Source organism: Tenrec ecaudatus, chromosome 8, assembly GCF_050624435.1.
Source record: "Tenrec ecaudatus isolate mTenEca1 chromosome 8, mTenEca1.hap1, whole genome shotgun sequence".
Classification (NCBI taxonomy): Eukaryota; Metazoa; Chordata; class Mammalia; order Afrosoricida; family Tenrecidae; genus Tenrec; species Tenrec ecaudatus.
Window position 1 is genome coordinate 81,596,443 of NC_134537.1, and position 1,089,711 is coordinate 82,686,153.

Below are 1,089,711 nucleotides of genomic sequence, written 5' to 3' on the forward strand. Positions count from 1 at the left end.
TAGTTCCCCAAAGATTTGGGTACATACCTCTTCAGGGGGGAAATGTTAGGTAGCCAGAACGGGGACCAGGTTGTCTACTGGGCATGCTCCAAATTCAGGCTCTGAGCTAGGAATGGGCGGTACACCTATGTATGTGGTACACCTGGGATGGCCCCATCTAGGCCAGGTGAGCTTAATTCAGCCAATGGCGTCAACCAGTACCATCAACCACACCTCCCAGTAGAAGGCCCTAAATAGCCAGAAAGAGCGACACCAAAAAGGTAGAGGGGAAGGGGGGAGATTAGGGGAGGGAGGGGCTACTGATCGCAATGAATGGCACATGATCACACACACCCCTCCAGGGGGAGAACAACAGAAACCAGAGGGAAGGAGACAGCGGTCGGTGTGAGCTTTGAAGAGAATAACAATCTGTGCTCTATCAAGGGGTCATGAGGGTGGTGGGGAGGAGAGAGGGAGGAAAAAGAGAGGCTGATCCCAAGGGCTCAGTAGAAAGTCAAGGTCTAGAAAAGAACGATGGAAATACATGGGTATTTTTAACCCGAGACACCTAACAGAAACATTTAGTCCAATGGCTAGTGGACCACATGGACATCAGCCTCCATGACTCTGAGAGCAGAAGAATTCGGTGGCGCCTGCCCACCACTCTCAGCTGCTCCGAAAGGGATCCGATGAGCAAGTTCTCTACAGAGTAGTGGAATCCAACTAAAAGTTATTTCTTTTTATTTTAAGGCACTGAATACAATTTACATTGTTATGAACAAAAGTTATTTAAAATGCCAGGCTTACTTGTTGGGTAGAGACTGGTGGCCCTCTGTCTCATTTCAGGTGTGGAACTGAACACACCCTTGGCTCAAGTTTCAGCCACACGATAGACAGGTCTATGTGAGAGACAGTGACACTTGAGAAGTATGTACTCCTTAGGATAATCAGCATTTGAGATCCCAAGGGTAGTATTTACCCAGGACAAAGTTCAGAAGGATTATTAGAAAAGAAGGGATGGGAACAGGAAACCCAGCGAGGGATATAAGATGGGTGCCATGTCATGTGCCCTCATCAGACTTGCGATTCATGAGATAAAATAGAATGTGTCTGGATTGTTGGCAAAGTGGGAAAGTGGGAAAGTGATTTGCTCTACAACTTTTATCCAATTCACAATAAAAATTTTAAAAGTAAATAATTTTTTACAAACTAAAAATGTAAGAGTATAGGATTCTGGACAGCATGGGTATGAAAAAAATGCATAAATAACACCCCAAAGATCCAACGTTTCTTGGGTAATTTTTCATTAAAAAAATTAAAGGGCTTTATAACCTAGTAGGAGAAAGACAAGGGGTTCTATTTTTGTCAAGAGTTACAGTTGCAGAAACCGTTCTACTCTGTCCTCCAGGATTGGTATGAGTCAGAACTGACTCAGTGACAGGGGGTTGGTTTTGTATTTTATAACCTGGGCTGGAAGTGCATCTAACCAGTGACGTTCGGCCTAGTTGCAAAACTGCTGCTGTCATTTAGAGTTATTCTGGAAACCAAGAGTCCAACCATGAGTAAATATTTGTTCTAGAAAATCAGAAACTTGCAGCTAGTTCTATGTCATGGACTTGGTTGCTCGAAGGGAGCCACTATAACATTGTCAGTTTGTAATTGTAAACTGTTCAGTAGCAATTACAGGGAACACTCGTGGGACTGCATAAAATGGTATTAAACAATCTGTTACTATTTTTAGTATTTTCATGCAGAGTATAGTTCTACTCTGATACACGTGGGCTGCCACGAGTTGGAGCTTCCTCAACAGCAACTAGTGGTGTGTGTGTGTGTGTGTGTTTTATGATTATTACTGCCTGTCTTCTGAGAGATGAGGAAGTTGTTTCCCTTTGGCTAAGACTTAGCCTACATTGCTAGACCCTTCACCTTTTAATCTTACCACTAACTACTCTATTGCTTGCAAAGCATCCATTCCCTTAACTCCTAAGTTCATATTCGCAGACTTAATTGAAGTCCAAGCCCCATTTGTGTGCTAAATGATAGTTGTATACTTCCAGGTTGATGGTTGTCATTATCTCAGACTCAAAGAGCCTCAAACTATTCCTCTTCTCAGGCCAACCGATTCCCCCCTTTGGTTCACTCCTTCTTCCAGTGTCATTTTCTCACAACCTAAGCTTGAAGTCTGAAAGTACTAAGGAAGGGAGGCTAAATTCTCGAGCACCCTGCTCTAGAATGGCTATCACTATATAGACCCTCATAGCTGAGACTCTTTGAGGAAAGTAAGACTCGGAGTGACACAAACCAGGTGCCTTGGGGTCTTAGCAGCACAGGAAAAGCCCTAAGAATAAGTGCCTCCTTAACTGTTGTCACTTAGGGACCTTGCTTGTCTAACCTTAGTTTGTCCTGTGTCCTGTTGTCCCTTTCTTTCCATTGCACCTTATTCCTCCTTTGACTTTTCTTCTTCTTGAGGTCCAAGGAGCAACTCTCCACTTGTCTTCTTGTATCTTCTTTAGAGTCCTTTGGGAGTAGGTAGAGTTAATCATACCTCATTTGTGTTCACATAACACTAGTATTGAAACTTATCATCTCGTATTATGGTTATTTCTTGACACATCTCTCTCTCTCTCTCTCTCTTACAGGAAAGAACACAAATCCATCCCTGTGTCCCCACAGGTAATACAGTATCGGGAGCAGTAACTCTTCAGGAAAGAAGATGGCTATGAATGGGAACTTGGCAGTTACACTACCTGCATTCAATTCTTGACTCCATTCCTTCCTCCCCTATGACTTTGGTCAAGTCACATACCCACTCCTATATTAAATAAGGAGAGCACAACCTCACGGGACCGTTGGCAGGACTGAATAGATTGTCACGGTGCTTGCCTTGATAAATAGCAGTTATCCTTATTAATAAATGTTTGCTAAATGAAATGGGCTCAACTGGCTATGCCAGTAATCAGCAACTGATTAGTCTCCCTACATTACTGCTTTTCTCTTATCACTGCCCTGATCAGAATTCTTCAGAGCCTTGCTTAGTTTGTATTAAGCCTATATCCCATAACCTTACAAGGTATATTCTTATCTCTCTTTTAAGGGCATATTTAATTTAGGGGACATCCAGGTCAATTGGCAAAAGACAATGTTTTACCTCCTAATGTATAAGTTGTGTCTAGGGCCTTGAAAGTTTGGTCTCTTTCTGCCTGTAGTAAAAGAGAATGAAGAAAAATGAAAACTAAGGAAGCAGTTAATCAAAAAAATTAATGACCCACAGCAACCAAGGGTCTCTTCTAACTTGAGACCAGAAGAACTAGATAGTGCCCGGCTACCCCTATTGCTCTCACTGACCAGGCTCCCCAATAGAAGGTCTTGGTTAGAATTAATTAAAGAATAGAAAAAACATTAAAAACAAGAAGAAGACCAAGCTTACTATGTCCTAAAGAAGACAGAGGAACCACTAAGGCTGTTGGTGTGAGACAACTGTCTAACTTGACACTCAAGAAACTCCTGGAGACCACCTCTTATGAAATGGTCACATTCCAGAAGAATGTGCTCCTTCGAGAAATCAAATATACATGATCAAAAGGGTAACTGTGTTAATCCAGGTAGAGAAACAAATTCATAATCACACATATGCCTGTAAGAGAGAGTTTTATATAAAAGGTAATTGTAGCTTACGAAAGTATCCCAACCCATTTCAGTCCAAGCCCATAAATCCAATATTAGCCCTTATGTCCAATACCAATCTATAAAGTCCTCTTCAGACTCACAAAACACATGCAAGGATGCTGAATGCAGGATGATCACAGGCCAGTGGGTAGAAAGTCTTTGGATCCACTGGCATTGTAAGCCTCTCAGGGCTCGCAGGGGCTCCATGTGGCTTCCCAGGGCCAGGGTTCAGGCTCATCAGGGTCGGACCATGTAGCTTTTCCAGCTTCCAGAGCATAGCGTCATGTCTCCTGTCAGTAGAGTATCTCTAAGGGAGTGAGCTGAGAGTCTCTCCCACGTCCAAGGAAGGAAAAACAAGATTTCCCAGAATCCTCAGGAGAAAGCCATACCCAAACAGAGGCCTCATTGGCTATGATCCGGTAGACAGACTAGACTCCACCCCTTCACTCTTAATCCTCTCAAGTCCCACATTGACACCAGATTATGTAACTGTTTAGGGGACATTTGCTCAAACCCATGAATGAGGAAGCAGGGAGAGACAGGGAAACTATAGAAATGGGGAACCAGGGAGGAAATAAAGTGCTAACACATCGTGGGAACTACAGCCAGTGTCACAGAACAAGTTATGTATGAAGTATTGATTGGACGATTACTTTGCTGTATGGACTTCCACCTGGGGCACAATAAAATAGTCACCCCAAAAGTATTCTTGCTTAAATGTTATCTAAACATTTTAAATGTAAAGTATGCTTTAAATTTCCTTTAATTGTTTGTGTCATTTTATAGTTACTAGCTGCTCTCAAGAAAATTTATCAGAAAGAACCTTTGAGTTCATTCTAAGCTTAACTTGGGTCTCTCAGAACCCACGTGAAGCCCAGGGCTTACAGGTCTAGCTGCATATTAAGTTCACCTGGGGAGCTTTTAAACCTACCAACCCCTGGGCCCAAGCACAAGAAATTCCTATTTAATTGGTCTGCAGTGTGGCTGGAAACTGGGATTTTTTTTAAAAAGCTCCCCAGGTGAGTCTAGAGTTCAGTCAGCAGTGAGAGGCACTGCTGTCACTTCTGGTTTCTCACCAGGGAGAGTTTTGTGCCAACTCACCTGCAGCCCCAGCATGTTGGGCTTGTTCCCAGCCAGCTTCTCCTGTTCAAAGGTTGACTCAGGTAAGCTCAACTCAGCCCAGTTGCTGCCCTTAAGGACTTATAAAGAAGTGTCTCCTGATGCAAACAGGCCTTGTCTCAAAATCAGGTCACAAACACACCTTGACTCGCCCTCCTAATTTCCTGGAATCCTGACCCGAGTTATGTTTTACTGATAACATCTTGAACGGAGAACCAGTTTCTGACTTGCTGTGTGACCTGGTCAACCCTTGGCTGTGATTGTAATTTCACATCCTCCAAACTCCTTCATGATCCCAGACAGGCACTGATAGATTACTTCTTTGCCTTTTGGTTCTTGCCACCATCAGTTCTATTCTGAGATTTTGCATCCTTTTGGCCTCTGTCTTGCCATCTGAGCCTGCATCTCGTCGGACCATTAATGCCGAGTGGGTCACCCCGTGCCCACTTTCCACTTACTCTTCTGAGAGAGAGAGAGCCTGAGTGATAAACTGAGCATCAAACAGAAAAGGGAGATTTGGAATAACCTCATCAGGGGGAAGTCTTTGGGAGTAGTTTTGGGGTTGGTCCAACAGAACTCCCCTTTCCTTTTGTGTCTTAGGAACTTAAGGTCGAGTTAGAGGGTATCCCAATAGACTCTGCAAGACCAAAAGTTTCTTCAATAGCATGATCTTTGTTCTGTATTTACTTTCTCCTCCTAGCTTTCCCTTGTATTACACATGCCATATCACACCCTAAGAAGGCAATTGGATTACTCTTATTATCAGAGCAAGAGTGAAATGCCAAAGTTAAATTGGCAGAGATTGGACTATGGAGTGGGAAAGTTACATGAGACAAAGATTCAATATTTACCTAAGCTTGATAAAATAGAACACGGAGAGCTGGAACCTGCATAGGCTGCCGTCAGGCTTTCCTCTCGGAGAGGAAAACTCAGAGTGTCTTCCACTAAAATGAGTGATTGAAGAGCAGTGAGATCTCATGCACATTGTCAAAGGCCCAAGCTTGTCAGACACCTGCTCCCACCCAAAAGAAACAGGCAATTCTGTGGAGTTCTGGCTCTCACAGCTTCCACTGCCCAGGTAGTCCCACCTTTTAGAACAGAGTTATTTTCTCTTATTCTGTCTTATGTCAGCTCTGATTTGAGATTTGAATAGTTCGTAAATTGAGGATTACCAATATCAGGTGATCATACAGATCACTTATATTGGGGCTTAACGCTTTCATTGAAGTCCTTGCCACATACCTGAGATTTGTGTTTTCTCCATCCTTCCTCTGGGTCATATTAATAAAATAGTCTCAGGCCAAAGCCAAATGTTATCAGATCAGCTTACTTCAAAACAAAACAAAACCCACTGCCACTGTGTCCATTCTGATTCATAGTGCCCCTGAAGGGCAGAGTAGAACTGCCCCTGTCGGTTTTGAAGACTATAAATCTTTATGGTAATCAAAAGCCTCATCTTTCTCCCACAGAGAAGCTGCCAGCTTCGAACTGCTAACTTTGTGGTTAACAGTCCACCTTATAACCCACTACGCCACTGCGCTCCTTCTCAGATCACTCAGACACCTAAATTACATCTGCGATTGTTGGCTGAAATCCACCTAGTTCATACTCTCTCTACGGTGGCACCTAAAGGGATTCTTTAACTCAAAATGTTAAAGTTAACTTCAAGATTCATTAAGAATGAGTAAATCCACACTATAGAGTGAGAACTGTATATACATTTTAGTCTATAGTTGGCATAAACACAAGTATATAAATAATAAATATAAATATAATAGATTAATATTTATTAATATAGGTATTAATTTAAGACCTGTTATGAATTACCATATATACTCATGTATAAGCCGAGTTTTTCAGCACAAAAAATGTGCTGAAAAATGGGTTCGGCTTATACACGGGTCAGTGGCATGAATGGATGTCATCTGGTCAAGCCCGACTAACAAAAGGAGGAAATCTCATGAAGCCTGACGTAGAGTTAATAGTAAAGTGGATTCGAGATGCATGGGAAGACATTCCAGAGACATGGTGCGACGTGCCTTCCAGAAATATAGTATTAGTAATGCTATGGATGGCAGTGAAGACTGCGCTTTGTATGAAAATGATGACGGCGATCTCAGTGAGGACAACGTCTATGGTGACTTCACATCAGCTGAATCTCTGCATTGAGATATGGGTGATGATGAGGAATCCAGTTTTGAAGGGTTATAACTCTTTACATTTTAGCTTGGTTGCTGATTGAAATCAGGGAACAGTACTCTTAAGGTATCATTGTTGATATCTCATTGTTTTTGTTGAACCTATTTTCCACTTACTGCACTGGTTTACTAATGTTAAATGACCTGTTGTCCTTTTATTTACATTTTTTATTTAAAATATATATTTAAATGCATTACCCCACTGATGTCTCAATTTTTAGTAATTTTATTTTCATTTGTTTTGATTATTGAAACTCGCCAATAGCTTCTGCATTTCCCACCCTAGGCTTATACTCGAGTCAACCAGTTTTTCTGGTTTCCGAGGTAATAATTAGGTACCTCGGCTTATACTTGGGTCGGCTTATATTCAAGTATATATAGTAAATTATGTTCCCCACCCCCAAATATGTGTTGTAAATCCTAGCCTTTTTTGCCTGTGGCTACCATGTCATTTAGGAAAAGGTCATCTTTGCTATGTTAAGGAGGAAGGATTAGTGTAGGGTTTTCTTCACTCAATCTCTTTTAAGATATAATAGAGATTCAACAAGCAAAGAGTGAGCATAGATGGGGTAAGATAGTTACCAAGACACATGGAGATTTCCAAGAAACCAGAAAGCAGAAGCTGCAAGAAACAAAGACCTTCTTCCACAGTCAACAGAGAGGGAGAGACAAGAACTTTCTCTTAAATTCAGACTTGTAATCTCTTAAATTGTGAGAAAAATTGGTTTCTGTTCAAGCTAAAGGCATCCACTTGAGGCATTTCTATTACAGTGACACTAGGTAACTAAGAATTTGGTACCAAGAAGTGAGTCTTGCTCTACTGAAATGTGGAAGAGGTTTTGGAATTGGGCATTTGGTAAAAGCTGGAAGAGTTTGAAGATGCTTAATCTTAAAAACCTAAATTGCCTGGAAGAGACTGTTGGCAGGGTCATGGATGCAAAGGCAATTCTGATGAGGTCTCAGAAGGAAGTGAAGAGTCTTGAAGTCTCTACCATTTTAGAAAATCCATAAAGCACCAGAAACAGAATGGTGCTAGAAGTGTGGATGTTCCATGTGCTTCTCGTCTGACTTTAAAGGAAAACGATGAACATGGGACTGGACAATGGAGGAGGGGCAGTGACTTTTTATACAGTGAAAAGTAACTGGTCTGACTCACCTTCCAATGTTTGGAGGAAGGTGGAACTGGTAAGTGATTAACTTGGCTACCTGACTGATTAGATTTTTTCGTAATATCTTAAAGCAGCCACGTGGTTTCTCCTTGCCACTTACAGTGAAAATGCAAGAGAAAAGAGATGGACTTTAAAAATGAACTGTAAATGTAATGATTTAAAAAAATTCTGTTAGAGAAATCAGGGACAGAGGCCACTGAGTTTTCCCAGGCTACATAATCATTTTATTAAGGAAATTAAGCCTCTCACTGATGAGTTGGACACAACTAACCAGCAGTCAACCTAGCAGGGAAGAGTGGTGTTGGCCTCTTTGAATTCTATGGGCAGGAAACAAACCAAAGGGATCCCATCTGTTGTCTTCCAAGGAAAGGAAAGATCGACCCTAGAGCAATCTGGAGGTCAGTGCAAGGGCTGGAAGGAGAGAAAAACACAGGGTGTTCCTGCTTTCAAGGGTGGAGTCCCCATTTCCTTGATCGTAAAGAGCGGGGCCCCTACCTCCTAGGTTTCAAAGACTCAGATCTCTTCTAACTCAGTTGTGTTCCAGAGTGTGGGCTGCCATGTGTGCTGAGGGATGGGGCCACAGCTCCAAGCTGAGAGGGTGGGACTGCACTGCCTAAGAAGCAGAAGAATGGAGCCTGCTATTCAAATGGACTGGGAGAACAGGGCTGCCCAGAGCTGAGAGAGCAGAGTTGCTGACCTGTTGGGCCTGGAAGTTAGAGCTGAAGTCCAGGGTTGAAGGGCCTCCACCCAGAATTGAGAGGGCAAGACCAACACCCGGAGTCTGGAGGACAGGGTCATCATCCATAAGGTCTCTGAGAAGAAATGATTATTTTCATGTCTTGAGTGTTAATGTAGTTTTTTCCTGCTGCATTTTGGATTTGCTTGGTGTCTGGATTCCCCCTTTCCCTCTAGTTTCTCTCGTTTGTAATGGAAATGTCTACTTTTTGTCTGTTCCACCGTTGTGCTCTGAAAACGGGTAACTTGTATTCTGGATTTCACAGGTTTACAGATTTTAATAGTTAGGTTTTGTGTCAACTGGGTTGGATCAGGATGTTCAATAATTTGGCAGTGGGGTTTCATAATTCCCCATGATATTACCTAACACAATGTAATCAAATCCATAATGGAATCTGTCCTGAGCAGTCCATCATTTGCAAGAACATTAGGGCAGAGTGTAGCCCCTTACTATCCCTGAGGCAATTGAAAGGAAGTTACCTTGGGGGTGGCCTAATCCCTATGTAAGTGGATGCCATGCGGAAGCGAGTTTGCCTTTTTGCTGGGTCTGGATCTGGCATCTGGCTCAATGATCTCTGTCCAGTTCTTTCAACTCACGCCAACAGCCTGCTTATCCTGGAAGCCCTCAGCAGCCTGCCATCTGACCTGCCACCTGACCTGTTGACCTTATATTCATCTGCCTCTGCAGCCTGTGGTCTTCCTGCCATTCCTGGTTTCAGTAGCCCCTAGAGCTATGAGAGGAGAGACCTCTAGATTAGCATCTGTCCCACAGACTTGCTTCCACAACTGTGTGAACCATTTCCCTGATATTGATTTCTTTCTGTATATGCATACAAAAGTACCATGGGGTTTTGCTTCTCTAGAAAACCCTGCCTAACACACAGAAGAAGAGGAATTTTGCTTTAGGAAGGAATATGCCTAAATTCTTAGCCTTGTTTGATTTACATAGATCAGAAGATGAGATTTTGGATGTGGAACTGATTTAAGAGTGTTTGGATTTCAGATGATTGGGTGAATGTGCTTTGCACATTGCAAATATATTAATTTTGGGGGGTGGAGTTAAAGGGTAGTAGGTTATGAATTGAATTGTGCCCCATGTGTTAAGCCAGTTTGACGAGAGAAACAAATCCAGTGACATTCATATGTGTGACAGAGAGCTTTATATCAAGAAGTAATTATATATGAAGCAAATATCCCAGCCCAGTCCAGATCAAGTCCATAAGTCTGATCCTAGTCCATAAATCCCTCCTCAGACTCAAGCAGCTACATGCAATGATACAGAATGTAGGAGGATCACAAACCAGTGGGTGCCACGTCACGTAGATCCAAGGGTGGTAGAAGCATCACAGGGCGCTGGCAAGTTTCTGGGTGGCTCGCTGGTATGAAGGTGAAGAGTGGGGTGGACAGAAGGTAAAGGTTGGGGTGGGCAGGGTCCTCTATAAGACAAGGCCATGCCCACAAGGGGAGGTATGATCTGATTGACAGGCTAGAATCCACCCCTACGCTTTTATACCTTCAAGTTGGAATAAAATTATGTAACTACTACACACTCCCCAAAATACGTGCTGTTAAATTCGAACCTCTGTGCTTGTGGCTATAATCCCATTTAGGAATGGATTCTTTTATGTGTATGGTGCATGATTAATATAGAGTATGTCTTGAATCAAGTCCTTTTGAAATATAAAAGGGATTCAACAAGCAGAAATGGGATAAGTTTACATGCCAAGACGTAGTAGGATCTCCAAGGAACTGGGAAGCAGAAGTGGTGTGAGATAAGGACTTTCGGGAGGCTTCAGACTCTAGAGTGACTTTTCCGAAACCCTCCTAAATGGGGACAATATAAATTCAAGTTTGTTAAAGCCACCTCTTTGTGGCACTTCTGCTGTAGCAACACTAGGGAAGTAAGATGTAGATACTGCACAGACCTGGTGGTACAGCGGTTAACCAAGCACTCGGCTTCTATCCAAAAAGTCCATGGTTCAAAGATACCAGTAGCTGTGTGGGCAGAAGATGTGGCAATCTGCTTCTATAAAGATCACACCCTTGGAAGTCCCACAAGGCTCTTCTACTCTGTCTAGTAGAGTCACTATGAGTCAGCAACATGGTTTTTTGGTCTAGAATCATACATTCCCAAACTATTTGGCCTACTGCCCCCTTTTCAGGAAAAATTACTCCGTGCTCCCACACCCTGGAAATTAATTGTCTTTTTGTACTCCAGCCCATAATCCAAGATAAAGTATAAGTATATGCTTTTGCAGACCCCCCTACATCATTCCAGTGCACACTGGAGGCCAGTATCATCCACTTTGGGAAACACTGATCTAGATCTACAAGGTCCTGGGTAGTATACATGGGCTTTGCTCAGGTACAGTTTGACAATTTGAACCCATCCAGATGCACTGCAGAAGAAAGATCTGGAAATTACATGGGTTTTTTTTCTTTTTTCTTACATGTTTTTGTAATGATTGATAGACAAGAAAATACTATGGAACTTAGTTTTACTCTGTAACACCTCGGGCTGCTACAAATAAATCAGATTTATTTGATTGATGGCAACCGGTCCAGTTTTGGTTTGTTTGACTTTTCTGTAGCTATTAGACATGTTTCTTTAAGTCTCCTTTTCCCCCTAGTTTACTTCAACATCAGCATCCCATCATAGTCTACAGTGACCGAGTCACTTCCTTAGGCCATGACTCATGCTAATTCACCAAAACTCACATTCCTGGTTGGCAATTGTACAACCTTCAGTTTAATATATTGCATCTATTTTTTTAATCACAGAAAAACATTTGTTGGCTACAGAAACTTGGAAAATATAGAAAGAATAAAACATTTAAATATGCCATAATCCTCACTCAAATGTAACATTCTAGCATATTACTTTCCAGTCTTTCATTTGCTACATACATGTTTGAGTTACGGTCAATTAACATGGTCCTTCTGGCCATGGTTCCTTATATGATACATTATGGTTCCGGACTTTATATGCATGTGGCCACAGTCCTATTTAAGAAGTCCTTCTCGACAGTGGGCCTCCACTCAAGTACTCCCTCAATGCAAGAATACTTTCTTCTATTAAATTGGCATTCTATGATGCTCACCTTCCCGACACAACCGCTGAAGAAAAAGCGGGTGAATAAGCAAACGTGGTGAAGAAAGCTGATGGTGCCCAGCTATCAAAAGATATAGTGTCTGGGGTCTTAAAGGCTTGAAGATAAACAAGAGGCCATCTAGCTCAGAAGCAACAAAACCCACATGGAAGAAGCACACTAGCCTGTGTGACCACGAGGTGTTGAAGGGATCAGGTATCATCAGGACAAAAAAGTCATATCATTGTGAATGAGGGGGGTAGTGCAGAGTGCAGACCCAAAGCCCATTTGTAGGCCACTGGACATCCCCTTACAGAAGGGTCTCAGGGAGGAGACGAGCCAGTCCGTGTGTGATGTAGCAATGATGAAACATACAACTTTTCTCTAGTTCCTAAATGCTTCCTTCCCACCCACTATTATGACCCCAATTCTACCTTACAAATCTGGCTAGATCAGAGGATGTACACTAGTACAGATAGGAGCTGGAAATACAGGGAATCCAGGAGGGATGATCCTTCAGGACCAGTTGTGGGAGTGGCGATACTGGGAAGTTGGAGGAAGGGGGAGTTGGAAAGAAGGAACTAATTACAAGGATCTGCATATAACCTCCTCCCTGGGGGACGGACAACAGAAAAGGGGGTGAAGGGAGACATCAAACAGGGCAAGATATGACAAAATAATAATTTATAAATTATCAAGGGTTCCTGAGGGAGGGGAAACGGGGAGAGAGGGTGATAAAACGAGGAGCTGATGCCAGGGGCTTAGGTGGAGAGCAAATGTTTTGAGAATGATGAGGGAAATGAATGTACAAATGTGCTTTACACAATTGCTGTTTGTATGGATTGTGATAAGAGTTTTATGAGCCCCTAATAAAATGATAAAAACAACAACAACAACAACAAAAAAGAAGTCCTTCTCTGCTCTGCTGATGGACTGGATTGGGTGGGACTGAGACCTGACCGTGGGGGAGGGTGTGGGCTGAGCCACAGCCTTTGTTTCCTGGAAGGCATCTTTAAGATTTTCCTTTCTTTTTTATCTCTTAAAGAAGGTTATTTAATTTTTTAAAATTTTATATAACTAAAATTAATTTGTATATATTCTTTGTGATGGGCTTTTATGGTTTTAAACTTTTTTAAATTAATAAACCATTTTATTGGGACTCTTATAGCACTTATAACAATCCATACACCAATTGTTAGCAAGCACATTTGTACATACGTTGTCATCATCATTTTCAAAACATTTTCTTTCTGCTTGAGCCCTTGGTATCAGCGCCTCTTTTTATCCCTCCCTCCCCCACTCTCATGGACTCCAGTTAAATTATAAATAATTATTCTTTTCTTTTTTAAAAAATATTTTATTAGGGACTCTTACAACTCTTATCACAATCCATACATACATCAATTGTGTAAAGCACATCTGTACATTCTTTGCCCTCATCATTTTAAAAGCATTTGCTCTCCACTTAAGCCCTTTGCATCAGGTCCTCTTTTTTTCCCCTCCCTCCCCACTCCCCCTTCCCTCATGAGCCCTTGATAATTTATAAATATTGTCATAGCTTTCCCTGTCCAGCGTCTCCCTTCATCCCCTTTTCTGTTGTCTGTCCCCCAGGAAGGTCACTTGTAGATCCTTGTAATCAGTTCCATTTATCCAACCCACTCTCCCTCTACCTTCCCAGTATCCCCATTCACACCCCTGGTCCTGAAGGTATCATCCTCCCTGGATTCCCTGTGTCTCCAGCTCCTATCTGCACCAGTGTACATCCTCTGCTCTGTCCAGACTTGCGAGGTAGAATTCGGATCATGATAGTTGGGTGGGGGGAGCATTTAGGAACTGGAGGAAAGCTGTATTCCATCCACTGTCTCCCCTTGTTGTTCGTCCCCCTGGGCTGGGGGTGTTATATGTCAATCATTGTAGTAGGTTCCCCGTTTCTCATCCTTCTCCCCCCACCTTCCCCCTACCCTCAGGGTATGTCTACTCCCATTACTGTTTCTGAGGGGTTATCTGTCCTGGATTCTGTGTTTCGAGAGCTCTTCTCTGTACCAGTGTACATGTTCTGGTCTAGTGGATCTGTAAGGTAGAATTGGAGTCATGATAGTGGGGGCGGGGGAAAGAAAGCATGAAGGATTTCACTTTCATGTTGGGTGTGAATGAAGCCACAATCTTTGTTACCTTGGACAGACAGTGGTGCCACCAGACAGCTCTACACACATCGCCTCACCTGCAAACCTGTTTTCTATGTCCCGACTGAGCTTTGGTGGAAGTAAGACCTGCTTTGGCTTCTGGCTCTGGGCCCTGCGTTTGGCTCACCTCTGCCTGTATTTTGTTGGAAACAGTACCACCACCACGTGAGACATTGCCTCGAAGTGTCGCGAGTTTCTGTGGGGCAGTTATAGCACAAGTGCAGAAGCGAGTGGCACGAGGAGTGGAGGAAAACGGAGCAGAGTAGCGTCCTGGAAATGTTGGACGTTTGGAGCGTCTTTAATCTCACACTTCTTGGAACTAGTCTGGTTTTAATTCTGACAAGGGAAATTATTACAATTGTCACCAGAGGCGGGATTCCTTGCAACGGCCCCAGGCTGGTGGGAGTTTGTAAGAGAGAAACTTAAAGCGCAAAGGGAGTGAAACTTCCTGATGGGAACAAGGTTTTCTTTGCTTATTCTCACCTGAAATGGCTAAAAGTAATGTAAGGGATCTTAAAGTGCAGCTGGCAATTCAGGGGCAAAAATCTTGGCTGTTTCAACAAACCGCCTAACAGCAGGTCTGGACTTGTTGCAGACACTGTGCCTGAGTGGAAAGGCCATTTGCATCTGTATGGAACAGTCTAGATGAGAGAAGAGAGCACAACTGAGGACCTGGGAACGTGCTTTTTAAGATCTCTGTCTGAAGTGCTAGAGGCACCGAGACCAGAAGCACCATAGACTGTGGCCCGGAAGCAATGGGATGCTTCTCCTGATCTGACCTGAGCCTGGAATGTTGGACAGATGACAGGCGGCCTGGCTTCCTGGCCCATAGAGCCAAAAGCCAAGGGAGCATGCAGCTGGGATCCTAAGAACAGGAGAGAGACTTGACTGAGGACATCATTGACAATCCTTACTGTTTGCTGATCCTGAGGCGTGGTAATCTATTAGCTTTCCTAATAACCCCCTGAGCCAGGGATATTGTCAGTCAGGGTTCGGTGTGGCCTTTATACTGAATTCTTGGGGAGTTGGTGTCAGAATAGACCAAGACGGACAGAGCGTGGAGCATGTCTGGCCCCTGCCTCATGGCAGTAGAGGAGCCTTAGAGGAGGTCAGATACGCACACCTTCCTGCTGCTTACCTCCATGTTTATGTGTGCATGTTGTAGGCTACAAAGGGGAGATTAGAAACATTATAAATGTTAGATTAGAAACATAAAAGCTACTATTAGGTTGGATTTTTAATTCCATGAAATATTCTTCAAAAACCTGAATTTACCGTCTATCAAAAGAGATAGTGTCTGGGGTCTTAAAGGCTTGAAGGTGAACAAGCGGCCATCAAGCTCAGAAGCAAAAAAGCCCACATGGAAGAAGCACACCGGCCAGTGCGATCACAAGGTGCCAAGGGACCAGGTATAAGGCATCATGCAAAAAAACAAAAACAACGATATAAGTGTGTATGTATGTGTATATATGTGTATATGTATATATATACCATATTAAATGAAGGGGGAAGTGCAGAGTGGAGACCCAAGGCCCAAGTGTCGGCCAATGGAGATCCCCTCATAGAGGCGTTTAGGAGAGGAGATGGGTTAATTAGGGTACGAGGTAGTACCGATGAAGAACACAGCTTTCCCCCAGATCCTGGATGCTTCCTCTCCCCAACTACCATGATCCGAATTCTACCTTGCAGGCCTGGATAGGACAGAGGCTGTACACTGGTACATATGAGGGCTGGAGGTACAGGGAATCCAGGGTGGATGATACCTTCAGGACCAAGGGTGTGAGGGACGATGCTGGGAGAGTGGAGGGTGAGTGGGTTGGAAAGGGGGAACTGATTACAAGGATCCACATGTGACCTCTTCCCTGGGAGAGGGACAGCAGAGAAGGGGGGAAGGGAGACTCCGGATAGGGCAAGATATGACAAAATAACGAGGTATAAATTACCAAGGGCACATGAGGGAGGGGGGTAAGGGGAGGGAGGGGGAAAAAAAAGAGGACCTGATGCAAGGGGCTTAAGTGGAGAGCAAATGCCTTGAGAATGATTGGGGCAGGGAATGTATGGATGTGCTTTATATAATTGATGTATGTATATGTATGGATGGTGATAAGAGTTGTATGAGTCCCTAATAAAATGTAAAAAAAGAAAAGAGGAGAAAAAATGATTAGGGCAAAGACTGTACAGATGTGCTTTATACAATTGATGTATGTATATGTATGAACTGTGATAAGAATTGTATGAGCCCCTAATAAAAAAAAACGAAAAAAACAAACCTGAATTTACTACAGACATGGCTTATAGAAGGTTTGGTTCCAGACCATTGCAATAAAACGAATGGAAGAAAAAAGCAAGTACTGTGTATATTTTGGTTTCCTAGGGCATATAAGAACTATGCTTACGCTGTATGGCTGGAGGAAGACTCATGACCAATCTGCAATGTGCAAATGACACACCTGTGCTTGCTGAAAGTCAAGAGGACTTGGTGCGCTTACTAGTGAAGATCAAAAACTACAGCCTTCAGCATGGATCACACCTCTATGTAAAGAAAGCTAGTCTCTTCACAGCTGGGTTAATAAGCAATATCATGAAAAGCAGGAAAAGATGAAAGCTGTCGAAGATTCTATTTTCCTGGACTCCACAACCATCTGTCACGGAAGCAGCGATCAGGAAATTGAACAACCTAATGCACTGGGCTAATAGCAGCTAAAGACCTCCTTGCAGTGTTCCAAAGCACAGATGTCCTTTAAAGCACTAAGGTGTGCCTGACCCATTCTCGAGCACCCCATAGGCATGCGAAGGTTGAACAATGAATGCCTGTAAATAATGGTGTTCGTGAAAATATTAAACCTACCATGGATTGCTAGAGGAATGCACAAATCTGCCCCGGAAGAAGTGCAGCTAGAATATTCTTTACAAGCCTTCTTCACACATCCTTTGGGCATGTTTATGTTTTTTACATTTTATTAGGGGCTCATACAACTCATCACAATCCATACATATACATACATCAATTGTATAAAGCACATCTGTACATTCTTTGCCCTAATCAATTTCAAAGCATTTGCTCTCCACTTAAGCCCTTTGCATCAGGTCCTCTTTCCCCCCCCTCCTTCCCCTCTCCCCCCTCCTTCATGAGCCCTTGATAATTTATAGATTTTTATTTTGTCATATCTTGCCTTATCCGGACTCTCCCTGCCCCCCCTTCTCTGACGTCCGTCTCCCAGGGAGGAGGTTACATGTGGATCCTTGTAATGGGTTCCCCCTTTCCAACCCACTCACCCTCTACTCTCCCAGTATGGCCCCTCACACCCCTGGTCCTGAAGGTATCATCCACCCTGGATTCCCTGTGCCTCCAGCTCCCATATGCACCAGTGTACAACCTCTGCCCTATCCAGTCCTGCAAGGTAGAATTCGGATCATGGTAGTTGGGAGGAGGAAGCATCCAGGATCTGGGGGAAAGCTGTGTTCTTCATCGGTACTATATCGCACCCTGACTGACCCATCTCCTCTCCTAAACCCCTCTGTGAGGGGATCTCCTTTGGGCATGTTTTCAGGAGGGACCAGTTCTTGGCAAAAGAAATAATATTTGGTAGAGGGTCATTAAAAAAAGAGGAAGCTGCTCCGGGAGAAAGAATGGCGCGGTGGCTGCAACAGGGATTTCCATTACAGGAATGGTTGCCGGGTAGAGCAGGACTGGGCAGTGTTTCGGTCTATTGACCCTGTGTTAGGCTTCTGGAGTGGGATAAACCTCGGTTCTTGCTGAAAGAATTCAGGTCTCAGAAGCACTTTTGTAATCCAAGTGAATTTTTATGAAGGAAAGGAAAAGTTTGAGGTTTTACAGTCTCCAAAGGGTACACGCTGTTTCTGGAAAGCGTGCCAAGCCATGCTGGGGTTCACGACTGGGCATGAAAAACCATGTGGAAAAGAACACCCACACGTGCGTCCTGGAGAATCCCCGGGATCCAAGAGGCCAGGAGCCCAAGCACACGTGGGCCCCCAAGCAGGCTTGGAGAAGACTTGTGCACGTCCCTGCCTGCCTGCCTGAGGGAGGGGTCCCCCACGGGAGGGATCCCCCACCCCGGGAGGGATCCCCCACCCATCCATTGGCTGCTGAACCAGAGCAGAGCAAAAGAGAGACTTGGCCTTCCCAAAGCCTGGGAATTTAACACCTCTGGCTCAGAAGTCATGGTTGAAGGTATTGGCTGACCCCATTGGCTGAGTTACGCCCACCTAAGTGATGTCATTTGCTGGTACCTAAACTAAGGGGGGTGTGCCCAGATGGACCTCCTACCTGGGCCTAGGGGGGCTTGTGTCTGAGACTGCTCAGTTCTAGATTTTCCCACAGGTGTCCAATGCTGCCTGATTTCTTTCCAACCTCCTCTATGGGGGCCTTTGTAGGCTTTGGAGAGACCACCTAAATCTGTCACATGGAGTCAAACCAACTAGAGGCACCTGACAACATAGTTCTTAGGTACTTACATTTGAAAGTGGAAATTCTAATTTATCCTCTTGATGTCTATGAAGATTTTAGGAAACATTAAAAAAAAAGATTTCTAATCTTATCCAAATACAACCATTGGATATTTGGCACACAATACAAATATAAATTTTGGCAAATTCAATTACAAAAAGGAAAAAAAGCCAAACTCACTGCATTGAGTCAATTCCAACTCATATCCTACAGAACAAAGTAGAACTGCATCTGCGGGTTTCCCAAGCTGTAAATCTCTAAGCCTCATCCTCTACCTGCAGAGCGGCTGGGTAGTTTCAGATTGCTCACCTTGAAGTTAGTAGCACATTATTGCCCCGGGTCTCCTACCATTACCAAAGCCAATGAAAAGATCTTAACTGCTGAGTATTCTCCATACTTTGTATATCTACTTGCTAAAAAAGGTGTATGGTTTGTTTATAATATTGAGGACTCATAATAAACATTTTGATCACTTTTAAGTTTCCTCAAAACAGCAGAATCAGTAGCTAAATAAAGCCAAGGAACAGACAGATTAAAAATCTGCAGACTCACTTAAGGAGATGTTTGATAGAAATGAAAGGAGATAGGCTTCTTTGATATGTGACTGCAAGTTGGCTGTCATTATCTCTAACCTTAGAAAAAATGTGAATATGTTGTTTGTAGGCTGTATTTTCTAGTTGTGGGACAAGAAGGATATTATAATATTTAAATAAGCACCCATTAATTGAAGATAAGAATGAAGAAATTATATGCTATTTTTTTCAAAAGTGATGATTTCTGAAGAGGCCGTAAGAATCCAAGAAAGTATGAACTGAATGCACTAGAGTTGCTTGATGTAACTTGTTGGTTTTGTTCAAAAACTCATGTAGCATTTTCTGAGAATGAGACTGCTTCAGAAGTCAATACTACTCCTACAACTACTATCATCACCAGATAGAAAAGGGTAATCAGGGAGCCAAGCCAATCCTCATAGCCCCTAAAGAGCCCCCAAAATAGACTTCAGGCTGGGAGGGGCAGCCTCCTGAACTCCCCAGGACCAGAGGGGAAAGATTCATAAAGGCCAGTGCACAGACCTGGAACTATGTATGATTTCCCCCTCCTTTTCTTTCGTCAACCTTTTGTTTTCTTATTGTTTGGGCTAGGACATTGATGGTTTGCCTACTTTTATAAGACAGACATGGGAAGCAAGCTCTGGAAGAAAGTAATGGGGCCAATGGCCCTGGAGGGTCTTAGTGGGAGAAGGTGGTGTTGGGGTGGGGGAGGGGCGGGAGGGTGTGACGAGCAAACAACGCCACAGGCAGGGGAACAACTAGGGAATTAAAACTAGCATCTAGGAGGTTGTAGAGATCCTGTGGCTATTAGAGCAACACCAATCTAGCTGAGAGGAAGTACTGAGAGGTGGAAGAAGGGGGAATGCGATGTTGGGGCAAGAGGAGATGAAAGGAAACAGAGGAAATTTCTAGGAAGCAAAGCTATAGGTATAGGCAAGAGATAAAACTCAGGAAACACAGAACTCAGGAGCAGGAATTGGAAGAGCGATACCAAAAGGACAGGGGAAAGGCAGGGAGAGGAGGGGATGAAGGGGGTACAGATCACAATGAATGGCACATAACCACTCATCCCCTCCAGGGGAAGAACAACAGAAACCAGAGGGGAAGGGAGACAGCGGTCGGTGTGAGATTTGAAAATAATAACAATCTATAATCGATCAAGGGGTCATGAAGGTGGGATGGATTGAGGGAGAGAAAGAGGAGCTGATCTCAAGGGCTCAACAGAAAATAAATGTCTAGAAAAGAACAATGGCAGCATAAGTACAAATATGTCTGATACAATTGATGTATGGATTGTAACAAGAGTTGTAAGAGCCCCCAATAAAATGATCCTTAAAAAAAAAAAAAAGAAAGAAAAGGGCAGTCAAGTTAAACAGAACTTTTCCTTCTTTACTAAAACTGAAACTCACTTGGAATCCAACTTCAATTTTACAAGTTGAGATTACATCTATGCTTTAAGGACATTTTAACAGAGCTATTTAATGTAAGATGATATCCAATGTGTTCTGGAGTATTTCCAAATGGGGGAGATGTTAGATAGACACAGGTTATATGAAGGATTTATTGATGGGAAAGATCTGATTTTAAATAGCTGGTCAACCAAAACAAACCAAGAAGTTTTTTTGTTGTTGTTGTTTTGAGAAGAGATTTATTTTGACAACCTTAGACTGAACTGATACCAGGAGTCAGTGTAATATAGGCTTGCTCAGAGCCGAGTTGCAAGTTGAACTAAATTTTACACTTGACTGCATTCAATTTTACCACCACATCAGAAAAAAAGTTTACTTGTGGACTGTGGACATTCCAGAAAAAGATTATTGGAAAAGAAAGCAGTAAAAATATTATATCATGAGAGAAACATACTATTATTTCCATTAAATATAGATTAGCATCTGTTTAACTGCATCTATCTGTTTTCCTTTCTAAAAATATTACATTTGTGTATCTTAAGCATATATAATAATATGGTTTGGAAGTTTAAATACATAATAGAGTTAAATATGAGTTCAAATGAATTGTAATGTCAGAGAACTAAAATAAACATATAAACGTTGTCTTATTTGGGGGACATTTTTTTAATTAGTCTTATTAATTAAGGCTTTTTGGTGGCATTGGGCCCGATAACCTCAAGTTTGGAGGGTCAAGCCCACCAACTGCTCCATGGGATAAAGATGAGACTATCTACTGTAGTAAAGATTGAGAGTTTGGGAAAGCCTGTAGTGCAGCTCTGCTTTGTCCTATAGGGTCACCAGAAGTCAGAATGGGTTTTATTTGGGGGATATTAGTAGTAGTAGTTGTAATTGCTCCTGTTAACTACTCTTATTGTTTTATTGAAATAATAGCATTTATGTAACATAAAATGAACAATACAGAGTAACTGTGATTTAAAATAAACCTACTTTTTATGTTTATGTTAAAGTAATAACATGCATAATTTTTACATATTATATTTTCGCTATTCTGTAGTTTCTTTTTTCTGGTATGCCTGTGATTGGGTTTTTGTTTTGTTTTGTCTTCAAGATCATTTTATTGGGGGCTCTTACAACTCTTGTTACAATCCATACATCAATTGTATCAGACATATTTGTACTTATGCTGCCATTGTTCTTTTCTAGACATTTATTTTCTGTTGAGCCCTTGAGATCAGCTCCTCTTTCTCTCCCTCAATCCATCCCACCTTTATGGCCCCTTGATAGATTATAGATTTCTATTATTTTCATATTTCACCCGATTGCTGTCTCCTTTCCCTGTGGTATCTATTGTTCTTCCCCCTGGAGGGAGGTATGTGCCATTCATTGTGATCTGTACCCCTTCATCCCCTCCTCTCCCTGCCTTTCCCCTGCCCTTTTGGTATGGCTATTCCCATTCCTGTTCCTGAGTTCTGTGTGTCGTGATCTATATCTGTGTACTATGCTCCAGTCTAGTCTGAATTGAGAAGCAGCACTGGGGTCATGATAGTTGGGAGTGAGGAAGCCTGAAGGAACCAGAGGAATATTGTGTGATTCATTGATCCTTTACTGTACCCTGTTGACTCATCCCCTCCCTGTGTCCCCTCTGTTGGGGGTGGAGGGATTGTTCCATTGTTTGCAACTACATTTTGGGTCTCTGCTCCAACCCACCTCATTCTCTGCAATATGTTTTTGTTTGTTGTTATGTGTCTTCTGGCGCCTATTACCTGGTCCCTATGACTCCTCATGATCGCACTGGTGGTATGCTTCTTCCATGTGGACTTGTTGCTTCTCTGCTGAATGGCCACTTGTTTAACTTCAAGTCTTTAAGACCCCAGATACTATATCTTTTAATAGCCAGGCACCATCCACCTTCTTCACATTTGCTTATGCACCCATTTTGTCTTCAGCAATTGTGTTGGGAGGGTGAGCATCTCAGACTGCTGAGTTGTAAGAACATAGTGTTCTTGTATTGAGGGACGGGATGAGCAGAGGCCTGATGTTTACTACCTCAGTGTACTGTCATATAAATATATGTACGTAGGTCAATACCTCTATTTTTATGGATTAATGTATTTACATAAATACATACCTCTGTTAATACCTCTATCCATAGCTTTGCTGTCTAAAACCTTCTTCTGTTTCCTTTTGCCTCCTCCTGCCCCTCACATTCCCCCTTCTTCCACCTCTTAGTACTTCCTCTGAGCTCAATTGGTGTTGCTCTAATACAGGATCTCTAAAACCTCCTAGATGTTGGTTTTAATTCCCTACTTGTTCCACTTTCTATGGCATTGTTTGTAAACCACACCCTTCCCCCTATCTCCCCCCCGCCACCGTCTTCTCCCTAGACCATCTGGGGCCCCCTTGCTTTCTTTTTGAGCTTGCTCCCCATGTCTGTATTATATAAGTAGGCAAACCATCAATGTCCTAGTACAAACAATTAAAGAAAAAAAATTGGGAAAAAAAAGTGGTGGGGGGAAAAAACCCCAAATGTACATAGTTTCAAGTCTGTCTGCTGGCCTTTATGAATTTCTTTCTCCTGGTCCTGGGGGAGTTCCGGAAGCTGCTGGGTTGGTTTTTTTAAAAGGTTGGGCACCAATCTTTCTGGAGCCATAGAGGTTGGATGAACTCCCAAATCTATTTCCCTGAAATGTTCTTTAAATCTTAAATCAAAAATATCCCCAACGTCTTCTTAAAACCAAACAATAATTTAGTTTCACTCATAAAGAATGTCTGTTCTGAGCAATGTGCTCTCTAGAAAAGTCAACCTCCCCCACCCCCTATCAAGACCAAACCAAAAAACTGCCATCAAATTGGTTCTGACTCATAGAACACTAAGGGAACAAATTGACAATAGCAACTTGAAATACCAGATGGGAAACTTAGGGGGCAGTCATGAAGGGGGCCCTGATGGGGCAGCAGTAAAGTCTTCGGTGGCTAACCAGAGGGTCTGCAGTTTGAGCACACCAGCTGCTCCACAATGGGAAGATATGGCCATCGGCTTAAGTAAAGACGTGCTGCCTTGGCAACCCCGGAGGTTCCTACATTCACGGCAGAATAATACTGCAGAACAAGAGCATGAAAATGTCTGCAGAACGCGAACCATGTCTCTGAACTGCACAGGTAGAACCTGTTGAATTGGTGCCTTTTCTGCTGTGTCTAGTCACAACCACAAGAACAAATTTTGAAAATCAGGAAAAGTCATCATCAGGCATGAACTTTTTGTTAGAATTTTTGTTAAATAAAAAAATCTTTATTTGCTAACATGTTTTGCCTATTTGTTAGATGGAAAACACCATGTTTCCATTAAATAGCATTTCTTACTAAGGTGACTGTTTTTCACATAAAAATTAAATAAAATAAATAAACGTTTTTCACCTGTTCCTTTTTTTAATCTTTCAGTGCTTTATTTTACAAATGTTGATATTTTTCTAACATCACATAATTATCTCAGAATATTTGTTTCTATGAATCAAGAAAAATCTACATCACCTTAATTTTTCAAATAAGAAAGAAAGAACATTTTTAACTAGTCAGCGATCTCCAACTTTTTGGAAAAAAACTTTTCTTTTTTTTCTTGAATAAAGATGTCATCATAAATGATGTCTTGCTTTTATAAGAGAGTGATATTAATGCTATTGACCTACACTCACAGCATGTTAAGAAAAATAGGATGATGTCGGGAAGAGAGACAAATGGGAGGTGAGAGTAGCTAAAGCCATCAAAGATAGAATAACTTTTAATAATTTTCTAACTAAAAACTTCTATATTCATCCAGGAAATAGAAGGTTGTGGTAGTGGAGAAGGAGGAACAAACAAAGAAAAAATAAAAACTAACCAACCACTGCCATCAAGTCTATTCCAATTAATAGCAACTCTACAGAGCAGAGCAGAACTACTCCCTGGGTTTCTGGGGCTGTAATTCTTTATGAGAACAAAAATCCCCATATTTCTTCCCTGCAGTGACTGGAGAGTTCAACAGGCTGATTTGCGATTAACAGCCCCACACATAGCCCCTTATACCAACAGGCCTCCGCAGAGAGGATTTTTCAAAGGCTGCAGAGGCAGGCATGGTTAGGATGAAGCTCTGTGTCATCACTTTCCAAGGACTTTATGAGATCAAGTAAATACCATGTCAAGTGTCCAGCATGGGCTTTCAACTTTTAAGGGGTCGTGGTCTAGGGCAGACATATAAACAGGTAAGGGATTTGATCTATCCACTGTCCACTCTGCAACTTAGAGCTGCCGTTCATACTTAGCAGACCCAGATTCAATCCCTGGAGAAAGCACTCGTGCACAACCACCGCCTGTCTGTCATTAGAGACCAACATGTTGCCATGATGCTAGATCGATTCCACAGAACTTCCAGACTGAAATCGAATAGGAAGAAAGACCTGGCTCTCTACTTCTTACCATTATCCTATGAAAACCCTTTGAATCACAGTGTTGAGCTCCCCAGTCGATGTTGGGGTTGGCACGGGACTGAGCAGTGTTTCATTCTACTGGACACGGGATTATCATAAAATAGAGGCCAACTCCATAGCAAACAATATCTTAAATGCTTGTTATCTTATTTATTCTTTTTTCAACCAACTCTATTAGATGCTATTCATGATCCCCATTTAACAGATGAAGACATTAAGACTCAAAGAGATTACTGTAGTTGCTCAAGGTCACACAATTAGTTAATAAGTTTCACCTGTTTCTTAACAGTATTTTTACATTTGGTCCTTTGTAAATGACATGTCTGTAACCTTTGCCAAAATGTCTACTTGCCTATTTTATCTTTTCGATTTATAAGACTTCTTTAGGATTTTAGCTGGTGTTTTAGCATATGTGAATATTGCAAAGACTTCCCAGTGCTGGCTCTATTTCACGTATTAGAAACTTTGCTTTCTGAGCCACTTCTATTTATTTTTTCTTGAAAGGGGCAGGATCACACAGGCCTCCAGCTCCACAGCCCCAGGTTGGAGGCGTGGCTTCACGTCAGTGAGTTTCTCAGCACTGCTGCTCCCCTTGATGACTTCTTTCCTTGCATGGGAGCAGCTAAGGCTCTCTTTGTGGGGTTGTTTGTAATGAAAGCCTTTAATGTGTCCAGCATTTATATTGGTGAATGATGGCTAAGTCCTTCTATATGGACTGGGAGGTTTTCCCTTTCTCCCATAGAATATGCAAAGTGTGAGACTCCCTACAGCTGTCCCTCCCGTTCCGGGTCCTTCTCAGCTGCGTCTGAGTCACGCTGTGGCTTTGGGAGGGTTTTATAGCTGCTGGCATGCTAGTGGGTAGAATAGTTTCCACTTAGGGGCCCAGCTGAAGAAGAGAAGGAAAAACACTCTCCCTTCGTTGACACAGAAAATGAACCTTGTGACATGACTTGCATGCTGTTGTTAAACAGCCTCTGGGGACAGTGTCTTGGGTTTCCCTTTAACCACTTCATGTCTAGTGTCTAGGTTATAATCACATACGACATCCACCCTAGCCAGAGCCATTTCTTTTTTTTTCCAATAGCTTTATTGGCATATAACTCACATATCATACAAATCAAGAGTTTGATCATTTCAGTAGCCATTTCTTAAGTCTTTCTGTTTCCTCCAGAATCAGGATTTTGGCAGCCCCACCCTTAGACTTCCTGGTTAAGTGACACCTTCTCGATCTGAATCTGAGGTGACTCAGAAGGCTCCTTTCTCCCTCCTGGACTCAGGCCTCCACCTCCACCCATCTGCAGCTGCAGTATGTGACAACTTCCTTGGAAAAACAGGAACCTAATTACCTACCCAGTCTCAATGTTGGAATCCTATAGGGATTTTCTTCCATATCAGCAGCTTAAATTATCGTAGGGATATTCTAACTTTCAGAAAATAGGGAATATGTCATATTCACTTTTGGATTGCGAGTTGTGTTGGACAGGGTTCTCTAGAGAGACAAAACCAGATTGCTAGTAATTATATATAAATATATTTATAAAGATATATAACACAAGAAATGAACCGTTAAATTATATACAGATAGCTAATACAAGAAATTAACAGTTAAATGATAAATTATCGCACCAGTCAAGCAAATACCTTGCATTGATAGCATTTTAAATACAATGTTGGCTATATGGTGGAATATTTAATATAAAATATCCAAAAACCCTTATTGCTATCAAGTTGATTCTGACTCATAGAGACTCTATAGGACAGGGTAGAACTGCCTCCATGAGTTTCTGAGATTAACCCTTTAGAGGAGTAGAAAATCTCATCACATACGTAAGCAAAACAGGAGGAAGGGTATCTTTCTCTGGAGACATACCTGATCCTGCCAGGTTTCCTTTTTGTTTTTCAGTTGTATCCAATATTTCTCAAAGGTTTGTCATCATTCTCAAGAAAATCGTGTGTGTGTGTGTGTGTGTGTGTGTGTGTGTGTGTGTGCAGGTTCTGTGTGGGGGGAGCGGGTGTGGAAGGGGATTCAGATGCTTCTTAGGTTGAGAGACCTACCTGAAAGGGAGAGTTTACCTCCAGTTCACCCCCCCCCTTTCTACTGTGGTTTCAAAAAAATCCCCTTTAAGTTCTAATTCCAACTGGGTGATGAGCTACAGAAACCTCTGAGCTTAAGGGAGTAGACTCCAACCACAAATTATTCCCACTAATAGGATCCCGCAGGCAGTGGGTCCCCAAGCAACGTACCACGGCCTATGAATACTTTATGGGTGTCCTTTTGTGCTCACTAATGGGGCTTGAACTGTACAATCTGCCTTGAATGATGCCAAAAGAATACCCTCTCCTGACCCCTGTCCCTGAATGATTTATGGAGACGAACTAGGCCTAGCTGAGATTCATTATTGATGTTCTTGTTTCGAGACACTTTTGAACAAAGGTGGAGATAAATTTATGTTTGGCCAAATAGTGAACATTTTGGGGAAATTCAGTGTGAGATTGGTGTGCTTGGGAGCATTAAAATTTTTTTCTGACTGGAATGGAGTTCTAAATCTAGATAAGAAAGGGCTCAGTCAAGCCCAGCGAAGAGGATGAAGGGAGGGTTTTTCAGAGCTTTGCCTTCCCTCTCCTGTCCATGCTTACATTCATTCTCTAAACTCCTGTCACTCTAGAATATCAGTCAAAATAGTTCACCTTTAGCCCTTCTCTTAACTCCTAACTTTTCCACCTGTGTGCTTTTTTTTCATTCGACTATCACAGTTCACCTAGCATGTCGTACGTCTACTGTGTTCTCTTGTCTTTGAGCAATGTCAAGGAGGGGAAGGCAGCGTCCCTGCTTTTGAGAAGTTCTCAATCTAGTTGGAGAAAATGTATACGCATTTTGTAAGTCAGCTGGCCACCAAAGGTTAGTATGGTACAGTGCTAAAACAAACGAATCTCCTTGGGAAACATTCATCTTTACAGGATGAGTGAAGAATGGCTTTGTGGAGAAAATGGTTAGATTTTAATTGCCAGGGAGAGGATATTCTACGGTAGGACAGCAATTTAAGCAAGAATAGCCGTGGAAAGAAGGGGATATAATACACTTGAAGAGAAAGGGAGGGCAAAGAGGGCTAATATAAAGAAATACCACCTCCCATTACAAAGCAAAGGCCCAGATCTCTAAGACTCTCCTGCAACATTACCCAGTGGCCTCAAGTCTATACTTCTGATGTGACTCTTCTGTGGTCTCTCCCCAGTTCCCACTGCCTTTGCCACACTGACCTGAGAGGTGAACTCCTTCCTTTTTAAAGCTCTGTCCCAGATGTCAACAAAAGTCCCTTCCTTTGGTTCCTCATAGCAGAGGTCAAACCAGCCATAATTTTGAGCTCAATATATGAAACGCAAAGAGAGAACAAAAATAAAATCAGTACAGAAAGAACCTAGTTCCCAAAGTCCACCTTGCTACTTGGTGCTTGGTGTCCCTTGGAATTCCAAATGAGAATGGGAAATTAGCCAGGGAAAGAAGGCATTGCCTGGATCTATTCTGTGTACCACATTTCAGGGACAGCTTTATTCTCTTAACACACAGAGGACCTTTCTAAACATCTGAATCTCTTGAAATCCAGGTCACGTTGTCATCCCGAGGGACCAGACCCTTAAGAAAAATGATGCTTGCTTAAAAGGTCAGTGAAAGAGAAGACTCTCAACACAGTGGCTACAACAGAGGGCTCGACCTAGGCACCCTTATGAGGATGGCGCAGGTGTCTTGTCCTGTTACTTTAACATCTAGATAGCTCCTTCCAATGACCGCAAAGCCTTACCTTCTTCCCACAGAATGGCTTTTCCTTTCAGGTGATTACATCCTCACCCCCTTTACCCCACCAGAGAGCCCACTGCCAGCTAATCAATGTCAGCTTCCAAAAACCCTGTCAAGGATTTCCAGGGCTGTCAATCTTTATGGGAGCACATTGCCCCATCTTTCTCCCAGTGGAGTAGCTAGTGGGTTTGAATTGCCTCATATCCACAGGGATGTGGCATTATCCTTTCAGAAGGGACACAATCCCAAACCACAATATGAAACCCATGTTGAATGAGACAGATGCTTTCTCCTCAGGATATTCTCTGGGGAGTTTTCATGCAGGGTTTTGCAAACAAGAGCTGTTGAAGGCTTCGAATAAGGTGGTGGCAGTGGAGACAGAACAAAATGAAAGAAGATAAAAGTGACTTTTGATGTTAAGGAACTCACATGAGCTTTTGGGCAAGTATGCCCATGAGACCATGTTGCTATGCAGACTGGTGTCTTTGTCGCCTGTCTTCTTTCTTTGGTGACTGCTTACTCTTTCTTCCTCCCTTTCTTTCTTTCTTTCTTTCTAAAATCATTTTATTGGGGGCTCGTACAACTCTTATCACAATACATTTGTTGCCATCATCATTCTCAAAACATTTGCTTTCTATTTGAGCCCTTGGTATCAGCTCATTTTCCCCCTCTCTCCCCACCTCCCTCATGAACCCTTGATAACTTATAAATCATTATTATTCTGTCATGTCTTACACTGTGCGACGTCTCCCTTCACCCACTTTTCTATTGTCCGTACCCCAGGGAGGAGGTTATATGTAGATCCTTGTGATCAGTTCCCTTTCTACCCCACCTTCCCTTCACCCTCCCAACACTGGTCCTGAAGGGATCATCTGTCCTGGATTCCCTGTGTTTCCAGTTCCTATCTGTACCACTGTGTATATTCTCTAAGGAGAAAGATGGGGCTTTCTATTCCCCTACAGAGTTACAGTCTCGGAAACCCACAGGGGCAGTTCTGACCTGACATATGGGCTGAATTGGAATCGATTCGATAGCAGTGAGGTTTGCTTTGTTTTGTATTCACTCTTTCTCTCAGCCACCTGTGCCATTTCTTGTCTTTCTTGCCTGGTATGATGCAAAATTGGGTGGAGCATCTCCCAGACCAAGTACATGGCACCTCCTCCACGTTGGAAGATACTGTCTTTCAAGGGTATTCCCACCCAGTGTTGAGAAATAAGTCAAGCGGTGGGCCAAACAACCAGCAGAAGTTACAAACTTTCCAGAAATGTGACCAAGCTTCTTACTTCTCAGTGGCCACATCTCTTCCGCCTTTGGACCCCAGTCACCAGACATGGTGTCAAGCTCATGGTGGCGGGGGTGGGTGGGGGTGGAGTAGCACTCAGTTTGTGGATGGAAAGCATAGACAAAAAGGAGGTGAAGAAAGTGATGTGATAGAAGCCCAGGAAATAAAGAGCTTCAAGAAGGGGAATGGTCAGAGGGCAGCCCAGTAAAAATGAAGCCCCAACGACACCCTGCTGGATTTGCAGTGAGAGGGTTGATGGTGTACTTTGCTGGGGCACTTTCATTGGAACCATGAGGGTGAAAGCATGATTGAATTATAGCCAGCTAATGACAGGTAAGGCAGGAAAAAAATCACAATTATTTAGGGAACTTGGCTGTGGAGGAGGCAGACTGGTAACTAGAAGTGGGCCAAGAAAGGGTGAAGGGGAGGTTGTCCTTTCGTCCCAGTTTTGTTTTGTTGTTGTTGATCCACGGGGGATGCTCAGCTCAGTTCATGGGGGGTTGGGGGTGGAGTTGAATTCACTAGTTAGGGGTGGGTCAACAGAATGACAGTGTTGAGGAGACTGCATGGAAGAGCCAGGGTACAAATGAACTCTCCTCATCCGGGCTCAGTTTCCAATGTGGGAAAGGCTGTAGTAACAGCACTAAGCTCATGGGGTGGTTGTGAAGGGTTCATGACAGCGCTTCGTATAATAAGCATCTCACAAATAACAGCCATCAAATAATGATTGCTTTAGGACAGACGATGCTAACATGAAACTATGTAAGAGGTCACAGATGAAGAGGCCGAGCATAGGTTTTTGGAATCAGACAAGTTTGTGCTTGAATTTCAACCTTGCCCTGATGTAACTTGAGGCATGTCACTTCATCTGTCTTAATTTATATCACTGGGTTGTAAGTATCTTCATCCCTAAAGTGTACTAAGTGCTAAGTAAGTAATAGATGGCATTTTAGGAATTGGAGAGAAAAAGATTTTAAAAAGACACTCTCTTTATGCTCACAGGGTAGCTGGGGAGACTGGTGAAGAGACTATTATAATTGGGAAAACGCAGAGCTCTGGAAAAGGCGAGGCTAACAAGAAGTCTGAAGCCAGCAGGCATTCCCTGACCTGATATAGCATAGTCCCTACTGTTTCAAGACAAGAAATACAATTCAGGACACACTTTCCAGTTTTCCAAACCCTTCACACAATGTCAGAAGCCATTTTGGAAAGTAGCATGGTGACAGTGACAAAAGCCGAGCCAAACCATCGGGGTCCAGGCAGTTCTGACTCACAGTGATCTGATCCAGAGCAAGCATGTGATCATTATAGAAGCAGACTGCCGCTTCTTTCCCCGCAGAGCAGCTGGTGAGTTCAAGCCACCCAACCCTTTGTTGACAAGTGTTAACCACGGCACCAGTGGTTATCTTGCTAATTCCCATGGACTGAACCATCTGCTTTACACACTTTCCATTGTGAAAAGATCGCATAGTGGGGAGGTCACAGCACACAGTAGCCCAATCGCACCCAGAATAAGTTGTTTAGGTACCTAGTTTCTCCACCTGTTCCGTAGAGACAATAATGACAGCTTCACAGAATCGCTGTAAGGATTCAATGAATCAATGCATGTCAAATGTTAAGGACAGCAGCGCCTGGCCGATAGCAAATGTCCAATATGTGAGCAATCATTATTAGTCAGTGGTGACGATATGAAAAACCAAACCGGACCCATTGCCATCAAGTCGATTCCACCTTGTAGCCACCACACATAGGGTTTCGGAGGCAGTCGATGTTTATGGCAGCAAGGAGATCACCTGGACATTCTCCCATGCAGTGGCTGCCCTTGCAGTTAGCAGTTCAATGCTTACCAGACAGTAATACCGAGTCTCCCTATAATGATCATATGCAGACAGGCAGGGCAACAAGTCAATCTGACTTGTAGTGATCCTTAGCCTACAGAGGGACCACCAGAAATGGTTGAATGGGTGGATTGAAGCAACAAAAAGTAAGTTAGAAACAAAGTATTAGAAAGAGTAGATTTAAAAAATGCCAGGGAGAAAACAATGAGAACCTCTTTACTGACACAGCTAAATTAGAACATGAACCAGAACAATGACATGTCTTGAACACAATACCCACAATTATAACTATTTGCTGATATCTTAAATACGCACTATGTAATACAAAAGTACTACTTGAGTCATTAAAAAAAGAAAAAGAGCCACACATGAGTCAGTGACATGACTAAGGTGTCATCAAGGGTAGTGACTCATGGGGTCAGTCCCTGTTCCCCAAATCCCCCCTCCCCCACAGACCTCTTCCTACACCAGATGATTCAGAATTTTTAGTGATGTATATCATTCTACAATTTTAATCACTGAAAAATATTTGGTAAGCATAGTTGTACATTATTAAATGCAATATTTTGTAGAATATATGAGTAAATCTTGCTGTTACAGCTTGCTGTTAGGATTCATAGATTGATGGAACACTAACTTTCCTCACTGAGTTACACCAGAGGTTCTCAACCTGTGGGTCGCGACCCCTTTGGGGGTTGAGCGACCCTTTCACAGGCGTCATCTGATTCATAACAGTAGCATAATGACAGTTATGAATTAGCAGCAAAAAATAATTGTATGGTTGGGGGATCACCACAACATGAGGAACTCTATTAAAGGGTTATGGCATTAGGAAGGCTGAAAACACTATTTGTATCTGAGAAGAAACCCCTTTTAGATGTTTCTCTTTTTCCTTAATTAAAAAAAGTTATTTAAAAAGGTTTATAAATATTAATTTGTAAATTACAAATTACAATGGACTACTTTACAAATGACTAATGGACTGCTTTACAAATTACAATGTTGTAGCTGGAACACCAGACAACTTGACAAAATCAATAACTACAAGAATACCCAAACCCAAAAAGCAACATGACTGCCAGCAAGTCAGCCCCGACTCGCAGTGACCCTTTGGACAGTAGAACAGCTCCGTAGAAAGCAGCCAGCCTCATCTTTCTCCCCGCAGAGCAGCGATGTGTTTAAACCACCCACCTCGCGGCCAGCAGCCTGGTGCCCCAGCAGCAATAAAAGACTCAAAAAGTAATTTAGTATAGAGTTTTAGCCGTGCATGTATATTGATACATACAAACTGAACTTTCAAACATGTTTTTGCCACTCTAATAATGCACATTTGAACAAAAAGTCGTACATTTCTGAGGAAACAGTGCGCAAAACTTTACCCATTTTGGCGTCACCCCCTCTGCCCAACAGAGTCACTTCATGCAACCAACAACCCTCCTGCACCCAATGCCACTGCTGTGAGTGCCACGTTTACAAGTTATTTTCTCTTTTTCCTTTGGTATTGAAAAGAGAGACGCCCTTGATTAAATTTCCCTCTCGCTTGCTACAGCCTGTATCAAAACCCCCAGGTTGCTGACAGTGCAGTTCTCCAGTCTCCAGTCTCATTTGGTGAGAAAGCCCCCAAGCTCCCAGGACTGCAGGCTGTAACTTGTACCCCAATCCTTCCCCATCTAGCTGAGGTGGATTTTTCCATGGGAAGACAACATTTCTAGTTGCTTCTCTAAGAGCCTTCTCTCCTCACCTTCATAGTAGGAATCAAAAGAGAGAGCTTAATATGAGTAGAACTTAAAAGGGAGAAGAGCTGCAGGGTTTTCCAGTCCAGCTCCTTGGGAAGCTATGGCTTCTCTACAATCTCGCAGGGGGCCTCAGACGTTTTAAACTGGGGGCCAGTTCACTGTCCCTCAGACCCGTTGGAGGGCCGGACTATAGTTTAAAAAATAACTATGAACAAATTCCTATGCACACTGCACATATCTTATTTTGAAGTAAAAGAAATAAACGGGGCAAAAACACCTGGCAGGTGGGAAAAATGCCCTCTGCGGGCTGCATGTGGCCCGCGGGTGAGCCATACTTTGAGGACGCCTGACGTCAGGACAATTTATAAGGTTCTGGAACTTTGGAGCGAAATCACTCCACTTTCCTATTATATCTCCTTTCCTGAAATGCTTGGGTTAGGGGTTTTCTCCTTTCTTAACACTGGGCTTAAATTGAAATACAATGGTTTCTATAAAAACACCAGGATCCTTCACTTTGTCTGCTTGACTAACTTCTGTTTACTAAATTCAAGCCATTATCAGAACAAATCTTTTAGATACAAAATTCACCAGGTTCTAAACATGAAGAAATCTAGTATGGGAATCTAGGAATCTTGGCACATTCCCAAACTGTATTTGTTATAACCCAAAGTCGCGAGGTGGTAATTAGGAAAAAAGTTTCAAGCCAGAGTATCCAACTCTAGCAACCAGTTCTGGGACAGCATTAGAAATTCCAGTGTATGTCTTTACAGTTCTTTGTGAATGGAATGCTAGCAACACCGACCAGCAACTGTGTGCATCTCTACTCTGTCCTATTGGGATGCCATGAGTCAGAATCAACTTGATGGAAGTGCGTTTTCAGAAGTAGGCTTTGTGTTGTTGTCTGGTAAGCATGGGGCTACTAAATGCATGGTCAGCAATTCAGGCCCTACAGCCATTCTGCAAGAGAACATAAATGTTTACAGACTCAGAAATCCTATAAAGCAGTGGTTCTCAACCTTCCTAATGCCGCGACCCTTTAATACAGTTCCTCATGTTGTGGAGACCCCCCCAACCCTAAAATTATTTTTGTTGCTACTTCATCACTGTCATTATTTTGCTCCTGTTATGAATGATAATGTAAATATCTGATCTGCAGGATCTATTTTCATTGTTACAAATTGAACATAATGAAAGCAAAGTGATTAATTACAAAAACAATATGCAATTATATATTGTGAAATATTTATTTCTAACGACAAATAAATGAAATGTGGCCTTGAAGCGTGTTGTAGCATTGGGAACAGTCTTCACGCCAGTTACTCGTAGGTGGGCGTATCTGCATGTGGGCGGACCACCTGGAGAAGGATAGTGGAGCGGTTTGTCAGTTCCTAAGACCACCGGAAAGATGTGTTTTCTCATGGTCTTAGGCGACCCCTGTGAAAGCGTCGTTCAACCCCAGGTTGAGAACTGATGCTAAAGGTTCTGTCTCTTTGAGTCGGAAGTAACTCAATGGGAGTGGATTACATTGCATTAAGTAGCAGTTACATCCGTAGGGTTGAGTGGTAAGGCAGGCCAGGTGGGACTGTGATAAAATGGAAACACGTGTCTCTTCTAAAGCCTGGTATTCTGTTCCCATCTCACTATTACCAATTTGTAAGGTAGGCCCAGTATCGCATGTACAAATCTCCTGATGTGTTGGCCATTACTACCCCAACTAGAACATGTTTGCTGGTTAGACACATCCCACAGTGCCCCAGGGCTTAATCAAGAGCTGTTATAAGAGTGTCTTTCTGTCTTATTCGTTCATCAATTCACTCATGTAATCAATGCTCTATTACATGCTAATAATGCAACTGTTAGAAAAATAAAATGTTTTCAAGAACACATGATAGTAGAGCCATGTAAACAGGTGTAAAAATGCTATAACAGAACAAAAGCAGTAATCATGACTAGCATTTATTGAATACTTTCTACGGGCCAGGCAGTTTTATCAGAGTTGTATGAATTCTTTCTACATGTCATAATCATCTGACAAAGTAGGCGTTTTTCTTGTCTTCAGGCTCCCGGGTGGCACAACGCTTACATGCTCAGCTGCTAACGGAGAGGGGATTCAAATCCTTCTGCATGGGAGAAGGATTTACTGTCTCTGAAACCTTGGGAGTAGTCCTAAGCTGTGTACTTGGGCTGCAATGAGTTACAATGGACATCGTGGCTTTTTCCAATTAAAAAAAAAAGTATTGCTACGCGTGGAATCGACTCAAAGGCAACGGATCTGATTTATTACTGTCTCTATTGTGTGTTTGAAAAGACACATGCAGAGCAGCAAATAACTTGCCAGTTGTCATGAACTGAGGTGAGATTTGAGCTGAAACCAGTTCCATAGCCCAAGGTCTATGGCTCAAGAGTGGATCCGTTGTTTACATAACCTGTGCTTTATGAATTCTTCCAGAAGAAGTGATTCTGATTTGTCTTGAGAGATGATTTTAGCACACAAGATTTCTCACCAGGGAATTCAGGCAGAAGAAAAAGCTTGGACTAGGATTAGCAGAAAATGAATATGTAACAACACCTCCAACGTCATTATTAGGTCAAAGTCAGTTTATAGCTCAACAGTGAGGCTTAAGAATAGTGCGGACAAGCTTGGATATATAGCCCAATCCCCAGGGAGACGAATAACAGAAATGTGTGTGAAGGGATGAAGGGAGACAACCGACAGTGTAAAACACGAAATAACAACAATAATACATATAATTGATCAAGGATTCGCGAGGGTGGGGGAGGGAGAGGGAAAAAGAGGAGCTTAAACCCAGGGCTCAAGTAGAAAGAAAATGCTTTGGAAATGTTTCTGGCAACATATGTACAAATGTGCTTGATACAACTGATGTATGGATTGTTATGAGAGGTGTAAGAACCCCCCAATAAAATGATTAATTAAAAAAGAAGAAAAACGGTGTGGAAAGAGAGACATTTACAAAAGCTCAAACTTGACTACAAGTTCCAGGAAGCGAAGCGCGCTGTGTTTTCCCGCCTGAGCGGCTCGGTTTCAGCGCAGCTCAGGGACTACAAGTCCCGGCATGCAACAGGGCAGTCCAGCGACCGGCCCCGCCCCACCCCGCCCCCAGCACGACAGGCCCCGCCTCCTGCCGGCCCCGCCTTCCTCGCCCCTCCCGCCCGCCCGCAGCCCCCTCCCGCCGGCCGGGTCAGCCCAGAAGAGTTGCCTGGTGGCCGCGGCAGACCGTAGCCGAGCCAGACCCTCTGCGGCGGCGAGGATGGGAGATTCCAAAGTGAAAGTGGCGGTCCGGATCCGGCCCATGAACCGACGAGGTGAGAGTCGAGCCCTCCCGGGACCGGCCGTGCCTGAGGCGGCAGGTGCCTGGCGCGCCCTTCCCCTCTGCCACCGTGTGGGGTCCGCCCGGCTCCGCCCCTCGAGTCCGCGCCGGGGCGGGTGGACGGCCTGGGGACCCCGAAACTTGGCCCCCAGTTTCTCCTCAGCTCTCCGCGCCCGCACGGGCCCCATCCCGGGACGCCCCTCCCCTCGCCTGCCACCCGGTCCCGGCCGCCCTGCTCGCTGCCCCTTCCGCCGGCCGGCCCCGCCTCTGGCGACCTTTCGCCCCCCGCCTCCCCCGGCCCTTCGCGGAGGGCGCCCTTGTCCTTCGCCCCAGGCTCGCTTCCTCTTCCCTCACCCGCGCGCCCCTCGCCTGCTCCCTCTCGCCCTGCTCCGTCCTCGCCAGCTGTCAGAGCGGCCTCCGCCCCTTGGGTCCTCTCCTTCCTGCGAGCGCGGGACGCTCCGGGACCCCGAGCCCCCCCAACCCCCCAAGCAATGCAGTTTCGTGGCAGGAAGAAGGGAATTATTTGGTCTACCCTTCCCAAGAAAGCTTCCAGCCCCAGAGTGCCTCTGCTGGGTTTCCCTTTTATATTCTTTTAACCTGAACTGCGATAAGGAGTTGTAAATACTTTGGATTAGGGGTGGAGGGGAGTGGTGATGGTGCAGGGATGCCTTCTTCACCGTGTGTGTGTGTGTGTGTGTGTGTGTGTGTGTGTGTGTGATTTAAGACTTTTTTGATTGTGTCTTACTCTTAAGTCATCATACTCGGCATTTCTCAACAATAAATAGACTTACTGCCAGATTCTTGTGAAACTGTATCTTTCGAACATTCTCATAGTTCTGAAAGGGAGGGCAGAGAAAGCTGATAAGCCTGGTACAGTTTAGGTCATCGCCAGACAGTCAAATGCCATAGTCAGAACCCCAACTGGATGTCAGAAGAGGAGGTAGACTTGGTCTTGGCTTTGATACTTAGTATGAGTGAGCCTGTGGGCAAGGCACTTTAAATGAGATAATATATTGGAAAGCCCTTACATAATTGTGTTACAATTAGGTTACTGGGAGCACTAGGATGATCCCAGGAGTTGACGTTGCAGTTGACAATCTTAACTAACTAGATTCTTTTGCAAGTACGTGAATCATCTTCTAAGTTGTTTATGAAGTTTCTTTGTTCCCATCAAGTGTTTTTAGGTACATGTAGAAATTATAGGTAGTTTTCCAGTTTTCCTCTGTTCTGCTGTCTTGTTTGTTATTCTTTGATCTACCTTCTCTTACTGGAGTTGGCTTGTGCCCCTGTCCCTGCTGTTTCCACAGGGCTAGATCCACATAAGGGTGGTTGGTGGTGTGGAAGAGCTTTATGCTAAATTCCCAAAGAACTGAACATCTAACTGCTTAGCTAGTACATGTTTGGAGGCTCCATCCTTTATCTCCCCAGTCCTATGCTCTGATGAGACAGAGTAACTGAGTGAACTCTGAAACTCTCCAAAGGCTTTTTGCTAAATATTCAGGCATCTTTATGATTTTACTAAACCTCAAGTTGATTACTTCAACATCACAGTGATGCAGGGAAAAAAAGCCAAATAAAGCACAACGTGTCTGGGAATTGGTTCTGAAAGAGCTATTTCAGCACATTCTTAAATTTTCTTTTCACAGAAAGCGCAGAAAGGTCAGTGCTAAAAAGAGACCACTAACTACCCGCCATGAAATGATGTCTTAGATCATTCGAATCCTTCCTTCTCTTCCCCTTTCTCTCTGTCCCTTTCATCTTTGAGAGGAAATGCTATACCATTTTATTTATTTAAAAGATCCTGTTGATAGGATTATAATATTGTCACTATTAGAGTTTCAAGGGATGCTCGGAGTAATTTAGCTATGGAAGGGATGTTATTTCTTGAGGCGAGCTCAGTTTAAAAGTAAGGTTTGTATATCGATTCCAGGACTTCTTAAATAAGCCTGTTGCTATTGAGTCATTTCTAACGCAGAGTGACATCCTGTGTGTCAGGTGAGAACTTGCGCCATCGAGTTGTCAGGGGGTGGCTTTCAGGATTGGATCACCAGGCCTTTCTTTCAGGGCAACTGTGGATGGACTTGACCCTTCTGTTTTTTGGTTCGCAATCAAAACACTTAAACTACCCAGGAATTTTGTCTTATAAATGGAAGTACATTATTTGTGGTCAAAACTGCTTCCTCAATTCCTTGAGTGACATATCTAACCTAATGTAAGGTTTCTTGACGTGCATGTGTTTGTTTGTTTGTTTTTCTGAAAAATACTTTGAAAATGACTAGCATGGATAATTAAAATTAGTCTGTAATTTTACAGTTTTAATATCATGACATCTTTTCCTTCATCTGAAATATGAACTTAAAAGAAAAAGGGGAAACTTCTTTTGTCATGAGATCTTGAGATTCTACTTACAGATTTTGTTTGTCTTTTAATTTTTTCTTTTTGCCTTGTACAACTTAGTAGATAATTCTTGTGTGTTCTTCCAAGGACTGTAAAGAATACCTAGTCATACATTATTAACGAATCTAATTATTAAATGAAGTTTTACAAGCACAATTGACTGTATTAGTAAGGTCAGGTCATTCTCCTCTTCAGGAATTGACATTTCGTAACTGTAAAAACTAAATGAATATTTATTGAGCACCTAGTTTATATTAGATGCTATGGGATCTTGCTGTCTGCTCAAGGATCTTTGTAGTTTAAATTATGTGTACGTTCAGCTACTAAAATAAATAAATTTACATAAGAAAGGTTTAGAAAATACCTTTGCTACCTACCTAGCCCAACATGAGGGGACCAGAAATTATACTAGGAATTAGTTTCATTCCCTCAGTGCCTTTGAGTTGATTCTGACTCTATAAGTCTCATAGCACTATCCCTGTGGTTTTCCAAAACTGCTACTCTTTAAGGGTGTGTAACGCCCCATTTTTGTCTCCTTTAAGGCAGCTGGTGGTTTTGAACTGGTGACCATAACTCTTTAAGGGATTAGAAAAGTTCATCTTTCTTCCTCATAGCAGATGGCGGTTTTGAATTGCTGACTTTGCGATTAGCAGCCCAACCTGTTATCACTGTTGACACCAGGGCTCCCAGGAATTTAGCAAGGTAGGAAGAAATAGTGAGTTCTGTTATTCAAGTTTATTTGGGAGCATGTAAAATAAGTTTATTTTAACAAGTATTTATTAACAATATTTTTTGTGTATTTTACAATACTTGATGCAGTGAAAGATGTAAAATGTGATCATGTCTTAGAGAGTGAATCATGGTCTATCTCCGAGGAAAGACTATTATGTAGCTATTTATAATGATGAAGATCAAAACCATCTAATAGTAAAGGAGACATTTTTATGGTAATGGAAAAAGCAGAATGTAAAACTATGTAACTGTATAATGCATTTATACAGCTTGTAAACAATTATAAAGTGAATGAATTTGCCATTAGGATTATTACTATGGAAAAGTGTATACCAGAATTGACAAGGACTAGACAAAAATGAAAAAATGAAGGTGATTCTTCTTGTTAGGAGAACTTTATTTCTGAAAACTTTCCCCTAGTGCTATCTAGTGTTGTGATACTTAATTTCTAAGGGAGTACTCTATGGTTCATGCTCATGAGGAAATGACTGTCATGTAAAAGATTAGAAGGTAAACAACTATAACACAATGCTAGTTACTAAGTGTCAGATGAGTGGTAGGCAAATATAGGAATTTAGAGGAATGAAGGATCCCAGGAAGCCTGGTGATTTGGGACTACTTCATTGGGGAGGGAGACTTCGAAGGAAGAAGCCTATGATTTGTTTTTTGGGTTTTTTGAATGAGTGGATGGTGGTAGGAGAGAGGAGAGCATTTATTCTTTAAGGAAGAAGTAATGGCCTGAGAGCAAAGGCACAGAGACAAGAATGAGCAAGGCAAGTTTAGGCAACAGAGATAAGATTTGCCTGCCAGAAAAAAAAGGATTTTGTGAGCTCTACTAGAGCTTAAGAGTGGAAAGGTAGGGCTGAAGCTTAGGGAACCCAGAATGCTAACAAGGTGCAGACTTGTATCAGAGTGTGACTGGTCCATGTGGGCTGTTTAGCTTTTAGAGCATTGTGGGTCTTGGGAAACTTGAAGAGGAAAAATTACTAGTTCTCAAGTTTAGATGATTCCTTTAGGCATAGGGGCTCTCAACCTGTGGGTCGAGGCCTCTTCATAACAGTAGCAAAATTGCAGTTGTAAAGTAAGCAACAAAAATAAATTTATGGTTGGGGTGGTGGTCACCACAGCATGAGGAACTATATTAAAGGGTCGTAGTATTAGGAAGGTTGAGAACCACTGCTTTAGGGTATAATTTGGCATGGTGCATGGTAAGAATAAAGCCATGTGAATAGAACAGAACTAAGGAGGCCTGTCAAAATCAGGTAAGCAGCAGCAAATCAAAGAGCGGGGGAAAACTTGGGAAGTGAGGAAGCTTAGCAGATTCTGGCAGCCAGTGAAGAAATAAGCAATCCTTGGGAAATGATGAGATAGAGAACAGGACAGTGTTTTTGACCGGAAGGCCATTGGTGATTCTTCTCAAAGAGATGACTGACAGATGTTGGAGCTGGGGATGGAAATTTCTGCTACGGTTTTCTGAAACAGAAGATACTTGTTTCACTAGCATCTACTTGATATGCCAGAGAATGAGGCACCTATCTTTTACAGCATTCCTTTGTTTTTCTTGTCAACTCAGTGACTGGAATTGGAATTATGCACATGGGAACACGGGGTTTTGGAGAGGAGGGAACATGGTTATGAATATAAAATAAAAATGTGTTTCATTTGACATTAATTCCTCACACTCCTATCAGAAATGATTAATGCCTGAGCTACGAGGACAGAAGAAACCACTGACAAAACTATTAGTTATACAGATTAATTGAGCTGTTTATTCAGTGAAAATGGATGTCTTATTTATATTTCTGTACTTGTTAGTCATCAGGTTTCTCTTGTGTTTGAGAGAGCATGTTAATGGGAAAAGGCAAAGAATAAGAGTACTTATATAATGTATTACTGTGTAGTATGCAAAATTAACTGATCCATGGGACATAAATACATAATTGATATTGGGTTTTAGCTCTCAGAAGTTGTAGCTATCTTTTAAAATGAAATTAGTTTGTTCTGTTCAATAAGTATTTATTGATGAGAAAAATAAACAGCTATTGTTTGAGACCTTTCTACTTCTGAGTTATAGAGTTCCATACTTAAATAAAAAGCAACTTATGTTTCAAACAAAACTGAGAGTGTAGGACTTCTACACATGGTTAGCAGAGTCTCAGAGAAATTAAAGAATTTCCCTAGAATTTTAAGACTAATCATCTGGAGCTGGATTTCACTTGATTTTGTCTAACTTAAAATTATGTTATTTTATACTGTATTGGACAGAGTGCTCTTTGAGGGAGACCTTGCTGTCCTGAGATTACATAACTTTTGAAGATGTGCAGGATACACTAGAACAGTGGTTCTGAACCTTCCTAATGCTATGACCCTTTAATACAGTTCCTCATGTTGTGCTGACCCCAGCCATGAAATTATTTTTGTTGCTACTTCATAACTAATTTTGCTACTGTTATGAATTGTAATGCAAATATCTGATATGCAGGATGTATTTTCATTGTTACAAATTGAACATGATTAAACATAATTAAAGCATAGTGATTAATCACAAAACAATATATAATTACATATTGTGAAATATTTGTGTTTTCCGATGGTCTTAGGCGTCCCCTGTGAAAGGGTCGTTTGACCCCCAAAGGGGTTGCGACCCACAAGTTGAGAATCGCTGCATTAGAAGCATAAATCATGGTCTTTGATCAGTTTTGCTGGTAATAAGAAGTGCCCACATTATTAACTAACCTTATAACCGAGTCAGTTATAAGAACTTATGTAAACAGCACAGTGGTGACACCTGTATTATTACAGAAGGAATAGAACATTGTGGGTCAGAGTCATCACAGGACTATGTGAATCAGAAGTATAGAAGGAGGTTTTAGGATGGAGGTATGAGAAATGAGTTTCATTCTTGGACAGTCAGCAAAGATTGTTCAAAATATTAGTGAATTAGTCATTGTTATGTCACGTACTGTGCTGCGACTAACTGTTCCTACAATCATGCATACGATATCGTGCATATCCAAAAGAAACCCAAAGACCTTGTTGAGTTTGAGGTATGTGGGATGCAGCCAGGTGGATGGATCTAAAAGGCTGAGTGTGAAGGAAGATTTGGCTGCTATTTGTAGAGGTAGAAGGGAGTTAAGACTGTGAGTATTGATGAGATTTGTACAGTAAGGAGAGCAAAGGGGAAGAAGTGAATCCTGGAGTACACTGGTTAATGGGTACTCGGAGGAAAGGTCACAGAGGCCCAAATGAGAAACAGAAGAATTGGTTTAGCAATGTTGTGGACGTTCAGATAGCAAAAATGTCAAAGAGCGAATACTCAGTCTTTAGGTATCACAGGAATAGCCAAAAAACAAAAACCCACTGCCCCTAAGTTGGCTCATAGTGACCATATGGGATAGTGCTTTGTGACTTTCTGAGACTAACTCATTATGAGAGTAGAAAGCCCCATGTTTCGTCCTTAGAGGCTAGTGGTTTCAAACTGTGGACCTCTGGAATCGCAGCCCACACTATGCCACCAGGGCTCCACAGGAATACCTTGTGTGATAATACTGATTGTATTGTATAGATTTGTCCTCACGGTAGTCAATGATAATTTTCAGAAGAATAATTTCAATTGAGTTTATGATGAATGAATGAGTTTGGGAGTGAAGGCAGTGGAATGTGGAGTAAGTGATGAGTATACATAAATAATCATTCAAGAAGCTCTATGAAGAGGGAAAGGTAAATGATGGTGTCTAGTGGTGTTTAGTTACTTCCACACAGTGACTGATGGGTTCCAACTGCTCACCTTTTGTTCAGCAAGTGAGGACTTTAAACATTGTGTCACAAAGTTTATTTTGTGGTTGAAGGACACTAACCTATAAAACACACACACATATATATATTCAAAATACTTCTATTAAGGGCTCTTACATCTTTTATCACAATCCATACATTCATCCATTGTGTCAAGCACATTTGCACATATGCTGCCATCATCATTTTTAAAGCATTCTCTTCCTATTTGAGCCCCTGATATCAGCTCCCCATTTCTTCTCCTCCCTCCCTGCCTGCCCTCCCTCATGAACCCTTGATAAGTTATAGATTATTATTTCCATATCTTACATCATCCTCACCCACTCTTCCATTATTCTTTCCCCTGGGAGGGGTTATAGAGTGATCCTTGTGATCGATTCCCTCTTTCATCCCCCACCCACCCCTAATCCTTCTGGTACCTCTACTCTCATTGTTGGCCCTCAGGGGTTTATCCCTCCTGGATTTCCTGTGTTGTGGGCTCTATCTGTAGCAGTGTGCATGCTCTGGTCTAATTTTTAAGGTAGAATTAAGGTTACAATAGTGGGGAGAAGGAAGCACCAAAGAACTAGAAGAAACTTGTGTATTTCATTGGTTCAATATTGCACCCTGACTAGCTCATCTCTTCTCTGTGACCTCTCTGTGAGGGGATGTCCACTTGTCTACAGATGGGCATTGGGTCTCCACTCCATGACCCACCACCCACCCCATTCACATTGGGTATGATTTGTTCAGGGTCTTAGATACCTGATACCTGATCCCATCTACACCTCATGATTACACAAGCTGGAGTGCTTCTTCCATGTGGGCTTTGTTGCTTCTGAGCTAGATGGCCGCTTGTTTATCTTCAAGCCTTTAAGACACCAGATGCTATATCTTTTGATAGCCGCCTTTCTTCCCCACATTTGTGTATGCACCCATTTTGTCTTCAGCAATCGTGTAGGGAAGATGAGCATCACAGAATGCCAGATTATTATAACAAAGTGTTCTTGTGTTGAGGGGGTACTTTAGTCGAGGCCCAACGTCCATCTGCAGGCTTAACTCTTAACATATAGATATGGGTACATAGTTCTATTCCTCTCTCATTTTATGTATATTATAAATTATATATATAATTTACATATGTACATGCCTGTATTTAGACCCTGTAAATGTCCTTTGCCTCCTGGTTCTTTCCTCTATTTTCTTTTACTTCCCTCTTGTCCCATTATCATGTTCAGCCTTCATTTAGGTTTAGTAATTCCTTGCTGCTACATTGCCCTTGATTAAGCCCTACTAGGCATCCTATGACCTTTCTTCCACTGATTTCAGTTCATTTGTTGTTCCCTTTCCTCTGGGTTGTTAAAACACTAATATTATACATTTATTTGAGGGAAGTAACTTGACCATTCCTTTTAAGCTATTTATTTATTTTTAGATATATTTCATATATCAAATGTGTATAATGGTTTTTAGTAAAATACAAAGTAGCTTCAAAAAGTTAATTGAAAAATGGAGTTAAAAGATAGTGGGATTTTTCCATGAACTCTTTGAGGCCCGCTTGTATTCATTCACAACTAAGCAGTCACCCCCACTATCTAATTCCAGAATATTTTTTTACCCTGAAGAGAAACTGGTGCCTATTAGCAGAGTCACTCTGTTTCTCCACCCCCTCTGCCCCACCAACCACTGCTCTGTGTCTGACTTTGTACCTTCTGGACATTTCATATAAGAATAAGTATCCTCAGCTTTTCTCAAAGTTCATTTAGCACCTATTTGCCTTGATGAAAGAACTACATTAGTACCCATTCGCAATAACGAAAAATATTTGAAGAGGATTTTCATTTTTGTGTAAAGAAGATGAATTATGAAGTAAGCATTTCAATGTTTTTTTGTGTCATGCCATTAAAAAGACAACTCCTAGCCAAGGCAGCAAGAATGGCTTTTGTCAAACTCGTTTTCTGGTTATTATTCCTGTATATAATTTCTGCTGTATAGAAGCTGTGTGTGAGGGGGCTTCAAACGTTTGTGGAAAAATTCCATTGTCTTTGAACTACATTTTCCCACTAACTTTTTGAAGCCCCTTCCTATTTGTCATATCATTCCTGCTTTTAGGATCTGTTAGAGTTTCTTTAGGTTTTATGTAGTATTTGGTATGATTTGGTAGTGTGTATGTGTGTGCACACCTGGGGATACTGAAATTGTTTTCCTCTGTTAATGTTAATTGCTTTTTCACATAATACCATTTTGTTGTACAAAGGTTTTCATAGGAATGTTTTGCTTTTAGATAGTGAGAGAAACCTGCATTTATATAAATAGAATCATATGTGGCCCTTTGTGTTTGGAGTCTTTCACTGAGCAAAAAGTGTTTAGAGCTTCATCCATGTTATTGCTTAGATCAATATTGCATTCATTTTTATACCTGAATTGTTTAGCTTTGCGATATTTTGTTCATATTCACCAATTGACAGACATTTGTGTGACTTTCTACTCTTTGACTATCATGAATAATCCTAATATAAATGTGTTTTTATGAGTTTTTGTGTGAACATCGGTTTATTTCTACTGAGTCAAAAAGTAGAGGTGGAATTGCTGGCAACTGTTGATCTTTTGAGGAACTACTTTGACTGGTTTCCAAAGTGATGTCACCATTTTACTTCCCCACTAGCACTATATGAAGGTTTGAATTTCTCCATATCCTTGTCCCACATGCTGTCTTCCCCGCCTTCCAGTAATTTTTACGTGACCATTCCTGTGGCACTGATTATAGTGACCATTTTCAACAGCCATTCCAGTACGCATTTCCATTCTGTGTTACCGCTCTTAACTAAAACTATGTGTCAATAGTGCAAAAAGTTCTGCTCTCCCGCTTGTGCCTCTGATAGCCCCTATTAAGCATTGGTCTCCCTGTACTTGTCTATTTTGGATGTTTCTGTGTAAATGGAGTCATGCAATATATGTCCTTTTCTAATTTAGAACGTGGCTTATAAATAAATAAGCCAATTGTAAATGTTTATGTATTGTGGATGCCAGTCCCTTACCTAGATAATATGATTTACAAATATTTCTCCCATTCTGTGAATTGCATTTTAATTTTCCAGAAGTTCAGTTTTTCTTGATTTAATTTTATTGTTTGTGTGGTTAGTGTTATATTTAGGAATTCATTGCCTAACAAGATTACACAGATTTAGGCCTTAGAAAGATGTATAGTATTATTAGCTCTTACACTCTGCTTTTTAACCTAATTTTTGTTTGTTTGTCGGATGCTTTATTTTATATTAAAATATCATTTTATTTGTTTTTATAGCTCTTATAATAATTCCATATATCAATTGTATCAAGCATATTTGTACATACGTTATCATCAATATTTACTAGACGTTTACTTTTTATTGAGGCCTTAGTATCAGCTCCTCTTCCCCATCTTGTGACCCTTGATAAATTATAAAGTATTATTATTTTCATGTTTTACACCAATCGCTGTCCCCTTCCTCATGGTTTCGGTTGTTCATCCCCCTGGAGGGGTGTGTGTGTGGAGTTACGTGTCAATCATTGCCATCAGGTGTCCCCCCCCCCCCCTGCTTTTTACCCTATTTTGAGTTAATTTTTCTATGTAGTTCAAAGTAAGCCCAGGTTCATTCTATTCCAGGTGCTTATTAATTACTTCAAGCCCATTTGCTGGAAAGATATTCCCTTCCCCCTTACACTGTCTTGATATCCTTGCTGAAAATCAATTGGCTGCTGGCGTAAGAATTTCTTTCTGGGCTCTCAGTTCAGTTCCATCAGTCTATATTTTATCCTTATGCTTGTGCCACAATTTTAGGCTTATTTAACATTTTTTTTTGTGGTTTAGGTGAAAGTTTACAAGACAAATTAGTTTCCTGTTCAACAATTTATACACATTTTACTTTGTGACATTGGTTGCAATCCCAACGATGTAGTAGCCCACTTCTCCTGTTTCCATTAGCCCGTCTTTCCTGCCCCTTCCTGCCCAGTGAAGGGTAGCTAATGCTGCTGCCCTTTTGGTTTCTCCTATGGTTGATTGTTCTGAGGAGCGTATTCTTCATGAGTGTTACTGTTCACTTTATAGTCCTGTGTATTGTTTGACTGAAACACACTGTCTTGATTACTGAAGTTTTGCATTGAGTTTTGAAATCATGATGTGTGAGTCCTTTGTTTTTCTGCATTCGATGTATTATAATTTTAAATATCTATTTCTAGTCTTCTGTGATTGATTAAGTAAATATTTTCTTTTTAAAAAATTGTGGTTTAGTTGACAGTGTACAGAGATTAGTTTGCATTCACAGCTTCTATACATTTTGTTTTGTTACTTTTGTTGCACTTCCTACAACATAACAATACACTTCCTACCTGTATTTTCCATTTCTCTTTGCCCTTCCTTACGATATATACCTCTTGTCTTTTGAGTCCTATCCTTAGAAACATACTGTCCTTCTGCTCCCATGTGGCTGATTGTTCCAATGACTGCATACCTCCCTGGTGCTTCTGTTCACCTTTTAGGCCTTATCTATCTCTTGTCAGCAAGTTGAGTCACGGAGGTGTTAGGCTGGGTTCTCTAGAGAAGCAAAACTAATGATTCTATATAAAAACATAACTTATATCAAGGAAGAGATACACACGGTTATAGAAGCAGCTAAATTCAGTCTGGTTCAAGTCCATGGATCAGATGTTAAGCTGGAAGCTTTTCCTGACATCTGTGGTGGCTGGGGCTGACAAACCAGGAAAAGGAAGACAGAGAAGGAAGATTAAGCAAGAAAACCACAGCTCATGATGTAGGGGGGGGATTGCTCCAAGGATGGCAGGTCAGATGGTTCCCAGAGTTAGTCAGCAGGCAATATGGCAGACCATTGACTCAGTTCCTAAGAACCAGAGGCCAATCATCCAGAACAGCAAGAATTGAGGAAGCATTCCACAGCAGCATCTACTTATATTCAAAGTAGGCCACCTCCGGAGGAAACATCATTAGGGCTGTGACCTGAGTACTGGGTTGCATTCCATCTTAATCTTCCCACAACTGGTTGTGGGGAATATTCTCATAGCACGTCCCATCATGGAGTTGATTACATTATGTTGGACCACATTATGGAGGAGGCCTTAATTGCCAAGTTGACACAAAACCTAATTAATTCAGCTCTAGCCTTAAAAAATGTGAAAAGTAAATATTTCTTTTCTTTTTAAAAATATATATATACGCACAGCAAAATCTCCCATTGCACAATATCTAGGTATAGTGATCAGTGAGATTGAATGAATTTGTTATATTATGTTGACATTTTTGTACTTCCTGTGCTATTGTCTCACTTCCATTTACTTTGTATCCTTGTTCCCCAACTTTCTCATCTACTTTGTAGTTGCTGTTAACCCCTGGGTTTTATATGGATAATGTTCTTTTTAAAAATAATGCAATACTCAGGATGATAATATTTACTATTCAGGTTAACTGTTACTTAGCTTAAGGGTAACTTCAGGGTATTCTAATTCAAAGTTTGAAGAGCAATTCAGGGCCAAAATCTCAGGGACTTCTCCAGAATCCATAGGTCCAGAACTCTGTATTCTACATTAATGTAAAGTTCTTAAACACTTTATCAAGCCACATCAAAGCTGTTTTAGTGATTGATTACAAAAATGATGAGCTAATATGTACATTCCCACCTAATATACAATAAACAGTTAAAAAATTAAAATTCTGTTCCATATTTTTCTCCTTTTCCCCCCAGAACTTTTGGATCAGAGCATTCAGTAGTGGTGGCAGGGCATCATCTAGTTCTTCTGGTCTCAAGGTAGAGGAAGCAGTGATTCATGTAGACAGTTTTGTAGTCCAGTTCTTTCTTTCTTGAGTTTCCATGTGTTTGCTCCAGAAAAATAAAGACTGATAATTGTATTTTTGATGACTGCTTCTAAACTTTAAGACTCCAGGTGCTACTTACCATATTGTATATAAACTTCAAGAACTATATTATGCCAGTTGACTGGATTATCCTGCAAAGCCATGACCTTAATTAAAATAAATTCTGCAAGGATACAGAAGAGAAGATCCACTTCAAAAATTAATTGTGTTGCTATACATTTATAATGCATAATCCAAAAATGAAATTAAGAACTCATCTCATTAGGTGACTTGGTTAGATCTAATTAATATCAGCATATGTAGCCCCTCACCTTTTTTGGTGTTTGTAAATGTAAAAGCAAATATATCTTGATGATGTATATTTTGCACTTAGGTCACATGAAATTATTTTAAGGCTTTCATACTCTGACCTTCCCCTTCTTTGGCACTCTTTCTTGTACTTTCTGTCATTCCTTCCTTTAGTATTAAATCATATTAAAGCTCAGCTATCTTTTATATTTATTAAGAATATTTTCATATTCACAAGTAAGTGTGAAATAAATCATTAGGACTTTCATAGATCTTTTTTCAGAAAGCAAAAAAATCACTCTTCTTTTTATCTATGTGTTATTACCTAATTTTTCTTAGTCAGTCATATTTCTTGCCCCGATAGTAAGAATATTACTTTCCTTATAAGATAGATATAGTGCTGATTGTATAATTTCCCTTGATTTGATTGAACATTTGAGCTGTCCAGTTGTATGATAGGTAAATTGTGGGCCAATAAAGCTGCTGGAAAAAATATTATTTTCTAATTAAGAATACAAGTTCTACATATAAAGGACTTTAAATTAATCTTACAAATATTTACTATCTCCTTTTTAACAATGGACTGTAGTGCATTTATGAATGAAGGTAGGTAGCTTTTCACAACTGTGTTTTAGATTAAATGAGATGCATCTATGTTTCTTTGGAAATAATTGTTTTCTTGGGGATAGCCATGTAAATTATGAAATGGGCAACTGAATTTGTTCATTCCAAGAATGATGCATCTCCCCAGACGGAACATAAATTAAGTATCGGGAGCCACCCAGGCCCTGCCCAGATTTCACCATGATGTCATTATGGAGAGACTCACAGCCGATTTGTAAATTGAAGAAAGACTTGTTTTAAATTCATGTTCACTTTTACGAGGTGACTAATAAACTGGCTGAATAAGCTGAGCTGTCAGCTGTTGATGTTTTAATATTTATCTTGAGGAAATTGATCCAGAAAAAACCCTGTTCGGGAAATATTATAGAATTTTAGTGTCAGTTCAGTAAATACCTTTTTATCTATTTGTATTTTAGAATTCATGGATATATCAAAGTCAAGGTTCTAGGAAATGAGATTCCAGATACATTCATGATTTTGAGTACTATAAAGCTGGATTAGTCATTGCCATAAACTTATAGTGCTATTAACTTTAAGATCACTTTTTAAAAAATTGGTTTTCACGTACAACATTGATAAAATATCAATCATTATTTAGGTTTCACTGAGAATAAACTTGCCCATATGTTACTTATGATAATAATAATATTTAATGCTACTTTTACACAAAGCCTGTTATAACTAAGTTCAGATGTATATTTTTTTACTAGAAGTATTCATTGAAGCTAAAGAGAAGGTATTAACCTTAAAATTTTTTTTTTGGTGTGGGGAGAGGGAATGGTGTGAGGGCTTGGTGTTTGTTTTACAGATTTAATATAAGGCTTAAATTTATTACTACTTGGTTTTCTGAGTTGAATATAGCAGAGATGTTGAGTTTTATTTTTAAGGAAGAATATGCCCTATTTAGAATTATACAGCAATTTAATTTTGTTGAACCAACTGGTAACATTAGCTGGTACACTAGCTATAAGTTTTATATGAAAATGCTTTTCATAGATCTGACCCTTAAACTCTCTTCTGTTCTCAGCTGCCTTTATTTGCTTGAGTGTGCTTCATAGATGTTCCACCCATATTCTAAACGGTCTCATGGAAAGCCTTCTTTTAATATTTGTCTACCAGCTAACAGGGGGGTGGGTGGGAAGTTTGTTGATTAAATATGAGTTAATAAGTGAAGATAGTATATTTTTTAACTCTAACTCTCACTGCTATTGAGTCATTGCTGACTCCTCATGACCCCTCATGGGTTTCCGAGATGGGAATAGTCTACGGGATAGAAAGCCTAGTTTTTCTGCCTTGGAGCTGTTGGTGGTTTTGAACTGCTGCCCATGTGGGTCATAGCCCAAGACTTAACTACAGTAACAGCAAGGCTCCATATTTTGTAAAGACCATTTTTAATGGCTGCTAGATATAAGGGCCTTGGTGGCACTGTGGGGTAAACATTGGCTTGCTAACCACAAGGTCAGTGGTTCAAACCCACCAGATGCTTCAAGGAAGAAAGATAAGGCTATTTTATCCCTGTAAAGATTTACAGCCTCAGAGTTTATGTAGAATCATTATGAACTGGAATGGATTCAGTGGCAGTTGGTAGAAAGTAAAAGACATTTGTAAGTATTGCAATCTGTAGGACAAAAAGAGTTTAGATTGCGTTTGCTGTTAGGTGAGTCTTTGTCTTTTATAGGATTGATTTTCCAAGGATTGATTCCTTAATCATGCCTTTTTAACACTTTAGTATGATCTGGTGAAGTCACATAGAGGTGGGAGCTTGAAGATATAGGAGAGAAGCCTATAGATGTTGAAGGGAAATATCGAATCCCTTCCCTGATATTCCAGATCATTTAAGATGAAGGAAAAATACTCTTGCCGGGGCAGTAGTTGACTAACAGGCAGCTGTTCTAGATGTGGCTAACAGACAGGCATTCTAGATGTGTACTAGACTGAGACTGCAAAGGTAGCGCGGCTGCCCAGATCAGACGCTCTTACAGAAAACTAGTAACTAACTTAGTCTTGGGTGGTGAGATTCTGAGTTACAGTAGAATGTCCAGAAACATGATGATGATACAGGATTGACTATAAGGATCAGCCTGTGAATGCCCTTTGGACAGATGATAGCATTAAGGAGCAATATGAACAAGGTTTAATGATGTCAAACTTTACTGTGGTCTGGGCCTAAGGAAGGGAAAAAGTAGAATTTCATGTTTTGTTTTTTTTTTTGGTAAGGTGGCTGAGGTTTTCTAATAGCATTTCTGTTATATTCTTAGATAGATATTAATCATAGTAGAACATTGCTTTTTTGGTGGGGAGGGGTTAAGGAACCCTGGTGGCATACTCGGCTGTTAAGCACAAGGTTGACAGTTGGAATCCATCAGTTGCCCTGCAGGAGAACAATGTGACACCGTCTACTTCTGTGAAGATTATAACTCTGGAATCCCAAGATGCAGTTCTGCATCCTATAAGGCTGCTGCAAGTTGGAATCTACTCGATGGCAAATAGGTTTGGTTTTGTCATTTTCTTGGGGACTCATATAACTCTTATCACAATCCATCCATCCATCCATCCATTGTGTCAAGCACCTTTGTACATTTGTTGCCCTAACCATTCTAAAAACATTTGCTTTCTACTTGAGCCCTTGGTATTAACTCCTCATTTTCTCCTCTCCCTCCCCGTTACCCCCTCCCCCATGAACCCTTGATAATTTATAAACTATTATTTTGTAATATCTTACACTGTCCGATGTCTCCCTTCACCCACTTTTCTATTGTCTGTCCCCCACGGAGGAGGCTATATGTAGATCTTTGTAATTGGTTCCCCCTTTCTACCCCACCTCCCCTCCACCCTCCTGTTATCACCACTCTCACCACTGGGCTTGAAGGGATCATCTGCCCTGGATTCCCTGTGTTACCAGTACCTATCTACCAGTGTACGTCCTTTGGTCTAGCCAGATTTGTAAGGTAGACTTGGGATCATGATAGTGAGGTGGGGGGCGTGAGGGGAGGAGGAAGCATTTAAGAATTAGAGGACTGGCTCATCTCCTCCCCACGACCCTTCTGTAAGGGGATGTCCAGTTGCCTGCAGATGGGCTTTGGGCCCCCAATCTGCACTCCTTCTCATTCACAATGATATGATTTTTTTTTGTTCTTTGATGCCTGATACCTCATCCCTTTGACACCTTGTCATCACACAGGCTGGTGTGCTTCTTCCATGTGGGCTTTGTTGCTTCTGAGCTAGATGGCTGCTTGTTTTACCTTCAAGCCTTTAAGACCCCAGATGCTATATCTTTGGATAGCTGGCCACCATCAGCTTTCTTCCCCACCTTTGCTTATGCACCCATTTGTCTTCATTGATTGTGTCAGGAAGGTGAGCATCTTGGAATGCCAATTTAGAAGAACAAGAACAGAGTGTTCTTGCATTGAGGGAGTACTTGAGTGGTGACCCAATGTCCATCTGCTACCTTAATACTAAACCTGTAAATATATGCTCATAGATATATTTCCCCATCATCATATATAAAATATTTATATATGTAGAGGTCTAAATATAGGCATGTACATATCAAAACATTTTCTTTCTACTTGAGCCCTTGGTATCAGCTCCTCAATTTTTACCCCTTCTTCGTAAGGGCAGTTTTGTTTTTTTTAAGTTGCTACTTTGTTTTCTTAAGTTTCTTGAAGTAATATGAGTTACACAGAAAAGAAAAATTACCTTTCCTGGTGGTAGAGCTTGCCAAATCTGTTTTGGAAAATATTAAGTGACTCAAACATAGTACAGCTTCTGTACTACAGAGGTTATATTTTAGAGAGATTTTTTTAAGCAGTGGAGATAAGGCAAATAATGTTTCATTCTTTGGGCTAGAAAAATAGAAAAGAATAAAAATAGGGGGACATAAACATGCTAAAGCCCATTGCCCTTGAGTCAACTCTAACACAGTGAGAGCCCTAGAGTTTTTAAGGCTATTCTCTCTCTCTCTCTCTCTTTTTTTTCCACATTTAGCTATTCATCCACATTTCTTTTTAATCATTTTATTGGGGACTCATACAATTCTTATCACAATCCATCCATCCATCCATTGTGTACATTTGTGCCATCATCATTTTCAAAACATTTGCCTTCTACTTGAGCCCTTAATATCTGCTGCTCATTTTCCCCCTCCCTCCCCACTCCCCCCTATCGCATGAACCCCTCATCATTCATAAATTATTATTATTTTGTCATGTTACACTGTCCGACATCTCCTCCTGCCTTCTTCTCTGCTGTCCATCCCCCAGGGAGGATGCTATACGTAGATTCTTGTAATCAGTCCCCCCTTTCTACCCCACATTCTCTCCACCTTCCAGGCATCGCCACTCTCACCACTGGTCCTGAAGGAGTCATCTGTCCTGGATTCCCTGTGTTTCCAGTTGCTCTCTGTACCAATGTACATCCTCTGGTCTAGCCAGATTTATAAGGTAGAATTCGGATCATGATAGTTGGTGGGGGGGGGGGAAGGAAGCATTTAAGAACTAGAGGAAAGTAATATGTTTCATCGTTGCTACCCTGCACCCTGACTAGCTCATCACCTCCCCACAACTCTTCAGTAAGGGGGTGTCCGGTTGGTTACCAATGGGCTTTGTGTCTCCACTCTGCACTCACCCACATTTACAATGATATGATTTTTTTGTTCCTTGATGCTTGATACCTGATCTCTTCGACAGCTCGTGGTCACACAGGCTGATGTATTTCTTCCATGTGGGCTTTGTTGTTTCCGAGCTAGATGGCCACTTGTTTATCTTTGAGTTCAAGGCTGTAATCTTTATGGAAACTGACTGCTTCTTTTTTCTCCAACAGTGGGGCTGGTGAATTTAAACTGCTGACCTTTTGGTTAGCACCCAGACATTGTTTAACTGTTGTGCCACCAGGGTACCTATAAACATATGACCTATAGTTTTTTTAACAACCTTATTGAGAAATAATTTAATTGATTTACAGTGTACTCAATTTATTCACTTTAATGTGTTTACAAAGTTGTATATTTTTAGCACGTTAGTTATAGAACACCTTGTTGCCCCCAAAAGAACCCTATGTCCATTATCAGTCATTTCCCATTTCCCATGCTCAGTCAGCCCTAGACAACCACTAATCTATTCTAAACTATTTTCTATCCCTCTGGGTTTGTCTGTTTTGATAATTCCAAATAAATGAAATTATACAATGTGTGACTTATTTAATATGTTTTATTGGATTATTTGTCTTTTTAATTGTTGGACTGTAAATTCTTTACATATTCTGAAGACAGGTCCTGATTAGATTTATGACATACAAACCTTTTCTTCCATTTTATAGCTTTCTTTTCACTCCCTTGATTGTATCATTGGAAGAACAAACAATTTAATTTTTATGAAAAGCAATTTATCTATTTTTCCTTTTATTGGTTGTACTTTTGGTGTTCTATTTACATAACTTTGTCTAACTCCAAATCACCCAGAGTTGTGCTTATGGTTTATTCTAATAGTTTTAGCTCTTATATTTCTATATATGATCCATTTTTTGATAATTTTTTATGGATGATATTAGGAAGGAAGGGCTCCAGCTTCATTCCTGCATGGAGACGTGTATGTAGACACTTTTGTCCCCATTCAACTGTCTCATTAGCATTTTAAAAATTTACCATAAAAATGACAGTTTGTTTCTGGACTCTCAGTTCTAGTCCATTGATCTGTAAGTGTATGCTTAGGTTTGGATCACATTGTCTTCATTGCTGTAGCTTTCCAGTAGTCTGTTTAGCGATCAAGAAGGGTATGTTTTCCTACTTTGTGCTTCTTTTTAAAGATTGTTTTGGGGATTTTGGCTCTCCTATTTTCATATGGATTTTAGAATCCGCATGTCAGTCGGTGTTTGCAAAATAGCCATCTGGGTTTCTTATAGGAATTGTGTGTTGAATCTTACAGATCAATTTTGGGGAGTATTACATCTTAACAATAGTCATCTTTTCCACTTATGAACATGTTCTTTCTGTACTTTAAGTCCTTAATTTATTTCAGCAACATGTTTTGTGAGTTATAAATCATGAAGTCATTTTGTTAAATGCATAACTAAATATTTTATTCATTTTGATGTTGTTATACATGTAATTATTTTTGTAATTTCATTTTTGGATTATATATTATAAGTGTATAGAAATACAGTTGATTTTTTTGCGTGAAGAACTAGAGTTTATTTTAGGCTTTTGGTTTGTATTAAATTTGTGTGCCTGTGCGTGTGTACATGTGTGCACATGTGTCCAATGTGTGCGTGCCGTGCAGTTTGTCACTCTGAACTGTCTCTACTGTGACGCAGACATTCGCAGTTGACAGATGACCTTCTGCTGTCGGGACCCAGGCTGGATGTGACTATGCCACGTGGCCAGAGCTGTCCGGTTGTGCTCGGCTGGCAGCCTGTGTCCGTGAACCACAGGGAGTGTCGTGGTGAGACTCCACGGCTTCTCTGGACTTTGACCTGGCTGAAGTTTCTAGCTCAGAAACTTCTACAAGAGCCCCCACAAGCTGGGCTGGGTTGGGCGGTGTTGGCCATACAGTTGATTTTTATACTGGTCGTGTATCTTGCTTCCTAGCAGAATTTGTATATTCTCATTGTTTTTTAGTGGATTTCATATGATTTTTTCTATATAAAAGGTAGTATCACCTGTAAATAGAGACAATTTACTTCTTCTTTTCCTGTGTAAATACTTTAAATTTATTTTGCATTCCTAACTGATAGAAACTCCAGTACAGCGTCTAGTAGGAGTGGGAGAGTAGACATCCTTGCCTTATTCCTGATCTTTGGGGCAGGGGAAGATGTCCCATATTTGACCATTATATAGATGTTAGCTGAGGGGTTTTGTGAAAGCCTTTTTTTTTTTTAATCAGATTGAGGATTTACCCTTATATTCCTAATTTGTTGATAGTTTTTACCTGGAAAAGTATTGGATTTTTGTCTAATGTCTTTTCTGAAGTGAATTACTTTTTAAAATAACTATTTTTCTTTCTTTTTTTTTAATCTGCAGAAATTGACTTGCACACCAAATGTGTGGTGGATGTAGATGCAAACAAGGTTATCATTCATCCTGTAAATACTAATCTTTCCAAAGGAGATGCCCGGTAAGTTAAGAAACAATGTTTTGATCAATGCCTTTGTAAACGGCTAGAAGCAACGACGACTCCTTTATTGAGTTCAGTTTAACAAATGTTTAGTCAGTGCTTAATATTTTGGAGAGTTCCAAAAAAACATAGGCATACTGCTGTCATCAGTCAGTACTTAGATTGAAGAGGTCAAGTTGAATAAGGCCTATTACATGTAATGATTAAGTACCAGAATGAGTGTTAAACATGGTAATTGTACAAGAAGCTGAGAGAAGGAAGTAGGCAGTAGACTATGAAGCAATTGAGGAAGGCTTCTTGCAGGAGATGAGTAGGTAAGATGTAAATAGGGAGTAGAGGTTTAGAGAGGAAGGTGTTTAGGTTGTTCTTTAGCATGGGAGCTTTTCCATTTGCTAATTGAGATCCTACTTGGCAGTTAGAGGCCATTGAAGTACTACCTTTCCCAGGAAGGGATTTCTGCAGCCCTCAGTGATTTCAATAAATACCAATATAACTATAACTTAAACTAGTGTAATTACTATCCCTGGGCAGTACAAATGGTTAATGTGCGCCACTGCTAACCATAAGGTTAGAAGTTCTTGTCTACCCAGATTTGTCGTGGAAGACTGGCTTAGTGCTCTACTTCAGAAAAATCAGCCATTTGAAAACTCCATGGAGCCATAGTTGTATTCTGACATGCATGGGGTCACCATGAGGCAGAAAAAACTTGTTGGTGACTGATGTTTAGTGTGTACATGTGTGTAAATTTATTTATTTTGATTGACTAATATTACACCTGTTATTTTTAAGTGTATAACTCAATGGTATTTATCCCATTTAACACATTATGCAACCATCATCACTTACCTCCACAATTTTTCATTATCCCAAATAAAAACCAATCAAGGAGTAATAATGTTTTTTCATTTCCTTTTAGTCCTTGGTAACTTCTCACCTCTTTGCCTCTAAAAGTTTGCTTACGTAGATATTTCTTATGAATAGAATCATACACCCCCCCCCCCAATTTTTTTTTTTTGGCTTTCTTATTTTACTTGTAAAGTGCTTAGCTGCTGACCAAAAGGTTGGCATTTTTACCAGGGGAGAAAGATGTGGCCATCTGCTTCCATAAAGATTATAGCCTGGAAATCATTGGAGGCAGTTCTACTGTCCTTTATGGTCACTGTGAATCAGAATTGTCTTGAGTAATGGGTTTGATTTTTTTTTTCAGTTTAACTTAGGATAATGTTTTTACAGTACATGGTATATATACTATGTATCAGAACATCTTTTATGGCTGAATAATATTCTGATTATGGACAGACTAAATTTTGTTCATTCATGTGTTATGAAAACTTTAGATTTTTCAATTTTTGGCTGTTGTGAATAAATATGCTGTTATCATGGTTGAGTCCCTGCTTTCAGTTGTTTTGAGAATACACCCAGGAGTGGAATTGCTGGGTCATACGGTTTTATATTTAATTTTTTGAGGTATCACCAAGCTGTTTTCTACATTGGCCACACTACTTAAAATTCTCAGGAGCAATGCAATAGGGCAGGTTTCTCTTTCTCCAAATCTTTTTCATTACTTGGTATTTTCCTTTTTAAAATAATAGCCATTCTAATGAATATGAGGTAGAATTTCTTTGTGAATTTGATTTGCACATGACTAACAGTGTTGAGCATCTTGTCATGTGCTTATTGGGATTGCTTATTGCCCCATGGCATAGTGGTTATGAGTTGTATTGCTAACTACAAGGTCAGCAGTTTAAAACCACCATGCTCCAAGGGAGAAAGACAGGACTTTGTTTTTTCGTAAAGAGTTTTGGGGTAGGGTATGGATAGGGGTGGGGGTTGAGTTACAATCTCTCAAACTCACAGGGGCAGTTCTACCCTGTCCTACAGGGTTGCTATGTGTCAGCATAGACTCAATGACAGAAGGGTATTGGTGATTTTTTGTGCTTTGTAAAGTATTCTATAAATGCTTACACTTTTTATAATTATTTCAATGTGGCAACTATTGGATATGCTATTATCGGGGGGAACTGGATGTTGTTGTTTGGTTTGTCAAGTCTATTTCAATTCATTATGACCTGCTGTCAATTCATTTTGGCGAAAAGCTTCTCCAGGCTGTGATTTCTATGGAAGCAGACCAATGTATTTCTCTGGAGACGCCTCATGGGCTGAAATCGCCACCTTTGTTTAGCAACTGAGCTCTTAATTATTGTGCCACCAGAATTTAAAGGTTATGTAGGTGTCAAAAAATGTGGTTGGGATTTTGATTTTATTTCCCCCATCTCTATTCTCTCATTTGCTTTTGTTTTTGAGTCACTTTTGCCTCATACTGACCCTGCTTAGCCGAGTGAAACTGACCTCCCTGTACGATTTCCTAGGCTGTGATCTTCATGGGAGTAAATCATCAGGCCTTTCTCCTGTGGAGCTGCTAGTGGGCTCAAGCTGGTGACCTATTGGTTAATAGCCAAGTGTTTAGCAATTGCTTCACCAGGTATCTTTGGTGTTGTGATTTTTGAACCTGGGTGAACTTGCCCTGAGTATTAAATATATTATTCAATAAGTATTATTGAAGATTTATTGTCTTTTGAACTTTGAATATGCAGAGTATCATTGTACTATGTGTGAAGGTGGGTAATGGAGCAAAGCTGGTGGCTGGACCATACAATCTATGGTAGAAAGAGTGCCGCCATGAGTGGGACTTTATAACAACTTATAATAACAAAAATGGCTATTTTCTTAATTTTTTATTATTAATAATTTTATTGGGAGCTCTTACAGATATTATAAAAATCTATAATTCTGGTAGGTCAGCATAATTTTGCAGTTGCCATCACTATCAGTTTCAAAACATTTCCTTTCTTCTTGAACTCTTTGATATCAGCTCCCTTTTGTCCCCTCCCTCCCCCAGGCTACCCCCCAGAAATCTTCATTATTATATATTGTTATTATTATTATTTAGCATATCTATTTTCTTGTCTTATTTATAAAGTGCTTTAGTTATTACTGCATACCAAATTATTTCAAAAGCGTAGTGGCATACTATAGAAATATTCACTTGTTATATCCTGGGTTTTGTGGGTCAAGAATGGAGGACACAATGGAGGTGGCTTGTCTCTGATTGATGATGATATCTAGGACCTAACTGGAAGACTTGATGTCTGGGGCTGGAATCATCTAAAGGCTCATTCACTCAGATCTGGTAGTTGATGCTGCCAATTGGCAAGAAGCATAGTTGGGATTATCCTCAGTCTGGTGGCAGGATTCCAGGGGCATGCATCCTGGAGGGAAAGAGAGAGGGAGAGAGGAGAGGAGGAGAGAAACACTGACCAAAGTAGTATTGCTTTTGTACCCTAAAAAGCCACCTCTTTCTCTCCTGGAGAGGATGGTGGTTTTAAACTGCTGACTTTTTAGTTAGCAGCTCAATGTGTAACCTGCTATACCACCAGGTCTCCTATTGAAGTAATTAATATACAGAAAATATTATGACTAGATGAATCATTATAAATTTAATGCCCTTCTATCACTGTCAGCCAGGTAGAGAAATAGAACATTACAAGCATGGCAGAAGACTCTTCCTTAGAATAAAATTTTCATTTAATATTGAACTGTAGAAGTCCAATCGTATACTATATTGACTTCATTAACTTTGAGAAAAAATAGGAGGGAAAGCACAAATTAAAAACCATGTTGTAAGATGTGAAGTTAATTACCTTCTATCTTGTAGTAGAAAACAAATGGATCCATCAAATAAGTGATTATATTAGAGGAGGTGAGGTATTTTTTGTACTAAGATAAATGTAACAAAACACTTTGTATTTCAGGTATATTTGGTGTACTGTGTTGTGAAAAATTCACCATAATCCATTTCCAAATTTAAGCTAAACTCACACACTCACTACTTACTCATTTACTCACTCACTGCTATCGAACCAATACCAACTCATAGAAACGCTGTAGGACAGGGTAGAACAGCCCTGCGCATTTCTGAGACCAACTATGGGAGTAGAAAGCTCTGGAGTAACTTGTGGTTTCGAACTATGGGCCTTGCTGTTAGCATCCTAACTGGTAACTACTACATAACCTTAATATTAAGTGCTCTTTCTTAACTTTTTCTTCCTCTGACTTGCTCCTGGTAGCCACTAATAAACTTTGATCTTTTAATTTTCATAGTCTAGCTATTTCGAGTAAATGAGATAGTATATTTGTCCTTTTGTTGCGGGTTTATTTTACTCAGTGTAATGTTTTTAAGGGTCATCGATGTGGTAACATGTCTGAACTTCTTTTGTCATGATGGTTCAAAGGTTAAGATGTAATTAATAATTTTAACTGCTTCTTGAGTATATTTTTAACTGAAGACAGCCTTTTCCTTGAGCTTCTTTTCTCTTGTCATTGTGTTTCAGTGAAGGTTTCAATGAGCACTACTAATATACTTTGTTATCACCATGCTGAGGCACCAGCTGTGTTACCCATGGGACTAGTTGAAGTATTTCAAAAAGCTAAAGAATTATTTGAAGTATTCAATTGTCTGTGCCAAGAAATTTGGAAGACAAGATACCTGGCCAACTGACTAGAAGAGATCCATATTTTTTCCCATTCCCAAGAAAGGTGATCCAACAAAATTTAGAAATTATCAAACATCATTCATATCACATGCAAGTAAAATTTTGCTAAAGATTTTAAAAAACAATATTCGCAGGAAGCTGCCAGAAAATAAAACTGATTGAGAAGAGGATGTGGAACACAGAGGGTGCCATTGCTGACAACAGATGAATCTGAGAATACCAGAATGCTGTTTACTTATGTTTTATTTACTTTGCAAAAGTCACTTTATAGTGTGGATTATAACAAACTATGGATAGCATTGCAGTGAATGGGAATTTCACAACATTTAATTGAGGTCATGCAGACCCTGTACACGGGCCAAGAAGCAATCCTAACAGAACAAGGGAATACTGCATAATTTAAAATCAGTAAAGGTATGTGTCAGAGTTTATTTTTTTCACTTTGTTTATTCAATCTGTATGCTGAGCAAATAATCCAAGAAGCTGGACTATATGAAGAAGAATAGGGGCATCAGGATTGGAGGAAGGCTTCTTAACAGTCTTTCGCATATAGCCAACATAATCTTACTTTCTGAAAGCAAGGAGGATTTGAAGCACTTGCTAGTGAAAATCGAAGACTACAGCCCTAAGTATGAACTGTGACTCAATGTAAAAAGAACTAAAACCTTCACAACTGAACCAATAAACAAAATCACGATAAACTGAGGAAAAATGAAAGTGTCGAGGATGCATTTTCATGATCCACAATCAGTGCTCATGAATGCAACAGTCAAAAAAATCAAACACCTTATTGCATGAGGCAACTCTGCTACACAAAGGCATCTTTAAAGTGTTGAAGAGCAAGGGAGTGACTTTGAAGACTAAGATGTGGCTGACCCAAGCCATGGTGTTTTCAGTCTCCTCTTATGCATAGAAAAGCTGGACAGTGAATAAGGAAGACTGTAGAAGAATTATGCTTTTGAATTATGGTGTTGGTGAAGTATATTGAAAGTATTGTTGATTCTCAGAAGAACAATTTTCTACCTTGGAAGAAATACAGCCAGATGCTCTTTAGAAGTAATCATGGCAGATTTTCTTTGAGAAATTTCTTCTTATATTCTTTGCACATGTTGTCAGGAAAGAACAGTTCCTGGAAAAGGACATCATGGTTGATAAAGCAGAGGGTCAGTGAGAAAGAAGAAGGTCATCATAGAGATGGATTCACACTGGCTGCAATGGTGGGCTCTTACAGAACAGTTGTTAGGTTGCTCAGGAATAGGCAATGTTTTGTTCTGTTGTAGTTAGGGTCACTATGAGTCAGAACCAACTGGATAGAACCTGACAACAACATTAGTTTCCTTGGGGCTATGAAAAAGAATCATAAACTTGGTCGTTTAAAATAACAGAACTGCATTGCTCTTGTAGTTCTGGAGGTCTGAAGTCTGCATTCAAGATGTCATCGGAACTACCCTCTCTCTGAAGACTATAGGGGAAGAACCCTTTCTTGCTGCCTTTAGCTTCTGGTTCGCTCATAGGTTCCTTGGCTTTGGGCAGCATAACTTTCATATTTGTCTCTGTCCTCACATGGGTATTTTTCCACTACGTGTCTCTTTTTCTTTTCTCCTGTTCTTACAAGAACATCAGTTTGGATTGGGTTCACTGCTCTCTACTAACCCCAGATTTGTTAAACTAATAACTATGTCTGCCAGGACACTATTTCCAAGTAAGGTTATATTCACAGGTACTGGGAGTTAGTCTTTTGGGGGAACACAAGTCAACCTTCGTGACTTTGACTTCAAATCCCCTAATACATAATGTGAGGGACCAGGATTTCAGAACCTACTGTGTTAGGCATATAATACAATTTGCAAGCTCTAAGAACCAAATGAATGTCTTTGGTTTGTTTGGTTTGGTTTGTAAACAGTTCACTCCTTTAGAATATTCTCTGAGTTGTGCAACCATTACAATAATCTAATTTTAGAAGATTTCATCACCCAATTAATCTGCTTTCTGTCTCCGTAGATTTGATAGTTGCCTATTCTGAACATTTCATACGAATAAAATCATGCTGTTTGTGACCTTCTTTGCATTCTTACACTTAGTATTTTATATATATATAAATTATATATATTATATATATTTTGCTTCTTACCTATAATATACGGTATATCAGTATTTAATTCATTTTTGGAGCCCTGTTGATGTAGTGGTTACACATTGGGTTGCAATCTACAAGGTTCACAGTTCGAAATCACTGGCTGCTGTGAGTTATGAAAATTAAATTAGCTTATAAATGATCAAGGGTTCACAAGGATGGGAGGGTAGGGGAGGAAGGGGAAAGAGAGGACCTGATACCAAGGGCTTAAGTAGAAAGAAAATGTTTTCGAAATGATGATGACAACTTATGTACAAATGTGCTTGATATATTAATGTATGGATTGTTATAAGAGCCCCCAATAAAATGATTTATTTCTTAAAACAAAAAAATTCATGGAAAAATAGAATTAAAAGATAATAACTTTCTATGAAAAAAAATAGAAAAGTTGCTCTAAGGGAGAAAGATGGGTTTTTTTACTGTTTACTCCGGAAACTTATAGTCTTGGAAACTCACAGGGCAATTTTACCCTGTCCTATAGGGTTGCTTTGAGTCGGTATCAACTCATAGCAGTGAGAATCCCTTTTTAAGATCAAATAATATTCCATTTTGTATATTCAGTCATCATTTGATGGACATTTGGGTTGATCCTACTTTGCTGTTAATAAATAATGCTGCTGTGGACATTTGTATACAGTTTCTTTAGCTTGTTCTTAAAAGAACTCTTGGGAAATGGTGGTGATTCTAAGTAATTTAGAGAGTGCATTTCCTGCTTAAAGATATTCACATTACAGTAACAAAGCAAAACAAAATACTGTATTGTCCTAATATAACCAATCTTGGCTAGATCCTTGACTTTGGATTTGGATCCTTAGGTTCTTACATACTAGATTTTAATATAGTCTTCTATTAGCAATACTTCCATTTATTTATTTATTTTTTGTGGTGGACTAACATTTCTTTTTTTCCCAACAGTTTTATTGGCAAGTAACTTACACATCATATAATTCAATAGTTCAATCATTTAATCATATCACAGAGAATTATACAATCACCCCCACATATATTGTAGAGCATCCCCCCATGGTTAACTCTCCTTTGTGCAATCACAATCTGTGCTAGTGCTCCCTCCCACTCCTGTTTTCATTACTTCTGATCTCCCTTTTCCCTACCTATCTTCCCCTATCCCCACCCCTGTATTCCTCATATCCCCTTGTGTCTGTTATTATTACTGTGCATCTCCTGTGCTTCACAGCTGGGAGACCCAACAGAAAACAATAAAAAAAAACTGTTAAGTGGTGAGGGTAAAAACATAATAGTCTACAGACAAAAGTTCTAATACTGTATAAAAAGGAAAAGATTCCCAACAATAATAAAAAAGCCAGAGAAGAAATTTCTGTCATGGAACCAGTAAGACATGTTTGCACCCAGAACAAATTCTAGTTTATAGGTGGTCAACTGGCTAAGTGTCGAGTTTGATCCAGCACAATCAAGATTATGATCGTAAGGCTGATCAAGACTCTTGCCTGTGGCTAAAGTTGATCTGTCGGTGCCTTAGTCTGACCAGATACTCTGCAGATAACTTTTGGACTCTCGTCATCTCCCATAGCCCTCCGCAATTTGGGTGTTCATCCTTTTTGCTCTGATGCTTTTATCTTCTCCATATTTGAGTTTTGTAATTGTCATCTTTGGATCACCCAAGCTGGTGTGCATCCACTCTGTGGACTTAGTTGTCCTCACTTAGATGGCTGCTTGTTTGAATACAAACCTCTAAGACCCCAGACACTATTCTGATTGATAGCTGAGCATCATCTACTTTCTTCACCACTCTTTGCTATAGCATCCTTCAGTGATCATTTCATGAAGGTAAGTGTCGAGCAGGGATATGATGTAAGAACTGATTGTTCTTAAGTTAGAGCTAGGATTTAGTGTGAGCTAAAAACCCATTCCTGTATCTATTCCCTTTATTTTATTTATTCATTTAAAAACATTAATTTGCAAGCCAATACATATGTCATATTTATTTTAAATAATTTAATTTCCATAAACCTTATATATCTTTTAATCATTCAGTTGTATTAGGATAATTTTGTAATCATCACCACAATCAATTTCAGAACATTTTCTTTTCATATTCATTGTTTTTAGCTCCATATTTCCCCCATCCTCCCCTGCCATGCTACAGGTAATTATCAATCCAGTTACCATCTCAATAGATCTTATACTGGATTTCATGTACAGGAAATCATACAAAACACAAGTAGGAAGCATGCAAATAAGGAAAACTACGACTAGAAAAACAGAAAAATCCCCATAAAAAATAAAGCAGTAGAGTTACTTTTTAAGCTAGCGTGGAGCTCAGTGTGGTCCTTCTGAGCTTCCACAATGGCACTCCTTGGCCAGGGCCAGAAAGTACAGGTGAATGTGCAGCCCATCAGCCTCTTCTTCGATACTTGCAAAACAGAGCGCAGATTCAGGTGTGACTCTATGAGCAAGTGACTATGCGGATAGAGGGCTGTATCATAGACTTTGATGAGTAATGAACCTTGTATCAGATGATGCAGAAGAGATTCATTCTAAAACAAAGTCAGGAAAACAACTGGGACGGATCATGCTGAAAGGAGGTCACGTTATTTTGCTACTAAGTGTGTCCAACTAGAAATGATCATTGAGGTGAGAAGCTGAGGGCAAGAGCTCCGCCACTTCCCCCCTTTTAGGTGTTCTTTGTTATGAATATAGTTCGAAACATGCGCTCATATTGTTTTCATTACTCTTATATTCTTACAGAACCACAATAAATGGCCTTAGTGGGATTGTTTTTATTTAAAAAATAAAGCAGAAAATATTGAAATTAAATCAACTTTAAAATGGGTCCCTGGGAGAGGGACAGCAGAGAAGGGGGGAAGGGAGACTCCGGATAGGGCAAGATATGACAAAATAACGATGTATAAATTACCAAGGGCACATGAGGGAGAGGGGAAAGGAGAGGGAGGGGAAAAAAAAAGAGGACCTGATGCAAGGGGCTTAAGTGGAGAGCAAATGCCTTGAGAATGATTGGGGCAGGGAATGTATGGATGTGCTTTATACAATTGATGTATGTATATGTATGGATTGTGATAAGAGTTGTATGAGTCCCTAATAAAATGTAAAAAAAGAAAAGAGGAGAAAAAAATGATTAGGGCAAAGACTGTACAGATGTGCTTTATACAATTGATGTATGTATATGTATGAACTGTGATAAGAATTGTATGCGCCCCAATAAATTGTTAAAAAAATGGGTCAACGGGGAGATCAAATGATAAAGCATTACATTTTAACTTAACTACATCTGCCATAATTCACTTTACAATGCTGTGTGTGAGATCAAAACTATTCACAACCCTGGGCTATGTCCAGAAGGAATTCACTGGAGACTTAATCCTTGTGGGAACACTGCAAATGGATTTTGAGTTTTCTGTCATCCATAGGCTTCTCAGAACCAGGTTTTACAATTTAAGCTCTGAAATTATTATTTCCTTCAGATTTGGATTTTATTATTTATAATCCTTGGATCACACGGGCTGGTGTGCTTCTTTTTTTATGTGGACTTAGTTGATGCCTCATTTAGATGGCTGCTTGTTTTAAAGCAAGCTTTTAAGACCTTAGTCACTATTCTTTCTGATAGCCAGCAACCATCTTGTTTCTTTTTTAAGGATGCCTAGAATTCTATGTGTATATGTACCAGAGTTTTTAAAATCCATTTTTTTATTGATGAGCATTTGGGCTGCTTTTTGTTTCTTGTTATTGTGGATTGTGCTGCAGTGAACATGAGAGAGCATACGTCTCTTTGTGTTGTTTCTCTTATTTCTTCAGGGAATATGCCCAGTTTATTTCTTCAGGGAATATGCCCAGTAAAGGTACTGCTATATCCTATGTGATCTCAATACCAGTTGTTTTAGGTAGCACCATATGGCTTTCCACATGGATGTACAAGTATTTCCTTTTAAAGCAGGCTTAAAATTTTTTTGAGGATAAAATTTATATATACATGAACACACAATAAGGTCTAAAACAGTGGTTTTCAACCTTCTTAATGCTGCGACCCTTTAACAGAGTTCCTCATGTTGTGGTGACCCCGGACCATAAAATTATTTTTGTTACTACTTCATAGCTATAATTTTGCTACTATTATGAATTGGGTGACTCCTGTGAAAGGGTCGTTTGACCCCCAAAGGTGGTCAGACCCACAGGTTGAGAATTGCTGGTCTAAAAGAATAAAAGGGTACTTTTATGTACCTTTGAGGAGCCTTGGTGGTATAGTGGTTATATGTTGGGCTGCTAACTACAAGGTCAGCAATTCAAAACCACCAGCCGCTTGGTGGGAAAAGGCAGGGATTTCTACGCTTGTAAAGAGTTACAGTCTTGGAAACCCACAAGGGATGCTCTACCCTATCCTATAGGCTCACCGAGTGGGCCTTGACTCTATGGCAGTGACTTTGATATTTTGGTTTTTATTTATCTTTATTCAATTTATCAAACTAATTGTCAATTCAATGAAAGACTTTTGTGAACCTCCTCCCAATTTTAGCTCCTTTCCTTTCTACCTCAGTTACTGTATATACTCAAATATAAGCCAACCCGAATATCAGCTGAGGCACCTAATTTTACCACAAAAACTGCATTAAAAGTGTGCTGAGAAAATTCGGCTTATACATGAGTATATACAGTAATTATGTTACATTTACACTGTGTGTATTTGTAAATTGTTTGCACAATGTTATATGTACATAAATGGCTTTTACTTATGAGTCAAATAAGCATGTGACTCAAGAAGTCTGTTTAGTTTTATAAAGGTTAATGTTTTTTTAAGGGCAAAAACAACTATTAAAGGGAACCCAAAATCATATGATGCATTTACCTCAAAGAGGAACATTTAAAGAGCATTGTCATGAATTCTAAACTTGAGTGGCAGTGACCAGGGTCTCAGTGTAGCTCCAACTCTGTGACGAGACTGCTAAACAATGAGCTACAGCTGGGCAGGGGTGCTGCTTTAACTACTGAAACAGAAACTTGAAAAGGAAAGATATCCTACATGTAAATTGTATTTTTAATCCCTTGGCCAGTTAATCCATTTTTTGCTTTATCCCTCTTTTCTGTTCCCTGAGGGAATATTTGTGTAAATTCATGTGCACTTGGTGGGTTAATATATTAACTTGTTGGACTCTATACTTCTGGAGTGGTGAAGGCTGGATGAATCCTTGAAACTATTGTCCTGAGTTAATCTTTAAACCTTAAACCCAAACTGTCACTTGAAGTCATCTTAAAATTAAACAATAATTTAGCTTAACTAATGAAAGAGATCTGCCTTGAGCATTCCACTGTTTAAGAACTATCTCTTTGGGATCAAGTTAATAACAGCAACATGAAAGATGAGAGAAACTTTATGGCGCAGTGGGGTTATGCTAATAGGGGAGTGACAACTAAGGAAAGGACGGTGAAATTGAAGAATGTAATCAGTGTCACTGAATTGTGCATGTAGAAAAGGCTGTATTTTGTGTTTGTTTTGCTGTGCATATTCTCAACAGCAGCAACTACAACAGAAAACCCCACCCACCTTCCAAAACACATTAGTTTGTAGTTTCTATTATAACACCCCCTTCCCTACTTCAAGTGTAAGATTTTAAGAACATGATTTTCTGAAGTAGAAAGCATTTGGAGATTGAACTTTCAGATGGATCTTAATTAACCTGAACTCAGATTTCTTTGGCCTGCTGTTTAGTACATGCAGGGGAGTTCTCGCTCCCCGATCCCAGTGTGTGAAGAAGCCAGAGGCAGCATACACAGTGCAGAGGCATTTCTTGTTTTGTAGTATAGCTGTGATACTTCATCCTTGGCATCTCCTTTGGTCATGTTTAACCTGATGATTACTTGTTAGGATGAATGTGCTAGCTCCTAATCTAATGAATGTTATGAAGTCATTAAATGCGTTTTTATTATTTTTTCTGACTTTTTACAAGATATCCTTTTTAAAAAACCATTTTATTGGAGGCTCGGACAACTCTTATCACAATCATGCATCCATTGTATCGAGCAGATTTGTACATTTGTTGGCATCATCATTCTCAAAACATTTGCTTTCTACTTGGCCCCTTGGTATCAGCTCCTCATTTTTTCCCCTGCCTCCCCCCAACGAACCCTTGATATAAATTATTGTTATTTTGTCATGTCTTACACTGGCCAACAGCTCTCTTCACCAACTTTTCTGTTGTGCATCCCCCAGAGAGGGGGTTATACGTAGATCCTTGTGATCGGTTCTCCCTTTGTACCTGATTTAACCCTTCCCCTCCTGGTATCACTACTCTCATTATTGATCCTGAGGGGTTTATCTGTCCTGGATTCCCTGCATTTCCAGTTCTTATCTGTACCAGTGTACATGCTCTGGTTTAGCTGATTTTGAAAGGTAGAATTGGGATCATGGTAGTGATGGGGAGGAAGCATTAAAGAACTAGAGGAAAGTTAGTTGTATGTTTCATTGTTGCTATACTTCACCCTGACTGGCTTGAGAGTCTCCTCTCAATGACTCTTTATCCAGTTGCCTATAGATGAACTTTGGGTCCCCACTCCGCACTCCCTCTCATTCACAATGATATGAATTTTTTGTTCTTTGATGCCTGATAACTGATCCCATTGACACCTTATGATCACACAGGCTGGTGTGCTTCCATGTGGGCTTTGTTGCTTCTCAGTTAGATAGACACTTGTTTATCTTCAAGCCTCTAATAACCCAGATGCTATATCTTTTGATAGTCGGGCACCATCAGCTTTCTTCACCACATTTGCTTATGCACCCGTTGTGTCTTCAGCAATCATGCTGGGAAGGTGAGCATCATGGAATGCCAGGTTAATAGAACAAAGTGTTCTTGCATTGAGGGAGTACTTGAGTAGAGGCCCAATGTCCATCTGCTACCTTAATACTAAACCTATAAATAAGTACACATAGATCCATTTCCCCATCATCATATATAAATATATTTACATATGTACATGCTTGTATTTAGACATCTATCAATGCCCTTTGCCTCTAGTTCTTTCCTCTATTTCCTTTTACTTTCCTCTTGTCCCACTATCATGCTAAGTCTTCATTTGGGTTTCAGTAATTCATCTCAGTTACATTGCCCTTGATCAAGCCCTACCAGGCCTCCTATACACCCTCCTCACCATCAATTTTGGATCACTTGTTCCCTTGTCCCTGGGCTTGTTAACACCTATTTTCTTTCCCCTACTTCCCCCTCTCCTATAGCTCCTATATCCACCCCGCCAACTGTCCAGTTGTTTTCTCCTTCAGATTGTGTATCCTACCTATCGTATCTAGATAGACCTGCAGAGATAATAATATGCAGGAAAAACAAGACAGAGCAAAACAAAGCAACAAAAGAAAGCAAAACAACAACAAAAAAAACCAATCACTAAAAAAAGAGAAAAGCCTGTAAATAGTTCAAGGTCTGTTTGTTGACCTTTAGGAGTATTTTCTGGTGGAGTCTGATGGGGTGCCACAGCCTGGCCCCAAAGTCGGTTTTTGGTATTCCTTTGGGACTTCCTTGTTCTGCTCCCCTTGCTGTTCTGTTACACGCCCTTAATGTTTTACCTCTGTGTGTTGTGGTCAGATTGGACACAATTCTCTCACTGTGTCTCTAGTTTTGTCCCCTGTAGGGCTTTAGTCCAGTGAGGGATGTTGTGTCTTGTAGTGGGCCAGCCATCATCTTGTAGTGGGCCAGTCCTCTCTGTGCATTGGCTGCTCTGAGCAGGGATAGCATCCTCAAGGCTTGGTGGGACAGGATGTGCCCTACTCTTTCTTTCTCCCCCTTCATTTGCTCCTGTGTGTTCTGATCAGACATGTCCATCTCCCTGACCTGTAGCTTCAGTGCTGTCCTCTGAAGTAAATTCTTCTGGGGACAGGGTACACTGTCCACATAGTTGGGATTGGGACTGGCTCCTCAGACCTCTTTATTGGTTCCCTGCTTCGTGCCAGTATACTGTATTCACATCTTCAAGCACTGGGTTGAAATCTTGTCCCTCTTTCCTTGTGGAAATATAAATAATACCCTCCCCGTGAGAGAGTTAGTGCCCTGTTCCCCCACTACCAATGGCTTTTTATTTAAATAAAAAAATTTCCCCTTCTTTTTAGTTGGCTACCATATGTATCCTTGGACTTGGTCTGGCCCCTGCCATACTACCTGGACCTCACCCTAGGAATGTTTGTCTACAGTAGCTTTTTCCCTATGCGCTTTTTGCATTTTTTATTTTTAAGCTTGTGTCAGTGGACTCTTGTTGTATTTGCCCTTTTGTGCTTGACTTACTTCGCTTAACATAATTTCCTCTAGTTCTTCTCTGCTGCTATGTGCTTCATGCATTCATCAATGCTTTTTAAGGGTCCGTAGTACTCTATTGTATGTATATACCACAGTTTTTTAATCCATTCATCTGTTGATGGAAACTTGGGTTGTTTCCAACTTCTTTCAATTGTGAACTGTGCCACAATGAACATTGGAGTACAGATGTTTGGCCTTGGTTTGTTTCTTGCCACTTCTGGGTATATGCCCAGTAGGGAGATTGCTGGGTCGTATGGTAGCTCAATTTCTGTTTTAGATATCGCCAAATTGATTTCCATAGTGGCCATACATATCTACAGGTCCACCAGCAGTGGATGAGAGTTCCTGTCTCACCACTCATGTTGCTCTTCAACACTTGTTGCTTTCTGATTTTTTGAATTGGGCTATCTTTGAGGGTGTTAGATGGTATCTCATTGTTGTTTTAATTTGCATTTCTCTATGGCTAATGATCAGGAACATTTTCTTATATGGTTATGGGTCATTCAGATTTCTGCTCTTGTGAACATTCTGTTCAGGTCCTTTGCCCACCTCCTCAGTGGGCAATTAGTTTTTTCCTTTTTGGAAGCTAGCAGAGTATTGTAGATTTTAGTAATAAGGCCTTTGTCTGATGTATCATTGCTAAAGATGTTTCCCAGTAGGTGGGCTCTCTTATTACTCTCTTTCAATGTACACAGGTGTTTTATCTTCAGTATATCCCACTTGCCAATTTGTGACTTATCTGTATTTGTATCCTTCCCTATTTCTGATAGACTGTGTATTCCCTGAGCCAAAGTTCTTAGGTTAGTCCCAATTCCCTCATTGATAGCCCTAATAGTTTGGGGTTTTACCTTGAGGTCTTTGATCCACCTTGAGTTTGTTTATTCTTGTGCATGGAGTCTTGCTTCATTTAAGATATTCATTTATTAAAGATAATTTGCTAATTAATTTGTCACTAATATGAGCAATTGAGTAAGTAAAAGAGCCCTGGTGGCTGCTATCTGCAAGGTCAATAGTTCAAAACTACCAGCCACTCCTTGGGAGAAAATAAGCCCTTCTGTTCTTGTAGAGCTGTGGGTCTGAACCTTCTTAATGCCATGACCCTTTAATATAGTTCCTCATGTTGTGGTGACCCCCCCCCCCCAACCATAAATTTTTTTTCATTGCTACTTCATAACTGTAATTTTGCTACTGTTATGAATCAAGTGACCCCTGTGAAAGGGTCGTTTGCTCTCCAAAGGGGTCGCGACCCACAGATTGAGAACTGCTGGTATAGAGCATTATAGTTTGGAACCCCACAGGGGCATTTCTACTGTATCTTGTAGGGTTGCTATGATGTTGAATCAACTTGATAGCAATGAGTTTAAGGTTTTTTAAATATGAGTAAAACACATCCACCCCATTTTGGGTGTGGGGGGGCAAATATACTCATCCTAGTTGATGCATAAATTGAAGCTCTTACAATATGCGACAGCTTCAGAAGTTTGTGGAAAAATGGACTTGAAAGATAATGAAATACTTCCTGGACTTTTTTATACCCCATTGTATATACAGAAATAGATGAGGTTGGCCAACAAACATAAATTTCTCTTCTAGAATGTATTGAGTAATGCTATTTAAGGAAGGGCCTAAGAACAGTATTTGCTTTGAAATATATAAAGTCATTTTCAGACTAATTCCTTGTTAGTGGAAGTCCTCATTAGGGATATTAGATAATGACTTTTCACATTTCTCCGCTTCTATATGAATACTAATTTAAATAAAGATTTTAATGGAAGGAAGTCATATAAAATGTAATTATGGTCTACACAATAGACTGTTTGTTCTCTCTGCTATGAAATGACTTGAGTGAGGCTAATAATTCTGCCCAAATAGAATCTACTCTTCTGGGGAATAGTACATGGAATGTTGTAATTTCATAAAGAAGTTACTCCTAGGGGATCCTGCTAATCCGGATAATGTCAGAATAAGATGGGAGAACATTGTCCTTTGTCCTGCAGGTTTCAGTGGCCTCCTCCCTTTAAAAAACAAACAAACAAACAAACAAAACAGCTATGACTCTCAAATGTTATAAATAACTTACTACTTTAAAATACTTATAATCATGGAAGTGAATCAGGGATACCCTTAAAAATGACAAAGATAGCAAGATATATTTGGTTAAAAGCATATCACTGCATAGTTAATAATAGAAGACAATAAAATATCAATAAATATAGATTTTATAGTTTTACCCCCAAAGCTAGCAGGTTGCTGAAATGAATGAACTGTTTAATAGCTTTATTAGTAAACTTGTATGAACAAAAATTACATAGATTGTACTGTAGAATTTATGGTATTTTAGTGTTTTGTCACTGGGTGTATAAATATTACCTTGTTCCTCCTGTTTTGCTTTTATAGCTACAGCAATAGTGAGGAATAAAATTTTTTCTGTCTTTGTTTTTTTAATACAAGAGGGTTAATGGTTAGTAACTAGGACAAATTAAAGTTAATAGGAACTAGATGCTTTGGGATTTCCCTGGACTTTTGAACTCAGCATAAATTTTTCGGATAGTTTATGATTTGCTAGAGTAAGATACCTAGTTATAAAAATGGAGCCCTGGAGTCATAGTAGTTACACGTTGGTTACGTGTTGAGCTGCTGACTAGTATAAGATCAATAAACCTCGAGCGAAAATAAAGAATTACATCTTGGAAACCCATAGGAGCACTTCTACCCTAATCTATCGGGTCTCTATATGAATTGGGTTTGACGTGATGGCAGTGAGTGTGAATTATGAAAATAGTTCTGGTAAATATCAAGTCCTGCTATTGAAATATTTTAAAATTTCTAATTATTAAGCATTAGTTTTTTTATTCAGGGTCTTTGTCTCAATCTCTAAGGTAGGAGTTGTTGGTAATATACCACATAAGAACCTAGATATTTATTTTGAGTATTGAGATAGCAGTACACTGTGGGATCACATAACATGTGAAAGTAATCTAACCCAAGGAGTTGATATTACAATACCTTAGGGAATTGATTCTCAACACTCCTAATGCCTCAACCTTTTAATACAGCTCCTAATGTTGTGGTGACCCCCAACCATAAAATTATTTTCATTGCTACTTCATAACTAATTTTGCTACTGTTATGAATCATCATGTAAATATCTGATATGCAGGTATATTTTCATTGCTACAAATTGAACATAATTAAAGTGTAGTGATTAGTTACGAAATAATATGTAATTATATATTGTGAAATATTTATTTTTAATGACAAATAAATGAAATTTTGTCTTGACACTAGGTACTCGTATGTGGGCATATCTGCATGTGGGTGGACCCACCTGGAGACAGATAGAGGAGCGGTGTCTCAGTTCCTAAGACCATAGGAAAGATGTGTTTTCCAATGGTCTTTGGTGACCCTTGTGAAAGGGTCATTTGATCCCCAAAGGAGTTGGGACCCACAGGTTGAGAACTGCTCCCTTAGGGAGCTTTTATAATCTATTCAACAATGGAACATCAACGGTGTATCAAGTATCATTAAGCTAATAATTAGAAGAATATTAATTCTGATCCGCATTTTTAGCTTAATGTGTATAGGCTTAACAAAAATTAGAGACTTGGAATTCTCTTGGGGGCTTTGTCAAGTTAGGCTTTGCAGATGCAAATTTGCAACGATTCTATTGAATTGAACACTGTAAAGAAAAAAAAACCATGGTTTCTTGGAGATTGGATGGTGGTGAAATAGTTTAACTTCTTCACTTTGAGGGGTGGACAGTCTGGAGAAGGTGTGCATGGACTCTTGAAGCCTCGCTTTCTTAATTTCATTGTCCTAATCAAAGGAGCTAGGAGGGAATTTTTTTCTTTCATTCACCATTTTATTTAAAAATATTTTATTATGTTCTAGGTGAAAGTTTACACAATACAATAGGTTCCATGTAGCGGTTTTTATATCAATTGTTTGGTGGCAATTTTTACATCTGTGTCAGTATCCCATTATTTCCTTTGCTTTCGCTTCTGTCTTTCCTTGCCCTCTTGTCTTTACGTTTGGGTTAATGTGGACTATTTGGTCTCATATAGTTGATTATTTTAAGGGGGCACATTCCTCATGGGATATAATTTATTTCCAAGTTCAAGGGGTATTTTAGCATGATAGTTGAAGAGTTTTTCTAGTCTCTGTCAGTCCTCTAAGTCTGGCCCTCTTTAGAAATGTGAGTTTTAGTCTACATTTTTCTCCTGTTTTTTTTCTGGGACCATCTATTATGTCATTGTCAATAGTGGTTGCCCAGCAACATGTGGTTCTAGACTGGTCCATAGGCTGTTAGTCGGGTGGGCTAGTTTCTTTTTTAAGAATTGGTGTTCTTGACCATCTTTGTTTCAGACAAAAGACAAATAGTTGTGTCTTGAATAGGTACTTGCAAGTTTTTAAGATTCCCAGATGCTACTCACCAAATTAGTATGTGGAACTTTATCTTTATGAGCTATGTCATGTTAGTTGACTAAATTGTCTTACAAGATTGTGGATCTAAGCCTTTTAACTTATTAAGCCAATCTCTGAGGTGTTTTAAGTCTCCATATCTGTACCCTCCAACTTCTTTATTATATATATGACTATATGTGCAACTCATATGAATATGCAAATACATATGCCCACGTGTACAATAATAAACATGCACATACATGCACTTGCATGTATATTACTGTATAGACATGCTTTCATAAATATCGATGTAACTTACTCATCTTTTTTTAATGACTGTTGCAAAATTGTGTAAATTATAGCATTTAGCAAAGTTGTCTCTTGTGTTTTTGTGTGCTTTGGTCAAGTTGTATAGACTTCAGCCATATTTTGTATTTATTGCCTTTCCCATTACCAGAAATAAATGTCTAGTATCAGAAGGTGGGTCTTCCTCTCTCTCTCTTATCCATCCCTGGTAACCATCAAATGATGTTTCTTTCTGTGGCTGTATTAATTTTGGCTTTATGAAATGAGATCAAACAATATTGGTTTATGTGATTGACTTATTTTACTCAGCATAATGCCTTCCAGATTTATCCACGGTATAAGATATTTTGCAGACTTCTCCCTACTCTTTATAGTAGTGTAATATCCTCTTTGTATCTAGCATAAGTTGTTCAGATGTTCAAGTAGTACTTTTGAATTGAAAAAAAGTGGTATATATTATTCTGTTACTGAAGAAGAGAGAAGAAAATCCTGTGTGTATCACATAAAATTTTCTCCTGGCCTAGAAAAAATGTCCTTATAGGCTATAAACGTAATGAGAGAGTATATAGGGAAAAGACAAGACAAGATTAGACATTATTTTAACTAAGCTATTGATTATTGGTAGGACTTTATAGTTTTCACTGTTTAAGGAAAAAGTAGATTCAGTCGTTGTTTTTTGGTTCCTGTTGTACCTTTCAGGAAGGTACTCTTGTGTGTAAGACTCTCAGTCTTACCATAGGATGAAGTTCTATGTCTCTGAGATTATTAGAGAGGAAGGACAGAGAAGGCAAGAATTGAGCAAATATTGAAATTGATCCTAAAAAACAAGAGACCTTTAACATGTCAAAACTGCCCACTCTCAACATGGTGGGATTATTTGATTGTAAATTTGTGTGTCAAAAATGTAGATTAATTTGACAAAAGTTTAAAAAATATTTCCATGTAAAAAGACAACTATCATAAGAGTCTGTGCATAGTAGCTCCTATGTTTTATAATTTTTAAAAATTGCACTTACATATTCCTCTATATAGACAACAGGGTTTTTGGTTATGCTTAGCAAGTAATTTTCTATGCTCAATTTTATTCTCATCAAATATTACCACAACTGAAGCTTTTGTGTGTAAGCAGAATATGTACCTGTTTAGTTTCCTCCCAATTTATCACTAGTCCAGTCATGGCCACTCTTATGTGTTCTTTGGGGGATTATAAATTGCAGTACTATTGGAGGAACCAGACAGTGTATGCATATGTGATACTATTTTGTATTATTCACTTTTAATTACATGATTTAGGTAGTAAAGGTGAACTGTATTGTTTGAAAATCTCATCTATCAAAGCTATATTTAGTATATTGAGAGCAAATGTTTTGAGAATGATGAGGGTAACGAATGTACAAATGTGTTTATACAATTGATGTATGTATGGATTGTGATAAGAGTTGTATGGGCCCCCAACAAAATGATTTTAAAAAGTGATATTTAGTATATCTAAGCCCATAGACTAGTCTTTCTCTACTTACATCAGAAGGAATGGGTAAAAGACAGATACTAAAACAGAGACTGGTCTGTGATTAAGTCATGTCCTGGCAATAAACTAAGGTTTTGTGCCTTGCCTTTTGCAAAACTTCACTTAAGTTTGCAGACTTTGATTTTATCGTTATCCCCTTTATCAGACACCTCTTTTGTACTAATTCAGAGCCTCTTAGCCTTACCTCTTCCCAGAACCTTTATTCACTTTTCAATCCTGGCTGTCGCCATAGTGATCTGCTTAACCTGGACTCCAACCAGCTTCATGTGGACACAGTCCAAGACTTTTTTCTTGCCTCACTCTCCTTTCCTTCCTCTCTAGTACTGTACTCCTTAGTAGTCCCTGATATCCTCTCATAATTAGGTTTTGTTGTGAAGAGTCTATGCTCAGCCATCCTTTTTCATGCCCCCGTGGTCTATATACTAATGAATTCTCTTGCTTATGTACTGAACCGTCAGTTGATCTGACTTATTTTGTCACATATAACCTTGGTACTGTGCCCAACAAGGGAAACAGATAAGACATGATCTTTTTTTTTTTTTTGAAAAGGGCTCACCTTCTAAAGTTAAAGAGATTCATAGAAATTCACCAGTTTATTCGACGACTTGTTTACTCTCCTTTGTGTGTGTAAGGATAGTGTGGGCACTTGGAAAACAACGACGGAGAATGACAAAATCAGTCTTGGGCTTCATGGAACTGATTTGTCTAGCAGAAGTGTTACATTTTAATCTAAACTATTTGTCATTTATAATGTTCTAGTTTCTTTCAAACTAGGTATTAGTAACAATGCAGACGGTTGTCTTTGACTATTTATCTAAACGTTGGTGGTTTAAAATGCCAGAGGAAAGGCCAGTCAGCTTGCATTAACAGCCACGAAAATATTGTGGAGCAACTCCACTCTGTAACATGTGGGGTCGGCATGAGTCTGAAATATGACTCACAGGTTAACTGCCTGTGATTAGGTCTTTCCCCTGACAACCACCTTTTAAGAGTATATGTTATAGGGAAAGCTATGACAGCAGGAACTTGAGGGGATTGCCTTGTTTTTCCAGAGCTCATGAGAGTGCAGCTTACCAAGTTTCTGTTGCTTGTTTTAGTGGGAAATATTTGTGTTTTCATTCCTGACAGTTTTCTGTGTTATACAGTTTCTGGCTTTTGACGGTTTTACTGTAAGTGAAAGTTGGTTTTAAAGGATACTCTGTCACTTACTAGCAAATTATACAACAGAATCGGAATTCAGGTCTGGATAGAGCTCTAGGCCCAGAACACTAATCCTAAGATCATAGGATTCAGATTTGTTTGAAGTTCACCCAAGATTCAAGGTGCTTGGGGTATCGGTTGCACTACTAACCCCAAGGTCAGTAGTTTGAAATCACTAGCTTCAAAGGAGAATGATGAGGCTATCTATTCATAAATAAAAACAGTCTTGGAAATCCATAGGGGCAGGCCTGCTGTGTCCTGTGTGATCTCTATGAGTTGGAATTGACTCTGTTGGCAGTAAGTTTATTTTTTTTAGAGTGAGTGCTAGTCACTCTAACAGTACTCAGTTCACCAGTGAAAAATTACTTCCTACATTGCTTCTGCTAATTGACAAACCTTTTAGGGTGATCCAATAAAACAAAAATTAGATAGCTGATGACATGTAAAAACTACTTTGAGCAGGAATTCGTAATCTACCTTATTTTATGCTGTAAACTTATTTGACAGATTGATAAACCCTGTGGATACAGCCTTAGAATAATGTGAAACATTGTATGCATAAGATTACCAAGGAAATGAATTATATTGAAATATACTTATCAAAAATATTTTAAAAAGATATTATTTACTAATACTTGCTTCTTTATTACTGTGTTAGCAAGATCTCATGTTGGGAAAATTGCTTTACTTTCAATGTTGTCATGAATGGAAATGATATTTTAAGATATTTGCAACCATTAGTAATGTGATATGAAAATTTGTGATGTCTATTGTTGGCAAAGCCTCAGGCACTACTAATGTGGTGACTTATTAAGTATGTTGGTAATTGGAAGAGTTACAAAAGTTTGTGAGAAATAAAAGTATAAAATTAAAAATAGATATTTATATTCACAAATACCCCCACCCCCATGAATTCTAGTCAGGTAAGAGTATTTGCTGTAGTGCATTTATTACTGATTAGAGTCTTTCATGTGGTACCTAATCAAGCCTGCAGAGTGTATTTGTGATTAGGCAATCCAATAACTAATTACTCCTGCATGTATATTAACTGTTCATTTATGTTTGGTTTTTCTTTTTTTATCCCAGTGGTAAGGATAATGAGATTGTACAAGTGATGATTACAAACTGTGAGGAGCTTCATAGGAGAGCTAAGAAGCACTTTTAAGATCCGCTGGGCCTCCTGCTTGGTAAAGTGTGGGGTCAGCAAAAAAGAAGATACTCAAGGAGATAGATCAACTCAATGACTGCAACAGTGGGCTCACAATTGTAAAGATGATGCCCGACATGGCAGTGTTTCATTCTGTTGTAGCAATGTTGTGTGTGAAATTGCTATGAGTCAGAACCCACTGGCGACACCTAACAACAAAGCAATGACAACATTTAAAAACAACAACACTTACAAAGAATTTAGACAAACAAATATAGTGGAGTGGCTGTTAGAAAAAATTGGGGAGAAAAATAAAAGTTTCAATGACTAATTGTTTAATGTTGAAAGAACAGAGAAGAAAATATATGAGAAGGGGCTTCAAAACATTTGTGGACAAATGTTATCATTTAATTCCATTTTTTCCCTTGCCCTTTTGTAAACCTACTTGTTTGATTAGGGTTTTGGTCTCTGGTTCAGAAACCAAGATTTCAGATGTAGAGCATGACTGGGGCTGGAAGATAGAAAGGCAGAATGGAGCCCTACCTGAAGGCTTGGAAGACATAGAAGATATTCAGCACGTGACTGACATCATTATGCAGCCACTGCCATCTATATTTTACATGTATTAATTCCCACATCAACTCTCTTACTGTTTGCATTTTACAGATGGAGAAACAGGCATAGACAGATTAAGTAGGTTACCCAGAGTTAAGCTAGGCCTGTTGGACTCCTATGCTCAAAAGTGCTTAATGCAAGATTATTCTGATGGCAATTTGGAATATAGATTATGTAAAAGTTACACTAGAGACAGGCAAGTCACATCAGAGACTGTTAATAACGATTGTACTACTAAGAGATGGTAAAGGTGGCCCAGATGCTGACTTTTTATTTTCCAGCTTGGAAACGTGCAAGTTTTTGTTCTCAAGTTTGACAGCCTCTACAAAATAGGAAATGAAAATCTATTGTTCTGTGTAAAAAAACGTGACCAGGAAGCTTTACATGTCTTTGGACTTGGCTAATTAATTCCTGTCTTACAATATCAACCATGACTGAAGACTTCATTATGGCCAGGGTTTTGTTTCTTATTTATTTATTTTCCCCAATAGATTTAGTGAGAGATAATGCACATCTCATACACTTCCATAGTTCCATTGTATTTAAAAAGAATTGTATATACATCACCACATTCAGTCCTAGTGTATCCTCCCTATCTCATATTCACTGTTCGTTCTCCATTTCCCCTTAACCTCCTCCCACCCTTTCCATACGCTATTACATCGATTATTGTCTCTATACATCTTCCCCTCTGTGCTTCATGAAGTGGGACATACACACATATATTAAAAAGAAGAAGAAGAAGGAAAGACTACTGACAATATTTTTTAAAGCCAGAAAGAAAACCTATGTTGAGAAACTAGCAAGAATGGGTCAAAGGGGAGATCAAATGACCAGGCATCATTTACTGTAGTTCCATCCCGCATTAGCAAATTTACAATAATCTCCACTTAATAGGCTATTCTTATCCCTACACTGTGATCAGAGGGAATCTGCCAGAGGCTCTATCTTGATAGGTACTCTGTAGATGGATTTTGGGCTCCCATTGTCATCCACAGCTGTCTGAAAATTGGGTGCTCACAATTTAAGCTCTGATACCTTTCCCTCCTTTGTATGTGGGTTTTGTTATTTGTCATCTTTGGATAATTCAGTGTGCTTCTTCCATGTGGATTTAGTTGATGCTACCCTTAGATGGCTGCTTGTTTGAATACACACCTTTAAAACCCCAGATGCTATTATTTTTGATAGCCAGGTGCCATCTTTCTTCACCATGAGCAGGGTTTTATTGTAATAACTAGTTAATATTTGTGTTACCCACTACCTTACTCACTTGACTGGATAGTAACATCAGTGGCACAGTTTTTAACTATTAAATTGTATGAATAAACCTATAGCCTTTATATGTTGTGCTTGATGTTATAGCACAACAGAGGGGAAAAAAAATAAAAATCTGGCTTAAAAAAAAAACAATTTGAGAGAATTTATGACCAAATTGGAAAGTAAAGTTTTAGGTCAAGGATAAATTTACAATGCATTCAGGATCTATAGCAGGATTAATTTATCTTTTTAAAATCATTTTATTAGGGGCTCATACAACTCATCACGGTCCATATATATACATCAATTGTGTAAAGCACAGTTGTACCTTCATTGCCCTCATTATTCTCAAAACATTTGCTCTCCACTTAAGCCTCTGGCATCAGCTCCTTATTTTTCCCTCTCCCTCTCCACTCCCTCCTCCCTCCCCCTCACGAACCCTTGATAATTTATAAATTATTATTTTGTCATATCTTTCACTGTCTGATGTCTTTCTTCACCCACTTTTCTGTTTTCCGTCCCCCAGGGAGGAGGTTATATGTAGATCCTTGTAATCGGTTTTCTCTTTCCATCCCACCCTTTCTCTACCCTTCTGGTATCACCACTCTCACCACTGGTCCTGAAGGGATCATCCACCCTGGATTCCCTGTGTTTCCAGTTCCTATCTGTACCAGTGTACATCCTCTGGTTTAGCCATATTCGTAAGGTAGAATTGGGATCATGATCGTGGGGTGGGGAAGGGAGGAAGCATTTAGGAACTAGAGGAAAGTTATGTTTCATCATTGCTATACTGCACCCTGACGGGTTCGTCTCCTCCCTGTGACCCTTCCATAAGGGGATGTCCCATTGCCTACAGATAGGCATTGGGTCTCCACTCCACACTTTCCCTCATTTACAATGATATGATTTTTTTGTTCTGAGGATACCTGATCCCGTCGACACCTTGTGATCACACAGGCTGGAGTGCTTCTTCCATGTGGACTTTGTTGCTTCTGAGCTAGACGGCCGCTCGTGTACCTTAAAGCCTTTAAGACCCTAGACACTATATCTTTTGATAGCTGGGCACCATCAGCTTTCTTCACCACATTTGCTTATGCACCTGATTTGTCTTCAGTGATTGTGTCGGGAAGGTGAGCATCATGGAATGCCAGTGTAATAGAACAAAGTATTCTTGCAGTGAGGGAGTTCTTGAGTGGAGGCCCAATGTTCATCTGCTACCTTAATACTAAACCTATACATATATGCACATAGATCTATTTCCACATCCTTGTATATAAATATATTTACATACGCACATGCCTTTATTTAGACCTCTATAAATGTACTGTGCCTCCTAGGCTCTTTCCTCTATTTCCTTTTACTTTCCTCTTGTCCCACTATTATGTTCAGCCTTCATTAAGTGTCCAATAATTTCTCTTGGTTACATTACCCTTGGTCACGCCCTACCAGGCCTCCTACACCCTCCTCACCACTGATTTGCATCACTTGTTCTCTTGTCCCTGGGTTTGTTAACACCACTTCCTTTTCCCCCACCTCCCCCTCTCCCCTGTCCCCCCCCCCCGGAACTGTCGGTCAGGTTATTTTCTCCTCCAGATTGTTCATCCAGCCTGTCTTATTTAGAAAGACTGCGGAGATAATAACATTGCAAAAAAAACAAGACAGAGCAAAACCAAGCAACAAAAGAAAACAAAACAATAAGTCAATGACAAAAAGCAAAACAAAACACAACAATAAGAAAGAAAAGCTTGTAGTTAGTTCAAGGACTGTTGGTTGGCCTTTAGGAGTGTTTTCCAGTCGAGTCTGTTGGGGCGCCAAGCCCTGGCCCCAAAGTCTATTTTTGGTATTTCCTGGTGACTGCGTTGCTCTGTTCCCCTTGCTGTTCCATGCCCTTAGTGTTTTGCCTCAGTGTGGTGGGATCAGATCAGGCGGACTAGCCGGATTAATTTCTTTGATGTGAAAATACAGCTACCACTGTGCTAAATCCTACTTTTCCAGGTACAGGAAAAGAGGCCTGAACCAGACATTTCAGAAAGCTTAAAAATAATTTGAACTTACACTACTGTCTGGAAGAGAAATAATGAGCTTCCATTGCTCTCCAAGGAGCTTTGGTGGTGCAATGGTTAACTCCTCGGCTGCTGACCTGAAGGTTGTTGGTCCTTGGGAGAAAGACCTAGGAATCTGCTTCCTTAAAGATAATACCACGTAGAGTCTCAGTGAATCAAAATGAACTCAATAGCACCTAACAACCACAATGAGAGTTGTCCATGTTAGAGGTGGATTGTAGTGTCTCTGAACTAAATGGGAGTTTATAACAGTGTATCTAATCCAAATCCCATATTATAGAGAATGCTAGTGCTTTGTTGGGTGATCACAAAGCTTGCTATTGGCAGAGTCTGCGTTACACACGTAGCCAGGCATTTGCTGGTAATCATTGTATCCTAAAATGAAAATCTCCAGTTCTCTTGCATTGACTGTTGGAATTGGCTTTCCTTCTGATTAATAACTTGTCCTAGGGTGAGAATTAAGAGCAAGAGAAAATACTTATTTTTATTTTTCCAGCCTGGAAATCTATAATTTGATAAGTACAATTGACAGCCCAAAGCTAAATAAAAGATATTTATGAAGAATTCATTGTTTAGATCAGAGCATTAGTCTAACAGTATGACTGAAAAATAAAACTGTGACAGAAAAAATGGAAATGGGGACAAGAACCTGTTTTTAGAGAGTGTGAAGATGATAACAGTTTTAACAGGCTTCAAAATCTTCGTTGTCTTATAGTGGGTTAAAAACAAATACAGAAGAAAAGACTGACCAGAAATATCAGAAAGTTTGAAATAAATAAATGTGGTGGGAGAGTTGGACTGATAAAAGTGTTTGTATGTGTATTTGTTCCTAACGTAAGTTTATACAAATTGTCTTTATTAAATTTCTTAAACTGATTCAGGCTGTGCAACATTTTTGTTTTCTGTATGTGTTAGGACATTACTATTATAGCCTTTTGTTTTTCTTTCAGTTTTATTTACCATATATACTCATGTATAAGCCGAGTTTTTCAGTACAAAAAAAGTGCTGAAAAACTGGGGTTCGGTTTATACACGGGTCAGTGGTACCCCAGTGAAGTGTAACATCTCACAGGTGATTGCCGTTTCTCCACTGTTCACTCAAAGCCCTGCTGATACTGCAAGGCTTTGAATGTTTGTTTACTCACACCTAACAATCAGAACCATCCTATGACGTGGACGGCTCCAATTCACAGAAGCACCTGTAGTGATTCACTTACGCTGGCGGCTGAACTGGTAGGGATGTATCTGTGGCTGCGCTGCGTCTCTCCCCTCTGGTCTCTGTGTTAATTCACATGCTGCATTTCCCACCCTAGGCTTATACTCAAGTCAATCAGTTTTTCTGGTTTCCCAGGTAATAATTAGGTACCTCGGCTTATACTTGGGTCAGCTTATATTCGAGTATATATGCTATTTTGTTCTGTCTTTGCATATTCTTAAATTTTTACCTCAAATTCTTAGTCATACATTTCTATTAATCTCCTTCAAAATTATTTGTCTCAGAGGTGACTTACTATCTTTTTGTTTTCTAGACATGCTGCTATAGCTGTTAAATGGGGTTGCTGGAGGAAGAATTTTAAGTGAACATTTGTTGGTTTTTAAAAAGTTTCAGATCATGATTTGTTAAGGAAACTAGTAGCGCAGGGTCTACTACATAGCAAAATGAGAGCAATAAGATGCTGACCAAAAATACATAAGAGAAGTGGTGTCTGGAGATCTGGGGAAACTCTTATAATGAAAGGTATATTTTTAGACAGGATGTAGTCATGGTTAACCTAATTCCTAGTCTCTTATTTTAATAAACATTCACTGAATGGCTACAATTTGCAGACACTGGGCTAAGTTTAGAGTCTGAGGATATGAAGATGAAGACACTGATGAAGCCTGAGTATTCAGCAGCAGCATGCAAACAGTTCATAGAGTATGATACATGTTAGAGGAAATGTATTCCAGGTCTTCTGCAAACTTTATATTCTGCCCTGTAATTTTTGTTATGTTATTTTTGGGTGGGGGGGAATAATGCTTTCTTTTTTTCCCCTCAACATTTTATTAGGGACTCATACAACTCTTATCACAATCCATACATACATCAATTAAATAAAGCACATCTGTATATTCTTTGTCCTCATCACTTGCAAAGCATTTGTTCTCCACTTAAGTCCTTTGCATCAAGTCCTCTTAGTTTCCCCTCCCTCCCCCCATCTCTCATGAGCCCTTGATAATTTATAAATTATTATTTTGTCATATCTTGCCCTGTCCGGCGTCTCCCTTCACCCACTTTTCTGTTGTCCTTTCCCCAAGGAGGAGGTCACATGTAGTTCCTTGTAATTGGTTCCCTCTTTCCAACCCACTCACCCTCTACCCTCCCAGTATCGCCCCTCACACCCCTGGTCCTGAAGGTATCATCTACCCTGGATTCCCTGTGCCTCCAGCTCCTATCTGTACCAGTGTACATCCTTTGCTCTATCCAGACTTCCAAGGTAGAATTCGGATCATGATAGTTGCGGGGAAGGAAGCATTTAAGAACTGGAGGAAAGCTGTATTCTTCATCGATGCTATATCGCACCCTGACTGACTCAACCCCTCCCCTAGACCCTTTTGAGAGGGGATCTCCAGCGGCCTACAAATGGGCTTTGGGTCTCCACTCTGCACTTCCCCCTTCATTCACTATGGTAAGATTTTTTTTTTCTGATGATGCCTTATCCCTGATCCCTTTGGCACCTCGTGATCGCACAGGCTGGTGTGCTTCTTCCATGTGGGCTTTGTTGCTTCTGAGCTAGATGGCCCCTTGTTTACCTTCAAGCCTTTAAGACCCCAGACACTATCTCTTTTGATAGCCGGGCACCATCAACTTTCTTCGCCACATTTGATTATGCACCCATTTGTCCTCAGCGATTGTATCATGGAAGTGTGCACTCAATGATAGGATTTTTTTGTTCTTTGATACCTGATAATTGCCTTTAAAACCTCAGACACTATCTCTTTTGATAGTTGGGCACCAGCAGCTTTCTTCACCACATTTGCTTGTTCACCCGCTTTGGCTTCAGTGGTTGTGTCAGGAGGGTGAGCTTCATCGAATCCCAATTTAATCGAAGAAAGTATTCATTATTTGAGTAGAGTCCCAAGGTCCTTCTGCCACCTTAATACTAACCCTATAAATATAGACACAAAGATCTATTTCCCCATCCTCATATATATATTTGCATATGTACGTGTCTTTGTCTAGACCTCTATAAATGGCCTTTGCCTCCTAGCTCTTTCCTCTATTTCCCTGACTTTCCTCCTGTCCCACTATCATGCTCCGTCATTACCTGGGTTACAGCTATACCTCTTCATTACCTTACCCTTGATCATTCCCTACCAGGCCTGCCACTCCCACCTCACCACCAATTTGGATCCCTTGTTGCTTGTTCCCTTGTCCCTGGGTTTGTTAACACCACTTCCTTACCCCCCAGCTCCCCCTATCCCATGTCCCCCCGGAACTGTTGGCCCCATTGTTTTTCCTGCAGATAGTTCATCCAGCCTATCTTATTTAGACAGACCCGTGGAGATAATAACATGCACAAAAACAAGACAGAGGAAAACAGAGCAATAGTATACAACGAAACAACAACAATAAACCACTGACAAAGAACAAAATAAAGCACATCAAGAAAGAAAAGCTTGTAGTTAGTTCAAGGATCATTTGTTGGCCTTTAGGAGTGTTTTCCAGTTCAGTCTGTTGGGGCACCGCCCTGGCCCCAAAGTCCACCTTCAGCATTCTCTGGGGGCCTTGCCACTCCTTTCCCTTGCTGTTCCGCTGCATTCCTCCAGTGCTTTGCCTCGGTGTGGTGGGATCAGTTCGGGCAAAATTCCCATACTGTGTCTCCGGTGCTGTCCCCTGCAGGGCCATGGGTCGGTGAGGGGCGTCATGCCTCATAGTGGATCCAGCCATGTTGTCCTCTCTGTGGACTGGCTGCTCTACTCAGGAACATCATCTTCACGGCCTGGTGGGCCAGGAATTTTTGTTATATTCTTATCTCACTCCATATCCATGGAGTACCTGGTTCCTAATGTCTCAAGGCAGATGTGGTATTTCACGTAGTAAACAGGTTTAAGAAGTTCGAGAATGATGAGGGCAACAAATGTACAAATGTGCTTGACACGATGTATGTATGTATGGATTGTGATAAGAGTTGTACGAATCCCCAATAAAAGGCTTTTTAAAATAAATAAATAAAAGTGGTTCAGGAGGGAATCAGTGGATATAGCCATAATAAATATTGATATAGGGCAAAATGGTATTAGAAAAAAACCCCATCAAATGCTGGCATTTATTATAAGCGAGTGATAGATCTGATGAATACAGTATGCTTTTTTGAGAGGGAGAGCTATTATTTATTATTATATTAGCCTTGATTTTTGAAAGTATATACATATATAAATTTTATAAAAGTAACAAATTTAACTCATATGGTAGCCTTTCAAATGTTTGACAACATGTTTTAAAAGTTATCAAGCCTAAAGATTTATACTATCTTTAACAAGCACTTAGAATTGATAAATGATTTGCTTAAGCCACACAGTACCCATCTCATTGCCGTTAAGTTGAATGAGCAAAGCTGTCGTAGTTTCTTAAGTTGGAAACTTTCTAGAAAATCTCTAATCTTTCTGATTGCCTTAATAGCTGGGTACAGTTTAAATTGTTGTTGTTATAAGCCATTGACATGGATGTGGAGTAGTAATTCATTGCAGTTTTGATCTATTTTTCTAATGTGTGTTTCTTCTAAAAATGGGTTTATACTTCATTTTATAGAACAGAAAAATCTCACAAGGTAGTTTCTATTCATGTTGTTAGGCTATTAAAAGTTTTGACGAACACCTGGCCAAACCTAGAGCTCTTCCTTATTCTCATTCATACAGATTCTGTGCAATTTCTTCCTATCTGTTCTTTCCTTCACTCCCTTTGCCTTGTCAACCACATTCGTTCTTCTTTGAGGTCTTTGTTTAGATGTTTATTTTCCTTGGATGTCTAAAAGTAGAACTGGTGGCTCACAAGTAATATTTAATTTCACATTCAATACTTGTTTTATCAACCATATGTGCAAAACTGCCCATTTGAAAATCAAGCCAACTATTTTTTTTACCAAGTTCAGTCTGTATAAGCTATTTTAGTAAATTATATTTGAAAAACAACATTTACATAAGGTGACTCAACATGCACACCTGAAGCATTGTGATAAAGTAATTTCTGTTCCTTTAAGCTTCAAGTTTATAGCAATTTAAATACCTATAACAGATGGCATCATAGTTATAGCATCTGAGTCCTCAAGAAGGTCACAATTTATTTGATGAGATAAAGAAATAGATAATTTTAAGATACTGTCTTCAAGGCACAACAATATAAAGAAAAGTAGATTGCATTTGCAGTTTGAAAACATTGATTCTAATTTCTATTCTGCTTTGCATTACCTTTGTAAGCATACAGAGTCATTTAACCTCGTCAAACCATACCACTACTTCAACTGTTAAAGGAGGATTACTATCTACCTATTCTGGTGATAGAGTAGGTTATGTGTTTGGCTGCTAACCAAATGGTTGAAACTATCAGTCACTTCTCAGAAGAAAGATGAGCCTTTCTACTCCCCTAAAAATTTAAAGTCTTGGAAACCCACATGAGTAGTTCTGCTCAGTCTTATAAGGTCAAAAATGAGTTTGAATTGATTCCATGAGGTGGGTACAGAGGGAGGGAGCGAGGGAGGAAAGGAGGCAGGGGAGAGAGAACATGCATGAGAGTATGCACAGTGTAGCGTGGTGAATAAACAAACCATGGCTTGGGAGCTAGACAAACTTAGGTACCAAATCTAGAACCTAGCTCACCGCCATTGAGTCAGTTCTGACTGTAGTGATCTGGTACATCAGGAGTTTATAATCCGTACAACAATCATAAACAATGGGGAAACTGAGACTCAAAAAGATAAAGTAACTTGCTCAGGGTCAATACATAATGGAATAGGGATTCAAACGAAGACAGAAGGTATATTTACCCTAGTGGCTCTGTTGGTTAGGCATTAAATTGCTAACCACAAGGTCAGTGGTTCAAACCTACCATCTACTCCTGGTGAAAAATATGAGACTGTCTACTACCACAAAGATATATGGTTTTGGAAAACAGCTCTGAGAATCAGAATCAATTCCATGGCTCAGAAACTCATTACCATTGAGTGGATTGGCCCTGCTGAAGGAACAAAATAAAAAATGTGTAGGTCTTATGATCAATATTGCATTTGCTTTCCAGCACCAGGTTGCTTAAGTTAACTTTGTATAATGGCTCTTCCTTAATTTTTACTGTTTTTCTTTCACTCCTTCCTTGGTTTATGAAGCCTTGTTTCTGGAGTAAGTAAACTAATCTCCAGGAAGTATATTGATCTCCAAGGATAGGTTGGGTAGAGGATGTAAGGGGAGTGGCAAAGGGAGGTGATAAGGATACTGGTAGGACAGACTTTTCTAACCTAGCTAACCCTCAAGCAAAATTCTTGCAATGCTTAGAGGGGGAAAGAGGACAGGTATGGGAAATGTCCTAGGGAGGAAAAGGAAAACAATCAAATAGAAAAGCCTAAATCATCTGATTATATCATATCTTAAGACTTTAATCAACCATTGAAAAAATAATAGGCTTTCTGATTTGAATTACTCTTCAACTAAACTAAAAAATATCCTAGAGGATATATATACACAGGAATTTAAAAAGTGCCTCATAATTTAAAATTTGAATTTAGAAGTTCAGAAATATTAAGTAAATGAAGATATGAATTTTAATTTAAAATTAAGGTTAATCCTTACCTGTTCCTTCTCTTGGAGAACAGAGATAAAATGATGATAGGAGCTCTCATGATACGTGATTAGCGTCTCCTTGTGAGCAGGACTCGCAACATCCTGTTTGCTCCTGACTGATTTAAAAAAAGAAAAAAACTGTTTGAATATAACATAGGTACTCCTAAAGATAAGAAGCATGCTTGCAAATTAGTTTTGTATACTCCCCCTTCTACATGAGTGTTCTTGCAGAGTAGCAGAGAAACACCTACCTTTTAACCAGTTTCTCAGCAGTGTTATAGTTAGACTTGCCTAAAATACTGCCTACATGCTTTTTAAAAGTTGATCAGTTATGCTGTAAGCAGTCACCAAATCTGCATTTTTCTTCCTTTGTTAATAATAGAAGTTACCTTTTGTTACTGGTAAATGACAATACCTCACATCCTTTAACTCTAATCCTCATACCAGTCCTACATGACAGGTCTGTCCTATTTCATAGAGCAGTCAAGCAATCAGCAAGGGTGAATAACTTGTTCAGGAGAAAGCCGGGATTCAAACCCAGGTTTTACATTCTGAAATGATACTTTTCTCCTTTAATATGTTGGCTCTTTCTTTTTGTTTGCCTCTGGTAAACAATGTGGGAGAACTAACTAAAAGACTGCTTACTTCAGAAAACTACGAGGAGAGGATGCTTGCTCAAATGATCTGATTTGAGGATTTCATAATTGCTTACATATTCACTTTTTCCTTTGCCTTCAAATAAACTGGGAGACAAAGGAAAGAAGGCTAAAATTTAGGGACTCTACAGAGGTACAGAGCTGAAGCGAAGTGGTCTTCAGATTCTTACTTTAAATCCTCTGGACTATGTGGAAGCCCAACCTTCCTTTCTTATGTACTCAAAAAAAAGTCTTTCTTTTAAACAAAACTAGAAATATTAAGGAGAGAATTCTTACTCGAAATACCCCACCCCAACACCCCATCCTACTCAGAACCGGAAGAGTGAATTATCAAATCAGTGGTGTTCACTAGAAAGAACTGGCTCCACAGATGGCCACCTCAGTGTTGCAAGGGCAGCCTGGGACTGGCCAGCTTGCCTGGGACTGAGCAAGTCTATATAATCAGGGATGAGGTAATAAGAAAATCCACTTGGCAAGCAAACCCAAAGTCAGTTTCTACAAACAGCTTTATCAGTAACAGCGGTAAAATGAGAAGTAAGAAAATACAGTGGTAAATAGACTGGGTTCTGGAATCACATTACCTGGTTTTGAATCCCAGTTTCACCCCTTAGTATGTGATGTCGGAACTATCCTAACCTCCCGTATGCTTCACGGTCTGTATCTGTAAACAGTAGCTAAGGGAGCCTACTTCACAGTTTTGCTATCAAGATTCGGACGGTGCCTGGCACATGATAAGTGCTGCTGCTGCTGTTCTTAGGTGCACTAGAGTTGGTTTTGGCTCATAGTGACCTTGTGTACAACAAAAGCAAGCATTGGTGGTTATTATTCTCATAATTGCTTCTATGTTTATGTCCGTTGTTGCTGCCAGTGTGGCAGTCTATCTTGTGAATTTGTTTTCTCTAACAGTATTTCCTAGAACTTTCTCCTTGGGGAATTGGGTTGGCAAGAAAAGGGTATTGTTGTTAGGTGCTATCCAACACATAGAGACCCTTCCTATATGATGTAACAAAACACTGCCTTGTTGGGCGACATCTGCACAATTATTGTATGGTTGAGTCCACCATTGTAGCCACTGTGTCAATCCTTTTCAGGAGAGTCTTCCTCTTTTTCACTGAGTGGTCCCATCTGATAACATGTCCAAAGTACATAAGAGAAAGTCACATACAGCTTTCTAAAAAGTATTCTGGCTGTGCTTTCTCCAAGACAGATATGTTTGTTCTCCTGGCAGTCCATGATTTATGCATACTCTTCACCAACACCATAATTCAAATGAATCAAGTCTTCTGTGTTCTTCCTTATTCATTGTTCAGCTTTTGCATATGTATGAAGTGACGTGGCGTGGGGCAGGTGTACCTTAGTCTCCAAGTTGACATCTTTACCTTTAGACTTTAAAAAGGTCTTTACAGCAGATTTGCCTAATGGAATCTATCATTTGATTTATTGACTGCTGTTTCCATGAATATGGACATGGATCCAAGTAAATGAAATCCTTGATTATTTCAAACTTTTCTCAGTTTATCATGGTGTTATTTATTGGTCAAGTTGTGAGGATTTTTGTTTTCTTATATGGTACCCCCATATAAGAAAAATCTGAATTTTTTCTGAAAGCTAAATATTTAAATTTTATACAAAACAACCTTATCACCTTCCAAGTACTTACTATTACACTTACCGTATTACACTTGCTATTACACTTACACTTGCTATTATGCTCGTGTATAAGCTGAGTTTTTCAGCACAAAAAATGTACTGAAAAACTGGGGTTCGACTTATAAAGGGGTCAGTGGTACCCCAGCGAAGTGTAACATCTCGCGGGTGATTGCTGTTCCTCCGCTGTTCATTCAAAGCCCCACTGACACTGCAGGGCTTTGAATGTTTGTTTACTCACATCTAACCAGTCAGAGCCGTCCTATGACATGGACGGCTCTAATTCACAGAAGCACCTGTAGTGATTCACTTACTCCGGCAGCTGAACTGGTAAGGTTGTGCCTATGGCTGCGCTGCTTCTCTCCCCTCTGGTCTCTGTGTTAATTCACATCCTGCATTTCTCACCCTAGGCGTATACTCGAGTCAATCAGTTTTTCTGGTTTCCCAGGTAATAATTGCCGTATAAACTCAAATATAAGCTGACTGAGTATAAGCCGAGGTACCTAATTATTACATGGGAAACCAGAAAAACTGATTGACTCAAGTATAAGCCTAGGGTGGAAAATACAGAAGCTATTGGTGAGTTTCAATAATCAAAACAAATGAAAATAAAATTACTAAAAATTGAGACATCAGTGGGGCAATGTATTTAAATATTTATTTTAAATAAAAAACATAAATAAAAGGACAAGTCAGTTAATATTAGTAAACCAGCACAGTAAGTGGAAAATAGGTTCAACAAAAACAATAAGGTATCAACAATGATACCTTAAGAGTACTACTATTCCCTGAGTTCCATCAGCAACCAAGCTAAAGTGTAAAGAGTTAAAATCCTTCAAAACTGGATTCCTCATCATCATCCGTATCCCAATGCAGAGCTTCAGCTAGTATGAGGTCATCATAGACGCTGTCCTCACAGGGGTACCACTGACCTGTGTATTTTTTGTTCTGAAAAACTCGACTTATATACGAGTATATACAGTAGGTACCTTGGCTTATATTTGGGTCGGCTTATATTCGAGTACATACGGTAATACATTTGCGAAATCTGTGATTCCATTCTTGGAAACAGTTTTTCAAACTCAACTATTTAGATGACTGACAGCACTGCCCTAATTTTCTTCTTTACCCCTGCTATGTCATCAAATCGCTATCCTTTCATGTTCCTCTTCATTCGCAGAAACAAAAAGAAGTTTGACGGAGCAAAGTCAGGTGAGTAAGGTGCATGGGGCAAGAGAGGCATGCTGTTTTTGCTAAAAACTGGCTCACTGAGATGGCTGCGTGAGCAGGTGCATTGTTGTGGCAAAACTAGTCCCCTGCCACAAATCAGGCCTTTTTTGTTGCATACTGTTACGCAATCTTTTCAGAACCTCTAAATAGAAAGCTTGATTAACAGTCAGACCTGGTGGAATGAACTCCAAATGCACTACGAATTGACATTTTCGTGAATTCGGGAAATTGATGGAAGTCCAGAATGAGTTTATTATCAATCAACATTTCACCATTTTTGAAATGAGTGAACCACTTGAGTTTTTCCCATAGTGCTGACCTTGTAAACTGTGTTCAGTATCACAACAGTTTCTGTGGCATTTTTCCTGAGCAGGAAACAAAATTTCACATCTCGACACTGCTCTCTTAAATTGACCATCTTAGCCCTTTTGCTCCACATGGCATCAGTGCGATGCCCAAATCCAAGCATAACAAAAAAAGTCTCCTTAACCAAAACTGTTAAGAAAGGCTTGGAATGGAGACAGAACCTAATATAAGAGCTTCGGAAATGTGTGGACAGGTACAAGGACCTCTTCATCTTCTCCATGACCAACATGAGGAACAGCAAGCTGAAGGACATCTGGAACACCTAGAAACACAGCCAGAACAAAGTGATGACGGTGGTCTTGGGTCCAAGTCCCTCTGATGAGTTCAAAGATAATCTGCACCAGGTCAGGTGAAGTTGGTCTTCTTTTCACCAATAGCACTAAGGAGGAAGTCAATGAGTGGTTTACCAAGTTCACTGAAATGGATTATGCCCGAGCTGGTAACAAAGCAGCCTTCACTGTGAGCCTGGATCCTGGGCTCCTGGAGCAGTTCCCATGGAGCTGCAGCTGAGGCAGCTGGGCCTGCCCGCCACCCTCAAGAAAGGTGTGGTCACACTGTTGTCTATGACTACGAGGTGTGCAAGGAGGGTGACGTGTTGAACCCTGAGCAGGCCCGCGTCCTGAAGCTTTTTGGCTATGAGATGGTTGAGTTCAAGGCGACCATCAAGTACTTGTGGGATGCAGTCTGGAAGGTTTGTGCAGATGGGTCACAACCTGCCAGAGAGCGTGGGAGAGTCGGCAGAAGACAGTGATGACGACTAACAGGGTGCTCATACGCCTCTCCCAAGCAGCAGGACGGCCCCCAAACCCACCCTGTGAGGGAGCAGCTATTTATTGTGCAACGAGAGCGGGAAAGGACTGTATTTTTATATAAGAATAAAAGTTCATTTACAGGCTTCCTCCCTGTGGGCAGCAAAAGAAACTCTTAATTAGGAAAAAAAATGGGCCATCATAAAAACAAGAGGTTCAAATGAAACTGCTTTTATGGAAAATTCACTGTGACCAGAGAGAATCTCTCCAGGCGACTCCACTTGGTGCACGAACTTGGAGTTAGTTGCTGGATGCTCACTTAGTGGGAAAAATGTATACTAAAAAAGCTCTGCCCAGCTGAACTTTTTGCTGGATTTTTTGGGGTATCCCCTCTCATTAGGCAGTAGTGTTTGATCTTCATCAGTAAGTACTTTAGCACCTGGCTTTCAGCAAGCAAGTTTGTGTCTTTTGCATACCATAGGCTGCTAATCAGCCTCTCTCTTATCCTGATGCCACATTCTTTTTCATATAGATAAACTTCTCAGATTATTTGCTCAGCATATATTATGCATAAGTATGGTGAAAGGATACAACCCTGACTCACACCTTACCTGATTTTAAATCATTCAATATTAATCCCTTGTGCTATTCTAGAACGACTACCCCTTGGTTTCCTGAAATTCCAACAGAGAAAGATCTATTTCAATAATATATCATGACTAATGTCTTGGATTGTTGTAGCAGGATGATGCAAATATCTTATGTTACTCTCTGAATGAAAACTCTATGGATCACAAGGACACACATGCAACTGACCATGGATGGAGAAGGGTGCAAGACTAAGCAATTTTAATCCATTGTGCATGATTACCATGATTTGTGGGCCAACTCAACAGCAGCTAATAAAGACAGACTAGTTCAGAGAAAACATCAGAATAAAAGCTGGTCCATGGAAGGCAAGGCACTAAATTTCAAAATCTCCCCAATAATATTCCACCTAAAAGTGAAGGCCCCAAGGTAGTGCATTAAAATTGTTGTATGAACCATCCACCACTTGTCTGTCAGTTTTTCTAACTCTGGTGGCCTGTGTGTTTCTCTGATCCTGGAACCTATATCACTGATGTTTCATATACCAACAGGATCAGCCAAAGTGAACAAGTTTCAGCAGGGTTTCCAGGCTAAGAACAGATTACGAATAGGCTATCCACTTTGGAGAAGTTGCCACTGAAAACCATATGGATAACATCGGAACATTGTTAGTAAATATTTCATGAATAGAAGCAGAACATTGTCAGAGATAGTGCCAGAAGATAAGTTCCAGGTCGGAAGGCACTCAAACTATGACTGACGAAGAGTTCCTTTCTTAGAGTCTACCAAAATGTCGCAGATGGAATAAAGCCTATGGGAGTTGAGCCTTCAGGATGTACATTTGCTTAAAATGACAAGAAACAGCAGCCAACATCAGTTAACAATTAGAGCGTGTAATATACAAAGTATGAAACTTGGAAAATTAGAAGTCATTAAAAGATGAAATGGAATGCATAGAGGTTGGTATTCTGAGTGTTACTGAGCTGACACAGACTGGTATTGGCCATTTTGAACCAGAACAATCATATGACTTACTGTGCTGGGTATGATCCAATCTAGAGGAATGATACTGCATTCATTGTTAAAAGGACATTTCAAGGTTTATCTTGAAGTACAGTGCTGCCTGTGATAGGATCATGTCTAGATGCATGCAAAGAAATTGGACTAATAGGCTATTATTATTCAAATATATGCACCAATCAGTGAAGCTAGTGAAGAACAATTCTAGCAATGCCTTCAATATGAAACGGATCAAGCATGCAATGAAGATGCAATAATAATTATTGGCAATTGCAAAGGCAAAAGTTGAAAGCCAAGAGGAAGGACTTATAGTTGGAAAATAAAGTCTTGATGATAAGCAAAACTGGAGATTGCATGATAGAATTTTGCAAGATGAACTACTTCTTCATTGCAAATACCTTTTCTCAATAACACAATGTGAAAATGCACATGAACTCCAGATGGAATAAACAGAAATCAAATTGACTACATCTATAGGATGAGACAGTGGAACAGCTCAGTATCTGCAGCTAAAACTATGCTAGATCATCAAACTGTGGAAAAGATCATCAATTGCTCATATGTAGGTTCAGGTTGTAGTTGACAACAAATGAAAATAAGGTGAGTAGGACTTGGAGCACTTGAAGGTCAATGAGTGTAACCTGTAGTGTGGATTACAACTCAATGTAAAGAAGATCAAAACCCTCACAACTGGACCAATAGGTACCATCTGATAAATGGAGCAAAGATTGAAGGATTATGTCTTGCTTGGAGCCATAATCAATGCTCATGGAAGCAGTAGTCAGGAGATTAAAAGATGAGTTGCATTAGGTAAATCTGCTGTATAACACCTCTTTAGAATGTTGAAAAGCAAGGATGCTACTTGAGGACTAAGGTGCACCTGATCCAAGCCATGCTATTTTCTTTTTTTTTTTAATTTTAACAATTTATTAGGGGCTCATACAATTCTTATCACAGTTCATACATATACATACATCAGTTGTATAAAGCACATCTGTACAGTCTTTGCCCTAATCATTTTTTTCTCCTCTTTTCTTTTTTTACATTTTATTAGGGACTCATACAACTCTTATCACCATCCATACATATACATACATCAATTGTATAAAGCACATCCATACATTCCCTGCCCCAAGCCATGCTATTTTCAAGGCCTCAGATGCATATGAAAGTTCATCATTGAGTAAGGAAGGCCAAAGAACAATGGAAATGTTTTTTTTTAACATTTTATTGGGGCTCATACAACTCTTATCACAATTCATACATATACATACATCAATTGTATAAAGCACATCTATACATTCTTTGCCCTAATCATTTTTTTTTACATTTTATTAGGGACTCATACAACTCTTATCACCATCCATACATATACATACATCAATTGTATAAAGCACATCCATACATTCCCTGCCCCAAGCCATGCTATTTTCAAGGCCTCAGATGCATATGAAAGTTCATCATTGAGTAAGGAAGGCCAAAGAACAATGGAAATGTTTTTTTTTAACATTTTATTGGGGCTCATACAACTCTTATCACAATTCATACATATACATACATCAATTGTATAAAGCACATCCATACATTCCCTGTACCAATCATTCTCAAAGCATTTGCTCTCCACTTAAGCCCTTTGCATCAGGTCCTCTTTTGGAAATGTTTTAATTTTCGTGCTGGTGAATATTGAAAGTACCATGGACTATCTAGATTAAATAAGTCTGTCTTAGAAAAAGCACAACTAGAATGCTCTTGAGAATCAAGGATGGCGAGACTTTATCTCACATACTTTGGACATGTTGGCAGGAGAAACCATCCCAGGAGAAGGACATCATACTTGGTAAAGTGGAGGGGCAGTGAAAACGAAGGCACTCAACAAGGTGGTTTGATACTGTGGCTGCAACAATGGGCTCAAGCATAGCAGATATTATTAGATTGAACAGTTCATACACATTTTGTTTTGACTCTTCCATTGCAACCTCCTCCAAGTACCTGTAGGGGCAGTGAATTATTCAATAAGATTCTTCTAGCTAAAGTCTCTAACTCCCACGAAATTGCTTAGGTAAGAAGGTGGGGGAAATAAAATGATAGGATTCACCTGTGAGTAATTGCAAACTGGATTCCCTGGAGGAGAATCCTGCTGTGTATAAAATGAGCCCTTGAGAAACAGGAGGAGGGATCTAATTTACCAGCAGTGCCAGGAGTGGAGTGAGTCTTCTGGACCTGAGGTTCCTGCATAGTGAGGCTCCTGGATGCAGAAAACAGCTATACCATCAGAGGAGCAGCAGCAGAACTAGGAGCATGGAACAGTGACCGCTTTCCCAGCCCACGGAGCAAGTAAAGCTAAATGCTTTTGTGCAAGAGACTGGCTTTGAGAGAGAATGTTTCTGGGCACTCAATTTGGGGGAGTTGGACTCGTTAACCCACAGAAATGGAGTTGGGTGCCTTTGGGCTGAGATTAACTGGAGTGAGGTACCTCTGGGCGCTTAATTTAGGGAGCTGTGTTGCTGACCCATGAGCTTTTGTTGAATGCTTTTGGGTTGAGGCTTATAGCAGAGGAGTATGCCTGTTGTTAGCAGACTTGACAGAACTTCGTAAAGTGTCTTGCTAAACAATTCAACCCTGAGCATTTCTCGCTGGCATTACGACTTACTGACTCCCTTAATAAACCCTTTAATCACGAATGTGTGCATTTTGCATAGCCATTACTATAGTTTTTACAACCTAGAGGTAAATTATAGAACATTAAATTAGCATTGTACCATCACTTACCTACTTCCTTCTTTTCTTTTTCAATTCCCCCCTCATTCCTAACCCTCTGTGTGCTATTCTTGGGTAAATGCTGCCATTTGTATCATAAGTGGTTGAGCATTCTAACACAGGAGTGAATTTCAGACTTGAAGGATGACTAAGGCCATGGTTTCAAGGGGCCCACCAGCCTACCTCACAGTACTCCTGGTCTCTCTTTTTTTCGCATGAATTTTAAATTACTTTTAAAATTTTAAAATTAAATTTTACACTCTTTCCTGACCTTAGAAGTTGTTGCTCATATGTATATGTGCAAATGATGTGTTTAAACAGCACTACTTTCTTTGCAGTATCTGGGAAGGTGATATGCTATATGACTCGATATTCTTTGATACCAGTGAGTAAATTCATTAAACACCAAAAAGAGTTAATGTTTTGTTGTTGTGATTTGAACGGAACTTTGCTACAAAATTTTCTAAGCTATATCTTATTTCCCTGCCCTCCTCCAAAAACCATTAATGACAAATAATGGTCTTTTATGATGAAATACAAGTGGAGGTTTTTCTAATAGTGTGAAGTTTTGTGCTAGATTGTCATCCTCCTGGAGACAAAGATTGCTGTCTTATTTTGTCTTTAGTCTTCATTCTCTCTATAAATGTTGCAGTGAATGCTTGCCCAGGTTGTTTGCCTAGCTCCTCAATGACCACAGCCAACCATACTTTTCTCGCTGACATTTCTCTTGTTTTCTTATTTCAATAACCATTGGCTTCTGGTAAACCTTTAACTTAAATGCTCCTAAAACTGTAAGCCTGTTACAGGGAAACAGATGGCCAAACTCATTTGGTTTATAAGCTTAAATTGCAATTGCTAGTAAGTCTCTTTTGTAAAGCATGGCTGTTTTTCTCCATCACATGCTCTGTATTCATAAAGGGCTCAACATATGTCGAAAGTGATAGTGTTGTCTTAGAAAAGAAGACCTGAGAGTGATCTAAAAATGGACTGAGAAGCTATTTTTTTTTAAAGACCAGTAAGCTGTCACTAAGCGTAGGAATAAGAGAAGTACATAGGTAATAGAAAGCATGAAGCAGCAAACCATGACAGGGCATGGCAAGTTTTTAGAGTAGTCCAAATATTTTTAAAGCAAAAGTATTTGGGGAAGAGTGGTAGGGGGTTGTGACTGAAAGGTGGAGATCTTGTGAAGAGCCTCTCGCTTTTGGAGTTTGAATTTGAACTTGTAGGGAATGAAAAACCCTTCACCCTCAAGTCAACTCTGACTTAATAGTGACACTATAGAACAGAGTACAACTGCCCCTATAGCATTTCCAAGATTGTAATTTGTACAGAAGCATATGATATTGTCACATCTTTCGCCAAAGAAACCAGACCGACTGGTGGGTTTGAACCACAGACCTTTCACTTAGCAGCCTGATGCTTAACAACTGCATCTTTAGGGCTCTTTTCTTGTGGGCAATAAAAAGCCTTTGAAGGACTGCAGGCAGAATTATGACTTGATTAATGACAGATTGTAGAGAAGAGAGGAGACGGCAGTGAGACCATAAATGGGAACTGAAAGTAAGGCAGCCCTATGTCCACTGCCTACCCATGTAGCTGGCTTCCTTACTGCCACGAGGTCTCTGTGCACATAGCAGTTCAAATGAAGCTTTTCATGGCCCCTCTACCTCCATTCCTGTGCCCCTGATACCCTTCTCTGCTTAAATTTTCTCTTAGAATCTAGCATTTTATTGCATATTCATTCTTTCTGTTGAGATAGAATTTACATCTTTAACCAGAAGTTTTATCTGAGTTTTTCAATGGAGTAGCCTAGGCTTGTGCATTTGCCTAGTGGATACATCGTAAAGATTTACTGAAAGAATGGATGAATGTGAAAAATAATGAGAGGATCGGTGTGAAGGACATTTCAAAGATGAAAACTGTATTTTAGGAAAGGGATAAACAGGAATCTCAGTTAACCAAGCATTTCATTCACATGTAAACTATGGGAATACTTGGAAATTGAACTTCTGTTCAAGGAAACCAGGTGAGGATTTGTTAAACAATGGGTTTGGGGAGTGTTTTCATACAATTAAAATAATGCACGAAATATTTTCAGTTTTTCTCAACCTGCTAGCTTGGAGTTTACTAAGACAGAAGTGCCTTGTAAAACAAAGTCACAGTAATGATACCTAACATTTATTGAGCATGCATAAACATGCTGTGAGCCTGAAGTGTCCAAACATAAAATAACCTCTATCAAGTTGATTGCAACTTATAGGACCTCATGTGTGTTAAGCAGAACTGTCTCCATAGGGTTTTTGATGACTGATTTTTTAGAAGTAAATTGCCAGGCTTTCCTCCCAAGGTCCCTGAGCTTCCAAACTTTCAGTTAGTAGCTATGCAGGTTAACTGTTTCCACCATCCAGGGGCTCCATAGATAATAAAGACTAAATCGAGACATGCAGATGCTATTGATAAAGAAGAGGGCTGTTACTGATATTTGTACTTCTTACAGAAATTATATAAGAAAACAAAGATTGATAAGCTTCCATTTTAAGTCCAGGTAGTCTAAATATAATTTTTAGTAAGGTCAGCTTTATTTCTTATGTAGAAAGTACATTGGGGAAAGAGTAAAAGAGTAAAACAAAGCTTATTATACGATCATTGTTTGGTTGCTGGTACTGCCGGCTCAGTCAGACAAAGCAGCAATACAATTACTTAGTGTGACTATCAGAATAAGTTCTTTGTGATGCATAGAGCGAATTTTTGTAAGATCTTGTTAAAACAGTCCAAATGATTCCAAAAGAAAATCAAGCAGGAACGTGAAAAAAATCTTTAAAATTAGAAGAGGGAATAGTTAGATTTAGTGTTTGAATTTGGTAGTTGACAGTAGTAATTGATTTATCATTCTGCTTATGTTGGTTTTTCTTCCTACTTACCTGAAGCTGAGTGGCTTACTTTTGCATTCCATATAGATTTCATTTATTTATTTTTGTCATTGTCTGAAGTATTAATAGCATTGCTTAAGATGATCAACTTATATAAAATCATCACTAAGACCACATGGAAGAAGCATGCCAGCCTGTGCGATCACAAGGTGTTGAAGGGATCAGGTATCATCAGAACAAAAAATCTTACCATAGTGAATGAGGGCGGGAGTGCGGAGTGGAGACCCAAAGCCCATGTGTAGGCCACTGGACATCCTCTTACAGAAGGGTGTTGGGAGGAGAGGAGCCAGTCAGGGTCTGCTGTAGCAACAATGAAAAATACAACTTTCCCCTAGTTCCTAAATGCTTCCTCCGCTCCCCCTCCCCCCCTTCACTGTCATGATCCGAATCCTACCTTGCAAGTCAGGTTAGACCAGAGGATGTACACTGGTACAGATAGGACCTGGAAACACAGGGAATCCAGGGCAGATGATCCCTTCAGGACCAGTGCTGACTGGTGATACTGGAAGGGTGGAAGGAGGGGGTAGTGAGGGGGAACCAATTACGATGATAAGGATCTACATATAACCTCCTCCCTGCGGGATGGACAGTAGAAAAGTGGGTAAAGGGAGACATTGGACAGTGTAAGATCTGACAAAATAATAATTTATAAATTATCAAGGGTTCATGAGGAAGGGGGGAACGGGGAGGGAAAGGGAAAAATGAGCTAATGCCATGGGCTTACATGAAGAGCAAATATTTTGAGAATGATGAGGGCATAGAATGTACAAATGTGCTTTACACAATTGATGTATGTATGAATTATGATAAGAGTTGTATGTGCCCCTAATAAAATGATTTTAAAAACACCAACAACTGTGAGTGTTTGTTAATAGGATATTTTGAGAGTGCTATTTTGCTGCAAATAAAATGGACCATGTTAGGAGCAGGAGAGAAAACCAGCAAAAACCAGAAGTGGAACGTATCCTTTGGACTCCTAGAACCCTGGACAGTGATTCTCCATAGTCTTGAAGACAGCTTGGACATTTGAAGAGGGGCAGAGCAGCAGCAGAACCAGAAGCCAGAACAGTGGATTTCTCAGCCTGCAGAGCACATAAAGCTGAGTGCTTTTTTGCAAGAGGCTGGCGTGTGGGGTGGGGTGCCTTTGTGAATTTACCAGTAATTCAGGAAGTGGGGCTTACTGACCCAGGGAGCTGGAGCTGAGGTTTACTGGACACGGTGCACCTGGACACTTAATTTAGGAAGCTGGCTTCGTGGAATTAAGAAACTTGAACTGAATGGTTTGGGATTGAGACTTACAGCAGAGTGACATGCCCTTTGGACCTTTATTAGTAAAGGAAGTTTATAACATGGTTTGACTGAACAATCTATCTTGAGCCTTTGTACCTAACTTGTAACCTTAACACCCACACTAAACCTTATGATAATGAGCACTGTCTGAGTTCTGTGTAGCCATTGCAATGAATTATGGAACCTAGATGAAGAGTAGTAAAAACATGATTGAAAATTCGGTGGGTCACCTTTCTAATCTGACAAACATGGAGTCAACATGAATTAGGATCTACTTGACCGCAAGTATCAGTAAAAGGTCATGAGAGACTAAAGAAAGACTGAGGCTTCCCCTCATGGAAGGAACCATGACAACTCCATGCATCCTGTGATCTTTCATCGAATCCTCAGACATAGAAAGACAGTGAGAAAATGGTGAAATTTCAATGAGCTCTTCTGTAGATTAACATATTTGTGTTGGTGTTAGTTTTCTGGTTTTGATCCTTGTCATTGTAGTTATAGAAGATGTTAACATTTGAGAAAAATGAGTGAAGGATATACAAGAGTTCTTTGTGCTATCTTTAGAACATTTTTAAAATCTGAAATATTTTTAGAATGCAAAGTTAAATACAACAAAATAGTGGTTCAGCTCATCTGAGAAAGGAAGGCTTCTGTGCTTGTGGCTTCTCTCTTGAATCTTCCTGAATCTGCTGAGATCTGGATAGCTGAAATTTCTAAGTAAGGGATCTTGGGATAAGTGAGACATTTCCATATTGAATTGCAACTACATTTTGAAAAAGTTTTATTTAATTAATTAATTAACTTTTGTACAGAGCTGTAATTACATCTTTGGGTTTCTCATGACTGTGCTGGTTATTCGAGCTTTACTTTTGTAGCCACTGACATCCCTACCTGGAAACTTAACCCTGTAATTAATTTACTGGTTTGTCTCTATTTTTATTATTAGGTTCTGAATTTGTTAGTCCCTAGAGTCTTCTGCTATGTGTCATATATTATGGAATTTCATATTTGTTGCTTTTTTTCTTAGGAAGAGTCGATTTTTACTTTGTGTAAAGATCTTTTATTTAAACTTGAAATATCATACTAGGTATCTTAGTTTTCCTCTCATAAAAGGTAATCTGCATTTTGATAAATATAGCAAATAGTAAGCTTACCAATAGCAAATAGAAGCACCAAACATTACCTTTTTATTGAAGAAACTATTACTTTTGGAAGTGATTCTGTTAGCAAGAGTTATTAATATATTAGTCATAGATTCTGAAGTGTAGAGGAAACTTGAAGAGGTTGTTTTGGCTCATGTAGAACAAGAACACAACATGAACTTCGGAGTCAGAGACCTGGCTTTGAGTTCCAGATACATCATTGCCTGATGTTGTTTCTTGGACAGGTCATGTAATTTTCATGAATTGTGAGTTTTTAATTTGTAAAATTGGCATCAGAGCATGCAATTCACCTAGCCTCTTGTGGGTGTTTTATACATGCTAGTTCTTTTCTTAACTCCAGCTTGGTTTATAATTAAGCTATCTATAATTGCCCAGAATCTGTTTTGCTTATAAAGGCCTATAAAAAGATGATAGTTTATGTCAGTAACCTCAACCTATATGACACAACTCCTTTGGTCAGGAAGTTTTCCCATATGTCTTGTTCCAAAGAAATTATTTTCTTTAGTAGGTTAGCTATTTTAGATATTGCTCTAAAATCTATTAGACAAGCGTATCTCATTTGGAAGACTTTCCTTGAAGTTTTAGAGTTCTAACCTGAAATACTTTGTTAAATTAACTTTAGTGGAAAATCTTATGTCACAAGGCAGATGTACAGATGATTGATGGTGTTAGGTGCCATTGTATCAGTTCCGACCCATGGATGATTAGATGGAAGCAATTCTATGTGTAGTTTCAAGTGCAGACTTGGCATAGGATTTTGACTTAATCCTCTGAAAAAGACCATTTATTCCTACAGCTGCAGTTATTGTTTCCATTTTATTCCAATTTTAGAAGTACTTTCCTTGTTTTCTTTTTTTTAAATGTAAGAATATAAAATACTAACTTTATTAATCAATATAAGCTCCATCAAGATTAAGACACATTTGTAAGCAATGATACCAGCCATTTAGTCTATCCCTAAAGAACCGAGAATCCTGTGCTTTAACCATGTCCAGGCTTCATCACATTCATAGATATATTCACAGAAAAGATAATCACCTGTGTACAGATATTCTCTTTCAGGCTTATAAAGATTTTTGATAATATGTGTTTTCTCTTCCCATACCTATTTAGCCCACCTATCTGCTCACATAGCTACTCGTAGATCTCTGTTATAGCAGGATAGTATATATTACAAAAGTTAACTCTGTGGCTTTTAACGCTTGCTCTCTCTCCATCCAGTGTCTTCCCCTACTTCCATCATGTCTTGCAAATCTTCCTTTTATTGTCTGTTACCTTCTTTTTCTATCCAAGTTAAACATGTCTACCTGCTAGCGATTTCTCTCAACCTTTTGAAGCTCATGTGTGTGTGTGTGTCTAGGGAGAGAGAGGGGGACAGAAAAGGTAAGGGGAGGGAAGTGTGGAGCGAGAAGAGAGAAAAGAGAGAGGGAAGGGGATGAGGTTGATAGAGCATCTGTGGCCTTTTAACAGTTGTTGGATTAGCAGGAAGGGTCTATGGGAGTTCTTGGTACTTTCCCTAAAATTTGAAACCACATGTAATTGTGACAGTTCAGAGAGAAGAAGGGACATGAGCAGCAAGCTTAACAAATGAAATGGAATATGTTGTAATTCACTGGCAAGAAATTAGTTGTTCCTATCAGTTGGTCCGTTTTTGTTTTTTAAACCCTAATAGAATTTAATTTTTATAGTAGGGTGTAGAAGAGGCAGAGTAAGCTGCTGATTTATCAAAGCAGAGAAAACTACTTGGAAATAAAATCAGTTTTTTTTATGTTTTCAAAATGTTTGCTTATTTCAAAGAATAAGCAAAATGTGTGAGGGAGAAATATCAGGACTTAGCATTATTCAGTGTTCGGATAGTCTCTCCTCTGTCTGAGTCACATCAGTCAGATTTCCGTAATTACTAGGTAAAAAAATATATTCTTTATTTTAATAGCCACTTAGTTTTACAGGTAATATTTTGTATTCTTAATGTGAATATACATAATATTATCATTTTAGCCTTTTAAATGAATTGTCTAAATATTTCTCTCCCCACCTCTTTTATTTTTCATGTGAATGATGACACTTGGGAATTCAGGAGCCAGCCAAAGGTAAGAGATTTGGATTATTGTGTGATGCTTTTAATATTTTTGAAGTACTGGTGTTTTTCTTCTCCAAAATGAAGACATTTTCTCTTTGTTAGTTTCTAAAAGAAATCTGGAAGCTGTCTGGTTATTCATAAGCCCAGGACCTTTTATTGGCATATGAGGAACTGGCGGTTTTTGGAAAAGCTGTATTTGTACTTGACGAGTACTGACTAGTCTCTTAGCAACAGCGACACAGATTCCTCTTGTGCTCTGCTGTCCTCCATGGATTGGCTCCAAACTGGCAGTTCCAAAACAGTGGTCACAATGGTGCTGGCAGATTCATCCACATGGCTCCAGAGACAGCTGGGAATGCATTCCTCGGCCAACAGAAACCTGCTCTGGTCCACAGCTTCCTCCTGGGAATGTACTTTGATCTTAAATTTGAGCCTTGATTTTAGAGAAACTAATGTGAGTGGGTCAGTTTCTGTGTCTCTTTGGAATTTATAGGTGTGCTGAAATGAGCACAGTTTTTAGATTGAGTATTTTTTGAAGTTACTTGGAACTTTGCAGGAAACTCATTATTTTTATCTACATTCTTGTTTGTTTTTAAGTCTGTGGTTGAATTATTTGTTCATTATTGTTATTGCTGAAATAGGTATAAGTATAGCTGGTTGAGATTTTTGAAATGTTTTAAAACAGTTGAATTAGCACTGCTTTCTTTATATATGTGTATATTAAAGTTTTATTTTTGTTTGTGGTATATATATATATATATATATATATATATATATACAGTTGCCGTTTCAGCATTCTTTACTTGCTCTGTTTGGTGGCAGCAAGTTTTGTCCATCATGTTGTTCAGCTATTGCTTACTCATTCCCAGACTTTTCCATCACCTGAAATAGGACCTTAGGATGTCTTAAGTGCTGAGTCTTCCTTTTACATCCCCATCCGGCCTGCCTTGACAACCACTAATGTACATGTTCTTGTTCCTTTTTCATATTTTTGGTAGAACAAATTCTAGATTATATAAGTCTAGATAGAAAGCTATCATATGACTATTTTAAAGTTATCCATGTTTTATTTAATTAAACTGTGTCTTAATATGTATAGAAAATGTGTTGACATAAATATGAAGACTAAATACCACATTGTTAACACACTGGTTATGGCAGGGGAGTGGTATGCTTGGTGAAAGGAGAGACTGTCATTTTTAACTTTATGATTCTTTTTTTTTTAAATTAATCTTATGATTCTATGTTTGGATTTTTTACATAAAATATGTACTTTCTGATAATTGAAAACAGTTTTAAAAATTTTAAAGGGCAAATGCATATTTTGAAAGAAAAGGACATGTTTTTTATACTTTTAATAACATGTATAGCTTGGATGAGTACTCTAATAATTTATAAAATTCTAGAACTTGAAGTGGATCATTCAGTAGTGTTGACATATTTAGAGAATAGAGATATTATAGCACAGTGATGAGAAGCATGAACTTTTGAGCCTGAGTCCCTGAGTCCCCATCCCAGCTGTATCTCAGTTTCCTCCCAACAGTACTTAGCATATAGCTCTTGCTATGGTTATTTTAGTGATAGCTTGTCTACTGAAATTAGGAATGTGAAATGTTGTTAAAGAAATCCTTAAATTGTGAAAAGAATGTGGAGAAGAATACAATTTCGAGCAAATTAAGTGTACACATATGGTTATTGGTCCTTTGAGGGGACAGTTGCAATTGTATATTCGGAAAGAATTACCGTATATACTTGTGTATAAACCGAGTTTTTCAGCACAAAAAATGTGCTGAAAAACTGGGGTTCGGCTTATACATGGGTCAGTGGTACCCCAGCGAGGTGTAACATCTTGCTCCCCCCGCCCCTCCCCCCCAGGTAACGGGATGAGCGCCCGTTATCTCGCGGGTGATTGCCGTTTTTCCTCTGTTCATTCAAAGCCCCGCCGACACTGCAGGGATTTGAATGTTTGTTTACTTGCATCTAACCAATCAGAGCCGTCCTATGACATGGATGGCTCCAATTCACAGAAGCATCCATAGTAATTCACTTACGCTGGCAGCTGAACTGGTAAGATGTGTCTGTAGCTGTGTTCCCTCTCTCCCCTCTGGTCTCTGTGTTAATTCACATCCTGCATCCCCCACCCACACGGACTCCCCCCCACCCTCCTCCCGGCTAACACGTCGCGGGGTGGGGTGTTCTTTTTCAAAGTCTTGTTTTTTTATCCTATTAGAAATGGATACTCTTGAACCAAAGCAAAAATGCTGGTCATATGAGGCTGGTTTCAAAATGAAGGTTGTGTCAAGAGCAGAAGAGAGCAATAACAGTATTGCAAGTAGGGAATTCTGTGTTTACGAAAAGCAAGTGAGGGGGTGGCGGAAAATGAAGACTGACTTGGACCAGATACCAAAAGCCAGGAAAGCTCAGTCGTGGCTTAACGTCTTTTTATGGGGCTCTAGAGAGTGAATTGCATAAATGGGTTATGGAGTGTCGTCAAAATGGTTACTGCGTAACACGCATGGGGATCCACATACGTGTTCTACAAATGGCTAAGGATGACAAATATAAAGCACCAGGCATTGAAAAATTTGCTGTGTCAGCAGGATGGTGTTCCCGCTTCATGAATAGGTTTAGCCTACTATGTTTGAAACAAAGAACAAAGATTTCCCAGAAATTGCCACAAGACCTTGAAGAAAAAATTACTGTATGCCACGCCAGTCATTTATTATAAAACAAAGAAGGATTTATAATTATGACCTGGCAGATATTTGGAATATGGATGAAACTGCCATGACTTTTGATCTTCCAAGCAACAGAACTGTGGCAAGTTTAGGAGAAAAAAAACATTTTTCTCAAAACCACAGGAAATGAAAACCCCCCCCCCCACCACTTTACACTTGTTCTATCATGTTTTGCTAATGAAACTAAGCTGCGTCCTGTCATTATTTTTAAAAGAAAGACCTTGCCTAAAAATATCAATTTCCCACCAAGAATTACTGTGCGTGCACATGTTAAAGGCTGGATGGATGAGGACGGAACCAAAAAATGGCTGGAAGAAATTTGGAACAGACGATCAGGAGCAGCCTTAAAGAAAAAGCCATCGTTACTTGTTTGGGATATGTTCAGAGCCCACCTATCGGATGACATAAAAAAATTGGCAAAATCTAGTAAAGTTACTTTAGCCGTTATTCCAGGTGGGCTTTCATCTGTACTTCAGCCTCTGGATGTATCTTTGAATAAGCCTTTTAAAGACTGTGTGCGAAGGATGTGGCATGAATGGATGTCATATGGGCAAGCCCGAGTAACCAAAGGAGGAAATCTTATGAAACATGACATAGAGTTAACAGCAAAGTGCATTCGAGATGCATGGGAAGACATTCCAGAAGACATGGTGCGACGTGCCTTCCAGAAATGTAGTATTAGTAATGCTGTGGATGGCAGTGAAGACTGCGCTTTGTATGAAAATGACAGCAGTGATGGTGATCTCAGTGAGGACAGCGTCTATGATGACCTCACACCAGCTGAAGCTCTGCGTTGGGATACGGATGATGATGAGGAAACCAGTTTTGAAGGATTTTAACTGTTTACATTTTAGCTTGGTTGCTGATTGAGCTCAGGGAATAGTAGTACTCTTAAGGTATCATTGTTGATACCTTATAGTTTTTGTTGAACCTATTTTCCACTTATACTGTGCTGGTTTACTAATGTTAAATGACTTGTCCTTTTATTTATGTTTTTTATTTAAAATAAATATTTAAATACATTGCCCCACTGATGTCTCAATTTTTAGTAATTTTATTTTCATTTGTTTTGATTATAGAAACTCACCAATAGCTTCTGCATTTTCCACCCTAGGCTTATACTTGAGTCAATCAGTTTTTCTGGTTTCCCATGTAATAATTAGGCACCTCGGCTTATACTCGGGTCAGCTTATACTCGAGTATATATGGTAGGATGATTTCTACTGAGCCACGTTTGGAACAGAATGAAATATAACTATGAGATGAGAGTTCAAAGCTCTCAGGAGAAATGTAATCTGAACTTCATTTTATTTAATCTTACCCTGCTTTATTGATTCTCACTCTGGTGACAACAAATGTGGTTTGAAGTATAGCTCCTCATAAATTTTGATATTAGGTTCTTTGGGGAGATCTAGTTTCTTTTGCTCATCTACATGTTTGAGAATTGCTAGCACCCACTTTGTAAGCCACCACTTCGAAGTTTTATGCATTGTTATTGAGAAGTAGACACAGTAAAATATACACGAGCTCAGCAGTAGATGTTCCAGTTAGTGACACTGATCACATTTTTCAGGTGGTGCAACCATTCTGACCCTGTTTTTCTGAATTGTTCTTTCCTCGTTAACATACACTCACAGCACATTAAACTTGCTAGCCAATCTTTCAGATTGTTGTCAGATTGGTCTCCTATACTTAGTTCTTAAAGAGCGCAATGCTTAAGGCAGATCTTTTTACTAGTTAAGCCAAACTATTATTCTGACATACTTCAGTGGATACTTTTGGTTTAAGTTTTAAAGATTACCTCTGGGTAGTAGTGTCAGGAGTTTATCCACTATCCATGGCTCCAGGAAACCTAGAGAGTCTAGATTTGAAATTCTGTTCTATTTCCCCTCTTCTCATCAAGATTCTTTGGAATCTTTGCTCAAAGTGTTCTGCAATGGTAACTGAACACCATCCAGTTCTTCTGGTCTCATGGCAAAGAAGGCAGTCATTCTTGGAGGCAATTAGCCCCCCACTCTGCATCTTCTTCACATTCCTGATTCTTTTTTGTTGTTGTTGTTGCTTCTGGTGATAGAGACTAATCGATGACTGCTAGATGTTGTAGGATTTGCTAATCTCAAGGTCATCAATTCATAACCACCTCAAAATTCCAGTCTTGGAAACCCGTAAAGGCATTTCTGCCCTGTAGCATCATTATGAGTCAGACTCAACCCAGTGGCAATGAGTGAAAGTTTGAGAAAACTTGTGGGGTCCAAGCATGATGCAATGAACTAGGTGGTAGAACAGAAGCACTAAGCATGTTAATTAGTTGGAATGTCCTCTGAAACTATGACCCCCAAACCTCTAAGCCAGTGGTTCTCAACCTTCCTCATGTTTAAACCCTTTAATTCAGTTTTTCATGTTGTGGTGACCCCCCCATCATAAAATTATTTTCATTGCTACTTCATAACTGTAATTTTGCTACTGTTAATGAATCAGGCAACCCTTGTGAAAGGGTCGTTCAACTCACAAAGGGGTCACGCTGAGAACCACTGCCCTAAACCAATGAACCAAAAACTTGAGATTTTTTGAATGTACATAAACAATCTCAGAAGTTGTTCTTCTTTCTTTTAAAATTGATAGTCTTAAATCACTCATCTTTTGCCTATTCAGTTTTTATCAATCATTTCATCCCACCCTTCATGAGAGTTTTTAATAACTCATACGTGTCATTTTCCTCTGCCGTTCTGCCCCTGGTAACCCCTAATAAACTTTGCCTTTTGTCTTTTTATGTATGTACTTTTATGTAAATAGGCCCAATATTTATCCTTTGTGATTAGCTTATTTAGGTAAGCATAATGTCTTCCAATGCTCTCTACTTTATAGCATATATCAAGACTTTATTTCTCTTACTGGTTGAATACTAAATGGGGGGGGGGGTGTTTAAAAAGTTTTGCACATGCTGAATGCAAAATTAGTGCATAAGCAAATGTCATGAATAAAGCGGATGGTGCCCAGCTATAAAAAAATATAGCATCTGGTGTCTTAAAGGCTTGAAGATAAACAAGTGGCCATTTAGCTCAGAAGCAACAAAGCCCACATGGGAGAAGCACACCAGCCTGTGTGATCATGAGGTGTAGATGAAATCAGGTATCAGGCATCTAAGACCCAGAACAAAACCATACCCAATGTGAATGAGGAGGGGTGGGGGCAGCATGGAGTGGAAACCCAATGCCCATCTGTAGACAATTGGACATATCCTCACAGAGGGGTAGCAGGGAAGAGATGAGCCCATCAGGGTGCACTAGAGCACCAATGAAACACACAACTTTCCTCTCGTTCTTTGGTGCTTCCTCCCCCAAACTATCATGACCTCAATTCTACCTTACAAGTCGAATTAGACCAGAAGATGCACACTGCTACAGATAAGAGCCCTCAACACAGGGATTCCAGGATAGAAAAACCCCTTGGGGCCAACAATGAGAGTAGAGATAGCAGGAGGATTAGGAGAGGGTAGAGGGAGAAAGGGGAAATCAATCACAAAAAAATCAATTTATAACCCCCTCCCAGGGGGAAGAACAACAGAAAAGTGGGGGAAGGGTGATGGATGATGATGTAAGATATGAAAATAATCTATAACTTATCAAGGGTTCATGAGGGAGGGGGCTGGCGAGGGAGGAGGAAGAAATGGGGAGCTGATATCAGAGGTTCAAGTGGAAAGAGAATGCTTTGAAAATGATGATGGCAGCATATGTGCAGATGTGCTTGACACAATGGATAAATGTATGAATTGTGATAAGAGTTGTAAGAGCCCCCAGTAAAAGTACTTAAATAAATAGAATATAACAGTAATGACAAAAAAGAGTTGTACAATCATCACCAAAATCAATTCTAGAACATTTTCTTCTTCCTTGTACACATTGTTATTTGTGTAATTAATTTTTTATTAATTGTGGCAAAAAATATACAACAAAACAATCTCCACTTCTACATGTATAATTCATTGTCACTGATTATACACTTTGTGTTATACAGCTATTCCAAATTTTTCTACTACCATTAATATAAACTCATTGCCCCCTACGCAGCAACTCCTTTTTCACCCGTAGTCAGCATTGATCAAGTTGGGTTTCTTTTCTTTTTTATTTTAGTAGTTTTTTTGATAGAGTATTCATATGTGATATACTTCCATAGTTAAATCACTTTTTAAAAGAGTTGTATATACATCACCACAGTTAGTTCTAATGTTCCCTCCCCTCTCCTGCTTTCATTGTTTGCTCCCGCATGTCCCTGATAAATCATTGCATCTCCTCCCCATGTCCCTCCCCATGTCCCTGATAAATCATTGCATCAGTTATTGTCTCGATGTACCTACTCCTTCTGTGCTTCACAAATGGGAAACCCAACAGAAACAATAAAAAAGAAAATGGCAAGGAGAAAAAATAATAATATTAGTATAAGGATAAAAAATACAAATAAAGAGTAAGAAAGAAAAGACCACCTCAATTCTTAGACAGACAGAGCAGAAATTTCTGTCGTGGAACAAGTGAGAAATACTTGAGCCTTGAGCAAATTCAGGTTGGGTCAAGAGGGAGATCAACTGACCAAGTATCATATTATACCATGATTTGATACACCATAATCAAGTTTACAATAATCTCTGTCTTCTAGTAAAGCTGTCTGAATCCCTCGCCTGTGGCCAGAGGCGATTAGCCAGAGGTTTAATTTGACTATAAACTCCACAGATGGATTTTGGGCTCCCACTGTCCATCCAGATTACGTGTTCACTATTTAACTCTGATATTTTCCCCTTCATCATATTTGGATTTTGTTATCATCTTTAGATCACACAGGCTGGTATACTCCTTCGATGTGAACTTAGTTGAACGCTCACTTAGATGACTGCTTGTTTAAAAACAAGTCTGTAAGATCCCTGACATTATTCCAATTGATAGCTGGGCACTATCTGCTTTTGTCACCAAACTTTACTATAGCACCCTTATCTCCAGTGATTTTTTTCATGAAAGTGAATATTGAGCAGGGCCATTATATAAGAACTAACTGCTCTTGGATTAGGGCTAGAATTATGGGGTGCGGGGGCTAGAATCCATCTGCTTTCCCTTGAGTTATGAACGACTCTGGTTTATTTTGGTGGTTATGTGATGACCAAACCCCCCCCCACAAAAACCTAACAAGAACAACAACAACAAAACTGAACAAACAAAAGGCAGAAAAATAACAGAAAAGAAAAACATTGTCAGTCATTCCTCTAGGGTATAAGGTGAATACATTGATAACATCAATAATTTATCCAATGACATAGCCTTGATACTGTTGATATGAGTTTATGTGAGTATAATCCAACTGCAAGCTGCAATCCATGTGTTGTTGTTTTATACAGATTGAATTCTTAATTGATCAAACTGTTTACAGTGAGCATGGAGGTTGGTGCTAGGGGAAATTTTTCCTGTATAATTTCTTACAAGTGCAGATCCTTGCCTATCAGACTAAAAAATGTCATCTAAATACAGGGGAGCATTGAGGTATTAAACATATGGTGGTTCTGGTGCCCTTTCATTGGATACCACTAAGCCAGGGGTCACACCTGTGTCCAATAGCCACCATTTCAACAGTATTGGGGTAGCCACTCTTTGTTTCCTGTACCATCAGTCTTTCAGCACTAAGTTCAAGGGTAGAGGTAGTTTTGAGGTAGGACCCAGTTCATTCAGTCAGGCTTCTATGATGGGTCCTTCTGGTGTACCCCTATGAGGCTGCTATGTTGTCTGTCAGGCGAGCACCTAAGGTCATCATAGTCACTATGACATAGTGCTTAGTCCGTGGTAGGGTTAAGGAGAGTTGGGTAGAACCATATTCATAGTGTCTTCCCAGGAACAGAAAATCAGGGTTATTCTCCCCTTAGGTTCTCCACATTTATTATTTATTTACTTGCAGCCCCCCCCCCTTACAATTATTGTTTGTCATCTCTTCCCGATGTGATGTTGCTCTTCCGCATTTACCCCACCATACCCACCAACAGAAATATCAGTGCCTCCTCTGAACTGTAGAAGCTCCCCTATCCTGGTCTGGACTTGATTTCCCGGTAAGGTTCTCCTCTCATTCCTGGGAGGGCCTGTTGACTTGTTGCAGCCTTGTCTCAGTGTTGTATAGCCTCAAGTGGGTGGTTTTTCCCTTCCTCCTCTTCTTGAGGGAGTGAACCTAATCAATGTGAGGTCTTTTCTTTCGAGGAGATTCTTATGAATGACACATAAGAGGGACTTTCTACCTTTTTGTTTGGGAATTAGTCTCTAAGATTTGTTTAATTGGGGTTTCTCCTTATAGTAGTGAATTCATACAATACTTGTCCTTTTGTAATTGACTAACTTCACTCAGCATAATGGTTTCCAGGTCTTTCCATGTCCTGCGGTGTTTCATGTTTCCATTACTATTTTTTTGGGATGCATAGTATTCCATCGTGTGTATGTATGTACCATAGTTTCTTTATCCATTCTCCCACTTTTGGGCTTTTGGGTTGTTTCGTTTCTTGCTGTTATGAACTGTGCTGCTATAAACATGTGGGAGCATACATACACTTGTGTTTCTTTGGCATGTATGTTTAATAGTGGTATTGCTAGATCATGAGGTTTCAATTCCCACTTGCTTTAAGTATCACCATATTAATTTCCCTCAGCACCATTTTGAAGTTTTCTTTCCCCCACTGAATATAAGTAGTATCCTTATCAAAGATCAGTTGACCATAGACATACGGGTTCATTTCTAGACTCTCAATTCTAATCCACTGATCTTTGTGCCTGTTATACCAGAGTCAGCCTGTTTTGATTACATTAGCTGTGTAAAACGTAATCACTGCCATCAAGGTGATTCCATGTTTGGTGAATAAGAACATGTTTAGTGCTTCATTATCAACCCTAGATAGGGTTTCTGAGACAATGAATCTTCATGGGAGCAATCAGCTTCACCTTTCTGCCAAAGAACAGCAGGTGGGTTTAAACTACTAATTTATGGTTAGCAGCCTAACAACCCACAATGCCACCAATGCCCCTTTTGCAGCTGAACGAACAGTATATTTTAAAATCAGGAAGTGGGTATCTTCTTACTTTGGTCTATATTAGCATTGTTTTAGCTATTAGAGAGTCTCGTCATTTTGTATAAAGCTGGGTTATTTTTCTTTCAAACTTCTGTAAAAAATGGTTTTGGATCTGAGTTCTGGTGGCACAGTAGTTAAATAATTTGATTACTAACCAAATAATAGATGATTCAAACAGTCATTTTCCTGTAGAAAGATGTGACTTTCTCTGCCTCTGCAAAGATTTCCTATGGGCAGGTCTGGCTTGTTCTCTATTAAAATCAACCTGATGACAATGAGTTTGGTTTGGGTTTTGATTTTGAATCCATAGATTGCTTTGGGTATATTGACCCCATACAATAAAAACATTTCCAGTACAGGATCCAAGGAATGCCTTTTCATTTATATAAATTTTCTCTAATGTCTATAAGCAAGATTTTATCATTTTCATTGTATAAGCCTTTTATGTCTCTGGGAAGGTTTATTCTTAGGAATTTTGTTCTCTTAGTTACTACTCTACAAAGAATTCTCTTCCTAAGTTTCACGTTTCTCATCACTAGTGTACAGAAAGAAGCTCAGTAGGTTTTTGTTTGTTGACCTTGTACATTTTTTAATAAGCCCTAGAAGTTTTCTTGTGGACTTTTAGAGATTTTTCTCTATATAAGATCATATCACCCACAAGTAGAGGTATTTTATTTCTTATTTTCCAATGTGGATACCTTTTATTTCCTTCTTATTCTGATTAGGACTTCTAGTAAGTACTGAATCAAAGTTGTGAGAACAGACCCCTTTTTTTGTTTCTAATTTCAAGGAAGGAAACTTTTTTCTCCATTAACTATAATGTTGGATTTTGACTTTTTATATATTCCCTTAATCATATTAAAGACTTTATTTCTATTTCCATTTTCTTGAATATTTTGATCAAGAAAGGGTGTTGAATTTTATGGTCTAGAGATCATCTTCGTTTCCTTTGTTCTATTGGTGTGATGTGTTGTGCTTATTGAATTTCTAATATTGAATCATCCCTGGAATAGATCTTACATGGCCATGGTGTATAACACTTATTAACATGCCTTGGATTCTGTTATTAATATTTTGTTGAGGGTGTTTTCATCTATATTTAAAAGAGATAATAGCTTGTAGTTTTCTTTCTTTTTTTAATATGTGGTGGCCTATGTGGTTTGGATATCAGGATAATATTTGCTTCATAGAATTAATTAGGGAGTATTTCTACTTTCTCTTTCTTTCAGAAGAGTTTAAACAATGTCGGTGTCAATTCTTGTCATAAATGTTTTATAGAATTCCCCAGTGAAGTCTTCTGGCCCAGGACTTGTTTAGGTTAGAGGCGTTTTGATTATTCATTCAGTTCTTGGTTTGTTATGGATCTATTGAGACTTTCTATTTCCTCTTAAGCCAGTTTGAGTAGGCTGTGTGGTTCTAAGAATTTTAAAATTTCATCTAGGTTATCCAGTTTGTTGACATACAGTTATTCATAATGTCATAATTCTGTTGGATCAGTTGTAATGTTGGCTCTTTAATTTTAAATTTTGGTTATTAACCTTTCTTCCTTTTATTTGTTACACTAGGTAAATTTCTGACAACATATCAATCTTTTCAAAGAACCAACTTTTGGTTTTATTGATTCTCACAACTTTTTAATTTTATTTATTTCCACACTGATCTTTTTTATTTGCTTTCTTCTGGTAGGTTTTGGCCTGGTTTGTGGAGTTGTTAAGTTATGCTCCCAATTTGAGATCTTTATTCTTGTTTCATATAGGCACTAAGTTTTTTTTAAAAAACATTTTATTATGGGCTCATACAACTCTTATCACAATCTATATATATACATACATCAATTGTATAAAGCACATCTGTACATTCTTTGCCCTAATCATTTTCTTTTTTTGTTTTTTACATTTTATAGGGACTCACACAACTCTTATTACAATCCATACATGTACATACATCAATTGTATAAAGCACATCTATACATTCCCCGCCCCAATCATTCTCAAAGCATTTGCTCTCCACTTAAGCCCTTTGCATCAGGTCCTCTTTTTTTCCCCCTCCCTCCCTGTTCCCCCCTCCCAATGTGCCCTTGTTAATTTATACATAGTTATTTTGTCATATCTTGCCCTATCCAGAGTCTCCCTCCCCCCCTTCTCTGCTGTCCATCTCCCAGTCAGGAGGTCACACGTGGACCCCTGTAATCAGTTCCCCCTTTCCAACCCACTCGCCCTCCACTCTCCCAGCATCGCCCCTCACACCCCTGGTCCTGAAGGTATCATCCACCCTGGATTCCCTGTGCCTCCAGCCCCCATATGCACCAGTGTACAACTTCTGCCCTATCCAGCCCTGCAAGGTAGAATTCGGATCATGGTAGTTGGGGGAGGAAGCATCCAGGACCCGGGGGAAAGCTGTGTTCTTCATCGGTACTACCTTGCACCCTCATTGACCCATCCCCTCTCCTGAACCTCTCTGTGAGGGGATCTCCATTGGCCGACACTTGGGCCTTGGGTCTCCACTCTGCACGTCCCCCTTCATTCAATATGGTATATATATATATATATATATATATATATATACACACACACACATATATATCTTTTTTTTTTTGCATGATGTCTTTATACCTGGTCCCTTTGGCACCTCGTGATTGCACTGGCCGGTGTGCTTCTTCCATATGGGCTCTTTTGCTTCTGAGCTAGATGGCCGCTTGTTCACCTTTAAGCCTTTAAGACCCCAGACACTATCTCTTTTGATAGCCGGGCACCATCAGCTTTCTTCACCACATTTGCTTATGCACCCATTTGTCTTCAGCGATCCTATCATGGAGGTGTGCAGTCTATGATATGATTTTTTGTTCTTTGATGCCTGATAACTGATCCCTTTGGGACCACGCGATCACACAGGCTAACTGATCCCTTTGGGACCACGCGATCACACAGGCTGGTGTGTTCTTCCATGTGGACTTTGTTGCTTCTGAGCTAGATGGCCGCTTGTTTATCTTCAAGCCTTTAAGACCCCAGTCACTATCTCTTTTGATAGCCGGGCACCATCAGCTTTCTTCACCACATTTACTTGTTCACCCACTTTGGCTCCAGCCGTTGTGTCGGGAGAGTGAGCATCATAGAGTTCCAATTTAATAAAAGAAAGTATTCATGCATTGAGGGTGTGTTTGAGTAGAGGCCCAAGGTCTTTCCGCCACCTTAATACTTAACCTATAAATATAGACACATCGATCTATTTCCCCATCCTCCTATGTATATTTGCATGTACATGTCTTTGTCTAGACCTCCATAAATTAGGCACTAAGTTTTTTACCCTAAGTTTCTGTCTGAATACTGTTGCTGCAGCCCAGAAGTATTGGTGTGTTGTGCTTCATTTTTTAGACTGTAAAAAATTTGTCATTTTGCTTTCAATATTTTTCTGTGACCCATTTGTAGTTTAATAGCGCATCAATTAATTTCCATGTGTTTGTGATTTTAAGTTTTATTTCTTCATGTCTAGCTTCACTCTTTTAGGGCCTGAGAAAATTCTTTGATTTCTTTTTTAACCTGTGAAAATTTATCAAGACTTGCTATATGACCACCTAGTGTGTGTTCTATCCTGGAAAATAATCTATGTGCTCTCAGTCGATCTATGTGCTGTTTTTTTTTGGTGGAATATAATATATATGTTTTCTAAGTCTAGTTTATTTATGCTGTGATTGGGTCTTCTCTTTCTCTGTTGACCTTTTTCTAGATGTTCTGTCCAATATTGAAAGTGATGCACTGAAGTCTCCAACTATTACAATAGTTCTCTTTCTCTCTTCAAGTCTGTCAGTGTTTGCTTTATATATTTCAGTGCCACGAAGTTTGGTGCATATATTTATGATTATAAAACCTGTAATTCTTAATGGAAGTAGAAAGTCCAATTTTATTTCTGTGGAGCAGCTAGTGGTTTCGAACTGCTTACCTTGAGGTTAGCAGCCCAATGCATAACCATGCCATCAGGGCTCTTACATAATGATAAGGGCCCCCCTGGCTGCCCCCTCCCCCCCCAAAAATCAAGATGAAACCACATACGCAGTTCTTCTGTGTCCTATAGGGTCATGATAAGTCAGAATTGATTCGATTGCAGTGAGTTTGGTTTTATGGCTATATAATGTTCATCTTTATCTCCTGTGACATATTTTATCTTAGAGTCCATGTTGGTATCAAGATTACCACTCCAACTCCCTTTTGATTATGATTTGCATGGAATTCTTCTCCTCCCCCACCAGTCTTTCACTTTCAACCTATTAGTGCTTAAGGTTTAAGAGATGTCTCTTGTAAATGATATACAGTAGCATCATGTTATTTTTATTCATGTACCATTCTCTCCTTTTAATTGGTGCTTATAATCCATTTAAATTCATTGTAATTACTGATAAGTGACTTTAGCCATTATTTAGTTTTTCTTTTGCATACTGCAAGCCTTCCTTCTCTTTGTCTTCTAGTACTTTTTGTTTAGTACTTGCTAATTTCTTAGTATTTACTACTTGCTTTGCTGTAGTACTGCAAATTTTTTGTAGCGAGACTTTTGGGTTTCTTCTTCCTTCCATTTTCTGGTATGCTTTCAAGTGTATTTCCTCAGTAGTTACCTTGGATATTAAATTTAGCAGCTTATATTTACAATATTCTAGGGTAGGTAGCTACCAACTTAACTTAAGCGGTTACAGGTAATTCCAGATCTATATCATTCATCTCTGCCTTTTATTGTTATCACTATGTCTTAATATTTTATGTGCCCTGTACTATAAGTTTATCCTTGTCTTTTATATATCTGTTACTAAAAATTATGAAGAATAAAACATTTAGAAATATCAAACATCAATACCTTATTATTAGCCCTTATATTGCCCATGCATTTCTTTTCATTAGGGATCTTTCTTTTTATGTATACCTTTGAATTACTTAAAAGGGAATAGAACTTTTATTTTTAACTTCTATATTTATTCACATTTTTAATGATCATGTATTACTAATATATATTTATAAATCATTTTATTAGGGTTCTTACAGTTCTTAGAACAATCCATATATCAATTGTGTAAAGCACATTTGTACATATGTTGATACCATCATTTTCAAAACCTTTTCTTCCTACTTAAACCCTTGGTATCAGTTACACTTTCCCCACCCTTACCCACCCTCCCTCATGAACTTTTGGTACATTATAGATTACTATTATTTTCATATCTTACACCATTCACTGTCTCATTTCACCCACATTTCTGTTGTTCATCCCCTTTTGGGGGAGGGATGGCATTAAATGTTGATCATTGCCAACATCTCTCCCTTTCTTCCCTTTTTCTCCCACCCTCATGGTATCCCTACTCCCATTACTGTTACTGGGGAGTTTATCTGTCCTGGATTCCATGTGCTGAGAGCTCTTATCTCTACCAATGTACATGTTTCAGTTTAGCCCGATAGTGGGTAATATTTTTTACTGTTCTTTTAAGTATGAGACTACTGATGTGGTGGATAGTTAGAGCCACTTTTTTTTGCCTTGTCTATACATTTCTGAATTAAAATAAAATACATATTCTATATCAAAGTGAGGTGATACTGGGGACATCTAATATTTTCTACGGTCACAAGGAGAAGGAGAGAAAATCAAGATCAAAACAACCCAAAGTTGAATCCTCTGAGGGTGGAAGTCAGTCATGGCTCCTTTCTTTAACCTTCTTACCAGCTCTTAACAACAGCTGTCATGCTTGTGACCTTTCCTTCTTGGGTGAGTTCAAGAATTTGCTTTAATGGCTACATGAAGTTTATAGTCCATATTTACAACAGTGGAGTTAATTAAGGAAGCAACACATTCAAAATCAGGAATGACTTCTGATACAGGGCAGCTTCATTCCATTGCTTATGCCTGCAGACAGCTACTCTTCTTGGCCCCTGGGCCTCTAGGCCTCTCTTGCTGGCCTCTGATTTTGAAAAGGTGCAAAGCTCTTTTGCTCCACTGAAAAGTTCCCAGAGGTACCAAACTCTAGTCAGAAGGTTTCTGCCTGAAGATACCCAGCTCTCTCATTTCTTTGGTCAACAAACCTGCTGTAGCCGAATTGCTCCATGGTCTGGGAAGCCCATTGCACCGTCTCATGTCAGTTTGCTAATTCTGCTGCTGCTTTTTCTCTGCCATTTTGCACTGTCTAGAGTTTTATAGCTGTTTATCTCCCAAGTTAGGAGTTGAAGGTTCTCAGCACAGGGACCCCACCCCCAGAGGATAGACACTAGCTCCATGTCTTCTTGATGGTAACGAGGTCCTCATACTATTTTTTAACATGCTTTTGTTTAGTTAGTTATTATTGAGAATATACACAGCAAAACATATGCCAATAAAACCTTTCCCACATGTACAATTCATTGACATTGGCTACATTCTCTAATTGGTACAGCCACTCTCCTTCTCTTCTGAGTTGATCCTTCCCTTTTAAAGTAAACTCACTACTCCCTGAGGTTCCTATTTAATTTTTTGGGTTTTGATTGTCATTCTCATCCCTTAAATTTTTTTCCTAAAAGAGCATCCGGTAGCTAGTTTATTGTGCCAACCTGACCGATAAACACATGTGGGGTTAATTGAAGGACAGAAGGATAATTGCCTGGCCTTTCTAGTTCTTGGGTCTCTTGTTTTCTGATGGTCAGACCAGGGTGCAGCTGCCTTAATAGTTCCCTGCTTCAGCTGGCAAGGCTCACTTCCTGTGAGACATCCCCAAGGAGAAGCCACATGGACCTACCCTGATGCAGCCCTGGGTGCTGGAGCAGCCATTTGGAGACCTCTGCCAGCGCTGAGATGCTTACACATTCACTGACTCGGCTTCCCCCTGCAGTCGGCATCATTGCATCTGTTTTGTGAGATGGAGGAGGACTTTGTATATTGGTGTTGAACATATGGGTTAATGTTGGACTTTGGGGCTTGGGCAGCACTGGGTTGGGATGTTTTCTTGAATGCACACTTGGCCTTATATAAAACTCTCTCTTATACATGAGTGTTTTTGTGAATTTGTTTCTTTAAAGTACCCAGACTAACACAGAGCATAATGCTTTTAAGTAGACTAAGCTACCATTTTTGGTAGACATATGTTTAACTTTGAGAAACTGTTGAACTTTAGTGATACATACCATGTAATCTAACTGAATTATTTTCTGCCTCAAAGATTCCTGTCTCTTCTTGAGTGTGCTTCTGCTTTGAATCTTTTGCCCAGGGTCCACACTCACTCCCCTCTGCCTATGGTGTTCAGATGATTATTCACATTTTAAAAGTTTTTAACCAGTCACCCTGTTGGTGGCCCCCTCAGTCTTCTCTTGGTGTGACCCATACATAAATGGTCTTTTTCTTTGTAGCACTCTCCTTCTTCCAACACCTCTTAGACCCCTACCCACCTACCTGCCCACTCATCAACTCTCCTCCCTGCCATCCCACCAATTTCATCACAACTATTTTTCAGGAATCTTCTCAGCTTTTGATTCAGCTATGCTTGCTTCCAAACACTCGCTTATTTTTGTCTTTTCTGTCTTCCCTCTCCTCCTGTGGTTCTAACTTTATTTAAAGTGGGGAGGGGATATAGGCATGTATACTTAATTTACCATCTTAATCTAATTTCCTTTCTTTCAAACGTGAACTTTTAGAATTCTAGGCCAGGCGGCCTTATGAGTTCACACGTAAACATTCCTCTTTCAATTCCAAATTCATTGTAGGGACAGAGAAAATATCTTAAGATACTAAAATCATGTCATCATTCTCAAGAATACACAGTTTCTGAGGCCAGCGGTGGCTTGAGTTAAATTAGCATACTTACCGAACTTTGAGGCTAGATGCAGCTCTGAAGTGATTAGAATCAACTCTTGCAGATTAGAGGGTATTTTTTGTGAATGGTTGAGTGCTGGAGCCAAACTCCTATTTGAAAATGATTTCAGATGGGACTCTTCCGTCATGGAGATCGGTGTGTGTGTGTGTGTGTGTGTGTGTGTGTGTGTGTGTGTGTGTGTGTGTGGCCAATAGGAGGGAATGAAGATACTGGACTGTTGTTGTCGGGTGGTTCTGATCCATAGCTTCCCTATGCATAAAAGAACAAACACTGCCTATTTCTTTGTCATCCTCACAAGTCTTCTTATGCTTGAGCCCATTGTTTCAGCCACTTTGTCATTAGAAAACCTAATTATAGACTTTAGTAACTGGAAACATAACTTTTCCTCTAACAGAGGCTTTGGGGGAGGGAGAAATAAGAAAGCTCACAAACCATAAAATAAGCTCTCAATTCAGATGGACTTGCACACTAATATACAGCAGCACAGAAGAAAAACTCATCAGAAAGCATCATAACAAATGCCTAAAGTTGTAGAGTTGGATGAAATTTGAAACAGATGAATTTTAAAGCTATTAAAATATAATTTAAAGGTGATTTAAAATCTTTAAAGATAAGAAACAAAGTAGTGTCATCCATGGAAAAACAAATATTATAAAATTATAAAGCATCAACTGAAAAAATAAAAACACAACCCAAACCCACAAGTGTCGAGTCTAATTCATATTGACCCTATAAAGGGGTTCTGAGGCTGTAAATCTTTACAAGAGCAGATAGCTTCATCTTTCTCCCATGAAGTGGCTGGTGGGCTTGAACTGTTGACCTTGTGGTTAATAGTACTAATGCTTATCCAACAGCACTAAATAGTTAAAACTCAAAAATTAAAAAAAATTTAAAAACGCGATGTGTGAAATACTTTTCATAGCTTGTAAAAGAAGTATGTACATGTTTTAGAAAGTGGTGATGATGTAGAAGATTAAAATAGAAGTCATTGTAGTATCCCACTAATAACATTAACCACTATCAACATTTTAAATGTATATTCTTCTTACTTTCTAAGGTGCAAATAAAGGCTCATACTCTAGACCTGCATAATTTTTTCATTAATATGCATCTTTTCTTATTGAGTTTTCTACCCACTTAAAAATGCACATTACTATATGTATAGATAAGTTATGATTTATTGAAACAATATGTTTTCAACATTGCTGTACCGAGTATCTTACTTTTTTTTTCTTTTTAAAAAATGCTCTCTCTCTAAATATAAAAGTAAACCAAGGCATCCCTGTGTGGTGCCAGTGGCTACGTGCTCTACTCTTTACCTAAAGGTTAGAGGTTCAGACCTACCTAGAGGCTCCTTGGATAGCAGCCATAGCCTTGAAAGCCCTATGAAGTTGTTCTACTCTGTACACAGGGGACCACCATGAATTGGAATTTACTCAATGACAATGAACAACACCAAAACGACATCATAATAATAAATAGATTACACATAAACAAAATAATCAGGCAAATATCACTAATTGACTCATAGCCATGAAGTTAGTTCCAACTCAGAATGAGACCCTATAGGACAAGGTAGAACTATCCCCATGAGTTTCTGAGACTAACTCGTGTGTATGTGTGTGGCCAACAATTTTATTGGCATATAATTCACATACCATACAATTCAATAGTTCAATCACATCAAGAATATTTCTTCAATCATCACAATCAGTTTTAGAACATTTTCTTTAATCTTGTACTCATCATTTTTAGCTCCCCAGAGATTATAACTCCTTAAGGGAGTAGCAAGCTTCCTCTTTCTCCTTTGAAGTGCATGGTGGTTTCTAAATGCTGACCCAGTGGTTAGCAGCCCAATGCATAACCCACTATGCCTCAGAGGCTCCTATCACTAATTATAGTCATCATATTAAACATCTTATTATATAATCTCTTCTTTCCATTTATGAGTAGTTTTTCATATAAAATAAGGATCTTAATCCTGTATAGAACACTTACTTGGCTACAGTGATTGCTCGCATAAATCACTTTACTACCCACCATTGTATGACAGTAAATTTTGTTTTATTTCACTCTTATGAACATTTCTCTCAATGTTAGGACATTGTTATAATAATAGCATTATTCATAATATTAAGACTTTATTAATATATGGTTATTTTGATTTTTCAACAGGTGTTTGCTTATGACCACTGTTTCTGGTCTATGGATGAATCTGTCAGAGAAAAATATGCAGGTAATTGAGGGCTGTATCTATTAACTACTGATAATATAGAAGAAGCATTGTAATTTTTTCCATAAAATATGTATTTTTATAACCTTAAACACTAGAGATACCTTTCTTTAATCCTTGCTGTTACAGTTTTACATGGATTGGGAAATGGGAGCTCCCAGTGTGCTATTCTTGGTGTAAGATGACAAAGTTAGATTAGTGGATTAATAGAATAGAATACAGAAGTTGATTGGACATTTTTTAGTTTAAAAGATTTTATGTGGGATAGGGGGATGTAGGGAGTAAGGAAGTGGTGTTAACTAACTCAGGGACAAGGGAACAACATGGGATCCAAATTGGTGGTGAGGGAGGAGTGGCAGGCCTGGTAGGGAATGATCAAGGGTAAGGTAACGTAAAGAAGAGGTATAGCTATAACCCAGGTGGGGACAGAGCATGATAGTGGGGCAGGAAGAAAGTCAAGGGAAGTAGAGGAAAGAGCTAGGAGGCAAAGGGAACTTATATAGGTCTAGACAAAGACATGTACATGCAAATATATATATGAGGATGGGGAAATAGATCTATGTGTCTGTATTTATAGGTTTAGTATTAAGGTGGCGGAAGGACCTTGGGCCTCTACTCAAGCACTCCCTCAATGCATGAATACTTTCTTTTGTTAAATTGGCATTCTATGATGCTCACCCTCGCGACACAACTGCTGAAGCCAAAGGGGGTGAACAAGTAAATGTGGTGAAGAAAGCTGATGGTGCCCGGCTATCAAAAGAGATAGCGTCTGGGGTCTTAAAGGCTTGAAGATAAACAAGCGGCCATCTAGTTCAGAAGCAACAAAACCCACATGGAAGAACACACTAGCCTGTGTGATCACATGGTTCCGAAGGGATCAGTTATCAGGTATCAAAGAGCAAAAAATCATATCATTGGCTGCACACCTCCAAGATACGATCGCCGAGGACAAATGGGTGCATAAGCAAATGTGGTGAAGAAAGCTGATGGTGCCTGGCTATAGTGTCTGGGGTCTTAAAGGCTTGAAGGTGAACAAGTGGTCATCTAGCTCAGAAGCAACATATCCTACATGGAAGAAGCACACCAGCCTGTGTGATCATGAGGTGTCAAAGCGATCAGGTATAAGGTATCAAAAACAAACAAACAAGCAAAAACCTTACCATAGTGAATGAAGGGAGAAATGCAGAGTGGAGACCCAAAGCCCATTTGTCGGCCACTGGAGATCCCCCTACATAGGGGTCTAGGGGAGGAGTCAGTCAGGGTGCCATGTAGCACCGATGAAGAATACAGCTTTCCTCCAGTTCCTAAATGTTTCCTTCCCCGCAACTATCATGATCCGAATTCTACCTTGCAAGTCTGGATAGAGCAAAAGATGTACACTGGTGCAGATAGGAGCTGGAGGCACAGGGAATCCAGGGTGGATGATACCTTCAGGACCAGGGGTGTGAGGGGCGATACTGTGGGAGAGTGAATGGGTTGGAAAGGGGGAACCCATTACAAGGACCTAATGTGACCTCCTTCTTGGGGATGGACACAGAAAAGGGGGTGAAGGTAGATGCCAGATAGGGCAAGATATGACAAAATAATAATTTATAAATTATCAAGGGCTCATGAGGAAGGAAGGAGCGGGGAGGAGGGCGAAAAAAGAGGACCTGATGCAAAGGGCTTAAGTGGAGAGCAAATGCTTTGAAAATGATTAGGGCAAATGATGTACAGATGTGCTTTATACAATTGATGTATGTGTATGTATGGATTGTGATAGGAGTTGTATGAGTTCCTCATAAAATTATATGTAATTTTGGCTAAAAGTATATTTTCTTTTGTCTCTCTCTTGCCTTCCTTTCTTCCATCTATGATTTTTAGGTCAAGATGATGTTTTTAACTGCCTTGGGGAGAATATCCTTCAGAATGCTTTTGATGGCTACAATGCTTGTATCTTTGCCTATGGACAGACTGGTAATGTTTAATTAAGTAGAATAACATAAGCCAATAACTTACTTATTTTTTATAAATTACTTTCAATGAAGATAAATGAAATCATGTTTTCTGAATTAAATGATACAGATTTTTTATTTTGATTTTTAGAAAGTCATTACAGGTGAGATGGAATTAGACAATAAGTTTTAAAGATACGTATATTAAAATTAGGATTAGGTTCCCTTTTTTAATGTAACATTTTCAGAAGACATTGATAAGCCTTTTTATTTTTTCCCCTTCCTATGCATTACAGAGTTATGACTATTGAACATATTACTCACCCTACCCAATATATGTTTCATTTAAGAGTAAAGATCACAACTGAAAAAATACTAAAAGGAACATATTTATTAGCATCTTAATAGTTGTCATGGAGAAGGAACATTTTGACTTCTGTAATTTTGTGGTTAAAAGAAAAATTTTTAATGTCAATTAGATACTTTTTAAGAGTATATCAAGCTTTTTCATGTAGATGCTTATGGTATTTTCTAAAGACAATATTGCATCATGGTTATAGATCATGGACTTTAGCACTAGCACATTCTAGTTTCTGCCCTTTTTTGACACTGTCTAGCTATGAAACTAGAACAAATGACTTAACCTGCTTGCATCTCAATATCCTTATCTGTGCAAGGAGGAGGAGAATCACTATCAAGTTGATTCTGACTCATGCAACTTTATAGGTATCAGAATACAATCATTCTTCAAAGATTTCCAAGGGTTTATATTTCTTCTCTCTTTTAAAGAAACATTTTAGTATTAATTAGGTATGGGGATTTTACATGTCAGTTAATTTTTTGAATTTATTGCTTTAAATGCCTTATTAAACTAAGGCCTAATTTTTCAGAATAAAATTGTCAGGGCTTTCTTCTAAGGAGAGTCAGGATGAATTTGAATCTCCAACCTTTTGATTAGCAGCTGAGCACATTAATGATTTTTATCAACCAGTGACATTGTGGATAATTAAAGCCTTTTTGTTTAGAGTCATTACAATGAATTAATGTTTGACTACTTTTAAAAGGCCTGGTAAATAGCAAGTTGTGAATACTTGTTAACTGTATTTTGAATATTTCATTAATTGCTACTGATTTATTATCAGCAAGGAATGTGTAGTTATGTGCTTAAACTTTCAGGGAGTTAATAATAACTATAATTTTCATATTTTAGGATCTGGAAAATCTTATACCATGATGGGCACAGGTGACCAACCTGGATTAATCCCAAGACTTTGCAGTGGCCTCTTTGAACGAACTCAGAAAGAGGAAAATGAAGAGCAGAGTTTTAAAGTAGAAGTTTCCTACATGGAAATTTATAATGAAAAAGTTAGAGACCTTCTTGATCCCAAAGGGTAAAATATTTTGAAACTTAATGTATTAACATTATAGACCAGAACCAATTTATCTAATTGATTTAAGTGAATCTTTTATATTGAATCTAATTATTCTCTGGGCTTTTGAAATTAAAGCTCAGAAGAGAGAGAAGCTTAGGGCCCTGAGAGTGGCTGAGCAGCCTGTATTTGTGTTGTACCGCCTGTCTCATGTTTCGTTCCAGAGCTACAAACAAAAAGTACAAGTATGTAATGGAAAGGAAGTTATTTAATATCAGAGTAATGGGTTGCCTTACACAATTAGTTGTTTGTTTTTTCTTGTTTTTGACCCAAGAAATTTTAGGTAGAATTTAGGTGCTTGTTTGTAGGCTTTGAAACAAGGGGTGGGTGGTGGGTGAGACACAAGCAGGATATGAAAACAACTTTAGCATAGTCCATTTAACAATTTTCCAGAAAATACACATCCACAAATTTCATGACTTAGCCTTTGAAAGAGAAGATAGCTCAGTAGGAGTATTGGAAAGCTTTCAGAAAGGCTGTTTGAATCTTCAGTCATTAATTAACCCAATGAGGAAGATGAGGGGTTCTGTGAGTTCAGATTTTGTGAAAGTGCATTGATGTTGACAAAGAAGCAGGGATAATAACCATAGGAGACTGGCATATGGATATTTAAATATTACAGAAGTTAAAGAAACAAGTGAACTGACACTTATAAAAACCATTGAAGACAACAAGAGAATGGTTGTATTTGGATGAAGAAGATGACCAAGGAAAGATAATTTTAGAGACTGAATCATAATGACTCTCAAGAAGAGACTTCTCAAGTCCTAGTTGGCATTTATTTCTTTGATAAAGAATAATCTTTAGCCATTTCATAAATAATTTGAATTAACAGTCATTTATTGAGTGATTATTACATGCCAGATACTTCAAGGCACTGAAAGCTCACAATAAAGGTAAAATGAGAATTTGGAGGATAGTATGCATGGAGGTTAAAATAGGGAATAAAAGGAATCCAAAAGAAAGTAGATTATGACTTAGGTAGTCACATCTTACTATTTTGCCATTGTATTTTTGCCCCCTCTACCTAAAAGTCCTTTTTTAAAAATTTGGTCAGGGGAGGCAGGAGGGAGTACCTTTACTTCTGTAAAAACCATCATTTTCTTTGAGATCCATCCCTCACTTACTCTTTCCTCCAAAATTTGCTCTCTTTGGTATGCAAGTTTTTATCTTGGTTTTTATCTGCATAGTAGGTAGTGGTCTCATACAGTCTTTGTTTGTTTGTGATTGACTTAACCTCACTCAACATAATATTCTCCAGGTCCATCCACATTTTTTTTTGGTAGCGATGCATACATAGTATGCCATTATGTATATGTATCATAGTTTCTTCATCTACTCTTCTCCTTATGGGCAGTTGGCTGTTTCCAACTTCTTGCTATTGTGAACAGTACTGTGATGAACATGGACATGTGTATGTCTGTTTAACTTATGGGCTCTTCTTTAAAATTCCTCACACATTTACTCACTGCCATTGAATTGATGCTGACTGCTAGCAACCATGTAAGACAGGATAGAACTGTCCCTATGGGTTTTCCGAGATTGTGACTGTTTATGGGAGAAGAAAGCCCTGTCTTTCTCCCTAAGGTATATGCCAACAGAAATATTGCTGGCTTAGATGGAATTCCTGCTTCCAGTTGTTTAAGGTGGCCTTTTCCACAATGGTTGTATTTATTTACAGACCTACTAGCATTGTATGAGAGCTCAATCTCTTTGCACCCTCTCCAGCATTGGTTATTTTCCTATTTTTAAATTGTGCTGCCATTGTTGGTGTAAGGTGATAACTCATCGTTGTTTTGGTTAGCATCTCCTGGATGGCTAATGATCGTGATTATATTTTCATGTTTCTTAGCCATTTGGATGTTATTTTTGGTGAACTGTCTGTTCATGTCCTTTGCCCACTTTTTAATTAGGTTACTTTTTCTTATTGTGGTATTGCAATTGTCTTCAGATTTTAGAGATTAATCCCCAGTCTGTTTATGACCTTGCTAAATATTTTTGTTCCGAAACCGTAAGTTCTGTTTTGCCCTTTGGATATGTCTTTTAATATACTTAACATGCTTTATTTTTAGTAGATCCCAGTCATATATTTTGTCTTCTAGTACATATACTTCTTTTGTTTTATTTGATTTATGTCTATACCCTTCACTAAGGCCCTTAAGTTTGTTCATATATTTTCACTGATGATCGTTATAACTCTGGGATTTAGCCCTTGGATCCATCTTTAGTTTGTTTTGTGCATGAGATGTGGTATGGGACCTGTTTCATTTTGAGGCAGATGGAGATCCAATATTGCCAGTACCATTTGTTGAAGAGACTATCTCTGTCCTATTTAATGATTTTTGGCCCTTTGTCTAAGTTCAGTTATCTGTAAAGTAGATAGAATTATTTCTGAGTTTTTTATTCTGTTCCATTGGTCTGTGTGACTATCTTTATACCAGTACCAGGCTGTTTTGATTTCTGTGGCTATGTACTTGATTTGAGTTGCTTTTTACCTTTTGAGCAAGTTCCTTATGCTTAAGTTTCAGAGGGAAATAATAATGTTACATGATATCTCAGAGAATTGTTGTGAAGGCAGACTGAGACAATATGCTTGAGGATGTAGCACACTGGAATACAACGGGCTTCAAAAAGTTCAGGGGCTTCAAAATTCCATTAGCTTTGAATTCCATTTTCCCATGAACTTTCTCAAGTCCTCTCGTAAGTGTACAAAAATCTGAGCTATTGCTATTGTTAGCTCTCCTATTAAGATTCCTTGAAAATAAATGGAAAACTGTTTAAGGTGATCTTTTTTTTTTTTAGCCAAGAACTATTAGAGAGAACTTAATCTTTTTATTCAATTATTAATTTTATAATTCAGTATAACAATGTAGTTACGTTTTGTCACTCAGGAGATAATAAGTACAGTACATCTTATCTTTGGGAAAAGAGGAAAATGAAAGGAAGAATTTTAATGCAGTAGAGCTTAGAGTCAGAACTGATTCACATATTTGCTCAGTGTCAACTTCATCTACAACTATATAATAAATAAAACTTCAGTTGTTTCTACAATACTGTAAGATTCCAAATTATAAGACAACATTAAGACATAACTAGGATACTGGAGGGAACCATGGTGTCATTTGGTTATGCATTGGGCTGCTAACTGCTAAGTCAGCAGTTTGAAATGATCAGTGACTCCTTGGGAGAAAGGGCTTTCTACTCCCTTAAGAAATGTGTTAGTCTGGGTTGACTAGCGAAACAAAGCCAGAGACATCCATATGTGTATAAGAAAGAGCTTTATATACAAGAGCAATTGAATATTGAGAAAACATCCCAGCCCAGTCTAGATCAAGTCCATAAGTCTAATATTAGCCCTTATGTCTATAAATTTCTCTTTAGACTCATACAGCTATGCAATATGCCAAGTGCAGGAAGATCACAGGCCAGTGGGTGGAAAGTTTTGTGGATTCAGTTAGAAGCATGCCAGTGCTGGCAGGGGTCTCCACGCGGCTTCTATAGCTCCCAGGGCTCTGGCTACAGTAGTGTAGCTCCATGTGGCTTTTTGTCTCACAGGGAATGAGTCTCTGTCTATCTCTTTAGCACTTCCAAATGAGGTCATCAAGCTGCAACCTGATTGACAGGCTAAACTTCACTCCTTCACATTTAAGTCTCAAATTGACAACAGATTATGTAACTACCACAAGGAGATACAGTCTTGGAAACTCAGAGGGGCAGTTTTACCCTGTTCTATTATAGGGTCATTATGAGTTAGCATCGGCTTAATGGTTGTGAGTATACTGGATTTAGAAATCATTCTCTCCCTTTCTAACTTTGCTGATTACATGAAAAATTATTCTATAAGTGTTCTTCCTTTTTCTCATCATCATTGTCTCTACTTGATTTTGTGGAGAATACAGATACAATCTGGTTTCAGTTTCTCATTTATATATATATTTGTCATTATTTCTTCCTTTCCCTTCCTTTATTTGGTCACTGGCATTATCTCTCCACTTTGCATAGACTGTGTATATTAGAGACCTCTTCATCATCTTATTCTCCCCCTTTCCCATTTGAGGCCAAATTTGGTCATTGAGTGACTTGTATATGCCAAGAATTTTGTTGAGAACTGCAGATCTAAAAATTCATAAGACATTGTTCTTGATCTTACGGTGCTCAAAGTCTGTTAAAGAACACACACGTGTGTGTATATATGTCTGTGTATATGACATATATACATATTATATAAATCATTGTGACTGGTGGTGAGGAAGTGGAGAGGTACGCAGGAGCAGGTCATAAAGGAGCAAGTGTATCAAGCAGAAGAAAGAGTTTGGATCTAATTTTGTCAGCAAAAAAGAAGAATTTTAAGGATTACAATTTATTATTCATGATTTAAAAAATAAGATGACCAAACATCCATAGTAGAAAATGTGAATAAACAAGAATATAAAGTGAGAATCCCTTGTAATCTTACCATCAATAAGTAGTTCTGAAAATGTTATAATTTATATTATGTATGCTATGTGTCCGAGGTTTGTGGCAGATGCCCTTTATTGAGTTTATCAGTTGCTTATAAATAATTGCTTTTTAAAAATTATAGGTGTTTATTAAATTTTTAATCTTGTTCTGCCTTTATTGAAATGATCATGCACTTTTGTTTTTATGTGTTTTATGCATTTCCTCTTTTGTCTGTCAGTGTGGTAAAGTGCATGAATCTTTTTGTCCAGTGTTACACTAGACCTTTTAAATAATTTCATTTATTTATTTTAAATGACTAGTAGATTCACTCTGCTGTGTTTTGTTTAGGAGTTTGCATCTTTAAACATGATTAAAATTGGTCCATAGTTTTTCCTTCTTGTACAGTTTGTACCACATTCTCTGTATGACAATTAGATTGTTTGTATTTATTTGACTGCATTCTTTGTGATTCTAAAGACATCCCACAGCGTACCCTTTCGAGAGATGTGATGCTTTACCACACTATGAAGTTCTCGTTACCAGTCGAGATATATACATTGCTGGTTTAAATTCTTCTGGGATCGAGTTAGTTTTACTTAACTGAGAGTTTTGTTGAATTCAGTGTGTATATATTTATGAAGTGTAATTGAGTCCTTTTAAAAACTCTTTTTTGTTACAAAATTGCTTCTTTGTTTCTAATGAACAGAAGCCGCCAAACTTTAAAAGTCAGAGAACATAATGTGCTGGGACCTTATGTGGATGGACTTTCTAAATTGGCTGTTACAAGCTACAAGGTAAAAACACCCTTTATGTGAACTATTTAAATTTAGTGGTAAATATTTTGTTGTTTAGTTTATGATGGTTTTCTTGAATTAAAAAAATTATAGCCTCATACTTAATGAATTACTAAAAATTTTCTACTTAAAAAGCCATATATTGCTCTAAGAATAGTTTAATTTTGAGAGTGGATGGATATATTTGCTAGGCATACCTATATATCAATTATAAGTCTGACTTAAGCAAGTTTTTATGGTATTTCTGAAATTGTGATGTGTGTGTCTTACAATTGTGTTGGCCTTTAGTTAGTGTTCTGCTTTTTCCAACTCCTCTTTTGTGCTTTGTGTATTGGGGAAAGGGAATGTGGTGGGATGCGGCACTGTGATGTCCTGTATGTTCCCTTAAGAGTCAGAGATTGTGTATTTAGTGATGGTCCTCTTTTTCCTACATGACTCTAGATCATTTACCATCCCGCTCATCTAACTTCTTGACCCTAATTCTTAAAACAGACAGGAAGTTTATTGTTGTTTTAGCTGTCTCATAAGTTACATTCATTTGTTCTTGGTTCAATGATTCTTTTATTGCATAGACAATAATTGAATATTGTAGCTGTTGGCGACATAAAAAATGAACAAAGTGGTCCATTTCTCTAAAATGCTTAGATGCTTTAAAGGTATTGTAAAACATGGCAAGTACAGTGATCTATGTTGAAGATCATAGTAGTTTGGAGGAATGCTATTATATTCTATGGGGCTTTGGAGTCTTTCAGAAGCGAAATATAAACTGCAAATATGATTGAGCAGTGAACCTTTTAATGTTTTCTCATAATATAGCAAGCTGTGTTGCTTATTAGACAAATAATGGAATCTCTATCTATGAATTGTTTCTGGTAGGATATTGAGTCTTTGATGTCTGAGGGTAACAAATCTCGTACAGTTGCTGCAACCAACATGAATGAGGAGAGTAGCCGGTCCCATGCTGTCTTCAAAATCACCCTAACACATACTTTATACGATGTGAAGTCTGGGGTGAGTGTTCAAATGCATGATTTTATTTGCTCCTCTTTTCTTTGGGGGTATGATGAATTAAAATTCTGCCTAGACATGACTGTACTAGTCAGGACTCAATAGGTGTTTCACACAGGAATTAGGTGATTACAGGACTGACTGAACACCAGCAGAAGATTGAGTTCTCAACTGAATCCCTTGGAATCATCTCAGAATAACAGATCTGATCTCGCAGGGATGCTATTACTTACTTAGTCTTTCACTGGAGCTAATCAGTTCAAGACATAGCTGTGATCTGGAACAGGAATCAATAAATGATTCTGCCAGTGAAACTGCCTGTTAGTGTTATAGATGCTGGAGAATGTATGCTGGAACACTCCCGTTGGAAAAACCTCATGTTTTGATCTAGCTTGCCAACAGGATAAAAGGTTAAAAAGGAATAGGAGGGTCGGGTCTGCTTTCAAAATCTTATGTACTAGGACCCTAAGTTATTTTGTGAGCCCAGACTTCAAGAAATCTAAGACATCTAGGTTTGGGCTCTCAATGTCTTTAGCTAGAAGATTGTGGAACAGAAGTAGAGTAAGCTGTTAAGCCAGCCACGGCTTGTACTGCCATTGCAGTTCAACCTTCACAGAAGCACTCCTCACCTCTTCTTCATCCTGTCTCCCCACCAAACTGGAGCTGTGTTCTTCTAGCATCACTAGTGCCTGTTATGGCATCCTCCCCCAGATGACTGCTCCTTGTAGGCTTATGTTAATGCTGCCCCAGCTTCCATGGTGGTTCTTTTGAAATGCTACCTTCTAAACTGCTTAGTATTAGGATGGCTAAAGTGCACTGGGAAATGGCAATATAAAATTTTAGATTGGATTTGGTTTTATTAAGAGTAAGCAGTCAGAGATGTGTGTGCTTCTACCACATTGAAAATATTTGCATTGACTCATCCATTTGTTTTCCTTTGCTTTCTATAGTAATTTTTGAATTTTTAATTTTGGTACTTTCTTCTCAGTGGATCAATTTCAGATACTAGAAGCTAAAACCATAACCCTGACTAAAGTACTTTATTTTAACATAAGATTTTCATTTGCTGAAAGCATATTTTTCTTTTTACCATCATGACAAAATTAGTTTAACAACAAAAGGTTCTTTGTTTCCTACTTCCTTTTCAGCACACACACAAAAAACATACTGAAGACTTACTTTTATTTATTTAAACCAAAAGTACTTCTGGTTCAGGATGCTGAATATCCTTTTGTTAGCAACATGTTTACTTCACACATTTTAAAGGAAAGTTCTAAAACATGATCCTGTTTATAGATTTTGGCATTGGTTTCCCACATTTCTTGTTTTGGCTGATGAAGTACAAAGTGTCTGTTATTCGTGTGGTTATGTGTGTGTGTCTATGTGTGTGACACAACTGTTGAATTAACACTATGGTTTGATTCAGGAGTCTTCAAACTATGGCCCACGGGCCACATGCGACCCGCCGAGGACATTTATCCAGGCCACCGGGTGTTTTTGCCCCGTTTTGTTTTTTATTCAAAATAAGATATGTGCTGTGTGCATAGGAATTTGTTCATAGTTTTTTTTTAAACTATAGTCTGGCCCTCCAACAGGTCTGAGGGACAGTGAACTGGCCCCCTGTGTAAAAAGTTTGAGGACCCCTGGTTTAATTCATTGTATTGTGTTTACAGATTCTTTCCTCAAAGATATGCAGTCTTTGTGTTTATGGTGACCTCAGATTGACAGTTCACACGTCTATCTGCATCGTAGAAATTTTATTCACAAGAAGAATTTATATTTGTCCAATCTAAGAAAACAATGTACATTTAATATGGAAATTATAAAATAAGGCAATTATATATGAATAATATGTAAAACTTCAGAACGCATTTTTTATTTATTGAAGGATTGTTTTATTGTATAAAAGTCAGAATCATTTTTAATAGAATTTTAAATATTTTGCCTTGGGTAACTATTCATGAAAAATTTAAAGTCATCATTCCAAATTACTAAAATTTATGTCTTATAAATAATTTTGTATACTTCTGTATGATAATTTTATTGTATTCCCTTCAAAATGTCCCATTTTGGAAGAGGTTATTTCTTTTTTTTTTTTAGATTAACTGTCATTCTTTCTAGACAGCAGAGATTTATGTAATATTGTTATGTTTTTCTGTTACTAGATTTTATAATTTTTATACTAGTTTGTAATAGCATAAAAACATTTAGGAGTAAGGTAAATAGATTTTTTTTTTGTAAATAGATCTTTTATTAAAGGATAATAAACTCATTGAGTTGACAGGGAATCACTTTCTGCCTTCTTTGTTTACTGGTGTTTAACAATTTGTTTTCTAGACATCTGGAGAGAAAGTGGGCAAACTGAGCTTGGTTGATTTAGCTGGCAGTGAAAGAGCAACAAAAACTGGAGCTGCAGGTGACAGACTGAAGGAAGGGAGCAACATTAACAAGTAAAATTTTCAGTAACTTACTTTTATTTATTGATCTAATTTCCAAATAGGGAACTTAACTCTATTTTTAAAAAAACAAAGGTTATACTGCATTAATAGTTTAGAATTTTTCCCTAGTGATTTTTAGGGGCATGAGCCCATTTTGTTTTATTGAAGTGTCTAGGGGGCTTTGTTGTTGTTGTTGTCCGGTGCTACTGATTCATTGCAACACCACGTTCAACAGAAAGAAACACTGTCCAGTCCTTCACCATCTTCACAATTGTTCTTATGCTTGAGCCCATTGTTACAGCCACTGTGTCCATCCATGAGGGTCTCGAAGGTCGTCTTCTTTTCCGCTGCTCTTCCACTTTACCAAGCATGAGATCCTCCAGGGACTGGTTTATACAACTTTTGTCAATTCAAGACTTCTCAATAACCACATTTTTGAGATTGTAGGCCAGAAATTCTTTGTCTTACCACAGGGCTACAAGTGATGAAGAAAGGAGCAGCTTTCCTGTGCATTTTAGGATGTTTAAGTTAACAAGCATCCTGGTTTCTAGCCGTTAGATGCCAGTCGTAGCCAGCACAGTCCCTGCTCTTCAGAAACTAAATCTTTAGACATTGCCCACTGCGAGCCATTCCCTGTGAGACATAGTTGATCTCTAGTTGAGAATCACTGACCTAAGAATAGAAAGTAAAAATAATGATTTGCCTACAAGAGTCCAGCATAGGGTACTGACTTGTATTTTACTGTTTAAGCAAACAACACATATGCTGCTTACCTGGGTCAGGGGTTCAAACCAAAAGATAAGACTGTCTGCTTCTCTAAGGGTTTACAACCTTGGATACCCTATGTGTGGTCTGTATGAGTCAGAATCTACTTGATGCCAGTGGGTTTAGTGGGATCTATACCAAGAAAATAGAGCATAAAATTGTTCTCCAATTCCTTTTTATGGCTATATTTTCCCCCTGAGGTTCAGTTGTCAGCTTTTTGTGGGCAGAAATCTTTTCTTTCCTCATGGCCTGCACAAAGACATTATAGTCAAAACTGATTATAGAATACCATCATCCAGATGCTATGCTACTAATGAATGAAGAGATAGATAGATATGTATATATGCTTAAACACATGCACAAATATGCACAAATACACATAAATACTTACATACATATGTGCATTTTTATTAGAAGAGCACAAAGCAAAAAATACAAACCAAAAACATACTCATGTTGTTTTTTGCTATTTTCCCCCGTTGTATTGTTTTAATTTATGGTATTATGTTTGTGACTTCCTTTCTTGATGCTGAGTAGTAGTTGTATACTTGACCTAAAGATTTAAGCTCACATTTTTATTTACAGAAAGAAAAAAAAATTGAGCTAAGCAATTTTAAGCATTTCTTGAAGTAATGTTAACGAGAGAACAGCTGCTTACAGGTTATGTGTCTTTAAACTGAGCAATAAAATGCTGATGACAGTACTGCTCACATGCAGGTACAAAGGCATCTTGATGTCCAGTCTTTGTGCTGAAATGTGATATTTGATATGTTCTGTTTGTGTAACTGTCATGGTTTGTTGTATCATACAGATCTCTCACAACACTCGGTCTGGTTATCTCAGCCCTGGCTGATCAGGGTGCCGGCAAAAACAAGAATAAATTTGTTCCTTATCGTGACTCTGTTCTCACTTGGCTGCTCAAAGTAAGTATATCCCAATCTCCCTCCCCTCATCTGCTCAGCATGTTTTTAATGGTTGGCAAAAAGGAAGAAATCAGTGTCTAGATTTGTAATCACCAAGTTATACTGTGATAATCACAATCTTTATGGATTGAACAAAGGATTCTTCCTAGTGATTAGCATCCTGAGTCATGAGACCCTGAAAGTCAAGGGGTTGTTAGGCACCCTGTTTCACAAAATTGCTTGTGGGTATTTTGGGGACCTAGTGCTAATCTTGACAGTTGAGTTGAGTCATTGAAAAAAAGGAGATTCTACTGTTGGCAAAGTAAATCAGACTTCTGTCTTTCTCACAGACTTTCTTTGTGTGACTGAAGTTTGGGACCTTGTCTGTTCAACTTCAAGATGACTCATGACAATTTTAGTTATAATTGGCTTAATCATCCTAAAAGTGCTGCTTAAGGGTAGAGAATTGAATGCACAGTTTATTAATTAGTTCACTCAATATGAATGAAGTGAAACAAAGAAAAGCTATTTAAAGTACTTTGGTCAGTGGTTCTAACTGTGACATTAATAACAGTAACAGCATGAAGTGCTGTGAGGAGAATATAAAGAAATCTAAGACACTTCTAGGCCTCTTGTAGCTCTTAGTCTAGTAAGAGAGGTAAAATGTGTATACAAAATTTTTTCCACAAGAATCCTTATAATTCCTACCATTGCTTTCAGTTTTCCAGTCTGATTTACTTTTCTTTTTTTTAAAATCATTTTATTGGGGGCTTGTACAAATTTTATCACAATCCATGCATATATCCATTGTGTCCAGCTCATATGTACATTTGTTGCCATCATCATTCTCAAAACATTTGCCTTCTACTTGAGTCCTTAATATTGGCTCCTCATTTTCCCCGTCCCTCTTCACTCCCCCCTCCCTCATGAGCCCTTCATAATTGATAAATTATTATTATTTTGTCATATGTTACACTGTCCAGCATATCGCCCACACTCTTCTCTGCTGTCCATCCCCCAGGGAGGAGACTATACGTAGATTCTTGTAATCAGTCCCCCCTTTCTACCCCACATTCCCTTCACCCTCCAGGCATTGCCACTCTCACCACTGGTCCTGAAGGAGTCATCTGTCCTGGATTCCTTGTGTTTCCAGTTCCTATCTGTACCAATGTACATCCTCTAGTCTAGCCAGATTTGTAAGGTAGAATGGGGATCATGATAGTAGTGGGGAAGAAGCATTTAAGAACTAGAGGAAAATTATGTTTCATCCTTGCTACCCTGCACCCTGACTGGCTCATCTCCTCCCCACAACCCTTCAGTAAGGGGATGTCCAGTTGCCTGCCGATGGGCTTTGAGTCTCCACTCTTCACTCACCCTCATTTACAATGATATGATTTTTTTTTGTTCTTTGATACTTGATTCCTGATCCCTTCGACAGCTGGTGGTCACACAGTCTGGTGTGCTTCTTCCATGTGGGCTTTGTTGCTTCTAAGCTAGATGGCCGCTTGTTTACCTGCAAACCTTTAGGACCCCAGATGCTATATCTTTGATAGCCCGGCACCATCAGCTTTCTTTACCACATTTGCTTATGCACCCAGTTTGTCTTCAGCAGTCGTGTTGGGAAGGTGTGCATCATGGAATGCCAATTTAATATAACAACATGTTCTTGCATTGATTGAGTACTTGCTTGGAGATCCAATGTCCATTTGCTGCCTTAATACTAAACCTATAAGTATATATACATAGATCTATTTCCCACCCTTCTATATAAATGTATTTACATATGTACATGCCAGTATTTAGACCTGTATAAATACCCTTTGTTACCTAGTTCTTTCCTCTATTTCCTTTTACTTTCCTCTTGTTCCACTATCATGCTCAGCCTTCATTTGGGTTTCAGTAATTTCATTTGGTTACATTGCCCTTGCTGAATCCCTACCAGGCCTCTCACACCCTCCTTGCCACTGAGTTTGGATCATTTGTTGCTCCCCTGTCCCTGGGTTGGTCAGCACCACTTCCTTACCCCCACCTCTCCCTTTCTTGTGTCCTCCCAGAACCTTTGGTCCCATTGTTTTATCCTCCAGACTATTCATCCAGCCTATCTTATGTAGATAGATCTGTAGAGATAATAATATGCTCCAGAAATCAAGCCATAGCAAGATAAGCGATGAATGAGAATACAACAATGACAACAAAAAAGAAAACCAATGACCCATAAAAGAATAAATTAATTAAAGGAAAAAAATTTAAAAAGAAAGAAAACCCTGTAAATAGATCAAGGTCTGATTTTTGATTGCTAGGCATGTTCTTCAGTCAGATCCGATGGGATATCACGCTTTGGCCCCAGAGTCTGTCCTTTGTACTCCCTCGTGGCCTCCTTACTCTGCTCCCACAGTTGCTCTGCTGCACGCCTTTAGTGATTTGCCTCAGTGCCGCGGGGTCAATCTGGGCCAGTCCCGAGACTGAGTCTCCAGTGTTGTCCCTCTTAGAGCCCTGGGCCAGCAAGAGAGGGCGTGTCTCATATTTGGATCAGCCATATGGTCCACTCTGTACACTGGCTGTTCAGAGGGGGGATATTGTTCTCCAGGCTTGGTGGTACAGGATGTACTCCACTCTCTCTTCCTCCCCCTTCATTTGCTCCCATGTGCTCTGATCAGACATGCCCCTCTCCCCAAGCTGCAGCTTCAGTGGTATCCTCTAAAGTCAATTCTTCTGTGGGGAGGGGTACAAATTGTTATCTAACAGTGATAGGTGAATGTTGTGTCATTCTATTGTACATAGGGTTGCTATTAGTAGCTTTCTATTTGACCATATCTAGAGAGCAACAACAGTCATAGAGGCCACAAGAGAAATAGTAATGACATATAGAAGCTACTTCTTGAAAATAAGTTCATTATTTCCAAGCTTCTTCTAGTCTTTGAGGTCCGCATTCAGTTTTATACAGGTGGTGTGGTGAATTGGCAAATAAAGGATATAATGGCTTATTTATCAAGAGGTTTTCAAATTTTTATGTGAGGGATTGAGACTGTGAAGGCGGACTAATCACAGGCCTCCAACTAACTTAACAGTGGATATGACTTTTGACTTAGTCTGCGAAATGTTAAGCGAACAGTATTTTTCAAGGGAAAGGGGCTTTTTCTTTAGTCCCCATAACTTCTCAATTGTGCTTTCTGTGACAATAAAATTAGAAATTTAAAAGTAAATATAAATACAAATAATTTGTTAATGAGTAACCCCTTTGTAAATAATTTGGTATTACAAAACATGACAATATTTTACTCCCTTCGGAATAATTGTACTGGTCTTTATATGCTAGTAACTAACCTTAGAAACACTTGGTTAATTTCCTGGAGAAATCCCAATAAGGTGCTAATTTCTTCCTCAGCTTTTCCATAGAAAGATTTCCTAACTGTGCATGACTATGGACTTTGATGTACCTGATTTAAAGCATAAAATATTAATTGTTCTTATTAATTCAATACTATTACGTAAGTCCATTTAAAGTAGCGATGGGAAAAGCTTTTGTTAAATTCATTTACAGTTAAAAAATGGACTAGGTAATTAGCGTAGTGGCCAGTCTATAGGCTGGAGCCAGGAGAAACCATTTCAGGATATTAGGTACCATGCTACAGAAACTTCATATATTATCTCATTTAATCCATAGAATGTAAGTAGTGGGGGGAAAAAAGACTGTAAGTAGTGGTACTCCCACTTTGCGATGAGATAAGGAGCCCAGAACTAGTGGCGGAATCAATATTAGAATCTTGGGTTGAAGTCATTGCCCATCTATCTTTGCCTAGGCGGTGCTCTTCTTACAAAAGCACATTTTCATTAGGAGAAACACTTGAATTTTTATCAAACTTTGATAGAAAATAGCTCATCAAAAATGTTATTAAATATTTAAACTTGAAGAATAAATTAAAACCTTTTTTAAAAAGCTAATTTTTACTTCTCTTGGTAAAATTTATTCCAGATGTGCTAATTTTTAGGTTATAACAATGAATTAAGTGTAAGATTTTTAATCATTTTTTTCTTAAGGACTTGATTTTCTTTGTCTCACATGTGACTCTTGTAGTAAGATTATAAATAGGGACATTTTTGCAAGACAGCTTCAAAGACTAAAACAATTTTCTCAACTGCTTTTCTTAATCCTTTGGTATAAAAGTTGTTCTCCTTTGAAGTGGCTTGAATGTCCTTGTTTTTTCCTTTCATTCTGAAGTAGGCTCTTACTGTGATCCTCACTCGTCTGGGGAGATTCTCGTATTTTTCAGTGGACCGTCTATGGAACTCATGAAATTGTCTAACTTGTATAAGACAAAGTTGTTTTACAGTTAGTTTGCATTGTGTTTGTGTCTTGTTTCTGTTGCACTCCTATTGTTTTAACTGCTTTGGGTAATGCGGTCAGGAGTAGGCACGAGTGCTCTTCTCTCATGGAGGGTTGTATAGTTTACGCTTTAGTCAGTGGTTAGTAGAGAACATTTCTATTAGGATGATTTTTTGCTTCTCTGGGTAATCTTCTAAATGTGGACTTTTAAATGTCAAGCAATTTTGGTAATGAATACTTAGATAATGAATATCTTTTGAATTCATCCACTTTTTCCTATTTTTACTACCACTTCCCCAAGGAAAGCCAATCTTACCTTTCTTGGATGACAGTCCAGTTCATTCACCACAGTTGTTTGTACCATTCTTAGAAGTTTATATGCTTAAGCTTATATTTTTTTCAATAATGTTTCCTAGGACTGTTAGGTAGGGTAAAGTACAAATTCTTTAATGACTTGTGATCTATAAGTCCCTTTAATCCAGTCTCTCTTTGCTTCCCATTCATCGTTTGCTTCTCAATTAGAGATTCTGCATAAATGATGGGGTTCTCTTACACACAGGGCTTTATTTTTCTGATTCTGTTTGGAATATTCTTTTCATTTTTATCAGACTCTTCAGCCTCTTCACCCCACCTTTTTTCCTGGATAATGTTTTTTCATTATTAAATCTTAACCATCACTTTCTGTACGACTCTTCCTTAACTGACTGGGCTATTTTTCCTGTGTTACCCCAGACCTTATTGTATTCATCTCTATTGTAGGGCTATTATCCTGTAGCACTGCAATTTTCTATTAGTTCATACCATCTCCCACTAGGTGGAAAACTTCATGAAGATGTGAATAAATAAGTGAATCATTTCAGCTCTGCTTTAAACTAGCATTGTGACTTTTGGTAAATTGACAATTTCCTTCTATCTCAGTGTCTTATCTGTAAAATGAAATAATTTGACTAGATAGAAGAGTTCCTGTAGCTTTAAAAAATTTGGACTTCCAGAATGAAATTTCTTTCCTATTCCATTTAACTTGTAGTTGTTGTATCTGAAACAAAACTTGTCTAATTTGCCTAATTAAACTATTAAACAGTAAACAAAAAGCATTATACTTTCCCCTTGAATGCGTGCCAGTCCTTTTGTTGCCATTTCCTTTTTGCTAATGGCATGGGGCCACTTTTGAATATAAGCATGTTGTTGCTCCATGAACAAGGGCTTTAAAAAAAAATCAAGGATTTGTTGTTTGCCAGGTTTCCTTTTCTCAGCATAAATTGAAGCACAATATGTGCGCATTTCTCCTTTGCTAGTTGTTGTTACAAATCCCCTTTTACCCAATAGCATTTGTTGTTAATGTGGGCTAACAGAATGCTGTCGTTCTTTGAAGGGCAACACTCCCCCACGGTGCCATTAGCGAACAGAATTGCAATCTGAGTTGATTTAATTCCTACAATCTTTATAAATAACATTTGAATTTCATTAATGTGTGTGGGACTCTTGACATTTTTCTGGATGTTGCCAAAGCTAGGGTACCAACAATGCAAGATCAGTGTCAAGAAATAAAGGGTGAAGCAAGCGATCAGAAGGGCAGGCTTCACAGAAATGGCTTTTGCTTGCTAAGGCCCCAGTTACTTATGTTTCCCTTCCATTTTATGCATTAAAGAGCATTTTCTTCACAGAAATCGTGATGCTGCTGGGGACAAAATTGTAAGCCCTTGGTGGCAAACACAGATATTGGGGATTCGAACCAACCAGCAGCTTCACAGAAGAAGAAACCTGGTGATTTGCTCCTGTAAAGACTGAACCTAGAAAACCCTACTAGGTTGTTCTGCTCTGTCATATAGGGCTTGTTAGGAGTTGAAATTTACCTGATGGCACCCAACATTTTAAGTTTTCAGCAATGGATGAGTAAGTGGAAATGCTGCCTCTGATGATATGGAATGCTTAGCAGTACCCAGGGAATTACTTTGTTTCTGGAAGCCAGGACAAAACTGATGCGAAAAGTATCAAGCCACCTAAATTATAAGACAGGCCTGAACTTTCTCTGTATCAAGTATGCTATTGTGGAGTAGTGGAAAAACTTTTGGACTGAAGGTGGAACAAATTGGCTTCAAATATTGTTCACTTTACTAGTTTGGGAAACTTAGGCAAAGCTGTAAACCTTATCTACCAGAGGAACCCCATTTTCTCTTTGGTATAATGGAAATACCAGTAATTCAAAAAGGCTGAGGACTGAATAACGTGTATGTACAAAGGTTGGATAAGTGACAGATTGTTCTAACAAATTCTAGATATATCCTAAAAAGGAAGACTTTTGTAAAGGTTAAAGTTACTCAGGAATGTGCTTTCTTCCAATTTTGTGAACTTCCCATTATTGGCTTAATGTGTACTGGAGGGGATTGATAACCATTCTGTTTCTTCTAATACTGAAAATCTATAACTAATGCTAGTGATTTTTCTATTACCGAAAGAGGATATTTAACCTATTCTTTTAGGCAATTCTTAGCCTAGGAACAATATTACTATTGTAGTAATAGTTAATGTACATGGGGCCACAGAACTGAACAGCCAGAAAGAGCAATCATTTATTATCTCTTAGGTTTTGGGGTCTACATTCTGAATGTAGCTGAACTAGGTAGTCTGTCAGGAATCTTACCCATACTGCACTGCAAGTGCTAGCTGGAGATACAGTTGTTTCAGGCTTCTTTGAGGATGGATTTACTTACTCAAGTGATTGCAGGCTTTAGAACAGATGTCCCTAAACTACGGACCACAGGCCACACGCACCCCACCTAGGACATTTATCCGGCCCTCTAGGTGTTTTTGTTTTTTTACTTCAAAATAAGATACTTGCAGGGTGCATAGGAATTTGTTCATAGTTGTTTTGTTTTTTTAAACTATAGTCTGGCCTTCAAACGGGTTGGAGGGACAGTGAGCTGGTTCCCTGTTTAAAAAGTTTGAGGACCCCTGCTTTAGACGATCTACTCCTGAGCTGACTCTCTTGGGTGTCTTGATAGTCACTTCACCACATAGTCCTTACTTTTCCTCCAAAGTGAGTGAAAACATCCAACAAAGAAGGCAGGAGTTTTATATTATCCAATCTCAGAAGTAGCATACAATTCCTTCTGCTGATTTTGATTCGTTAGAAAGGAATCAGTAAGTCCTGCCTACAACTCAAGGAAAGGGAAAGGATATGAGCCAGGAAGTGTGGGTCGTTGGGGCAATGTTAGATGGGTTACATGTAGTCTTCCCTTGTAGATGATTTCCCAAGGCATCCATAAATCTATGTTTATAACTGAGCTATACCTAGTTATGTTAATATTTTCAAATGAAAAGTTTTGGGGTTTTTTCCCTTTAATTTGTTGGGATTCCGATCTTCACTATAATGAAGATACCTTCTTTCTCCCTTCCCCCCCTTAAATCCACAATAGTCAATTTTTCTTTAAATCATTTTATAGGGGGCTTGCATAACTCTTATCACAATCCATATATACATCCATTGTGTCAAGCACATTTGTACATTGTTGCCATCATCAGTCTCAAAACATTTGCTTTCTATTTGAGCCCTGGATATCAGCTCCTTATTTTCCCCCTTCCTTCCTGCTTCCCTCTTCCTCATGTACCCTTGATAATTTATAAATTATTATTATTTTGTCATATTGTACACTGCCTGAGCAACAAGTGATCAAAAATTAGTGGCAAAGAAGGTATGAGAGACCTGGTAGGGATTAATCAAGGGCAATGAAACTGAGAGAAATTATTGAAACCCAAACGAAGGCTGAGCATGATAGTGGGACAAGAGGAAAGTAAAAGAAATAGAAGAAAGAACTAGGAGGCAAAGGGCATTTATAGAGGTCTAAATAAAGGCATGTACATATGTAAATGTATTTATATAGGAGGGTGGGAAAATAGAGCTATATGCATATATTTATAGGTTTAGTATTAAGGCAGCAGATGGACATTGGACCTCCACTCAAGTACTTACTCAATGCAAGAACATGTTGTTCTATTAAATTGGCATTGCATGATGCACACCTTCCCGACACGATTGCTGAATACAAATGGGTGCATAAGCAAATGTGGTGAATGAAGAAAGCTGATGGTGCCCGGCTATCAAAAGATATAGCGTCTGGGGTCTTAAAGGCTTGCAGGTAAATAAGCAGCCATCTAACTCAAAAGCAACAAAGCCCACATGGAAGAAGTACACCAGCCTTTGTGACCATGAGGTGTAGAAGGGGCCAGGTATCAGACATCAAAGAACAAAAAATCCTATCAGTGTGTGCCCACCATCCCAATATGATCACTGAAGACAAATGTATACAAAAGATGCCTTCTTTCAAAGTGTGAACTTTAGCAGCAATTTTTCTCAGGAAACCTGTTTAGTTTTTGAAATACTGTCAGAAGGAATAAAATAAAATAGAGTCTGTCTGATTTTTGACAGGGCTTGGTTCCTATGACTAACTTGTAAGTGGGTTCTGATGTAAGTTGAATACTGCATCTCCCCTCTTTGCATTATTAATATCTTTTATTTTCAATATGTCTGTAAATCCAGTCTTTATATTTGGGGGGTTAAAAATAGTACATACAAACCTAGGAAGGGCTTTTGAAGTTCATGGAAATATTCTACTATTTTTTACTTACATTTTTTCATGACCTTTTTGAAGCTACTCCTACAGATATAGTTTCTACATACATAAAATATACACACTTCATAAAAATTTGCTCTAAAGATTAACAAGAGTTAGACCACATAGGCATTTTTTTCAATTTCAGTAGTAAATTCACTTTGGAATATTGTGGATTATCCCTGGCAGTGGAGATGGTATTTCTAGTTAGAAAATTAGTGAAAGTTGTCTGAATCTTGTGGTAAAGAGCACCAGTGGTATAGTGTTTACAAGTTGGGCTGCTAACCACAAGTCCAACAGTTTGAAACTACCAGCCGCTCCAAGGTAGAAAGATGGAGGTTTCTACTCTTATAAAGTGTTACAGGGCCAGTTCTACCCTGTCCTATGGGGTCACCATGAGTTGGCATTGACTTGATGGCTGTGAGTTTGGAGTTGTGGTAGCATCTCACTTTTCTTTGAATTTGCCTGTCAACTTTAACAAAAGGATCAGTATTTGGAGCCATGTTTTTAAGTAACAGAAGCTAGTAATTTAGTTCAGAAGAAACAATCTATACGACAGTGTTTGAACATAAAATTTTACATCTGTGAGTGAACATCTATATCTTCAACATACCTGTTTTTAATATACTTTTTCTATTTATAAGACTATCATTGTACCTTAAGCTTTAAAAATTCACAAGGTGCCTGATACATTTTAACATCAGTGCTTTCTGTGCCATTACTTAGATTTCATAGAGACTTTAAGTGCAGTGTTGTGGAAGAGATTGCAGATATTAAATACCTTTATCAGATATTAAATACCTTATATACTCGTGTATAAGCCAAGTTTTTCAGCACATTTTTAATGCAGTTTTTGTGCCTCTGCTGATATTCAGGTCAGCTTATACTCGTGTATATATGGTAAATCACAATTGTTCGATTCTTCTAAGAAATATTTTGGAGGCAATTAAAATATCATCCTTTTATAAGAATTGGAAACACAGGGAAACCAGGACAGATAAGCCCTTCAGGACCAATAATGCGAGTAGTGATACCAGGAGGGTAAGGGGGAAGGTGGAGGAGAAAGGGGGAACTGATCACAAGGATCTAAGTAATGCCCACTCCCCGTGGGATGGACAACTGAAAAGTGGGTGAAGGGAGACGTCAGACAGTGTAAGACATGACAGAATAATAATTTATAAATTATCAAGGGTTCTTGAGGGAGGGTAAAAAGTGAACTGATACCAAGGGCTCAAGTAGAAGGCAAATGTTTTGAAAATTATGGCAACAAATGTACAAATGTGCTTGACACAATGGATGTATGTATGGATTGTGATAAGAGTTGTGCGAGCCCCCAATAAAATGATTTTAAAAAGAAAAATATATCATCCTTGTTCATTCTGAGCAGTATACTGACTCACGATATCATATTTCCTATCAGAAGAAGGCAAATTGACTTAGAATTAATTTTACTAAACTGAGATCAATATAAATTTAATTTTACTTCCTTGTTCATTCTCAGAAACTCAAAATATCCCTTTTTTAATTTTAGAAAAGGAGCTTACTGCCGAGTAGATACAAAACTGGTCATTGATACTTATCTCTCTTACTCGAGCTTTGTCATTAGATGTAAGTTTCACTTTGGAAAGCTATCAGAGTCTCTTTTTTTTTTTACCATGTCCTCTTCTTTTTCTTTTCTTCAACAGTTTTATTGACATATAATTCACTATCATAATTTCACTTGTTTAATCACATCAAGAAGAGTTGTAGAATATCATCACAATCAGTTTTAGAACATTCTTTTTAAAAAAATTAAATCATTTTATTGGGAGCTCTTACAAGTATCTTAACAATCCATAGTTCAATCACATCAAGTAGTATTGTACAATTACTAACATAATCGGTTTCAATATATTTTCTTTCTTCTTGAACTCCTTGATATCAGCTCCCCTTTAGCCCTCCCTCCCCCACCTACCCCCCAGGAACCCTTATTATTTTTTTCCTCTATAATAGTTTTTTTGGGCCATATCTTATATAATATAACATATCCGTTCACATACAATTCTGTTGTTTAATCTCATCGAGTGAGGTTATACAGTCATCAATGCTATCAGCTCCTTATTCCCTCCTTCCCTTCCCCTCTTCTTCCCATACCTCCAGGGAACCATTACTTCTGTTACTGTTTTTGAAGGCTTATCCATCTTGGCTTTCATGTACCCAGTGATCTTAAAGATACAAATGAACATATGCAAATCTAACATGATTAATGAGGTAAAACAAATAACCATAATAGTAAGGAGAGAAAATATTAAAGAACTACAGGTTATGGTTTGTCAGTACTCTACCGCACCCTGGATTTATCATCCCTTCCAGGTGGCCCTTCTGAAAGGGACTGTCCAATTATCTTACAGGAGGGTTTTAGGTCTCCATTACATCCATGCCCCTTCACTTCAATTTGTTTTCTTGTTTTTGAATTTCTGATACCTCTTCCTGTCGACACTTCATGATCACATAGGCTGGTGTGCTTCTTCCATGTGGGCTTTGTTGTTTCCCTGCTAGATGGCTGCTTGCTTAATTATAAGCCTTTACCTACAAGACTCCAGATGCTATATCTTTTAATAGCCAGGCACCATGAGCTTACTATTTCTGAGTTCAATTTTCTAACTCTAAAATCTACTCAATTTTCCCCCTCCTCCTGTAGGACAGTCTTGGTGGAAACAGCAAGACAGCCATGGTAGCAACTGTGAGTCCAGCTGCTGATAACTATGATGAAACCCTTTCAACTCTGAGATATGCTGATCGAGCCAAGAATATTGTTAACCATGCTGTGGTGAATGAGGACCCTAATGCGCGTATTATCCGGGATCTTCGGGAAGAAGTGGAAAAACTCCGAGAACAGCTAACCAAAGCAGAGGTATAAGAACAATAAGTGGTTATAGTGGAAAAATCTGGTGTAGTTTCTCCTTAACCTCAAGTGATCACGAATACTCCACTTAGATTTTTTTTACTTCCTCTATTGAGAGTAATTTGAGAATGGTAATAAATGAAGGAGAATAGATGAGCTGGTACATAAAATACAAGGAGGTTTTATAGGTGCTAGAGGCTCGCCGGAGGAGGAGGAAAGAATGGAGAGATTCTTTTTGTCTACCGTATAGGCAGCAAGCAAGAGAGAAGAGGTATTTAAGATAAGGGAGACAATAAGAGAGAAGTTTGACACAGTGTCTGTAATTGAATTTTAGTGCAGAAAATGGTGGGGAATGGCTATGGAATAAATGAAACAGAAATCAAACATATTTTTGTTTTACTTTTAATTTGTTCATCTGTAGAACCAGAAAGGAAAGTTTAAGAGAGGCCTTACAAACCTTATTATTTCAAGTTGTTCATGTGAGTTAATTATTTTGGGGGGAAGTAGGAGGGGAAAAAAGTAGTACCGGAGTGAGGTCAATTAACCCACAAGCAACTTTAATTAAAGTTAGTAAGTCTTTATTAGACGGTGGTCAAGGGTGGCTAGAGCCTACGTTATTCTCCTCTGACCCTGAATGCTTAAAGAGGGGAGTTTTTATACTGTGGAATAAACAAGGCAAAAGGGCAGGTGGTGTCATGATATATGAAAAAAATGAGAACTTATAAAAATAAAATGAGGGCTTATAAGCAAACTCAGAAATTTCAGAACTAAATGGCAATGTGTCAGCAGTTACAGAAAACAGCAGTTACAGAAGGAATTACAGTCGTTGCAAAGTAGCCACACTTGGGTCAATGCAAAGTGGTTACACTCAGGGTAATTAACACAATATGGTTACACCAACAGAACATCTACATTAACTAATACATTTTGGTTACATTGGGGTTAATTTGGTAGGTTACTACATATATATAATATAAATATATATATATATTTATATATAGTAGAACTACATGTCTATTTAGTGGTACTCTTTCAATTATATTCTGTATATTCTATAATGTATGGGATTTATGTTCTGACACTGAGATTGAAAACTTAAAGAATGTTCTGACCAACAACTAAGTACTCATTTTCTTGCCAAAAGTGGAATAAAACATCAGATTCAAGATTCCTGTGCTAATTAGCATTTCTACTCCTAGAGTTACCCAGGACTAAGGGACTCATTTCTTGAACTGAGATTGTAGTCTTGTCTTCCTTGTAATTCTGTTTCTGATAGTAAGTCATCTTCAGTATTGGGTTCAGTCAATCACAGATAAAACAGTCAAGAAATTTAGTTGATCATGTGACCAGAGGCTCTTTTGCTAAAGATGTGAGAATGTGTATTTGTATACTTCACTCCGATGTCACTTGGAGGACTAAGGTGCTCCTGACCTAACCCATGATATTTTTAGTAGCCTTGTATGCATTCAAAAGCTGTGCAAGGACTAAGAACGACCAAAGAAGAGTTGGTGCTTCTGAATTATGGTGTTGATGAAAAAATATTGAACATACCATGAATTATCAAAAGAACTAATAAATCTGTCTTGGAACAAACACAGCCAGAATGCTCCACGATGAGACATTGTTCTTACTTTGGACATGCTGTCAGAAGGGATGAGTCTCTGGAGAAAGACATCATGCCTGGTAAAGAAGAGGGTCAGCAAAAAAAGAGGAAGACCCTCCATGAGGTGGACCCTCAGTGTTTACAAGGAGCTAAAGTACAGCAATGAGTATAGCATGGGGCTGGCAGTGTTTCCTGCTTTTGTAAGGTCAGACACTTTTGACTACCTACAATTGAGCAATTACAGGAATGGTCCTGAAGCAGTTACAATTTTTTTTAGTTTATTTCTTTTTTAACATTTTATTAGGGACTCATGCAACTCTTATCACAATCCATACATCCATCCATTGTGTAAAGCACATCTGTACATTCTTTGCCCTCATCAATGCAAAGCATTTGCTTTCCACGTAACCCCTTTGCATCAGGTCCTCTTTTTCCCCCCTCCCTCCTCGTTCCCCTCTCTCTCATGAGCCCTTGATAATTTATAAATGATTATTTTGTCATATCTTGCCTTGTCCAACATCTCCCTTCACCCCCTTTTCTGTTGTCCGTCCCCCAGGGAGGAGGTCACATGTAGATCCTTGTAATCGGTTCCCTCTTTCCAACCCACTCACCCTCTACCCTCCCAGTATCACCACACACACCCCTGGTCCGAAGCAGTTACAATTTAATAGAACAAAAGTTTTGTGTAAAACAAAATAAAAGTTCACTATAGAAATAAAATCACCAATATACAAAAGTAGAGAAAACGATGTGACAAAGAAGGTGAAGAATGCGCTCCGCAAGCACTCTGGCTTCATCACTGTCTCTCTACACCTTATTACCTCTCTACACCATTCCCATGCAGCCTCTTACCCCCATCCCGGGATTCTTTCTGACAAATAATAGACTTCTTCAGATGCCATATTTCTGAATATTATTTTTCCTGGTCTCTCAAGTATAGTTTCCAGCCAAACGTTTTTCTCCCAGGTTTTCAGAGAAGTTTAGATTTCCAAAGCACAGTAAGTAAGAGCACACGGGCTTTGAATCCAAGTTGTTATTCTTGCTAGTTGCTGCCTGGTCTGCTCTGACTCATGGTAACCTTATAGATACAGAAGGAAATGTTGCCTAATCCTGTGCCTTCATCATAATCAGAGAATTTAGTTTTAATTCCAGCTCTACTCCTAATGTGAGCAGGTTTTTAATCTCCAGAACTTCATTTGAGTATAGTAATTGTATTTTTCTAATAGTTAAGAAATAAATGGGAGAAATGTGCCTAAGCCAAAATTATTGTATCCTTTGCTGTTTAGTTAGATTCTACTCAGCAACCCAATAAGACCAAATAGAACTGCTTAATGATGTATTCAGTGCTGTAAATCTTAAAGGGAATAGACTGCTGGATTTTTCTCCCATGGTGGAACCTCTAAGTGATTTGAACTGTTCACCTTTCAGTTAGCAGCCAAGCACCTAACCACTATGCCACCAACCAGTTCACTGCCATTGAATCTATTTCTGCTCATCCAGATTCCATCAGACTGGGTACAACTGCCCTGAGGTCATTCAAGGCTGTAGTCTTCATGGCAGCAGCCCTTGTATCACTCTGGATTAGGTGTTGGGTAAGGTTGGTGGTTTAAACCCACCAGCTGCCGAGGGAGAAAGATGAGGTTGCCTGCCCCTGCCAAGAGTTTTAATCTTGTAAAACATGTATAACTTAGCCACATCTTATTTCAAATAACAAAATTATTTTCATGTTTATGATAGCATTTCAATATTTCTTATGGAATAGTTTCTTTTTATATAGAATCACTATGAATTGCAATTGATTTGATAGCAGTGGACTTGGTTGTTTGGGTTGGAATCTTTACAGAAACAGATGGCTACATCTTTCTCCTGAGGACTGGCTGGGCAGTTGAGCACCTAACCACGGCACCACCAAGGCTCCTTCACTGTTCTACCAAGGCCTCTTAAATCAGATGCCTAATAAAGCAAACACTGTGGTCTAGTTGCTATATTTTAGTTATTTTTATTTTGTGTTATTGATACCAAGAGAAATCATTGCAGTATTTAAGCTTAGTAATATTCTTCATCCTTATGAATGACTGACATTCTTTTAAAAAATCATTTTATTGGGGGCTCATACAACTCTTATTACAATACATACTTACATAAATTGTATCAAGCTTATTTATACATTTGTTACTCTCATCATTCTCAAAACATTTGCTCTTCATGTAAGCCCTGGCATCGCTCCTCATTTTTCCTCCTCCCTCCCTCATGAACCCTTGATAATTTATAAATTATTATTTTGTCATATCTTACACTGTCCAATGTCTCCCGTTACCCACTTTTCTGTTGTCTGTACTCCAGGAAAGAGATTATATGTAGATCCTTATAATCAGGTCCCCCTCACTACTCCATCCTCCCTCCACCCTACCGGTATCGCTACTCTCAGCACTGGGCCCGAAAGGATCATCCATCCTGGATTCCCTGTGTTTCCAGTTCCTATCTGTACCAGTGTACATCCTCTGATCTAGCCAGATTTGTAAGGTAGAATTGGGATCATGATAGTAGGGGGCGGGGGGTGCAGAGGAGGAAGCATTTAGGAACTAGAGGAAAGTTGTATGTTTCATCGTTGTTACACTGCACCCTGACTGGCTCGTCTCCTCCCTGCGACCCTCCCATAAGGGTATGTCCAGTTGCCTACAGTTGGGCTTTGGGTCCCCACTTCTCACTCCCTCTCATTCACAATGATATGATTTTTTGTTCTTTGATGCCTGTTACCTGATCCCTTCGACACCTTGTTATCACACAGACTGGTGTGCCTTTTCCTTATGGGCTTTGTGGACTGACATTCTTTTTTTATGTGAACCCTTTTTCATTTTTGTATTTCCTTATTTACTCTGAAGCAGCTTTTAACAATTAAATAAAAGGCCTAAGGGAGGATTTGTGGTCATCATACCCCTAAATCACATTGGTTTTTACTTATGACTTAGTTTATATGTGATAATTTCAAAGGTTAGAAGGATGTTTATCTTTCCAGATTTTTTTCTATTTTTATAACAAAACAGGATTATTATATTTATAAGTTGGTAGTTTTTTTTTAAGTTGGTAGTTTTCATGAACAACTTTTTATGTCCCTAAATCGGCATCTGCATAGCTTTTTGAGTAGTTATAGATGTACATCATTGATTTATACTTTTTAAAAATTATTAGCTAGTTTGCTTTTTGTTTTAATGTAAATCAAGAATTTTTAATGAAAATTCTTGTGGATATAGTTTTTAACATAGATTTTTAAGGCATGCAGTGTACAAGGTATCTTATCAGTGCAAAAGATGTAGTATAACTTCTAATGTGATATTCTATTTATTGAGATAAGCTTCTACCTAGTTAATAAAGCCTTGTCCATGTTCTTAAATAAAATAGATGAACATTTAAAATCCAGTTTACATCTTTGGTTATACTATACTATACCAACAACAATTATAAGTGTGTTTTAGTAAATATAATAATTAATTAAAAGTAAAGAACAAGGCGACCTTAAATGGATTTTCATTCAAACCACTTATAAGGCAACCACTACACAAGCCTCAAATCAATAGCAAATGTCAGGGTGTCCTGTGGTAAATTTTGAGTTAACACTTTGCGGACACTAATATATAAAATAGTCAAGTAATGAAAGCCAAGATCTTCCTCTCACTCTATAATTATAATCATGTAGTTAGAATTGGCACATTATAAGACTACAATTTTGCATGTAGTTAAAATGCTGTTTTCTTTGGTCATAATACAGATCTAGATTTATGTTTCTGGATATAAACAATTTGGCTGTTTGTTTTCAACTTTCAAGTCACTTTGTTGTTAAAATATAGCAAAAGGGTAAGAGATCTTTGGCAGAATCTCCTTGTAGACCTTGTGTGTTTATTAATTCTCTGATGCATTCTTCCATCTCTTTGGTCTTTGTCTCACAAAAACCACTATAAGTGAATATTTTGTTTCCCCACTCTCTAGTTTATTTTATGGATTTGATGTGTTCATTCCTCATGGAATAAGGTTTCTCTTTTTCTTTACTTCAGATGTATTTAAAAAATAATACGTATACATCAGTTTAAAAGCTCTATTGGCAAAGTACTTTGTGACCAAGGAATTAAGTTTTTCGCACAGGCAGTTATTATGCTGCTGACATAAATTGCCATGCAGGGTAACCAGTATTTATACAGTTTTGAACCAATGTTAAAATTATTGCAACCCCAAAGCAAATATTTTGTTCTTATCTTCCGATCTACTAGAATGCGTTTAAATTAGCCATTCAGTTTCAAAAGCACTGAGATTCGATTTCTAGAAGATTTGATGTTTAATTGTCATTAACACAGAAGAGAATGATACGTTATAATAAAAAAAATTTAATCTGACTCATAGGTTCGTGTGTGTGTGTGTGTGTGTGTGTGTGTGTGTGTGTGTGTGTGTAAAATCTTTATTACCAGAAGTCCTGGTGGCATAGTGGCTCTACATTGAGCTTGCTAACCACAAGGTCAGCAGTTGGAACCACCAGCTGCTCCAGGGGAGAAAGATGAGACTTTCTTGCGGTTCTACCTTGTCTTACAGGGTCTTTATGAGTCAGAATTGACTGGATGACAGTGAGTTTGAGTTTTATATTTTTATTAATAGTATTTTTCGACTAGTTTCAGGTTTAGGGAAATATTGAGCTGATAGTACAGAGATATATCTTATCTCTATCCACACACACCCCACACGCACACACCTAGTCCCCCCTATTCACATCTTGGATAATTTGTAATAAATATATTTATTACAACCGATTAACCAATCTTGATGTGTTAATATGTTCTGTAGTGCACAGTTTACACACAGGTTTACTTTTTGTATTATATTCAACTGTAGTATACTTGTTAATTCCTATTCAGTCAATGGCAACTCATAGTGACCCTGTAGAACAGAGTAGAAATGCCCCTGGGAACTTCCAATACTGTAACTGTTTTTTATTTTTTTATAAATAATTCTATTAGGGGCTTTTACAACTCTTATTATAATCCATACATACATCCATGTGTCAAACACATTTGTACATAGTACATATGTTGTACATTGTGTCAAGCACATTTGTACATCATTTTCAAAACATTTTCTTTCTATTTGAGCCCTTGGTATCAGCTCCTCATTTTATTCCCTCCTCCTCACCCTCCTTCCCTCATGAACCCTTGATAATTTATTTTTTCATGTCTTCCACTGACTGTTATCTGCCACCACCTACTTTTCTGAGAGGTGGTTATATGTAGAGAGCTCTTCCTGTCTCCCACCACCTTCCCTTTCCCCTCCTGGTATCGCAACTCTCATTATTGGTCCTGAGGAGTTTATCTGTCCTGGATTCCCTGTGTTTCCAGCTCTTATCTACACCCATGTACATACTGTGGTCTAGTCAGATTTGTAAGGTAGAATTGGGATCATGATGTGGGGTAGGGTATGTGTGGGGAAGCATTAAAGAACTAGAGCAGTGGTTCTCAACCTTCCTAATGCTGTGCCCCTTTAATATAGTTCCTTGTGTTATGGTGACCCCCCAACCATAAAATTATTTTCATTACTACTTCATAACTGTAATATTGCTACTGTTATGAATCAGGCGACCTCTGTGAAAGGGTCTTTCCACCCCCAAAGGTGTTGCAACCCACAGGTTGAGAACCACTGAACTAGAAGAAAGTTGTATGTTTCATTGTTGCTACTCTGCATCCTGACTGGCTCATCTTTTCCTTGTGACCCTTCTGTAAGGGGATGTCCAATTGTCTACAGATGGGCTTTGGGTCTCCTATCCGCACTTCCCCTCATTCACATTGATAGGATTTTTTGTTCTGGGTCTTTGATGTCTGATACCTGATCGCGTTGACACCTCATGATCACACAGACTGGTGTGCTTCATCCATGTGGACTTTGTCGCTTTTCAGGTAGATGACTTATTTATCTTCAAGCCTTTAGGACTCCATGGTAGTATGGCAGGAGGAGTGTCAAGGGAGATGAACGAAAGAGCTAGGAGTCAAAGGGCATTTATAGAGGTCTAGGCAAAGACATGTACATGCAAATATATATAGGAGGATGGGGAAATATATCTATGTGTCTATATCTATAGGTTTAGTATTAAGGTGGCGGAAGGACCTTGGGCCTCTACTCAAGCACTCCCTCAATGCATGAATACTTTCTTTTATTAAATTGGCACTTATGATGCTCACCCTCCCGACACAACTGCTGAAGCCAAAGCGGGTGAACAAGTAAATGTGGTGAAGAAAGCTGATGGTGCTCGGCTATCAAAAGAGATAGTGTCTGGGGTCTTAAAGGCTTGAAGATAAACAAGCGGCCATCTAGCTCAGAAGCAATAAAGTCCACATGGATGAAGCACACCAGCCTGTGCCATCACGAGTTGCCAAAGGGACCAGGTATAAGGCATAGTCCAATATATATATACCATAGTGAATGAAGGGGGAAGTTCAGAGTGGAGACCCAAAGCCCATTTGTTGGCCACTGGAGATCCCCTCATAGAGGGGTTTAGGAGAGGAGATGGGTCAGTCAGGGTGCGATGTAGTACCGATGAAGAACACAGCTTTCCCCCAGATCCTGGATGCTTCCTCCCCCCAACTACCATGATCCGAATTCTACCTTGCGGGACTGGATGGGGCAGAGGTTGTGCACTGGTGCCTGTGGGAGCTGTAGGCATGGGGAGTTGGCGGTGGATGATACCTTCAGGACCAGGGGTGTGAGCGGCGATACTGGGAGGGTAGTGGGTGAGTGGGTTGGAAAGGGGGAACCGACTACAAGGATCCACATGTGACCTCCTCCCTGGGAGACGGACGGCAGAGAAGTGGGTGAAGGGAGACTCCGGATAGGGCAAGATATGACAAAATAACAATCTATAAATTATCAAAGGCTCATGAGGGAGAGGGGAGCAGGGAGGGAGGGGGAAAAAAGGAGGACCTTATGCAAAGGGCTTAAGTGGAGAGCAAATGCTTTGAAAATGATTAGGGCAAGGAATGTGAGGATGTGCTTTATACAATTGATGTATGTATATGTATGTATGGATTGTGATAAGAGTTGTATGAGCCCCTAATAAAATGTGAAGAAAAAAAAAAAGACTCCAGATGCTATATCTTTTGTTAGCTGGGCACCATCAGTTTTCTTCACCACATTTGCTTACACACCCATTTTTTCTGCAGCGATCATGCCATGAAGGTGAGCATCATGGAATGCTGGATTATTATAACAAAGTATTCTTGTGTTGAGGGAGTCCTTGAGTCGAGGCCCAATGTCCATCTGCTCCCTCAATACGTAACATATAAATATATGGACATAGACTGTAACTATTTAGAGGAGTAATAAGTCCCATCTTTCTCCTTTGGAAAGGCTTGTGATTTTATACAGTTCTATGGATTTTAACAAATGCATAATATCTTGTGTTCACCAGTACGCTACCATGCAGTATAGTTTCTTGCCTTAAATATCTTTCTGTGTTTTACATAATTCCTCCCCCTCATCCCTTCCCTACCATGAAACCATGACAACCACTGATACTACTATATAGTTTGTCCATTTAAAAATGTCATGTAGCTTAGTATATAACCTTTTCAGACTGGCTTTGACTCCATCGCAATGAGTTTGTCTTTACTTTAGCGATATGTGTTTAAGGCTCCTCCATGTTTTCTCATGGATTGATAACTTAAAAAATAAAATCTCTGAATAATATTTCATTTCATGGATTTCTCACAGTTTATCCACCTATTGAAGGATCTCTTGGTTGTTTCTTGTTTTTAGCAATCTTAAGTCTATTGAAATGAACTGCTCTATAGTCTGTTTATGTAAAACTTTCAGTGTTCTTGCCCTAGTTCAATCCATTCCCAGAACTCAAGTGTCTTAGACCACTTTTTGTTTCTTTTAGCACTGTCTACTCCATTACTTCATTAGCTTCCCAAATAAATGAGAGTTCCAGGAATATAATAGTTGTTTTTTGTGGCTTCTATGGAAGACTTTTCTAAGTACAGTCAAGCTTCCATTCTAATACTGAATATTAATAAAATACTATTTTCATTGTTTCCCCCCCTGTTCTTTAGGACTGCTGTGTGACTCTACTGCCTGTTTTCTTTATAACTTTTCTTTATCTGACTTCCAAATATTTACCTACAGTTCTTTGTGTTCCATTTAGGCATAGCTTTATGTATTTTTTTTTCATCTAAATTCTTTTTCTTTTACTAGACATGCATAAAACTGTGTTTGTGGTTTTCTCCAGTCACCTGGTCCATATTTTTTTTCAGATTTTCCCTAATTAAGCACATTAATGCTCAAAATTGTAATCATTGAATTTTATTATAATGATTAAAATTTGAATAACTACCTAGAGTAAGCAAAATTATTTTCATGTTTATTTTATCATTTTATTCTCATATCTAATTCCTTGAAATACATAGTATTTTCTCTAGCTTACACTTGATCTTAACCAAAAGGCTGAGAAATGATAGTATTTTCTGTTTTATAGAGAAAAAAAATTGAGGTCCTGAGAGACTAATAAATTTTACAAAGTGCTCCTGATTTTAAAATTTCTGGTATTCTACAATGATCCTTTATTTTAGTAGAATTATTTTACTCTCTTCTTTTTCTTCTTATTTACTGTGACATTTTACGTTTTATACCACTTATTTTGGAACAGTTGTGCAATAAATGTGTTGCTTCTGCATCAGTGACTTTTGATGACTTTTTACTCCCAGAGTCCTCTCCTTCCACTGTCTTTCTTTAATGCCCTATGTTTTACCCTGTGTCTTCTCCGTATGCCAGCAACTGTAGCTATCAAATTGTCTTTACTCTTTGTTTCTTTGAAGTTCTATTGAACTGGTCTGTTTAATGCTTCCTTATATTATCTGTATGGTATATATTTTTGGCTAATATAATAAAGTCAAGTTGCTCACTTATGCTTGTGAATTTCTCATTGGATTTATCTATTTTATGAGAATCATTTTAATTCATTGAAGTTCTTTGCAGTTTGTGTTTGTTTTCCTAATATTAACAAATTTAGTCTGTATACTTGAATATCCAAAGTCATCCCTAAAGAGAATGAGCAAGGCATGGAAGAATTGATCCAGGAAGTTTTTCTGTCACCAAACCTTTAAACAGAGCACAATATAATGGGAGATCAAACTGTACAGGGCAGCAAGTCATGGGCTGTGGTCCAAGGTGGATGTGTACTCACATAGACTCCTCACACTGACAATGTCTGAGTGCTATGTCATTGGGAAAATTGATGTTATCAGTGCAATTGCCTTATCCCCAGGGGGATGATTGACGGTGTTGTACTTTTTAATTTATATGGGTTTTTGTTTTCTTGCCTTTAGTTTGTTTGTCTCTGTTTGTTTGATTATTTGATGGTTGGCTTGCTGCTGGTGCTAATGTAGTGGGTCACATGGAAGTGGAAGTTTGTCCTAAGATGAACACCAAAGAAATCTCCAGTCATACGCATTCCACGGGCAAGCAGGTGGATTTTGGGCACCTGCTTAACTCTAGCCCTAATCCAAGAACATTAGTTCTGATAATGTGGCCTAGTTCGATTCTTGCCTTCATGAAATGGTCAGTGAAGAATAAGAGTGCTACAGCAAAGTATGGTGGAGAGAGCAGATGGTGCTTGGCTATCTAGCGGAATAGTGTCTGGGGTCTTAAAGGCTTGTATTCAAATAATTAGCCATCTAAGTGAACTAAGTCCACTTGGAAGAAGCACACCAGCTTGTGTGACCCAAAGGTGAGAAGTACATAATTCAAATATGGCGAAGGGCAAAGTATCAGAGCTTAAATTGTGAATACCCACTTTGTGGAAGGCTGGGAGGGAGTAGGAGCCCCAAGCCCATTTGCAGAGTATCTAGTCAGATGAAGCCACTGGCAGATACCCTCTCTAGCCAGAGGCAAAGGTCTGAAAAAACCTTACTAGCAAACATAGATCTTTGTAATCCTGGTAAGACTGGATAAAATTTGATGTGTGATCAGTAGACCTCCATCTACAACCTGAATTTGTTCTAGGGACAAAGATCTCTTGCTTGATCCTGGCTTTTAAAATATTTTTGGAGGTCTTTTCTGTTCATTGTGGTATTTTTATCTTTATATTACTATTGTGTTATCCTTATCACTTCATTTTTGTTTTGTTTTTTATTGTTTCTGTTGGGTGTAACAGTTTATGAAGCACAGAAGGAGTGGATGCATAGAGATTATAACTGATGCAAGGGTTTGTAAGGGATGTAGGGGGAAGGGGAGGGTATTTCAGGAGTAAAAGGTGAAGGCAGGAGGAGAAGGAGCATTAGAATGGAATGCAATTGCACAGCTCATTTTAAAGGTGATTTAGTCATGGAGGGGAAAAATGAAAATGTTCTGAAATTGTGATAAGGATTGTACAATTCTTGACATAATTGTATGATTGACAGTTGGATTATGTGCCAATAAAACTGAAAAAAGAGAAGAGAATGAGCAAGGTATAATAGTGTAGACATGTCAGCTATTGGAATTAAAAAAACTATGCTCTTAATAGCTTTATATTTTTATCTCTATAAACCCAAGTTGGGCCTCACAATAGGTTGGAGGAAAAGGAAAAACTTAAGTCTTCCTTTCATGCATATGTTGGATAGCTTAAAATGAGTTTGTAGTTCTCAACAGTCTAGGTGTGATGAATCAGTTAGAGTGCTTTTTTCTGTCTTAGGTAGATCAAACATCTTAGTGTGCTGGAGAGCTGACACAAGGCAGATTGTTACTTGCGTCCTTTTAGATTTAGCTAATTCTTAAAAAAAAATTTTAAGGATATCATACAGATATTTCATGAAGTAAATCTTTTGTCTGTAGGCAATGAAGTCTCCTGAACTAAAAGACCGGCTGGAAGAATCAGAGAAGCTGATACAGGAAATGACCGTGACCTGGGAGGAGAAATTAAGGAAAACAGAGGAGATCGCACAGGTTTGTGTTTCCTGATTTAGAAGCAGTTTGCACAATGGACTCAGATGACATTTCTGGTTCCTTTTTGAATTTGAGTTTTGCAGATGGTGAGTATTAATAGGGGTCTAGACCCAAGAGGAAGTACTTGGGTGGTGCAGACAGTTCAGTGGTCTGAGCCTACCCAAAAGTGCTTTGGAAGACAGGTCTGCTGATCTAGTTCCAAAAGGTTATGCCCTTGAAATGCACTGACACCTGGAGTTGGCTTGAGACAGGATTGACTTGATGGACACTGGCAAACAACATCAATAACAGATCCAAGAGAGTCACTGCTTAACATAATTATTTCGAAGGATAAGAAAGGCATTAATCTACTTTTGTAATGTTTCAATAATCGACCTATTGTGAAATACATCCCCTATGGTGGCCTACCAGACCCAGAATGATTGTGACCTCTGTCTGTTTTCATACACATAAATTAGTATTTTGTTTAATCCTCTGAAAAGCCTTATGAGATAGATAACAATTATCACCCAGTATAGCTTCTTCCTCTTCCTTTTCAAAGTTAAAAATTTCTATTGCTGTCAACTAGGGATATGTAGAACAGAGAGGCCGTGATGTATGCGGAGATTCTGGTACTATGTTGATTGTCTGAAGTTGATTCTGATGTAAGTTGAATGCCCTTTACAAAAAAAAAATTCACTATTATTGCCTTTTATTAATATACCTATTCATTATATCATTGAATGCTATAAGTGAACATTTGAGAATCATATCAACCAATTACATGCTATACCATTGTATAAGGGGCCTTCCAATTTCTCTGAAAAAAGGAATTAAAACACAATGGAATTTTTCCACTAACATTTTGAAGTCCTCTGTGTATAGTATGTATTACTAATGATAAGGCAAATGATAAATGATAACAAACAAAACCGAAAACAAAACAGAAGGTTGTGAGTGCAGTTTGACATAACAGGCACATCCTATAACTCAAGGATTGACTACACATCTTGTGTCACGCAGTAGGTTCTATCTTTAAATGTTCTTATTCGGAATTAAGCATAATTATTGTAAGGCAGTTCTCTTAGCATAACTGAACATTATATTTATAGAAGTACAAATTAGGATTTAATTTTATTTTTAAAACTCTTTTATTTATAGAGTTTTTCTAATATGAATAAAAGTTAGAAAGTAACGTAGTAAAACTCTATGTACATATCACCCAGTTTAATTCAATAGTAACATATGGCCAATCTCATTTTTTTCTGTATCCCTACCCTGGATTATTTTAAAGTAAATTCTGTACCAATTCCTTGTATTTTTTCATTTAGCATTATTCATGAGCATTTCCCCCATATCATATGTAAAGAAATGCTACTTCTTATGGGAATAATTCTTTTCATGATTTCCCAAAAATCTCCATGTAAAAGAACCTGTCTCTCTGAAGGAGCTATAGAAAGTCTAATAATTGCTTTCTTCATTGTATGAGCATGGTTTGGGGATCAAGAATAGAAATATCGTAGCATTGAGTGCTGAAAATTCTTAACATCTCTTTTTTAAACTGTTGAAAATTTCTGAAAAAATCCTGTAATTCATTTTGCTAGGAGACAGCCTTGACACATGATCTCAGGACCAAATACCCGTTTTATTTTGGGGGGAGATCGGGTATTTGTAAGTAACATGTATAGACCGAGTTGCAGTATCCGTAAGTTAGGGTAGCAACATTCTGAGGCGTTATTTTAGTTGTACCAGAAGCTACATGATTGGGCCACATTAATCTGTTGGCTTTCCTCAGAATCAAAGGTCCTTTGTGCCTGTGACTCATCACTACTTGCTGCTCATACATACTCAAAGACACCAGACATTGCCCTGATTCACACAACGTAGCCATAGGGCTTTGGATTATAGGGTTTACATATTTGTAACATTCCCATATTATATGGGTTAAGGGGAAGGTAAGCATAAAGGATCACAATGTTATGAAAATAGTCATTGAATGCATATGTAAGTTTTATTTTGGTAAATCCTTACTGCATAATTCTTTGGGTGTTCGCTGTGTACCATGCATTGTACTGTGTGCTAGGATTAGAACATAACATAGGTTCCATGTCCTCCGTGAACTTGAAGTCTGTGTGGGAGAAATGAGTAAGTATACTATTGTGATACAAAGTGTAGTAACATGTATGCTTCAGATAGAATAATATATGTACACTCTCAAGCTAAAGAAAGAATTCTTGACTATTTAAGGGACCTTACAGATCTTCTGTATGACTGCAGTACAGAATTTAAAAGTAAGGGTGACAAGACATGAAGATAGAGAGGAGAGCAACTGGGCCAGATTGCAGGACCTGCTGAATGTTGTTACTGGAGCTTGGCCTTTGTCCTGATCAAGGAGTCACTGAAAATACCTAGAAAGAGTGTCTTAAAAACTTTGCTCTTTAGATAGAGCAAAATTGAGTAACAGATATTTACATTTTCTTACATATACTGAATTAAATGAGAAAGATGAATTTAAGTGGTTTGATATTTTCAAGAATGAAATTTCAGAACTCAGTATACTTGGTTACCATTTGTAATGGTTTTTATTTTTAGAAATAAAACTACTTTAAAAATTTTTGTATTTCCGTGACTCAATAGCTGTGACATTAATACTTCCCTAATATATTTATAGGAGCGACAGAAACAGCTTGAGAGTCTAGGAATATCTCTTCAGTCTTCTGGAATCAAAGTTGGAGATGATAAATGTTTCCTTGTTAATCTGAATGCTGATCCTGCCCTTAATGAACTTCTGGTTTACTACTTAAAGGTGAAACAATATATTTTGCTAATAGTTTTCTGCTGTGAAATATAATACTTTGCACTACATATACTTTTGTGAGCACCATGTTTGCTAAAAAATAATTAGCCCATTATTTCGTTTGAATAAACTGATACATAGAAAATCTTGGGTTTCTGAGTTAGATTGTTTCTTTTATTTCCTTTTTAGTCTTTGAGAGATGTCTTTAAGCCTAATTATATAAAAGTTGATATTCTGATATTATTTCTAAAAAAGTTAATTAGCCATTAGAACCTTCTTTTGATGTGGCTTATATGAGAATGAAATTGATAATGTCAACGTTTAAAGGATAGCATATAAAAAATGATTTATATAAGCTTTATAGCTTACAGGAAATATCTGTGTATGTTTTTTACTCAATGTTGTTGTTTTTGAAAATGCACAGCAAACTACACACCAATTCAACAGGTTTAGATGCAGCTTAATGACAGTGATGAAGCTGTCTAGGAATTCTAACCTACCTTTTATGAATTATTTCTCCACCATTAACATGAACTTACTGTCCCATTAATTTACTTTTTTGAAGCACATCTTATGTAGAAGGGTTTGTTGATTACAAGAGGCAATGTTAAAAAAAAAGAAAGAAAAAGCTTCTTAGAATAATTTGATACAAAATTTATATTTCTAGTGAGTCTCAGAGAGGATAAAAAGGGTTAGCAACCTGTTACTTAAAATTTTTTTTTTTAAAGAATATAGGTGGGTCACTTAGAGCCTGGCAGTGTCAGAATACAGAACAGATAAAAGCAAAACTAAATTATGGACCATTTCAGGAAATAGAGACAGCTATAGAATGAACATGAAGTCTGAGTCCATACATAAAAATATGAGCACTACTCCAAAATTGCCTTTGAAATGCTCAGAGCATAAATTATGAGGATTAAACAAAGTTACATAGAATATAAATGGAGTTATATCGAAGCTATAAAAAGAAGTAGTATAAAAATATTTAGAAGTTTATATACCTCTTATTTTATTAACTTACATGTGCATTGTCCTTGTCTATTAAAACTGATGTATTATGCTATCACTGACTACATCAAAATAATGTTTGTAGCTTTCTGTGATAGAATATAAGTTGTACATATTCATGTTTTAGGAGAGGCCATGACTCAAATATTTTGCCCTTTTAATTTTTATAAAGTGTGATCTTTTTTTCTTCCTTATGTCATGGTAGTTCAAATCCAAATCCAAAACACACAAAACCAAAAAAAAAAAAAACACTGATGTATATCTGTTCCTTAACATAAAAACTAAACAAAGAAACTGTTTGAAGACTTTTGGAGAGTAGTCAAAGTATTTCTGGTCCTCTTATGTGGAGGTGTTTGGATTTTGTTTCAGACTGTGTGGTCAGCCCTATTTTGGCAGAGTTTGAGGCAGTCTTGATTTCTGGACTGCCCAAACTAGCCCCATGACAAGAGTATATTCATGACAAAGCACATTCAAATGGCTGATCTCAGTCCAAGAATACTTCTTGCTTCAGTAAAATGATACCATGATGTGGGATGGAGGAATTTGGAGGCAGAGCACTTTTTATTTCCTTGCTTCAAATTCTCAAGTCAATTTAGATGCTGGGCAGATGACTTAACATCTCCGGATGCCCTTAACCAGCCTATCTGTCAAATCAGAGCCCTAGATTAATGTATCTCTGAAGTTCTTCCTATCTCCAGAGGCCTCATGGCACTGTGGGCTAGGTATTTCACTGCTAACCATAAGGTTAGATGAGACTGTCTGTTCCTGTAAGGATTTACAGCCTCAGAAACTCTTTTTAGGATTACCCCGTCAAAGGTGGGAAACTTGTGAGACCCGCTATGTATCTGAATCGAAGCAATGGTGATGGGTTTGGTTTTTGGTTATTATCCTTCTAAAAAAATTCTTTCACTAACTTATTCTGTCTGGAACTGGTCATAGAAAAGTATGGTGGCCAAGCCATTGACAGAATATAATTCATAAAATAATTTTGCATCTTAATTGTATATAAAGATAATCCTTGCTTTGTATGGTTCGGATAGCCCCAAATTTCAGCTAGTAGGGTAACAACTTCGTTGATAGATCTTCAGTCTACAACTTGCTACATAGGTTACTCTCACTGACAAGGATTTGATTTTACTTATAGTGACCTTGTAGGACAGGGTCAAACTGCTCCTGGGTTTCTGAGACTGTAACTGTTTACGGGAGCAGAAAGCCTCATCTTCTTCCCTGAGAGTGACTGGTGGATTCAAACTGCTGACCAGTCCAATGTGTAACCCACTATACCACCAGGGATCCTATTAGATAGGTAACGGATGTGCTTTATAATCAAGTAGCCATTTACACCATTAAAAAACAAATTAAAAACTGTAGGGATTGGTCACTATGTATCTGTTATTCAGATTACTCATAGACAGATTACTGTAAGTCTGAGAGTGCCAGAACATTTGTAAAGTGGAACCCTGTCAGAAAAAGAAAACTCAAATATTTTCCACTAAAAAGAGTGATTAAAAGGTGGTAAGACTGTATCCTGTCCAAGGTGGAAAACATGTGAGACCCGGAAAAACATGGCAGTCCCATCAAGTACTGACATGGGACTCTCAGAGGTTGCACTGTGTGTTGTATTGTCTCCCAGTGATAAACCTACGTGACCCGGTAAAGGTAACAAAGAATGATTGAGTTAGCAAAAAGGAAAGTGCAATAAAGAAACAACAAGTGATGATTCTGGAAATAAGATTTGAATAGAGTATATTGTAGTATTAAATAGTACATGAAGTTGGGGCTAACTGATCATTCCTGAACTTCTTGATAGAAGCTAGAGGACCTTGGTGAAAGTGAACTTATCCAAATAACTGAGGAAAGTGGTTGCCATGAAAAGGAAGAAAATACTTAAAAGCATAAGACAACGGGAACAATCGTACATTAAAGATCTTCACAACATCAAAAGCAGAAAGGATAAAATAATAGAAACTTGGAAAGGAGCATGAGAGTTTGCAAAGGTGTGGAAAGAATATTCACTTCATATTGTAAGTTATTAGTGAAGAAGAGGGCAAACACCATTAATTGACACAAAAATAAGGCTTTAGTATAAATGTTTCTAGGATACTATTTTACTATTTTTCATTTCTGTATGCATTTATAATAGTATGAGAGTTCTTAATGTTTTGCTACATTTTTAGAGGGCCTAAAAAATCAGAATTCTTCCCATTGATTATTAAGATAGCATTACTTGCTTCGAGCCCATTTAGTCCTTGTACAGTTTCATACTCTCCAGCAAAGCAAGGACTCTTTAGTTCTAAGAATGTAGGGACATTTATTCTAGCAAGAGCTAACAGTGCCTTAAAAACATTGAGTTGATCACATGCTTTTATAAAAAAAAATTCTATAAAACAGATAAGGAAGAAATTGAGGTTTTAACCACTAAATTCTAACACCACCATACATGTTTTTTAGTCTATTCATATCTCTATATAAATAGATCTATCTACAGATATCTATCTACATATAGATACATGCAAGTATATATGTGCAAATATATACACATGTATATGAAGATTTACATTGATAGTTACTTTTCATTATAGAAATCAGATTATAGTGTGATTGTTTTGAATGGCTTACTTGGTTCATCCACCAAATCTCCTTCCCCCTCCACCCCTCACACATTTTTTTGGGAGAGCTATCTTGCTTATGCATTTCTGGATCTGTTCTTTGTATAATGTAGCTCCTCATAGCAATGTGATTCTGAAGGATTTGGGTATTTTATGCACTTATATAAGGAGCCCTGGTGGCACGATTACTGTTGGGTAAGTGTTGGGCTACTAGCCACATGGTCTGGGGTTCAAATCCACCAGCTGCTCCTTGGGAGATTTACAGCCTTGGAAACCCAGGGTCACTATAAGTCAAGATCAGCTTGATGGTCTGGGTATATACATATCCTTGCTAGATAAGGATTTGTGCCAGTGATTCAATTCAGCTGCAGCTTCTAATGAACAGCTATCTGGACCGTAACTCCAATTGAAAGAGCAGAAATTGCCTTTTGAGTCATTGCCAGTATTCACAGTTACTGATTGAGATGGACGTGAATGGCATGGGCAGCAGCCATTCAGGGTTTATGGAGTGTTGGGCTAGGCTTCAAGGAACCAAAGATGAGTAAGCCTGACTCGTGGCTCTGTAGAAGCTCTTTATTGACAGCAGTCCATGTGGTATTCGAGTTTCTTGAAAGGCCATAGCTAGCATACCTTTCTTTTTCCATCTTCAGCTCTAAAATACCGCCCCAGAGTTTCCGTTCCATTATTCTTCAGATATGCAAAGAGTAACAAATACTTTTCTTGTTTGAGCTGGTACTTGCTTCCCTTTTCCCTCAGAGATGAAATATCTGAGAATCCGAGAACGCAGAGGAATGGCAAAGGCTGCACTAATATGTGAAGGAAGAGCACCTGTGAATCATGTAACTAGTGAATCAGTCCTTGCTCCAACTCCCCCCTCAAAGGAGTTATTTGATCAGAGAGAAGAGAGAAGTGCTTAAAAGAACTACACAAACAATTGGCTTATAAAGGAGGCAAGGCACAATAAATCCAATAGGCACAGTAAGGCACAAGGGACAATAACTATTCATCTGCAGTTCAGTAAAATCTGAATTGATGAACAAAAGTGAAAAACCATTCCTTTGATCATTTCTGAGATTTTAATATAGTTTTTTTAATTTGGTAATTCCACCCCAAATGAATATATTTTAGGATCATTATCCCCTTCTATTAAATAGACTGGCTTGTTGTCTCTGATTAACTTTATCTTGTTTTGATTACCTTATTCCATTAATGGCATGCAGGTACTTATTAGATTATCTTCCACCAACCTGTGCCCTATTCCCTCTCCTGCCCCACTTTGGTATTTTTAGTGCAGTCTTAGATGCAATAGGAACAACTCACCAGAAGCTTATTGTCGAACTTTTTCAAACATCAGTTATGGAGGCCTCGAGAGAAAATCTTAATATTTGAGATTCAAGTGAAATTTTATCCAAATCAAGATAGATTACAACTTCAAATGTGGGGAATTTAAATGGTTATTTATAATATAATCTCAGTGGATTGGAATTGTCCATGTCTTAAGTCTCTTAGCATTGCCTGAGTACCCAGTCCATAATATGTACTCTCTGTAATATTTGCTGAATATATGACATTTTTTCTTTAGAACTTGTGGTAGATTTTTCCATCTGTGTTGATAAATTGTATCTGAGTCTATTGACACATTTAGCATCCACCATGTAGCATGGAGGACCTCTGGTGGCATAGGGTTATGCGTTTGGCTTCTAACCACAAGGTCCGCAGCTCAAAACCACCATCCGTTCTATGGGAAAAAGGGTGGGTTTCTAGTCTAATAAAGAGGTACAGTCTCAGAAACACACAAGGGCAGTTCTGCCCTGCCCTTTACTCTGAGTCCAACTTGACTTGATGGCAGTTAGTTAGCTATCATGTACTCTGCTAGTTGCTGTAGAAGATGCAAGAGTACTGCAGAGGTTGCTTTCAAAGGAAATACAAATGAAATAGTGAGTTGTGGTCCTGATCCTTAAAGGTAGGTGGGGTTCAGAGAAGGGAGAACTCACTATTGACTCATGATCCGAGAACTGTTTGTATAGAAGATGAAATTCACACAGAGGTGCTGAAAGATTCTCTGCATGAAGAGAAAGGGAATAAAAGTATTTCAAGCAATAATGGAGAAAGATGTGGAGATGGAGTTGTATCTGTTCTGGGAGTGTGATATTAAGAGTTTGTTAAATACTCAAACTCTAGACTAGACTAAGAATTTGGATTTTATTAAATGTACAAAGCGGAGCTCAGGAGTTTTCTCTCCCTCCGTCCTTCTAGGGTACAAGGATTCCAAGGATGCAGGTACAGGCACAGGTGCAGGTGCTGAAATTTCTCATGGGCGGAGGAAAGGAAATTACGAATGTTTTCTAATAAGTACCTTTGGAGTTTTTTTTCTTTCTTTTAAAATTCTATCTTGGACAAAAACCTCTTTATGGAACTTTCCTCCACTTTACTGTTGGTGCTATAAGACAGAGAGCAAAGCAAGCTCTTTTCTATACACTGCAACTTGATGGGATTAATCGGAAAACCTCAGCTAATGGAGAGGGACAGCTATTTGCCTGTATTATGAGAGGGCTTCAAAAAGTTTGTGGGAAAATAGAATTACAAGAGTGCAAATTTCCCACAAACTTTTGAAGCTCCCATGTAAGTATATCCTTTGAAGACCTAATAGGATACCATGGGACAGTTTGGAATCCCAGCTTTCTCCCTTGAAAACACCACTGCATTCAAACCAAGAGGAGGGAGAGAGAGAGAGAGTATGTTTAAAGGCAGAGGAGAAAACAATCCCAGAAAAGGGAAAACACTAGAGAGGAAAAGGCCTTTTTGGGAATTGAAATTCCAGGAAAGGTGGAAAAAATTAGAACCCATAATATAATTAAAAGGTCATCTGCAAAGAAGAGGAGAGAATCAACTTCCTTTCAGTGTGAAGAGAATGCTAAGGAAATGATTATTTACTTTTTTCTTATATTTATTTAATGTCTACAGTGCACTAGCCTGGTTTTACATATGTGGTATACAGTAGGAGCAAGACATACCAGTTCTCTGCTCTTGTGACATTTACCTTGTAGTTGTAGAGATGAACTTTAAACTCATAGACAGTGTTACCTAAAAATTCACATAGGAGAATTCAGGATGGCTATTTGAAATTGTGAGTTCAGTAAACACACCTCAGTGAATATGACATGAAAGTTGGGATGTACAAGGAGGTACCCCCCAAAATGGAATTTTTTTTCAAAGATATGTATTTAATTTTTTTACAAAACAACCTTATCACCTTCAAAGTCTTCTCCATTACTTAATATATTTGTCAAATCTGCGATTCCATTCTTGGAACCATTTTTCAAACTCCTGTGTTTGGATGGCTGACAGCACCTCCCTCGTTTTCCTCTTCACCTTCTCTATGTCATCAAATTGCTGTCCTTTCATGTCCCTCTTCATTCTCAGAAACAAAAAGAAGTTGCACAGAGCAAGGTCAGGTGAGTCAGGTGAATGGAGGCACTGTTTTTTGCCAAAAGCTGATGAATCAAGATGGCTGCATGAGCAGGTGCATTGTCATGGTGACAAAACCAGTCTCCCGTCTGCTGCAAATCAGTCATTTTTTTGTCACACACTGTTAAGCAATTTTTCAGAACTTCTAAATAGAAAGCTTGATTAATAGTCTGACCTCGTGAAACGAACTCCAAATGGATTATGAGTTGATATTTTTCTCTGTTCTGGAAGTTGAAAGTTTGTCATCAGTTGACATTTCACCCTTTTTTGAAATGAGAAAACCGCTCATACACTTTAGTTTTTCCCATATGGCTGCCCTTGTAAGCTGTGTTCTACATCACAATGGTTTCTGCGACATGTTTCCTGAGCAGGAAGCAAAACTTCACAACTGCTCAATGTTCTCTTAAATTGGCCATCCCAAAAGCATGAGGTTCGAGCAAGACTACTTTTACAAAAAAATTCACTGTGACCAGAGAGAATCTTCCCAGGCAACACCACTGGGTGCACTAACTCAGCCCAGATTGCTCAATGCTTGCCTAGTGGGAAAAATGTGTACTGTGAAAGCTCCATTCTGCCCAGAGCAATTCTGTTTTCTTGAGGGGGGATACCCCCCTCATATAAATGATGAGAAACTACCTACATCTATATCAAGATTAAGGGAAGAACACTTCAGACAGAGGAAACAGCCAGTAAAAGGCACTGGATGGAAATGTGCTCAGTATGCATAAAGAACGGATCAAATTCCCAGGTGACTGAAGCATGTGGTTCACTAGGGTGTAGAGAGCAGTAAGAGGTAAGGGGAGAGTGGTAGGCAGGAGTTAGACAGAAAGGGTGTGATAAACCTAGGTAAGAAGTTAGATTTTATTAGAAGTGCAAAGGAAGCCACTAGACCAGTGGTTTTCAACCTTCCTAATGCCGCTCACCTTTCATACAGTTCCTCATGTTGTGGTGACCCCCAGCCATAAAATTATTTTTGTTGCTACTTCATAACTATAACTTTGCTACTGTTATGAATTGGGTGACCCCTGTAAAGGGGTCACAACCCACAGGTTGAGAACTGCTTCACTAGAGGGATATAAATAGAGGTATCAGATAATCTGGTTTGTTTCCCTATCTAAAAAAAAGATCACAGACTACTGTGGTGGAAATAGATCTTGAGGAATTGGGAATGGATGGAAGTGGAGAGATAGCAGGAGATTCCTACATTCATTCAGGTGATGAGTTAATGGTAACTGAGACCAGGATATAGTAATGGGGTATGGGTGGAGGTGAGTTTATTCTAGATATGCTTTGGCGTCTTTTGGGATTTCCTGAATTTTAGTTAAGGAACTAGGTGCTGGTAGTGCCATGATTACCAGGGAGAGGGGTTAACTTTTATTAGGACTGGGTTAGATGGGAGGAGGAATTGTGCTTCATTCCTGTTCTGTTTGAAATATCGTAAGCAATTCAAAGAGTGCTGAGTGGGCTAAGTAGTCAAGATTTCATAGGTGGCTGAGACTAAGGTAGTGGTGGAGGATGAGAAAGTGGACCTGAAGTTGGTAATTCCTGGTAGGTGATAGAGTTTGAGTTTATACATGCCAGTTGCTATGGAGTCCACTCCGACTCCTGGGCACCCCATGTGTATCAGAGTAGATGTGCTCAATAGAGTCTTCTAATTACTGATTTTGGCAGGGAAGTAGTTTGCCTGGTCCTTCTTCTGGGGTACTTCTAGGTGGACTCAACTGCCAACCTTTCAGTTAGCAGCAGAGCATGGGAGCCATTTACACAACTTAGGGTTTGCAGTTTATGTGAACAGGGGGACTTTAAAACATTATGGGAAAATTCCAATATCTGTTCATCCTATTTCCCACATACATTTTGAAGTCCTCTCATAAATGGGGCTGGATGAGGTCATCTAGGTTAAGGATCAATGAACTAGGTCCCAAAGACTGACTCCTGTGTGACCCAGAAGTGAACCATTTTCACATGTTCCAGTGATTGAAAAAATGCCAAAAGCAGAATAATATTTTAGATATGGCATAATTGTAGGACATTCAAATTTCATTGTGCATAAAGTTTTAATGGGAAAAACCCACTCATTTATGAAATAGCTGTCTGCTTTCTTGCTACAGTGGCAGAGTTGAGTAGTTCCGTAGGACCTGCAAAGCCTGAAATATTTAACATCCACCTCCTGGTCTAGATAAGTAGAAAGAGGAGATGACCTACGAATGCATTTGACTGGCATATCAACTTTCAAAAAGTCAATTATGGGCAGGAATTTTTATTAGTGCATAGGAATGAACTCAATCACTGCCTCTAGTAATTTCTATTCATAACAGCTCTAGAGGACAGTGTAGAGCGCTGCTGTGGGTTCCAGGTGCTGAAAAGTTTTACAGGAACAGACAGCCTCATCTTTCTCCTGTAGAGCAATAAGTGGGGCCAAACTGCTGACCTTCAATTGCAGCCCAGTACGAATCCACTATGCTACCGGGGCTCCTCCTTAAAGTGAGGGTGGTGATTGGGATTTAGTGAGTTGAATAGCTAGGGGTCTTAAGAAAGAAGAACATACCAATAGATCCTGTGTGAGACATTTAAGGGAGATTATACAATTTATTAACTGATTTTAGACTTTTTAAAACTCTCATTCCTATAAATAGATTTTATCTTCGTAGTTTTTATTTGACCAAGACCATTTAAGTGATGAACAATTTTTAGTAACTAATTACACACTAATATTTCTGGTACATTATTGAAACAAGGTTCATGCTCTAAAAGTTTAAAAGACTTGGAATCACGATTAGCATGAAAATATAATTATTAAAGTGTACATATGAATATCAGGTTGTTTCTTATAAGAAAACATAACTTTATGGAAATAATAATCTATAACTTATCAAGGATTCATGAAGGAGGGGGGAAAATGGGGAGCTGATATCAAGGGCTCAAGTGGGAAGAAAATTCTTTGAAAATGATGATGGCAGCATATGTGCAAATGTGCTTGACACACTGGATGAATATATGGATTGTGATAAGAGATGTAAGAGCCCCCATTAAAGGAATTTGGGTAAAAAAGCATAACTTTTTTGAATGAATTTCAGAGTAAGCCCAAGAGTTTGCCCTACCACTCGATTTGCTTTTAAAATATTTTTAGCTAAAGCGTTGGCTTACTAGAAAAGAGCTTAAAGTAGATGTTTTCAGTTTTTGTACATGTCAGAATATACTATTAATCAGTGAATTTGATTTTTTCTTAGGAACACACATTAATAGGATCAGCAAATTCCCAAGATATCCAACTGTGTGGAATGGGAATTCTTCCTGAGCATTGCATTGTAGACATCACATCAGAAGGCCAGGTCATGCTGACTCCTCAGAAGAACACCAGGTAATGTACTTTGTTTAATGGTGCTGTTAGGTTCTAATTCACAGTGACTGGGTGTACAATAACATGAAGCACTGCCACTGACAATTAAGTGCCATCCTCATAGTTGTCACTCGTTTTAAGCCCGTTGTTGGAGCCACTGTGTCAGTCCATCTCATTGAGGATCTTTCACTTTTTTGCTCCCCCTCTACCAGGCATGCTTACCTTCTCCAGGATCTGTTTTCTGCCAATATCCAAAGTACATGAAGCAAAGTCTAGCCATCCTTACTGCTCAGGAGCCCCCTGACTGTACCTCTTCAAGACAGATTTGTTTGTTTTTCTAGCAGTCCAGTATTCTTGGCCAACTCCACTATTCAAAGGCATCAATTCTTCCTCAGTCTTCCTTTTTTGTTGTCCAGTTTTCACATACTTTCAAGGTGATTGAAAATGCAACGGTTTAGGTGAGGCACACCTTAGTCTTCAGTGACATCTGTGCTCTTGAACACTTTAAAGAGGTTTTGCAACACATACAGCAAACTGACAAAGAATAGTGGGAATGTACTTTGGTTTGTGTTAATGTCATAATTTTACAAAGAAGAAAGTATACCCCTTCAAGCAGCCTAAGGGACTTTTAGCTCACTGTCTTTTATGTTTAAGTTCACATAATTAGTTACCGTCCTTTACAATGAACTTTTTAATACCTCCTAAGCTTATCCCTTTCTCTCTGTACTCACTTCCATGGCCTTAGCTAGGCTTTCGTCAAGTCTTGATTGGAATTCTGCCAGTACCCCAATCTTCCTACTGATCTACTCTTTCTTTTCCTCTGCTGCTTTTGCCAGCCCTGTGACATGCTAACTGCTCTTTGAGCTTCAAGGTTAAGCTGTGACATTATGTACTTTGGGGAGTTCCCCGCTCAGTCTAAGTTAAATAACTTTAGTTGGCACTGTGACTGCCCCTTATGCGTCCTGTTAGCTTTTAGTGTTGTATTTTCCATTCACCCAAATGAGGACTACCTAGAAAACGATCTCTTTCAACACCTCCCTCCCCTCTACTCACCAGTGAATGTTAGTTTCAGTGTGCGTACCTATTCGTCTTTTTTGGTGGAGGGGCGGGGGGTTCTGACTGAAAATCCTTTTTAAAAAAATAATTTTATTGGGGGTTCTTATAGCAATCCATACATCGGTTATATCAATCACATTCAAGCATGTTGCCATTAACATTTTCAAAGCATTTTCTTTCTTTTAAATCATTTTATTGGGGGATCATACAACTCTTATCACAATTCATACATACATCCATTGTGTCAAGCGCATTTGTACATTTGTTGCCATCATCATTCTCAAAACATTTGCTTTCAGCTTGAGCCCTTGGTATCAGCTCCTCTTTTTTCCCCTCTCCTTCACTTTCCTACCCTCATAAACCCTTGATAAATTAAAATTATTGTTATCTTCATATCTTACACCATCCCCTGTCTCCCTTCACCCACGTTTTTGTTGTTTGTCCCCCTCGGGGTGGGGAATATTCTTGTCTTTTTGTAACAGAGATCATACACTATTTGTCCATTTATGATTGACTTAACTTTACTCCACATAACATCTGGTTTCATCCGTGTTCTGTGTATTTGTGAGCACCCAGCATTATTATGTTTAATCATTTTAAGGGATATCTTGTCTCCTCACCCATGTTTCTGTTGTTCGTCACCCTGGGTGGGTGGTGCGGGTGGTGATATTTGTCGATCATTGCAATCAGTTCCCTCTTTCTCCCCGCATCTTCCTTTCCCGTACCCTCATGATAACCCTACTCTCATTATTGTTCCTGGTGGTGGTGGTGGTATTAATCTGTCTTGGATTCCATGTGTCAAGAGCTTATCTGTATCAGTGTACATGCTCTGGTCTAGCCAGATATGTAAGGTAGAACTGGGGTCATGATAATGTGGAGGAAGGGATCATTAAAGAACTAGAGAAACATTGTGCTTTGTCAGTGCTATACTTTACCCTAGCTGGCTTGTCCCTTCCTTATGACCCTTCTGTGAGGGGATGTCCAATTTTCTAAAAATGAGCTTTGGGTCCCCACTCTGCCCCCACCCTCATTTGCATCCATATGATTGTTTGCTTTGGGTCTCCTGATACCTGATCCTGTTGACACCTCTTGATCACTGTGTTAGTCTGCGTACTTTAGAGAAACAAATCCACAGAAACTCATGTATAAGAGAGAGTTTTATATAAAGGTTAAGTGTTCATCAAGAAAACATCCCAACCCAGTGCTGCCCAAACCCACAAGTCCAACATTAACCCATATGTCCGACACCAATCTATAAAGTCCTCCTCCTTCTCACAAAACACACACTACAACGCCAACTGCAGGAGGAATCAGTGAATGTGTAAGCATCTCAGTGCTGACAGCGGTCTCCTCATGGCTGCTCCAGCACTCAGGGCGGCGTTGGGGTAGGTCCATGCAGCTTCTCCTTGGGGATGTCTTGTAGGAAGTGAACCTTGTCAGCTGAAGCCGGGAACTGGCTAACGCAGCTGCACTCTGGTCTGACCATCAGAAAGCAAGAGACCTGAGAACCAGAAAGGCAATTAACCCCACATGTGTTTATCAGCTAGGTTGGCACAATAAACTTTAACTAACTCAATCACACAGCTCAGCATTATTTTTTATGGCTGCAATGTTTCATTGTATTCATGTTTCACAATTTGCTTATTCATTGATCCATGGATGGACATTTAGATTGTTTTCATCTTTTTGATATTGTGAGTATTGCTCCAATAAACAGAGGTGTGTGTATAGTCTTTAGATTTGATCTCTCAGAAGCAAACAACAAAAGGTAAAATGAAAGGTTAAAAGTAACAGGGAACAAACCTGACCCTTGTACATGTCAAAATACACGTCACTTGACTCCATGATCTGGTTTTAGCAAGATGGAAATCAAGTTGGGTGGTGTGCTGTGGTCTCCAGTGTGGGTCCCCCGTGGGGCTGCAGCATCCTAGGCATGACTTTGGTCTCTTCAGACCCAATTGGAGACTCATTGGGGAATTGTCATGATTTCTCTGCCTCCAGAATCCAATTTGATCACTAACACAGCAGGACAACAGTTTCTCTGAGAATTCCCGAAGCTATCACACTCTGATGAAGCACAAAAGACAATCAAGAGCTGCCCCTATTATCAAGAAACTGGCCTGGCACTAGAGCTAGGTCGTGTTATTCTCCTCTTAGTTAGAAACTGTCTCACAGAATGTCAGCTTTGTACCAGACTGCTCAGAGGTGATGATTGTGCAACTCTTTTTAAATATATCTGAGCTATTGGGTTGTATGACATGTGGATTATATGCCAATAAAACTAAAAAAAATATGACAAAGGCTGTTTAGTAATTTTAAGTACAGACAAAACCAAAACAAAGCCACTTAACTACTTTAAAAGTAACAAACATGTCTCATTTTAGCAGCTATTTCTCCATCATTTACAGCTGTGTCCTTGTTCTTGTTTCTCCTCGCTATAAGTAAGATTTACCGAGAACCCAGTCCTATAATGATCTCTGCATTCTGGAAGTATCTATTCTGCAGCAAACTAAACCACCTCTTCCCCCAAATTGTCCGACCAAAGCCCAAGTCCCATAGTATGTTCTTTTACTCCCTTACTGAGACACTTGCTGCTTTCCCACAGTGAGTCTTTTCTCTCCATGCAACAGGTAATAAATACAGCATTTGCAAATATAAGTATGTTCCTGGTAGATTCTGGCCAGAGGACACTGACATAGGCTTACCCACATTTTAATTTTTACTCAAAAGTGTGAATTTTATCATTGGCAACATTGATAAGCTGTCAACTCTTATTTCAAGTAGCATGCTTACTTTGTTCACTTTCAAGAAAATATAAGTCTGAAAACCCAGTTTGTACATATCCTTTACAATTGGTGTACTTTTATTTACTTTTTACTTTATCGCATAAAGCATTCTAAGTAATGTCTATTCCAGCAGCCCAATGCTCAACCATTAGCCTGTCAGGGTTAGTATGAAAATAGTTTTGATTTTGGAGACTCTCATAGAACACATCTTCCTATTAGAGTCATGCTGTTACTTACTAGAGTCTAAATGCTGTGGATTAAAAAAGTTAATACGTATAGATTTTTGCCTTTATTAATCTCTTCACATATGTTTAAAGAATTAGTGGCCATAAAGGCTAAATTATGTTAATTTTAGTTATGTACTCTATCTACTTAATTAATCACAGTGTAGGTTTTTTTCGCATCTGTGCTTTGAATCATCAAACTACAGGCGTCTAAAGATCAGTTAGTTTTAGTGTTTAAAATTCTACATGGTGAGTGAAAGCTAGATAAAGATTTTGTATTTTGTAAATAAATGAAAAATAATGAGCACTATAAAACCAGGTAAGTGCTTAAGAAGTTTAAAGAAAATAGACTGGTTGACCGCTTTAAAGCGGAAAGAGTAGCAAAACTGCCATTGAAAGATGAGTAAGGTTATGGGGGGTGAGAGTGGAAGGCGGTGAGGAGGAACGAGAGAACTTTATTCCAGTTTGTAGAACTGAGTAGTTTGAATTTGGAGAGAGTCATGCTTGTTTTGTATTCAGAAAATAAGCTTTTTTTTTAACCTGTTCCCTTCCCTCAGGATTTGAAAAAGTTAACTAGAGGAAGAAAATGAACTGTCTCTTTTATTCTATTGTTAGTAATATATACTACATACAATGTTAAAATACATCTATAAGTTTATATGTTGTGATTCCAATCACCAGAGACAAATAAAGATCAGATTAAAAAATCTTTATAATGAAAAAGCAATAATAAAACTGAAAGGAAAATAAAAGGTATTCAACTGTCAAAACCCTGGTGTAAGGCAGATACTGCCTGTGTAACAGATTTAGGATTTTGAAAAGATAGAGGATAATAATTTTTATACTTATTACGATGAGCATTTTAGGTAAGTCATCAAAGAAGAAAATATATACCAAAAAAATTCACCCAAATCTGGTTTTGTTTTGGGAAATTTATCATTTTTCCTTCAGTAGAAGACAAGATAATCATTATTTACATGTGCTTGACCTCTTTTCCCCACAGAACATTTGTAAATGGCTCTTGTGTCTCCAGTCCTATACAACTACACCATGGGGACAGGATATTATGGGGAAACAACCACTTCTTCAGGTAAGACATTGTTCATGGCCCTGTAAGGGAGAAAATATTGAAAATTATACTCAATATTAGAACAAAATATATATACAAATGAAACAACTGCATAACAATTGTATTCTATTTATATTTATTTATTGCATATATGTGTATGTGTATGTGTATTGTCAACATTAGGTGGTGTCCAGTTGGTTCTAATGACCCTATGTAAAAACACCACTATATATATGTATATATAAGTATATATACCTATATACCACTGTTATATAGATATGGATATTAAAACTATATATATATAAAACTTTATATATAAAAGTATACATACACACAAATACACTTTAACTCATACATGTATGGTTTAAACTCACCTATTTATATAAGTAGAGGAGCCCTGGTGGTGTAGAGGTTGTGAGTTGGACTGGTAGTTCAAAACCACCAGCAGCTCCACAAGAGAAAGACTGAGCTTTCTACTCTCATAAACAGTTACCGTCTTGAAAACTCACAGGGGGTTGCTATGAGTCAGCATTAACTCGATGGTGGTACATTAAAAAAAAAAAGTATATATGTGTGTGTGTGTGTGTGTGTGTGTGCACACACAACACACCTTTAACACACATAAATGGTTTAAACTCTAGGAACATAAAGGATGAATAACGAATTTGCTTGGATAATTTTTCTTTGTTTCTTTCCATGTGGAAGAAGATTGGTATGCTACATGGTACAGTAATCTTTCATTAACTTTAATTTATCTTTCCATTAATTCTTTTCTGACATGCTAATTTTATTTATTTTAAAAAGTAGTCATGTCTTTAGTTTCCTTAGCAATAAAATAAGGTTCATCTTTCGCTTAGCAATGCTTTCAGCTGCAAGTAATGGCAAACTTGATTGTAATAGCTTATATACCAGGAAATCTGAAGGGTTGTTGGCAATGGCTAATCGCCCTTGCTGAACTCACAAATGCCCTTGCTGAACTTTTGTGATTTTCTTTATGACTACTTCATGTCAGCCACCAAACCTCACTCAAGGAAATGGTAAGAAAAAGAGGGTGTAGCAGTGCTAGCCTTGACTGTACATTAATTTGAAAGCAGAAGTCTTCCCAGAGTCTCCAACAGACCTCCACTTATGTGTTATTTACCAGAATTTTCCTCTTGGTTGAAAAAGAAAGTATCTTACCTTCAACATTGGACCAAACTAGCCTTTAAGGTGAACCGTAGTAACAGAGAGATAGCACTCTTTACTTCAGTTAGCCAGATGAGATCAAAAGGACAGCATTTATCCAGTGAAATAGCTCTGAATACAAGAAGTGATATGGGGGGAAAGCTGAAAGGGGGAGCGGGGAAGGAAAAAGGGAAGGAGTGAATTCAGGTCCAGATTTGAGGGATGACTAGGGGCCCTTTTGTTGGGGGTTCTAACAATCCTATCAGACCTGTGAATGTGGTCTGGTCCTCAGCTTTTCTTTACCACGTACCTTGTAACAGTAGTGTGTGTGACCTAGTGTATTAGACTACATGTATTCTTGTTTCTGCTCCTGGAATATAGTCTTCTTGACTTCAGTAATTGCCTTGTACTTACATGGTAATCCCACATGGCACCTTAGCAAATACCAATATTTAATGAATATAATGGAGTAAGCATCTTTGTTTACAGGAGAATATTCTTTCTCTACTTCCCCCAGACTTAATTTGCCTAAGAAGAAAAAGAAAATCGAAAAAGAGGATGATGACCATGGCAACTCTATGAAGAATGATAGCAGTTCTGAGCAGCTAGATGTAGATGGCGATTCCTCCAGTGAGGTGTCCAGTGAAATTAACTTCAATTATGAATATGCACAGATGGAAGTCACCATGAAGGCTCTTGGGAATAATGGTGAGCGAATCTGTTGTATCCTTTAGAATCCCTTAAAATTGGCAAAGTGTTCAAATGTTTAAGAAAGAACCCTTTTAAATGTTATTAAGAAAGGAAGTATATTTCTGTTCTTTAGATTCCATTGGCTTTAATAATTTATTGTATGTGTGTATATATATATATATACACTTTAAATTGTTTTATTAGGGGCTCATACAAATCTTATCACAATCCATATATACATCAATTGTGTAAAGCACATCTGTATATTCATTGTCTTCATCATTCTCAAAACATTTGCTCTCCACTTAAGCCCCTGGCATCAGGTCCTCATTTTTTTCCCCTCCCTTTACGCTCCCCTCTCCCTCATGAGCTCTTGATAATTTATAAATTATTATTTGTCATATCTTGCCCTGTCCGACGTCTCCCTTCACCTACTTTTCTGTTGTTCATCCCCCAGGGAGGAGGTCACATGTAGATCCTTGTAATTGGTTCCCTCTTTCCAACCCACTCTCCCTTAACCCTCCCAGTATCGCCACTCACACCCCTGGTCCTGAAGGGATCATCCGCCCTGGATTCCCTAATTTATTATATTTTATAAAGTCTTTAATTCTTTTCATGTATAGTCAAGTCACTGCAATGCTTCTTCTTAGTGATAAAATTTTCCAGGCGTGAACCTCGACTGGTACTTTATTATTATTATTTCTGGATTATTTGCCATATCTCAGGTTATATGTAGAACATAGAATAGACCAGCTTTTTAATATAGAAATTAGCTTGGCAAAAAAAAAAAGAAAATATCTTGGCATATAACCAATTTAGATGAACTTGAGAATATGGAAAACTTAACTTATTCCAAGTTGAATCTTGTGATATTAATTAGGTTGGTACTTTAAAACAGAAAACAAGGGTTAAAACCATTTGGCTAATTTCTAGATTTCAAAGGATATTACCCATATGATCTGCTTTTTAATTCTTAAATTTATTTTTAATATGGCATTGCATAGCATGGTTAAACGTTTGGTAGTTTGCAGCCTTATGTTCTACTTATATAAAATATCTTGAAATAAGATATGAAGAACTATAAGCTTTCTTGCTGTTTTTATGAATATTTCATGTTTGTGTAATTTTGAACTAGTCAAATAATTTCCTTAAAATGGGAAGTTCTAACTTTTTAAGGACTGAGAATGTGTCTTATTCTATATTGTTTACTTAACATCTAGAATAATGCTTGGAACATATTAAGTGCTTAGTAAATGTTTGTGGAGTTAATGAAACAAGCAAGTGTATGTGACCCTAGCATAAACTAATTCAATTTTCCTTTCCATTTGCTACATTTCTATATTGTTTATGTCACTATTACCTGTTTTCTTACTTCCTTATTTTCTCCAAGGAGTATAACTTCAAATTTTGTTATACATTGTAAACCCTTGTCATGAAAAAGATAAAGTGACTTAAGGTTTTTATTATGTTAAACTCCATTAATGTAGTATGGAATTTTTATATTGTTTTATTCTGAAAATTCTCAAATATATAAAATTGTTAATACTTATATGTTTACCAGTTAGATTCAATAATTGTTAACATATTTCTATTCTTATCTTTATACTTATTTTTGGAAAATGATTTGAAAATAGGTTGTAGGTATCATGTGAGGGGGTACCCAAAAAAACTGGAATTGTGCTGGGAGAGTGGAGCTTTCAGAGTATGCTTTTTCCTGCTAGGTGAGCATGGAGCAAATGGCTCTGAGTTAGTGCAGAAGGTTCTCTCTGGTCACCGTGAATTTTCTTGTAAAAGCAGTTTCTCTGAAACCTCATTTTTTGTGGGAAAATTTAAGAGAACAGCATGTGGCTGTGAAATTTTGTTTCCTGCTTGGGGAAAATGCCACAGAAACTGCTGTGATGTTGAACACAGTTTACAAGGACAGCGCTATGGGAGAAACCCAAGTGTATGAGTGTTTTTCTCATTTCAAAAAAAGGTGAAACATCGACTGATAACAAACCTTGTTCTAGACATCTGCCAACTTCCCAAAGGGACAAAAATGTGGACTTCTAGTGCATTTGTAGTTCATTTCACCAAGTCAGACTGTTAATCAAGCTTTCTATTTAGAGTTTCGGAAAAAATTGTATAACAGTTTGTGACAACCAGGCTTGATCTGTAGCAGACAGAGACTGGTTTTGCCACCATGACAATGCACCTGCTTATGCAGCCATCTCAGTGCACCAATTTTTGGGAAAAAACAGCATGCCTCTCTTGTCCCACGCACCTTACTCACCTGACCTTGCTCCGTGTGACTTCTTTTTGTCTCCGCGAATGAAGAGGAACATGAAAGGACAGCTATTTGATGAGATAGAAGAGGTGTAGAAAAAATAGGGGCGGTACTGGCAGCCATCCAAACAGAGGAGTTTGAAAAATGTTTCCAAGAATGGAATTGCAGATTTAACAAATATATTAAGTGTAATGGAGAGGACTTTGAAGCTGGTATGGTTAACTTGCCAAAAAATTTAAATACATACCATATATATTTGTATATAAGACAAGTTTTTCAGCACATTTTTTTCCAGCACCTTTTTGATGCAGTTTTTGTGGTAAAATTAGATGCCTCTGCTGAATTCGGGTCGACTAATAACTTGAGTATATACGGTAGCTTTGAAAAAAATAATTCCATTTTTTTGGGATATTCGCTCATATACGTCATCTCTTAACACTTTAACATACATCTTATAAGAATAAGCACATTCATCTACATAAGCTTTGCATAAGGATTGTCTTTTATATAAGCATAATCATATCTAATATAGTTAATTATAATTCCCTAATATTTTTATTATCTAACCCATATTATAATTTCTACAATGTAATATGAAAATTTTAGAATCCAGATATTATTTCATGTTTTTAACCAACATAATAATATAGGGCAACATTGGGGGGAAAATATATATTATATATATTGTTTACCTTAAAAAACAAAACTCTTTTAGATCCAATGCAGTCACTGTTGAGTAGCCTGGAACAACAGCATGAAGAAGAAAAACGATCAGCTTTAGAACGCCAGAGGATCATGTATGAACATGAACTGGAGCAGTTACGAAGAAGACTATCTCCTGAGAAGCAAAACTATCGTAGTAGCATGGACAGGTTCTCTTTCCACTCACCCAATGCCCAACAGCGCTTAAGACAGTGGGCTGAGGAAAGGTAGGTGATGCATGGAAGAATGTTACGTACATTACATACATCCTCATTACCTTGACCCATCTTGACAAGATTTGAATAGAAAGATTGAATCAGATAACACTTAAGCATTTAATATAACATAATGTCATAATATTTTGGTGCCCACTATAGCATTGTCCATTATTGCAAATCATTGAATGTACATAAAAATTTTCATATAATAGAGTTTAAGGGAGTTGATTTCATAGCTATTCGTATGAAAATTGGATGTTAGTAACCTGGGACTGTCTGTATTATCCTTTAGGCTATGAAGCCTGGTTAGATGCCTTAAAAAAAAGAGAATATGGGGGGGGGGGGCTTGGGAAGAACGTTGCTTATCTGGATAGGTTAGCCTTATGTAGGCAAAATGTGATGAGGTTTGGATTGGATGAGGTTTGGATGGCAAGTTTGATCTGTACATAGGCTAATTTGCACTGCATTGAAATGTTTTATTGCAGGCCTGCAGCTTTAGAGTTTGGTCTGCAGGCAGGTGGCACTCGATGACCTGGAGAATAGAGAAAAACAGAATCTCTGATACTCATCCCCGTTACCTGCCCCCTGAGACCTACTAAGTCAGAATCTTCGGGCAATTTGTATTCACAGCTAAGTCCCAAAAGCACTGCTGCCCAACAGAAGATCGGTTTATTGCAGTGTATACACTAGTATTTATCAGGTAGTCCAGATACAAGTATGTGCATGGGTTGGTGTCAGTAATATAGTCCCTGTACAAAATGTAATTTTAAAGTGGGGTTTGTATGTTGGCATTATAATGTGCTGCTTTGCATATTTTCTTTTTCTTACTCCTTGCCACCTCTTTTTTAGAGAAGCAACACTGAACAATAGCCTGATGAAGTTGAGGGAACAAATTGTTAAAGCCAATCTCTTGGTGAGAGAAGCTAGTTATATTGCAGAAGAACTGGATAAAAGAACAGAATATAAAGTTACCCTACAGATTCCAGCTTCTAGCCTTGATGCCAACAGGAAGGTGAGGTTGCCATTAATTGAGAGAAAGGGGAGTGCATATTAATGACTAAATTTGCTTTATTTAATTAAGTAGCACTGCTATCGGTGTTAATACCAGTGGGTATGCCATAATATCCCTATCCATGTCTTCCTTAATGTAGTCTCACTTTCTGTGTCTCCCCAACCTCCCTCCCTCCCTTCACTGCCTCTCCCTCTCCCACTCACTCCTTCTTTCTCAAGTTATTCAGTAATTTTTATTTCTCTGTTTTTGTGCATATCTTTTCTTTATTCACTAGGAATATACTCTTAACCATTCTTAGCATCTCCTACCCTGCCAGTTTAGTCTCAACTCTTTGTCTTCAAATGTGCTGAAATTATGTTTGAGAATTCTTCCCTGATTAATCACCCCCAGTTTAAAAAAATTTTTTCCCTTTAGTCTGTAATTACCCTACAACATCTCCCCCCTCCAACAAAGTTAGGTATTCATTTTACCTATAGCATTGTTCTTTCTACTTGATAGTGAAGTACTCTATAAAGCCATTTATCACTGCATATGCATCTTCAAGATCACAAATTTCTTTTTGTATAAAGCAATAAGCATCATAAATGTAGAAGGCAAGCTCTATGACATCTTGCCTTCTGTACCATTTAGTTGTTTTAATTTGGGGGGGGGAGATTGTTTTCTAGCTATTGCTCATGTTCACATATCATTTCCCAGTGCATTAGGTAGAATTTTGCATTCAGATGACTGAGTTTTTGAGGGACCGTTTATTTTATTTTTCCTGATAATTGCACAAGGCCAAACTTTCATCAGTTTTTCTTGGATGTTTTATTCTAATTTGAGAGCAAGAAACACATCTTTTTTTCTTTTATGACAGCACAGCATCTAGGTCAATGTTTTTCCCAGTATAAGTATTTGTGAATATGATATTATTACTTTATGATATATATTGATAGATTCTTTTGATATATGTTATCTTTTGATATATATTTTATAATGTGGATGATCTTATCCACTTAGAAGTTTATTCATTTGCTTCTTGTAAGTAGTGAAAATTCTAGATAGGAGTCATAGACATAAATAATGGAATACATTTAATTATGGGTAGTAGGTATAGAGCCAGAGGTGTATCCTAAGGTGTAGCAGATAATGGCACATGACACAACCATTTCTGTTCACATAGTACTGCCAAGACTTATGTGCACCGTGAACACACTGTGTTTAAACATCTCTCTGTGTTAAACTGCACTGGGGGGGTGCAGCTAAGTTCTCTCAGCAATAACACTTGCCTTAGTGTGGTTAGTGTGCCTTCAAAGAAAGCCCAGCTAAACCAGTGGCTTCGGAGCAGATTTGCTAGGCCATTTAAATGCAAAAGGTTATGACTATTTTTTATTTCAAAGGAGTAATCTTGATATATTTTTTGAAGGGCAGAGCTGATTATGAAGGTCTCAGAACATTGAAACCTGCATTGGTGGTGAAAAGGCCAGGGAAGTTATGTCAAGAATGTTTTTCCCCCATCACGAAAGTGTACCTGCTCAGTTTTGGAAGGTAGCAAGTGTCAGCCATTGAGAATTCCATTGGCAAACCTTACCCCATCCATCCTACAACACTTATCTTGCCCCTTCATACATCTTTTTTGTTTCCCAAATGGAAAGAACATTGTAAAGGAAAATAATTTGTGCCCCTCAAGGATGCCAAAACTGCTGTTTTGATGTGTGGATAGAAGGATACAGAATTCTTTGGGAAAGGGTTAGCAAGATGGAAACACTGCATTCAGTACCGGTTTCTATAACTTTATCACAATACTTTTTGACTGACCCTTGTAGGTAAGTGTCCTCAAATTTCAACCAGAGTGAGGAGCTGAATAAGGAAGTTATTTCTTAAAGAGTTCATTTTCAGTCCAATTAAAACTTTTTTCTTGGTGTTTGGAAATTCTTATTCATTTAACATCTGATAATGCTGTGAGCATAGCCTTTCATTCTGCTTCTTTGTCCTTGGTAGTCACCTCTTCCTGGGCATATTTTTGGCAAGGAGTAAACCTTTATTTTTTCTGTTTTTCATTCACTGTTGTTAATTGCAGACGGTCAATTCCTGATAGCCAAACCATATTGTCCTTTGGTTCTAGTCCTAGCATCCTGCCTGAGAAAAGTGCTACTCACAGATTAGTAATGAAATGCTCATGCTTATTCCCTAGCCGACAATGTATGATAGAGGGGCATTTAAAATATATGAAATAATTTTACTTTTTGACCAGAATAATTTTTTTAATCATTTTATTCGTGGCTCATACAACTCATCACAATCCATACATACATCTATTGTGTAAAGCACATTTGTACATTCATTGCCCTCATCATTCTCAAAACATTTGCTCTCCACCTAACCCCCTGGCACCAGCTCCTGATTTTTTCCCCTCCCTCCCTGTTCCCCTCTCCCTCATGAATTCTTGATAATTGATAGATTATTATTTTGTCATATCTTGCACTGTCTTCACTCACTTTTCTGTTTTCCGTCTCCCAGGAAGGAGGTTATATGTAGATCCTTGTAATTGGTTCCCCCTGTACAACTCACCCTCCCTCCACCCTCCCTTTATCACCACTCTTACCACAGGTCCTGAAAGGATCATCCGTCCTGGATTCCCTGTGTTTCTAGTTCCTATCTGTACCAGTGTAAATAATCTGTTCTAACCATATTTGTAAGGTAGAATTGGGATCATGATAGTGGGTGGGGTGGAAGCATTTAGGAACTAGAGGAAAGTTGCATTATTCATCATTGATACATCGCACCCTGACTGGCTCGTCTCCTCCCCACTACCCTTCTGTAAGGGGATGTCCAGTGGCCTACAAATGGGCTTTAGGTCTCTACTCCGCACTCCCCCCCTCATTCACAATGATGTGATTTTTTGTTCTGATGATGCCTGAAACCTGATCCCTTTGACACCTCGTGATCGCACAGCCTGGTGTGCTTCTTCCCTGTGGGCTTTGTTGCTTCTGAGCTAGATGACCACTTATTTGCCTTTAAGACCCCAGATACTATATCTTTTGATAGCTGGGCTCCAGACCAGGATAATTTTTCAAATCTTTGTTTAATTATGAGATTCTCTTTGCGGGAAGTGATTACAAGGAAGTAGTTAAGGAAAGAATCATGTATTCCACACCACTTCTCCAAAATTCTACGTAGACATATCTGAATAGTAGATAAATTGGGAGAGTAAATCTAAATTGAATAAAGAACTGAAGAATAATCTCTAGGGGAGCAATAAAGTGAACAGTTACACTCCCCATATTGCACAACAAACACTATCTAGTTCCATTCTGTTGTCATAATAAACTCTAGCTCTGTGTATGTATAAGTTAACTTTGGAAACTGACATAATGTGTTGCGTCCAAATGGCTGTGACTTTTTAGTTTACTAGTTTAAACATTTTGTATTTTGTACCACATTAGGATATAACATATCCAAAAAAAAATTTCACTTTTGTGTGGTAAAAGATAGTTTCTAAACCATACACCCCAGGAAGCTATCTCTTGTCAGTTACTCCAAATAGTGCTTTTTTTTAATCCATTAAAAATGGGGGGTAATACAAATACTTAAATCAGATGCTGTCATTTTTAACTTCTCCTTAAATGTAATCTAGTCTTTTGGGTTTTCAATGAAAATGTACGGCCATCTGCAATCAAAATTTAATTTTATGTAACAAGTGTACAAATGTGCTTTATACAATTGATGTATTTATGGATTGTGATGAGTTGTATGAGCCATGAATAAAATGATTAAAAATTTAATTTTATATGTAAACTTGAAACTTAAATTTTGGTTTCAGGTAGATTAAAAAGCCATTTATTATATTGAGTTTGTAACCTTTTTGGTAAGCTTTGTGATTAACAAAGTTGGTAATCTCTGTTTTGGCCTGATAACATTGACCGGCAGATCTCAGGATGTTCAGGTTTACTTCCATGACGGATAATGTTTCTGTTTCATCTGGGCACTTTCATTGTCTTTACAGAGAGGCTCTCTTCTTAGTGAACCTGCAATCCAAGTGAGAAGAAAAGGAAAAGGGAAACAGATTTGGTCACTGGAAAAGTTGGACAACAGGTTATTGGACATGAGAGACCTGTATCAGGAATGGAAAGAGTGTGAAGAAGATTCTCCAGTAAGTTATTTGAGAAAAATTGCCTAAGTGATAATCATGGAAGGAATCAAGTAGGAACAGGCCTACCCACTTCAGGGGGAAAATTGTTTATCTTAACAAAATACCTGTTTCTAGAATAAAATATATTTTAAACCTCTAAATCTAATAGGCTAAACTAATTTTAAGAGCCTAGTTCTCTGGGCATCTTTTTGCTTCTAGGTTATATGTGGTTTGAGATGAACTTGTCACTAAAGACTCCGTCTATTTCCATTCTACTTTTCCTCTTTTTTTAAAAATCCACTCAAACCACAATTTACATTTGCGAGATAAGGAATCTGTAGTGATTTAAAAATGTTGGGGTTTGTTTTTAAAGAAACATACTATATGTATGTATTATGTATGTATGTGTGTGTATATAACACAGCCCATCTCAAAAAATGAAATCAGTAGCAGTATATTGTTAAACCCTCCATTTATTCTTCATCCCTCCCCGTGACTCCTCTTCCTGTTCCTATCTCTGTTCTTGACCTCCTTATAGTCATCAAATCTTATCTATTGGTGTATAAACATGTTACTTCTTAGTCTTTCCTTATAACAATGGTGATATTAAATATTTATATTTGAAAGATTGAATTTATTAAGCATAATGTTTCTGTAGTTTTGTCTATGTCTTATGTTGTTTAAGAGAGCTTTTATTGTTTTTTTATTGATGCATAAAATTCCATAGTATAAATGTTGCAGAGATTCTTTATCCGTTCCTCTGTAGTTGAGATTTTTGGCTGTTTCCATGTTTTTGCTATTGTGGAATAGCTACACTAAACATTGGTGTACATATATCTGTTCATCTTATATTCTTAATTTCTTTAGGGTATATACCCGGTAAAGAGATTGCTGAATCATAAGAGACTTATATTTGCATTTGTGTAAGGATTTAAATCCACTTTAAGATAGTTAGAAACTTTTCTTTTTTTTTTTTTAAACATTTTATTAGGGGCTCATACAACTCTTATCACAATCCATACATATACATACATCAATTGTATAAAGCACATGTGTACATTCTTTGCCCTAATCATTTTCTTTTTTTTCCCTTTTCTTTTTTTACATTTTATTAGGGGCTCGTACAACTCATATCACACAACTTTTCTTTTTAACCTATTCTGATTTCTGCGTGCATTTGTCTTTTGTACTGGACTGTGAATTTCTTTTTTGTTTTAGCACTTTTTTTTAGTAAGTCATTTTATTGGGGGCTCTTACATTCTCTTATAACAATCCATACATCCATTGTATTAAGCACATTTGTACATATGTTGCCATCATCCTTTTTTTTGTCAATAGCATTTGTACATTTATTGCCGTCATCATTCTTAAAACATTTGCTTTCTACTTAAGCCCTTGGTATCACCTCCTCATTTAAAATTTCTAAATTATTATTATTTTGTCATATCTTACACTGCCTGAGGTTTCCCTTCACCCACTTTTCTGTTGTGGACTGTGAATTTCTTTAGGACATATCTTTTTCTACTTATCAACACAAAATATAACCTTGCAAAATATTTTTTTAATTAGAAGTATGTGGCATCTTGATATTTACACTATCAGGAACATTTTTGGTAGTTTTGTTCCGAAAGTAGATGCTGTGGAACTGTACTTTGGTGTTCCCTCTTCAAGGAGAAAATTTCTCTATTTAGGTTTAAAATAGGTATATATCATATGTCTGGTTTTATATATTTTCAATACTGCTAGACCTGTTATCTTATAGAGTTGATTATTTCCTTTGCCTCTTGCTTTGAAAAATGCTCATTTACCATACCTTCCTTAACAACAATGACTTCTTCTAGCTATATAACATGTTTGCTAATGCATTTTCTACAATCTCTTCTGTATCCCTTTCCTATTTCAATTTAGAAACAAAACAAGACTAAATGTACAGAAAGTCAACCACTTTTTTATAAAGAGGTTTCTTCTCATTAGCAATGTGTCTTATGATTTGGTAAGATGGAATAAATATAATGAATCTCTTTCCTAAAAGAAAAATGAAGAGTACTTTAGTGCACTCTACTTCTTGTCTAGTCCATGTATGTTATTTCTCATTTGTTTGCTTTCTGGTGAAATTGGTACATAAGAAGAATACATGATAAATATAAATGGCATTATTTTGTTTGCTCTATGGTGGCTGAAGGATGCTGACCTCCATTCTAAATGTGAACAAGAAATTGTGTGTAGATCAAATATGCTATACTTCCACAAGTACTTTGTTTTACTCTAAAGAATACAAGGGCCAGGTGACCGAATGGAAAGTTAAGTTTAATAATGTAATGTAGAACCTACCAAAAAAGTGTTAGGTTGGATCCATTCATTTTAAGTAATTTTCTAAAGTTGTTTTGAATTTCTTTGAAGGTCATACGGTCATACTTCAAGCGTGCTGATCCATTTTATGATGAACAGGAAAATCACAGTCTCATTGGGGTGGCCAATGTCTTCCTTGAGTCCCTTTTCTATGATGTGAAGTTACAGTATGCTGTTCCAATCGTCAACCAAAAGGGAGAGGTTGGTTCATTCTTCAGCCCTTGATTTTTTTGTGGGGGGTGGGGAGGGGAGAGATCTGCCCTGCCTGCCCCCCCTCAGCCCTTGTTTTTTTGTAGAGAAGAGCTCAAGAAACAGTAGGGTGGTGGTGATACTATAATTGCTAACAATTCTTATTAGTAGTGACATATTATATGTGTGTGTGCTATTAATACCTTGTGTTTCTTTAGTGTTTTGTGGTGGTTATGCCATGAACTATGAGAGAAAGAAAATGTTAGAACCTAGATGTCTAATTTCTCATACCATTAACCTAATGATTTGAGTCTAAAACACAATGCAGATTTCAAGGAACAGACAACCAAACTTTGTTTAAAAGTTTCTGAACTCATTTTTATAGGTGGCAGGTCGGCTGCATGTAGAAGTGATGCGAATCAGTGGTGAAATTGGAGAAAGAATTGCAGGAGGTGAGGAGGCTGCAGACATCTCCTTTGATAAAGAAACCCAGGAGAACAAACTTGTGTGCATGGTAAGTCCCAGTTTCATTTTAGAGGTACAGAAGTATAATTGATTTTGAGGATTGTATTTGAGGCTTGTAAATATATTATTTTCTTTTACTTTCATATTTTCAAAGTATCTGTCTTCTAAAAACGAATATTTAGCCTTTTTAGAGATCACATGTCACTATATATCCTGAACTATGGGGCAGTCAGGTTTCTGCTTACTAAGAACTTAACTCTGCTCTTGTTGTAAGGCACCTCTTTTCTTTAGACCATTGAGCTCCAATATTGAGTGATTCTATAATTATCAGGGCTTTTCTTTTCTTTTTTATAAATCTTTTTATTGGGGCTCATACAACTCTTATCACAATCCATACATACATCAGTTGAGTAAAGCACCCTTATGCATTCGTTGCCCTCGTCATTCTCAAAATTCGCCTTCCACTTGGGTTCCTGGAATCAGCTCAGTTTCCTTTTTTTCTCCTCCCCTCCCTCTCTGCTCACCCCTTCCCCCTGCACCCTTAATAGTTTATAAATAATTATTTTATCTTATCTTACACTGTGTAAGGGCTTGTCTATAGAGAAAACTAAATTTTTCCACATAAGTTTTATCCTGTAATTGGGTGTCTTCCTAGCTACTGATGATTTAGATTTGCCCAGCTCTGGTCCTGTTCTAAGTCATATGTCTTTCTTGACACTGCTTCCAAATGTTGTATTTCTCTTTACCCATGTGCTAAACATGTCCCAATCCCAAATTGTTTTCTTCTTTGTCTTTCCATGCATTTCTTTCTTGAAATATGTGTTGAGTATTATCTGTCAAACATGTTTCAGATGCTGGAAATATTGAGATGATTAAAACTGGGTTCCTGCTTTCAAGGTGCTCTCTCTATAGCACACAGGGGTGCGTGGAAAGGCATGCAACCGAACAAAAGACTCCAATATTATGTCAGCCAAGTGTCCTGATGGAGGTAGCCAATTCTATGGAACACAAAGAAAATAATTAACTCAGAAAGCACAGTCTAAGGAAAACGTTGGGAAAAGAAGACTTGGGCTGAACTTGGAGGAGAGGCTGTTAACTAATAAAGCTTTTTCTCCATAGGGTGCTATTGGTATTGTCATGGGTAAGTTGTTCAGCTGGGAAGACGTTAGAAAAGCTATTACATGCCTGAACTCTCAAGTGTAGGTAGTGCCCCATTCTCACTCCCAGTTTATTATGTAAATGAAGGAAGTATTCTTAATACATTTCTGAATACCCATTATTGGGACAGTATGGCTTTTGTTTAAGAATTTTTGTAGGAACCAGTTAAAAGAAAGACTTGTACAGAAGAGGAGTCAGCAAGAGGCATAGGGACAATAGTACAATTGAGGAGGCCACTAAAAGGTGAAGAGGAAGAAGTGTAAATTCTTATTTCATAATTTACCCTAAGGTCAGTACTGTTTTGCAGTAGATATCTCTAGAATCCAACTTGATGTTGAAAGGATTAGCTTATACATTAATTGCAGGGTACAGGAAAGCTAAAATTATTCAGTTTTGGATTTTGTATAGGCCTTTGCATATAGTAACCAGAACCCTGGTAGCACAGCTGTTAGGTGTTGGCCTGCTAACCACACTGGTAGTTTGAAATCACCAGTTTCTCCATGGGAGCAAAACCAGGCTTTCTTCTCCTGTAAAGAGTTACAGTCTTGTGCCTGACACAGAGGATGCATGTACATATTGTGATAATAGCTGTATGAGCCCCCAATAAAATGATCCAAAAAAAAAAGTTACAGTCTCAGAAATCCACAGTGTCAGTCCTACCCTATTCTGTAGGGTCACTGTGAGTTGGAATCGAGTTAATGGCAGTGGGTTTGTTGATTGCATATAGTAAGAAGGCCTTCGATGCTAAGGTCATTGACTCTAGTTTGAGAGAGAAAAAAAATCTAAATTCAGTAAAGGTTAATCTGATTGTATTATACTTAATTTAAGCCACTGAAAAGAAGTATATATTCCCGGGGAAATGAGACACTTTTTTTTTTTAACCAAGTTAGAATATCCTAAAATTATTTGGGGGGAAGCTATCAAATATACATGTATAAATAGTGAGAATAATGTTATCATTCCCCATTCACCAGTCTCTGTGGTTATGTGCTGGTAGTCAGTTGTGTTCTATTCAGACATCCAAGCCATTTCTGTGCCACCTCGTCCCCTAGATTACTTTGAAACAAAGCCCAGATGCCATTTTATATCATTGTATATCACCTAGAAATACATCAGCCAATGTTTTGAAATGATGAGTTCTTTTTTAAAAGTAGCTATAATGGTGTCATATGTAAAAATTCCTCAATTATTATTATTTTTAGTTCTTCAATTATTATGGACTATAGTAGTCTGTCTACTTCCCATTATTCTCTATGTCAGCCGTTCTCAACCTGTGGGTAGCGACCCCTTTGGGGGTCGAACAACCCTTTCACAGAGGTCGCCTGATTCATAATGGTAGCAAAATTAGTTATGAAGTCACAATAAAAATAATTTTATGGTTGGGGGGGTCACTACAACATGAGGAAATGTTTTAAAGGATCGCAGCATAAGGAAGGTTGAGGACCATTGCTCTACATTGATATTTTTCAGAACTCCCTTTTAATCTATGGGCACTCTCTTATTTGTGCATATATATTCTATTCAGGATATTTATTGTAGGAAGGGGCCTATTACACTGTGGAATTCATGTAGTGTGGGTTGTGTTAGTGTTGCCTAACAGGTGTGACAATATTCAAAATAAAGAATTTATTTTTTTACTGATGTCTAAAAGTGACCAGCAAGATGTTTATATGTTTTGTCTTAATATCACCCTGAACATACATGCTTATAAACTTACATCTCGTTTATTGTATATGTTAAAGGTCAAATCAGACTATATTTGATCACGGAGAGCCTCCATGGTTCTAACACTCACAGACTTTGGCAGTTTTTCAATTTTTTTTCCATTTTCTAATATGATTCTGAGGACCCATTGTGACACAGTGATCATGTTTGCTAATTGAAAAAATGGTTAATGATTTAAACCCACCAGCCACTCCGAGAGACAAAGATGTGACAGTTGGTTTCTGTGAAGGTTATCTAGAGCCTTGGAAGCTTCTGATACTACTGTCTCCTACAGGGTTCCTATGAGTCAGGATCGACTGCATGACATTGAGCGTAGGTGGTTTTTGTTGGATTTTGTTTTAAAATATGATTCTAGTTTCATCATGTGCATTTCTTGTCCTAGTCCTGAAATGAGACACTTCTTGAACCCTGATTGCTTTCATGGGAAATGGTATCTTGAGAGTGTGCATAGGATAGCTTTTTGGGTAAACCAAAAGAGCATACATAAACTCTTTACATGAAGCAAAGTAGAGATGGAAGAAGTATCAAATCTGGGGACATTTAAATTATCACAAATAATGAGGATCATGGGCCCATAAAAGAAATTTATATGTATTTTCTGTAATGAATAATTCATAATTTTCCATTGCACATTTTAATTTACATTAAGTATGATCTGTACATTTGCAAACCCCATACAATATGAATGTGTACTGATATTTCTGGGCTCCGGGATCATGAGCTGCTTCAAGTTGATTTCCTACGGTAGTCTGACACCTTGTGGTGATTTTAGTTTCAGCATGCAAAAAGCTTTAAACACCCTCACAACTTAGGTCCTAGATATTTCCTCATTCCTGAGATGTTACTTGTATTGGAGAGTTAATCATAGTAAATCTTGCTTTCTTGTTTGTTTTAACTGAAAGATTGAGATGAATTGCTACAGGAAAAATTTTGGTATGTGTTAAACATCTTCTCAATGCCTGATAACATTTTTATTAATTTCATTTCATTAGTGTGGTCAGTTCTCACACCAGTAGCTATTAAAGGAGAACACTTGTTATTACTGATATCGACTTGGTCCCTGAATTTTGATGACCCTGTGCACACTGGAACGAAGGGCACCCAGTCATGTACTATTTCCATTTGTGGTTGTGGATCAGTCTATTATGGACCATGAGGTTTTCCTGAGCTGATTTTCAAAAGTAGACTTCCATGCCTCCTTTCTTCCTAGCCTTAGTGTAAGGCCCTGCTGTAACTATGCAAATGAACCCCACAGAAATGAATTACCTGGTTTGTGAATAGAAGCTAATAAATGACAAGTGTTTTCATTTAGCTGTGTGTAACTCCAAAATCTTTGAGTCTTCTCAAATACTATATTGCTTTACATTAAAGAATATAATAAACATTCAAAAACACAATAAAAATAATGGTTTTCTAAATATAATAATTGACTTCAGATACTGATTGCTCTATTTGGTTTGGAAGAATACATTGTATGTCATCCTGTCTTTCATAAGTCATCTGGGAATTAATATATAGATGTTCCAAACATTTGTTGACATTGAGGGGAAAAATGAATAATAATAGGAATTCTCATTTATTGCATGTATTTTTCCACCTCATATGGGAGAAAGTAAACTCATTTATTTTCATGTTTGTTTGTATTTTCTCATTATTAATGCTTCCTGAAATGTTTACTCACTGCCATCAAGTTGATTTGGACTATTAATGATCCTATAGGACAGGGTAGATCTTCCCCTGGTGAGTTTCTGAGACTGTACCTCTTTACAGAAATAGAAAGCCTCATCTTTCTCCTGTGGAGCAGCTGGTGGATTTGAACTACTGACCTTGCAGTTAGCAACCCAGTGCATAACCACTACACCACCAGGGACCCTCCTATTATATTTATCATTGTTTAAAGATTTTTAAACCTATCTTAGTATCAAGCTTCTAATGATTCCTTGTGGTAGCTGAACTCCATCAATTTCTGCTATATCTTCAAGTGTATTTTTGTGAAGTTTTTTCACTGAATCACATACAATGCAGGGAAGTAGTTTGCTAAGGAATGTTAATAAATAAATAATGCTTGAGCATGTAAGCCTGTTTAATCAATTATAAGATCACAAGTACATTTAACTTCATAACTGAAGAAGTTTTAGAATATGACAACAGCAAAAACTCCAACACAAATATCAACCTGATGTTTCCTGCCTAAAGAAGTATTAACTATATATGGCCACTTTAACTCCTGATATGAGCATTTTTTTCTTCTTATCACATAAAATACATATGCTTTCTAATCACACTTTGTTATCATAAAACCCTACACTCCATATCCAGAGCACATTTCCTCTCCTACGTATATATAGTGAACACACCCAGTAAGTGTTAGTGCTCACCGCCATCAAGTCAATGCTGACCCACAGCGGCCTTGTAAGCTGTATGTTCTCAATGCCTTTAAACCGCTCCCCCCAAATCTAACATATCTACTTGAGAAATTTGCTCACCTTTCTATTTAAAATTATTAAATAATGTTTTGCTCTTTCCTGAATATTTATTTGGTTATAAATCGATGCATGCATGACTTTAATCTTTACTCATTGTACATGAATGTCTTGGTCTATTCTTATGATGTTAGTCATATTTGTATCATTAAATTGTATTGATGCCTAAGAACTTTATTCTTCTGTCTTTATTATTGTTATAAGAATCTATAAATGTTCTTCATCAGCTTCTACATGCTTTCAAATACCCATCTTCTAGGCAAAGGAGTTTGTCCCCTATGAAAGCCTCTTAATAAATATGGTAGGTTTTTGTTCCCACCTAACAGTTGAAGAATGCAGCCCTGGAGTGTATGTGGTTTGCTCATCTTAAATGCACATTTCATGACAGAATTGGGAGTGGAATCCATACCTCTTGAATTATAGTACTTTTTGGAACTTTCTAATTAAGAAGTAACAACAAATCCTTCTTTTCCCCTCAGGTTAAAATATTACAAGCTACTGGATTGCCACAGCATCTGTGCCACTTTGTATTTTGCAAATACAACTTCTGGGACCAACAGGAACCAGTCATTGTTGCACCTGAAGTAGATACTTCCTCCTCTCCAGTCAGCAAGGAACCTCAGTGCATGGTTGTCTTTGATCACTGTAATGTAAGTTGCTTTTAAGTTTGCTCCTCAGACTTAATCACCAGGGGTTCCATAAAGGCACCCGAATCAGTTTGATGATTTGATACAGTGGCACAGGTCTTTCTCAATCCTATGTCTGTAATACATACACAGTTCAGGGGACAGTTTTAGATGGCTGAGGTTGCCACACAGTATGGAGTTGTATTTTTTTCCAACATAATAAATATTTACCAATTCAAAGTCTCAAAGATAGGCCTTGACAGATGATTTAAATGTTAGAAACCATCCTGGTGGGATTTGGTCAACTATAACGTAGCTAAGAGAAAGTACTGAGAGCTGAAAGATCAAGTGGGAGAGGAGGAAAGTTAAAAAAATATATAGAGGAAAAAACCTAGGAGGCCAAAGACATTTATAGAGTTATAAATATAGGCATGCACATATGTACATATATTAATATATAACAATAGGGATATAGGTCTTTGTATATATATTTAAATGTTAAATATTAAGGTAGCAGGTGGGCATTGGGTCTCTATACAAGTACTCTCTCCCTCAATGCAGGAACAGTTGGGAATAAAAGAAAAAAAGAAAGCTTTAGTTACAGAACAGAACTACCATCTAGCATCTATAATAAAAGCTAAGAAAGTCTTAGGTTCCCAAATTTTCTTTTTTAAATAAATCACTTTATTGAGAGTTCTTACAGCTCTTATAACAATCCATACAACAATCATATCAAGCACACTTGTACATATGTTGCCATCATCATTTCTAAAACATTTTCTTTCTACTTGAGCCCTTGGTATCAGCTACTCTTTTCCCCCTCCCTCCCCCACCTCTCACCCTCGTGAACCCTTGATAATTTATAAATTATTTTTATTTTCATATCTTACACTATCCACTGTCTTAAAGCTTTCTATTTCTTTCCTTCACGATTAAGTGTGTAAATCTGGGAATAAGTTACCATTTAGTTTCCAGAAACTATCAATTTCTGCAATTAACTGTTTCCTTTTCAGGAGTTTTCTGTTAATATCAGTGAAGATTTCATTGAGCATCTTTCTGAAGGTGCACTTGCAATTGAAGTGTATGGCCATAAAATGACTGATCCTCGAAAAAACCCTACCCTGTGGGATTTGGGAATTATACAAGCAAAAACACGTAGTCTCCGGGATAGGTGAGTTTTAGATATCCATCTGATTTAATTTGTAGTTTTTAAAAATTGAATATTGCCATTTAAAATGAATTGTTATGTTGGGACATTGCTAGAATTCCAGATATGGGAGATGGCATTTTTATTCTCTATTTTTAAAAATAAATCTTTTTATTGGGACTCATACAACTCTTTTTTTCTTATTTCCAATTTTTTTTTACATTTTATTAGGGGCTCATACAACTCTTATCACAATCCATACATATACATACATCAATTGTATAAAGCACATCCGCACATTCTTTGCCCTAATCATTTTCAAAGCATTTGCTCTCCACTTAAGCCCTCTGCATCAGGTCCTCTTTTTTTTCCCCTCCCTCCCCGCTCCCCCCTCCCTCATGAGCCCTTGATAATTTATAGATTGTTATTTTGTCATATTTGCCCTATCCGGAGTCTCCCTTCCCCCCCTTCTCTGCCGTCCGTCTCCCAGGGAGGAGGTCACATGTAGATCCTTGTAGTCGGTTCCCCCTTTCCAACCCACTCACCTTCTACTCTCCCAGTATCGCCCCTCACACCCCAGGTCCAGAAGGTATCATCCACCCTGGAGTCCCTGTGCCTCCAGCTCCCATATGCACCAGTGTACAACCTCTGCCTTATCCAGTCCTGCAAGGTAGAATTCGGATCATGGTAGTTGTGGGGAGGAAGCATCCTGATCCTGGGTGAAAGCTGTGTTCTTCATCGGTACTACATCGCACCCAGACTGACCCATCTCCTCTCCTAAACCCCTCTGTGAGGGGATCTCCAGTGGCCGACAAATGGGCTTTGGGTCTCCACTCTGCACTTTCCCCTTCATTCACTATGGTATATATATTTTTATTTTTTTGTATGATGCCTTATACCTGGTCCCTTTGGCACCTCATGATGGCACAGACTGGTGTGCTTCATACAACTCTTATCACAATCCATACATACATCAATTGAGTAAAGCACCCATATACATTCGTTGCCCTCGTCATTCACAAAATTCGCCTTCCACTTGGGTTCCTGGAATCAGCTCAGTTTCCTTTTTTTCCCCTCCCCCTCCCTCTCTGCTCCCCCCTTCCCCCTGCATCCTTAATAGTTTATAAATAATTATTTTATCTTTTGGGAGATGGCATCTTTAGAGTGATAATAGCATGACTAAACTTCTTTAGAGACGTGAATTTTGAAGGGTGATGGAAGCAAGTTAAATATGTATTTAGGAAGACACAGAAAATAAATTTGTAAAAGAATAGATAGCTAATCATTTTGAATTACTTCTAATTGAGTATCTGTGCAGAAAATTGATCAAGGTCTATTCCTGGAATTCTGGTTTACTTAACTATGTCTGTTGTTCACAGCTCTTTTCAAGTAGCATCCCTGAACAAGGGAAATAGTCTTAGTTGATGAGCAGGATTTTGTTAGAATTGAAAGGAGTAGACAAATATATCCTATTTTAAGATTTTGTTATTAAATCATAAGATAAAACCCAATATTATTGTGCATTTAGAGCATGTTTTAGCAAATACTGAACTAAAAGGTGAGGCTTTTCTTGATTCTCATTTTGATCTAAGAGATACTTGTAAAGTCATAAAAGCTTGCAGTACTTAATACCTTAGTTTATCATTGGCAAAATATTTATTTTATTCTGTGTATGTAATTTAAATGTTTAGATTTTTGAGTAAATGCTTTGAAATCTATGATTGTCATATCCTTTTGGGAAAAAACCCCAACAAAACAGTAAGCCAGTCCTAGTTAGGATATTGTGGTTAACTTTGGTTTTTACTAAATTTGCCAATATGTATATGATTATTGATCATTGAACTATCCCAAATTCTACTGAGTTATTTTGTTCAGAATCTCTATTACTGTCAATTCTCATTTGCAGTGTGCTAAGCTGCCTTTATTTCAAGCAGTTTTTACTCTTTGAATTATGGTTATCATTAGCTTGTAATGAGGTTCTAATAATACCTAATACGTAAACATAGTGCATATTGAAATAGAAATAAACAATGTGTGATTTTCTAAGAACTCCAACTGCTTTCTAGATGGAGTGAAGTTACCAGGAAAGTAGAATTCTGGGTCCAGGTTCTGGAACAGAATGAAAATGGTGAATACTGCCCTGTAGAAGTGATATCTGCCAAGGATGTACCAACAGGAGGTGTTTTCCAGCTTCGGCAGGTAACAAAAATGTGAATATTATCTATGTATATTCCCTTCATTAATACTAGAAAGCATAATAGTAGATTTCCTTTAGCAGAAAGCACCATGCTTGAGACATGTTGTTTGGGGCTGAAGAGTTAACTCTGCAGGTCGATTGTCTGAGCCTATTGTTGCAGGCACTGTCTCAGTATGTGTCCTTGAGGGCCTTCCTCTTTTTAGCTGACGCTCTACTTTACCAAGCATGATGTCCTTTTCCAGGCATGGATCTCTCCTGAAACATATCCAAAATGTGTGATTTGAAACCTTACCATTCTTGTTTCTAAGGAATATTCTGGCTGGCTGTTCTTCCTCCAAGACATTTTTTTGTTGTCTGACAGTTCACCGTATTTTCAGTGTTCTTTGCTAACATCATACGTTAAGCCCATCAGTTCTTCTCCAATCTTCTTTGTTCATTGTCCAGCTTTCATATCCATATGAGGTGATTGAAAAAGTAACATTGTTTTTCTTTAACACTTTAAAGAGTTCTTGTGCAACAGATTCATCACATGAAACAAGTTGCATAATTTCGTGACTACTCCCATGAGAATTGATTATGGATCCAAGTAATGAAAATCTTGACAATGTCAGTATTTTCTGTTTGCATGATGCTTTCTGGTGGTCCACTTTATTTTCTTTACTTAGAGTTGTTACCCATATTGACAGTTATGGTCTTGGATCTTCAACAATAAGTGTTTCAGATCCTTTTCAACAAACAGCATTGTAGCAGCTGGGTAGCCTTCCTCCAATCTGATTTCATTTTCTTCTTTTTATAGTCCAGCTTTAGCGCTTAGTAACTCAACAGACAGGCTGAATAAGCAAGGGAAATGATACAACCCTGGCTCGCACCTTTCCTGATTTTCAACCCCGAAAATCTGCTTGTTGTATGTATGTATGTTTGAGTTCCTCAGGAGCAAAATTACATGTTGTGGGATTCCATTCTTTGCAGTTTATTTATAGTTTGTTATGATCTATGTAATCAAATGCCTTTTCATAGTCACTAAAACAAACACACACCTTTCCTGGTATCATCTGCTTTTAGCCAAGATCTAGCTGACGTGCTATCAACAATGATATCTCTGAATTTGACTTGAATTTCTGGCTGCTCCCTGTCAATGTACTTCTTTCTCATCAGCAGAATTTTACTTGTCCATGGTGTTAATGATGTTGTTCAATAATTTCCACATTCTGCTGGGCCACCTTTCTTTGGAATGGTGCACAACTAGTGTGATCCCTTCTAGTCCTTTGACCAGGTAACTCCCCTCCACATCTCTTGGCACAGATAAGTGAGTGCTTCTAAAACGGAATTGTTTTTCTTTTTAAAACATCTCAATTGACATTCCTTCGAGTCCTGGAACCTTGCTTTTCACCCGTGCCTTCATTGCTGCTTGGACGTCTTCCTTCAATACCATTGGTACTTTGTCATATAGGACTCTGAAATGGTTAAATAGCAATCCATTCTTTTGGTAGAGTGACTCAGTGTATCCCTCCCATCTTCTTTTACTGAGTCCAGTCCAAGGCCATAAGTCTGATATTAGCCCATATGTTCAATACCAATCTATAAAGTCCTCTTCAAATTCATGAAACACATGCAATGAAGCCAAAGACAGGACGATCACAAGCCAGTGGGTAGAAAGTCTTTGGGTCCAGTGGTGTTGTAAATATCTCAATGCTGGCAGGGGTCTCTGTGTGGCTTCTCTGGCTTCCGAGGTCTGGTTGCATCTATGTGCCTTATCTTCTGCAATGTCTCCCAGAGTGGCAGAGAGAGAGAGGTGTCTTCCACCTCCAAGGAGGAAGTACCAGATTTCCCAGAATTCTCAGGAGAAGGCCATGCCCACTCAGATGTCTCATTGGCTATCTCGATTGACAGCCTAGACTCCACCCCTACACTCTTAATCCTTAAATTAACACCAGATTAGGTGACTACCACAGTATCTTTCAGCATTACAATGAAGGCTTAAATTATTTCTTCCAGATTGTGATATGCTGAGCATGTTCTTCCTATTTAGCATGGTTTTAACTTGTGATCTCTGCATGTTTCACTAGAATGCTTGAGCTACCTTTTGAAGAATTCTTCTGTTTAGCTCATTTGTTGTTGTTGTTTTTTTTATCATTTTATTGGAGGTTTATACAGCTCTTATAATATTCCATTTACTTCAATTGTATCAAGCATAGTTGTACATATGTTGCCATCATTTTCTAAACATTTACTTTCTATTTGAGCCGTTGGTATCAGCTCCTCTTTTTACCCTTGTGACCCCTTGATAATTATAAATTATTATTTTCATATCTTACATTGACCACTATCATGCACATTCCTGTCGTTTATCTCCCTGATGTGTGTGTGTTTGGGGGGGGGTTGTTTAGCTCTTTTATGCTATCGTTTCCTCCAGTTGCTTCAGCAACTGTATAGTCATGAGCTCATTTCAGAATCTGACATCCACTGGGTCTTTTCTTTCTTTGCTGTCTTTTAATGACCTTTTGCTTTTCTTCATGTAGAATGTACTTGATAATGTACCACTCATCTGGTCTTCAGTCAGTAGTGTTTGATTTGTCAAATCTGTTATTGAGGTGGTCCCTAAATTCAGGTGAGATATAGCCAGGGTCATATTTTTTGTTCTCATGGGCTTTCATTTTAATTTTCTTCAACTTCAATGTAAATTTGCAAAGGAACATTTGATGGGTTGTTCTGTAGTTGGCCTTGACCTTGATTTGGCTAGTAACTTTGAGCTTGTCCTTTATCTTTTCCCACAGGGACAATCAGTTCAATTCTCTTTCATTCCATCTGCTGAGGTCCATGAGCATAGTCACTGTGTTGTTGAAAAAGGTATTTGTTATGAAGAAAACACTGGTCTTACAAAATTCTGTCATGCAGTCTTGTTTCTATCATTTCTATAACCAGTCATATTTTCCAACTACCGATCCTTCCTCTTTGTATCCAGTTTTCACATTCTAACCACCAGTAATCATTGATATATCTTGATAGCATGTTTCATCAATTCCAGATTGTAGATGTTGGTAGAATTCCTTCGTTTTTTCACTATTGACTTTGGTGGTTGATATATAAATTTGAGTAATAGTTGTAGGCATATAGATATTATCACATGCTGCATTGTTACCTTGAATGGTTTGTGCTTTTTAATGGTATATGTAATGTCCTTCCTTGTGAATCTGTCATTCCACATAGAAAACAAAGTCTTTCCAATTCAGAATAACCAATACCAGTCCATTTCAACTCATACTGTCTAGGATATAAACCTTTGTGTGTTCCATTGTACTTTTGATGACTTCCAGTTTTCTTAGATTCATACTCAGTATATTTCATGTTCAAAGATATTTGCAGTTTTTTCATCTTACTTTGAGAAATGCCCCAATAGCAAGATCTAAAAGCTTTGCTACATCTATGTCATTAAGATAGACTCAATTGCGGGGTGGCAGCTTTTGCATGCATTCCAACATGAGGAGCTCATCTTTGGGCACTCTAGCATATACGGTTCTGCTCAGAAGTAGACAGTTTATTTCTTTTTCCTAGTCTCTTCTTAGCCTAGAATCTCTACTGAAATCTGTTCACCTTAGTAAAACCTGCTAGTGCTTGAAAACACAATTGCATAGCTTCCAGCATCACAACAACTTACAAACTACCACAGTGATAAACTGGCAGATGAGTTGGGGCTTGAGACATGTTAAGTTCCATTGAGTTGGTTCCCACCCAGAACAAGCTTGTGTATAACAGCAAAAACTCTGCCGAGTCCTGTACCATCTTCACAGCTGTTCTTATTTGGGGCCCATTATTGTAACCACTCTGTCAATCCACCTTGTCGAGGCCTTCCTTTTTTTATTTTTCACTGCACCTTCACTTTACCAATGCCCTGTCCTCCTTCAGGGACTAGTCTTTCATCTGACAACATGTCCAAAGTATGTGAGATGAAGCCTCGCCATCCTTGCCTCTGAAGAGCATTCTGGCTGTGCTTCTTCTAAGACAGATCTGTGTGTTCTTTTGGCAGTCCATGCTACTTTCAGTATTCTTGCCTGCACCATGCATCACTTTTATTCAGTTGTTCTTAATCAGCGTCCAACTTCCCCAGGCTTGTGAACCAATTGCACATACCATGGCTTGGGTCAGGCACATCTTGGTTCTCAAAGAAACACTCTTGCCCTTCAACATACAGGAGGTCTGTGTGGCAGATCTGCCCAGTGCAAAGTCATTTGAGTTCTTGATTGCTGCTTCCATGAGCATTGTCTATGGCTCCAAGCAAGACAAAATCCTCGACAGCTTTAATCTTTTCCCCACTTACAATCTTACCTTTTGGTCCAGGTGTGAAGATTTTGATTGTCTTTACAATGAGGCACAATTCATATATATTAAACAGATATAAGTTTGTTAGATGTGTATATATTCCAGACAAATATCTGGGAATCATAACCCAAAGAAGATTTTGATCTGTCAGTATAGCTAGCAGAGGAGGGAATCGTGGTTACCACTACCTATTGAATTTTATACATTTGATTTGGAAGCATTATTTTATCTATTGCAGTGAACAGCATGGGAGGCCATATCTGGCCAACTCTGGCTTCCCTATTGCCAGGAAGCAAGACTTAGATCTTCTTTACCTATTCTGACAGTAGCCATTTTTCCCCTGTTCCTGTACGCGTATGCTCGGTTTGACAGTTTTGTTGGTCACACAAAACTCACAGTGAGGAGTTTTATTAGGGAAGTTATCAGTTACCTAAGTCAGGATTAACAAACAGTAAGAATACAGTCAGTAGTCCACAGCATCACCTTTCCTAACCAGCAGCCAAGTCTCTATCTCATCTTCAGCTTCTCAGTCATATGGTCTATTGGCATCTGCCTCTGGACTAGGAACCCAGCTCACCTATTGCTTTGTCTCACAGTCCATCTCAGGTACCATGAGGAAAAGGTACCTCATAGTCTCAGCACTGTTCTTCTAAGCCTGAATGCCTCATCCTCTGGTGCGTCTCATCTCAGCAGCCTGTGCCACTTTAGTCAGAGCTTTTCCAATGGTCCTGAGATTCCCCTCTGGGTCTCAGGTGTCTCTTAAACACTGAGGAATGGCTTTGAGGAAGGTATGGTTTTCATCTTTTAGCTGACCAAAATACCTACCCAAGGAAAACAGTGGATTATGTCTTAGAGATGGCCCGAAGAAAACAAAGGGTGTGATTTGGTTCATATTCTCTGTTAAGGTCAGGACTTTACCCCACCTTAATACTGTAATAGAACTCCCTCCAAAATGGGATCTTAGCCACAGACAGAGAGTCCAGAATTATAATACATCACAGAAGGAATTATGCCTAGAAGGTCCGTATTAATTGATTATATCTCAGCTATACTTCGTTTTATCCAACCATTAGTAGAATACTGTAGCCAGTGGGTTTTCATCCTTTAAGACAATATTGCAATAGTAGATGAGTTTTAGAAAAGGAATGTTGAAGGCAGTCAAAGCAAAATGAAGGAAGAGTGAATTTTTTAAAATTGCCTGTAGTTTTTAAGTTTCTGAATGCTTTAGGAGGAAGATAATAAACATTTTCCCTGAAAGTATAAATGGAAGAAAATTAATTTTAGCATATTCATTTATGTATCTGGGCAAGGAACTAAAGCTAGAGGAAATTTGCTTAAATTGAAGCACATGATAAAATGGCATTCTTAAAGGCGTGAAGAACATCTTTTTCTGAGCATCTGTTAAATTTATATATCATCGGGAATGACATAGAAATCCATCTAATTGAAGGGAAGCATAAATTAATCTGTGGTTTAGTGTCAAAGGTTGGTGAACATTAAAGTAGTTATCATACTTGTAGTCTACATTCAAGGTGTTCCAGCTTATCAGGAAAGACTTGTTCTGGACAATGTAAATTTTGACCTGGATTTGGAAAAGAATCAGTTTAAGGGCTGACGAGGTATTTCATATACAGATGGAAATTGGAAAGATGCAGGGGCTGGAATTAGGTAAGATTAGGTAGAAAATAACATGTAAGAAGGGCTGGAACACAGAAAGAGAAGAGATGAAGCGTATGGCAGCTAGTTAATGAAGGCCTTGAATGCTACACTCATTTGAATTTAATATGCTTGAAAATTAGGCCTACTGTTTTTGTATGGGAAACTGGGAGAATAAAATTGATTTGTTTATTGCACAAGTATTTATTGAGTCTTGTGTAATGTGATAGTCACTAAGCTTTAGGCTTATTATGGATAAGACAAACAGATTCTTTATCTTGGATCATGGAGGCTAGTGAGCGAGAATGACTTTTACTAAATAATTTCATAAATAGGTATAAAAATTCAGTTGTGATAAGTTTTACTAATTACCTGAAGTATGAAAATTTTCCAATGAGGATATTTAACCTACTCTGAAGTAATCGGGAAGACTTTCTTGAGGGACCAACAGGGAATTAAATTCTGAGAGATGACTGAGTTAACTGGGCAAATTTGGAAGTATCTCTGCAGAGAGAAGGCCATGTGCACAGGTTTACTTGGGGAGACAAAGAATGCCTTTGTGGCTGGCTAACAGCACAGCAAAGGGGTAAGGTATGAGGCAAAGCTGAGAGGCAGGTAAATATGAGGGCCTTTCAACGGTTGTGGGAAAATTCCATTATCTTGTGCTTCCATTTTTTTATGAAGTCCGTTGAGTGTAGGGCCTTGCAGGTCTTGTAGACATTTGTATTTCTCAAAAGGCACTTGGCTTCTTAGTAGAGAGCATGTTGAATGGGACAAAAATAGATGTGGAGGAACTAGTAAAAAGCTAACATGGCACACAACTCTGATAGGACTATAAACTCACTGCCATTGAGTCAGTTTTGACCCACAGGAACCCTATGTGGGATTTCTGAGACTGGGAACTTTTAAGGGAGCAAAAGCCTTATCTTTCTCTTTCTGAGCAGCTGGTGGATTGGAACTGCCAGTGTTGCATAGCACACCATCATGTAACCCACTATGCCACCATGACTTAGTTTGGACTATAGAGGTAGTTTAGAAAGAGATCGAGTAATATAAATGTTGAAAGCTATTTGAGTGGTAAAATCTCTTAAGCTGGTAATTAGGGAGGCACTATGACTGCACTCTTCATTGAAAATGCAACCCTGGGAAAGATTGGATCTGAAAAGAACATGAATTCAGTTTTGAGTATGTTGAATTTAGATAGTGCAGTGTAGACCTCAGAGACAAGATCTGGGTTAGAAATAAGCATGGTTGGCTTACCTATATAACTGTAATTGAAACGAGCCTGAAGGTCAGATTATTGAGAGGGAAAGTATGCAGTATGAGAAGAAATCAGATCTTAGAACTGAACCATGAGTCAGTAAACCCAGAAATACTGACTGAGTAGAGGTAACAACCTGCAAAAGAATACTTGAGCATAAGCAGGTCAGGTATGCATGAAAATCAGGAACTAGTTTATGTCAAAGGAGTCATTGTTTGATGGGGTCAAGCAAAATAATTTCCCTAAATTTGAACACTTATTTGAACACCTGTATATTTAACGTTAGAAACATTTGACATCACTGTGGTATGTGCATGTGATACTTCAGGAAACAGCCATGTACTTTTTAGAGGTCATCTCGATCTACTACCTGGAATGATAAAACTATGGTTGAGTGATCTGCCCAAGGTCAAACAAGTTGTTAGTGATAACCTTTGAGTTACACTCAATGGACCATAACTCTTATTAGGTTGAACCATATGAAATTTGTATTTGTGTGGGGGAAAATTGACCTGAATGTAATAATTATAAGAAGTCTAATATAACAGTTACAGTATATTTTCCAAAATTTTATGGAACATTAAGCTAGTCCAAGATTTTTCTCTTTTCCTCTCCTTATCCAGAGTCTTCCCCAAAGTCCATATTTCACTTATCACACATAAGCACATATCTAAAATAAGTCACTTTTGTTTTTACTCAACTTCTTTAGAAAACTAAAATACCTTCTGATTAAAATATCTTCATACCATCTATCTGATGTATAGTCCTTAAGAAATATTAAAATATTAAATGTAATATTAATGTATTAAATCAATAGGCATCATTAGTTTATCTATTCAAACCTAGCTTGATAGGACCAGTCATTTTCTTAGTTGATTTTCTTGGTAACACAAAGAAAGTTCTTAGAACACACAACATTCTTCTATCTCTTTAATGGGGCATCCACCCCACCCCCCCGCCACTATCGTGACCCCAGTTCTACCTTACAAATCCCACTAGACCAGAGCATGTACACTGGTACAGATACGAGCTCTTGACACACGGAATCCAGGACAGATAAACCCCTCGGGAGCAGTAATGGTAGTAGCGACACCATGAGGGTAGGGGATGGTGGGGGAGAAGGAGGAGAAACTGGGAACCAAGTGCAGGGATTGATGTATTAGCACCCCCCTCCCCCAGGGGTATGAACAACAGAAACGTGGGTGAAGGGAGACAACGGATATCATAAGATATGAAAATAATGATATTTATAATTTATGAAGGGTACATGAGGATGGGAGGGTGGGGGAAAGGGGAAAGAGGAGCTGATACCAAGGGCTCAAGCAGAATGAAAATGTTTTGAAAATGATGATGGCACCATGTATAAATAAATGTGTTTGATATAATTGATGTACGGATTGTTATAAGGGCAGTAAGAGTTCCTAAATAAAAAGATTTATTAATAAAAAAGGAAGTTCTTGGAAACTAAAAGTGATAGAAAAGAGGAAAAGTAGTTGACTTGAAATTATAGATTCAAATTTCACTTTTTAATTCTGTTTTAGGTTCTTAAAATTTATAAATGAATTTTGTGGGCAGTAATTTGAGAATACCTGAACTTATCTTTAAAATATTATTTAATTAAAAATATATGCAGTGTCCCATAGTATTTATTTGGTAAATGTGCTGAATAAGAAACTTTTTTTTAATTAAAGGATCATTTTATTGGGGGGGCTCTTACAACTCATTGCAATCCATACATTAATTTTATCAGGCTTTTGCCATCATTCCTTTCTAGACTTTGACTTTTTTATTGAGCCCTTGTTATCAGCTCCTCTTTTTTCCCATCGCCCCATGGCCCCTTGATAGATTATAAATTATTATTATTTCATATCTCACACAAACCACTGTCTCCCTTCCCCCATGGTTTCTGTTGTTCTTCCCCCCTGGAGGGGTGTGTGTGGCTATGTATCAATCATTGCAATCAGGACCTCCTTCCTCCCCCTTCCCCCTACCCTTTTGGTATTGCTGTTCCCATTTCTGTTCCTGGATTCTGTGTGTCGTGAGCTTTTATCTCGTATCTATACCTATGTATATGTTCCAGTCCAGTCCAGAGTGAGAAGCATCACTGGGGTCATGACAGTGGGGGGTGAGAAAGCCTCAAGAACCAGAGGAATATTGTGTGTTTCATCGGTGCTTTACTGCTCTCCAAGTTGTCTCATCCCTTCCCTGTGACCCCTCTGTGGGGGGATGATCCATTGTCTACAGATGGGCACTGGGTTTCTGCCCCGATCCTCCTCATTCTCAACATTATGTTTTTGTTTGTTTGTTTGTTACGGATCTTCTGATGCCTGTTACCAGATCCTAATGACACCTCATGATCTCACCGGCTGGTGTGCTTCTTCCATGTGGGCTTGGTGATTCACTGCTGCATGGCACTTGTTTAACTTCAAGCCTTTAAGACCCCAGGCAGTATATCTTTTGATAGCTGGGCACCAACTGCTTTCTTCACTACATTTGCTTATGTACCCATTTTGTCTTCAGCAACTGGGGGATAGGGGCTATGGCATCACAAAATGCCATTTTCTTAGAACAAAGTGTTCTTGTATTGAGGGAGGATATGAACTGAGGCCCAAGGTCCGGCCAATACCTCTATTTTTTATGGACTAATGTATTTATATATATACACACACCTATGCTTATACCTCTATCCATGGCTTTGCTGCCCAGACCATTCCTCTGTTTCCTTTTGCCTTCCTCCTACCCCACTATTATGTTCCCCCCTTAGTACTTTCTCTTAGCTAGGTTGCTGTTGCTCCAACACCCCCAGGATATCTACAACTTACTTGGTTTTAATTCCTTAGGTGTTCCCCTGTCTGTAGTATTGTTTGCTCACCACCCCCTCCCCTTCTCCCCCCAAGGCCACTGCCCCCCATTGCTTTCTCCCTAAGCTTGCTTCCCATGCCTGCCTTATGTAAGTGGGAAATCCAACAATGACATAGACCAAACAATAAGAAAACAGAAGATTGAAAAAGGAAAAGGAAAAAAGAGAAATAACATACATAATTCCAGGTCTGTCTGCTGACCTTTATAACTATCTTCCCCTGGTCCTGGGGGACTTTCAGGTGCTGCCCCTCCTAGCCTGAATTCTATTTTGGGGCTCTTTAGAGGTTTTGTGGTTTGCCTTTGCAGCAGTTGCTGATCTGTTATTCTCCCTTCTTGGTTTGCCCTAAGGGACACCTTATTTTCTATTCATCTTGAATTTGTAATTTGGCTTAAAATTATTTTCACTTTGAACATAAGACAGTGATTTGAAGGCAGTAGTCTTTCTTATTCCTGTGATTATTAAAAAAATAATCATGCTACATACTCTGGAATATTCTCTTTAACATATTATACCATGCGTTTTTATAACATTTTGATTATTTGATTGTATATATCAGTTTATTTCAACAGTTACCAATATTGTGCGTTTAATTTATACCTAATTTTTATTATTCTTAGGAGAGCATTTTAGTAGCCCTAGTTGGCATAGTGTTTACGTTGGGTTACTAACTGCAAGGTCATCCGTTCAAAACCACCAATCACTCCTTGGCAGAAAGCTGTGACTTTTCCACTCCTGTAAAGAGTTACAGTCTTGAAAACTCACAGGGGTAGCTCTCCCTGCCCTATAGGTCAGCAATGACTCAATGGAAGTGAGGCTTTCTGTTTTTAGGAGACCTGTAGGATTTCCTATTTCTCTATGGGTATGTGTGTATGTATGTATATGTATATATATCTATATACACACACATATATATATGATTGCGTACTTAAGATATATTCCTAGAAACTGACTTTCTGGTTCAGTGGATACTTAGATTTTTGAGACAAATTACCCTGAAGATAAATTATAGCAATTTATATTATTGCCAACATTGTATGATTTTGCCTCTTTTCTGGGGAAAAATTTCTAGTTTAATAAATGAAAAGCAAGTTTATCAGAATTATTTAATATATATTTTATTATCAGTAGATTGGTTGGCCAGCTTTTGTATTGACTTTGTTATAATACTTTCTTTAATAATTTTACTGAAAAATGTATAAATCAAAAATAAATATATATATATAGTGTCATAATAACTTGCTTAAAATGTAAATAATTTTTCCTAATTAATATTTTCATTTGTGTGTTAGTAGTTGAAGTTTATTGTTTATGAATAAATCGTCTCCAGATTTAAATGTTCTCACAACATCAGCCAGTAGAGGTCTCTCTCAACCAAAATTTTTCAAGACACTGATTTATTTATTTAAAGAAACTCTTAAAAATTGTCTGATACAGGGGCAATCCCGGCGGATTCAAGTTGAAGTGAAGTCTGTACAGGAATCTGGTACTTTACCACTAATGGAAGAATGTATATTGTCAGTTGGCATTGGATGTATAAAAGTTAGACCACTCCGATCCCCCAAAACTCATGAGACTTTCCATGTAAGTATCTATGCCAGTTTTGCTCTTAAAGGAAGGTAAAGCCAGGAGAGAGAGTCCAGAGAGTCTTTGGGACCTCTCAGAAAACTGCCCTCCATGAACAATTCTTTCAGTATATTTCTCTCTCTCTCTCTCTCTCTCTCTCTCTATTGCATTTTCACAAACTCACTGTGACAGATGGTTGGGTTTTGCTCTGGCTCTTGGCAACCTGAGAGTTAAAACATTTCAGCCTCTAGAAAGAGTGTCTAATAGTGATTAACTTCCTCAGCTTCTCTCCCCCCTCAACACAAACCCCCTACTGGCTTATAAAGACTATTTGCCAGCAGGTGTTTGATTTCCCCTGGTGAGTGGGAGTATAAACCCAGCAGGGGAAGTATTGTACTGGTTCCTGAAAAGGTCAAATGAGTATAGTTCACTCTCCTATGAGAAACTCAAGGTTTCATTTCATGCCCTGAGGACTATAAAACCAAAAGTGAGGGCGAAGGTAGGTGGGACATGACATGGCATACTAATTAAATTCAAAAACATAATATGGAGAAAGATTCCACTTGTTTAGCGTAGGCTAATTCTTAGATAATTTTTTTGTTGTTCTGCTTTTTTTTTCTTTAGGAAGAAGAGGATGACATGGACAGTTACCAGGTAATTTTGCACCTGCTTGCCTCATCAAATAAGTTTGATTAGCATCAACATTCTTGGAGCTTGCTGCACTGTTACTTAACAAGTATGCAGTTAAATTTGATCCAAACATTGTTTTTTTTCTTTAATTAAAATGCACTAGAGATCAATGAGTATGGCTTCATACAGTACAATCTTTTAGACTCAAGTAGTTTAATGTGTTACCCCAAAGAAATTATGTGGGACTGTGGCTCTTTTATTCAGGAGTCCCACAGAACCACAGCCACTTCCTTGTTCTTTTTCTCTCCTTGAATGGAGTCACCACCACCCTCTTTACCATTGCACGTGGCTTAGACTGTACTTCAGTCAATCTAAGACCCCTGAGGTATTTTTCATACTTTGAAGCACACGTCTCTTTCCCATACTTGCTTTTTGCTTTCCTTTCATAATCTCCTGCAAGAATTTGTTTTTGTGTGTTAAATTTTTATCATGTTAGTCTTGGCTCATCCTTCGGGGCCATCAGAGTTCTTTGGATCCTGATTATGTCATCCAGTGTAGTCACTCTTCTGTTTTTTTTATCATCCTAATTTGATAAAAAGTCTGCCATCCTGTAAGTCACTGATAAAAATATTGTGTCAGATGGAGTTAAATGCAGAGTCCTATGGCACAATAATAGAGACTTCGTTTTAAGCTGGTATTTTTCCATTCATTACTGTTGTTTGCATGTGGTATTTCGGTTAGGAATGATTTCATGTAAGTACATCCTTTGTGCTTTTCTCCATCTTGTCTATGAGAACGTCATAAGCTATTTGGTCAAGTGCTTTAGTGAAATCCAGATATACTACATCTACAGCATTCCACTGACCTATCCAGTCTTGTAACTCTATTAAAAAAAGGAAATGAGGTAACATTGGCATTTATTCAGGCGTTGACTGGTAGAGCTGCTAGACTGTCAGTAACAAACACACAGGCACGTACACTGGGCAGGAGAGGGAGAGGAGAGAGAGAGAGAGAGAGAGAGAGAGAGAGAGAGAGAGAGAGAACGAACACATGTTGGAGAGAATAATGAAGCTTGTCGAACACACTAGGGAAGACATGTGAAGAATGTTTCTGAGGGTTCTGAAGGATAAAGATTAGATTCTTGTTTACTATTTGAGTTTTATCCAGCAAAGAAACCTCTTAGAAGATTTTACTTGCAAGTAATTGGAACCATTAGAAAGAAAACTGATTCTGGGTACCAGAGAATATCCCTTGAGGCTGTCCTTTGAGTCATGCTATAACTTCTGAGGATTTCTGTTCTGAAGCATGGTTAGCGTCAACCATAATTTAGTAGTAGTGTAGAAATTAAGGATGTACTTTATCATACTTTACTTTTCTGAAGCACTGTAGAGTAGGCTGCACTATCAGTTTCTTTTTTAATATTTTACTAACCCTAACCCTAAACTTGAACCTAAGTCTAACACTAACCCTAACCCCACACTATCAGTCTCAAAGGAACTGTTTTGGCATTCTGTTTATTTATTTTTCCTTTCTCTTGCAGGACAGGGATTTAGAGAGACTACGTAGAAAATGGCTGAATGCATTAACAAAACGTCAGGAGTACTTAGATCAACAACTACAAAAGCTTGTCAGCAAACGTGGTAGGAAACGCAAGATGAATATTTTCCTCCCTACCAAATCAGTAGATAATTAATCTCGATTTGCAGCCACATAAATTAAAAAGCCAGATGAACAAATGAACAGCAAATTGGCAAGAGCATATAAAGGTTACTCCTATTTTCTTTGTTTTGCTTCCTTTCATAGGAATTTTTATTTATCCATTTGCTCTAAAAATTTCAAGCACTCATGTAACAGCAAAGAAGAGAAAAGGCAAGGTTGTTCCTCAAAAACAGCTTTTAAATGAATATTTATTAGTCAACCTACTTGGGTTTTCTAATTCCAGAGCAAATAATTCCTTAACTTCAGACTTTTCATGAACTGAAGATGACCTCTTAGAGCATAAGCCCCCAGCTGACAGTTACTGGAGCTCTCCCCCACCCGCTGCCTTTGATCACTAATTATTGGTAATAGAGAAGTGTATTAATTTTCCAGTGATTCTTTATCAATCAAAAACCTATAGTGTTTACTTAGAATGGACATATAAAGAGCAAGTTAACTCAACGTGATTCCTGTGCCTCATGTTCCAGATAAGACAGAGGATGATGCTGACCGAGAAGCCCAGCTTCTGGAGATGAGGTTGACTCTCACCGAGGAAAGGAATGCAGTGATGGTCCCCTCTGCTGGCAGTGGGATCCCCGGGGCCCCAGCAGAATGGTATGAACGTTACAATATGCCATTTGAAATCTAAATAAATTGCCTGCTTTCCATATGAATTTTCCGGTGCTTCAATTTATGGGCGATTCATAATAGCACATGGGGAAAAGTGATTTGAATTAAAGGAACTATTGAATTATTTTCATGAGTTGAATAACTGTGGCCTAAAATGGCGTTTGTGAAATAATGTTGTTATTGGCCAAAGGTATTAAGATTTCTGAGAATCTAAATCAATATTTAGTGCCACTGCACTTACATTAAAAGAAAAGTTAATATGTTAATTACTTGGGGTCAATCCCTTAAAAGACTGTTCTGCCCCAATAAAATTACATCTCCAGAAGTTCTTGGGTTTTGTGCTGATTTAAACTGTACTGTCAGCAAATGTTCTATGCCATTTTATAGATATTAAAAATAGTAAATTAAACCACATGGGTCCCTCAAGTATATAATGTTATTAGAAAATGTTTAAATGAGGGACTTGAATTATAAACAGGTATATGCATCTTAGAAGACTAACTTCTGGTGTCAGAGACTATGATAATTACACATAAACAGCACTGGTGAAAAGAAGTAGCTACAGTTAAGTCTTTGTTGCATTTATAATGTTAGATTTGAGTAAAACCCGTAACTAGCATATTTGATAAACATGCTCCTGTAAAAGCGTGCTTTGTTGGAGATGCTATTTGTTCTTTGTTTTAGGACTCCAGTGCCTGGGATGGAGACGCACATTCCTGTAATATTTCTCGACCTAAATGGTAAGTTATGAGGTGTTTTCTGAAGGTGTACGTCTTCTGATAAATTACTGTCCAAATAACATGTCGGTTTTAACAGAGTATATAATTAAGTAATTCTCTAATCTTAAAGTCATTTTATTGTGTATAGTCAATAATTCTGGAATCTAAAAGTAAAGTCATTTTATTGTCTACCCCTTTACAAAGAATGGACTTTTTATGAGTAATATTGCTATAATAGTAATAGGTATGTTTCATTGTGATGCTGTCTCATTCCGTTGCCATAGTGGCAGTGCTGTGTATATGCTTTGTTCTTCCATCAACTTAGGATGATACTAATATTTTATATACTTGTAAATATAAAATAAAGTCTTTCCTGCTTTCTTTATTTAAGGAAAGACCCATATTGGGGTGGGACTCTCTTAAATATTTTTTACTGTTTTTTTTGTTAGTAATTTTCTAATAAATTTCTCACTCTTTATCTGAGGTCTTCTGGCATTCATTTGTTGTTGAATACCTGGTATTTTCTGTCTTTATTCCACCATGAAAACTCCTTTTGTTCTAGCTTTCTGGAGGAGAGGGAATGAATATAAAAAAGGTAGATTATGAAAGAAGTGAAAATGAGTGAAAACATATCAGTTAAACTCCTGAAGTATCTAAAGATAGGAACTGTGAATTAAAATTATCCAACTAGACGTGCTTGCATGTCCTTGGTGTTATTCTCCTCCTGATCTAAAAGTGAGTTATAATAACAGATGTTTAGGATCTTGTGACATTTAACTTCTTTGTACATATGGAAGATTTTTATATATACACAGAAGTAGAGATTCATACTTAGCCACTCCATCGTCTATCCACTTGCTCACATACATTTTCAAAAAATTTAGTGCCACAAGGTTATATCCTACTTTATCCTCTTGAGCCAAGGATACTGAAATTTACTTCAGTCTAGTCTTAAGTTAGGGTTCTGAGGTGGGGAAGGGGACAACTAGATAAGAACGTGGACAAGGACAAACTTAAAAGTCCTGATTAAAGGAGAATATCAGGACTTTGCTCACTAAGAAGATCATGACTTTGAACATTCTGGTATACCCAAAGCTATACACTAGAAAAGGTGCTGTTTTTCCTTACTCACAAGCTTAAAATGGTTAGAGAGTTGGGAAATTACACTGGAATAGAAGAATCAGAGTGCCATAGGGAAGCCTTCTAGTGTTTAGCTCATGTTTCATGTTGCCTGCCAATTGATTGATCTTTTTCTTGTACTTTAGCTGTCCGAAAACAAAAACTAACTCCCCCCACACCCCCTCAAAAGAAAACACTTTCCCGTATTTTTCATTTCTTACCATACCTTGTAACTGCAACTATAAAAGCAATGACTGACGGGTAGAAAAATGTGGGTTCTAATCCTATCTTTAACATTTATGAGCTGTGACCTTGGGTAAAAAGTCCAAGATGTCTTGACTTCAGTTACGTTCCATGTAAAATAAGTCTTAAAGACCAGAGATTTCATCAAAATGATTTCTTAGAGGTACATTTTATCTCTAAGATAAGATAATGTGGACTGTTTAATGATCACCAGAAGTGTTGCTGGAGACTTCAGAGCAAAAAGCAAAAGAAATTGAAAGCAGAAGACTTTAAATAATCACACTGAAATTTAGCTGATAAAAGTTATCTTATAACATGATCTCAGTGTTTAATGGAGCTCTTGCTTTTAGCTGATGATTTCAGCTCTCAGGATAATCTTGATGACCCAGAAGCTGGTGGATGGGATGCTACCCTCACTGGGGAAGAAGAAGAAGAGTTCTTTGAGCTGCAGATTGTAAAACAGCATGATGGAGAGGTAAAGAAAGAATAACTTTAGATCAGACTCAAAATAGTTTCATTAACCTTTCCATGAGCATGAGAGTAATTTCAGTGCTTACATTTCTCAAAACATACCAATGAAAGCTTCTCACTGTGATTTCCAGAACGAGTGGGACTTGAACACCAGAGTACACACATTCAATTTTTAAACTCCTCTCTTGGAAATGAATCTTTATTTGTATTCATAGTTCATATCAGCAGTGGGCCACTCCCTCAATCCGGTGCTTGATTTTGTTCCTCAGCATATGAGAGTTGGAAGTAAATGCCAGTAAGGTCTATAGAGGTAAAATGACATTATCTTTGTGATTTGCTTCGAAATTCTTCAGAAAAGAAATTATTATTTTATTTTTTATACTTTATTGTGAAGGGGTAAAGTTTTACAGAGATAACTGTTTTCCATTCCAATTCATACACATTTTGTTTCATCTCATTGATTACAATCCACACAATGTAAATAATTTATCCTACTTTTTTCCTGTTTCCCATTTCTAACCCTTCCTGTCTTCTGACTTTGTCCTCCGGCAAATGCTGCCCTTTTGATCTCAAATGGCTGGCTATTTAGAAGAGTTCATATTGTTCTAGTGTTACTGGTCACCTTACAGAGCTCTCTATTGTTTGACTGAAAATTAAGTCGTAGATGTCTGCCCCCAAGCTATTACGGCCTCCAGTTGTTACTCACCGAAGATGGATGTAGAACATTTTCTTTGTGAACTAAGCTGTGCCAGTTGACCTTGGTATCCCCCCATGAATGTGGTCCCAAATTTATAGGCCCAGCAACGTACTCCTCAAGGTTTTTGATGAAGACTAAGAAGTCGTCATAACTTTGTCCTCTGTGTATTCCACTCCATTCAAGGATATATTTGCAGCAGATGTAAATCTCTAGGTAGAAATATCTGTGTTCAAGCCTTTTTAAAGTCATGGCCATAGTTTTGTTCTTCTTCCCACACCTGTTCATCTTGCATGTTTGTGTATGTACCAATGGATCACTGCTGTTATTTTTACTACAGGATCGTATGTGTAATTACTGTCGGCTTTAACTCTTTCACTTCTCTGAGTGTCTTCCTTTGCTTTCGTACTTCTTTGCTGACCTCCCATTCATCATTATTAGGCTTCCTTTAGCTCTTCCTCCCTCTCCTATCCAGGGTCATCATCAAAGGCAGCTAGCTTCTTTTTGTGTGAAAGCTTTTCTGGACTTTTTATAATAGTGATCTCATATAATTCTTGTCCTTTTGCGATTGACATATTTCAGTCAGCATTGTGTCCTACAGGTTCATCCATGCTGTGGATGTAAGTTTTGCTGTTACTCTTGAGTGTTGAGTAGTATTTCATTGTGTGTATATACTACTGTTTGTTTATCCATCTAGTTCTGAAATCTTATAGGTATCTATTTAATGTTTTTATATGAATTCTAATTTTTCATTTGTCAGTTTGTTCTTGTAGTGTCTTCCTGATCTTGTCCAGACTTTTGTCTGTGGTTTTATTGTTTGTTTTTGTTTTCGGTCCGTGTTTTCCTGAATCTTCCTCTCTCTGTTGAAAGTACCTAAAACCTTTCTTTTTTAATTTCTAATCAGGAATTTCCAGTGCCATTTCTTCTTCAGGAAGGTCTTCTGGCTTTATATTTTGCACAATTTTTTGAGTCACTCTGTTTTGTTTCTTTGTGTAAATTGAAGTTGTTGTCTATCTCTAAAGCTTTGTATTTGTATTTAATTGATGTGTTTTCCCCGGGATTCTTCCCTTTATTTTATTTTATATGTCTGAGTGAGTGGGGTGGATGTGCTACTGTAATTGTTACTTCAAAAACATTTAGCCTACTCAGTACCTGTTTCCTGAGAAAGGATGAGAGTTGTTTGTCTAATGAGTTTGTTCAGAATTGGGCTGATATTGGTCACTATCTTATGTATCATCAGGTGGTATGAAAGTGGGTTAGTGTACATACAATGAGAGCTGAATTCTATAGTTTCAAGAATGTTTGACAAAGAACATTACAAAATTTGAAGGAAAGAAAGTTGCTGTAATGCACTGAGAACACAACATTACTTAATGGTATTTCTCACTAAAAGACAAAATTTGGGTTTAATAATGAGGAAACAAAAACCTAATTGAGAAACATTCTATAAAACAGTAGGCCTGTACCCTTTCCAAAAGTAAATGTCATGAAGGATAACGAATGAGGAACTATTCCAGAATATAGTGATATAAAGGAAATGAAAACTAAATGCAATTTGTGATCACATTTTGGGACAATTGGAAAGATTTGAATATGTGCTGTATATTAGATAATGTTGTATTGAGGTTAAATTTCCTGAGTATGCTAATTGTTCTATGGTTAAATGAGAGGATGTTTTTGCTCTTAGGAGAGATACTTGCTGAACTATTTAGGATGAAGAGTAAAAAGCCTGCACTTTAATGTAATTCAGCAGAAGTAATAAATATGTTTGCATGTGTGTATGGAAAAATGGTTACAGTTGATGCACTTAAAAGAAAGGCATATGGTAGTTCATTGAAGTAAATTTGCACTTTTTCTTCATATTTGAAAAGTTTTCAGAATAAAAAGAGTGAAAGCTAGCAAGTCATAAACATGATGCTGTGTACTTCCCAGAGAAAGCTGAGTGAACTGTATATCCCAGTTGTGTAAGGGCTCTTCTCAAAGTAGAACTTGCTTGTGATTGACATAAGCCACCTGAGCTCAGGTGCCATTATTTCATTGAGAGAGCTTTTGTTTTTTATAGATGAGGGAAACATACATTCTTTGTCTTCTCTGCAGGTGAAAGCAGAAGCTTCCTGGGACTCTGCAGTACATAACTGCCCTCAGCTCAGTAAAGGCACCCCCTCAGATGAGCGACTGTTTCTCATCGTGCGGGTGACAGTCCAGCTCAGCCATCCAGCTGACATGCAGCTGGTATTACGCAAACGCATCTGTGTCAGTGTTCATGGGCGGCAGGTAAGTCACTTATCCTAGGAGAAATGACTATAACCCCAGATCCAACAGGAGGGCAGGGCCACAGAATGATTGCGCTGATTTAACTGCCCAAACACGGTCTCTGGAGCGCCGAGCTCTTCTTTTCAATGTGACTATAATTGTCCCGGAACTACATTTGCTTCAGTCTCCTAACATCCCCCTGGCTGCACATATATGTTTTTCTTCTGTCAAACACAAGTGTAGTTTTTGCCTTTTGACCTGAGTCCTGCAAGATGAGCAGGTGCCCTAGCAGATTGGCTGTCCATTAGCATTGTACTTCTTGCCCTGTTCCCTTTTCTCTGCTTCCTTCCTTTTTTTTTGGCATCACTGCTAATTCTTAGATTTTTATTTTTAGAGAATGAACTCTATCAGTGAGTTCAAGATAAAAAGATGAAAAAGAGCTAATTCTGGTTTTTATAGAACCTAAATCTACATGCATTGATAGGTATATGAAGGCGCCCTAGTAGTGTTGGGAATGTGCTTTGGGCTGTGATCCACATTGTTGGTAGGTTGAAACCCCCAGCAACTCCTCAGGGGAAAGACTGGGCTTTCTACCCTCATCGTAAACAGTTATAGTCTTGGAAACACACAAGGGCGTCGCTGTAAGTCAGCAGTGACTTGATGGCAGTGAGAGATATAAGTGTATAAGCAGGCAACTACTCTACAGCAATGTACGCAAACCGTGAGGCCGTTTCATTCTGTTGAACATAGATTTTGTCTTAATCAGGCTGATTGGATCCTTAACAACAATGATACTCTGTATGTGATAAGTGCTATCAATTTAAGCAACAAAAAGAACAGTTAAATGACAGGTGAGAGAATGGTGAATTCAGTACATGAAGTCGGGAAAGCTTTTGTAGTAAAGGATAGTGTGTAAGCTGGGAGTTTAAAGCCAAGGGATGTTTGCTATGCAAGCAGGGGGAAAGGTATTCCATGGAGAGAAGAAAATAATATGCAGAGCTAGTACAGAAGATACAGAAATGGTCAGTGTGGGGAATAGTTAGATGTGCAGTGTGATGGGGGTACTGCACATGCCACAGAACATGGCTATAAATAGATTATATAGGACCTCAACTTATAAGAAGTTTGGTAGAAAAATCTTAGAAGTAAGGATTTACCATGAAATTGGTTTTAGAAATATATTAAGATTTAGGAGGTTTATTCTAGAAATTCTTTTTAGCTGTCCACACTTCTTTGAAACATTCTCAGCACATGGACTAAAAGATGTATAGATTAATATGTTCATTCATGGCTGATGTAGCAACATTAGAACTAATAAATTTATTTTTTTAAAAAGAGGGTACATCAGAATAATAACTGGACTGGGAAAAATTAGGAGTTGAAGCCCTTGTAATAGGAAATCAGGAAAAGGGGTAGTGAGCCCTGTCAAGAGCCTACTGCAGTGGATTAGATAGTTGCCCGGCCTATGGAGAGTGACATACATCGAAGCTGCCCTATTTGAGCTGGGCAGTATTGTTTCCATCTCTACTAGTGAAGAGATTTTTGTGCTATAAATGAATCCCCGTCCCTGTATTTAAAAGGTAAATTAAGGTTCTAGAAGAGCATTGACCATAATTTTTCTCGTTCCACTTACCATTCCAGTACACCCACATTTTATAAATCCAGATCTGTTCTGGTTTTGCTTCATTGGCCCTGACTGAACTGGGAAGAACTGGTTTGAAGCCCTGGACAAAAATAAATCTTTTCATTTAAAAGAGCACAGTCATGGCTGACAGACTCCTAGATGTAATCTCCACCCCTAAAAATTAATCTTTAGTTCTAAATGTCACACTGATATCTATCTTTGAAATGAAGACTGGCATTAACACTGTTAAAATTGCAGCTCTTTAGCTTGGCAATCCAACATCAATAAAACCTAGGTCATAGGGTTATTTATAGATGTATATGCTGTATCTCCCATTCACTCTCTCTGTTTCTCTTTCTTGTGCATCTGGAAGAAATAGCAAAAGACACAGCTCATGGGGAGTATTGTAAGAGATTTTTCCATTTTAGCATTATAGAGGCTGGTAGCTAGACACTGGGACTTGACTGGAAAAACTGCCATTCCAAAGAACTATTAGCATAGAGGTTGGGTTGTTGAGGCACCAAGTGTGTACTTTATTAATTTGTTATTTTTTGATTGGGGTGGGGGGGGAGTTGTCAGATTTTGTTCTGGTAGAAATGATTTGCAAGTATTTGGGGGCATACCATTTCCCTTCCCAGTTTCTAAAAATTGCTTCCTTATAGCAAGAGGAGGGACTTTCTCATTATCCTAATACTTCAAATTCGCCTTCGTTCATACTATACGAATAAAAAGCAATATAATAATAATAATAATTATCCACACTTCCTCTCATCACCCACATAAAAAAACCTATAGTCACATTTCAGCCAGTGTAATTGTCAGTAACTCTGCATTGCTCTACTAGAGTTAAGAGACTAAAGGGATAAAGTAAATGGGAAATTTGCATCTTTGAGTGTAAAACCTTTTTTAAAATTCAGAATAGGAAAGAGACTGTTATTAAGTACATTTGTCAAGTTACCTATTTTTTAGATCAAAGACCTTGATGTTTCCTTTTGGGTTTTCATATATTTCTTACGTTTCTTTCATCTGGGGAAGAAGATTCAGTGCCCGTTAAATATTCTTTTCTTATCTTTATTCACCAACTGTAGTCTGCCCTCATCCCTGCTCTCTTCAACCTCTACAGGATGTTCAGTCTTAGCAGCGTCTTCCAATGAGTCATCTATGCATTAATTCAGCAGTTCAATTCTTAACTCTGCAAAGAGCACAGTCAGCATAAACAATGACCATGCACTCTTAAATCATTCTTCATAACGATCCTGCTTCGGTCGAGAATTTAATGCCTGAACTTGTCAATATTCATGGTACAAGATGTCCATTGTGCTATAAAAAAAGAAAGAAAGGAAACTGTAAGACTCGCCAGCCCTTGTTTTTGCTTGTGTCTTCGTTAGAAGGTCATTTTATTGTACAGAGTCAACCATTTTATTTCTCTGGTGTTTAAGCAGAGTTTAACTAACTGCCTAGTGACAATGTCCAGAAAATTCTGGAACTTTTCATGTATACTGTGTGCGTTTCATGTACTGGGCATAGGACTTAACCCCACTCTGCAGGGAAACTGTACGTGGTGATTGGAATCCCCTTGCTTATATTGGAAGGATGTTCTTATTTTTCTTTTGGATAGAATGGATGCATTATGTTTTACACTGAGGTCTTTGTGTGTGCGTGTGTGCATGCATGCATATGCGTTTGTGTGTGTGTGTGTGTGTGTGTGTGTATAAATGTAAACACAATTTGGAAAAGTATTTCCTGTTTCATTTTTCTTTAGGGTTTTGCTCAGAGTCTTCTAAAAAAGATGTCTCATCGAAGTGCTATTCCTGGCTGTGGAGTCACTTTTGAAATTGTTTCCAATATTCCAGAGGTAAAGGATCATAGAAATTTGAGTATTATGAAAATAGTGCTCACTTACAAAGAGCTAACTCCCTGAAAAGTCACTTACCCAGGAAACGTTGATTAAATTAAAATATATATTGAAAAAAATGCTGTAGGTTTTCAGAATAACATTCTCCTGCTCTTAATTCCATTGATAGCAGAACCCACTTGTGAAGTTAAAGCTCTGGTTTTAGTATTTTTCACAATTAGGGGGTGGGGGCACGATAGTTTTGTGACCCAAGAAGGGAGGCTTTATAGAGCTTAAATGTATCACTTTGAAGTCAAACTTATTAGCGAAGTAAATGTGCTTATGTGACTTAGAGCCTAATTTTATTTGTCAAATGGGGTTGATAAGAACTTCTTCACAAGAATGTTTTAAGAAAAAAGTTGTATATGAATTATTTTATTCATACTGGGTAATAAATTTTAGTTGCCCTGATTATTCCTATTTTATTATTATTGTTTTATTGCTCTTTTTAAAGTAGTAGAGCTAATTAGAGGAGTCACAAAATGAGTCCAAAATAGCTCTGGTTGAAGCTTGTTGGAGAATATGGCCTAGATGTGCTTACTGATGTTTGACCCGTGGCTTAGGCAGATGTCATTATGCAGTCCTGGCCTTGCTGGGCAGTGGTGAGGGAGACATATGAGGGTTGTAAGGGAGGGGTCCAAAGAAGGGGAAGAAGAGGAGTGAGTGAAGAGGCAGGGACTACATTTTGCTGTGAGAGGCAAAACTATGAGACGTGGAAGACCCTGCCCACCACACCATCTCTTCATTTAAGGGCTTAATATTTGTTGATTGATTCAATTAAGCACGTGAATTATAGATGGATAATGCATGTTTTTAATAGATTCCATTTTAGAAAAGTTAAACAGATAGTGCTTAGGTTTTGTTTTATATCTTTCATATTTCAAAACACTTTTGCTCTTAAGTAATGTCAAATAAATAAATAGATTTTTCCCAGATCTTCAAAGTATTAGACTTTAAGTGTAAAAATGAGTTATTTACATATTTAATTTAGTGCTTACTGAACATCTAAAAAATAAATCTATTTCCAGAGTTAGAAAAGTTGTAAAATCTTGCATGCGTAATAGATTACTCCGTGTTGTTCATTCCCTCCTGTTTATAAGTATTACACATGTTATTTTCTGTATCTAAACATTCTCTATGTTTTTCCAGTTGTTTCAGATTATAACTCTATAGTTGGTTTAAATGCAATTAAGAAACAGTGATAACTATAAGTACATTATTTTTTCTTTTCTATCTTTTCCTTCTGTCCTCTCCTCCCTTCTCCTTCCTCTCTACCTCCTTCTCTCCCTTCCTACTTATAATTTTCTTATATTTGAAAAGGTGTTTTTATTCTTTTTTCACATTACCAAATTCTACTGATAAGAGAAAACAGGAAACTGAAAGTTTATAGTGTAAGGACTACACTTGGTTACTTCTTTTTTAAAAAAAATAAAAAATTTTTAAACAGAAAGGCCCCTTAATAAATAAGCTCGGCTTCATCATGAAAAATTCACAAACATTTTTAAAGTATGAAGGAGCCTTGGTGGGCACAGTGTTAAGAATTGGGCTGCTAACCTAAAGGTTGGCAGTTGGAACTCACCAATTATTCTATTAGAAAAGAATGTGGCAGTCAGCTTCATAAAGGCTTGTAGTTTTGGAAACTCAGGGCAGGACCACTCTATCCGCCCTACAGGGATTACTGTAAATTGGAACCCAGTAGATTTGGGCTTGTTTTCTGTATTAGGGTCTGATGAACAGCAAGAAGTGGTCCTAACCAAGAGTAGCAAGAGACAGATTAATCTCTCCTTAAAAACAAAGATAATGCCCGGTTATTCTGTTCGAACATCCAATCTGTAGTAAAAGAGTGCTTCTCTTGGGAGTCAGGAGAGTTTGAGTCTGGCCATTTTTGCTAATTATGTGGCTGCCTTCTTTCATCCACCATCCACCATATAATGGAGGCCCAGTCCTCCACTTCAGGATTGGACAAAAACTCCAAAGATTTACTATGGATGATAAAGTTTTCTGAGCTCTTAACCTTTTGACAAATTCTGTCATGTTTAACTGCTGCTAAGATGGGTTTAAATTTTTTAAAATAATTTTGAAGTTGGGATGTTTCTTATAATTGATGATATATAAAATAGTGATTCATCGTGCAGTTGATGTCATCTTTAAAAGCAGTGGAATATAGATACATATGTTATTATTTTTGGCATGATAGCAAATTCACTAATAAATAAAATACTGGTTTTTCTCTGAGAAGAATAATTTATTATGAATCAAGTTTGCTTGAAACAATTAAACACAGTCTTAAAGACCCTCTCTGGCTTGTGAGTGTCCCGCATGCCTACATTTATATGCTTGGCCAGCCCATGACAGAGGAGAAAGGATGGATTCTGCCAGAAACGCAGTGAACTTACCCAGGTACCTCTCTCTTGGATCTGCTCTGGATCTTCAGCCATTGCTACTCCAGAGTTGAGGGTGGGGACCAGTTTTAGAAGCTGCCACACTTTGCATCTGTAGTTTAGGATAGGCTGCTTAATAGCTGGGATGGAAATCTAGCCTCTATTCTCATTCCTATTATCCATACCTGTATCTGCTTTCTACTAGGATTGCGGGTATTCCGCCCTTATCAGGTTGGTCACCCTAGCTCCTTATCCCTGTCTTTTGTCCTTCCCAGAGTTCCAGTGAGGAGATAATGTTCCTGAATCATTGTTATTCTGGTGATTATGTTGCTGGCTAGGTCACAAAAGCTTTTCTACCAAGTAACATTTGCTTGCAATGAAAATGTTTTTTTTTTGCAGTGAAAATTTAGCAGAAAACACGTTTGTGGTGAATTCTTGTCTTTTACATTAACCTAGAAACCTAACCCTCATTTCTTAGGGGAAATACATGTGCATTCCAAAGATGACTTTAAAATAGAATTTTAGGAATACGTTTTGTTAGTTTCAGAACTCCGTGAGTGTGTGTTATATTGTTTACAAGGCTTTTAGACTGTTTTTCTTTTATAAAATACTGAGTTTTAATGCCAAACTTTCCATTCTTCAGGATGCCCAGGGTGTAGAGGAGCGAGAAGCATTAGCAAGAATGGCAGCCAACGTTGAAAACCCAGCCTCTGCTGACTCAGAGGCTTATATTGAAAAGTACCTCAGAAGCGTGCTGGCTGTGGAAAACCTCCTTACTTTAGATCGTCTTCGCCAGGTCTGCCAATAGAACTGGTAGCTGCAGTCGTAACCCAGCTGATTCTCCTTGGCTTTGGATAATCTGCAGTATGGTTACACCTGAATTTCAAGGTGTTTGTTTAAATGGAACACATTTAGATTAAATTTCTGGCCTGTTAGATCTCAAAAGACACAAATCTACTTTTTACACAAAATGTTACTTTTTTTCAAGATGCTATAAATGTTAAAAGGCATTCTGGTGTCATAGTGTTAGCCTGCTAAATAAAAGGCCAGAAGTTCCAACCTACCAGCAGGCCCAGGGGAGAAAATGAGGCTTGAGGCTTGCTCCCACAAAGATGAACAGTCTCAGAAACCCACATTGGCAGTTCTACTCTATCCTATGGGGTCTCTGAGTTAGAATCAACTCAGTAGTAATCAGCGTGATTTCTTTTTCCTTTTTTTTTGTTATTGCCTTAAAGTAATGGAAGAACATTTCATTCTTGATAATTAAATAATTATTTTTAAAATCCCTTGATATTGGCTAGTGGTGATGCTGAAGAAATATATAGCAATGAGGCAGAATGAGCCCTTCTTAGCCTCACCCGAGCATACCTTCTGTGGCCTTCAAGTGGATTTTTGGAAGGGATAGTTAAATGTTAACATTAAACAAAATACTTAGAGAAATATTAAAGTTTAACTTACCTAGCAATATTGAGACTTTTCCCTAAAACTATTAGTAACAAATTAAAGTGAATGATCTAAATTCCAATATTTTCTTCTTGGCTCCTGAGGCAAACTTTTGGCCAGCTATAAGGAGGCAGGTAGTAGGTAGCAAAATTTAAAGAAAAAGATAATCTCCTTAACCTGCCACTTATATAATTAACTTTGATTAACCAAATGTTCATACTGGGTTATTTGTTCATGTGAAGTAATGATCATTATTTAAACAACTAACATGTATTGCATAGATGGCAGATCAAAGCCTGCTTTAGATAGTATTGCTTGTGGAGTGTGTCTCTAATATGTTTTTCCTCTGTATGTTACCTGATTCATAGGAAGTTGCAGTAAAGGAACAGTTAACTGGAAAAGGGAAGTTGAGTAGGAGGAGTATTAGCTCTCCAAATGTCAACAGAGTGAGTACAAAGAATCACAGTTCTGTGCCCTGCCTTGTGTCTAATTTGTCCCTTCTTTACTTGAGCAGCTCGGTCCTTTAAAGCTCATCTTAGAAGTAATTTCTTCCTTGAACTTAGGCCATCCCCCCATTCTTTAACCATGCTGTATATGCCTATGTCACCGTTCTTACTAATATTATAACGACTATCTATTTAAGTACTTCTCACATATTTCTTGAGTATCTTTACCTCACTGGTGCCTAACACAGACTAGGTGCTCCATGGATATTGACTGAACCTAAGCAAAACTAGCCAATTGCTTGCGGCAGGCCATGTAAATATTCTGCACTTCATTTAATCACTTTATATTGAGGAAAAGTCTCAACTAGGTTTGCAAGCTCAAATACTTACAGGCCTGCCAGGTAGCATAAATGAGTGAAATAGAGCAGTGTTTTCCAAAGTGGGTGATACAGGCCCTTGGGGGATAATGGAATGATGGAGGGAGGGGCTCTGTGATACAAAAGTTTTTAATTGTTAGGGGGCCACTGAGTGATTGTTTTCCCAAAAAATGGGCAATAGGCCAAATAAGTTTAAGAACCTACAAAACAGGTTTATTTGCATAATTGTGTCATACGTTTGCAATAAAAAAACACAGTTATATCTTATGTGCATATTAAACATAAGAATAATTCTTTTAAAAGAAATATGTTCCTGGTTCTCTTAATTTTTTTCTCCTCTCATTGATTTTGATAATGATGTTGATAGGAGAAATATTATGCCTTTGACTGGACTTTGCACTAAGAAGAATCATAGTGTAAACATTGTACTACAGAGCAGCTGCCCTTTAGCATTGGTACTTGACAATAGTGACAGGAAGTACCTCAAACTGGAGAGCATGTCACCTATGAATGAAACTATTGAGTTATCATATCACTCATGATGTCAAGGTGAATGATTTGGGAATATTCTGAGACATTAAGAATGGATACTTTTCTTGAAGGTAAAATAGCTCAGTTTATCCTCCAGGAAATTACATGTTAAAATGTACTAGCATATGCATAAATTGTGATTTAAAATACTTCATGAATATATTTATTTTCTGATCCACAGGAATCTTAAGACCAGGATATACCAGTAACCTGGGGTTCTTCCAATAGAAGGGAATAAACAAATAAAATATCTCTTCGTTCCAGCTAGTTGTCTCTTTACAGATATCTTGTAAACTGGATATCTACATTTTCTATCATTTCTATTTAAAAGTTATTGATAAACTGTTTAATTTTTGAAAGTTCTTTTAAAGTGTCCCAAAGGCCACTATTGTGCAGCTTTCCTCTAGACAACCTTTCTGCCATCGTCCAACTTTCCATACTCACGAGTCCATTTCCCAAGCTTGCATTTCCATGGATTTATTCATGTGCCATTATACTTAAAGGAATAATCCTTTTTATTTCTTTAGTTATCTGGAAGCCGACAAGATCTTACTCCATCATACAGTCTAGGCAGCAACAAGGTAAGTATTTATAACTATTTCCTACCAGGTTTTATATATTTTTCACATTTGATTCCTTTTTAAAAAATACCATACATTATGCTGATATATAAAAATTTCTCTGACATTTTGGGGCAATGTGAATTACTGAGATATATATATATATAATCTACCATTTAACATAATAAGGATTTACTAGACATTTTTACGATTAAGATTGAAAAAGAAAACTATTTTGTTACTAAAGTTACTATTTTTGTCAAAGATATTCTTCATGTTTCTTTTAAGAATAAGGGAACAAAGATTATGTGAGCAAGTGTGGTAGGCTGCATTGACTAGAGAAATAAATCCAGAAACACTTATATATGTGTAGAGAGAGCTTTATATCAAGAAGTAGTTATATATTAGGAGAACAGCCAAGCCCAGTCCTTGTCAAGTCTCTTATGTCCAATACTAGTCCATAAAACCCTCTTCAGAGTCACGCAGCCACAAGCAGTGATGCAAAATGCAGTAAGATCACAGGCCAGTGGGTGCAAAGTCTTGTGGATCCAATGGTGGTGGATGCACCTCCCAAGCTCCCAAAGGCCTCAACAGCAGAGAGAGTCATGGCACCTTCATATGAGGTCATCAAGCTGCCACCTGCTTGACAGGCTAACCTCCACTCAGATCTTCTTACAGGTGCCATGTTGGCACAAGAAAACTATCACAGCAAGAATTTTTTATTAGCTTGTTGAGGAAATGATGTGGAGGCCAGGTCTGATACCCTCTGGCAAAGGTAAGGAGAACCCAGTTCCACGCCAGCCGAAGGCTGACCACAAGGTGGCAGTCAGACATGCCTCCAAACTCATCCTACTTTACCCTATTCTGACTCCAATTACCTTCTGTGGCATTTGCTTCTCAGTTAGGTTCAATAATTCATTGTGGTCGTCACACAGAAAATACTCACGAATATGTGGGTTTATTAAGGATGTTAACAGGTTACACAAAATGTTAAGGAGAGAGTCCTTTTGTCCATGGTTACTCTTTTTAAAAATATATTTTATTGGATTTTTTAGTTTAGTTTTGTTTTTAAATCATTTTATTGGGGGCTCGTACAACTCTTATCACAATCCATGCATGCATCCATTGTGTCAAGCACATTTAAACATATGTTGCCATCATCGTTTTCAAAGCATTTTCTTTCCACTTGAGCCCTTGGTATCGGCTCCTCATTTTTCCCCTCCTCCTCCCTCTCTCCCTCATGAACCCTTGATAATTTATAAATTATTATTATTTGTTATGTCATGCATTGTCCAATGTTGCCCTTTATCCTCTTGTCTGCTGTCCGTCCCCCTGGGAGGGGGTTATACGTAGGTCATTGTGGGAACAGACAGCCTCACCTTTCTGTTGTGGTGCAGCTAGAGAGTCAAAATGGCACCAAAGCCAATACCAGTTAGTAGCCCGATGCCTAACCTATAACACCACCAGCATTCCTAGAGTATCTGTAATAAGGTTGGCATATCATTTGTGATCCAAATATTCTGTTGTATTGGTTTTATAACCCTGAAGGACGTTAATAGTGAATATTTGCTTCAAAATATCTGCATTGGAGAGGAATGGGAGTCTAAATAAATCAAAATATGCCCCTATATTGGCTATTTAATGTTATTATTAAAGCTGAAGAAGTTTATTTTACATATTACATATATATATTATATACATGATTTGTTAGTTTTCTATTCTGATTTTACATGTGTTTGAATTTTGATCAGTATAAAAACTTCAAACAATGCAGTGAAAGTGATTGTGAGTATATATGTGTGTGTGCATATACATATATATACATATATGTACATTTTTGAGAACATATAACTGATCACCCATCTTGTCTATAAATGTGTATTTAAGCTCTGGTACAATGATAGTATATCATGGGTTATTAATATCTGAGTTTTTAGAAAACTGATTGCATTGTTCTAAGTGTAAAGAAACAAAATTTGAGGGAAATATATTTATAAAACAGATTTTCTGTTTATGAAAACAGAAATCATAATCTCATTTAAGTTCTAAGTTCCTTTGAAAGAAGAGGTCAAGATACCTTATGCTTTTTCTGTCTTTCCCTGTTTTCTCAGAAAATAATAGGATGCACCTCATAGAAAATTAATTTGCTTCATTTACATTAAATAAATAGAACAAAGAAACAAAATAGGTCTATATGTATGAGGGGGTCTTTAAAATCCCATTATCTTTTCATTCTATTTTCCCACAAACTTTTTGAAGCTCCTGTAATATGTAGATAAAGAGTACAAAGTAGGGAGGAGACACCTTTATAGGTATATGAGGATCAAGGAAGACTTCAGATAGGAGATAATCCTTGTGTTAATGCTGAAAGATGATTGAGCTCACAAAAGACAAGGAAGGAGTAGGAGAAACAACATTCTAGATAGAAAGAGCAGTGTGAACTAAGGCATATGGGGGGAAAGGCTAATGTGTTCAGTAATCCACATGCCGACGTGTCTAGTAGATGGAGCACTGTGGGCTAGGACCCAGAGGTGAGGAGCCTCATTTTAGAAGTGCCTCCCAGTTGTACCATGAACAATGGAGAACTGAGATGCCTGTGAAGGGCTTTAAAACAAGGGAGTCAAAACAAACAACAAAGAAACAAGCCCAGGACTACTGCCATGGAGTCAAATTGATTCATAGGGACTCTATATAGGGTTTCTGAGGTGGTAAATATTTACAGAAACAAACAGCTTCTTTTCCCTCCTGCAGAGTGCCTGGTGGATTTGAACCATCAGTATTGCAGTTAGTAGCGCAATGCTTACCTGATAGCACCGCCAGGACTCCTAAACTGGGTGGGTAATTTAATTTAATCGAAAATTTAAGGGTTTTTTAGTAGTTCACTTAAAACATAACTCTTCTTCCTGGCTATGGTGTGTACAGTCACATTTTAAAAACCCGCTGCTGTTTATTTTGATTCAGAGCAATTCTGAAAGACAGAGTAGAACTGCTCCTTTGGGATTTTTAAGGCTGTAAATCTTTATAGAAGCTGACTGCCACATGTCTCCAACAGAGTGGCTGGTGGGTTTGAACCACATACCTGTTAGCAGCCAAGTACTTCACCACTATACCACCAGGGTTCCTAGAATTACCTCAGTACAGCATGAATGTATACAGGGACCCATGGAAGAAGTTACTTAGTGAATTTTTAAAAATATAAATATTTTTCTTTTATTTGGCAAGTAGGAGGATGGAGAGACCCTACCCCAACTATAGCAATTTCCACCATATAACAAGCAGAGGAAGAATTATTAGGAATAACCAGGTGCTGGTTTGCTAGTGGAGTTCTGGTAGGGCAGTGGTTACTCATTGGTCTGCTAACTGCAAGGTCAGCAGTTTGAAACCACCAGCTGCTTCTCGGGAAAAAGATGAACCTTTCTACTCCCACAAAGAGTTACATCTTAGAAACCTACATGGGCAGTTATACCCTGCCCTATAGGTTTTCTGTGAGTCAGAATCAACTCAATGGCAGTGAATTTTTTGAGGATCTTCTTTTAGTTTGTTAATCCTAAATTTGGTCTCATTTCATACTTAGAAACAGACCTTATCCATTTAAAGGCTACGAAATATGTGGATTTTAGTCAACGTCTCATTACCAAGGTATCACTAACTTTCCCTTGTGTACAGATTAGTAGTTTAAATGAATATTAAAATAATAATATGATAGATTGTAATTGCCTGGTGCTAGATTAAAAAGGGGGGGGGCGTTGGTGGATGCTTACTGAAGAGAATATGTTTGACTTTCACTTAATGTGACTTCGTGTGTCAGAGAGCACTGTGCTCTTCTGAGTTTTCAAGGGTGGTTTTTCTAGAGTTGATTGCCAGGTTCCTTCTTGAATCTACAATCCTCTGGTTAATGGATATACAAGTTAATGATTTACAGTACCCCAAATGCATGAACTATTTGGCTACCCACGGGCTCCAGAGTACAAAATAGCCGCCGCCACCACCACCACCACCCCATTCCTCTAACAAATCTCGCTCCCCTCCGTTTTCAGGAGTTTGAAGCAGCTTACTCAAGACTGTTAGAGAAAATTAAGTGTTTATAAATAATTACAGTGTCTGAAACCCATAGGAGCAGTTCTGCTCTGTCCTGTAGGGTTGCAGTGAGTTAGAACTGGCTCAATGACAGGGAGTGCGAGTATTAGAAAAGAAACATCTGCTCTTCCCCCAGTAGTAGCAAGGAACAGAGTCCTTTTTCTATAGTGGGAAACATTTTCAAATATATTTAAATAAAACTGCCTAATCATGTTCTTCTAGACTGAGTAGTTTTTAAAACTAATTAGCACACAAATACTACTTTTGACTAATTGACTTAAAAACTAATTTAAATTACTTGACATACAGTTATCAAACTCATACAAACCTCGTTAGCATTGTAGTGTCAATGGCTTTCCTAGTAAAATGCCATGGCAAGTGCAAGGATATTCATGTTGCTTGTAATGGCAGAAAATTGAAAGCAAGCTGAATGTTTGATTGTATGGTGTGGTTAAATAAAGTGCACACCTATACGAACAGTTCTTTATATACACACTCAAGAAATAAATGCATGAAATACTATGCAACTATAAAAAATTGGTAAGTTCTCCATGTTCTACTATAGATATATTTAGTAATTAAACACCTCTGTTATGAAAGGAGGGGGAGAGGAAAGAAGAAACTTGCTTACAAATACATGAGAAACTACAAAGGATACAAAAAACTGATAACATTGTTATGTATTTAGGGGAAGTGGTGGAATGGGTCAGATAGGAATAGTGATAGGAAGAAGGTGTTTTAAATTATTTTACTTTTGCACCATTTGAGCAAAGGATGATGACAATGGACACACGGGCAAATGTGGTGAAGAAAGCTGATGGTGCCCGACTATCAAAAGATATAGCACCTGAAGTCTTAAAGACCTGAAGATAAACAAGCAGCCATCTAACTGAGAGACAACAAATCCCACATGGAAGAAGCACACCGGCCTGTCCCAACTAGATCACTGAGGACAAAGTGGGTACATAAGCAAAAGTTGCGAACAAAGCTGACGGTGTCTGGCTATCGAATGATACAGCATCAGGGATCTTAAAGACTCGAAGACAATCAGGTGGCCATCTAGCTAAGAAACAACAAAGCCCACAAGGAAGACGCACACCAGCCTACCCCAACGCAAACACTGAAGACAAAGTGGGTGCATGGGCAAATACAGTGAAGAAAGCTGATGGTGCCCAGTTGTCAAAATATATAGAATCTGGGGTCCCAAAGGCTGGAAGATAAACAAGGGGCCATCTAACTGAAAAACAACAAAGCCCACATGGAATATGCACACCAGCCTATGAAGTGACAAGGCATCGAAGGGATCAGGTATCAGGCATCAAAGACAAACAAAAACCATAGCATTGTGAATGAGAGGGAGTGCAGAGTGGGGACCCAGGGCCCATCTGGGGGAAATTGCACATCCCCTTGCAGAAGAGCTGTGGAGAGGTGACAAACCAGTCAGAGTGTAGTGTAGCAAGGATGAAACATACAATTTTCCTCTATTTCTTGAATGCTTTCTCCCTCCACCCCTCCTATCATGATCCCAATTCTACCTTACATAACCGGCTGGACTGGGGGATGTACACTGGCATGGATGGGAACTGGAAATACGGGGAATCCAGGACAGATGAGCCCCTCAGGAACAGTGGTGAGAGTGGCAATATTGGGAAGGTGGAGGGAGGGTGAGGGAGAAAGGGGAAACAGATGACAAGGTCTACATGTAACCTCCTCCCTGGAGGACGGACAGCAGAGAACTGGGTGAGGGAGACGTCGGATGGTGTAAGATATGATAAAATAATAATTTTTTATAAATTATCAAGGGTTCAGCGGGGAGGGAGGGGAAAAATGAGGAGCTGATACCAAGGGCTCAAGTAGAAAGCAGGTGTTTTGAGAATGATGATGGCAACATATGTACGAATGTGCTGGACACGAATGATGTATGTATGGATTGTAAAAAGAGTTGTATGAGCCCCTAATAAAATGATTAAAATTTTTTTATCAAGGTTTCACAAGGTTGGGAAGGTGGGAGGTAGAGGGATGAAAGAGGAGCTGATACCAAGGGCTCATGTAGAAAGAAAATGTTTTGAAATTGATGATGGTAACATGTACAAATGTGCTTGATGCAATTGATGTATGGATTGTTATAAGGGTCCGTAATAAAATTATTTATAAAAGAAAAAAATTAAATCAACAAAAAAGTTAAATCTACTCATTGAAGCAGTCCTTTATTCATCTACTTAGTGAGTGAAGAAAGTTTCTCCTTGCTTTATAACCAATTATGTAGAAAATTCCATGGAATCTATTAATAAAAGATATTGTTTTAGAAATATACTAGGCTCAAATTCTGATTTGGGTTTTGTTTTCTTTCTTTTCTTTGGGGGGTTTCCTGCATCCCTCAGTGTTCAGATATCCAGGGAAAGGTCGTGGAACCATTAAGTTTTCCTAATGAATGGGATACAAGCACAATCTAACTATGTAAACTGCTTCATGCTCACTTGTACTTTTAGAATCAGAGTACACTTTTAAATGTTGATTTTATACAGTTAGGAAATTTGACATGTTTAGATGTTTGCTCTTTTGTGAAAAAAAATTCCATCACTTGATCCATAATAAGTTTTGGAAGTCAGAATAAATTAGTCCTTTCAAGTTTTCCCTCTTACCCCAAGTCCAAGTTTCCTATCACAGTATTTCTTTTTCAAAGGGACTGGGAAGAAGGCTTTCTGAGTTTAGAAGGGTCAGCAATGTGAGGAGTTGCAGTTAACTTGTATCAAGCAAATAATGTAGATATTGTCAGGCCTTGTCTGAAACGGCAAAAGGTAACGATGGCAAACAAAATGACAGAGGTATTCTGGGCATTCCTTTGACTTCACAGAATTTTCCTGCCTGAGCATCTTGGTCCATTTGCACTAGGGTAGTTCATATGCAGTAGAATTGAGTCAGAAAGTCAGTTTTAATATGAAATGGGAGATACCAGAAATAATAGAAATTTCGTGTTGAATGTTTTAATTATTGTAACAAAAATATGATGAACATTTTCTGGAGGACATGGCATACATGAGGGGGTAGCCACGCCCAAAATTGAATTTTTTTCAGAACTATGCATTTAATTTTTTTTTACAAAACAACCTTATCACTTTTAAAATATTCTCCATTACACTTAATTCATTTGTCAAATCTGTGATTCCATTCTTGGAAACATTTTTCAAACTCTTCTGGATGGCTGACAGCAGCTCCCTCGACTTTTTTTTCCCTTCACCTCTTCTGTGTCCTCAAATCGCTGCCCTTTCATGTCCCTCTTCATTCCCAAACAAAAAGAAGTTGCACCAAGTGAGGTCAGGTGAGGAAGGTGCATGGGGCAACAGAGGCGTGCTGGTGTTTGCCCAAAACTGGCTCACTGAGATGGTTGTGGGAGCAGGTGCATTGTTGTGGTGGCAAAACCAGTCCCCTGTCTGCTAAAAATCAGGCCTTTTTTTGGTTACATACTATTACAGAATATTTTCAGAACGTCTAAATCAGTGGTTCTCACCCTTCCTAATACTATGATTCTTTAATACAGTTCCTTATGTTGTGGTGACCCCCCAACCATAAAATTATTATCCTTGCTACTTCATAACTGTCATTTTGCTGCTGTTTTGAATTAGGCAACCCCTGTGAAAGGGTCGTCTGACTGCTGCTCTAAATAGAAAGCTTGACTAACAACAGTCGGACCTGGTGGAACAAACTAAATGCACATCTAAAAAACTATTGAGCATCATCTTAATCTTTGACTTCACTTGATGAGCTTTTGGTCACCAATAATGACCTTGGGGAAAAAGTCTGATCACTTTGGAGCTGTTCTTTCAAAGAACGGCATGTTTGCATTCAACACTTTTTCCTAATCAATGAGAACCGAAGGCATAAATTTCTTAGCGACCCTTCTCATTCCCAAATCTTCCCTTAAAATTCTCTGAACAGAGCTCAAAGGTAGTCCAGATAACTTCCCCATCTCTTCAGTGGTCCATCGTCAGTCTTCCAGCACAAGTGCACAGATTTTTTTCGACATTTTCATCCATTTGGAAAGTGGTTTGTCATCAATCAATAGTTCACCTTTTTTTAAATGAGAAAACCACTCATACACTTCAGTTTTTCCCATAGCACAGCCCTTGTAAGCTGTGTTCAACATCCCCAAAAGTTTCTGTGAAATTTTCCTCAAGCAGAAAACAAAATTTCACAGCCAAACACTGTTCTCTTAAATTGACCATCATAAAAAGCAAGGTTTGAGTGAAACAGCTTTTACGAAAAATTGCCTTGTGACCTGGGAGAACTTTCCCTGGTACACTTTTCCCATTTTGGGGGTAGTGCCCCTTCATATAGATATTCTTTAAAGCTTATTTTTGATTTAGTTTCCCTCTTTCAACTAGATATGTACACACCATCTGTATGTCTGGAATTTTTAATAATCAGCAGTGTACATTAAAAAATTTTTTGGTTAACAGCATTATTGAGATAAAATTTACATGCCACACAATTCACCCATTTAAAGTGTCTTTAATTCGTTGGTTTTTAATATATTCACAGAGTTGTGCAACCGTCACCACCATCAATCTTAGAACATTTTTATCACCACAGAAAGAAATCCCACAGCCATTAGCAGTCAGTCCTCATTTTCTGTCTCTCTGGTCTATTCAGGACATTTCCTGTAAATAGAATCATACATGTGTTTTTCATGACAGGCTTTTCTCATCATTTATCGTCAGGTATTAAAGGTTTATTCTTTCTGTGGCATGTGTCTGGATATCATTTCTTTTTTTTCTATGTCACTCCTTTTTATTACCAAATGATATTCCATTGTATGAGCACGCTGTACTTTATGTGTTTATCAATTGATGGACAGTTGGGCTGTTTTCACTTTTTTGACTAAAGTGTGTGAATGAAGCTAGTAGATAGTAAATTCATGTGCAAGTTTATGTATGCACATATGTTTTCTTTTTTATTATTTGCCTAAAGAAGAATTGCTAAGAATTATATTGATTTTAATTTGTACTCTATATCAATGGATTGAGTTTGGTAAGATGACCATTAAAAACCAGTCTGAGTTCATGTGTAGAGATTGGCTGTATTTGGTTCATTCTTCTTAGAGAATAAGAATTTTGACTTAAGGCAGACATTTTGCTTTATGTTTTCAGTAATAGATAATATCTTATCAATATTCAGGGATAGCTTTCTACCTTACAAATGTGTCTAGAATTCATATGAACCCCCAATAAAATGACTTAATAATAATAAAAAAGAATGTTTCTAGATTTGATCTTTCTTCTTGCTTAACCCTTGTGAATAAATTAAGGATTTAGAATAATTATCCCCAAACACTGTGTAAATTTGCTTTAAAAAACTTAGTATCATCTGGTAACTCATGCATTTTTTACTCATTTTGAGATAATTCTGGAGTCACAAGAAGTTGCAAAGACAGGAAAGTAGTCCTGTGCATGCTTAGTTTAATTTCCTACAGTGTTTACATCTTACATACTTATAGAATAGTACCCAAACCAGGAACTTGGCATTGGCACAAATTGTTTGTAATCATTTTAATCACATGATGTGCATATCTGTGTAATCACCGCTGCGCTTCCATCATACAAACAACTTCCTCTTGCTTCCCCTTTGTAGCAGTACTCTCATTCCCTCTTGTTCATGGTACCTTAGTGTCTGTTCCTGATTTTGTCATTTTGGTAATGGCACCATACAATATGCAGCTTTGGGGATTGGCCTTTTCATTTTGACACAGTGCCTTTGACATGCATCCAAGTTGTTAGGTGTGCCAGCAGTTTGCTCCTTTTTATTAGTGAGTATTCAGTACTTACTCAAGGTACTTACTGGAAGCACTTACTTGTCTGTGTCAGGAAATTTGTACCCATTCCAAAGAAAGGTGACCCAAAAGAATACTCTAATTATGAAACAATATCATTGACATCACATGCATATAAAATTTTGCTGAAGATCATCCAGCAATGGTTGCAGCGGAACCTTGAGTGGGAGCTGCCAGAGGTTCAAGCCAGGTTCAGAAGAGGATATGGAACAAGGGATATCATTGCTAAAATCAGAGTGTATCAGAAAGATATTTACTTGTGTTTTATTGGCAATACTGAATTGGCTATATTGGATTGTTTGGATCATAACAAACTATGAATAGCTTTGAGAAAAATGGGAATTCCAAAACACTTCATTGTACTCCTGGGGAATTTCTACTTGGATCAAGAGGCAGTTGTGTGAATAGAGCAAGAGAATACTGCATGGTTTGAAATCAGAAAAGTACGCATCGGGGGTGTATCCTTTCACCATACTGATGCAATCTGTATGCTGAGCAACTAATCAGAGAAGTGGGATTATACGGAAAAGAATGTGGCATCAGCATTGAAGAATGGCTTATTAATAACCTGAGATAAGCAGATGACACCGCCTTATTTGCTGAAAGTGAGAGCTTGAAGCACTTGCTGATGAAGATCAAGGATTTTAGCATTCAGTATTTATTACAACTTCATGTAAGGAAGACCGAAATCCTCACCATTGGATTAATAGATAACATCAAGATAAATGGAGAAAAGATTGAAGTTGTCAAGGATTTTGCCTTGCTTGGATCCATGATTGATGCTCATGGAAGCATTACTCAAGAGATAAAAAGACACTGCATGGAATAATTCTGCTGCCCAAGACCTCTTTAGAGTATTTAAAAGCAATGCTATTTTAAGGACTAAGGTACACCTGACCCAAGCCATGGTATTCTCTGTTGCTTTATATGCATGTGAAAGTTGGACATTGAATAAGGAAGAATCAGTGCATTTGAATGGTGGTGCTGGAGAAGAATGTTGAAAGTACCAGGGACTGCCAAAAAGACAAGCAAATCTTGGAAGAAGTACAGCCACAGTGCTCCTTAGACACAGGATGGCGCGACTTTGAATTACATAATTTAAACATGTTGTCAGGAGAGATCGGTGCCTGGAGAAGGACATCATGCTTTGTAAAGTAGCAGGGCGGCAAAAAAGAGAAAGACCCTCAAAGAGATGGATGGACATAGTGGCTTCAACAATTGGCTCAAACATAGGAACAACTGTGAGGCTGGCTGGCACCAGGTCCAGACAGTGTCTCATTCTGTTGTGCATAAGGTTATTGTGGGTTGGAACCAACTTATTGGCACCTGATGACAACAACCACGATATGCTTTTATCACAGTTTAACCATTTCTTTACCTGTTGAAAGGCATTTGTATTGTTTCTGGTTTGGAGTTATTATAAGTAAATCTGTATAAATTCATGTGGAAGTTTTTATATGAAATGTTGTCAACCCTCCCCTTTGCCTAGGACATTATGCTAGTTGCTATGTTTAGTTTTTGAAGAAACTTCCAAACTGTTTCCCAGGGTGCCTGTACCACTCACTTCACATTCCCACAGACAGCAGTGTGTGAAAGAGTTAGTTCCTATGCATTTATGCAGCTACCATTTTTATTGTCACTATTTTTATTTGAGCCATTCTGATAGGTGTATCTTGGTAGCTTATTGTGGTCTTAATTTGCATTTTCCTAATGTTGAACACCTTTTCCTGCCATCTGTATGTCCTCATTGAAGGCATGTCATTCATGTCTTTTGCACATTTTCTCATTGATTTGCTGGTTGTTGTGTTTTTAAATGTTGAGATTTGAGAGCTCTTTAAATATTTCGGACATGAATTCTTTGTCAGATTTATGGTATACAGATGTTTTCTCCCATTCAGTATCATGAGTTTCTGCAAAGCAAGCTTCTAAAGTTTGATGAAATCCAGTCTATCAATTTATTTCTTTTATAAATTATGGTGTTGATGTCATGTCTAAGAGCTCCTCACCAAACCCGTTTCCACAGATTTTCTCCAATGTTATCTTCTGAGCATTTTACATTTAAATCTATGATCTATCTTGAATTGCTTTCTGTATACAAGGTGAGATTTTAGTACAGATTCGTTTTCTTGCTTTTTTTTTTTTGTAGGCTGTGTCAGCTTTATTTTTTTAAAAATCATTTTATTGGGGGCTCATATAACTCTTATTACAATCCATAATGCATCCATTGTGTCAAACACATTTGTACATTTGTTGCCATCATCATTTTCTTTCTTTTTTAAAAAAACTTTATTGGGGGCTCATACAACTCTTTTCACAATCCATACATGCATCAACTGTATAAAGCACATTTGTACATTCGTTACCCTCATCATTCTCAAAACATTTGCTCTCCACGTAAGCCCCTGGCATCATTAGCTCATTTTCCCCTCCCTCCCCACTCCTCTCTTCCTCATGAATCCTTGATAATTTATAAATTATTATTTTTGCCATATCTTACACTGTCTGACATCTCCCTTCACCCGCTTTTCTGTTGTCCATCCCCCAGGGAGCAGGTTATATGTAAATCCTTATAATCAGTTCCCCCTCTCCACCTCACCCTTCCTCTACCTCCCGGTATCGCCACTCTCACCTCTGATCCTGAAGGGATCATCCATCCTGGATTCCCTGTGTTTCCAGTTCCTATCTGTACCAGTGTACATCTTCTGGTCTAGCTAGATTTGTAAGGTAGAATTGGGATCATGATAATGGGTGGGGAGGAAGCATTTAGGAACTAGAAGAAAGTTGTATGTTTCATCGTTGCTACACTGCACCCTGACTGGCTAATCTCCTCTCCCACGACCCTTCCATAAGGGGGTGTCCAATTGCCTACAGATGGCTTTGGGTCCCCACTCCTCACTCCTCCTCATTCACAACCATCATAATTTTTCAAAACATTTCTTTTACTTGAGCCCTTGGTATCAGTTTCTCATTTTCCCCCTCCCTTCTCTACCCTCCCTTCTTCCTGAACCCTTGATAATTTATAAATTATAATTATTTTTCATGTCTTTCACTGACTGATGTCCCTTCACCCGCTTTTCTGTTGTCCTTCCCCCTAGGAGGGGGTTATAGGTAGATCATTGTGATCGGTTCTTTCTATCTACTCCCACCTTCCCCTTAACTTCCTGGTATGGCTACTCTGCATCATGGTCCTGAGGAGTTTATCTGTCCTGGATTCCCTTTGTTTCCAGCTCTTATCTGTGCCCTTGTACATGCTCTTGTCTAGCTAGATCTTTAAGGTAGAATTGGGGTTGGTCATGATAGTTTCGGGGAGTAAGCATTAAAAGTTGTATGTTTTGTCGGTGCTATACTGCACCCTGACTGGCTTGTCTCCTCCCCAAGACCCTACTGTAAAGTGATGTCCAGTTGCCTTAGATGGACTTTGAGTCTCCACTTTCCACTCCCCCTCATTCACAGTGATAGGATTTTTTTGTTCTGGGTCTTTGATGCATAATATCTGATCCTATCAACACCTCATGATCACACAGGCTGGTGAGCTTCTTCCATGTGGAATTTGTTGCTTCTCAACTAGATGGCCGCTTGTTTATCTTCAAGCCTTCAAGACCCCAGATGCGATATCTTTTGATAGCCGGTCACCATCAACTTTCTTCACCACATTTGCTTATACACTCTGAAGGAGGAAACAACGGAACCGACAATTCTGGGGGGACATGGGAATGGAGTGGCAGGAGGAAGTGGGTGTTAACAAACCAAGGGACAAGAGATTCATTTTCTTATTGCTGCTTAACTTCGGCATAATCTATTGCTCTACCACTGTTTGTTGAGAAGACTGTACTTCCTCCATGCATTACTTGGCACATTTGTCAAAAAGCATTTAGTTGTGCTTAGTATGAGGGTGTTTCTTGGCTTTCTCTTCATTCCCATGAATTCTTTTCCAAAACAGATAGATGTATGTCTAGCCCTCTACCAGTACAATAAAACAATGATTACAGAATTAGGATTAGAAAATACAGAATTTGATGTGCTATTATCTTCTCCCTGTGTAATATGAGAACATTCAGGTTAATTGAATTAACATTTGGAAGAAGGGAGGGGTCACAACTCATCTTTTTCAGTTAATATTAAAGCAAAATTAGTCAGATGGGAGCAGAATTCATTTAAAGCATATGGCAGGGAGATGGGGGCGCAACAGTGAAAATTTGATGAGGAGTAGACTTATGGAGTAAGAGCAAAGAGTAAAGTCCTGAAGAAAAACTCACAATTTGGCCTAATAACACCTGAATTAATAGGCTAGTCATATTTTACAAACTCATTTTTTTATTTTCGCTACATATTTAAAATGGAATTATTTTACTGAGTGCCAACAAATTGAACTTACAGACTAATTAATCTTACCCCCCCAAAAAAGGTTTTATTAACTACTCCAACTGACTGTACTTTAGGACCTAAAGAAAATAATATTGAGGATAAATCTTCAATTAGAAGTATAAAATATTACCATAATAATAATGTTATTGCTATTGTTGCATCATTATTATAAGATTTTTTTGTAGCTCTCATGAGAACTTAGCAACTTTTGATGTTATATCTAACAAGATGTACTTAATCTTAGGTTGAGGGTTAATTTCTTCCCTCGTTTACTTATCTTTCCCATTCAAAAGTGCCCATGTATTCAGAGCTTTTGCGACACAAAGAACACTGTCAACTTAAAAATACTGCTGTTTCTAAAGCCATTTTAGAGGAAATCATAGCTTTTGTTAACGAGTAGTGATGTTTGTCTTCCTTTTATTGAAAAGGCGTTTTGATGAAGTTAAAATGAGTAAAAATATTTAAACAAATATTCAGTTAACAAAACTGATTTCTGTATCTGGCTACATCATCTTCCTGAAAACTGTAATTATGCACATTTAGTATGTCACTGGTAAAAGTTGGTGCCAAATGTGAGTCATTTCTTCTTCAGCTGAATTAAGAAGTCACCTTTGGACCTGAAATGTCATAGACACTTCTCTTTATTTACCTCTGTGTCATTTTCCTAATCAAAAGCAGACTCCTGTATTGGAAAAACCTTAGACCATGGATATGGCAGAGAAGTCGTCACTGTGTAAGGGGGACCAAATCGTGTCCTCAAATCTGCCCAGAGCCACTGGTGGTTTTTGGCATTTTGACTTTGACTCTATATTTGGTGTCTAACTACAAATAATTGCTGTTTCAAATAAGATTTTATTACTTTGAATGTTTCCTGGTAGATCACATGGTCCCTGGTGATTCTGAAGGCACTTTAGGAAATCAAAATGAAGCCAGGGTCTTCTCTTGTGTCTCTTCACCATGGCTGATTTTAAAGTTTTATAGTCATCGAGAAAGTTAGAAGCATTCCAGCATTTTAGGGTCCAGATTGTCGGGGCAGAGATTGTTGTTTTTAGGTGCTGTCAGGGTGGTTCTGACACACAGTGACCCTGTGGACAACAGAAGCAGATGCTGCCCATTCCTGCGCCATCCTCACTGTGTGCCTATGTTTCTGATACGTTGTTTGCAGTCACTTGTCTGTCCATCTTAGTGAGAGTCTTACTCTTTTTTGTTGACCCTCTTACTTTACCAAGCATGATAATCTTCTCCAGGCACTGGCCCTTCCTGATAATATCCAAAGTGGATGAGGTAAAGGCTTGCCATCCTGACTTCTGAGGAACATTCGTTCTGCTGGCACTCTGTCCATGGTATTCCATATTCTTTGCCTACACAGAAGTTGAAGCCATCAGTTTTTATGGTAGAGATTATGGAAACAAAAATCATCCTCTTTCACTGGTAGTAAATGGAGCTTATAAGTCTCTTGTGAGAATTTGTTTTATTCATTGTCCTAAGTTCATCTCCCTCTGTTGTGCATTGCAGTGGGATACAATCCTCCTCCTCCCATTTGAGTAAATGGACAATAGTTCTAGAACAGTCAAGCATATTAAATGTATAGGAAAAAAACAATCTTTGCCCTTGTGGGGAAAGGTGTGTAACCAGACCATGAATTATACATTTCATTGTTGGCATTAGAATGAATATGTAGTGTAGGAGAAGTGGATTGTAGTGAACAACTGAAGTGATGTTTCAACTGAAACACATGCCATTCTAGCCCAAAACTATTTGGGATCCTCTAAGCATCATCTCTAGGAGCCCTGGTGGTGTAGTGGTTACCACTTGGGCTGCTAATTGCAAGGTCAGCAGTTCAAAACCGCCATCCGCTCTGTGGGAGAAAGTCAAGGCTTTCTAGTCCTGTAAAGAGCAGTTTTACTCTGTCCTGTAGGATCACCATGAGCCGCTATTGAGTTGATGGCTGTGAGATGTGCCATCTCTGGGTAGTAACAGCTAGTGTGCAGCTCCCCAAGGTTAAGATGGCTATGAGAATGTATAGATGAAAGTAAAATGATTTCTCTATTATCTGTGACTGTATCGAAGTACTATGTACATCCTTTCAAGTGTTCTTATTTGAGGTACTATGTGAGACATTAAGAGCTATTGCTCCTATCCTGATGCAATAGTGCTATTGTGTAGGAGTGCTAGCTGGGAAAAATTACCCGTGAAGCTAGAACAGCCCAGAGTGGGCCTTGGGGAAGAAGTGACACCCGTGTTATTTGTCACAGTGTCTTTGTACCCCAAACATCAGAGGTGCTGACCCCTCATTAGCTACTCAGTTTTCCCCCAGAAACAGAGTGCCCCATGTCAGCTGGCAAATCAGGAAGAAAAATCTAGAATATGAAGATAATTTATTCCTGAATTTAGTAAGTTGTTTTCAAAACAACCTTTGTGAGCTTGATACTTCACATAAAGCATGAGGCTTTCAGTCTGCTGAGATACTAAGGACTGTTGACCCTAGCATTCACCTGAATGTGCTATCCTGAAGTCCACAGAACTGTCGCTTCTCAGACAGGTAATCAACTTGAAATGCATAAAAAACATGAACGGAACTGAAATATGTAAATCAGTGTGTGACTCAGAGTAAAATGAAAGGCTCCTATGGTGAACTATTTCAGGGTTCATAGTTTTCCTAATCACACGTTCATGTCTATTTTGTCTCCTTCTTTATGCTAGACATCATATTCTTTTTTAAAAATGGTATCTAATACTGAGAGAATTCCTAGGCAAAAGTATATTCTCTGAGGTAAATAGGATCCAGATCACTTAGGGCTTATTGATTTTATGATCAGTACTTAGGTTGCTGCTAAAAGCAGATAGCTTTCCAATACATATCTGAAACCTAAGAGGCCGCTCCACCTCGATCCATCTTCAAGAGCAGCAAAGAACTGACTGTTCCCCATATGGCTTCTCAGACAATTAGGAATGAAAACTCCTGCTAATCGTGATGGTCATTCATCTGTGGAATGCTAGCTTAGACTCATATTAAATACTCTTCTTCACCTCTAGTGGAAAGTCATAATGACTGTCAGAGAGGAAGAAAAGAAAACTGAAATCACTTTAAAGATTCCCGTCTCGACTGTATTATTGCTTTTTTGTACAAGTAACAATTGATTGAGGTTTATTTCTTTACTAGAGAGGCCTAATGTTAAAAGTACAATGATGGTGTCATCGAGAACAGGAGTCTTAGACTGATAGCTTAATCCATTAACTGACTTTCATTTTCTTATATTAAGCAATGACCTCTTTAATGGGCATTTACAAAATAAATTTAGAGTACAATGAAACTTGTAAATTCAGAGACTTTATAATAGAGAACCTGTGGTTATTTGATTTGGATTTAACTGGAATTTAATATTTACAAAAATAAAGACTGGTTCTTTAGCATTTATTTTTCTTTAGTTGTGTGCTTTATTATTTTTTTCATCATTTTATTAGGGGCTCATACAGCTCATCACAATCCATACATACATCAATTGTGTCAAGCACATTTGTACATATGTTGCCATCATTATTCTCATAACACCTACTTGAGCCCTTGGTATCAGCTCCTCATTTTTCCCCTCTTCCTCCCCTCTCCCCCCGGAACTCTTGATAATTTATAAATTATTATTATTTTGTCATATCTTACACTATCTGATGCCTCCTTCACCTACTTCACCATCCATCCCCCAGACCTTGTAATCTGTTCCCCTTTACTCCCTCACCTTCCATCTACCCTCCCGATATTGCCACTCTCACCACTGATCCTGAGCGGTTCAACTGTCCTGGATTCCCTGTATTTCCATTTCCTGTCTATGCCAATGTACATCCTCCTGTCCAGCGGGATATGTAAGGTAGAATTGGATCATGATAATGGAGGGGGAGGAAGCATTCAAGAACTAGAGGGAAATTGTATATTTTATCATTGCTATACTACACCCTAACTGGCTCGTCTCCTCCCCGCAGCCCTTCTGCCATGGATGTAAATTTCCCACAGATGGGCCCTGGGACCCCACTCCGCACTCCCCCTCATTCACAATGCTATGGTTTTTGGTTGTTGGTAGGGTTTTTTGGTTTTTTTTTGGTCTTTGTTGCCTGATATCTGATCCCTTTGACACTTTGTGTGCTTCTTCCATGTGGGCTTTGTTGTTTTTTAGTTAGATGCCCCCTTGTTTATCTTCCAGCCTGTAGCAATTTTTAATTTATGAACTACACATGGAAATACTTTATAGAGTGTAAGGAAACATGCACTCCTAGAATGGAAAGAGCTACATTAGCGCCATGGAGCTCTGACTGAATTTCTGTTGAGAAACTGAACGGGCAAATGTGGTGGAACAACGTTGGGAAGGACTCGAAAGCCATGTTTTCATATGCTCTGTATTTTGTGGAGAAGAGGCATTATGTAGTAGAAAGTCTTAGACTGGAATTTGGAAGATTGTAAGTTATAAGCTGGAGGACATACCTGAATGGAAGGATTTTATGAGGGAAAATACTATTGTGGTCAAATGATAAATCAAGCAAAATACTTAAGTAATCAAATAATGTGTCATATAAAAGAAATAATAAATAACAGTAATATATAGCCACTTTAAAATATTATCTTTAATAATATGATATATTTATTAAAACTTTAATAAAATATTATCTTTAATAAGAACAATTTTTTGTTAATTAATTTGAAACAAGATTACTGGTTTTGTCCTCAATAGGGTCGGTGGGAAAGTCAACAAGATGTATCCCAAACAGTACTTTCCAGAGGACAAGCTCCAGGCTCCCCATCCCCTTCTACTTGTCCCCCAAATAATAATTCTCCTGATCCAGGTAAGCTACACTTTCATTTGCCTGCCAATATCTTTAATTTGAGCGTATTTCAGAAATTGTTTGAATTAGAGTTCCCTGCCAGGTAACCACTATCCTACTAATTAATTTACATATAAGTCATCCTTTTTATTGTTTTAGCATGTTGAAAAGCATTAATTTTTGAATTTGAACATATTTGCATTTCTGTATAACTACCACTTGATACCATTTAAAAATGGTGCACTATTTGTTTCTTTTTCCATTTGTTAATATTTTGTCAAGGCATTTTGTAAATCTCAGTAATGCATATCTACATGTAGTTTTCTTTTTATGCAGCAATGAGGTAGTTAGGATTTGTTGGCATGATTGGGTGGACCTCATAAAATGACTTGGGTAGTGTTTCCTGCTGCTGTTTGTTTCAGATTGGATAGTTTCTTCCATTTCCAGTATTAAGCACATCCATGGAATTTTCACTCCAGTTATTGTTGTTTTTAGCTCTCGAAATTCCATTTGGTGCTATGTTTTTTTAAAGTTTCATTCCATGCTACTATTCCTTATCAGTTCATCTATTAAGATCTCTTTATGTCCTTAAACATGTTTATAAAACTGCTTTCAGGTCTTTGCTAAATCTCAGCCATCTGATGGTCTGTTTCTATATGCTTTTTTACCTTATCATGGGTCATATTTTCTTTTCCATTTGTTGTCTACTAGTTTTTGTTTTGTACTGAACCTTGTGGATATTACATTGTAGAGACTTTCAGTTTTATTGTCTTCCTATGAATATTGTTGACATTTGATATTACAAAAACTTTATGTAGTTTAGTGACTGTTTATTGGTCTTTTAAAATAGCTATATATAAAACTCAAACTATATGCCCAGTCTCCTTAATTGATGGGAATCAAATTCCAAACTCTGTCTCTATATACTTTATAAAGTTTTTATTTCAAGGGTTATTAGGGTGTGTCTAGATTTGTTCTTATTTCTAAGGTATAATCTTTTGTGGTTCAGCTTATCCAACTTTGGATGACCCAAAATTCTAATGTGTCTATGATAACTAGCCACCAAGATGACTCCAGTGATATTTGGAATTCTCCCTTTTCTGTGGTCTGCTCTCACATTGACTCAGTCTGCTCTCTGTGGTAAACAGGATGACCATTGACAGTATGAAACTTCTTAGATAGGTCACACAAAGCTGTGCATCTTTTATGTTTTTCTCTTGGATCTCTCTACATATAAGAAAATTGGGAAATTAAAGTTATTTATCTTGAACACATTTGAGGAAAGTATGGGGACCATAACTGAGCTCCAACTCCCAAGGCTAAATTACGAGGCAGAAGTCAGACAAGCCTCTACTCTCATTCTTTTTCCCCCAGCCTGACATCAACCCTCTCCCGCGACATTCTGCTTCTGTGGCTGGGTTCCATAATTTCTTTACAGTAGACTCCCAGAACTCAGAGGGAAGACTCATGATTATCCATTTTATTGGAGGAGTTTACAGGTTGCAATTCAGCTGATAAATGCTCAAGGTAGAGTTGGTCAGTTATCGCAGTTTCTTTCCTTCCATGCCTTCAGCCCTCTGTCCTGCTTGGAAAATGCCACAGAGCTCTTTTAGGAATGCTAATAAATGCCCAAAGGTTGTACCAATGTATGCTAAGCCTTAGCTTGAAGGCATTCTGCTCCACGGGTCAGGAAACCCGTTCTCCCCAATGAAGTGCCCAGAGGTACCCCACCCCACAAGCCAGCTTCCTACCCCAAAGCATTCAACTTTACTTGCTCTGTGAGCTGGGAAGTCCACCACTCTCTCATGCTCTGACTCCTGGTCCTGTTGTTGCTACTTCTCTGGTGTCAAAGCTGCTCCTGGATCAGAAGGGTTCAGAGCACAGGGATTGTGGGGTCTAAAGGATTCACTTGCCTCCTGACTCTACTCTCTTGTTGGTAGTGAGACTCCCTCTTCCTGTTTCTAAGGGGGCTCATATCATACCCAGGGGGGATGGTAATCTCAATTTCTGTTAGCAATTATTCACAAATTAATCATAATGTGACCAATATCTTCTCCATCTACGTATGCAGACCCATTAGGAAAACTAAGGTCTTTTGGTGAGAGTAACAAAGACTTTTAACTAGAAGAGTCATATTGCTAATTCCCTCATTGCAGCCCATATGGAGAGGAACCTGGGTTTCTAAATTGACACCCATGTGAATGTGCCACCTTGAAAATGGATGCTCCAACCCAAGGCAGGTGTAAAATGACCATACCCTAACTGATAGTATATTCTAAGTTTCTGGGTCTCCTCTGCCCAGATCATTCAGCTAAGCTGGTCTCAAATTCATGATTCATAAAAACAGTGACAGAGTAAAATTTTAATATTGTTTAAAACCACTGGTGTTTGGATGTGATATTTTACACAGCATTAGCTAATGAATACAATTAAATAATACTGCTCAATCACTATTGTTTATTTATTTAATAACTTCTTATTAGAAGCTCATACAACTCTTATCACAATCTATACATCCGTCCATTGTGTAAAGCACATTTGTACATTCATTGCCCTCATCATTCTCAGAACATTTGCTCTCCACTTAAGCCCCTGGCATCAGCTCCTCATTTTTACCCCTCCCTTCCTGCTCCCCCCTCTCTCATGAACCCTTGATAATTTATAAATTATTATTTTGTCATATCTTGCTTTGTTTGATGTCTCCCTTTACCCACTTTTCTGTTGTCCGTCCCCTAGGGAGGAGGTCACATGTAGATCCTTATAATCGGTTCCCCCTTTCCAACCCATCCTCCCTCCACCCTCCCAGTATTGCCACTCACACCACTGGTCCTGAAGGGATCCTCCGCCCTGGATTCCCTGTATTTCCAGTTCCTATCTGTACGAGTGCACATTGTCTGCTCTAGCCAGACTTGCAAGGGAGAATTCAGATCATGATAGTGGGTGGGAAACATTTAGGAACTAGAGGAAAGTTGTATTTTTCATCGTTGCTGCATCGCACCCTGACTGGCTCGTCTCCTCCCCGAGACCCTCCTGTAAGGGGATGTCCAGTGGCCTACAAATAGGTTTTGGGTCTCCACTCCGCACTCCCCACCTTCATTAGCAATGATATGATTTTTTGTTCCGATGGTGCCTGATACCTGATACCTTCAACACCTTGTGATCGCACAGGCTGGCGTGCTTCTTCCATGTGGGCTTTGTTACTTCTGAGCTAGTTGGCTGCTTGTTTATCTTCAAGCCTTTAAGACCCCAGATGCTATATCTTTTGATAGCTGGGCACCATCAGCTTTCTTCACCACGTTTGCTTATTCACCCGCTTTGTCTTCAGTGGTGTGTCGGGAAGGTGATCATCATAGAATGCCAATTTAATAGAAAGTATTCTTGCATTGAGGGAGTACTTGAGTGGAGGCCCAATGTCCTTCTGCTACCTTAATACTAAACCTATAAATATATGCACATAGATCTATTTCCCTATTCTCATATATAAATATATTTACATATGTACATGCCTGTATTTAGACCTCTATAAATGCCCCTTGCCTCCTATCTCTTTCCTCTATTTCCTTTGACTTTCCTCTTTTCCCACTATCATGTTCAGTCTTCATTTGGGTTTCAGTAGTTCCTCTTGGTTACATTACTCTTGATCATGCCCTACCAGGCCCCCTACGCCCTCCTCACCACCGATTTGGATCACTTGTTGTTTCCTTGTCCCTGGGTTTGTTAACACCACTACCTTTCCCCCCACCTCCCCATCTCATGCCCCCCTGGAACTGTCGCTCCCGTTGTTTTCGCCTCCAGATTGTTCATCCAGCCTATCTTATTTAGACAGACCTGCAGAGATAATAACATGCACAAAAACAAGACAGAGCAAAACCAGGCAACAATATGCAACAACACAACAACAACAAACCAATGACAAAAAAAAAAAACCAGGAAAGAAAAGCTTGTAGTTAGTTCAAGGATTGTTTGTTGCCTTTAGGAGTGTTTTCCAGTCCAGTCTGTTGGGGCACCACGCCCTGGCCCCAAAGTCCACTTTCGACATTCCCTGGAGACCTCGCCGCTCCATTCCCTTGCTGTTCTGTTGCACACCCCTTTAGTGTTTTGCCACTGTGTGGCAGGACCAGATCAGGCACAATTCCCACATGTGTCTCCGGTGTTGACCCCTGTAGGGCCATGGGTCAGTAAGGGACGTCGTGTCTCATAGTGGGTCTGGCCATGTGGTCCTCTCTGTGGACTGGCTGCTCTAATTGGGAACATCGTCCTCAAGGCCTGGTGGGCCAGGATGTGCTCCACTCTCTCCTCCTCCCCCTTCAACTGCTCCCGTGTGCTCTGATTAGATATGTCCCTCTCCTGGAGCTGCATATTCAGTGCCATCCTTTGAAATAAATTCTTCTCAGGGGAGGGGAATCACTATTATATTTATTCACTTCTCAACTCTGTAGCATCCAGTTTCAGGTAACCCTTGTGCTGTTTCATCATGTGCATACATGCTTAAGCCAAGCCTCAGCCAATACAGTGAGAGAGAATTCCCACATTAACTTCAGGGACTTTCTCTTGTATAGCTCCTGACTTTACAGTAGCTTATCTCACAGTTTTCAGATGTGTTAAAAGTTTAATTCAGCAGAATTTCTGTGTTCTCCTTGAGCTCTACTTCCTTATACTGTTTGACAAATCATCTTCAGGAAAAGAGCTGGTCCCAGCATGGGGATTATCTCTTGAATTTTCATTCTCTATGGAATTGTATCCTTGCATTATTTGTTATTCGATGTCTGAAAATAATTGCCATGTGTTTTCAGTTATATATTTGCTTCTAGAACGAATGATAATCAGGAACTAGTTTCTCTGTCATACTTTGAAGCCTACATAATTCCTTTTGCCTTAGAGACTATTTTGTCCAAAATTACTCTTCTTATGTTTACTTTCCTTCAATTATTATTAGCATGGCAGATCTACTTTATCCTTTTACATTTAACTTCTCTGTTTCTTAAAAAATCGTATATAGCTGGATTTGTTTACTTTCCAAACTGATATGCTATAAATGTAACTCATGTATAGTTATTAATTTGTGACACATTTGCATTTAGGTATCAACCTAATTTACTTTTTCTGTCATATAATTTATTTACATATTTTTATGTTTGCCTCCATTTTATTGAGTTGATCAAATTCACTTTATTTGCTTTCTTAATTTTTACTGTTTTGAAAATTATATTTATGTTGTTCTTTTAGTCTTTATCAGTACATTTTTAACTTGGTTACTTGACAGTGAATTTTAATATAATCAGTTAATCTACTTTCTTCCCAAAGAATACAAGAACCTTTGAATTAATTCTACTCATCTCTTTCTGTCTTCCATTTTATCATGGTTAGCTGTATTAGAATCATTATTTTTAACGAGGTAACCATTTCCAATAGTGAAATACACACATCTTTAGGGGTTTGGTAAATCTGTATATATTCAGGTAACTAGCATCTAGCCATAATATTGAATATTTGTGATGCTCCAGTTAATACTCACACCCCATAGTCAACTACTGTTCTGCTTAGTTTTTTTTAATTTAAGCTTTATTTACATATAATTCAGACATTATAATATTAAATGATTTAACTATATTAAAAGAGTTATGCAGTCAATACCCTAATCAATTTTAAGACATTTTCTTCATTATTATTTGATCCCCATTTCCCTTCAACCTCCCCTGCCATAACCCTAAGAAACGACTTTTTTTTTTAAACTGGAGAGAAGATTGAAGCCAAGTATTTTATTTTGGATTCAGTTTGGATACATAATGAATAACCATGAAAATAAGCAATCAAAATCAAATGGTATATTGCATTGGATAAATCTGCTGTACAAAACCTCTTTAAAGTCTTGAAGAGCAACCATGCCACTTTAAGGACTAAGATGATGTGCCTTACCCAAGCCATGGTATTTTTTTTTCTTACTTTTATTGTGGGCGCTTATATCTCATCACAATCCATGCATTCATCCAGTTTGTTGAGCACATTTGCACATATGCCACCATCATCATTTTCAAAGCATTCTCTTCCCACTTGAGCCCCTGTTATCAGCTCCCCATTTCTTCCCCCTTCCCCCGCCTGCCCTCCCTCACGAACCCTTAATAAGTTATAGATTATTATTTTCATATCTTACATTATCCTTTATTGCCCCTCCCCCACTTTTCCATCATTTGTCCCCTTGGGAAGGGGTTCTAGGCTGATCATTGTGATCACTTCCCCCTTTCTCCCGCAGCCCTCCCCTAATCCTCCTGGTATCTCTACTCTCCTTGTTGCCCTGAGGGGTTTATCTATGCTGGATTCCCTGTGTTGCAGGCTCTCTCTGTAGCAGTGCATGCTCTGGTCTAATACAATTTGTAAAGTAGAATTGAGGTCATGATAGTGGTGGGAAGGAAACACCAAAGACCTGTAGAAAAGTTGAGTGTTTCATCGATGCTATACTGCACCCTGACTGGCTTGTCTCTTTCCTGTGACCCTTCTGTGAGGGGATGGGCATTGGGTCTCCATGTCCCGTCCCCCCCCCCATTCACATTGGGTATGATTTTGTTCTGTGCCTTAGATGCCTGACACCTGCTCCATCGACACCTCATGATCACACAGGCTGTTGTGCTTCTTCCATGTGGGCTTTGTTACTTCTAAGCTAGATGGCCGCTTGTTTATCTTCAAGCCTTTAAGATTCCAGATGCTATAACTTTTGATAGCCCTGCACCATCAGCTTTCTTCACCACATTTGCTTATGCACACATTGTATTTTAAGTGGTCAAGTTGGGAAGGTGAGCATCACAGAATGCCGGATTGTTAGAACAAAGTGTTCTTGCATTGAGGGAGTACTTGATTCGAAGCCCAATTCCCATCTGCAATCTTAATTTTTAACATATAGATATGAGTACATAGTTCTATTCCCGTCTCATTTTATATGTTTACATATGTACATGCCTGTATTTAGACCTGCATAAATGTCCTTTACCTCCTGGTTCCTTCCTCTATTTCCTTTTACTTTTCTCTTGTTCCACCATCATGTTCAGCCTTCATTGGGGTTTAGTAATTCCTCACTGCTACATTACCCTTGATTAAGCCCCACTAACCCTAAGAAACTATTAATCTCAGTTACTGTGTCTATAGATTTACCTACCCTGGATTTCATATAAAGAAAAACATATAAAACCAAAAAACCCTCAACAACAATAATAGAATAAAACCAAAAACCTCAACAGGAAAGTATACAAAAGATAATAGAAACCAGATTCAATTTAAAATGGGTCAAAAAGGAGATTTTAAAAGGCGTTACATTTTAACCTGCCTACATCTGTCATAATCCACTTTCCAGTGCACTCTGTCTGATAGCAGGGCTATTCACATCCCTGACAGTGGTCAGAGGGATTTTCCAGAGGCTTCATCCATGTGGGGACCCTGACAATGGGCTTTGGGCTTTCTTGTCATGCATATGTCTCTGCAAATCTGATGCTCAGAATATTTAATCTATAGTTTCTTCTTCTGGTCTTGGATTCCCATTGGCTGGTGTGCTTCTGTATGGCCTTTGCTAATACTTCACTTAGGAGGCTGCTTATTTTAAGACAAGCCTTTAAGACCCTGGATACTATTCTTTCTGATAGCCAGGCACCATCAGATTTCTTCACCACACTTTGCTGTAGCACCCATACCTTCAATGATTTCTTCATTTGGGTAAGTATTGAGGAGGACCATGATATACAAAGTAATTTTTCTTAGATTAGGGCTACGATTAAGTGTGAGTTCAAAATCCATTCTTATATCTATGATTTATATATGTCCCTGGCCCAATTAGAAACATTATCATTTCATTTTTGAACATTATAAATCATCCCCACAGGGCATATGGTAATTTTATTGTTAGCATTCATTCAGCCAGTGATAAGGAAAATATACACATACAGGACAGCTGTTTAGAATAGATTGTTTACTTATACTGGTTAAAAACATGAGTAACTAGATACTGTTTACACAAATGTGAATTGGAGATAGGATAAAACTTTCAATAGCATTCTTATAGGTAGAACTCTGCCTACTAGACTAAGACATGTCATAAAAAACACAAAGTATGAAAATAGCAAATATATGGTTAGTCTTAAATTGCCATTTATTGGGCACCCTCAAAGCTAGAGATTTGAACCAAAGTCCAATTACTTCCAAATCCACAACCTTGGGATAGTAGTCCTCTCCCTTTTCTCACACCAGGGCATTTCAGCCCTAGGACCAAGGAGTTTTTTCAGTTTCTTTAATCTGCTACATGAGTGTTTGAGGTCAAGTCCGGTTGTTTGGTGGGGTTTCCAAATCAGAGCCTTCTGGTGTGGTCTATGAAGGATGTTGTGCACTTCAAAAGGACAGAATCCAAAGTCATAATTATCCATAGCACATGGCCTGGATCACCAAGGGCTGGATAGAAACTAGGTCAAAAGTACCCAATTAGGAGCATAATTAAGGAGTTATATAAGTAATGTTAGGCGTTTTTTTCCCAATGGCAGGTTGCCCCTCCTTGTTTACCTTATCAAGGGAAGTGAAATCACCTTCCCAGTCTCTCCCCAACCCCAGTATCCTCTCTGATTGTGAATTTCCATTAAGGTTTACTGAGTACCCTTATTGGTATATATGTTAATTTGAGGTGGCTGAGCATGGAACAGTGCTATAATGGCAGGAACTAATTGATCTTCACCATTCTGAGTTTTTAAAAATCATTTTATTGGGGGCTCGTACAATTCTTATCAATCCATACATACATTTTGTCAAGCACATCTGTATATTTGTTGCCATTATCATTCTCAAAACATTTTCTTTCTACTTGAGCCCTTGATATCAGCTCATTTCCCCTTTCCCTTCCCACTCCCCCCTCCCTCATGAACCCTTGATAATTTATACATTATTGTTTTGTCATATCTTACACTGTCCGATATCTCCCTTCACCTACATTTCTGTTGTCCATCCTCCAGGGAGGAGGTGATATGTAGATCCTTGTTATCGGTTCCCCCTTTCTACCCTACCTTCCCTCCACCAGCCACTCACACCACTGGTCTTGAAGGGATCATCTGTCCTGGATTCCCTGTGTTTCCAGTTCCTATCTGTACCAATGTACATCCTCTGGTCTAGCCAGATTTGTAAGGTAGAATTGGGATCATGATAGTGGGGGAGGAGGAAGCATTTAAGAACTAGAGGAAAAGTATATGTTTTATCATTGATACCCTGACCCTGACTGACTCCTCTCCTCCCCACTACCCTTCTGTAAGGGTGTGTCCAGTTGACTATAGATGGGCTTAGGGTCTCCACTCTGCACTCACCCTCATTTATAATAATATGATTTTTTGTTCTTTGATGACTGACACCTGATCCCTTTAACACCTCGTGGTCACACAGGCTGGTGTGCTTCTTCCATGTGGGCTTTGTTGCTTCTGAACTAGATGGCCACTTGTTAATCTTCAAGCCTTTAAGGATCCAGACACTATATCTTTTGATAACTAGGCACCATCAGCTTTCTTCACCACATTTACTTATGCACACATTTGTCTTCACACCATTTCCATTTTTATCATTACAGATTAGTTTGACATGTTTCATGTAAGTAGAAACATGAACCGTGTACTCTTGTTTTATTTCTGGCTTCTTTTGCTTATTATAGTATGTGTGCAAATTGCCTGTGCTGTTATGGGTAACAATACTTCATTTGTTTTTATTCCTGACAACTGTTTCACTGTATGAATTTACCACAGTTTTAGTCAGTTCTTCTATATGGAGATTTGAGTTCTTTCCAGTTTTTAGCTATTATGAATAAAGTAGCTATAAACATTCTTGCCTTCTTTTGTGGGCATTTTTCTTGAGTCAACACATAAAAATGAAATTGCTGGTTCACAGGGTACCACTTTCCTTAAATCTCCTAAATTTTGTTAGTTTTTCTTTTTTTTTAAATGTATAACTAACATTTGCTTCATTTAAATCTCACTATATTTTGGTCATCATTGCTTCTTGAATTCTTCTGGATTTTTCTTCTTAAATTGTAGGTTAGATGAAAGTTTACAGAGCATATCAGTTTTCCATGGAAATAATGTATACCTATTTTGTTCCATAGTTTATTGTCTTTATAATGAATTATATTTATTATTAGTTCTTTTAGCAATTACTATGGCTTAAGTCATGTGAATTTTAGTCCACAAAGTGACAATTTTGCTCTTTAACACTTTAAAAGAGATCTTGTACAACAGATTAGCCTACTGCAATGCATTCTTGACGGACATTGATTGTGGGCCAAGCAAAATGAAATCCTAGACAATTTTAATATTTTCTCTGTTTTTCATGATGTTTATTGGTTTGGTTAGGTAATTTTTCCCCCTCTTTAATCCAAACTGAAGGCTACATTCTTTAATCTTTATCAGTAAATGGTTCAGGTTCTCTTGGTTTCACCAAGCACAGTTGGGTTATCTGCATTTTTACAGGATGTAAAAAGGCTTCTTCCAATCCTGATCGCCCAGTCTTCTTCGTGTAGGCCAGTTTCAGGAATTATTTTCTCAGTGTACAGGTTACATAAGTATGATGAGAAGGTCCAAGCCTCGTTTTAACCACTTAGATTCCCTGTGTTCAGTAGTAGTCAAGGAAAATTAATTAAATATAACACATAGTCCATGATTTCGAGTTTAAAGTCTAGAGGGAGACCTACATAATGCGTGTCTTCAGCTATGTGGTTTAAACTTGAGAATCCACTTTGACTCTAGGGCAGAAATTACTGCTTTCCTAATTAGTGTCAAGGACGCAGAGTGGGTTATCCATTGAACACTGATAGGAACACTGAGTGGTACAGTGCTTTAGATGTACCTCAGTTATATTTTTCAGTTGGAAAAGAAAAATAATTATTACAAAGAAAATAATGTGTTTCCCCATATTATCTATATGTATTTTTCTGATTTTATTTTATTAAAAGATAATTTTATTGGGGGTTCTTACAGCTCTTATAACATTCCATACATCAATTGTGCCAAATCGTGCCAAGCATATTTGTACATATACTGCCATCATTATTTTCTAAACATTTACTTTCTATTGAGCCTTGAGTATCAACTCTTCTTTTTCCCTTCCCCCCACACTCGTGACCCTTTGATAAATTATTATTTTTAAATTTTACTCTGACCGCTGTCTCCCTTCCCCCATGATTTCTGTTGTTGGTCCTGGGTGGGGGTGAGGGGGTGTGTGTGATTATGTGTCGATTATTGTAGTCAGTTCCCTGTTCCATAAATTTGTTTTTTGTGGATATCGTTTTTAACTTATATTGATAGATTTGCTTACAAATGGTACATGGCAAATGTACAGAAAAAAAGATGCTTAAGTAATTGTTTTTGTTTTATCATATTTTTTCTTTTAATATTTTTTGACAGGCCTTAGTGGCTTATCAGCCTCCTACTTGAATCCAGTAAAATCCTTTGTGCCACAGATGCCAAAGCTGCTTAAGTCTCTCTTTCCTGTCCGAGATGAGAAAAGGGCCAAACAGCTATCTCCTCTTGCACATCAGGTAAAAAAAAATTTTTTTTAAAGACACCAGCAATGAACTGTTTTCTAATATAAGTCTGGCAAAATGATGCTCTGTGTTGCGCTCAAGCTTGAGGGTGAGGGACAGCATAGGTTGGGGGCATTCAAACCGGGCTCCTAGACGTGGTAAAAGCTTGTGATAATTCCTCTTCCACTCTCTTCAGAGATAGCAGAGCTGTTTAAACTTATTGACATTCTCAATCCTTTTTGCTTTTAAAAAATGCCAAGTACACTGCTAATGTGATTTATGGTAATATCACTTGGAGCAACAATAGTAAAATTTATGAAGTGCACTTAGCGTTGTTTGGGTATTGCCAACTAGAAAATGTAATTCTATTTTTAATTTTTTATTTTACTTCTCAAACAACTTGATGTCACAACTCTCCTTCCTTCACAAGTTCTTTTTCTTTTACATGTTACCGGTTGGCTCACTTAAGGTATGAAAAGTGGTCACTTGTCTTGTTTCTCTCGTTTTCTTAAACTCACTATCCAGCCCTAGAAAGCTAGAGAGAGTACCCAAGGACTTTCCAGATAATTGGAAGCTGCTCTTATGCAGTGGCAAATGGGGGCTCTGTTGAAAATGTCATTTCCAGTCTTGCATAGGTGTAAACTCAGCAGAAAATGATAAATGAGGATTTATTTATACTCATTCAAAGATACATACAGTACAACTTCAGTTGTTGAAATAGGTCTTTTTGACATCAGCTTCTCTCAAACACCTTCTTTTAAACATTTGTGGTGCAGAAATGCAGGTGAATAGTTGTGACTTTAACGACTAGCTTAAAAGAATTCTTGTAAGCTTTTGTTTGCATATCTGAAGATGACAGCATTTGTTTCGTAAGGTTAATTTTTTTCAATCTAGCATTAATATAAGGCTACAGAATCATACACCTATACACAGTCAATGAAAAAACAAAACCCAGAATTTTGAGATATGCACCATTTTTAGGTGTTTTGGAATTTGAAAATGAATCTATGACTGTGAGAGCTACCATAAATTCCGTCGGTGGACCTTTTATCCAGTGTCGTCAGGAAGCAGTACCTCACCTACTCCAAATGTGCCCTCATCTTGCTTTACCTCTCACCGGCCATCTTGGACCACAGTGTCTGTAAGCGTCCATGCTTTGAGATGTGCCTGGTTTCCTTCTGTTCCCGTCTCATTTCTCCTTAGTGGTCTTTGTTTTGGTTCTATATTCTGTCAAGCCTTTAATATTCACATGTCTCAGAGCTGAATCCTGGCTCTTACTTAATCTACTCAATACTTTGCATGGATCAACCCATTCGGTGCCGTGACTAACTATATATTGAAATTTATATCTCCAGCCTAGACCTGCCCCTGAGCATGGCCGCATGTCTCTTCATTGCTTTTCAACTTCTCCACTTTGATATCTCATAGTCACATAAGGCAAGCCCAAAACATTGCAGGGGGCCTTCTGCCTCCAACACACACAGACATCCACACCCTGTATCAAGTGTACAGCACAAAAATCACTCTGTTGCTTGTGCCTCTCAAACAGTCCATCAATAAAATTTTGTAGGTAGTGCTTCCATTCAATTTGTCACTATCTTCATTTCTCAACTCAGCATTATATGAGCCATTCTCTTATCTTGATTCTTACAATAGCCTTCCATTTGGTCTAGCTGATGCTGGCTTTCCCTCATTATAGTCCATCATTCATAAAATAACCTCAGCAGTCTTTCAAAGTGTTATTCTGGGGTGCATGACTTTCTAATGCTGATAAGTGAAACAGAATGAAATCTGAATTCTGACCTTGGCTGACAGAGTCATATAATCGGATTCTGGCCCTTTTATCTCTCACCCTCACTGTATTACCATACTAAGCAATATGGACCTTCTTTTTATTTCCTGAACACATCAAGCTTATTTTAGTCTCATGAGGTTTTTTTAAAAAAAATCATTTTATTAGGGACTCATACAACTCTTATCACAAGCCATACATACATCAATTGTGTAAAGCACATTTGTACATTCATTGCCCTCATCATTCTCAGAGCATTTGCTCTCCAGTTAAGCCCCTGGCATCAGCTCCTCATTTTTTCCCTTCCCTCCTCACTCCCTCATGAACCCTTGATAATTGATAAATTATTATTTTGTGATATCTTGCCCTGTCTGACATCTCTCTTCACCCACTTTTCTATTTTCCATCCCCCAAGGAGGAGATTATATGTAGATCCTTGTAATCAGTTCACCCTTTCCATCCCACCCTCCCTCCATCCTCCCAGTATCACCACTCTCACCTCTGGTCCTGAAGGGATCATCCACCCTGTATTTCCTGTGTTTCCAGTTCCTATCTGTACCCGATTTCTAAGATAGAATTGGGATCATAATGGGGGGGGGGGCGGGGAGAGGAAGCATTTAGGAACTAGAGAAAAGTTGTATGTTTCATTGTTGCTACACTGCATCCTCACTGACTCGAGCGCTCCCTGGTACCCTTCCATAAGGGATGATCAATTGCCTACAGATAGGTTTTAGGTCTCCACTACACACTCCCCGTCATTCACAATGATATGATTTTTTGTTCTGATGATGCCTGATACCTCATCCCTTCAACACCTCATAATTGCACAGGCTAGTGTGCTTCTTCCATGTGGGCTGTGTTGCTTCTGAGCTAGATGACTGCTTGTGTACCTTCAAGCCTTTAAGACCCCAGATGATAGATCTTTTGATAGCCGGGCACCATCAGCTTTTGTTGCCACATTTGCTAATGCACCCATTTGTCTTCAGTGATCCTGTCGGGGAGGTGAGCACACGATGATATGACTTTTTGTTCTGATGATGCCTGATACCTCATCCCTTCAACACCTCATTATTGCACAGACTGGTGTGTTTCTTCCATGTGGGCTTTGTTGCTTCCCAGCTAGGTGGCCACTTGTTTTCCTTCAAGCATTTAAGACCCCAGACACAATACCTTTGGATAGCCACGCACCATCTGCTTTCTTCACCACATTTGCTTTTGTACCCATTTTGACTTCAGCAATCATGTCCGGAAGGTAAGCATCATGGAATGCCAGTTTAATAGAACAAAGTAATCTTGCTTTGAGGCAGGACTTGAGTGGAGGCCCAATGTCCATCTGCTACCTTAATACTAAATCTATACATATGTGCACATAGATCTATTTCCACATCCTGTATTTAGACCTCTATAAATGCCCTTTACCTCCTAACTCTTTCCTCTATTTCCTTTGACTTTCCTCTTGTCCCACGCTCATGTTCAGCCTTCATTAGGGTTTCAGTAATTTCTCTTGGTTACATTGCCCTTGATCACACCCTACCAGGCCTCCTACACCCTCCTCACCACCGATTTGGATCACTTGTTATTCCCTTGTCCCTGGGTTTGTTAACACCACTACCTTTCCCCCAACCTTCCCCTTTCCCATGTCCCCCCAGAACTGTTGGCCCCGTTGTTTTCTCCTCCAGATTGTTCATCCAGTCTATCTTACTTATAGTGGCCTTTCTTCTATTTTCCACCCAAATCTTTGCATGATTATTAGTTCTCAACTCAAATGGACTACTTCCTTAGAAAAACCTCTATTGGCCATCCACATTAAAATGATGTTTCATGACATATAGTTACATCACATCATTATAGTTAATCTTATTGGGAGGTTGGTTTTTTTAAACTATTGCTAGTGTCTATTGTTGATATCCCTCTGAAATGTAATAAAAACTCTATATTGATTGATTGATTGGCCTATGAACAGATACAAATACTATGTACTTTGTATTTACCATGTATTAGCCAAATGGTATAAAAAAACCTTAAAAAACTGGTTGCTCTCAGATCAATGCCAACTCATAGCGACTCTATAGGACAGGGTAGACCTACCCCTGTGAGTTCCAAGACTGTAAGTCTTTACAAGAGTAGAAAGTCCTGTCTTTCTCCTGTGGAGTGACTGGTGGTTTAAAATTGCTGACCTTGAGATTAGCAGCCCAATTCCTTAACCACTATGACACCAGGGCTCCTAAATGGTATAAAGGACTATGTTCATAGTGTGAAGGTAAGAGGAACACAGCAGACTGAGGACTTCAAAGCATCAAGTCATGTTTGTGAACCTTAATTTCCTAGTGTAACAAGGATTCTATTTAAGAATTATTTGTAAAGAAGTGAAAAACTTCAGCTTATCAAATTAGATTTGACTGATCAGAGATTCATGTGTTCATCTCACTTTTACTGTCTTTGTTAATGTTGAAGTAGAAGTAAGTGATATTTCTCTTGGGCCTCTTAAAATATTCTCTAAGTTGTTACAACTTTAAGATATTTTACCATCGAAAGTAGAGCTCATTAGTGTTGATGAAATGTCAAGAAGACTGCTATATTGGCTATACTCCTTTAATATCCCCCAACCCCCAATTCTTCTAAATAGTAAACCTAGCTGGGATGTAACTCATTGCATTTTACACACCCTTGTAAATCAGATGTGGTATTATGTCTGTGGTCCTCAAGACTACCCTCAGGCTGTGTGATTTGCTAGAAGATTAAAGTCACAGGAGACAGAATTCCAGGAGAGATCCATGCACAAGCTTCCACTTGTCCTTTCCCAGTGGATTTTTATCAACAAGTACTTAATTCTCCCTGTAAGAATGTGTGACAAATATGTGAAGTATTGCCAATCAAGGAAGCTCACCCAAGTCTTGGTGTCCATGTTTTCTTTGGGGGTCAGTTTCATAGGCATGGGGTGCCCAGATGACTGACTTTACTTATTCAACCTCCAGGAGGTCACACAAGACACACTGTGCCCAAACCTTTTAGTGGAAATCACGTCATTAATTCAAATCATCTGGCCTGGCCCAAGATGCAAAATATTCAGAGACACTCTTATCAAGCAGGCCATTCCAAAGACATAGGATTTTCTCTCAGGAAGCAAGTTAAGGGCCAGCTCTTTCTTTGGAATATACAGGGTTGGAACAACCTATAGCTGCCGAGTGAGTATTAGCCCATTGTGCTTCTGGTCAATTAGCTTTCCCAGATTCTTTTCCCCCCTCATATGTTTATTTATATTCTTGTCAATATAGTTCTTCTCTTTTATTGTCATGCTATATAATTGATGTTTAAAAATACTTAAAGAATTTTCTGAGAACATTTATCTTGATTTTGATTTAAGGATGTCAGGTTATTATTTTAAAATAGTTTCTGCCATATATTTATCAATTTAATCATTTAGTCGTATTAAGAAGAATTGTGCGATTGTCATCACAGGCAATTTCAGAACAGTTTCTTCTTGGACTCATTGTTAGTGCCTCATTCCCTCCCCCTCCCCCAACCTCTCCTGTTACGCCCCTAGGTAATTGTTAATCCAATTACTGTCTAAATAGATTTACCTGTCCTAGATTTCATATACAGGAAATCATACAAAATACAAACAGGAATGGAACAATGACAATAACAATAGCCCAACAAAAATACCTAGACAAAACAGAAAAATTTTAATTGAAAAGAAAACATAAAATGCTAAAAACTGAAACAACTTTACATGTTCCATTGGTCAAACAACAAGTTGCGTTGGGTAAAGCTGCTGCACAAGACTTCTTTATACTTCAGCTTCCCTACAATTGCTGAAGACAAAGCAGATGCATAAGCACATGTGGGGAAGAAAGATGATGGTGCCTGACTATCAAAAGATATAGCACCTGGGGTCTTAATGGTTTGAGGATAAACAAGCAGCCATCTAGCTGAGAAGCAACAAAGTCCACATGGAAGAAGCACACCAGCCTGTGTGATCATGAGGTGTCCATGGGATCAGGTATCAGGCATCAAAGACCCAGAACAAAAAATCATATCAATGTGAATGAGAGGGAGGGCGGAGTGGAGGCCCAAAGCCCATCTTTAGACAATTGGATATCCCCTCACAGAAGGGTTACAAGGAAGCAACAAGCCAGTCAGGGTGCAGTATAGCATCGAGGAAGCATACAACTTTCCTCTAGTTCTTTAATGCTTCCTCCCCTCCACTCTCATGACCCCAATTCTACCTTACAAATCCAGCTAGACCAGAGCATGTACATGGGTACAGATAAGAGCTGGAAACACAGGGAATCCAGGACAGATAAACCCCTCAGGACCGGGGGAAGGTGGGCGGGGGGAGAGGAAGCCGATCACAATAATCTACATATAACCCCCTCTCTCTGAATGGACAATAGAAAATTTGGTGAAGGGAGATATCGGTAAGACATGAAAAAATAACAATAATTTATAAAGTATCAAGGGTTCATGAGGGAGAAAGGGTGGGAGAGGGAGGGAGGGGAGAAATGAGCAGATACCAAGTGCTCAAGTAAAGAAACTGTTTTGAAAATATGATGGCAACAAATGTGCTTGACACATGGATGGATATGTGTATGGATTGTGCTAAGAGCTGTACAAGCCCCCAAAAAATGATTTAAAAAAAAAGACTTCTTTATAGTGTTGAAAAGAAGGGTGGTTACTCTGAGGGCTAAATTGTGCCTGACCCATGCCATGGTATTTTCAGTTGCCTCGTATGCATGTGAAAGTTGGATGTTTGAATAAGGAATAAGGAAGTCTGAAGAATTGATGCATTTGAATTAAGGTGCTGGCAAAAAGAGATCGAAAGTACTATGGACCGCTAAAAGGACCGCTAAGTGCTCCTTAGAAGCAAGGACAATGAGAATTCGTCTTACATACTTTGGACATGTCATTAGAGACCAGTCCCTGAAGAAGGACATCATGCTTGCTAAAGGAGAAGGGCGGGCAGGCGCTAAATGCGATGGATTGATCCAATAGCTGCAACAATGGGCTCAAGCACAGGAAACATTGTGAGGATGGCGCAGGACCTGGCAGTGCTTCCTTTTGTTGTGCATGTGGTCATTATGGGTTGATACCAACTCAGTGGCACCTGTAGAACATCTACCATAATTGAGTTTACAATATTTTCTTTCTGAGAGCAGGGCTATTCACATCCCTGGTGTGTTAGGCAGGGTTCTCTAGAGAAATGAAACCAGGGCACTTGTGATTTTATATATATATATATATATATATATATATATATATATATATATATATATATATATATATATATATATATATATATATATATATAGGTTTATACAGCGAGAAGGAATATGACAGCTAATTAGTCCATACAGCAGTACAGAGGGTTCAATTCAGTTCACTTACGTGGAAGAGTTAATATACTGGAAGTCCTTCAATTCAGGTGGTCTGCCTGGTCCAAGGTCAAGGAAGCTGACAGCAGAGTCCTCCCTGGGACAAGGCAAGCAGTCTGCCCACAGGCAGCAAGTAGCAGGATGGGTCACCAACAGTCTGTAGCTTGGGAACTGAGCAAAGCGGGCCTGGATATGATATTGAATGCAAGCCAGAATCCACCAGCCTCAAGCCCAAGTGATGTAAGCACCAACAGCATGGTGAAGCAGGTCTTGAAGGGGCTTCAAGCTCTAGTGATACTCCATGGATTGACCGGGCCCACAGGTAGGGTAGCTTGCAGGTTGAGGCAGAGAAGTAGCTACTACAGCAGCATGCACCTCCAGCACGCTCCTCTCACCAGAGATCAAGAGAGGGTGTGGGTGGGTATTGCAGAGCCATTTATCTCTTTGGCCTCCAATCAAACTGTGACCTGATTAACCCCTCATGTTCCTATTGACTAGTTTGGCACAATAAACCTACCTAACACACCTGGGCTATGGTCAGAGGAGGTTCACTGGAGGCTTGACCCATGTGAGGACCCTGTAAATGGATTTTGGGCTTCCACACTGTCATCCACAGCCTTCTGCAAATCAAGTGTTCACAATTTAAGCTCTGATATTACTTCTTTCTTCAGGTTTGGGCTTCTTCCATGTGGACTTATTTGATGCTTCACTTAGAAGTCTGCTGCTTGTTTTAAGATAAGCCTTTAAGACCCCAGATGCTGTTTTTTTTCTGGGAGCTGGGCAATATTTGGTTTCACCACACTTTGCTAAAGCAGCCATATCTTCAGTGATCCCCTTTTGAGGGCAAGTATCGAGTTGTGCCATGCCATAAGAATGAATTCTTCGTAGATGGGCTTTCATTACAATTAAGCACAAACCCACAGTCCATTTATATATGTCCCTGATTCACTTTAGAGACATCATAGTTTTATGATCCAGGCTATGTGCTGCATACTACTGGGACTTTAGTCTGTTTCCTTTCAAGATACACAGCGTCCTTCATAGACAGCACCAGAAGTATTCAATGTGGAAAACCCACTAAGCAAATTGGATTTTATTTCAAACTCCCTGTAGCAGATTTAAGGAACGTACATGCACCCTTGGATTTAAAAGACTGAAATGCCTAGTCTGAGACAAAGCAGATGACTGTTATCACAAGGTGATGGAATTGGAAGTCACTGGTCTTTAGTTCAGATCTCTTGCTTTGTGGGTGTCCACTGAAAGTGTTGTGCAGGGCTACCATATATTTACTAGATTAATGATCTCCTGGCTTTCTTATAAGGAACCACTATACCTGGTGTTGTAGTGGTTACTCATTGGACTACTAACTGCAAGGTCAGTGGTTTGAAACCACCTGCCATCCCACAGGAGAAAGACGGGTTTTCTACTCCTTAAGAGTGACAGCCTCAGAAACTCACAGAGGCAGTTCTATTCTGATATAATAAATCTTTTTAATGATAGAGATATTAAAAAAATACATACATTCCAGCTATCCTCTGTATACTTTCTAAGGGCCGCCTGCAATTGAATCTTTTTTTTTTTTTAAAGGAACATTATGGGCTGAACCCTGGACCCTGTCTTATACAATCAGAAATCACCCTCAAGTTACAGTTGTAAATCAACACGTTCAGCTTTATGTGTCTGATAACTTATCTCCAACCTTCATTTCTTCCTTCCAAAAAGATTATAGAAGACTTTCTTAGGTACATTATATAAATAAAATTACACTGTGTTCTTTTTCTATATTCCCACCCTACCAAGCCATAAACAAACGAAAACACTGATAAACATTTCTAGATAACCCTGTTCATTGACTGACTGTGCCATAGCTTATGTGAGTTATCTAGTAGTCGGGCTTATCAGTAACTTGAAGCAATATAAAAATACCTTGAGCCTTGCTTTCTTTTTTATTCTTTTTTGTTGTTGTTGCTGTTAGAGCCTGCTAGTACACTGATTTCTGTGGCTTTTAGAAATAATCATTCAGTATATCACAAGCCCTCTCAGAATAGAAAACATGTAGGTTTTAGAACAGTGTCAAAGACAGAACCCCCCTAAAGGCAAATCAGTACATGTTTGTTCCTAAAAGAGACTTGAGTCAACTCTTCTCTATAGGAAGGAATGGATATCGATGTTAATACTGCTTAAGACTTAAGAGAAAAGGACTGGACAGTAACCCTGCCAAAGGTTTCAATTGTGAAACAGGATCCTCCCCTCAAAAACGGAAGGGTCTCTGGGAGGAGCCGAGCCAGTCAGGGTGCAGGGAAGCAATGATGAAACATACAACTTTCCTCTAGTTCCTAAATGCTTCCTCCTCCCTCCCCACCACTATCATGATCCCAATTCTACCTTACAAATCTGGCTAGACCAGAGGATGTACACTTGTACAGATAGGAACTGGAAACACAGGGAATCCAGGGCGTCGGATCCCTTCAGGACCAGTGGTATGAGTGGCGATACTGGGAGGGTAGGTTGGAAAGGGGAAACTGATTACAAGGATCTACATGTGACCTCCTCCCTGGGGGATGGACAACTGAAAAGTGGGTGAAGGGAGACATCAGACAGGGCAAGCTATGACAAAATAATACTTTATAGATAATGAAGGGTTCATGAGGAAGGCGGGAGTGGGGAGGGAGGGGAAAAATGAGGAGCTGATGCCAGGGACTTAGGTGGAGAGCACATGTTTTGAGAATGATGAGGGCAATGAATGTACAAATGTGCTTTTACATAATTGATCTCTGTATGGATTGTGATAAGAGTTGTATGAGCCCCTAATAAAATGATTTTTTTAAAAAGATGCATTTTAAAAAAACAAAACAAAGAAAACTCAAAAAGGGTTTCAGATTGACAGAGACAGTACATGGAAGACAAACATTCTTGGTTTGCTCGACTCTCTGCAGTTTTTTTTTTCATCAATTAAAATTTTTTTCCTCTCTTCATTCCCTACCTCACCATAATAAAAGTGATTAAAACTGCAACCTTTTTAAGTTTCTGAAACAAAGAGCAGTCTGGAAGAAACATACACAGACCACACCCCACCCTTCCCTGTATCTCTGTGGCAGTCCTAGACTGCACTTATATTCCTGCAATTGGCTCTGCATATATTACTAGTAGGAATACATTGACCACTTGGAATTATTTCAGTGAGGAACATCAGAGTGATTTATGAGGAAAGATTAAAGGAGTTATTTATAGCTTGACCAAACAATGACAGGAGAGCTAACTTATGTATAAGCATTCAAGGGACATAAGCACCAAGAGGGTGAAAAATGGTTTAAGGATGGTTTTGCAAAAGCTGGGGGATGAAAGTCATAGAGTGACAGAAACGAACAAAGAGAACGCTAACAGCTGTGAATACGTAAAATGATTTAGATAGCTAAGCACGCTGGGCTAGTAATAAGCGGGATGTCTATCGCTTTGTTTTTCTAAACAGGAAATTCTTGAGAATATAAAAATAGTCCAGGTCTGAACAGATGAGTAGAATAGATTGTGTTTCTACTAGTCATTCTCCATATTTTCAGCCTTAGATTGGGTGGAAACTAGGTGGAAGTTGTATAATGAATGGTTCTTATTTTTAAAAGGAAAAGGAATTTTACATCAGAGTTATGACATTTGTTTTAAGTTTTCAGTTTCCTCCCTCATGCAAACCTGCACAAACACATCCACAGTGAAACTCTAATGAAGAAGTTAATGTTTGTTAATCCCTACTTTAGAATCTTCAGCGTTCAGCTCTAGATGCCTTCGTGTTCATGGCACTACACTGGAGTCTTCTATACCCAATGCATTTGGAAGGGTTCATGGTATTGTGCAAGATGATAATAGTACATTGGGAGGACTTTAGAACCCACATTTTTATTTTTCACTAAAACCTTTGTTTGAACATTATTCCTAAAGCCGCATGGCTCTAGTTTTATGGTGACTTGTTTTTGTTTGTAATGTTTCTGTCTAGGTTCCAGAAATGCAAAGTTACAGCACTGAAGGAGGTAGCAGCTGACAAAATTGCTGTTTTTGACCTTCTGATGCAAGTTTAGTAACTAATCTGGAAAATAATGAACTGCAATTAATGAAATCTGTACTCATATTCAAGTGTGTTTCTCAGACAGCACATAAAGTAATTGAAGGAACTTCCTGCTCTCTAATTAGTTAGATTGAATTAATTTGGCATAATAGCTTTTTCATGTATCTAGAAGTTTGTCTTCGACTAGAGCTATTTATGTACTTGAAACTTTGGGACTCCAAATTATCTCTTCGATTAATCTCAACCCTAAACCTAAACCTAATGGTCAGACTTAATTTATAGATTAAACACAGTCACATTTCCAATTCATCCTTATTTCAGTGTTTGCTCCTTTTCTGTAACCTGAGTTTTTTTTAGGACTACATTTTCAACCACTTGGATATTTTTCTCCTACTTAGCATTGCTTCCACTGTGCTAGGTAGATTAAGAGTACTATGTCCTGTGTATGTCCAGAAGTCACTGAAAGATACTTCTAAAGTTAGTTCATCTTTCATTGCACTGAGTCTTCTATATATAAAATGAGGACAGTGAAACTACTACTGGTTCTATTCTTTTACACAGGGTGTTTTTTAAGTAAGGCACACAAGACCTTCCTTGATGAAAGGAAATAGACACACACACATACACACACCCTTGGTTTCTTCATCTTAACTAAATAAAGTATAAAAGGATACATGCTTTATTTTCCAGTGTTTAAATTTTTTCTTCACCTCAAGAATTTTAAATTTAATGTGAATGAGCATTTTTACCTCTAATTCATAAGTTCCTAAACTTATTTTTGCCTACTGACCCCTTTTCAGAAGAAAAATTACTCAGTGCCCTTTGGGCACTGAAAGACTTTTGTATTATAGTTCATAAATCCAGGTTAAAGCATAGGTATCTGCTTTTTCAGCCACCACCCCCCCCCGCCGCCCTTGGTAGATCTAATGCCTCCCAGGGGGCCAGTATCACCCACTTTGGGGAACATTGTATGTAACACATAGTAACTAAATACATGTCTAAAATGTGTGCATAAGCAAATGTGCCCGGCTATCAAAAGATAGTGTCTGGGGTCCTAAAGGCTTAAAGGTAAACAAGCTGTCATGTAGCTCAGAAGCAACAAAGCCCACATGGAAGAAGCACACCAGCCTGTGTGATCACGAGGTGTCAAAGGGATCAGGGATCAGGCATCAAAGAATAGAAAATCAAATCATTGAATGAGGGAGAGTGCAGAGAGGGGACCCAATACCCATCTGTAGGCAACAGGACATCCCTTATAGAAGGATCCCAGGGAGGAGATGAGCCAGTCAAGGTGCAGTGTAGCAATGATGAAACATATACTTTTCTCTAGTTCCTAAATGCTTCTTCCCTCTTCCTACCCCCACTATCATGATCGCAGTACTACCTTACAAATCTGGCTAGACCAGGGGATGTACACTGGTACAGATAGGAACTGGAAACACAGGGATCCAGGACAATGATCCCTTCAGGACCAGTGCCGAGAGTGGCAACACTGGGAGGGTAGAGGGAGGATGGGGTGGAAAGGGGGAACTGATTACAAGGATCTACATATAACCTCCTCCCTGGGGGCTGGGCAACAGAAAAATGGGTGAAGGGTGACGTCGGACAGTGTAAGATATGACAAAATAATAATTTATAAATTATCAAGAGTTCATGAGGGAGGGGGAGTGGGGAGGGAAGGGAAATAATGAGGAGCTAATACCAAGGGCTCAAGCAGAAAGCAAATGTTTTGGGAATGATTATGGCAACAAATGTGCTTAACACAATGGATGCATATATGGATTGTGATAAGAGTTGTACTAGGCCCCAATAAAATGGTTTAAAAAACATTTTTTAAATACATATCTACATGGTATGCCTCAAGAAAGGAAAATTGAAAGAGACCGTTTAGAGCACACAGATTTTTCTCTTTAATTCAATACAAATGATTTAAATTACTTAAGTAGTGATTTCTAAGGTATTTTACTACTACAATACTTTTATATGTATATTTTAGTTTTCAAAAGTTATTTTATGCAAACCATTTTATGCTCTTAGCTTTGACCCCAAAATGTAAAGATCCTGTGTTGACTTACTAGAAAAATTAAGTTGGCAATGTTTTCTTAGGAATCAAGTGTAGTAACCAATCTATAAAACAATGGTTTGTTGAAATTCACTCCAACAAATAAGAGCGTTTCAGCTGCAGAGTAGAGAGTAATTGAAGATACCTCTTCCGCCCTTTCTAGTTATTTATGTTTAGGAGTTGGCATAGTATGCTTTCTCTAAACTTGGGCTGCAAACCTTTTTGTACAGGTCTAGACCACAGGTTCCCAGGCTTATTTAGTTTACTGCCCGTTTTCAGGGAAAATGAAAACACCCATCTGTAAATGAAAACCTTTTGTGCTGTAGCTTATAATCCAGGATGCAGTATAAGTGCCCACTCTCTCCCTGGGTCATTCCATCCCCACCCAGGGGGCAGTGTCACCCACTTTGAGAAGCACTGGTCTAGATCTTCACTGTGCTAGTCCTGGTAGGCTAGGCATTCTTTGCTGGCACCACTCAGCTCTGCTGCGACCACGTGAAAGCAGACAGAACAATACAAAAATGACAGTGTGGCTGGCTTCCAATTAAGCTTTTGTTATGGACCCTGAATTTTTAATTTTATGCCATGTTTATGTCCCCGAATCCCTAACATTTTGAAGAAATCTTTGCCAGATTTTCCCAATGCAGTATGTAATTTGATTTTTTGACTGCTGCTCCTTGGTTGTTGCTTGTGAATACAAGTAAAATTAAATCCTTGACACTTTTAGTTTTTCTGTTTATCATGATGTTGCTTCTTGGTTCAGTTTTAAGGACTTGTTTTCTTTATGCTGAGGTCTGCAATCCACATTGAAGGCTAGTCTTTGATCATCATCAGTAGGTACTTTCAAGACCTCTTCACTTTCAACAAGCTGAAGAAGAGGAAGTAAAATATTATGATGAAAGTTGCAAATTCTTGGAGTGAAAAAACTAAAAGGGGAGAACACACTCAGGATGTTTCAAGCTGAAGGATTTGAAGAAAAAACTCAATCCTCAATGTGCATTCATTCTATGGTAGTATCCAAAGGAGACGAAAGATACAGAGTCACTGTACCTCCCCAAATTGTTCAATGCTTAACCAATAGTAATGGAGCCTGGCGGTGGAGCAGGCCCATAGGCTTGGGAGATAACAAGGTCAGTTTGGCACAGCTATTCATGATTGAATAATTGTCTGAGATGAGCAGTTATTTGAATTTCCCTGAACAGAGGAAAGAAGAATGAGAAAAATTTAAAAATATATGGAGATTTTGAATTCACTGGACTAATGAATCAAGCAAATATCAGTTTCCACAGCCCAGAGAGACTGGAAGAACCAGATGATTCCTGATTGCTACTACCAACTGTACCAAAACGAAGCACATTAGAAGGGCCTGGATTGAGTGGGAGCAAAATGGGGAACAGAACTCAAAGTCATAAAAGAGACCAGGCTTACTAGTCATATAAAGACAGGTGGGACCCCCAAGAGTAGGGCCTTAGTCACCCCTCGGGTCTGGAAATAAATTCACCTGATCTCAGAATAATCAACAATTTGAGATGAAAAGCTTAGCATTTCCTCACGGAGAAAGTTCAGAGGGCTTAGGAGAGGAGTAGGAATGGGCACAGGAAACACAAGAAGGAAATAGGATATGTGAAGGTATATTGAGGGAATTGCAATAGATGGATCGAAACCAATTTTGTATGGATTTTTTATGTAAAATTGATCTCTGTAGACCTTCCCCTAATTTACAAAAAAAAAGCTTTTTTTAAATGCCAAAAGAAACCCCAAAAAACAACGGTGTTGAAGGAAGAAGTATAAATGGCAATGAAAGCATTGGGGAAAACCTCGAAATAAGGAATTGACACTATGCCAATCGAGATGTTTCAGCAAGCAGATGAAATGTTGCACATGCTCACTGATCTATGATAAGATATTTTAAAGACATGGCCAACTGAATGGAAGAGATGCATATTTGTGCTCATTGGTAGGAAAAGTGATCCACCAGAATACAAAAATTATCACACTGTCATTAATATCACAAGCAAAATTTTGCTGAAAATAATTTTAAAACAGCTATAATAGTACACAGAGAACTGTTAGAAATTCAAGCTGAATTCAGAAAAGACCATGGAAAGAGTATTATTGTTGGGGTCAGATGGACCTTGGCTGGAAAAATACCAAAAAGATGTTCACCTGTGTTGTATTGACTACACAGGACATTTTCTTGTGTAGATCACAATAAATTATGGATAGCATTTTCAAAGAATGAGAATTCCAGATCACTCGTGTTCATGCAAAACCTGTATGTAGGCCAAGAGGTCAGTGAAGCAGAACAGGGGGCTAGGATACTACATTGTTTAATATCAGGAACAAGGTGCGTCGGGGTGGGGTGATGTCCACCATGTTTCTTCAATCTGAGGGTTTGATAGAACAGGACATCAGGATTGGAGAGAGACTAATTAGCAACCTGCGGTATGTAGATGACACAGCAATCTTTGACCTGAGAGTTAAACTCTATAAAGCAAAAGTGTACATACAAATGTGATCTTGAGATTTTCATTGACTTTGATTAAAATAATCAAATTATTATACAATATATGGATCAATCAGTACAGTATCTGAAGGAGGGAGTGGGTAGGTTGTGGAAATACAGAGCTGCACCAATCCATGTTTCCTTTGGTAGCCCATTCTTAAAAAAAAAAAAATCAAAACAGACAATGGAGAATCATTGCGTTCTTTAAGCAAGGGAGTGATGCAATCAGATTCCCATTTTGGAATGCTCACTCCGGCTGCAATTTGTAGGGTAGATTTGAGGAGGATAAAACTGAAAGACTCTTCAATGCATAAAACCTCATGGGATATTTTAGAATTGGCCATAAATATTCAGTCACCTTCCCTTGCCTGAAACACATTGATACATAATGTTTGGTTTGATTCTGGTTAGCTTTCTTTTTATAACTCTCCACTTTCTATCTTCCACTTTAACTCCTCTTTTTTTTTTTTTTTTAATATAACTGTGTTATCGCTGGGCTTGATCTTTAGGAAACCACACTTTACGCAGGGGCTCCTGGGTGGTTCAACCGCTAATTGAAATGTTGGAGGTTCTGGACCAACTACAGGTGGCATTGAAGAAAGGCCTGACTGAAAAACCAGCCAGTGAAACCCGGTGACGCTCTGCTCTGAAGCGGTCACCATGAGTTGAAATCAATTTGATGGCGACTAGTTTAGATTTTATATATTAGAGAGCTTCAAAAAGTTTGTGGGAAAGTGAATTTAAAGGATAATGGAATTTCCCCATGAACTTTTTGAACCCCCCACCACCCCAATATTGTGTTACTGTATATTCCTTTACGAAGTACTTTCCTATGCTTGGATTTTAAATCATTGGTCAAAGTTCTTAACCAAAATAAACTTGGAAGATTATATTAACTTAGCCTTCATGAGAAAATGACTTTTTAAGAATTTATTTTTTTATCTTTAAAATTTTGTCAAATCAAAATAAGGGGTAATTATTAGAAGGGATTTATATTTCAAACAATGAAATATACATCAGAAAATCTAATATTGTAGAGATTTAAACAAAATGTTGGATTTTTAAATTTCCACCTCTGCCTACATATTTCTTAACTATCTCCATCTGTGCGTTTCTATGTCCAAATGTCTGAGTGTCTCCCTTTGCAAGTCTGTGGAGCTGTGGCTGTTCAGCCTTCTTTGCATCACGTTTTAAGCAATTTATTGCTTAATTGATTACAAGCATTGTTAGTGTCCTGTATATGGGAATACAGAGACAAATAGGATGCTGACCCTACCTTCGCAAGCTTGCTGTTCAGAGACATTCCTTATGGAAACAAGCAATTGAATAGTCACAGGAAGATGCTGAGACGTGTGTCTAGGGTGAAACTATCAAAAGAGTGGGCATTTCTGCCTGCAGTTCCAGGAGCATTAGATTATTTTTTTTATTTAAAAAATATTTTTATTGTGAATTGGGTGCAGGTTTGCAGAGTCTATCTGTTTTCTGTTCAGCGATTCATATACCTTTTGTTTCATGCTGTTGATTGCTGTCTCCACAATGTACCATCACATAGCCTACTTCCTCCCTGTGTTTCCTGTTTCCATTTCTCCTTTCCTATCCCTTTTGAACATTGGCTTGGGTAAATCCTGCTGTTCTGATCTAAAATGGTTGATATTTTAAGAGTCTGTTCCTTACTAGGGTTATTTTTCTCCTTATGCACCCATCATCAATTTGACTGCAAATTGAGCAACAGGAATGAGTTCCAGACATGAAGGGAGGCTGAGGACTGAAGGGTGGTCTTGGGGGTTCCACCAGTCTTTGGCTGACAAGGAAGCCTGGTCTTTTGCTGATTTTGTGATGTCCCCCCCGCCTTTTTTTTTCTTTCTTTCACTTTAGGAATGTTGTTAGTGGTACCTGGGCACCAGTTCTTCTGTTCTTAGGGTTGCGTAGACTGATGTTTGGTCCATTGGCCCATTGTACTAATTGCTTCCATGTGTCTCCAGTTTTCTTAACACTTCCTCTGGGTGGAGAGACCAAATGTTGCATTCTTCATTCTTTGAATACAAATAGGTCTTCACCAGACAGGATGTGATTGCTTAAGGGGAGGGAGCAACACTAGGCAGGGTCTAGAAGAGCAGTGTGCTCAAGGAATTCAAGGGGATAGCATGACATCTTATGTAGGGGGAGGGCCTTGTATGTTACATGAAGCAGTTTAAGCTTTATTCTTACAGGCAAAAGGGTTTCCACACTACTTGTGTGTGCAGTATTATAAAAATTTGAACAATTATAACTTATACTTACATGGTATGAGAAAGGCAGAGGTATGGAAAAAATCACTAGCTTTGATGTGAAAAATGGCCATTGCTTTGTCCCTGGACTATTTCTAGGTACTTCTGTTGCCTGTAACTTACTCATGAATTAGGGTTTTAGCAGTCTCAGTGGGCAGCATGACCCAGAAGACTGCAGGGCTAGCTGGCACTTGGGAACACATTCCTTTTCCGTCTCCGTCACTAAGTCATTGGGCAACCCAGATACATTTAACCATCAGGTAAATTTTCTCTTAGCCTTGGTTTCTGTAGTGTGAAATGTAGATAATTATACTTACTCACGTGCCTCATGGGACTTCTCCTTAGCATTTATAGCTGCAAAATACTTTGCAGTCATTTTTATTAATAGTTACCAGATGTGTCGTAAGGATTAATGAACTTAGGATCTGAAATGTTTTGAGCTCCTGAAATAGAAGGCAACTGCCAGCTCAGGGGATATGTAAAAGAGCATTAAAATGCAAACAATACACATTTGGATATTCGAGCCATTATGTGTGAAGGACAAATGGCACCCTTCTGATTTAAGTATACTTTGTAGGTATTTTTGGTACCCTTCATAAGGTTGCTGAATTCATCATAACCCTGGCCAAATATAGTAAGCTCTCTATTCCCCACCCCTGCAGGCACGTACACGCACACACATGCACAGGTGCACACACAGGCGCCTTAAGCATCGTCTGCCCTTCTTATCTTCATCCCCATTTCCTGGGAGTCACCTTTGACTCTTGGTATTTCCCCAGCCTCCACAGCCAGTTGTTTCCAAGTAACAAATGACATCCTTTATGTTGCTCAGCTTTAATTTGTTTCCTTTCCCTCTTCTTATCCAAGTTCATATGTTTGTTAACCCTCCACGGAATCGTTGAAGTTCTTAATAGATCATCCTATATTTAATATCTCCTCTACCTAAGGAATAATATCTTCTGCATAGGTTTATTGATGGTTGTATTCAGCTGATTACTCACTCTTCGGTGTCTGTGAAAATCAACCCTAAGCTCACATGACCTCCTTCCATGGTCCTAACCTTTCTTACCTCTACCCAGTGCTGGTCAGGCTACTTCAGTGTTTCCCAAAGTGGGATGATCCAGAGGGAGATACCTACTTTTCCCTGGATTATGGACTGTGGTATGAAATGTTTTCATTGCTGGGGGTGAGGGGAAGTAGGCTATAAATAAGTTTGGGGACCTGTGGTTAGCGCATTCTCCGTGAAGGCCTAGAAGGTGTTGCTCTCTCCAGGGTAGAAATGTAAGTAGAGAGAACTCTTCCCATACAAAAAATGGTTCTTTGGCTGTCCTGCTGGCCACAAACCACACTTTATACCAAAGCGCCCCCGTTACTAGCAGTGTCTCTGCCATGGGAAATCTCTTCCTCCAAGGCCTGCCTCAAAAACAAAATGACCCTCACAAAGGCTTTCTAGATCTTTTCTACTTGTGAGCCTTTCCTCATTTGAATTCTCTTTGCTTTGGAAACTTCATTCTAAGATCGTCCATATTTTTTATTATATTAGTGATTTTCATACATCCAAACTAAATTATCGATCTGTCAAGACCAAAGCCTTTGTCTTTCTGTGTGCTCCCCACAGTCAAAGCCTTGTACATTGTGGGGCTTGATAAATCTGTCAATGGATTTGTCCATGAGACTCCGAACTCGACTTTTCTTTCTTCTTACGTAGGTAGAGAGCTGCAGTTGAGTTCACTATAGCTCACGTCAGCATTGTGTACCACAGCATAGGATACTGCCCAGTCCCCTGCCATCCTCCAGATCGAGGTTATCAGTGCACTTACTGGGCCAGTACATCTCACCAAGGAACAAAAGACATGTTCTGCAGTGATTGATCTTGCCTGATGACATGTCCAAAGCAAGTGAGTTGGACAGTGTTCTGCTGTGATCTATAAGGGTTTCATTGGTTAGTTTTCAGAGTTACATCACCAGACCTTTCTTCCCAGTGTTAGTCTGGAAGTGCCACTGAAACCTGCCAGCCATGGTATTTGAAATCCTGGTGACATAGCTTCCAGCTTCTCAGAAGCTTGCAAAGTCTCAGTGATACAAATAGACCCATATTAGTACTTATTGTAATGAGTAATTTGATTTGAGCAGCATACATTTAAAATTGTTGATTACGTAAAAATTTTGAAATATTCAAAAGTAGAGAGAGAATAGTATACCACATGGATATGCAATCTCAGCAACTAGCTTCAGCGAAAACGAATGCACGGCCAGTCTGTGTCATCTCTACGGCCGCTCCCTCTAGCACGCACTTTTCAAGGTCCTCTGTTGTAGAAGTAGCTACCTCACCTCCACTGAGCCTGTTAAAGGTTACCCCCCTTCACCAGAGGCATGTCTGTCAGCCACCATTTCCCGGGAGGAAGCGTGAAGAGACTGGCTTGAGCCATCAAGCAGCTGTGGTCAGAGTACCTGACACTGTGCCGGAGCTGTGCAGAGCTGATCTCTGCTTATTTAAACACAGTGGCTTGGTTTGGTTTGGTTTTGAGGGGTGAGTCAGAGGGCAGTTTTGAATATGTTTAATCAACTTATTTTCCAATTCGCAATTCAGTTGACTGGTTGGGGGTGCAGTGGGCATTTTCATCTTGCCTGATTAAGAAGGGGTCACTGTCGGTGAGAGAAGAGTGGTTGCTGATAGGGAGGAGACAAAGCTTACGCCAGTGACATTGGGAAGCCCTGTGGGCTGCCCTGGATGCCAGCTGAGTGTAGCAGTCAGTTTTTTTAATGGTATTTCAGCAAATATGTTTTAAGGAGCTATTGGATTTCTCTGCTTATTCTGAGTCATAAATTGTGTTTCTAGGCCCTCTATAGGAGGGCAAGAACCAGCTCCTTTTAGAGGCGGTTCCATCCCCGGTCATTACAGTCTCATCCTTGGTGGGGCTTTTACATTTTTGTTTTTTCATGGGGTAAGTTTCATCTTAGTGGGGAAATTAGTCTCCCATTTTATCTGTTGTAAAGGAGACTTACCCAAAGAATATAAATATTTTGGAGCTTGGTGGCGTAATAGCTACAAGTTTGAATGCTAACCTCATTGTCTGCTGTTAAGAAACTTCCAGCTGCTCCGAGGGAGAAAAAGGAGGCTTTCTGCTCCTGGGAAGAGTTGCATTCCTGTTCCTGAAATGGGAGTAGCCATACCAGGAGGGGAGGGGGAAGGTGGGAGGGGGAACTGATTGCAATGATCCACACATAATCACCCCCACCCCAGGGGGATGAACAACAGAAACTGTGGGGGAAGGGAGACAGTAGTTGGTGTAAGATATGAAAATAATAATAATGTGTAATTTAGCAAGGAATCATGAAGCGTGGGGGGGGGGAAGAGCTGATACCAAGGGCTCAAATAGAAAGTACATGTTTAGAAAATGATGATGACAACGTGCGTACAAATATGCTTCATACAATTGATTGTTATAAGAGCAGTAAGAGTCCCCAATAAAATGATCTTTTAATTTAAAAAAAAGTTACAGTCTTGAAAACCTACAGGAGCAGGTTCTACCATGTCTTATAACATCACCATGCACTGGAATCGACTCAATGGCAGTGAGTGTAACCTCCCCTCTCCTCCATGCCTCACATAAAGTCCTATTAGTATTCTCTTACCTTCGCTCAGATTAATCACCTGCAGAACTTTTTCCCCCGAAAGCAGTCCCCACACCATAGTTGGTTTTGAGTTGCAATTGACTGTTGTTATTTTAGATGCTGTTCTTGTTAGGTGCCGTCCAGCTGGTTCCGACTAATGACCCAATGTACAACAGAACAAAATACTGCTGTAACGCACACCATACCTTATTTTAAATCATGTAGTATTTCCTGAGAGCTGCCTCTTGACCTGCCTCTTATCCATGTAGGGATCATTCACTCAAGGCTATTTGGTGCTCACATTCCACTAAGGTTAACTCCCAGCTATGTGGGCTCCCTTATTCCCAGTGAGCTTACTTCCCTTAAATTAAGATTTGTACTCCCCCTCCCTCCAGTCGGACATAAGACGTCAGGGGTCCAGCTTAGTGCCTATAGACTCTGGGGAGTCTTCATAGACTCAGGCACTCAAGACACACCACAGGAACCAGAAGGAATGGGTGTGTCCAGGACAGAAGGGAAAACGTGGTCATTATGGGTCTTTAGGAATTTTTAATTAGATGATATAAGAGCAACTAGGTCTTGATCCCTTGGGCTGAACAAGAGGGAAGACCCTCGCCCTGGGCCGGAAGCAAACTCAATGTACTCAGTGTGGTGGAGCATAAGGAGGATTTGCTCTACTGGAACGGGCCCTGGTGGAAGGAGAACAGCTAGAACATACCATTTCCCTACGGCAGCCACGGAGTCTTCAGAAATGTACTCTCTCTCCTCTGTGCATGTTAGAAGTTGAATTCAGCCTTCATCAGGGCTGCGCTCCCTCCAGAGTCTCAGGGAAGAATCCTTCTCGACCTCTTCTCTGTGTCTGGTGGCAGTTTTTGGCTTTGCTTGGTTTTCCGATTCCTCAGCCATAGTTTGCCTCCATCATCCCCTGGCTATATTCCTCCTGTACAAGGAGACTGGTGATAGATGTAGGTCACAGTCATGGAGTATGTCCTCACCGTAACTAGTTATATCTGCAAAGACCCTATTTCCGAACAATGCCACAGTTCCTGATGGATGAGAATTTGAGGGACACCCAGTTACCCAGCAGACAGAGATTTGGCCCAGACCCTGTGCTGGAGAAGGAAGAGCTGGAGTTGGGGACTGAGGTAGATTCTTGTTTTCTTCTGTGGATGACTATGTGTCCAACTGCCATTGGACACTCCACAGCTGCAGCGTGAATTTCTCCCCTCACAGCTGCAAGCCCGATGCTCTGCCTTGTCCCTGCCCCAGCTCTCATTACATAAACATACATGTTTCTTGGTCTATATCCATATTTATACTTGTATCTAATTATTTACAGACATATCTGTTAATTTCATACATATTCACACATATCTAACTATATGTACATATATTTATTAATGATAACATGTTAATGTTCTGTGGATCACATGTCCATAAGTAACAGTCTTCTTCCTTCATTCTTGTGTTATTGCTTGCCTCCATAATTCAGCTCTAATCACTTGCATCTGTTTGGTTGGTTGCTGGTATCTCTTCAACAATTTGTCTACCATCCAAAACCAAACTCACTGCCATCAAGTTAATACTGACTCCGATCGACCCCTGTGGGTTTCTGAGACTCTATGTATTGGAGCTGAAAGCCCAGTCTTTCTCCCACCAAGCTGTTGGTGATTTCAAAGAACTCTTGCTTAAAGTCTTTCCTGACCCTGTCACTTTGCTTGAGAAATCCCTACACAACCCTTGGTTGGTGTGTTTGTGAATATGATTGTAGAACTAGAGAGGGCCTGTGAATGTGTGTGAGGGCATCCTCTGTGCTCCTGTCTCCCCTCGCTGGCGCTGTCTTTCCCGTGTCTCAGCCTGGGCAGTATGCAGCTGCCCCGCAGACTGGTACAGCTAACTGGTAGTGTCTTGTTAGAATTCCTAACACTTGTAAAAGGTCATGTCTGGTGGGCCCTCTGACTGACCCTGAAGCCTGCCCACTGACGGCATTTGCTGCTGATCCTGCTGCTGCTGCTCTTGGTCCCGCATTTCCACCGAGCTGCTGGGTGACTTGCCCCTTTGCTTTTTTCTCAGCCCATTCCCCGAATCATGGTGCAGTCTACCCTCCCAGATGTCGGGGTGGCCCAGATGGAGGAGGTAAGTCAGCCTGCCCGCCGGTGGCAGTTGCTGGTGGCTGCTCCATATACAATGGGTGGCCCTGATGCTATAATTACTTGGTCCACACGCACAGTTGTTGTTGTTGTTTTTAAACGCTCCCACTTTGATAATTAACTATAATGTAGGTCACTGTCGTCTCCCTCTATATTTTCCTTGTTACACTTTTCTATTTTCAACTTGTTAATCATATGATTGCTAAACTTTTAGGTGCTTGACTGCTAATGCAGTCTGCTGCTGTAATAGCCCACTGCTAGGCAAAGGTGATTTCTATAAACAGAACAATCTCCTTATTCTAAGTGTTTTGCTTAATTCTCAGTTTTACATTTCATTCTGATTCATGATATCAGCGTGAAAAGACTAATGCTGAACTGGGGAGAAAAGAGTCTCTTATGCTCTCCCGCAGATCAACAGCACTTCTAATCTTATGAATAGCAGCTCTATTTTCTCCCACTGTGCTTTCATGCTCCCAGGACATGCTGTATCTTCACAGGAGAATTTAGTTAGTAAGACAACAGGAAAGAAAAAAAACACCCCAGCGGCCCCTTTCTTGCCACTCATGACTAAAAAGACCCCTTCGAGTCCTTCGTGTGTGTGGTAGACAGGACCAGTTAACCATCGTCCAGCAGCCCTTCCCGGCTCCGCGAGGCCCATGTGCCATTTAGCTGAGGAAGGGCTTTGGACTTGAGCTGCAAGACCAGTGGGTCAGAGTGAGAGCAAGGTCCTGACCCGGCACAACCCCTGTAGCCCAGGGTGCCCTGGCTGCTCATCTGTCTGTGTCCACAATCCTGGGCTTTCCCTGAAGTCTCTGGAAGTGTTCCTGAATGATGAGGGTGTACTCTAACAATGGCAGATTTTTCACCTCACAGTGCACTGCAGGCCCTGGGGCAGCGGCTGCCTGGTCTGCAGTAATGGGAGGATCTGGGCTGCCCTGGGGCTCCTCAGGAAGGACGCTGCAGCCAGTGAAGGAGGTTGCCATCTTTGATCTGTCCCTTACTGTCACTGTGGGACAGACAGAGTTCTCATCTCTTCTTCTTAACCATTGGGTGTCTAGGATAAACCCTCTCACTGCTCTGGGCCGTTTTGTACAATACATCTGATATGAGGGACATTCTTTCCACGAACTTGCTGAAGCCCCTTGTATTGCTTCTGGGCCTCCATCAAAAGAAGCAATGGGATCACTGATCACCGCATGTAAATAAAAGGCGTTTTTCTTGATTGATTTCTCCTCAGGACAGGACCCAGCTGGATAAGTTGTTGATGTGTTGGCGACAGTGACCGGGTCTCACCGGGTGCGGGTTATGGGCATGTCCTATTGCAGTACTGTTCTGATTCTAGTCTCTTACCAGTGTGGTTTGCGTATTCTTTGCTGCATGGCTAGTGATATCTAAAATAGAAAAGAATAAAAAAATGTACAAGTTACAGAAGAAAAATGATTGAAGGATCACCTAATCGTTTAGAGTATATATGCTAGTGACAGTTATTGATCTATTGGATTTAGTAAATTTTGCAGCCTAGAGATCCATCACAAAAATGGGCTGTTAATCTCAAAAGGTGCAGTTCATTTCATACCCTGAAAGTGTGCCTTGTGGAGAGAGGAGGCCTCTGGAAACGAACAGGAATATAAATGACAATTCACGTGAGGATGCATGATTTATCAAACTGCTGAGTTAAGCCAAGTGACTGTAAGAGACTTATAGATCACAGCTGTTTCCCAGTTCAAATAAATCCTGTGTTTCAAATGGAAAATGACCATTCCTGTAATATAAATTATCTTTCTGTAAATATTCGAAAACATATTTCTTTTTCTAAATGGCACCCTACTCTACCCTAACACCCTCATTTGCTGTCCCTGGCTCCTTAACCCTCCCCTCGTCATTGCGAATCAGGAATAGAAAGATAATTTGCCAGCTTCTGAAATGGGCTTAGGTTCTAAACAAATAGACCACGTTCCCAGCACCACAGACACAGTGGGATTTGGATAAACGGTAGCTGTCATCTTCCCTGATGAAAAAGGGGTTTAGTGTGTGTGCGCCCTGTCAGAGTGTCTCCGAGATAGACTGATGTGCAAGGGGCAGCATCCCCAGGCTGCCGGGCCTGTCCCGCACTCTGCGCCTCACCAGGAGGCTGTCTGCTGTTTGCCCTGTCTCCCAGGTGTCTGAGATACCCCTGACCCAAGACATGGAATCAGTCTTCAAAAGCAGGGCAGAGCCACAAGGAGCCTCCTCCTGGTCTTTCTGTGTGACCCCTGGCCAGGCACAGCCCATAGTCATTTGCATGCATGTATGTGAGCTGATGAAGCAAGTCCTTGATGAGATAGATCATCATTTAAATTTTTCCACAGAAAAGAACTCTTCTGGGCTTTCAAATGATACTCAGAATTTCCTTGAGAAGTCTGTGGTGGGCAGGTCTTCTGTGTTTCCAAGGGAGCAGGCTTGAAGCCCGAGGCAGGAGGGTGGTGCTGGGTGACGAGGGAGTACTCGGGTCTGCACCGTATTCTGGAGTAAGAGTTTTGCCTCTTGTTCTGTCACAGGAAGCCTGTGTGGTAGAGATCAGGGTTTGTATGCACAAGTGAAGAAACACGCGGGGACTCTGTTCATTTTGTCTGGGGACTCTACCACCAGCACCTAGCAGTCAGTGTTGAGTAGCTGAAAGCCAAAGTCACACCAAAATACCTGGCAGAACTGCGACAGAGGCAGGTCTGTCTTACTCCACTCTATCCACGGTGGAAGCCATGCTTCTGCTAGCAGCATACTCATTTCCAGGTCTTTGGAAAGCGAATCCCTAACTTTAAATTCTAAATAGTTATGCTGCCCACTTTTCTGTCTCAGGTTCCCCGGGAGAGTGTGGGAGTGAGCGAGACACCTGGAGTGACTGTGCACATTGCTTCTGTGGTGAAGATCTGTGACAAGCCAGCTCACGTGCCTTCCCAGCACTCACTTCTCTCAAACATGCAGGCCCAGGAAGCTCCAGAAGGTCCACCCAGCCCCCTGAGTGAAGCCTCCAGTGGTTACTTCTCCCACAGCGTTTCCACAGCAACTCTCTCGGATGCACTCACAAGTGGTCTTGATGGCACTGCCCAAACCACGCCCAGCTCCCCGCCAACTCCCATCTGCCAGGCCCCCCTTGAGTCTGACCTTCCATTTCTATCGCCCGGGTCATGCACAGAGAGCCACCTTCCTTCTCCTTTGGAGAATCAGACCAGCCTGCCATCACTGCCAGTCCAACCAAAGCTTGCTGCTCAGTGCAATAGTAATGGAGCACTGACAGCCAAGGTGTCGCATTCCTCCGAGAAGCAGAGTGAAGATCTGGCAGGAGCCTCCCTCACTATTGGTGTACCACCGTGTCTTCCCAGTTCTGCCCCCCAAAAGGAATCACCCAGCCAGCAGACTGTAGGGACAGTTTCCTCTGCCACCACGTCGCCGGGGAGCCCAGAGGAACCGGTGAAGCCAGACATCTCCAAGCCACATGTGTCTCCTGATTTCCGATCTCAGTTGCCTGCACCAGCATCTCCTTTCAGAATCCAGAAGGTGCGAACCTCTGAGCTGAAGTCATTCTCTCGCATGCTTGGCGGGGACTCCAGTTGCTCCTCAGGCACTGAGGAGGAGCACCTCGCCTCAGGAGGGTTAGGTGACAACTCCGGGGATCAGGCTTTAGAAAAACTGGAAGTTACGTCAGACTCTGAAGAAGCCAGTGAAGTCCCGGAGTGGCTCAAAGAGGGAGAATATGTTACTGTTGGCACGAACAAAATGGGCATCGTGAGATACATTGGGCCGACTGACTTTAAGGAGGGAACATGGATTGGAGTAGAGCTCGACTTACCTTCAGGTGAGTGATACTTGTTTGGAGCAGATGCTTGGTGTTGCCGGCGATGTCGCCTGTCCATGGGGTTTATGGAGAAAGTGCAGGGCTGGGATCAGGAGAGCTGGCCTTCATGTCAGGCTCTGCCAGTAAGTTTGGTGACTTCTCAGTGCCTCAGTGTCCCCACTTTTCAAAACTAAGGATTTTCACCAGACAAATTTAAGACTAAGTCTCCTTTTAAACCACTAGGCACATGTCAGAAACCTAAGCCAGTGATTAAAGGCAAGCATAAATTCCATGATGATGAAGTTCAATGTACTTTTTAGTCACAGAAGCACCTACATTTGAGCTCAGCTGTATTTGACTTTGAAGATCAGGTTGCAAACACAGAAGCGCACATGGTGCTCACTTCCCTAGAGGCAGACTGGGTCCCTTGACCCAGCACTGGGATCCTCTGGATACGATGCTCTAGGAGCCATTGCAGTTGGTCACTCTCCATTTCCCACTATGGAGTAGTGGATTTGAAATGCAACAGACCACCAGCATCATAAAAACTGAGGGACGGGGCTTCAGGAAATATGTTGTCCTTCACGAGTTCAAAAACAGTTGTTTTTTTCATGGTTTTATGAACATATCCCATAAAACTTTCCCACTTTCAGTAGCTTTTTGTACACATGGAGAGAGTTGGACAGCTTTCACCATATTTTACATTTGGACCATGTTCACCCCCCACAAAAGACACCTCCTGCCCATTCGCAGTCACTGCTCACTCAGCATTACCCAAACTCCAAACCCAACCCACTGCATTGCGTTCATTCTGACCCCCAGGGACCTTACGTGAGGTCTCTTTTGTCAGTCTCTACTGCAGCAGACAGCCTCAGCTGTCTCCTGCAGAGTGACTGCTGGCTTTGAACTGCCAGCCTTGTGGTTATCAGCCCAATGCCTAACCCACCACACACCAAGGCTCCTTTCACCCAGTCTTCCAAACTAAACCAAGCCAAACCAAACTTACTGCCATTGAGTCAACTCTGACTCAGAACAAGCCTGTAAGACAGGTTGAGTTACTGTGGATTTCTGAGAGTGTAACTCTGTAATAGAGTAGAAAGCCTCGTCTTTCTCCCATGGAGCAGCTGGTGGTTTCAAACTGCTGATCTTGTGGTCAGCAGACTAATGTATAATCACTATATGACCAGGGCCCCTTTTACCCAGTCTTAGGCAAACATTAATCTATCTTCTATGGCTCTAATTTTCCTGTAAGGTCTTTTTTTTTTTTTAAAAAGAGCCACACAACACGTGGTCTGTTGTGACTGGCTTCTTTGATGGTAGCTGATGTTTGTGAGGTTCATCTGTGCTGCGGTGTAAGTAACACTGCTGTGAATGCTCCGTACACAGTTTTATGTGCCTGTATGTTTCGCTTCTCTTCAGTATATCCCTAGGAGTTAAATCGATGGTTGTGTTCTGAGGCATTTCCAAACTGTTGTGAATGGCACCACCATCTCACATTCCCACCAGCACTGTGTGGGGAATCCACTTTCTCCACATCTTCGAGGACATCTCCTACTGCCTGTGGTTTTGATTAGTAGATGGTGAGGTGGTATCTCACTTGGTTTTGATTTGCATTTCCCTGATGAGGTGAGCATCTTTTCATGTGCTTACTGGCCATCCTCTGTCTCCTTTGGAGAATGTGTGTTCAAAACATTTGCCCATTTTTATTTTTTAATCATTTTATTAGGAGCTCATACAACTCTTATCACAATCCATACATACATCAATTGTGTAAAGCACATCTGTACATTCATTGCCCTCGTCATTCTCAAAACATTTGCTCTCCACTTAAGCCTCTGGCATCAGGTTCCCATTTTTCCCCTCCCTCCCCGCTCCTCCCTCCCTCATGAACCCTTGATAATTGATAAATTATTATTTTGTCATTTCTTGCCCTGCCCAGCGTCTCCCTTCACTGACTTTTCTGTTGTCCATCCCCTGGGGAGGAGGTTACATGTAGATCCTTGTAATCGGTTCCCCCTTTCCAACCCACCCTCCCTCCACCCTTCTGGTATTGCCAGTCTCACCACAGGTCCTGAAGGAATCATCCACCCTGGATTCCCTGTGTTTATGGTTCCTGTCTGCACCAGTCTACATCCTCTGCTCTAGCCACACTTGTGAGGTAGAATTTGGATCATGATAGTGGGGTGGGGTTGGGGGAGAAAGCATTTAGGAACTAGAGGAAAGCTGTGTTCTTCATTGTTGCTACATCGCACCCCGACTGACTCGTCTCCTCCCCGAGACCCCTCTGCAAGGGGATCTCCAGTACATTTGCTCATTTTTAAGTGGTGTATATTTCTTTTTATTATTTACTCTGAAGAGTGTTTTAAAATCTAGCTAGAAGTTCCTTAGGAAATATGTGACTGCAAATGTTTCCTCCCATTTTGTGGGTGGCTATTTCACCAGCTGGTATCATCTGAAGCACACAGAAACTTTTTATTTTGATAAAAAATGTATCAAGTTTTGAACATGAAGTTGAATACTTTTCATGTGACCATTGTTATGTCTTCTTTGAAGAGTTGTCTCCCCAAGTTCTTCATCTTTCTTTACTACGTGTTTATCTTTGTGTTCCATCATCAGAACAAAAAAATCTTACCATAGAGAATTAGGTGGGGAGTGCAGAGTGGAGACCCAAAGCCCGTTTGTCGGCCACTGGAGATCCCCTTGCAGAGCGGTCTAGGGGAAGAGACAAGCCAGTCAAGGTGCAATGTAGCATCGATGAAAAATACAGCTTTGCTCTAGTTCCTAAATGCTTCCTCTCCCCACCGCCTCATCATGATCTGAATTCTCCCTTGCAAATCTGGCTAGACCAGACGATATGCACTGGTACAGATAGGAACTGGAAACACAGGGAATCCAGGGTGGATGATCCCTTTAGGACCAGGAGTGTGAGGGGCGATACTGATAGGGTAGAGGGAGAGTGGGTTGGAAAGAGGGAACCGATGACAAGGATCTACATGTGACCTCCTCCCTGGGGGACGGACAACAGAAAAGTCAGTGAAGGGAGACACTGGGTAGGGCAAGATATGACAAAATAATAATTTATTAATTATCAAGGGTTCATGAAGGAGGGAGGAGCAGGGAGGGAGGGTAAAAAAAAAAATGAGGACCTGACGCCAGGGGCTTAAGTGGAGAGCAAATGTTTTGAGAATGATGAGGGCAATGAATGTATAGATGTGCTTTACACAATTGATGTATGTATGGATTGTGGTAAGAGTTGTATGAACCCCTAATAAAACGATTTTTTAAAAAAGTCATAGCCTTTCTCTATCTCTGCAGGCTATTAAACCCACCTAAGATATATACCACACCCACTGGCATTGAGTGTACCTCTGCGCACAGCAACCTCATAGGGTCAGTCACCTAGAGCTTCCAAGACTGTGAATCTTTACGGGAACAAGTTACCACTGCTTTGTGCTCTGGAGCTGCCTGGTAGCTTTGAACCTCTGGCCTTTTGGTTCGCAGCCAAGCACTGTACCACTGCACCACCAGAAATCCTTATAAGATTTATATGCTAACCTAGCTTAACCTACTGCTATCAAGCTGCTCTGACTCACAGTGACCCTACATTTTTAGTGAGCGAAGTTGTCCATGGTAGCAGGCAGCCGTACCCTTGGAGTCCTCAATTATTTCCCCCCAGTGTGTAGGCTGTCTTTTCACTTTGCTAATAAAAGCCTTCTGGGGGCTATAAGTTGTTGATTTTGATAACTTCTGTTTATCTATTGTTTTTTTTGTTCGTGCCCTTAATATAAGCTCTAAGAATTGCTAAATACTAAGTCCCAAAACATCACCCCTATATATTCTTCTAAGGTTTGTGTGGTCACAGTCTTTTAAGTTCTTGATCCATTTTTGTTTATAGTGAGGTATGGGTCCAAGTTTATGTTTTTGCCTACAGAAATCTGGTTGTCCCAGCACAGTCATTCACGAGACAATTGCTTCTCCACTGAGTGGACTTAGTGCTCTTGTTGGAAATCAAGATGTGTGGAAGATGTGCGAGTGCATTTCTGAACTCTTGGCGATATGGTCCTCGGTCTGTCCTTACACAGTGTATGTGTTAAGATCCGGAGATGGAGTCTTCTTGCTTTCTCCTCCTTTTTCAAGGTGGCCTTGCTTATGAAGGCTCACTTGCAGTTCCACATAAACCCAAGGGTTAGCTTTTCTGTTTGTGTAAAGAAAGCTACTCGAATCTTGAAGGAGAAGGCACTGAATGAACAGATCGCTGTGGCATTACTTGCATTTGGACAATATGAGGTTATCCAACCCGTGTACACAGAATGGCTCTCCTTTTATTTACGTCTTATTTAATTTACTTCCTTTCTGTTTAATTTTTTTCAGGAATGATATATAATTTTCATTATTGCTAGGTATTTTATTCATTTAGATGTTATTATAACTGGAATTTTTACCTATTACCATCGTCAGACTGGTCATTGCTTCTGTATAATGAAACTTGCTTGGTCTGTGTGTGTTGACCTCCTCTTTGAAGGACTGTTTTTAAGTCCATTTGACTTATTTAACCGGTAACACCATCCTCAATTCTGACCACACTCAATTTTGCTTATTCATTATAGATTTTTATCTTGCATTTAATCCATCTTGACCACCTTAGTATCCTCCTCCTCAAGAGGAGATGTAAGGGAAGGTGACGCGTCAGCACCCAGTATGTGACTAGGACAGTAAACAACGTCTCATCTCGGGCATCTTGTGATCCAGGGCACCAGTAGCCTCCCTTGTATCTGGGGCTTGGCGGCTGGGGAACTGGGTTTTAAGGGAGGGTGTGAGTGGCCTGGCATGCAGGGGGGGGGGGCGGGGCGAGTGTTAATTGGTGAGAACAGAGTGGGAGGGAGGGAGAGAGCAGGCTGTAGCCAGCAAAAGCTGCCTGAGTGCCTAGGGACATGGAGGCCACAGCACTGGGTGCACCATGCCCTGGGAGAAGTGACCTGGAGGAAAACCCCACCATGTGAGGGCGAAGATTGGTTCAGTGGCTGTCCCTCGGGCTGAGCTTTCCGGAATGGCTTCTTCCCATTGCGGAGTCGACCGAAACCTCCCTTCTCTGGCTCAGGGCTGCAGAGGCTGGGTCATGGGCAACTGACTCCCTTGTGTCTGGAGTCAGACGCATAGCAGCGAAGTCACTGCCATTAGGCATGATTTTGGCCAAGACTATCTAGAAGATTATTGTGCACAAGCTAGAATTTGAAAAAAAAAATTCATTTCTCCTAAAATGCTAATGGGAGTTGGGAAAACGATTTTCATCTGCAGTTGTACTCAAGAATTTTTAAGGGGAATAAATAAATAAACCAGTTAGTCAAACAGATAGCTATGAAGCACCCACTATGTACCTGTCACTTCATGAATCTGGTGAGCAGAATAGAGACGGGGTCACCGTGTTTCTTTTAGGGGGAAGGGGATCACCGAGTAAGCAAGTGCAGCTCAGACACCAGTAAGTGCTGGGAAGGAGACCCATGGGTGGAGGCAGGCAAGAGGTGACAGGTTGGAAGCAGGAGAAGCTGGAGGGAGTTGGCCCGGGGCCCACCAGGATGTATTTGAGGCGAGGTGAGGTGAGCAGTGGCCAGCCCACCGAGGGCTTCAGTGTGTGCCAGGTGCCAAGGGGCGCCCGCTCCTGTGGGAGGGAGTTCCTATTAGTGTTACCGAGAGGTAGAATGAGATGTCCGGCTGTTGGCTTGCAGAGCTGACCCCAAGGATGTGGTGTCTCCAGGGAAGCAGACTGGGGGCTCTAGCCCACCCACCTTTGAGTTCACAGGTGAACCCTTTACTGTTGCGCCACTGGGGCTCATTGAGGAGAATCCAGTATGGTCATTGGCTCTGGTTGACAGGCAGAGATGTGGGTGGGGCAGTTGGGCCACATTCTTTGAGGAGAGGATTTAGACCTTGAGCTTGGAATACTGGGTGGTTGTAGCTGTCAAGAGCAGGCTCCCCACCCAGCACACACTGCCTGTGCTGTGTCCATCTCCGTTTGGTTTCCAGGAGGCAGCCTGGCCTGGCACATTAGCAAAAGACACCAGGCACCACGTGACCATTTGAATCCACCTGCTAACACCATCCTCCCTGCGCAGCATTTCAGCCTCCTCTGTTTGGGACCTGGTGCCAGCCCTGCTCTGGGAGCTCCCCTGCCCCTGGTGCTTCGGAAACGGCCGGGTAGAATACTGGCCTCACAGGCTTCAGAAGGCCCCAGAACAGGGGAGCTGGGCGTGTTTCCTGGTAACCACGCTGCTGGGTGGGGGTGCTGGGCCTCATTGACCCACCTCTAAGTGACCATCTCTTCCTCCCCCGCCAGGTAAGAATGACGGCTCCATCGGCGGGAAGCAGTACTTCAAGTGCAACCCGGGCTACGGGCTCCTGGTGAAGCCGGGTCGCGTGCGGAGGGCCCTGGGCGCGGCCCGGCGGTGCAGCGCAGGGCTCAGGCTGCAGGGCGTCGTCCCGGAGGCCCGCAGGAGCGCCACCTTCTCTGGCTCTGCCACCAACCTGGCCTCGCTGACAGCGCTGGCCAAAGCGGAGGGTGGTGCAACCCTGCGGGCAGAGAGGAGCCCGCGGAGTGCAGAGAACCGGAAGTCCTGGGCCAGCTAGGCCACCTCCGGGACCCCACAGCCCGCTGCCTGTCCAGGGCCTCTTCCAGTCCCTGAGGCCTGCCTGCAACACTAACCAAGATGCCCCCTCTGAGACCCTCCCGTGAGGACCAGGCAGCGTGTGGGGCTGGATAGGCGGCCCAAGGAGGGCTTCAGCAGGAGGGCTTCCACCTGAGGCAGGGTCAGCGATGCTCCTGCTCCTCCCAGGAGTCCCGAGGGGGTCTGTCTCTCCCGCATGTTTGGGAAGGGCTGCCTCTGCGCAGGGCAGCAAGCAGGTGTTGTAGGAGCCCGGAGGTTCTGGATGGTGTGGAGCGGAGGTCTTGGGGACACTATACCCTGCGCCTCTCATGCCTCCCTGGATGCCTTGCCCAAAGAGGCCTTTTTACCCCTTGACAACTCTTACCTTACAAAAGAATCATGGCTAGTGCCTCCTTTGCCTAAAAGCAGGACTTCAACCTGAGGCGGGGACCCTCATTCACATGGTCCTCAGGCATCTTCTAACCCTCTCCCCAAACCTCCCGCCCTAAGTAACAACTGCCTGCAAGTGCCTCTGCCTTCCTGTGCCCCAGACGGGGGCCTGCAGGGCCAAGCCCTCTTCCTGGCCCCATAGCCTTTAACAGGGTCTATAAAGTTTTTTGTGAGTGTTTGATGGTCTTTAAACCTGGAACGCTTCTTTATGTTTCCCACGTATTCCCTTGGCCAGAATGCTCAAGAGTATATTTATTTATGTTAATTTTTTCAAAATCTGAAATCATTTGCGAGCCACAATCGTTCTGCCGGAGGACCTGCCTTTCAGGCGGGCTCCGTGGTGGCCACGTGGAGCTGAGCCGGCAGGGGATTTGGCCCTTCCTTTATTGCCCCCTAATGCAGACACACAAGTGCCCTTACTTTACAATGAAAGCAGAAACGGGGTTTGTGTGGTTGTGTTCCTGTAGTCAGTGCTGGTGTAATGTAGAGGCGGTTCCTTTACTTTATTTCGTGCACTTTGGCTTTCTGGTAAGGTCCTTGGCACCGAGGCTGACTCGCCCGACTGATGCTCGGGCCTGGTGGGTTGGCACATGGCCTCGCGGAGGCTGGGACTGATCCACTGTCCCCATGGCTACCCTCACAATGCAGCCTGGCCCTGAACAACGGGCCAGCCATTAGGGACAAGGAGGACAAGACTCAAGGTACCTGTTCCTGGTGGTGTCCCCGGGGTCAGAGGGCTGACCCGTGGCGACAGGCGTGGTGGGGCTCAGTGTCATGGACAGGATGGAAGCCCCACGTCTGCAGCCGGGCCCATGTCCTGGGGCAACGCAGTACTACCGTTTGTGTTCCAAAAGAAAGGGCAACCAGCATCTCAGTGTGGGCCCTGCCCATCTCCCTTTGGGCCCTTGGACCTGCCTGCATGCCATGCGCTTGCGCTCAGCAGGGGATGCATGGCACCTTGCTTTTAGTTTTGTGTAGGGCTGAGACACCCTAAAAATATGCCCCTAGGAAATCCCAGTTCTTGAGGGAGTTGATGACCCTCACAGACTCCACGCCCAGTGATCTGCCTCCCCAGGAGGTCCAAGGTCTGCCCTGGTGCCCTCCGTCCCCACAGTGCCCCGGCCTGCCTGGGTTGGGTGGCAGACTCCGCCCTTGTGGGTTTTATGGGAGTTGTTCTTCATGTGTGCTGATCCAGATAGGATGGTCTGATCTTGGGGTTTACTGGCCTTTCTTTGGGTTTGGCCCGGGCTACTGTGTTCTCCGGATCATGTGTATTTTCAGATGATTGTGCCCCTGTGGAGTCAGGACACACTCAGAAGCTGTGTTTTCCCACACCCACAGCAGTAGAGAGAAGGGATCTTCTCACAATGAAGAAGCCAGCCAAGAAAAGTTACATACGTACAGTGCGGGCTCTGCCTCTCCTGTGGGACTCCAAACACTCTGCCCTCTTCCGGCCCCATCAGCCTCTCCTCTAGAGGCGCTCTCTGTGAAGTTGGCTTTCAGTGCGGGAATTTCTGCTGTCCGTCTGCACTCATCAGGGCCGTGGGGCCATCACTGCCCCCTTCCCGTGGTGCACTGCCTGGCCCCTCCCACTTCCCATTGTCGCCTGCTCGCCCTGTGACCTGGCTCCTTCCCACTTCCCTGGCCAGGTGGGGTGGGAGGGTGTCCGGCTCTATGGTTTCACCATCCACTTTCATGGACAGGGAGCAGGCTGTTAGCTAGCCGTGGCCATGTTGTCCGGGCCAGCCCCTGGTGGTTGAGGTGTTGGGGAACAGCCCTCCGCAGCCCTGCTTGCCCTCCCAAGGCCCGTTCCTTACCTCAGATGCCCGGCACCCCCTCTGCCCCCCCCCCCCCGACCATGGGAGCCTTGGCTCCTGGTGTCCATGTGCCCCTCGGCCTTGCGCTCAGAGACCCGACTGTGTGCACAGCAACAGGCTCTGGTTTCTCCAGGGTAACAGTCCACCCCTGTGCCCCGGGGTGAGGCGAGCGTCCTGCCCGCCCAGAGCTCTCCTGAGCTGGCTTGTTTCTGCATGCCCCTGAGCAAGAGCTCCCCCTCCTCCTGCGGCCCCAGAGCCCTCCTGCCCCACCTGGCCTGCTGGGTGCAGGGCCGCCTGGCAAGTGCAGGATGCTTTGCAGGCAGTGTTTGGCCCTGGCCCTCCTGCCTCCTGTGGCTAGAGCCCCTCGGGCCTCCCAGGGTTTGGGATGAAGCTGCTGCGGGCCTGGGCCCCCTCTCCCTCCTGCTCCAGCTGCGTGTGGGGGCTGCAGCGAGGGGGTGATGGATGGAGGCCCTTGTGCGTTTCAGCGGCAGCCTTTGAAAGGTAGAGGTGGTGCGCCTTCTTCCCAGCCTTCTCCTTGGTTAAAGCCCCTGGGTGTGAAGCCCCATTTCCCGGGGAGGGAGCTGCCACAGAGTCTCCTCCCAGGCGGAGGCCTTATGGGCAGGGGAGACAGTCAGGCGGTGCCCCCGGGCTGTTTCCTGAGTCCACCGTGCCTTCCTTCCCAGGGGCTGCAGGTATCTTGCCGTGCGGAGAGCCCTGTAACAGCTACATGTGGGTTTTTGTAAATATGATGGGTTCCTATTTAAGAAGCGATTTGGATGTGGGGATGATAATGATTTGGTACATAATAAATGGGAGTTTAAATGCCCAAAGATTCTCTAATGCATTGTAAAGATGTTTTGTGTCGTCTAATGAACTAAACTGCTGTAATTTTGTACCATATAGGACTTTCATCATATAACCAGCAGCTAATAAAGCCGGATGATTCCATCCTTGCTCTCGCGTGTTGTTAATCCTGCTGCCAGTCTTGGCCTGGCTGATTGGGGCTCATTCTAGGGCACCCTGGGCACTCAGGCTCACAGCCAGGCCTTGTTCTGAGTGATGAGGAAGACGGGTGGGGAGTGTGGAAGCCACACTGGCGTGAAGGGAGGAACTTAGGGAGGCCACTCTCCCCTGGACAGACTTCCACTCTTTAGTTCAAATCTGCCCCGTAGAGAAGCCAGGAGCTGATCGACCCTTTCTGGTGACCCTGGCTCTTTACTTGGCGCTCTGGCCCAGCCAGATGGCTAGGGGCCACCACCTGCCCAGCCCCACCAGCTTGCAGGCAGAGGGCTTCCCGGCCCCACAATGCAGAGCTGCTTGGACTCCTGTTTGTTAGAAGGTGCTTCTTAAAGGGATTGGGTGACATCCGGGCCAGAGCTTGCTGCTGGGGAGGGAAGCCCCTTTTGCAGCCCTGTCTTGTAAGCACCAAGACAGGGTGGCAGGTACCACCGGATGTTGCCTGTGGACCCTCATGGTCCCTAGGTGGGCGCCAGTACCACCTGCAACTCTGGTCCTTACTGCCTGCCTCTTCGTAGGCACGGAGGCCATGGTGGCCCAGGGCGGCATTCCCCTCAGCTCACTCAGTTGGGCTTGTCCCTGCCTTCGTGGACTGCGTCACTCCTGTCTGATAAGAACCCACACTTGCAGATTCAGAGCTGCAACGCGGAGGTCTGCTGGGAGGCGGTCATCAGTCAGCGCAGCCCGTGCACGACAATGGTTCGCAGAGTTAAGCACTTCCCAGTGATGAGATGCACATGGAGGCACAGCGCTGCGCTGCTCTGAGTGAAGCGGGGGGGTGGGGGGGGTGTCGGAATGAGCTCCAGTGGATGTCACATTGAATTCATTCATTCAGTCCATGAATATGTGAGTGCCCGAGAATCCCGGGAGCCACAGGTGGTTCACGTACTCAGCTACTATCATCACAAGGCTGGAGGTTCGAGCCCACCCAGAGGCCTGAGAAGACAGGCTGGGAGGAAAGCAATGTACTTCCAGAACAGCAGCCATTGTAATATTGGTAGCTGTGCGTTAATGATGACTGGAATTAGGTGGCTGGCCTTGTGGAGCAGAAAATAGCCACACTGTTTGATACACTCTAACCTTTAGGCACAGCCATGGGTGCGGCAGGGCACCAGGAGGGCGGGCCCAGCCTATGGGGAGTGGCCTTAGCCAGGATTGGAGGAGCTGGTGAAGGGGGAGTAAGTGGTCTCCTGGACAGGTGAAGCTTGACTTCAGCAGACAGTAGACTGGCAAGTGGGTGGCAGGGCAGGGAGTCGGCCCTTGAAAATGCATCAGCCCCAATAGCAGAGGGGCATGGGGGAGCGTGGGGATCTTCAGTACTACACCCCACCTGACCCACCTCTACTTGACAACTCAGTTTGGGAGCATCTGCCTTTCCTAATTCTTACACTACCTAAAGGAAATGTCATTTACTTGATCATTTTGTACTGAAGGGAATTTTATGGAGGGACCTTGAGCATTCCACCCTGCCTGAATCCTCAAAAACTTAGTCCCAGCTTTAGAGAAAAAAACAAAACAAAAAAGAACCAAAGCTTTAGTTTTTTGTGCACTGCTACTATTAAAGGAGAAGCCCCCCCCCCCCCCCTGCAGATGGCTCTTAAGGAGGCTCTGGGAGGGGCCAGGGCAGGAATAAGGGAGGGAGAATAGAGCCTCTCTAGGCTGCGGGACTCATTGTCCACAGGCGGGGCCTAGGGGCAGCTCCATAGCCTCAGGCCGCAGGGCAGTGGGGATGGAGGGTTAAGGGGAACCGGTGGGCTCTGAGCCACAGCAAGGGCAGGGGTAGTGTAGGCCAAAGAAGCTACCTACATGCAGCGTCTCTTCTGGAGACAGGGTGTGCAGGGAGGAACCCTGAGCAACACATGTCACTTACACACTCACTCTCTCTGTCAGAAGGAGCACAGTTGGGTCTGTCTCCCAGCAGCCAGGTGGGGTGACTTGGCCCTTGGCCTGGCCTCCCAGTGCTGGGTGACAGCTCCACAGCTGTGAGCTTCTTCCCAGGGCCGTTTTAACATAGAGCCAGCCAGGCAGTCTTTGTTCAGTTATACATTTTATTTTCTAATAGGTACAATACTAAAATAAACACAAATTAAAAAAAAGTTTTATTAAAACAAAACTGTACAAAAAAGCAGTATACTACATTTTAATTACAGAACAGTCTACTGTCCAAAAGGCACTAATCCAGAATAGGAGATACAATGATACAGGACCCATTTGAACTATTTTAATCAATACAATAGAGCGCTTGTTTCTTTGACCATTTACATCTAGAAACAAGGGCTTTTTGCTACAGTCATTACACATTGTTATAAATATGAGTCCTACGGGTGAAGGTGCAGTATCCCTCTCCCTAGAGAAGGGGGGCAGGGGGCAGGGCTGGCAGCAGTGGGGAGGGCCTGGGGAAGGGATGGCTACTGCTGGGCCCGGGGCTGTCTTTAAGCCTGGCCTCCCGGTTTGGTGGTTTCCCGGCTGCTGTCGTATTGCTGGCAGCTGCGGGAGCCCCCTCCTGGGTTTTAGCACCGGGAAAGTGGGCTCTGAGATGGGCCAGGAACCGGGCAGGAGGTTGGAGGTTGGGGTGACCGGGCATCACAGCAGAGGGAGGCCTTTTGGTAACCTGATCTGAGAAGAGGCAGGGACTCTGGGGAGCCCTGCGCTGAGGCGCCAGGCCGCAGCCGCCTGCTGCTTGCCAGCACAGAAAACATGGTCCTAGGTCCTCTGGGGAAGAGAGCTCAAGCCCCTTCCTTCACTGGCAGGCAGGCAGGCAGGCAGGCGAGCCACAGGGGAGTGCATATTAGAGAGGTGCGGCATTCCACTGGCTTCCTCAGAAGCCGATTCTAGAAGTGGGACTGGCCTCCCAGAGGTCGGCTGGCCAGCCCCCACCCCACCCCACCCCGGAGCTGCGGGCCAAGCTGAGCACTTGGGGTTTGTGACCATGATGTAACCCTGATCTCGTTCTCGAATGGACTCTGGCCCCAGGAAGGGAGATACTGCAGCTTTCAGAACAGTGTCAGACACAGAGAAGACAAAGACGGGCATCTGGATGTTAACAAAAATAGTAACAAAGAAATATGATTAAACCAAATCTCTCCTCACAGCATTCTATACTACATCCTCCTTCTGCTTAGCAGAAAATTGTACGTACACAAAAATACAAATACACAATTTTGTAGAACAGTCTGATTTTAATATATTTATATATATTTATATTTATACGAGTGGCAGGTTAGTTCATTATATAGAGCTTTTTGCACTTTTGGCTCATATGCAACAAGGCTTATAAATTTAGCTTTAGCTTTCATTCAGGTTTTATAGCTTTTGAACAATTGTTTCACATTTAAAGCAGCATCCAATTTGCACTAGGAGTTGGAAGTGATGGCAGGAAGATGGGGTCGGGGTTCCTCACGGACCGGGAGGATACATTCCAGTGTGTGCGGCAATGAGAACAGGACTGTCATGTGGACACGAGTAAACCATGGTGACCCTTGAGGTAGACCGGACACCTTACAGCAGACTCAGACACAGGTGTGACTCGCCCTCAGGGACACATGGTGCACAGGATGGAGAAGGGAGACTCCAAATGGAAACACACACGTAGACACGCAGCGGCCAGCTGGGCGGCCCCCGTCCCTCCCCGCCTTACCCTCCCTCCCGCTTGGGCCTGCTGGGCACTGAGCATGGCGTTTGCGAAACGCTCTTGGGGAGCCCGGGGCGCTGGCTGGCCGTGTTAACTAGAAGCTGCCCGGGGTCGGGCGGGGGCGCGGCCCCGTCTCTGCTCTAGCTGGGAGTTCGAGTCCAGCTGAGGGAAAAGCAGCCTGCCTCTCACTGTGGCTCACCCCCGGAGCCCGGAGGAGCCCCCGCCGTCCGCGCAGCGAGGCCCTGCTCGAGGCACGTGGGGAGAATTCCACTAGCAAACCTGCCCTTACGTGTTGAGTGCGAACGCCCAGTGCGTGGGTCAGGCCACCGCCGGAACAGAAACGCTGGATCAGTCATGAACATAAAGTGCTTGGGCATGGATGGTTCCATGGCAGGCCCGTGGGGGAGCAGTCCGCGGGCGCAGCGCCCAGTCCCCAAGGACGCCACGCACCCCTCTCGGGAGGAAGGCGCGTACTAAGAGCCGACTTGCACGACTTTCGAAAAGAAGCAAAGCACAGCACCCCACACTCACTTTCAGAGACACACTTTGGATCTCAACAACGGACGGCCCGGCCTCTCCGCGTCCCTGTGAGCAGACACCCTGGTCCCTGAAATCGCGGGGGCCCAGGGAGGGTCACGGTGACCCCTCCACTTCGCCCTTGGGCTCTGGGTGCATCTCCCGGCGGCTCCCAGCCCTCTTGCTCGCCCCTCCTCTTCCCTTGACCGTGCTGGACGGGAATGCAACAGAAGACGCCAGAAAGGTTGTCTGGGAACCAAGGCTGTAAGCACAACAACAAGCCCCCGAAAGCAATACAGAAAACAGCGACAAAGCCAGCTCGGCGGTCTCCCCCTTGCCTGTGTGCTGCCAGCAGAACGCAGGGTGGGAGGGCGGCCCCCTGTGCCCCCGGGCCGCGTGCCCAGGCGGAGGGGCACAGGCCCACCCGCGGGCGGGTTCCAAACTTGCTTAGGCACTTAAAAAACACAAATGGAAACGTATCCTCCGACGGCCCGGGCGGGTGGTCTATAGCAGGGAGAGGGCCCTTTGGCTTTGGTTGAGGGGCGCCGCCCTCGGAGGGGAGCCCCTCCAGCGGCCAGCGAGTCGGGAACAGCCCCAGCGCAGTTTTAAGGAGCCTGGTGGCGCAGTGGCTAAAGTGCTCAGCCGCGATGGACTCCGGCAGCCCACAGACCGCAGCCTCGGAGCCCGAATGGAGTCGTCAGGTCGGGTGAGGGCGCTGGTCCCTATTTAACAGCTTCAACGAATGCGAAGTGGAAAACTGACCCTCAGGGACGTGGACGCTAGGTCAGGTCCAGCAAACCGAAAACAACACGGGAGGATCCGTGATCACGGGCGCCAACACACAGGCCGCCTCCTCCTCGCCAGTTTCCCCGCACCCGTCCGGCGCACGGGGACCTGCCTCCCTCAGACCAATGTCCTGCGCACCCCACTCCCAGGAGCTGCCGCCACGGCGAACCACGGGGTTCCCTCTGAAGGGAGCGCCAGACTGGCGGAGCCCGCAGCCCTTGTTCAGGGTCCCATGCCGACAGCCACCAAGCCCCCACCCCTGGCCTCGCTGTGCAGGGGGACTCCGAGTCCCCCGAGGCTGAGCCCATCCCTGCATCTGTCTGCTGGCCACACCCGGCTCCAGCGGGACCACGGCGCCTGCGGGCCACCAGCACCCAGCCCACGGCCCCAGAACGCGCCCGAATGGGTCAGCAGCCGCCACAGGCACGCCGGGAGAGCTTGCCGTCTCACCCTCTGCCTCCCGGAGGCCACTCCGGGCGCTCACACGCCCGTGTGCAGGGGCGGCACGGTGGGTCAGTTGCACTGCAGTGGCACCTGAGCCACAGCAAGGGACGGCTGAGGACGGGGCTGGGATGACGACGGCAGGCCCGGGCGGGCCACTTTCTGAGGCACATCTGCCCTGAAAGACCGGCATGTCATTTCGTGGGGTGGCCCGGTGGCTGGGGCTGCAGGGGAGAGGGGTCTGCACAGGCTCAGGCACCCTGGGGAAATGATTGGTCCTTTTCCACATGATGATTGACAGCGACAGCACTTCCACTCTAGTTTCCGGTAAGGATAGCTTACGTTTGACGTTTTCTTCCAGAAAGCGTGTATTTCTTGAGCAGGCGCTCATGTTTTCACTGAGGGCTGGAGCTGTGACTCTCTCACCCGGAAGGAAGTCCGTCCAGCTCCCGCTCGTGCTGGACAGCCCCAGGCCACAAGCAGCTCGCTGCGGCAGGAGGGCAAGTTGGGGGGTTTCCGTGCAGACCCCATGATATGCGTTCTGCTGGCCGCTCCTGGGCATGTCTCACTGTCCCCAGAGCCGAGGCCACTTCGTTAGCCCCGCACAGCCTCGACGTTCTGACAGGCAGACGTGGCATCTTCCAGCAGCTCCCGCAATGGGGTCACAGTCATGCAGCCGAGGAGGAGCCCCAGTCAGAGAGGGGAGGGCGGTGTCCGGAATGCAGGTGTGAAGGGGCTGGGCACAGAACGGCTTTCAGGTCTTAGACGAGACATCCTAAGCAAAAACCTTTCACAGGAGTTTCTTCCTGGCCTGGCACAATTGCTTGACATTTGCTTGCTATTGTGTTTGGGGAGGCAAAAGCAACAGAAACATAAACCACCGCCACAGTATGAAGACCCTCTCCTTAACTAGAGTAGGGTGCGTTTACAGGTGGGGCAGAGAAAGCAACTTAAACTCGCCGCCCCCTCAGGCTCTTGTGACACTGGTCTTTTAAGCGGAGACTTACTAGGTCAGGATTCCCTCCAGAGTGGAGGGTAAAGATTTGCGTGAGGGGATTAAGCAAAACATTTTCTAAAAAGAAAAAAGCATGCGCGCTCTATTTTCTTCAATGTGTGCCTAACCAACCCTGGAAGGTCCAGACCTGGGAGAGGCCTCCTGGGCCTGGGCGGCCAGCTGTGTGTCCTGGGCACCAGCACCCGCAGAGGCCTTGAGCACAGTATGCTGGGTGCTGGTGTGCTGCAGGCCTGCACCGGGGGAAACAACTGAAGAAAGGCTGCAGGGACGGGAACGACCTGGAAATCCTAGTGAAGGGCTGGTGAGTGGTCTGGGGTTCTGCGGGGATGGAGAGCCCTGTGGGATGGGTGGTTGGGAGGACAGTCTGGAAGTGCTGGGCACAGTAGGGAACACACAGAGAAGCAGAGGTGGCCCTGGCAGGGGAGAGCTGGAGGCTGTGACCTGAGGAAAGCTGGAGAAACTCACGAGTCCTTTTGTTCCAGGCACTACAGGGCACAGCAAGCCCCAGTGTCCCGTAGGAGCACCCGGCTCTTCAAAGGCGGTGTGTGCACACGGATCGTTGTGTTCCTGTTGTGTTGCGCATCTTGGCGCATAGGGTTCAATGAGGAGAACCCTATTTAATCCATGTGCAAGCTGCTGTTGGATAAACACTTTCGAATCTGACGGCCATGAATGGATGCATCAGAAGGGACAGGGGAACGTTCTAGGACGTGTGCTAGCATGGTGCCTTCGCGAGTGGGACGCCCTCTACCTGACTGCGGCTTCTGCCCCAAGGTGGCCGGCTTGAGTGGGTGTGCGAGGCAGCTTCTTGGGAAGCAAGCAGCCCAGGCTTCCATTTTGAAGTTGAAATCCATCCAAAGCTTTGTCTCCACTTGAAAGAACATGAGCACCCTGTCATTATTTCCCTTCACTGCCGCTGCTCCCAATGTCCGTGGGAGCAACTGTGCTAGGAAGGGAAAGGACAGAAAGCCTGCTAATTACGGCCACGCTGGTCCACGTCTTGCTCAAACAGCTAATTACATGTCAGGAGGACACTCAGAGCAATTGTCATTAGATTTTTATATATTCATTCTCTGCCACCCCCCTCAATCACCATGGTTACAATTTGAAAAGATCCAACCAAACCTTCATTTGATTGCCATGTACCAGTGTGCACCCCAGTGATGATGGCTGTACAAAGCCACTCTCATTGGAGTCCAGGGAACCCGCAGGCCCAGACCTTTCCCTCTTTGCACCGCCTCTGGGCACCCACACACTACCAGGCAGTGCTGGCAGGGAGGGCTGATCCTGGCTGTGGCTGTCGGTTGTTTGTGAGGGAGCTAGCTAATGAGATAATGGGTGTGAGATGTGCGTGCTAAACTGTCAAGTGGTGTGAAAAAATACTAGTTAGATTTCACTTGCATAAAATCAACTATATTTAGCTCTGCTCCATTCCTGGCCCCAAGGGTCATATGAAGAGTGAGAAAAATGCAGGTCAGGCCTCTAAGCATTTGGGAGTCCAACGGACCTACAGTGGCTGTGGGTCCTTGGGCGGTGAGAAGCCAGCACAGGGTGCCTGGGTGCTCCCCTCTCTCACCTATCAATAGAGTGGAGAGACGCAAATAAACAGAAACCCCCAATCTGATAAGAAACCGGATTTCTCAGATGGTTCCTTTTCTGTGGCTGCGACTGCTCGTCCCCAGCAGGAAAGAAGAAGCCCGCACAGAGACGTCTAGCCTGAGAGTGCGCAGGGGCAGTCTCTCCAGAGAAAAGCGAGCTGAGGCAATGCTGGGCCGCTAACGTAGCCAGCGCAGCAGTTAGCACTGGCGGCTAATACATAAAGGGAATTAAGAATAGGCTTTCTGTGGCAGAGAGGTTTCTGTAACCAGAAGACTGGTGTGTTGGTTTCATGCATTTTAAAAAGCCATTTCTACCACCTCAGTACTGGAATTCTCTCGTGAGTGGCCAGGAAATCTTCCCTCCTAAGTGAGAGTCATCTCTAGAAAGAGAAGGCAGTGAAGGAGACCACTTTACAGGACCGCTCACAGGCCGGCACCCCCACCGGGTCACCCCATCTCCTGGGAGGATAACCGCCTTAGCAAAGGCCCGCCTTTCCTGTTGTCTCCTGGGCGCCTCCCACCTTCCCTACCTTTACACTGGCACTGACTTAGGCATCACGTGGTAACATAAATCAGAATATACAGAAAGTGAGAAACGGGGGGGGGGACAGGGGAAAGGGCGTGGTGGGTGTTGAGGGCATGCAGCTCAGTCTCCCAAATTCAATATGGCTGCCAACTGATCCCAAATCCTGAGTAAAGGTCCTTGTCATTTAAAGAGAACACAGAAAATGAATGCTTTATGTGTGTAAGCCCCGCCCTCTCCCCAGAGCATCTCCCCCCGACCCCCTCCCCAGATGCCAGCAGCGGGAGCTGCTCAGTGCACCCAACTTTCACTCAGGAAGTCTGGACAACAAATCCGGCTCAGTAAAGCTATAAATGGGTCCGTGCAGCCAATGTCTCCGTGAGCCCAATGACAACAGCAGGAACACATGAGCGGTGACCCCCCAGCACAAGGACACATGCTCTCCACTGACACGGGTGGAAAGCGCACACGCGCACAGACAACACACAATGTCGAGCAGGACTACACAATGGACGGTGTCACTGAAAACAAAATCATCCACAGCAGGGAAAATTATTGCCTAAGAATATGCTGAGACTCAATGGGGTAGGGGTGGGGTGGGGGAATATTCTGGTTGTTCTCTAGACAACCGACAACAAGCAATTTTAGAAGGCCGAGTGAAGTGGGAAGACTGCTTCTAACCGAACCCTTCTTAAGACCAGAGAGAGTGAGGGCTATAGTTCACATTTTTAGGTCACAGAAAGGGGGCACATTTATGGGGGGGGGGAGGACAATTTCGGCTGCTAATAAGAGATATCCTGTACATGGTCAAAAAGGGTGGGTGGGAGGGGTGTGGGTGTGAGAGGTGGGCCCCGCTGCCGGGGCCCAGGGTCCCTGGTCAGCTCAACTCCAGGAGCTGGCACGAGCACAGGTGCACAGACGAGCACGGACCAGGGTCGTTCAGACCGAGAGCATGTGACTGGAGAGTCCTGATAAATGACAGTCTGCGGAATACCTAAGTGTGTGATGGCTGGAATTCTAGGGAAATACTTTAAAAAGCAATGTTTCTTCAAGACAAAGACCAAACAGGGAGAACAGAAACAACTGTTGACAGTGAAGTCTTCATGATTCTTTTCTTCCGAGGTAAAAATATACCTGATGGCCGAGACCCAAAGCAGGAGTTGGTGAACGATGGACTAGCAGTGGCTTCTCGCTCACTCTCCGCCTGGCTCCCCACGGAGCACAGGCACAAGGAGCCTCTGAGGGGCCCTGTGCCTCTCTGCGCGGGCCCTTTCTTCCTGTGGAGGGTCGTGGGAACGTAGGAGAGGGCTGGGGCCTGGAACAGAGGCGCGGGCAGGTGGGGTGGGGAAAAGGAACTGCCTTCAGCGCCTCTCCATCAGTACAAGCTTTGCTGTAACCAACCAAGATGTCTGCCTGGTCCTGGATGGGCGCGTAAGGTCTCAGGTGGGAGTGCACTGCACTGTTCTCCCCGCGGTCATCAACAGACAGGCAGACACTGTGCTGGGCTGGGCCATCTTTAAAAGGTTCTTCTGTAAAGTTGTGATGTGAAAAAGGTAGGAAATTTACCCACATGACCAAGTCAATGAAAGTAATTCAATGAAAGTCTGAGACCAGCCCAAGAGAGACAAAGCAAATCAAAGGGGGTAAGCTACATAAATGAGTGGGCGCTGTGCCCTTCCCTGCTCCAACAGGAAGGGACAACCCAGAGAGAGAGCCTCTAGGGCCAGGCGGAGGGAAGAAGAGGCAAGAGGTGGGCAGAGCCACCCAAGGGCACAGCAGGGAAACTCTAAAGAATCTGGCTGTTTTTCTTTCACTTGCAGAGTCGTTTCCAATTCAAGACCACGCCTAAAATCTGAACAATCTTACAAAATCAAGATGAAAAAAGATCTCCACCACCCCAAAATAATACAGATTAAACAAAAGTCACATCCCAGGACATCCTCCATGTGCTGTGATGGGTAGGGAGTGGCCTGGACAAGGAGTGACACCGAACCTGAGGACAGACAGAAACCAGCTGGGGATTTCTCTCTGGCTCCAAAAGAAGTAAACGCGGAATCTTGGTTAAAAAGCAAGAGTTCTAAGTAAGGCAGTGTGGGTCTTCAGAGGAGGCTAGGCCAGCACTCTTCTTGCCCGAGAACTGTGGGTGAAGCCTTCCCGCACCTATTCCTAGACGCTGTCCATCCCAGGAGGAAGTCTCTCGGACACGAACTCTCCTTTCTTCCCAGAGCACTCCTCCTCCTGCTCCTCCTCCTCCTCCTCCAGAGGTCTTCTCAGAATGCAGCCTCTGAGCTCTTCTGCGGCAGTCGCTGTATTTCTTAGAAACTGCAGCTGTCTTAACCATTTGAGTCTGTTCCGTTAAAAAGATCAGCAAGAACAAATGAAGGTAGCGATCTTATCATAACGAAGCTATCCATTTTAATAATCTCCTTACAATAGATCATGGATGTGGCTTGTCAACAAGTGTGTTTTTTCCTCTCTCCGTTTCTCTCTGATTCGACCACGAATAAGCAGACACAATTCCATCAAAATGAGAAGATGCAATATGCTACATTCCTTACAAATAAAATAGAGAGAGAATACAACTTCCTAATTGAAATTAAAAAGTCACACAAAACAAGAAAGAACAAGAGTGAGGGGATCATTCCTGAGATTAACAAATGCTACTCGTGAATGGGTTACCTCAAGCCACGCAGTGAAACAGAAATGACGGCCTCCCTTGGAAAGTGGAAAAAGCTACACACCTTTCCCCTGAAGCCCACGGGGCGAATGCAGGCCCTGGCCTGCCGGGAGGCCTCCCCAAGTCACAGACACACGCCAGGTGGCACTTTCAAGCCCTCGGCCCGACCTCTCCCCACTCTCACCAGCCAGACAGAAAAAAAGATTTCAAGTCAGGGTGAGCCTAAGCAGATGGCTATGGGCCGCTAATGAGAAAGGGGCATGGAGGAAGGTCAGAGGTCTGCCTCAGTGGCTTTAACTTGAATACACTTGGGGGTGGGTTGGGCTGGCGTGAAGAGGTAAGGACATAGCACTTTCCTTAGACCTTAGAATCTGTTTTCCCTGGGCAGACAAGAGGGCGGCAGGAATCTGTCGGCTCAGGCAGCCCCTTCCCCGCCCTCCCCGCCACCACGCGTGAGCACGCCTGGACGGAGGCAGAGAACACACAGCACCGTGTCTCCGTGCTGCGCCAAGCACTGCGTCCTCATCCCCGTGCACGTCCCTGCAGGGACAGCGTGTCATTTAATCGGGATGCCAAGACACTGTTCGCATACATGGCCGGTAGATGTAATTTTCTCTGATGCATGAGTAGTTCATCATTTTGCTACTAGATGACAAGGTGATCACAGGGTGACTCTATAACACAAGTTCACTGTTTGGTATTTTGAGTTCTCAAATGAAAAAAGGATTTATCAAATATAAATATCTTTAAAAAGTAACAAAAGTGCTACATATGTGATCAAGGAAAAAATCCCATTAGTTACTGCCGTTTAAAGAAGATCAAAACTTTACAAATATTACCACATCCATTATCAATATGGCTTCCAATTATTAGATAAATTGCCTGTAGCAATCGAGCTTTTCACCTCTACAAGGACAGAGTAGAGACCACCAAAGCAGCCCCGTCCCAGGGGTCTGGCATGACCGCAGGACGTGGTGAATCCCCATCCCTTCGCTCCTGTTTAGGTAGGAATTTGCATTGTGACAGTCAGCACGGACCCACCCAACCTCTCACAGCGAGATGGCTTCAGTCAGTGGACACAGAGACTAGAAGTTCACTCACGGATATCTGACCTTGACTTTTTTTTGGTAGCAGGGAAAAGGGACAGAGACAGGAGGCAAAGTACCCTCTGTGCCGAGACATCGGGACTTTCCAGGCAGGCACTGGAGACCGCGCGCGCCATGGCATGGACAGTGGTTCTGAGAACTGGACTTCAGCATCCATTAGATCTGCGGCTCACGTTTTTTTCCACTGCTCTCAAGCTAGGTTCTTTTTCAATGACTTTTTTTTTTAAAATCATGGTCCCAAGGCAGAAGGCAGTATTTTATAGACTAAGTCACACAGCTTGTGAGAGGAAGGGATGTCTGTGTCAGGCATGTTAATACCAACCAAAATCTGAGACCAGGTTGTTCTGTTGACATTCTTAGCACGGCACCCAAAGGAGGATAATCTAGCCACCGGGTGGCTCTAGTGAGGCACGGCTTATTGCAGCGGGGGACCCGGGACGCTCGCTGAGGGGGGGTCTAGTGCTCCTTGGACTGTGTGAGTGCTCCCCAGGGGTGCCTGTCAATCCCGTGCCACACCATCTCAGCTTGCAGCCTTGTTAGTCTTGGGGAGGGAAGAGGGAGTTACAGACTAGTGTTCGTTACATGAATCTAAAGGTCTCTGAGACTTTATATGTTGCCTAACATTCGAGAACGGAGGGCTATCTAAACACCTGGAAGCACTTTCTTGGAATGCTAAGACGGAGCAGCAAGATTTTGTAGCCTCAGGGGCTGGGAGAGAGAAGTTTGGTTGGTTGGTTGGTTGGTGGTTATTTACTGGGAATTAATACTGAGAGTATATGCAAAGGCTGAGGGCACCATGCCATCTTCACAGAACAAGACCCTAATGGCTAACTGACATACAAGAAACTGCGAAGTTATACTGTAAGAACACATGGTAAGGACCGAGGAAAGTCTGCTAAGGTGCTACATCTAAAACTAAGTTAACGTCTTGTGTTTAACCCTCCCTGGTCAGTCATCATCCAGGGCCTCTGTCTTGATTTCGTTGGCACCTTGCCGGGCCAATGCCAAGATCGTGTGGTTGACCGCCGCCATTTCCACAGCTAACGAGATGGGGTCTTGGTGGTCACTGTGGCTAGTGCTGTCATCCTAGAGGCGCAGACACAGGAAACAGAAGGTTATTAATGGGAGAGCACCGCTCACCAACTCAGAGAAGACATGCTGGGACGAGGGGCGCAGGGAGGCACTCCGCTCATGGAATGAAATGGTGTAGGGGAGGTGTCTTGTGAGAGGGTGGAGGTGACTTGTATTTAAGTAGACACTGAATGGAGAGAGGACCAGGGACCCAGAGTTGGCATTTTTAGGATCCAGCTACTGCTCTTTTCTTACTGGGAATTTGATTATTTCTATCAGCAAGATTGCTGGTGATGATCAAACCTGGAGTGGCTGAAATAAAGCCAACACTTTGGATCTTTTTGTTTGGAACAAATACAGAGTAGTTCTTGAAGGCCAGACAGGCATGCTACTAACTTCTTTGCATCTGACGGCTAGCATTCCGGTATCTCTCTCCGAACTGAAAAAAAAAATCAAACGAAGCAGAATCCCGCAGACCAACAGCTTGAAGTCCAAATGTTCATTGTTTTATGGATAAAAATGCATTTTTGGGGAAAGAAAACATTTCCAACAACAGCAGGACCCAAGCGTAATCCCCTGAAAGGGTGGAGAAGCAGCGTGGCACTCACGTGCTGCAGGGCAGCTGTGCACTCAAGGTGGCAGGATTTATTTAGCAGGGAGTGTCAAGTTCTCCTTCCACATAGGAGCTCAGAGTGTTAAAAAAGAAAACTGTGAAAGGAAACTGGCATTTCGGGCTGTATGTCAGGGACTGAAGACGGTGTAACACAAAAGGGGTGAGTTTCTCACCTGTCACATCTGCAGGGGAACTCTGTGTTAAGGATCTTGAAAGGGTAAGCCCCTTAGGGAAAAAAGCTGGGGATGTGCTACTCTTAGGGCATCTGTAAGACAGAAGGGAAGACGCCATCTATGGAGGTGACTGTAAGTCACGGGAGTGTCTCCAACTAGCCAGACACACAGGGCATGCTCTTGAGCTGGGCTAGCGCACCCCAAAGGGGAAAAGTTAACTCCTGGGACGCACAGGCACCCCTGCTTCAGTCTATTTTCAGAGCAGCTTTTAGAATGTACAGCGGCTCTGCACAGAACTGCAGCTGGCAGGCAGAGGCTGCAGAAATACGGGGAACTACAGGGTGGAACATAGTGGACGACATTTGTGACTGGCAGAGGGGAAAGAGAAACAGTTTTGTTGGGTGAGGTGACCTAGAGGATGACACCATTCCAAATGGAAGTGGATTTTAAGCCCTATAAATATCCTAATGCAATCTGGTCATAGAGGTGTGGGAGGTTTGGGGTGGGAAGGACTCCCACATTCTCAGCTAAATGGAACGGTTCCATCCAGTGGCTACAAATAAATACGTGTCTTCCAAGCAATGAGGTGACATGGGAAGACATGCAGGTGATCGACAAAGGGGGGGGGGGTTGTGTCAACGTGCCAGGGAGATTCTGAAAGAACCACTCATCTCGGTACGAGGGTTCCTAATGCAATGGGGCCGTGGTGGGTGGGACTTGCCATTGGGTCCTGTATTGGCACATGTTTAGGCATGGATTACAGCTACCCAGTTGCCCCTAGTATTTCTCAAACATTGAGTGTGTGTGTGGTGAATGGTGTAACTTGCTTGTTTGGATCAGATCCTCCTCTCTTCTTCTACCTTCTCTGCTTCTCTGCCTCCCTCTGAACTTCTTCCCTCCTCCTCCTCCCCATTGCGTACTTGCCAAGTATCCTGTTGTATGACAATAAATCCATGTGGGTGAGTAGCGATTTCTCACAAATTCAACAGGACAACTGAATCGTACCACATTCCTCTCAAATGACATGACAATCTAAGTAGACACACAAACAGAGTGGAGGGACATTCGACTGTCTCCCCCAAAACCCCACACTAAGCACACCCACAGACCTGAGTTGTTACACTGTCCCATCCACTCTGCAACCAAGAACCTCTCTCCAGCGGCTCACCTGCTCGGAATAGTCATTCCCATCGACGTCGTCACTGTTGGAATGGCCTCCTGGACTCTGTACATCTATCCCATGACTCTCCAGGATTGCTGCTTCTTCGAAAAAAGCATAGAGATCCCTAAATTATCTGTTACATTATTATAATGGTGGATATACTGAATTAATTTTTGTACTCAGGAAATCAGAGTTAATTAAATAAGAACCTAGATTCCTCTACTTCGTATTTCTTTAAAACTTAACCAGAAATCAAACCAAACTCACTACCACACAGTTGATTCTGACTCCTGGCGACCCTGTAGGGCAAGGCACAACCGCCCCTGTGGGGTTCTGAGACGAACTCTTGATGGGAACAGAAAGCCTTGTTGTTCTCGCACAAAGATGCTGGTTGTTTCAAACAGCTGATCTTCAGGTTAGCAGCCTAACGTGTAACCACTACACCACGAGGGAGACCTAAGGTGGATAACGTTCAAATGCACACCCAGGTCAGGCTTGATACCCATCTGCCATCTGGAGCCCCTGTTGCTCAATGCATGTAAAGCTCAAGACCCTTACTGTCAGGTGCTTGACAAACACTAGTTAACAAACCAACTAGCTTTCCAGTCTTAGAGCAGGGGGGCGGGGGGGGGGGGAGCTAGAAAGCATTTGCAAGTTGTCACGATGAAAAGGAAGTATGTTTATAAGTAAAATGTAATTCAAAAAGTTCAAAAACAATCCTTCGGCTAAATTGTTTCAATTCCAACTTCCAATTCCTCAAATGCTGTTTATCTCCTGCCTCTTGTTGTGTCCCTGTCCATAAAGCCTCTGTCATTCACTTCTAACAATCAGATATGTCCTGCTGATCAGTTCCCTCTTTTAACCGTATACACATCTTTAATGGGTACCACAGAAATCATCAGCCAGGTATGGCTGACATGATATTTTAACACACGAAGGGCATTGAGCTTTATAAATAATCATGTCATCGGTACAACACAGAGAATAAATCATACTAATTTTAGTGAATCACCATGAAGGAATACCATGAAGGAAAACACAAGGACAACCTTCTTAGGCGTAGATCCTAGGATCATTTAGCCCTACAGTTCCTTCAAACAAACAGAGCGTTTGCAAGAGAAAGCAGCCCTCGGATACAGTACCGATATTGGCTCTCCTCTTGATCTCCTTCCGTCTGTTAGCAAACCAGTTATAGACTTTCAGGGAGGTGACGCGCTCCAGGTCCGACAGCTTTTTACCTGTGAACGCACAGGCCACAATTCTCATCATTTACAGCTGGGGCCTCAAAGCCTCAAAGACTTACTACTTGCTCTCTTACTTTTTCTTTCTTACTACTTTTCTCTCTTTTTGAAAGATGCTTTAGTTGACACTTATTGCTAAAACCGTTCTTTTTAGCGTTGCCTAGTATAATGCACAACTTCAGTTGTTAACACACCGGTCATACACATGAAGGGAATTCGACAAGCCAGGTCTAGTTGAATATGGTATTCGTGACCAAGTTTCCAGATAACTGAGGCTCACTTCATTGTCAGGCTTTGTACTAAACGTTCCCGTGTTGCCTCAGACAGAGAGTATCACACGCATATTTTCTGGAAGACTACAGGTCACTACAATCACCCATCCTCCCTCATCATGACGCCGGAGGGCAGAACTCAGTCTGAATGTCAGACTGATGGTCCTCTGTTCTCAGATGTCTCATCCCACTGACCGCACTATGTTGCCCATTTATACTTCAGCATGTCCTTGTTTACTTTTCAGCTTTTCACCTACAGGGCTGGGAAACCAAGACAGGTTTGCCAGGGCCTGGCTTGAGGACACTCCCTTATATGTACTTGGAGCTGAGTTTGTAGGGTCTAGATGGCTACAAATCTGGCTTATCACTAAAGGAGATAATTACTGTTTGCCCATAAAAATAACCAGACAAATGGAGATCAATCATATCCACTTAACTGAGGATGGTTTCTAGTAATTAAAACTGTAGAATGTGGCATACTGTAGCACGGGGTGGGGAGGGGGTGGGAGGGGGAGACACACAGTAACAATACGTGAATTCAGGGCTCTGTTGAATTGCACAGAAACACAGGAAAGACCCAGAAAAGCTGAACACCAAAACAATTCTTCCCCAAAACAGCAATACTGAATCGTGTAATTTATAACAAATGCAAACAAACTAGATCAATCTTGCTTAAATATTTTAAACCTTACTATTATTGTGGATTTGATATTATCATATGAAATTTCTGAAAAGTAAATCTACGCATACTTAGATGAGAATCCTATGCAGGGTCCCTCCTAAGGCGAGCATTTGATTTTGAATGCTGAGAAGTGCTGAGTGAACAGAATTGGGCAGTAACTGCCTGCAGCAGGCTGGCAGAGTGGCAGAGAGCAGTGAGAGGGGAATGGAAGGGGAGATTTCGGGTCCTAACTGCTGATGAGCGTCTGTGGGCTGCACCACAGCCAGAGCTGTGCTCGAGACTTACCTGGCTTCTGTATCACTGCATTGCAAGCATTTGCGATTTCTTCTCGCTTTGCTTCATCTGGGTACTGATTTTCATTGAAGTAACTGCAGAGGTAACCAATAAAGATACGGTGTTTTAATTTTATTTTTTGTTATACATTATCATTAAGACATCAACCTGCCTGTGTGATCACGAGGTGCTGAAGGGATCAGGTATCAGGCATCATCAAAACAAAAAAATCCTATCATTGTGAATGAGGGAGAGTGCGGGGTGGAGACCAAAGCTCATCTGTACGCAGCTGGACGGCCCCTTACAGAAGAGTCACAGGGAGGAGACGAGCCAATCAGGGTGCAGGGTAGCAATGATGAAACATACAACTTTCCTCTAGTTCCTAAATGCTTCCTCCCCACCCCATTCTCCCACTATCATGATCCCAATTCTACCTTACACATCTGGCTAGACCAGAGGATGGACACTGGTACAGATAGGACCTGGAAACACAGGGAATCCAGGACGGGTGATCCCTTCCGGACCAGTGGCGAGAGTGGTGATACGGGGAGGTAGGAGAGTGGGTGGAATGGGAAGGGGAACCGATTACAAGGATCTACATATAACCTCCTCTCTGGGGGATGGACAACAGAAAAGTGGGTGAAGGGAGACGTCAGACAGTGCAAGATATGGCAAAAGAATGATTTATAAATTATCAAGAGTTCATGACGGAGGCGGGAGCAGGGAGGGGAAAAATGAAGAGCTGATGCCAGGGGCTTAAGTGGAGAGCAAATGTTTTGAGAATCAAGAGGGCAATGAATATACAGATGTGCTTTACACAACTGATGTATGGATGGATTGTGATAAGAGTTGTATGAGCCCCTAATAAAATTATTAAAATAAAAGACACCAACCCACTGAAAAATATGTTCATTTGTAGGATGTGACAGTGGTGTGTCCAGGCTAGATTGCCCCACAGAACTTCCTGTGATGATAGAAGTGATCTATTTCGCACTGTCCACTACTAACATTTGGCTAAGAACTAAATTTTTTATTGTACCGAATTCAAATTTAAATAGTTACATGTGACTAGTTAGTGGCTGTTGCATTGGACAACACTGATCTAGACATCGGTGCTCTTCCTTAAAAGGCGTCAGTGGCAGGACATTTATTTTCCACACATGGGGATAACTGCAGTCACAAGAGTTGTGTTAATCTGAAGTGCTGTCATCTTTGAGTTAAAAAAAAAAAAGAAAAAAGATTTTTATCCTTAGGCGCTGGATACTTAAGTTCAGGAAACAATCACTTGTCAAATTCTATTCCTACCATCTCTTCAGGGGTTTCCCAGGCCCTGTAATCTAGACTTTTCTATTCTCTCCATCACTCTTGCCTCAACACAGGTGGGAATGCTTTCTTATTGTAACTAAACACTGGAGGCTCCTGACCCTTCTCATAACCCACCATCACCACCCTCCTCCCCACAGCCTCCGGTGGCAGGTGTGCCTCAGTCAATAATATTTTATTATTCTAGTCTTGCCAACCACCACCTTCCAGATGGTCTCCTGCTTTATTTCATGATGAAGTATCTAAATTTTTTAATTCATTTATCACTTTGGGTACAGCAACATTTTCTGTGTCAGTGTCCTGATAACTTGCCTATTCCTAAAAACCTTCTTTGGACTCTACTTCTCCTTACTAGGCCACAGGCACTTTGGACCCACTCCATAACCTAGCAGCACTGGCAGCACCTAGGAGGAGCCTAAAGTACAGAATCTCAAAGCCCATCTCAGACCTACTGAATCAGAACCTGAATTTTACTATGAGCACCAGATGACTTAAATGTATATTAAATTCTAAGATGTATCAAATGAGTTCAATTCATTTAAACCCAATAATAAATACAGATATTAATAATTTAATATTACCTATTTGGCACTGTGGATAAAGAAGGGAAATACAGCTCCTGACTTCAGGAGTTTACAGTCAACTGGAAATTCATATATGCTTCTGGTAAAACGCAATACATGTACGAACAGACTGCTATGAGAGCACAGAAAAAGATGGGCTCTGTCCAGTGCTATCTTCAGGAGCGTGGGAAGCCTTCAAGAGAGAGTGCTATCTGAGTAGGTCTTGTAGGTGTGAAGGATATGGCAAGGCAGAAAGGAACAGGAAAAGCATTCCATGTAACAGGAGCAACATGTGCAAAGGTAAAAATGTAGGGAGAATCTTGAAGATTCTGAGACTACATGAGAGTTCTGGGTTAGGACACAGGGTTCAGAAGACATGAGGATGAGCCAAGTGTGAGGAATGGTGCCTGTTCTGACGGACACCTGAAAGAAATGTGGACCCCTAGAGGTTTTCAAGACAGGAGAAGGATACGCTCATCAGTCATTTAAAAAGCTAACAGATCTAAGGCTCAACTCCTAGAACTCCACCTCCGTAATCTCAAATCCTCAAATCTCCCAACTTTCTACTTACTTATTGCTCCTCTTCAAAAGAATTTGTTCTTTACCTTGAAAAAAGATCTCCAATTCCTTCTCTACCATACTATATAAAAAAAAATTTTTTTTAACCTATCGGTTTACCTATCGGTTTTCTGGCCTCAGCTCTCTTTGGTAGCCTGAACTCCACAGCAAGGCAAATCCACAGTACTCTTTAGAAGAGGAAACATGCGTTATTTCACCTTTCTGGCCTCCTACCACACCAGGCCAGCCAATCTCCTGCCCAGCAGAAATGCCTCAGGAACACCAAGTGTTCCTGGATAAAGTCATAAACAGGGCCAACTGGTTTCTTTACTAAGGCGTGATCTTCAGCCTTCACCGGGCACTCCTTTCTGCCGGAATTCCTTCCCTCCTGGCTAAGCAGTTGCTTTCAGGCTCCTCCTTTTCACCCCACCTCCCTCCACTCTCAAGTCACAAGGCCTCACGCTCACCACTGTCACTTTTGCAGACGCCCTGCCTTCTCTGCTAGCAAAGTGGACATTATTTAAAAGGAGTGTGCTTAATTTTTAGCTTCTCAACTTCTAATCTTCTCAGAATCACAGCTCTTCTTTCCCGCAGAGGAAGAGAATTCTATTCCCAATAAAGGCCCACTTCTCCATTTGCAGCAGGAGCATTACATGGTTACGCTCGTTTTTGTAGGGCTAAAGCGAGTTTGGCAGTTGTGACAACAGCTGAGGGTTTAAAGTAAACGGAAATCCGGATGGGGAAGGCGATGGAAAGGACATCCAGGAAGGTAGTAATAAAGCCCATCCAAGACAGGCTCCGGAACAGCACACACTGCTTATCATTCACCTTCAAACATGTTAACCTTCAGACTGTTTCAGATAAATAGATGTTTTGACTGTTACAAGGTGCATACATTATTATAAACATGGCTCTGCCCAAGACTATAAAAGGGACCTGTTTCTGAAGTGGAACTTCGAAGTTAAAACACACCATCTACACATTTTTTTAAGCCAAGAGTAAGCAATACAGCCTAAGCAGAAATCTTCAGGTAGCAATAAGAAGAGCAATACAAATAAACCGTGGGGCGCTACACTGTCACAGACAAAGGGCACTGTCAGCTCAGTGATCAGTGAGTAGTGTCACAGAACGAAACCAAATGATCATTTTGCCAGACAATGACAGCAAAGAATTAAAATGGAAAGTGGAAAAATAATTTGCATGAGGTGAGCGAATCCATACGCTATAACAAATGGAAATGGCCTTGAAGTACCTTCCTTTCAAGAACACTGAAGTCTATACAAATTGCAGCTAGAAAATTCCTCCTTTTGTGTCTCGTTGTGCATACAGAAAAGCAAGCCTGATTCCCAAGCCAGGGGTAATAATGGCACACAAATAAACATTTTCTTCTGTGTGCGTACGTGAACTATTTCAGCTGGAGAGATTTGGGATGTCTCCATTTTAGATATTCAAAATAATGGTTGCAGACTTGTCAGGCATCACCCACTACCTACGATTCAGTGTGCTTCTCTCCACCACCAAGCAAAATTCCCATGCAGGTGACGTCATTTTTTGAAGAAAGAAAACTCATTGAGAAGAAGAACAAAGGACACCATTTTCGGACACATTTGGAACATAACTGATCTGTTCCATCTCCTGTTGGAGAGCTGCTGGGTGTTAACGGGCCCTGGAGATGGGGGAGGGGGTGGTGGTGTGGAAGAACAAGGATGAACGGGGCTCAATAATTTAAATTTCCCATTTGAAAACTTACTTCTATTTTAAACAACAGGGTAGAGGTAGAAGTGACAAAATTGGCAAACATCTTATCCAAATAGAACAGCAATCTTTTATTTTATTTATTTATTTTTTTGAGTGAGTGAGTGAGAGAGTGAGTTAGTGAGTTAGTGGGAGGGTGAGTGAGTGAGAGAGTGAGTGAGTTAGTGAGTTAGTGGGAGGGTGAGTGAATGAGTGAGCGAGTGAGTTAGTGGGAGGGTGAGTGAGTGAGAGAGTGAGTGAGTCTAGAACAGCTATCTTTTCATCAATAGGAACATTTTCAACTCACCTAAAGGCCAAAAAAGTGATGTTCTATTACATTTTATTTTTTTAATCATTTTATTGGGGGCTCACACAGCTTATCAAATACATCTATTATGTCAAGCACATTTTTATATTTGTTGCCATCATCATTTTCAAAACATTGAGCCTTTGTAATTGGCTCCTCATTCCCCCTCCCTCTCATGAACCCTTGATCATTTATAAATTATTATTATTATTATTTTCTATTATATTTTATCCAAAGTTGTCAAAGTTCCTTTTAAAACTAATCGCTCTATCTTAACACATCCCTGAGAAACAATCAAGGGACTGAGGAAACAGACTGGACAGAGTTAGAAATCCACTATGTACCTGGACTCTTCAATATTTAATGTGGACTTTTATAACCGTCTCTTGCCTCCCAGTGCCACCCTCATCCCCCTACTGCGTTAGGAAGGTGCAGGAAGTGTGAGGGTGTACAGTGTTCCTCCCAAATTCCTGTCCACGATGGCAGGGCAGGCTGGCAGGAACTGGGGAGCTAACAACAAGCACAAGAGAGAAGAAATGTCCCGGATTGGCTGTGGTGAAGGTTGCAACCCTCTGATGAATATGGCTGAACTACTGAAATGTATGATGCGTGCATTATGTCTGCGACACTGTAAAAATACACAAGCTCATTTTCAAAGTCAACTCAGAACTTTAGAATGTGACTTTATCGGGAATCAGGGTCTTTGCCCTGGTGGCACTGTGGTTAGGTGTTGAGCTGCCATCTACTTGCTCGGCAATTTGAAACAACCAGCAGATAGAGCCACAGAAAAAAACTGGGCTTGTTACTCCCACACAGAGTTACAGTCTCAGAAGCCCACAGGTGTTGCTGTGAATCAGCACCGACTCCGTGGCAGTGACTGACTCAGCATCTTTGCAGATGCAACCAAGGCAGCACTGAGATGAGATCACACTAGATCTGAAACTAGACCTACAGTTCTTCACTTAAATGTCCAGCCACCGAGGACTGGGACGTAAATGATAGCATATTCTGAAAATACATTCTATCATTACAAATCATGCTTCAAAGATCATGTAAATGATATTAGATAGTATAAAATTATAAAACAGCATAATTCTCTTTAAAAAATATACATAACAGAAAAAACTGTGAGGAAATCTATCAATATGATCAGAGTGATTATCTCCGATTATTTAAATTTTCTTTTCACATTTTCTTACATTTCCCCACATTTTCTCTAAGAATGTGCAATTTTTATACCATATATATGTGTGTATGTCATTTTCCAGCACATTTTAAAATGCAGTTTCTGTGGTAAAATTCGGAGCCAAGGCTGTTATTCGGGTCGGCTTATACTTGAGTATATACGGTAATTGAAAAAACAAAAAAAGTAACCCTTGAAGATAAAGCTTGCTGATTCAAAATGTAAGCAACATGGAACTGTATGTATTTATTGGCGCGCAGTGTAGCTGTGCTTGGGGTGAATGCTAACCACTTGTAGACACTTTGCTCTCCGACATAGCTGCCCTCACCTTCAATCTTCCCATTTCCTCCCTGGAGTCCCCGTTTCCTTGTGCCCATCTTTCCTGCCCCTCCTGCCTTCTGAACTGTGCTTTAGGTCAAATGCTGTCCCGTGGTCTCCCATGACTAGCTGTTCTGAAGAGCATGTTTCTTACGAACGCTACACACAGTACAGGCCTACTATATGACTGAAAGATTATCTCCATGAGTTGGGGACATTCTAGGTTTGGAAGGTATCTACGGGCCATAGTTTTGAGGATTCCTCCAGCCTCGCCCACACCAGTAAGGCTGGTCTTTGCCTGGTCTTTGATTGTTCCACGTTTTCCTCATACTCTGTCCCAGACTTTATATTGTGGTCTCAGTCTGAATAATAAGTAGTGGTAACCAAACACCATCCCTGATATAAATCCCTTTTAGTTTTACAAATAAGAGTAATTTGTAAATTTTATAGACAAGAAAAGGCTAAAATATATGTCATTAGTTTGATTACTAAAGAAGCTGTAAGTTTTTATGGATCCACAGTTTCTGAAGGTTCTAAAATAGAAAAGCTGATGAAAACAGAGGGGTTAAAAGTTGAAAATGATTGCTGGCCTACGAACAAGTTAGAGCAAACAGACCCAAGAAGTTAAATTGTTTCATCCAAATTTATAAATGTAACAGAATCCTACAATAGAATTCATTACATAGAAACTTAGCTACACCACACATTAGATGCAGACAAAGATTCAAGAACTTGAAGTAGGATAGATAGATGTCACCAGGCTGACGTCTTCATTTTGCAGGTTGAGGACCTGGAGTTTACAGAGAAGCAGCCAGAGGACTGACTTTCTCCTGACTTTCTCACAGTCAGACAACCTAGAATGCAGGTTTCTTGAATGATTTCTTGGCTCAAAGGAATAGTCATTACTCAGCTAAGACATGTTACTGTTTTAGACTTCGTTATACCTATGTAAAGCAAATTTCTATGTACCACTGAATCATCTAATCTGAAGTCACGTAAATTTTAAAGAGTTCCTGGAAGCAAAATTATATAGCGTCAGTACGAAGCCCCTGATAGCCCTAGGACCGCAGTCCTTTCTCTTCCAGGGGTTTTGTCTTCCCCTGAAAGGAAATCGAATTGCTTTGGAGATAACCAATATCTGACCATACCTTTATTTTTTAAGTAAATCATTTTATTGGGGGGACCCTACCTTTTTATCCTGGGCAGAGGAGAATTTAATAAACCCTAGGACTTCTCAACTTAAACAATTATCAGTATACATCAATATTTATGCCTTTATAAATTAAATCCATAAACTATGGTCAATTGGTTTTCAACAAAAGTACTTCAATGAGGAAAGAATAGTCTCTTTAAAGCAGGAGAATGAAGCTGGGCCCATACCTCACACTATCTATGGAAATTAACTCAAAATGGATCAGCAATCTGAAAAGAAGATTTAAAACGCATAAGACTCTTAGAAGAAAAAGGAGTAATGCTGTATGACTTAGACTTTGACCATGGATTCTTAGATGTGACACCAAAGACAAAACAAATGAAAATGAACTTAATTACAAGCTTTTGTGTATCAGAGGACTTTATCAACAAAGTGAAGAGACAAATATTTTAGGAACCATCTGTCAGACAAGGGTTTACCATCCAGGACACACACACATACACATACATGAGAAGATTCCTTATCTTTAACTCTAATTCCTTATCAACTAACTCCATAAACTTCCGAAGCTCCTTCATATGTAAACACATGCATGTATGCATATAACTTACCAAGAAACAATCTAATAAAAACTTTGGCAAAAGATATGGTATAGTCAGTGAGGAAAACAGCTGGGAATTATGCCAAAAAGCTATACATAAAATGACTGTATGATCAAGCAATCCCATTCCCAGGTACTCACTCAAAAGGAACACACAGACTACTATTCACAACAATCCAAAGATGGAAGCCACCTAATGCCTACCAACAGGTAAAGGGGTTAACAACCTGTGGCATATAGTAAGCCTCCAGGTTAAGACTGTCCTGCATATGGAAAAGAAAGGATGGCCATAGGTCTACTGAATTAAAACTTGAGCTAAATACAGTGGCTTGTAATAAAAACAACCAAATAAAAACATACATTTCGGGAGTAAGCAATGAAGGCAGGAGAGGGGAGAGAGTCCTAGAACTGATTGTGATTACACAACTCATTTTAAAGGCAAGTTAACCATGGGGGTGGGGGGGGAGGGTGTTGGAAATGTCCTAAAATTGATAGTAGTAATAATTGTACAATTCTTCTTGATATTGAACTACTAAATCGTATGATATGTGGAATAGGTGCCAATAAAATGTTAAAAAAAGTAACACATACTCTACTTTGTGATGCTCATGAGAAAAGCAATATGCAGCTTCAGTGGGTCATTGCCTTGGAGAAAGAATGACAACTGCCTTTCACAGTTGAATCACATAGCTGTTAACACTGTGCTAACTGTATCCGGACTTCAGTCACCCTTGTATCATTGCCTCCAAACTGTAAATCTGATGCAAGGGCTGGTGATGCATCAAGGAAAAGGAAAACAACCACGACAAAATACAGAGGAAATGATAACAAATCAGAGAGGTGAAACACCGTTTGCCATAGACAAAGCATTAGGCTGCAGCTGGTCAACAACAGGAACAATTTTAAAGGGCTGAGGATAACAGAACATGGGAGAGGCTCTGCTTCAATGAAAACTACAATTATTTCTAAGCAATACAGTGGTCTAATTATCGAAATGGAAAGACTACTGATAATTTGTTTAGATGATCAACATCACTGTAAACGGGCCTTATTTAGTGCACGAAAAAGTTCCAAGTCTTTTAAATTATTTAAAATTTGCAGGCGCAGCAAGAGCAGGTGATAGTGATGAAGAGTTTGTTGAGAGGTGGGGTGGGTACAATTACTTCAAAGCAATGACAAATCGACACAATTTAAGATTGTAAGATGAAGCAGCAAGTGCAGACAGAAGTGCTGTGATTTTCCTGAAACGTTGAAAAAAACGTTTTGAGGAGGGTAGTCCTTGTCAGAGCAAATATTCAATGTAGATGAGCCTGGCTTATTTTGGGGGGAAGAAACCGCCTACATTCTGAAAGAGAGAAATAAACTCAGGCATAAGACACTGAAAGATAGGCTAATTTTATTGCTTGGCTGTTCCACATTCCAGAATTCCAAGTTCAAGCCTTTGCTTGTGTCTCACTCCTTACATCTGATGGCTCTTCATAGTACGGTGCAGACATGCCCTTTTGTTACAGGAAAGGCAAATGCAAAGGTTTGAGGTCTAAGTATCACCTCTGAAGGTGGTTCCTGGGCCATTTTGAAGCCCTGATGCTGCTGTGGGAGAAAGATCAGGAGATGAGCCCCTCTATAGGTTTACACACTCAAAACCCTACGGCGTGGTTACACTAGTCTAGAGTTGCTATGATTTGAAATCAACTCAATGGCAGTGAGATTGGTTTGCTTTAGATTCAGCTCAACTCTTTAGCCAAGAAAATTCCTTTCAGGATACTCGTTATGCTTGAAAAGGCACCTGAATATCCACACATTTTTTAAAATAATCTTTGCCCCGATATAAAGATCATATTCTCACTCCCAATACCACATTGCTCCTTCAGTCCATGCATCAGGGAATCATAGCCTCTCATAAGGGCCATTTTTCAGGGTGGACTTTCTCATAAGCAGTCAGGGCAACCAGAGATGATGTGATGAGCTTAGGAGTGTTCTGAGGAATTATAACATCCATGGGTGTAAAAAAAAACAAAACATTGCTGTTTCCTGGAATGAAAGGAAGCATTCAAATATGAAAAGATATTGGATTTTGTAAGATGTCAATAAAACTATCATAAAAATACTAATAATTGAAAAAAGAGAAAGGAATGAGAAATTAATTGTGCCAATCTGAGCAGGTTTTTTAGGGTTCTACAACTATTCTATCTATTGTTGTTGTTAGGTGCCACCAATTCGGTTTCAATTCAGATTGACCCTGTGTATGACAGAATGTGACAGTGCCCAGTCCTGGGCCATCCCCACATCTGTTATGTGCAAGGCCACTGTTGTCGCCACTGCTGGCAATCCCCCCCGAAGGGTCTTTCTCTTTTCATCACCCTTCTACTTCCAGGGACGAGAACTCCTGATAACATGTCCAAAAGTACACTTTTGCTTCTAAGGACATTTTGGTTGTACTTCTTCCAATATACATTTTTTGTTCTTTTGGCAGTCCATGGTACTTTCCATATTCCTTGCCAACACCATAATCTAAATGCATGAATTATGCTGCAGACTTCTTTATTCATTGTCTAATTTCCACACACATAAAACATACTTCAAAATCCAAATCCCAAACTCCCGGCTGTCGAGTCATTTCTGATGCACAGCAATTCCACAGGACATGGCAGGTCTGCCGCTGGGTTCCTGGGACTGTAACTCTTTATGGGAGTAGAAAGTCTTGGGCTTTCCCTTGGGGAAGCTGGTCGTTTTGAACAGCTGACATTGTGGTTAGCAGCAGAATGGTTAACCATTATACAACCAGGACTCTTGCAGACGCACAAGAGGCAATTATACACATAACTGGCGTCAGGTGCACTTTAATCCTCAAAGCTACATCCTTGTTCTCTGATACTTTAAAGACGTCTCACACAGACTTAATGCAACTCATCGGGGAACTGCTCTTTCCATGCACTCTGCTTACAGGTGCAAACAAGACGAACTCCTAGACAACTGCAAGCTTTCTCCCATTTATCATGATGCTGGCTATTGGTTCAATTGTGAGGGCTTTGGCTTTCTTTACATTGAGTTACAATCTACTAAAGTCTGTGGTCCTTGGCATTAAGGGAACTATACGTATTCAATCTGTATGCTGAGACGATAATCTGAGAAACTGAAATGTATGAAGGAGAATACAGCATCAGGATAGGAGGATGGAGTATTGACAACCTGCGTTCTGTGTATGACAGCCTTGCTTGCTGAAAATGACAACAAATAAATAACTACCTGAAAACATACACACACTCACACACAACCAAACACCAACATTTCTCCTATAACATCTCTCAAACGAATGAATATCCACACTGAATTCATCAAATATTTGCTCAACTCTCAATTCTATTCCAACAGAAAAAAAAGAATAGGCACAAGGGGGCAGTGTTTTGTTTGCTGGTCCATTGCCTTTCTACTGTCCCCATGAAGTGCAGGTCACTCCAGTGGGAACTGTGGGCCCTTGGAAAGTGAACTGTATCTATCAGATTCACTAGCAATTAAAGCACTGATGTTAGTGTGGGCCTTGCTGCACTGACTTCACCCACCTCTGGCTATGTATCAACTACATCTTCCTCCTCCCTGTTTTGTGAGCCTTTGATGGTAGGAAGTAGGGTGGAGGGTGGTGTGTCAGTAGCTGCTTTGTAAGATTATATTATGTTTAATGCACAAATTGTACTGTGGAAAAGAACCTATTTTAAAAACAGGCTCTGAATTATAAACTGACTATGAAACAGACACTACTCATAACAATTTACTACAGCACGAAGACTGACAGAATGGGATTAATTTGGATCCATCATCTTCTGTTTGGTTTTTCTTACATGCTCAGACTTGGTAAGCGTTTATTTGTTTATTCTTATTTTACAGGATGACTAACTATTGCTAAAAGAATATAGTCTGTATCTAAAATGAGATCTTCCAAAAGATCAACCCAAAATTCTGGTCTCAACAAATTGCAAACAAACCAACTACATACAACAGCATCGATTAAAAAAAAACAAACCAAAGAAACAGGGGTACACTGGCTTGGATTATCCCAATGACTTTCATCAAGGCAGAAGGAGGAACATAATAGTGTGCACATATATAGGGGTGCTTACTACTTTCCTTGAAACCTACCGTATATACTCGAATATAAGCCGACCCGAGTATAACCCGTGGTACCTAATTATAACCTGGGAAACCGGAAAACTGATTGACTCGAGTATAAGCCTAGGGTGGGAAATGCAGGATGTGAATTAACACAGAGACCAGACGGGAGAGATGGAGTGCAGCCACACATCCTTATCAGTTCAGCTGCCGGCATAAGTGAATCACTACGGTGCTTCTGCGAATTGGAGCCGTCCACGTCATAGGATGGCTCTGACTGGTTAGATGTGAGTAAACAAACATTCAAAGCCCTGCAGTGTCAGCGGGGCTTTGAATGAACAGTGGAGGAACGGCAATCACCCGTGAGATGTTATACCTCGCTGGGGTACCACTGATCTGTGTATAAGCCAAACCCGTTTTTCAGCACAAAAAATGTGCTGAAAACTCGGCTTATACACGAGTATATACGGTAGATTCTTCTTTCTGTATCTTGAGTTTCCTATAGTTTTGGGGGTTTTTTGGTTTTTAAAAATCATTTTATTGGGGGCTCTTACAACTCTTATAAAATCCATACATCCATGTGTCAAGCACATTGGTACATATGTTGCTATCATCATTTTTAAAACATACTCTTTCAACTTGAGCTCTTGTTATAAGCTCATTATTCCCCTCCCTCCCTCATGAACCCTTGATAATTTATAAACTATTATTATTTTCATATCTAAGACTTACACTGACTGCTGTCTCCCTTCACCCACGTTTCTGTTGTTTGTCCCCCTTGGGGGCATGTTACACATCTATCATTGTGATTGGTTCCCCCTTTTTCCCCATGACCTGCCCTCTACCCTCATGGTATCACTACTCTTATTATTGTTCCTGAGGGGTTTATCTGTCCTAGATTCCCTGTGTTAACAACTCCAGCCAGACCAGTGTACATCCTTTGGTCTAGCTGGATTTGTAAGATAGAACTGGGGTCAAGATACTGGGGTAAGGAAGCATTAAAGAAATATAAGAATGTTCTAGATTTCATTGGTGCTATACTGCACCCTGACTGGATCATCCCTTCCTTGTGACTCTTCTATGACAGAATGTCCAACTGTCTACAGATGGGCTTTGGGTCTCCACTCTGTCCCCTCCAGCCCCCCCCCCCACCATGCCGCATCAATATGATTGTCTGTTCTGGGTCTTCTAGGCCTGATACTTGGTCCCATTGATACCTCATGATCACACAGGCTGGTGTGCTCCAAAATTTTTTTTGGAAGGGGGGTTATTGTTTGTTCCCGATAGTTCTTTTTTTTAATCGTTTTATTAGGGGCTCGTACAACTCTTATCACAATCCATACATACATCAATTGTGTAAAGCACATCTGTAAATTCATTGCCCTCATCATTCTCAAAACACTTGCTCTCCACTTAAGCCCCTGGCATCAGCTCATTTTTTTCCCCTCACTCTCCGCTCCTCCATCGCTCATGAGCCCTTGATAATTTATAAATTATTATTTTGTCATATCTTGCCCTGTCCAACGTCTCCTTTCACCCACTTTTCTGTTGTCTGTCCCCCAGGGAGGCGGTCACATGTAGATCCTTGTAATCAGTTCCCTGTTTCCAACCCACTTTCCCTCTAGCCTCCCAGTACTGCCACTTACACCACTGGTCCTGAAGGGATCATCTGTCCTGGATTCCCTGTGTTTCCAGTTCCTATCTGTACCAGTGTACATCCTCTGGTACAGCCAGACTTGCAAGGTAGAATTTCGATCATGATAGTTTGGGTGGGTGGGGAAGGGGAAGGGGAGGAAAGCATTTAGGAACTAGAGGAAAGTTGTGTTATTCATTGTTGCTACATTGCACCTTGACTGGCTCGTCTCCTACACTAGACCTCTCTGCAAGGGGATCTCCAGTGGCTGACAAATGGGCTTTGGGTCTCCACTCTGCACTTCCCCCTTCATTCACTATGGTAAGATTGCTTTGCTCTGATGATGCCTTATAGCTGATCCCTTCGACACCTCATGATCTCACAGGCTGGTGTGCTTCTTCCATGTGGGCTTTGTTGCTTCTGAGCTAGATGGCCACTTGTTTACCTTCAAGTCTTTAAGGCCCAGACACTCTATCTTGTGATAGCCGGGCACCATCAGCTTTCTTCACCACATTTGCTATTCACCTGCTTTGTCTTCAGTGGAAGGTGAGCATCTTAGAATGCCAATTTAATAGAAGAAAGTATTCTCGCACTGAGGGAGTACTTGAGTGGCGGCCCAATGTCCTACTGCTACCTTAATACTAAACCTATAAATATATGCACATAGATCTACCATATATACTCATGTATAAGCCGAGTTTTACAGCACAAAAAATGTGCTGAAAAACTGGGGTTCGGCTTATACATGGGTCAGTGGCATGAATTGATGCCATCTGGTCAAGCCCGACTAACAAAAGGAGCCCGACTATGAAACCTGACATGGAGTCAATAGCAAAGTGGGTTCAAGATGCATGGGAACACATTCCAGAAGACATGGTGCGACGTGCCTTCCAGAAATGTAGTATTAGTAATGCTATGGATGGCAGTGAAGACTGCGCTTTGTATGAAAATGACAGCAGTGATGATGATGACGGCGATCTCAGTGAGGACAGCGTCTATGATGCCCTCACACCAGCTGAAGCTCTGCATTGGGATACGGATGCTGATGAGGAATCCAGTTTTGAAGAATTTTAACTCTTTACATTTTAGCTTGGTTGCTGATTGAGCTCAGGGAATAGTAGTACTCTTAAGGTATCATTGTTGATACTTATTGTTTTTGTTGAACCTGTTTTCCACTTACTGTGCTGGTTTACTAATGTTAAATGACTTGTCCTTTTATTTATATATATTTTAAAAATAAATATTTAAATACATTACCCCACTGATGTCTCAATTTTTAGTAATTTTATTTTCATTTGTTTTGATTATTGAAACTCACCAATAGCTTCTGCATTTTCCACTCTAGGTTTATACTCGAGTCAATCAATTTTTCTGGTTTCCCAGGTAATAATTAAGTACCTCGGCTTATACTCGGGTCAGCTTATATTCAAGTATATACAGTATTTCCCCAACCTCATATAAAAATATATTTACATATGTACATGTCTTTATCTAGACCTCTACAAATGCCCTTTGCCTCCCAGCTCTTTCCTCTATTTCCCTTGACTTTCCTCCTATCCCACTATCATGCTAAGTCCCCACCAGGGTTTCAGCAATTCCTCTTGGTTACATTACCCTTGATCATGCCCTACCAGGCCTCCCACACCCACCTCACCACCAATTTGGATCACTTGTTGTTCCCTTGTCCCTGGGTTTGTTAACATCACTTCCTTTCCCCCTACTTCCCCTTATCCCATGTCCCCCTGGAACTGTCCGTCCCGTTGTTTCTTCCTCCAGATTGTTCATCCTAACTTATTTAGACAGACCTGCAGAGATAAAAAACATGTACAAAAAGAAGACAGAGCAAAACCAAGCAACAACATACAACAAAACAACAACAACAAACCGGAGACACAGTGTGGGAATTGTGCCCGATCTGATCCCTCCACACCAAGGCAAAGCACTGGGGGAGTGCAGTGGAACAGCAAGGGAATGGAGCAGCAAGGTCCCCAGGGAATGCTGAAGGTGGACTTTGGGGCCAGGGCGTGGTGCCCCAACAGACTGGACTGGAAAATACTCCTAAAGGCCAACAAATGATCCTTGAACTAACTACAAGCTTTTCTTTCTTGTTGTATTTTGTTTTGTTCTGTGTCAGTGGTTTGTTGTTTCTGATAGTTTTTAAGAGTTGATCAAACGACCTTTGTTATAAAACAGGTAACTCTTCAAATTGCCTTTCAAAAAGAAAAATTAGGAGTGGGGGTGGGGTGGGAGGAAGGAAAAAAATTAAAAGAAAAATTATTTCTGATTAAAAGGACAACTGCCAGAGTTGGAAGGTTATCTTACTTGTCACATGCAAGTTAAACACAGTCCTTCAGAAGAAATCTGGGAAGCAGTAGTGTTCCAAATGAAACCTTTTGATGATAAACCAAGTCTTCTAATCCCAGTAAAATGTTAAGTATATGATAGTCTCAAGAGGGTTAGCATCACAGGTTAGTCTGGCCTGCTACTGGACGACATGTCAAAGTTGGATCCAATAAAATATTTACATGTTGCACTATTATGATTGGGGTTTCTATGATGCCCAGGTTTTCAAAGTACAGTCTGATGGCTACATTCTTAGACATCTTACATCATTGCAAATGCACAGTCCGCCAAGTTTTCCAATACCCCGAATTTCAAAATATGTGAAATTCACTCACAAGTCCATATTCTACCAACTTCAAACTTTTAAACATGAAGGACATACATATTCTTTTGGATATACTGTGAATGTTTAGTCTAATAATTATACCTTAGTGCATTACTGTAAATTGCATAAAAGACAACATCTGTCTTGTTAATTATTGTATCTTGTCCTCACCCAGAAATTTGTAAAAGTATTTGTTAAATTTAAAGTAGGAAAAAATCACCAATTTTCCCATGAAGATTTACCTTAAGGTTGACTTTATTATTTTTATATATTAATATTTATAATAGTTGAATCTATGATGAATCATATACTTGATTGGTGAGTCAGTAAAAACAATACTAACACCAACATTTACTTAATTATATTTCATTTCCTTGCAAACTGGGGCAAAGAATCTATATAAAGATGGGAAGAACTTTTAATCTGCCTTCAAAAAACACTGTGATAATTTCTCTTTTGGCTATTTCTGTTTGACCAAAAAGGAACCAGGAAGTATAATTTGCCAATTTTAAAATGCATTTAAGGTCAGTTCATCTTCTTACTGGCTATGAGAAATGGATTGGGATAACTTTACCTGTCAATAAGTGGGAAAGTTTTGTTGTTTTTTTCCTCAAATAGTCTAATGGATTGAAATGAGGTCATGCTCAGGCTGCTGCTGTCTCTTATAAATGTTAAGCACTTCCTTCTATTTGCTAATACGGGAGGTGTAGTTCATTCTGTTCCACCTGAGTCATTCCACAAGGAGTAAGAAAAAGGGTAAACTTCTTTTAAAATTCAACTTCCAGCATCCATTAATTCCAAAATGTACAGTGCATTCCTCCAGAATTTTCTATCCTAGAATAGCTATGACATCAGAAGAGAGGGAAGGCAAGACAAGCTCACCATAGGGTGCAGTGATAGCCAAACACCCTCAGGGAGCGTGAGCAGAGAGCCTCAGTCCTCACGCAGTTCAGAGCAAGATGAGCAGTAGGTTTTAGAGGGCCCCACTTGGCTTCTGTAGTGACTGCTCTCAGAAAAATATGCTTGCAGCTAAGAGGGAAAAAGGATGAGGCAGTTGAAAGTCACTTTTCTGCTAATTTTGAGTGGATGTTTTTTATTATTCAATCACTGAATTATTATTTATCACTGAGCTGAATCAAGGCATTACAACTTTAACAAAAATTTTAAAATATTTTTTTCTTCTACCCATGTAGCAGAAAGGGGAGAATAAATCCTAATTTTGTAAAAGCTGTAGGATCTTCCTAAATTTTTAATTCAGGCAAGCTCAAAGGTGGTGTGCTATATTGTGGGCTGATTGAATACAACTAAACCAAAACCCCAGCCTGCAGGAGCTCAGACGCTACACCTTTAAAACACATGGTTAAAAAAAATTTTTTTCAGGGAAAATTATTTAACAGTGAAGAAATTACTATCCATTCTGTCAAGACTGTTGCGCAAATGTTCTTCCTAACAATGCATCTCTAAAATAAAAGCCAATAGGAAAAATTTCTTCATAATTTTAAAACAATATTCTTTTAAAATACAAGTCAGCAAGGGAAAATGAATCAAATACCATTTTGTCAACTGAAAAGTACTAGAACTTTATTAGATGTTTGCTAGAAAAGGGACTATAATTTAGTTTCTGTCTTACAAAAGGAATGGTGGGAATAGTTTTCAAAACATTTTCAACTTTTTAATATCCAGAATGTTTTCACAAATTTTAACCCCAAAATCGACATGTACAAAAAGAATTAACACACGAAATTTGGGAAACAGTGGCACAAATTCTGAAAAATTAGTTACTGGTAAGATATTCAAAAATATTACAGTAATAAATTCTATGTAGGCAAAATGAGAAGCTTTGAGAAAAGCAAACACTTCCAAGATGACAGCATCAAGTTTTCTACATCTTGCTATCAACTTATCCGTCCTCCTTTCCTGCTCGACTGAGGAGCATACACTCAAGGTTTTTACTTTCTCAGGTGGCTTTGCACAAATTGTTTGCATGCCAAGCATGTTTTCTCCACCCTATCTCTTGTCCCACTATCAGAATGGAGGAATCACAGAAGCGGCTGTGGGGTTTATTAGGGAAATACAGGGTTACAACTTGGAATCAGAATCAAAAAGCATGTGGGCAATATCCTTTTCTCCAGTACAGGGCAGCCCCACGGGGGTGGGGGGTGGGGGAGCAGGGGTTGCGGGTGAAGCAGACACAACACAGCACACACCCCCAGATTCTTCTGGCCATGTGGGGTTCCCATCTGCCCTTAAGGGCATGCTCCTCCAGGCATACCCAGGGCAAGTCTCTACTTCCTTGACCTGGCCTCCATCCTGCTTGGGCAAATGTTACAAAACTTTTAAGCCTGTTGCTAAGTACCTGGAGGCACCTCACAAGAAAGCTTCTAACCTAAAGGTGCTCAGATCTCTTGTTTAGAGTGTTGACACACCCACTCCTCCTTGTCATTTCATGCTGTTGCTGGTGTTAATTGTTCCCTTTCTGTCTCTTGGGTCTTGGTAATTCTCATCATAGTCTCCTCAGTTCGAAAAGACACACTCCACCCGGGTTCTTCTTTCTTGGTGACCATGAATGAGGTCTTCCCTTTGCTTCTGTGAATGGTTTCCATTAAGCTTCACACTCCCACTCTTACATTCACTGCCACGGAGTCAGCGCTGACTCACAGAGATCCTATACGACAAGGCAGAACCACCTCTACAGGTTTCTGAGACTGTAACTCTTTCCAGTTAGGAGAAAGTCCTATCTTTCTTCCACTTTAAGCCAACCAGAATACAAAACTGACCAATCCTCTCTTTAGGGTTTGTATACACCTTATTTGCAAAGTGTTACCTCTGGAAAGGTTCCATACTAGTTATTTGCATTATGAGCAGTGTGTTCAATCCCCTCCTTGGGTCACAAGCACCTTATTCATAGTGTAATCCAATTATTGTGTGGCACCGTTCTAAGGCTAAAAGGACACTATTTAGTATTACACCAGATATGGGTACTATGTATTATTGCTTAGCACTTGCTATGCATGTCCTTGGTATTAAACCACAACAATCCTTTAAGATAGGTACAATTAGTATAGTCATGTTACAAGTAATTTTCAAAGGATAGCTAAGAGTTGAGACTAAAATCAGAGCCTATATTCTTAACCACCATGTCATTAGAAACAGACAAAAAGTAGCATAGAGTTTATAACTTTTCAACACTTAACGCAATTAACTTATTGAAACCGTATTATCTCTTTCAATTTTTATCTGTGTTTTTATAGTATTACTCTCTTTTGCTTAACATGATTTCACTTACATTATTCCTAAATCCATAGATCACACCTGTCATTTTATCAAACTTCCCTTTTAATAAGTCTATTCTCATTGGCTTGGCCACTTGTTAAAAATCTATCATACTTAAAGACAAAGAAACTTTAAAATGTTATAATGGATTTCCTATCTAAATAAAATAACTACTTTGGCCAGACATGGCTGATCACGATTCTGGATGTGAACAATACATTTTCTTCAGCTAATTTACTCAACTGAGCGGCAACATAAGAAATAAGAAACGGCTACCAAAAGATATAGCACCTTAAGTCGCTGAAGACAATGGGTGCACAAGCAAATGTGGTGAAGGAAGCAGATAGTGTCTAGCTACTAAAAGATATAGCACCTGAAGATAAACAAGCAGCCATCTAGCTGAGAGACAACAAAACCCACATGAAAGAAGCACACTAGCCTGTCCCGACTAGATCACTGAGGACAAACAGGGTGCATAAGCAAAAGTTGCGAACAAAGCTGATGGTGTCCGGCTATCAAATGATATAGCATCAGGGGTCTTAAAGGCTTGAAGACAATCAGGTGGCCATCTAACTAAGAAACAACAAAGCCCACAAGGAAGAAGCACACCAGCCTACCCTGAAGCAAACACTGAAGACAAAGCGGGTGCATGGCAAGTGAGGTAAAGAAAGCTGATGATGCCCAGTTGTCAAAATATAGAATCTGGGGTCCCATAGGCTGGAAGATAAACAAGGGGCCATCTAACTGAAGAACAACAAAGCCCACATGGAATATGCACACCAGCCTGTGAGATGACAAGATATTGAAGGGATCAGGTATCAGGCATTAAAGATAAAAAAAAATCATAGGATTGTGAATGAGGGAGAGTGCAGAGTGGGGACCCAGGGCCCATCTGGGGGAAATTGGACATCCCTTGCAGAAGGGCTGTGGGGAGGAGATGAGCCAGTTAGATTGTAGTGTAGCAAGGATGAAACATAAAATTTTCCTCTAGTTCTTGAATGCTTCCTCCACTCCCCACCCCCCACCCACTTATCATGATCCCAATTCTACCTTACATAACCGGCTGGACTGGGAGATGTACACTGGCAGGGATAGGAACTGGAAATACGGGGAATCCAGGACAGATGAGCCCCTCAGGAACAGTGGTGAGAATGGCAATATCAGGAAGGTGGAGAGAGGGTGAGGGAGAAAGGGGAAACAGATGACAAGGTCTACATGTAACCTCCTCCCTGGAGGATGGACAGCAGAGAATTGGGTGAGGAAGACATTGGATGGTATAAGATATGATAAAATAATAATTATTTACAAATTATTGAGGGTTCAGGGGGAGGGGGATGGGGAGGGAGGGGAAAATGAGGAGCTGATGCCAGGGGCTCGGGTGGAGAGTGGGTGTTTTGAGAATGAGGATGGCAACATATGTACAAATGTGCTGGACACAAATGATGTATGTACAGATTTCAAAGAGTTGTATGAGCCCCTAATAAAATGATTAAAAATAAATAAATACGAAAATAAAATCTATATTTATTTACAACTATAAAGCAGTGCACAAAGTTTTAATCTAAGAGATAAACTGAAAAATAAGAGAAGACAATTTCTTCTAAATAGTGAAAACATGCTTTTTGGAGTATTCATAGGTGTCCAATGGTTGCCTGATTTTTTTCTAACCAAAAAAAGGGAAAACATGAGTATTTAGTTCTCTCATTTTATAGGGAAGAACAGAATTCTAATTTCCTAGGCTTATAAATGAGATGGAGTAACACAGTGGCTGCAACACTAGTTTCAAACATGACAATTGTGAGAGATGGCACAGGTCTGGGTAGTGTTTCCTTGAGTCAAAGAAACAACAGAGTTAGAAAATGCAGGTGAATCATTGCTTTCTTTGCATCCTCAGATTGCAGTACCCTCAGAGTATCTCATTATTCTAATATACTAACACAGGAGTTGAGAGAACCAGAATATAAACAGATTTTACTGAGATTATGTTCATATACATTAAACATGGTCTACAGAACGTGGTGATCGTGGAGATGATGTTATTCGCTGAGGTTAACCTGTTGGTGCTACTATGCTTCTTGTTGTTCGGTGATGTCAAGTAGCTTCTGACTCATATGCTTGTGTATTCAGAACAAAGCACTGTCTAGTTCCATGCCGTGTTCACAACCACGGCTATGCTTGGCTTAGTCTTTCAGCCACTATGTCAATCCATCAAATAAAAATTTAGAAAGATAAAATTCAGTAAGCTTTTTATTATTTTTTAAAGCACATTAAGTGGTTCAAATGCTGTGTGGTTCTCATTTCTTCTACACATTTAATCATTTAGTTGATCTCTTTGAACTAAACCTTCTGAGCTGAAAGTGTAAAACGAGAGCAGGATAAATGTGACAATCTTTAAGTTTCCTCCCTTATTCTGAGAAGGAATGATGACCAAATGTAGGTAAAAGAAACCAAAGCCAAGTTCTTACACTGAATCAGTGGCCAGGAAATGCAGTTTACATATTTTTGTACAATGAGGGCAAATCAGTACTCTTTATTACTCAAATTCTAAAGGCTAACTTCCAAAGGAAAGGCCGGATAGGCCTCAATCTCTCAGACAAAAACATTGTAAGGATTTTGACTCTCAGCTTTTTCAGATATGGTGTAATGTTAGTAGACAGCATCCGACACAGATTTCTATATAGAAGGAATGAAATCAAAAACCTTTGAGACATGATACAATACAAAACAATGATACTGCTATGAAAGAAAAAAGCAGCATTATCCTTTAAGATTTTTTTGCCTTTTTTTTAATCCTTTAAAATTTAAAAAAGGTTTTTAGAAAGGGGGTAAAACTCATTACAAGTATACAGTTATCTTTCCATTTTTATAGTAACTAAGAAAATCTCAAAACTACATAAAGCAAAACAAGAAAAGTTGTTTTTCTAAAGGTTTCAGTGTCATGAAAGAGGAGCTGGAATGGAGACAACTTCCCGGGCAATATCTCTTAGCTTCGGAGGGTAACTAAAGGCAATAAAGGGATCACTGGACGTAGCACCATAAACAGGGCGAGTTAATATCAATAGCAGGCTACCAAAAGAATAAAAAGGAAACTCATCTTCCAAAGCTACTTCAACTGACCCACACGGCCCCTTTGTCTTTATTTAATTTACGTAGATGACAGTGTTCTACATACAGCCTTGCTGCCAAGTTGTTGTTGTCCTTAAGTGTAGCTGAGTCAGTTCTGACAGTGATTTTTTTGTCTATTCATTACTTTATTGATTAACATTCTTTGTCATTTTAAAATATCATTTTATTGGGGGCTCTTACAGCTATTATCACAATCTATACATCCACCCCTTGTGTCAAGCACATTTCTACATGCGTTGCCCTCACAGTGATCTTATGCACCTCGGAATGGAACACTGCCTGGCCCTGCGCCACCCTCAGAATCGTCCTTTGGCTTGAGACCATGGTTGTAGCCACTGTGTCCATCCAGCGCATGGAGGACCTTCCTTCCTCTTTTTGGCTGCTGCTCCATGTTACAAACATGATGTCTTTCCCCACTGACTGGTCTCTCCTGACAACATGTTCAAAATGCACGAGATGAAGTCTTGCCGACTTTGCTTCTAAGGAGCGTGCTGGCTGCACTTCTTCCCAGACAGACTGGTTTGTTTTGGCAGTCTTTTCAATATTCTTTGCCAGCACCACAGTTCAAACACATCCGTTTTCCTTCAGTCTGTCTTGTTCAAGGTTCAACTTCCATGTGCATCTGAGGCAACTGAAAATACTATGACTTGAGTCAGGCTCAATTTAGTCCTCAAAGTAACATCCTTGCTTTTCAACACATTAACGAGGTCTGCTGCGACAGTTTTACCTAATGCAATGTGTCATTTGATCTCTTGATTGCTGCTTCCAAGAGCATTGATTATTGAATCAATGCTCATGAAAAATGAAATCCTTGATAATTTCCATCTTTTTGTCCATTTACCATGTGTTACCTCTTGTTCCAGTTGTGAGGATTTTGGTTTTCTTTATATTGAATTGTAATCCATACTGAAGGATGGAATCCTTGATCTTCATCAGCAAATGTTTCAAATTCTCCTCACTTTTAGTAAACAAGACTGTCACCCACCAAAATCCAGTACATTATAGAGTTAGGAAACTAAGAAAATAAAACTGCATGCAGGCCAAGGTTTTGATTACTGGCAAAGCAGATTGGGCAAGCTTGCATTACTGTAGTCTAAACCACACCCAGTCTATAGCTAAATATAGAATTCAGTTTCTGGAATGATTGGTCTTCTTAACCTTCACAGCCCAAGTATTCACTAAAAAATTAAAAGTATAAAGGAGGAAGGAAAGAGACTGAAACCAAAGTGCAAGTACTAATAAACTGTGCTGGGAAGAATTCCAAAAGCAGAAAAGACCAATACAATTAAATTACAGAGGCCTCAGGCAACATTCTAGAAACACACTTTACAAACCATCTAATTCTCCCAATATGTATAACATACTCGTATAAAATGCATTTGTTTACTAGGCTATGTCTCTAATTCAGATTATAAAGAGTTGGACATACAGAAGTGAGACAACATTTAGAGTTATAATTTAATTTTGGTTTATTATAGTATTATGGCTATGATTCTATTATTGTTCATGAAGCTCTCCTTTTATTTAAAAAAACTTTTTTTAGATGCTTAAAATTTCTGGGAAGATATATTCTCAAACTGAATTTTTTAATGTGGATTCCTTGCCTGGTGGGAGATCCCTAGGGATTAATTTTTGTAAGATGTTCTGGGCAATGATGAAACCTGAAACAACAAAAATGCTATCTTCATGATTTCGGAGAGTTGGGGGTTGCTAATGATTGTGCTTTATGTTCTAAGATGCTCTTATTTGTTAAAGAGGAAAAATGAAAAGATTCCAAAAAGAACCACCTCCCCCCAAATTATGGATAAATTATTTCCATAAAAATATAAAACAGGAAATATTATAATAACACATTCATACAGAAGTATTTGGTACTTTGCATTCACTTGTCCAGAAACCCTCAGATACAGAATTGTCATTATGCCATGTTTATTAACAATAATAAAAAAGTGGTCCAGACAAATCTAGTTCTCAAGCTGGTGCTTTTAGTACTCTACCTGAGTACTTTCACGTGAATTCCTGTATATAGTCAATATTTCCCCTAAGATTTTTCCATTTTTTTCCATCTTTTTAAATTGGGCCGACTAACTGATAAAGAAATAGGAAAGCACCCTCCGCCTACCTTCCTTCAGACCCAAATTGGCACAATAGCCATCTTTGTTTCTAAGGAGCATTTTGGATGTACTTCTTAGAGGACAAATCTCTTTGTTCTTTTGGCAGTTAATGGTACTTTCAACATTCTTCACCAGCACCATGATTTAAATACATCCATTCTTCCTCAGTCGAAATTTCTTATTCAATGACCAACTTTCCCATGCCTATGAGGTAAATGAAAATACCGTGGCTTGAGAGTGACATCCTTGCTCTTCAACTCGTAAAAGAGGTCTGTGCAGCAGATTTGCCCAATGCAAAATAACTGCTGCTGTCATGAGCACTGAAACTAAGGCAGATCTACTACAACAAACTAAAAGAGGTCCACATAAATGGAAGGTGTAATATTGTGAGCATATCGATTATAATATGAATAATCTATGTCATTCCAATCTAGATGCCAGCATCATTTTTAAAAGTGTTAAAACTAATCACTGACTTTATATGGAAAGGAAAGAGACCCATGATGAGCAAAGCTACTAGAGATGAAGAACAAAGAAGTCTCCTGTTTCATGACCTCAAAACCTCCTCCACAGGCACGGTTGTAAAAGAACCTGGTCCTAGTATAATGAAAGATAAATAGTCGAAAGGACAGAATAGAGAACCTAGAAACAAGCTCACTCAGCTACAGACCACTGGTTTTTGACCAAGGAGTGAAATGCATTAAATAAAGAAGAGCTAGTCTCTATCACAAATGGTGCTGGCAAACCTGGCTTTCCATTTGAAGCAGAGTAAAATAACTCCCACACCTTATGCCACATACATTAATGAACGAAACATGGATTCAAGACCTACATGTAAATCCTGGAAAGATCATCAATGTAAAAATAAGGACAAATGCAAGGGCCCTAATATGGCATAAATACACTACCCAACATAATGAACACACAAAACAGAAGACAAAATCGACGACTTAAGCCTTCTAAAAACAAGACACTTATGTACTTCAAAAGCCTTAATCAAAAGAGTATAATGAGCATCCACAGACTGGGGGTGGGGGAGTGAGGAGGGAGAGGACTGGCAATGATATATTGGATAAAGGGCTAATTTCTAAATCTATATAAAAGTGTAATACTTCTACAAGAAAAATAAGAAAAATCTAATTAAAAAATGAGCAGAGGACATGAATAGTTCACTAAAGAAGACATCCAGGCAGCCAATAAAGATGTGAGAACTGCTCATAATCATTAGTTACTGAAGAGATGCAATGATCAAAATACTGGCGTTGGTAACACAAAGTTAACACAGAAAACAAATGCACAGAAATTGCGACTCTAGCCCACGGCTAGTGGGACTGCAAAAAACTACCACCAATCTGGAAAGCAGTACGGCACTTTCTCAAAAAAACTGGGACTCGAAATACCATCGGACCCAGCAATTACTCTACTTGGTTTTACCTAAAATAAACAGTGAGCACACCCATGTTCATGGCAGTATTCACAATAGCAAGAAGATGAAAACAAAACAATCTAGATGTCCATCGGTGGAGAGACTTCGATGGTTATCCTGGGGTAAGGAGCGGGAGGGAGAGGCAAGGAGAAGCAAGCAGCAGGCTAGAAAACAGACAGATGTAATCTGCATAATGGGAAAGATAATATTCTACAAGATGAAGAAGGCAAAAAAAAGGTGGGGGAAGGGGCAGGGCAAGTACTGTGAAGTTTGATAAGTTGTTGACTACAAAACAGATGATCTGAAATATTTATGTTTTTGTCATGGTCTTAGAGAAAAATGGTCTAAAATATTTCAATGGTATTAATGTTTGATTTCTATTTCAAATTTTTTAATGTGCTGTAACATTTTGCCTAAGAAACAAAAATTTTCAGTAATTTTTTCCTACTGTATTAGTGCTGTGAAGCAAATTTTCTGTATGTAATGACATAAAGGCTCTGGTTCCATATTGGTACAGGCCAAAATATAGCTACTATCCATCTGTATGTGACTACTTGGCACTTGAAATGTGTCTGAGAAACTAAATTTAAAATTTTATTTAACTTTAAATAATATAAAACAAATAACTTTAAATAATATCAATAGCTCCATGTGCTAAGGAGCTACCACAATGGACTGCAGTCCTAGAGGATTATAGGTCTCTCCTATCAGCAGAATTTGACAAGCTTACCCTACAACGAATATGGAAATTCAAGGAACCTAGAATAACCAAAAGGAGCCCTAGCAGCGTAATATTGATGATCTGGGCTGCTAAGTGTGAGGTCGCCAGTTCAAAACTACCAGCACTCCACAGGAAAAAGATGAGACTTTCTCCTTCCATAAAGAGTTAGTTTTGGAAAACAACAAGGGCAGTTCTACCTTGTCCTGTAGGGTCACTGTGACTTGATGGCAGAGAGAGTTTAAGAGTAACCAAAACAAAGTTGAAAAAGAAGGGAAGCACTTATATTTTCAGGTTCTAAAACTTATTACGAAGCTACCAAGACTGTGTGATAGTGGCACATGGCTAGAAATATAGAGTAATAGGATAGTATTAATAGTTCAGGAACAACCACCTATAAAAACTTACTCCAAATGTATCTCAGATCTAATCTTCAGACCTAAACACATACAACTCTTAGAAGAAAACAGAGAGATAAATGGGTGAGAAATGGATAAAATGTGGTACTGCCACAAAATGGGATACTTTGGGGCAATAAAAGTGACAGTAGTATTAATACAATCACTAATGCAGAAGATTTTTGAAAATCCTATGCTGAGTGAAAGCAAGCTATAAAAAACCCACATGTTGTATGATTCCATTTATGTGAAATGTCCAGAATATGCAAAACTGCATACAGAGCAAACAGACTAGCGGTTGCATAGGGCAGGGTGAGGGATGGGGAAATGGGAATGATTGCCAGTGGATATGAAAGGAGTCTTGTGTGGAGGGTGCAATACAGAAGCCTACTATTAATATTTGCATAACTCTGTGAATATACTAGAATACATTACGGATTTTAAATAAGTTCATGGAATTGCAAGTGAATTAGGCTGTTACTACATTTTTTTCTTTTGAGCTAAATCCCAATCTTTATGTAAACACAAAAGTTACAGGGTTTTCTTTAATTATTTTATTTACATAGTTATAAAGTCAAAACAAGTCCAGCTTTTATCCTATCCCCTCTAACCTAATTTTTCTCTTTTTAGTAACCATTTTGTTTATGAATCAGTCACTTATCTTAAAATAAATTATAAGCACATATGTAAATGATGACAAATTAAACAGTTGAATCTGCTCTTTAAAAACCACATCCCGGAGAGACATTCTTTATTCCCCTACATGCTGAGTAGTGTTCTATTGTATATGTACCATATTTTGTTTATTCATCCATCTGTTTATGGATGTTTACATTGTTTCTACTTCCTGGTTATTATGAAAAGTGCTTGCATGAACACTGGCTTACAGATGTGTTCACTGCCAATTGTGGGGGGGAGATTGAAGGACTTTCTTCCCATCTTTGTGTGCTTCGATCGCATAGCCGTGCTTACGTTAAAATCACCAGTCAGTAAGCCTGGGTATCCTGCATGGAAGGCAAAAATTCTACCACTGAACCTCTGCTGCTCTCCTTTACATGTGAGGGGGAATAGCAAACTGCAGATATTTTGTCTAATTTGTAGCTTTACTTTGATCACAATATTTCTCTCCTAAACTTTTCCATTTAATTCTGTAGAATCATATTTATAAATCCCTCCCATTACTGCTCTTGAGTTGTTACCATCATCGAGAAATCTCCTCTATTTCCAGGTAGAAAGGACTCATTACTGTATATACTGGAGTATAAGCCTACCTGAATATAAGCCGAGGCACCTAGTTTTACCACAAAAACGGCATTGAGAATGTGCGGAGAACCTCGGCTTGCACACGAGACAGATACGGCACATCTCTTTATTTCCATGTATTCAGTATTTTCATTCACTTGGAAGTTATCTGGTATACACTGTGAGGAACAACACCTTTTTTACTTTATTTTATATTACCATATCTGAGTGAGACTCACACTGTTAGATTACAAACTGTGCATATGCATTCATTCACAAAAGATGTTTACATTTTTATAAACATTGGAATTAGTCACAGGTAAGATAGCTATACAAAAGATAACTAATTTCTATATTATGTAAAACATTTATTACTTGAAATTAAAGTTAAAAAGGAAAAATTAGGACTAAATATGAGCCTTATACATGGTGAGTTCTCAATATCTTTTTAAGTGAATTTAATCATACAGTGATTCTGTAGCTTATTCTACTTTCTAGCTGTTGAGATTAAATTCTGAGTTCCAGTAGTAATATCACCATTAGTAATGCCATCTGTTTTTTAATTAAGTCTTTTTCACAATGACATTATATGACAAATATATACTGACATCTTCATGGAAAAAATGTGGACAGTTATAATAACACAATTAGAACTTATGACCATTACAAATGAATACCAAGGGTTGTTTAAAACCTGAAGGAAAATACACAATAGTATGAATAATTCAGATCATGTATTAATTTAATTTTCCTCTGTTGTATGATGAAGGGATGCTTTAATGTGCTCTTAAGAAATTTTCAAATAAATCACAATTTCCAGATGAGAAAAGTAGAGCAGATTTTAAATGTCAGGTCACTAGGACAATAAAGTCTCACTCTGTCACTTTAACTACTCAAGCATATAATCATTCATTATCTAATAAATGATTTCCACTCTTATCTATAATACAGACTATATAAGGAAGGGAAGAGATGATTAACCTCAATGGAAAACTTATATAGTCTCATTGAGACCACTGGATCAAACCTTCTCCTCAAGCAAAGTTTTGCATTTTAATTCAATCAAAAGAACAAAACATAGTCTGAATTCCAACATTTAAAATATCCTTCTCTAACTTTCAGGTAGAGATGGTAATGAGCTGGCAAATAAGTTGGGAAGAGAAATGGCAAAAGTCCTACCTAACATACAAGGGACCTTCAACAAGTTTGTGAAAAATTGCCATAATCTTTTAGTTCCATTTTATCCATGAATTTTTTTAAGTCCCCCTGAACACTTCAATACTAGCTACAGAAATACTAGCTACAATACTAGCTACTAACACTTCAATACTAGCAACACTTCAATACTAGCCATTTAGAGATATGGCAGCTATAGTTGAGAGTTTGAGAAATACACAATGCTGATGAATGGCAAAGCTAAGACTAGGTTTCAGGTCTTTTGAGTCAAACGCTCATCCATATACCATTCTGTTAGTCAAACAAGTAGAATAATATAAAGTTGGCTCAATGTAAATATGTATTTCAGTTTGGTGGTTAATCCTAGTTTTAAACTTTCTATTCTATGAGTTCATAAGAACACTTGTGAGGATGACACAGTACCAGGCAGTGCATCGTTCTGTAGTACACAGGGTCATTATGAGTTAGAAGCACCCACCTCACCTAACAACAACAACATTCTACTAGTTAAATTACTGAGACATTTCAGTATGGAAATTTTATTTCACCTCTAGCTATTCCCCCCACCTCTGCATTTAATCTTAAGAAACAAAAATGTTTCTAATGAAAAACTGTCCACTAAGATAAAATTCTATGACATCACTTATAGTTTGACTAAAAGGGTAATTAAACTACAGAATCTACACTAAATATATTTAGCACTTTACAATCATACGCAATTCATTGTATGCCATTTCAGCTGGGAAGACTGAAGCTAAGGTTAAATTTTAATTGAAAAATCATGGAGTATTTATAGGTCTACTGTTCTACTATGCTGAATTCATTGGAATATTTATCAAGTCAAAGTCAAAACAAGTACAGTATATCCTCAAGTATAACCTGACCTGAATATCAGCCGAGGCACCTAATTTTGCCACAAAAACTGCATTAAAAATGTGCTGCTGAAAAAACAGCTTATACTCGAGGATATACGGTATTTCTAAATCTAACATTATGGATGTAAGCTAATTGAGACCAAATTCCTTTACTGAAGAAAGCTGTCTTAGTGAATTCCTATATAAATAATTTCTCTAAAACTTAATACAAATATATAAACTAAAAATATTTCTTCCACATCAATCACTAAACAACAAATACTGTATGATTTCAAAAACATGACGAGAACAGCCTACTGCAGAGAGACTAGAGTTGAACAGTTACTAGGGGTGGAAACAAGAGGGTGAAAAAGATAAGCACTACGTTTCTGTTTATAGTGTGATCAGAAATTAGCAATAGAGATTTGTCATAGTTACAATTTGTTTTATTGAATAACATACATGAAAAATTATTGAATTGGTAAGCACAAATTTTATCTGTATTTTTAAAACAAAAATTTAAATAATCTTATATAGCTCTTAAATTCCTAAGGCCACGATGACAAATTATCTTGATGGAAGACTTTCCCACAAAGTTTTCTAAGCTTCATGGGGAGCAAATAAACAGCTCTTTCCCCTGGAGCTGTGGGACAGGTTTGAGTGGCTGTGCCACCGGGGCTCTTTAGAGATTAGCTTCTGATTTCGTGTGCTGTTGAATTAATCCGGACCCATGGCAACACTGTAAAACAGAGTAGATTTGCCCCATAGGATTTCCAAGGCCTTAATCTTTACAGGATAAGATCACCAGGTCATTTCTTTCATGGAGCGATTGGTGGGTTTGAACTATCGATCTTTTGGTTAGCAGCTGGGTGCTTAACGACTTTACATAAGAAGCCCTTAACTGCAGTTTTAAAAATAGTGAACACTGAGATCACCTTTACTTCAGTCATATAAGAAGGCTTCAAAGAGTTCATGAGAAAATGGAAATAAGAGATAATGGAATTGTGCAAGATTCACAGGCTCTCAACAAAGACATGAGAAACTAGATGAAAACAGATATGGGATGATACTCCTGCTTCAAAGGAAAGGTTGAGAGCAAAGAAGTGAAGACCACTAGAAGAGAAGAAGCTGAACAGAAACAGGCAGAAAGAAGACAGCTCAGAGACGTGCTGGCAGTGCAGCTCTCCGGAACCTGTGCAAGCAGGAAGGGAGGTAGCAGTCTATCCTTCACCAGTGTTCCTCCCTTGGGCCCCACACCCCCTGATGACCAGAAGTAAAGCCAGGCTCACCCTCCCTAACCCAGTGGTGGGTGACATCCCTGCCCCTGCTTCTAGCTCTGCCTCAGGGCCAAGCTGCGCCTTTGTGGAACGGGCACTGAGTACATCCCCTTGAGTCTGCAGGTACATGAACTCCCGTCATCAGACCAGGAAAACACAATGCTAGAAGCCTGGTCATCTGTAGGTAGACAAGAACTCTTTTTAGCACCAGCCACTGTGTCCCAGCTGCCTTCTGGGCGCCCCGCCAAAAATCCCATCTGGGAACAAGCACCATAATCAGCCATCATCTGAGTAGAAACAAAGGACTTTCTAGATCAGATACCCTGGTCTCAGACAACAAACAGTCGGCCAGGAGCTCCACCTAGGACAGAGAACTCCCCTGCTCTCCCACCTGGGGAACTCTTCTGGCCGACAGAGGGCGCTAACCAATACTGAGTGCGCGGCCCTTCCCTACAATTTTCCTTGTTTTTTTTTTTCTTTCCTTTCTTTTTGATTCTTTCTCAGCTTTCGGCTGCTTCTCTTTTCTTCTTTCTTTTTGCTCAGTTTATTATTATTATTTTAATAATTCACTTTTCTTTTTCTAAGTATATATTTTCTTTCTTTCCCTTCATTTTAATTTTCCTTTCTCTTTTATTATTAGTTTTTCCTTGATGCTTTCCTGTTTAGGTTTTTCCTTTATTATTATTAGTATTTTTGGCTGTTGTTTGTTTTTGGTTTTTCTTGTACCACTGGCCCAGTCACACCTGTAACACCTGCAGTCCCATATACTGAGTTAAGGGCCACAACCTGATCCTGTACAGCAGCCAACACCTGACAAAACCACCCTCAACTACACACACTCATTCTTTATCACACACACTAGATATAAGTCATGAGTGCCTAACCACACACCGGCATACAATATCAACATACCACACTTTGAAACAAGAGACCATTTCAGTTAATATGAATAAGCAAGAAAAGGTGGCACAAACAAGTAGCCAAAGCAGAAATCCAAAAGAGCTTTTTTTAGAAATATATGCATTGCAATTTGATTAATCCTACTTGATTAGGAATTTAAAAGAAGGGTATTTAGATTCCTTCAACAGACTGAGAGTAAGATCGATGAAAAGTAAGGAAAACGCAGAAAAATCTTTTTAAAAATTCAGGAAAGTACTAAAGGAACAAACTGAAAATTAATTAATTAAGAAAAGATGGCATGCATTCAAAATGAACGAACTCCCAACAGGACAGGCCCCAAAAGAAAATCACCAAGACACAATCACACCTTCTGAAACAAATGCAAGGAAAGAATCCTGAGAGCAGCTCAAGAAAAATACAAAAGTTACTTACAAAGAAGAACCAATAATATTGAGCTCTGATTTCTCAGAAGAAACCATACAAACATGAAAGAAAAAAAATTGCCAATCAAGAACTGTATACCCAGCAATACTGTCCCACACATATGACAGAGAGTTTACGACATTTTCAGAAAACTAAAATTAAAGGAATTTTGTAAATACCAGACAAATCTCACAAGAAATACTAAAAGAAGTGCTCACACATAACACCACTAATAGCAGACAGCAATGTGAATTCAATATATATGACAACACTACCCAAAAGTCAACCCAGACACAAGTCTCCAGGGTAAAACATACCTCCAAGGCTGAAAATAGGGATCCGTAAATTTTAATTATTAATGAAGACAATTATAGAGTAAACAGAGGGAACAGTGTAGTTATAGAACTTTCAAATGGAGAGGAAGTCAAATGGATTTCAAGAACTTGGAGGAGAGGGAGGGCAGCATGCAACAGGAGGGAGGTAGGCAAAGAGTGATGGAGGCACAGGAGGGCCCTGGGAGGAGTGCCAGAGTTAATGGCAACAGAGGCAAATACATTTATATACACAATCCTGCAAAAATGTGGTCTCTGAGTATAAGTGGAAGGACACACTGCCCCCGTTCCCCTGAGAGGACTGCTTGGGTGCAAAGACCATGAGTAAACCTTGAGTGTGTAACTGCATGTTCCAGGAACTTGGTGCAAACGCTGAAGGATAAGAAGATTCCGTGCTGAAAACAAAAAGAACTCGGTCAGGTCAAAATGTGCTTGCATACAAGAATGTTGGTTAGCCATACGAAAATGCATGTTAGTTAGAGCACGTTTGTTAATTACGAACCATCTTGAGGTTGAAGTATTGTGCCCTGCATAGGAACATCTGTGAATTTTCTCCTTTGGTGCGCTAATAAAAACAGGTCAGAAGAGAAACTCGCTGGAGGGTCCCTTCTCCCTTTCCCTCATGACTCAATCTGGAGGCCTGAGCGGTTCTTCAGCACATCTCAGCCACCTCCCAACTGAGATGAGTGATTTAGGGGAAAAAAAGCATTAAGAGACTCAAAGAGATGACAAACACAGCAAACAAGCAATGGCTCCATGAAAGGGGGAGAAAACCAGCTGGGCTGGGGAAACAACTCAGGGGGTTGGGAAGTAATGCAATGTTCATTTTTCACGCTGGGTGGGTTTAATACCACTATTCTTTTATCTTACATGTGTTCTATAGACAATTTTGTATATTCTCAGTATTTAATTAAAGCACTTAAAAGAACACACACATACCCACAATATCTGTTTATTTACTGAATGAGAGTGACATGGGTGAGTTCGATGTTCACACTACATTGAGAGTCTGTGTCGACTTTGTATGAAACGGGGCACAGAAGCTATGGAAATCAAAAAGGCAATGGAAATGATGCCTCAATTACATTTCGTTTGTGTTTCAGGAAATTATATAATCTCTAATGATTCCATGAGTCGTTGAGTAGCATACATGGTAAAGCTCCTGTCTACTAACCAAAAGGTTGGTGGTTCAAAACCTACAGGCATTTCATGCATGGCAATTGACTTCCACATACATGTCACAGCTTTGAAAACACTGTGAAACAGTTCTTTTGTGCACACGTGAGGTTGCCAGAAGTCAGAATCAATTGGACAGCAACTAAGAGCAACAACAATTCAAAAACAGCAGACTGCAAAAGGGTAATTATTCTATCCAATCTCTCATAGCAAGTATATGGCAGAATCATGGTGTAAATCGAATTGATGTGTCTGTTCCAGTTACTCCACCTAGCTCTTTGAGAATTCTCCTCATTGCTTCTCAGACCCTGTCAGCAGGAATCTCATCATTTCTTTACTGCTGAAGTCCCAACATTCAGGTAGTGCTTGGTATACAGTAGGTGCTAGGTATAATCTTTGGTCTCAGGTTGTTCCTTCTATAAATCAGCATGAGTATAACTCTTCGATGGATTATTGAATTGTACCTTCTAAAGCAAAATGTACAGAAATGGCAATAGAGGGTTTGCTATACAGATGTTTAATTTACCCCAAATATTTTTACATATTGTAATAATGTATTGCAATCATGGCTGCACTGTGTATGTGATACTGTTACAGTTATCTTCCTACCAATGTCATGTAAACTTTCAAGTGAAATATGCTCTCACTATACATATTATACATGTAATATACAAATATAAATATGAGGTACCCTAAAAAAAAATCCGGAATTGTGCTGGACAAAGCAGAGCTTTTGTAGTATTTTTTGCACTGGGTGAGCATCAAGCAACTCACTCTGAGTTAGTGCACCCAGGGGCATCACCTGGGAAGGTTCTCTCTGGTCACAGTGAATGTTTTTGTAAAAGCAGTTTCACTAGAACCTTGTTTTTGTTTTGTTTTTCCACACCTGCGTCAGTGGTTCCTTTGAAGATAGAACCTCATTTTTTTTTTGTGATAGTTAATTTAAGAGAACAGTGTGCAGCTGTGAAATTTTGTTTCCTGCATGGGTAAAAAAGCTGCAGAAACAGATGCGATGTTGAACATACCTTACAAGGATAGCACTATGGGAAAAAAGCAAGTGTTTTCTACATTTCAAAAAGGGTGAAATGTCAACTGATGACAAACCTTGTTCTGGATGTCCATCAACTTCCTGAATGCATGAAAATGTCGACTTGTAGTACATTTGGAGTTCATTCCACCAGGTCAGACTGTTAATTAAGCTTTCTATTTAGAGGTTCCTAAAAGACTGTGTAACAGTGTATGAAAAAAAAGCTCTGATTTGTGGCAAATGGGAGACTGGTTTTGCCACCACGACAAATGTACCTGCTCATGCAGCCATCTCAGTGTGCCAGTTTTTGGCAAAAATCAACCTGACTCTCTTGTCCCACATACCTTACTCCATGCAACTTTGTTTCCACAAATGAAGGACATGAAAGGACAGAGATTTGAGGACATCAAAGAGGTGAAGAAAAAAGCAAGACAGGTACTGTCAGCCATTCTAGCAATGAGTTTGAAAAATGTTTCCAAGAATACAATAGCTGATTTGACAAATGTATTAAGTGTAATGGAGAGTACATTGAAGGTGTTAGGATTACTTGGTAAAAAAAATTTAAATACATAACTTTGAAAAAAACCTTCCTTTTTTGGGGGGCTGGGTACCCCCTTAGATGTGTTTCTGAGTCAGAATCAAACCAATGGCAGTGATTATGAGTACTATGTACATTTACGTCTCTGTGGACATGTAGTAATTATATTTGTCTATCAACAATGCTATGAACACATAAATAGATATAATTTATAAGATAAATATGATCGCCATTTTATACCAACAAAAATTTTACATGACCTTTTTGAAGTCCTTTTATATAGTGTTAATAACAGTCTAAGATGCTTTACAGATGAAATCTACACCCCAAATTATTAAAAATTAAGCCTGTCTAAAACAATTCAAAGTTTATCTCTTTTCTATGTTTGAGAAATTTACTTTTATTTGGGGGGTAGAAATTTCTTATAGAAAAAGAAGAAAAATGTACCTTTCCATGACAGCCAGGCATTCCTTTCGCCAGGTAAATCGACTGCCCCGCCTTAGTCGGAAGGTTCCGGATGTGGCAGAGACAGGGGGAGGTGTTTGTCTCCACTCTGGGTCCTCCATTGGAATAGGAGCAGGTCTCATACTTAGTGTCGCCCCTGAAATAAAAAAGGAAATTTTTAGCAAATAGTTCAAAATTTCTTAAAACCAATATTATGAAATGTATGAAGACCAATATGCTTATGTCCTTCCATTGAAACTTGCAGGTTTAGTACATTTGATATTTATATATTTTTAAATTATTTGGCTAAAATAGACACTAAAGTTATTTCACAGATTCTTCCTTAAAAATCTTTCATTTATAACATATTTAAAAGATGTTATTTTATTTCAACAATGTCAGTTATCTTTTATATTTACTTTTTGAATCTTTGAAATCACAAAATCTGTCTCCTTATATAAACGGGGAGTATGGTCTTTGGCTTATTGACAACTTAATGAATGTACCTTCCTTTGAAAAAGCTTCTCTTGAAATTCCTTTATGACAGTTTTAATCATTTTGAACAATAGCTTCCTCTGTTCAGAACCTTTCTTTATTACTGAAAGGACTTTGTGTTCCTGTGCACAGGAATCTCTTAAAGACTACGTGGGGGTAGGAGAGCAACAAAATACCTCAGTTACAAGGTCTTTAAAAAGTCTCGATTGCAGGACCAAAGGTAAGAACTGGCATGCATTTAGTCTTCTAGCTAAACCTGTGGATACAATACTGTTTTCTATTACTTCTTTAATGCAACAAATTTCAATAAAAAATTCTGCAATTTGGGCTAAAATTTTACTAATTCACCCTTGCCTTTTCTCAGATAGCTTGAACGAATCATGCAATTATCCATTCACTTTACATTACTAAACCTCTAGGAATAAAATGGATAAAGTAATGCTGTTTTTGACCACGAGAGGCTTGTCGCAAAGAACTTTCCTAAAACTTGGTAAGCCTTCAGAGTTTGATCCCTGACTCCTCACTCTTCTTTTATTCCATACATGGTTATATCCACCATGTATGGAATGCTTTCCAAAGCACAACTTTTATTACCATACATACTTGAGCATAAGCTGATCCAGCTATCAGCCAAGGCACCTAATTTACCACAAAAACTGCATTAAAAATGTCCTGAAAAACTCGTCATATACACGAGTATATACGGTATGTCACTTCAGTGATAAAAAGCCTCTTAAAAATTCGCATACCCTGTGGAATAAAATGGAAACTCTTAACAGCCTTAGAAAGATAGGTTAGGAAGTTGGGTATTTTATGTATATATTAATACAGATTTCTTCATAATTGGAATCAAATGTTATTGTACCTTGCAATAAATAACACCAAGAGTTTGGCTTCTCCAATATAGGCAAATCTATTTAAATATCCTCTCCCTTTACCCAATATTTTTACTAATTCTAATTTTCTCATCAAAACCACCTATTTGGCCAGTTTTTCTCATCCAGGTAAATGGCATCCTTATTCTTCAAACTGTTCATCCCCAGATGTGATTCATCTTAGACTTCTGTTTTTCCCAATACTAGATGTACAATCCACACACAAATCTTGTCAGTTTTATTTTCAATACTAGCAGTCCCTATATTACGAACATAGGATTTTTAAGGACAATGACTACATGCCTCTTGTTATGAAATTTAAACCCCCACTTTGAAATGACTGGGTGAACCTCAATTCACTTTTTTTTTTTTAATCACAAGCACCTTTGGGTGGTGCTCATTCAGCTTTTAAATAATTACAAAAGCATCAAGACATTTCTAACATTAAAGCAATAAGGCTAAATAAGAACCATATGTACATGCTCTAACTTGCCTACAAATCCTTAAAGAAACAGTAAAGAATTGAACTCATTCAAACTCAAGGATGAGCTGTGCTGTAGATCTAGCATCAGACCAATTTTTATTACGTTCACTGACACCACTTTAGAACAAGTCAACATCAATTCTCGTGATCATAACTTCCTGCGATAGGTTCCAAAGTTGGCTGTTCATAGGAAGTCATACCTCCTTGTAAAGTCTGGGCTGTTCCTGTGACATGTTTTTGGTTAGGGAAAAGTGACGTGTAACTTTCGAGGTTAGCTAGTAAGATGTTCTGAATCTTTGCTAGCGATTGAACACAATCTCTGGAGAAAGCTGAAGATAATTCTGACAAGCCTAAGACTATAATGTTGTATACAACCCCAATGAAATAACAGATGCTCTGCCAGCACGCAACTGCTCTGGAGCCAGACATTTGCTCGCGTGAAAATGCCTGCCAGCCTCACAGATAGACGCGGAGAACTGTGGCACCAAGCCAGCAAAGAACTACCCGTAGACCAGCGGTTCTCCACCTTCCTCATGCCGCAACCTTTCAACACAGGTCCGCATGGTGTGGTGACCCCCCAACCATAAAATTATTTTATTGCTACTTCATAACTGTCATTTTGCTACTGTTATGAATCAGGCGACCTCTATGAAAGGATCGTTTGACCCCCAAAGAGGTCACGACCCACAGGTTGAGAACTGCTGCTATGAGACATACAGTCCTAGTAAAGCTACATGGTAGCCGGTCTCCAAGGAGTTCCCCTCACCATCCCTGTATGCCAGTGGTTCTCAACCTGCTAAGGCCACAACCCTTTAATATATTCTCCTCATGTTGTGGTGACCCCACAACCATAATATTATTTTCATTGCTACTTGATAACTGTAATTTTGCTACTGTTATGAATTGTAATGTAAATATCTGATGTGCAGGATATATTTTCATTGTAACCAACTGAACATAATTAAACATAATTAAAGCATAGTGATTAATCACAAAACAATATATAATTATATTGTGACTTACGTGTTTTCCAATGGTCTTAGGTGACCCCTGTGAAAAGATCGTGCAACCCCATAGAGGTCGTGACCTACAGGTTGAGAGCCTGTGCTATCTGTCCTAGTAGTCCCACCCTGGCTGGTTTTGTTTTCCCATGCTGTATCAGGATCAGTCTGTGTGGCCAATGGCATACGGCAGAAGAGATGGCGTGTCACTTCTAGGATTAGGTTTAAAATGAGACTGTGGAGGTCTATTTGGATTGCTTTCTTTCTTTTGGGTCGCATGTGGGGAAAACCAGCTGCCATGTTGTGAGAACATTCAAGCTAGGCCCCAATGCTGAGCAACTGATTCTGTCTGCCAGTACTCATGTGAGTGAGCCTGCACTTGGACCAGCCAGCCCCACTAAGGGTCATCTTGGTCGACAGTTTGACTACCCCAGGAAGAGATTGGATCCAGAATTATCAGACTAAGGCACTTCTGGATTCCAGACTCACATAACCTGTAAGAATAAATGTCATTTTAGGTTATTAAATTGTGAGATAATTTGTTATATGACTATACTCATATAAGCCTACCTTGTTTTACTGTACTTGGCTTTATATTATACGCCAAATGCAATGTCATAGAGGGGATGCCAATTCATAGAGACCCTATAGGTCAGGGTAGAACTGCCTCTTTCGGTTTCTGAGACTATCACTCTTTATGGACATAGAAAGCCCCATCTTTCTACAAAATAAAGTCTATTGGAGATATTTTCCAACAACATGTGCTCATTTTGTGTTTCTGTGGTGCACTTTGGTAACTTCCACAATACTTCAAACTTTCATAATGCTAGTCCACAATTAGTAGACTATACTTTAGTATAAACATAACTACTATATGCTCTGCGGGGAAAAACATGTAACTCACTTTATTGTGATATTTTCTCTATTGTGAATAAGATAAGTTGCCATATCTCCAATTTATACCAGAACTTCACTAAATGAGCCATCGAGACTATGTCCAGTTGTTTATTTCTTTACACCCCTGCCTACACTAGTATGAGTGTCATTATTTATAGTGAGCATCTCTCCCTGTTTACTGGCCATTATATGTTCCTGAGAATTCATATTCCTGAGAATAATACTGTTAGTATTCTTGATTATGTGTAGAAACCACACTAACAGCTAGCCATTTGGATTGTAATTAAGTTTTTTCATTTGTCAATTTGTTTTTCATATTTATGGTGTTTTGTAAGTAGTCAACGATGCTAGCCATTATTTTATGATCTATGGGTTTAGAATATTTTTACACCTTTTTTGGGACAACTTTCATTTTTTACATTAAGCCCCATTATATATACATATTCATTCCTGTTGGGTGATGTAAAGTATATAGTTTGCTTTTTTTCCTCACTGGACAACTGTGCATTATCATATAATTCTTTCAAGATTAAGGGTGTGAAAGAGGATCAGAAAACTAGGGCCCACTGCCAGTTTTCACAAAGAGTTCTGCTGAAACAGCTGTGTTCACTCATTTGCATTCAGTCTACATCTAGGGTGGCCTCTATACTACAGTGGGAGAGATGAGGGTATGACAGATCATGTAGCCAACAGGGCCCACAGTGCTGTCTGGCCTTTTTGTTGATTCCTGGCTTTAAAACATTCCTGGTCTAAATCGTAATGAAATTCTCAACTGAAACCCTTTTCCAGATGGATCAAGAAAGAAGGCCTCATTCTGCCAAAATAAGCTGGGAATTTGGTCTAGGTCTAATTCAAAATTAACCAGTTCAGTTGTAAGTAGGAATGAGGTAGCTAGAGGGGTTTAAAGTCTTGGTTTTAGTACTTTCATGGAAGCAAGCAGAGATTACAGCTTAGTGAGCACTCTGGAACCTACCTATTCAAGATATGAATTTGTTTTACAGCCAGGATAAGAAGGTCCTAAACCCAGCCAAGCTGCTACAGTAGTAATCGAGATGGAGGTGACAATAAATTTGGGTAAGGGAACTAGACTTTTCATTCAAAGCCTAGTTCTGGTAAAAGGACAGAGTTTCAGTGCTCTAGTGGATGAAGAGTGGGAAAGGTCACTGAAAGTCCACCAATAAACCTTATTGATGACTACTGCATATATTATTGGAATGTAAGAATGATAAATTGGCACAAATAGGATACACAATACAAAGAATCTGAACAGAGTCATCTATTTTTCTTTCTTTTGTTCCTCTACTCTGATGGAAATCTTTATTTGGCTTGTCAATTCTCATGTGCTAGATATCAATAATAAATGGACTGTGGTAATTTAGAGCCTTTTCTAAGATAATCTTTTTTTTCTCTCGCTAAAGTTAAACTGTATACAAATTCCTGGATACTATTTAAAAAAAGAGCAGGAAAAGCAATTGAGAGGTTGAAGAAAATAAGCCAACTAGTAACAATGATTGTTTCTTGATACTGAAGATTTTGACTAGTTTTATTATGCTTCTTTATAACAGTTTGCATTTTTCATATTTTCTATAAGGAAGATAATTTACATGAAATAAAATTGGTGAAAAAGAAAAAGGTATGAGAACATGAAAGAGAACAGTGGCCTGGTTATTTTGAAAGAAATATATTAACACAAAAAGTAAAACTGACTTATTTCAAACATGTAAACATTAATTTAAAATGGTTTCAATAACGTTGCTTCTAAGAGTTCTCCCCCCCCCCCTTTTCAATCCAGCAATTGCTAAAAATAGTACAAGAAACACTGTGGAACCTCAAACCTGTAGGATAATTGGACAGTCCCTCACAGAAGGGCCACATGGAAGGGATGATATGTCCAGGGTGCAGCATAGCACTGATGAAACACATAACTATCCTCTAGTTCTTTAATACTTCCTCCCCTTACTATTATGGTCTTAGTTTTACCTCATTAATCTTGTTAGACCTGCGTATGTTCATTTGTATAATTAAGATCCTTCGATGCATGGAATCCAAGATAGATAAACGCTTCAAAAATAGTAACGGGAATAATGATTCCCTGAAGGGAAGGGAAGAGGTAGGGAGGGGGGATTGATAGCCATGATGACTATATAAGCCCACTTGAGGGAAACAAACAAGAGAATTGTAGGTGAATGGATACACTAGAAGGAGTAAGATATGGCAAATATATATATAACTATTAAAGTATCGTGGGACGTGGGGTAGGGGAGGGAGGGGATAAAGGGGAGCAGATATCAAAGAGCTCAAGAAGAAAATGTTTTGAAACTGATGGTGACAGCAATTGTACAATAATGCTTGTTTTAGCTGAATTATGGATTGTTATAATATCTCTAAGAGGTCCCAGTAAAATGATTAAAAGTCTAGTTCTTGAACGCTTCCTCCCCTCCCAATTATCATGATCCCAATTCTACCTTGTGGGCCTAGTTAGACCAGAGGATGCACAGCCATGCAGTAGGGGTCTGGAAACACAGGGAATCTAGGACGGATGAACCCCTCAGGACCAGCGGTGAGAGTGGCGACACCGGGAGGAAAGGGGGTGTTGAAAGGGAGAACCGATCTCGGGGATCTATGTGTAACCTCCTCTCTGGGGGATGGGCAATGGGAAGGTGGGTGAGGGGAGATGCCGGGCAGTGTAAGATAAGACAAAATAATAATTTATAAGCTATTAAGGGTTCATAGCAGAGGGGGCAGTGGGGAGGGAGGGGGAGGGAAAAAAAGGAAAAGGAGCTGATTCCAGGAACCCAAGGGGAAGGCGAATTTTGAGAATGACGAGGGCAGCAAATGTATAAGGGTGCTTTACTCAATTGATGTATGTGTGGATTGTGATAAGAGTTGTATGAGCCCCAATAAAAAGATTTATTAAATTAAAAAAAAGAAAATGATGATGGCAGCATATGTACAAATATGCCTGATGCAACTGATGTATGGCATGTTATAAGAGCTGTAATAACCTCCCATTAAAATGGTTCAAAAAATAAAAATTAAGAAGGAAAAAGAAACTAGCTTTTCTAAGAGAGATTCTTCATCTGCCATGTTACACACAAAATTTCCTTGAGGCTTGACACTGCAAGAGTGAGGGATAGGAATTACCGTTTATACTTGAATATAAGCTGACCCGAGCATAAGCCAAGGTACCTAATTATTACCTGGGCAACCAGAAAAACTGATTGACTCGAGTATAAGCCTAGGGTGGGAAATGCAGGATGTGAATTAACACAGAAACCAGAGGGGAGAGATGGAGCACAGCCACAGACACATCCTTACCAGTTCAGCTGCCAGAGTAAGTGAATCACTACAGGTGCTTCTGCGAATTGCAGCCGTCCATGTCATAGGATGGCTCTGATTGGTTAGATGTGAGTACACAAACATTCAAAGCCCTGCAGTGTCAGCGGGGCTTTGAATGAACAGCGGAGAAAAGGCAACCGCCCGCGAGATGTTATACCTCGCTGGGGTACCACTGACCTGTACATAAGTCAAACCCCAGTGTTTCAGCACTTTTTTGTGTGTGCTGAGAAACTCGGCTTATACGTGAGTATATATGGTACTTCTGATTTCCAAATTTACTTTATGTGCTTGCTGTATAAGCCTCTTGGAACACTTTGTTTCACTTAGAACTATGCTGACAAGGTGCCGTAAGCCAAAAGGAATTCAGCAAACCCTGTCTGCTGTAGTAATGCTTAAATTAGACAAGGAAAAAGACTGTTGGGCTTAATTTAATCAAATAAAGGGGCTCGGGTGTTAATCATGCTTAGGTTACGATGGAATCCTTACAAAATGTAGGCCAATTCCAGCCAATGTTTTCATAGAAAAAGAGATTAAATTTATTTGATCATATTCCTCGGCAGGCTTTGGATTATATTGGGAAGACCTACTGATGAGCTGTTAAATTAGAGGACTATCCTGCTGGATTATCAGTGAAAATAACTTTTAAATATCCATGTTATCATTATGCTGTTGAATCCACTTAAAAAGAAACTCCAGAGTCCACACTGAAATGGATCCTGAGCAGAGAAATTTCAAAACAGAACTTAAATCAAGGTAGACAGTAAGAAAAACTTGAGGTGCAAGAATAGAGGTATAGAATGTACACACCTTTTCTGTTTGCTCTCTAAAGGTTTAAGTTTACAATGAAAGAGAAATTGTGCTGTTTCATTTTGTGATTTTCTTTTATTTAAAATTTTGTCTCAGAAAATATGAAAAAGGATGAGATTATTTACATTTCCTTAGATAAGCTTTCCTAGACAGAGAAAAATATGAAATAAAAGAAATAATAAAATCCTAGAGTCTAATTTACTTAAAATCATTTTATTTGGAGCTCAAAAATTCATATCACAATCATCCATACACCCATCCATTGCATCAAGCACATTTTGTATATTTGTTGTCATCAGCATTTTCAAAACATTTTCTTTCTACTTGAGCCCTTATTATCAGCTTCATTTTTCTCCTCCCACACCATCCCTCCCCCAGGAACCCTTGATCATTTATAAATTATCATTATTTTTTTCATGTCTTACACTAACCAATGTCTCCCTCCACCCACTTTTCTGTCTTCCATGCCCCTGGGAGGGGGTTATAAGTAGATCATTGTGATCAGTTACCCCTTCCTCCCCCCAACTTCCCTTTCCCCTCCTGGTATAGCAACCGTCAATATTGGTCTTGAGGAGTTTATCTGTCCTGGATTTCCTGTGTTTCCAGCTCTTATCTGTATCCGCGTACATACTATGGTCTAGCCAGATTTTTAAGACAGAATTGAATTGAGGTCATGACAGTGGGGGGGGGGGACATTAAAGCACTAGAGGAAAGTTGTATGTTTTGTTGGTGCTATACTGCTTCCTGACTATCACACCGGTTAGTGTGCTTCTTCCATTTGGGCTTTGTTGCTTCTCAGCTAGATGGCTGCTTGCTTACCTTCAAGTCTTTAGGACCCCAGACGTTATACCTTTTGATAGCCCGGCACCAACAGTTTGAGTATAATTTTCTATGTAATTGTGAAAAGCAGTTCTACAATATATCAAACTAAGTTCTTCAGTTTTTTAAAAGTCATTAACAAGGCAAAAGAGCCCTGGTGATGCAGTGGTTAAAGCCCTGGGCTGAAGGAGAAAGATAAGCCGCCTGCTTTAACGTTCAGCCTTGGAAAAGCTCTGGGGAAATAGTTCTAGTCCATCCTACAGGGTGGCTAGGAATCCAAATCAATGTGTGTTTGCTTTGGGATGGTTATTTACAAGGCAGACTGATTTTGTTATGACTTAAATTATATTTTGTTCACTTTTTTTAACATGTAAAAGTAGTACATGGTACAAAATTTGGGCAGACGCAAAGGATTCAACAGTGAACAATCTCGTTCTCAATCCCACACTATTACCCACTTGCCTTTCACAGAGCCACCTCACCAGTTCCTAATATAGGCTTCTGGAGATGACTATGGACATTGTGCAGTCCCCTATGTAAATGGTAATATAACATATATACTGTTTCGTGCCTTACCTCTTTCATTTATGGTATCTATATTAATAAATATAAAACCAATTCATATCGCTGCCATGAAAAAAAGGAATAGTTATTTGGCCTTAGTTTGAACCTACCAGCCACTTCATAGGAGAAAGAAGAAACTATCTGGTCCAGTAAAGTATTCACAGTTCAGTCTGAGAAACACAAAGGGGCAACTAGTACTCACCTACAGGTCACTGACAGTCAGCATTCACGAAGAGCAGATATAATATAACCAACTTAACCCATTTTCTACTAAGTTACCTTTAGGTAGCTTCTAATCAGTTCTGCAATCAACATTGCAAATAAACTCTTATGTACTCTAAGCTGCTAATGACTGGAGTATATAAGCCATTCTTAGATGACAATATAATTTTGGTCCATTTTATCCAAACATAATAGTAGCCCACAATGTGATCATGGACTAAGAAGAAACAATACATTCTTTAACTAAAACCAAAGTTTCTTTTAAAGTCAACATGAGTTAAGCTACCTGTTATCTGCAGAGAGAGATGTCATATTAGTTCTTATAATAAATGGGTAAATGAAAAAAATCTTTTAAAAATAGATTATTTCAGTTGTTGGAAAGTGTTGTAAACATTGACCTCTTGTACAAGAGAACAAAGCACTGCTCAGTCTTACATTTGCTATTTTTGAGCCTATTATTCCATCTAGTTGAGGGTTTTCCTCTCTTTTGCTTGTAATGTGATGCTAAAGATCATGTTTGATAATTCCCGCAGTCCATTAGATCATTTTTTTAAAATTGGTACAAATATAGACCTCTTTTAGCCGGATGGTAAAATAGCTGTCTTCCAGATTTCGTGTCATGGGCACGTAAAGGCTTGCAGTGTTGCCATCTGTTTGAGGATTTCAGTTGGTATTTTGTCAATTCCTGGTTCCTAGTTTTCAGCCAATGCCTTCTTTGCAGCTCATACCATCTCAGCACCATCAGCTCCTGACCATATGCTGCAGAGTTGGATGTTGAGCAATCCTTGCGGTACAGTGACTCTGGGCTTTCTTTCCATTTTCTGTCCATGCTTGATACATCATTTAACATTTTGTTCCTAAAATCTGTCCATATAGGAGCTGGAGGCTTACATTTTCCCCTCAGTTATTTCAACTGGGAAAATGTAGAGCATGTTCTCCTGATTCTAAATCTTTGACCATTTACTTCATTTTGAATTTTACCTTTTCAAGGTTCTCTTTATTTTTCTGTTCAGTTCTCTCTTCACAATGCTTTCCATTTGCTTTGGCTACAAAATCTCATTTTTTTGGACATCAATATTGGTCTTTACTTCCTTTCCTTTTAATGATGGTTTACTCTCTTCATGTATGATATCCTTGATATCATTCCACCACTCATCTTTTTCCAACGATGCAATCGATTTGATTTCTGTGTAGTCCATCCTCCAAGGGCACCCGAATAGCCATCATTTCTTTAGTTGAGCAAAGCTTTTTCCAGCATAAGTCATTGGCCTTGCAAAATTCTATCACGTGATTCCTGGCTTGGATTCAGTGGCTAATATCAAATTATCATATATATACTCAAACATACGCCGACCTGAATATCAGCCGAGGTACCTACTTTTAGCACAAAAAATGCATTAAAAAATGTGCTGAAAAACTCAGCTTATATATGAGTATATATGGTATTTTTACAATAAAAATTACTAATTGCTAATTAAGGACTTATTGATTTCTCTCCAGGTATCTTTAAATTAAATCCTACATAAAATATGACTGAAGAACTCAGAACCGATATGGATTTGGTTTTTGGAAACATGGCAGTTAATAGTTCAATATCACTGCAAAGTAAATGCATGTAATTATGGAAGCTTTTAAAAGGCAGTACTATCTCCCCGTTAGGAATTAAAAAAAAGGGGGGGGAGCTCTTAACCAACAGCTAAATGAAGGCTATTAGACCTTTCTCATTTTTCCTGTTCTGATGTGCTAATTCCACATTTCTCCAGCTTCCCAATGATGGTAAGCCCAGCTTTGGTCCCTAGATGAATTCAAGTAAGAAATAAGATTAAAAATAAAAAGAAAACTTAACTACAACAAAACCAGCTTTCAAGACAGACTAATACTTAAGGTCTGCAATTCAGAACAGACACTATCGCAGGGCAATGCAGCCATCTGCACTGGTCCCAAGTACTAGTCATCAGCTACTACAGTGTTGTCCGAGCCTGACAGGCACAAACTTAGTCTTCCTTGTATTTCCTGTCAATAGATATTCTTGCTACTCTAGTCTGTTTGGGATTAGAGCAGTCCTGAAATCTCAGTATGAAATTTACTACCGGTATTAGACGATCTGGTGTAGCAGATTACATGTTGGACTGTTAACCACAAAACAAGATTCGAAACTATCCGGAGAAAGATGAGGCTGTCTACTCCTGTTGATTTACAGCAGTCTACTCTGACCTATGGGGTTGACAGGAGTTAGAACAGACTTGATTGCAGTAAGTTTAATATTTTAAGTACACTAACCTGCAAACCACTCTTCTAAATGCCAAATCCAAGAGATAAAAACTTATTTTATGAAGTTCACAGTTAACTCTTCAGTTCGGGCTTGTGACCAGTTGAAGCCTAAACTCTTCTATTACGGCAGATCTGTATCCCTCTCCATCTAAGTATATATAAGTGTATTCATAAACGGTGCTTTCTCATATGGCAGCTGCTAGCCCCAAGTGGCTATTGAACACTTGAAATGCAACTGATTGGAATTAATATGAGCTTTAACTGTTAAACATATATTGAATTTAAAAGATTCAGGACAAAAAAGAGAAAAGAGATATCACAATAATTTTCAAAATGTATATATATATTTAAAGATAATTTTATTGGAAATTCTAACAGTTCTTATAACAATCCATATATCTATGTATCGACACAAAATATTAACTTTTGAAGTGACAGTACATATTTGCTAAATGAAATATACTTAAAATTAATTTGGGGCATTTGTTTTTACTTTTAAATATGTGGTTACTATCAAATTTTAAATTTTACCTAACATTAACATTAGATTTCTACTGGCTTCTGCTGCCTTAGACTACTGAACCAATAGAAGCAATAAAAGAATCATTTTTTGAGAGTCTGCTTGTATATAGTTATCATATCTGAAAAGAAAGACCTTCTTTACAGAAAAATTCCCAGCTAATAAATGCTGAAGCAATAGCAGAATGGAAAATGACCATTTTGCAATCACTATGGGAATAACTGATTCATGTAAGGATCATTAATGGTGACAGGCTGTTGGGAAAGAGGATATCATCCAGTGACAATGTATCATCCCACATATTATTAACAAACTGCAAAGAGATTTGGTGGTTACCACTTCAACAAAATGATCAAACTTAGCATATAAATAAAGCTACATACAGCCTGACTAGTGGCCAGTCTTATGTGCTAATATAAAATAGGAGGAGTTTTCAGAGCACACATTTTTACCACTTGGCGAGCATCCAGCAACTCGTTCTGAGTTAGTGCACCCAGTTGGTATCACCTGGGAAGGTTCTCTCTGGTCACAGTGAATATGTTTGTAAAAACACTTCATGTGGACTTCAGTTTTTGTGATCTGGCCTATTTAAGAGAACAGCGTACAGCTGTGAAATTTCGTTTCCTACTGGAGAAAAATGCCACAGAAACTGTTGGGATGTCGAACACAGCTTACATGGACAGTACAATGGGAAAAACTCAAGTGTACGAATGGTTTCCTCATTTCAAAAAATGGTGAAACGCTGATTGATGACAAACATTGTTCTGGACATCTGTCAACTTCCCAAATGCATGAAAATGTCAACAAATTTTGTCCACTTGGGCCCAAAGACCAACAATTGACCACTGAGGAGATGGGGAAGTTATCTGGACTATGTTGGAGATCAGTTCAGTGAATTTTAATGGAAGCGTTGGGAATGAGAAGGGTTGCTGAAAAATTTGTGTCTCTGGTTATGAATGACCAGGAAACATGAGCTTTCAAAGAACATCTCCAAGCGACCCAGACTTTTCTGTCAAGGTCATTACTGGTGATGAGACATGGGACTATTCATATAACCCCAAAACCAAACATCAATCAAGCCAGTGGAAGGTGCCATTAGTCACCTCACCCACAAAAAGATCTTCAAGTGAAATCAAAGTTAAGATGATGCCGATTTATATTTCTTATGTGAGGGGGATAGTGCATTTGGAGTTCTTTCCACCAGGTCAGACTGTTAATCAAGCTTTCTATTTAGAGGTTCTGAAAAGACTGTATAAGAGTATGCGATAACATAGGCTGGATTTGTGGCAGATGGGGGACTGATTTTGGGACCACAACAATGCACTTGCTCACGCAGCCATCTCAGTATACCAGTTTTTGGCAAAAGAAATCCAGCATGCTTCTCTTGCCCCACACACCTTACTCACCGGACCTTGCTCCGTGTTACTTCTTTTTATTCCCTCAAATGAAGAGGAATATGAAAGGACAGTGTATGAGGACATAGAAGAGGTGAAAGAAAAAACAAGGGAAGTGCTATCAGCCATTCCAACAGATGAGATTGAAAAATGTTTCCAAGAATGGAGTCATAGATGTGACAGACGTATTAAGTAGAATGGAGAGTACTTTGAAGGTGATAAGGTTGTTTTGAAAAAGATATTGTTTTCATGGGGCCTACCCCCTGGTAGGCAGAGAAGTATGATTAGTTTTAAATTTCTCTAAGCTGTGATAACAAGACTTTAATGACACAGACAAGTGTCCTAATTTTTAAGAGACGAGTGCCAAAGCAAAACCCATGATGATGTAGATTTTACTTTATTTTTAAAACATTTTATTAGGGGCTCATACAACTCTTATCACAATCCATACACATACATACATCAATTGTATAAAGCACATCTGTACATTCTTTGCCCTAATCATTTTCAAAGCATCTGCTCTCCACTTAAGCCTTTTGCATCAGGTCCTCTTTTTTTTCCCCTCCCTCCCCGCTCCCTCCTCCCTCATGAGCCCTTGATAATTTATAGATTATTATTTTGTCATATCTTGCCCTATCCAGCGTCTCCCTTTACCCCCTTCTCTGTTGTCCGTCCCCCAGGGAAGAGTTCACATTTAGATCCTTGTAATTGGTTCCCCCTTTCCAACCCATTCACCCTCTACTCTCCCAGTATTGCCCCTCATACCCCTGGTCCTGGTCTTACTTTTAAAAGTTAGACATAACAGATGTATGTATAGATTGTGATAAGAGCTGTAAGAACACCCAATAAAGTGATTTTTTAAATAAAAAAAATTTAACATTTATTTTATAGACAAAAAGCTAATTTAAGAAAATGTTATTTATCATTATATCTAAGAAGAGAATAATTAGGTTTCATTGCATTAATCTTTCAGCTTTTCAATATATCTGCAAATTTTAAAAAGTGGGATGGAGAATATCTGAAAATTTTCAAAATAAAAATACTCTCTGCAGAAAGGTGGAAACCATTTATTGGTCATTAGTTCCCCCCCACACCCACCTATGCTTTTCAAACTGAGAATGTAATCTTTGGAGGGTGGGGTCGGGGATCTCTTCAGACAATAAAACAAAAAAGTAGTCTTTATAACATTTTCCCCAAGAGACAATAATATTAAGTAATAATATTAGTAATATTTATTCAAAATAAATTCATCTGTAAGCAAAGGTTTCCATCATGTTTTAAGCAAGCCCCCACCCTTGCCTTGTATTATAAGATTAAAACTTGAGGTCAGGCTCATTGCAACCAATCTGTGCATTGCATAATTATAATAATTTACTTCTGATATTCTTTTATGTACCAATAAAGCCATCTCACATGGAGCACATCCTGGCCGACCAAGCCTTGAGGAAAATATCCCTGCACAGAGCAGCCAATGCACAGAGAGGACCATATGGCTGACACCACTAGAAGATACAACATCCCTCACTGACCCACAGCCATACAGGGGACAACACTGGAGACACAGTGTGGGAACTGCACCTGATCTGACTCCACCACACCGAGGCAAAACACTAAGGGTGTACAACAGAACAGCAAGAGAAACAGAGCAACAAAGTCCTGAGGGAGTACCAAAAATAAACTTTGGGGCCAGGGTGTGGTACCCCATCAGACTTGACTAGAAAACACACCTAAAGGTTAACAAACAGATCTGGAACTATTTACAGGCTTTTCTTTTTTGTCATTGTTTTTTGGTTGTTGTTTTCTTTTGTTACTTTGTTTTACTCTGTCTTGTTTTTTGCATATTATTAACTCTGCAGGTCTATCTACATAAGATAAGTGGGATAAACAATCTGGAGGAGAAAGCAATGGGATCTACGATTCCGGGGGACATGGAAGAGGGATAGGTGGGGGAAAGGAAGTGGTATTAACAAACCTAGAGACAAGGGACGAACGAGTGATCCAAAATCGGTGGAGAAGAGGGTGTAAAAGGCCTGGCAGGGCTTGATCAAGGGCAATGTAACTGAGAGAAATAACTGAACAAATGAAGGCTGAGCATGACAGTGGAACAAGAGGAAAATAAAAGGAAATAGAGGAAAGAACTAGGAGAGAAAGAGTATTTATAGAGGTCTAAATACAGGCATGTACATGTAGAAATAGATGTACATGTGCATATATGTATAGGTTTAGTATTACGGTAGCAGATGGACATTGGGCCTCCACTCAAGTACTCCCTCAGTGCAAGAACACTTTGTTCTCTTACACTGGCATTCCATGATACTCACCTTCCTGACATGATCACTGAAGACAAAGCGGGTGCATAAGCAAATGGGTGAAGAAAACTAATGGTGCCTGGCTATCAAAAGATATATCATCTGGGGTCTTAAAGTTTTGAAGATAAACCAGTGGCCATCTAGCTGAGAAGCAACAAAACCCACATGGAAGCACACCAGCCTGTGTGATCATGAGATGTCAATGGGCTCAGGTATCAGGCATCAAAGAACAAAAAATCATTATCATTGTGAATGAGGGGAAGTGTGGCGTGGGGTCCCAAAGCCCATCTGTAGGCAACTGGACATCTCCTTTACAGGAGGGGTCGTGGGGAGGAGAAGAGAGTAACAATGATGAAACATACAACTAGTTCTTTAACGCTTCCTCCCCTCCACTATCATGACCCCAATTCTATCTTACAAATCCGCTAGACCAGAGGATGTACACTGGTACGGATAGGAACTGGAAACACAGGGAATTCAGGACAGATGAATCCCTCAGGACCAGTGGTGAGAGTGGTGATACCGGGAGGAAGGAAGGAAGATGAATTAGAAAGGGGAAACCGATTACAAGGATCTACATATAACCCTCTCTTTGGGGGATGGACAATAGAAAAATGGGTAAAGGGAGACTTTGGATAGTTTAAGACATAATAAAATAATAATAATTTACATATTATCAAGGGTTTGTGAGGGAGGGGGGTAGGGAGGTAGGGGAAAAAATGAGGAGCTGATACCAAGGGCTCAAGTATAAAGAAATTGCTTTGAGAATAATGATGGCAATAAGTGAACAAATGTGCTAAAAACAATGTATGCATATATGGATTGTCATTAAGAGTTGTAAGAGCCCCCAATAAAATGATTTCTTAAGAGAGAAAATAAAACCATCTGACAATAAATCTTGTCTACTTCTGATAACTTTAAACACTTAAGTTTTCATGATCTTCTTTTTTATTTCAGATCTCATTCTATTATCCAATCTACTCTTCCTGAACGTCATCATGGCAGCTTTACCTTAAGGTCTAAGACACATTCAATTGAGTAAGAAAATCATTAGCAGATATTAAGAGATATCATAGAGCACGAGTTAAGTAAAAATCTTACATTTCTATTTCTAATTAAAGCCAAGAATTACAAACAAAAAGATTTGGCATGAGCCTAGAATTGTAGAAATTAACCACTGACACCTATGATCTTTCTCACAAACTATGGTTAGAAATAAAACAAAGCCTGAAAGCAAAGAGGTTTCCTGGAGGGAAGTATAAAAATGACAAGAGAACATCAATCACTAGGATAAACATTACTATAACCAGGGATTAGACATTTATAGTAGTAATGTTCTGCATAAGAGAACGGTACAGTGTATAAAACTACAGCAGAAGAATTCAATAAAATAATTATACGTGTCTTGTTTGCAATGAAATTTTTTATTTTTTAAAAAGAACCAGAAAGAGGTGGTGTTTACCTGGGTTTGTCTTCTCAAGTTGATACCATCGGTAAAATGCTCTCTTCTTCTGTTCACTCAAGTCTGATCCCTGCTGCAATAGCCAGTGTGAAATCCGACTCTGGCTAATACCTGTGTAGAAAGAGAAAGAGCGGTTGGGAAGCACAGGACTCAAAGTGAAGTGAAAATCAGTTCTGTTGGTACTGGATACAGGGTGCTTTATTATTCTGTGCTGCAACTTGAGTAAACTTCTAACACTGGGTTTCTTTGTAAAGGTTGGCTTCAATGGCCAAGATATACTCAGAAATACATTTATTAGAGATTAAACTCTTTTATTAGCCAAGGCTTGACAATGATCTTGAAAATTAATCTCCCAATCAGGCCCATGAATTTGAGATAAACAAAAGACCCCTAGATAATATTTACTTGTCAGAAGTTGATTATGTGTTTGTACCTCCAAAACTTTTTTTACCTTTTTAGCATGTTAGAACTTTTATCCTCAGAAACTGAAAAGAAACAAAATGAACTTAGCAAGTTTTGCTATGTAGTACTGAGAATTATAACAAATTTATGGATTCGGACTGAAGAGGTCATTGAAAATGTCTCCCATAGGGAATAAGCAAATGTGAAGAAAGCCAATGGTGTCCAGCTATTAAAAGATAGAGCATCTGGGGTCCTAAAGGCTTAAAGGTAAACAAGTGGCCTTCTAGCTCAGAAGCAACAAAACCCATATAGAAGAAGCATACCAGGTTGTGTGATCATGAGGTGTCAACAGGAATAGGTAACAGAAGTTCAAAAGCAAGCAATCAAATTGATGTGAAGGAGCACAAAGTGGAGACCCAAAACCCACCTGTAAGATAATTAGATAGTCCCTCACTGAAAGGCGACATGGAAAGGATCCAGGGTACAGTAAGGCACTGATGAAACATATAACTATCCTCTAATTCTTTTATATTTCCTCCCCTTACTATTATGGTCTTAGTTTTACTTCATTAATTTTTTTTAGATCTGTGTATGTGCAGTTATTTAATTAAGTTACTTTGGTGCATGAAATCCATGATAGATAAGCCCTTCAGAAATAGTAATGGGTATAATGAGGGCATGGGAAGTAGGGGGGGATGAGAGCAATGATTACTGTATAACCTCACTTGAGGGGCATGAAAAACTGAATGGTAGGTGAATGGATACATGGACGGTGTAAGATACAGCAAAAAATATATATATTATATAAGGGTTCCTGGTGGTAGGATGGTGAAGGGAGGGGACAAAAGGGAGCTGATATCAAAGAGTGCAAGAAGAAAGAACATGTTTTGAAACTCATGGTGGCAGCAATTGTACATACTGCTTGATCTAATTGAATTATGGCTTGCTATATATAATACCTGTAAGAACTCCAAATAAAATGATTTAAAAGAAAGAATTTCCACTAAGGTTTCCACTAAGGTTTTTGGCTTATTTAACTCATTTGGACATTTTTAGATGCATTATCCTTAATACATATAATTAAAAATTGGGATATTTTTAGAGTTATTCGGAAATATGATCACTTAAGAAATCTCAAGGACTAAAGAAAGACTTTTAAAAAATGAGTAGACTCATCAAAGAACAAAAAATCATATCATTGGTTGCACACCTCCATGATACAAATGCCGAGGACAAACGGATACATAAGCAAATGTGGCAAAGAAAGCTGATGATGCCCGGCTATCAAAAGAGATAGTGTCTGGGGTCTTAAAGGCTTGAAGGTGAACAAGCGGCCATCTAGGTCAGAAGCAACAAAGCCCACATGGAAGAAACATACCAGCCTGTGCGATTACGAGGTGCCAAAGGGATCAGGTATAAGGCATCATCCAAAAAAAAAATACCATAGTGAATGAAGGGGGAAGAGCAGAGTGGAGACCCAAAGCCCATTTGTCGGGCACTGGAGATCCCCTCACAGAGGGGTCTAGGGGAGGAGATGAGTCAGTCAGGGTGCGATGTAGCACCAATGAGGAACACAGCTTTCCCCCAGATCCTGGATGCTTCCTCCCCCCCAACTACCATGATCCGAATTCTACCTTGCAAGACTGGATAGAGAAGAGGTTGTACACTGGTGCAGATAGGAGCTGGAGGCACAGGGAATCCAGGGTGGATGATACCTTCAGGACCAGGGTTGTGAGGGGCAATACTGGGAGAGTAGAGGGTGAGTGGGTTGGAAAGGGGGAACCCATTACAAGGATCTAAATGTGACCTCCTCCCTGGGAGATGGACAACAGAGAAGGGGGTGAAGGGAGACACCGGATAGGGCAAGATATGACAAAATAATAATCTATAAATTATCAAGGGCTCATGAGGGAGGGGGGAGCGAGAAGGGAGGGGGAAAAAAGAGGACCTGATGCAAAGGGCTTAAGTGGAGAGCAAATGCTTTGCAAATGATTAGGGCAAAGAATGTACAGATGTGCTTTATACAATTGGTATATGTATGGATTGTGATAAGAGTTGTACGAGCCCCTAATAAAATGCTTAAAAAATAAATAAATAAAAAATGAGTAGAATATAAAGCACATTTTCCTTTCATGAAGTTCTTGACACCAAAGAACTGGAAATGTGAGGAACCTCCACATCTAAGAGTAAAACCCTATCTTAAACTTACTAGTACATACATCACCTGCTCATTCTGGTCATTATAGTTATTCCAAAAATGAGTAATTCAACATACAGCTAGTAAAGGCAAAGAATAACAGGAAAGTCAAAACTGTCTTTTAAGCCCAAGAGGAACTTTCAAAAAGACCGTTCAGTTATCATAGAGGTTTAATCACATCTAAACACTCTCAAGGAATTACTTCTGGTAATTGGATAATACTGAATGCCACCTGTGCCAACACCTGTTTAAAGTTATAATACACAACAGGAAGCATGGTGATCATGAAGAGGCTTAAAAGTAAACCCTTTGATTTTCACACATTTAAAAGACAAAAATAAGTTTTACAAAAATTTGAAGAAGTGGAGGAGGATGTTAAAAGTAAAGCTGACCTGGGTAGCAATATTCTCTGAGTGGAATCCTCTCGATCAAAGGGTAAATAACAAACAGTTTTCCAAAATCTAAGTGATTAAATGTTCAAGTAGTTTACACAGCAGCTTTCCAATGAACCGAAGATCTATGCGTTCCAGGTGCTGGCGGTGAGCACTGTGCGCCAGCACTGAGACAGAATGCAAACTGTTCTGGAGAATTAGGTCGGCTGTGCTTAGTACTGTATTTACCAACATCTAGTTCCAGACATTATGCTAGGTTTTATATTTGTTTTAAGCAAGAGTGAAGAAAAGAACGATATATAAAGAAATCAAAATAGATTTTCATGCCAACAGAATAAAACTATTTTATATGAATTCTCGTACTGGTACCATACTGCTCAAAGAAATGACTCAGAGAAAAAACATGTTAAAAAATAAAATATATTCGCTCTAATTTCAACATTATATTTTCTTCATTCAGCCTGATCAAACACACACAACCCAGAGTCCATTAAATATCAGAGATGCCTAGATTTAGGCTCTACTACAGAGGGGAAAGAAAGAAAAAAGCTAAATGGCCATGGGTTGAATCACGATCTATTCATATGATAAGATACCAGATAGATTTTATAAACCGACATTTTTTAAAAGCCACGGATAGGCACCAATTGCTGATAAGGACACAGAGTACACAGCACTCTGATACTGCTGACATGAGAGATACATTGTCTTCTGAGCCTGCAACCACTTCGTTAAACTGTTGGGCAGTATTTACTAAAGTTGAACACACACAAAACCTCGGACGTAGCAATTTCTCTCCTACATCTATAGACAACAGATATGTATATACACCCAATAAAAATATATTCAAAAGGGAGGACAGAGCAACACTCATGCCAGTATTACTCACAATAGTACCCATTGCTACACAACTCAAATGTATAAATCAAGAGACTCATGCATTTTACCATAGAATATTATACCCAATGGAAAAAGAGCTACTATATGCAGCTGCATAGATGAATCTCATGAAAGTAATGTTAACTGGAAGAAACCAGACACGAACGAGTAGTTTAATGTAATATAAACTTTAAAGACATGCGCAACAATCTACACAGATGAGAATCAGAATAATGATTATCCATGGTTCAGGAGGAGGTTAATGGCTGAAAGGCAGTATGACTGAGGGTTATGGGTGATCTGCATCATTCTTCATCTTGATATCTTGATATGCTTTTCTAAGTTTGCTTATTTGGAAACAATGATGGCTATTTTCCTAGGTATATGTTAGGTTTCAATTTAAAAAGTTTACTAAAAGTTCTAAAAATACTATATAGTTTTGAAAAATAAAGTGAATAAAACTGAATGTGGAAAGATGCCCATGAAATAAATGGAAAGTATATATTTTACATCTATATATTTTCACATAATATATATATATATATCTTTGTGTATATGTAACAGAATTTATACATATAACCAAGGAGTAACAAAGGATTTATAGTGGCAGACTTATCCTACATTGTATATCTCCTATTTTCTCAACCTTTCTACAAATATGTAGTTACGATTTATTTTTTATTTATTTATTTTTTTTTTTATTTTAACAATTTATTGGGGCTCATACAATTCTTTTCACAGTTCATATATATACATATATCAATTGTATAAAGCACATCTGTACAGTCTTTGCCCTAATCATTTTTTTCTTCTTTTACATTTTATTAGGGACTCATACAACTCTTACCACAATCCATACATATACATACATCAATTGTATAAAGCACATCCATACATTCCCTGCCCCAATCATTCTCAAGGCATTTGCTCTCCACTTAAGCCCCTTGCATCAGGTCCTCTTTTTTTTTCCCCTCCTCCCTCCCCATTCCCCCCTCCCTCATATGCCCTTGGTAATTTATACATCGTTGTTTTGTCATATCTTTCAGTGAAAAATATATCATGATACTAAGTCACACAAAACAGAGGTCCAAAATAATTAATTTCTGCATCCTCATTTCAATTGTCTGAGTTAAACAATGCTAACTAGCTGCTTGACAGTTTTATCTATGCTCAATTGTTAAGTTCATAAAACAAAGGGAAAGGAAGATGACAGAATACTCTTCTGTCTGGTCATTTTGTATGAAGAGAATCTATGAAAGTTTATTACAAATCTAAGCTTAGTTTCCAAACAATAAGTGGAAAAACCAAATTAATGAAGCACGTGGTCTTTCTAGAAGATGTACGATAACGCTTCTTCGATGAACTTTCTTAGTGAGCAGCTTCCTTTCCGATAGGTCAGGTTCCTTTAGCTCAAACTGCATTCCTACCTTATAGACAGACTCCTTCTGGATTAACAATGTCCCTGGAACTTCAGCTGAGTTTAAAATAATCTCTGCAGCCTTTCCCTATTATCAATTTTGGTACGTATCCTTGAGAAGAAAGAAAAAAACAATCTTTAACTTCCTCTTCTTTCCCCCTGTGAAAGAAAATGTCATTTTCACTATTGTTAGCTCTTCACAAACCTCTTTTCACCTTTCACAGGGAAGAAGAAAAGAGTAATTTACACATAATCACCACACATTGAAAGAGTAAACCCACAACTAATACTAAAAAATCACATGTAATTCAAAGATGCAAAAGGTCCTTATGCCAGCTTTATTTAAATTGTTTGACGGGCATGTTATTTTTTGGCTCCTTAAAAAAAAAAATCAAGCAAATCCCCTTCCACTAGAGGGCCCTCTATCATAGCCCATTCTATAAATGAAAATGCTTCATCTTCCTCCACATGTAGAGCGAGACACCAATAGCCAGTCACATCATCTCCATCCTTGCAATGCTGCACACAACTTCTCATCAGTTTCAGACGTTGCTTTGCTAGCTCCTGCTTATGTTCACTTCCCCAAGGCTCCATGTTTAAGCATCTTCTCTAATTTTATGCACTCTTTCCTTTGGTCATCTTAATTATTACAATTGTGACTTACGTTTCATCTAACTTCTAGAGCAGAGCACCATGTTTTCTTTCAACCACCTGCTGGAAGGCTTCATAAGAATTCCCAAAAGTATACAGCAAACGCTTATCTCTTCTTCACATCTGCCCTTCTCCCCGTGTCCGCCTCAATTTTACCTTCTGCTCAACTCAACCTTAACTCCCACATGCTTCCTAAATTCAATTAATTTTTCTCCCTAAAAGTCTCATGTTCTCTCCAATCCTCAATCCTGTGGATCTGATTCTCAGTCTCCCTTGCCGGATCTCAAAGTTATTCCTATAATAACTTTGGTGGGAGTAGGATACCTAAGATACAAAAGCACAAAACTCCTCATGATTAGGTCAGTAATAATTCAATTACTTCAAGGTCAAAAAGAGTGAAATATCCTTCTTAACTCAATTTTATATCTGGGAAATGCTCTCATCTTTGTTCTTTGTGAATTGTCATGATTTGAACTACCATGTGGTTCTATGGAAATGCCCAGTTCAAACGCAGTAAGTATTCCCTTGATCTAATGCAGATCTCATTCTGTATAAAGAACCTTTCTCCAGTTAGAGGAACTGGGGGTGATGTATGTCAAAACCCATCAGTGACAATCCATTGACATTAGAGGGCCTAGGCAACTATAATAGCTGGGGTACTCAAGATAATCAAAACAATTAAAAGAAAAATTAGAAAAGTAACATATCCACACAGTATTTTCAAAGACCCTACAAATCTGAGTCTGTCACTTCTGGCTGGCCTTGGGATTTTCTCAAGCTGAAAAATGCGAAGCTTGAATGCTGTGTGAATACTGAAGGAATGTCCCCAATGCCTCTCAGCATAGCTGGAAGACATATGCTTTCAGGCATTCAAGGAAATTTCTGTCTAACAATTAGCTGTCCATTAACCTTCAGGGTCACTATAAGTTGCAATGAACTCTATGGCAGTGGGCTAAGCTAATTTTAGTAGTCACGCTCGACAAGAATGCAGAAGCGTGTTCAGTTGAACCGCACCAACTTCCATGTGGAGTAAATACCAAGTAATCTAGTCCCTCAAAGACTACAGCTTAGGAAACTCTACTGGGCATTAACTTTGCCCTACGACATTGGTATGGGTAGGACTCAACTTGACATAACACAACATAGTCTAACCAAGTCGACACATGAACTAGCCTTAAGTTATCTTATGGGAAATATATCTGTTTAAAAGAAAACTCCTCTAGACTTCACTATACTACCTTATGAGGAGAGAGATGAAGCTTTCTATTCTTGTAAAGATTTATAGTCTTGAGAACCCAAAGGAGTGGTTCTAGCCTCTTTTTAAAAAATCATTTTATTGGTGGCTTGTACAACTCTTATCACAATCCATACATCCATCGTGTGTCAAGCACATTTGTACATTTGTTGTCATCATCATTCTCAAAACATTTGCTTTCTACTTGAGCCCTTGGTATCAGCTCCTCACTTTCCCTCTTCCTTCCCCACTACCCCCTCTCTCATGAACCCTTGATAATTTATAAATTATTTTGTCATATCTTACACTGTCCAAAATCTCCCTTCACCTACTTTTCTGTTGTCCATCCCCCAGGGAGGAGGTTATATGTAGATCCTTGTAATCGGTTCTCCCTATTCAGCCCACCTTTCCTCCACCTTCCTGGTATCGCCACTTTAACCACTGGTCCTGAGGGGTTCATCCGTCCTGGATTCCCTGTGTTTTCAATTCCTATCTGTACCAGTGTACATCCTCTGGTTTAGCCAGATTTGTAAGGTATAATTGGGATCATGATAGTTGTAGGGAGGAGACGAGCCAGTCAGGGTTGCAGTGAAGCAATGATGAAACATACAACTTTCCTCAATTCTATCCTGTTCTTTAGGGTCACTATGAGTCAGAATCAACTTGATGGCAGTGGCTTTGGTAATATCTTCCAGGAGCTCTGGTGATACAGTGGGCTACACATTGAACTGCTAACTACAAGTTCTGTTGTTCAAACCTATCAACTGCTCCTTGAGAGAAAGATGAGGCTCTCCACTCCTGTACTGATTTAAAATCTCACAAATCCAAAGGGTCACTATGAGTCAGAATCAAATCAATAGTAATAAAAATCTAGTATACTTCCTTCTTAGCATTCACTTTGGAGAAATCTATGGTAAACCTGCTCTCTCTTTCCGGCCATCTGCTCTCCCCTGCCTTTTTTTTTTTGGTGGGGGCAACCATACTATTTATATTTGAAGTTCATTAAAATGTCCAGATATGTCCAGCTATTAATTAGTTTTAGGGAAACAATGAATTTTAACTGCACAGTCAAGTTTTTTAACTGTCTTTCATTATGTGTATGCTTTTTTTCTTGTTGAATAAACATCGCTTTTCTATACCTTTTAATCCACCAAAATATTAAACATTCTCTTCTGTGACTTCCTCTAGTGTTGCCAGGTATCATCAAGTTTGTTCTGTGTACATTCAACAGAAGAAAGCACTACCAGGTCTTACTGTCTTCAGAATCATTGCTATTCTAGAGCCCATTGTTGCAGCCACTGTGTCAAGCGAGGGTCTCTTTTTCATTGACCTTCCACTTTGGGAAGCATGTCCTTTTCCAAAGATCGCTCCAGATAACATGTCCAAAGTAAGCAATACAAAGTTTCACTGTCCTCACTTTTAAGGAACATTCTTGTTGTAGTCTGAGACAAACTCACTCATTCTTCTGGCAATGGACAATATTCAATATTCATCACAAACACCATAATACAAGGGTCTTATGCCTTCTCTGATCTTCCAGCGTGCATATATATATATATACACACACACACGCACACACACACACACACACACACACACACACGCACGATCGCTTGGGGTAAGGAGCACCTTAAGCCTCGGTGCCATCTTTATTCTTCACTATTTCAAGTAGGTCTTATGCAGCAGATGTGCCCAATGAAATATGTCACTTGATTTCTTGACCGTTATGTTGATGGGTGATGATCGTAGAGTCAAGTAAAATGAATTCCTTGATAACTCTATTATCTTCGATTTATCACAATATTATCTATTGGTTCAGTTCTGAGGGTTTTGTTTTGGGGTTTTATTGCATGCTGTTTAATGTTGAGGTATTGTAATCTGCATTGAAGATTGTGGTCTTTGACCTTCATCAGTGACTGCTTCAAGCTCCTTTCAAGCAAGGTTGGATCATTTGTGTAGAACAGTTGTTAATAAAATCTTCCTCCAATCCTAATTCTATGCTGTTTAAAAAGTTTTGAACAGACATGGGGCTATTGTGTTTTTAAACCAGGAAAACTGTCAGAATTGTATCCTTTTATCGTACTTATTTAATTTGTATTCTGAACAGATAATCCAAGAAAGTAGACTATATTTTGCCCTTAGAATCCTTCAATATTGATACTCACTCCTTGAATTTTTTGAGTTTTTGTAGGTTTAGAAATGCCAACTGTGAACTTCTGATTTGGTATTCTACCTAGCCTTTTGCAAATTTCATTATTAAAATTTTATCTTTTTGAACAACCCCTAGAATCCATTGGATTTTTAACATCGTTTTTTTACATTTGCTTTGGTTACACTACATTTAAGAGCAAATCTTCAGAGTGATTTTCTCTAAGTAGTTCAAAATAAAAGTGAATGCTTTCATCTGAATTTATTCTACTTTTGGTTGCTTTTAATGTGACTTCCTTTTCTGTTATTTCGTTCCTTTCACTTTTGCCAGTATATATTATTTATATCCTTTGGTCTTCTTATAATCTTTATGACCATTTTCATATCTTTTGTGAACTTATTTGTATAGTAATAGATTTCACTGAGGATTAGGAATTTTTTTTTACACTTTCCCATTTAATTCAGGGAATTCTTTTCTATTTGTATTCTTCATGTGCTATAAGCCCTTTTAAAATTTTATTCTTCAAAACCACTTTTTGGGAGTTAATAAAGATTTATCACTCCATACTTGAATCACATCATGCAGTATTGTACAATTGTTGCCACAATCAGTTTCAAAACATTCTTTTCTTTCCTGAACTGCTTGACATCAGCTCCCTTTTACACTGCCCTTCACCTCCCACCACCACTGTACTCCCCAGAAACCTTAATTCTACTTGCTGTCCTTATAGGTTCATTAATTCTAGCTTTCATTTACTGGAAAACAAATAAATATGTAACAAAAATCCAAGAGGGCTTCCCCCACCCCCATGACATAACACATCTGAGATAAACCCCAATATGAACAAACAGAAAAATACAGATAATGTTGAAAACCAGATCAGGCTCAATGTTCAACAGAAGGGGGATCAAGTGATAAACTTTTAACCATTCAAGTCAGGTTTATTACATTTTGATCTACTACAGTCATCTCTCCAGTGTACTCTATTTGGTAATCGCTTTCCTCCCATCCCTCTACTACGGATAGAGGGAAATCACTGGAGGCTTATTTCCAATGTTGATCTCACAAATATATCTTGGGCTCCCACTGTCATCCATAGCCTTCTGCAAAACAGATTCTTACAATTTAGGCTCTGATACTATTCCCTCCTTCAACTTTGGATTATATGGTTACAGTTATGTAGTCACTGATGTCGGTGCGCTTCTTCCATGTGGACTTAGTTGACATCTCACTTATTAGATGGCTGCTTGTTTAAAAACAAGTCTTTTAGATGCCAGGTACTATTTTATCTGATAGCCGGGCACCATCTAATTTCTTCACCACACTTTGCTGAAGAACTTTTAAAAAATTCCCAAATTCAACTTCATTTATGTATTTATTGTTATGTCTAACTTTTAATTTTAGCTAGCTTTTAAAATTTTGATTATCATTCACCTTTGAAAGGAGCTAGCCACAGAAATACAGGTAATTCCAAAAGGATAGACCTTGATATCCATGAAGAATGTGCCTTATTTTAATGGAAAACAAGCTCTCAGTGCAACTTTACTGGCTTATCTCTTTACCAATCCAGTGTTCAATTTTCTTACAACTACTTCATAATAGGCCCCTGTGATTGTCCTTCGCCATTCAAGAAAATTTATTAAGCTTATCCATTTAGAATCTCAAAGTATATTTGCTTAACTTTCTGAGTTTGAATTTAACTTGACCAGGAGACCCCTTAGGAAGCCACTGTTTTGATTGGATGTTTTAAGGCATCCTAAGGAGATTCGAGTATATAATGAAGAAAACTTGTCTGTAGTCACCTACCGGTCACAGAGACATAGTTAAACACTTTTATTTGGAATAAATCTGCACATATTTGAACTGGAATCTTATAGCAATATATTTTTACTTACCCATTTATTTTTTAACTATTTATATCCCTCTACCTTCTGAAGTTTGCTGATCTCATGGGCAAAAAACCTGTTAACTCTCATTTAATTGTTCTTGCTTCATCTTCCATGAAATCATGCTATATGTACAGTTATTGCTCACAGCAATAGATGTTTTAGGTCTGTTCCTGGGGTGCTGGAGAGCTGTTGTGGAAAACTGCATTGGATAGACCATATCAGCTTTATTTACTTAGATACTATATTTTAAGTTATACAGTTATACTATTATCATCCAAGTTTTAAATATGAGAAGAATTCAGTAGAGTTTCTGTGCACGGTTAAAGAGGTTACACCATCTAATAACAAGATTGGAACATTTTAATTTTAATATAGGAGCTTGAACTCTTGACAGATCCACTTTGCATTTAATCCATAAATTACAGGAGAAGACAAACAAATTTTAAAATATCCGAAAAAGAATAAGGTATTAAGCAACATTTAAGGGAAGCTGTAAATGGATCCACAGTAGTTAGTTGGTTATACAGTGAGCTACCAATCATTAAGGTCAATGGTTTGAACACAGCAGACATTCTTCCGCCTTTAAAAGAGTGAAAGCTTTGGAAACCCAGAGAGGCAGTTCTTCTCTGTTCTATTTGGTAAGTAGGAATTAGAATTGATAAGATGACAGTCGGTTTTTCATTTAGGTATAGGGGTCTGTGCAATCTATACAGAAACTATAAGCTGGACACTGCAAAGCCAGAACGCAGCTTGTAAGAGCAGAGAATAAAAATATATTTGAAACGGCATATATATGGAAGGTTTTGGGCAATTTGGAGTGTCAAAAATGTAAGACTCAGCAATTTTCCGAATATTTTGAAATTTAAATTGTTCCTCTTCAAATTCTACAGTAAACATTTCAGGACATTTTAACATCTAGAAGTAAAAATGTTTCAAAGGTGACGTTGACTCCAAGCTTCTGTATAAGGCAAATTCTAATTTTTCATTTCAGAGTTTCTGTGTACAGGTAACGAAGCTGTACCATCTAATAACAAGATTGGAACATTCTAATTTTAATATAGGAGTTTGAATTCTTGACAGATCCACTTTAGTTCTCAGAAAATTTGAATCTCTATTTCACCAGTCAGTTGATGATAATTCATAGTGACCCTAATAGGACAGAATGAAACTTCTCCCTGGGGTTCTTAGGCTGTAAATCTTTCTGGGAACAGAAAATTTCATCTTTCTCTTGCACAGTGGCTGGTGAGCTCAAATAACTGACCTTGTGGTTAGCAGTCAAACACATAATCCACTACACCATCAGGGCTCCTTATTTATTGCACACTAACTCTGATTTCTGGCCCTTTTAAACAATAACATATTGGAACTTTCTACTCTTTATCTTCAATAAAGATAAGGTTAACACTTCAGGAAAACTCCAAATTCAAGTAATTCGCACTGTTCACGTGCATCTTTGGATCAAAGGACATGATGTGAAATTTACCTTACCTAATATTTAGTACAACACACACTACTTTAAATAAACAAGTGTGCAATTCCTCTATTTCAGGCTAGCTAACATTGCATTAAAATATTCTGATTTGTTATGGGTGAGTAAATTAAAGAGTGGTATATGGCATTATGTTCTGTTGCTCAAAATCCAGAGCTGGTGGTGGAAAATTGGTGCCATTTTTGAATAAGAATCAAATATACCCAGTAACAACTCTACCATGTGAAGCACCAAAATCTGTGTTGGTCAGTATATTTCTGCTTTTGTAAATTACATACAGATATCCTGTGCAAATTTTTCTCTTGGGATATCTGAGCTTTCATAATAACCTGTAAGGGCTCTGTGATATACCACAGATGTCAATTCTTTGCTTTTATGTGCCACAAATATTTTTCAATGGGAATCTTACTTACAATCCCCTTTATAGAAAATATACTTAAACATTTTATACAGTCAAATCCAATCAATTCTACCTTTTAGGTTTATGTACTGTTTAGGTATATCTTATTTCGAAACACTAAAATTTTCAATATTTTCTTCGAATAGTAGTATAGGGTTTTATTTTCTATTTTTAAAATTTAAACGTTATTTCATTCCTTAATCCATCTGGAGCTGACTTTTGGTGTCTAGTGTGATGTTGGGACCTATTTTTATTTCCATAAAGACATCTTAGGGAAAAATACCATTTTTATGAATTTAAAATGCTAACTACCCATATATCAATATTCTATTTTTGGACTCAGTTCTAAACAATTGATATATTTATCTATCTCCAATATGATAGTATATTTTGATTCTGTCCATAAAAACAACATGGGCAGAAAACTTATAGATGAAGTACTAAGTTGAAGAAATAAAAAGGTAAATTATTTCTTCTTTCATTTTATATATATCTGCATATATATATATATATATATATATATATATATATATATATATACCTATTCCCCTCCTCATTTTACTCTAAGACATTACAGAACTGCATTATTTTAATACATGAACAGTATTCCATGATATAGTTGTGTCATAATTTATCTAACTAGACTGCTACTGATGGACACTTAAGTTATTTACTGTTTTTTGCTATCATATAACATGCTGCAATATTCTTGTATATTCATCATCCTAGACATGAGGAAATAATTCTATAAGGCAAATTCATAGAAGATAATTTACAAGAGTATGCACACATGCAAAAAAAGAACTACGCTACACATACACATCTTAAAGAATAATAAAATTATCAACATACTTAAAAAGCAAGCTGTTTTGCAGGGGTATGTGACTTTATTTTATCTTGGCAGGTATTCTACTAAATTAACTGCCACTTTTAAATTTCTGGCTATCTCATACACAAAAAACAACTTTGCGGTTTTAATGTAGATTTATATTTTTAGGAGTGAGGATGAATATCTTCCTCAAGGTTAACATGCAGTTTTCTCTGGATCATCAGTTCATATCTTTTGCCTATTAAACCGACAACAACAATAGCCAAACCAGATTGTTTTTCTCATTTTTATGCGCTCTTTGAATATAAGGAACCTGTGGTTATGCTTGCTCTGTTATGTGCAGTTGGTTTTTGACTCACAGTGGCCCCCTTGTGAAAGAGTGAAACTGCCCGCAGAGCTAGCTCTCTAGCTGTTATCTTCACAAGGGCAGATCATCAGGTCTTTCTAGAGCTGCACTTTAAGTTGAAACCACCAGCCTTTTGGTTGGCAGCCCAATTAAGAACCTTCACTTCAGCAACTGGTGTTTGCTGTGTGTTATTCACTGTGTTCCGATGATTTTCTCCCTCAAGCACAATTTTGCCTAAAATATAGCCCAATCTTTATGTCATAGTCTGCGTACCTACCTATATAGGTTAAGCATGTGACACACGTCCAAGGAGAGAGCAGCAGGACTAACAGTCCCAGGGAGACCTGGGAGGTGAGGGCTGGTGGGAGAAGGAGGTGGTGAGCTGGCTGCACCATAGACAGGGAAACAACTGGGGTGTTGGAGTCAATAACAAGGAGACAGGGATTTGAGGAGGGGGTGAAGGGAGTGTTGGAGCAACAGAACACTACATAAGAGGAGGTACCAAGAAGTGAAAATAAGGGAAAAGTGACAGTGGAGCAGGAGGAAGATAAAAGGAAACAGAGAAAGGACAAAGGAAGCAAAGCAATGGATAAAGGTATAAACACAGCACTGTACATATGTAAATATATTAATCGACAAAAATATATTGTCACATGTACCTATATTTATACGAAAATACACTGAGGTAGGGGATGGACTTTGGGCCTCTGCTCATACTCTCCCTCAATACAAGAAAACTTAGTTTTAACCAATCGGCACTCTGAGATGTTCACCCTCCCAATAAAATCGCTGAAGACAAAATGGGTGCATAAGCAAATGTGGTAAAGAAGGTAGATGGTGGCACATATTAAAAGATATAGAGTCTAGGGTCTTAAAAACTTGAAGTTTTTAAGCCGCCATTCAGCAGTGAAACAACAAGTCCACATGGAAGAAGCACACCGCTGGTGTGATCCTGAGGAGTCATAGGGACCAGGTAATAGGCATCAGCAGACACATAACAAGCAAAGCATATTGTTAAGAATGAGGGGGCTGAGTGGATATCCAAAGCCCATCTGTAGACAATGGAACCAATGCCCCACAGAGGGCCCAGGGGAGGGGATGAGTCACCAAAGTGCAGTAAAACATCAATGAAATGCACTATATTACTCTGGTTCGTTGAGGCTTCCTCACCTTCCACTACCATAACCCCAGTGCTGCTTCACACTAGATGGAAATATGTACACAGGAACAGTAAGGGACACGTATGTACAAACATGCCTGATTCAACTGAAGTATGGATTTTTTTTTGAAGTATGGATTTTTATAAGAGCTGTATGAGCCCCAATAAAATGATTTTTTAAATATATATAGCCAAATGTTATCCAGTTTTAAACTCACTGGAATCTTTTGTTCAAAATGGAATGCATTTTGCTATAAAATGTAAAGGGGAGAACTTCCAGGAAAACAGCGAAAGAGTGACACACACCAGAGGGACCCCACAGAATTCAGCCCAGGAGAGTTGCTTAGAGGGAAATTCAACAATGCTGGGACGCATGAGGAGCATCATAAAGATAAGTAGGCACAGATCCACAAGGTTTTGAGGGGCTGGGGGGCTTTTGGCTTACCACAGTGGAGGCCGGCTAGGGCTTGACCTTAGCCCCGAAACCGTCTCTGCTAGAATGGGGACCTTTTGGAGCCCTAAGGGGGCTTAATCTCAACACAGCAATAGCTTGTCGCTGCTGCCTTGGGCAGGGACTAAACCCTTGCAGCTTCACAGGCAGGGACTGAGACTTTTGTTTCCCCTTCTTTATATCCGTGCAGTCTCAGTGGGCTTACTTTTAAATTTTCTTTTCTACTCTTTGTCTCTTTGCTGTTCTGTCACACTTCACTGCTGACCTCCAAACCACTAGGGCGTTTACGCCTGTAACACACCCTCAGCCTAGGGCGTTTACGCCTGTAACACACCCATCTAGGTGAGCTCCAACCTGTGCAGCTAGACCGAGGCTGGGGAAAGCCCTGCCAATGACCTTCACCAGGGGATACTCTGCCCAACCTCTTACCTGGAATTACTGCCTGTGTGCTTGGGGGCCCAAGGCACCTCGGCCAATACTCAACATTCCAAGATGTTGCAGGAACCTCTACCCAACCTCCACAACACCAAAACAGGCAACGCACCAGCCTTCTGGGGCACTCCTCTGAGAGGGAAGCCACAGGAGGATAAAGTGGTAGGTTAATTCCACAGTGAAATTAGCTGTAGGCAGTTCGAAGAAGCATTCCTACAAGTCTCCCAGAGAGAGCCAGTGCTCTTCAACTGCCTGAAAAATGGCACCTGGCTAGTATAAAACAACGCAATGCAAACAGCCATCAGCCCCAACGACCTCAACCAAAAAAAAAATGGGAGAAACAAAAGGCAATGGCAGAAGACATCCCGAACATAACCACATGCAAGAAGCAGACATTGAGCTGCCACAGAAAGAAATTTTCAGAATGCTGCTTGGAGTCATATGAAGGAAACAATACAGAAAAAGGATGAAATGATAGAGGAGATAAAGGCCGCACACCAAAGGGAAATACAGCAGCTTAGGAAGGAGATAATAAAAACCAGTAGCAGAAACACAGACCTCAAGAATCGACTGGGGGAAGCAGAGAAACGCATCAACGACTTGGAAGACAGCCAAGCAGACTTTAACAAATGCAAACAAAAATCTAATAAGATTATCAGAGAATCTGAAGAAAACCTAAGAGCTATGCCTGATGCTATGAAGATGAACAACATCAGAATGATTGGATTACCGGAGGAAGACAAAACATAGAAGTCAACTGGAACAATAGTGAGAAAATTCTTGAAGAGAAACTTCCCAGCTTAATAAATGAAAGCCAGGGAACCATTCAGGAGGTTTAAAGAACACCAGCTAGACTGAATTCCAAGAAGAAGTGATCAAAGCACATAACAGTTAAACTATCTAACTTCAAGGAAAAGGGAAAAAACGTGAGAGCAGCTAGGGAAAAACAAGAAATCACATATAAAAGTTCCCAAATAAGAATATGCTCAGACCTATAAAGAAGAGGAGAAAGTGGAGTAACATATTCCAAAAATTGAAGGAAAAACAACGCAAACTCTAGAATACTCTATCTAGCCAAATTATCGCTGGAGAAATAAGAGTCTTCCCTGACAAGGAAAAACTCAAAGATTACATTAGAAGAAACCCAGTCCTACAAAAGATCCTTGTTGAACCTGTATGGGCAGAAGAACAACACTCACCAAGCACAAACAAGAGACCGCCACATAGAACAACCTCACCCAGAGGGCAGCAAAGATAAAATAGACCCCAAGATAGCATTGGCTTAAGGATGGAAAGAAGTCATAAATGATACACGCACATACATATGCACAACACACTAGTGAATAAGGAAAGTAGGAAAACACCCAACACAAAAGGTATAAGATGACACCACAGAGTCTACAGATGGCGATAATAATCCTGAATACCAATGGTTGGAACTCAGGTATTAAAAGACTGAGATTAGCAGACTAGCTTAGAAAACACAACCCATCAATCTGCTGCCTACAGGAGACACATCTCAAGGCAACAGACAAAAACAGGCTGTGAATCAACAGCTGAAGAAAGGTATTCCAAGCAAACAGCAATTCAAAAAAAGCAGGGGTTGCAATCCTAATCTCGATAAAATTGACCTGAAAGTGCAAACGATGAAAAGAGATAAGGAGGGACACTATATAATGCTCAAGGGAATGGGAGACCAAGAACCACTAAGCCTTGTAAATAAATATTCCCTGAATAAGAGACCTGCTGAATACGACAACCAAACACTTCAAAAGATGATAAAAGAAATCACAGTCTAAACAATTATACTGGGTGACTTCAATACACCCCTCTCTGAGAAAGACAGATCACAGGAAAAGTGCAACAAAGAGGCAAGAGATCTAAATACGACAATTAGACAATTTGACCAGATACATATTTACATTTTTTCTACATAAATTTAAACGTATCGATATCATGCAGACCTCTCTCTCTGACCATTGTGCAATAAGACTGAAAATCAATAAAAGGAAGATAAAGAAAACAAGAGCAAACAATTGGAGGATGAATAATTCTCTACTGCAAAAGTAGTACATACTGGCACAGATAAGAGATGAAATTAGGTAATTTCTAGAAACCAACAACAATGAGCGCACGACATACCAAAACTTATGGGACACAACAAAGGTAGTTATCAGAGGAAGTTTCATAGTAATACATACATACCTGAGAAAGGAGATTCATGATTGATATGCTAGCACAAAATTTACAACAAATAGAGCAGACCAAGCAGGACAATTCTATAAATAGCAAAAGAAAAGAATAAAAATCAGGGCTGAGATTCAAGAGAGGGAAAATAAGAAAACTGCAGAAAAAGTTAATGCTGCTAAAAGTTAGTTCTTTGAAAGGATAAACAGAATTGCCAGACCACTGGCAAACTTAACCAAAGAAAGGAGGGAACAAATTTCAATAGCAAGAATAAGGGATGAAAAAGGGGATATTACAACAAACCCTGATGAAATCAAAAGGATATGAATTCAACAATTTGGAAGACAGACAAATTCTTGGAAAAACAATCTCTCCCTAGACTATTCTCAATGGACGTCAAGAATCTCAACAAACCCATAGCAAAGAAGAAAGAGACGGGTTATCAAGGGATTACCAACTAAAAATTCCCCTGGACCAGATGGTTTCACTGGAGAATTCTACCAAGCATTTAGGGAAGAAATAACAACAATTCTACACAAACTCTTCCAGAACAAAGAAAAAGTAGGCAAACTCCCGAACTCATTCTATGAAGCTAGTATAACTCTGATACCAAAACTGGGCAAGGATGCCACAAGAATCAAGAAGTACAGACCAATATCCCTAATGAACATCGATGCAAAAATCCTTATCAAAATACTAGCCAATAGAATTGAAAAGTATATAAAACAAATAATTCACCATGACCAACTGGGATTCATACCAGGGATTCAGGGATGGTTCAATATACGAAAGACCATTAGTATTATTCATCACATTCACATGAAAAACAGTAAGAACTATATGATAATATCGATAGACGCAGAAAAAGTATTCGACAACATCCAACACCAATTCCTGTTAAAGACACTTGAGAAGATAGGAATGGAAGGAAAGTTCCTCAAGACAATACAAGCTATATATGAAAAACCAACAGCCAACGAGGTCGTCAATGGAGAAAAGACTAACACATCCCACTGAAAAAGGGAACCAGACAAGGATGCCCCTTGTCCCCACACTTATTTAATATCATGCTGGAGGTTTTAACTAACAGCATAAAGCAAAGAAAAACCATCAAAGGTATTTGTCTGGTGAAGGAAGAAGTGAAATTATAGTTATTTGCAGATGATATGATTTTATATATCGAAAATCCCAAAAGTTCCACAAGGGGTGTACTGGAGGCAATAGAGGAGTTTGGCAGAGTGGCAGGATACAAGATCAACAAACAGAAGTCCATGGGACTGTTATACATATCAGATAAGACCACTGAAGAGAAGATAAAAAAGGTGGTACCCTTCACAATAGGCAAACACAAATTGAAATATCTAGGAATATACCTGAGGAGAAGAACAAATGATCTATATGGGGAAAACTACAGAACATTACCTAAGTAAACAAGAGTGACCTCAACAAATAGAAGAATATCCCATGCTTGTGGATTGGAAGTCTCAATATAGTGGAGATGTCAGTTCTGTCAAAGGCACTATATAAACTTAATGTAATCCAGATATAATTACCCTCATCTTTCTTCAAAGAAATGGAAAAACTGATTATCAACTTCATATGGAGAGGGAAGAAGCCCAGAATTTGCAGAGAACTCCTCAAGAAGAAGGACACAGTGGAAGGGCTTACATTACCTGACCTCAGCACATACTATAGAGCAACAGATGTCAAAACCACATGGTATTGGTGTAATGACAGATACTCAGACCAATGGAAAAGAACTGAGAACTCAGAAATAAAATCATCAACACACAGAAAACTAATCTTTGATAAGGGTCCCAAAAATATCCAATGGGAAGCAGATGCCCTCTTTAACAAGTGGTGCTGGGAAAAAAATGGATATTTACCTGCAGAAAAATGAAGCAAGACCCTTATCTCACTCCATGCACAAGAATAAACTCAAGGTGGATCAGAGACCTTGAAGTTATACCCCAAACTATTAGGGCCATCAATGAGGGAATTGGGACCAACTTGAGAACTTTGGCACAGGGAATACACAGGCTATCAGAAATAGGGATGGACACAAACAGAGGAGGCACAAATTGACAAATGGGATATACTGAAGATAAAACACCTGTGTACATCGAAATAACTCACCAAGAGAGTAATAAGAGAGTCCACGTACTGGGAAAACATATTTACCAATGAGACGTCAAACAAAGGCCTTATTACTAAAGTCTACAATATTCTGCTAGCTTCCAAAAAGAAAAAAAACCTAATTACCCACTGAGTAGGTGGGCAAAGGACCTGAAGAGAAGTTTCACAGGGGAAGAAATCTGAATGGCCAAAAAAATATATGAGAAAATGTTCCCGATCTTTAGCCATCAGAGAAATGCATATTAAAACAATAATGAGCTACCACCTGACACCCTCAAAGATAGCCCAATTCAAAAAATCAGAAAGCAACAAGTGTTGGAGGGGCTGTGAGGAGACAGGAACTCTCAACCACTGCTGGTGAACCTCTAAGTACGTACAGCCACTATGGAAATCGATCTGGCAATATCTAAAACAGATGGAAATCAAGTTACCATACAACCCAGCAATCCCCCTACTGGGCATATACCCAGAAGAGGCAAGAAACAGACCAAGACGGAACGTCTGTGCTCCAATGTTCATTGCAACACAGTTCACAATTGCAAGGAGTTGGAAACAACCCAAATTTCCATCAACTGACAATTGTTTTTAAAAAGCTGTGTGGTATATATATACAATGGAGTACTACGCATCGCTAAAAAAGTGATGAATATATGAAGCACATCGCTGCATGGGAAGAACTTGAGGAAATCATGCTAAGCGAAGTAAGGCAAACACAAACGGACAAGTACAAAATGAATACGCTCACGTAAACTTTAAAAAACTTGCAAAAGGGGCATAGGGGAAAAGCTACTATATACAAACATTCCTTGGGTGAGGACCATGTAATACTGCAGGGACCAGATCAAACACAGGGATACATATGGTAGACATATAAAAAGGAGGTGGGAAAAGGAAAAAAATAAAATTAAAAAGGAAATGGGTAGCGAGGGCACAGGGCACTAACCCACCCAAGGGTAGAGCATTGTTTATATCTCCACAGGGAAAGAGGGACCAGACTTCAACCCAGTGCTCCAAGATGTGAATGCAACATGCCAATGGTGTAGGGAACCAGTGGAGAGGTCTGGGGGGCCGGCCCCACTCCCAACTACTATGTGGACATCTGCCCCTCCCCCCAGAAGAATTTATTTCAAAGGCCAGCATTGAATCTGTAGCTCCAGGAGAGGGACATAACTGATCCAAGTAAATGGGAGCTGATGAAGGGGGAGGAGGAGAGTGTGGAGCACATCCTGGCCCACCAGGCCTTGAGGACGATGTTCCCAATTAGAGCAGCCAGTTCAGGGAGAGGACCACATGGCTGGCCCCACAATGAGACATGATGTCCCTTACTGACCCATACCCCTACAGGGGACAACACTGGAGATACCGTGGAAATTGTGCCCAATCTGATCCCACCACACTGAGGCAAAACATTAAGGGGGTGCAACAGAACAGCAAGAGAATGGAGCGGGGAGTTCCCTAGGGAATGTTGAAGCTGGATGTTGGCACCAGGGCATGGTGCCCCAACAGACTGGACTGGAAAATACTCCTAAAGGCCAACAAACAGGCCTTGAACTAACTACAAGCTTTTCTTTCTTGTGTTTTTTTTTGGTCATTGGTTTGTTGTTGTTTTGTTATAATTGTTTGGTTTTGCTCTGTCTTGTTCTCGTGCATGTTATTATCTCTGCAGCTCTGTCTAAGTAAGATAGACTGGATGAACAATAAGGCGGAGAAAGCAAAGGGACCGACAGTTCCGGGGAACATGGGAGTGGGGGAGGTGGGGGGAAAGGTTGTGGTGTTAACAAGCCCAGGGACAAGGAAAAGAACAAGTGATACAAATCGGTGGTGAGGAGGGTGTGGGAGGGCCGGTAGGGGATGATCAAGGGTAATGTAACCAAGAGGAATTGCTGACAACCAGGTGGGGACTGAGCATGATAGTGGGACAAGAGGAAAGTCAAAGGAAATAGAGGAAAGAGCTGGGAGGCAAAGGGCATTTATAGGTCTAGATAAAGGCATGTACATATATAAATATATTTATATATGAGGATGGTGAAATAGATCTATGTGCATATATTTATAGGTTTAATATTAAGGTAGCAGAAGGACATTGGGCCTCCACTCAAGTACTCCCTCAATGCAAGAATACTTTCTTCTATTAAATTGGCATTCTGTGATACTCACCTTCCCGACACAACTGCTGAAGACAAAGCGGGTGAATAAACAAATGTGATGAAGAAAGCTGATGGTGCCCGGCTATCAAAAGATGCAGCGCCTGGGGTCTCAAAGGCTTCAAGGTAAACAAGCAGCCATCTAGCTGAGAATCAACAAAGCCCACATGGAAGAAGCACCCCAGCCTGTGTGACCACGAGGTGTCGAAGGGATCAGTTAACAGGCATCAAAGAACAAAAATTCTTATCATTGTGTGCTCACCTCCATGATACAATTGCTGAAGACAAATAAGTGCATGAGCAAATGTGGCTAAGAAAGCTGATGGTGTCCGGCTATCAAAAGATATAGCGTCTGGGGTCTTAAAGGCTTGAAGGTAAACAAGCGGCCATCTAGCTGAGAATCAACAAAGCCCACATGGAAGAAGCACACCAGCCTGGCCAATCACGAGGTGTCGAAGGGATCAGGTATCAGGCATCATCAGAACAAAAAAATCTTATCATAGTGAATGGAGAATGTGAAGTGGAGACCCAAAGCCCATTTGTAGGCCACTGGACATCCCCTTACAGAAGGGTGTTGGGGAGGAGAAGAGCCAGTCAGGGTGCGATGTAGCAACCATGAAACATGCAACTTCCCTTGAGGTCCTAAATGCTTCCTCCCCGCCCCTGCCACTATCATGATCCCAATTCTACCTTGCAAGTCTGGCTAAACCAGAGGATCTATACAGTGGTACAGATAGGAACTGGAAACACAGGGAATCCAGGGTGGATGATCCCTTCAGGACCAGTATTGAGAGTGGCAATACAGAGAGGGTGGAGGAAGGGTGGGGTGGAAAGGTAGAACCGATTAAAAGGATCTACATGGGTGAAGGGAGACATTGCACAGGGCAAGATAGACAAAATAATAATTTATAAATTATCAAGGGTTCATGAGGGAGGGGGGAATGGGAAGGGCAGTGAAAAAATGAGGAGCTGATGCCAGGCACTTAGGTGAAGAGTAAATGTTTTGAGGATGAGGGCAATGAATGTACAAATGTGCTTTTCACAATTGATGTCTGTATGGATTGTCTTAAGAAGTGTATGAGTCCCTAATAAAATTATTAAAAATAAAAATTTAAATTAAAAAAAACTCAACAGGAAAAAACAAACAAACAAAAAATGTTAAGGGTATCTTCTTTATCTAGTGAGCATTCTATTGTATAGAATAGAGCATCTCTAGTCTGCAAAAAGCTTGTCTTTCAGGCAAGCAAATCCATTCAGGCTATATTGTACCATTCCCAATTGCAGGTTTTGATCTCACCCTACCATTTTTCTAGGGTCAGCTTAAATACCATCTTAAACATCTTAAACATTAAGGTTTTCCATATAGTCTACCCATATTAACTTTGTTCTTCCTTTGGAATGATAACTCTATTTGCAGCATTTGAGTTAATTTACATTGTGCAGTCTTCTTCTATGATTATAACTTGCATAGTTCTCATACAACTCCCTACCCCAAACTCAAAGTATAGAATTGGAAAACATACACAATGAATTATAATCACAGGCTATTTTAAGTACTCAATATTTGCTTATATGGTGATTGAAATTAGTGGACTAGTAGGGTTTGCTTGATTGAAAAATGCTTGATTGTCACATAAAAGAATTCATATTTGACAAGGTAGCCATTACTGAACAAAAAATTGTTGTTCAAGAGGAAGAGGGACAAGATAAAACATTTAGGCAGTAAGATACTGAATAAAGAGAATACATACATTGGTGGGAGCATTAATATAGAGACAAAAGAGAGATTATGGAAAAAAGATGGGATGTGAAGTTGTTTACAGTGGAAATGGCAAGGAAAATTCTAGATAATTTCTTTTTCCATGTATTAAGCAAGAATTGTAAGTGCTTACTGGACACAGGGTCATTATGAGTGGGAATCAACTTGATGGCAGTGACTTCAGTTTTGGTACTATGTATGTAATAAAGATAAAAATTGGTTTCAAATAGTACTATTTGGCTAAATGCTAATAGTTTATTGAGAACTACAGTATCAATAAGATGGAATACTCTACTTTTCAAAACACAGTAACAATCTTCATGTACTGATATGGGACAATTTCCAAGTTAAAAAAAAATCTAGGTGTAGAATAATGTATACACCATAACATCATTTAGCAAAAAAAAAAAAAAAAAAAGCAAGGGTCTACAGATGTACAAATGAGTACACGTGTACTCATTTGCTTATAAAGAGCATTAATTGGTGTGTACAGTTTAAGCCCCATACTACCCTAAAGCTCAGTAATCTAATCCCACCCAACAGCAGCACAGAAGGCAAGCCTGCGTACATATTACAGGCCAGAAAACTCTATGGAACTGTTATATTCTGTAAAATAAGGGTCTGTAAAGTATCCGAACTCAATAGCAAGAGATTTAGTTTTGTTTTTTGGTATCTGTCTATAAATGTATACAATATCTTTGAAGAAACTAGTACCATTTGCTGAGGGGAAAGAAAGGGGAAAGGGAAATATGGCTGAAGGACAGAAATAGTCAAGCTACTTAGTACTGTGTGTTTTTAGATGCTTCTCAAGTTTGACCCACTATAAAGTAAATATATTTACTTTTTTAAAAGTAGAGTATTAATGCTATGTGGCTTGAAAAAACACAGAAACTAATATATGCAGTCTTAAGAAGTTTAGCCTCAGTGAAGTCAACTTGGAGAACAATAAATAGGGAATGATAGCTGATTGCAAATAAAGCCATATGGTGTCATGATTAGTAAGGATAATATAAGAAAACAGCCGAGACTTACTTTGTTGCAGAAATTTTATAAAAAACAAACTCATTTAATACACTTAAGAACGGTTTTTAAGTGGCTATTATTCCTGTCTTCCCAAAGAGGAGGGCTGGGCGGTATAAATGGTCAACGTGCTAAGCTGCTAACCAAAAGGATGGGAGGCTGAATCCACCCAGAGATGCCTTGGAAGAAAAGACCTGTCAGTACACCTCTGAAAAATGCCAATCATTAAAAATCCACAGAAAACAGTTCTACTCTGACACGTATGGATTCTTCATGAACCAGAATAGTTAATGGCACTTAGTTTTGTTTTGTCCATCAGAAGAAACTGAGGCTCAGTAACTTTTCGAAAATGCTATAACAAATCAGTGATACAATTAAGATACTGAACCCACAAAGTAATGTTCTTGGCTATTTCATTGTATGGTTCCCATATAGTGAACTTTGATGTTAAAAATTTTGGCTTTACCGTTTATAACAACATTTCATAAAGTGAACTATGTATAAATAAGAAAACCTACTTTAAACTCTGTAGTCTCATCTGTAGCTGGATAAATTAACACCTGAATTACAGCACCCATGGAGTGTTAAATTTACTATAATGACAAAGTGAAGTTCAAGACTGCAAAAGGTATTATTAATCATCTAAGAGCTATTATTCTTACTATTACTAAGTACAATAATTATTTGAACACACAACACTCAAATATTTCAAGACATTCTCTATGTCCTAGAAAAATCATGACAAACTGGCAAAAGCCCTACAAAAATTGTTCAGTAATAGTAGGGATATGTGCTACAGGCAATTATATTAAAAGTGCTAAAGAATATGCACATCTAAAAAAAGAGAATAATCTACTTCTTAAAATGGCTCAAAACATTAAGTGAAATATTAAGAATGTGGATTTATCTGTACCAATGCAAATGCTCTGGTCTAGCTGGATTTGTAAGGTAGAATTGGGGTCATGATAGTGGGGAGGAGGAAGCATTCAAGAACTAGAGGAAAGTTGTATGTTTCATCGGTGCTATACTGCACCCTCACTGGCTTGTCTCTTCCTTGTGACCCTTCTGTGAGGGGCTGTCCAATTGTCTACAGATGGGCTTTGGGTCTCCACTCAGCCTTCCCCTCATTCACAGTGATATGCTTTTTTATTCTGGGTCTTTGGTGCCTGATATCTAATCCTATTTGGAAACAGGGAATCCAGGACAGAAATCCCCTCAGGACCAATAATGAGAGTAGTAAGACCAGGAAGGGAAGGGAAAGGGGGGGAGAAAAGGGGAACAGATCACATGATGTACATATAACCCCCTCCTAGGGGTGTGGACAACAGAAAAGTGAGTGAAGGGAGATATTGGTCAGTGTAAGACATGAAAAAATAATAGTAATTTATAAACTCTGAAGGGTTCTTGAGGTAGGGAGGGTGGGGGAGGAAGGGGAAAAAAATGAGGAGCTGATACCAAAGGCTCAAGTAAAAAGAAATTGTTTGTAAAATGATGATGGCAACATATTATACAAGTGTGCTTGACACAATGGATGGATGGATGGATGGATGGATGAATGGATGGATTGTGATAAGCGTGGTACAAGCCCCCAATAAGATGATTAAAAAAAGAAAAGTGTGGATTTTAAAATACCCTTTCAAAAACCTTGGCAGTGTTATAATGGGCATGTACCTAAGTCAGTGTTTAAACTACAGACCTACTTGAGAGCAGATCTAGAAGACAGGTCACTCAATCTTCTTAAAAGGACTATTGCTGCTGTTAGATGCTGGTGAGTTGGCCTCTTTATTATTCTTGGTGACCCGAAGTGCAATTGGATCAAACTACTGTGACTCATAGGGTTTTCACTGGGCCTTTCTACCAAATCCATGCCACTCTGAAACATGAAATTCTCCAAAGACACATGAGTGGTGGCTGAGTATGAGATGCATTGGCTGAGAACTGACCCTGAGTTCCCTGAATGGATGGTGAGCGTTCTATTACTGTGCATGGCAACCCCAAGTAAAGTAGAACGAAACAACACCTGGCTCCTGCACCAGCATCACAATTGTTCATATGTTTGAACCTATTGTTGTGGCCACTATGTCAACCATCTTGTCCAGGGCCTTCCTCTTTTTTGCTGCCCCTCCACCTTCCAAGCATGATATCCTTCTTCAGGGGCTGTCCCACCTGACAACAAGTCCAAGGTATGTGAGACAAAGTTTCACCATTCTTGACACTAAGGAACATTCTTGCTTTACTTCTTTCAAGACAGAGCTATGTTCTTTTGGCAGTCCATGGTATTTTTAATATTCTTCACCAGTACTACACTTCAAATATATCGATTTTTCTTCTGTCTTCTTTTTTCAATGTCAACTTTCACAAGTATATGAGGTTATTGTAAATACCTTGCTTTGGGTCAGGCCCACCTTAGTCCACAAAGTAACATCCCTTGCTTTTCAACACTTTAAAGAGATCTTGTGAAACAGATTTACCTAGTACCAAACAATAATCTCTAGTGGTCTATTTGTATTTTGTTGACATGCGTATGTGGTATAAGTGAAATAGGATTAGACCCCTGTTATATATTCAATATAATTTAAAATAAAGACATGTAAGGGAAAATATTAATTCTACACTAACTTCCACAAAATAGAAGAGTAAGCTCCAAAGTTGGAGATGAAGCTATGCTCGGGGATCACCTTTTAGCCAATCAACAGACAACTGATGGGTCTACAAGGTGAACAATAACATTCCCTGGGAAGATAGACCTTTCCTAGCAAAGTAGGTTGACATTTACCCATGAGCTAAGTTCACAGGGGAAGAAGGGACAGGAGACAAGGAAAGAAGTGGGCAGAGTGCTGGTATATTGAGGGGATTGCAACTAATGTCATGAAACTAACTGTGTATAAATCATTAAACGTGAAAATAATGTACTCTGTAAACATTTATCTAAATTACAATAAAATGTTCACAAAGGAAGAAAATAGAAGATAAGGGAATACTTCTAAACTCACTTTATGAGGTCAGCATGATCATGATAAAAAAATGACAATAACAAAATTAGGAGTGGGGAAGGGGTAGCCACATCATATAGGTGGCTACTATAACCCTCATGAAAACAAATGCAAAAATTCTTAGTAACATATTGAAAATTTTAATCGACTAATATAAGGTAATTCACCATGAATAGGGTTTTACAAAGAATTAAAAGTTGACTTATTATGTAAAAATAATTCATCATATTAATAAAATTCAAAAATAAAAACCATGCCATCTCAATAGATGGTAAAAAAAGAATTAGGTAAAAAACAACATCCATCCATAATTAACAAGAGGAAACTAAAAAAAAAAAACCAACCCTCAGAAATTAGAAACAGAAGTGGACTTCCTTTAAAGAGCATTTTGATAAGGTGCATGTATGAAAAATCTATGCCTAAATGATGAAGACTGAAAGTTCCATATCTTACTTGGGTCAGTAGCATCTAGGTTTTTACAACGCTCGTGAGTGTTCACATAAGGTACAACCACGGATCAGTCTCCTCATCCAAAGGAAAGAATGATGAAAACAGAAAGGCTTATACAAAAAGTTCATCCAGTAGACTAATGGACCATGCAAACATTAGTCTCCACAACCCTGAGACCAGAAGAACTAGATGGAACCCAGTTATCACTATCAATTTCAAAAGGATCACATTAGAAGGTACTGGATAAAGTAGAAAAAAATGTGGAACAATATTCAAAGTCATAAAAGAAGTCAGGCTCGATGGTTGGACCATTAAGATAGGAAGGACTCCCCTAAGACCATTGTTCTTCATGTGACCAGATACCTCCACCTCCTTTATCGGTGCTTGCTTTATCCGCTTTTTTTATATATGAAAAATTATTAGCTTAAAATATACCCTTCCTTTAGAATGGCCTCGTACCATGACAAAGAAAACCATATTCTCAAGAGGGATTATACCTACAGGTATAGGAATTAGGATTGACAACACATATTTGGGGGAAACACATCAATCTAACAGGCTAAGAAATTTCGATGGAAAAAGAAATACCAGTAGTCACTGATAAGTTAATAAATAAAAATTACTTCCCATTTGAAATTATAAAAAGCCTTAGTAAGACACTGAATTTCAAGAATTGTAAAGAATTAAGTTTTAAAATAAATATCCTTTGCAATTTTTACTCTTGTTATAAAGCCATCACTAAAGTGAGAAAATGCAGATACATAGAGAAGAGGGATATATTTAGAAAGAAGTAATTTACAAGCAACTTAAAAAATGGTCAAAAACTACATTAAATAGAATTTTTAAAAGGAAAAGAATTTGTTGGACTACAGGATAACATCCATTCTGATTCTCGGAGTCTACAGCACAAGAAAATATTCTAAATGCACTCTAAAATTATTTCTGATGTTGGTCAGTGAAAAAGCTTGAAAAGAAGTTTTCTCTAAACAGAAAAAAAAGTCTCTAAATTATTTCAATCTGAAAACACATCTCACATGCAGAAAATTGTCTGCTTTCTAGATAGATATTAATTTTCAAATTGAAAAACTATATAAATATACTGCTACAATTAGGTAGATATTCAGATAAAATACGATTAAAAATATGATTATTGTATCTAGTTGCTTTATGCAAGGACAATCAAATAGCATATAATTTAGAGCTTACACTGTTTTTCTATTATAGATATGATTATGAGATATCCTGCTAATACATGTATTTATTAAGTCTCTGTCTATTAAGAAATAATATATTTTTTAATTCTTGTGGTAACTTTGCCACTCTAGTTATTTTAAGTGTACAATTTAATTACATTAATTACATTCACAATGTGTATAGCCACCACCACTACCCAATTTTTTCATCACCCAAAATAGAAATTCAGTATCTAATAAGCAATTCCTCCCCCAGCCCCTGCTAACCATCATTTGACTTTTGTTAGATACATTTGCTTATTTTAAATACATCATAAATACAATACTTGTCCTCTGTGTCTGGATTATTTTACTAAATTTAGACAGGCCAATATATTTTTCTTCAAGGCTGAATAATGTGCCATTATACATAAACACATTTTGCATAGTACATATTCATTTGTTGATGGACATGAGTTGTTTTGAGTGTTATGAATAATGCCGTAACTTACACAGCTGTGGAAGCAGCTGTTTGAATGCCTGCTTTCAAATTTTTTGACTATATAGATATTCTCCATGCCAGGTACAAACTCCCTCAGGGTTTTCTATCTTTAGACCATCTCTACCATGTAGATGATTCACTAAGGTAGCATGTCAACAGGAAAACACTGTCTTATCATTTTACACAGTGCATTATGCATGTCTTGAAATTAGATGAATTTCTGTGGTCCTCCAAGTTTGTTACCCAGGTAGCATATCCCTTTGGGCATAAATTAAAAAGTAGTAGGAACCCTGAATTGTAGAAGAAGGTAAATGGAGAGATGAGTTTAAGATTTGGTAACTTATAATATTTAAACTACCTAAGTCAAGCTTGTACAAGTCAGGGCTCACATGCAGTATACATCTCAAGAATTTCAGGTACCTGAGAATTTAGAAGTATATGGAATCGCAAATATTAGTTTTCCCCAATAACACACCTAGCATACTTGTATCTTTTCACTTATGATCACTGTGGCAGTGGATTATGATCCTGAGCCATATGGGAACAAGAAACAATCAGAAAATAGGGTTTCACAAGGAAGAGATACAATTGTGTCTTAATTATAATTGCATTCATTACCTGTCTCCATTTTAACACATAAATTACTTAAAGTCCCTAAACATGAATTCATAAAACCTTTTTAAACTTACACAATCCTTCTCTCACCCCAACAAATAAATATACTCTCATAAATTTTCCAAGGTTCTTGCTCCAATTCTGACCGATGCTCTCCCTCCCGCCCCTTTAAACATAGTTGCCACAGCACAGTACCTGCCAGAGGATATCAGGTATTAGAGAAGAATCTGTGGAAATCCATTATCATTAACATCCTTAACCACTTACAAAACTGCATTGTTTTATTTAACAGTTTCTAAAGAAGCATTTTTTGACTGACATTATGTTTTTCCTTTTAATTAGTGAAGACTAAACTTATCAGGAAGATAACATACCCATAAATCTCAGGGGTCTCCCAAATTAATTGTTTGAAATAAACAAATTAGGGGTAAACTTGCAGTTACAGTATCAAAAACCTTTAAGAGTACTGACACTTTCCTTGGTTTATAATATCTGGTCTGAAGTTCTATGATTAAGAAGAGGATCAATTCATCTTTGTAAAAATTATTATTAGACATAATATTTTTATCCTTCATTTTAAAGGTAAATTAAAATGATAGGCAAATTTAAAATGGTAAATAGGTAGGTAAATTAAAAATGGTACAGTCGGAACAATTATAAAACTGGCTCAGAACTTCTTTTTAGACAAATTCTTAAATTTTGGGAATGAAAATCACCGAACACAGCACAGGTAAACTGCATGCTTGTTAAATACATGTTTAGTTTAAAAACCTATGAAGATTACACTCAAAATTCACTGCCATCAAATCAACTCTCCTCATAGCGACAGGGTGGAATTGCCCCTGTGGCTTTCTTAGAGCAGAAGTCTTCATGAGCGTGGAAAACTTCATCTTCCATGGAAGCGACTGGTGGTTTTGAAATGCTGAACTTAAGGTTAAGAACCCAATGCACAATCACTACACTACCAGGGTCCCCTCTGAAAATTCCACTAGGAAAGATTATTTAGAAAATATTTGGTCAGAGCCTCTTTTTTTGTAAATAAAAAACTTGAGGTTCAGAGAAGCTGAAGGCCCTCCCCGAGGGTCACAAGCCTGTTCAGTGGGATTAAAGCCTAACATTTAGGTATTCTGCTGCTCTGCTAATTTACCATGATTCAAGAAAACAGTAACATTTTCAATTTCTTCAATTTCGGAGATGTTGTTTTTCTTCTTCCATATTAATATTTAAGAGAACACAAACCCAGTTGGTATAACTCTTTACCTGACACACACCTACTCAAGCACTAGCGATTCTTTACTTGTATTTTTCTGTCCTCTTGCTTTTTCCCAGAGATCACTTATAAAAACAGGAAAGTGCTATGATATTTTAGAATTCTAAAAGAGCCTAATATATTGGGAACAGACACACTTGTTATGAAGAGAAATTAGCTGCTGGAAGAAGGAGGAAAATGGGTTACCTTGAAACTGAATACAGAACACACATAATTATTACTGAAACAAAGTGCTATTCGCTTCACTCTTGCCATTGTTAGTGAGAATTTAGACTCCTGTTTGACCTTACGGAGGTGAACTGTCCACCCGAGTGGGAGCAGCTGAGACGCTGTTAAAGAAGCTACAAATAACCTGCTGGGAAATTCAGCAAGCACTATTATTATATCCTGTTTACACTGTCATTTTTCCTATCAGTAGGATATTATTTATACAGACCCCACCCATGAACTTCTTGTTTATTATAGAAACCCTCCAAATCTATAAAAAGAAGCCTCTGCATTTGTTTCTGGAACAAGCACATGTGTTATAGTTTTACATCTCAGTACACTTTTTTTTAGCACTCTCTTCTGCTATGCATCACTTGTTCTCATTTTTATCTTCAGGTTGGTTTATTTCATTATTTCTCATATTAAAGGTGAACTCAAGTAACTTTACAAGAATTCATTACAAGGCAATGTTCTGGGAACACCACATCGTAAACTTTATACTTTAGGGTAACTTTGCACAGGTGGACATTTCTCTAATTTACACTTGACTAATTTGTTTAAACAGAAAACTAATCTATACTGATCAGGCTTGGAGTCGTGGTGACATAGTGGGCTAGGTGCTGGGCTGCTAACTGCAAGCTCAGCAGTTCGAATCCACCAGCTCCCATGTGAGAAAGCTTTCTACTCCCATAAAGAGTTGGTCTTGGAAACCCAAAGGGGCAGTTTTGTCTTACTGGCGCCCCATGAGTAGGAATGGACTGGATGGCTGTGAGGTCAGACTAATCACATGCCCTACCAACCGACTTCTGGATGCCTTCATGATCCCTTACCCAGGTATGTCGATTAGGAGGGCTAAGCTTTATTTTTGTTCTCATCCACTCACTATTCTTTAGCTGGATCTCATCTTACCTGATTTTAGCAGAATAACTAGATAGGCTGGTAGAAAAATGCAACAATCAAGAATATTAAAGAAACACATAACAGAGTGCATTGGAGAGATAAGTACAGAATTGCAAAGACATAAATCTAACTTGACCAGTTAATACTGACTTTGTCAGTTGACACCTACTCTAATGCATGCTGGACCTAATCTGTTTTACAAGTTTCTGGATTTTTGTTTTGTTTTGTTTTGTTCATTCATTTTAGGGTGTGCCCCAGAGGTGTATGTTATCGGGGTCACCCTCTTGAAGTTGTGTTATGTTTTTCTGTTTTTTTGGTATATGAAAATCAGGATTGATGAACCTATAAGGACAGCAAGTAGAATAAGGGTTGGGGGTACAGTGGTGGAGGCGGGAAGTGCGAGGGAGGGTCAAAAAGGAGGTGTCAAGGAGTCCAGGAAGAAAAAGAATGCTTGGAAACTGATTGTGGTAGCAATTGTACAATTCTGCTTGACATGAATGAACTACGGAATGATATAATATATGTATTATATCATATCAATAAAAATTTATATAATAAAAATCATAGAAGGCATTAAGTTAGGTAAATCTGCAAAAGAAGTGTAACTGTACACTTTAAAAAATTAAAGTGTAAACGCGAAGGTGTTCCTTGAGGATAAAGGTGCATGTGTCCTAAGACATGGTATTTTCAATGGTCTCTTATCAGGGGTGGGATTCAAATAATTTAATAACCACTTCACTACACTAATGATAATTTTAAGTATAAAAAAATACACCAAAAAGTCATTTATTATTCCATAGAGAACAATAAAAGAGGTACACATACTAGATTATAAGAGCTTTACAATATTAGTGAAAAAGTATTAATATCTGACAAAAAACAATGAAAATGCTATTTAAGATATTTAAAACATACACATGAATTCAGTAAGGTGTCCAATTGAACAATGAACCAATCTGGTTATCCAGCATCATTCTCTTCTCATATAAACAATTGAATTTATAGTACATAAAAGAAAAATATTATTGTTGTCAGGGTAGCAATTCATGTAGCATATGTTGCATAAAGCAATAATTTTGGAGGGATAAGGAGTACCACTGGACCAAGTTATAGTGGACAACTACTCATATATGAAATTTGTTATGGGCATTACTAACAGTCCCTTTATTTTACAAAGTAGCTAGGTAAACATGAAGTGTTCAGGGTACATGTACAACATGTTTAACTGGCAGGAATACTGAACCTCAAGGTAGTGAATTAAATGTAGCTAATTAAAACTGGGGAAAAAAGAGATCAAAGAAGTCAGAATGAATATAAAAGCAGAGATAATCATGATAAATAGAGATTGATAAAGCTGACATTAGGAGGAGAAAGACAACAACAGTGAAACATCCCAGTGAGAAGAATCTTGGAAATAGTAAGCAATTGAATTTACCTAGGAAGTTTACCAAAAACAAGATGTCAATATAAAAAGAGTGGAAAGCAAGTGTCAATGAAAAAAGAAGTTTCATTGTTTTGACAATAAAGTACCAAATCAAATATTTCTGACCATCAGAGGATAATATTTTTCAGGCCAATTTAACTTGATAAATACATATAACATATAAAAACATAATGCATTGATTTTATATTTTATTTGATCATTTAATGGTAAATATTATTTTTAAATTCCCAAAAGAAGGCAATATAAAATGTATCATGCTTAAACTGATTGTATAAGGGATATTTTAATATTCACTTGAAAAATTATACAACAAAATTAATTTACTTCAATTGAAAATAGTTAAATTATTTGCAATTTTATTGACCCCCAACATTACTTGCTTTGGTAATTTGTAAATTTATAAAACATTAGTTATGCTGATACCTTATGTATCATCAAGTACTTCTGTATTATAATTATAAAATGCAATATAGAAGCAATACTAGATGAGCACTCAAGAGAAGTGTGCTGTGAATCTAAGTCTACCACAGTCTCACAGCTTAACTTTGAGCAGATCACTTATAAAATTTAGACAACTGTTTCTTTACCTACAAAATGAAAAAAAAAAGATTCAAGTTCAAAGAAATCTTTTTGACTTAATGTTAGAGGGGGTTGGTTTTATAAAATGCCATAGATGAGCTTTGAAAATGCAGAATTTTGTCTAGATTGTGATAATAATTGTACAAGCCCCAATAAAATGATTTTTAAAATGCCGTTTCCAACACTAGTGGGGCAGGAAGAAGTCCAATTTTAAAAGGAGTCAATGAAAGATGGGAAAAAAGGGGAAGAGGATCTTAACAGCATAGATTTCTTTCTTGGTAATTTTAGCAAAAGGGTTAATTATAGGTAAGGAGAATGACCATAGAAAAGTTGATCCAATGTAAGAAATATTCAGGCCAGGAAAACAAGCATGTTTACAGGTCAAGAGAAGGATAAGTGAAGAGTGAGAAAATTAAAATATAAAGGGTAGAAAGGCTACTAGAAATAGAAGATAATACTATGACTGTAAATCTTGGTGGGAGTGGGGGTTAGCAATTTAAAGAAGATTAAGTAGATGACTTAAAGTTAAAGGGAAAAAAGACTTCCCAAGAGAAAAAAACAAGAAGATAAAGCTGTTTGCTAAGAGCAAGAAAGGTAGAGTTTGGTTCAGATTCCTAAGTGATGAAGGAAAGCTATATGGAGATAGGAAAATAGGGAGAAAATGAATAAAATTCAATACTGAAAACAGACAGCATTAATCTTTTTTCTAGAAGCTAGAAGAATATTTGTAGCACTGACAAAAAGCAACATAGGTATGAAGTGAAATCAGTTTGAGGAACAAAATAATAATGTTCAGTTTTAAATATATAGTCTTTGAAAAGATAGGTAGCCTAAGTAAAAATGTCTTTAAAAAGGGAAAATATACATATCACACTAACATGCAAGAAAGTTATGCGTTTGAAAGTACTCTGGCTCAAATATGCAACTTTAAGAGTTATCAAAACAGATATAACCGTTGGAAGTTTTAATGATGGTAATGACAAATTTCTATAGGTCTAAAATTGCATTTTATAAAGCACTTTCAGAAAGGAGCTGAAACGTTCACAAAATGAATGAAAGGAACTCTTTTCTCCAAGGACTGAGGTCACAGCTTTTGGAGGCACTTAAAACTACATAAGAAGCAAACATGAACTGGCCCAAAGGAAAAGATAAGAATCATAAAAAAGCAAATGGAGAATATATGGAGTAGAAAGATAGGGAGTTAGGGGTGTTGTGTGTTGATAAAATGGTACGCACCTAAAGACAATAAACGTAACAGCAAAAGAACAAGATACCCCCAAAACTGTAACAGGAAATAATTAAAGGAATATAGAAGTTTTAATGGACAATGAACATTTTAATAGACAATGAAAGTAGAGAAAGATCAAAATGAAAAGGCTTTAAAAATCTAAATATTACATTGCAGAGATAACTTTAGTGTAGCAAAAGTAAGGACCATGTAATAAAACAGATATTACACATGTAAATACTTTTTCAAATCTTATTTTCTAAAATAACATAATGCATCACATTGACTATTATTGACAGAGACATTGCTAAACTTTGTCTACCAATGGAGTTAATGTCAGGAAGACAAACCACAGGTTCCCAGAACAGTACATCTCAAACCTAAATCAAGGGGTGGGGGCGGGGGGAGGTGTGGAGGGTTAGTGAGGATATGGTTAAAAAAGTTACTCAGTTAAAAAAAAAGTTACTCAGTAGCAGTTAAGTTTAGAGTGCTACTACGTATTTTTACGATTCTAAGAGGCTCCTAGGTGATGCCCAACTGTTGTTCCATGGAAAACATGTCTTGAGTTTCCCTTTTCAATAAGGTAGTATTATGAAATGCTGAAGAAATCCTTTTCTACAGTACTTCAGAATAATTTACATCAATATTGAAAGGGCTTCAAAAGTGAATTATTTTAAAAGTCCATGATGATTTAAGATTTAGGGTATTCATGATATTCACACATGTTCTTTCCTGCCCTCTCCGGACAAAAAGAATTTTGTAATGCTACTGTTCCTTAACACTAAAATTTTTTTTAATTTATGTTTGCAAACTAGAAAATATGATTACTTCTAATCTTAAGGCTGAAGCCAAAGTGGTAAATGACAACACTGTATATTTTCACACTCCCTATCAGCAGACTTCAGTAAAACCTGTTTACTTGCTCTCACAGTGTCCTTAACACAATAACTTACAATATACACTCGAGTATAAGCCACCCTGAATATCAGCCGAGGCACCTAATTTTACCATAAAACTACATTAAAAATGTGCTGGAAAAGACACGAATATATACGATAGTCCTTGAAAATAAAGGTAACAATTTGTATAAAAATATCCCCTTGAAGAATGCCTAACAACTCAACAATGAAATTCACACCATCTACTGCACAAGGTTTCTGTAACGAAAGGCACACATTAAAGCTTTTACATAGGAACAAAGTTGGCATTTACAAAAATGTTACTTGTATGTGTATGTGCCTAGCTGCATTTATATGTGCAAAGACACGCAATACACACAATACAGACCTTATACTGTCAAGATAAAATTTAAGATGCACAATGCATTTTTAACCAAATGGTCAATAACAATTGTCTTGGGAGAAGCACAGTACACTCCTTGGAAGTGAGAATGGCAAGACATCATCTTACAGATTTTGAGGAGGGACCTGTCCCTGAGGAAGGACACCATGTGTGGTAAGGCAGAGGGTCAACGAAAGAGAAGAAGGCCCCCAACAAGATGGTAGTGACACCATGACTGCAACAATGGGCAAAACATAGTGTTGGTGAAGATGCCACAGGACTGGGCAGTGCTTCATTTCATTGTGCATAAGGTTGCTATGAGTTGGGACCAACTTGGTGGCATCTAACAACACCACAAAAATAGCCTATTAGGAAAATTAGCTTTCATACATAGTGATGTCTGGATAGCAGAAAAAAATATCTTAACACTAGAAGGTACTGCTGAATATCAACTCCAACTATTTCACGCATTGACGAAACATAGCTTGACAGTGGTATTAAAAAAAGGAGGAGGAATGGAGTAAATAATTTTTCATAATTATCTCTGTATCTTAAGTCTACAAAAAATCATTGAAAGTGTTTCAGATTCTTCTCATGCAAAGCATAGTTTTTTTTAAAGGGTCCATCCTATATGGTGGCACCTTCGGGTAAGCATTAAACTGCTGACTGCAAGGTCCATCGTTCAAACCTACCAGTTCCTCCACAAGAGAAAGATGAGGCTATCTGCACCAATAAAGATTTACAGCCTTGGCCACCCTACACAGCAGTGTTTCCCAAAGTGGTGATGATGTCCCCTGAGGTGGCTGGAACAATCCAGGGGACTGCAAAAGCAGATACCTGTATCATGGAGTAGGCTATAAGACGAACATTTTTTAATGACCGGGGAGAGCGGAGTAAAATTTTCTTCTGAAAAGGTGGTGGTAGGCCAAATAAGTTTGAGAACCTATGCCATACAGGGTCCCTATAATCACGGGGATCCAAGAAAGGAAAGCTGTATGTAAACAGAAAAGACATATAAGTCCCAACTGAAGAATTCTATAAAAATGTAAATTGACACATGTACTAGGAGTGGCCACATGCTAGGGATGGGACTGAAGTGGAGGTAGGGTGTCGAGGGGAATGAGATGGGAACAAATAACTAAGAGAAGAAAATGTTAATGACATTAAACTCTGATCTTCTCAGTAATGTTTGAGGAAAGCTTTCACCTATAGGAAAGTGGTTTAGAAGCGATTTCCCTCATCCTCGTAAGTTACTTTTTAATTGGTAATATCAGGATTAAATCAGGGATTACATTAAAAGTTTAAAAAGGGTAAATAGAAGTTGGATGTGTATGTGTCACAGCTATGTGACAATTAAAAGAAACATGGATAAACCCTTTTAAATCACAAAGTAGGGAAATCTGTATCAGAAAAGAGCTTTAAAGTGTACCAGCACAAGCTTAGGGTGAAAAAAAGACTACAGAAGTTCCATGGTATCAGACACAATGAGTTTTAAATCACAGGCATAAATTATTATGCCCAAGTTGACAGATCTGCACTGCAATGCAGAAATGAAAGTAATACTCCAACATCTGCAGCAGTGGGCAGAGACTAGACATGATTCCAGAATAAAGGGCTCTTAAGCTCTTACCTGTTACCTGTGCAACAACTGCTTGGGAAATCCTCCGATTGGCAAGAAAGGCTTTGATTTCCTCTTTTATCACACTGCTGTCCCTCCTAACAAAACAGAAGACAAGACCAACAATGTATGTTGACAGTAGAAATCCTCATCTTTGCAAAAATTGGTGAAACAGAAAGGCAGGGAGAACACAGAAAAAAAGGACACAAAAATAAAAGGTAAAAAGACCAAATGTATGAAAATATGAAATCAAAACAAATCAAGAAACACCAAATATTCAAGTCCTAATACATCACATCATCAGCCAGATGCTTTAGTAAATGCCACAGTAGATAATAAGTCTCATACCAGAAGGCTGGGTAATCGCATGCTGGGTATAATTCACATTAAGAACAAGGCTGCCATATGGTATAAACTAAGTTTCATTAGTGGGGAATGGATATATTTTACACAGACAGAAACCCTAGAAAAATAAAAGCAACAAAAACAATCAAATGTGAGTAGCATGTTAATTAAGCCACAGCATAGATGTTTATTTTTATAATCTTTGATAAGAACATAGAAATCTCATCCTCATAACTGCTAACATTATTACCCATTAGAAGAAAGGTTGTCCTTAATCTGCCTGTTTTTTTACCCTGTATAAATTAAAATATACATAAAGTGGGAAGGGTTAAACACAAAATTTTAATATTAAAAAGGTTCTTAGTTGTTTTCTGTTACATGTACATCAGAATATTTAGACTTTAAAGACTATACTATATTTTGTGTCCTCTGGATTAATTACTACATTCTTCCTGTAGTAAGATAACTGTTAGAAAATTTAATTTAATTTTTTTAAAAAAAACAACTTCTAAGAAGACTAGAAATCCTTTGGATTGACCACTTACTCTTTCAATGCTTTATTTTAAAAAGATTTATATAAATAAAGCACTGATTTTTGTTCAACTTTAAAAGTCACAGAATAATAGTAATTTATTTCCTAATGCAGAAGGGCTAAATCGAGTGTGTATGCTGTTTTTGTACAACCTGCAAGAATTGCTTTCACAGACGAACATTTACAATCGATTTCACAGTAACAGCAAAAAACTCCCTAAACCCACTGCCATCGAGTCAACTGTCTCACAGAGACTTAAGCAAACTATAATCACATCTAAAATTATTCCATTCATTAGTACAGTTGTGATACAAAATAATGGACAAAATTATGCCTATGATATTTTAAATCTTGTCAATAAAATCTTGTAGAAATTTATGCTATCCTATAAATATTTACATACTGTTGTGTCTTAATTTTGCCCCTTGGCCACAAAATCTAAAATGTTTACTACCTAGCCTTTTACAGAAAAAGTTTGCAAACCTTGACATAATGTAACACAAGGGTTCAAACCTTTATAAATAATTTTGTGACTAGAAACCAAACTCTTTCTAGGGGCTCATATTTCTCTGTTGATTATTTGAAGAAACAAATGAAAAATGTTCTATCCCAAAACCATCAGTTGTGATATAGTCTGGACCGGGTTTCTGACTTCTCCGTGAGAAGAGGCTGTAATATTCAGCATGTGGCCTCCATGCTCCATTTTTGGAAATTCTCGGGGAGAGGAGAAAGGCAGTGTGCTAGCAGCTTCCAAGTTGGAACATTGCAGGAGTTTTCCTGATCCACCGGTTGGAAATCTTAATTAAGAAGATACAGAAAGGCTGACTCATAGAGACCTTACAGGATACGGCAGAATTGCCTCTGTGCATTTCCAAGACAGTAACCCTTTATGGGAGGTATGCAGCCTCATCTTTCTCCCATGTGCCTACTGGAGGTTGTTTAGTGGTCAAGAACTAGCCACCACACCACCAGTGCTCCTTAATACTATCTGAAATTTCTCTAAAAGTACATTTCCATTTGAAATCTTTATTTGAAAAATATGCATTGTTATTTTATTTTAAAATTGTATGCTGGAAATTAAAGGCAAAAATCAATAATGCTTTTAAAAGCCAAGCAAAATAACTAACTGTTGATTAAAATACAGAAAATGTGGAACAATCCTCAAATGTCCATTCTAAACAGTTGAGCAAGAAATGTCTTTACTAGTATCTAGCTATTCCAATTGGCTTATGAAAATAAAATAACCAAAGCAGCTGTTTTTGATAGATGCAAAATTAATGACAGAAAATTTAAGCAAAACATATTTCAATGTATAGAATATTGTTAGGAAAAAAGAACAGCGTTTAAGAGTATTATGGTTAAATACAAAAATGTGTTATGTGGGTAAAAATGATTAAATGGTGCTTTCTTGATTGTTGATTTAAATGTAACTAAAATTATTTTATTTTAAATCAAATATACCTACAGGAGACATTAATAAATAATACAGAAAAGATAACACTCAATTATTCCATAGGAAATTATCCAGTTTCTGATTTTGTCACAATTTTGCAATATGGTATTTAGCAAATAAAAGGAAGCCCGAATGTCTGCAAGATAGGAGTAATTTACTTAAAATTCATCAATAATTTATCCTTTCAGAGCCTATAGACTTAGAACCCATAATGAGTAAATAGGACAAAATAACATACTAGTTATTCAACAGATTTTTCAGAGAAGCTTTTTCATATCGAAGGAAAAAAAACAACTGCAACCTAAGAAATAATGGTATACCTGGGCAAGTCATTTAGTCAAGATGAGTTTTGATTTCATTATCTAGTAATTCAGGGTATGAATACCCCTCACCAGGCTTAATACTTTGATCTTCAAGAACTGAACTGAAATCATAATAAATGTTTATAATATATAAATTTTTAATGTAATGCTAATTTTGGAAGTATAAAAGCTATAATATATATTGACCATTACTTTATAAAGCCTAAGAAAAGACTGCATGGAAAGCAGAAACAATTGATCCTCTCTAACAGTGGTTCTCAGCCTTCCTAATGTTGTAACCCTTTAAGAGTTAGTTCCTCATGTAGTGCTGACCCCCAACCATAAAGTTATTTCCGATGCTACTTCATAACTATAATTTTGCTACTGTTATGAATTAGGCAACCTCTGTGAAGGAGTCGTTTGACACCCAACCCCCCCCAGGGGTCGCGACCCACAGGCTGAGAACCGCTGCCCTATAACCTTATAAGACTACCTCAGAGCCAGATAACTTGAAGTAACAACGAGATTTCTGAAAGGTCAATTTAGCATAAAAGCAGTTATGTGTCACTTAGTTGATTCTAAAAGGCTTTCTCCTTTATTAAATTTCTATTGTAGTTTAGATAAAATTTACTAATCAGATCATCAAACCTCCCAATAGCTTATCCTGTGTAAGGTATTTTCAAAGGCGAAACAGTATTTGATTTTCATGGTTGTATTTTACAGACGTACATTCCATTGGGTTATCAAATAAATGGCAATGGGTTTTCTTGGTAGAGTGGGTTAACTTATTCAAACGTTCACAAGCTGTTAACTTTTCTAGTTCCAGTGGACTAGGCTTCTGACTCGGAATCCTCATTCACAATGGAAGTGGTTCTCAACCTTCCTAATGCCACGACCCTTTAATACAGTTCTTCATGTTGTGGTGGCCCCCGTAACCATAAAATTACTTTTGCTGCTACCTCATAACTATAATTTTGCTATTGTTATGAATCGGATGACCCCTGTGAAAGGGTCATTTGATCCCCAAAGGGGTCAAGACCCACAGGTTGTGTGTGAATCAATAGAATAGAACCATTTTAATCCACAGGGTCTTAAAAGACTGATTTCTCCTAAGTAAATCAGTAGGCCTTTCTTTCTAGTCTGTCTTAGTCTAGAAGCAATGCTGAAGCCTAATTAGCACTATAAGAATATACAGGTATCCACTGACAGAGAAACAATGGCTGCCCATGAGGTGTATGACCCAGGAATCAAACCCAGGTATGAATCTTCCCACTGTTCTTATTTGTATAGCTTGCTAAACTTACCATAAGAAGCCCTAGTGTCTTAGTGGTTGGTTTCTTGTTGGGCTGTGATCCCCAAGGTCTACAATTGGAAACCAACAGGCATGCTGGGTGTAAAAAAGAGGCCTTTCTATGTAAAGATTGACAGTCTCAGAAACCCAAAAAGAAACCTTATAGAAACCTTAATAGAAACCCTTATAGAAACCTTCTAGAAACCCTGTTCTATAAGGTCACTAAGAGTCACTTTCAGCTCAATGGTTGTAAATTTGGTTTTGGAAACTTACATTATTCACACTCAGATCTTTCCCAATATCTACATGAACTTAATAATGATGTCTCTTTATGGAAACACTCCCTTTTAAAGATACAAAGTAGCTGTTACCTATTCCGAGCAGTCCTCCCTGCTTTCCCCAGCTAAAAAAGATATTTTCTTCCAACACCTAATTCAGTGTTTCAATTATATGGCTTACGTAATAATGCAGAACATGCTATTCTATACTATAATCATTTCTGATCTTGTCATATCTCTGTAAGAGCCTGTAAAGATTGTAATTTATCAGGGACTTTGTATATATAAAAACAGAAGAATTTAATTTGTTCATTGAATGAAAAAACCTGTAATTTAAGATAAAAGGTTACATAAAATGGAAAACCTGATATAGATGTTTTTAAAAAGCTCTAAATTCCTAATTCTATTCTCATATATGTTTAAGCTCCCGAAGTCAAAATGGAAAATAGCTATTAAGACTAGTTCAAAAAGATATCGTTTCTCCTTTTCGGGACTAAAGGAGGAAGCTGCCCATTAAAAAAAAAGAGGCACATTTAAGATATTCCATTCAATTATAGATAATATATATAATACATACTTTAGGAACCTTTAAAGCTACTCATCTAGGCATCTAGACTTTTAGAATGGAGCATTACTTACCAAGAGACTATTGCACAGTTGAAAAATATATTGAAAAATTCTTTCATGTTTAAATAAAAATTTGCAGCTTTTAACTTCTAGCTATGGAGATAAAGAAAACAATTTAAAAATTTTTAAAGATAACTCTAAAAGAAAACATACTCAAACTATAAAAATGATGAGAGTATATATTGTGAACATATCATACCCTACCTACAGAAGTAAATACTCTATTGTTAGGTCGTAGGTGACCTACTTAGAAGAAAGCCTAACAATTTGTTACAAAATACTAATACCAGAAAACTCACTGCCATCAAGTCAATGCCAACCCCGTGGGATAGAGTAGAACTGCCCCTGTGAGTTCCCAAGACTGGAACTGTTTATGGGAGTAGAAAGCCCTGCCTTTCTCCCAAGAAGTGGCTGTTGGTTTCAAACTGTTGACCTTTCAGATTACAGCCCAACTAATAACCACTATGCTACCAGGGGTCCCTACGAGATACTCAAAATTTAATATACAGATGGTTAAGAATAATATCTTTAATGTGTAGCATTCATTAGTTCTGATAGGCTATATTTAGATTATTTTATAATACTTGGACAATAGCTATACATCAGTAAATGTTTTTATCAGATCTGTGTAGATGTGCATATTTGTGTACATAGATACATCCATATGCAGCATAGTAGGAGATAGTTTAAAAACATTAACATGTAAAATGGATCTTCATTCTAGCAATTAACTACCTTAAAATTCTCTTTAAAATGCAATAATCAACAATTTGTTGAGAGTTTGCATGAGTTTAGCTTTCATTTTTTTACAAAATGTGGAAAAGTAGTTTCTTTCGGATTCTTTCTTAAATTAATCAACCATACAATTATAACTTGACTGGGTCCTAAAAAAAAATGTACCTTGAAATGGTTAGCAGTTGTGGATACTTGGGGTATTGAATTTAAAATAAATGTTTTATTGTTAAGTGCCTTAGAAATTGGAGGATGTGAGCAGCAAAAGGTGAATTATGTAAGAAGAAAATGAAGCAAGGAGGCTTTCAGGTACCCATTCTCCCCAACTAGACAGCACCAAGTCCATTTTGTTAATATCACCATGGTGTTGAATGAATAGCAAGAGAGAAGAGTCTTAAGTGGTCATGGGACTCTCAGATCAATGCTTAAAATTTTCTCTAATGTTCCATCACATATAAATTCACTTCATTAATAAATGATTGATATGAAGTAGCAAATACCATTTGGGATGATAAGCTGATTAAAGCATTCACACTTTCTATAGACATGAACATTTACTTACAGAGACAATAGCTATCTGTGACATACTAGTAATAAACACATGAGCTAAAATTCAGCCTGCCACTTAATATTTAAATTTTCTTAGGCAAATTATTTCATTTTTATGAATTTCAATCTTTCTCTACCAACCTTGTAAGATGGCTGTAAGAATTAAAAGTAAAAGCAGACATTCAATAAATGTTCCCCTCTGACCTGAGAAGAGTAACTAACATCTGTATTCTATAATACTGCTGAGGGAAATGAGAGGTAGGGAGCAGTGCAGGAGTGACGCAGTGCAACTGTGAGCAAGGGTACAGTGGCAGATGATAAAAGAAAACCAAAGGCCCAATGAGAACCCTACATGTTTAAAGAATAGCAAAGCAGAAATAGAAGAAAGAATCAGAGAAAAGTAAAGAAGATAAAGTTTCCAAGTTAGGAACAATAGGCAGCCTTTATGTAAATAACTAAGTGCAAAGAATATGTGTAACAGAAACTTGAGTGTGTGAAACATGGGGATTCAACTACAAATCCTAGTACCAGCTGAGTGGGTTCTCTATTTTGAGGAATATCAACTACTAACAGTAAGATTTTATTAGATTCTTATTAAACCAACCAATCTTCTAGACCCTTTTGTTAAAAATAAAGTTCTACCAAACTTCTTAGTCTAACGCATTTGAAAATTAACAGTTATGCCAAAAGTTTATCAAAATACTAATAGCAAAGTAAAAACCAGACTAACAACCTAAGAAACAAATTTTATAATGAATTTCCTCTCAACTCAGGATTAGAAGCTAATTTTGTTAATTTTCAAAAACAGAAATAACTTTCATTTCCCCAACTGTTCCACCCTTTCATTTATGTTAAGTTCAAAAGCAACATCTGATTTTTAATCAAGTGCTTTAACGTGGAAAAAAGGAATCAGAGTCAAATTGAACTCCTACATTTTCAAATTTTAGAAGATTAATAACTTATGAAATTATCTGTTATAGGAACTACATTGGAATCTACAATCGTCTATTTTACCCAATAGTCCATATTTCTTTGAATTATTTCACTTTTTTCTTTGAATTATTTCACGTAGCAATATTAAGTCACTATTACACTTTTTATGTTGTAAAATAATTTGAAAGAACTAAATTCAGAACATTATAAGTCTTACTGTAACTGTCATATTCCTTCCATATCTTTCATCATCTACTGTACCTTAATTGAATGCAGATCTCCCTACTCCTGTACTTATATAGTACTGATAATCTTCTGAATATGGCCTCTCTTCTTAGGAGTAGGAGTGGTATAGTAGGCTATGCACTGAGTTGTTAACCCAAAGGTCAGTTGTTCAAAACCACCAAGCACTCTGAGGAAGAAAGATGTTTCCTGTTCTTGTAAAGATTTAAAATCTTAGAAACCCAAATGGCAGTGATTTTTTGTTTTGTTTTTACTGTTAGAACCTGTATAACTTGATTCTAACCAAAGTAAACATAACTGATTTACAATGGAATTTAAAGCCTTCTAAACTGGCACGATCTCCTAAGACATTATTATTACAGTCTAACTCATAAGTAATCATTAGACCGCATGTGCCATGATTTCTTTACTCTGAGTACTTACTACCATCAAGTCAGTGCCAACTCAAGTGACTCTATAGTACAGGATAGAACTGCTCTTTTGAATAAGAGACTGTAACTTTTTTTTAAGAAGTTGTTAAAAAAAAGTTGTTAATTTTTAATCAATACATATATATCATTCTACAGTTCAATCATGTTGAACAGAATTGTACATTTGCTACCCAAATCAGTTTCCAAACATTCCTTTTCTACAGACTCCTTGCCATCATCTCCCTTTCACCACCACCACTGTCCCCCTCCCCCCAAGCCCTTATTCTATTTGATATCTCTTTAGGTTCATCAGTCCTGGGTTTCACACACCAAAAACTGAAAAAAATATAACACAACTTCAAGAGGGTGACCCCCATGACCTAACAGCTCTGAGACACATCCTGTTGGAAACTGTAACTCACTATGAGTGTAGAAAGCCCCATCTTTCTCCCTCAGCTGGTGGTTTCAAATTGCTGACCTTGCAGATTACAGCCCAATGTACACCAATAAGGCACTAGGGTTCTACATTTGAGTAATAGTAACTTCAAATTAAAGTTCTCACATTTTATAGTTGTGGCTATTCTTTAAGGTTTGGCTAAATTCATTAATCATACCGAGCCCTCATGTGCCAGGGGCAGTTCCAGATAGTGGAATCATAGCAATGAATAAGACAGTTCCTGCATTCAAATGCTTTGGGTCCAGTGTGAAGCCTATTCTAACACCACTGTTGAAAATGGACACCTTTTCTAAGTGATGAAACTCCTATGTGTTTAGCACTTACCTGGTAATAATTATATTAAAATATAAACAAAGAATCTATTGCAAAAATTAGAACTTTATATTTTTAAGGGGCAAAAAGATGCCAATTTTTCTTCTAAGAACATTTCTTTTTATGTAATAGATGCTCAAATTATTCTGTTGACTTAAATGCTGGCAGGAAAAATTAAGCGTGTACAAATTCTGCATTATGATACAATTATCTTATTGCTCAGGTGAAGTATACACAATGGGTTTAGGGACTAGAATATAACCGATAGCCAGAAGTGAGCAACTAGAGCCACAAAGAGAAGACTAATCTTTGATAAATAGATAATGAAAGACTTCTCAAACAGCAGAGAGAAAGGATTAACGTGAAAGAAGATAAAACCTTAAAATCAGAAATTTTTCTTTCAATTCCAAAAGGAGGGAAGGTAAGAAATCACAGTTGTTATAAATAAGTAGCGGAAATGTAATTTATTATCCAAAAGCTGTCTAAGGATACACACACTTGTTGAGGACTCTGAAAAAGCAAAGCCACTGACCTCATTAATTCCTCCACTTTATCATCTACATCTAGGTCCTCTTCTGAGGCTTCAAAACTGTAAGACCTCGGACCCATGCTGTTTGCATGATAGCGAGTTGGTGACATCTTTCCATTGGAGGTGGATAATCGCTCGCTATTCTCCCTCCCATTCTGATTGGTAGTGCAAGGCTGTGGGGAGGTATCATAACTGTTGCTGGGTGATGGGGACATTCCCGAATGCTGGGTCTGTGTGGAAGCTGTAGCTGTAGAGGAAGATGCTGGAACATTACTGGTACTATTTCCATACGAACTTCCTCCATAGCTGGACCTTCTTCCAAACTTGTCACTATGTTCTTGATCAAGACGTTCCAAAGTTTCCAAAGCATGAAGGATTTCATGTTTAGTCATTCCAGTACGCCGAAGGCGCTGAAGCAGATCTATCTGCTCTATGGTAAATCTGGGTTCATCTGTATAGTGAGACATGGTTTCCAGCAAACTAAAGGGAAAAAATGAATAAAAAAGAAGTCCCTTTATTCACAATAATCTACCATAGAACATTATATAAAAATGCTAAGAATTAATAGTTTTACATACAAAACTGTATCAACTTCTTTACTGACAATAATAAGGTATGTAGCAGAGTAGAATTATATTGCCACAGCAAATGGACTGGTGCAGATATTGCATTTACTAGCTAATGCACACTGCTGTTATGGCTATCAAGTGGTTCCGACTCAGAGGAAGGAACAGAATGAAATTCTGTCCAGACATGGGTCATGTTCACAACCATTGCAATGTTTGAGACCATTGTTGCAGCCAAAGTGTCAATCCATCCCACTGATTTCATCCACTTTTTCACTAACACTGGGGATAACATAAAACTCAATTTCTTAAGATATACAATTTGTCTTTTTCTCAATTTTAGTAAGTACGTATCTGAACCAAAATTTCTGTTAGGGCAATAATATCAAAACAACTGATAACTGGCAGGTGTTTTTTCTACCTCAAATTTATTATTCTACATTAGCGTGGTTATAAAAAAAATTGAAGTAGCACATAGTATCTCCCATTATCCAACTAATATCAGCAAAACCTGAATTTAAAACTGTATAATTTCATTTATTAAAAACAAATGATTTGCTAAACTAAGCCCAAGCAAACACTGAAGTGAGATAGGTCCATAAGTAACTTATTAAGTACCATTTCATCCACTACTTAGAAATTTCATGCGTATTTCATCTTTGTAATACATTCTCTCTTAATAGTTATCCTGAGAAATGGATATTTCATGGTTTTAGCAAAATTGAGCAATTTGTTTTCCTGAGGAAAATACTTCTAAAACATGTCTCTTTAAACCAGCACCAGATACTACAGCATATCTGAAAATGTCTGTTTTACAGTAAATAACAATGTTTAGAGATTTTTTTTGAGTATAAAACATCTCACCAATCAAAATCTTTTCTTACAAAACCTGACTTTCAAAAAAGAGAAATAATACCTTAACATTTTGATATTTTTGTTTAGTTAATAATTTTATGATTTCATAGCAATACCTTTTGACTTAAAGACACATAAAAATAATTTGGACACATCCACATACAAATGTGACTAGCAGTATAGTAGTTATTGCTGGATGATAAATAGTGAATCTTCTTATATTTTTCCTTTTCATCTTCTTTATTTTTATATATTTTAATAGTAAACATTTGCCAATGTTATCATAAATAAAATATTCACAGATATATATATATATAAAACCTGTCTTTCCCTTTGAGTTTTAAAAGTGCTAATCTATTATTATTATTAATTCTAGTATCAAATAAGATTATAATTATTTGATACAAGGCATGCAGTAAGTGCTAAAAATAATGTTTGCTGATGAAAAGAGATTCCAAAGAATTATCTCATCCTTTACTATATGGGCCAGCTAAAGACTTCACTGTTTCTTCATCTGGTTTGATAAAAATGTATTAAATGTTAAGTTTTAGTCAGCCATTTATAAGCATTTCAATAATGTAACCTCATCTAATCCTCTAAAATAATCCTTTGTGGTAAATATTATTATTCCTTTTATATGGATTGAAATGGAGACTCAAAGTGGTTTATCCTTTGCAGAAAGTCTGAGTAAGAAGTAGAATCAGAATTTAAATCTACTTCTTAATGATTCTAACAGCCTGTGTCATACTGCCTTCAATAAATGTATGGGACTTCTTGGAACCCTATGATTTGAGCTGAGCGCTCTCCACTTTATGAGGTCTACAGTTTAAGCCACCTGGATAAATAAATGCACACTAATAGCTGATTAAACAGAGGTTCTAGTCACAGTTCTGAATATTTAAAATCTTTACTCCAACCAGAACTTATATTTACTTAATGAGTGGAAAAAGCATTTGAGATTTCATTTTTCCCATATGAGCAGCTAATTGTTCAAAATAATTCATTGAATAACATATCTCTTGTTCTCTCATCCGTAATATATGAAATCACCATACAGATCTAGATTTACTTTTGGACTGTCCATTCTAATCCACTGAGTATTTTGTCTTGTAAATTCTTTCAAAAGTAAGCCAGAGATAAGACTTAATGGAATCAAGTACACATAGAAATACTAATAAGCAAGCATCTTTTAGTGAATATACTCAGAATTAATCAGGTCAATTTTGGCCAATGGTACAAAATAGAAAAATAGCTATCTATATAAAGTGATCCCATGGGTCTTTTAAAAGCTCTTATATATAAGTCTCATGGTTGTTGGCTTAAGAATTACATAGCCTTTGCTAAAATACCAAATATTAAACGAGAATGGGCCGTTGATGAGTGCAAAATACACTGTATCTAGTGTAATTCTGAGAGCTATAATGAATCTTCTAATTTTTCAATTAAAGTAAGGGAGAAAATTACACAAAAGTTTCCAAATTGCTTTCCAATACTTATAAGATAAGTTATTCTTTTACTGAGGTGATTAGAAAAACATGAGTAGCATATAATAGAGACTTGCCAAAATTCAATATCAAGCTGGATTCAGAAGAGAATATAAGTGACATGAGGGATATCATTACTGAGGCTAGATGAATATTGGCTAAAAGCAGTAACACCAGAAAGATGTTTACTTGTGTTTTATCAACTAGGCAAAGGCATTTGACTATATAGATCATAATAATTTGTGGATAACACTGTGAAAAATGGAATTACAGAATACTTAGTTGTGCTCATGTAGAAACTTTACATACATTGGGTTTTAAATTTTTTTAGTAAATATATTTTGATCTTTTATTTGCATGATTATAAATACGACAATCAATAAATATTACAAAACTTCAACAACAAAAAGAAACTGTACATAGACCAAGAGACGGCATTTGAACATAAAAAGGGAATGTTACATCATTTAAAATTTTTAAAAAGCTAATATTGTGTGTCAGGGTTGTATCATTTTACCATACTTATTCGATTTGTATGCTGAGCAAATAATCCTAGAAGTTCAAGTATATAAAGAAAACGGCAGCATGAAGATTGGATGATGACTCATGAATAATCTGCAATATGCAGGTGATGCATGCTTCACTATAGATTACACCTCAATTTAAAGAAAACACAAACCATACAAATGAACCAACACATAACATCGTAAGTGCAGAAAATATTGATTATGTCTAGGATCTCATTTTACTTTAGATCGTCAATCAACACAGTGACTTTGCAGTGTCTTATTTAATGTGACTCTTCTAGCCAAAGCCTGTAACTGCAACTTAAAGACCTTTCACTGCACGGGCCTGTTAAGAAGGTAGGGAAAGATACTGATAGGATTCAGCTGTAATTGCAAACAGGATTCTATGGAATGCCATCCTGCTGTGTATAAAATGAGCCTTCTGAGAAGGATCCCATTACCAGCAAAAGCCAAGATTGGAGTATGTCCTCTGAAGCGAAGATTTCTACACAGTGAACCTCCGTATCAGAGGAGCAGCAGCAGAACCAGGAGTCAGAGCATGGACTGAACTGATGGTTTCCCAGCCCACAGAGTAAGTGAAGCGGAGCGCTTTTGTGCAGGATGTTGTGCCTCTGGGCTCTTAATTTGGGGAGCTGGGTATGCTGACTCACAGAGTTTGAAGTGAATGCCTTCAAGTTGAGGCTTATGGTGCAGTGGTATGCTCCTTTGGGCATTTATTAGCAACTCTGAAAGAACTCTGTAACATGCACTCATAAAAAACTCAACCCTAGCATTTCTTACTAGCATTACAACTTGTTGGCTTCCTTAATAAACCCTTTAATCATGAATTTTGTCTCTGACCTGGGTAGCCATTGCAATAGATATTAAAACCTATAGATGAAATAGGAAATACTAGTGAAAATTACACAGTATTGCATTGCACAAATTTATTGCTAAAGATCTCTTTAAAGATGTTAAAAAGCAGAGGTGTCACATCTTGAGACTACACTTGATCCAAGTAATGGTATTTTTAGTGGCTTCAAAAGCATTAGAAAACTAGACAACAAATAGTGGGAAACTGGAGAAGAAATTATGCCTTTAATTTATGGTACTGGTGACAAACATTAAATACAGCATAAGCTGCCAAAAGAATGAAGAAATCTGTGTTGGAAGAAGTAATCTTATCCATAAATCATTATGATCTGTGAACAGATAGTTCACCAAAGATGACACTCAAATGTCTAAAAACCAAATGAAGTAGTCCACAAAAGGGAGAAGAAAAATTAAGGAGTGGGTTAAAGACAAACTATTGAGGGTGGAGTAGGGTTGATTATTAGTTTAAACTGTGTAATACTAAGTTGACTATCTGAAATTTAAACTCCCACTTAATTTATAATAAAAAAATTGAAAAGAACACCCAGGCAGAACACCCCTCAGAAGCAAGAATGCTAAGGCTTCATCTCAGGTATTACGGACATGTTATCAGGAGACTGGTTCCTGGAAAAGGACATTGCGCTTGGTGAAGTGAAAGGGCAGCATACAAAGAGTAAGACTGTCACTGAGGTGGGCTGACACGGTGGCTGCAATAAGATCAGTTGTGATGGCTAAATACAGGGCAGTGTGTCCTTCTGTTGTACGCAGGGGCATTGTGGGTTCGAATCAACTTGAGGGCACCTAACAACCACCACAAGAGCATCGAGAGAGACCAGCCCCTGAAGGAAGGCAACATTTTGGTGAAGGAGAAGGTTCATATCAAAATGTAAGATGCTCACATGATGAACTGATAGGGTGGTTACATCAATGGGTTCAGGCATGGCAATGAATTACGAGGATGGAGCAGGGCTGTTAAACAGTGTTTCAGTTGAGTGTTGCTTTGAGTGGGAATTCACTTACAAACACACCACGTTTCTAATTCAAACAGGAAAGAAAATCACCATAAGTTTCTGGAGTGTTTTCCAATAGTGATAAGGTGAATTATTCTCCTGAAACATAGAAACATTTTTAAATTGATTCTTCCATAAGAGTTATATCCTGAGGACCTGATGCAAAGGGCTTAAGGGTGGAGCAAATGCTTTGAAAATGATGAGGGCAAAGAATGTACAGATGTGCTTTATACAATTGATGTATGTATATGTATGGATTGTGATAAAAGTTGTCTGAGCCCTTAATAAAATGTTTTTAAAAAGTTATATCCTGTCCTGTACTTTGACAGCAATGGCTATGCTGACAAAGTATTATATATGATGGAAATTTTAAAGGTTCACAGAAAAATGGAAGTAAAAGATAACAGTCATTATTTAAAAGTTATATTTCTTTTCAAGAGCTGAAAAGTAGAATATCAGTAGTAAAAATGCTTTCATTAAGAGAGTACTAAGCAAAATTCAGAAATAGAACAATATTAAATACTTTTAATGAGACTTAAGAGGTTTTCAATGATTTACATTTAACATAAAAAATGAACATCTCACAATGAAATTTGTAACTTATGTTGGCTTTTCATCATTTATAATTTAAGTGGCTCTTTAATCAATGAAAATTTAAAAATGAACTAATGAAGGCAAAAGGGAAAACATTTTCTATATTAAAACACTTGAAAGAGCATGATTATTATTACCTGTGGAACAACTGACTTGGTTTGAGTTAGGAGTGCTCAACTCACTGCCTATCCCCAGGACTATTTGTCCATGTGGCTGAACTAGGTACCTTTTAGGTCTCCTTCGTTTTGGTGCTCATGGGCAGCATGTGTAGCAAAAGCTTTCAACTCATTTAACTGAGCCCACTGAGTCAGAGGTAATAGCTTCCTTTTGCACACCTTGTTTATGATCCAGGGGGTGGCATCACTGAAGAGTTCTCTAACTCCACTAGAGCACTGGCTTTGCCATATAACTGTCATTTCAAGTTACTTATCTATAGTGCATAGCATGCTTGTCAATATCCATCCTGACACCTTTTGAGCCAGCACATTCTGGGCCACATCATTTGTTTCCTTAAGGGCAGCTTTTTTTTTTTTACCTTGATTGATGTGACTTAAGACATCATTTTTGGTAAGGCATAAAATGTTGGTTCTAACATTTATTGCCTCACCTGAAAAGCTAGATCTCTTCCTCCTGACTGAGGCTTGGTAGAAGCAAGAGTACATGCTATGACTTTTGGACACCTTTGGCTTCTAGCTCTGGGCCTTGCATTTAGCTGACCTCTGTCCAAACTTCGAATTTTGGACTGAATAGCACCCACCACCACATAAGACATTTCCTCAAATGTAAGGAAATATACTAAAATTGGGGGGGGGGGAGAAAGAGGTGAGCAGCAGTTTGGAAAAGTTGGACATTTGGGAAATCATTAATCTCCAACTCCTAAACTAATTTAGTATTAATTCTACTAAATGACATTATTACCACAATATCTAAAGCAAAGAGCTCCACAATTGTTTGAATGGAGTTTGTGATGATTTTAGAAGAGGATGATGAGAGAGGGTATACATAACAAGTAGGAACAAATCACACATGTGTACAATATTTTACTGAGAAAACATCAGGATTAGAAGCTCTTTGACACATGTAATATTATTCCAGTATGCCTTACCATACACAAAGACATCCAATTTGTCATTTCCACATTTTAATTCTCATAATGTTCTAGTTCAAGCACATATTTGTGGAGTTCTGGTAGCAAATGACCTACTACAGGTCATCTAAGCACATGATACCAGTATTCTTTTATAACAGAAGAAGACAGGACGTAAAAACAGAATTAATTTTCTTTATGTAGCACAGGGGTGGTTCATAGGATAGGAAATATCTTTCACTTTAAATTACTGATCTGAATGCAGACTCAGGCCAACAATTATTGGAAATGATGTGAGAAGAATTTTGGCACTGCATTAACATAGGCAATGTTTAAAGCATAAAAGAACAATTAAATTCAGAAATCATGGTTTAGTACCTAAAATGGTGTTTCAAAAGATCATCCGAGGAGAAGGCAAGTAAACCTATTGTAGCACAAATGCTGTCATTACTTAAATATGTACATAAGCCCATCTTTGACAAGGCATTGGTTCAAGCATACTTTTTAAACAAAATCCCACAAACTTGTGAAGCAAGGAAGGTTGACACATTCACAAATTATTAATCTTGAAATCAAGTGGGAGGAAGAGACACCATTACCTCCATGTAAAGCATAAACACTTAATAAGATTTTTCTTCAACTTGCTTCTGATGTTTTTATCTTTTTATCTACAGTGACTAGGCAAAATAAACTAGTTTTATGTGCATATGTGTTATTTACTGTATGGTGATCCTGGAGTCAATCTTAATATTCATCAACCAAATTGTACTGAGTCCCTTATACTATTTATAGCACACTGCCCCCTTTTCCAATTATTACTACTTGGGGAAGAGTGGCAGCTTAAACTAAGATAATGACAAATATCGAGATTAAATGAGAAATGAAGATTTACTGGGGATTAAACTTGACAATGTAGGGAAAAAAAGATTCTTTAATTCAAACCAATGGGAAAATCGGATAACACATGAAACAGGTTATGACGGTACACTGTGGTATAAAGATGTTCTTTTCATAATAAAAACTTCAAGAAAAATATTATTGTGCTCTAATAATGTCAATAGCAATGTGGATATTTTTAAATTATGCATTGGTAGTCACTTTATGCACACGTGGGGGGAAAATAATCCATTTAAAATATGTAAATTTATCATGGAAAATATACATTACAATTGGAGTCAGAGAAATGGAGAGCACTAAGAAAAATAAAGCCATCCGTTCAACTAATTGAGTATCTATTATGTACCTTACACTGTACAAGGCACTTTAAAGAAGCAACAGGAACAAATCAGGTACAATTTCCTGGTCTCACTTACTTTCTGATGGATATCGGGACAAGCAATTAGTAAGCAATGGGAAAAGGAAAAACTATGACTATGTATAGTTCACATATTTGGGATTTATTCCAGAAATTCACTGGAGTCATTGAGAGGGAAAGAAACACTTTAATGGGAAAACCTAAATAATAAGGAAAACTTACTTTTATGTCTACTTACTGGATTACATAACTGTCAACCATTACGGAAGAAATTTAATCAAAACTTAGACTGCATCAAAATTTAGAAAATACTCATACTAAAGGCACTCTGCAGTAGATTTTAAAGATGCACTTAATGAGCTAATAGATACTTTATCTTCTCTAATATCTGAAATTCCCGGAATACTTTTATTCATAGGCCTATTTAATATGAACTGGTGGTTGCAGTTCATATCCTAGCACAAAAACATTTTCAACATAATACCGCCATTGCAATTTGTATTTGTTTGCCTGGCTCCCAAGAAAGGCTAGCAAATACATTAGCTAATAGGCATAACTACATTACTATCCCCCGTGGTTAAAGGGCAATTGCGAAGGTGCCAGGAGTTTGCACACAGAAAGCAGCATTAGGGTAACACATTCCAATATTCTACTTTTCACAAAAAAAATCAAACACTAGCTCTCTTGAATGATTAACATCTATTTCTCAACCTTCTATCTAGGCTATTCACCAGTTTTTAATAATACAGTACTTTTATGTTCAATTGAAAATCAATGTCAGATTGTAAAGTTGAACACAATATAAAAAGGTAAGAGTTGAGAATCCATTCCTCACAATTACACTCACTCACTTTAATGTCAACTATGTGCACCATTTAATTCCATTCTAAAATTTATTTCCAGTCTAAAAGTGTCTGCTGTCAAACTTGGATCTTAATCATAGTTATTTCTTACCTTAATAAAATAACAAAGAAGATAAAAATTAAGAGAAAGACTAGATACTTACACCACTGGAAAGGAACTGAGCATACTTTACATGAGGTGAATCAATAAGCTTTACAGAGATGAACAGCCTTATTTAACATTCTGTAGAAGACAAAGTTTAGAAATATTTGTGTTAATCATATTGAATGAAATTTAAGTCAGATAAGTTAAGGCCATTAATAGTTAATATAAGCTAACCATGTTTTAAATATTACTAAACATGTAAATCTTATAATTTAGAAACATAAAAGGGCTTAAAGGGCTTACCCGCTCTTTACTTGGAAAAGTAATTAAAATCACACCTTGAATTTTAATCTGTTATTGACTACTTGTAGAAAAATAGACTTAAACATATAAAACTTAAAACTACAGTGACATTCAAGATAACATTTGATAATATTTATGACCTCTGGGCATACATTTGAACAACATTCTAAAGTTGTTATCCCACTTTTATTACATGCTGCCATCTGGTGGTGGCCTGCATAATTGTGTGAATTGGAAGAAACAGCATTTATTTATTTTACCAATCCCAGCACCAGATACCTCTTGGGACATATATGTCCCACTTCAAAATTTCTTATCCCAAAGTTTACTCCATTTCATTCAAATCATCACCATTATTACGAAAATACATATTTTCCATAAAAAAATTCAAAGCAGAAAAAAACGAAAACTACGTCAAAACTACTACATCGCGTTTCTTTAAAAATGTTTTAATGGGGGTAATAAAGCACTTAGCAAATTATGAAATGATGAGGAGCTATTACTACCAATAAAAAACACAGGCATATTCATGTTGCATTCAGATAACTGAGCACAGAAAAAGAAAATAATCGAGTGAGTCTGGTACTCCAATCTTCTGATTTGCATTTTACTGCTTTACGCAGATTCAGGTGCATTAACCCCTTCACTTCAGACAGATCTTAATAACAACAACTGTTATCTACTACTGACTGTTTAGGAACTAAGGATCATGTATTAGTGGCTGAACTTATTAGCAATTTCAAACTAGAGATGACTAATCTTAATATAAATTAGGCACAATTTGCAATATTGATGTAAAAACTTCACATTAAAACAGACATTCAGTACTAACTCAAATAGGCCAAAGTATCTTAAAATGACTAATAATATATGCAAAGTCAACAGGGTAAAGTTAGAAATCTATCATATTTGTATATCCTAACTCATAACTTTAACAAAGTTCCTATTGTGGTTAATTTTCTTAGGGAGTTAAATATTCCTGAAAGAGATGTAAAATACAAATGAAATCTACTATAAATGTTTCTGATTGCATATTCTAGGCAAAGGAGGAATACCAGCCATAGACAATTATTGGTCAATAGACGTTTAAAATAATCAACCCTTATGTTCAAATTTAGTTGAAATATACTAAGCACTTATTTGTCCTGACCTAAATACATAGTCATATGAGTAAGATATGTCCCAGTATTTCAGGAGCTCCTAATATTAAACTGGGGGATGGAAATTACAGACCACGATTACGAGAACTGCCATTTGGACATTAATTTAGGCTAGGGAGATCTGGAAAGAATTTCTAAGGGTGAGTTCAGAGCTGTGATCTGAAGTTTAGAATAGGACCTTGTCAAGCCATGTCGAGGGAGGTGAGAAAGTGTGGAGGAATGATTCTAGGGAGGGAAATTGAGGAGATTATGAGGTATGTTCAGACAGTGTTGCTGGAAATCTACATTTTTACAGATGGCCTTTAAATGCCTAGCAGTGGATGCTGACTTTATTCTATATGCATGACAATCATGCTATAACTGAATCAAAGAATCTAAGAAGTAATCATGAAAAGCCTTCATCATACAATCTGAGAAACTGAGATTGAATAAGTATTAAGGATTTGTATCACTAAAGATCATAGGATAGCTGTCATTAATATTTCATATATAAATGAGTGTAAATATATTTTATAAAATAAAATGTCCTTTTGAAAAGAAGACAAAATAATCAAAGGACTATGATTCTCTATTCTCAGGCTTAATTTCAGAAAGCTCTCACAGTTAACAGATTTTATTTTAACTTAAAATAGTTAAGAACTAAATAAAAATATACAAAAAAGAGGGTATTAGTAATGAAAGTCTACTGGTGCTGAATCACATTCAAATATTCAACTAGAAAAAATAAATACTTACAAAAAAAGAATTGGATTTTTCATTTGTACTCAAGAGAATTGAATACTGTTGACAGAATAATTCTATATCAACGAATAATACATCTTATATGAAAATATGCAGATATGCAAAATTTAGAGAGTGTATTCTTTCAGGTAGTGTAATAGAAAAAGAAAGGGCTCTAAGTGAAGAAAAAATAAACTGGAACACTAAACTGGTGATAAAGATTAAGAAAATTGTATGACACATGGAAGAAGTGCTAACAAAACTGTTGCAAAAAGAAAGATTAAGAGAAAGACTATTACAAGTGATGAAGCTTATAGTTTATATCATACAGTACATTTATATGATAGTTTAGGAATGTGTAACTTAAGACTTTTGAGAGTGGATTCTACCTCCAAAAAAATCTTAATTTTTAATTTGGGATGTACAAAACTATCCAACATAAAAACATTAGTAGGCTGGAGGTATGTAGAAGTAAAAATATTGCCAAGTTCTTACTGGGAAGAAGGGGGAAAAGTAAGAGGCAGAAAATAAACGTACTTAAGAGATCCAATCTTATCAAGGGGGGGAGGGCATTTTTTGGAGAAAAGATTTTTGTTTTCAAGCATGTGCAGAAATATATGTACAAGGAGCCCTGGTGGCACAGTGGAATAAGCACTGAGCTGCTCACTGCAAGGTGAGGGGTTCAAACCCACTAGCCACTCCTCTGGAGAAAGGTGAGGCTGTTGGGTCAATGAAGACTTAGTCTCAGAAACTCTGTACAGGGTTTCTAGGAGATGGAATCGACTCAATGCTGTGGTTATTTTGAATACGTAGGTAAGAACTCGATGGAATAGGAATGTTGTGGGAAGTCGACTCTTCATAAGAAACTTTAAAAATCTTATTTTAAGGGGGAAAATTGAGCTGATACCAAGGGCTCAAGTAGAAAGAAAATGTTTTGAAAATGATGACGGCAACATATGTACAAATATGCTGGACACAATAGATGTAGGTATAGATTGTGATAAGAGCTGTATGAGCCCCCAATAAAATATAAATTTTAACCAAATTGAATTATATTACTCATTAAATAAGTCAGATTTTAAAAATCAGGAAGTAGAATGGGAATCCCACAAAAATCTTTATAGTTCTATACAGATTCAAAGACTATATAGCAAACATAAGAAAATAAGTGAGTTATGTCATTGGAGGTCACCTTCATGAAGATGTTATATGGTTTTCTGTGTTTCGGTATATGAAACCCAAGATTGATGAACCTCTCGGGGAAGGTAGTAGAATACGGGGGCTTTTTTGTTTGTTTTCTTTGGGGGTAATACTACAGTGATAGGGGGATAAAAGAGAGACAATGGTAGAATCCAGGAAGAAAGAGAATGTTTGGAAAATGATTGTAGTAGCAATTGTACAATTCCGCTTGATGTGATTGAACTATGGCATTATATAAGTATTAACTCCCAATTACTGATAAATTTTTTAATGGAAAAAAAGAAAATTACTTGATGTACATATTAGAAGGAAAAAATCTTGTTAATAGTCTGCTAAAATAAACAGAAACCCATATCAAAACATAACTAAAAACTAAAATGAATTTTTTAAATTAAAAAAGTATGACACAACAGTAACTTCAAACCCACCATTGATGCCTTTGAGCTGTGGTGCTGGCAAAGAATACTGAAAGTATCGTGGAATGCAAAAGGACAAACAAATCTGCAGCCAGAGTGCTCCTTAGAGGTAAGGGTGGTGAGCGTTCTTCTCGTTTACTTTGGACCTGTTGTCCCTGGAAAAGGGCATCATGCTTGGTAAAGCAGAGGGGCAGCAAAAGTTAGAAAGGCCCTTAGGAGATGAACTGATACAGTGGCTGCAACAATGGAGTCAGGGACAGACAAAATCACAAGGATAGCACACTGTTTAGTTCTGTTGTGCACAGGGTTGCTATGGATTGGAACTGGCTCTATAGCACCTGACAACATGATATATGATATAGCTTAAATTAATAAAAGGTTCTCTAGTTAAGCAGGAAATCCTAGGGAAAATGGGAAAGATATTCCATTCACAGTGGTAAATTTTCTAATATTGAATAACTTTATACATTAAAAAAAAAACCTCACTGTGATCAGGTAGATTCTGACTCATAGTGACCCTGTAGGACAGGCTAGAATAAGCCCCTTTGGCTTTCTGAGACTTCTAATCTTTGCAGGAGCAGAAAGATTCATCTTTTACCTGCAGAGTGGTTGATGAGCTCCGTTCAAACTGCTGACCTCTGTGGTTAGCAGTTCAGTGTGTAGCCCACTATGCCAGTCCAAAAATATGATCTTTATGTTTAGAAGGTAGAAAGAGCCCAAGAACCACAAATAAGATAGTACAAAAGAAAAAAGCAAAAGTGGAATTCCTTGAATAGATATAAGAGTTTATGGAAAACCCACTATAATCCCATCAATGCAACTGACATAGGAATAGACACACAAAATAACTTAAATATAGATCCCAGTACATATGAGAAAACATGCAAGTAAAAGGTTAAATTTTTATCCCAAAAGAAAAGATAAATTAATTTTTAAGTGGTTAATACAAAACTGGCATCAATCAAGGGGAAAACACATTTGCTCTTTTTGATGTACACAGAATAAAACATATACCATTTCAACAATTTCTACCTGGAAGACTCAGTGACACTGATAATTCTTCAAGTTGTATACCCACTGTCCTTACTCCTTTGAAAATCAGTCCACCATGAATAAAATAAACTCATGCCCCCACTACGCAAAAATTTCCCCTTTCCCATCCCTCCCATTCCAGTACCTACTAAAAATATACCGTGTTTATATATCTTCTTATTTCACAAATATAAAGCCAGGCCACCTTTATCCTTTTGTGACTTAATTCACACAGCATGATGACTTCAAGTTTCATCCATATTGTGGCATGCACAGGACGTTACTTTATCACTGAGCAGCATTCCATTGAGTTTGTCATTTTTGGCTTATTTGTTGATGTGGGATTACGCGGTCACACGGTAGGAGTGGATTACGCGGTCACACGGTGGGAGTGGGATTACGCGGTCACACGGTAGGAGTGGATTACGCGGTCACACGGTAGGAGTGGATTACGCGGTCACACGATAGTTCTATGTGCAATCATCTGAGGGGCAGGGAAGTAGGTTTCCACAGTGGCTACATTACTTTACATTCTCAAGAAGATGGATGAGTTCCAGTTTTTCCACAACCTCGCAAATATCTAATGTCTAATGCTTTTTGGGTCCCTGCCATTCAAACAAGTGTGAACAGGTATCTCGTTGTAGTTTTGATTCTAGCGGCTAATAGAGAAATAAGGGTAGTGCAGTGATGAAAGATCAGGAGGTCAAACTTGCCAGTTGATTCCTGGGAGAAAAATATTGTAGTCTGCTTACAAAAGGATCTATAACCTTGGAAACCCTGTGAGAGAGATCTATTCTGTCCTGTAGTCTTGTCATGTGTCAGAATGAACATGATAATGAGTTTGATTTGGACTCAAATCACTAATGCCAATGAGCATCATTTCATGTGTTAGTTGGTCATATGAATATCCTCTTTGTTAAAATGTTCATTTCCTTTGCCCAATTTTGGATTGGATTGTCGATCTTTTTGTAGCTAAATGATAGAACTTAGAAAATATATTTAAATACACAAACTTATTGAATATGTAACTTGAAAAACAACCCCAAACTCACTGCCATTGAGTCAATTCCAACTTATAGTGACCCTACATGGCTCCCCCAATCTCTCCCCTTCTACAGCCTGTCTTCTAATTTTTTGATAAACTGTGGCATCCCTTAGCTGTGGCTACCAGGAATTCTGCTGCGAGTGTCTTGCCCAACTACCCCAGGTTGAAAGCCCATCGCTCTGCTAGCTCCTTGTCTAGGAGCTTCAGATTCCAACAAGGATCCTGGGGACCAAAGGCAGCCAACTTCCAGTTTATAAAAGCCAGAGCAATTTGCGTGAGGGTTATCTCAATTCATGTGTGTTGAATATATACAATTATAATACAGTGTTTCCACAATACCCAAATCACATAATGTCCTATTTCACAGAATGTATGGCAGCTATTAAGTGACGTATATGATTATGGCCACATTTATATAAAATTATGTGTGTATAGATGCAGTATGCACAAATTTAAATGAAATTATAATAGGTTCTACCATCAGAAATTGATTCTTACTGATCAAATAATAGATTCAGAAATGTCAAAGAGTCAACTCCATAAAAAGTCAGGTTTAGCCAGCAAATATATCCACTGTCAGCTTCATTGACCTTTGAATAAACACAAAATCAAGTAAATTCATTAAGAATAAGAACCTGTTAGTGCTTTATTACAGGTGGTAAGAAGGTAATCTTACATTAGCTTTACTCTTTACTATAAAAAACAGTAACTGAAAAAAAAAAACCAAAAAAAAAAAAAAACAGTAACTGTATAAGGTTTTTTAAAAAGTGAATTTCAAAAGACATATCCCGTATAAACTGTGTAGAAGCTGAGTTTTCAGCACATTTTTAATGCAGTTTTTGTGGTAAGATTAGGTGCCTGGGTGTATATTTGGGTCATCTCATACTCAAGTATATACAGTAATAAGAAAATAAGTCTGTGTCCAACCCCAAACTCTTTTATCTTTTGTACTAATACATCAGGCAGTTTCTGTACACTTTCCCTTCTTCTGTCATGTGTACCTTTGCACACATGTGAGAATATATATGTAGGATAAATTTCTAGCAGAGGAATTGGTGTAACAAAGATTAAATGCATTCTAAATTATAATAGATTTTGTATAACTTAGGAGTCAGAATTGACTCAGTGGCAATGAGCTTGGTTTGGTTAGACCTCCCAAAGAGGCACCGATGTGCACTCCCAGCTTGGGGAAATGCTTAATTGTGAATTCAGTATGTCTGGGGTGATTTACAATTGGGTTTACATTATACATTTTGTATGTATGTATCTCCTTCACACAATACTCAATACTTTGTTCACTGAGTACACAGAGAAGGTGCACAAGGTTCAAATGAAAACCAGAACTACAGAGTGCAAGAGTGTAAGGAAGAAACAAACCGACCAGAGAGTGTGGGAGAAGCCTTGCAGTGCTGGCAGAGGTGACAGGGGCACTCCAAAGACCACTTTGTAAGATCTTTAAACCCAGCTACCAAAAAAGATTTCTCTGAAGTATGATATATCTATAACAGAGACCTCAAACAAGGCTCTTTTAGTCCTTCAAAAAGAACCCAGTTTTAAAATCCTAAGTAAAGATGTGTTAACATATAGAGATGTGCATGACTCTCACAGTGGTAAGGCAGGTAACACGGGTACTTCCAATTTACAAATGAGGACATGTATCTTCTCCCTGATAAGGAACACATCAAGAGAAACAAATGTATATCACATACACATATTTTAAAAATAAAACACAATACAAGTAGGTTTTAAAAGGTAATAAAACACAAAGACAATACAAAGTATCTCCCAATCTTTCTGCCCAATGATAAATACTATCAAGTTTTTGTTAATCTTAACAAACAAACAAAACCCAAAGAAGTGAAAATGTAATTATGTAGGGGTGCTTCAGAAAGATTGTGGAAAGCAGGATCTAAAGATAATGAAATTTTTCCATGAAGTTTTTGAGGCCCTTTTCTACCTCACATATTGTAGCTAAGTGCCATCAAATTGGTTTTGTTTCAGTGACTTCATGTGACAGAACTGCTGTCCTGGGTTTCCTAGGTTGCTACCGTCCCTTGCGCTGACTGCCAGATCTTTCGCCTGTGGAGCTACTGAGTAGGTTCAAACGGCCACTCTTTTAGTTGTCAGCTGAGCACTGTTGTGTCACCTGGGATCATGTATCTTAAAACTATTTTTATTTTTCCTTTTATATGTTTTACTCTTGAAAATTTCAAAAATGTACAAAAGCAGAAAGAACAGATTAACATAACAAACACTTTTATATCCATCACTCAGTTTCAACAATGAACAACTCAGGGACGATCTTATATCCTCTTCTTTACCTGCTAAACTGCTCTAGCAGGTGTTTTCAAGCAAATTCCAGAGATATTACCATTTTCACATAATTTTTTTTAGCAAGCTACAATATTTCCAAGCCACAGTTTATTAGATATAGAAAATTAGAAAGTGGATGGACAGTACAATAATGCTTAACCATTGGTGGGAGTTGACTACCAGAGGAGAATAGGAAGAACGGAACAACTATTTAATTAGAGATACACATCAACAATGAAGCATCAAGAAGCTTATATTTTAATGTGTGTTTCCAAAATGCTTGTGCATGATATATTTTACAAAAGTGTTTTGAAAAAGGAAAAGTGTATTGATACTATTTAAGAAGTTAATCAGAAGGTGTTTAACATTTTATTTTCCCTGAATGATGCCAGACAAGTGAGGTCTTACTACATAGAACTTTGGTTTGAGAAACACATGGAGAGTTTGGGGTGAAGAATGATCAATGATATACAAGTAAAACACAAACTATAGTTATTAGGAATTGAACACTCATCTAGGTTAGAATACGTGTTTAATTGAACTTCTACAAATCACCAAACTAAAAAGTCACTGCTGACACATAGTGACAAAGTAGTACTGCCCCTTTGAGTTCCCAAGACTGTTTATAGGAATAAAAAGTCCTCTCTCTCTCCCCCATGGAGCTGCTGTGGTTTCAAAGTACTGGCCTTGCAGATCGCCACCCAACATGAAACCACTAGGTAGTCAGGGCGCCTCCTCAATTTAAGGTAACTTAAAAAGATAACTGTGGTAATTATATAATCTGGTGTCAATTTGTGAGGATTACTAGTGAAGGGGGGTGTGGAGACTGGCCTGTCAATCAAGATATAATCTATGAGGCCTCTGTGTGGGCATGATCTTTTCCTGAGAATTCTGGGAACCCTGGTATTTCCTCCTTGGAGTCAGGAAAGATTTTCTCTTTCTCTATTCACTTCCTGTGAGATTGAAGAAAAGCCACATGGACCTACCCTGATACAGCCCTGGGTGCTGGAGAAGCCACATGGAGACCCCTGTCAGCACTGAGAAGCTCATAACACAACTGGATCCAAAGACTTTCTACCCACTGGCCTTTGATTGTCCTGCACTCGGCATCACTGCATGTGTTTCGTGAGTCTGAAGAGGACTTTACAGACTGGTATTGGACATATGGGATAATATCATACTTACGGGCTTGGACTGGACTGGACTGGGCTGGGATGTTTCCTCAATATTTAACTGCTCTTGTATATAAACCTCTTCCTTGTTTACATGAGTTTCGATTAATTTGTTTCTTTAGTCTACCCAGACTAACACAGTAACTAAACCTGCTAATATTGTTTATGGAACCCTAGTGATGTAGTGAGTTGCATAATAGTGGTTTCACTAACACAGTTAGAGATCCGAATTATCAGCTGATTGACCTTAGGCAAGTAGTAGTAGTAGTATCCCTGGTCTGTAGTTACCTACCTTTAGGGGCTTGTAAAGGAGCCCTGGTCTAACTGTGGGTTATGTGTTAGGCTGCTAATGGAAAGGTCTACAGTGAAAACTACCTAGCGGTCTGCAAAAGATGAGGCATTCTACTCATATATATCTATAGTCTCAGAAACCCACAGGGACAGACTACCCTAAACAAAATCCCTGCTCATATACAGTCACATATTTCTTAAAAACAGAAACAAAAAACTAAACCACTCTTGCCAATCATGCACAAAAACAGCTCAGGGTCCCTCACTCTCCTGGGAACATGGTGCCCAGATATTCCAAAATGACAGACAGCAACATACCTCAACATTCTCACCAAGAAAACAAGGAAAACAAAATGTAACAGCAGAAGAATCCTAGAAGAAACAGATAAAAAAAGAAATCTTCAGAATGCTGCTTAAAGTAATACAGGATATGAGGGAAGCAATGCAGAATAAGGACACAAAGAGAGAGGAGTTGAAGTCCACAATAGAGGGCATGAAGTTCACGGACCAAAAGGAAATACAAGAACAAATAGATGAGGTAACAGAAGCAAAACACAAGATCATGGACCTCACCAACAGGCTAGAAGAGGCAGAGATCTAAAGGATAAACTCTGTACCAGAGATCTCAAGGATAATCAGGCAGACTTCAACAAACAGGAAAGGCAGTCAAACAAGATAATCAAAGAGGCAGAAGAAAACCTGTTAGCAATGCAGATGCTATGAAGAGGAACAATTGGTCGCATAATTGGTCTTTCAGAACAAGACACAACATAGAAGACTCTAGCTAAATTAGTGAGGGAATTCCTAGAAGCAACTTCCCCACCTTAATGGATGAGAATCAGATCTTCATGCAGGAAGCAGAAAAAACACCAATTAAGAGACTAAACCCCAAGAAGAACTCACCAGGCACATAATAGTTAAATCATCCAACTTTGAGGAAAAAGAAAAAATATATTTAAGAGCAACAAGAGAAAAAAATAAGCAGTTACATACAATTGTGCTCAAGTGAGAATATACTCAGACCTATTATTAGCAGATACATGAAGAGGACCTGAGAATCTTCTACCCTGTCAAATTATCTACTAAAACAGATGGTGAAGTAAGAGTGTTCCCAGACAAGGAAAAACTCAAAGAACATACCATCAGAAACCCAATCCAGTGGAAAATCCTTGCCAACTCACTGTGTTCAGAAGACCAATACCAACTAAGCACAAGCAGAAGACCACCATACAGCCCAACTCCATCCAGAAGCCAATGCGCTGAAAATAATTACAAAGATAACTTTGTCTCTATTTGATCAGGGCACACGGGAGCAGATGAAGGGGCAGGAGGAGAGAGTGGAGCACAGCCTGGCCCACCAGGCCGTGATGATGATGTTCCTGAGTAGAGCAGCCAGTCCACAGAGAGAACAACATGGCTGGCCCTACTATGAGACATGATGCCCCTCAATGACTAAGGGCGATACAGGGGACAGCACCGGAGACACAGTGTGGGAATTGCACCTGACCTGATCCCACCACACCGAGGCAAATCACTGGGGGAGTGCAGCGGAACAGCAAGGGAATGGAGTGGCAAGGTCCCCAGGGAATGCTGAAAGTGGACTTTGGGGCCAGGGCGTGGTGCCCCAACAGACTGGACTGGAAAACGCTCCTAAGGGCCAGCAAATGATCCCTGAACTAACTACAAGCTTTTCTCTTGTGAACTGTTTTGTTCTGTTCTTTTTCAGTGGTTTATTTTGGTTGTTTTGTTGTCTGGTTGTATACTGTTGCTTTGTTTTCCTCTGTCTAGTTTTCGTGCATGTTAGTGACTCCACAGGTCTGTCTGAATAGGACAGACTGGATGAACTATCTGGATGAAAAACAACGGGACCGACAGTTCCAGGGGGACTTGGGGTGGGGGGGTAGGGAGGGTAAGGAAGTGGTGTTAACAAACCCAGGGACAAGGGAAAAACATGGGACCCCAAATGGTAGAGAAGGGCGAGTGGCAGGCCTGGTGGGAAATGATCAAGGGTAAGGTTGCTTAGAGAAGAGGTATACTCTAGCCCAGGTGGTGATGAAGCATGGTAGTAGGGCAGGAGGAAGGTCAAGGGAGATGGAGGAAAGAGCTAGGAGTCAAAGGGCATTCATGGAGGTCTAGACAAAGACATGTACATGCAAATATATATAGGAGGATGGGGAAATAGATCTATGTGTCTATATTTATAGGTCAAGTATTAAGGTGGCGGAAGGACCTTGGGCCTCTACTCAAACACTCCCTCAATGCATGAATACCTTCTTTTATTAAATTGGAACTCTATGATGCTCACTCTCCCGACACAATGGCTGGAGCCAAAGTGGGTGAACAAGTAAATGTGGTGAAGAAAGCTGATGGTGCCCGGCTATCAAAAGAGATAGTGACTGGGGTCTTAAAGGCTTGAAGATAAACAAGCGGCCATTTAGCTCAGAAGCAACAAAGTCCACATGGAAGAACACACCAGCCTGTGTGATCGAGTGGTCCCAAAGGGATCAGTTACCAGGCATCAAAGAACAAAAAATCATATCATTGACTGCACACCTCCATGATAGGATCGCTGAAGACAAATGGGTGCATAAGCAAATGTGGTGAAGAAAGCTGATGGTGCCCGGCTATCAAAAGAGATAGTGTCTGGGGTCTTAAAGGCTTGAAGGTGAACAAGCGGCCATCTAGCTCAGAAGCAAATAAGCCCACATGGAAGAAGCACACCAGCCAGTGCGATCACGAGGTGCCCAAGGGACCAGGTATAAGGCATCATGCAAAAAAAAAAAAGATATAAGTGTGTGTATGTATGTGTATATATGTGTATATGTATATATGTATGTGTATTGTATATATGTATATATATATCATATTAAATGAAGGGGGAAGTGCAGAGTGGAGACCCAAGGCCCAAGTGTTGGCCAATGGAGATCCCCTCATAGAGGGGTTTAGGAGAGGAGATGGGTTAATTAGGGTGTGAGGTAGTATCGATGAAGAACACAGCTTTCCCCCAGATCCTGGATGCTTCCTCCCCCCAACTACCATGATCCGAATTCTACCTTGCAGGGCTGGATAGGACAGAGGCTGTACACTGGTACATATGAGGGTTGGAGGTACAGGGAATCCAGGGTGGATGATACCTTCAGGACCAAAGGTGTGAGGGACGATGCTGGGAGAGTGGAGGATGAGTGGGTTGGAAAGGGGGAACTGATTACAAGGATCCACATGTGACCTCTTCCCTGGGAGAGGGACAGCAGAGAAGGGGGGAAGGGAGACTCCGTATAGGGCAAGATATGACAAAATAACGAGGTATAAATTACCAAGGGCATATGAGGGAGGGGGGAATGGGGGGGGGGAAGAGGACCTGATGCAAGGGGCTTAAGTGGAGAGCAAATGCCTTGAGAATGATTGGGGCAGGGAATGTATGGATGTGCTTTATACAATTGATGTATGTATATGTATGGATTGTGGTAAGAGTTGTTTGAGTCCCTAATAAAATGTAAAAGAAGAAAAGAGAAAAAATGATTAGGGCAAAGACTGTACAGATGTGCTTTATACAATTGATGTATGTATATGTATGAACTGTGAAAAGAATTGTATCAGCCCCAATAAATTGTTAAAATAAAAAAATTTTTAAAAAAAATAACTTTGTCTCAGAGGGAAAAAAAGGCAAGAATGAAGCCCCTACAGAAACAAATCACACTGATATGATAGGAAAACCCACAATACAAAAGGAAAAGAGAGGAATAAATGAACAGATGGTGGTAATAACTGGATGTCAATGGCCTGAACTCACCCATTAAGACAAAGGTAGCAGACTGGCTCAGAAAACATAACCCCCTTAATCTTTTGCCTGCAAGAGACATGTTTGTTTACTTGTTTTTAAATAAATAATTTCATTGGGTGCACTTACAGCTCTTATAACAAGCCACACATCGATTGTATCAGGCACATTTGTATATATGTTGCCATCATCATTTCCAAAACATTTTCTTTCTACTTGAACCCTTGGTATCAGCTCTTTTTTTACCCCTCCTCCCCCAACCTATGACCCTAGAGAACCCTTAATAATTTATAAATTATTTTTATTTTCATATTTTATATTATCTGGTGTCTCGCTTCTTCCACATTTCTGTTGTTTGCCCCGCCGCATGGATGGTAGGGTGCTGTATGTCAATCTTTGCAACTGGTTCCCCATTTCTCCCCTTCTGTCCACACCTTTCCCCTACCCTCATGTTATCGCTAATCTCATTATTGGTCCTGAGAGGTTTATCTGTTCTGGATTCTGTGTATCAAGAGTTCTTATCTTTACCAGTGCACATGCGTGGGTCTAGTCAGATTTGTAAGATAGAACTGGGGTCATGATAGTGAGGGGGAAGAAGCATTACAGAACTAGAGGAATGTTGAGTGTTTTGTACCCTGGATGACTCATTCCTTCCTCTTGACCTGTGAGAGGATATCCAATTGTCTACAGATGGATCTGGGGCATCCATTACTATGCCCCCTCGTTCCCATCAAAATAGTTGCTTATTTTGCCCCACTATCATGTTCAACCTTCATTAGGCTCTCTGTACTTCCTCTTGGCTACATTGCACTTGATCAAACCCCACCAGGGATTCTATGCACACCTCGCCATCAATTTTAGATCTCTTGCTGTTAACTTCTACTGTATTTGTTGGCTACCCCCTCCCTTCCTCAAACTCCTCCTCTCCCCTGGCACCCCAAACCATCGGTCCCATTGTTTTCTCCTCAGGAATTGTTTATCCTGTTTATCAGACCAGAGGGTTTCACAGAAGAATTCTACCAAGTATTCAGGGATGAACTGACACTGATCCTCTACAAATTATTCCAGAGCATAGAAAAAGATGGCAAACTCCCAAACTCATACTACAAAGCTTGTATAACTTTGATACCCAAACAGGGCAAGGATCCCATGGAAAAAGAGAATTACAGAGCAACCTCTCTAATGAACATAGCTGTAAAAATCCTTAACAAAAAAAATATATGGGCAATAGAATACAAAAGCTTTTAAAACGTATCATCCATCATGATCAGGTGGGATTCATTCCAGGGATGCAGGAATGGTTGAACAACCAAAAGTCCATCAATATTATTCGCCACTTTGTTAAGAACATATGATGATATTAATAGAGGCAGAAAAACATTTGGTAACATCCAACACCCATTCCTAATTAAGATTCGCAAGAAGATAGGAATGAAAGGGGAATTTGCCAGTTAATACAAGCTATTCATGAAAAGCCAATAAGCCAACATCATAGTCAACAGAAAAAACATGAAAACATCCTACTGAAAAAGGGACCACGCAAGGATGCCCCCTCCCCCCACTTCTTTTCAACATTGTACTGGAGGTCCTAGCTAACAACATAAGGCAGCAGAAGGACATTAAAGGTATCTGTCTAGGAAAGGAGGAGGTGAAACTATTGATGCTTGCAGACAACATGGCTCTATACGTTGATGATCACATGAAGCATAATGTTTCATGGGAAGAGTTGGAGGAAATTATACTAAGCAAAGTTAGCCAATCACAGAATGACAAGTCCAACATGAGTCCACTGAGGTAAGTATAATCAGCACAGTATGTACAGAAGAAAAGCCACTTATCTCACACTTTACAGATGAGGTTCAGGCAATCAAGCAGGAGACAGTCGAAACCCAAAGATGTACATGTCATCCCAACACAAAGAAGGGAAAAGGTGGGGGTGGGGGGAGTACAGAAACGGGAGGGGAAGAGACAATGACACTGGGGGAGTAGGGCACTAATCCACCCAGGGAGAGGGTATTATTTATGTCTCCACAGAAATGGGAGTGTGCGTGCAGACCCCACCATGCTGCACCAAACCTTGAGGGCAATGTTAACACTTGGAGCGACTCGAGTAGCATGGTCTACAGGGCCAGCCCCAAGCCCAGTGAAACTGACACTGCCCCCCAGAAAGTTTGTGCTACAGAGGACAACAGTAAATCTATAGGCTGGGGAGAGGGGCCTGGGTGCCATGCCCATACAGAAGAGAAAGAGAGCAAGAGACAGACCCCAAACTGGCGCATCAAGCCCTGAAGATGATGTCCTTGCATGAAGGTGCAAAGTACAGAGAGGACTACAGGACCAACAACAGCTTGAGACATGATGGCCCCTTGCTGAGGCATACAAGAACAAAGGCCAATATTGGGGGCACACGTGTGAAGTGAACCAAGAAGGGAACATAACAGATCAGCAATGGGAGCAAAGCAAAGCCACAACTTCTGAAGAGCCCCCAAAATAGACTTCAGGCTAGGAGGGGCAATTCCTAGAATACCCCCAAGACCAGTAGGGAGATAAAGGTCAGCGGACAGACCTGGAATCATGTATACTTTTTCTTTTGTTAGGTTTTCCCCTTTCTTTCTCTTTTTATTCAATCTTTTGTTTTTGTTTCGTTTCTGTATTGTTTTGCCTACCAATGTTTAAGACAGGCATGGGAAGCAAGTCTGAGGAAAAAGCAAGGGGACTGAAGGTTCCAGAGGGACCTGGTGGGGAGGAGGAGGCAGGGGAAAGGAGCGGTGAGCAAACAATGCCATGGATAGAGGCACAACTAGAGAAGTAAAAGCAACAAGAAGGACATAGAGATTCTGGTGCGGTTGGAGGAACAGCAATCTAGCTGAAACTACTACTACTAAGAGGTAGAAGAAGGGCAAGCATGATGTTGAGGCAGGATGAAAGACCTAGGAAGCAAAACTAGGGAAAGAGGTATAAACATAGGTATGCACTTATATAAATATGTTAATTCATAAAAATTAGAGGTACTGGTCTATGTACATATATTTATATGGAAAAAAATTGAGAAAGTAGACGGACTTTGGGACTGCTCACACCCTCTCTTGACATAAGAACACTTTGTTCTAACTTGGCATTCTGTGGTGCTCACCCTCCTGACAGGATTGCTGAAGACAAAATGGGTACATAAGCAAATGTAGTGAAAAAAGCTGAGGGTGCCAGCTATCAAAAGATATAGCATCTGGGGTCTTAAAGGATTAAAGTTAAACAAGTGGCCAGGTAGCCAAGAGGCAAGAAGCCCATAAGAAAGAAGTACAGCAACCTGTGGGATCATGAGATGCTGATGGAATCAGGTAACGGGCACCATAAAACCCAAAACAAGCAAATAAAAAACCATATTGTTGAAAATGAGGAGGGTAGGAGCAGAGACACAAAACCCATCTGTAGACAATAGGACATCCAGTCACAGAATTGTCACAAGAAAGAGATGAGTCCACCAGGGCGTGGTATAGCACTGATGAAACACACAATATTTGTCTGGTTCTTTGAGGCTTCCTCACCCCCCACTATTATGAACGCAGTCCTGCTTTTTACTTCTGGTTAGACCAGAGCATGTACACTATTGCAGATAAAGGCTCATGACTCACAGAATCCAGGTCAGATAAATAGGAGTAGCGATACCAGGAGGGGAGGGAAGAGGTAGGGGGAGGATGGAAGGGGGCAGACAGGGAGAAGAGGGGAGGAAGGGGGAACCTATCACAATGATCTACGCATAATCCCCCCAAAAGGGGGGGATGAACAACAGAAACACGGGTGAAGGAAGAAAGTGGTTGGTGTAAGCTATGAAACAATAATTTATAATTTATCAAAGAGTCATGAGGGGTGGGGTGAGTGGAGTTGATACGAAAGGCTCAAATAGAAAGTCAATGTTAGAAAATGATGATGGCAACATACACACTAATATGCTTGATACAATTGATATATGGAATGTTCTAAGAGTTGTAAGAGCATCAATAAAATGATTTTTTTAAAAACAGTATGAAGATCATAAGTGCAATAAAGAAAAACACAGCTGGAAAAGAAGATAAGGAAAGTAGGGCTGGAGTTATAATTTTAAGGTGCTCAGTTACAACTAAGTTAAAACCTAAATGAAATTAGGAAATAAGTCATGTAGGTAGGGAGAGAACACTGAGGCAAGAATGGCCTATGGACAATGTAGCTGGAGTTGCATAAGTAAGAGGGGAAGTATTGGAATTTGAGATGAAAGAAGTATTGGGGGTGAGGTCAGACCAAGGAGGAACCTATAGTTAATTTCTATTAAACTAATACACAACAAGTTAGCTAAATAGGTATTAAATCAACAGTGTTCTTTTGTTTTTGTTTTACTGTATAACCCAATTTAATAAGAAAGCTAACATGAATCACTAATGGTAGAATTTCTGCTCTCAACAAGTCACTAGAGAAGTTATTTTTGGCCATTCCCAGAATCCATTAAATTGCACTTCTGAAAGCATCCTCATCTACTCTTAAACCTAGCTTTGAAGTAGCCTCTGTCAATTTACTAGGAGATGAGTGCTAAATACAGGCTAAGAAGGCAGATGATGAGGGAATTCTTATGCACTCCATCGCAAGAGAAGTAGAAAAGTGTTTTAGCTCCCACATCTCAGGAGACATACTTATACATAATTCAAAATAAGGAGGTGGCCAATCAGATAATATTAAACAACCAATGTCAAAGTCAAACAAATTCAAGATACTCATTCTGTACCCAATTCTCAAAGCATCACAAGCTTCCCAAGGACAGTAATGGTTTCTTTCACATCTCTACAATTTGTCAGAGTCTACTATCGTGATTTAAGGTTCTCGTATTTCTTACTAAAGAGACCTTAGAAATATTTCAAGTTATGAGAAAATGATGTCCACTAGCTTGAGGGATCATTCACCTTTCTCACACTCCAATTTTTTTAAAACCAGAGCTTGTGGTAACCGTCACATTTCCCTTTATCTGGTTTTTGTGTTTCAAATGTTGTACTGTGGATTACATAGGTGTTCATCAAATCATCATTTTTGCCTTCAATAATTCAAACAACTTGCCCGGTCATTCTGCTACCTCCTCCCTCCCCGCCCATTTCCCTCTTGTAATAAATTAATTTCTCCTTCACACAAGTTAACAATTGTCTGTCTCTAGCCTTCCCTTCCTTTCTCTCCCACTCCTACGCCTGATTTAGTATAAAAACCTCAGGATTTTTGTTGTCCTTTTAGTAACAAGGGTCTCATATAATATTTACCCTTTTGTATTTTTCATTTTCTCTATTTTTTAAATTCCCTGTAACCTGACCATTTCCAGCCAAATTACGTCTTCCATTTCAGAATTATAGGGCTTTTCCCAATTACATCTGAAAAGTTTCCATATATTTCAGATTCCTTATTCCAAATTATTTCCTTCAGCATCTACTGAAAAGCACACATTGTTAGGTTGTTGTAGGTGCTGCTGAGTCAGTTCCAAGTCATAATGACCCTGTGTACAACAGAACAAAAACATCGCCTGGTCCTCTGCTAGCCTCACAACTGTGGTTATGTTTGAGCCCACTGTTGTAGACGCTGAGTTAACAACCCATCTTACTGAGAGCTTCCTCTTTTTTGCTGATGACTCTACCAAGTATGATGTCCTTCTCTAGGCACTATTCTCTCCTAATAACATGTCCAAAGTATGTGAGATGAAACCTCATCCTCACTTCTAAGAAGCAATCTGGCTGTAATTCGTCCCAAACAGTTATGGTGGCTCCTCTGGGAGGCCATAGTACTTTCAGCATTCTTTGACAACACCATAATTCAAATGTATCAATTCTTCTGTTGCTTTCCTTATTCAATGTCCAACCCAAGCAATTGAAAATATCACGACTTGGATCAGATGCACCTTCAACCTTCAATAGTTCAAAGAGGTCTTGTGTAACTGATTTGGCCAATTAAATGTCATTTGCATAGGGAAAGTTCATGGGCTCTCAAACTATAGAGGCAATTATAAACTATAATGCACCATACAAGTATATAGTATTAATATCTTAAATTATTTATTTTATGCTACCAAATATAAGCTCTCATAAAAGCATTCCTTGCACTATGGATTTACATCTAATTATGGGTTACAAGGCTTCTTCAATCTTTGGAATAATTTCCAGACTCAAAGTCAGTTTTGAATTCTTTTTGTATCATCTCTAACCAGCAAAAATAAAATGCTAAATCTGCATTCAATGCTGTGTACCTTTTATCTAATCTATAAATTAAGTACAAGTTTAAAACATACCTATCGAGCATATTTGTATTAAAGATACCCCTTATTAAAGGCAAGGAATGATTCATTCTTTAAATTCTGATTTTATACCCAAAGCTACATCTCAAAATAATAATGTTGGGTAGTTCTAGCATATGAGGGCAAGGTCTTAACTCTAAATTCAAATTTACAATGCAGAAAATATATTCTTTTATATTTTTTTAGAAAATATATTCTTTACTAAAACCAACAATGAAGCATTCTCCGGCTTTCAACCTACAGCTATATACTACTAGAAGACTTGCCTATCCAGTTCATATTGAAACCCAGCAAGTGCAGGGTGATATGTCAATAATCATTGTGAGGATCTCCCACAATCTACTATCTAACTTCTATTACCAGACCTTTAGAAGTAGATCATATTGTCAATAACTTGTAGCAATTCATTTCTTTGGGTAAATTAACCTATAAACCAGATGATGTTAGGGGCACCTAGTGCTCAGATTCTTCCCAAATATTCAGATTTTCCATCCAGCAAAACAATGGTCTTGCTATATTTAGCACAACCTGCTTGGATTCAAATGGTGAAAGGAAAGAAAACTGATCACCCTTATCCACTAGTTTCCCTTGGGGTGATCCTCAAAGAGAAGCTCTGTAATATGGCAGTCCTGGATGTATCAACAACTGTCTGCTTGGATCAAAAGAAACAGCTCCTCTTATTGTATTTTATATGTTTTTGAGATTATTTGCACATTACCAAACTGTCAATCCAATTTCAGAAGGGGAGATTCAGAAGCGAAGATGATATAACCTGAAAAACTGGGCCATAAATTGTCCTTTCCTAAGACATTCCTGAAGAAGTTACATCTCAAATCACCACCAATTCTACCCAAGGAGCATTCTAAGGCACTTGGTATTTATGAGTTTTATTCACGGAAGCACTGAAAAATTAATTTTTAATCTCATGAACTGAAATATCCTTCTTTAGATTTTAGAATCATTTGTTAGCTTGGTAACATCATCTTCTCTGCTGTTATCTCCATCTGACATAGTATACATTCATTGCCTATTTGCTTGTCATGTATCCCTACAAAATAAATCTCTAAGAGGACAGGGATTTTTGCCTCTTTTGTTCACTGAAGTATCCCCAGTGGTTTGGTACACAGTACAAGTCTATAAGTATTACTGAATCACCAAATGAAATAAATTAGCTAAAAATTATTCCTATATAAATGTTATATATATTTTATCTTAGATATCTGCATTACTGAATTAGAAATTCCTTTTAGAAAATAAAAAGCTAATAAATGTAAATAATATACTCATTTCCTTAATGAACCAGGAACTGTGTATAAATTTCTTAGTACTAATAATCTATTAAAAATGTGTCATTTCAATGGTTGGATGGATGGATTGTGATGAGTTGTACGAACCCCCAATAAAATGATTGGGGAAAAAAAGATAGACAATAAAGCCTTCAGGTTGGGCAGCACTCAAAATAAAAGTTGGGATGGACACAGGGGCTGCAACAACGGGCTAAAGAAAAAAAGCGTTATTTACAACCCAATAATATTACCTATTATTGGTAATATTACTCTTTATAGTATATTATATACATTATATAATATATTGGACACTTGGTGGTGCTATCAGGTAAGCATTGGGCCTGCTAACCACAAGGCTGGTGGTTGAAACCCACTTACCTCTCTACAGGACAAAGATGAGGCTATATGCTCCCATAAATATTTATAGCCTCATAAACCCTATATAGGGCTGCTGTGAGACAAGACCAGAAGGCAGTGGGGTGTTGGTTGTATTATTTATTAGTATTTTATTTGCTATCTGTGATTTAAATATTAATTTGATAAAGATACGCTTTAGTACTACAGAGTTAGGCAGACGGCGCTCGTAGAGTTTCCTCTAAGCTGTCTGACTTTAGCTCTGTATCGCATGCCATACACAATTCCTTCTACTGGTTTCTCTGTTATAAACAAGTGGTATGTGCTGAGCCAACTGGTACCAATTACCCCTCTGTTGAACATGTTCTTTTATCTGTGACCTTCTTTCCCATTCCACTACTTCCTTTTACTTATAGACCATCTCTTTCCCTTGTTCTACTGCAGTAACTTCAAACTTCCCTCTCTCACTCCATTTTTGCACTTGTTGCACACAGTTACAGAAGTAATAGCACTGCTATTATGTCTATTCCAACTCTTAACGACCTTACAGAACTGAGAAGAACTGTGTCATAGTTTCTGGCTGAAATTTTAATGAAAGCAAGCTAGTGGGTTCTAAAACATCTTAATACTATTTTGCTTCTTTAGGTTCTAATATCCATAGCAATGGCTACACAGAAATTCACAGACAAAATTAATGATTAAAGGGATTATTGAGGAATTTAACAGGTTGAACGACAGTGAGAAATGCTCAGAGTAGTTGTTTACCAGGACATGTTACAAAGTTTCAGGTCTACTAATAAATGTCCCAAAAGGGCATACCATTCTACTGTAGGCATCAACCCTAAGGCCAGCATAAGCTACTTTGGCCAGCAAACCGAGGTTCCTAAATTAAGTGTCCAGAGGTACCCCACTCTAGTAAGCCTCATTCCAAAGGTACTACTCAGTTCCATTTCCATAGGTCAGCATGTCCAACTTCCCCAACTAAGTACCCAGAGGTCAAGTCAGCCTCCTACACAAAAACACTCATCATAAGTTGCTCTGTGGGTGGGGAAGTTCATCACTCTGTTCGATATTCTCCCTTGATTCTGCTGGTGCTCATCTGATGGGATAGCTGTCTTCCGGATACAGGAGGTTCACTGTGCAGGGATCTCAGGTCCAAAGGAGGCACTGCACCACTGGCTTTTGCTGGTAATGAGATCCTTCTTTATGCTTCTCAGAAGGTTCATTTTATAGACAGCAGGATGGCAATCCAGGGAATCCTGCTTCTAATTATTCACAGGTGAACACTATTAGTATATTGCCTCCCCCCATCCCATCCCCGCACACACCTTCTTACCAGACTCATGCAGGGAAAGGTCCTTTGGTGGGAGTTTGAGTGTTGGCTAGAAGAGCCCCAATCAATAATTCACTGTCCCTGTGGGTTCTTTCTAAGCACAGACCTGTCCATAAACAGCCAAGCACTTAATCACTGCACTACCAGGGCTCCTTAGTTAACAAAGCAGGCTTTCTAAAATGTAAAACTCTAAGTAGAATGGAGTAGAAAGCATAAGACTTGAAGCAAGATAGCTTTGTATTTGAAACCTCAAGTTCTCTCGATTATCTGATCTTTTGTACAAATGTCTTAATCTGGCTAAGTCTTGTTTTCTTCTTCTTTAAATTGTGGGTAAGGGTCTCAAATGATCACTCAAACCAGGGGTGAGGAAAATCCAGCTCCAGGGCCATATAAAAAAACTTGCTATCATTGAATCAATGATGATTTATAGTGCCCCCATTTTGGATCTCTGAGACTGGAACTGTTTACAGGAGTAGAAAGCCCAGTCATTCTCCCAAGGAGCTGCTGGTGATTTCAAATCACCAACCATGGGGATCACAGCCCAACACATAACCACTTCAAACCACTATACCAGGGCTCCTGGTCACATAAATCCATGAAATCATCAAAACCAGCTAACATTGCATACCTCACCAAAGAGAAGCAGTTCCATCCATCACATTTAGGGTGAGTTTATCAAATGTTTGACCAAATATAGGCTAAGTTTTAAGTTGATAATTTGTATGGTTCTTACACATAGTAATAAATATTCAAATAGCCCTTGGCAGAGAAAAAGGTTCCTCAGTCCTGACTTACACAAAACTCATTGCCCTTGAGTTGATTATACCTCGTGGGAGACCCTATGCAAGGTTCTCGAGACTTTGTAAACCCTTAAGGGAGCAGGCAGTCTCATCATTCTGCCACTGAACAGCTGGTGGGTTTAAACTATTGACCCTGCAGTCAGTTGTCCAATGATCACCCAATAGCACCAGCAACAGAAAACCAAAACTCACTATCACTGAATTGATTCGTACTCATGGCAGCCCTTTAGTGGGTTTCTGAGGCTGTAAGTCTTTACAGGATCACAAAGCCTCATCTTTTTGCCTTTGAGTCGCTGTTGGGTTCACACCATCAACCATGCAATTAGAAGACCTGGGTCAATTATTTCCAAAAGAATATAAGCAGTCCTTGGCTTATGAATATTTGACTTACATACACAACCAACCTTTAGTTACAGAACCTGCCTCACACCCTACATAAAAACAAATGGATGCTATACTGTAAGGTATATCAAAATATCATTATGACTATACTATTACATTAAAGATTTTGGGTATTTAGGAGGGTTTCTTTAATTTTTTATGCATAGAAAGGTATGCTCCATATTACATACAAAAGCAACATTTGACTAATATAAACTGTACCTATTTGTTGCAACTTACTTACAAATTCAAATTAATGGCAGACTTTGCACTGGAAGGCATTTATAATCCAAGGGTGTCTATTCAGAATACTAAGGAAAACTGATTTAAAGAGGGTAAAATCACCAAAGGCAGTATTTGTATAAGAAAACCAATAAAGTGGTTGGTGTGAAAAGACTTGCTTTCCAGTGAGGGGAATTTATTTTGAAAAATCAACCTATGAGTATAACATTGTTCGGTGCGTATGCAGAAATACAGATCTAGGGAGGTAACTTTCAGTCAAGAACTGCCTATACAATACCTTCAAAATAAAAAATGCTTGTTGAATAGAAATATGATGATTAAAGAAGTTAAAGGGGGAACCAATCTTACTGCCACATAGTTGATTCTGACTCAGACACACCCTATGGAACAGAGCAAAACTGCTTCTGTGGGTTTCTGAGACTGGAAATCTTGACAGGTACAGAAAGCTTCCACTTTCCCCCTTACAGAACAGCTAGTAGATTAGAATTGTTGACCTTATAGTTAGTAGCCCAACTCACAACCCACTAAGCAAGCTACCAGGGCTCCCAGAGAGGGCGTAGAATATTTCAAATGAAGATTTAAGACAGACAGACTATGACCACATGCAGAACTGAGTATTATAAAATCAATGGAAAATCTAGAGGCAATATTCTCCCTCAAGGAGATAAGGAACTAGACTACATGGGAGTCAGGACTAGAAAACAAGGCGTTGTCTCTCTGTGTACAACAGATGTGGGCAGACACTGACAGCTTAGAGGGTTGCACTGGTCCTATGGATCGATTTCATTTGGCTTATACATGAAAATTGCATAGAAATATCCAGGTTTTTGCTTTACTAGGGGGAAAAAAAAGGAATCCGAGGATGCGTCGCTAATGAGCTTGTAACTCATGTGCCACAAACAAGTGGTTGGCACTAAATTGCAATGGCCCCTTACAGGAACTAGGAGCCCTCCACTTCAACAAAGCCCCACCATGTCTTAGCTTATACTGGTAAGTCCCATGACAGAGAAGTAATTCTTTATAGTCAGGCCTCGAAGAGAAGTCTGAAAATACTACAGGCACCTTTAGTTCACTGGAAGGTCCCACGTTGCTAAGATGCTGAACAAGTTTCAGGAGAGGTTTCAGACTAGAACAAATTCAGATGGTCTGGTGATTGACTTCCAAAAATTAGCCACAGAAAACTCTATGACTCATGATGACCTTATCCACAATCAATCATGGAGATGGCACAGAACTGAACAGTATTTTTGTACACAAAGTTGCCATGAGCTCAGGGTCAGCATGATGGCAAGTAAGAACAATGCCAAACCACTGCCACTGAGTTCATTTATAAGAATTTCTGAGGCTGTAAACGCCAATGAGAGCAAATTACTTCTTCTCCCATAGAGCAACTAGTAGGTTTGAACTGCCAGCCTTGTGGTTAGCAGTCCAAAATTCACCCAACAGCACCACCAAAACAATAAGATAAAATAAATTTAAGAGTTTAAGAGGGAAAAAACATCTCTATTTAGGAAGTGAAATTTAGGGAGGATCCAAATTACATAGCATGCAACCTTTAATGTAGCATTCCCAGTTCTGAGAAATCTTTGAACTGATTTTAAGCCCAGAAGAAAGAAAAGGATAGATCCAAAAGCTAAGAAATCTGTTCAAGAAACATTAAAACTAAGAACATTGACAGCTATGCTGGGCGGTGGGGACCAGGTGTGGCACAGAAATGGGAGAAAGTGGTCCCTGATTTGGTGCCGGACCTCCCCCATGCCTTGAGGACTGGAAGCTTTGAAAGCACTCCAAGACCACACTCCTGGCCCTGCAACTCTCCTGCCTGGATGGCCCACAAGCAATGGCAGTGATGAGGCACCACTTTTGGGGGGCCTGACAAGGTGGGCTTCTGTAAGACTGTATGGAAAGACAATCTGCCTTCTCCTCCTGAATATATGTTACAGGGCATTCAAGGACTTCCAGATACACTTAAGGGAGCACGAGGGAGGGTCAGGGATTTATGTAAACAGGAGGAAACAAAATTTATGTTCCATCTTTATATGGTAAAACCTAGAAACATCTAGGCAACAAAAGTAGAATATTATGTAGAGGAGTAAAGAAATAGGAAGTGATATTCTGGCAAGAGAGGAAACGTCTTACTGTGTTTTTCTTTCTTTTTTTTTAAACTTCAGCACTTGCTCACTAAAAAGGGAGTGGGAGAGATAAGCCTAAGGACAGCAGGAAAGAGGTTCCTCGAGGCTCTGCTCGGAACTACACACTTCGCTATGCAGTGCCTACGTCCAAACTGAAATATTGCAACTACTTTAAAATGCTTCTTTCCTAAGCCATTGAAAACAATGAGATCATGTTCTTGATTAAGTGCCAAGTTCTTTTGTGGTGTGTTTGTTTTTTTTTTCTTCTCATCCTTGCAACCCAGATTGGAGAAGTTAAAACAAAAAATTAAAGGGGAACAAAAAACTGGGGGGTGGACAGAGATGATGTATTTTAATAAGTGGTAGATGATTGTTGTATAATCAAATATAGGGAGGTGTGTCTTTTTAACCTAAAATTAAGGACATCTTGCCCTGTTCCAAAAATACAATGGATTTCTTATTCCATTCTACCCAGCATTAAAGTCATATATACAATGTCTCTGTGCCCATAGTACAAGAGTAAGCTATACAGAGATAAGCCATTTTTCCAATACAGAGTTCCCACCAATACCTAAGAGTTTTGCTGGATCATGAAAAGAAGGAATTTGAAGGTCACTCTTAGGTAACTTTGTTTCATGTTTTCCTAAGTGCTGAATAAATAGTATTTACTTCCCTAAACAATGGGCAGCAAAAAGTGCCAGTTCTAAGATAAGCAAGCACTCAAACATACAATGTCAACTAGATATTATACCCTAACTCAAAATGCAATTTCTGGTTTAGACTCTAAAATTCAGAGAATAAAAAAAAGGTTCCTGTGTCATACTTTGTAACCAACCTTACTTCTGTCCACCTGTACCAATAGCTATTCAATTTAATTTTATATTTGAGTATAGTTTCATACTCCTCACAGTAGCCTTACATTTTCATGTGATTTTTCACAACACCTTGAAGTAGGTCAGACAAGTTTGATTCTATTGTATACATATTAAGACATACATTACAAAGTTAGGAGAGAAATTATAAATCCGTTGTAAACTAGGGTTAATATGTGGAGGAATGCATGAAAAGACTGGACTACACAATCAGCCTGACACCCCACCCCCTCCACCCTGGAAGTGTGTATGGCAGAGAATGATACTAGATCTGTTGGGGGAAAGGCACCGACCTACCATAACCAGACAGAAGCAAACCGAGAAGGACAAAGAGAAAAGGGCAGTCGGCCTGGACTCCACAGAGGCACCGCAAACCTGCAGAGGGTCCTGCATGGAGCCGCTAAGGCACAGAAGACTATGGGACTACCAACAACTCAAGATATGATGTCCCCCAGCTGGAGCATACAGAGACGGGGGACAATAATGGGACACATGGAAGGGAGACAATGTGGGAATGGAGCACAACAGATCAGCAAATAGAGTAAAACTGAGCCACACAGCCCCTGAGGAACCCCAAGAATGGTCTTCTGGCTAGGAGGGGCAGCTCCCGGATCTCCCTCTGGACCAGCGGAGTGGGTCTCATGAGGACCAGCAAACAGACCTGGACCTATGCAGGGCTTGGGGTGTTTTTTTTTCCTTTCTTTTTCCCCCCCTCTCTCGTCTTTTTCTCATTCCTTTTCTTTCTTCAACCATATGTCTTCTTATTGTTAAGGCTAGGACACTGATGGTTTGCCTAATTATATGGGTTGGACATGGGAGGGAAGCCTGGGGAGAAGGCAATGGGGCCAATGGCCCCGGAAGGTAGAGGGGGTAGAAGGAGGTGGGGAGAAGGGTGTGGTGAGCGGACAGCGGCATGGACAGGGGAACAACTAGGGAAGTGGAACCAGCATCTAGGAGAGGGTAGAGATCCTGTATTAGAGCAACACCAAGCTAGTGAAGAGGAAGCACTAAGAGGTAGAAGAAGAGGGAAAGTGATGTCATTGCAGGAGGAGGTAAAGGAAACAGAGGCAAGCTCTAGGAAGCAAAGGCATAGATAGAGAGATAAACAGAGGTGTCCACTTTTGCAAATACCTTAATAAATAACAATAGTGGTATTTGCCTATTAACACATATTTATAAGGCGATACACTGAAGCTGCAGACGGGCCTTGGGCCTTGGCTCATACCTTCCCTCAATACAAGAACACATTATTCTAACAAATTGGCATTTTGTGATGCTCACCCCACCCTCCTCACACAATCGCTGAAGACAAAATGGGTGCATAAGCAGATGCGGTTAAGACAGAGGATGGTGTCCAGCTATTAAAAGATATATAGTGTCTGGGTCCTTAAAGGCTTGAAGTTAAACAAGCGGCCATCCAACAGTGAAGCAACAAGTCCACATAGAAGAAGCACACCAGCCGGTGTGATCATGAGGTGTCATTGAGATCAGGCTAGGGGCATCAGAAGAGTCACAACAAACAGTAAACAAACAAAAATGCATTGGTGAGAATGGAAGGGGGTTAGAGAGGAGACCCAAAGCCCATCTATGGACAATAAAACATCCCCCTACAGAGGAGTCACAGGGAGGGGATGAGTCAATCAGGATACAGTAGAGCACTAACGGGTCATGCAGTATACCTCTGATCCCCTGCCCCACTGCTAACATGACTCCAGTACCACTTCCCAATCTAGACTAGAGGGGCGCATGTACATAGGTATAGGCAAGGGATAAAGCTCACAACACATGGACCCCAGGAACATGTATGGGAATAGGGATATCAAAAGGGTAGGGTGAATGGTGGGGAGAGGTGGGGAAGGAGGGGGGCACTGATCGTAATGAATTACACATAACCACACACCCCTCCAGGGGGAAGATCAACAGAAACCAGAGGGGAAGGGAGACAGTGGTCAGTGTGAGATTTGAAAATAATTAACAATCTACAATCTATCGAGGGGACGAGGGTTGGGAAGGATGGGGGAAGGGAGGGATAAAAAGGAGCTGATCCCAAGGACTCAATGGAAAGTAAATGTCTAGAAAAGAACGATGGAATATATGTATGAATATGTTGGATACAATTGATGTGTGGATTGTAACAAGAGTTGTAAGAGCCCCAATAACATGATTAATAATAATAATGTAGGATTCAGAACTCCTGGCTCCATATTTGTCAAATAAGTTTTGTGGATCATTATCCATCCTCCATTTAATATTTATGAAGTGAATATCCTACGGAACACTTTGTTTTTTAGATTTCATTTTGTTGCACTTAAATGAGACCATGTTTTGTTTTTTTTAACAAATTGAAGATTCATGACAACCCTATGTGAAACAAGTTTATTACCTCATTTTCCCAATAGCACATGCTCACTTCGTGTTTTTGTAATACAATTTGGTAATTCTCACAATATTTCAAACTTTTCCAAAATACTATTGGGTGTAGGCTATAGTATAGTGTAAACATAAACTGTTTAGGCACTGGAAATAAAAATAAATAAGTGTAACTTGTTTTACTGTAAGATTCACTTTATTTTCATGATCTGGATATGAATCAGCATTATCTCTATGGTATGCCTGTATTTCAAAATCAACCATGAGGCAGAATTGACTTGATGGCAGTGGTAAAGTAAAAGGTAAGGCTACCTGTGGTCGCCTGCTTGATAATGGAAATTAACTTAATAGTATTTTAAATACCAGCAGGGTCACCTAGGTGAACAGGTAGCAGTGGAGCTTCCGGACTAAGGTAGACTAGTAAGAAAGGCCTAGTAATCTATTTGGGGAAATTAGCCGGTAAGAGTGAGTCTTGAAAACCCACAGATGTAGTTCTATCCTGTCCTATAGGGTCGCTCTGAGTTGGAATGAACTCATGGGCAGTGAGTTTAGTCTGAGTTTGAAATCAGGAGGGGTCAACTGCTAGAGGAGGAAACTGTTTAGTAAAGCGAAGGATCAGAGAGGGAGAGGGAGACTCATGGTGAGATAGACACAGTAACTGCAATGTTGAATTCAAACATGCTGGCAATTACTAACATAAGACCAGATGACATTTTGTTTTTGTTGTCCATTTATTTAGGTTAGGGTCAACACTGATAGAAGCTAGTTAGCTAACTTGGAAAAGGGTAATAATAAAGGAACTGTTCTATCCATTAAACAAATGACAAAATATCTACATTAAAGGAGTGATATCACTTTTAATTTACGGTAAAAAGATTTCATGAAGATTGCTACATCTACCCTAAACTTTTTGAGGTACATTAAATTTCCACAGATTCAAGATGGAAGGAGGCTACTCTAGATAAAGAAATGAAGAGATTGAAATGTTTTACCTTCTTACAGCCTTTTCTAAGCTCCTACGCAACACTTCAGTTGCAGAGGATCTCATAGCTACAAAGCTTTGATTTTATGCACACACAACAAATTCAATTTGGTTGCAAGGGAGATATAATAATTTTCTCAATTTTGTGGATAGAGAAAGCCAGCGGAGGTAGGTTAACTTGGACAAGGTCGCTGAAAGTAGAGGTGTTTTCTTTTAAAATATATATTCCTGACCACAACGTGCAACTAAAGGCAAAGTTTATTATCTGAAACATGGGGGGCTGACTAAATCTGGTGTTCTAGTCACCTGAGAAATCTACTATGATAATCTTAGACAAAATCCAAGCCCGTTGTCCTTACTTTAATTAAATGATAGTAGGCAGGTATTCGAGGCAATGAGAGAAAAGAGAACCGGAGTACAGACTGTAAGTAAGGTATCCATCTAGCAATGTAACAGAAGAAAGGCTGAGAGATGATCTTCAAAGATTGCAGCCAAGAAACACTACAGAGCTTAGTTCTACTCTGTAATAGGCGAGTAGAAATTTGGCTTGGTTTTGGTTCAAGACTAATAGATGAAGTGTAACGACAGAAAAACAAAAAGACCATTTTTCAACAACACTTCCTTTTTTGTGGAGGGGGAAGTGTGGGACTAAACCCACCCATGGAATAGTTTTTATTTTAAAAATCATTTCATTGGGGGCTCATACAACTCTTATCACAATCCATACATCCATCCATTGTGCCAAGCACATTTGTACATTTATTGCCCTCATCATTCTCCAAACATTGGCTATCTACTTGGTATCAGCTCCTCATTTTCCCCTCCCTCCCCACCCCCCCTCATGAAACCTTGATAATTTATAAATAATTATTATTTTGTCATGTCTTACTTTCTAATATTTTATTGAGGCTTTTGTTTTCTCCCAGAAGTTGCCTCCCAGAAAACTGATGACGACAGCATAAAAACCTATGTTATTCTTAGCCGTCAAATAGGGTGGATCATTTCCTTCATTTGATTTTGAACTTTTTATTGTAGGTGAAGTTTACAGATCATCAGTTTTACATTCAACAATTCAATCACAATTCTTATCATTGATTGTAATCTCCTCAATGCCCCACCATGTATCCCACTTCCTTCCTGTTTTCTGTTTCTATTCTTCCTCCATTCTTAACACTCTGAACTTTGGGTAAAATGCTGCCTTTTCTATCTTAACTCAGTTCCAGACTGAAGGGTGACTAACAGGGTCCTACCAGTCTCTATCCAACCAGTAAACCTGGTCTCTCGAATGATTTGGGGGTTCTTTTCCACATTCTCCACACACTTTCATGATCTTTTCAGAGAAGCCTTTGCTGTGGATTCTGACTCATAATGCCTTTACGAACATGGTGTTTCCAAAGCTACTATCTTTACAGAAGCTGACCACCTCTTTCTCCTACAGGGTGAATGATGGGTTCCAAACACCAGCCTTTCCGCTTCCAGCCAAGCACTTAACCACTGCACTACTAGGATGGCATTTTCCTAACTCAAAGGGTTCACAATAATTTGAGAAGTAACTTACTTTTAATAAATACTGAGCCTTAACTTTGTATAATAACGTAAGGTAGAAAGAAAAAAGTTCCTAGCCACAAAGGTGTGTACTTTGTCAACACCAGTAGGTACTAGTAAGACCTCTTAAGACTGAATTATATCCCAGAATATCTGTTAGGCTTTACTCAATTTTCATACACGGAACAGGCTTTTTCTAAGTAAGAATAAAATTTTTTCAAAGCCAAACATTTCAAAACCTACAGAAGCAGCTTCTGATTCTGGTTTCCCCATCAGCCTTCTTCAGTCATCTCTCTCATCAGTCCCAGTGAGATAGTTTGAATGACTGAAATGAATTAAAACATAAAGGAGGTAGACAGACTACCTTCTTCAATTGAACTCTCTTATATCTGACTTTATCTACCTTAATAGAGAGAAAAATGCTGTACTTTAATTGTATTAACTGAGTAACATTTCATGAGACCTGTTTTTATATTAGAAATACAATAAAATTAATGTTTCCCATTTTTCTTGTCCTAATCTTTAATTTGCCTGTTTGCTATTTGTTATTTTTAACACTCTGGCTCAGAGCCCTTGATAGAAAAAAATTTCTTTACCAGTATGATAAAGTTTAAATTTCTATGAATAAATATGGACGAGTCTCTACAATCTTTCAGATATTCAAAATTTCATTTTATCTGTATCAAAGACAAGTGGAATTGTGAAGCAATAGGGTTTGTCTCATTCAATATACAATCATTCTCTTTTTAGTTCAGTGTCTAATGTGTACTTGGGAACCACTTAATTATCTTTCATTCCTCAGTGTATAATTACACGTTTTAGAGTACAGCAATCTCACAACTAAAAAAGTACAGGAGGAAAAAGTACACAGAATAAGTTTCCAAGTAAAATTACGCTGATGTCATTATTATTTTTAAATTATAACTATTAGTAGTATATTATATAACACAGTACCTATTTACAATGTTATAATAATATAACAAAAGTACAGATCTGATTGTTACTGTTAAGCCACTAGCAAATGATTTTTAAATTGCTCATACAAATAATGTTGGAAAAAAGAACTGACCTGGCATAAAACCATAAAACATATACCAAGGTAGTACGGGTCCTTTCCTTAAAAATTAAAGGAAAAAAATGTGATTAGAAAAACAGTACCTAATACTCATTTTTGACTTCTTCAGTTAGCAAGAATAAGAAAGTTAAACTGAAGTCCACTCATTTAGCAAACCATTAAATACATTTAGGATCTCAATGAAAGCTAATTATAGCTGGTTATACTGAGAGAGAGAGAGAGAGAGAGATCCTTTCGTGGCATTTTTAAGAAAAAGAAGTATTAAGGACCAACTATGTATTATAATTGGGGCTGTTGTATGGGGCCACTGAGTTGGCTCCAACTCGCAGAGTGACCCTAAAAGAAAACACTGCCCAGCCCCATGCGGATGGGCATATACCATGATAGTAATACTTAACGAAGAATAGCAGTTTCTACATATGTTTTTATATTTTTATTCACTCCTCACAATAATCATGTAAAAGTCACTGCCAGTGAGTTGCTTATGATGCACAGCAACCCTGTATCCAGGCTTTCTGAGACTGTCACTCTTATGGGAGTAGAAAACCTCGTCTTCCTTCAACACAGGGGCTGGCCTTGTGGTGGCATGTATAACCACTGTACCACCAGGGCTCCATATAATCAAGTAAAGAAGGCATTAATTCTTACAATTTCTCTCTTTTAATTAAATAAATCACTTTATTTGGGCTTTTACAGTTCATAACAATCCATACACATCAATTTTATCAAGCACATTTGTACATATGTTGTCATCATCATTTTCAAGATATTTTCTTTCTACTTGAGTCCTTGAATTCTTTTTAAATTTTAGTCCTTGTATTCTTACCATTTCATACACACCAAAAACGTTTTAGAAATTAAGATAATAGAATATAACAAAGCACTGACTGGGTTACTTAGTAAACAAGATCACTGACAAGAGTGGTCGGATTTTATCTATTCAGAGGCCATTGACTTTATGCTTAGGAACCTCTTCACCATACTGAAATGTAGTTGCTCGGTGCCACGAGTCAGTGCCTACACACGGATACCTATGCACAGCCGAAAAAACCAAATGAATCACTGCTGGTCCTGCGTCACAATCACAATCTTTTCCTGTGTTGGTTCCAATCCATCTTGTTGAGGGTTACCCTCTTTTCCAAGCATAGGTATCAATCAAAATAAGTCATAAATTCCACGAAGATATGTATATGTCAATAAAACTGTTTTTTTAAAAAGATGCACGTGTTTGCAATGTGTCTTTCTTGCTCCTTAACCATATCTTTTAAGGAAACCCATTCATTCATTCAATGCTATCAAGCCAATTTCGATCCAGAGAGCACCTATATAGGGTTCCTGAGGCTATCTTTTTTTTAATGAGTCATTTTGGGGAGGCTCTTACAGCTCTTATAACAACCCATGTATCAATTGTATCAAGCACAGTTGTACATATGTTGAGGCTATCAATACTTATGAGAGTAGATAGCCTCAACTTTCTCCCTCCAAGTGGCTGGTCGTTTCTGAACTACTGACCTTGTGGTTAGCAGTTCAACACTTGCCCAACAGTACCACCATGAATATTTTGAGGAAGAAAAATCCAGAATTTTTATGAACTGAAAGTTACCAGTGTTGTTTCATGGTTCATGTTTTTGGTTCCTCTCTTAGCAAAAAGTCCATTCCATGTTTCTTCTAGAAGTTTTACAGATTCAGCTGTAGTTTAGGGTTATAATCCATGTAAAGTTAATGCCAGTATAGAAGTCAAAATTTTGTATTCTCCTCTAATCTGGATATTCAGTTCCTCCAGAATCATTTGCTGAAATAACTTCCCTTGGCTCACTGAATTATCTTGGCATCTTTGTCAAAAATTAACTGAACATAAATACGTGGATCATTCTAGACTCTAGATTCTGTTTCATGGTACTACCCATATAATAACACTACATGGTCTTGATTTATAAATTTATAATAATTCCCAATAAGTAATATACTTCATTTTATTCTTCATTTGAAAAAATGTTTAGGTTTACTAGTCTTTTGAAATTTTATTTACTGTTTATCAAGTTCTACAGAAGAGCTTCCCGGGATTTTATTTGGATGCTGTTGAGTCTATACATCAATTCAGGAATAAATAAAATTACAAAAGAACTTCACACTTTAGTTAACGAGCATAGTACATTTATTTACCTATTTAAGACTTTTAATTTACATTAAGAAACCCTGATGGTGTAATGGTTTGTATGTTGGTCTGCTAATTACAAAAGTTAGCAGTTCAAACACACCATCTGCTATGCTGGAGAACGAGGCTTATTTGCTCCTGTGAAGATTTATGGCACTGGAAACCCTTAGTCACTATGATTTTTTTTTTTTTAGTCACTATGATTTTTAATCTACTGAATGGCAAGGTTTGGGAAAAGTTGATGATAACTTACATCAGCATTGTTTTGTGATTATCAATTTTTGGTCTTACACACTTGACATATCTGTTACTGTGTATTATTTTAAAATATTGTTAATGATATTTTTCCATTTCCACCTCCCATTTGCATATTATAGTATGAATAGAGAGCAAACAGTTTTGTCTGCATGTTGACTATCCATTCATTGACTTTGCTAAACATGCTTAAGAGTTAATGCTGGTATCTTTTTTAGGATTCCTTCAAATTATCTAAACTCAAGTTCATTATTTCTCTAAATATTTTTTTGGTGTTTCCTCCTCCTGTGTATCTCAAATCTAACTAAACAAACAAGAGAGCTTCAAAAAGATCATGGACAATCAGAATAAGAGTTTTTAAAGAGAATAAAATTCTTCCATGAAGTTTGTCAACAGCTCTCTCCTATGTAAGACCTCTAGATACCATCTCCCAGGACAGGATGGCTCTGTTCATTTTCTTTCAGTCTTTTCTTTCTGTGCTGTATTGCCGGTAGTTTCTATTGCTGTATTTCCTAGTTCAATGACACATTCTTTTGGAGTATCTTTTTCATTTTACTTGACAGACTTCACTTTTCTTCTGTAGAATTTGTATATATATCTTTATATTTTTAATTTCTATCTTCATTGAGTTTGCTTTATTTATCCCCATAAGCACAGGGAGCACTTAAGAAAAACAACAAAACTTTACTGTGAACTGGGTGAAGATGTACAAAGAAAAAGTGTTCCATTTAACAATTCATATAATTATAACTCTTATAATGTAGCATTAATTATCCCTCTTCTTCCATTTCCCAGTTCCCATTCCCTTCCTAGCCATGCATGCCTTCTACACGATATCCTGAGCAAATGCAGATTTTTTTACCTCAATCAACCATTTACCAACCTCCTTATTGTTACTGCTCACCTTACAGACCTGTCTATTGCTTGGCTAAAAACTGAGCCAAGGAGAAAGTTCAATTCCAGGCCTGAAGAGTTGCTGAAGGCAATATTGACAGCCATATACCAGTCTCGATCCAATGAATAAACTTGGTTGTTTTTATGACTCTTGAGTTTTGTTTGGTATTTATCTCCACTCTATCCAGGACCTTCTAAATTTAATACCGGTCAAAGCAGTCAGTGTTAGTAGCTGGGCACCATCATGTTCTTCTGGATGCAGGGTTGTGGAGGCTGCTATTCATGTGGTCTATTAGTCCACTGCACTAATTATTTCCATGGTTCCTTTATTTTCTTCAGTCTTCTTTCTGAACAGAGAGAGACCAATACCTGCACCTTACATTCCCATTAACAAGCTTTTAAGATACCAGTTACTACTCATCTGTTGCTTTTCATGGGCTATGTTAAGCCAGTTGATTTGGTGTCCCCTGAGACTATGACTCTGAACTCAAAATCTCTGAACTCTAAATATCTACTATATTCATGTATATAATTTTGCAGAATTTGTAAATATGTATGTAGACATATCCTGTCATGTCTGTCTGTATTCATGCATACAGTCTCAGTATCTCTACCACATCAATTCAGTTTGCTTGATTATCTAGGGTAGCACATTTTAAAACCAGTTTAACTCTTTTCCTGTTAATTTTGAATACCCTTATCATTTCTGGAGTCTGCTGTCACATTGCATTTTCTTGAGTAACAGATCACATTTTATTGTCTTGTCATGTGTATAGTAATTTTTATTTTATTTTGCCATACCTTGTAATCGTTATGATGTTGAATACTGAATTCTGTCATATTCTCTTAAATGGTTTTAGACTTATCTAATGACAACACATTACACATTCTTTTCCAATGCATATGGATCATTATGCAAATGAGGCCATATTTTAGGCCATAAGAAAGCCTCAAGAAATTAAAAAACATCAAAACAATACAAAGCATCTTTTCTGACCAAAATGCCACAAAATTAGAAATGAACAATAGGCAAAACAATAGGGGGTGGGGAAGCAAATACATGGAAAATCAATAACATCTTGCTTAAGAGCAATTGTGCAATACAATAAATTAAAGATGAAATTTAAAAATTCCTAAATGAGGATGAAAATACAAAATACCAAGATCTTTGGAAAACAACAAAAGCAATGCACAGAGCATTCTTCTAACAACTGTAACAAGATGAAACATGTCAGTACAATCTTGAAGACAAAACACAATCAAAGCAATGGCTACCACGCGGTGAAAACAATTCAAAGCAAAAATGGGCCTGTTAAGGGCAAAGGGATGGTAACAGGAGGTTTGGGGGATGCAAAGGGCATTTTGCTTACTGACTTACCGGAGGGCCAAAAAACAGTATGATCTCTTGCTATCAGAGTATTTTGAGAAAGACAGCTTACGTTTTAGCAGAAAAACACCTGGGGAAACGTCACAAGGGACTTCTTTTTCCCATTCCCCTCCCCTACCTCGGCTCCGTGCCCCCAACAATGCTCCGTCGGGCTCAGTTCTCTCTTTTAACAAGGGCAATTTTGTGAGAATTTCTATGATAACTCACTAGGCATCCCCTGCCAGCCCTGATTAGACTCTTCTGATTTCTTTTTATTCTCTTTGTTTTCTTTTTAATTTATTAATTGGGAGTTAATACATACATCACATCATGTCACTCCACAGATCAATCACGTCAAGCAGAATTGTACAATTGCTCCACAATCAGTTTCCAAACATCATTCTTTTCTTCCTGGATTCTTTGACATTGTCTCCCTTTACAACTTCCCCCCAGCCCCCAATGAAACCATTCTTCTATTTGCTGCTCCTATAGGTTAATCAATCCTGGGTTTCATAGACTGAAAAACATGTAACACAACTTCCTGAAGGTGACCACCAATGACATAACACCTCTGAAATACCCTCAAATTAGAACAAACAAAAACAAAACGTTTCCTAATCTTAGGAAATCTTTAAAGGACACTCATCTTTCTTCAGTTAATCATACAATAATGTAAAAAGACTGCACTATTCTATTTTTATCTATTCATTATATATTTTTAAAGACTCCCATATTCAATACTGTGCAGGAAGTCCTAGAGAGGGTGATAAGGGAAATACGGGGCATCCAAATTACTAAGGAAAAAGTACAACTATCCCTGTTTACAGATGACATGAACCTTTACATAGAAAACTTCTACATGGAGTTTCAAAGACTACAAGTAAATGAAACTAATAAAAGCCTTCAGCAAAGTGTTAGGCTACAAAATCAACGTACAAAAATAATTTGAACTGCTCTACATGAACAGAGAGAACTCCAAAAAGGAAATCAGGAAGATAAATTTATTTGCAAAAGCTGCCCAAAGTATAAAACATCAAATAAATCAAACTAAGGATATATATCATCACTCATATATCATTTTGTCATTGTCATACTGTGGTAGCTTGCATGTTGAAAGGTATGGTACCAGTATTTCAAATACTAGAAGGGTTATCCATGGTGGACAAGTGTCAACGGAATTTTCAGACTAAGACAGACTAGGAAGAAGGGCCTAGTGGCTTACATGTAAAAACATGTGCCAGTGAAAACCTATGAATAACACTGGGACATAGTCTGATATAGTGCCAGAAGATGAGCATTTCAGGTTGAAAACCAAAAATCAGGCTGACCTTTGTAGAGGTGATCCTGCCTCATAGCAACCCTATGAGGGCAGCACAATGGTTCCTCTGGGTTTCAAGACTATTAATGTTTATGGAGCAGATAGCCTCCTCGTCGTTCTCCTGGGGAGCAGGTGGGATGTTTGAACAGGCGGCCCTGACGTTTGCAGACCAAAGCTTAACTCGGCGAGCCAAGAAAGCTCATTTGAAGCTGGAACACATTCAAAATACAGCTAGGGGAAGAACTGCCTCTTCAAAGTAAAATCAACCTTAATGAATGGGATTAGCTTCAGAAAACTTCATTAGGGGATGCAGCACAACTCAAAAGGATTTAAGTATCAGCTAATTGAATATTTTGGATACTTGAGAATTAATTTTAAAACAGAATAAAAAATATTCTGTGTTTGCAACAGTGGTAACTATCTTTATAAAATGGCAATATACTTTCATTTAGTCAGAAATATCATAATGTAGATGTTCCAGTTAATTAGGTATGTGGTATTGTACATACTTCCAGAAATATGCAACATGGTCATCAGCATCTGGATGCACTTAAAAATTCTTATTTTCAGTTTCTTTCCCTTTCCCCAATGATTCCTAGTTCATCTGAATTGTTCTCCAGGACTACAGTTTTATAATAACCCACAAAACTTTTTGTCACCTCAATGTCAACTATAACCTTAGTACTTCCTCTAGGTGGTGTGTTTGATTGCATCATTCTGTCTTCCTTTCCTGACCCTGAATTCACCGCCATGTTGCCCAGTCCAACTCCGACAGCACAGAACAGAGGGTTTCTGAGGCTGTCAACCGGAATTTAAACTGCTTGCTGTTAAACAGCCCAACATGTAGTCCACAATGCCGCCAGGACTCCTCTTCTTGGTTGGTTTCTTTTTCTGCAGTTCATAGAAGTTGGTTTGCAGTCAATTACAAAATTGCCTCGAATTCTAGTTTTTAATTGGAGCATCAACACAAAACAAAAAGCTTAGGTATGCTCTTCTCCACGTTTTGTCCACTAAGATCCTGTCATTCAAAACAAGATTTACTGGAAGGTTTCAATTTCTTGGGTAGTCAGTACATTTTGTTTATTAGGAGTTTCTCACGACTGAACTAAAACCAATTTCCTACAGTGATCCAAGTGAGACTCCATTTAAAATGACTCCCCCCCCAAATTTGTTTCTTTTCACTACAAAAACAGAAAACCATATTTTAGAGATGTCAGATTCAAACATCTTTATTACTGTTGTTAATGTCTGAAAATAAACACCTCTACAATGTTATGTTTTGCAGGTATTCGGTGCGCATGGTCTTGTTTCATTCAAATCTGATGGTCATAGTTCTTCCTTTCCTGGTAGTCCTTCAGTTATAGTTCCTCTAAATAATTAAAAGCACAATTACAAAAGAATGCGCTATCTTCGTCCTGTCAAATCATAATGCAATGAACAAGAGAGGACTGCTGAAGTAAACCTCAGTGCACCTACACAATGGAAGGCTTTAACAAAAGTAAGGAAGAATGAGGATTTGAGAACATTTCTATTACATAATAGCACCCCAAAAAGAAACAGAAAAGCCTACATAATGTGCTCTCTTTCTCTAAAAAGGAAGTGAAAATAATACAGATTTGTATAAAAATTCTGGAAAGATACACAATAACCTAAAGACAGTGTTACGTAAGAGGGACTACAGGAAGGAACTAGAAGGGGGCAAAGAGAAATTCTCACTGTCTCAACACAACCTTCTACATTTGCTACTTATTTCAATCATATGGAATATACTCGGTATTGAAAACTAATTGACTACCTTTGAATTTCTCCATTTGAAAGTGATCCATAAATTAGTATTGATACAAAAACAAAGTCAGACCATCTTTATTTTTTATTAAAATGTTAGCTGAAAACCAATGTCCTAAATTAAGAGCTGACAAGTATGTCCTAAAAGGATTTTTGGTGTCTCTCTCAGTACCATATTATATCATGATCATAAATCACTGTAATAGTTTATATTCAGAATACCCCGTTAAGTGCTGGGTGATATGTTCCTTTTCTCAAACGTTTTATAACCTAATTGTCAAAATAAGAAAAAATTTAAATGCTATCTAAAATAAAATTTTAAAAGCAAACAATTTAAAGCAGAATATGCTAAATGACAAATGACTGATACAAACTGTTACATGTGATTCAGAGAAAGGAATGGTATCTCTGCCTCTAATAAATGAAGACTTCAAAAGGAAACAGGAATTAGGTAAGTAAAAAGAAATACAAAAAGCATTCCGGGAAAGTTGAATTGTTCTAACAAAGACTCTGGGGAAGGAGAACTAAACTCAAGAATACTGACCAGACGGTTTAACTGGAATAGGAGGCTGGAAGTCAGTGAAGAAAACAATGAAATCTATAACCTACAACCACACTTGATGTCTATGAAACATCTAACTTACCTTATCTGATCAACAAACCAATCACAGGAAAGAGACCTGAGTTTCAGGGTTCAAGTATCTATTGGCTACAAATAGCTAAGTATCAAAAAGAGATTGTTCCTTCATTAAAGGATGAAACACTGAAGGTGTTTTGAAACACTAGTTATGGAAATTCTAATAAAAACTAATTCAGGCTGAGGTTAAAGTAATAGCAGTGGGAATAGAGGAAAAAACTTATCAATGTTCATAGTAGCCATTTTCGTGAAAGTCAAAAGGTAGAAACAAATCAAATGTCAAGTAATTAATGAAAGGAGATAAAATACAGCACATCCGTGAAATGGTTTGCATTGGGTAAATCTGCTGCACAACAACTCTTTAAAGGACTGGAAAGCACTGTGGCCCAAGTCATGGTATTTTCAATCGTCTCATATGCATGTGAAAGTTGGACACTGAATAAGGAAGACGATAGAAGAACTGATCCATATGAATTAAGGTGCTGGAAAAAAACATTGAAAGTACCACGGACTGCCAAAAGAATGCTATCTGTCTTGGAAGAGGAACTTCCAGAATGCTCCTTAGAGGCAAGGATGGTGAAACTTCATCTCACATACTTTGGACATATTGCCATGAAAGACTAGTCTCTGGAGAAGGACATCAAGTTTGGTAAAGTAGCAGGGCAATGAAAAAGAGGAAGACCAGTGGCAAAAGGGATTGATACAGCGGGTGAATGGATAGGCTCAAACATAAGAATTCTGAGGATGTCGCAGGGCTGGCAGTGTTTCATGGGGTGGTTATGAGTCGGAAAGGACTCGACAGAACCTAACAATAACAATGCAAAGAAGCACTGATTCATGCCACAACATGAAAGCATTATTCTAAGTAAAAGCCAGACACAAAAGGCCCATATTGCATGAGTCCACTTATATAAATTATCCAGAATATGCTTATTTATAAAGACAGAAAGATTAGTGGTTGTCAGCAGACAGGGAAGGGAGGAGTAAGGAAAAAAAACTGCTTAATGGATATGGGTAATGAAAAGGTTTAGGAAGTAGTAACGATAATTATATAATACTGCAAAAATATTTAATGCCATGGAATTAAATGTACTTGGACTTGGAATGGGTCAAAATGATCAATTTTATGTTATGGATGTTTTACCACAATAACGTTTTTTAAAAAATCAAAAGAAAGAGAGATAGGCCAAGGGGGAAAATGCCTTCCTATCTGCGGACCTTTGGACAGTACCGTATCAAAAGTACAAAATGAAATCCAGCACACAGCATTACTCTAAAAACTACAAATCATTATTATTCCAAGAACAGCTGTTATGCCAGAAATGAGAAGATGCTAACAAACTACACTTTTGATAAACAAGTCTGTAGATTACCAGAAATAATAGATTGCCACTCCTTTTCAAAACCAAATGTTAAAGCCTCCATTATAGATTAAGAACACTTTTAAGAAAACTATGGAATGTCAGGTGAGTTCTTAACAACTGTCTGGAATTACAAGGAAATTGGTGTATGTGCCTACTGCTATGGGTAGAGAATTCTTCATTTTCACTGAATTCAGGGTCATCTACTCTCTAGGACAGAATAGCTGTCAGTCTTTGTTTATAATAGTGCTGTAATTTAAAAGGTAAATAAATATAGTTATAGCATATGGATATACGTATAAAATTGTTACTAAATTATTTTTAACACTCTTCATTTGTGTCAATGATTTCTTGTTTTGCTCAGATTGGAAATTCCTATGAGCCATAAAGGTATGAGAAAGAAAAATTACGGAAAGTAACGCTATAAATTACATGCTAATATTTTTTTCTTTTGTGCCTTACAAACTGAAAATTTTTTTGGAATATGCATTGCCAAATTCTTAAGAGTAAGAGGGGTCATATAATATAGTTTTGACCTAAGTGAGGAGGTAAAAGGAGTTGTCAAGCCAGAATTAGAAAAGAAATTCAATTAAAGATAATGATAACAGTAGGGCAGCAAACATGAGATAATTTATAGCAAATTCAAATCTCACAGGCTGTATTCAAAATTTTTTAATTAAAAAAAGAGAGAGAACAACACTTACTTTGCTGCAAAATAATAGGTATTAGTCAACAAAGTAACAGTTAATGCTAATCAAGTCCTACTATTTAACAGGCACAACACTAATCAAGTCCTAAGTATTTAACAATAAATCTATGTGCTTTATACCAAATAACTAATTTAATCCAGTCATTTGAGGCAGGTACAGTATTAACTCATTAAATATTATAAAAGGTAAAGTAGCAGATCCAGAAGTAAAACTCATATAACTTAATTCCATTATATTCTGTTGCAAATTATGTTCCAACCATGACAGCACCTGTTGTGGCAGCTACAAAATTTCACCTCAACTTAATGAATAAATGTAGGGGTAGAGTCTAGCCTGTCAATCAAGTAAAAGCCTCAGGATGCCTCTCTGAGGCCTTCTCAAGAGGATTCTGGGATTTCCTCTTTCTCTCTGGAAGGAAGCCACTCTGCTTGACCACCCTGTTGATGCACCATGTGGAGCCACGCTGAGAACTGCGCCAGCCCTGTGATGATTCCACCACCATTGTATCTACACCCACCAACCTGTGATCTTCCTGCATTCTGTATCAGTACATGTGGCTGCCCGAGTCTGAAGAGAGATTTATGAACTAGTATCGGACTTAGCAGCTAGTATCAGACTTAAAGAGACTTGGTCTGGACTGGGATGTTTTGTTGATATACAATTATTGTTATAAAGCTTTTACATATACATATGAGTGTTTCTGGATTTGTTTCTCTAGTCAACATGGCTTAACACACATGTATATATGCCTGTGAGTAAATATGTGAGTATAAACAAACATACAACATATGTGAAAACCAAACTCTGCTATGGAGTCGATGCTGCTCATAGAACTATAGGACAGAGTAGAACTGCCTGTGTGGGTTTCCCAGACTCTGACCTCTTTACAGGAGAAAAAGCCTTGTTTTGCTCTCCTGGAGTGGCTGGTGGTTTCGAATAACTGACCTTCATATTGCAGCCTAGCAGGTAACCACTATGCCACCAGAGCTCTACAACATTTATGCGGAATATTAAAAAAATTCATGGAAAAATTCCATTATCTTTTATTTTGAGATTCCCCTAAACTTTTTAAAGCTTTCTATATGTATAAATCACTTATCATAATAATGGAGAACACAAAAAATTCCTCCCAACAATCATGACAGTACATACAAACCTTAAGCAAATATTCTCTAGACTTATATTACAAGTAAATATGAAGAGCTTAATGATTTGCTTTGACTAAATCAGTCATGTTCACAATTGTGCTTGGTATATAACAGGAGTATAATAGAAATTTGTTGACTGATTGAAGTAAGCATTAGCTTTGTCTTCTCATCTTTTTCTATTTCAGTTTTGAAGGGCAGTACAAAAGGCTTCAAAGCTTTTACTTACACATACTAAGTTTGAAAGTTTAATATTTTAAATACAGTTAACTTCAGATCTAAAGAAGGTAAGAACTAAACAAAGGGGCAAGCTTACAACAAAACTGTATGAAAAGCACAAAGAATATGCACAAACAGACAAGAAAACAAATGTACACTTATGTCTTTATGTGTAGATTATGGCTATAAGCAGCAAATATTTTGAGTGATTTCCTTTTAATAAATTGGCTCAACAAACTTCTAACTAAAACAAAACCCACGATATTGAGACCTTTCCAATTCCTAATAATTCTATATAGGGTTTCTGAGACTTTGTAATTCTTTACCAAAGCAGAGTCTCCTCTTCTCCAGCAGTATGACGGTGAATTTGAACTGCTGATCATAGGTTAGCAGTAACTCTGCCAGGGCTCCACCAAACTTCTAATACCTGATAAAACTGGCACTGATGTCCGAAGTTTGAGTTATTAAAAATGAAAAGATAAAGAAATGTGACAGGAAAATTATAATAAAAATAAATGGATTTTTCACATATAGTAAATATAAACCCTTTAAAAAATAGTAACTACAATCTTGTTGAAGATTATATCACCAGTCACTTGTAGATAGCATTTTTCTACCTAATAGATTAAATAAAGTTAATAAGAAATACTAGAATCTTGTAAGATTTGATTTCTAAGCTATACCTATTATAAGAAAATCTACTAAAGATTAAGAATGAACATAAATTCGATACAGAAAGGTATGTTAGGAATGTGTACTCATATATAATAAATATATGTTAGTTAGACATAAAACTAGAGCTGATAATAATTTTACTTAGCTAATGTTAAATTCTAGAAGAAACAAAAAATGCTCTTATTTATCACAATAAACAATTATTAACTCATAATTCACTTTGTATTCAATATATCTGGAGATCTATCTACATACAAAAATAAACACTTTGTTCTTTACAAATAATTAACCTTTGAAAAACCTTTTTGATTAGGTCTTTCATTTTTTAATTCTTAACTTTCACTTAAAAGTAAAACTTAAAAAAGTAATAAATCTTAAACATTGGTCTGTAAGCATTTGTTTACCAAAGAATTTAAAACACTATGTTTTTTATATTGTCTATTTCTCTTTGAGCATTTGCAACAAAATATGATTTATAAAAATTCAAATAATAATTATCTTTCAGGGAAACCATTAAGGTATGTGTGCTTTTCCTTTGGCATCCAATGTTTTGACATGTCTTTGAGGTACAATCCTTCATCTTCCTTGGGTCTCTATCTGCTTATCAGGTGATCATTTATCCTTAAAGAAAGGCTGTATCTAAACACTCAGTAACCAATATTCTGTCACTTTCTTTTTCTGACATATTCTTTGCTTTTTAATTTCCTAATTTAGAACTAATAATATAAAAAAATTGAAAAGATGCCACCATGTCTGGGTAAAGCTCCTACTGTTTAAAACTGGATTATAACTTTAGTATGTCTTTACTGAATCCAGGTGCTCAAATGACTTTAATCACCCATGTCATCAGATCTTTATTTTTAAAAACCTTCACTCCTGGCCCAGATAATGACTATGCCTTTGCATTACCTTGATTCTAGTACTTTAAGACACACTAAACCAACGGTTAGAAACACTTAAGTTTCATGTGATGGTAAAATGTTATTTATGTACTTAAAGGAAGCACAAATGAAGTTACCAGTTTTTGGAAATGAAAGAGCGGATATCATTAGAGACCCCACAGAGATTAAAAAGATAAGGCAAAACAACAAACTATAAGCCTGTACTGAAAGTAATTTAGAAGAAATGGGCCAACTCCTTGAAATTCATAATCTACCAAAGAAATAATCTGGTAGCCCATTGAGTATTTTAAAAATTGAGTCCCTGGAGAGCAAATGCTTTGAAAATGATTAGGGCAAAGAATGTACAGATGTGCTTTATACAGTTGATGTATGTATATGTATGGATTGTGATAAGAGTTGTATGAGTCCCTAATAAAATGTTTTTAAAAAGAGTAAGTAAATAATTGGAAACTGGAAAAAAAATTGAGTCCCTATTTAAAAATATTTGAAAAAGAAAACTCCAGTCCCAGTTGGTTTCACTGGCAAATATTCTATGACAAAATAATGGCAATTCTACTAAATCTTTTCTAGAAAACATATTGGAAGGAAACATTTCCCAAAGCATTTTATAAAGTCAGAATAACCTAATACAAAAGCCAGAAAAATAAATTACATGAAAAGTAAACTATAGGCTAACATCTGTCATAATCACAAATACAATTCCACAAATGAACAGTCAAATAAATACCGTGATACATATTCTAAACAAGTGGGGTTTAACCTGATCCAGCATTATGATGGCAAATTCAATGTAATTCGGTGTAACAAACTAACAAAGAATCTCAGTAACTGCAGAAGAGGCACTTGTCAAAATTTAACATTTATTCGTGGCCAAAATTTAAAGCAAACTTGAAATACAGAACTTCCTTAAAGTGATAAAGAGTATTTAAAGCAACAACTACCGTTAACATCATGCTTAAGAGTTAAAGATTAAATGCTTTGCCTTTGCATCTCTCTTGTGATATACCATATATAAGAGGGAACTTTAAAAAGCTGGTAGAAAAACTTTCAATTCCCTTTTTCTAAGAGCTTACTGAAGAGTGCTTTCGAATGAATACACACACAATGGAGAAGTTCTATGTCTTCCCTCAGAAGAAGACTGGGATGTACTACTACTACTAGCAGAACAGACCATCAACTGCTCACATTAAAGTCAAGCTGAAGCAAAAGAAAATTAAAACAAGCTCATGAGAGCCAAAGTATAATTTTGAGTATATTCTGTCTGAATTTAGAGACCATCCCAAGAATAGAAATTTAATGACTCATGACTGGGAGAGGTCTGAGACGACTCCAAGAATATCATATATGAAGGAAAAGGTCATTAAGGGCAGGAAAGAAAACATAATACACAGTCCCACAATACATATCCCATAGGCTTTAAAACAGAATTTGGCTCAGTCTGACACTGGAACTGCTCTTAGCTGACTTGAACTGCAAAGTGGGAGTGCTGGGGGAAGCTACATGCTCCTATAGCAAAAGCGGGTGAGTAGTTTGCAAATCTGTTTGCTCAGGTGCCAGGCATCGAGGGCATTTATTGCCCTCCCTGAGCCCTAGGGTCATTCCTCCTCTTGGCTTGCTTCCTGCTTCCTGGGTCATTCTTCTCAAACCCTGAAGGCTGGCAATCCCAGATGATGCCACAACAGAAGCCACCTGGAGACAAACGTGTGTTGTCAGGAATAAACTGTCTCTTTCAGGGCTTCAAGCACCAGTGGAGATGTCTCTTTGAGTGCCCTGTCCTCTGAGGGATAAACTGGGGAGCAAACTAAAGTCTGGGTCATTTTACTCATATATTGTCTTGAGTTGCTGCAGCCTGCCAAACACTATATTAGGTTCTGGGGCTAAATGATGAACAGAAAAGAGTGAGAATTGTTCTTCAGTTTCATCCCCCGAGGACCTTAGTGTTCACAGCCCCATCAGTTTACCAGGGGCAGTTCTTGCACCCACTCCAACATCCTTTTGATTCTAGCTCTCCTGATCCCGTGAGCTAGAAAACACCCTGTATAATATTTGTTAGATGCTGGATTTTGATTTCCAGATAGACAACATCCCAAATCTGGAACTTTCAGGGATAATTGCCTTCAGACTGGCATCTTTGGGAGACCACTTTTAGGAGTTTGAGGTTATGCCTATAGTAGTAAGGAGACTAGGGCTCGCTACCAAATATAACTCTTTCTTAAAGACATTGCCCCATTTGTGACAACATACGCTCCCCCCCTTTTTAAACGTTTTTTTGGGGTTCATACAACTCTTATCACAATCCATACATATACATACATCGATTGTGTAAAGCACATCTGTACATTCATTGCCCTCATCATTTTCAAAGCATTTGCTCTCTACTTAAGCCCTTGACATCAGGTCCTCTTTTTTTTCCCTCCCTCCCCAGTCCCCAATGAACACTTGATAATTTAGAAATTATTGTCATATCTTGCCCTGTCCAACATCTCCCTTCACCCCCTTTTCAGTTGTCCGTTCCCCAGGAGGTCACATGTAGATCCTTGTAATCGGTTCCCTCTTTCCAACCCACTCTCCCTCTACCCTCCCATTATTGCCACTCACACCCCTGGTTCTGAAGGTATCATCCGCCCTGGATTCCCTGTGCCTCCAGCACCTATATGCACCAGTGTACATCCTCTGCTCTATCCAGACTTGCAAAGTAGAATTCGGATCATGATAGTGGGAGGGGAAGCATTTAGCTCAGACGCTCCCCTTTTAATATAGAAGTCATTCCTCTATCGTCTGTCTCTCTCTAGCAGTAAACCGAGGAGAGCTGGGTGAAGGTTGGCAAGGTTAACCAGATGCCCACTTTGTACTAAATCACGGCTTTGGTAGCTGCTTCCAAAGCAGATACCACATGATTCACTTGGAGTGAGTGTTGAGCTCTAGACTCTGCTCTCGTCCTACACCCAGTGTTGTAACCAGATCATCAATTTCTGGCTGGCAGTTCAAAGAACTAAACCCTAGGCCCAGGTATACTCAAGGCTTCAGTTGGGACTCTGCATCAGATAGAAGAGTTAACCAGGGTGTTTCTGCTATTCTGGACAACACAGTTTGCTGTCTTTAAAACATCGAGGTCATTTGAGTTAGAGGTGTCAGTACCTTCTGATCATAGCTCTTGTTCTTACCTGCTCAGCAGATACCGAGTACTTTCCAGAAAGGCACTCCTTACAAGAAAGCCTTGTAGATTGTATTTAACTCTTGTTACTTGTCGCTTGGGGAAAACCTGCTTTCCCTCAGGACACATAAGAACAAAGAGCATATGGTCAGTGGGATACTCCATAGAAGTGGCCCTTGTCTTTAACAGAAGCTGGAGCCCTCTCCTCCACATCCCTATTGGCCAGGTAGCCTGCTTCCCACAGGCATTGCAAGTGCCATGGTGTGCAAAGGACAAGCTCTGCCATGCAGGAAACGCCTGCAGACCCCCAACCCTGCACAACAATTCCCCAGAGCAGAACCACTGATGTACAAAGAGGACTTAACAAAAATGTACTTTAATGTAAAAAGGCAGAAAATCCTGTATATTGTATAAGCAGAATTGTATAAACATGACAATTTTGAGAGTTTAATATTTTAAACTTAAAAAAATTCCTTGCAGATCATTGATTTTATATTGAATTAACTTCCAAGTCACCCCTCGCTTGTGGGGTGAATCTCGTGTCAAAGACTGTGTTTCAACAATATCCCAAAGGGGTTTGTCTCAGAGTTGCTTCTAGTTGCCAAAGCCTGTGAAGGAATTTGCTATTAAAAGTTTGTAATTGAAAAAAAAAGTTAATTGAAACAAAAAGCCCACATGGAAGCACACCAGCCTGTGGGATCACAAGGCATCAAAGTGATCAGGTATCAGGCATCATAGACCACCCCCCCCCAAAAAAAATAAAACACAGCATTGTGAATGAGGGAGAGTACGGAATGGGGACCCAGGGCCCATCTATGGCCAATTGCACATCCCTTTGCAGAGGGCTGAGGGGAGGAGACGAGCCAGTCAGGGTGCAGTGTAGGAATGATGAAATATATATTTTCCTCTAGTTCTTGACTGCTTCCTCCCCCTCATAATGATCCCAATTCTACCTTACATATCCCGCTGGACCGGAGGGTGTACACTGGCACAGATAGGAACTGGAAATACAGGGAATCCAGGGCAGATGAACCCCTCAGGATCAGTGGTGAGAGTGGCAATATCGGGAGGGTGGAGGGAAGGTGAGGGAGAAAGGGGGAACAGATTACAAGGTCTACATATAACCTCCTCCCTGGGGGACGGACAGAGAAGTGAGTGAGGGGAGATGTCGGATGGGGTAAGATATGACAAAATAATAATAATTTACAAATTACCAAGGGGGAGGGGGGGGGGAAGCGGGGAAGGAGGGAGAAAATGAGGAGCTGATACCAAGGGCTCAAGTAGAAAGCAGGTATTTTGAGAATGATGGCAACATGTATACAGGTGTGCTTCACCCAATTGATGTATTTATGGACTGTGATGAGTTGTATGAGCCCCTAATAAAATAAATAAAACTAAAAACAAAAATATGAAATTCCTTTAATAACACAAAAAAATAAAATTAAAGTCAAAATGATTATGAAACTTCCTCTTGGAATATAGTAGCTAAAATGAAAGGAAGAAATGATGGAGTAAAAGGGTTCAACAGAAGAGCTCAAAGGACAGCTCGAGAAGATAAATGTAGTATTATAAAGAAATGTGCAGACGAGGGCTTTGAAAGTCAAAAGGAAAGAATGCATTGAGCACACTCAAGCTCAAGAAAACTTTATATCTCAAGTTACAATACTGAAAGATCTTATGGAAAAAATATTGAAGGTTGCAGCAAGTATCAAGCAAAGATTGAAGGAAAAGTAGTCACTGTACCATAAAGAATTGGTCACTGTTCAATTATTTCAGGAGGCAGTATATGATCTTGAACCATGGTACTGAAGGAAGAAGTCAAAACTGCACTTCAGTCACTGGAGAAAAACAATGCTCCAGGAATTGATAGAATGCCAGCAAATGCCAAGAACTACGGAACACAGCTAGCTAGCTAAATGACTAGAAGAGATCCATATTTGCGCCGATTACAAAGAAAGACAATCCAATGGGATGGAAATTTATCAATATGACTAGTATCACATGTAAATAAAAATTGATGATGATAGTTCAAAAACATTTGCAGCAGTATGTTAACCAGAAGCTGCCAGAAATTCCAAGTCAGATTTGGAAGTGAACATAAAACAAGAAGTATCATTTCTGACATCAAGTGACTTTTGGCTAAAAGCCGAGACTATCAGAAAGATGTTTACTTGTGTTTTATTGACTATGCAAAGGTATTCCAAAGTGTGGGTCACAACAAACTACGGGTAATTTGTGAGGAATGGGAATTCTAGGACAGTTCACTGTGCTTGTGCGAAACCTGTACAGAGAGATATTCAAATGCAAAAAGGGAATACTTCACGGTTTAAAATGACGAAAGGTGTGCATTAGAGTTGTATCCTTTCTGCCATACTGTTCTAGCTGTATGCTGAGCAAATTAATTGGAAAGAAGCTGGATGACATGAAAAATGCAGTTTCAGGATGGAAGACAATAACTGATGCCTTTGAATTACGATGTTGGCAAAGGATATGAACTATATCAAAGAATACCAGAAAAACAAATCAGTCTGTCAAAGAGTACAACCTGAGACGGTCCTCAGATGCAAGGATAATGAAGCTTTGTCTCACATACTAGCAGTTGTTGGTCCTTGAAAAAAGAAACCACACTTGGTAGCGAGTCAGTTAAAAAGGGAAGACCCTCAGTGAGATGGATTGACACAGTGGCTCAAACAGAGCAAGGGTGGTCAGTCTGGCACAGGTCCCATTGTTTCTTCTTGTACAGAGGGTTGCTATGAGTCAGAACCAACTGAATAACACCTAACAACAATAATAGATAGCCAAGACAGTGTATATTAAAAATTAAAAGGAATAGAAAAGTCCAGAAATAGGCCTATATGAAAATGGTAAAAAGAAATGTGAAAAAGATGAAAAAGCAATTCAATGTAGGAAAAAAATAACCTTTTCACAAAATGGTGTTAGAACAATCAGAAATCTACATCTGGAAAATTGACCTAAGCCTCAAATATTTTATAAGGGTTAATTCAAAACGTATCATAGACTTACAAGCAAAACCTAAAACTACTTATATAAAAGCCCTAGAAAATCTTTTGTGATTTTGTAGAGATCTTCTGTATAATACCAAAAGCATTATCCTTAAAAGGAAAATATATATACACAATAAGTAAATAAGAGCTTGTGCTCTAAACAAAACGCTAAGACAATGAAGATGTTTGTCAGGGTCAGAAAAATATTTGTATATTACATATTTTTGATAAGCTGAGTGCAAGAAGCCAATCTCTAATTGCATGTGCTGTACATTTTTATGGCATTCTAAAAGAAAAAAAAACCAACTATGAACATGAAGAACAAATGTCAAGGGTTGGGGACCATAAAGGTGCAGCAAGAAGGAATTTTGGGGGGTAAGTTGACTGTTTTATCAAAACTCACAACTGGTATACTAAAAAGGATGGCTAAATATGTAATATACATATTAATTTTAAATATATATAAACTAGGTTAACATGTAATTTCACTCATAAATAAATTTTAGGATCACATAAAGGAACTAAATTTTGAAACAAGAAATAATTTGGGGACAAAAGATCTTCATATGCTGACATTTCTACCTAATAAGCGGCACTGTCATAGGCATGGGCAATTAGCTGCAGTCACATATATTTGGGGTCGGGGTTGAGGAAGGTGATAAGGGAACAGTGCCTAGCTTAAGGTAAAGAACTCTACCACACAGCTTGGTCTAAGAAGGAGAAGAGACTGCAATGGAGAAGTGATCTTTCATTTCCTTTGATTCTAAACTAATAAAATCAGTATCAATTTTAATGAACAAAATGAATTTTTACACCCCTTTATCCAATGGCTTCTAACTGTTGACCCAGAGTATTCTGAAAACATTCAAGGATTACTACACACTATTTTCATTATTCCTCACCAAACTCCACTGCTTTCTTGATTAATGCAGCCCACTAAATCTCAGGGCCCTTCTGTGCTTTGCAACCAACTGAGGTGGTTCTTAAGTTCACAAGTGTATTTTCTTGTGGGTGCTTATTTTTAAAGATATTTAAATAATATAATCAGTTATAACTACACAGAAAAGCTGTATCATACTATTTTAACCAATAGAAGTATAATCTTAATATTTATTTTTTAACTTTTTGCCACTTCATAATAGTTTACTTTATTCTTCAAATATAGCAGCTGTTAAAACTGTATACTCCATTTAAAACCCTGTTCAAAGTGAGAGTAATCTGAGTTCAATCAGTGTTATTAAAACATTTTAATGAGCCACCTTAGTTTTGCTTTACCTCTTCCCTACTATTATTTCAAAACATTTCTGCCCTTACTCCCTAGCTGATTGTAGTTATAGACGTCATCTACATGCTTTATTTCCATGCCCAGTGATGTAATTTTTTTGCACAGCAAATGACATCCAATTGAAAAACAAACCCATGAACGGGTAAGTAAAAATGTTTTGCTACAGAGTCATAAAAATATAAAATGTCAAGCTATTATTTCTTGGCACTTAGACCTACACACTTCTAAAGGCAGTATATTCATCCTTCTAACTCTCCACTGAAGAATCCCACTCTTCAATTTATACCACATCAAAACCAGAGTTTTAGCATACAGAAAAACTCAAAGAGTGTTCCTTTTAAGCATCCTTTGAGTTTGGGACAAAAAGGAGTCTCAGGGGTAAGATTGGGCTGTAGGCTGAGCAGGGAAAGGTTCCTCAGAGAAGTTCTCACAGGACAGCCTGTGCTGCCCGAAAAACGAGCAAATGTATTGTCATGATGGAAAACATTCTTCCATGTTACTTTCCTGGCCTTTTGCTCACCAACGCAATTTTCAATTTTCTTAAAATTTCTTCAAAATAAGCCCCTGTGAGCCTGTGTCCTTCAGGAAAAATCTATCAAAATTACCTCTATGGTGTCTCAAAAGTAACTGTCATGAACTTCTGAGCCGCCCTCTCTCCCTTGAATCTATCTGGTCTAGCAGTTTCACTTGGAAGCCAATGTTTTGTGTGAGCCTTGCTGACTGAATTTTATTGATAAACATAAGACTTGTTCCCAGTTATGATTCATTACATAACATTGTCTTCATTAGCTTGAATGGTGCTTAAAAAACTGATAGAAAGATGAGTTTGCTAACTAGTTCATCTTTGCCCCATGCTGTTAAAACCACTGAATCTGAAGTTATGCAAAGTCCCTAAACCCATGAGATGCCAACTTCAGAAGCTATCAAATCTGTAGTAATTCTACCACTTTCTGGACGTCAACCACAGCTTACTTCATTCATCAAGGTTGAAAATATTGTCTCTTGGCTCATCTTTGAACTCTTCCCAACCTTTCTTAAAGTCCTTGATCCACTCAAAACTGTTTTATGTGGGGTAGCACTCTTATAAACGTGTTGCAATGCTGTAGGTTATTTAAGAAGTGTCTATTTGTGGTGGGTTTTTTAATTTGATATTAACCTGGGTCTAAAAGTCATTTTTATCCATGGTACAAAGTATTCTTTGTTGGGAAGCACCCTATGGAAATTAAGAATTTGTCTGCAGCCATCCACTGATTACAAAAACATGTTTAAAAACATTTTATTTGGAATATACTTATGAACACAAGAACTGGAACCCTAATCACAATACTTTTTGACTTACCATGGTACAGGCTCATAAAATACATGAGCATTAGTTATCAAGGTAGTCAAATGACTGCAACAAGAAGGAAAAACAGGGAAGCAAAATCACTCATCTCAGAACAACTGAGAACTACTGCCTTATCAAAATAAACCAGGAATGGTAATATGGAGGGTCATCTTGGCTGTACCATGTAGAAGAACAATAAATGTATATGAAAAGCTTAAAAAAATCAAGTCCTTGAGTATATTGTGCTATAAGCAATCTTTTACAACATCTAAAAACATAAAAATATATTGCAATTTGGTCTTCTTCTTCCACAACTAAATAGTCAATAGTGAAAATTTATGATTAGATTTGCTTCTATTGATAAATGCCTTGATTCTTATTTCACAATTATATTACGGTTAACAGACTTATTTTTTAAAATCATTTTATTGGGGGCTCGTACAGCTCTTATCACAATCCATACATACATCCATGTGTCAAGCACATTTGTACATATGTAGCCCACATCATTTTCAAAATATTTTCTTTCTACTTGAATCCTTGGTATCAGCTCATTTTCCCACTCCCCCACCCTACCTCCCTCATGAACCCTAGATAATTTATAAATTACTATTATTTTTCACATCTTATACTGACTGATCTCTCCCTTCACACACTTTTCTGTTGTCTGTCCCCCTGGGAGGGGACTATATGTAGATCATTGTGATCGGTTCTCCCTTTTGTCCCCCACCTTCCCATTACCCTCCTGGTATTGTTGCTCTCACTATTGATCCTGAAGGGTTTATCTGTCCTGGATTCCCTGTGTTTCTAGCTCTTATCTGTACCAGTGAACTTGCTCTGGTCTAGCTGGATTTGTAAAGCAGAATTGGGGTCATGATAGTAGGGGGAGCATTAAAGAACTAGAGGACAGTTATATGTTTCACTGGTGCTATACTGCACCCTCACTAGCTCATCTCTTCCTTGTGACCCCTCTGTAAGGGGCTGTCCAATTGTCTACCGATGGGCTTTGGGTCTCCACTCTACACTCCCCCTCTTTCACATTGATATGATTTTTTGTTCTGGCTCTTTGATGCCTGATACCTGATCCCATCGACACCTCATGATCACACAGGCTGGCGTGCTTCTTCCATGTGGGCTTGGTTGCTTCTCAGCTAGATGGCAGCTTGTTTATCTTCATGCCTTTAAGACCCCAGATGCCATATCTTTTGATAGCCAGGCACCGGCAGCTTTCTTCATCACATTTGCTATGCACTCATTTTGTCTTCAGTGATCGTGTTGGGAAAGCAAACATCACAGAATGCCAGACTATTAGAACAAAGTGTTCTTGCATTGAGAGGGTACTTGAGTAGAGGCCCAATGTCTGTCTGCTACCTTAATACTCAACATATAAATATAAGTACATAGATCTATTTCCCTGTAATTATGTATAGATTCACATACCATATGTACATGCCTGTATTGAGATCTTTATAAACGTAACACTTATTTTTAACTCCTTTTTATAAAATAAGTATAAATTCTATAAAATAGTGGAACAATTGATTGAATAGTGATTTATAAAGATGGCGACTTTACTCAAACAAATTTCTGCATGTTGGGTAGAAATGGTAGTATTTTAGAATTATTATTGACCAAAAGGTTGGATATTTAGGCCTGCCCAGAAGTGTTTTTGGAAGAAAGGCTTAAGATCAATTTCTCAGAAATCAGACATTGACACTCCTATGAACCAGTTTCTATTCTGACACTTCATGGCAACTAGCTCACTAAAATATATTATGAAATATAATCTCCACTGTTTCTTTTTACATTTTGTTCAATAGTGGCTATTAAACTAAATCAAACCAGCTGCTATCAAGTTGATTCTGCCTTATAACAACTCAACCCAGTGGAGCAGAGAATTCAAAGGTTACGATTTAAAAAAAAATTTTATTGGCACCTAATGAACATATCATACAATTCAATAGTTAAATCATTCACAATCATATCAAGAAGAATTGTACAATAATTACAATCAATTTTAGAACACACGTTCCCCCCCATGGTTAAATCGCCTTTAAAATGAGTTGCATAAACACAATCAGTTCTAGTGCTCCCTGCCCACTCCTGCCTTCATTGTTTCCTCCTGAAATCCCCTTTCCCTCCCTACCACCCCACTCCTACAAACCTTTGCATCAGTTATTAACACTATTCATCCATTCCTGTGCTTCACAAACTGGGAAAACAAACAGAAACAATAAATAACAAAATTGAAATAAATTGGTAAGCATAAGATAAAAATACAAATCATGAGTAAGGTACAGAGCCCTGCTCTCCTCCCCAGAAAAATGTAACACAGAGGACAGCACTGAAGATATAGCACGGGGAGAGCAGCAGGTTTGTACAGAGCACAGGGGTGCAAACTAAGAGGGAGAGTGGGGGGCAGGGAAGAGAGAAGAAGAGAGAACCTTCTCATGGTCCACCAAGCCCCAGGTAAGTCATCTCTGCTTAGAATAGCCAATGTACAGAGAGGACCATAGGGCTGGCCCCACCACCAACAGAAAGTTCCCTCACTGACCTGTAGCTCTATGGGGACAGCAATGGATACACTGAGCAGAAAGTGTGCCCAGTCTGCCCCACGCACAGGTTTTCATAATTTTAGCTCTGATACTTTTCCCTTCGTCATATTTGAATTCTGTTATTGTCATCCTTGGATCACACAGCTAGTGTGTTTCTTCCATATGGACTTAGCTGACTCCTAGCTTAGATGGTTGCTTGTTTTGAATATGTCTTTATGACCCCAGACATTATTCTGATTGATAGGTGAGCACCATCTGCTTTCTTCACTACACTTTGCTGTAGAGCACCCTTATCTTCAATGATCATTTCATGAAGGTGAATATCAATCAGGGCCATGTGACCAGAACTAACTGTTCTTGGATGGGAGCTAGAGCTAAGGAGGAGCCCAGAATCCATCTTCATGTCCATGGATATGCACAATTCTGGTTTACTTTAGCAGGCATAATTATGACAAAATCAAAACCCCACAAGACCAATATACCAATAACCAACAAACCAACCAAACAAGCAGGGGAAAAAAAGGAAATAAAAGCTAAAGGCAAGTAAACACAAATCCCATAGAAACAAGCAAAAAAGTATAACATTATCAATCATCCCCCCGGGGTATAAGGTGACTGCATTTATAACACCTTCAATTTTCCCAATGACAGAGCCCTCCAGACACTGTTGATATGAGGAGTCTGTGTGAGTACATTTCCACCTTGAACCACAACTCATGAGTTGTTGCTCTACACAGTTTGAGATCCCATTCGACTGTGCTGTTTACTCTTAAGCATGGAGATTAGTGCCAGGGAGACCTTCCTAGATCAAGTCTTCCAAGTGCAGACCCCTGCCCAGCAGATGGAAAACTGTCATGTCAGGACACCTAACAAGCTGGGGCTTCCTCCCAAGGTTCAATCAACACCACTTCCACAGTCCCGGGTCAGCACTCTATGCTTCCTCTCCCACCCAAGTACCCCAGACCAAGGGTGCAGGCAACTTTAAAGCAGGGCTTAGGTCCTTCAGCTAGGCCTTTATGTTAAGTCCTTCTGGTGTAGCCCCTGTGTTATACCATGCTACCTGCAAGGTCAGTTTCCATGATCATCATAGTGTTTAGTCCATAGTGTGGTTCACCAAAGGTTGGGTAAAAACATATTCCTAGTGCCTACCCAGGAACATAAAATCTGGCCGATTGTCCCTCTAGGTTCCCTACCATCACAGTTTAGCATACTCACCAACAGAACTATCAGCATCTTCTCCAAAATGCAGAAGGTCCCCTCCCCTGGTTTCAGTTTGATTTTCAGTCAAGATGCTCCTTCCATTCCTGTGGGGCCCCATTGATTTCCCCCAGCCTTATCTCGATGCTGTATAGACGCAAATGTATGGTCATCTCCCATATCTCCCATCTTGAAAGAGTGACCCCAGGCAATGTCCTGTAAGTTGGCTCTTGTGAAGTGCACAAAAGGGAGGTGATGTGTGGTTCTTGGCCTGTCAGTAGATAGCCTTCTCAACTTTCGTTCAGGAATTGGTTCCTAAGATTTAATTGGTGTTTCTTCTTACTTGTCCTTTTGTGATTGATTTACTTCATTCAGCATAATGGTTTCCAGGTCCTTCCATGGCATGCAGTGATTCAAGCTTTCATCACTGTTTTTAGGGATGCACAGTATTCCATTGTGTATATGTACCATAGTTTCTTTATACTTTCTTTCTCACTGTTGGGCATTTGGGCTGCTTCCAGCTTTTGCTTCTGGGGTCCTGGTTTACAACTGCCGGCACTAGCACCATGACAGGCCGTATAAAACCAAAGTCTGGGGCAGGCTTAAGCTCTAATTTCAGATTCCTGGACACTGAGGTAATTCTGTCAGAAAAGGCATCACCTGTCCCTGACTGACCAGTAAGGACCAGTGACCACCAACCCCAATTGACCAGTCAAGAAAATACGTGCGGAACTACTCGCCAACCACCACTGAACAACGCTGATGCCAGAAGTTTTCTCCAATAAGTTTAAAGAACAGCAATACTGGACTGCCCCCGGTCCCTAGCCCCATAAAAGCCCAGGGAACAAAGAACTTGGGGCTGATTCCCTTTTGGACACTGGGTCTCACTACGCTGGGCAGTGAAGGGAAGAAAGCCCTAGCTCGAGCTAGACAAGATATAAACTCCTTTTGCCATATTTACATCTCAACTGGTCATAATTCTTCCGTGTGCCCAAGGCAAGCTCCCGTTCCTTTCCCCAATCCAAGATGCTACTGTGAACTGTGCTGCTAAAAACATGGGAGAGCATACTTCAACTCACGTTTGTCTCTTATTTCTTTAGGGTAGATGCCTAATAATGGTAATTCTGGATCATATGGGATTTCAATTCCTAGTTACTTATCACCACATCGTTTTCCACAATGGCTGTATGTATTTACAAGTTCACCAGCACTGTATATGGGTTCCAATCTCTCCACAACCTGCCAGCATTTGTTTTCGATTTTTTTTTTAATTTGGGATAGTACTGTGGATATAAAGTGGTAGGTTTTGCAATGTGGTTTTAATTTGCACTTCCCTGATGGCTAGTGATCATGAGCATTTTTTTCATGTGTTTGTTAGCCATTTGTACTTCATTTTTGGTGAACTGTCTGTTCATATCTATTTCCCATTTCTTAATTGGGTGGCTGCAATCCTTATGAAAGCAGACAGCCACATCTTTCTCCCACAGAATGGCTGGTAGGTTCAAACTCCTAACTTTTCGACTGGCAGTCAAGCACTTTAACTACTGCACCATCAGTATTTCGAAGGTGGCTACTACAAATATTTCAGTTTACACAAAAGAATTCCACTGTATTTTCTCTTCAGAACGGATTTTTTTTTAAGTAGAGAACGCCAAGTTAAAATAATGCAACATAAAAGCAAAACAGATTAATAATGACATCTTGAAGCCTCTGGAACAATTTTGCCCTAACCCTATATTACCATTGGATTTTCCATGTAAGTAAAGCAACAAATTGCCTGAACAGTCGTCTTGGTTATCTAGCAATGCTACCACAGAAATTACACATGTGGATGGCTTTAACAAGCATGTTAATTTCTCACAAGTTATGGACTAGGAGCCAGATTTCAAGGTGGTGCCATTAGGTAAGGTTAGCAGTGCAAACCTATCAATCCATAGTAGTAGGTTTGGATTTTAGTCATAGGTAGAAGGTTTTGTGGCTTTTGACTCTGGAGGATGGTCCTTGTGTCTTCTGAGCTTTTTGCTCCTGGCCAAAAGCTTATGGCCTTACAACTCATGCTGCTTGGCATCTCTCCCACCCCACCCCCTCCTCTCATCTCTGTTCTGCTGGATTGCTTATTCTCTTTAATACCTCAACAGAGATTAACTCAAAATACACCCCACACTAATCATGCCTCAAGAACATAATCACTTTGCAAATCTTATTACAACCACAGACATTGACGTTAGGACTTGCAATACACAAGGGGACAAAATTCAACCCTTAAGAGTACTTTAAATACATTAGGTTGGGCAAGTTTTATTATTTTACAACCATAAGTATCCTACTCATATATTCTCACTCACTCACTGCCATTAAGTCAATGAGAACTCCTAGCAACCCTATGAGACAGGGCAGAACTGCCCCTGTGAGTTTCTGAAACTGTACTGTTAGCGGAAGTAAAAGTTCAATCTTTCTCTCATGGACTGGCTGGTATTTCATACTGCTGACTTTTCAGAATGCAGTAGTGTAACCACGACACCAACAAGGCTCTTTACTCATATATCCTAATGCAGCATTATTTCTTTTATCACCACTTTTAAAGAAATATAAAGATGTATTCTGTAAATTTTTTATGTTTAGTTGTTTCAAATAAAGAACATGTTAGTTTTTCTAATGTACTACAGATTTCCATGATAGGTATTAAAGTGAAGCATTGTTTTCAAGTAAAGTAGAATAAACTTTAAGTCAATAAGCAGATTCTTACTAAAAGAAAGAGAAAAATTCTAACTAAACTAAAAACCACATATTCAGTTATCAACTCAAATGTTTCTCAAGCTCTTACTTAGGCTAGGGATATCAAATACACTGCCGCATCAACTGTCATGGCTGCATGTACAAGGCTGTAAGTCCGAAAATGCTAGGCTGCTTTAGATGCACATGTTTGTCACGCTCAAGGCCAAAAGTAAGACATGTGTTCACATATTTGTTCCTCCATAGCTAAATGAGAGAATGATTAGTACGTTGAATTTAGATTAATAAGTTGAATTTCACATTGACCATGCATGAATACTTTGTAGATTTAGTCCCATAATTAGTTTCATCCTTAAATACCTACACATAGGTTTTACTATATACATCCCAATCATTTTTCTAATATCCTATTGACCATTTAGGCTTATGTAACTCTAATCTACTAAAACACAGTTATTGAGTCAATTCTAGTTCACACCAAGCCTACATACAGAGCAGAGTAGAATTCTTCCTTAAGGTTTCTGAGGCAACAAAAAAAAACCCACCACCCTTTCTTTTGGACATACACATTGCTGTAGGCTATATGACCCTCCTTGAGAGAATCATGGAGACTGGTAGGTTTCCCAGGCTAACTGTGAAGGAGGGTTACCTTTGGGAAAATAGGGATGCTGTTATCAGAAAGAGCCCTGGTAGCACAGCAGTGTAACCCTTGGCTATGTGCAGGTTAGCTTCACAAGCATCTGCTTTGCTCCAGACCCCATGAACCATTCCAGGGGAGAGAGTTAAGACCGTCTGTTTTTTTAAAGATGACAGTGCCGGGAACCCTAAGGGGCAGTTCTAATCTGTCCTGAATCGTTTCTATCTCTGAGACAAATTTTTATGGGCACAGACCACTGATCTTTCTAGAGACATTTCAAACTGGTTAATCTAGGTCACTCACCTGTCTCAAGTATTGTACTAATTTACAAGCAGGCTGTCTCTCTTTAAAGGATCACAGAGTCTCTTACTAGTCATTCAACGAATAAGGACTGAATATTTGCTGTGTATCGATCACCATGCAGATGCTATATAAATGTGCAGCACACACATTTTAAATACTTCTACCCACAGCTCTACCATTGTGGAGTTTACAGTCGAGCGAAAAAGATGAAAATTACCATATGTTGTGATGAGCATTAGGATAGGGAAAGTAGAGAATATTCCAGAAAAATACAAGGCAGTAATAGTCTAGGACAGGGATGGGAAACATCGGGCCTTCATCAATACCAACTAACATCACATGGCTGACCCAAGAGGAGCAGTTCTGGCCATTACATTAGAAGTGAGTTAATTAGATGTTTGGTCAAGTATCACTCACTCACTCTCACTGCCACGGAGTTGAATCTCACTCAGTGACTCTGGAAGACAGAGTAGAACTGTCCCTGTGGGTTTCCAAGTTGATTGTATGGTCTGCAAATGATGCTATAAATATCCAAATGGCCTTTAGTAGAAAAAAGAGGTTCCCCATCCCTGGTCTAGGGGATTATACTTAAATTGAGAAGTGAAGAATTAATGGATGTTGTAAGGAGCTCTGGTGGCACAGAGGTTAAGTGCTCAAAATTAGCAGTCACTCCTAGAGAGAAAAATGAAGCCATGTACTTTTGTACAGTCTCAGGGTCGCAATGAGTCAGAATCAACGTGATAGCAGTGGATTTGATTTTAGAGTGTGATAATGATGTGCTTGGCAGCTAATCAAAAGGTGGGAGGCTTGAGTCCACCCAAAGAACCTCCAGAGAAAGACCTGAAGATCTCTTTCCAACAAACTCGGCCTTTGAAAACCCTAACGAGCACTGTTCTACTGAGACATAAATGGGGTTCCCATTATGTCAACTCCAGGGCAACTGTTGCTGGTTGCCAGGTGGAGAAGGAAGAAAAGGGATAGTGAAGATAAGGTGAGATGGAGAATTGTCTTCCTCAGGGCAAACAACATGCAGGACAACTGAGAAATGGAAAGAGCTTCAATACAGCTATAACATCAGGTTAAGAAGGAAATCACAAAGAAAGAACACAAGAAACAAGTGGGTACAAATATCATAGGGACTCACATAAAGCATATGAAATAGTCTGTATGATTCTCTCTACAGGGCAATGGTTTAGTACTGAAAGATTTAAGGAGTAACACTACCTATTAGGTATGCTGTGAGGAAAGAGGGCAAGCTCAGTGCCAGGGCATACTATTAAGAAGCTTACAATAATCTTTCCAGGTCATCTTGATTTGCACCAGAGCAACTATAGAAGGGGAGAGAAATGGTAAAATTCAGGAAAGATGTAGGAAACAGAGCTCTAGAAGACAGTGTGGAAGATAACATAATCCCCAGGTTTCTGTCTTGAATAGATCAATTGGCTGTGGCACTTTCAGCAAAACATAACAAATGAAGAAGAGATCATCTGAATTTGACTCCAGAAATCGTGATTTAGAGGCACTTTTGACAAATCCAGGAAGAAATGTATGGTTGGATGATAAAGTTCCCTCTTGCGTTCATGGGAGGAGTCTAAGATGTTTTAGGTTATAGGCGCAAACGTTCTTGCCTATAGAGTATGCGCAGATAAGAAGTTCCAAAGCAGAGCTTTGAAAACCAGGGTTATTTATTGGAGGGAAAGACAACGACTCCCAAAAGACAGGACTATGAAAGAAGCCAAGCCAAAAAGAGAGGGAAAATCCAAGGGAATAAAGTGCTTCAAAAAAGGATATGCATTGACCAAAACTGCTGACAAAGCAAACTGTTGTTATTAGGCATTGAGATGTAGTCAATTAACATAGCCCTTCTCGCCGGAAGTGGAGCCCTGGTTGTGCAAAGTTTAGGCATTGGGCTGCTATCTCCCAACGTCCACAGCCGCTCTGAGGGAGATACAGGGGCTTTCTATTCTAGGAAACAGTTACAGCCTCGGAAACTCATAGAGGCAGTTCTATCCTGTTCTCTAGGGTTACTGAGTCGACATCAACTTGAAAGCAGTGAATCTGTTTGTTTTCTAACCATCATTCTTTATGTGAATTTTAATTCTGGGCTCTATGCCTGTGGTTATAATCTCATTTTGCAGGGAGTTCTCTGTTACAGGATTTATGTGGGGTCTACCTTTAGACTCTAGTTTAGTAGAGGGAGGAGACTTGGGGGCTTAGTGGTTAAATCTTGCACTGCTAACCTTAAGGTCAGCAGCTCAAAACTGCCAGCCACTCCAAGGGAGAAAGATGAGGCTTTCTACTTTTATAAACAGGTACAGACTCAGAAATGTTTAGGTGCAGCTCTACCCTGTACTATGTAGAGCCATTAGGACTCAAAATTGACTTGAAGGCCCTAAGTTTGGTTTTCAGTAAAGGTTGTGGCTTATCACCATCCTTTGTTTTCCGAGGAGGAAGATGGTTTGCACTGAAAACAAGGAAGACCCTACATGGGATGGGCACATTGGCTACAACAAGGGGCTCAAAAAAACAAAACAAAAAAACACGGGGCTCAAACATAAGATCAATTGTGAAGATGGCTGAGGTCTGGGCAGAGTTCTGTTCAGTTGTACATAGGGTTGCTGTGAGTTGGAACCAACTCAACAATAACAACACAGTCCACCAGAAAACCAAAACCACAATTCCATATAAGAGCCAACTCTGAAGCAAGAACAAAGAGAGCAATCCCAGGACCATCTGAAGAAGAGCACATTAGAGTTCTCTGAAGGGGTGGAGAGACTTTGGGACAGAGTAACAAAACAGGGCAGAAACCAAGGCAAGAAAGCCACGAGAGCAGCATAGAGACTGGGACTGTGAGGCAGAGAAGCATGAGCTTCCTGGCACATGGAAAGTGAGGCCAAGGGGCCATGTGGCTAAGAGACTGATGAGGAGAAAGAGACTTGGTTGCTGGCTGACGAGAGGTGGTATTGTGTATCAATGACTGTATATCTACTGTTTACTGATCCCGACTTTGGTAACCTATTAACGCCCTTAATGAACTCCCTAAATCCCATATTGTCTGTAGGTTCTGTGTAGCTATTGCAACAAATTATGGCACCCAGCAGAGATGTAGAGCAGCATGGGAGGAATGGTTGGTGTCAGAATAGGTCAAGAAAGATAGGACATGACCTTGCCTCAGGACAATGTCAGAAGAGATCAGGCACCACTGGCTGTCATTTCCCACTCATAATGACTAGAACAAAACACTGCCAGCCCTTGCACCAACCTCACAATTGATGCTGTGTTTGAGTCCATGGTGGAATTTTTATTTAACGTTGACCTGCAGCCTGTAGGAGGAAATGGCATTTTACTGAAAAGGATGACACAGCACTCGGAAAACAAGAATACGCTATCTCTGCCTCTGCCAACAGTGTGAATTAGCTATTCCAAACTGCTATTTTATAAAATGAATACAGACATTTTTGACTCAAAAAATGGAATACTCAAATAAAAGTACCTATATATACTCGTGTATATGACGAGTTTTTCAGCATTTTATACAGTTTCTGTGGTAAAATTAAGTGCCTTGGCTGAGATTCAAGTGAGCTTATATTTGAATATATACAGCAATACTCAGACAAACCACTTTTTACACGCACTAGTATATACGGTAATACTGACAAACCACTTTCTACACACACACACACAAAACACAAGTTCTCCACAATGAATAACTAAGCTCCAATAAGGCAAACACTGGCAAATAAGAAGTAGTTGCAACTAGTTAAATTTTAGTCTCCTACAAAAACTACAGTCCAAAGATCTAGACTGCTCACTTAACTATATTCTCTAATAGTTTTCTTTAACATTTATCCCTGAAAGACTGATTTGATAAGAGAAGGACATTCAGCTCTCCTCTACTCCCATAGGAAAGAATGAGAAGTACAGGGGGAGCAGGGAGGGAGGGGGAATGAGGAGCTGATGACAGTGGCTTACGTGGAGAGCAAATGTTTTGAGGATGAGGGTAAAGAATGCACAAATGTGCTTTATACAATTGATGTATGTATGGATTGTGATAAGAGTTGTATGAGCCCCCAATAAATTTTTTTTTAAAGAATGATAAATACATAGAAAGCACTACATGTCATGGATTAGCGGCCACTTTGAGAAACCTACAGCAGTGGAAAGAAACTAGCCAACCAACCCTCAGGGATGAAACAGCAGTACGTAAACATCAGACAATTTCCTGTCTGTCTCAAAGGTGCCTTCCAAATCATACACCTCAGCTATCAAATGTCTCAAAAGTAATGTAAGCATTTCATCTGAAATGGAGCTAGAGTTCACATTTGGGTGGGGGGAGGGGGCTTTTAAAAGTTAATAGGTCTTTCATTTAGTTTGTGGACAATCTTATCGAAAACAGATTAGAAAAGGGAAAACCTAAGTTAGAAACATAAAAATCATGTTAACAGGTCTAGGAAAGTAAATTTAAAAAAACTGTAGCATAAATTAGGCCTTAACCTCACTAGTATTACTCTTTTATTTTAGGGGTAGGGGGAATCACAAAGGGGCTTCAAACAATTCCATTACCTTTTAATTCCATTTTTTCCATTAACTTTGTGGAGGTCCCACACATAGAAACGACACCAGCAGAAAACATTATCATTTTTCATAAAGCAAGACACTTTAAAGCCTGCAATTAATTCTTCGCACTTGAAGATGCTAACAAATGCAACTCTTAGGCAAGTGTGTTAAAGTGTGCCCCATCTATGCTAAAGAATGCTTGTTTGGCACAGCTAAAGTATAGGGTAAAGGAGGGCAGGGAGTGCTGAAACGTGAGTCAAAGTAAAAACATAAAATTTCTGTCATGAAGTGATAATTATAATAGTTAACACTTATGATATGCCAAGAGCTCTTCAGGACTCAACAGCATTCTGAGGGCTTGCAATAATTCCATGAATAGGTACTATTTTTAATCCCCATCAGATTGGAGGAATGACTAATTAACAACCTGCGATATGCAGATGACACCTGTCTTGCTGAAAGTGAGGAGGGCTTGAAATAGGCACTATATGTTCACACACACAGAAGTAACATGCACACACAATGTATGTAGACATCATTGGAACTTAATATGTGGGGGTTGTTTAAAAAATGCACAAGTGTTATAAAAAAAGACTACAGCCCTCAGCATAGATTACACTTTCACATAAAACAAATATTCTCACAGTGGACCTGTCAGCAGCACCTTGATAAGCAGAGAAAAAATTGACACTGCCAAAGATTTCAGTTCACTTGGATCCATAATCAATGCCCATGCAATAGCAGTCAGGAAATCGGATGAGGCATACACTCAGCAAACCTGCTGCAAAAGCCCTCTTTTAAATGTTGAAAACAAGGAGGTCATATTGAGGAGAAGGTCCACCTGGCTCAAGCCATGGTGTTTTTAATCACGTCATATACATATGAAAGCTGCATAACTGTGAGACTGTGGTGGTGTTGGCATCATGGGAGAATGAATAATTTGTTTTAGAATGCTCCTTAGACTTGAACGTGAGGTTTGCAAGACTTTATCTTGCTTTCTTTAGAGGTTATCTGGAGGGCCCAGTTCCTAGAGAAGGGCATTATGTTTGATAGAGGATCAGCAAAAAAGGAGACCCCTTCAGTGGGATAGAGTGGTAAGATTCCCAGCGACTGCGAGGATGGGCTCAAGCATATGGACAAATGTGAGCATGGCACAGGACTGGGCAACACTTCATTCTGTTGCACACAGAGCTGCCAGGAGTCAGAAGCCACTTGACAACAACTAACACCAGCAGCAGCATAAAGAACCCAAAGCATTATAAAGTCTTGTAACATTCCAAGGTCAGATACTAATTCTATTAAATAGATACCACCTTTAATCCCACCCTACAGATAAACTGAGTCAAGCAGAGGAAATGACTTGTTCAAGGTCATCTAGACAGTAAGTGGCAAAGCCAGGATTTGGACACACAAGGTGTGGTGCAATGAATTGCTTTACAATGGCCTCTCTAGTCATGGTCCTGAACTGCCACAGATTGACTGACTGGAGTTATGCAAATTGAGTGACTTACAGTCCACCGAGGGGATTGGTCAGTTCATGGTCCTGCTGGGAGTCCCTTGGCTTAAAATTGACAAGGGGTAGGCTTCAATAAAGACCCAACCCACAAAAGTGTGAGGGGGCCTAGTAACTACCATCAAGAAGAATCTAGCTAAAATAATCTTTAGACATTAAACCAAAATACCCCTGAAATCTTAAAACCAGACAATAGTTCAGTTTCGTTAAAAAAGACGATCTCCTATGAGTATTATGTGCTTTTAAGATGTCCAGATTAATACCAGCAACTCACAATATTAAATAGGAAACCTGAAGGGCAGTTGAGTTTATAGGAATAGTGGAAGAATTCAGAAAGAGGGAGCTAGAATTGTTGCACAACTCGAAGAATGTCACTGAATTGTACATGTATAAACTAGTATGTGTTTTGCTGTGCATATTCTGACTAAGAAATAAATGCATACATGTATGTGTGCACTCATGTGTACAAGAGTCTGGAGTGAACAGCACCCTTTGGACCAAGTACCTGGAGTCTCTGTGCTTAGAACCTAATAACCAGTAGCAGATTCAGAATAGCTGTAAAAATGTACATGGTTCAGGACAGTAAGCAAAATGGTTCAGGATAGTAGATCAAGCTACATGCTTTCAGGTGCAAAACAAGAAAGGCCTGGCAAGTGCTCTGTGCAGAGGTTGCATCACTTCATCCCACCTCTCCCTCCACCCGCCATCACTCCCACCAGACACTGGTTCAGGTATCATAGTAGTAAGAGTCTCTGAGGTTGGTGGGACTCAACAGAAGTTTAGACCAGCCCAGCAGCAGAGGCTCGGGAGATTTTATGCAGGTCTTCTTGCTAGTGAAGTCCAGTGGCGGAGCAGATGTCTGAGGCAGCATGGAAGCAGTCAGTGGGAGCAGAGACACGAACACATCACCTGATCTGAACCACAGTATGCCTGCCCAGTGACATAAAAATGGCCATGGGTAACTTGGGAGGGGATAGGGAGCGAGGGGTGGGGAGTTGCAGGGGGGTGTTCCTTTCTGGGAGCTTCTGTTATTGGTTTGTTCTTTGCTTTCTATAAATAATAACTTTCACTTTTCCAATACATGTATCTTGTGGATCTAGCTCTATCAAAATAAAAGTAGTAGCCATAGAATGGCTGATGCCTGTGGATGCATGTGCTTCATTCCTAGTAGCCTTACTGCTGAATGCAAGTTTGAGACACAGACTATCTGCATGTACAATGCAAAAAAAATGGACAAAAGTATACAGGTGGGATAAGAACTTGGATTTAAAATTTGAAAGACTAGGGAGCTACTGAAGGAATGGGCAAAACAGTAGCTGATAATAAAATATGTCCTTTATTTTAAGCAACATCCTTCAGCTACAAAAGTAGAATGACTAAGACAAACAAACCAGAAAGATTAGTTAAGATCAGACTGATAGTAAACCAGAACAGCAATAAAATGAAAAGAAGACAATGGATATAAAAGGTGAAAAATCACCTGAGCTTCATAATTTGACTGGAACAGTTAGGATGATTCCAAGGCTTGAAACACAAGGCCCAACCAAACACCTTCACATTTTAATACTACTATTTTATGCAAACTTTAAAGCACATACAGTTTTTAATCATACTCAGTTTAGTAATAGTCACATTAAAATTATTGTCAGATTTACACAGATCTAAATAGAGGCATGTACATACGTAAATATATTTATATATGATGAGGAAATAGATCTATGTGCATATATTTATAGATTTAGTATTAAGGTAGCAGATGGACATTGGGCTCCACTGAAGTACTCCCTCAACACAAGAACAGGTTCTATTAACCTGGCATTCCATGATGCTCACTTTCCTAACACAATCGCTGAATACAAAGCGGGTACATAAGCAAATGTGGTGAAGAAAGCTGATGGTGGCCGGCTATCAAAAGATATAGTATCTGGGGTCTTAAAGCTTGAAGATATACAAGCAGCCATCTAGCTGAGAAGCAACAAAGTCCACATGGAAGAAGCACACCAGTCTGTGTGATCACAAGGTGTCGATAGGATCAGGTATCAGGCAACAAAGACCCAGAACAAAAAACTGTAACACTGTGAATGAGGGGGAGTATGGAGTGGAGACCCAAAGTACATCTGTAGGCAACTGGACTTCCCCTTACAGAAGGGTCACAGGGAGAGAGGAGATGAGCCAGCCAGGGTGCAGTATAGCACTGATGAAACATACAATTTTCCTCTAGTTCTTTAATGCTTCCCCCACCCACTATCATGACACCAATTCTACCTTACAAATCTTGCTAGACCAGAGCATGTACATAGGTACAGATAAGAGCTGGAAACACAGGGAATCCATGACAGATAAACCACTGGGGACCAATACTGACAGCCATACCAGGGGATATGGGCAAGGTGGAGGGAGATAGGGGAACCAATCACAATTATATACCTATAGCCCCCTCCCAGGGGGATGGACAACAGAAAAGTGAGTGAAGGGAGGCCTTGGTCAGTGTAGGACATGAAAAAATAATAATTTGTAAATTACCAAAGGTTCATGAGGGAGGGAGGGAAAGGAAAAAAATCAGGAGCTGATATCAAGGGCTCAAGTAGAAAGAAAATGTTTTGAAATGATGATGGCAACAAATGTACAAATGTGCTTGACACAACGGATGGATGGATTGTGTTAAGTTCTACGAGCCCCCAATAAAATGATTTTGTTAAATTATTGCCAGTTTGCAGCGTCATTCCCATAGTCACACACGTTTACATAAAAGTTTATATATATTTATTAAGTAGTATATTGTATTTTATTTATATATTTCATATATTGTATATTTTGAAAAATACAGTGCGTGTGTATACAGGTGTACATATATATGAAAAAGCCATGAAATGTTTTTAATAAACCACATAAAGACCATCACTGACCATAAGATGGGAGAGGAGCTATCAAGAATATATCCAATATGTGGAATTTAATAAATGTAAAACCTAAATGCCCTTCGATTGGATTAGAATACTCAATCACTTATAAAGAAGGGTTTGAGGCCACTTGTTTAGTGTCCAAAAACATATGGTTTCTAGCTTGAGCCACTGTTCAGAGTCTCCTGCTTGCTTTCTGTAGTTGAGATTCTTTTACTAGCTGCATGTCTGATGGGTAGCTATGCATCAATTTCATATAAAAACAAACATTCTGGGGTGAGTGCATATATGGATGTATGACACTCTAGACATGCTGCATTTTCCACTCATAATAATTTTTAATAAATCAATATGGCACTAAACTGAGAAGGAAAGCCAACAGTTAAAAGAAAAATATTAATTTAGGTAGACAAGAAAAACATAAGTAAAACAGATACATAATACAAAGTCAACATATTTTCACTCAACACTTCTAAGTTTCTCTACAAATTTTTGTATTTTCCAAAAAATAATGTATTAAAAATTACATCCAGGAATTAATTTCTAATTCCCAAAATAAATAATTCAAGTTTATAGATCTGAATACAAAAATAATGCAAGCAAAAGCCAGAATGAAATAAGAAAAAATCGCTCTGAAATATTAAAAGTGGGATGGACTAAACATTTACAGAGCTCCCAAAATGTAGAAATTAAGCACGAATATTCCTATTATATTAAAACAAACCTGAAATGCTATCCCAATCAATATTTACTATGAACAGTGAACAATGCAAGATTTATTGCAGTATACTTTATAACGACCAATACTGAGTTATTGGGTTAATGTTAGTAGTATTTTAATGAAGGCTACTAGAAGACTGAAATTGGTGTTGGCAGTAGTAAAAATAAAGCCTATTGAAGATAATATAAAACTGATCCTAACAGCTCCTTCATGCATATTTGGAAAAAGGAACAACGGTACAAATATGTGCAGCATATCAAAGTAGCAACAGATTGGGTTAAAAACAGTCTGGATGTTCAATTTCCCATAATGCAGGCAACATTTTTAGATGTGATCAGATGAAAATAAATGTGTCTTTCACAGTTACGGGATGAAATTTTAAGCTGGCCAGGCACCAATGCCCTGACTTTCTACTTTCTCATAAACCAAATGACTTCCACATGCTGAGGGTGTTTTACGCTTTAACCTGCAGTAAGGCTTTCGATCATTTTAATGCCAGTGCTTAAAATGCACAGAATCGCTCCAATGAGTGCAAGGAATATAACTGGCTTACATTTAATGATTTCAATCAGACTATTAGTAAGAAAAAGTTTAATGAAAGCCTTTTTGCAGTAAATACCTGCATTTCCAAAGAATAAAACCCAACTATAACAAAAACATGAGCTAAGGGTAGGTGGTAGACACAACATTCTTACATTTTCCTATCTCTTAACAAGCATTTTGTGATTTTTTTGCTAAAATTATTACTAAACACTTTAAAACTCTGTGACTATAAGAATATCTTCAGAAAACAACATAGCTAGCTATACAAGATTTTTCTTCAGTTTTTACAAAGTGCTGTTTCACATTAAGATATAAGATTAATACAAATAATTCTGGAAACCCTACCTATAACAGACTAACATTTCAGCTTTTTTACCAACATAATCTATATTCTAAATTTATAATTTAGAAACCATATTTTTCCCCCCTATTCAGGCCAATCTAAATCTATATGTTACCTCACACTTAAGAGTCAGCTTATCTGTGTGAATGACCAACTGCTGAAATGTTATATTCTATTGATGGGAAGTTAAATTTTTATAGAATCTAAAGTCCCTTCTTATAGTTGGTAGTATCAAGAATTAACAAGTTTGGGGCCAATATGTAAGCACATTAAATTATCAGCAGTCTAAATAGAGAGTATGACAATTCCTTTAGTGATTTAAAAGTCTATTACACTGCAAGATTCACATACGCAGGCTAATTAAAGAACTTCTATTTCAGATGCAGGTACAAAATATACGCTCTTAAATCCTCCTGCTTCAGTGGTATTGAATATGAAAGACAGCAAGAAGCAAGAGATGTTGCAATCCCCTTCCTTTATATAGCTCTAACTGAAGCTAACAAGAAATTAGTACTGAAATGTTCAGAATCCACATTTCCCCCACTTGATTTATAAACATCATTCAACTACAGTTAACAACTTCATTGTGCAATTTAAAAATAAGTTCAATGTAAAGCACTGCAATCCTATCGTGAAAATTACCTGTAGCATAAATGCAAACAAAAAACAAATATTGACTGTTTTCATCTAGTGATGCATATTACAGGACAAGGGGTAAACCCATGCACAAAAAGCACACATAAAAATCACAACTATAGTAGCACAAACTAAATTAAAATGGCTCGGAAGACACTATGTCCATCCAGGAAAAGAAATATTGTACCCCAGGAAGGGAGGAAGAAGAAAAAGGAGGAGGAAGGAAGGTGTTTCTTCTACCTGACAGATTCCGGGGGGAAAAAAAACTAGTCACATCCTCTACCCTGTGTGATACATGAGGAATGTAAAGCTTCAGAGTAAATAAAAACAGCAATCACTTTATACCATTCAACTTCACACGGAATGGTATCTTTAATCCCAACTGCATTCTTCGCTTCACTCACCCAATGTTTCCTCACTCTTCCATCCTAGCTTTCAGGCAAATGCAAGGCAGAACAGGGTGGGGTAGAAGAAAAACACAGGCAGCGCCTTTCAGATACCCCCAAATGATTCCCAACAGTTTGTCCTAGTACGAAAATAAGTCGCCCTAGCTCAACATACACTACAGTCATTCTGTGTCATGAGCAGACACGCACACACATACACAATTCAGCACTCCGGACCTCCCCCGCCCCCACCCCAAGTTATTAAGTAATTATTAAAATATTAACCCCGGAGACGACCAGATACCTCTGCCTACCGTTTCGGGCCGAGGGTGGGTGGAGGACTCCTTTCAAAGTAGCCCCAACAGTGTAACCAACACACGGTTCCGGAATAAAATATTAAGAACACTTTTCCTTTCCCACCTATCCAATGCCTTAAGGATGCAAACGCCCATCTCCACGGCAGAGCATGTCTACAATTGCGCCCGGAGTTTGGGGTGGAGATCGGAGCCCAGGAGGCGCCGGGAGCGGGACACCAACGAGTTGCTCACCCCAGGCCGGCCCGCACCACGTCGTCAGCCAGACGTCCACGCGCAGGACCTCCCCACGCCGCTCAGCCAGGCCCGGTTCAGAGCTATGTTGCTGGCTAGCCAACTTCTTGTCTGTACACACGCATCCAGTTCACATGCATCACCCAAGGACACGTAGCAGTTCAAAACACACTTATACATACCAAACCAACCAACACGCCTCAAAATCACGCGCAGTTTCCCCAACTCCACTCGGGAGACCCCACCTCCCGGATTCAAACCTTCCGCCCATTGTGGAGGAGACGAGGAGAAAAGAGTTGAAGAGAAGCCGACGCCTTTCCATTAAAGCACCCCATAAACTGCCCCACCCCACAGGCTACGTCCGGGTCACACACTCGGAAGCCCCCGGCTTTCTCCCACCTCTCGATCCGGCCACTCAGGAGACCCTTCCCCATCCCACTCACTTTCTCCCAAAAACCTCGGGGGAGGGGGCATGTTTTTAAGTAAAGAGAAAGAAGTGAGGGAAGACACTTGAGGTAGTCTAGCTTCAAATCCGCTCAACTCACCTCAGAATCCTGGCAGAGTTCTCTCCGCTCCGCACAGCCCCCTCCCCAATGTCCCAGTGCGAAGGGCTGAGCTAGGGAGGAGGGAAAAGCGGGAGGGGGAGGGGTGTCTTCCGTGTGGGGCGCCCGTCGGGAAGGAACTTGGGAGGGGTTGAGGCCGGCACAGGAAGAGGAGAAGGGGGAGGGGAGGCCACTATCTCCCCGTCTCCCCCTGAAAAAGCTCCCTTGTCTCAATCACATTAGACTGACTGTCTTTGTCTGGCTGACAACCGCCATATTGATATCAACAGCCCCGCTCCCACCTGCTGCCGCCGGGCGGCCCTGGGAGTTGTAGTTCCGACCTCCCTTGAGTAAAAGCACGGAACTCGGTGCCTGGAGGCCCTGGGGAACTACAACTCCCAGCAAGACTTGCGTCCATCCGTCTGCCCAAAGGGAAGAGGGCAAAGGGAATCCAGAGACGTAGAGACTACACATCCCAGAATTCCAGGGAGTCCCAGACCGAAATGGGGGACATGATATCATGCTGGCGTGGAGGGGGAGGACGAAGAGGCTGCGGAGATATTTGAGCTGACGGAAAGAGTTCAGAGGGGAAAAAATTATATATATATAAATAATCTCTATGATCACATTTCCCTTGGTGCATCTCTGGGTATGACTACATTTCCCATGATGCCCGGGAAGGGCCGGGAGTAGAGACTGCATGTCCCGTAATGCTCTCTTCAGGTTGGTGGCGGAGATTGAACCGGAAGGTGCTTCCTGGATGTGTGGAGTCGAGTGACTGATATTGAACAACCTAAAGTCCAATATGAAATTGGTGAGTCTCCACTTATAGGACAAAGGCGATGCCATATCCTTTTGGACTTCGTTTACACCTTGGGAAACGAACCGTCGGGAGGCGGGGTGGCTGTTTCGGAAGTGGAAAGTAGGGTGCACCAAGAGGATAACTGCTTTTTGTTGTTGAGTACTTATAATTCCCCCCACCCGCCACCTCCTTTACTCTGAAAGGAGTCAGATCTTACTCACTGTTAGGTCCCTTTCGTCAGATAAGAAGTTGAAGGTCTCGTTCCTTCATCTAAGAACTAGGATGGGAACATACTTATGACTTCTGAGCTTCCACGTGAGTGTAGTAACAGGCACCCTCGTTTGATAACACTTTAAGCTCTTTTCCTTGCCCTTGTGGAAAAGACTTTGGGTAGACAGTAGAATAACTTATTAAGTTTTCTAATTATAATTACCCTTTTCATTCAAAAGACGACGAGACCAGCGTGTGGTGTTGGTTGGGGGATGTGAGTCGTACACCCCGTAAATGATTTGGAATGATTTGGATAGAGAAGAAATGTGTTGGCATACTGGTGTAGAGCTGAAGGGCTTGCATGAGCAAAGGTTCAATGGAGCATGAAAATGCCTTAAGGAAGCCTTGGATCGCAAAGCGCAAACACTTGATATACAGGAAAGCTTCTCAGATCTTTATTTGGACCTATACTTTCAATGTGCACACAGATCTACAAGTGAGTATGTTCTAATCATATTGGATTAGCAATGGCACAGTTAGAAGAATCGGAACATGACCGTCAACTTTTCACAACCTTAAGATCTTGGGGCCAAGTTGTCAAGCTCTCCATTCTTTGTCAATTATGTACAAAAATAAATGGTTTGCTTTTCTATTTATATAACTATTTAAATAAGCATTTCCAGAGTATACCGAACTCTCACTGCCATTTGATAAGAATACAAAGTGTACGGGCATACTCTTTGCAGTGTCAGCTATTTGCAGAGTGGAAGTTAAAGAAAGTTTTTAAGGTAGCACTTAACTCCAAAACTTTGTCCATTTAAAGTCACTTATGTAAGGTGCTCTGGTCGTGTAATGGATTACAGATTGGGCTGCTAATCCTAAAGTCAGCAGTTTGAACCCATCAGCTGCTCTGAGGGAGAAAGATAAGGCTTTCTGCTTCAGTAAAGAAGTTACAACATCAAAGCCCACTGCCCTGCTCTAGAGGGTTGGTATGAGTCAGAATTAACCCAATAGCCATGACAGTACCTTGTAAAAGGGCAATAAACCTTGAGAGTATCTACTTGATTCCAGGTCCATGTGTTAAACGTTGAAGATTGCAGAACTGAAATATGTATATATATTCAGTTCTGCAATCATATATATATATATATATATATATATGCCCTATAGAAGCATGTGATCTAATGAAGAAGACAGAAAAATGAGCCCAAATCATAATTTAGGTAACATAGAAGCATGTTGAGGGATTTGAGAATTGAGATGATGGGCAGCTGGAGAGGTCAGAGAGAGCTTCCTAGAAAGGCGACACTTGAACTGATCCTTGAAGGATAAGTAGGCCAGAGCCCATTCAACTCATAAGAGCAAAGGAAAATAATCCTAGCAACTCAACAAAAAAAAGACAATGTTCTTCTTAAATTATTTTTTTTTAAAGAGCAGAAGAACTTAATACCTTGATGGTTGGAAGCAGGACTATATTTTTGATAAAGGACAGAGTACACTTGATGTGCTCAGTTTTTCCCAATACTACTCCTTTGCTGAAGGTATCTGAGAGCCAGGGTTACATATACTCTGACTTGCTGACAAGATCATCTTTCTTAATTTACTTAGAGGTATGAAAACATGGAAGAGATAAGGGAACACTAGAAAAAAGTTTTCTCTCCTAAGCAAAAGATGCTGGGGGCATGAGGAGTTGAGAGTAGACAGGGAGAGTATTCTCTGAGCACTCCTTCTTTTAATCTATGTATTAAAAACTCACGGCCATCACGTTAGTGCTTGCTCGTGGTGAGCCCCTGTGAGTTTCCGAGACTGTGTATGTGTCGAAAGCTCATTCTTTCCCTGAGGGGGTTTGGAACTACAGACCATGTAGATCACAGCCAATCAGTAACCCCTACACCATCAGGGCTCTGTGATCCATTTATTACATACTAAAATTCATTTGCTTGGTGATAAATTATGTGTAATATACAATTCCTCTCAACATGCCTACAAGGTCTCCAAAACATTGTCTTCCACTGAGTTAGACTTTTCCCAGAGCCTAAAGTGTTTAACTTTACGAACTACTTTAGAACTATGTGGTATGCCATGTTATCCATTTATATAATGAAACATAAAAATTCACCCAGTGGATGTCGACTCATAGTGACGCCTTTAAGACAGGGTAGAACTGTGTTCTGGAACTGTGCCATATTGTTTTAGTTGCTTTAACCTTCATCTAGATGAATGGCTAAGGAGCCAATCCAAGGTTGTAATTGTTCTTGGGAGTAGAAAGCCCTTTCTACTCATGGAGCTGATAGTGGTTTCAAACTACTAACCCTGCAAAGCCCAACTCGTAAGCATTGTGCCACCGGGCTCCTTCATGAAACACAGAGTCCATTTTTATTACATGATAGTAGTTGGTGAGAGCATCCCAGCTTGTCATTCTGATTCTTCTAGGCCTAACCATGCCTATGGAAGCAAAACCAAAGCATTGAGATTTTTAAAATTTGGGCGAACCAGGATGGGAAAAATTACAGGTCAAAGCCCTGCTAGAACCTTATTCTTTCTCTTCCTCTTAGGAAACAACGTTTATGGGGAAAGGGACTAAAAGAGAATGAAATTTTCCCACAAACTTTTAAAAGACCGATCCCCGCCCCCCATTGTGTGTGTGTTTATGTGTGTCAACTGTTTCATTGAGATATAATTCACATACCATACAATTTATTTGTTTAAAGTACACAATCCTATGGTTTTCAGTGTATTTACTGAGTGTTATTTATAACAGTCCATTCTAGAACGTTTTCATTATCCCTAAAATAAATCCTGTAACTCATAGCCATCATCCACCAAACCCTCCATTCCCACCGACCCCCAACCAGAAAAATAAGCCCACTGCTGCTGAGAGGATTCCAACTCACAGCCACCCTAGATAGGGTTTCCAAGGCTGTCAATCTTTACAGGAGTAGCCTCATTTCTCTGCCTAGGAGCACCTGATGGACTTGAACCACTGATCTGTGGTTAGCCCAATGCATAACCCACAGCACCATCACTTGTCTATTTATTGTGGACACTTTATAAATGGAATCATACAATATGTGGTCTTTTGTGACCAGCTTCTTTCATTTGGCACATTGTTTCCTTCTTGGGGCAGCTGTTCAGATTAGGACAGTTGGACTTTGGAAGTCAGGAACAGGGTTGGAAAGCTCACTATGATTTGAAGTTGAATAGCACAATTAACCGTTATTGGTAAAAGGTCAAAGTTAGCCGGCGTTGACTCTGAAAAAGCCAAGGATCTAGTCCTTCAAATATTCACTGCCATCAAGTCAATTCTGACTCATGGCAACCCTCATAGGTCAGGGTAGAATTGGCCCAGTGGGGTTTTGAGACTAAGTTTTTAGGAGTAGAAAGCCTCCTTTCTTCTGCAGAGTGGCTGGTGGTTTTGAACTACTGACCTTGCAATTATAAGGTGACCAGACGTCCAGCTTTTGGCGGGACAGTCCCAATTTTGAACAGTTTTTCCTGCATCCCGCAGCATTTTTAAAAAGTCCCGATTTTTTGAAAGAATGCACGACAAGCTAGGGTATACAGTTTTCAGCTGCCATGTGGCTATTTCACCAGGATATGAGTTTTATCAATGGTGTCCCACTTTACCAATGTTAAAATCTAATGATTAGCAGCCTAACAGGTAACCACTGTACCACCAGGCCTCCTTAGCCATTCTAATAGATGAAGGTTAAAGTAACTGAAACAGTAACATAGCATGTTTAATCCATGTACTTTATAAGGATAATTCCAGAGATAGGGAGAATGCTCTAGTTAATTCAGTCAACAAAGGTCTATTATGCAACCACAGTAAGTCCTTAGAATTCAGATCTCTCACGCTTTTCACTCTATTACACTTGACCCTAAAGATCCTATGACACGATATTATTTGTAATTTTGCTTAGACAGAAACTTAAATATGACTCAGACTAATGGTAATCCTTCCTGAATGAGCCTGATTGACTCTAAGTCCAAGGCTCACTGCAAATATTGTTGCTTTCTTGTTAAAGGAGTGAAAGAAAGGTCATTTCAATGTTTGTTATAGCGCACTTACTGAATTTGGTGGGGGGGAATTACATGTTACAGTTGTATTTACAAATTTGAAAACTCAAGTCCAGGAGATGATATTCTTCCAGGGTCTCTGCTTTTTTGTGCAAAATGCTGTTTCATCTCTGTTGGCTTGGGGAAGTCTCAAGCTTTAACTCACCATTTCTTCTGGGAAAACAGACGGAAGAAAGAAATGGAGTCATGGCCTCTTCTCAGTGGAGGATAAGTAAAGTATCAACCAGGACTGTCGATTATAGGCAGTCTCCAACCACAGTAAAGCGTATTATATTTAAAATTAGAGGTACAAACAATGGTTCGTAATAGCAATCAGGAACTACTTTGCTACCCATGTCAAAACTTTGTTATCATTATTATTGTATTGCTCTGTTAGAGGTACCCAAATCAGTGACAAAGATCTGATAAACTGACATAGATACAAAGGGTCCCTAACTGTTATCGACTCACCTACAATAAAGCTTAACAACAGATTAAGGAACTGAACTCATTTGCAAGCCAGGTACTGCCTGTATATAGGCAAATCAAACCAAACCCACTGCCTGCCAGATGATTTGGACGTACAGCCACCCCTATTTAAGGTTTCTGAGACTGTGAATCTTTGTCTTTCTCCCCAGAAACGGCTGGTGAGTTTCCCAGCCAACCTTGTGATTGACAGCCCAGAACTTCCCTGATGGCACTGCCAGGGCTCATTTCTGGACAGCTTGAAGAGCTGTTCTTGAAAGGGCCAAACCCTGCCCAAGATGAGTCTAACAAGTCATTAGAAAGGGATGTGGCGAATCCTCACCTTGATAGGAGAGGGATGGGTTCTTTGTCTCCATTGTACATAGTTGCAGAATTATTTTGGCTTCGTAGAATTTGGAATATGAACAGAAAATCTCTTAGCTACAGATTACACATATTCACAATTTTACTAGTCTTTCATCCTCCTACTGCAGTACAATTGTTAAATGTCGCCCAGGTTTCAAGAGCTTTCTGTTTCTCCTTGCTGGTTGATGAGAGTGCCCTCATGTGTCTTTGTGCTATAATATCATTTCAGGCTTTTGAAAGGTCATATTTTATCACAACCTCAGGACAATAGGTGGCTTTTTATTTTTGTTTTTCCTTTCAGGATTTCCTCAAATTCTGAGAGGCTGTATGTGACACAGGCCAAGTTAAGGACCTTGTTCAAAAGTACTCTGCCATAAAAATTAGTGTTTACTGGTGGAGATCACAAAGTTCTAAATTGTTACTCTGAAGACTTTTTGTTTTAAACTTAGCAAGGGTAAGAAACAAAAGTACATTGATGACAGTTTTTCCTGTAATAACCAGTGAATTGGGGGGAGAGAGATCTGGCTTGCTTGTGATTAATTAGCTAAGCAAGAATGCCATCCTACGAATACAAGCCTGACAGTATTACTGTTGCTATTACAGCGGTAGCACATTCATTTTGTGGTTAGTTTCCTCTGAAACTCAGATAACTGACAAGGGCCGAGGGTGCAGTATGGCTGTGGAACTCAGCAAAACCCAGCCATTCTTAATGAAAATCACCTCCATTTGCTAAACACCCAGAGGTTTAGCTGCAAATGGACCCTTGATCTGCCATCACCAGACATTTATTCAGTCTGCAGATCTGGCTGAACACTTTCTCTGTGTGGGCTTTACTCTCTAGGTATGGGGTCTGTTGCAGTGAACAAAACAGACCTAGATTCTGCCTTTATGGAAGATCAATCATTGGCTTTGTGATTTTGTGGAATTTCAGTACAAAAAAAAATGTCTTTATTTAAACTTTCTTTTACAGCCCTTTTTATAATCCCCCCCCCAACATTTTCTTAGTATGTAATTGATTTCATTGAGTCAGTTTGGACTCAGGGCAACCTCATATATGCAGTGTAGAAATGCTTTGTTTGGAGTCCTGATAGTACTGTCCAGTAAACATCAGAATAACTACAAGGTTGGAGGTTCAAAGCCACAAATTGCTCATTGGGAGAACAATGAAACTATATGCCCCCTTAAAGATTTACAGCCTTGGAGACCCTTTATAAGTCCCTGTGGATTAGGACTGACTTGTTGGCAGTGGATTTTCTGAGTGTAGAATGGCTCTAGAAACGTTTCAAGGAAATAACTTTTCAGAAACAGATCAGCAGGCCTTTCATCCAGGTGCTTCTGGGTGGTTCAAACTGTCAAATTTTTGTTTAGCAATTGAGCATTGCCCAGGGACTCCTTTTCTTACTGTAGAGCTTGACTATTTCTTGTTAAATGTGTATCTAAATATTTTATATTTTTAGTTATATAATCTTTTATTCTATAGTTTATATGTAAAAGGCTACTTATTATTAATATTCTCTACCTTCCCCTTATCAAATTCTCTTATTTGTTAGTAGTTTTCCAGTTGACCCTTGTTTGTTTTCCAAATGTATAACTTTGAAAATATTCTGTAACCATTTTTCTTTCTGTGTTGTGTTTTCTCTGGCTCCTATCTCCTGGATAGTCTGGAATAGAAGTGGAGCTGGCGTTCTCTGATTTCTTTTTCTGATATGCGTGGACATGCGTCTTTAATCGGACATGCCACTGTGATGTTGGCTTTTTGGGTATAATTTTTTGTGCATTTTAGCCTACTTACTATAGCTAACTGTTTTCTTCTTCCCAATTACTCAAGTTGTTGGTAAAGTGAGGTTCTTTCACATGGCCCAACAATAAGTTATTTTCCAAAGGGGAGATCTATTTGTGTTTCATTGTTTGTCCTGGGCAGTTAATTATATCTTGAGAGCCATTTTCAGGCTTTCGAGAAAACAATAGTTTTAATAACTTAAACTCTTAGTGGGTACAAAACAGACTCAGAAGTTAAAAAACTTCTGTGGCTTTAAAAGAAAATTGCAAGGTATCCTTGGAAAACAGAACAGCCAGAAATAGTTTCTCTGTACTTCAGAGATAGCCTGATAAAAAACAAGAAATATAAATAAATCAGACTTAAAATAAACATTTACTACAACCCAAAAGAAAACACAAAATCCTCCCTAAAAAACAAAAAGGGTGGGCGGGTGGAGCTTTTAGGCAGTGGTTTATTTGTTTAAGCATCATTTGATTCAAGCTGGTGCATGGAATAGTAAGAAACTGTTGATGTGTGATTATGTGATAGTTTTAACTAACAGATAAGGGATTGGTAATAAAAGTCATCCTTTGGCTGTACAGCTGAACAAATGTCATTAAATACTTGTCTTACACAAAACCTGCTTGGGACATAGATAGGGTGCAGGTCTTACTCCCTTTTACTATCAGCATCTCCAGAAGGCCTGGGGGCACTGGGGGTTAAGTATTGGACTGCTAACTGCAAGGTCAGTGGGTTAAACCCACCAGCTGCTCAGTGGGAGAAAGTTGAAGGTATCTGTTCCATAAAAATTTACAGCCTCGGGAACCTGTGTGGAGTCGGGGATAAGTTAGAGATGACCCAGTGGCACTAAGATTAGGAATGCACCTTTTAAAAAGATGTACTCAGAGGAAGAAAAAAAAGATGTACCCAGGTGTGCTCTGTGTACAAGGAGTCTTCAAGAAAATGGGAAAATTCCATTCCCTCTCTTTTAGGCAACATTTTCATTTACTCTGTAAACTTTGCCCCTAAAAGCCTTCTCTGTCTTTGCCAAGTTGTTCCCATTGTTTGGTTGGGATGTCCCTTTCCCTGTTCTTCACCCACTGGTTCCATCTTTAAGACATTTTTAAGGTGGAGTCCATCATCTTTTAACAAACTTTTTCCATGAACGTTTTGAAGCCCCACTCATACACTTTATGTTTGTAGTTGTGATGAAGGCAATAGTGACATGTGTAAGAGTGATGTTATAAAAGATGGATTTCAGCCAGAGAATCAAAATTTCCTAACCTTGAGAGGTTAAATCTGAGCTGGCTGAGAAAACCACTTTATTCACATTCTAAATTTTGATTCAGTTTTACTATTCAGGTCTTGCATTTTCATCCATCAAGAATAAATGAATGTTTCCATTTCTTCATATCTTTAAGGTTAGTCTCTATATTCTTTCCCAATATATGGACAGTTTATCGGTGTGGCTTTAACTGACATATCTATTACTTCTGGAGGGTAAAACATTTTTGTATATGGGGTTTAGCCCACTTTAGTGAACTACTTGTTTGGTTTTTGTCCCCCCTTTTTTGCTGCTGTTGTTAGTCATTTTTTTCTTATTAATTTCTTCAAGCTCTTTTCATATTAAAGATATCAATTTTTTTTCTTCCGTAAGTATAAAATTTCCTGTGTTATTTGCCTTGTTTGCATTAATTTTTGCATGTGAACGTTTTTCATGGAAAGAATCACATTAAAAAAATTTTTTAAAGAATCACATTTATATTGGTATCTTATTCTAGGATAGAACTTTGAAGGCTCTTTCCTACCTCAAGACGTATAAGCCAAATATTTCCCTAAAATTTTGGAATTCCTTTGTACATATTCAATAAGATTTTAAGAAATACTTATCAGCCACCAAGAGATTGGACATCAGAGTCAAGGTAGATCCTCCTGTAAGTAGAGGATCCTGCTGCCATTTACCTGGGGCAAATATCAGTCACCTAAACCACCCTACTGTCAAGTGCTTCCGACACCCAGTGACCCTCAGAGGGTTTCTTTCCAGGAGCAGACAGCCTCATCTCCCCCTGGAGCGGTGGATTTGACCTGCTGGCCTTGCAATTAATTGCCCAACACAGAAGTATTAGTAACCAAAAACCCAACTCATTCCCATCAAGTCTTGGTGGCATAGTTGGTCATGTTGTACTGCTCCCTGCAAGGTCAGTTTCCAAAGCCACCAGCCACACTCTACCAACAAGGCCTGCCCAGCACTTACTTGACAGCCATGAAGGCTTTAAGTATTAGTTTATAAAAAATTAAAATTCATTGTCATTCAATAAATTCTGACTTACAGCAAGCCAGTGGGGCAGAGTAGGACTGCTCCCACTGATTTCTGACACTGTAACTCTTTATGAAAGTAGAAAGCCTCCCCCTTTCCCCTGAGGAGTGATTGCAGACTTCCAATGCTAACCTCTAGGTGAGCAGCCCTCCACAGATAGAACCACGACACTACCAAGGCTCCGACAGAGTTTTGTGAAGAAGCTGTTTATTCATTCCTCCAAGGCCCTGACGCCAAAAGGAAGCTTCCCCTTTTCTGACCCCCGACTTGTTACTGGAATGACTAGTAAGACTTTTTTTATCGCAAAGCCTTTTCAAAACCCAAGAACATTGTCCATGGACCTGCTTTTTGTCCTTACTTGTGAAAATCCAATGAAATAATAGGCTCAATAAATGTTAGCTCTTTAGATACTTTCTCCACTGAATCAAAAGCTGTTTATAAATCCATTTCTTTCAGCGTCTAAAGTGACTAAAAGCCTTTTCCTGGTTCGCTCAGAAGCACCTTCGTTGAAAGGTAGAAATTAGGTTTACTCTTCTCTTTGCTGACATGCATTCTATTGGGCAAAAGATCGCTTTTGTTGACATTAAAAGGCACAGGTGGTGTGACCCCTCCTGCTTATCTCCACAAACCGCATGGGTGCTCCTTACTAACTGGTGCCTGTCCCTCCGCTTTGCGGTGCACTGATGTGCAGATTTATCTGGAATTAGGACTTTCAGCCAATGGGTTTACGGGTAGCTTAAGGGAAAGAAATAGTCAACATTTTTGGCATACTTTTAATAAAACTCCTGCCTAAAGTCTTGTTAACATTAGACCGATGGGTCTAGCCACTTGCAAGTTTTACCTTTCCAGTAAGGATTTTTCTTTCTTTTTTAAAAAATATCTTTTTTCCATTCATGCATTCATTTATTTTTACATCATTTTAATGGGGGCTCATTCAGAATCCATACATGCATCCATTGTATCAAGCACATTTGTACATATGTTGCCATCATTTTCAAAACATTTCTACTTGAGCCCTTGGTATCAGCTCCAGGATTTTTCTTATTGTAATTGCTGCAAAACTACAGCAGTGTGATAAATTCTTATCCTTCATTTGTGACGACTCTTGTCTGAGTTCCTTGTTGCAGCCATAGCAAAATGCAGCACGTGTCTGGCTGTAAAGAACAGAAATGTGTCCTCTCACTCTGAGGAGATTTGAAGTCCAAACCAGGGCAGTTGCAGCGTTCCCAAAACCCCTGGTGGTCCTCAGCCGATCTGGGGGAGCTGAGTTATAATTGACTGAATGGCAGGGAGTGTGGTACAGAAATGACAAGTGTAGTTTCTGGGATAGATGAGTTGACAGTTGTTATCATTTGAAATATGTCCTCTAAAAAGATGTTGAAATTCTAACCCAGGTGCCTGGGAATGTGATCCTATGTGAAAATTAGATTCTTCTTTTATGTTAGAAAAGCCACCTAGTGCATTACAATTCTAATCTCTTCCCAGTAGGCTCATAAAAATTTCCGAATAAACACAGGCACATACCAGTGGAATGGCCAGAAGGCATTCGAGAAATGAGGTAAATACATACATCCACATGTCTAAGAATGCCAAGATTGGTGGTTCAGGCCTACTGAGAGGCCAGCATCTGCCTGTCTTCCCAGCCTTCTCCACCTTTCTGAGCTTCTGTGGACCTCCCCTCTTTTCAAAGAGCCCTAGTGGAATAGTGTTCTGCCTGTTGGGTTGCTGAAAGGTCAGCAGTTCATAACTACCAGCTGCTCCTCAGGAGAGGGAGGAGGCTTTCCACTCCCATGAAGAGTTAGTCTCAGGAACCACAGAGCCATTTCTACCCTGTGCTTTACAGTCACTATGAACCCAAACCACCAGCTGTTCCTCGGGAGAAAGATGGGCTTTCTACTCTCGTAAAGAGTGACAGTCACAGGGAAATAATCATCTATAGCTTATCAAGGGTATGTGAAGGAGGGGGCCGGGGGAGGGGGTCATGGAGGGAGGGGAAGAAATGGGGAGCTGATATCGGGGGCTCTAGTGGGAAGAGAATGCTTTGAAAATGATAGCATATGTGCAAATGTGCTTGACACACTGGATGAATGTATGGATTATGGTAAGAGATGCAAGTGCCCCCCAAAAAGTATCTTTTTTAAAAGAACAGAAAGAGAGGAGTATGAGTAAAAGAGAAGTGGAGAAGAGAGGCTGAATCCTCTACCCAAGTAAAATGTCCTTTAAGATGTAAATACTCCTCTTTCGGTCCCTGGCGTTCAGGGAGCTGCAGGCATCGTGCAGACTTGGCCAAGTCCAAGAACCACACCACACACAACCAATCCCGGACATGGCACAGAAACGGCATCAAAAAAGCCAGGTCTCAATAGTACAAATCTATCCCTTTAAGGGGGTGTACCCCAAGTTCCCGAGGAGCAGGCGCTACACCAAGTAGCACCAGAAGGGCCTGAAGAAAATGCAGGCCAACAACTCTAAGGCCAAGGCTGCTCGCGCTGAGGCCATCAAGGATCTTGTGAAGCCCACAGAGGTCAAGGCCAAGATCCCAGTGGGCGTCAACCACAAGCTCAGCCGACTGGCCTACATTGCCCACCCCAGGCTTGGCAAGTGGGCTCGGGCACATATTACCAAGGGTCTGAGACTCTGCCGGGCCAAGGCCAAGGCACAAAGCAAGGCTGATGCTCCAGCCAAGGCCATGACTCCAGCAAAAACTTCCAAAGGCGTCCCAGCCCCAGCTCAAGCTCCCAAAGGCGCCCGGGCTCCCACAAAGTAGAGTTCTCTGTGGGAGAGTGAGAGGGACTGGTGTGAGCCCTGGGCTGCTGCCTGCGTGGCGCTGGCGTCTTGTGCTGTTTGTTGTAAAAAACAACAACCAAAAAAAAAATCCCTGGCTGCTCTGTTAAAAAAAAAAGACATAAATACTGACGCAACGTATGTATGTGTATATTGAGATTAGAGCTGTATGAGCCCCCAGTAAAATGATTTTTTTAAAAAAGAAAGAGTTACAGCCTCTTACAGGGGCAGTTCTACCCAGCCCTATTAGGGTCGCTGTGAGTCAGCATCAACTGGGTGGCAGTGATCTTTTTCTTTGATGAAACAAAATTGACTTGGTAGCAGCGAGTTTGGTTTGATTTTATGCTGCTTTCGAGAGAAAGATGAAGATATCTACTCCAGTGAAGATGTACAGCCCAGGCTCTATAGGGACCAATATAGGGTTGCCATGCGTCAGAATTACGTTGGAATTAGGGTGCTGGCAAAGAAAGTACCATAGACTGCTTAAGAAAAAAATCTACGCAGAGGTTCACCCGGAATGCTGCTTAGAGGCGAGGATGATGAGGCTTTCATGTCATGTACTTTGGATCTTTTGTCAGCAGAGACTAGTCCCTGGAGAGGGGCATCGTACTTGGCAGAGGGGCAGTGAAAAAGAGGAAGGCCCTTGACAAAATGGATTGGCACAGTGGCTGCAACAATAGGCTCACACATAAAATAATTGTGAAGATGGGACAGCACCAAGCAGTATTTAACTCTATTGTACTTGAGGTCGCTGTGAGTCAGAATCAACTCAATGGTTGTGTCAATTTTGGTTCTGGCTTTCTTGTCCTTTTTCACTTTCATGGAAAGCCGAGGCAGAGGACAAAATCGGCACAGGGAGCAGCCATGTCTCAGTCACATCGATCCACACTACAGCCAGAAAGTAGTCTGTCTGTGTTCACCACAGACCTGAAAACCCAGGCATTTCCCACCTGAGGACTTTCAAATCTCCCGCAGACATACTGAATCAGAGCCCACATTTTACCCAGACTCTCAGGTGGTGCTTTTAGGGTGCTTGAGGTAATGTGTGCTCACGTAAGACTCACCTGGGGAATCTTGCTTAGAGATTCTGATTCTGTATATCGGGTGGAAATGCAAAGTTTCAGCAGGGCTCAAACCTATTTCAGTCCTGGGTCCCCATGCATACTACAGACCTCCTGCACAATTGGAAAATCATCCTCTTTAATCCAGCTGTGTGGTCAGTAGGAGAGAGCCTATGATTGGCTCCCCTGCCAAACAGAAGCAAAAAATAAAGGGGAAGATTACCAAATCAGAGTGAAATATGTTCATAGAAATCTCTTACATATTGGTGGGCCCGACCCAAAATTCATAGCCTCAGGTATCAGTTCCTCATTTAGCAAATGCAGTGGAAGCCAGTGACTCGGATGGCAGGGTGTATGGCAGGATTCTCTCTTCTCCTGCCACATAAAACCAAACCCAATTATCGAGTTGATTGCAACTCATAAACTGTAAACCTTATGGGAGCAGACAACCTCATCATTTTCTCATGGAACGGCTGGGAGATTTGAACCTCAGACTTCACAATGATCAGTTCAACACTTACCCAACAATACCACTAGGACTCCTTTACATGCCACATTGTGGCACTTGATTAGCGCATCTAGGATCTCCAGGGACTGATGGAGATGAATGTTTATACTCCTCGGGTGTGTTCACCGTTAAGTGGTTTCCACTTTTGACAAGAATAAAGTAGCTACAAACTGCCGCATTTCACTTGGATAGGGTCCCTCAGTATCGGAGGGCACACTGTTCCAGGACTCCCTACAGATACCACTTTCACTGATGCTCAAGTTCCTGATTGGAAATGATACAGGATTTATATATAACCTGTACACATTCTCTCATATACTTTAAATCTCTGGAATACTTATACTATCACATACAGTGTGTGTGCTCTGGATGAGGGAACTTCAAAAAGCCCGTGGGGAAAAATCCATTATCTTTTACACCATCTTTCGGAAACCCCCACACCAGATTGCTTTGAGCACATAATTTTGTTCCCTGACACCTGAAGTATTTTCTGTCAGTCCTTGCCTGAATCTACAGATGCAGAACCCATAGAGAGAAGTTGCTGATTTATATGCTTTTTAAGAAACTACAAATTTCTTTCTAAAGTGGGTAGGCGCTTTTGCATCTCCATCGCCTCTGCCTGCCACCAGCACGGGTCACCATCCTTTCTCCTTTGGGCCCTTGTAGCAAGAGTATAACGGCATCTTACTGTGTCTTTAATTTGCATGTACCTAATGGCTAATGATATTGAACATCTTCTCATCTGCCACCTTGTCATCTTCAGTGAGTGCCTATTAAAATATTTTGCCCATTTTTATTGCACTGTTCATGATCTTACTGAGTTGTATGAATTATTTTTCTTTCAAATTTTTGTGTTGAAGTTTTATATCAGACTTGTTTATGCAAATGTTCTAGTTTGTGGCATATCTTTCACGTTTACTTTTAAAGTGTTTTTTAGAGAGCACACATTTTCTGTGTGTATGAAGCCTAGTGTATTAAGTTTTTCTGTTATGATCCTATGCATCTAAGAAATATACTATCCACAAGTCAGATAGAGCTCCCCCCAATCAAACTCACTGCCATTGAGTCCATACTGACTCCCAGTGCCCTTATAGGACAACATAGAACGGCCCCGGTCCATTTCCAAGACTGCAACTGTTTACAGGAGTGGAAAGCCCTCTTTTCTCCCAACAAGCTGCTGGTTTTGAACTGCCGATCTTACAGATCACAGCCTAACTTGTAACCATTACAACACCAGGGCTCCTTATGCTATTGGGCATTTAAAATATGACAAGTAAGATTAAAACACTGAATTTTATACTGTATTTAATAAAACAATGTATACCAACTGGTTTTATATTATTATTGAAAAATAAATTATAGAACAAAGAACATTACCCAAAACCATTGCCGTCATGTTGATTCTGACTCGCAGTGACCCTGTGGAACAGAGTAGAACTGCCTCTGTGGGTTTCCAAGGCGGAGCATTAGTGGCACAGAGGGTGACAAGTTGGACAGCTAACTGCAAGGTCACCAATACAAAACCCACCAGCCATTCTGAGGGGGCGCTGTCTGCTTCAGAAACCCAAAGAAGCTTTCTACTCTATGCTGTGGAGCTGCTATGATTCCGAATTGACTAAATGGCAATAAGGTTTGGTTGGTTTTTTTTAATCTTCATGGTAGCAGACAGCCTCACCTTTCTTTCAGAACCACTGGTAGATTTGAATTGATGACCTTGTGATTAGCAACTCAATTTGTAATATACTGTGCCATCATAAAAGGAACAGTTAGCTAAGAAAATATAATAATCCTGACCCTTATGTGCCGCACAATGAAGTCTCAAACTACAAATATATATATCAAAATTTGGCAGCTTTTTAAGTTTTGGTAAATTCACTGCCATAGTAGGACATTTTAATACATTTTTCTCTCCTAGGACTCAAGTAAGGATAAAATAGATTCAAAGAAGATAGCGTATTTAATCTGCCCTCTAGACAACAATGAGGATATATGTTTATATGTGTAAATTTTCATGCACATTGAACCTTTGTAAAATTGACTATGTATGGTATATGAGGCTACAAGGCAAGTTGCAAAAGATACCCAGAATTAATGAACAGATTCTGTTTTTTATAATGGATTCTAAATCAATAACCCAAAGCTACCCAATATATTTAAAAATTAAACCAAACACATGTACAACCATACACAAATTTGTAGCTCACAGAAGAGATAGCAATGGAAATTATATACGATTTAGAAATGAATGAAATAGGAACACAGTATGTCCAAACTACTGAGATGTATCCAGAGCATCAATTAAAGGAATGATAATATTAATAAAACGGAAAGCTGTGCATTAGTGCTGATTCAGAATAATGTTACTGTGCAGTGAAGATGATAGCATTCCCTAAATTAATATATACATTAAATGTAGTTTTCCTTTATAGCCCTGTTAAAAAAGATTTTTCAGAATTACAACCACATTGCTGTAGTGTTTTTGACAATGTTAAGGGACCCTGGTGGGGCAGTGGTTAAGGCTGACTGTTTATTGAAAAGGTGACAGTTGGAACCTCAGGAGAGAAATGAAACAGTTCACTTCCATAAAGATTACAGTCATGAGAACTCTGTAAGGCAGTTCTACTACATCCTGTCGAATTGCCACGAATCAAAATTTGCTCGACAGCCATGGGTTCATTTGAAAATATTAGAAGGCATGAACATTGGAGGTTTAAAAAGAAAGAAAAAGACCAGTTACTAAATAGAGACTTCAAAAATATATTCAGGCTATGAAAGGTCTTTGAGATATTACAAACCATAATACCTTGGGATACCAAAAACCCACTGACATTAAGTCACTTCCATGTTTGGGTTTCTGAGACTATTGGGCATATAGAAGCAGACAACCTCATTTTCCTTTCGCTGATCACTGGTTGGTTTGAACTGCTGTTCTTAGGGTTAACAACTTAATACTTATCCAACAGTGCCAACAGAGCTCCTATATGCTTAAGCTAGAGGAGGCAAACGTACAAAACCTTCTGGTCTGAAGATTTACTGCTGCATTCGTTTGGGGTGCCATTCTCAATTAGGAAAAATTGGGACAACATTACAGTAAGTAATATTTGTCAGCTGGTTCGTTCACTCTACCTAATTTAATGTAATACATAAATGCCAAAGAAATGTTATCTACAAAATCTAAAGCTGAGTGACCTTTCTGGACCCTTAATGATTCTATATCCCTACCAAGGAACGATGAGCATGCACAAACCCCAAAAGCCAAACCCTCTGTCATCAACTGGCTTCCAGCTCATCGCAGCCCAACAGGACAGAATAGAACTATTCCTCAGGTGTGTTAGTCCAGGTTGACCAGAGAAACAAATTCATTGGCACTCATATATGTGCAAGAGAGTGTGACCCACCTACAGGGAGGAAGAAGAAGTTCCTAGAATCATGAGAAGGCTACGCCCACATGGCGGGATCAGTCAGGTTAGCACCTGGTTGACAAGCTAGATTCCACTCCTTTTTTTTTTTTATCAAGTTGGCATAATTGTGTAACTACTGCAGACCACCTCTTAGAAACTTAGCACCTTTATACAACTCTCTAGCCATTTTTTAAACAAAACAATAATAAAATCATATCTGTACCTAACAAGATAAAACTAAAATGCATGCAATTCAAAATGTGCCAGCCTCATTTAAACAATATTCTATGCCTAACAATTGCAGTTAAGTAAACACATACTTTAATACTATAATGCTATGAATATATTCCCCCACCCATGAAACTTTGTGAGCCAACCACTTCATGCCTTTATTCTCCCCATTTTGAGTATCCAATTTCTCTACTGCCCACTTAGAACCTGTGAGTCCACATCCATAAGCAAAGTCAACTCGGGACATAAAGTCCATAAAGTCAACAGCAATATGCTCTAATTCACAGACTCAAAAATCTTCATCTGTTGGTGTTCTGGTCAACTCATTGTGAGCCTCCTCACTTAGCCTCACCTGGGTACCCATATGCTGCCTCACATTTTGACCGTGGGCCCCATCAAAAATTCTCAACAGCCCTACCCCCCTTGTGTTAGGTCATAAACTTCAGACCAGTCAACCTGCCTTTTCTCATCTAGTCGTGTGAACCATATCCAAGGTGTCAGGGGCCAGACTCAACCCTGCTCTTTATTGCTGCATTTCTCTCACTTTCACTCAAGTGGATCCAGGTGGTCACCTAGAAGCATTTCAGCCTCCCCACAGGCTCCCTTTAATATTTCAGTCCTAAAGAGGAGAGTTTCATCCAAAGCTCCAAATTTTTCCAGCCTCAGGCACAAACCACTAGTTCAGAATTTAGAAAGGCAAAGAGTTCCTTTTTTCTTCAGTCTGTCACAGCCCCCAAGCACACACCCCCAGCCAAATTTCTTTGAATGCAAATGTCCTGAGTAATCCAAAGCACTGGGTCAGTCTTTTTCAGGGCCTTATTTGCAAGCCTGCCCTCACACATTTAAAGATTCAAATTTATGGCTGAAACAGTGGACTTACAAACTCTATTTGTACTTCCCAATAATCATTTCTATCAATCATTATATCAACAGTAGGCAGAAGAAATCAGTATAAACCTATTACAGTCAGATCTTAAAACAGTCAAGTTTTCTCATCTAAACTCTTCCACTGATACAAAGTAGGGTCTTAAGCCTCTGACTGCATCAAGCCAGGACCAGGCTTTTGTCAGCCATTTTGACCTTCTGTCAGCCATTTTGACTAAGCAGCATGGTCTCTGGGAAAGAGTTCAAGGGGCAGTTTCACCCCCTGAGCTCAAAATATACGTTATTGATTAATCACATTCTCTTTCATCATTTCAAACAAATAACCAAAGACAACAATCAAAACTTTAACTTCCCATATTCTTTACAAAAAACAATCGAGTAAACAGTGTGCCCTTATCTGACCTCTGGCTAGCCAAAGAAGAAAAACTGCCATAATGCAGAGATCAAAGAACAAGCAGCCACTCTCCATATTCACAATGTGTTTCTCTCGTGCTGGACTCCCAAAGTGCCATAATGTGTTATTCTGGGTTGACTAGAGACACAAAATCATTGACACACACATATATGTTGAAAGAGAGTGTGACCTGCCTCCAGGGAGGAAGAAGTTCCCAGAATCCTCTTGAGAAGGCTACCCCACAAGGAGGGATCAATTAGGCTCTGACATGATTGATAGGCTAGACTCCACCCCGTTCTTCTTTTATCAAGTTGTCATAAAAGTATGTAACTACCACAGAAGGGTTTCCGAGACTAATCCTTACCAGAGCAGACAGCCTCCCTCATGCTCGCACAGAACGGTGCCGCCCAGTGAACCTTGCAGTTGGCAGCACAGCTTACCCAACAGCGCCACCAGGACTCTTTGTGGACATTCATGTCGAATGCATGTATCTCTTCCTGAGCGTGACTAAGGGATTTTATCATTACATCTTCCAGTTAAGAGAACTAAATCTTTGCAAGGGTTTCAGGCCATTTTTCCAAAATCATAGGTGAATAGCTTGCAGGACCAGAATTGGAGCTCAGGCAATCTTCTGCCCAAACCCTTTGCCTAATCAAAGCTTACTCGAGGTTTGCCAGAGGGGAAAAGGAAGATGCGTACCTAGGGCACACGGAGCTTTTGTTAAGGTTGATGTGAAGATTCAAGATTGCTGAGAGGTGATGGTTGAACAACAATATGATAAACATGACATCACCATAAGTAATGTTAACAACCATTTATGGCAGTGGTTTTCTTGCCTGCATATTTACCACCGTTTAAGAAAAGACAGCCCTTCCAAAAATACCTGCTATAAATGATTTTAGCCCCACTGCCTGTAAAACTAAAGTCAATGATAAAATATTAGAGTACTTCTATTTCAGTCCATTTAATTACTTCTATCTAATTATTAGTAGGTTACAACTACATTTTGGTAGATGCTGGGTGATTTCGACCGTAATACTGATGGGAGTAAGCAATGAAACAGACCTTCTGCTGTGTTACTGATGGCATTGAAGATAGGTACAGCCTTTTTTGGAAAGCATTTGGCAGCATATTTCAACAGCCATAAAATGCTCACTTTTTTTTTTTTGACCTGGTTAGAACCACTTCTGGGAATTCTGTAAAGAAATAGCCCACAGTGGAAAGAGCCATACTCGCTTAGGTTGATCATCACAACCTTGTTTGTAGGAGGCGGCAGGAAGCAGCCCTGAAAGTTCCCCATGTACAGTGATTAAACAAATCATGGTATGTTTACTCAGGCAGCCAGTAAAAACAAAGTGTGATGCAATGTAGAGAAAGAACACATGGTCCTAATCAATTTAAAAAGTAAGAGGGGTATGTACATTAAAATAACGGATGTTACAGACAGGAAGATAATGGACCTGATTCTGACTCATAGCTACCCAGTATGACAGTCAAACCACACCATTGGGTTTCCCGGACTGCCTGTCATCTGATGGGTGGATTGAAATCACTGGCCTTTCGGTGAGTAGCTGAGCACTTAACCATTGTGCCACCAAGAGCTTCTTATGGGAAAGATTGGGAATGTGAAAATGATAATACTGCAGACAGTGTTTCTTCCACTTCGAGGGAGAAAGATGAAGCTGTCTGCCCTCCGTAGAGATTTACAGTCTCAGAAAGCCTAAGGAGGAGCTCCACTCTGCTAGGGTCACTCTTAGTGACTCCATATCAATCAGAATCAACTTGCTGGCAGTGGGTTTGGTGGGTGTGTTGGCCTCATAATTCGCATTAGATTATAAGCTTAATGATTAGAAAAGAGCCCTGCTGGCACAGTCGTTAAAGTATTCCACTGCTACCCCAAAGATGAATGGTTTGAGCCTACCAGCCATCTAGTTCCTCAAGGATTTTCAGTCTTAGAAACCCTGGTGGACAGCTCTAACCTCTCCTATTGCGTCACTAGGAGTTGAATGGACTTGGCAACACTGAAGAGGCTACATATAGTGTACTGATGGGGACAGGCAAACTCCCAACTTCTTTGCAGGTGCCCCATTTCCTGGTTGTGTGAGTCTAGCCTGCCATTCTTTGTGCCTCAATGCAATCAGTTGCCCAACAGAGTGAACAGTGAGGTTTGGAAAATAAGTGGGCTCTTTGGCATCAAAAGGAGCCCTGATGGTGCTGTCTGGTGAGTTTTGAACTGTTAACCACAAGGTTGGTGGTTCTGACCACCAGTTGCTCCATTAGAAAACGAGGCTGCCTGATCCTATAAAGATTTTTGACCTCAGAAACCCTAAGTAGGGTCTCTGGGTCAGAATAGAGAGAAGTTCAGAGTCCGGAGGATCTTGCTGTGTACCTTTGACATTTCTAAAACAAGCCACTTGAACTGTGTAAAGCTCAATTACCTCATCCGTAAGGGTGAGGCTACTGAGATTGAAGCCTGGCATTCCTTTAGTGCCATCGAGCTAGTTAATAACTCATAATGACCCTGCAACCATAGATTGAAGCACTAGCAGGCCCTGTGCCAGCCCCCAATTGTTACTCTATCTGAGCTCATTGTTGAAGCCACCGTGTTAGTCCCTCTCTGAGAATCGTCCGCTTTTTCGCTCAGTCTCTGATGTCCTTTTCCAGGAATTGGTCCCTCCGGATATGTCCCAAGTACTTAAAGTCTTGCCATCAACTGCACCTCAGGCGCATTCTGGTTGCATTTCTTGCAAGACAGGTTTCTTCCTTCTTCTAGCTGTCCCGGCACATTGGTATTCTTAACCAACTCTGGGATTCAAAGACACCAGTTCTTTGGCCTTGTTCATTCATTGTCCTCCAACTTTTGCATGCACGGGAGGCAACTGAAAAGACATGCTCTGGGTCCTCAGGTGATACATTTGCATTTGAACAGCTTAGACCGATCATTTGCAGCAAATTTCCCCACTTCAGTACATCCTTTGATTTCTCGACAGCTCTTTCCATGGACACTGGTTGTGGATCAATGTAAAATGAAATCCTTGACAACTTCAATATTACCTGGGTATCAAATTTGCTTATTATCCCAGTTGTGAGGGTTTGGGGTTTTCTTTATGTTGGGGAGCAATCCATCCTAAAGGCTGTAGCCTTTGACCTTTACCTGTAAGTGTTTCAGTATCTCCTAATTTCCCCCAGGCAAGGTTGTTTCATCAGCATATCACAGGTTGTGGGTGAGTTTTTTCTCTAATTCTGATGCCTCATCCTTCATATAGTTCAGCCTCTTGAATTGTTTGGGTTTGAATACGTTTCAACATACAGATTGAATAAGCATGGTGAAATGTACAACCCTAATGTACACCTTTCCTGATTTCAAACCATTCAATATCTCCTTGCTCTGTTTGCCTCTTGGTCTGTATACAGGTTCTGCATGAGCACAATTAAGTAATAAAATTTCCATTCTTCAGTTATGACCCACATAGCCAATTGTCAGTACATAGTTAATAAGACACAGGTAAACTTCTTTCTAATACGTTTTGTCTTCAGCCAAGAGCCAGCTGATGATTATCTTCATAATGCTCCAAAAATACATCTTCCATTTAGTTAGGGCCCTGCTAAGTGTTCCTCACCTTTTTAACACATACAAACAAGTCTTCTCCCACTGACGTTTTTTTGCCTGAGATCTCTTGAGCAGCATTTCTGTAACCCTTAAATTATGACTTAGAGTTAAGGATGAAGATTAAATGGGTTCTATCCAACAAGTGAACTAAAATCAATGGAAGGAAGATCATAGGATGCCTAGTGAGGCTCAATCAAGGGCAATGTAGCAGCAAGGAATTACTAAACCCGAATGAAGGCTGAACATGGTGGTGGGACAAGAGGGAAGTAAAAAGGAAATAGAAGAAAGAACCAGGAGGCAAAGGACATTTACAGAAGTCTAAATACAGGCATGTACATATGTAAGTATATTTATAATGAGAGGGGCATAGAACTATGTACTCATATCTATATGTTAAGAATTAAGGTTGCAGATGGACATTGGGCCTCAACTCTACTCCCTTAACACAAGAACACTTTGTTCTAACAATCCAGTATTATGGCATACTCACCTTCCTTTCAGGATCACTGAAGACAAAGTGGGTGCATAAACAAATACAGTGAAGAAAGCTGATGGTGCCTGGCTATCAAAAGATATAGTGTCTGGAGTCTTAAAGTCTTGAAGGTAGACAAGTGACCATCTAGCTCAGGAGCAACAAAGCCCACATGGAAGAAGCACACCAGCTTGTGTGGTCATGAGGTGTCGATGGTATCAGGCATCTAAGACTCAAAATAAAACCATACCCAAGGTGAATTGGAGTGGAGGATGGGGACAGTACTGAGTGGAGACCCAGTGCCCATTTTTAGACAATTGGACATCCCCTCAGAGAGGGGTCACATGGAAGAAATGAACCAGTGAGGGTACAGTCTAGCACCAATGAAACATACAGCTTTCCTCTATTTCTTTGGTGCTTCCTTCTCCCTGCTATCATGACCTCAATTCTACCTTACAAATTGGATTAGACCAGAGCATGCACACTGCTGCAGATAAGAGCTTGCAACACAGAGAATCCAGGAGAGATAAAACCCTCAGGGCCAATAATGAGAGTAGAGATACCAGGAGGATTAGGGGAGAGTGGGGGGGGGGGAGAAAGGGAGAATCGATCACAAGGATCAACTTAGAACCCCCTCCCAGGGGGACGAGTAACAGAAAAATGGGTGAGGGGAGGATGATGTAAGATAAGGAAAAAATCATCTATAACTTTTCAAGGGTTTGTAAGGGAGGGCGGGCAGGGGAGGGAGGGGGAAGAAACGAGGAGTTGATATCAGGCTCAAGTGGGAAGAGAATGCTTTGAAAATGATGATGGCAGCATATGTGCAAATGTGCTTGACACATTAGAAGAATGTATGGATTGTGATAAGAGATGTCAGAGCACCCAATAAAAGTATTTTTAAAGGATTCTATCATGCATTGTGCCTGGCTTAATTTTTGTTTTAATCATATAAATACTTGTACAACGTTTGGAAAAACAGAAAGAAAAATTACACACCATAATGCTCCCACCCAGAATTAATCATTCTTTACATTGTTTTTCAGATTATTTTATTTATTTAAACAGAAATATAGGAGAAATCTTACATTCTAGAGCATTTGTTATTTTGGGACACATTTAACATGCCTAGGTTTGTGTTCAGTGGAGATGGCTAAGCTTAAATGACACTTCCAAAACCAAATTCATGGCCATCAAGTCTATTCCAGCTCTTAGCGACTCTGTAGGGCAGGGTCGAACTGACGGTGGATTTATGAGGTATAAATCTTTATGGAAGTAGGAAGCCTCATTTCTCTCCTTTGGAGCTGCTGATGGTTTCAGACTGCGCTCATTGCGGTTAGCCTCCCAACTTATAACCACTGTGCTAGCAGGGCTTCTCTAAAAGATTTTTAGGTAGGGATAAAGACCAAGCTAGCAGTGAGGAACCAGATAAGGGAGAGGGTAAGGATATCTGTCTTAAATAGTAACTTTTTTTCTCAAAGTAGAATTCCCATAACTTTCATTGTGGGACAATTTCATTTCAGGACAATTGCAATTTTAAATAGTTCGTATCATCCGCATAAGTAACCATAATGCCTTGTCCATTTATAGTGTGTGACTTTTGGTTTAGAACATATGATAATCAGGCTTAAAATTGGAATACACATTTTCAACATACACACAATTTCCTGACTCTTGGCCTAATCATGTTTTATTTTAAAATCATTGTATTGCGGGCTCTTATAGCTCTTATAACAATCCATAAATCAATTGTACCAAGTACATTTCTACATATGTTGCCATCATCATTTTCTAAACATTTTATTTTTATTTGAGTCCTTGGTGTTAGCTCCTCTTTTTCCCTTCCTTCCCCCACTGGGAGGTGTGTGTGTGTAGGGGGTGGGGGAGTAGTTGTCATACATGGAACATTGCAATCGCTTCCCCCTTTTCTCCCCTTTCTCCCCCAACCTCCCCCCTACCCTTTTGGTAATGTTACTCCCATTTCTTTTTGGGGGAGTTTATCTGTCCTGGATTCCATGTGTCGAGAGCTCTTGTCTGCACCAGTATACGTGCTCCGGCCGAGCCAGATTTGTAAGGTAGAGCTGAGATCAGGATAGTGGGAGTAAGGAAGCCTCAAGGAACCAGTGGAATATTATGTGTTGAGTCAGTGCTTGGCCTAACCATTTTTAAGGGATTTTTTTGTGGATCATCAATATTTTATTTTCCTTTGGGGAAAAAAAGTTGAAAATGGATCCAGTGACAGAACCGTCGGGACAACAAGCACCTGGAAAGACTCAGCCTAGGTGACTGCAGTCATAGGGGCCGCGCACTGTGTGGCCTCACTCTGCCCTGTGCTACTGTTAGATCTACAGCAGAAAGAACGAATATACGTGTCGAGGCTTTAAGAACATCGGTTCCTCCGCTTTCTAGACTTTCTTGTTCAAGGGGGGCTTCTACAGAATGACTTCAAAAGTGAAAGAAAACATATGTCCCTTTTCTTCTGAGCAGCAATAGAATTATTAAAGGTGACAGCATATCTGCCATGTAACTAATGTTGAGTCTGGCCCATCTGTCATCATTACTACTTGTGGAGAACATGAGAAATGTTTCAGGTCAGTGTATTGTCTTGTCTCATCACTCCCCTTTCAATACATCATGGTGGCTTGTACCCCTTTGACTTCTGAGCTCTGCTGCTGCCACAAACAGGAGACTCTTGATTGGCTGAGAGTGGGTGTCCCACACTTCTGCTCAGGGTCTGCACATCAGGGAAGTCACTTGCCTTTCTAACAAGTCGGAGTCATAAATCTTGACTGCTGCCTGTTAGTTAACCCTCCCCCCAATTTCCTTTTAAAGGAAAGTCACTTGACCTATTGACAGGAGAAGAAAGCCAAACCTTGAGCACAATTTGTGGGTTCCATTTATAATTTAGTTGACTTCCACAGCTTTACACAGTACTCTGGTGGTTTAGTGGATTATGCATTGGGCTGCCCACCACATGGTCAGAGGTTCAAACCTACCAGCTGCTCCAGGGGAAAAATAAGGCTTTATGTTCCTATAAAGATTTGCACCCTCAAAAACTCTGAGGGGAAATTCTACTCTGTCCCATAGGCTTGTGTTGACTTGGAATCAGCAGTAGTGAGTTTATGTGGTTTATGTGCAGACAGAAGAGTGGAACTTTGTGTGTCTTGTAAGAATGGCACAGATAGCCTTGACACCTGATATGTGAATTTCCGTCCCCTTCCAAAACTGCTTTGCCTAAGCTGGAACTCTGAAGCGTTGTGTGTGATCGAACACTTCTTAGTCTTTCAGACTTTTAGGGCTAGTGGTGTCCTGAGCAGAGAAAATTAGCTGAACTTAACTTATACGCCCTGTTTACTTTTAACATTTACTTAAATTACTTCTTTAGTTTTTCCTGTCATTGATTATTGATCACAGTAATTTGATTTTGTTTTTTCAGTATTGCCTGTCAGGGCACCCAACCTTACCATGCAATGTACTCAAATTCAAGTCAACCACCATCATGTTGGACTGTGGACTGGACATGACTTCTACCCTCAATTTCCTTCCTCTGCCACTTGTTCAAAGGTATGTCAAGACAAAGTGAGCTTTAGTTTGCTAAAAAAGGTACCCGTTAGTATCAGATTACCAGTACCTTCTATGTGTTGTATAGTATATTTTGTTGTCCTGAAAATGTTCTTTATCAAAGTAATTTCATTTGGCTGGGTTGATGGAAAGTGTTCTATTGATTGACTTCTTTATTATAACTTATTCTGAGCTTTGGGAAAGTGTTCCTGCAACTGCTTAGTGTAAGTGAGGTCATGTATATTTCATCTTTCTTGCCAATTCATGCGAGAGCTGATAAATGGTCAACTGATGAGCCCAGGAATTGAATTTTAGACTCATTTAACTGCCTTTGCAGAGACTTGACATCATAGAGTCTGACATCTCTTTTCGGTAGATATCTGTGCATTTTCTTGGTACCAGTCTACCGTAGGTAGCACAGAATCGTATACGCAGCCAAGGTCCGTGTTTTAGGACAGGTAGAGTACCCCAGACTCACAGCCACACTCTTCACTCTTACTAAAACATTGTCTCATGACAGCGATTCTCCAGCTTGCTGCTATTGTGAAACAGCAATTAATGAGAGAAGTGGTTTGCTTTTAAAAGCAAACTCGTATACGTGTATATACTAGCAAAAAGGAATCTCATAGTCATAATATCAAAAGGAAGGAGTTAGAAAATTTATCTAAAGCTTAAGAGCTCCAAGCAAAACAGGATGGATAAACTATCTAATGTAGCCTAAAGATATCATTTACGCAATGATTATTCATAATGATAACCTGGTGAGGTATTTAGAAAATTATTATTAAAGTTTACCATTGGTTTTTCTGTGGCAAGGGAAATAATAAAGTGATAAAGAAAAGGTCATAAATAATTCCAGATTACATTTTATGCAAAGCTGGTGAGATTTTCTTAAAATTATACCCAACACTTAAGAAAATACATCTACGATTTGACGCATACACAAAGGAGTAAAATTAATATAGCTACTACCGGTCAGGGACTAGTAACACCACACTAGGGAGTAGACATTTCTTGACAAAAATGTTTTACAGATTATTTCTAGTTAAAATAAATTGGTATTATTGTCTGTATCATTCATTTGGTGTTTATTTAGAACCTACATGGAGCTAAACCAGGGTGTTCAAATAGGAACAAGACAACATCCTTGCTGTAGAGAACTTAAAGTGTTCTTACAATGTATGAGGGAGAAGGACATTACATAGTTGAAGGCCTAACTAATTTGTGATGAGACAACAAATATATACTTGGCGTAATTGTTAGAAAAGGAAACTGCAGGGGGACGCTATGTGGGCAGACAAAGGACACCTGACTCGGTCTCTGGGGTTATGGATTTTCTAGGGGATCAACATATGAGTGGGACAGACAACCCCAGCTACATCTTTGTCCTCTCCTGTTCTTTCTTTTCTCGGCCTGTCTTTCTGTTCATGCTGCCGAGGCTGAACCCTGCCATCTACCTCCACTGTCTCCCCTTGATGTTGTTTTACTCTCTTAGACAGGTTGTACTACAGAGGATGATTGGCAAGCCAGATCATTCCATATAAAAAGCATTGTCCTCAGCTCAAAGACATCCTTAGCTCTTCTTTTTTATACCTGACACACAATCCATCAGGAAATGCTGGCTCTTCATTCACTTTCACTGCTGCCACTGTAGTCTGGATTATATGCGAGCTTCCTAACCAGTCCTTTCTTTCCATAGGCTGTTCTCCACAAAGCAACAAGAATCACCCATTTGAAACATAAAAATGCAAAAGTTAGTCCTCTAATCCTAACCTGCCAGTGACTTCCCATTACACTGAGACTAAACTCCAGTGTCATCTCAAAACCCGGCACTGGCTATGCGTTTCATCTCTAACTATTCCTTTTCTTGGTTATTCCTCACCCACAGTGGCCCTAACCCTCTTGTTAGTTAGAACACAAACCTCGGCTTTGGAGATTATGCCTCCAGACAGGCTCGTGGCGCATTAGGTATGCCTTGGCTCCAGTGTGACCTGAGTGTCGCCTGTTCAGCAAAACCTCTGTGACTTGCCTGTCTAAAACAGCAGTCCTGGGGCCTCCAGATCACCTTATCCTGCTTCGTTGTACATCACAGCACTTACCACTACCTGACTTTGTATTATATATCTATATGTAGACATACACCCTTACTGGTGTTTACTAATTCTCCACTAGAATGTACGTTTGATAGGAAGAGAGATTTTGTGTGTGGACTCCGTCCCATCTCATCTTCTCAGAATTCTTTCGCTCTCAATTGAGTATTTCACTGGAGTATCTCAAGTATTTCACTGCTCAATTTTGAGCTTTTCCATCTTGACCCAGCCTTTCCCAATTAAATGCACTCATTCACTTTGAATTTGAAATGTAACCCACACACCCATTTTAACCCTCTCTCAAGCCTCTGTCTGTCAGCATTCCTGTGCCCCCTCTAATCAGCTCATCCCACTCCAGCAGAGCAGCTCTCACCCAGGTCGCAGATGACTTCCGTCTCATTAAAGATGACTAACATTTGTCACTTCTCATCTTACATGAAATCTGACAGCCCTGGCTCTCATGATAATGCATCCCTGCCTGCTTTGCCCTCTCACTGCCTTTTGTACCCTTCTTTTCTGTCTACTTGGGACACTCATCTTCTCGTAACTTGCCATCACCTACTCCAATGTGTTCAGTTCAGTCCTTGACCTTCATGGTCTCCAGCAGAGTAATAACTTAAAGATAGATAGTTTTAACTACTCTTCTTCTGAGTTCCAGGTGTGTATATTGAAACTATCTACACAGTTTCCCTCTTTAAGCATGCCTTTGGAAATTTGGCATGTCTAAAACTGGATTCCTCTTCAGGCTTAGCTCAGTACCCTTCGAGAATGGCATCCTGTTACAGGAACTGGGAGTTCACCTTGAAAACCAGGAGTTCACCTTGATACATCCCACGGCCCACCCCACCCCTTTCACTCCCATGTCCACTCAATCGCTATTGCTAAGCCTTATCATTTTTCATTTTTACCTTGTAAATAGCTAGAAACCCAGTCACTGCAGAGACACCTGCGGAAGTCACGTACCTGGTTACTCTTATTCTGATCTTGCCCATTTTTTATTTCAAAGTCATATATATGTATATACACACACACATACACACACACATATCTAATTTTTTAAAATAACTTCTATCTATAATAAATTTGAAAAAATGCAAATAACACCCAGTTACCCTTATAAATGGATAAGATTTCACCACATTTGCATACTCATTTTCTCTTTTACTCTGTGCAAATGGCTTTTATCACAGCATTTCAGAATCAGATGCAGAAGTGCTGCTCCTTGTTTTCTGTTGTGCGCCGTGCAGTCGATTCTGACTCACGGCGATACTATGTTTGGGTACATGTTTCTGAACATGGGTATTTCTTTTACATAGCACAGTGCAGTTATCAAAGTTGTTTTATAGCAGTATCTAATCTGCAGACCTTATTCATGTGGCACTAATTGCCCCTGATAACATCTGTTGAAAAAAAATTTGATAATGAATTCGATCCAGATCTGTCATTGGCATTGGTTATCTTTAAACCCACTGGCATCATGTTGGTTCTGACTCAGAGTGACCCTATAGTGCAGGGTAGAACTGCCCTGTGAGTTTCCAGGCTATGAATTGCTATTAAGGAGCCCCGATGTAGTAATGGATTACCTCTTGGACTGCAAGCCACAGAGTTCAAACCCACGAGCTGCTCCACAGGAGAAAGGTGAAGCTGGCTGCTCCCATAAAGTTTTAAAGTCCCTGAAACCCAAAAGGGTAGTTCCACCCTGTGCTCTCAGGTTGCTGTGAGCTGAATCCACTCGATGACAGTGAGAAATCTTTGCAAAAGCAAAAAGCTTCATCTTTCTCCTGCACAGCAACTGGTAAGTTATCTTAGGTCTCCTCTAATCAGTCTGTGTGTCTCCTATGACCTTGACATTTTACAGACTACAACCAGCCATCATTGCCCCTCAGTTTGTGTGTGGCTAATGTTTCCTAGAGATTCCAGTTCCAGTCGCCTTGGAGTCAGCACCAACTCGTGACAGCCCCGCATGTGTCAGAGTACACTTGTGCTCAATAGTAGGTTTCCAGATCTCCAGGCCTTTCTTCCAAGACACCCCTGAGTGGACACAAACCCCCACCTTTCAGTTAGCAGCCAACCACTCAGGAACTCCTTTCTCGTGATTAGGTCGGGCTCATTTCTGATAGCTAAGCCACACAAATGAGGCTGTGTAGTAACAGCAAATGTAAGATGCTGATTTTCCCCAGAATCAATATTTTTTGTGCTTATGTACCTAATCTTATCTCTCATCTGTTTAAATCCTTTCACTGATTTTTCATTGCTCTCAGGATAAATATCAGACTTGGACTGCTAATCTCAAAGTTGGCAGTTCAAATCCACCAGCTTTTACTTGAGAGAAAGATGAGGTTATCTGCACCCATAGATTTATAGCCTCAGAAACCCTGTACAGGATCACTATAAATCAGAATTGACTCAGGGGCAGTGGGTTCGGTTTACGGTTCATCATCGAAGTTCAGTAGTTGTCGTGACTACCCCTGTAGTGTCATATAAACTGCCTCTTGCCCTTTGTTTTCCTTCAGAGACTCAGCTCTTGTTGACTCTTACCTCAGAGCAATCATAAGTTGTTCCTTCAGGCCACAGGCTTTTTGTTCTCCCTCTGCCTCACCTCGCCTTCCACTAAGCAGCACACTTAGCAGGCATGCATCCCTCGGATTCATTTATGGCTCCATAATTTCTGTACAGGTGGCAGGCTAGTTTGATTAGTGGGGCTCAGGGCCTCATTTTGAAGTTTCATTTAAATAGTCTCTTATATACGACACTCCTGCTGAACAGTGGTGAGAATGACTGGGGGGAAACATTACAGTTTGTAGCTGTCTTCTTTCTCAACCCCTCCCACATCCTGTCCTTTGGTATTTCCCCTTGATTTTTCTACTGTTCAGACTTCGGCTAAGCACAGGTCCTTACAGAAGTCTTTGCATGTGGCTGTCTAGACTAGTCCTTCCTTCTGGAACCCTTGTGGTCCTTGATTATCCTGCTTTATCATTTTCAACAGCCTCTTCTCTATTGGTGGCCTTACTTGGTCTGTCTTTCCTAGCTCTCCAGGGGACAAGTTTGTTTTGCTCACTACTGCATCATCAGCATCAAACTGAAGGCTTGACACGCCAGGATTCACAGGTGAATTAGTGAAGAGGAACACCTCATTCCCCTACAATATTATGATGAGGGTTTTGTTACCTTTCTGGAAAGATCTCCATCGTCTCACCCTAACTCCTCTTACTTGCTCTCCCACCCCAGTGCGAACTGTCGTGAGTGCCACTTTTGTGTGGACCTTTGATACCTGCTTACTCCTGTCAGAACTCTTAGTCTGTGAATATGGTGCTTGCTCTCTACCTAGTCTATACTGCAAGAGCCCTGACGGGTTGCGAGTTGGGCTTGAAACGGCAAGGTCAGCAGTTTGAAACCACCAGTAACTCTTCAGAAGAAAGACAGGGCTTTCCACTCCCGTAGAGAGTTAACAGTCTCAGAAACTCACAGGAGCAAGTCTACACTCTCCTACAGGGTGCTTTGAGTCTCATCAACTCAATGGCAGTGAGTTATTCTAGAGTGGGATTACTGTATTCACTGTCATATCTAGCAGTATTATCCAGACAATTATATCTTGTATGGATGTTTTTTTCTTGACCACAACATTTTAAATGGCATTCTGTATTTTTTCCCTTTTTAAAATAGTTTTATTGACATATAATTCACACACCATGTAATTTGTACTTTTTAAAGAAACAAATGATAAATAGTAGATTTAAAGATGTGCTCATCTAAAATTGTGACTTTTCTAGCAGCTTTTCATGTTTCACTTAAACTTTTATGGAAGAATCTTATGTCTCCTTGTTCACAAAATCAACTTTTTTTTAATCAATAAGAACAAATAATCGCTTCACATGTACTCTTTGTGGTACAGTCATTCAGTCAGTGGAACACAATATTCATCTCGATAGTCAGTGTCCCTCTGCTATTTGAAGACGTCTTTTTCGTGGCGCTGCTTTATCTCTGTCATTGTTACGATTCGTCCATGTTTCACTTTGACGCTTCACTCCCATCCACCAGGAATGTTGATCCAAGGTAACGCCGGTGCACCACAGAAGCCTGTCCGGCCACAGTGTTACCAAGTGTTCATCCCTTAATAACTGAAAACGCTGCTTTTAGAAACAGTCTGCTAAACCCTCTGCCAGCTCTAATCAGTTGTTGGGAACAACTAAATGAATCAGTCGACTAACTGTATTTTGAAGGTTGATTTATGTTGTGTCTGATGGGAAGCAGACATAATACATGTCCTTTGATCTGGTTCCCTTGGAAAAGGAAAGTGGGATATTTACAACCTTGCTTTAGAGAGTTAATATGCATGCAATGAGACAGTAGCCGCATTGACTTGTCATTATACTTTTATTAGAATGCTTTGTTTTTTAATCAAATTTGACAGTGTGGGCATTTTGCAAGAAGTAAGACATGTAGAAGGAAAGAGAAATTGTGGCTGTGAAATCAGATGGCCGGGGATTAAAATGCCAGCGGTGATGAGATGCCCTCACCCCCTAGCTAGCGCAGAAGATCCCTAGAGTTTTAAAAATGTAAGCATTTATTAGGTATAATTTAAACCAACCAAATTTGGTTTTCCAAATACTGATGTTCATTCTCAAATATGAAAGCTAAAATTCTCGCATTGTGATGAGTAAAGGCAAAGTGTAACAGTTGGTGACTCTAGATAAGGGGATATGGTAGTTAATCTCATTTGGAATGTGTCCACGGCACCTAAGAACACATCGAAATACCAAATTGTAAGTGTTTTCTGCAATTAGATAATGGGTACATAAGGGGGCTCCAAAGAAAGAGTTCAGGGAAAATGGAATTGAGAGATAATGGGATGTTTTTTCATGAAACTTTTTGACTCTCCTTTGTATCTTATTCTGGTTTTTGACCTTTCTTAGAAGATTGACAGATAGTCACATAATTATATTTCTATTTGAATTTCATAGCTATAAAATTGGAATGTGAAGATTATTTTGGAATGAGGACATAAGAAAGTTAGTAGCAATTAGGTTTGTGATGATAGGAACATTTTTGTTGTGAAATTGTAAAATCCTTTTACCATCCAACTTTTCTTTCTCTCTTTCCATACTTTTCCATAGTCATTATACTTGTTTTTAGGAACTTTTTTTTCCCTGATGAAATATTTACATTTCCTCCCTCCTATATAATTATTGTGGTGAACTAATTGTACACAGAAACAGCTAGATCCTGAAATTACCAAAAGTACCGTATGTATGCATGTATAAGCCGAGTTTTTCAGCACAGTTTTAGGCAGTTTTTGTGATAAAATTAGGTGCCTCAACTGATATTCGGGTCGGCTTAGACTCAGTATATACAGTGTATGACTTCTGAGGCACTTGATCATGTATCTTCACCTTCTGGAAATTATTAAATTAGATATTACGGTGCCATTTTATAAGAGTTGGGGGGAAAGTTTCAACTTTGCAAATAGGAAAATCAGGCCACCTGTGAGAAAGTGATTAAAGCGCTGGTAAGCAGTGAATCCAGGTGATTTTCTACATGTGTGTGTCAGATATATTTATTCCCAGTGAATTCCAGCCAGTAGTGAACTTGCTATGAGGTAGGTGTTCTTGTCAGACCACATCACCTTCTAGGGTCTGTTTTCTCATCCACGCTGTGATTTGCACCCATTCTGTCCACCCTTCAGAGTGGTTGTCTGTCACAGAAATAAACAAAATGAAGCCACAGACAGTGATTGGAAATCCATAACATGCTCTGGCATCTTTTTGTCTTTTTTCTGTATAGCATCCTATTTATTTTCTCAGTACTAAACTATTGGACCTCAGCAATCCTCCCATTGCCAGCTTTGTTGCTTGTTGTTGTTTGGGGTCATTGAGGTGGTTTTGACCCATAACAAACGTTGTGCAACAGGATGAAACACTGCCCAGTCCTGCTCCATCCTCACAATTGTTCTTGTTCCTGTTCCTGTCCGTTGTTGCAGCCACAGTGTCAATCCGTCTTGTGGAGGACCTTCCGCTTTGTCACCGCCTCTCTACTTTACCAAGTAAAATGCCCTTCCTCAGGGACTGGCAACATCACCAGCTTGGTTCGGCCTGGTAAATTTTTCATCTTCTAGGTCAGAATTTTGGGTGAGCATTGCTGCCAGTAATTTCAATCAATTTCATGGAGACAGTGCAGAAACCATGAGATCACTGAGGATTACTGTAATTTACTTAGGGTAATTTAATCTTTTGTTTTTCAGTCCCAGGCTGTCTAATCTTCCTGGCTGGTCCCTAAAGGATGGAAACGCTTTCTTGGACAAGGTAATGATAACGGTATCTACTCCCAGTACAAAGCCATGTCATGTCATCCTGGAGCCATGCTATAGCAGTGTCACCAGTGGCCCCTGATTTTTCATATACAAGGGGGTACCCCCCAAAAACGGATTTATTTTTCTTTCCCCTAAAGCTATGTATCTTAATTTTTTACAAAACAACCTTATCACCTTCAAAGCACTCTCCATTACACTTAAAACATTTGTCAAATCTGCGATGCCATTCTTGGAAACATTTTTCAAACTCATCTGTTTGGATGGCTGACAGCACCTCCCTCGTCTTTATCATCACCTCTTCTACGTCATCAAATGGCTGTCCTTTCATGTTCCCCTTCATTTGTGGACACCGAAAGAAGTCTCACAGAGTGAGGTCAGGTGAGTCAGGTGCGTGGGACAAGAGAGGCATGCAGTTTTTGCCAAAAACTGGCACACAGAGATGGCTGTGTGAACAGGTGCATTGTGGTGGTGGCAAAACCGGTCCCCCGTCTGCCACAAATCAAGCCTTTTCGTTGAACAGCATTACGCTGCAATCTTTTCAGAACCTCTCAATAGCAAGCTTGATTAGCAGTCTGACCTGGTGAAACAAGCTCCAAATGCACTACAAGTTGACATTTTTGTCCTTTGGGGAAGTTGACGGAGGTCCAGAATGAGGTTTGTCATCAGTTAACATTTCACCTCCTTTGAAACGAGAAAACCACTCGTACCCTTGAGTTTTTCCCACAGCCCTGTCCTAGTAAGCTGTGTTCAACATCACTACAGTTTCTGCAGCATTTTTCCCAAGCAGGAAACAAAAATTTCACAGCTGCAAGCTGTTCTCTTAAATTGGCCATTACAAAAAACAAGGTTTAAGTGAAATTGCTTTTATGAAAAATGCACTTATGCTTAGAGAGAACCTTCCCTGGCAGCTCCACTGGGTGCACTAACAGAATGAGTGGCTCGATGTTCACCTAGAGGGCAAAACGCATACTCTGAAAGCTCCGCTCCACCCAGCGCAATTCCATGCTTTGGAGAGGGTACCCCCTCATATATTCTTTCTTTAAAAAAAACTCTCTACAATAATCATTAAGTGCCGAAGACCCTAGCAATACATTTGAGGTTTTTTTTAAAAACAAAAGAAAAAGAGCTTCTTAGGGAATTTTGGTGATCAGACTTGGTGCACCTATTTGCTCTGGTGTACAAATCCAATAAATACTTCTTTCTGCTGCAAGTACATTTTATCATCATGGAAAGAAAATTCTTTTTTAAATCATTTTATTGTGGGCTCTTACAGTTCTTGTCACAGTCCATGTATACATCCATTGTGTCAAGCACAATTGTACACATCATATATACTCATGTATAAGCCAAATTTTTCGGCACATTTTTAATGCAGTTTTTGTGATGAAATTAGGTGCCTCACTGATAATCGGGTCGGCTTATACATGCGTATATATGGCATGTTGCCATATTCATTTTCTTTTTTTAATATTTTTATTGGAGGCTCATACAGCTCTTTTCAGAATACATCCACCCATCCATGTGTCAAGCACATTTGTACATTTGTTGCCATCAGCACTTTCAAAACATCTTCTTTCTACTTGAACTCTTGGTATCAGCTCATTTTTTTACTCTCCTTCCTCCACCTTCCCTCCCTCATGAACCCTTGGTATATATTTTTTAGCTGAGAAGTATATTTCATACCCACACTTATTTGTAGACTCAATCTTATGTAATTACATACACATTTTCATTCAATGGAATCCAATAAATAGCATTTTAACTTAAAAAAAAATATCAAATACATCAACCATGTGTCAAGCACATTTGTACATTTGTTGCCATCATCGTTTTCAAAACATCTTCTTTCTACTTGAGCTCTTAGTATCAGCTCATTTTTTACTCTCCCTCCTCGACCCTCCCTCCCTCATGAACACTTGCTATATATTTTTTTCATGTCTTACACTGACCGCTGTCTCCCTTCACCCACTTTTTGTTGTTTGTCCCCCTGGGCTTGACGTGGTGGGGTTTGGAAATAAAATTCTTATTGGTAGGATGATGATGGTAGTTTCCAAGGTGATGCTTACTAGAGGATTCCGTCCAGCTCATTGTGAAGCTGTACCAACTCTGTGACTAGAAGAAGCTCTATCTTCAAAACACTCAAGGGTGTGGGTTGTGTACCCCGATTCAGTGAGGAGTCAGATCAGAGCTGGGGCCTTATTCTAACAGTCCCGAAAGGTCATGGAGGACTGGCAGGGCTGGGGTGGGGAGCGGCTGTGTCTGTTTAGTTGGGATACTCTGAATGCTGTGTGGAGAATAGACTGAGGAGCCGTGGTGTTACTTTTAAAGCTCTTGGGAGCTGGAGGAGGCATGTTGTCCTAGGTACATCGGATTAGAGGGCCTTCCTGACAATAAGCTGTGTGATTCCATTCCAGCCTTTTCCGAGTGGTCTACAATAGGTTGTTTAAAAAATGGAATGCAGTTCAAGGAATCGTGGGTTTGGGTCCTACTATGACCTTACAAATCAACGTACTAGACCTGAAGTAAATGACTTATTTTTCTTTTTTTAAGGCGTGTGTGTGTCTGTACTTTAATGGATTTATTTTACAGTAGGTTTTCACCACAGTAATTTTTCCTAGAACAGTTTTAGACAAGTAAGTTAGGGATCAAAGATATAAAAATATTTAAAACTATTATTTAGCCATGTTTTATACTGGGGGGGGGTGGGATTAGAAACAAAGGAAGGTTAAGAACTGTTTATCCAAGCCACCACCCCTCTAAATCATTCTTCTCATAATTTTACAATCGAAAAACTAAATCAGGAGTTTAAAGAGCCTTAAAATGATTCATCTGAATAAGGTTTTTTCCTTCTTGTAATAGATATTGTTAAATAAAGAGGTGTTCTTTTTATAGAATTAATTCCTGTAACAGCACCCCAACCTAGAGCACCCCAGCCAAATGCAATTTAAAACCAGATTTCCCTTGTAACTCCTGGTAAAATTATGTGACATTCAGGAACTCTTGCACCTGATTTCAGCTCAGCTCTCCTGCGGCTATAAATCATTGTTCCCTTAGAAAGGCTCAGAAGCATCCCATTACCAGGGCATTGTGAGTGAAATGACTTGCATGCATATGTGGGAGTATTTCATTAGAAGGGAGTGGTGAATAAAACACAGTGACATTGTAAGTGTTTGGAATAGCAAATACGCTTCTCCAGGCCAGGATGAGCGCCCAGAGAGGAGAGTAGCACAGAAAGTTGATGTGGCCTGATGTGATAGTACGGGGAAGAAAGTGACATAGCCAACTTAAGAGCAGGCAAAGCTGCGAAATGTTCCATAATTTCTCTTTAATCATTTTTAACCGCATCCTTAGGGAGCTGGGAGTCTTCTGTTAAATATAACTGCTCATTTCTTTTTACCTGGTATGTACTTTGTAATTAAGAACTGTGTTCAATCTTCTTGACTCAGCCGATCACTGCTTAACAGTCCTGTAAAGAGAAGAACAAGGGTTGACCGGAAATAAGCAAGGTTCCAATACGAGGCTCTCAAAGATAGTAAAATTCAAAAGGAAATTAATACATCTGAGGGGGCTTCAAAAGTTTGTGGAAAACTGTTATCTCGACGTTCCGTTTCTCCATGAACTCTTTGAAGCTATATCGTCGTTGGTCGGTGCACTGGAGACGTTTCCTGCGCAGAGTGACTCTGTGTAACAGAAAGGAATACACCGCCGGCCCCGCACCATCTCTCCAGCCATGGCTGTATGTGACCTCTCCAGTCATGGCTCTGTGTGATCTCTCCGGTCATAGCTGTGTGTGAGCTCTCCGGTCATGGCTGTGTATGATCTCTCCGATCATGGCTATGTATGATCTCTCCGGTCATGGCTGTGTGTGAGCTCTCCGGTCATGGCTCTGTGTGATCTCTCCGGTCATCGCTGTTTGTGATCTCTCGGGTCATGGCTGTGTATGATCTCTCCGGTCATGGCTGTATGTGAGCTCTCCGGTCATGGCTGTGTGTGAGCTCTCCGGTCATGGCTGTGTATGATCTCTCTGGTCATGGCTGTGTGTGAGCTCTCCGGTCATGGCTGTGTGTGAGCTCTCCGGCCATGGCTGTGTGTGAGCTCTCCGGTCATGGCTGTGTGTGAGCCCTGGGTTGCAGCCAGCGTCAGCCCATCTGGTGAGGAGCTTCCTCTTTTTCGTTGCCACTCTCCTTTACCAAGCATGACCTCCTTCTCCAGGGACTGGTCCCTCCTGGTAACATGTCCAAAGAAAGCAAGACAAAGTCTCACCACCCTTGCTTCTAAGGAGCATCCAGCTGTATTTTTTCCGAGACAGATTTGTCTGTCTTTCCAGCGGTCCACGGGACTTTCAATGTTCTTCCCCAGCACCATAACTCAAAGGCATCAGTTCCTCGGTAGTCTTCCTTACTCAATGTCCTGCTTTCTCGTGCATATGAGACCACTGAAAATACTCTGGCTTATGTTGAGGTGAAAGAGTGCAGTTGAAGTGGAGACCCGCAGCCCATCTATAGACGATTGGCCATCCCCCACAGAAGGGTTACAGGAAGGGACAGTTCCTGAATGCTCCCTTACCACCACCTCCCCACCACAACCAAGTTCTGCCTTACAAATCCAGCTAGTCCTCACAGATAAGAACCCTCAATACTTGGAATTCAGGACGAGAAAGGAAGCAGCAATATCATGAGGGCAGGGGAATGGTGGGAGTGGGGAGGGAGGGGAGGAGGAGAAAGGGGAAACCAACAAAAAGTTGGATATATAGCACCCCCCCACTCCAGGGGGACAAATAACAGAACTATGGGCGAAGGGAGACAATGGACAGTGTAAGACTCAAAATAACAATAATAAGATATAATTGATCCTGGATTCATGAGGGTGGGAGACAGGAGGAAAAAAGGAGCTGATACCAAGGGCTCAAGTAGAAAGAAAATGTTTTGGAAATGATGGCAACATATGTACAAGTATGCTTAATACAATTGAATGATGGATTTTTATAAGATTTGTAAGAGCCCCCAATAAAACGATTAAGAAAATAACCTGATGACTAAGGTGGTCAGGCACACCCTAGTCCTCAGAGTACATGTCTGCTTTTGAATGCTTTGAAGAGGTCTTATGCTGCAGATTTGCCCAGTCCAGTACGTCATCTGATTTCCTGACTGCTGCTTCCCTGTTGTGGATCCAAGTAAAATGAATTCCTCTACAACTTAAATCTTTTATCCGTTTATCATCATGTTGCTTATTGGTCCCGATGTGAAGAGTTTTGTTTTCTTAATGTGGAGATGCGATTTATACTGAAGACTGTAGTCTTGAATCTACATAAATAAGTGCTTCAAGTCCTCTGCACTGTAGGCAAAGAAAGTTGCTGCATTTTTCTTAATGTAGTGTAGCTTCTTAATGATATTTGCTCAGCATACGGATGGAATAAGTATGGTAAAAGGACACAACTCTGATGAACACCTATCCTGATTTTAAACTGTTACCTTGTTCTGTTCAGTAACTGCCTCTTGGTTTATGTCCAGTTTCTGCAGGAGCACAATGAAGTATTCTGTAATTTTTATTCTTTGTACTAGTATCCATTCATCCACACAGTCAAATGCCAACATAGATTTAACACCTGCTTTCCAGATGTAAATTGAAAGTAAAACCAAAAAAAAGAAAAAAAAGTAAAATCATTCAGACTCTAATATGTAAGCACCATATATATATATATATATATATGTGTGTGTGTGTGTGTGTGTGTGTGTGTGTGAATATACTGTATATACTCATGTATAAGCTGAGTTTTTCAGCACATTTTTATGTAGTTTTATGATTAAAATTAGGTGGCTCCATTGATATTCGGGTTGGCTTATACTCGAGTATATACGACATGTAAGTACCTATCCAATGACTAATTGTCATGAAGTGAAGTCTCTCACAATGACTCTTCTATCACTGTCTGTAGCTCCTACGACATGATTGCGTGGGACTGTGCAGATAGGCTGTGTCGCATACTACCAGCATTGGTCTGTTGGGGAGACTATAAGAGAACAACGTAAGACGCAGGAACAGAGCATTCCCAGGACCATCAAGGAAGAAGAGCCATTAGCAGAGTACATTTGAGATTCCTCTCTACCCAAAGTGATGGAGGCTGAGACCAGAGGCTGCAGCACAGATACTGGGGAACTGAGCAAAAGAGCCACGCTGAGACTAGCAGCCAAGCAGGGAGATAGTGAGACCGTGAGGTGGAACAGCAGGCTGGCTTCCTTAATGTTTTCTGATCCTGACTTGTGGTAACTTGGTAACTTCCTAATAAAGCCCCATTCTTGTGAGTATTATCTGTAAGTTCTGTGTTGCCATTTCAATAGATTACTGATCCGAGTAGGAAAGTTACAGTGTTGTGGGAGGAACCGTTGGAGTCGGAATAGGACAAAAGAGGATAGATAGTGTGTGGAGGCATAACTGACCTTTGCCTGTGACAGTTGGCCTTGAGCAGGTGGGGAGGTGGATTCTCCCTTCTTGAGTAGCCAGAGGAGATCAAAATAGTCTCCACACCATTGTCACACTAATGGAAATGCTCTGAAATAAATTTGTAACTGCCTGTGTCTTTCTGGACAGAGGTGTCGTCTAGTTTATATATTTGACTGGTTTTATTACATCGTCATAGATAACTTTGGCCTAAATGGCAAAAATACCTTAGTTTGTGTTCTTGGGAAAGAGACAGTTCAGGGGGGGGAAAGAAAAACTTATTCCTCAGTGTCACTGAGTTGTACCTGCAGAAATTGTTGAGTTGGCTCATGTTCTGCTGTAAACGTGTTTTCTGCCGATGAGCATAGAATGTCTGAGAGAAGACCAGAGGCCTGTGGCCGTCTGCAGGCACTGCAGCAGGCAGCCCCCTTCATCGTGCTCCGTCAGACGGGCTGCTGCCAATACATGTCTCACTGCACCTGGGAGCTGTTTCCACAAGCTGCATAGAATGCAGGATTATAAAACTATCTCAGACCCTCACCCTCAGTAGGATAACTCTGAGATGTAGGCTTGATACTCTTTTTTTTTTTAAATCATGTCCTCAAAGGAAAAAGTGCCATAGGCTTAGACTAGTATATGACTCGATAATGTGTTCTCTATCAGCCACCTTCCTTTATCACTTCCCCCTCCTCCTGCTGTGTTTTCAGCACATCCATTTAAACTCCTTGCCCCCAACCATTTTTCTCTGGATCTGCTTCTAGAGCAGCCCAAACGATACCACATAGCTGCTCCATAAGGTTTCCAAGGCCGGGAATTTGGGGAGGCGAACTGCCTCATCTTTCTCTCAGAGCAGCAGGTAGGCCACACCACTGGCCCTGCAGTTAATGTTTCAGCACTGAACCCACTGCACCACCAGCGATCCTTCAGATGAAAACAAGCATTTTAAAGAGACTGAATCATGGGTAGGGTAGGGAATTGCACTGTGATGTATTTTCCTTGAAAGGATACACTTGGTTTAAAATCCCAAATAGCTTGTATGTTTTTCAAAAGCAAAGATTGTTAGTCACGGTGGTGGGGGTTTTAGCCCCATGCCTACTCTTCACCCACACCCACTCTTATGTGGCCCTGTCCCCAATTGGTAGGAGAAGGAAGAGGCTCCGGGCAGTTTGTGTAGGGCCTAACATGATTGCGTAACAGTCCGTGGCGGTGCTTATTAGAAGCACCGATTCCATGGTTGCCTTCTCACCATTTCTGATCCCTGAGGCCTGAGGTGGGGGCCAGAAACCAGTACTTCAGTCGGCGCCCCTGGCTAATGTTCGGGTTGCCAGTCCACGCATAGAGACACTGTCTGTAAACCACTGGCCCTTGGGTTACGGGAGCAGTTGGTGCCCATGCGTGGCTGCTTTGAGGAGCCATCGAGGAATAGGGGTTCTGTTCCCGGGCCTGCCACCAGGCAGCTTGGTATTGCTGAGGAAGACCCTTCCCTCATGAGCCGGACCAGGAGCAGCTGACTCAAATAACCTTGCTGCTTCCTTTGGCTTTTGCAGAGTTTGGGAGCAACCCAAACAAAACCAAATAACTGGGGGGTGAAAACTTGGGGCTGTCATGTCTGCTGGATATTTCTTCCCACATATATGGTTTCTTTGATTTCTTTCAGGAGCTAAAGGAGTGCTCGGGTCATGTATTTGTGGACTCTGTGCCTGAATTCTGCTTACCAGAGGTAAGATTAAAGTTAATCTTACTGTGGAAATGAAGTGCATCCTGGAACCTCCCCAAATGAAATCGAGAAATAACTTTAAGGTGCTTGTTCTTTCAGGCATGTAGTTAGTGAAAATATCTTTTAGGAGTTTTTTATACTGTTTCTCAATAATTGAAGTCACTCTTCTTCCTGCACCTGTCTGTAAAGCCCCAGTAACACTTCTGTTAAAATTTTAAGCAAGTTAGGGAATTAGTTCAGACCTTCCAGTTTTATAATGATATTGCCTACATGCTTAGATTACCATATCTTGCTTACAATGGGTAGCTGACCGTGGAAATTATCCAGTAAATGCCAATAAAATATTTAAAATTCCTGCGGGCCTTAAATATATTGAATCTTATATGGTTTCTGAGCTGAGTCATGAATATCTGTCTGCCACGAGCATGTTGTCACAGTGAGACTTGTTTCAACTGTTTAGGTGCAATTTCATAGTTCTAAAGGATGCTGACATATGCTTCCAGTCCTTTGAAAGGAAACCAGCCAGTCTCCGCTGACAAACCTAATTCCCAGAGTGGCCTCGGGTGGGGCTCTGAACAAGGCAGATGAAATATAAGGAAGCCAGTGGCCAGTCCAGGGTTCCTGAGGAAGTCACTGAGAAGCTGCCGCCCAGGGCATTACAATAGCCACGGAATTATTTTCACAATTCAGTGTTAAAGAACATTTCAATTGCACTTGCCTTACTTTCCCTCATCCCCTTTGATACCTTGTAACTGTTTTTCCTCCTCTCTTCAAAATATGAGGGAGTTTCCAAAAGTTCCCAAGAAAGTTCTATTTTAATTCCATTTTTCCATGTTTTTTTTTCCACCATGAACTTTTGGAAGTGTGTGTGTGCGCGCGCGTGCGCGCGCAGAATAAGTGGAGGACTTGTAACTGTGGTAGCAATTTGAGATACAGAACTAAGAAGCATGAAGGTGGGGTGTTACCAAGAATCCTGCCCTCCCCCTTGGTGCTGTGGAGCTTCAGTTGTCAGACTTACTGTCATTTCGGAATCAGTGGGGCAGTTCCCCATCTGCTCAAAGATTCCTAATCCCATGTACTACGCTTACTTTCTCTTCACCAAATATGACGCTCACTTCCTATAGCCTTCCATTTATGGGCAGCAGTGTAGAATTTATGAATTGGTATTCTAAAGACTTTCTGATGTGCCTCAGGATTCTAAGCTTTTAAACTGGACAGCAGCCATTTCAAATTTACTTTTTGCTCAGATATAAAGGTTTGTCACTATATTTAGAGTTCTATGGCATGCAAGAGTTTTCAAACAAGATTTTTTCCTGCAAGGAAGTAAGTGTCACTGTTTTAAAGTTGAGCTGGCCATTATATGATCAGGAGAAAATAGACAGGGAGTAGAAGCAAGAGCATCTCATTGCTTTGTTGTAAACAATCTAGTTATTTTGATGACCTATGGGTGAATCAACCAGACACAGCCCTTGTCCTCTTGGAATTTATAATCTAGTATAATTCCCTTAAATACTTCTGTATTCCTCACAGATCTAGCACTGTATGGTACCCAGCCAATAAGCTATAGTTATTTTGACCCAACTTAAGATCAATAGGATTTAAGTGTTTGATGTATTTGATATATATATATTTTTAAGTTAAAATGCTGAGGGGGAGGAGGGAAAAAAAGGAAACCAAGCTGATTCCAGGAACCCAAGTGGAGGGCGAATTTTGAGAATGACGAGGGCAACGAATGTATAGGGGTGCTTTACTCAACTGATGTATGTATGGATTGTGATGGGAGTTGTATGAGTCCCAATAAAAAGATTTATTAAATTAAAAAAAAGTTAAAATGCTATTTATTGGATTCTATTGAATGAAAATGTGTATGTAATTACATAAGATTGAGTCTACAAATAAGTGTGGATATGAAATATATTTCTCAGGTAAAATGAAAAATGTTTACGTCAGCACTCTTAATGGCTATACAAAATGAAATTGTATATAGTGTTGCTATGTGTAATTAAATATAAATATATATGTTGTTAGGAACCATCGGGTCAGTTCTCACTCATAGTGAACTTATATAACAGAACAAAACACTCTCCAGCCCTCAGGCACCCTTACTGTGATTGCTATCTTAAAGCCTATCGTTTCAGCCACTGTGCTCACGGTTTCTTGATTTTTGCTGACCCTCTACTTTATGAGGCCTGATGTCTTCTCTAGGAATTGGCCCTTCCTGATAACATGTCCAAAAGACGTGAGATGAAATTGTGCCATCCTTGCTTCTAAAGAGCATTCTGGCTGCACTTCTTTCACATCAGATTGGTTTATTCGGGCTCCATGGTACCTTCAGTACTCTCACACCCACCTTAATGCATCGGCGTCCGGCCTCTTTGTTCTTCCTTCTTTGTGGTCCTGCTGGAACACGCAGCAGGTATTTGAATATACTGAGTCAGGTGCTCCCTAGGCCTCCTGGTGACATCTTTGCTTGCAACACTTTAAAGAAGAGGTCTGTGTTCATCTGGGTAGACTAGAGAAACAAACCCATGGACACACATATGTGTATAAGAAAGAGATTTATGTACAAGAGCAATTGAACATTGAGAAAACATCCCAGCCCAGTCCAGATTAAGTCTATAAGTTTGCTATTTGCCCATATGCCTGATACCAATCTATAAAGTCCTCTTCAGACTCACAAAACACGTGCAATGACACCGAATGTAGAAGATCACAGGGCAGTGGGTAGGAAATCTTTGGATCCAGTGTCATTGGAAACATCTCAGCGCTGGCAGGGGTCTCTGCATCAGGGTGGGCCCATCTGTCTTGTCAGCTGCAATGTCTCGCAGGGTGTTAGCAGAGAGTCTCCCACCTCCAAGGAGGAAGTACCTTGGAGGATTTCCCAGAATCTTCAGGAGAAGACCATGCCCACAAAGAAGCCTCATTGGCTGTGATCTGATTGGCAGACTAGACTCTACTCCTTCACTCATAATCCTCTCAAATGGACAATTATATAACTACTTCAAGGTCTTTCGTGGGTTTGTCTGATGCAATACGTGGTTTCGTTTCTCGACTGTTGCTTCCATTGATGTTCATTGTGTATTCAAGTACAATGAAACCTTCGACAACTTCCATCTTTTCTGCGTGTATTCACCCTGATGTGGCTGATTGGTCAGTTGTGGGGATTTTTGTTTCCCTTATGTTGAGAGGTAATCCACATTGAGGTCTATAAATCTGAGCCTCGTTATTAAGTGCCTCAAGGTCTCTTCGTTTCGAGCAAGCAAAATAACAGAGGTTGTTGCTGAGTTTTCGTGTAATCCTAGTGCTACGTTCTTCATGTAGGCTAGCTTCTCTTATGTGCTCAGCACACGGATTGAGTAGGTATGGTGAGAGGATACAACCCTGATGCACACCTGTCCTTATTTTCAAACTCACAGCATCCCCTTGCATTCGAACAGTTTCCTCTTTAAGTATACTTGTATTCGGCTTTCATCTATCCTCACCAGATTTCTCATCAATCTGGATGCTGTGGGGTGGTTCCAGTCAATTAGAGAACTGTCCCACCGTCTCACCCACTACCTGTATGTGTGAGGAGAGGTGGTGACGCCTCTGATTAGACTGTCACCCCTGTCTTTTTCTTCTGGCTCCACCGCTCTGCTACTCTGACTGAGGTTCTTGATATGTTTAGAACTGGCTTTCGAGTGGTCACGAATCGTGGTAGCAGTGCAGTGCTACGGGATCCTTCTTTCGAGTGGTCACGGATCGTGGTAGCAGTGCAGTGCTACGGGACCCTTCTTTCGAGTGGTCACGGATCGTGGTAGCAGTGCAGTGCAGTGCTACGGGACCCCTCGCATAATGGTCAGTAGGCCGTTGCGTTGGCAGGGCTGTGCTCAGCCTGGAGTTGAGGGTGGCATAAATTGTCTCTTGTTGTCGTGAAGCATTTCGTGCAACCTGCCAGTGAGTAGCTTATGACCTCCCATCTAGAGGCTGTCCTCAGAAGCCTGTAATGCCTCGGCAGCCTTATTAAACTAACTTATTTTATACGTAAAGTCATTCAACCAGAAAATACCGACAGCCAGCAAGGTGCACTGCGGCTTCTCATCTGCTTAAGTCACTTGGGAGCGCTGCTGCAGCCGCTCTGCGGAGGGGATAACAGCTTGACTACCTTTTCTCCTAACGAGCGCACTTCCTGCCTTAACCACACACTCACCCTTGGTGGGCTGTGTCGTTTTCTAAGGTTAATTGTTCCATGAAGGGCACCTTGGTGATGGCATGGTACGGAACCATAGTCTCTCACCCCTGCCCACAGAGGCCGCTGCTTTTAAAGATGCATTCCATTTTCAAAAGGACACTGAGGCCTGCTAAGGAGTAGGAGGTGGCAGAGAGGAGTCCAACTGGATTCTTGACCTCAGGGAAATTCAATTACTGAGAGACAGGATAATGCCCTGAGGTGCTGTGTGCAGCTGGAACACCCCGAAAGACAAGGATGCATAAAGTCCCTTGCGAGTCATGAGGAAGACGTGCTTGTCTTTGTAGAAATCAGAGACACTTTGTGGAAAAAGTGACACTTAATTGAGCCTTAAAAGACTGGTAGGTCCTAAAAAATTGGGAACTATATGAGAAAATGTTCCATTCTGATGACTCGCCAATAAAAGTTTTCATTAAATTTACCAAAGACTGGTAGCATTGTCCCTCTCAGCTGTTAACCTGTCTTTTCCCTTTTCACATCACCTTAATGGAGTCAAAGGGTGGACTGAGGCTGGAATAGTTGGGTCTCATTTCCTTGCATGGCACTGCCCCACTATCTAACACCAGTCATAAGTTGCCACCCACATCCATTTTGGGAACTGAGTTCCTGGGACGGCTTTTTTTGTTTCTCACTAACCGGCAACAGTGGTGCATTCCAGACAAGTACATCTGGACAGGTTTTCTTGTTCTCCGTTTCCAGTTACCTGGATTCTCTTGCCAGGCACCAGGTGCTGAGGCCTCCCGTCACCATTCATCCTCATGTGTCTTAACTCTGAACTGTGCCCCAGTAAAACCAGAGTGCTGCTGGTGGCCTGGCTGCATTCGCATCACTTGCAGCCCTGCCCTGCCCCCGATCTGATGGTGTTAAGGAAGCATCCTAAGATGGGAGGCTAGAAGTGTTGCAGGAAAGCGTGGTTTTTCTGCAGTACAGAAAGCGACATCTCTGCAGGTGACAACGTCATTTTTCAGTCACATCATGTTGATCGATGTGCCCTGAACAGATATGTATCATTCCCTCCCCTTTCTTTCAGACCGAGTTAATAGATCTGTCTACGGTCGATGTGATCCTCATCTCTAACTATCATTGCATGATGGCGCTGCCCTACATCACTGAGCACACTGGCTTCACCGGCACCGTGTATGCCACCGAGCCCACTGTACAGATCGGCAGGTGAGAATCCTTTTTCTCAGCCCATTAGGACGTGGCTAGAAAGTGCCCTTCCTTTGGGAGAGATTGTTTAATAAGAGGTTAGGCCAGGGCCGGTTGTTACTTCCAAGCAGGTGACCCAAAGCATTGGCATGTGTAGGCACCTTTCTAGATTCAGAAAAGTTAGTGGGATTTCCTAGTCTTATTTATTTACATCAACTGGTGATGTCTCCAGAGAGAGCTTTCCTGGGCAGCTAATCCCAATTAGGGAAGGCCACAGCAATGCACAGCCAGAGGCTTCAGGGAAAGGGAACTTAGCAGATTTAAGAAAAGAAAAAAGAAATTGCATAGCTTTGTTAACAAATTGTCTTCCCGTCGGTGGCTTAGACAGCTTGTCAAAAGCAAGGGCTGAGCAGTGAGATGGATGGGTATCATGATGGGGTGAAACCCAGACTTTAAGGTAGAGTCGCGAGTGAGAGGCTTCTCTGCCATCACTTTCTCAACCCTGCCTTTGTTATTACAGTCACGCCTCTGCATGTCTTCATCTGGTAGCCGGTTGCTGCAAAGAGCATCAGTTAGTGAGGGTGGGGCATGGTGGAAATAATGGAAGAGAATGATCCCAGGAAAAAGAACTGCTTTGAAAGAAGTGACAAGTGCTGTATGAATTGAAGCTGCCAGGATCAAGGATATGGGATTTAGAAATTCACATAGCGTTTGGGTGCTGGGGTCTAACAGGTGCTATGAGTGCTAGATATCTAACAAGATAGAATTACTAGAAATAAAACAAAGTATTCATTTGGCTGTGTGTCACGCCATTTGCATCACCTGCAGTGTGTTCAGAACACCCAGGGATCTGAGGATGGACCATTTTAGCAAAGTAAAACACTCAAGATAATTGATCCGTTTCGATGAGAGTATAAGCTACAAACATTAGACTGTAGTCTGAAAACTTTAAAGCATGAAATTGAGATGGAGCTTCTCATGAAAGCTTCAGTCAGAAGGATAATGAGCTTGGATTAGAATTCTTGGGACCCTGGAGCAAGCACTGTTCCAGAGATGGAAGGAAGAGGCAGTATTAAGGACTAAATAAACAGATGGGGGGGGGGGGAATGAAGTTGTTTAGTATTCAAATGATAAGAAATGTATGGTACATCCTATGTATATGTTAGCTCTGAGTGGATTCAGGTCCATGGGGAGTACATGTACTAGACTCTGAAAGGGAATTCGGTATGCTGGATTTGGCCATCCTCCCTCTGGCCATCCAGACTTCTATAACTGTTCTGTGCCCCACATTTCCCCACATCATGTGTCCCATTGATCCACCAGAGCAGTGGTTCTCAACCTTCCTAATGCCACAACCCTTTAATACAGTTCCTCATGTTGTGGTGACCCCCAACCTTAAAATTATTTCGTTGCTGCTTCATAACTGTCATTTTACTAGTGTTATGAATCGTTGTTCGACCCCGCAAAGAGTTGTTCGACCCCGCAAAGGGGTCGCGTTGAGAACTAACTGCTGCGCTAGAGTGCGGCGTTTCTTAGCATTCCTTCACTGTGATTCCCGGTGAATTCATATTTTTCGGTTATTTGTTGTTGTTTGTTGTTTAGTTAGCTTTATTTATTTATAAGTTTCACCGATCTACAGTGTGCATATCATATTTGTAAGAGCTGTGCAACCCTGGCCACCAGGACTTTTCTCTTTCCTTGTCCTTGTTGCCGGCTCTTGATTGCCCACCACCTCCCCTACCTGGTTCCCTTGGAACAACTAATCCAGCTGTGGTCTCTCTAGGCTGCCATGCTCCTTCCATGTGGACTTGGCTGATGCCTCACTTGGATGGCTGCTTGTTTGAAGACAAGTCTTTAGAGCGCACCTCTTTGCACACTATTTCATTAAATTTCAGGATTAGCCATAAGAGTCAAAATTCCACATAGATTTTAGCTAATTTCAAAAGCAAGTCAAGAACTTAAATTTTTTAAAAAATATCCATTAAACACTGTAATTTAAAAAGCCACTACCCCTGCTGCCACCCAAATCAGGTATTTCCATCATTTAACTTTTGCTCCTTTTGTATTTTTAGTAACAAAGATGTGTTCAACCTTAGGCCTGTGTATGTCATTGTTTGTAGCCAAGAAATGCACAAAACTGGTTTTAAAGGGGGAATTTAAATCATGAAATTTAGAATTTGGAACATGGAAATTCTATGGGAAGGCCAGGCTTTCGTTTAACTTTATTTAATACAGCGACCACATGTCTGTGTTAACAGAAGACAATGAGGATGAGGGTGGGCAATCCGATTCTCCTGCCTGCAGTGTTGGTGCATCTGTCTTTCTGCTTTTCAAGGTGGTTCATCACTTTCTGTTCATGCTCAGGCTCCTCATGGAAGAGCTGGTGACTTTCACTGAGCGCGTGCCAAAGGCTCAGTCTGCCTCCTTGTGGAAGAATCAGGATGTACAACGGTGAGGAATGCGCCTCTCTCGTCTTGTTGATCATAGAGCTTTGTGCTTTCCCAAATAGTCTCAAATGGTTATTTTATTTATTTTTTAATAATTAAATCATTTTAATCTACACATACATCCATTGTAACAAGCACTTTTGTTCATTTGTTTCCCTCATCATTCTCAAAACATTTGCTTTCTACTTGAGCCCTTGGTGTCAGCTCCTCATTTTTCCCCTCCCTCCCCACTCTCCCCTCCCCATGAACCCTTGATAATTTATAAATTATTATTATTTTGTCATATCTTATACTGTCTGAAGTCTCCCTTCACCCACTTCTCTGTTGTCCGTCCCCCAAGGAGGAAGTTATACGTTGATCCTTGTAATCTGTTCCTCCTTTCTCCCTCACCTTCCCTCCACCCTCCCGGTATCACCACTCTCTCCACTGGTCCTGAGGGGTTCTTCATATGTCCTGGATTCCCAGTGTTTCCAGTTCCCACCTGTATCAGTGTACATATTCCAGTCCAGCTGGATTTGGAATTGGGATCATAATAGTAGGGAGCAGGAAGCATTCAAGAACTATTGGAAAGTTATATGTTTCATCATTGCTACACCACACCCTAACTGGCTCGTCTCCTCCCCATGGCCCCTCTTCAAGGGGATGTCCAATTGCCCTGGGTCCCCACTGCACATTCCCCCTCATTCGCAATGCTTTGATTTTTCTTTTTTTGGTATTTGATGCCTGATACCTGATCCCTTCGACTCCTCATGATCTCACAGGCTGGTATGCTTTGTCCATGTGGCCTTCGTTGTTTCTCAGTTAGATGCCACTTGTTTAACTTCAAGCCTATACGACCCCAGACTCTGTATCTTTGGATAGCCGGTCACCATCAGCTTTCTTCACCACATTTGCTTGTGCACCCTCTTTGTCTTCAGCAATCATGTCGGGATAGGCTGTTGTGCTTCTACCAAGGGAACAAGTAATCTAAAATCATTAGCAAGGAGGATATAAAAGGTCTAGCAGGGCTGGATCAAGAACAATGTAACCGAGAAGAATTCCTGAAACTGAAATGAAGGCTAAACATGATAGTGGGACAAAAGGAAAGTACAAAGAAATAGAGGAATGAACTGGAAGGCAAAGGGCATTTATAGAGATCTAAATACAGGCATATACAGATGTAAATATATTTATATATGATGAGGGGGAAATAGATCTATGTACATATATTTATAGCTTTAGTATTAAGGAAACAGATGGACAGTGGCCCCTACTCAAGTACTCCCTGAACACAAGAACACTGCTCTAACAATTCGGCAGTCTGAGATGCTCACATTCCTGGCATGATCACTGAAGAAAACAAGTGCACAAACAAATGTGGTGAAGAAAGCTGATGGTGCCCGGCTATCAAAAGATATAGCATCTGGGGTCTTAAAGGCCTGAAGATAAACAAGCAGCCATCTAGCTGAAACAACAAAACCCCCATGGAAGAAGCACACCAGCCTGTCCTGACAAAATCGCTGAAGACAAAGCAGCTGCATGAGCAAATGTGGTGAAGAAAGCTGATGGTGCCTGGCTATCAAAAGATATAGTGTCTGGGGTCTTAAAGGCTTGAAAATAAACAGGCGGCCGTCTAGCTGAGACACATCAAATGGTTTATTTTATGTCGATAGAATTATACTGTTGAACTAAAGGTTTTCTTTTTCCTATGTTATGGAAGGGTTACATTTGATTCAGCTCGAATTTGGGGGGAAGTGCAGAAATACTCAGAAATGGGTAAAATGGTGCTTTATCTTTGAAGTTCAATGGAAAATCAGATAAACAGGCAGATTATAGCCCCCTGGCATGTATTTTAATAGCTGTCTGACCAGTACTACAGGCATTCAGAAAAAGTATGTTTGTCATCTGCTGAAGGGAAGACATCTACTGAAGAAGACGTGCTTTAGGAAATGATGATGACAGTAGCTCTTAAAGGAGGAAGCGGACTTTTCCAGATTAATAAAACTATGAGGACAAATGGGCTAGGCACAACCTCCTTGGTCACGGCGAGCTCAGAGGCCAGTGAGAAATTAATTTGGATTACGATTAGGGTGGACAGAGAGAAGGGAGAGATGAAACTAAAGAGGAAGTTGAAGTGAGAGGATGATTCTTATGTGTGAGGTTTGGTAAGAATTATAAAAAGAGGCCAGAAAAGAAGTGATTAGGAAGGTGAGGAAGAGAGCTGAGTATGGGTGCTTAGTAGCCAAGGGAATGCAAGGAAGCCAGTGGCATCAGATGCGGTGGGAATATCAGGTAAGAGAGAAATACTGTCCATGCTGTGGAATGAGGAAATCATTAGCAATCCCAGGAAGATTAGGTTCAGTGGTACAATCGGAAACCAGTTTATGGAGGTGAAGTAAATGCATAGGCAGCTTCATTCCACTGCTGTTTTCTGATTTGAATTCTTACTTTAGGACACCAATCGTTCTTGATCTACTGGGGTCTCTATACCCCTGGCAGCTGCTTCCTTCACCTCCCTGAACCACAGGAGTCCCGGTCTCTAAGCTTTAGCATGAGGCTACAGATGAAAAACATCCTTTTTGACTTGTAGAGCAGTATATGGTCCATACACCTGGACCTAAGTTCAAGTTCTTCCAGTTCTCCTCCCACTGACCTCTCTTTCACACCATGATGGCTTAGCCAGTCCTTTTCTTAATTTTAGACTGTCTCAGGTTACATGAATCATCATTCTACTTGAAAGTGTGCTTGTTGATAGGAAAATAGGTGTTTCAGGGTTGTGAGGTGAGTATATGGGTCTCGGCTGGGCACTCCTTGCATGCATGTCATTGATCTTGTTTAATGGCTGGAGCATTCACTGTGTGCCACGCACTGTTCTGAGTGTCAAGATCAGTGGGTTCAAACTCACCGGCTGCTCTGTGGCTCCTGTAATGATTTTAAATCTCAGGAACCCTAAGGAGCAGTTCTGCTTTATCCTGGCGGGTCACAGAGTCAGATCAACTCAGTGGCAATGGTGGGTTTTAATCTGTTAGCAATCTTTTAATGCTCCCATTTTACAAAAGAGCAAACAAGTAATCAGGTTGCCCACTCACTGAGCGCATGGCAGGATCTGGATTCAGACTCGGACAACTTGGCCGATTTGTATTGGACCCCACCCGTGTGCACACACCTCCTCCAGCATGTATGTGGCCTCCTTGCATGTGAGGGGAGGAGTATAGTTATCTATGCACATTTTCTCCGGTGTGCTTATACTTCTGTTTTCTCTTTTGGGTATATGGTGTCTGTATAACTTCACATTAAGACACATTTCCTGGAGTACACCTATGTGAATCTGCATATGTATATGAATGGTATTCATGATCTTACCTGGTCTATCAGCTGTATTACGTGGTCCCCTCATCTCCTTGTTTCGTGTTTTCCATCTCTGCTCCCTTTTCTCTTACCCACTGACATACCATCTTCTCCCTTTTCCTTCTTTCTCGTATGTCCCTCCCCACACACCCCACACCCACTATGTATCTCTTTCCCTAGTAAACTTATGACATTGTTTTCTTTCCCTGTGGACTACATGTACCTTGGCTGCCTCCTTTTAAATGTATAGCCTGTATAATATTCTGCCACAAATAATTTGGCACATCAGAAATAGTGTTCAAAAATCAGTATTTCCTGACTTCCCTGGACCAAGGCACAGGAATGTGCCTTGTCTTCTGTGACCTTGGGTAAAGAAAGTCCTTGGCAGTCTTCCTTTACCTCCCATTCCTAGCAAACACTACAATGTAATTAGCTCAAAAAAATAAATGTCACCATAGATTAGGGGAAAGGTTGAATAAAATTTGATGAAGGAAAAGGCGAGGGAAGGTGTCCAAGAGATATTTCCCAGTGTTTTAAAAATCTGGTTTTTTTTTTTAAAAAAAGGCTAAACTATAGCTTGCTATGTTGCCACCTGGTGGACAAAAACATCAGAAACTGGCAAAAGCCAGCTTGCTTGGTAAAGGATGGAGGAAAATTAATTGATTAGTGGTAGACCAAATTTTGGTTAGACCCTAGTCAAGTATCATGTCATGAGCTGAGCCATAGTTCTAGAGAGAAAAAAGGAAGGGTCTGATTATTGACTAAGACATGCTGAAGGGTAACGAGACCAGCCAAGAAAGGTGTGTCCTCTTCTTGTCTCCTAGATAAACTTGGCATAAACATTAGACAAGATAGAAGAATTTGAAAAGTGATTTATAATTGACATCAGAAGAAAGGGTTCTTTCTAAATAGTCGCCACGAATTTCGACTTGTAATGAAATACTTATGCTTAATTGAACAATGACTATGCTAAAGATTTGAATCACTTTAACACTTCTTTGTTAAAGCCACTTGCTATCTGTATCCCAAACTACCTTGGCACACTGGTCTGTCAACATTTTTTTAAGTGGAATAGGCCTTGTGGAACTGTTGGATAAAGCATTGGACTCCTAACTTCAAGACTGGCAGTTCAAACCCACCAACTGCTCCTTAGGAGAAAGGTGAGGCTGTCTGATCTCATAAATGTTTATAGTCTTAGAAACCCGGAGAAGCATTTCTGTTCTACCCTGTAAGGTTGCTTAAGAGTTGGAAGCAACTCAATGACAATGGGTTTGGTTTTATTGGATTTTTTTTCCTGATTCTTATATTTTTCTTATCCATTTCCTCAAAAGTAGGGGGTCATAAACACAGATGTCTCTAGAGATGGGGCAGATAACATAACAGAGTAAAGTACAAGTAGCAAGTAGACACATTAAGTTGGGTAAAGGTGAGGATGATATATAATAAAAGGAAGGGCAACAAAAAATTATGAAGGCAAAATAAGGCCATGGGAGGAATCAAAGGGTTAAAGACGAAACAGGAAAATGGTGATATATATATGGTGTATACACAATGCTACAATATCAGTAATCTATGAGTGGGTATATAGACACATGTGGGAAGGAAAATGGGACTAGTCCCATGAATATTTCTTCATATGTGTTTATATATACTGCAAATATATTCATGAATCTCATAGAGCATACAGGGAACAAAATTATGAAAACATCGTAGGTGTAACCAAACACCTGGAAGAATGAGTCGCTGGCCATGGGGGCTCAGGACCATAGTCTTGGGACAACCAAAGTCAATTGGTTTAATGTCATTCACAAATAGAGTGTTCTATCAACAACTAAAGTCTTCGAAGCATGTGAGTAGCATCTGAGGTGGAACTGTTGGTTTCCCCTGTCTGGAGTGAAGAAAAATGAAGACAATCTGAGCTGCATGGCATGTTTCTTCAGTGGGCTCATGGAACACATGAGACTCAGCTGCCATGACCTGGAGTCCAGGTCAGCTACATAGTGCCGGCTATCAGTACCAACTACTCTGAACAGGGTCACATTAAAAGATCATGGATGGAATAAAAGAAAAAATGTAGAACAAAATTCAAAATCATAAAAATGACCTAGCCTACTAGTTGGATAGAAACTGATGGATTTCCTGAGTCAATGGCCCATAGTCATTCTTCAGACTTGGAACTGAACTACTGTGGTTCACTTTTCAGCCAACAATGCACAGGTCTGTACAGCTAACCATGAGACGAGTGGTCTGTGGACAGGTCTGTATGGCTAACAGTAGGACACTTCTAAGAATGATGGACCCTCTGAGGCCAAAAGGGCATCATTTGCCCAAGAACAAAGTTCAGATTAGAAAAGATGGAAACAGAGGAAGTAGAGTAAGTGGTGTTGTACTGTGGGGATTACGGTCAATGACACGACACAAAATGTGTATGGATTGTTGAATGGAAAATTGATTTGCTTGTAAATCTCCCCATTCATGATAAAAAAAGCTTTTGTAAAAATATGAGATAAGGAGTGAAGTAGGCTGGGGGGAACTGAGAGCTAGTGAGCCCAGGCCCCTCTACAGGAGCAGCAGGCACTCCAGGGAACTTGAGCCCATTGTTGGCGAGTTTTCCTTTTTTTTTTTTTTTTTTTCCAAAGAGAAGCTCAAAAGAATCCTGTTAGATGTTTGAAATGTCAGGGGTGTGTGTGTTGGTTCTCAAAAAACAACAACAGACAATGCACGGTCCAAGCAAAACACCTGTGTGGGCTGGGCCTCGAGTCCCATTTCGGACTTGTACTTAGCTATTCCATAGGCATCCTCAAAGTAGCTCTTGGATAAATGCCTAGAATTAAAGAATCTGATTAGCTTCAGTTACTAATCAGACCATCAACTACGGAATACAATAAATTAAAATCTTTTAAACACGTTGGTCATAGGAATCTGGCAAATCCCACTAAATCATGTAGAGTTAGTTTGAATTCTCATTTGATTTAGTGTTAGCACATATAAACCACCCCCCACCACCCCCAGAAAAGCAATTACTCTGGGGTTTTTGGCAGCTGTATGACATCCTGCCTCAGTTGACACTCCTCCTTGAGATTTATGTGGCTATCCTTCCTAATTTTGACATTGCAGCTTACTCTTTTTAAAAAGATGGCCTCTGAAGGGTAGGAAAAGGAGAATCCCTTGTAATATAATTTTCAAGTCCCTGGCTTTCCCACACTTACTTCACAGTTTAGGTTTTTGTGGGAATTGGAAAGCAAAGTACTGCATTGAAGAGATTAACTCGGCCATTGTTGTGTTTTGTAAGGCGGGCTTTTTGTTTTTCTGTTTTGTGGTATGAGATTAGAAAGCTAGCAGTTCTACTTAAAGATAAGTTGTTGTAGCAGATATGATCATCTTTTCCCAACTCACGAGCCTAAAGGGCTCAAGATGTATCCGTGGTTGGGTGAGTTGCTGTGGCAGCTGTTGGCACGTGGCTTCAAATGAGGGTACTTGTGCATGCAGGGAGAAGACACACCAAAAAACCAGTGTGTTGTAGTTTAAATCCCGCCCCTCTGACACTCCTTGAGTATTTGTAGAGATGTTTGTCAGCTTTATATTGGGAAGAAAATGAATCACTTTGGGCTTGAGGTCAAATAAATTGACTTTTGATTTTCATATCAGTTTCTTGGCTGTGGCAAATCAGCTAGGCTCAACTTTCTCAATTACTATAAAGAAGTACTGTTCACTCATTCATACTGATGTCAGGTGATTTAGGAGAATCTGTCAGATTCTTATAACCAACAGTATGGGGATTAACTAAGTACTATTAGGATGAGTCTGAAAGTATTGCTACTAAACCATAGCTAACTTTATTAAACACAATTATCAAAGCATGATGCTACAGGCATATACGAACTGGACGTGTGTGTGTGTGTGTGTGTGTGCGTGTTACTAAATGCCTGGGCCTATTCCAAACAAAACGTTAAAACATGCCTCTGTGATCAGTGGATGGTTGAAGAAAAGTAATACACGTGTCTAAGGTCTTTACCAGAAACCAAACCTACTGCCATCAAATTGATTCCAACTCAGCAACCCTATAGGACAGAGGAGAACTGCCCCTGCCTTGTCTTTCACCACGGAGCGGCTGGTGGTCTCAAACTGCTGACCCTGCTGCTAGTAGACCATTGGGTAACCACTCTGCCAGCAGGGCTCTTATTAGGGTTTTTTAAAAGCACGGTCCAATCAGAACAGTTCACCACTTACCTGTCAATTTGTCGTACAGCAGTGGCTTGTATGTTGCTAAGATGCTGAGAGCTATGTCACGGGTTCAAATACCAGCAGGGTCTCCCTTCAAAGTGAACAAGTGTCCGCAGAGCGTCCCGACTAGGGACAGAGTACGAAGAAGACACAGACCGTCTACATCGAAGGGTTATTTCGGTTATTGCCAGGTGCCGTAAAGGCGGCTCCTGCTCATAGCCGCTCTGTGCACAACAGACCCAACACTGCCAAAAAGAAAACAGAAACCACTAAAATCTGGAGCAAATTTAAAACGGGTCAGAAGAGCCAATGAAAAGGTGTTAAATTCTAAACAACCTGCCTGGGCATTAGTCCACTTTCTTCTTCTCCCTGGCTGATAGCAAGGCTGTCCCCACCCCTGCCCTATCATCAGAAGGGAGTCACAGCAGTCCGCATGGGGACCCTGCACATGCATTTGGGGCTTTCACTGTCACCCATCCCCTCTGCAAACCGGGTTGGAGCAATACTCTTTTTACAAACCGAAGCTCCAGTGTCAATACTTGTCTATGTAGCCTAGTGTAGTACGACATCCACCTGACCTCGGAATTGGAATGATCCATCTTTCTAGGGCGCTTGCTGTCTTCTGGGCAAGTCCACTTAAGAGACCATATTACAAATAAGACTTGTGTTTGTTTTTTAATGAGAATGGAATCAGAGCAAAGTTATTTAGAATTGTTTGTGTGGTGCATTGTAGTCTAATCATTAGTTTGTCTATTCTAGAAGTAATTTCATCATAATATTCATCTAAATAAAACGGAGTATAATCTCATTTTGAGTTAGTACTGATAAATGCTTGATTATGAGGCACGCTTTTGGTAAATTCATTGTAGATCATCCCTCCACTGACACCTCCCACCTTCCCTTTCCCTTCCCCTCTCCTTGTGTGATACACTCGCTTTGCTGGGATGGAAGGGGGAAAACATTTTTCTGCTTCTAATATTAGTCGTATTTTCCTCCTGTACTCATCTTCCTGTTTCATTCCTTTGTTCATCTATTCCACGAACACTCAACTGAAACCCAGCCTGTGGTCTATAGCTCAACCTTTAAGGGGTCTCTGTCAGCTTAAAAGGAGCCCTGGTAGCATAGTGGGTTATGTGTTGTGTTGCTAACTGCAAGGTCAGCAGTTTGAACCTACCAGCCACACCGAAGAAGAAAACTGAGACTTTCTGATCCTGTAAAAATTTACAACCATGATAATTCTATGCAGGGTCACGATGATGAGTCAGAATCAACCTGATGGCATTTGGATGGTGTAGTGGTGGTAAAACAACTTAAAAGTCTTAATTTTCAGGAAAAACATATATGCCCTTGAGCTGCCTGTTGGTCTGGGATGCGGGAAGAGGCCCTAGGCTCAGGCTACTGGCAGCTCACTGTGAAAGAAGTTTGTTGGGGCTCCCGTGTGATAAGGACAAGACGCACAACGAAGTCTTTCATAAAGTCCTTCTGGCCTGTTTCTACCCGAGAACTGCATCTTGATAAATTAGAAAGCCGGAAAAGCAAACTAGTTCCCACTGGGTTTCCTTATCTGACTTATCCTTAGTCGGTTCATAGTCCTAATGACTGACTGACTGACTATAAATGCTCCCTGTAATTCTGTTTTCAGTAAGCATGAGCGGAGGTTCAGGGAAAGCTGGGTTAGACAAGAGCACAAGAGATAAAAGGAAGTAATGACAACGTGGCTAAACATTTAGAAAGTGATAAGCAGGATATTAACAGAAGGATTTTGTGTGGGTAAATACGGAAGTCAAAGGACTCCAAGTATATATGTTGAGTTACTCCTAAGTGCCCAGCACCATGGTAAGTTTATAGGAGTTAAAAAAAAAAAGGCTGAAAACATTTTCAGATAGAGGTTCTGGAGCAAAGATTACATACCAAGTGTCCAGACTTATGTTGAGCTTTACAGATTAAGTTGAGCTTGCGTGAGGAAAAGAGACCTCTCCGAGGTAAGGCAGCAGTCGCGAGCAGAAACCTGGCGGCATGGTTTGCGTGGAAGTCACAGGTGTGACTAACGGCAGCCTCTTGCTCCCTGGAGAGGAGGAAGAGGAATACACAGGCAAGCCTGCAGGTTGTGCAACACTGCCCGTCTGAGCTGATTATCAAGGAATCACCTATAGTGAATGTTTCTGCATAAACAAATCTCTTCTTTTTCTGCCATTTGTAGGGTGCTCTCATGGTGTAGTGATTACATGTTGTGCTGCCAACCGCAAAGTTGAGAGTTCAAAACCAGCAGACCCTGCACAGGAGAAAGATGAAGCTCTTTACTCCCATAAACAGTTACACCCTCGCAGACCCACCGAGGCACTTGCACCCTGCCCTGCGGGGTTGCTGTGAGTCAGAATTAATGTGACAGCAGTGGGGTTTGGGCAGTGAGATGGCATTTTATACTGAGGAGTAGGATGTGGGAAGACCCGCATGAAAATACAGCTAGGCGGGGAGGACCGTAGGGCCGGCCCCACCATGGGACACGATGTCCCTGCCTGAACCATGGGGTACAGCACGAGAGACACAGTGAGGGAATAGTGCACGGTCTGACCCCATCACGCTGGGGCGAGGCACTGAGAGCATTCAACAGAGCAGCAGGGGGAGGAGAGTGATGAAATCCCCGGGGAATACCCAAAATAGACTTTGGAAACAGAATGTGGCACCCCATCAGATTCCACTGGGAAATACTCCTAAAGACCAACAAACAGACTTTGAACTATTTATAGGCTTTTCCATTTTTGTCATTGGCTTTGTTATTGTTTTGTTGTTGTTTACTTCCTTTGTTTTATTTGTCTTTGCCTGGTTTTTGCACTTATTAATGTATCTGCATGTCTATCTAGATAAGATAGGCGTGATAAATAATTTGGAGGTGAAAAGAACGATTTTGGGGGGATTCGGGAGAAGAGGAGGTGGGAGAAAGGAAGTGGGAGTGGAACCAACCCAAGGACAAAGGAACAACAAGTGAACTAAAATCAATGGAAGGAAGGAAGGTTGTAGGATGCCTAGTGGGGCTTAATCAAGGGCAATGTTTAACAGTGAGGAATTATAAACTCGAATGAAGGCCGAACATGATGGTGGGACAAAAGGAAATAAGAGGAAAGAACCAGGAAGCAAAGGACACTTAGAGAGGCATAAATACAGGCATGTGCGTGCGCATCAAGAGGGGAATACAGCTATATACTCATATCTATATGTTAAGAATTAAGGTTGAAGATGGACATTGGGCTTCGACTCAAGTACTCCCTCAACACAAGAATACTTTGTTCTATGAATCCAGCGTTCCCAACATGATCGCTGAAGACAAAGTGGGTGCATCAGCAAATATAGTGAAGAAAACTGAAGATGCCTGGCTATCAAAAAAATATAGTGTCTGGAGTCTTAAAGACCAGATAAACAACCAGCCATCTAGCAGAGAAGAAACAAAGCCCACATGGACGAAGCACACAGCCTGTGTGATCATGAGGTGTCTATGGTTATCAGGCATCCAAGACCCACAACAAAATCATACCCAATGTGAATGGGGGGGTGGGGCGTGGAGTAGAGACCCATTGCCCATCTGTAGACAATTGGACATCCCCTCAGGGGTCACAGGGAAGAGATGAGCCAGTCAGGGTTCAGTATTGCACTGTTGAAACACACAACTTTCCTCTAGCTCTTTGGTGCTTCTTTCCCCCCACTATCATGACCTCACTTCTACCTTACAAATTGGATTAGACCAGAGCATGCACACTGCTACAGATAAGAGCCAGCAACACAGGGAATCCAGGATAGATAAACCCCTCAGGGCCAACAATGAGAGTAGAGATACCAGGAGGATTAGGGAGGGGGACAGGAGAAAGGGAGAATCGATCACAAGGATCAACCCAGTAAAGTAGGTGAGGGGCAATGGAGGACAATGTAAGATATGGAAATAATCTATAACTTATCAAGGGTTCGTGAAGAAGAGCGGGCAGGGGAGGGAGTGGGAAGAAATGGGGAGTTGATATCAGGGGCTCAAGTGGGAGGAGAATACTTTCAAAGTGATGGCAGTATTTGTGCAAAGGTGCTCGACACACTAGATGAATGTATGGATTGTGATAAGAGATGCAAGAGCCCCCAATAAAAGTATAAAGAAAGAAAGAAACTATGTAGCTAGGTTTTTCACACTTCTAAGTCAATTGTTTTTCCACCTGCAACACTGTAGCCGATTTCTCTAGCAATACGTTTTGGACTACTAAGGGCAAAAGAGTAGATACTTTGTATTCATGCTCCCCACTTTCTTTCACTGTAGCTTCAGAACATTTGCTTACTCTGTAGGCTGAACAGTCTCCAGCAGTCACAAGATCTGGTACAATAGTGACCAGTGGGTTAGAGTTTCAGGCATGAGTAAGTAAGCGGCCACATAGAGTGTAGGAGACTCCTGAGGTAAGTAGGTAGGTTAGAGGGCCTTAGGCTTGTGGGAGCTTGTCACTGGAAGAGCTATATTGCATGTTTTATAGGTAGCTTTTATAGAGTGTATCGACTGATGCGGGCTAAGATAATAAGCCTTATAAAGTCTTACTAAGATCAATGGGTTTTAATGTAAATGTAATGGTGAACTATTTAGTGTTTGTGGATGAGTGTGAAGGGTGTGTGTATGGTGTATGTGTGTGGGGGGTTAACATTTTAAATGTATTTAGACTGCTCTGTGAAGGAAGGGCAGCCAGGAGGCAGAGGAGAACGCTTGGCTTTTATCATCTCTTTGGCTGTCTTCTACTGCTAAATGTGTCGTAGTCTTAAACTCCTTGTGAGCAGGAGCTCACGACTGCCTGTTCCGTACTCGGTCACACTGGATCCGATTTGGAGCGACCCTGTGAACAACAGAGGAAGCACGGCCTGGCCCTGGGCCATCCTCACCGTTGTTGTTCTGTTTGAGTCTGGTGTCAGCCCCGCTTTGCGAGGGTCTTCCTGGGTGCTTTGCTGCCCCTCTAACTTGCTGAGCACAATACCCTTTGCCAAGGCCTGGTGCCTCCTCACAGCATGTGCAGAGTATGTGAAAAGAAGTCTCGCCATCTTGGTTCTGAGAAGCCTTGTGGCTGTGCTTTTTCTAAGACAAGGTTTGTTCATTCTTCCAGCAGGTCAGGGACTTTCAGTATTCTTTGCCAGCACCAGAATTCGCATGCATCAATTGTGCTTGGGTCTTCCCTATATACAGGACTTAAATACTAGGGCTATAGTCAATGCTGAGTAATTATTCAATGATTCAATAGTGAGACGCCTAAGACAATTCCATGTACATAGTGCCAATAAGTTAAATAAGAAAGTCTTTGTGTGTTTGTTGATGCAGAAGGTAAGTAGGAAGATTCCTGTTACTTGGTAGAGAATTAACAACAATTTAATCTAGATGATATTTTGGCTAAATCTGTTTTCAGTGATTACATTCTTATGACTGTAAAAACTCAATTCACTGGCCATATAAACATTACCAAGATTGTTTTACCTCCCTTGGTCAACTTTCTGTTTTCCCTTGAGTTAATGATTGTCTTATTTTCATATTTACTTAGTTTTCTGTGTACTTACTCATCTATCTCTAAACTCTCCCCCGTTTATATGTCTCTCCACTGTGTTCAAACTCAATAAGTGCTCTCACAATTATGTTTTCTTGAAAACCCCTCTCCCAGCACCTTCGCCCTCCTGCGATCCACATTCAGCTGCTCGGGGGCAGCTGCCAAGCTGCAGCCTAGGGCTTCTCTCCACCTTAAACCTGAAGCTCCCTTTGCTTCTTCATTCTGTGCGAGCCTCTGCTTTCTGGATCGTCTTCGGTTCTTGTTTATTATTTCATTTTGTAGGGCATCTCTTCCAGTAGCTTCCTTACAAGAAGTACATGGGGCTGAGGAGTAAATTTCCTGAGACCTTCCACATCTAAAGCACTTTTCTACCCTCATTCTGATTGGTAAAATTCCAGGTTAGATGAAATTTGCTCTGAGAATTTGGAAAGCTATTTCCTAATAGCTTCCAAAAATGCTCTTAAAACATCTAATACTACTTGGATGTAGATTGATGATATGTATCTTGTTTGGAAAATGGGAACTTTTAGGGTCTTTGCTTTGGTCCTCGAGTTCATGGTGGTGGGTTCAGTAAGTAATTGACTCCTTCAATCTCAAGGGTAGCAATGTGTAGCCAGGCCACCCCCTGTTTGCAGACCATCTTTAACCCACCACTATGTTTATAACGAACGATTCTTGGAACACAGCCACACGTACCATTTACATCTTACCTAAGACATTACGAAAGCAGAGTTCAGTAATTATGTCACATCTTATGTGGCCTGCCAAACCTAAAATAAAATATCTGTGACCCTTTAGAGACAATGTTTGCCAACCTTCAATATAGAAAATCAAGAACTTCAATTCTGGTAATTTTTTTTTCATCTGAATTCCCTCCCTTTTTTTGTGTTCTCTCTTTCTAGACCTCTTTTAATTTGAATGCTGAACCTCTGAACTGGCACTCAAATTCATTTTCTCTCTTCTTCTTCATCTTTGTTTTTCTTTGTTCTTCTTCTAGAAAATTCCCTCGTATGGAGTATTTCATTTCTGCTACCATACGAGGGGGTTTCAGAAAGCTCATGGAAAAAATTTTAAGGTAGTGGGATTTTTCTAAGACATTTCTGAGGCCCCCCTTCATAATTCTTATTTTAGCATAAATTTTCCTATTTCTTAAATTAATGTTTTTATTATAGCATAAGTCACAATTACCAAAACTCACACAAAACTAATACACAACCTATTAAGTTATTATAAAGCAAATATTCTTTTGTAACTACCACCCACGTAAAGAAATAGGCATTGTCCAACAGCTCAAAAGTCCCTTCCTCTCTGTCCACAATCCAATCATCTCCCCTTTGAAAGACGCTTCACCAATTTCAGGATGGTGTAGGGTTGTCTTTTTGCAGCTCATGTTGCCCCATCTTTGGACAGGGCAAGGCCTTTCAGGTCGTCTACTGAGTTATTTTACTCTGGCCCTGGAGCACGGGCCCCAGTGGTGCTGTCACACAGTGTTGGACTGCTGGCCGCGAGACTGGCCATTCACACCCACTAGCCACTGTGTGGGAGAAAGATGGCCCATCGGCTCCAGCAAAGACTCACGGAGCTTCAGAAACGGAGTACAGAGTCGCTGTGAGTGGGAGTGGCCTTTCAGAAGAAGCCCTGGTGACAGTGAGGTGAAAGTGCTCAGCTGCTCCCTGAAAGGTTGGTGGGTCTGTCTCAGCCAGCTGCTCTGCCAGAGAAAGCTGTGGCAGTCTGCGTTTGTAAAGTTCTCCCGTCTTGGAATGCCGAAGAGGCTCGTGTGCTCTTCTTACAGGGTTCCTGCGGGACCAAATGGGCTCCGGACAGTGAGTGCATCAAGAGTTCTCTTGCAGGTGATGCGGAAGACTGTGTAAGGCTCTTCTTTTTAAGGCCTTGCCCTGAATCAGAAGTCACACATTCCTCCAAGAAACTCTGATTTATTTATTAGTAAAAAATGAAATGTTAAGATCCCATTTCTAATTGTTAGGAATGCCTGTTGCTACTGGATTGGTCATAGTTTGTAGGCTTTATTGGATGACAATGAATGTATGAGGGGGACTTCAAATAGTTCGTGGAAAAGCAGAATTTGAAAATAGAAAGCATAACCTTTATTTCTCAATATATGCCCAATCAAGTTCAAGGTATTTTTGTGATTAATGATACCAGCCTCTTAAATAACTGAAGGGCCTGGGAATTTAACACTAGCTATGTAGTCTGTTTTAACACTATTCACTGAGGAAAAATGGGTTTCCTTTACTATTATTATTATTTTAAGATTAGGAAACAAGAAGTCAGAAGGCGTCATATTAGGACTATAAGGTGGATGCGTAATGGTTTTCCACTGAAACTTGGAGGAAAGTGGTGTGTGTTTGGGGGTTTAGGGGTGGCACATCTGACTACGTCTGGCTATCTAAAGGAGAATCCAGCTCCACACCAGCCCACAGCCAATTGGCACAACAGAGAGGTCAGGCAGGCTTCCACCTCCTTCTTTCTTTACCCTATGCAGACAGCAACTCTGCTTCCCACAGCACTTGTCTGCTGGGTCTGATAAGTCGTTGCAATGGCCAGACAGAACTCACAGACAATGCTTACAGTTCTGGGCCATATTAGGGAAGGTAACAGGCTACAATATGGTAAAAATAAAGTCCGTTTGTCCCCAACACCCCTTCTTAGCCATATTAGTGTACGTCTCTCTCTGGTCCTTGGCCTTTCGGCCACATGGTCCTGTAGCTTATACCTTGTTCCCTGTACAGGGAAGCCCGCTGCTCTAACGGCCTCAGTGCTGCTCCTGTGCTGTCTCAAGATCTCAGCACAATCTATGTTCTCAGTCTCAATCTCGGTACTGCAGCCTCTGCTGCCATCACCACATCAGACAGGGGTCCCAAATGAGCTCCACTGATAGCTGCTCTTCTTTCTTGCTGGTCATGGGGTTCCCTCCCTGCTTCTGAGATGGCACACTATTATATCCAGCAGAATAGCAAGACCGGCCAACCCCGATTTAGAGTCCTCTATCTTAGTTACATGTTCTTTCTTACCCTTTCCCGGATGGCAGTTACAAAAAAATATGGACAGAAGACAGATGTTTTTCTTCACCATAAACTCTCACAAAATTGCCCTTGTTTGATGAGTGGAATGAATGCCAACAGTGTCGTGACGAAGGGCTCTGGTAAAGCTTTCCCAGGCATTTTGGTTAACTTTCTCACATAGTCTCCTAATAAACAGATGTTACTGTTCCTTGGTCCTGCTGAAAATTAACAAGTAAAATGCCTTCAGCATCCCCAGACTATTGACATAACCTTTGCCTTGACTGGTCTGCTTTTGCTCTGAGTGAACCCCTTCCACCTCATGGCCACCATTGGTTTCATTGTACTTTGTCTTCAGAACTCTACCTGTAAAGCCATGTCTCACCTCCTAGTGCAATTCTTTGAAAAATGCTTGAGGGTCTTGCTTCCACTTATTTCCATTGAAAGCTCTGCCCTTGTCTGAAGCCAGCCTGTACACAACAGTTTTGGGCATCTATTGAGCAGAAAGTTTGCGCAACTTTAATTTTTCAGTCAGAATTGTGTAAGTTGAACCAATCCAGATATGTATGGTGTTGGCTATTTATTGTTTCTGCTTTTAAATTGTCAGTCCTTTTCAATTAGGGCACAAACAAGATTGTTTCCTCTCAAATTGATGTGGATGGTCTGCCATTGAGAGTTTCACCTTCAACCTCATCTCATCCTTCCTTAAAATGAGTTATCATTTGTAAATACGATTTCTTTCACACATTGCCCCATAAACTTTTCATAAAACATCAGTATTGTCACCCTTCTTCATAAATGTGATGTTTATTCCTGCTTCAGTTAGACTTCTTGTCTATTTGAAAACGGATGGCTTATCCTTTCTAGTGCCTCAAACTAGATCCTGTTCAGACCTATTACAAGTTACCAAAACTAAACTCACTGCCATCATGCCAATTACAAGTTTATTTTGATGAAAACAATTTTTTAACTCCATAATTTTTAATAATACACATTTCTCATGAACTTTTAAAGGACCCCTTATGTTACCCCACTTTTTGAAAAAATGCATTTACCATATCTACATTGTCCCTCAATTCTTAGATGTAAATCACTATATTTTTTAACACTGAAACTCAGGTTTGCTCTATGTTAAAACTCAACTTTGCATTTTCTTTTAGTACCTTAAAAATATTACTCCTTTTTTTATACAACTTTATTGTCGAAACCTCTGATATAATCAAATTGCTTTTGTCACCTGCTCTTTTTGCCTAAGTGTTCAAAACTTTATTTTATGTCCCTAGAATGCCTAGTCTTCATTGTTCTGGGTCAGTATTCTCAGGTCCACAGTGTATTCTTGCAATATGTACTTTCAGATCTCTTTTTCTTTCAGCAAAACCCACTGTAATCAAACTGATTCTAACTCATAACAACCCTACCGGGTATAGGCATCAACAGTCCAACTCTTACCTTGTTGTGCCACCAGGATGCCTTTTATTTCAGCAAAGTTTACCTAAATTATAAGGGAAAGTGATGAAATACTTTTTTCAAGATCAATTTTTGTGCTTTTATTTTGTTAAAGGCTACCCCTGATTATAGTCTGAAAGTCAGCAAATCATTGTGCTTTGTTCTCTTTTATTGCCAACCCTATCTGCATTCAGCCAGTTTTCATCTGCAGTTTTTCAGGGTCATGAGCAAAGCTTATCTCATTTATCTTTTATGAACAAAGAAGAAAAAGTGAAATGTCATTTGGAAATGTTCTTTACTAAGATGTTGAACAGATGTAAACAGCAACTTCTAACAAATAACAACAACAACAGAAATTACTGGAGAAATTTAAATGTTGCACCAAACACTCATTTAATAGAAAAGCAGTAAAGAAGGCGTAAAAGACAAAAGGACAAGACAAAGTACAGTGGCAGGTTTAAAACCCAACAGTGCAAATGAAACACTATCCAGTCAAAAGCTAGAAATTGTCCGTTTGGATAAAAATCCATATCCAACCACGTGCTGTGTACAGGACATGTGCTTTAGATTCAACGATACAAACAACTTGAAAGGGAAAGGATGGAAAAATATACATACAGCAATACATTAAAACAAGCAAATAATCTCAAGAAAGAGGGATATTTTATAAGAAAATAGTTAATCCATCAAGAAAAATAGTGGTTGTAAACATATATGCACCTACTAGCATAGCACCCAAAATAGTGGAACAGAAAAGGTATAAAACTAGAGAAATCGGTATTTCAGGAACCTGCTTGTCAAGAATGTAAAGAAATGTTCAGCTAGTCAGCCAGTCCACAGAGAGAGCAACATGGCTGGCCCCACTATGAGACATGATGCCCCTCAGTGACTAAGGGCGATACAGGGTACAGCACCGGAGACACAGTGTGGGAATTGCACCTGACCTGATCCCACCACACCGAGGCAAAGCACTGGGGGAGTGCAGCGGAACAGCAAGGGAATGGAGTGGCAAGGTCCCCAGGGAATGCTGAAAATGGACTTTGGGGCCAGGGCATGGTGCCCCAACAGACTGGACTGGAAAACGCTCCTCAGGGCCAGCAAATGATCCTTGAACGAACTACAAGCTTTTCTCTTGTGAAGTGTTTTGTTTTGTTCTTTGTCACTGGTTTGTTTTTGTTGTTTTGTTGTCTGGTTGTATACTGTTGCTTTGTTTTCCTGTCTTGTTTTCACGCATGTTAGTGTCTCCACAGGTCTGTCTGAATAGGACAGGCTGGATGAACTATCTGGAGGAAAAACAACGGGACTGACAGTTCTGGGGGGACTTGGGGTGGGGGGGGAGGGGTAAGGAAGTGGTGTTAACAAACACAGGGACAAGGGAACAACATGGGACCCAAAACAGTAGTGAGGGGAGAGTGACAGGCCTGATGGGGAACGATCAAGGGTAAGGTTGCGTAGAGAAGAGGTATAGCTGTAGCCCAGGTGGGGACGGAGCATGGTAGTGGGGCAGGAGGAAAGTCAAGGGAGATGGAGGAAGGAGCTGGGAGTCAAGGGGCATTTATGGAGGACTAGACAAAGACATGTACATGCAAATATATATATGAGGATGGGGAAATAGATCGATGTGTCTATATTTATAGGTTTAATATAAAGGTGGCGGAAGGACCTTGGGCCTCTAGTCAAGCACTCTCTCAATGCATGAATACTTTCTTTTATTAAATTTTCACTCTATGATGCTCACTCTCCCAACAAAATTGCTAAAGCCAAAGTGGGTGAACAAGTAAATGTGGTGAAGAAAGCTGATGGTGCCGGCTATCAAAAGAGATAGTGACTGGGGTCTTAAAGGCTTGAAGATAAACAAGCGGCCATCTAGCTCAGAAGCAACAAAGCCCACATGGAAGAACACACCAACCTGTGTGATCATGTGGTCCCAAAGGGATCAGTTATCAGGCATCAAAGAGCAAAAAATCATATCATTGGCTGCACACCTCCATGATACGATCGCCGAAGACAAATGGGTGCATAAGCAAATGTAGTGAAGAAAGCGGATGGTGCCCGGCTATCGAAAGAGATAGTGTCTGGGGTCTTAAAGGCTTGAAGGTGAATAAGCAGCCATCTAGCTCAGAAGCAATAAAGCCCACATGGAAGAAGCACACCAGCCTGTGCAATCACGAGGTGCCAAAGGGACCAGGTATAAGGCATCATGCAAAAAAATATATGTGTGTGTGTGTGTATATGTGTGTGTGTATATATATAGATATATATATCTATATACACACACCATAGTGAATGAAGGGGGAAGTGCAGAGTGGAGACCCAAGTGTCGACTACTGGAGATCCCTTCACAGAGGGGTCTAGGATAGGAGATGGGTCAGTCAGGGTGCGATGTAGTACCGATGAAGAACACAGCTTTCCCCCAGATCCTGGATGCTTCCTCCCCCCAAGTACCATGATACTAATTCTACCTTGCAGGGATAGGGCAGAGGCTGTACACTGGTGCATATGGGAGCTGGAGGCACAGGGAATCCAGGGTGGACAATACCTTCAGGACCAGGGGTGTGAGGGGCGAGGCTGGGAGAGTGGAGGGTGAGTGGGTTGGAAAGGGGGAACTGATTAAAAGGATCCACATGTGACCTCCTCCCTGGGAGATGGACAGCAGGGAACAGGGGGGAAGGGAGACTCCGGATAGGGCAAGATATGACAAAATAACAATCTGTGGATTATCAAGGGCTCATGAGGGAGGGGGGAGCGGGGATGGAGAGAAAAAAAAAAAGAGGACCTGATGCAGAGGGCTTAAGTGGAGAGCAAATGCTTTGAGAGTGATTAGGGCAAAGAATGTACGGATGTGCTTTATACAATTGATGTATGTATATGTGTGGATTATGATAAGAGTTGTATGAGTCCCTAATAAAATGTAAAAAAGAAAAGAAAATGATTAGGGCAAAGAATGTACAGATGTGCTTTATACAATTGAAGTATGTATATGCATGGATTGTGACAAGAGTTGTATGAGCCCCTAATAAAATGTTTTTAAAAAAATGTTCAGCTAGTAATGAATCCTGTTATGCATTCTCAGGCTGCTGCCTTCTCCTCTCAAGGATGCAGTGGAAGTATCAACCTGGAGAAGATGCTATACGATGCAGGAGGTGAACTCAGCTCTTAGTAAAATCCAACTGGTGGGATATTCTCAGAAAATTGTGAGTGTTAGCGCAATCTGAAGTGATTTGTGAATGCTTTCATTAATTTTGCTACTGAAAAGTATGTCATCCTGTTCACTGCGGAACAGTGGGTATTATTGTGTGGGTGTTTGGCAAGTGAAATAGGAAGCGTGTAAAAGATGACAAAGCAATCTGGCAAATACCTAAATTATCTGGGTTCCCATTTCTACCAACTTGTGCCCAGAACCACTCAACACAGACAGACCGAGAACCTAACACCTAGTCTGAAATGAAAAAGGAGAACCAAAGTAGTTCTCTTTGGTCATTTGTTAACATATTGTGTGTCTCTCTTTAATGAGTTAGCCCTGAGCACCTCATAATAATATAGATAGGCTGAACTTTACTCTGAGAGGTGATGAGTAAAAGTTCTGTGACTGTCATATCTTGTTATCTTTCTGTTTTATTTCATTGTATTAGTTTCTCATTCTAAACTGAGGCTGATACTTTGGTGCATTTTATTTTGTTTTGTTTCGGTTTCCCTGCAAGCTCTTTAGTGTGACTGTATCACTCGACACTCATCATACCCCTTACTACTACACCTTACTAGGAGCCTCCCAACCCCCCAGATAGTCTTTAATTTGCCTTGCAAAAGGAATGTACAAGTACACATTATCAGAAGAAAATGTTTAAGCTCTTTGTATTCATTTTAAACTTATGCTTCTCAGTATGAACTGTATTTATGTACATTTGCATATAGTCTTTTCATCAGACTATTAATAAGAAATTAAATAGCCTGATTACATTTCAACAGAATTAACCATTTGCAACTGTGGTTCTTTTCAGGAACTCTTCGGTGCCGTCCAGGTGACTCCTCTGAGTTCCGGTTATGCCCTCGGGAGCTCCAACTGGATAATCCAGTCCCACTACGAGAAAGTGTCTTACGTCTCTGGATCCTCCTTGCTGACTACACACCCCCAGGTAATTCTGAATGCCCTGCAAACAGCTCTGCTCTTTGATTATTTTACTCAGATTCAGAATGCATCCGGAATGCCATCCGCTGTGTCTAAATCTTCCCGCTTTTTGTTTCTGTGGAGACGCTTTATGAAAAATCGACTACTCGTGTTCCAACACATAGGATTACAAATTTCTCCGTAAGAATCTTGTTGGAAATCTAGCCACTCGTTTACTCAGCAAATATTTGTTATTTAGTGTTTTTTGTTTTGTTTTTAGTTTGGGATATGACCTTTCCACTGGAGTGGAAAAAATGTCTGTATAAAACCAAATGTTTGTTACAATAACTTCTGCACCGTAATTAAAATCCAAACTGTTTTTTTAAAAACTGCCGATCAAAACCCACCCTTCAGAATCAATAGCTTCTTTGAAGCCACAATAACATTTACATATGGTTAGGACCTAAGTGCAGTTGGTTAGAAAGATAAGTAAACTCCCAACTTGCTTAACTAGCATTACAGAAAGGCAGAATGGCGTTCTTCACAACGATGCAGGTCACTGGCATCACCCACGCTGACAGGTGTTGGAGTAGTTAGTGTCCTGAGATCATAAGGAATCCAAGCGTCCTCAGCCAGGCTTCTCCCCAATCAGAGATTTGTGGATGTGCGGAATGGCGCCACCACCAGCAATGGTGGCCTCGTAAAGCGAATCCAGCTCTTCATCTCCTCAGACAGCAAGTTGCAAGTGAGTAGGGGCTGCGCGCTTTCCCTTCAAGTCTTTTGAACACTCCCTGTCAGTTCAGGACTCTGCGGTGATGTCCTCCAGGATGACCGCACTGCACACAGCGGCAGTCATGCCCACAGGTCCATGGCTGGTTGCCCTGGATTTTAGGTGTCGATGACTACGGCCCATCAGGAGCAGGAAACCACCTTTATCCTGGCCCTTCCAGAGTTCTTTCCAGCCGTACTGCCAGCCGTTTTGAAACACGCTGAATCTCAAGCAAGCAAAGCAGAGAAAGGGCTAGTCAAACACGTAGCAAGATCCCAACAGCTACTCTGTCGCACTGCAATTCAGACTGTGTGGTCTCCGCTTACTTAGTATTTACTACGCCTACGATGTGCCAAACGTAATTCTCAAACCAAAAGCTGATTCATTGCCACTGAGTTGATTCGGACTCAGAGTGACCCTGTAGTACAGGGTAGAACTGCCCCTATGGGTTTCTGAAATTGTAACTCTTACTAAGTGTGAAACTGTAACTCTGCTTATTATGAGTGAAACTCTTATTCCCTGGTGCCCATCAGGCAAGGAACCTGCTCGTGTGTGCATGCAGAGAGGGTGTGTGCAGAACACAGTAAGTGTGGTATGAGTGCTGGAACACAAGGCAGGGTTCTATACAGAGTGATGGAGACGACGGGTCTCTAGAGGTTTCACTTGGATCGAGACTTGAAGAAGCGAGCCGCGCAAGACCTGCAGGCACAGCATTACAGAGGGAAGGGCAGGTGCTTGTCATGTGTTTGAAGAGCAAAGTCACCCATTGTGATGGCAGCAAACTATCCTCATACAGTCAACACCCATGTCCAAGACATTAGCACATCTGTCCGCCTTCGTCGGCCAGGAAGGTCCATCCTTCCTTAAAAAGCCGTATGTAGCAAGACGCTAGACACATAGCATGCTTTTGCATATAACAGTTCTTCCCTATAGAACAGCTTGTACAGAACGTACTGTTCATTTCAGAAATGCTGGTTCTGTTCCATGAGGCCGAGATTTAGTCTCACTCATTGCCATGGAGTGGACTCCGACTCAGTGGCCCGAGGACAGTCACACTGACCCAGAGGGCTTCTGAGACTGTTAGTCTTTACTGGAGCAGAATGCCTCATCCGTTTCCCTCAGAACCGCTGACCGGAGTGAACCGAGTCCACACGGAGGGCTCCTTGGAGACTGCGTAGTTACGTGCGCTGCAGCTGTGCATCCTCCCCGTTGCGCCACGGGAAGGCAGTGCCCGCTGTAAGTCTGCAGCTATAGAGTGCTTCGCAGCGGCCACTCTGCATGCTTTTCGCATCCCCTGCTATAATCAGGCTTCATTTCAAATAAGGTGCACGCGCTCTGTAATTTCCCCGTAGCTTGCAGACTCCTGCGCCCTTCCCGTCTGGCGAGAGCAAAAGCCCATCAGTGTCATCTTCATCCGCTCCACTGCATCAAACGTTTTTTATTGGCAGATTCGATCATTCCTGATATAATCTTCCGTAAAAGACAGATTACTTGACTGCCAACTCTTCTAATTTGCCCTGCTTAGATCACAGCCTTAACAGTACTACTGATGTAATTTCCAGTAAATTATCCTTATAAGGTTCATAAATTTAAAGGAAAAATACGGACTGAAAGTAATGAGCAACATACTTTAATTAATTTTAATTTCTAGCTGGCAACCTGCATTTTATGTAAATGGGGGAAATAGATTTTTGAAATAATTTCATTCTTTATTAACAGGGACATGGAAAGTTCTGATTTGATAAAAACTTGATTACCTCAGGGTTGGCAAACTATAAGCCATGGGTCAAATTTGCTCAACTTCTATTTGACGAATGATATTTTGTTAGAATGTTCCCATTTGTTTATATAAGTTGTTTGTGTCTGTTTTCCTGCTACAATGGCAGGGGAAGTAGCTTTTTATGGGGAAAAAAATTTTTGTTCCAATTTTTTTTTCCTGCTGACATCTGGTCCACTTAGGTGGATCCTTCATTAGCCAGGAAGAATACAGCTGTCTGCCACAGTGATCTAAGAATAATAAAGCTGTGGATTAAGGTTGAGACCGTAAAAACGAAGGCACAAATTGAAGAAAACATTGAAACATTTTTGAATCAGCAAACATTTCCTGAATCCCCAAGGTCTTCAGAGAAGGAAAATTGGAAGTTGAAGATGTCATACCTGTGTGACATTGAGAATGGTGTTAATGACACTGAAAGTTGACAGAGCGGGGTCAGTTGAAGACAGTGAGACATTCTATTAGGCCGTTGTCGTAGAAACTAAGGGAGAGCTGAGGGTGGCACCTGTGTATAACCCAGGGAGGTATTGCCTGGTCGTGGGCCATCATCTTGTCCGTTGGCATGGTGGAGTCTATGGTTGTGCTCATTGCCTCAGCCCATCTCCTTGAAGACACCCCTCGTTTTCGCTGACTGCCAGCCATGCTGTCCTTGTCTAGCAATTGATCTTTCCTGATGCTGTATCTGCAGGAAGGGGACCCAGCCTGACCTGCGTTCCTAACTAGTTTATGGGTGACTGAACAATCTTTCAAGAACCAGTTCATCTCTATCTTCTATGTTTGTGACATTAGAAAATGAGGGTAAATGCCCAATATTCTAAGACAGATACTTTGAAGATAGGGCGAGAGAGAGAGAAAATGCATGGATCCATTTTTCACTTATGAATACCAATTGTAAACAACAACAGACATCAAAAATACTAACCAACTGATCTGAGGAGAGTGTTTTGTAAAGGGTGAATTGTGAGGTAGTAAGATACATCTCAGAGATGTAGGTGGTTCAGTATGACCCAAAGCTGACATAACATTTCACCGCACTAATTACCTCAGCCACTCAAACCATAATTGAGAAGCTGCAACACATTTGAAACCCCAGAAGTTGGGAACATAGGGGGATCTTCTGAACCTGATTGACTAAATAAACAAGAGTTTCTAAGAACTCAGCAAACTCAAGAACCTGAGCAAACAAATGGAAACGCTCTGTGTGTGTGTGTGTGTGTGTGTGTGTGTGCGCGCGCCACCCTGTGTGGTGCAGAAGGTCTGTGCTTGGTTGGTAACTGAAAGATTGGCCATTGGTGCTCACCCAGAAAGTCCTAGTGATCTACTTCCCAAAAAATCTGCATGGAAAGCACCCTGGAGCATAGTTCTGCCCTGTCATAATTGGAGTCACTGTGAGCCTGCATCACGTGGCAGCCGACTGTTTAACCAGATATATACCCATATAGGACTGGGGGGCCAGGTGGCACCGTGCTTAAACTGCTTATCAAACAGTGGGGAGTTCAAGTCCTCCAGCTTCTCTGTGAGAGAGGAAGGCTGTGGGGGCAGCTGAGCTAGTTCACAGGCGTGTGGATAATTGAGCTCAGTAAACAGGAACCATGACGCAGGTGGGAAAGAATGGACAGTTTTCTGGACTCTTGCCTGCACTTGCTGTTTTTGTCTCTCAACAGCTTCTCAGAAATGTCTTTTTCTCTAGGATAACATATGTTCAAAAATACAATTCCTGGTCTATCCTCATATGGAAAAAGACAATGAATAAAACCAAAGGATCAATGGAAATAATGATGCTCAGGATTAATAGCCAACATGATCTGTATCCTGAGATTGGAACCAGATAGTGCCCAAATCATACTACTAACCATTCTGACCAGAGGCACTTTAGAACAGTGGTTCATAACCTGTGGGTTGTAACCTCTTTGGGATGGAACGACCCTTTCACAGAGGTTGCCCAATTCATAACAGTAGCAAAATTATAGTTTTGAAGTAGCAAAGAAAATAATTTTATGATTGGGGGGTCACCACAACATGAAGAACTGTATTAAAGGGTTGCGGCATTAGGAATGTTGAGAACCACTGCTTTAGAAGGGCCTTGACAGAGTGAAAGAAATATAGAACTCACATTCCGTTTTTGTTTTTTTTTAATTAAGAGACCCACTGGACAGGTAGAGCCTGAAATAATTCCCAAGTCTGTCTCCTATGAAAACCATGAATGTGAAATTGAAGCCACTTCTGTAGATCATCTTGCAGCCAAATAAGATTGATTCACAAAATAAACAGTAGTACTACTGAGTCTTGTGCTCTTAAACTGTGAAGTATATGACATGAGACCAAAATGTCAGTATTTATCCCAAAGCAAATGTGAGGGGAAAGGAAAGCCACGTCAATAGAAACAGAACAAACCTTAGGAATAAGGAAAACACTGACACAGTGTCAAAATTGTAGCCAGTGGCACAGCCCTGCTACCACTCAGCGGATTCAGACTCATAACAACCTGATAGAGCAGTGTAGGAGAGCAGGCACCCCATCTTTCTCCTGCAGTGTGGCTCAGATTAGAATCAACAGCCTTTGTTTGGGTTAGCAGCTGAGCTCTTTTCACCCGAAACACGATTTTTTAAAGAAGGATAGTGTTGCTGATTTGTTTATTTGGCCCCTGTTTTAGTCAATGATAACTTACTGAGCTACTTTGAACAAGGGGGCATGCTAGACGGAGGAAACCGACAGGTAGACATTACATCAGAGGGGTTAGAATGTGGGGCGAATTTCTACAGGCCGTAATTGATAAGGACTGCAAGATTAGAAATCCACTGGAGGGCTGTGGCATTTGGGAAGAGGGGCCACATCCAGGTTGGGATTAGAGACGACCTTTGGCAGGGTGCAGTTTGAATTTGCTTTTTAAAGAATAAGTATGATGTACTTCATAATCCCAAATGTAGTTTTCCCTTTCCTCATCAAAGAAGTACAAGTTACTTAAGTATTTGCTTTTTCACGGATTCTTCATTTGAGAGGTTTTATTATAGGGAAGAGGGCGTCTTGGTGGTATCATGGGTTAAGTGCTGGACTGTTTACTACAGGGTCAGCAATTTAAGCCTCCATGCCACTTCTGGGAGAAAGATGAGGCTCTCTGCTTCCGTAAAGATTTCCAACCTGAGCACCCCAAGCAGCCCTCCTCTGCCCCACTGGGCCACTGTGAGACCAGTTCTCCTTCAGAGTTGGTTCGGCAGCAGGGAGTTTGGGCATCACAGGAAAAGACCTGTGGGTGGCTCTTAGAATGTGAAGTCGCCGCTCTCATTTAGCAATCATCGGCTTCTGGCCAAACAGAACTTTGAACATAAAACAAAATAGTTAACTGTTAGCTACTTTTTTTTTTCACCTGGCATGTCCCAAGTGTATTTGATTTTTTTGTTTTGTTTTTTTAATCGTTTTATTAGGGACTCATACAACTCTTATCACAATCCATACATACATAATTGTGTAAAGCACATTTGTACATTCATTGCCCTCATCATTCTCAAAACATTTGATCTCCACTTAAGTCCCTGGCATCAGCTCCTCATTTTATCCTCCTCCTTCCCCTCTCCCCCTCCCTCATGAACCCTTGATAAGTTACAAATTATTATTTTTTCATATCTTGTCCTGTCCGATGTCTCTCTTCACCCACTTTTCTGTTGTCCGTCCCCCAGGGAGGAGGTCACATGTAGATCCCTGTAATCGGTTCCCCCTTTCTACCCCACCTCCCCTCCACCCTCCCGGTATCGCCACTCTCACCACTTTTTAAGGGCAGCCTAGAGCTGCATCTGACACTTCATCAGTTTCTTGTTGAAATTCCTTTTAGTGTGGGCTTCTCTAGGAACTGTTTTTCCCCTTCTTAATGCTTGTTTTGCGCATAGGGTGGACTGAACCTTAAAGTTACTTCTGCCAGCCATCAAGTCAATTCCAGCGCCCACTGCAGCAGCAAAACGCAGCCTCCGAACAGGCATGGCTGTTTGAAGCCTCTGTGTCAGCGCATCCTATTGAACGTCTGCCTCTCTTTGCTGATCCTCTGCTGTACCAAGGATGATGGCCCTCCCCAGGACCCCTGATGGCATATTAGAGGCACGTGAGACCAAGTCTCACCGTCCTTGCTAGAATGTGTCTGTTCTTCTGGCACTCCATGGTGTGTTCCGTATTCTTTGCCAACGAAGGATCGATCGAAAGACATGAGATCTTCGGTCGTCCTTATTGATTGTTTGGTTTCCCTGGCACATGAGATGACTGAAATACCATGACTTGGGTCAGACACACTTTGGTCTTCAAAGTGGCATCTTTGGTTTTCAACACTTGGAGATCTTTTGCAGCAGATTTGCCCAACACAATATGCTTGACTTCTTAACTCCTGCTTCTGTGGGCCCTGATTGTGGACCCAAGTGGAACAAAACTCTGACACCTTGGATCATTCTTCCATTTGTCATCTTGCTGCTTATGAGACCAGTCGTGGGGACTTTTGTCGTCAAAAGTTGTTCATGAGACTTCCTCCAAGCCTAATGCCACGTTCTTCTTCATAGAGTTTAACTTCACAAATCATTTGCTCAGCCTACCAACCAAGTAAATAGAGTGAAACAGTACAATTCTGACGCACACCTTTCCTGATTTTAAATCACACAGTTTCCCTTACTCGGTTCCAGTGACGATCTCTTGGTCTGTGTATAGATTTTGTAGGAGCACAATTTAGTGTTCTTGAATTCCCATTTTTTCCAGTAGTATCCCTCATTTGTTATGATCCACAGAGTTGAGCAATTTTGGTTTGGAGTTTGGGTTTTTTGGCGGGGCAGTGGGTGGGGTGGCGGGTTATTAGGGGAAACTAACGGATTGCAAAGTGTTGAGGATGTCCCGCTTCCTGGACCTATGATGGCTACGTAGAAGCTGGTAGAATAGCAAAGCTGACCAGTCCCTCTGCTAGAGTTTCCCCCACCCTGCTTGTATGGTCCCACCCAACTGAGCGCAGGGAGGTTTCAAAGACTGGATAGAAGAGCCATGCTAAGTGATTTTACTTCACCATGTTAGTTCCTGACCTGCCGCTCTTCTCTCACCTGTACATTCCTGTGGCCTCTACCTCTCTCCCCGCTCCTCCCACATTTAACATGCTTATTCCCACCTGCTGCTGATTGCCAGGAAACAGCTGCTCATGTTTCCTACCAAACTGTGTTCTCGTCAGGATTCCTAGATGCAACCAATGATTCTTTACCATTTCCAGGAGGCCATATGTTTTGCTAGGCAGTATGGATACAAAGTCCCCGCCCTGTGGGGAGACAGACCAATAAACCTGCCATCCAGTGGATTCTAATTCATGCCCACCATCCTCTGGTGCTTCACTGTGGTTTTGCCCATAGGACCCTTCGGTGTTGCACCTGGAGGCTGGATTTGATTCTTTCGTTCCTTGAGCGTGAGAAACTGCTGAGTGTGTTTTCCCTTCTGGTTTTCAAATGCCAGGTCTTTGCACAGTTTACTATGATGCTTTGTCTTCTCTGGCCACCGTTTGAAATATTCAGTACAAGGCGTGCTAGGACAGAAAGCATTGGATACCAGGGTGCCTCTTTTAGGAAGGACATCTTGGTGTGCGGGTGGGGATGGGGTAGTGAAATATCATGGAAGCTTTCCAAAGATGGTGCTGTCTGATCTGTCTTAAAATGAGTCTTAAGTTCCTTAGCCAAAGAAAGAGGAATAAATTTAAAAACTAGACCCAAACCTTCAGGTGTCAAAAATCCATAAATATTGACCTCAACTAACCTTGCATGGTCTGCATTCCTCTTGGCATTTTTGTCCTCCGTGTGGATTCTTAAAATTTGCCTGCCATTGCCTGTGCTGTAATAGATATGTTACATATATATAATATATACACACACACACACACACAGCTGTGCTCTATACTTCTGGGACCTAGGATAGGGACTGGCCTTCTATATTTTATGCCCTTTGCAGAATGTTCAGTAAAAATTAACCATCAGGGGCCAACACAGGGGCCACATAATTTTTTGGTTTAGGGTTTCTGCTTTTTTAATTTTTTTCCCCCAAGTGTGATTGTCAACATTGTAAGGTACTGTCAGTCGATTTTTGAACAAGGTGGGTTTTTTGTGTGTTCAAACAAAATGTGCCCACAGGACACCCTAAGTGAGCAGCCAGTGACACCAGCAGTATGTACATCGGCCCTTTGGTGTGAAGAAGGGGCTGCTGCGGTGTCCACTTGGTATGGACAGGGCCACTTAAAGCCTTTTAAGCCTGATGCTTCCCAGGAGCTCCCAGAATCGAGGAGAACTACCTCCGAGATGCAAAGCTAAAGGTATGCTGGGGAACTGACCTGGCGCCGTGCGGCTTAGAACTGTTCCACTCAGCTAATTCTCAAAGGAAGGCAATGCTGATGGCCAAGGTCCAGACCTAATGCTCCAGGGCCAGTGTTTCTTCCCAGGAGGTTTTCATCTAGATCAGTGGTGCTGGGCCCCTTGGGGATCACAGTATCATCTGGATCATGTGAACATGAACACAACAGTGGTCTGTAGACCATTTCAGGGGTTTCCTAGCCCCTCTGGAACCTACCCCTGCCCTGCCATCAGCCCTGTGGATCATTGCTGCCTCTTATAAGAAGATCCATATATAATAGTTGCCATGCCCCCCCCCATTCCACGTGGTCCCATTGTGTCTATGTTACCATCCTCCCTCTTGCAAGCTGGTGCGTGCACACACTGGAAAGCCCAGGCCCGGTGCACATCTGCGGCTGCGACAACAGTGCTCCCAGGCTGCCCCGCTCCTTCTCTGGGAGCAGGGGACGCATGTGCGTTTGCTGGAGAAGTACACGGAGACCCATCCTGCCAGGGCTCCCTGGGGTGTTTCTGTGCCAACAGGAATTAGAAACTATTTAAATATCATTATCTCTTCATAACTTTGTCTTTTTAAAGAAAGGCTGTTCAGGGTACAAAGCAGCTAATGGCATAGGACAAGTTACTGTTCAAGCAACAAAGCCCTTTTGTCCATGCTTGTTTTTTTGTTGTCGTCTTTATTAGCAGAGGGAATGGGGTGGGTCGTCTTTCTTAGTAAATTGTGTTTCTGCTTTTGCCTCGTGTTCCAGTGAGTGTTTTAAACAGAAATGGGCAAAGGTGGGATGAGCAGATGAACTCACATCGGAGCTTGCCGACATTGTAATCCACAGTTCTTCACTCGTTTCCAGTTTGAATCAGGATATATTTCAGAAAAGGTGGTTGGTATTTTTTATATGCTCAGAAGACAAGGTGAAATCCAGCTTGGGCTAGGTGAAGAGAAGGCCACGTGCTGGGTGTCCGATAATAGGGCACAGGGCGTTAGGGTTCACAAGGACGGAAGTCATCTCCGGAGGCCAGGTCAGGGAGATCCCTACTTTAAGGCAAGTCACCTCGGGGACGTGGCTGCGTAGGGCGGTGTGCAGGCAAGGTTTCCACTGTCTGAGTCCTAATCCAGCAAGCAGACATTGCACGGGGGGTTCTGCATAAAACCTCCTTACAAGTGTAGCCGAGCAGTGCTGTCACTGAGCTCTGAGGCCTACTTGACCCACACCCTGCTATTTTCAGTCACCTGTGTGCATGTGAAAGTTGGACAATGAGTAAGGAAATCTAGAGGAAAATCAATGCCTCTGCAGTAGAGTTTTGTCAAAGAATAGTGAAGGAACCGTGGACTGCCAGAAGAACAAACAGATGGGTATTTGAGCAAGTGCAGCCTTAGAAGCAAGGATACTTTGGACATGTCAGCAGGAGAGACTGGTCCCTGAAAAAGGACATCATGCTTGGTAAAGCAGAGTGTCATGAAGGAGAGCATGCCCCTCAATGAGATGGCGTGACACGGTGGTTGCAACAGTGGCTCAAGCCTCACAGCTGTGAGGGTGGTGCTGGACCCGGCAGTGTTTCACTCTGTTCCACTCCACCACTGCCGTGGTCTGCAGTGTTTCACTCTGTTCCACTCCACCACTGCCGTGGTCTGCAGTGTTTCACTCTGTTCCACTCCACCACTGCCGTGGTCTGCAGTGTTTCACTCTGTTCCACTCCACCACTGCCGTGGTCTGCAGTGTTTCACTCTGTTCCACTCCACCACTGCCGTGGTCTGCAGTGTTTCACTCTGTTCCACTCCACCACTGCCGTGGTCTGCAGTGTTTCACTCTGTTCCACTCCACCACTGCCAGCCCAGGGTCCTGGCTACACTCCCACTAACACTTAGGGCAGATCACCTATGCATCACCTATGCACCTCCAACCGCAATTTCCTTCTGCTCGTAACATACCCTAATCTCACATACTCCACAGAGCTGTTTCACCATCAAATGAGAACGCAGTGATTCTCAAGGCGCAATGCCCAGAGCAGTGGCACGAGCCTCTCCTGGTAACTTGTTAGAAATGCAGACCCTAGGCCATTCCAGTAGACTGACTCGGAACCTGAACCCTGCAGACATCAGCAAGCTGTGTTTTGCCGAGCCCTGCAGGTGGTTTCTGGCACAGACTAACGTTTCAGAGCCGGCGATAACATGTGAGAGAGCATTTTGAAAACAACAAAGTGTTCTAGAAAGATGATTTTTTTTAATTATAGTGAAATGTATTTGCAGTGCAATCAGAGATCTTCAACATAAAATTCTGTGAATTTTGATCACCTCTTGTTTCCTTCCTGGGGGTCCTCAGCTCCCTCAGCCAGACCCTGCCGAGCAGTACTGATTTCTCGGAGGAGGTAAGAAGCCTGATGGTTGGACACAGGAGGAAAGAACAGTCAGTAGCCTCTTTTATCTGCACTGTTGGCCGAGGAGAAGAGCCCCTGTGGCACGGCGGGTTACAAGTTGAGCTGCTAAGCGCAAGGCCAGTGGATCAAACCCAGCAGCCCTGCCACGAGAAAGAGATGAGGCTTTCTGTTCCCATCAAGGGTTCTAAGCACGGACTGAGACTGAGTTTGGTTTGGGTATTTACAAACGACTTAGTCTGCTTTAAATGACTAATGTGATTCTCGGTGTTTTTCAGCCCATGGACCAGGCTTCTCTAAAGAACAGCGATGTGCTCCTTCTAACGGGGCTCACCCAGATCCCAACTGCCAACCCAGATGGCATGGTCGGAGAGTTCTGCAGCAACTTAGGTGTGTGCGCACGGCAGACCGCAAACTGGGGTCGGCTGTGCATGTATTCTTGGATAGCTTGCTCTGTAGGGCAGTGCCTTTCTGGCCCCTTCTCTTCATCGCCCCGTCCACTGGTGCCGCCTTTAAAGGCCCCTTACTCCCTGTTAGTATCCACCTCTCTGCCCGGCCTTCAGAGGCGGCTGCTGTCATCACAGGCAGGTGGAACCTCACTTGAATCTGAAGGTGGCTAGACTGGTCATTAGAATCTTTACCACTTTAGACAATAAGTGCCCAACATTTCCCCACTTGATTTCTATAGAGATTTCTTTATAGACTGCTTGTCTCTTGGTGGGTGTGGGGGTACTGCGAGGGCGGTAGTGTCAAAGCAGGGAAGAATCACTTCTTAGCTTTGCAAATGAGAGCACAGAAAAGGCCGATGGACTTTAAACTGACAACACTGAGTCGGTGTGTGTTTTCCCCACTGCCACTTGAATGCTACTCTGTTTTTCTGCTCTCTGGGGAAGACTGCGTCAAGAGATGTGTGGTGTGTGTGTACCTAGCAGAAATGCCTTTGGCTGTGGTTGCCAGTAAAGCCTGGAGGTGCTGCTGCTTTTCTTGGAGCAAAGAATTAGAGGGGTACTGAGTGCAGCCCTGCCCCAGCGACGATGTGTTCTAGGGGAAGGAGAGGGTCTCCTCAGATTTGCATGGAAGGCACTGCCCCTTGCCATTTGCCTTCGCTCTGCTAGCCGTGGCCTGTTTCTGTTCTTTTGCTCACAGTAAGCAAAGCTAATTCATTCTGACTTTGGAAGGATGTTAGACTAGACCCAAGTAACATCCTGGGTTGGTTGATTTATAATCTAGAATCAGAGACTCAGAAAACCTTAGGTCCTAAAGAAACCTTACATCTAATTCACTGTTTCTAAAAATGGGGTCTTCACACCACCTTGCCTTGGTTCTAAGGCAGTTACTGAAAATTCACTTTTAGGCCCCAAGCACAGACCCGTTAAGTCAAGTTGTCAGAGGAATAGGAAATCCAGTCGCATTGTACATGTTCCCTGGAGATTTTTTTAATCATTTTATTGGGGGTTCATACAACTCTTATCACAATCCATTCATACATCCATTGTTTGAAGCGCATTTGTACATTTGTTGCCATCACCATTCTCAAAACATTTGTTTTCTACTTGAGCCCTTGGCATTAGCTCCTCATTTTTTCCTCTGCCTCATGAACCCTTGATAATTTATAAAGTATTATTATTTTGTCATATCTTACACTGTCCGATGTCTCCCTTCACCCACTTCTCTATTGTCTGTCCCCTAGGAAAGGGGTTATATGTAGATCCTTGTAATCGGTTCTCCCTTTCTACCCCACCCTCCTGGTATCAGCACTGGTCCTGAGGGGCTCATCTGTCCTGGATTCCCTGTGTTTCCAGTTCCTATCTGCACCAGTGTGCATCCTCTGGTCTAGCTGGATTTGTAAGGTAGAATTGGGATCATGATGGGAGGCAGGGGAGGAAGCATTTAAGAACTAGAGGAATGTTGTATGTTTCCTCATTGCTACCCTGCCCCCTGACTGGCTCGTCTCCTCCCTAGCTGTAGTAATTTGTTTTCATCTTAAGGATCTGTAAGCTCTGACTAGTCTTGGACGCCCTCTCCCGAGATGACAGCGCTACAGAGGACGACCCTGAAGTTACAGTTAGGGAACTGGCGGTTTTTAAGCAAACTGAAGCCTGATAATGACACCTTCAGTTCTCTCCCCCAATGTGACTGAGGAGAAAACTGGGGCCCCGCAAAGGCCGCGCAGTTTCCCTGAGGCCCTGTACCTATGGCAAAGCCAGGACTGGAGCCCCATCTCCTGGGCCTAGCCCCTGCTTTGTTTGGTTTTTTCACTGTGTCATTTTCTAATGAGAGCAAGTCAGCTCAGCATCTCAGTAAATAGGAAGCATCAGAGACTTCAACCTCTGTACCCCAAAGGTCTTTGTATCAGTTTGGTTTAGAAACCAAACAAAAGACAAACTTAAATAAGAACTTTGGGTTGTCTGTTGTTTTTTCAGCCAGTTAAATAGCACTGGATATGATTCATTGATCTACGCATTTACAGTCTGTGAAGGGTGGAGGGTCTTCTCAGACGAAACGGGCCTGAATGGGAATGCTACTCCAAAAGAATCAACTGGGAAAACGTGGCCCGTTCCTTAGAGGCTTCTCAGCATGGTCAGAGACAAGACGTTTTGAACAGGACCTGAGAGAGGGACCTTGGAGGGGAAGGGGCCTGTCCTGATGTTCAGTTGCCACTGGTCACCATTAAACCTAAACTCCTACATGCACAACCTCAGTCTGGGGAGCAGGCGTTAAGTAGACTGTTAGCTGCCTCTCAGCCTCTAGCTCGGCCACCGTGGTGCCCCTCCGGGAAGAGGCAGATCGTTGCCCATGTGGGTCACGGGAAGAGCACAAGTAGGAACATGAGGGAAGCAGAGGTAGTCATCTGAAAGTTACTTTCTTTTATTAGTAGAAAACAATTCTTTTGACCCTGCGTTTTGTTTCTTTCCGTGCCTGGCTTTAATTGCTGAAGCCCTCACAGTCCGGAACGGCGGCAACGTGCTGGTCCCCTGCTACCCTTCTGGCGTCATCTACGACCTCCTGGAGTGCCTCTACCAGTACATTGACTCGGCCGGCCTCGCCAGCGTCCCCTTCTACTTCATCTCCCCGGTGGCCAACAGCTCGCTGGAGTTCTCCCAGATTTTTGCTGAGTGGTATGTCCGTGTTCTTCACTACTGAGTTCGATTTGATTCAGAGTTCACACAGCATTCAGGAAGAAAACAAATAATCATGACTTTCTCCTCACTTAACTGTGACCCCTCCATCCACCATATCTGTGTTTTATAGATTCTCTGTGTGTGTGTGTGTGTGTGTGTGTGTGTGTGTGTGTGTGTGTGTGTGTGTTTTAGTAGATTTGCTGAGCGTAATCTGGAATCTTGCCAGAGTTTAGAACGTTGGTTCCCAAACTTGTTTGGCCTACCACTCCCTTTTCAGGAAAAAAAAAAGTTACTCAATGGCCCCTTGGCAATTAGAAATGTTTGTACGTAGGCCATAACCCAGAATAAAGTGGAGGTGTCTGCTCTGGCAGCCAGCCATCCTGGATCTCCCCATCACCCCCATCACCCACTGTGGTGAGGACCGGTTTAGCTTCTGGCTGTGAAGAAGTAGAGAGTGAAAGGCAAATACCGGATCTTACAGCACTTTCAAAATCAGTAGCAAAAATGATATTTGTTTATCTTCTCACATGCTGCCCTTTGCCTCTCAGAAAATGATGTTATACTTGGAACAGATTCAGACCCATTAAAGCTCATGCTCCTGTTATTTAATACTTACACCAAGTCTGCTAAGAAAATAACAATCGTTACATCAATTGTATCAAGTGTACGTGGACATATGTTGCCATCATTATTTTCTAAACATTGAATTCTATTCCAGCCCTTGGTATCAGCTCCTCTTTTTACCTTCCCTCCTCCCCTGGTGACCCCTCGATAAATTATAAATGATTATTTTCATATCTTACACAGACCACTATTTCACTTCCCCTGCAGTTCCTCCCCTCTCTCCTCCCCACCTTCCCGCTCCCCTCCTAGTATCACTATTACCATTTCTGTTCCTAAGGGGTTCATCTGACCTGGATGCCTAGCCCAGATGACCTGGATGCCTAGCCCGCAGTGAAAGGCAGGACTGGGGTCAGGGCCGCGGGGCATGAGGAAGCCTCAAGGAACCAGAGGAATAGTGTGTGTTTCATCAGTGCTGTATGTCACCCTAGTTGACTCTTCCCTTCCTTGCCACCCTTCTGTGGGCATATTCCAGGACACCTTTCTTAACCTTCCAGAGGAATTGAACACCTCTTCTCATCATGCTTGAGAGCCTTGGTGGCATAATGGTTATGCGGAGCAGCTAATAGTGAGGTCAGCAGTTCAAAACCACCAGTCCCACTCCTCCGAAGAAAGATGAGGCTTTTCCCGCTCCATGAAGAGTTACAGTCTCAGAAGCCCACAGGGACAGTTCTGCCCTAAAGTTCACTAAGAGTCATAATTGGCGCAATGACAGTGATTTTTTTCTGGTGTCAGTAAGTGTTCATGATTTTCATGCATGTGTGTACCTATGACTCTGTCACAGGTACAAGATTTTAGAGGGTACAGACTTTTCACAGTTGCCTTTTATGCTAGGGATTCCTCATTGTGAAGAACGTCTTTGTGTCCTCAGTGCTTGGTGAAGAGTAGTATTTAGTATGGCCCACAAAACCTGTTAGGCTGCTAACCACAAGGTCCGCAGTTCGAAATTAGCAGCCGCTCTGCAGGAGAAAGATGAGGCATTCCACTCCTGTAGAGTTAGTCTCGAAACCCACAGCGGCAGTTCTGCCCTGTCCTGTAGGGTCGCCATGAGTCGTAATTGACTCGATGCCAGTGAGTTTGTATAATTGATTGAATGAAATAGATATATAGGTGAGGAGGAAGAGGAAGGAATATATCATCATGTATAAGTGTGTGTCTAAGGGAAGAACATTTGGAAAGCTTAACCAGCAGAAACACTTCTCGTGTCAGTGCAGGAAAACGACCTACTACAAAGATACAGTTTGTAACTTACAGGCTGTCTGCCATCAGTAGGGTTAATTCTGGAGATTGGTGGTGAGCCCACAGTGGTCGCGTAAGAATAAATGAGCAGAGAACTCTGGCCTTCCTTCCAGTGGGACCGTGGAGGGTGAAGGGCGTCAGCACTGGTGCTTGCCAGTGAACGCAGACAACAAGATTCTCTAGAAACAAACCGAAGACACACTCTGTGTGGCCCGGGCTAGTCAGACACGTTAGTGGAAACAGGACAAAAGTACTCAGTAAATGGTGCCGGGTCAAGTCATTCCTTAAACTCTTTGGGACAATGAAAACTGGTGCTGCCCTTTGTATTACAAACTACAGCAAAGTCCAGAGAATGTTAAGTAGGGATGATGGGGAGACAGAAGACAAAAGAAACGAATGAAACTGAAAGGAAATGGTTAGCCATCTCAAGGCCCAGTACTCCTCCTCCTACTACTACTACTACTACTCGTACTCCTACTACTACTACTAATAATAATCAATTGGTTTATTACTTTTGACCAATGAACCACTGTAGTATACCAGAGTTATATAAGATGTGGGGTGGGAGGGTGACTAGAGGACAGACAGCTGTCTCTCCTATCTCTGAACAGATTTATTCTTAGCACTCAGCTCTTAACTGATTGGGGGTTTGAATCTGCCAAGAGGCACCTCAGAAGGAAGGCCAAGCCATCTACTTTTTAGAGAGCACAGCCATGCAAGCAGAGTGACGCTTAGCATCACGTGGAGTTGCTGTGAGCCAGGCTCAACTCAATGGAAATTAGTTTGGGTTCTTCTGTTGGTTTGTTTATTGAGAAATTTTAAAGACTACAAAAGTTGGCTTACAAAATGCTTATTACATTAGTTCATGAATATTTCTTTACTCTGAGATTCACTGGAGGGAAAATTTTAAATGCTCCAATGTGTAGCTGTTTGCACAGCTACCACTAGGTGGCAACAAAGACCACAGGATGTCCTAACTAACTTGTTCCTCTGTTTCTCCTCTCTAAAGGCTTTGTCACAACAAACAGACTAAAGTGTATCTCCCAGAACCTCCTTTTCCTCACGCAGAGGTAAGAAAATGGGATTAGTGGGTCAGGGCAGAAAAGAAATGTAAACAACCTGATGTGGATGGAGCGGGGAGCGGTCCACTTGATGGAAAGGGATCGCGCCCCTCCTTCCAGCACAGCACGGGAGTGAAGTGCGGGGCTGGCAGAAGTCAGTCCTTGGCCACTTGAGTCCTTGGACTCACGAGTGTTGCTGACTGTCATCACGTGACGTTAACGGCCAGTGTGTCCGACAGCTCACCGCCTGATGGTAACTGGATCCAGAATTTTGTCAGATTTCTACAACTACCTTTTTTTGTTAGCAGATTTCTTTATTTCCAAACTGTTATTTTCAGTTATGCCAATCATAGATGTACATTTTTAATGATGAAAATAACGCGTCAGGTTGAAAAGTGGGGAAAATTCCCCCTTGTTCACACAACTGATAGCATAAAGGTTTTTATAGAGAAACATACTAAGTTCCCAAATGGTATGTCCTGTTCATTTTCCTGTGTGCTTAATAGTAGTTTAGAAGAATGGTTAAGTATGTTAAGGTTTGTTCATATGCTAGGGTTAACATATATAACATATCTATAACATATCATATGAATTCACCTTAGTGTGTTTAGCCATTTGTCTGCTGTTGGATCATAGAATGACTCCCAGTTTTTCTTAAGAAGAAAATAAAATGTTTAAATTGGTACCACCATCTTAGAAAGCTGTGACAATATCTGCTAGAGCTGAACAGTTTTACTCCAACAGAAAGGCCGATTTACATTACTGAAAGACATGCACCAAACATACATACATAGCATTCTTGGTACTAGTGTTAGGACTGTCGAGGCACTCTGAGTACCCAGAGTCCTGTGCCATCCTCACAATTGTTCCAGTGTTTGAGCAAGCCCAAACACATATAGCCACACAAACATAATGCTGACTGAAGAAGCCCTATGTGAAAGATATGGTGAGAATTCTTTTATGTGAAAACTTACAACTAGTCCATGGAAGTAGAAGCCAGGACAGCGGTTCCCCTGAGTTTGAGGTAAGCCAGAGTGACAAGGAGGGGACTGGGTCTTCCATACTGTTCAGTTTGTTTAAAAAAAAAGGTCACAGATTAAAGGTACAGCAGGTGTGAAGGCTGGAATGAATCCTGTGCTATCCGAATCCTCACACTGCCATCGCAAGGACCTGGGAGCAGTGCCTCTCCTTTCGCTGCTGAGCGCCCCGGCCCCGGAATCTTGATGTATAAGTACTAGGCCCTACCAACAGGAGCCAGGCCTCTTTGGACAAGTGGGTAAATCTAGGTTTGTGGCAGAAAAACACAATTTTCACATATCACATGTACTCATATATAAGCCAAGTTTTTTATGCGGTTTTTGTGGTAAAGTTAGGTGCCTCGGCTGATATTCGAGTCGGTTTATACTCGAGTATATACAGGACTAGTTTTAGCATCTATTGATGATAAATTATTACTGTAATGATTGCCAGTTGGTAATTTATTTACTAATTCTTTCCTTCCTGTGTTTATTTGCTGTTCTACTGTAAGGAACTTTTCCCTCTCCTCCATTGGCTACATCACTGTGGACTCAGGATCCTAGTTTGCTCATAATTTATTATCATTCCTTTGGTGATGTTTTTGTCATTCCTTGAGCATCTAACAAGGTTTCCCAAGGATGATGAAAACATGAGGTTTTATTGATTTTTATTAGTCTGCTCTGAGGAACAGGAAGAGAGTTGGTAACATTTAAATTTGACATCTGGAGTAGATGACAATATTCCATCACTATCAATTTCATGATGTGGCGGTTATTCTGTGATATAGGATCTCAAATTATTTGGGCTACTGCCCCTTTTTCAGAAAAATAATAAAATAACTCAGTGCCTCCCCCACCCCATCCCCCAGCAATGAAACCATACTATATAGTCCACAATCCAGGTTAAAGTGTTGGTGACTGCTTTTGCAGCCTCCACTCCTGGATCATTCCAGAGCCCCCAGGGGGCGATATCACCCACTTGGGAAACATTGCTAGAGCATCATTGCGAATGCCCTACATTAGAGCACGTGCCCCTAACTGTGTGCCCGTGCCCTTTCTCTGGCCATGAATCCCTTCCTCAACTAAGGATTATTTTCTGTTAGAGCGCATCTGTGCGCTACACAGATATAGGATTTTAGCGGTTTTGTTTTACATGTAACTTTAATGCAGAGGATGGATGGCAACACATTTCTTGCTAGTTATTTGAAAGTTGACTATGACAGAAACCAGGTTTTCCCAAACTTTGTTATTGCCATCCTGAAATTCAGTCTAGACATATAATGCAATCAGAAAATTAAATGTGCCAAAACATTTCATAGTGTACTTAACCTTTGGAAGTCTGTTTTCACATCCCCTATTAACATTTGATGCCCTGGTAGGGTAGTGGGTTAGGTATTAGGCTGCTAACCACAAGGTCAGCAGTTCAAGCCTACCATCTACTTAGTGGGAGAGAGATGAAGCTCTTGGTGCCCCTGAAAGATTGATAAACTTGGAAACCAGAGCAAACAGTGTCACTCTGCTCTGTAGGGTCACCAGGAGTCAGAATCAAGTCCCTGGTGGTGGGTTTGATTTGACTGTGGGTTTAATTACAACTGGCCTTCATAAATAAGGCCTGACAGGCCGCTTCAAGAAGGCCCTCGCCATGAACAGTCTGTGGAGGAGAGCTTGCGAGTGACACACAGGCCACCACTGGTCTTTCTCCCGTTTGCTACTGGAAATAGGAAGAGACCGTTGCAGAATGACCAGGGCTCTAGGAAGGCACATGGGACCACAGGGAATGATGAAGCTGACTGATACTGTGACCAGTGCCCATGAGATAACATGGTTCAGCTTTAGAACTGAGAGTCGCCCTGGTGGGACAGTGGGTCGTTCGGTGGGATGGTTACTGCGAGGTCAGCAGTTGTAACCCACCATCTGTCATGCGGGAGAAAACAAGGTTGTTCCCATGGAGAGGCACAGCCTGGGAAGCCCATGGGGCCATTCCACTGGGCCTGCATGTGCAGGGTCTCTGGTATGGGAACCGACTCCGATAACAATTCTTACCCAACAGCTTCATGCTTTCTTGAGATCTGGGCCTTCCATCAGTGCACTCGGAAGGCTGGATGGTCCAAGGTACTAACAGAAGCGTCAGACATTTGTGAAAAAATGGAATTTAAAGAACTCTTAAAATTTTTCCACCAACTTTTGAAACCCCTTCACACCTCAGCGGGGAAGGTAGATCGTGGGCAAAATGATGGATTTAGCTTAGTTTGTACTCACTGATCAGAAGACCTGCAGAAACTAGATAATGGCTAAAGAGTGACGTAAGTATTGAAAGACCTACTATATTTAGAATCCCATTCGTCTCCTTGACATCTGTGGCACAATAGACTTAGTCCTTCACACAGCCGCTCCCCCACTTAACTGGAACAAGTAATGACTTTGGCCACGTGGATTATGAAAGAGCATCAGTTTTCTTTTCATGTGACCTGGAAGGAAAGCGGGAATCGATGTTTGCCCCATCTTTGCTCGGCATTTCCCAGCCAAGCGCAGGAGACCTGATTAATGTCTCCCGGGTAGGAGTGCCGTCTTACTGAGAAAAGCAATCTCTAAATTAAAGGAACTGCTTCAAAGTGAAGACAGCGTGACTGACATTTGGGGGCTGTTCCCTTCTGGCCACATGCTCATCGCTGGAGCGACGAGTTAGGTCAGAACTGCGCCCCTCTTGTGCTTTGTGGGCAGCTAAGAGGTTAGGCTGTGACACTTCTTGATCTGTTAGACAGACTCAGGGCAGCTCGCCCTCTGGTCTTGATGTTGACATTCTGTGAACCCTGGATATTTGTCATCCGATTCGGGGGTGGGGGAGGTGGGCAGCATAGCATCAGTTTCCAAGCAGTGTCATAAGTGGTCATTTCTGGCTGTGACACATAATGGTGCTACGTTGACGTGGCTTCAAACTACCAGAAAAGGTTGCCGAGGGTTGTGCTAGAGGAGCTGCCATGGTTTGAAGCATTCGGGTTTCTCAGACAGGTGTGACGGTACGGTGCACATGTCCTCCTGCTTAATCTGGCTCTAGGGTCATGAGAATGCATCCTGGTGGTGGACTGGGCTCTAAACCACCCGGTTGGTGGTTCAAAGCCACCAGTCACGCCCCAGGAGAAAGTGAAGTTGTCTGCTCCCCTAAAGATTTAGTCTTGGAAACCTTGCAGAGCAGATTCGCTCGGTCCTGTAGGGTTGTTGTGCGTTAGCATGGACTCGCTGGCAGTGGGTTGGCTGTCAGAGGACCTCACTTCTCCCGTGTTTCAGAAGGCCTGCTTGCCCTTTGCTTTTATGGAGCCCCTTCCCAAGGTGAGTGGTAGCGCGCCCTGGAGGACCCCTGGAGGGGCTGCACAAACAGACACCAACACCTTATCCTCAATGACAGGCTGTGGTCACCAAAGTTTGCAATTGCCAGGGAGCACGGTAATTGTTTTTTCTGCGAAGAAGGGAGTCAGCCAGATGTTCAGCAATCTGTGATTCAGATGTCACACTAACAAAGTTACTAAAGCTCTAAGACTGGTTCCGTTTTTCTCATGTGTGGTGTGGTCCTGCAGCCAGAACCAAGTGGGTCCTGGCTAGCATTCAGCAGGAATCTGCCGAGGCCTGTGGGGTGGGGCTCAGGTGTCGGGCCGCTATAAAGACGGGTGAGACCGAGTCTGAGCATGACACCCCGAGCATAGGTGGCCACTGATGCTGCCAGTGTCCCCCAAAGGACTTGACTTGTCCATCTGTTGAGGGACCTCGGTTCTTTGCGTTTTCGATTCCATTCTGCTCTCCTTCACACTGCCTTGGCCTGGGCGGGCTGACACCGCAGCCTGTGTTTCCATCCGTGTTGTAGCTCATTCAGACCAACAAGCTGAAGCACTACCCCAGCATCCACGGAGACTTCAGCAACGACTTCCGACAGCCCTGCGTGGTGTTCACGGGACACCCTTCCCTTCGCTTTGGGGACGTCGTCCACTTCATGGAGCTCTGGGGGAGGTCCAGCCTCAACACTGTCATATTCACAGGTAACGAGAACCCACGGGCAGAGCAGCCAAGCCCCCGGGCCAGCAGTGAGCACACTCGCAGGTGACAGGTTTACAGTCAATCTGCCTGCCTTGGCTTCTGCCCTGACTACCGAAGAGCTCAGAAGCCACAAGGGAAAGAGGGAACCTTTACATCCAAATACTCAGTTAAACAACTTTGTACTGAAGCGGCTTTTATATCTATCCTCTTTGGGTTTTGTTTTGTTTTTTTTCTGAGACAATTTTGCCTTTTCAATTGAACTGCTTTTTGCTGGGCTGTTGTAAACTGTGTCAGGAGCTGGTGATTCTGGTAACCAGTCTTGTTTCCCGGCAGGCATGAGCTAGGGCAGTGTGTCTTCTTTACGTACTGTTGCTCTCTGACTGCTGTCTTCCTTCTGTCGATGAGCCCCTCAGAGAAGAGCTGAGCTTTTACTTAGATGCTCATGATTTGCATGTTTTAAATCAACTTCAGGTCTTAAGGCAGCCTTCGGTTTGGGAAATCTCACATGCTATGGATCTGAAAGATGGCCAGCTTACTGTGTAGTGAGCTCCAGTGGTATGGTGGGTTACACGCTGGGATTTTCACCACCACCAGGTCAGCTCTTAGAGCCCACCAGAGACTCCAAGGGAGAAAGATGCCGCTTTCCACTCCTGCATGAGTTAGAGCCTCAGAAACCCACAGGGGCGGTTCTGCCCGGTCCCATGGGAGCATTAAGAGTCCCAATGAACTCAATTGTAACCCAAGCCATGTGAGCTCTCTCTGAGCCTGACTCTCCTGCCTGTGGTGGGATTGGTGCTGGCTGTGGGTCATGCTATGAATTTCAGGAAATGTCACGTGAAAGCACTTAGCCTAGATGTGGAAAGACTGCTGAGACAGTATCAACTTCTCCCTCTCTTACGGATTTTAAGGCATTAGTAGAGAGACTAGTTATGTCTATCTACTGCCACCAGGCCGGAGACACTCCGGGCCTCCTCTGTGTTTAGCCTTGGTTTCCAGCTCATGCAGAATGTCAGTACCCAGAGACCACCAGGTACGCGTGGGTTGTTGAAAGGTTGAGCTTATTGATTTCTTGCAGCCAGGGCAACTGTGGGCCTCTCTGAGGGTGTGTAAAAGACTTAGACTGTGAACTTGCCTACCTGATGTGTGGTAGGTCCAAGGGACATTTCTCGGGCTGGCTTGATTATGTCTTCCCAGGACCATTGCTGAGATGTGGCTGACCGGGCAGTTGTCCAAAGACAAGCGTCTGTAACTGGCCTGCAGTTAGTCTCCTGACTCCTTTGGGCACCTGGTTGACATAACGGGGTCACAGTGTTTCCACAGACACAATCGGAGTGTTTGCTAGAGTACAACGTCCATATAACTGGCCAAGAGATATCAAGGGCTGTGTAATTGCCTGTGTTGATTCTGAGTTATGGATTTACATGTCAGCTGGCTTATTGGGCCAGCAGAGCAAAAGGTACATCACCTTTGTTTGTTTTTGAAATCATTTTATTGGGGGCGCTCAACAGCTCTTAATGACGGCACTTGTGATGTCTGCTAGTGTTGGGGATTGTAGCTCTCACTCTGACAAGGAGCCTGCACTTGCGCCGTTGTAGAGGTTCCTCAGGGAGAAGCAGACCAGAGGAAGAGTGGTCCTTTAAATACTGGCCAGGTCTATCAGTTGTCCTGACTATGCAGGCTTAGTGTGTGACAGTGGGGGAGGAGGTGAGCATGAATGTCCTAACAAATGGCAGCTGAGTAGGCACCAGCCATGTTGGCCAGTGTCGTTCATCACATATCAGGAGTGAGCCCGTGCTTGGGCAGAAGGTGGGCAGCTCCTGTGAGGAGCTCTCTGCAGAGAGCAAGCCCACCTGTGGCCAGCGAGGGGCCGCTCTGCTTTGCATTTGGTTGACCTGCAGTCAAGGTCCACCTGACTGTTTGTTTGTTTGCTTGCTTCAAGGTGCATTCTGTCCAGTAGGGGGCCCGGGACAATGATTTGTCCAATCCAATGGTGAACTTTGTGCCCTTGGTGGAGGATTCTCTGCTGTAAAGTCAGTTTTTCTCTTTATGGTTCACAAGTGTCTTTGGGAAGGACGCCATCACTTGAGCTGTTGTCCATCCAGTTTTGATCTAATTTTTCCAGCATGCCTTGAGGAAAGTCTGGCCTGAATAAATGCTGATGATGATGGCTGCCAAGTATTGCTTTTTAGATTTCAGTGTTTGTTTTACATTGGTTGTGGGAATTCTGTTTTAAAGAAGAGCTTTTTCCTTCTCATTCACTTTCTTATCTCCTTATGTATCTCATCTCTTCTCATGGCTCCCTCTGGAAATGTTGAGGCCATTGCCAGTCCTTTCAGTCCCACCGCCGATCCACAGGGTCATTCCTGCCCTCTTGGGCCCCACTCCTCAGGGTGTGACTAACTGGCTCCATCTCCCTGTGAGCAGCCACTGCCCTCTCCACTCTCACCACCGGGGCAGCTCCTGGTTGCCTACATTTTAATATCTGCTTGCTCTTCTTTCCCAGAACCTGACTTCTCCTATCTGGAGGCACTGGCTCCCTACCAGCCCTTGGCCATGAAATGCATATACTGCCCCATTGACACACGACTGAATTTCATCCAGGTGTCAAAGCTGCTGAAAGAAGTTCAGGTAATGAAGTAGCCGGTGAGGGGGTCTCTGTGCGGTTGCAGCTCTGTGGTGAAGGGCGGGTTGGTTGTCCACCGCGTTGGTTCCCCAGAAGGCCGAGACAGAGACTAAGTGACCTGGAAGCCTGACAGTGGGGATCGTCCCCTCCTGAGAGAAGGCTCAACCTCTGAAGATATCAAAACTAGGAAGAAAGGAAAGCAAAAACAGTCGCACCTGCCACCGCCCATAACAGCGCATTCCGGGACCAGGGTCATGAAGCTGAAAGGCACCTTGCAGGGAGAGCATATCGGGCTGAGCACCACCCCCGGTGCTGTCTTGCATCCTGTTAGAGGGTACGCTGGCTTGGTTTTGTCTTTGTTTGATCTTCCGTCATAGAGAACGGACGGACGGACGGAGGGCACAGTTGAGGTAAAAAGGCAGCAAAAGGAAGTCTGCACAGAGGCGCATGTCCAGGGAAAGCAGGGAGTGACCGTCACCTCACTGGGTCAGTTTCTGCTTAAGTTTGGGGGCGTGGGAAGGAAAGACAGATTGCAGTCGAACAGAACAACAATGAGAAAGGCGGAGACGACTGTTAGAGAGGGTATTTTGAGGAGTTCAAATGCGTCCTGAGGCCCCAAGGAGACTCAGCGGTGCAGTGGCTCGGTGCCAGCTGTTAATCTCTGAGTTCCCTGGCGCGGCCTGCTGTCTCTACCGCCAGCACGTTAGCTGGAAATGATCCTCTCGCATCGTGTCGCTTATTACCACCGCTGTGCTTTGGGTGGAAGTTAACAGAGCAGATTAGTTCTCCATTCAGCAGTTTGTACACACTGGTTGCTACCCTTCAGTGTAGCAGCAGGCTTCCGGCTCCTCCTTGGGCTCCCCATCCCAGTCAGCCTCTTTTCCGTGTCTCCCTGCCTGGGAGCCTTGTCTGGGGGCATGGGCTACGCTTGTGATCTTGGGTGCTTGGGCGCACCGCAGAGCGCACTCCTCCCTGGGGTGGGTGGTCACCCTACAGGCCCTGAACAAGCACGGCCAGTCTTTAATGCCAGGACTGGGGGCAGCTTAGCAGTGGCCAGGCCCTGGGGTCACTCAGGAGAGAAAAACCTTGACCAGCTCCAAAGGCGGAGTGCCTGTCAACTGGCTGTGGCAGTGGGTGGGTCCGGAAGGACAGGGTTAGGAAAAGGGGAAAGAGAGGCCAAAAAGAACACGTGCTATTTAAAATCCAACCCAGTGCTGCCTGTTAGAAAGCCTTAGTGTTCAAGGAACGTGAGGGCCATCCCCAAAGCCTATGTGACAGCATGGACTCAATGACACCCCGTGGGCGCCCTGCTCCTCTTTCAATTGGTTGGTCTTTGTCTAAAGCACAGGTTCCCAACCGATGTAACCTACTGCCCACCTTTCAGAAAGAAAGAAACTGCTCCTCTGACAATTAAAAAGCTGTATCCTGTAGCTCATCATCCAGAACGAAGTGAGGGTGTGGGCATTTGCCACCCTCCTGGTTCATTCCAGGGCCCCCGAGGTGGGTGTCTCCCACCTTCAGAAACATTCGTTCATTGTATACTCAGGCGTACTAAATTTTTGTTTTCTTAAAAGTAAACAAAAAAACGCACCATTTTTGTTTTCATAAAGCAGGTTCTTTCTGGATTTCTGTGCAGATGAGTGTGTGGCCTGACCAGTCAGTGCCTGCCTTGTGACCTGCCAGCGACAGGAAACTCCAAACCCAGAGCACCAGACTAGCATAGCACTCAAGGCTTGCTGACCAGCCAGTGCACACAGGGGACGACTTACAAGATGTGCCACTCCGCAAGGAGCCCAGGGAGAGACTAGTCAGGACACATGGGCATGAAAATGACCAAGTGCAGTAGAAAATAAAAACAAAATAAGACGCTAACCGCTCACTCATCGATATGGCTGCAAGTTTGGGGGGGGCGGGGTTCCCCTGAAACATGTATCCTTTCCCAGCCCCGCCCCACGCTCATCTCTTAAGAGCTCTTGGAGAGTAGGGGTTCTGGACTCAGATGTAAGCAGGAAGGTCAGCCATTGCCCCCCCACCCCACCCCCAGCCGCTCTCAGGGAGGAAGATAGGGCAGTGGCCTGACGTCCTCTCTTTGAAAAGGCTGTAGTGTCCACAGGGCAGTTCTCTGTTACTGACTCAGTGGCCAAAAGCTTGGGCATTTTGATGTTCCCCACCCCTCGCCCGTCAGCTGCATTTGAGGGGGTGAGAGGGAGTTAGGAATGCCCGCAAGCTGTCTGTGAGCATCTGAAAAGATAGGCTGTGGGCTCGTGATGGCTGCGGCAGGGCTGACCTTCCTCAGAAGAGCTCGCTTTGCTTCACAGCCTCCGCGTGTCTGCCTCTTCTCTTCTCCCCTCTCCCAGCCCCTCCACGTGGTGTGTCCTGAGCAGTACACCCAGCCGCCCCTCACCCAGTCGCACAGGGTGGACCTGATGATCGACTGCCAGCCCCCGGCCATGTCCTATCGCCGGGCCGAGGTCCTTGCCCTGCCCTTCAAGCGCCGCTACGAGAAGATAGAGATCATGCCCGAGGTGAGCCCCGGTCTTTCTTGTGGCGGGACTCCGGCTTTCCACCAGAGACTTCTGCGGAAATGGCCCGAGTGCTGTCTTTGGGGTTTGTGTCAAACGCTCATGAACTAAAGACACGTAACCACATCCGAGGAACTGGGCGAAGGGCGGGGTCTCCCGAGCCGGCTCTTCCAGCGCTAAAGGCAGGCCTGCTGTGAGCATGTAGGTGTCTGCTGCGAAGGTCAGGCCGCAGCCTGGATCCGCAGTGGACGTGCCTGTGCCCGCTCGTGGCCTTCCCCCCCGCCCCGCCTCGTGTAGGAGGAGGGTTTCAGCCGGGCCGAGCTCGGAGGAGCGTGGAGGAGATGCGAGTAAGCAGAGCAGCAGGAACGTGAGCTTGCTCCTTATGCCACCTTATGTAGTGCGCCTGATAGGTCCGCGTCACAGCACGTGTTCGTGCGTCTGGCTTGAAAGTGCTTTGTGTGCACGTGTGCACTGGAGATGCGCCGAGGGAGCCGGCCACCCCCGCAGTCACGGGGCACCGAACGAACGCTCTGCAGAGCTGCCTCTGCACGTCGCCAGCCTTGGGCGAGAGCGTGCAGGTGTTTTTGCTTTTACGTTAAAAGGAGTCAGGAACTCTCATCCTTGAAGCCAGCATCCCCAAAGTTATGATTGGAGTTTGCAGGTCAGAGATGGTGCCCGACCTTGCCCTTGAATTCTGAGACTGCGAGTGTCGCCCACGTCTGTGTCCTGCCAAAGGCAGGGGTGGACGAGGGCCAGCGGGCCGCCCCCTTCCCAGCACGCCAGTCTTTGTAATTACGGAGATAATGGAGGCTCTAGCGCATTTCAAGAATTGATAAAGAACAGGCAGATTTTTTCCCGTGAAAGCCATCCTATTTTCCATGAAAGCACACGCCCTAGATCACCAGGAGCCGTCAGGGTGCAGTGGCTCCTGCCCCGAGACAGCAGCTAGAACCCCACCGGCCGCTCTGGGGGTGAGATGAGCCTTTTTCCCGCTCCCAGAAGCTGGCAGACGCAGTTCTAGCTACCCCGCCCAAAAGGGCCTCGGAGTCGGAATTGAGTCGCTGGCGGGACTTTGGTCGGGCCCTAGGTCACGTGCTCGGTGCCGCAGGGGGAGCACTGGCAGCGGTGGCTGGGAGCAGGGGCGTGCCGCCTGCTGGGACACGGCCACCGGAGGAGCCGTCTTCCTTTCGCATGGGATTGCACTCTTGCCAGCAGATTTTTCAGATATTCATGGTTAAGTCTGGTGATAAAGTAATACAGTTTTCAGTGAAAATCAAATGATAACTTCAAAGCAAAGCTATTTTCTTACAAGCCATATAAATGGGCTATCAAGATCGTTGAAAAGGGAGGGAGTCGAAGGCATCTTAAACAATGAGCTCTTGGAACCCTACACGGAGCAGAATGGCATTCCCTGAGCCGGCTCTCTCCCGGGGGCTCCCTGAAGCCCCCCCGCGCCCATCCGCTCCTCGGGTTGACAGCTCAGAGGTCGTCCGGAGCCTGTGGTCTACTGCCCCTTTGAGGAGGAGGTTCGGAGTTTGCCACGTGTGAGTTGGGCAGGGCGGCCGTCCTTGGTGGCAGACACTTGGCCAAGCGGCTGGCTTCCATTTCCCTCGAAGTGTGGCTGCTCAGAGTGCCGGGGCCCAGGCTGCCTCGCCCACCTTTCCTGATGCTTGTCTTGCTTCGTTCCACGCGTGTCAGGTGCGGTTTACTGGGGCCTGCCTCTAAGATGCATTTCCCTTTTAGGCCATGTCCTGTCAAGAAGATACCGATTCTCCCATAGCTGCATTCCGGGCCCCTTGGCTCCCTGTTGAATTAATTGAAAGTCACTGATAGTCATGGAGCCCGTCCTGTGGGCCAGCGCCTGGCTCAGCACGCTGCCTGGCTTATCTCAGAACATGCCTGGGTGCAGGTACTGTGATCAGATTCCATGTCCCCTCCACCGCCAGTGCAGGCTCTGCCATCTCTGAAGACACCTCCTGTAGCAGCACACTCACTGCCCAGAGGTCACTCAGACTACCCTGCTCCTGCAGCCCTGTGCTGCGGGGCAGTCATACTCGCCAGGGCTCTAGTGAGAAAGCATATTCTCAGGCCCCCAAAGCCGACCGGCCTCATTGGAAACTTGAAGGGTGAGGCCCAGTGCCCTGCGTTTCAGCCAGCTCTCCAGGTGGTGCTGCCGCCCAGCATTAGACCCAGGCCTTTCGTTCAAGGCTCCTTGATGGGTTTGAACTGCCAGCTTCTCAGTCAGTTAGCGCTTCACTGTTGGCACCGCCGGGACCTCGGGCTCAGTGGAGCAGACTAGCAGCTCTGACCCTGAGGCCTGCCCCACGCCCACCGTCTGCCCTCCCAGGCCTCCCTCCCCTCACCAGGTCAGTCTACTCCTCGGGTCAGATGGCCTCCGGAAGCCCTGGCTGCTGGCCCCTCAGTCCTAACTCCAGCTGTGGACTTGGAGTTGCCCCGCCCACTAGCCTGCCACTGCCTGCCCTTGGGAATGGGTGTTGTGCGGAGTGGGAAAGAAGAGGGTAGGGTGAGTGGGTGAGGTTTAGTTTCACCCTGAGGCTCAGAAGTGGTGCTCCGTGTGTTGAAAGGGGCTGCTTTTTTTTTTTAAAACAGATCTGTTGGCACTTCGCCCACATACTGTACAATTCAACCGTTCAGTGATATCAGGAAGAGTTATACAATCTTTACCACAATCGTTTTTAGAGCATTTTCTTCCTTGTACTCACTATTATTCGTGCTTTTTTTTTAATTTTGGCAAAAATAAACACAAAACATTCCCAGATTCAACAACTGCATGCATAATTCATTGCCTTTGATTATACGCTTCGAGTTGTATAATCATTATTGAGATCCCTCTTCAAATTGCTCTACCACCATTAAACTCAACTCAGTGCCCCCATATGCTGCCTTTTTATTAAAAATCATTTTATTGGGGGCTCTTATAGCTCTTATCACAATCCATACATACATTCATTGTGTCAAGCACGTTTGTACATAAGTTGCCATCATCATTTCCAAAACATTTTCTTTCTGCCTAAGCCTTTGGTATCAGCTCATTTTCCCCTCCCCGAGAGGGGCTGCTTCCATGTCCTCTGCGCGCTGTTCGTCTGAGAAGGAAAAGCCGCCGGCCCTCGCTGTGAGGTCTCCAGCTCGGACTGGTCCTCGCATGCCTGCCGGCTGACGGGTGCTCTGAGAAGGCAGAGCATCTCTCTGTGGGTTATAACGATATTTTCTATATACAAAATTTGAACTTTTAAAAGAGTCATAGAATCCCATGGGGTAAAATCGGGGAAAGGGCATGGTTTTGTACTCGGACGTCTGTAATACTGGCTATAGAAGACAGATGGATTCTCAGGTCTCCTGTGTGTGCTGATAGAATGTGTCACATGCTCCCTGGGAGACCCACTGCCCATTCCTGAGAGAACAGGCAAAAACAGGTCACTGCCTGGTGTTTCGATGACGTCACCACTGATCCCACAGACCCCTGGGAGATTCTACGGAGCCCTGAGCCCATGAGACTCCACTAGAGGGAGAGCCAACCCTCAGGCGACAGTGAGGGCTTCGATGTAAAAGGTCCATGGTATGTGAAGTGTCGGGTGGAAAGAGGAGGGTCTGAATGACCAAGAACTCCAACCCAAACTCCCTGCCATCGATTCCAACTCATGGCGATCCTCATGGGAGAGAGGAGAACTGCCCTGTGGATATCTCACCAGAACAGAAGACCTCATCTTTCTACCAAGAGCACCTGGTGGGTTTGAACCTCTGACCTTGTGATTAGCCCTCTAATGCCACCAGAGATGGAGACCGAGGTTAAGGAGACAGGAGCATAACTCCCTCAGTCACAAACAGCTCCCACAACCCGAGTTTCCTCTGTGAGACCGTCTTCACCTGCTTTAAAAAACCTCACGGCTTCCTCTGTCACTCTCTATTTTTGTGTTTCGGGGGTTAGGGAATGATAGGTAAGGGGTCTCTAAGTCTGCGAGAAAAATATGCCACTAAACCTGAGCGTTTAGCTCCCAGTACATCCGCTACCAACAGTGTCTGGGCTGGGGAGAGGTTAGAGTTGACAAGAGACATGGAAAGGGGTGCACGGGGAGGTGAATGGCCTTGCAGGTCAGAGCCGTGGGAGCCACCTGTGGGAGGAGTCAGGTTTCCAAAATTCAAGAATGGACTCAGTCCTTCCCGCCTCACTCCAGCCACCTGGAAAAGGGACAGCGATGGAGCAGTGACCATTGACAGGAATAAATAAGGCCAGAATGAAAAGTCTGCACATTTTGGGTGCTGGGAAGCCCATGTAGGTGGTGGAGAGGTTCTCTCCAAGAGCAAATGATCGTCTGGAAGGAAGCCACAGGAACGCAGCGGGCGGGCTGTGCTGAGGCTGTTGTGGCAGTTGAGCGAAGTCTGGTCCGACAGGGTGCTGGCATTCTTTGTGGGTTACTAAGGAGAGAGCAAGAAGCTGAGTGGGCCAACAAAGGAGCCCTAGCCTGCTTGGAAATGGGTTGCCCTTGGGTAACCTCTGCTGGAAGCTTAGAGCTCTCTGTGAAAAGCGCCCAGGAGATAACTGCACCTCAAAACTGGGATGGTTCGCCCTTCCTAGCTGGTGCTTCTCTCCCACCCCTAGGACCCCCTGTCTCATCTTCTCTCGTCACTTTATTGCTTTGTGACGGGCAGGGGCGGGGGGAGCTTATATTTTTTCAAAGTTATTTGGTCAATTTTAGGCAGCAATAAATAGAAAATGGATCACAGTAATCTGCAGAGGCTCAGCTTCACAACACTGAAGTCATTTCAGCAGATTTTGTGTTGTGCCCTATGCTCAGCCTCTGGACCACCGCTCCCCTGCGCCTCTCAGGCATCCAGAGCCCCACAGGGGAGACGGAGCAGGAGTCCTGGGCCTGGGGGCCTTCTCTGGGTCATCTCCACAGCTCCCTTCTCCCTCACTGCAACCTCTTTGCTTTCAGCTTGCAGATTCCCTGGTGCCCGTGGAGATTAAGCCTGGCATTTCCTTGGCAACTGTTTCCGCTGTGCTGCATACGAAAGATAACAAGCATGTTCTTCAGGTAGCGGAGAGGGTGGGCAGGGCTGGAGTCCAAGGGAGCCTCCTGGACCTGGGAGTAGAACCCAACCCAACCCAACAGAAACAGACGACACTGCTCAAAGGACTCCCTTGGAAACACCGAGGCAGGCACTGCCCAAGGTCTCTGCCCACGTGCCTGAGCGCGAGAAGGGGTGTGGGCTCTCTGTGGCAGTGAGGGCCACACATCACACTGGGTGCTGCTGCGGGCAGCTTGGAGAGCAGCGGTGGCACTGTGACGTGAAGGGCAGCCCCTTCCCTGAGGACACGCAGGACAGGGCATGCCGCCGGGTGCACTCACCCCGCTGACGAGCATAGCTCCCTGGGCCTCCCTGCAGATGCACCGTGGGCTGCCTGGTGGGGCAGCTCTCTAGGCAGGTGCCACATTCCCCTTCAGGACAATTCTTCTGTAGCCCCTGGAACCTGCACAGTGGCCTGAGAGCTGCCTAGGCCCTGAGCTCACATAATCTCATTTGATCCTCAAGAGAGCCCATGATCACGACAACCGGAAAGGCTGGTAGTTTCTGCTCTAGAACCAGCGTTTTCACAAAGGCTGCACACTCAGTAGCAGAGCAAGGGCTCTAACCCACAACACCCAGGCCCTATAGAAGATGGCCTCAGTCACGGTCAACTACGTCAACAACCACATGTACTAAGAATTTGTTTAGCAAATAGGAAATTAAATGGAAAATTAAAGCTTTGTCAAATTAAGATCTACCATGTGGTAGTTGAATTGGTAAGCCATTATTCCCAGGATTGGATGGCTGTCCTCCACTTGGTAATCTGCTATAATTACCTTCCACTTTGAAATATATTATGAATCCCAACCTCTATAGATTAATGAGGCAGGGTGTAGCTCAAGTCACATCTTTGCTTGAGCCCCACCTTTCATAAAAGAAGCAGAGAGGGGCAGGACCTCACTCCCACCAAGGAGGAAGAATAGGGCGGGGAGCTGAGTCGATCCTGTGGACCCAGGGGAGGTGACCAGCAAGGTGCATGGGGAGATAGAAGGGACACCGGCCCACAGGTGATGGTTAAGACAAGGCCTTCCCCAGGAGCTAGCCTCCTGAATTCGGACTGCTAGCCTCAAACGGGGAGAGAAGACGTCTGTTTATGTGACAGCCATCCTCTTGGGGTACTTCCGTTACAGCAGCACTAGAGAAGGACGGCATGTGGCGTTAGCTTGTTTGCTTGTGAAGCGCTCCAGAGGGAAGCACTAACCAACTGAACCTGTACCCCAGTGCCCGCTGAGGTTACACGTGGGGGAGGACTGACTCAGAGAGCAGCCAGCTGAGGTTTGCAGTGTGGCCTGCCCTGACCTTTGCTTCTTCAGATTTAGTTCTTTCTGGGTTTCATGTCTTCTTTCTGCTCCAGCCCCCACCGAGACCCACCCAGCCCACAAGTGGGAAGAAGAGAAAGCGGGTGAGTGAAGACGTTCCAGACTGCAAAGTGGTGAAGCCTTTGCTGAGCGGCTCCATCCCCGTGGAGCAGTTTGTGCAGACCTTGGAGAAGGTGAGCCGCGTTCCTGCAGGCTGTCTCAGGAGCCAGCCCTTCCTGCCTCCCCCTTGGCACCGTCCTTCAGGGAAGGGCTGCTGCCGCCTGGCTGAGACGCCATGCTCTGAGCGCACGCTCCCGTGCCCGCTGCGAGGCCCAAGGGGATTCGGTGTGGCTTCTGCTTTCAAAGGACCTTGGAGGCTGTTTCAATATTAGGATTATAGAATCCTTGAAATGAAGGAATTGGCTGAAAATATTCATGCTGCTGCTTATGACAACTGCCACTAACTCTGACAAATAATTCCAGGAAAGGAAGTTTCCTTATGTTAACTGTTAGTAACTCTTTTTTTTAAAGAAAAAAGTTTTGTTGGTGTATAATCCACAATTCAATAGTTCTGTCCCACTTAGGGAGTATTGTATAATCATCACCCAGTAACTACCTTTTGTCTAAATGGAATACCACAATGATCGAGTTCTCTCTGGTGGTGCTGTCAGACGCTCTTGCAACTATAAGATCGGTAGCTCTAACCCACCAGCTGCTCTGTGGGAGAAAGACAAGGCTGTCTCCCCCAATAATTCACAAAGCCCCAGAAACACTACATGGCAGCAGTTCTCAAACTGTGGGTCACAACCCCTTTGGGGGGGTCGAATGACCCTTTCACAGGGGTCGCACAATTCATAACAGTAGCAAAATTACAGTTGTGAAGTAGCAACGAAAATAATTTTATTTCGGTTGGGGGTGCGGGGGTCACCACAACACGAGGAGCTGTTGCGGCATCAAGATGGTTGAGAACCACTGCTATTTTTTCTCCATCTTTCCATTCACCCCAAAAGGACCACATTGTTGATTTCTAATACTGGCTGGCTCTTGTCTCCCTCAAGGAGGTTGCTTTAAAATCCGACCCTGTGTGCTCCCTGGGAACTGGCCCAGGAAGGACATGACCTCCCAGTGCAGGAGCAGCAGTAATGGCTCCAGAGCACGAGTGGGCGCCCTCTGACCAAACGGGGAGCGCCCCACAGGTCGGTGCTCCCCACCTGATTTGTAGGGAAGTTCCTCATCAGTAATAGCTAGGTAGAAAGGATTGCCCAGATCCCCAAGCAGTGCTGGCCTCGCTGCCGGGCCTGGCATTTCCCTGGACACCAGAAGAGCTGACACTTAAGGTGGCCTTTCTTACCAGCGACAGGAAGAGCCTCAGACATAGGTGCTTGGATGTGCTCACAGAAACGTGAGTTGTGGAAATGCTGTTGGTTTGCATGAGATTTTGCATGTTCGGGGGTGAATGGAACTATGGTTGTTCGTGGCTACAGCAGCGGAGGAGCATCCTAAATGGAAATTTCTGGCGCATTCATTTTCCTCGAGACTGATGTTGTACAGCCCTTGGCTGCTGAAACGTTAGCCTGCCGTCTCAGTGAGCCCCTTGCTTTTCAGAATACCCATTCGTCTCCCCTTTCCTTTCTTTTGGAGCAGCATGGCTTCAGTGACATCAAGGTAGAAGACACAGCCAAGGGCCACATCGTTCTGCTCCAGGAAGCGGAGACACTGATCCAGATCGAGGAAGATTCAACTCATATCATTTGTGACAATGACGAGATGCTCAGGGTGCGACTGCGGGACCTGGTCCTAAAATTCCTACAGAAGTTCTAAATGAAGCGTCTGGGCCATTTCCACTTCATGCAAGTCAACTGAGGAAGGGGACAGAAAGCTATTGGACGTCTGTTTCCGTGATGAAGAAACGGCTCCTGGGTGAAAAAAGAACCTGGTTATCACCCTCACTTTCTGGCCTGGACTCCCAGCACGTTCCTGTGTGCATGGAGTAGCCCGGCTGCTCAGCGGGGAGCCGCTCGAGGGAACCAGGTGCTGCGCCCAGAGTCCTAACGGCAGGGAAGGCAGAAGACCGGCTGCTCTTTGAAGGCGTGTGTTTTCCATCCCTTCTCGGGCCTGCACTGGGGAACTGGGCTTTGATCTTGGGTGACCGACTTGTCTACAGGGCTGCACCTAAGGAAAAAGATGATCCCTGAAAGTTTGGAAAATGAGCCCCTCTATCTGTACTTTGTATTGAGACCATTTTGTTAATAAAACTTAATTTTATACGAGTATCTGTACTCTGTTGAACCTACAATTGATTTAGTGTACGGAAATATACAGAACAGCATACACTTCAAAAGCACGGCATTGAACCATATAGCCCGGTACTAACAAAACTCAAAATACATTTTTATCTTACATTGTATGAAAAGGTGCTTACCTCAGTGCACAGTTGTGTACACTACAAAAACACTGACATAGATTGATAACAGCAGGCTCAACCTCAGAGCTAACAACCAGCTCAGGCTCCCCTGAGTGATCACTGCCCATCGCCAACTTTCCCTCAGCTCACCACGCTTCTGGCAGAGGACATTAAACCCGATTACTCCGAGACCCGTGTTTCCCAAAGATACCTACATTTTATCCTGGATCATAGGCTGTCCGAAGAAAAGAAGGTTCTAATTGCCAGAGGGGTGGTGAGAAACTTTTTTTCTGAAAGGGGGGCTGTAGCCAAGTAAGTTTAGGGGTCTGTGCCAGACGCACTATTAATCATAAGGTTTCAAAGAAAAATAATGCCTCACCAAAAAAATGAAGACATCATTTGAGTAATGCTCCCCTATGTTCTTTAAAAATAGACGTCAGCCAGGTTTCATCTGCTCGAAGGAGGCGCTGGTTGTAGCATACGCCAGTACTAAAGGGGGGGTGGGGGGGGGGAACTAATGTATGGTTCCAAGCCCAGCGCAACCTAGCGCTCTCATCTTCTTAGACTGGGTAGATTCAGTCTCTAATCAGCCCTTCACTTGCTGATAACAAAGACTTGGAGCACTTACTGGCGAAGATAAACAACTGCAGCCTTCAGTGTGGATTACACTGCAACATGAAGGAAACACAAATCCTTAGATTGAAGCAATAAACAGCATGACAAACAGAAAAAGATTGAAGTTGCATCCACAGTGTCCATGGAAGCAGCAGTCAAGACATCAAATCACATGTTGCACTGGGAAAGTTTGCTGTGAAAGACCTCCTTAGTGTCCAGAAGCAACCATGTCACCTTGAGGGCCAGAATGCACCTGACCAAAGCTATGGTGTTTTCTCAAGGACCTTGTGTGTTGAAGAAAGCTGGGCAATGAAGAAGGAAGACTAGAGAACTGACGCCTTTCAAGTATGGTGTTGGAGCTTACTGAATACCCCGTGGGCTGCTGGAGAAGCAAATCTGCCTGGGAAGACAGAACCCTTGCCAGGAGGGTTGTGAGCACCCTATGTGCTTTGGACATATTATAGGGAAGGGCCAATCTTTGGAGAAGGACCTCATTGCCTGGTAAATTAGAGAGTCAGCCCTCCTCCCCCAATACCCCCCCAAAAAAAGACCTTCAAGGAGATAGATTGATACCACAGTTGTAATAATAGACTCAAACATAGAAACAAGTAGAAAAATGGCACAGGATCAGGCAGTGTTTCACTCTGCAGTGCACTGGGTCACTGAATCGGAACCAACTCGGTACCACCTAACATGGAAATAATTGTTAAACTTTTGTGCAGAGTTGATTGCCAATTCTCTTGGAATGATCCTATCAATAGTCACTGCCACAGAGTCGATTCTAACTCATACTGTGTTAGTCTGCATACTTTAGAGAAACAAATCCACAGAAACTCATGTATAAGACAGAGTTTTATATAAAGGTTAAGTGCGCATTAAGAAAACATCCCAACCCAGTGCTGCCCAAGCCCACAAGTCCAACTTTAACCTACTAACCCATATGTCCAACAACAATCCACAGTCCTCCTCCATCTCATAAAACAGACTGCAGGAGGAAAGCCGAGTCAGTGAATGTGTAAGCATCTCAGCTCTGGCAGGAGTCTCCACACCCACGGCTGCATCAGGGTGGGTCCATGTGGCCTCTCCTCAGGGATGTCTTTCAGGAAGTGAGCCTTGCCAGCTGAAGCAGCGAACTGGCTAAGGCAGCTGCACCCTGGTCTGACCACCACAAAGCAAGAGACCTGAGAACTAGAAAGGCAAGGCTCACCGAGTCATTTATCCCTCCGCCCTTCAATTAACCCCACGTGTTTTTCAGCCAGGTTGACACAATAACTCTATCACTGACCAAGAGGGCAGAGCAAATGACCCAGTGGGTGTCTGAGACTGTTTATCTTTATGGAAGCAGAAAGCCTCATTCATCCCTCAGAACAGCAGCTGGGTTGGAAAAGTCAACCTTGTGGTTAGCAGCCCAAAAGATAGTGGAATGAGGTGGTTCTTACTAGGGAAGTAAAAGGTCACCTTCCTTTTACCATCGCCAACTTTGCTATGGATACAGGATAAATTACAAGACCCAACACCACCAGGCTGGCCTAATCTGAAGGAATTTCCATGCCCTGGCTATAGACGTTTCATTTTGGTTTTAGGAGGAAGAAAACTACGAGTATGCATCACACAAAGGCATTCTAATAAAACTTTTGAGATTAAAAGGTTTAAATCATTTAAACTTTTAAATACACAAGCACAGCTTAAAGAAATCAAATGGTTGTTTTATCTTAAAAGCCTTCTATTGAGCTGTCTAGGCATAATGTGGGCTTGTGAATGTTTGACTTCTGGGTAAGGGCTTGATCAAAGTCCATGGCATTGATCCCTTGTGGGATGGTTAGTGGAGACATAAAGACAAATGAGTCAGGAAGTGCCTATAAGGCAGAAAATAATTTAGATCTGATGAAGGTTCTCAAGTCATCACCACCCACTTAGTAACAGAAGCCACAGATGGGAAGAAGCAAAGAATTATTCATTGGGGCTGAGAAAATCGAGAGCTTGTCTTTCCAAGTATGAAGAGAAAGCAATTATGAGGAACTGCGTAGAGTTCAGCTGTTCTGACACAAAACCAGGTGAGCGAGCAAAACCAAAGACTGGCGGAACTTGCCCTTTGAAGACTGCAGTTAGACCACTGCTGGAGGGCTCTGGTGTGGGCAATCCAGCCCCACCGACTACTGTAACCACATGGTAAGAAGTGCGACGCTGGAAGCATTTCTACTGTAGGCCAACAAAGCCTAATGATGGACAGCAATTGAAAGCCATTTAACATTAGTGAGGAGTGACTTACGTTTGTTATTTAAGCCTTTCTGTGAAGTGGCCTATAAGTCTCTGTTATGGCATAACCAATTACTCCTGGGAGGCTTAATACTTATCATCAGTTTTTACCGGTGCAGAATCCGGGATGACTTAGCTGAGTCCTCCAGCTCAGGATCTTCCTCCAAGGGTGTCATCAGGTGCTGAATGACCCAACTACAATACTGAGATCACTCAACTTCCCAAAGACACACTGCTAACAAGAGGCTATGCCTTCCCATGGAGGTCACATGTGAGTATCAGGAGCTGGGAGCTGACCTCTTCATCCATTTCTTTGAAAGATCTCAGCTATGTCCCTGACAGTCGTGTGAAGGTAGGATGCAGCATTTTCAGGCTATAATAAAGCAGCAAGAGAAATACAAGTAAAAACCCATCCAGGTCTGGAGGTGGATGCATTAATTGGCGCTGACCAGCCAGTGGGGAGGGAAGCAGATTTCTTTTCTCTGACCAAGTCTAGCCGCATGGAGAATTGGATGTTGACTCATTGACTCCCGCTACTCTGTGGATGGTAAGTGTGTTAGTTAGTCTGGGTAGACTATAGAAACAAATTCATAGACACTCATGTATATAAGAAAGAGTTTTATATACAAGAGTAATTGTATATTGAGAAAACACCCCAGCCCAGTCCAGATCAAAGTCCGGTAACAGCCCATATGTCCGATACCAATCTGTAAATTCCTCTTCAGATTCACGCAACACATGCAGTGATGTCAAATGCAGGAAGATCACAGGCCAGTGGGTGGAAAATCTTGTGGGTCCAGTGGCAGTGGAAGCATCTCCACACTGTCGTGGGTCTCCCTGTGGCTCCTCCAGCTCCCGGGGCTCTAGCATAGATCCATGTGTCTTGTCAAAGCAAGCAGGATGTCTAGCAGAGATTGTATCTGGCCTCCAGTGAGCTATTTATCTTCTTTGAACTTACAAATGAGGTCATCAAGCTGTGACCTGATTGACAGGCTAGACTCCACCCTCTGTAAATTGGCAGATTACGCAACGGCCACAGTAGCTTGTAAGGCCTTAATGTCTAGCCCAAAATACCTAATCTTGTTGGACACTAGAACCAGCATCAAGCATGGGTTTATTCTCCATGGAGATGACATGTTTCCGGCCCCACTCTCTCTGGTAGACCATGGGGTTTAACCACCTCATCACACCATTATATAAATAGGTTAGATGTAAGTGTTTACTTGCTGAGTGACAAGTTTTACCCATACTTAATCACTGAACATGTAGATTGTTTCTTTTCTCTCTCACTTTGGTCTCTGAGGCAACAAAGGTGGTGCCAAAAAAATTGGCGATGTTGCCTCTAAATAATAATTCGTTTGTTTACAGGAACTGCCTTTTACCCTTCTCTGGGATATACCACAATAATCATTTCCAACTCATTCTCAGCAGACAAATGACATCAGTCACAGTAAAAATTAATTTTAATTTGTGTAAGATACAAAAAAACATTATCAACTGAAATAAAACTTTATTTCCTATAGTGACTAATTACAATGTTCACATTGAAAATAACTGATGCAAATAGTGTTTTCTAATCATCAGTAAGCACCTTCCAATCAATTACCAGTTTTTAGTAACCGTATCTCTCCTGCAGGCATATTTTCGGGAGACCGGTCCCTGGAGGACAGCATGCTTGGTCAAGTGGAGGGCACCAAAACAGAGGAAGGCCCTCAAGGAGATGGACTGACACCGTGTCTCGAACCGTGGGCTCGGGCAATAGGGACAATTGTGAGAATGGTGCGGGACCAGGCAGGGTGGTGTTCTGTTGTGCAGGGCCCTAATGGGTTGAAGCCAACTGGACGGCACCCAGCAGTACTCTGTGTCTTCTGCGGTCTCACAGGGCTTTAGCTCTCCAGACCAACAAAAAAGACAGAACCCCCAAACAAAGAATTACTCAGCCGGAGAGCTCAAGAGCAGTAGCCCTGGTGGCATAGTGGGTTGGCTGCTAACTACAAGGTCAGTAGTTCGAAACCACTAGCCGTTCCTCGGGAAAGAGGTAGTTTTAGCTGAGGCTTTCTACTCCTGTAAAGGGTTGGTCTTGACCAGTCAGGGTGCAGCATAGCACCAATGAAACATACAACTTTCCTCTAGTTCTTTAATGTCCTCCCTCCCCCGCCACTATCATGACCTTACAAACCAGACCAAACCAGAGCATGCACACTGCTACAGATCCGATCCCACAACACTGGAATCCAGGACAGAGAAACCCCTCAGGGCCAACAATGAGAATAGAAATACCAGGAGGGGAAGGAGGTGGAAGGAGGTAGGGAGAACCAATCACAATGATCAACATATAACCCCTTCCTAGGGGGATGGACATCAGAAAAGTGGGTGAAGGGAGGCAGTGGTAAGACATGGGGGGTGGGGAATTATAAATTATCAAGAGTGTTTGAGTGCGGGGGGATGAGGAACTGTTATCAAGGGCTCAAGTAGAAAATGTCTTTAAAATGATGTCAACATATGTACAAATGTGCTTGACACAATGGATGCATATATGGATTGTCATAAGAGCTGTATGAGCCCCCAATAAGATGATTTTTTTTTTAAGTTAGTCTTGGAAATCCACAGGGATGGTTCTACCCTGCCCTGTAGGGTCATGAGTCAGCACTGACTCGATGGCAGTGAGTCAGGTCCAAAGAGCCCTGGTGGTGGATGCTGCGCTGTTGGACTCCCCGTGTGACACGACAGGAGAAAGACAAGGCCATATGAGGCCATCAAGTGGATTCTGACCCATGCGGCGTCTATGAAGGTTCCGGAGATTTAAATCATTCCAGGAGCAGACAGTCTGATCTTTCTCCCGCCCTGCCTCTTTCTCCCGGAAGGACTACAACCCAAAGGTAAAGACTAGTCTGTCCCGCTGGACCCCTGTCAGCTGGACGAGAATGCACAGCACCAACAACCTCAAGAGCAGAAGAGCGATGCTTCTCAACTTCCTTTACACACGACTTTTATACCACGGCCTGACAGATATTGCAACATAAACTAAAGGTAAATGTCCTTTCTAAGAAGCGTTATGAAAATATTCAGATTAGCACACTGAAATTAGCAAGAGAGGGTAGTATGCTGTCACCATGTTCAGTTTGTCCCTGAGACGCAGGGAAAATTACACAGTAAACAGTAGTGCACAATAACACGCCTGGAGAAAACACGTGCGTCAAAGTCAGCATGCAAATATACACGCTCTCAGCAAACTAGTCACACACTAGAAATAGGACTCCTTTTTTGGTAAAGGGCTCGGACAAAAACCACCAAGTACAACAAAATGAAATGTTCAATCCTCCTCCACCCCCACGCCCCTCCCCCAGGGATCGCCCCTGGTAACACTGCTTTACTCAGGCAAAAGGGGGAGCGCAAAGGAAATGAACAAAGAGGGAAAAAAGAAGTCAAAATGTCTACTTGCAGATGACAAGATTGTTTAGAAATTCCTAAGAAATCTACAAAGCGATGGGAGTAAAGCAAGTTCACGAGACAGCAGAATACAAAGTTAATGTACAAAAATCCATTGTATTTTGTAAACTAGTAATAACTGGAAAAAATGTCATTGTTCTAAAAGCAATTCCAGTCATAATAGCATTTAAAAAACATAGCATACTTAGGCATAAGCTTACTAAAAAATGTATAAGTTCTCCACACAAAAATTCTAAAAACATGGCTGATGGAAATTATAGAAGTCCTGAATAAAGGGAGAGATGTATTACGTTCACCATCTTCAAGGATTAGAATTCCATATTGTTGAAATTGCTTTTTAACCCATCAGTCTATAAATTCAATGTAATTTCAATCAAAAGCTCAGCGTATTTTCTAAGAAATCACTGACTGACTCTAGAATTCGCATGGAAATAGAGCACGTATGTGCAAAGCGACCTTAACACGCTCACAGAGTTGTCGAACTTACTTGCACACTTTATATCAAGGCTACACATAACTACGACAGTGTGGTGCTGCCCAATCAGTGTAAGGGAGACCTCAGAGAAAGATACGCTCTCACACGGGACATCTGTTTAACAAATGATGGCAAACTGTAAAACAAGCAGAAAAACCCCTCTGGCCACATTCCCATTCTAGATGAGTCATAGACCTAATTCTAAAGGTGCCAGAAAGCTGTTAGTGGGAAACATAAGAGGCTTGGGACAGGTACAGGTTTCTTAGGTTACAGAGAGCAATGACTTGAAAAAAGTTATAAACATAGAAACGTAGAACGCTGCTCAAAAGATCCATTAAAAACAAAACAGGCAAGCCGCTAACTGGTGTAAAATATTTCACAAAACATAGTCTGACAAAGAACTTTACCCAGAATAAAGAACCCCAACAAAGACAACCAATTTTTTTTGACAACCAATATTTTAAGGGAAAAAGATTTGTACAGACATTTCACAAAGGCAATAATACTGTAAGCACATGAAAAAGTGCTCAACATCCTTAGACATCGGGAAACGCAGCAGAGAAAGCCCACAATGAGATGCCACGGTGCACCCGTGAGATTGGCTGTGGCTGTAATTAACAAGACTGACAGCGCCCATGCTGTATGTGGGACCGCTGGGTTCCTGGACATTGCTGGTAGTATGGATGGCACCAGCACTCTGGAAGAGGTGGTTTTTGGTAAGGTTTTACCTACATGGAAGGAAATGGAAAACAGAATGAAAATTCTCATACACCACACACACTTGGGGTTTCAAAAGGTGTGCAATTTTTTTCATTCCAATTTTCCATGAACTTTTGAAGCTTCCTCCAAAACGGTAGCTTCTAAGAAATCTATAGCTGTGTATAGTCATGTCCTGCCACCCAACAATTCCACTAAGAATTTACCTAAAAAATAATCATATATGCATACTTTAATGTGAATATTCAGATATTTTATTTATAATAGACAAAAACTGGAGACAACCCAGGTGTCATCAATAGAAAGGACATGTATCATATTCATATGAGGGAATATTACACAGCAGTAAAAAGGAACAACTTCCTAATACATGCAGCAGCATTGGATGAGTCTCAGACACTGAGTTTCTAGAGACCTTCCTTGCACAACAGGAACAAACGTTGCAGATCTTTTCTGCATCCATCTAGAACAGGAAAACCAACCAAAACACCCCCAAACCTGGCTGCCATCAAGTCAATTCTGACTCACAATGACCCCATAGAATAGACTCAAACTGCCCTTTTGGGTGTCTGAGACTGTAACTTTTTGTGGGGACATAAAGCCTCATCTTTCTCCCATGAAGCAACGAGTGGGTTCCAACTGCTGGCCTTGCAGTGAGCCCCCAACACATAACCCACTACATCACCCAGCACTTTCAAAATTAACTCAAGGAAGAGAAAAACAAAAAGCAGCAAGGCGCTGGTGGTGTCTGCGGGGTAGAGATGGGGACTGAACTAGGAACCAGCAGAAGGGGAGTTCTGGGCTGCTGGCGGTGTTGCACATTGTGAGAAGTACCTGAGTTCTACGGGCGTATGAACTTGGTAGAACTCTAGGATAGTTAAGATTTGGGCATTACAGTGTGTAAACTTGCAGAGTAAATTTTACATTGATATGGGAACACATATTGATCTCTAATTAATGCTGTGTGTGCACATCTCTAGAAAGAAATGTCCTGCTGTCGTAATTTCCTTTGAAGTACACCCAAACCGGGATGGTAAACAGGCAGCCAGAGGCTGGCTAGATGGAGAGCTGTAGCTGTCCAGCAAGTACAGTCAGCCCTGCCCCTCCAGCCATGATTCCACCAGCCGTGGAGTCAGAATATCCCATGGGGTATAAAATGGTTCCATAAATGCAGTTAAGTAGTCAAATCAATCCCTCAATGGCTAAGAGGGAGTATAAAGTGCGATTTTGATAGCATTTACATTGGATCAGGTATTGAAAGAAATCTATGGGTGACTTACATAGGGGACGGGTATGCTTAGGCTATCTGCAAATAACCACAGCATTTATATCAGGCATGCAAGCAGCCAGTGGACTTTGGTGTACCAGGGGACACGAGATTCAGTCCTCCAGTGGCTTGTGGTCTACTATAGGAATGAATGCCCACGCTTCCAATGACAATGACCACCGGATCCTTCTCATTCTTCACTGTCCCTAAACGCTAAACTCCCGCCTCCAGAGCCCAGAGGAGCAACCAACTCATGCCTTCAAAATGCAGTGACCTTGTAACTATGCAGCAGTTCCAAGAGACAGAACACCAGAGATGGGCTCTCAAGGATGCGGAGCAATGACACCATGGGTGCGGGGCTCTCGTGAGCTGCCGGGCCTCTGCCCTGTACGCTCACTGCCCACCACGCAGCGCCTATGTGGAAAGTTAGTGTTCAAAACTGAAACGTGCATGTTGGAAACAGATTGTGGTAGCAATCGTACAATTCTCCTTGACGTGACTGAACTATGAAGTGATATATGGATGAACTCCCATTCAATAATAAATTAATTAATTAATAAGAGGGTCAATTCGACACACACACACAGACACAATGCAAAGATGCTTCAGGAATTCTTGAGAATTTTTCCTACAAACTTTGTATAGTATTGTATATTTCTAAACAGAGGATAAACGCATCTTTAAGTCAAGGTTACATTTCAAAAAGAAACATTAAAAATTATGAAAATATAGTTCACTGTAAAAAAACAACTGTTCGTGTTGTCACATGTCATCGCATATCCATTTAAATCACTTAGCACCCTGTCAAAGCAACTGCTCGCAGGCCTGCCCAGGTCCGGCTGAGTGCACTTTCACAGCATCACTGGGTTCAGCTACACAGGCTGCGTCCTCTGACAAGAGCTGCCCCAGTCCAGCCATGCCCTGGGGGTTGCCTCAGACCAGGCGGACAGGCACCCTCTCTCAGGTTTCTTCCGTTCCTGCTGAGGAAAATCACAAAAGAACTCCAAGCTGCTTAATTTAAAGTCTCCATTTATTTCATTTTTTTTTCTTTACAAAATTCCAACGTAAGACCATTGTGCTCACGACTGAAAAGGGGGTAGGTTGGGGGGGGCAATATGGTGTGGATACCAGAGAGCTGCTCCCCTGCTAGACCAGAAGCCCCTGGAGCACACACCAGGCAGCTGCTGCAGAGACAGCCCCTCCCTCCGGACAGCTCTGCTGGGCCTGGCTCGCTGCAGGGCAGGCCAGGTGTGGACCTAAACAATCAGGATGGCATGCTGTGACCTTGGAGGCTGAAAAACAAACCAGTGAGCAGAGAGCAAGGCCACGCCTGGGCCACCAGGCCTCTTCTCCCCTGTGTACAGCGAAGGAAGTCCACGTGGGTGGACTGAGCTGATTCCAGTTTCAGGTGAGTCGGTTAGGTGTAGGTGACACTGGGTTCTCCATGGTGGCCAGCATGGCACTGGGACTCATCCTCGTCCACCTGGCAGAGTGGTAGCCACTCTCAGGGGCACCAAGGAAGCCCCACTGCCTGCAAAGTCTGAGTGCCCAGGCTCGTGCTGCAGCGTGTCCTGTCAGAACACAGGCAGGGCTCCCAGAGCCGGGGTAGGCCTGGGAGTTAGTGTTTCTGTCAAGCCCCGACAGTGCTATCCTTCCGTCCCCACACTACCTGCAGCACACCTTTCTGTCATTAGTAGCCTCTGAGCCTCCAGCAGTTCATGGATCGGCCAGTACAATCAGGGACCCAGCAGCCAGGCTCCACGTAGGGATCCTTACATTCAGACCACCCTTCCTCTCGAGGTCCTGCTGACAGTCAGTTAATGAGCTCCTCGCATTAAAACAAAACAAAACAGCAGCCTAGGAGCCAGCTCAAAACACTGCTCTCCTTGGTTCCCAGGAGGGCCACTGCTAAAAAGGACAAGCTCAGAACTCAAGGAAAGGGTAATTAGTAAGTTAGAGGCAGTTAGGACCTTTGGGCTGGGCTGCTGAGATGTGTAAGTGCTTGCCTCAGGCAGGCGGCTACAAGCTGCCCAGGGAAGGCTCAGCAGAGACCACCTGGCCCTAGAAGAAGCCTGGCTCCTTCCTGCTGAGCGGCCTTCCTGAGAGCAAGGCTTCGCCTACAGAGGGTAGTAGCCACAAGAACACGCCTGGCTTCAAAGAAGTATTTCCAGAGAATCTGGTGAAGGCCAGCTAAGGGGCGGATGTAACCCCAGACAGCAGCACAGGCTGTCAGGCCCAGGGAAGACAACAGAACTAGCTTAAGGCATGTGCTCGACCAGGGCAAACCCAAGCAGTTTAACTCCCCTGCTACAAACCTCCTATGCTCAATGCCATTGGAAGTACTTGGGCTCTGGGAAAACAGGGGAAACCATGTGCTAACCGCCCCCTGAAAAATACCGTTCACTCCCTCCCAGGGTTTCCTTTCCACCATCACCACCAAAACATGTGATTTCTGTTTCATTCCAAATAGAAATTTAGAACAGATGGGACATGGCAAAGTGGGGTGTCAATTTCCAGACTGGTGTCGAGCTTACCCAGCAAACCATAGGACCGCATGTATTTCTGACACATACTGAGTCTCAAGAGGTCCTGGGGCCACCCTGGCATTAGGAATCAAAATAATAATAATTAATAGTACTACTACAGGTGCATAGCACATGGGCCCAGACAAAAGTGGAGGATGGTGAATTTCACCAAGGCATAATCCCAAGGCAGGTGCCTTGCTGTAAGACTTCCCGGCCTGCCGGGTGGGGAACCTTAGAGAATGCTAGGTTGTTCGATGCCAAAAAGAGGCCAGACCACAGTGCTCCTGTCCTCATATCCAGAAGGCAACACTGCAGGGAAGCCTGAAGCCTAATTCACAACCTGCTCTTAAATGGGAGGGGAAGACAAACATGTCATTTCAGTCTGAGTGCAGTCCGCAGGACTTACTCGTTCCTCACTCTGCATCCTCATCCTCTTCCCAGGGCAGGAAAGGGCAGCAGGGATAAGTACTGGGACAAAACTAACCAAAAACCAAACCCACTGCCACTGAGCTCAGTCTGACTCACAGCGGTCCTACTGGATGGACAATGCCGTAGAATGGCTCCTTAGGGTTGCGAGGTCGTCAATCTTTATGGGCACAGACAGCCCCTTTATCCTGCGGAAAGGCTAGTAGGTTTGAACCAATGACCTTGGGGTTAGCAGCCTGATGCTCAGTCCACTGCACCACGTACAGGGGCAAGCAGAGCCTAATGCTGAGTGCTCAAAAACAAGAATCCGGCAAAAGGAAGCTCAGTGGCTCAAAAGGTAGGGCCCTCCCCGAAGATCCAGGCGAGAGAAGCTGTGTTAGGCAACTGATTAGCCACAGGAAAGGGACAGAACAGGACAGGGACAGATCTAATCCCACCAGTCACCAGGCCACAGCCAGGCTCATCCCTTTCTTGTTTCTGCACACAGATCCTCCCAAGGGACAAGCCAGATCACACAAGGCGAGGCACCACCCCCACGGAAATCCACGCCATCGAGAGCTAGGTGGGTCCCTCACTTAGTGAGATAGGCGAGAATCTCCAACTCCATCTTCACAAAAAGAAAAAAATATATATATATGTATGTGTATATGAGTATGAGTGTACGTGCGTATATACAGACATGTACACACACACAAACACACATATATAAATAAGCCTTGTTGGCAAATCTGAAACCTTTTCTTTTTAAATAATAATAATAGTTGTTACTGAAGGTAAAACCACGAGCCAGCTGTCCTGGGCTTATGAACCAAAGTGCCCATGTCCTCAGTGTACGCTATCGGTCAGTGCCCTGGGGAGGGAGACCCAGTGTCTTCTCCATGGGGTTCCAGTGGCGCAGCTTCCAATCTGCTGCCTGGGCCCAAGGTGACCAACCCCAAGGTATAGGCAGCTCTCTCGCCTCCACTCTTCCTGCCAGCTTTCCCAGCAGCAGGTCTGGGCCGCCCAGCCAGTGGATGGCCCCAAGGCCCGTCACCACCCAGGAACCTTAGGAGCCGTCTTCCTCACTGCCTGTCCCTCTCCTCAAAACGTGCAACGCCCCTAGATGAACTTGAAGCACTTGGTCTTGTCATGGGGCAGGCGAGTCTTGAAGAGTACAGAGTCCACCCTAAACTGAGTGTACAGCAGGGGCATATAGCCATACACCTTGACAAAAAAGTTGATACATTTGTGTCGCTCATGAAAGTGGGAGTCATCGTGTGACAGGGCTTGAGGGCACCCTGGGCATCGGAAAGTCCACCGTGAGGTCACCTGGACACAGAGAAGAAAGATGTCATGGTGAGAATCACAGGTACTAATACTGTAGCAGCCTTGTAGCTTAACCTCATTTCCCACTGAGGACACTGAACCCCGGGGCCTCTCCAGACTCACAAAGGAACTCAGGGGGAAGCCAGAGCCAGGCCAGGGCTCTCTTCCAACCACACATCTGTCTACAGCACAGTTCAGGGTGCTCTCTCAAAATGGCTCGTGCTAACCGATACTCTTAAAGTGTTGGGTATCTGTCTCACTAATGCCACTCGTAGTACGTATCTTGGTTGCAACGAATGTTTCTTAGTAAGCACAGAGGTGCTTCTTTAAGCAATGTTCTAAAGAGCAGACTATTGAAGTTACCCATTAAAGGCCCAAGACATCAAGTCCATCTGGACTCTTATGCACGCTGAAGGACAAAGTGGAACCCTCTGGGGTTTGGAGGCTATAACTTGGTAACGGAAAGCCTCCTCTTCCTCCCGCAGAACAGCTGGTGGTTTCGAATTGCTGACCTTGCAGTTAGCAGTTGAACGTGTCACCCACCCACCTGTCCCCAGGGCTGCACCCATTACAGGAGCGCGCTTTCAAGCTACAAGCTACCACACATCCCTCAAGTCAACGTTTGGAAAAGATGATGTTTACAGGACAAAATATATTATAATGCAGTTTACTACTGTTATTCTAAGGACGTCTGAAACAATTTGAAAAGTGTTCAGACTAATATCATCAGAGGCAGAGCAAGGTGGCGGAGTGAGTGAGGCTCCGCCTGTCTGCAGGTGGCGGGATCCTATACATCAAACCGCTTACTCCATCAAGTCCAAGATGCCCAAAGACAACTGCTACAAGGAGTGCCCTCCGCGAGCCCACGACAGTGGTCTGGGCATCTCTGCAGCCAGCATGAGAAAGGTTTCTCTACCAGAAACTGTACATGTGATTTTTAAGCATACAGGCATTATATTCCACAATTTGAAGGTTTTGGGGGAAGTACAGGCAACGAATCCACTGGTAACTGTAACAGGCCTATCACCATGAAAGACATGACATCTGTTCAGTAGCTATCCACAATGGACACACAGAGCTCAGAGAGGTAGCCAGTCTGGGAAACTCTCACACTCTATTTTTCTAATATAAATTTCCCTCTCCTACATTTTCTGAGTTTGTCCTTTCTTGCACCCTAATTCAGGAGCCTTGGGAGCACACTGGGTGAAGTGGGAGGCTGTTTGGCAGGGCTGACAGAGCCCAAAGCCTCTGTGCGATGAAAGACAAGGCGGTCTGCTCCCCAAAAAGACATACAGCCTCGGAAACCCCAGGAGTAGTTCTGCTCTGTCCTGCAGTGCAGGCTACAATGAATCAGATTCAAAGTGACAGCAATAGGCTTAGGTTGGGGGGTAGGAGGGGTACTCTTACTGGTTTTTATTTGATTTATATACTTATATCCTCCAGGCTTCTTAACTCTCTTATTTTTTTCTCTTTACATCTCTGTGATAGCTTTGGGGAAATGCCTTTACATTTATCATTCATATTTTCTTCAGCAAGGTCTAACAGAGGCTTAGCATTGCGGTGGTGAAAACGCTTTTGCTCACCAGCTGACCAAAAGGTCAGAGGTTAGGAACCACCATTTTCGCCATGAGAAACACACGGGGCAGTGCACATCTGCAAAGATTAGTCTTGGGAACGCAAGCTCTTCTTGGGCCCACTGGGTCACAATGCATTGGAATCAACTCAATGGCAATGGTTTCAATATTTCCAATTTAAAATGTCTTTTTTTAATCTCAACTGAAATTCTAACTGTAATCCCTAGAAGTGATAGCTACACGTCTGCAAGTCCCTTTCATGGGGACTGGTTGCCTTCTTATGTTTTCAGTCCTTAGTTTCTATCCTCAGTCATTTTGTGGTTAGCATTCTTCAAGCGGGCCCCCAGCTCAGGGCAACCCAAAGAACAACCAAACTAACTCTGCCTGATCCCAGCTTACAAGGAAGAAGGAGGTTAGGAAAATATGCTGGTAGGGGAGGTTTGCAGGAGCTAAAGGCACCGAGCAAACGTGGTTACATGACAGAGCAAACGTGGTTACATGCTCCCGCAGTAGTGGTGGTGATCTACAGATGAACAGGTGTGGGTGGAACCGTGGGAGGAGACCCATGAACAGAAATAGACTTCACAAAGGAATAATTATAGGTGTATCTACTTTTGCTACAAATCTGTCCATGAATGTGGTGGAGCATAGAGGAAACAAAGTTACAAAAACTTCTTAAAATTAACCAAACACCTAGAGGGAATGAGTGAGTCACTCACTGGCCCAGGATCAGGACCAGTCTTAGGGGACCCCAAGGTCAGCTGGCATAACATCATCCACAAAGACAATGTCCTACAGCCTACTTTGGTAAATACTTTGGCCTTAGAAGGTCATGAGCAGTCATCTGAGGTGAAACTATTGGTCTCTCAAGGAATGCTAAAAGAGGAGTCACAGAAATGGAAACAACCAGTCCAGTGAACTAAAGGGTGACACAAACATCAGTCTGCACAAGCCTGAGCCGAGGGGAATCACTGGTGACTGCTACCAACTGCTCCACAAATTGCCGTGGGTGGAGTGGGAGGGACACGGGGAGCAGACCGCAAAGCCATAAAATGAGGAGAGGAGGTTGACTGGTGGGACAGAGGCGGGTGGGCCCCCCAAAACTATGGCCCTGAGTCATCCTTCAGGTCTATAATTGAATTCACTCTCGTATCAACATAGTCAAGCATTTCAGATCAAAGGGCAGCCTTCACCCAAGGAAAGAGGGGTAGGACAAAAAGGAGGGGTGAAAGCAGGAAGCCCAGGAGGCGGAAAAAGGGTCACAGCAGAGAAGATGAAACAAAATGTGTGCGACGTGTTGAATGCAAGCTAATCATCCGCTCTGAAACCTTTACCAAAGTCTCCATGCTGAAGAGTTGGTTTGGCTAACGAAACACTGGTCTAATAATACAGACACGAGGAAAAACCGCATTTTCCTATGCAGATGAAAAATTCATCATGACGGTGAGTTCTCCAGGTGACTGATGCTATCTTTAGGCATCTTCACTCGGCTCCTTAGAGTTGCATGGCCTCGCATCTTCTGCTCCACTGAGGAGGCAGAAATAGAAGCATATAGCTTAGCTGAACTTCACCTGGCTACCTAGGAAATAGAAAGCTCCACCCACCATTAATTCCCTCTTGCCTCCTCTACCTTACAGTTTACAAAGAAGTGTTTTTTATTTCTAAAATCTACTGTGGTACTAACTCTTGGTCTCTGAAGGCAAAGTTACTATTTTATAAAATTAAGACATTTGCCTTTTTAACAATGAAAATAAACCTCATTGCTGACTTTTCCAAGGACAAGAGGTGTGAATTCATTACATGCACACTAAAGACAGAGCCTATTCACAGTAATACTCTTTTGAAGTAACAAACATATTCTCTTGTATGAACTATTACAAGCCTTGAGCAGGCCTGATGCCAGCTCCTGAAGGGGCTACGGCTCCCTACACCTGAGCCATTGCCTAACTGACAGGAACAGAGAGGGGGATGGAACGGGCCTTTCCGTGCATTGTGAAGCCGGTACATTCTGAACCAAGCCTATTCAGAAACTCAGGGAAAAAACAGAACCCAATATTCTAAAATTCTGAGACTACTTTGTTTTTGAGCAAATACCTTCTGTAGACACAATGCTGCTGGGTCACTTCCATCTCCCAGCAATCCTGCAGGGCAGAGCAGAACTTCTCCAAAGACTCCAAGTCTTTCTGCAAGCAGACAGCCTCATCTTTGCCCACGGACCAGCCGGGCGGTCTGAGCTGCTGCCCCACAGCCCAATGCTTCACCACGGGACCACCAGGTTTCCTTAAATACCATGTCTAATACTTACTTATCAGCACTTATGAAGCAAGTGTAGCATGATTCATAATTAAAAGAAGTGCTAAATTCCAATTAAGAGATTAGAGAAAATGAAGATGGAACATGGTCCCCACTCAATTACAAACCCTCTGACATGGATCCACGGACGTCTTCTGGGAGAAGAGCTCCTACTTGAACAATAGTAAAAATCTTACCAGGCAGGTGATGTAATTATTCCACTTTAGAGGTGCGGTAATAGTTAAATACTGTACTCTGGCCAAATCCGAGATGTCAGCATGCATGCACCCAGAGCCCTGCCACAAATAGGCCCTCACCTTGATGGGAGGTTTGCGAGTGATGTGGGAGACCAGGAAGTTCATGGCAATGTCCTCACAGTTAATGTACTCATCCACCATGTCTCGGATGGCCTGGGGCATCACGTAAGAATACAGGTAGGCGTAATACTGTTGGGGGAAGAAAAGCATCACAGAATCTGTTAGAGGCCACAACTCTGTAACTTTCCATAAAAACAGGGTGTGATAAAAATGACGATAATCGCTAGCGTTTAAGGAGTCGGAGCTGAGGGTGCCAACCCCTCGTCGTGCAGGTCCCGTTCAAATGCCTTTGAGAGAGGGGAAAAACTTCAAGCCTGTCGACAGGAATACATATCAGAAATTCAAAAATAATCCGTCAAACTGACATGAAGGAGCATGGACAAAGTGGAGACCCAAAGCCCACCTGTAAGATAACTGGACAGTCCCTCATGGAAGGGCCACACAGAAGAGAAGATATCTCCAGGGCGCCAGAGAACACTGATGACACATGTAACTCTGCTCTAGTTCTTTAAAACTTCCTCCTCCCACTGCTATGGCTTAAGTGTTCACTCATTTATCGTGCTAGGCCTGTGTGTGTACTCTGGTGCACATCCAGCCTCTCTGACACAGAAATGGCAAATACAGAACAGCAGGAAAGTTGACCCTGGGGCAGCGCATGCTGCTGAGGGCAGAGAGGAACAGTGAGGTGACGGCATTCTCCCAACCCCGCCTTATTTTCCTTTCTTTAAATAATCATTTTATTGGGGGCTCTTACAATAATCCACACATCAACTGAATCAAGCACATTAACACACATGTTGCCATCATCAGTTTCAAAATATTTTCTTTCTACTTAAACCCTTGGAATCAGCTCTCCTTTTTTCCCACCCTCCCACCCTAGTGAACCCTTGATAAATTTTAAATTATCATTATTTTTATATCTTACATTAACCGCTGTCTCCCTTCACCCACGTTTCTGTTGTTTATCACTCTGGGTGGGGCAGGGGGATTATATGGTGATCAATGCGATCTGTTCCCACTTTCTCTCCTCCCCCACCCCCACCCTCAAGTAAAAGGAAATAAAGGAAAGATCTAGGAGGCAAAAGACATTTATAGAGGTATAAATATAGGCATGTACAGATGTAACTATACTAATATATAACGATAGGAATATAGGTGTGTGTGTATATATATACACACACACACACACACACACACATATATATATGTTAAGTACCAAGGTAGCAGATGGACAGTGGGCCTCGACTTGAGTCCTCTCTCAACACAAGAATAACCTGCATTCTGTGATGCTTTCTTTTCCTTACCTTGTGGAAGAAGGCAGCACCTGTCAGCACCATGGACAGCTCACAGGAGTAGTTGGAGTTGTAGAGCCAGGACTGATGAGGAATGTCCCACGCATGATACCGGCCTGGGAAACCCACAATGCGGTCCCGTGCTTCTCTCCACACCCTCAAAATACACAAATAAACACACACACCTCTGAATACAACGTGCTAAGATTACCAGAGACTTTAAAATTAGTGCTTCTACTTTGCAGGGTCTGACAACCACAAAAAATCAAAACAAATGGGTACACACTCCGCTTCCTTAACAAGGGCCCGCTCTTAGTCCTCTAACTTTTCAGCGGCAACACCTCTCCAACCTTCACAGGAAAAACAGGCCACCACGATAACACAGGAAGGAGCTAGTAAGTCAGGGGTCTCAAGTCAAGTATGCACAATAATCTACTAAATCTCTTAAAATGTTTTTTAAATGACCATGCCACATCATTACAGTAGAACACGTTTGTACTTCAAGAACACTCAATGCTTAACTCGATCTATACCGCGAGATACTGTTGACTACAGCAGTAAAATACCTCGAGTGTTACCCCACATGCTGAACAGTGCTAAGGAAGACACCTGTAAGAAGTAGGCTTTGGGACTAACAATGGAATGATCTCACTAAATACAAGAAAGAAATGTGAAAATTCAACATGCTTCCAGCAAAAATATTTATATCATCCTCAAATTTACAGACAACAAAAACTAAACAAAACTCCCCCCCAACTACCATGATCCGAAGTCTACCTTGCAGGGCTGGATAGGGCAGAGGTTGTACACTGGTACATATGAGGGCTGGAGGCGCAGGGAATCCAGGGTGGATGATACCTTCAGGACCAAGGGTGTGAGGGGCGATGCTGGGAGAGTGGAGGGTGAGTGGGTTGGAAAGGGGGAACTGATTACAAGGATCCACATGTGACCTCCTCCCTGGGAGAGGGACAGCAGAGAAGGGGGGGAAGGGAGACTCCGGATAGGGCAAGATATGACAAAATAACGATGTATAAATTACCAGGAGCACATGAGGGAGGGGAAGAGGGGAGGGAGGGGAAAAAAAAAGAGGACCTGATGCAAAGGGCTTAAGTGGAGAGCAAATGCTTTGAGAATGATTGGGGCAGGGAATGTATGGATGTGCTTTATACAATTGATGTATGTACATGTATGGATTGTGACAAGAGTTGTATGAGTCCTTAATAAAATGTAAAAAAAGAAAAGAGGAGAAAAAATGATTAGGGCAAAGAATGTACAGATGTGCTTTATACAATTGATGTATGTATTTATGTATAAACTGTGATAAGAGTTGTATGAGCCCCTAATAAATTGTTAAAAAAAAAAACTAAACAATTCTGACTCACAGAGACCCATCACATAGAACGCAGTAGAACTCAGAACAGTCCCTGTAGGTTCCCAAGACTAACTCTTTACAGGAGTCAAAAGGCTCATAGTTAGCAACCAATGTGGGACCACTCCAGGAAACAAATAAACGCCCACCCTCAGGGAACCACACACAAAAAATGAAGGATGGTGCCCACCCATACCCAGCCATTCAAATGAAGACTTAATCTGCCCAAGAAACACCCTCATCACTTGCATGAAGCTGATTCCTAACACAGCTGTCATTTCACAAGATCCCTATCCTAATAAAACTAATTCAGATCAATAGCTGAAAACCCACATCTCCTATCGCAATAACAGCCTCTGGACAGGATTTCTGCCACCCATTAACCAACTCCCCCTCTAGCCCATCTCAACAGCCTCCAAATCCCTGATACAAAAATCTATCACGTTTCTGGAGCACATTTTGGCATTTATGGAATGTGTCAAAATAGAATTACAAGGTAGTAGAATTTTGCCACGAACATTTTGGAGTCCCTTCATAAGTAGCAATGCCCAAATGTTTAATCAGTCCTCCTATAAATAGATGCTCATTTCCTCAAATACCTATTGTCTAACTCATCGTGAAACACCAACAAAAGAGTGGAAAATCTTTCAGTTGTCTGATCTGGTTACTTATAAGTCATTATAACAGGTTGTTGTGTACATCCAAGCCAATTTTCAACGCAGAGTGACCCAGCCTGAGTGTCAGAGCAGACCTGCCTGGAGGGCTTCCTCCCCTGCTTTCATCACAGAACAGCAGCACTGTGCCACGCCTTTCTCCCAGAGAGCCTGAAGGGCGGGGTACTTCACACCTCCTGCCTCTCTGGGACAGTATAATTAGCTATCTGATTTCAAAAACTAATATCTAATTTGTTAAGGCGGGGTGGTGGTAAGAATCACATCACCGTGAATGAGGGGGAGTGTGTGATGGGGACCCAATGCCCATCTGTAGACAGCTAGACATCCCTTGCAGAGGGTCAGTGGGGAGGAGTTGAGTCACTCAGGGTTCAGTGTCGCAACAAAGAAACTCAAAACCTTCCTCTAGTTCCTGAACGCTTCCTCCCCTCCCAATTATCATGATCCCAATTCTACCTTGTGGACCTGGTTAGACCAGAGGATGCACAGCGGTGCAGTGGGGATCTGGAGACACAGGGAATCTAGGACAGATGAACCCCTCAACACCAGCGGTAGGAGTGGCGACACCAGGATGGAAGGGGGTGTACAAAGGGAGAACCGATCTTGGAGATCTATGTGTAACCTCCTCTCTGGGCAATGGGGAGGTGGGTGAGGGTAGATGCCAGGGAGTGTAAGATAAGATATAATAATTATTTATAAACTATCAAGGGACCAGGGGGAAAGGGGGAGTGGGGAGGGAGGGGGAGGGGGGGAAAAGGGAAACAGCTGATTCCAGGAACCCAAGTGGAAAGTGAATTATGAGAATGACGAGTGCAATGAACGTATAAGGGTGCTTTGCTCGATGTATGTATGCATTGTGATAAGATCTGTATGAGCCCCAATAAAAAGATTTATTAATTTTAAAAAATAAGATGGTCAATTATCTATCCAATACTAAGGGGAAAAAGTCAAAGTGGAAGAATTGGTAAGTGATAAATTCAAAATGATGGCAAAAAATCCATTCCTAAAGGGATGAATTAAGAGTTAGATAATATGTTCTCATGGAGATTGAAAAGTTAGGTATCTAAAACTATAAAATTAATAATCAATGTTATCAACTTCAACATAAAACTATTATACATAATTTAGTCAAACTTATGTATTTGTCACTCTGCACCTTTAATGAGTTACCGTACACACTCGAATATAAGCCGAGGTACCTAGTTATTACCTGGGAAACCAGAAAAATTGATTGACTCAAGTATAAGTCTAGGGTGGAAAATGCAGAAGCTATTGGTGAGTTTCAATAATCAAAACAAATGAAAATAGAATTACTAAAAATTGAGACATCAGTGGGGTAATGTATTTAAATATTTATTTTAAATAAAAAACATAAATAAAAGGAAGTCACTTAACATTAGTAAACCACCACAGTAAGCGGAAAATAGGTTCACCAAAAACAATAAGGTATCAAGAAATAATACCTTAAGAGTACTATTCCCTGAGCTCAATCAGCAACCAAGTTAAAATGTAGAGTTAAAATCCTTCAAAACTGGATTCCTCATCATCATCTGTATCCCAGTGCAGAGCTTCAGCTGGTGTGAGGTCATCATAGACTCTGTCCTCACTGAGATCGCCGTCATCACCATCACTGCTGTCATTTTCATATAAAGCGCAGTCTTCACTGCCATCCATAGCATTACTAATACTACATTTCTGGAAGGCACGTCGCACCATGTCTTCTGGAATGTCTTCCCATGCATCTCGAACCAACTTTGCTATTAACTCTATGTCAGGTTTCATGAGATTTCCTCCTTTGGTTACTCGGGCTTGACCAGATGACATCCATTCATGCCACATCCTTCACACACAGTCTTTAAAAGGCTTATTCAAAGATACATCCAGAGGCTGCAGTACAGATGTAAGCCCACCTGGAATAATGGCTAAAGTAACTTTACTAGATTTTGCCAAATTATTTATGCCATCTGATAGGTGGGCTCTGAACATATCCCAAACAAGTAACGATGGCTTTTTCTTTAAGGCTGCTCCTGGTCATCGGTTCCAAATTTCTTCCAGCCATTTTGTTGTTCCGTCTTCATCTATCCAGCCTTTAACATGTGCACGCACAGTAATTCTTGGTGGGAAATTGATCTTTTTAGGCAAGGTCTTTCTTCTAAAAATAATGACAGGACACAGCTTAGTTCCATTAGCCAAACATGGTAGAACAACTGTAAAGTGTTGGTTTTATTTTTCATGTCCTGTGGTTTTGAGAAAACTGTTTTTTCTCCTAAACTTGCCACGGTTCTGTTGCTTGCAAGATCAAAAGTCATGGCAGTTTCATCCATATTCCCACTATCTTCCAGGTCTAATTATAAATCCTTCTTTGTTTTATAATAAATGATTAGAATGACAAAATTTTTTCTTCAAGGTCTTGTGGCAATTTCTGGGAAATCTTTGTTCTTTGTCTCAAACATAGTAGGCCAAACCTATTCATGAAGCGGGTACACCATCCTGCAGACGCAGCAAATTTTTCAATGCCTGGTGCTTTATATTTGTCATCCTTAGCCATTTGTAGAGCACGTATGCGGATTCCCATGTGTGTTATGCAGTAACCATTTTGACGACACTCCATAACCCATTTATGTAATTCACTCTCTAGAGCCCCATAAAAATACGTTAAGCCACGACGACGACGAGCTTTTTTAGCTTCTGGAATCCGTTCCAAGTTAGCCTTCATTTTCCGCCACTCCCTCACTTGCTTTTCATCAACACAGAATTCCCTACTTGCAATACTGTTATTGCTCTCTTCCACTCTTGACACAACCTTCATTGTGAAACCAGCCTCATATGACTTGTGTTTTTGTTTTGGTTCAAGAGTATCCATTTCTAATAGGATTAAAATAAATAAGACTTTGAAAAAGAACTTTCATGGTAATGCCCCCCACCTCCCTGAGACGTGTTAGCCTGGAGGAGGTGGGGTAGTCCATGCAGGCGGAGGATGCAGGATGTGAATTAACAGAGACCAGAGGGGAGAGACGGAGCGGGGGATGCAGGATGTGAATTAACAGAGACCAGAGAGGAGAGACAGAGCGCAGCCACAGACACATCCTTACCAGTTCAGCTTCCAGCGTAAGTGAATCACTACGGGTGCTTCTGCGAATTGGAGCCGTCCAAGTCATAGGACGGCTCTGATTGGTTAGATGTGAGTAAATAAACATTCAAAGCTCTGCAGTGTCAGCGGGGCTTTGGATGAACAGGGGAGAAACGGCAATCACCCGAGAGATAACTGCGCCATTACTTCAGGGGGGGTCCAGCGAGATGTTACACCTCGCTGGGGTACCACTGACCCGTGTATAAGCCGAACCCCAGTCTTTTAGCACATGTCCTGAAAAACTCAGCTTATACACAAGTATATACGGTAGTCTTTAAATGTACTGATGTTCTAATTACATTATAGAAAAGGTCTCAAAGTTAATTTTACAGCTCAAACATGAAAACAAAGTCATCTTTCTACAGTTCTAACTCTGACAAATGGAGAATATTTTTTAATCAAGACTAAAGAATCCGAATCTAAAATGGTTCATATCTTTTGTTAACATTTCACATTTAAAACTGTCTCCTTTAAACAAGCTCACTGACTCCATTTTTTTGGCGCATCACTCACTCCTAATTTCCACATTAGCAAAGTCAGCTAAATAAGAAATAGAAACTAGTGACAGCCCTGAAAGTCTGTCACTCAATCTTTTGTTTTAATGTGTGAGCCTGATGGAAGCAAAAGTCACTATTATTACTACTGCTTTATTTAAAACAAGTTTCCTATTCTTTAAAATTTGGGTAATAGTTATAAATAATATCAGTCAATACATTAGGATATTATCAGAGATCAAAGTAATATAGACCTGGGGGGAAATGGGGAGTTGAAAACAAAGAGTACAAAAAAGAAAATGTTCTAAAACTGATTGTGGAAATGATTGAACAACTCTTTTTAATATGACTGAACTATTGAATTGTATGATACGTGAATTATATCCCAATAAAACCAAAACTGTTAAAAATGTACAAAAATAAATATGGACTCAACAACAAAATAAATAAAAAGGAAAAAAAAGCCTCTTTTTCCTTCTGCTTCATGAAGAATGAAGTCATGTGAAAATTCCATTTTGAAACAGATACAATCCATTAAAAATCAAAGAATGAACAGAAAGGGAGGTGAGGTGTCGTTTTACATCTAAAACACAATATGCTTCTTACATATCCTAACGTTTACAAGTAAATAACTTAAATAACATCACCCATTGCTATGAAAGCAATTATGCACTTAGGAAAGGGAAGAGCAATTCACAAAACAAAACACAACAATCAATTACCACACCTCAACCCCTTAACTACACTATGCAATGCTGGGGCTTACTGGTAAATCACGGGTATATCATCCCAGTAATTTTCTAACAATCCATTCCGACAAAGGCCCCTGTGTTCTATTAAAGAGATACAAGGAAGCCTACTTGTGTAGGCTTGGGGCTCTGTTCTATTTTTGTGCAGGGATCATAAATACCAGGGGCTCTGGGGGCATACTGGATTATGGATTGGGCTGCTAACTCCAAAGTCAGCAGCTTGAAACCACCAGCCACTCTGTGGGAGGGGAAGTTGCCAAGATGAAGTTTCCACTACTGTGGAGAATTATTCGGGGAAACCTACATGGGCAGTGACTCTGTCCTATAAGGTGGCTATGAGTCGGAATCGACTCAATGGTAGTGAGATTTTGCTTATAACAAATACTAAAAGTAACCAGTGGAGAGGTCTGAGGTGCTGGCCCCAATCCCAACAAGTACTAAAAGTAAAAAAAGTAAAGTTGTGACTTCACCAAGCAAATTTATTTTCACAGTTTAAGAAGTTGGAAGTCCAAATTCAGGACACTGTTTTCAAAGAAAGGTTTTCTCTCTTTGTTCTCAAGGAAAAGGCCCTTGCCTCTTTTTACACTCTACTCCTGGACTCCTTGTTGATCTTTGTGTGGCCTTCCTTGGTTCCTTCATCTGCTCTTCTATAGTCAAAGGATTTAAGACACACCCTCCCCCATCAGTGCCTTATTAAAAACTTTCATGGAATTATCACCAGTGCTGCTATGTGGTTTCAAGTCAGTTCCGACTTATAGGACCCAATGCGCATCAGAACACAATACCGCCTGGGCCTCTGCACCGCACAATTGTTCTTACACTGGAGCCCGTCTTTGCAGTAACAGTCACTCCATCTTGTCAGGATCTTCCCCTTTTTCGCTGCCCTTACTCTACCAAACATGATGTCCTTTTTTGGAAACGCATCCAAAGTATGTGAGACGTGACTCCTTTTAGATTTGTTTGTTCTTTTGACAGTCCATGGTACTTTCGATATTCAACAGCACCGCAATTCAAACGCAATGATTCTTCTTTGGTCTTCTTCATTCAATCTCCAACTTTCACATGCATATGAAGCAAGTGAAAATACAATGGCATGGGTCAGGTGGACCTGTCTTCAAAGTAACATCCTTGCCTTTCAACCCTTTACAGAGGTCTTCTACAGCAGACTTACCCAGTGTAATGTGTCATTTGATCTCCTGACTGCTGCTTCCACAAGCATTGATTGTGGATGCAAACAAGGCAAAATCCTTGACAACTTCAATTTTTTCTCCACTGATCATGTTACCCATTGATCCAGCTGTGAGGATTTTGGTTTTCTTTACATTGAGTTGTTATCCAAATTGGAGGCTGCAATATTCAATCGTCATCAGCAAGTGCTTCAAGGCCTCCTCAGTTTCAGCAAGCAAGGCTGTGTCATCTGCGCATCACAGGTTGTTGTTAACAGGCCTTTCTTCAATCTGTTGCAACATTATTTCTCATATAATCCAGCTTCTCGGATTATTTGCTCAGCATAGATATAAGGGTAAGATTTGCACTATGAGGGGGCTTCAGTAAGTTTGTGGAAAAATTCCATTACCTTTCGATTCCATTTTTCATGAATTTGTTGAGGCGTCCTCCTACTTTAGAGGGCTACAAAGCATACACGACAAAACATTTGAAGTCCACAATTAAATGGTTGTTAGGATAGCCACAGAGCTGTTTAGCCAGCACCACTATCTAAATTCAAAATATTTTATCACTCCAAAAAGAAATCCCATATCTGTTACCACCCACTCCTCCCAGTCCCTATGACCACTAACATACTTCTGTTTCTATGGATTTGTCTCTTCTGACAATCCCCATCAGTGGAGTCCTGTACCAACTAGCCTTTTGAATCTAGCTTCTTTCATTGAATGTTTTCAAAAGCTCATCTGTAATGCCGCATATAACACCACACCTGCTCCTTACTTATGGACTATTTTGTGATCCGACATTTCACAGTTATGACAGTAGTCAAACAATCTACCATTGGACTCTTCTGCACACTAACAACGGACATCTGGCAGTAACAAACACAGGGGTCTCAGGAAGTAAGAGTTACACTGGCTGCGCTGTAGCTTGCCACTTGGCTGGGCCATAATTTGCAGCGGTTTGGTGGTTCCGTAATGAGGTAATGTGGAAGTTTGATAATGTCGTAGTCAGGCTCCATCTAGTGATCCAATAGTCATTATGCACTTTTGCATACTACTGATTCCTGCGTAACAACCTGGTCTCTGTAACCTACCCGTGTGAAAAAGAGTGGGAATGTTTTGTTTCTTCTTATTGTAAAATCAGAAAACACTCTCTGGACATACCAGATTCTGTTCATCCGTTTCCCAGTTCACAGACGTTTGGATTTGCTTACACTTTTTTGAATCATTACATGGATTTTTGCCTTTCCTTAAAGCACGAAGACAGGAGTGAGGATAAGTCCAGAAGAGGAACTAGTTCAGAGAGCCTCCCAATAACAAATCTGTAATGATTTGAGCATAAAAATTTATAGTATTATTAACTGTTTATAACGAATCTAGTTTTCAAAAACTCACGTATTCACACACATTTTGAAATATAGTGAAAATGTTAAGGGGGAAAATGAGTGGAGAGAGCTAATAACTATACAAAAGATACAAAAGAAACATCTCTGAGTTTAAGCAAGTTTTCTTTTTTCCTTCTCCTTTTTTCATAGCATCTAGCAACAAATTCTTGCTTCAGTAGTAGACCTGATGGAGGTCAAAGGAGACGTGAGAAGTTGGATGGGAAGAGGAGGAGCAGAAACTCAGAGTACCAGGAATGTAGCAACTTATTTCCCACAAGTGGATTTAAGACAAAGCAAGAATGCTAATTACTTTCACCTAAAAGTCTCCACTGATAAACCTAAGCCAAAAGGCCCTTAGAGCTAGGGAGGTCAGGCTCACCTTCCGTGAGTGGAATGAAAGGAGAGTAATTCTCCAGCACAGATGCAGATTTAATCCGCATAATCCCTCTATTGAAAACCAATCCCACACTTCTCAAATTATGTCTGGTGAAGAAATGAGTTCCCAAAATTTATTGTGAATAATTTCATGCAACGTAACAAAAGGAATAGGATGGTTTTTCTAGAATGACACCAAAGTACAAACAACAAAGAAGAGATTAATTGGACTTCATCAAAACTGAAAACGTTTATGCTTCAAAGGTTACTATCAAAAAAAAAAATGAAAAGGCTATCCATAGACTGGTGAAAAAATATTAGCAAATCATGTATTTGATAAAGGCTCTGGCCCTAGAATCAAACAGAACTCTTAATCAAACAAAAAAAACCCACAGTCATCAAAGTTGATTCCAATTCAGAAACGTATTGAACAGAGTACCTTTTTTTTTTTAGGGTTTCCGAGTCTATAAAGCCTTAAAGGAATAGACCGCCCGCCTCATCTTGCTCCTCCAGAACTGCTAAGTAGGAACCTCTGACCTTTTAGTTAGCAGCCAGTGCTTAGCCCACTGAGTCAGCGGGGCCCCTAAAGAACTTCTCACTGCCATCAAGTTAATTCTGACTCACAGCGGCCCTGCAGGACAGGTAGAACTGCCCCTGTGAGTTTCCACGACTGTAACTCTTTACAGGGGTAGAAAGCCTCATGTTCCTCCTGAAGAACTCTTACAATTTAATAATTTAAAAGACATGTAATGCATTTTAAATGGACAAAAATGTAGACATAAAAATACAGTTCTCCAAAGATACACAAATGTCTAGTAAACACATAAAAAGACACTTCATATCATTAGCCATCAGAGAAATACAAATCAAGCCAAAATGAGACACCCACTTCAACCAACTAGAATAGCCGTCATTACAAAGCTGTTGCTGCCATTAGTTGCCATTGAGTTCATTCCAACCCACAGTAACTTTTTGCACATCTTCTTTTTCACGAAATCCTCTGCTTCACCAAGCACGGCATCCTTCTTCAGTGCTGCTCTCTCCTGACAACATGCCCGAAGTATGTACAATGAAGTCTCCCAGCCCCGGCCTCTAAGGAACACTCTGGCCGTACTTCTCCCAAGACAGATCAGTTTGTCTTTTTGGCAGTCCATGGCACTCTCAGTGTTCTTCTCCAGCACAATTCAAATGCATAGATTCTTCTTCGGTCTTCATGACTCAATACCTAACTTTCACATCAAAAATTAGATACTAATAAACAGTGGAGCGGATGTGGAGAAATTAGGACTCTCATGCACAGCTAGTAGAAATAGCAATGGTGTAGTCGCTTTAGAAAACAGTCTGACAGCTTCTCAAAATATCAAAACATTAATATTTGTGTATAAACTTATTTTCACCCCAAAGCACATACCCAGCAGAATAAAAACATACGCTCATACAAAAGCTTGTACACAAAAGTTCACAATTGATTATTGTTGACTGAAAAAAAGTCAAAACCATTCAAATGCCCATAATGGGTAAATAAAATGTGGCATATATATTCCATATAACAGAATATTCATGAGCAATAAAAAGGGATGGAGTGCTCAAACATGCTCCAACACAGGCCAACTTTGAAAACATTACCCTTTTAAAAAAGCAAATAATATTCATCCTAAATTTTTTGCAAGTTGCTGTAAAATAAATTATAGCACACTTAAGGAAATGCGGGGGTTGGCCAAAAAAGTGATTCTGTGCCATTACATAAAAGCACAGTACACTCAGTGAAACAGCAAAGAAGGCCACATGGTACATGATTCCATTCAGGTAAAATGTCCAGCCAAAAGAAGCAATTGCAGAGACAGGAAGAATTGTGATTGCCCGGGCTTGAGAGTTTGTGGAGAAATCGGGAGATGAGTCCACAAGGTACAGGGTTTCTCTCAAGGTGAAGACAATGTCCTCAGATTGACTAAGCTGTGCTGAGCAACTCTGTGAATACACCAAAAACCTACTGATGGAGGAATTCTATGTGTTGTGAACTCCATGTTCATTAAAACTGTTACAGAGAAAAATGATCACACACTTGAAAGTCATGATAAATGTCAAATTGCTTTAAAAGCTTCTAAATGCTTTCTCTCAATTTTGTACTTACCGTACCTTCCAGTGGGCAGGTAACCAGTGCCCGTGGGTCAGCACAGCAGTCCATGGGCCACTGGGCAGCCCTGGGCTACTCCATTCTCTGAACTGGAAATGCCTCCTCAAGCAGGATAATTAAACCCTAACCAGAACTACTACGATTCAAAGAAATCATAAAAAGGAAGAGGTGAAGTGGAAGTCCTGGAGTTATACAGGCCTGCCACTGACTTTCTAGCTCCATGGCTTTGTTCTCTTGGCTCTCAACATCCTCCTACATAAAACAGGAAGGCTACTGACACCATCAAGGGTGAAACGGACTCGATGAGATAAACTAGGAAAGTCCCCGGCATATACTATGGCATCATCAAGTAAAGCATCGTCACCCCACCACTCCCATCAGCACCTCCTCTGTCTTCCTTTTGGATCTTTCTTCCTTCATCTCTCCCCATGTCTTTGGGCTCTCAGGATTTTGACAATATGCTATTACCCCAACAGGTAGCAACGAGCTGCTTCTGCCTGCCAGGAGTACTCCCCTTCTAATACCTAAACCTCAACTTTCCTCTCCCTTCCTCTCAGGCCACTTGGTGTGGCCTTTAAGGATGACCTACCCCCTGCTCCAGGAGCAGGAAAAGATCCCTTTCTAGATAGTCACACAATTTTATATCCCGGGTGGCCTCACCAGGAGAGTCCACAGGAAAAGCGAGTCAAGAGCAAAGCAGGAGATGAGGAAACGAAGCCCTCCACCTCAATTCCAACCTTGGTCTCCCTATGCCAAGTGACCAGTTAGCCTTACTACACTTCTGTGGCTTTCTCCATGACTGTCTCTGTCATGGGATTCATTTGGGGTTAGTTTTCTGTCACTTGCGAATGTCAGTGTTTCTCGATGGAAAATCAGGTCTCACCGGAAGCCGAACATGATTTCATCGTGGCGGAGGTGAGCGTCATCATCGATAGACAGGATGGCCTCGGTCTCAATTTCGTTCCAGGGCAAGAATCGATTGTTCAAGCTGTTCTTCTCAGTACGGACCACCTGTAACGAGGAAGCGGCAAAGAGAAATGCACTGAAAACCAGCGCTGCAAACTGAATGCAGCATCAGACTGTCTCGGGGTCGGGGTCGATGGAGACCATAGCTAGTCACTAGAATCACTGTGTCTGATTGTAAGTGCTGGTTTCTATTTTCAAAGAATAGAAACTGGCTCTATCATTCTACGAATGCGTAAGGATATCACATTTAAGCGTCACTCTTTTGTTAGCTATGCTAACGCTGAGGATTAGCTTATCTTATACACTGTGCTAAACACAGTCCAGGGAAGTTTGTATTTTCCCGAGAGAACACATGGTGGCAGAGCAGGCTGAGATTAAAATTCCCAGTGTCAGAATCTCCCAACTGACAGTGCCTATAGGCATTAACTTTAAAGCAAATCCAGAAACCCCTCCAGTGCCCTTTCTGTTCTGTTGCTTATGCCAAAATAAGTAGCATTGACCATCCAATGGAGTTTAATTATTTCACCTCTGCAACTCCCACCTACGACTGCTGACTTGATATACAAAAGATGTCTTTTTTCCTTTTCAAGGTGTAGTCTATTCAGTAAAACAAAAATCTGTGTTCATGACAAATCCCAACTTACAGAACCTCTAGCCAAAATGGTTCCTGTATGCAAGGCAATAGAATGCCAAACCCCCCTGCCAAGGTCAAAGCAGAACTGCTCCATGGCGCTGGGCAGGCGCGGAGAGCCCACTGCTCTCCCACAGAACGGCTGGTGGAGAGAAGCCCAAGGCAAAAATCCACTGAAACCCACTTTGTTTACCAGTAATAGGAGGCAGCTTTGTTACTCATCTTGTCTCCTTAATACTCAAACGAGAATCAGCAGTCACTTTATAGCTCATTCTATTTTTATCATATCTCGTCTGGTTAATCCAGCTAATGAGAACTCATCAATATATTCTTAAAAACCCCAAGCAAAAAGACCCTCTTTAGGAATCATTTCTTTTAGAAACTGTCTTTCAATGCCATGTTTTACTTGTACTCTATCTGATGTCTACTTAGAAAAATGAACGTAATTATATGAAGTGTCTGAAGTTTATGAATGGCTCCAAAAGTGCTCCATGTCCTCACTAGTACTGTCTGTTCTGCTTAAAATGGCCATTCCTCCAACTCTGCTGCCAACTCTAATCTTTCCCCTCCAGACCCCACCCGAGTGCCTCCCTCTGCATTCCACCTGGAATGGATGAAATCCCTTCTGCTCTGTTCTTCAAGCACAGTCCTCATATTTCAACAAAGCACTGAGCAGCCTATACCCTCAGAGCTGGAAGGGACCGAAGAGCGGCCATTCCAGCTCTCATTGGACAGAGACAAAGTGAAGCCCAGAGCAGCCGGAGGAACGTTAGCAAGCAGCTGAGTCGGAACTCTAACTCAGACCCCGAGTCCAAATCCAGTCCTTTTCCTGCTAGACTTCTGTGAACTTTATAAATCTCATCAAACCAAAGCCACCATCCTTTGGAAAATGCGTTACTTATTTGTATGAAGGGAGGATACTGCCCAGAAAGTCAGCATGGGATATACTTATCCCTGAGAATGTTTACTTTTATTAAAGATGTGTCTCAAAGAAGTTCCTATTCAAGACAACAGAAGAATCTGTAATAAATATACTACTACAGATGACAGATAACAGAAGTCAAGTCATGGACAAAAGAAATCCATCTTGCCTTGCAGCAATTTTGACCCATATCAAAATCCCCACACTAGTAGCCCAGGGTGTCCCAGGCTCTCCAGAGTAGGCCAGGAACACATTGAAAGAGGTAGCGAAGTGGAAAAGTAGCAAGTACCATACTTTTTTTAGCTGCTGGATGAAATGGGAGAGTGGCCAAAAGTAGCAGGCATCAAATGCCAAGCTCTAGAAGGGTGAATGTCCTTCAATTGTAAGACACATCTGAATTTCCGAAATGATACACAATAATGTACACTTTTCCCCTCAATACCCCCAGCACACTACCCTCGGATCATCCACTCTCCCGTCCTAGAGGATCTAGAATTCACTTTAATTGTACACCTGCCACCAAATTGAGCCCCAACTCTTGGCAACCCCATGCACCATAGGCCATCTGGAAGCTCTGCGGAAAAAAGCTTAGCCTCAGAGCAACAGCAAAGCCTCCACTCAGTAAAGAGCTGCCATCCTGCCAGCTGAACAGGACAAAGCCCTTCCTCAACTCTAGCACGTGGATACACACTGCTGACTGAAGAAACGTGAAGTGAAAATGGCAATGCTTGGATAGTTACTTGTCGGTGGTGAATGCTGTGGGTTTATCACCTACTTCAAAATAAGTAACCCGGACCAGAGTGGTCGTCCCAACACGGGGAACACTGGCATCATTTGGGAGTTTGGTAGAAATGCCGACTCGAGCTTCAGTCAAAATCTGCATTTTAACAGGGTCCCAAGGTGACTCGTACACACACTCAATCTTGAGCAACACAGACACAGAAGGAAAAGCATGGTCTCTGGCATCAATCAGAAAGCTTGAGTTCAAATGAGAATTTCTCCACTGCCTGCAAAAACTGAGACTGCAATTAGGCAAATAACCAAGCTTTTAATCTAAAGACAAAGGACAGACTGGGCCAAGCACAAGGGTGAAGATGGCTTCAGGGGATGAGCTGGTGGCAGAGGGTTTGGAGGTCAAAGTGGCCACGGCAGAGGAGGCTTTGGAGGGCAAGGTGGCTTCCAGGGAGACAGAGGAGAAGGAGGAGACCATGAGCCACAAGGAAAGAAGACGAAGTCTCAGTAACTCTTCAATTCCTGCCTTTCCTGCTTCTGTTTGAAAGAAAGGACTCTGGGTTTTACTGTTACCGGATCCAGACAGAGCCTTCGGTGGACATTCCCAGTAGGAGAGAGCCCCATGGAGACGACGTTTCATCTTATGTATAAATCCATGTTTTTCCTACAGATAGTTTTTTGTTTTGGGGGGTTGGATTTTTTTTACATTGGGGGTGGATTTTGCTTCAGTGACTTTGGGACAAATTAAAAAGCCCTAAGCCGTGAAAAATAAATAACTAAATAACAAAGGACGGCAATAGCAATAAAACTAAAGTGATGATGATTTGATACATATTTGTCCAGTTTACAAAGTGAACCAAAGATGGGGCAATTGAGCCCGAGGTTTAATATCAAATGTGTTTCAGCGCAGCATTTGAAATCTTGCTTTTAAAGTACTGTACATACTCGTGTATAAGCCGAGTTTGTCAGCACAAAATGTGCTGAAAAACTGGGGTCGGCTTATACACGGGTCAGTGGTATGAATGGATGTCATCTGGTCAAGCCCGACTAGCAAAAGGAGGAAATCTCATGAAGCCTGACATAGAGTCAATAGCAAAGTGGGTTCGAGATGTGTGGGAAGACATTCCAGAAGACATGGTGCGACGTGCCTTCCAGAAATGTAGTATTAGTAATGCTATGGATGGCAGTGAAGACTGCGCTTTGTATGAAAATGACAGCAGTGATGGTGATGACGGTGACCTCAGTGAGGACAGTGTCTATGATGACCTCACACCAGCTGAAGCTCTGCATTGGGATACGGGTGATGATGAGGAATCCAGTTTTGAAGGATTTTAACTCTTTACATTTTAGCTTGGTTGCTGATGGAGACAGGGAATAGCACTCTTAAGGTATTGCTTTTGTTGAACTTATTTTCCACTTACTCTGCTGGTTTACTAATGTTAAATGACTTGTTATCCTTTTATTTATGTTTTTATTTAAAATAAATATTTAAATACATTACCCCACTGATGTCTCATTTTTCAGTGATTTTATTTTCATTTGTTTTGATTATTGAAACTCACCAATAGCTTCTGCATTTCCCACCCTAGGCTTATACTCGAGTCAATCAGTTTTTCTGGTTTCCCAGGTAATAATTAGGTACCTCGGCTTATACTCGGGTCGGCTTATATTTGAGTATGTACAGTACTCTACTTATGAACCTGATCTTTTGGGGAAAAGTCTTTGAAGATACTATCAGTTACCATGAGGTCATACTGGACTATGGTAGGCCCTCACCCCATCTGTGCAGGATTCTCTTGAAAAAGACACAGAGGAGAGACTGCTAAATGAGGGACTTCAAGAAGTTCATGGGAAAAAATGCCATGAATACATACCATATACTGTTATAACTACATTTACTATCTTGAATAGAATAGTGCTGAAAATATAAACATTAAAGGTGCTTTTGGTGAACATGGAAATGAGGAACATGTTATTGAAAAAGGGAGGAAAGGTAATCTTTGTGATGAGCCAAAGAAAGCCATCTCATTATAGCAAGAACCAGGAATGGAGTATGTCCTCCGGAACCCCCAAAATCTCTCCACAGTGAACCTCCCTGGATCCAGAAGACCGCTGTGACATCAGAGAAGCAACAGCAGAACCAGGGAGCCAGAACATGAGAACGGTGAAACTCCCCAGCGCATAAAGTAAAGTGAGTGTGTGGGGGCAGGAGGCTGGCTTGTGCAGTGGTGTGCCTCTGTGCACTCCATGAGCGGAGGTAGGCTTGCTGACTGATGGTATAAACACAACCAAAAACCTTTATGGCTGTCCAATTCCAGCTGTCCTCGTTACCACTGATGCTGAAGCTGGAGCTGCTAGTGGAGGTCAGAGAAACTGACAAGAGGCAGCGACAACAGGATCAGAGCCAAGATGTGCCCTGCCCCACTGCTGTTCTGGCAGCTTGAGAAGAGCAGCCCAATGCCAACACCATTTCCACTGCCACTGCCTGCACACCATACCACACCTAAGAGCCCATGTTGGGGCCATGTCCTCTGCCTCACCTGGCAGTTTCCCACTTGTGGTCCAGTGCTGCAAGCATCTGGGTTTTGAGTCTTTTAAATCATTTAGGAGAAATAATAAAGTGAGAGCTGTGTTCCCTTAAAAAAAAAAAGTATGGAGCTATGGACATATACGTGGTCCAAGAGTGTCCAAAGGAAGGTAAACAAGCGGCCATCTAGCTCAGAAGGAACAAAGCCCACATGGAAGAAGCACACCAGCTTGTGTGAACACCAAGTGTCGAAGGGATCAGGTATTAGGCATCAAAGAACAAAAAATCAAAACACTGTGAATGACGGGGAGTGCAGATTGGGGACCCAAGACCCATCGGTAGGCAACTGGACATCCCCTCAGGGAGGAGAGAAGCCAGTCTCCTGTGGCAACGATGAAACATACAGCTTTCCTCTAGTTCCTAAATGCTTCGTCCCCCAGCCCACCCACTATCATGATCCCAATTCTACCTTACAGATCTGGCTAGACCAGAGGATGTACCCTGGTACAGATAGGAACTAGAAACACAGGGAATCCAGGACAGATAATCCCTTTAGGACCAGTGCTGAGAGAAGTGATACTGGGAGGGTGGAGGGAGGGTGGGGTGGAAAGGAGAAGCCGATTACAAAGATCCACATATAACCTCCTCCCTGGGGCAATGGACAACAGAAAAGTGGGTAAAGGGAGGTGTCGGGCAGTATAAGATATGACAAAATAATAATAATTTATAAATTATCAAGGGTTCATGAGGGAAGGGGGAGCAGGGAGGGAGGGGGAAAATGAGGAGCTGATACCAAGGGCTCAAGTAGAAAGAAAATGTTTTGAGAATGATGATGACAACAAATGTACAAATGTGCTTGACACAATGGATGGATGTATGGATTGTGATAAGAGTTGTACGAGTCCCCAATAAAATGATTTTAAAACTTTTTTTTTTTTTAAAAAGAATGTCTAAATGGACAGAACTAAGTCTCCAGAAAAGGATCCCTAGTGGCGAAGTAGTTAAGTGCGTGGTTACTAAAATCAGCCAGCCCAGGAGAGAAAGACGTGGCAGTCTGCTTCTGTAAAGATTGCAACCCTGGACACCCGGTGGGGCAGCTCTCCTCTGCCCTCCCGTGCCTTGGCAAGTCAGAATGGAGTCAATTGGACAGCAACAAGTTAGCTCCACCACTGAGACACACTGTTGTTACTTTAAGTCACTCAATTCATGGCACTTTGCTACAGGAGCCCTAGGAAATGAAAACAAAGATTTTTCAGCAAATCCTTTAAATTTCTAAAATGTTTGCTATTCATTTCTGTGGTCTGGTAGCTTTCTGTGATAGAGTTCTCCTTTACAGCCATTTACCCCATCTAAAACAGAAGCAAGAGCCATAGCTCTAGCTACTGAGAGAAAAGCAAAAACATCAGATAGCACAAAAGCTTGCACACCTGTGCACCTTCATGACCTAAATAGGTTTTTCTTATGAGCTGTGTCTATAAACTACAATTTAGGAAAATTTTTAAAAATCTAATTCATTCAAGTAATATCTCAATTCAAGGTACACAGATAAAAAAGTCCTGTGTTTAAACTTCCTAAAGACTGCGCCTTTAGGATTAGCTCTACTCTTGCCGGTGGCCTCGTCACGAGAAGGCCTTCAATATCCTGAGGTGCAGAGCCCCAAGGCTGAACATTAACGATGCCCCAGTTCACTAGCACATCCGCTCACTACTCGCCCAGTCTTTCCTCTTTGTCCCTACGTACTCCTGGCAAATAGGAAAATAACTCCTTTAGCAGGAAGTGCAAGTCCACGGACACAGAGCTCTTTCTGTTCAATTCTAATAGCATTGGCTGGAGGGGAAAATAAAGGCCAGGGAAGCGCAATCTCATTGCTCTACATTTTTCATTTGGAAAAAATGGTGCTTTCTGACCTCACCACTTACACAGAGACCTTAGAATCTATTAGTAATGTGTGATATGCTTCTTCTCTGAACTCACCACTCCACCACTACATCTCTAGTCCCAACCGCTCTGGCCTCTAACCTAAACAAGTGCTAATAGTCTTTTAACGATCTCCATTCGTTCCCTAGGGCCCCACACATGCCATGTCACTTTCCTGTTCAACCTTCTAATATTAGGCTTCCGAACCCACTTAGAGTAAAATCTCAACACTTATCCTGGCACCATCCTAATCCCCACATTTCCTGGACTCTGCCATCTTCTCCAACCTCCTTTCAAATTCCCCCACTCCATCACTGCACCCCAGACAAGACTTCTTGCACTTGCCATTCTCTTCCGATTCCTCTAGAATTCCCATGGCCCATTCTTTCACTTCACTCCACTTTGACTCAAATGTCAGTTCTTCTATGAGGCTATCCCAATACCTTGCCCAAATTGGCAGATTTTGATGTTTTGTTACCACAGAATGCTTCATTAAATCTACTGCACCTAATATTATTTTCCAAAACATAAAGGAGGATGAGGAAACTGTGCTAACTGGTCAGAATAAAGTAGTAACTCTAACCAAACCATTAAGTGGGGCTACATATAAAAAATGTCACCAACTAGATGTTTCCGCTTCCAGTTTAGCCAAATAAGTTCCTGTTTGACTCCATCCCCCTGCATAAGATAACTGTAAACTCTCAACAAAACACCAAAAATGCAATTATCTGAAGACATCAGAGAAGGAACAAAAGATGGAAGGTAACAAAGGGGAGTTGACAAACCATGGAGGGTACTAACGCGCTCAGACACAGCTCACAGTCTTTCTGGCCTGAAGAACCAGAGGATGGCGTCAGAGGAAACCACAGCCCTTGGGAAGGAGGACACTTCAGAAAGAAGAGCCCTAAAGGAGGAGGGTCCAAGTTCTATGTATGTACTACACAGCCCCAGGCCTGCCATGCGTGGGGCAGTCTCCACGCAGATCAGTTTCCGATAAAAGAATCTTACTAACACTTACATGAGTTACTGCTCCAGAAACTGAGGTTTCAGTTTGAATCAAGGGAAGGGAATAGCGCGCTAAAACAAAAATAGCAAGACTCATTAGATAACCAATATAAAAGTGGGCCCTTACCACGGATGATTTAATATAAAACTGTTTGATACATTAATAATCAGAAAATGTATTGGTGAGTCCTCAAGGAAAAAGAAAATTAGTCGAGATAAATCCTCAGTATCTCCCATGTTGGAATTAGCAGATAAAGAAGCCTAAGTGTTTTCTCCAAATAGATACAGAAAAAAATCTTATGGAGAAACAGAAACTATGTTTTAACACCAAATTAAAAACTCTAGAACTGGAAACTAATCTGAAATTAATAATTCACTGGTAGGCATGTCAGTGGAATGACGATAACACAGAAGTACATGAACTTGGCAGATCAATAAAAATTACCCTAATTGAAGAGAAAAAAGGGAGTTTGGGGGAAAGGAACAAAGACTAAGAAAGCCATGGAAGTACAGTGTCTAAAAGCATAGTGAAGCTGAAGCCGAGTAAAAATTAGAGAACCAAAGACAACCAAACCTGGACATGTCTTAGTCAACACTGGTGGAAAAGAAGTAACATCATCTTAAAAGCAGCCAGAGCGATATGGCACATCACATGCAGAGGAGCAATTTAAATAGCCATTGGCTATCACCAGGAATGATGGAGAATTGAAAGCAGTAAAGAAACATATTTGGAGTGCCATGAAAGTGGCAGGCTTCAGCTGAGTGGGAAGCTTTTCTAAAGCCTACATTTCGGGTGCTTTGGCACAGTCATATTATGAGACTTCCATTAGGTACTGTTTGCTGTTACACTGTAGAAGGTAAGGAGTCTGATTTTAATTGTTTACAAAGTCATCCACCATCTGCAGCACTGTTCAGCCCTACACCATTCAGATGACAGACCTATGGCAACAGGTGGCATTCCTCCTCTGTGCAAGTACTGTCATCTCGCCCAAGCACTTAGCCTGCTTGAGCTGGGGCTCTGTTTTTGTTTTAGCCCTCTTTCACAGAGCATTTGTGTCAGAAATGTCCAAGGATGGTGGCAGTAAAGACTACAGTCACTTGAAGCCAGATGAGATACTTGTTTCCCTTTGCCGTGTAGAAATAACAGAAAAGAATGAAAATTCTAGTATCCAAATCCTGTTAGATACCTCTAAGTTAATTCCTCATGATTCGGCCACCTCTGGCTTATCTATCAGACTGACAGTTCAGCGGTATCAAGCACTTATGCCAATTATGTACTTGAGAACCTGAGCAAAAGAGAAGTACAAATGGCCAAGTATTTTCTAACATGGCATCTAACCTCCTGGGCTAATTCATGTGGCCAAAATGCTAACTTCAAATCCTTTTCCCTCCAAGACTGAAATCTCCTCCAAGACTGAAATCTAAGAGATTACCTGAAAGCCACCCTGCTTATAAGGTTTATAAAGACCCGTGAACCTATCCCAGGGATGGGCAAGTCTGTATCTGAGTGGGAAAGCTGCTATGAGGCTTTTAATAGATAGTATGCACCACTGCACCATGGGCTCCCTATCCCGAGCCTCTCTCTGCCTGACCCTTGAGCGGTACTGGCTCTATGCCCAAAAGGCCAGGCATTTCAACCGCCACCCATAACAATGCCTTTCTTAAATAGAAAACAGTCAAAATATTTAGGAGACAAAATGAGAACCTCCAGCTTAAATCTATTCTTTTTTAGAAGAACTAAGAGGGGGAAGAAAACTTGTATTTCTTGTACGCAAAAGCAATTCAGAATGGGTCCCCATTGGGAAAGTTTCTGGCACATTTCAGCAAGGCACTGTCCTATTTCAATGGCCGTAATCAAAGAAGACTACTCATTCCCAATAAAGTTATACTAGTCCTGGTAAATTGTCCGATGAATTTCAAACATTGTTAACCTAGGCATGGCACCTCTCGCGACATTTCTATAAAATTCAAAGAAACTAAGGAAAATTGAATGGCTGTTTTATTATTCTACTATGTAAACAATATGGTTCTCTGAAAAAACAAATTCTTTTAAAAATGTAATGACACCCATTAAATTGTAATTGAGAAAGGAAAAAAATTATTTAGTAGTCTATAAAGCCTCCCCATTTATAACATTTTCTTAACACATGACAAATGTGCTCAAAAATCCTGAGAATACCCTCAGATTGAAGGTTCAATAAAAAATAAAATACAGAAAAATCAGCACCAGTCAGGAAAAAAATAAACCAATGTAGTTAGGCACTTTGTACAATAGAGTAGGTGGTAGCAGCTATAAGGTAAAGAGAAAGAGCAGAGAATACAGAAAGCCTTTCTAAGTATCCGGAAAAGGAGTTTACATGTAGTTCAGCACAGGACTTCCTTTCACTTTGTTGGACACCGGGTTTGCTGAGAGTCTTAATGGATTTGACAGCACCTAACCACAACACAGAAGTTTACATCCTTTAACAAAGGTAGTTCAAACTCTATAACCAGGGGTGAGCAAGGGGTGGAAACTCATTAATATGTATAATACTCAAAAAAAAAACCACCAAACTCACTACAGTAGAGTTAATTTCAACATATAATGACATAGTTGAACTGCCCCATAGAGATTCAAGGCTATGAATCTTTAAGGAAGCCAACACCTTTCTCCCACAGAGTGGCTGCTAGGTTTGAACAGCCAGTTTTCTGGTTAGCAGCCAAGCATCTAACCACTGCACCATCACACCAAAAGCTAAACTCATTGCCATCGAGCGAATTCTGACTCACATAGCAACCCCACTGTGGGTTCCGAGACAGTAACTTTTTAGGTGAGCCTTGTCTCTCTCTCTCCCACAGAGTGGTTGGTGGTTTAGAACTGCTGACCGACCGTATGGCTAGCACCCCAAAGCATTATCACTTCACCACCAGGGTTCCTACTCTGTGACCATGGCTCTCTAATGCACACATCATCATTTAATCACATATTGGCTATCATCTCCTTTGATATAAAGGGGTAAAAAGGTTTCAAATAATTAATAAGTACTTTTCTAGATTCCATACTTACATCATCTAAGATTTTTTTTAATTTTTAAGATTTTTTAAGCTCATAGAAAGTAACTTACCAAAGTTCACAAAACAGCTATTTAAACCTGTGTCTGTATCACTCCAAAACTCACTTTTTCCCCCAGATTATGCTGCCTTAGAAAATATTTCACACCATTTTCTGGTGAAACAAATCTCTGAAAAACTACACTAGCCCTAACATTCCTCTTCTAGACAATCTTCCCTGAAAACTATAGTAATATTTTTACACAAGCTCCTAGCCAATAGCATTCTTTGGGATCTTTTTTCTGTGAATTACCCACACTGCCAGGTAAACACCATATATACTCGTGGATAAGCAGTTTTTCAGCACATTTTTAATGTAGTTTTGTGGTAAAATTAGGTGCCTTGGCTACTATTCGGGTTGGCTTATACTCAAGTATATACAATAAGTGGCTGTTTGCTTAAGACTTACTCTAACACCTCTCAGGAAAGAAAGGGTAACGGATCTGCGTCAGGCTGCCAAATTTCATTCAGCAAGTAGATAAAGTGCTAGGAACTGTTTTATCGTGTATATTTGGTTATTATTCTTAGTATAAAATACAGCATCCTAACCAGGACAGGAGAATCTTCAAGATTCTACAAGAAGTGGTTAGGGATTTCCAACTTACACATGTTAAACTCTCTTTCTATCCTTCCAAAATGAGTCGATCGGCTGGGAAATGACACATCGTCTTTGTAAACCCCTTAACCAAAAAAACCCACTGAGTCTATTTCAACTCCTAACAACCATACAGGGCAGGGTAAAACTGTCCCTGTGGGCTTCCGAGACTAACTCTTGACAGCCGTAGAAGCGTCGTCTTTCTCCTGCAGAGCAGAGGGAGGTTCTGAAGCCCACCTCATCATTCACTAGGCCACCACCAGGGATCCTCAGGGGATCTTAAAAGTGCAGCTTCTAGAATAAGACATACTAACGTCCACCACTTCCATTGCTGACCTTAATGTCGGGCAAATTAATTAGCCTAAGCCTGTTCACATATATAAAATGAAGAAGTAGCCATTTATAATGTTTGTTATTTTTCCTGGCTCAAAGGTGCTTCAAAAATCATAGTGTTATCATCAATATCTTGCTAAGACATTGAAAACATCTATAGGATAACTAAAGGGATTAGTAAACTTCATGCGCCCAACATCTGTTTCAGCTGTGGAAAGCATCCTGAAAGTTAAAACTAGCAAGAGAAATAGAAACAAAACTGAAATTTTTAGAGGCAAAGGTATCTATCGATCTAGACAAGCTCAAACACACACACACATACACGGAAGATTTAAAAATTCACGGAAAATTAAGACGCAATTTTTCCACAAAATTTTTGAAGCCCCCTTAGATAGATGTGTACATGCATGTATGTGTATACACACACACACACACACTAGGGTAAGTCAAAAGTATTGCTACAAAACCACAGAAACCTTGATTAATCAAAAATATCAAAATGTGAAGTCATATATTATTGATGCATCCTCCCTCTAGGTCAATATACTGCTGAAGGAAGTGTTTCCATTTCTCTAAGCTTTCCCTGAACAACTCTGTACTATTCGATTTATACCAGGTCCAACAGCACTTCTGTGGCATCAAGACACTCAATTCATGTTCCCTTTAAAAGTCCTCCAAGTTGTGCGAACAAGTCGAAAGGAGCAGAATCAGGGCTGTCGGGTGGGAATGAGGTTTCTCAATGAAAGTCGCCTCGGACAGTCCTTGCTACCCTCGAGGAACCAGCACGTGCACTCTCACGATTGAAAATAAAAATTCCTTGGCACAACTTTCCTGGCTTTTCTCTCACCAGTGCAGTTTTTAATTCTCTTAAAATAAAACTTCCTAAAACGTCCTCATGATTGTCCTGTGTCTGTCAGGAAATGCATGAAGATCATCCCTGTGCAGTCTTAATGGCGACTGCCAGAACCGTGAGAGCCAACTTTCTGCTTTCAGTCAAACGGGCCTAGCAGATCCCCTTGGAAGCCAGCGCTTTGAAGGGACTTGTTAAAAAGCACACTAACCGTGTATAAAGGCACTTCAGAATGGAAATAAAAAGATAATGGAATTTTAAAAATAAACTTTTTGAAGCCCTTAAATTACCGAAAGAAATAGTCTGTAGCCACCTACTACTTGCAGAGATGTCAGGAGTAATGAAAGGGATACATGTATGAACTGAAATCCTCGTAGCAATGCCTTGTGACTTACCCTGTGTGTGTGGACATGCCAGGGTTTCACAAAGTTCATGGAATTATAAAACGCCAATGGTATTTTTCACAAATGTCTGAAGGTCATTTGTACATGCACATACAAAGGTACACACACACACAAACAGACTTCAAAATGTTCATGGAAAAAAATCATATTATATTCTTGTTTTGCCTCCCCTGTTAGTATAAAGTCACATCAGAAAGATGGAAAGGGGATTAAGAGTGGATTACTTCATGCAGTAAAACAAACTGCGCATTTATCTATTACCATGATAGGGACGCCAATGTCGGGCCACAGAAGGTCCTCGGAGGGTAGCTTGGGAGAATTCCACACCACCACCACCTTGTTCAGGTATGGGAGCCCATTCAGTCTCTCTAAGGAGTTCATAAGCACTTCCTCCCGCTCGTAAGTCAACATCACGACAGTGAACTGTTCTCGTGGAACGTTGCCTCCAAGCGCAGCCTGAAACTCCTTGCCAGAACCCCCAGCTCCACCGCCAATAGGCCGGAATCCAGTACCCGAGCCCAAAAATTTGGCCTCTGAGGGCAACACGGGGTCAAAGGGTGTGTGTGGGAAAAGATGGAAAGGCCCTGGAGCCGAGTTCCAGCTGCGGTAGAAGTCAGTGACGGTCAACGTGAAATTGCGGAGGTATTTGGGTGAGGCATAAGGGGGCTCTGTTTCTACTGGCCCCAAGTCCAGATCCCCATTGTCAGCCATGTTGGGGTCAGTTCCAGCCGCCTTGCCTGAACGATGGGGGATCTCAGCCGCTGCCTCTTCCCGGATGGGTGCAGCTGGGATCTGTACACGAGTCCTAATCATAGCCAGCACGGTATTAAAAATACTGTCAGCAGTCGAGAAGTAAGTCTCCCAGAGAAAGCGGCCTTGCCGTCGCATGGCCAGCAGATCGCTATCTGAGAGGCTTCGCAGGAGGAAGTGAACCTCGGTCACCCGTGGCTTGGGCACCACCAGGGCTGCTTCATTCCACTGCAGCATGTCCTGGTAAGGAAGCTGCACTTGCTCCCCCAGCACAACTGGGACCGCTCCAACTTCCAGGGCTTCAAAGAGCCGTGTTGCACACCCGGACGAAATAACCAAGTGAGGGTCCCCGGGAGTGATGATGAGCGCAAAGGTGGAAAGCTTCAGTAGCTCTAGGCGGTCCTCTCGCTCCCCACACAGTGCCCACTCGGTAGGCAGACTGGACTTCGGCTGGTTTTTGCAGGTGAATTCTACCAGGACCTGATCGAGCTTGCTGTCCTGCACTGCCTTTAGAGTGGCGATGATACGATCATCATAGTCAGCTGGGGGGTCACCCTCCATTTCTTCTTCAAAGGAGCGCGCTTCCTGAAGGCTGGATCTCAATGATTCAATCTTCTCACCTTGGAAGGTGAAGAGATATTTCCGCTTAACTGGCACCTGTGGTGGGATTTCCATAAAGTTGGGCTCTGACATGGCATGGACTAGTGGCGATACTACCAAGTCAAAGCCAGGTCTGTACTGGGCAGCGTAGAAAGTGGACTGGGCCACCATGGCGCGGCCTGTGCTGACATTATAGAGTAAATTCTGTGTATCCGACTTCCGTGACAGATTGATGATGACGTGGTTGTGTCCATCTGTCCGCCAGTGGGGGAGAGAAGACAACTGTTTCTCAAGTTCACTGGGTCGCAGTACTACTGGTTCCTGCATTTCTCCCACTAGTATCACATAGAGGCAGGCTATGTCGGCATTTTCTGTAACATAAATGTTGGCTCGTGCTGTAGCCTGAAAGGACTGCTTGACCAAGGGATCCAGGTAGTTGCCAAAGGCAAACTGGTCACTGTCATAAACATAGACTGGGAAACCAGAGGTGAGAGGGCAACGAGAATAATCAAAACAGTTGTGCAGCCGACAACCCCGGATGACCTTTGGAGGGGGAAGGCCAGCATCATCCTTCTCTGGGAGCAACCGGATGGGCAGAGAGAGTTTGGGCTGGTTTTGGGCCATCAGCTCCTTGTAAGAATGCTCAGTCTGGCTAATGACATTCTTGAGCTGGAGCAAGTCCTGCTTGGCATTTTCAATACTCTTCTTACAGGCCTCAATCTTCAGATTCAGCTTGGTGATTTCGCTGTTCAGCTCCTGCCGCTTGGCCTCCAGCTGTAAGAGCTCTTCACTTACAGACTCCCGGATGCGGCAAAGATCCAGCACGTGCTTCACCTCACACAGCTCATTACCAGCGCGGGGGCCAAAAATCCGCTTGCCTGCCTCATCGGCCTCATCCAGAGTGGTGAGGTAATAGTGAGCGATGAGGGGAAAGAACACCAGGATGATGACGAGTGTAAAACTGAGCCATGTAAGTCGGATGCGGTTGGACAACCGTAACATACAGGTTTGACCTCCGTTCCCCACTCCCCCATTCCGTAACATGGTATAGCCTGTCATGAGTTCCTTTGTGGTTGTGCCCCCTCTGGTCACGTTGGATCACTCGCCATAACCACGAGTTTCTAATGGACAAGTGGCAACCTCTTTTCACTCATACAAAGTTTCCTTAAGAGTCAGTATTCTCACTGTACAAGGCACCATGTAAAATGGAAATTTCATTTTCCTCAGCTGTAATTGAAATGGTCTCTGACTCTATCCCAGCAGATGTTTAGCTCTGGTTGGTGAGCAAAGAACATGTCCTTAATCTTGATCAAAAAGTAAAAGGTACCACCACACTGCTGTCGAGAAGAAGAGGAGGTCTCTGAGGACCAAACCCAGGAGAAACACTGTGGAATCAGAGTGTCTTTTTCAACTGCCATTGCTCTGCTTCCTTGGTTTTGCAGGCCAACAAAGATGCATAGTTCATATTCACAGCTACACCGAGATTTGTTAGAACAGTAGTAATGCCGGCCTCTTAATTGCAGTCGTTATCACCAACCAGGCCTGCAAAAGAGAGAACCGCATCAGTCTTGAAGAGATTATACTCAACAAATCCTCCAGTACATTTCTACATCTGTTAAGTCCATAAGATGAAACGACTGCATCCATGCCCCAGAGCATTTTAAGTCCAAGGTGGATTTTGTCTAACAGAGGCATTTTACCCATGATTAATAAACCATGGGTGAGGGTAGGTGTACAAAATCAACTTGATTTTGACCAACATGCACATCCTCCTATTTAACTGGGTCTAAAGCAGCATTAAAGCCCTATAAAATGATGATCAAACTCTGATACCAGAGGACAGAGAGGTTTATAATAATTTGTTAATACTGACTCTGGGAATCATCTTTAGAGAAACGTCTTCTTGTCCAATCTCATTAGTTACATTCATTCCTAATATGTAAGTCTTCTTAAGAACTATTCAAATAAAAACAAAAAACCAGGACTCTGATCAATTCAATTTGCTAAACTAAGAGTTGAAGAGAACACTTGGATGAAATCCAGTAGCACATGCAGCTTCTGTGCTGGTCAAGTTGAAAGAGGAGACAAACAGTTTTTAGAGGGTTGTTCTACTCCAAGCAGATACTTAAACAAGTACTGAAGGCTAACCTCTCCACTTATCTCATTAGCCAACATCATGCATTTCTTCTTTCAGCTAGAATCCTATACCTAGAAACATTATTTCTTATATCTTGAGCAAGAATTGGTATCAGACCTTGTGCCTCAGTTCCCTAATCTTCTAAAAGGGAGGCAAAGATAAATGCATCCAGATAAAGACAATGACGCACTGTGCAGCACTTGCGGCCACAAACAGACTTTCTACTCACCTCTTCCAAAAGCAGCCTTCTCAAATTTTCTTAACTTCATCATAGCCTACAGAAGGTTCCTACTTGTTTTGACCTCAAACTCAACAAAGCTAGAATTGAATTCATAATTATCCGTGCCAAAGAATACTCCCAAGTTCTATCATTCATTTCTTTCAAAAAGTATTCAGTACACACTTAACATGTCTAAGGATAACAGAAAGAATTTAGAGTGTACAATAACCTTTAACCGTATAAAAGATGAGATATAAACAAAGAGCAAATGGGCCTCTAGAAGGTCATACAAAATAAACAATACTTCACAGGCAGCCAATCACTCTTTCCAGTTTCTACTTTTGCTAAGGATGTACTTAAAACTTGCTAGATTGTTTCCCTTTAAGTAAAAATAAAAAGTTGAAAACAAAGTTAACAAAAGGTCTGATTAAGTAGGACAAGTGATTAAAAAAAGAACCTCACTGCTATAAAATCAATGTTAATTCCTAGGGACCATTATACAACAGAGTAGAACTACCCCTGTGAGTTTCTGAGAAGATAAATCTTTATGGAAATTGAAAGTCCATCTATCTCCCAAAGAGTAGTTGGTGATTTAAAACTGTGGATCTTGTGGGTCGCAGCCCAACAAAAAAATCACCATGGCACAGGGCTCCTCTTGACTAAGTCCTAAGCAAAACAAAAAAGTATAAAGTAATATTTACCTTGGATCCTTGGTAGATTAGTGGGTTACATGGTCCAAGGTCAACCATCTTCCTACTCCCATGAAGGTAAAAGACCCACAGAGGATGTTCCCTAGAGGGTCCCTACGAGTCGGAATCAACTCAATGGCAGTGGGTGTGGCGTGTCTTTGAATACTTACCTTGGAAAAGCTGAAAGTTAAGCAATCTATACTTGAAAAATGAGCCCTGGTAGAGGAGTGGATTATAGGTTGGGCTGCTATTGACAAAGCCAGCAGTTTGAGCACACCACTGTTCCACGGGAGAAAGGAGAGGCTTTCTCCTGTCAAGATTTATCACCACAGAAACACAAAGGGGCTGATCTAGGCTTCCCCATAAGAGTCTCTAAGAGTCAAAATGGGCTCCATGGCAATTATATTTTTAGTACACTTGGATAACAGATGATTGGATATAAAAAAAATGTAGAACAGTATTTCTAAAGCATTAGCATTATCTTTTTTATTCGAATACACAAATCAGTTTGTTTCCAAAAAGAATATTCTCTGTACTTAGTTATTATAAAATTTTAACACAGAGAGAAAGGCGTGAACTCAAAAGGAGATGGTGCAATCCAAGCAACCCTGCTCCAGTCCTTCCTTCCTTCCTTCCTCCTTACCGGATGTTCTGGATCCCTTCCCTCTGACTGGGTAGCATTAGACATCAGTATCTCAGGTCTTGAAATAATGAGTTCCAGAAAGCACTCTCCTGATAAAAAAGGATATAGGAAAGTAACATACTATTAGAAAAATATTCTATCCAGAGAGGGGGTCCAAAAAAAAAAAGAAAGAAAAGAAAAATACTCAATCCTGAAGGGACCATTAAAATTTTTATTTACCATTTACTAAGAAACAGATTCTTTTCTGTATACAAGGTGAACTCCTAATTTATCATCCAAACACAGGCATTCTTTTAAGTGAAGAGATCTGAATACATAATAAACATTCGGACAAAAACATAAATTAGGACTCTGGGAGACAAGCCAATACATGGTTATCTATTTATAAAACACTAAAATGTAGAAACATCTGTACCTTTTAGTTATATACAGAAATTTTATAGATGACATTTTCTTCAAAATAAACATATTCAAAGATGTAGATCAAACAAAGTTAGCTGTTGTTGACAATAAGTGATGGGTATACACTAAGGAATTATTATACTATGCTCTCTGCTTTGGTATGTTGAAATGTTTCATGCTTAAAAACTCAAAAAAAACACAGAATATGAACAATTATTTTTTAGTTATGTGGAGACTAGGTATATTTAAGATTGCTAGTGCCAACAACTTATAAATGAACAGAATTGGGAACAGAAACAAGTATTCTAATGAAGACCAATTAAGTAAAAAAATGAGTTAAAAATAATTTATTCCCATTAAGTGCTTTACTGGAATAAGGCAAAAGTGCCATTTATGTCCAGTAGCATGAAATGTCCTTCCTGAACAGCCAAATTCTTTCAAGCACAAAAGGAGAAAAAGAAAACAAAAACCAACTCAATTTCTTAAGCCAATCTCTGGAAAAACAATGCCAATGAGGGTACTAAGATCTAGAATTAAATCTCACTGAAAGATTGATAAGGAATAATCTCTAGAGATTTTTACTACAATTAGAATATACACATGTCAATGCTCAGCCATCTGCCACAACATTTCATGCCTGGCTTGCTTAGCTCCTTCTGCTCTTGCCCCTATAGTTCATTCTGGAATCCTTAATAGCACAGTGGCTAAACACACAGCAGCTAACTAAGAGGTTGGCAGTTCAAACTCAACAAGATGTGGCACTGCTTCAATAAACATTACAGCCTAGAAAATCCCAGGAGGCAGTTCTACTCTGTCCTCTAGGCTCACCATGAGTACAAACCAACTCAGCAAGTTTAAGGTTGCATTTAAACAGTGCAGTCTCCACACAGTAAACAGAATCATGCACTGACCTTGTCTCTCCCTCCTCTCGCTAAAAACTATTGGGGGGGTTCAGGAAGAAGTAGGAAGACACACTACACAGGCCATCTACAACAAAGACAAGAGAAAACAAATGAAACAGATGATAATACTGGAACCCTAAGCTTCATAAGAAAGGACATAGAAGTGGCTGATTACCAATTAGGAGAAGGTAAACAAATGTAGCAAAAGGTGACAGAGGGAAAACTGTTGGCTAGCCTAACACTGCTCTACCATCTCGCACGTTTGCAAGCAGAATTCTATGAAGACTGATGTCGCACCAGTGGCTACCAATGAGAAAGGTAGAGCACCCTGCCCTGTCCTCATTACCCTCTTGTTGCCAAGAGCATGGCCAGCCCTTATCCTCATCCACCAGTGGCCAAGAGCTACCACCCTGCACAGTCCCTGGTCTACCTAAGGTTGATCAGGCCTAGGATGCAATAGATGAACTGCACTGGACGAACTCTAACTCATCAGACGAACATAACATGCAGTACCAGGTTCCTGAACCAGCAAGAATCACTTCCATAGCCAACCATCCTGCCCTCCAGAAATAAGCACCCTGACCTCTCTGCCACCATCTAAGCCAGCACCATCTACTTCCAGACCAGACCAGGTGCCCTCACCTGGCTCTAGAAGATACAAAGGCCTGCTGGAATTCCACCTGGAATGGGTGTTCCATCCATCATACCTCCTTTATGAGCCCCTTGGCAGGCAAAGGGTATTGACACATACTGGTGCTCGAACTTCCACAATTTTTTCTTGCTTTTTCTACACCTCCCCCACCCCACTTTCCCGTTTACCTTGTTTCCTTTTGCCTTTCTTCTATTTCTTTCCCGTCTGTCTTAGTTTTGCCTAGTGTTGCTAGTTATATTTTTTCTTTTATCTCTTGCATTATTTTTATTTTCCTTTTTCTTTCTATTTAATCTTTTTTTCCCCCCTTGCTGTTGTCTATCTGCTTTCTCTGGCTTGTTCTTTCTTTTTAAAAAATGATTGCTTGTTTTTCCTTTTTTTCCTCTCTTTAAAATTTTCTTGTCCCACCCACAGGCGACTTGCGTGGCCAGAGAATGCATGCAGTACCACTCACACCTCCTGCAGTCCCACATTCTGGGGGAGGGTCACTCTGCACTCCTGTACCACCTGATAAACAATAGACAGCAGATAGTATGGTAGTCACCTAATCTGGGGTCAATTAAAGGATTAGGAGTGTAGGGGTGGAGTCTAGGCTCTCAATCTGGAAATAGCCAATGAGACTTTTGTGTGGGCATGGCCTTCTCCTGCGAATTCTGGGAAATCTGGTACTTCCTCCTTGGAGGCGGAAGATAACTCTCTCTGCTACTCCCTGGGACATATTGCAGAAGGCAAGCCACATAGACGCAAGCAGACCTCGGAAGCCAGAGAAGCCACAGAGAGACCCCTGACAATGCTGAGATGTTTCCAATGACACTGGATCCAAAGACTTCCCACTCACTGGTCTGTGATCTTCTGCATTTGGCGTCACTGCATGTGTTTCATGAGTCTGAAGAGGGCTTTATATATTGATATAGGAAATATGGGCTAATATTGGACTTATGGAGTTGATGTGGACTGGGCTGGGCTGTTTTCTCAATGGTTAATTGCTCTTGTATATAAATCTCTTTCTTATACACATATTGTGTCCATGAATTTGTTTCTCTAGTCTACCCAGACAGCATCAACCAAACCCACTCTCAACTGTGCTACACAAACAACAAACAAAGAAGGCACACTTTTATTCACATCCACCAGGAGATAGGTAGTGAATGGACATGCACACACAAACATATACTCACCAATACAAATACAACACCAAGACAATGTTTCGGAGACAAAAATTTCAGTTCAGACAAAGAAACCAGACAAGGGGGTTCAGACAAGCAACGAAACACAGAATCAAAAGACCTTTTGAAGAACTGACAGTAGGCCTACTTGGTAAGTAACACAAATGAATGGTAGTTAGGTTCTTTCAATAGATTGAGCAAGATCAGGAATGCTGCAAGCAAAATCAAAGCAAACACAGACAAAGCTTTAGAAAAACGTTCTACAGGAATAAACTAACTCATCTAAGTAAGATGTCAACTAAGACCAAATGGAAGAAGCACACCAACATCACTGATCGAAGGATTGTAAATCATATACTCTTAAATTGAAGGAGTGAATAGTATCAGAGCCCAAAGTGTGAAATTCTGGTTTGCAGAAGGCTATGGATGACAGTGAAGCCCAAGAAACATTTGTGAGATCTACCTAGGAACTAAGCCTCCAATGACTTCCCTCTATCCACAATAGAGGGATGAGAAGAAACTGGTTACCAAACAGAGTGCACTGGAGAGATGAATACGGGAGATCAGAATGAGAAACCTGACTTAACTAACCAACCAGCCTAGTCAGTTGATCCCCACTCTGATGCACGTTGGGCCTGATCTGGCTTTCAACATTTTCTGTGGGTTATTGTTGTTGTTGTTCATACTGGGGTTTATCTCAGTTGTATTTTGTCGTTGGGGGTAACTCTTGATTTTTGCTATATGTTTTTCAGTACATGAAATCCAGGATCGGTGAACCTACAGAGACAGCAAGTAGAATAAGGATTTCGAGGAGGGGAGGGATACAGATTGGGAAGGGGGCAGTAAAAGGGAGCTGATGTCAAGGAGTTCAAGAGGAAGAGAATATTTTGAAACTGACTGAGGTAGTAATTGTACAATATTGCTTAATGCTACTGATATATAGAACAATATGGTATCCATATTAACTCCAATAAAATGGTGGAGGGGTGTGTGTGTGAAAAGTAGGAACTGAACTACAACTGTACCTGACACATAGTAAGCAGGTGTTCAATAAATGTATGCTGGTTTGACCTAAAAAAAAATAACCCAACTATAATAAATGAAGAACATTTGAAACCATAGAAATCAAAAATCCAAAAGATTAATGCTCAAATTTCAGAACTAGATAACATATTAAAAGGACAAGAGTTAAATTTAATAAATAGAAGGCTGAATTAGTGAGCTTGAATACAAATTGTTTTTAAATTAATCTGCTAGAGCACAGTGTGGTGGTTACACATTGGGGTGCTAACCAGAAGGTCAGCAGTTCAAAACCAGGAGCCACTCCACAGCAGGCTGTGGCTTTCGCCTCCTATAAAGGTTTACAGCCTCAGAAAGACACAAGAGAAGTTCTATTCTGTCCTATAGGGTCACTATGAGTCGGCATCAATTCACTGGCAGTGAGTTGAAAGCGTAAGTCCCCAAATTTATTTGCTTACTGTTTCCTTTTCATTAAAAAAAATTACTCAGCACCTCCTGGCAATTAAAAATCTTTGTACAATAGCCCATAATCTAGGATAAAATAAAAGTATCTAGTTTTGTAGCCTTCCTGGATTGTTCCAGCATCCCTGAGAGGGCGATAACACCAACTTTCAGAAACACTGCTGGAGGAACATTAAAAAAAACAAAAATCAAAATTCAAAGAAAGGCTAAAAAATTAACCCATGGGGCACAAGAATATATTACATGTGACTGTAATTGCAGAAAAGGAAGAGAAGCAAGTGCACAGAAAACTGTTGATGAGTTGTTAGAAGAAAACGTCATTAACATCATGAAACAAAAAGATCCGCATCCAACAAGCTTCCAAGAGGATAAAACTCAAAAGAAAATCACCAAGATATAACATAAGCAAACTTCCCAAAACCAAGGAAAGGTAAAAATTCCAAGAGCAATTCTGGAAAAAAGGAAAAGTTATCTACAAAGAACCAATAAGATAAGCTTTGGTTTCTTGCAAAAACTACCATGCAGACAAGGCTGTGGGATAGCATATATAAAACTGAAACAACGGCCAATCAAGAATTATATACTCATTAAAACTGTACATACAATGGCAAAATTAGGACTTTACCAGAGAAACTGAAATTTAAGGAATTCATAAAAACCAGACGAACCATATAAAGAAGATTAAGGCAGTTCTTTAGACAGCGAGTCAACATTGGAAAACAACAATCTGAGATTAATATACATGATGATCCCTCCCTGAAGTCAGCCTAGATATAACAGTATCCAAAATAAAACAAACCTCCAAGATTAAAAATAACCAGAGATGTTAATTAACAATGGAAACAACTACAAAGTAAATACAAGGAATCGCGCGGGTCAAGAACTTCCACATGAAGAGCAGGTCAAGGAGCTTTCACGACTGGGATGAGGGAGAGCCCCTCTGCAGAAAGAGGGCGTTGGCAAAGGAGGACAATGAGAAGAGGGCAGGAGTTAAGGGAACGAAGTCCCGCTGCATGAACACTGAACAGTGTAATGAGACGAGCAGGCTGAGCAGATGTAGGAGGAAAAGGGCGTTCTCTCTCTCTCTCTCTCTCTCTCTCTCACACACACACACACACACACACACACACACTCAAACGTTTGACAGAGGATATTAACATATTTGGGATCAAAGGAGCACCATTTACCCAAGGACAAAGATTAGAAAGGGTTAAAGAATGGGGAAGAAGTTGCTGCATGCGGTGTCATTTCTTTAAGCTACTGAAGATGCCACGGAGGGCCAAGGTGCCCCTGACTCAAGCCATGGAATTTTGAATGACGTCCTATGAATGTGAAAGCTGGACGATGAATACGGAAGGCTACAGAAGTGCCTTTGCATTATTTTGCTGGCAAAAAACACTGAAACTACCAGAACAAAACTAACCTGTCTTGGATGAATTATAGCCAAAATGCTCCTTAGAAGCGAAGATAGCAAGACTTTGCTTCATGGACTTTGGAAATGTTATTAGGAGAGGCCAGTCCCTGGAAAGGGACATCACGCATGGTAAAGTAGAGGGTCAGAGAAAACCCTCGAAGAGATTAACTGACAGTGGCTGCAACAATACGCTGAAATAGCAATAACTGTGAAGATAGCCTCAAACCAGGTAGCTCATCGCTCTGTTGTATATAGGATGGCAACAAGTCGGAAGCAACTCAATGGCACCAAATAACATCATTTACTTTTGCTGCAAAACTATGCTTGGATGTGGTGGAGCATATGGGGGGAGGGGGAGAAAAATGTGGAACTCGACATGATGAAAGGATACATGCTGGTTGAATAGAATCTGGTGCAACCACCAAGACTAGAACTTGGTTACTCTTCAGGAACTGAACTCACCTCAGAAGAATTGTCCATTTGGGATGAAGGGAGCATTTACCCAGGAGGTGGGGGGGGGGGGGGGGAAGCAATGTTCAGAAGGTTAGGAAAGGAGGCGGGATCAATGGAAGATTAATGAATAGATGATGTTACATTGACAGGACTGCAATCAGAGATGAAACAAAATGGCTAAGAATCTTTGAATGTAAACCTGATGAAACACTCTGTGAACCTTCACCCAAATTCGCAATAAAGAGTAAAAAAATAAAGTCACTGGATTCCCACTGTCCTGCAGGCCCTTCATAACTAACTCCTAATGAGCTCTCTAATCTCATTTGCCACTATTGTTCCTTCCCCTAAGCTCCTGCAAAATTAGCTACACTGACCTCCTTTTGGTTCTTTAACTACATCAACTATTTCCTGCCTCTCAGCCTTTGTAATTACTGTTCTTTTGATCTGAAATGCTCTTCCTGGGCTTTTCTCTAGTTGACTCCTCATCCTTTATGTGGTGAAGTCTTTGATACAAATTTCCTCCATTGCCTGAAAGTACAGCATTCCTTTAATGACTTTCATAAGCCAAAAAGTCTAAATTCATATAAACAATTAACCATTAATTTACATGGGAAAATTTTTTTTTCGTGTTTCCAGTCCACAAAATAATCTACTAAATTATACCAAAAAACACTGTACCATATAGTATTCACAGACTGAAGTCCACGCTCTCAGTGTGATGCTGAGATGTCCAGTGTGGTTCCAGGGGCAGGAGCGCAGCTGCTCAGGGGGCATGCAGATTCTTCAAGGATTGTTTCAATTCAACATAAATGCTCAAGCCTAGTGTCACACATTTGCCTTCTCCAGAAGATCAAAAAAATCCTCTTCCAATTTCTGTCAGTTTTGGAAAACAGGGATTAATGTAGATCTTTGGTAAGAGCAAAATGGCATAAACTCAACTTACAAAAGGTGGTGTATAACTATACTCCAATTTCCAGGTACAGCAGCCTATTTCTAACCGTGGTACTTTCTGGCAGAGACCCGTCAGTGATTCCCTTCATGATTTATTTTAATTTACTTATTTATAATGGTGAAAAGCAGAGCCTGATGGGACTATGTTATTTTTCCAAGACTTAATGGTAGTGGGATTAGTTTTGGGTTTACAATGTCTACTAGTTCCCCCTTTTTAAAAAAAGAGATTTCATTTCTCTATTGAAATTCTCCCCTCGATTCAATTTTTCCCATCTTTCCTCTATTTCTGTAGTTTCTTTATAGGAATTAAATCTATCTGCTAATTCCAAGATCTGAGCCAACTGTGGATCTAGTGCCATTTTTTACTTTTTAAATCATTTTAATGGGGGCTCGTACAACTCTTATCACAATCCATACATATATCCATCGTGTCAAGCACATTTGTACATTTGTTGCCATCATCATTCTCAAAACACTTTCTTTCTACTTGAGCCCTCCTTGCTATCTGCTCCTCATTCTTCTTCCCTCCCTCCCTCCCTTATGAACCCTTGATAATTTATAAATTATATTTTTCATGTCTTACACTGACCGATGTCTCCCTTCATCCACTTTTCTGTTGTCTGCCCCCCCATTTTTTCTCTTAAGTATACAAATTTCCATGCATCTTTGAAAATTTTCATTTTATGATTAATATTAAGGTTATTGATATCATAAAGACTGCAGTAAATATCACTTTCCCAAGAGAGGGTGTAACTTTTCTGTCAGCAAAATAATATAATTATGTAGAGATCCTCCTCCCTATATATACTTTTTTACCTTAAAGTATATTCTGGTTAATATTGTTTCCTGTTACACACATCTAGCAAGAATGGAATAGCAGATTTGACAAATGTAGTAAGTGTAATGGAAAGTCCTTTGAAGGTGATAAAGTTGTTTCGTTAAAAAAAATACATACCTTGCCTTGCGGACCTGGTTATACCAGAGGATGTACAGCGGTGCAGTGGGGGGAATCTAGGACAGACGAACCCCTCAACACCAGCGGTGGGAGTGGCGACACCAGGAGGGAAGGGCGTGTAGAAAGGTAGAACCGATCTCGGAGATCTATGTGTAACCTCCTCTCTGGGAGATGGGCAATGGGGAGGCGGGTGAGGGGAGACGCCGGGGAGTGTAAGATAAGATATAATAATTATTTATAAACTATCAAGGGACCAGGGGTAGGATTGGGGAGGGAGGGGGATGGGGGGAAAAAAAGGGAAACCGAGCTGATTCCAGGAACCCAAGTGGAAGTTGAATTATGAGTGACGAGTGCAACGAATGTATAAGGGTGCTTTGCTCAATTGATGTATGTACAGATTGTGATAAGAGCCTTATGAGCCCCAATAAAAAGATTTTTTAAAAATACATAGCTTTGAAAAAGAATTTGGTTTTTTGGGGGGGTACCCCCTTATATGTCTGCATCAAACTATATCTATAAATTTATGCAAGGAGCCCTGGTGGTGTAGCGGGTCACTTATCTGAGCTAAGCGTAAGGGCAGCCATTCAAAATCAGAAGCTGCTCCACTGGAAAAAGATGAGGCTTTCTCTTCCCATAAAGAGTTACAGTCTCAGAAACCCACAGGGGCGGTTCTATCCTGTCCTAGACGGTGGCTATGAGTCGGAGTCAACTCAATTGTATAGAGTCTGATGTAAAAAATATCACTACAAAATCAGACTCCCTTATTTTTTTAAAAGGGCAATTACTGATTATATCAGTTTTTTTAATCTTTTTATTGAGGCTCATAAGGCTCTTATCACAATCTGTACATACATCAATTGAGCAAAGCACCCTTATACATTCGTTGCACTCGTCACTCTCATGATTCACCTTCAGCTTGGGTTCCTGGAATCAGCTCAGTTTCCCTTTTTTTCCCCCCATCCCCCTCCCTCCCCGATCCCATCCCTGGTCCCTTGATAGTTTATAAATAATTATTATATCTTATCTTACACTCCCCGGCGTCTCCCCTCACCCGCCTCCCCATTGCCCATCTCCCAGAGAGGAGGTTACACATAGATCTCCGAGATCGGTTCTACCTTTCTACACGCCCTTCCCTCCTGGTGTCGCCACTCCCACCGCTGGTGTTGAGGGATTCGTCTGTCCTAGATTCCCTGTGCCTCCAGATCCCCACTGCACCGCTGTACATCCTCTGGTATAACCAGGTCCACAAGGCAAGGTAGAATTGGGGTCATGATGATTGGGAGGGGAGGAAGCGTTCAGGAACTAGAGGAAGGTTTTGAGTTTCATTGTTGCTACACTGAACCCTGAGTGGCCCATCTCCTCCTCACTACCCCTCTGGAAGGGGTGTCCAGCTGTCTACAGGTGGGCATTGGGTCCCCATCATGCACTCCCCCTCTTTCACGGTGATGTGATTCTCACCACCACTCCACCTTTGTTGTTGGAGACCTGGTCTCCTCTGTCCTTCATGGTCACCTATGTTGGTGTGCTGCTTCTGTGTGGGCTCGGTTGCTTCTGGGCTAGATGGCCGCTTGTTTGCTTTCAAGCCTTTAAGTCCCCAGACGCTATATCTCTCAGTAGCCGGGCACCATCAGCCTTCTTCACCACACTTGCTTATGCACACTTTCGTCTTCAGCAATTATGTGAGGAAGGTGATCACACAATGATTGTTTTTGTTCCTTTGTATCTGCTACATGGTCCATTCAACACCTTGTATTCGCTTAGGCCGTGTGCTTCTTCTCTGTGGGCTTTGTTGCTTCTGAGCTAGATGGCCGCTTATTTGCCTTCAAGCCTTTAAGACCCCAGATGCTATATCTTTTTGATAGCCGGGCACCATCAGCTTTCTTCACCACATTTGCTTACACACACGTCTGTCTTCACATAGACACCCTTATTATACAAAAATTCCTAATTTTAAAACTGTTTCTTAATATATTGTCCCATCCAGGCCTATTTGCTTCAAAAGGTGGTGTCTCTGTCACTCTAAAGCTTTCTGGGAGAATTCTACACATTTCTATTTACACACATCAAAGTAGCAGTTTGGATATCCTAAAGGGATTCAAATTGTGTTCTCTTTAAATGTCCCTTGAGTTCTAGGAATAAAAAGGTTAAAGGGGCACCATCTAGCTTGTAGGCTAGATGATGATGTAAGTTTTCCCAAGGAAATTCTCCTTGCTACCCCCCTGAAGAAGAACCAAATACACTGTCTTGATGGAAAAGGAATCCCTCAACATGGCTTTCTTGGACTTTTCCTCACCAATGAAGTCTAATTTTCTTACAGCATCTTCATGGTAAATCTCCTTAATCATCAGTCCCTTGGTGATCCCAGAAGAACTATTGCCACAGCTTTCCAAACTGACCTGTCTTGAATTTAACTATTTCAGCAGATCCCCTTGAAATCCACTAGTCTCTTCATCACATTGAAAAATAGTAAGACTCATAACTCATGCCAAAAAATAGCATTAACAAGCTTTGCACTAGAGCTTAAATTCTGACACCCTGGTTTGCAAAAGGTTGTGAAAGGCAGTGACAGCCCAAAATCCATAAGCAGAATCCCTAGAGATTACGACTCCATTGAATGCCTTCTGCTCATTAACCAAGGATGTAGAAAATCTTGCCCTCAGGCTATCCCAGGGAGAAACAATCTCTTAGGGGGGCTTGCATAGGCATGTCCTTGATGGAGGTCACCATTCTAGGGACAGTATAGGGGTTGCAAAGTCATGAGTCACACCCTAAAAGTTTGGCCCTGCCTGCCTTAGTTGGAATTCCTTGGACCTATCTTGTAAGCCCTTCTATATTAATGATATGTGTGTCCCGATCACGGTCTCACGCCTACTTCTACAGTCCCACCTGTACTTGTGCTGTACTGATGTGCTACCAATCATGATTTTGTGAGTTTCCCATGCCTCTGGCCATATCCTATTTATCTCAAGTCTCCACTGTGAACTCTCTATCGTCTCTGTCTCTTTTAAATCTTAATAAATGTTCTCTTTAAATTATATTCTAAATGAGGTCTCTTCTGTACCCTAACAAAGCTTCAGTCTTGCTTTCAAGAATGATGGAAAAAAATTAGTTCTTTGAATTAGTTGATCAAGGTGCAACCCTTCAAGCTGAGACCAAGTAGTAGTTCAATTAAAATGTAAAATCCTGAGCCATGTGAGATCCCAACATCAACAGTATTTGCCGTGTTCTTCCACTGGTTTCTGAAATTCAGCAAGTTAACAATCTTCCCTTATTGGCTTATCTTCGAGGTCTTCCTGATGCTTTAAAATCATTGATCCATCTAAAACTGTGTTTTAGGGGAGGCCATATTCCCATAAGCTTGTGATGTGAAAGGATGTCCACTGGAATTTTGTTAAAATTTTAATATTAGCTCTGTTTTAGAGTATAACAGATATCCCATCTCAAATATAACTTAAAGAGAACATTTATTAAGTCTGGAAAGAGACTAATAACAAACACAAACACCAAGCTTGGTCTCCTCTGTCCCCTGAAACAGACAAACACAAAGACAGGTACATCATCTGGAGGAGGGAGGTCATTAACACAAAGTTAAAATGGCCTCCAAAGGTTTGGTGAGACTCTGCAACCCTGGTACTGTCCTCAGAATGAGGACCTCCATCGAGGACACACCTACGAAAGCCCCTGAGAGACTGTCCCTTCCTGGGCTGGCCAGGCAGGGGTGGAGGCAATCCAAGAGATTCTGTCTGTCTGGGGGCAAGACTATCCTACATCCTGGTTTAATGAGCAGAAAGCATTCAATGGAGGCTTAATATCCGTAGGGATTCTGTACATTAACTTGGACTGTCACTGCTTCCCACAGCCTTTTGCAAACCAGGGAGTCAAAATTTAAACTCTAATTCAGTATAGAATATTTCTATCCCCCAAAGTCAGATTTTTTAATGACAATAATTCACGTACCATATACTTGCAATGGTTGGAATATACTTCAGAGTTGAGCATTCGTCAACAATTTTTAACGTTTTCTTCACTTTTGTACTCATTACTATTAGCTCTCTATTGTTCCCCAACCTCCCCTACAATAACCCTAAGAACCTAACTTGTTATAGTCTCTATAGATTTAACGATCCTAGATTTCACCGAAAGAGAATCATACAAACCTCCCCCCACAACAACAAAGCAGAAAAATCTCAATCCAAACGAAAGCAGAAAATAATAAAAACTAGAATTAAAAGTGGGTTAAAAGGGTAAACCAATGATAAGACGTTAAATTTAACCTAACTATATCTGCATTGGAGCCCTGGTGGTGTAGAGGTTTGCAATCCACAGGGTCGGCAGTTCAAAACCACCAGCAACTTCATATGAGAAAGACTGGGCTTTCTACTCTTGTAAGTTACAGTCTCCAAGACCCACAGGGTGTTGTGTGAGTCAACATAGACTTGATGCCAAATTTGGTTTTTGTATTTGCACCAATTCACTTTCTAATGCACTTGGCGAGGGGATTTTGAAAATGAGATATTCACCTTAGAACCAAACTATAATGGAGTACTCCGAATGGATCCTCATCATAAGCCAGGGACTACTTACATTTGGCTACCTTTACTTGTTCCGTTTATTTTTCTTACAAATTTTCCATATTCTCATACTTGAGGTATGTGTATTAAATGTTTTAGAGTGATATCTCATTTGTGTTTGGTTTTAAATCAAACCAAGCAATTTTTTTCTTTTCAACCAGGATGTGTACTCCACGTGTTTTATTATGTTAAGATTTGCTTCCAGTAATCTTATCTCTATGTAATTCATCTTCCTGTTTCTAAGCTTCCACCCCCTTTCTTGTTTTCCACTGAGTTAGTCAAGCTTTTAATCTTCTTTACCCCCTCTTAACCATCTGATGGGAGAAAGACAGGGCATTCTACTCCCATAAAGATCTGTAGCCTTGGAAACTCAAAGGGGCAAGGGGGCAGTTCTACCCAGGCATTGGCTGGGTGGCAGTGAGTGAACCATCAAGAGGAGCCGAGTGACACAGTGGCTAGCCACTGAAACCTTCTGGACAGCACTGAAACACTGTCAGATACTGAAGGACTAATAAATAGCGGAACATTGAGAGTGCCAGAAGATGGGCCTCTCTGGCAGGAAGGCACTCAAAATATGCCTGAGGAAGCGCTGCCTTCTCAAAGTAGAGTCAACCAGAACGCCTGTGGGAGTAAAGTCTTCGGGACTTTCACTTGCTGATGGGACACAACTCAAAATGAGAACAGCTGCAAAAATCTACTATCAACCAGAAGTTGGAATGCACGCGGTATGACTATAGGAAAACTGGACTGGTCACACGTTGAACTGGAACACATAAAAATAGCTATCCTGGGCATTCGTGGACTACTACTGGTCACTTGAATCAGAAAAGTAAATGCTTTACTGTGCCAGGAAAGACATTAACCACTAAAGCTAGTGATGCAGAAATTAAAGACCTCTACCAAAACCTTTGGTAGAAAACTGATCATATATGCAATGAAGATGCAATGATAATTATTGGTGATTGCAATGCAAACATTTAAAACAAAGAGGAAGGTACAGTAGTGGGAAAATGTGATCTTGGTGAAAGAAACAAACTAGAGATCAAATGATAGAATGGTGCAAAGACCAACGACTTGTTCACAGCACACACCTTTTCTCAGTAATACAAATGGTGACTATACTCGTTGACTTCCCCAGATTGCATACACATAAATCAAACTGACAACACATTGACAAACAGAGACAATTGAGCCCAATCTTAGCAGCTCAACCAGGCCAGAGGCTGACTGTGCCACAGACTAGCAACTGCTCACATGTAAGTTCAGGTTGAAACTGATGACTACTAGAACAAGTCCATAAGAGCCAGAATACAGCATTAAGTATATCTCACCTGAATTTCAAGACCATCTCAAGAACAGATTAGATCCATTAAACCCTATTGAGAGAAGACCTGATGAGCTGTGGGAGGACATTAAGAACATCATACATGAAGAATGTTAAAGGTGATCTAAAAGGAAAGAAAGAAGGTATCAAAGTGGATGTCAAGAGAGACTCTGAAATTTGTTCTTTAACTGTAGAGTAGCTAAGGCAAATGGAAGGAATGATGAAGTAAAAAAACTGAACAGGTGCTCGCTTCAGCAGCACATATACTAAAATTGGAACAATACAGAAAAAACTGAACAGAAAATTTCACAGGGAAGCTCAAGAAGACAAAGCCAAATATTATAATGAAACGTGCAAAGACCCAGAGTTAGAGAACACATTCAGTATAAAAAATTCAAATCTCAATAGAGGAAAGAACTAGGAGGCAAAGGGTATTTATAGAGGTCTAAATACAGGCACGTACTTATGTAAATATATTTATATATGATGATGGGGAAATAGATCTATGTGCATATATTTATAGGTTTAGTATTAAGATAACAGATGGACATTGGGCCTCCACTCAAGTACTCCCTCAACACAAGAACACTTTGTTGTATTAAACTGGCATTCCATGATGCTCACCTTCCCGACACGATCACTGAAGACAAACAGGTACATAAGCAAATGTGGTGAAGAAAGCTGATAGTGTCGGCTATCAAGAGATATAGGATCTGGGGTCTTAAAGAATTCAAGGTAAACAAGCAGCCATCTAGCTGAGAAGCAACAAAGCCCACATGGAAGAAGCACACTAGCCTGTGTGATCATGAGGTGTTGATGGGATAAGGTATAAGGCATCAAAGAACAAAAAAAATTGTATCATTGTGAATGAAGAGGAGTGCAGAGTGGGGACCCAAAAGCCATCTGTAGACTATTGGACATCCCCTTACAAAAGAGTCGTGGGGAGATGATGATCCAGTTAGGCTGCAGTGTAGCAACGATGAAACATACAAGTTTCCTCTAGTTCTTAAATGCTTCCTCCCCCCTCCCCACCCCCAATAGCATGATCCCAATTCTATCTTACAAATCCGGCTAGATCAGAGGATGCACACTGGTACAGATAAGAACTGGAAACACAGGGAATCTAGGACAGATGAATCCCTCAGGACCAGGGGTGAGAGTCGAGATACCAGGAGGGTAGAGGGAAGATGGGGTAGAAAGGGGGAAACAAGTACAAGGATCTATATAAAAACCCCTCCCTGGGGAATGGACAACAGAAAAGTGGGTGAAAGGAGGCATCGGACAGTGTAAAACATGACAAAATAATACTTTATAAATTATCAAGGGTTCATGAGGGAGGGGGAGAAGGGAGGGAGGGGGGAAATGAGAAGCTGACACCAAGGACTTAAGTAGAAGGAAAATGTTTGAGAGGGATGATGGCAACAGATGTACAAATGTGCTTGACACAATGGATGGATGTATGGATTGTGATAAGAGTTGTACAAGTGCCCGATAGATTTTTTTAATTCAACCCTCAAGTTGCAATACTGAAAGGTTCTATAGGCAAAATATTGAATAGTGAAGTAAGCATCAAAAGAACACTGTACCGAAAAGAACTAGTCAACGTTCACCCATTTCTTGCATATGAGCAAGAACCAATGGTAATGAAGGAAGAAGATAAAGCTGCCCTGAAAGTATTAGCCAAAAACTAGGCTCAAGAATTAATGGAACACCCACGAGAAGTTTCAACAAGTCACTGAAACACTGGAAGCACTCACTGGTTTATGTCAGGAAATATATAAAACAGCTACTTGGTCAACTAATTGGAAGAAATCCATATTTGAACCCATTCCAAAGAAAAAAGTGGTCCAACAAAATGCTCAAACTGTAGAACAATAGCATTGATATCACATGGAAGTAAAATTCTGCTGCAGTTCAGTCAACAATGGTTGCAGCAGTACATTGACAGGGAGCTCCTCAGGTGCAGGCCAGATTCAGAAAAAGACGTGGATCAAGCAACGTCATTGTTGATGTCAGATGGATCTTGACTAAAAAGCAGAGACACCAGAAAGATGTTTACGTGTTCTATTGACCATGCAAAGATATACGACTACAAGGACCAGAACAGTCTATGGATTGCCTTGAGAGGAGCGGGAATTCTAGAACACTTGGTTGTGCACATGCAGAATCTGTACATGTATCAAGAGGCAGTTGTGCAAACAGAACAAGGAAATGCTGCATGGTTTTAAATCTGTAAAGTTATGCATCAGAGTTGTATCTTCTCACCCTATTTATCCAATCTTTTGCTGAGCAAATAATCAGAGAAGCAAATAATCAGAAGAAGAATCTGGCATCAGAATTGGAGGAGGGTTTGTTAACAACCTGAAATACACAAACCTTGCTTGTAAAAGTAAGGACTTGAAGCATTTACTGAAGATCAACTACTGCAGACTTCAGCGTGGCTTATGACTCAATGTAAAGAAGACCAAACTCCTCAGAAATGGACCAATAGGTAACACCTCATGGTAAATGTAGAAAAAATTTAGATTGTCAATGATTTTGTCTTGCTTGGATCCATAATTAACACTTTGGAAGTCAAAGTCAAGAGATCAGAGGACACACTGCACTAGGTAAATCTGCTGCAGAAGACCTCTTTAAAGTGCTGAAAAGCAAGGTTGTTACTCTGAGAACAAAGTTGCCCTCCCCCACCCAAGCATTTGTGAAAGAAAGTGAGTAAGGAAGACCAAAGGAAATTGGAGGCAGTTGAATCATGCTGCTGGAGAAGAATAACCAAAGTACCAAGGACTGTCCAAAGAACAACCATATCTGTATCAGAAGCACAGTCAGAACACTCCTTACAGGCAAGGATGGCAAGGCATCATCGCAAACACTTTGGACACATTATCAGCAGAGACTGGTCCCGGAAGAAAGCCATGGTAAAGTAATGGGCAGCAAAAAGATGACCCTCAATAAGATGGAGTGACACTGGCTCAGCGATGGGCTCAAACGTACCAATTATAGGAATGGCACAGGGCCAGGCAATGTTTTGTTTTGTTGTACATGGGATTATTATAAGTTGGAACTAACTTGATGGCACCTTACAATAACAAAATCTAAGCCTAAAGAGATATCTCCATGTACGCTGGGACAGATTTTTGTTTGTTGGTTTGTTTGTTTGTTTGCTTTACCTTACCTACCTATCCTTTACTGACGGCTCAGGCCTTTAAATATGCATCCTTTACTGGTGTTTTGTATTTAAGGCCACCACCCAACCCTAATGTTGGCCAAGATCGTGTGGAAGCTAGAACTCTATTCCTGTTAATGAGTAAAAAGGGACCCCAACTCAGGGGTCAACAGAGGCCAAATGGAGAGCTTAGAGCTTCACTTCCACTTAGCATTAACAGGGAGCAACCCAGGCAGGGTAGTCAAAAAAGCTGCTGAAACCAAAGGTTTAAATATTTATTTAATATATAATATAAAAATGTTCAAGTCTGAATTTTAAAAATCACTTATCATATTAAGAACCAGAAAGATCTTGAATTGAAAGGCAAAAGATAATCAATAGATGGCAACACCAAAATGGCAGACACATAAGAATTATATGACAGAAAACTTCAGAGCAACCATGATAAATTACTGTATCTGAGCAAGAAAGAGAAAACTGAGTAGGGGTGAAAATACCCCGGCCTCAGAGGCATGTAAAACCTTAACAAAGCAGTTGCAAAAGTATCATCTGAGTCCTAGAAGCAGAAGAAGGCGGGATGAAAAATCAGTCAATAAATAATAGGATAAACTCAAAGAAACCCACGCCATGTAAGCACAAAAAATCTGAAAAACAGGTAGAAAGGAATTAAAAAGCTACCTTAACTAAAACTGATGACCATCCCCACTCTGATGATGGCTGAATCAATATAATTAAAAGTAACTAAAAAGGTAAATAACAATATTTACCTTTATTTGTATAGTTACATTACACACGCCTGAGGGAATGGCTGGCTTACATTTAAACATGGTTATCTTTGAGGAGAAGACATTCGATATGGACAGAAAGGAGTCTGTTTATTTTTTATTAACTACTATTGTTTTGTATTTATAATGTGCCAGATACAGTACTCTGAATGATACACTTCACATATATTATCTCATTCCTTCTTCACATTAACCATAAAGGGATAACACACTGCTGTAAAGTCACATGTGAGCCTATAGGGCAGACTTATAAAAATGACCAAGTGTGAATCAAAAATCACTCATACCAAGCACCAGGAAACAAGAACCATAAAGATCTTGAACAGAATGGACAGAGCAGAGCAGCCTCACCATTCTCCCTCAGAGCAGCTAGTGGGTCTGAACCACCAATCTTATAGTTAGCAGCCCAACACTGAACCCACTCTACCATCAGAGCCCCTTCCATACAGATAGATAGTATTATTGTGATGTTACAGATAAGGAGTTGTCAGTCACTGAGGGCTAGGTAATGTGTTGAAAGCAATACAGCAAATATATCTGTATATACAGATCAGAGATACAAATTCAGACCAATCTGCCCAAAACCCCATATACTGGGGTGTTTGTTTTTTATTCTTGTTTTACTTAGAAGGCAGATTTTTTTTAAAAAAATCATTTTATTGGGGATCATACAACTCTTATCACAATCCATACATACATCAATTGAGTAAAGCACCCTTATACATTCATTGCACTCGTCATTCTCAAAATTCGCCTTCCACTTGGGTTCCTGGAATCAGCTCCTTTTCCTTTTTTCCCTCCCCTTCCTTCCCCACACCCCCTCCCTCATGAACCCTTAATAACTTATAAATTATTATTTTATCTTATCTTATACTGCCCGGCGTCTCCCCTCACCCACCTTCCTGTTGCCCATCCCCCAGAGAAGAGGTTACATGTAGATCCCGGAGATCGGTTCTCCCATTCTACACCCCCTTCCCTCCCAGTGTCGCCACTCTCACCGCTGGTCCTGAGGGATTCATCCGTCCTAGATTCCCTATGTTTCCAGATCCCTAATGCACCGCTGTGCATCCTCTGGTCTAACCAGGTCCGCAAGGTAAAATTGGGATCATGATAATTGGGGGGGAGGAAGCGTTCAAGAACTAGAGGAAGGTTTTGAGTTTCATTGTTGCTACACTGAACCCTGAGTGACTCAACTCCTCCCCACTACCCTTTTGCAAGGCATGTCCAGCTGTCTACAGATGGGCGTTGGGTCCCCATGACGCACTCCCCTCATTCACGGTGATGTGATTTTTTCCCATCTTTGTTGTTTGAAACCTGGTCCCCTCTGCCCTGCATGATCACACAGGTTGGTGTGCTACTTCCATGTGGGCTTTGTTGAGAAGACAGATTTTTTTAGAAGACTGATTTTGTATTAATTTTCTTTACAATAAGTATATTACTTTTAATAATTAAGAAAATGCTGGCAATGATCCTGCTAGTCATTGTAAAAATGAAGTACACCACATTAGGTTTTAATAAACAATGTGACAATTGGAAAAAAATAAGACTGATTTCTACATAATAAACCAAAATAAAAAACAAATCCCAGATGGACTTCAGAGTTAACTGCAATCGCTGAAACCATAAAAAGAAACTAAAAACATGAATATAATTTCTCCTTCAGTACAAGCACTATTTAACATCCAAGCAAAAGCAGGACCTATAGATCACAGTTCAATCGATTTGACTATATAAGAATCAAAGGCCCCCATGCATTTTTTTGCTCGTTTTAAAAATTTTTTGAAAGCTTAGATTCAATTAAAAGACTGGGGGTTGGTGGGCAGATATTTGGGTTAACAGCAATACCAAAAATGGTCAAAGGATAAAAACAGTAAGTTACCCAAAGAGGTATTCATTTGATAAAGAGTTAAATGTTTAGTCTTAGCAATCAAAGTAATTTTCCACCTATAAACAAGCACACAAAAAAGCAAAAAATACTACTTGCACACTTGGTATTAACCAGGGCAGAGGATAAATTTCCATACTCTACTGGTGGGAGTGAAAAGGAATATGGTATTTCTGGATTATAATTTGGCATTAAGTAATAAATTACTAAGTCCTAAAATGGCTTCTTTCTTTTTTTATCTTGCCATTCCGTTTCCAGAAATTAGTCTTAAGGATCATGAAGGAGAAAAAAAGAATAAACTTTAAGAATGTTCACAGTGAAATATTAAAAAGGCTATAATTTAATAAATTGCAGTAATTAGCTACACTATGTGTACAAGAGTACAGTGTGGCAATTACTCTTCTCTCTTGCTACTAGGAAGGTAAACTGAAAAATTATTTGACCATTTGCAATTAACGTCTTCAAAATGTTCTTACTTTGACTGCCAAAAGAATAAATCTTGTCTTAGAAAAATTACAGCCAGAGTGTTCCTTAGAAGCAAGCACGGTGAAACTTCATCTCACATATCTTGGACATGCTGTCAGGAAAGGCCAATCCCAGGCAAAGAACATCATGTTCGGTAAAATGAAGGATGAGGCAAAAAGAGGAAGCCCATCCAGGAGACGGAAAGTCACAGTGGTTGCAACAATGGGCTCAAATATAAGAACAATTAAGAGGATGGCACAGGCAGAGCGGGGTTTCAATCTGTTGTGCAAAGGGGCGCGATGAGTCAGAGAGACTCAATGGCGCCTAACAACAACAATCTTTGACTTAGTAATTTGGTGGGTGGTAAGTTATACCGGGCTGCTACCTGCAAGGTCTGCAGTTCGAACCTACCAGCTGCTTGGCAGGAGAAGGATGAGGCTTTCTATTCCCATAAAGACTTGAAGCTTGGTAAAACGACAGAAGACACTTGTACTGTCTTACAGGGCTGCAATAAATCAAAATCGACCCAAAGGAATTGAAGAATGTATTGTAAGTGATCAGAGATGGTGTCAGCACAGCAATTTTATAACACCAATAGCTACATATATGAAAATAAATTAAAATCCATAACAAACTAACATGTTAACATTGACATTTGTATGCAAATATAGTCCTGAGCTATTTAATATAGCTCTTCCAGCCAGTCTTTGTAACTCCCACCAAATGACTATGTCCTGATGAGTGCAGGTGGGAGAAGGTGGGGGAAGATACTGATAGGATTCACCTGTGATGATTAACAGGTTTCATCATGATTGCCATCCCGCTGGGTATAAACTACAGTAAGTCTTTTCCACAGGGATCTCAATATCAGCGAGTGAAAAGAGCCAGGAGTGGGCACATCTTTGGACCCTCAGAGTCCTACACATTGAACCTTCTTGATCCAGGAGACAGCTGTGACCTGAGAGGAGCAACAGCAGCAGAACCAGGAGCCAGAGCATGAGAAAGCAATGGACCTCCCAGCCCATGGAAGAAGTTCAGTCGAGTGCCTTCGGGAAGGAGGCTGGTTTGTGCAGTGGGGGGCAGCTAGAGCGGAGTGTCTAGGGCTGCAGCTGATGGCAGAGCAGCATGCCCCCTAAGCATTAATCGGCAGCAACGGAAGAGCTTTGCCAAATGGGATCATGTGGCTACAAAACTAAAGCATGCCTGCGGGCATGCTGAAAAGAGTTGTCCCGTTCCAATGACTGTATCCTCAGCATCTGTACCGAGGGCATAATCCTATGTGCTGTGAGTTCTGTGGGGCCACTGCAATGAATTATCAGAGCCAACTGAGAAGTAGAAAATGCTGTGGAGGGAACAGTGGTGTCAGAAAGGAGAGGGAGGCTGGAGGCTGGAGCTCATCAGTCTCAGCAGAACAGGAATCAGCCTCGGGCAGCTGACACTGGTTCTCCACCTCCCTCCTTGTGTGGTCAGAGGGGCTCAGATGCCACCTCCACATCACACTTCCTTCAGTAAATAAATTTTAAGAATTAGAGCAAGGTTAAATATAACGTATCAGAAATCCATGTCATTAATGAAGACCACCATATTCTTTTGGTAAGCTTCTCAATAATTTAAAAATAGAAACATGTTTACAATATATTAAGTGGAAGACATACCTGAAATCATATAATCTGTACGATGCAAAATGTTTCCAATGTATGCTTACATATTTCTGAATAAATACGAGGCGCAAAAGCACCAACAATGGTATTTCTAACTTGTAGGTGAAGTGTAGGTGAACTATACATTTCTCTATCCATATCTCCTGTTAGTGAGTATATTATTTATAGAAATCATTGATGTGGAAGTTGGGGAAGAAGAGAATAGAACCCGTTTTTTTAATAAGGTCTTCATACAAACTTTGCTAAAGTATCTTCCTACAACAATCACCTTCCGCAAGTACCTTAAGTGTAAATTAACTTCTCTAAGTTTTATTTAGTCAAGAAAACATGGCTTGTATTTTATGTTGTGGTGGTATACAGGCGCCATGGTGGCATAGTGGGTTACACCACGAGCTGCTAACCACAGGTCAGCAATTCCAAACTAGCAGCCACTGCCCCAGAGATTTCCTAGAGTGTAACTCTTTACAGAACGATTGTCACACAGAGCACCTGGTGGGTTCCGACCGAAGACTTTCGTGCAAGCACGTCACCACTGCTCTAGCAGAGTTCCTCATCAGTTTCCAACCCGTCAAGACTAACCCCACTGCCAACAAGCCATTTCCAGTCACAGCTACCCTACAAAAGGTTTACAAGGCTCGAAATCTTTTATATATATATATATATATATATATATATATAATCATTTTATTAGGGGGCACATACAACTCTTTTCACAATCCGTACATACATCATTTGTGTCCAGCACATTCGTCCATATGTTGCCATCATCACTCAAAACACCTGCTTTCTACTTGAGCCCTTGGTATCAGCTCATTTTCCCCCTCCCTCTCCACTCACTTCCCCCTTCACTTTGATAATTTATAATTATTATTTTATCATATCTTACACCATCTGACGTCTCCCTCACCCAGTTCTCCGCTGTCCGTCCTTCAGGGAGGAGGTTATATGTAGACCTTGTAATCTGTTCCCCCTTTCTCCCTTACCTTCCCTCCACACTCCCGATATCACCACTCTCACCACTGATCCTGAGGGGTTCATCTGTCCTGGATTCCCTGTAGTTCCAGTTCCTATCTGTGCCAGTGTACATCTTCCGGTCCAATAGGATATGTAAGGTAGAATTGGGATCATGATAGTGGGGGGGGGGAAGCATTTAAGAACTAGAGGAAAATTGTATGTTTCATCATTGCTACAAAGCACTCTGACTGGCTCGTCACCTCCCCACAGCCCTTCTGCAAGGGATGTCCAATTTCCCCCAGAAGGACCCTGGGTCCCCACTCTGTACTCCCCCTCATTCACAATGCTATAACTTTTTTTTGTCTTTGATGCCTGATACCTGATCCCTTCAACAACTTGTCATCGCACAGGCTGGTGTGCATTTTCTATGTGGGCTTTGTTGTTTCTCGGTTAGATGGCCCCTTGTTTATCTTCCAGCCCATGGGACCCCAGATTCTACATATTTTGACAACTGGGCACCATCAGCTTTCTTCACTGCATTTGCCTATGCACTGCTTTGTCTTCAAGGCTGGAAATTTTATGGGAGCAGACAGCTTCAGTTTTCTCCTGGGGAGTGGCTGGTGGGTTTTGAAACAAAGACCTTGTAGTTAGCAGTCCAATCCAACAGTGCCCCCAGGGCGCCTAAACCAAAAAAGCAAACTCACTGAAATAGACTTGATTCCAACTCATTCACAGTAAGCTTCTGCCCCTGTGGGTTGCGGAGACTGTAACTCTTAACAGGAGTAGAAAACAGCTGGTTTTGAACTGCTGATCTTTTGGTTTGCAGCCCAACGCACTATGATACAGAGAAACCCAAGTTAAAGTTTGCTGGGCCATACATAAATTAGGAAGAGGACACCAACCCACACCTTCGAGGGTGGATTCAACTGGAGACTCACATTTTCCCCTCCCTTTATCACTCGCAGCCATCTTTCTGAGTCATCAGGTCCTCTAACTCCACACCTTTTTCCTTTATTCAAAAGCACTTGCTTTTTTAAGGTGTACACCAAAGTTTTAGACTAGATAACCTCAACCCTCAACGATTCTTTAAGCTTCTAGACACTTAGACGCAAACACATATTCTTTCACATAGTAAGTATATACACACTTGCTTTTGTTTTGGCTTACTGTTGCCTTGTTTTGTTTGGGGGAGAGGGATGGATTTAAACACATCAATTCAAGACAGCAAGACGTAAGACCTCTAAGATTTCACCTCCAAGCTTAATCTTTTTCTTTAAGGCAACACTGGTGAAGTGAAATTTCTTATCATGGCTCTTCTGTCTACAATCCTTTTTGTAACATACTGTAAATTCTAGCCTTTATGCCCGTGGCTGCAATCCCATCTTGGAGGGGGTTCCCTGCTGTGCAGGGGCCCTGGTGGTGTAGTGGTTATGCATTGGGCTGCGGATCCGTAAAGTCCCAGTTCCAAACCACCTGCCACTCAGCATGAGAAAGGCAGGACTTCCTACTCCCAGATACTGGGTCATAGACCCAGATACTCACAGGGCAGTTCTATCCTCTCCTAGAGGATTGCTATGAGTCAGCCTCAACTTGATGACAGGGAGTCTGGTTTGGATTTTTTCTGCTGTGCTAATGGACAGGTTTATTGGTAGACCTTATTCTGAGTCTCCCACCTTATCAGAGAATGAACCAGGTCAACTCCCTTTGACTCCTTGAAGATATGGCTGGCTGAAACCACATCTTCTTATAAAATCTCTATCTCAGAAGTAGCATGAGAGTTCCGAGATGGCCAAGGAAGAAGAGTCTCCAATGAAACATGTTCTTCCAAAATCCATACTACACTGAGAGCAGAGGCCACAGCAGAGACATGGAACAGTGCAGAGGAACCAAGCCCAGAGTAGAGGAGCTTTGTTCCTAAGACCAGAGACAGTGAGGTGGAGTGGCAGGCAGGCTTGCTGGCCCACAGGTTTAGAAGCCAGGGCACATCATGGCTGAGAGGTTGAGGACCACGGAGAAAGGCTTGGTTGCTGGCTAAGAGAAGGCACTGCTATGTTTACGATCCTGACTTGTGGTAACCTATTTCCCTAATAATATATATTATATTCCATAGCAAGTGGCACTTTTGAGAAACTACAGAAGCAGTTGGGAGTAGATTTGAAAATGTCAGGCGGGAAACATCTGAATAAATTAAAAATATTTAGCCTGTGGGGCAGCAGTGGGTTACGAATTGGGCTGCTAAACCACAAGGTCAGCAGTTCAAACCCACCGTCCCCCATAAAGATTGGCTGCCTTGGAAATCCTAAAAGGCAATTTTATTCTGCCCTTGGGGTCACCGGGTCAGAGTGGACTCAATGGCAATGAGTGTGCTTTGACAGTTTGATGGAACAGAAGGCCTAGGAAAGGGAGTCCCTTCTCAAGGTCTTCAGAGGCCCTGCAGATGACATAAATGAGCAATTCGAGACTACAGCTAAAGTGAGAGTCAATTTAGCATCTAAAGAGGATTAGTACCATCAGAGATATGAGTTCTTCGTTGCCAATCCTTCAATTATTTCCCAAGAGAGAGTCTAATGTAAAATTTCTCCATTTCTAAAAGTTGACTACCAATGTAGGTTTTGTGTAAAGATGGACAAGCTAATGTAATCCTGGCCTTATGTGATTCATGCACACCAGTTTGCAACTTATGACTTGGGAAACTATGCTGTCTACCTTCAAATAACGGAACTGTCACGGAGACTAGGAACAGACTTGTTCCCGATGGCCCTAAATGGTGACAGCCTTAAGGGGGCAAACTACAACCTCAAAGTCTACAATTTTTAATGGGTTGCCAGGGGAGCTTTACAACTCTATAGACTTTTAATTAGGGCAAACCCACTACCATCCAGTCAATTCTGCCTCATAGTGACCATCCAGGACAGAGTGGAACTGCTCCTTTGAGTTTCCAAAACTAAATCTTTACCATAGCTAACAGTCGCATCTTCCTCCCTTGCAGCAGCTTGCAGGTTTAACTAGCCGACCTTGCAGTTAATAGCCACTGCCTGGAGCACAGCACCACCAGGGTTTCTTTCCATTGCGCAGGGCAGGTAAATCTTACAGACTGGCTCAAGAGTTCTAGCACTTACAACCTGAGATCTTGCTCAAACACCATAACCTCCCTAAGCCTTAGTTTTCTTTCCGACCTCCCCTCCCCACCAAAAAGAAACATTGTAACTTTTAGTCTCCTATCTCTATGTTACTATAAAGATCAAAATCTACTTGATAAAAAAAGAAAGCACTGTATAATGGCAAAATATGATAGCAATTGAAGATACTGTAAACCACTGCCATAATATATTTACGCATGTCTTATCTCAGTAAGGACATATTCCCAATCTAATGAATTTCTGTATGCCTCCCTCAGACTCCTGAAATATTTATTGAAGGAATGTTAAAAAGGAAGTATCAAAAGACAGTTAAAGTAACAATGTAAGTGAAGGAAGTCAATAAAACAAACATCCAGGATGTTAATCATTAATACTCCTGACCCAGTCTAAAAGATACTCAAAACAAAACAAAACAAAAAAAAACCCCTCACTGCTATCCAGTCAATTCTCAATGTGAGTGACCCTTATCAGACTAAGTAGAAGTGCCCCTGTGAGCTTCCCAGGCTCTTAACTCTTTCCGACCAGAGGCGGGCCCAGGTGGCTTTAAACTGCTAACCTTGCAGTTAGCAGCCCACTACCCCACCAGGGCTCCTCCTGAATTTAAAATGAGATCAAATCAAACAGAAGTATATAAAAATAATAAGGGTAGAAGGTCAGAGAAAAAGTGGAAAACCCTTTTCAACAAGATGGACTGATACAGCGGCTGCAACAATGGACTGACTCAAAGGATAACACTTGTGTGTATGGCAGTTTTGATCTGCTGTGCACAGGTTTGCTGATTCCGAGAGGGCCTAGCAACAGTGCGTGCGTGCGTGTGTGTGTGTGTGTGTGTGTGAGACACTCGACAGCAAGCGCTAGCAAACGACAGCCCACTGCCTGTGTTTGTTAAGACCCACTGGAACACAGCCTGGCTCATTCGATCACATATTGTCTACACTTGCTTTTATGCCACAATGACAGAGCTACGTAGTCAAAGCCGGAACTGTTTACCATCTGGTCCTTTGAAACATCTACATGCCCAGATCTTAGATTACAAAAAACCACAAATCTCAGGTAGGTTGAATCATTCCTCTTCCTACGGCTCCATCCCATGGGATGTAGTTATTAAAATCCCTGAGATTGTAATGGGATCTTTAGTACATGGGAATGATATCTTACACTATACGTTAGACATACCTGTATATACTCGTGTATAAGCCGAGTTTTTCAGCACAATTTTAATGCAGTTTTTGTGGTAAAATTAGGTGCCTCGGCTTATATTCAGGTAGGCTTATACTCCAGTATATACGTTAAGTGTAGGACCAGTAAATATGTTACTAAACAAAGTCACCACATTCCTCTTATCTGTTCAAGATTTTACATATACATATAGTTTCAAGTCCACTTCTCTTCCACCTAGTACCATCACCAAAGAGCTCTGAAACACTGAAAACTGGAGAGGAGTGTGAGTCTGGGAAAAGCCCAGTGCTTCAGGAAGTCTACCTCTGACCCTCAAAACTCCACAAACTCATGAAAACTCAATTTTCCTTCTTACTCATTCTAGCTGCCCTATCATTACATGTTTTAAAAGAGAAGTAGTTGCATTGAGGTAACAAATTTTCTGTGCAAAATCTATTCTCCAGCAGACACTGGCAGGCTGTTTACGATTCCATGAAAAGTCGTTGGCTTTCTCTCTGGCCTCACTCTGAAGTGATTAAGGGAAAAAACAGTTTATTGCTTTGTTTTTGTTTTGGGGAAGCTCGGAATTATCAAACATTTCCTACTGGTTTAGTGAGATCTCAGCTTTTCTCTGACTAACTGACACTACAACAGATAATAACTCCAACTTTCTCCAAAAGAGTTAGCAATTCCATACCTGCTAGGAACCCGACACACAACTTCCACCGCCACAGCCCCACACTACCCTTCACTGACTTTTCACACTAATGCCTAGTGTGCCCTGAAAGAGCACCTCCTTATTTAGTCCCCCCTACATTCTTCCAACGGTCAAACCATCCTCCAAACCTTCCTTTCTTCTCTAGTCTAGAAATCCACTTCTCAGGTTAACTGTGCCCCTAACATATTTTTGTCTGTGTCCATAAAGTTTTTTAAAGTATAGATTAAAACTTTGAGGCCTGATCCATATGAACATTCAATAATTTTTTTTCCCTTAGAAAAGCAAACAGTGCAGGGCAATGTTTATCTTTGTTTTTGTTTTCTTTGTTGGTTGGTTTGCCCCTCCAAACCATCAATCACATCTTTGGGTATTAATTAAATAATGCTTTGGGTATTCTGAAGATCCACAATTGTAATTCTCTTTCGGAAGGCATTTAAGCTAGTTTCATTCATACTTATGAATACTCATGATTCCCCAGGTTCCCCGGCAGAAGATCAGGAAATTCCCACAGGGAAGGGTATTTTTAACATCCAAAGTAACAGTTTAAGAAAACTGCTTTTCTTTCATCATGAAATATTTAAAAGTACCTCAGCTAAGTAAGTTGTTAAGAGTGCTTAGCTTCATTCAAGACTATCAATGCCCACACTTTATTATTCCAGGCTCTCTGTTTGCAGCTATAGTAATCATACCAGGATGCGAGTCGAACTCCTGAGCAAAATCCAGGAAAACGGCACAGTCTGCATGACAGCTAGCAAGAGTTAGAAAACAGAACAAACAACAAATCAGATGGGGAGCCCAGCCTTCAAAAGTAAAGCAACCTAAATTGGAAGAAGAATAGGAAGAAATGGGGAAAACGAATGATACAGTTGCTTAAGTCAATCGCATAAGGAAGCGGGGAGGGACAGACGAGAGACAAGAGCGATTACTTTTCAAATAAGTCAGACCAACAGGGCTTCATGAAACCACTGGAAATCATTTTTTAAAGGAAAGAATCGACAGAGGACTTGGGATGTTCACCAAATTCCAGTCTTTGAGAGCCCTAGCTAGGTGAAAAGGAACTGAGCAACTGCTCAACGCGGGTAAGGGATAAACACGCCATTCGCTGCCCTGCAGCCCTGCCTGGTCTCCAAAGGGCCGTGGGTTGGCGTGCTCTCCCGGGGCGCAGCGCGGCAGGTCACTGGGCAGCTTGCGGTGGGGTGGTCGCGCACTCCCTTGGCCCTTCTCGCCTCCAAGCGGGGCTAGGCCCACCGCCACGAACCTGGGCGCCGAAGCCCTAGGTCCAGTGGACAGCAGCACCTGGACCCCTGGACAGGAAGTGATTGTTCTGACCATGGGTTCATCCAGAAAGAAGGTGCGAGCCGGCTGGACCTCCAGTTTGCCCAGTAAAAATAACCAGCAGCAGCCGGCGGTGTGCGAATGCAGCGCAAAGCAGCCGGGGAGCCTGTGCGCCGGGAAAATGGGGGGCAGTCGGGAGCTGCTCCTTCGTCTACAGAGGATGCTCTACACAGCAGCTGGACAGACACCGCGGGGGAGAAGGGTGGAGGGTTTGGGGGGGGAGGGAGAAGGGCTGGGCAGCCGAAGCAAGAATGGGCGTGGAGGTGTGTCTGAGGAAACCCAAACTGGGGCTACGGGATGGGGGGGTAGGGGGTACGGGTGGGGGTGGGGAGGCCGTGTTTATAGCTACAAAGAGACCCGTTAACCCCTCAAAGCTAGTGGCCAACTCCCCCGTGGCCCTCTGCCCAGGCCCACCAGACGTTTAGGAAGGCCTACTCCGAGGCGGCCCGCCTCCCGCTGCCCCGGGGCAGCCGCTTCCACCCGGCTCCCACGGAGCCCCGTCCGCCCGACCCGCTCTAGCCCGCCCGGCGCCCAGCCCTCGGGCGAAGCCCCGGGAGGCGTACCACGAGCCCTTCCGGGCCGCAGCGGGAGCCCAGGCCGCCGCCCCCCAGTCCTCGGGGCTCCCGCCGCCGCCAGGAGTCCTACCGGCTTCCAGCTCACGAAAGAGCCGCCGCCGCCAGCGCGAAACTCGGGTTCCCAAAAGCCGCTCTCGCCGCCTGCCGCCTGCTTTCCAGGCCGCGCCGAGTCCTCCGCTCCCCCTGCCGGCAGGCAGCCATTTCCGACGAGCGACGGCGGAACTTGCCGAAGTGCGCCGGGCCGGAAATAGCCGAACCCAGGCGTTCGCGCGGTCGGGAACGCGCAGGAGGCGCTCGGGATTTTCCGGAAAGGCGCCCGAAGGGACGAGGCTCTGGAAGGAGCGGCTCCGGGAGCGGCGGGCCCCCTTGCCGCGGGTTGCGGGAAGAGCACCGCTCCGGGTGCCGGCGCGGGCGCTGCCACGGCAGGGGAGGCGGGCCAGGGGGAGAACGGACGCGCCGGCAGCTTTCTGAGATTGCAAGCCCACGGTCTGTAGATGCCAGCTCAGCCTTTCAAAAGCACAAAAGACATATCTACACGGGGCGAAGAAAATGTTCCCGGGAGCTCTGGAAGTAGTTAAAACTCCTGAGCCTCTGACGCTCCAACAATGTCACGGGCACTTTAAAACCGGCCCCGTGAAACTCAAGTCAGCCCCCCTCGATTCTAAAATTCAATCTGTGCCCGACGAAGAGCTCGTTCTAAACAGGGTGACCAATCTCCACCAGCGGTCTCCAGTTTTTATAAAACACTTTCATGACTATCAAAGACCAGCTGGGGGGCCCTGATGTTTATGAAAAACTGAGATTTTAACAACAGGTTTGTTAGCCAGGTTAATTCAGTCGTGTGCAGTGAGCAACCAAAACTAAGGGCCCCGGGAGGGGAGAAAGGATCCCCGTTTTAAATTGAACCGGCCCCTGTGAACTAGAAAATTGCACATATTCTACACACACACCGTCAAACAAGCAAACATGTAAATACTGTTTACTTCCATACTTGCAATCAGGCAAGCCTTCGGATAATTGAAACAGGTGATGGGATGGGGTGGGGGGGTACTCAAACAATCCTGACAAACACCTGTTCACTAGTGTAACTCAGAAATGAGTTAAAACCCATTAGTTAAGCAGCTATAACTGCAGTGGTGAGCTAAAATTCAAGTTGCTTCTATGTATAGTTTTTTTTTTTAACTTTTTAATCCTCAAAATGCAAGGCTTCTAATCCAAGTTTTCCTAGCTCGGGAGCCCAAACATACTAGGCTGTCTGGTAGCTGGAGCTGCCAAAGCTAGGGCCTGCTCTTATTCCAGAGCTTGGGTGGTCTGGTACCTTTAGCCAAACTCATCCCCAGAGACAAGGCTCCGCAGCTGGCCTATCCCACCACACACTCTTCTTAGGGGAACCCAGGCATAAAGTGTAAACTGCAGGGCTGAGAAAAACGCTGAAGACTGATTAGTTTCCCACCAGGGACAGTTCAGGCTAAGGATTCCGTTTGCAAACCTAAATTAAAAGAAAAAATAAATAAAGGAATGCCTAGCAACCTGCTTTCCAGAGAGCTCACTCTTCACATCCAATTAGGCTCCTTCTCTTCTTGCTTCTCCTCCTCCTCCTCCTCTTCTCTTTCCTGACATCTTACTCTGCTCTCTGGGCATTTGTTCCCTCTCCTTTCCCTTTGATTACTATAAACAAATAGAAACTTGCAAAACTCAACCACTTTCAGAAAGTACCCTGTTTTCATTCTCCTCAATGTATTGAGGAGAAACAGAGTGATACAAATTGTTTAAATCATTCTAGTAAACAAATATGGACAGACTATCCCCCAAGTTTCAGGAGTAGCCTAAAATTGTATTGTTTTCTTTTCTTTCCTTTTTTCCAGGTCATCTACATGGCTTACCGCCAAAGTTCTGTGGCAGCTGGCAGCAGACTAGCTGTGTGGGAGGAGACACACAGACAACGGCATGGTAAAAATTACCAGGTGTTGGTTTCCACACTCACAGGAGAGGACATGCAGATACCTGCCACCTGGAAGACCTGGACTAAATGTCTTCTTATGCACCTGAATAGGCCAATGTGGGAACTGAGAACCATGAAGAGAGTATATGCGGACAAATTCTCTAAGCTCATATTTAAGGAAGCAGACTCTGGTGGAGGGAGCCCTTCACGTTTGTGAGTTGGAGATGAATCCCAGTTACATTCTCATAACTAAAAGTTATTCCCCACAAGTCCCCTGTAATAATGCCAATTTTAAGATGCTGCTTGGAAGCACATGGTTGCTACTATACCCTTGAAGATTAACTGCTTGAAGGTTGTCTGCCATAAAGAGCAGATCAGACCACCCTTCCCTAAATACAGCCCACTCCCTTATGGTAAAAATCATAGATTGCTCCCCGGGAGAAGAGCTCAGGGACAGCCACCCCACCGTTAAACCACCACTTGAACTCTAAAAACCGCCCATCTTCGTACCCCTGGCATATCCCCTTCCTGTATGTATTTGCCTCTAACACAGTCCCTTCCTGCTACATGTGTATGATGTGGCTTGCATGCCTGAGATTATATAAGCAGCTAGAAAATACATTAGCTCTCTCTATTGTTCCTGCCATCGGCGAAGGTGCACCCTTTCATGCCTTGTCTGATGTTTCTTTAATTTACCCTTCAATTACACAACCACCCCCTTAGAATCTGTGGTCGTTATATAATTGTCAATTTGAGAGGATTAAGAGTGAAAGTGTAGGGGTCTAGCCTGTCAATCAGGTCATAGCCAATGAGGTCTCTGTGTGGGCATAGCCTTCTGAGTATTCTGGAAACTCTGGTATTTCCTCCTTGGAGGTGGGAAACATCCTTTCTCTCAGCTCACTCCCTTGGAGACATTATACTGACAAGACACGTGGAACTACACTGGTGCTCTGAGCTGGAGGAGCCCCATGGATGCCCCTGCCAGCGCTAAGATGCTGACAATGCCACTGGATCCACAAGACTTCCCACTCACTGGCCTGTGATCTTCCTGCATTCAGTATCATTGCATGTGTTTCCTGAGTCTGAAAAGGACTTTATAGATTGGTATCGCACATATCAGACTATGGACTTGATCTGGACTGGGCTGGGATGTTTTTTTAATGTACAATTACTCTTTACATCAAACTCTTACACACACATTCATGCTTATGAATTTGTTTCTCTAGTCTGCCTGGACTAACACAGGATGCATTCGGTTGTGGAGGCTGTTCTCCCACAACTCAACACATCGTATTCGCCAAGGTCAAAGTATTTGAATATTTTTAACTGTTTTACTGGCACACAATCTGCATATCATACGATTCAATAGTTTGATAATATCAAGAAGAGTTGTGCAACCATGACCACAACCAATGTATTCAACTTTAATGATGGCCAAGCTTTAGGAAGGAAAAAGGTAGTCCACACTTGGACACATACTTGCCTTCACAGGAGGCATGGTTGCCACTGGTCGCCTGCTCCTTTGAATGCTGCGAGCTTGTACTCGGTCTCTTGCTTCTCCCTGTTTCCAATTCTGCTCTGGACATCCACACGTCATCAGCATCCTACTACTACGTATTTTATAAATATGTACTTCTAGTCACCTAACTGATGAGAAAAATAAACTTCTGTTTATTAAAGCCACCCTCTTGTGGTATTTCTGTTACAGCAGCACTAGATAACCAAAACACTTTTTATATGTATTGTCTGATTTTAATCCTAGCCTGGCAGGGTGAACTTACGGTTGAGGGAGCTAACACATTAAAAAGCTACATATGTAAGGTGCCAAAGGATGACAGAGTGGGGGACAAAGCATAGATTTCAAACTCTAAAGCCAATGTTTGGAAATCATTAAGTCACACCAAGAGGTTTGACTAGGCCAACCTAATTGTGTCACCAGGACCATAAACAATAGATCCCACAACACACTCATCCAAGGCTCCAAAACCTTTATTTGTAGTATCTCTGCTATCCCTCCTCTGCCTACTTTCATGCCTACTTTCCTGGTTTAAATGTTCATTACTCCTCCTTGGACTGTGGTGGTAATACCTCAATTTGGGGCTCAGAAAATACAAGCCCACTCACAACTGCTCTACCCCCAGAAACAAGCCACACAAACCCATCTTCACTGGCATCTCAGAATGCTTTACAGTACTTACTTCTCTCTTCTTCGCATCTGGAACTTAATCTAAAATAGTTTTGCATTGTTACTTAACGGTGGTCATGTTTAGAGAGCTTTATCCAGAGTCCCCTTGTGGTAAATGTCATCAGCAGCAACGTGTACCAGTTCACCAAAAGCTCTCAGCAGCACCATTGGGAAAAGACGGAAAGGTGATCGTCATCCAAATGCCCATCAATGGTAGACGAGAACAAGTATGGTGGATCCATACATGGAACACTCGTCAGCAATGAGAATGAACGCACTACACTATGGTCACCAATGCTGATGAACCTCATGAAACGAGACCCCCCCCCAAAAAACGAGGGGTTTCAAAACGCTGGTGGAAAACTGAAACTAAAACTAGTAGAATTTCTCCACCAACGTTTCAAAGTTCCTTCAAATAGTGTATGATTCTGTTTATAAAAAATGTGAAAAAAGTTTACCTTTAAGGAGTGTTTGTGCCCTTTCATAGATGTATAATTCAATAAAAGTAGGTAGATTTTTTTTTAAATCCCACAGCCACTGAGTTGATTCCAACTCATAGCAAACTTCGACAGGGTTCCCAAGACTCTAAATCTTTATGGGAGTAGGCAGCTTCATCTTTCCCACAGAAACCATGATGAGCTTGAACTGACAACTTTGTGGGTAGCAGTCCAATGCTCAACTCATAGTTCCACAATGGTTAATCAAAGAGCCTTTGATCATCCTTGAATATTTTCATCTTGATTATCTTAGCATTCCCAATTATTGCCAACACTACCCTCACCATCTAACTACCCCACTGTACTTACCATGCAACCCCATCCCCTCAGTTCCAGCAGACTGAATGCTTGAAGTAAGTCAGTGTGAAACTGACTCAGGCGATGATGCTTGCTGGAGCTAATAAGTTGCATAGATTGGAGGAGTGGCACCGGTGGGCGGAGCTTTCTGGACATATTGCACAATGGTAAGCCAAGAAAACTGGTTTGCAGAAAAGTGAGGATCACAGAATCGACACAGAGAGAAGCAAATGGACCCATGAGAGATGGAGAGATGGAGAAGTGTCAGCTGGTGCTGACTTTGCATGGCTGGTATCCACGGGAGCAGCAGTCATTGTGTGTCTAGGAGGTCACTTGTGTAGCCTTCGTCTAAAAAAGCTCTCTAATTTAAGCCAACTTGATTAGATTTACATCCCTTGTGTGTTAGACTGGGTTCTCCAGAGAAGCAGAACTAGTGATGCTTGTCGGAACGGAGGACACAACCAGGGTGCGGTGTGGCATGGATGAACCACATAACTGTGCTCTAGTTCTTTAAGATTTCCTCCCCTTACTATTAAAACTCTTACGTGCTATGCCTCATTAATTATGTTAGATTTGCGTATGTTCATTTGTACAGTCAAGAGAGAGACCCCTCAGAGACACTGACAGGAGTAAGGGTTCCCTGAGGTATGGGAAGTGAGTGGGAAAGGGAGGGGAGAGGGGAGGTGAGAGCATTGATGACTGCCTAACGCCACCTGATGGGACTGAACAGCAGAACTGTTTGGGAAGAGAAGAGTTATATTGGAATGAGTAAGATATGCCAATAAAATATTATTTAATTTTTTAAAGTGATGCTTGTATGTTTGTGTATATATGTCTATGTGAGAGATTTATCTCAAGAAATGGCTCACGTGGTTGTAGAAGTGGCTAAATTCAATCTGGCTCAGTCGATGGGTCAGATGTCAGTTAGAGGCTTCTGATTCATTTACCGGCCAGGGCTGATGAAGATACAACAGGAAGACCACAGGCTAGTGGATGTAGTGCTGAACGAATCCAAGGTCTGCAGCCAGCTGATAGTTCCTAGGATTGACAGGTGATATACTGGGAGCCAGGTCCAGCAGAAGTGAAGTCAGTCTATACTGGGTAGGCCACACTCCGAACAAGCCTCCCTCATTTGTCTCAAGGCTGTGGCGAGATCCAGGAGGTGGCACTCTACCTATTCTCCGCACCACTGCTTGGCTGCCTCCCAGAAGATTCCATCATGACGTCGACTACACTCTATTAGATTAGATCACGAGAGAATCGCAGCCCACCCAAGGTGTCATAAAACCTAGCACAGCTTACACCCAAACTTACCTGACTAAAGCTACAGTAGTCTTCCCTTAAGACAATTTGTACTCATTATGCACCAGACATTGCTCGACATACTTTGAATCTATTACCTCATTTGTTCCTTTTAACAGATCTACACTATAAATAACATCCTCGTTTCTATTTCACAAACGAGAACCGTTTAGTCCAGAGAGGCTAAGCACATTGCCCAAATCTTGTCCTTGGTCAGTGCAGTGATAGTGCCATTTAGATTCAATCCACCTCGTTCTACAGCAGTGTTTCCCCAAGTAGGTGATACCCTCCCACTGAGGCAGAAATCTACACTTTAGCCTGGATTATGGACTACCACACACAAGGCTTTAGTTGCCAGCCGGGCGCTGGGTAATTCTGGGCGCTGAGTAATTCTGTCTCTGGAAAGGGGTGGTAGGGTCAATAAGTTTTGGAGCCTCTAACAACCAGGCTACCATGTATAAGCCACCATACTCCCAAAGCTCCTGCCTTAGGAACACGCAAACGAAAGCCACACTGACAGACCAACCTACCCTCACTAGGTTGGCTATTATCAACAAACATGGAAAAGCTGCAAGAGAGAAGCTGAAAATGGTCATGCAGATTATGTTTTAGTAGTGATTTCATGGGCCCTGATGGCACAGCGGCCTAAGCACGGGCCGCTAACTGAAAGGTCAGCTTTCAGACCCACCAGCTGCTCTGAGGGAGAAAGATGAGGTTGTCTGCACCAAGAACGATTTACAGCCTCATAACCCCCCGGGAGCAGTTCCACGCCATCCTGCAGTGTGGCTAAGAGTCAGAACAGACTCCACAGCAGCAGGTGCATAAACTAAAGCATTTGATTCTATTAAACAAGCCCAACTGTAGAAATTATATAAAAGATTCGCTATGTAGAAAAGTTCATAAGAGGTATTTAATCCTTTCACAAGTAAATTAAGGTAATGGTTTGGGTTATACATTAAATTATGGATGAAAATTATGGCTTGGGTTACAGATGTTAGAGAAATATAAAATGTCTACAGTGTGACAAATAACACTGAACAGGACCGTGTTCTTATATCATAAAATTGTTTATTTTACAGATTTCAGCAAAATGCTTTCTTAAAGAGCCCCACTGATTATTCATGTTTCCCAAAGTGTTTACTGTCCAGGGGAGGGGGTTTCATCCTATACAAGAAGAATTTGATGACAGGACTTATTTGAAATGTTAGGGACTAGGGACGGAGGCGCCAGCGGTCACTTTCTATGATGATGGCTGCCAGATCCACAATCCACCCAGCAAGGCTTCTCGATCAATCACTGGTGACCCCCAACAACCTTCACGAGGCATGATTCAGTAATTATCGGTGAGTTTAAGTCAGATAAGAACTTGTTTCTCTGAAATGCTTTGATTTTAAAGAAAGTGCTGACATCGAATATTCAAGATCTTTTCTATATATAAGTGATTGAGCGATTTTGTGGTTTATAATTAGAACAACGCATGACAATTTCTAGATTGGGGCTCCAAGGTTGCTCTTCCCTTTGGTCTATCAGTGCCAAAAAAGACAAAAGGTCATCTTCGAAAGCCCATGAATAGCATTCCTTTCCCTCCTAAATGGCTTCCTCTCAGAGTCCTGGCTTTGATGTTCCTTTTGAAAGTTGCTATTTTTTGATGTATTAAAGGTTGGTTGTTTGAGTGGTCCACCAGTCATTTGCGGAAAGAACACAGGTTAACAAGAGCTCCCAAACAATACATTGTCCAAAAGTGCCTGCAGAAAAATAACTCAAAGACCTAAGTGTAAGGACTAAGACACTTCTCTGACTCATAGCAATCCTACAGTGTCCAAGGCTGCAAGGCTTTCAGGGGGGCAGGCTTCACTCGTCTTTTTCCTCTGTAGTGGCTGCTGGATTTGAACTTGTGATTATCAGTCTGACACTTACCTCACAGCACCACCAAGGCTCCTCCAGAACTCAAACAAGTCAAACTCACTGTTATTGAGATTATTCTGATTCATAGCACCCTTATAGGACAGAGTAGAATGGCCCCTGTGAATTTCTGAAGCTGAAAACCTTTACTGGAACAGACAGCCTCATCTTTCTCCTGAAGAGCAACTGGTGGTTTCAAACTGCTGACTTTAAGGTTAACACTGCAATGCATAATCCACTATACTACCAGGGCTCCTTGGGGAAATGTGAATCAAAATCACAATGATAGCCCATCTTACCCTCATTAGTTTGGCTATTATCAGAAAACGTGGAAAATAGCAAGTGCTGGCAAGGTTGTGGAGAACTCTGAACCCTTATCCACTGCTGGTGGCACTGTGTAAAATAGTCTAGCCATTGTGGAATAGTCTGTTGGTTTTTCAAATAGTTAAATATAGAATTACCAGGTGACCAACATTTCCATTCCTAGTGTATCTTGCCTTACTTATCTAGTACTAAGCCATGGTATTTTCAATTGCCTCATATGCATGTGAAAGTTGAACATTAAATAAGGAAGACTAAAGAAAAATTTTGGAATTTCAAAGAATTTCATCAATGCAAATAAAATCAATGAAAAGAAAAATTTGAACTAGACTGCTGGCAAAGAAAACTGAAAGTACCAAGGACTGTCAGAAGAACAAATAGATCTGTCTTAGAAGAAATACAGCCAGAATGATCCTTAGAAGCAAGGATAACGAGACTACTCTCAGATACTTTGAACATGAATGTGAGAGACCAGTCCCTGGCAAAGGACACAATCCTTGGTAAAGTGGAAGGGCAGCGAGAAAGCAGGCCCTCAATGGGGTGGATTGACACAGCAGCTGCAACAGTGGGCTCAAACAGAACAATTGTGAGGATGGAGTAGGACCATGTGGTGTTTTGATCTGTTGTACACAAGGTCACTATGAGTTGGAACAGACTCAACGGCACCTAACCAGCACAACAACCATAACAGAAATATCACAAGTGCGTGGCTTTAATACAAACATCTGTCCTTTCCCAGTGTAGAAAGCTAGACGTCTGAATTCAGGACACCAGCTCTAGAGGAAGACTTTCGCACTATGTCACCACTGGAGGAGGGTCCTTATACCCTTTCAACATCTATGGACAAGGCTCTCCTTGAAGATGTGCACGTGTCATGGTATCAATCTTCTCCTAGGCCTAGTAGGCTCACCATGCAGGGTCTTGGGTCAAAGGACAATAGGCTCCACTTCAGACTCTTCTTCCTTGGCAATACTCAGATCCCTCTCTCCCTGCTCATTTCTCTCTCCTTTTATCTCTCATAAGATAGAAGGTGATGCAGGCCATAATCCAAGGACACTCCCCTTACAGCTGATTGGTTAGTCACATCAGACCACATTATGAGGGTGATCACATCATACAAAACTGCCAAATCACGCCATTATGTAACTGCCAAACCACTGAGAATCATGGCTCAGCCAAGTTGACACATAATTGGGAGGAGATAAAATTCATTCCATGACAATACCCCAAGGAATGCAAATACTTGTACACCAATGTTAATGACCAGTATTCATCAGAATCAAAAGGTGGAAACAACCTAGGGTCCGGCAATAGATATATGGAAAAAATAAAAGGTGAAATATATATATATACACACACACGGTATGTGTTTATACATAATAACATATATACATATATATACACACAACTGATTATTATTCACACATAAAGAGAAATGGCATTCTGATACATAGTAAGACGGGGTGAACCTTGAAAACATTATGCTGAGTGAATTAGTCAGACATTGCATTAGCTTAATTAGATGAAATATATAGAACAGGCAAATGCATACAGACCGCAGTTTATTAGTGGTTGCCAGGAAAAGGTAAGAGGGGGATGTTGAAAGGTATTGCTTAAGCTGAGTTTCTTTTAAGGGGGACTAACAAAATTTAGAAATGGAGAGTAGAAATCATGCACAACAAAGCGGTGTAATTAATACTACAAACTGTACACATAAAATGGTTGAAATGGAGACTGTTTTATGTATTTCTCCATAATAAATATTTCTTAAAGTACCTGTTGATCATTACTCAATGTCACAGTGATCACTACCTTGCCTTGTCTTGTGACCAATGAATTTTGCAATAGTTTCCTATCAGGAAGCTTAACCTGATCTAAAATTTTATCTACAGGAGACACCTAACCTGAAATAACTAGTTAAGATTCAAATTAGGTTATTTTCCCCCCCAAACACAACACAATGTAGCTATCTGTAAGGTTTCTTCTCCCTTGCAGGGCCCTTCAGCCCAAGAGTTTGTGGTTCTATGCCTACCGTGCTGGTACAGCTTTGCATGGGCAGTCATGTTTGACAAACAGTAGATATTAAAATGCTATTAAATTTTTGTCTAAGCTTGCTCCTAGAAGCTCCATAAACTCATGTATATCTTCCCTAAGCAAGCATAAAGACACCTAATATTGACCCTCTGCCAGCACATAGGAAAAATGGCTTTTGACCCAACATGCATGGTCTGATTGTTCGGAGAACTTGGTGTAATGAGAGCTCTAACCAGAAGAGAGAAATAAAATTAGGCATAGCATCGATGACCAAGTGTTATTATCACATTTGTATGCAGCTCTATGACTCCAGAATTTCCCTTACTCCAAAAACGTTATCCACAGACTCAAAATATCAGCTCCTTTTTAAGTAAACATTCCAACTGAAAATTGGAAAAATAGCATAGATTATCTGAAAGAACATCAATTAACTGTACAGTTAATAATTTTTGCTGTAAAACTCAAAATTGAAAGAGCAATTTCCAAAAGTAATGATGCTAAAAATTTCTAAAACTGCATAGCTTGTTAATAACATTTGGATTTTAGGTATTGGAAACACACACACAGTTGTGTCTATCTATAGGATTTTCAGAAGGAGAAAAAAAATCTGTGTAGGTTTTAAGTCAATTCATGAATGTTTACAATAAGAATTTATTAAAGAAAAGATTTTCCTATTTTCTTAAATATTGATCAAAGTTCATTATCTCCCTAAATGATCAGAGCAAGATTCTAACATGATTTAATCAATCCCAGAACAAAATAATCATTGACTCCTCCACTAATCCAAGCCTCTGGTATAGCAAATAATATACCAGAGGAAAAAAATCAGGACCAATGAAAAGCAACTACATTGCTACAAGTCTATTAATTCTACAGGCAAGAAAAGGGAAAATCCAAAGTTCATCTCTAATGTGCCAGATATTTCATTTTCATGTAAAAAAGAGCCACAATTATAGCAGGTATGTCTTCGATATGTATGTTAATCAACATGGTGAGAATATCTAATGACCAGGTGGTTATGCAATAATAAGCTTTACACAAAAAAGGAAGATGACTGTAACAGATCACAAATGGAAAATGACTACATCATTATACAACTCTAAATTACATCATTACATATCTGCCAAACTTCATTCTTATACATCTGCCAAACCACTGAGAATCAAGGGCTAACCAAGTTGGCACCAGCTTTACTCCAACCTTGCATGGTGGCATGCTGACTGACACACACACATACATACATAGTCAATGCCCAAAATAGTCAAATAGTGCTTTTTTTTACCATTGTCACAAATGAAAATGGCCAAAGAAGAGATAATGGATAAGTGAAGAATAGGCGTAAAATAAAGAAGATTATAAAGAATATTAATTCTTGACACAAATTATGCAAATAATTTTTAAAATATATTAAGCAAATGTGAAATAGATAAACCAGATAGGAAAACCATTACCATTTTAATATTTGCATATTTTAACCTCATACATATACATATGGTGTATCATAATGTTCCATATTTTTCTTTTATTTCATATTTAGTTAATAAAGATATCTAAATATTTGTATAAATACAAATTCATAGCCCCCCAAAATGACACAAAATGATCAATTAACTAGTTGCCTACTTTGTGGCTTCCTCTCAACTCATGGTCATATTTTTATAAAACTGCCATTTAAGTTCTTTTTCCTCATATTTTGAATGGGCTATTACGTGTTTCCCGTAGCCCTGGTGGCACACTGGTTAAATTCCAGCTTCTTATTAAAAGGGCTACGGTTCAAACCCACCAGCTAGTCCACAGGCAACAGATGCGGCAGTCTACTGCTGGAAGGACTGGAAAGAACAAAGCCAAGATCATTGCCACGAAGCTGATTCGAACTCTTAGCAACCTTTAAACCCTGGGTAGAACTGTCCCACTGGGTTTCCCAGGTTGAACCTTTCAGGAAGCAGACTGTCACATCTTTTCCCCGTGGAGCAGCTAGTGGGTTCTAGTCACCAACCTTCCAGTTAGCAGCCAAGAGCTCAACCAAGGGCTTCTTCCCTGAAGATTACCGCCTAAGAAACCCCATGGGGCAGCTCGACCCTGTCCTATAGGGTTGCTATGAGGCAGGGTTGACTCAATGGCAGTGGGCTTGGGCTTGGGGCGTATGTATGTGAGGCTACACGATTCTCATACTCATTTCTAAAGTCAGTGGAGCTTTCATAGTCTATCTCAGTGGATTCCACACGGCAGTTTGTATGCCCAAGATACAATGAAGTTTTCATTGGCCACAGATCATAAAAAGGAAAACAGAAGTTAATGCATTATTTTTTTCATTTATGGTTTTATTTAGCACAAATAAAACTCACAGATGGGCCATCTACTCATTTTCTTTGCTGCGTAGCCTGGCGTTGGGATCAGTGACTCTCATGGCCAGCTGAGCTGCTCTTTCTACGATGGCTTTGCGATTCTTGGAGGAAAGGTTATGAGCGATCTGTGCGCAGTAAGACTTGTTGCACATCAGCAGCACTTCCAGCTCCTTGACGGTGTGGACCAGGAACCTGCGGAAGCCACTGGGCAAGCACGTGCTTGGTTGTCTTGTTGCCACCATAACCAATGTTGGACATCAAGATCTGGCCCTGGAATCTTCTCTGAACCCTCTTGTCAATGCCTCTGGGCTTGCGCCAGTTGCGCTTAATCTTGACATAACCGTAGGACTGGTGCCGGATGAACTGCTTGGTCCTCTTTTTTTAAATTTTTTTTTTTTACAATTTTAGGCTTCACCAAGGGTCTGAGGGCAGCCATGATGCCGGTGGGAGATGGTTCAAGTTGATGCGTGTTTAATAAAGTTCAATTTATTCAATTTGAAGAATTTTCCTTTATTCTGTGACTACGGTACATTCCTTCCCCTTTTTGATGTTAAAATGCCATTTTATTAAATTGTGGTGATTTTAGATGAAAGTGTTTTATCTTTCTTACTTGACAAACTATTGAAACATAATTATTTTGGTAGCCTATCCCTGCTTTTAAAATTTTACTGGTCCCTTAAATCCAAAAGTCTGAAAACTGCCAGTCTAGCATTTACAAAACACTTGCCATTTCAATGCTCTTCATTTGTACCGCCTCCAAGGCATTTTAAAGTCGGAGCATGCACACACACACACACACACACACGTGTGTTTTGGGGAAACTAGCCTCTAAAATGGCCCTAACAATCCCTCTACTCTCCAAGATTACGGTAAGTTATAAAAAGCAGTTAGACTTCCACTTGGCTTCCAGAGGTTCTTCTCTGTGGTAAAATGAAATTTCTTAATATGACTCTTCTAACTATAACTTCAACCAACTGATTGGGGGACCATGCAAATAAGGTGTATTACAACAGTAACAGGGGGGATTGGACAGTCTCATTTGCTACTCCCCTGGCTACACGGATGAGTGATGTGAGAGGCCCGTGTGGCTACAGACTGAGGCTTCCTGCCAACAGCCATGTACGTGAACTTAGGTGCAGATCTTCCTGCCCCATCAAGGCTTCAGGTGGCTGTGGGCTCATGAAAGAGCCTGAGCCAGAACTACCCAGTTAGACTTCTCCTGAACTCGTGACCTACAGAAACTGTGACACAATAAATATTTATGTTTCAAAGCACTAAACTTGAGGTCATTTGTTATGGAACATTAAATTACTAATATAACTCCTTTATTCTATTGCAAGTGAAGATGAACTATCCTTAGCCCCAGTAGTTGAATGCCTGTTATTGGTAAGTGGAAAGAAAAAGGATTAGGACTGTGATCTCCACTGCGCTAGTTTTAATTCCCTACTCTGGCTTTTTAGTTTCCAATCGCCTTTTCTACTTTTCTCATATTGACCAGAGGACTCAGGAAACCAAATAATCCATCTCCTGCAAGGGAACCAATTCTTCAAGTTTGTAGACTCAGTTAAAGTAATCATTCTAGGTAAATATGGTATTTTATGAAATTTTAGAAGGCTACTGACAGAATTCCTTGCCCCAGCTGTCCAAATCTTTACCAGATCCACCTATGACTCAACAGAGCAACATATCTCAGATTTCACTGAAAAAACAGAAGACAATACGCATGTTCTCCATCAAATTCTCTCCTTCCCAATGTTAAACCTATCTATAAGAAGTAGTGAAAAAATTCTTATTTGAGCAGTTCCTCTTAGAGATCAAACAGGCCTCTTTGGGGAAATGACTTTCAAATGCTTGACATTATAGAATAAGAGAGCATGGCTTAGAATAAAACTGTGAAACACAGAGGTAGCTAAACGAATCTACATAAAATATAATTTCTGAGGATTTGGGACTGAAAAAGTACGAAGAGGAGAGAGAAAGAGAGGTGAGGAGGAGTGAGGTCCAGAAAGCAGTGTGGATGGCTAGAGAAAGTTCCCAGTGATGGGAGAGCGGAAAGACTTGCAAATACAGATGTCTATTGTTGGGTTTATGTAGTTTGTACTGCTAAGGAAATAAAATCCTCCAAGTCTTCAGTAATATATGCCACATGCTCCAATGCCTGTGTGAGTGGTTTGGGGGCACGTGTAGGAAGAGGCACCAAGAAAAGGGGGAAGAGGCTAGTTCCCCAACCGGTCACTCAGAAGCAAGGAATCAGAGCTGCCATGGGAATCAATGTAGCAGTGAGATGAAGAATTTAGGGGGAGCAGAAACTCAAAGCCGAAGAAACCTTACCATGAGCTCAGGGACTCAAAGGACTCTTGGAGAAGGGGTTGAACTTCCCAGTGGAGCTGGAATGGGGCTCAAGCCAATTCGACTTATATCTGGAAAAAGAGGGCTACCCCTTAGCTGGCATCTGGGCAGCCAGTCACTGCTCTTTCCCCGAGTCCGGCTTTTGAGAGAGATATAACTGATTCCTTTTCAAAACTAGGTGTTCTCTTTTTGTGTAGGTAATCCAAGATCCTTTCCTTAGACCGTGCTCCATCAATTACCTTCTCTTTATACAGATAGTCAATATCCTCCTCTCTGCAGGCTTTGCCTCTCCTGCTTAAAAACAGGCTCAAGTCCAAGTTACCACCATATTTCAACATGCGCTTTGAATTCAGACAGATTGAGGTTTGGATATTTTGTCGACTGTTTAGCACTGCTATAACCCTGGGCATGTTACTTCACCCTCTGAGCTACAATTTCCTCCTCAGAGAACAAATAATACACCTTACCACTGAGTCATAGCAACCCAATCGGACCAAGTAGAATTGCCCCATAGGCTTCCAAGGCCATAATCTTGACAGAAGCAGACTGCCACATCATTGTTCCCCTACGGAGCAGCTGCTGGGTGTTAGCAGCCAAACACTTAAATCACTTTGCCACCAGGACTGCCTGGGGATAACAGCCCTTCCTATGATTGTTATGAATATAAGAACTATCCTAGATAATGCATATAAAATTGTTAGCCCAGTGCCCGGCATATAATAAGCCTTCAGTAAATCTGATAGACTACCATCATCATCATTCACCCAAATCCTTCAAAGAGCAATCGCTGCTCAGCTTCCACGTCCTCCACTATTCACTCTTTAACCCCCTGAAGGCTGGCTCCTGCCTGCGATGCTGTACTGAAATTGCTCCCATTGAAGTAATCAGTGACTGCCTACGGTCACTAGTCCCCATGAATCTTTTCAGGCTTCCTTTTGGAACTCCTCGGCAGTGCGACAGTCCTAGTCACTCACCTTCTTGATGTTTGGTTCAATATTCGGTTTTTCTGTGATGTTGCTTTCTCACTATTGCTTCTCTATCATTGCCTCTTCTTTCTCTGCCACCCTTCACAGGGTAGTGTGCCCAGGAGCCGGCTCCCACCCATCTCCAGGTCTCAGCCAACACTGTCTGCCTGGATGCACTGATGGCTTTAGCAGCCACAGCTCTATCTTTTACCCTGAGTCAAACTTGCCCACGAGGCCTCATTCCTTAGCTTTCTCATAAGCCTATGGGGTGCATGTGATACACTTTAGGGAATGAGGCCACTTACTGAAAGGTTGGAAGTTCAAACCTACCCAGAGGTGCCTCAAAGGAAAGGCCTGGTGATCTGCTTCCAAAAGCATACGTTCATGAACACCCAGTTGGACTCTGCACATGGTGGGCCACCAGGAACTGGAATCAACCAATTTGGTTGATTGGTTTGCTTTGTTGTTGTTTTTAATAGCCATCCAAGCCACATTTACAGATATTGTAAACAAAGTCATTATTTTCTCTATCTTTCTCAGTATTTTTTCCCTTTTCTAGTAATCATTTTCCAAAATAGCAATGTCACAATCTAGTCCACCAGTCCAAGCTGAAAACCTCATAGTAGTCCAAGGTGGAAACATCACATGAGGCTTTCTTCTCCCCGAAAGATTTACAGCCTTGGAAACCTACACAAACAGTTCTACTCTCTGACAGGGGCTCTTTAAGTCGAATTGACTTGAAGGCAAAGAGTTTGGGTTGGGGTCATGCTGGTCCTGGCTGACATCGCTGCACATACCAATTGCACTGGTTGTAATTCAACCTGCAAGCTTCTTCATCCTGCAAGACTTCTTTCAAACCTTGTCATTCCATCCCTCACTGACCCAACAGCCCTACGGGGGACAACACGAGAGACAGTGTGGGAATTGCGCCCTATCTGACCCCACACACCAAGGCAAAACACTAAAGGCGTGCAACAGAGCAGCAAGGGGAGCAGAGAAGGAAGTCCCCAGGGAATATAAAAATAGACTTTGGGACCAGGCCTTGGCACCTTAGCAGACTCAACCAAAAAATACTCCTAAAGGTCAATAAACAGACCTTGAACTATTTACAGGCTTTCCTCTTTGTCACTGTTTTTTTAAAATTTTTTTTACATTTTATTAGGGGCTCATACAATTCTTATCACAATCCATACATATACATACATCAATTGTATAAAGCACATCGATACATTCCCTGCCCCAATCATTCTCATAGCATTTGCTCTCCACTTAAGCCCTTTGCATCAGGTCCTCTTTTTTTTTTCCCCTCCCTCCCCGCTCCCCCCTCCCTCATGTGCCCTTGGTAATTTATACATCGTTATTTTGTCATATCTTGCCCTATCCGGAGTCTCCCTTCCCCCCCTTCTCTGCCGTCCCTCTCCCAGGGAGGAGGTCACATGTGGATCCTTGTAATCAGTTCCCCATTTCCAACCCACTCACCCTCCACTCTCCCAGCATCGCCCCTCACACCCTTGGTCCTGAAGGTATCATCCACCCTGGATTCCCTGTGCCTGCAGCCCTCATATGTACCAGTGTACAACCTCTGCCCTATCCAGCCCTGCAAGGTAGAATTCAGATCATGGTAGTTGGGGGGAGGAAGCATCCAGGATCTGGGGGAAAGCTGTGTTCTTCATCGGTACTACCTCGCACACTGATTGACCCATCTCCTCTCCTAAGCCCCTCTATGAGGGGATCTCCATTGGCGGACACTTGGGCCTTGGGTCTCCACCCCACACTTCCCCCCTCATTCAATATGGTATATATATATATATATATATATATATATATATATATATATATATATATATATATACACACACACACACATACACATAGACACTTATATATATATACACATATACACACACGTATCTTTTTTTTTTTTTTTGCATGATGCCTTATACCTTGTCCCTTTGGCACCTCGTGATCGCACTGGCTGGTGTGCTTCTTCCATATGGGCTTTTTTGCTTCTGAGCTAGATGGCCGCTTGTTCACCTTCAAGCCTTTAAGGCCCCAGACACTATCTCTTTTGATAGCCGGGCACCATCAGCTTTCTTCACCACATTTGCTTATGCACCCATTTGTCTTCAGCGATCCTATCATGGAGGTGTGCAGCCAATGATATGATTTTTGTTCTTTGATAACTGATCCCTTCGGGACCACTCGATCACACATGCTGGTGTGTTCTTCCATGTGGACTTTGTTGCTTCTGAGCTAGATGACCGCTTGTTTATCTTCAAGCCTTTAAGACCCCAGTCACTATCTCTTTTGATAGCTGGGCACCATCAGCTTTCTTCACCACATTTACTTGTTCACCCACTTTGGCTTCAGCAGTTGTGTCGGGAGAGTGAGCATCATAGAGTTCCAATTTAATAAAAGAAAGTATTCATGCATTGAGGGAGTGTTTGAGTAGAGGCCCAAGGTCCTTCCGCCACCTTAATACTTAACCTATAAATATAGACACATAGATCTATTTCCCCATCCTCCTATATATATTTGTATGTACATGTCTTTGTCTAGACCTCCATAAATGCCTTTTGACTCCTTTTGTCACTGTTTTTTGTTGTTGTTGTTTTCTTTTGTTGCTTTGTTTTGCTCTGTCTTGTTTTTTATGCATATTATTATCTCTGCAGGTCTATCTAGATACGATAGGTGGGATGAACAATCTGGAGGAGAAAATAATGGGACTGACTGTTCCGGGAGAACATGGGAGAGGGGAAGGCGGGGAAAAGGAAAGTAGGTGTTAAACCCCGGGACAAGGGTACATCAAGTGATCCAGAATCAGTGGCGAGGAGGGTGTAGGAGGCCTGGTAGGGCTTGATCAAGGACAATGTAACCGAGAAGAATTACTGAAACCCAAATGAAAGCTGAGCATGATAGTGGGACAAGAGGAAAGTAAAAGGAAATAGGGGAAAGAACTGGGAGGCAAAGGGCACTTGTAGAGGTCTAAATACAGTCATGTACATATGTAAATATATGTATATATGACAATGCGGAAATAGATCTATGTGCATATATTTATAGGTTTAGTATTAAGGTATCTGATGGACATTGGGCCTCCACTCAAGTACTTCCTCAATGCAAGAACACTTTATTCTATTAAACTGACATTCCATGATGTTCACCTTCCCAACACAATCGCTAGACAAAGCAATGCATAAACAAATGTGATGAAAAAAGCTGATAGTGCCCGGCTATCAAAAGATATAGCATCTGATATGTGTGTATATGTATATCTATGTGTGTGTATGTATGTGTATATATGTGTGTGTGTGTATACCATATTGAATGAAGGGGGAAGTGCAGAGTGGAGACCCAAGGCCCAAGTGTCGGCCAATGGAGATCCCCTCATAGAGGGGCTTAGGAGAGGAGATGGGTCAATCAGTGTGCGAGGTAGTACCGATGAAGAACACAGCTTTCCCCCAGATCCTGGATGCTTCCTCCCCCCAACTACCATGATCCGAATTCTACCTTGCAGGGCTGGATAGGGCAGAGGTTGTACACTGGTACATATGAGGGCTGGAGGCACAGGGAATCCAGGGTGGATGATACCTTCAGGACCAAGGGTGTGAGGGGCGATGCTGGGAGAGTGGAGGGTGAGTGGGTTGGAAAGGGGGAACTGATTACAAGGATCCACATGTGACCTCCTCCCTGGGAGAGGGACGGCAGAGAAGGGGGGGAAGGGAGACTCCGGATAGGGCAAAATATGACAAAATAACGATGTATAAATTACCAAGGGCACATGAGGGAGGGGGGAGCGGGGAGGGAGGGGAAAAAAAAAAAGAGGACCTGATGCAAAGGGCTTAAATGGAGAGCAAATGCTATGAGAATGATTGGGGCAGGGAATGTATGGATGTGCTTTATACAATTGATGTATGTATACATATGGATTGTGATAAGAGTTGTATGAGTCCCTAATAAAATGTAAAAAAAAAAAAAGAGGAGAAAAAAAGAAAATGATTAGGGCAAAGAATGTACAGATGTGCTTTATTCAATTGATGTATATATATGTATGCACTGTGATAAGAGTTGTATGAGCCTCTAATAAATTGTTAAAAAAAAAGATATAGCATCTGGGGTCTTACAAGCTTGAAGATAAACAAAAAGCCATCTAGCTGAGAAGCAACAAAGCCGACATGGAAGAAGCACACCAGCCTGTGTGATCATGAGGTGTCAATGGGATCAGGTATCAGGTATCAAAAAAACAAAAATCATATCATTATGAATGAGGGGGAGTCCGGAGTGGGGACTCAAAGCCCATATGTAGGCAACTGAACATCCCTTTAAAGAAGGGTCGTGGGAAGGAGCCGAGCCAGTCAGGGTGCACTGTAGCAACGATGAAACATACAACTTTCTGCTGATTCTTAAATGCTTCCTCTCCCCCACTATCATGATCCCAATTCTACCTTACAAGTCTGGCTAGACCAGAGGATATACACTGGTACAGATAGGAACTGGAAACACAGGGAATCCAGGACAGATAAACCCCTCAGAACCAGTGGTGAGAGTGGCGATATGGGGAAGGTTAAGGAAAGGTGGGGAAGAAAGGGGGAACCAATCACAAGGATCTATATATAACCTCCTCCCTGGGAGATGGACAACAGAAAAGTGGGTGAAGGAAGATGTCAGATAGTGTAAGACATGGCAATATAATAAAAATTTATAAATTATCAAGGGTTCATAAAGGAGGGAAGGAGGGGTAAAAATGAGGAGCTGATACCAAGGGCTTAAGTAGAAAGCAAATGTTTTGAGAATGATGTTGGCAACAAACATACAAGTGTGTTTGACACAATGGATGGATAGATGGATTGTGATAAGAGTTGTAACAGCCCCCAAGAAAATAATTTAGAAAACAAAAATTAAAAGCTGTCATTTAAGGGAGCTATCTATTCGTACCTGGTTTAAAAAATTAATTCTTTTATATAAACACATATGTAAATAAAAGAATTATTAAACGTGTGAATATGGGGGAAAAGTTACACATTGCTGAATCTGGGAAAAGAATTTCAAACATACATTAAAAAGTTACAAGAACCCCCTATAATTTTGGTAGCTTTTCTATAAATTTGAAATTATTTTAAAATAAAAATTATTTTAAAAAGAAAAGAAAGAATGAGGCAGTCTGGCCATGAGGAAACAATCGCATGAACTCGAATGGAGGGACACTTAGAAACCACCGGGCCCTCCTCAGAAGAAAGATGAGGCTTTGGACTCCCGTAAAGAGTGAGCCTCAGAAACGCACAGGGGCAGCTCTACCCCGCCCTATGGGGTCACTATGTGTCAGAATTGACTGACTCTCAGCGAGTTCTGTGGTTGTTACCAAATCACTGGCCTGTGTTCTAAAAATAACCATGCCATGAGAAAGAAGAAGAATAAAGGGAGGGACCCTGGGAAGAAGGGAGAAAGAAAATAAAGGAGGGAGAAAGAGGAGGGCTGAGGAATTGAGGCTAAAGGAAACCAAATAAATGAAACAATTAAATGCAATGTGTGCTCCAGGACTGAACACTAAATTGGAAACAAATACAAAAGATATTGTTGGAATAAGTGGAAAAATGTGAATAACCAAACCCAAACCCACTGCTATTGAGTCAATTCTGACTTGTAGGTCCTTAATATAAATCCTAATCAAACCCATTGCTATTGAGTAGATTCATTTTTTTCCTTTTAATAAATCACCTATTTTAAAAGTATTTATAAAATCATTTTACTGGGGGCTCATACAACTATCACAATCCGTGTCAAGCACATTTGTACATTTGTTGCCATCATCATTCTCAAAACATCTGCTTTCTACTTGAGCCATTGGTATCCGCTCATTTTCCCCCTCCCACACCTTCCCATGATAATTTATAAATTATTATTATATTGTCATGTCATACTGTCTGATGTCTCCCTTCACCCACTTTTCTGTTGTCCGTCCCCCAGGGAGGGTTATATATAGATCCTTGGGTTGGTTCCCCTTTTCTCCCCCACCTTCCCCTTACCCTCCTGGTATCACTACTCTCATGATTGGTCCTGAGGCATTATTGTCCTGGATTCCCTGTGTTTCCCGTTCTTATTTGTACCAGTGTACATGCGCTGGTCTAGCCAGATTTGTAAGGTAGAATTGGGATCACGACAGTGGGGTGAAGAAGCATTAAAGAACTAGAGGAAAGTTGTATGTTTCTTCAGTGCTATACTGCACCGACTGGCTCGTTCCTCCCCATGACCTTTCTGTAAGGGGATGTCCAGCTGCCTACAGATGGGCTTTGGTTCCCCATTCTGCACTCCCCCTCATTCGCGATTATATGATTTTTGGTTCTTTGATGCCTGAAACCTGATCCCATCAACACCTCATGATCACACAGGCTGGCATGCTTCTTCCATGTGGGCTTTGTTGCTTCTCAGCTTGTTTACCTTCAAGCCTTTAAGACCCCAGACGCTATATCTTTTGATAGCCAGGCACCATCAGCTGTCTTCACCACATTTGCTTATACACCCGCTTTGTCTTCAGGGATTGTGCTGGGAAGGTGAACATCATGGAAATGCCAGTTTAATAGAACAAACAAGACAGAGCAAAACAAAGCAACAAAAGAAAACAATAATAACAACAAACAATATGTTTAAAACTCCCTGCTAAGTCAATTTTGACTCATAACGACCTCACAGGACAGAGTAAAACGGTTCCTGTGGCTTTCCAAAGCTGTGACTCTTTATAAAACACTTCATCTTTCTCCTGTGGAGCAGCTGGTTGTTTTGAACTGCTGACCCTGCGGTTAACAACCCAGCATGTAATTCAATATGGGTCAGAGGATATGGTAAAACTAACCCCACAGGGTTTCCAAGGCTATAATCTTTACAAAAACACGTTGCCTCATCTTTCTCCGGTGGAGCAACTGGTGGGTTTGAACCTTTAACCTTGTGGTTAGCAGCTCAGTGTGCAGCCCACTATGTCACTGTGGATCCTTAGGGACTCTTTAGTATATAAGGGGCTTCAAAATGTTCGTGGAAATTTTCATTACCTTTTAATTTAATTTTCTCACTTTTTTGTGGTAGTTCCATCATATAATAACATTATCAACCAACACCCACTGTCTTTGAATTGATTCTGACGCATCACAACCCTATAGGACAGAAATGAACTGCTCTGTAGGGTCCAAGGCTGTCCATTATAGCAACCCAAACTGAACTCACTGCCATTGAGTCGTTTCTTATTCACAGTGATCCTACAGGTCAGGGTAGAATTGCCTTTTTGGGTTTCCAAGACTATAACTCTTCATGGGAGTAGAAAGCCTCATCTTTTTCCTATGAAGTGGCTGGTGGTTTAGAACCGCTGACCTTTCAGTTAGCAGCTCACAGTGTCACCACTATAGCAATAATAAATTGCCTAAACTTAAAAATTGAACTGTGATTATGTCAGAGAATGCCCTTGTGCTTAAGAAATACATGCTGAAATACTTAAGAGCAAAGCGCCATGAGCATTTGACTTTAAAGCATTTTGACAAGAAAATAAGAGTGAAAATGGTGTGCGTGTCTGTCTAGAATGAGAAAGCAAATTCGGCAAAATGCCAACAGTTGGTTAATGTAGCCAGTTTTGCAACTTTGTGTAAACTTGACATTCTATCAAAATAAAATGCTTAAAATGTTATGACATGAAACACTTTCCTACTCTCACATCCAGCTAATATTGTCTCTTCTACATTGCTCTAAACGTTTTTATTTACACAATAAAATGCTCATGCACAATTGTAATTGTTTGCTTAAACATTTATCTTCTTCTTTCAGATTGAGCATTTCCTGAGGAAGGAAACTTAAAAGGAAACATTTAATTTAATGATGAAAGGTATTCTCATTCGAGAGTTCCTGGCTGGAGCTGTTAACAAGCATGGCTGCTAACCCAAAAGTTGGACATTCAATGAAGCCTTAGATGATAGGCTTCCCTCAAACAGCCATTGAAGCCCTTATGTAGCACAGGTCTACTTGGACACACGAGGATGCCATGAGTCAGAATCACATGTGGCAACTGGTTTGTTTTGTTTGTGTTTATTCTAATTTGTGCCAACAGTTTCAATTTTTATGCTGCTCCTTGGGCACAGTGGTTAAGCATTGAGCTGTTAATCACAAGGTCAGCAGTTTGAAACTAACAGCCACCCCATGGGAGGAAGACAGATTTTCTACTCCTGAAAAGAATTACAATCTCAGAAACTTACAGGGGGAGTTCTACCCTGCCTTATAAAGTTGCTGTGAGTCCTCATCGATTCAAAGGCAGTGAGGTGGAGCAGGACCAGACACTAGTTCTGTCAGAACCAACTCGACGGCACTTAACCACAGGCATTTTTGAGATGGAAGCTAGAATACAAATGGAGCTTAGGTTTGGAACAGGGTATAGCAATGGGATCAAATGTATCAAAATACTGTCCTGCGCTTTACAGAACCTTCTGCAGGCGGACCTGGAGAAGGCACCACTGGCCCCAGGCAGGTACCCAACAAAGCTCTAGTTTGTATGGGGGAGAAGTCCCAGGAAAGTCGGAGCCTGGGCCACTACCCCCTGCGATTTCTGTCTTATTACCCTCAGCACACATACCAGAGGTAAAGGGATCACACAGCTGGAGAGGACAGGAGAAGCCACACACTTCCTCTCGCCCATGCTTCAAGAATACAAGACACATTCTCTTCTCCAGTGTGCAGAGGGCACCGCTTCAAGCCTTCCCTCTGCCCACACCCGAATGTACTCCTCCCTGGAGAAAAAAGTTCTTCAAGATGATTGAAGAGAGTAGGAACAAGGTCATGGCACACACATTGACTTTCTCTTCCAGAGACACCTGCCTCACGGGACATACTCTGTTGTAACCGGCACAGCAGTTCCAGCTGCTTCGCTGATGTCTAGTGGGGAAAGTTCCATCAAGGAGGGAGAAATAAGAACCCATTTTGAGCCCACGTCCAAGCCCTGGGTTCTCCAGATCAGCAGTAGCAACAGTTAAGCTTGCACTTTATTCCCAATCAGACCATGCCACATGATTCAGGACAGAAAAGGGAGGGGCCTGTAGCCCGTCACCTGCAATCCCAACAGTCTCTTACTAATCTTTGGATCCCAGTGCCTCCCACAGCACTTGTTCTATTAAAAGCTCTCAATAAATGTGTGTTGTCTTGAACTCGGAAAGTGCACCACACAGGCTGCTATTATCAGGCTTTCTTTTCAATCGTACAAAGTGGTTTTTGAAGCTTTTCTAGAGCATCCGAGGGCTCGGAGGCCACAGGATGCAGCTTCAGTTAGCAGAGGGGCACAAGCTGTATCTTTGTGCTTTGCTATGATTGCAATAGCAAGGGATGGCATCTCCAGGGAGCTGTCAAACAGCGTGACAGCAAGTCTGGCAGGAAGGTGGTAGAAACTCCGCTTTAGCAATAATGATCAAACATTTGTTTGAAAGTGTTCTTCATCCTTGAAATGCTTTGCGTTGCTGAAAATCTATTCATTACTGTTCATTCATCTATTGCAAGTCGTCTCTCTGTGTATCTGTCCACGGAAGTGACAGCACTGGGAGGCCGTTGGCAGAGAGACAAAGGTTCCCAGGCACAGTAGGAAAGCCAGAGAGGTGCAGGTAAACAGCAGCTGAAAGGAGCTAGCGATCTAAAAAATTACAAAATACCAAAAATCCTGATCAAAAGGGAAGCTATAGGAAAATCATTTTGCTTGAAGGGACTTTGATCTCTAAAGGGGACATAATCCTTTTGTTGTTGTTGTTGTTGTTTTTATTGGAACTATCTCTGGTGCCTCAGTCTTTACCCTGTTCTTCTCTTCCATGAAGTTGATTTATCCTTCTTCTCCCCAACACATTCACTGTCCCTGTTGCCTCCTTCACCACCACCTACAAACATGTGCAAGCTTCCTACATGTCCACAAACCTCAGCCCACCAACAAATGACCCTCTCCTCCTCTTTTAGCCAGGGGATAGCCTATTCCCAAGTGCAGTCTGTGGAGCATCAGCATCAGATGAGAGAGTACTTGAAATGTAGTGCTTAGGCCACATCCTAAACCTACCGAAGCAAAATTTCTGTGGATGGGAGTCTAAGAGGGGTGTGTGTGTGTGTGTGTGTGTGTGTGTGCGCGCGCGCTGCTTTTTAAATCAGATGTTATTTGTCACATAAATTCTCAGCACCCTCAAGTTTAAGGAGAACAGCCTATACTTTATGTCTCTACTTCCTCCCTTTTTTATGTTTCTTCCTCTGTCCCTTAAATGTCTGCACTCCCTAAGAGACTTCGTTTCTCCAACTGCATCTTTTCTCCATGTGATCTTATCCGGCCCCAAAGTCTGTTGGTTACTTGTTCTCTCTCATGCAGGTTTATACTAAAGAAAACCAAAAGCTGTGCCATTGAGTTGATGCTGGCTCATCAGCTCAGAGACTCTATAGGGTAAGATTCTGAGACTGTAAATCTGTATGGGAGCAGACAGCCTCAGTCTTTCTTCTTGTGGTTAACAACGTTGTGGTTAGCAATCCAATGCCTAATCCATGGCACCACCAGGGCTTCCAAAAGTGGGTTCCACCCCTGGCCTCTTCTCTGAACCCTCAAAATATCCCGTTGCTTCCTGGACTTTTCTATCACAACATTACTGTTTCTAAACTCAGGCTCAAATGAACTCAATATTGCCACCTAAACCCACTGTACGTCTTTATCAACAATCTATCCGCTTAGTTATCACCAGCTCTGCAGTTCCCACCTGCTTCTCACCCCACTTCCGGCCAATCTCCAAGTAGAACTGTTGTGTCTTCACTACGTGCGTGGACTGGACCCTGTCATCTCTCATCCAAAAGCTCTCAGCTGTTCTCCCTGTTTCCTCCTCAGCTCATCCTTCATGATGCTGCCCATCACTTCTTTGGGACTCTTCAATGAATCCCTAGTGTTTACATGGCAATGTCTAAGCCCCTTAACGTGGCCCCAACCTCCTCCACCAACTCAACTCCAAATGTGTACTCTACCAACGCCCCCTCCACAAACACACACTTACCACTTAGGTGGCCCTATCTGACCTGCTCTATTCTACAAGGCAGGGGTCAGACAAGCATCCAGGAGCGATCCTTCTTTACCTTACTCTGACATGAACAGCTCCTCCCTCAGTCCAGCAATTTGTTGCAATGGCCACACAGAACTCACAGACAATACTCACGATGACGGTTGTTAGGGGCCATTGAGTCAGTACTGACTCAGAGCGACCCTGTGGACAACAGACGGAAACACTGCCTAGTTCTGTGCCTTCCTCACAAGCGTTCTGATGCCTGAGCCCACTGATGCAACCACTGTGTCAAGGCATCGCGTCAAAGATCTCGCTCGTGCTCACTTTATAAAAAACCATGTCCTCCAAGGACTGCCTTGTCTCTCCTAATAACACATCCAAAGTACATGAGACTAAGTCTCACCATCCTTGCCTCTAAGGAGCTTTCTGGCTGAACTTGTTCCAAGACTAAGTCCATGGTGCTTTCAATACTCTTTGCCATCCATGATTAAGAGGCTATTTAGGGGAGTTAATAGGTTACCAAGAAAGGATCAATGAACAAGAAGCATACAATCATTCCTCTACAGAAACACTTCTCAGCCAGTAGCCTAGTGTCTCTCTGGTCCTCAGCTTCTCAGCCACATAGGTCCATTGGTCCCTTGGCCTCTGCCTTCTTGGGCCAGTCAGCCCACCTGCTCTCTGGCACAGTCCCATGGTCTTCATACCACAGTCTCTGGTGCAGCTGGTCTCGGCCTCCACCCCTTCAGACAGGAATCTGGAATGTGCTCTTGTGATGGTCCTGGGCTTTCTCTCTGTGTCTAGGATGGTTCTTATACAGAGGAATGACTTTGTGCAGGTGTGTTGTTTGTCTTTTAGTAGGGCATACCCACAAGGAAACTGGGAATGGTGACTTAAGTCACACCCTCTAGTAAAGGAGATTCTGTAGATGCATCCCACCTTAAGCCTGTACAGAACTCCCTCCAAAGTGGGATTATAGCCCATTACAACCACAGAGTCCAGAATTACATATTAAAGAATTATGACCAGAAGGGCCATTTTTGTTTTGATGTATCCAAAATGGGTTTATTAGAATGGCTTCCCACTCATCTCGATTCAGGGTCTTTTAGCGCTGCTTCTGTCTGAAGGAGCATCCTTCTGTGAGCCTTGCTTTTCCTCCTGTAGGCAGACAGAGGACAGTAGAGCAGCCAACACACAAAACTACTGTTTGTACATGGCTGAAGACTGCTGATTTTACAGCAGCCTGGGCATTTGACATCCATGAAGTAGGAACTGGGGCTCTGCACCAGGCGCTTCTTGTGTTTCCTCTTCTCCTCTTCGGGAGAGGGATGAGGGAGAGCCTTTGTGAGAGGCACGATCACTGGGGTGGTCATCAGTGCTGAAAATCCAGAAGGGCCATTTTATCTTATTATTTTTATAAATCATTTTATTGGGGGCTCTTATAGCTCTTATAACAATCCATACATCAATGGTATCAAGCACATGTTGCCATATGTACTGTCCACAGATGGACTTTGGGTCTCCACTCCAATCCCGCTCATTCACATGACTGTGTTTGGGGTCTTCTGATGCTTGATACCTGATCCCATTGACACCCTGTGATCACACAGTCTGGTTTGCTTCCTCCGTGTGGGCTTGTTGCTTCTTTGCTAGATGGCCACTTGTTTACCTGAAAGCCTTTAAGACCCCAGATACTATATCTTTTGATAGCCAGGCACCATCAGCTTTCTTTACCACATTTGCTTATGCACCCACTTTGTCTTCAGCAATCATGTTGGAAAGGTGAGCATCACAGAATGCCAGGTTATTAGAATGAAGTGTTCTTGCGTTGAAGGAGAACTTGAGTAGAGGTCCAATGTCCATCTGCTACTTTGATACTTAACATAAAAATATATGTGCATAGAGCTATATCCCTGTCATTATATATTAATATATTTATTTATATACATGCCTACATTTAGACTTCTATGAATGTCTTTTGCCTCCTACTTCTTTCCTCTATTTCCTTTTACCTTCCTCCTATCCCACTATCTTGTTCAACCTTCATTTGGCTCTCAGTAATTCCTCTCAGCTACATTGTACTTGATCAAACCCCACCAGGCATTCTACACCCTCCTCGCCATCGATTTTAGATCACTTGTCCCTTGGCTTGTTGGTTCCCCACTCCCTTTCTACCATCTCCCTCTCTCCTGTCCTCCTGTTGTTTTTTTCTCAGGATTGTTTATTTTTCCTATCTAATATAGACATAAAAGAAAGAAAAAAGAAGAAGGGGGAAAAAAGGTGGGTCTATAAATAGTTCCAGTTCTGTCTGCTGGCCCTTATATGTTTTTCAATTAGGTCTGATTAGGTGCCAAGCCCAGTCCTTCGAGTCTGAATTCTATTTTGGGGATTCCTCAGGGAGTTCGTTGCTTTGCTCCCCTTGCTGCTCTGTTGGGCTCCTTTTGTGTTTTGCTCTGGTGTTGGGGATCAGACCAGGCACAATTGCTGAACTGTGAATGCAGTGCTGTCCCCTGCATGGCTGTGTGTCAGTGAGGGAATGTCATGTCTTATGGTGGGGCTGGCCCTATGGTCCTCTCTGTGCCTTGGCTGCGCTGAGCAGGAATATCATCCTCCGGGCTGGGTGGGTCAGGATGTAGATCTATCTATCTATCTATCTATCTATCTATCTATCTATCTATCTATCTATCTATCTATCTATCTATCTATCTAATCTATCTCTATCTCTATCTCTGTCTCTTAGTTTGCTCCCGTGTGGTCTGGGCAGACCCACCACTCTCCCTGGGCTGTACCTTCAGTGCTGGCCGCTGTAGTGCAATCTTCTGGGGAGGTGGTCAACATAGCTGGGGTTCAGGCTGGCCCTCCAGACCTCTCTGTTAGTTTCCTGCTTCATGCCAGTATGTTGCCCTCAAGGCTTGGCATGCCAAGTTGAGATCAGGTTCCTCTCTCCAGAAGGGCCATTTTAATTGACTACATCTCATACACACACAACAGATATTTCAGCCATTATCAAATTATCTCCAGCTCTTAAAATCTCAGGAGTTCTGGTGGCATGGTGGGTTAGGCATTGGGCTGCTAACGGTAAGGTCAGCAGTTGAAGCTCACTTGCTGCTCTGCTGGAGAGAGATGAAGCTGTCTGTTCCCATGAAGACTGACCACCTGGCATACCATGTGGAGCAACACTCATGTTCATGGCAGCATGATGTGTCCTGCAAGCTGGAAAAGACCTCAGTGTCCCTCGGTGGAAGGATTGATAAGTAAACTCTGGTACATCTACACAATGGAATACTGTGCATCCTTAAAGAATAATGAGCAAACTGTGAGACAACTCATGACACGGGTAGACTTAAAGGACGCTATACTGAGTGATATTAGTAAAATAAAAATGGGTAATATTGTATGAGGCTACTATCATTATTTTTTTTAATCAAGAAAAGGTTTTCCTACCACCCCCCGAGACTTTGATGGTTCCCAGGGGTGGGGGTAGGGAATGGAAGGGGGAAGCAATTAGGCGAGAGGGTAGAGAGACATGAACTTCAGTGAAGGGAAGATAATATACTAAAGAGGGAAATGGGGGAAAGGAGGGGGAAGTTATTCAAAATACTGAATGCAAATAAATGATGATCTGATCTGGAAACCCCCACTCAATTCACAATAAAATGCACAATCTAAAAACAAAAAACCACTCTATGGAGCAGTTCCGCTCCATCCTCTAGAGCAGTGGCCCTCAACCTTCCTAATGCCGCAATGATTTAATACAGTTTCTCATGTTGTGACCCCCCAACCATAAAATTATTTTCGTTGCTACTTCATAACTGTCATTTTACTACTGTTATGAATCGTCATGTAAATATCTGATATGCAGGATGTATTTTCATTGCTACAAATTGAACATAATGAAAGCATAGCTATTAATCACAAAACAATATGTAATTATAGATAGTGAAATATTTATTTCTAATTACAAATTAAAATGCAATTTTGTCTTGAAGCAAGGTATAGCATGGGTAACAGTCTTCACATAGGATACTTGTATGTGGGAGTATCTGCATGTGGACGGACCCGACTGGAGATGGATAGAAGAGTCATGTCTTGATTCCTAAGACCGACTCTTGTGAAAGGGTCAGGTGACCCCCAGAGGGGTCGCGACCCACAGGTTGAGAACCACTGCTCTATAAGCTCCCTATGAGTCGGAATTGACTCCATGAAGGTAGATGGAGTTCTTGAAGTTGCCTGTGCTGCTTCACATCCAACTACCTCTGCACATAATCCTGTCTGCTTCTGATATGCTCCCCTTCTCCAAACACGCCCACCTTCTACTCACCCTCCAAAATCTCACTCAGATGTCATTCTATTGTGAGCAGTGCTGCAATCACCAGAGAGGTGCATGTGTCTGTTCATATTGCGGCTCCGATTTCTCTAGGCTACATACCCCACAGAGGGACTGCTTGGTCACATGCTATTTGAGGAGGACCACAGTGGTCCAAGCCCACCAACTGTGTCCAAGGCTTACAGTCTCTTGTCCTGAAGTAAATCTTCCTCCATCTCCTCGACTCTCAAAAGGAAATGATGACAATAGTTTTCTCCACGTGGTTTTTCTCCAGAGCAGCAGCCAGGTACGTAAGTAGCAGGCTCCTCTGGCGGCTCTTTTTCAGCAGTGAGCGCTGGGGAAGCAGTAAATCTTTGATTGCTGGCATTAACACGCAGGGTGCTTAATCACTGTTGCCATTTCACGAGCTTCCTCACCCGATCTTCAGAAGCTCTGTCAGTAGACAGGAAAGATGCTAAGAGGCACAACCACAATAGCACACTTACCTGCATAAGGTTTTTCTCCCTTATCCACCTCACACCGACCACTTGGACCACAGGAAGTGTAAGTGGTCCAGCGGAACAGTGTCAATGTTCAGCAATGCCAGGCTGCCGATGCTGTTTGTCAAAGGAGCACATGCTAACTGTGTGACTGGGTAGCCCCACGCGAGGGGAGCAAACAACAGACTTGTAGGTGAATGGATACATCAGATGGTGGTGGGTATGGCAAATAATAATGCTATTTACTACAATAATAAGGGTTCCTGTAGAGGGAAGGGATAAAGGGGAACTGATACTGAAGAGGTCAAGAAGGAAAATGTATCGAAACGGACGGCAGTAGCACAACATCTGTAAGAGCTCCCATTTAGAAGAAGCACACCAGCCTGTGTGATCATGAGGAGCCCACAGGATCAGGACCAGGCATCAAAAGACCCACAACAAACAATCATATCGATGCAAACGAGGGGGGCCAGAGTGGAGACCCAAAGCCCATACGTAGGCAATTGGACATCCCCTCACAGAAGGGTCACAAGGAAGGGGCGAGCCAGCCAGGGTGCAGTATAGCACTGACGAACACACACCATTCCTCTCGTTCTTTAATGCTTCCTCCCTTACCCACCCCCACTATTATGACCCCAGTTCTACCTTTCAAATCTGGCTAGACCGGAGCATGTACACTGTTACAGATAAGAGCTCTCGACACGCAGAACCCAGGACAGATAAACCCCTCAGGAACAGTAATGGGAGTAGCGATACCATGAGGGAAGGTGGAAAGGGGACAGGGGAAGAGAGGGAGAAACTGGGAACTGACTTCAATGATCGATGTATAACCTCCCCGGGGGATGGGGGGACGAACAACAGAAACGTGGGTGAAAGGAAAAAGTGGATTGTGTAGATATGAAGATAATAATAATGATTTATAATTTATCAAGGGCTCACAAGGGTGGGAGAGTGGGAGAGGGAGGGAAAAAAGAGGAGCTGATACCAAGGGCTCAAGTAGAAAGAAAATATTTTGGAAATGATGATGGCAACATATGTACAAATGTGCTCGACACAATGAATGCATGGATTGTTATAAGAGCTGTAAGAGCCCCCAATAAAATGATTTATATATTAAAGAAAAAAGAGTTTCCATTTAAATAAAAAAATACTATTTCTTGATTTTAAAAAAAGATGAATTCAATCCAATCCTTCCTTCTTCACAAACTGATGACCAACACAAATCTATTAAAATACATATGGTGAAATGGAGTAAGGAGACTTGTAGTCATACCTAATGATTGATGAAAATATCTGCTAAAGGGAATCACATTGTCTATATAGTTTTGAAGTTCTCAAGGATTTAGTTTTTGTTTACATCACCACTCAATAACTTGGCTGCAAACATATCATATCCACAGTTCTCAAATGTTAGTGTGCATCAGAATCACCTCTGCAGGCTTCCTAAATGCAGATTTGGAAACCCTACCGCTCAGTAGGCTTGGCAGTAGACGGAGAATTGCTATGTTGAACTCAGTCTTAGGTGAGATGCATCCTGTTGATCCCAGAAACTACATGTTTGAGAATCACTGAAATCAAGAGTTTATTTTGTGGCCAGACCCGGCAATGTTTACCACCAAGACAGCTTCATCTACTCTGCCTTAATAAAACCATCTCATCAGGTAAGCAAATTATCATTTCAATTACACACGTCCACAAGCCCCATTCTCCTCTATTCCACTTAAAGTAGTGGTTCTCAACTAATGCCGTGACCCTTTAATACAGAACCCCCGATCATAAAATTATTTTCGTTTTTACTTCATAACTAATTTTGCTATTGTTATGAATCGGGTGACCCCTGTAAAAGGGTCATTTGACCCCCAAAGGGGTCACGACCCACAAGTTGAGAACTGCTGACTTAAGGGAGGAAACCATTAGATGGGTGTGGAAAAGTGGAAGGAACATGAAATTTCATTCTCTGAAAAACACGGAAATCTGCCTTCTGAAAAACAATGATGGTCAAGATAGACTAGACTTTACAATAAAGAAATCCCCTACCTACCTCCCACTCCCCTGGGGCTCCCTTCTCCTTACAGTTGGTGGCAAAGGGAAGAAGGACTCAAGTCACGACCACCTCCACCTCAGTTGGCTGACGGTAACTGGTGTTAGCGTGGGCTGCCGTGTCGGAAGGGGCCAGCAACTCTCCCCAGCACAGGTGTATGCTGCACGTGTTGTGGTGCTGCCGGTGCCGAAGGGTTCGGGAGTTGCTCTCCTGTTCTCTGTTCCTGTAAATTCCTGAAAGTTGGAGAGAGTATCCACATACCCTCAAAATGCACAGGAGGCACTGGTCAAAACTTTCCTTCCAAATAACCTGATTTCTGAGTCCCTTTCGATTTGGCTTAATATCCACAGGACACTTGGCACCCTTGTCCAGAACCCCTGGAAAGGACATCTGCAGCTCAGCCTCCCATGGCGGTGATTCAGGCTCCGTGACTCGGTGATGACCTCAGCCCTGTCGTGCTGTCAGTCCTGCCTGGAAATGAAGTCAGTGGGGAGACTTGCTGGAGAGGGACATCCTGGTGACTTATCAGCATGGCCCGCGACAAACAACTTTGTAGGCTCCCTGATGTGCCTTTTCTGTCCTTTTTGCTCAACCTTCCATGTATGCTACTACAGAAATGACAGGGTTTCTCCTCGCCATCATTTCCCCTTTATTTTATACAGCACACACACACACACACGAGTGGTAAAACAAAATTACTTGCTTGGGCTCTTGTATTCATGGTCTTTGGGTGGGAGCATGCAAATAAGGCGTAGGGAATTCTCAAATTGGTGGTTGATCAGTTTTGTCATGTCACTGGGTGTCAAGATAAACCATCTCAGAAATGGGCATGAGGAATCCCATGGCCATCCGGAAAGAAGAGCTCTCAGCAGCATGCATGTGAGCGCCCTGCCTGAAGCAGTGGAGGCAGCTGGCATCAGAGCAGGGAGCTCAGGAGGCAGAGCAGAGCAGCAAGGCCAAGACTGTGAGGCAGAGTGGTGCATACAACGAGCCGAGCTGCAGAGTGGGGTGTCCTTGGGGGATTTGTCAGCAAAAAAGGAGATTTGTAACACTTTCCTGAACAGGGTAGAAGCCAAGGGATCAAGTGGCTGAAGGGCAGCATGGCTGAGAAGAGGCACTATAGAAAAAAGAACTGTATCCTTAACATTTCCTAACCTGTTGACTTCCTTAATAAGTCACATAACGTGAGTATTGTGCAGTTCTGTGTGGTCCTTGCAACAAATTACTGAGCTCCACAGAGAAGTAGAGTACCGTGGGAGGGACAGCTGGGAGCAGATTGGAATGCAGAGGGCTGGAGTCTCAAGGCATGTCTGACCTCCACACACAGCAGTCGGCCTTGGGCTGCCATGGCGTTAGATTCTGCTTCTCTGCAGTGAAGGTCAGATGTGGCTCACAGGCCATTTCCTCACACATCAGACAACTGCTCTCTCAAACTTCTGAAAGCTTTCAGACATACTTCTGAACATGAAGAGGCTATAGAGGGCATACCAATTAATCTACTAAGAATCATAGCATCGTGCAGGAGATGGGAACTTGAAAAGGAGCTGACAAACTGTACAGAGAGGCTTCAAAAAGTCTATGGGAAAATGGAATGAAAAGATAATGGAATTGATCCACAAACTTTTTGAACTCCCCCATGTATCATGAACATTCCACCCCATTTTAAATACTGATGTAGGCGGTTCCTTTATTTATTATTTATTTATCTTGTATATGGTCTTATTTATTTTATTTTATTTTTAAAAATTCATTTTATTGGGGGCTCTTACAGATCATAAATATATATATATATATCCATTGGGTCAAGCACATTTGTAAAAATGTTGCCATCTTAATTTTCAAAACATTTTCTTTCTACTTGAGCCCTTGGTATCATCTCCTCATTTTTCCCTCCCTCCTCAGGCATTTCCTTTAATAAATCTCCCATAACAAAATCCCAATGGTCTGGATGCACACTGCTATTGAAACTAAAGTTGGGGTGTTCTCCTTACAGTTACTGCAGTGCCGAGATGAAATACCACTGAGGACTTCAGGGATTCTAGACTATGGAAAAACGGCCACGCTAAAAGTTGCCGACTTGCTAAATGCTTGTGAACCTGCCAAGGCCAGATAAACTTGCATGTTACTCACAGGCTATGTAGTACTGCTGGGACTAGCTTCAGCTGCCCCAGGCTGTGTCCCTATAGGTCAAAATAATGCTAATTTTAAAAATTTTAAGTTTCATTGACATATAATTCACATACCATGTGATTTAAACACATCAAAAAAGTGTGCAATCATCACTACAATCAGTTTTAAAATATTTTCTTCATTTTTGTATTCACTAATAGATCCCTATTTCCCTCCAGTCTCCCCTGTCATGACCCTAGAAAACTATCCAGTTGCCATCTCTATAGATGTGCCTAACCTGGATTTCACATAAAGAAAAACACACCGATCCAAGGATCATTAATAAAATCCAAGACTGGAAGAGAGAACAGTATTTGCGCTTAAATTCTGAACACCTGGTTTGCAGAAGGTGACGGGTGATAGTGAAAGCCCCAGATCCATCTGTACGGTCCTCACGTGGGTAAAACCTCCAGAGAATGCCCTCTGAGCAGTAGTTGAAACTGTGCATGGCCTTGCGGTCAGATAGAGTGCACGAAAAAATGGGTCAGTGCAGGTGCAGATAGGCTAAAACGTCACACCTTGTCCCTTATTCTCCTTTTTGATGTATTTTAAATTTGGACTAGTCTTTATCATTTTCTGTTATCTTGTGGATTGAGTTTTTCTGTGTTTTATTTTGTTATTGTAATTGGGGTTTTGTTTTTGGTATGCTTTTCCTTATATGAAAGCCAGGATAGGTAAATCTGTAGAGACAGTGACTGGACTAACAGATTCTTAGGGCTATAGCAGGGGAGGTTGTTGAAAAATAGGAGGCTAATAATAAGTACAAGACTAAGAAAATGCTCTAAAATTGATTGTGGTAATGATTGTGCAACTCTTTTAAATATTTTTAAGGCATTAAATTGTATAGTATGTGAATTATATGTCAATAAGACTGTTAGAATAAAATAAATAAAAGGAAATCTCTTGGAAAAAAAGAAAAACACCATAAAACTCCCAACAACAAAAAACAAATAGAACATAGAAAAACCTCAATCCAAAAGAAAACAGAAAATAATATAAACTAGAACAAATTTAAAATGAGTAGAAAGGGGTCAATGTGGTAAATGGTTCAAGGGGATTCTCCAGTGGCTTAATCCATGTGGGAACTCTGAAAATTGATTTGGGTTTCCACTGTCATCCACAGCCTTCTGCCAATTGGGTTCTCTGAATTTAAGCTCTAATACTGTTCCCTTCTCCAGTTTTGGATTTTATTATTTACAATCCTTGGATCACACAGGTTGGTGTGTTTCTTCCATGCAGACTTGGCTGAGCCCTCACTTGGGTGGCTGCTTGTTTTAAGACAAGTCTGTAAGACCCCAGACTCAATTCTTTCTGATATTCACACATTGTCTGATTTCTTCACCACACTCTGATATAGCATCTGTATCATGGTCTCTTAATGAGGGCAAGAAGCTAGTAGGGTCATGTCATAAGAAGAAATTATTCTCACATTAGGGTTTAAGATTAAGTGATAGCTCAAAACTCATTCATATATCTATAGTTGATATATGTCTCTGTTCTACTTTGAACTAAATTCACGGCCATTGAGTCAATGCCAATTCATAGCTGCCCTATAAGACAAGGTGGAACTGCTCCCAGTGAGTTTTCAAGACTGGAACACTTTGCGGGAATAGAAAACCCTGTCATTCTCCCAAGAAGTGACTGGTATTGTTGAACTGCTGACCTTATGGTTAGCAGCCCAATGCATAACCACTACACTATTAGGGCTCCTCAGATACATTGTTATCATTTTATGGGGGAATACTATAAATCACTCCCGTGGAGTACAGTATATGGTAATTCTATTGATAGTATCATAATTTAGCCAATGGTATAGAATTTAAAATGCTATTAAGAAATGAAAATATCTATGTATAGGACCACTTTTTAGAATAAAATACATGGATTGTTGACGTGTACAGATTAAAAACTTAAGTGACTAAATGCTGTTTGTGCAAACAATGAGAATTGGTGAGAGGGCAAAACTTTCTTTGACACTCAGTTACTAAGGCAGCACTACGACTACTGGACTTAGACATGTCATAAAAAAAGCAAAGAGTGTATGAAAATAGTGATTATATAGTAGTCTTAAATTGCCAGGTTTTGGGGAAAATAATGATAATGGTAATGAAAAATTCTGTTTGGTGAGCTATAACAATTAATAGTTAACAATTGAGGGATCCAGGTATTTTAAAGTGGCCTGACCAAAGTCACACAGCTACTAAGTCACAGAACTGTGATCTATCCACAAAGCCACAAGTAATCCCAATTCAGTTCTGTCTTCCAAAGGAATAGCAAATCTTTAGGAAATGTTACCCATGAAGACTAGGAAAAATACAGAGAGATCATATAAGCTTAGACAAACAGGCTACTTGGCGTGGTAGCTATCCAGGCAGGGACCCTAGACTATCAGTAATGAGCATAAATAGTCACAGAACAAAGCAAAGTCAGCACAATTGGCGTGATGCTGAAAACACTCCTTCGTCTATGCCAGCAAACAGAGACTAGCTACTTGACCACGCAACTAGCACAGATCCAGACTTGTGTCCATTTCAGAGAAAGGTGAACCAACAGAATGTGGAAGTGATCAAACAGTGTCATTGATACCACATGGAAGTTAATTTTTATTGACAGCATTAAAAAAGGAGCTGCAGTGGCAGTATATCGAAAAGGAGTTTGTCAGAAACTCAAGCCTGATTCAGAAAGAGGACATTAAACAAGGGATATATCATTGCTCATCTCAGACGGTTCATGACAGAAAAGAAGAGAGTACTAGAAAACTTGCTTTTTAAAATTTACTATGGTAAGGCATTGGACTGTGTGGATAACAACAAACTGTGGGTCACACGGAGAAGAATGAGAATTCTAGAATACTTCATTGTGCTCCTGGAGAACCTGTATGAATGTAGCCTATGAGACAGTGGTTTGAATGGAACAAGGGAACACTGTGACGTTTAAAACCAGGAAAGGTGTGTATCAGGCATACACTCTCAGTCTGCTTGTTGAAACTGGACTGAGCAAATAATTTAAAAGCTAGACTACATGAAGAAGAATACAGAATCAGGATGGGAGGAAGGCTCAATGCAGATGTCACAGCCTTGCTTGCTGAAAGCCAAGAAGACCTAAAGCATTTGCTGACGAAGTTGAAATGCGACAGACTTCAGTATAGACTACAACTCAATGTTAAAATAAAAAATCCTCACCACTGGACCTACAGACATTATCATGATAAAGGGAGAAATGATTACAATTGTAAAAGATTTCATTTTATTTATTTATTTTTAAGATCTCATTTTACTTGGATCTATACTCAACACTCATGAAAGTAACAAACAAGAAGTCAGGGCTCAAGAAGAAAGATAATGTGTTGAAATTGTTGATGGCAACGTGTATACATGTCTGCTTGATATAATGGATGTAGGGATTATTATGTTATATGTAAGAGCCCCCAATAAAATGATTTACTAATAAACAAAAGAAAGCAAAGGACAATGAGAGCCGTCCTCTGTTTTTCACTGCCCCTCAATGGTAAAGCAGAGGGCCAACCAAAAGAGAAGACCCTCTGAGAGAGAGACTGGCACAGGTGCTACAGAAGTAGGTTCAGGCATAACACCAGTTATGTGGACAGTGCGTAATTCTACTGTGGCGCGCCTGAGAGGGCTCACAGCACGAACTATTGCAATGAGATGAGCTAGAGAGTGGGAGCCCAACTGAGAGGCCTGGGGTATCATGTAAGAAGGGAAGAGCCTTTCTGTTTACAGTGTGAACAGAGTATAAGAAACTTCCCTCTCTCATTCAAACCAAGAAAAAAAATCACTTCCACTGAGTTGGCTGTGACACATAGTGACCCTATAGGATAGCGTAGAACTGCCCTTGTAGGTTTCTGAAACTGTAACTCTTTTATGGGAGTAGAAACCTCATCTTTTTCCGGAGGAGTGGCTGGTGGTTTTGAACTGCTGACCTTGCAATTTACAGAATAAGTAACTACGATACCACCAGGCTAGTAGCAGTTACTACTACCCTCACTTGCTACCATCCAAGACTCCCTTAAAATGATGAAAAAGACAGTTTAAAAACTGATGGGAGTCAGTGAAGGGAGACGTCAGACAGTGTAAGATATGACAAAATAATAATAATTTATAAACTATCAAGGGTTCATGAGGGAGGGAGGAGGGAGAAGGGAGGGGGAAAATGAGGAGCTGCTACCAAGGGCTCAAGTAGAAAGCAAATGTTTTGAGAATGATGATGGCAACAAATGTACAAATTGATGTATGGATTGTTATAAGAGCTGTGAGAGCCCTCAATGAAATGATTCATTTATTTTTTAAAAGATGAAATAACAGCATTACAAAATAAGAAAGGCTTCTGTCAGCCGATCAGAAGGCCTAAGGGGCAGGAGGCAGTAGGAGTAAGAGCAAGATGAAGAAACCACAGCCCAAGCCCCATGGGGGAGGGGGAGGAGAACTGATCTTGAAAAAGAGGCTTCTGGAAGCTTGAAGCTGGGTGGCAAGCACTGAGTCGCTGGGCAAGTTGGGACTTCTGTATTCTCCACTTTAGTGTGTGCCCTGCAGCTAAAGACGCCAACCAATTTATGAAATAATGAAAAAGAGTGCTAATTAAGATAGGATGAAAGATTTTTTAATCCAATAGCAAGATTGAATTTATTATATAAGATGCACAGGTAAAGACCACACTTATGATCTCGAAGTAAAAGATAACTCTCAGAAAGGAGCAAACAGACAAAAATGTAGAAAGCAAAAGACAATCGTGAACAATAGATTCAGGTGCTACAATATTAGTTTAATCATAAAACTTAAAACCCACACAACACTCAGTTGCTGCTTAGCTATATTTAATGCACAAGGCACTTCGCTTAAAGAGAAAAAGAAATAATGAGAGGGAAGAAATCGCCAAAGATATAAGAAGAGAAAATTCCCCTGAGCTGAAGAGAGCCCCAAGTATTCCAACGAAAAAGATTTGCTGGCTGATGTTCAGGGCAATGCAAAAAAGACGCAGAGTTGCATTCTTCTGGTGAGATCGCAAGACTCTGTGAAAATGTCTGCCCTTCCTGGTGCTGGCTAAAATATCAGGTACCAGACTCAAACTTTGGCCATCTACCTTTCCTTTAATCTTGTCAGTTCTCCACACGTATCTCTTGATACTATTGGCTCTCCCTAAGCCAAAGTCAGTGCCATCGAGTTGATTCTGACGCATATCAACCCTACGGGACGGTGTAGAACTGCACTTTGGGGTTTGGATGTGACACTAAATCTGTATAGGATCAGAAAGCCTCACCTTCCTCCCTGGGAGCTTGCAGTTAGCAGTTCAACATGCAACTCACTAGGATTCACTAAAAAACAACAAGCTCACTGCCCTGGGGTTCACGCCGACTCAAGGCGACCCTGGGGAGCAGGGTTGAACTGCCCCTGTGGGTTTCTAAGATTTTAACTCTTTATGAGAGTACTAGTTATCCAGAGGGCTCTATGGAAAATAAAAGTTTTCTTGCTAACGCCTTACAATTCTTGATGCCCTTGCAATGTTTATATTAGAAATCTTTCTGAATGTGTGTATCTTCTATTTTGGCTGAGTAATTATACACCAAGCTAAACGAGATGGATTGACACAGTGGCTGCTACAAGGGGATCAAGCATGAACACTATCATGAAGCTGGCACAGGACCAGGTAGTGTTATATTCTGTCGTGCATAAGGTTGCTATGGGTCACAGCCTACTTGATGGTACCTAACCACCACCATGAGCCAAATGGAGCTTGTCTCTTAAACTCAGGATCTTATATTACCACGAAGTCGGTCTTTGCTCATGATCAGAAACATTTCCCCTGGAGCCAAGAAAACACTCAGATGGCATGTCCCTCACAATCATAGCCTCTTAATGCAGAGTCAAGTATAGAACCTCCCATCCTAACTCCCAGCCACATGCAGTCTCACGTCTCATCAAGTGCACTGTTGCCCGTGGTTGATCTGTCATAACTGAATCCAAGTGACTCCTTAGGCCAAGTAAACGTTTATCGTTTCGTAGTAAACCCCTTCTAGGAATCCTGGGGGCGTAGAGGTTATGCATTGGTTGCTAACAAGGCCAGCAGTTTGAAATCACCAGCCGCTCCACAGGGGAAAGATGGGCTTTCTACTCCCATAAAGAGTTAGTCTCAAGAACCCACAAGGGGCACTTCTACCCTGTCCTATAGGGTCTCTCTGAGTCTGAATTGACTCGATGGCAGGGAGTAAAGCCTGCTTATTTGGTTTCTTATTCAGCTGATTTATTTGGTTTCCGCTTTTTCACAAGTGTTTCTCATAGACCCCATACATGTATAACATATTCTAGTATTAGCTTTCTCTCTCTCTCACTATATTTCCATCAGATTTCACCAAACGGTTCTTTAGATTCATGGTAAAGTGACCATTTACCCATCATTCAATAAAACATCTATCTGAGTTTTAAATGTCACACTCACTTTTCTGAAAATATTCATGACTTAAATCAGTATGTGTGCAAGCAAATGTAATTTTATTTCTTACTGAGAGTTTGGAGAGCTAACTTAAATGCAAACACAAAATACATGTTGTTGTTGTTGTTGTTGCTGTTGTTGTTGTTAGGTGCCATGGGGTGGGCTCCGACACATAATGTCTCCATGTATAACTGAACAAAACACTGCCCTAGCACCACAATTGTTCCTATGTCTGAGCCTCTTGATGCAGGCACTGTGAGATCCATCTCATTGCAGACCTTTCTCTTTTTACCAAATATAATATTCTTCTCCAGAGACTGGCCTCTCTTAATAATATCTCCAAAGTATGTAATATGAAATCTTGCTATCCTTGCCTCTAAGGAGCACTCTGACCTTACTTCTGCCATTATATAGATCGATCGGTTTGTCCCCTTAGCAGTTCACGGTACTTTCAGCATTCTTCTCCAGCACCACAATTCAAATGCATCTATTCTTCTACAGTCTTCCTTATTCAATGTCCAACTCTCACATGCAAATGAGACAATGGAGAATACCATAGTTTGGTTCAGGTGTACCTTAGTCCTCAAAGTAACATCCTTGTTCTTCCATACTCTAAAGATGTCTTGTGCAGCAGATTTACCTAATGTCATACGTCTTTTGATCTCTTGACTACTGTTTCCAGGAACATTGTGATCTAAGCAGAAAGAAATCCTTTCACCTTTTCTCCATTTATTATGATGTTACCTGTTGGTCCAGTTGTGAGAATCTTGGTCATCTGTACATTGATTCATAATCTATACTGAAGGCTACAATCTTTGATCTTCCTCACTAAGTACTTCAAGTTCTCCTCACGTTCAGCAAGCAAGGCTGTGTCATCTGCTTATTCCAGGTTGTTAATAAAATTCAGTTTCTCTGATGATTTGCTTAGCATATAGACTGAATAAGTACTGTGAGCAGGAACACACCTCTCTGAATTTAAATCATTCAGTATTCCCTTGTTCTGTTCACGCTACCACATCTTCATCCATGTACAAGTTCCTCGTGACCATAATGAAGTGTTTTGGAATTCCCATTCTTCTCAAGGTTATCCAGTTTATTGTGGTCCACCCAGCTGAATGATTTTGCACAGAAACCCTTATGCATATCTTCAAGGCAAGACACATTCTCTTAATTTTTTGATAGAGCTAAGAGAAAAAAATGGAGCTAAAATTAGGTCCCCTTGTATTACTTTCCTATAGTTATTTTTTTTAATTTTTAAAATCACTTTATTTGGGCTCATACAACTCTTAGCACAATCTATACGTCCATCCATTGTGTCATGTGCTTTCATTTTAATATGTTTGCACAACACTGGAAATTTCTCGCACATTTTTCATTTGATTCTTACAATCCATCTTGGATTTTTAAAAAAATACTTTTATTGGGGGCTCTTACATCTCTTATCACAATCCATACATTCTAGTTCTTTAATGCTCCCTCCAACTATTGACCCCAATTTTATTTTACAAATCCAGCTGGACCAGAGCATGTACCTGGGTACAGATAAGAACTGGAAACACAGGGAATCCAGGACAGAGAAACCCCTCAAGGCCAATAATGAGAGCAGGAATACTAGGAGGTTAAGGGGAAGGTAGGTGGAGAAAGGGGGAACCGATCACACTGATCTACATATAAACCCCTCCCAGGGGTATGGACAACAGAAAAGTGGGTGAAGGGAGACATTGGTCAGTCTAAAACATGAAAAAAATGATAATCTATAAATTATCAAGGGTGCATGAGGGAGAGAGGGTGGGGGAGGAAAGGGAAAAAAATGAAGAGCTGATACCAAGGGCTCACAGAGAAAGAAAATGTTTTGAAAATTACAATGGCAACATACGTACAAATGTGTTGGACACAATAGATGGATGTATGGATTGTGATAAGAGCTGTACAAGCCCCCAATAAAATGATTTTTTAAAATCCCCCTGTACTTTAAATATAAGACAGTACTTTTCTCATTTATCTTCTTCCTCATATCCCATGAGTCTATATTCTTCATAACTTGTCTACTAACAGCCCAATTCTTGAGTTTTCAGCCAAACTTTTAGGGTTCAGTCAGATATCGAGTTGAAGTGTCTGGCCAGCCAAGTTAATAAGAGCTGTTTCCTGAGCCCTGTTAGAGAGACGGAAAGGAGATAACCACAGCCCCTCTCGGAGACCGGGTCAGCTGAGGGGGGTTTGAGAACGCAGCCTTGGATAAGGAAAGAAATTAAGGGTTGCAAGGAATACAGGTCTCCAAACCAGGGAATATGGATACCTTCTAAGTGGTCTAAGGACACTGAGGTTTTTAAGGGAATTGGTTTTCAGATAGTTAAGGTCCAGACTTACTCTTCCCAACGAGTCATCTGCCAGAGATCTTGCCTGTGAGGTAGGAGCCGGTTCCTCCTTCCCCTGGAAGGAAAGGGAATAGTGTTCCCCCGCCCCCCCCTGAACCAAAGAGGAGTGCGCCCCTAATCTGCAGCGTGATATAGAAAGAAGGCTGGAGATGCCGGCGTGCGTGCCAGCGCTGACTGAGGAAAGCATACTTTTGTACGCTGGATAGTTTCCTATTCTTTGCTTTCCATTGAAAGAGAACCTAGGAGAGCGAAAACTGAGAAGGCATTGAAAATATGTTTTGATGAGAGATCAATATGATTTCAGAGTGAGTTCAAATAATCAAAAGATAGTACTAGAACAAAATTCTTTCCCTTCCTATCTACTTTTTTTTAATGAATCCTTTTACTGGGGGGCCTCTGATAAATCTTTTAACAATCCATCATTCAATAGTATTAAGCACACTTGTACGTATGTTGCCATCAACATTTCCAAAATAATTTCTTTCTACTTGAACCCTTGGTATCAGCTCTTCTTTTTTTCCCTCCTTCCCCCACCCTCCCGCCCCTGTGAATCCTTGATCAATTATGTATTATTATGGTTTTTTCACGCCTTACACTGTCCATTGTCTCCCTTCACCCACCTTTCTGTTATTTGTCCCCCTGTGGGGGGGTTGCTATATATCCAACCTTGTGATGGGTTGCTATCTACTTTTTAAAAATACAGGTCAACAAGGCTCCTCCTTGCACGTTCAGGAACAAATAACTGACTCACTCACATCAAGTCAGTTCTGACTCGATGACCAGAGTAGAACAGAGAGATAAACCCCGTGTCATCGAGCCACTCCTGACTCACAGAAAACCAAAAGGACAGAACAGAGCTGCTCCTTAGGGTTCATGAGACTGTAAACCTTTATAGGAGCAGTCAGCCTTATCCTTTATCCGTGGAGAGGCTGGTAGGTTTGAACCACTGACCTTGTGGTTAGCAGTCCAATGCTTAATCTACTATGTATCCAGGCCTCTTTAGATAGATAGATAGATAGATAGATAGATAGATAGATAGATAGATAGATAGATAGATAGAGGTAGATGTAACTATTATGTGTATATTCACACACACAGTCACATTCACATATACACACAGGTTGTGCTTACCTGCCAGTGAGCCAGCTCCAAACTCAGAGAACACACACACACACACACACACACACACACACACAATGGAAGGAAACACTACATAGTCCTGAGCTATTCCTATGATCAGTTGTGGATCAGGTTATTGTGACCTAGGTGTTTTCATTTGCTGATTTTCAGAAGTAGATTACTAGGCTCGTCTTCCTATTCCAGCGGTTCTCAACCTGTGGGTCACGACCCCTTTGGGGGGAGTCAAATGACCCTTTCACAGGGGTCGCCTGATTCATAACAGTAGCAAAATTACAGTTATGAAGTAGCAATGAAAATAATTTTATGGTTGGGGAAGGTGACCACAACATGAGGAACTGTATTCAAGGGTGTGGCATTAGGAAGGTTGAGAACCACTGCCCTAGCCCATCTCAGTGTGGAAGCTCTCATGACACCTGTTCATTATCACGGCAACACACAAACTTGGACGCAGCAACCACCAGTTTCTACTGACAGGCAGGTCACAGTTGCAGTAAAGTGTACTGGTCGGAGGTGAGGGGTCTCCCTCATGAGGGTGAGAACTCTACCAATAAACAACCACTGCCCTGTAGATACTCATGTCTGTCTACTGATAGATGGTGAAGGGGAATGTAATTTGGCATAATTATTGTAAGGATATGTATGCCAAAAATCTTGAAGACCGCTGGCATAATACATATGACAGAATCCGACCAGTAGAAGCTGAGACAACAAAGAGACAATTAGTTCATCATGCCACTCGGATAGAGGCAAGCTAAAATATAGTGAGACCATGTTTACATATGTGGTAGACAGAAAGCGTGTTTTCAAAGCAGCCCTTTGTTCTCTTGCTTGCTTTGGGGCAGGTGCTGGCACGCATTGAGGAAAGTAAGTGACAGCACAAGCATGCAATTAGGCTGTTGCTGATGTTTGGTGACCAGCAGTTGGCGATGAGGATAAAGGCTGACGTGTGAGTACTAAGCGAATCTGCTGTGAGCCCAAGTCAACACTTTACCTTAGGTCTCATTCTATAACCACTACATGACCTCCTGGTAACTCGAGGGGCGGGGGACCAGTGCACCTGGACTCCAACTGAGTCAAAGGATCCTCTTCCCATTAAGGTTTAATGGCTTATTCTCCTAAAGTATACCAAGAGCACTAGTATTTATTGTGCTCCTAGCTGCCATGTTATATTCATAATGCAAAAATGGAAGCATGTTTGGCCTTTGCTCCAATACACTGACCTGAGGGGACAACACTGAGGGGACAACTGGGGGGACATATACAAATTAAAACAGCTGATAAACAATCCATGCAACCTCTGAGAAGTATGTAAAACCTCTCCAAGCGACACCAGCCCTCGTACTTTGCTGCTGGGGTATAAATGGATCTAAGTCCCTCTGGAGAGAAAAAAGCCACAGAGATCAAAATTACAAATGAGTATCTCCCTTGACCTGAAATTTGATTTCTGGGAATGTATCCTACAGCTACACTTAAGAAAAACATACATACAAAGTTAATCATTGCAGCAAAAGATCAGAAGCAATTCAAATATCCTTGAATTGGGGGACAGGTAAATACATTATGCTCCATGTATAGAATGGAATATTTTCAAAGTATAAAAATGAATGAAGCAAGCTTAAATGTTTGAATTTTTTTTTAAAATCTGAGCTATATTATATATTTATGCACACACATGTGTATGTATATACACACAGCAAAGTGATGAAAGGGACACTTCTTTTAAATTTAAAAGGCATGTATATATATATATATATATATATATATATATATATATATATATATATATGGAATTTATTTGTACTGACTTTAAAATTCATAAGTAAACTCAAGGTACACACCCAACATTTTTAATAAGTATCCAGAGTGCATTCAGGGAGAGAGGAAGGAAAAATGGATGGAGAACAGAGTGGAGACTATGGCTTGTCTAAAATAGGTACTTTCTATTAACCAGGTGAATGTCCTTCTATTCATAACAATTAAATGTGAAAGAAAACAATGACACACACACACAGGTTTAGTAGAATGAGGATGCCGGTTCCTGTGGGCTTTTCCTCATCTCATGGCAGATTTAAAGCTTTGGCGAAACCAAAACAGAGTGCCATCGAGTCGATGGTGACTCAAGCGACCCCATAGGGTAGGGGAGAGCTGCCTCTGTGAGCTTCCGAGACTGTGGCTCCTCAAGGGAGTAGAAGCTCTTTCTCCAGAGGATGACTGGGAACTGCAGACCTCACAGGTAGCAGCCCAAGGCGTAACCCCGATGCCGCCAGGGCTCCTTCAAGCTCTGGCCAGTTCTACAAAAACACCAAAAAGGACAGAGAGTGAAGAGCATACAGCGTCTGAACTTGGGACGCTGAGCCGTTTCTGCCAACACAATGACATCCTGTGGCTTCCTGAGCCTCATCAGGTCCTACCCTGGCCCACAGTCCTGCGTCATGTCCCTCCCAGCCTGCTGTACTGACATGATGCTCGTGACCAGTAACCCTCAGCAGTTACCAAAAGCCCCAAGCAGCTGGCTTTCATTTTATTATTAAAGGGCAGAAGTGAGGGAACAACCTTGGCTGAGCAAACTCCCATGAAGGGAGGAGCGCTGCAGTGGAGGTCAAAGCCTGGGGCAGATGCGTGGCCTGCTGCCAAGCCAAACTTGGAGCACACTCCCTAGAGATACCACAGACAAATATGCCAACGTGTCCGTGCTTCTTGCTTTAAGATGCGTCATGTTGAGATCCCCCTGCCCTTGCCTGCCCTTCTGGCATTAGATTATGGGGTGCCTGCCCAAAATACTTCAATGGGCACAAGTTAGTATCACAACCAAAAATAATACAAAAATGTGGAAAACTTCAAAACGGAATCGCTGTTGCAATTTATATAGTGTTTGAAGCGATGATGGCAAATATGTACAAATATGCTTCATACAATGGATGTATGGATTGTTATAAAAGCTGTAAGAGCCCCCAATAAAATGATTTATTAAAATAAAAAAGAGATAACTTGTTCATATTTTGACATTTAAAAAATAAAATATTACCTAGTTTTCTCTTTCTGAAGATTATTCTGAGAAATGTATGCTCACGTGATATTTTTTTTCAACTAAACAAAGAATGCCACACAAAAGTTAAACCACTGTTCTTATGTAGACCAGAAACCTTGAAGGATAGAGCGGAAGGATTCACATGGTCAAGATTCAAATTTTACAGCAGTGGCCAAGATAAAAGAGATAATTTCCTAGAATGTTGCGGAGGGCATCTGGCTGTAGGTCAGTGAGACCCACCCTGGTCAGGCGGGCAGGGCAGAGCTGAACTGGGCGGAAGGGGCAGTCTATGAAGGGAAGACTCACTGCCTTAGCTGGTAGTTCGCCAGACCAAAAGTCAGCTCCTCCCTACAGTCTTCCTCTCCCTGGGCTTGTAACTCAATCGCTACAGCTTCCAACCACTTTGCTCCTTACACTCTCTAAGCACAAATGACGATTATGGTCATATTCAACTGAAAAACTTTGAAACTTTGTCAATTTCCTGTCCCTATCTCCCTCTCCCAGCTCTTACTTGACTATGGGAAAAGGACGCTAATATCTAAATGACTCGCGTAGGTTTGGGGTCACTGAGGCTAGCCAGCAAAGTTGGTTGTTTCACAATTTAACAAGCAGCTTTGTTTAAAGGAAAATCCGTAGAATTAGATGCAAAACCAAACTCCCCGAGGCTTGAAAACAAAATTCAATCTGTGGTCTTGTGTCTCCAAATCTGTAGTTCAGGTGCCAGGCAAAGGGAAGGAAAAGAGAGTTCTGGTAAAAGGTCTACTGAATACATGCTAGAGAAAACTCCCTGTTGGTTTTTATGGACTGAGGGTCATCCTCAGACAGAGGGAACTTTGCTGTACTGAGTGCCACTTGATTTCACCACACATAACTCCTTCATAAAGGCAACCAGACTCATGTTGATGACAGCACTTGGCATCACAGGCAAGTTGAAACATACAATGAACTATGGCAGGATCTGGCCTAAACCCTCCCTGCATGCCCGACTTGTGACTAGCACTACATCATAAAACTCTCCCACTTTTTGGTCAGGGCTCTTTTGATCTCAAATTGCAGAATCTTGCATGGCTGAAAGGGGAGGCTACTGCGGGACAGAATTCAAGGACTGGTTTATACAAACAAACCTAGAGAAAGACAAGGATACCATTAAGTCTCTGCAAAACAGGATCCAGGAGCATGATCACTCCTGGGCTCCCTCCATCGCTCATGTGTGCATCTCCCTGAAAGACATTTCCAAGGACTTCTCCACAGGGCAGGAGATCAAGAGCTGTTACTGGCAAGGAGTTCCCCAAGCCTCTTCTGGTAGTAACTTTAAAATTCCTGAGAAGAGTCTTTAATTGGCCAGCTTAGGTCGTGACCAGCCTAGACCAATGAGCTGTAAGAAGACAGCAAGCAGTTCCCACCAATATCACCAGGTTAAAATAAAGGAGCAGCAGTTTCACAGCATGGAGAGTGTCAGACATGCACACATACCTAAGAAATACAGACATACTAGTACATAGTAGTCCTCTGCACGCTAGTAAAAAGGAATCATGTAAAGCTATAAAATGTAAGTGATGTTTCACAGCATGCTGGACATCATTTTTAATACCATACAGCTGTTGTAAGATGAACGATCTAAGCTCTGCCACTAGCCCAAAGTGTCCATCCTCTGCTCTATTCTCTCAGTGACATCCGAGTGGTGCAAATGGTTAACATGCTTGGATGCCAACTGAAAGGATGAAGTGCCGTGAAAGAAAGGCCTGATGATCTACCTTGGGTGAGGGTGCCTACTGTTGAAAATTAAGGAGCCACAGTTCTAGTCTGACCCACACGGGGTTGCCATGATTCAGAATCATCTCTATGGCAACTGGTGATGGCAGAGGTGGGGTTTCCGGGTAGACACAATTCAAAATCATCCCACCTTAGACAAATTCCACATCATTATGTGTCATGGACTTCCAATTGCTCACAGATGGTAAATTAAAATGACATGGGCTTTGTAGACCTAAGAGAAAGGTACTTTTAATGCCAGGTGTTTTCTGAAAAGAATAAATGTATTGTAAAAGAGGCAGAAGGGTATTCAATGAGCTTGCATTCTGACTCATCTTGAGACCACCTGTTCCTTCACACTCAGTCACCAACTGAGTTCTAGTGTTTCTACCTCAATGCAATTCTCCAATTAGTCCCTTCCTCTCTGTCCATCACGGTCCTGGACCAAGTCTCTCATTATACCAGATCAGATTATTCCATGTATTGCAGAGAAAGAGAGAGAGAGAGAGAGAGAGAGAAATGACCCTTAGTCCCTTGTTTGCCAAATACATATTGAGAATGAATGGTTATGTTAGTTCCAAAGTATAAGATTAAAGAACTGACAAATGGAAATGGTTCCGGATTCAGATAGTTCTGACTTGCATACAACCCTATCCCTTACTTTCTGAAGACCATGGAAAATTATCCCATCAAAGTCTGAGTTTCTTATAAGATAAACATATTAATACTTATCTTACAGAGTTCAGATGAATCTTAAATCACAGAATGAATTGTTAAATTCCCAGAAGATTCAGAGAATATTCCATATTGCTGCTAAATATTAGAGGTCTCATGCTAATCTTCAAAGGTCAATAAACCCACAAGTCAAGTGCAGAAAGTTAAAAATTAAACCTCCTCTGTGTTAGTCTGGTACATTAGAGAAACAAATCCACAGAAACTCGTATGTATAAGAGAGAGTTTTACATAAAGGATAGTGCACATCAAGAAAACATCCCAACCCAGTGCTGCCCAAGCCCACAGTCCAACATTAACCCACATGTCCAACACCAATCCACAAAGCCCTCCTCCATCTCAAAAAACAGACGCAATGATCCCGACTGCAGGAGGAAAGCCGAATCAACACTGGCAGGGGTCTCCACACGGCTGCTCCAGCACCCAGGGCTGCATTGGAGTAGGTCCATGTGGCTTCTCCTCAGGGTTATCTTGCAGGAAGTGGGTCTTGCCAGCTGAAGCAGGGAACTGGCTAAGGCAGCAGCACCCTGGTCCGAACATCAGAGAGCAAGAGACCTGAGAACTAGAAAGGAGAGGCTCACAGAGCCATTTATCTCTCCGCCCTTCAATTAACCCCACATGTATTTATCAGCCAGGTTGTCACAATAAACTTTAACTATCTCACTCCTTTTTCTTCTTTTTTTTTTTTGCTTTGGCCCCTAAACAGAATCTATAATTTCCTGCTAAGCCTGAAAGGTTTGACTAAATAATAGTTCTCTATGTTCCTTGATACTGGAGCCCTGTGGTATAGCGTAGGGCTGTGAACGCCACAGTTGGAAGTTCGAAACCACCAGCAGCTCTGTGAAAGACTGGGTTTTTGACTCTCACAGTAAAGAGTTGCAGTCTTGGAAACCCACAGGGATTGAAGGCAGTGAGGTTTTATTTTTTTATGTACCTTGATAAGTACTTTTTGGACGAAGAACCGTTATCTGAAAGAAAAGATATCGAGCAGCGGTTCTCAACCTGTGAGTCTCGACACCTTTGGGGTGTCGAATGACCCTTTCACAGGGGTCACCTAAGACCATCGGAAAACACATATTTCTGCTGGTCTTAGGAACTGAGACACCGCTCCTCTATCTGTCTCCAGGCGGGTCCGCTCACATGCAGGTACATCCACATACAAGTATCAGGCATAAAGACTATTACCCATGCTACACCATGCTTCAAGAACAAAATTGCATTTATTTGTAATTATAAATAAATATTGTTTTGTGATTAATCACTATGCTTTCATTATGTTCCATTAAGAACAATGAAAATACATGCTGCATGTCATATAGGACTCATAACAGCAACAAAATGACAGTGATGAAGTAGCAACGAAAATAATTTTATGATTGGGGGTCACCACAACATGAGGAACTGTATTAAACATGAGGAAGGTTGAGAACCACTGGTCTAGAGACATTCTATTTTAGGATTGGGAATAGACAAGCTTTGTATTAAAGGAAACAGAAAAAGGAAAATTTTAAGAATGCCAATTCCTTTTATATCTCAGTAAAATTGGAGTAACGGATCTTCACAGCACCTGCTTGAGCTCAAAGAAGAGGAAGTCGAGGAGAGCTTGGCCTTTGCCAGGCACTTTGAATGCGCTGAAGGATTGTGACTAAAATGGGTGTGGTGAGGTGAGTTTCTTGCAGTGACTTTCTGCCTTGGTTCTTTGTAAACACAACTTGAGACATGTTCCCTGTCAGCTCTGAGAATATACCTTTGCTCTAGATTTCTACACCAGAGGGTTTGTTGCATTTTTGAGGTAAACAATAAACCACTTGGTTTGATACTTTTGGTCTAAATGCTAGGCTGAAGCCTACCCTGTGATTGATATGCACCTTAAAGGGATTGGTCAACATATTATGCAAATGAAGTGACAATTGCCTATTATGCAAATGAAGTGTCTGTGACCTGTAAGAAAGATTGATTGGTTCTTGCCCCTGGTAGAAAGGCCATCTCTTGAAACTGATGAGGAGTTTATATATATAAGCAAGCAATCCTGGAAAGGTTTATCATCTAGGAAGTAGAAACAAATGGAAGAGAGTAAGAGAGAGGGGAGGCAAAGAACTTTCTAAAACAACTATAATATGGGTCAAGAACTGTACTGCTGAAGACAGCAACAGCTTGGATCAGAAGCAGAGAAGCTTGGCCCAGAAGCTGAATTAGTGGTGACAGATGACTGGACCAAGAGGTGCCTGTTCGGAAGGAACCAAGAAGGGTCTGTCTTCAGGTGGCTAAGCAGCTGTTTTGAAGTGGCCAAGAGAGCCTCTCCTGGGGGGCTGAGGGAAAGCCCTTTAGGCCAAGAGAGGATACACAGCAGAGAAAAGGGTGAAGTGGAGCTGAGAGTGCTGTCTTGCACTGGGAAAAGAGTTTGCTTACATGGTTTCTGATCCTGAATTGTAGCCTGTTATTTCCTTAGTAAACCACTTAGCTATAAGTATGGCCCATGAGCTCTGTGTGGTCATTGAAACAGCTCATCAAACCACCAGAGAAACAGCGCTGTGGGGAGAACTTCAGGAGAGCAGAGGTCTGTCTGCCCTCCACCTCAGGGGAGTCATCCTTGTGTGATCTTGACTCTCATTATGCCCCTGAAATGGAGCAGATTCCACTACTGTGACTATTACCCCATCGTGTTATATTGGGTATAAGAAGGTCAGACTTTAGAGAAGCAAACACTATAAATATTTCCCTAGTATTTATTATGAGATGCTGATTATTAAGGTGAACATGACAAAGGATATAGAGCAAAAGAAAATGTTGTACTTCAATAATATCCTTCTGAAAAACTGTGTGTGTTTCTTTTGAATGGAGTTCAGCATACAGTCAACTAGGTGAAGTTCCAAGTTTTTTAACCTTATCCAACTATCCTTAAAGATCATGATTAGGGATTTCTTTCTCCTATTCTAGATAAAATAGACACTCTTCTCCATCTCAGAAGGAGTTTCTTAAATTGTTTTCTAGAGACATCCTGCAGAATTTTCCTGGAGAACATAAAGTTAACAACCAATTCACAATGTAATAGATGAAAACTGATGTGATGTGTTAGTCTGGGTAGACTAGAGAAACAAATTCATGGACACTCATATGTGTACAAGAGAGAGTTTTATATAAAGGGCAATTGAACATTAAGAAAGCATCATAAACCAGTCCAGTCCAAGCCCATAAGTCCAATATTAGCCCATATGTCCAATACCAATATATAAAGTCCTCTTCAGACTCACGAAACACATGTAATGATACCGAATGCAGAAAGATCACAGGCCAGTGAATGGGAAGTCTTGTAGATCCAGTGGTGCTGTAAGCATCTCAGCCCTGGCAGGGGTCTCTATGTGGCTTCTCCAGGTCCAGGGTTCTGGCTGCATCAGGTAGATTCATGTGGCTTCTCCTCAAGGATGTCTCTCAGGGAGTCAGCCTTGTCAGTAGAGTCTCCAAGGAAGTGAGCTGAGAGAGAGAGTCTTTCCTATGTCCAAAGAGGTAATCCAGGAATCTCCAGAATTCTCAGGAGAAGGCCATGCACACACCGAAGTCTCATTGGCTATGACCCAATTGACAGACTAGATACCACCCCTTCACTCTTAATCCTCTCAAGTCCCAAATTGACACTAGATTATGTAACTACCACAACTGACCCATAAGTAGAGGAATTAAATGTTGTTGTGAACATCTATGAAGAAGGATGATGGCACATGTCTAGGGCAAACACAAGCATGGTGAGCTAGATGAGCCCTAGAAAGTACTCAAGATCCAATATCCAGTAGTAGTTTTCAAGGAACCATTCTACAAGACAGACGGAAGAACAAAGATGAACAAAAATAATATTGAAAGAAGAAAAACAAGATAGGCCAAGTCTCTCTATGAAACATCAAGACTTAAAGTAAATGATAGCTTTTAGACAGTGTGATATCAACCCAGGGATAGATAATGAGGTTGACTAAACAACAGTGACTTCCAAAGAAGCCCCTGCTGCTATGGAGGCTTGGCATCAAACAGACGTAGCCAATTAATACGGAACGATTAGGCTATGCAACAGATGTGCTGGAGTTTCTCCAAATGGGAATAATAAAAATGGATTCCCCCACCACCCACCCGCCCCCATGTTACAGTAACCGCAGAATACAGATGCTTGATGTGAAAATTGAAACGTTCAAACATTTTTAGAGAGGAGACACAGAAAAAAATATATTTATAACTTGGGAGTAAGGGAAGAAAGCTTTAAGTAAGACTCAAAAGCATGAACAATAAAGAAAAGATTATGAAATAGCTGGCTACATTAAAATCAAATTTGTCCTGCAGGGGCAGTGAATCATTGAATATGGCTCTTCTAGTCAAAGTCTGTAATTTCAACGAAAAGACCTTTCCCTGCATGGTAAGAAGGTAGGGGAACATACTGATAGGATTCACTTGTGAGGCATTGTGAGTAGGCTCCCCGGACTGCCATCCTGCTGTACATAAAACGATCCCTTTGAGAAGCAAGAGGAGGGATCACATTACTAGAAAGAGGTGTGAGCGGACTCAGACCTCAGAACCTGAGATCCCTGCGCAGTGACCTCCTGGGTCCAGAAGGCAGGTATACTATCAGAGGGGCGGCAGCATGGGAAAGAGGGGTGGACTTCCCAATCCATGAAGCAAGTTAAGTTGTGTGTGTTTATGCAGGAGGCTGGCTTGAGTGGGGTGTCTCTGGGCATTTAAATGTCGTATTGGACTTCTTGACACGGGGAAGTGGAGTGGTGGGTGGGGCTAGTAGGTGAGTCTGGGCACCTAATTCAGGGAGCTATGCTGATAACCCAATGCCTTTGGGTTGAAGCTCACAGGTCTGCTCTTTGGGCGTTTGTCAGTCCACTTGACAAAATTTTGTAACCTGTCCTAGTAAACAACTCAACCCTGAGCATTTCTCACTGGCATTACAAGTTGCTAACTTCCTTAGTAAACATATTAATCATGATTTTTGTCTGTGAGTTCTGTGTCGTCATCACAATGGATATTAGAACCCAGAGAGATCACGTAGACAGGAAGAGAATATTATAAACTAGAGAGATGTAATAGATAACATTAATGAAGACATCTCAGTTTGTACAACAAAATACACCATAAAAGACAAGCAAGACTGCTGTGAAATGAGACAGCAGACAGTGTAAGATAAAAAAAAAAAAGAATAATATATAAATTATCAAGGGGACATGGGGGAGGGAGTGTGGGAAAGGGAGGGGGAACATGAGGAGCTGATGCCAGGGGCTCAAGTAGAAAGAAAATGTTTTGAAAAAGATGATGGCAACATATGTCCAGATGTGTTTGACAAAATGGATATCTGTATGGATTGTGATAAGAGCTGTAGGAGCACCCTCCAAAAAAAATTTTAAAGACAAGCAAGACTTAAGGAAGTTATTTATATTACATATAACTGGTAACTAAATTAATATAAAGAATTACTACAAGCCACATGAAAAATACCACAATAAACAAAGAAGCAAAGGAAATGAACAAGTAATTCAGTGAAGGAGAATGCAAATAATCAATAAGCATACACAAAGAAGTTTGATCTCATCAGCAATCAAGAAAATACACACAATATGACATCATTTCACGTATAACCAATTGGCACAAAGTACAAGCAAACCCCACAATATTAAGTAGTATTGAAGTTATGGAGAAGCAAGAACTATCATGTTGTTATTGTGGTTAAGTCTAGTCCCCACCACACCGGGGCGAAACACTAAGGGCATTCAATGGAGCAGCAAGCGGAGCAAAGCAATGAAGTCCCCAGGGAATACCAAAAATAGACTTTGGGGCCAGGTTGTGGCATCCCATCAGACTTGACCAGAAAACACTCATAAAGGTCAACAAACAGACCTGGAACTATTTACAGGTTTTTATTGTCTTTTTGTTGTTGTTATTGTTTTCTTTTCTTTTGGCATTGTGCTTTGTTCTGGCTTATATTTGTGCTTATTGTTGTCTCTGCATGTCTAGCTAGATAAGATAGGTGGGATAAGCAATCCAGAGGAGAAAACAATGGGACAGACGGTTCTGGGGAGACAGGGGAGAGGGAGAGGCTGGGGGAAAGGAAAGGGGTGTCAACACACCCAGGGACAAGGGAACAAGTGATCTAAAACCGATGGCAAGGAGGGCATAGGATGCCTGGTGGGGTTTGATAAAGGGCAATATAACCAAGAGGAATTACTGAAAGGAGGCAAAGGACATTTATAGAAGTATAAATACAGGCATGTACATATGTAAATATATTTATATATAACAATAGGGACATAAATCTATGTACACATATTTATATGTTAAGTACTAAGGTAGCAGATAGACATTGGGCCTCCACTGAAGTAGTACCTCGATGCAAGAACACTTTGCTCTAATAACCCAGAATTCTGTGATGATCACCTTCCCAACATGATCACTGAAGACAAAATGGGTGCATAAGCAAATGTGGTGAAGAAAGCTGATGGTACCCAGCTATCAAAAGATATAGCTTCTGGGGTCTTAAAAGCTTGAAGATACACAAGTGGCCATCTAGCTCAGAAGCAACAAAGCCCACATGGAAGGAGCACAAACACCTCTGTGATCATGAGGTGTTGATGGGAACAAATATCAGGCATCAAAGACCCAGAACAAATAATAATATCAAGGTGAATGAGGGGGAGCGTGGAGTGGAAACCTAAGTCCATTTTTAGGCAATTGGACATCCCCTTACAGAAGGGTCATGAGCCAGCCAGGGTGCAGTATAGCACTGACAAAACATACATTTCTCTAGTTCTTGAATGCTTCTTCCCCTCCACTATCATGACCCCAGCCCTGTCTTTCAGTTCTGGCCAGACCTAAGCATGTACACTAGTACAGATAAGAGCTCTGGACATGTAGAATCCAGGACCGATAAACTCCTCAAGAACAGTAAAGGGAGTAGTGACACTATGAGGGTAGGAGGAAGGTGGGGAGAGGATGGGGAGACTGATCACAATAATTGACATATAACTACCACCCAGGGTGACTAACAACAGAAATACGGGTGAAGGGAGATAGCAGACAGTGTCAGATATGAAAATAATAAGAATTTATAATTTATCATGAGGTCATGAGGGTGTTGGAGTTAGGGAAAAATGAGGAGCTGATACCAAGGGCTCAAATAGAAAGAAAATGTTTTGAAAAGGATGATGGCAACATAGGTGCAAATGTGCTTGACACAATAGACATACGATTGTTATAAGAGCAGTAAGAGCCCCCCAATAAAATGATTTAAAATATATTTATAAAATTAACAAAACAAAGTGTCCAAAAAGGGTCTTCAAGTATTTTAAGCTAAAATTTAAGTTCCTGTGTCTTTTCACGTTGATTCTCAGCTTTAACTAACATTTAAATTAATTGAATACCTCTTCTACAGTGTTCATGTGGTTTGGTTTTATGCTTCTGAACAGTTTGAATTTCAAGCAGTTTTCAGGTAGTTTGAATTTTGCTTTTGAGCTGAGTTTAAGGCTTCTCAAGAGCTAAGATAGACCTGTATACTTTATGTCTTCTGAACTTATCATAGCATCTAATGCCATGATCTGCATATACCTTTGGTGATGGAGTTTTATTTTCCCAACTACTGCTGGAGCCAACTACTCTTCCTTATGCAGGGTCAGCGTTGCTGCTCAGTGTTCATCTGCACCCCTTCTTTCCATTTTTTTCTCCCTTCTTAACTTTGCGATATCGTTCTTCTGGAACGGAGACAGGAAGAGAATTTTAGAAGGAAGGAGAAACTCAGTCAATGAATCTCTGTTGTGGGCTTGCCAAGTTTTTGTTATAGAGTTTGATATTGAAAAAACATCACCCACAACGCTGGAAAAAATGTATTGAAGACAAGTTTAAATATATATATATATATATATATAAACTATATTATATATATAGTTTATATATATATATGTAAAACAGATGTTTGTGCTTAAATTAAAAATTCGAAAAGCACCCTTTTGACCTATTGTGTCTACTTTAGGAAATTTACCCTATGGGAATAATTAAATGTAGGAAGAAAGATTTAGCTCTAAGGATGCCCTTCTCAGCATTATTTATAGTGGGAAAACATTAGAAATTGTTGTCCATGAGGACTTATTATATAAATAAAATGGAATATACAGTGCAGTAAATTGCTATGGTGGTGTGGTGGTAATGCACTGGGCTGGTTACACGTTGGGCAGCTAACTGCAAAGTCAGCGGTTTGAAACCACTCCTTGGGAGGTAGAAGAAACTTTCTATTCCTTTAAAGAGTTACAGTCTTTACCAGACTGCAATTAAAAAACAGAAACAAAACAGAACAACAACAAAATTAAAGAGTGGCCGTCTTAGAAACTCACAGAAGCAGTTCTACCCTGTCTTATTGGGTTGCTATGAGTTAGCATAGACTTGATAACAATGAGTTTGGTTTTGGTTTTTGGTCCTAGTTTTTGTCCATAACACCAACCAAGCCAACAAATGATCCTTGAACTAACTACAAGCTTTTCTTTCTTGATATGTTTTGTTCTTTGTCAGAGATTTGTTGTTGTTGTTTTGTTGTAAACTGTTGCTTTGTTTTCCTCTGTCTTGTTTTTGTGCATGTTATTATCTCCGCAGGTCTGTCTAAATCAGACAGGCTGGATGAACAATCTGGAGGAAAAACAACGGGGCCGACAGTTCCGGGGGTACATGGGTTAGGGGGAGGTGTGTGTGTGTGGGGGGTAATGAAGTGATGTTAAAAAACCCAGGGACAAGGGAACAATATGGGATCCAAATTGGTGGTGACGTGGGGGTAGCAGACCTGGTAGGGAATGATCAAGGGTAAGGTAATGAAGAGGTATAGCTGTAACCCAGGTGGGGACGGAGCATGATAGTGGGACAGGAGGAAAGTCAAGGGAAATAGAGGAAAGAGCTAGGAGGCAAAGGGCATTTATAGAGGTCTAGACAAAGACATGTACATATGCAAATATATATATGAGAATGGGGAAATAGATCTATGTGCCTATATTTATAGGTTTAGTATTAAGGTGGCGGAAGGACCTTGGGCCTCTACTCAAGCACTCCCTCAATGCATGAATACTTTCCTCCATTAAACTGGCATTCTATCATGCTCACCCTCCCGACACAACCGCTGAAGCCAAAGCAGGTGAACAAGCAAATGTGGTGAAGAAAGCTGATGGTGCCCGGCTATCAAAAGATATAGTGTCTGGGGTCTTAAAGACTTGAAGATAAACAAGCAGCCATCTAGCTCAGAAGCAACAAAGCCCACATGGAAGAAGCACACCAGCCTGTGCGATCACGAGATGTTGAAGGGATCAGGTATAAGGCATCATCAGAGAAAAAAAAAATCTTACCATAGTGAATGAAGGGGGAAGTGTAGAGTGGAGACACAAAGCCCATTTGTTGGCCACTGGATATCCCCTCGCAGAGGGGTCTAGGAGAGGAGATGAGTCAGTCAGGGTGCGATGTAGCACCAATGAAGAATATAGCTTTCCTCCAGTTCCTAAATGCTTCCTCCCGCCCCCAACTACCATGATCCGAATTCTACCTTGCAAGTCTGGATAGAGCAGATGTACACTGGTGCAGACAGGCGCTGAAGGCACAGGGAATCCAGGGTAGATGATACCTTCAGGACCAGGGGTGTGAGGGGCGAAAATGGGAGGGTAGAGGGTGAGTGGGTTGGAAAGGGGGAACTGATTACAAGGATCTACATGTGACCTCCTCCCTGGGGGACGGACAACAGAAAAGAGGGTAAAGGGAGACACCGGACAGGGCAAGATATGACAAAATAATAATTTATAAATTATCAAGGGCTTATGAGGGAGGGATAGCAGGGAGGAAGGGGAAAAAAGAGGACTTGATGCAAAGGGCTTAAGTGGAGAGCAAATGCTTTGAAAATGATGAGGGCAAAGAATGTACAGATGTGCTTTATACAATTGATGTATGTATGGATTGTGATAAGAGTTGTATGAGTCCCTAATAAGATGTTTAAAAAAAATACACCAACCAAATACTTTGGTGGGGCCATGAAAACTAGATGGTTGTGGCCACTGTGGGAACTGGACAACTTACTATCCCAAATAAGGTGTACAGAAGCCATGTTGGGGTGGGTGGGGGATCATGGCAATAAGGTACATATATAACCCTTGTAGGGGCATGATCAACTTTACCTGTCCCAGCAATTGGAGGGTATGTTGGAGTGAAATTGGTTAAATATGGCTCTTCTAGCCAAATCTTTGCAACTCCCTCTAGATGACTGGAAGGGATCGTGTAAATAGGATGTGTAAAACACTATACAGGAGATTGGTCAGTTTTGTCTGGATGTATGAGTGAGCCACCTCAGAAACAGAGAGGGAGAGTCCTATGACCATCAAGAAAGAACCACCACTAGTAGAACGTGTGTAAGATCTCTGGCTGAAGCGGTGGAGGCACCAGAGACACTCAAGGCCACAGCACGCAGACCATGAGAAGACATACTGCACCCATGAGCTAGAGCTGAGTTGTTCTGAGACCATGGGGTAGAGCAAGCCCTGGAGCCAGAGGCTGAGGTACCATGTGGATGTGAGGCCAAGGACCAGAGAGACGTGCCTACCAGGATGGCTAAGAAGAACTAAAGACAAAAGAACTATACCCTTACCATTTTGCAATCTGTTAGCTTCCCTAGTAAACCCCCACCATCATGAGTATTTTCTGCTGAGTTTTGTGTGGCCATTGCAGCAATTTATCAACCCCAGCAGAGAAAGAAGCATGCCATGAGAGTGATGGTTGGTGTCAGAATGGAGTAAAGAAGAATGGAGGGTAGAGGCATATCTCTGATCTGACCTCTGCCTTGTGGCAATTAGCCTCGGGCTGGTGTGGAGGTGGATCAGCCTCTCCCGACTGAAGTTAAAGAGGGTCATACTTGGCCCCCCACACCATTTCCTCAGGGAGGTGCTTCAGTACTGTCAAGAAGAGCTGGGAATGAAGTATGCCCTTTGGACCCATTGTCCCTGCACCGAGAGCCTCCTAAGACCAGGAGATGGAGAGAGAGCTATAACAAGCTATAGAGTGTGTACGGTCTCGTTGTTTTCTTTTGGCTGGGGTGAAATGTTTATATACATATATACAGCATAAATGTTATCATTAAAAAAATAAATGTTATCATTTCAACTATACAATTCATTGGCATTATTTATCTTCACAATGTTGTGTAATCATTGCTATCACCACTATTTATTTCTAACAAGTTTTTATCACCCCAGATACAAACTATTCCCATTAAATAGTAACACACCCTCTTTCTCTACGCCCACTTTCCCCAGTTCATGGTCATCACTATTCAACTTTGTTGATTATGAAATTTTCTACACCAGGTATTGTACGTAACTGGAATCACAACATATGTTGGATGTACGTGTTAGTCCAGGTTGAGTACAGAAACAAATCCAGAGGCACTCATATGTGTGCAACAGAGAGCTTTAAATCAAAGAGCAATTGTATATTGAGAAAGCATCCCAGTCCAGTCCAGATCGAGTTCATAAGTCCAATATTAGCCCATATGTCCATAAATTCCTCGTTGGACTCACACAGCACATAAATTCCTCATTAGACTCACACAGCACATGCAATGATGCTGAATGCAGGAAGTTCAAAGTCTTGTGGATCCAGTGGTGGTAGAAGTATTTCAACGTTGGCAATGGCTCTCCACATGGCTCCTCCAGCTCTCTGAGTGTTTCAACAGCAAGAATGGGAAGGCAGGAGAGAGGAAGTTCCTAGGATCCTCCTGGTGGGTGTGACCTGATTGACAGGCTAGACTCCATCCCTACATTCAATTTATCAAGTTGGCATGAACTTATTTAACTACCACAGTACCACATTTGGTTTTTCCATTCATCTGTTGATGGACACTTGTGTTTCTTCCATCTTTTGACTATTGAGACTAATGCTGTAATTAACACTTGCATTTAAGTTTCTGTTTGAGTCTGCTGTCATTCCATTATCTTTTGAGTCTGCTGTCAATTGCTACATCTTAAAGGTAATTTTCTATGTGTAACTTTTTGAGGACCTGCCGAACTGTTTTCTACTGTGATTGCACAAACATTGGCAAAGGTTCCAGTTTCTCCACATGTTTGCCAACACTTGTCATTTTTCTTTTCTGTTTTTTTAAAAAATTACAGGAGACAGGACTCCAACTTTATTCTTTTACATGTGTTAATTCAGTTGCCCTAGCACTTTCTCATCTTATTTTTTTGTAAAAGAAAAAAAATACAAACATGACTAGGAAGATACACAGAGATGGCTATAATGGGGATGATCTCCACCACAAAGCCATAGGCACATGGTTAACCCAAACACCGAAAGTAAGTTCTTTAGGTTGCCTAGTCACGCTCACCATAACTAATGTGGACATTCACTGACATCGTCACGTAAATTCTGAGCCATTACTTATTGATGAATTTCACAAGTATATGAAGACTGATGACAGATTTAAATCATAACCATTTAAATGTGAGTTTGAAGAAGCAAGTTAATTCCTTTAGACCTTTTTTTCTTATTTATAACATGATAATAATATGTTGTTATCCAAATTAAATGTTACTTAAAATACTCATATATACTGTTGATAAAAAAGACCAGATGGGCTGGTCAGATACCAACTGGTGGAATCCTTTCCAGTCTAGAACACACTTCCATGGCTTGATTTTCAAGTGAACAATAGACAAGTCTATAACGAGAATAATAAACCTACTGAGGTACATACACCTTAGACTGATCAACCATTTGAGATTAAAAGGGCACCAAGGACAAGGTTCTGAAAGGTTAGGAGAGAAGATGGATGTAAATAGGAAACACCAGGAGGAACTGGAATAAGTGGTGTTGCCTTGTGAAGATTGAAATGAATGAGATGAAACAAAAATGTGTGTGAACTATTGAATGGAAAACTGATCCATTCTGTAAACCTTCACTCAATGTACAATCATAAGTGGAAAGAAAAACAGAAATAATGATACTTAGTACGTAACAACAAATGCCGGCCATTGTTCATTTTTCAAAAGTACCAATGTCAAGCACATAGCAAATATACAATATGAGTAACTCTCAAGTGCCTCATATGTGTTAAGTACTGAAGTTCAAATTCATTCATTTAACATTTATTGAGTGCCTCGTATGTGCCAGACAGTGTTCTAGGTAACTGATTGGTATAGACAAAATCCATATTCTCAAAGCACTTAACATTCTAGCAAATTCAAAGATTAATAAAATGTAGCACAATCCATGGCTATGGTATTAAAAATTACTATTAATTCAGTATGCATGTGTAAGCCACTAGCCTAAGTGAATTGTATATATCATTTTATTTTATCATTAATCCAGTGAGGAATTATTGTTGCCATTTGATAATATGATCGCTGAGCATTGAGAGAGTCCAAGAGAGGTTTCAAAAACTCGTGGAAACATTCCGTTATCTTTTCGATCCATTTTTCCTCCAACTTTTGGAAGCCCCCTGATAAAAACTTAGTAGGCAAATAAACTGAGGCAGTAGTATTCAGATTCAGGTCTGTCTGATTCTATAGCTCACACTTAACCTCTTTGCCTAACTACCTTCATACACAGAAGTACCGGTTTATGAATATTGCTTTCAGCCTGTGTGTGAGGTTATCATTCTTCCTTACCGCTCCTTTTTGGCATTCTTGTCAACACAGTAGGAACTGTGAGGGAAATAACTTTGAGTTTTTCTCATTCATATTAAAATACTTAATTATCTCTGCAGGAAATGATCAGAGAAGGAATAAGTGGCAGCCCTGCTCAGAATGCTTGTTTGACTCACTTAGGAACTGAGCTGATTCTCCAGACAGAAGAAGCCCTGGTGGTGCAATGGTTAAGTGCACAGCTGCCAACCAAAAGGATGGCGGTTCGAACCCACCAGTGGCTCTGCAGGAGGTAGATGCAGCAGCCTGCTTTCATAAAGACTAACAACAACAACAAAACACACCTCACTGCCATTGAGTCAATTCTGACTCATAGTAACCCTAGATAGGGTTTCTGCCACAAAGCTACTGGGGTCTTTGAACCACCAACCTCACAATGAGCTCCACTTCTTACCTGAGAGCACCATTCATAAAGATTATAGTCTTGCAGGCCCTATGGAACAGTTCTGCCCTGTGCTATGAGCCAGAAGCAACTCCACACCGACAGGTTTGGTTTTTGGTCTCCGTCGTATATAGAAAACCAAACCCACTGCTCTACAGTGAATACTGACTCATAGCAACCCTGTAGGGCAATGGAGACTCCTTAGGATGCCGAGACTGTAAATCTTTAAGAAGGAGAGGTTTCATCTTTCTCCTAAAGAGCAGCTGGTAGATTGGAACCACTGATTAAGGACCAGTGCTTAACCCATTGTGCTACCAGAGCTATTGAGTAAGTAGGAAACTAAAAAACTCACCGCCATCGAACTGATCCCAACTCTTAGTGACACTTTAGGACAGAGTACAACTAGCCCTGTGGGTTTCCAAAACTGTAACTCTTTACAGGAGTAGAAGGCCTCGTCTCTCTCCCATGGAGCAACTGGTGATTTCGAACTGCTGGCCTTGCAGTTAGGAGCCCAACATGTACCCACTACACCACCGGGGCTCCCTAGTGTGTACAAAAGGAGTTTGTAATTAGAGATTACTGAGGATGCAATCTTGAGAGAGGTGTGTAATTGGGGTGTGGAGAATTTCTTTGATGCCTGTCACCCAACCAGAGGAAGGTGAAGGAAATCATGGGTGCTTCCTGCATATACCTCACTGTGGTGCATCATCTTCATTTTCTGTCTCTGAGTCTTCAGGAAAGATAAGACTTCTCCAAGTCTAAATTTGTTGTTAGGCGCTGTCAAGTCAGTTCCCACTCGTAGCAACCCTGTGTATAACAGAACGAAACACTGCCCGGTCCTGCGCCATCTCCCAACTGTTTGGAAGTCTGAGCCCATTGTTGGAGCCGCGGTGTTAATCCATCTCATTGAGCTACTCCTTTTTTGCTGCCCCTCTACTTTACTAAGCTTGATGTCCACCTCCAGGGACTGGCTTCTCCTGACAGACAACATGTTCGGTGCAGATGAGATGAAGTCTCTCTCTAAGGAGCTGTCTGGCTAGACTTTTGCCGGTACAACTCTGTGTGGTTTTCAGCAGTCGACGGGGCTTTCAGTATTCTTGGCCAACACCAAATGCATCAATTTTCTTCGGTCTTTCTGATTTAGTGTCCAACTTTCACATGCATATGAGACTACTGAAAATACCATGGCTTGGGCCGTGTACCTCCGTCCTCTAGGTAACCTCCTTGCTTTTCAACACTTTAAAGAGGTCTTCTGCAGTGGATTTACACATGCAATATATTCTTGTTATCTTGATAGCTGCTTACATGAGCATTGATTGTGAGGATGCAGGCAAGATGAAATCCTTGACAACTTCAATCCTGTTTCCATTTTTCATGTGACCTGTCGGTCCAGTTGTGAACATTTTAGCTTTCTTTACATTGATCTGTAATCTATACTGAAGGCTACAATCTTTGATCTTCATTAAAAGTGCTTCAAGTTCTCCTCATCCTCACTTTCAGCAAGGAAAGTTGTGCCATCTGCATCTCAAAGGTTGTTAATAATTCTGATACTGCATTCTTCTTCATAGAGTTCAGTCTCTCTATGCCCTTGCTCTTTGCACAACTGCCTTTTGAGCCATATGCAGGTTCCCCACGAGCAAAATCAAGTGTTCTGAAATCCCCATTTTTTTCTCAAGGCTATCCATACTTTGTTATGATCCACACAGTCTAATGCCTTTGCATAGTCCATAAAACACAAGTAAATATCTTTCTGGTATTCTCTGCTTTCAGCCAAGCTCCATCTGATATCAACTGCAATAATCCTTTTTCCACATCCTCTTTTTTAATCTGGCCTGAAAATCTGGCAGCTCTCTAGCAATGTACCGCTGCCACTATTGTTGGCAGCAAAATTTTACTTGTATGAAATGTCAATAATATTGTTCTATAGTTTGAGCATTCTGTTGGGTCACATCTCTTTGGAATGGATACTATGGTAGTTACATAATCTGTTGTCAATTTGAGATTTAGGAGTGAAAGAGTGGAGTTTAGTCTGTCAATAGGGTCGCAGCTTGATGACATTATTTGGAGGCGCTAAGGAGATAGATTGCACGCTGGAGGGGGGACACTCACTCACTCCCTGCTAGACACTTGATGACATGTCTGATGGAGCTACACTGATGCAGCCAGAGCCTGCAGTTGGAGGAGCCATGTGAGACCCCTGCCAGCGCTGAGTTGCTTCCACTGCCATTGGATCCACAAGATTTTCCACCCCCTGGCCTGTGATCTTCCTGCATCCGGCATCATTGCATGTGTTGCATGAGTCTGAAAAGGAATTTATAGATTGCTATCGGACATATGGGCTAACCTCAGACTTATGGACTTGATCTGGACTGGGCTGGGACATTTTCTCAATATTCAATTGCTCTTATATATAAAGCTCTTTCTTATACACATATGTGTGTCCATGAATTTGTTTCTCTAGTCTACCCAGCCTAACACAGATACAATAGGGATCTCTCTCTTCCGGTCATTTGGCCAAGTAGCGGCCTTCCAAATTATCTGGCATCGCTCAGTGAGGGCTTCCAGTGCTTCATCATCTTGTGGAATCATTTCAACCGGCATTCCATCAATTTCTGGAGCCTTGTTTTCGGATAATGCTTTCAGTGCAATTTGGCTATCTTCCTTCAGCATCATTGGTTCTTACATGCTGTTTCTTGAAATGCTATTTGGTGAAATGTTGACAAGTTTTTTTGGTCCAGTGGCTCTATGTATTCTTTCCACCTTCTTTTGATGCTTCCTGCATCGTTCAATATTTTGCCCGTAGAATATTTCAGTATTTTAACTCAAGGCTTGAATTTTTTTAGTTCTTTCAGTTTAAGATATGCTGTTCATGTTTTTAACTTCCTTTCTTGTTTTTTTGCACATTTCATTGTAATATTTGACTCTTGTCTTTTTGAGCTGCCTTTTGAAATTTCTGCCCAACTCATTTACTTCATCATTTTTCCCCTTTGACTTATCTACTCTATCATTAAGAGTAAGTTGGATTGTATGGATTGTGATAAGAGCTGTATGAGCCCCCAATAAAATGATTTTTTAAAAGAGCAAGTTTCAGTCTCCTCTGACATCCACTTTCTTTTTTTTTTTTCTTTTCTTCATTTCCTATCTCTGTCCTTTTGCTTTCTTCATCTGTATGATGTTCGTGATGTCCACCCACAGCTCATTAGATCTTTTGTAACCAGTGTTTAAGGTATCAAGCCTGGTTTTAACATATTCTCGAAATTCAGGTAGGATATCATCAAGGTTGTATTTGGGCTCTTATGGACTTGTTTTATTTTTCTTCAACTTCAAATATGAGCAATTGAAGATTTGTTCCACAGTCAGTCCCTGGCTCGTTTTTAGCTGCTGATACTAAACTTCTCCATCGTCCCTTTCCACAGATGTAGTCAGTTTGACTTCTGTGTATCCCCTCTGGAGAAGTCCACATGTAAAGTCACCTTTTGTGTTCTTTTTTTTTTTTTAACATTTTATTAGGGGCTCATACAACTCTTATCACAATCCATGCATATACATATATCAATTGTATAAAGCACATCTGTACATTCTTTGCCCTCATCATTTTCTTTTTTTTTCTTTTCTTTTTTTACATTTTATTAGGGGCTCATACAACTCTTATCACAATCCACACATATACATACATCAATTGTATAAAGCACATCCGTACATTCTTTGCCCTAATCACTCTCAAAGCATTTGCTTTCCACTTAAGCCCTCTGCATCAGGTCCTCTTTTTATTTTTTTCCCTCCCTCCACCTTTTGTGTTCTTAAAAAAGTTATTTTCTATGAACAAGTTTTAGGTGTTGAAAAATTCTATCCTGCAACCTTCAGCTTCCTTTCTACCACCAAGTTCATAATTTCCAACTACCATTCCTTCCTCTTTAGTTCCAACTTTTGCATTCCAATCACCAATAACCACCAATACATCTTGATTGCATATTTGATCTAATTCCAATTGATGATGCTCAATTTCTTCATCACTAACTGTTGTGGTTGGTGCATAAATTTGAATAATAATTGTATTGATTATATTTCCTTGGATGAGGATAGACATTATTCCATCACAGATAACACTTACTTCAAGGTAGATCTTGAAATGCCCTTTTTGAAAATGAATGCAACTCTATTCCTCTTGATTATGTCAGTCCCAGTCTGATTTAAAATGGTCAATACCAGATTATTTCAGCTCACTAATGCCCAGAATACCAATCATTCTTGGTTCCATTGCATGTTAGAAAACTTAAAATTTTCCTAGATTCATTCTTCCTACATTCCACTTTCCAATTTATTCACTGATTTTGGCAGCTGTTTTCTTCTCTTTGAGTCCTGCCTCATGGGCAAACGAAGGTCCCAAAGGCTTTAGTCCCACAGAATGTGCTCCATTCACATCGTTACGGTCAACTCTAACTTCAGAAGACAGTCATATTTTGAGTGCCTTCCTGAGGGGCTCATCTGCTGGTACTGTCTCTCCTAACGTTCTGCTTCTATTCCTGAGGTCTACAGTAACGGCCATGTTTTGATGCTATCGAGAGGGTTTCAGTGGCCAATTTCTCTGAAGTGGCCAGCCGATTCCTTCTTCATGGCCTGTTTTCCGTTTAGAAGCTCTGCTGAAACCTCCACTCTGGGTGGCCCTGCAGGCATTCGAAATAGTCACATAGCTTCCAGCATCACAGCAACACACAAGCTACCACAGTAGGACAGCCAGGTGGTGGAATTCTAAATATAAGGATGTGCATTTCACTTTTAGGAGCCTGGGTTGCACAATGGTTTGCAATTAACTCCAAATAAAGGTTAGTGATTGAAACCCACCCAGCCCCTCCTGTTGACTAAAGGCCTAGCAAACTACTTCCATAAATATTCCTCAAGAAAACCGCTGGACTCATTTTGCTCTTTTACGCATGTGGGGGGCCAACTTGACAGTGGCTGACCACAACCACAGTAACTTTCCTCTGCTCTCTTACAATTGCCCATCCACTGGAATACTCCTGGCTTCCACAGATGATGCTGAATCGCCCTGGAGAAGATGGTATGTGGAGCCACATCTGACCTTTCCTGGCATCAGTAAGGAGAATCCATCTCCACCTAGCTCAAGGTCAATCGACACAGGCAGAGAGGTCAGACATGCCTCCACCCTCCATCCTTTTTACACTATTTGAATACTAATCATTCCTCTCCTCCTTTACTGGGTTTGATAATTCAATGCAATGAACACACAGAAAATTCACAGACAATACTCATGATTATGGGGATTTATTGGAGACATTAAAAGGTTACGTACAATAAGGCAGAATCAGAAAATATTAAGGATACAGTCATTGGTCCAGAGCAGCACCTCTTCTCAGCAGCAGCCAAGTCTCTCTTTAATATGTTTCCTGGTTTGTTTGTTTGTTTGTTTGTTTTCTTTTTTAGAGCTCTCCAAGTCATTTGGCATCTTTATTCTCCCATCTTGGTTTATTTAAGACACTGTAACTCTTTATGGGAGTAGAGAGCCTCATCTTTCCCCCGAGGTGGTTTTGAACCTCAGATTACAGCCCAAGTTAAAACCACTATGTCACTAGGGCTCCTACAGTACCACCGGAGATGTAAACATGACCTTACATAGTTCACATATTGAGAAAGCATAAGGAATGTCACAGACATAGCTTTGTCAAATTGGAACATCTAACATCTCCCCGCCCCCTCCCACACCAAATTCTTTCTTTAAATGGAAATCTGTATGAACTGAAGGCCCGCTACACTTTGCCCAACCCTAACCCTACTCTCCTCCTCTTGTTGCGACAGCCACTATCCTGCATTAGAGGCTATCATTACAGTGCTTTTCACCCGTTACTCACTGCATGTGCATACATGGACACTCTTACACATGATGCTGCAGGGCCCATTACTCTACTTTTTCCCTTGTACAGGTGTGTCAGCACTATCTCTGAGATGTTGACCTGAAGCTGGAATTGCTTGGTCCTAGTGAATGCATATAGAGCCCAGGAGTCTAGTAGGTAAATGTTGGGCTGTTAACCATAAGACCAGCAGTTTGAAACCACCAGCCACTCTGTGGGAGAAAGAGGAGACTTTCTACTCCCACAAAGAGTTATAGTCTCATAAACCCACAAGGATAGCTGTGCCCTATCCTAAAGGTTCACTGAAAGTCAGAATTGGCTCAATGGCAGTGAGTGTTTTGAGTGAATGCACATTGCAACCTTAATTGATAGGGCCAAGTTTTTCTCCATAAACAATTGGGACAATTAATTGTGTATATGATAGGTTTCATTTTGCTTGGATCCACAGTCAATGCTCCTGGATGCAGCAGGCAAGAAATCAAACTATGTATTGCATTGGGCAAATATGCTGCACGGGATATCTCTTTGAAGTATGGAAGGCTGTTACTTTGAAAACATCCTGATCCAAAGAGGTGCACCTGGCCCAAGCCATGGTATTTTCCATTGCCTCATGTGCAAAGTGGGCCACAAATACCAAAAAATAGAAGACCTCAGAAGAACTGATGCATTTGAATTATGGTGTAGATAAGAATATTGAAAATACTGCGGCCTGTCGGAAGAACAAAAAATAACTACAGCCAAATGCTCCTTAAAATCAAGGAATGGTGAGACTTTGTCTCTTGTACTTTGGCATGTTATCAGGAGGGACCAGTCCCTGGAGAAGGACATCAAGCTTGGTAAAGCAGAGTATCAATGAAAAGGAGGACACCCTCCAGCAGATAGTCTGACACAGTGGCTGCAACCATGAGCCCCAACATAACAATTGTCAGGAAGGTGCAGGACTGGGCAGTTCTTCATTCTGATGCACATAGAGGCACTATGAATCAGATCTGGCTAGACAGTTCTTTGTTTTTTTCTTTTTTTTAAATCATTTTATTGGGGGCTCTTACAGCTCTTATCATAATCCATCCTTCCATCCAGTGTGTCAAGCACATTTGCATATATGTTGCCATTATCATTTCAAAACATTTTCTTTCTACTTGAGCCCTTGGTATCAGTTCATTTCCCTCCTCTTCCACCCTCCCTCATGAACCCTTGATAATCTATAAATTTTTTTCATGTCTTACACTGACCAATGTCTCCCTTCACCCACTTTTCTGTTGTCCATCTATGTAGATCATTGTGATCAGTTCTCCCTTTCTCCCCCACCTTCTCCCTCCTTTCTTGGTATAGCTACTCCCAATATTGTTTCTGGGGGGTTGTCTGACCTGGATTCCGTGTGTTGAGAGCTCTTCTCTGTACCAGTGTACATACTCTGGTCTAGCGGATTTGTAAGGTATAACTGCACCCTGGCTGGCTCATCCCTTCCTTTTGTTCAACACAAGAACACTTTATTCTAATAACCTGGTATTCTGTGATGCTTACTTTCCCAACATGATTGCTGAAGATAAAATGGGTGCATAAGCAAATATGGTGAAGAAACCACACCAACCTGTGTGGTCATGAGGTGTTGACAGGAGCAGGTATCAGGCATCAGAAGATCAAAAACAAACAATTACATCAATGTGAGCAGGTGGGTCGGAGTGGAGACCCCAAACCCTCACAGAAGGGGAACAAGGAAGGGACAAGTTAGCCAGGGTGCAGCCTAGCACCAATGAAACACACAACATTCCTCTAATTCTTCAATGCTTCCTGCCCCTCACTATCATGACACTAGTTCTATCTTACAAATCCAGCTAGACTGGAGCGTGTACATTGGTACAGATAAAGCTCTCGACACATGGAATCCAGGACAGATAAACTCGTCAGGAACAGCAATGGGAATAGTGATCCCATGAGGTTAGGGGGCGGGTGGGGGAAGGAGGGAGATGATTGCAATGATCAACATCTAGCCCTCCCCAACGGAGACGAGTAACAGCAGGGATGAGGGGAGACAGCAGGTGGTGTAAGATATGGAAACAATAATAATATATAATCTATCAAGTGTTCCTGACGGTGGGAAGGTGGGGAAGAGAGGGAAAAAAAGGAGCTGATACCACGGGCTCAAATGGAAAGAAAATGTTTTGAAGATGATGATGGCAACATATGTACAAATATGCTTGATAAAATTGATGTATGGATTATTATAATATCTGTAAGAGCACTCAATAAAATAATTTATTTGAAAAAAATAGTCTTGCCCTTTCTCAATTCTATCATAATTATTTTTAGAAATTTACTCCTACTCAGTAGCTTCAACACCTCAACTTAATTTTTCTAGAAACTATCCTCTTTTTCAAACTCAAACTTCAAAATGACACCAATGAATTTCAGAGGGGAAATTAATTTAACACAAAGAGTTAAATAGAGATCTATTCCTATTTTTCTGTAACACGGGCATTTCTCAAATGATCAAACCCAGATTGCATCTACTAAGTGATTGCCCTTCTGAGGGGAAACTGTGGCACAAATGAAGAAAACATGTAACTTCTAGCTATTTATGGGCAATATGATCGAGGGTGAATGTTTACATAACGATATAAACTCCATCTGTAAAGGAGGAACTCTAGAGGCTACCCAGTCTCCATAGACATGGTAGTCATTTTCATCCTGAAAAACTCTTAAATTTAAATCTACTGAGATGTGAAGGGCAGTAAGTGCATTTTAATAAGTAAAGCATCTGAGGCTCTGGGCAATATTTTCCCTTAGTCTGTTAAACGTGTTAATCCGCTTGGGAGGGGTGGGGAAAGCCAACTAAGCAGCTGTAAGTAGTTCTGTGATTCAGCAAGTTGCTGAATCCCTCTGACCCTCCTGGTTTAATCTTTCTAATGAAGTGGATTAGAGCTAGATGGTTGGTAAGACTCTTTTCAACATTAAGACCCCACTCTTCCTTAAGGAGGATCAATAAGCATCGAAAAAGGAGAATCAGCAGGGTTTCTAGTAGTTGGTGGAATTAAAGATTCTAAACGGTAGGAAAGTATGAGAAAATCACCTAGTGCATTAGTGTAGTTTATTTTAAAATGCGACAAGTATTTTTTGAATCAGATGTTTACTCTGGGATGCTGGGGACAGATACGGTCTTTTACAAAACAGAGGAAATGTCTGCCTGCGGGGACCTTACAGTCTTCAGAACGATGCCAATGATTTCAGAAGCAACTACAGTAAGTATGGTAAGTTCAGAATCTGGGGGGTGGGGCGGGTCAAATGGTAAGGCACTTGGATGCTAGTCAAAAGACTGGACATTCAAGCTGACCCAGGGACACCTCCTAAGAAAGGGCTGGCGATCTACATCTAAAGTATTGAAAACCTTATTGAACAGAGTTCAACTAACACACACGGGGTTGCCAAGAATAAGAATCAGTTCAACACCACCGGGTTTTTGTTGCTGTTTATTTGTTTTGTGGAAAGCGTAAAGATGGAGCAAATAGAATGTTCTAAGGTTTTCCTCAACAGAGTGTTGCATACGTTGAGACTTGGAAGTGATTCTAGGGAGATGTTCACCAGGCCCAGGGCTCAGGAGAAGATGAATAACCCTGTTATCATACAGAGAGCATTCTGGCAGGCGTACTTAGGTCAAAAGTTAAAAGTTTATCATTTGATCTCCCTTTGACCCATTTTTTTAAACCATTGTATTGGGGGCTCGTACAACTCTCACCACAATCCATACATCAATTGAATCAGGCATGTTTGTACACATGTTGCCCTCACTCTTTTCTAGACATTACTTTCTACTGCACCCTTGGTATCAGCTCTTTCCCCCTCTTCCACGCCCCCACTCTCATAACCCCCCGATAGATTGTACATTGTGATTATTTTCAACTCTCACTACGCTCCCTGGTTGTCTAGTGGTTAGGATTCGGCACTCTCATCTCTCACACCGACCGCTGTCTCCCTTCCCCCAGGTTTCCTGTTGTTCTTCCCCCTGGAGAGGGGTGTATGGTTATGTGTCAACCATTGCAATTGGTTCCCCCTTTCTCCCTTACTCTCCCCCTCTTCTCCCTACCCTTCTGGTGTCACTATTCCCACTCCTGTTCCTGGATTGTGTGTGTCGTGAGCTCCCATCCCTTTCTGTACCTGTGTCCATGTTCCGGTCTAGTGTAAATTGAGAAGCCGCACTGGGGTCATGGCAGTGGGGGGTGAGGAAGCCTCAAGGAGCCAGAGGAATATAGTGTGTTTCATCCATGCTTTACTGCACCCTGGTGACTCCCTTTGACCCCTCTGTGGGGATTGTTCCACTGTCTACAGGGGGGCTTTGGATCTCTGTTCCAGCTCCCCTCATTCTCAACAATATGTTTTTGCTTGTTAAGTGTCTGCTGATGCCTCTTACCCGGTCCCTGTGACTCCTCATGATCACACTGGCAGTGTGATTCTCCAGTGTAGACTTGTTGCTCCACTACTGAATGGTGGCTTGTCTAACTTCAAGTCTTTAAGATCCCAGATGCTGTATCTTTTAATAGCCAGGTACCATTTGCCTTCTTCACATTTGCTTATGTACCCGTTTTGTCTTCAGCAATTATGTTGGTGAACATCTCAGACTACCGATTGGTAAGAACAAAGTGTTCTTGTATTGAGGGAGGGTCTGAGCAAAGGCCCAAAAGTCCATCCCCTTCCTCAGTGTATTGCCATATAATATAGGTACATGGGCCAATACCTCTATTTTTGTGGATTAATGTATTTACATATGTACACCACTATTTTTATACCGCTATCCATTGCATTGCCTCCTTTGTCCTTCCTGTGCCCCACTGTCACTTTCCCCTTATTTCTGCCTCTTGGTACCTCCTCTTATCCAGTTTGCTGTTGCTTCACCACCACCACCACCACCACCTCTGATCCTAGATCCTCCTTGTTATTGACCCCAGTTGTTCCCGTCCATGGCGCAGCCTGCTCACCACCCCCATGGGTTTCAGTTTGGAAAAGTGAAGAGGAAATCCGTATGGATTAAGCCCCTGGTGAATCCCCACCCCCACCCCCCGACCATGGGCCAGGGATGTGATTAGCCTTTCGAGCATGCAGAATGCATTGGAAAGGGAATTGGTGTACATGTAATTAGGTTAAAATTTAGCACCCTATCATTTAATATCCCTTATGGTCCATTTAAATTTGATCTAGTTTTTAGTATTTTCTGCTTTCTTTTCTATTAGGTTCTTATCTGTTCTACTTTATTATTGTTATTAGTGTATTTGTCTGTCTGTCTTCAAATGTTTTCTGCATATGAAATCCAGGATAGGTAATTCTATTAACACAGTAACTGGATTAATAATTCCTTGGGAATATGGCAGGGGAGATTGGGGGGAAATGAGAGCTAATAATGATGAGGACATGAATGAAGAAAATGTTATAAAGTTGATTTTGATGATAATTGCACGTCTTTTTTTCCCCTGATTTTTATTTATTTTTAGCTCACTTTATTGGGGGGCTCCTACAGCTCTTATAATGTTCCATACATAAATTGCATCAAGCATATTGAGTTAGTTTATTGTGCCAACCTGGCTGATAAACACATGTGGGGTTAATTGAAGGATGGAGGGATAAATGGCTCAGTGAGCCTTGCCTTTTTAGTTCTTGGGTCTCTTGCTTTCTGGCCAGGGTGCAGTCGGACCAGGTTGCAGCTCTTAGCCAGTTCCCTGCTTTAGCTGGCAAGGCCCACTTCCTGCAAGACATCCCTGTGGAGAGGCCTCATGGACCTACCCTGATGCAGCCTTGAGTGCTAGAGCACCCGTGTGCAACCACTGCCAGCGCTGAGATGCTTACACATTCACTAACTCAGTTTTCCTCCTGCAGTCAGCATCATTACATCTGTTTTGTGAGATGGAGGACTTTGTGGATTGGTGTTGGACATATGGGTTAATGTTGGACTTGTGGGCTTGAGCAGCACTGGGTTGGGATGTTTTTTTGATGCACACTTAACCTTTATATAAAACTCTCTCTGATATGACTTTCTGAGGATTTGTTTCTTTAAAGTACCCAGACTAACACACATATTTGTCTACATTAAACAAAATTTAAAGCTATTCTCAATCTAGCCTCCATCTGGGTCTATACACTGCTGAACATGAACAATACAAAGTCAAGAAGTTGAATTGTGTAGGGAGCGTTGCTAGTGGGTAATGTGAGGAGAGTATTATTTTGGACCAGTGTTCCCCAAAGTGGGTGATATCACCCTGTGGGGTTCTAGAATGATCAGGGGTGAAGGAGGAACTACAAAAGCATTTTATCATGGATTATGAGCTATAGCACAAACATTTTTTATCCCCAGTGGGGGCGCTGAGTTGTTTTTTGTTCTGGTTTTTTTTTATTGAAAAGAGGGGTAGTAAGTCAAATAAGTTCGGGAACGTATATTTTTTAAATCATTTTATTGGGGGCTTGTACAACTCTTATCACAATCCATCCATCCACCCATTGTGTCGAACACAATTGTACATTTGTTGCCATCCTCATTTGCTTTCTACTTGAGGCCTTAATATCAGCTCCTCATTTTTCCCATCCCTCCCCACTCCCTCCTCCGTCATGAACCCTTGATAATTTATAAATTATTATTTTGTCATATCTTACACTATCCGACATCTCCCTTCACCCACTTTTCTGTTGTCCATCCCCCAGGGAGGAGGTTATATGTAGATCCTTGTAATCTGTTCCCCCCTTTCTATCCCACTTTCCCTCCACCCTCCTGGTATTGCCACTCTCACCACTGTTCCGGAAGGAGTCATCTGTCCTGAATTCTATGTTTCCAGTTCCTATATGTACCAGTGTACATCCTCTGGTCTAGCCAGATTTGTAAGAGGAACCTACATTTTAGATGGATGAAATAGAAAAAGGCCTAAAAGCTATGATGAGAATTCAGAGAAGGGAATAAACAATTGAGAGAATACCCTAGCCTAGAGCCCAAGCCAGTCTGAAGACTTTAGAGACTGGCCCTCATTCAAGTGTTGGGCAACGCTTCAGCGGGAAGGGAGGACAGACTGGGGGAGGGATGTGTGCAAAAGTAAGGGATCGAAGGGTGGCTGCAGGAACTGAACAAAGTTACAGTCCTGATGGGCTCTATCTCCTCCATAAAGCCGAAAGCTAGGTCCTTCTTGAGAATGAGGGGAGCTTGGGAGGCATCAGGAGAGTAAAAACCATTTGAAAATCTGCTTTGAACAAAGAGTCAACTTGGAAAATACAGACGGAATGATTGGAAGCTATAAGCCAGAGGTCCTCAAACTTTTTAAACAGGGGGCCAGTTCACTGTCCCTCAGACCCGTTGGAGGGCCAGACTATCGTTTAAAATAAAACTACGAACAAATTCCTATGCACACTGCACCTATCTTATTTTGAAGTAAAAAACAAAACAGGGCAAAAACACCCGGTGGGCCGGATAACTGTCCTCAGTGGGCTGCATGTGGCCTGCGGACTGTAGTTTGAAGACCCCTGCTATAAGCTGAGGACAGAAATCACTCCAGAGTTCTACCATAGTTCTACTCTGGAGAGTTGAAGAAAAGGTGGAATATAAAAATATATGTTAGATTATAGCAAAAGAGCTGATTTATAAGAAGCTCTCTTACAAATGAGTCACACCAGTATGTGGACATTCTTATTAAAATGATCTAAAAAAGGAACTTATCAGTTTGCTGATAGGACACTTATCTTTTCTGCTTAATAAACTGCCAAGCAGATGGCATTAAACCACACGAAGATTTCATAAAATGGTATGACTGAACATCAAGTACTTAAGAAGATCCAATCCACCTAAAGAGGATCGCAAATCCAGATGGAAAACCAGAGCCTCAAATTGTGCCTCTAAAAGCAGAGTCGGCAGTGACGACTGCAGAAAGAGCTCAGAGCTACTGGCGGCAGTACTTTGATAAGCAGATAGACGCCTGGGATCCAGCAGACGCACGTGGTTACTAGATAAGGTCTCTTCAGTCTCAAGACTCGACTCTCCAGTCAGGAATGATAAGAGCTCACGTGAGACATCTGTTTGAAAGCCCTCAGCTCAAGGGCTAGCCTTTTATTATTTTTTATCACCAGAAGAGTTTTAAGACTATATTGCCCCTGCCTCGCCTGAAACACTTTCTCTTAATTACTGTGTTGTCTCGGGATATGTATCTTCAGAGAGGTCTGACACAAATACCCTGTTGGAACAGTGTTTTCTGCTTTTATTGTTGAAGCTATTTCCTACTAAATTATTCAACAATCTTGTAAAGAAAAACCAAATAAAAAACCTAGGCAGGAACTCTGTTTCCTTTTTCTTTTTTCTTGCTTCCTATTCTGAGTTCCCACTGATCTGCTCATTTCATTCCCCAGTTTCTGAGCTAGGAAGTTCATTCCTTCCTTGGAAGTTCTCTGATCCTCCTCAACTTTCATCCTTTCTAAATGACCGTGTCTCGGGAGCAATGTAAAGTGCTAACACTACCCCTAAACACTTAAACAATTGCCAGACACTTAAACAATTGCCAATGCAGAGTAGCATGTGCCATGACAGGAGAAAGAATAGAGCTCAGAAGGCAGAAGGGATTTCTTCCAAGACGGGTAGGAAGAGTCGGGGAAGGCCTCGCAGAGGGGGTGGCATTTCTGCAGTTTGGGAGGATGAAGATTTCTTCGTCAGTGAAGGTGAGGAAGGGTGGGAAGTAGAGGGCACAGCAAAGTATGAAAAAGCATGAGGTGCAAATCAGGCTTATTTCAGGGTGCTCTAAATGCACAGAACAGGGAAGCTGATGAGTAGTTAATGGTTGAATACCAAGTTAGTCATCTGAAATGTAAATCCCTATCTACTTTACAATTTTTTAATTGTTTTAAAAATGAAAAATAAGGCAAATAGATTAATAAATGCATAGTATGAGTGAAGCATATATGTAGGAAGGGTCTGGGAGATGAGTCTAAACAAGTGAAAAATGACCAGATTATACAATATATTGCTTAAGCATAGTTAAGAAGTTTGGACTTTATCCTGATCCAGGAGTGAATCCATCACTTTTCCCCTTGATTTAGTTTTAAATCAATATTGCTAGCCTTAATCTCTGATAGTACAGTGGTTAAGTGCTTCACTGATAAACAAAAGGTCAGTGGTTTGAATCCACCAACCACTTCATGAGAGAAAAATGAGACAGTCGGCTGCTATAAATATTTGCAGGCTTGTAATCCCTGTGGAGTAGTCAGTCCTACTAAGTTCTCTAGTATCACTGTGTCAAATCACCTACAAGGGAATGAGTTGGGTTTGGTTTACACCTGTGGTTATAATTACATTTGCTACGTTGATGAGTGAAAATTAGGATAGGGTGTATCTTGGTTCAATCTCTTTAAGGGTGTGGGGGACAGTATACAGACGCAGAAAAATGATCAGCTCACAATTAGCTTACTTAACCACATTCTTGCCCCAGAATGATTTAAGTACAGAGCCCAGAGATGGTCGAGCTCAAGCTGACTTCTTCAAACCCTGTTCATGTTGGCACTAGAAGAGCCTACCATCCCTTTAATCCACTGGCCCAAACATGAGACCAGATGGGGTTTTTCCTCCTTCTAGACTCCATTTTTTAGTACTAACTCCTGGGTGGTCTTACTAATAATGAACTTGACTGAATTTCTGCCATCTAGCTGGCCCTGGGGGTCTTGTTCTAGATCAGGTATGCATATGCATTTTCTGTAAAGTGGCCGGTATAATTTAGGCTTCTTGGGCCATATGGTCTCTCTGGCAATTTTGGGGCGAACTTGAAGTTATAAAAGTGTAGGGGTGGAGTCTAGCCTGTTAATCAGGTCACATCCTTGTGGTACCTCTGTGTGGCCATGACCTTCTTATAAGGAGGGTCCTGGGAACCTCCCCCTCTCTCTGTGTCTTCCTTCACCTTCCTGTTGATGAGCCACATGGGTACCTGTGATAGCCCTGTGGTGCTTCCACTGCCATTGGATCTGCCAGACTTTGCACCCACCGGCCTGTGCTCCTCCTGCATTCTGCATCACTGCATGTGCCTGCACGACTCTGAGGAGGAATTTATGGACTAGTATGGACTTAATCTAGACTGGGCTGGGATATTTGCTTGATATGTAATTACTTCTTGATATAAAGCTCTTTCTTTCACATTCAGTGTCACTGAATTTGGTTCTCTAGTCAACCCGGCCTGATACAGTCTCTGTCACAGCTACTCACCTTTGCTTTTAAGGCACAAAGGCAGCCACATATACAAGGGGCACAGCTGCTTTCCAAAAGAATGTCACTTCTGGGCGCTGAAAGTTGAGTTTCATATAATTTTCAGAAGTCATGAAATATTCTTTTTAAATTCTTCCCACTATTTAAGAAATATAAAAACCATTCTTAAAAACAAACAAACAAAAAAACCATTCTTAAGCTCATAGACTATACAAAAAAAAAAGCCAGGTTGGGCTCATAGGCTAGTTTGCTGACCCTGTTCTAGGCACTAATTCTCAGAGGAAAAAATGGCCTTTCTCACTTTTGGTTAACTGGTTTAATACTGTACCTGCTACTAATAGCACGCCATTTGCGGGGTACAATCAAAGTGCCAGCTATATTGTACCTGATAGAATTGAGTGGAATGAAATCATGTATACAAAATGTTTGGCATGGTGCCTCATTAATTGGTAGCTACTATTATTATGAGACAAGCACGACCCTGAGTCTATCCCACGTGAATTCTGAGAACATCTCAAGAAGAGATCTGACCCATTGGACACTAATGACAGAAAACCTGATGAGCTCTGAGAGGTCATCCAGACCATCATTCATGACAAAAGGAAAGGTCACTACAAAGACAGGAAAGAAAGAAAAGATCCAAGTACATGTCAGAAGAGACTCTGAAACTTGCGGTTAATTGTAGAATAAGCAGCTAAAGTAAATGGACAAAAGAGTGAAGCCAAAGAGCTGACTGGAAAATTTCCAAGGGCAGTTCAAGAAGACAAAGTCAAATATTATAATGATATGTGCAAGGACCTAGAATTAAAAAACCAAAAAGGAAGAACATTCTCAACATATCTTAAACTTAAAGAACTCAAGAAAAATCCAAGCCTTGGGTTGAAATATTTCAAGATTTTATGGGCAAAATATTTGATAATACAGGAAGCATCAAAAGAAGGTGGAAAGAATACGCATAAAGAATACCACTATACCAAAAAAAAACTAGTCAACATTCCACCATTTTTTAAGATGCAGAATATAAGCAAGAATCAGGGATGCTGAAGAAAGAAGTTCAAGCTGCACTGAAAGCATTATCCAAAAACAAGGCTTCAGTAATTGATAGACTATCAACTGAATGATTTCAATAAGTTGGTGAAGCATCGGAAGCACTTACTTGTCTATACCAGGAAAATTGGAAGACAGCTACTTGGCCAACTGACTGGAAGAGCCCCATATTTGTACCCATTCTCAAGAAAGGTGACCCAACAGAATGCTCAAACTATAAAACAATATCACTGATACCACATGCAAGTAAAATGTTGCTGAAGATCATCCAACAATGGCTGCAGCAGTACATAGGGAGCTTCTAGAGGTTCAGGCTGACTTCCGAAAAAGGATGTGGAACAAGGGATCTCATTGCTGATATCAGATGCATCTTGGCTGAAAGCAGAGAATAACAGAAAGATGTTTACTTGTGTTGTATTGACCATGCAAAGGCATCAGACTATGTAGATCATAATAAACTATGGATAATCTTAAGAAGAATGGGAGTCCCATAGCACTTTATTGTGCTTATGTGGAACTTGTATGTGGATCCAGAGGCAGTTGTGCAAGTAGAATAAGGGAACACCCATGGTTGAAAATCAGGAAGAGTGTGCGTCAAGGTTTAAAATCAGGAAGGGTCATGATCCCAATTCTACCTTACAAATCCTGCTAGACCAGAGCATGTACACTGGTACAGATAAGAGCTAGAACACAGGGAATCCAGGACAGATAAACTCCTCAGGACTAATAATGAGAGTAAAGATACCAGGAGGGGAAGGGGAAGGTGGGGGAACAAGGGGGAGCCAATCACAATGATCTACGTATAACCCCCTTCCTGGGGGACGGACAACAGAGAAGGGAGACATCGGACAGTGTAAGACATGACAAAATAATAATTTATAAATTATCAAAGGTTTGTGAGGGAGGGTGGGGGAGGAAGGGGAAAAATGAGCTGATACCAAGGGTTCAAGTAGAAAGAAAATGTTTTGAGAATGATGATGGGCAACAAATGTACAAATGTGCTTGACACAATGGATGGATGTATGGATTGTGATAAGAGTTGTATGAGTCACCAATAAAATTATTTTTAAATAATTAATTTTATAGTATAGTTTATTGAACTCATATCTCAAATATTATGCATTTAAGTAATAAATATAAATTATTTGTGAGAAAAAAATCAGGAAGTGTGCCTCTCGCCATATTTATTCAATCTGTATACTAAGAAAATCATCAGAAAAGCGAGATTATCTGAAGAGTGTGGCATAAGGATTGGAGGAAGGCTTATTAGCAACATGAGATGTGCAGATAACACAACCTTGCTTGCTGAAAGAGAGGACTTGAAGCACTTTTGATGAAGATCAAGGATTGCAGCCTTCAGTGTGGATTGAGTCAATGTAAAGAAAACCCAAATCCTCACAACTGGACAAATAGGTAATGTCACGATAAATGGAAAAGGGGTTACAGTTATCAAGGATTTTTTCTTGCTTGGATCCATAATCAATGCTCATGGAAACAGCAGACAAGATTCCAAAAGATACATTTCATTTTTTAAAAATCTGCTGCACAAGACCTCTTTAGAGTATTAAAAAGCAAGGATGTTACTTTGAGGACTAAGGTGCACTTGACCCAAGCCATGGTGTTTTCTGTTGCATCACGTGCATGTGAAAGCTGGACCTTAAATAAGGAAGGTGAAGAAGAATTGATGCATTTGAATTGTAATGCTGGAAAAGAACATTGCTAAATGAATAAAGAATTTAATGCTAAAAGGACAAATGGATCAGTCTTGGAAGAAGTACTTCTTATCTTTAGAGGCAAGAATGGCAAGACATACTTTGGACCTGCTGTCAGCAGAGACCAATCCTGGGAGAAGGACATCCTGTTTGGTAAAGTGGAGGGGCAAATTAAAAAGAGGAAGGGCCTCAGTGAGAAGGGTGGACACAGCAGCTGCACCCGTGGGCTCAGGCATGGGAACCATTGTGAGGATGGATGGCAGTGTTCTGTTCTGCACAGGGTCACTATGGTTTGGAACTGACTCGGCACCTAACAGCAACAACCATAACATTATTATTAAGGAGCCCTGGATGTGTAGTTATTACTCATTGAGCTGCTCACTGAGAGGACAGCAGTTCGAAACCACTAGCTTCTCTGTAGGAGAACGATGAGGGTTTCTACTCCATTACAGAGTTACGGTCCTGAAACACAGAGCAGTTCTAACCTGTCCTGCAGGGTCGCCATGAGTCAGAGGCAACTTGATAGCAGTGAGTTTGCTTGCTCTTTATTATTAGTATCATGTATTATTGTTCCTTATACACCTTATATCAAACCTATACAACAGCTCATACCAAGGTCAATATTAGTCTCCTATTAAGGAAGAGAATAATTAAGTAATTTTTAAAACCACACATGGAGTAGCAGAAGAATCATTTGAAGCACATTTATCTACCCTCAAAGTCTATACTCTCCCCACTACATCATGCTATCTCCTCACTAGCTTACTGAAACTATTCTCACTGGCTGCTTGTTAATCCCTGACCAGGCAGGTAATGGCCACCATTACCATCCCTGGTGCCAGCTCTCTTGTGTCAAGACTAGATGACTTACTTTATGCTCATTTCACAGCTTCAACACTTGTTGGATCAATTAGTTCTTCTTTTTTGGTCACGAGACCTTCTACCCCATGAGCACAGTAAAATGAAAAAACCGAACACACTATTAAACATCTTTTCCCAGTCTGCTATCCAATTTTGTACACTTCCCAGGTTCCCTATGATGTCTCACCCTTATGGGAACTTCTTGAAGTGATCTTCCCAGAACCCTGACACTACAATATCCTGGAATCCTAACATTACGGGATTCAAACAGAAAGCATTTCATTCATTCAGTGATGACTCCAGTCCAGATCATTTCCGTTGAAGGTGAAACCATGCTACAGAATAAAAACCATTCATCTATATGATGCTTTCTGAGTTGTCCATAAAATGTCCTTATGGATCGTATCCAGAGTTTCAAAATTGTGTTCAAGAGAAGCCGTGGGATAAATCTTTCCTTGGGTTTGGTGGTAGGGGAAAGAAAAACAAAACTCCTCTCTCTAATTGAATCTGTATACTTGCCAGAAGACAAGGATGTAACCTAACCTGTTTCCTTTTATATTGTGGCTTCCAAGAAAACTACAGCCAAATTCCCTGCCCAATCATCTCAGCCTAAGGCCCTAGTAGGATTTATTTCTGCTCTACCTCTGTGATCGTTTTTATGTTTTATAATACAAAAACAGTTATCCCCTCCCGCGTGCCTACTATCTACCAGGCACTGTGCCTGGTACTAATGTAGTACTCTTCCTTCTGTGTGCCCTCGCGGCTCCCCACCCCCCACACTCCCAGCACAGCCCCTTTACCACCTTACTGCACTGGTTTGTCTCCCTCCATCCCATAGATTATTAATCTTTCAAGGACAAGATCACATCTTACTCAGCTTTATCCTTTCCTGGTACAAATACAATGCTGATACTGAGTGGACCCTTGGTGGTGGTTGAATGACCAGACTAATGACTGGTTCTCACTCTCACAACACTGTAAGGTTGTTAAGATCTGCCTAAAAAACAGTTGAGCAGCAGAAGGACATCATGTTTGGTAGGGGGTCGGTGAAAAGAAGGAAGACCCTCAATGAAATAGACTGGCGGACTGCCGGCACACTGGCTTCAACAATGGGCTGGTCCAACATAGGAACGGCAGTGAAGATGGTGCAGGATGGGGCGGTGCTTTCTTTGTTCTGTGGTGCACAGGATCCCTGCGCATGGAAACCAACTCAAAGGCACCTCACACCAACAACAGTACGTTCGATAGTCTGTCCAAGACCATAGAACTACATCAGTGGTTTCAATTCTGCTGCTGTTTTATTAAACCGCCCCAGTGCTTAATTTTTTCAATTATGTTTTACACATATCCCACACCTCAGATGTTTTAGAAGGAAGCACGTTCTAAATCCCGCTGCCATCAAGTCGATTTTGACACAGAGCGACGATGGAGGGCAAAGTAGCTCTGCCTCCTGTGAGTTTCCGAGACTGTAACTCTTTACAGGAGTAGAAAGCCTCATCTTTCTCCTGAGGAGTGGCTGGTGGTTTCAAACTGCTGCCCTTGTGATCAGTAGCCCAACACACGTATCCTGCTATCGCAGGGCTCCAGAGTCAGCTTGAAAACAAGACGCTGAAGCACACTTACGCATATAACATATTCATATATGCAACCTGACTTCTCCTTAAAGGTCTCAAGATAATGGCATCACATTAATTATGAGATAATCATAATAAAAATGATTATTTCCCAGATAGCACTTCCTTCCATGTCTTTCTCTACTGGGGGGAGTCTCTTGTGCCTCTGCTTGGGTTCTCAGCTGTGTGATCACTCTGAGCCTCGCTGCAGGAGTCAAGCACTGGAAACCCCTGTCCTTGGAAAGGACTCCGAGGTTCTAAGTAGAATCTGTTAGCACTGAGTGGCTTCTTCCTTGGAATCACAACTCTCTCTGGCATGTGGCGCCTTCCCACTTCAGCTCAAATCACTTCCCTTCCAACCCTACCTTTCCCTTTATTTAATTCTTTTCATGAGCCTATGAAGGAAGGTTTATATAATTTAGGAGTTCATGTCCAAGAGTGGGGTAGTCACCTAATCTGGTGTCAATTTAAGGATTGAGAGTGTAAGGGCTGTCTAGGCTGTCAATGTGGAGATCGCCAATAAGACTTCTATGGGCATGGCCTTCTCCTGAGAATTCTGGGAGATCTGGTACTTCCTCCTTGGAGGCGGAAGACACCACTCTCTCTGCTGCACCCTGGGAGACGTTGCAGAAGGCAAGCCAGATGGACGCAACCAGTCCTCGGAAGCCGGAGAAGCCACAGAGGGATCCCTGCCAACATTGAGATGTTTCCAATGACACTGGATCCAAAGACTTTCTACCCACTGGCCTGTGATCTTCCTGCATTGGGGTAACTACATGTGTTTCGTGAGTCTGAAGAGGACTTTATATATTGATATCAGAAATATGGGCTAATATCGAACTTACGGACTTGATCTGGGATGTTTTCTCGATGTTCAATGCTCTTGTATTCTTATACACATATGTGTGTCCATGGATTTGTTTCTCTAGTCTACCCACACTAACACAAAGGGTACTCAGCAGAGCAACTAAAATGGAGCTATCAGACAGTTGTTACAGATTAAAACAAAACAAAAAGCTGGAAATGGAAGAGGCTATTTTTAATTTGGCAGATGGTAGGCCTTCAGATAACTGACAATGAATGAATTCAACTGAGTTCCCACCTTGATGCCCACCCCAAGCCAGCCATTGGACACCACATTCTGAGAACTCCCATTCCTTCAGTGAGTGTAATGTTATGATTTTTATCAGCTGTTTGTTTTCTTAAGCCCATCTAGTGCCTTATTTTTCCAATTATGTGTTACAAATATCCCACCACACCTCAGATGTTCTAGAAGACAGGTTCCAAATCTCACTGCCAGCAAGTAGATTCCGACACATGGTTGCCCTACAAGACAGGGTAGAACTGCCCCTGTGGGTTTCCGAGACTGTAGAAAGCTTTATCTTTCTCCAGCGGAGCGGTGATTTCAAATTGCTAATCCTGTGGTTAGCAGCCCGATGCATAACCCACTCTGCCAGCAGCACTCAGATAGTTACAGGGCAACAAGAATGGAAAGCCTGGTTTCTCTATTTAAAAAGAACGCCAGGCAAATAATAATTTATAAATTATCAAGGGTTCATGAAGGAGGGGGGAGTGGGGAAGGGTGGGAAAACTGAGGAGCTGATGCCAGGGGCTTAGGTGGAGAGCAAATGTTTTGAGAATGATGAGGGCAATGAATGTACAAATGTGCTTTACACAGTTGATGTATATATGGATTGTGATGAGTTGTATGAGCCCCTAATAAAATGATAAAAAATGACAATGACAATATATATACAAATGTACTTGACACAACAGATGTATGTATGTATTGTGATCATTGCTGTCTGAGCCCCCAATAAAATGATTTTTTTTTTTTTTTAAAGAAAGCCAGGCGATACCTTTGTCTGTCAGCCTAGAGTGCATGTTGGTAGAATGCACTAAATTGTCTGATAGAGGAAAATAGGTTTTAGCTTAGCAGTTTATTTTCCTTTTGCCTGAACTTGCTCTGGAACCTTCGGAAGTCGCTTGATAATCCTGGGCCTCAGCGTTCTCGTGTGTAAAATGAGGGAGTTGAACTAAATAAACAATCATTCTAGTACTACCCAGTTTTGTTTCTATGATCTGTCATTTCGGAATTCAGCCTGCATTCTTTCCTCGGGCCAGGTTCTGTGAAATGTCTGTTTTAATTATTTAATTATTTGAATTGCATTTCCTACCCTTCCACATCACAAATTGGTCACAAGCTGTTGGTCCTTGATCATTTCATCAGAACGTGATGTTCAATGGGACTTTTACACGCATGCACAAGATGGCATGAGAAGACGGGCCTGCTTGGCTGGGGAGGCATTGCCAGATGGAGATGCGCCCATACTTGGACATTTTAGTAAGCCCTGGTGTCATACTGGGTGACATGTGGGGCCGTTAACCACAAGGTCAGCGATTTGAACCCACCAGCTCCTACACAGGTTTGCAGCCTCCATGAGTCACAACGGGCTCACACATGACGCCTGTGGGGATGGCACAGGACCAATAGCGCTTCATTCAGTTCTATACAGGGTCACTTCACGCTGGAGCTAGCGTTGACTCACTTGGCTCCTAACAACACCGACAATAAATTTTCTCACAGGGTTGTCTGGCCTTATTCTCTAGAGAAGGCTGTCCTTCTGGTTCAGAGTGAGCCCTGCATTGGGCCCTGGGCTTGGGCTAGTCCTGACCCTGCCCTGAGATGTGCCTTGCAAGGGCAGAGAGGAGCCGCTGAAAACATCAAGAGGAGACTGACAGGTTCCGTTTCGGTAAAATGGACTAACAGTGCTTATTTTGCAGTCTTCTCAAAAGGATTAGGGCTGACGTAGACAAGGTACCTAGCTGTGCACTCACGAAATGAAGACACTCAACCTAGTCTGGCCACTGCAAACTGTGGTTATGAAAAGTGAATGAAACAATACATAAGAAAGGTGACCATAATGCTACAAATCATTCCTCTCCTCACCGCTGTAGCCCCTCGACAGTTCTCCCTGCCTCTTTGCCCCCGTCCATCTCCTGCTAAAGTTTTCCAAAATCCCCTTTGCCCTTCAAAGGTCTTCTATAAGCCAATGCTTACCTCTCAGGAACTTGGTTTCTTACCAACAGAGGCCTCGACTTTTAATTTCTGGCAGCACCGACCTGCAGTGCTGCCTCGTGAGTTGTGAATGCTCACCCTCTCTGCCTGGAGCGTCCTCACTCTGCTTCTGCCTGAGACCTAGTCATCCTTTAAGATGAATGTCGGGCCCTGACTTTTCCACAAGGCCTTTCCCAGCCTCGCCCCCCTGAAACGGAAGTCCCTGCGCCAGGACCAGATACCTATCAATGCACCAAGCACACATCTATATCATCATTAACTAGCTCAGCGTCTGAAAGTCAGGGAATAAATTATTCATTTTGTATTCCTGGTCCCAACACAGTGCCAGGCTGTTTAGTGAACAGATACATGAATGAGTAACGGGTGTACTGTTTTTTTACGATGAGAAAGTTGTGATCGCCGACTCCTTTGGGGTGACCCCTTGGTGAGGCCCTCATTACAAGACTCTGCTCCGGTAGAGATAACAGCCCAAGGAAACCCTAGGGGGCAGTTCGACTCTGTCATACAGGCTCACTATCAGACTCGGAATCCACTCAAAGGCACACAACAACAACAACAATGTTATTCAAATAGAGTATCATCATTTACCAAAAAGGTGTTTGCTTTTTAAAATTAGTGCCACGCAGCTACAGTCGAAGGGAAACCATTTTAAGGGACTCACTTTTATGCCCATTTCCCCTTTGAAATAGATGGTGTGCTTCTAAATGGAGCCACACAAGTCTCTAGAGGGTGATGTTTGCTTCCTAGGTTCTGAGGGGTATTCTGGGCTCCTACTTGGGTGGCATTAACGATCTTACACGTGGTTGGTTTGTACTAGAAGGGGGCTACAGCCATGAGTCCTATTGTGCACTTAGTAGGGGCCTGATACCCCTCTGAACGACTGTTTAACGAGGAGTCTCCTGTGTGCGCAAGTCCTATAAGCTCCGCCTGTGGTAACCAGTCCATTTACTGGTGGTGGTGGTTCTTTCTTTTTTAACAGGATACATTTCAGACGGTTTTTTTAATCACTGTGAAGGAGCTAGCCTAAGAAATAAAATATTTCAAATTCTACTAAAACTATGATCTTTTTCCCCAAATATTGTGCCCACATGCATAATGAACCCACAAGTTTGTGCACAGGAAGATACTTAGTAAAATAGCACAGGAGGAGGTTGCATGGCTGCATGTACAGAAACTTTTCCAAAGTAATCAGGGCATTGAAGTCAATAAACAGAGGGTCATTGTTTAAGTTAATAAAATATGCATATTTGATTCCATTTGTCTATGGCCTTCTTAAAACCCTCTTATATTTATGGCTAAAGGCAGACATATTTGATCTACTTAATTTTTTAATTAAAAGATCATTTTATTGGGGGCCCTTACAGCTCTTATAACAATCCATACATCAATTGTATCAAGCATATTTGTACATAGGTTGCCATCATTATTATCTAAACATTTACTTTCTATTGAGCCCTTGGTATCATGATTTACTTATTTTGAGAAACCCAATCATTTTTTTAAATTTCTTAAGATGGATGGCAGTGGATATCGCATATTAATATCTTGGCGATGGGCTTACTAATGCTTGTAATCAACTGGGCAAAGTCATCTTACTTTTACATATCTTTATTCTTTTGAAGCTTCCAAGTATGTCCTCTAGTTCTTATGAGACCTCTCTAAAGAGTTGGTGATTTTTAATTACTCAATAGATTTTGGTTACATCTTTTAGGTTTATTATTGCCATGACCCAGGAACAAGGGAGCCATCTTTGCATGATGTTGTGAGTTAGGCATTGGGTTGCTAACCTCAGAATTGGAAGTTCAAACCCACCAGTTGCTCTGGGGGAGAAAGAGGAGGTCGTCTGCTCTCATAAAGAGTTACAGTCTAGGGAAGTCGGTATAAGGTCGCGATGAGTCAGAATCAACTAGATGGCAGTGGATACTTGGGTTAACCAAGAACACCACACTGGAAATCACTAATGTATACAAGCTAAGACCATTTGCTCTTATTTTTAATCTTTCAAGTCATAATTTCATATTTTGACAGAAAACTAACACTGCTGTTAAGACAGGGTTTAGGACCATTAAGAATTTCAGCTTTAAAAAGAGGTAGAATCCTGGATACCTCTTAAATTTACTTTCTTTCCTTGGCAAAGAAATAGCAGTTGAAAGGATGTTCTTACTTTATTAGCCCAACTCAAAGGGGACACCTAGCACATCAAAGGAACCAGTATATTCGTTCATCACATTCAAAAAATTGAAGGAACAACAGAAATAACGTCACAGTTCAGCCTTCTTACTAGATGACGTGTTCTAGAATTGAGGTTGTCTGATTTCCCATCTTCTACTTTCTACTATTAGTTTATCTGGTAATTAGGGTCATATTCACTAGTTTCTCTTAGTTACCTTTCCTAACCAGTCTTTATTACTAAACAGTAAAGGAAACTGCTTGGGCTTCAAAGTAAAATCAATTGCGGTTTAATGAAAGGGATGTAATATCGGGTAAGAGCTTTTGAAAGGAAAATGGACTTAAAAATATTTTTGTCTTTTTTTTCCACCTTAGGGATAGGTTCAAGGAACAAAGTGCTTTCGAGCTTTCTAATGGGGCTCCTGTGGCAGTGGTTACGCGTGGGGTTGCTAACAGCAAGGTCAGCAGTTCGAAACAACCATCCTCTCCAGGGGAGAACCAATGGGCTTTCTTCTCCGGTAAAGAGTTACCCACAGGAGTTCTACCCTGTCCTCGAGGGTCGCTATGACTCAGATGGATTCAATGGCAGTGGGTTTCGTTTTGTTCTTTTTGGAAAGGTCGCCAAGGCTGGGGTCACCGTCGAGTTTCGGCTTGGAGCCTTCAGCCTGGGACTCAGTGACGCATCCAAGAGTGGGGTCAGGGAATCAGGCAGTGAGACTGATGGGATGGAGCCACACCAAGGTGAAGGCACTTGCTGTCTGCTCCAGGTGGGGGATCCCAAACCCAGGGCAGCCGCGCCGTGAGCGGTTCTGGGAGGGCGGCGGCAAGATGCGCACAGGTGTGGGGGTCGGGACCTGCAGGGGGCGCTCTAACCACAGGCCCGGCTGCCTCCCGCGCGCGTGGGACGGGCCAGCGCCCGCAGGGGCGACCCCGCGTTACCCCGGAGACAGCCGCGGGCCGGGACCCCCACCGCGCGGCGAAGCCGACCCCCCGCCAAGTTCCCGGGTTCGCCCGCGCGCCGCAGCCCACACAACTTGTCGCTCACGCTCACCTCCCTGCGGGCGGAGCCCAGGGCTTGGAATGGCCTTGGCAGAGCCGCACAATTCGGGCTTCCTCAAGTTCAGCAGAGAGCGGGGGCGTGGGGGGCCGGGAGGGAGACCCACAGAAGAGTTCTGAAAGAGTCTCCCCTTGGCGCCAACGGGTGCCCCAGAAGCGACGAGCCCCTCCTTCCCTCGCGCAGTTTTGGGACTTCTGGCTGCCCGACGACGGAAAGCCGTCACGCCTCCTCCCAAAGGGACGATGCTGAAGCGCGCCCTTACCTCGCTCGGAGCGCCGGGGGGAGAGGCCGCCCTGGCTGCGGCGGCCGCCGGGCGAAGGGGTGCCGCGGACGGCGACGGCAGCCGGCGCCCCGCAGCCCCTCCCTGCGCGCCCGTCCGCCCGCCCGCCCGCCCGGCGCCCGCAGGGTCCCGCCGCCGCCCGCCCGCTGCTCGCTGAAATCCCCGCCCGGTGTCCGCGCCGGTGCATTGTGGGAAACCAGAACCCCAAAACTGAGGCTGCTCTGACCCCTGGCGGGCGCCGTTCCAAAAGAACCCCAGACCCCGGCGAAGGGACGGACTTGGAGTTGCAACCAAGAAAAACTCAGACAACGATCAGCAGGCCCGTGTTCGCTGCATAGCGCTTCTATGTCAGTGAAAGACAGTAACACTCGAGAAAGCAGGGACCTGTCAGCGGAGGAAAATCCACGTTTGGTCCACTAAGAGTGATGGGGAATTTGCAAGGAACTCTCACAGGTTCAGAATTTCATAGAGCTTAAGGTTGCTCTGAGTTGGAATCGACTTGACCGCAGCGCGAAGGTCATTCGAAAGAGCCTTGGTAGCGTAGTGGTTAAGCATTTGGCTTCTAACCAAGATCAATGGCTTGAGCCCACCAGTTCCTCTGCGGGAGAACGATGTGACTGGCAGTCAGCTCAGCTCTGCCCTTATCAGGTCCCTGTGAATGGGAATCAAGTGAATGGCAATGAGTTAGTTTGTATTGGAAGGTCGTTTGATTTTTTTTATCATTTTATTGGGGGCTCATACAACTCATCACAATCCATACATACATCAGTTGTATAAAGCACATTTGTACTTGGTTACCCTCATCATTCTAAAAACATTTGCTCTCCACGTAAGCCCCTGGCATCAGCTCCTCCTTTTTTCTGGTCGTTTGATTTTTATTGAAATTATTTTTCAATGTTTCTAAGTTGTCAGGACTAATTCTAATTTTGGATGCCAACACAGTATTTCCGTTTTCCCTCTAAAGTAATTAAAAAAGTAATCTAAATATGTGAAAATCTTTGCAGCTTTAACAAGACATAGTTGTCTGTAAACTGTAAGCTTTGTGAGTTACAAAGGAAAGTACATACGTCCTTGGGAGCGAGAGGTTGGGATACAGAGGGTAAGATTATAAAAACCGCATTCACTCAAGAACAAGAATAATTATAGCATTTTCAATCTTGAATTTTTTCAAAGTCCTAACAGTTTCAACAGAGTAAACCCAAACTAACTACAGTTTCTTAACTTTATATCCTTTAATACTGAAAGGGCCCTTCTAGTTAACCCCATCTCCCCACCACCCCCATTCCAAACTCACTGCCATTGGCTCAATTCTGACTCATAGTGACTCTAAAGGATGAGATAGAATTGCCTCTGTGGGTTTCTGAGACTGTAACTCTTTGTGGTAGTAGAATATTCTATCTTTCTCCAGAGGGGCAGCTAGTAGTTTTGAACTGCTTCCCTTGCCATTTGTAGTCCACTGTATAACCATTATGCCACCGGGTCTCCCAGCAGCCCCAGGGAGGGGAATAAGGTAAGATAGCTTAGCAATGAAGCCTCCCGTAGGAAGGCTTGGAGAAATGCATGAGCTTTGGGAGGAGGGTTGCAGAGGTAGTATCTCTTGCTTTGGGACCTCAGTAATATGGCAGAGAGGAAGACTAATTGAGAATTAAAGGAAGTAGGGTTTACATTATTGGGGGGGGGCACATAAATACCATCCTGAACTCAGCTTCAGTTCAAGAGGTTGATAAAAGCCCTAGAAGCTGGCAGAGGGTGTTTTCCTGAAATGAAGCCAGCTTCTCAATTAGCTTTCCCACCTGAGTGGGATGCAATGTTTACAACATCCCTGAGCCCTCTCTCTTGACTCCTGAGGTGGTGGGGGTCCAGAAGATGTCTGAGAGAAGCAAAGCACGACTGAATTGCTTGGGGTCCATCATTTCTTGCCTGTGTCTGAAAGGACCAGAAATGTTCGACAGCAGGCTCTCTAGAACTCAAGCTTCGAATGGGTAGTGTTTGCAAGACTTTTGAGGTCAAGTTATAAATGTAAGGTTCCTGAATACAGTGTTGGGGCTCCAGCCTACCACTGAGCCCAGGTATTGGTTTTAACAGGTTCTCAAAGAGGAAGAGGTTGGGACTGCCATCAAGGAGCCGTAGCTGATGAAGCACCCAGTGAAAAGAAGACAGAGGCAGCATGGTGACATGAAATTATTTGCTATAACTCTTCTATCCAAGTCTTTGTAACTCCCAAGAACTGACTGGGAGGGGCCATGCAAATAAGGTGTGTGAAACACCAATGGAGGGGATTGGTCATTTTGCCATTCTACTGGAATGGTAGAGGGACTCCGTGACTATCATAAAAGAAAAGCCACCTGTGGAGCATGTATGACATTCCTATCTAAGTGGCAGAGGCCGCCTACAGCACAAAGACCATGGGACAAACCACGACCACGACCGTGAGACAGAGCCAAGACTCTGAGTGTGGTGGTTATGTAATCTGGTGTCAATTTGGGACTTGAGAGGATTAAGAGTGAAGTAGCAGGCTTCCTGGGCCATGGAGGTAAAGGTCAATGGATAATGTGGCTAAGAAGCCAAGGGCTAGAGAGACAGGTCTGCCAGCATGGCTGAGGAGAGGCACTACAGACAAAAGCATGGTATCCTTACCATTTTGGAAACTTCATAAACTGATTAACCCCATCATTGTGAGTATTGCTTGTGAGTTTGGTGTGGCCATGGCAATGAATTACTGAACCCAGCAGACAAGCAGGAACCCAGCAGACAAGCAGGGTGCCATGAGAGGGATGGTGGGTGTCAGAATTGGGTAAAGAAGGATGGAGGGTGGAGGCATGTCCTACTTCTGCCTTGTGTCCATTGACTTTGGGTTGCTACAGAGTTGGATTTTCCTTCTCCCTCCTGAAGGTCGAAGAGATCCCATGTGGCTTCCGTGTCATTTCCTCAGGGAGGAACCTTTGTGGTTTAGGAGCAAAGCCTCCAACTGGACCAACAAGACTCGTGGGGAGTCCTATGCAGAGCAGTGGCCCAAATGAGAAGCAGGCCTGTCCAGCCACAGCATCCAGGGGCAAAGGGAACGGGCTATTGACAGGAAGCCCCAGCCTACCGGAGTGAGTACATTCTTTCAGAACTGAGAGCCGCTCACCCAGAGTGTGTAAGAGGGGCAGGGTTCTGGGGCTTTGCTGCCCGCAAGCCCCTTCAGAGGCAATCAGAATTGTCTCAGACCAGAGCAAAACAAACCCCTTCTTTCATTTTCCTAATTAGGACATTTTCCTAATTCCTTATAAAGACCTCGCCAGGTCTTCGAGGGGAGAGCTTCCAGGGCTCCCTTGGATGCTTTTGATCACGAAGCTTTTTCCTCCAGTTTAACGGGTTGGTATCCAGCTGAGCCCAGTGAAGGACACATGTGGGTCCCTGTTGGTACAGGTTAAGGTTGGGCTTAAAGCAAGTAAAAAAACCAAAAGAATTTAGTGAGCCTGCTGTTAGTAAAAATGGGTCTTAGGGTGCCTATCTGGACCTGGTTAGTGGTGAGCCAGGGCTAGAGTTCATTATTATCTCTTGCCTAGACCAACCCAGTAGTGTTCTAACTGGTCTTGCTGCTTTCAATGCTGCCTTTGTACAATATGAACGCACATGTCACATTGCATGCAATGACTTTTGTGACAGAAAAATCTCATCAATCATCCTTTCTGCTTAAGAATTCTTCCCTGGGCCAAGCTCATCCTCCTTTGCACACCCCACAAGTTTTTTCCTGATCTGACAATTATTTATTTCCCTAGCTTTGTTTGCCACTCTGACCCTCGCAGGGTAAACCTTTGCTTTATCTAGGTCGCCATTCCTAACCCAGCTATGTTTATTCATGATTCTAGGCCTCGGATTTTCCCTCCCTGCAATGTGGATTTCCACCTTACATTTCCACTCTGTAGGGTAAGCTCTCCTGAGGGGGCTTCAAGACACTCATGGGGAGGGGGAATAAAGAAATGGTCTTTAAAAAAAGACACTCATGGGAAAATTCCACGATCCTTTAATTCCATTTGTCCGCGAACTTGTCAAAGCCCCCTTGTAGTTCCAATGTCAACCCCCCACCCCCAACTCCTCTATATCTTTCAGAACACTTTGGCTCTCTTACCACCTTGTTAGTGAAACTAGAGCCCCAACCCAAACCTCGTGACTCTGTCCAAAGATGTTTCCACTTGGCCACACTGAAATATAGGCTTCCCTTGTCCAATTATTTCTTTTTTTGTTTTTAATCATTTTATTTGGGCCTCATTCAACTCTTTCACAATCCATACATACAACCATTGTGTCAAGCACATTTGCGTATTTGTTGTCATCATCATTCTCAAAACATCTGCTTTCTATTTGAGCCCTTGATATCAGCTTCTCCTTTTTTCCCTCCCTCCCCACCTCAGAAATGCTTGATAATTTATAAATTACTATTGTTTTTTTTATTTCTTACACTGACCAGTGTCTCCTTTTACCCACTTTTCTGTTGTCCATCTCCTTGGGAGGGGGTTATAGGTAGATCATTGTGATCAGTCCCTTCTTTGTCCCCCCACCTTCTCCTTAACCTCCTGGTATGGCTATTCTCAATATTGGTCCTGAGGGGTATATCTATCCTGGATTCCCTATGTTTTCAGCTCTTAACTGTACCCAAGTCTAGCCTGATTTGTAAGGTAGAATTGGGGTCATGATACTGGGGGGGAGCATTAAAGTACTAGAGGAAAGCCGTATGTTTCATTGGTGCTACGCTGCACCCTGACTAGCTGTCTCTTCCTTATGACCCTTCTGTAAGGGGATGTTCAGTTGCCTGCAGGTGGGCTTTGGGTCTCCACTCCCCACTCCCCCTCATTCACAATCAATTGTTTCTAAATTAAAGTGTGGTGACTCTTCCTGGCAGCAGAGAATCGAAGAGATTGAAGGGAAGAAAGTCTGAAGATAGATGCTGGTTGGGGATTCCAATAATCCTGTAATTAGGGATAACTCCTGGCCCAAGGGTGGGGAAAATGTGATTCTCAGAAGGGAACAGTGTGGATGGATATAGATGGCTGTGGACTGTGCATATGTGAACTGCTGGTTGGAAGAAAGAGTGTACTCGAATGGGAGAGGGATGAGCCAGAGAGAGTAGAGACGATGAAGGGGCAGACAGAAAAGAGCATACCAGTTATTATTTGAATTCTCAGCACAACTTCAGCAGAGCTCCCAAATCACTATAGTTACAGTACCTGGGGTCCAGTAAGAATGAGGGAATGCCAGCATAGTTTTATTTCACATGTAATTTTATGGACACAGATGTATGGCCGACGGAATACAAACAAGGACATTCAACTGAGCATATCTTAAATGCCATGGTCAAGCCTACATTGGGTCAAACCCAGTTGGCCGTTACTGTTAATATGTACTCTGACAAATAGTGAAGAAGAACCTCTTTGCTTTTTCTCCCATTCCTCAAATCCTTGAGGTCTGAAAGGGAATCGTGACAGCGTTTATGGGATAACTGTAAGATATTTTGATTTCATTTGGTAGAGTCAGAAATCCCCCCAGGACCCTGGTGTAGAGCCGTCCTCAAACAAAATGAGCAAGGAAGCGTCTAACATCTTCTGTCGGTGTCCTTCCTTTCCAGGCTCAGGGCGTTGACAACAGTAGGAATTACTGTAGGTTGTGAGACATGAGTGGGAAAGAATATTTTTCGATGTGATAACCGTGTGGACACACCTCAAATCTCGCTATGGAGACACGCTGCAGACACCGAAAGGGCTAGTCAGGCCTGGACAAATCATTTCAAGCCTGAGGCCCTCTCACAGGAAGTAGGCTTTGGAAAAATGTTCCGCTTCTTAGATCCGAAGATCACTGAGCCATGAGTAGGAAGCCACAGAACAGCAACGAACAACAGGTACACGGTTCTACGGTTTTGCAGCCCAAATAAAGAGGATTTGAGATCATCCAAGAGGATGGGGTCTGAAAAGAGGAAACAAAAAGGAACCTTGAGAAATAAACCCCAGAATCTATTTTATCTTTCTCTCAATTTCCTAAGCCCAGCGAGAAAAACAACGGCAGCCCATGAAGAGCTGTTAGGTATTGTGGTCACCAGGTTCTTCCTGGGAACTTCCTGGAGGCTCTCGTGCATTCCTGGAATACTCTCCATATCATGTCCACACTCTGTGCAGAACTGCAAGTTGAGGTGACACAGAAATAAAACTCTTAGTGCAAAAAATCGTGTACAAAAATTTTCTGTATGAAAAAAAATTTTTTTAGGGGTTTTCCAGAAAACCTGCTAGACAAATTCTAAAAGAGCTGTAACATTACTGTGTATAAAAATTCTTGAAGAACACAAGATTGTCTTGAAGACCTCTCTGAAGACAAAAGGCTACCTGTACTCTTCTTTTCCTGCCCCGCCCTCTCAAGGACTCGGACAGAGGAGCCATGTTGCAGGATCAGGCCACTTCCTTCCGTTACCATGATGAGTGGGGATCAACTCGAGGACAATGACCAGCATCCACTGTTTTCTTGGCAGAGCTACCATCCCCCTGCCTCCGTTACTGACCCTTAATCTCTCTCCATCTTCCATTTGTCCTCCACACAAAATGACCTTTCCACCAGGTCAGTGTGAGTTGGAGACACCGCATCAGCACCCACTAACAACAACCTATTTGTTCAAAGGAGCTGATCTACTGTTTTAGGGGGGAAAGGAGACCTCCAATTCAATTGTGTTTTATAAAGACTCAGTAAGTCTTCAACAGGAGAAAAGCAGACAAAGACAAAAATGAATCTTCCAGATGAGAGAGGTCATAATAGTGTCCAAGGATTCATGACCCTTAAATATGAACTGGGGAACAAAGGAAACACAAAGTCCTGATTGATGGCAGTCTCCTTCATCACAGTTGTAGGTGGGACTATTCAAACTCATTGCCTTCGAGTTGATTCTGACGCATAGCTACTCAAGGACAGAGTCAAAGGGACCTGTTGACAAGTTCGAGCCCATTAGTTAAGCAGGAACGGGATATTTTGAAAGACTTCCAACCTAGGGATTCATCTCCCAGCACTCTGTTGGACGCTATTTCGTTGCAATCCATAGTAACCTGATTGGCTGATTGTGAGATGTAGACTGCCACACTTGTCTTCCTAGACTGAGTCTGGAAGCTCTACAGCAGCGACTTGCAACCTCTGGGTCGAGACCCCTTTGGGGGTGGAACGACCCTTTTAGAGGGGTCGCCTAAGACCATTGGAAAACACGTACTTCCAAAGGTCTTAGGAACCAAGACACTGCTCCTCTATCCATCTCCAGGTGGGTCCACCCACAGACAGATTAGCCCACATACAAGTACCCGGCATGAATACTGTTACCCATGCTATACCACGCTTCATGACAAAATTTCATTTATTTGTCATTAGAAATAAATATTTCACAATATATAATTACAGGTTGTTTTTGTGATGAATCACTATGCTTTAATGATGTTCAATTTGGAACAATGAAAATGCATCCTGCATATCAGATATTTACATTATGACTCATATCAGTAGCAAAATTACAGTTATGAAGTATCAACGAAAACAGTTTTGTGTTTGGGCTCACCACACCATGAGGAGCTAGATGAAAGGGTCTCAGCATGAGGAAGGTTGAGAACCACTGCTCTCCAGAAACCTGCCTATTCCATGGCTGACCCTCCTGCTCTTTGAACTACCAGGGGAAAGCATCAGAATCACAGCAACATTCCAGCCACCACCTGTTGTTGCTCAGTGGGTTGTTCTGTGCTTGACAGGGACAGGAAAGCCACCTGATTAGTCTCACTCATGACTCACCCCGACATACTAGAAACAAGGAAGGTTCTGACCACAGTGATTAACCACCTGGGCATTGCCAATTAAGGACATAGTTGGGTCCCAGCCAACCAGGGACTGAGTGTTACTTGGATCCCAGCCAATCAGGGTTGACTGCCATTTAAAAAAAAATGAAAGCAAAACCCTGGTCCTGAGCTCAAGACCCCAGTCAAAATAAAAAGGACCTGCCAGCTGTGGCAAGGTCTGGCTCCTTTCGCTATTTCGGTAGGACAGACCCGCTTGGGGGTCGTCCCCAAGGTGTCCTAACTTCACTGCTCAATAAACCTGCTGTCTGCCCCTTCCCACCTGTTTGTTCAGTCTCTGCATTGTCTCTGCACCATTGTTCCTTTTGAGCAGCCTCCAGTGCCAGCCTGAAGAAGGGCTCACCGTACTCTAAACATGGTGGCTTGTGTATTGATAAACAACTTCCTACTAATATATATAAATGACTGAGAATAGTTTAAAATCTTGCATCTCCTAAGAGTACCTACATTTACCATTTTTACATTTACCAAGTTACACCAGGCATACATTTGATAAGATACTTTTAAAAGTCCATGTGGGATCATTTTTATACAGTAATAAATATTACCTGGAGAGGTAATTGATCAATTATACTAAAAGAGAAGCCTCATCTTGCTAGATTTAAAAATGTGCTACAAATGGATAAGCATCAAAGGGGTATAATATAAGATGAAAACTCCAGAATAGCTGTTTCACAGAAGATAGGCTTTGCTGAAAACATCATTAAACTGGTCCTGCTTTTGCTCTCCGCCATCAGACTGCTTTCAGGATCCAGACAGGCAAATAACAACTAAAAGAGAGCCCCTGGGTGGAAGGGCTTTGCCCCTTGCCCTTTGCTGTTGGCAAAGTCTAAAGGAAATGAAGATTCTGGAATGCCAGGCCTCTGCCCTCATAATGGAGCCCAGATGCGAGGTCTGGGGTGACAATCCTGGCTTCTGCAGCTACCAGTGAACAGACGCAGTTCTGTATTTAACCCTGTGTCCCCTTTGACATTCTCCTGACAAACTTCGTCTTCACAGCACTAGGATGTAGAAAATGAGCTCTATTTTCCAGAAAAGAAACAAGAAAACCAAGTGCTATAAACAAGAAGAAACAAAGAAGCAGTCTCCTATCTACTTCTAAGGGGCCTTTCACCTCTGGGTGGATTGACTGTGTCAGGGGAAGGGATCCCTTTGTACTAGATCTGGCCCTTGGCTATCTTTCTAACTTAGCTCAAACTCACTCTGCTCTGAGCAATTTGGCCTTGTCCTTCCGCCTTGGATATGTCAAACTCAGTGCTGCCTTAGAGCCTTCGGCCAAGCCATGCCTCAACACTGAAAGCTCTTTCTCCACATCTTTGCATGGTGACCTCATTCAGAACTCAGCATAAATGGCACCCCCTTAGATCTTTCCATGGGAAAGGGAGGAGGATTTTTGTACCCCTAGAGTTACAGTCTCTGAAATACAGGGGCAGGGCTACTTTGTCCTATAGGATCACTAGGAGTCAGAATTGGCTCGATGGCAGTGAGTTTGGTTTGGTTTGGTTTAGATCCCCCAATAAAAAAGTCACCTGTTTACTCCTTATTAAGTCTTTCTTTGTATTCCTCTGATAACTTGCTGATAATGGCCATATTATTTCTGTATTTGTTGTCTGCCTCGCTCCACTGAAATGATCCCAGTGCACTGCAGGGGTCTTAGCCATCTGTTGTGTTTATTGTATCTTAGAAATGGTTCTGGCACATAGTAAACACGCAACGGACATACACTGATTAAAGAGCTGAAGGAATAAATTCTCAATCACCAAGGTAACTAGCCAGTGTTATCTTGGGGAAATATCCATTTTAATAGGGTTCCAAGATTATCTAATAAAAAGCTAAGTTCAGACCATCTAGCTGAGAAGCAACAAAGCCCACATGGAAGAAGCACACCAGCCTGTGCGATCACAAGGCATCGAAGGGATCAGGTATCAGACATCATCAGAACAAAAAATCTTACCGTAGTGAATGAGGGGTTCAGGGGGGGAGTGCGGAGTGGAGACCCAAAGCCCATTTGTAGGCCACTGGACATCCCCTTACAGAAGGGTCTTGGGGAGGAGACAAGCCAGTTAGGGTGTGGTATAGCAAAGATGAAAAATATACCTTTCCTCTAGTTCCTAAATGCTTCCTCCTCCCCCACTATCATGATCCCAATTGTACCTTGCAAGTCTGGCTAGACCAGAGGATGTACACTGGTACAGATAGGAACTGGAAACACAGGGAATCCAGGACAGATGATCCCTTCAGGACCAGTGGTGTGAGCAGCGATACTGGGAGGGTGGAGGGAGGGTCTGCATGTGACCTCCTCCCTGGGGGGGGGATGGACAATAGAAAAGTGGGTGAAGGGAGACGTCGGACAGGGCAAGATATGACAAAATAATAATTTATAAATTATCAATGGTTCATGAGGGAGACGAGAGCAGGGAGGGAGGGGAAAAATGAGGAGCTGATGCCAGGGGCTTAGGTGGAGAGCAAATGTTTTGAGAATGATGAGGGCAATGAATGTACAAATGTGCTTTACACAGTTGATGTATGTATGGATTGTGATGAGTTGTATGAGCCCCTAATAAAACGATTAAAAAAAAGACAACCATGATGGCAACATATGTTCAATTGTGTTCAACACAGTGGATGAATGTATGGATTATGATAAGAGATGTAAGAGCACTCAATTAAAAAAAAAAAGCTAAGTTCGGAAACTCACCAACTCAATCAGGTCACTCACCAGACAGAAATTAGAAGAGTGTGAGGAGCAAGTGAATACACTGCCCTCAATTCTTCAATAAAAAAATATAATCTGACTTGGTTCTGTACTAGGAGATCTCAGGTAGTGGCAAAAATGGACTTATGACTAAGAAAAAAGAGTTGGGGGTAGGGCAACTTAAATCTACACACACACACAGTCCATGACTGCCTTCTCTCCTCTTAAAGCTGAAAAGTCTTTAAGAAATTAGTAGGCGACCCAAGGTCAGTCTTTTATATTTGGGGTGAATTGATAAATAAAAATGTATAGCTTAGTAAAGTGTCAGTCGCTTCTCGGCCTTTTGGCTAAGATCAAGTGTAGTAAAGAAAGTGTCTTATTTTACTTCAGTATTTACTTATAAATTGTTTCCTTTAATACAGCTTTAAAATGATTAAGAACTGTCTCAATAAATGCACATTAAAAAGGTCACAGTCTATGCCTGCTTGGTTAACTTTTAATCTGCATGACCAAGGTTCCAGGGAATGATTTTTGTCTTTGTCTTCAGCAAAAAAATATTCAATACTGAAGACCTGTACAAAACAGCCACCATGTCCTCAAAGCCATTATCCTTAACTGACTGTGACCAACAAATTCCATAGCTGTTTTCTTCTTATGTATGAACCCTGGCCCTTCCCCCTTTTGCTCTTCATTCCTTCTTGTCTTACGACCTCTCCTCTATCATAAGCTCTATGGAGGATTGTTCTCTCCCTGTATCACGTTAGATCAGCGCTTCTCAACCTGTGGGCCGCGACCCCTTTGGGGGTAGAATGACCCTTTCACAGGGGTCGCCCGATTCATAACAGCAGCAAAATTACAATTATGAAGTAGCAACAAAAATAATGTTATGGTTGGGGGTCACCACAACATGAGGAACTGTTTTAAAGGGTCGCAGCATTAAGAAGGTTGAGACTACTGCTTTAGATGAGCATAACCATGGATTCAATGCCTGCTGCTGGGTAAATACATTATAGAATTAGTGTTTATGGACATCAAAGACATGTACAGGAAGGTTCAAAGCAGTGTTATTTATAATAAGCCAGAGCTAGAAACAACTCAAATGCTTAACAACAGGATACATCCATAAATTGTGACAGAATCAGGCAATGGAATGGACTATTACAAAATGTGTTAGGCATGATGGGCAAAAGCCATATATATGGAAAATTCCATTGTCTCTTAATTCATTAACTTTTTGAAGCCCCCTCACATATACAGGGCAAAACTATAAAGCTATCATTTCTCCACAAATCCTCTATCTACATCCATGTAGTGCTGAGGGAAGTCTTTCCATCTCTCTAATCCGTGCTCAAAGAACTCCACTCACACCAGGCAGTTTAAGCATGCTCAGGGACTCAAATCGGGTCATTTAAATGTTCTTTTTGGTTCTATGTGGTTTGGGCAACAAAAAGGAAGCGTGGTGGGGCAGGGGCAGGGCTGCAGGACAGATGGGACAAGGTTTCCCGATGAAATCCTTGTAAGACAACCCTCCATGGCCTCGAAGAACGAGGAGGTGCAATGTCCTAATCAGAAAATAATTCCTCAGGGCAACTTTCCTGGCCCTTTTCTCACGAATGTAGTTTTTCTTTTTCTTAAAGCTGCTTCCTAAGAAATCCCCAAGATCATCCTGTGTCTTTGGAGAAAGTCCATCAAGATGACCTCCAGACTTAGAGATCCTGGGGGGATTGGAGCAACAGCAATCTGGCTGTTACTAAGGAATTAGTAACAGGCAGAAGAAGGGCAAGTATGATGGGTGGGCAGGAGGAAGGTAAAAGGTAACAGAAGATCTAAGAAGCAAACCTATGGATAGAGGTGAGGTATAAACATAGGTATAAACTTATGTAAATATATTAATTCAGAAAAATATAATTATACACCTATGTGCATATATTTATATGGCAATACATTGAGATAGTGGACAGACTGGGTTTTTGCTCAAGCCCTGCCTCAATGAAAGAACACTTTGTTCTAACAACCTGGCATTCTATGATGCTCACCCTCCTGGTTGATGGGGACAAAATGTTTGCATAAGCAAATGTAGTGAAGAAAGTGGATGGTGCCCAGCTATCAAAAGATATAGCATCTGAGGTCTTAAAGGCTTGAAGTGAAACAGGTGACCATCTAGCAGAGAACCAAAGCCCACAGGGAAGAAGCACGCCAGCCTGTGTGATCCTGAGGTGTCAACAGAATCAGGTAACAGGCACCAGAAGAACCAAACCAAAACATAAAACCATTGTTGACAATGAGGGGGATTGGAGCAGAGACCAAGACTCATCTGTAGACAATGTGACATCCTGTCACAGAAGGGTCACCCTGATGAGTCAGGGTGCAGTATAGCACCAATAAAACACACAATATTCCTTGAAACTTTCTAACCACCCGCCCACCCCCCCACGATCATGACCCCAGTCCTGTCTTTCACTATGGGCTAGACCATAGCATGTACACTGGTACAGATAAGGGCTCACGACACATAGAATCCAGGTCAGGTAAACCCCTCAGGAAGAGAAATGGGAGTAGTGATACAAGGAGGGTAGGGAGAAGAAGGGAAGAGGAGAAGGGAAGAGGAGAAGGGAAGAGATGGAATCTCAGTGATTGACACGTAACCACATCCCCCACCTGTCAGGGGAAGCCAGCCCCTAACACATCATTACAGGTCCAGTAGGCGCAATTGTACAGCGATAATAAGTAAAGATCATAGTAAAGTTATAGAGAGCATGAGAGATAGATGAGAAATATTGAAATAAATGGAGTCAGACACAATTCATGGTAGCATACTCACCTCAGCCCCGCTTGCTGGTCCACGTGAAGAGAGAGAGAGAGATCTTTAATGCCAGCCCAGGATTTTATATTCTCTGGGGACATGCAAGCCCTCTGATTACAGGTGAAGACATACGTCACAGGAAGGAACTGTGCTATAGGTAATACAGCAATGGGAGGGGATGATCTAGGGGTATCCATGTAATAGGAAGAGGAGGGATTGGTGGGATTGGTGGCAAGATGGGCGGATCCTAGATTTAGGATGGCAACTTAATTTTGGATGTCACAGAGCCAGTTTGGCCTGTTCCCTGGCTCAACTGATAGAGACCATTATTGGCAGGGTGTGAACTGCTTGGGCTTGGTAGCAGACCTCAGGGAGAAATAGTGTATTGTCCCCAGTAGCAGGGAGCAGGTCTACCCTGTAGTCTGGTGACTAACTGCCCTCAGGGAGGATGTCTGTAAGCGGCTGACCCCCACCCCCCACCCCAGGGGGAAAAACAACAGAAACTGTGCATGAGGGGAGACAGTGGTCGATGTAAGATATGACAATAATAATATTTATAATCTATCAAGGGGTCATGGGGGGAGCTGATACCAAGGGCTGAAATAGAAAGTAAATGTTTAGAAAATAATGACGGCAACATATGTACAAATATGCTCAATACAATTGATGTGTATTTTTTGTGTGGATTGTTATAAGAGTTGTAAGAGCCCCCAATAAAATGATCTTTAAAAAAAACCCCTCCAAAACAGTCACATAACCTTGTAAGCCAGCAGTTCGAAACCTGTGAGTTGAGACCCCTTTGGGAGCAGAATAACCCTTCACAGGGGTCACCCGATTCATAACAGTAGCAAAATGACAGTTAGGAAGTGGCCACAAAAATAACTTTATGGTTGGAGGGGGGGGGTCACCGCAACAGGAGGAACTGTATTAAAGGGTCATGGCATTAGGAAGGTTGAGAACCACTGTTCTAAACTGACCTCTCTGTCTAACTGGCCCAAACAGAAGACAAGCGTTTTAACTGGGCCTTTTTTATTTTCTGAAGGCATGAGCAGGTATTGCTGAGAGAACTCGCCTGTAGCCATGCACTGATCACAGAGACGTGTCTAAAGACACTTTGTTTGGCATAGACTCATGCATGTGGGCACTGGAAGCCTGGCAGTAGAGTCTGCTCCTCACAGCATTTGGGAATGTTTTGAAATCCAGACACAGCCGTGGCTCTTCAGGCCATATCAAAATGAATCAAAACGCTCCCGGAGCAAAGCAGTTGCAACACAGTTTCACAAACCTGGATGGAATAGGAGTACAGAGAAACCAAGCCATAATCAAGTCGGCCCTGGCCACATGAGGACAGTATATTTTAACTGCCCTGGTATCACTGTGGTCAGCTGTTCAAATCCATCAGCTGTTTTTCAGGAAAAAGATGAGGCTGTCTGCTTTTGAAAAGATTTATACTCTTGGAAAACCTATATACTATGAGTTGGAATCAACTGGATGGCCCTGAGTTTGCCATATAGGCATGTGTGTATATGTGTGTGTGCGCAAACATGTCTGTGAACATATACATATATTAAAAATTTGTGCAAAAATCCCATTATCTTTTAATTAAAAAAAAAACGAATTCTCAATAAAACCTCTCACTGCCATTAAATCTCTTCTGACTGGTTGACAGCAGCCCGATACGACAGAGTAAAACTGCTCCTGTGAGTTTCTGAGACTGTAACTCTTTTTTTTTAAATCATTTTATTGGGGGCTTGTACAATTCTTATCACAATCCATCCATACATCCATTGTGTCAAGAACATATGTACATTTGTTGCCATCATCATTCTCAAAACATTTGCCTTCTACTTGAGCCCTTAATACCTGCTGCTCATTTTCCCCCTCCCTCCCCACTCCTCCTACCTCATGAACCCTTCATCATTCATATATTAGTATTATTTTGTCATATATTACACTGTCTGACGTCTCCCCCTGCCCTCTTCTCTGCTGTCCCTCCCCCAGGGATGAGGCTATATGTAGATTCCTGTAATCAGTTCCCCTGAGACTGTAACTCTTTATGAGATTAGAAAGACCCATTTTTTTTCTCCCACAGAGTGGCTGGTGGTTTCAAACTGCTGACCTTTCAGACCACAGCCCAGTGAGAAACCACTATGCCACCAAGGCTCCTTTGTACTAAATTAAACAGGCAAATTAATTTATAGTGAAAGAAACAGAGGGGGAATTGCTTATTGGGAGGAGAGGCTAATTTGCAAGGGACATAAGAGAACCTACTAGAGTCTGGAAACTTCTTATATCTCGATCAAGTTCGTAATTACATGGGTCTACAAACATATGTTCTAATAAAGGTCATGATTTGTCCACTTTGCTATATGTAAGTTAGACCTCAATTAAAGACAAAATATATACATTTATTTACATTTAATAAAGCTACCCGTGTGTTAGCACAAATTCCGAAACAGGAACCAAGCTGTGCCCCCTTCTCCCTCCACCAGTCGGGTTTGACTGGCTTTCTTGTACTTGTGCCAGAATGGCATATGATGGGCGCTGTGAACATATGATGGGGGAGATTGTGCAAAGCAAGCAGACAGCGCGGCAGATGGAGGCACGCTCACCTTGTTAGAGAAGAGCCCCCCTCGCACTGTTTCCTCGAAGGTGGGGATCAAAGGAAAGTGCTGGAATAAACAGTTTCTCTCGGACTGCTGGCCCTACTTTCTCACTCCACCTCGGAGTTAAGGAGAGGAAATGAGGTGAGGAATCTCTTGGAAAGCATCCATGTGTGGGTCTAAAGTCTAACTGCTTAATTCACTGGAGGCATGTGGCACGGCTGCCATCCGGCCCTGTTCTCTGCCTTCTCCTCTTCCACACTTTAGTTTGCCCATGCCATGCTCCATGCCCCACCTCTACCCTATCCTTCCTTACCTTTCGACGTCTTTTTCTGCCCCACCCCTCTCCGTGAGGCCCTCTCTTCTCAGTCTCCCCGTCATTCCTTCACGCTAGGAGAAAGATGTAATGCTCTCAATGAGTCAATTTGGAGGAGGCACGCTGGTGGAACAATGGATAAGAACTCAGCTGCGAACAATGGAAAGGTTGGCGGTTCAAATCCACCAGCCTCAGAAGAAAGGTGACCTGCTCCCATAAAGACGACAGCGAAAGAAACCCTGGGGGCAATCCTACGATGTCCTTCATGGTCACTAAGAGTCTAAATCAACCCGATGGCACAGAGTAACCAATACTGTCTCACCAAACACCTTTCCTGGACAACAGACTCGTATGTAGGTCCCTGCATGGAAATTTGATTTAAATTATGCAGTTGTCACTCTACAAGTTAAAAACAAAGCCGGGGAGAATGCTAATATGGTAGGCTTGCTGTTTTCTCCTCAGGAAAACAAGCCATTTACAGTAGCGCTGTTATTAAGTACTGCAAAGATTTACCCAGTGTGAAAGTCGTGTAAAAGTTTAAAAAGCCTCTCTTTATTTATATGCCCAATAACTCACCAAAGTCCCTAGTGAGAGCAAAGCAGTTGTGGGAGATTTGTTTTATTGACAGTTCATAGTCAATAAAGAGATGAATGGGACAGCCATGCCCTGTGGGTTGAGTAGTGAAGCCTTCAGGGTAAGTGGGGGACGGGAGTGCTGGAGACCAGAGACCAGAGGGCTTCCCAGGAAGGGAAAGGCATGTGTATCCAGATGCAGGCACGTGAGAGGTGCCCAGTAGACTAATGCTTTCTCTTGTCTTCAGACTCATTGTCTTGCATGATTTGTTCAATATTTATGTGAAATAGCGGCTAAGGGCTGGTCGGGGTGGAGTGGAGGGGCCACAGGCAGGAAGAGAAGGAACCTCGAGCTTCCTCTGTTGTTTGGAAGAATTCAGTTCGATCTTTCACATTGTGCACCGACTCGGCAAAGCCAAACCCTGCAATAACCAGACTCGTCCCCACACTTGGAAGGCGATCTCTGTGGCCGGAAGTCATAACTCTCCCCACCACAAGCAGCTCAGCAGCATTTCCCTACGGCTATCAACTTTACTCCTCCCCACTCCCCCACCCCCAGGAGCACTGGACATCAACATTGTATGTCCAGGGAGGTGTCAGCACTGTTGAGAGATTAATACCGGGGCAACAGCAGTTGTCTCCAAATTCAGTACCCCAGGAATTACTGTCTCAAACAACTCACCGTAGAAACGGAACAACGTGCTCATTGAACTTTTGCCTTTCTTACCAAATCTTCAAAATCAGGCATAATGTGAATCCCTCGTACACAAGGTTGTGCTGAGGACTTGGTGGGGCGTAAGGCCTGTGATAGAGCAGGTGGTGGGTAAATGGTGGTTCTTTTCCATTCCTCCGAGCCCGCTTGGCTGCAATCAGCGGGGTCAGCCATTCGCAACCACCAAGCTGTTCACAACCACCAAGCCGTTCACAACCACCAAGCCAGTGCTCCACAGGAGAAAGACCAGGCTTTCTACTCCGGCAAAGAGTTATAGTCTCACGGGAGCAGTTCTACTTTGCCTTGTAGGGTCGCTATGAGTCAGCATCGACTCGCTGGCAGTGAGTTTGCTTTGGGGTTTTCTCCATCACTATCCCACCACACACCACCACATCCTCCTTTAAAATGAGCCAGGAAACCTCCAGACTACTGGGCCCGCAGCTAAAATATACTGCCCTCCTGTGGCCAGGGCCGACAGGACTCTGGTTTCAGGTGTCGGCGTCTCCACACTCATATTCCATCCAGGACTGTGACACTGTGTGGCAACTGCTTTGCTCCGGAGCGTTTTGCTATGGCCTAAAGAGCCGCTACTGAGTCTGAGCTTTAGAAATAGTTCCAAGTGCGGTGAGAAACAGACAGGGGGTCCCCACTTCTACCCTGCGACTCAGCCCAGCAATGACTCCCAGCTCTGGATGGCTGTCAGCTCTGCATATGACTTAGTGACAAAATAAACACACGAGAATCATGTTCCATTTGGGCCCTGCTGGATTAAGTAAGTCCATCACAAGCCTCCTGAGTCCATCAGTTAGAGCAAGGCTGTACATCTCTGCAGAATCTGACTGTGACATCTCTTTCCCACTGGGGCAGCTGGGGCATTCAAAAGGCCTGCCTTGTAGTTAGCAGCTGACCGCTTAATCATGGGGCCACCATGGCTGCTTGCAAATGGCTTCTGATATGCCTAGTTCTAAAACAGCAGTCTAGAGTACCAAATGACACTGTCTAGCAGAGACAAATGAGTGTGCAGTCGTGGGAGGAGGGAGCAATGCATGTGAGAAGAAAGAAAGAGAGGAAAAGGGGAGGGGAGGGTCAAAGGGAGGGGGCGGGAGAGGCCAGAGCAAGAAACAGGGCCAAGGTCGTGGCTATCCCAGCTGAGGAACTTTAAAAAACAGACCTGTCTGATGTTTATCTTGAAGCTGCTTGCCTTGAAGCATTGTGATCCACTTTCTGCTCCTGAGCATGTAGTTCATGATGCTTTCTTCATGGTCCCCACTAACATCTCCTACGAGTGGGTCCTAGGTGGAAACCGAGGGAAAAGTCAAATCTTCTTTCTGGATATCTAGGGGTGTGTGTGTGTGTGTGTGCACATATAGTTCAGCTCTTGGAACATTATTTATATATCTATGCTATCTTGGAGATTATATATATATATATATATATATAATATATATATTCTCAAGCATAGAGAGAGCACGTCCAGGATGGTATTAAAATCCAATTGCTAAACTGTTGGTGAAAGCCAGGGCTCAGGGTGAAACAATTATAGAAATGAGGGCCAATTTCTAGACTTCTTCAATAGATATTCGAATTGATTGTATTTCAATGTTAGCTTTGGTTGAGTTCTCTAGAGAAGCAAAACCAGTGACATTTCTATGGGTATATATATAGAAATTCTCACAGTTGTAGAAGCAGGCAAGTCAGAATCCAGACAGGTTCCAAGTCCATGAGTCATATGTGAAGCTGGAGGAGTTGGAGCTGATGAACCCAAGATTGGCAAGGAAGCCTCAGGCAGGAGGCTGGCTCCCGGGGGTGGGGGGTGGGGGGATGAATTCAAGGTCAACAGGTCAGCTTGTGACTGAAGAGGTGAGCAGATCCAAGGTCTGCAAGGCAGATGGCAAGTTGGATGACAGGGCAGGTGGCTCTCAGGACTGATTCCAGGGGGTGATGAGCTTGATGCGGGATCCAGACCCAGCGAAAAGCAAGCAACCTTTCCACAAGAACCACCAATACAGGAAGTAGGCCATACCCCTGAGGAGACATCCTTTTAAATATTATTACAACCGTGACCTGATTACGGCGTTGCATTCCACCCTAATCTTCTTACAACTAATTGGTTACTCAGAGCAGACCCCATTGTGGAGGTGATTGCACGGGGTGATGACTAGGCTTGAACTGCCAAACCACTGAGAATCCCAGCCCAGCCACATTGATCAAAACCCAATGCCCACAGAGAATCAGAACCAAACCCATTGCGGGGAGTTGATTGTGATTCCAATGGTGACTCACAGCAATACTGTAAACTAGCAGAATTACCCAACAGGGTTTCCAAGACTAGTTCACAGCAGCCGACTACCCCATCTGTCTCCTGGGGGCTCAGTCCACCAACCTTCTGGCCAACAATCAATTACCGAACCACTGCGCCCCTAGGACCCCTTCATCTGAAGCTGAGAGCAGAGTTTTGCTAAGAGTTTTGGACCGAAGGCCCTACATCCCAGTGTCTCTGGGAGAGTTTCATCTCTCCAATAAAACCTCTACAAACGAAAAGTGCGGAGAATGGAGCGGAAACCGCGAGAAAGGTGTGTGCGTGGAGAGGGGCGTGAGAAGGAAAGAAAGACGGGGGTCCTCAACAGACAGAAAGGAAAACAAAGGGAATGTTGAAATGGAGGCTGGATGAAGCTGTGAGCACGGGTGAAGGGAGGTGCGGAGAGAGATGTGGAACAGGAAATATGTAAAGGAGATATGAGGGCCACAGAACTTAAAGGGACCGGCGTGGCTTAAAGTGGAGCTGTGGTTCTCAACCTTCCTAAATGCCGAGACCCTTTAATACCGCTTCTCATGTTGCGGTGACCCCCCAACCATAAAATTATTTTCATTGCTACTTTGTCACTGTCATTTTGCTACTGTTATGAATCGGCGACCCCTGTGAAAGGGTCATTCGACCCCCAAAGGGGTTGCGACCCACAGGTTGAGAACCGCTGGTCTAGCTGGTGCCCGGCTCCCACTACTGGCTGCTCTGAAAGGCATCACAATAGAAGTTCTTGGATAGAGTGGGAGAAACATGTGGAACAAAACTCTAAACCATAAATAACAATTTTTTAAGGCCAAGCTTACCGACCTGATAGAGACAGGTTGAACCGCCAAGACAGTGGCCCATAGCCACCCTTCGAATCCAGACCTGAGCTCCTCCCCCGGGCTCAGCTGTCATTCAAACGACAGCTAGGCCTAAAGGTGAACTGCCACGCGAGGGGAGCACTCCTTAGCGCACTCGCAGCCGTTGTCCAGGGGCCAACTCCGAGGGCAGGAAGCGAGGAAAGGAGGCGAATGGAATGGTACGCACCGGGAGAGCGTGCTAACACCGTGGGAACTGAGACAAAATATGAGTGAGCTGTTAAATGGAAACCATTTTTCTCTGTCCACTTTCACTAAAAAGATGATAAAAGTCTTTTTTTTAAGTATAGAGACACCAAAGGGAGTGGGTAGAGGGCACTAGCACGCAGCCCCAGGAGGGCAGTGTCCAGCACAGTGTCCGTCCAGACGAAGTCAGCGTGGTGGTCGCACCCAACACTGAGGAGGACTCGAGCCGTAAGAGGGTCTGCTGGAGGCTGGGCACAGGCAAGCCGGGCGTCGCCACCAAGATGGTGGCCAGTGTGGTCCTCTTCCGGGTTGTGTTAGGCCGGGTTGACTAGAGAAACAAAGTCACTGGCACTCATACATGTGTAAGAGAGAACTTTATATCAAGAATGAACTATATGCAGCAAGCAAACATCACAGCCCAAGTTCAGCTCAAGTCCATAAGTCCAATACTAGTCCACACGTCCCTCCTCACATTCAGCAATCACAAGCAATGATGCCAAATGCAGGATTATCACCGGGCCTGGTGGGTGCAAAGTGATGTGGATCCAGTGGTGGTGGCCGCATCCCAGGGCTTGAGCAGGTCTCAGCGTGGCTCACCAACAGGAAGGTGAAGGCAGAGAGAAAGGGGCCAGCCTCCAGAGAGCCATTGATCTCGATCGCACCTCCAGAGGAGGTTGTGAACCTGTGACCCAATTGGCAGGCTAAATTCCACCCTTATTTTCTTACAGGTACATGTCGGCACCAAAAAACCTAACTATCACATGGACCATCTTCATCCTGGACTATGTCCCTGGTTACTAGGAGCTCTGGGGGCTGAGGGCACAGATGCAGGACATGGCCTGGAAGAACTCACACGTCTGCATGGACCCCTCATTACATCACCATCATATGCACAAACGTTCAGAGGCATGCACACAGTGAGACAGAGACACACACACTTGACACATGTAAAATGAAAAAAAAAAAGGACTCGTGGGTAACAACATGACATCGACAGTCAAGTGGACAATATTCTTCCTAAAATATAAATCCTCCCCTCCCCGACTCTTAAACTCATCCCACCCCCATGTCTAATTAAACCTCTTGTATCTGCCTCAAACCACACCAAACTAGTCCGTTTTGACTCATCACGACCCTATAGGACAGAGTAGAACTGCCACCTGGGTGTCCAAGGCTGTAACCCTTTATGAGGGAAGAGAGCCTCCTCTCGCTACAGTGGTGGTTTTGAACTGCTGAACTTTTGGTTAGCATAACAACCACCATGCCACCAGGGCTCTTGTTGTTGTTAAGTGCCATCAAGTCGGTTCTGATCCATAGTGACCTAGAGTCAACAGAAGGAAACACTGCATGGTCTTGCTCTGTCCTCACAATTGTTCCTGTGCTGAGCCATTGTTGCAGCCACTGGGCCAATCCATCTCATGGAGGGCCTTGTCTTTCTCTCTGCCCCTCCGCTTTCCAAGCTTCATGTTCTTCTCCGGGGACTGGTCTCTTCTGACAACATGTCAAGAATAGGTAAGAAAAGCCTTGTTTTCCTTGCTTTTAAGGAGCACTCTGGACTTACTTCTTCCAAGACAGATTGGTTTGTCCTTTTAAGCCGTCTGTGGTACTTTCAATATTCGTTCCCAGGCCCACAATGCAAATGCATCAATATCAATTCTTCTTTGGTCTTCCTTATTCAATTTCCCATTTTCACATGCATATGAGGCAATTGGAAATACCATGGCTTGGGTCAGCCTTACCTTTGTCCTCAAAATAACATCTTTGCTTTTCAACACTCCAAAGAGATCTTGTGCAAGCATTGGTGAGACGTTCCTAGGTGTTTTAGGCAGCACTTCATGATTCCTAATTTATCAGAAATAGCCTTCGGTCAAACAAAATGGATATGGTTGGGGGGCTCCAGGTTAGACACTTTTAGACCCATTGGCCCAGAAAAGGTGAAGTATTTTGCTACTGTAAAACTGTAATATTTAAATTTAGCACAATCTAAATATTAGGTGTTGGATCTGCATAGTACATTCCATCAAAAATGTTTTACTAGTAGTGCTTTATGCCCCAGAGTTAAGTATTCATTAGAAATGGAGTTCACTGGGCAGATTTCCCCTTTAGTAGAGATAGAAATATTCTTCATCAGAGATTTAGGGCACAGTTTTGCTAACGGGTAGATGCCATATGTACTCGCGTATAAAGTAAGTTTTTCAGCACTTTTTTTCCAGCACATTTTTAAGGCAGTTTTTGTGGTAAAATTAGGTGCCTCTGCTGATAGTCGGGTCAGCTTATCCTCCAGTATATACGGTAAAATATATATAAATATGTAAGAATGTTCATTTGTTGCACATAACTTTTTGGCTATAAAATAAATGTAGATGGTATCTGTGGGGGTAGGGAGGAAGAGGCCTTGTGCAGCTGATGCAAAGCAACTTGTCTTTTGATCTCTTGACTGCTACTTCCATGAGCATTGATTTTGGATCCAAGCAAGATGAAATCCTTGACAACTTCAGCCTCTTCTCCATTTATCATGATGTTACCGATGGGTCCGGTTGTGAGGATTTGGGTTTTCTTGACATTGAGTCACAATCCATATCGAAGGCTGCAGTCCTTGATCTTCACCAACTCTTCCTCCCTTTCAACAAGTAGGGTTGTGTCATCAGCATATCGAAGGTTGTTAATAAGTTTACTTGTGCTTTGTTGATCCTGCAAAGACGATTGGCTGTGGGGATCATAGTCAACTATGATGACCTTGAGAAGAATGGGAACTCCAGAACACTTCATTGTGCTCCTGCAGAACTTGCACACAGGTTAAGAGGCCGTTGTGCGAGTAGAACCAGGGCTCTAGATTCCTTTAAGTCAAGCGAGCCTCCTGGACAAATGAGCTCTTTAAATTGTATGGCCCATCAGAAATAAGCTGTTGCGGCCGCCTTTTATCAACAAAAGCAAATCCCTTCCTATACTCAGTGGAGTACCTTGCCACACATGGGTTGGTGCTCTCCTAATTCTCAGGTCTTCTCCCCAAATAAGCCTCATCCAATAGGGGAAGGGGGGTGAGCATAGATTTTGGTGTTAGCTTATATGCTTTAAATGCCAGTTTTACCACATGCTAGCTATGTAACTTTAGTCACCCCTTTTATACTTTTCCCTTCTGTAAGATGTGGATGATAATAAGATTGTTGTGAAGATTAACTATATTAATATGTGCCAAGAATTTAGAACTGTGCTTAGCATATATTCCATATTTTTCTAAAAATTCAGAATTTATGGAGTTAAATATCAGTAGAGCAAAATCTTAATACATTTCAACTTTATTTTTATAAATAACTTTACATTTCACCTTTAAAAGTCACAAAAACAAATAAAAGTTATCAACATCAAGTGGAATGTGTAGAATCTCAAGAGTATTCTATTATTTAAAAGAAAAAGAAATAAGCATGGAAAGCCAAATATGAAGTAAAATCATTTCACATGTTTAAAAAGGCAAAACATTAAAAACAAAACAAAACCCCAGTGCTCCAATAGAATCACTGTGCAGTAATGAATGTATTTTGGTGCAAATTTTCCCAGTTGCTGAAAAAGTCTTTACTGACTATATTAAACAATGGAATAGGTTATAGTTATAAGTCATTTTCAAACATTCTTCTGGATCTATCATCAAATAATACAATTCTCTGTTTTGTATTATAGCTGTGGGGGAAAAATTTTTTAGAACAACTTGGTGTGTGTGTGTGTGTGTGTGTGTTTGGTGTGTGATTTTCAGGGACCACAATTATTCTACTGTCGTTGAATTACAGGGCTGTCAGGATATTTTTGAATCTTCTTTGCTTCCATCATGGATAGCCAAAGATTCTAATAGAGATATCTGTATCAATTTCAATAATCCTGTGCATATTCAGAAAATTTGAAAACTCACATTTATTCTTGCAAGAGTTTCCTCAACCATTATTTTATTTGTCTTCTTGGACATTTACAGGCACACAAGAACGTTTGCTAGAGAGCATCCCTTTATTGGATCTGACTGCTCAATGTGGTGGCCAATGTAAGTGTGTCAGATTTCAAAATTACCACAGTGGTAACATTACCAGGGTAAGTCCACAAGTATTGCTACTAGCATTCCAGTTCATACACGCATGGGTTTATTCTCAGCATTGTGCTTAAACATGTCTCTGAGCTCAGTGGTTGGCTACTGTGTTAGGGCAGGTCAGGAGGGAAATAAATCCAGTGATACTCATATGTATAAGAAAGAACTCTGTATGAAGATGTTATTATCTATCCAGTCCAACTCAAGTCCTTCTGCAGACTCAGGTAGCCACATGCAATGGTGCAGAGTGCAGGAAGATCACAGGCCAGTGGGTGCAGAGTCGTGTGGATCCCAGGTTGGTGGGAAGAAGGCCGGGCTCCAGAGGCTTCAGGCTGGTAGCAGAGAGAGAGGAGGAGAGCCAAGGTGCCTCCTTATGAGAAGGTCATGCTCCCAAGGAGACAGCATCAGGGTGTGACTCCACCTCTAGCCAGGAGTGTCTAGTGGACCTGAAGTCATTTACCTACCACAGGTACAGACAAGGTCTCTCCGTAAGATAATGTCTCCTTATGTGCCTTCATAACAGACACAAAACAAACAAAAACACCTCCAACCAAAACAGTGCCATCTGAGTTAAATTCAAGGCAGAGGGGTTATGGCAACTATTTTTCATGAGACACCAAAAGGGGTAACCTTGACAGATTTTTCTGGAAGGACATTGGACAATCATAGGGTCTTATTCAGAAGACTGTTTAAGAAAATGGAAAATAATATTGATGAGAAAAAGTCAGGGAAGTTGTGTGGAGGAATTTATTTTCATTGTGACAATGTGTCTGACCATTCTTCAAAATAATAAGAACGTCCTACTAGAATTTCCTTGGCAATCATACCCCATCCACCCGATGGTCCTGATCTTGCCCCATCAGACTTCTTTTTGTCTCCAAACCCCACTTAAAGAAACACGCACGATTTGAGTCCTTGGAGGTTGACGAAACTCTTATTTTGGAAGAGTGCAGAATTCTTTGGGGAAAGATTTTAGAGCTGGAAATGCCACCTTCACCAGGGTAGAAATCTAAACGGAGGCTCTGCCAAGCTACAATAGCTTCACCCTTTGCTACTTCTATTGAATAAAAAGTTCTATAATATCTTTTAGAAATAGTTTGACTTACCTTTGTATGCCAAAAAATTACTACTTTAGGAATGAAATATAACAGGCTTACTGGAATAGGTGTATCAAAACATGAGAACACTTCAAAGACATATTGGAAACAGCACTGCAGAATGTCAGAGGCCTGCTCTAAAGCTGCCGAGGTAAATCGTGGACGTGGTTGTTGCTCGGTGCCGTCAAGTTGGTTCCGGTTCCCAGCAAGCCTACCTACAGCGAAACATCCCCCGGTGCTGCGCGGGCCTCAGAATGATTATGTCTGAGCCCGCTGTTGCACCTACCGTCTCAGCTCAGCACCTTGGGGGCCTGGCTCCTCCCTCACTCCAACTGTTTTATGTGGCATAATACCCTCCTCCAGGAACAGGCCCCTTTGGATAACATGACCAAAATGCGTGCAATGAAGCCACCTTCCCTTCTAAGGATCATTACTCCTTCTCCCCCACATCTGTTGGTTCTTCCGCCAGTTGATAACATAGTCAATATTTTTCACCAACAGCATACTCCAAATGCATCATCCGTTCTTCTCTAAGCTTCCTTCTTGATTACAGCGTCCAGCTTTCGCATGCACGTGATTCTAATATGGTCAAAAATATTATGGCCTGGGCCAAGCGCACCTTAGTCCTCAAAGCGACATCTTTGCTTCTTAGCTCCTTAAAGCGGCCTTTTGCCGCAGATTTGCCCAGTGCGCTTTCCTGACTGCCGTTTCCATGGGTGTCGATCATGGATCCGGTACAATCACAGATGGTCACATATTACTTAGATAACTCAGTGTCTTTCCCTTCCTGGTCCCCGTTGTCTTTCTGCAGTCACCTGTTCAGACATGACAGTAACCTGATGAAAATGAATCTCAGTCATGGTCTCAAATCTCACCCCATTTCTATTTCCAACAGTTTTATTGGCACATTATTTACATATCGTACAATTCCAAAGTTCAATCGTCCAATCAGATCAAGGAGAATTGTACAATCATCACCACATCAATTTTCCAGGACCAACCCCCTCATGGTTAAATCGCCTTTAAAATGAGTTGCATAATCACAATCCATTCTAGTGCTCCCTGCCCCCTCCCGCCTTCATTATTTACTCCCAAATCCCCTGTCCCTCCCTCTCGCCACCCCCTCCAGTTTCCCTATATCCCTTGTATCCATCATTATCACGAGGCGTCCACTCCTCCTGTGAGTCACAGCACGGAGACAATAACAAACAAACAACATTGCGCCAAGGCGGTGAGGGCAAATCGTAGTAGTGTATACCCTCCCTCCGATTCTTGCAAGGTTTCAGACTGGCTCATTAGGCTTTGACCATCTGCTCAGAATTTGCATTTCCACCCGTTATACTGGACTGGAATCTACATTGTAACAAAAATCCCTGTATCACCTGGGGATTTGTTGAATGATTGATAAGTACATCTTGGGTGAAAATTCAAGCTCCCAGCAGAGGGTTGAATCATAATGAACCCTAACTGAAGCCTGGTTTCTTGCTCTTTTTTTTTAACTGATTGTTTGCTTCTTTGCTTACTTCTGTATCTCCTACAATAGCTCTGGTGGTGCTGTGGGTTTGGTGTTCGGGCGGCTAACTACAAGGTTGATAGTTCGAACCCAGCAGCCATTCTGTGGAAGAAAGGTGAGGCTGTTTAACATGTTACAGTCTCAGAAACACTACATACGTTTGTCATGAGTCAGATTTGACTTGGAAGTGGGGCTGTAGGTTTTGTTCCGTTCTGATGTTTACGGGGCGCCCTGGAGGCACCGTGGTTCCGTGTTGTGATGCAACCACAAGGTCAGCGTTGGCAATGACCAGCCGCTCCACGGGAGACAGATGTAACTTTCTACCCCCATACAGAGTTACAGCCTCGGCAATCCACAGGGGCAGTTCTAGCCTGCGCGATGCGGTCACGGTGAGTCAGCGTTGCGGGCGCGCGTTTGGTTGGGGTTTGGGTGTCATCGGGGAATATGACACTAGAGGGAGCCCCGATGCTCCACATGTCTAAGGCTCCGCAGGAAATTGATCTTTCAAAGCCGTGAAGTGCCGAAGGGGAAATCAACTGAGAGATACGAGGCAAATGAAAAAGTCGCCGACACCTTCTGGAAAATTTTTAGAGGAAAAATATCCAACTCAGTAGCTTTTGTAGAATTAGGAACAAAATTAGACAACCGAATTCTTTTATTTAAGAAGCCCTTATGGCGCAGTGGTTAAACGCTCAGCTGCTAACTGAAAGGTCAGTAGTTCGACTCCACCAGCCTTGGATTTATATAGTGTACGTGGTCGCTACGAGTCAGAATCCACTCAAAGGCCGCGTGCTAATCTTTATTTAGGAGCCCTGAGGGCAGAAAAAGGTGACTGTCCCACCGCTCGCCTCAGTGGGTGGTCGGAACCTGTCTGCAGGTGCCTTGCAGGGAAGGCCTGGCCACAGGCGGTGGGGGAGAGTGTGTGTGAAGGGGGGGAGGTCTCCTTCTGCACGGCGGGGTGGCCAGAGGTTGGGATCCGTTTTAAGGCTACTGCTTCCACTCGGCTTTTTGTTTACGGAATACTGTCGCTTGCAACACGTATAAGGATTCGGTTTGATACTGTTTAGTTCCTAGAGAAAAACAACGATCCCATGGGATCCGAAATGGAAAAGGAGCAGAGAAAGAGAAGCAGGAGAGAAGGGAGAGGCGTGGTCTGGGAGGGAGGCGCGTGGCTATAGTTCTTGAGTGAGTAGGACAGTGTCATCGTCAGCATCTGGAGGGGTGGGGTGGGGACACAGAGACGGAGAAAGAAGTTTTCCCATCCCATCATGGAAAATTACCAGCAACTCTTTGAAGCCCTCTTGTATTTATACTTGAGTGCTCAGTGGGGTCTGTTCGCCCTAAGTCAGGAACGTGTAGTCTGCAAAGCATCTACGAAGCCTCAGAGGGGAAAAAGGCAGCCAGAGGCAGGGTGGCAGCAAGATGGAGAGAAAGATTTCCAACAAACAAACAAACAAACAAACGAGATCACAAAGACGGAGAAAGCAGCCCAGAGCAAGGCTCTGCCACTCCCTCACACACACCCCCACCCCCACCCCTGGGCTCAGCTGTGAGCAGGGTCTTTGTCAATGCCTCGGCCCACCATTTTCCCCTCATCAAACACTCCCGCATTACAGTGGGAGGGAGCCCTATGGTCGTAAAATCTACTGATATGATCCATTTTAGAGAAAGCTCCACACACAACGACACTCTGGGAGCCTATGTAAGCAGTGTCATGTTGGCATGACCATTACCTCTCAAGACCCCGATTTTCTCATGTGGACAAGAGAGGAGCTGAATAGAGGGAAACAGGCTTGTGGTTTCACGGAGGGGCCAGTAGGAATCCCAGGTGTCTCAAAAGGTGAGAGCAAAGGCTTCCAGAAAGATGAACTTTTCTAGTATCTGTGGCTAGAGGAACAGAGCGGAAGTGATGAAAGGAAGCTCTAACTTTTGTGTGTGGTACTTCTGCATCACTTGTCTAGCCCTGGTGCCATCGTGGTTACCTGTAGGATGGTCTTAGTACTGTTACCATGCCCTGTGATTAAAGTAAATGGTAAATTACAGCAACCCAATCCTGACTGGAATTATAATGACCCAGACCCCTCAGGAATGAAGGTCTGGGTCACCCTGCCAGGCCAACAACCACAGCCAGCTGAGGTGCTTGCTGAGGGCAAAGGTAATACAGAATGGGTAGCAGTAGAAGGTAGTTCTACCTATCAATTACGACCACGTGATCAATTGCAAAAGCGAGGCTTGTAATTGTCAATGTATATTCTTTGTATGTGATTATTGCATATATTTCCTTTGTTCAAGTATGATATATCAGATATAATTTGACTCAGTGTTTTCATTTATATGTATGATAGATGATTGATGATAAGTATAAGTGTGATTTCATTAATATCTAGAAATTATATAAGTATGTATGGGTAAAGAATTGTGTACAGGTGCCAGGTTGGCAAGGGGTGGATTGCGATAGTTTATTGTGCCAGCCTGGCCGATAAACACAAGTAGGATTAACTGAAGGGCAGAGGGATAAATGGCTCGGTGAGCCTCACCTTGGTTGTTCTGTGCCTCAGTTTAAAGGGGTACACTACCTGTGGGATGCCTAGCCTGTGGACTGTGTCGCTGTAAGTTGAGGTCCCTTTAATCCCACACAATTGGAATGTTCTTCTCTGGAGCTGGGGACCGACAGTTGGTGACTTGCCTTGCTGTTTGGTGCCTGGATATATAGCCCAGCTCTCTCTACAAAAAGGGACTGGCAGCTGACGGCTCTCAAGCCTTAAAGGACTGCTAGTGTCTCACTGCTTTATAATTTAACTGTTAATTTCTTGTATTATCTATCTGTATATAATTTAATGGTTAATTTCTTGTATTATATATCTATCTTTATAAATATATTTATATATAATTACTAGCAATCTGGTTTGTCTCTCTAGAGAATCCTGTCCAACACAGATGGTGCCTCAAGATCGGGAGTTCAAAACCACCACTCGCTCTACAGGGGAAAAGATGGATTTTCTACTCCATCAAAAGTCAGTCTTGAAAACTCGGGGTGGGGGCGGGGGCAGTTGGACTCTGTTCCACAGAGTTGCTATGAGTCAGAGTCAACCTGATGGCAGGGAGTTTGGTTTTTTGAGTCTGCATTGTTTCATGACCAAAGGAGGAGGCCATCGAGAAACCCTTCCAGAAACCATCCACCGAAAGTACCTCCATGTGGTCCAGGAACACACTGTGGAGCTGGTTCCACAGATCTCAGCCTGTTCTCCAACCTAACTTCCCTCCAAATATTTAGGCTTGGCTCTAGAGTTTTCACTGTTGAGTTCTTACTTGGAGATAAAGGGCTAGCCACAAGTAGGAGGTCCCGTAGGGCGAATGAGGGCTGAGTCAGGAATCATATAAGAAATGAAGCTTCTGGGCTAGGCCGGCCCCTTTACAGGAATAGGGATTCTGGACCCAATAATCTTAACCTCCTCTTGTTTTCTGATGGTTTATGTTTCTTAAGCATACTAGGGGTGGCAGGAGGGCATTGCGCCAAAGAACAGAGACTTTGTTTTGGATGACTGGGAGCAAACAATGTCCTCATTCAAGGGATCAAGGTGGGCTGGGCAGGGGTAATGAGTTGAGGAAGAAAGCAATAGATCAAGTGTAAAACTCCTGTGCCAAACCGCCTCCGTAAACCTCCTTCCAGTTAACCCGGCCTTCTTCAATGCCATGTGTGAAGGAAGCAGCTACGGTGGGGGCCTTTCCCCTCTTTGCCACTGTGCTGAGGTGGAGGCTTTCTGGGAGCCACTCATTTACACTCTTACAAGAGAAGGCCCGGGGCCAAGAGCAAATAATGAGCCCCTCCCTTTAGTCAGTCAACACGTGATGCTCATTAGGGAAGCTGGCATCACCTCCCTAAAGCGGTTCCCTGCCCACAAGGTTGGCTGGCAGGTACCTGCACACTCCCCACTTGCCCACCGCATGGCACAGACGCGCTGTTGCAAAGCCAAGGGATTCTGGGCGATGGGGAAAAAAATCAAGGGACGCCTTAAACAACCACCTGCGTATTTGTCCATTTGTGATCCAGCGTGTGTTTTCCCAAGTGTGGTCCTTGACCTTGGGCCACATGCCTCAGAATCATTTTGTGCTTTAAAATTCATATGCCTGCCTCCTACCTAAGACCTACTGAATCACAATCTCTGGGCCTGATTCTGTGTTTTGTTTTTCCATAATCCATCTCCATCCCAGGTGATTTCTTAGGCAAAATAAAATTGGAGGACCTGTGGGGTAACGGGTTAAGCACTGGGCTGCTAACCACAGGTGAGCTGTTCAAACTGACCAGCAGCTGACTATTCCTATCAAGGTTTCTGTCTCCGAAACTTCTTCTCTTTTTGGTCCTATAAAGTCTTTGAGGTGGTTAGATTTGATCTCAATTTGATGGTACTTGTATAAGGTAGGGGGTGGAATTCAATCTGTCAATCAGTTGGTAACCTGGTGATGCCTCCTTTTGGGGGGTGGCCTTTGAATAAGAGAGAGGCCGGGTATTTTTCTCTGGCCCTTCCTGTCCGCCTTGCTTGGATTCTGTCTTCCTCCAGGGCTGACCCCATGAGGGCCGCTGACCCTGGGAGTGGCGCCCTGCATGTTCACACTAAACTTGGATCCACATGGCTCTACATTCACCAGCCCGTGAGCTCCTTGCTTCTGACCTCACTTTTCTGCGTCATCAGCCTGAAAGCTACATGAGTAGCTTTGGTCCCATGGACTTGAGTTGGACTGGGCTGGGACACCTTCTTAATATAACATTACTTCTGGATATAAAGTTCTTCCTTCTACATATATGAATATTTCTGGTTTGTTTCTCTAGAAAGCAGCCTATCACACAGTTGCTGGGAGTCAGAAGTAATTTGTGGGCAGTGGATGGGTTCTTATAGAAAGAACTTTTCTCTAAGACTCAAAGAACCTGGGTGTTCAAGTCTGACTTTGTTTTAAGTTACATGGGCCTCCATTTTATCGTTGTTGGGGTCTCAAAACTTACTCGTCATCTAGTGGATTCTGACTCATAGCAACCCCAGCGCAGAGTAGAACTGCCCTGGTGGGTTTCCAAGACTGTAACTCCTCACAAGTCTCTTTTCTCTCCCATACAGTGGCTGGTGATTTCAAACTGCCGACCTTGTGTTAGCAGCCCAACATATAACTCACTACCACCTGGGTTCGTCCTCTGTTGGGTTAGATCTCCCAAAAACCACACCAAACCCCACTGCCATTGAGTGGATTAAGACTCATAGCAACCCTAGCCAGAGCTTCTGCGCCTGTAAATCTTTATGGGACCAGAAAGCCTCATCGTTCTCCAAAGCATTGGTTGATGGATCTGAAGCGCAGCCCTGGTGTTAGTAGTCCAACACTTACTTGCAAGTGGTCAGGGTTCAGCAAATGAAAGTTGTTGTGACAAATTCAGCCCCCAACTATCTTGATAAATAAAGCTAACTGGAAACCTAGCTCTACCCATTTGAAGATGTATTGTCCAGAGCTGCTTCCTTGTTAAACAGTGGAGTGTGGTCGCTGAGGCAAAGACCCAGCGGCCCTCCAAGTCTAAATGTTTACTGTCTGGCCCCTCACAGCACAAGCATGCCTATCTCTGGGTTCAAGGATCCCTAAGGATTTTTCCAACCTTGAGATCACGTCCCCCTTTTTTTTAAACAGCTTCATAAGCGCTTTATCCACATGTTGTAAAACTCCATAATTCAATCATATCAAGAAGAGTTGTACAATTGTCACCATATACAATTCTTTCTTGTACTCATTGCTATTCATGAAATTGCATGTTTTTCTAACTGTGGCAAAAATATACACAACAAATCATTCTCCAATTACACAGCTTCTACGTGAATAATTCAGTGCCACTGATTCTACTCTTTGCTGCGCAACCATTAGTGATCACCTCTTCCAAATTGTTCCATCACCAGTGACACAGACTTACTGCCCCTAAGCAACAGCTCTTTCCCCTTCACCCACGGTAACCATTGGTTCAATTGGGTTTCTTTCTTTCCGTCTTCTTTTTAAAGTAAGTTTCTTGATATAGTATTCACATATCATATACTTTCACGGTTAAATCGCTTTTAAAATGAGTTGTATATACATCATCACAATCAGTTCTAGGGCTCTCTCTGCCCTCCCACATTCATTGTTTGCTCCTCAGATCCCCTCCCCTTCTTACACACACACACACACACACACACACACACACACACACCCCTCCGACATCCCAGATAAACCATTGGGTCAGTTATTATTTCTATGCTCCACTCTTGTGCTTCACAAACTGGGAAACCCGATAGAAACAATAAGAAACAAAAACAAAATATAATGGCAAGAAGAAAATAATAATATAAAGATAAAAATACCACCATCAATACTTTAAAAGCCAGGGAAGAAATTTTTATCCTGGAACAAACAAGAAAGATTTAAGCCTAGAACAAATTCAGGTTGGGTCAAGAGGGAGATCCACTGACCAATCAAGTTATATCATGTTCAGCCCATCATAATCAATTTTATAATAACCTCTGTCTGATAGTAAAGCTGCTTGAGTCCCTTGCCTGTGGTTGGAGGGTATCTGTCAGAGTCTTAATCTGACTAGATATTCTGCAGAGGGATTTTAGACTCTCACTGTCTACCATAGCCTTCTACAAATTGGATGTTCACAATTTCCCTTCATATCTGGATTTTGTTATCGTCATCTTTGGCTCACAGGCTGGTGTGCTTCTTCTGTGTGCAAAAAAAAAAATATCTGTACCATGGAAACTTCATCTGGATGCTATTGGTCTTTTTATATTCAGCTGTGGTTAATGTGAATACTGCCCCCTTGTGATAGTAACAGGTATGTAAAAATAAGCAACAGAATGGTAAATCGTGGGAAATTTTAATGAACTGCATTGACTTGAACTATGTCATGTATCATCTTTTGTATTATTCAAGCTATTGTTATATATTATTTTCATTAGCAAACCATCCCATGACAATGGTTCATGTGGAGAAGAACGTTAAGAAAAGAAAATATAGTGAGGATTTTTTTTACAGTATGGTTTAATTTCAGTCATTATGGCAGGAATTGAGAAACCGCAATGTGTTATTTGTTGTGAAGTTCTATCAGCCGAATCTATGAAGCCGAACAAGCTAAAGTGTCATTTTGAAAGCAAGTATCCAAGCTTTGCTGACAAGGATACCAACTATTTTAGAAGCAAAGCTGATGGACTCAAAATAGCCAGACTTGGCACTGGTTGCAAGCACCACAAACAAAATGTAGCAGCAGTGGAAGCTTCCTATTTGGTGGCACTCAGAATCGCCAGAGCTATGAAACCTCAACCATTGCTGAGGACTTACTGTTGCCAGCGGCCAAAGACATTGTTCGAGTTATGATCAGAGACGAATTTGTTACAAAATTGAGTGCAATTTCCTTATCTAACGACACTGTCTTCAGAAGAATAGATGACATGTCTGCTGATATCTGATCAGGTAATCCAGGAAATTAAATCTGCTCCACTTCCAATATTTAGCATCCAGCTTGATGAATCTACAGATGTTGCAAGCTGTTCACAGTTACTGGTTTACGTGAGGTATATTGATGATGGCGACTTTAAAGATGAATTTCTTTTTTGCAAAACCTCTGGAAATGACAACTACTGCACGTGATGTATTTGACACAGTTGGTTCATTTCTGAAAGAGCATAAGATCTCTTGGAAAGATGTTTGTGGAGTTTGCACAGATGGTGCTCCAGCTATGCTAGGATGTCAACCTGGATTTCAACGTTTGGTACTGAGTGAGTCATCAAAAGTCATAGGAACTCATTATATGATTCATGGACAAATATTAGCAATGAAGATGCTGCCATAAGAGTCAAAAGAAGTAAAAAGCTTCATAAGTTCTGTCAATTTCGTAAAGGTGAGCGCTTTAAATAGTCGACTATTTTCGCAACTGTGAAATGAGTTGCAGGTGCCTTACAATGCTCTGCTTTTTCACACTGAAGTGAGATGGTTGTAGAGAGGAAAAGTTTTAAAACGTGTTTTTGAGCTTCGTGATGAACTCAAAACGTTTTTTAATCAGAAAGCAAGATAGCAGTAGGAAGCACTTTTCAGCGATCAAAGTGAACTGCAGAAAATCGCTGACTTGGTTGCCATTTTTGCCATCTTGAATGAGTTAATCACTGCAAGGACCAGATGCAACATGCCTTGATTTGTCTGAAAAGATCCGATCATTCCAAATGAAACTTCAGCTTTGGCAAAAAAAAAAAAAATCAAAAGTAAAATTTACATGTTCACTATCTTATCTGCTTTCTTTGAGGAACATACATTGAACCAGACAAAAGGATAACGTGATAGTTTTTGTGAAAGTATACTTGCATAAGCTTGCAGATGAAATTTCTTTGTACTTTCCAAATCTACCTGACACCCCTATTGCACTTGCCAGAAGCCCATTCACAGTCAAAGTTGAAGATATTCCTGAGACAGCACAAAAGGAGTTCTTTGAACTTATTAACAGCGATGCAGCAAGAACTGATTTCTCTACAATGCCAGTTACAGAATTCTGGATCAAGTGTTTGCAGTCATATCCTGTTCTGTCTGAGACTGTGTTGCACCTTCTTCCATTTCCAACAACATGTTTTTGTGAAACAGGGTTTTCCAGCTTGTTGGTTATTAAGTATAAATGCAGAAGTAGACTTGTGGAAGATGATCTTGTTGTGCTCTTGCAGACTGCCCCCAAGAATTTCTGATCTGGTGAGAAAGGAGCTATCTCAACTTTCCCACTGATGTTGGCTTTTTATGCATACTGTCACAAAATGTAGCAATGTAGTTTACTGTTGTTATATTAAGACTGTTACCCATGCTACACCATGCTTCAAGACTAAATTTATTTGTAATTAGAAACAAATATTTCACAATATATAATTGCATATTGTTTTTGTGATTAATCACTATGCTTTCATTATATTCAATTTGGAACAATGAAAATCCATCCTGCATATCGGATATTTACATTATGATTCATAACAGTAGCAAAATTACAGTTATGAAGTAGCAATGAAAATAATTTTATTGTTGGGGGTCACCACCACATGAGGAACTGTATTAAAGGGTCACGGCATTAGGAAGGTTGAGAACCACTGCTTTAAATGAATGAAGCATGGTCTGGTCTAAAACTTAGAAGGAAAATGAAATTGGTTTTTGTACAGACAACCTTTCCCTCGTTTAGAGCTCTTTCACAACAAAGAAATTTTATCCCTAAGCTAAACTGTTATCCAAGGGCGCTTTAAAGAGTTTTTGAGAAAATGACATTATCTTTTATTCCATTATCCATGAACTTTTTGAAGCCCCCTATTTTCCCCACCTTACAAATTTTCCTTTATTTCATCCATTCAGAAACAAAGATACATCCGTGCTGATCCCCAAGTGAGACAAGGTAAAACGCTCACTGTCAAGTAGAACATGTACATTTTAATTGTATCTCTGTTGTCTAATAATTCGACTCTTACCTATTGCCAAAGAACAACCTGTAGTGCTAGTTCAACTTACAGTTTGAGCGGCTTTTAAGTGAGTTAGTGTTCTGACATTTTGAGAGGGAGGTGAGCCTTTATATAGAAAGGGGGTGAGTTAGTCTGGGTTGACTAGAGAAACAAATCCAGAGAGACACTTATATGTGTATAGGAAAGAGCTTTATGTACAAGAACAATTTAATATTGAGAAAACATCCCAGCCCAGTCCAGATCAGGTCCATAAGTCTGATGTTAGCCCATATGTCTTATACCAACCTGTAAAGTCCTCTTCAGACTCAAGAGAAACACATACAAGAAATGCAGGAAGGTCACAGGCCGATTGGTGGGAAGTCTTGTGGAGCCAGTGGCATTGTAAGCATCTCAGCGCTGGCAGGTGTCTCCACATGACTCCGTCAGCTCCCAGGGCTCTGGCTGCTTCAGGGTAGCTTCATGTGGCTTCTTTTCATAAATGTCTCACAGGAAGTGAGTGAATGTCCTTCCTCCAGCAAACTACTTATCTCCTTAGCGCCTCTAAATGAAGTCATCAAGTTGTGACCCGATTGACAGGTAAACTCCACCACTTCACTCATAAGTCTCAAATTAACCACAGATTATGTAACTACCACAGGGAGCGGGGAAAGGAACTGCATGGTTACAGTTGTGGGAGTTAGGAATTTTGTTTGGTTACAAGATAACAATAGGTTGAAATTTTATAAGGCTTGTTGATTTTTCAAAAAACATTTTATTAGAGGCTCATACAACTCTTATCACAATCCATGCATATACATATATCAATTGTATAAAGCCCATCTGTACATTCTTTGCCCTAATCATTTTCTTTTTTTTACATTTTATTAGGGGCTCATACAACTCTTATCATAATCCACACACATACGTACATCAATTGTATAAAGCACATCTGTACATTCTTTGCCCTAATCATTTTTTTTTCTTTTATTTTTTAACATTTTATTAGGGGCTCATACAACTCTTATCACAATCCACACATATATGTACATCAATTGTATAAAGCACATCTGTACATTCTTTGCCCTAATCATTTTCTTTTTTTGCATTTTATTAGGGGCTCATACAACTCTTATCGCAATCCACACACATACGTACATCAATTGTATAAAGCACATCCGTACATTCTTGGCCCTAATCACTCTCAAAGCATTTGCTCTTCATTTAAGCCCTCTGCATCAGGTCCTCTTTTCCCCCCCTCCCCCCTCCCTCATGAGCCCTTGATAATCCACAGATTGTTATTTTGTCATATCTTGCCCTATCCGGAGTCTCCCTTCCCCCCCTTTTCTGCCGTCCATCTCCCAGGGAGGAGGTCACATGTGGATCCTTGTAATCAGTTCACCCTTTCCAACCCACTCTCCCAGCCTTGCCCCTCACACCCCTGGTCCTAAAGGTATCGTCCACCCTGGATTCCCTGTGCCTCCAGCTCCCATATGCACCAGTGTACAATCTCTGCCCTATCCAGTCTGCAAGGTAGAATTCGGATCATGATAGTTGGGGGGAGGAAGCATCCAGGATCTTGGGGAAAGCTGTGTTCTTCATTGGTACTACATCGCACCCTGACTGACCCGTCTCCGTCGACACTTCAGCCTCGGGTCTCCACTCTGCACTTCCCCCTTCATTCACTATGGTATATATACACACACACACACACATATATATATATATTCTTTTTTTTTTTGCATGATGCTTTATACCTGGTCCCTTTGGCACCTCGTGATCGCACCAGCTGGTGTGCTTCTTCCATGTGGGCTTTATTGCTTCTGTGCTAGATGGCCGTTTGTTCACCTTCAAGCCTTTAAGACCCCAGACACTATCTCTTTTGATAGCCGGGCACCATCAGCTTTCTTCACCACATTTGCTTATGCGCCCATTTGTCCTCGGCGATCGTATCATGGAGGTGTGCAGCCAATGATATGATTTTTTGTTCTTTGATGCCTGGTAACTGATCCCTTTGGGACCACGTGATCACACAAGTTGGTGTGTTCTTCCATGTGCGCTTTGTTGCTTCTGAGCTAGATGGCCGCTTGTTTATCTTCAAGCCTTTAAGACCCCAGTCACTATCTCTTTTGATAGCCGGGCACCATCAGCTTTCTTCGCCACATTTACTTGTTCACCCACTTTGGCTTCAGCAGTTGTGTCGGGAGAGGGAGCATCATAGAGTGCAAATTTAAGAAAGTATTCATGCATTGAGGGAGTGCTTGAGTAGAGGCCTAAGGTCCTTCCGCCACCTTAATACTAAACCTATATATATAGACACATAAATCTATTTCCCCATCCTCATATATATATTTGCATGTACATGTCTTTGTCTAGACCTCCATAAATGCCCCTTGACTCCCAGCTCCTTCCTCCATCTCCCTTGACTTTCCTCTTGCGTTACTACCATGCTCCGTCCCCACCTGGGCTACAGCTATACCTCTTCTCTACCAGGCCTGCCACTTCCCCCTCACTACCATTTTGGGTCCCATGCTGTTCCTTTGTCCCTGTGTTTGTTAACACCACTTCCTTATCCCCCACCCCAAGTCCCCCCACAACTGTCGTCCGTTGTTTTTCCTCCAGATAGTTCATCCAGCCTGTCCTATTCAGACAGACCTGTGGAGACACTAACATGCACGAAAACAAGACAGAGGAAAACAAAGCAACAGTATACAACCAGACAACAAAACAACAAAAACAAACCACTGACAAAGAACAAAACAAAACACTTCACAAAAGAAAAGCTTGTAGTTAGTTCAAGGATCGTTTGCTGGCCCTTAGGAGTGTTTTCCAGTCCAGTCTGTTGGGGCCCCATGCCCTGGCCCCAAAGTCCACTTTCAGCATTCCCTGGGGACCTTGCCACTCCATTCCCTTGCTGTTCCACTGCACTCCCCCAGTGCTTTGCCTCGGTGTGGTGGGATCAGGTCAGGTGCAATTCCCACACTGTGTCTCCGGTGCTGTCCCCTGTATCGCCCTTAGTCACTGAGGGGCATCATGTCTCATAGTAGGGCCAGCCATGTTGTTCTCTCTGTGGACTGGCTGCTCTACTCAGGAACATCATCCTCATGGCCTGGTGGGCCAGGCTGTGTTCCACTCTCTCCTCCTGCCCCTTTATCTGCTCCCGTGTGCTCTGATCAGATATGTCCATCTCCCGGAGCTGCAGAATCAATGTCATCCTTTGAAACAAAATCTTTTCGGGGGAGGGGCAGGAATCCACTTAATTTATGGTGCTGGGGCCAGCCTCTCAGACCTCTCCACTGGTTCCCTACTCCACGCCGGGATATTGCATTCACACCTTGCGTCACTAGGTTGAAGTCTGTTCCCACTTTCCCTGTGGAGATATAAACAATACCCTCCCCTTGGGTGGATTAATGCCCCATGCCCCCACTACCCTTTTCTTCCTTATATTCATCCTTTTGTTTTCCTTTCCCCACCTCCTCCACCATTGTCTACCATGTGCATCCCTGGTTTTGGTCTGGTCTCTGCCATACTACACAGTCTTCACCCCAAAAATGTTTGTATACAATAGCTTTCTCTCCTATGCCACTTTTGCATTAAAATTTTTTTTAATACTTACCTCAGGGGGTTCATGTTGTACTTGTCCTTTTGTGCCTGACTTACTTCGCTTAGCAGGATTTCCTCCAGTCCTTCCCATGCCGCTATGTGCCTCATACATTCATCACTGCTTTTTAGTGATGCGTAGTACTCCGTTGTATGTATATACCACAGCTTTTTAATCCAATCGTCAGTTGATGGAAATTTGGGTTGCTTCCAGCTCCTTGCAATTGTGAACTGTGCCGCAATGAACATTGGAGCACAGATTCTGGCCTTGGTTTGTTTCTTGCCTCCTCTGGGTATATGCCCAGTAGGGGGATTGCTGGGTCATATGGTAACTCTATTTCCATCTGCTTTAGGTATCGCCAGATTGATTTCCATAGTGGCTGTACATACTTACAGGTCCACCAGCAGTGGATGAGAGTTCCTGTCTCCCGACAGCCCCTCCAACACTTGTTGCTTTCTATTTTTTGAATTGGGCTATCTTTGAGGGTGTTAGGTGGTACCTCATTGTTGTTTTAATTTGCATTTCTCTTATAGCTACAGATCGGGAACATTTTCTCATATGTTTGTTGGCCATTCAGATTTCTGCCCCTGTTCAAGTCCTTTGCCCACCTCTCAAGTGGGCTATTAGTTTTTTTTCTTTTTGGAAGCTAGCAGAGTATTGTAGATTTTAGTAATAAGGCCTTTGTCTGATGTGTCATTGCTAAAGATATTTTCCCAGTCTGTGGACTCTCTTTTTACTCTCTTGGTGAATTCTTATGATGTACACAGGTGTTTTATCTTCAGTATATCCCATTTGTCAATTTGGCCTCCTCTGTGCTTGTATCCTTCCCTATTTCTGATAGCCTATGTATTCCCTGTGCCAAAGTTCTCAAGTTGGTCCCAATTCCCTCATTGATGGCCCTAATAGTTTGGGGGTTAACTTCAAGGTCTGTGATCCACCTTGAGTTTATTCTTGTGCATGGAGTGAGATAAGGGTCTTGCTTCATTTTTCTGCAGGTAAATATCCATTTTTTCCCCAGCACCACTTGTTAAAGAGGGCATCTGTTTCCCGTTGGATATTTTTTTGGGCCATTATCAAATATCTGTTGTCTGTATGCTGATGATTTTATTTCTGGGGTTTCACTTCTTTTCCATTGATCTGAGTATCTGTCATTGTACTAATACCATGCAATTTTGACAACTGTGGCTGTATAGTATGTGCTAAAGTCAGGTAAAGCAAGCCCTCCCACTGTGTCCTTCTTCTTGAGGAGTTATCTGCTAATTCTGGGCTTCTTCCCTCTCCATATGAAGTTGGTAATCAGTTTTAACATTTCTTTGAAGATGAGGGTAATTGTATCAGGATTGCATTAAACCTATATATAATGCCTTTGGCAGAACTAACATCTTAACCATATTGAGTCTTCCAACCCACGAGCATGGGATATTCTTCCATTGTTGAGGTCGCTCTTGGTTTCTTGTAATAGTGTTCTGTAGTTTTCCCCGTATAGGTCTTTTGTTTTTTTAGTCAGTTATATCCCTAGATATTTCTTTTTTTTGCCATTGTGCCGGCCTTTATTGATGCAAAAGGAAGCAGCAGCTCTGTCTTCTGCACAGTCGTCTGCGCCATCCAATCATCACACTCACAACATTCTCCTGGTCACCTTCCAGAAACAGACTGGTCCAAGTGGACCTTGTATGCACGCGCACTGTGGTGTACACTCCACGCCAATCACATGTTGAGCTCGGTTAAGGCGATGAACGGGCGGAGAGAAACCAGGGATTCGGGAATATTAATATTAATATTTCACTCGGCCTTGCGTCCCGTGAGCAGGCTCTTTGAACGCAGCAGATGGGCGGGGGCAGCAGGCGGGCTCGGGGCAGCCTCTGGGGCCGGGCTCACTTCTTCTCTGCTTGGCCTTGCTTGGGCCCTTGTTTCAGCTTGTAGTCCGCCAGGGCGGCCTTGATGGCGTCCTCGGCCAGCATGGAGCAGTGCAGCTTCACGTGCGGCAGACACAGCTCCTTGGCGATGTCGGTGTTTTTGATGGTCAAGGTTTCTTCAACCGTTTTCCCTTTCACCCACTCGGTGGCGAGCTGGAGGCGATTGCGGACCTGCAGCCGAACGTCTTAAACCTGGCGTCCAAGATCTTTCCCTTCTTGTCCACCTGGATCTGCAGCTTCATGACATCCCCACAGGCTGGAGCGCCCACCATGCCAGTTCCAACATTTTTAGATGTCTTGTCCAAGGACCCCACGTTTCTGGGGTTCTCGTAGTGATCAATAACCTTCTTGTGATAGAACCGAGCTGGGGCCGACAGCTCCCCAGTGGGCAGGCGTTTGCTCTGGAACAGCAGGAGCGACACAGCCCGGCGCAGACGGCCCGCTCTAGCGGCCGCCATCTTGCAGGGTCGCGCCTGCTTCTCATCCCTAGATATTTCTATTTGTATTTGGCTATTGTGAAGGGTACCACCTTTTAAAAATCTCTTCTTCTGTGGTCTTATCCGATGTGTATAACAGTCCGATGGACTTCTGTTTGTTTATCTTGTATCCTGCCAGTCTGCCAAACTCCTCTATTGCTTCCAGTACTCCCCTTGTGGAACTTTAGGGAGTTTCCATATATAAAATCATATCATCTGCAAATAATGATAGTTTCACCTCTTCCTTCGCCAGACGAATATCTTTGATGTCACTTCTTTGACTTATGCTGTTAGCTAAAACCTCCAGCACAATATTAAATAAGAGTGGGGACAAGGGGCATCCTTGTCTGGTCTCCTTTTTCAGTGGGATTGACTACCACGTTGGCTGTTGGTTTTTCATATATAGCTTGTATTGTCTTGAGGAATTTTCCTTCCATTCCTATGTACTTGTGTGTCTTAAACAGGAATTGGTGTTGGATGTTGTCGGATGCTTTTTCTGCATCTATCGATATTATCATGTGGTTCTTATATTTTTTCATGTCTATGTGACGAATAATACTAATAGCCTTTCATATGTTGAGTCATCTCTGCATCCCTGGTATGAATCCCACTTGGTCATGGTGAATTATTTGTTTTATATACTTTTGTATTCTGTTGGCTAGGATTTTGTTAAGGATTTTTGCATCAATGTTCATTAGGGATAATGATCTGTAGTTCTCAATTCTTGTGGGATCCTTGCCTGGTTTTGGTATCAGAGTTATACTAACTTCATAGAAGGAGTTTGCCATCTTTTTCCATGTTCTGGAAGGGTTTGTGCGGGATTGGTGTTAGTTCTTCCCTAAATGCTTGGTAGAATTCTCTAGTGAAGCCATCTGGTCCAGGGGATTTTTTTCTGTTGGAAATCCCTTGATAACCTTTTCTATTTCTTCTATTGCTATGGGTCTGTTGAGATTCTTGACGTCCACTGAGGGTAGTCTAGGGAGGGATTGTTTTTCCAATAATTTGTCCATGTCTTCCAAATTGTTGAATTCACTGGAGAACAATCCTTCATAGTACTGTGTAACTATCCTTTTGATTTCATTAGGGTCTGTTGTAATGACCCCTTTCATCCCTTTTTCTTGCTATTGAAATTTGTTCCCTCCTTTCTTTGGTTAGGTTTGCCAGTGGTCTATCGATTCTCTTTATCCTTTCAAAGAACCAACTTTTAGCAGTATTAATTTTTCCATAGTTTTCTTATTTTCCCTCTCCTGAATCTCAGCCCTGATTTTTATAATTTTTCTTTTGGTATTAGTAGGATTGTCCTGCTGAGTCTTTTCTAGTTGTAAATTTTGCGCCAGAATATCAACTATAAGTCTCTCTTCCTTTCTCGGGTGTGCATGTATTGCTGTGAAACTTCCTCTGATGACTGCCTTTGCTGTGTCCCATAAGTTTTGGTATGTCGTGTGCTCATTTTTGTTGGTTTCTAGAAATTTCCTAATTTCATCTCTGATCTGCGCCAGTACGCACTCCTTTTGCAGTACAGAGTTATTCATCCTCCAATTGTTTGCTCTTGTTTTATTTGTCTTCCTTTTGTTGATTTCCAGTCTTATGGCACAGTGGTCAGAGAGAGAGGTCTGTATTATTTCAATGTGCTTAAATTTATGTAGATTTCCTTTATGCCCCAGCATGTGGTCTATCTTCGAATATGTGCCATGTGGACTTGAAAAGAATGTGAAATTTTTTTGTATTTGGATGAAAAGTTCTGTAAATATCTATCAGGTCAAATTGTCTAATTGTGGTGTTTAGCTCTAGCCTCCTTGTTGAGTTTCTTTCCCTGTGATCTATCTTTCTCAGAGAGTGGTGTGTTGAAGTCACCCACTATAATTGTTGAGTCTGTGATTTCTTTTTTAATCTTTTGGAGTGTTTGGTTGACGTATTCAGCTGGTCTCTCAATTGGGGAACATGTTTACAATGCTTAGTGGTTCTTCTCCTACCATTCCCTTGAGCATTATATAGTGTCCCTCCTTATCTCTTTTTATGGTTTTCACTTTGAGGTCAATTTTATCCGAGATTAGGATTGCAACCCCTGTTTTTTTTTTTATTGCTGTTTGCCTGGTAGGACCCTCTCCAGCCTTTCATTTTCAGCCTATTTTTGTTTGTAGCCTTGAGATGTGTCTCCTGTGGGCAGCAGATTGATGTGTTGTGTTTTCTGCTAGTCTCAGTCTTTTAATGCCTGAGTTCAGGCCATTGATATTCAGGGTTATTTCTCCATCTGTGGACTCCGTGATGTCATTTTATACCTTTTGTGATGGGAATTTTCCTACTTTCCTTTCTCGTTAGTGTGTTGTGTATGTGTGTGTGCCCAACTTCTCTCACTGAGCTTCCCAGCCAGTGTCACAATGTGGTCCTGGGGTGTCAACAGTGGTTTGGGTTGCTAAATAAAGAAGTATCTGTGACCCAGTGACCCCTAAATATATATATTTAATTAAACCCTGCAGAGAAGTGGAGTGCCCTGGGAGGGATGGTTGGTGGCAGGACAAGGTAAGGAAGGACAGGGGTGGAGGCTTGCCTGACCTCTGCCAGGGGAGGTCAGTCCGATCGCCGAGCCCCAGTGATATGTCCTCATAAACGGCATCATCATTTGAATCCCCTCTGCAAACACACCGGATAAGAACAGCCAGAGCTGCTTTTTCCAAAGTTCCGACAAACAGAAGTCAATCAGTTTAAAGTGGAGTTTTCAAAAACGGAGTCGAGCCTGGCAGGCAGCTTGCACAGAAGATTCTCTCATGACAGACACCCAGAAAAATGAACACCTATGAATGCCGCTACGATCGAGACTGGCACTCTTCGTGCACTAATGACACTAAGTTGGAGAATTTCAATTGAATAAGTGCATCGGGCAGTTCCTAGATTCCAGGACTTGTGCCATATGATCCGCTCCTTTGAGGAGTGCCCCATCCATGTCTATCACCCCCCCCCCTTTTGTCACACTGTGCTTGCTAATCTCGCATTCATTTCCCCTTAGTCGTTGAAGATCGCAATGCATTGTCCCCATCTTGTTCGGAAACCCAATTCTTTTTTAAAAAAATAAATTTATTTGGGGCTCATACAACTCTTATCACAATCCATCCAGACATCAATTGTGTAAAAGCACATTTTGTACATTCATTGCCCTCATCATTCTCAAAACATGTGCCCTCGACATAAGCCCCTGCCATCAGCTCTTCATTTTCCCCCTCGCCCCCCATTCCCCCTTTCCTCATGAACCCTTGATAATTTATAAATTATTATTTTGTCATATCTTACACTGACATCTCCCTTCATCCACTTTTCCGTCTCCCAAGGAGGAGGTTATATGTAGATCCTTGTAATTGCTTCCTCCTTTCTACCCCACCTTCCCTCCACCCTCCAGGTATTTCCACTCTCACCACTGGTCCTGAAAGGATCATCTGTCCTGGATTCCCTGTGGGAAACCCAATTCTTATAACCATCTCAGCCACTTCAGGATCCATACTAATAATTCATGCAGAATACCTTGGCCTCTCAGTCACCCGACAGTTTCATCTTCAATGACTGTTTCTGCTGCTCCACTCTGATCACTTACCTCAATAGTCAGTCACACTCCAGACTTCTTTTCCGGAACCTAAAACCAGACACACTCAAAGTCAGGAGCTCACCCACCCTCCATGCCTTGTGCTCCCAACACCTAGCACAAGATTTCTCAAGAACTGTTGTTGACTCTGACTAGGATTGTGATTTATTGTAAGTTATAGGCCCATGTTTTTTATTTATAAGGTTTCAACAGGTTCTTCCTCTGAAGTAGGGAGCTGAGTCCTTCTTTATAGTCTGTTCTTAGTCTGGAGGCTCCACTGAAACCTGTTCACTTTGGATGACCCTGCTGGCATATGAAACACCAGTGACACAGCTTCCAGCATCATATAAGCCACCACAGTACAACAAACCAATAGAAAAGTGGTGTTCGAAGCTACACATAAGGCTTTCAGGTCTGCTCCATTATGAGGATGGAGCAGGGCTGTGCGGGGTTCCGTTCGGTTGTGCATAAGGTCGCTTTGGGTCGGAGCTGACTCGATGGCACCAAACAACAACATGGGTCCAGGGAGACACAAGGACACAGTCAGAGCCTCAGGACAGTATCTGAGTCAACTCCAATCTTGCCAAGAGAGTAGAAACCAGAATGTAAGACCTGCTTCTGGGCTGGGGACCCTGTGCCCACCACAAACCTGCCAGCCAAGGAGGAAAGACAGTTGGGAATGAAAATGAGGTACAGCACTAGCAATAGAATATAGTAATATGCGAAAGTTCAAATCATATTTTAGAAATAAGTAGATTTAACACTCTGTGGGAAATACAGTATCACCAAATTCCAGGTCAGTGTAACGTGTTATAAAATATGAGATAGGAATAAGACACAAAAAGTACACGAACAGCCTTGGCTTAATCACCTGTACCCACAAAGCTGAATCAAGCTAGGGCAACTCCATGATGATTTTGACTGATTCAATTCAAGATCTCTATCTGGGGCGATGTCTTAATCCTGGCAAGAAAGCATATTATATTTTCCTAGTTCCATTCTCTCAGGTGATTATTCCATACTTTCTTCTATCTTCTTACGCTTCCAATACTTTCTCCCTCTCTAATTAATGACCTTCCTCCCTATTTCATTCTGAAACTGATACAAACAGAAAAGACTTTCTTCATGTGCCCATAGCCACCCACCTGCTCACACCATGCCCACATATGATACCTTCTCTCCCATCACTATCCCTGAGGGCTAAGGGCCTATCTTCTCTTGTCTATGTTTCTCTAGCAATTATCCTTTCAGGCTTACATCATCAAATTTTCCTTAGCTCTTAGGTCATTCTCATCCCCATACAAGCAGGCAATTATTTTTTCCATCTTAACAAAAAGAAATCCAACACCCCGACCCCCCCCCCCTACAAAAAACCACAATCCCTTCTTGAGCACATTTCTCTCCTTTCCTTTACAATAAAACTCCTTGGGAAATGCCTATACACTGCACCCATTCTCTTAGCCATACCTGAAACAGGTTTTTACCCCCACCCCAGACCCAAACAGCTTGATACTGGCCTCTTGCTGGTAAATCAATGACTATTTCTTAGTCCTTGTCTGACTTGACTTAGCAGCAGTAACCTCTCCTTGGAAAACTTTCTTCACTTGGCTTCTAGTACAGTATTTCCCTGGGTTTCCTTCTATCTTTGGGCCACTCCTTGATCTCTGTTTCTGGTTTCCTCGCATCTTTTCAACCTTTTCAGGAGGTGATATAATGGGTTATGCATGGGGCTGCTAACCATTAGGTCAGCAGTTCAAACTCACCAGCCCCTTGGAGGGAGAACTCCAAAAAGGGGCAGTTCTACTCTGTCCTATGGAGTTACAATGAGTCAGATTTGACTCCATGGCCGTGAGTTTTTGGGTTTTCCAATTTTTAATATTGGAATGCTCAAGAAACAACACTTGGGTCTCTTTCTTTATTTCTACTCATTCTTTGCTGCTGTTGCTGTTAAATGCCACTGAGTCGGTTCTGACCCCTAGTTAACTCTGTACTGTATAACAGAATGTAACACTGACTGCCTCTGTGTCACCCTCACAATTGTTCCAATACCTGGTCCATGCTTGCAGCCACTGTATCAATCCATCTCCTTGAGATTTCTTGTTTTAACTTTTTAATGTGATTTGAGTGAAAGCTGACTGAGCAGACTGTTTTCCATCCAACAATCTGCTAACATTTTGTTTCTTCATATTAGTTACAGCTCCCACAACGTAACAGCACTTTCCCCATTTCCTCTGGGTGCTCCCTAGATGCGGCCATCCTCCTTTCTTTTGGCTGCTTCCCTTTGGGTCTCCTAGTGCTGCTCAATCTACGGAGTACAAACCTCCCTGGTGCTATTGTTCACCCTATAGGCCTGTCTGTGGTTTGGCTGAAAGTGGAGCCATGGGAAGGAATTCAATTCCAGGTCTGAAGCGTGTTTAAGGACCATAGTGACTGAACACTCCAACAGTCTTAGGCTAGTAAGTCTGTCTTTTATATATAATTGTGAGTTTTGTTGCACATTTCCCTCCCACGTTATCCAGGCCCCTCTATTTCCACTCCTTTCAGAGCAGTCCTCAGTGCTAGTCAGGCACCTCCTACTTCTTCTAGTCTCAGGGTCATGGAAGCTCAGGGTCACGTGGTCCATTCATTCTTTGGACTAATTGCTTCCGGACATCTTTGATTTTCTTCATTTTCTTTGCTACAGATGAGGAGAGGTCTCAGGTTTGCAGTGATGACTTCGTAGACATTGACTTTTTAAATAAAGCTGGCATTTTTTTCTTAGCTTTAATTATACCTCCACAAAGTCACCATTTTACACTAAGGGGGAGCAACAGAACAGCAAGGGAACAGAGCAGCGAGGTCCCCAGATAATGCAGAAGGTGGACTTTGGGGCCAGGGCATGGTGCCCCAACAGACTGGACAATACTCCTAATGACCAACAGACAGTCCTTGAACCAACTACAAGCTTTTCTTTCTTGTGGGTTTTTTTTTGTCATTGGTTTGTTGTTGTTCTTTTGTTGTATATTGTTGCTTGGTTTTGCTCTACCTTGTTTTTGTGCATGTTATTATCTCCGCAGGGTCTGTCTAAATAAAATAGGCTGGATGAGCAATATGGAGGACAAAACAATGGGAATGACAGTTCCGGGGGACATGGGAGAGGGGAATGTGGAGGAAAAGGTAGTGGTGTTAACAAACCCAAGGACAAGGGAACAATAAGTGATCCAAATTGGTGGTGAGGAGGGTGTAGGAGGCCAGGTAGGGCATGATCAAGGGTAATGTAACCAAGAGGAATTACTGAAACCCAAATGAAGACTGAGCATGATAGTGGGACAAGAGGAAAGTCAAAGGAAATAGAGCTAGGAGGCAAAGGACATTCATAGAAGTCTAAATAAAGGCGTGTACATATGCAAATATGTTTATATATGAGGATGGTGAATTAGATCTATGTGTATATATTTATAGTTTTAGTATTAAGGTAGCAGAAGGACATTGGGCCTCCACTCAAGTACTCCCTCAATGCAAGAATACTTTCTTCTATTAAATTGGCATTCTATGATGCTCACCCTCCCGACACAACCGCTGAAGACAGAGTGGGTAAATAAGCAAATGTGGCAAAGAAAGCTGATGGTGCCCAGCTATCAAAAGATATAGCATCTGGGGTCTTAAAGGCTTGAAGGTAAACAAGCGGCCATCTAGCTCAGAAGCAACAAAGCCCACATGGAAGAAGCACACCAGCCTGTGCGATCACGAGGCAGGTATCAGGCATCATCAGAACAAAAAAATCTTACTATAGTGAATGGGGGGAGGGAGTGTGGAATGGAGACCCAAAGCCCATTTGTAGGCCACTGGACATCCCCTTACAGAAGGGTCTAGGGGAGGAGATGAGCCAGTCAGGGTGCCATGTAGCAATGATGAAAACTACAACTTTCCTCTAGTTCCTAACTGCTTCCTCCTCCCCCACTATCATGATCTGAATTCTACCTTGCAAGTCTGGCTAGACCAGAGGATGTGTACACTGGTACAGATAGGAACTGGAAACACAGGGAATCCAGGATGGATGATCCCTTCAGGACCAGTGGTGTGAGTTGTGATACTGGGAAGGTAGAGGGAGGGTGGGTTAGAAAGGGGGAACCAACCACAAAGATCTACATGTGACCTCCTCCCTGGGGGACAGATAACAGAAAAGTGGGTGAAGGGAGACGTTGGAGAGGGCAAGATATGACAAAATAATAATTTATAAATTATCAAGAGCTCACGAGGGAGGGGAGAGTAGGGAGGGAGGGGAAAAACGAGGAGTTTAGGTGGAAAGCAAAAGTTTTGAGAATGATGAGGGCAACAAATGTACAATGTGCTTTACATAATTGATGTATGTATGGAGTGTGATAAGAATTGTATGAGCCCCTAATAAAACTATAAGAAAAAGAAAAGAAAAATGTCCGTTGTAAAATGCTTATTTCACTGCTGTCCACTTGTAGGGTGTGGTAGTTACATAATCTGGTATCAATAGGAGGATTCAGAGAGAAGGGTGGAGTCTAGCCTGTCAATCAGGTAGTAAGTAGCTTGATGACCTCATTTGGAGGTGCTAAGGAGATAGATAAATAGCTTGCTGGAGGTGGACACATGCTCACTCCCTGTTAGGCACCCCTGTGGAGAAGACACATGGAGAGAGGCTGATGGACTGAGACCTCTGGAGCTGGAGAAGCCACGTGGAGAGCCCTGCCAGCGCTGAGATGTTTACAGCACTACTGGATCCACAGACTTCCCACTCACTGCCTGTGCTCTTCCTGCACTTGGCGTCAGTGCATGTGTATCGTGAGTCTGAAGAGGACTTTATAAATGGGTATCGGACATATGGGCTAATATCGGATTTATGGACTTCATCTGAACTAGGCTGGGAAGTTTTCTCAATATTCAACTGCTCTTATATATAAAGCTCATTTCTAAACACATGTAAGTGTCTATGAATTTGATTCTCTAGTCCACCCAGACAAACATAGGGGTTTCTGTGTTCTAGTAAGGCTGAGGACATGCAGTTTGAGTTTCTTCTTGTTTTTGAATAATAAGCAAATGTATGGAGATTTGGATTAGGTGGCACCATTACCTTGGTACCCAGAAGTCCATTTTAACCTTTTTAGTGGGCAGTGTTTTTGTTGGTTTACATATAATTCTCTTTTTAATTATACTTTATTGCATTTTTAGCAAAAGCTTACATAGCAAATTAGGTTCCCTTTGAACAGTTACTACAAATTGCTCAGTGACATTGCTTACATTGTTCACAATGTGCTAACATTATCTGTAATTCTCTTTTGGATATTTAACATCTAGTACCTTGGTCCCCTGTCCCTTTATCCTTTTATCTTTGATTGAGCGTAATTGCTGACAATGTGGTATCATAGCTGGTTCTTCAAAGGTGTGCAGTACTGGCTGGTAACATTCTTTACTTTATGAGCCAGTCGGTTATTTAGCCTTGTGGGTAGTTCTGGTTCAAGGCTTATGGAGTACCTCAGGACAAAAGACTTCCTTAGCATGTTGGAAAGCAAAGCGGTCACTTTGAAGACTCAGGCACACCTAGCCCAAGCCACGGTATTTCCAACCTCATATGCACGTGAAAGCTGGACAAGGAATAAGAAAGATGAAAGAACAGTCATAGTTTTGGTGAAGAATACTAAAAATACCAGAGGCTTTCAGGAATAAACAAATCTTGTCCTCGAAGGAATACAATCAGAATGTTCACTGGACGTGAACACAGTGAGATGTTATCGTGAAGTAGACTGACACAGTGGCTGCAACAATGAGCTCAAATATAGCAAGAACTGGAAGAATAGTGCAGGACGGGGCAGTGCTTTGTTCTGCTGTACATGAGGTCATTGAGTTAGAACGGTCTTAACAGAACTTAACAATGACAACCACCAGTTTGTCATACTCTGGTGACTTGTGTGTTGCTGTTACTTTGAGGACTAAGGTGTGCCTGATCCAAGCCATGGTATTTTCCATTGCTTCATAAGCCTGTGCAAGTTGGACACTGAATAAAGAACACCAAAGAAGAACTGATGCACTTGAATTGTGATCCTGGAGAATACGGAAAGTACCGTGACTGCTGAAAGGACCGACCTGTCTGCCTTGGAAGAAATATGGCTAGGTGCTTCTTCAAAGCAAGGATGGCCAGACTTCATCTCATGTGCTTTGCACATGCTGTCAGGAGACACCAATCCCTGGAGAAGGTCTTCAACGAGATGGATCGATCTAATGGCTGCAATGATGGGCTCAAGAATATGAACAATTGGGAGGATGGTGCAGGACTGAGCAGGCTCTCGTTCTGTTGTATATAAGGTTACTATGGGTTGGAACCAACTTGATGGCATCTAACAACAATGACAACCACAATAATGAATAGTCAGGTAATTGAAAATCATTTGCTAAAATGATTTTAATCAATAGACAAAAGAGTATAAATGGGATGCTTAGCTCAAGTGTGTTTTGTTATTTCTGTTAAATACACCACATTTCTGCAAAAGAGCTCATGACAATGAACCAGTGCAAACAGAAGAAAACAAGGCAGAGTTTCTATAAAGGTTTATAGAAACTGTGGATTGCTTATCTGCTTTTAGGACTACAACAATGATACCAGAAACAGAAGCCAAATCCTGGATGTCACATGACCTACATCAATGGTTCTCAACCTGTGAGTCATGACCCCTTTGGGGGTCAAACGACCCTTTCACAGGGGTCACCCAATTCCTAACAGTAGCAAAATTACAGCTATAAAGTAGCAACCAATATGATTTTATGGTTGGAGTTCACCACAACATGCGGAAAGGGTCACAGCATCAGGAAGTTTGAGAACCACTGACCTACATATTTATGTCTTTTGGAAAAATGCGCTTCTCCTCACGTGGTAATTACATAATCTCATGTCAACTTGATAAATAGAGGGAAGGGGTGGAGTCTAGCCTGTTAAACAAGTCACAGCCTGAAGATGCATCTTTACGGGCAGGGCCTTCTCATGAGGATTCTGGGAACTTCCTCTTTCTTCTTGGAGGTGAGCCACACGCTCTCTCTGCTTTATCTATCTGTTGAGGAGCCACATTCAGAGAGCTGGAGAAGCCACCAGTGAGATTCTTCCACCTGCATTGGCTCCATAAGACTGTCCACCCACCACCTTCTTGCATTAGGCATCATTGCACGTGCTGCGTGCATCTCAAGAGGAATTCATGGGCTAACATTGAACTTACAGACTTGATCTGGACTGGGTTGGGCTGTTTTATTGATGCTTAATTACTTCTTGATATAAAGTTCTCTCTTACTCATATATGAGTGTCTCTGGATTTATTTCTCTAGTCAACCTGGACTAACATACCTTGTCATTATGGGTAAGGTTTACTTGGAATCCACTACTTTGACAGCTGAGAGACATCTATTACCTTTGCCCCAATAGCACTACTGGCAATTCTCCAACTTAGCTCAATTTTGCCCAATCTGCTGCTAACAGACAAATTCCCACCTTCTACTCTTTGACCCTGGTAGCTCTGTAGTCATGGTGCTGTAGGCTAGGCATTGGAGCTGCTAACTGCAAACCTACCAGATGCTTCGTGGATAAAGATGAGGCTGGCTGCTCCCATACCTCAGAAACTCTCTATACGGTCCTTAAGAGTCGGAATTGACTTGGTGCCCATGGCCTTGAATTATTTTTACTGTACTGTGGCCACCTAGACGTGTGGAAAGCTAGTATAGTAGGGTCCATATGGCTACTGCTGGTGGTGACTGTTAGGGGCCGAGTCAGTTCCAACTCACAGTAACCCTATGTACAATAGACGGAAACACTGCCTGCTTCTGTGCCGGCCTCACAACTGTTCTTTGAGCTCACTGTTGCAGACAATGTGTTGAGAATCTTCCTCTTCTTTTTTGCTGCCTCTCTACTTTGCCAAGTATGATGTCCTTCTCTGGTGACTAATCTTTCCTGATAACATGCCCAAAGTATGTGACACAGAGATAATAAGAACATATGAAGAAAAAGGAAAAAATATTATTTTGGAAATTTTTAACACGAGTGGATAAAATTATGATTATAGGAGATAATATTAATGTACCAATATTTATTTCCTATACTCACTTTTATTCTTCATTTTTCTCATTACGGCTTTTTTTTTCATATATTCCCATATCTCCTTTTGGTTTTTCTTCCATTTTACTTACCTCTTCTTTAAAACTCTCTTCTTCGTTTTGCATTATTAAAATCTAATCAAACGTGTGTTGTTATCGACCTCACACTTTTAACAGCATACCTTCCCACTACTTATTATGGGGAGATGAGGCTGTGCCTTGGAAAAATGTCAAGATTTTCAAGTGTGTCAATTATTTGAAAAGTTAAGGTGCTGAGAGAAAGGGCACCAGGAATTGATTGATCTATTAATCTACCTTGTCTCTACCACCTCAAAAACTTGCTTCATGGCAAATGGCCAGTTCTCTGAAATGGTTCTGACTCTAGACCTAGTCTTTGAGCCCTTTCCCATTACCCATTTATTACTTCAACTTTGTAGATGTGAAGGAGTGAAGTTCAGTTTCATTTCCTATTGCGGCCATAGCAAATGACCATAGTGTAGACGTTAAAACCACACACGGATTAGCACACCTGCTGTGAAGTCGGAGTCCATCACGAGGCTGGTCCTCTCTGGAAGCTTGAGGGAAGAACTTACTTCCTTGTTTAAGGTGTCCTAGTGATGCTGTAGGGTGAGCACTGCACTGCTAACTGCAGGATCAGCAGTTCAAAGCCACCAGCTCCTCTGCAGGGAGAAAGATCCATAGAGGAGCCCTGGTTGTGGTTACACACTGGGCTGCAATCCGAAAAGTCAGCCGTTTGAAACCACTGGAGAAAGATGCGACTTTCTACTCCAGTAAGCAGCTCGTGGTGGACGCTAGCAGGGGCAGTTCTCCCCTGTCCTGTAGGGCTGTGATGAGTTGGCATGGACTCGATGACAGTGAGTTTGGTTTGCTAAACTCCAACAGAAATTTACATCCTCAGCAACCATATATAAATAATGAATACGAGTAAGAAAATGTTCTAGAACTGATTGTAGCGATGAGTATACAACTCTTTTAATATGGCTGATCTATGGAAACGTGTATGTAAATTATACCTCATAAAACCATTTAAAAAGATACCTTATCTAGAGTTGCTGAGTGGGAATCACCTCAGTGGCAGATTTGGTTGGTTTTAGGTTTTGTCTCTTTGTTTATCCAATTGTTAGCAGAATTCAGTTCCCTGTACTTGTGGGACCAAGGTCTACATTCTCTTGCTGGTTGTCAGCTGAGAGCCATTCCGAGTTGGGGCATTCATGCCCTTAGCTCATGGCCACCTTTCTTCAGCTTCAAAGGCTGCCAGTGCACCTTGCGTTCTTTGGTCATCCTCTCTCCCTTTCTGACCACAGCCAGGAAAGGTTCTCCACCATAAAGAATTGTGACTAGATAGGGACCACGTGGACAATCCAAGAGCAACTCCCCATCTCAAGGTCTAGGCCTTAAGTCCCATCTTTCAAAGTACCTTTTACCATGTAAGATAACCAATTCATAGGTTCTGGGTATTGGAGGCTCGACTACACTCATAGTAGGGAACTGAGCAACTTGATTTTTGAATTGTTTCTGGGAGGTTCAGTGGAAGGAAAGGATTCTGAGCAGATAAATGAGGGCTCTTTCCTTTACACAGAGCAACCGCAGAGTGTGACTCAGCTCAGTGGCAAGTGATTAACTGGGTTATCAAGTATAGTTGTCACTTACAAGCAATAAATTAGAGCTAAAGAAGAACTGAAAGGCCTCCTTGACAACTTCTTAAAATTAATGCTACTAAGTTCTTTTAAGATTAACAGATGGAAGAAGAAAATAAATGAGGCTGAAAGAATCATCTAATTTAGCAATAAAAAGAACCTTTGAAACTTTTTATTTTCTTTTAGCTTGAGATTTGCATGCAGTTGTAAACAATAACCCCCTTACCCAGTTTCCCCAAGTGGTAACATTTTCTTGGTAACTGCAGCACGATATCAAAAAGGAGGAAATTGACATCAATGCAATCCAATGATCTTATTCACATTTCACTAGTTTTAAATATCTATGTATGTGTGTGCACATATTTATGTGTGTGTAGTTTCATCACATTTACATTTGTGTGACTACGGCAGTCCAAACACGGCCTAATTTAGTCATTTATTAATTTTTTTCATTTAGTCAGTTTTGAAGTGGGTTCTTTGAGTTCTAAAAGTCCTGTCTCAGCATGTCAAGGTGTGCTGTGAGTGAGGAAAGTAGAGTGGTCAGGCCAAGATAGGAGGGATTCTAGGGACCTTCAGTTCCCTTTAAATAAAACAGCCCCCTTCCATCTGTTTCAATATATATAAAGCCCAATCTTGCTACCATCAAGTCAATGCTGACTCCTGGAGACCCTGTACATTGAGATTACAGAGTAGGAGTACAAGGGGGCTTCAAAAAGTTCATGGAAAAGGGTATTAAGAGAATAGAATTTCTCCATGAACTCTTTGAAGCCCCCTTGTACTATTTTATTTGGTATAGGGATTCCTAACCTGAAAATTGTTGGCACAGTCCAATGCTTTCCAATTTACAGATGAAAACTGTGAGTGTGGTGTCTACGTGCTCCAGCACACACTGCGATTTCTTGCTCCTGATCAGTATTTTGCCTACCACGTCAGCTAATGATCAACCCAAACCAACCCGAGCTATTTCTCCCCTCCCTTCGGGTGTACATGCTGAAAATGTTAACAATTAGAATATAGTAAATCTAAGATTTTCCCCATTTTAAGTTGAATATTTGGCTCAGCTTAGAAATGAACTGTTGGAAGATGAAGGCTTTAAGTGTGTCAATCTTGAACACAGTAGTGAGTCAATCAGAGCCTCAGGGAAATAGATGACTTAGTTGACCATGACATTTTAAAGTTGATAAATATGTTAATATATACATCATCATCAGATGGATGGCTAGCCCTTTCAATTAGAGGGAGAGGATGGTAAGGGGGGGCATTTTTGGCTACAAATTTTGATACAGAATGAGTAGATGTATAGAAAAATCACTTGCCATTGAGCCAATCCCAACACATGATGACGCTATGTCTGAGAGCAAAAAACTGGGCCCCATGGGGTTTTCGATGGCTGATTGTAGGGGAAGGAAATGGCCTCCTCTTTCTTCTAAGGTGTCTCCTGGTAGCCTCACAGGCATCTTTCAGTTAGTTACGCATGTTACCTGTTTGCACCTCCCAGAATACAGTGCTTTGGAGTCTTTACTAATCACATACATCTGAAGATAGGCGTTCAGTTCTATCGAGTTTGGAGGAATATTCACAACTGGATTGTTCCAACAGGATAAACTAGAGTCCGCTGTGCTGTAAGAGGAGGCACTGATTAAGAAATTAGAGAACAGGTATCTTTTGCCTACAGAAAAAAACCTGAAAGAAACACTGTGAAGCTTTAAAAATGTCTAGAATGTATTCCTATGGAAAAATTATTGTTTATCTATAGAGAAGTACCATTGGGAGGTGAGAAAAGAGAACATTTTCCACTCAATATACAAAAGGGCTTTTATAACAATTATTATACAGGGAAATGTAAGGCCTTGAAGAAACAATAGTTAAGGTTTCTGTTGCTGCAATTATTCAAGCAGAGATATGTTAAGGATGGTGTGTGAAAGGATTTCTGTACTGGGTTGGAATTCAGGACTCATGAATAATTTCCATAATTAAAGACTGTGTATGAGATCCAAGTGGGAAAACACCTTTGTTTAACTGTAGGTGAAATACTGCTCAGGCTTCCTATGGATAAAAAAATCCTCTGACAATCTATTTGCTTCTCTACGTAAGATTTCCTATTGGAAAATTAACATAGCTACTTTAATGCATTTATTTCTCAAGTAAGTAGCACTGTGAGTTAGACAGTGGACTGATATAGAAATTACATTCAATGAAGTAGTAACGCCAGAGTAGAGAACAAATTATTTAATTTTATTAAAAATTTCCAATTTATAACCAAAATATACAACCACTACATTTAAAATCAGTCTGTACACTCACAGTTAAAGTGCTAAGAAAAAACATTTACAAAACTGACGTCAGTCTACTGTAAACAAAATAAATCTACAAGAGCAGAGTGCGAAGCACATCCAGCTAATGTTATAGTACAGTTCATGCTCTAACCAAGTGCACTTGCTCTAGACATAGCTCAACAACAGGGACTTTTCCACTCATTGAACATGAATGACAGTTTTAAGGAACATATAAAAAAGAAACAGGACGAATGCCACACAATACAAGTCTTCAGCATCAACACTTCCTTACTAGATGGTTATATAATAAAGCAAGATGAAATTTCTAGGATCATTTTAGAATCACCACAACAGTTTAATTCAGAGTTGGACTTGAAAACTAAAATGCTAAGTGCCAGCTATTTAATAATAGTAATAAATCTGCAGAATGGAGAGAAAAAAAGGAATATTTTCTACCTTGATATCTCTTGAAAAAAGGAGAGGGTAAAAGTGGTCACTGATAGCAGTGAAATTGGGAATGCCTTCCCCTGCTCTCCATACATGAACAGGACTGATCTGTGGACTTAATGTCAAAGTGAGCAGAGCTAGGGGACAGGCTTCGCTGTAAGGCAGGAGAGGCTGAAAGGGAAACAGACAGTCTGAGCAGAAGAGCGTGAATGGAAGAATCTAGGATGCTCTAGCCACAGCCCTTGCACAGAAGAGAAAAACAGGATCAGCAGGCTCTGACTTCATATGACATAAATACAAGTGACTGGCAGGTCACTGAAGATGCTTGCCTTTAGTGCTTTTAGACACCACGAGGGTTCAAGGAACAGATCTTCAAGTTGGAGCAACTTAATGGAATCTCTTGCTTCAAAATAACCCCACTGACATCCAGTAAATTAGTTCCACTTTTGTCCTAAACTTCAAATTCCACCTATGGAACTAAACATGTGCTAACAACAATGTGTTTGCTTTTCCGGTAGCTTTCTCTTTCCGAGCAATACAGGGCAATGAAGAGAATAACCTCACTAATACTTTAGTATCAATCAGTTAGAGCCAGTTTCCAAAGAAGATGGGTAGGTAGGCAGGCTTTGAGGAATGTAGCATCTGAAGAGTGGGCCAGATAGGCTGTGTCTGTGGACAGAGCTCAGGTTAGCATGAGAGCATCACCTAGGGAGGTGGGTAGCAGGCACTCTCCATTACAGAAATTCTTCCCAAGCCAGGACACCTAGATTAAGACTAGAGTACACTAGATCACCTTTCGTTGCCCAACCTGTCATCCTTCTTACTAAGACTATTTACATGAGGACATCTGGTCTGAGTTCAGGACAACTCAATTTACACCACTCTTTTTAGATCATGGCTCTAACACTGGGAATTTCCTATGTAGAAGGCTTTACACTTTTGTATGTATTGCTATGTTCATAACCTGAAACTTAGGTATAAAGAAAATGTTTAAATGACATTTTAAGGCAAACTTGTTGATATTTAGTCTAACTATATAACATACCAGTGTTCATTATTTCAGAATGCCTACCAAAAAGACAAAATTCTATAGCTAGTGAAATCTGAGTTCATATTGGATGTGAAGAGGGAAACATTGTTTTGCCTTTATTATAGTATTTACATACTAATTCTTTTATATATAAAAATATCTCCAGTTATGAAAGCCTAAAAACTATGTGTAGATTTAATAAAAGGTGATGGAATTTATGCATCCCCAAGGAGATATTTGCTTCAGTTACTGAAGTAATTTTAGCAGAATATCTTTACAAGGTGGGAGTCTAACAGCAAAACAAAGTCTAATTTCTTTTGATAGACGTGTGGTTATCTGTATTAATAGCCTCCTTTATAAAGCCTCTGAAAGAGTAATAAGTGATAAGATGAGCTGAAACAAAAAAATTAATGTATCTGCTCTAAAAGGTATTTTGCTTGTGTTTCTTGGATATACATTATAAAACTGCTGATATTTGATCACTTTTGGATATATATAAATGGATATTATGAGAGATATATTGGCTATATATTAAGAAATTGCTGACATTTGATCACTTTTGATCTATACAAACAGCAATTTCATGTAGTTTAGTATCAGCCCATTCTGACTAGACAGCTAGAACACCCTTGGCCTGATTCTTGGAGAAAACCATGATCTACAGAATTATCTACAAAGATCATCATGATAACCTACATGCACAATACCAAAAGAGACCTCTTTAAACTGATAAAAAGCAAGACTGCTGCTTTGAGAACCAAGGTGACCTGACCCAAGCCAGGGTATTTGAACCACCACATATGCTTGTGAAAGTTGGAGACTGAATGAGGAAGACTGAAGAAGAATCGATGCATTTGAATCACGTTGGTGAAGAATAGTGGAAGTACCACAGACTGCCAAAAGAACAAACAGGTCTGTCTTGGAAGAAGTACAGCTAGAATGCTCCTCGGAGGAAAGGACTGTGAGGCTTTGTCTTATGTGGTCTGGACCTGTCAGGAGAGATGTCCCTAGAGGACAGCATGCCTGCTAAAGCAGAGGGGCAATAAAAAAGAGGAAGGCCTTCAACGAGATGGACTGATACAGTGACTGCAATGATGGTCTACCCACAGGAATCCTCGTGAGGACGGTGCAGGACTGGGCAATGACTCGTCCTCTTGTACACAGGGTCGCTATGAGTTGGAACCTTCTTGATGGCACCTAACAACAACAACAACCAAGATCAATAGACGAACAATTAAAAAGGTTCAGAACAATTAAGTAAATATGAGCTTTGAATATTGTTGAAATTGAAATACTAATAACTTCTATTAGAAGTAGACACATATTTTTATAATTCCCCCAAATTCACAATCAGACTCAAATACTGAAAAGTTAAGTTTAATTAAACATTTTCAATTTAGAAACAGCAGCTTCAGTAGCTCTTTCAAATAAAAAAAGAAGTCAATGTAAGTGCTTTGAGTCCCGAATTAACTTTTCCTTTAGGGGATCAGGGGAGAGGGGTAGTAGTGGTCATACCATTTTCATGCCAAAGCGATGGCCAAACTAGTCGCATTCCTTGATATATGTGATTCTTTTAAACATCAATGAGAAAAGAAAACTCTGAAAACAAAAGTTTGCACTGGAAAGTAAAAGCAGAAAAGGAGTTTGCAATATAGAATGGGAAAATTATATAGAAGTTCATTATTATACAAAAGATGAATGAAAAAGAATAATTTAGATTTACTATAAGATCTCACAGCTAAGGAAAAAAAATCACCTGATGATAAGAGATGTTCCAGACTGATATTTTCACATCAAAGAAATTCTTTATGTGATTTAAAAATATAATTTTAAGTTTACATATAAAGAGAACACATTATTTTCAAGTACATCTTCAGTTCAGCTCAATGTAAAGGACTACCATGCTGATCTTTGTCTCCGAAACAGAATGATTTATAATCAATATTTCTGCTGACAAGAGTAGTTCACTAGGAAGAATATCTGATACAGGGCTGAGAGAAGGAAGACACTTGTGGCTTTCCTTTTCAAATCAGGGCGTGGGGGAAATAGAGAAATAGTGGACTCACGTTAGTACTTAGCAAATCTGATAGAATGTCCTGTTACCAAAAGTCAGAAATATTCAACAAAATGTATGGACTTCAGATTCAAATTGAACATGACAATAAAACTTGCAGAATCAGATATTTTTTCTCTCACACCAGGACAGTGGCATATGTGTGAGAGAGAGAGAGAGAGAGACTGGGTATCTAATTTAATTTGTGGGAGCCAGGAGAGTTACTCAAGCCAGTGAAATCATGTAAGACAAGGAACTGATGCTAGCCAGAGAAATCACATAAAAAGCAAATACAACTTCCTATATCAATTTTCCACTATTCTTCTCACCCCATCAGATTACAAACTTAACACCTAGATTGTATATCTATCCCCTTTAGATTAAAAACTTAACACTAGATTGTATATCTATGACACAGGTATCCAAGAGGCTGATAGGAGATAATGCAGACAATCAGTGCAAAGACAGTGATCTTGACAAGTAACAGGAACCTCTGTGGCCTGGTTCTCGGAGAACACAGCTAATCTGTATGATAACACTGCTGAACCATAGGGCCAATGGCATCTCCACATCTTCACAGATGAGTGTGAAGCAAGTTTCATGGATTTACATTCTGCATTGCTAAGGGGAGGAGCAATTATTTCTAATATTTCAAAATAGAAAAATCACTTGCCAACAACAATCTTGCCGCTATATTTATTCAGTGACACAGAAGTGTAGTTTATGCTAATGTCAATGAACTCTAATTCCTTTCATATTTTATAATTATTCTAATGTTGGTCAAACCTGATAGCATTTTAATTAGCCATATGGCCAGTGCTATCACTACATTTGCCCACTAACTGAATCTTAAATACATTTTGTGTAGAGTTTAAGCTAGCCAGCTATATTCATATTTAGAAAAATCAAAGACATTAAGAGTTTGAATGTCATTTTTTGGGTATCAATGTAAGGTTCTTAAATTGGTGCTTAAGGAAACTTCCGATGGGGCAAAGGGGAAAGATCATGACTATTTTTTGTTACCTTCCCTCTCCTCTTTCAATGTGTGTACTTGTCATCCTTTAAAATTACCTAGAATCATGAAGTTAATAACACCCGAATCCTACCAATTAAACATCAACTTCTCAGCCACTGTCGAGGTTGCTATAGTATAGATAGTTTGTGCAAAGAATAACAGGGATAAAAGTGAGTCGAGATGATTCTAAAATGGCTACTAGAGAAGTAAATTAGAGGGGGTGAAATTTGACACACTCCCTAATCAACTCCCTCTTCATTCACAAATGAGAAAATGGAGTGTCTCATACAGAGTTACACACGCTCTCTGACAACTGAGGGAGGACTAGAAATCTAGTTTCCAGACCCGATGGGACTTTGAACGAGAGCATAATCTACCTTCAGTAAGCATTAAAAAAACCACCCTATCAACTTAGGAAATAGTAATTATTAAAATCTTAAGTTTGTAAGAAGTTAATAAGCAAAATATAACTTGGGAACGATCTGAAAGTTGGTGTATACAGATAAGCTGATGGAAATGACAGAAACATTAAGACTAATAAAAATTTGTAATTCCTCCAACTTCAGAAAACATGATAAAAGAACAAGCTTGGGGGAAAGCACCACCGTCTCACAAACACTAACTTTACTCAACCAGAAACCAAACTTTCTGCCATTGAATCGATTCTGACCCAGAGGAACCCCACGGGACAGCGTAGAACTATTCCCGTGGGTTTCTGAGGCGGGAATTCTTTTAGGAGTAGAAAGCCTTCGCTTTCTCCCACTAGCTTTAATAGTTAATGTTAATTAGCAAAATAATGGAACACTGGATCTTCAAAGTTTGAATTATAGGTAGAAAATTTGCTTCTTGAACATGAAAAACTGGTGACTGGCTAAAAAAATAACAGATTGTGTGTAAAACCAATGAAAATGTCCAAGAAAGTACACACTAGATTTCCTGAGACAAGCGAATAAAATACTAACAACATCCTGAAGGCAATTATGCTCCCATACCTTTTCAAAGACTCAGCTGTCTTACACTGCCTTGTAGGTAATCACCTTTGTCCTGGGATAGAGTTTCACTAAAAATGTAAGCGAACACTTCACTTTCTTTGATCTTTATGGCAAGAAAATGAAAAAAATTTGAGATCACTGAATAAGAAATCAATGTGTATTACTTAATTACATTAAATCTTTATAAACCAACCAAGTGGAATTTTTCCAAAGATGGCTGGCTCTGGAAGACTTTGGATCCTGGTAAGAAAATTATAATCCTATATTAATTTGACTACTGAAGGTTAAATTTAAGTTAGGGGAAAAAAATAGAAGATAGAGTTAAATAGATGCATAGTTTTTTTTCATTTTTCCTTATAATTGATAAAACTGAAACAAAAAAGAAAAGGAAAACAAAATTCGCAGTTATGCCTATGTATTTTTTCATATAAAATTATCCAAATTATTTAAGACTAATGTATAAAATGATACAGCTACTAGCAAATGTAGCTGAATTAAATGTAAACACTTTCGCCCCTATTTCAACCAGCTGTAAAAATACATAAAAGAATCATGAGTTCTTTTATAAATCTAGGTTTTATAAAATTGTTATCATTTGTGTAATTGTTTGAAGAGAAATGGAGAAGATATTCTTACTTCACATGATTATTTAAAAATTACATATATGTATGTAAAAGCAATTCCCATAGTTTTATATCTTAAAATGTAAAGTTTTGCCATGATGAAAACCAACAAGTAGAGCAATCACCTTTGAAAAATTTGTTTTTAATCATTAAGAATTAGGTACATGAAAATCTTGAAGGGAAAAAAACGTACCGGGTCTACGCTCCTCTTCATGTTTGTCTTAAAAATTTCCTTTTCATGTAATTATACAATTACATCTCAAAAAACAAAACATAATGCAGATTCCTAAATTTCTGAAGAAAGTGACCTCCAAACTCAATCACATAAAATCAGAGTGTATATCAGTATGCAAAAAATAAACATAATTTAAGGGTACAGCTACTTGTGGCAAAATAACAATGACTCAAGCAATCATTTTAAAGATTAATTGGATTATTGATTTAAAGATTGTACCCCATGAATCTAGTTTGTCTATTTTGTTGTTATTGCTAAAAACAAATACTACTGAAGACCACCATATTGTTGTTTTCTACAACCCCAAAATTCAAACAAAAATATCACCCATAGAGAAATGTATAGGTTACAGAGTACTATAAAATACACATATCTCATTTGATCTTCACAATGTGAAGTAAGTTGGAACAAAAAATAAAAGATCACATCCTCACTTTTCATGGATGAAATTGAGAATAAGTCAAACGAACTGTCCAGTTCACATCCTAATTATGGTCCTTCAAATTCCAAATCCAGTGGAATTTCTGCGTATTCACTATACTATACATGTAAGTCATCCAAGCATGATGTATGTAAATAGACCTTTGGCATGTGAAAAAGCAGCAGAAATATCATCATAATTTTGGTATGTTAATGCTTTCCAAGCTTCAGCCAATCATCCTCCATTTTATTTTTTAAAAACTATGTAGTTCCTTTAATTTCACTGGAATATAAGCTTAAAATAAGACAGTTACAATTTTAGTTATTTCCAGCAATTATCACAAAGAAATTAATGAGGTAGGTAAAAGTGCAGTTTTCTAATTAGATATGATTTTTAGAATTTTCATAAATCTGCTCTGGGAAAGAATAAAATCATTACTAGTAAAAGTTTGCTTGATGGGTAGCAATTGTACAACACTGCTTGATGTGCTTGAACTATGGAATGGTATGATGTCTGGATTAGCTCCTAATAAAATGGTTTGGGGGAAAAAACAGGTTTACTTGAATAGTCTCATTCAACTGGTCCACAAAGAGCTAATTTAATTATAGTCTGGGGTTTAATATTTTAAAAGAAACTTTTGTTACACATTTTATTAACATTTTAGAGAAAATTATTTCCTCAGTTGTCAAATGAACACTAATAACTGAATGTCATATGCAAAACACAACTCAAATTAGAGTTAAGCATATGGTAAGGAAACTGTCCTAACTTGCTCAAGATGGCTTAAGCGGGTTGAAACTTGAAACTGCTGTTTTGCCAAAGTTCTTCAATCATTTCTTTAAAAGTCATAATTTGGAGCACTGGTTTGATAAATAACATGGCCCAAGTTAAAATGCTGTTACTTAAAACAATGGCTGGACAATATCCATGTGTAGGGCATGATCAGATAGATACTAGCTGAAAGCCACTGAAATTCGGTCATTATGACATCTGCAGACACACCAACAATTACGTTTTTGCAAAGGATAGAAATGAATATGTAAAATCCAGAAAACACAAAGAAGATAAGATTTCCACAGAGATGTTCACTAACTGTCTGTACTTGGCCCACTTCTATAAACACACCAACCACTATTTTGGCACTCGATAATATAACGCAGATGGCTAAGGATGGCAACATCTTTGAGCTCAAACGGGTACCTTCTATCTTAACTTCTTATTTTTGTTTCTGAATGTTTGTTTTCACTTTCTCCTGCTGTTCTCAGGCGAGATCATCAGGCAAAAACATCATGGATTGCTGATTTATTTATAAACGGGTTGTTTTAGGTCTGGCCTTAAGAGGAAAAGCTATTGATTGTCAATTATGAGGGAATTCAGAACCTGCCTGGCTGGGGCATTAATTCCAGTTCCAAGATAAAAGACAAGGAAGTGAGAAGAAAAAGAAAAGCATGTGGGTCAAATGGTCAAGTAAATCTTATGAAGAATTACTAAAAATTAACTGAGAGAAAAAAACGTGACAGTCAAATAAATTCTTACTACCAGGAAACTGACTTGTGTATTTAATAGAAGTTGCTTTTTCAACACTTAATTTCTTGGTATTTTTCTTTTAATAGGTAAGAGAAAAAAGTACACAAAGACTGAAACACATTAAATAGAAAGCCCATAGTATCTTAAATCATCAGTAGTAATGTCATTCCCCAAAGTTTTCATATTATTCATATTTATTTTTAAAATAAATTTAATCCTCACACAAATTTATGAGGTAGGTAGGGTACATATTTATCTCCTATCTTCATTTCAAATAATGCAGGCTCAGAGAGGTCGACTTGTTAGAAGTTTAAAAAAAAAGAAAGGATATTGCAGATTCAGGCAATAGTCTAGAGCAGTATTTTTCAAAATGTGATTTTAGTTACTTGTGTAAATCCTACCACCTTTTGACTTACTGAATCTTCCCTAAGAGTGGGGCCTAGAATTCTGCATTTCATAATGAAGGATAATTGGAAAACAACTGTATATAGGTAATGATTTAAACCTGAACCAATTAAATCTGAATGAGAGTAAGTCATTGGTTATCAGAAGTTCCCTAATGATTCTGAGCTGCACAGTTGAGACTCATTTGTTTAAATATGCTCTTTTGCATAACACATCCAGAATGCTTCTTTTTCTTCTGGTCAGTTACATGCTTAACACAGTTCACAGTTTATAGAGTATATGATTTAAACATTACAAGACACAATGTCAAACATTTTTGAGTTGATACTTTTAGGATAAGCAGTACTTCATCACAGCAAGACTAATCATGCTTCATTTAGCTACATGGTTTTCAAATACCCCAAATCAATCACCACTTTGGACTTAGGTTATAGGAGTATGTATTTCAGCTGTAATCAAGACTTATCCTGAATCTGAATGAAGAAAAATGGTTATGGGGCAAAAAGCTGTGACCCGTCAGGGCAACACAAGCGCAGACAATCAATTCACGGGTGGGAGGGGCCTGGACGCCAAGGTCTGGTGGCTTTGGCAAGATCACATCTCACTGTAGAAAACTACAATAACGAGCACTTAGAAAAGTTTGTCGCTTTGAGATTATGGTTATCACGAACAATCTTAGAATGTGTGAGGCATGTCTTCTTACATGCCTCCGTGAACCAGATCTTAACATGACGTTCTCTATGAATCAATACTATTACATGGGAGAAAATGGCTACAAATTAAGTTTTCCACCATGCATATGGATAAGTTATAAAAATACAGCCAATAAAAGTAGTATTTACAAAATAACAAAACAGGTAAATTATAGGGAAAATGTCCATATCCACTTTTAGTTCACTGCTAATTCAAATCCTGAATATCTCTGGATGAAGATTATTTTGATAGAAATTTGAAAGAGCCTCCAATAGACTCATCAGATACTTCTGTTGTACGTATAATCTATTAGCTAAAATACCCCTGCTGATTTATCAAATTCTCCGACAGTTTAAAAATACAGTTCTTTTTCACTTAGTGGAAAGAAGAACTACAAAGTCCTACTATACATCTGAGAAACAAACCTTGCATAGAAAATGTTTTCACTTCTGAAACTGTTGTATTGACGGAACTGCCAGAATGCCATCTCACCACTAGTTCATATGAAAGTTTACTACAAAGCAGTCACCACACATTTAGGAATTTTCTAAATATAAAATAATTGGGTTTATAAAAACGCTTACCACACAAATAATTATCTCTTCATAACCTAGAAAGAATCATTTTTGTGATGCCATAATTCTGAGCGTGTTGGATTTCTTGATGTTCCAGGTTTGATGCAATATCGAAAGCAAACATTTACCTTTCCAGTGGACACGATCTGCAGGTGACTGAAAGCATACTAACAGCGAGTCACTGCAACCAGCCACGCAACGGCAAAGAATAAAATCTGCTTTTTAAACAGCACCTTTTCCACCGCAGGAAGGGCAAATTAAGCGCTGGTTCCATCTTCTTCAATGACCCGATTCATGCTGGTGCCATGTGTGATGTGAGTCATGGGGTTGTTACTGAGATCTCTGATGCTGCTGTGCCGTGACTGTTCATTGAGTCGATGGGAGCTACTGTGCCTGGAGTGATCTGTGAGTCGGGACATGCTGCCATGAGGTAGTCGCTCCTCCATCCCTCTGTAACTGCAGGGAGTGTACCTAGTAAGAGAAGGTTTTATTGTTTTTTTTTTTGAAGTGGGTAACAGAACACACTATGTAACAGGAGTAGCACATTTCATGAAAGTGACTAACTGAAGTTTAGGTGAAACAATAACAGCAACCAGTCTTTTGCGTATTCCCAAGTAACTTCATTTACCAAGCGACTGCCATTGAGTCAACTCTGACTCATCATGACTTTACAGGGCAGAGCGGAACTGCTGCTTCTTCCTCTAGTGGGGCGGCTGGTACGTTGGAAGGGATGACCTTGGAGTAGCCCAACACGTAACCCATTACACCAGTAGGGCTTCTTCTAATTTTATTTTATACCAACTTCCCCTCTAATTTAATAAGCTCCCTTTTCCAATCCATTTTTGAAATGAGAAAATTATCCACACTTAGTAAGTCCTCTGACATCTATAATATCTAATACTTGGTGTTCCGATCATATACTGACCTGCATTAGTTCATATGCTTTATCTTGCCTAGGATGTTGGCATCACACCTTAACTTTCTTCTATAGATCTCTACACAGAATGCCACATGCATAGGAGTTGTACTATAAACAACTTTCTCACTGAAAATTAGGAAGCCAATAATGTCAAATAATGCTCAGGGCGGTAAGTGACAAAATGTATTCTAAAATACTCTCCAATACTTTTTCTCATCAGTGTCTTTATATAAGATGCCTAATGTGCTGTAGAAACTTCCTAACTAGTCTTAGATATAATCTACTCTCTCGTTTGCTGTTGCCAAAGGGACTTTCTAAAACGAGAATCTTATTATTTTACTCCAATGCTTTAAGCCTTTTAATAGTCCCCGTTGCCTTCATAGGAAAATACAAACTTCGTAACAAGGCTTTGTATTCACGATCGTCCAAACCTACATCCTACGCGCCTAACTGCCTGCTCTCCCTTCTTGCAGTCTATTTCCACATGCAGTTGCAGTGTCCTCTGCCGCTTCTGAATCGGATTCAAGATAGAAGTGTCATCTCTTTTGGAGCTTATGCTGAACTTCTGTGATGAGCTAGTTGGATGCTTTCCCCCCTCTAGGTTCCCCAAACACCCCACCGATCATTGTAGTGTCCTCATGATCCTGACTGCATACTCATCTTTCTTCCATCTCCATGTCCCTCACATTTAGAAGTAGGCCTCTCATAAAGGGGTGATGAGTAGATGGAAAAAAAGCAGAAGGAAGGATGGCACTTCTAAAGTGGTTAAAAAGAGGCCGTTGATGTTAAAACGGACAGTTCAGAGGAGAAGGGCGGAGAAAAATGACTAGATTTATAAGGAATGGAGACTAGAAAGTAGAAACAGTAAATAAAGAATTTTCGTTTCAAAAATAGGGAAAGACAAGGAAAAATAATACTATGATAGTAGATCAACAGCAAAGAAAAGTTGCTGCCTTTAAAACACAGGACAGCTGACCAAGCAAGAAAGCAGAGAGTAGGAATAGGGATCATATCCTACATTAGGGGGCAGGGAGATGAGTTATGGGAAACAAGAGAGTTGTGAAAACAGATGCTTAAAAATAAACATGCTCCATTTGGGGCACAGAATAAGGTTTTTCATTCTTTCTGTTTTCCAAACTAAAAAAGAAAATCCTTGGTGAATCCAGGTGCTAACACTGATCTATCACCAAGTCCTTTTATTTCTTCCAAGTCTCCACAAGCTCTTTCTCTCTCCCCACTGTCACTACTCTCCACTAAGTCCCCTCGTCTCTCAACTGACTGACTGCAGAAATTCCCTAACAGCTCCTCTCATGCTAGTGTCTCAAGTCTCCAACATGAAAGTCACAGCTAGATTTTTCTTAACATTCGCTCTGTGAAGTTGTCTTCGCCCCAATCCTGTTCCAAAATTACAACTCACATCCCCTTATCTCAAATTACTGTACTTTGTAAAAAGTAGTTGGTTAAAATGTGGCTCACTGGTCAAATCTGGCCCAAATCTGTTTTTCTTTTGTTTGTTTTTTTTCAAAAACCAAAGCTTTGAGGCATTTTATTATAAAAAGTCAGACTCATATAAACTAACAGGTACTTCAAAATTCATCATACATTTACTTCATTTTTTAGCTTGGCCTTCTAGAAAATCTTTAGCTTCATTGATTTTGGCTGCTATGTATGGAGATCCTCCCTTATCTGGGTGATTTAAGAGCATAATTCGTCGATGAGCATCTCTTATTTTTCCTTTATTGGCAGTAGGACTTACACCCAGAATTAATGCTGTCTCCTGTTTAGTCATTTTGGGTTCAAATCCACCTCGGTAATAGCCACTGCGGAAGGCAGATTTTGGTAGACTTTGGAAAACTTGTTTTACTTGAGGCTCCACATGCTTCATGGCTTGCAAAACATAACGGCCTGCAAATCCTGCAGCAGCAATGGTCAGTCCAACTGCCACCACAGTGCTGGCCATGGCTCCGCGTCGGCTGCGCTGCCCTCGCTGGGCGCGCAGCTCATGCCAGCCCCGGGACCCGAGCCGCCTGCCCCGCGTCTCTACCGGAAAGCGACAGGTCCCAACCACCCCCAAATCTGTTTTTTTAAAGAAAGTTTTGTTTACTACATATTGCCTATGATTCTTTCACACTACAAAGCAGAGTTGAGTAGTTGCCCAAAGACTGTCTGACACAAAAGCCCTAAATTATTTATTATCTGGCTTTTTTGAGAAAAAGTTGGCCAGCCTCCATGTTATACTATTGTACTTAAAAGTCAATGCCAGGTACTTACTGACACAGGCACTGTTCTAAGCAATTAAGTATATTATCTCATTGAATCTTTGCATGTTTTCTGGGAGCAGATAATATTGTATCTCCATTTGAGAGATGAAGAAACCGAAGCTTCATTCTAGACTATAATACTAACAATACTATCCTGGACAACCCAATACTAAGCTTATGAAAAACAGGGTTGTCTAAATCATCTTTCCATTTCTACAGTGTCTGATAAACAGTAAATATTCCATAACTGATCACTAATCTTTTCAAAATAACCATTTTTACTCTGCCTTTGCCCTGCTTAAGACCCTGAGTCAGTACAAACTTACCGCATCAAGTACACTCTGAATACACATTGCATAAAATATCAACACTGAGCTCCAACAGCCCTTAAGGTAGGGATCCTCAATCTTACTGATGGTCAACTTCTATTTCAGAATTGATGACTTAACTTGCTTGACCAAAACTCAGTCTTTGATGGAAACTAAGGCACGATTAAAACCCACCTGCCATCTCGTGACCTGTGGAGGCTGCCATGGTAGCTGCTCACTTTGCTGTGGACGCTGCCTGCTTTGCTTCGCTGGTCGTCCACCATGGCCAGCTGAGTTGAAGAAGCATGTGTGGATGTTCCTTGAGTGGAAGTTCCCCTTGATTTTCTTATAATAGGAGTATTTGGATCCCTCAGGAGGGACTGAGCAAAATCAGGTTCCTGGAGCACTTGTCGACTTTCATTCACTATCCTAGACAACAGAATACGAAGTTCCACATAGAGGTTTAGCATGCTTTACAAATCAAGAAGCATAACTTGTGAGCAATATAGATGTTATTCTTGAAATTAAGCATGCTCCAAATTAGGCCTTTGAAACTTATATACGGTAACCTTACTGATAAAGGAAAGAATACAATAAATCCATGCTCATCTGTCTCCAAGGGTGTTATGATGAGAGGTTAGTGAAAAAAATTAGGCTTTCGGTTCCAATTCTATCAGTAAATAAAAGGCAAGTTACTTATAATCTCTTTCCTTACTTTTATTATCTATAAAGTGAAGGCACATAAACTCATCATTTCTGAAAGTCCTTTTCATCTAATAATCCTAAAAACAAAGTATCAAAAGCTAGATAGAATCTATAGGGACAGCAAGTCGAACAAGGGTTGGGGGGCGGGCACAGTGGTGGTGGTGGTGGTTGGGTTATAAAAGGGAGCTGATGTCAAGGAGTCGAGGAAGAAAAAGAATGTTGGGAAACTGAGTGTGGTAGCAACTGTACAAGACTGCTTGATATGACTGCACTATGGGATGATATGACATATGCATTAATCCCCAATTTGTTATAAAATTTTTTTAAATAAAGAAAATATTCTTAACAACAACAAAACAACAATAAAAGAACAAGTAAAAATAATTAGGAAAAATATATAGTATTGTACCTCTGGAATTAATAAAACCAACCACACAAACCCACTGCCATCGAGTTGATACAGATTCATAGCGACACTCAAGGGCAGCGCAAAACTGTCCCCGGGGGTTTCCAAGATGGTAAATCTTTATGGGAGTAGAAAGCCTTATCTTTTTTCTGAGGAGTAGCTGGCAGTTTTGAACTTCTGCCCTTGCAGTTAGCAGCCCAAAGTATAACCCACTACCAGGACTCCTTTCTCTCATCAATAGCTATGTGCATGTCTGTACACACACATGTATATATACATAGATATAGGTGTGCATGTGTGTCTGTATATTCAAACAGTTCATGCAAAAATTACATTGTCCTTTCATTCCATTTTTCCATGAACTTTCTGAGGCAGCTTCACATATATACATGCATACATCTCTTTTTTCACATATACTGGCCTTCCCTCAACTGTTTTGAATTAGATCACAAACCTGGTTCTTCTTGGCCATCTTCTCAAAATAAGTTTTCGTTTTTTTAGACGTGCTGCTGGGTCAATCATAACCACTAGTGCTTATAAGGTTATAATATTGTTTATATATTTTCTCCAAATCCAAAATATTTTCATGTAAGCAAAACAAAGATCGTGTACATGTGAGGTTTGCAAACATGATCATTTATTTCAACTTACTCTTTTTTCCGTCGACCGTGGAAAAAGCTGGCCCATTCAAAGCATGTTTTTTTGCTGCCGACCCAAAAAATGGAGGGAATGCCCACTATGAGCGCCATCAGGTATTTCATCAGAAAGAGAATCAGGTCAGGACGGCTCATTTGAGTAACCTAGAAGAAGAAGAAGAAGAAAATGACCTTAAACATAATAAAATAATTTGTTACTAAAGAAACGTCATTATAGAGAATTTAAATGAAATAAATGAGTAAAATAATCAATTCTACAAATTTTACATTTTCAAGTTTCTATTCTTAACACATACAAAGCCTCCTATGATACTTCTAAAGCAGAAGAATGATTTAATTAGTTCACCCATCAAGTTGATAAAAATAAAAACAAAACTCACTCCCATCAAATTGATGTGTATTCACAGCAACCCTGTAGGGCAGGATAGAACTGCCCCTGTGGGGCTTTGAGACTGTAACTCTTTATGGGAGTAGAAAGCCGTGTCGTTCTCCTGAGGAAGGGCTGCTGGTTTCAAACTGAAGCCCCTAGCTCAGTGCATAACCACTATGCCACCAGGGCTCCCTCAAATTGATGAGCTGGATGAAAATACGAATCTAAAAAACTACAGAATAGGTAAGCACTACAATTAAGAAAGACAAGAAGGAAGGATACTAAAACAGATCACAAATGACAGTTTTATTTAGAAATATGGTAGCTTCTTGTTGGCTCTTTTTTTTAAAAAAACTTCTATGTAATATGCACCACTTGCTTATGAGCTGTGGTCATGTGGCGGTGTGTGTGTTGCTATGATGCCGGAAGCTATGCTGCTGGTATCTGAACACCAGCAGGGTCCCCCATGGTGCACAGGTTTCAGCAGAGCTTCCAAAGACAGCTGTGAGGATGGAAGAGATGGAACACACCTTAAAAATCTGCCTCTGAAAAACGTATCAGCAGCAGTGGAACCCTGTCTGACTGGTTCTTTAGGGTGATCCCGTCCGCTGGAAACCGCTTACACTACAACTGGGAAGAATTGCCTCCTCAAAACAGTCAATCTTCATGCCACGAATGACACGGAACTCTGGGGATCTTCATTTGATAACAGGAGACAAGTGAAAATGAGAAGAAACATCCACTAATAATCAAAATGTGGAATATATAAAGTATGAATCTCAGAAAATTGGAAGTCATCAAAAATGAGATGGAATGTCTAAAGATCGACATCCTAGTCATTCCTGAGCTGAGAGGAACTAGAAGTACTGGACACTCTGAATAGGAAAATCACACGGCTTACTCCACTGAGAATGACACATTGAAGAGGAATGGTGTGGCAGTCATTGTCAAAAATGAACACTTCAAATCTATCCTTTAGTATACAGCTGCCAGTGATAATAAAATTTATACATCAACCACTCGTGCCAAAGATGAAGAAATTGAAGAATTCTACCAACTTCTGCAGTCTAACTTCATCCAACAGCACGCAAAATACATTAACTACTGACTACTGACTACAAAAGTTAGAAACAAAGATCAAGTATCAGCAATTGGAAAATATAGCCCTGGTGACAGTAACAAAGCTGGAAAATTATATGCTAGAACTTTGCAAGACCAATAGCTTATGCGTTGTAAATGTATTTCCACCCTCCCACCCCAGACAACATGAACACTGACTATACACTGGATCTCATCAGATGGAATACATAGGAAAGCAAATAAACTACAGCTGTTGAACGAACAATTGAGAAGCTCAATATCATTAGGCAGAATAAGGCCAGTGGCTGATGGTGGAACAGACCAACAGCTGTTTGCATGTAAGTCCAGTTGAAGTTTAAGAAACTAAAACAAATCCACAAAAGTCAAAATATGATCTTGAGTCTATCCCACCTGAATTTAGAGACCATCTCATGAATAGATTTGATGAACTGAAATATAAAAATCGAAGACCAGATAAGTTGTGGAAGGACAACAAGAACATCATTTATGGATTGTGATAAGAGTTGTACGAGCCCCCAATAAAATGATTTTTAAAACCCCATCATTTATGAAGAAAGCAAAAGGTCATTAAAAAGGAAAGATAAAAAAGATCTGAATGGATGTCAAAGAGTCTTTGAAATGTACTCTTAGACATAGAGATGCTAAAGTGACAAATGATCAGATCAGTTCACAGGACATCTTGAGAAGACAAAGTAAAGCATTAAAATGAAATGTGCAAATACCTGGAATTAGAAAACCAAGAGGAAAGAACATGCTCAGTATTTCTCAAAGTGAAACAACGAAGGATTATATGAGCAAAATATTGAACGATGCTGAGATATCCACACAATATGGAAGGGAAACACAGAGTCGCTGTACCAAAAAGAACTGGTTGGTGCTCAACAATATCAAGAGGTAGAACATGATGTCACTGAAAGAAATCCAAGCTGCACTGAAGGCATTAGCAAAACGCCAAAGCTCCAAGAATTGACAAATGTCAATAAAAATGTTTCAACAAACTGGTGAGCTCTGGAAGCACTTACTAGTCTATGACAGGAAGTCTGGAACACAGATACCTAGCTTAGAAGAGACTATATTTATGCCCAATCCAAAGAAAATGGATCTAACAGAATGAGGGCATTATTAAATATCTTTAAGATCACGTGCAGGTAAAATTTGCTGATGACAAATTTAAAACTGTTGTAGCAGTATAAAAGCTGTCAAAAAATTCGAGCTGGATCCAACAGACAACATAGAATCAGATCCATCATTGCTGATGTTACATGGATTTTAACTGAATGCACTGAATACAAGAAAGATGCTGACTTGTATTTTATTGACTACTGAACTGTGTGAACTATAACAAACTATGGATAACATGTCAAGTGGGAATTTCAGAACACTTCATTGGGCTCATGCATAAGCTGTACATAGATCAAGAGGCAGTCATTAGAACAGGACAAAACCAAACTCAAACTCACTGCCATTGATTCAATGCTGACTCATGGTGACTGCCTTTGGGTTTCTGAGATTGAAATTGTATATGTGAGTAGAAATCCCAGTCTTTTTCTGGAAGAGCTGCTAGTGGTTTAGAACTGCCCACCATGGGTATCACAGTTTAACTTGTAACCACTACAACACCAGGGACATAACAGAACAATGGGATAATAAAGTTTAAACTCAGGAAAGTTTTGTGCCAAGGTTGTATACCTATTCAATCTGTACATTCAGCTAATAACCCGAGAAACTAGACTATATGAAGAATGTTGCAGCAGGATGTGAGGAAGGCTCGTTACAGCCTGTGATACTTAGATGACACAGCCTTGCTTGTTGAAAGCCAGAAGAATTGAAGCACTTAATGATGCACATCAAAGACTACATCCTTTAGTGACAGTTGCATGTCAATGTAGGAGGATGGGAGTGAAGTGTTTACCAGACAGAGTGCATTGGAGAGATGACTATAGAAGGTCAAAATGATAAACCTGACTTGAAGGGTTAAAATCTTGTCAATTGCTCCCCCCTCTGATGCACGTTAGGCCGGATCTGGTTTTCAACATTTTCTATATATTTTTGTTTATTCATATTGGGGTTTGTCTCAGATGTGGAATATCACTGGGTGTCACCCTCTTGAATTTTTGTTATATATTTTTCTGTTTTTCAGTATATGAAATGAAGGACTGATGAATCTACAGGGGCAGCAAGTAGAATAAGGATTTCTGGGGGTTACAGTACAGTGGGTGGAGTGCAAAGGAGCTGATGTCAGGAGTTCAAGAAGGAAAAGAATGTTTCATGAAGCTGAGTGTGGCAGCAACTGTACAATGCTGCTTGGTGTAACTGAATTATGGAATGATATGCTAACTGTATTAAATCCCAATAAAATGGTTTGGGGAAAGAAAAAGGAAAGCAAATATGGATTACAACCCAATATAAAGAAAACCAAAATCCTCACAACAGAATGAACAGATAACATCATGAAATGGAGAAAAGATTGAAGTTAGTAGGATTTCATTTTGCTTGGATTTACCATCAATGCTCATGGAAGCAACAGTCAAGAAATCAAAGGACATATTGAATAGCAGATCTGCTGCACAAGACTTCTTTAAAGAGTTAAAGAATAAAGATATCACTTTGAGGACGGTGGTGAGCCTGACCAAGCCCTGGCTATTTTCAATCACACGCATATGCATGGGAAAGTCGAACAGTGACTATGGAAGACCGCAGAAGGACGGGCGCATTTGAGTTATGGTATTGGGGAATACTAGTGTAAGTACTGCAGACTGCCAGAAGAACAAACAAATCCATCTTGGACGAATGAAGGGCCAAGAAAAAGAGGAAGGTCCTTAATGAGAAGGAATGACATAGTAACTAAAACCCTGGGCTCAATCAAAGCAACCATGTGAGGATGGTGCAGGTCCAGGCAATATTTTGTTCTGTTGTACACTGGATTTCTATGAGTCATAACAACTCTATGGCACCTAACAACAGTTAAAAGGTAAAAGACACACGACCTTATCTCTGATGCTGAAGAGGCACTTGATAAAACAGAATATCCAACTTTAAAAGTACAGTGAAAAACAAATAGATGAATAATTGTGAATAGATACAACAGATGATGAATAAGTGAAAATAAATCTATTTCAATTCAAAATCCAGTGTCATGCTTGATGGAAAATCATTAGAAATATTTCCATTACAATCAAGAATACAAGAAGAGCATCTGCTGTCAACCTGCCATATGCCTTGCTTGCTGCAAGAGAAAAGCAGTTGAAGCCCTTGCTGATGATCAAGGATGGTAGCCTTCGGTATGGATTACAACTTAGTGGAAAGAAGACCCAGATTCTCACAACTGGACCAGGACATAACATCATGATAAACGAAGATGGAAATTGTTAAGGATTTCATTTTGCTTGGATCCACAATCAATGCTTATGGAAGCAGCAGTCAAGAAGAGATCAAATGATATGAAGCATTGAATAAATCTGCTGCACAAGACTTCTTGAAAGTGTTGAGAAGCAAGGATGTTACTTTAAGGAGTAAGGTGCTCCTGGCAATCACCTCACAGGCATATGAAAGTTGGACAGTGAGTAAGGAAGACAGAAGCATTTAAATTATGGTGCTGGTGAAGAATACTGAAAGTATCATGAACTGCCAAAAGAACAAACACATCTGTCTTGGAACAAATACACAAAGAAGGCTCCTTAGAGGCAAGGATGGCATGACTTCACCTAACATACTTTGGGCATGTTAACAGCAAAGCTTAGTCCCCGGAGAAGGACATCATGCTTGGTAAAGTGGAGGGGCAGTGTGGAAGAGGACGAGCTTAGCAAGATGGAGCGACACAGTGGCTGCATCAATGGGCTCAAACATAAAGACCCATTGTGAGAATGGCACAGGACTGGGCAGTATTTCCTTCTGGTGTACGTACGGTTGCTAAGAGTTGAAACCAACTTGACTGCATCTAAAAACAGTAACAGCAACCTACTGTCAACAGTCTTAATTAACCCAATTCAAGAATTCCAGACTGTAAGAGATAAAGAGAAAGGAATTAGACAGTGTTTCCACTCTTAAAAAATTCTGAGCTCTTTGATTTACACTATGTCTAAATGGCAGTTTGTGCATCTTCATGGGACTCCAATCATGTTCATTTCAAGGTCCTTTGAGTTTGGGGGAACAAAAAAAGAAGTTTGAAGGGGCAAGATCAGGGTTACTGGGTAGATGAGGTAAGGCTTCTTATCAATTCCTGTAGACCAACCCTTGCCACTCTTCAAGAATGAGCACGTGCATTAAGATGTAAAAAATTCTTCAGTGTACCTCTCCTCCCTCTCTCAGTTTCTCTGCCACCCCGAGTGTGGTGGTGCTCCGACTTCACCATGTCGTCTCATAAGACTTTCAGGATCAAGAGATTCCTGGCCAAGAAACAGAAGCAGAATTGGCCCATTCCCTAATGGATTCGAATGAAAACCGGTAATAAAATCAGGTACAACTCCAAGAGAAGACATTGGAGAAGAACCAAGCTGGGGCTGTAAGGAGCCCCCTGAAGGGTGGCACGCATGGCCGCATTTTCCCAGGCTCAAATTTTGTCCCCATCTGATGACTTGAACTTCTATTGGCAAATAATCTGGTTTATTCCTCGGTTTTTTGCTTCCTAATCAAGTTTAACAATAAATGATGTAAGGCTGTTGGTGTAAAAAAAAAAAAATTCTTCAGTGCAACTTTCTTGGCCTTTTCTTAATCTGTGCAGGCTTCAGTTTTCTTGAAACTTCTTCATAATACGCCCTGGTAATCATTATAGACCCAATGAATCTATTAAGAATCTATTTAAAAAGTCATGACAATCTTCTGAGCTTACTTCTCTGCCTTAAATCGAGCTGGCCCAGCAGATGCCCTTAGAAGTCAGCTTTAATTAGGCCTTGCTCTCTGGATCCTATTTGTAAATCCAAGACTCCTCCCTAGATTCATTCCATAAAATTATCTTCATTACTTTTGATCTTCTGTCAAAGACTGATGGAAAGATCGGGTCTTTGATCTAGCTGATCTTCACACATGCTTTTGTCTTCAATATCTTGTGGGTTAGGCATCGGGCTGCTAACCACAAGTTCAGTGGTTCAAGCTCACTAACTTCCCTGAAAAATGAGGTTATATGCTCCCTAATTATTTACCATTTCAGAAGCACTATGTAGGGCTGCTATGAGTCCGAACTGACTCAATGGCAGTGGGTCTACTTTTTTTTTAAGGTTTCCTAATGAGACTGAGACAAGTGTATTACTGCAAGAACTTGCTTGCAGGCATCAACTGATTGCAGAGACACACTTATACACATTCTGCTTGGAATAAACCTGGCCGTGTGTGAACTGGAAGCTTAGGAGGACAACTTTTTGACTTATCCTTATAAATTGGTCACATCCAATTTCAAGCTACCAATGTAACACGACTGAATTAAGTTGTGGCAACACTAGTCTCTTATGTGCCTGTGTTAGCCAGTTTCAGCAGCCATTACGTATAGGTTAAAATGTCAAATAATATCATTTATGCATTTTATTTTTTATATGCTACTTATAACACATTGGTAAGTATCAATGCCGCTTGGTGCTACACACCACTATGCCCTGTTCTAGTTCTGTACTGCTATGTACAAGACCACTCCAAACCTTCATGACTTCAAACACGTTATTATTATCTCTCACAGTTTTGTGAATTGATAGCTAACTGACTGTCACTTGAGAGTCTCACATGTATTTGCAGTTGGCTGGTGGCTATGGCTGGAATCAGGTGAAGGTTAGTCTGAGCCAGACATACAAGATACCTTCACACAGAGGTCTAGTATCTCAGCTGGGGTGGTTGCAAAATGTGCAAGCTAGCTGAGGCTCTCTCTCTCCGTGTGGTTTATGGCTAGCTTGAATGTCTTGCCATTATGTAGCCTCCTGGTAGTAGGCCTTCTTACAAGAGGCTGCTTCCCACAGAGAGAGCGTTCCAAGACAACTTGGAAAAAGTGGCACAGGTTTCTTATGACCTAGGTTCAAATCATGATGTCACTTCAGCTGTATTCTCTTTGTCAGAAGGAGACATAGGGCTAGGTAGGAGCACTGCATATCACTGCAGACTTGCTCCAAAGGGACCAAAAACAATCTTGTAATGTATGTGTGTGCATGTGTGTAATCGGTGGTTACACTGATGGAAGGGGGTGTGCTTTTTACTTCCTTTGGGCACACATTAAAACAATTATCTGAGGGGGCTTCAAAAAGTTTGTGGATAAAATGGAATTGAAAAGATAATGGAATGTTTCCCACAAACCTTTTTCCCCTTTTGTAGCTCAGTTTACTGAAAACCAAACACACTAAACAGTGAGTCATACTTCTGATACACATAAATATTAATAATAAGTACTCAAGAAACAACAGGGCCCTACACAATAGATATTAAATACATTAAAGGTACTTCTGAAAGAAAGGATAAAACAAAACTGTGATTAAAGAAGGGAATAATCCTCTTCACCAACATAACTCAGAGAGTATGAAATGAACAAAAGCAGGTATGTTTCCCTCCAGTCTTTCCATTAGTGTTTCATTGTTTTCCTTTACTTGTAAGCTGGCCGCATTTGATTCATTACAATAGTTCTGTGCCATTCTAAATATTTATATTTTACCCTTCAAGGACAGCATCAGAAAGAGAAAGAAACACAGCCAATCCCTCTTGAAACGTAAAACCAGCTCCATTTAGGCCAAACTAATTATGATTATAACATCCATCTACCACGTGGTACTTAGCTCCCTCCCCTTACTTCCAAAATGGCAACCAGCACGGAGTTTGGGAAAAACACTCAACTTTGCAAGGCCCTCTGGAAGAAAGCGATACAACTATGATCTTATTTCCTTATTTTACAACTGAAACACAAAATGGATTTTTTACAAAATAAAAATCCTTGTCAAAAAGGCAAAAGGGAGAATCTGTGCAATGTTGGCAGTCGGAGCTGATCATCTGCTAGGAGCACACAGTGTGATTACAGTAAGACTTTGCACGGGTGTTCACTTTTTCTGCCACAAAAGAGCAAAGGAATCTGAGAAGGAAATGTGAAAAAAAAAAGTTTGTTCATCAGGGACATTTCAACCGTCATTAAACAGGTCTCCTACATAACATTCAGCAAAAAGATGTACTTAAAGGCACACATTGATCACAGTTCTGTGCCAAACGCTCCATCTCATAAAGAAGTCCTTTGTAAGAAAATCACTTGTAAAATATGTCCTCGTGTCAATTTCAAAATCAGTTCATACAAGAAGCTTCCAGAAAATAAATTAGACAGTTAAAAATGTCTTTTTCCAGCAGAGATGGTCACTAGGCTGTCTCCCCGAGCCATTGATTTTTCTATAACTTGGATAACCTTTTTCCTGGCCTCGTTTTAGACAACTGCTGACCATACACTTTGGGAAACGCCTTTGTATTTATTTTTTAGGATTTTGGATTTTTTTTAATTGGAAAACACTATGTATTCAATCAACACCTATAAAGTATATTTAACCATCCCAAAATTTTAAGTAAAAATGTATTGATAAAACATCAACAGTTAATGAGCTACAACTTAAATTTGGGTTATGGTAGGTAGCTATAAATGTTCTAAACATTAATTTATCTACAAAATTTTGAAAAATTTAGTGATATTTAACATGTAGTACATAATGGATATAATATTTTAAATAAGTTACCCAAGTATGTCAGATTAAATAGAAAACATGATGAATTTATAAATGAATCAATGACTAGGCTTTATATTCTGCATTTATAAATGTTATCAACATCTACTGTGACCTTCTTGAATTCTGATATGGTACACACTTCTTAGAGGCAGATTTTTACATAGTAAGAACAAATATAGTTAGTACATTAAATAAGTTGGAACATATAAAGTACTTAATGCGTCCCAGAAAATATTAAAAGGCATTCCACAATAAGAGATTCTGTGCTATCACCACCTGGGAAGAACTGGAGGAAATTATGCTAAGTGAAGCAAGCCAAGCACAAAAGGATGAGTACAACATGATCCCGCTGAAGTAAGCTTCAACATGCAAAAGGGGCACAGGGGAAAAGCTACTGTATACAAGCACTCCTGGAGTGAGGTCCAGGTAGTATGGCAGGGGCCAGGCCAAATCCAGGGATACATATGGTAGCCAACTAAAGAGGAGGGGGAAAAAGAAGGAAAAAGACATGGGTGCGGGGGAACAGGGCACTAACACACCCAAAGGGAGGGTGTTTATATCTCCACAGGGAATGAGACCAGACTTCAACCCTGTGCTCTAAGACATGAATGCAACACACCAGCATGAAGCAGGGAACCAATAGAGACGACTGAGGGGCCAGGTCCCATCCCAACTACGTGGACAGTGCCCCCTCCCCCTGGGAGAATTCACTTCAGAGGACAGCACTGAAGCTATAGCTCAGGGAGAGGGACATGTCTGATCAGAGCACACGGGAGCAAATGAAGGGAGAGGAAGAGAGTGGAGCACATCCTGGTCCACCAAGCCTGAGGATGTTATTCTCTCTCAGAGCAGCCAAAGCACAGAGAAGGCCATAGGGTTGGCCCCACTATGAGACACAATGTCCCTTACTGACCCATAATCCTATGGGGGACAATACTGGAGACACAGTGCAGGAATTTCCCCCGATCTAACCCACCACACTGAGGCGAAACAGTAAGGGTGTGCAACAGAGCAGCAAGGGGAACAGAGCAACGAAGTCCCCTGGGACTACCAAAAATAGACTGTGAGGCCAGGATGTGGGACCCCGTCAGACTCAGTCAGAAAACACTCCTAAAGGTCAACAAACAGACCTTGAACCATTTACAGGCTTTTCTTCTTTTTGTTGTTGCTTTGTTTTACTCTTTTATTTTGGTGCACATTATCTGTACAAGTCTATCTAGATAAGATAGGTGGGATAACAATGGGATCGAAGGTTCCAGGGGGAAAGGAAGTAGGTGTTAACACATCCAGGGACAAGAGAACAAGTGATCTAAAATCGATGGCGAGGAGGGTGAAGGAGGCCTGGTAGGGCTTGATCAAGGGCAAAGTAACCAAGAGGAATTACTGAAACACAAATGAAGGCTGAGCATGATAGTGGGACAAGAAGAAAATAAAAGTAAATAGAGGAAGGAACTAGGAGGCAACAGACATTTATAGAGGTCTAAATACAGGCATGTACATACGTAAATATATTTATACATGATAATGGGGAAATGGATCTATGTGCATACATTTATAGGTTTAGTATTACGGCAGCAGATGGACATTGGGCCTTTACTTAAGTACTCCCTCAATGCAAGAACACTTTGTTCCATTAAACTGGTATTATGCTCACCTTCCCCACAAGATCACTGAAGAAAAAGCATGCACATAAGCAAATGTGAAGAAAGCTGATGGTGCCCGGCTATCAAAAGATATGGCGTCTGGGGTCTTAAAGGCTTGAAGATAAACAAGTGGCCATCAGGCTCAGAAGCAACAAAGCCCACATGGAAGAGATACACCAACCTGTGTGATCAATAGCATCAGGTTTCAGGCATCAAAGAACAAAAAATCTTTTCACTGTGAATGAAGGGGAGTGCGGAGTGGAGACCCAAAGCCCATCTGTAGGTAACTGGACATCCCCTTACAGAAGGGTCACAGGGAGGAGACGAGCCAGTCAGGGTGCAGTATAGCACTGATGAAACATACAACTTTCTGCTAGTTCTTAAATGCTTCCTCCCACCCACTATTATGATCCCAATTAAACCTTACAAATCTGGCTAAACCAGAGAATGTACTCTGGTACAGATCAGAGCTGGAAACACAGGGAATCCAGGACAGATAAATCCTTCAGGACAATAATGAGAGTAGAGATACCAGGAGGCTAAGGGGAAGGTGGGGGAGATAGGGGGAACCAATCACAATGATCTACATATAACCCCATCCCTGGGGGACGGACAACAGAAAAGTGAGTTAAGGGAGACATAAGACATGAGAAAATAATAATTATAAATTATCAAGAGTTTGTAAGGGAGAGGGAGGAGAAGAAAATGAGGAGCTAATACCAAGGGCTCAAGTAGAAAGAAAATATTTTGAGAATTATGATTGCAACAAATGTATAAATGTGCTTGACATAATGGATGGATGTATGGATTGTGATAAGAGTTGTATGAGTCCTTAATAAAATGATTTATTTTTAAAAAGACAGATTCTGTGCTAAAACTTTGGACATTATATTCTTCCTCACATGAGCAATCACATATTACAGGTTCTGAGAAGTTCTAAAGCAATGGTTCTCAACCTATGGGTCGCAACCCCTTTGGGAGTTGAACTTTTTCACAGGGGTCGCCTAAGACCATGGGAAAACATATTTCCGATGGACTTAGGAACCAAGACATCCCTCCTCTATTGTCTTCAGACAGGTCCACTCATATGCAGATATGCCCACATACGTGAAGGCTGTTACCAGTGCTACACCATGCTTCAAGACAAAATTGCATTTATTTGTCAATTAGAAATCAACATTTCACAATATAATTACATATTGTTTTGTGATTTATCATTATGCTTTAATTATATTCAATTTGTAACAATGATCTGCATATAATATATTTACATTATGATCCATAACAGTAGCAAAATTACAGTGATGAAGTAGCAACGAAAATAATTTTATGGGTGGGGGTCACCACAACATGAGGAACTGTATTAAAGGGTTGAAGCATTAAAAAGATTTAGAACCACTGTTCTTAAGACCTGTTAGTATTGATTTGCCTCAGTGCTTTCTAAGGTTGATATACATGACTCTTCCTCACCTAAAATACTATGAGATTGGCACAGATAAATCCTAGGTTTACATTGCACTGATAATTCTTAGTGTAGGGATGTAAAAGCTGGAAACAGAGAGAAAGGATCACTAGTTGAAAAATATGGCCTTTAAAAAAACCCAATATGGTCTCGATGATATATATATATATATATATATATATATATATATATATATATATATATATATATATATATATATATATATATATATATATATATATATATATATATAGCTGGAGGTCCCATGATACAGACTTTTGCAAGTCTAAATGACTTCTTCATTGCAAAGACCCTTTTTCTACAAGTAGACCTTTGCAGACACAATACACAGAAATAAAATTGAGAGCTGTGGGAAGAGATGATGAAGAAGCTCAATATAATCAGCCAAAACTTGCCAGAGGCCTCCTATGGAACAGAGCATCGACCGCTTGTACTTAAGTTCAGGATGAACCTGACACAAATGAAAACAAATCCACTAGAGTGAAAATATGATATTGGGTATCTCCCACACGAATTTAAAGACCATCTGAAGAAATCACACACACTGAACACTAGTGTCTGAAGAAGACCTGACAAGTTGTGGGATGATATCAAGAATATCATATATGAAAGCAAAAGGTCATTAGAAAGAGACAGGAAAAAATACATCAAAGTGAATGTAAGATGAGCCTCTGAAACTTGTTCTTGAGCACAGATAGCTCAAGCAAATGGAAGAAATGATAAAGAAAAAGAGCTGAACAGAAAATTTCAAAGGACAGCTCAAGAAGACAAAGTATTATAGTGAAATGTTTAAAGTTTGGATTTAGCCCAAAAGGAAGAGTTTTCTTTTCCGTGGATTCACAATCCACACTCATGGAACCAATAGTCAAGAAACAAAGGGTACCTTGTGCTGCACAAAACCCTGTTCAAGAGTTAAAGAGCACAGGTGTCACTTTAAGGACTACGGTATGCCTGACACGAGCCGTACGATATTCAGTCTCCTCAAATGCATGTGAAAACTGCACGACGAATAATAAGGAAGACCGCAAAAGAATACATTTCCCTTTTAGCTTTGGCAAGGAATACTGAAAGTAGAGTGGACAAATACATCTTGGAAGCACAGCCAGAGGGCTCTTAGAAGCAAGGATGGCAAAACTTTATCTCATGGACTGTGGACATATTAGCAGAAGAGACTAGTGCCTATAAAAGGATATCGTGCTTGGTAAAGTGGAGGGTCAGGAAAAAGAGGAAGACCCTCAGAGAGCGGGACTGCCACAAAGCCTCCCGCTGATTCCACCCTAACAACTGTGAGTTTGACTCAGGACCAGAGAGTGTTTTGTTCTGTACATGCCCAGACACTTTGTGTTAGAATTTACTCGATGGCGCCTAACAACAGCATCTACAATATGGTTTCCCCTCAAAACCCATGAGTCGATTAACCTGACGAACAATCCAAGAATTAGAGAGCTATTAGAGTCTGGTTTTTATGATGACCAAATTTGCCCCAGAGTTATGCTGCTTTTCCAAGACTTATAAACCGATTAAAACTAGTAAGTACATTTTTAAAATCGTTTTATTAGGAGCTCATACAACTCTTATCACAATCCATAATACATCAATTGTGTAAAAGCACATTTGTACATTCATTGCCCTCATCATTCTCAAAACATTTGCTCTCCACTTAAGCCCCTGGCATCAGGTCCTCATTTTTCCCCTCCCTCCCCACTCCCCTCTCCCTCATGAACCCTTGATAATTTATAAATTATTATTTTGTCATCTCTTGCCCTGTCCGACATCTCCCTTCACTCACTTTTCGGTTGTTGTCCCCAAAGGAGGAGGTCACACGTAGATCCTTGTAATCAGTTCCCCCTTTAGTAAGTACATTTTAACCATGACTGTATACCATGTTACTCAATTTCTGGTGAAATACCATGTTTTCCCTAGTGCCATACTGGTTATGTGTTGAGCTGCTAACTGCAAGGTCCCCAGTTTGAAACCATCAGCCACTCCTGGAAGAAACGAAGGGCTGTCTAGTCCCATAAAGAATTATAGTCTTGGAAACTCACAGGGGCAGTTATACACTGTCTTATAGAGTCCATATGAGTTGGCATCAACTTGAAAGCAGTGAATTATCATGGTTTCCTGTACCAAATGTTTTAAGATTAGGACAAACATTATTAATAAGACCTCTCATCCTACCCAAGGAGCCTTGGCGACACTGTCAAGTATGGACTGTTAACCTCAAGGTCAGTGGTTCAAACTCAGCAGTTGCCCTGCTCCTGTAAAGATGTACAGCCTTGGAAACACTATAAAGGATTGTTATGATTGGGAATCAACTTGATGGTAGAGGGCTGGATTTTTTTGGATAGTTAGTGAAAGATACAGCAGTAATAACCGCCCTACTGTCCCCCAGAGGGACAAACAGAAACCGTGGGGGAAGGGAGAGTGATCGGTGTAAGATATGAAAATAATAATAATTTATAGTTTATCAAGGGGCCATGAGGGTGGGAGCAGGAAAAGGAGTGAAAAAAGAAGAGCGATTACAAGGACTCAAATAGAGTAAATGTTTACAAAATAACGATGGCAACATGTATAAATATGCTTGATACAACTGACATATGGATTGTTATAAGAACTGTAAGAGCCTCCAATAAAATGAACTTAAAAAAGATACAGCAGTAAATGTGGCAGAAAATGTCCTGCCTTTGTTAAGTTTACCTTGTAGAGAGGAATAAAGGGGAGAGCAGAGTGCTTTAATAAGTAGGGAAATCAATCTTATCCTTTCAGGTAATAATATACACTGATCAAGTTCCAAATAGAAATGTCATTTAATTATATAGAACTCTGAAGGTCAGAAATGAGACTGGGCTTTATATACTTTTTTAAGGAAGAGAGGTGGGGAGGAGGCCACACACCCAGATTACTCATAAAAGAGAATGAGAAAAGAGCAAATGAGAGAGAAAAAGCGAAAGAGAGTTGCTGAGTAACAAACTTCGTCTCTGAACTCGGGTTCTTTAGTTTTAAACGACATTGCTTTCATAAACTAAAAATATTATCCACAAATGTGTAAATGTTTGAATTTAAGGGAAGGTGAGTTAAAAACACTCAGTTGGGCAGGGCAGTACTATGGACACTGGAGGAAAACAGGGATGTAAAATGGACATGCTATAGTATAAGCAGCTGATTAAAACCAAAATTTTGGGAAAGACAAATCAGGATCTGCCATGCCAGGGTTACTGTACGATAGGAACTCAAAAACACCTGTTTTGCGAAATGTTATAGGCAATGGGTATTGGACTCAGGGCAAAAGACACTGGGGAAGAATGGTCAGGCAGGAGCTTTTCCTTATGAGGAAAGAGAAGAAGGAAGGGTAATGTATTATTACCTCATTATAAATTATCCAGGGAATGGAAAACTATTAAGGCAATTAGTGTACAAAATAGGATATACATTAGCTGTTAGGCAAAACCCACATGAATATTTGAAGCAAAAGGAATACAATGTTTAAAAACAGCTCTACATTCTTAGTGTCATGATGGTTGAATGAAACTACTGCCCTGAGATAATCTTTAAACCTTAAACCAAAATTAGCCTCTGGAGCCTTCCTTTAACCAGAGAGTAGTTTCACTAACTAGTGAGAGATGCGTTGAGTCCTGTTAAGGACTATATCTCTGAGGTCAAATGAACAGAGCAACTTGAACACTGGAGGGGAAGCTTAGGGGGCAGCGGTTCCTGCTGGTGAGGGAGGGACGGCTCAGAGCAGGGGCGTGAGGAAGGCTGCACAATGAAATCCACGCCATCAAATGGGACACAGTCCAACTGCTGAGCTAATGTGTTGTGCAGTGGATATCAACAGTAGGACATTTTTAAAAAATTTAAGATAGTGGTGGTAGAACAACTTGGAAAAGGATAATGAAAATGGCAGCAAAATTTGAATAATAAAATGTCACTGACGGATACACAAAGAAATTCTTAAATTGATCTATCTTTGGCTTTAGCAATAAAAATAAAACCCCAGCTCTACAATAAATTGAGTATCTCTAGATAGAGGAAAGGGTAGAAACCACTAAAAAATTCTGTTCCTTATGTAATTAAAATAGACACATGAGAACCTTTACTCTCTTTTTTCATAAGTGTTCTCTGAAAACACGATATTCCTATTGGTGCTAAATATTTCACCCTAACAAGGGAAACATTTTTCCTAATGTATCTCTTTGGTGTATTTACTGGGAACAGAAGAAAAGTCCCAGGCATAGCAGGGAGACATGAGCACTAAAGCCAAATCGTATTTCTTGATTACCCTCCTTTTTCATAGTGTGACTAGTGATGAATCACCGATGTGTGCTTCTTTTGATCAATCATGCTCCATTAACATTGCTCTAATATTAAGAGAATAGCAATATGATTTTATTCAACCATAATCTGAAAAAATTTACCCACATTTTTTCTTATTCAGAGTCACAATTCACTAGAGGCAGTAGAAACTTAAATTCTTTTCAATTATGTATAAAACATTAGTGACAAGATTGTGGGGAGGAGACAAAAGCCTTCCTCTGGGGTGGGGGAGAAAGAAAAGAAAATCACTGGGGACATCTTTATGGTTATTGCAGTGTTTCAAATTCAATTCTTGTTTCTGAAATCTTGGCTTTGAATCAAGTTGGCAGAGACCTGGGTTTTTTCCCTATGAAGTGAAATCTATACTTTACTAATGGAGACACATACTGCATCACAAAACACTGGCTTTTATCATGCCAATGGTCACCTAAAGCTTGCTCCCTTGCACGAGTGTGTATGTGTATGCAGGAGCGCTCTCTCTCTCTCTCTCTCTCTCTCTCTCTCTCTCACACACACACACACACACACACACACACACACTCCTGATCGGTTTCATGTAGTCTTTCACAAAACTTTTAAAGTAGCAACAGTTCTAGAATTGAAGTCTTCTGATTCCAAATTACACAGACTTTTTATTACACGACATTGTTTTATCAGCCTCTACTTTATTTTGCTTTGAAAAGTACACTAGAGACAGAATCAAGATGGCAACCAGGTAGAATCACCCGCCTGCTGCTCCTGTTGTTAGATCATAAAATTAAGAGATCAGGATGGGAAGTAAGTCCAAAGAGAAAGCAAAGGGACTGATGGTTCCAGAAGGACTTGGGGGGAGGATGAGACAGGGGAAAGGAGCAGTGAGCAAACAATGCCATAGATAGGGGAACAACTAGGGAATTAAAAGCAACAATGAGGAGAATGTAAAGATCCCAGTGGTGTTGGAGCAATAGCAATCTAGCTGAGAAGAATTACTAAGAGGAAGAAGGGTGAGCATGATGGTAGGGCAGGAGCATGATGGTAGGTAAAAGGAAACAGAGGAAAGATCTAGGAAGCAAAGCTATGGACATCAAAAACTCAAAACCAAACTCACTGCCATCAAGTTGATGCTGAATCATAGTGATCCTATAGGAAGGGAAGAATTGACCCTGTGAGTTTCCAAGACTGTGGCATAGGGATTGAAACACAGACACAGAAGAGAATCTTTCACATGTGGAAAGTAAAACAGAGGCAGAATTACTGACTAGCAGAGAAAGTATGAACTAGGAAGCCCTGGTGACGACGTAGTGGGTTATGCATTGGGCTACTCACCACAAGTCAGCAGTTCAAATGTGCCAGCTGCTCTGTGGGAGAAAGATGAAGCTTTGTAGTTCTGTAAAGATATACAGTCTCAAATAATCTTATTAAAAAATTTTACAGTCTCAGAAACTCACAAAGAGTAGTACTCCATTTTACAGGGTCACTATGTGTTGGAATCACCTTGATGTTTGAAATTTGGTTTGGTTTATATATATGAGTCCTGGCAGAGAAATAGTGAAGCACAATTGGCTGGTAGTTCAAACCCACTCAGGGGCTATGTAGGAGAAAGACAGTCTAGAACTGGTATCAGCAGATGCGTAGAGCAATGGAACAGAATTGAGGGCCCATAAATAAATCCACATATTTATGGTCAACTGGTTTTGACAAGGGTGTTAAGTCTATTTAATGGGGAAAGAAGAGTCTCTTTAATAAATGATGTTGGGAAATTAAGAGAAAAATCAAACAGGATCAATACTTCACACAATACACAAAAATAAACTCAAAATGGATTAAGGACCTAAATGTACAAACCATATTATAAAATTCTTAGACCAAGAAGGCAGTTTTCCTTTGTCCTATAAAGTCGCTGTGTTGGAATTGATTAGAATACAAAAGGTTTGGTTTGGGGTTATTTATCTCTTATTTCTATACCGTTGCCTTTTCCTCCTTTTTCCAAGTTTACCTCCTTCCATCTTTGGAACACCATTTTTGTGACAATATCTATAGACCACTGAGATCTCAATTCAATCATTAGAAGTTACTGTAAAAGACAAGCTCCACCATTCAATACTTTGCAAACTAATTTCTTTTCCAAACATAGAAACTATTTTTTAAAAAGAATTCTTCGAAATTATGAATTGCTGATAGCAATGAAGGAGTCTATGGTGCAACAAACAGTTAGGCTCCCAAATAGTTCCCTGCACCCTTCCGCGTCCCCCCAAAGTAGATGGATGAAAGTCCTAGAGGTGCCTCAGCAGATAGTCCTGAAGATGTGCTTCTGAACGTCTTGAAAACTTACGGAGAGCAATTCTATGGAATTACATAGGTTACCATGAGCTGGAATTGAAAATAGCCTTGGTTTTAGTTCATGGCAATGAAGAAAGTTAAATAATTTATATTCTAATTAACTTTACCAATGATTGCTGTCAAACTCTGAGTGATGTCAACTTTTACATAAATTAAAAACAAATAAACGTAATACCATTAAATCAGTGCTGACTCATAGGCACTTTCTGTGGACTTCCCAGACTTCCCATGCAGATCGCAGTCCAATGCATAACCGCTACATCAGGGTCCCTGATACAGTGCGGGGAAATGATGTGACATTAAAAAATCACAAAAGAAACCAGGCTTATTGATCAGACAGAGAATGGTGGCCCCTTGACACTATGATCCTCAGTTGCATTTCAGGTCTGGCACTGAACTCACCCCCAAGACTCTATGTTTAGCCAAACAACTTACAGGTTTGGGAGAGGTAAATAACCCTAGGGCGGTATGCACATCTTAAAATAATTAACCATTTAAAATCAAAAGGGCAGCATTCACCTAAAGCCAACGTTCTAAAAGGCTAGAAAAGGAAGGAAAATAGGAAACAGGGAGGAAGGATAAGTGATGTTATATTATGGAGACTGCAATCAATGACATGAAACAAAAGATGTATAACTTGTTGAATGTAAACTTCCATCTAACTCACAATAAAAGTTTTTTTTAATTAAGCCTTTTAAACTAGCTACGGGCCCTTTAGACTTCTTTTCCAACATGTACTACTTAAATTCACTCTTTCTGTTCAAAAGTTAAAAAAAATAAAATTTAAAGAATTAGATTTTTATTCCACTATCCAAGGAATACATAACCTTCCAATAGGTATGCAAAGAACTGAAAGAATTGTTTAATGAGTGAACTGATGGGAAGAAAGCAAAGATTGGGAAGGAACTGATTGGAATAAAAATGTTACTGCAAACTAATAGCTTAAAGATTATGACACCTGGAAATATTATAACTATATTTAATTAACCTCAAAGAAAACTCACAAATGAAGTATGAAAAAGGTTTAAAGATTTACTCAAGAATTCAAAATAAAAATAGAAATAATAGCTCAATTCTATTCTGTCATCTCTTTACTGGCATTATGAAATATAACATTTCATTTCTTAAGAAGCTACATTGATTTCCTTGAACTTTCACCCAATGTTGGGGATCAGGTAGAGATAATCATTCTGATGCCACTCTTAAGTTTTATGACCTAGATATAACTAGAAAATAACCATAAAATATAAATAAAATAATTTTTATAAAATTACTATATTATAATAGAGGCAACAGTAGAAAGCACATACACACACTCTACAGAACTCCTGCTCGGTCTAGATGTCTATAAAACACTAGTCCTAGTCCACAGCATAATGGTGGCCTATCGTGTGAAAGCTAGTAGCTAGCGCTGAGATGAATCAAAATCCCAGGACACTTCATTGTGCTCGCGTGGAACCTGCGTGTGAGTCGAGGCAGCCGTGAGGGAAGCACAGGGGAACACTCTGCACGATTTAAACTCTGAGCAGGTATGCGTGCGGTTGTTTCCTCTTGCCATACTTCTTCAGTCGGTATGCTGAGCAAGTAATCAGAGAATCTGGATTATATGACGATGAATTCAGCATCAGGATTGGAGGAAGGTTTATTAACAACCTGCAATATGCAGATGACACACCTTGCTGGCTGGAGAAAGGCAGACTTGAAGGTCAAGGATCGCAGTCTTCGGTATGGATTACAATTTAATGTCAAGAAGGCAAAAATCCTCACAACTGAACCAATTTATCATGATAGATGGAGAAAAGACTGAAGTTATCGAGATTTTGTCTTGTTTGGATCCACAATCAATGCTCATGGAAGCAGAAGTCAAGAGATCAAAGGATGCATTGCACGGTGTAAATCTGCTGCCCAAGACCTCTTTAAAGTGATGGAAAGCAAGGATGTACTTTGAGGACCAACGTGGGCCTGACTCCTGTCCAGTTATCTTCAATTGCCTCATCTGCATGTGACAGTTGGACACAGATAAAGAAGACCAATGAGAATCTATGCATTTGAATTATGGTTCTGGAAGTAACAGTCATCTGTCTGGATGTAGTATATGGCCTTAGAGGTAAGGACGGGGAGACTTTGTCTCACATACTTTGGACACTTTGTCAGGAGAAACTAGTCCTGCGTGAAGGACATCATGCTCGATAAAGCCAAGGGGCAGCTACACAGAGGAAGACCCTTGACAAGAAGGACTGACAACAATGGGCTAACACAGAACAATGGTGAGGATGGTGCAGGACGGAGCAGTGTGCCACTGTTGTACACAGGGCCGTTATGAGTCGGAACCAGCTCAATGGCGCCTAACAACAGCATGTGAAAAGCATAGTTGCTCTTTTCCTGATTAAGGACAAAATACCATCCTCACCACAAATAAAAGTTCTATTTTCTCTTTCAAAGATGAACTAAAGAAAAGTAGAAATGAATTGACAAGAGAATGAAACATAAAACATGGCTCTTAGGTATTACTAAGCATTACCATACTAGATCAACGTATTCAGCCCCGCGAAAACTATCACATTTAGTGACGTACTACAGCCTTTTAAGTACTAGAGCCTTTTAAGTACTAGAGCCTTTTAAGCATTTTATGACTTTTAATTCTCAAAGCAACCTTCTGAAAAAAGAAATGGACAATACACATGGGGATCGAGAGGAGTAATAGATATTGGGATATAACCCAAAAGGACAAGAGTAAGGCTTTTCTCTACATACATTTGATGTTTAACATTCCTGAATTATATAAAGATATCACCTATTCAAAGAAATCACATTAAAAACATCAAAAGTTAAATTAAAAACATAACAAATAAGTAAAAAACAAAGACTATGATGAGACAGAAATCGGAGTAGAAAATATCCAATGTTAACCTAATACTGGTTTAAATAGGCACTTTTCCCTTTTTTTCCCTTACTGACTTGAGTATATATTTAAAACCCAAATTAAACATTACTAGTATTTTATGAAAACAGTATTTGATTAACTTTATATACATATTTATGATTTGCTGGCAAAATTATATGGAATTACTTACTTACAACTTTATTATGTTTTACCTCCCCTACTATCTTTCTGTGGTCCCTGGATTACACTTTGTGTTCATTTACCAATCAAAAGATTGGCACTCTCACCAACGTGCCAGATAACGTGCTATTTATTCTACATTGGTGGTTCACTGCCAGAGTTCTTGCAGTCTATGCAAGAGCCTATGGTTCAATGTCCACTCAAAGGACTTCACTTTCTCAGTGAAGGCTTGCATGTTGCTATCGTGTTGAGCAGGTTTCAATGGACTGGAGCAGGTTTTACTTCCAGAAAACGAACTAATGAAAACTCTATGGTCACAATGGTCTGATCCCATTGTCCGTGAGGTCACCATGAGTCAGCAGGGACTTGATGACAATTAACAAAACAAGGGGACTCTATTCCCTCCTTAATCTGTGGTTAACATGTCTTACCATTTTAGAAAAATGCAGCCACTATCCCTTTAAGCAGTCTCTCCTAAATTCTATCAAGTTCTTCCTCGTTTCTAATGTCTACATTTCTCTTATTATCACTTTCACATTTTTCAATCTTCTTGTTCCTCTTGAAACACTCTGGGTAGCTTTTCTGACCTGTATATGCCAGTTCACTAGATTTCTCTTCAATCCTGTCTAAAATGCTGTTTTGCATTCCACTAACTCAACAAGAGTTTTTATTTCAAAAACTGGTGTCATAATAGCATTCTCATCTTAAAAATAAAAAATCTATTTTCCAAATATTTATTTTATTGTTGAGAAGGTACACAGCAAAACATGCACCAATTCCATAGTGTCTATGTATACAATTGTGAGACACTGACATTCTTAAGGGTTGTACAGCCCTCTACCTTCCCTTGCAGTTGTTTCTCCTTTATTAGCACGTCAACTCACTGCCCACTGAGGCTTCCATCTAACTTTTGAATTGCCATCACCAATTTAGTTCTTAAACAAACAATGATCACGGCAGAGCTTTTTTTTAACTAGTTAAGCTAAACTACAGTTTGTTTTTTAAAAAAACCTTGGGGGATATTTTTACTTTAAGGTCTAAGATTGTCTCAGGGGCATAGGTTCAGGGGTTCACCCAGCTTCCATGGCTCAAGAAAGTTTGGAGACTATGGGCATTTGAAATTCTGATCTGCATTTTGTTCTGTTTTCCTCTATTTGATCGGGATTCTTCTGTCAAAGCTATATTCAAAATGCTCAATAATAACAGTCCGGTACTATCTGGCTTTTTTTGTCTAATGACAGGGGGCAGTTGTTCATGCAGGACAGATAATTTCTAGTGAATTGTAATTTTGTGACTGTGGGGGCATCAAGAAGTTTGTGGGAAAACTCCATTATCTTTTCACTACTTTCTCATGAACTCTTTGAAGCTCCCACATGTGCTATTATTGAGCATCTCACAATTTCACTATCTGCAGTTTTTAGAATCCACGTTTGACACTGAATCCGGTGACTCACAGTCTAAACGGCTTGTGTTAGAGTGTGCTTAGAGGGCTTCCTATGAACAATTTGGTTGATCAGGAAGTGGAAATCCTGCAGAAAGAATTTCTGCTGACTTGCAGGAGACACAACTCCTCTGCAAATACTTCAGCCCATGACCCTGTGCTCCAAGCCCAACAAGGGACTCTTTGGTCCCCCTCCCAACGTCCTAACAGATGGAAGGCTCAATTTCCCCAACAGCAGATGCACCTAGACAACCTTTCCCTCTCTGCCTGGCAGTTCCTGCTTAGCCCAGCTCTAGCTCCTGATTGTGCAGGTGCGATTCATAATTATTTTTGCCAGATCTTTGGGGAGTTCCGTAAATCATATAAAAGAAGCGTCATTTCCAGGTTTTATTTGTTCACACTTTCATAGGTACTTCTCCTACATAGACATACTGGGAGAAGTAGAACTTGATCGAACTTAATTCTTTTCTTTCTCCTAACTCTCTACCTTGGGACAAGCATCTTATCTCTTCCTTTAGCAAACTTGGAATACATTAGTGAAAAGGATAATCTTAATACAGTCTACAAAGTCACCGATGAAATAACTGTGATTTGCCAAAGGGAAAGAATGGGGAAATTTCCTACCTGACATGATCAGCAGGTGCTTAAAAAAATACAACAAAAACTTAACAAGCAGAGAATCTCTCTCTCTCTCTCACACACACACACAATTTAACTTAAAATTATTCATCATCTGGTATAATATTAAGGCCTCTTCTTTGATGGTGACCTACTAATTAGTATTCCAGTTTTTTCTTTCTTACATGCTACAGGTTTATTCAGGAGCCCTGGTCGTGTAGTGGGTTACAAGTTGGGCTGCTAACCATAGGGTCAGCAGTTCAAATCCACCAGTAGATCAGGAGAAAGATGAGGTTTTCCTCTCCTATAAAGATTTACAGCTTTAGAAACCCACAGGGGCAGTTCTATTCTGCTTTATATGGTTGCTATGAGTTGGTATCTACTTGATGGCACTGAGTTTGCTTTCTGACGGGCTCTATAATTTCCCATTTCAGTTTCTCTAAAGTAGAAAGAAAACTGAAACTGAAATACTAACAAAACAATCCAAACATAAAACTATTTTTATACCCCCCCATCTTTTACAATTAAATCTTGCCAATACCAAAAAAAAAATACAAGCTTAGTTCCCTTGAGTCAATTCTGATTCATAATGAGTCTATAAGACAGGATAAAACTAGCTGCCCCTGTGGGTTTCCAGACACTAACTTTTTATGGGAGTAGAAAGCCTTGTCTTTCTTCCACTGAATGGCTGATGATTTCAAATTGCTGCCCTTGCAGTTAACGGCCCAACACGTTACCTACTATACCACCAGGACTCTAAACGACTTCACTAATCTATTTCTTTACACAATTTTCCTTTATTAAAATTTCCAAAGCAATCAACCTAGTTTTCATAAAAATAATGCTTTCCTTTCCAGTTCATATTTTCTTTTACTTAATATTTAATTTGATTTTAAATTACAATAGCTAATATAGATATAAAACATAATTATTAATATTCAACTCTGCTAGTAGGAAGAGAAATATGCAGGTATTTCAAAGAGTTAGCTTTCTAACCCAGACTTTCAGCAAGTACTGGGCATCGGTTTATTTTAAAGCTGGCCTCAGATGCATGCTGGAAGCCCTGGAAGCGTAGTTGCTTACACACTGGGCTTCTAACTCCAAGTGAGCAGTTTGACTCTTTCTGAAGAGAGCAGCTTTCTGTACTTCTAAAGATTTACAGCCTCAGAAACCCTAGGGAACACTCCGACTCTTCCCTAAAGGCTTGTTATGATTTGGAATTGCCTTGATGGTAATGACCTGGAATGAGATGTATGCTTGAAGGGAGCAAACCAGCTCATCTGAAAACATATTACCTTGAATATAACTGGTATCTCTTGATGGCATTCTACTCTCTAGGGGAGCTTAAGTCTCACCTCTTGGCTCTCTTAAATAAAGACATTCTGATATTAGCCAAGAACAAAATAGAATCCTTAAACATGATAAGTTATAATACCAGCGGAGGATATTTTATGGGGATCAAAGTGTTGTAATTTATTTTAGGGTAATGATGATAAAATAATTACATGCAAGATCATTTAAATTAATACCTGGTCACTTTTAAATCTTAGGTCTTGAAGGAAGATGTTCCTACTAAACATAAAAATAGATTTATTTTAACTTGGCTTTGAAGAGTGCTAGAAAGATAAGAGAACGGTTCTAAATTTGTCCAAGTAAACTTACTAAACAACTTTGTACTTTTAGCAACAATATATTGATAACGTGTTCTAAAAGGTGTTTTCATTAGATTTTTCAATTTTTAAAAGGAATTTTAAAAGAACAGGAACTCATAGAATTACTGTATTTTGGTGATAGAACTTTATGATTCTCATATTAATTTTCTCTCACTATGCTATGAATCTCTGTTGAGCTAGGGCTGTATATTATTAACTCTTATTTCCCCCCAAACTATCAATATTTCAGAATTTTAGGAATGTTAATAAATGTTTTTGAACTAATGAGTCTTAAAAAGGAGGAGGAAAATCAGTTATGGCTCATGGAAGAATAATTTCTATATTAATTTAATATTAGACCTGAAAAGATGAGAGTTCCAGAATAGTTCACTGTGCTTGAGCAGAGCCTATATGCAAAGCAGAAGGCAGTCATTAGAAGAGAACATGGGTGGTGCCCAGCTATCAAAAGATAGAGTATCTGAGACCTTAAAGGCTTGGAGTCAAACAAGTGGCCATGTAAGCAAATAAGCCTACAGGGAAGAAGTACACCAGCCTGTGCGATCATGAGGTGTTGATGGGATCAGGTATCAAAAGATCCAAAACAAACAACTATATCGATGTGAAAGAGGGGGGTTGGAGTGGAGACCCAAAGCGCATCTATAGATAATTGGATATCCCCCCCCACCCTAACAGAAGTGGTATCCAGAAGGGATGACTCCACCAAGGGGCAGTATAGCACCAATGAAACACACATCATTCCTCTGGTTCCTGAATCCTTCCTTCCCCCAGTACCATGACCCAGTTCTAACTTACAAATTTGCTAGACCGGAGCTCACACATTGGTACAGACAAGAGCTCTTGATACATGGCATCCAAGAAAGATAAATCCCTCAGGTACAGTAATGGGAGTAGCGATATCATGAGGGTAGGAGGATGGTCAGGGAAAGGGAGGAGGAGAAAGGAGGAACCCATCACAAGACTGGATATATAGCCCCTCTGCCTGAAGGAGAAAATAACAGAAATGTGGGTAATGAGAGGCAATAGATGGTGTAAGATACAAAATAACAACAACAATATATAATTGATCAATGATATACTAGGGTGGGAAAGTGAGGGAGGGAGGGAGAGGAAAAAGAGCTGATACCAAGGGTTCAAGTAGAAAATGTTTTGGATATGATGATGCCATCATATGTACAAATATGCTTGATACAATTGATGTGTGGAATATTATAAGAGCTGTAAGATTCCCCAATGAAATGATTTTTTTTTAATTAAGAAAATGTTCTTTAACTGAAAAACAAACAAAAACAGCAAGGGGAGAGTGCATGGTAAAGGCAGGAAAGATGTGTGTCAAGGCTGTGTCCTTTCACCATTCTTATTCAATCTCTGTGCTGCAAAAATAATCAGAAAAGCGCTAGGAAGCGATATAAAGAAGAACATAGCATCAGGATTAGAGTAAGGCTCATTAACAACCTATGATACGCAGATGACATGACTCTGCTTGAAGACTTCGGCGTTTAGTATAGATTACATCTCAACGCAAAGAAAACAAAAGCCCTCACAACCGGAACAAAAGACCACCAATGAGAAACACCGAAAAGACTGAAGCTGTCAAGGATTTCATTCTGCTTGGATCAACATTCAAAGCAGCAGCAGTCAAGGAATCAGACGACATATTGCATTGGCAAATCTGCTGCAACAGACCTCTGGAGAATTTTATAAGGCAAAGATGGCACTTGACGACTACGGTATATGTGTTCCAAGTCATGGTTTTTTAAATCACCTCATAAGTATGCGAAAGTTGGACAATGAAAAGGAATGAAGAATTGATGCGTCAGAGTGCGATGCTGGTTACAAATTCTGAAGCTATTTTGGTCTGCCAGAAAAATGAACACATCAGCCATACAAGAAATACAACCAAAATGTTCCTTCAAAGTGAGGCTAGGTGAGACTTCAAATTGTCAAAGACCAGGAAAGTACAGGACAGTTTGTAAAGGGCCAGGAAAAATGAGGGAAGTTCTCAATGAAAATGATAGATATGAGTCCCAAGAATGAACTCAAACTTACTTGTCATGCTGATGGTGAAGCACTGAGTGACACTTTACTCTGTAATACAAGAGGCCACCGTGACTTGCTACCAACTTGGTGGAAAGTGGCAAAATACTAAATAGTTTTCTCTGAATATTTCCAATTAATAGTTTCCTACATAACAAGAAAAACATTTTAATTTATTTTAGGAAATAATCGCTCTTTTCCTCCAATATAGAAATGAAGATGAAAAATTAGTTGGTCTTATGTCATAGGCAAGGCATCTACAGCTTTAAAGATCAGTTAGCTCTATGTAGTTTAAAAGAGTAGTCTTGGTGGCACAGTATGGGCACTAAGCACAGGGTCAGCATTTCAAACCCCCAGCTGCTTGCTCCTGATGACAAACATGAGGTTTTCTACTCCCATAATGACTTAGTAATGGATAAGGGGCACTTTTACTTTGTCCTGTGAATTGTTATGAGTTGGAATCAGCTCAATGGCAGTGAGATATATTCTTACTTCAATGAAAAGATTCATCGTCTCTGATGTTGGAAGTGTAAATATTGTATCGCTCTCAGGGTCCCTTCATAAACAATGCTGACTTTTTTTTTGAAATTTCTGGTAAAGGGAAGCACGCTTCTGAGAAAATTAAGCTAATTCATTACAAGATAGAATTGACAGTAGTCTGCCTTTTTTCTGAATTAAGATGGGATAAACAGCAGATGGGTTGCCTTCTGTAACTGCAAAAATACAAATAATGTTTTTGTTTATTTTCTCTAAAAATAAGCTTTAAAAAAGAATTCTAATGTGAATTTGATAGCTAAGCAGCTTAGAATATGGTAACACATTTCTATTATTGAAACAAAAGTTTTACTATAAATTATTTCCTGATACAGTATTTAGAAAAGAAAAAAACCCAACTCAGATTAGATAGCTGAAAAGAGATAGAAAAACGAAGAGAGGGGTAACTTAGAAAAGAAACATGTTCATTTGAAAAATCAATGTTTAAAAGAAAAAAATAAAGATTCAAATACAGGTTATGCCACCATTTGTCTGTACTTTGTCATACTGTGGTGGTTTGTGCGTTGCTGTGATGCTGGAAGTTATGTCACTGGTATGTCAAATATCAGTGGGATCACTCAAAATGAACAAGTTTCAGCAGATCTTCCAGACCAAGAACAGGATATAAAGAAGGAATAGGCTGTCCAATTCAGAGAGAAAAACAACTGAAAACCTTATGCATAGCAGCAAAACATTGTCAGCAGATGAGCTCCTCAGGTGGGAAGCACTCAAAACAATTGAAGCGCTGCCTTCTCAAAGAGAGCGGGTCATAATGATGTCGATGGCGGGAAGCCTGCAGGAGCAGACTTTGGGAGCTTCATTTGCTGATGAGGCACAACTGAAAATGAGAAGAGCTCCAAACATCACTTAATAACTGGAACTTGGGATGTACAAGTATAAATATAGGAAAACTGGAAGTTGTCGAAAATGAAATGAATGCATAAGGATCAATAATCTAGGTATTAGTGAGCTGACATGGACTGGCATTGGCTATTTTGAATCAGAGAATCATATAGTTTACTATGCCAGGAATAGCAGATTCAAGAGGAAAGTGTTGCAGTCATTGTCAAAAAGCACATTTCTAACTTGAAGTACAATGTTGTCTGTCATATGATAATATCTATCTGCAAACAAGGAAATCTAGTCAATGTGACTAGTATTCAAATTTATGCACCAGCCTAAAGCTAGTGATGCAGGAACTGGGAGAATTTTACTAATACTTTCGGTCTGAAATCAACCAAACATGCAATTAAGATGCACTGATAATCATTGGCAACTAGAAAGCAAAAGTTGGCACCTGTGTGATCACGAGGTGCCAAAGGGATGTTAACAGGCATCAAAGAACAAAAAAATCATATCATTGTGTGCTCACCTCCCCGAAAATATCACTGAAGACAAATGGGTGCATAAGAAAATATGGTGAAGAAAGCTGATGTTGCCCAGCTATCAAGAGATATAGCATTTGGGGTCCTAAAGGCATGAAGGTAAACAAGCAGTCATCTAGCTCAGAAGCAACAAAGCCCACATGGAAAAAGCACACCAGCCTGTATGATCACAAGGTGGTGAAGGGATCAGGTATCAGGCATCAAAGAACAAAAAATCAAATCACTGTGAATGAGGGGGAGTGCATATTGGGGACCCAAGACCCATTTGTACACAACTGGACATCCCCTTACAGAAGTGTCACAGGGAGGAGAGGAGCCAGTCAGGGTTCAGTGTAGCAATGATGAAACATACTTTCCTCTAGTTCTTAAATGCTTCCTCCCCTGCCCCCCCACTATCATGATCCCAATTCTCCCTTACAAATCTGGTTAGACCAGAGAATGTACACTGGTACAGATAGGACTGGAAACACAGGGAATCCAGGACAGATGATCCCTTCAGGACCAGTGCCGAGAGTGGCGATACTGGGAGGGTAGCGGGAGGATGGGGTGGAAAGGGGGAACTGTTGCAAGGATGTACATATAACCTCCTCCCTGGGGGATGGACAACAGAAAAGTAGGTGAGGGGATACATCGGACAGTGTAAAAAATGACAAAATGATAATAATTTATAAATTGTCAGGAGTTCATGAGGGAGTGGGGAGCAGGAAGGGAAGGAAAAAATGAGATGATACAAAAGGCTCAAGCAGAAAGCAAAAAGGCTCAAGCAGAGAATGATGATGGCAACAAATGTACAAATATGCCTGATACAATGGATGGATAGATGGATTGTGATAAGATTTTGTACAGGCCCCCAATAAAATGATTACAAAAATAAAGCAAAAGTTGGAAATAGAGGAACGATAGTTGGAAACTATAGTCTTGGTGATAGAAATGAAGCTGGAGATTGAATGACAGAATTTTTCAAGACCAATGACTTCTTTTTTGGCAATATCTTTTCTCAACAATACAAAACGTGATTATACTGGTGAACTTCTTCAGAAGGAATCCACAGAAATCAAAATGACTACATCTGTGAAAAGACAATGAAGAAGTTTAATATCAGCAGCTAAAACGAGGCCAAGGGCCAACTGTGTAACATCATCAATGGCTCCTATGGTTCAGGTTGAGCTGAAGAAAATTACAGCAAATCCATAAAAGCCAAAATGTGACCTTGAATATTTCCCACCTGAATATCCAAGAACATCTCTAGAATAGATCTGACACATGAACACTAATGGCAAAAGGCCCAATGAGCTGTGGTATTACATTAAGTTCATAATACAGGAAGAAAACAAAAGGCCATTAAAAAGATAGGGAAGAACCTTGCAAACCTGGTTAGACCAGAGGATGCACAGTGGTACAGTTGGGATCTGGAAACACAGGGAATCTAGGACAGATGAACCTCTCAGGACCAATGGTGAGAGTGGCGATACCGGGAGGGAAGGGGGGGTAGAAAGGGGGAACCGATCTCAGGGATCTACATATATCCTCCTCTCTGGGGAATGGGCAACAGAAAAATGGGTGAAGGGAGACACCGGGCAGTGTAAGATAAGATAAAATAATAATTTACAAATTATTAAGGGTTCATGAGGGAGGGGGGAGCGGAGAAGGAGGGGGAGGGAAAAAAGGAAAATGAGCATATTCCAGGAACCCAAGCGGAAGGCGAATTTTGAGGATGAGGGCAACGAATGTATAAGGGTGCTGTACTCAATTGATGTATGTATGGATTGTGATAAGAGTTGTGTGAGTCCCAATAAAATGATTTTTAAAAAATAGGCAAGAAAGAAAAGATGAAAGCAGATGTCAGAAGAGACTCCAAAATCTTGCTCCACCGGGAGGTAAGGGGTTGTAGAAATGGAGATCCAATCTTGGAGATCTATGTGTAACCTCCTCTCTGGGAGATGGGCGATGGCAAGGTGGGTGAGGGGAGACGCCGGGCAGTGTAAGATAAGATAAAATAATTATTTATAAACAATTAAGGGAGCAGGGGGAAGGGGGGAATGGGGAGGGGGGGAGGGGGGAAAAGGGAAACCGAGCTGATTCCAGGAACCCAAGTGGAAGGCGAATTTTGAGAATGACGAGGGCAACGAATGTATATGGGTGCTTTGCTCAATTGATGTATGTATGGATTGTGATAAGAGGTGTATGAGCCCCAATAAAAAGATTTATTAATTAAAAAAAGAAAGTAAATGTCTTGAAAAGAACAATGGCAATACATGTACAAATATGTCTGATACAATTGATGTATGTATTGTAACAAGAGTTGTAAGAGCCCTCAATAAAATGATCTAAAAAATAAAATAACTTACTTTGACTTAAGTGAATGTTTACAGAACATATCAGTTTCACACTGAACAATTTGGGTACATTAGGTTTTAACTCATCCACTTTGTTTGATTTCTTTACTGTGAGATCTCCCATTAGAAAACTTGTTCTTGATGCAGAGTAGCTAAGGAACATGGAAAACAGCTGAACAGAACATTTCAACGGGCAGCTCGAGAAAACAGGGTATTATCATGAACTGTACAAAGATGAGATAGAAAGCCAAAAAGAAAGAACAAGCTCAGCAACCTGAACCTGAAAGAATTCAACACAAAACTCAAGCCTAAAGTTGCGATACTGAGAGATTCGAAGGGCAAGATATTCAACAATGCAGGGAGCATCAAAGATGGAAAGAATATAGGCACTGTACCAAAAAGAGCTAGTTGATATTCAGCCATTTTAAGAGGCAGCATATGGTCAAGAACCATTGGCGCTGAAGGAAGTTCAAGCTGCACTGAAAACATTAGCCAAAAACAAGGTTTTAGGAGATGATGGAGCACCAATTGAAATATTTTAATAAGATGGTAAAACAGTGGAAGTACTTATTGAACTATTATAAGAAATTTGGAAGACAGATACTTGGCCAACTATCTGAATGAAATCCACATGTGCGCCTATTCCAAAAAAAGGTGATTCAACAGAATAGGTAAATTATATAACAATATCATCAAATTCACATTCAAGTAAAGTTTTGCTGAAGATCAATCAACATTTGCAGCAGTACATTGAAAGGGATCTGCCAGAGGTTAAGGGCAGATGTAGGAGAGGACATGGAACAAGAGATATCATTGTTGATGTCAGATGGGTCTTGACTCCAAGCAGAGAATACCAGAAAGATGTTTTCTTGAGTTTTCTTGATTATGCCAAAGCATTTGATTGTGTGGATCCTTACACACTACAGATAGCCTGAGAAGAATGGGAATTCCAGGCCACTGCACTGTGTTCCTACAGAACTAGCACCTGGATTAAGAGAGGCAGCTGTGAGAACAGAGCAATGGAATGCTGCAGTTTAACACCAGCAAAGATGCGCATCGGGGTTGTATCCTGTCACCAATCCTACCCATGCTATATGCAGAGAAAATCATCAGAGAAGAAGAATGTGGCATCAGATTTGGAGGAAGGCTTATTACCAATCTGAGATATACAAAAGGCACAACCAATAGGTAGCACCATCAGAAATGGAGTTATCAAGGATTTTGTCTTGCTTGGATTTTGTCAATGCTCATGGAAGCAGCAATCAAGTAAGTCAAAAGATGTATTGCACTGACTAAATCTGCTGCACAAAACGTCTTTAAAATACTGAAAAGCAAGGTTACTTTGAGGACTAGCGTGTGTGTAACCCAAGCCATGGCATTTGCAATTGCTTCACATTCATGTGAAAGTTGAACACTGAATAAGGAAAACCAAAGAAGAATCGATGTGTTTGAATTACGGTGCTGGTGATGAACACTGAACGGAAAATGGACTGCCAAAAATCATACAAATCTGTCTTGATCTCCCAAGAATGCTCCTTAGAGACAAAGAGGGCAAGACTTTGTTGCACCGACTTCGGACATGTTGCAAGTAGACTAGTCCCTGGAGAAGGACATCAGGATTGGTAAAGCAGAGTAGCAGTAGAAAAGAGGAAGGCCTTGACAAAATGGACTGATGCAGTGGCTGTAGGAATGAGTTCAAACATAACAACTGTGAGTCATGAGACCAGTGATACCAGGAGGGGGAGGGGAAGTTGCGGGGAGAGAGAGGAAACCAATCACAATGATTGACATAAAACCCCCTCCAAGGGGGATGGACAACAGAAAAGTGGGTGAAGGCAGACATCAGTCAGTATAAGACATGAAAAAATAATAATTCTTTATAAATTATCAAGGGTTCATGAGAGAGGGAGAGTGGGAAAAGGAGGGAAAATACTGAGAAGCTGATACCAAGGGCTCCAGTAGAAAGGAAGTGTTTTGAAAATGATGATGGCAACAAAAGTACAAATGTGCTCAACACAATGGATGGATGTATGAATTGTGATAGGAGTTGCAGAAGCGCCCAGTAAAATGATTTAAAAAAAAAGAACAATTGTGAGGATGGAACTGGGCCACAGGCAGTGTTTGATTCAGTTGCACACAGGGTCACTATGAGTTAGCACCAACTCAAATGTACTTAACAGGATGCAGAGAGAATCCTTTTTCAAACCTAAAGAATTGTGTACTTATAATAACTAATGTTTATAAAATTTTACTTTGTGTAAGACACTTTTTAGTAAAAAAGCTTACATTGTCTTTATTTTTACAATTTATTTGATCCCATTTAGAATTCATAATCACTCAGGTATTTGTATGTTTAACATAAGGAGGTAACTGAGACTCAGAGTAGTAGCAGAAGGACTTAAACTCAGGTTGGATGATTTAAAAACCCATGTTTTATTTTATTTAAATTCTTTTCTCAAAAAAAAAGTAACGTTTGAGAACTTTAACTCTTTCCTGAAAAGCTTTGCGTCTCTTAGAAAGCACTAGAGTTACTAGAAGAAAAGTGTCTGAGAAATCAGTTTTACAAATAACACTTAGGTTGAAAAATTACTCTAGGAAAATGTTTCACCAGTTTTATCTATGGCCCTGTCAGTGCAGTGGGTTAAAAGTCAGGCTACTCCGGAGTAGAAAGATGAGGCTGTGTCTTCCCATAAAACTCACAACCCGGGAATCCTCAAGCTGACCAAGCAGTCTGACTGTCCCAGTGTCTCAGTCACTGTGAGCTAGAGACCAGCCTGCAGGAGTGGTAGGTTATAATCTGTGACGTAAATGTCACTCTGATAACTCAAGTTGTATGTCATAACTAATGCATGGATTCAGATTAAGTATTACTTTCTCAAATACTATTCATTATATTTTTAAAAAATGAGTGTCCCTGCCAAAAACAACTGGTTTCAAGTATTTTAAAATCTAGGCAGTAATTCTAGGTTCGGTAGGAACACTGACTAGATTTTAAAACCAGCTCCTCTCCCCGCCCTCCATGGATTTATATACATGTTATTTACTTTAAATCCAATTGGTACTTTGAAACTATGTGAAAAACTACTTCGAAACTTACTGCCCAGGCGTTTGAAAACTTCAGTAAGATGATATATAACCTTATTGATCTTTAAGCAAGTATTCAAATATTGTTATCTCTATGTCACCTGGGGATCACCTGCCTGATGCCTTGACCACTGCTCTAACAGGGCTCAAGACTGAAACTGGTGAAGCATTCTCCGAGAATAATTTTTCATCTTATGTGTTATCTAAATACCAATTTTTTTCACCTTCTTTTTCTTGTAGTAACTTTATTTTGTGCCTTCTAAGAGGCTTAAAACATTTTAGGAAAATGACAAAGTGGTTTATTTTTCCAGAAAAGCATATGAATAAAATATATTAAGCATTTAAGGGTATTGTCAATGCTTAATACATCTTTAAAAACTTCTTCTAGGATGGGGAGCTTGATTAGTAGTTTAAACTGTTCAATATGAAGGTAGTGATCTGAGATGTAAACTCTTTTAATTTACAATAAAAATTTGTTATTTAAAACAAAAGCCTACTTAATTTTTCAGTTTACACCTCTTCAAACTTAATACAAACTGTGAAACTGAGGACTTTGACTAGATAAAAAACTGAACAAAAATGTTAATGGGGGGAAGGCTGGAGAGGGAGTGGGCCGTGGGAAGAGCCAGTCTCATCTCCCTTTCCCCGACGTTAGGCCCGGATGGTGGCCGCAGCCACCAATAATCTGTGTGAGGCAGCCAATGCCGCCGTGCAAGGCCACGCCAGCCAGGAGAAGCTCATTTCATCAGCCAAGCAAGTGGCTGCCTTCACAGCCCAGCTCCTCGCGGCCTGCAAGGTCAAGGCGGACCAGGACTCCGAGGCAATGAAACGGCTTCAGGCTGCTGGTAATGCAGTGAAGCGAGCCTTCGACAACCTGGTGAAGGCTGCTCAGAAGGCTGCCGCCTTTGAAGACCAGGAGAATGAGACGGTTGTGGTGAAGGAGAAAATGGTTGGGGGCATTGCCCAGATCATCGCAGCCCAAGAGGAGATGCTGCGGAAGGAGCGGGAGCTGGAAGAGGCGCGGAAGAAGCTGGCCCAGATCCGGCAGCAACAGTACAAGTTCTTGCCTTCAGAACTTCGAGACGAGCACTAGGGCAGCTGCTTTTATTTAACGAAGAGCCAGCCCAGAGACTGCGCTGTCCCCTACCAAAGCTTTCTGGGCTGTCGAGGTCCAACCTACCCAGCCCCAGCACTCCCCAAAGTGCCTGCAATGCCCACTGCACAGCCCGGCCCTCTCCCCACTGTAAGTGCCTTCATGCCCTAGGGCCCCCTAAGTGCCTGCCCCTCCCCAGAGTATTAACGCTCCAAGAGTATTATTAACGCGGCTGTACCTCAGTCTGAACCTGCCAGGGCCCCGGCTGCTCCACCCTGCCAGTCTCCACCTCGGCTCTGCGCGGTCTTTTTTCATACTGCCTCCCCACCCCCAGCCTCCTGGGAGACTGCCGGATCAGAACCCTTACTTGGGTCATGTCAATAAAGGTGATTCTCCAAAAATTCAAAAAAAAAAAGTTAATGGAGGATATCCATTTTATCAGATTATTCCCAACATGAAGATTCTATAAATAAATAAAGTTCAAACAGGAAAAATGAACATATACCAAAAACCGTGTATTAGGAATTATCATCCAAACTCCAAAAGAAAGTAAACTCACTGCCATCGAGTCCATGCTGATTCATAGTGGCCCTCTGTGGGTTTCCAAGGCTGTAATGTTTATGGGAGTAGAAAGCACACTTATTTCTTCCATGGAGCAAACTGGTGCTTTTGAACTGCTGACCCTGAGGATCACAGCCCAACTTGGAACCACTATGCCACTACAGGCGTCAACATTTCAAAGACCAGGCAGCCTCTATTTAATGTAAAAGTTTCAGAAAATTGAAAATAAATAAAAGTATGGGCCCAACTCACTATATGAAGCCATCAGAACCTTGATCCTTAAACTGGACAAGAAAAAAACATATCACATTTTATGAGTACAATTATAAAAAATCCTAAGTAAGGTATTAGCAGTTCATACTTGGCAAAGTTTAAAATAATACACTGTAACCAAATGAAGCTTATCCAAGGAATGTAAAGATGATTCAACATCAAAATATCGATTAAACTAATCTACCCATGTTATTGGAGGAGCCCTGGTGGTGTAGTGGTTACGCATTGAGTTGCTAACCGCATTTAACTGTTCGAAATCACCAGTGGTCTCCACAGAAGAAAGACGAGGCTTTCTACTCCCATAAAGAGTGATTGTCTCAAAAACCCAGGGCCAGTTCTGCCTCACCCTACAGGGGCACTATGTGTCAGAATTGACTTGATGGCGTGAATCTGAGTTTCTGAGTTTGATTCATATTAATAAATTTAAAGAAAAAGTGATATACATATAGAAAACATTCTACAAAATATTAAACATATTCATAACTTTAAAAAACTCACAGCAAACAAGACAGAAGAAAAAGATGGAAAAGAATTCCTTTAACTTGATAAAGAAACCTTTTAAAATGTACAACAAACGTCACAATGCAAAATTTTGGAAACATTCCACTATTCAACATTGTATTTTAAATAATAAATGCCGTATAAAACATTTATTAAGAAAAGGAAATGAGACATAAGAAAGCAACAAAACCATCCTTATTTGTAAGGAACAGGATCTCTACAAAGAATCTGTAAGAGAATGTACACAAACTTAGAATAAGAGAACTCAACAAGGTTGTTCAATATGATGTCAATTTACATAAATTGCCATCTGGTATACCAGCAATAACCAAGTAAAAAAGACAAACAGAGAAAAAGATCCCAAGGGCACTCCGCTCAAGCTCCACAGGTCAGCAAACCCAGCAGCTCCCTGCATGAAGGGCCCAGAGGCATGCCACTTCACTAGCCTCAGTCCAAGGGCACGCAGCTCTACTTCCTTGGGTCGCAAGGCCAGCTTCCCCAATTAATTTCCTAGAGGCACACTGCTCCACAAGGCAGTCTCCTGCACACAAGTACTCAGCTTTACTTGCTCCCTCTGCTGCCAAGGCCACCACTTTGCTCATGTTCTGGCTCCTGGTCCTACTGCTACTTTTTCCATCCTCTATCCAAGAGATTCACAGTGCAGGGATCTCGAGTCCAGAGGACGTACTCCAGTCATAGCTCTTGCTAGTAATGAGATCCTTGCTCCTGCTTCTCAAAAGGTTCATTTTATATGCAGCAGGGTGGCAGTCCCGGGAATCTTGTTCACAATCACTAGTGAATCCGATCAGTAACTCCCCATCTTTTAACAGTCCCATGCAGGGAAAGGTTGTTCGTTTGGTGGGAATTAAAAGACTGGGTAGAAAAGCCACCATAATTCACTGGCTCTGCAAAGCTTTGTTTGCAGAAAATGCATATTATCTTTCTATTTTCTTTTTTCACAAATCCTTTAGTGCCCCCTCCATGTATACATAGGTTCACTTATAATGTAGTTATATGTACATACAAGTATATATGTGCAGCAGCCATAAACTACACAGGGGCATAGTTATGGATACTTCTTAGACACAGTCACTACACAAGATTGATTTGCTCTCTAGCTTTAAAGGTTAACAATTCCAGACAATTCTAGTTTAGTAAGACAACTTGCTTTCTCAATAAGGGATAGGGAAACTATGTTTTTGGACCACCTAGAACAGAATTAAAGAGAATACTGAAACATTGCGGAAAATGTAACCATTGTCACCCAACAAAGTGGGTAGTAATTGTTCAATAGGAACTTAATTTGCCATGCAAGCTTTCATCAAAAACACAATAAAACATTATTTTAAATATACTTTAAAAAAGCAAGTAACATTAACAGCAGCAGCAACAATAGCTATAGAAGAACAAGAATATCAGCTAACATTTGAACATTTATTATGAATGCAGACATTTTTCTAAGTATTTACATGTAACTAAAAAACCAAACTCATTGCCACGGAGTCAATTCTGACTCAGTGAGACCCTATAGGACAAAGGAAAGCTGCCCCTTTGGGTCTCCAAAGCTGTAACTCTTTGGGAGCAGAAAGCCTCATTTTTCTTCCATGGAGCTGCTGATGGGTCCAAGAACGGCTGATCTTGTGGTGAGCAGCCCAATGCGTAACCCACTGTGCTACCAGGGCTCCGTAAGTTATTTACAGTACAGTCCTAAAATACTGGGAGGTAGATTTTATTATTGACCTCATTTTAAATTGGAAGAAACTGAAGCAAGTTATAAACCTAGTAAATAGTGAAACTAAGATTGCTGTCCAAAGTCTGTAGTTTAATAACTATGCCATTGCTATTATTTTCTAATCTTTCTATATGTTGAAAGTATTTCATAAAAAATTTAAACCTATGACTATAAAGAAATGAACATATTTGGTATGTGTAGTTCAAATTGTCTACAGATTGTAGAATAATTAGAATGGTAATGAAAACAGCATAACAATTAACCTAATTTATGTTTAAAATTTGGCATTTTTTAGATCATTGCTTCACGACCAAGCATTCCTTCTTCAATACTCTTTAGAACTGGGATCTAGATAGCATTTGAGGGAAAACATAAAGGGGCTTCAAAAAGTTCCTGGAAAAATTCCATTACCTTATTTTTTTCCTGAGAAGATTCTTGTTTTTCAATTTTTTATTTAAATCATTTTATTGGGGGCTCATATAACTCTTATCGCAATCCATGCATACATCCATTGTATCAAGCACATTTGTACATTTGTTGCCCTCATCATTCTCAAAACATTTGCTTTCCACTTGAGCCCTTGGTATCAGCTCATTTTCCCCCCCCCCCCTCCCCTCTCAATTACCTTTCGATTTCATTTTTCCACTAGTTTTTTGAAGCCCTTGTATATAATTCAACTATCTTTTTTCTTTGTGCTTAAACATAAAATTCTGTTACTTAGCTTCAAGGTATAAAAAACATATAATTAAGAGTTTCTTATAAGTAATTGTGGTGAGAAATTTAATAAAATTTCTTTTATTCATTTTCTTCCAATCTCTTAGTTATGAGGTGGTTTACATTTTTTAATTAGTAAGTAATATTTATATAATGATAAAAATATCACTTTATATAGCAGCATTTATAGCACACAGTAAAAGATGAAGAAATGGCATTCTCAATCACCAAATATTTATGATTCCTGACCATGTCCTGACCACACTACTCTTTGCTCTAGGTACCACTATTATTATTTCCTAAAAATATCCCTCCTCTCAGTCTAAGCCCCACACTCTCGGTCCCATCAGCTACCACCCTAGGTAGTTTACATTTGAAGAAAGCAACAAGAAGGTCATTACCTTCCAAGAGCTCACTGTCTAGTAAGGGAAACAGATAAGTAAGCAAAAGTTGCCTATACTATGTGAATACTGTAATAAAGGTAATTAAAAGGTATTAGAGAAACAAAGTTTGAGGGAGGGGAAAGGGTAGTTTTGTACTTGGAGATTAGGAACCATTTCTTAAAATGACCCTAAGTAAAATTAATACAAGACAGTACCCTTTTACCAGAGTTGGTTAAGTGCTTCTCTCTACATCTAGTCTTCTAAAGAACCAACCATGACAAACTATGGTTGTGTGATAACAGAAGTAAATGTTTAAAAGCCCACTGCTTACACCTGTGGAAGTCATATTCTAATGTCTATAAAGTATTTTACACACTATATTTGTTAATTTTCTTTCTTTAAAATTTTAAAGCCTATGTTGAAAAGATTTTTTGTATTTAAATATATATTTTTTATTAAATATTTTTATTGGGGGCTCTTACGTCTTTTATCATAATCGATACATTCATCCAGTGTGTCAAGTGCATTTGCACATATGCTTCATCATCATTTTCAAAGCATTCTCTTCCCACTTGAGCCTGATATCAGCTCCCATTTCTTTCCCCTCCCTCCTCCAAAAATACTTTATTTTAAAGATACAATTAGCTCTTTTTGAGAAATACTCTTTTGACTATTACACATTCTAAAATGTATAGCAAAGTTTTTTCTTACCTGATATGGACACGGGATGTGATATTCTCTGCAGCGTTCTTGTATCCACGTTGTTTCCCAGATTCCACGATAAGCTTGCTCATAAAAGTAGCATCCAATTACAACCAAGAGTGGTACAAGATAAAGAATGCTGAACACACCAATCCGGATCATAAACTTCACCAATTTATCTTGATTTTCCTTTTCTAATGGAATCTCTATTCGAACTCGGTTTAGGGATATAATGCCAGCTAAAAGGAGAGAAACTCCAACGACCACATACAGGCAGAGGGGAGCAAGGACAAAGTATCTCAGTGCATCAACATCGTAGAGGCCAACAAAACACACGCCACTAATATTGTCACCTTCAATTTTATTCATCGCTAAAAGGATGATAGTTAGAGTTCCGGGGATGCCCCAGGCACTGGCATGGAAGAGCAATGCTTTCTTCTCAATAGCTTCACTGCCCCACTTTGGCACAGCCGCCAAGAACCACGTGATGGTAAGGATTACCCACCAAACGCTGCCAGCCATCGTAAAAAAATAGAGTACCATAAAAAGCATGGTACAGGCTTTATTATGAGATCCTTGTGTCACCGTGGAAGCTTTATACTGTGCAGGGCTAGATGCGTTGCAGGCTACTCGGTCCTCAAGCAAAAACCCAATGAAGAAAATCAAGGATACCATCATGTAGCAGACAGCATAAAATATAATAGGTCTTTCAGGATAGCGGAATCTTGTGACATCGATCAGGAAAGTTAAAAAAGTAAACAGTGTGGCAGAGAGGCAAATGATTGAAATCAATCCTATGAAATACCGAGCAAATGAAAGCTCTTCTCTCCTAAAGTACATGTTTGGACAAGGAGGCGAACAATCACGCACGTGCAAAAAAGAATAGCCAAGGTCAGGATCAATTTTCAGCTCTCGGGGACACCAAAAACCATAGTCCCTCTGCACTGCCATTGGGGCTCCTTCCGTAGGATCTCCAGCTGAATTCAGATCCACAAGTCGAGGATATGGCTCATCACAATCTGGAAATCTGAAGAAAAGACGAGAATCACTTCCAATCATTGGGACATTTATTGCCACTTCACAATTTGGATGCCCAAATTGAACACCTTACTTATTCTTATGCCATAGGAAAGCAATAAATATAAGCAGCAATAAAGGAAATGATGGGATTTTATGTTATTATTATTTTAATAGCAATCTCTTTAACATACTCCTGTATTTTCCATAGCAGACGAAAGAATGCTATCATTTTATACTGCATATATATCTACATGCTATCATTTTGTTTTGGCTTCAAAAACAGTACCCTTTGCTATCAAGTTGATCCTGACTCTAATAACCCTATAGGACAGAGTCCAACTGCACCCAAAGGTTTCCAAAGCCGTGAATCTTTAAGGAAGCTAACAGCTCTTTCTACCATGGACTGACTGACTAGTGGGTTCAAACTATAAATCAAAGTACGTGTATATTCTTTACGTAGGACACACAGTTTAAAGATTTCAAAATATAAAAACATAGAGGTACAGCTAGCTAGAAAACAATCAGCCCGTGTTTAACAACAAGTGCAGGATACTGATGACCTCCTATCTGGCAGAAAAGACGAGCATGCGGCCAGGAGGGATTCAAGGACCTATAACTACCTTCATTGTTACTTCTTTTAAAAGTCTGCAGTATTCGGAAATGCTGAGATTACGCAAATACCTCAATAACAACGAGTACATAGGTATTCATCTTGTTCTTTATTCTTGAAATCTTTCAGAATACAAAAAGCACATTATTATAAGACTGGCTGCAAACAAATCTTCAAATCTTTAGAAAATACATTCTCTACAGTGAAAGTTATCTAAAAACACCTGGTGTCTCCTGTATCTGGTAAGGAAAAGCAGAACTGATATAACACCTATTCATTAACCTATTTAATTCATAATGGTATTTTAGACCCCCCAATGATGACATTACTAACAAGTTCATTCTTTTCTCTGATTTTTGTATTTGTCATAAATGGCATTACTTTTTAAACACGAAAAAAGACCAAAAAAAGGCTTTGGAAATGGAGAAAAATCAATCGACTGTCTTGGTTATGGATTTCTTAATTATTGTTAAAGTGTATTCATGGAAACTGTTCATTTTCTATCTCATTTCATACTTCTAAATCTTAAAGCACAGATCAACGCCGAGGCTATAAAGCGTCAAAACTGATGACTACTATGTACACTTTTCTAACTAGAAGCTTCAAAAACAAGTTTTAGAAAACATGAAAAAGATAGTAAATAATTTTAAACATACTGAAATATAAGAATTGATCCATGAAAATCTGTGATTTTCGCACCTACTACATTCCATGTCTTCAGGCCAAGGAACACCAAACATTTCCATGAGCTTCGAACACTCGCTGTAAGCCCGCTGACACAGCCTACGACAGGGAAGTGTGACACGTCCATATTCCATGCAAATTGGGGCATAGAGTGCGCAAAGAAACGGCCGGAAATCCCGAGAGCAATCCAGATTCACCATAGGGTGGAATGGCTAGGAAAAAGTTAAAATTGAAATATTAAAGAGCCATATACAAGATCACACTATTTGCATCATAGGGTCAGTTTTTTGTTTTTCATTTAAAAAACCAAAAAGATCCTCAAGGCTACTTTTTAAATTCTGAGAGTTGCACTTTAAAAACAAAACCCTCTGTGTTAGTCTGGGTACATTAGAGAAACAAATCCACAGAGAGTTTTATATAATGGTTAGGTGCACATTAAGAAAACACCCCAACCCAGTGCTGCCCAAGCCTACTAGTCCAACATTAGCCCATATGTCTGACACCAATCCACAAAGTCCTCCTCTGTCTCATAAAACAGACTATGATGCCGACTGCAGGAGGAAAGCCAAGTCAGTGAATGTGTAAGCATCTCAGCACTGGCAGGGGTCTCCACACGGCTGCTCCAGCACCCAGGGCTATATCAGAGTCGGTCCATGTGACTTCTCCTCAGGGATTTCTTGCAGGAAGTGAGCTTTGCCAGCTGAAGCAGGGAACTGGCTAAGGCAGCTGCACCCTAGTCTGACTATCACAAAGCAAGGGACCCAAGAACTAGAAAGGAGAGGCTCACTGAGCCATTTATCTCCACCCTTCAATTAACCCCACGTGTGTTTATTGGCCAGGTTGGCACAATAAACTAACTACCTCACCCTTTTAACCCTACCCCCGAAAGACTCTCTGACTGTTAAGCCTGAGGGAATCCCAGCCTAGTCTCCATGGGTATACTTTAACAGCTACAGGAGACACTATTAAGGTGGTAAGGCTGGGCGCCACTAATACAAGGGGGCTTCAAAAAGCATAATGAAAACATAATGGATTTCCCCAAAAAACTTCTGGAAACCCTCTCTATACAAGATGATCCACTGTTACATAGAAAACATTAGAACATATGCATCAAGATGTCAAAATGGGTGATTAAATCTTCTTGGCAGGAATACAAAATATTTTAATTTTCTTCTTTTTACATATTTTAATTTCGACGGTTTCTTCAATTAACATGTGTCAATAGTAGAAGGAGGGCAACCTTAAGAGGAGGAAAAAAAGAAAGAAATGGAGGACTAGAGAGTTATGCAGAGTCGTTATTTGAGGGCAAAAAGAGAGGCAGAATCTCTGATCTTTGATTCATGCTTCTTATTCTCTTTGAGGAGCCCTGCAGGTATAGTGGTTATGAGTTGGGCTGTGATCCGTAAGGTCGGCAGTTTGAAACCACCACCTTTCCACTTCTGCAAACAGTCTCAGAGACTCACAGGGTGAGTTCCACCCCGCGCTATAGGGTAGCTTGACTCAATGGCACAAGTCTGGTTTGGATTTTCCTTAATCTCTTCACAAAACAGAGTTCTTTAAACTCTGAAATCCTATGATGTAAAAAAGGCTCACATTGGTCGCTGGTATTAAGTATACACAAGAGAGCGGCTCCAAACTTAAAGCGATACTAAAATAATCAGTAGAACCACAGGGATTGATTTAGTACCCCAAAGTGTGCAAATGATCAAAAGTGAATTCCCACTTCTTTAGATAAAAAGTTTAATTCATTGCTGATTTTGAATGGTAATGGATAGTCTGACTGCCAGGACTTTGAACTGAGATAATGCAAAGACTATCAGACTCGGTCAGAAAACCAGACATCTTTTGTAAAAGCTGAGGTCAAAGAGGCTAATTGTACAATGGACGTGATAACCTCTATGAAACAATAAGCAGCATGTGATGGTAAACTGAAACTACCACTTCCAAGTATGAGTGTTTGTGGTTTCACCAAGAACCGCTTAGAAAGGCAGAAACAGTGTTTGAAAACAGCCATTAGAGAACTGATTCTAGATTCTAGAAAGTAGGCACATGTGGAGAGGGGCTAAAAACTGCAGCCACTTCTCCAAGGAGGCAGTTGTTCCATCTGGATACAAGGCAGAGAATCCAAGCATTGCATAAATTGGTGCTAGGTAGTCACAAAAGCAGTGGATCTTTTTAGTGGTCATGCAAAGCTGTAAACACAGAATTGGATATTAAAGGAAAAAGAGGTGCTAAGAATTGAGTCTGACACAATCGGTTTTCCCTCAAAATATTTGAGAATTCTGAAGCTGCAGTGGGAAGGAGGGAAAGGAGCTATGCAGAAAGCGCTGAAAAGCACACTACAGATTTTGGCAGTCTAACCAGGTCTCATATGCATGTGAAAGCTGGACAATAAATAAGGAAGGCAGTAGAAGAATTAATGCATTTGAATTATGGTGTTGGCAAAGATTTCTGAAAGTACCCTGACCTGCCAGACAGGGAAATCTTTCTTGGAAGAAGTATAGCAAGAATGTTTCTTAGAAGTGAATGTGGCCAAAAAAAAAAAAAAAAAAACCGAACGTGGCAAGATGTATTTTAGACATGTTAACAAGAGAGAGCAGTTGCAGGAAAAGAGCATCACACTGGTAAGTGGAGGGTCAGAGGAAATAGGAAACCCCTTAGGGAGATAGACTGACACAGTGGCTGCAAGAATGGACTCAAACGCAGCAACGATCGTGAGGACGGCACAGGACAGGGCAGTGTTTTGTTCGGTTGTACACAGTGTCGCTAGGAGTCATACTCAACTCCATGAACCCTAACAACAAACCATCAGGTCAAGAAGCTACGAATTAGAGATATGGATTAGATATGATTTAAGCCCTGCCAGGTGACAGAACATACAAGCCCTCCATAGCTAGTCCTCCTAGTACAAAGACTGAGTTAGAGGGAGAGAGAAACTTACTGAAACAGCAAATCAGCCTCAACTTAGCTCAGTGACGGTCTTGGTTAAGACGATATTCCCCCACGAACCAGTCAAGCAGAATAAAGGATAAATGCTTTCTATAGTGATATAGCATCACCTGAACCTCAATAAATACTGTTTTAGAATCTGTAACTAAAGAAAAGACTAATGGGAAAACTCAAGAAAAAGAATACCACGCTTTAGTGACTCAAATACTGGAGTTAAGAACCTAACAATGGCTGAAATGTTCAATAAAGTTAAACACGAAGATTTCATCAGAAAATTGAAATATACTATAAGAGGAATCAAGTGAAAATTCCAGCGCTGGAATGTATGGTTACAGAAATCTGGAACAGATTACATATAGAAGAATATAGAACTGGCAAAATAGAAAACCTTCTAATGAAGCAAACTGACAAGAAAGAATGAAAACACACACAAAGAAAGAGCCATAATAGACAGGTAATTAGCATATGAATAAATGGAACTTTAAAAAGGGAGACTGATAATGAAAATATATAATGATGGCTAAGAATTTTGCCAAACTGATTAAACAGCAGGTCATACATCCATGAAGTTCTGTAAATCCCATGAAGGATAAATGCAAAGAAAACCACATCCAGGCACATCGGAGTCAATTGATGGCAATCCAAGAAAATAATTTTTAAGCAGCCAGAGAGGAAAATACACATTATATATTTAGAAACACTACAGTTAACACTTAAGACAGTTTACTTCAGAACAATGGGTGACTTCTTTAAAGAGGTAAGAGAAAATAACAGCCAACCTAGAAGTCTATGCCCAGAGAATATACCCTTCATAGACTTGTGAAAATGAAGACATTTTCAGATCCATAAAAAATGGGAAATGTGTCACCAGCAAACCTATACTAAAAGGAATGCTTAAGAAAGTTCTTCAGGAAATCACTTCAGAGGACAGCACTGGAGCTACAGCTCGGGGAGAGGGACATGTCTGATCAGAGCACACAGGAGCAAATGAAAGGAGGAAGAGAGAGTGGTGCACATCCTGGTCCACCAAGCCCTGAGGACGTTATTCTCTCTCAGAGCAGCCAAAGCACAGAAAGGGCCTTAGGGTTGGCCCCACTACGAGACACAATGTCTCTCACTGACACATAGCGCTATGGGGGACAACACTGGAGAATTGACCCCACCACACTGAGGCAAACCACAAAAGGTGTGCAACAGAATAACAAGGGGAACAGAGAAACGAAGTCCCCAGTGAATATAAAAAATAGACTTTGGAGCCAGGGCATGGAACACCATCAGACTCAATCGGAAAACACTTCTAAAGGTCAACAAAAATACCTTGAACTATTTATGGGCTTTTCTTCTTTTTTTGTGTGTCATTTTTGTTGTTGTTTTGTTTTGCTCTGTCTTGTGTTTTTGTGCATATTATTATCATCTGTGCAGGTCTATTTAGTTAAGATAGGTGGGATAAATAATCTGGAGAAGACAATGGGACCGATGGTTCTGGGGGAATATGGGAGGGGGGAGGCAGGGAAAAGGAAGTGGGTGTTAACAAACCCAGGGAAGCAATCTAAAATCGATGGCGAGGAGGGTGTAGGACGCCTGGTAGGGCTTGATCAAGGGCAATGTAACCAAGAGGAATTACTGAAACCCAAATGAAGGCTCATGATAGTGGGACAAGAGGAAAGTAAAAGGAAATAGAGGAAAGAATGAGGAGGAAAAGGGCATTTATAGAGGTCTATAAATGCATGCACATAAGTAAAAATATATATGATGAGGAGGAAATAGATCTATTTGCATATATTTATAGGTTTAGTATTAAGGTAGCAGAAGGACATTGAGCCTCCACTCAAGTACTCCCTCAATGCAATAATATTTTCTTCTATTAAACTGGCAATCCATGATGCTCACCTTCCCTACAAGATCGCTGAAGGCAAAGCAGGTGCATAAACAAATGTGGCGAAGAAAGCTGATGGTTGCCAGCTATCAAAAGATATAGTGTCTGGAGTCTTAAAGGCTTGAAGATAACAAACAGCCATCTAGCTGAGAAGCAACTAAGCCCACATGGAAGTTGCATACTAGCCTGTGATCACAAGGTGTTGATGGGATCAGGAATCAGGTATCAAAGAACAAAAAGTCATATCATTGTGAATGAGGGAGAGTGTGAAGTGGAGACCCAAAGCCCATGTGTTTAGGCAACTGAATATCCCCTTACAGAAGGGTAGCAGGGAGGAGACGAGGCAGCCAGGGTGCAGTATAGCACCAATGAAACATACTACTTTCCTCTAGTTTTTTAATGTTTCCTTCTCCCCACTATCATGATCCCAATACTACCTTACAAATCCAGCTAGACCAGAGGATGTACACTGGTACAGTTAAGAGCTGGAAACACTGGGAATCTAGGACAGATACATCCCTCAAGACAAATAATGAAAGTAGTGATACCAGGCGGGTAAGGGGACGGTGGCGGAGAAAGGGAGAATTGATCACAATGATCTACATATAACCCCCTCCCTGGGGGATAGACAACAGAAACGTGGGTGAAGGGAGACATCGGACAATTTAAGACATGAAAAAATAAAAATAATTTATAAATTATCAAGGATTCATGAGGGAGGAAAGGGGGAAATGAGCTGACACCAAGGGCTCACTTAGAAAGCAAATGTTTTGAGAATGATGATGGCAACAAATGTACAAATGTGCTTGACACAATGGATGTATGCATGGACTGTGATAAGAGTTGTATGAAAAATATAAAATAAAATAAAACAAGAGTTGTATGAGCTCCCAATAAAATGATTTTTTTTGTGAGTTAGTGAGTAAGTGAGAGAGTGAGAGGGAGTGAGTGAGTGAGAGAATGAGTGAGTAAGAGTAAGTCAGTGAAAGAGTGAGTTAGTCAGAGTGAGTTAGAGAGAGCGAGTGAGTGAGAGTGAGTGAGTGAGAGAGTTGGTGAATCAGTGAGAGAGTGAGTTAGTGAGTGAGAGTGAGTTAGTGAGAGAGTGAGTGAGTGAGTCAGTGAGAGAGTGAGTTAGTCAGTGCTAAAATGATTTTTTTTTAAAGAAAAAAGTACTTAAAAATAGAGTTCTTCAGAGGGAAGAAAAATAATTTAAAATTAAAACTCAAAATGAAAACTGAAAGGGTAAAAATGTGAGTAAATATGAATTACTTTCTGTACTAACAAAAAAAGTAACAACAATGTATTAAGATATATCCAAAAACAAAAAACAAACAAACATACTGTCATCAAACTGATTCTGACTCAGAGTCACCCAATAGGGCAGAGTAGTATAGGACAGAGTCACCCAATAGGACATAGTGGAAATACCTTATAGTATTTCCAATGTTGTAAATCTTGACAGAAACAGACTGTCAACGTTTTCTCCCATGGAGCAGCTGGTAGGTACCAAGTGCCAACTTTTAAGTTAGCAGCCAAGTACCTTGACTACTGAACTATCAGGTATCCTTTTATGCAAAATACATACAAAATTAATATATGACATGAAAAAAATCTACATTGAACATTACAAAAATATAATTACAAAAGGTTAATGGTCTAAATAGATGGAGAATATGCCATGTTTATAAACTGGACCAACTTAATAGTGTACAAAATACCATTCCTCTCCAACTTGATGTATACTTTCAATGAAAGCCCAATCAAAATCCCAAGATTTTATACTTTTATGAAGACTGACATCTTGATTATAAAAGTAAATGCAAATATATGACAAAAGTAGGGAAAATAATAATAGAGAACAAAGCTAAAGGTGAAAGCATATCAGGCTATAAAGTCATGGTAACTGTTGTTAAGTGCCACTGAGGCAATATTGACTCACAGTGACCCATGTACAACAGAATGAAACACTGCCTGGTCCTGCACCTTCCTCACAATTGTTATGTTGCTACCACTGTGTCAGTACATGTCGTGGAGGGTTTTCTTCTCATGCTCTGTATGTCCAAGATACATGAGACAAAGGAGCTTCCAAGGAGCTTTCTGGCTATACTTCTGAAAAAGATTTGCTTCTTATTCTTGCAGTCCATGCTACCTTCAATATTTCTTATCAACACCATACTTCAAATGTGTGGTAGTTATATAATCTGTTGGCAATTTGAGGCGTAAGAGTGAAGGGCTGGAATTTAGCTTGTCAATCAGATTGTAGCTTAATGACCACATTTGGAGGCACTAAGGAGATAAATAGCTCCTTACAGGCGGGACATACACTCAGTCCCTGTGAGACATCCTCCTTGACAAGTCACATGGAGACAGGCTGATGGCAGCCAGAGCCTTGGAGTTGGAGGAGCCACGTGGAAACCCCTGCCAGCAATGTAGATCCACAAGACTTCCCACCCACTGGCCTGTGATCTTCCTATACTTGGCGTCATTGCATATGTTTCATGAATCTGAAGAGGACTCTATAGATTGGTATCGGACATGTGGGCTAATATCGGATTTATGGACTTGATCTGGACTGGGCTGGGATGTTTTCTCAATATTTAATTGCTCTTGTATCTACAGCTCTTTCTTATACACGTGTCTATGAATTTGTTTCTCTAGCTTACGCGGACTGAACAAAATGCATCCATTTTTATGCAGTCTTACTAATTAATTTCCCAGGTTTTAAATGCATATGAAATGAGCAGAAATGCCATGACTTTGGTTAGGTAGACCTTAGTCCTCAAAGTGACATCTTTGTTCTGTAACCCTTTAGAGTGATTTTGTGCAACAAATCTGCCCAGTACAATGGGTTGTTTGATCTTATCCCAAACATAAATATCAATTCCAAACATAACTGTGAAAGGCAAAATTATTATTAAATAGGATATAAAATTGTTAACTATATGGTACAAAAACAAACCAAACTCACTGTCATTGAGTCAATACCAACACATAGTAAGCCCCAGAGGGTAGGGTAAAACGGCCCCTGGAGGTTGCTGAGACTACAACTCTTTTTATTGTTGTTAATCATTTTACCGAGGGCTCTTACAGCTCTTACAACAGTCCACACATCAATAGTATCGAGCATATTTGTAAATATGTTGCCATCATCATTTCCAAAACATTTTCTACTTGAGCCCTTGGTATAAGCTCCACTTTTTCCCCCTCCCTCCCCCATATTCCTATCCTTGTGAATCCTTGATGAATTATATATTGTTATTATTATTTCTTTTTTTTAAAACTTGGAACTGGGTTAAAAATATTTTTAAACATTTTATTAGGGATATTTCGTATTTTATACTGTCCATTGTCTCCTTTCACCCACACTTCTGCTATTTGTCCCTTTCAGGAGAGCTATATATCCAACCTTGTGATGGGTTCCCTTTTATCTCCTGACCACCCTCCTATCCTCATGATATCGCTACTCCCACTACTGTTCCTAAAGGGTTTATCTGTCCTGAATTCCATGTGTCGAGAGCTCTTATCTGTACCAATGTGTGTTTTCCAGTCTGGCCAGATTTGTAAGGTATAATAGGGTCATGGTAGTCGGGGGGAAGAAGCTTCAGGAACTAAAGAAATTATGTGTGTTTCATTGGTGCCATGCTGCACCTTGGTTGAATCATCCCTTCCTTAGAACCCTTCTGTGGAGGATATCCAATTGTCTAATGATGAGCTTTGGGTCTCAACTCGAAAACCCCTTGTTCACATCAATCTAATTGGGATTCTTTTTTTGGATGAGACTACAACTTGTAATGGAATAGAGAGCTTCAACTGTGTACCAATGAGGGGCTAGTAGTTTTGAACTGCCGACCTTGATATGGGCAGCCCAAGAAGTAACCAATACATCCTCAGGGCTCCTTTAAAAACAGCTAAAATTAAAAGGAGTGACAATATCAATTGTTGGTGAGGACACTGAAAAATCAGATTCTTATTCATTGCTAGTGGGAATGTAAAATGATACTATGGAAACCAGGTTGGCAATCTCTTAAATATCTATACATATGAACACTAAATATGTGACCCAGTAATGACACTTCGGGGCACTATTCTTGAAGATATTAATACTTAATGTTCACATAAAAACCTATACAGGGTGGTGGTGGGGGGGTCTCTTCCAGGAAGATGGCGACTGAGTAACACGTACCAGAAGGACTCCACAGAAATCAGTGCAGAAGAGTTACTAAGAGGGAAATTCCACACTGCTGGAACGAAGGAGGAGCATCATAAAGGTAAGTAGGCACAAATCCACTAGGTTTTGACGAGCTGGGGGCTTTTGGCTTACCACAATGGGGGCCAATGAGGGTTTGACCTTTGCTGCGCCAATGTCTTGATTGGAGCTGGGACCATTTGGAGGCAGCACAGGGGCTATATCTCTACACTGCCATAGCTGGCCACCGCCTCGGGGCAGGGATTAAACCCCTCCAGTGCCACAGTCAGGGATTGGGGCTCAGCTATACTGTTACTTTTGTTTCCCTCTCTTCTCTCTATCCCCCCACAATCTCAGCTGAATTTCATGCCTTTTTTTTTCTCTTCCTTTTTCTCTCACATATCACTGTTGACCTCCAGACCACTCCACTAGCCTATGGCATTTATGCCTGCCCTCCACCCAGTTGGGAGAGCTCCACCCTCAGCAGCACAACTGAGGCTGGAGAAAGCCCGCTCACCCTCCACCAGTGGATATCCCGCCCAACTTCTTTCTGAGGAAAATACACCCGCCTGCCCTCTGCAGTGCTTAACACGTGGCTGGGAAAATTCTGCCTACCTTCTTGGGGGAAATCCTGCATGCACAGCTGTGGGAGCTTTTATTCGTCCTCTGTGGTTCCACGTGACTGAGGGAACTTCCTCCCTCCTGCCTTACACAGTCTAAGGCAGCTCTACCAACTCCTGCCAATGTTCCATGCTGGTGAGGGAACCTCTGCCCAACCTCCAGAATGATCTACCTGACCAGGGTAATTCTGCCCATCATTTGCGGTGCTCTACACCAAAGCAGGCAAACGACCAGCCTTCCCTGGCATTCCCATTGCAGTGGGAACTTCTGCATGTTCTCTGCAGTGTCCCAAGCTGCTGTGCGTGGGCCACATCATCACGGCTTCTTTTGAGATTACCCAGTACAGCACCATCCTCGTGGGTGCACACAACCCAACCAGCATCTCCTGAAAGGACCATCCAATTTGCCCTCCAAATAACAGATTACTGGTTGACTAGGGAAAGAGTGAAGCCACAGGAGGAGAAAGTGGTAGGCTAATTCCATAGGGAAATTAGCTGCAGGCAATTTGAATAAACATTCCTATGAATCTCCCAGAGAGAGCCAGTGATCTCCGACTCCCTGGAAAATGGTACCTGGCTCCTCTAAAATGCAATGCAACACAAACAGCAAACAGCCCCAACAGCCTCAATGAAAAAATAGAAACAAAAGGCAATGGTAGAAGATGTCTTGAACCTAACAATATGCATAGAAGAATCAGACATTCATCTGCCACAGAAAGAAATTTTCAGAATGATGCTTGGAGTCATACTGGATATGAAGGAAACAATACAGAAACAGGATGAAATGATAGAGGAGATAAAGTCCATGCACCAAAGGGAAATACAAGATCTTAGGGACACAAAAACCAGTAGCAGACTCACAGATTTTGCCAATTGACTGGAGAAGGCCAAAAAAACAGCACCAGTGACCTAGAGGACAGCCAAGAAGACTCAACAACATGAACAAAAATATAATAAGCTCATCAAAGAAGCTGAAGAAAACCTAAGAGCTATGTCTGATGCTATGAATAGGAACGACATCAAAATAATTGGATTACCGGAGGAAGACACACAAAGAAGTTATCTGCAACAATAATGAGAGAATTCTTGGAGGAAAACTTCCCCAGCATAATGACTGAAAACCAGGCAACCATTCAGGAGGCTGAAAGAACACCAGCTAGACTGAATCCCAATAAGTCACGAAGGCACATAATAGTTAAACTATCCAACTTTGAGGAAAAGGAGAAAATCATGAGAACAGTTAGGGAAAAACAAGCAATCACATATAAAACTTCCCAAAGAAGACTATGTTTATTAGATCTTATCAGCAGACACTATGAAGAAGAGGAGAGAGTGGAGTAACATGTTCCAAAAATTGAAGGAAAATAACACAAACCCAAGAATACCCAACTAAGTTATCTATCAATATAGACTGAGAAGTAAGTCTTCCCAGACAAGGAAAAACTCAAAGAATACGTTAGAAGAAACCCAGCCCTACAAAAGGTCCTTGCTGACCCAGTATGGGAAGAAGAACAGCACTCACCAAGCATAAATAAGACACTGCCACATAGAACAACCCCACCCGGAGGGCAACAAGAAGAAAACAGCCCACAAGATGGCATTGGCTTAAGTGTGAAAAGAAGACTGAAACACACATACATGCACACACCCACTCACACACACGCACAGCACACTGACAAAAGAGATAGGAAAACTCCCAACACAAAAGGTATAAGATGACATCACAGAGTCCACAGATGGAGAAAATAACCCTGAATATCAATGGACTGAACTCAGGCATTAAAAGATAGGGGCTAGCACACTCCCTTAGAAAGCACAACATATCAAACTGCTGCCAAGAGGAAATGCATCTCAAGACTACGGACAAAATTAAGCAGAGAATCAAGGCTGGAGAAAAGCATACCAAGCAAACAGCAATCTAAAAAACCCCAGAGGTTGCAATCCAAATCTCAGATAAATTTGATCTCAAAGTACAAGCCATAAAAAGAGATAAGGAGGGATACTATACAAAGCTCAATGGAACGGTACACAAAGAACCACAAAGCATTTTAAACATACATTCCCCGAATGAGAGACCTGCTGAATATGTCAACCAAGGGCTCCAAAATATGAAACAAGTAAATCACAGCCTCAACAATTATAGTAGTTGACTTTAATACACCACTCACTGAGAAAGATAGATCACAGGGAAATAAACTCAACAAGAAGGCTAGAGATCTAAACACTACAATTAGACCATTTGACCTGATATATATGAACAGAGCTTTTCATACAAATATAAAAAGATTCATGTTCTTTTCAAGTCTACATGGCACATATTAGAAGACAGACCACATGCTATGGCATAAGGTGAACCTGCATAAATGTAAGCACATTGATATCATACAGACCCCTCTCTCTGACCACTGAGCCATAGGCTGAAAATCAACAAAAGGAAGATGAAGAAAATAATAGCAAACAATTGGAGGATGAATAATTCTATAGTAAAAGGAGTGTGTACTGGCCCAGATCAGAGATGAAATTAGGAAATGTCTAGAAACCAACAAAATGAGAACACGACATACCAAAACTTATGGGACACAGCAAAAGCAGTTATCAGAGGAAGTTTCATAGCAATACATGCACACATGAAAAAGGAAGAGACTTATGATTGATATGCTGACACAAAATTTACAGCAACTAGAGCAGTCAACAGGATAATCATACTAAAAGCAAAAGAAAAATAATAAAAATCAGGGCTGAGATTCAGGAGAGGGAAAATAAAACTATGGGAAAAATTAATGCTGCTAAAAGTTACTTCTTTGAAAGGATAAACATAATCGACAGACCAATGACAAACATAACCAAAGAGAGGAGGGAACAAATTTCAATAGCATGGATGAGGGATGAAAGTGGAGGTGTTACAACAGACCCTAATGAAATCAAAGGATAATTACACAGTACTACAAAGGACTGTATTCCAATGAATTCAGCAACTTAGAAGATGTGGATAAATTCTTGGAAAAACAATCCCTCCCTAGACTATCCACAATGGATATTAATTTCAACAGACCCATAGCTATAGAAGAAATAAGGTTATCAAAGGATAATCAACAACAAAAAAATCCCCTGGACCAGATGGCTTCACATGAGAATATGATCAAACATTCAGGGAAGAACTGACACCAATTCTACACAAACTCTTCCAGAATATAGAAAAAGACAGCAAACTTCCGAACTCCTTCTATGAAGCTACCTTACAAATCCAGCTAGACCAAAGGATGTACACTGGTACAGATAAGAACTGGAAACAAAAAAAAATAAAATAAAATAAAAATAAAATAAAAAAGAACTGGAAACACTGGGAATTCACGAAAGATTAATCCCTCAGGACCAATAATGAGAGTAGTGATACCAGGAGGGGAAGAGGAAAATGGGAGAGAAAGGGAGAACTGATCACAATGATCTACATATAACCCCCTCCCTGGGGAACAGACAACAAAAAAGTGGGTGAAGGGAGACATTGGACAATTTAAGACATGAAAAAAAAATAATAACATAAATTTTCAAGGGTTCATGAGGGAGGGAGAGGGAAAATGAGGAGCTGGTACCAAGGGCTCAAGTAGAAGGCAAATGTTTTGAGAATGATGATGACAACAAATGTACAAATGTGCCTGACACAATGGATGTATACTTGGATTGTGAGAAGAGTTGTACAACAGAACAAAACAAAAGTTGTATGAGCCCCCAATAAAATGATTTTTTTATGTACTTAAAAGAGAGAGTTCTTCAAAGAAATGGAAACACTGATCACCAATTTCATGTGGTGAGGGAAGAAGTCCCTAATTAGCAGAGAACTCCTCAAGAAGGATATAGTGGGAGGGCTTGTTTTACCTGACTTTAGCACATATTATACAGCTACAGTTGTCAAAACCGCATGGTATTGGTACAATGACAGATACTCAGACCAACAGAAAAGAACTGAAAAACCCAGAAATAAAGTCATCAACATACAGACAACTTATCTTTAATAAGGCCCCCAAAAATATCAAATGGGAAGCAAATGCCCTCTTCAACAAGTGGCCCTGGAAAAAATGGATATCTACCTGCAGAAAAATGAAGCGAGACCCTTATCTCACTCCATGCACAAGAATAAACTCAAGGTGGATTACAGACCTTGAGGTAAAACCCCAAACTATTAGGGCCATCTATGAGGGAACTGGGACCAACCTGAGAACTTTGGCGCAGGGAATACATAGGCTATCAGAAATATGAAAGGACACAAATACAGATGAGTCACAAACTGACAAGTGGGATATACTGAAGAAAAAACACCTGTGTACATCGAAAGAATTCACCAAGAGAGTAAGAAAAGAGTCCATGGACTGGGAAGACATCTTTAGCCATAACACATCAGACAAAGGCCTCATTACTAAAATCTACAATACTCTGCTAGGATCCAAAAAGAAAAAAAACCTAATTGTCCACTGAGGAGGGGGGCAAAGGACCTGAACAGAAGTTTCACAAGGGCAGAAATCTGAACGGCCAATAAACATATGAGAAAATGTTTCCGATCATTAGCTATAAGAGAAATGTACATTAAAACTATGAGATACCACCTAACACCCTCAAAGATAGCCCAATTCATAAAATCAGAGAGCAACAAATGTTGGAGGGGCTGTAGATAGGAACTCTCATCCACTGCTGCTGGACCTGTAGGTATGTACAGCCACTATGGAAATCGATTTGGCAATATCTAAAACAGATGGAAATTGAGCTACCAAATGACCCAGCAATCCCCCTACTGAGCATATACCCTGATGAGGTAAGAAACAAACCATGGCCAGACATCTGTGCCCTGTTCACTGCAGCACAGTTCACAATTGCAAGGAGTTGGAAACAACCCAAATTTCCATCGATTGATGAATGGATTAAATAACTGTGGTACAGCTATACAATGGAGTATTACGTATTGTAAAAAACAATGATGAATGCATGAAGTACATTGCCACATGGGAAGAACTGGAGGATATTATGCTAAGTGAAATATGCCAAGCACAAAAGGCCAAGTACAACATGAGTCCACTGAGGTAAACTTTAAAAAAATGCAAAAGGGGCATAGAGAACAAGCTACTGTATACAAACATTCCTGGGGCAAGGTCCAGGTAGTATGGCAGGGGCCAGACCAAATCCAGGGATACATATGGTAGCCAACTAAAAAGGAGGGGGGAAAAAAAGAATTGTGTAGTGGGGGAACAGGGTACTAGCCTACCTAAGGGGAAGGAATTGTTCTGTTTTTTAAATTATTTTACTGGGGGCTCATAAAACTCTTATCACAATCCATATATACATCCATTGTATGTCACGCATATTTGTACATTTGTTACCGTCATCATTCTTAAACCATTTGTTTTCTACTTAAGCCCTTGGTATCAGCTCATTTTCCCCCTCTCTCCCCCTCCCCATCCCTCATGAACCCTTGATACTTCATAAATTATTATTTTGTCATGTCTTACACTGTCCAATGTCTACCTCCCTTCACCAACTTTTCTGTTGTCCGTCCCCTAGGGGGAGGTTATATGGAGATCCTTTTAATCAGTCCCTCTTTCTACCCCACCCTCCCTCCACTCTCCCAGTATGGCCACTCTCACCACTAGTACTGAAGGGATTATCTGTCCTGGATTCCCTGTTTCCCATTCCTATCTGTACTAGTGTACATCCTCTGGTCTAGCCAGAATTGTAAGGTAGAATTGGGATCATGATAGTGGGGGTGGGTGGGTAGGAAGCATTTAGGAACTATAGGAAAATTGTATGTTTCATCATTGCTACACTGCACCCTGACTGGCTCATCTCCTCCCTGCGACCCTTCTGTAAGAGGATATCCTGTTACCTACACATGGGTTTTGGGTCTGGAATCTGCACCACCCTGCATTCACACTGATATGATTTTTTTGTTCTTTGATACCTGACACCTGATCCATTCTACACCTCATGGTCACACAGGTCGGTGTGCTTCTTCCATGTGGGCTTTGTTGCTTCTGGGCTAGATGGCCGCTTGTTTACCTTCAAGCCCTTAATACCCAAAATGCTATGTCTTTTGATAGCCGGGCACCATCAGCTTTCTTCACTACATTTGCTTTTGCACACATTTGTATTCAGCGATCCTGTGGGGAATGTGTGCATCATGGAATGTCAATTTAATGGAACAAAGTGTTCTTGCATTGCGGAAGTACTTGAATGGAGGCCCAATGTCCATCTGCTGCCTTAATATTAAACCTGTAAGTATATTCAAATAGATCTATTTCCTTATCATCACATATAAATATATGTACATGCCTGTACTTAGACTTCTGTAAATGTCCTTTTCTTCCTAGTTCTTTCTTCTATTTCTTTTTACTTCCCTCTTGTCCCACTATCATGCGCAGCCTTCATTTGGGTTTCAGTAATTTCTCTTGGTTACATTGTCCTTGATTAATCCCTACCAGGCCTCCTCACAGCATCCTTTGACACTTATTTTGGATCACTTGCTGTTCCCTTGTCCCTGGGTTGATCCACATCACCGCCTTTCCCCCACCTCACCCTCTCCCATGTCCCCTCAGGAACTAGCCTACCTTATCTAGATAGACCTGAAGGTATTGTTTGTATCTTCACAAAGAGGAACCAGACTTCAACCCTGTGCTCCAACATATGAATACAACATACTGACATGAAGCAGGGAATCAGCCTGAGGGGCGGGCCCCAATCCCAACTATGTTGACAGCCGCCCCTTCCCCCAGAAGAATTTACTTCAGAGGATAGCACGATGCCACAGCTCAGGGAGAGGGACATGTCTGATCAGAGAACACGGAAGCAAATGAAGGGCAAGGAAGAGAGAGTGGAGCACATCCTGGCCCAGCAAGCCTTGAGGACAATTTCCCTGCTCAGAGCAGCCAATTCATAGAGAGGACCATATGGCTGGCCTCTCTACAAGACAGACATCCCTCACTCACCCATAGCCCTACAGGGGACAACAACTGATCTGACACACCAAGGCAAAACACTAACGGTGTGCAACAGAACAAGGGGAATAGAGCAAGGAAGTCCTAAGGAATACCAAAAATAGAATTTGGGGCCAGGGCATGGCACCCCATCAGACTTGACCAAAAACATTTCTAAAGGTCAACAAACAGACCTTGAACTATTGACAGGCTTTTCTTTTTTTGTCGTTTTGTTCTGTTTTCTTTGTTGCTTTGTTTTGCTGTGTCTTTTTTTTTTCTCATATTATTATCTCCACAGTGGGGAGGAGGGTGTTAAGAGGCCTGGTGGGGCTTGATCAAAGGCAATGTACCCAAGAGGAATGACTGAAACCCAAATGAAGGCTGATCATGATAGTAGGACAAGGGGAAAAATAAAAGGAAACAAGGGAAAGAACTAGGAGGCACAGGGCACTGATAAAACATACAACTTTCCTCTAGTTCTGTAATTCTCTCCCCTCCCACCTCCCCACTATCATGATCCCAATTCTACCTTACAAATCTGGCTAGATGGACACTGGTACAGATAGGAACTGAAAACACAGGGAATCCAGGACAGAGGAACCCCTCAAGACCAGTGGTGAGAGTAGCGATACTAGGAGGGTGGAAGGGAAGGTGGGGTACAAAGGGGTAACCGATTACAAGGATCTACATAAAACCCCCTCTCAACAGAAAAGTGGGTGAAGGGAGACATCAGACAGTGTAAGATATGACAAAATAGTAATAATTTATAAATTATCAAGGGTTCATCAGGGAGGGGGCCAGGGAGTAAGAGGAAAAAGTGAGCTGATACCAAGGGCTCAAGTAAAAAACAAATGTTTTGAGAATGATGAGGGCAACAAATGTACAAATGTGGTTGACACAATTGATGTATGTATGGATTGTGATATAGTTCAACGAGCCCCCAATAAAATGATTAAAAAAAACAAACCTGTACAGGAATATTTACAACAACTCCTTTTGTAATAGGAAAGCACTAAAAACCCAATTGCTTTTCAGTGGGTCAATAGTAAAAACATACTTAGTATATCTATATAATGGAATATTTTCAGCAATAAAAAACAATGAAATATTGATCTATGTAATAATTTGGATGGATTTTAAGCTAATGTCAAATGATTATATAGCATATGATTTCATTTTCATAACATCCTCAAAATGGTAACATTACAGAAATTCAGAACAATTAAGTTACATATAAGGCAATTTAATTTTTCCAAGATCACAGACACGAAGGTATCAGGAGTCAGAACTCTCTCTCTGAACTCAAGCTTAACCTCTGTAAATATCAACTTCCTCCCCTACAAAATGATCTTCAAACCCAAACTGTCATCTAGTCAATTCCAACTCCTAGTGACCCTTATAGAGTATCCAGACTGTAAATCTTTATAGGAACAGATAGCCTCATCTTTCTCTCTTGGAGCAATAGGTGGGTTTGAACTGCTGACCTGGTGGTTAGCAGGCCAATGCTTACCCCACAGTGCCACAGGGCTCCTTAGTAAGACATAAACAAGAATACAAAATACAGTAAGTGCATAGAACACAATAAATGACAGTTTAAAAGAAGAATAGGCAAAGTTTCAAGTTAATAGAGCTGTTGCAGGTTGGCATAAGGAATCAGCTAAATTCCCTGCTTTCAAGTGCCAGCATTTTATTAAAAAAGCAAATTAGCATGTTTTCAAAAGCAAAGGAAAACATGGATGAATGTCAAAATCTTAATTCTGTGCAAAAGATGCCAGACACAAAAAAGTAAATACTAATTCCATTTATATAAAAGTCTAGAAACTGTGACCTAAACCATAGTAACCTAAAACAGATGAGCAGTAGCTTGGAGCATAGAACGGAGGGAAGGATGGGCTACAAAGGGACATGGACACAAGGACAATTTGGAGATTTTGGAACTATCCTAGAGTAGATTATGATGGTGGTTTAAAAAGGTGGATTAGGGTACTTCAGAAAGCTCATGAAAAAAATGGAGTTGAAAGATAATGGCATTTTTCTTCAGACTCTGAAGTTCCTTCACATATACAAAGGCAAATAAAATATTGCTACAAAATCCTAGCTTTTATTTTTTAAAATAAATAAAAATGTGAAGCTACTGTTACTTAACCTAAATTACTTAATCTAGGTTCACACACTACTGACAACTGCATGGCCCTTGCTCTAAGGTTTCCTTGCACTCTAGATTTATACCACATCAAAATGGCAGCTGATAGTGTTCCTGTCAAATGTTCTTTGTGTTTCGAAAACACAATGAAGTATGTAGGGGCAAGAACATGGTTGTAGGAGGAGGGAGGAGATGAAATAAGGTTTCCCAACAAAATTCTTACAGGACAGTCCGTGTTTGTGGTACCCTCAAAGAAGCAGTGTACTGTGGTAATAGAAAAATAATCCTCAACACAACTTTCGTGGCCTTTTTCTTACCAACGCAATTTTCAATTATCTGGAAAAACTTCTTCATAAATAAGCTCCCATAATTTTGCTGTGCCCTTTAAGGAAATCTATCAAGATTACCCCTTTAGATTTCAAAAAAAGTCAATCTCCATAATGTTCTGAGCAGGCATCTATCTCACTCTTGAACTGAACTGTCCCAATAAAACCCCTCAGAATCTATTGCTGTGATTGGACCTTTTAAATTTTTTTTTAAGGAAGTCTCCTAAGTATTACTAAGAGAACTTGCCTTAGACCATCCACTGATCTCAGAGAGTGCTTAAACACATTCTTCTAAATAAACCTGTGCATATATGAATTGGGCTCCCAGTAGCAATACTTTTTGACTTACCGTTATATACAGAGGGCCTTCAAAAAGTTCATGGAAAATTTAAAAATACATGAATTAAAAATTTAGTTAAAAATAAACTCATACATTCAGCTAAACTAATAAACTCATTACTCGTCGGACAGTGACATACTGTGGTGGCTTGTGTGTTGCTGTGATGTGCGAAGCTATGCCATTGGTACTTCAAATACCTGACAGGTCACCCATGGTGAACAAGATTCTGCAAAGCTTCCATACCAATACAGATTATGGAAAAGGTAGGTCTACTTCTAAGGAATCAGCCACTGAAAACCTTATGGAAAACACAGTTGGATACTGAAAACTTCATGAATAGCAGCAGAACATTGTCAAACATATGCCTGAAGATGAGCCCCTCAGTTGGAAGTCACAATGTGACCGAGGAAGAGAGCTGTCTCTTCAAATTAGAATTGATCCTAATGGCATGGACGAAGTACAGCTTTCAGGGCCTTCATTTGCTGATGGGGCACAACTCAACAGAAGAAACAGCAGCAAACATCCTTTAATAATTGAAATGTGGAATATACAAAGTATGAATCCAGGAAAATTGGAAATTATAAAAAATAACATGAATTAATAAAGATAAATATCCTGTGTCTCAGCAAGCTAAAATGAATGGGTATTGGTCATTTTGAATACAATAATCATGGCTTACTATGGCCAGGAATGACAAATTCAGGAGGAATGGCATTACATCCATCATCAAAAACAACAACACTTAAGGATTAACTCTGAAGTACAATACTGTCTGTAAAAGGATAATATGGATTTACCAGTACAATATTGAAACAGTCAATCAAAGCAATGCCCATCAGGACCTGAAGTGGTCCAGTGAAAGCAAAAATAGACCGGTCAGGGGCAAAGGTCATAACAGCAGATTTTTGGGATGTCCTAGGCATTTTGCTTGTTGACTTGGCAGGCTAAGAATAACATCTGCTTATTATGAGAAAGTCAGCCAAACTTCAGTAGAAAAACCTCCAGGAAAACTTCACCAGAGTCCTACCTTGACAATGTCTTGCTTATTCCTTTCATCAGATAAGACCATTTTGTGAGAGTTTTAATAGACATCATTAGGCATCTGCTTTATAGTCCTGATTTGGCTCCTTTTTACTTATTTTGCTTCTTAAATGCATTAAACGATATCCATTTCTCTTCAATGAATAATGTAAAACAGACTGCATGGTTAAATTCCCAGGAACCTCAGTGCTTTGAACTGCTAAACTGCAAGGTCATCAGTTCAAACCATCAGCCATTCCATGGGGGAAAGATAAGGTCTACTGATCTCATAAAGATTTACAGCCTCAAAAACTCACAAGAGGACTTCTATACTGTCCTTTAGGTTCACTATAAGGCAGTCCGAATCAACTCAATGGCAGGGAGTTTTTGATTTTTTGTTTGTTTTGTTTCAGCTCTCTAGGGGTAGACTAACTGAATGGTATCAGTGCTTATAAAAGTATCCTGAAATTAATGGAGCTTACATTGAGAAATAAAGTTTTTGTTTTATTTTTATCTTTTACTTCGATTTCTCAAAAACGTTAGAAGTCTCCTTATATCTCACAAAATTTATGAAATTGTATGCTTTAAATGGATGCACAAAAAAAACATTAATAAAGTTATATAAAAACAAAAATATCAATAATCAATAAGCAAGTGGTTTTAATTTTAACTGTAACAAGTTTTAACCTCAGATCAATAAAAATTTAGTGAGCTTGCATAGTGTATAACTGAAAACAAAATAGATAAGCTAAGGAATGTTTTACAGCTCTATGAAGAAGGAAAAATGAGGTTTACTTGATCAATTAAAAAAAATCTTATTGTACTTTTAAAACAGAAATACTTCTGTTTACTAAATCAAGACCAGGGTATAGGAAGTTTACAAACTGCAAGTAACTTTCCAAAATTAAATTTCTGATTTCTACAACAAAGATGAACTACAAGGAACCTTCCATTCTTTGTTCAAATTCAAATCAACCAAGCCTTTGTGCTCTCATTCTCTTTCTGCTTTCAAATTTCCATTCCTGTTACCATAGGAACCTGTGAGCTGACAAGCTTTCAAGCACAGCAACAGCCCAAGCTTAGCAAGAGACGTGAAAAGGGGACAGAGTCAAAGGCCAAAATTTGACTCATGAAAACCAGAATTCCAACTTTTGTCACTTAACAAAGGGTCTCGTAACCATAGAAACGGTACCCTAGTAGGTTTGGGAATATTATGACTAAATTCACTAAATGTAAAATCAAATGTGGAATAGCCTGGAAAATAACCAGGTTATTTCAGATACCGATTCAAAGAAGAAATTATTCAAAACTAACTTTAAAATAATTGGAAGTGATCTCAAAATGCTTTCTTAAATCCTATTTTCTGGAACAATAAAATTATTGGTAAGAAAGAAATCCTAAACTTAAGAATTCTTTTTTTTTAAACTTTTGGTTTATAAAATTACCTTTAATTTCATTTAATTGCTTTTCTTTTTTAACATATAAACTGTGAAAGCTCATGATGGCAAATTAGACATCTCCCACTAGTCTCTCAGGGAGTTGGTCTATATTAGTTTGCCCTTACCACAGGAGCATGTTTACCTTCATAAGTCCAGGGACATTCCAAGATTAGTTTCCTAAGTTCCAGGGTATTCCACATTTGATTTTACATTTAGTGAATTTAGTCATAATATTCCCAAACCTACTAGGGTACAGTTTCTATGGTTACGAGACCCTTTGTTAAGTGACAAAGGTTGGAATTCTGGTTTTCATGAGTCAAATTTTGGCCTTTGACTCTGTCCCTTCAGGAAATAACTTCTAAGATTTCAAATATCAAGACAAATTCTGAATTGTGTTCTGTCCCAAAAGATAAAAATCTACAAACCAAGTTCCACCACTGTTATTTACTAGTAGTTTAACAGTATTCCTTAAAGTGATTTATCAGATTAGAAAATCCAATAACAATTTTAAAAGTCGATATTATTCTAAAGCCAAAAACAATTAAATGCAATCAGTTCTCTACTACTGTACTCTTGAATGTAGATTTTCAACTTAGAAACTTTGAAACTGTAGGCTGGTTTTCCCTGTCACATTAACAGGCTTCTCGGGCCACTTCACTAGACTGTTTACTTAGGAAAAGTCACCTCAGTAATAGTCACTTAAAAAAATATAACAAGGAAACTAAACCTGTGGGGTAATACATTAATTCAAGACCTAACAAAATCGCATTTTCTACAAAGTCCACCATAAAATGTTAATGATTACTGATGCAAAGGGTTCATTACGGCAGTCCTAATACCTTCGACAACTTGGAGCCCCTTGATTTCCGTCACATAAGATCCTTTCCTCTTTCGAATCCTCTTAACACTTTGCCTTTTTCGTAGCATTTGGCAAGTTCTTCCTTACACTATAGCAATTCTATTTTTTAAGCTATAGTAATTCAAAATACATGTAATAACTGCAAAGTCACAGGCACGGTATTAAGAACTGGACAAAAACGGGCAGTTAAAATTTTTAAAAGAATTTTTAAAGCCCAATCTTGTTAGTTTACAAACAAAATGTGTTTCTGAGAGAGAAAAAAAACTAAAAAAGGTAAACATAAAGAATTCAGGAACAGCCACTATTTGGTCTAGGTGAAAATCCTTACTCTGCATGAACATCTCCACGTACGTTTTCAGCCCGTTTTCAGCCCAGCAGAAACGTGGTGATACAATGCATAATGTTTTGTTATCCATAATGCACCTCCCCCACGTTTTAAAACTGAACATGTGAATTTAACAGTCAGGATTGTCACAGGCAACAATAACGACTAACTATTAAGGTACACGGAACATCAACAGCTCAGAGATGGAGGAGGTAGGATGCCTTTTACTCCCTTAATTGCATCACTTATAAACACTAACATATAATGTTGAAAGCTTCAAGTGATTTTGACCAAAAAAAGATGTAAAAACTAAGTTTTCACAGGATTACCACTAGTAAGTATCCCTGTTAAATACACAGCTATTTACAATCCCAAAGATTAAATGTTTCGGTATAGTACTATAACCATGACTACTACCTCTGACACTTTTTAGGGGTTGTAAAGTTTATAAAGTTCATTAATTAATTCAAGTATTTGTTTGTACAAGGTACTGTGCTAGGTGCTGGGCAAACCAAGATGAGTAAGGACAAGGTCTGCCTATCAATATTTAGACTGTCAGTAGTGGTGTTGATAGGTGCCTTTGATTCCAATGCCAACCAGTGGCAGAGTAGAGCTACCCCACTGAGTTTTGTAGGGTATAATCTTCACAGGAGCAGAACTGCTAGATGGATTAGAATGACTAACCTTTCGGTTAGCAGCCACTAGAGTAAGTCCAGAGACTCACTGCCATCGAGTCAATGCCAACTCATAGTGATCCCATAGGTCAGGGTAAAAGTGTCCCTGTGGGTTTCTGAGACTACTTCCTGAGAGGAGTTTCAAAGTGCTGATCTTGCACGTGGCAACCGGATGTGTCACTACTACACCACCAGCGCTCCCCATGTGTCACTACTACACCACCAGCGCTCCCCATGTGTCACTACTACACCACCAGCGCTCCAGATGTGTCACTACTACACCACCAGCGCTCCCCATGTGTCACTACTACACCACCAGCGCTCCCCATGTGGAACTACTACACCACCAGTGCTCCCCATGAGGAACTACTACACCACCAGCGCTCCTGGCTGCCATGAAGAGGAGCAAAAATGTCAACAATTTTAAACGTGCAAACGCTAAAATAGAGGTATATATAAAAATATCTGCATTGAAGAGAGAGAGTCGCTGAAACTTGTGGGCACCCCAGGTTTCATAAAGAAATAATTTACAAACCAGGCTTTGGACACTAAATAAGTTATCACCAAAGGGGTTACGGAAATAGTCTTCAGAGACAAATGTTTGCAAAAAACATGGCAGGCTGAAGAAATGCTAAGAAGTCTGGACAACTACAACAAACAGGATTCTAAAGGGCAATGATGCTAGAACAGTAGGTAGGAGCCAATTTGTGAATATTTACCATGCCTTGAATTTTATTTGGCGGGCAAAGATTGGTAGTGACAGTTTAAAAAGCAGTTTTCACATGTCTCATTTGATCCATATAATCAATTCCATTCTACTGATGGCACAAGAATATAACTTTTTCATTGTCACACAGTTGATAAATAACAAACTAAGGCTTAAATACAATTATTGTTCCTCAAAATGCCATACTCTTACTAGTAGTAAGAGTATGAAATAAAACCATGAGTCAATAACAAATAAGATATTCATATCTCTGTAAATTATGAGATCAACCTGAAATGACGTTTTATACCTCTCAGATTGGCATAAGAAAAAAAAAATTGACAACATATTCTGTTGATAAAATTGTAGACCTACAATACTTCACTCTTTTGTACACAGTAAGGTCTCTTACATACAACAGGAAAGCAAACTAGCACAACTTCTATAGAGAGGTTTGTCAATATCTAGGACAGGAACAGGTATTAATTCTTTGATCCAGCAATTCTATTTCTAGGACTCTATCCCAAAGATTTAGAACACAAAACAAAACATGAAAACATCCACCCAGCACCATTTATAATAGGAAAAGCCAGGAAAGAGCCCAAATGTTCACCAATAGGTGACAGAAAGGATAAATGTGGTACATATAACCTGAGGAAGTAAAATGTAGCTATAAAAAAAATGAGGAGTACCTACAAATACTGCTAAGAAATAAAACAAATTCACTGCTGTCGAGGTGATTCTGACTCACAGTGGCCCTATGACAGAACAGAACAGCCCCCTCAGAATTTCTAGGACTGTAAACCTTTTTTTTTAAAAGATCACTTTATTGGGGGCTCTTACAGCTCTTTTAAAAATCCATACATCAGTTATATCAAGCATATTTGTACAAATGTTGCCATCATTATATTCTACACATTTACTTCCTGTTTGAGCCCTTGGTATCAGCTTTTTTGTTCCCTCCCTTCCCCCTCCCACCTCGTGACCCCTTGATTATTTTCATATCTTACAGGGACCACTGTCTCCCTTCACCCACAGTTTCTGTTGTTCATCCCTCTGAGCAGGGTGTGGTTATATCCTGATCACTGTGATCGGTTCCCTCTTTCTCCCCTCCTCCCCACTACCCTCCTGGTATCACTACTCCCATTTCTGTTCCTGAAGAGTTTATCTGACCTGAATTGTCGTGTCCTGAGCTCTTATCTGTACCAGTGTACATTCTCCCGCCTAGCCCAAAGTGAAAGGCAGGACTGGGGTAATGATCGTGGGGGGTGAGGAGGCGCAAAGAGCCAGAGGAATACTGTGTGCTTCATCAGTGCTATACTGCTCCCTGGTTGACTCAACCCGTCCTTGTGACCCTTCTGTGAGGGGATGTGGGACTGTAAATCGCTACAGAAGCAGAAACCTTATTGTTCTCCCACAGAGTGCCTGGTGGTTTCAAACTGCTCACCTGTGGTTAGCAGTCCAACTTGTAATCTATTACACACCACAGTCCCTTAAGGATTATCAAGGAACTATTAAGTGAAAACGCAAGCTGGAGGAAATAAACATCATGGTTCTATACCAAGGAAGAGTACGTAGAACAATTCATAGATATGTACCACCCATCTGTCAGTTTGTGCTAGGGACATTTTGCTACAATACTGGAAGTTATGCCACAGGATTTTAATTACCAACAGAGGTCACCCAAGGTGGGCAGGTTTCAGGGGAACTTCTTTACCCAAGGTGGGCAGTTTTTAGTGAACTAAAATAGACTACTGAAAAAGGCCTGGTAATCTATTCCAGAAAAATAGCCACAGAAAACCTCAACAGAACATTGTACAAATCACATGCTTTGGACATGCCATCAAGAACCAATTCCTAGAAGAGGGCATGAGCCATGCAATGTTCTAGAGTTCCTCTTCTTCTCAATGTTATCCAGAGTTTGTTATGATTCAATGTCTAGTTAAGAAAATACAAGTAAACATCTTTCTGGTAGTCTGTTTTCAACTAAAGTCCAACTGCTATCAGGAATGATGTCCTTTATTCCATGTCCACTTCTAAATCCAACTTGAATTCTGACAATTCCATATATCAATACTGTCAAGGTACTGGTGCAGCCAATTCTGAATTATCTTCAGCGATATTTTACTTAAAACGGGATATTGTTCGATAACTTCTACATTCTGTGGAATTGCCTTTCTTTGGAATGGACACAAATATGGATCTCTCCCAGTTGGTTGGCCAGGTGGCTATCTTCCAAATTTCTTGGCATGGACTAATGAGTGCTTCTAGTGCTACATCAGCTTGTTGAAATATTTCAATTGGTATTCTATCAATTCCTGGTGCCTTGGTTTTGGTTAAGCCCTTCAATGCTGCTGGGACTTCTTCCTTCAATACCATCAGTTCTAGATGAATGGTTGAATGTTGGCCAGTTCTTTTTGGTATAGTGACTCTCTCTGCTCCTTCTATCTCTTTTGATGCTTCCTGAGTCATTTAATCTTTTGCCCATAGAATCTTTCAGTGCTGAAATGTGAGGTTTGAATTTTTTCCAGCTTGACATATGGTGAACATGTTCTTCCTTTGGCTTTCTAACTCCAGGTCATTTCACATTTCATTATACTTTCCTTTCTTCTCAAGTTGCCCTTTGAAATTGTCTGTTCAACTATTTAGCTTCATTTTTCTTTCCATCCACTTTAAGAACTACATTCAAAAACAAGTTTAGGAGTCTCTCTCTTTTTTTGAAAATCATTTGTTAGGGACTCTTACAACACTCCATATATCAATTGTATCAAGCATATTTGTACATATGTTGCCATTAGCATTTTAATTTATTTGTTAATCATTTTATTGGGGGCTCATACAACTCTTATCACAATCCATATATACTTCATGTCAAGCACATTTGCTGCCTTCATTCTTAAAACATTTACTTTCTACTTGAGTCCCTGGTATCAGCTTTTTATTATTCCCCTCCCTCATGAACCCTTGATATTATTTTATAATATCTAACACTGCCTAACATCTCCCTTCACCCACTTTTCTGTTGTCCATTCCCAGGGAGTAGGTTATATGTAGATACTTGTAATTGGTTCCCACTTTCTACCCCACCTTCCCTCTACCCTCCTGGTATTGCCACTCTCAATAGTCCTGAAGGGATCATCTGTCCATTTTGTAAACATTTATTTTCTATTTGAGCCCTTGGTATCAGCTCCTCTTTTTCCTACCCTCATAACCCCTTGATAAATTTTAATATCTTACACAGACTGCTGCCTTCCCCCATGGTTTGTTGTTTGTTCCCCTGGGGTGGGGGATATGCATCTATCATTGTAATCTGTTCTCCCTTTTTACCCTCCTCCCCCCACCTTCCCACTACTCTCCTGGTATTGCTACACCCATTTCTGTTCCTGGGGGGTGGGGGTGGGGTATCTGACCTGGATTCCATGTGTTGTGTGCTCTTATTTGTACCAGTGTACATGTTCTGGTCTAGCCAGAACTGAAAGGCAGGACTGGGGTCATGATAGTGAACAGTGAGGGAGCCTCAAAGAACCAGAGGAATACTGAATGTTTCATCAGTTCTATACTACGCCCTGGTTAACTCATCCCTTTCCTTGTGACCCTTCCGTGATGGGATTGTCCTATTGTCTACAGGCAGGTTTGGGGTCTCTGCTCCAAACCCCTCATTCTCAGCAAAGTTTTTTTTCCTGGTTTGTTTTGGGTCTTCTGGTGCCTGTTACCTGATTCTGTTGACACCTCATGATCACACAGGCTGGTGTGTTTCTTCTATGTGGGATTGTAGCTTCTCTGCTGTTTAACTTCAAGCCTTTAAGACCCCAGACACCATATCTTTTGATAGCTGGGCTCCATCAGCTTTCTTCACATTTGCTTACATACCCACTTTGTCTTCAGCGACTATGTAGGGAGGGTATACATAACACAATGCCAGATTGTTAGAACAAAGTGTTCTTGCATTGAGGAAGGGCTAAGCAGAGGCCCAAGGTCCGTCCACTTCCTCAATGTATTGCCATATAAATATATATAGGCCAATGTCTATTTTAATTAATATATTTACATAGGTACACACCTATGTTTATACCTCTAACCATAGCCTTGTTTCCTAGATCTTTCCTGTTTCCTTTTACCTTCCTAGGAGTCTATTTTGACATTCACATTGGTCTTTTCTTTCTTTCGTGTCTTTTTAAGGACGTTTTGCTTTCTTCATGTTCTTGATGTCATCCCACACGATTTCAGTGGCAAATACCTTTGTAGCAGACAGCCTTTTCCTTCTTCCAGTCTGTTCTTACCTTAATGGAAGCCCCACTAAAACTCGTTTACCATGTGATTCTGCTGGTATCTGAAATACTTGTGACTCCATTTTCAGCATCGCGGCAATCGTATATGCCACCACAGTACAACACACTGATAGACAAGTGGTCTATCATAAGTGCAATCTGTCTTAAATGCAATGTGTCATAAACTGGAGACTACCTATACATCTTTAGATAGAACTCTAAGGACAAGTAGAAATAAAAACCTTAAACAGTTTTCAGTAATAATGCCAACAATAATATCGGTATTGCTAAGGTGAAAGATTGTCCATGTACATGAGGGTAAAAGTACTGTTACTAAGGTTCCAGTGAAGACATGCATAGCTTTAGTTTTTAAAAAAAGTATTTAAACATGTTTATACAATCAATGGACTCCTGTAGAAAAAAGTCTCTCAGTGATAGACTTGGCTTAGTCTTACTAGGATGCCTTAAAAAAAATTTAAAAAGGTCCAATCAAAACAGTGGCTTCTGAGGGGATCGGCTGGGCCATTTCAATTAACGGCAAAGAGTTCAGCTCAGAAAGTTATGAAGGATTGTCTTTTAGGATTCCAGTCTATTCTTGATAGACTCTCCTAGAGGGCATGGAACAATCAAGAAAAGTTATTTTTATTTAAAATTACATTGATGAGAAAAGAGCCAGAATATTTTCATTGAGGATTGTTTGTTTTCCCCACCATGCCAACGCACCTACTCATTCTTCAAGAGTAGCAAAGGTTGTCCTGTGAGGTTTTTGTTAAAGAACCTTATCTCATCTACCGGACAGTCATGATCTTGCCTCTTTAGACCTCCTTTTTGTTTTTAATATTCAAAGAACATTAATGAGGTAGTTAATTGTACCAACCTAGCTGATAAACACATGTGGAGTTAATTGAAGGGCAGAGGGATAATAAATGGCTCAGGTCTCTTGCTCTCTGATGGTCGCACCAGGGTGCAGCTGCCTTAGCCAGTTCCCTGCTGCAGCTGGCAAGGCTCACTTCCTGCAAGACATCCCTGAGGAGAAGACGCATGGACCTACCCTGATGCAGCCCTGGGTGCTGGAGCAGCCATGTCGAGACCCCTGGCAGCGCTGAGATGCTTACACATTCACTGACTTGGCTTTCCTCCTGCAGTCGGTGTCATTGCGTCTGTTTTGTGAGATGGAGGACTTTGTGGAATGGTGTTGGACATATGGGTTAATGTTGGACTTGTGCACAGGCTTGGGCAGCACTGGGTTGAGATGTTTTCTTGATGTGCACTTAACCTTTATATAAAACTCTCTCTTATACATGAGTTTCAGTGGATTTGTTTCTCTAAAGTACCCAGACTAACACAACTGGTAAGGAACACAATTCGAGTCCCTTGAGGATGCCAAAACTGCTGCTTGACACAGTGTATCCGTCAAAGGGCATAATTCTACAGAGAAGGGCTAGTGAGGTGGAAACACCACCCTCAGAAGTATTTAGAACTAGATTAAGGCTGTATTGAAAAACAATAGCTTTATATCTTGATATTTTTGTTTAATGATTTTGTAGCAAGGGTTCTATGATTTTGTAGCAATATTTTTCATCTTTATATACTAGAACTTCAGGAAAAAATAAAATAAAAATGTAAAGATGTTAAGAAATATTCCTATAATGAAAAGGCCTAAAAATTGACTAAACCATTAATAGGCTTAGCATTCATATCATGTGGTTTCTAAATATCATTTCTGAAACTAACCTTTGCTTTTGTGATAAACGGCTGACTCAAGTTGCAGGTATCTATTTATAAGATGGGCCTGGATCATACCAGAATGTAAGTAAGCTATCAAGACCAGGTGGCATAAAAAAACACTGGGAAGTATGAGCACCTTGAGGTTTCCACTGCCAAAGATGGATCATTTAAAGTATCAATAGTAATTATTAATAAGGGCAATGGATTAAGACACATGCAGTACATTTAAAATCCATGAATTCAAAATGATACTTAAAAAAAAAACCAACCTCATTGGAAAATATTTCAGAAATTAATATTTTCTAATAACTAGCAAGTAAAAGGGAAGAGTCATGTATTTATCCTTCCTTTCTTATATAAACTGTACATCAGTGTAACCTGATAGTTGATTATGGGAAGTTTCTGTTTATAAAAGCCTCCCAGCTGTTAAATGTTCCATCCACATCATTAGGGCTGACTCTACTTTGACAAGGTAGCCCTTCCCCAGTCATATTTGGAATGCCTTCTAACCTGAGAGGCTCATCTTCTGGCATGATCGCTATCAATGTTCCACTGCCATTCATAAGGTTTTCACTGGCTAACCTCTCAGAAACAGGCAGACTATTCCTTCTACTTAGTCTTCTCTTAGCCTGGACGCTCCACTGAAACCTGTTTACTGTAAGGGTCTTTGCTGGTATCTGAAATCCCTGCTGGTGGCTCAGCATCACAGCAACACACAAACCACCACAGTACCACAAGCTGATAGACAAGCGGGGTAAATTAAAAAGGAATGAAAGAATTATAATAGCACCATTTTTAAAGCACCTAATACAATTATTGATCGAGAAAGTGATGATCAATGGTTTCTAACATTCCAAGAGTAAAAGCCAGAGTCTGTGTGTCTCCTGGCAGAATTATGTTATACTACTTCATTACTCATTAAGTACTCTTCCCAAAAGAAAAAAAAACCCAACATGAGCCTAATCAAGCCTTTATAACTGCCTACCTATAGAAAACAGATATGGGTAAACACCACCACAAAGATACAATTACAAAAATGCAGTCTGTGAGAAATTCTATAAGAAAACATATTACCAAAAAAAAAAGGGGGAGAGAAGATGAAATGGGAACTTAAAGACATTTAATTAAATACAATGTATGAATACAATGTATGTACCCTGATTTAATGAAACAATAAAAAGATTACAAAACATTCATTGTACATTTGATAATATGTATCATTTGCTTATAGGTGAAAAAGGTACTGTGCCTGCATATTCTACAAATGAAAAAGATAAATAATTTTTTTAATCTTTCAGAGACATATACTATTTGCAGAAGACATTAGGATTTGGGGGACTTGCTACTAAGTAACCCAGTTATAAGGGGCTGGGTATAGTCATAGATGAGCTATGAGTTGCTAATTTTTTAACACAGATGGTGGACACATGCACTCCTTTAAGTCAATCTTCCTATCATTGTATATAATGGAAATTTTCTGTATAAAAGGTTAAGGAGAAAAAAAAGTAAAATAAATTTGAGTTTGGATACCTACAAGATTGATTCCCACGATTCTTTTTAATAAATCAAAAAAATAAATAAATCATAAAAGATACTGAGCTCTAGTGTTACAGCTCTTTTAGAATTTGTCTAGCAGGTTTTCTGTTTTATCCAGAACTCCCCCAACCCCCCTCACAAACAAAGATACCGAGCTCTATGTTTCCAATATCCTACTGCCACCTGCCATGCTTCCATTATAAGGAAACCTAACAGATCAGAAAGCCTTTGAGACTGGGAACGGAAAACAGTAAACGATATGAGCACAAACCATCCCAGGAGCCTTTCTTCTGATTGTCCTATCTACGTCTAGTTGCTCGGGGGAAACCTCAAGGGGCTTCGAAAGATTTGTGAGAAAATCCCATTATCTTTTAATCCCATCTTTCCAGGAACTTTTTGAAACCTCCCTCGTATGTTGAGCAGAAAAAGCACTCAAACAACCTCCTAAAACATTAAAGATTGCTCCTTTCTACATGCTAACTGAAATTAAAGAAGTGGGTGACAGGCAGCGAAAAATCCGCATCTGTATTCAGAGTACTTTAACTTCTCCAAGTTCTTTCCTATACGTGCCATTTATCTCACAGCCTCGTAAAGCGGACAAAGGAAAGCTTCACTTGCTAGAAAAGGTCACCGCCAAGAGGTCACAACGCTGCTTTGTGTCAGAATGCCAGTCCCTTGCCCTATTCTAGTGCTTTTCCCACTAAAACATTACAGTCCATTCTACTGGGTTTAATTATTCAATATAAGAGGGGATAGCAGCCCAGATCTCTTTGATTACCACTTAAGTCATAAATGCCTGATAAAGCGTGCTTCCGCACATACAATGTGTTGATGATTACTGCATGCTGGACAGCTCCCAAAAATTTACTTTACAGTTTTGGACAGCTCAGAATGGTCTAGGAAATTCAGACATGAGGAAAATGTTTTCTGTTAGAGGCCACCGATATTCAGGAGAGAAAAAGAATCATTGAGAACTCATGAAACTTTACCGCGTGTTTGTACATAGATTTGCATGTTTTGGAAAGTTGGAAAAGGGCAAAAAAAATTAGTAAGGACCCTCTTTTCTACTTTAATGGATTGACACTCTATTTACACTTGTATGAGTTGCACTAGAAATAAAGACTAGGAATCCTTTATACACAATGAGAGGGCATCCCATTGATTGTTTCTGGATTACATTTGAAATAGCCCCCTTAGCTTACTATTCATATACTATGCAACACTCATCACTATGTTTCAGGATAGGAATGCACTCAGACAGGCTTGAAGCGTAGGTCCACAGAAAGATGCTAAAACTGGGAAAGTTGCCTTCCAATTAATCCAGGCTCACCACGAACACTCAAATATGTGCTGGAATCCTTTACCCCAATGAGCTGCTCATGAAAGTTGGCAGACACATATCAAAGGGTCTCTGGTTCAATAGAGGGATAAAGGTGAAGGATGACATCGGCAGTTACAAGTCCTTGTGAGGACCTGAGAAGCCTTACTTTTTCTACCTGGAAGCATGTTGTGTTGTCTGGCTTGTTTCCACAACCTTTTGGTAGTACAGAAACATGACATCCTCAAATCGTGTCTGATGATTCTTTCAGTTGGTGGTATCGGTGCCCTGCGAGGACAGCCAAGCAACCCACAACTATCCCCAACACTGCTTTAAATCAGCAGAGTCTTCTCAGAAATTATGACCCACTTTAACACCTACCCTAAAAAGTCTGCAATTCAAAAAGGTGACCCCATTGCCAATGAACTCCAATAGACCTCATGGGCATCTTTGAGAAACGGTAGAGATACGCTCCCATGCCATCATTGTGAAAGTTCCATGAAGCTACCACCAGGGGTGCAAATTCATTTGGAGCAAATACATTTTCATTCTAATACTTTCAAGGATGGTTCAGACATAAGATTTGGAAGGGAATTGATATTTACAGCTTAGCGATTGCATGCCAGACTTTATACTAGCTATTTTATAAAAATCCTAATACCTTTCAAGCTCTGTTCATTATTACTGCCTTTAACTATGGTGCGAAAGGAGGGAACCCAAGGAAGTGGCTTATCTTAAAGTCTCATAGCTAATAAGTAGGTGGCCAAACCAAAACTTGAACCTAAGTCAGTACAAACATCTCTTTTTCAGTACAAACATCTTTATGACTTGCTTCTTACTATCTATTTGATTTCCAAAGGACTTATATGGTTTATAATGGTATTTCTACTTTATTTTTTGTCAGAAATTGATAGCTTTAATACACAGTAACTTCCATCATGTAGAACTAATGTACTACATAGAGTATATAGAACAGAAATAGATTTTCATGACAGTCTACAGCAAATTCCTCTCTTTACCAAGTAGATCTAAAATAGTCAGGGGAAGAGTAGAAATAATCTTTTGCTCAACCTTAAGAGCATTTTAAAATATTTGGAATGTATATAATACTTCCCCAACCCCACATTTCAAAATTTAGAAGCAATAATCTTGCTATAAGCTTTGTCAAGCTACTTTGATGACCTTCAGAGTTTTACTATAAAAATTAGAAAAAAAACAACTAAAACATATAGATCTTGATTTGCTAAAAGCACTTTAAAATGAATTAAAGACTAAAAGAACAAAATAACTTTCTAAATTATATATACTATGTAGGCACATTAGTATGAAAATATGTATCAGTAGTAAAGCTTATCACATACAGTTCACTTACTACGTGCCATTTACTTGATTCATGGGTTTTTACTTCCAACCATACCAAAAAACTATTAGATGTATTATAGCTCCAGTTTACACACAAAGGAAGAGTATCACCACAAGCACAAAGAACTTGCTCAAAGTAACAAAGCTAGAAAGTAGTGGAGCTAGAATTCAACCCTAGGTTTGTCCATAACCACTGCATCCTACCTCCTACTTCTCAGTACAGGGCCCTAGTGGTGCAACAGTTAAGCACTCAGCAGCTAGCCCAAAAGTCAGTGGTTGGAACCCATCAATGTGGCTCTGTGGGAATAAAGGCCCGGGGATCGGTTCCTGTAAAGATTAGAGTCTGGGAAACGCTACGAAGCAGTTCTACTCTGTCCTACAGAGTCATGAGTCAAAATCAACTTGATAACACACAACAATAGCAGTTCGCATACGATAAAGACATTCTGCCCACAATTCCTAAACCACTATAGATACACATATACTTACTTAAAGTCATCATTAACTATACACATTAATTTATCAGAGTTCATAAAATAAAATCATCAAATGAAGTGCCTGAGAATTGTCATCAGAAAAGTTCACATAAGGCATGGATTTTTACATAAAATCCTGAGCAGTCCACAACAGATAGGTTATCACTGCCACAAAAACTTTAAATTTTTCTACTGCCTGAAATTTAACATTTAAAAATTAATCTGAATAGGGCAAGACTTGGAAGTCATTTAAGAATTTAAGAAAAGGGGGAAGGGTGAGAAAGGAGGAACCATCAAAAGGCTGGATATGTAGCCCTACCCTTACCCCCAAGAGGGCCGGATAACAGAAATGTGGGTGAAAGGAGACAACGGACAGTGTAAGACACTGAAAAATAACAATATATAATTGACCAAGGAGTCACAAGGGAGGGAGAGTAAGGGAAAGAGGGGGAAAAGAGGAGCTTATAGCAAGGGTTCAAGTAGAAAATATTTTGGAAATGATGAAGGCAACATATGTACAAATATGCTTGATACAATTCATGTATGGAATGTTCTAAGAGCCCCCAGTAAAAAGACTTAAAATTTTTAAAGAAAATTCAATCACTATAAACCATGAGCCTAAAAGTTGAACAAAATAACTAATTTTTTCAATCACATTAGATTCTTAAGGATGGAATTGTAGATATTTTGCACTTTATCTAAAGTTTTTAATTAGTCAAATTATGAAGTATAAATACATTATCATTTGAACAATTCTAAATTCCTAAATGGCTATAGTTCCCATGTTCCAGTGGTTGAAATTTATTTCTAAAATAAGAATAACATTTCCCAAACATGAATTTTTTAATCTATCAAAGTCTGAATCTAAACATATAATTTTTCAGTGTTTAAGATAAAACTTTCAAAATGAAAGAGAACATATTTTTCCTGTTATCAGGCATGTTTGTTAACAGGGCAAGATGAAAGAAATTTCCAAAAATATGTCAAAAAACAGATCTAGCCTTACCTCCATTGCTAGAGCTGCTGTCTGTTGGTCATAATGATTCAGAAGATTAGGCATGAAGGTGGTGTTATAAGGCAAATCTTGGCACATTCTCAGAGTAATAGGTTCACAAGAAAACAAACTGTGCCCACCTATGTGCTCCACAAACATAGTCAAGGGCCAAAGATAAAAGCCGATCCAACTCATAGCCATTCTTCCAGAATCTGAATGAGATTCAAATGATTAGGCCTACTCAATATTTTTAGATCTTTGTACACCTGCAGGTCTCAGCTTGAAAGTACTTCTTATGGATCTTACTGTTGAGTTCTTCAAACAGTTCGATATTCTTTGCACCGTCAGAGCTTTGTTAGGTTGGTCTCACAAAAGGCATTTGTTTTTGGTTGCACAATGTGGAAAAATGACATCATCTTGTTTCTTCTTTCCATTTTATTACATAGGGCACTTTTGGCCAACATATCAAGTTGATTAACCACATTCCCAAACAACAGATTCCATCGTAGGTGAAGAGCTATTTCTTCTTTTGATTAAAATACCTGAAAAATATTTTAAAAATAGAGATTAGTCATGTCTTGTCCAATAGTAAATGTATTTAATATTAAGCTCTATGATGAAAGAGAGCATAGTGATGTAATAGATATATAAATTCTTCATAATAATATCGATTTCTGGAATCCTTGGGTGGCATACACTGTTAATGTACTTAGTTGCTAACCCAAAATCTGGAGATTCAGTCTACCCAGTGGAGCTTTGGAAGTGGGGTCAGGTGATTTACTACTAAAAATTCATCTGCTGAAAACTCAGTGGTGCATATACTCATAGGATATAATTATACTCACATGAAACATATGGAGCCTAGCTATACTCATACACAGATGAGGTCCTGAGTCAGAATTGACTTGATGGCAACCATTTTAAAAAGGTCTTCTAATTTATCACGTATGCTATAGATATACTTAAACAATCCTTGCGTGGCATTTAAAAGCAAATTGAATTTTTTTCTCGGATGTTTATACATGTTACATAGCAGGTCATTTAACTTATTTTTGACGGCAATTTTTCAAAATCTGATCCATTTTGTAAAAATCTTATGTTGTTAACATAAATTTTGAGTGATATTTGTAACACCTAAAACTTAAATTATTAAATTTAAAATTCATTAGGTTTTAATCATTAATAGTGAATTTTACCTGAATTGATTTGGCAGAAGGCATCTGTGATACCTGGAAACAAGTCTAAAAATAAAAGGATACAGAATCAAACCTCTTGCTTAAATGTAAATATATTCTCTGAATCCAGAATTTGTTTTTCCTTCAAACAATCCCAATATCACCTCTCTCACAAGGGTGAGCATGAATTCTAAGATAAAGTATAAAAAAGTACTTTATAAATGGTACGGCAGGATCAAACACGAGAGTTTAATTATTTAATTAGGATGATACACAGGCTACCTCTGTGAACCAATGTTGAGCTGACAAGAGGTTCTAAAAGTTAATATAGGAAATTTCTCTATGATTACATCATCATTTTAGACAGTGCAAAGACAGTACAATAGATTCAGTCCCTGAATCAGAAATAATCTGATCAACAAATGACTATTATACATAATCAGGATGGACAGAGGATGGAAATCATACCTAAAAACATCATGACGTACAAGCAAAAATAGAAATGACCGTATAAACTTGTGTATAAGCTGAGTTTTTTCAGCACATTTTTTATGCAGTTTCTGTGGTAAAATTAGGTGCCCCGGCCGACATTCGGGTCGGCTTATGCTCAAGTATACGTTACTCCAAATTAGTTTCCAGGGAGATTTAGAATCTCATCTCTGACTTGCCTCTAGATCTCCAGGAGAGAGAATACATTTAAGTCTTGATTGAGATGGGGAGGTTGTCAGTAGAGTGGAATAAGACAGGTTTGGTGTGAAAAAATATATGCTCTAAGTCAGTATTTCCCAAAGTAGGCAAACCACCCCCTACAGACACTGGGGTGACCCAAAGGGGCTGTAAAAGTGGATTCCTATAGTTTATCCTGGATTATGAACTGTAATTAAAAAAAAGTTACTAACTGCCAGGGAATGAATGCTGAGTAATTTTTTCTGACGAAGAGGCAGTAGGTCAAATATGTTTGGGATCCTATCACCTGAACTACCATGTATACTATGATTTGGTTTAATGATGATTACAAATTTGCTTTTATTTTGTTTCGTACGCACTCTATGTTTTTATGTTTCTTGTGGAGAACCTAGGTTGGGGAAAACAAGAAATTCTGTTTCAGAAATTCTTAAGAGATCTAAGTTAGAAAAAACTCAAACTCACTGCCATAGAGTCAATGCTGATTCACAATGACTATAGAAACGGGTAGAACTGTCCCAGCGAGTTTTTAAGACAGTAACTCTTCAAGAGAGTAGAAAGCCCCATTGTGTTCCGGTGGAGTGGCTAGTGGTTTTGCACTGCTGTCCTGTGGATCGCAACTCCTTATAAGTTAGATGTTTATGTGCCATCAAGTCAGCAGTGACCCATAATGACCCTATGCACAACAAAACAAAGCACTGCATGGTACTGTACCATCCTCACAACTGTTGGTATGCCTAAGCCCACTGATGAAGCCACTGTGTCAATCCATCTCATTGGAGACCTTCTTCCTCTTTTCCGCCATCCCTCCACTTTACCGAACATGATGTCCTTCTCCAGGGACTGGTCTCTCCTGACAATATGTCCAAAATATTAAGAAGACTTGCCATCCTTGCCTCTCTAATGAGCACAGTGTCTTTACTTCTTCCAACATAAATCAGTTTGTCCTTTTACAGTCCATGGTACTTTCAATATTCTTCCCCAACACAATTCACATGCCTCAATTCTTCTAGGCTTCCTTATTCAATGTCCAACTCTCACATGCACATGATGCCATGGAGGATACCATGGCTTGGATCAGGCGCACCTTTGCCCTCACAGTAACATCCTTGCTCTTCAATACTCTAAAGAGGTTTTGTGTAGCAGATTTACCTAATGCAATACGTCTTTTGATCTTGTTGACTACTGCTTCCATGAGCATTGGGCAGAATCCTTAGCAACTTCAACCTTTTCACTTACTACTCAAATACTAGGACCCATAGCAGACTTTGGAGTAGAGCTGTTTAGCTGGTGAATTAAACTGTCTGCTCTGCACTGAATTAAACTGTGAATTAAACTGTCTGCTCTGCACTGGCTATCAGTGAATTGGAACTGCATCTCAAATTTTAGTAAGTAGGTGGATTTATTGGGGGAAAGTATAATAGTAGCTGAATTCCTTCAGTTTCTCTCAAGTGCATGATCTTGAGTGATAGATGCAAAGTCTTGCCTTTGAATTCGGAGCATTACATTTATGAGAAATCCCTATCCAATAAATTGGATTTGCAGGTTCTAGATTTCTTCACATTCTTTAGTACCCAACCTACCATATTTTCTCTCCTCCAAGTTGTTCTCAAAATGTAAGATCAGCCTATCACTCACTGCTACTGAGTCAATTCTAACTTACTGCAACCCTAAAAACATAGTCATTGATATTTAAGTTGAGTTGCTATGCAGCACATTAACAGTTATGCATAATGTTTGTATGGATCAAATAACTGCTAATGGCTTTTTTTGATTACATTAAAACAGCTATGTAAATTCTGTCTTTATAGTTTATTGCTTATGCAGGTTGTTCTTCTGCTTGCAACTAAAAAAAAAAAAATTAAAGGGAACATCGCTCCCTTCTGAATATATGTATAATAGCACCAAGAATTCCATGTCAATTCATCTCTTTTCAAGAAGTTGAAGGTTTCAAATTTATAGTCAAAGAGCAGTGCCATACAACAAAAGAAGAAACAGTAATGAATGCATCACGGGTTTTTAAACCACATGAAACATACCCTTACATTTCTCCCTACTACCATTATTTTACCAAATCTCCTCTAGATTGCCCCTTATGCCTCATTTGGAAGGGATGCTTCCAATCCCCTTTTAAAGGGGCTTCTTTTGAGCACTATAACGTTCAAACGATCATAAATCAAAACATTTTTAGAAATTCTATGATGTCAAACTGTAGGAAAATATGCAGTATATCAAGTTTGCAAGTTATAATTATGAAAAAAGGAGAAAAGAGAGAAATGCAGTGAGGAAAAACAAAAAGGCAAAGATCTTAAAAGTATTTTGAGACCTCCAGAAGGACATTTTAATACATAGCTGATATATGGATCTTGTCACTAGGTCTTTTTGAGATTTGAATCTCTAGAGAATGACCTACATTCTAACAATTATTTTTGGCTACTGTTATAACTGGTCCATAAATCATGTTTGAGAAGTAATATTCTATAATGAAATAATTAAGAAAAGCAATTGTATTTTTATAATTGTATGTGAATAATAAGTAGTACAGAAAATTGTTTTCATTAAAAAGAAAAGCACATAAATAATAATACTTTAATCGAATGGGCAAAAGATAAAAAACACGCAAAACAAAAGAAATACAGAAAGCCACCAAACAGAAGAAAAGATGTTCCCCTTTACTAATGTAAAAAGTGCAACATATTTGTCAATCTAATGGCCCAAAACGACAATCATAGAATATAATGTAGGAGAAGGTGTGGGAGAAAGAACTCTTTCAAATACTGAGTGAGAATGTGAACCAATACTTTTAAAAATGACTATATCAAAAGTCCTTAAAATATACACTATTTAACTCACCAAATCTGCTCTATAATTTATTCTAAGAAACTAAACATTCAAGCACACATCCTGCATAACCAAAATGTTAAGCATCTTGTAACAAAAAAACTGGAAACCACCTAAAAATCTACCAATATGGGATCATGGTATACCCACATGTTGAGACATTATATAAACTCACACCAAACCCAAACTCACGGCCACTGAGTTGACTCAGACTCAAAGGAACCCTATAGGACACCACAGTACAAGTGTCCCTCTGGGTTTCTAAGACTGTACATCTTTTTTGTTGTTGTTATAAAAGAGTTTTATATAAAGGGTAAGGGTACATTAAGAAAGTATCCTAATCCAGTCCAGTACAAACCCCTAAGTCCAACATCAATCTACAAAGTCCTCCTCCATCTCACAAAACACGCAATGACACCAACTGCATGAGGAAAGCCAAATCAGTGAGTGTGTAAGCATCTCAGCGCTGGCCGAAGTCTCCACGCAGCTGCGCCAGCACCCAGGGCTGCATCAAGGTAGGTCTATGTGACTTCTCCTCAGGGATGTCCCGCAGGAAGTGAGCCTTGCCAGCTGAGGCAGAGAACTAGCTAAGGCAGCCGTACACTGGTCTGACCATCAGAGAGAAAGAGACCAGACAGGTGAGGCTCGCCAAGCCACATATCTCTTCAATTAATCCCACATTTACTCACTGGCCAGGTTGGCACAATAAACCTTACCCATCACACTATGTAATATATGCAACAAAAATATACATATACTATATATATGTATGAATACTGTATGTTTAGATTACAGAGGATATGTGAGGGTACCCCCAAAAAACCCAAAATATTTGTTTTAATAGCTATGATTTAAATTTTTAAAAATCATTTTATTGGGGGAAGACTGTAAATCTTTATGGAGTAGAGAATCTTATGCTTTCTCCCACATAGCAGCTGGTGGTTTTGAACTGCTGGGTTTGCAGTTAGCAGCCCAGAGCGTAGCCTACTGCTACCAGGGTTCCAATGAGCTATGATTTAGTCACTAAAAATGACGATACACCTATATTTACTATTTATAATTTTTAAAGAAATTTATAAAACGGTATTGTATGCATATATAGTCAATCCTGAAGTAAATACTATACTTTTATTTTTTTAGTTTTCATTATTATTGCCTTTTATTATCAGCATCTTTATAAATGCAATCTTTGTCTTTGTGAGTTATTACATATAAGTATCTATGAGTGAACATCTGAGACTGATAGAATCAGCAAATTACTTGCTGCAACACTGTATGCAGTACATGTTACTAATGACAAGATATACAAAAGACAAACAGATGGTCCTAAAGGAAATTCATGGTACTTCAAATATGTCCTAAGTCAAGGGCATATTCTTGTACATATGTTTGTCATAAAAATATGTGTGTAGAATATAACAAAACTATTTCAACTATTTAAAATCTTTTTAATATTGTAGATGTTTTAAGGGATTTTATAAAAGAACATAGAGTACATTATTTTGTATATGAAATAATTACACTCTACTAAATCTATAAATCTGTGCTGACTAGTGGACAAGGATAAATACTAGTTGAATGACTAATTTATTGGCTGCTAGTTAAGCAACAAGCTAAGGGATGCACTACTGATCTACTGTAGGTGGTTAAAAAAGGCAACAATAACAAAAATGATGCTCAACATAGTACGAGTCAAAATGATTTTCAATGCTGAAAAATAAGAACACCACCAGCTGAGTCAAATGGCATGCACATTTTAAAAACTTGTTATATATTCAAAATCACTGTTCATAATATAATGACTTAACTCTCTGCTTCCATCAGGCTCGTGTGAGTCTAATTCTTCCTTGGGGAGGCTGATTCAAGTTCTAAAACTGAGGAGTAGAGAAAAGTTTCTGAACACAAAAATATCCTATCAGAAAACAGCAACTCGTTACATAAAGGCTAGTGACAGACTTTTGGGGAGTTTAGATGAGGTGGGTTTTTGCTGCTGTTGTGGTTGAGCACTGAGCTGCGATCCTGAGATTAGCAGTTCAAAACCAACAAAGGCTCTTCAGGAGAAAGGCAAGGTTTTCTATTCCAGTAAAGATTTACAGCAGGAAACTTGTCCTATATAACGGCGCTATGAATCAGACTTGACTCGATGGCAGTGAGTTTGGTTTTTAGACTCTTATTGATATTCCCATATTTCTTACTATAAGAATCTTGTAGTATCTCAACTGAATAACGGGACCTGGTGGTTAATATAACTGGAGGGAGCAGCTTCACGGGCTATTTCTCAAAACAAACAAAAAATCCTCTCATATCCTAGGGGAAAAGAAGTACACGTGTACTTCTTTACAGAACAACATAAAAAACTAGGGAAAATGATTTCAGATTAAGTTACCTGATTATCATTTCCTCACAAAACCAGAGACTATATGCATACTTTTAAACCATTCTATATTTTATGAGTGTAAACATCAAGAATCCCCAAGTATTATGTATCAGCTTTCTTTTCATTATAACAAATAAAAACTCAGAATAAGCAGAGCATTTGTCCTGTTTTGGCAGGGTAGGGGTGGAGGGGTAGGGGTAGGGTGGATTGTCTTCCCAAGCTGGCTGGGAAGTTAGACCCACAGAACCCCAGAGAAGCAAAGGGGGTGGCAAATGCAAACAGGAAAGCTGGTGGAATCCCAGAACAATAAATAGAAGGAGGTCCTAAGAGCCATCCAGAGGGTCCTAAAACAAATGATTGTGCTCAGCAATTTTTTTTTCAATTCCCTGTCTCTATAGAATGTGGATATTTCATCTTTCTTGCGATCTATTTAATTTTCTTGGTACTTTTAAAATACAGGCAACATTCTTCATTTCCAGTTCTGAAATACCATTTAAGGGCTCCTCAAAGTAAATCTAGGCTCCACAGTGACTATGTCAGGGCAGGAGGAAAGCCTTTGTCTTTCTTTCAAGAATGCACTGCAAGGATTAGTAAGGACTACCTCTGAATAAGGAGCCTGGGAAGCTAAATAAGAGAGTTCTTCCTCTTAAGGAAATTATAGACTTGTTAGAGAAATAAATGTATACTCAGAATATACTTACTCTCAATGTTACTTTCACCTTCCTAAAGACCATGTGATCTTTGGCCTTTTGTTTCCCATATCTTATTTTAAAAATGAATTCATACTAAAAAATATTACCTCTTGCTGCTAAAGGAAAGTTTATATAAAAATCACACATTCATAAGGTAGAGTTCCTATTAATTTCAGAGAATCCCTTTTATGATACTCCCTACTTACCATCCTAATTTTTAAAAGTCCACAAATAACTTAAAACAGGAAAAATAAATGCATCCTGATTCAAAATTACAATGAAATGGTAGGCTTCAAAATTCAAGTCCGTTTTATAAATTATAATGTACTTTAAAAACTAAAATAGGCAGATAGCTTTTTAAAAAATGAACTGATGATGAAATTGGTGAGATTTTTTTTAATTAAGGCTGAAATTCCAGTACAGTTTCCCTTCCCAATTAAAATCTGCTCATTAGAAAATTTCCTAATATCAAGTCCTTATTTTTTTCCCTTTCCCTGTTTTGTAATGCTTTAACTTCAGAATTCTTTCAATAAATTTGATGTGGGGAACTAGGGTCTTGTTTATTTGTTTGAAGGCCATTTGCCTTGTTATATTCATCTCAACCTTAATTTGCAGTGCATTCCCTGAATACACCAATTCTGTCAGTAGTTCTCAGCAGAATCAATGGAAAGCAAAATGAAGGAATTAATTTTTGATAAAACAATTTTTAAACTCTCTCCCCTAGCCAGAGAGGTATTGTTACTGTTGGAACATGTACCCCATCTTATAAAAATGCCACCACTAAAAACCTCCATTTCTTACTTCAAGACTGCTCACACCTTTCCCAGTCTACACTGATTTTCCCTACATGTATTTTCCAAACTATTCCTTTTATCTGCAGTATTGTCCTAATTTTAGACAGTTTCAGCTTTAAGCATCCGTAACTCTAAAGCTCTGAGAGTTAAATAATAAAATAACTTGAGCCCAACACTTCTCACTTCCACAAACAAAGATATACTTTTGTTTAGAATTGTTTCCTACCAAATGTCACTCAAGGAAAATAAATTCAACAGCACTTTAACATCAGTAAACTAATGCAGTTAAAAAAAAACTTATGGGCACAAATCTTACAGTTTTACTAGCAAAGTAATATGGAATTTAAATCGAGTAGATATTTCTTCCTTATGTCAAGTGGGAAACAGAACTATTGTGAACAAAACCTTCCTTTTTCCCAATGATAAGGAATTCACATTGTACTTTACAAAAAAGAATGTGCATTCGTGCTACTGCATTCCCCTCAAATGTCCCCCCACCCCCTGGCCCTGTCAAATATCTCACTCATGGAACAAAGACTCAAGAAAAACCTACCGAAGTGCTCAAAGCACAAAATATGGCAGCGTAGCTAAAGACAGGAATGAAGAAACAAGAGTTCAGATCTGGCGTCTTTCATTGATGGGATACTTAAAGATTTAGGAGGGCTGGAGATTGTATAGGTGCCTAGCGGCTCAGCTGCTAACCAAAGGCTGCATGATTCCAGAAAGAAAATGTGGTAGTCTGCCCTGGAAACCCTATGGGCAGTTCTACTCTGTCCTATGGGGTATGAGTTGGCTTCAAGAACTCAACAGTGGGTTAGATTTGGTTTTGGTTTGGAGGTAGAAGATGCTAGTTTCTGAGACGATAAATCTTTATGGGTACAGATAGCTTCATCTTTCTCCCCAAGAATGGATGGTGGGTTTGAACTGCCAACCTGACCATTAGCAGTCCAAGCCCTTAGAGTACCATCAGGGGTCCTTGGGTAGGATGTAAGGTCTTATTAATAGCTGAGTTATTTTTCTAGCTTAAAAGCATTTGGGATGGGAAAGTATGGTAGTTCACTAGAAACTGGGTGGCCAAGCCAAGCTGTGACACCTCTTTCCTACCCCCAACTAAATCTTTCTACCTTTACATTGTGCTTTGGAAGTGGAAGGGATTGATTTTCTTTGGCTTTAGTTTACTCTCCACCCCAACCTCACCCTCACTCTCCTGGGAAAAATAAGGTATTGATTTGATTTGTTTAAGAGTAAAGACGGAAAGCATAATACTCACAACTTCCATCAAGTCCATTCTGACTTGTCTGGTGCGTTTGAATCACTGATCTTTCAGGTAGCAGCCCGGCGCTGAGCCCACCAGTCACCTGAGTGCTATGGAAAGCATTATCTTCCGTTGGAATTGCTTCTTAACAGAACTAGGGAAGAGTCTCGGCTCCTCACAGGCTATAGTGTGAAAAGAGCTATCAGAGCAAGGCAGAAGGGAGGTACGTAGCCAATGTCAGGTCTTTGTTTCCTTGTTCTTCTGGTATTGGCTTTGCCAAGTAACCCAATTCCCATAAATAGACATTACAGTTCTATCAAAGCCAATGTTAGTCTATTCTTGTTGGGATACTTTCACATAGCAGTCAATAATGATGCTGCTCTGCTCTACATTGAGGGGCGGGGGGGGGGCAAAATTAGAAAATTTTCATTTTCTACCGGGCAAAACAAACAAATTGGACTTCTTGTATGAGGTAGATATTTTCAAACTTTAAGTCTACTCTCGATGTCCCTAACGTAACAGAATGTAGCTTTTGTTCCTTCAATTAACAACAAACAAAAAAACACCTTCTTTCCCTTAGAGAAATTTTAAAAATGTTAAAGGCCCTGGAAAGATTTTAAATTCGCTTGAAATGACAGACTTACTAAACATGTCAACAGCGCCTATGTTTCACGAGGCATCTATTAATTATGCAACAGTGCCCCCCCCCCACCCTCCCAGCCCCTCCGCCCGCCCCCCAAGACTGACACACGGATAAGGAGAGATCACCGGAGGAGCAGCTGGAGGAGATGCACTTGGGAGCGAGCAACAGACTTTGCAGACGGATGAGATGGAGGGAGCAACTTTTATGCGGTGGAAATGAAAGGGTCAGCCCGGATGGCACAATGCCATCTGAGAATGGGACCCCGTCCACTGCGTGCCCTCCGCTGGCCCGGCGGCGCCGGGGACCTGGGCGCATTGTCCTCTTCCCTCCTGCCGCCGCGTCCTCCCACACACGCTCCCCGCCGGCGGGGTGCGCCGCACACCCCCGCGTTTCTCGAGCCGAGCGAGCGAGCGAGCGAGCGGGGCTCGAGATCCATCCACCTTCCGCGGCCGGTGTCTGGGGTCGGCGGCGGAGGCGGGGGAGCCGAGGTGCACACTCGCACAGGTTGCCCGGCGCGGGTTCAGAAGCGGGTGGGGGGCTAATCACCGCTGAGGGCATCTCCCCGCCGCGCCCCTTAACCGCACCCGCGGCCCCCTCGCAGCCCCTGGCCCGCACGTCGCTCGGAAGCAGCCTCTCGCACCGCCGGCCCCAGCCCGGAGCTGGAGGCTTTTGTTTTGGCCGCGACGAGAAGAACGATCCCAGAGGAGGAGGCGCGGGGGCTGCTGGTGGCTCCTCCGCACAGGGTTAGGCAGAGCAGCAGGCGGCGGCGCCTCCTCGTTCCGCACACTTACACCTCCCTTTTCCCGCTCCCCGAAACCTGGGGTCGCGCGCTGCGGTGCTCACCTCAGACCCCGGAGGCCGGACTCGAGGGCGGCCGCAGCGCCAGCCCGGGGCGACCAGCCGTCCCCCAGGTAAACCGAGCAGTCGCGGAGCGCCAGCGCGCGCCTCAGCTCCCGCGAGCGCCGGGGGCGCGCGGCCCGGGGAGAGCGCGCGCGCGCGCACGCACGACCGACGCAGGCGCTCTGCGCACGCGCCACGGAGCGCACCCATTTTGAGCCCAGCTGCGCGGAGCTCGACGGGCTGGCTCCGTTGTTTCCCGCTGCGCGCCCACGGTCGTGCTTTCGGCTGCCCGGCCCCCGCGCAGTTGTTGCCAGGTCTCGAAGCGCTTTCTCTAAAATGCAGTTGGTAGAGCACTTTATCCCCGCTGAAACGGCGGCGACGGCCGATCCGCCGGGACTGATGCCATTGCCAGACGCCTGAAACCTGTTTGGGGGACAAGTGTGCGGACCCCGGAACCCCGGGGCTGGAGATGGCCAAGGCGGGTTACCGGGCGGTACCGGTGAAACTGGGTGCAGGACAGGTAGAGAACCAAGTCACTGCCGAACTCGGCGCTAAGACGACATAGCAGCTAGGGTCCTTGCCCGGACCGGTTTGTATGCTTGCGGAGCACTCCGTAAATAAACAAGCGGAGCTTGGGGCTTTTGTTAGTAGCGCGTCTCCTTAAGGAGCGTCTCACTCCTTAGGGAATAGCTCCCCACCCCCATTTTTTTCCTACACCAGCGATTTTAGAGTTGGAAAAAATCCAAGATCATCTAAATCCAACTTCTCATTTTCTCAAACAAGGAAAAAAACACCCAGAAACGACTTGCCCAAAAGCCACGCAACGTGTCAATGACAACCTGGCAGGATCTGGATTCATTCAAAGCGAAGGCGGTTTTATTTTTTATTTTACTGCCCTGTTTTACCCCTTTCTTTCTCGTCGTTTTCTTCCTTCTTCAACCTAAAGTTCACTGGCATCAGGTCATTCTCGTTGATACATAGGACTGACAGTAATGCAAGTCCTTACTGATGTCAGGTAAACCGTGTTCTACGAAGCTAGTGCCACAGCTTCTGAGGGTGAGCAAGGAGGCAGAGAGAGCGAGGGAGAGAGAGAGAAACATTGGTGTGCCTGTTGTAGTCATTTCCAGATCCCATGTGCCAGCGAAACCCAAAGATGTGTAATTCACACATCGTTCTAACCCAACTAAAAATTATCAGGCATAGAACATCACATCCGTCACATCAGGACATGGGATGTTGTAGAAATTAGCACCAAATTTTTCAGCATGGTTACATCTTCCAAATGTAATAAAGAGTGGAAGCATTCCACAAACATATAAATTATAACACCATGAAAAAAGACCACCTAGCAGTCGATAAGGTATGTATGATGGGAAACCATGTGTACATCCTAAAAGCATAAAGGTAGGTGAAGGATACACACCAGTTTCCTAAGAATGGTTCATTGGAGAGAGGAGAGACGAATGAGATCTGGGAAGTGAGCAAAGTCACACAACGTTAACATTTTCTCCATGGATCTGGTTTCAGTCATAAGGATGTTACGAAAACCTCCAGATTTTTTTGTTAATGTTCAAATTTTTCCCTTGAAGCAATGTTGAAGTATTGCAGGTATGGAGCTAATGTGCATGTGCTTCGTGTGAACAGGCTGTGGATGGTGTGACTCAGATTCCCACGGCTCAACAATAGCCAGATGGATGAGGTATAGGAACAGAGGGACCTTATTTTCAGGAATAAACTATTCAAACCCATCAGGAATAAAGCGAAATGCTACTATTCCATCTCTGTTTAATTCCATGTTGTAACCACCAACAGGTCTTTAATGAGCAGGGACTTCACAGAGAAACAGCACTCTCGACATTGTTAAAACTGGTCGCTTTCTGGATGAACCCGTTTTGAAGTCATAAAGGTTACCTGGTAGTGCGTGGTAATTTAGCATTACATCTACATACCACTCCAGGTCACCACCCCCAAATACTTTGGTTTATTGGTTTACATACAACCTGGCTAGGGGTGAAACCACTAGTCTGGAATTCAGACTACCAGGGTTCTGATAGCAGTGTCATCTCTTTGCTGACCCATGAGCTGAAAGCAGCCTATGAGCGTCCCCCCCAACCCCCCCAGCTCCCCTTCTCTTCAGCGGTTTCAGCACTGCCTATTGTATGAAGCACCGTACAGACACAGGGTTGACTGTTAAGCTAGAAGAGAATCCTTATGTTTTAGGAAACCAGGTAGCAAGGAAAATCTTTTTGTTGTTAGCTGCTGTCAAGAAGAACTGCTTTGCGTGTCACTTATCTGAAGAACATGCTTTCTGGAATTCTAAACACTGGTTTGTTTCTGGTTCTGGTTGTTTCTGGTTCTATCACGGGACCTATGACTTTCATTGGTTATTTCTACAATGTGTTTTTCCAGTCTTCTTCCTTAGATCTACTTTTTTAATCCTTTTCTCACTCTGCCCCTTATTATATAGTCAGAGCTCAATACATTTAATTACTTAAATTAGACGGGATTTTAAGCTCGCCGAGTTTGGATTTATTCTTATTCAGCATGCCATCTGCTGGTTCCCTGGTGTATCTGCCAAGCTGAATCCCATAGTCCAGAAATTGACATTTTATGTGGGGAAGCATTTGTGTGACTGGCCATTTCCCCCGTGCCTCAGCTTCCTGCTGCAGGTGCTATTCTTTCTGCGAACCGGTCTGCCCCTTCTTTTTCCAGGAGCCTTCTTTTACCTGCAGGCCACTCTTAAAACCTGGAAAAGTGGAGTTTTCATTTCGGAGCCCCGGAGTGACCAGAGCATTTGAACTGGGCACACCCAGTTGGCGGGGGGGTGGGGGGGGTGGGGGGGTGTTCTGATTTCGAAGGCAATATTATTTGGCTGAGGGCTTTCCCTGAGTCGGGATGGAATGCCTCTTAGCATTGTATCAGACACTGCAGCTTCTCTCGCCGACTCAGTGCTCACGCTTTTTAAAATTTCATCTCTATGCCAAATTTTGGAGCCAGCCCTCCCGGATCTCTTGGCCAATCAAGAGACCACACATTGTTACCTACGAGACCCCGGATGCCAGTGATGGGCTTTAGAGGCTGTGATTGGGCTACTGGATGCTAGAAAGGGTGGGGGTTGGTAGGCAAGGAAAAAGCGGGCCTGGTGCAGCTATGGCAACGCCAGCGTCTGAGACTTGAAGAAGGAAACCAGAGAAAAGAGGTGAGCGCCATGGGCAGTGCATGAAAAAGATGGAGACTCTTTTGAGCCTCCCCTCTCCGATCCTTCGGAGCCTCTCCCACCTCCAGTCAGTGCTTCTGGGAGTTGCAGAGTGTTCTCCCCTTTCCGCTCAAGTGCCAGGTGAACCATACTGAGGAAATGAACAGTCAACAAATAATTATTTTGTGTCTACCAAGCATCAGCGCTTTGCATTGTGTTATCGTTCTTGCTCGGCTCTTAAGTATTTGAACTGAAAATGAATTCGTTTTTATATCTAACCATACCCTGCCAATTTCGTGATACAATGAGATTCCACTTTTCTAAAACTGCAGCAGCATGCACAGTGGGTGGGCGGTGTTTTAACAGAGAAGCCCAGACCTATTCTTCGTGAAATTCAGATACAATTGGTAATCTGTGTCATAATGACCGTGCCAAGTTCTATGTGATGCGTTTCATCTAACACGGCCTTTAAATCACCTCCTATTGTATCGTTCGGTAATTCGGGTTTAAGATTTGTTTTAGCTAGCATTCATTTCACCTAGTAAAGGAGCCCTGGTGACTCAGTAAGGAAGCGCTCAACTGCTAACCGTCAGCGGTGTGCTTCTGTAAAAATGTCTGTCATGGAAATCCTATGGGCTAGTTCCACTCTACCCCAAGGTTGCTTTGAGTCAGAATGGGATCCACGCAGTGGTTTTGGTGCGGTGCTAGGAAAGGAGGCCAGCAGCTTCAGAAATCACATAAGCTAAGATTCAAACGCATCAACGTTGTGTGCCGTGTTCACAGCGTGGGCAGGAGTCCTGTGTGTCTTGCTTGGCACAGGTGCATGGAGGGAGGGGGGATAAAATCACGTAGGACTTAGACTTCCAGGCTAAGGGACTTGTGTGTTCTGACATCATCAACTGGTTATTTCAAAACAGAACAAGATATCTAACAGTAGACTGGAAGTTCTATTAAAATAGAAACTCTTGTCTTTGTACCTCAAATTCAAGCCTAGTACCAAACACCACCCCCCAAAAAAGAAACCCTCCAAACTCACTGCTGCTGAGTGACTCCAACTCTAAACTAACGACAGCGTTTCATTCTGTTGTGCAAAGATAAGAGTCGCTATGGGTTAGAACCAAATCGAAGGCACCTAACAACAACAACAAAAGGGGAGGGGGGATTTAGGTCAGCCCTCAGATTCTCCTTAGCCTTTCTCTAACATCTAATTATGAATCATCATGTACTTAGATAACTTACAAAAGGCATAAGAAATTAGTTCATTATAGTATTAATTTGGCAGGTATAAAAGTACATGGGAGCAGGTAAATTATAGATGCAAAGCACCGTTGGAAAACATCTAGATCTGCTCAGTTAAAAATATTTACATCTTTTTTGTTCTTGTTTATGTTTTTTATCTTTCTCCCCCTCTAAGCCAGTTATGTTTACTCTGTTTGGAGGGCCACAACGCTCTAAAATGAATCCTATGAATCCTCTTCTTAGAAAAATGCACATGGATATAGCATATTGCTAATACCAACTTAAAAACTACTGATCCAAGCTGAGAGACTCTCTTCCTCTATTCCTACATCACATCAAAAACAAGCTCCTTTCTAACTGATTCTGTATACAGTTTCTGTATTAGTCCAGGTGTATTAGAGACGTCCCAGGATGCTAAGTTGGTGGTTTCCTTCTTCCTGTCTCCTTAGAGTTAGGTAGCACATGAACTAAGTTGGGGAGAGTTGGTTTTCTTGAGATGGGCCTCACTAGGGAAACAGCCCTTCCGGTACTACAACTCTGAAAACATGCAAACAGGGGTGGCCTGTTTTGTATTTGACTACTAGGTGTTATCTGATTTTTCTTCTTGCTCTGTTCCAGATGACAGGCAGTGTGCACATGGACATGCACACATGGTTACCATAGAAACCAGTAACTATAATTAAAAAGACAGAAAGTTTTATGTGGCACGCACAATAAACCATTCCTCCCATTCCACCAGCAAGAGGAAGCAAGCTTGTCATCCTCGCCTTCCACATGTGAAGGGGTTTCAAAAGGTTCTTGAGAAAAGTGAAATTTAAAATAATAGAATTTTTCCATGAAGCTTTTGAAGCCCCCTTTGTATAAAGTTTCCTATCTACCTTACTGGCTGTCCATACATACTCACCTTTGATTTTCCTTTGGATAAAAATGTAGAAAAGGAATAGTTCAAGTTCCGTAGGCAACAATTAAGGATGGTCCTCAGATGAAAGACCAGCCAGCCTATGACAGTGAGTGTGCTTCCGAGCACAGCCCAGCTCCTAACACATGAGGCCACCGCGAGTTGGAATTGACTGGCGGGCAGCTGGTGTGATGGCAGCAGCGGACGACCATGGAAAGGCATTGTTCACGAGGAGAGTCAGAGATTTCAGACACAGCATTTAGAGAAACCCTGTTGTTAGAAAGAACCATCCGATATTTGCTGATTTACAGGAATGGGGGTCCCATCGGTCAAGCAGGCAGGCGTGGCCTCTCTATCACCACCTTTGCCTTCTTATGAGAAACCCACTTTCAGGAAGAAAGGCAGGCAGAGGCTGCTTCTAAATGTACCCCCCGGGAACTATTTTGCTATGGCCTCCTAAAGGACAGAGGCTGGGACACTCCATGAACGACAGGACATTCTAAGAAAGGCTGCAGGAAGGTACCACTTGCTGATACCACTGTATCTCTCAGGTTCTCTGCAGGACCCTTTTTCTGAGGTCTCTCCCGGAGGAATGTAGGGCACATGTATACCAAACTCACTGCCCTAGAGTCCATTTGATCTCCTGGTGACCCTTCAGGACAGGGTAGAAGTGCCCCTGCAGGTTTCTGAGACTGTCACTTTTTATGAGAGTTGAAAACCTCATCTTTCCCCCCTTGTTTTAAACTGCCAGCCTCGGCGTTCGCAACCCAACTGGTAATCACCATGCCACCAGGGTTCCTGGGCGTGTGTGTAAGTTCTTAGTTTTGTTTTTTTCAGTTGAGAAAACTAAAACTCAGCTTAATTAAAGAATTTTTGTTGTTTTTAATTAAATAAATTTTAAATTATACAACTACTAAGTGTTAGAGCCAGGATACGAAACTTGGTTGCATGTAAACAAAAATAGATGCTAGCGAACGTAAGCAAAAGAAGATGTGTATTCAAAATAAGTATTGGTGGCTCACAAAATGGACAAGAAAGAGCATATGACTTTGAGGGGCAAGGTAGCCAACCCAATTAAATAATATATTCAGGGAACCAGTGTGGTTTTTAATGTCCACCTCATTTATAAAACAACAATAAGCCCTTTTGAGTCGAACTGACCTATTTTGGTCTCATAACCCCCAATGACCACCACTTTGATTAACCAACCCAGCCGAGCAAATAACCAAGGGAAAATTAATTCCTCATGGAAATTACAGCACTTTTGTCAAAACTAAGCAGACTGTAGACTGGACAAGTAAAACCATCCAGTCCCCTTCCCTCCAATCCATCGCAATCTGTTCATCTCCAAAGCCTTGACTCTGTCCAGTATACCAATCTACTTCTGAAATATGACATCAGGCTAGAATTATTATTGTTTCGCTGTCAGAAAGTTCAAACAGGAGTAGTATTTAAGATCCTTCTCTTTCTGGACTACATGGTGTGTATATCCTTAGCTGGCAGTGATTGAGTCTGTATTTCCCTCTCATGGTCCAATGAAATGGACCTAACCAGACCTAGGCCTCATTCCCAGGTCTACCACCTGCCGGCTCCATGAATAATCTTGGGCAGGTGAGGCCGCTCAATGAAACTCTTCATCTGTAAGATGAGCCAACACCCAACACCTCACACGATGGTTATGAGCTGTCTCACTCCCTGCCTACTCACAGCATAGTTCTACTCACAGGGCAGAACTAGACTTTCAGTCTTTATGGGAGTAGAATGCTTCATCTTTCTCCTGGGGAGTGGCTGGTGGTTTCAAACTGCTGACCTGGCGAATCACAGCCCAACATGGCCCCACCCTGAGCTTTAATGCTGCGTCCATATTAAGGGTCTGACACGTGCAATAAGGAGCCTTGGTGGAAGAGTGGTTAAATGTTCAGCTGCTAACAAAAAGCTCCTCTGAAGGCAGGTGTGGCCATCGGCCCCTGTGAACCTTGGATACACTCGGGGACATCCTCAAACTCACTGCTGTCCAGTCGGTGTTGACTCCTAGTGACCCCTGTGGCTTTCTGAGACTGTTACTGTTGAAGGGAGTAGAAAACCCCAGCCTTTCTCTCTCACAGCTGCTACTGGTTTTGAACTGCTGGCCACGTGGATCGCAGCCCACCCAATGCATACCCACCAAGGCTCCACTAGGGCAGTTTTACTCTGTCCTATAGGGTCACTGACTAAATCAACTCGGTAACACATAGCCACAAAATATAAAATGCTCCCAATAGCTCTTCTTTCCCTTCTGTCTGTGTCCCTCACCCCCCAAAAGACTAAAAGACTAGATCGTGCTAGTAATTTTGGCATTCTGAAAATGATATGATTGATTTCTTCTGACAGGTAGAGTTTTTTTAATGGATGGATATCCAATTATTTCATGATGGCCTTTGCACCACCCAAAAACACAGAAGGTCCCAAAATGCAGACCAAGATGAGTTCCTGGACACCTCTAAACCATCAGCTTTTGAACGACCAGGTAAGTAGCCGCGCAGCTATTGTATCCATTGGCTCCATGCTTTAAAGACAAAGAAAAATATCATCTTGGTGTACCGACTAGGAACAGACATTGCTTAGGATTGTGAAATAGATTAAAGGGGTCACGGAGTGGTGTAAGTAGCTAACATGCTTGGCTGCTCACTGAAAGGTTTCGGTCCACACCAAGAGACTCTGAAGAAAGAAAAAGCCGCCAATAAAAATCCTGTGGAGCTCAGTTCCATTCTGACACATGTGGGGTCTCCATGGGTGAGAATCGACTTCATGGCATCTGGTTGGATTAAAAAGCAAAATGAAGGATGTATTTCCAAAACTTTCCTTGAGTCTGACTTGCTCAGTGAACAAGACTGGCCACAGACAGAATCCCTGAGCCAGAAGGAAATGTCTGCGATTGGGTCCTTCCTCTTTTGTTACTCTTCCTCTCTCTTCCCCTGACAGCCTCTTTGCTGGCACCCCAGGGTGTCCTCTGGAAGGGAGGGAGAGGATGTGCTTTGTGGGGCAGGCCCTTCAGAGGGCAGGTGTTTCTGGCTAGCCCTGTGGGCATTGGGTAGTGCTGCACACATCACCAAAGTGGCTAACTCTCCAAAGAGAATTACGCAGGGGGTACTACACCGGAAGCTCATTTTTTACCTGCTTTCTTGGCACAGGTAATCCTATGTCAAACAAGTGGGGAGCTAAGTATCATGCTGGGCTGAGGCTGGACAACCTTGGAGGCATTTGTTTCTGGGTCTGTTACGGATGAGAAAGGCAGCAGTGGGTCCGTATCCCTTGTGTTTTGAAAATGTGCTTCCATTTTGCTCTGTGAGTGACCTGCTAGTACCTGTTGCGATAACTGGAAGAAACCTTGGTGGAGAAGGGCGGCAAAAGGCAATATTAACCTTCAGCCTTTGTTTCGCAGCAAGTCGTTAGAGAGTCAGCGAGCACCTGAGCTGGGAGATCGGTATCGCCAAGCTCCTTCTCCTGGAATGACCATGTACATACATGATTCCTCCTGGATTATTTATCCTATCATTCCTACCATTCCTCTACGCTAGTGTGGTTTTAGGTTTTGTGTGTTGCTTGGGCAGATGTGGTAGGCTGTATTCTGGGTCTGGGAATACTCAAGATGTTCCCTCCTGTAAACGAGCAGTAATGGCCTCTGCTGCATGCCATTGCTGCCCACAAACCTTTCGTGAAAAGCATTCCTCTTTTGGACAGCAAGGGGACCTGTATCAGTTGACAGGAAAATGCAATCACCATATGTAAAATTGTCCTCGCTCTCTTGTTTCTCCCAGCCAGCTCTCTCCCCTAACGCGAGGGACCCCTTCACACCAAGCCACTCAGAGCCAGAAATCTTCCTTCTTCCCATGAGGTCTGGCCTTTGATTTTACCCAATTTATAAGCTCATAAATTAAGAAATTTAACAAAGACTTACATCAGTACCTGTTTCAATAACTACAGGAAATCATTGTTGGGGGGGGGCAAACTCAAAATTAGCCTCCACTATAATAATAACTTGTCTTGTTACATAGGAATAGAAGACAATATGGTTTTGTAGAAGACCTAAGAGTCTTAGGCCAGAGACACGTACGCTTTATTACGCACACCACAGCAAGTAGCATGGGTATCGTATTTGCCTCAAATCTCTTTGTCTTGTAAGCCTCACACGTGACACCAGGCACATGTCAATGCTGCAGATGGTGTGGTTTCTTCACAGCTGAGAAGCAATGAACTTGAAGAATCTACTGCTGTTGTAGCATGCCCAAAGCGAGTGAGCTTTGGGTCCTGGAGGGAGACAAAACCTAATTCCTCAAGGTTATGTGTAGCAAACAAATGGCACCGAGAAATGGCCCAAGTACAGAGCAATGAGGGCCTTGCATACTTGTGATGCCAAGACAATTATGAATTGGAAAGGCCTGTGGAGGAGTTTCCCAAAACTTTCGTGTTTCCTTATCCACTTTGCTTTCCAGTTCCATGAGTCTTCCTCCAAGAACTCTTCATCCAGGCCCATCTTCCCCATCCACCTCCAGCCTCACATACTTTCAGTTTTAGCAGTTCTCAACGTAAGGGTCGCAACCCCTTTGGCCGTCAAACAACCCTTTCACACGGGTCGCCTGATTCATAACAGTAGCAGAATTACAGTTATGAAGTAGCAATGAAAATAATTTTATGGTGGGGGGGGTCACCACACATGAGGAACTGTGTTAAAGGGTCGCAGCATGAGGAAGGTTGAGAACCACTGCTTTAGTTCACGTCTTCGTCACCCTTTGCCTGGAGCACCACCCTAATTGGTTGCCCTGCCTCGAACTCTGCCCGGTTACCTATTCTGATCCCAGAACAATCCGTGGGCAAGGCCACATTCATGGAAGCAAGTCACAAGAACCCTAGGAGAACATGGAGGAAGATCCTTCATTATTTGACCTGTCACCCTCCTCACTTTCAACCCCTGCCACTGCTTCCGAATATCCAACATCCAAGCCAAATCAGGTTCCCTGGTCCATCTTCATGCCTTGGCATATGGTTTCGCAGTAAAAGACCTAAGAGTCTTAGTTCAGAGACATGTAGACTTTATTGCTCACAACACAAGAGGATTCTTTGTGTAAGATTCAACTCATGTTATTTGTTTCTTGTGTGAAGCCTCTTCTTGCTTCCTCTGCCTTGTTCCTAGCACCCTCACTGAGTCTCTCTCCAATCTGTTGGATTCCGAGTTGAGATTCTATTTTCTCACCCCTTATCTCCAGGGCCTGATATGGTTGTAGAAACATAAGAAATGGAGTCACGGCTTACCTGTGCTCTCCTGTACCTTCTTTGTTGACTGTAATCTTCTTTCCCCTACATCTATTCTTCCTCAGCCTGGATTTAACACCTTTACTTTAGTCTTAGGGTTCTGTTTAGGTTTTCTAGAGAAACAGACTGACGGGATTATTAGTACCTGGAGAGAATTCTAGAATTTAAGGAGTTGGCACATGCAATTGTGAGAGCTAGGAAATCCAAAATGTGTAGGTCAGGTCAGAGTCAATGAATTATTTAATGTGGTATTTCTGACCCAAGTCTCTAACTTTTCAAAAGACCTTTCCTCGCTTGGGTCTCATAAGAAAGTGGGGGGAGTTACTGATAGGATTCACCTTTGAGTAATTTGGAACAGGATTCCCTGGAATACCATCCTGCTGCATATAAAATGAGCCCTCTGATGTGCTTGACACAATGGATGGATGTATGGATTGTGGTAAGAGTTGTAGGATCCCCCAGTAAGGGGGCTCTCATTTACCAGCAAAAGCCAGGAGTAGAGCGCATCCTCTGGACCCAAGACACCTGTGCAGTGAACCTCCTGTATCCAGAAGCCCCTGTAAGTATCAAAGGAGCAGCAGCAGACCAGGAGCCAGAGCATGGGCAGAGTGCTGGACTCCCCAACCACCACAGCAAGTAAAACCAAACCAAGCTCACTGCCACTGAGTCAATGCTGACTCAGATCGACCACCTGTGGGTTTCTGAGACTATAACTGTTTACAGTAGAAAAATCCCTATTCCCCATGGAGCTACTGGTGGTTTTGAACTGCCAACCATGTGTGTGGCAGCCCAACGAGTAACCACTACACCACCAGGCTCCTCACAGAGCAAGTTGAGTGCTTTTGTGCAGGAGGTTGGCTTCCAGAGTGGGGTGCTAGTGGGCACTTAATTGGGCAAGTTGGGCTTGCTGACCCAAGGCACTTAAGCTGAATGAATGCCTTCAGATGGAGGTGTATAGTAGCATGGTCTGCCCTTCGGTCATTTGTTAGCAGACTTGACAAAACTTTCTAACATGTCCTGAAAAGCAGTTCAACCCTGACCATTTCTCACAGGCATTGCAGCTTGTTAGAACCCAGAGAGGTAAAATCTGGAACACTAATTTAGACAACGCATCAGGCATCAGGCTAGAGACTTCTGCAGGTTTGTGTTCCAAGATCCACAGGCCAGGCGATTGGAAGAGGGAGAGGGCTGCCAACGTTTCTCCTCATAGTCTGGAGCAGCACACCCTAGGGAAACCTACTCCCTTTTTGCTCCGAAGACCTTCAGCCAATTAAAGCTCACCCACTTTATTGAAAGTTAATTTGCTTTCCTTAAGGTCAGCTGATTTAATCACATAGAACTCCCTCATGATAACCACTAGACTGGTGTCTGGCCAAACAATTGGGCATCGGAGCCTAGCCAGGCATTAAATTAAGCACCACACTCTAAAACTAGCTGACATGTTAATCCCTTTGGCAAAGTTGCATCACCAGTCCTGGCCCCTCGAGATCAGTCCTTTTCTGTGTCTACTCCAATATGAAACATGGGCAGTTTGGGCAGGGAAAGAAGGTTAGGGACTGGAAGGATGAAAAATGAAAGGGGGGAAACTAAAAAGGAGAAAGCTAAAGAACGTGAGGAAATTGAGGCAAGAGATAGAAAGGACAGGAGGGACCAGCACCCAAGGGCAGAGAGGGAGAGGAATCTAGCCTTTCTGTAGCCTTGAACTCCACATTAGTCTGCGGAAAGTTCCTTTTCTTCGGTTCAACTATTAGTTACTGGGCACCTGTTTGCAGCGCTCTACGTTCTCCAACAGTTTATGTAACAGTTTATCTGGCTTCCCCTCCCCAGAACGTCAATGTTTTGTTCTGAAATCTGTTTTCCCATAGAATTGTGAAAGTCGTACACACGTGTGAAGAAGTGACTTGCATATTTGAAAGCCTCTGTTTTCCGGATTTTTATTTTGAGAACGTAGTTATTTTGATCAATTGAAAGCAACCACTGTTGCTGTCTGTTGCTTGCTTTCCCAACACAGGTTGATTATCAGCAAAGCAGAGGAGACAGATTAGTACGCAAGATACTGGGAAGGTCTCTCAGGGCCTGTCCTGGGAAAAGGAAGGAGACATAGGTTTGGGGCAGGGGAAGAAGTTGGGCTTCCTCTGAAGCTGGCATGATCCTAGCGGGCTGTGTTCCATTGCAGTTTCTACTTCCCCACTGGTCATTTAGTAGATGCAAGCTCCCCACCCCAAAGGCCTCCTCTTGGGCAAGGCAGTCTTCCCAAGCCGAGGGATGTCATCCTGAAGCACTGCTAACAAGTGGTGGATAGCATCCTTCAGTTCATCAGGGACGTCAAGGCAGTACAGGAGAACAATCATTGGATCGTCTTGTCTGTGTTCTGCAATAGATTCTATCAAACTTGATGATGACTTTTGGAGGCCATATGTATTGTTCAAGCTCATGTTAAATCAAAAATTACTTTTAAATTTAGTTCTAGTTTGAAACAAAATTCTTTTAAAACATGATTGTATACTCACACACATATATGTGTCTAAATGCGCATAGAACCTATAGATACGTAAAACTTATTCATGGTTCTGCCCAAGTACTGTAGGGGTATTTGGGGATCTATAAGAAGGAAACGATTTTTTTTTCTTTTTTCTTTTTGGGAAAAGATTTTTAAGAAATGGGGAGCTGATATCAGGCTCAAGTGGGAAGAGAATGCTTTGAAAATGATGATGGCAGCAAATGTGCTTGACACACTGGAGGAATGTATGGATTGTGATAAGAGATGTAAGAACCCCCAGTAAAATTATTTTTTTAAAAGGAAAAGCTTTTACTTTTTACTTTATATAATATAGTAACATTTCCATTTTTTATTTTAAAGAAAATATCAATAAAATCAAACAAAGGATAATAATTCTGGGAATTGAAAGCCTTTGTTCAAGATCAGGTCAGCCAGTAACTTGCTGCATGACTTGAGTCAACCACTTCTCTGGACTCAACTTTTCTTCTTTGTAAAATGAATGAGTTGGATAAAATCATTACAAAGGTCCTTTCGGGATCTAATGTTCTGACTTTGTCAGCAAGGTTAGAAATATGCCCTGGGCTATAGCTGACCAGAGGCTTCTGGTCAACAATTTCAGAGATTTCTATACTTCTGATATATTTGCCATCAATGATCACTGTATGTTTTTTAATAATTTGTTATTTAGGTGTGTTGTTAACACATCAGATTATCAACTTTACATTTATCCATGCAAACCGCTCATTAACACCTCCCTCCATATTCTTTCCCAGCCTCCCACTCGTTCCCGACTTCTCTGATGGACCTCTATCTTCCCTTTCACCTGACTCAGTACCTGTCAACCTTGGGGTCCATTGCTTCATCTTCCTGTCTTTGTCCCTCCCTTGGGAACCTCCAAAATCTCTTCCCTTTGGTATTCAAGTCTTGCTCTTGGTTTGTATCATTATAGTAGTTTTTATCCTTGTAGCAGTAATCTCATACAATATTTGTCCTTTGGTGGTGACTTAACTTCACCCAGCATAATGTCCTCCACGTCCATTCATGTCGTGAGGGGTTTCCTGGTTTCCACCTTGTTTCTCAGTGGTAGATAGTACTCCATTGTGTGTATGTACCAAAATTTCTTTATCCAGCTCTTTGCTATTGTGATGAACACAGGAGTGTATATATCTGTTTATGTTCTGACTCTCCTTTACTGTATGTGCATATTTACACACCAGCGGTGTGGGAGGGCTCCTGTTACTCCCACCCTCTGCATTATTTGGTGTTTTCTGTCATTGTCTATGTCAGAGAGATATCATCCGTGTTTTGAGTTGCATCTCCCGGATGGCTACTGATCATGAGCGATTTTTCATGGGCGTTAGCCATTTGGATGTCATTTTTGGTGAACTGTCTATTCCACTGTTCAGGCCCTTTGCCCACATTTTAATCGGGTTATTAGTTTGAGATTTTTTTTCCTTATCGAGGTATTGCAGTTTTTGATAGACTAGAAATTGACTGCCTTGTCAGTTTTGTAGTTACTAAAGATTTTTCCCCCAGTCTGTGGGTTCTCTTTTTATTCTTTGATATACAAAAACATATCTTTTTTAGTAATTCCTAGTCATATATTTTGTCTTGTGTACGTGCTTCCTTTGCATTTGAATTGCGGTGCTGGAGAGGAATACCCCAATGTCTCTGGAGAAAGACATCGTGGTAGGTGGAGTGGAGGGGCAGCAAAGGAGAGGAAGGCCCTCAGGAGATGGACAGACACCTTGAAACCGCGGCTGCAACAACTGGACTCAGGCATGGCAACGATTGTGAGGATGGTGCAGGTCTGGGCAGTGTTTTGGTCTGTTGTGCATAAGGTCGCCATGGGATGGAACCGACTCGATGGCTCCTAACAACAACATGTGCTTCTGTACTTATGTTTGATAGTTTGTAAATGTCCTGCAATAGAGATAGTAAGTTTGTCCCTATTTTTTCTCATTGATGATCTTTATAGCTATGAGGTTTACATTGAGATCTTTGATCCATCTTGAGTTCATTTTTATACAGGGGATGAAGTATGGGTTCTGTTTCATGCAATTTTCCCAGCACCATTTGTTGAAGAAACTTTCTCTCCCATTTAATGCTTTTTGAAGATCAGATGTCTGCAGGGAGATGCCTTTATTTCTGGATTCCTATCATACCACTATCAGGTTGTTTTGACGACTGTGGCTATGGAAGAAGCTTGGAGGTAGGGTAGTGAGAAGCTTCCTATTTTAATAGTCTTCTTCTTCTTTTTTTAACAGTCTTCTTAAGAAATTCTTTGTTAAAAAAGAAATTCTTTGCTTATCCTGGGTCTCTCCCCTCTCCATGTAAAGTTAGTAATTAGTATTCCATTTAAAGAATGGAGGTGGAATCTGGGTTGGAATTGTGTTGTATTTATAGATTGCTTCAGGTAATATGGACATTTTAACAATGTTAAGGTTTCCTGTCCATGAAAATGGAATATTCTTCCATCTATGTAGGTCTCTTTTGGCTTCATGTAATAGTGTTCTGTAGTTTTCTTTGTACAAATCTTTTGTTTCTGTGGTTAGGTTTATTCCTAACCATAACTATTGTAAATATTATTGTTTTCTTGATTTCTTTTTCAGGGTTTTCTACTTCAGTATACAGGAGTATGACTTATTTTTGTGTTTATCCAGCCCTGTTGCCAAATCTTTCAATAAGTTTGTGGTTTTCTACATTAAAAAAGCCCATAGCATCTGCAAATAGTGAAAGTTTCACGTCTTCTTTCGCCACTTGGATGCTTTGGATTTACTTTTGTTATCTAATGGTTCTGGTTATGATTTCCAGCACAGTATTGAGTAAGAGTGGCATAAAGACCATCCTTTTCTGCTTCTCGTTTGTCGGGGGATCTTTCAGCTTTTCCCTGTTGAGTAAGATGCTGGTCATTGGCCTTTCAAATACAGTCTTCATTGTTTTGAGAAATTTCCCTTCTATGGCTATTTCTTCAGTGTTTTTATCAGGAATGGGTATTGGATATTTCAAATGCCTTTTCTGCATCAATGATAATTATCACATGGTTCTTATTTTTTGTTTTATTTATATAGTGAATTATGTTCACTGTTTTTCTAATGTTGAGCTAATACATGGTATGAATCCCACTTGATTGTGGTGCATTTGTTGTTGTTGTTGGATTATTGACCAGAATTTTGTTGAGAAATTTTATATCTATGTTCATAGGAATACTGGCGTGTAACTTTCTATCCTTGGTGGTATGTTTGTCTGCTTTTGATATCGGGTTATGCTCTCTTTACAGAATGACTTGAGAAGTTTGCTGTTCTTGTCTACATTCTGCAGTAGTCTGTGGCATTGGTGTCAGCTCTTTTCTGTATACTTAGTTGAAATCCCTGGGAGAGCCATCTGGGCGTGAATTTTTTTTTGCTTAGACGTTGTTTGCTGCCCTGATCTTCTTCTTCTTTTCTTATGAGTGTCTTAGTCAAGAAATGCCCTTTTGTTTCTTTCAAGATTTTATGTATGCCATTCTGTTGTTCTCTTGCCTGCATGGTTTCTGTTGAGAAATGCACACTTATTCTTAATGGTTTTCCTTCGTAGATAACTGGTCTTTTTTCCTGATCTTCTTTCAGGATTCTCTCCATGTCCTTGGCATTGATGAGTTTGACTGTGATACAACATGTTGGGGGTTTTTTCTTTTGAAGTTTTTTTGGGGGTTTTGCAGGGGAGTTCTCACAACTCCTTGAATTGTGTTATGGTGTTAGGGAGCCCTGGTGGCATTGTGGTTACACGTTGGGCCAGTAACCACAAGGTCAGCAGTTTGAAACCACCAGTGGTTCCATGGGAGAAACATGGCAAGTGGTTCCACTCCTGTAAGGAATTAGTCTTGGAAACCCACAGGGGCAGTTCTACCTTGTCCTATAGGGTTGCTGTGAGTCGGCATCGACTCCATGGCAGTGAGTTTCTAATTTTATTTTTTAATGGTGTTAGGGAAGTTCTCTTCCGTGATTTCTCGTCCTATTTTTTCTATAGATTTTGTTTGCTTGTTTCTTCCTACTCCAGAGTCTTAGTGAGATAGAGGTTATTGTCCTGAAAGTGTCCCACATAATTCCTAGACTTTCTTTGGATTCCTTTGTTCTTTTGGTGGCTTGCTTCTCTCATCATTTGTAGTTGAGGACATTATCTTTTTATTTTTTATTAAAAGACCACTTTACTGGGGGCTCTTACAACTCTTGTCACAATCCATACATGGATTCCTCAGGCATGTTTGTACTTATGTTGCCTTCATTCTTTTCTAGAGATTTTACTTTCTGTTGAGCCCTTGGTATCAGCTTCTCTTTTTATCCTACCCCCATATATACACACACACACCCTCATGGCCCCTTGATAGATTGTAAATTATTATTATTTTCATCTCTCACACCGACCGCTCTCTCCCTTCCCCCATGTTTTCTGTTGTTCTTCCCCCTGGAGAGGGGTGTATGATTATGTGTCAATCATTGTGGTCAGTTCCCACTTTCCCTCTTCCTCTCCCCACCTTCCCACTACCCTTCTGTTATCGCTGTTCCCTCTCCTATTCCTGAATTCCGTGTGTCATGAGCTCCCATCTCTGTTTTTTATTTTTTATTAATTGCTTTATTAGGTGCTCATACAACTCTTATCACAATCCATACATACATCAATTGTGTAAAGCACATTTGTACATTCATTGCCCTCATCATTCTCAAAACATTTGCTCTCCACTTAAACCCCTGGCATCAGGTCCTCATTTTTTACCCTCCCTCCCCACTCCCCACTCCTTCATGAACACTTGATAATTTATAAATTATTACTTTGTCATATCTTGCCCTGTCCAACATCTCCCTTCACCCACTTTTCTGTTGTCCGTCCCTGAGGGAAGAGGTCACATGTAGATCCTTGTATTCGGGTCCCCATTTCCAACCCACCTTCCTTCTACCCTCCCAGTATCGCCACTCACACCCCTAGTCCTGAAGGGATCATCCGCCCTGAATTCCCTGTGTTTCCAGTTCCTATCTGTACCAGTGTACATCCTCTGGTCTAGCCAGACTTACAAGGTAGAATTTGGATCATGATAGTGGGGGGGGGGGGGAAGGGGAGGAAGCATTTAGGAACTAGAGGAAAGTTGTATTTTTCATCATTGCTACATCGTACCCTGTCTGATTCATCTCCTCCCTGAGACCCCTCTACAAGGTGATCTCCAATGGCCTACAAATAGGCTTTGGGTCTACATTCTGCACTCCCCCGCTCATTCGCTATAGTAAGATTTTTGTTCTGATGATACCTGATCCCTTTGACACCTTGTGATCACACAGGCTGGTGTGCTTCTTCCATGTGGGCTTTGTTGCTTCTCAGCTAGATGGCTGCTTGTTTACCTTCAAGTCTTTGAGACCCCAGACACTGTATCTTTTGATAGCCTGGCACCATCAGCTTTCTTCACCATATTTGCTTATTCACCCTCTTTGTCTTCAGTGGTTATATCGGGAAGGTGTGCATCATAGAATGTCAATTTAATAAAAGAAAGTATTCTTGCATTGAGGGGAGCTCCTATCTCTTATCTATTCCTGTGTACATACTCCGTTCTAGCTGAATTGAGAAGCAGCGTTGGGGTCATGATACTGGGGGTGAGGAAGCCTCAAGGAATCAGAGGAATATGTGTGTTTCATCGATGCTTTACTGCACCCTGGCTGACTCATCCCTTACCTGTGGCTCCTCTGTGGGGATTGTTCCATTGTTTACAGATGGGCTGTGGGTCTCTGTTCCAACTCCTCTCTTTCCCAACAGAATGTTTTTGTTTGTTTCTTATGTGATGAGGACATTATCTTTAAGCACACTAATTTGGATTTTCATTTCTTTGATTCCATAACTGCACTTTTTCTGTGTTGTCTGATTTTGTGATCTTATTTATCTTCTGGAAATGCATTTGGTGTAGGATTTCTAGTTTTCCTATTCTTTCTGTTCTTCTCTAAAATTTACCCCCACATTACTAAAGCTAGTGTGGAGGAAATTGAAGAGTTTTACCAGCTTCTTCAGTGTGAAATTGATCATCCCATAATCAATATGCATTGATAACTATTAGTGATTGGAATTTAAAAATTGGAAACAAAGAGGAAGGGTAAGTAGTTGGGAAAGATGGCCTTAGTGATAGACATGAAGCTCAGGATTGCATGATAGAATTTTGAAAAAACAATGACTTGCTTCTTTCAAATGATTTTATCAACCAACTTAAATGGTGACTACATACATAAACGTTGTCAAGTGGAGTATATGGGAATCAAACTGACTGTATCTGGGAAAAGATCATCAGCTAAAACAAGACCTGGGGCCAGTTGTGGAAAAGACCATAAATTGATCCTATGTAAATTCACGTTGAAGTTGAAGAAAATTAAAACAAGTCCATGAGTGCCAAAATATAACCATGAGTATATTCCACCTGGATTTCAAGGACATATTTGACTCAAAGAACACTTATGACAGAAGACCTGACAAGCTGTGGGAGGACATCTAGAACATCATATGCGATGAAGGCAACAGGTCATTAAAAAGACACAAGTGGATATCAGAGGAGACTCTGAAACTTGCTCTTGAATGTAGAGTAGTCAAAACGGACTAAACAGAAAATTCAAAAGCCAACTCAAGAGGACAAAGCATTATGATGAGATGTGCATAAACCTAGAGTTCAAAAACCAGTGAGGGGCCAGTCCCAATCCCAACTATGTGTATAGTCCCCACTCCCCCAGAAGAATTTACTTCAGAGGTCAGCACTGAAGCTACAGGTCAGGAAGAGGGACATGTCTGATCAGAGCACACAGGAGCAAATGAAGGGGGAGGAACAGAGAGTGGAGCACATCCTGGCCCACCAAGCATTGAGGATGCTATCCCTGTTCAGAGCAGCCAATGCACAGAGGACCATATGGCCAGCCCCTCTATGAGATACAACATCCCTCACTGACCCATGGCCCTATGGAGGGCCAGGGCATGGCACCCCATCAGATTCAACCAGAAAACACTCCTAAAAGTCAACAAACAGACCTTGAACTATTTACAGGCTTTTCTCTTTTTTTGTCATTGTTTTTGTTGTTGTTGTTTTGTTTTTTCTTTTGCTCTGTCTTGTTTTTTTTGTGCATATTATTATCTCTGCAAGTCTATCTAGATAAGCTAGGCGGGATAAATAATCTGGAGGAGAAAACAAGGGGACCGGTGGTTGGGGGAGGACATGGGAGAAGGGGAGTAAGTGGAGGAGGAGGAAAGAAAGTGGGTGCTAACAAATCCAGGGACAAGGGAACAACAAGTGATCCAAAATCAGTGGTGAGGAGGATGTAGGTGGCTTGGTAGGGCTTGATCAAGGGCAATGCAACTGAGCGGAATTACTGAAACCCATATGAAGGCTGAGCATGATAGTGGGACAAGAGGAAAATAAAGGAAATAGAAGAAACAACTAGGAGGCAAAGGGGATTTATAGAGGTCTAAATACAGGCATGTACATATGTAAATATATATTTGACAATGGGGAAATAGATCTATGTCCATATATTTATAGGTTTAGTATTAAGGTAGCAAATGGACACTGGGCCTCTACTCAAGTACTCCCTCGATTCAAGAACACTTTGTTCTATTAAACTGGCATTCCATGATGCTCACCTTCCTGACATGATCGCTGAAGATGGTGCCGACTGCGAAGAAGGTCCCTCCCAAAATGGAAGCCAATGGCTTTAAAAGCCAAGAAGACCATGCTGAAAGGTGTCCACAGGCACACAAAAAAGAAGACCTGCAAGTCACCCACCTTCCGGCAGCCCAAGACCCCAAAACTAAGAAGGCACCCCAAATACATTCGGAAGAGCGCTCCCAGGAGAAATAAGCTGGACCATTATGCCATCATCAAGTTCCCATTGACCATGGAGTCTGCCATGAAGAAGATCGAAGATAACCACACACTTGTATTCATTGTGTTTGTCAAAGCCAACAAACACCAGATCAAACAGGCTGTGAAGAAGTTCTGTGACATTGACGTAGCTAAGGTCAACACGCCTGATGGTGAGAAGAAGGCATATGTTCGACTGGCTCCTGACTATGACACTTTGGATGTTGCCAACAAAATTGGAATCATCTAAACTGAGCCCTGCTGGCTAATGCTTAAATATAACCTTTTTCCATATAAAAAAATACAACCTTCAGTATGGATTACACCTCAGTGTAAAGAAAACCAAAATCATCACAACTCAACTACACTACAATAAATGGAAAAACATTGAAAGTTGTCCAAAATTTTATTTTACTTGGATCTATAATGAATACTTACAGAAGCAGTAGTCAAAAACAATCTAATGACATATTGCATTAGTAAACTTTTTGCAAAGGATCTCTTTAAGGTATTAAGGAGTCACCCAGAATTATTATACAGAAAAAGAATGTTGAGTAAAATTTTACCCTTTCAGGAAAGATAAATGGAGTTACCATGAGGAGTAAGGTGCACCTGACCCAAGCTATGATTTTTTTATTATCTCATATACATGTGAAAGGTGAAGAGTAAATCAGAAATACCAAAGACGAATTATGATGTATTTGAATTACGGCACTGGTAAAGAAAACAATATTAGCAGTACCATGGGCTGCCAGGAGAACAAACAAATCTGTGTTGGGGAAGTAGAGCTAGGACACTTCTTAGAAGTGAGACTGTGGAGACTTTGTCTCATGGACTTTGAATGATGTCAAGAGAGACCGCTCCCTGGAAAAGGACCTCACAAGTGGAGGGTCAGTGAAAAAGAGAAAGTCCCAATGAATTGACACGGTGGCTACAACAATGCGCTCAGACATAACAACCATGAAGACGACACAAGATGAGGTAGTGTTTCGTCCTGTTGAACATATGGTCTCTGAGTCAGAGCCAAATGGATGGCATCTAACAACTACATATATTGTCTAACTCCTCCATGTAATGATGTCACATGATGAAATATGTAACTTCAATGTCAACAGGCTTGAAATAACAACCATAGAATTTTGTGTTAACAGCAGGCTCTGAGTAAACTGTGATATAAACAAACTGCAGCAGTCTACAAGGGAAGATCTGCTTTAATATTTCCCTTTTGGATTAATATTTTCCCCCCAGTCCTTTAAAATGAAGAACCTGATGGCCATTCTTAAGGATGAAAACTTTCCCAAACCAGGGAATATAAACCTGTCAGGGTGACTGCAACCTGACAATGAATTCATCTGCCAAGATTCTGTTTCCAGCCCTGGATAGAATCAGAACCAGATTGAGGTTTCCTGATTTCCAATCGATCTTTCTTCTGTGTCTTCATCCTCTTCAGTTTCTACTCGGCTCTAGACACATTCCAGGGAAAAACTGGCTATCCGTTGGCCCTGTTTAAACTGGATCTTTGACTCTCCCAAGTTCATATAAATTTTAACCTAAATAGCATTGCCCATTCTTCTTACTCCGCTCTTACTACCTTATTGCTAACATCCTCTCCCGTTGCAGACAGTCCCCCTTTGCTTCCAGGGTTCCACACTGTAATTGCACACTACGATGGTCTTTCCCAACCCCTTTGAAAGCTGTACTATGGGCTTGAAACCTAACCTTTCCTTCTTTCCCCTATCAGGCCAAAGCTAGGGCAGGCAGTCCATTAATCAGTTGGGCTTGGACCCAGTGGAGGCAGGTCAGTATGGGGAAAGTTATAGTAAAGAACTGAATGTAGAGTTGAGTTAATCAGATTATCTGAAACCAGTTGAATATATATATTTTAGCTTATAAATATTTCCTCTTTTAGCTTCTGTATATCTCTTATAAAAGAAGGGGATTGAACAAAAAGATCTTTCATATTTTATCTCTCCCTCTCTAAAATTCTATCTCTTCCGAAGCTTCTTTCTGTGCCAGCAGCAATAAACATCCTCAATGTTTATTGAAGATCTACCGTGGAACCTGTACTTGCGGGTCCTGTGGCACATATTAAAGAAAGCAATTGTAATCCAAGATACAATAAAAAAGAAAAACAACTGGAGAGTGTTATGAAATAAACAAGCCACTGTAAAGGCAATGTGTCAGAGCACAGACTATAAATGAAGTAAGAGTTTGGGGGAGTGAGTTGCCTGGGCATCAGGAAAGCAGAGGTGCCACTAAGTTGGCAATGGACAGATTGAGAGGATTTGATCAGAAAGAGTCAGAGTTCAGGGAACTTTTAATCCAGATTTTTTAATCTTCTGCATTCCGTAGGCTTTATTCTCTTTTCCTGTGTAGTTTCGATCTCCATTTTGTGTGCCCTTTGAAATGAGAACCTGGGGATCTAAGAATGGAAGCATAAAACCAGCTCACCATCCTCCCCCACAAAAGAGGCAAAAATATCCCCGAGCTTCCTCTCCTCCAAGTGGGACCTTTCTTACAATGCTAGAGAATTTAGGTAGTGCCAAGAGAAGGAATAAACAGCAGTTCTAATTTTGAAAACTGACACAGAGAGAGTGTGCACCGAGCAAGGGAGGCATTCACATATGTTCATTGCTCTCGCTTGCTTCCTTTCTCCATCACCCTCCCTCTGCCAAGCACGCTCTCCTAATCTTCCCAGCTCCACTCACTCATAGATGCATGCACACTGTGGCTCAGAAAAAAAGTGTTACTTTTTCTTTAATATTAATTATTCCATGTAGAGAAAGTTAGAGGTCCTCGTGTAGAATATTGAAAATACCTGAGAAGAAAACCTTATGCTGGTAAAATAGAAAAGAAAAAAGAAAGTACCTTCTTAGGAATGAACCCTGCCTTTTTAATTCTGTTGATACAGTAAAAACACTGGATATTTGATGCTTTCGAGATGTCTCTCTTGTAGGGAATATTTTGAACCATCGTATGTGGAAATCATTATATTCATTTTTACTCCTTGTAGGTATTTGAAGAAAGAAGAGCTCTGCTTGGAAAATGGGTAACAATTTATCATACACCTATTTCTATATTATATTATCAGAGAGCCTACAGAATCCTACTTGAACTGAGATAGCTAATGTTTATTTCCCGAAGTGTATGCTTGATGCCTTCTGTCCGTATCAGGATTTGGTCAGGAAAACAAAACCCATACAAGTTGTTTTAATAGACATAATTTAATGAAAGGAATTGGCTAAGCCAAACATGCTCCTTCGAGCTAATTCGAGCTCATAGTGACCCCTCTCCAAAGCAGGCAGCCTCATCTTCCTCCAGAGGAGTTCCTGGTGGATTTGAAGTGCCAACCTGGGGAATTAGCAGTTCCACACTTAGCCCACAGTGCCACCAGGGAAAACTGAAAGAAAATAATGATTTAACAGACACAGAACTGTAAGACATAGCTACGGCCAGCCTTACTGATACCTCAGGAACTCCTAGGAAGGCCCTCCTGGAGCTGTGACCTAGCCCTGTCAGAGACATCAGTCCTCTGAGAAATCAAGTAGACGGTAACACCACCAGCTGATTCTGATCCATCTGAGGACGTCTATGGTTCTGGAAATGAAGTAGGAGGGAAACGAGAAAATAGGTGTAACTGCAATTCTCCGGAGGAAGACCTAGGGAGGGGTTGACCCTAACCCGTCACCAAGCAGACAGGAAGGAGTAGATGTTCCCCTGAGTTTCCTCGGGCTCCCCTCTATATTGGCAGCACGTAACAAGGGACTTTGCTGTCGATGGAGAACATATGAGCTGTTTTCCTTCACCTTCTCAGCTTTCAGAGTGGAACACAGGGCGCTTGGGTTTAGAGAAGCTTGACCACCAGCACAGGGGGCCTTCTAAATATAAGTAACTCCCATGTCGGAACTTTAACTATTTTTACCTAATAAAGGGCAACTCACCTTCCTACAAAGACTTTCTCACACAATCACCAAAAATAGAGTCCCAATAGGATGTGCTCATTTCTGGGCACATTATTTGTGCCCAGACTATTTGTCTCTGGACTGTGTTAATTATTGTTAATTATAAACCAATTTCTTTACGACCCCTTAGAATATTCTGTATTTCCCCAGAGTGGTGAAGACACATGCTCATGCAAAAACATGTAACAATAATTAAAAAATGCAAACAACCCCTAGCTAATGGAATATAAACTTAGAATGGAATCTGAATCATTCTTAAGGAGGAAGATGTAGTGATACACGCTGGCGTGGATGACCCTTGAAAATATCGTCCTAAGTGCAAGAAGCCAGATACAAAGGCCACATACTGTACAAGTACGTTTCAATGCAATCTCAAGAGCAGGTTAATCTGTAGAGGAAAAGTGAATTGATAGCCCTCGGAGGGTGGGGGAGAGAATGGAAAGTGACTGCAACAGGTACGTGTTCAGGAACGATGGTGAAGCTTGCTCAGCTTTGTGAATACCCTAAAAGTTGTATACTTTAAAAAGGTTGAATTTTATGACATAAACTATGTCATGGAATTTTAAAAGGTAAACTCGGATTTCTTTCAAAAGAGTATACTCATTTTATCTCTGAATAAAGAAATATGAGTATAGTATTTTTTTAAGTTTCAGAAAAAAATAAAGTCAGATGCTTTTTAAAAATTTTAGCATTATCTGGCATTTTGGGTATATGGATAAAGTATTAGTTTTATAACTCAATCCAGGATTAGATGTATAATTATTTTTGAGAAGTATCTGGATACATCTTCAATAGATAATCCCCAAGTATTTTATATTTGGTCATAGTATACCATTTTATATACACTCGCATTTTGTTCTACTTGGTGTTCTTTATAGTAGCAAATAAAATATTTAGAGAATAACTCTTCTACTTCACTGTTCCATGCTCCTAGTTAATGTTGTTCTCTCTACTTCTCCTTACCTTGCAATTCCTGTTAGGAAGGCCATATGCCTCCAAAATCAATAGAAAATGCCAGCAGGAAAAGCATCTTAGTTTAAAAAAGCAAAACATCTTGAATTTTCTATCAGATTCTGCTGGGTTTTGTTACAGAAATAGCATCACTCTAAAGCAACTTAGTAATGTAGGTGACGCCACTTTGAACTTGCTGTAAACCTCCATGATCAGAGTTAAATTCAAAAGAAAGGAGGGAAAGCATTTTTCAAAGCAAATGATAGATAAAAGATTCATATCCAGGATAATATAAGGAGTTGCTACAAATCAGAAAAAATATAAATGCCTGTAAAGAAGAGAGGCTACTATTTTTTGACTTTTTAAAAATCATTTTATTGGGGACTCATACTACTCTTATCACAATCCATACATACATCAATTGTATAAAGCACATTTATACATTCATTGCCCTCATCATTCTCAAAACATTTGCTCTCCACTTAAACCCCTGGCATCAGCTCCTCATTTTTTACCCTCCCTCCCCACTCCCCGCACCCTCATGAACCCTTAATAGTTTATAAATTATTATTGTGTCATATCTTGCCCTGTCCAACGTTTCCCTTCACCCACTTTTCTGTTGTCCATCCCCCAGGGAGGAGGTCACATGTAGCTCCTTGTAATCAGTTCCCCCTCTCTACCCCACCCTCCCTCCACCACTCTCGCCACTCTCACCACTGGTCCCAAAGGGATCATCCGGCCTGGATTCCCTGTGTTTCCAGTTCCTATCTGTACCAGTGTACATCCTCTGATCTAACTAGACTTGCAAGGTAGAATTGGGATCATGATAGTGGGGGGTGAGGGTGGGGAGGAAGCATTTAGGAGCTAGAGGAAAGTTGTATGTTTCATCGTTGCTACATTGCACCCTGACTGGCTTGTCTCTTCCCTGTGATCCTTCTGTAAAGGGATGTCCAGTTGCCTAGAGATGGGCTTTGGGTCCCCACTCTGCACTCCCCCTCATTCACAACCATATGATTTTTTGTTCTTTGATGCCTGATACCTGATCCCTTCCACACTTCGTGATCTCACAATCTGGTGTGCTTCTTCCATGTGGGCTTTGTTGCTTCTGAGCTAGATGGCCGCTTGTTTACCTTCAAGCCTTTGAGACCCCAGACACTATATCTTTTGATAGCCGGGCACCATCAGCTTTCTTCATCACATTTGCTTAGGCACCCGAGAGGCTAATATATAAGGATGGAAGTTTACCCTTAAAATATAGTGACCCCCTACAGGGCCAGGACTAACTTTATGGGAGTAGAAAGGCCAGTCTTTCTCTCAAGGGGGCTGCTGGTGGTTTTGAACTGCCATTCATGAGGATGGCAGCCTAACACATAACCCCCACTCCACCAGACCTCCTAATATATATAGCCAATGAGCATAAGAATGTGCTGTTTAGTTAATACCAGAGAAATTCAAATTAAAACAATGTGAGACACATATGTTTACTCTGTGTGGTAAAAATGGAAGATATAGGAGGATATTCTTAAACACAATTGGAAGGGATGTAAAACAGAAATAAAAAAACAAAACAAAAACATTTCACTGACAGACTCTACTGAATTAAAATGCACATACACACCTCCCTTGAAACTATCATCTCCCTTTCATTAATCTGTAATGGAGAAATACTCATGTTCACATCGGTCATGAAAAAATAAACAAATGCAAGGATATTACCTGTAGCATTTTTCATACTGGAGACAGCCTACATATTACCAGAGGTGCATTGAGTAAGTAGACCAGCTCACCCATCCTGTCATGAAACCAATGTGAAAACAGCAACAGAGGTTCTCAAACTTTTTAAACACGGGGCCAGTTCACTGTCCCTCAGGCCCGTTGGAGGGCTGGACTATAGTTTAAAAACAAAACAAAACTATGAACAAATTCCTATGCACACTGCACATACCTTATTTTGAAGTGAAAAACACGGGGCAAAAACACCCAGCGGCCTGGATAAATATCCTTGGCGGTGGCCCACGGGCCGTAGTTTGAGGACCCCTGCGTCTAGAGATTGTTACATGTATGACTTTTGGTTTTAACGGCTCAATAGCATTCTCTGAAATAACTCACTGCCATCGAGTTGACTCTGACTCACAGCCACCCTGTGCCTGTGGGTTTCCCAGACTGTAATTCTTTACAAGAGGGGAAAGCCTCATCTTTTTCCTGTGGAGCAGCTAGTAGTTTCAAACTGCTGACTTTGTAGTTAGCAGCCCAAAGTGTAACCCACTACCCACCAGAGCTCCTTTCCCTGGGATGGGTGGATTCTAATTTATGGAATGCTTCCTTCTTGATAGCTGAAAGAGAATTCCAAACAGTTCATGGAAAAATTCCATTATCTTTTCATTCCAGTTTTCCATGAACTTTTTGAAGCCCCCTCATATATGAGTCTGTTGTCAATCAGATCAGATCAGTCTAAACCTGCTGCAGGTGCATCGACCTAGAAACCTTACTTAACTGGTGTTTTCCAGACTGTATTCCCTTGAGACTTCAATCGTAGTAAAGCCAGTAACCTTTATACCTTTGATAAACAAGGGCCCCTGTTTTGAAAAGGCCTGATTTACTTAAATGACAGCTTTCCAAAACCAATTCCTTTTTATCCAGCTAACGTCTCTACAGCTTCTATAAAAAGAGATTGTTGCCATGCTCAAAGGGAAGTTTTTGGTGTCTCCTCTTGAGTGCCAGCCTTCCTTGCTTCGGCAATCTGTCTTACTCCCAAATAAAATCTGTTACATTTTTTTTATAGCTCCCCTCCAGACTCTGTCATTTAACGATGTAAATGTTCAGAACACGTGAACAGTGGTTAGGAATAGAGTTAATCTGCTAGGAAAAGAGTGGCCAAACAGCATTTGGAAGGAGTCCTGCTGGCACCCTTGGTAAGTGATGGACTCTAAGTTCAGTGGTTCAAGCCCATCAGCCCTTCTTTGTGAGAGAGATGAGACTACTTGCCCAGTAAAGATGTACAACCTTGGAAACCCTCTGCTGGGCAGCTACGAGTCGGCAGGAGCTTGATGGCAGTGGGTGAGTGGGGTACCTATTGGTAACTGTCAAGACAAGAATGTGGTCACACTACTCATTGTGAAGTGACATTTTGATAATAGGACTCAGGACCTCAGCCAAATTAAAACACATTAATAAACCAAAACAAAACTGAAGCCCCTCTTCATCCCCCTCCCCGTGACCCTTTGGTGCCATTCCCTGTGCTGAGAGAGTGAACCGTGGTGACTCTAGCAGCCGTCCTCCCTTCTTGGAACTGCAGCAAGAATCCCAGTGACGACTGTGAAAAGGTGGTTTCCACATCTATACTGCCTTAAGGCATTCTTCAGAACGGTGACAGATGGGGGACTGTTGATAGGAGAACAGGAGCATTAGATTCCGTGCTTGCGGTGAACATTTTAATGTGAGGGTGTGTACAAGCGATGTGGGAAATTATTGAATTCCTGTGTAACTAATGCTCCCGTGGAAGTGGAATATCTTCTTTCCAGATTACTCATTATCCCTTCTAAATTACAAAGGATTTTCCCCCTACTCTTATGCATTCTTCTGAGCCCTCTACCCATCTTAAATTGGTATCCGCTGAAGGAATGAAAATTAGTTTCTGTCGGGCTAAATAAACACAATTATAAAGGAAAAATCCCTTGAGGCAAAGAGCACCTATCGTAGCTATCTAAGAAATTACTTTTGACCATTAGAATCACAGAAATAAATGAGACACCAATTTAATTCCCTTTTTAATCTCTAGAGGAAAGTGTTTTAATGTTTTCCTTTATACAGTTCTTCAATATTTTATAATTATAATGTTCTTTTATCTTCTTCTTAAGTTGCTCAGTCTGTAACCTGAGCCTGTAATCTTTGGGGAGGCATCAGATGAGAAAGTAGATAAGCTAGCTTGTCATTCTATATGTAAAAATGTGATTTTAAGTATTTTTATCTGATTTTTGTATCTTCTTTCCACATTGAGTCAGCCCCCATGCTTATTATTTTTAACATCGCTGTGGCATTTTAGCATAGTAACCGCTGTGTCTACGTAGGTCATGCACTTCTCCCTCGAACTTTTATACATATTTAATCCACACCACAATCTATACGGTAGATGACTTTATCCTTCATTTATAAATGAGGAATGCGAGGCTGAAAGAGGTTGTTCGTGGTGAAACTAGGGCTTAATCATTTAAAATAACAGAATATTGGGAGAGAGACTCCCGGTTGTCTCACTCCCAGACTCATCATCCATCCATGATGTAATGTATCACATCAACATATTACAGTTCACCTCGCTGGACTCATTCTGGATTGTTGGATTTATTACAGTGGTAATCATATGATGAACATTTTTTTGGTAACTGTAATCATCCTGGCCTCCTACAAAGCGTAGGCTCTGCAGAGTTCCATATTCCGTAGAGCAATTGTAGTCAATTCTGACTCATCCGCAACCACCCACATATGTCAGAGTAAATCAGGCTCCACAGAGTCACAGCTCACTGTCCAGAGTAATTTTGAAACTAAATTCCTATCTTCCCTTTGTCTCTCAAAGAAGTGTCGCAGGGGATCCAGTTCAGAATGCACCACAGTATTTGTCTCCCAGGCCGTCCTTTCCCAATTCTCTCACTCTGTGTAACTGCACAGACACGATCGCATTCAGAATCTCAGAACTCCCCCCATCAAGCCAAAGCCCACAGCTGTTTCTCTCTTCTCTTCACACCTCTCTTTCTTCCAGAGGACAATGCAGCTTCTTTGGCTGTTCTTCGCCCTGCTCCTCTCTCTGTTGACTTGTTCTTCCCTTCACCCACCCAGGAGACTTGGGAAAGGTGTCTCAACAGTCACAAAATAATGAGGGTTATTTCTCTGATATTCTTAAGGTTGCCTTTCATTTTCTCCATTTTAAGTGATTTTTCCCCTTGCGTTATCATTTCCAAAGTGAGACTCTCTGGTCATTGAGTAGCTCTGCTGTGGATTTAATGAAAAAGTACGTATTCCTACAAATGCTATCTATAACTGTAATAAAGTTAGCTTGTCAGAGGGCTTATCAATTTTTTTGCTTTATATATTTGTGGGGGGGTGTATTTTATGATCCCAATGAAAAGCTTATTGTAAAATTTGCTTTCTTTATAATAACTGTAGTAAATAGCTCTACATGGAAATATAAAACACAAGGAGCAGCAACCTCTCTATTTCATAGCCAGCAGCCACTCCTCAGATGAGGCTTTCTGCTCCCCAAAAACTAACAGCTTCCAAAACCCCAAAGAGGCAGGGCCGCCCTGTCCTTCAGGGTTACTGTGAACCAGAACTGATGTAAGGGCAGTGAGCAATAAGTTGCCAAATGAAAGAAAGCTTTAGACTTCTGGGGAAGTGCCTCATTCACCTGGTAAGTGATCCCTTAAGAGCCTTTCTTTTGGTTTGGGCCAGTCCTGAAGTTCCCACCCTTTGATCACTCACTGTTCTTGGGTTGGTTTGGAATAATCTCTGGGGAAACCCATGAAGCAGCCCAAACTCCTCTTTGGTACACCCCACATTCCTTCGGCATTTACCTCCTCTGTCTGGCACTGTTTCTCCCTCTCAACCCTTTTCTCCAAACATATATCGTTTTTGTATTAGTGGGGATTTAAGTCAATGGACTCCCTTTGTCAGGGATATTTGCACTGTGTATCCTTTCTGGAATAGCGAGTGCAAGGCTTTGTTTCTGGGACTGGAATCGTAGGCACTGCTGAACTAACATAGAAACTACTGGGGAGGCAGGGTTGCTGACGGGCTTCCTCTTGAGACTGCCTTTTATGAGAGTGCATTTCCTTGGACCATATGTGAGTTTGGAACCGATCTGCTGTGCTCCTCAAAGGATCCGTCCGCCCTGAGGTCCGATGCACAGATTTCAGATACAAACGTGGGGAAAGTTAGCGAGGAAGAAAAAGAAATCTAGTAGGTAGGGAAAGAGATACAAGAAATTCACTAGAAATAAATCGCTAAAGTCATTCCTTTGGCTTTCTTATCAATTCTTCATACTGAATTTCCAGTACCAGACTAAAGTTGGAACTCGTTTATTTGTTTGTAGTTTGACAAATGGACGGACTCGCAGAGGAGAAGAATTCTAACAGGCCTGCTAGAACGCTGCTCCCTGTCCCAGCAGAAGTTCTGCTGTCGACAGCTCCAGGAAAAAATCCCAGCAGAAGCCTTGGATTTCACTACCAAGCTGCCAAGGGTGTTGTCCTTATACATCTTTTCTTTCCTGGACCCCCGGAGCCTTTGTCGTTGTGCACAGGTAAAGGCAAAAAAAGCAGTCGATGGCATTTGTAGGGAAATGTAATGGCAGAATTCACCATTGAGCCGACTCTGACTCCTTTGGCCCCATGTGTGTCGAAGTAGAACTATGCCCCAGAGGGTTTTCACTGGCCGAATTTTCAGAACTACATGGCCAGGCCTTTCAAGGCATGCCTGGGTGGATTGGAACCACCAACCTTGTAGTTAACAGCCACTTGTGCTAGCTATGTAAGGATTCTGTTGTTGTTGCCGTTGTTAGGGATCAAGTCGGTTCTGACTCACAGCCACCTTGTGTACAACAGAATGAAACACCACCTGCCTGCGCCCTCCTCACAACTGTTTTTATGTGGATCCCTTGTTGCAGCCGCACTGTCAGCGTGTCTTCCCCAGGGCCTTCCTCTTTTCCCATTCCCCCCACTTTACCAAGCGTGCTGTCCGTCTCCAGCGACTGGCCTCTCCTCCCAACATGTCCAAAGTACATGAGATGAAGTGTCACCATCCTTGCCTCTAAGGAGCATTCTAGTTGTACTGCTTCCAAGACGAATGTGGTTGGTTTTTTTTAGCAATCCAGAGTGCCTTCAATATTCTTTGTCGGTATCATAATTCAAATGCATCGATTCTTCTTTGGTCTTCCTATTGAATGTGCACCTTTCACATGCATATGAGGCATACATAAGTTAATTAAACCCACTGCCACTGAGTCAGTTTTGACTCATTGTGATTCTAAAGGACAGAGTAGGACTGCCCCTTGTGAGTTTCTGAGACTGCAACTCTACGGGAGGAGGAAGCCACAGCTTTCTCTTGTGTAGGAAGTATAGCACTACAAAAAAGTCATGAATTGTGTTGTTATTTGCCACCGAGCTTTATAGAACACACTAGAACGACCCCATAGGCTTCCTTAGGCATTTATGCTTCTAGAAGGCTAAGATTGCCAGATCTTTCTTCCATGGAGCCACAACCCAAACTCACTGTCAGAGTCGATTCTGACTCATAGCAGTCCTTCAGGACACTGGAGTTGAGAGCCTCTTCCTTCTCCCGAGTAACGGCCCGTGGTTTTCAACTGGTGACTCTGTTGGCACCACCGGTGGATTTGCATTGCCAACCTTTGGTTTATCAGCCAAGTGCTTAACGATGGCACCTTGGGGCCCCTTGCTTGTAGAGAAAAGCTCAGAAATGACAGTGAGATCATACAAAGAAAAGGACGGGGAATAAAACTATCAGAGGGGCAGGGGTGGTCACAGGCGCCTTCGAAAAGAAACTGACCATTCGCTTCTTACCGGTAATTCCAGGTGTATTAAAATGAGGTTAGTTTATTTAGGGGTAAACATGGCAGTCATTTCGTTGATTTTTTTCATAATGTAAGACTATTCTAGTACAACCAGAAATTGCCTGCGATTATACCTTCACTTAACATGTAGCAATGTTAACTTTAGTTCTTAAATTTTAAAAAAATGAATACAGTAAGAAATATCAGCAATCTTGGGGAGGTGGGAATCCAAAAGAATAAAAGATGTATATGAAACAAAGGAATCATTAAAATACTCCAAGAAAACATATGACAGTAGAGCTTTGTATTCTAGAATTCCCAAACCAAACTCACTGCTACGGAGTCAGTTGTGACTCATAGTGATCCTATAGGTCAGGGTCAAACTGCCTGAGTTTCGGTCTGAGACTGAAACTCTTCCCATGAGTGGAAAGCCTCATCTTTCTTCTACGGAGTGGCTGATGGCTTTGCACTATTGACTTAGTGGTCAGCAGCCCAGCTTGGAACCCACTGCACCATCAAGGCTCCTACCTAGAATACCCAGAAGCCTTAAAAAGCAATATATAACTAAAAAACATGCTTTATTTTATATATCATACATGAGAATAATCAAGGCAATATTTTAAATTGTTTTTTTTATGAAAGTTAAGGTTTTCCCACGGAAAAGAGTACTATAAATTCTAACAGTGAACAGGGGAAATATATATTGTAACCTAAAAACTGATTTCTTGATTTTTAAAATATATCTTAGAAATTTATTTGTTTTAAGGGCAATAACCCAGCAGAAAATATAGCCCAAAAATGTGCAAGAAGTTCACAGACAAAATATTTAGAAGTCTTTAACACACGTAGCATGTTCAGCCTCCCTATGATGTGCCTGAGTCTTTTCCTGAATGCGATTAACTGAAATTTTTAGAGAAATGGTGCAGTGCTTATGAGTTGGCCTATGATGATCAACAAGGTCAAAACCATCAGCAGCTCTGACGGGGAAAGACAGGTCTTCTTTTTCTGCAAAGCGTTGCAGTCTCAGAAACTCACAGGGACAATTCTGCCCTGTGCTGTACGGTCCTTCTCAGTCAGAATGGGCTCGATCGCTGTGACTTTGGTTTATCCCAAGTCTCAGCATTGAAGCTAAATCATGTTGCCTGAGTAGGAAGCACTGACGGTGAGCAGTAACTATTTAAGTTCTGATTTCAAGGAAAACAACCACAAGAAAAGCGTAATCTCTGATACAGGATGACAGCTCAAAATGTAGAGAAGGTCGGCATGGAAACAGAGAGAGTGGTTTCTTTCTGTCCTTTTCTTTCAGGTGAGCTGGCACTGGAAGAATTTAACAGAGCTGGATCAGCTGTGGATGCTCAAATGCTTACGGTTTAACTGGTGCATCAATTTCTCCCCCACCCCCTTCGAGCAGGGCATATGGAAGAAGCATTATATTCAAAAGGTGAAAGAACTTCATGTTACCAAGCCTAAGGTAAAGTAAGAGGGGAGGGGGGTGGAAAAGAAAGAAAACATCACAAATAAATGATCAAACTGGAAGTTGGGGGAGGGAGTTCATTCAAATGAAATAGGCTTCCAAATGGTCTTTCGCTGAGAACTTGGTCATCCTTCCCGAGAGAATCGCACCCGCCCTCGTTCTGACACCCAAAACCACGGTTCCCCCCAGGAGGTTGGTTGTCCGCTGTCCCGTCTTTCTGAGCGTCTGACTCAGACTCCAGGATGCTGTGGAGAGTAGGCAGTAGCTCTGGGTCATGACATTTCCTTTGGCTGATTCAAATTTGCCATAATCCAGCCTTTGAACAGAAATTTCTTTTTGTGTCCTATATAAGGGAAAGTTTACTTAACACACTGGTAATTTGCACAGGGTTATTTGGGATACATCAACGTTCTTTTTAAGCAAGAAATGAAGCCATGTGAAGCATTTGTATTATAATCATAAAAGTAAATGATACAAGAATAGTTTTCCTATAGCTTTCTGTGTGTCATAACCAACGTTTATGTTCATTCTTACCATCACCGTTAATTAGGTAACTTAGGGGAAATTGCTATGCTCCTCTTCTCTACAGCACGCACAGTTCTCTACACAAGCAGAGTTCCCACGTTGTTTTAGACAACCGATGAGCTCTTGAAAATTTACGTGTAAATTAAATTTCTAAGTGATTTTTTAGACTACAGGGGGATTTGGTTCTTTGAAAAACTGCAGTGAATCCTTTGAAATTGAAGACTTGTTTGGAAGCATGAATAGTCAACTCCTAACTTGCTCATTTAGATTTAAGCTTTATTGTGTTTTCTTAAAGTAGAATTCATCTACACTTACTATGGTAAACCATGCAGAATGCATAATTAACATTGTTAGTATAGCATGATAAACTAGTCTTTCTGATTTCAGTAATTAGTGTGCTCCTAGGAGAATACACACACACACATATATATACATATATGCATACATACATATGAGGGGGTACCCCCCAGAAAAACAGTAATTGCACTGGGCAGAACCGAGCTTTCACAGTAGGTCTTTTCCTCGCTAGGCGAGCATCAAGCAACTCGCTCTGAGTTAGCGCACCCAGTGGCATCACCTAAAAGCACTTTTGCTAGACCTCGTTTTTTGTGATGGCCAATTAAAGAGAACCAGAGTGCAACTGTGGAATTTTGTTTCCTGCTCAGGAAACTGTTGTGATGTTGAACACAGCTCACAAGGACAGCACTATGGGAAAACTCAAGTATACGAGTGGTTTTCTCATTTGGAAAAAGGTGAAATGTCAATTGATGACAAACCTTGTTCTGGACGTCCGTCAACTTCCCAAACAATGAAAATGTCTACTCGTAGTGCATTTGGAATTCATTAAACCCTATCAGATTGAATCAAGCTTTCTATTTAGAGCTTCTAAAAAAAATAGCATAAGAGTGAGTGACAAAAAAAGGCCTGATTTGTGGCACACAGGATACTGGTTTTGCTACCACAATGCATTTGCTCATGCAGCCATCTCAGTGTGCCAGTTTTGTGGGTGGGGGGCGAGGGGAAGAAGAACAGCATGCCTCTCTTGCCCCACACACCTGAATCACCTGACCTCATTCTGTGTGACTTCTTTTTGTTTTCTCGAATGAAGAGGGACATGAAAGGACAATTTGATGATGTAGAAGAGGTAAAGAAAAAATGAGGGGAGGTGCTGTCAGCTGAGTTTGAAAAATGTTTCCAAGAATGGACTCGCAGATTTGTCAAATGTATTAAGTGTAATAGAGAGTTCTTTGACGGTGATAAGATTGTTTTGTAAAAAAAATTTAAATACATAGCTTTGAAAAAAAATTCCAGTGATTTTTTGGAGGTACCATATATATGCACACATACAGAAGATTTGAGATTGCAATGACAGAGAAGTTCTTGAAAATTTTTTCATAGCTCTGACTGCTTCTTTTATAAAGCATTTTGTGCATCTCCTTCTTGATTAGAGGCAGGGAGTTGCATTCCATAGCTGAAGCTGAGGCTGTGCTGGGACAAAGGAGAGAAAAATGATTAATCAATCTGTAAGCTAAAAAGTTTTGAGTATTAGATGTAAATCTGATTTTAGTGCTTTGTCTTAAGCAACAACTTTTCTCCCCGAATATGTATCCATAAATACATTTAAAATAACTAAACAGATCTGATAAAAGAAAATTCCCACCTCTTTTGTTTGCCATTAAGATAAGAACTATTTTGCCATACTAAACGTAAATTTATCCTTTTACGATATAGTCCCAAATCATAAAGGCTAAGGTTAATAGTGTCATCTAAGATTAAGAAAATCAATTATCAGCACTATAATCCTTGTGGAATTTGTTTAATTCCCTGTGAAGTTGCTCCAAGATAGGCAAGCTTAATTTACATTCCCTCAGGCACCATTACCACCCTTTCCCCCCAATACTTTGTACCTGGTACAAAGAGCTTTTGAAATTATGGTCTAAGCATGTGCAAACACTAGTTCCTCCAACCTTAAAATGAGAGTGCTCAATGAGGATGCTCTTTATTACTATCTATTCGAGTATCCTACCTCTTCCAGAAAGCAATTTCAAAAAACTTCAGATTCCGAAAAGAAGAGTAAATGAAGCCAAAAGGTAGTAGAAGGAAGAACGAATGTAGATCAGAACCCGGGCAGTAGGAGAGAGTCAAGAATAGGAGGAAAACAGAGAATTGGGAACATTGTTCTTGACATGTGTCATTTGTGCTCACCTCCTCCACTTTTTTACTTGATCAGCCTAGCCTGAAACTTAGTTTTGTGTATGTGTTCAAAGACCCAACTTTGGTGTTCTTGATTTCTCTATTGTTTTTATGGGTTTTCAATTACTGTATATACTTGAGTATAAACCAACTTGGATATCAGCCAAGGCACCTAATTTTACCACAAAACTGCATTAAAAATGTGCTGGAAAATTCCACTTATACATGAGTATATGTGGTAAATTGTTCAAAAGGAGGAAATGGGAGAACAAAAGGATATTATCAGGGCCATCATTATAGGACTGTTGACATTAAAAGGATAATGAAAGAATGTTCTGAACACTCTATGTCACTGAATTCAACAGCCTAGAAGAAATGGACAAAATCCTTGTAAGAACACGAATTACTGAAGCTGACTCCGTGTGAGGTGCTACTGGCTCCTGTGTCAATGAAGACATTGAATTCACAACTTAAAGCTTTCCATAAAGGGTACCGATCACAAGGATCCACATGTGACCTCCTCCCTGGGGGACGGACAACAGAAAAGTGGGTGAAGGGAGACGTCAGACAGGGCAAGATATGACAAAATAATAATAATTTATAAATCATCAAGGGCTCATGAGGGAGGGGGGAGTGAGGAGGGAGGGGGAACATGTGGAGCTGACACCAAGGGCTCAAGCAGAAAGCAAATATTTTGAGAATGATGATGGCAACAAGTATACAAATGTGCCTGACACAATGGATGGAGATATGGATTGTGATAAGAGTTGTATGTGCTTCTGATAAAATAATTTTTTAAAAAAAGCTTTCCATAAAACTCCAGACCCAGATAGCATCATCAGTGAATTGTATCACACATTTGAAGAAGAAACAATACAAATTCTACCTAACTTCTTCAGGAAATAGAAAGAAAGGGAATACTTCCCAATTTCTTACCCTTATACTCAAGTCAGACAAAAACATTACAAGAAGGAAAAAACAAACTAAGACCAACATTCCTCATGAATATGCACACAAAATTCCTATAAAGTATTAGCAGATTAAGCCCAGTAATATATAAGAAGAGTACATGATGACCAAGTAGAATTTATTTCAGGAAAGTAAAACTGACTTAATATTTAAAACTCAAGTGTGATGGATGCACTTATCAAAAAGAGAGCGTAGCTCTTTATATACAACCAAAAACCTCATGGGATTTGATTCCTTGGTTTAGAGGGCTAGGGATATGGTTTCACAGAACGTCCGAGTTAACTGACCTAAAAAAACAAAACCTGTGCAGTGCTTCTGTTGCACCTTCTTCTTTGGTGAACAGTCCTGAGGGCTTTGAAGTTGCGAGCAGTCGTTCCAGGCAAGACATCTGGTCTCTATTCAGCTGGAGAGTGGAGAGTCAGGAAAAGGAGGAAACTGGAATGAATGACTAACCACCTCCATGAACAACTGCCTCTTTTGGCAGGAGGACAGAAGAACTGAATGGTGTCTGGCTACCTTTATGAAGAATATTTTTAACAAAAAGAGTCTGTAGAAGAATCTTCATCAAAAGAGGAGAAACTGTAGAACAGAATATAAAATTGTAATGAACTCCAGACTTTCTGGAGACATGGAGACTGGATGAACGCTTAGAACTATTATTGTCCTGAGATCATCTTTAAACCTTAAAACCGAAATTGCCCCTGCAGTCTTCCTGAAAACAAACAGTAGTTTTTATCATATATATATTGGATAAGCTACTGTTTGTGTGTATATATCTGCCTTCAGCAATATGCTGTATTGCCCTCAAACCAAACTCATTGCCAGTGAGTCAATTCCAACTCATGCTGACCCTTTAGGGCAGGGTAGAACTACCCTTGAGAGTTTCCAAGACTGTAACTATGAGAGTAGAAAACTCTTTCTCTGCAGAGTGGATGTAGGTCTTGAACTGCTGACTCGAAGGTAGCTCAGCATGTCACCATTGTACCACCAGGGTGCATTCTGCTGTTTTCAGGACTCGCTCTATGGGGTCAAATTGAAATAGCAACTCAAAAGGTTAACTAAGATCCTTAATAGGCATAGAGTTTCTATTAACGAGGGAGGAACAACTCAGAAAAGGAGGGAGGGTGAGAATGATTGTACTAAGAATGTCATCATTGTCACTAAATTATACATTTAGAAACTGTTGGATTGATGCATCGTTTCAACAAAACAAAAGGAAGAAATAAAAATCACATTAAAAATAAAGTAGAATTATGTTTATTTCAATCTATGCCACTACCACAACAAAAAGCATTTAATAAAACTCAGTACCCAGGCATGATGACAAACAAAACGCTAATACTTCTGGAAGCAGTAACAAAGATTTTTTCACTTGCTACAGTGAATTCATGGCTGGTTTCATTATTGCCTGTTTTATTCAAGTGTCATGCAGTTTCTACTTTTCAGAATTAATGATGACCATTTATATATAATTACTACCATTTATGTCTGAAGTTTTTCCCCTGAAGTTGTTTTTCATTATTACCATGTTTTATTTATTCCCAGTAGTATTAAACCAGACTGCCTCCAGCAAACACAGACTAACAGACTTAATTAAATATTAAGCTCAGAAAAATTAATGTCCATTCTAAATGAAGCTTGCATGAAATATTTAATAATAGTGACCAATAATGAGCTATCACATATACATATAAAATATCTTCTTAATATACTACTAGCCAATGAGTCAATATTTATTAAGCACAATTATGTGAGGATGTGCCAGTCTGGAAAGTGTGTTGGTTCTGTTGAACGTAGGGTCATGGGGAGTCAGAATGGACTCAACCTTTTTAACCACTTGATGTTTTTAACAGAAGGAGCCCTGGTGGCACAGTGCTTAAGTGCTCAGCTCCGAACCAAAGCATCAGTGGTTCAAATCCAGCAGTTACTCTGTGGGAGAATGATGGAACAATCTGCTGCTGAACAGGCCATAGCTCTGGTGGGGCAGTTCACTTCTGTCCCGTGTTGGTGCTGTGAGTCAGAATCGACTCCATGCCGATGGGTATGGAATACAGACCCAAACAGACCCACTGCCCTGAGTCCTTCCCAACTCACAGCAAACCTAGAAGGCAGAGCGGAGCTGCTCCCTAGAGTTTCTGGGACAGTAACTGCATGCCACCAGGGCTTACTGATGCTTATGAAGAGCAGGTCACACACGCAGGACTGGGGAATTTGTTTCCTCAAGCAACCTAAGTTAACCAATTTACTAAGCAAGCTTCTTTAATCTCTAAAAGAACAAAAATTAAGCCCATAATGGCTTCTCTTCATACCAATAATGTGGTTCCCTTAGGCAACAAACAGATTAAAAATGTGAATTTCACATATATACACACACATAGATTTTCGGTTTTAGAAATAAAAGCTGAAGTGTTCTTTGTGAATGGTTGGGGTTTGGGGGTTTGTTTGTTTTTTTTTACTTGGGTTTTTAATAACTGATAAAAATGTACAACCTACCAAAGGACCTATCTAAAGTTTGGCAGAAATGGCTCTCAGCAATTTCTACGAAACTTCATTACCAGCTGTGAAAGCTCAGTCAGCTAGTTAAAACAAATACTATTGTATGCGAAACCCTGGGTGAGTCAAGGCTCAGATCTATATAAAACGGCATATTTGCGTATAGCCAACTGGCATCCTCTTGTGTACTTTCAATCTTCTTTCTCACTCACTCACTGCCAGGAGCCGATAGGGCAGGTGGAACTAATTGCCCCTCTGAGTTTCTGAGACTAATTCTACAGGATTAGAAAAAGCCTCGTGGTGAAGAAAGCTGATGGTGCCCAGATACCAAAAGATATAGCACCTGAAGTCTTAAAGACCTGAAGATAAACAAGCAGCCGTCTAACTGAGAGACAACAAAACCCACATGGAAGAAGCACACCAGCCTGTCCCAACTCCATCGCTGAGGACAAAGTAGGTGCATACGCAAAAGTTGTGAACAAAGCTGATGGTACCCGGCTATCAAATGATATAGCATCCGAGGTCTTAAAGGTTGAAGACAGTCAGGCGGCCATCTAGCTAAGAAACAACAAAGCCCACACGGAAGAAGCACACCAGCCTAACCCGACATGAATGCTGAAGACAAAGCAGGTACATGGTCAAATGCGGTGAAGAAAGCTGATGGTGCCCAACTGTCAAAATATATAGAATCTGGGGTCCCATAGGCTGGAAGATAAACAAGGGGCCAGCTAACTGAGAAACAACAAAGCCTACATGGAAAATACACACCAGCCTGTGAGATGACAAGGAGTCGAAGGGATCAGGTATCAGGCATCAAAAAAAATTATTTTTAAATCATAGCATTGTGAATGAGGGGGAGTGCAGAGTGGGGACCCAGGGCCCATCTGAGGGAAATTGGACATCCCCTTGCCGAAGGTCTGTGGGGAGATGACGAGCCAGACAGAGTGCAGTGTGGCAATGATAACACATACAATTTTCATCTAGTTCTTAAATGCTTCCTCCCCCCCCTCCCGCCCCCACTATCATGATCCCAAGTCTACCTTACATAACCGGCTGGACCAGAAGATGTACGTACACTGGCACAGATAGGAACTGGAAATACAGGGAATCCAGGACAGATGAACCCCTAAGGATCAGTGGTGAGAGAGGCGATATCAGGAGGGTGGAGGAAGGGTGAGGGAGAAAGGGGGAACAGATTACAAGGTCTACATATAACTTCCTCCCTGGGGGACGGACAGCGGAGAACTGGATGAAGGAGACGTCGGATGGTGTAAGATATGATAAATAATAATTATTTATAAATTTTCAGGGGGAGGGAGGGGAAAATGAGCTGATACCAAGGGCTCAAGTAGAAAGCAGGTGTTTTGAGAATGATGATAGCAACATATGTACAAATGTGCTGGACAAAAATGATGTACGTACAGATTGTGAAAAGATTTGTATGAGCCCCTAATAAAGTGATTTAAGAAGAGAAAAAGCCTCTCTTCTTGGAGCTGCTGGTGGTTTCAGACTGCTGACCTTGCTGTTAGCAACCTACCGCCTAACACTGTGACCCGAGGGCTCCCATTTAAATCCTCTCTAGAGTACTTATAGTACCTAACAGAACAGAATACTTGGAAACAGCTCTTAACACTCACCCTTAACTTTTGAAGGATTCCTTTGAGCACGTAGTTGCTTTCCCCCACCTCCCTTTGATCATTTTCATGTGCAATTGGCTTAATCCTTGGATAGGGAGCCATAGGATAGAGAGGGCTGACTGGGAACCACCGTGTGTCAGTGAGCTCTCATTGAACACATGATGCGCTGATACTATAGTAAAGTTACCTAAGATTGTTTGGACAGGAGTTTCCCATTGATAGTACACCTCAGAACCTACCCTGGGTAACTCAGCATTGTCTCTGTGTGTTATCTGCAGTCAAGGTTTCCATGAATACATGAACTGCCATTGCGATATGGCAGGTGTACAATAATAGTACAAGATGGAGGTTCAGTGCACAGGCTTGAAACAAGCCAGTTCTATGTTCAGATTTTGCCCCTGTAACATACTACACATAGTAGTTGAAACGTACTACAAGGGACAAGTTAGGCGGCTGATCAGAAGGTGGTTTGAACCCACCAGCTGCTCCGCGGGAAAAAGATGAGGCTTTCTTGCTCTCGTACAGATTGATAGCCTCAGAAATCCAGAGTGCAACCCTGTCCTTTTGGGTGGCTGTGAGTCAGGAGCTCAGGATGGACTCAGTGTGAACTGCCTACAGATGGAGTCGTAGGCAAGTTCATTTGCATCCCTTGTGTAAAATGAGAGTAGTAATGATTAATCATCAGGGTTTTGGAAAGGCTAAATGAAACCGTGGATGAAAAACTACCTGCACTCGCCTGACTCACAGCCAGTACTCATGAAGTGGTGGCTGCCGTAGTCATGTCCACTATCATCTTTACTGTGGTGATCAGGGTGACATTTGGGTTTTTCGGATGTTGCTATTCTAGTGTTGTGCATAAATAACTTAACTTTCTTCTTCCAGACTCCTCCAAAAGATGGCTTTGTAATTGCTGATGTCCGGCCAGTGGCCAGAAATTCTCCAGAGGAAAGACACTCTCCTTTCTCAGCTTTCAGAACTTCTTCTTTCATAAGAAAAAAGAGCAGCGCAGGAGAGAAAGCGCTCCCTCCGTGGCGGACCTCCGACAAGCATCCTACAGATATTATTCGCTTCAATTACTTAGACAACTGTGACCCCATCGAGCCGGGCCAGCAGGGGTAAGAAACTCCAGGCCCTTCTCAACTTCTTTGCTTTGGGAAACAATTTATTGGCATTTCAGTAGATGAAAAGATGAAAGTAGAACTTACCAGAAAATACATACGTAGAACAAAAGCGATGAAAACATAAAATTCGCTGTTATGGGTAACTCTGTGATATCTCATTATCATCTTTTTGTTTTTCCGCAGTTTTAGCTGTAATGACACAACATTGCAGCTTTTAAAAATATTCCAATACCTCTGATTCTAATCTAACATCACATGGTTTATTCTAGCATTCCCTTTTCCGTATTTGTACTTCTCTCCCAACAATAAGAAACCTGGCTTTCAGTATGCTTACTTATATAGTACATTACCCATATACTGATTATATATTTACCTATTTGCTGAATCCTAAAATATAGAGTAATTTCAGAATTGCAAACCCATATTACTGTAAAAACAAATCTACCTACAATATTTGTTGATGGTTTTTATGCCTTTAGTTCAAGAGAATATAGTCATAATACTGTTCAAAGGGGTTTTTTTGTTGGCTTTTAATATCCCTTTCAGGGTGATTGTGTGATATGGTCCAAAATTAAAACTACAGAAAGGTATGCTCAGAGAAGTATCACTCCGCCTTCCCACCCCCATCTCATCTCTTCCAGCTCCCTCATACCGTCTCCCCTTCTCTTCCCCACCCTAATCCCAGTAGTAAATCTCATTTGTTTCTGGCTGACCCTTCCACTGTGGCTTTTCAATGGAAATACCATTTTCTTTTCTTTATTTTTTTAAAAACATTTTATCGGGGGATCGTACAACTCTTACCACAATCCATATGTACATTCATTGTATGTCAAGTACATTTGTCCATTTGTTGCCATCATCATTCTCAAAACATTTGCTTTCTGCTTGAGCCCTTGGTATCAGCTCCTCATTGTTCCCCTACCTCCCTGCCTCCCCTCCCTCATGAACCCTTGATAATTCATAAATTATTATTATTTTGTCATTTCTCACACAGTCCAATGTCTCCCTTCACCCACTTTTCTGTTGTCCGTCTCCAGGGAGGGGGTTATATGTGGATCCTTGTAATTGGTTCCCCCTTTTTACCCCACCTTCCCTCCACCATCCCAGTATTGCCACTCTCACCACTGGTCCTGAGGGGTTCATCTATCCTGGATTCCCTGTGTTTGCAGTTCCTATCTGTACCAGTGTACATGCTCTGGTCTAGCTGGATTTGTAAGGTAGAATTGGGGTCATGATAGTGGCGGGGAGGAAGCATTAAAGAACTAGAGGAAAGTTGTATGTTTCATTGTTACTATACTGTACCCTGACTGGCTCGTCTCCCCATGACCCTTCTGGGGATGTCCAGTTGCCTACAGATGGGCTTTGGGTCCCCACTCTGCACTCCCCCTTATTCACAATGATATCATTTTTGTTCTTTGATGCCTGATAACTGATCCCATTAACACATGGTCACACAGGCTGGTGTGCTTCTTCCATATGGGTTTTGTCGCTTCTGAGCTAGATAGCGGCTTGCTTATCTTCAAGCCTTTAAGATCCCAGATGCTATATCTTTTGATAGCCAGGCACCATCAGCTTTCTTCACCACATTTGCTTATGTACCTGCTTTGTCTTCAGGGGTCGTGTCGGGAAAGTGAGCATCATGGAATGCCAGTTTAATAGAACAAAGTCTTCTTGCGTTGAGGGAGTACTTGAGTAGAGGCCCAATGTCCATCTGCTACCTTAATACTAAACCTATAAATATATGCACATAGATCTATTTCTCCATCCTCATATATAACTATATTTACATATGTACATGCCTATATTTAGACCTCTATAAATGTTCTTTGCCTCCTAGTTCTTTCCTCTATTTCTTTTTCCTTTCCTCTTGCCCCATTACCATGCTCAGCCTTCATTTCGGTTTCAGTAATTACTCTCGGTTACATTGCCCTTGATCAACTCCCTACCAGGCCTCTTACAACCTCCTCACCTCCAATTTGAATCATTTGTTGTTCTCTTGTCCCTGGGTTTGTTAACACCATTCCCTTTCCCCCACCTCTCCTTTTCCCAGTCTCCCCACCCCCCTGCAACCACCAGGTCCATTGTTTACTTCTCTAGATTGTTTATCCAGCCTCTCTTATCTAAATAGACCCACAGAGATAATAATATACACAAAAACAAGACACAGCAAAACAAAGCAACAAAAGAATACAACAACAAAACTAATGATACAAAAAAACCTGTAAATAGTTCAAGGTCTGTTTGTTGACCTTTAAGAGTGTTTTCTGGTCAAGTCTGATGGGGTGCCACTCCTTGGCCCCAACGTCTATTTTTGGTACTCCCTCCGGACTTCTTGCACTGCTCCCCTTGCTGTTCTGTTGCATGCCCTTAGTGTTTTGCCTCCATATCCTGGGGTCAGATTGGGCACAATTCCCACACTGTGTCTCCAGTGTTGTCCCCTGTAGGGCTATGGGTCAGTGAGGGATGTCGTGTCTCAGTGGAGCCGGCCATATGGTCCTCTCTGTGCATTAGCTGCTCTGAGCAGAGATATTGTCCTCAAAGCTTGGTGGGCCAGGATGTGCTCCACTCTCTTTTCCTCCCCCTTCATTTGCTCCCGTGAAATGCCCATTTTCAACGATCTGATTATTCATAAACAGCTTAAAGTTGGACAGTGTGTTCTGTTGGCATTGCTGTGGGGAAACAGGCACTCTTGTACATTGCTATTGGGAATGCAGATGGGCACGTACAGTGTGGAGGGGAACTTGGTGACATCTGACATATACAGCTGTGCCCATCCCTTGACCCAGTGCAGTCCCACTCTAGGAGTCAACCTTTAAAATACCAAAAACACATCTGGAAAGAGATATATATTGCACCCTTGTTTATGATTTCAAAATGTTAGAAACAGTGTAAATGCTCACCCATGAGAATCGTAGGGTACCTCCACAGGACAGGGCGAAAACAAGAGGCGGATCTGTATGAACCAATATGGTAAGAGAAAAATAGAGATGTAACAGAATATCTGAGTATTATGTCTTAATTAGTGTTCTCTGTTTTACCTCGCTGGGTTCTAACAGCCATTACAATGGCTGCACGGAGCTCACGGACAAAATTCATGATTAAAGGGTTTAGTAAGGAAGTTAACAAGTTCAATTCCAGTGGGAAATGCTCAGGGTGTTTCCGACATTCTGAACTTGACTGATTCTACCTTCAGCGTGCATTTTACCATGTCCCCTGTGCCCGGTCTGTACCATACTCGTACCCAGAGCTGGAGCCTTCAACAGTACTAATGGGGTTATGTCCTTCCATCATGGAACACATCATTTCTGGTTGTTCCTCTTTTTATACTCCTAGTGGTCATTGATGGTCATTGCCTAGAGCCATTATTTTAGGCAAACTTTTTTTCTGTAAAAGCTTAGAGAGCTAATATTTTCAGCTTTGAAGGCCGTAGGATCACTTCCACCTACTCAGCTCTGTATTATTGTGAACACAGACGTAGATAATGTGCAGAAAAAATGAGCGTGACTGTGTTACAATAAAATTATATCTACAAAATCAGGGAGTGGGCTGGATTTGGCCTATGGTGTGCAGATCTCTGCTTCATCCTAATATGTATGAGAATTTTAGAAAATACACTATTAATATAAAAAATAAGATCACTAAAAAAGTTTAATATTTCTTTGTATTTTAGCTCAGGATATTTTCTACGAAATGTCTTCAGGTACAATGTTATTTCCAAGTCACATGAACTGATTCATCTCATTGTGGTAATGCCTCCAATGCCTCCAACTCTTTAGACAAGGTTGTTTGTTTCATTTTCTTTTACATTTTCAAATTTTCCTTATCATTTTTAGGAAATAATAGATGAATCAAATATACAAAAAACTATACCAAAGAAGATACATTTGAAGAAGTCTACCTTGTTCTTATTCCTCTGGTCTTATTTCTGTTCCTGATCAGATCACATGGGAATCCTATTTCCAGAAATTATTTTAAATTTTTTATAGTTTAATCCTTCTATTTAAAAATATGTAATATATATTATATATTTTACCTCTTTTCTGAAATACATGCAATCTACTTTTTGTACCTCTGTTTTTTAGGTAAAGTATATCCTTGCTTACAGTCATATATAAAAATATTCTGCGCAGAATACTCATTGTGTTGATGTGCTAGAATTTATTCAGCCATATTTTTACAAATACACATTTGGGTTGTTTACAGTTAAGTAAAGATTTTTGTGGGAGTGGGGTTTAATCATCTTATTTTTTCCTTTAACCTGTGATTTGAATGAAAGCTTACAGATCAAATTGGTTTTTCATTTAATGATCATACACATTTTGTCTAGTGGCATTGATCTCAAGAAAGTGATCTTCTAAATTACAGGGACAGTAAATCAAACAGACTATGAATAGCTATGCAAAACATCGATTTTTTTTTAAATGGCAATTGATAATTTTTTACACGTGCCTTTCAACTTACAGAAGGAGAAAAAACAATGAAATGACTCCAGATTCCAGCCAACGGTCACATGCTAAGAAAAATAAATTACAGGACAGATCTAAGATAAGAAAAGCTCAGTCACTGGTAAGTATTGCTTATAAAAGACTCACCACAAAGTTAGTGAAAATCACTGGATCTTTCATCCTGTTTTCAAAATTGAAAAAATTTGTTTCAAATAGAGACCATTTCATGCAGAAAAGGTCTTATGAAATATTTAGTGAAAAGAGAAAAAGAGGAGGTGTTTATATGAAGAGACAGCGAGGAACAAATGGCATAATGTAATGATTCCAGAAAGACATAGCTGGTTCACCCATGTTGGAAGTCACGGTCCTCATCTGCCAAGGAGCAGATGCCAAAGAGGTATAGGCCAACCAAAGATAGGCTTACTAAAATAATGTTGTATTTGCCAGTTTTCTGGGGTTCAAAGTCATCCAAGTGCTCTTTTTTAATATACAATTGTCACCATATTCAGTTCTAAAACATTTTCTTCTTCCTTCAGTTATTGTTATTCGTGCAATTTTTTTCTGATTATGGCACAAATATGCACAGCAGAACATTGTCCAATTCCACAACTTCTACTTCCTTGTGTAATTCAGTGCCGTGATTATACTGTCGGTGTTCTCTTTTTTACACAGTCTTCAAGGGGCGGTTTCAGTCTTGATCATTGACGTTGCCTGACTACTAAGTGATTTCAAAGAAGCCCTTGATTTAATCTCTCAGAGATTCTTTTCTCTCTTCTTTTTTGTTTTAAAAAAGACTGGTTGAGATAGCGTGTATGAAATTACTTTGAAGCTATAACGGAGTAGATCTTCAAAAAGGGATGTTGTTATCCTTAGTTCTTTCTTCTGGCAATGAGCCCTTTGGAGGAAAGGGAGTTCCTACCAGAAATTGCTTATCTGTAGAATGCAGGTTCTAATGACCTAAGAAGAAGGCAATGCTCTTGATGGCTCTCTCGCTGCCAGTGAAGTATGGCTGTAAGAGTGCTCTTAGAATAACTTCAGGGAAATTAATGAAGAACTTTTCTTCCTCTAATTAAAAAATAGCTAATTGCCCACCTAATAAAGTCAATGTGTGTAGCTAGGGAGTATTATTACTGCATGGCACAATTTCCCAAATGGTGGTTCAGCACCCCAATGATCCCTTCCAGCTCTTAGGAGAGCCTTAGGAACAAAGCAGTAGGAAATCAGAGTTTATATCTGGGAAAAAGAGCTTCTATCAATAATAAGAATTTCAGCGGGTGAAACAGGCTACACATTCAACAAACTGGAATAGAAAATGAATGTCAGTTGGGAGAGGAATAAGTATGTACTCATGAATAAATCACTTTTATAACTGTGCTTTAAAATCCTGTTGCTGTCTGTGTAAATTATTTTCAAATGTTACATTCTGGGGGACAGGGAGAGAGAGATGGACCTTCACTTTAAGAAGGACAGCCTGGATTCTGGGGACCAATTGTGTTGGGCTGCGTGAGGCAAGTGTACAGTCGCACAGGGACTGAGAAGCTTCGGGTAAAGCAGTAGCATTGTCAGTGAGCCCATCAATTGGGGAAATAACTGAGGCACACCACACAAGGTATTATGGTAGGCGTCTGCCTGGTTTCCGTGGTCCTGCTAGGCCAGGAGTAGAAGAGAAATCCAAAGGAGAACAGGGAATTTGAAATGTAATAAATGTTGATGATGATATATGCTTACAAATTATCAGCCCAGTCAAAATGTTCTCCTGCTTAAAAACTAAACACAATCATAAGGCTGACGAGAAACCATCCCCAGGGGCTTTTGACATCAACCATCTGTCACACACTAGCTGGGCTTACATTAAAATACTCATTATAAATTAAAAAGTTAAAAAGTTGTGCTAATTAGGCTTAAGAGGAACCAGGGTAAAGTAAACAATAACAGAAGATAAGAATAACTAGCTATTAAGAAATGAAATACCTGATTATATCTATCTGCTGATACTATTTTTGTAAATATACTAAGTGTAATCACTATTTATGTTTAGTAGTTTTGATAAGGAGCATAAGGCAGGATTAAGTCCTCCAGAAGTATACAGTGATCTTTGACTTGATAATATTAATGCCCATCATGAGCCTGGTTGTTTGTGCCACAAGGCTCTATGTAGCTTCGACCACCTTCTGCAGGGTGGCAGTTGGCCCTCTTGGTGGTGGTGGGGCACTTCTGAGAGGAAATAAGCTGTCTCCTGAGTTATACAAGAAGATTCTGAAAATTAAGAAACGCTTGGATGTGGAGCCTGAGAGAAGAGAAAATGGACATTGAGGAAATTTAAGTAGAGGCTTAAAGGTCCATACCCAAAACAAAACAGAACAACCAAACTTTCATTAGCAAGTTGATTCCAGCACACTACCGCTCTTCATAAGATTTTCAAGGCTGTGTGTCTTTGTGGAAGCAAATAAATAGCCTCATCCTTTTCCCTAAGAGCAGCTGGTGGGTTCAGACCTCAGGCCTTGTGGTTAGCAGCTCCATGACTAAGCCACTATGCCTCCAGAGTTCCTTAGATGGCACAAATGGTCTGTGCTCTACTGCTAGCATCGGTGGTGATGGTTCAATGCCATCCAACACAGCTGCAGGAGAAAAGCAGGTCAGTCTTCCCTGACAGCCTTGAAAACCCTACGCAGCAATTCTCTGCAATACATGGGTTCTCCATGAGTTACAATCAACTCGACAGCAACTAACAACTACAGAAAGCTACACATGCTGGAGAGGGTGCAGAGAGATCGGAATGCTCAGACACTGCTGGTGGGACTGTAATACGTTGCAACCATTTTCGAAAGGCAGTTGGCACTATCTCAAGTAACTGGGAATAGGAATTCCGTCAAGCAAGCAATGTTCCTGTTGTGTATAATTAAGAGCCACAAGACGAACAGATACATAGACCCCATGTTCATCATAGCACTGTTCACAATAGCAAGAAGTTGGGAACAGCCCAAATGCCCATCAGTAGAAGAACAGATCAAGAAACTTTGGTGCGCACATACAATGGAGTACTATGCATCGCTACAAAACAGTGATGAAACCATGAGGCACCTCATGACATGGATGGGCTGGAGAACATTTTGCTGAGTGAAGATAGTCAATCAAAAAGAGCAAAGATTGAACAAGACCACTACTATAAGAATAAAAACCAAGACAAAGACTGGTGTACCCAAAGGGAACAGACTCTGGAGATTACCAAGGGTGGGGGATAAGAGCTAGAGTCTTGACAGGTGTTGACTTGGTGAAAGGGTGGATGGAGGATGGAGAAGAGAAATCAGAGGGGGGAAGGATTGATGAATGGTTTGAACTGTTGAATGCAGAATTGATGGTCTGAAATGTAAACCCCCAACTCATATACAATTTTTTTAAAAAGTAACAACTACAATATCTAAGAGGATGGAGAGACACAGGAAAGCAAGTGAAACTTAGGGGAATATATACACGCAAGGATGATAATGACATATTCTCCAGAGCCCTGACTAGAAGGTGCCTGAGATCTCACATTCCTTGTTCCTCTCATAGGAAAGGGGGGCCTGTGATAACTGAGAAGGGAAAGCTTTATTAAACAGCAAGACCTGGGAAGAAACTAAGCACATGGGATATAAAAAAGATAGAAGATTTTTTTTCCTACGTCATCTCTAGCACTATTACTAATCAGGCTACTGAAACCATGTGTACTTTTGGCCTATCACTGAGAGCTTTCTCTCTCTAAAGGGAAGCTTTCTCATCAACCATTTCAGATCGGCACACATTCCTGTGAGCTTGTGGTGTTCTCTATCATCTGCTAGGTGTGCTGGGCCAGATTGACTCGAGAAACAAATCCAGCGGCACTCATATATGTGTAAGAAAGAGCTCTATATCGAGAAGTAATTATATATCAAGGAGGCATCCAAGCCCAGTCCCACTCAAGTCCATACGTCCGATGCTAGTCCACAAGTCCCTCTGCAGACACGAGAAGCCATAGGTAACAGTGCAGAATGAAAGATCACAGGCCGGTGCGTGCCAAGTCGTGTGGATCCGAGGTTGGTGAAACATAGCAGGGCTCCAGCAGGTCTCCTGGTGACCAGCTGACAGGAAGGTCAAGGCAGAGAGAGAGGCTGGCCTCCAGAGAGCCATCTATCTCTGTCGCATCTCCAAGGGAGGTCATCAGGCTGTGACCTGATTGACAGGCTAAACTCCATGCTTATCTTCTTACAGGTGCCATGTTGGCACAAAAAACCCATCACAATAGACTAGGTTTTCAAAGTCAGGTCTTTAAAAGATACCTGATTGCCTCATATGCTTTCAACTCTAGAGGTGAACCCCAGAGCGGCCTCATTACAGTTGCTTAATTTAACCAGACTTTTTGGTGTGAAAAATTAATAGAAGATAAGGATCAAGCCTAGATGTCATCATTAATGCTTTTTCATTTTGAATCCTGTTTATTAAAATTATATAAGTATCATGAAATGTTCATTACTTTCAAAAATTGTGGGCTGGGTGACTATTTACAGGGCAAATTTGCTACCCATTGAAATTTATACACATTTTGTTTCCTGGCATTAGTTGCAGTCCCTTCGATGTGCGATCGCTCTTGCCACTTCCTCTTTGGGTTCCCTGTTTCCATTCACTCATCTCTCCTGCACCTTCATGTTTTCTGGACATTGTTTGGGGGCCAGTGCTGCCCTTTTGGTCCCGTAGGGTTGGCTGCCCTGGGAAACATGTTCCTCATCGACGGTGATCACGCTGTAGTCCTGTCTTGTGTTTGGCTGAAAGGCGATCTTCAGAAGTGGATTCCCTTCCAAGTTTGAGGCGTCTTGGGAACCATAGTTTTGGGGGTTCCATGGCTTCTTTCAGATTGGTAAGTCTGGTCTCTTATATAATCATGAGTTTTATCTTACATTTTTCTCCCACTCTGTCCAGGTCTTTGCATTGTAATCCCAGTCGAGGCAGTTGCCCAGTATTGTTATAATAAAATTCATTTTAAAAATGGCAATTTAAAAATAGAAACTCCCAAGAGTCCAGAAACAAACCTATACACCTATGGTCAACTGATTACTTTTTCAATCATAATAAAGAATGTTTAATTATGAACAAAGACAACAAGGCTTAATTATGAACAAGGTTTAATTATGAACAAAGACATACAAGGGTAGTTGATACAAAGGTAGTTCTCTGGTTCTTCGTGGCCTAGTTTTTTAAATAGGTTCAGAAAAGTAGCCTAATAATTAGTAGTCACTATCTTTTTTTCTTTTCTTCATGTAACTGTGGTCTCCTGATACTAAGTCCATTCTATGAGTAAAGAAGAATCTCTTAAATAAATAGTGCTATGAAAATTGAATTGTCACATGCAGTAAAATGAAATAATCCATACCTCATACCAAACACAAATTAAAATTGAATTAAGGATCTGAAACTACAAAGCTCTTAGAACAAGCAAGGCTAACACGATCAGTTCTTTCAATAAACAGAAGATCATTTAGCAAAAGCACAAACAAAAAATAAATGGGATCTTATAAAAATTAAAAACTTTTGTTCATCAAAACACTTTACCTTCGAGCCCCCAATAAAATTTATATATGTATAAAGACTTTATCTAAAAAAAAAAAAAGCCCTGAAAAGTCAAGCTACCAACTGGGGAAATACCTTTGGAAGCCATGTGTCCAACAAGAACCTAATAATCAAACATACACAAAGTATAGCGACTTAACAACAAAAAGACAAATAACCCAATCATCAAATGGGCCAGGGACTTGAACAGACATTTCACTAAAGAGGACATCCAAATGGCCCCCAAACACATGGACGGTCAGTGTCACCAGCTAAGAGGGCTGCAGATCAAAACCACACTGAGATACCATTTCATTGCCACTAGGAACGTATTTGCTACTGCTGGAAGGCCCGGCAGGCCAAGTAAGCAGAAGCCCCTTGGAAAAACTCACAAAGCCCAAGAGGTGTGTGTAGGAGACCTCTAGGCCCAGGGGTGAACCAAGTAAGAGGACCACCAGCTGACTGTTTATTTCACTGCCCCACCCCTTTCATCGCACCCTGAACTTACTTGGATGTTAGAAGGCCTTGCTTTCTAGGCTCTGCTTTGGCCGTGGATTTCAAAAAGCTTACTGTTTCAGTATATTCCCCAGAAACGAGTAAACAGAGCCTTTAATTGCCAGCTTGACTCTAATTGCTCTAATTAAGCCCTTATCTTTGCCTGTGTTCTAAAGTTACCTTCATCTCTCCCCGGTTAACCTCCTCTTAGTGCCCTGGCTTTGTAAATGCTTCTTCAGAAATCTCTCTCTCTCTCTCTCTCTCTCTCTCTCTCTCTCTCTCTCTCTCTCTCTCTCTCTCTCTCTCTCTCTCTCTCTCTCTGTTAAATATCTCTCTAAGTCAAAAGTGGGGTCAGGGAGACCTAGACTGTAAAGTGATTACTACATCTTTCCCTGGAAAGAGCAAGGCTTAAGAATGGGGAAGTCCAGAGACCCATCTCAACTCTAGCAGTCACTTACCTTACTGGAGTTTTCCTTTCAAAGGAGGCTTTGAATTGCCTTCCTTTTTTTATTATTAATCATTTTATTGGGGATCATACAACTCTTATCACAATCCATACATACATCAATTGAGTAAAGGACCCTTATACATTCGTTGCCCTCATCAGTCTCAAAATTTGCCTTCCACTTGGGTTCCTGGAATCAGCTCATTTTCCTTTTTTCCCTCCCCCTCCCTCCATACTCCCCCCTCCCTCACGAACCCTTAATAACTTATAAATTATTACTCTATCATATCTTACACTGCCCAGCGTCTCCCCTCACCCACTTTCCTGTTGCCACTCCCCCAGAGAGGAGGTTACATGTAGGTCCCTTTTTTACACCCCTTTCCCTCCCGGTGTCGCCACTCCCACCGCTGGTGTTGAGGGGTTCATCCGTCCTAGATTCCCTGTGTTTCCAGATCCCTACTGCACTGCTGTACATCCTCTGGTCTAACCAGGTCTGCAAGGTAGAATTGGGATCATGATAATTGGTGGGGAGGAAGCATTCAAGAACTAAAGAAAGGTTTTGTGTTTCATTGTTGCTACACTGAACCCTGAGTGACTCATCTCCCCAATACTCCTCTGCAAGGGATGTCCTACTGTCTACAGATGGGCATTTGGTCCCCGTCATGTATTCCCCTCATTCACGGTGATATGATTTTTTTCCCCGCCTTTGTTGCTTGAAACCTAATCCTTCTGGCCCTTCATAATCACACATGTTGGTGTGCTGCTTCCATGTGGGCTTTGTTGCTTCTGGGCTAGGTGGCCGCTTGTTTGCTTTCAAGCCTTTAAGTCCCCAGACGCTATATCTCTCAGTAGCCGGGCACCATCAGCCTTCTTCACCACACTTACTTATGCACACATTCGTCTTCAGCGTTTATGTGGGAAAGGTGATCACACAATGATCGTTTTTGTCCTTTGGTGTCTGCTACCTGGCCCCTTCAACACCTTGTATTCACTTAGGCTGTGTGCTTCTTCTCTGTGGGCTTTGTTGCTTCTAAGCTAGATGGCCACTTGTTTGCCTTCAAGCCTTTAAGACCTCAGATGCTATATCTTTTTGATAGCCGGGCACCATTAGCTTTCTTCACCATGTTTCCTTATGCACACGTCTGTCTTCAGTGATCATGTTGGGAAGGTGGGTATCATGGAATGACCGTTTAGCTGAGCAAGGTGCTATAGTATTGAGGGAGTGTGTGCGAGGAGGCCCAATGTCCACCTGCTACCCTACTACTGAACCTATAAATATGTGCACATAGGTCTATTTCCCCCATAATCATAAAAATATGTACATATGTACATGTCTGTATTTAGGCTTCTATGTATGCCCTTTGCTTCCTACTCCTTTCCTCTATTTCCTTACGCTTTCCTACTGTCCCACTACCATGTTCAGCCCTCATTCTGGTTTCAGTAATTCCTCTCAGTTACCTTGCCCTTTATCTCTCCCTACCGGTCCTCCCATCCCCTCCCTCCACTGGTTTGGAACCTTCGTTTTTCCCTTGTTCCTGTGTTGGCCAACACCTCCTCCCTTCCCCTACCTCCCACACTCTCATGTCCCTCCGGGACCATTGGTCCTGTTACTTTCTTCTCACATTGTTTGTCCAGTCTATCTTATCTAGGTGGACCTGCAGATAATAGTAATATGTGCATACAAATGCAGATGGCTTTGACAACACCCAAGTGGCACATAAACATGGCTTCGACAGCAGCAACACCGACACGCTAACAAACAAAAAAGCCACTGACATACAAAATTTAAAAGAGAAAAAACAAAACAAAAAGAGCAAAAAAATGCTGTTAGTAGTTTGAGGTCTGTTTGTTGGCCTTTAGGAGTGTTTTCTGGATGAGTCTGGTGGGGTGCCACGTCCTGGCCCCAAAGTCCATCCTTTATACTCCCTCGGGACCTCCTTGCTCTGCTTCCCCCACTGCTCCATTGCACGCCACCAGTGTTTGCCTCAGTGTAGTGTCGTCAGCTCCGTTGCACATCCCCCACTGTGTCTCAGGTGCTGTCCCATGTAGGGCCATGGGTCAGTGCAGGACGTCGCATCTCACCGTGGGGCTGGCTGTATGGTCTTCTCTGAAAAATGGGCCCTTCGAGCCGGGCTATTGTCCTCTGAGCTTGGTGGGCCCAGGTGTGCTCTGCTCCGTTCTTCCTCCTTCCTGTGCTTCAGCTTCCTTCTTGGTATGGTGTGGTAGGTCAGTTCCTTTCCCACACCAGACAATCTATTTTCATTTTCTGTGGCACTCCCTTCGATGGTGGGGGTCGGGCTAATTCTGGTTGGGGCCGGCGTATGGTCCAGTCTCTTTGTGTATTCCTCCATACTTTACGTTGCCCTCCTAGTTTGGCGTGTCATGGTGGGGTCCATATGAATGTTCCAGTTCTGTGGGGACACAACCAGTACTCTCCCCCGGGTGGGTTAGTGCCCTGTTCCCTCCATACCATCCACTTGGTTTTTCCCCGCCCTGCTTCTCCCTCCCCGTGCTCCACTTCCTCTTCTTTATGATGGGCTCTCATGTACCTCCCTAGGATGAATTGCCTTCCTTTAGGATGCCATCCCAGGCTTTAGTCTGAACCTATGGGGGCCATACGTTCACTGTTCTCTGATAGGCAAAGGGTAAAGCTGGGGTTCAAATGACTTTACGTAGAATACGATTGCAAAAAAAATACAATTGCTTAAGTTAATCTTAATTTTAAAACATTCTAAACAGATTTCTCTCTTCTTTGAACATCATGACCCCAGTACTGCCTTTCACTGCGGGCTAGATCAGAGCATGGACACAGGTACAGATAAGAGATAAGAGCTCATGACACACGGAATCCGGGAACAGGAATGAGAGTATCAATACCAGAAGGGTAGTGGGAAGGTGCAGAGAGAGGGGGAGGAAGCGGGGACCAATCGATCACCATGATCGACACATAACCACACCCCCCTCCAGGGGATGAACAATAGAAACACGGGGGAAGGGAGACAGCAGTCGGTATAATATATAAAAATAATAATAGTTTATAATTTATCAAGGGGTCATGAGGGTGGGGTGGGGGGAGGAAAAAAGAGCTGATACCAAAGGCTTAATAGAAAGTAAATTCTAGAAAAGAATGATGCCTAGTAAATGTCTAGGCAACAGATGCACAAATATGCTTGATACAATTGATGTATGGATTTGTTTTTCATGTGAGAGTTTCTATATATCCAAGAGTAATTGTATATTAAGAAAACATCCCCGATATTAGCCCATCAGACACATGCAACACATGCAATGATGCTGAATGCAGGAAAATTACAGGCCAGCAGGTGGAAAATCTTGTGGGTCCAGTGGCGGCGGCAGCATCTCAGTGCTGTCGTGGGTCTCCACATGGCGCCTGCAGTGAGATATTTATCTCCTTAGCGCCTCCAAATGAGGACATGAAGCTGGGACCTGATTGACAGGCTAAACCCAACCCTTCACTTTTAAAAAAAATCATTTTATTGGGGGCTCTTATAACATTCTATACATCAATTGTATCAAGCATATTTTTACATATGTTGCCATGATCATTTCCAAAACATTTTCTACCTGAGCCCTTGGGATAAGCTCCTCTTTTCCCCTCCCTCGATGTATGGATTGTTATGAGAGTTGTAAGAGTCCCCAATAAAATTATCTTTTAATAAGAAAAAATCAATGAGTATTTAATAATTATATCTTCTGAATACCAAAAAATAAATAATAATTTGAAACAGAAGAATTTCCAAAATATTTATTCAGTAGTTACCCTTGCAGAAAATATTTGATAGATGGAGTTTCTTTAATTCTGGTGAAAGTCCAAGATGTTTATTTATAATAATATGAGTTTGGTTTGGAGGTATAACACTAAAAGTGTCCATAGGGGAGATTTTTTTTATTTATTTAAGTCAATTTATGAATCCCTTAGAATTCATTCTGGGAGGGAAAAAAGCATAAGAAAGACTACATGCTATGCTGTCAGGTACATCTGGATTTCTTTAATGAAACTGAGAGTCTGGTTAAATTACCAACTTCACTGAGCCTTAATTTCTTTATTGTTAAAATGGGAATAGCAATACCTACTGTATTACGCTTGGTTGACTAGAGAAACAAATCCAGAGACACTCAAATATATGTAAGACAGAGCTTTATATCAAGAAGTAATTATACATCAAGAAATTATATATCAAGCAAACATTCCAGATCAAATCCATAAGTCCCTCTTCAGACTCACACAATCACCTGCAATGATGCAGAATACAGGAAGGTCACAGGCCGGTGGGTGCAAAATCTTGTGGATCCAATAGTAGTGGATGCATCTCTGGGGCTCTGACTGCCATCAGAGTCAGCCTACAGGAAGGTGAAGGCAGAGAGAGAAGGGGGAAGGCTCCCCACAAGGAGGCACCATCAGGCTGTGACATGCTGGAGTGACATGCTAGACTCCACCTCTACACTTTTATATCTTCAAGGTGACACAAAACTATGCAACTACTGCACCTTCCTATCTTGTAGAGTTGTTGTCAGGGACTAAACCCCAGGCATATTCAAGAGTTCTCAATAAAAGTTTGTGTCCTCCCTTTTTGAATATCACCCTTTTTTTTCTATTTCTGTCCAACAGTACAAATGTGACCCTCAAGCAGTCCAGGTTCCATGCACAATATTTTACCAATTTAGTGATTTGGGGGCCAACTGATTGAACAGCTCTATGACTCTATTTCTTCATCTGTTTTTTTTAATTAAAAATATGATTATTTTCTATTTAATGTTAAAATATTATTCATTTATTTTGAATAGCAATCTCACGGGGAGTACAGGAAGCAGGTGGCACAGCAGCACTGGCCCTCATTCAAGGCAGGCATTCCAGTCATAGTAGCTGTTGTCAGAGGCCGTCATCTCACAGGGAACATCGCTTCTCCTCAGCCTGTGCGTTCTTTCAGACGCCTAGACTGAAAAATGCATTCATGCCGGACGCAGTGCCATGTCCTCTCCACTTCTTAATGGGTGTTTGAAACCTAGGATAGGAAAAGGCCTGATTGCTAAGAGCCCTGGGGGTAAAAGTCATTCCTAGGCCAGATGACTAGTGGGAGTTACAATGTCTCCTTTCCCTTAAAAGAGCTTGGTGTATTTATCCTCTGCGGTTGCCTCTTGTTTTAATATGCAATATATAATAAATCCCTCTGGCGCTTCCAGCTGGAGCAAGTCTACCTGCTACCATTTCACTGGTCCTAAAGATGCCTACGTGTAAGATGCCACATGGCGACCTGTGTTTAAGCTAAACACAAACTATTTGACATAATTTAGCTCTGTTTCGGATCGGTCAGAAGAGAACAGGGCTTTTGAATTATGTATTATTACATATTAGTGATAGGAGCATGGTGGTGCAGCGGCTAAGTGCTCAGCTGCTGACTGAAAGGTTAATGGTTCAAAAACCCCAGCCGCTCCACAGGAGGAGCCTGTGGCAGTCTGCTTCAGAAAGATGTGCAGCCTTGCAAACCCTGTGTTAGGGGCAGTTCTACCCTATTCTATTTGGATTGTTATGCATCAGAATTGACTGGGGCAGCTGTGGGGTTTGTGTGTGTGTGTGTGTTTACATTCATTGTGGTATATATTTCTATCACTTTAACTAGCGAGATTTAAAAATGTATGCACACAGCCACATATATGTAAATATGTGTGTCTGTATATGTCATTTAGTAATAGTCTTATAGGTTAGGAACCAATTTTATAAGACATGAATGGTTTGAAATATGAGTTCCTAATCATTACTGAAAACCATCTAGTCAAACCTACGGCCTATGCACATTTCACAAGACCAACACACATTGGTGTCAATTCAATTCCAACTCAGAGCCACACTATCACCAGAAGTCCAAAGTCACTGCCGCTGATTCCATTCGCACTCATCACAACTCTATAGAACAGGGTAGAACTGCTCCTGTGAGGCTCCGAGACCGTCACTTTACAGGAGGATCAGCTGATGGCTTCGAACTGCTGAGCACTGTGCCACAAAGTAAAACCGCCCCAGAGGATTTCCAGGGCTCGAAATCTTTGTGGAAGCAGACTGCCACAGCTCTCTCTCGTGGAGTGGCTGCTGTTGGTTTGGAACCACCAGCCTTTTTGTTAGCAGCCAAGCATGCAAATGCTGTGCGGCCCGACTCATACCTCCTCTAGTTCACCTCCTTAGCAGGCTGAATGATGTAGTCACATAAATCTTGGGTCTGAATTTCAAAACCCTGATTAAAATGCCTTCCATTTCATCTGCACACGACAGCTTGACCCAAGATAATTTAAAAGATAAACCAAGAGACAAAAGTGGGTCTGTGGCTTATTTAGCACTGTGGTTGTTTCTGCGAGTACCTCACCTCTGTTTCTTGTGGAAGCTGAACAGATTGGGGGTGGCTTTTCCAGATAGAAGAAAAAGGAACACACTTTCTCAGCATGTTGATCAGGGCTGACCCACCAAATCTGAGCAGGTTTCTGGGCTTCTAGACCAGGGCTGGATAACATCCGGCTTTCAGGCCATAGGATGCCTGAGAAATCATCAATACCACCTCCCCAAAGAGCGGCAGTTCTAGCCACCACATTAAAGAAACCCAAACTCATTGCCAGTGCTGATTCATAGCGCCCCTAAAGGGCATGGTAGAACTGCCCCTGTGAGTTTCCATGTTGTAACTCTTTACGGGAGTAGAAAGTCTCTTCTTCCTTGGAGCAGCTGATGGTTTTGAACAGCTGACCTTGTGGTTAGTAGCCTATCAGGTAACCCCTACTCGCCACCAGAGTCTTCACATTAGGGGGGAGTTAATGAAATGTTTTACCCTAAATATAGCAGACTAAGTTAAGTTTATAATTGTATATGGTCCTTGAATGATATTTTAAGTATCTAAATGGCTCTTTGCAGGAAAAGCCCCCCCCCCCCCCCCGTTCTCTATACAGGTAAGAACACAGCCAGGGTCCTCTTCACAGACTCCCAAATGGAAAGGTCCATGAAGCAGCTGCATTCTGGGTATTTAGTATCCACTCACTGGGCTAAAGCATGGGGACACTTCCCTTAGACCAGTGGTTCTCAATCTCCCTAGTGCCGCGACCCTTTCATACAGTTCCTCATGTTGTGGTGACCCCCCAACCACAAAATTATTTTTGTTGCTACTTCATCACTGTAATTGGGCGACCCCTGTGAAAGGGTCGTTCAACCCCCAAAGGAGTTATGAACCAAAGGTTGCGAACCAACCATCCTTCTAGAAGTCTTTCTAAGTGGGACTCTCCTGACCATCTTCTCTATGCTAAGCCTTTATCTCCATTGACAGTTTATTTTTATAGTAGAGTCCTCAATTTATGCATAGGCATACACTTACAGGTGTGAGTTTAAGCTGTGTTTCTATCACCAACTCAAATTCAAGCTCACTACCATCAAGTCCATTCGCACCCATAATGACCCTATAGGACAGAGTAGAACCGCCCCTGTAGGTTTTCACGATTGTAACTCTTTATGGGAGTAGAAAGCCTCATCTTTCTCTCATGGAGCAGCTGGTGGTTTCAAACTACTGAGCTTGCAATTAGCATCCCAACTCATAGCCCACTCACTATACCACCAGGGCACCTCCTGTCAGTAAAGCAAACAAAACTTCACAGTTCATGATTTTTAAGTACAATAATCTAGTGATACATCACCTCTGAATTGGACTTCATAATAAAATGTTGAGGTTAGATGGGAAAAAACACACAAACTTGGAGGCAGTTCTGCTCTGTTATGTGGGCTCTCTATGAGTCAAAAGTGCACTCAAGTGCCACCGACCATCGCTCTTCTTAGGAGCATGTTATAGATGGAATGGTGCCACACACACACACAATACATGAAATAACTAACTTGGATGCCTGTAGCTATTAATTCCAGTTGGGAATGGATTGTCTGTATTAGGTTAATGAGGCAGGATTATATAGGATAGGTCTTGATCAATCTCTTTTGAAATGTAAAAGATTAAATAAGCAAGCAAAAGAAATGGAGTTGGGAGAAGACATGTACCAAACCACGTGAAAGTCTCCTAGCAGCAGAAGCTCAACAGAAACAAAGACCTTACTCCAGAGCCAATATGGAAAGAAAGGTTGCCCCACAGTCAGCACCCTGAATTCAGACTTCTAGCCACCTACACCATGGGAAATTAATTTCTGTTGAAGAAAAATGCTTAAGGGGAGTGGGGGAAACAGGTGGGTGGGACATCTTAAAATGTAGATTGTCAACAACCGCCCCCCTCCAATTTTATCGATATGCAATTCCCATACCATACATTTCAGTGGGTGGTCATGTATATGGTTCAATGGTTTAAACATATTAATAAGAGTTGTGCAGTCATCACCACAATTCATTTTAGAGGCTTGTCATCTTCTTTACCATCTTCTTTGTCATAGCGCAAGCTTGTTGAAAGGATAAAACAAGATATTAAATCTGTGACTGTTAGAACCATGTCCAGCAGCCTTTATTGTTTCTGTCATCGCTGTTGTTCCTGGAACAGTGGTTGGCACACTGAAGGTGTTATCCTTGCTAGTACTATGCTCGTCCTACCTGTTTTCAGCCACTCATGTAGTGAACTGTGTGTTGTTGCAATGCTAGAAGCTATGCCACTGTATCTCAAAGATCAGGTCACCCATGGTGACCAGGTTTTAGCAGAGCTTCCAGACTAAGTCAGACTATGAAGAAGGAGAGGCTGTCTACTTCTGAAAGGTGAACCGCTAAACACCTTAGAAATAGCACCAGGACATTGTCTGATATAACGCCAGAAGACAAGTCCCTCAAGTTGGAGGACACTCAAAATACGACTGGGGAAGAAGAGCTGCCTCCTTAAAGCTGAGTCAGCTGTATTGACAGGACTAAAGTTTTGGGGACCCTCACTTGCTGAAGCAACAAGAGCCAAACTGAGAAGATGCAGCTGCAAGCATCCATTAATAATCAGAACATGGGATGTATGAAGACTATTAATTGGAATGTTTCAACAAACAGATGCAATACTGGAAGGACTCACTCATCTATGCAAAAAAAAATGTGGAAGAGAGCTACCTAGCTAATTGACTGGAAGAGATAAATATTTGTGCTCATTCCAGAAAAAAAGTAACCCAGCAAAACATGGAAATTATTCAGCATTATCATTTGTATAACATGCAAGTAAAATTTTGATGAAGATAAGTCACAAATCTCTGTAGCAGAGCATCCACAGGGAACTGCCAGAAATTCAAACCAGATTCATAAAAAGATTTGGAGCGGGGGATAGCATTACTGACATCAGATGGATCTTGGTAGATAGCAGAGAATACCACAAAAGTGTTTGCATGTGTTTTATTAGCTATGCAAAGACATTCAACTGTGTGAATCATAAAAAACTATGATAACGTTGTGAAAAATGGGGATTACATAATACCTTTTTTTCAATACTACATTTTTATTCCCTTGTGTTTTTTTAAATCATTTTATTAGGGCTCATACAACTCTTATCACAATCCATACATACATCCATTGTGTCAAACACATTTGTACATTTGTTGCCTTCATCCTCAAAACATTTTCTTTCTACTTGAGCCCTTGGTATCAGCTCCTCATTTTTTTCCCCTTAATCCCCCACCCTCCCTCCTTCACGAACCCTTGATAGTTTATAAATTGCTATTATCATTTTGTCATGTCTTACACTGTCCAATGTCTCCTTTTACCCACTTTTTGGGGTTCCATAACACTTCATTGTGGTCATGAGGAACCTGTACACAGACCAACACGCAATCATTTGAAGACAAGCCGGAGAGGTTTTGTGGTTTAAGTTCTGGAAAGAAATGTGTCAGGATTATATCTTTTCATTACACTTACTCAATCTGTATGCTGAGCAAATAATACAAGAAGCTGGACTATGTGATAATAGAACTCTGCAATATGCAGATGACACAGCCTTGCTTGCTGAAAACAAGGAGGACTTGAGGCTCTTGCTGATTAAAAACAAAGACTACAGCCTTCAGTGTGGATTACATCACAATATAGTCAAACGATGTATTGAATTGGGCACATCTGCTGCAAAAGACCCCACTGTAACGTTTCAATAACACAGATATCACTTTCAGAACTAAGGCACACCTAACTCAAGCCATTGCATTTTTAATAGCCTTGTATGCATGTGGAAGCCAGACAATAAAGAAGACCAGAGGTTGAAGAATGCACTTGAACTGTGGTGGTGGTAAAGGATGCTGAACATACCATGAACTTCCAGGGGCATAAATGAATCTGTTTGGGAAGAAGCACAGCCGGATTGCTCCTTGGAAGCTATGGCTATAAGACTTTGTCTCACATACTTTGGACATGTTATCAGGAAGACGTGTCCCTAGAGAAGAACACCATGCTTTGCAGAGGGTCAGGGAAAACAACAACAACAACAACAACAAAAACAAAAAGACCTTCAGTGAGATGGATTGACACTATAGCTGTAACAATTGCCTCAAGGGTAACAATGATAAAGACCTGACAGAGTTTTGTTTTATTGACATTGGGTGGAACCAGTTCTACAGCAGCTAGTAACCATGACCTACTACTGTACCTAATCTACTCCCTTAACTGATCGAGGGGTTTGGGGACTGATGTTGCATCTCATTGATCATGTGCAATTTTTCTGCAACTATCATAAATTAAGACCCCAAAAAATTCAACTGGAAAGTGAAAAATGCAGGTATATGCATAAACAAGTTGGAATATAATCTTGCTGCATCCCAAGCAATTGCTTGCCAAAAGCTCCTCTTGTAGCTTAGTTTCCGTTCCAGACCCTCCCCTTGGGGGCACTGAGCCTCTAAGCTCTCAGCACTCACTCTTCCCCGATGCCTGTTACAATGCAATCCAGCCTGAAGAGAGGGATGTTTTTATCCCTTCTTCAAAATCACCACCAAGATTGTTTTAGCCTCGCCTGTAAATGAAAGAGGAGGAGGAGGCATTTTTGTGTTTATCCATTTATTCAACACACATTTACAGGCACTGGATTAGGCAATAGGGCTACAACCATGGCAAGACATATCTTAAGGTACTGCCCCTAAGGTACTTATAGACTAGAGGTGGTGAGTAGACAGGAGCATCCAGTTAAACAAGAAAGGCTCTTACGTACCCTAGCTGGGCAATCTCATTAACATAAGTGCTCTGAATAGGGAGGGGATGCCTTTTGAAAGGTGCCTGGTGAACTGTATGAATATTCAGAAAAGTTGAATAGATGAGTGAGGAGCTTGGGAGGAAGAATGGAGCAAGATTTACTATGGTAAAGGTTTACCTAATACAGACTCAGCAATTGAAGATCCAGGCCCTGATTGTCCTGCAAGTGGGCCAAGAAGAGCACTGTGGTGATTTCTAATGTATGAAGCTTGGCCTTGCATTTTTAATTTCCTATTTCTTTCCATTTAAAGATACTAGAACAACATGTACTGGTATTACTGGACAAATAGCTCTAGAAAAAGAGCAGTAAGTTCAACTGATGAGAAAATTATTGGAATTACCTGATTTCTTATCTACCATAGGAATGGGTTGAGGAATTGTTTGGGATAATTTTCCAATATGAGAAAGATATGGCCATTGACCATCAGAAAACAAATGGTTATAGCTGACAGACTAAAACATGTGAAAGGTAATTTGTATCAGCATTATTTATGAAATCAAAAGATTGGAAATAGCCTATCTGTATGGTTAATCTACAAATAGACAACCACTAAACACATACACACACATATATTTACATTTATATCAAACACTAAACCTGTTACATCAACTCCCAAAACACTGAGACCAGAAGAACTAGATGGTGCCCAGTTCCTACTACCAACTCCTCTGAAAAGAATCTCATTAGAGGTGGTGGTGGTTCCAACGCATAGCGACCCTGTGCACAGCTGAATGAAACTTTGCTCAGTCCTGTGCCATCCTCACAAATGTTCTTGTGTTGGAGCCCATCAATGCAGCCACTGTGTCAATCTACCTTTATAGCTACCTGGTTACTTTACCGAGCATGATGCCCTTCCTTCTCCAGGAACTGGTCTCTCCTAACAAACGTCCAAAGTCCGTGAGATGAAATCTCACCATCCTTGCCTCTTAGCAGTATTCTGGCTGTCCTTCTGAAGCAGATTTGCTTGGGGTTTGGGGGCTTTTTTGGGCAGTCCATGGTTCTTTCAATATCCTTTTGCCAGCGCCATAATTCAAATGCATTTATTCTTCAGCCTTTCTTATTTGGCGTCCAACTTTCACATGTACATGAGGTGATGGAAAATACCATGGGTTGGGTCAGGCCCACCTTGGTCCTCAAATTAACCTCCTTGCTTTTTTTTTTTTCCTTCCCAACACTAAACAAATCTTAGTGCAGCCAAGTAACTCACTGCATCCTGGGTAGAGTGGAACAGAACTCAAACATCAGACTAGAGATCAGGTTTCCTCATCAGACACAGAGAGGTAGGACACCAAGACTGTTGCCCTTACCCTTCAATTCAGGAACTGAGCTCCCCTCTGCAGTAGAATTATCAACCATTTTAGGTCAAAAGGGCAGCATTTGCCCAAGGACAGCGGGTTAGGAAAGAAAGGATGAAAACAGGAAACCCAGGCGGGAGGTGTGGGTCAGGCACTGGCACACTGAAGGGGTTGCCATGAATGAATCGAAGCAGAATATGTAGAAATTGTGGAATGGAAAACTCTGGTACATCTCTACCTAATTCACAATAAAGAGTTAAAAAGAACCCCCTGTTCACCTTGAGTTGATTCATGATCTTATGGGGCAGAACAGAACTGCTCCATAGGCTTTCCAAAGCTGTCATCTTTACAGGAACCAGCTGTCACATTTTTCTCCCTGAGAGGGGCTTTTGGATCGAATCGCTGATCTTTCGGTTAACATCCGAGTGTTTAACCTCTGAGCTACAGGGCTCCTTCCTTACATAGACAAGTAAACAAAAAGCAAGAGTGTCTTTAGTATGCCACCAACTGTGGAAGAAAGAAGCCTGGGAGAGTATATTTGAGCACACACATACCTTGGATGCTCTTGAAGAGGGTCCCAGAAGGCTGGCCACTGAGGTGATGGGAGAATGTGTTCGTGGTACCCTTTGGGGCCTTTTGAATATTGGACTCTGTAGAAAGTAACCAACTTCATTTTGTTGTAAAGGAGAAGAAAATCGCCAAGTGGTTGTAGGAAAACGTTTCATGAGCGCCAAATTGCCCTCGGATAGAGGTTTCGTCAAATATACCTGGCACTGTCTGAAGGTGCTCAGAAATTAAAGTGATGTACTTAAAATAAAGGTTTGGCATCCAGCTAGCCTTGTCCTGTTGTGAAGTCCAGGTGCTAAGAAGAGGAACTCTTCTGGAGGAAAGAAGGAGAAGGTTCCCAGCAAGGCAACGCTCAGAAGGGATACACAGCGTGGGCACCAAAGAGATCTCAAGTTGATATTTTAACCAGGCCATCTGATAGAAGAGACTGATCTAGGACTACATGGTTTTTATCCTTTTTATATAACTTCCCTGTGTTTCCCCCTTAAATCAGATCTCTCTTTTTTTTTTTTTCTAATAATGGGTATTAACGCTTTCAATTGAAGAGGATCTGTGAGCTTTTGTGTGAGGACAAGAAGGAAGAGTGGATGGAAGGAGAACATTTCCCAGAGCCTGCTCGGCTTGGGGGCACAAGACAAGACAGGTGGTAACAGCCTGGAAGAAGAGAAGAGACGGGGTCCCTGCGACCTGCCACAATAGGAAAGGAGGGATGGGGCAGTGAAAAGAGGCTGCCTGGGCCTGTGAATTGCCCTAGGGGTTTGGGAGAAAGGGATTCCTCCAATGCGGTGATAGATGTGCTTTGCACAGTAATAGGATTAAATAAGAACCTGTTACAGGTGAGGTACTGACTAGCCCTGACTTATGTCACAGAGAGCTGGCCTTTCCCCTCATTCAACAGGTATGATTTTATGGTCGTTATAGGCGCATAAGCACAAAGGAGCACTCCCATCCGTTGTTCTACCTTCAGCTATCTTAACACAACACTGAAAATGGTTTCTTTATATCGATCTCAATACAACAGAAAACTTTCAATGAAGAAAGACACTTGTAAAGATGGTGTGGGGCAGTGTCTGACCTCCTATTATGTCATATCTGGGGAGGAAGAGAATCACCATGAGCACCTGCCCAAGGCTGATTGCTGTGAGACAGAGGTCAGACATGCGTCTACTCTCCAACCTATTTACCAATTCTGATACCAGATGGAACTCACAGGCAATATGCATGATAATGGTCTTTATGAGGCAAGTCAACAGGTTCCAGTTCAAGATCAGAAATGCTCAGGATACAGTTCTTCAACCTGTTCTCAGCTATACCTCCAGGGACATTTCTCTCTAGACACGGGCCCTCAGCCTGTCCCTCATCCTGCTTGGGGAAGGGTGACAAAGCTCTTTTTGTTCTGCCAATTATATGCCCAGAGGCACCCTGATCTACCAGCAACCGTTAGTCCAAAGACACTCACTCAGTTCTAACTCCTTGGCTCAGCAAACGTAGCTCCCCACACAAGGCATGCCACGGCACCAGTAAGCATCAGTCAAGAGATCACAAGATGGATTGCATTCAGTAAATCTGCTGCCCAAGACCTCTTTAAAGTATCGAAGAATGAGGATGTTATTTTGAGGACTAAGGTGCGTCTAAGCCAAACCATGGTATTCTCCATTGTACCATATGCGTTTGAAATTTGGACATTGAATAAGGAAGATCCTAGAAGAATGGAGGCATTGGAATTGCGGTGCAGGTGAAGAATATTGAAGGGATCACAGACTACTGAAAGGACAGACTGATCTGTATTGGAAGATGGAAGGCCAGAGTGCTCCTTAGAGGCAAGGAAGACAAGACTTCATCTTACATACTTTGGACAGTGTGTCAAGAGAGACCATTCCCTGGAGAAGGATGCCATGTTTGCTAAAGTGGAAGGGTGCCATAAAAGAAGAAGGCTCTCAATGAGGTAGATTGCCGCAGTGGCTGCAACAATGGGATCAAACCTAAGAACCATGTGGGGACGGCACAGGACCATGCAGGGTTTCCTTCTGTTGTGCACAGGGTCACCATGCGTCAAAGCCAACTCCATGGCACTTCACAGCAACAACATGCGTCGTGAGTTCTCAGGTAGTTAAGCAGTTTGGGAGCTCAGCTGCAAACTGAAGTCTCTAAGGTTCAGGTTCACCCAGAGAGGCCTCAGCAGAAAGGCGTCTTGATATTGTACTTCTAAGAATCAACCCCTGATGATCTTACAGAGCGTGGCTGTACTCACACAGACGGGATCGCTGTGAGTCAACCACAAGTGGTTTTACTCTAGGCAGGTGCCTGCAGGCTCCAAGAAGGTAACAGTCTCATTGAGAAACAAATGCTGCCTTCAGAAATGAAGAATCGTACCCAGAAGCTTATGGTAAGTGTTAAGGCAGCAGTCTCCATCATAATGGCTTCAGGAAATTGGGTGACAGAGAATCCCTGATGGTCTAGAACTAGGGGTCCTCAAACTTTTTACACAGGGGACCACTTCACTGTGCCTCAGACGTGTTGGAGGACCGGACTATAGTTTTAAAAAAACTATGGACAAATTCCTACGCACACTGCACGTATCTTATTTTGAAGTAAAAAAACACCCGGTGGGCTGGATAAATGTCCTCAGCGGGCCGCATGTGGCCTGTGGGCCACAGTTTGAGGACCCCTGGTCTAGACACTCGAGCTTGTTGGAGAAGAAGGCTGGAGGAGAGCACTTCAGGGAGGTCTCATGGGTGAAGCAAGATCAATCTGTGTGTGGCATTTTTGTGGGATAATTAACAATCAGGTTAGCTGGAGACAGCAGTCATTGGCTAAAGCAACTTCTGATTCAACACATGTCTATACTAGGAATCCCCCTGATTAACAGAAGCCCTGAGTGCTACCAACATACCAATTAGAGCATTAGGGAGATGTAATCAGTGATGTGAAGCGGCTCCCGCCATTGGCCACTAGGTATGAAGTCATAGGAAGGGCTTGTGTCCAGGGGAAAGTTAGAGTTCTGTGTCATGCCACAACTTCTGATGTCTCTCAACCCCCCGGTAGGAGCCTGGGGGGAACTTGAAAGAATCATCACGCTCTGCCCCTGCAGTCAGCTAATACATAGCCTGTCTTTCTCTCCTGCCCTCCGCTCTGCGGCCTTTGCCTGCTCACGGCCAGATGCCAAGGAGAAACCCTTTCTCACTGTGAGTCGGGGGCCGAATGTCCACGGTGACTGTTGACAGAGAATGTGTGTGCATGAACAGATCCGTGGGGGTGGGGAAGCGGGGGCGCTGTGCCTGTACTCCCCTGGTCCGAGCCTCCGCTCCAGTGTCCACACACGGCACCCGGCGCTTTTCAGCTGTGGGAAACTTGGCCCTCGCTTAACCTGATTGTTCCTCAGTTGTGCTTATTTGTGAAATAGAGATCTTAATACTTCCTCCCCTGCCGACATCCAAGAACTTTCTTGAGATACAAATGAACTTTCATATTCGCTCAAGTTGTAGATGAAGGTTGCGTGGGGCCGGGGGCGGGGGAGGCCCTTGTCGGGGTGAGCGGGTGAAAAAGGGAATGTCAGTAAGCCCTATGTTTTTATGGCATTGTCTCTACCCTTAAATTAGGTGACGGCGATAGCCTCCTCTGGTGTCTTAGCGACTCTCACTATAACAGCCTTTTCCTCCTTAGGTGTCCCTAGGTGCGGGGCTCAGCTCTCCCCTAAAAGTTCCAGCACATCTCGCCTGGGCTTCTCATCAGTCAGTGGGATTCCCAGCCACCGAGGCGATGACTAAGATCCCCAGCCAGCATCTTCAGGCCTTCCCCATCCCGGCTCCAGAGCCAACGCTGATTTGAAGACATGAAAAGACTGCGAGAAGCGGCCTGGGACTGGGCAGGATTGCGAGTTGAATGGGTCCTGCTTGGCTCCTCTGTTAGATGCTGTTACCTATGAAGCACCTTGTTGTAAAAGTGAGTCCTACAGTGTTTGAGGAACAGGTAGCCACAATGGAAGTGTCCGTCCGTTCAAATGGGAGTGGACACGAGAGGATGGATTCCACGGGGTTGATGATGGGACATGGGATGCACCATCGGTGATACTGGGTATGTCCCAGGGCCCCAGAAGGCACGTGCCCAAGGCTCCTCCTTGGACAGTTTCAGGAAGAGACAGAATCAAGAAGGGGTGATGACGCAGCCAGGACCCACGAGGGCAACCTGCACCGCCCTCAGACCTGCCGAGACAAAGGGGAAGACGCAGAGTATCTGGAACACGGTGAGACTGCAGTCTCGGGAAGGAGGCCACCCAACAGAATCTATGTCACGTGGTAGAGGAATGAGGAGCCTTGGTGGCGCCATGGGTTAAGCCGTGAGCTGCTAACCATTGGATGGCACCAGTCGCTCCCACGTTTCTGTAAAGATGGACAGCCTAGAAGCCCTGTGGGGTGGTTCTTCTCTGCCCCAGAGGGTTGCTCTGAGCTGGACTTGACTCGATGCTAGTGGTTTGGGGTAGAAGAATGAGGCCTGCGTCTAAGCGAGGCCCAGCAGGGAGAGAAGAGAGAGAATTACAACCCCCCATCCTCTCGCCATTCCCCGATTTCAATGGTTCCACCGTCAAACCCAACTGGACGTCAGCAAAGAAGCAAAGAAGTTGTCGCCCTTAGATTTTACATTTTAACCTCCCAAGTTACAGAGCAGAGCTGAGTGTGGCCAGTGGACCTGGGTGGGAGGGGAAGGATTTTTAATGGAACCGTGGAAAATCCCCAGGACAATGAGGGACCGACGGGAGATGTATACATTTCCTAAGGAGGAATTATGATTTCCTAAGGAGGAATTATCACATAAATGGGCTTTAAATTGAATGAGAAAATACAGCTGAGGTAAAATGCACGTATATATTAGTCATTTGAAGGTAAGATACAAAGGATTGCTCTAAAGTCACAAACATTTACGACACAATAAAATCAAAATGTGAAGTCGTTACTTCCTGCTGTCTTTTCATGTGTCTGAAGGCAAAAACTCGCTGCCAGCAAGTTTGTTCCCACTCCTAGTGACCCAAGGCTGGGCTCCGGAGGCTGTATAGCCGTGTGGGAGCAGACAGCCTAGTTGTTCTCCCAGGGAGCAACTGGTGGTTTTGAACCTCCGATCTTGTGGTTAGCAGCCCAGCGCTTACTCCATAGTGCCACCAGGGCTCAGTGAAGGCATTTCTAACCCTTTCGGGAAGAATTCTGTGCTCTTAAATTTACACCACATTGAAACAGCGATTTTGGCATCTTCCGGGACTCAAGTCATGTTCCTTGTGAAATTTTCTTGGGGTGTGGGGAACAAAATGAAATCTGAAGAGGCAAGACTGATTGGGACACTAGGGTGGATAGAGCACCATTCCCAATAAAATTCTCATAAGAAAGCCCTGGCTACCATCATGCAACTTTGTCGGCCGTTTTCTCACTGATTTCCCTTAAAATGTCATACGAGAACATCTATCCAGATACCTCGTAGCTGACCTTGGATTTGAATTCAATGGGCCACCTGGAAATCAGTGTTTGGATCGGGCACCCTAAGAAGACCCAGACAAGTGTATTTCTGAGAGAGCCTGTCTGTAGCCGTGCACTGATGGCAGAGACGTATTTAAACACATTTGGTTTGGAATAAACGTGTGCATGCAGGTGCTAACACTGTCATAGCAATACTTTGTTACCTGCCTGTCTGTGTGTGTGTACATGATTTAATATGGCAGGCTGAAGGGACCGCCTGGGACATGTGGTTTGATTTGCCCCAGTGCACCCCATTGGTTGTATCAGAAGTCATCACCTTGTGAGCAGTCATTGCATGGGCCCAAATGGAGGATGCTCCCACCACCTACTGATTTTCTTTCGTGGAATAAACCAGACTCTTCTGTGGCTAAGATACTAAGAGCAAGAAGGTCTCGTCCAGTATCAGCAGCTACGTCTTCATCCCATGAACAATAGCCTCTGGTTTCCCTTTTTCTACGATTTGGGCAGGGCTCTGTGGGGAAAGCTTACCTTCCATCCGGGCAGCATCCTCTGGGTCCTCTCAAGAGAGGGCAGGAGGATACGCTTCTGCATTAGGTTGGGTTGACTAGGGAAACAAATCCAGGGACATCCACATATGTGTAAGAGAGAGCTTTATATCAAAGAGCAATGAATTGTATATTGAGAAACTATCCCAGTCCTGATCAAGTCCATAATTCCGATATTAGCCCATATGTCTGTTACTAGTCCATAAAGTCCTCTTTAGACTCGTGAAGCACATGCCATGATGCCAAGTGCAGGAAGATCACAGACCAGTGAGTGGGAAGACTTGTGGATCCAGCGGCAGTGGAAGCATCTCAATGCTGGTGCGGGTCTCCACGTGTCTCCTCTAAGCTCTCTGAGTGTCTCCACAGCAGGAAAAGGAAGGCAGCAAGAGTGGGTCCGGCCTCTAGTGAGCAATTTATCTCCGTGTAGCCTCCAAATGAGGTCATCAAGCTGTGAGTTGATTGACAGGCTACACTCTACCCCTTCACTCTTAATACCCTCACATTGACAGGAGATTATGTAACAACCACAGCTTCCAAGGTGGCTAATCAGCACACTGGAAAGTGGGCACTGGCTGTCCATTGGGCCTGAGACAGAGGTCCCTCTTCCTGTCCCTGTGGGATGGGTTCTACAGGTGTTCCAAGAGAGCTCCAGGTAGAATCTATGGCCTTGAAAGGAAGTCTGAGAGCATCATTTCCTCCGTACCCTGTGAGTCACAGAGGCCGGTCTGGCTTCCAGGAGAGAGAACAAAGACTCGGCAGAGTTGGCAAAGCTCTAGAGGAATGAGTGGAGTGGGCAGTACTCCTGCCAACAGCCTTTGGAATGCACTATCTGCCTCAGGATGGACTCTTGCCCGGAATACCAGACTCCTCAAGTTCACAGTGGTGCGAACTCGGCAGACAATTGCTGCGTAAAGCTAAATTGCCTGATGGAGCTATGCTGATGCAGCCAGAGCCTGGAGCTAGAGAAACCAGGCCAGTGCTGAGATGCTTCCACCACCACTGGACCCACAAGGCTTTCCACCCACTGGCCTGTGATCTTCCTGCATTCCATGTCATTGCATATGTTGTGTGAGTCTGAAGAGGACTTTGTAGTCTTGTTCTGGACACATGGGCTAATATTGAGCTTATGGACTGGATTGCTCTGGGCTGGGATGTTTTCTTAACATACAATTGCTCTTTGTCATAAAAACTCTTCTTACACACACACAGCTAAATTGATCCATATAGGCATTCGTTCAACAAAACTATTGACCATCTCTGTGCCAGGCTCTAAGGTCGGTTCTGGGAAGGTAGACACGAAAAAAAATTAAACTATTCCTGCTTCCAGTGATTTCATAACTAGGAGGGAGCCAGAGATGCAATGACAATACAGTGATACAGCTGGAAGGCAAGGCTGCTGGCGCTGCTCTAGAAGACCCAGATGTGCCACTCCATGGGGGCTGCAGAGGTGACACGCATGCACACTGAAACCTGAGGATCGGTACTAAGGATGTGGGGCAGACAGGGGTTCCCTTCCAGAGAGAGGACTAAGCACTACAGAGACGCAAAGTAAAACTAGGGCGATCAGCCATCCTAGTGTGACTAAGACTGTCCTGGCCTTGGCGCTGGAAGCCCCATGTTCCAGAAAACCCCTCTGCCGCTGTGACTTATTCTTGGGAATGTAACCAGGCCAGGCTAGCTAGAGCAGAGAGTCCCTGGGCAGTGCACGTGGTTAATGGACTGGGCTGGTCACCAGGAGGTTGGAAATATGAGTCTCCTCCAGAGGCCCCTCTGAAAGAAAGAAGGAAGGGTTGCCATGAATCAGGGACACCATGGTTAGCTGGTAGCGGAGTAGAGAGAAGTGGGGGTCAAAGGCAGGCTTGCTGAAAGAGAAAGCTGGGGAGGTGGGCACGGGCTTCACCCGGAAGCTGAGCCACACTAAGGAGTGCAGACTTCATCTCCAAGTTGCTGAGCAGGCAATTTAAAGAGCTTTTAAATAGGGGAGTTACTTGTGAAGACTTGCATGTCGAAGGCATTCTGCCTCGTGGGTCCTCAAAGAGAGGGGCACTGCAGAAGATCACTTGGGAAGCCATTGCAGTTAGCAGTCCAGAGACCCAGTGACTTGAACTTGAAGGAGTGGAGGGCATGGGGGGCGGGGGGTGGAGCGGTAGGGGGAGAATGAGAACATCTTAAGGAGAAAGCACAGGTCTTAGACATGTAGCTATGGGAGGTGAGAGAGAAAGAGAAAGCAGGGATGACTCCTAGATTTCTGGCTTGGGCAACTGAAAACGGTCTTGGGAAGTAATTAGGAGGGTTTGGAAATAGCTTGCCCACACCACCCCACATGGGAAGACAAACAAAGCAGCTATTCCTCAGCCTCCCATGCAGCTCTTATTGACTCGAAGATAATCTCAGTTGTGCAACTGGCCCAGAAGGTTCCACCACAGCCCCGAGAGTCGTAGACACGACAGGATCAGAAAGATGTTTGGGGGTGGAAGTGCAGGGGACTTGATGTATTACCCATTAAGCTAGATATTTCTTGAGCTATTGGTGTTGTATATCTTACATAATCACAAGAATCTTCCATGGTAGGTGATCACTGCTACCCCTCTTTTGTAGATGCACAATTCAGGATAAAGCAATGTCCCCATGGTGGCCGCAGCCACAAGGAAGCAGAGCTGGGATTTAAAAACCCAAATTTGCTTGACTCCAAAGAACCCCGTGTGCCAGGGTGCTTTCCAGTGAACAGGAGCGTGTCTACCTATGTGGGTGCTTTTCCACATCTGCTGCCTGCCATGCCTTGATTGCATCGAATCCTCTGTCATTTACCCCTGCAGTCACTGTGTTTGCTCAAAAAGAAAGATATATGTCAAAAATGTAATTACCTTCGTGAACAACAAGGTCAAGAGAAGTTATGGAGACAATGACCCAGGCAGCAACCAGTTTAGAGATGGGGCAGGATGGCAGTCAGGCGATGAAACTCGAGAGACAGGTAGCTACAGGAAGAAAGGAGAGCAAAGGGAGTTTCTGGGCCTGCCCGAAAACAGGGAGCATGGGGGAACTTGTCGAAACCAGGAAGGGGTGGGGTGCCGGGGGTGCGACCACCGGAAGTCCCTGCATGGAGGCCGGCCTGAAGTAGGAGCGGTCAAAGAAGCCCAGTGCTGTGAGTGACCAGCTACAGGGCAGTTCTCGGTCTCTCCTTGAGCACAGCAAAGAGCAGTGCAGAAAATCAAAGACTCCGGGAAACAATTAGTCCAAAGGATGAATGGGCTTCAGGAACCACAGCCTCCATTAGCCTGAGACCAATAGAAGTAGATGGTGCTCCACTCTCACTAACGACTGTTCTGATCAGGATCACAGTAGAAGATCCTGGGTAGAATAGGAGAAACATATCAAACAAAATCAAAGTCATAAAACAAGTCCAGACTTACTTGTTTGATAAAGACCACTGGAATACCCAAGACCATGTTCCTTAGACACCCTTCACACCTGGAACTCAGCTCACCTCTGGAGATTCCTTTTCAGCCAAACAACAGACAGGCCTATAAAGTGAATTATCACACCCATGAAGAACATGCCCCTCAGCACCACCAACTGTCTGAGAACAGCAGAGCAGTATTTGTCCAATAACAAAGTTCAGAAGGCAGGAAGGGCCAGGGAACATGGATGAATGGAAAAGGGGAACCCAGAAAGGAAGTGAGAACACTGCTATTATATTGAGAGGGTTGTCACTAAAGTCACAAAATAAAATGTGTACACATTATTGAATGGAAATCACTGACCCACGGCCCTGAGGGGGACAGCACCGGAGACGCAGTGTGGGAATTGCACCCGACCTGATCCCACCACACCGAGGCAAAGCACTGGGGGAGTGCAGTGGAACAGCAAGGGAATGGAGTGGCAAGGTCCCCAGGGAATGCTGAAAGTGGACTTTGGGGCCAGGGCGTGGTGCCCCAACAGACTGGACTGGAAAACACTCCTAAAGGCCAACAAACGATCCCTGAATTAACTACAAGCTTTTCTTTCTTGTGTTTTGTTTTGTTCTTTGTCAGTGGTTTGTTGTTGTATATTGTTGCTTGGTTTCGCTCTGTCTTGTTTTTGTGCATGTTATATCTCCGCAGGTCTGTCTAAATAAAATAGGCTGGATGAGCAATCTGGAGGACAAAACAATGAAAATGACAGTTCCGGGGGACATGGGAGAGGGGAAGGTGGAGGGAAAGGTAGTGGTGTTAACAAACCCAAGGACAAGGGAACAATAAGTGATCCAAATTGGTGGTGAGGAGGGTGTAGGAGGCCAGGTAGGGCATGATCAAGGGTAATGTAATAAAGAGGTATTGCTGGAACCCAAGTGGGGACAGAGCATGATAGTGGGACAGGAGGAAAGTCAAGGGAAACAGAGGAAAGAGCTGGGAGGCAAAGGGCATTTATAGAGGTCTAGACAAAGACATGTACATATGCAAACATATATGAGGATGGGGAAATAGATCTGTGTGCCTATATTTATAGGTTTAGTATTAAGGTGACGGAAGGACATCGAGCCTCTACTCAAGTACTCTCTCAATGTAAAAATACTTTCTTCTATTAAATTGACATTCTGTAATGCTCACTCTCCTGACACACTTCTGAGGACAAAGCGGGTGAATAAGCAAATGTGGTGAAGAAAGCTGATGGTTCCCGGCTATCAAAAGTTATAGCATCTGGGGTCTTAAAGACTTGAAGATAAACAAGCAGCCATCTAGCTCAGAAGCAACAAAGCCCACATGGAAAAACACACCAGCCTGTGTGATCATGTGGTCCCGAAGGGATCAGTTATCAGGCATCAAAGAACAAAAAATCATATCATTGGGTGCACACATCCATGATACAATCGCTGAGGACAAACGGGCGCATAAGCAAATGTGGCGAAGAAGGCTGATGGTGCCCGGCTATCAAAATAGATAGTGTCTGGGGTCTTAAAGGCTTGAAGGCAAACAAGAGGCCATCTAGCACAGAAGCAACAAAGCCCACATGGAAGAAGCACACCAGCCTGTGCAATCACAAGGTGTCGAAGGGATCAGGTATAAGGCATCATCAGAACAAAAAAATCTTATAGTGAATGAAGGGGGAAGTGCAGAGTGGAGACCCAAAGCCCATTTGTTGGCCACTGGAGATCCACTTGCAAAGAGGTCTAGGGGAGGAGATGAGTCAGTCAGGGTGCAATGTAGCACTGATGAAGAATACAGCTTTCCTCTAGTTCCTAAATGCTTCCCATCCACACCCACCCCTGATTATCATGATCCAAATTCTACCTTGCAAGTCTGGATAGAGCAGAGGATGTACACTGGTGCAGATAGGAGCTGGAGGCACAGGGAATCCAGGGCATATGATACCTTCAGGACCAGGGCTGTGAGTGGCGATACTGAGAGAGTAGAGGGAGAGTGGGTTGCAAAGAGGGAACCGATTACAAGGATCTACATGTGACCTCCTCCCTGGGGGACGGACAACAGAAAAGGGGTGAAGGGAGACGTCTGACAGGGCAAGATATGACAAAATAATAATTTATAAATTATCAAGGGCTCATGAGGGAGGGGGGAGTGGGGAGGGAGGGGAAAAAAGAGGACCTGATGCAAAGGGCTTAAGGGGAAAGAAAATGCTTTGAAAATGATGAGGGCAAAGAACGTACAGATGTGCTTTATACAGTTGATGTATGCATGGATTTTGATAAGAGTTGTATGAACCCCTAATAAAATGTTTCTTTTCAAAAAGCAAAGAATGGAAAACGAATGTGCTTTGAACCCAAACTACACTAAACCCACCGCCATAGAGCCGGTGACAACTCATAGTGACCTAGAGGACAGGGTGGACCTGCCCCCGGGAGTTTCCGAGGCTGCTGCTCTTTGCCGGCCGGAGTAGAGAGCCCCGTCTTCCTCCGCTGGAGCAGCTGCTGGTTTCTAACTGCTGACCTTTAAGATCACATCCAAACTTGTAACCACTGCACCACCAGAGCAAGCTACAACAAAATGTCCAAAGCCCACTGGCAGCTTCTTCCTTACCAACCAAGTTTACGTTTTGATGTAAATATGTTCACATAGTTCATTTATGTTACATATATATGACATCAATTAAACATTTGTCCCGAGTACAAGGAGTGGCTGTGATTACATTGATGTAAAGCTTGCCTTAGATCCATTGTAGTCACAGGAGGGGGCTTCCAAAAACTTGTGGGAAAAGAGAATCAAAATAAAATGGAATTTTTCCCACAAACTTGTTGGAGGCCCCCGATGTACTTCCGCGTGTGCCTTATTAATCCTTCTGTTCTGACCATTCTTAGCAGGATTTCAATTTTTCTCCATAGGCCCACCTGGCCTGCGCACAGTAGGCACATGCTCAGCCTTGGATTGAAACGGAAGGTCATCCAAAGGTTTGAAATGGTCCTTCCTCATTTGGTTCTTTCTTTCTTTCTTTTTTTAAGTTTATTGGCACTTCTCCAGCTGATTTTTTTTATCACCGGCACCAGCAGAGAAAGGACACCAGAGGGCGCTCGCTCCTCTCTTTTCTGAGTCCAGAGCACTGCTCCCCTTCTATTGAAAACACGATACTACACTCACAGTGATTGACTAGAGATAGAACAAGCTTTGGTTTGGTTTAGACCAAGACCCCTAAGAAAATACTATTTCATTCAGATCAGACCTTTGATTCCAAACATAAATATCCTCCCCTTTTTGAAAGTTTGCGTTACACTATTTTGCTTTTCTGAAAGAACCACATCGGTACCTGTTTTTACTGACTGAAAGATACTGGAAGACGTTTTCACATTTACTGGGGGTGGGAGCAAAACCAGCCTTTAAAATCAGCAGTGAGAGTGGCATCGCCAAGCTCCTTCCCCTGGGATAGCCCTGTGCATCATTTCTGCGTATTGTACCCTTCCTGCTGTTACTTGACACCAGTGTGATTTGAGAGGTCTGGTGGCTTAGTGGTTACCAGTTGGGATCATGATAGTGCAAGCCCTCAGGTCAGCAGTTTGAAACCATCAGCCACGCTGTGGTAGAAAGATGAGGCTTTCTACTCCCATAAAGAGTGACAGTCTTGGCTTGAAGGTAAACAAGTGACCATCTAGCTCAGAAGCAATAAAGCCCACATGGAAGAAGCGCACCAGCCTGTGTGATCACATGGTGTCGAAGGGATCAGGTATCAGGCATCATCAGAACAAAAAATCACATCATTGTGAATGAGGGGGAGTGTGGAGTGGGGACCCAAAGCCCATCTGCAGGCAATTGGACATCCCCTTACAGAAGGGTTGCAGGGAGGAGACTAACCAGTCAGGGTGCAGTGTAGTAACGATGAAACATACAACTTTCCTGTAGTTCTCAAATGCTTCCTCCCACCACCACCACCACCCACTACCATGATCCCAATTCTACCTTACAAATCCAGCTAGACCAGATGATGTACACTGGTACAGACAGAAACTGGAAACACAGGGAATCCAGGACAGATGATCCCGTCAGGGCCAGTGTTGAGAGTGACGATACTGAGAGGGTGGAGGGAGGATGGGGTGGAAAGGCGCAACTGATTACTAGGATCTACATATAACCTTCTTCCTGGGGGACGGACACAGAAAAGTAGGTGAAGGGAGATGTTGGACAGTGTAAGATATGACAAAATTATAATTTATAAATTATCAAGGGTTCATGACAGAGGGAGAGCAGGGAGGGAGGGGGGAAATGAGGAGCTGATGCGAGGGGCTTAAGTGGAGAGCAAATGTTTTGATAATGAGGAAAGCAATGAATGTACAAAAGTGCTTTACACAATTTGATGTATGTATGGATTGTGATAAGAGTTGTATTATCCCCTAATAAAATAAAAATTTTTAAAAAGAGTGACAATCTTGGAAGCCCACAGGGCAGTTCTACCCTGTCCTATAGGGTCACTATGAGCTGACATCAACTGGAAGACTGTGAGATTGGGGTTTTTGGGGGGGGTGTGGGTGTGGGTGTTGGAGTGTTATTTTAGGCGTTATATGTTAGTTGGCATGATTTGGTATATTATTTGGTGGGTCTGGGAACACTCAAAAGATTTTTTTCTCATTTAATTGAACAGTAATTACTTCTTTAGACCATTTCAGTTTAAGAAATTTTTCACAGAAACACTCTAATTTCAGATAGTGGGTGGAACCTATATTTTTTAAATGACCCACTGCACTGTGAACTGCTGATTTTTATAACTTTCCCTGATTTCTCCCCCAAAGTAGGATAAACTTCTTCCTCAGGTATTCAGAGATGTTAACAGCCTGCCATAGTGGGTTATGTTTTGAGCTGTGAACTGCAAATTTGGTAGTTCGAAATCACCAGACACTCCAAGGGAGAAAGATGGGGCTTTCTACTCCCATAAAGCGTCGCCATCTGGGAAACCCACACGGGGCAGTTCTACGGGAGTTGGAATTGACTCCAACTGTAGGGTCGCTCTGAGTTGGAATTAACTCGCCAGCAGTGAGAATGGGCCTACACACTTCCTTCTGAGCCAGAGCAGAAAGCACATCTATAATACTCCTTCCCCAGCACTGGTTCCAATGTCCCGGTCTCCCCCATACTCACCCTGTGAGCCCCAGCATCCACGATTGCCAGCAGCCTGGCTCTGATGGTGGGCTTTCCCCTGTTTTTCAACTAGCCGTTTTGTCCTTTGCTCTCACTTCTTGTCCTTCACAGGTGCCCATCATAAAACCCCAGCTAAGCAAAACATCCCAAGCGCTTCTTACTTACACTCAGATTTCACCGTGCTAAACCTTAATTTGGGTAGGATTTTTAAAACAGCAACAATTAAGTATTTCCATGTAGTCTCTCCAATCCCAGAGTCCGTGGTCGATAGAAAGGGTTGATACACTGGCCACTGGAAGGTCGGGAGCTCGAGTCCACCTGGGGGTGCCTTCGAAGAAAGGCCTGGTGATCTAAGTCTGAGAGATCAGCCTGAAATCCTGTTGAGGACAGTTCTGCTCTGAGCTCGGCTCACCCCCAGAGCAGCCAGTCAGGAGCACCTTAGGGTTGTGAAGAAGCTCACTTGCTGACCACCTCCAAGCTGGGAAAGGGGAGGGGCCTGGTTCCTAAGGGCAATCTCTCCACTCTGGCTCCTCGCTGTCCTCTCTTGCCCATCCCAGGGCCAAGTGTTTCCATTAAACCTCATTCACAAGTCTCACAGCCCTGACTCCACACTTTATGGATAACGCCTCTCCGAAATTTTGCCCAACCTTGTTCCTCATCTTCATTTCACTCAAAGCTTTTGTGTCAGTCCAGGTGGACTAGAGAAACAAATTCATAGACGCTCATAAGAAAGAGCTTTATATCCAAGAGCAATTTTATATTAAGAAAACACACCAGTGCAGTCCAGATCAAGTCCATAAGTCCAATATTAGCCCATATGTCTGATACCAGTCTATAAATTCCTTTTTAGAGTCATGCAACACATGCAATGACGCTGAATGCAGGAAGATCGCAGGCCTGTAGGTGGAAATCCTTGTGGATCCAGTGGCAGTGGAAGCATCCCAACCGCAGCACCAGTGTGGGTCTCCATATGGCTCCTCCAGCTCCAGGGCTCTGGCTCCATCACTGTGTCTCCATGTGGCTTCTCAACAGGATGACAAAGCAGAGAGTATGTGTCTTGGTCTGGCCTCCAGTGAGCTATTTATCTCCGTGGTGCCTCCAAATGAGGTCATCAAACTGTAATCTGATTGACAGGCTAGACCAGAGGTTATGTAACTACAGACAGCTTTCCAGCAAGTTGTATGTGGACTTTTCTCTCATCCTTTGATAGCTACTGTTTAAGCCCATGGTTTCAGCCTTGACCTCATGGAACTTGCACTCTGAGGGCCTTCCTTACGCCTCGTTAACCAACCCTTTCTTCATCTTCCTCCTACCTGAGCTGTCGATAGCACTAGGATAGTTCTTCTTAGCCGTCGACCCTTCTCAGTGCCCCTTCCAGCCCACTTCACTGCTTCCCGCGTGCTCCTGCTGGCTCCACCTCGGATGCTCCTCCCAGCCTCTTGACCGTGGACTTGCCCTTGAATTCTGTTTACTCCACTCACTCTCCTCATACTCCCCCTCCTTAAAGGGTTCTTTAGCGCAGGCTGCTCTGAGGGGTGATGAAGACAGCTCCCAGACCGGTAGCTCTAGTTTGAGCCATCTGGCTAGTTGAATCTCCCGTGGCCTGCTGACTTACAAGGTGCTCTGTCTTCGCGTGTGCTGCCCTGACCTCCCACGCAGTGGCCGGGGATGTTCACCTGATTTCTTCCAGGCAGAACGGAGAGGGAAGGCTTTTAGGTGCCCCTCCCTGTGGCTCGGTCTAGGAAAGTCATTTGACTGCTGCATGTCTTTGTTTCCTGGTTTAGAAGATTCTGCGTATTCATGAGGAACACGTGAGGAAGTGTGTGTGTGTGTGTGTGTGTGTGTGTGTGTGTGTGTGAGAGAGAGAGAGAGAGAGCTCTAGGCTAAGGGAACACGTATGCGTGAGGAGTGTCTGGAGCAGAGGAAAGAGCAGGGAAGGCACATCAAGGAACTGCTTTGCTTAGACTCGCAGGAGTCCTCAAACTTTTTTAACAGGGGGCCAGTTCACTGCCCCTCAGACCCGTTGGAGGGCCGGACTATAGTTTGAAAAAAAAACCAACTATGAACAAATTCCTATGCACACTGCACAAATCTTATTTTGAAGTAAAAAACAAAACAGGGCAAAAACACCCAGCAGCCTGGATAAATATCCTCGGCGGGCCGCATGTGGCCCGCGGGCCATAGTTTGAGGACCCCTGGTTAGAGACTCTCCCCCTTGTGGGCACCGTTGTGCATGCATAGAATTTAACATGGCCTAAGAGATGCTTCAAAGGAGTCCGGTGGTATATGGTTACGAGTCAGGCTGTGATCTGCATGGTTGGCAGTTTGAAACCACCAGCAGCTCCTTGGGAGACAGACTGGGCTTTCCACTCCTGTCAACAGTTCCCGTCTCAGACATCCACAGGGGTGACTATAAGTCAGTACGGACTCGATGGCAGTGGGTGTGAGTTCCTTTGGGAGAGAGAAGCTTTGAAGGAGCTTGTGGCCTAGTGGACAGCAGTTGAACCCACCAGTCACTCCATGGGAGAAAGATAAGCTCTCAGCTCCTGTAAAGAGCAACAGCCTGCAAAACCCAATGCAAGGGTCGCAATGAGATGGAATTGACTAGACGGCCCGAAAGTGGGGAGGTTTGTTCCAAGGCGTACTGGTACTGCAACGGCTACGTGCTCGGCTGCTGACTATAAAAAAGGTTAGTGGTTCAAACCCACCTTGAGGGGCAGATAATCAGGAACCCTGGTGGTGCAGCAGTTAAGCTCCTGGCTCCTAATAGAAAGTTTGTCAGTGGGAGTCCAGCTGGCAGCCCCTCCGAGGGAGAAGACCCGCCATCTGCTCCCGTAAAGATCACAGGCAAGAAAGCCCCAGGGAACTGGCCTTGGGTCACCTAGCATCGCTGTGAGTCCGAATGGATACAGTTGGATACAGGAGAGATTGCCAGATACCTTGACGTAGACACTGCAGCCATCCTTCAGAGGTCAGATGGTGAAGGACCAGATTAGGGATGGTGATGCCGATGAGAGAAGAGATGGATGGATTAAAGGGAGGAATAACAGGCCTTGGTGGTGGAAATACAGTGGGGTGGGTGGGGCGGGGGTGACGAAGGAAGGAAGAAGACAGCAGGATCATTTCCAAGGGTGTATTAAAGGATTTGGCTAGATTTCTGGAAGGCTACTTATTAGTAATATTCTTAGTACAGGGCCTACATTTAAGTAGCTGCATGGTGTTAAAATGTAATGAGTTTTTCCAGAATTTTGAATGAATGATCCGATCATTTTGTTTCTTTGCCAAGTCACTCTGCTATTTAAAAATACATGTTGTACAGTATCATCTCTTCCTGTCCTATAATGGTGCTACTGAGTAATCCCTGGGTCAGAAAGGAACATTCTAGAGGAGGAGTACACCCTCTTGGTCCCCATCCAAAGACTATTGAGTCAAAATCTGCAATTTCAACAAGATCCTCCATGATTCATTATGGCATGGGGTGGGGGTGGGGGGTGTATACTGCCCTGCAGAATAAAGTCCAAATTCCTTAGCCTGGCAAAGTTATCCAACAGCTCTTCAATCTGGTCTTCTCTCACTCTAATCCTCTGACTTCAGTGTAATGGACCAAAGGGGGCAGAATGGAATGGAGGGGGTTCGTGTCTGGCAGGCAGTGCTTGAGTAAGTGCCTGCCGGGAAGAGTAGCCCAAACACTCAGTGTTCTGAGCTAGAGAAAGGAGGGCTCACTGGGATGTTCGGGGTGTTCATAAAATGGAGAATTCATTACCTTGGTCCTTTAAAGTTGCCTGGAGTGTCCGCAGACAGGAGTGCGGAGGGAGGGAGGGACAGACAAGAGTCCCAGGGAGATGGAGTGGCTTATGCAGATCCACGGAGTGGGAGAGGGAGAGGGAGAGAAGCATACATGAACAGCGACCAGATGACTGTGTCTGAAGTCCAGGATTCATGTAGGGAGTAGTAGGCGATAAGGTTTGAAAAATCTCAACTAAGGGGCCAAGGAATTTGGACTTTGTTCAGGAGCTGCTTGTTTTCGCTACCTTGTTCACCAGAGCGTTTTGATGGATTTCGCTGCATCATAAAAAATAGGGGGGGAATGTTTAAGGGAGAAATTGTCTACCCAACTACCAAGCACATGTGATGGTAAGAAAACCAAGCTCTTCAGGCAACAGTGATCTCCCAAAAACAGGCCCTTGTAATTTTGGATTTGTTGCTTGTGCATTCATTTTGTCATCTGCTAATGGAAGCAACGGAAGTTTCGGCTTTTCCTTCCGTGGAGAAAGAAGTATAAGGGGAAACCTGCATGCCCAGGAGGGTTCTGTTCGTTCGTGATGCGGTAGGAGGGCAGACCTCCTTGGTGTGGCTCAGAGAACACAGGGGACACGGATTAAGCCCACCTTGGACTGGGGGAGGCAGGGTCTCACAAGATGAATCTGTGCTTTCAGGCAGATGACTCTGGTTACAGAATACAGGCTGGGTTGGAGGCGGAGCAACTGAAGACAAGGAGATGGGTCAGAAGGTCACAGCTGTAACAGCAGTGATCGGGACTCAAGATCAGGTAATAGGATCTAATGTTTACACAGCACTTTATGTTACACAAATTCTTTACACGGACACTCATTTAATCTTCAAAGTGATAATGCCAGGTAGGTAGAGCGATTCAAACACACACACAAGAAAAAAAAAAAAGGTAGGGTGGGGATTTATTTTAAAAGCAGTGATGTAAAAGACATTTTAAAAAGAGAGAACAGTGGCTACCAGTGATCTGCCAAATATAGACGGTACTGGTCAGGATGGGAGAAGAACATAGGACACAATTCAAATTCACAAAAAGGTCAGACTTACTGGACCATAAGAGGGGAAGTAACTCCCGAGACTACAGCCTTAAGATAGAAACCCTGTTTACCTCCCAGGGTCCACCCGTCAGCCTCACAATAAATTGACTTGTAACATAAACAGTATCACCCGCAAGCATGTTTCCCCTTAAATAATTAATCACATGAGACAGAACGGTCAACATGTAGCCCCAAACATCCAACGATGAGAAGGCAAGGAGTGGGAGGGAAGCTAGATTGGTGCAAACAACGGAGAAGGAAAACCACGGTGAAAACTGTAACCAATGCCATCCAGTGGATAGAAATATTGTTACATGGAAACCCGGTTCACTGGGTAAACGTGTATACAAACACACACACATAGAAAAGGAAGACAAGAAATTTAGTGAGCACAAATACTTACACATGTGACCTACTAACCTTAGAGAGTAGTAGCTTGAACCTACCCAGCGGTGCCTGGTGTCTCGGAAGAGAGGCCTGGCAAACTGCTTTTCTAGTCTGCACCCCTAGGGGCGCCGGGAGGCGTGTTCTCAGCAGCAGATGGGTTGTGCTTTGCTTGCTTTGGTGTCCACCTGGGCCTGGGGAGTCAAAAAGTCATTCAACAACAGGGTGGTGTTGAAGAGGTCAGGCGAACTCTCAGAGAAGACCACCCCAGAATGTGCAAGCCTGGGTAGCCAGAAGAATGTTGCTGCAATTAATATAAGGCTACAGCAGTGGTTCTCAACTTGTGGGTCGCTACCCCTTTGGGGGTTGAAGGACCTTTTCACAGGGGTCACCCAATTCATAACAGTAGCAAAATGACAGTTATGAAGTAGCAACGAAAATAATTTTATGGTGGCGGGGGGTCACCACAACATGAGGAACGGTATGAAAGGGTTGTGGCATTAGGAAGGTTGAGAACCACTGCTCTAGAGGGAACTTGGAGCCCTGGTGGCCCAGTGATTGAGCACTCATCAGCCCGTGAGAAGGGGGGGCCATTCAAATCCACCAGCTGTTTCCGGAGAAAGATGTGGCAGCTTGCTTCCCTAGAGCTGCACAACCTGCGGAAGTCTGGGGCAGTCCTCCTCTGCCCTGCAGGTTCACTCCCCACTCACTGCTGTCGAGTCGATTCCAACCCATAGCACCGCTGTAAAGCAGACAGCCTGCCAAGGCGGGTTTCCAGGATTGTAAGTCTTTCTGGGAGGAAGAAGCCTCGTCTTTCTCCCAGGGAGAAGCTGCTGTTTTAAACTGCTAACCTTTTGGTTCACAGCCCAGTGTGGAAGCCACTCTGCCCTACAGGTAGGTTGGCTCTACGTCAGATGAACTCACCAGCAACAGGCTGAAAAGAAAGCTGTTTCGAGGAAGGCTTGTGATAAATTGTCCTTTAAAATCATTTCAAACTTACAGAATAGTTGTATTGAAAGATGAGATAAAACAGTCCCCAGCTCTCCTTGACTCCTTCAAATTTTACTGTGTTAACATCTTTGACAACCAAAGAATCCAATCCAAAACTGTACCCAGCTGTCATGGCTTTCGCGTCTCCTTCAAACGAGTACAGGTCCTCAGTTTGCCTGGCTTCTGGGGCCTTGGTTTGTTAACATGGCTGGCCATTTTGTCGTTGGTCCCTCAGTTGGGGTTTGACCAGTGATTCCTCATGATCAGCCCCAGCTGATGCGTGTTTGACTGGGAGATCACAGATGTGAATCAGTGTTTGTGCATCTTATCAAGTGGCCACCAGGCTGATTTGTCTCATTACTGGGGGGTGGGGGTGTTAATTTTTATTATTTGGTTAAGTTGGTGTCCGACAGGTTTATACTTTGTTCTTCCTGATAATTGCTTGTGGGAAACTGAGGACCGAGAAGAGATTGTATGCCGACAAATTCTGCTCATATTTAAGAGTCTGGGAGGCAGACCCTGGTGGAGGAAGGCCTTCGCCTTTGTGAATTGAAGATGAATCCCAGTCACATTGGCCTGACTGGAAAATCATCCCTATCATTGCCCCCCTCATAATAGACTACTTAGAGATGGTCCTATGGCTGCTTTCTAGTACCTCCAGAGGCTATCTGCCTTGGAAAGCAATCAGTCCCTGTTGTCCACCCCACCCTAGAAGCCCCCTCCCTTCTGAGAAGGATCGTAGTTTGATCCCCTGGAGAAGAGCTCAGGGACACCTAAGGTCAAGCCACTCAGGGAAGGCCAAGGTTAAACTGCCATCTTAACTCTAGAACCCGCCCACCTTATTAAGTATGTGCCTCCCTGTCACATGTATGCTCCTAGTACATCCCCTTCCTGTAATGTATGTATATGACCTGGCTTGCATACGAGGTGGTTATATAACCTGAGAGAGAATACATTTGCTCTCTCTCCAGTTCCAGTGTCCGTGGAAGAGGTGAGCCCTTGCATACCTTGTGTGATTTACCCTTCGGTTACACAATCACCCCTGAGGACCCATTCGGTTGTGGAAGCTGGTCCCCCACAATTGCTAAAATATTTTCTGAGGAGATACTTAGAACTTATGTGAAATCATGCCTCTTGTTGGTTTCATTACTAATTTAGGCACATCTTGATGTTTCTTACCTGAAATCATTAATTATTAAGATAGTTGCCAGAGTGTGATTTTCTAATTTAAAGTATCATGGACTGCCAAAAGATACTTTCTTAGAAGCCCCTATCTTGGAAGAAGTGCAGCCAGAATGCTATTCAGAAGCAAGGATGGCAAAACTTTGTCTCCCGTACTTTGGACATGCTGTCAGGAGAGACCAGTATCCTCTCACCATACCTATTCGATCTATGCTGAGCACATCATCCTCTGAGAAGCTGGACTGCATAAAGAACATGGCCCCAGGGTTGGAGGAGGGCTTACTAACCACCTACGATGGGCAGAAGACACAACCTTGCTTGGGGAGGAGTTGGAGCATTTTGGAAGACCAAAGAATTCATGGGAAGAATGCTGAACAAATCCATGGACTTCCGGAAGGACAGAGTTTTTCTAAGAAGTCTTGCCAGAATGCTGATAAAGAGCAAGGATTGTGGTCTTCTGTATGGATGACAACTAAATGTAAAGCAAACCCAAATCCTCACAAGTGGACCAATAGGTAATATCATGAAAAACAGGGGAAAGTTGGGTGTTAGCAAGGATTACATCTTGCTTGGCTTGACAATAAGTCCTCATGGAAGCCGCAGTCAAGAGCTCATTGGGGAAATCTGCTGCACAAGCAACCTCTTTGTATTGCCTCCGTGCTCTCTATTTTACTTCTCTGGGTTCTAATATGCATCGCAATGGCGACAGAACTCATAGACAAACTTCATGATTGAAGGGTTTATTAAGGAAGCTAACCAAGTATAATGCCAGTGAGAAATGCTCAGGGTGGTTATTTACAGGATATGTTCCAGTTTCAGGTCTGCTAATAAATTCCCCCAAACCACGCACCTGTGAGCCTCCCTCAACCTGAAGGCATTCAGCTTAAGTATCGTGAGTCAGCAAAAACCAGCTCCCTGAATTAAGTGCCCAGAGGCGCCCCTCTCCAGTACACCTCAGCCCAAAGACACTGAGCTCCAGTTCTGTGGGTCAGCAAGCCCACCTTCCCCAATTAAGTGCCCAGAGGCACTCCACTTCGCCAGCCAGCCGTCTGCTCAAAGGCGCTCAGCTTCACTTGCTCCGTGGGCTGGCAAGTCCACCACTCTGTCCTGCTCTGGCTCCTGGTTCTGCTGCTGCTCCTCTGATGGTCCAGCTGCCTTCTGGATCCAGGAAGTTCACTGCGCAGGGATCTCGGATCCAGAGGACTCATTCTACTCCTGGCTCCTGCTGGAATGAGATCCTTTCTCCTGCTTCTCAGAGGGCTCATTTTATACACATCAGCCTGGCACTCCAGTGAATCCTATCAGTATCTTCCTCCCACCTTCTTAATGGACCCAAGCAGGGAAAAGTTGTTTGGTGAGAGTTAAAGCCTTTAGCGAGAAGAATCACATTAAATAATCAACTGCCCCGGGATGTTTAAAGTGTCAAAAAGCATTTTCAACTCTGTTTACCATCATGTTACCTATTGGTCCAGTTGTGAGGATTTTTCTTTTCTTTACATTTAGTTGTAATCCACACTGCAATCCCCGGCCTTCATCTGCATTCTGGCAATACTTCTTGAAAACTAAGGCGAACCTGACCCAAGCCATACTATTTCCAATTTCCCCATATGCATGTCAAGCTGGAAAGTTAATAAGAGAGACTGAAGAATTGATGCGTTTGAATCACGGTGAAGAATATTGAAAGTACATGGAGAGCCAAAAGAACAAATCTGTCTAAATAAATAAAAGATAGATAGATAGATAGATAGATAGATAGATAGATAGATAGATAGATAGATAGATAAAAAGAGCAAATCTGTATTGGAAGAAGTAGGGCCAGTAGTGCTCCTCAGAGGCAAGGATGGCAAGACTTCATCTCACAGACTTAGGACATGTCAAAAGAGACCAGTCCCGAGAGAAGGATAACATGGTAGGCAAAGTGGAGGGACAGTGAACAAGAGGGGAACCCTCAACAAACTGGATGGACACAGAAGCTGCAAGAAGGAGCTCAAATCTAAGAATAGCCGCGGGGACGATGCAGGTCCGGGTGGTGCTCCCTTGCTGTCCCTGGGGTCCCCACGAGTCAGAATGGACTCCACGCACCTGACACCACCATTCCCTCTGTGGTGGGTGCCTACCTCGTCCACCACACTTACTTATTCACGTGGAGCCTGGTAGCAGATGAGTCACAGGTTGGGCCGCTATCCACAAGGTTAGTCATTCAAGCCGCCAAGCACTCATCAAGAGAAAGATGAGGTTTTCTGCTCCTGTAAAGATTTGCAGCCTAGGAAACAGGGTCGGTATGAGTTCTATAGGGTCCCTATGAGTCAGAAGCGCCTCAGTGGGAGTGAATCGTCCTTCATCTATTCACTTATATCAACATGAACATGCCAATTCTTATTTTATCCAGAAGGTGAATTTTTGCTCTTCTTGCTGTTCAATGATGGGAGGTTTGCCCAGATTTGGTCAGTGGGAGCCTCTCAAAGCTCGTTTCTGTGGCCTTTTGATAGATGCTCATCATTTTAAAACATTACTTTACCTTCTGGCACAAAACAAACAAACAGTGTCCTGGGCTCAACTTGCCCCTTCCTTTCAGTGCACCCTGCTTCCTTTAGTGGAGAATATTCAGAAGCCAAGATCTGAGGTACCAGGTACACTCAGTACAGCTGGGAGGTTCCTGATCTTAGGTTGGTTCACTGGACAGAGCTGGGTAAGGAAACAACAAAACACACATATATGTATACACGTACACCACAAAACACCAATTTCACTGCATTGACACAGAGTTGGTTCTTCCCTGTAGGGCTGGGTAGAACTGCCCCTGTGGGTTTCCGAGATGATAACTCTGAATGGGAGTACAAAGCTCCATCTTTCTCTTGCAGAGGTTCTGAACTGCTGACCTTGCAGTTAGCAGCCCAACTCATAACCCACTACACCACCAGGGCTCCTTACACACATACACACACCTTGGTTCACCATATGTGTATTTGAGTTCATACTAACACCTCTGCCAGCCCAACCCATTTACCAAATACAAGGTTCAATGGCTTCCTAATGCGCCGTATTTGTATCTCCTTCCTCCAAGCCCTAATTATCCTCAATATATTTACTTATTTGCATACTTCTCCTCTATAAGTGTATCCATTCTACCAACCTTGACCGGCCACTGCCCTCCTCTGACCTGTCAGTTCAGCCATGTGGGTCTGGGCTGCCCCACTCCCACCATGTTCCATGTATTTACTTTTTGCAGGACTCCCACAAGGAAGGCAGGCAGAGAGGGAGGGAAAGAGGGCCCTAGCGAGGGAGGGAGAGAAGGGGGGTGGAAGGAGGAGGGAAAGTAGAAAAACAGGTTGACACTGAATTTTGACTTGCTCTGTCTGAGTTGCCAGGATACCCAGAGGAGGCAGAAAGCCAACCTGTGGCTGGAGGAGAAACCTGGGCTGGAGATCAGGGCTGGGGCCTTCACCTCCACGAGGGTGGTGCCTGGAAAGAAGGAAACAATCTCTCCCAGAAAATTAGAAAGAAAAAGAACTGAGCCTTTGGGAACGCATATAGGTGGCATAGAAGGAAAAGGATAAAATGAATTCACTTGGGAGACAGGGAAATCCTCAACTTTCCGTGCTCCAGAGAAGCTGAAGGAGACAGCTACCCTAGAAAAGACCTCTGGCTCCAATATCAAGGAGGCCCTGGAAGATCCCAACTGTGCGCTCAACCACACTGCAAGGTTGAAGGCTCCAGTCCACTCAAGGTTCATACACCTGAAAAATCAGCCAGCGAAAACCAAATGGATGGTAGTCCTGCCATGCACAAGGTCCCCGGAGAGACCACCCCTGGCTCTCTTACATATGCAAGGAACAGTGTAGGGAGGGCACTGGGGTGGTGTGGGGGAGTGGTTGGGTTGCAGAGATTTGAGGTTGGCTGGCAGAAAGGTTTCTGCTGAGTCCAAATTCACTGAGGCACCACTGGTGCCGTCTCACAGGCAGGCCCAGGCTTGGTTTAAAGACCTGCTGCCACTGCCTGGAAATCCCTCATTTTTAAACAAATGGCTCTGCATTTCCATTTTGCATGAGGCCTTGCAAATTCAGTAGTTAGTGTTGGTCATGGACCAAGCATAAATTATTCTTTCATACTTTTAGAGGGTAGTAGCTTCTGCCAGTGGCAAAACACAAAGGCAAACTCATTGCCATCCTATCCATTACAACTCATGCTCTGTAGTGTTTGTTTTTTCTTGGCTGTAATATTTAGGGAGTTGATTTGACTCAGTGACTTCATAGGGCAGGGGCAGAACTGTCTTTGTGAGTTTCTGAAAAATGTAAATAATGCTTTATGAGTAGAAGGCCTCATCTTTCTCCAGAGGGACAGCTAGTGGTTTTGAACTGCTGACCTTGAAGTTAGCAGCCTAACTCACAACCCACCTGAGGTTAGCAGCCTAACCCACAACCCACCATAATATCGAAAGGATTCAAATCCGGGGGAGTGGGGAGTGAGGGGGGAAATGGGGAGCTTGATACCAGGGGTTCAAGTAGAAAGCAAATGTTTTGAGATGATGAGGGCAACCCATGTGTAAATGTGCTTGACACAATGGATGAATGTACGGATTGTGATGAGTGGCATGAGCCCCCAATAAAATGATTCTAAAAAAGGATTCAAATCCTTGGCCTTCAGGTAGGAGCTCAGTGAAAACCATCTGTGCCAACCAGAGACCTTCTGGTGGAGATACATTTTAATTTAGCCTTGGGCACATTTGTTAGCAAAGGTTTACGGGGAGATGATTAGGGAGGCTGGTGAGTGATGGGGGCTTATAGGCGGGACCAGGAGCCTGTCTCTGGTGTGTCAGAGCAGAGGACCAGAGAGGTAGACAGACAGAAGAGTCAAGGAACGCAGGGTGACAGGAAAACGTGCAGAGAGGAAAACGTAGCCTGGCGGCCCTGGTACCAATGGGACCCCTGGAGTGTGCACCTGGGCACACCCGCGCCTCCAGCGCGTGCAGGCAGGCGTGAAGTCGGCCCTGCACAGCCGCGCTCAAGTGCGCGCCCGACTCAAAAGGGAATCCAGCGCCGGCACAAAGGCCCACGGGACCGGTCGGAAAACCTGTGCGAGTCTCGGCTGCCCGCAGCCCGCCTGCCGTGTGGCCAAGGCCTCCCTCCCGCTCTCTGCCCGGGGCAGGGCGGGCGGCCCGAGGCGCGGGGCGCCCTCACCCGCTGCACCTCCGGCCGCGCGCGCCGAGGGCAGCCGCTAGGGGGCGCCGCGCCGCCCGCCCGCCCGCTCTCCGTGGGCCCGGGCACGTCCGCCCTCCCGGCCTGCGGCCGCCAGCAGTGGGAGCTGCGGGGCCTCCCCGTGCCCGCCCGCCCGCCCTCTCCCTCCTTCCTTCCTCCCTCCTTCGGCACTTCCGTCGGCTGCGGCCCGGGGTGTGGGCGCTGGGCCCAGGGGCGGGGGAGGCTGGGGCCCGGCCAAGAGCGCAGGCTGCGCGTGGCCTCCCGAGCCACGGCCGCGGGAGCGCGAGCTCGGCTTTTCCGGGAACTCGCCGCGCGCGTGCAGGGGGCTCCGGGGGAGAGACGAGTGCGCGCAGCTGCTCCGCGCACGCGCGCAGGGGCGGAGGGAGCGCCCCGAAAGCGGCCCCACCGGGGCCCGCCCTCCCCAGGCCGCCGCGGCCCTCGCGGCCCTCTCCCCTCTCCTCTCCTGCGCCCTGAAGGATCTAGGAAGAATGTAACCCGAGTTGAAGAAGTGAAATTTAAAGAAGGCTCTTGGGCTGCACTGAAAACTGGAGGGTTGAAGTCATTTCAAACTCCGCCCCGCCCCTCGCCCCCTTTTAGGTATTAGAGCTTGAATTCTGAGCCCCAGGTTTGCAGGGGCAGTCCGAAGTCCATATTGAGTTATTTCCGGACTATTGACGGGCTGAAAAGCTTTGCCCTTAACCAGAGTGTTCAAAAGTGAACTACTTTGAGCATTCGCCAGCCAGCCAGCCTGGGGAGGGCAGCCTCACCCTCAGGGGCTTGCTTGGATGTGCCCTGGATAGGAGCCCCCTTTTTAATGAAAACTGAGGGAGAGGCCGTTTTTTACTGAATCCTCCCCAGGGAGATAGATGAGGCTGTCTGTACTCATAAAAATAGACAGCTTCAGAAGCCCAAAGTGGCATTTTCCCCCCTGTCCTCTGGGGTGACGCGGAGTCGAATTACTTAGTAGCCCTGAATTGAGTTTGGGGAGGGCGGGTGTATAGCATGACCGGCATGCCCATAAATCAATTTTGTAAACGTTTCTAATCTGCAATAAACTCACTGCCATGAAGACCATGCTGACTCATAGCAACCCCGCTGTGGGAACTGTTTACAGGAGTAGAAAGCCCTGTTTTTCCCCTAGGGCTGCTGCTGCTGCTTCCCATTCATGCCTTTTTCCCACTTTTGTAGGCCTGCCTCACACCTGTGATGAAGTGACTCGTGGCTGGCCAGTCATGATCTGGGGAGAATTCCCTTTGTTCTTGTCCTACTTAAGTGGTTATGAACCCTTAGACACCATCATGGCCTTGTGCTGATGGTCTCTGTCAGCCAAATGATTCATTTTTGTCTTTGTCTTGACTTTGCCCTGTTGAAGACTTCATAAATGGGCCCCTAGGAAATATATTTGAACTTTGGGTCCCCTTTACCCTAAAACACTTGTAATCAAAATATTATGTGCTTACTGCATAAACTGCAGAAAAATGTAAATAGTTAGACCCCCCAAAAAAACAACAATAATTCCACCATCTAGAAGCAGTTTGCCAATAGTCTATTGATTCACATATTTTTTCTTTACATAATTGATCATTCTATAGAAACTACTTAGTGTCCTGGATTTGCATGTGCACATGCGCATGCTTAATGTCCTAAATCCAATTTCCATTTCCTTAAACATACTATAAATATTTGTAATGGTTCTATACTATACGGAGGAGCCCTGGTGGACTGATAACCTCAGGGTCAGCAGTTCAAAGCCACCAGCCACTCAGCGGGAGAAAGGCTAGACCTACTCTTTAAAAGCGTTGCGATCTCAGAAACCCGCAGGGACAGTTCTACTCTCCTATAGGGTCACTATTTGTCAGAAGCAACTCAATGGCAGTAAGAGCGAGCCCACACTACAGATAAGGGACAGCTAGCAGGCCTTGAATAGTAACTCCATTTCTCCTTCAAGGCACCGAGCCTCTGCCCAATCTTGCTATTAAAAAAAATTTTTTTTTAATTCAAACACCCAGACTATTTGGAGACTTTGACACTTCTTGTTTCCATGCTTCTCCATCCTTTTCTACTGCCCTAAAGCAGGGGTGGGGAACGTCCAGCCGATGGGCTGTATAAGCCCCCACAGAGTCATCAATACCAACTAACATCACACCCCTCGATAAGAAAAGCAGTTCCAGCAATTACATTCCCAAAATCTCACTGCCATTGAGTCCATGCCGACTCATTGTGACCCTGCAGGACAGGTTAGAACTGCCCCTGTGAGTTTCTGAGACTGTGACTCCTTACAGGAATGGAAAGCCTCATCTTTCTCTTACAGAGGGTCTGGTGGTCTTGAATTTCTGATTTTGCAGTTAGCAGCCCAATGCATAACCACTACACCATCAGGGTCCCTTACAGCCATCATATTCACTTTCACTGCCATTGAGTGGCTTCTACACCGACCCCATTAGGGCAGGGTAGATCTGGCCCCTGTGAGTTTCCCCAGCTCTGTTTATGAGCGTACAAAGTCCCGTCTTTCTCCCTCAGAGAGGCTAGTGGTATTGAACTGCTGACATGGAGATCACATCCAAACCACTACACCACCAGTACAGCCCAAGAATAATTTTATAAATCTCCAAAGGGCCCTTGGCAAGGAAACCAGCCCTCCCCTAAGGCTCAGAAGAGCATCCGTGAGAGGTGTAAACAGGTCAAGGGCTCAGTTTGTGACTGGAGTCCTTCCCAGAGGTGACACCTCCAAGGGACTAGAGATCTACTTGTGAAAACTCAAGTCTTTGAGAGCCCTGTGGAGCACACTTGTGCTCCCACACATGAGTGGGAAAGGACTAGAGGGCAAAAGTTTCAGAACAAGACCAACCCATCAGTAATGGACAGAGCCGGGATCTGTTGGAAGTCTCGCCCCTGGAACCTGTGAGCACCGCCAGGCCTCTGGGGTTGCTTCTCCACTATGTGCCCCTGGAGGCTCAGTCTGCAAATAGGTCCAGCAGCTCCCGGGAGAGCAGGTCCGGTAATAAGGCAAAGCATAGGTGTTAACTAATTTTTCCTATTAAGAATCCCTGGAGCTTTATACAATTGATGTATGTATATGTATGGATTGTGATAAGAGTTGTATGAGCTCCTAATAAAACGTTAAAAAAAAAAAGGGAAATTCCTCCACATAATAAAGGCCATCTATAGAACAACAACAACAACAAAAAAAGAATCCCTGGAAAATCGGCCCCTCCTTTTGTTTCCACGCTGCCTTCTTGGACAAATACCAGCTCTGGAAGAATGTATTCCCTACCTCTACGTGGCTGAAGAGACTCGGAGTGACTTTTCAGAGGCTTAGCATTGCATTATAAAAATAAGTCATAATAAAAAACTCTTGAGCACTAGCGCACAGGCTCATGAGCTGTATGTCACAACAACTCTCTGTGACCCTTGGCTCCTAATGGACGGTTCTAAGAAGTACATTTCTCCCAGGTGTGCTGTTTATCTGATTGGCTGAGTCTATTGTTTGGCTGAAAGGCGGCCTCCAGAAGTGACTTCAAGTCCAAATTCGAAAGCTGTGCGAGGGTAAGAGTCTTGGGGCTTCTCCAGTCTGTCGGGTCAGTATGTCTGATCTTTTTCACGAACTTGAATTTTTGAATTGTGTTCCACATGGCCACCTTTCCTACCCAGGGTTTTTCTATTGCGTTTCCGATGAGAGGAGTAGGGAGTGGTAGTCGAGCACCAGCTTCTCCTTATTCTGGTCTCAGGGTCATAGAAAAGAGATGTTGGTTCATGTGGGCCCTCACCCCTTTGCACTTACTGCTTCCTTGACGCTTCCATTTCCTCCTCTTCCTTAGCTCCACGCAGGAAGAGAGCAGTAGTTATATCGAAGATTGCCACCTAAAAGCTTTTAAAACACCAAAGCAGGGGGTAGAACACTATTTTTAAGAACGATGTGAGTTAGTTAAAGTTTATTGTGCCAACCCGGCCGATATACACATGTGCAGTTAATTGAGGGGCGGAGGGATAAATAGCTCGGTGAGCCTCGCCTTTCTAGTGCTTGGGTCTCTTGCTTTCTGATGGTCAGACTAGGGTGCAGCTGCTGTAGCCAGTTCCCTGCTTCAGCTGGCAAGGCTCACTTCCTGCAAGACATCCCTGAAGAGAAGCCACATGGACCTCCCCCCTTCCAGCCCTGGGTGCTGGAGCACCCATGTAGAGACCCCTGCCAGCGCTGAGATGCTTACACAAGCACTGATTTGACTTTCCTCCTGCAGTTGGTATCATTGTGTGTGTTATGTGAGATGGAGGAGGACTTTGTGGATTGGTCTCAGACATATGGGCTAATGTTGGACTTGTGGGCTTGGACAGCACTGGGTTGGGATGTTTTCTTGATGTGTACTCACCCTTTATACAAAACTCTGTCTTTTACACGAGTTTCTGTGGATTTGTTCTCTAAAGCACCCAGACTGACACACTATGGAATGCCAATAGACTCCAATTGGTCCAGGGCCATGAAGCCTAGAGGTTCAGTCCAATGAGACATTTGGTTGTGTCTGAGAAGTTCCCATAATTGTGCTATATTACAAATGATACTCTCTCTGCAGCACTTACAAATATATATAGGTAGAAATACCCACTACCATACCTATATATGAGCTCCCATAGGACCACCCACCTCTACTTAGCAGACGTGTCCACTATCTGCACACACTACGCTTCGTCATTGCTCTTGGTGCAGGGTTTGGTTGTAATAGCTACAGAAGCACTCCATCAAGCCTTTCTTCCACGGTGCAGTTGAGTTGGTTAAAATCACCAACCTGGGTTAGGAGTTGAGGGAAAACCATTTGTGCCACCCAAAGCCCAGGCACCATGACGGTGCTTGTTGGATGCCAATTGCGTTAGTTCCAACTCACAGAGACCTTGTGTACCCGAGAATGAAACACGGCCTGGTCCTGCTCGGTCCTCATAATCTCTGCTAAGCTCCAGTCCGCTGTTGCAGCCACTGCTTTAATCTGTGTCATTGAAGGTCTTCCTCCTTTTCAGACTTTATGGACCCCACTGCCCTCCCCAGTGACTGTCCCCTCCTGATAACGTCTCACCACTACTCTAGTCTCACCTCACTTCTAGGGACCATTCAGTCTCACCTCCCCTCACTTCTTTCAAGAGTGGTTTGTTTGCTCCATGCACTTTCAATATTCTGCACTAGCGCCATAATCCAAAGGCATCAACTCTTCTTCCGCCTCCGGAGTCGTCATCCAGTTTTTGCTTGCATATGATGCACTTGAAAACACCATGGCTTGGGTCGGGTGCACCTTAGTCCTTAATGTGACATCTTTGCATTGTAACACTTGGAAGAGATCTTTTGCAGCAGATTTGCTGAATGGAATACATCAATTTTCTGTTGGTGCTTCCGTGACATTGATTGATTGCAGAGCCAAGTAAAATTAAATGCTTGACAACTTCCATTTTTTTCTCTTTATCATGATGTTTATTGGTACATTTATGAGGTCTGTGTTGTGTGTGCGTACATGCATGCTTTTTCTTTTCTTTCTGTTTTTAGTGGGGAGGTGGCATCCTGAAGATGATAGTCTGATTTGCATCAGTAAGCGCGTCAGTCCTCTTCACTTTCAGCAAGCACAGTTGTGCTGTCAGCAACCACAGGCTGCTCATGAGTCTTCCTCAAAGCCTGCTTCTGTGTTCTTCTTCATGTTGTCCAGTTGGTTGATTCTGGCTCATAAAGACCCTATAAAGCAGAATAGAACTGAGGTGTAGTAATTTCTAGTACTATGCATTTCTATAGGAGCAAACAGCCTCATCTTTCTCCCTCAGAGCGGCTGCTGTGTTTGAACACCTAACCTGGACTTAGCAACCCAGCACTTACTCCACTGTGCCACCAGTGATCTTTTGCTTAGCATATAGAAGGGAAGATATGGAAAAAGGATGCTTTTTGATACACACCTCTCCTGATTTAAAACCACGAAGTATGCTCTTGTTCCATTACAAAAACTGCTTCTTGAACTAGGTACAGGTTCCATATAAGCACCAAGAAGTGTTTTGGAATTTCCATTCTTTGCAATGTTATCAGGAATTTGTTATGATCCACACAGCTGAATGTGTTTGCATAAGCATTAAAGCTCAGGTCCACATCTTTCTGGGATCCTCTATGTTCAGCCAAGATCCATCTGACATCAGCAATGACATCCATCACTCCACACACCCCTTTGAATCCAGCTTGAGTCCCCGGCAGTTCCCTATTAATGCACCGATGCAACTGTTTGTAATTAACTTCAGCATGTGACATTGTCCATAATTTCCACCTTCTGTTGGATCACCTGTCTTCGGAACGGGTAACAATACAGCTCTCCTCCAGTCGTTTGATTGGGTAACTGTCTTCCAAATGTCTTGGCATAGCTGAATGAGCACTCCCAGCATTCCGGCTACTTGTTGAAACATCTCAATTGGTATTATGTCAATTCCTGGAGCCCTGTTTTCAGTGTAGTTTGGACTTCTTCCGACAGTACCCTTGGTTCTTAATCATGTGCTACCTCCTGAAGTGGTTGAGCACCGACCAATTATTTTTGATACAATGACTCTGTGTACTCCTTTCATTTTGTTTTGATGTTTTCTGCAGCAGTCTACATCTTTCCCATAGAATCTGGCAACGTTTGAATTTTTTCTCTAGCTGTTTTTAGTTTGAGGCCTTTGTACTTCTCACGATAATGCTTGAACTTCGTCTTTTCATGCCACTCAGAAATCTCTTCACTTCTTTTACTTCATCATTTCCTCCTTTTGCTTTAGCTAGTCCACATTCAAGAGCAAATTTTAAGAGTCTCTCCTGACACCCACTGTGTTAGTCTGGGTACATTAGCAAAACAAATCCACAGAAACTCATATGTATAAGAGAGAGTTTAATATAAAGGGTGAGTGTACATCAAGAAAACATTCCAACCCAGTGCTGCCCAAGCCCACAAGTCCAACATTAGCCCATATGTCCGACACCAATCCACAAAGTCCTCCTCCATCTCACAAGCCACACGCAATGATGGCAACTGCAGGAGGAAAGCCGAGTCAGTGAATGTGTAAGCACCTCAGCGCTGGCAGGGGTCTCCACACGGCTGCTCCAGCACCCAGGGCTGTATGGGAGTAGGTCCATGTGACTTCTTCTCAGGGATTTCTTGCAGGAAGTGAGCCTTGCCAGCTGAAGCAGGGAACTGGCTGAGGCAGCTGCACCCTGGTCTGACCATCACAAAGCAAGAGACCTGAGAACTAGAAAGGCAAGGCTCACTGAGCCATTTATCCCTCCACCCTTCAATTAATTGCACATGCGTTTATCAGCCAAGTTAGCACTATAAACTATAACTATCTCACTCACGTTGATCTTTCTTTCCTGTCTTGTTAATGACTGTGATTTTTTTATGTCTGATGTCCCAGATGTCATTACACTATTCATTTGGTCTGAGGTCAATCATACTCAATGTATAAAATCTATTCCTGAGATGATCTCTAAATTGAGGTGGACTACACCCAAAGTTGCATTTTGGCTTTCTGGGACATATTATAATTTTCTTCAGCATCAACTTGGACTTGTATATGAGCATTGGCAAGCTATTCCACAGTCAACCCCTGACCTTGCTCTGACTAATGATGATTGATTTTCTCCATCAACTCTTTTTTACAGATGTAGTCGTTTTGATTCCTGATTATTCTGTCTGGGGAGGTCCAGAAGCCGTATAAGACATTGCTGAGTGTTCTTAGAAAATGCTGTCCTCAGTCATTCTTGCTTCCAGATCTAGAACTAGATTTAAGACCCAGCAAGCTCCAAAAGATAAAGTATAAGTGTTGACCCAGGAAGATAGGCATTATACGCCAAAATAATTGCTAGATTTTCCTGATATGTACAAACAGAAAACCAAAGGACGTGTGTAGAAATGATTGTTAATGGTGCAAGGAACATATGGTTCGAGTGGCCTGAGTTTGTTGATATAGGTCTAGTAAGCAAAGACTTTTCATTCAGTGTTTCAAGTCAAGAGGTTAGGAGAGAATGTAATCATTTATTTGATTGGTTGACTGCAGCGTGGATGGAAATGTGCCCTATAATAATCAAGTTGAACCCCTTCTCTCCTTTCCTCTGCCCTCCCGAGTGTTCTTGCCTTCTGTCTTCACAGCGTCTCCTAAGGCAGTGGTTCTCAACCTGTGGGTCGTGACCCCTTTGGCAGTCGAATCACCCTTTCACAGGGGTTGTCCGATTCATAACAGTAGCAAAAGTACAGTTATAAAGTAGCAATGAAAATAATTTTATGGTTGGGGAGAGTCACCACAACATGAGGAACTGTATTAAAGGGTTGTGGCCTTAGGAAGGTTGAGAGCATCCAAGCCTTTTCTTTCCTAGCCAAGAAGCAAAGGCAGAATTGCCCCATTCCCGAGTGGATTTGAATGAGCCCTTGTAATAAGATTAGTACAACTCCACAAGAAGACATTGGAGAGGCGCTAAGCTGGGTGTGCAAGGAGCCCATGTGTCATGGCATGCAGCATTTCCCTGGGTTCACTAGCATCATGTCATGCCCAGCTTAAGTCTTTGTCACCTTCTCATCAATTGAATTTTTTTGGCAAGCATCTGGCTTTTTCCTTGGTTTTTATGTTTCCATACTGAGAGGTTAGCAATGAATAAATATATGAAGCCTTTGGTTTGGGAACAAAACACAAAAACAAACAACTAATAATAATCAAATCGAGTAGCAGACCTGCCTTGGTATTCTATAGAAGAAAGTATTCAATGATGTTGAGAGATTGGCATATTAGAGTGAATTTATCATTATAGACCCATACTGACACAGGAGGGTCCAGAGGACACACCTTGTACACAACAGTGAGGACCAAATTTGTGGAGGGAACGTCAGCATCTTTGAAGAGTGCTACGACTGTTGTTTTATGCCAGTCAGATTTAACCGTGGGAATTGCCCTAATTGAACTAACACACCTGGATGATGAGTGACCTGCTCTGGGCACACAGCCAGTAGTGCCACGAAGGATGGGACGCAAGCACCCAGTGCTCTTTCTTGCAGAATATGTGACCTCTGGTCACTGCTGGTTTCCTTGGCTCCGAGTTCTCCAGAGGAGCCCTGGTGGTGCAGTGGTTATGAGTGAAACTGCTAACCACAACGCCAGCAGTTCAAAACCACCAGCTGCTCTTTGGGAGGAAAAACTGGGCTTTCTAGTCCAATAAAGAGTTACAGCCTTGGGCCTGTCACCCACCCCCATAATTAAGAGTATAATGTAGTCGTCAACAATTCACGTATTGTGGTTTGTAGTCAGTTTATCCTTGCATAACTTCCTTTTCTCAAAAGAGTTTTAAATTCTATACCATTGGCTAAATGAATGACATTAACCATAGAATTACCTCATCCCTCAAGTAGATGATGGATAATGTTGTCTAACATAAAGTGACAATGATGTCTCTAAAGTGAACCAGAGGCATATGTAGACCATAGATATAGGAATGGATTTGGGGCCCACACTTCATTCTAGTCCTGCTTGATGCTCACCCTCATGAAGAGATCACGGAGGATATGGGGACTGTAGCAGAGGGTGGGGAAGAAACTAGATGATGCTGGGCTGTCAGAAAGAATAGTGTCTTGTCTTCCAACAAGTAACCGTCTGAGTGAGGCATCAACGAAGTCCACATGGATGACACACACCACTCGGGATTGTAAATAATATAATCCAAATCGAAGGAGGGAATGGGATCAGAGCTTAAACTGTGAACACCTGGATGAGAGCGGGAGCCCCAAATCCATTTGCAGGGTTCATACAGAGGAAGCCCCCAGGGAATCCGCCCTGACCATAGTTGAGGGATGGGGATAGAGGGCATTGTCGAATCGTGGTAAAGTTAAGTAAAAATTATTATCTTCTCATTTAATCTCTCCTTTGACCCGTTTAAGTCATTCCAGTTTTTAAAAAAAAAGTGGAGAGAAGTACACCTGGGTTAGTGCTTCAGTGAATCCTCTCTGACCCTAGACCAGGGGTATGAGTCACCTCACTATCTTGCACAGTGCTTTGGAAGGTGGATTGTTGCTGATGTAGGTAGCTTAAAAATTAACACCTTGCCATTTTATCTTCCTTTTGACTTATTTTAAATTTTTTTCTACTTTTTTTTTTCAATTGAGGTTTATCTGTTTTGCTTTATTATTGTTGTTAGTTTTTTTCACACTCTTCTTCTTATATGTTTTCTGTGTATGAAATCAGGATAGGTAAATCTATAAAGATAGTAACTGGATTAATGGTTTCTTGATGGCACGGCAGGCGAGGCTGGGAGAAACGGGGAGCTAGTAGCAATGAGTACAAGAAAGAAGAAAATGTTCTAAGATTGGTTGTAGAAATGATTATATGATTGAACTAGTGAATTGTGTGATATGTGGATCATGTGCCAATCAAACTGCTGGGTTTGCTTTAAAAGGTGACAGTCTTGGAAACTCACTGGGGCAGTTCTACCCCGTCCTACAGGGTTGCTGTGAGTCAGCATCGACTTGACAGCAGCGGGCTTGGGTTTAGCTTGAACTCTTCTGAACAAGCACTGCCGATAAGAACAGATAGCAAGCTTGACCTTCAGGTCAAGCAGTGGCCTCTGTCTCTTGGTGAGAGGTTGCTTAGCTAATTCTGAGTTCTTAAGCAATGTGGATTTTGCAGATATTAACTCTGTAAACTACCCTGATATGTCATTTGTAAATAAGTGTATATATTTATTTTAATCTGCATTGGCTAAATAAGCATCAGACCTTTGGTAGTGTGTCAAGGCACACAAGGAAAACTCTTTAAAAAGATTTCATCATATCACATAGAGGAAGCTTAGCGTATGGCTCTCTCCCTCTGAATAAAGTCTTAAAGCTTGTGTATAGCCGGCAAGAGCTTTATTTTACTTTGTTCCCAAAATGGCTTAAGCTTTATTTGAAAGCATTACCTGAAACATGCAAGGAACCCTGACAGCAACATAGTTCAGTGTTTGCCTGCTAACTGAGGTTGCCAATTCAAGCCCACTCAGCCACTACAAAAGACCTGAATTTCCCAAAGACTGTAGCCTAGATAACCTGATCTAGGCAATAGGGCAGTTAAACTCAGTCCCCTCAGGTTACTGGTAGCCGAAAACTGATTTGCTGATACCCAACAAGAACTACAAACACACAACTTTAACAATTCACCATCAGGTGTTTGCTTTAACAACATTGTTGGCATGAAATTTTTATGTAATTTATATATTGTTTCAATTCTGAAATCTGCCTATCCCCTCTTTTCTTATGAAAGTATACCGTACAGCGATGTGCATATCGCAAATGCACAGCTTGATGAATGGTGCCCACTAGCCACCACGAGCTACCTGTGTGCCTAACCAGAAGCACCCTCGACACTCCCTCCAGAGCTCCCACATACAGAAAGTTTTTGTCAATGTCCTTTCTTCCCTCTTTTCAGAAACTTGCAGGATGTGAAAATAACTTTTTATTTGCTTTAAGGACCAAATGTGTACAGTAGAAGAAACAGTTCTTTCCTTCCAACCTTGATGACCAAACCAAAAGGCCAAACTCACAGCCGTCCGATTCCAATTCCAGGTCCTAGTGACCCTACAGGACAGAGCAGAATGCCCCCCCCCCTTGTAGGGTTTCCAAAGCTGTCATACCTTGCAGGTCGCCGACTGCTTCGTCTTTCTCCCTTTGGGTGGCTGGTGGGTTCAAGCCACCAAGGACCTGAAGACTAGCAGTTCCATGCTTACCAACTGTGCCCGGCGACGAGGCTGACTTAGATCTAAGTACTAAAAAGTGCAATCTCTTAGGAGAGAGCTGGAGGGTAAATGCACGGAAGCATAGACAGACTAACCTGGAGGAGGCTTTGCTGAGAGGAGGGGAAAGAAGGCACTAGAGACCCAGCCTCTAGAACCACTATCCTTATCCTTTGCCTTCTTTGCCCTGGGAAGTAGCCTTGGTCTAGGGTCAAAGGAGGTGCTAGGAAGAGAGACTTCGGGAAGATTTCCTGAGGACGGACCTGGCTTCCTCTCTTCAACTCAACTGCGGAGAACGATGTTTCCCTTTGGCTGCTTTGAGATGGCCTTAACTAGTTTCCGTAGGTGACTGGTTCTCAAATGGTGTGCCTATTTGTAGCTATGTTGCCATCATGATTTTCAAAGCATGTTCTTTCTATTTGCCCCCTTTCTATCAGCTCCTCGTTTCTTTTCCTCCCTCTCCCCACCTCCTTTCCCAGACAGCATAAACTAGTAGGTACAGGCAACTCTGTTTCAAACCAGATTGCTTTATATTGTCACCGGCAGTTGCATTTTTAGTTGATCAACCAAAAATCTGATAAATTCATAACCATTGAGTTGATTTCAACTCCCAGTGATCCTATAGGACAGAGCGGAACTGCCTCTTGGTGTTTCTGAGATGTTCCATCATTACGAGAGTAGACAGGCTCATCTTTTTCGCCCCTGGAAAGACTGGTGGGCTTTAATTCATTGACCTTGAGACTGGCAGCTCAATGTCACTAGGGCTACTGTGTTTAAAAGCAAGCATTGTGTGAAATGTGATGTGGAATAGGAAAGGGGGGGTGTGTGTGTGATCCTGATCCCAAGGTTTGAGTTTGACTATCACGAGTACATTTGCAAACAACCGCTAAATTGTTAGGACATAAACACTTTAATTTGTTTGGACTTAACTATGTAATAAGCAGCTATGTTAGGAATTTCTTTGGGCCCAGAGGCTCTGTGAACATTTGCCCCAGGCATACAGCTAGCTGAGAACAAGTCCAAGTTCCTGCCTCACTGCTGGTGCTGTGTGGCAGCTGCAGTGCTCAGCTGACAGAGCAGGGTCCCGGGCTTTTTTATTCAGATGAGCAAACTAAGTCTCTGAAAGTTTGCCAGCTTGATCAAGGTCACCTAGTTGGAGCAGATCCAGCTTTTCTGGGTTCGGAAACTTACACAATTGTTGGAGCTCGCTCTAGAGAAAATCAGCAAAATTAGGGATTCAAAATTGGGTAGAAAGCTTCTGTTATAAGTTGTGTTCCCCCCAAACATGGGTTGTAACTCCTAACCTCTCCTAACCCATTTGGGAATGGGTTGTCTTTGCTCTGTGGGTGAGACAGGGAGACATGTAGGGAGGGGTGCCTTGAGACAGAAAAGATGAACCAAACGGGAGAGAAGTAGAGACGTAGGTTGAGATGTCAAAGGACATGCAGGTAACCCAGAAACAGGGGTTGACATGTTAAGCTCAAAGTCAAAGACCTGTCTCCAGAGCTGTCAGAGAGAAAACCTTCCCCTAGATGTGGCACCCCCCTTTTGGATCTCTGAAACTCAACACTGAACTCCCTGCCATAGAGTTGATTCTGACCCATGGCCACCCTGAAGGATAAGGTAGGATGCCCCTGTGGGTTTCTGAGACGGTAACTCTTTGTGGGAGTAGAAAGCCTCATCTTTCTCCTAAGCAGCAGCTGGTGGTTTTGAACTGCCGACCCTGTGGATCACAGCCCAATGCATAACCACTCCCACCCTCCACCAGGACTCCTAAATCATGAAAAAAAAAACAAACAAAAAAAAACCCGATATCTATTTCTTAAAGCCTCCTCTGGGTGGCATTTCTGTTATAGCTGCACTCAATAACTCAGCTTGCAAGGGGTCTGTGTAAATCAGGGGGTTTGCAGTGAAGGGTTCATTAGCTTCACCTGTAAATCTGCATCTGCCACCAGCTGATAAAAGGTGGAAATGGAATTCAAACCTAGTTTTTTTCTAACTCCAAAGGCAAACATTTGTGTGTGTCCTCTAAAGAGAACAGAAAAGGAGGGAGGTGAAAGCACTCCTAGTCACGTGAACCTAGCCCACACTTAATGAAGCCTCTACTGGAAAGCGCCTGCAACAGGACAGCAACCTATATGCTTCTCTTTGGAAAGTTAAGATGAGATTCAAGAAGGCTTTGGCAACAAAACCAAGTTTGAGCTCTGTAACCTGCAGAAGCCACTTGCCTCACCTTCCCCCTCCCCACCCCTCCCTTGTTATTGAGGCACCAGCACCTCAACCCACAAGATTGTGAGGATTAGGTGAGATGCCTCAGGTGAAAATGGCTGGTCTACACTCAAACTGAGCGAATCTCCCCTTTCTTTCTTCGGTCTCCACAGATAGGTATAAAAGGGGGAAAATGGAGTGGAGAGATAACAGGATCTTTCCACAAACTTTTTGAAGCCCCTTGCATTTTGAGAGGGAATAAATATAGACAGACAGGCGGTCTGCTAGAGTTTCCTTTGTGTGGGGGGAAATTAAGTGAATGCACTTATAAGGCAACAACCATCTGCAAAAGATGCAAATAAAACCAGCTTGGCAGATATTTGCCTGGTATCTTGTCTTGGTTCAGTGCCTAGCTGATGGGCTATTTTCAGGGGCGCACTTCACTTACAGGCTAAAGTCAAAACTCCTCCTATCCTGTTAGTTGAAATCTCCCACAATCTGGCCTCAGCCTAAATCTGACCTTCCAGCATTTTCTCCCACTGAAAGTCCACGTAAATTCTCTGTTCTAATCCAACTGGTTTCCTTATAAACCCAGGAATGCCCCCCTTAGCCTCAGGGGAAAGTCATTTCTACCGGGATTCTCCTTCCACAGCTCCCAATCCTACCCATCCACCAAGGCCAGATCAGGTTTCTTTGGCTGATCCCAGCACACCACTTCGCCTCCCCCCCCCCAGAAAAAAAATCCATTCCTTTCAAACCCTACCACACCTATCACTTGTACCATGCATTCAAGTCTCAGCCACAAACTGTCCTATTTTGTCTGATAGGGTCCCCCCCCCCACACCTCATGCTGACTGCACTGTAAATTCTGTGTGGTGTCTGTGGATATAACTGAGACTTCTGTCATGAACTTGCTGTTAGCCCCAGGCAAAGAACGTTCCTCGTTTCCTTTAAGTCTGAAATGAGGAAGTTGAGCTGCTAATCACAAGGTTGCTGGTTCAAACCTATCAGCTTCTCCTCGGGAGAATGAAAAGGCTTTTTCTCATAGACTCACAACCTAGAAAAACCCAAAGGAATCATTCTACTCCGTTCTATAGGGAGCTGCTATGTGCTACATGGACTTGATAGGGCTCTCTGTCCAAATCACCGAACTACGTGTTGAAGGGTGAATGTTGTGTACCGTACTCCCGACTCACAGAGACCCCATGTGACAGAACTACTCCTTGGGGTTTGCTAGGCTGACAATCATGGGAGCAGGTCACCGGCTCGCTCCTTCCGCAGAGCAGCTAGTGGATCCAACAGCGGAGCCTTCTGTTAGCAGCGCCACCAGGGTTCCTGAAGGGTGAACAAACACTGCCCTGCTGCCAATGACCCTAACGTTCGAGCGGGAGGGCCCCAGCACATACACACTTGTGGGTTCCATGGACTGTATGGAAGTCAGCCCTGTGCACATTCCGAGCCTGGGGCGGCAATGGCGAGGTGTGTGCAGCCTGTACAGCGAGCAGGCCGTCTGGGAGGGTGTGCAGGCAGGCAGTACGTTGGTGCAGCACGAACGTGTGCGCGTTCGGGGGACTTGCACGTACAGTTCCCTGTCCCCAGGCGAGGAACTTGAAGCTGCGTGCCGGAGAGGGCTGGCACTGCCGGGTGGAGATTGGGGAGAGGGTGGGGGGTGAGCACAGTGGCGGGCTGAACACCGAGGGTGAGAAGAGCAGCAACAGGAGCGGCAGAGTCCTCCGGAGCCCAGGCGCTGCCCGCCGGGCACGCAGCCAGCGTGGGGCCCCAGGCTGACCGGGAGCGGGGGCGGGGGCGGAGAGAGACGTGGCCGCGGCCCGGCCCGGGCGCGCCCCGCCCCTTCCCCAGCCGCCGCTTCCTCGGCCGAGGGCCGCGAGGGCCCGCCCACAACAAGAGTCACGTGCGAGGCCGCCGCCAGCCCGCTGGGCTCGGGCTCGGGTTGCCCGGGCGGGGCCGGGGAAGCCGAGTCCCCGGGGAAGAGGCTCCGGGAGCGGACTGGAGACTCTGCCCAGGGCAGGGACGCGAAAGCCGGTGGGGGTAGCGGGCGCCGCGGTGGGGGAACGAGTCGCGGGGCTCCAGCGGGGGAGGCGGCGGCCCGCTCGGGGCGGGGCCTGTCGTGAAGGGCGGGGCCTGTTGCTATGCTGGCGCAGGAAACCGGGCGAAGGGGCCAGTCCTACTGGCTGCTTGTTTAGGCTGCTTGTTTACTCCTGGCGGGGGAGCTTTAACCCGAAGGGCTGGGGAGAAAGAGGGAAAACGCGGAGATGGATTTTCGAGCTATTGGAACAGGAGGGGGCGGGGGTAGGGGGCTTGGGCTGCTAAGGCGGCGTCGGGAAAGCGGAAAGCGGTGGGTATTGCAGTGAAAGTGCCAAGCCCGCAGCATTCCGGGCAGGGTTCTGCTCAAGATGCCCAGGACCATTTGTTTCTTTTATCTTTTAAACATGTCTTGCCCCAATTGCAATGTTGTCTCCGAAACCCTTACCCAGCCACACACATGAATTTTATAGTTGGTGTAGTAGAGTGTACACAATCCTTTTGGTCTTGAAATCCTTTAGTCCTAGAATAGGCTCCCCAGGGAGCAGAATCTTGGCCACGGGCACAAGGTCGAAGGGATCCCTGCCTTAGGGAGTGCTTCGCTGCGCAATCGTGGTCCCTGAACAGCTAGCTTTCTGGCGCTTTTCTTAATCCAGGAAATGATTCAATTGGAGTCTCGGCACGTATTTTGCGTGCCTGCATGTGGCCACAGTTACATAATTAAGTTAACTTTAGTCTATATATTCTAGGGACCTCAGTCCTCTTAAGCTTCCTTTTCGAATTTACTTGGTAGATGAGAGTTTTGAAAGATGTAAAATGTTTCACTATATAAGCATACAAATAGTGGACTATAGAGTCCTGGTACCAAACAGAGACACTGCAAAATATACTTGGGTATTGTGCCAGTCACTACCCTGTCACCACTTTAGAGATGAAGGATTGGGGCTCAAAAAGACAAAAAGGGGGGTCACAGAAGTCACACAGCAATTCAAAGAGCACCCAAATGCAATCTTTACTCCTAATGGTGCCAACCTCCACCGTCCACCCCACCTCTACCTGGATAATAAACACAGAGGACTCTGCAGTCAAGTATCCCTTTACTCCTAATGGTGCCAACCTCCACCGTCCACCCCACCTCTACCTGGATAATAAACACAGAGGACTCTGCAGTCAAGTATCCCTTCTCTTTGGAAGACAAGTTCTGTGCTGTTCCCTGAGGTTTTACTTATACTCTCAACAGTGGTCCAAAGGGTGGTCACTTTAGCTCAGTGGAGTCCATTAGCGAACACCCCGAGAATTAATATGTGAGTGTGGGAAGAGAAATGTTTGCTTTCTGTTGTTGCTAAACTGAGCTGTTACACTTGGGAGCTGCCAGCAGCACATCTTCTCAAGGGCACAGAGGAATTTTTTTGGGGGGGGAGTGGGTAAAGGAGGAAAGAATAGACTAATAGGAAAGGGCAAACAGAAATTCGAGACTTAGAGAAAGAATCCATACAACTCTGTTTAAACTTGGAATCTAGCTGTGTCTGTGGCCAGTTATACCCCAGTGTTTCCCAGTTATGTGAGCCAACAGATTCTTTTCTTTCTCCGTTTTGCTTAAGCTAGCATGAATTGAGTTCCTGTCACTTGTCTCCAGAAGAGAGGCCTGACTAATAAGTTTGGCCAAAATATTATCTATTTATCCCTCAGAAAATAATGGAAGTTGGAAACTGGCCACAACTATCACTTCCTCAGTATTCCACTTCCCATCATGAGTCATGCCAAGTGTGAGTCACATGGAAAAGGGCGAACAGGAGACCATCTGAGGCCTTCTCAATATTATGGCTATTGTAAATGTGACTCCATTCAACCAGTCCAAATTAGAGATGGGATCGATAACATTTACCTCGGCTGCTGGGATGCTCTGAAGTGGGAAGAGCCTAAGACAGATTTGGGGAGGTGAGTTAACCAGCAGACTTTTTAGCAAAAAATCATGGAAAACGAAGGGCAAGGTGCCAAAGACAGCCATTCTATGTGTTTGCCAGTAAAACCGAAGGATGGGAAGGTCCGTTTTAAAGAAAGAAATGAGAAAGACAAGTTGTTGAACTGCAAGGAGCAGGCACATTTCAAACCACAGGATCTCAGAGTGTGTTAGGCTGGGTTGTCGAGAGAAACAAAACCCGTGACACTCACATGAGTATGAGAAAGAGCTTTATACCAAGAAGTCATCTTCTATCAAGAAGGCAGCCCAGCCCCGTCCAACATAAGTCCATGGGTCCGATGCTCCTCAGACTCCTGGAGCTGCAGACCAATGATGCAGGAAAATGGAAGCCGGAAGCAGGAAGAGCACCGGCTAGTGGGTGCAAAGTCACGTGGATCCAAGGTGGGTGGAAACTTGGCTGGGTGCTGACAATTCTCAGGGTTGGGTGGCCCCCATAGGGCCAACCTTGAAGGTAAGCAGAGTCCCGGCAACCAGAGAGAGAAAGAGATCACCAGTGTCTCTCTTTTTTTTTTTAATCATTTTACTAGGGGCGCATACAACTCTTTTTTTTTTTAACAACTTATTAGGGCTCATACAATTCTTATCACAGTCCATACATATACATACATCAATTGTACAAAGCACATCTGTACAGTCTTTGCCCTAATCATTTTTTTTCTCCCCCTCTTTTCTTTTTTTACATTTTATTAGGGACTCATACAACTCTTATCACAATCCATAGATATACATACATCAATTGTATAAAGCACATCCATACATTCCCTGCCCCAATCATTCTCAAAGCATTTGCTCTCCACTTAAGCCCTTTGCATCAGGTCCTCTTTTTTTTTCCTCCTCCTCCCTCCCCTCTCCCCCCTCCCTCATGTGCCCTTGGTAATTTATACATCGTTATTTTGTCATATCTTGCCCTATCCGGAGTCTCCCCTCCCCCCCTTCTCTGCTGTCCCTCTCCCAGGGAAGAGGTCACATGTGGATCCTTGTAATCAGTTCCCTCTTTCCAACCCACTCACCCTCCACTCTCCCAGCATCGCCCCTCACACCCTTGGTCCTGAAGGTATCATCCACCCTGGATTCCCTGTGTCTCCAGCCCTCATATGTACCAGTGTACAGCCTCTGCCCTATCCAGCCCTGCAACACCAGTGTCTCTTATAAAAAGTTCACACCTCCCATGAGGCATCATCTGACTGTGACCTGATTGACAGTTTGGACTCCACCTCTACACAATTGCAAGCTGACATAAAATATAGTAGCTGTACCAAGTCATTGTCCTTCCTCCAAAACATTTCTAGTGCTGGATAGCTGGGTAAGTAATCAAGCAAAAGGTGGCCCTTGGATTGATGATGATCTTTCCATACCCTTTGCCAGTTATGCCTTGTGTTCGTCAGGGTGGACTAGAGAAACAAATCCAGGGAGACACTCATGTGTGTAAGAGAGAACTTTATATCAAAGAGCAATTGTACATTGAGAAAACATCCCAGCCCAGTCCAGATCAAGTCTGAAAGTCCAATATTACCCCATATGTCAATACGAGTCCATAAATTCCTCTTTAGATTCACGCAGCCGTGCAATGATGCTGAATGCAGGAAGATCACAGGCCAGTAGGTAGAAAGTATTGTGGATCCAGTGGTGGTGGAAGCTTCTCAGCATTGGCATGGGCCTCCATGTAGCTCCTCTGGCTCCAGGGCTCTGGCTCTACCAACGCAGCTCTATGTGGCTTGTGAACAGGAATCTCTCAAAGTAAATGTCTGTGTCCCGCCTCCAGTAAGCTATTCACGTCCTTCATGCCTCCAAATGAGGTAATCAATTGACAGGTTAGACTCCACCCCTTCGCAAGTTGACAGGAGATTAGTACCTGCCACGTGCCTATACTAAGGTCCTGTATGTATTCGTTGGAAATTGCACTGGTCTGATAAGGTTAGCAGAAGAAGAAAAAACGTTTTAAATTAATTTTAAATATATGTACTATCAAGCCCTACCCACATAGTGACTTCTAATGGGACGATTCTTTGCTGGTCCAGTCAGCTGCTAGGTCCTAATCCATTCAGCTAATTGAAGGTATGAAAGAATCTTGCCCGCTGCTCTTCTCTCAATTTCTAGAGGAAATCAGAGTGGCAACGATAACCGTCATTTATCAAGTGATGGGTTAGCATCTTTGGAATTGGGGCCACTGAATGCCAGGACAGGTAAAGCATATTATAGTAATGGTTTTCCAATCATTTTGAAAATTTGTATCGATCTTTACAGGTATTGGCCAGTAAATTCCAAAGATTTTCCTTAGGATGATTCATTTGGATCTGGATGCAATCCATGAGGGAAGAAGAGCAATATTAGTGTAAGAACAATCTAGAAAGGTGTGTGAGTAGATGGAGATCTGGTTCCTGTAGATAGCAGATCTCTTTTCCCACCTTGAGTATTAAATTCCCAAAAATCTGGTTGCCATTTCTCTTGTCATCAAATCAACTGAAGCTTTTTAAGAGTGATTTGAGAAGCAACCAAATGCACCATTATGTGGGGAAGGCTGAAATTTGGTGATTCAACAGTAATAGGTGAAAATATGGTCAAATCTGCCATTGTTAAGACTCATTCTCAACCTATTTTGACTCATAGCAACTCAATAGAACAAGGTAGAACTGCCCTTGTAGGTTTCTGAGATTGTAACTGTTATTGGAGTAGAAAGCCTCATCTTTCTCCTGTGGAGCAGCTGTAGGTTCGAACTGCTGACCTTGAGGTTAGCAACCCAAATCCCAACAACCCTCCCACAGGTATTAGAAAATCAGGGTGCTCTCTGATGGGTAATTCAGAAGAGGTAATTTTACAGAATCTAAATAATCCCAGGTTTTCCCCTCCAATGCATTATAAGGTTAATAAGGGGGACGTGGCCCTGGGCAGATGAATTGCTGGCTAAGAGAAGCAGGATGGTGAGGAGATGAGCTACTGTGGAATGACTGCAGATTTTGAGGGCAAGTTGTTCTGATTGATTCTCTCCAGAAAGCCCAGGGGCAGAAAGTCCTGATCTTCCTCATCCAGATGAACGTAGGCAGGTCTCTGAAAAGAAGGGAAACTCCCAGTCGGTAAAATGACTTGATCTAGGAAAATTTTAATGTGAAGGAGTGGAACTGCCCCATGGGGCTTTCTCACTAAACTCTTCAGTGGAACTGGACACCCCCCGGGGCTCCGTGGAAGAAATAGGTGCTGCCTGTGAATACAACAGCTGAAACAAGAAGGCAACAGGGCTCCCAGGTGATCATGAAAGCATTTGAAATGGTTTTAGAAATACTCCTAAAATATGTTTTTTGGGGTCATCTGACTTGTTTATGGATTATTTTGGTTTTATATATGTATGTGTCTATGTTATTGTTGTTAGGTGGCATAGAATCAATTCCAACTCCTACTGATCCTATGTACAACCTAATGAAACACTGCCCATCCTTCTCAGTACTCACAATTGTTATATTTGAACCCATTGTTGAAGCCACTGTGTCAGTCCATCTTGCCACGGGTCTTCCTCTTTTTCCCTGCCCCTCTATTTTAACAAGCACCATGCCCTTCTCTAGGAACTGGTCTGTGCTGCCAGCATGTCCAAAGAATATAAGACGAAGCCTCTCCATCCTTGCCTCTAAGGAGCATTCTGGTTGTACTTCCTCCAAGACAGATTTGGTTATTTGTTTTGGCAGCCCATGGTATTTTCAATATTCTTCACCAGCATTGTAATTCAAATGCATCTATTCTTCTTTGTTCTTCTTTATTCAGTGTCCAATTTGCACATGCATTTGAGGCAATTGAAATACTCTGGCTTGGGTCAAGAGCGCTTCAATCCTCAAAGTAACATCATTGCTTTGCATCCCTTTAAAGAGGTCTCATGCAGAAGATTTATCCAAAATGATGCATAGTTTGACTGCTTGACTGCTGCTTATATGAGCATTGATTGTTGTGATAGGTAGATTCATTGTGCCAACCTGGCCAATGAACACATGTGGGATTAATTGAAGGGTGGAGAGATAAATGACTCGGTGAGCCTTGCCTGTCATGTCTCTTGTCCTTTGGTGATTGAACCAGTGTGCAGCTGCCTTAGCTGGCTCTCTGCCTCAACCTGTGAGTTACACTACCTGTGGGACACTCAACCTGTGGACTGTGTTGCTGTAGTTTGAGGTACCTTCAAGACCTGATTTGCCATGCTACTGGTGTATACATCGCTTGAGTTGGGGACTGTCAGACCTTGTCATCTGGCTGAGTGTTGGTGACCTGCCTTGCTGTTTGCTGCTTGTGGCTGGATAGCCTGAATTGCTCTACAGAGGACTCAGATGTCTGGTTCTTTGACTTGGGTCTGGAGGCCCTTTGGATTTGAAGGATTGTCAGTGTATTAGCTGTCTCAGGGAAGTGAGTTGCACTGAGCCATTTGTACTGCTCAATAGACTAATTAGCTATTTATTTCTTATCTACCTACCTACCTACCTACCTACCTACCTACCTACCTACCTACCTACCTACCATCAAAAGTGTCCTGGTCTTGTTTCTCTAGAGAACCCTGTCTAACACAATTGTGGAGCCAAGCAAGACAAAATCCTTGACAGCTTCCATCTTTTCTCCATTTATCATTATGTTGTATATTGGCCTAGTTATGAGAATTTTGGTCTTCCTTACATTGAGTTTTCTTCCATACTGAACTCTGTAATCCTTGACCTCCATCAGTAAATGCTTTCAGTCTTCCTACTTCTAGCAATCAAGGTTGTATTACATGCATACCACATTGTCTTTACTAAGCCTTCCTCTACTCCTAATGCCTTGTTTTTCTTCATATAATCCTGATTACTTTCCCAGGATAGAAAATGAATAAATATGGCGAGAAGCTATAACTCTGTCACATACTTTTCTTTATTTTAAACCATGCTGTATTTTCTTACTCTATTCACACAACTTCCTCTTGACCATGTACAGGCTCCACATAAGCAAAATTAAGTGTTCTGGAATGCTCATTTTTCTCCATAGTTTACGAACCACATTGCTGAATGCCTTGGTATGGTGAATAAGACACAAGAAAACATCTTTCTGGTATTCTCTGTGTGGCAGTTGGATGATTTTATGTCCACTAGACATCCTGGTAGGGGTGGAATCTAATCTGTCAAACAAGGAGTAGCTTGATGATACCTCTTTGTGGGTGTGGCCCTTTGAATGAGGGTTTGGAACTCTGAGAACTGCCTCTCTCTGCTGGGTCTTCACTGGGACTCTGGGTCAGGACCAGGTGTGGCGCTTTGTGGGCCACCCAACCCTGAGAAACCATCAGTGCCCCGCCATGTTCCCACCGACCTTGGGTCCACAAGACTGCACCAACCAGCCTGTGATCACCCTGTTTCTTCTTCCTTCATCTTTCTGTGTCCTCGCCCTCCAGTTCTGTGAGTCTGAAGAGAGCCCAGCTAGCATCAGATTTATAGAGTTTAGTTGGACTGGATGGGGGTGTCTTTTTGATGCAAAGTTGCTTCTTAATATAAAGTTTCTCCCTGTACATAAATGAGTGTTACTGGATTTGTATCTGTAGACAACCCAGCTTAACATACTCTGCTTTCAGTCAAGATTCATCTGGCATCCGCAATGCCATTCCTTGTTCCATGTCCTCTTCTGAATCTGGGCTGAGCCTCTGGCAGCTCCCTGTCAATGTACGGCTGCAACCATTGTTGGATAATTTTCAGCAAAATTTTACTTGCATGTGAAATCACTGATCTTGTTCTATAATTTGAGCATTCTGATGGGTCATCTTTATTTGGAACAGGTACAAATACAGATCTTTTCTAGTCAATTGGCCAAATATCTGCCTTTAAATGGCCTGGCATACACAACTAAGTGCTTCCAGTGCTTCATCAGCTTGTTGAAACACCTCAACAGGTATTCCATCAATTCCTGGAGCCTTCCATTTCGCTCATGCATTCAGTTCAGCTTGAGCTTCCTTCAGTATTGTTGGTTTTTGATCATATGTTACCTCTTGAAATGGTTAAATGTTCATCAGTTCTTTTTGGTACAGTGACTATGTGTCTGTTCATTTTCTTTCAAATAATTTTATTAGGAGCTCATAAAACTCTGATCACAATCCATACCTCCATCAACTGTGTAAAGGACATTTGTGCATTCCTTGCCCTCGTCCTTCTCAACACATCTGCTCTCCGCCTACTGTTCATTTCATTTTGATGCTTCCTGCATCGTTTAATTATTCGCCTACAGAACTCTTTTACTATTGTGACTCAAGGCCTGGATTTTTTTCTTAGGTTCTTTCCATTTAAGATATATTGAGCATATTCTTCCTTTTTGGTGTTCTAACTGCAACCCTTCGCATAGTTCACTGTAAAATGAGGGGGTGCCCCCCAAAATCGGATTTGTTTTCCCAAAGCTATGTATTTAATTTAATTTTTTTAACAAAGCAACCTTATTACCTTCCAAGTACTCTCCACTATAATTAATACATTTGTGTTAAAGCAATACAAATCTGTTAATAATAACACAAATCTGTGATTCCAATCTTGGAAACATTTTTCAAACTTATCTATTTGGATGGCTGACAGCACCTCCTTTTTGTTTTTTTTCCTTCACTTCTTCTACGCTGTCAAACTGCTGTACTTTCATGTTCCTCTTCATTTGTATAAATGAAAAGAAGTTGCATGGAGCGAGGTAAGGTGAGTAAGGTGTGTGGAGCAAGAGGGGCATGCTGGTTTTTGCCAAAAACTGGCACACTGAGATGGTTGTGTGAGCAGGTGCATTGCTGTGGTGGCAAAACCAGTCCCTCATCTGCCACAAATCAGGCCTTTTTGTTGCACACTGTCACACTATCTTTTTCAGAGCCTCTGAATAGAAAGCTCCATGCACAGTCTGACCTGGTGCAACGAACTCCAAATGCACTACTAGGCGACATTTCCCTCCATTTGGGAAGTTGACGGATGTCCAGAAAGAGCTTTGTCAATCAACATTTAACCTTTTTTGAAACAAGAAAACCACTCATACACTTGAGTTTTTCCCATAGTGCTGTCCTTGTAAACTGTGTTCAATATCACAACAGTTTCTGTAGCATTTTTCCCGAACAGGAAACAAAATTTCACAGCTGAACTCTGTTCTCTTAAATCATCCATTATAAAACATGAGGTTTGAGTGACATGGCTTTTACCAAAAAAATTCACTGTTACCAGAGAGAATCTTCTTCTTTTTTTAAAAACCATTTTATTGGGGGCTCATACAACTCTTATCACAACCCATACATACATGAATTGTGTAAAGTACATTTGTACATTCATTGTCCTCATCATTCTCAAATCATTTCCTCTCTACTTAAGCCGCTGGCATCAGCTCCTTATTTTTACCCCTCCCTCCCTGCGACCCCCTTCCTCATGAACCCTTGATAATTTATAAATTTCGATTTTATCATATCGTGCCCTGTCTAATGTCTCTTTTCACCCACTTTTCTGTTGTCCATCCCCCAGGGAGGAGGTCACATGTAGATCCTTGTAATTGATTCCCTCTTTCCAACCCACCCTCACACCACCCTCCCGATATCACCTCTTACACCACTGGTCCCAAAGGAATCATCCGCCCTGGATTTCCTGTGTTTCCAGTTCCTATCTGTACCAGTGTACATCCTCTGGTCTAGCCAGATTTGTAAGGTAGAATTTGGGATCTTGATAGTGGGGGAGGAGGAAGTATTTAGGAACTAGAGGAAAGTTGTATGTTTCATCGTTGCTACATCGCACCCTGACTGGCTCATCTCCTCCCCAAGACCCTTCTGTAAGGAGATGTCCACTGGCCTACAGGTGGGCTTTGGGTCTCCACTCCGCACTCCCCCGCTCATTCACAATGATATGATTTTTTTCTGATGATGCCTGATATCTGTTCCCTTTGACACCTCGTGATCGCACAGGCCGGTGTGCTTCGTCTATGTGGACTTTGTTGCTTCTGAGCTAGATGGCCACTTGTTTATCTTCAAGCATTTAAGACCCCAGATCTATATCTTTTGAGAGCTGGGCACCATCAGCTTTCTTCGCCACATTTGCTTATGCACCCATTTGTGTTCAGTGATCGTATCAGGGAGGTGAGCACACAATGATATGATTTTTTGTTCTTTGATGTCTGATAACTGATCCCTTTGGCACTTTGTGATCATGCAGGCTGGTGTGCTTCTTCCATGTGGACTTTGTTGCTTCTGAGTTAGGTGGCCGCTTGTTTACCTTCAAGCCTTTAAGACCTCAAATGCTATATCTTTTGATAGCTGGGCTCCTTCAGCTTTCTTCACCATATTTGCTTATGCACCCACTTTGTCTTCAGTGATTGTGTCGGGAAGGCGAGCATCATAGAATGTCAATTTAATAGAAGAAAGTATTCTTGCATTGAGGGAGTACTTGAGTGGAGACCCAATGTCCATCTGCTACCTTAATACTAAACCTATAAATATATGCCCATAGATCTATTTCCACATCCTCATATATAAATATATTTACATATATACATGCCTTTATTTAGACCTCTATAAATGTCCTTTGCCTCCTAGCTCTTTCCTCTATTTCCTTTGACGTTCCTCTTGTCCCACTCTCTTGCTCAGTCTTCATTTGAGTCTCAGTAATTCCTCTTGGTTACATTACCCTTGATCATGCCCTACCAGGCCTCCTACATCCTCCTCACCACCGATTTGGGTCACTTGTTCCTTTGTCCCTGGGTTTGTTAGCACCACTACCTTTCCCTCCACCTTCCCCTCTCCCATATCCCCCCAGAACTGTCAGTCCCATTGTTTTCTCCTCCAGATTGTTCATCCATCCTATCTTATTTAGACAGACCTGCAGAGAGAAAAACATGCACAAAAACAACACAGAGCAAAATCGAGCAACAATATAAAACAAAACAACAACAACAACAACAAATCAATGACAACAAAACAAAACAAGAAAGAAAAGCTTATAATTAGTTCAAGGACTGTTTGTTGGCCTTTAAGAGTGTTTTCCAGTCCAGTCTTATGGGACACCGTGCCCTGGCCCCAAAGTACACCTTCAGCATTCCCTGGAGACCTTGCCGCTCCATTCACTTGCTGTTCTGTTGCACCCCTTTTGTGTTTTGCCTCGGTGTGGCTGGATCAGATAGGGCACAATTCCACACTCCGTCTCCAGTGTTGTCCCCTGTAGGGATATGGGTCAATGAGGGACGTGTCTCATAGTGGGGCTGGCCAAGTGGTCCTCTCTGTGGACTGACTCCTCTGAGCAGGAACATCGTCCTCAAGGCTTTGTGGGCCAGGCTGTGATCCACTCTCTCCTCCTCCCCCTTCATCTGCTCCCATGTGCTCTGATTAGGCATGTCCCTTTCCCGGAGCTGCACATTCAGTGCCGTCCTTTGAAATAAATTCTTTTGGGGGGAGGGCATGGTTCCTCTTATAGACCAATTGTTTGACTGAAAATTGAGCCATGGTTGAGTTCATTTCCAGACCATAGGATTTGGGGTTCCAGTGGTTTCTGTCTTATCAGTAAGCCTACTTTTTAAAAATGATTTTGAGGTTTGTTCCACATTTCCCCCCACTCTAGCATCTTCTAGTGTAATCCCTTTCAGAGCAGTTGGTAGTGGTACTGGACACCAGCTAGTTCTCCTGGTCTCAGAGTTGTTCTGGTGGTGGTTCCCGGTTTATTGGATTAATTGTTTCCATGCATTTTCCTCATGCTTCTTTTCCCTAGATAGGGAGAAATACCAATGGTTGCACCTTCAGTTGTCACTCCTGAGCTTTTAAGACCCCAGGCTCTGTCCCCCAAAGTAGGCTGTAGAACATTGCCTTTGTGAATGATGCTGTGCCGATTGTTTTTGGTGTCCCCTGAGACCATTGTCCTGATCCTCCAGACCTTGCGACTCATTCTCTCAAGGTATTTGGTTATGGCTAAGAAGTTTCCATCACTTTGCCCTAGTAAGTTTCACCACATTCATGGATACATTTGCAACACAGGTAAATATACATGTAGAAATATTTTCTGTCAAACCTATATATATATATTTGTGGGCATCGTTCACAGAAGTTCAGCCTGCATGTCTCTCTGTGCATCCCCTTGTAGATCACCAGTATTGGCGATTACTGTAATATGTAACAGTATTTAACTCTCTCATTTTTGCAGCCCTCCCAGTGGTCTACATGGCATTCTCCTTCACCCAGGCTAAGAGTCCATTCCAAGTCATAGGAACTCAAGAGGGGGTTTCTGAGGCTGAGGCTTTGCAGATCTTTATAGCCTCATCTTTCTTCCAATGAATGGCAGCTGTTTTACCTCGGTCTGATCACTCCTCTATCTTTTATTGCCGCCTCCAGTTGGTTATCTAGGAGATCGAGGAACTTCAGATGTCCCCCTCCCACCCCCAAGGTACATGCAAATCTTTTTCTTTTTTTTTCCTTTTACTTTCCCAGCCTAAGATTCCCTATTACTTTCCATCTTGTTTGATGTTCCTTATCTCATTAAAAATGTGTTTGCTCTCTCCGTTTCTCTGCCATCCCGAGTGTGGTGGTGCTCCGATTTTACCATGTCGTCTCATAACACTTTCAGGATCAAGAGATTCCTGGCCAAGAAACAGAAGCAGAATCGGCCCATTCCCCAGTGGATTCGAATGAAAACTGGTAATAAAATCAGGTACAACTCCAAGAGAAGACATTGGAGAAGAACCAAGCTGGGTCTGTAAGGAGCCCCCTGAAGGATGGCACTCATGGTCACATTTTCCCAGGCTCAAATCATGCATTGAATTAAGACTTTTGTCCGCATCTGATGAAATGAACTTCTATTGGCAAATAATCTGGTTTATTCCTTGGTTTTTTGCTTCCTTATCAAGTTTAACAATAAATAATATAAGGCTGTTGGTTTGAAAAAAAAAGTTGTGTTTTCTTCATGGATTCAATCTCTGGTGACTCTCCTCTGACCATGGATCAAGGATGTGAATGGCCTTGGTATCATGAAGAATACATGGGCAAGTGGGTTATTGCAGATGTGGTTAGGTTAACATTTAACACCTTATCATTTGATTTCCCTTTTGATCCATTTTAAATTTGTTCTGATTTTTAATGTTTTCTACTTTGTTTTTGATAGGGTGTTTTTTTAATGATTTCTTTCTTTTAAAATGGTAGTTTTATTGACATAACTCACACATTCCCATATGGCCACTCACATACAGTTCTGTTGCTTCATCCCATTAGGTTGATGGGGGATTTTATCTGCTTTACTTTGTTACTGCTGTTTTAGTGTTTTTGATAGGTGTTACTGTATATGAAATGCAACGTTTATAGTTTTCTTAACCATAAAAATTTTTAAAAAGAGAGAAAGAAAGGAAATGTTTTGAAAATGATGATGACAACAAATGTACAAATGTGCTTGATACAATGGATGGATGGATTGTGATAAGAGTTGTATAAATCCCCAATAAAATGATTTATTTTTAAAAATCCAATGTGGACAAGTCGTCTGTAGATTCAGTCATTGGAGTCATGGTTCCTTTGGGGTTCCTTGGGGTGGTAGGTAGGGGGCAGGGGAGCGGGGAGCTAATAACAATGAGTACAAAAATGAAGAAAATGTTTTAAAACTATTGTGATGATGACTGTACAACTCTTTGAACTCTATGATATGTGAACTATATGCCAATAAAACTGTTTTAAAACAAAACAAAACCCATTGTGTTTTCTCCCCATATGATTTGGGTGATGTGACCCATTTTAAGGACATTCAATGAGAATATTAGGTCCCTGGGCCAGGCAAATGGGTACATGCTCACCTACTAACAGAAAGGTTGGCCATCTGAAGCCACCCAGAGATGCTGCAGAAGAAGTGCCTGGTGACCTGCTTTCAAAGGGTCACTGTCCAAGTGCCCTACAGCGTGCATGCTGATGTATGTCACCACAGACTCCACTGCAATGGTTGGTTGGCTTTAATGCGAAGACTCCATACAGAGGTCCCCGTGGGAAGGCCTCTGGAACGCAGAAGGCTATGGTGAGATGGGAAGTGGGGTAGTCACCTAATCTGGTGTCAATTTAAGGATTAAGAGTGGAGGGGTGGAGTCTAGGCTGGCAGTCTGGAGATAGCCAATGAGACTTCTGTGGGCATGGACTTCTGAGAATTCTGGGAAATCTGGTACTTCCTTTGAGGAGGAAGACCTCTCTCTCTCTCTCTCTCTCTCTCTCTCTCTCTCTCTCTCTCTCTCTCTCTCTCTCTGCCACTCCATGGGAGACATTGCAGAAGACAAGCCGCATATACGCAACCAGACCTTGGAAGCCAGAGAAGCCACAGAGAGACCCCTGCCAGAGCTGAGATGTTTCCAATGATACTGTATCCAAAGACTTTCCACCCACTGGCCTGTGACCTTCCTGCATTCGGCGTCATTGCATGTGTTTCATGAGCCTGAAGAGGACCTTATAGATTAATGTCAGAAATATGCGCTAATGTCAGACTTATGGACTTGATCTGGACTGAGCTGGGATGTTTTCTCAATGTTCAGTTGTTCTTGTATATAAATCTCTTTCTTATACACATATGGGTGTCCATGGATTTGTTTCTCTAGTCTCCCCAGACTAACACAGGAAGCAACCCAAAAAGTATTTGTTGGGTCGAGCTGCAATGGTATTATCAACACTTGCTATTTCCTGTACACAGCACGCTCCTGAGAGCCACATCAAGACGGGCTTAAGCCCACGGCAGAAATGTTTTCCTTGGCCTAGTTCAAACCCCCAGCCTCTCTGTGGGAGAAAGATGGAGCTTTCCACTCGCATACACAGTTACAGCTTCGGAAACCCACAGGGCAGGTCTGCCTGTCCCACAGGTGGCTGCGTCAGCATCAACTCGATGGCGGTGAGTATGCACGCCACCAACCTCCGTTACTGTTACCTTCCAGGAGTGCAACGTAGGATGAAGTTCATGGTTGGTCCACCCTCAAACCGGGCCTGCTCTGGTTTCTGTCTTCCTGCTCTGGGCAGTGAGATAAACATAGCTTTAATCCACGTATCTTACACCCCCACTAGACAGCAGATGGGGGTGTTCCAGAATGGATTTCCTGTGTCACAGAAATCCCAGACGCATAAAAGGAAAAACCAGATGTGTACATCGAGCATGGCTGGGCTTACGCACACATCCATACCCAGAGTCATGAGGCCTTATGTTCCTAACGCCAGCTCACTTTTTCCCCTTTTGAAATGGACCGTTGCTCAAAGGCACAGCATTTTGGAGCTAGCTAGCAGCAAGAATATGGATCTGGGTTTATATACTGGAGTGTCTTCATGCACGCTCCTGCTTGTTAGTTTAAGTACCACTGTGCAGAGTTAAACAGGCCGCTTCAGGAGTACTTCTAACCTTTCGATCCTTTTGCTTCAATCAAATGCAAAGCCCCACTCTTCCCAGAGGTCCTCGCAGATCGAGGAGATCAGGGAGAAGATGTTGTTTGCCTCAGGCATACCTAAAACTGAATACCTGAATTCCTGAATCCTGTGCCTTATCTAGTGAAACTGTTTAAAATAGGTGCTGGGCCTGTTTTGCTCTGACAGGACACATTATGATCTACCAGTGAGAAAATAAGCTCCAAGTAGAAAATTAGGCATACACAGACTGGCTTGGGGTTGTGTATGGAAGTGGTGTTTATAACTGGGAGTCTGAGAGCTAAAAGAGGCCTTGTAGTCTAAATGCATGAACGGCAGGGTGGCAACTCCTGGGCAACCTCATATCCTGAGACCCTCCTTTACCGCAAACACCCATCTCGCTGCCATTGAGTTGATTCCATTTCGTGGCAACCCTATGGGACGGAGGAGAAATACCTCTGGGCTTCTGAGATGAGCCGTTTTTCTGGGATCAGACAGCCTCAGCTTTCTCCTGAGAGGTCCTCCTTTAGGGAACTCAATTCAAGTGGGACTCACTGTTGTCAGGTGCCATCCCGTTGGTCCGACTCACAGCAGCCCTGTGTTCGGCAGAGGAAGCACCCTGCCCCGCAGTCCTGCAATTGCTAGGTCTGAGCCCACAAGTGAGACTCACTTAGCAGAGAGGGACCTGGTACAGGGGCTACCTTTTTGGCCATCTAATCTGGTTCACTATTGAAGACCCACTAGATTCTAGATGGAGTTCTAGATGATGCGGACACAAAAGAAGAAAACAAAAAGTCCCTAACCGTATGAATAGGCAAATGGATGGAGATAGATTGCTAGAGGGTGATAAATTCTAAGTGGAAAATAAAACAGGGTCAAAGAATGATGGGATTTCTGGGTGTGAAAATGGTTAATGCACTTGACTGCTCACCAAAAGCTGTCATTAGAATCCACCCAGAGGCCCCTTGGAAGAAAGACCTGGCGATCCACATCTGCAAAACCAACCATGGGGAACTCGATGGAGCGCGGCTCTGTTCTCACTCTTGTGGGTTGCCGTGAATTGAAATTGACACCATGGCAGTTGGTTTTAAAGGTAGTCATGTGCTTAACTAACCACCTGGAAGGTAGGAGTCGCTGGGCCTGAGGGATCGGGATTGTACTCTTGAGGGACACCAAAGTCAATTGACAAAGCCAGTGTTCTACACCCTAATTTAGTAACTCGTGACCAGGGTCTCAAAAGCTTGCGAACAGCCATCCAAGGTGCAAATATTGGTCTCTCCTCATCCAGATTGGAAAGCATAGGGATGCAAATGAAAGCCATAGGGAAACAATTCGATCAGTGACTGAATGGGTCATGTAAATATTCATCTCCACAGCCCTGAAATGAGAAGAACTAGGTGGTGCCCAACTATTACTAACATTTGCCCCCAAAAGGATCACATTAGAAAACTGTAGATAGAGTGGGAGAAAAATATGGAAAAATTCAAACTTATAAAACAGACCAGGTTTACTGGTTGGATAGAGATTGGTGGGACTCCCAAGACTATGGCCCTTAGTCACCCTTCAGGTGGGGAACTGAACACCGCATCTCTGACCCCACCCCCACCCCCCAACACACACACCTGTCTTAGACTACTCAACCACATAAGATCAAAAGGGGAGCATTTATTGAAGGATGAAGTTCAAGGGTTGGGAAGACGGAGGCATGGAAACAGGAAACACAGGGAGGAAGTGGGATGCGTGGGGATGGCAGAGGCTGAGTTCAGTAAGAAGGTGTTTGAGTTGTCGGAGGTAACACTATGATCTGCTCTGCCTACCTTCATCCAATTCCCAATAAAAAGATTTAGAAATGAAAAGAAGAAGAAGAATGAATGAAAAAGGAGTCCTGTGGCTGTCTGGAGGAAGTTTATTTCAGCCCAAATGAACAGCCTGTGCAAAGGCTCTGAGGCAGGAGTGCGGCTGAGCAACATCAGCGAGAGTGACGTGGCTAGCTCAGGCTGGACCAGGGCACAGAGGTGCGAGGGGAGGTCGTGTATGAACTTGTGATGAGTGAGATGGGAAATGGTTGGAGGTTTTGAACACAAACAGCGATAAGATCTGACTTAGGTTTTAAAAGAATAACTTGGGTTTCTGTGACCACAGAGAGGCAAAGCGAATGCAGCGAGCCCAGTGAGGAGCTGACGGTGGAAGTTCGGGTTAGAGAGATGGTGCTTGGACTAGGGAAGTTGTGTTGGAAATGGGGGGTAGATCCAATTCTGGGTATATTTTATAGGTATGACTAACTGGGTTTTCTATGAATCAGGTGGGAGGTGGGAGATGAGCAAAACAGCTCATGGTGATACCCAGTTATTGCTTCTTGTCTTTCACAGTAGAAGAACGGAACATCACTTATTAGGAAGGGGAGGAACAGATATTAATGAGGAATAATGGGAAGCCTGGTTTTGAACATGTAACCTCTGAGATCCCATTAGACATCCAAATGGAGCTGTCCGGTGTGTAGTTGATCATAGGGGTGTGTGGTTAGGAAGCAAAATGCATGATAAAACGAGCCTTTCCTGGAGCCCAAGGAGTGTGTGCTTTCCACCAGCCGTGGCCTGCTCTACACAAGATGGTCAACCTGTCGCCAGGAGTTCTGGAATCTCCCGGATGGCTGGCTGAGGCTTGTTTTGCTCCGGGGATTGCCTGAACAATGGTCAAGTTTAATCTGTCTCTCAGGTCCAACCAGCCACTCATCAAACACTGCTTATCAAGAGCCTACTGCTGGCCAAGCACTGTGCCAGGTGTTAGATAAACAGTGGAAAGCAACGATCCACCTTTGCCCTCACAGAAGATTAGTTTTATAGGGGATCAGGACAAGAGCACGAAGATCTCTGTGCTATTGGACACCCAGGAGAAGCACCGGATCCAGTCTTGGAAGCTGGAGAAGACTTCTCAGAGAAAGTGCTATCAAAAAAGGAGCAGGGATAGCCAAGGTGAAGAGGCGAGAGGGACGGGCGGAACGTGACCTAGGCAGAGACAAGAGCATGTGACAACCAAGGAAACGTGCTTGGTTCAGAGAAAGAATGAAAGCCCATCCGGTTTAGCATGTCTGGGAGGGCACAGGGAAGCGGGAGAGGCAGAGAGGCAAGTAGAATTTGGAGACGTAATTAGGAGCCAGGCCATACAGGATCTTAATGAGCAACACGAGGACTTTTTAATGGGGACTGTGGGAAACTATGGGGAATTTGAAGAGGGGCAAGAGGCCAGGCCTGGGGAAAGCTTAGGTAAAGGCTGGTGAAAAGAGTGAAGTGTGGATGGGACAGAGGCACACCTGGGAGCAGGTGCACCAGGGGGCTGGTGGTGGCCTACATTAAGGTAGTGGTGGTGAGCTCAAGAGGAAAACTGGGTCTTCTCTCTCCAGGCCAGTGCAATTTCGGACTCTGGCTGCCCGAGAATATAAGCTACAAATTTGTCCTTATGATGTGAGGTAGGGAGAGGCTGGGCCGGGGTCTGCTCTGCTTATCCCAGGTGCCTTCTGAGAAGCACATTACCTGGATGGAAACACAGCAGCAGAGGCCAATTTTAATAGGGGCCAGGGTGTGGGAAACCGCTCCCAGGCAGGATAACCCCTAGGTAGGGTGGGAAGGGACAGGACTTGCAACCCACCCTCCCAAAAGCTCTTGTTTCCAAAGCACAGTCTGTCTTGCTTTATGTAAAATGCATGCTGTGGAGTGTGTATTCAGGACAGGACCTGGGTTCCCTGTGAAGGTGCTGAAGTGTTGTGTGAGTGCTTGGGACTGGAGGTTTGCGATGGGAAGTTTTCTCTGTGTGGAATGCATACTGTGCAAGTACGTACCTGCAGTCCAAGGAGAAAGGCAGGCAATGGAATATATGTTGTGTGAGAGCATATGCCTTTGGATGGCCTATTTCCCCAGACACAGCATCAACCAGAACATGCTAGGGCTTCTCTTCAACATGAACCTCTTTGCACAGAGTAGCTGCTCACATATTTCTCAAATAGGATGAGCATCTCAATTCTATTACAGCTCAATCACTTTAGGGAATATATAAGTTTGGTTATACGTTTTGAATTAGATGCTTACTTTAAAAAGAGAAATTCACAGCTAGGCACCAATGAGCATTTTAAAAATCTCAGTTTAGATACTATAATGGAGTTTATATATTGGCTCAAGGGCTGCCGCCTGACAGGGAATTTCACTAACGACCTCATTTTCTTGGACAAACATTTCCTGAATACTTTAGGCCCAAACCCTCGGGCACTAGGCTGTTGCTGCCCAGACTGACTTCCCTTTCCTCTGAACCACCTTTGTCTGGGCACTGCAATTAAAACTTAATTATATGCTATCTGGTATTGTTGTTTAATTGTTGCATGGGCATTAATCCAATTCCAACTTTGTTCTTCGGGAGCAGGGACTCTCCCATACATTTAAGGATCACTCACTCACTCACTCACTCACTCACTCACTCACTCACTCACTCACTCACTCACTCACTGCCATCCAGTTCATTGCAACTCTCAGCGACCCTGCAGGACGGAGCAGACCTGCCCCTGTGGGTTTCTGAGGCTCTAACCCTTGATGGAGGCAAGAAGCCTTGTCTTTCTCCCTCAGGTCACCTGGTGGTTTTGGATCACTGACCTTGCAGTTAGGAGCAAAACAGGTAACTGATTTCACTACCCAAACCAAAAACGCCACTGCCTTTGAGTTGATGCTGTCTTAAAGAAACCCTATCTCACAGGGAAGAATGCTCCTGAGTGTGTACAAGACCGGAACGCTTTATGGGGGTAGAAAGCCCCGTGTTTCTCTTGAGGAGTGGCTGGTATTATTGCACTGCCGACCTTGTAGAGAGCAGCCCAACTTGGTACCTATGACGCCACAAACTTAAGACTAGGAGAATTTGTTGTTAGCTCCCTTTGAGTGGACTCCAATTCAGAGGGACCCTGTGTGACAGAGAACACCCCGCTCAGGGCTTTCTAGGCTGTAAGCTCTGTGGGAGCGGAGCCGCAGGACTGTCTCACTCCGAGTAGCTGAGCGGGTTCAAACTCGCAACCTTGCTTTGTAGAAGCAGAGGCGTGTTGAACCATTATGCCGCCAGAACGCTTTATGAGGAATTTTGAAGAAAAGTAAATACACAGAAGTGAGTATAAACACCCATTTTTAAAGGAAAAATGGAAATAAAAAAAATTTTATTTACGAAGTGTAGAAATACATAATAAATAAAATACCTTAAGAACAAAGGAGCATAAATGCAGTAAAACCTGCAAAAGCCGGAAGCTTTGTAAAGGGGCCACCTGTCCTGTCCAAGGGCAATGAAACTTTCCATTAAAAGAGAGTGAAAAGGCGCCCTGATGCCATCGTGGTGATCAGTGGGGCTGTTAGCCCCAAGGTTTGAAACCACCAGCTGTTCCGGGAGAAAGAGGACGCTTTCTACTCCTGTAAAGAGTCCGGGAAACCCGCAGGACAGTGCTCCTCTGTCTTGCAGGGTCCATAGGAGTGGGGTTTGACTCCGGGCTCCGAGCACTGGAGAGGAAACTTGAAGGCTGCCCTCTGTCAACGGCAGAGCACGCAGTGAGTCCTGCCACGTTCTCGAGCTTACAGGTTTCTCTATAAAATTCTCATATGTCCGAGGGGAACTACAAAACGCTTGTGGGAAAATGAGATGAAAGGATAATGGAATTTTTCTAGGAACTTTTTGAAGGGTCCTGGTATTATCACGTTAAGAAAAGGTGTTGTCTGTGCTGGAATTGCTGTGACCCCAGAATGCCTCTCTGCTATTGGTGTCCTGGAGCTTTAGCCAGTGGTTCTCAGCCTTCCTCATGCCGTGACCCTTTCATTCAGTGCCTCATGTTGCGGTGACCCCCAGCCATAAAATTATTCTCATTGCTACCTCATAGCTGTAATGTTGCTACTGTTATGAATCGAGAGACCCCTGTGAAAGGGTCTTTTGAACGCCAAAGGGGTCATGACCCACAGGTTGAGAACCACTGCTTTATGCAAAACAAATATGTATATTTCCTGATAAAAGATGGCAGTAAAAGAACCAGTCTTTGGCAAATTATTTGAAAGGCATTAGTCCGTCTCAGGGCTTCTTAACTGTGGCACTGCTGACCTCTTAGACCTGGCAATTCTTCGTTGGGGAGGAGGGTGTCCTCAACGGTGGGGAGATTTACCAGTATCCCTGGCCCAAACCCACTACAAGCCAGCAGCGTTTTCTCCCCCACGAGGCAGTTGCAAAATGTCTCCAGATATGGCCAAATGTCTAAGGGACAGGAGCAAACCACTCCTCCCAATAGAAGCCTTGGTTATATTTAGATGGAGATAGGGGAAAGGCAAGAATATTTATTGCTTATTTGCTGAATTAGACACTATAGCTTTGCTATTTTATTTCATTTCCCAGATAAAGAAGCTAAGGTTCGGAAAGATAAAAGAGCTTACCGAAGATCATAAAACTAACAGCCGTTAAATCAGGATTTCAAGCCAGGCTGGTCTTACTCCAAAACCTTTAGGTCTTTGCAGCACACACCCCCGCCCCGCCACCCCCCTCTACCACCACCCCCAGTCCGTCCCATCTCAGCACCAACTAACCAGCCCCGCCCAGCAAAACACCAAACTCCCTACCGGAGAGTGGATTCCCACTCCCAGCGACCCTGTATTATTATGCCTCCAGTTGAATGTGAACTGCAATTTAAAAAATTGTACAAAGATATTTGGCAAACTTTGTGGGAGGGCGATTTTTACTTTTATTCGTGAAATTTACTTGAAGATTGAGTGTAGGAGCGTTTGCCCACACACAGACACACCGGGGGGCTGACTACG

The 1,089,711-nt window shown here is 41.1% G+C and overlaps 6 protein-coding genes, 2 non-coding genes and 8 pseudogenes across 28 annotated transcripts; 8 read left to right on the forward strand and 8 right to left on the reverse strand.

Annotated features, from left to right (window-relative positions):
* Positions 1-36,860: 36,860 nt before the first annotated feature.
* On the forward strand, positions 36,861-304,808 carry KIF13B (kinesin family member 13B). Its single transcript, XM_075556442.1, has 40 exons — positions 36,861-37,002; positions 57,704-57,797; positions 108,576-108,588; positions 128,386-128,446; positions 130,307-130,399; positions 131,588-131,768; positions 136,954-137,041; positions 137,918-138,052; positions 140,387-140,499; positions 142,064-142,175; positions 153,769-153,981; positions 166,415-166,525; positions 169,176-169,310; positions 179,617-179,747; positions 184,796-184,882; positions 186,543-186,733; positions 189,697-189,910; positions 190,751-190,913; positions 194,899-195,045; positions 197,425-197,574; positions 197,948-198,076; positions 203,873-204,043; positions 205,033-205,190; positions 207,233-207,365; positions 218,895-219,041; positions 219,648-219,677; positions 221,194-221,293; positions 221,840-221,966; positions 222,666-222,721; positions 224,413-224,537; positions 227,325-227,501; positions 230,867-230,959; positions 234,023-234,175; positions 235,191-235,268; positions 236,704-236,757; positions 255,724-255,835; positions 267,220-267,353; positions 291,083-291,145; positions 293,995-294,991; positions 301,302-304,808. The coding sequence occupies exons 1-40, from the start codon at positions 36,948-36,950 to the stop codon at positions 301,589-301,591; spliced, it is 5,814 nt and encodes a 1,937-aa protein (XP_075412557.1). The 5' UTR covers positions 36,861-36,947; the 3' UTR covers positions 301,592-304,808.
* Positions 66,810-67,083, forward strand: LOC142454376 (small nuclear ribonucleoprotein E-like; annotated as a pseudogene).
* LOC142455789 (U8 small nucleolar RNA) lies at positions 92,089-92,223 on the forward strand. The gene has a single exon (XR_012785919.1). It is a non-coding gene; the product is annotated as a U8 small nucleolar RNA (small nucleolar RNA).
* LOC142454592 (mRNA turnover protein 4 homolog pseudogene) lies at positions 96,073-96,762 on the forward strand (annotated as a pseudogene).
* Positions 304,809-317,183: 12,375 nt separating the features above from the next.
* HMBOX1 (homeobox containing 1) lies at positions 317,184-510,411 on the reverse strand. 11 transcript variants are annotated; one of them, XM_075556445.1, is made up of 12 exons: positions 510,118-510,411; positions 438,524-438,666; positions 434,771-434,850; positions 425,538-426,014; positions 416,554-416,639; positions 376,721-376,831; positions 359,265-359,418; positions 322,685-322,767; positions 321,347-321,442; positions 320,211-320,305; positions 319,903-319,974; positions 317,184-318,271 (listed from the first exon to the last, which is right to left on the reverse strand). In XM_075556445.1, the coding sequence occupies exons 3-12, from the start codon at positions 434,791-434,793 to the stop codon at positions 318,134-318,136; spliced, it is 1,335 nt and encodes a 444-aa protein (XP_075412560.1). In that variant the 5' UTR covers positions 434,794-434,850; positions 438,524-438,666; positions 510,118-510,411; the 3' UTR covers positions 317,184-318,133. The 11 variants fall into 11 exon arrangements, 8 of the variants coding, with proteins under 8 accessions (XP_075412560.1, XP_075412563.1, XP_075412562.1 ...); XM_075556448.1 differs by lacking the exon at positions 438,524-438,666 and having other exon boundaries at positions 320,211-320,299; XM_075556447.1 differs by lacking the exon at positions 438,524-438,666 and having other exon boundaries at positions 320,211-320,302.
* A 201-nt stretch (positions 510,412-510,612) lies between these two features.
* Positions 510,613-619,180, forward strand: INTS9 (integrator complex subunit 9). The gene is made up of 17 exons (XM_075556452.1): positions 510,613-510,928; positions 536,872-536,999; positions 545,325-545,385; positions 553,489-553,551; positions 558,807-558,946; positions 561,290-561,376; positions 582,009-582,129; positions 582,934-583,068; positions 594,573-594,684; positions 597,233-597,413; positions 600,286-600,346; positions 605,210-605,381; positions 607,883-608,007; positions 610,360-610,527; positions 615,480-615,578; positions 616,967-617,104; positions 618,555-619,180. Exons 1-17 carry the CDS (start codon positions 510,920-510,922, stop codon positions 618,729-618,731), a joined length of 1,977 nt encoding a protein of 658 aa, XP_075412567.1. The 5' UTR covers positions 510,613-510,919; the 3' UTR covers positions 618,732-619,180.
* Positions 583,669-585,089, reverse strand: LOC142454593 (histone H2A.V pseudogene; annotated as a pseudogene).
* A 9,926-nt stretch (positions 619,181-629,106) lies between the features above and the next one.
* On the reverse strand, positions 629,107-792,087 carry EXTL3 (exostosin like glycosyltransferase 3). Of its 8 annotated transcripts, XM_075556458.1 has the most exons (9): positions 698,491-698,646; positions 675,459-675,653; positions 669,626-669,701; positions 668,313-668,401; positions 663,535-666,165; positions 650,185-650,312; positions 637,838-637,982; positions 636,534-636,662; positions 629,107-632,353 (listed from the first exon to the last, which is right to left on the reverse strand). In XM_075556458.1, the coding sequence occupies exons 5-9, from the start codon at positions 665,680-665,682 to the stop codon at positions 632,144-632,146; spliced, it is 2,760 nt and encodes a 919-aa protein (XP_075412573.1). In that variant the 5' UTR covers positions 665,683-666,165; positions 668,313-668,401; positions 669,626-669,701; positions 675,459-675,653; positions 698,491-698,646; the 3' UTR covers positions 629,107-632,143. The 8 variants fall into 8 exon arrangements, with proteins under 8 accessions (XP_075412573.1, XP_075412571.1, XP_075412570.1 ...); XM_075556456.1 differs by lacking the exons at positions 669,626-669,701; positions 698,491-698,646 and adding an exon at positions 792,012-792,087; XM_075556455.1 differs by lacking the exons at positions 669,626-669,701; positions 698,491-698,646 and adding an exon at positions 791,744-791,981.
* LOC142454377 (large ribosomal subunit protein eL32-like) lies at positions 711,257-711,693 on the reverse strand (annotated as a pseudogene).
* Positions 792,088-798,267: 6,180 nt separating the features above from the next.
* On the reverse strand, positions 798,268-798,319 carry LOC142455760 (U7 small nuclear RNA; annotated as a pseudogene).
* Positions 798,320-802,901: 4,582 nt separating this feature from the next.
* Positions 802,902-803,057, forward strand: LOC142455653 (U2 spliceosomal RNA; annotated as a pseudogene).
* Positions 803,058-834,450: 31,393 nt separating this feature from the next.
* On the reverse strand, positions 834,451-835,040 carry LOC142454378 (iron-sulfur cluster assembly enzyme ISCU pseudogene; annotated as a pseudogene).
* Positions 835,041-850,629: 15,589 nt separating this feature from the next.
* FZD3 (frizzled class receptor 3) lies at positions 850,630-956,784 on the reverse strand. 4 transcript variants are annotated; one of them, XM_075556464.1, is made up of 8 exons: positions 956,658-956,784; positions 945,366-945,895; positions 909,268-909,464; positions 906,948-907,965; positions 865,909-866,057; positions 864,342-864,575; positions 860,892-861,129; positions 850,630-853,316 (listed from the first exon to the last, which is right to left on the reverse strand). In XM_075556464.1, exons 2-7 carry the CDS (start codon positions 945,552-945,554, stop codon positions 860,916-860,918), a joined length of 2,001 nt encoding a protein of 666 aa, XP_075412579.1. In that variant the 5' UTR covers positions 945,555-945,895; positions 956,658-956,784; the 3' UTR covers positions 850,630-853,316; positions 860,892-860,915. The 4 variants fall into 4 exon arrangements, with proteins under 4 accessions (XP_075412579.1, XP_075412578.1, XP_075412577.1 ...); XM_075556463.1 differs by adding an exon at positions 946,550-946,594 and having other exon boundaries at positions 850,630-861,129; positions 956,658-956,757; XM_075556462.1 differs by having other exon boundaries at positions 850,630-861,129.
* On the reverse strand, positions 863,148-863,610 carry LOC142454379 (mitochondrial import inner membrane translocase subunit TIM14 pseudogene; annotated as a pseudogene).
* LOC142455764 (U7 small nuclear RNA) lies at positions 941,270-941,330 on the forward strand. Its single transcript, XR_012785901.1, has one exon. It is a non-coding gene; the product is annotated as a U7 small nuclear RNA (small nuclear RNA).
* Positions 956,785-959,756: 2,972 nt separating the features above from the next.
* FBXO16 (F-box protein 16) lies at positions 959,757-1,029,402 on the forward strand. Its single transcript, XM_075555700.1, has 8 exons — positions 959,757-959,853; positions 964,358-964,493; positions 980,645-980,680; positions 988,627-988,833; positions 991,406-991,570; positions 1,000,273-1,000,505; positions 1,004,975-1,005,077; positions 1,028,152-1,029,402. Exons 2-8 carry the CDS (start codon positions 964,395-964,397, stop codon positions 1,028,314-1,028,316), a joined length of 1,008 nt encoding a protein of 335 aa, XP_075411815.1. The 5' UTR covers positions 959,757-959,853; positions 964,358-964,394; the 3' UTR covers positions 1,028,317-1,029,402.
* The last annotated feature ends 60,309 nt before the right edge of the window (positions 1,029,403-1,089,711 follow it).

Coding starts and splice junctions, on each gene's coding strand:
- KIF13B (XM_075556442.1), top strand. CDS start 36,948: ATGGGAGATTCCAAAGTGAAAGTGGCGGTCCGGATCCGGCCCATGAAC. Junction 137,042..137,917: donor TGGCTGTTACAAGCTACAAG/GTAAAAACACCC, acceptor TGTTTCTGGTAG/GATATTGAGTCTTTGATGTC. Junction 169,311..179,616: donor TTCTGGTTTACTACTTAAAG/GTGAAACAATAT, acceptor ATTTTTTCTTAG/GAACACACATTAATAGGATC.
- FZD3 (XM_075556464.1), bottom strand. CDS start 945,554: ATGGCTATGAGTTGGATCGGCTTTTATCTTTGGCCCTTGACTATGTTT. Junction 909,465..945,365: donor CAGCAGCTCTAGCAATGGAG/GTAAGGCTAGAT, acceptor ACTTTTTCCTAG/CCATTCCACCCTATGGTGAA. Junction 907,966..909,267: donor GAAGACATGGAATGTAGTAG/GTGCGAAAATCA, acceptor TCTTTTCTTCAG/ATTTCCAGATTGTGATGAGC.
- HMBOX1 (XM_075556443.1), bottom strand. CDS start 434,793: ATGCTCAGTTCCTTTCCAGTGGT. Junction 426,015..434,770: donor CTCAGTTCCTTTCCAGTGGT/GTAAGTATCTAG, acceptor TTTTCCCTTTAG/TTTGCTGGAAACCATGTCTC. Junction 321,443..322,684: donor TGCAGTGATACAGAAGCCAG/GTAAGTCTCGAG, acceptor GTGCGTTCACAG/GTAAAAAGCTGTCGGACCTG.
- EXTL3 (XM_075556456.1), bottom strand. CDS start 665,682: ATGACAGGCTATACCATGTTACGGAATGGGGGAGTGGGGAACGGAGGT. Junction 637,983..650,184: donor GAAATCATGTTCGGCTTCCG/GTGAGACCTGAT, acceptor GTGTATTTTGAG/GGTGTGGAGAGAAGCACGGG. Junction 636,663..637,837: donor GTGCTGCCTTCTTCCACAAG/GTAAGGAAAAGA, acceptor TTCCCCCAACAG/TATTACGCCTACCTGTATTC.
- INTS9 (XM_075556452.1), top strand. Junction 582,130..582,933: donor TGGGATATTCTCAGAAAATT/GTGAGTGTTAGC, acceptor GGTTCTTTTCAG/GAACTCTTCGGTGCCGTCCA. Junction 605,382..607,882: donor CAACACTGTCATATTCACAG/GTAACGAGAACC, acceptor CTTCTTTCCCAG/AACCTGACTTCTCCTATCTG.
- FBXO16 (XM_075555700.1), top strand. CDS start 964,395: ATGATGGCCTTTGCACCACCCAAAAACACAGAAGGTCCCAAAATGCAG. Junction 980,681..988,626: donor GAGCTCTGCTTGGAAAATGG/GTAACAATTTAT, acceptor ATTTGTTTGTAG/TTTGACAAATGGACGGACTC. Junction 1,000,506..1,004,974: donor ATCGAGCCGGGCCAGCAGGG/GTAAGAAACTCC, acceptor TTCAACTTACAG/AAGGAGAAAAAACAATGAAA.